General features: G+C 41.9%; 5 protein-coding genes, 7 long non-coding RNA genes, 3 other non-coding genes and 2 pseudogenes across 49 annotated transcripts; 9 read left to right on the top strand and 8 right to left on the bottom strand.

Moving 5' to 3' along the window:
* Positions 1 to 56,031: 56,031 nt before the first annotated feature.
* Positions 56,032 to 74,261, top strand: CHRAC1 (chromatin accessibility complex subunit 1). Of its 2 annotated transcripts, XR_013178154.1 has the most exons (4): positions 56,032 to 56,312; positions 57,909 to 58,035; positions 66,407 to 66,506; positions 74,080 to 74,261. XR_013178154.1 is itself a non-coding variant. In XM_077166711.1 (3 exons), the coding sequence occupies exons 1-3, from the start codon at positions 56,166 to 56,168 to the stop codon at positions 58,804 to 58,806; spliced, it is 393 nt and encodes a 130-aa protein (XP_077022826.1). In that variant the 5' UTR covers positions 56,037 to 56,165; the 3' UTR covers positions 58,807 to 59,339. The 2 variants fall into 2 exon arrangements, 1 of the variants encoding a protein (XP_077022826.1); XM_077166711.1 differs by lacking the exons at positions 66,407 to 66,506; positions 74,080 to 74,261 and adding an exon at positions 58,688 to 59,339 and having other exon boundaries at positions 56,037 to 56,312.
* Positions 73,891 to 207,905, bottom strand: AGO2 (argonaute RISC catalytic component 2). Of its 6 annotated transcripts, XM_077166704.1 has the most exons (20): positions 185,854 to 186,456; positions 178,644 to 178,845; positions 140,426 to 140,621; positions 115,649 to 115,769; positions 108,505 to 108,686; positions 105,792 to 105,928; positions 104,119 to 104,253; positions 103,367 to 103,454; positions 102,075 to 102,222; positions 101,145 to 101,264; positions 100,867 to 100,989; positions 97,306 to 97,439; positions 95,386 to 95,570; positions 94,081 to 94,240; positions 90,027 to 90,117; positions 86,522 to 86,716; positions 84,577 to 84,711; positions 76,048 to 76,149; positions 74,937 to 75,136; positions 73,891 to 74,779 (listed from the first exon to the last, which is right to left on the bottom strand). In XM_077166704.1, exons 1-20 carry the CDS (start codon positions 185,857 to 185,859, stop codon positions 74,671 to 74,673), a joined length of 2,769 nt encoding a protein of 922 aa, XP_077022819.1. In that variant the 5' UTR covers positions 185,860 to 186,456; the 3' UTR covers positions 73,891 to 74,670. The 6 variants fall into 6 exon arrangements, with proteins under 6 accessions (XP_077022819.1, XP_077022820.1, XP_077022821.1 ...); XM_077166705.1 differs by lacking the exons at positions 178,644 to 178,845; positions 185,854 to 186,456 and adding an exon at positions 207,839 to 207,905; XM_077166706.1 differs by lacking the exon at positions 178,644 to 178,845 and having other exon boundaries at positions 185,854 to 186,437.
* On the bottom strand, positions 80,817 to 84,569 carry LOC143688590 (acidic leucine-rich nuclear phosphoprotein 32 family member E pseudogene; annotated as a pseudogene).
* LOC143688589 (zinc transporter 7) lies at positions 91,569 to 93,054 on the top strand. Its single transcript, XM_077166709.1, has one exon. The coding sequence runs from the start codon at positions 91,722 to 91,724 to the stop codon at positions 92,850 to 92,852; it is 1,131 nt and encodes a 376-aa protein (XP_077022824.1). The 5' UTR covers positions 91,569 to 91,721; the 3' UTR covers positions 92,853 to 93,054.
* Positions 200,967 to 201,592, top strand: LOC143688582 (uncharacterized). Its single transcript, XR_013178147.1, has 2 exons — positions 200,967 to 201,096; positions 201,264 to 201,592. It is a non-coding gene; the product is annotated as an uncharacterized LOC143688582 (long non-coding RNA).
* A 21-nt stretch (positions 207,906 to 207,926) lies between the features above and the next one.
* LOC143688585 (uncharacterized) lies at positions 207,927 to 298,303 on the top strand. The gene is made up of 4 exons (XR_013178151.1): positions 207,927 to 207,984; positions 292,437 to 292,522; positions 293,380 to 293,553; positions 294,398 to 298,303. It is a non-coding gene; the product is annotated as an uncharacterized LOC143688585 (long non-coding RNA).
* Positions 243,563 to 245,975, bottom strand: LOC143685686 (m-AAA protease-interacting protein 1, mitochondrial pseudogene; annotated as a pseudogene).
* Positions 286,705 to 690,733, bottom strand: PTK2 (protein tyrosine kinase 2). 27 transcript variants are annotated; one of them, XM_077166701.1, is made up of 34 exons: positions 571,647 to 581,738; positions 533,479 to 533,705; positions 521,286 to 521,452; positions 493,099 to 493,186; positions 475,667 to 475,746; positions 473,991 to 474,053; positions 456,708 to 456,762; positions 441,053 to 441,193; positions 440,484 to 440,561; positions 432,590 to 432,697; positions 430,785 to 430,902; positions 424,013 to 424,043; positions 421,927 to 421,979; positions 399,195 to 399,278; positions 398,145 to 398,162; positions 390,519 to 390,575; positions 389,219 to 389,239; positions 387,988 to 388,085; positions 373,019 to 373,103; positions 369,075 to 369,175; positions 365,362 to 365,477; positions 364,378 to 364,478; positions 358,404 to 358,493; positions 357,143 to 357,347; positions 338,391 to 338,502; positions 332,351 to 332,575; positions 331,408 to 331,539; positions 303,093 to 303,155; positions 299,506 to 299,545; positions 299,073 to 299,179; positions 295,822 to 295,830; positions 294,606 to 294,761; positions 292,847 to 292,927; positions 286,714 to 289,386 (listed from the first exon to the last, which is right to left on the bottom strand). In XM_077166701.1, the coding sequence occupies exons 1-34, from the start codon at positions 571,744 to 571,746 to the stop codon at positions 289,174 to 289,176; spliced, it is 3,423 nt and encodes a 1,140-aa protein (XP_077022816.1). In that variant the 5' UTR covers positions 571,747 to 581,738; the 3' UTR covers positions 286,714 to 289,173. The 27 variants fall into 27 exon arrangements, 26 of the variants coding, with proteins under 26 accessions (XP_077022815.1, XP_077022813.1, XP_077022812.1 ...); XM_077166685.1 differs by lacking the exons at positions 295,822 to 295,830; positions 398,145 to 398,162; positions 399,195 to 399,278; positions 571,647 to 581,738 and adding exons at positions 597,941 to 598,048; positions 618,812 to 618,912; positions 690,628 to 690,733 and having other exon boundaries at positions 286,719 to 289,386; XM_077166687.1 differs by lacking the exons at positions 295,822 to 295,830; positions 398,145 to 398,162; positions 399,195 to 399,278; positions 571,647 to 581,738 and adding exons at positions 581,745 to 581,874; positions 618,812 to 618,912; positions 690,628 to 690,733 and having other exon boundaries at positions 286,719 to 289,386.
* LOC143689325 (U2 spliceosomal RNA) lies at positions 294,082 to 294,272 on the top strand. The gene has a single exon (XR_013178766.1). It is a non-coding gene; the product is annotated as a U2 spliceosomal RNA (small nuclear RNA).
* LOC143688586 (uncharacterized) lies at positions 323,968 to 356,702 on the top strand. Its single transcript, XR_013178153.1, has 4 exons — positions 323,968 to 324,059; positions 331,432 to 331,488; positions 350,367 to 350,489; positions 356,309 to 356,702. It is a non-coding gene; the product is annotated as an uncharacterized LOC143688586 (long non-coding RNA).
* Positions 498,802 to 498,904, top strand: LOC143689222 (U6 spliceosomal RNA). Its single transcript, XR_013178680.1, has one exon. It is a non-coding gene; the product is annotated as a U6 spliceosomal RNA (small nuclear RNA).
* A 17,255-nt stretch (positions 690,734 to 707,988) lies between the features above and the next one.
* Positions 707,989 to 715,494, bottom strand: LOC143686206 (uncharacterized). The gene is made up of 3 exons (XR_013176965.1): positions 715,150 to 715,494; positions 710,936 to 711,016; positions 707,989 to 708,430 (listed from the first exon to the last, which is right to left on the bottom strand). It is a non-coding gene; the product is annotated as an uncharacterized LOC143686206 (long non-coding RNA).
* A 99,744-nt stretch (positions 715,495 to 815,238) lies between these two features.
* LOC143688579 (uncharacterized) lies at positions 815,239 to 823,724 on the bottom strand. The gene is made up of 3 exons (XR_013178145.1): positions 823,331 to 823,724; positions 816,732 to 816,820; positions 815,239 to 815,378 (listed from the first exon to the last, which is right to left on the bottom strand). It is a non-coding gene; the product is annotated as an uncharacterized LOC143688579 (long non-coding RNA).
* On the bottom strand, positions 817,308 to 817,414 carry LOC143689110 (U6 spliceosomal RNA). Its single transcript, XR_013178579.1, has one exon. It is a non-coding gene; the product is annotated as a U6 spliceosomal RNA (small nuclear RNA).
* On the bottom strand, positions 817,318 to 823,318 carry LOC143688581 (uncharacterized). Its single transcript, XR_013178146.1, has 2 exons — positions 821,406 to 823,318; positions 817,318 to 821,213 (listed from the first exon to the last, which is right to left on the bottom strand). It is a non-coding gene; the product is annotated as an uncharacterized LOC143688581 (long non-coding RNA).
* Positions 823,725 to 823,769: 45 nt separating the features above from the next.
* On the top strand, positions 823,770 to 828,449 carry LOC143688578 (uncharacterized). 2 transcript variants are annotated; one of them, XR_013178144.1, is made up of 4 exons: positions 823,770 to 823,887; positions 827,233 to 827,299; positions 827,887 to 828,004; positions 828,151 to 828,449. It is a non-coding gene; the product is annotated as an uncharacterized LOC143688578 (long non-coding RNA). The 2 variants fall into 2 exon arrangements; XR_013178143.1 differs by having other exon boundaries at positions 827,887 to 828,449.
* A 6,865-nt stretch (positions 828,450 to 835,314) lies between these two features.
* Positions 835,315 to 931,330, top strand: DENND3 (DENN domain containing 3). 2 transcript variants are annotated; one of them, XM_077166675.1, is made up of 23 exons: positions 835,315 to 835,557; positions 842,441 to 842,720; positions 844,296 to 844,411; positions 846,675 to 846,817; positions 849,354 to 849,465; positions 853,104 to 853,223; positions 853,594 to 853,812; positions 855,799 to 855,920; positions 865,606 to 865,761; positions 866,541 to 866,637; positions 870,997 to 871,100; positions 871,558 to 871,757; positions 873,547 to 874,068; positions 881,240 to 881,499; positions 904,813 to 904,983; positions 906,709 to 906,838; positions 908,388 to 908,495; positions 917,220 to 917,359; positions 921,557 to 921,717; positions 923,273 to 923,406; positions 929,005 to 929,123; positions 929,303 to 929,434; positions 929,595 to 931,330. In XM_077166675.1, the coding sequence occupies exons 1-23, from the start codon at positions 835,456 to 835,458 to the stop codon at positions 929,793 to 929,795; spliced, it is 3,849 nt and encodes a 1,282-aa protein (XP_077022790.1). In that variant the 5' UTR covers positions 835,315 to 835,455; the 3' UTR covers positions 929,796 to 931,330. The 2 variants fall into 2 exon arrangements, with proteins under 2 accessions (XP_077022790.1, XP_077022789.1); XM_077166674.1 differs by having other exon boundaries at positions 929,300 to 929,434.
* Positions 931,331 to 965,359: the final 34,029 nt, after the last annotated feature.

Here is a 965,359-nt window from a genome sequence, read left to right as displayed (position 1 = left end):
ACCCATGTCTAGACATCTGCTCTCGCTGTCAGCACTCCAAGTATCTCCAAGCATCTGTGTCTCTTGTCAACTCTGAAGCAACTGCTCTCCAGGCATCTGGGTCAAAGATTTCTTCAAAATGTTTTCCCTTTTAAAGGACTCTAGTCCAGTGAATACCAAATAGAAAAAATCCAAACAGACATACTCCAAGACACATACTAACAGACTATCAAATGCTGAAGAGAAGCAGAAAGTCCTGAAAACAGCAAGAGAAAAGTGACTTACCACATACAAGAGAAACCACAAAAGACTGAGTTCAGACTACACAGCAGGAACCATGGAGGTGAGATAGCAGTGGTATGATAAACTTCATATCCTGGAAAATAAATACTTCCAGCCAAGAATTCTTTATCTTGCCAAGTTATCTTTCAAAATTGAGGGAAAGATTAAAATTTTCTCAACAAACAAAAGTTGAGGCTTGCCTTATAAGAAATTCTAAAGGGAGTTCTGCCAGTTGAAAAAGAAAATAAAAGACAGAAGGAGATCTGGAGGAGGACACAGAACTGAAGAATATCAGTAAGAGTAACTTAAAGGATATAAAGAGCAAGGAAAAAGAATACATAAATCTGACAAATACAACTAAATATAAACTAAAAGGATAGGATGGTAGATTCAAGAACTGTGTTTACAGTAATAACTTTGAACATTAACAGACTAAAATCGCCAATTAAAATATATCAAATGGCAGAGTGAACTAAAAAATATGATCCATCTATAGCTGCTTATAAGAGAGTCATCTTAGACCCAAGGATACAAATAGATTAAAAGTGAAAGGGTGTAGGGTGCGTGGATGGTTCAGTGGTAGAATGCTCACCTTCCATGCGGGAGACCCTGCACCAAAAAAAAAAAAAAAAAAAAACCGAAGTGAAAGAGTGGAAAAAGATCTTCTATGCAAGCTGTAACCAAAAGAAAGAAGGAATAGCTACAATAATATCAGATAAAATAGACTTTAAATGTAAAGATGTCAAAAGAGACAAGGAAGGACACTACATATTAATAAAAGGGACAATTCACCAAGAGGAAATAACAATCATAAATGTTTATGCCCCCAATCAAGGAACTCCACAGTACATAAGGCAAACTTTGGCAAAACTGAAGGGAGAAACTTCAATACACCATCTTCTATATAGATTCAAACAAACAAAAAAACCACAACAGAAGATCAACAATGAAACAGAGAACTTAAACTGGGTAAAAAATATATTGGACCTGAGAAACATATAGAGATTACTACACCCCAAAACACCAGGATATACATTCTTCTCTAGTGCTCATGGAATGCTTTCCAGGATAGATCATATGCTGAGACACAAAATAGGTCTCATTAATTTAATAATATTGAAATTATTAAGCACTTTCTCTGAACACAAGGGAATGAAGCTAGAAATTAATAACCACCAAAGAACCAGAACTCTTACAAATACATGGAGCTTAAACAACATATTCTTAAAAACTCAGTGGGTCAAAGAAGAAACTGCCAGAGAAATAGGTAAATATCTGGAGATGTCTGAAAATGAGAATACAACACATCAGAATTTATGGGATGTAGCAAAGGGAGTGCTGAGAGGAAAATTTATTGCCCTAAATGCCTATATTTTTCCAGAGTAATGCAAAAGTTCTAAAAAATTATCATGGTGATGAATACATAACTATGTTATGATATTGTAAGCCAATGATTGTGCACCTTGTATAGAAAGTATGTATGTGTGTGAAGATTTTTCTCAATTAAAAATAAAATTTTTTAAGGGGAGAAAAAAGAAGAAAGAGCAAAAAATCAAGGAATCACTCACCTGGAAGAACTAGAGAAAGAACAGCAAACTAACAAAAAGCAAATAAAATAAGAGAAATAACAAAGATTAAGGCAGAGATGAATGAAATGGACAACAACAAAAAACAACAGAAAGAATCAACAAAACCAAAAGAAGTTGGTTCTCTGAGAAAATCAATAAAATTGATGGACCCCTAGCTAGGCTAAGAAAGAAAGAAAGAGAATGCAAATAAACAAAACAAGAAATGAGAGGGGGTTGTTACCATGGATGCTAAAGCAATTTTTAAAATCATAAGAGGATACTATCAACAACTATACACCAACAAATTAGGCAACTGAGATGAAAAGAACAAATTCCTAGAAACACACAAATTACCTACACTGACTTGAGAGGAAACAGAAGAGATTCAATCAGGAGGAGGGGCCAAGATGGCAGCTTAGCAATGTGTGCGTTTTAGGTCGTCCTCCAGAACTACTACTAAATAACCAGAAACAGTACAGAACAGCTCCCGGAGCCACGACCAGACACACAGTGTACCCCAATCTGGACCAGCTGGACCAGCTGCGAGCCTCCCCAGAACCGTGAGTTCCCCAAGCCGAGGAGGCCGGCGCCCCTCACCCACAGGCAGCTTCCCAGAGGGAAAGGAAAGAGACTCTAAACCGGGTCAAGGCGGGGTCGCTCATTGGGCTAACAGAAAAAGAGGAAAGGGAAGGAAACAGAGGTTTTTGCGCCTGTCTTTCTACAGAGGCTTGGCTGCCTCTAGATCCAGCGGTAGGACTTCTCAGGCTGCAACTGGCGCAGGCATAGGCAGAAACAGGCTACTTTCAGGGCTGTCTTCCACCTGTGCCTTCCCCAGGGGAGGGGTGAAGCCCAACTCTGGTGGAATCCCTCCCTCAAGGAATTCGGACACCAGGGCTTGGCAATTTGAAGCCACTGAAACCAGCCTACAACCTCTCCTCTGTCTCCAACACGCCCCCAGCAGGGAGAGCCTTCCAAAGTTAAAGGTGCCACAACACCTTTCGCTGGTGGGACCCACAGGCAGACAAGCACCACATACTGGGCAGGATAAGAAAAACAGCCCAGAGACTTCACAGGAAAGTCTTTTAACCTGCTGGGTCTCACCCTCAGGGAAAACTGACACAGGTGACTCCTTTCCCCTAATAGGAGGCCAATTTAGTCTGGGAAAACCCAGCTGGAGTCTATAATACCTACGTAGACCCTCCTAAGAGTGGGGAGGGAAAAGGCACCATACAAGCAGGGCAAAAAACCAAGAAAACAAGAGCTGAAAAATTATCCTCTGTTAAACAAAACCTAAACTAGAGGTCCAGAAAAAGCTGAACAGAAGGTCAAAGAACAGATAGACAACAAATTCATCTAGCAAGGTAAGAGAACTGAAAGCAATCTCCAGAATAAACTAATTAAGGTAATTAAATGTCTAGCACCAGCAAAAAATAACAAATCACACCAGGAAAATTGAAGATATGGCCTAGTCAAAGGAACAAACCAATAGTTCAAATGAGATACAAAAGCTGAAACAATTAATTCAGAATATACGAACAGACATGGAAAACCTCATCAAAAACCAAATCAATGAATTGAGGGAGGATATGAAGAAGGCAAGGAATGAACAAAAAGAAGAAATGGAAAGTCTGAAAAAACAAATCACAGAACTTATGGGAATGAAAGGTACAGTAGAAGAGATGAAAAAAAAATAGAAACCTACAATGGTAGATTTCAAGAGACAGAGGTTAGGATTAGTGAACTGGAGGATGGAACATCTGAAATCTGAAAAGAACCAGAAATTATAGGGGAAAAAATGGAAAAATATGAGCAGGGACTCAGGGAATTGAATGACAATATGAAGCGCACAAATATATGTGTTGTAGGTGTCCCGGAAGGAGAACAGAAGGGGAAAGGAGGAGAAAAACTAATGGAAAAACTTATCACTGAAAATTTCCCAACTCTTAAGAAAGGCCTAAAATCCAAGAAGTGCAGCATACCCCAAAGAGAATAGATCCAAATAGATGTTCTCCAAGACACTTATTAGTCAGAATGTGAAAGGTCAAAGAGAAAGAGAGAATCTTGAAAGCAGCAAGAGAAAAGCAATCCATCACATACAAGGGAAACCCAATAAGACTATGTGTAGATTTCTCAGCAGAAACCATGGAAGCTAGAAGACAGTGGGATGATATATTTAAATTACTAAAAGAGAAAAACTGCCAACCAAGAATTCTATAACCAGCAAAACTGTCCTTCAAAAATGAGGGAGAAATTAAACTATTTTCAGACAAAAAATCACGGAGGGAATTTGTGACCAAGAGAGCAGCTCTGCAAGAAATACTAAAGGGAGCACTAGAGACAGATACAAAAAGAAGAGAGAGGTGTGGAGAAGAGTGTAGAAAGAAGAAAAATTAGATATGACATATAAAATACGAAAGGCAAAATGGTAGAAGAAAGTACTACCCATACAGTAGTAACACTAAATGTTAATGGATTGAACTCTCCAATCAAAAGACATAGACTGGCAGAATGGATTAAAAAACAGGATCCTTCTACATGCTGTCTATAGGAAACACATCTTAGACCAAAAATAAACATAGGTTGAAAGTGAAATGTTGGGAAAAGATATTTCATGCAAATAACAACCAGAAAAGAGCAGGAGTGGCTATACTAATATCCAACAAATTAGACTTCAAATGTAAAACAGTTAAAAGAGACACAGGACTTCCGGAGAAGATGGCGGCTTAGTAAGACGCGTGGGTCTTAGTTCCTCCTCCAGAAAAGCAACTAAAGAAACAGAAACAATACGAAACAGCTCCCGGATTCACGACAGAGACCAAAAAGACAGCGTACCCCATTCTGGAACGGCTGAAAGGGCAGGGAGAATCCGCTGCGGTGAAATACCCGAGGGGCGCACGTTTTCCCGGCCGGGGCGGCTGGCGACTGGGGTCCCCTCCACGCACGTGGCTCCCTGGTCTGACTGGGAATGTTGGATAGCGGGGCCCTCCCGTCACGCTTGGTGTCTAAGGCCAGCTGGGCAATTTGGACCGGCACTCCCCCAAGCCGTGGCAGCCAGCGACCCCCGCCTCCACGCGTGGTTTCCCGGGCCGACAGACGACCGCCACAAGCGCCACCTACTGGGCAGGATAAGAAAAACAGAGCCCAGAGATTCCACAGAAAAACCTTTCAACCAGCTGGGTCCCACACCCAGGGAAATCTGATCAAATGCCCAGACACCAGCAGAAAATAATGGATGATGCTCGGAAAATTGAAGATATGGCCCAGTCAAAGGAACAAACCAATAGTTCAAATGAGATACAGGAGCTGAGACAACTAATGCTGAATATACGAACAGAAATGGAAAAACTCTTCAAAAACCAAATCAATAAATTGAGGGAGGACATGAAGAAGACATGGGCTGAACAAAAAGAAGAAATAGAAAATCTGAAAAAACAAATCACAGAACTTATGGGAGTGAAGGACAAAGAAGAAAAAATGGAAAAAACAATGGATACCTACAATGGTAGATCTAAAGAGACAGAAGCTACAATTAGTGAACTGGAGGATGGAACATCTGAATTCCAAAAAGAAACAGAAACTATAGGGAAAAGGATGGAAAAACTTGAGCAGGGGATCAGGGAACTGAATGACAATATGAAGCGCACAAATATACGTGTTGTGGGTGTCCCAGAAGGAGAAGAGAAGGGAAAAGGAGGAGAAAAACTAATGGAAGAAATTATCACTGAAAATTTCCCAACTCTTATGAAAGACCTAAATATACAGATCCAAGAAGTGCAGCGCACCCCAAAGAAAATAGACCCAAATAGGTGTTCTCCAAGACATTTACTAGTTAGAATGTCAGAGGTCAAAGAGAAAGAGAGGATCTTGAAAGCAGCAAGAGAAAAACAATCTGTCACATACAAGGGAAACCCAATAAGACTTTGTGTAGATTTCTCAGCAGAAACCATGGAAGCTAGAAGACAGTGGGATGATATATTTAAATTACTAAAAGAGAAAAACTGCCAACCAAGACTCCTATATCCAGCAAAATTGTCCTTCAAAAATGAAGGAGAAATTAAAACATTTATAGACAAAAAGTCACTGAGAGAATTTGTGACCAAGAGACCAGCTCTGCAAGAAATACTAAAGGGAGCACTAGAGTCAGATACAAAAAGACAGAAGAGAGAGGTATGGAGTAAAGTGTAGAAAGAAGGAAAATCAGATACGATATATATAATACAAAAGCCAAAATGGTAGAGGAAAATATTATCCAAACAGTAATAACACTAAAAGTTAATGGACTGAATTTCCCAATCAAAAGACATAGAATGGCAGAATGGATTACGACCCAGCAATACCACTGCTAGGTGTCTACTCGAAGGACTTAAGGGCAAAGACACAGACGGACATTTGCACACCAGTGTTTATAGCAGCATTATCTACAATTGCAAAGAGATGGAAACAGCCAAAATGTCCATCAACAGAAGAGTGGCTAAACAAACTGTGGCATATACCTACGATAGAATATTATGCAGCTTTAAGACAGACTAAACTTATGAAGCATGTAATAACATGGATGGACCTAGAGAACATTATGCTGAGTGAGTCTAGCCCAAAACTAAAGGACAAATACTGTATGGTCCCACTGATGTGAACCGACATTCGAGAATCAGCTTGGAATATATCATTGGTAACAGAGGCCATCAGGAGTTAGAAACAGGGTAAGATAATGGGTAATTGGAGCTGAAGGGATACAGACTGTGCAACAGGACTAGATACAAAACTCAAAAATGGACAGCAAAATAATACCTAAGTATAATGTAACTAGGTTGGAACACTGAATGAAGCTGCACCTGAAATATGGTTTTTTGTTTGTTTGTTTGTGTGTTTGTATCTTTTGTTTTTGTTTTTTTTCTTTTTCCTTTTTATATATATATATTTTTTATTAGTATTATTTTAATTCTCTTCTCTATATTAACATTCTATATCTTTTTCTGCTGTTTTGCTAGTTCTTTTCCTAAATCGATGCAAATGTACTAAGAAATGATGATCATACATCTGTGATGATACTAAGAATTACTGAGTGCATGTGTAGAATGGAATGATTTCTAAATGTTGTGTTAATTTCTTTTCTTTTTTTGATTAATAAAAAAATTTAAAAAAAATTAAAAAAAAAAAGAGACACAGAAGGATACTATGTACTAATAAAAGGAACAATTCAGCATGAAGACATAACAATCATAAATATTTATGCACTGAACCAGAATGCCCCAAAATACATGAGGCAAACACTGCAAACACTGAAAAGGGAAATAGACACATCTACCATAATAGTTGGAGACTTCAATTCACCACTCTCATCAATGGACAGAACATCTAGACAGAGGATCAATAAAGAAACAGAGAATTTGAATAGTACAATAAATGAGCTAGACTTAACAGACATTTATAGGACATTACACCCCACAACAGCAGGATACACCTTTTTCTCAAGTGCTCATGGATCATTCTCAAAGACAGACCATATGCTGGGTCACAAAGCAAGTCTCAACAAATTTAAAAAGATTGAAATCATACAAAACACTTTCTCAGATCATAAAAGAATGAAGTTGGAAATCAGTAATAGGCAGAGTACCAGAAAATTCACAAATATATGGAGGGTCAACAACACACTCTTAAACAACCAGTGGGTCAAGGAAGAAATTACAAGGGAGATCAGTGAATATCTCAAGGCAAATGAAAATGAAAACACAACATATCAAAACTTATGGGATGCAGCAAAGGCAGTGCCAAGAGGGAAATTTATTGCCCTAAATGCCTATATCAAAAAAGAAGAAAGGGCAAAAATTCAGAAATCAACTGTACACTTGGAAGAACTGGAGAAAGAACAGCAAACTAACCCCAAAGCAAGCAAAAGGAAAGAAATAACAAAGATTAGAGCAGAAATAAATGAAACTGAGAACATGAAAACAATTGAGAAAATCAATAAAACCAGAAGTTGGTTCTATGAGAAAATCAATAAGATTGATGGGCCCTTAGCAAGATTGACAAAAAGAAGAAGAGAGAGAATGCAAATAAATAAGATCAGAAATGGAAGAGGAGACATAACCACTGACCCCACAGAAATAAAGGAGGTAATAACAGGATACTATGAACAACTTTATGCTAATAAATACAACAATGTAGATGAAATGCCTAGAAAGGCATGAACAACCAACTTTGACTCAAGAAGAAATAGACGACCTCAACAAAGCAATCACAAGTAAAGAAATTGAATCAGTCATTAAAAAGCTTCCCAAAAAGAAAAGTCCAGGATCAGATGGCTTCACATGTGAATTCTACCAAACATTCCAGAAAGAATTAGTACCAACCCTGCTCAAACTCTTCAAAATAATTGAAGTGAAGGGAAAGCTATCTAATTCATTATATGAAGCCAAAATCACCCTCATACCAAAAACAGGCAAAGATATTACAAAAAAAGAAAACTACAGACCAATCTCTCTAATGAATATAGATGCAAAAATCCTCAACAAAATTCGTGCTAATCGAATCTAGCAACACATTAAAAGAATTATACATCAACCAAGTAGGATTTATCCCAGGCATGCAAGGATGGTTCAACATTAGAAAATTAATTAATGTAATAAACCATATCAACAAATCAAAGCAGAAAAATCACATGATCATCTCAATTGATGCAGAGAAAGCATTTGACAAAATTCAACATCCTTTCCTGTTGAAAACACTTCAAAGGATAGGAATACAAGGGAACTTCCTTAAAATGATAAAGGGAATATATGAAAAACCCACAACTAATATCATCCTCAATGGGGAAAAAACTGAAAACTTTCCCCCTAAGATCAAGAACAGGACAAGGATGTCCACTATCACCACTGTTATTCAACATTGTGTTGGAAGTTCTAACCAGAGCAATTAGACAAGAAAAAGAAATACAAGGCATCAAAATTGGAAAGGAAGAAGTAAAACTGTCACTGTTTGCAGATGATATGATAGTATATGTTGAAAACCCTGAAAAATCACAGCAAAACTACTACAGCTAATAAACGAGTACAGCAAAGTGGCAGGCTGCAAGATCAACATTCAAAAATCTGTAGTGTTTCTATACACTAGTAATGAACAATCAGAGGGGGAAATCAAGAAATGAATTCCATTTATAATAGCAACTAAAAGAATAAAATACCTAGGAATAAATTTAACTAAAGAGACAAAAGATCTATACAAAGAAAACTACAAGAAACTGTTAAAAGAAATCACAGAAGACCTAAATAGATGGAAGGGCATACCGTGTTCATGGATTGGAAGACTAAATATAGTTAAGATGTCAATTCTACCTAAATTGATTTACAGATTCAATGCAATACCAATCAAAATCCCAATAACTTACTTTTCAGAAATAGAAAAACCAATAAGCAAATTTATCTAGAAAGGCAGGGTGCACCGAATTGCTAAAAGTATCTTGAGGAAAAAAAACGAAGCTGGAGGTCTCACACTGCCTGACTTTAAGGCATATTATGAAGCCACAGTGGTCTAAACAGCATGGTACTGGCATAAACATAGATATATTGACCAATGGAATCAAATAGAGTGTTCAGATATAGACTCTCTCATCTACGGACATTTGATCTCTGATAAGACAGTCAAGCCAACTCACCTGGGACAGAACAGTCTCTTCAATAAATGGTGCCTAGAGAACTGGATATCCATATGCAAAAGAATGAAAGAGGACCCATATCTCACACCCTATACAAAAGTTAACTCAAAATGGTTCAAGATCTAAACATCAGGTCTATGACCATAAAACAGAGGAAAATGTAGGGAAATATCTTCTAAATCTTAAAATTGGAGGTGGTTTTATAGACCATACACCTAAAGCAAGAGCACTGAAGAAAAATAAATAAATGGGAGCTCCTCAAAATTAAACACTTTTGTGCATCAAAGAAATTCATCAAGAAAGTAAAAAGACAGCCTACACAATGGGAGACAATATTTGGAATCGACATATCAGATAAAGGTCTAGTATCCAGAATTTATAAAGAGATTGTTCAACAACAAAAAGACAACCAATCCAATTACAAAATGGGAAAAAGACTTGAACAGACACTTCTCAGAAGAGGAAATACAAATGGCCAAAAGGCACATGAAGAGATGCTCAACTTCCCTGGCCATTAGAGAAATGTAAATCAAAACCACAATGAGATACCATCTCACACCCACCAAAATGGCCATTATCAACAAAACAGAAAATGACAAGTGCTGGAGAGGATGTGCAGAAAGAGGTACACTTATTCACTGTTGGTGGGAATGTCAAAGGGTGCAACCGCTGTGGAAGGCAGTTTGGCGGTTCCTCAAAAAGTCGAATATAGAATTCCCATATGACCCAGCAATACCATTGCTAGGTATCTACTCAGAGGACTTAAGGGCAAAGACACAAACGGACATTTGCACACCAAGGTTTAGAGTAGCATTATTTACAATTGCAAGGAGATGGAAACAGCCAAAATGTCCATCAACAGATGAGTGGCTAAACAAACTGTGGTATATACATACGATGGAATATTATACAGCTTTAAGATAGAATAAACTTATGAAGTATGTAACAACATGGATGGACCTTGAGAACATTATGCTGAGTGAGACTAGCCAAAAACTAAAGGACAAATACTGTATGGTCTCACTGATATGAACTGACATTAGTGAATAAACTTGGAATATTTTGTTGGTAACAGAGACCATCAGGAGATAGAAATAGGGTAAGATATTGGGTAATTGGAACTGAAGGGATACAGACTGTGCAACAGGACTGGATACAAAAACTCAGAAATGGACAGCACAATACTACTAACTGTAATACAATTATGTTAAAACACTGAATGAAGCTGCATGTGAGAATGATAGAGGGAGGAGGGCTTTCTTTCTAAATGAAATCAGAAAGAAAGATAGATGTTAAAGATTGAGATGGTATAATCTAGGAATGCCTAGAGTGTATAATAATAGTGATATGTCCATGGTACAATTTTAAAAATGTTTTTGCATGAGTAATGACAAAGGAATGTCATTACTGCAGGGTGCTGAAAATAGATGGTAATTAATATTTTAAAATGTCATCTTCTGTGTAAGACTAAAGCAAAAAATGTTATTTTGTTACAAAATTTATATTTTGACTAGTGCATTTCCTAATATAACTTATGTAGATAGTTTCACTGAACGCCATAAGTACTTGGAATCTCAGGTAGGACATGAGATTTTACTGCTTTGTCCAGAGTGATGCCCTGATAAATCCCAGAGTGAGTCGATCAGTGAGTGGAAAAGTATCTGCAAAGCCCCCTTCGGGGAATGGTGAGAACGGGGAGAAATTCAACTTCCCCAAGTTGAATTCTTGATATTCTCACAAGCAGTGTGGACAACCAAAGCTATAGGCTGAGCCCCCAGGCTTGGGGTTTGTTCATATGAAACTTAACCCTGCAAAGGATAGGTCAAGTCTACTTAAAATTTAGGCGTAAGAGTCACCCCCAAGAGAGACTCTTTTCTTGCTCAGATGTGGCCTCTCTCTCCAGCCAACATGACGAGCAGTCTCACCACCCTACCCCTCTCTTCGTGGGACATGACTCCCAGCGGTGTGGCCCTTCCTGGCAATGTGGGACAGAGATCGTGGAATGAGCAGAGACTCAGCATCAAGGGATTGAGAAAAATCCTAGAATGAGCTGAGACTCAGCACCAAGGGATTGAGAAAACCTTCTCGAGCAAAGGGGGGAAGAGGGAAATGAGACAAAGTGTCAATAGCTGAGAGATTCCAAACAGAGTCAGAGGTTATCCTGGAGGTTATTCTTATGCATCAAGTAGATATCATCTTGTTATTCAAGATGTAATGGAGAGGCTGGAGGGAACTGCCTGAAAATGTAGAGCTGTGTTCCAGTAGCCATGTTTCTTTTTTTAAAAATTTATTAATTAAAAAATAAAGAAACAAAATAAAACAACATACATAATCAGTAACTCACAATATCATCACTTAGTTGCATATTCATCATTTCTTAGAACATTTGCATTAATTCAGAAAAAGAAATAAAAAGGCAATTGAAAAAGAAATAAAACGAACACAGGAAAGAAAAAAAAAAGATTATACCTATCATACCCCTTACCCCTCGCTTTCATTGATCACTAGCATTTCAAAGTAAGTTTATTTTAGCATTTGTTCCACATATTATTTATTTTTATTCCATATGTTCTACTCCTTTGTTGACAAGATAGATAAAAGGAGCATCAGACATAAGGTTTTCACAATCATACAGTCACACTGTGACAGCTGTATCATTATTCAATCATTCTCAAGAAACATGGCTACTGGAACACAGCTCTACATTTTCAGGCAATTCCCTCCAGCCTCTCCACTACATCTTGAATAACAAGATGATATCTACTTGATGCATAAGAATAACCTCCAGGATAACCTCTGACTCTATTTGGAATCTCTCAGCCATTGACACTTTGTCTCATTTCCCTCTTCCCCATTTTGGTCGAGAAGGTTTTTTCAATCCCTTGATGCTAAGTCTCAGCTCATTCTAGGGTTTTTCTCAATCCCTTGATGCTGAGTCTCCGCTTATTCCAAGATCTCTGTCCCACGTTGCCAGAAAGGTCCACACCCCTGGGAGTCATGTCCCATGTAGAGAGGGGTAGGGTGGTGAGACTGCTCATTGTGTTGGCTGGAGAGAGAGGCCACATCTGAGCAAGAAAAGAGGTTCTCTTGGGGGTGACTCTTAGGCCTAAATTTTTTTTTAACTTTTTTTATTAATTAAAAAAAATTAACAAACAAAACACTAAGATATCATTCCATCTACATATAAATCAATAATTCTTAATATCATCACATAGTTGCATATTCATCATTTCTTAGTACATTTGCATCGATTTAGAAAAAGAAATAAAAAGACAACAGAAAAAGAAATAAAACGATAATAGAGAAAAAAACGATTATACATACCATACCCCTTACCCCTTTCATTTACCACTAGCATTTCAAACTAAATTTATTTTAGCATTTGTTCCCCCCTATTATTTATTTTTATTCCATATGTTCTACTCTTCTGTTGCTATAGTAGCTAAAAGGAGCATCAGACACAAGGTTTTCACATTCACAGAGTCTCATTGTGAAAGCTATATCATTGTTCAATCGTCATCAAGAAACATGGCTACTGGAACACAGCTCTACATTTTCAGGCAGTTCCTTCCAGCCTCTCCACTACATCTTGAACAACAAAGTGATACCTACTTAATGCATAAGAATAACCTCCAGGATAACCTCTCGACTCTGGAATCTCTCAGCCATTGACACTTAGTCTCATTTCACTCTTCCCCCTTTGGTCGAGAAGGTTCTCTCAATCCCTTGATGTTAATTCTCAGCTCATTCTAGGGTTTTTCTCAGTCCCTTGATGCTGAGTCTCAGCTCATTCCAGGATTTCTGTCCCACGTTGCCAGGAAGGTCCACACCCCTGGGAGCCATGTCCCACGCAGAGAGGGGGAGGGTGGTGAGACTGCTCGTCATGTTGGCTGGAGAGAGAGGCCACATCTGAGCAACAAAAGAGGCTCTCTTGGGGGTGACTCTTAGGTCTAAATTTTAAGTAGACTTGACCTATCCTTTGTGGGGTTAAGTTTCATGTGAACAAACCCCAAGCCTGGGGGCTCAGCCTATAGCTTTGGTTGTCCACACTGCTTGTGAGAATATCAAGAATTCAACTTGGGGAAGTTGAATTTCTCCCCGTTCTCACCATTCCCCAAAGGGGGCTTTGCAGATACTTTTCCACTAACTGATCGAATCACTCTGGGATTCATACGAGTAGCCATGTTTCTTGAGGATGATTGAATAATGATACAGCTGTCACAGTGTGAACATATGATTGTGAAAACCTTGTGTCTGATGCTCCTTTTATGTACCTTGTCAACAAAGGAATAGAACATATGGAATAAAAATAAATAATAGGTGGAACAAATGCTAAAATAAACTTACTTTGAAATGCTAGTGATCAATGAAAGCGAGGGGTAAGGGGTATGATAGGTATAATCTTTTTTTTTCTTTCCTGTGTTTGTTATATTTCTTTTTCTATTGTCTTTCTATTTCTTTTTCTGAATTAATGCAAATGTTCTAAGAAATGATGAATATGCAACTAAGTGATGATATTCTGAATTAATGATTATGTATGTTGATGTTTTATTTTGTTTCTTAATTTTTTAATTAATAAATAATTTTTTTTAAAAAAGAGATTCAATCAGTCACCAAAAATCTTCCTACAAAGAAAAGTTCAGGGCAAGATGGCTTCACAGGGGAATATTATCAAAGATTTCAAAAAGAGCTAATGCCAAAACCTGCTTAAACTCTTCCAAAAATTTAAGAAAAAAGGAATACTACCAAACACATTTTATGAAGCTAACATCAGTCTAATACCAAAACTGGATAAAGATGCTGCAAGAAAGGAAAAGAACAGACCAATATTCTCAACAAAACACTAGTAAATTGAATCCAAGGACACATTAAAATAATTATACATCACAACCAAGTGAGGTTCATGCCAGGAATGCAACAATGGTTCAATATAAGAAAATAAATCAACATAATACAGCACATTAACAAACTGAAAGGTAAACATCATACTATCATATCAATTGATGCTGAAAAACTATTAGACAAAATTATGCATCCTTGACTGATAAGGACATTTCAAAAGGTAGGTGTGCTGGTTTGAAAGGATGTATGTACCCTAGAAAAGCCCTGTTTTAATCCTAATCCCATTTTGTAAAGGCAGCCTGTTCTTCTAATCCCTATTCAGTACTGTATATGTTTGAAACTGTAATTAGATCATCTCCCTGGAGATGTGATTTAATCAAGAGTGGTTGTTAAACTGGATTAGGTAGAGGCGTGTCTCCACCCATTTGGGTGGGTCTTGATTAGTTTCTGAAGTCCTATAAAAGAGGAGACATTTTGGAGTATGAAGGAGATTCAGAAAGAGCAGAGAATACTGTAGCATTACAAAGCAGAGTCCACCAGCCAGCGACTATTGGAGATGAAGAAGGAAAATACCTCCTGGGGAGCTTCATGAAACAGCCAGGAGAGAAAGCTAGCAGATGATGTTGTGTTTGCCATATGGAAATTGAGATAGAAACCAGCCGAGATAGAAACCCTGACCGTGTTCGCTGTGTGCCTTCTTCCTTGAGAGAGAAACCCTGAACTTCATCAGTCTTCTTGAATCAAGATATCTTTCCCTGGATGCCTGTGATTGGACATTTCTATAGACTTGTTTAATTGGGACATTTTCTCAGCCTTACTAGTTGTACACTACTAACTTTCTAAATTTGCCTTTTAAAAAGCCATTCATTTCTGGTATATTGCATCCCCGCAGCTAGCAAACTAGAATAGATTTTGGTACCGGAGAGTGGGATGCTGCTGCAGTATGCAAATACCAAACATGTTGGAACGGCTTTTTAAATAGATAAGGGGAAGATTCTGGAAGAGTTGTGAGAAGCCTGACAGAGAGGGCCTAGAATGCTCGGAAGAGGATGTTGGTAGAAACATGGACTCTAAAGATACCTCTGACCAGGCTCTAGACAGAAATGAGGTGTGTGCTATTGCAGACTGGAAGGAAAGCGAGCCTTGTTTTAAAATGGCAGATAATATGGTAAAGTTGATGAGTGGTTTTGGCTGGAAGACTGATTTTAAAAGCCACGAACTTGGACATTTAGCAGAAGAGATCTCCAAATTAAATGTCAAAAGTCCAGCATGGTTTCTCCTCACAGCTTATAGTGAAATGCGAGAGGAGAGACAGAAGCTGAGAACTGAACACTTCCATCTCTAAGAAACCAGAAATTGATGTTCTGGAAAATTCTAGGATTCCAGGAAGGGAGACCCCAGAGAATAGTGCCCCACATGAAGATTTGGCCAAATGTGGAACCACGCAGCCATTTCAGAGAAAGTCAGGATGGGACATGGAATTATCCAGGAAGAATTTGTAGAAATTTCTATTGTCTGATGGGCATGATCCAAGGTTACTGCATAGAAAGCCAATGAGAGTTCTGTGGGACCTGTATAAACAGAGCCACTGCCAGTCTGAACTGGGGGGTTCAGAGAAAGGACACATTGGAAGAAAAATAACTTCAGAGGCAAAACTTTGGAGGCTGAGTTCTGAAGTCAAGAAGCCTTGGGCCAGGAGAGGGGACCCACCCAAGTCCTTGGAGAGGGTGAGTTTACCCCAAAAGCAGAGGATGGGCCTTCCACCTTATTGCAGTGGAAGAGTCATGCCATCTCAGGCCTTGAAGAGGGTGAAGTACATTCCTTAGGGTTTGGGGAGAGCCTGGCTGCCACTACATGGTGGGGTTGAGCATGTGCCCTAGAGATGGAAGAGCCCAGGTACAGCCCCAATGCTTGGAGAGGGAAAGCCAAGAAAAAGGTGGTCTCCCCAATGTCCCCCAAGGTTGCATTCAGAGAGAGGCAGGCCTCTGCACAGGCCTTGGAAAGAGAGGGATTGCCGCTGTCAAAAGCCCCAAAGATAATGATTCTCAGACTTTGAAATCTAATGGATTTTGTAAGTTTTCAAAATTTTATGGGTCCAGTGACCCCTGTGTTTTTTCCTCCCTATGGAAATGCATATATGTATCCCGTGACTGTTCCTCCGTTTTATGTTGGCAGCAAATAACTTGTTATGAGTTTCCAAAGGTCCAGAGACAGAGGAGAATTTGCCTGAGCACAGACCATATGTGTAACTAAATTCGATGAGACTTTGTACTGGTTTTAACCTAGTATTGCATTTGATTGTTACTGAAATGCTTTAAAGTTTTCTGATATTGTGATGGAATGAATGTATTTTGTATATGGGAAAAACATGTCTTTTTTGGGGTCTAGAGGTTGGAATGTGCTGGTTTGAAAGGATGTATGTACCCCAGAAAAGCCATATTTTAATCCTAATCCCATTTTGTAAAGGCAATCGTTTCTTCTAATCCCTATTCAGTATTGTATGTTTGAAACTGTAATTAGATCATCTCCCTGGAGGTATGATTTAATCAAGAGTGCTTGTTAAACTGGATTAGGTAGAGGTGTGTCTCCACGCATTTGGGTGGGTCTTGATTAGTTTCTGAAGTCCTATAAAAAAGGAAACATTTTGGAGAATGAGAGATTCAGAGAGAGCAGAGTAGAACGACGTAGCCACAAGAAGCAGAGTCCACAAGCCAGCGACCTTTGGAGATGAAGAAAGAACATGCCTCCCAGGGAACTTCATGAAACAGGAAGCTAGGAGAAGAAGCTATCAGATGATGCTGTGCTCACCATGTGCCCTTCCAGATCAGAGAGGAATCCTGACCGTGTTCACCATGTGCCTTTCCAGATGAGAGAGAAACTCTGATGTGTTCGCCATGTGCCTTGTCACTTGAGAAAGAAATCCTAAACTTCATCAGCCTTCTTGAACCAAGGTATCTTTCTCTGGATGCCTTAGATTAGACATTTCTATGACTTGCTTTAATTGGGATATTTTCTTGGTCTTGGAACTGTAAACTACCAACTTATTAAATTCCCCTTTTTAAAAGCCATTCTGTTTCTGGTATGTTGCATTCTGGCAGCTAGCAAACTAGAACAGTAGGAATCAAAGGAAACTTCCTCAATGTCATAAAGGGAATATATAAATAAATACCATAGCCAGCATCATACTCAACAGTAAGAGATTGAAAGCATTCCCCCTAATAATGGGAATGAGACAAGGTTGCCCATTGTCACCGCTATTATTTAACATTGTACTAGAAGTTTTAGCTAGGATAATCAAACAGGAGAAAGGGATAAAAGACATCCAAATCGGAAAGGAAGAAAAATGACACAATCCTATATTTAGAAAATTGTAAGAAATCGTCGATAAAGCTACTTGAGCTAATAAAAAAATTCAGCAAAGTGGTGGGATACAAGATTAATTTACAAAAATGAGTAATGTTTCTCTATACAAGTAATGACCTAAGTGAGGAGACACTTAAGGAAAGAATTCCATTCAAAACAGCAACCAAAAGAATCAAAGATCTAGGAATAAGCTTAACCAGAGATGTTAGGGACCTGTACACATAAAACCATAAAACATTGCTCAAAGAAAAAAAAAAAAAAAAGATCTTTCCATTTGGAAAGACATTTCGTGTTCAGGAAAGGAAGGTTGAATGTCGTCAAGATGTCAATTCTACCCAAATTGTTCTATAGATTCAATGCAATACCACTAAAAATTCCAACAACCTACTTCAAAAACTTGGAAAACTTGTATTAAATTTATTTGGAAGGGAAAGAGACCTTGAATAGCTAAAGATAACCCCAAAATGAAGAGTCAGGTAGGAGGACTAAACCGTCCTGGTCTTAAAACTTACTATAGTCATGGTGTTCAAAGAAGCATGGTATTGCCCCCAAAATAGAAGTACTGATCAATGGAACTAAACTGTGAATGCAGAGATAGACCACCAAATCTATGCTCAATTGATCATCAACAAGCCCCCTAAATCCACTGAACTGGGACAGAATTGTCTTTTCAATAAATGGGCATGGGAGTGCTGGATATCAATAACCAAAAGAATGAAAGAAGACCCCTACCTTATACCTTATACAAAAACTAATTCAAAATGGATCAAAGACCTAAATATAAGAACTAGTACCATAAAACTCCTAGAAGAAAATATAGGAAACATCTTCAAGATTCTAGTAATAGGAGGTAGCTTCTAAACTTTATACCCAAAGCACAAGCAATCAAATTTAAAAAATGGATAAATGGGAATGCCTCAAAATTAAATGTTTCTGTGTCTCAAAGGACTTTGTCAAAAAGATGAAGAAGCAGCCACTCAATGAGAGAAAATATTTGGACACTGCTTAATTGGATAAAGGACACCACATACTGGATATCCTATATACATAAAGAAATTATATAACTCAACAGCAAAAGAACAAAAAAAAACAATTATAAAATGGACAGAGGACATGAACAGACACTTTTCCAAAGAACAAATGCAAATGGATAAAAAATCACGCAAAGAGATGCTCATCTTTATTAGCTATAAGGGAACTGCAAATCAAGACTACAATGAGATAGCACCTCACACCAACAAGAATGGCTACTATTAAATTGAAAACTGGAAATGTTGGAGAGGATGTGGAGAAACTGGAGCACTCATTCATGCTGGCAGGAATGTATAATGGTATAGCCACTGTGGAAGACAGTTTGGCTTTCCTCAGAAAACTAAATATCAAGTTACCCTATGACCCAGCAATACCAATAATAGGTTTATACACAGAAGAGCTGAAAGTAGTGACACAAACAGACATTTGCACACTGATGTTCATAGCAGAACTATTTACAATTGCCAAAAGATGGAGACAATCCAAGTGCCCATCAATAGACAAGTGGATAAACAAAATATGGCATATACATACTATGGAATATTATGCAGCAGTAAGACAAAATGAGTTCCTGAAGCACATTGTCATATAGATGAAACTTGCTGAGTGAAATAAGCTAGACACAGAAGGACAGATACTGTATGATCCCGCTATTATTACTCTGGTAAAAGCAAACTCAGATGCTTATAAAGTAGATTAAAGGGGACTTACAGATACATGGAAGCTAGAGATGGGTGAACAGTTAGCTAATAAGGTTGAACTTAAATACAAAGGAACAGATAGAAGTGACAGTAGTTCATTAGGGTAGTTATAAGTAATACTGCCATATTGAAGGTGAATATGATTGAAAGTGCCATGTATCCCACCAATTAACTCTAAAATTATAAATTATAAATAAGTTCTTACATGAACTACTTCAAAGGTTTGATCTTGCACAAAGAGTCAATAATAGAGGGGTATACAGTGAAAACTAATATTACATTCTAAGGCCTATAGTTAACAGGAAGACATCAACAGCACCACAGTAATACCAGGGGCAACTAATTATGGGGGGAAGGACAAGAGATAAGAGAAGGTTTAGATACGATATTTGGTGAGGCCGTGTTTATTGGTTCTTTGTCTCTTCGGACCAATGAAAACTGTCTAGAATTGAGAGTGAGAATGCTGCTGATTGGACAACCAAGTGAGGACACTGTGAGAACTGGATTGTTTATTTTGGATATTATGCATGGTGCCCAGTGGATAGAGAGGACTGAAGGGCATAATGACTGAGAAGCAAAATGGTGAACTGTTTTGTATACATATGATGTGATATTGTGAGACTTCAAAAAGGAAAGAAGTTGTGAGGTACGCAGTGAAATGAATGAACCTTGGGAACACTGCTGTGCAAAATAAGCCAGAAACAAAAAAAGAACAAATATAGTATGATCTCTTTTAGAAAATACTTAGAAGAAAACTGGAGCCTGGATTGTAAGCTCTTATAGCAGTCACGCTTAGTCTGGAGTTGTAAATGTATTTCTAGATTCTGAGATGCTGTGCTAGATGTGTACAAGCTGGTATTTCCCTGGAACGTTGGATACCTTGTGACACCTAATGCTCAGAGCTGGAATTCTGCAGCTCTGAAAGTCAGTATTGCTATGTACAGCAATTGTTAAAATAACCAAAAAAAAGAGATTAGGCTTCAGTTGAGATAAAAACAAAGCCAATCTGGTAGGGACTAAGGTAAATAAGAATACAGGGCAAATGATAATAGCGTATATATTCTAGGGCGTCACCTATTGTACGAGACCAAAGGCAGAGAGATTTATCGCGTCTAGACCCTAATTTAATGTAACATACAGTCTACGTCAACTGCTTGGATAGCTCATTTAAACAATCCAAATACATGGAGCCCAGAACGGGAATAAGGATTTGTAACTTGGTATGGCTTAATGTAATACCCAGATACATCCCAAGACTATTGTGGGCTGATAATTAAAAATTATTAGTAGAGTCCCTTGTGGGAGTGGAGAAAAAATATGGAACTATTAAATTTCCCCATCTGGAAAGCCGCTGGAACTCTCTCAAATATTAGGGACTCCCAAGCAAATAGGCAAGCCCTTAATTTTGAGGATTACCTGTACAAAATTCAGTGGAGAAGCTAAGACTACTTATAATTGTGCCAAGAGTTGCTTCCAGGAAACCTCTTTCATTGCACAGATGTAATCTCTTTCTCTCTCTAAGCCCAATTCTGCAAGAAAAATCATCTCCTTTCCTGCTATGAGAGACAGGACAGCCAGGGGTGAAAGTCTCCCTGAGAGTGTGGGACATGATTCCCAAGGATGAGCCTGGCCCTGGCACTGTGGAATTGACAATGCATTCCAGTCCAAAAGGGGGGAAATAAGTGTAACAAAATAAGGCATTAGTGGTTAAGAGAGATCAAATAGAGTAGAGAGGCTATTTCAAAGGCTGCTGTTATGCACGCTTCAGCTAGATATTGCTAATTGCCATGGTTTGCCAAACTCCATTACCAACATCATTCCTGTTAACCCTAAAGAACACCTATGGCTCTAAACTGAGATTCTACAAAAGTTTCATACATGAAGTTTACTTTTCTGAGACTTATAACCTCTAGAGGGTTCCTAGGACAGAGAAGTCTTGAAACCCAGAGGGGCCAGCCTCTCTGAGAATATCAACTAATTCCATCCCCCATCCTATACTGTCAATACCCCTTTTCAACATGAAAAAGTTAGAATGGGCATAGCCCAAAGAACCCTATAGATTAGGAGTAGTATCAAAGAAGAAGGAATTATAACAGGTGCTCAAAGCTATCAAGACACTGTCTGGGTCCGGGTGAATTTACATTCTTAGGTTTTCATTTCTGAAACCATCTGCTTTAGTAGATATCCTCAATACAGACTCAGGAGAGAATTCTCAAAGAAGTATATTTCCATGGAAAATTCATAGCTAACCTCTGTACTCTTCAGTCTCGGGGATGAGAGAGCAATTTCTCATTAGGAAAGATATATTTCATTTCAGAAGATGAGAGAATATGGTTTCTAAAAGTAGCCAGCTTGGATCAATTTAGTGTGCTCAAAGAAGAATGTTTACTGGCATTGTGGCCATGGCATTTTTCTTGATTGTTGATTGGAAGAAATTTTTTCATTAACTTTAAAGGTTTATTTTTCTGATCTCTACTTGGATCACTTGAAATAAACAAACCCTGGAAGAGCCTTATAAAAGCGTCTCACACAACTGTAGACATGCTTGAGTCCAAATTCCACAGGGCAGGCCACTAGCTGGCAACTCTGATGAAGGCTGCCAATGAAGTCGCCAGGAGTGGCTGGGCACAGAATCTTATTTAAGTGAATCATTCATTCTCCCAACATTTACTGAGCCCCTACTATGCGCCAGGCCCAGTATGAGGGACTAGGGAAACAAATAAACAAGAAATGGTCTCTACCTTCCAGAATGCAAGAGTGGGAAAGAAATGAGGGTACAACTCTATCAATATGCTACTGGATTTTCAGGACACTTTTCTTAAACATGAGTATACTTTATACCCTGCTTTCCCTTCATGTTGAAAATATCTAGAGTACCCTTTAGGGTTCAAGTTTTCTTTCAAATAGGACATGGTCCAGAACAGGCAGAAAAACATGTACAATAGCACAACACTGGATTGAGCTGAGGCAGGATGGGAAAAATACATAGATTATCAAGTGTTGAGATTATAGCTATTTTTCTATCTTAAAATTTAATGCAGGGTGGGCAACGGTGGCTCAGTAGCAGAGTTCTCACCTGCCATACTGGAGACCCAGGTTAGATTCCCAGTGCCTGCCCATGTTAAAAAATTAAAAAATAAATAAAATAAAATAAAAATTTAATGGAGATACATATCCAAAATATTCAGCAAACTTCAAACGGGATAAACTAAAAAAGACCCACACCCTACCAGGTTATAATCAAACTGTAGAATGTCTGCAGAACATCAAAGACGAAGAGAGAATTCTGAAAGATGCAAATAAAAAACAACGTGTCACATATAACACAGCCTCAATAAGATAAGTGGTGATTTCTCATCAGAAACCATTGTGGTGAGAAGGCAGAAGGAAGATATATTTAATGTGGCAAAAAATTGCCAGCCAAGAATATTATATCCAGCAAAACTATCTTTCAAAAATGAGGGAGATGTGGTGTGACCAGTCCCTTGTAAAACCAAAGCTGTCCCAACCCACAGGGCAGTTGCATGAGTTTTCTTGCATCCCCCTCTGACAGCTGCATTCCTGCCATAGCTCCCCTTGTCCAACATTCCCACCCCCTTTGGTACTTAAAGCTCCAGCAGCTACAAGCTTCTGATAACTCCCCATTTAGCCCACCAATTTCATGCTCCCAAGCTAAACAATGAAAATCTACCTCCCTTTCCCTACCTCCACCAACCATCCTATATAAGTTGTACCCCTTCCCCAGCTCAGGGTTGATGCCATTTTCTGGCCTTAGCTCACCTGATGATTGCTGCTGAACAAATAGGACAAAAGGAAAAAAAAAAGTAAGGGAGAGATTATGACATTCCCAGATTGTGATGGTTAGGTTCATGTTTCAACTTGGCCAGGTGATGGTGTCTAGCTGTCTGTTCAGGCAAGTACTGGCCTAATCATTACTGCAAGGACATTTCATGGCAGGATAATAAACCAGAAGAGTTCTTGCATTTCAGCAACAGGTAACACTGGCCACCTTTTGGTCCAAGTTCCAGGCAACCATCCACACAAATTGTTCAATGCCCTTTCTAACCCCTTCTTCTCAACATTTAATGCAGAATCTCTGCTTAGTAGGTCTATATCAATAAACTCAGCTTGATTCAACTTTATATTCCTTGACCATTATTCCACATCCTTAATATCCATTCCCTGATTTCTGTCTGTATAGATGGGAAAACTCATGCAGTTCTTTTGGAGTATAGTATACCTCCTCATGGGTCACATTTTGTACCTTACTTTTTGGGGCTGTGGAGACTTTAGTTTAGTTAGAGGCCTTGAAGAGAAGAGGGATGGTGGGGGTGGGTCATGAAAAGACACAGAAGTGTCTTTTAAGCCAATTACCGCAGGTCATTCCACTGCAGTTTCATTTGGTGAAATAGAATCAATTGCTCCAGAGGAGTGAGGGCTGTTTTCCCAGGGGAGGTGGTTACAGGGTTAGCAAGCACTGATGGGTTAATCTCGTTGGAAGTTGGAGAGCAGACCCTTCTGGGCAGACTGGAGGCCAGGACACAGTTTCCTCAAGGCAGGCTCAAAGTCGGGAAGCTCTTTCTTCAGGGCAATCCATCACAGGCCTATCTAGCAAAGGTTCCACAGATTCCAGGGATCCAGTCTCCCCATAGCCATCATTAGCAAGCCATATATCCCCATCCCACATTTCAGGGTCCTATTCTTTTCCAATAAAAGCCTTACTTTAACAGCAGACACCCTGCAAAGTTCAGATTTCAGTTTACATTGTAAACCTGTTACTCATACAATAAAGCTCTGTATCAAGTCTTGGACCACAGGAAATAAGATTTTCTTTCAGGGAAAACATAAATTTTTACATCATTCATATAGTGTTTAAATTGAAAATTTGAAGTCTTCAGCGCATCCCTTTCCCTCATCACTGTATCTAGCATATCTAACATCAACCAACGAACATCATTATCCTCCTAATTCCACAAAACTCCATAAAGGCGTCAAAAAACTCTCACCCAGAATTTTGCCTCATATAAGCATACAATTACAGAATCTAATGGGCTGACAGTGCCATCTTGATATTGGAAACAGAGTCACTAGTGCTTCTGAGTCTAATTTGAGTAGAAAACCAATTGTAAAAACCCATTTTTAAGATTCTGTTTTTCAAGAACCACTCTTGGTACCAAGACTGATTGGGTTAAATCCAGCTGATTGGATTCTCTCATTGTGGAATACACTCTTTTAGTTGACCATAGATATAATCAGCCACAGATGCAATCAACTGACTGATGATTTAATAAGCCAGCTGTGATGGTTAAGTTCTGGTGTCAGTTTGGCCAAGTGATGCTGCCCAGTTGTCTGTTTGGGCAAGCACTGGCCTGACCATTTCTGTGGTTGGTTGATAAACTGGAAGACTGGTATATTAAATCATCAGTCAGTTGACTACATCTGTGGCTGTTTACATCTGCCAGCTTCATAGCCTGCTCTGTGGATTTGGGACTCTTCCATTCCCACAGTTGCATGAGACACCTTTATAAATCTCATATTTATAGATATCTCCTGTTGGTTCTGTTTCTCTAGAGAACCCTGATACACAGATAAACAAAAACTGAGGGAGTTCATCACCACTAGACTTATCCTAGAAGAGATGCTAAAGGGAATTCTGTAGGTTGGAAGGTATGCTGGTTTGAAACTGTCATATACTCCAGAAAAGCCATGTTCTTTTTTTTTTTTTTTTATGCATGGGTTGGCACCCTGAATCAAACCCAGATCTCTGGAATGGCAGGCGAGTACTTTATCTGCTGAGCCACCGTGGCCCACCAAGCCATGTTATTTTAATCCAATCATGTGGGGCAGACCTCTTATTGGGTGGTTTCCATGGAGATGTGGTCACCCAATTGTGGGTGGGATCTTTGATTAGATTTGACTGGGTTGTTTCCATAGACATGTGACCCCACCCATTTAGAGTGGGTCTTAATTAGATTACTGGAGTTCTTTAAGAAGCAAACATTTTGGACAAAGCAGACACAGACATTTAGAGATGCAGAAGGAAACTGCCCCAAGAGACATAAGAAGCTGAGAGAGCCATTTCGAAACCAACCCAGGAGAGAAGGGTCAGCAGACACCACCATGGGCCTTTTCATGTGAAAGAGAAACCCAGATGTAATTGGCCTTTCTTGAGAGAGGGTATTCTCTTGCTGATGCCTTAATTTGGAATTTTCATGGCCTTAGAACTGTAAGTTTGTAACCTAATAAATTCCCTTTGTAAAAGCCAATCCATTTCTTGTATATTTTCTTCCAGCAGCTTTTGAAACAGAAGGAGACAACAGCTTGAAGCCACATGAAGAATAAAGATCTCCAATGAGGGTGATGACATGGGTAAATATAAATGCTGGTACTAGTGTATTTTTGGTCTGTAACTCTACTTTGTTACCTTTTATAGGAACTGCAAGGCAAAGGTACAAATTGTAATAGTAAATCAATGACTTTGGACTCATGATGTATAAACATATAATTTGTGACAAGAATTACAAAAGTGAGGGAATGGAAGGGTATAGGAACATAGTTTGTATATACTATTTTTTTTTCCTTTTGATATTTGAAATACAAATGATGGAGACCTGGGTTCATTTCCCAGTGCCTGCCCATGCGAAAAAAAAAAAAAAAACCAGTAAAAAACAATTTTATTCTGATTCTAAATGAAAAGGAGTGGAAATGAGGATAACAAACTAGACTTCACCACTGAATATTGTGATGTGACTGTAGCAGTCTTATATTTGAAACTTAAAAAGGAAACAATTGTGTTCCAAAACAGTTAAATACACAAGTCCAAAAAATGAAGACTTTTTTATTAACTGCCACATTCACTTTGAAGCCCACTCTTCTCCTTCAATATCCCAAAGATTAAACACATGTTTTGCTTACCTAAAAGAATAGCAAACAGGCTGTACCACTGACATTACAGGACAGATGCCTATAAAACTAGACTTCTGATGCTGGGCTCCAGCTTCATTTACTCACAGGTTGTCATCCTCATCAGGCAGAGGAATTCTCTGAGCAACCTCTAAGTTATGTTCACACTGTGTTGCCAAAGCTGGGTCCATGACAACTTCTCGTGGGGCAAAAGCAGATATGATGATAAACTCCAAATTAGGGTCACCATCGATTGTTTTCCAGCAAACCAAAGGAAGGGCTTTTCAACGCTGTAGATAATTTTGGCTGAAATGTCATAGTACTGAAGATTCTTCTTTTGGTGGAACACAGTGGATTTTGCCTTAACTTTCCTGTCCTTAATATCCACTTTGGAAGGGGATCCAAGATGGTGTCTTAGTAAGGTACATGCGTCTTAGTTCCTCCGACTCCAAATCAACTAATAGGTGAACAGAAACAGTACAGAACAGCTCCCGGGGCTACAGCAGGGAATGGACACACAGCGTAACCCAGTCTGGGCTGGTTAGTCTGACTGCGAAACTCGGCTGCGGTGAGTGAGATCCCCGAGCGGCGGGCGATTTCCCGAGCAGCCGCAGCTGCGGCGGTCCGAGCTAATCCCTCCCTCCTTCCCGGGCTGGCTGAGGGACGCGGAGAGACAAGCTTCCCAGCCAAGGCGGCCGGCGCCACACTTTTGCAGGCGGCTTCGAGTCTCGGCTTCGAGTCCGCGACTACGAGTCTCACATCAGAGGGCTATCCAAAGTCTGGGCTGGCAAGTCTGATTGCGAGACTTGGCTGCGGCGAGACCCCCGAGCAGCCACAGCTGCGGCGGTCCGAGCTAATCCCTCCCTCCTTCCCGGGCTGGCTGAGAGACTCGGAGAGACAAGCTTCCCAGCCAAGGCGGCCGGCGCCACACTTTTGCGGGCGGCTTCGAGTCTCGGCTTCGAGTCCGCAGCTACGAGTCTCGGATCAGAGGGCTATACAAATTCTGGGCTGGCAAGTCTGACTGCGACTCCTGGCTGCAGCGAGACCCCCGAGCAGCGCGTGATTTGCCGAGCAGCCGCAGCTGCGGCGGTCCGAGCTAATCCCTCCCTCCTTCCCGGGCCGGCTGAGAGTATCGGAGAAGCAAGTTTCCCAAGCCGAGGCAGGCGGCGCCCTTCTTCTGCGGGCGGCTTCGAGTCTCGGCTTTGAGTCCGCGGCTACGAATCTCAGATCAGAGGGCTATCCAAAGTCTGGGCTGGCTAGACTGACTGCGAGACTCGGCTGCGGTGAGACCCCCGAGCGGCGCGTGATTTCCCGATCAGCGGCAGCTGCGGTGGTCCGAGCTACTCCCTCCCTCCTTTCCGGGCCGACTGAGAGTACTGGAGAAACAAGTTTCCCAAGCCGAGGCAGGCGGCACCCCTTTTGCGGGCGGCTTCGAGTCTCTGCTTCGAGTCCGCGGATACGAGTCTCGGATAGGAGGGCTATCCAAGCAGCGGTAGCGCCCCCCACGGGAGGCTTCCTGGTCCGGTGGGGAATCCCCCAGGCCCGCTGCGGCCCGCAACCAGCCACAGGGTCCCCTCAAGCCGCGGCAGCTGACGCCCCCACCACGCGCGGCCCCTGAACCAACGGAGAGAATTGGATCCGAAATCCCCAGGCCACAGAGATCGGTGACTGGGGGAGACCCATTCCAAACACTTGAGACAAACGTGTGCCACGTGCGCCACATACTGGGCAAGATAAGAAAAACAGATCCCAGAGATTTCACAGAAAAATATTACAACCTTGCTGGGTCCAACACCAAGAGAAATCTGAATAAATGCCCAGACGCCAGCAGAAGATAACTGTCCATGCTCAAAAGATTGAGAATATGGCTCAGTCAAAGGAACAAACCAATAGCTCAAATGAGACGCAAGAGCTGAGACAACTAATGCTGAATATACGAACAGAAATGGAAAACCTCTTCAAAAATGAAATCGATAAATTGAGGGAGGACATGAAGAGGACATGGGCTGAACATAAAGAAGAAATAGAAAAACTGAAAAAACAAATCGCAGAACTTATGGAAGTTAAGGATAAAGTAGCAAACATAGAAAAAATAATGGATAGCTACAATGATAGATTTAAAGAGACAGAAGATAGAATTAGTGATTTGGAGGATGGAACATCTGAATTCCAAAAAGAAACAGAAACTATAGGGAAAAGAATGGAAAAATTTGAACAGGGTATCAGGGAACTCAAGGACAATATGAACCGCACAAATATACGTGTTGTGGGTGTCCCAGAAGGAGAAGAGAAGGGAAAAGGAGGAGAAAAACTAATGGAAGAAATTATCACTGAAAATTTCCCAACTCTTATGACAGACCTAAAATGACAGATCCAAGAAGTGCAGCGCACCCCAAAGAGATTAGACCCAAATAGGCGTTCTCCAAGACACTTACTAGTTAGAATGTCAGAGGTCAAAGAGAAAGAGAAGATCTTGAAAGCAGCAAGAGAAAAACGATCTGTCACATACAAGGGAAACCCAATAAGACTTTGTGTAGATTTCTCAGCAGAAACCATGGAAGCTAGAAGACAGTGGGATGATATATTTAAAATACTAAAAGAGAAAAACTGCCAACCAAGACTCCTATATCCAGCAAAATTATCCTTCAAAAATGAGGGAGAAATTAAAACATTCTCAGACAAAAAGTCACTGAAAGAATTTGTGACCAAGAGACCAGCTCTGCAAGAAATACTAAAAGAAGCACTAGAGTCAGATACAAAAAGACAGAAGAGAGAGATATGGAAAAGAGTGTAGAAAGAAGGAAAATCAGATATGATATATATAATACAAAAGGCAAAATGGTAGAGGAAAATATTATCCAAACAGTAATAACACTAAATGTCAATGGACTGAATTCCCCAATCAAAAGACATAGATTGGCAGAATGGATTAAAAAACAGGATCCTTCGATATGCTGTCTACAGGAAACACATCTTAGACCCAAAGATAAACATAGGTTGAAAGTGAAAGGTTGGGAAAAGATATTTCATGCAAATAACAACCAGAAAAGAGCAGGAGTGGCTATACTAATATCCAACAAATTAGACTTCAAATGTAAAACAGTTAAAAGAGACAAAGAAGGACACTATATACTAATAAAAGGAACAATTAAACAAGAAGACATAACAATCATAAATATTTACGCACCGAATCAGAATGCCCCAAAATACGTGAGGAATATACTGCAAACACTGAAAAGGGAAATAGACTCATATACCATAATAGTTGGAGACTTCAACTCACCACTCTCATCAATGGACAGAACATCTAGACAGAGGATCAACAAAGAAATAGAGAATCTGAATATTACTATAAATGAACTAGACTTAATAGACATTTATAGGACATTACATCCCACAACAGCAGGATACACCTTTTTCTCAAGTGCTCATGGATCATTCTCAAAGATAGACCATATGCTGGGTCACAAAGCAAGTCTTAATAAATTTAAAAAGATTGAAATCTTACACAACACTTTCTCGGACCATAAAGGAATGATGTTGGAAATCAATAATAGGCAGAGTGCCAGAAAATTCACAAATACGTGGAGGCTCAACAACACACTCCTAAACAACGACTGGGTCAAAGAAGAAATTGCTAGAGAAATTAGCAAATACCTTGAGGCGAATGAAAATGAAAACACAACATATCAAAACTTATGGGATGCAGCAAAGGCAGTGCTAAGAGGGAAATTTATTGCTCTAAATGCCTATATCAGAAAAGAAGAAAAGGCAAAAATTCAGGAATTAACTATCCGTTTGGAAGAACTGGAGAAAGAACAGCAAGCTAACCCCAAAGCAAGCAAAAGGAAAGAAATAACAAAGATTAGAGCAGAAATAAATGAAATTGAAAACATGAAAACAATAGAGAAAATCAATAAGGCCAGAAGTTGGTTCTATGAGAAAATCAATAAGATTGATGGGCCCTTAGCAAGATTGACAAAAAGAAGAAGAGAGAGGATGCAAATAAATAAGATCAGAAATGGAAGAGGAGACATAACTACTGACCTCACAGAAATAAAGGAGGTAATAACAGGATACTATGAACAACTTTACGCTAATAAATACAACAATTTAGAGGAAATGGACGGGTTCCTGGAAAGACATGAACAACCAACTTTGACTCAAGAAGAAATAGATGACCTCAACAAACCAATCACAAGTAAAGAAATTGAAGCAGTCATTCAAAAGCTTCCTAAAAAGAAAAGTCCAGGACCAGACGGCTTCACATGTGAATTCTATCAAACATTCCAGAAAGAATTAGTACCAACTCTCCTCAAACTCTTCAAAAAAATCGAAGTGGAGGGAAAACTACCTAATTCATTCTATGACGCCAACATTACCCTCATACCAAAACCAGGCAAAGATATTACAAGAAAAGAAAACTACAGGCCGATCTCTCTAATGAATATAGATGCAAAAATCCTCAATAAAATTCTAGCAAATCGTATCCAACAACACATTAAAAGAATTATTCATCATGACCAAGTAGGATTCATCCCAGGTATGCAAGGATGGTTCAACATAAGAAAATTAATTAACCATATCAACAAATCAAAGCAGAAAAATCACATGATCATCTCAATTGATGCAGAGAAGGCATTTGACAAGATTCAACATCCTTTCCTGTTGAAAACACTTCAAAGGATAGGAATACAAGGGAACTTCCTTAAAATGATACAGGGAATATATGAAAAACCCACAGCTAATATCATCCTTAATGGGGAAAAATTGAAAACGTTCCCCCTAAGATCAGGAACAAGGCAAGGATGTCCACTATCACCACTATTATTCAACATTGTGTTGGAGGTTCTAGCCAGAGCAATTAGAGAAGAAAAAGAAATACAAGGCATCAAAATTGGAAAGGAAGAAGTAAAACTATCACTGTTTGCAGATGATATGATACTATACGTCGAAAACCCGGAAAAATCCACAACAAAATTACTAGAGCTAATAAATGAGTACAGCAAAGTAGCAGGTTACAAGATCAACATTCAAAAATCTGTAGCATTTCTATACACTAGCAATGAACAAGCGGAGGGGGAAATCAAGAAACGAATCCCATTTACAATTGCAACTAAAAGAATAAAATACCTAGGAATAAATTTAACTAAAGAGACAAAAAACCTATATAAAGAAAACTACAAAAAACTGCTAAAAGAAATCACAGAAGACCTAAACAGATGGAAGGGCATACCGTGTTCATGGATTGGAAGACTAAATATAGTTAAGATGTCAATCCTACCTAAATTGATTTACAGATTCAATGCAATACCAATCAAAATCCCAACAACGTATTTTTCAGAAATAGAAAAACCAATAAGCAAATTTATCTGGAAGGGCAGGGTGCCCCGAATTGCTAAAAACATCTTGAGGAAAAAAAACGAAGCTGGAGGTCTTGCACTGCCTGACTTTAAGGCATATTATGAAGCCACAGTGGTCAAAACAGCATGGTATTGGCATAAAGATAGATATATCGACCAATGGAATCGAATAGAGTGCTCAGATATAGACCCTCTCATCTATAGACATTTGATCTTTGATAAGGCAGTCAAGCCAACTCACCTGGGACAGAACAGTCTCTTCAATAAATGGTGCCTAGAGAACTGGATATCCATATGCAAAAGAATGAAAGAAGACCCATATCTCACACCCTACACAAAAGTTAACTCAAAATGGATCAAAGATCTAAACATTAGGTCTAAGACCATAGAACAGTTAGAGGAAAATGTCGGGAGATATCTTATGAATCTTACAATTGGAGGCGGTTTTATGGACCTTACACCTAAAGCAAGAGCACTGAAGAAGGAAATAAATAAATGGGAACTCCTCAAAATTAAACACTTTTGTGCATCAAAGAACTTCATCAAGAAAGTAGAAAGACAGCCTACACAATGGGAATCAATATTTGGAAACGACATATCAGATAAAGGTCTAGTATCCAGAATTTATAATGAGATTGTTCAACTCAACAACAAAAAGATAGCCAACCCAATTACAAAATGGGAAAAAGACTTGAATAGACACCTCTCAGAGGAGGAAATACAAATGGCCAAAAGACACATGAAGAGATGCTCAATGTCCCTGGCCATTAGAGAAATGCAAATCAAAACCACAATGAGATATCATCTCACACCCACCAGAATGGCTATTATCAACAAAACAGAAAATGACAAGTGCTGGAGAGGATGCGGTGAAAGAGGCACACTTATCCACTGTTGGTGGGAATGCCAAATGGTGCAACCACTGTGGAAAACAGTTTGGCGGTTCCTCAAAAAGCTGAATATAGAATTGCCATACGACCCAGCAATACCATTGCTGGGAATCTACTCAAAGGAATTAAGGGCAAAAACTCAAACAGACATTTGCACACCAATGTTTATAGCAGCGTTATTTACAATTGCAAAGAGATGGAAACAGCCAAAATGTCCATCAACAGACGAGTGGCTAAACAAACTGTGGTATATACATACGATGGAATATTATGCAGCTTTAAGGCAGGATAAACTTATGAAGCATGTAATAACATGGATGGACCTAGAGAACATTATGCTGAGTGAGTCTAGCCAAAAACTAAAAGACAAATACTGTATGGTCCCAATGATGTGAATCGACACTCGAGAATAAACTTGGAATATGTCATTGGTAACAGAGTTCAGCAGGAGTTAGAAACAGGGTAAGATAATGGGTAATTGGGGCTGATGGAATACAGACTGTGCAATAGGACTAGATACAAAAACTCAAAAATGGACAGCACAATAATACGTAATTGTAAAGTAATCATGTTAAAATACTGAACGAAGCTGCATCCGAGCGATAGGTTCTTGTTTTGTTTTTTTTTGTTTGTTTTGTTCTTATTATTATTACTTTTATTTTTTTTCTCTATATTAACATTCTATATTTTTTTCTGTTATACTGCTAGTTCTTCTAAACCGATGCAAATGTACTAAGAAACGATGATCATGCATCTATGTGATGATGTTAAGAATTACTGATTGCATATGTAGAATGGTATGATATCTAAAAAAAAAAAAAAAAAAAAAAAAAAGGTCAGCACAATACTGCCTAACTGTAATGTAATTATGTTGGAACGCTGAATGAAGCTGCATCTGATCTATAGTTTTTTTTTTTTTTTTTTTCTTTCTCTTATATATTTTTGTACTTTTTATTTTTATTTGTGTTTTCTCTGTGTTATCACTTTATTTCTTTTTCTGTTGTCGTGCTATTTCTTTCTCTAAATCGATGCATATGTACTGAGAAATGATGACCATACACCTATGTGATGATATCAAGAATTACTGATTGCATATGTAGAATGGATTGATTTCTAATGTTGTGTTAGTTAATTTTTTTTAATTAATAATAAAAAAAAAATATCCACTTTGTTGCCACACTACACGATGGGGATGTTTTCACACACTCATACCAGTTCTCTATGCCAGTTAGGCACATTCTTCTAAGTAACTCGATGTTACAGTAAACAATACAATGGCACACTGGGCTTGGATGTGATAGCCATCTCTCAGTCCACTGAATTTCTCCTGATCAGCCATATCTCATACCTTGAATTCAATAGGTTCTCTGTTGGTATGGAACACAAGGGGATGGGCTTCAACGCCCAAGGTGGCTGCACACTTCTCAAATTCACCAGTCAAATGATATTTCATGAATACTGTTTTTCCAGTACCGTCATCACCAACTAATACACCTGAACTTGGTGTTAGCCTTGGGCATTGTGATGGTTCTTCTAGAAGCATCTCCATGCCCCGTCTGACTGAAGTTTGTGCACACTATTGAAGTTAAGTTGGTATCAAAACAAATTAGACTGTTACAGATTTAGAATGCTAACTGTAAGCTCCATGGTAACTACAGAGAAAATACTGGAGAATATGCAAGCTCACAGAGACAGAAATTAAAGTACAGATTGCCAAGGGTGAGGGACAGGGAGAACGGGGAGTTAATGCATAATGGGTGTAGGGTTTCCTTTAGGGGAGATGGGGAAGTTTCAGTGATGGAAGGCAGTGAGGGTTCTGCAATACTGTGAATGTGATTAATCCCACTGAATGATATGCTTGCAGGTGATTGGGATGGGAAAGTTTATATTGTATATATATGACCCCACAATTTTTTTTAAAAAGCGACTAAAGAGAAAATGCAATACATGATTCTGGATGGGATCTTGCAAGGGAGGAGACAAGACTTATGGGGACTGTTTTGCAAAGGCTGCCAGAATGCAACATGCCAGAGATGGACTGACTTCTAATAAAAGGGGATTTGGTTAGTTAAAAATGTATAGTTCATCAGAGGAAAGGCAGTTAACTTTCATCTGAGGTTCTCTCTTACAAAGGAAGGCACAGAGTGATCTCTGCTTGGCCTTCTCTCCAGGTTTTTGGGTTCTAACAGCTTTCTGCATCTCCAAAGGCTGAGCTGCGAGTGCTGAGATGAGGTATGCTGAGCTGCTTGGGCTGTGCTGGGTTGAGCTCTCTCATTTAAACATCCAGCCAATTAAATCAAATATCATTCATTGCAGCAGGCATTCCCCCCAGCCAACTACAGATGCAATCAGCAACAGATGAGCTTCACATGCCAGTGGCTTATGGCCACAGCAACAGAAGTAAGCATCTTCACCTGGCCAAGCTGACACCTGAACCTAACTACCACAGGGACATTATTGGGATATATGAAAAATTGGAATACAGACTGTAAGCTTTATATCAATGCTAACTTGCTTGAACTTGATAACTGCACATTAAGGCAGTTACGTGATGAATATCATTGCTCTTAAGAAATGTATGTGGACGTATTAAGTGTTCAAGGAGCATAATATATACTCACAAGTTCAGAAAATGGACTGATAGGTAGATGATAGAATGATACAACAAATGTGGCACAATGTGAAACTGGTGGATTTGGGTATCTGGTTGGGGTATGTTGGAGTTCTCTGTACAGGGTTTGTATTATTATCGTAACTGTCCTATAAGTTTTAAAGTATTTCAAAATAAAAAGATTTTTAAAAAACATTGCACCCTCCCCCTCTCTGCGTGGGACTTGACTCCCAGGGGTGTGGACCTTCCTGGCAACGTGGGACAAAGACCCTGGAATGAGCTGAGACTCAGCATCAAAGGACTGAGAAAAACCCTAGAATGAGCTGAGAATTAACATCAAGGGATTGAGAGAACTTTCTTGACCAAGAGGGGGAAGAGTGAAATGAGACAAAGTGTCAATGGCTGAGAGATTCCAAACAGAGTCAAGAGGTTATCCTGGAGGTTATTCTTACGCATTAAGTAGATATCACATTGTTGTTCAAGGTGTAGTGGAGAGGCTGGAGGGAATTGCCTGAAAATGTAGTGCTGTGTTCCAGTAGCCATGTTTCTTGATGATGATTGAACAATGATATAGCTTTCACAGTGAGACTCTGTGAATGTGAAAACCTTATGTCTGATGCTCCTTTTAGCTACTATATCAACAGAAGAGTAGAACATATGGAATAAAAATAAATAATAGGGGGAACAAATGTTAAAATAAATTCAGTTTGATATAGTGGTAAATGAAAGCGAGGGGTAAGGGGTATGGTACGTATGTTTTTTTTTCTCTATTATCATTTTATTTCTTTTTCTGTTGTCTTTTTATTTCTTTTTCTAAATCGATGCAAATGTACTAAGAAATGATGAATATGCAACTATGTGATGATATTAAGAATCACTGATTATATATGTAAAATGGAATGATATCTAAATGTTTTGTTTGTTAATTTTTTTAATTAATAAAAAAGTTAAAAAAAACATTGCAATAAATCTAAAAATTAGGGAAAGAAAAACATTCCATAATTGTATTACCATAACACAACTACTGCTAATAATCTATCTCCTTCTATTAGTCAAAGGAGAATAGTGAGCAATCATCTAAAAGAACAGGAACATACAACTTCTCTTTTACCAAAAAAAAAAAGGAGAAAGAGACCAAGAGAAATACTTTATTAAGTAAAATGAAGCAGAAAAGCAAAATGCCAAACTGGACAAAAAGTAACAATGCAACACATAAAATATGTCTGCTATATAACAAAATACTACATAATATAGTGAAATCTTGGGAGAGAATTTATAAATATGAAAATCATTGGGTTGGGGTAGTGGAAATGGAATTTTTTCTTTATTTCCAAAACTTTCTGTAATGATACTATGAGCCTGATAGCTGCAGTTCAGATAAGAGAAGGAACTATGCCATGCAGCATATTTAAGTCCAAGTTAAACAAAACGAAGCTTGTGAGTGCCCTGGGAAAGATGTAGAAGGAACCAAAACACTAGCAGACTTGGAAATGGTGGCAGAAAGAACCAGTTTTTAGAATCTGCAAGACCTGAATCTAGTCTCTGCCTCTTCTATATTCCTTAACTCTGGGCAACAGCCTCAGTGTTTCCAATTATAAATCAGGATGACAGGGGTGATAAGAAGACTGTTGTTTGGAAGGTAGAGCATGAACTGAGCCAAAGTTAGTGCCAGACTCCAGGGCAGGAATTTCAAGCAATGGTCGCTCTTTCTTAAAAGTATGTATTATTCTCATTTTACGGGTGAGGCAATTGAGATTCAAAAAAGTTAAGGAAAGTGCCCAATGAAGTGGTGGAATACCAACAACTTCCACGGACGTGAATGGGGGTGTAGTGTCAGGGGGACTCAGAGGTCAGCATCTCATAGAAGAGCCTTAGTCCTGCCAGAAGGGAGGGCTGTGGAACAGTGCTAGGCGACCTTCTCACCCACTCTGATGTAGGAAAATGAAAAAATTCTAAAAAGTAGAAAAAATAGAAAGAATAAAAGCCCCAGTCATTTAGGTTCAACCACTGCTAACACACTGGCCCATTTCTGTCAAGGATCAGAGACTTTATTTTATTTGCAAACTAACAAGTTAGCGAGCCAGAGACTTGGGGATGGTGGCAAAAGATGTGAAACTCTTGGGTCAGGGACAAAGAATCTTTTTACTCACAGCACTACAAACAACATGAGCCTCAGGTGTGTGTCAGTTTCCATTGCCCCTCAAGTCCACCGGGGTGACAAGGAAGTGGGCCCAGTAAGTTTGCATCACAGCGGAGGAAGCAAGCACTTTGGAAACCCCAATCTTTTATAATGGGTTGCAAGCAAACCTGCCCTCTGCCCCAGAAAGAGACACTATTTCTATTTCCAAGGCCGTTTGCCATGCAAACATCCTTTAAAAGATGTTCTGGAACAAAGGTTACCAGTGCTTATGTTTACAGAAAACACAGATGCTAAAGATCCCATGGAGAATTGTCTCCCAAAAGCCTTTTCACAATTGTTCTAAATCTGGCTTTCCACTTAATAAGGTTCTAATCTTCGTGTATAACTTTTTGGCCTGCTCTTCCACTTAACAAAAACATTTTTCATGCTGTTACAAGTTACGTATAAACATTTTCAAAGCATCTGATATTAATAACCCATTCTCCTTTCCCTTCACCACAACATAACTCCACCCAGACTAATCGGAGGAGGTAGTGGAGGGCAGGCAGCAGATAGGGAGATGAGTATAACTGTGTGCACACGTGTGTGCATGCATGTGTGCGTGTACGCCCTTGCCCCTCATTTTAAGGCTGTATAGTATCCCAGTAGGGCATGTGCCACACTATACATAACCATCTTTGTGCAAAACACTCTCAACAAATTTCAGATTATTTTCTTAGACATTCCCAGAAGTAGAGTTCCTAGATCAAAGGGTAAGCCCATTTTTTAAAAGTTTTTTTATTAATTAAAAAAAAATTAACAAACAAAACATTTAGATATCATTCCATTCTACATATACAATCAGTAATTCTTAATATCATCACATAGTTGCATATTCATCATTTCTTAGTACATTTGCATCGATTTAGAAAAAGAAATAAAAAGACAACAGAAAAAGAAATAAAATGATAATAGAGAAAAAAAACTATACGTACTATTCCCCTTACCCCTCGCTTTCATTTACCACTATTTCAAACTGAATTTATTTTAACATTTGTTCCCCCAATTATTTATTTTTATTCCATATATTCTAAACATATTTAGTAGCTAAAAGGAGCATCAGACACAAGGTTTTCACATTCACAGAGTCTCACTGTGAAAGCTATATCATTGTTCAATCATCATCAAGAAACATGGCTACTGGAACACAGCACTACATTTTCAGGCAATTCCCTCCAGCCTCTCCACTACATCTTGAACAATGTGATATCTACTTAATGCGTAAGAATAACCTCCAGGATAACCTCTCGACTCTGTTTGGAATCTCTCAGCCATTGACACTTTGTCTCATTTCACTCTTCCCCCTTTTGGTCGAGAAGGTTCTCTCAATTCCTTCATGTTAATTCTCAGCTCATTCTAGGGTTTTTCTCAGTCCTTTGATGCTGAGTCTCAGCTCATTCCAGGATCTTTGTCCCACGTTGCCAGGAAGGTCCACACCCCTGGGAGTCAAGTCCCACGCAGAGAGGGGGAGGGTGGTGAGACTGCTCATCATATTGGCTGGAGAGAGAGGCCACATCTGAGCAACAAAAGAGGCTCTCTTGGGGGTGACTCTTAGGCCTAAATTTTAAGTACACTTGACCTATCCTTTGTGGGGTTAAGTTTCATGTGAACAAACCCCAAGACTGGGGGCCCAGCCTATAGCTTTGGTTGTCCACACTGCTTGTGAGAATATCAAGAATTCAACTTGGGGAAGTTGAATTTCTCCCCACTCTCACCATTCCCCGAAGGGGGCTTGCAAATACTTTTCCAGTCACTGATCAAATCATTCTGGGATTCATCGGGGGATCACTCTGGACAAACCAACAAAATCTCATGTGCTACCTGAGATTCCAAGTACTTATGACATTCAATCAAACTATCTACATGAGTTATATTAGGAAATGCTCTAGTCAAAATCTAAATTTTGTAACAAATAAACATTTTTTGGGTAAGCCCATTTTTAAGGCCAAATAGCTTTCTAGTAAGTCAGTACACTTTGCAGAGACCCAGTAGCATAGGTTGGAGAATCCTGCCAAACAAGCCACATTCATTAAGGAATCATTACTTTGTTTACTCATCCTTTATTAATCAACTCATCGAAAATTGCTATAAGAACTTCTTATCAGCAGGAGCTCCCACCAGAGTGGCTGCACTGAGCTGACATAATCCCAGGCCAAAGTGGAGGCATGCAGCATTTTCACATATTCTACGCTTCCGCACTCCCACACAAGCTCCTTCCAGGACACATAGGAAGAGGAAGAAATTTCAAAGCAGAGATGTGGGAAACACTGAGACAGCCTTTCCCTGATTATAAGGAGTGACAAGGCCTCTGCTTTTGATCAGCTCTTCCTGAATGTGCTCACTTTGTGAACTGTAGTTATATGAATTTTTGCTTGTTATTGAAAATTAAGAAAAAAGAATCCCAAGAGACTTGCCTACCAAAAAAGAGAGAGAGAAAAAACAACCCAGAAGACCTCTTTAAAAAGAATACATTCTCCTAAAAAGCCAAACATCATGTCACATAAGAAATGCAGTTAGCTAATGTAACTTTTAGGTAAATAAATTATCATTAGACAAAACGATCTAGAACTGAAGCATGTCTGGAAAATGGGCTCGACCCCCAGCAGATCTACCTACTAACATGCTCCCATGGGACTCTGGCTCATGCTCAGCTTTGTTTCCCAATTTGTAAAATGACCAAATAAGCACTCAAATAGTTCCTTTTCTTTCTGTACCAGTTTCCCAGGGCTGCCATAGCAACAGAAATTTATTCTCTCACTTCTGGAGGCCAGAAGTCTGAAATCCAGGTGTTGGCACCGCCACACTCCCTCCAAAGTCTCTAGGGTAGACTGCTTCCAACTTCTGGTGGTCCCAGGGATTCCCTGGCTTGTGCAGCCCCGTCCAGTCTCTGCCTCCATCTTAAGGTGTTGTCTCTGTGTCCTTGTGCCTCTCTTCCCACTTAACAAAAGGACCCCAGTCATTGGGTTTAGGGATGACTTCAGCTTGAGACTCTTTAATTACTGCTAAGACCCTATTTCCAAATAAGGTCCCATTCTGAGGTTTCAGGTGGACATGGATATGGTTAGGGGACACTATCCAACCCAATGTACTAGTTGAGAAAGGATCAAGGCAATTGGTTAGTGATAAATTAACTATATAATTTGTCACCTGAGCAAGGGCACGTTTGAGCGTGAAAGGGGTTTATTAATGATCATGCTGGCTTAAAAGGCACAAACCAGGGCCTTTCAGGCAAAGCAGTTCACAAACAGCTCCTCAGCTGTCTGCAGGGAGGAAAAACATCAGAAAGGACTGGGTGAAGAGGCAGGTGTCCACTGCCTCCTACAGAGGGGCTGCGGCACCTCACCTCACTCATGCTGAGTTTCTCAGCCCCCCTGGGGGTAGGTGCTGCTTTTCTTTTACACCTGGGGAAGCCATGGCCCAGGAGCTAAAGCTATCTGCCCTGGTGCCACATTGGCCAGCAAACCCCACCTGAAAATAATGAACCTGAGCTCCCAAATGAGTAAAGGGACAAGAAGTGCTGTGGTCAGAGAAGGCTGCTGGCCAAGGACCCAGAGAGGCCAGGGCTGCCTGAAGGTGCTGTGGTGAGGTCGTCCAGACTGGAGCAGGTTCTGGGCCTGAGGGTTAGAGCTGTGCAAATGCCTCCCACCTGGACCCAGCTTGGTCCCCGTGCTGGTGAGGGAGGCCCCCCAGGGAAAGAGATCTGCCTGATATCTTGGCAAAGTGAAAGAGCGCACAACCCTGGGCTATATCTGGGGAGGGGAATCTGCAGCCCCTCCTGCCTCCTAGCCCCCCCAGCCTCCAGCTGCACCCCAAGCCTGCTCTTGGATTCCAGCTTGCCATGAACCCAGACCTGGGATAAATGCCAGGCTCTGATCAGAAACACTTAAAGGATTTTCAGTATGACCAGCACCATCCAGGAAATGGCAACAGGAGCTTTAGGGACGGCAGAAAGGCCTTCACAGCCACTGTCCTGGAGACAGCTCTGGCCATGTAGTCAAAACATGCCCGCCATGAGGACCACACGCCACCAGTTCTTTCTCAGCCTGATGGCTGGTATTAAGAGTTTTGTGGATTTTGAATCAAGAGCTAAACTCTGAAAGCTTGAGAGTTGGGATCCATGGGACAATGATACAATTCCGTCATCAAATCCGGTTCCTGATCCCTTTCCCATCTTTCCCCACAGTATCAGGAAGGATGGTCTTGGCCACATTTCCTGAGCAGCAGTGACTGCAGCTGGGAACGAGGGCCAGGCCAGCTAAGTGTTAGCACTTAGTCAGGGCCATGCTGGATAGCAAGATTCCAAGTGTGTATCTATGTGGGGTTACCGTGTGCTTTGTAACCATGCCTTTTTACAGGCTGCTCCTTCCACCCAGAGCACCCTTCCCTCCCGCCCCAGCTGCTGAACTCCTACTTGTCCTTCAAGGCTCAGCTCAATAAAAAAGGCCAAGAAGATAACGATAGAATAATATGCAGCAGTAAGATGAAAGGACGTCCTGAAGCATATAACAACATGGGTGAAACTTGAGGACACAATGCTGAGTGAAATAAGCCAGAAACAAAAGGATAGATACTGTATAATTTGCTGTTATGACCTAGGAATGGGAAACTCAGAGGCTTATAATATAGAATATAGGGGACCTAGAGGTACATGGAAGCTAGAGATGGGTAATCGGTTAGCTAATGAGGTTGAACTTAAATGTAAGGGAATAGATAGAAGTGAAGGCATTTCATTAGTGGGTCTATAAGTAATATTGACATATTGAAGATGGACATGATTAAGAGGGGTTGTAGAGAGCCATATATCCCACTGACTAACACTACAAATAGAAAAAAGTTCTTCATGAACTACTTCAAAGGTATGAATACTGGAGTATGGGGGGAAACTACTATTGTATGCTATGGGGAATGTTTAACAGAAGACATCAACAGCACCAAAGCAGTATCAGGGGTAAATAAATGGGGCAAGAGGAGGACAAGAGTTAAGGAGAGGTTTGGATTTTCTATTTGGTGAGGGTGTGTTTATCAGTTATTTTTCTCTTGGAAGCAATGAAAATTGTCTAAAATTGAGAGTGTTGATGACTGCACAACTAAGTGAGAATAATGTGAGATATGGACTGTGGACTTTGGACCTTACACATGATCCCAATGGACAGAGGTGGCTGAAGGATATACTGAGAAGTAGAATGGCAAACTGTAGTGTACACATATGATGGAATATTGCACGGCTACAGAAAGGAACCAAGTCATGAGGCATGTATACAATGTAGTGAATGAACCTGGGACACATTATGTGATGCAAAATAAGGCAGAAACAAAAGAGCAAATATTATATGGTCTCTTTTAGAAAATATTTGAGAAAATTGGGGTCTAGATTGTAAGCTCTTATAGCAGTCACATTCATTCTGAATCGGTAATTGTTATTTCTAGATTTTGAGAGGCTCTGCTATATCTGTATAACCTGGTATCTCCCTGGAACTCTGGGTGCCCGTGTGACACCTAAGACTCAGAGAAGGAGTTCTGCAGTTCTGAAGGTCAGCATTGCCACATACAATGACTGCTAAATAAACTGAAAAAGAGATCAGGCTTCAATTAGAGATAAGAACAAAGCTGACTGGGTAGGGACTAAGGTAAATCAGAATACAGGGGAAAGGAGGACATTGTATTTTAGAACTTCACCTATTCTATGAGATCACAGGAAGAGAAGTCTATTTTGTCCAAAACCTAAATTTTCTGTAGCACATACTCTAACTCAACCTGTCTGGATAGGTCATTTATACAACCCAAACACATGGAGCCCAGAATAAGAATGAGGGTTTGTAATTCTGTATAGCTAACTGAATACTTGGATACATTTCAGAGTATGTTGAGCAGATAATTTAAAAGTACTGGCAGGGTGCACAGGTGGTTCAGTGGTAGAATGCTCACCTTTCATGCGGGAGACCTGGTTCGATTCCTGGACCATGCATCTCACCCCCCCCACCCCCCACACCTCCCTCACCAAAAAAAAAAAAAAAAAAAGATTGGCAAATTCCTTTGAGGGATGGGAAAATAAAAATGGAACTATTAAACTTCATCACTGGGGAAACCCCTGATATTGTCTCAAACATTGGGGACTCCCAACGCAATAGTCTAAGCCTTTGAGCTTGAGGCTTGCTCTTGTGAAGCTTACTTATGTAATGGAAAAGCTTAGCCTAGCTATAGGCATGCCTAAGAGTTTTTCCAGAGGACCTCTTTTATTGCTCAGTTGTGCCCTCTCTCACTCTAAGCCCAACTGCAAGGCATTACTCTCCCCACTATGTGGAACATGACATCCAGGAGTGAAAGTTTCCCCGGCAACATGGGATATGACTCCCAGGGATGAGTCTGGCCCTGGCACCATGGGTTCGATAATGTCATCCTGACCAAAAGGGAGGAAAGAATTGTAACGAAATAAGGTAATGGCTGGGAGAGCTCAGAGCTGAGAGGCTATTCCAGAGGCTACTCTTATTTAAGCTTCAGCTAGATATTGCTATTTACCATGGTTTGACAAACCCTATCCAAAACCATTCCTGTCAACCTTAAAGAACACCTAGGGCTTTATCAGAAATTCCACAAATGTTCCATGCACTATGATCACTTTCCAGACACCTACAACCTCCAGATGAGTTCCTAGACCAGAGAAATCCTAAAACTTCTCTGAGGGGCCAGCCTCTCCAGAACATCAACTAGTTCCATCCCCTTACTCCATATTATCAACAGTCCTTTCCAACACGAAAGAGTGAGAATGGCCATAGCCCAAATACCCCTAAAAATTGGGAGAGAGATCAAAGGAGAAGGTGGCGTTATAACAGAAAAGACAGGATTTAAAAAATGAGTACGACTGCAGAATCATCATATTGATATCTTTTAGTCTCCAGTGTCTTGGAGCAGCTAGAAGGAAAAATCTAAAATTGTGGAACTGTAACTCATACCAAACTCTGAAACCTATTCTCTAACTACTTGTTCCAGTGTGCTTTGAAATTTATTGCTTTTTAATATATATGTTTTATTTCACAATTAAAAAAAAATAAAAATAACACCTAAAAAGAAAAAAACAAAAAGGACAGAAAAGGTACACCATGGGGGTTAGCTGCAGCAACCAATGGTGGGCAGGACATGGGTGGAACATCAGGTTATTCCACTTTTCCTTTTAGCTTATCTGTGGCTCCCCTGCCTCTTTTTTTTTTGTGTGTTTGTTTCCTGTAATCAAGAGATGCTGCTTTGGTAATAAGAAAAAAGTGATTTTTAATATAATTGATGATGATGGTGGTGGTGGTGATGGGAAGTCCCAGGTCAGATTTCATCTCTGTTGTGCGTCTCCCCACTTGACTTTTCTCCCCTATAGCGCTCTGTAGGAGCTTAGCAAGCTGCCTTCTATGCAGGGCAAGTTCTGGGATGCCGAGTCCCTCAGGCCACCGCCACAGAATGGGCCAGGCATGCATGCTCCTGCAAGAGCACAAGGGTTGCTCTGCTGTCCCTGGAACGGGAACAGGAATCTGCCCTGAAAACGCAGGCCAGCTCTGCATTTGGCTGGTGAGGGGACTGGGAGGGGCCAGCCACGGCCATGTGGGATCCTACAACTTTAAGCGTAGGATCTTGACTGGGTATATTCCTTACCACATGGGTATATTCCTTACCGCAGCCCTTTAACTGTTTTCTAAAGCTTTAAGAAAGATGTTTCTGCCAGTTCTTGCAGGTTGTGCAAAGCTTCTGTGGGAGACAAAGCCCTGACATCTCACTGCCATCTTAATTGTGGGGGGCAGGTCCTGTTTTCATCCACAGCACTGGCACATGCCATGCCTGGAATGTACTTCCTGTCTGCCCCTTTCCACAAAACTAATGCCTGCTCAGGCCCCTGCTTCCAGCTGGAGAGTCCTCACACACACACACTTACTCCCAGGCTCTGTCCGTGAGGCCCTGCATCTTTTCTCCACTGCATGTTATCCAGCCAGAACTCCACCTGCATTTCTATCATTGAGTACCATCTCCTATGTCCACAAGAGCAGAGACAGTGCCTGGTCTTTTATTTAATCCATTTCATCATGATATTTCATACAAGAGGTATCCATTGTAAGTATACAGTTTAATGAGTTTTGACAAATGCATGTATCTACCACCGCAACTCAGATAGAGAACATTTCCATCATGCCCTTTTGCAGTCAGTTCCCCAGCCCCAGCGCTGGCAAGCAACCAAGGATCTGCTTTCTGTCACTATAAATTGGTTTTGCCTTACCTAGACTCATATAAACAGTCAGACAGCATATATCCTTCTATGTCTGGCTTCTTTTACTTGGTATAATGCTTTTGGGATTCATCCATGTTACTGCTTTTATCAGTTCTTTTTTATTGCTGAGTAGCACCCACTGTATGGACCTGCCAGTTTGCTTAAGGATTCCTCTGTACTTGGACATTTGGGTTATTTCCATCTTTAACCAGTATGAATCAAGCTGCTGTAAACATTTGGGTACAAGTCGTCATGTGGACACAATTATCTGTGCCTCATGGGTAAGTACCCAGTAGTGGAATTTTGGGGTCACATGGTAAGTGAATGGTTAGCTTTTGGAGGACTGCCACACTGTTTTCCAAATTGTCTCTGCCCTACTGCGTTACCAGCAGCAGTGCGTGAGCACTCTAATGCTGGGTGCTCTGGGTACTGTGGGGTGTCGTCCTTCTTGTAGACTGCTGCCTCCCAGCGACTTTCCCAGGGCCGGCTCACCATGAGTGCCGAGCAATCATCACTGAAAGCATAAGTGGACAAATGCCCTCAACTTTGGTTATTTTTGATAATTATGGAAAAACATGCACAGAGTATAGAAATTTTAAATTACCCCATAATCTCTTTATCCAGAGAAACACTTCCTAAGCTTCACACTGAGCGCTAAGACAGCAAAGAGGAACAAAACACATTTCCTACCTTCAGAGACTCTGCAGGTTACAGGGCTCCATCTGTGCCCACAAGAGCCACACAGCAGGACGGGAGAGAGAGGGTACAGGAGGAGGGGGCTGCCTGAGGCTTCAGGGAGGGGGGCATCCTAAGCTGAGTCTCGAGGCACGAAGATATGACAGGGACTCAAGAAGCCAAGCATGGAGAGAGGTAGGTGGACATTGCTGTACCCCATGGATGGGGCTTCCCAGACCCCAAGGCTAATATGAAGGACCTTATTTATATGCCCAGAGCCAAACCACCCCACTTGGGGGGTTTAGTTGTGATCTCCAGGCTAGATGCTTATTCTAGTTTGCTAGCTGCCAGTATGCAATATACCAGAAACAGAATGGCTTTTTCTTTTTTTTATTAATTAAAAAAAAAATTAACTAACACAACATTTAGAAATCACTCCATTCTACATATGCAATCAGTAATTCTTAATATCATCACATAGATGTGTGATCATCATTTCTTAGTACATTTGCATCGATTTAGGAAAAGAACTAGCAAAACAACAGAAAAAGATATAGAATGATAATATAGAGAAAAAAATAAAAATAATAATAAAAATAAAAAATAAAAAAATATATAAAACAGGAAAAAAACAAAAAACACACAAAAAAACTATACCTCAGATGCAGCTTTATTCAGTGTTTTAACATAATTATGTTACCATTAGATAGTATTGTGCTGTCCATTTTTGAGTTTTTGTATCTAGTTCTGTTGCACAGTCTGTAACCCTTCAGCTCCAATTACCCATTGTCTTACCCTGTCTCTAACTCCTGACGGTCTCGGTTGCCAATGACATATTCCAAGTTTATTCTCTAATGTCGGTTCACATCAGTGGGACCATACAGTATTTGTCCTTTAGTTTTTGGCTAGTCTCACTCAGCATAATGTTCTCTAGGTCCATCCATGTTATTACATGCTTCATAAGTTTATTCTGTCTTAAAGCTGCATAATATTCCATCGTATGTATATACCACAGTTTGTTTAGCCACTCATCTGTTGATGGACATTTTGGCTGTTTCCATCTCTTTGCAATTGTAAATAACGCTGCTATAAGCATTGGTGTGCAAATGTCCGTTTGTGTCTTTGCCCTTAAGTCCTTTGAGTAGATACCTAGCAATGGTATTGCTGGGTCGTATGGCAATTCTATATTCAATTTTTTGAGGAACCGCCAAACTGCCTTCCACAGTGGTTGCACCATTTGACATTCCCACCAACAGTGGATAAGTGTGCCTCTTTCTCCGCATCCTCTCCAGCACTTCTCATTTTCTGTTTTGTTGATAATGGCCATTCTGGTGGGTGTGAGATGATATCTCATTGTGGCTTTGATTTGCATTTCATTAATGGCCAGGGACATTGAGCATCTCTTCATGTGTCTTGTGGCCATTTGTATTTCCTCTTCTGAGAGGTGTCTGTTCAAGTCTTTTTCCCATTTTGTAATTGGGTTGGCTGTCTTTTTGTTGTTGAGTTGAACAATCTCATTATAAATTCTGGATACTAGACCTTTATCTGATATGTCGTTTCCAAATATTGTCTCCCATTGTGTAGGCTGTCTTTCTACTTTCTTGATGAAGTTCTTTGATGCACAAAAGTGTTTAATTTTGAGGAGCTCCCATTTCTTTCTTTCTTTCTTCAGTGCTCTTGCTTTAGGTTTAAGGTCCATAAAACCGCCTCCAATTGTAAGTTTCATAAGATATCTCCCTACATTTTCCTCTGTTTTATGGTCTTAGCCCTAATGTTTAGATCTTTGATCCATTTTGAGTTAACTTTTGTATACGGTGTGAGATATGGGTCCTATTTCATTCTTTTGCATATGGATATCCAGTTCTCTAGGCACCATTTGTTGAAGAGACTGTTCTGTCCCAGGTGACTTGGCTTGACTGCCTTATCAAAGATCAAATGTCTATAGATGAGAGGGTCTATATCTGAGTACTCTATTCGATTCCATTGGTCGATATATCTATCTTTATGCCAATACCATGCTGTTTTGACCACTGTGGCTTCATAATATGCCTTAAAGTCCGGCAGCGTGAGACCTCCAGCTTCGTTTTTTTTCCTCAAGATATTTTTAGCAATTCGGGGCACCCTGCCCTTCCAGATAAATTTGCTCATTGGCTTTTCTATTTCCGAAAAATAAGTTGTTGGGATTTTGATTGGTATTGCATTGAATCTGTAAATCAATTTAGGTGGGATTGACATCTTAACTATATTTAGTCTTCCAATCCATGAACACAGTATGCCCTTCCATCTATTTAGGTCTTCTGTGATTTCTTTTAACAGTTTTTTGTAGTTTTCTTTGTATAGGTTTTTTGTCTCTGTAGTTAAATTTATTCCTAGGTATTTTATTCTTTTAGTTGCAATTGTAAATGGAATTCGTTTCTTGATTTCCCCCTCAGCTTGTTAATTGCTAGTGTATAGAAATGCTACAGATTTTTGAATGTTGATCTTGTAAACTGCTACTTTGCTGTATTCATTTATTAGCTCTAGTAGTTTTGGTGTGGATTTTTCCGGGTTTTCGACGTATAGTATCATATCGTCTGCAAACAGTGATACTTTTACTTCTTCCTTTCCAATTTTGATGCCTTGTATTTCTTTTTCTTGTCTAATTGCTCTGGCTAGAACCAACACGATGTTAAATAATAGTGGTGATAATGGACATCCTTGTCTTGCTCCTGATCTTAGGGGGAACGTTTTCAATTTTTCCCCATTGAGGATGATATTAGATGTGGGTTTTTCATATATTCCCTCTATCATTTTAAGGAAGTTCCCTTGTATTCCTATCTTTTGAAGTGTTTTCAACAGGAAAGGATGTTGAATCTTGTCAAATGCCTTCTCTGCATCAATTGAGATGATCATGTGATTTTTCTGCTTTGATTTGTTGATACGGTGTATTACATTAATTGATTTTCTTATGTTGAACCATCCTTGCATACCTGGGATGAATCCTACTTGGTCATGATGTATAATTCTTTTAATGTGTTGCTGCATTCGATTTGCTAGAATTTTGTTGAGGATTTTTGCATCTATATACATTAGAGAGATTGGTTTGTAGTTTTCTTTTTTTGTAATATCTCTGCCTGGTTTTGGTATGAGGGTGATGTTGGCTTCATAGAATGAATTAGGTAGTTTTCCCTCCGCTTTGATTTTTTTGAAGAGTTTGAGGAGAGTTGGTACTAATTCTTTCTGGAATGTTTGGAAGAATTCACATGTGAAGCCATCTGGTCCTGGACTTTTCTTTTTGGGAAGCTTTTTAATGACTGATTTAATTTCTTTACTTGTGATTGGTTTGTTGAGGTCATCTATGTCTTCTTGAGTCAGAGGTGGTTGTTCATGCCTTTCCAGGAACCCGTCCATTTCATCTAAATTGTTGTATTTATTAGCGTAAAGTTGTTCATCGTATCCTGTTATTACCTCCTTTATTTCTGTGAGGTCAGTGGTTTGTCTCCTCTTCCATTTCTGATCTTATTTATTTGCATCCTCTCTCTTCTTCTTTTTGTCAATCTTGCTAAGGGCCCATCAATCTTATTGATTTTCTCATAGAACCAACTTCTTCTGGTCTTATTGATTTTCTCTATTGTTTTTATGTTCTTGATTTCATTTATTTGTGCTCTAATCTTTGTTATTTCTTTCCTTTTGCTTGTTTTGGGGTTAGTTTGCTGTTCTTTCTCCAGTTCTTCCAAGTGGACAGTTAATTCCTGCATTTTTGCCTTTTCTTCTTTTCTGATAAAGGCATTTAGGGCAATAAATTTCACTCTTAGCACTGCCTTTGCTGTGTCCCATAAGTTTTGATATGTTGTGTTTTCATTTTCATTCGCCTTGAGGTATTTACTAATTTCTCTTGCAATTTCTTCTTTGACCCACTTGTTGTTTAAGAGTGTGTTGTTGAGCCTCCACGTATTTGTGAATTTTCTGGCACTCCGCCTATTATTGATTTCCAACTTCATTCCTTTATGATCCGAGAAAGTGTTGTGTATGATTTCAAACTTTTTAAATTTGTTAAGACTTGCTTTGTGACCCAGCATATGGTCTATCTTTGAGAATGATCCATGAGCACTTGAGAAAATGGTGTATCCTGCTGTTGTGGGGTGTAATGTCCTATAAATGTCTGTTAAGTCTAGCTCCTTTATAGTAATGTTCAGATTCTCTATTTCTTTATTGATCCTCTGTCTAGATGTTCTGTCCATTGATCAGAGTGGGGAATTGAAGTCTCCAACTATTATGGTATTTGTGTCTATTTCCCTTTTCAGTGTTTGCAGTGTATTCCTCACGTATTTTGGGGCCTTCTGGTTCGGTGCGTAAATATTTATGATTGTTATGTCTTCTTGTTTAATTGTTCCTTTTATTAGTAGATAGTGTCCTTCTTTGTCTCTTTTAACTGTTTTACATTTGAAGTCTAATTTGTTGGATATTAGTATAGCCACTCCTGCTCTTTTCTGGTTGTTATTTGCATGAAATATCTTTTCCCAACCTTTCACTTTCAACCTATGTTTATCTTTGGGTCTAAGATGTGTTTCCTGTAGACAGCATATAGAAAGATCCTGTTTTTTAATCCATTCTGCCAGTCTATGTCTTTTGATTGGGGAATTCAGTCCATTAACATTTAGTGTTATTACTGTTTGGATAATATTTTCCTCTACCATTTTGCCTTTTGTATTATATATATCATATCTGACTTTCCTTCTTTCTACACTCTTTTCCATACCTCTCTCTTCTGTCTTTTCGTATCTGACTCTAGTGCTCCCTTTAGTATTTCTTGCAGAGCTGGTCTCTTGGTCACAAATTCTCTCAGTGACTTTTTGTCTGAGAATGCTTTAATTTCTCCCTCATTTTTGAAGGACAATTTTGCTGGATATAGGAGTCTTGGTTGGCAGTTTTTCTCTTTTAGTATTTTAAATATATCATCCCACTGTCTTCTAACTTCCATGGTTTCTGCTGAGAAAACTACACATAGTCTTATTGGGTTTCCCTTGTATGTGATGGATTGTTTTTCTCTTGCTGCTTTCAAGATCCTCTCTTTCTCTTTGACCTCTGACATTCTAACCAGTAAGTGTCTTGGAGAACGCCTATTTGGGTCTAATCTCTTTGGGGTGCGCTGCACTTCTTGGATCTGTCATTTTAGGTCTTTCATAAGAGTTGGGAAATTTTCAGTGAAAATTTCTTCCATTAGTTTTTCTCCTCCTTTTCCCTTCTCTTCTCCTTCTGGGACACCCACAGCATGTATATTTGTGCGGTTCATATTGTCCTTGAGTTCCCTGATCCCCTGCTCAAATTTTTCCATTCTTTTCCGGATAGTTTCTGTTTGTTTTTGGAATTCAGATGTTCCATCCTCCAAATCACTAATTCTATCTTCTGTCTCTTTAAATCTATCATTGTAGGTATCCATTGTTTTCTCCATCTTTTCTACTTTATCCTTCACTTCCATAAGCTCTGTGATTTGTTTTTTCAGTTTTTCTATTTCTTCTTTTTGTTCAGCCCATGTCTTCTTCATGTCCTCCCTCAATTTATCGATTTCATTTTTGAAGAGGTTTTCCATTTCTGTTCGTATATTCAGCATTAGTTGTTTCAGCTCCTGTATCTCATTTGAACTATTGGTTTGTTCCTTTGACTGGGCCATATTTTCAATTTTCTGAGCGTGATCCATTATCTTCTGCTGACGTCTGGGCATTTAGTCAGATTTCCCTGGGTGTTGGACCCAACAGGTTGAAAGATTGTTCTGTGAAATCTCTGGGTTCTGTTTTTCTTATCCTGCCCAGTAGGTGGCGCTCGTGGCACACGTTTGTCTGCGGGCTCCACCAGTAAAAGGTGCTGTGGGTCCTTTAACTTTGGAAAACTCTCACCATTGGGTGGTTTGCCAGCCGAAGTGGATTGGAAGAGTGCCAGCCGGTTTGGGGGTCCGAACGCGGGGAGAGTCGCCGGCCGCCGCAGCCTGGGAGAACGCCCGTCCGAATTTCCTAGTCGGCCCGAGGCGCCAAGCGTGGCGGGAGGGCGCCAGCCGCCGCAGTAGGAGGAGAAAGGGAAGGATAAGATGGCGGATGGAGCGCCGCCGGAGCAGAAGGGGATAGAGAAGGGTAAGATGGTGGCGGGAGCGCCGCCGGCGGAGAAGGGGGAAGAGGAAGGCTGGATGGCGGCGGGAGCGCCGCCGGCGGAGAAAGAGGGAGAGGAGGGCTGGCTGGCGGTGGGAGCGCCGCCGGCGGAGAAAGAGCGAGAAATCCTTTTTTCATATATATATATATATATATATATATAAACATATTTATTGATAAATCTTAAGATACAAACATACAAACATTCCTTATATGGTGCACAATCAATGGCCCACAATATCACATAGTTGTGTATTCACCACCGTGATCTTTTCTTAGAACATTTGCATCACTCCAGAAAAAGAAATGAAAAAAAAACTCATACATACCATATGCCTTACCCCTCCCTCTCATTGACCACTAGTATTTCCATCTACCAATTCATTTTAACCTTTGTCCCTCCTATTATTTGTTGATTTTTTATCTATATTTTTTACTCATCTTTCCATAGCCTAAATAAAAGGACAAGCAAACACAAGGTTTTCACAATCACCCAGTCACATTGTAAAAGCTATATGATTATACAATCATCTTCAAGAAACAAGGCTACTGGAACACAGCCCTACAGTTTCAGATGCTTCCCTCCAGCCACTCCAATACATATCCATATAAAGGGATATCTATATAATGCATAAGAATAACCTTTAGGATAACCTCTTGACTGTTTGAAATCTCTCAGCCACTGACACTTTTTATCTCATTTCTCTCTGCCCCTTTTTCCTTTTTTAAACTTTTTTAATTGCATAGTATAACAAATATATGAAGCAAGCAAAAAAATAAAAAAGCAATAGTTTTCAAAGCACTCTTCAAGAAGTAGTTACAGGACAGATCCCAGAGTTTGTCATGGGCTACCATACGATCCTCTCATATTTTTCCTTCTAGCTGCTCCAGAACATAGGAGATTAGAGGGCTTAAATATATTTTTATCATCACAATCGACTTTTTTTCCTTCTTTTTTTTTTGTGAAAATAATATATATCCAAAAAAGCTATAAATTTCAAAGTACAGCGCCACAATTAGTTGTAGAACATATTTCAAAGTTTGACATGGGTTACAAGTTCACAATTTTAGGTTTTTACTTCTAGCTGCTCTAAAATACTGGAGACTGAAAGATATCAATTTAATGATTCAGCATTCATGTTCATTTGTTAAATCCTATCTTCACTGTATAACTCCACAATCAACCTTTGATCTTTCCATATCTCTCTTTACGGGTGTTTGGGCTATGGCAATTCTAAATTTTTTATATTGGAAAGGTCTGTCACTAATATGGGATAGGGAGATGGAACTATCTGATATTCCGGAGAGGCTGGGCTAAGTTTCAGGACTTATTTGGACCAGGGACCCATCTGGAGGTTGTAGGTTTCTGGGAAGTTACTCTAGTGCATGGATCCCTTGTGGATCTTATATATTGCCCTAGGTGTTCTTTAGGATTGGCTGGAATGGTCCTGGTTGGGGGTTGGCAGGTTACAATACATAGCAAGGTCTAACTGAAGCTTGTGTAAGATCAACCTCCAGGGCAGCCTCTTGACTCTATTTGAACTCTCCCAGCCACTGACACTTTATTAGTTACACTTCTTTTCCCCTTTTTCGTCAAGATGGAATTGTTGATCCCATGGTGCCAGGGCCAGATTAATCCCTGGGAGTCATCTCTCACGCTGCCAGGGAGACTTTCACCCCTAGATGTCATATCCCATGTAGTGGGGAGGGCAATGACTTCATTTGCAGGGTTGGGCTTAGAGTGAGGCCACATCTGAGCAACAAAAGAGGTCTTTCAGAAGTTACTTTTAGACATACCTATAGGTAGGCTAAGCTTCTCTGCTACCTACACAAGCTTTACAAGAGTAAGCCGCAAGATCAAGGGGTTGTCTTGTCGATTTGGGTGTCCCTAAAGTTTGACACAGTATCAGGGGATTCCCTGATGGTAAATTTAAATATTTCCATATTTTTTCTCCTATCCATCAAGGAACTTTGTTAGGCCTAATTTTAGGTAGGCTTAACCTATCCTTTGGCAGTGATAAGTTTCATAGGGTTGAACCCCAAGATTGAGGGCTCAAGACTATTGATTTGGTTGTCTCCACCGCTTGCGAGAATATCAGAAACACTTCAAATGGCAAGTTGAGTATTTCCTCCTTTTTCCCCAGTGCCCCAAGAGGGGGTGGTCTTGCAAATACTTCTTTATTCACTGCCCAAGTTACTCTGGGATATACTGGGGGCATCATACTAACCCCGACAAACCCATAATCACACTCTAGTCAAGAGTCCATGTACTCACTGTGCTCAATTAAGCTGACCATACAAGTGAAATTAGGAAATGCACTACCCAAATATAAATTTTGCGCAAAATAAACATCTCTCCCTTTGGTCTCAAACAGAAGTTGAAGTTTTAAAATATGGACGATATTATTCTTTACCCTATATCCTGATCTACCTCAGTCCTATCCAGATCTGCTTCATTCATAGCTCTGCTGGAAGTCAGACCCGTTTTCCAACTTTTTAAAACAATTCCTGAATAGGATACTGCTGGTTTTCATAGTTTCAGAGCTCTAATTTTGAGACTCAGGTGTCACATAAATACATAAATACTCAGGTGTCACATAACGTTTCTGGGAATGACCAGGTTATAAAAAACAGCTCAGTATGAACAGAGGAATCCTTCTGTAACTTAAGCCATAACCATCATTCATGTAATAAAACTCTGCACCAGTTTCCCATTTTTCTTAGAATGAAATCCAACAGGGAGCAAGCAACCTTGGCTCAGTGGTGGGGCTCTCACCTGCCATGCCAGAGACCCAGGTTCAATTCCCGGTGCCTGCCCATGTAAGAAAAAAAAAAAAAAAAAGGACAGAGTCTAGACCCTGACTACTTCTGGGATCACATTTAGCACACCTGCGGTGGTCTCTCTTCGCATCATTAAAAGGTTAACTCCCACCTCAGGGGCTTCGCATTTGTTGTTCCTTCTCCCAGGAAAGCGCTTTCTCAGACATTGCTAGGGCTTGCCTTCTCTCTTCCCCAGCCGGTAAGCCTTCCCCACCACCCTGGATAAGACAGTATTCCCCGTTAGTGTGTCTGCTGGCACGGCTTCGTTTTCTTTCATGGTAATTCTCACTACCTGACAGTATATTATATATTCGTTTATTTTCTGTCTTTTACTCTACAATGTAAGCTTTAGGAAATGCGCTGCTAAGAACCGGGGTTTGAAACCTATCCTCACCTACTGGCACAACTCTTACTTGGCGTTCAAATCGGGGTCGGCAGCACCCTGCCTCCCCTCGGGTTCCTGAGAGGGGTGAACACCCCGCCCCCACAGCTCCTTCTAGAGTAAAGCCCAGGATTCCGCCCTGGCTCCTGTAAAAGTGCCTCTCACCCCTCCGTTCAGGGCCTGTCCCGTGAGCAGGCTCCAGACTCGCCCCCGCGTACTCCAGGCGCTGGCGGGCGCTCTCTGGCTGCGGGCACGCCATCCCCGCGCTCGACCACCAGCCGTGAGGAACGCGGGAGAGCCCCAAAGGGGAAGGTCCAGGCGCGTCCGCGGACGCTCCGCAGGCACAGTCCGCGCAGGCGCAGAGGCGCGGCGGGCGCGGAGCATCACGGAGCCTGTAGTCCGCTCCCGTTCCGCACCTCCCCGACACTACAACTCCCACGGGGCAGCGGGACGCCGGCTCCGCGGCCCCAACTTTGTTTGCCAGCCACGTCGCTCGCGGCGGAGGCGGCGTGCCTCGCGGTTGGGTCAGCCGCGGTTACCGCCTGCGGGGAGGGGGCGGGAAGATGGCGGATGTGGTCGTTGGTAAAGAGAAATGCGGAGAGCAACGGCTGGTGTCGCTGCCCCTGTCCCGCATCCGGGTCATCATGAAGAGTTCTCCCGAGGTGTCCAGCATTAACCAGGAGGCGTTGGTGCTCACAGCCAAGGCTACGGTGAGGCTGCGTGCGGGGAAGGAGTGAGAGGCGGGGGTGGAGACCGCCCCCTAACCGCCGCGCCCCGCCCCGCTGGGTCCCGCTGTGCTGTCCGGTTCTCTTCGGCCCGCGCGCCGCCAGCTTCTTTGCGCGGGCTCGCGCGCCTCTCCAAGTTGCCTCTGCACCCGCCGGCGCGCGCCCCGGTGCCCGCACGCTCCGCCCACGCCCTTCCCAGCTGCGCCCAGCTCAGCCCGCGGGGCTGCCACCCTCCGTCGCGCGCCCTCCCGTGCCCTCCCGCCAGCGCCCCGCCCACCGCGCTCCCGGGTTTCTTGGGCCCTGGGCCTTCTCGTGTCCGGGTATTCCGAGCCGCAGAGCTGTTACTTGCCGGTGTCCGCTCTGTTCCACGGTTCTGGAGCCCCACCTCCCCCTAAACATCCGTGAAATGCCCGCGAACCCTTTCTCGTACCGTGGCGGCGCGCTTGGGCGGTCCTCTGGCATATTCCATTGAGCCGGCCCCCAGAACGCAAGTCCTCTGGGAGAGAAACTAAAAAGTAAATAATTGAAACTTTCTTGCCGCCCGGAATCAGAGACGGAGCGAGCAGCGAGTTCTGGGAGCCTACCTGCTCCCCAGATCACCCCACATCTCCTAGGCAGAACATCCCACAGCTTAATTTTACAATTTATCCTAGTGCTCTATTCCGTGAAAAATAGATGAGCTGCTTGTGGTCTCCGAACACTTCCTGTTCGGAGGCTGGGCCGTGCCTCAGCTGTAGTATTAATTGCCTTAACTTGCCTTACTTCCTATTTCCAGTCCCTCTGGCTCGGGACACGGTGTCCCTACAGTATGCTGGACTAGAGCTGAGAGGCGGGGGAGGGAAACCACAAGTTTCGTACCTGTTTTTTGCCAGAGCCGTAATTACTCAGAGCCCAGGAAAATATTTGCACATTCCACATGTAATATTGGGATTTCGATGTTTTCTTGTACAATTTCATCTGTTAGTATTAAGGAGCCAAGATTTAGGCAGGCATTTCTTTAATCCCTTATTAAACGAACTAGATGAATTAAAATATACGAAATAAAAACTGAGGGAGAGAGGTTCAGTTCAGATTGTTGCTTTAGGTCAGTCTGTGGATTATGTATGTGTTCCTGGCATAAGGAAAATGGTTTAGGCAAAATGAGGATGTGCCAGTTTTGAGCTTCAAGTTGCTGACTTTATTATAGATCTAGTAAGCCGGTAGAAACAGTGCATTTAGATAGATGACTAAAAATGTGTCCTTGACCCAAACACTTTTTGAATGTCTCATGCTCCTTCCTTTAGGTGTAGAGATTGGTCATTAAACGTTTATGATTCATCACTTAATCACTTCTAAATATTTTTTGTAAGTTAGAAATGTAAACTAAATTTTCAGGAAGTGCCTGCTTCCCCATTAACTTTGATAGGGTCTTGCGTTCTTTCTGACCTCATGTTTCTCTTTTCCCCAGTGATTTCCTATAATTGAATTTGAGAAACCAAAGTAATTTTCAGTCATCTAAACTTAATGTAATTAAAAAGTTAAATTTTATCTATAATAAGTTTTCAAAGCTTACTTTCATTTTACTTTTTTGTTTTGTTTAAGGAACTCTTTGTTCAGTATCTTGCCACCTATTCCTACAAACATGGCAGTGGAAAAGAAAAGAAAGCACTGACTTACAGTGATTTATCAACTACCGCAGAGGGATCGGAAACTTTTCAGTTTCTTGAAGGTATTTAGCCTTTGAAACATTCTGGTTAAAAAATGCTTAGTAATTTACAGCTTTTTTTTTTCCTGTTCTGCTTTCACTGAAATAGACGTTTTGGTGCTTTCTCCAGGTGCCAAAGTTTACCATGACCTGGCACAAGAAGACGTTTTCAGTCTTCTGTTTGAATATGTTTGTTATGTGGTTCTAGACCAATAATGGAGTCAACAGTCTGCACAAGAATGTGTGGCTCGCCGGGTGGGTGAGCCTAGCAGACCCCACCCCCTCAGGATCCACCCTGCTATGGAAAGGGATACTCAGTATGGTGTTCTGAGTTCCAGAACAGGGAAAATAATATTTGCTGCTGGGTAACAGGACTGTAGCTAAAAAGAGCTTAAGTCTGCCTTTGGGTCCACCCAGCCCATCTCAGGTAGGTTGGGCAGGGTCATCAGCATAGAGAAACACCAGGGTATGTGCTAGAAACAGGTCATTGGCACCAGTCAGGAGGCAGTGCTAGTTTCTCTGATGTTTCACCTACAAACATAGCCTCAATTGTCCTGTTTTGAGACCTATTCTAGAGGTCAGTGCAGGAACTAGGACATTTTGAAATTTGCATCGATGTATTCATATCCATATGAATACCATAACCAATTGCTGACGTAAGCTTTATGTTTTTAAGATATATTGCCAAAGAAGATTTTAGCTAGTAAATACCTGAAAATGCTTAAAGAGAAGAGGGAAGAAGACGAGGAGGAGGAGGACAATGATAACGAAAGTGACGATGAAGCCGAATCCTAAACAAAAAATAAATGCTTTAAAAATCAGCCTGGTGAGGACCCTTCTGGATTAGCAGCACTGCTCTCCAGGAAGCCAAAAAGCCTGTGGGACTTTCGTCTCTCCACTTTTCAGAAACTTCAGGTAGACTGTGTTCTTTCCTATTCTTTCCCTGTTAAGGGAGGGCATCTAATGCACCCACTCTGTAAGCAGCCAAAGGCAGAGGAGCCCAACAGCAGCGTCTCTGACAGAGGGTCCCAGTCATCACCAGCAAAGGCAGCTTTGCTTTTTAATTGACAGATGGATTTTGAAGACTTTCTAAGTATCAGTTGTATAAATTCTTATATGTATATTTTGAAATTAGTTCTGATAAACAACTAAGACTCAGTTTTAGCTAAATGTATAGTTTTGGGGCAGTACATTAAATTTGAATTTTTGCATTTCAAGGTTTGTTTTCCTATTTGTTCAAATATTGACCCCCCTTTTACCATAAAGTAATAATACTTTTCTGTTAAAGCTCTGTATATATTTTTACAGTAAAGTATTTTGTGGAGTTATTGCTCTGTTGTCCTCTCTTGTTCTAACGTCTTGGAAGATTTTTAAATGTTTCAATCACTCTTACTCCTAGAGAAAAATCCTGTCAAAATTATCAACTACAAAAAATTTTTTTCATAAGCATATTGTTCTTAAAAAACATTTTGTGTATTAAAGATATTTCATCTTATTGTTCTTTTTTAAATACTCAGTTGTTTTTACTGTCCACAAGAGAAGGCCATAAGCCCTATTTTTTATCTTTTAATATAGGGTACATGTTTGGCTCTTCTCAGTATCTTTCTTTATATGTATTTTAAAATTAAGTATAATTTATATGCAACAGAAGCACTACTTTTATGTCCAATCTGTGATATTTTACAAACATATAATCATGGAGCCTGCATTATATAGAACAGTTCCATCAACCACAGATGTTTTCTTTCCCTCTGGCTTTTTAAAATTTATTTTAAACTATTTTACACACAGCAGCAGTCATTTTATGGTATATAGTTATGAATTTTGACAAATGCACAGTCATATAACCACCACCACCATTAAGATGCAACAGTTCCATCCCACCTCAGATTTCCTTGTGCTACCCTTCAGTCGAATCCTAGCAATCACCCAGCTATCCTCTGCCCCCACCACAGCAGCAAACTTTTCCCAGAAAGGCCAGATAGTACATATTTTAGGCTTTGTACGCCATATGACATGAAAGCAGCCATGGACAATACATAAAGGAATTAATGTGGATACTTTTTTTTTTCTTAACTATTTCTGGACATTAAGTCTAAGTTTTGTATGGTTTTCACATGCTACCATTTAAAAAATAAAAAAACTTTTCCTAGCTCACAGGCAATATAGACTAGTTTTCTGGAATTTCATAAAATGGAATCATACAGTGTTTAACCTTTGAGTCTGGCTTCTTTAATATTTAGCATAATGCATCTGAGATACATCCACGTTGTATATATTAGTTCATTCCTTTTTAATGCTAACACCATTGTACAGATATATCAATCTGTTTATCCATTCCCTGGATGAATGAATACTTCTCCATTTGGGTTGTTAATAGGTTTTGATGATAACGAATGAAGTCTTCTAAACACTTGTATATAGGTTTTTGTGTGAACATAGGATTTCATTTCACTTGGGTGAATACCTACAAGTAGAATTGTTTGTTTATAGAAACTGTCAGACTGTTTTCAAAGGGGCTGTACCATTTTGCCTTCCCATCGGCCATGCAGGATTCCAATTCTACATCCCCTGCAACAATTGTATCAGATTTAGTTTTATTAATTAGCCATTCTAGTAGGTGTAGGTTTTTATTTGCATTTCTTTAGAGATTAACAATGTTGAGTATCTTCATTTGCCACCTGCACTAGTTTGAAACTGTTATGTACCCCAGAAAAACCATTTTCTTTTAATCATGACCCAATCTTGTGGGGCCAGACCCATTGGTTAGGGTGGAACCTTTGATTAGATTGTTTTCATGGAGGCTGACCTACTCAATTACAGGTGAGACCTTTTGATTAGATGGAGAAGCCATTCCCCCATTCAAGGTGGGTCTTGATTAGTTTACTGGAGTCCTTTAAAGGGGGAGACATTTTGGAGAAAACACAGTTGCTTCAAAGCTGACAGAGATATAAAAATTTGGAGATGCTTGGGGTGCTGACAGAGAAGACGCCAGACATGGACATTTGCAGATGCAGAACCCAGCAGACATCACCATGTGTATTTGCTTTCCCATGTTGTGTCCTGGAGGAGCTATGTGAAGGCCCACAGATGCTTAGAAATGAAACCACTGGCATACGAAGCTGGAAGAAATGGAACCAGGAACAAGGAAAAGCAGACACCAGCCGTGTGCCTTTCCCATGTGACAGACATCGGCCTTTCTTTAGTCACTATTTTTTTCTGGATGCCTTAGTTTGGACATTTTTATGGCCTTATAACTGTAAACTTGTAACTTAAATTCTCTTTCTCAAAAGCTGTCCTATTTCTGGGATATTTCAATCTGCCAGTATTAAAACTGAAACACAACCTTTCTGTCTTCTTTGATGTCGTGTCTAAATCTTTTGCCTCTTTTTCTTGGGCTGTTTTCTTTTTGTTGAGTTTTATATCTTCGGAATTCAAGTTTTCTGCCAGATACGTGATTTGCAAATATTTTCTCCCAGTCTGTGGCTTTTTTCATTCTCTTAAATCACATTTTTCAAAGAGCTATATCCTTTAATTTTGAGGAAATTCAGTTCATTTTTTTTCTTTTGTGGATCATGCTTTTCGTCATATCTAAAAACTCAACGCCAAACCCAAAGTCACAAAGACCTGTGTCAGTTTCTTTTTAGTGCTGGGCTTGGCTTCCAATCTCTATACCTGCAGTAATAAATACGTTGTTAATAAATCCGAAGGAAAAATACTAACTGGTTCCTGAAGTATCCTTAAGCTACCATAAGCACTTTAGATGACAGTTACTTAGAGAGCTGTTATCCTTCTTGGTTCCTCCTTGAGCCATGCATTAGACTGTTACAGTAGCTTCTGTACTGTTTTGTCACAATCTTTATCATTTCTGTCTTCTTTCCATCTTGCACACTACTCTCAGATTATCAGAACAATCTTATGAAGATAAATCTGCTCCTGGTCAGAAGTGTTAAAAATAGCTGATATTCAAGTAGCCACCATGGCTGAACCTCTTCTATGTGCATTGTGTACATTTTCATATATTCCTTACAACTTGAATAGTAAGAATCTACATTTTATAACAGAGGAAATTGAAGCTCAAGTTAAGAAACTCATCCAAAGCACATCTAGAAAATGGTGGAGCTGGGACTCAAATCCCAGACCATTATGAAGTACCATTAGGCTTTAAAAACTGTCATCACTCCGCAGTATCTGTGGAATACTTACCTTGTTATTCAAGGTCCTTGACATTGATCTTAAGCTACTTTATATCCTACTACTTATCAGCCTTCCATTCCCACTGAAGTGGTTTCATCCTATATGGTACATAAACATCCCATGTACATCTTCTGATCAGGGAGCCATTTCTAAAGTCTTAACTATGTAACACTATAGACTGACTGCCTTTAAATTTTGGTCTTTCCAATCAGATCATGAGCTCTGATTAGCCAGTGAGTGACAGTGAAACACCGACCATGTTTTAAGGTCAGGTCACAAACATTAAATAAGGATATTGTTGTAGATCCTACCACTAGTGTGGACTTCTTAAAAGCTATCATCAGTTTCTATAGATTCTTCCAATCTTGATTAGCAGTTCAAATGGGCCACAAAGGGTTTTTTGGTAGTTTTGGGTATTAAGAAATACCTGGTCAAATCTACGTAAAGGAAAAAAAGAACTTCAAATTGGTTTTGCAAATAAATTTGTTACACCTATAAAAAGACTGGAACAAAATATGCCATTAATGTTGAGTAATTACCTTCATGTTTATCTGAATTTTCACATTTGCTATAACGAATTCTTATTATTCTTAAAACCATAAAACAGCTTTAAATTAGGACAAAACTGTGGCTTGTTTTAGCAACGATGTATATCCAATGATCTTTAGCCATCTTTAGGCTTTCCTAAACCAACCCTCCTTTCTCAAGACCACACATTCTTTTCAGTATAGATAGCAGTTGTCAAAAACAGCCTAGCTGGTGTGAGGCTGCCTGGATCTCCGAGCAGCACTGATGTGTTTAAAACTAGGCCAGAAGAGCCAAGACCCTGGATGGGGTCAGCTCTGATTGCCACACTCATTGTGGAACACGAAGCTTTTCACAGGGCTGGGTCTAACTAACTGGCTTTACACATCTTTTCTCCATGGCTGCTAGAGTGGAAATACTCAAGTCATCTCTGATACCAGTTATTCTTCTCATCCTTGTCCAGCTCATTCCTGGACATTCCTATCCAGCCCTGAATTCTCAGGGAGTGATGCCTAAATCTGTTGAGTCTACATTTTTTAAGGAATAGGCCCACTGTGTTTAAAACAGGGCTCTAGATGTCTGTTATTGAAGGCATGCGCCCACCTTGGAAAGCCTAGAATTCTTCACCTGTGCCGAAGGAAATACCCAAATAAATACATGAGTAACTGAAGATGTTTGGAAGAGGCAGCTGTAAATATGAGGAATTTTATTTTATTTTTTGCTGACATACTATGAGGCAAAACAAAATGACACCATACAAAATAACTTTATAAAATATCATTCACATCATATTTTATCAGATTTACAGCATTCTGTGCATGTTAAGGGATATGTAAGGAGGTGAAAAAACACTATGCCAAACCTTTAGTATTAGTTTATATACACACAGTAAGAAACAAAACAAGTAACTGTTAGGTTTTCCATGAATTTATTGCAAAAATAGTGCAAACTACTAAACCTAGAAGCTGTAAAACAAATTTGAAAGGACCCAGCTAAGCTTAAACACGACAATAGATGCTCAGTGTCTCAGCCTTTAGCTTTCTTCACCAGTTTATCTTCTGTCAATCAGGACCACTCCCCATGGGTTCAGTTTTAGGGCGAGTGCTAGGGGATGAAGAAATGTGAAGACTGGCTCTTCAGAGCGACCACGTTGGCTGGGCTGCCCGATGTCCCCAATACCTTTAGGATCATGCTACTTACTCAATAATAATTTAGTGAGGTCTGTGTTGAAAACATTAAAATGCCATGATTTTTAAGTTTGAACTTAAAAATAAGTTATCTAACTTCTTGATGACATGGAGAAAATTAAGAAAGCAGCATGAACAGAAAGGATTTGAACATTATTGTCTGCTTATAAACATAGTATCCTTTTCCTCAGGTCTATCTGGGTAAAGTATAATATAGGGCAACCTTTGAACCATATATTGCAGTAAGTTAAAAAAAAAAAAGAAAGAGAAAAAAAGGATACCATATTCCTACAAGAGTAACTTTAAAATTTCTTTCAACAATCTATTGGGGTCCAGAAAGCATTTATCTAAACAAAATAATAAAGGCTAAACAAAATGCTACCTGTAAAAAGCTAAAGAAACAAAATGCAGCATATTCAGGTTCTTTTTCTTGAGGTACCTATATAAATTTAATCACCTGCCCCAAAGTACTCCTGTTAGGTTAAAAACAAAATGCTTCCTGGTGAGCCAATTGTAGGGCATTTATTATTACTGAGAAAGTGCAACAACGCTGATCTTTATATGCAGCATATTAAAGGATGATTTACTCTTTACAAAATATAGCTTAAGTATTGACCTGATGGAAGTTAAAAAATTAAAAACATTTAACTAGAATCATCCCCTTCTTTTGAGATCCTGCAGCAAAAAGTCTCCCAAATCAACTTTCAAAGTTCTGCCACTAAGGAATGTTGGTTCTCTTGTAAAATTCAGAGACCTTTTTAAAATTGTAAAACTATATACTACAGGAAAGATCCCAAAATTTTTAGATTTCTCATTGTTATAAAATCAAATTCTTAAGACTCCAAAATATTGTGTCACCTCCAAAGAATTAAGTAAGAAAAGATCACCATAGTAGGAAAAGTCTAGAATTGTAAATTGCCAAATATAAAAGCATGGAAAGTCATCAATCTCCTACTTACCTCTCTCACCTGCCATAAAGCTTTTCTAATTTGGGGGGACCCTGGGGCTGCTGCTACATGCAGTCCTCCTGCCCCCGAGCCAGCCACCTGCTCTCTCCCCCCTATCTGCCCATGGTCATTAGCACCTCTGCCAGGTGGGTCAGGAGAGATGAAATCAACAACAGTCCATTTGTTGCTTAGGAAATAAACTCCTAGGAAACATGCCAGAGGAGGGGGGGGGGCATGAATGGCTACAAAAGCAGTGGTAAGAGTTTGTGATTTTTGGGGGGGCGGGGGGTGGGGTGCCTCCCCTTCATTGGCACAGAATATGAAGCAGTAGCTATAAATATATGCATAGAAGAGTTTGGAATTTATTGTTTGTAAAATGTTAAATCTCTTTTTATATATATATGTATATATATACATATATATACACACACACACACATATATATATGTATATATATATATTGGTTTTTGTTTCTTTTTCACAAGAGGGTAGTTGGGATTCTACTATAATTGGGTGGGGGAAAATATCAAATTTCATGGTCAATTGGGCTTTTCTCCCCACTTTCAACATAAAATATTTAATTTTTATACTGATTTTTTTTCAATGCATTAGGATTCAACACAAAAGGCACGAAATAAATAAAATATTAAATAAACAGAAATTACAATTTCAAGCTTCATGTGGAGTTATAGCTCACTGTTTGGTTACTTTTTCCAATTTAATTTGACAGACTCAGTAAATAGCACCCAACTGTTTAACTGAGGTAGATCCACATTGTAAAGAAAGCTGGGTCCCCTCCATTTATCTCTAAATTTAAAATACTTTTACAAAAACAAAAATCCATTTTAATCATATGCAGAAGCAATGACAGGTGGCACTACTTGAAAAAAGCTTAAAACGTGAGCAGGTTTGCCAAGATTTATGCCCAAATCACATTCTCCATCAGCCATAAATAAATCTCAGACTGGAGGAAAAAAAAAATTAAAATTAACCCTGAAAAAGTCTGAAGACTTTGAGAACAGGTCTTTTTGACTGACTGCCATAGAAATGCACAATGGTCCATTTACATTGAGGAATGGCAACAACCAAGCCAGACCTGAGAGAGGGAGGGTGGGGAGACAGTGGGGTGGGGGCAGAGTGCTACAGCACTACAAGTTTCCCTTTTTAACTCCGGAGAAAAGACTCATTGTGTTATCATAGCATCTTGGTCTGAACAGTTTAAACTTGCTTGGCCTAATATTTTTGCATACTCTGAAACTTATAAATTTAACATCTGATTAAGGCTTAATTTAAAGTGGCCTTACCACATAGCATCATGCAAGCACTGACATCCTCAAGACACACAGAATGGTCTTCAACTAAAGACAATGACATGAAGCCTCAGAATTGTGGTTAGCAGGTACTATAATTTTATAATTAATCATACGATTCAGGTAGTAAATGAAGAATTATACAGAGAGGCCGATGTATACAACTAATAGTTTTATACAGGAACTGTTGATTTTATAAAACAGCGCTGTCTGGTTTCTGCCTCCTCAGCACTGATGCCATGGATTCAGAGCCCAGCAGCCGGGCCTTGATGCCGGACAACAGGGTGCCACCTGAATTGTGGCCCTGGGATTGTGCTGCTGCTTTTAAGGTAGGGAAAATTAAGAAGGGACAAGATCCACTTATGTAACTCTTGAGTTCATTTTTGGTTCTTTTTCAATTATTTTATAAAAATAAAACTAGAAAAATTGATAAAAACTAAGGGTTAAGACCCTTCGATGCATATCAGGTAAGTAATCTGAAGTGTACCAGTGGTAAGAAAAAAAATCTGGATTTAGTCATTACATTCTCTTATTTCATGAGTAGCCACTTTGCTGCACAGAAACTTAAAATTATTCTCTTAAAATTTTTTAAGCAGTAAAACTCACTTCCCTCCTGTTATAAAACATGAATTTATACTTTCAACGGTGACACTAAAATCCACCATCAAACTCAGGTCTGGAATTTCAGTTTAATGCTAACCTATACACTTCCAGGGTTTCAGTCACATTTTGTACATTTGACTATGAAGAGGAACTGAATTTGTTAACGTTATCCTCTCTGGAACTCACACCTCTGCCATGGAGAGGGTCTGGGAAGAGAGAAGTGATGGGGGGGGGGGGCATCAAAATGATCTTCTTTACCTATTTCAAATAAAGACCAATAAAATAAAATCATCCCTGATAGGGAAAGCTGATTTTAATTAGACCATAAGCCAAGAAACTGCTAAATACCTGACTTGACAAACAGAGATACAAATTTTATTTTAGGTATGCCAAAATCGGAGTCCTATGTGAATGGCGCAAGCTAACACCCACACCTATGTAAGCAATTCCCCCCCACAGTCACAAAGCAAAGCAACAGTAACTAAAGCATTCCAAAATAAGAACAGGACTCAATAGCACCTTACATCTGAGGACTTCACAAGCATTTTATAAAGATATGATTCTAATTCCTTTTAAAAATGTAATTCCATTACAATAAATATTGTCATCGAGCGACTGAGAGAACAAAGCCACCAGTTTTGCCGATGCTTACGATCAATGCCTGACAAAGACATGGGCCTTAGTCGGGGCATGAGAGAAATCACACAGGTGAAACGAGACAGTGGGCCTCACTCACCGTCCCCAGACTGAGCCCAGCATCACAGTTTATAAAGGCAGGAGCTCAGGAGCAAAAGTGGCTTCCAAGGCAGAAGGTCCATGATTGACTGTGGAATGGTACAGCTTCATTTGCCAACATGAATACAGCCCAAAATGACTCACAGAGGAAAATGACGGCCTGACTTCTAAAGGCATGGGGCTGAGAAGGTCTCCCACACACACTCAGGCTGAACAGCTGGAGACTACAGAGTGGTCTGGTGCTCACCTGGTGCTTTGAATGGAGGGGCTGCCTCTCTTGCCTCTCTCTGGGATGTTCATATCATCTCCAGAATTCAGAGGAACCTCGGACTCTATGAACACCTGTCAGGTGAGGCCTAAGGGCCAGGCAGCCAGCCAGGTATGGTGGAGTTTTATTGGGGTCAACTCCCTGGTCATAAGGACTTTAAAGACTGAGAAAGCACTGAATGGGGAGGCCTCAGCATCTGATTTCTGGAGGCACTTGGGATGGGGGTGCATGTGTGGGGAGAGATTATATTTGGTGTTTGAGCTTTAACTTTTACTTAATCCAAGGAGGTCTTCAACAGACAATTCAACCTCCTCCACCCACCAAAAACCCTTCAGTCAAACCACCAAGGACATTTAGAGACCTAACACATCTAGACTTTCACATCAATCCATAAAACAGGAAAGTGTTCACAAAAGCACCAGTAATCTTCACTTCTCATTTATGAAAAATCTTTCATAAACGCACAGATGGTGGAAGAGGCCCAGCCTAGGGTTTCAGAGATGCATATGAAAAAGCCAACAGCTCAAGGACCAAAATCACAGAGAAAGCCCATGGTAACAGTATCCTTTGAAAAACCCTGTACCGAATTCTGGCCCCAAATCCAAGGCCAAAGGACTTGACAGACCCAAAACCAGAGGACCCAAAGTAGCCTCTGCAGCAGCTTAGCATGCATTGCAGGCACCACCCCCTAAACATTCACACTTCTTGGGGCGGTGTGTGTGCACAGAGCAATGATCACAGAATTTAAAAACATTCTTAGAAAGACTGCAAAGGTTACTTGCAAGAAAAAGAATTAGTTCTTTTGTAATTAAAGCACACCCCATGGCATAAGAGTGTAAGAACCCTCAACAACAGGGGCAAAGCAAGTCTTAGTTTTAGGTTATGATGTACTGGGGACCTCTCCTTGCCAAAATCAGTGTCTACACATCCAGCGTAAGAACAGAACCACCTACACACACACCAGTGTCTGCAATCGCAAAACCATCCACCTGTCCCTCAGTGCCAGAGCAAACTCAAGGAGGTAATTTGGAGCAAATGCTAAACTGCTGAAGATTATGGAACACAAGGAATCTAAAGAAAGAAGTGAAGGAGGCAGAGTGTAACATGTCGGACCCATGGTACAGTGTGTGGGTAAGTGACATTTCTAATAGCAAAGTAGTTAATCAGAAGGAGGGGTGCTCAGGGCCTAAACTAACTTTCATGGTACAGGATGCCTTGGAGTTAGCATGCAGTGGGGCCTCCAGTGTGCCACTAGCAGGGACTTCTGCCTCAAGACACCAGCTGTGGCCCTGATGCTTCTTGCAAATAAAAGACCATGGTTTGAACAGAATGTTTTGCTTTCAAACCTTAGCAGGAAGTGATATTAACTCAAGGTTCCAAAATCAAAGGTCAATTACATCTGCATCGTCTTTCAAACCCAGGTGGCTATTAACGTGTTACTTGCACAGTTACTAGAAAGAGTTGGTGTTTGAGCACTGCCAGGATTTGACAAACTAGAAAAAGGGAGAAGATCAGAGGGAGCCACTTTCAACCTACTGGGAAGCAAAGCAGGAAAAAAAAAGTGCTTTCGTGTTTCGGACAGTCAAGTGAAAGTCATTGGGCACATTTTTCACTGTGCAGAGGTGCTCACAGTCTGGGGAGAAAAGCCTTCTGCTGCATCTGCACTGGCCTCTGCAAGTCCTCTTAGGGAAGAAGGGGCCGCCCAGGCGTCCCACTATGGCACACAGATTTTCAAGCCAGTACTGAAGAGATAGATGTTCACAATTCAGTTTATTCAGGTAACATTTTGGCTATTTTCAGTGTGGATCGCTAAGCTTAAGAGCAAACATGAATCTATTGAGAATTCAGAGGTAGCCTTTATCTGCATTTTTTTTGTCTGAAAGGTATTTAGAAACCACTTTCTGTAGTGATTTGGGTAAACCAATACATTCACTTTAGACAATAAAATGGCAAAACATAACCAAAGAAGCATAAGGGAGGGAACCGCAATGGCTGTGAGATTGGCACACACAGAGGACCAGTGCAGGGTTTAAATACTCCTTTCTGTTTCTGAGACTTGGTAGCACAACCAAACACACATGGGGCTGGAGTACATACTTCTAATCTAGCAAAGCCATGAGTCACACAAGGAGGGCCTTGGGTTGCAGCTCTCTCTAGCATCTCGGGGTGAAGCACACACATGGTCATGTGGCTTTACAATGAGGCTGACAAGGAGAAGCACCGGCCCCTCACGTTCTATGGACATTGGCCACAGATGCTTCTTATCCACACTGTTAAATGCTGGATAGAATGAGGAGAAAATGCTTTAGGGAGCCATCACGAACGACAAGGAAGTAAGCAGACCAAAAAAGTGTTGAAAGATTTACAATCAATCCTCTCAAAATCAATTTTCAGATCTCAAGAGGAGAGCATCTACAGAAAAACAAGAAAACAAAGCTGATTTGTCCTTCATGAGTAGCCGACAGGCACAAAGCTGCAGAGAAGAGCACAGTTAACAGGTCCACACAACTGAACACGTAATACTGAAACACGGGCAGCTGGCACCAAGACAAAGCAGTGTGTGGTAGTCATATCATTTCTGCTATCATAAATCTATTTACAATCTTTTCAAACAAGTACAGCAGATGCAAAGTTGGACATAATAAAAAGGAAGTTGTCAAAAAATCAGTGCAATTTGAGTTGAAAAGTTTCCTTACAAAAAAGTCAGCGAGTGGGCTTCAGCGCACACAGACACCCACATTACAAAAGCCACGAGTGCACTGCATCTACATCCAGCCGGAACTGCTGGCATGGTGGCTGCCAGGGAGAGTATTCTCAGTTCCTTTGGGGTGGGGCTTAAGATATAAATAAAACATTTGCATTCTGAAAGTGAGGCGTATGAACACTGAGGAAGTGTCTATTTTACATTCCTTTTCTCATGAGCGTGAGACAAGTCAAAGAGAGGTCACAGGAAAATGTCGTATGGCTTGTCTGGGCCACTGGGATTGTCCACTATCTGGGTGATGTCGACTTCTAAAGCCCCCCTTGAAGGAACTGCCTTAGGGATAGGAAAATGCCCATGAAGAGTTCTCTTAACTGCCCAGCAGATCTGAGTCATCGTGAAGGACGCCACCCAGGCTCTGATGGGTCCAGGTCACAAGCCAAGTGCTACCATGGCAACAGGGGACCAGAGCTGCCACCCTGGCCCCCAGAGACCACCCTGGGGATGCTTGGCTGGTCTACCCATAACATATTGTATCAAATATATAATTCGACTGAAAAACGACTTTGAAAAAATAAAATTTAAATCATCCGCAGATCAATGTAAAATTACATTGCTGCATATATAAGAAAAACAATTCTTCCAGAAAAATTACTATTTGCAGCTTTCAAAAATAAATCATCCTGCAAACTTGAAGGTAAACATTACGTAATTTATAAAAACTGAGGGGAAATAATTTCTATCATATTCATTAGGTACCACATGCACGAAAATATCCACATAGGCCAAATCCAACAGGGCAGAAAGGAAAAAATAAATAGCAAATTGTTTGCATTTAACAACAATACAAATAACACATAATAACAACAGTGACCACCCCCACCCCCTGCAGGAACTGAACTTGCTCTGTCTTCTGTAATGAGTGCTCAATATCCCAGTAAACACCAGGGAAAACAGTGACTGCGGCCAGCCTCAAACAGCAGGGAAGTCCCTCTCCACTCCAACAGCTCCCTCGCAGGGCAGGTCAGCACACTGGCCGTGGGCTTTCCGTGGTTTTAGAGAGTGCAAACATTCGTTCTGAAGGAGAATCCTCCTCATGGCAGTGTGTGGACACTGCCAAAAAGCAACATAATCTCTAAAAGAAAAGGCGAACCCGAAAATGTAGTATCAAAAATGTATATGCAAAGACTTTGCAAAACAGGGAAAAGCAAAAAAAATCGAAACAAAAATAAAACCCCTTTCTAAAAGCACAGGTATGCCCAGTTTTAAAATGTTTCTCTGAACTAGGAAAATCTGAGCTCACAATGCACCCAAAACTCACGGTGTCTTAGCAGGACCAAAGAGCTCTCACACAGAGTGGGACTACAGAAGGAGCCGAGTTGTTGCAGAGGGAGCTGATCCAAAGCAACAGAGTGGGGAAAGGACGAATGTAAGCTATTTTAAAAGTGAATTTTATAAGACACTAGAACGAGGGCCAGTATAAGAATCCAAGAGGGAGGCCTCTTTTAAAGAGATGAGATAAATCCCAGTTTTCTTTTGAGTAAATCCCAATTCATACCTCACAATGTTCACCTCCAGTTTGCTTGAAGCAAGGCACAGCTTACTTAACAGTGGGCTGGAGGCGCAGCCAGGGGTCAGGCGCCCTGGAATGTGAATGGGCCACACCTCGGGAGAGACGGTGCTCCTCATGGAAGCTCTGCCTGGAGCCCCTTGGGGCAGGCCCCCCCAAACCCTAATGCGCAAGCACACACAGAGATGGGTGGGGAACGCCCACCTGTTGGCTTCTGTGTAAACATGGCTTGGATTTACTCAACTACACTTCAAGGTCTTATGCTGTCTTAAGATTTATGAAGAAAGCATTGGTGTTGGGGCTCTCCTTCATTATTAGGGAATAAATCCTAATAATGGGGAGTGGTAGAATTTCGGGGAAACAACTATTTACCTGAGAAATTGTAATTACAGCTCTTTGAACTCTGTATCAGGCATGGATAAAGACATGTGGTTAACCCAACTGGAGACATTTGGTCTGTTAATATTTTTAGTATAAAAATTTTATAAAACAAGTATAGGGCTTTAAAAAGTACCTTTCTCAAAGTACTTCAGCCCACTAAAAAGCAAACTTTTCCCTAAAATGATTTTTTTTTAAGTACAGGTCTAATTTTCTGCCAGCCTAGGTACTAGCTTTGAAAAGCATCTCCAAACATTATTGCTGGGTCCCCCTGCTGCTCCCTCTGCGCTCTAGGGAAAGCCAGGAGGTCAGTGGGCCCCAGAACTGCCAGCCACTGGGTTCTGACAAACCTGATTCAGAAGGGTCTTGGTGAGGGCCAGGAATCTGCATTTCAACAAGCGCCACCCCATCCCTCCCCACGACCATCCCCACCAAGAGCCGGCTGCAGGCAGGGAACCCACACCCTGGAGACGTGCAGTTCTCGATGATTCCAAAAATGGCTGAAAAGTAACCTAATTTCAGATTCTGAGAGTTTATTGTTAAAAAAAAGAGTCCCTATTTAGCCTGAACGCTCCTTCTGAAAACAGGAGAAAGTGCCACTTGCCAATAAAACAGGGAATTGCAACATTTCTTAGAGCAGAGGCTTCTGTCATTTAAAAAGACACACACACACACACACACACAAAGATACAGCAAGAAGAGACTAATGCCATTAATAAGACACCCACGCACATACGCGGACACACACACACCACTCTGAGCATCTAACTTCACCAATGGCAGCGCCCCGTGGGTCTCCCTGCCCGCCCGCCCTCCGGCAGGGGCACCACAGTGCCAGAGGTAAGTGCCGCGAGGGCAGAGGGGCCTCCCGGGAGAGCAGCACAGCACAGCACAGCGGCCCCTTTCCTGAACACCGCCCCGACGCTCCACCAGAGAGCGTAAGAGCAGACCCCGCAGGCGCCGCCACCTCCTGCCCGCTGGCTCCCTTCCCCAGGAGCACAAACGGTAGGTCCACAGCGGGCCCGACCGCAGCCGTGGTTGGTGGTGTGCTCCCGTGCCACCCCAGCTCTCTGGTGACCGCGCACAGATCCTATGAAACTTGCCTAACGAGGCTGTGCGGGGAGAGCGGTGCGCTCTGCCACGCAAATTTGACTCCCACGACCGCGGTCCACGGTGCTAGGTTGGCCAAGCGCCCCACTGGGTTGGGGCGGGCGTGAAGGGCCTTTCTGGAAACCCTCCCCCTTCGCAGCTACAAATCTACACCGAGGGGTGGCTGCCCGCCACCTTGGCCAATTGCATATTCCTGACCTCAAGCTGCAGGAACCACAAGCCGGGGCTCTCCTAGACCCACCATGAGAAACTCCTCCGGGTAAATAAAATGAGCAGCGCCTATCTACCACGTTAATACTGCAAACCAGATATATATTTTTCTTTTACATTAAAGACATAACAGTGAAAAAGGATTGTACTGTATTTATCACCACAGACCCGTATTCTTTAGAAACTTTGGAAAATAAAATGTCACAGTCCTACAGGACAAATCTTATGATTAGACTGTCTGTATATTGTCTTTTTTTTTTTTTTTAAATAATTTTCTACTAAAATGGCACTTATCTGCCAATCTCTCTGGACTTCTGAATGTTGCAGCACGTGGCCCATCTCCTGCCACCACCCCTTCTTTCGAGCTGAGGGAAAGGCTGGCGCAGGCAGAAGAGACACCTGTGTACAAGCCACTGCCATGGAACCCGGGTGGGCCGCACAAGCGGTGCCAGCAGCACACCAGGATATCGCTTTCAAAGAAACTTTAGTGACGACATCAGAATGTTCAAGGCTTTAAAACACCAATCGTGAGTTTGAGCCCATCAATTTCATAGAGAATCATGTGTTAAAAACAAGTAAATTGAATGACCAAATAAATTAAAAATGTTTTAAAGCCCTGAGTTCATAGATTGGTTTTAGGAGATTTTAGGAAACATGGGACTCTATTTTAATAAGCAGCTTATAGATTTTGGCAAACCATATTTCCTACAACAATGGGGTCTCATACAGGTCTGCAGTTCAAAATCCAAGTTGAAATCTGGGACGGAAGGCATTCTGGAAAGTGGAGGATCTAATATAATTAAAGATGTCTCGTGTTCAATGCTGGCTGTCACGGAAGGGCTGGGCAGCTGTTGGTCTGAGTGTAGCTGGTCTCATGTGAATCCAACTTAGTACACAATCGCTAAACACTAAAACATGTCAAGCAAAGTACATGGTGCGCAGCGTGTCCTGGTGGACCTGCACGGCCTTCGCCAGCGCCTGGTGGTCTCGCCCGTTACTCTGCCCCGAGGTATGGCTTCCTTCAGCACTGGGGGAACACAGAGAGAAAGCGGGCACAGGCCTTAGCAAAGATACTGGGGAGGGGTGTGGGGGAGGCAAGGGAAGTGGGGAACTGGAGGGAGCACACACGAAGCCATGCCAGAAGATGGGCCCCGCGTGCCCTGGTGCCCAGGCCTGCCACTCACCTGTCGTGTTCTTTGTCCACCAGGTGGTACCTGGCCCGGAAGGCTACCAGGTGGGCGTAGTACGCAGGCGCCGGGATGGACACGGAGCGCGTGCAGCGCACATAGGTGTGGCAGAGCTGGTAGGTGAGGACCTGCAGCTCGTCGGAGGAGAAGCGGTTGTCGTCCCAGAGGACGTGGTAGTGGGAGGGCCGACTCGTGCCCTGAAAGCAACAGCAAAGGCTCAGGACCCAGACAGAGCCTCTGGAGAGGCCACTGGGCAGGAACGCTGATGGACGAAAGGTATTAATGGCATGCTAGGGGGTGAGAAAGGCAGCAGAGCTGTGTGTGGCACATGTCCTACCTCTAAAATAAGGGCTCTATACACATAGAAAAATTATAGGAAAGGTGTAAAGCAGTAAGAAACATGGTTGTTTGGGGGGATGGTCTCATTTGTACATGTTAGGTTTTCTGCAATGCTTTATATATAAAGGCAAGAAAAATTAACCCTTTGTGATATAAAGGATGTGGAGTTTTTAATATTTGATGTAACTTTCCTAGTGAATCCCAGATTTTAGGTTCAAATCCTTTAGGGGAGGGAAGTTTAAGCCCTTGCTTACACTAAAAAATATATATATTTTAAATCAGCCTTTTGATAGAAGCCCTGTAGGACAACTAAAGTTAGGGGCAGGGTCACAGAAGCAACACCCTCCCATCCCAGATGTGAGTCTCCAGGGACAGGGACAGGGAGGTCGTGCAATGCAGACAGACCCAGGGCAGCCCCCTTGGGATGCCCAGAGATTGCATGTGAAGGGGAAGGCGTGGACATAGCCCCCTAGAGATGCCAGGCCAGCTGCCCCTCCCCCGTCCACCTGCCCCACCTTCTCCGTGCAGCTCTGGCAAGGGGCCCCGTGTCCCTCCAATCCTGACTCCTGGCACACTGTGCTCAGCTACAGATAACCCTTGGTAGCCTAGCCTCTGTGATGACCACCTCCCACCCACCTCTCCTGACGGCCTCACTCCGGTACCCGAGTAAAGTGCATGGCCCAGGGTGAGCTTGGCAAGGCTTTGGCAAGTGTACAGAGGACCTTCCAGAGACAGCCTAGACTCGGCCCAAAGGGGGCTTTCCCCTTACCTGGATGCCAGCGTGGCTGCACAGGTAGAAGTCAAACTCGGTTGGGTGGGTTATTTTCGTGTCCACGGTTGTGCCTGCTGGAATGTTTCCACTTTTCCCAACCTGTGACAACACAGGGATCTCACTAGACAAGTCCAGGTGACCCAAGTGAAGACAAAATGAAATGGGCGGCAAAGAGGACACCTCCCCCGCCACTGTTGATACTGCCCTTTCTTGGACAGAGGCTGTCCCCCTTTGAAGTCTTTAAGTTGGTTAAAGCGTTGGCTCCATGTCCTAGCATAGAGGACGTGGCCTTTACTCTTCACTGGAGAATTTGTATTTAACACTTTGGAGTTCTTCATGCCAGCAAAAGAATATTTTGACTTGATGCCATGATGGAAATTGTAACCAACACACAAATCTAAAACTAAACTGGATAATGGACATATGACGAGCTACTAGCCATGCAAAAATACACATGGTATAGCCCTGTGAGCCGCCAGATCTGTGCTAGAGTGGGAGGGCTTCCACAGAGACCATTCCAGAGGCTGGAGGGTGGGGGATTATAAAACACATCCAACTACTCAACTACACGTCTACACTCTGGGGTCAAAAAGCCACCAAAGATCCAGAAAACACCATGCAGCAGCAAAACTCCCACTCCCTGGACAATTCCCTATCCACAATTGGCTACCAAAGCCACTTAGCATTTCAAATATACACACAAAAATAGGCTCTCCAGGGCACTTCTCACACCTTCACATCAGAATACTATATATCCACGTGACAGGATGTGGTGTATTCATTTTCACTCCTTAGTGGATATCAATATGGGAATACAGTACAATCTATTCTCTGTCCTAGTGGCCGCTGGATTATGCTTCCAAAGAATGGTGCAATAAATATTCTTATACATGTACAAAAGCATGTGGGTTTCCCTATGGTAGATCCCTGGGATTACCTGTGTCCTTAGCTGGTTACATGTTGTGCTGGTTTAAAGGGATTTAGGTGCTTTAGAAAAGCTATGTTTTAATCCTAATCAATCTTATGGGAGTAACAGTTTCTTCTAATCCCTAGTCAATACTATAGGTTGGAGACTTGAATAGGTTATCTCCACAGAGATGTGACTCAATCTACTGTGGGTATTAAACTTGATTAGATGGAGGCGTGTCTCCTGTCATTCTACATGGGTCTTGGTTAGTTTACTGGAATCCTATAAGTGAAGAGACATTTTGGAGAGAGTTCCTTTTGAGGAGGAGAGGGCTGCAGAACCACGACAGAATGATGAGAGAACCACAGAGTCCATCAGCCAGCGACCCTTAGAGATAAAGAAGGGTAATGCCCTGGAGGGAGCTTCATGAAACAAGAAGCCTGGAGAGAAAGCTAGCAGGCTGTCCCATGTTCACCATGTGCCTTCCCAGTTGAGAGAGAAATGCTGAACTCATCAGCCTTTCGTGAGCAAAAGTAACTTCTTGATGGTGCCTGGGTTTGGACATTTTTATAGACTTGCTTTAATTTGGAGATTTTCACAGTCTTAGAATTGTAAACCTGTAACTTATTAAATTCCCCCTTTTGAAAGCCATTCTGTTTCTGGTATATTGCATTCTGGCAGCTAGCAAACTAAAACACATATGCTACCACTGAAGGCAAGTGAGAGCTCACTTCACAACAGTGCATTTCGTCTGTGTTGGGGATGACCTAGGTACTTCGTGTGTACCAAACTAATCCTCCCAACAGAGAGGCCAGGAAGGAAAGGGGCTGGATTAGAGCCCAGGCGGTCTGGCTCCAGAGCCTAAACTCTTAACCAGACATGGCACCCACAGCCTTGCCAACACATGGCATAATCAAGCTAACCTCACAAAAGATGTTAACAGTTTCTCCTGTTTTTCCATTCTCTGAAACACTGTATAAGATCATTTCCTGAATGTTTAGTAAAACTTGTTTTAAAAAATCTCTGGACTCACATCATAAAAGAAGCTAACTAGTTTTCCCCTTTTTTCCTGCTTTCTGTAACACTTTAAGATTATATATTCCTTAAAGGTTTGGTAAAATTTGCCCATAAAACTCTCTGGGCCTGACACCTTTTGAGGTGGGAGGCTTTTAAAACTCATTACTGGTCTTGAAGACAATTGTATAAAGATAGAACTTCTACAATGTGACTGTGCAATTGTGAAAACCTTCTGTATGATGCTCCTTTTATCCAGGGTGTGGGCAGATGAGTAAAAAAATATGGATAAAAAATAAGTTAATAATGGGGAGGGGGGCAAAGGGTAAAATAAATTGGGTAGATGGAAACACTAGTGGTCAATGAGAGGGAGGGGTAAAGGGTATGCTATGCATGAGTTTTTTTTTTTTTGTTTTTTTTTTTACTATTTTTATTTACAAATCTTTACACGCATACAGTCCATATATGGTATACAATCAATGGCTCATTATATCAACACAGTTGTGTGTTGATCATGATAATTTTTTTATTAATTAAAAAAATTTTTTTTTAAATACCAAAAAACACCAAACGCAAACATTCTTAACTTTTGATCATTCCATTCTACCTATATAATCAGTAATCCACAATATCATCACATAATTGCATATTCAGCATCATAATCATTTCTTGGAACATTTTATGCATGCGTTTTTTCCTTTGTATTTCTTTTTCTGGAGTGATGCAAATGTTCTAAAAAAAATGATCACAGTGATGAATACACAATTATGTGATGATACTGTGAGCCACTGACTGTATACCACGTATGGAATGTATGTATACAAAGATTTCTCAATAAAAATATATTTTAAAAAATGATTACTGGATTACTTTGGCATTCTATATCCTCTGAATTGTTTCTGGTAATTTCATTATTCTACAAATACCTGTTTCTTCTAAGTTTTCAAATGTATTGGCATAAAATTGATACCATTAAAATCTAAATAATGTATAATCTGTAGTTAGAGTTCCCTTTTTTGTTCATAATATTGTTGTGTTTTCTTTCTTTTCCTCATTGAGTTTTGCTAGGTTTGTATATTTTCAAAAAAGTAGATTTGACTTTAATTTTCTCTGCTGCTTTTTCCTCACCTATTCCATTATTTCTAATCTGGGATGGGGAAGAGGGGGTGTAGGTGTCACCAGGAAAAAGTTGAATCTGCAGCCCTCTCGACTCCTAGACATGGAGAGAAAGAGGCTTAAGAAGGGGAAGGCAAACCTAAGCACATGAGCTCCCGGTTCCTGAAATCTCCTCTTTCCTTTCTCCCTGGTTCTTCTGGCTTAATATTCTCATTCTCCTTTTACCACAAATACATATAAAGCTTTAATTTTACCTACATGCACTGCTTTAGCTGTATCACACAAGGTTTGACATCAAATTCTTTCCTTTTTGTTCAGTTCTTGATTATTTTGCAATCTCTGTTCTCTCTACATTTTTAAAATGAAATACACTGAGAGTCAGAAATCTCCTGAGACTTCCTTTGTGACCTGATATGAGGCTAATTTTTATAACCCTTCCATGTGAACTCAGCTGTGGTTTGCAGGATTCTATTAAATCTGGCTTGTTCATTTCACTTTTTTCAGTTTTAACTAACTTTTACCTGTTTCATCTATCAATTTCTGGCATAGGTGTGTTAAAATATCTCTTTTTGGTGACAGATTTGTCAATTTCTTCTTGGCATTCTGTTAGTGTTTGCTTTACTTTTAAAATTTTTTTATTTTTCTTTACATATTTTTTGGTCATGTTGTTAGATACAGCCAAGCGCATAATTGTATCATCTTGGGGGAGTATTCCTTTTATGGTGACAAAGTATCTCTCCTCACTTATTAACTCTACTTCATTTAATGCCTTTTATCTTAGGCAGCTATCTTGATGTTCTGCAGTTTTAGAACAATGTATCTAAATGTGATTTGTTTTTATTTATCCTTAGGAACATGGAATGCACTTTTTATTTTAACACTTCCATGGCTTTATTTAAAACAAATTGCACAAAAGTATTAACTTCAAAGTTTTTAAGGAGAGCTACTTTAAAATTTTAAGCCAACATACATACTGCCACACAAAGAGCATTAGAAGAGGACCAAAGACCTCCACAAACTATTAAACCCACCCTCACTAACTTGCATGAAACCACCACCTTTACAAAGCGAACTGAATTTTAGAAGTTATCTGGAGGCAGTTGCTTTCAAACCAAAGAACTCTATTTTTGATTGTACATTAAGATGATTGATATGAAAGTCAATATACTGATTAAACTTTTTAAAAAATAAGCATTTTATAATCTGGCATACTATGCAAGTAAAATGTGTATGGACAAAAATGGGGCATTTCAATTGTTAAAAGAAATAAAATGTTGTCTTTTTTAGATTCCAATCCCTCCAATGAACTGAAGCCAAGAATTTAATTTCAGTCAGTTACACAACTTTTTTAGTTTCTCTCCACAAATAACTTTTTTTTAACTTGTTTTATTGTACAGTATAACATATATACAAAGTAATAGTTTTCAAAGCCCTCTTTCAAAGCCTTTCTTTTTTTTTCATTTATTCTTTCATTTATTTATTAAAAAAATAAAGAAACAAAATAAAACATACATAATCAGTAATTCACAATATCATCACTTAGTTGCATATTCATCATTTCTTAGAATATTTGCATTAATTCAGAAAAAGAAATAAAAAGACAATAGAAAAAGAAATAAAACGAACACAGGAAAGAAAAAAAAAAAGATAATACCTACCATACCCCTTACCCCTTGCTTTCATTGATCACTAGCATTTAAACTAAATTTATTTTAGCATTTGTTCCCCCTATTATTTATTTTTATTCCATATGTTCTACTCCTTTGTTGACAAGGTAGATAAAAGGAGCATCAGACAGGAGGTTTTCACAATCACACAGTCACATTGTAACAGCTACATCATTATTCAATCATCTTCAAGAATCATGGCTACTGGAACACAGCTCTACATTTTCAGGTCCACAAATAACTTTTTGAAGATAATCGTATGATGATATGGCTGTCGCAGTGTGACTGTGTGGTTGTGAGAAACTTGTGTCTGATGCTCATTTTGTCTACCTTATTGATGGACAAGTAAAATGTATGGATTAAAAATAAATAAATAATAGAGGGAATAAATGTTAAAATAAATTTAGTAGATCGAAATGCTGGTGATCGGTGAAGGGGAGGAGTAAGGGGTATGGTATGTATGAATTTTTTTGTCTTCTCTTTATTGCTTTTTCTGAATTGATGCAGATGTTCTAAGAAATGATCATGACGATGAACATACAACTATGTGATGATAGTGTGAGTGGAATGACCGTATGATAAGAATGTCTGTGTTTGTATCATAAATAAATTTTTAAAACCCCCCAACATATTACCTTTTTTTTTTTTTTTTTTTGCATGGGCAGGTTGTGGAAATCAAACCCGGGTCTCTGGCATGGTGGGCAAGAATTCTGCCAATGAGCCACAGTTGCACTGCCCATATTACATTTTAAAGAAAAAATAAATAAATAGTACTATATAATTCAGTAATTTAGTGTGTCCCAGTATTTAAGCATAACTTCAATTGATTTGTTGATACCAACTTAAAAAACACTTACAAATATTCTAAACGAAGGGAAAAAATTTAGAAAGCTAGGTAGAGCCTCCATGACTAAAAGGAAGATGATGTACTTTGTCTATTCATTATAATTTATTTAGTAGCCATACAAGGAGCATATACACGCACACTTACACTTATCCCAAATATTTTCTATTTTTAGTAGACATCTATTTGAAAACAAATCTTAATTTTAATATTGGTTTAGTTTCAAATACTTTTCCAACTGATTTTTATATTCCAACTAAATGCTGTAATATCTGGTAATGCTGTATAACTATAGGAAGAATAATTGAAAATTAAAATACTTTGCAAGGTAGTATCCAAATAATTTGAAAGTCAGTTTAAAGATATTGACTTGAATGTGTCATTAATTATCAGATAGCTTCCAAATAGCCTCCCCTGCTGCTTCTTCTTCATCCTACCAATACAGGCTACACACATTGTCAGCTGAGAGACACTTATATTAAGCACAACCTGTTGCATAAACCTGTATGGATACTAAATAATATTTGTATCTGAGAAAATACTCAATTTCTTTCAGTTGGCTGTTTAAAACTGAGAGGTCTGAAAAAGTGGTTGTGATATAAGGCTAAAGGTTTTCCTGGGTATCTACAAATCATTCAATTTTTTATTTCATTTTTTTTTTTTAAGTTAGAGGTGGGAAGTGAAACAGGAAAGGAAGGTCATCATAAAGAAACTGCTGAGAAGAAAAAGAATGCACACCTAAAAACAAAACAAAGTAAACTCCTGGCATGTCATGATCTGCAACTTGAAGAAAAAAGGGCTCACCTGCATGTCTCTGAATTTAGTAGAAGCAATTTTTCCTTCAAAAATCAAATCCTTTCAGTCACCCAGCTTAACACCTTTACAATTCTGCCTGTACTCTTCACATTACATATGTGACAGAAAGTACCCAAAATCTCTTAGCCAAAAAAAGCTTATTTTTGCCTTTGAACTAAAGGTTTCTGAGTTGTCTCTAAAAAACTCCAACATCACTCAAGAGACTATTGCCATCTCATATAAAGCCTACTGTAGTATCAACTACTTTATAAATAACTTTAAAACCCTATGAATGAAATGCACCATAAAACCTGTTTAAAAGCTATCATGTTTTAATTATGGGCAGCAAATGACTAATACAGTGAACCTGAATTAGAAAAATCAAGATTCCAAATAACTGCTGAGGAATTCCACAAGGGGGGTGGTCAATGAAAATTTTTATCCACATACAATATGAATGATAAAAAGGCAAAGTAGTAAAACCACGCTTTTCCTATTAAAAACTTGCACTTTATCTGCGTTCGGGATAGCTACTGCATGTGAAGAAATAAATATGATGGGATCGCGCTAGTGGGAGCCCCAGAACAGCAGGGAGTCTCGCCTCAGAATGACCCGGGCATCTTCCTCCTCTCCGCCACCCTCAGCCTCTCCTTTCCTCTTGGCCCCTCGAGGACCTTCCCCCTCCGCTCCTTCTTCAACACAGCCATCAGCCTTTTCATCCTGAACTCCTTCTTTCATTAAGGAGGAGAGGCCCACCCCCACTCCCCTCTCCCCCTCTGAGCCTGCTCCAGCTGCACCCTCACCGCTCTATTCACCTTCATCTTCCTCTCTATCCTCCCCCTCCTCAGAGTCTGCTGTTTCCTTACCCTTGTGATCAAAACCATCTCAGTGTGTGATTTGCCGCAGTTGTTTAAAAATGCTATCTCTGTAATCTTCCAGGTTTGAGATCCCACAGTGAAACATGTCAAGACTTCAAATTTTTAAAATTTTGCAAAGCCTCTTATGCTGTGCCAAGATCTTTGATTTGATTACCACTCAGACTGAGGGGGTTAAAATTTGGACATGTCTCTGCCAGGACTTCTAAGCCTCCAGAAACTATACTAAGTTTCAACTTTCAAAGTTTATTTAAGCTGAGAAGACAGGCCACTGAACTGAGTTGCACATTAGCCACACTCAGAAATAGCATCCGGTGCCTCCACCTGCCCACTGGCTCGCTGGCAACTGTCCAGGACTAGCTCTGCTGCCTCCTCCAGAGCTCAGCTCCTTAACCCAGGTCCATCACCGTCTTCATCTCCATGTCCTCCTCCTCTTCTGCCTCTACTCTCCTCCTCCTCTCTCTCCTTCCTGTCTTTCCCACTAGCCCCCAGTGCTAAATTTAAAAAGATGTGGAAATGAACAAAAAGAAACAGAAAGACAATGCCCACCACCAACAGACAGGTGTGGGGAAGAAAGAAGAGAACAGCAAATGGAGGCCAAGGAGTTGGAACTTCAACTTGGCTCCTCCGCCCCTCCTTCCAGGCAGCCCCTTCCCCTTCTGTGGCTGCTCATGGAATGTGCTTTTAACCTGAGAACTTCTTTCTTCAATTGTGGAGAATTCCTAGTTGCTACATTTACAAATCTTACCCCCTCCCCCTTATCGGTATTCTCTTATTCTGGAATTTCCATGAGATGTCATCAAGTAGAGCTTCTTGACACCCACCATCTCTTCACTCATCTTTCCATGCTTGACTCCAGGCTGCTGAATGAGCCCCTCAGGCCACCCTCGATCCCTTGGGGGGCACTGAAGGTTTGCTCTGTTCTACAAGTTCTTCATAATGACACAGTCCACTGGCATCCTGCCTGGTTCTGCAGAGCCACCACTTCTGGCAATTTCTGCTTTCCTGCCCCTTTTGCATAAATGACATCTCACACCTGGGCCTCTCCCAAGCCTATGGGATCTAAGCTAAAACCTCATCAAACTGTTGGTGGTGCTTCTCCGCCATCTAAGGCTGGGTCTTTACAAATACCCCCACCCCAGCACTTCCCCTGGACCTCAGCTCAAAGCTACAGCAGGCACACTATGGGGTGGCTCAGAGTGGAGGCTGAGTGGTGAGGGACCGCTCCCCTGATCTGCCCTGTGCCCAGCAGCTACAGGCCAAGGGGCAGTGAAGTCCCGCCCGCTGCCCCTTGCACCGGAGACTCACCCGTTCGTTCTTATCAGTACAGAAGAGCCTCGTGTGGTGTCTCTTCTGTACAACTATGAAAGTAATCCCTGGCTGGTAATCTTTTTCTAGCTTAATACATGCCTCTCGGATGGCCAGTAATTCATGGTGGAGAACCTAAGAAAAAAGAGAAGGGGGGAGAAAAAGCATTTTTAGAGATTACCTTTTCTGGGACTCCTGTTACCTTAGAATTAAATTCCTTAATAATACATATCGCTTAACAAATACTTGTGGCTAAATTTTCTAGTTCTGCTAGCTTTTTATTAGCTGTGTGACTGCCTTTGTGAGCAGATTTGACCATCTACAAAATGAAGCTATTAATATCCACGCTTCGTGCTTAAATGGCTTAAATTAGATAATGCATGAAACAGGTTGGCATAGGACCTGGAAAGTTCTAAGTCCTTAATGAATACTCACAGCAGTCACGAGGCACTTGGGGAGACAGACACATGAGCAAACCAGTTCAGCAACCATTCACTAAGCTTGGGTATTTATACTCAGGAGGAGGGAGAGGATCCAGTGGAAAGGTGGGAGAACGAGGATTAGAATTCAGGTCCAACCCTCAGTAGCTGCGTGTCCACATAATCTCCCTGATCCTCAGTCTTTTCACTTTTAAAAGTTCAATGAGAAGATTAAAAGTAATGTGTGAAGCATGTGGTACCTAAGTGCCAGGAGATCTAGGCTAGGGAGGTCAGGCCAGTTTCAGTTCTCACCACAATCCTCACAGGTAAATGGGTACATAACGTATTGGGTGTGATAAAGGTGATGGTAGAGACCACAGTCCTACTCGGCATTTGTTACTATAGCTCAAGAACACGTCTTGGGTTCTGGGCTCTGAACTCCAGCTGTAGTGATTCTGGAAGGCCCCGAGTACATGGCCAGGTGATAACAGAACAAGGCTCAGCTCCTTCTCCCCAACAGGGATGAGAGTAATACAGGATCCAAGGGTTTGGGGCTCAGGAGAGGGAAAAACATTCCTAACTGGAGGGAACCCAGAAATTTTTATATAGGAAGTTTACACAGGCAGGTGGAACTGCTTGGACTTGGGACCCAAGTGCCAGCCAGGCTCCTGCAGAGGCTCAGCATTACAGAGCCCCGCCAGGGACTGCCACCCATTCAAGGAACATCAAATCCATTCTTCTCCTGAGCGGCTGTGGGCTTCAGGACAGGCTACTGCTGTTTCAGCTAGAAAGGCAGGCGCTTTTATGCTCTGCCTGGCGTGACTGAGGCCGATGACAGCTGGGGCCTCTGAAACACCCCCAGCATAGTTAGCAAGACTGACCTCCCAAGTGGGGGGGCCTCCTTCATCACCAGGATGCACCCCATCTCTTTTTCTAGCTTCCCTATACCTCCCAATCGACCATCTGCTGAGGCCGTGGGGAGAGGCAGGGGTGGAGTTAGCCCTGGCCAATGCGGAGCAACATCCCAGGGCATCCACCTCCCGAGTCCCAGATGAGGAGGACAGCTAACTGCCCAAGGTCACCCTGACCTGAGGCTTTCAACTCACACTCAAGCGCTGTCATCCAAAGACAGCAGCAATGAAACTCCTCCTCCTCCCTCAGTCCTGCTGCAGGGCTCCCCCCACTTCCAGACAGCCACCCACCACCTCTGCAGACAGGGAGCCTCCCAAACAAAACGATGCCCTCCCTCCTCCAACGGCTCACAGCCCACAAGACAAAGCCCCGGCTCACAGCCCACAAGACAAAGCCCCAACTCGGGGTACAGGCAGAGCCTCCTCTCCTGAACCTCCCCCACAGCCCTTCCAATCCCCTGTGCACTCCCCCTTCCTCTTCGCGCCCCGCCCACCGTCGTCTGCCCAACCCCCAGGTGCCCCTGGCTAAGTCCCAGGCGCAGTCTCCCCCGCAGCCACCTTCTGCGGTCAGGGTGAGAATCAGGAGCAGGGAGACTGGCCGCAGCACCCACCCACCTGCTGGAACTGCCCTTCCGAGACGCCGTCGCGGTAGAAGATGATGCGGGTGGGCTTGAAGCGTGTGGACTTGTAGAACTGGATGAGGAGCTCGCGGACCATGGCGGCCAGGTCCTGGATGATTTCCTGCCGGTGCTGCTGGACCCGCACGGTCGCACAGTAGCGGTTGGGGTGGGCGTCCATGCTGCCCACAACCTGTCGGCAGAGGCAGGCAGGGCTCGTCAAGAGTCGCGAATGCTTGCGCTGCCAAGGCGCTGCAGCAGGGGGACTGCAGAAGGAGCCTCATGAGGGGCCGCAGGAGGGGCTGCAGGGGAGCTGCAGGGGGATCTGAAGGGCCATGAAGCTCGTCCCTGCCAAGAGCTCCAACCTGGCTGGTGAAGGCTTGTTCATTAATTTTTTCTTTTTTTTTTTTCACATGGGCAGGCACCTGGAATTGAACCCAGGTCTTCAGCATGGCAGGTGAGAATTCTACCTGCTGAACCACCTTTACACCACCCTCGTTCATTAATTTTTTTTTTTTTTTTTTTTTTTTTTTTTAAAGACAGAAGGAAGGAAGGATAGAAGGAAGGAAGGAAGGAAGAAAGGGAAACATTTTTAAACATTTTCTTGTTTTATTGTATTTTGTTTTTCCGTTTTTTGTTACATGGGCTGGGGCCGGGAATCGAACCGAGGTCCTCCGGCATAGCAGGCAAGCACTTTGCCCGCTGAGCCACCGCGGCCCGCCCGTTCATTAATTTTTTAAAAACGTTTCATGAGGTGGAAAAAACAAATAATGCCCATGTCACTAAAAAATAAAAATATTAGTAGACACCTGCCCTCTTTCTTTGGAAATCCTTACAGAACAACTTTTTACTCAGTTACTTCTCCCCCTTATCCTACCTTGGGCTATTGTTTGTCTCTCAATCCAAGAGAAAAAGAAATAGGCTCTTAAATGTTTCTAGTAGGCATAAACATAAACAGAAGTCTGTTCCTACTGATTGAGAATCATGGGGATACAGGATAAACAAACAGATTTCTCTGTTCCTGAAGGTTTGAAAATTAGTCTGGGCCTCCTTAGAGCCAAATATATGGTTATGTAGCTATCTACAAATTTATTTGTGTAGAAAAACAAAACAGGGACTAGACGGCAGGAGGATGTGAAGAAATGAGAACTGAGAAAGAGGAGTGCTGGGCCCCCAAGACGTGGGAAAGCCTCAAAGGGAATCCTCTCCCAGCCTCACCTCTCCTCTGCCACCCAGGACAAAACAACGCCCAGGCCACCAGGCTGTGCTGTTCTTCACAGGTCCAGTGTGGAAAGGGCTGACAAACTCCCCTCAAGGTCAAGGCCGCTGTGGTCACCAGGCCCGGCAGCAGGATTTACTAAGGGGTTGCTGATTTGATAGAGTTTGAACAGCTGTCCCACATGGGTTTCCTGTCTGCAGGGCCCGCTGTGGGCTCCCTCGTGCCCTGGGTGAACCACCCTCCCCACATTCCCTTCAGCCTCTTCAAATCACATCAGCCTCTGCTGAGCACCTCAGCATGCTGGGACCGTGCTGGCTGCTTAAACACACGGGCACAGGACTATGGCAGGAGGGCGATACGGTTAATTTCCTCATTTTACAGGCCAGGAAGCTGTGGTTCAGTTCAATTGCCCTAGGTAAAGAGCAGAAAATACAGCTCCAGCCTGTGCAGCTCAGGCTTGCAATCCATGTCACTGCTTCCCATGCAGCACCTGGCCTCCCAAGGTCCAGGGCCCTGAGCCAGTCGCCGGCTCGTTGGGCCCCAGGGAACAGGGCCTTGCTTTGTTCCAGTCTGCCCTGCACCTCCCTGGCTCCTGAGCAGCTACAGGTATGATTCCCCACAGAGCCAGGGATGAGACTGGGGCAGGGCAGGGCTTCTGTCAGGCAGCCCTGTGCTTCTCTCTGGAGGTGCTTCTGCTCCCCAGACGCGACTGATCCCTGCCAGGAGGCCAGAGGATGGCAGAAGCAGAAGGCATCCATGTGGGTGGGCACTGCTGGCTTCCTATGAATGTCTGAAGGCACAATGGCTCCAGGCAGTCTGCAGCCAACGCACAACTTATCCTGACATTTTGGTTCCCTCCGTCTCGGTACCTCGGCTGCACAACACTGCAGTTTCCCCTAAGTGCAATCTGGAGGAACACCCTTTGCTCTCTGCACTACACATTTTAAAATCTGCACTAACCCGAGGGCATGGTTCCACTGGGTCTTTTTGAACCAAGGGCCTCAGCAACAATGATCACTGCCAAGAGTGATTATCACCAAGAACAATCAGCGCCGGGCGCTGAGCAGATGAGGGTGACGCGCAGGCACCTTCTAAGTAAGGGGAGAGCAGGCCAGGTGTGAAGGACATACACCAGCATGGCAAAAATACCCACAAAGTTAAAACAAGGAAAAATACTGTTTGAAGCCAGTTCAAATATTTGTGTAAAGACACAATTAACAACATCAGGTCCCTCCATGAGACTGAACAGGGACTGTGCTACGGATCGGCTCATGCCCCCACAAAGACCCTCAAGTCCTAACCCCTATCCTGCAGGTTCGCATCCACATGTAAATAGGACCTTTACTGGGGGGGGGGGGGGGGGGGGGGGGGGGGCGGGGGGGGTCCAGTATGCACTGAACCAGAGTCTTTCCCATGGAAGGCAAGCATTCTAATGCTGAACCACAGGCGCTCCCCACACAGGACCTTTACAGATGCCGTTAAGGTGAGGTGAAAGTTAAGGTGAAACGCTGCTGGAGCCCTTCTAAGCAGAGAAACTGAACACAATGGTAGTAAGGCAGGCGGGGGGCGGGGGCAGCCAGCCTCCTGGCACAGGCTGAGGGGTTGCTGGCTAGCAGCACCAGAACGAGACAGACTTTAGGGGAAGCACGCCCTGGCCTCACCTTAAGTTTGGACTTCTAGCCTCCAAAACCTGAGATGATAAATCCCTGTGGCTGAAGCCAACTAGTCTGCGCAATACTTCACCCTGGCAGACTAAGCAGAGTATAAAAGGAAAGACAGACCTTTAACTCTAGACTGTTCAATTTGTTCATGTTTAGCGTTTTATAATAAAACCAGAATATATTTAAAATGGGCCCATAACACCCACCAGGGAACATGCCGCAGCATCCACCCCAGTGGGCTGGAAGTCACCAAGGTGAGACCTGAGCAGCAGGTGAGGCTGTGCAGAGCGTAAGCACCTCACAGTGGGCTTTCCACACGGATCTGCCCAGGCTGACGTGACCTGGGCAGTGCCAACCCGCGCAATGCTTACTGCTTCTCGAACACCTTCTGTGCCATCCTCAATGACCCCCCAACACCCCTCATCCATGAGACCCTGACCTCGCCAACTGCAGGTTAGTAAACCTCAGTGCTTTTCAGCAAGAGACCGCGCCCCTTGCCCTGCAGCCTTCACCCACACACATGGCCCCCGGGTGCCCCCAGGTGCCTACTGGAAAGAGCTACATGTCCCCCGCAGGGCAAAGTACCACCAGCAGGAGAGCCCAGAGGAAAGCGTTGCACTCACAGCAGCAATCGAAGGCTTCTTCCCATCCCCGGCCGGGGGGTGCGTGACATCTGCCCCCAGAAAGATGACAGGCTGCTGGAACACGGGGGGCCTGCGGAGGAAAGTGGGAGCCTGTGAGCCGTAGCGCAGGGGTCTCTGGTATCACAAAGGGCCGCTGCTATTTTTCTGCTGTTGACTCTGTATTGGGGTTATCTTTTTAAAAAGGTCTTTATCTTCCAATGAAGCATACAGAGATCTTTACAGATAACACGATATTAGGGCTCTGAAATAACCCTGTGGGATAAGGAGGTAGGTTTATGAAATAAGAGAGCTATTGAGGTTAGGGGACATGAATGTAGGGGTTCTATATCCTCTATCTTCACATGTGCTAAAAAAACCCAAAAAACAAAAAAAAAAGGAATAATACTTGCCACTCACTTTTGACCTGCCACTCCAGTCTAACCCTGGGTCTCCCACCCCCGGCACTGCAGGGGATCAGGCAGCACCATGGCCTCGCCCTCTCCAGTGCTGACAACCCTCAGACCTTGGCACATGTTCCCAGGGAGACAGAACCGCCCACAGCTCAGAAGCCCTGCGCTGACTTTTCCCCTCAAATATTTTAAAGGTTAGTAGTATTCAGTGCCATTTTTCTGAAGAGGCAGCACATGTGGGGGCTGGGAATGGGGAGTCATTTAATGGGTACAGAGATTTGGTTTGGCATGATGAAAAAGTTCTGAAGGCACACAGCAGAGATGGTTTCACACCACAGTGAACGCAATTAATGCCACTGAAGCAGGTACACTTAAAAATGTGCGGGTCACAGAGTGATTTGAACAGTGAGTAAAAAATTATTTGCAAAGTCCCCTTGGGGGAATGGTGAGAAAGGGGGAAAATTTAACTTCCCCAAGTAGAAAATTCTTGATATTCTCATAAGCACTGGGGACAACCAAGGCAATCGGCTGAGTCCCCAGTCTTGGGGTTTGTTCATATGAAGCTTGACCTCACAAAGGATAGGCCAAGCCTACTTAAAATCAGGCCTAAGAGTCACCCCCAAGAGAACCTCTTTTGTTGCTCACATGTGGCCTCTCTCTCCAGCCAACTCAACAAGCAAACTCACTGCTCTCTCCCTCTCTACGTGGGACATGACTCCCAGGGGTGTGGACCATCCTGGCAACATGGGACAGAAATCCTAGAATGAGCTGAGACTCAGCATCAAGGGATTGAGAAAACCTTCTTGATCAAAAGGGCGAAGAGTGAAATGAGACAAAATAAAGTGTCAATGGCTGAGAGATTCCAGAGTCAAGAGGTTATCCTAGAGATTATTCTTACGCATTTAAGTAGACATCACCTTGTTATTCAAGATGTAATGGAGAGGCTGGAGGAACTGCCTGAAAATGTAGAGCTGTGTTCCAGTAGCCATGTTTCTTGAAGATGATTGTATAATGATATAGCTTTCACAATGTGATTGAGTGATTGTGAAAACCTTGTGTCAGATGCTCCTTTCATCTACCTTATCAACAGACAAGTAAAACATATGGCATAAAAATAAATAACAGGGAGTTCCCGGGTGTGTGTCTGTGGCTGTGTCTGTGAGCGGCTCGCGGCCCGGGACGAGCGCTGGCGAGTCCCGTCGGAGGCTTCATCACTGTCGCTGCCACCACCCTACGGAGCCATTTCTAGAGGGGAGCAGACCCGGCCCTTCGCCGGGCAGAGAAGATGTTGCCCCTGTCCATCAAGGACGATGAATACAAACCACCCAAGTTCAATCTGTTCGGCAAGATTTCGGGCTGGTTTAGGTCTATCCTGTCGGACAAGACGTCCCGGAACCTGTTTTTCTTCCTGTGCCTGAATCTCTCTTTCGCTTTTGTGGAACTACTCTACGGCATCTGGAGCAACTGCTTAGGCTTGATTTCCGACTCTTTTCACATGTTTTTTGATAGCACTGCCATTTTGGCTGGATTGGCAGCTTCTGTTATCTCAAAATGGAGAGATAATGATGCTTTCTCTTATGGGTATGTTAGAGCGGAAGTTCTGGCTGGCTTTGTTAATGGCCTATTTTTGATCTTCACTGCTTTTTTTATTTTCTCAGAAGGAGTTGAGAGAGCTCTAGCCCCTCCAGATGTACACCATGAGAGACTGTTACTTGTTTCAATTCTCGGATTTGTGGTAAACCTAATAGGAATATTTGTTTTCAAGCATGGAGGTCATGGACATTCTCATGGCTCTGGTCATGGGCACAGTCATTTCCTCTTTAACGGTACTGTGGATCAGGCACATAGCCACGTCGATCATTGCCACAGTCACGAATTGAAACATGGCCCTGCGCACAGCCATGATCATGCTCATGGGCATGGGCACTTTTATGCTCATGATGGTCCCTCCTTAAAAGAAACAACAGGACCCAGCAGACAAATTTTACAAGGTGTATTTTTACACATTCTAGCAGATACACTCGGAAGTATCGGTGTAATTGCATCTGCAATAATGATGCAAAATTTTGGTCTAATGATAGCAGATCCTATCTGTTCAATCCTTATAGCCATGCTTATAGTTGTAAGTGTTATTCCTCTTTTAAGAGAGTCTGTTGGAATACTGATGCAGAGAACTCCTCCCCTGTTGGAAAATACTCTGCCACAGTGCTATCAGAGGGTGCAGCATTTGCAAGGAGTTTACAATTTACAAGAACAGCACTTCTGGACTTTATGTTCTGACGTTTATGTTGGGACCTTGAAGTTAGTAGTAGCACCTGATGCTGATTCAAGGTGGATTTTAAGCCAAACACATAATATTTTTACTCAGGCTGGAGTGAGACAGCTTTATGTACAGATTGACTTTGCAGCCATGTAGGCAATGAAAACAAATTATGTTTTTTTTGGACCAAATTTTTCTGGTACTGTACAGTCTAAAACATTGTACCCAGCTTTTTAAAATAGAGAAATCAATCATCACTACAACTCCTCAGCACCAAGTAGACCAGGTAGAGTCAGCCGTCTGTACCCTGCCAGGAGTTCACAGCTAAGGGATCACAATTAAAAGGATATCTCTTGGACTTTTGGTCTTGTCTTTTGTGTTCTTCCCTTCAAAACATTTTTCTGCAGTTTCTGGTTTTGTTCCAAGGTGTGGGTTTTATTTCTGTTTTTCATCCTGTACCTCATCCCCTACCCCTTGTCCCCAGCCGGTAGGAGATTCATTCAGATTGTGGGCCTCCAATCTTCTGTAATGTCTTCACTAAAGCTGCTGGAAACCACTGTTTGCATTCCCACAAAACCAGTGTTATTAAAAAAAAAAAGAAAAAAATGGAAATCTGCTTTATATGTAATGTCACAATTGTAGACGTTCTTCAGTATAATCATATGTTTGTAAAACTGTTTGTACTTTGCAAACTTATGAACCAAACCATATTGGGTTTTCAAAGTGCCTTTGTATCATAAAATGTATTTGCCAGCATAGAAATGTACCATCAAAGGTCATGTATGTCTTTTTTTAAATGAGTATTCTATTAGCTGTACAAAATAAGACTCTTGCTAGTAATGTATACAGATTTTCTTTTTGTATAATTACAGCATAGATTTAGATATATAAAAAATTTCCATGTATTGTTTTATCTCATAAAATAAAAGGTGTTATTTTACAAAAAAAAAAAAAATAAAATAAAATAAAAAATAAATAAATAAATAACAGGGGGAACAAATGTTAAAATAAATTTAGTAGATTGAAATGCTAGTGATCAATGAAAGGAAGGGGTAAGGGGTCTGGTATGTATGAATTTTTTTGTTGTCTTTTTATTTTTTCTGAATTGATGCAAATGTTCTAAGAAATGAACATAATGACGAATATGCAACTATGTGATGATATTGTGAATTACTGATTATATATGTAGAACGGAATGATCATTTGTTAAGAATGTTTGAGTTTGTTATATTTTAAAAAAAATTAAAAATTACCTAAAATAAAAAATGCGGGTCAACTGCATGTTGTTATCATCTTATATGCAAAACAAGAACCACCCCAGCAGGACCTACAAGTGGTCGTGTGCTGTGCACCTGCCCGCCCCCCCCGCACCCCCCAGCCTCACCTGCCCTGGGGCAGCAGGATGTTGTTGACACCCCCAAGCTTGACGTTGATCTTCAGGCAGAGGTTAGACAGGGTCTGCGGCGTCGTCCTCTGCACATTCTTCATCTGCACACACTGCGTGGCCATCCCCAGCACCGTGTCCCCCACGCGCTTCACCTCGGCTGGGGGCACAGAGCACCCTCAGCAGCTTGCCTGGCGCTGGCCTCCCTGCACCCACCCTACCCAGTCTGGAGGGGAACCTAGAAGAGAGGGCACTCTGGCGGGCAGGAGGAAGCAGAGCGTCCGCATGTAAGCTCTGGCTCCACACCGCCCCACCACTTAGGGGGCCGTGCGAGCATGCCTCCTGTCCAACACGTGGATGAGGGCATTCTGCAGGACTCAGCCAGGGCCCAGGGTGCACGGGCAGGCTACAACCAAGGGGCTGGCGCTCCTGAATTTGGAATGAGACACTGTTACCACAGCGCTCACAGTGACAAGCAAAGGCCAGATGGATAAAATTAATTTGCCCCTCCATCTCTGGATTCCTTCATAAAGCAACTGTTCCACTGTCCCGGGGTATGTCCGTGGAAACAGGGTGACGACTCCTAGGGTTATAAATAGGATGTACAAATGGACACTGTCATCTTTCCTTTCCTGTAAGTATGACTTGGAGGGCAGAGCGCAGCTTTCCCACCACTGCTCTGAGTTGGGGGAGGCTCCCAAGGGCTTCATGGTGCCCACTCTCTCCCAGCCCCCTCACTGGGAGCCTCGGGGCCCCTCAGTGCTCTGACCAGGTTGCAAACAGTCCCCCCTCGTGCCCCAGTCACATAGTGCCCCCCCCCCGCCCCCCCCAGGACTCGGTCAGCTTTCTGAGCAGGGCCTGTGTCTGACTTACTGCATTCTCCAGGGCCTGGGACATTGCCATGGGGGCCCAATGCATTTTAGCTGAAAGAATGTGCAACTGCCCCTTTGGCATAAAAGGCTCAGAGGCCCTTCCAGAGAATCCCGAAGTGGCTGGGACATGGAGCAGGTGCCCACAGCAGCATCCTCATGGGGCACTAAATGACCATGCCTGCGTCCCAACAATACGGGGCCGGGTGGGAACAGGTACCTACACACCCCAGCTCAGAGCAGCTCAGGGCTGGCCTCTCAGAACGACAGCCTGAGAGGACCACCAACCACAGACTTTTCTCCTCTTTCTTAGGCTCCCAAATAGGTCAGAAACAGGCACCGCCACAGGACGGACAGGATGGACAACAGAGCCACAGAGGGGCTCAAGCTGTGCAGGTTGCCCAGGAGGCCGCGGTGGTTTGGGCCATGCACCTACCGTACACGGGGGTCTTGCCCGGCAGGATGACGACCACCAGCTGCAGGCCCGCATAGGCGTTCTTCAGGTGCCGGAACATGGGCTCCACGCTGTCTGCCCCTTGGGCGTACTTGCAGAAGCACGGCTGCCCCTGGATCGGCATCCCAGCATCTCTCGATATCTTTCTGAGCTGCTCTGTGAAGGACCTGGAGGAGAAGGCTCAGTGTGCAAAAGCGTGCCTAGGGTGACAGTGGGGTCTACAGCAGCACCCACACTTCAACAAAACCCAAGCACTGTGCTGCGGTCGGGATCTAAGTTCCTTTAAGTCCTGACCAAAGTCAGAAATCAAAGCTGCATCTGCTAAGAGATGTCACCGTGGAAAGGGTTCGGTGTGCCAGGTGTACACGCGGCCAGTGGCCAGGTGTACACTAACACTTCAAAGCCGCTGCCACCTCCTGGGCTGGGCGGACCAGCCGGAGGCCTTCAAAGGGACAGGCCAGGCGTGCATGCGCCAGCTCTAATCATTCTCAGAGAGTGCTTGGGATTATGAGCTGCCTGTCCTTTCCTCTATTCCAGTGTGCACATCTTAGGTTTGGATGCCATGAGCATGGGAGAGAAAAACAAAAACGACAACTCCAGTAGCACAGGCAGCTGAGCCAACTGGCCTTCTGCAGTTGGGGACGGAGGAAGAGACAAAGCAACAGTTGCTATTTTAAGCTTAGACTAAAAATAATGCTGCTTTCTATAATAAGGGCAAAGAAACTGATTCGACCTAGTCGATTGTGTTCAATTTCATATATTTTAGTGCAGTTAAGGAAATATATGTGTCTGTCAGAATTTATACCTCTATATTAATAAATTTACCTCAGGACTACTGAGCTCCAAGCAAAACCAGAATGAAAGAACCAAAGGCGGGCAATGGGAACAGGAGAGTTACCAAGTGCACAGGTTACAACCTACTTAAGTTTGCTTTTCCAGGACCTCTCTCTGTGCTTCCAGCTGTGGAAACACCAGCTCATTTTGCTGGCCTCTGGATGAAGGGGAGCCTCCCCTCCGATGGACGTTTCACTGCCTCTGGACATTGGCTCTCACGTACAGATACTTTCTTTTTGGTAGCCACGTTTTTTTTCTGATTCACCCTTTGCTGAAAAGCTTCAGTTACCTGCCACACCTCAGAAGCTTAGCAGATTCCTCCAGCTTACCACCCAAGAGGGGTTGAAAGCAAAAGCTTTATTTTCCATTTTGGGTTTGTTTGGTACAAAAGCATAAGAGACAACTCTGCACCTCTACTGAGTTATTTCCAAAGAGTCCAACAGGTCAGGACCCAAAAGCTGGCCTGGTTAATACATCGCTTCCTTCTGCTGCTGTGTTGCCCGAGACGAAGACCAGCTCCACTTCCCTCTTCCCCATCCCCATCCCATGAGCCTCGGAGCTCCCAAGGGAGAGAGACCAGCCTTCTGCATCACCTAGACAGATAACTAGGCTACCTGGGCAAGCTGCTTGAACAGAGGGGCGAGCCAAAGCTTTTTCTCCTCCTGTTTCTCCATTCCACTCAACAAGGTGTAACTGCTCCCCTTGCCTGTGGAGGTGAGAAAATAACCCCAGCCTTCCTGCCTCTCTGTTGACCAGTTCTTCCTCATTTTCAGTTATTTCCCCCTTCTCACTTAATTTTCAGAAATATGAAGCTATGGTGTCTTAAAAAGTAATTTCAGTCATTGAGTCCAATTTAATTTTGCTTTTAATTCTGAAACTTAATCTTCAGATGCTGTTTTGTTTCTTATATAATATGTGCTAGTTCTCCATGCTCACTCCAACAATGGGCCTGAGATGTCAAAGAAGTGCTTGTACACTGATGCAGCCTGCATCTCCCGGCCCGGCCCACCCTCCTGGCCCAGGAGGCAGCCTTGCTGGGTCATCAGTCTGACCCCGGGGTGTACTTACTTGAGGTGGACCTCCGTGCACTGGCGCTGGGGGGCGAAGCAGGCAATAGCCCACACCTTGATCTCAATGCCCGTGTGGAACTGCTTGTTCCTCATGTCCCAAACGCCCTGCACAGGGGTGGCAATCGCTTTATTCTGCAAATGACCAGAAATTCTGGGTAAGAGGAAATGGGAAACATATTCCTCCTTGGGCTTTGTCGCTCTCCCTATGACTGACTATTGGGCCCCGAGCCAGATGGCAGCTCCTGAGGGAAAGAGCTAATCCTTCCGCTGTTTCCCCCATCTCTGACTTGCAGAGCACCAGAGGCACCCTGTGGATGTTTACAGGATGGGTGGGAAGATGGGTGGCTGGATAGGTGATGGGCAGATGGACAGAAAAATGGAGGTAAGACAAATAGAAGGAGGCAGGGTAAACGGTTGGATGAGTGAATGGATGGATGGATGGAAGATGGATGGAAGATGGCTATACGGATGGATGGATGGAAGATGGCTATATGAACAGATGGACAGATAGGTAGATGGAGGATGGGTGGATGGATGAGGGGGAAGGGTGGATGGATGGAGGATAGCTGGAGAACGGATGGACGGATGGATGGACAGATGGATGGATGGTGGAGGGAGGCTAAGCCAGGAGACCAGGGAGGGTCAGAACTCCATCCTCCCCTATGGGCAGGCCAGAGGAATGAAAGCACCTTGCGACTCTCTAGGCTTCCTGTTTTACAAAATGCTTTCTCTTACTTTACCTCATCCATTATCAATGAGGCAGCCAGGGCAGGGAAGAGAATTCAGGGGGCATCTGTCCAGTCACGTGATCCATGAGTAGGGATGACAATAAAGAGGAGCCCACTGTTCCTTCCACTCTGCATGCTACTGCCTGGAGCAGCCTGGCTGTGTGAGAACAGGTAACTACACCTGTTGGAAAGAGAGCTAGGAAGGGATGCATCTGCCTAATGCTGTTATCTCTCAACTAGAAAGGACCTTCTTTATCTGAAAAGACCAGCCCCCAACACTCTTACCCTGCTCCCTAAGGAATCTCTGAATCGTGTTCAAGTGAGAGCATCAGGGACAGGGATCAGCCAGGAAGGGCACTGCAGGCAGGCAGTGGATCGTGCGAGTTGCTACATTGCTATCCATGATTTACTCTGCAGAGGTTTACTTTTTTAGTGGAAAACATTTCTTTCTTACAAAAGAACCCCAAGCCTGTTGTAAAATAAAACACATGCTAGAAATGAATGCTTGTTTCCTGTCTTTTTTTCTTACTCTCACTCTGCACCCACTACAGTTAGCCAACCGTGCCTGGTGTTGCAGACTCTGACAGTGGACACACACATTCATGCAGTCACATACCCACGTTGCACACAAACATATATGCACGCACACAGCCACACTGCACAAGCCTAAGCAGAAAGGGGCTCCTCCATGCACAAGGGCTCCTTAGCCTCGGCTCGGCTGATGTTTGGGGTTGGGTGCCTCTCTATGGGGTCTGCCCTGTGCATTATAAGACACTGGCAGTCTCCTCCCTCCGATGCCAGTGGCACCCTCCACTCCATATGTGAAAATCAAAATTATTTCCAGATATCACCAAGTATCCCCCAGGGGGGGTGGACAGAATTGTCCCTGGTGGCGAAACACTGCCACGCATGCTGCTCATAGAAGAGATACTGAATTTTTGCTCTAATAGCAGCCAGAGGGTAGGGCAGGTGATGCATGGTGTCTGTTCCCACAGGAGCCCTGCCCTGTCGAGATGGTGGGGGGAGATGCTGCGGGGCTCCTCGCTCTGAACAATCAGCACGAACCGGCAGGAACATCGTTCTGTAAGCCCCAAGAGCAGTTAAAGGTCTGCAGCAACAGGACGAGCACTGACTTAAGAAAAAGGCCACTTAAAAGCTGTAAGATCTCGTGGCACCCATAACAGAGGAGACAATGACAATTAAACACAGTATGTGATCCTGGATGGGCGCTACCAAGAGAGGGAAAGGGGCAGAAGGACCTTATGGAGCATCAGAGAAAACGAACGTGGACTGTAAGGTCTATGTCAGTGGGCTGAGAGGAACCTGACACCCAGAGCCTTCAGAGGCAGGAGTGATACTTCTTTTTAGTCTCCAGTATCTTAGAGCAGCTAGAAGTAAAAACCTAAAATGGTGGAACTGTAACCCATACCAAACTCTGAAATCTGTTCTACAACTAATTGCTGCTATGTGTCTTGACATTTGTTGCTTTTTTTTTAATCCATGTTATTTTTCACAAAAAAAGAAAAAAAAAGAGAAGGAAGAGTCTAATAGAGAAGATAGGATTTAACAAATGCATATGACGGCAGAAGCAGTATATTGCTATTTCTTTTGGCCTCCACTGTCTTGGAGTAGCTAGAAGAAAAAATGAAAAAGCATGGAACTATAACCCATACCAAACTTTAAAATCTGTTGTACTACTTGTTAAAAAGTACTTGGAAATTTGTTGCTGGTTTTCATATGTTATTTTTCATTAAAAAAATGTTTAAAAAAAATTTTCAAATTTTATCTTATAATAAAAAAAATGAGGAAACGAGTTACCCAGCAACATGGAATAGTCTGTGAGATCTCTATGAGCACTAACAGAAAACATTAAGTAAAAAAAAAAAAAAAAAAAAAGGCGCAGGAGTGTATTTAATATGCTACTGTTTGTATTTAAAAAAGAGAAGAAAATATGTGAATATCCCTGGGCAAAGTCACAAAGGAGGTTGCTCATGCCAGTTGCTTCCTGGGAAGGCCACTGACTGCCAGGAAAAGGAAGTTTTTCTGTATAATCATTTTGTATCTTTTGATACATAATAAAGCATTAAAAACAAAAAGACAAAAACCTGTCAAAGAATAAGAAATGCATAACTAAAAACAAAAACAAACACAGCCTGCACCAGGACGGCAGCAAGCTTCTGATAGGTGAGCAGCTGTGAAGCAGCCCAGACCTTCCACAGACACTGGCAGGGGCAGTGCGCAGTTCACCCGCAGCCCAGCAGGGGTGCCCGCTGCCTCTGCACCCAGCCCAACCTTTGGCTGGCCAAGAAGACAGCCCAAGGGGACAGCCCAAGGGGACACGAGGGAAAATCCCTCGTGAATGTGGCAGGGGCTTAAAGGGCCCTACATCTTCGATCAAGTCCTGCTCACTAAAACCTAGAGGTCAATAGGCATAAAGCACAAATAAACAAAAAAAAAAAAAACAGTGAAATGCTATGCTTGCTTCAAATACCCCCAAAGAAAAAGGCAAAAAACAGAAAAATAGTTTAAGTTTCTGGAAAACAACTTGATACTGGCAGAATGCCCACTGCACAAAGGATATGTGCAAGTTCAGATGGGGTAAGGAGATTATCATGTAAAAAGATTAAGAGTATTCTGAACAAGGTTTTTAAAGGATCAAGGAAATTCAGGTCCTTACAAAGTCCCATAACTTGCACAGGTTCTGATCAAAGGAGGATGCATTCCTTTTCCCTGCGGGTGGGGGTTCAAATGCTGCTATCACATCCCCAGCCACAGGCAGGCACACTCCTTGCCCCCAGACCGCCCAACCTGGGAGCTCATCAGGCACGCACCCTGCCACCATAAAGGATGGAGGGCGGCTGGAGGACCCGCCCGGTCACGTCTGTCATCTCGTCTTTGACCATGATTCCAAACTCACGAACATACGGATCTGTATTAAAACTTGCACTTCGCATCTTGAAAAGAAAAAACATAAAAGCAGAGAGTCAGAGGCAGGTTTTGTGTCTCTCTAGAAACTCACTAGTGCCCAAAGCATCGGGGATGCCTTGCCACAGGCATGTGTGGACCCCTGGATCGCAGGACCACCCCCCGCTCCGGACATGACGCTCACCAATTTGCTAATCTCTTCTTGCCGATCGGGTGCAGACCTGGCAGTCGCTCGGATCATGGTTGAGGTTTGATTGTCAGTTAGTTTCTTTATGCATCTCTGTCCTGCCACTATGTTACAGACCTACAAAGGCGACACGGAGACGCTGTACTGGTACCAGGGGCAGGCTCCTTGCGGGCGTGGGGTGGCTCCAGTCTCTGAGACAGAGCATCGGGACTGGGGGCTGCTGCCAGGACACCTTTCCTCCCCCTCTGCAAAACACAGCGCTGCACACAGACCCAGAGTGGGGACCAGTCCTGACACCTACTAGGAACACCTCGCCTCCGGCCGTGGCTCAATTGCCTTTTCTCGCAACGAAGGTCCCGCCTAACACAAGAACGAGCCCCAGCACAGCCGTCAGGGGCCATGTGGACCCCGCGCCGCATCTCCTGGACTCTCTGGCCCTCGTGCACAGGAGTGCGAAGCCGCCCGCTGAGGCAGGCCATCTGCTTTGGACCGGCACACTTGCAACACCCAGGTCCCACATCTTTGAGTAGTTAGGAAAGTATGGAGAATTTAAAACACAAAAAGGAAAGAGTTAAAACTCGCTTCTTTGCTTCAAAATCTGATCTTCTCCCAGGACAAGGAGTTCTCAGGCAGGCAGCCTTGGAGGGGTGCAGTCAGCGAGGGAGAAAACGGCCCCCAGCCCGAGTGCAGACTTAACCATGCACTGGGACCCACAGGTGAGTCGCCCACGACCCAATTAATCCTCACATGGAGCCACAGACGGCTAACCCCATGTTGTTAATGGGGGAATTGGGGCTCTAAGAAGTGTGTAAGTTGCCCAAGTCCTACAGAGGTTTGGGCCGTGGGTGCCCAGCCCTAGGTGGGGGTGAGGGTAGGGGTATGGGGTGGGGAGTGTGAGTGGGGGGGTTGGGGTGGGGACAGACTTGCCTCTAGGGGAAGGTAGGTGTGTTTCTGTTCCTGCCCAACCTGCAAGCACGGCAGGTGTGGGTAGCGCAGGACGAGCTTGTGCCTGTCCTTGAAGTACTGGGCCACCGTGCACTCCACCGTCTGCCCGCTCTCCTGCTGCAGCGGGAACCTGTGGGGAAGAGGCAGCTCAGGCTGTGGCCCTCCCAGGACTCCTGGGGAAGACACCCAGGGCCAATTCAGAGGCGGGGGTGAGTTAGCGGCAAGCATGCACTGTGCCTGCCAGGGGTCAACCCCGAGTCACGTACTTTAGATTATCCAGAACATTCCTAAACTCTCATTTTGGCTCTGAAATTGGGAAATAAAAAATACTCACATGCACATAATATGCAACAGTCATAGATTATACGTGGTATATGTGACAGTCATAGATTATATGTGGCATATACAAAATATGCAGAAGAGCCAGGACAAATGACAGTAAATCCACAAAGACCTGTGCATCTCCCAGGAGACATGCAGTTGCCCAGAGCCCCAGCACTCTGCCCAGAAGGAGCGGCAGCTCCAGGGACAGGGTGAGGAAGGGAAGGAGGCTGCTGTGCTCACAAACCTTCACTGCAAGAGGTGCAGCTGGGACAGGAGAAGAGGCTTGAAATCAGAGAAGCAAGGGCCTGAGGAGGGCTCGCACACACCAGGGGTCCCACGCCCCAGCTCGTCCTACACCCACTCGCATGCCCCAGCCAGACTGCTGCAACCTCTGGAGACTCTGCCCAGTGGGAGAAGAAACAGCAGGACAGGGACAAACTTGTCCTGCCCACTGGCTGGATGGGCCTCCCCACCTTGGTACCCAGCCACAGACCAGGCACTGTCCACAGAATGACCCAAGAATGGACAAGAGAATCTCCTCTGGGCCCAGGAGACCTCAGGGTGGGCACAGCGGTCAAAGCTGTCACTTCCTCCCCAGAACTCTGTGTGCAGCCCGAGGGAGCCCAGTACGCTCATACAGAGCCTGGTTGCGGCGTGGGTTTGAATGCTGAACAGTTTCCGAGCTCGCGGCTGGCACAGAGCCTGCTGGACCCAGCGTCACCCAGGACCCACGACTGCCTTCCTGATGCCCCATGTAGCACGAGGGCTGAATGGAAAAGTGGCACACAGGGCCCTTTCTCACTGGTAAAACTCAGTAACGGAAAACTACACCCCTGCCCCGGACAAAGAGAACTTCGCCATGCCCCCTCACACCGCCAGGTGAAGGAGCCCTGTAAGGTGTGGCTCTGACCCGGGGCTGCGGGCTCGGGGGTGGGAGGAGGACCACTCACGTCTGGTGACTTGCCGGCCGCCGGGTCACGTTGCAGACACGGTACTTCCTCTTCATCTGCCCACAGTGCGTTATCTCCACCTTGAGACCTGGCCACACACAGCCCAGGCATCAGCCTCCAGCCCACCTGCGCCCCGGAGCCCACAGCCGCCTCCGCAAGCTGCGCCGCCCACGGGGCGCTTTCACCCAAGGAAGGCCAGGGCCAAGAGTCACGAAAGGGACATGTGGGGCTCAGCTTTGAGCACGGGCTTCCATCCTTTCTTCAGGATCAAGAGGTTTAACAACTGGCACTGCTGAGTGTCTTGAAAACGAGCCCAGAAAAGGACAGGTGGGAGGGGGTGGCTTGTGGGGAGAGCAGTGGGGGCTGTCACACCTGGCACCGAGGGCAGTATGACCTGGATCTTCCCCCGAGGGAAACTGCAGCCAGGTGGGCTGGCACTGCCCAGGGCAGTGGGTGACAGGGTTAAAGGGCAAGTGGACACATGCGTCCCTGCCTGCCAGGACACGTAAGCCAGCTGCAGCCACGTTCCTGCTCTCTATGGGGTTTCTGCCCTGACATCCAAGCATGGACGTTCCACCCGCCATCCCACGCCTGACCCTGTGTGGAAAGACGTGTCCTCAGGGGGTCCATCCCACCTCAGGGGCTGACGCGTCTATTGGCTCACTGAACTCTCCCAACAGAGCAGTAGGCACAGGGCCACGAGGGGTCCCGGCCGTCCCCACCCCAACCTGGCACACGGGGCACGTAGTTACCTTTGATTTCTTTGGTAAACTTTACCCTTTGGGAATCTGTCAGAGGTTTTAGTTGTTCTTCAATACTTTTAAAATCCAAAACTTCACAAACAAACTCGATTACTGGCTGTGCCTTATAAAATGCGGTTGCCGAGACTATAGGAGGGAAAAGAAAGACAAAAGACAAAGCGTGAGAGGCAGGCCTGACGCCATTCTGCAGGTCCGACAACTGGTGCTGGCACCAGGCCAGGGGCATGGAAGGAGTGCAGGGGCCTCTGTCCTCTCCTGCCCCGAGCTCGCTCCCGGCGCCTCCCAGCCTCAGAGACAGGAGAGCCCACATGGAAGGGGTCATGCGTTCTGTGTCCTGAGAGGGGTGGGACGCCTGCTCACGTGGCCGCTGGCCCCTCTGGTCAGCAATCAGGGACAATGGGAAAGTGTTGGTGGAGGCTCAAGACAAAGTCACCTTCTGGGAATGAAATTAGTTCTCTAAATCAAACAAAAAGCAAACAGATCGTGGCAACCACAAGCCTTTGGATTTTCTAGAATTGTTTCAATTTTAAATACTGACTCTTCTGGTACAGATCTTTCTGAAATTTGACACTCTCTTTTTATGTAATTACTTTTTCAATAAAGGCATAATTGAACAAGATTTAATTTTCATGCTTTTCTGGAACTTCTCACATAAACTGACTCCCACTGTCTTTTGGTCAGAGGGATAAGTGTGGTCCAGCGCAGAGAAACCACTGGCAGACTCCCTCTCTCGGGGCAGGCAGCACCAAGCCCAGGGGGCCTGGCTAGGCCTCAAACGTCCGAAGTTTGAGTGTGTCAAAGATGGCAAAGAGGGCTGCTAAGGACAGAAGTTCACTCACCACCCACCAAGAACACCCGACCTGGGGTGGGCACCCCCAGCCTGCCCAACTTGCTCAGACCCATGGCTCAGACCCATAGCTCTCTGCTATGTAACCAAGTGTGCTGCAGGTGGGAAAGGGTCAAGTCCTCTGCCTACTAGGAAACTGCCTGCCTGACTCAGATAAACCAAGGGAGCCTCTGGAGCAGTGCTGCCCGAAATGCCAGCTGTGGTGAAGTAAGGAGCTTCCTGAGGCAGGATATCAATGCTCTGCCTTCTTGGCCGGGGAAGTCATACTGCAAATAAAATGCCAGCTGCACCAGGGACAGGCTTGGAACAGCATGTCCTAGGACCCGAGCAGCTCTGGGGAGCCATGGCTGTGATACCATCAAGTCCTCAGACACGTGCTGTCTCAGTTACTGAAAGCTCAGTGGCTGTAACAGTCACAAGGATAAAGTCACCTAATCCTGAGCATCTTGTAGGCAGCACGCTCTGTCCTTAGTGGGCTGCTGGCATTAACTCATGACATTCCACAATCACAGGCACCAAGAACCCCAACTTATAGGAAGGGAAACGGGTGCACAAAGAGGGTCAGCAACTTGCCCAAGATTCCCCCAGCATGGAGGAGGAACTTGTCAGAAAGGCCACCCCTCAGGCCCACCCAGACCCTGTGAACTCTGGGTGTGGGGCTCCCCACATGACGGGGAACTGGTACCCCGACCTAACAAACACCAGTTGGGGAGAGGCCAGGTGCCACGCAGCATCTGTACCCTTGAGAGGCCATCCTGGAGACCCGGGGCCCCCAGGTCCTGTCCCCACCTGCAACAAAGACCCAAGCTTTTCTTACCATCAATATTTAGCATCATTTTCCAAAGAGAAGGTCGGACGGACTGATGGAAGCCAAACCACACTTCTCGGCCTCCTCCCAGCGGGTTTGAGCAGCCCTCGGACGCAGTAAAGAAGGAGCGGCCCACAGGGGTGTACCTGAAACCAAGAGGTGCCCGGGTATGAGCAGCGCAGTCCAGGGAAAGGCCGGCCCGACACTGCTCGCCTGGGCTGACATCCACCAGTGCTTCTGCTCTGTAGCCCCTCACACAGCAGCTTTCCGGGCTCCAACAGCTTCTTGAGGGGCTTGTGTCGGGGCCACCCAGGGAGCCATGGCAGTGTTGGGGCGGGGCCTCATGCGGGTGGGGCCTCAGATGCCTCCTCGCAGCAGCAGGGGCTGGCACTTCCAGAGCACCGTCCTGGCGAGGGTCTCGGGGTGCTGCAGTATAGCTGGCTGCTCTTGTGTTTCCAAGCTAATGTCCCCCTTCCCTTAATTTCTTTAATTACTGATTTCCATCCACTACTGCCAGCACCTGTACATATTCCTTCAAATCTTTCTAGCTCTTGGCCACTGCGGGTGTGCAAGCTCAGTTGAAACCTAGCATTTGCTGACCACCAATCACAGGCTCGGGCCCAAGGCAGCTCAGCCACTACTGGGATGACTGCCTGGGTCACTGCCACTTGTGGCTACAGTGGGACGAGAGACAGAGGGCGATGCCTGAGCTCACGTGTGCCTTCCTGGGGCCAGTTACTCGCCATCTCCTGGGTGGTCCACAGTACCTGCCCACCCCGCTGGGGCATCGGGAACGAGTCCCGTGCCGAGACATGCACCTCACAGCGACGGCTCTCCACTGGCAGGCTGCACTACCCACAAGATCACAGCAATGGCCCAGGTGAGCTGAGCTTTCCACCGTCTGACTCAGGTGTATTAAGCCTGCCGCCTTTTCTGTCCATTAATATTTTCTTCTATTATTTTTTTGAAAATGAAAACAGCACTCGCCTTCTGACTATAAAAAGAACGTAGATAAACTCAATTCAGAAAATAAAAACCACACTAACTGCTGTGACTCATCTAGAAGCTGTGCCCAGCATTTCTGTACCTACCCACCCTCCTCCCATCAGGGGCTTCGAGCAGGGGGGGCTGCCGGGGAGGGGGTGCCCCCATGGAGTGGCAGCCTGTCCTGTGCTGGGTTGCCTCTGCCCTCTTTACCATCCAGTTCCACAAATAAGGGGTATGGGAGGATTTGGGTTTTCTTCTATACTTTCATTTCTTCTCTGGAGTAATGGCAATGTTCTCATATCTATTGTGGGGCTGAATGCACAACTATGTGATGAAGCTGTGAACCAGCAGTTGTGTACTCCGGATGGTTTGTGTGGTGTCAGAATATATCTCAGTACAACTGAATTTAAAAAGAAATCTAGTGGGTGTGCAGGTGGTTCAGTGGTCACCTTCCTTGCAGGAGACCTGGGTTTGATTCCTGGACCATGCGCCACCACCACCACCACTCTCACCACCACCCTCAAAAAAAAAAGTCCAGTACTTTTCAGAACTCTACAACCTCCGGATGGTCTAGTCCTGAAACGCAGAGGGCCCGGCCTCTCCAGAACATCAACTATGTCCATTCCCTATCCCATATTAGTGACAGCCTCTTTCAACATGAAAAGTTAGAATGGACGTAGCTCAAATACCCCCTAAAGTGTGGGAGAAGCATCAAAGGTGATGATGGAGTTATACAGAGAAGGTAGGGTTTAACAAACCAGTATGACTGCTGAATCATTATACTGATACCTTTTTCAGTCTCCAGGATCTTAGAGAAGCTACAAGTAAAAACCTAAAATTGTGAACTCTGAATTCACAAACTCTGAAATCTGTTCTACATCTAAATTGTTGCTCTGTGCTTTGAAATTTGTTGCTTTTTTGTATGTTATTTTTCACAAAAAAGAAAGAGTTGATCGTGATGATAAATGCACAGCTATATGATGATACTATAAACCACTGATTGTACGCTTTGGATGATTACATGGTGTGTGAATGTACAATATAGATCAATAAAATTGCATTAAAAAAAAAAAAGAAACCTAGTTAGGAGAAGACCAAGGTGGCTTGGCTCTCCCTGAAATCTTAGAGTTGTGCATCCTGCTGTAAACTCTAGTGGCCAGGCCCGGGAGGTTTCCGCTTGGAGGTCTGTCCTGGTTTCAGGAAACTGGTCCACTCGGTGGCTCCCAAGGCCCTGGCATGGACTGGCCCTACTCACAGGGGAAGTCAGCACTGGCCTCCATCTAGCGCTCTGGCACAAAATGAGCCACTGACACATCCAGCGAGCCCATGTACCTGGCGCTCTGCAGCAAGAGCGATCTCCTGGTTTTACAAACATGCCTCACGCCCCTGTGGTGCTACCTACCCACCTGTGGTGCTACCTGCAGTCATGAAGAGCTGGTGGCAAAGGTTCCTTCAAGGACCAGGTCTGCGAATGCTGCTCTACCCCAGGACCCCAGTGGGGGGCAGGGGGAGGCTGCGTGAAGGAAGAATGCCTAGTGCACGGACGTAGGGAGGCCACCGTCCTGGGCTAGTTTAAGGGTACTAGAGACTTTAATTTTTTTTTAATGCAAAAAGGTATTTTTCATGTTAGCACTGCTTACTATCTTCCTCACAGCAAATTTGCACAGCTACCACCACCCCGCACCGAGACCCCAAATGTGCAGAGGGCCCTGCTGGGCCGGACGCAGACGCTCACCTCATGGAGGGCAAATGCCTCATGACCACGTCCAGGGCCTGTATCGTTTCGAAGGGGACGCTGGGCAGCCGCCCCGAAAGTGCATCGTGCAGCGCCTGTAGGCTCACGCAGGACACCCACTTGATGGACACCTTGAAGATGCGGTCCTTGCCTTCCCCAGGCAGTGTGACCTCCAGCTCCACCTGCACGGGCCAGAGCACACAAGGTCACTGGCGCTGTCTCCCGGGAAGTCCCTGGGCAGGAGGAAGCTGTCTGTGGAAGCCTCAGGACAGCGCCGGGTTAGGGAAAACCAGTCACTTCTTTATCTGACCACACACTCCTCCCCCATCAGCAAAGCCACAGAGGCAGGCCTGGGATTTACTACTTCTGGGATACCTAAGCCAATGCTAGGACCAGCATATAGGATGGAGTGGGGAGGGACGCTGTGAGCAAACACAGTGCTGCAGTGGACACGAGGAGGCGGGAGCTGCTCCGCCTGGTCTGACACCCAAGAGGGGCCCAGAGACTTTAAGTGCCCAGCCAGCCTCCAGTGCCCCGGTGGCAGGAGGCAACAGCGGGCTGGGCATCTCCCGGGGTACACAAGCACGTGGCTAAAGTTGGCTGGGGGCTCTGAGACTTGCTCATCTCCCTGCTGAAACTGAGAAGCTGAGACAAGTGTGCAGCGCTGCGGTATGCCTTGTCCTGGGTCCCTGAAGTGTGGAAGATGGTCTGCAGCAAATACATGGTGAACAAAAAGCCTTCTCTGAGCAGATGTGCGATAAAAACAACGGAGCAAAATGCTAACTGCAGCTGCAGAACCCAGGGAGACGGGCGCCCACTGTGCACTTCTTGCAGCCTCTCCGCACGATCAAAGATGTTCTCGCTGAAGCGCGGGCGAATGCGGCTGGGAAAGCGCACTGGGTGGTCTCCGCGCAGAGTTCGCTGCGTACGGGGGTGGGGGCGCGGCTTCCGTGTCTGGACCCCAGGCACGGAATGGGAAGGGTATGCTTTTAGCCAGACGCTTCCTGGGAGGACCCGCAAACCCGTGCGGAAGCCTCCCGCCACAGGTCAGGCCCAAGGGCCTCCGAGCGCCCGGCCCAGAGGGGGTGAGACGCGGGCTCTGGGTCTGCGCTCGGAACGCCAGCACAGCCACCGGTGGTGCCCCGAGTACTGAAACCAGGTGAGTGGGACTGAGGAGCCGAACCTCACGTTTTGCTTCCTTTAACCTAATTCAACCCCGCGTGGCAGTGGCCACAGTGCTGGGAAGCTGCCCGTACTGTGCAGCGTGGAGCCCTCTGCTCAGCCAACACTGAAGCCCGCCCCCACTCAGTCTCTGAGTGTGCCCCCCACCCATCCCCACATTATGCCCAGACCCACCCTTTCCTGGTCATGCATCTCCACTTCTTTTTCTCGTGGCTCATTTCTAGTTTGAGTAACTGCTCCAAGCATCCTGGGTGTCTGCACACACAACCCCATCACTAGCTCATCTAAGCCTGTGGGAAATTTTCATATTTGCTGACAATACTGAACCACATATAGTGCATCCTTAAATGCCCTACACTTCCAGCAAGGGAGGCTCTATTAGCCACAATTTACACATGAAAAAACAGACACAGCCCAAGGCCACACAGCTATTAAAGGGCGGGGGTTGGATCTGGACCCGGGCATGGCTGACACCTGTCACTCTTGGGGCCTCACACACAGAGATGCAGACACGGCCAGGTCCAACCCACCACTGCCAAGACCCCTGAACCTCAAGTCCCAGCTTCCATCTTCCCAGAGGGATGAGCCTCTCTCCCATTGCACTGCTCTACCTGGAGTGCCCTCCCCACTCATGCACCACTGACCCTACCCAGCCTACCAGTCCCAGGTCAAGCATGATTTGACAACTGCTGGCTCATTTACTCAATCATCCCTCTTTCCCTCCCTCCACCCCTCCATTCTTATATCCAACCTTTCACCCCTCCATCCACTCCTCTATCCATCCATCTGCCACCCTATCCATTCCTCCCTCCACCCACCGTCACACCTGTACTCAGCTCCTGTCCTGCTCATCTTCCTGACCCAGGTCCCTCCACACAGACGCAGTCCTCCAGGAGCACCAACCTCACAAGAGCAACCACCAGGATACACTGCAGTCGCTGGCACACCTGGGTCCCTGCCAGCGGCACCCCCTGCATTGGTGCCCGGGCACGCCCAGCTGCACTCAGAGCACCACACACCTGGTGGACCCTAACCGACAGGGGAAGAGGGAAACCTGCTCTGGTCTGTTCCCAGAGCAATGAAAGAGGAACAAAGTCATCAAAGTGCATGGGCTTCAAATGTCTAATACCAAGGAATCAAGCCACAGAAGGCTCCACGGCGTGGTGCTGCTCAGAGTCCAAATCTGGGCAGAAGGACACAGGTATCAGTAGGGAATGCACACACGGGGCAGACAGAGCAGAGGGCCAGAGGCCATGTGGTCCGGGAGAGCCCGTGGGGAGGGGCCAAGGGGATTTCTTGGCTGGATGGTGGGCTCAGGGTGGTTGTGTCTTTACTGTTCTTTAAACTACACAGAAATTTTGTTTACTGGATTTCATAATAAACTACTTAAGTAAGTCATATAAAAGTAATTAAAAACAAAAAGCTAACATTTAATATAGCACTAATAATGTGATAGGTATTACTTTATTTGCACAACAACCTATTCTTCCTGCTGCTCTCACCACTCCCTCTCCACTTTCAGTTCAAGAAACTCAGGTCCAGGGGGGCGGTCACAGAGGGGATGTGGAAGGGACACGTGGTCATGTTGGACCATCTGTTTCCAGAAGAGGAGATGGAACCTGGCAGGAGCACGGCTGTGTGTGGCACCTGCAGGCTGGCTTTGGGGTCTGGGTCTAGACCAGCAGAGGACAGTGCAGTCAGAGAAGGGGAGGGGCCGCGGGGGGGGGAGGGTCCCCAGTGTTCGCAAATGGTACTACGGGCATTCAGGCGGAAAGAGCTTGGAAGGGAACCCAACATGCTAACCACTGAACTACACATAAAGACTACAAACCTGACGCACACATCTCTACCCAACAGCACCTGGCATGGCCGAAAACCAGTCCTGTGAATTGCCATTAATTAGATGCACTTAAATGTCTTCCTTCAAAAACAACTCTATAATCAAAACTAAGGAGGCATTTGGAGGGGTACTTTTTCCTGTGGCAAAATAAACATATTGCGAAATATGTTCTTGCCCAGCTTCTCCAGCTCCCATAACAAAGTAGCAAACTAAGCTCCAGGCTCCACACCTTTGCTCACCAAGCGCGAATCCTGGGGGGACTGGCCAAACCTGTCTGCAAAGGTTTAGGGGCTCACGATGATGTTAGCAGCAACACCACACCCACAGCAGGGCAGGGGGCAGCAGGGAGGGGATTCCACCGTGACAGGTGCAATGGCTCTCTCTAAAGAGCAGAGCTCCCATGTGCTGAGGTTGCCCGGGCCCAGGCACTGTCCACTGCCCAGCCTGGCAGGCAGCTCCCAGTGGGTTGGCCAGCCACCCTGCCCTCCGTGTGGGTGCTATGCTGACCAGCTGCGGAGCCAGCATGCTGTCAGGAGCTGCTTATGGGACACTGCAGAGTTACACTGCCGTTTTCTGGACGTGGACAGACAAAAATGTCAGCAAAGCGGCACCAATCCAGGGCCTAGAAAATGGTGAGGCAGCTGTGACATTCAGTCTCTCCAAACAGATTAAAAGACAAACAACTAAACTCCCTCTCATTTGAAAATCATCTGGGTGAGCAGAATGGGAACAGTAATAAAAAGATTCCTGTTTTGGTGCAGCCTCACAACTGCGGGACAAAGAAAGGGAAAACATCCCCTTAAAGAGCACAAAGAAACCGAGCACTGAGCCAGGAGAGAAGCGAGAGGAGCAGCTGCATTTCCCAGGGGTTTCCCGTGCAGCTCCTGGATGCTGGGCGGGTGAGGGCCGTGGGTGCCCCCCGCCATCTGCTGCTAAGGGAGGAGCACGGAGCTGGTGGAGGCCCGAGCCACTGGCCAGAGCCCTGCTTGGGAGGATGCCAGGCCCGTCCTGGGGCCCCCAGGCTGCAGAGGGGCCAACCCCGCTCACCGAGTGAGCCTCCAGGAGTCAGTGCCAAGGGCAACAGCTGCCTGGCTCCCTCCAAGGGACATGCAGGCTGCGCCTTATTTTAAAAGTACTCTGGGAGCTGACTATTTAAGGGCCTTCTGCCATTTTGCACAGCAGTGAAATCTCCTGGTGAAGCGAATCATCACCGCTCCAAGTTGCCTTGCTACAGAAATCAAAGCCGTGCCCAGCACAACTGGGAGGGGCCCTAGGAATTCAAAGTCACCCTCAGCAGACCAAACCAGCAAGTCCCAGAGGCAGCTGCTCGGCCAAGTCCAGCCCTCACACACCAAGCGCCATCATCTTGATTTATGGCACTGGTCCAAATGCTGCTGTTTCCTTGGGGAACCTTAACCCCAAGAGACTGCAGGCTGGGCTGCCAGGAGAGCTGCTGCCATGGACCTAGCAGGCCCATCCCCTGCACCCTGAGGACAGCTCCCTGCTCCCCACCTTTGCTGGTTGGTCAGCACTTCCTTGTCACCCAAGTGCAGACACACCCACTGTCCTGGTCAGAATGAACCCCAGCCTCCCTGGCCGGGCACTCTAAGGCCTGGTCTGCCCAAAGTGAGGGCACAGAGGTGAGGGGAGGCCGCTGTGCACACGACTTGTTGGGCAGTAAGCTTGGCCACAGCCGTCCTCCAAGAGCAGGGCCCTACTGCAACCTGAGTCCGACATCTGCCTCCCTCAGCGCTTCCTGCGGAGAAGCAGACCCTCATGCTTTCACTGCTTAAACTGCAGCTCTGGGGAAGCCCCAGACCTCTGGTAGGACCTGATGACGGGGGGCAAGGAGCTGGACCCAGAACAGGGACAAAAAGAAATGACATTCAGGCCATGCAAATCATACCACATCGCTACCCAGGAGGATCCAGAACGTGGAGTGACTTGTCCAGCCTCCCAGTCACAGGCTCCTCTTCTGGGTGTGAGGGGCTGTCCGAGGCAGCCCCAGGACCCTTCAGCCCTGTAGAGAAGCTCTCTCTCCACACGGGGACGGGAATTCAGGGAATCCAGGCATGTGGGCTCACGCATCAGTGCGAGAGATGAGAGAGAGGGACAGACCTTCCCGAGGAAGGGCAACCGCACATGGTCCTGGAAGAGGGAGCCCAATCCCACCCAGACCCTGAGCTTCAGGACATGAAAGGAACCCACAACACAGAGAAAAGTACTTAACAGAAAAAAAAGAGCAAATGTAAAAGGAAAAGAATGTATCCAAAAGATGACACTTTTCTGCATGATGTGAATACATGGAAATGGAAAGGGGGCAAATCTCATCCTCTTGGATATCAAATTCAGGACACCAGAGAGCGGCCAGAACCTGGGAGCTCAGCCAGAGGGGCGTGGTCTGGAATCCAGTTACGCCCTGCTAACCTAACACTATGGCTTCCGGGAGGCCCTCCTGGCACCCAGGACTGACATAATGGCGAGCTTGGCTGGGATCAGGCATAAGGGGTGCGGGGTGCCTGCTGGGAGGTCACAGCGTGTGGCGGGCTGCAGTGGGCTGAGCAGAGGTTAAGATGCGGACCCAGGGAATACCGCTGGGTGTGAATCAGAGCCCATACCCCAACAGGATGTGGAGGCACCCCTCATATTATCCTCATGAAGACCCTGCGAGGCAGCCTCTACTGCCATCTCCCCACTGTCCGAGGGGGAGTGGCAAGGCCCACCACCAGAAAGGGCCAGGCAAAGACTCAAATCCTGATCTCCGATGATCATGCATCTATGTGATGATGTTAAGAATTACTGATTGCATATGTAGAATGGTATGATTTCTAAATGTTGGGTTAATTTCTTTTTTTCTTTTTTCCGTTAATTAATAAAAAAAAAAATCCTGATCTGGCTCTAGCCCAGACCGTGCTGCAGCTTGTGCAGCCTGTCTAAAGGAAAGCCCCTTCACACCCCTACTAGTGGCTGATTATGGATACAGACCAGCAAAACTAAGGCTTTTCTTTCTGATACAACTTTAAACAAAAACAAATGCACAAATTAAACACAAAATTCAAAAAGCAATTTGTACTGATCAAACACAATGTGGCCAGGGGTGGCTGTGCCCCAGGCACCAACAGCACTCAGCCCGCCCTGCTGTGGCCCAAATCCCCTCCAGGCTCGCCTGCAGGGCACGAGCCCACCTCAACACCATCAGGGCCATCTATCCTTCTCAGGGCTGATACAGGCAGGGCCGCCGGGCACCGACTTCATCGTGAAGACAGATGCCAACGGCCGCCGGAGGCTCTGGGCAAGAGGCCTGCAGAAGCCTAGTCATTTCCAGATTATCACTAAGACGCACACTCTCAAATCCTCATGCCTGTGGAGACCATGCAGGCCTCCTTCCCTACCCCCACAAGACGCTCCATGGTCAGCAGTGTGAGAGCCCCACACACCGCGCCGACTCCCGCTTAGGGACGGAGGGGTTCAAGAAGTTTGTGGCGCAGGTATCAGAGGGCACAGGCTCCCGGCTGCTCCAGGACCACCTCTGAGTGTGGCTCCCCGCACCTCTGCTCACAAACCCCACCCGCTGTCAGCCTGGAGCAGGGCACTGGTTGAAGGATGGTGCCGAGCACTACAACCTCCAGGCAGGAAAATTTTATTACTTTTAAATAAAGCCACGATAAGGCCGAGGAAAAAGAAGAAAAGGTGACATTTTAACACCATCACTGCTCTGGGATGACTGATCACCATCATCATCATTTCAGGTGAGCCACTGGCTACCTTGTTTTACCACCATCCATCACACGCACACCCACATCCACCCCAACACTATTCCAAGGTCTTCCGGGCTCGACTGCTAAGTCAAGGTTCCCAGCTGGTGGGCTGTGGCTTGCACTGGGTGTGGGTTTTAAACGTAAGTTTGGTGATTTCCCCTGGCTATGGACAGCACAAGTTAACCCCTATTTTTGGAAACCTCAACACGCAGGAAAATTGTTTCTATGGATCTCAGCACAAAGCTCAAGGCCGCTTTCTGGGTGAAAGGACGTGGCCTGTGAGGAGAGGAACCCAACTTCACAATGCATCTGAATTTTATTTCATTGTGTGTTATCTGACGCAAACACACCTTTGTAAACTTACCTTATCCCGCCCAATTGGAAGGGGCATAGCTGTATAAAGATTCTTCCTTCCATCAAACACTGGTTTCCGATCCCCAAAGATCTGTGTTTTAAAGTGCTGGACCATATGTTCCACTATTTCCCTGAAACAAAGAATTCAAGCAAAACGTCAATAAAACGAGGGAAATAGCATGCAAAGACGACATTTTTGCTGACACAGGTTTCTAAGCAATTTCATAAGACCACTGGCTGCTTCTGATAAAGTGATTTTCAGCTTCCTTCTCAAAAGACACAAACAAGAACCCTAAGTGGGTTTATCTTTGTTCACCCTAGTCACCCAAACAGTGGGAAACTTACTCCACCACAACGCTAAGGTACAGTGGACAACACCTCCAGAAGATGAGGGAACACTGAAGAGGGCCAGAGTGGGTGGGTTCTAGGCACCACAGAACCACCCTCCATTCCAACCCAGTGGACGCTGGGCACTGCCTTGGCCTTTGGAGTGTGAGGACAGGAAGACCAGAGAACAGGCTCTAGTGGGCTGTGCGAGCCAGCTTGGCCTCTGACCCTGACCGTACCCCAACAGGATGCGGAGACACCCCTCATATTATCCTCATGAGGACCCTGCGAGGCAGCCTCTACTGCCATCTCCCCACTGTCTGAGGGGGCGTGGCGAGGCCCACCACCAGAAAGGGCCAGGCAAGGACTCAAATCCTGATCTGGCTCTAGCCCAGACCGTGCTGCAGCTTGTGCAGCCTGTCTAAAGGAAAGCCCCTTCACACCCCGGGTATTGCTGTCCTTCCAGTCCTGGCCCCGAGTCCAGCCACGGCATACTTGCAGAACAACAAGAGTGAAATGCACATCTGCGCGCTGTAAGCCAGGGAGAGCTTGGGTGTTATCTGTTACTCAGGCATTACAGCAGGAGAAACCCGACTGGTACAAGGAAACTGTTCTGCTGTGGCTCTCCACAAGCACAGGTGGGACCTGTGTCTGCTGCACCGGCCAGCTCCATCACTCAGAGAGGACACACAAACTGCCAGAGACAGCCTCACCAGCCAGCTGGCTCCAAGGCTTGGTGGAACACCCACCCAGCCCTTTCTCCTAGTCTCTGGTTAAAGGACATACCACTTGGCACATCTTTTTCTCAGCATTTCAAGTCAACTCACCAACATGGGATTCTTGCACACTGTGCCTAAAGAGTAAGGTATAAAAAGCCTTGGCCCTTGCCGACCCCTCAAGGTCCATGTATGAGAAGCTTGCAAAGGACTCACAGCAAGCCAGCCACAAGATACTCAAAATCTCAATCTTTTATCAGGAAATGGTGAGTCATGGTTCTGTGCCAAAGAAGGCAAGACAGATTTTGACAGCAAAGGAGAGAGTTTCCTGGCTAGGGGGTCAGGAAACCTGAAAGACTCCATGAGGTGGTGTGATTGGAGCTCAGCTCTGCTCTAATGGTCTTTAACCAGACTTCTCATGGGCAGCACCTTGGTCTTTCAGGAAGCAAGAATCTGGCAATCCATCTCATTCCTTTCCCAGAATATAAGGAAAGCTTATCTAAGAAGAATTTCCTTATTCAGATCAGTTTTGCTTAGCTGACCTTCAACTGTGCTAGGCACAGAAGGTGAGACTCCAGAGATCCAGCTAATTCTGCTCAAACATGTACTGCTTTGGAAAACATCTGGGGCAGATGGAGACTCTCAGCAACCTCTTGGATGGCTCCACCAAGAATGCCCCAGGCCTCTGACACCAACGGGGAGAGCACCCAGACAAGGTAACATTGCGAGTAGGGTCAGTGCAGCATCAATTTCCACCTCTGCCATTCCAACCAGCACCAAGGTGCACGCCCCACAACCAACGCTCATGGCAACCCTGTATTTCCCCAGTGGACTCAGCCACCCAAAGCCAGATGTGCCCTGCAGCCCCCAAGAAAGGGCTGCTCTGTCCTGTGTGCTGCCTTCAGACCACTGACGCCCAACCTTCAAGGACCCCCACTCCCCATCTTCCCGTTTAGGATGTCACAGTCAACCCAAGGCCAAGGTGTCTCCACTGGAAGCTGCATCACATTCTAAGAGCAAATCACTTCAACCAAACTCAGATGTATCCTGGACGGAGCAAGAGAGTACATGCTCAAACTCATCTTATGAGGCTAGCAAAACCTTTATATCAAAAACTGACACGGCATTTCCTAATTTAACTTCTATGGTCAGTTTAGCTGAATACCATAAGTACATGGAATCTTGAATAGGGCATGAAACTTTGTTGGTTTGCCCAGGTTAGTATGATATCCCAATATATCCCAGAGTAATTTGGACAGTGAATAAAGAAGCATTTGAAAGGTACCTCTGGGGCACTAGGGAGAAAGGAGGAAATATTCAACTTCTCCATTTGGGGAATTTCTGATATCCTCACAAGCAGTGGAGACCAAATCAGTAGGCTGAACCCTCGATCCTGGGGTTCATCCCTATGAAACTTATTCCTGCAAAGAATAGGCTAAGCCTACTTATTACGTCTAAGAGTCACCCTCAGAGAACCTGTTTTGTTGCTCACGTGGCCTCTCTCTCTAAGCCAATGCAGCAGGTGAACTAGTTCTCCATGTGGGTAAATCTCCCAGGGGTGTAAATCTCCCTGGCAATGTGAGACAAAACTCCCAGGATGAGCCAGGACCCAGCACCAAGAGACTGAGAAAACCTTCTTGACAAAAGGGGGAAGAGAAAAATGAGACAAAATAAAGTTTCAGTGGCTGAGAGATTTCAGAGTCGAGAGGTTATCCTGGAGTTTATTATTACACATTATATAGATAGCCCTTTTTATTTTATGGTGTATTGGAGTGGCTGGAGGAAAGTACTTGAAATTGTAGAGCTGTGTTTTAGTAGCCTTGATTCTTGAGGACAACTGTATAATGATATAGCTTGTGCAATGTGACTGTGTGATAGTGTCTTGTGTCTGATGCTCCTTTTATCTAGGGCACAGACAGATGAGTAAAAAATATGGATAAAAATAAATAACAGATGGGATAAAGGTTAAAATAAATTGGATAGATGGAAATACTAGTGATCAATGAAAGGGAGGGGTAAGGGTCACCGTATGTAGGAGTTTTTTTTCTTTTTTCTTTTCTGGAGTGATGTAAATGTTAAAAAAAAAAGATCATGGTGAGGAATACACAGCTATGTGATGATACGGTGAGACACTATGTATGGAATGTTTGTGTGTGAAGATTTAGCAATAAAAATATTCAAAGAAAAAAAAAGCTGGCACAGTCAATGAGTACTAAGGAAAATGATGGGGTACACGGGTAGCTCAAGTGGTGAGAATGCCCACCTTCCATGCAGGAGACCCGGTTTGATTCCCAGACCATGCACCAAAAAAAAAAAAAAAAGTAAAAATGATGGTTCAATCTCACTTATAAACATTGATGTAGACATAAAATAACTAACCAAATTGAGCAATATGTTAATTTAAAAAATACATCAAGTCAAAGTTGGGTATATACCAGGAATGAAAGGTTGGTTTAACATTAGAAAATTAACAACATGAAACAGATCACAGACTTAAAGTAAAAGCTAAAACTAAAAATTTTACAAGAATATGTAAGTGAAAATCTTTATGAACCTTGAGACTGATAGACTTCTTAGGACACAAAAAGTTTCAGTCACAAAAGAGGAAAAATAAATTGTATCTCACCAAAATAAAAAACTTTTACTCTTAAAAAGCCACCGTTATACAAAAAGAAATACAAGACATCAAAATTGGAAAGGAAAAAGTAAAACTCTCACTGTTTGCAGATGATATGATCCTATATGTCAAAAACCCTGAAAAATCCACAGCAAAAATACTAGAGCTAATAAATGAGTACAGCAAAGTGGCAGATTAAAAGATCAACACTCAAAAATCTGTAGTGTTTCTATACACTAGTAATGAACAATCTGAGGGGAAAATCAAGAAAAAAATTCCATTTACAATTGCAACCAAAAGAATAAAATATTTAGGAATAAATTTAACTAAAGAGACAAAAGACCTATACAAAGAAAACTACACGAAATTGTTAAATGAAATCACAGAAGGCACAAATAAATGGAAGGGCATACTGTGTTCATGGACTGGAAGAGTAAATATAGTTTAGATGTCAATTCTACCTAAATTGATTTACAGATTCAATGCAACACCAATTAAAATCCCAAAAAGTTACTTTTCAGAAATAGAAAAACCAATAACCAAATTTATCTGGAAGGGCAGGGTGCCCTGAATAGCTAAAAGTATCCTGAGAACGAAAAATGAAGTCGGAGGTCTCACATTTACCTGACTTTAAGGCATATTATGAAGCCACAGTGGTCAAAAGAGCACGGTACTGGCATAAAGATAAATATACTGACCAATGGAATCGAATAGAGTGCTCAGACATAGACCCTCTCATCTATGGACAGTTGATCTTTGAAAAGGCAGTCAAGCCAACTCATCTGGGACAGAACAGTCTCTTCAATAAATGGTGCCTAGAGAACTGGATATCCATATGCAAAAGAATGAAAGAGGAACCGTATTTCACACCCTACACAAAAATTAACTCAAATGGATCAAAGACCTAAACATTAGATCTAAGACCATAAAACTGTTAGAAGAAAATGTAGGGAAATAAATATCTTACACATCTTATAACAGGAGGTGGTTTCCTAGACCTTACACCTAAACCATGAGTATTGAAGAAAGAAATACATAAATGGGAATGCCTCAGAATTAAATACTTCTATGTATCAAAAAACTTTGTCAAGAAAGTAAAAAGACAGCCTACACAATGGGAGACAGTATTTGGAAATAATATGCCAGATAAAGGTCTAGCATCCAGAATGTATAGAGATTGTTCAACTCAACAACAAAAAGACAGCCAACCCAATTACAAAATGGGCAAAGACTTGAACAGACACTTCTCAGAAGAGGAAATATAAATGGCCAAAAGGCACGTGAAGAAATGCTCAACTTTCCTGGCCATTAGAGTAATGCAAATCAAAACCACAATGAGATATCATCTCACACCCACCAGAATGGCCATTATCAATAAAACAGAAAACAACAAGTGCTGGAGAGGATGTGGAGAAAGAGACACACTTATCCATTGTTGGTGGGAATGTCAAATGATACAACCACTGTGGAAGGCAGTTTGACAGTTCCTCAGGAAGCTAAGTATAGAATTGTCATATGTCCAGGCAATACCATTGCTAGGTATCTACTCAGAGGATGTGAGTGCAAGGACACAAACGGACATTTGCACACCAATGTTTATAGCAGCATTATTTACAATTGCAAAGAGATGGAAACAGCCAAAATGTCCATCAAGAGATGAGTGGATAAACAAACTGTGGCATATACATACGATGGACTATTATGCAGCTGTAAGACAGAACAAAGTTACGAAGTAGGTAACAACATGAATGGACCTTAAGGACATTATGCTGAGTGAGATTATGTAGAAACAAAAGGACATATACTGTATGGTCTCACATTAGCGAATAAATTTGGAGAATTTCATTGGTAAAAGAGACCATCAGGAGATAGAAATAGGGTAAGATATTGGGTAATTGGAATTGAAGGGATACATATATATTGTGCAACAGGACTGACTGTAAAAACTCAGAAATGGATAGCATAATACTACCTAACTGTAATACAATTATGCTAGAACACTCAATGAAGCTGAATGTGAGAATGATAGAGGGAGGAGGGCTGGGGGCACAAATGAAATCAGAAAGAAAAGATGGTAAAGACTGAGATGGTATAATCTAGGAATGCCTAGAGTGTATAATGATAGTGACTAAATGTACAAATTTAAAAATGTTTTTGCATGAGGAAGAACAAAGGAATGTCATTACTGCTGGTTGTTGAAAATAGATGGTAATTAATATATATATATATATATTTTTTTTACCATCTCAGTCTTTATTGTCTATCTATCTTTGTGATTTCATTTATGCCCCCAGCCCTCCTCCCTCTATCATTCTCATATTCAGCTTCATTCAGTGTTTTAACATAATTGTATTACAGTTAGGTAGTGTTGTGCTGTCCATTTCTGAGTTTTTATATTCAGTCCTGTTGCACAATCTGTATTCCTTCAGCTCCAATTACCCAATATCTTACCCTATTTCTATGTCTGATGGTCTCTGTTACTAATGAAATGTTCCAAGTTTATTCACTAATGTCAGTTCATATCAGTGAGACCATACAGTATTTGTCCTTTTGTTTTTGGCTAATCGTACTCAGCATAATGTCCTTAAGGTCCATCCATGTTACATACTTCATAACTTTATTCTGCCTTACAGCTGCATAATATTCCATCGTATGTATATATACTACAGTTTGTTTAGCCACTCGTCTGTTGATGGACATTTTGGCTGTTTCCATCTCTTGGTAATTGTAAATAATACTGCTATAAACATTGGTGTGCAAATGTCTGTTTGTGTCCTTGCTCTCATGTCCTTTGAGTAGAGACAGCATATAGATGGGCCTTGTTTTTTTAATCCATTCTGCCAGTCTATTTCTTTTGATTGGGGAGTTTAATCCATTAACAATTAGTGTTATTACTGCACGGGTAGTACTTTCTTCTATTATTTTGCCTTCTGGGTTTTATATGTCATATCTAATTTTCCTTCTTTTTACTTTTACTAATAGTCTTCCTTTCTACACTCTTCTCCACTCCTCTCTCTTCTGTCTTTTCGTATCTGTCTCTAGTGCTCCCTTTAGTATTTCTTGCAGAGCTGGTCTCTTGGTCACAAATTCTCTCAGTGATTTTTTGTCTGAAAATATCTGAATGTCTCCCTCATTTCTGAAGGTCAATTTTGCTGGATATAGAATTCTTGGTTGGCAGTTTTTCTCTTTTAATAATTTAAATATATCACCCCACTGTCCTCTTGCCTCCATTGTTTCTGCTGAGAGATCTGCACATAGTCTTATTTGGGCTTCCCTTGTACGTGATGGTTTGCTTTTCTCTTGCTGCTTTCAAGATTCTCTCTTTCTCTTTGACCTCTGACATTCTGATTAGTAAATGTCTTGGAGTTTGTTTATTTGGATCTATTCTCTTTGGAGTCCACTGCACTTCTTGGATCTGTAATTTTAAGTCTTTCATAAGAGTTGGGAAATTTTCAGTGACAATTTCCTCCGTTTGTAGGTTTGTCCAGAGTGATGCCCCAATAAATCCCAGAGTGATTTAAACAGTGAGTAAAAAAGTATTTGCAAAGTCCACTTGGGGGAATGGTGAGAAAGGGGGGAAATTCAACTTCTCCAAGGGGAGAATTCTTGATATTCTCACAAGCAGTGGGGACAACCAAAGCAATAGGCTGAGCCCCCAGTCTTGTGGTTTGTTCATATGAAACTTAACCCCACAAAGGATAGGCTAAGCCTACTTAAAATTAGGCCTAAGAGTCACCCCTGAAAGAACCTCTTCTGTTGCTCAGATGTGGTTTCTGTTGCTTAGATGTGGCCAACACAACAAGCAAACTCACTGCCCTCCCCTTCTCTATGTGGGACATGACTCCCAGGGGTGTGGACTTTCCTGGCAACGTGGGACTGAAATTCTAGAATGAGCTGAGACTCAGCTCAAGAGATTGAGAAAATCTTCTCGACCAAAAGGGGAAAGAGTGAAATGAGACAAAGTGTCAATGGCTGAGAGATTCTAAACAGAGTCCAGAGGTTATTCTGGAGGTTATTTTTATGCATTATATAGATATCACCTTGTTATTCAAGATATAATGGAGAGGCTGGAGGGAACTGCCTGAAAATGTAGAGCTGTGTTCCAGTAGTCATGTTTCTTGATGATGATTGAACAATGATATAGCTTTCACAATGAGACCCTGTGAATGTGAAAACCTTATGTCTGATGCTCCTTTTATCTACCTTATCAACAGATAAGTAAATCATATGGAATAAAAATAAATAATAAGGGGAACAAATGTTAAAATAAATTTAGCAGATTGAAATGTTAGTGATCAATGAAAGGGAAGGGTAAGGGGTATGGTACATATGAATTTTTTTCTGTTGTCTTTTTATTTCTTTTTCTGATTTAATGCAAATGTTCTAAGAAATGAACATGATGATGAATATGCAACTATGTGATAATATTGTGAATTAGTGATTATATATATATATATATATATAGAATGGAATGATCATATCTAAAGAATGTTTTTGTTTGTTGTTTTATTTTTTAAATTAATTAAAAAAAGGAACAAGTAAAAATACATACATATACTATAGTATCTTCTTTATTGCACTATAATTTAACACCATTTTAAATAACTGGTCAGTTTAAGAAAGTAAGCAGCCATACTGAAATAGCAACATTGTGTCATATTGTCAACCTACATATTAAGATTTTAGAAATTGAAATATAACTGTGAATAACAAACTCATGTACTGTATAACAATGTATGCCATAATGTGCTTTTTTTTCTTAAACAATGTACTTTAGACATAATGGAAATAATTACTAATAAAATAAGCTTAAAAAAAAAACCACCAGTATGAAAATAAAAGGCAAGCCACAAACTGGGAGAAACAAACACACACACATATCTAACAAAAGATTTATATGCACAATACATTAAAAATTCTCAATTCAATAATAAGACAAACAATCTAAGTGTGAAAATATAAGGTATATGAACACAAACATACACAATTGCCCAATAAGCACATGAAAAAATGCTCATCACCAGTCTTTAGGGAAAACCAAAGAGATACCACCCCACACCCACTAGAAGGGCTAAAATTTAAGACTGACCCTATCAAGGGCTGGTGGGATATGGGTAATAGGTGTGCAGACTGGGAGTGTAAAATGGTACAACAACTTTGGAAAAAAGTTTGACAGTTTCCTATGAAGGTCAACATATATTTTCCATACCATGCAGTAATACACCTAGATAATTACAGAAGGGGAATGGAAACATTTATCCACACCAGACTTATATACAGATGTACAATAGCCTGAAGCTGGAAACAACTCACATGTACATTAACTGGTGAATGGAAAAACAAATTTTGGTACATCCAGACACTGGAATACATTTTACTCCCTCTTAAAAACATGTTCCATCAACCAAAGCAATAGGCTGAGACCCCAGTCTTGGGGTCTGTTCATATGAAACTTAATCCCACAAAGGATAGGCTATGCTTACTTAAAATTAGGCCTAAGAGTCACCCCCAAGAGAAACTCTTTTGTTGCTCTGATGTGGCCTCTCTCTCAGACAACACGACAAGCAAACTCACTGCCCTCCTCTTCTCTATGTGGGACATGACTCCCAGGGGTGTGAACCTTCCTGGCAACATGGGACAGAAATCCTAGAATGAGCTGGGACTCAGCGTCAAGGGATTGAGAAAACCCCGACCAAAAGGGGGAAGAGCAAAATGAGTCAAAATAAAGTGTCAATGGCTAAGAGATTCCAAACAGAGTCGAGAGGTTATCCTGGAGGTTATTCTTAAGCATTTAAGTAGATATCACCTTGTTAGTCAAGAGGTAATGGAGAGGCTGGAGGGAACTGCCTGAAAATGTAGAGCTGTGTTCCAGTAGCCATGTTTCTTGATGATGACTGTATAATGATATAGCTTTCACAATGTAACTGTGTGATTGTGAAAACCTTGTGCCTGATGCTTCTTTCATCTACCTTATCAAGAGACCAGTAAAACATACGGCATAAAAATAAATAATAGGGGGAACAAATGTTAAAATAAATTTAGTAGATTGAAATGCTAGTGATCAATGAAAGGTAGGGGTAAGGGGCATGGTACGTATGAATTTTTTCTGTTGTCTTTCTATTTTTTTTCTGAATTGATGCAAATGTTCTAAGAAATGAACATCATGATGAATACGCGACTATGTGATATTGTGAATTACTGATTATATATGTAGAACAGAATGATCATATGTTAAGAATGTTTTTGTATATTATTTTTTAAATTTTTTCAAAATAATAAATAAGTAAGTAAATAATGGGGAACAAATGTTAAAATCAATTTAGTAGATTGAAATGCTAGTGATCAATGAAAGGGGGGTATGGGGTATAGAATGTATGAATTTTTTCTGTTTTCTTTTTATTTCTTTTTCTGAATTGATGCAAATGTTCTAAGAAATAATTATGATGATGAATATACAACTATGTGATGATACTGTGAATTACTGATTATATATTATGCTGGTTTGAAAGGATGTATGTACCCTAGAAAAGCCATGTTTTAATCAAAATCCCATTTCATAAATTCATAGAATAATCCCTATTCAATACTGTATGTTTGAAACTATAATCAGATCATCTCCCTGGAGATGTGATTTAATCAGGAGTGGTTGTTAAACCGGATTAGCTGGAGGTGTGTCTCCACCCATCTGGGTAGGTCTTGATTGGTTTACTGGAGTCCTATAAAAGAGGAAACATTTTGGAGAATGAGAGATTCAGAGAGAGCAGAGAATGCTGCAGCACCATGAAGCAGAGAGTCCATCAGCCAGCGCCTTGGAGATACAGAAGGAAAACGCCTTCCAGGGAGCTTCATGAAACAGGAAGGCAGGAGAGAAAGCTAGCAGATGATGCTGTGCTCGCCTTGTGCCCTTCCACTTGAGAGAGAAACTGTGACTGTGTTTGCCATATGCCTTCTGAGATGAAAGAGAGACTCTGGACTTCATCAGCCTTCTTGAACCAAGGTATCTTTCCCTGGATACCTTTGATTGGACATTTCTATAGATTTGTTTTAACTGGGACATTTTCTTGGCCTTACAACTGTAAGCTATCAACTTATTAAATTCCCCTTTTTAAAAGCCATTCTGTTTCTGGCATATTGCATTCCAGCAGCTAGCAAACTAGAACATATATGTAGAATGGAATGCTCATATGGTAAGAATGTTTGTGTTTGTATGTTGGTATGTTTAATAAATAAAATGAAAAGAAAAGATAAGAAAACTACAGACCAATCTCTCTAATGAATATAGATGCAAAAATTCTCAATGAAATTCTTGCAAATCGAATCCAGCACCACATTAAAAAAAAAAACATGTTCTGTGAAAGAAGCCAGACAGAAAGGAGAGCATACTATATGATTCCAGTTAAGTGAATCTTAAAAACTCATCTACAGTAACAGAAAGTAGCTCCATGGCAGCCCAAGTGCAGGGGTGGGGAGATGGATGGCAAAGGGGCACAAAGGAGCTTTTTTTTATTTTAAGTTTATTTCTAATTTAAATTTTGATAGATATTATATTCCCATAGTTCTAACATAAAAAAATATGAAAGGGACCACATAGAACATAACTCATTTCTCATCCTTTCCTTCCCAGCTGTAACCTACTTCCACTCTTCAAGGCAGCGATGGAGACTCACTTCCTCGTATTCTTCCAGAGCAGTATTTCTCAGCCTTATTCCTCCTTGTCACTCCCCTAAGGAGCCCTTGGGGGTGGGGGTGGGGGGTGCATGGTCCGGGAATGGAACCCCAGTCTCTCCTATGGAAGCAAGCATTCTGCCACTGAGCCGCCTGCACACCCCTCCTAAGGGGCCTTTTAAGGCTCTCTTTCCTAATTACTCCCCGCCCATGAAAATTTAATACTACAGATATAATTTATATACATTATAAGTGTATCTGTGATTTATACATAAAAAAGACTAAGATCCCCCACACACACCAAGAACACACTTTACTCCTTAGGGGTAGCATTCCACGGAGACTGTATGTTCCACAGGTGTTTTACGCACATGCAAGAAAATACAAATCAATTTTATCTTCTCTCTTTTATACAAATGGCAACACACTATACACAGGGTTCTGCCCTTTTTTTTGTTTTTTGTTTACTTAACTTTTTTTTACTATATAGTTTATCATATAAACAAAGCAAAGAAAAAAGCAGCAGTTTTCAAAGCACTCTTCAACATTACAGGACAGATCCCAGGGTGTGTCACGGGCTACCATTCCATTCTCTCAGATAACATTCCACCATCTCAGATTCATCCTTCCAGCCGCTAAAAGGAGCTTTTGGGGTGACAGGAATGCTGTGTCTTCACTGTGGTTGCTGTTACATGAGCGTACTCATTTCTCAAAGCTCCTAGACTATACACTGAAAACATTTTGTTGTATGTAACTTATATCAATAAAGTTTATCTTTTGTAAGATGAATGTAACAAATTAAAGAAAAAATGATGATAATCTCAAAGACGTAGTAAAATAGCATTTAATAAGATCCAACAATTACGCATGATTATTTTAAAAGTTAGTCAACTAGGAATAGAAAGAAACTTCCTTAATCTGGTAGACTGGCTTCAGAAAATGAATAGCAAACAGGCTTTCCCTCTGAGAGTCACAAGGAAACCAAGTTGCCCATTGTCACCACTCCTGTTCAGCCCTGTCCTGAGTGCCATCGTCCCCACAGTGGAGTGAGAAAAAGACAGGGATTGTGTTGAAGGAAAAACTGCTATTACTGCTGGGTGTCCAGACTCCACTTGCTGAAAATCCAGACAAAACTACACGCGCAAAAAAAGTTAAGTTTCATAAAGACAGAGCCCTTGCCCTTTCTGTTGCTCCAAAACTCCGAAGGCTCGAAACTCTGAAGCCCTGAAGCCCCGCACAAAGTGGACACTCCATAAGCATTTCTTGAACAAACGCACACACCTTCTCCCCAATACTGATACATCTTTGCTCATGACATATTCTCAGGGGAAGAGGTGGGGAGGGCGGAAGCTCAGGAATGAAGAACATAGAATGGCAAAATCAACCACCAAATCAACGCATCTCAGTGATAATGCACAAGGAAGCAGTTTTCTGGGGAATAAGGGAAGGGCTGGGAAACAATACACACAGGTATACTTCTCTATCCTCCCACGTTCTCTACAATATCAAGATTCCCCAAGAAGCTTTGGTTTCCAGCAGGGAACACGGAGTTACACTTCTTTCTTCTCCTAGGAAACTGTCCTGTGACTGTCTAAATTTAAGTTTCTTACAACACAGGGGAATTCCTTCCTGACTTCGCTAGACAGGGTGGCTATGTCTAGAAGCATAGATTCTAATTACTTAACACAATAACATAATATTAATACACAATGTATCATATATCTACCCATATTCCTAGAACTGGTGGCCATCCTCTACTCCGTTTTCGTCTACTCCCAGTTTCTGGGAGGAAAGTCTCACTCCCACTGCTCTTCTCCACCCTAACATTGGGGACGAGTAGCTATCCCAGATCCGTCCATTTCAACTGCAGCAGTGCAAGGGTTTGGCACATATTGCAATGGGGAATGGATTTCACTCAGAGTTAAACACATAGGAAATGAAGGATAGGGATCCCCTACTTCCACAATGTGAATCTTTTATTTGGGAGATGAGACTCCATAAGATGTTAAAACAAAACAACAACTACAAAAAACCAAGAACAACAACAAAGAGATTTTTCAATTTCATGGTTTGAAATATTCTTTCCCCAAAACCCATTCCTTCAATCCCAATAAAGATTTAGAGAGACATTTACTTTCTAGGTGATATAATTTCACAAGCTAATTCTAAAATGTACTTGGAAATACAAAGGATAAAGACCAGGCAGAGAACCCTTTAAAAGGAACAAGGTAGAGGGCTGGCTCTAACAGACAGAAAGGCTTATAAGACGATGCTGAGAATGCGTGGTGCTCTGCAGGAATAGACACGCAGACCTCAACACAATAGAGCCCAAAATCAGACCCACGGGCTTTTCACTTTGTGATAAAAGCAGCAGAACAGAAAGAACAAGACACACTTTTCAATAACTTGTACTGGGGCAGGTGGGTACTCAACATTCAGATAGATAAATTGAGCCCACAGCCCTTGAAACACATCTCTACCTTCATGCCACCATCCACTACTGGCATGACGTCTCCACTCATACCCTGAGCTGTGGGCTTCTTCAGGGGAAGGAGTCATAACTTACTCATTTTGGGACATCTAGACCCAGGCACAGCATTTGGCACACAGCAGGTGCTCAGTAAATATTTGTTGAATAAAGGAAGCTGCTAAACATCAGATCTAGTTCTGCCCGAACGGACTGCAAAGGAGCCCTGCTCAGTTGATCAGTAGGACAACTTGGCACCACAAGAATCTTTGCCGGCCAAAAAAACACATTTGCTATCAACCACGCACTGCTCCCATTGCCTCTGCGGGCCCCCTTTGTAGGGAGAAGGGTGCTATCATCTGCTGCAAAGCACAGACAGAAATCAGACTGCTTAGTTTTTATGACAGGATATCAATACAGTTGCCTAAATTCTAAAACTTGGGGCTCCCTCCCCTCTCCCACTAGACCAACTCCCAGATCTTAGCAATTGCCAAGAGAGCCCTGAGAGGAGTCACGTGGGGACGTCTCATTCTTCTAGTCTCCAGAATGGGTTTCTTTATATCAAGCATGACCACTAGCAAGCAAAGTGCGTGAACTGCACCGGCATGGCTCCCTGGAGAAGCACCTTCATTGAACAGCGTTCTCGTTTTACGCCCCTGACCTTGCTCAAAATGCAACATGCCCAGAAAGACTATTGATCTTGATCTTGAAGACAGATCAATTAAGATGCTCCAACCTGAAGAGGGGAGAAAAAGGCTTAAAAGATCCTTAAACTCAATACCACAGAGTCGATATCAAATGCTTTAACATATATGTAACTGGAGTCCTGAAAGTAGAGGACAAAACAGGGCAGAAAAGTATTTGACGAAATGATAAACAGTATTTTCCCAAATTTCATGATGAAAGACATCAACATAAAAATCCAAGAAGCTCAATGAACCACAAGGAAAAATAAAAAAGAAAATCACACCTAAACACAAATATTGAACTTGCATACGGGGAATTACGGTAAGAATGACAATTGACATGTCAGCAGAAAAAAAAAATGGAGGTTAAAAGACGATGTGATTATTTCTAAACAAAAATTATTTAGAAAAATTATTCCTAAATAATTTATATTGTTATTTCTAATTCTGAGCTACTGAGCTTTTTGTATATCACCTGGTCAGTCCCAGAAACTTTGGGTATTTATGTGACACCTGATAATCAGGGTTAGCACTCTGAAGCTATGAAAGTCAGCATTACCCCATGTTTAAAAAGTTGAAAAAGGATCAGACTTTGAATAGAGATATGAATTAGGCTGATCTGGATAGGACTGAGTTAAATAAGAATACAGGATAAAGGATGATATGGTCCATATTTTAAAACATCAACTTCTGTGTGAGACCAAAGGGAGAGATGTTTATTTGGTACAAAATTTATATTTTGGGTAGTGCATTTCCTAATTTAACTTGTATGGCTGGTTTAGTTGAACACTATAAGTATATGGAATCTTGAATAGGGTAGGAGATTTTGTTGGTTGGTCCAGGTTAGTGAGATGCCCCAATATATCTCAGAGCAATTTGGGCAGTGAATAAAAGAGTCCAAGGGGACATTTGCAAAGTCCCCTTGGGAGACTAGGGAAAAAGGAGGAAAATTCAACTTCCCCATTTGGGGAATTCCTGGTGTTCTCGCAGGCAGTGGGGACAACCAAATTAACAGGCTGAGCCCTTGATCTTAGGGTTCACTACTATTAGGCTTATTCCTGCAGAGGATAGGCTGTATCGTGGGACTGAGGGGAGCCTTCTTGAATGGGGTGGAGATGGGGAGAACTGAGATACATAAATAATAATAACTTATTTATTATTAAATAAATTAATAATAATAGCTATATTTTTATAATAATAATAATAAAGGATAATAATAAAGTTTCAGTGGCTCAGAGATTTCAAATGGAGTCAACAGGTTATCCTGGAGGTTATTCTTATGCATTATATAGATACCCCTTTTGAGTTGATGGTGTATTGGAGTGACTAGAGGAAGTACCTGAACAGTTAAGCTGTGTTCCAATAACCTTGATTCTTGAAGATGATTGTATAACTATGTATCTTTTACAATGTGATATGTGTGAAAACCTTGTGTCTGATGCTTCTTTTATCCAGAGTATGAAAAGATGAACAAGTAAAAGATAAGGAAAATAAATAAAGCATAGGGGAAGATAAGAGGTTAAAAAAAAATTGGGTAGATTGAAATACTAGTGGTTAACGGTAAGGGGTATGGGGCGTATGAGCTTTTTCTTTATTCTTTCTATTTCTTTTTCTGGAGTGATGCAAATATTCTAAAAATGATCATGGAAATGATTATACGCCATGTGATGGTATTCTGAGCATGGATTGTACACCATGTATGGATTATGTGTGTGAAGATTCCACAATAAAAATATTTTAATAAAAAGACACTGTAAAATCAGAAGGAAGGATACACGATAAAGACTGACATGGTATAATCTAGGAATGCCTAGAGTGTACAATGATAGTGATTAAATGTACAAATTAACAAATGTTTTTGCATGAGGAAGAACAGAGGAATGTCAATAATGCAGGGTGTTGAAAATAGATGGTAATTAATATTTTAAAACTTAAAAAGACAATGTAATGACATTTTTTAATTAATTAACGGAAAAAAAAGACATTAACACAACATTTAGAAATCATACCATTCTACATATGCAATCAGTAATTCTTAACATCACATAGATGCATGATCATCGTTTCTTAGTTCATTTGCTTCGGTTTAGAGAAACTAGCAACACAACAGAAAAAGATATAGAATGTTAACATAGAGAAAAAAAATAAAAGTAATAAGAATAGTAAAAAAAAAAACTCTATAGCTCAGATGCAGCTTCATTCAGTGTTTTAACATGATTACTTTACAATTAGGTATTATTGTGCTGTCCATTTTTGAGTTTTTGTATCTAATCCTGTTGCACAGTCTGTATCCCTTCAGCTCCAATTACCCATTATCTTACCCTGTTTCTAACTCCTGCTGGACTCTGTTACCAATGACATATTCCAAGTTTATTCTCGAATGTCCGTTCACATCAGTGGGACCATACAGTATTTGTCCTTTAGTTTTTGGCTAGTCTCACTCAGCATAATGTTCTCTAGGTCCATCCATGTTATTACATGCTTCATAAGTTTATCTTGTCTTAAAGCTGCATAATATTCCATCGTATGTATATACCACAGTTTGTTTAGCCACTCGTCTGTTGATGGACATTTTGGCTGTTTCCATCTCTTTGCAATTGTAAATAACGCTGCTATAAACATTGGTGTGCAAATGTCCGTTTGTGTCTTTGCCCTTAAGTCCTTTGAGTAGATACCTAGCAATGATATTGCTGGGTCACATGGCAATTCTATATTCAGCTTTCTGAGGAACCGCCAAACTGCCTTCCACAGTGGTTGCACCATTTGACATTCCCACCAACAGTGGATAAGTGTGCCTCTTTCTCCGCATCCTCTCCAGCACTTGTCATTTTTTGTTTTGTTGATAATGGCCATTCTGGTGGGTGTGAGATGATATTTCATTGTGGTTTTGATTTGCATTTCTCTAATGGCCAGGGACATTGAGCATCTCTTCATGTGCCTCTTGGCCATCCGTATTTCCTCTTCTGGTAGATGTCTGTTCAAGTCTTTTTCCCATTTTGTAATTGGGTTGGCTGTCTTTTTGTTGTTGAGTTGAACAATCTCTTTATAAATTCTGGATACTAGACCTTTATCTGATACGTCATTTCCAAATATTATCTCCCATTGTGTAGGCTGTCTTTCTACTTTCTTGATGAAGTTCTTTGATGCACAAAAGTGTTTAATTTTGAGGAGCTCCCATTTATTTATTTCCTTCTTCAGTGCTCTTGCTTTAGGTTTAAGGTCCATAAAACCGCCTCCAATTGTAAGATTCATAAGATATCTCCCTACATTTTCCTCTGTTTTATGGTCTTAGACCTAATGTTTAGATCTTTGATCCATTTTGAGTTAACTTTTATATAAGGTGTGAGATATGGGTCTTCTTTCATTCTTTTGCATATGGATATCCAGTTCTCTAGGCACCATTTATTGAAGAGACTGTTCTGTCCCAGGTGAGTTGGCTTGACTGCCTTATCAAAGATCAAATGTCCATAGATGAGAGGGTCCATTTCTGAGCACTCTATTCGATTCCATTGGTCGATATATCTATCTTTATGCCAATACCATGCTCTTTTGACCACTGTGGCTTCATAATATGCCTTAAAGTCCGGCATCGCAAGACCTCCAGCTTCGTTTTTTTTCCTCAAGATGTTTTTAGCAATTCGGGGCAACCTGCCCTTCCAGATAAATTTGCTTATTGGTTTTTCTAATTCTGAAAAATAAGTTGTTGGGATTTTGATTGGTATTGCATTGAATCTGTAGATCAGTTTAGGTAGGATTGACACCTTAATTATATTTAGTCTTCCAATCCATGAACACGGTATGCCCTTCCATCTATTTAGGTCTTCTGTGATTTCTTTTAGCAGGTTTTTGTAGTTTTCTTTATATAGGTTTTTTGTCTCTTTAGTTAAATTTATTCCTAGGTATTTTATTCTTTTAGTTGCAATTGTAAATGGGATTCGTTTCTTGATTTCCCCCTCAGCTTGTTCATTACTAGTGTATAGAAATGCTACAGATTTTTGAATGTTGATCTTGTAACCTGCTACTTTGCTGTACTCATTTATTAGCTCTAGTAGTTTTGTTGTGGATTTTTCCGGGTTTTCGACGTATAGTATCATATCATCTGCAAACAGTGATAGTTTTACTTCTTCCTTTCCAATTTTGATGCCTTGTATTTCTTTTTCTTGTCTAATTGCTTTGGTTAGAACCTCCAACACAATGTTGAATAATAGTGGTGATAGTGGACATCCTTGTCTTGTTCCTGATCTTAGGGGGAAAGTTTTCAATTTTTCCCCATTGAGGATGATATTAGCTGTGGGTTTTTCATATATTCCCTCTATCATTTTAAGGAAGTTCCCTTGTATTCCTATCTTTTGAAGTGTTTTCAACAGGAAAGGATGTTGAATCTTGTCAAATGCCTTCTCTGCATCAATTGAGATGATCATGTGATTTTTCTGCTTTGATTTGTTGATATGGTGTATTACATTAATTGATTTTCTAATGTTGAACCATCCTTGCATACCTGGGATGAATCCTACTTGGTCATGATGTATAATTCTTTTAATGTGTTGTTGGATACGATTTGCTAGAATTTTATTGAGGATTTTTGCATCTATATTCATTAGAGAGATTGGTCTGTAGTTTTCTTTTTTTGTAATATCTTTGCCTGGTTTTGGTATGAGGGTGATGTTGGCTTCATAGAATGAATTAGGTAGTTTTCCCTCCACTTCGATTTTTTTGAAGAGTTTGAGGAGAGTTGGTACTAATTCTTTCTGGAATGTTTGATAGAATTCACATGTGAAGCCGTCTGGTCCTGGACTTTTCTTTTTAGGGAGCTTTTGAATGACTAATTCAATTTCTTTACTTGTGATTGGTTTGTTGAGGTCATCTATTTCTTCTTGAGTCAAAGTTGGTTGTTCATGTCTTTCCAGGAACCCGTCCATTTCATCTAAGTTGTTGTATTTATTAGCATAAAGTTGTTCATAGTATCCTGTCATTACCTCCTTTATTTCTGTGAGGTCAGTAGTTATGTCTCCTCTTCCATTTCTGATCTTATTTATTTGCATCCTCTCTCTTCTTCTTTTTGTCAATCTTGCTAAGGGCCCATCAATCTTATTGATTTTCTCATAGAACCAACTTCTGGTCTTATTGATTTTCTCTATTGTTTTCATGTTTTCAATTTCATTTATTTCTGCTCTAATCTTTGTTATTTCTTAACTTTTGCTTGCTTTGGGATTAGTTTGCTGTTCTTTCTCCAGTTCTTCCAAGTGGACAGTTAATTCCTGCATTTTTGCCTTTTCTTCTTTTCTGATATAGGCATTTAGGGCAATAAATTTCCCTTAGCACTGCCTTTGCTGCATCCCATAGGTTTTGATATGTTGTGTTTTCATTTTCATTCGCCTTGAGGTATTTACTAATTTCTCTTGCAATTTCTTCTTTGACCCACTCGTTGTTTAAGAGTGTGTTGTTGAGCCTCCACGTATTTGTGAATTTTCTGGCCCTCCGCCTATTATTGATTTCCAACTTCATTCCTTTATGATCCGAGAAAGTGTTGTGTATGATTTCAATCTTTTTAAATTTGTTAAGACTTGCTTTGTGACCCAGCATATGGTCTATCTTTGAGAATGATCCATGAGCACTTGAGAAAAAGGTGTATCCTGCTGTTTTGGGATGTAATGTCCTATAAATGTCTGTTAAGTCTAGCTCATTTATAGTAATATTCAGATTCTGTAATGACATTTTTAAGGTGTTGAGGGCGGAAAAAAGGTGCCAATACAAAATTCTATATCCAGCTAAACTATCTTTCAAAAACCAGGGTGAGGGTGGTGCAATGGTGACTCAGTGGCAGAATTCCTGCCTGCCATGCTGGAGACCCGGGTTCGATTCCTGGAGTCTGCCCATGCCAAAAAGAAAATCAGGGTGAAATACAGACATCTGCAGATTTTTTTCAAATATTGGGAGAGTTCATCACAGACATGAACAAGAAAGGCTAAAAGACTTTTTTCAGGACAAAGATAATTAATGTCAGATGAAAACTGGTTAACAGGAAGAAATAAAGAACACTAGATATGGCTAATATGTGGATAAACAGAACCATTTTAATTTTTAAGAGCAAAAATAATAATATTGTGCTATGGGGTGTATAACATATAGAAGTAAACTACATGATAATAGCAAAAGGACACATAAATTATGCTTTATAAATTCTTACATTTTGTATGAAGTTACATTATTAATTCTAAGTAGACTATGGTAAAATAAAATAAAGATGCCTGCAGAAATATGTAGAGCAATTATTTAAAAAGTATGAAGAGGTAAACCTAAAAGCTAGGAGAATAAATAAAATTGAATACTAAAAAAAGTCTGATGACTTCACTAGGGAAAAAACAAGAATAAAAAACAGTTGAAGAATTAGAAAACAAATAACAAGGTGGCAAACTTAAAGTCAACCACTGATAATTATATTAAATTTAAATGAACCAAACACTCCAATTAAAAGGCCCAATTACATAACAGTCTACAAGTGAGACATGAACTACAAACATATACATAAGAAAGGCTGAAAATAAAACCACGGAAAAAGATGTATCAGTCGAACAGTAACAATAAGAAAGATCACAAGCCTATATTAATCAGACAAAAATAAAGCTTTACCACAAGAAGAATTACCAAATATAAAGAAGGACATTTCCGAATGATGAAAGGAAGACATAATCATAACTGAGCATGTGCTTAATAAAGTACTTCAAAATACAGGAAACAAAAGCAGACAGTGCTAAACAAAGAAGCAGACAAATTCACCTCATACTTAGAGAAAATAATCAGGAAAGATACAGAGGACTAGAATATACTCTCAAACAACCCAAACTAATAAACATTGATATCCAGAGTCAATCCAGGATATAAATTGTGTTCTGGTGCAAGGGGAACATTCACCAAGATAAATCGCATGGTTAGCAACAAAATGTGCCCCTGTGAATTTCAAAAGACTGAAATTTTACAGAACGTTCTCTGGTCATAAAGAAATTAAATTAGAAGTCAATGGCAAAGAGTATTAAAAAAAAATCCCCACAGTGAGAAACTGAATATAACACTTTTAAATAACCCATGGTTAAAGAAGAAATCACAACGGAAATGAGAAAACATTTTGAACTGAATGGAAATTAAAATGCAATGTATCGAAATGTGTAGGTTAAGCTAAAATAGTGCTTAAATAATGGTAAGATTTTAAATCAATCATCTAAACTCAAAGTGAGTATAAGAAAGAAAATATAGATCAGAAGAGAAAATCAGAGAAAAATCAACAAAGAGAAAATTCAACAAGTAAAGCTTGGCTCTGTGTAAAGATGAATATAACTGACAAACCCATAGCAAAACTAATCGAGAAAAGAACAGAAAGGGAAAATACAAAGTAAAAATATCAAGAATGAAATAGGTCTTTCACCAGAGGACGTGGAGATAGTAAAACAGTATTATGAACAACTTCCTGCCAATAAACTAAAAAACTTAGATGAAATAAACATATTCCCTGAAAAGCACAAACTATCAAAACTTATATAAGAAGCATCAGAAAAATCTGAAAAGCTTGATATCTGCTAAAGAAATTAAAGTGTATTAAAATGCTCCCTAGGAAGAAAACTAGAAATGAATTCACTGACACTTCTTCAGTATAAGGAGAGAAGCATGTCTCTCACATAACCTGATATCAAAATTTGACGAGAAAACTACAGAACAAAGTTCTTTAGGAACACAAACACAAATATTCTCAACAAAATACTAACAAATAAAACCCAGCAATATATAAAAATAATATACCATGACTAAATGGGATTATATCAGAAATTTAAGGCTGATTTAACATCTGAAAAAAATCAACATAATTCTCTGACATTAACAGGAAAAAAAGAGAAACTATACAATCACCTCAACAGACGCAAAAAAGCATTTTTCAAAATTGAACACCCAATGATAATGATAATTCTCAGCAAATTAGGAAGATAACTCCCCCAGCCTGATAAGGAGACTCTGTGAAAATCCCAGTTTAGCATACTTCATAGATTAAAGAGTGAATGCTTCCTCCCTGACTGGGACAAGGCGAGGAAGTCTGCTTCACCACTTCTATCCAACACTGTACTGGACTTCCAAGGCCAGTAAAAGAAATAAAACGAATAAACAACTAGAAAGAAAGAAAGTCACCTTTATTCACAGACAACATGACGCCTTACTTGGAAAACCCGAAGGAACCTATCAAAGGAAAAAGAAAGAAAGAAAGAAAGAAAAACAAAAGCTCTGCTAAAGCACAATTTACAAAGCCACAGGATACAAGGTCAAAACACAAACACTGAATCTATATCTCCTACTAGCAATGAATGGTTGGAAATTTGGGGGAAGGACATCTTTAGAGAGCACAGCTAAGTGGCTTGTTGTGCTCAGGGTTGTGCAGCCATCACCAGAAGGGAGGTTACAACATCGCCTCCACCCGGAGAAGACACTCCGTGCCCGTGAGCTAGCAAATCCCATCCCTCTGGGAAATAAACGTGTTCAAAAAACGACCATGGGGATGGATACACAACTATGTGATGATGCTGTGAGCCACTGACCGTGTACCACGTACAAAATGTTTGTAAGTTAAGAATGTTTGTATATTGTTTTATCAATAAAAATATTTTTAAATTTTTAAATATTATTTTCAACAGCCTTAAAGAACACAGCAAAGTTAAGAATAAGCTTAATAAAGGACCTCCATGAAAACTACAAAAAACCTGCTAAAAGGAACTAAGACAAATAAACAGAGAGCTCTACCATGTTCAGAGATTAGTATAATGATGATTCTCCCCAAATTCGTCTATAGATTCAAAGCAATTGCAATGAAAAAATTCCAAAAGGTTGTCTGGTATAAACTGACAAGCTGATTGTATAATTCATTTGAAAAAAAACAAAGGACTGAGAATAGCCAACAAAATTGAGAAGAATAACAAATTTGCAGGACTTATCTCTCTGGTTTCAAACCTTACCATAAATCTAGAGTAATCAAAACAGTGAGTCTGGCCTAAATACAGATAAGTTGTTTAAGAGAACAAAATAGAGAGTCCAGAAGTAGACCCACAGGTACATAATCAATCATTTCTTTTTTTTTAAACAGAGATGCCCAGGTAAATGAACGGGGAATGAGAAATCTTTTCAATGGCCCTTAACTCATGTCATATAAAAACATTAATTCAAGGTTACTTAAACATACAAGCCAAAACTACAATTCTTCCAGTTTCAGAAAACAGAGTATCTCTGTGACTCTGAGGAGAAAAAGATTTTGAGGAGAGGACATAAAACACAACTATTCTTATAAATTGATAAATTCGACTTCGACACATTTGAAAAATTCAGCTTATTAAAAGAAACCATTAAGAAAATGAAATGGCAAGTCCTGGACTGGGAGAAAATATTCCCAATAAAGACTTGCACGTGGAATATATTAAAAACTCCTACAAATCAATAACAAAAAGGCAAATAACCCAACAGAAAACGAGGCTAAAGATGTCAAGGGACACATACTATGAAGATGGGATGTGAATGGCCTGCAGGCACATGAAAAGGCACCCGCTCAACTTGCTGGTTCTCAAGGAGATGCAAGCTAAAGCCACGAGAAATCATCACACACCCACCCAAATGGCAGAGATCAGAGTGACCACACCAAGTGCGAGCAAGGGCATGGACGGCCACCAGGGAGACGACCATGCGGCTCCCACACATGCCTCGGCCCCAGAGCCGCACTGGCCGGCTGCACCCAAGGGAGAGGTGGGCGTTTGCACAGTGAGGCCCAAGCGGCCCTACTGGGGCGGCCCAAACCCAGGTGGCCCCGTGTGCCTTAACTGGAAGATGAAACGAATGAATTAGGGAATATTCATGCCACAAAGTGTCCCTCAGCAAAAACGATAAGCCACTATAGACGCAATGAGGCGGAATCTGAGGAGCACCACTCTGAGCAAAAGAAGCCAGGCTCGGGAGCCGACCTGGAAACGAGTCTATGGCGATACAAATCAGAACACCCCTACTTTTGGGGCAGGGGAATGACCGCAAGAGGGCATGACAACGCCAGCAACGGGGACAAGCTTTCATCAAATTCGGTGAAGCATGGTGTGCATCTCATTATACTTACATTTTATCTCAATAAAAAGCATTTAAACAAAAATAAATAAAAACAATTGAAATTTTCTGGGGAAAAAATCAGAAGGATCTGCTAACTGGAGGGTTGATTTGTTTAAACTGTTGCATTTCCCTTTTACAGGTTACCCCATTTATGAATTAATTGAGTTTGATAAAGGACGAAATAGAATACCTGTTGACTCTTCTTGGGCACTTCTCTGGCTTGATATCCAATTCATAATGATAGATGTCAATTTTTGGAATGTCCATTTCGAAGAAATTGGCCTGTAATTTGATTGTTCTCCCAGAGGTCCCAAAGTCGGGTCTAGGTGGAGGCTTGAAGGCATATCCTTGGATGGGGGGTGGTGGCGGCGCGGGAGGGGCAAGCACTGCAAAAGAGCAAAAGACGGCCCATTACCCGAAGAAGAGGCGACTCCACAGCAATCCGCCATGAGGCTGGGTGGGGAACAGCCTTCTTCCCACATGATTCTTACCACTCCATGATCCGTGGCCCTGTGCCTTTCCTTCTCCCCTCTCCACAGACGTTAATGCCGTCCCCGTCCATGCCAGAGCTCATCCCCCCACAGGGCGTGACCTGGCCCCCCGCACCCAGCCCCTGCCCCTGCTGCTGGGCTCCCACCACCTGCGCTGTGACCTTCCTGGGTTCACTCGGGGCCCGTGACCTTGGCCAGGCCCTTCTTTTTCAGACTCTTCCCTCCCGGGTCCTCCCCTTGCTCTGCCCAGTTGCTGGCTTTTCCCAGCGTGGTCCTCTCCACTTCCCCCATTCATAATCAGTAAATCCTTAACCTACAGATCCCTTCCCCTTGCTGAGTTCCTGCTAAATGAGAGGTTCACAGTCAATTCAAACTCAAGATCTGCAACTGAACATCTCTCCCCCAAGCCTGCGGCTCCTTGAAGACATGGAAGACCCACCCTCCATCAAGACCCGCCCCCATCCTTCACAGCCAACTGTTCCCCCTTCCTCACCATTTCACCTGCGTTTCTAATTCATCTACCCCCACCCCACACCCTTTCAGTCCTCTCAGCTCAGCTCCCCATTTTACCCCACAAGGGCTAGGGCAGAAGCATCCGACAGGGTTCTCAGCTTCCAGGCACCCCCATCCTCATCCAGCTCACGGTGTTTGTGGTTCCCAGCACCTAGCTCCAACACTGAAGGACTTGACAACCAATGCCCGCCTTCCCTCCCACCTCTTCCCCATCCCAAGAACCCTTCAGAGCCTGGTCCAGCACGGCTCCTGCCCAACGGTCCCACTGGGAGCATCCCTCCAAGACCTGGAGCACGGCGGGAACGTCTTAGTGCTGCCTGCTTCCTCCACCCCACTGTCCTCACTGTCAAGGCCATGGGCTGCAAGTCCCCCCGACCCAGGCCAGGACTTCCTTCCGGGTGAAAACCTCCACGTTCCCCAGGGTCTGTGAGGCCACCAACGCACAGAGGAGCCTGGAAACATTCTGTAAGCATGAGGCAGGGGGGTGAGAGGGGAGAGGCACCCAGGGGCCTCTTGCAGTGGACCATGAAGTCACGAAGGAGATGCTGCCAACCTAAGAAGTCAGGAAAATCAAGCTTTCCCAACACAGCGCTAAGGCAAACTGCCATGCTTTGCCCTGAAAACCACTTAGCACACGCAGGCCTCCATTCCAGTGGCTTCTGGCAGTCTCTCTGGTCCCAGAAAATGACTTAGTGACCTCGTCTCTGCACAGACCAACATCACACTGCCAACAAAGAAGCGTCTCCATATTAAGTCAATGCGCTAACCTTTACTGTGCATTATTGTAACTCGCTGGTTATCATACTTGTCACCTGCACATCTGTTCACCTTCTTTGCATATGAGAAATTAGAAAGCTGGAACAGTGAGGATTACAGGCAAGGTAGGCAAGCCCAGAAGGATAAGGCTCATTTGCAGCAAAAGCTGTCTAGTAGCCTCCCCCTATTCAATATTAAAGCATTAATTTAACCAGGGAATGATTTAAATTCAAACTGTGGTGTAGAAGAAAAGCAATAAACATTCAGTGGAAACAAAAGTATTCAGCTGTCCTCACTGCATTTCTCACCCAAGAAAATTCAGGGAGTCCTTGAGTTACTTTTCTGTTTTCTATAATAAACAGGTTATTTATTGCACTAAGTCACCGCATCTGGAAGCCTCTGGGCTCTCCGATGGGCGGCTGTCACTTCACGGAGCACACACCCGCAGACTTGTAAACACTTCCTTCCTTCATCAAGCAGGCTCACGTGCCTCTTATGTGCTGGGCAGTGTGCTAGGGACCGAGGACACAAAAGTAAATTGTGCTCTGAAGCAGCCCACGTGCTGTTTCCAGAGAACAATTTCAGACTGCGGGCAATCAAACAGATGAAGTTTGTTCACTTTTCATAAGCTCAGCAGGCCCCACGTGACCCTGCGCTGTGGATGCTGGTGGCAGCAGGGGGGTGGATGCTGCCGTCCACATCGGCCTGTTCAACGGGTCAGCTCTGCACTCTCCCTACACGTGGCACTGAGGAAAAACCCAGACGTGGGCCCGCTCTCAGTGAATTACATCTCTTCAGAAAGCGGAACCTTGCAAACGTAGAAACAAGGCAGCTGAGAAGGTGCATGGGTGCAGAAGGAGAACTGTCACCGCACTGCAGACAGCCTGCGTCCGTGAAGAGAGCCATCCTCTGTTTATCGCCCCCCCAGTTTACAAAGTGCTTTTGCGTGTTTCTTAACTGAGCCTGGTGGCTACAAAGTAAAGTATAACGTTTAGAGGTGAAAACAACCAAGGCTCAGGCAGATCAAGTAACGTGCTGGTGAAGGGCAGCGCTGAGGCCCCCCCCCCCAGTCCCACGGTGTCAGCCCCTCCCAGGGAGGCCCCTTAGTGAAGCTAATGGTTTCACCTCACTTAAATCCAACCGACTGGCACAGATGAGACCTAGGGGCGATTTCTCAGGTAGGGCCGATTTACTCTAAGGAGCTTCCCCCAAACCCTATCACATCTAAATCACCATGGGAAACAACGGAAATTAACACTGTTCATCATCTTATGTGACCAACTTGTATTAATAAAAGCAGTGGGGGAAAAAATTGGGAATTTTTTCATAAAAAATGTCACAAGATATTTCTCCTCTGCTCCTGGCTTTTAATAACGAAAACACTGAAACGACTTCATGGGAAGGCATATGGAATAGAAAATCACAAGAAACCATAACAGGTTTCCAACAGAGGAACGAGTCAAGGACCACCGCGTTACACCTCGGGAAGGAAACCATTAACTACTGGAGGGCATTCAACCCTGTGGGGCCTCCAAGCCCTCGGACGTCTGGGACCTTGTTTCCATGATTCAGAGGGAGTCCCGCATGTAAGCTACCCAAACAAGCAGGAGGATTCAGAAACAAAACACCAGAGAGGAGATGAGCACAGCTAGCTGATGCTCGGGGCCTCCCGGACCTCGCAGCACCAGATGGAAACCAAGTGCTGTCTGAGGCCAAAGGAGTGGACAGGCGCACAGGTGGGCAGAGGGGGCGCAACACAGACCCCGTGCCCGGACAGTCTGGGACCCGGAGAGGTGCAGTGGTCTCAGGGAGCAGATGAAGAGGGAGCTCTGTGCGGGTGGGCCCACTGGGGTGGGTGTAGGGCCCTTATGTCCCCAGGGCACAAGCTCCCCGGGCTGAGCCCCCAGCCCCAGCTCAGCCAGCATGGAACCGGGGCGGCAGTGAGCCCCCAGCTCGGGGGGTAGGAGTCCTAGGAAGGCTTCCCCAAGGAGACCCCGCTGCCTGGCGCCCCAAATTCCTACCCCGTGTCTGAGAATTTGCCTGGACCTCCAGTGGCAACCACGCGGGTGCCCTTATCTGGGTCAAGCTATTCTCCCCCATCTTCCTGTCCCTCCAGGAAAAAACTGGGCTCTGCCTCCCCATGAAAGCTGTCCCCGGCATCCCAGCCCAGCACTTCCTCCGCCAACCGCAGGCAGCCACGCAACCACAGCCCTCCCCGGGCAGCAGCACGTCACACAGCTTTGTTCTGAATCAATTTCCAGTTCTTTCTGTGCTGGGAGTCAGAGCTACCGAGGGCGGGAAGGTAAACCAGTCTTTTCGTTGAGGAATGGCTGCACTGGGGCTGTGGCTCCTGAGAGGGGAAGGACTCCCCACAGGCCACGCAAGCGCAGCCCTCAGCCCCCTAGGGGACCTTGGAGCCCATGGGCAGCACCGAGCCTTCGCTCCAGCCTCTCGAGATCACAAGGCACGTTTATTTAAAATTCCAATTTTTTTTTTCATATTCATCATGTTTATTCTCTTTCATGGAAACCCTTATACCTTCCCTACCCAATTTATCTCCTGTCTCCAATACTCATCAACCCCCCAACATCACCATAAGAGCTGCAACTCCCCTGAGCCACTGCCCCCTCTCCCACCTCAGAATACCCAGATTCTATTTACAAGAGAACCCATCCTTATGCCAAAGTGTCATGAACAGTTCCAAGAAGCTTCGGTTATCTCCACTCACACGTAGTAACACAGTAGGAAAAAAATGCATTTCTTAGCATTCCAAGGCACTTTAGAATGCATTGTTTCAAAATAAAATTGTTGTATGTGACAGTTTTTCTGGTGTTTTCAATTACCATATTGTGCTTCAGATAACTTTCTTACTCATTATAGCTAAAAAAAAGCTAACGGGAGATTAACTATTACAAATGGCACTTAGTATGGGAAAAGCATGCCTACTCAAGAAAAAAAATTCTTAAAAATCTCTGAATTGGGTGGGACATGGTGGCTCAGCAGGCAAGAACGCTTGCCTGCAATGCCAGAGGACCCGGGTTCGATTCCCGGTGCCTGCCCATGTTAAAAAAAAAAAATCTCTGAATTAAGATTATATGCTTCTACTACATTCCTGTTATAGTCTTCCCAATCTGAGGTATCAATTACTCTAATATTCCTGGCATTTATTCTACCCGTGTACTTGCTCCACCCCACTGGAAGTTGGGAAGAATAAGTTTGACATGCTTAACTGCCTCAATTCCTTTATTTCTCTTTGGATGGAGATACCTTCGTGTTTCTGCTTCCCCACTTACTGAGTAGTGGTTGAACCATGGCTTCCCCTACACACACCCACCTGCACACACACAAACACACAAACACCCTCTCCTACTTCATCCACTTATGTTCTCTAAGGATAGTAGTTTCTATTTTTGCCTCCAAATGCATTGCTTTGCATCTTTATCCTTTTTCTCAATTTATTGAGTCCAACCTGCAAAGAACAGTGATAAATATTGAGTCCCCTCAAAAACATCAACAGTTGGTTTATAGTTAAAGAACTCTGACAAATGAAACGAAAAGGGTGACAATTTAAAGGATTTGATGGGACCAGGACATGTGGCTTTGGGCCTTGTATTCTAGGGCATTTGGACCTTGGTGTTTACCGTGGCTTTTGTTTCCAGTGAAGCCCTTGGCTTTTTTTTTTTTTTTTTTTTTCCTTTTTGCATGGGCAGGCACCAGGAAGTGAACCCAGGTCTCCGGCATGGCAGGTGAGAACTCTGCCTGCTGAACTACCATGGCCTGCCCGTGCCATTAACTTTTTTTTTTTTATTAATAAAAAAAAAATTAACTAACACAACATTTAGAAATCATTCCATTCTACATATGCAATCAGTAATTCTTAATATCATCAATAGATGTATGATCATCATTTCTTAGTACATTTGCATCGATTTAGAAAAAGAAGTAGCAAGACAACAGAAAAAGAAATAAAATGATAATATAGAGAAAAAAAATAAAAAATACAAAAAATATATATAAAAAAACAAACAAAAAAAACTATAGCTCAGATGCAGCTTCATTCAGTATTTTAACATAATTACATTACAATTAGGTAGTATTGTGCTGTCCATTTTTGAGTTTTTGTATCTAATCCTGTTGCACAGTCTGTATCCCTTCAGCTCCAATTACCCTGTTTCTAACTCCTGATGGTCTCTGTTACCAATGACATATTCCGAGTTTATTCTCTAATGTCGGTTCACATCAGTGGGACCATACAGTATTTGTCCTTTAGTTTTTGGCTAGTCTCACTCAGCATAATGTTCTCTAGGTCCATCCATGTTATTACATGCTTCATAAGTTTATTCTGTCTTAAAGCTGCATAATATTCCATCGTATGTATATACCACAGTTTGTTTAGCCACTCGTCTGTTGATGGACATTTTGGCTGTTTCCATCTCTTTGCAATTGTAAATAATGCTGCTATAAACATTGGTGTGCAAATGTCCGTTTGTGTCTTTGCCCTTAAATCCTCTGAGTAGATACCTAGCAATAGTATTACTGGGTCGTATGGCAATTCTATGTTCAGTTTTTTGAGGAACCGCCAAACTGCCTTCCACAGTGGTTGCACCATTTGACATTCCCACCAACAGTGGATAAGTATGCCTCTTTCTCCGCATCCTCTCCAGCACTTGTCATTTTTTGTTTTGTTGATAATGGCCATTCTGGAGGATGTGAGATGATATCTCATTGTGGTTTTGATTTGCATTTCTCTAATGGCCAGGGACATTGAGCATCTCTTCATGTGCCTTTTGGCCATTTGTATTTCCTCTTCTGAGAGGTGTCTGTTCAAGTCTTTTTCCCATTTTGTAATTGGGTTGGCTGTCTTTTTGTTGTTGAGTTGAACAATCTCTTTATAAATTCTGGATACTAGACCTTTATCTGATATGTCGTTTCCAAATATTGTCTCCCATTGTGTAGGCTGTCTTTCTACTTTCTTGATGAAGTTCTTTGATGCACAAAAGTGTTTAATTTTGAGGAGCTCCCATTTATTTATTTATTTCTGAAATAAATAAATAACTGAAGAAAGAAATAAAACTCCAATTTTTAAGAGCTACATCTCAAAGAGTAAGAGAAACAGGCAGGAAATGAGTGATCGACTTCCTGGGTGTACTGCCGGGTCGGCGGGGAAAAGCCGGACTGTGGGACCCAGCCCCTGGTACAACCACCCGGTTGCAGCCCCCAACTCCCACAAAAGGACAGAAGCACCCCCTCACATGCCCAGGCCTCCATCAAGGTAAGGGATGAAGACGAAGAAAAGCTGGCACGCAGGTCAGACACTGGGGTGAGCAAAGAAGGAAAAGTGAGAACCTTCTGGAAGTTCTCAAAAATCTGGGTAGGGGCGGGAGGTGCCACAGAACCTGGGTGCCCAGGGGACAGTCCCGCTTGACCAGACTGTCAGCAGTTACCCTGCTATAAGCATGCTCAAGGAACTCCAGCGGGCATCTGACCTGCCTCGCAGGGTGGAAGGAGTCATGGCCTCTCTCTCCAGCCAACACAGCAAGCAAACTTACCACCCTCCCCCTGTCTACGTGGGACATGACTCCCAGGGGTGTGGATCTTCCTGGCAACATGGGACAGAAATCCCAGAATAAGCTGAGATTCAGCATCAAGGGATTGAAAAAAACTCTAGAGTTTCTTTCTAGAATGAGCTGAGACCCAGTATCAAGGGATTGAGAAAATCTTCTCGACCAAAAAGGGGAAGAGGGAAATGAGACAAAGTGTCAATGGCTGCAGAGAGGTTGTCCTGGAGGTTATTCTTATGCATTAAGTAGATATCACCTTGTTAACCAAGATGTTATGGAGAGGCTGGAGGGAAGTGCCTGAAAATGTAGAGCTGTGTTCCAGTAGCCATGTTTCTTGATGATGACTGTGTAATGATATGGCTTTCACAATGTGACTGTGTGATTGTGAAAACCTTGTGTCTGATGCTCCTTTTATCTACCTTGTCGACAGATGAGTAGAACATACGGAATAAAAATAAGTAATAGGGGGAACAAATGTTAAAATAAATTTAGTTTGAAATGCTAGTGATCAATGAAAGGGAGAGGTAAGAGGTATGGTATGTAAAAATTTTTTTTTCTTTTTTTGTTTTATTTTTCTGTTGTCTTTTTATTTCTTTTTCTGAATTGATGCAAATGTTCTGGAAAATGATCATGATGATGAATATGCAACTACGTGATGATATTGCGAATTGCTGAGTGTATGTGTTGGGAATGTTTGTGTTTCTTTCTTGTAATTTTCTTTACAATCAATAAAAAATTAAAAAAAAAAAAAAAAAAAACTTGTATGAATGTCTTCACCTACACCCTCAAAGGGCCTGGCCATACCCAGTACATGGGGCAGCTCACCACTGTGCCCTCCCAGCCCACCTCCATGCCTCCCAGGTTGGGTGCCTGTCATCTCCTTGGCCTCTAGATGACAACCCACTGACAAGCTCACCTCAGAGCCTGGAGCTCATCCACACGCTTGAGGAGTGGACCCCTGGAGCACACAGTCCAAGCAAGGGGCCAAGCACGTACATGTCCTCCCTGCTGCCCTGCAAGAGCTAGCAGGCCTCGGAGACCTGGGCCCACCGGGAAGCACCTAGTTACTCCAGCCAGCACGCTGTGCTTCAATTTCTGGGCCATGCTGTGTTTCTCAAGGGTAGACACCTTTGTCTGCATTCAACCTGGCAAATTCTCTGCACTGAGCCGAGTCACCCAACAGCGCTGAGAGGACGCCCAGGACAGACGGACAGCCGGCAGCTGGTCCCCACTTCTCAGTGTCCCTGCAAGCCCTGCTGCCATCGCAGACCCACCTCCATCACCTGTGGCTCTCATTTAACCAGGGTTCTGTCCTCTGATGCACGGACTAGCCCTATGGTCCATCTCCCTGTATCCCTGTATCACCCCAAGTCACACACATCCCCCCACAAAGTCTGGCCCCCTCTCTCCACGTGGCCCTCATCTCCACAGCTGGCCTGACCCATCTGCCACTTGGAGACCAAAAAGACCTCACCCCGAGGGATGTGTGGCATCAGGCCCCGAGAGCCCCTCATGATTCATGGCTGCGCAGCCCCCAGACTGCCTGCTAGGGCTGGGGCTCTGAGTTTGCAGTCAGATACTGGCCATTCTGGAGCCCGGCCTGCACGCTGTTCCCCAGGGCTCATGCTGTGGTGCCAAGTTGGGGACCCCAGCCCCAGGCCCTGTCCCCCTTCCTAACATCCCCCATCATGGCCAGCCAGAGCTCTGCGGCTCTACCTGGGTTGACCTGGCGACCGGCATCCACAGTAGCATTCCAGGGACAAGCAAGGGGGTGAGTCCACTTGTTAAAGGTTTCTGATTCTGCTACACATTTTCCAGATATTCAAGCATTTGAACCACCATTTTCAAAAAGTGCGCCCTGCACCTGGTCGGGCGCACAGACCCGAGTGAGGCGGAGAGACACTCACTCGCTGCACCCCCACCCCATCCCCACCCTGTGGACCCAGCCTTTCTTTCCTGCAGGGTTTACCGAACCTTAACCACAGGTGACGTGGGATATATCTGTAGAATTCGAAGCTGGAAGAGAACGGTCAGCCCAGACCCACCCAGGCTGCTAAGCCATCGCCATGAGCCCAGCTCCGCAGCAGAGGGCTGCTGGGTTGAGGCCCAGGAGAGGCTGCGCAATTGGCAGCCGGGTTTCCGGCCACCAACCCTGAAAGGCGGCATTCCTCCACCACACCCTTTGATGAGTTATCTGACCTTTAAAAAACCAGAATGATCTGCTTGGTTGCTCATCACTAGGTGACAAATATCCCTTAGGAAAAAGTCTTTTCAGTCACACAGAATTCTTAAATAAGCGAGCAGCCTCCCTCTCAAAATAAGCAGTTTTGGTGACGGGTTGGGGAGCCAGAGGCTGGGGTAGATGTCCGTCTGTCCTGCTACTGGGACATGAACGTGTGGCGTACCTGCCAAGGCTCCTGCGCAGCCCAGGGCCCTCCAGGGCTGTGACCTCAGCTGCCCGCCTGGAGCCAAAAACGTCCCAGTGAAACTGAGAGTTGCAAAGCGTGCCCCAAAACTGCAGAGTTAGCATTAGTACTTGGGCCACAGGACCCCTATTTGCCTCACACTGGGTATCAGCCAGAAATTACAAAGGCAAAGAAAGTGACAGAAATAGCTCAGGGCTACACAATCCTTCTGTGCCACTCACCAGGCGGCACCTCCTTACGCCCCCCCACGAGGAGAGGGTGCAGGCTCGGGGGTCACATGACTTGTTGGGGAGCCCTGGCCAGGTGGTGGCTGCATCCTTCACCCCAGGATACAGGCTCACAGGGGCAGAGACCAGAGGGCAGACTTTGTCGCACAGGTTCTCCCCCGGAAAAGCAGGGCACCTGGCTGCACCTTCCGAGTCTACCTGTCGCCTACCACGGGGCAGCCGCTCTACTGGCCATGCAGGGTGATGGGACTACACTAAGCTCAGCCACAGCAGCCTTGCAGTGCAGCGAATGGACACACTCTCACAGAAGGCAGTAAGTGCAGAGGGGACATCTGCTTCCGCCAGCTGGAGCAACGACGCAAACAGCTACGTGGCACCTACAGGACGGATGGTGTTGGGCCCTGGGAACAATGAAGACAAACCCAAACCTAACCTGCCTTCCCGGTGAAGTGTGTTTTTTCAGCCTACCAATTGCACAAGACACACGGACCATGTGCAACACTTGCTCTGACCTCGGGTTCAACCCCTGCCGGCCAAGCCCAGGTCTGGGTCAGAACGGGTCTGCCTGCGGTCACATTCTAACTGCCCAGTCCTCAGATTCCAAATCCCGGCATGCTTAACACTATGGGAGACAGGGTGGCACAAACCCATCCTGAGTGGCTATGATGGCTCCTGACGCCACCTGGGCAGAGCACGGCCTGCAAGGTGTAGTTACGTCATCGGTGCAGGCTGGAACAGAGGGAGTTTGTGGTGCATGCAGGTGCTGACACGTGAACACTGGCCCCAGAAAGCAAGGAGTACGGGACACCTAAGTGGGGGCCCACCCCGCCACACCACCTCCCCTGCGCCCTGCCCTGAGGCCACCGCAGGGTCCCCTCAGGAACGACCCTTCCCCTCTGCCTTGTTGGGGAGGGACAGAGAGCTGGCCCGGCAGGAAGCTGCGCCGTACCCTAAGAAGGGACTTGCACTTCCACTCATCCCTACCTCTGGGAAGCTGTGGTCATCACCTTCCTCTCGGGAGGAGGAAGGAAAGGAGAGACAGGAGAGTGGTGGGACTCAGGTTGGGCAGGGAGGAACGGGCCCTGCGGGGAGGCCCTGCACCCGTGAGGGCAGTATTTTTGGAAATGGGTCACCTCCAGGCTGGGGCCGGTTCCCGTAAGTATTTTGCCTGTGTTCACCCCTAGTAAAAATTTTGGGGGAAATTCCATCACTCAGCTGGGTTCTAGGCAGCAGCAGTAGGAGGGCGGGGCCCTGCCTGCCTGGGGCTGGGGGGTAGGCAGTGCCCCATGGGGTGCGGAGGCGGGGCCCAGTGTTGGGGCAAAGCCAGAGCCAGAAAACCCCAGGGGAAGGAAGACCTGGGTGAGTCAGGGCTGGGGACTGCTATGAAAACTACTCATGTAACTCTTTCGGTTTAATGACTAATATTCCAAAAATATTTAACCTTTTTTTTTTCAGTGAGCACTATTACACACATAGGAACATATGACAAATACACAGTGTAAAGTTTAAGCATAAAACATCCTACTACCCTCCTGCAAATTATTCACACTGTTCTTTATTTTCATTGCAAACCTAAAGAATTTCATCTACAATGTCGTTTTTTCTTGTTAGAGAAGTTGTGGGTTTACAGAACAATCATGCATACAATATAGGAGCTCCATACACCACCCCACTGTAACACCTCGTACTGCTGTGGCCCATTTGTTAGGACTGACTGATGAAAGCACATTTTCACAGCTGTATCATTAACTCCAGTCCACGGTTTAACTTAGGTAAGTTCACTGCGTTTTGCAGGCCTATGTATTTTTTTATTAAACTTGTATTCTAGTACTAAATGTAAAACCTAACATCTTTCCTTTTAACCACATTGAGGGGCATATTTCAGTGCCGCTAATTGTGATCACAATGTTGTGCTTCCGTCACCTCCACCCATCACCAAAACACCTCCATCGCTCCAAACAGAAACTCTACACTGTGAGCCGTACCTCCTATTCCTCATCCCCACCTTGTCCCCTGGTGATCTATATTCTGGTTCTAACTCTATGAATTTTCTAATCCTAATTATTTTGTATCAGTCATACAATATCCTCTTGTGTCTGGTTTATTTCATTCTACATGAAGCCTTTGAGGCTCATCCATGTTGTCACGTGTGCTGGGACTTCACTCCTCTTCACAGCTGAATCATATTCCACTGCGTGCATAAACCATATTCTGTTTATCCATTCATCAACTGAGGGACACTAGGGTTTCTTTCATCTTTTGGGCAATTGTGAATAACGCCACTATGAACATCAGTGTTGAGCTTTATCTTTGTGTTAGTGAGTAGAAGGACTGCTTATATGCTCTGGATAATAAACCCTTATCAGATGTGGTTTCCAAATACGTTCTTCCATTGCATAGGTTGTTTTACATTCATGAAGTTTTTACTTTTTATGAGGTGCCATTTATCTATTTTTTCTTTTGTTATATGCTTTGGGCATAAAGCCCAAGAAACCGTCGCCTAACACAAGATCCTGAAGATGCTTCCCTCCTTTTTCTTCTAGGAGTTTGATAGTTCTGGCTCTTACAGACAGATGTTCGATTCACTTTGAGCTGATTTTTGTGTATGGTATATGGTAAGGGTCCACCTTCCTTCTTTTGCAAATAGAGTTCCCAGCATCATTTGTTGAAGAGACTATTCTTTCCCAACTGAGTGGTCTTTGCCCCCTTATCAAAAATCAATTTGCCATAAATGGTAAAGGTTGATTTCTGAGCTCTCAATTTTACTCCTTTGATCCGTATGCCTGTCCTTGTGCCATGCTGTTTTGATTACTGTGGCCCTGCAACAAGTCTTAAGATCAGGAAGTGTAAGTCCCCCAAATCTGTCCTTCTTTTTCAAAATGGCTTTGACTACTCAGGCCACTCACCCTTTCATAGAAATTTGATGACTGACTTTCCCACTTCTACAAAGAAGGTTGCTGGAATTTTGATAAGAATTGTGCTCAATCTGCAAATCACTTTGAGTAGAAATAATATCTTAATATTTAGTTTGACAAACCACGAACACAGAATATCCTTCCATTTATTTAGATCTTTGATTTATTTTAGCAACATTTTATAGTTTTTTATGCAAAAGTTCTTTACATCCTTTGTTAGATTCATTACTAAACATCAGATTCTCTTAGTTGCTATTATAAATGGAATTTCTCTTCTTGATTTCTTGTTCTGATTGTTTATTACTATTGTATAAAAACTACTAATTTTTGCACGTTGATCATGTACCCTCCTCCACTTTGCTGAATTCCTTTCTTAGCTGTAAGAGTTTTGTTACAACTTTTTCAGGATTTTCTGTATAGATTTTCTGTAAGATTATGCCATCAGCAAACAGGGAGAAGCTTCAATTTCCCTGTGTAATTTGGATGCCTTTTATTTCTTTTTCTTGCGTACGTACTCTGGTTAGAACTTCCGGTACAATGTCGAATAACAATGGTGACAGTGGCCATCCTTGTTTGTTCCTAGTCTTAGACGTAAAGCTTCAGTCTTTCTCCATTAATGGAGAAACTTAAGTATGATGTTAGCTGTGGGTTTTTTTTAAATTTATCCTTTATTGCACTGAGGAAGTTTCCTTCTAGTCCCAGTTCTCGAAGTGATTTTATCAAGGAGTGCTGGATTTTGCCAAAAGCCTTTTCTGCATCAACTGAAATTATCACGTGCTTTTTTTTTCTTCATTCTACTAAAGTGGTATATTACATTAATTGATTTTCTTACATTGAATGACCCTTGCATACCTGGGATAAACCCCACTTGATCACAATGTATAAACAGAAGCTGAGAGAGTTTGTTAACAAGAGATCTGCCCTAAAAGAAATACTAAAGTAAGCGTATAATTATTTTAATGTGCTGTGGGATTTGGTTTCCTAATATTTTGTTAAGAATTTTTCATCTATTTGGAAACGACATATCAGATAAAGGTCTAGTATCCAGAATTTATAAAGAGATTGTTCAACTCAACAACAAAAGACAGCCAATCCAATTACAAAACGGGAAAATGACTTGAACAGACACCTCTCAGAAGAGGAAATACAAATGGCCAAAAGGCACATGAAGAGATGCTCAATGTCCCTGGCCATTAGAGAAATGCAAATCAAAACCACAATGAGATATCATCTCACACCCACCAGAATGGCCATTATCAACAAAACAGAAAATGACAAGTGCTGGAGAGGATGCGGAGAAAGAGGCACACTTATCCACTGTTGGTGGGAATGTCAAATGGTGCAACCACTGTGGAAGGCAGTTTGGCGGTTCCTCAAAAAGCTGAATATAGAATTGCCATACGACCCAGCAATATCATTGCTAGGTATCTACTCAGAGGACTTAAGGGCAAAGACACAAATAGATACTTGCACACCAATGTTTATAGCAGCATTATTTACAATTGCAAAGAGACAGAAACAGCCAAAATGTCCATCAACAGACGAGTGGCTAAACAAACTGTGGTATATACATATGATGCAATATTATGCAGCTTTAAGACAGAATAAACTTTTGAAGTATGTAACAACTTGGATGGACCTTGAGAACATTATGCTAAGTGAGACTAGCCAAAAACTAAAGGACAAATACTGTATGGTCTCACTGATATGAACTGACATTAGTGAATAAACTTGGAATATGTTGTTGGTAACAGAGACCATCAGGAGATACAAATAGGGTAAGATAGTGGGTAATTGGAACTGAAGGGATACAGACTGTGCAACAGGACTGTATACAAAAACTCAGAAATGGACAACACAATACTACCTAACTGCAATGTAATTATGTTAAAACACTGAATGAAGCTGCTTGTGAGAATGATAGAGGGAGGAGGGCTGGGGACATAAATGAAATTAGAAAGAAAGATAGATGTTAAAGATCGAGACGGTATAATCTAGGAATGCCTAGAGTGTATAATAATAGTGAAACATACAATGTACAAATTTTAACAATGTTATTGCATGAGAAAAAACAAAGGAATGTCATTATTGCAGAGTGCTGAAAATAGATAATTAATACTTTAAATGTCACCTTATGTGTGAGACTAAAGCAAAAAATGTTTATTTGTTACAAAATTTATATTTTGACTAGAGCATTTCCTAATATAACTCATGTAGATAGTTTGATTGAATGTCATAAGTACTTGGAATCTCAGGTAGGACATGAGATTTTGTTGGTTTGTCCAGAGTGATGCCCCGATGAATCCCAGAGTGATTTGATCAGTGACTGGAAAAGCATTTGCAAGCCCCCTTCGGGGAATGGTGGGAGCGGGGAGAAATTCAACTTCCCCAAGTTGAATTCTTGATATTCTCACAAGCAGTGTAGACAACCAAAGCTATAGGCTGAGCCCCCAGTCTTGGGGTTTGTTCATATGAAACTTAACCCCACAAAGGATAGGTCAAGTCTACTTAAAATTTAGGCCTAAGATTCACCCCCAAGAGAGCCTCTTTTGTTGCTCACATGTGGCCACTCTCTCCAGCCAACATGATGGGCAGTCTCACCACCCTACCCCTCTCTGTGTGGGACATGACTCCCAGGGGTGTGAACCTTCCTGGCAACGTGGGACAGAAATCCTGGAAAGAGCCGAGATTCAGCATCAAGGGACTGAGAAAAACCCTAGAATGAGCTGAGAATTAACCTCAAGGGATTGAGAGAACCTTCACGACCAAAGGGGGAAGAGTGAAATGAGACTAAGTGTCAATGGCTGAGAGATTCCAAACAGAGTCAAGAGGTTATCCTGGAGGTTATTCTTATGCATTAAGTAGATATCACCTTGTTGTTCAAGATGTAGTGGAGAGGCTGGAGGGAACTGCCTGAAAATGTAGAGCTGTGTTCCAGTAGTCATGTTTCTTGATGATGATTGAACAATGATATAGCTTTCACAATGAGACCCTGTGAATGTGAAAACCTTATGTCTGATGCTCCTTTTAGCTACTATAGCAACAGAAGAGTAGAACATATGGAATAAAAATAAATAATAGGGGGGAACAAATGTTAAAATAAATTTAGTTTGAAATCCTAGTGGTAAATGAAAGCGAGGGGTAAGGGGTATGGTATGTATAATCTTTTTTTTCTCTAATTATTATTGTTTTATTTCTTTTTCTGTTGTCTTTTTATTTCTTTTTCTAAATCGATGCAAATGTTCTAAGAAATGATGAATATGCAACTATGTGATGATATTAAGAATTACTGATTGTATATGTAGAATGGAATGATATCTTAATCTTTTGTTTGTTAAATTTTTTTAATTAACAAAAAAAGTTTTAAAAAAAAGAATTTTTCATCTATATTCACTAGAAAGATTGGTTTGTAGTTTTCTTTTCATTTGTAATATCTTTATCTGGCTTTGGTATTAGGGTGACGTTGATGTCATAGAATGAGTTAGGTACTGCTCCCTCTTCTTCAATTACTGGAAGAGTTTGAGCAGGATTGGTATTAATTATTCTTGGAATAATTGGTAGAATTCATCTGTGAAGCCACGTGGTGCTGGACTTTTCTGTGTTAGTTGGTCTTTGATGAACAATTCAATCTCTTTATTGGTGATTGGTTTGGTTTGGTGTTCATGTGTTTCTAGGAAGTTTCATTTAAGTTGTCTAATCTGCTGGCACAAAGTTGTTCATAGTGACTTCTTATCTTTTTTATTTCTATGGGGTTAGTAATTTCTGATTGTATTTATATGAATCTCTCTCTTTTTCCTCTCTGTCAGTCTAGCTAAAGGTTTGTCAATTTTACTGATCTTCTCAAAGAAACAATTTTTGGTTTTGTTGTTTCACTGGATTTTTTTTCAACTCCATTTATTTCTGCTCTAATCTTTGCTATTTCTTTCCATGTGCTTGCTTTGGGATTAATTTGCTGTTCTTTTTTTCTAGTTCCTCCAGGTATGCAGTTAGGTCTTTCACTTTAGCTTTTTCTTCCCTTTTAGTGTAGGCATTTAGGACTATAAATATCCCTCTCAGCACTCCCTTCACTGCATCCCATAAGTTTTGGTATGCTGAGTTTTTGCCTTCATTCATCTCAAGATATGTACTGATTTCTCTCGTAATTTCTTCTTTGATCCACTGATCATTTAAGAGTTTTGTTTAACCTCCACATATTTGTGAATTCTTCCATTTTCTGCCTGTTACTGATTTCCAACTTCATTACATTATGATCAGAGAAAGTGCTTTGCATAATTTCAGTCTTTTTACAGTTACTGAGACCTGTTTTGTGGCCCAGCCTGTGGTTAATCCTTGAGAATGTTCCGTGAGCACTTAAGAATGTATATTCTGCTGTTCAGGGGAGCAATGTCCTGTGTATGTCTGCTAAGTCTAGTTCATTTATCATATTATTCAAGTTTACTATTTCTTTATTGATCCTCAGTCTAGATATTCTATCTATTGACGAGAGTGGTATACTGAATTCTCCAATTATTATTGAGGAGATACCTGTTTCTCCCTACAGTGTTGCCAGTGTTTGCCTCATATATTTTGGGGCATTCTGGCTAGGCACATATGTATTTATGGTGTTATTTCTTCTTTTGGGGCTGCTGCTTTTATTATTGTATAATATCCTTCTATGTCTCATAACAATTTTGCATCTATAGTCTATTTTGAAAATTAAAAACATAGCAAAAAAAGAGAAAAAGAAAAATTGGGGGGCGGGCCACGGTGGCTCAGCAGGCAAGAATGCTCACCTGCCACGCCAGAGGACCCGGGTTCAATTCCCTGTGCCTGCCCATGTAAAAAAAAAAAAAAAGAGAGAGTTTTTTTTTTAAGTCTACTTTGTCAATAGTTGTCAATATAAAGTTCATTTGTCAGTATAGCTACTCTACCTCTTTTTTGGCTGTTTGCATGGAATACATTTTTCCAGCCTTCTACTTTCAACCAGTGTCTTTGGGTCTCTTGTAGACAGCACACAGATGAATCATATTTTTTTTTTATCCATTCTGCCAATTTGCATCTTTTGAGTGGGAAGTTTAATCCACTAACATTCAATATTATTTCTGTAAAAGCTGTACTTACTTTAGTATTTCTTATAGGGCAGTCTCTTGTTAACAAACTCTCTCATCGTTTGTTTATCTGTGAAAATTTTAAATTCCTCTCATTTTTAAAGAACCGTTTTATTTGATAAAGAATTCTTGGTTGGCAGTTTTTCTCTTTCAGTACCTTAAATATATCATACCACTGCCTTCTCACCTCCATGTTTTCTAGTGAGAAATCAGCACTTCTGCGCATCCCTGGTATGTGATGGTTCACTTTTTTCTTGTTGTTTTCAAGAATTCTCTTTATTTTTGGCTATTCACAATCTGAATAGTATAGGTCTTGGAGTAGGTCTATTTGGATTTATTCTATTCGGAGTTATTTTAGTTTATAAGCTGCCGGAATGTGATATACCAAAACCGGAATGTCTTTTAAAAAGGGGAATTTAATAAGTTACAAGTGATTGTTAAAACATTATGTTTGATGTTCCCTTTATCTAGGGTATGGACAGATGAGTAAAAAATATGAACTAAAAAATAAACAAATAATAGGGGGAACAAAGGTTAAAATATACTGGGTAGATGGAAATACTAGTGGTCAATGAGAGGGAGGGTTAAAGGGTATAGTATCTATGAGTTTTTTCTTTTTTCTTTCTATTACTTTTTCTGGAGTGATGCAAATGTTCTAAAAAAATGATCATGGTGATGAATATACTATTATGTGATGACATTGTAAGCCACTGACTGTACACCAGGTATGAAATGTTTGTATGTTAAGAATGTGTTTGCATGTTGTTTTGTTAATAAAAATATTCAAAAAATAATAATAAGTTACAAGTATACAGTTCTAAGCTGCCAGAATGTGATATACCAAAACCAGAATGGCTTTACAAAAGGGGAATTTAATAAGTTACAAGTGTACAGTTCTAAGGAAGTGAAAGTGCCCAAATTAAGGCACCAGCAAGAAGTTACCTTTATTCAAGAAAGGCTGACACTGTCAGGAACAGTTCTGTCAGCTGGGAAGGCATGTGGCTGGCATCTGCTGGTCGGTCCCTTGATCCTGAGCTCCGCTGCTTTCAGCCTCTGTTCCTGTGGGGATCCTCACTTTTCTTCTCTGGGGCTGGCTTTCATCTCTTGGCTTCCCTTAGCTTTCTCTATGTTCTGGCTTGTTTAACATCTCATGTCAATGTCTGATGGGCTCCAAGCATCTCCAAACATCCATGTCTCTGCTCTTTGCCTGTCAGCTCTGCTTTGAAGTTTGTCTGCTCTGTCATTTCTGGCTCTCTCTCCAAAATGTTTCCTCTTTTAAAGGATTCCAGTAAACTAATCAAGACCCACCTGGAATGAGTAGGATCACATCTCCCTCTAATCAAAGGTCACACCCACAACTGGGTATGTCTGTCTCTGTGGAGATAATCTTATCAAAAAGTTTCAACCTACAGTATTGAATTGGAATTAAAAGAAACAGCTACCTCCACAAGATTGGATCAGGATTAAAACCTGGGCTATTGGGGGTACACAATACTTTCAAACCGGCAGAGGAGTGTGTTGTACTTCTTGGATATGCATATTTATGTCTTTCATAAGAGCTAGGAAGTTTTCAGCCATTATTTCCTCACATATTCTTTCTTCCCCTCTTCCATACCCAGGATGCATACGTTTGAGCACTTTGTGCTTTCATTCAATTCCCTGAGACCCTGTTCAAACTTCCCATTCTTTTCTCTACCTGTTCTTTTGTCCATTCAATTTCAGATGTCCTGTCTTCTAGGTCACTGATACTTTCTTCTGCCTGTTCAAATCTGTACTGAATGCCTCTAGAATATTTTTAATATAGTCCATTGTGTCTTTCATTTCCATAAGTTCTGTTACTCTTCTTTGCGTACTTTCAAATTCTTCTTTATGTTCATCCAGTGTCTTCTTAATATCCTTTCTCAAAAACCATAGTTTCCTGCATCTCCCTAAACTGGTTTATGAGAGTTGTTCGAACATCTTTGAGTAGGTGTTCCAAATTCTCTATCTCCTCTAATTTTTTAATATGTTCCCTTGGGCCATAAATTCCTATTTCTTAATATGGCTTATGGCTTGTAATTTTTTGCTGATTTCTGGGCATCTGACTATCTTAATGAGATTATTCTGAAAGGTTTCTCTCTTGTCTATCATTTTGTTACTGATTGGGTTTGTGTAAAGTCTCTTCTGTGATCCTTCGTTCATCAGTATTTCCCAGCCAAAAAAGAACCAAGGACCCATGCTAGGGGCACAAACCAGCTCCAAAGCGCCCTGGGGAGAAAGCCAGGAAAGACGCCAAAAAAAAATCCTTCATTTTCAGCTCCCCAAGGGTGTGCTTTATGGGCCTGCCCAGCAGATGGCGCTCTTTGGCAACCTATTCCCCACAGCCCTAAAAAGGCAGGGTATTTAACCATCTGGCAGTTTTGCATCTGACCCTGGGCAGCACTTGTTCAGGAGAGGTTAAAGCAGCAGGACTCAGCAGTCTAAATCCACCAGCCAAGAGCTGGGTCAGTACTGAGCTGCCCCCGCTCTGTTCTTGGGGAGAATGGTTTCTGCGGCCCTCCCAGTGCACAGCAGCCCTCTAGGGCAAGGACATACTGACCCGAAGCTGCTGGCCTCGAGGTTGGGGAACGGGCGCCAGGAACTACAAGTTCACTCACAGATTTTCACCACAGTTCTTAGTCTCTTCGTCCCGTTCTTCCCTGAACATTGTGCAGCACTTCCCTGGTCTCCAGAGCCCTGGAACAGCTGTTTTAGGCAGTTTCTGCCTGTCCATTAGCAATCTGAGGGAGAGGTGTGAGCCCCGTTAACTCCCTATCCTGCCCTCTTCCCGAAGTCCAGATCGCTCCCTCATTTTTGAAAAAATGTCTTGCCAGCTACAAAGCTCTTGGCAGGCAGTTGGTTTCTTTCAGCGCTTGAAGTATTTCAACCCACTGCCTTCTTGCCTCCACAGTTTTCCACATGAAATCAGCGCTAGATCTCATGGGGACTCCCTCACACATAATATGCTGCTTTTCCCTGGCAGCTTCCAGAACTCTCTTTTTGTCATTCAACAATCTGATCAATATTTAATGGGGTGGGGGAACATACGCCAGAGAGGAGTCTTCCCAGTCAGTCTTTCTCAGCTGGAGCAAGGGCAGGGACCAGGAAGGAGGAGCAGATGGTCTCCAAACTGCCCTGGAAAAGGGATGAGGGAGGATCTGGGAAGGGAGTCGGGAGCCTCTCCACAGCTCCTCAAAGCTGTGCTTTCCTGACTCAGCCGCTGCCCAGCCAATGCAACCCTTCACCTGCCCTACCCCACCCCCAGCTGCGAGGAAGCTTAGCATCCTTTAAGTTTCTTACAGCACGTGTGTCTAGGTGGGCTGGGACAAAGGCCGCCCTGAGAGCCGGGCCCCCAGTAACCCCAGGTCGCTAACCCAAAGGCAGTGATCAGCAGCTGGCCCATGCCCACACTGGATCTCGGAGAGGTGGGTTTTCGTGTCCCTTTTGGCACCCAGCAAGCTACACGAGGGGCTGGACCCCTCTGCTGCAAGAGTAGGGGCTGGGGGCCCAGACCTCATCTGGAGACAGCAATTTTACTGATGTTTACCGAAATTTACCAGCCTCTTCTCTGGATGCCACACAGTGCCCTACTGGGCCATGGAGGTTCTAACTGGTGAATCAGACAGCTGTTGCCTGTTTAACTGCTCTTCTGGTAGAGGGACTGATGCCCAGAGTCCCCTCTCTGCCATCTTCCAACAGTCACCCATACCGTGGGTTTTTTAATGAGCTTTTGTGATTCAACCTGAAACCCCAACTGCCATTTACAACATTCGCTCTTTGAGAAATGTTCCCCAAAGTCACTTCTGCCATCTGTAAAAAGAAAACCTTTTCCTGTAAACATTTTGAGAATAAACTTTCCCTTGCAAGTTAAAAACATCCTCTATCATCTATACTCAGCAATATTAGAAATAAGTTGAATGTATACAAAGAAGAAGTAAGCAAATGCTGGCAAAATGTAAATGTTCTCCCAAAAGGCAGCTGCTATCCCCACTGTCGTCATCACTGCTGACCCTTTTAACATAGACCACGGACTCTGGGAAGAAACCGTCAAGAATGTGTGATGTAAGCACTTCAGAGAAACTCAGCAAATACATGAAAAATATCCTACATTCACATTTCTCTGTATTTCCTAAGGAATTTTCCCAGGGAAACACCAAAATGGAACGACCTGTGAAACACTCACTGCTTATTTCCTCTCTTAGTCCCTCTTAAGTTTCGATTTTATCCTACTCATTTTGTGACCTTCTGATTAGTACCCACCCGTCCCACTACGTCTACACACCACGAGAGCAGGGATTAAGTCCTTTTCTACTCAACTGTTGAATGAATGAATGGATGGATGAATAGAAGAGTATCTTAATGTCACACTCAGCCCTCACAGAAACATCTGTACTGCTTTACAACTTAATGCCACGTCTTTTTAGGGCAAAAACCTGAGGCAGCCACTTGAGGACGAATCACTCCACTTTTTGCAAACAGTCTGCACAGCTTCAGCTGAAGCAACCAGCATTTGCCAAGCACATTCTATGTTCCAGGCACAAGACGTGAGGGGGTCAGGCACGCTCCCAGCTGTCTCATATTCACCCTGCACCACAGGCGAGTTGCCAGGGGATCACTAGGTGAAGGGCTCTGCCCAGGTCGCACAGCCAGCAGGCAACACAGCTTGCACACAGATTCCCAAATGCCTGACACCAAAGTGGTTCCCATCCGACTCTCTGATAGCACATCCACTGTGTGGTCTGAAAGGATCACGTCCCCTAGAAGTCATGTTTTAACCTTGATCCAATCTTGTGGGAGCACGATTATCTCCACAAAGATGTGGCTCACCCAATTGTGGGTACTCACCTTTGATTAGAGGGAGATGTGATTAGTTTACTGGAATCCTTTAAAAGAGGAAGCATTTTGGAGAAAGCATCAGAACAACGAGAGAGCCACAAGACACAGAGCCCACGCAGCCAGAGACCTTTGGAGATGGCCCCTGGGGGAGCTTCATGAAACAAGAAGCCCGGAGAGAAAGCCAGCAGACGTCACCACGTTCACCGTGGGCCTTTCCAGTAGAGAGAGAAACCCTGAACTTCATCAATCGTCTTGAACCAAGGTATCTTTCTCTGATGTCTTAGATTGGACATTTTCATGGCCTTAGAACAGTAAGCTTGCAACTTATTAAATTTCCCTTTTAAAAGCCGCTCTTTTTCTGGGATATCCCATTCTGGCAGCCAGTAAACTAGAACACCCATCGAATCATCCTATTTCCCTTACATAAGAATCCACGTCACATCTCCCTCATACTTCAGAAGAGAGTCTTTTTTTCCCAAAGAAACTAAATCCATTTTTCATCACCCAAAACAAACAAGAATCTAACCCACCACCCTCCCACTCCCATCCCCCTTAAGCAACTAGGAAATTCAAAACTCAATTAAATGTTCTTTTACTCAGCTGAACCACCCTAGGTTCCTAAAACATCTTTCAGTACTTACATAAAATATTTTATTTTCCTTTTTAATACGTGCATTAGGATCTTAAGCTCCCGTAATAATTTTTAAAGTAAAACCCACCACTATTACAGCAGGTACCATGCAAAATACCTTCACAGACATTTTATTTAATCTTCAAGGCGGTTCACGTGGTCCCGGCCCCCATGGGTGTTCATGTCCCAACGTAGCCGGCTGGCAAAGCCGTGACTAAAACACAAGTCCTGCACGTGAGCTCTGCCATCACACAAGTCTGCCTCAGACCCTTCCAGAGAGACAGGCATGTTTGAACTGCACAAATGAGAAAGACAGACCCAGGCACTTCTAAGACACAGTACTCTCTCCTCACAAGTTCTTTCAATGAGTACACCCTCCTAGGTGCTCCACAGACGCCTCGCTCCGGGGTACCCTAAGCACCTGCACTTCCCTGCTCCCTGGGGCTGCAGCCAGAAACCACCACAAGCTCCTCAGGGAGGGGGGGCACTGAGAGGTCACATGGGCCTCGGGGCAAGGTCACAGTGGGCTGGGGCATGCCAACCGACAGGAAAAGGAGAGAAGGCACCAAGTGGAAGCAGCTTTCTATAGGTTTGAGAGAAAAGAAAAATAGGATGAACACCCTCTCACAACTTACTACAACGTAAATTCCAGATGGGTACAAACTATAAATAGATAATATTTTTAATGAAACAAAAACATCCAAATAAATATAAAAAACTTCAACAACCCTTTTTTAATTTCGGAATAGGAACAAACATGCTTTCTCTTTCTTAGAACCAAAAAGCAGAGGCCACATACTTGCTGCCAGCCATCTTTTGATTGTGGAATAAACAAGCACTGCAGATGATCAAATGGAGAAAGAAAGAGCCCGAGTCTCAGGTAACATCATAGAGTTGCTGAATCAAGCAGCCCTGAAGCCTCCCTAACTCCGTGTGAGATAGCAAATTTCATTCTCTCACTTGTTATCCTAAAAGTATTCTGACAGAGTCACTGTCTTCTTGACTAGGCCACTCCTCAACATGTGGGAAGCATGGAGGTTGAGGGCTCCTGGCTTCTATCATCCCAGAGCCTGAAGTATAGAGAGAAACTGGATCCTCTTTTTCAGCTGCAACTTGAAAAAAAATCCCACACTACTGCGGATGCTGCTGCCTTGTTTTCAGAGGACTTCACTTCTCTGGCCTTGATTAATTGATTGGAATGGTCGATATTTAACACACATACTGCTGTAGCCTCCTATATCACCCATGGCAGACATCACTAATTGATCACAGAACTCTCTTCCCATGAACCTGGACCCAACCTCAAGCAGGCATGACCAATCCACTGGAGTTGGCAAATGAATTGAAACCCATTTGCCAACTCCACCCTATATACTGTCTCTCAGATTTGTCCATCTAGAAACCTCTAATGACAAAGCTGAGTACCTGCATGAACCTAGAGCAAGGGGTTGGCAAACTATGGCTTGGAGGCCAAATCCAGCCCACCATCTGTTTTTGAAAACAAAGTTTTAACTGGAACAACAACAACAACAAAAAAAGCTGAAGCCACAAAAGAGAGGCCTGCCCACATAGGATTCTAAAACTTCTCCGACTACATGACAAACTCACAAACCTAAGAATATAAGCCTTATACAGAGTACTATAAATTAATGAGAAGATTATAAACCCCAACAGGAAATGGGCAAAGCACAGGAACAGGCAGTGCGTGTGAAAAAGCACTCACGGGGTGCCCTGTGGCTCAGTGGGAGACTCGGGTTCGGTTCCGGGACCATGCACCCCCCACCCCCCCCCAAAAAAAAACACAGCCACTTATGGTACAAAAATAAGGAAAAATAAATAAAAAATGGGGGGGGGGGATAAGGGGTAAAAAAAAATGGGTAGATTACAATATTAGTGTTCATTAAGAGGGAGGGGTAAGGGGTATAGGCTGGACAGGGTTTTTCTTTTTTTCTTCTTTTTCTGGAGTGATGCAAATGTTCTAAAAATGACCTTGGTGATGAATACACAACTATGTGATGATACTGTGAGCCACTGATATACATACTTTGGATGGACTGTATGGTGTATGAAGATATCTCAATAAAAATATTTTTTTAAAAAAAGAGTAAAAAAAAAAAAAACCCACTCATGGCCAAAAATCAGATGAAAATATATTTAGCTCTAAGTGAAAGAAACACAAGTTAAAATTACAAATGATTTTTGTCTGTGTGTCCTTAATAGGGGCAGGATAAGATGAGCACCCATCCACATCGGTGTCTGTGATGTCACTGGACCCTTTGACCCAATAGCACAAGGTCCAGGCAAGAGCCCAGGCATAACCAGACCTCCACAAACAAGATAGCTCAAGCCCAGTTCATCATAACAACGGAAGACTGGCGATTTAACCGTTCCTAAGAAAAGAGACGCACAAGTAAACCATGACAGCAACTTAAGGACATTGTGCAGCTACACTCACTACACAGAACTGTACGTATGTTGTTAAGCGAGAGAAAGATTCAGAACGGTGTTAGGCATCACAGTGGTTCCGTGCTGACGCCCCCCACTCCCATTGAGCGCGCGCGGAGCACGGAGGCAAGGATGCTAAACAGAAGGCGAGCAGTGCCTGTCCCTGAGCACACAGCTACTGATGGCCTTTCTGCTCCTCTCCACGCCTGTATTTCTTCCATTAGGGATAATATGTCTACCATTAGAAAAAATAAACAAGAAAGCTGCTTTTTAAACTGCTAAGTGCAAATATGAACAAATGTCAAGTTGATCAATTCTGGGGAACGATAAATGAGTGTCTGATATACAGTATCTCTCTGTTTCTAAGATTGCCATTTTCTGAAGTCAAAGACAATAAATCGATGTATGACGCCAGCTTGATGTAGTTGTCACCCCATTTAACAGACGCCTGGAGAGATTTAGAAACCTGCCCGCTCCAAGGTCTGAGGTGGGCCTCGTCATATGCCCACCTTTACAGAGGAGCAAACTGAGGTTAACAGACAGCAAGCGCCCAGCAGGAGGAGGCGCCCGTGCCCATCAGCCCACACCGAGCTCAGGTGGCATTCTGATCACCACCTCCCCACCGCAGCCACCGGGCCCTGTCCCAGGAGAACTGCCCTGGTGCCCGCTGGTGCCTGGGGACCTGCGAAGGGCCCCCACCCACCTGGCCAGGGGTCCTGGCTCCCCAGCTCAGCACGCTCTTTCGCACCATTGCTGGCAAATGCGTTTATGTAAAAAAGACCACAGCTGTGCTCGGGATTTTAAAGAGCAAGTAAAGGCAGGAATGGTATAAATGAAAAAAATCTCCAGCAGAGCATCTCACTATCGTTTGACAACACCGCGGAAGGAACTCTGGTCCTAGGCTTGGCAGCCTGACCCAGGTGGGAGCCCCCAACTGCGGTTTCATGGGGGAATCATTTTATGAGGTGGCAAGAAACCACTTCATTTACCTACACCCTTTCCCGCAAGCACAGGTGAGGGCAACCCCCCAGCCCCACGGCACAGGGCGCTTGGGGCCAGGAGCCTGCTCCCACCATGCAGGGAGAGCTCCAGGAAGGCCAGACCCCCGCTGCAGCAGGCAGCCCACCCACCCACTCTTTGCTTTCTTCTTTCTTTTTTAATGGAAAAGAATGTAATTTTGAGCACAAATCTCACCTACCAAGGGCAAGTACCATTATGTTAAACTCAAACTTGTGTCAAATTTATACAAGTGTAAATAAGAACTAAGTGCGCTACAAAATGGACTTCTCATTGCGTGGAGTGGCGTCAAGTCTGGCCGCCGCTGCTTTCTCTGATTGCTTTTCCAACTCCCGAGGCCCAGGCACGCCGAGGGTGGGGGCCGCTGACCAGCCTCCCCACATATCAGGGCTCCTTCCATGGGGACTAACGCTCGCCTTGATCAGCAACTGGAAGAAGAATGAATTAACCACCAGGTATTTCTAGCTAACAAAAGTCTGCCTGAACCTGATTTATCAGTATTCACTTGTGAGGCCTGCTTAATTTTAGGAGAAAAGCAATCAAAAAGAAGAAATGACACTAGGAACAAACAACTGTAATCTGGCTGCATCCTTCAGGGCTACTAAGCAAAGCCTTAACCTTTTGCCAGTCTCGAAAAGAGTAAGTGTTTCTTTTCCCAGCTAGGCAGTGAAAGCCAACAACATCTCGTCATCTGCCAAACACACAACCTGCTGTTACGCAGAGAACCAAGGCGCTGTGTCATCTGCCTGGCAGGGAGGACGGATGGATGGCCCCAACCTCCCTGGGGCCTAAAGGCAGACAGCAATACTGTGGCCGTCCCAGGAGGGGCCCAGTGTGGGCTGCAGAGCTCACTGCTCTCCTCTCTGGACACCCACCCACCACCGAGCCATTTATTCTGCCTTATTCTTTGTTCTGCAAGGAAAGCGGGAAAGGATAGTAAGAAGGGGCCGCGATGTACTTCAAGGCAGCTCAGCCTCCGAACACGTGTGGCAACACAGGTGGAAAATGCAGGCTGATACTTTTGTTTCCACGACGCTTATGGGAAGAGGCTCAGACCTCTTGAGCACACCCCAAGACCAGATGAACGGAACAGGATCCAGAAGTTCTGCAGCAGGGCATTCTAACATAGTTCAAGCTAATCAACTTGTCAGACCTCGAAGGAACGCTTCAAACACCCGCTTAAATCTCCCTGCTTAACCTACATATCTTGTTTTAATAATTTAACCCAGACAGTCCCCCATCCTGCCCACTCCTCACCAGGCTTGCTGTTCTCTCTGCAAAGTACCCCCATCTCCACCTGCTATGGAGCAGATCACCATGCGCTCCCCACATGTGGCCATGCTGTGTGCTATCTGACCTCTCGCTGTGCCCATGCACCCTGTGCACAGGGCTTCCAGACATACGAGGCATGCTCCTCTTTCTGTCCTGGTTTCCTCCTCTGGAGAATGGCATGACAACCACGTCTTGCAGGGGTGAAATAATTAAAATAGTATAACTGTCCAGCAGACATTATCTCTTCTCAAAATCCTGCAGTGCCTGGAGACGTTCAAAGCCTCCGCCAGCTTTTGGCAGGACAACTTTTTAACATGGTGCCCGAATGCAAGGGGGGCCCGCCCCCTCCCACATCCCAGCTCTATGGCTCACTTCCCACGCCTGCTGCTGCCCAGCCTTCCACTTTCACCAACGTAACTCCCCTTCTTGATGTTTCCACCACCTGGGACACATCTAGTAGCAGAGGCCATGCTATCTTGTATCTTAGTTGCCTGTAAGCAGGAATGTCATCCTCCTACTACTAGACTGGGAGCCCACTAAGACAGGAACAGCTCACTCCTTCTGCCCTTCTCAGAGCTCCCCGCACAGTGTTGGAATCTACATGTCTAATGCTCCACAAGCAGTCAGAGACTGCATTCTAAGTCCACATCGGGCAGAGGGGGTGTTCACTGAATACCTACCAAGCAACAGACGCACCACCCATTGTCTTATCTGGTATTAAGAAACATATCAAGTAGTATAACCAAGTGTCTCCATTTTACAGATGAAATGGATCAACCATGAGGCCCATACCATTAGAAAGTAAAGGTGCTGGGGTGTGAGACCAAATCTGCTGTGCTCTGAGGCCTCAACACCTCCGGTGGCGCAGAGGACAGTTCTGCTGCAAGCACAGGGAACACGAGGAGTCTCTGCAGCCAGAGCTGGTGTAGAGGCAAGTCTCCCCTGAAGATCTGCAGCTATGGGGCACTACACTCATAAGTTTGGGTTTGGACTTTATACTGCCTGTAGGGTCCAGGTAACCCCCCAACTACATGAACGGCCCCACCAGGGACCTTTACATGAGTTGGTGGACAAACATCCCTTATATCATTCTTAGTATTTTTTTATTAAATGCCTGTAAATAAAGAGCCTCTCGTGATTTTAAAAAACAAAACCAAATAAACAAACAAACTAGCCCAAAAGTCTTTTGAGCAAATTAGGATAGAAAGAACTTCTTTCCAATGTGATAAAGGGTATCTAACAAAACCTACTGAAAATGTCAGCCCTACTGATGAAGTAGAATTTCTTTCAAGGTTAGAACCAAACAACAAAGCTTGACATCATTACTTCAACAGAGGTGTTAGCAAGTGCAGTAGGAAAGTAAAAAGGAATACGCAGCATGAAAAGCACAAAACACCGATATGCAGATAATGTGATTATCTATCTATCTATAAAAGAAAGTTAAAATTAAAAAGCCCAACAACCTGGCTGAAAACAAGACCAAAATACATGCACACACAAAACCACCACATTCCTAACTGTGAGTGACTACTCATTAACAAAGTTAATTTTACAAAGGTACCATTTACAAACAGCAAGAGAGGTGTTACTGCCATTTTTAGAAGAATAAGCTGAGGCTGAGAAAGCTTGAGCGACGTGCCCAAGGCCAGGAAGTGGGTGGCAGAGCTGAGGCCATGCCTCCAGCTCCTCTGGTTCCGAAGTCTGACACTCCCCTTGTTGCCACACTGCCTCCTCCAACAGACCTCAGCTAAACCAGGACGGCTTTGTTCAGCACCGGTGCAGCTCCATTTGGAGGGGAACGTATTGACCAGTCGCTGTAATCCGTGCTGAAGAGTGGCTGGAAGCACTAACGCAGGATCAGGCTTTCCCACACACTGTCATAAGAGGGAAACTGGCACATCTGATGACCATCTTGAATTACGAGACTATTTCTTAAACAGTCCTTCAACTTAATCCTAATCCAGTTTGGTGGAAAGAAAATACTGTGGCCATTTTAAACATCCCTGAATTCTTTGACACGCCTCCCATTGAGAGATGGGGTCTATATCCCCTTTCCTTGAACCTGAGTGGGTTTGTGGGTGCTTTGCCCAATAGAGCAGGGTGGAAGTTATGGTATCGGGCTCCCAAGCCTGGGTCAGCACAGGCCATGCAGCTTACCCATCCTTCTCTGGAAACGCTGCATCTCTAGATGTCTCCTCTGGAGATGCTTCCTCTGGGAACCCTATTGCCATGCTGCAAGGAAGCCCAAGACACAGGGGAAGGCCCCATGCAGGCAAATCACAGCTGAGCCCAGCCTGCCAGTCCTCCCAGCTCAGGTGCCAGGCAAGGGAGGGAAGCAGCTCCAGATGGAGACTGGCAGCAGCACAAACCACCTCCTCTCTGCCCTCTCCCAAGTCCTCACTCACAGAACCCACACGCATAATACAATTGTTGTTTCACCCCATCAGCTCTGCAGTGGTTTTTTACACAGCAATAGATAATCATAACTAGTTAAGTACAGTTTTCTTATAGTGTCACACCAACCTAATTCTTAGCCAAAATTATGTTCCCTATACAAGAATCCCCAATTCAGCACAGACTATTTAGACATCCAACTGCTACTCAGCCCTGTTAAGATAAATAGGGCCATAAATCTTAAAAGAAATGCATGTGGAATTGAGAAACGATCAAGGGGAAGTCCTTTGTCAATCATGTTCCCATTTAGGAAAATGGGGGAAACAGTTGTAGAATCTTATGTTTCATCTGCGCTTCCATCTATACAAGGAGCCAGAAGCTCAGAAGGCGTAGCCCTCTAAAAAACAACTCAATTCTGGGTAGAACATACTTTTTGATGCACTGTCTGCAGGTTCACAGGAAGGGACATCTCTAAGGGCAAAAAGAAAACAAAATAAAAAGTTGGTAAACTCAGAGAAAATGGGCCCCCCTGGGACCAGCGACTGAGGCAACAAGGAGCTGAACTTAGCCCCCCACCCCCACCTCCGCCATGTGCGACGGGGCTGGGGAAACACGCCGTCCTGTCGGAGCCCGCGTGCCTTCTATGAACGCCAACCCACACACTCCAGGCATGCTGCAGCAATCCTACACTGTGCTGTGCTCGCCCACTCACCTCCCACCCTCCCAGGACAATCGTCTCCCATTATGACGGGTAAACTGGAGGTGTCCCAGCGAGGGCCACCCCCACTTAGACACTGGTTTCCAAAGACAAAGACGCTGCTCCAGCAATCCTTCCTTCCTTATGCCCATAAATTCTCCCCTCCCCACTGGATTATTCTCAACAGCATACAAACATGCTGGGAGGAATCCCATCCTAAATAAATAAAACAAGACAAAGAGGACAGAACTTGCAAGAGTAGAAAGAGGAAAAAACAAACAAACCAATCACCACGATTAGACAGACAACTTCAACCCAACAACACCCACCTGAAACAGAGAGGGGATCTTCAAAGTGCTGAACAAAAATAACTCCTGGGGGGCCACGGTGAGTGGCTCAGCAGGCAGAGTTCTCACCTGCCATGCCAGAGACCTGGGTTTGATTCTCAGTGCCTACCCATGCAAAAAAAATAAAAATAAAACACTCTTAACCCGTACTTTTACACTACGAAGAACTCTCTCAAAGAATGAAGATAAAGACATTCTCTGATAAAAACAGTTAATCACCAACCAACTTCCACTCAAGGGGCAAAGCAATCCTTGGACCCCGCGTCCTCCTCTAGCCGGGCCCTCCTCTGTCCCTTCAGAGCAGACCTTCATTCACCATCAGCGGTGCCTCCTCACTGCGGCTAACCCCTCTTCCCCAACCCCTTTCACCCACGCTCACTTGGCATCTGTCCCCACCACTCAAGTGAAACAGCTCATGCCAGGTCGACAAACTCCTGGCCACATCCAATGGTCAACCTCAGCCCACACGCTATGCCCCACAGCATGTGACGGTTGTTTTGCTCTTTTAAAGGCTCCCTGGGTCTGGTTTCTCCCTCTCAGTCCCCTTGGCCAGGTCCTCTCCCCTGCACGGCCTCTGAGCACGGGACTTCTCAGCACTCACCCCACCCGTGCCCATCCCTGCCGTGTCACCTCACCTAGCCGCGCAGCCTCAGGTGCTGTCTACCTGCCCGCCACACCTCGACTCCTTTCTCTAGCCCCTCCTTCCCCAGAACCTCACACGGGAATTTCTGATGCCCATCTGGCACCGCCACTTGGAAGTCCAGTAGACACCCAGGCCTAGCACGGCCCCATCTCCCCAAACCTGCTGCCCCCACCCTTGCTCTCCTGGTCCCTCATTCTCCACCCACTTTGGCTCTCTTTACCCCTTTCTAGAAAGAGTCGTTTACACTTACTGGCTCCAAGTCCTACCCTCCCATTCTCACTGGAACTTACCCCAATCAGGCAGAGCCTCCTCTGAAGCCTCCTGGCAGGGTCCCCAGGATGTGCACTTTACTAACCCACCTCCCCTGCTGTCCTCGTCTCCAGCTGCTGCTCAGGCCAAAAATGCCCAAAATGTCAGCGTGGCCCTCACCAGTCTTCCCTCTCATCTCACGGCTGATGGGGACTACAGCCTACCACCTCCACCTTGAGAACACCTTTAAGATGCACCAAGAATAGACTCCACCCACTGTCACCAAGTCCACTGCTAACACCAGCCACTGTCACCTGGGCCCGCAGTGTCCCACGTTTCCGAACACTCCCGTCCCGCTGGCGGACCCCTGCATCTGCACACCGCCTGAGGGGCTGAAGGCAGACCTGGGGCACAGTCCCCTCCGCTCACAGCCCCCACCGCTGCGTCCATCCCTACTGCACACGGCAGGGGTGGGAGTGGGGGGCCCTCACCAGCGGCTCTCACATCTCCTTCCGCATTTCAATGCAGAAGATCTCTAGTTAGAAGGATACTCCACTTATATTAAATAACAGCCACTATATACCATGAGATAATTTTTTTTAATGTTACTAAGAACAGAGCACACATTAACTAGCAAACTACATATCTTGGCGCTACTGCAAAACAAAATAGAAAGTTTCTTAGACCAGGAACATTTGAAAAGTCTAAGTAAAATCAGCCTTCGCTTTGTTTTAAGTATAATGTCCCTACGTGATTGAGTGAGGCATCTGCAGCCAACACCCAAGGCTTGTTCCAATTCAACTGCATGCAAATTCTACTTTAATTCCTGTCACTTGGAAGGAATGCAACTCCCTAAGGGGATACTTAAAAGCAAATTTACCAAATGACAGAAATAGGAAAAATCCCCCCCTCTGTACAACTAGATATCTGAGATGTCATTTCAAAATACCGGCATCCCGTCAAGCCACAATTTTTTTTTCTAGTCAGATTAATTAAGGGTAAATTGCTGAAAACCAAGCAGATAAAATCCCTAGGACTATCTGGCTTCTTTAATCAATTCCTTCCCGAAGAGAGACAAGCTCACAACTTAAAATAAATAGAAATGTGTTCCTAACTACAGGCTTCGAAGGGCTGGAGAGAACACCAGTGACGCGGCACGGGTCTAGGGCGACCGGTGAGGTGGGTGCAGAGCCCTGACTGCCATCATGGAAATCACAGTCTTCCTACCCCAGCCAGGCTGCAGCCACCCGTGGGGAGTTACTGGAATGTGCAATGCCTAAGGTGGGGGTTTGCTTCGGGATTTATGGACACTCTGCCCCGAGGTCACTACAGCTAACGGCACCAGCTGCTCTGCTAAGCTCTCTCCAAATGCAGCTTTGGGGAGGTTCACTGCTGAGTCTCGTGCACCGTGGTGCACCCCAAAAGGCATCAAGGAGCCAACCAACAAAAAACACAATCTGAAAGTGAAAGATGCTGGAACCTTCTGGCTCAACGCTGAGCTGGGTTTTGAAACCTGGGTTTGTGACTATGCATGAAATGACCCACGGCCAGTTTGCTCTTTCACTGAAGTAACCATTCACATCATGTAAAAATCACCATTTGAACCAGTTTAATATGTGCAATTCAGTGGCTTTTAGTACACCCACAGTGTCGTACAACCCACACCACTATTTAATTCCAGAACATTTAAATCACCCCCCCCCAAAAGAAAACCCTACTCCCATCCCCTCTCTCTCCAGCCCCAGGCAATCATATTCTGTCTCTGTGGATTTGCCTATTCTGGATATTTCACATAACTGGAATCACACAACACGTGGTCCTTTGTGACTGGCTTAATTCATGCTTTCAAGGTTTCCATGTTGCCACAGAATCAGGGCTTCACTCACTACTTTCACACACTGCCGTGAGGACTTCACTCCTAGAGCCACCACGCAGCTGGGGCAGGCCACCTGCACCCAGGGTCCCAGGTCACGGGTGTGACAACGGACTTCCTAAGTCTAGGCTCAGCCATGAGATTTGCCATGGTCCACAGGATGCAACAAATATTTCAAACTAGCAGAGCCTTGCATTAGAGCTGGCATGTTCCTGCTCACTTTCTCCAGGACCCCTGCCTTGTAGGGGATGAGACGCCATGTGGAGCCAAGCCAAGCCAGCCTCCCATCAGCATGCACAAGGACCCAGCCAGGAGAGCAAAGCTGCCTGCTCGCCTGCAGGTGGCCAGATGCTGAGTGACTCACACAAGCCCTGCAGACCTGGGGCTCGGGAGCAATAATAAAGGTGGTTTCGAGCCACAGGGTCATGGGGAGGGAGAGGAGGGAGTTGTTACACAGCACTAGATAAATGATACAGTGACAAAGACACATTCTAAACACCATCTGAGCGACTCTTGCACTCTGCACTACAGGGAAAGTTAAAAGCACATCAGTCTCAGCTCTGTGGCAACCTTCGAGAAGTTGAAAACTACACAGGCAAAAATGTATAGGCAGGCTGGAATTAACAGCTAGCTGTGTATGGCTTTTGTACGGATACTGATTCAAACACTGAGAAGTACTTTAAAAAGGACTTTGAGACATTAAGGAATGAGTGCTTATCTGTGAGGATGGTATTGTGATTTTGTTAAAAAAAAAAGCAGAGTCCGTCTTTATCTTTCAGAGACACACAATCAAGTGTTTATGGATAAATGAAACACTATGTGGGATTTGCTTTGAAACCACCCAGTAATGAAATAAGAGCAGCCATGTGTTAATAGCCAACACTGGAACCAACCAAGGCCCGTCAGCTGGTGCAGGGAGAAACCAGCTGTGATCTAGCCATGCAGCGCGGGATGACATTCAGATAAAGGAATGGAGTGCTTCAGCATGGATGAACCTGAAAACAGTGTGCTTCGTGGAAAACTCCAGTCTCACAAGGACAGGCATTAGATGACTCCATTCACAAGGAACGCCCAGCATTGGCAAGTTCACAGAGGCAGAAAGTAGACTGTGGTTGCCAGGGGCTGCAGCTTGGGGGGAAACTGGAGTGACAGCTAACGGGTACAGGGCTTCTTTTTTGGAGTGATAAATGTTCTAAAATTTACTGTGGTTATGGTTGCACAACTCTTGTGAATACACTAAAAGCTACCAAACTGCACACTCTGAATGACTGAATTGAGTATTATGTTAATTATGTCTCAATAAAGTTGTTATTAAAAAAATAAAAGACTGGCCACAGATTGATAATTCTTGAAGCTGGGATTAGACTGTGTCTCCTTTTATACATATTTGAAATTTTACGGTATTTTTTAAGGCTTTGAAAAAGTTACAGCAAACAAGGGGGCAATGCCGGTGGAATGAGCCAAGGGGAGTTTTGAGCCGGATGACAACTGAAGTGGAGAGGGAAAAGTCAGGATGGGGAAGCAATGCACAGTGTGGGCGAGGAAACGGGCAAGGGCTGGTGCGTTCGCCTGCAGAAAGTGCAGCTGCACTGCCTGCCAGGCGGGTTCTTCGCCCTGGGCGTGCACAGGCTGGCGTGCGCTCCGGAGGGAGCCAACGGGACGGAAGCTGCAGAGCTGGGGAGGAAGCCCTGCGTCTCAGTCTCTAGGTGAGGGGTGACCCACCATAGGGGAAACTGCAGACCTGCCATGGCTCCAGAACTAACCCCAGGGGGAGGCGCGAATGGACGTGTCACAGCTGCTGCGCAGCACTCAGCAGGAGGCTTAGTAAAGGAAGACTGTCAGGTAGCTCCCGTAAAAGGAAGCAAAGCGTCAAAATAACTATTCTCCCCACTCTGCTTACTCTTGTGTGCCTTCAGGTCCTGAAATACACTAAACATGAAAAATCCAGAAAGGTGCTCAAAATAAGGTAAAATGTTTCCATACTCATACTACACAGAGACATATTCTTCCAGGACACTGACTACACTTCAGTGTGCCTAAAGGAAGCAAGTGGACTCTGATCCCTAAGGTGGAGGCTGCATGAGGGGTCTCAGCAGACTTTCCCAATATGGGGAAGGGGCTGAGGCCGGAACCCATGGCTCCCACCACCACTTTCTCCCCCACCCTCAACAGCAAGCAAAGCATAAACTTTCACAATTCCAAAACTGAGGCTTCTCACACCCACTAAAATGGCTCCTCTATAAAAATGAAAACAAAAACAAAAAACATTAAATTACAAGTGTTGGTGAGGATGCAGGAAAATTGGAACACTCATTCATGGTTGGTGGGAATGAAAAATGGTACAACCCCTTACAGTTCCTCAGAAAGCTAAGTACGGAATGACTATACGACCCGGCAATCCCACTTCTAGGTATAGATCCAAAAGATTTGGAAGCAGGGACTCAAACAGACATTTGCACGCTGATGCTCATAGTGGCACGGAAGCAACCCAAGTGTGCATCAACCGATGAATGGATAAGCCAAATGCGGTCTATAGACACAAGAGAATACTCCTCAGGCATAAAAAAGAATGAAGTCTTAGGGCATGAACAACACAGATGAACACTGAAGACATCATGTTAAGTGAAATGAGCCTGATACAAAAGAACAAATACGATATGATCTCACTAATATGAAATATTTAGAATAAGCAAATTCAACAAGTCAAAAGCTGGAATACAGATTACCCCGGAATGGGATGGGGGTAAGGAACGGGGACCTAATGCTTAAATCGCACAGAGTTTCTATTTGGGCTGATCATAATGTTTTGGTAACGACGACAGCACAACATTGTGAAAGGAATTAACAGCATTGAATTATATATTTGAATGTGGCTAAAAGGGGAAATTTTAGGTCGTGTATATATTACCAAAACAAGAACTTTAAAGAAAGCAACACAGGATTGTACAACATAAACAATGAACCCTATTCTAAGTGATAGACAAGGTTCATTAATAATACAGTTATAAAAAGGTTCTTTCATGAATTATAACAAATGTAAAACCACCAATGCAAGATGTTATAATTGGGTGGTGTGTGAACACTCTGCATTTCTTGCATGATTGTTCTGTGAATACACAGCTTCTCTATTTAAAAAAAAAACAAACTGATGCTTTAAGCACAACGTGAAAGAACAGTCAATCTATCCTAAATATCCCTTCCAAAGTTACACACATTTTCATTTCCGACAAGGCTTAAGGCACAGAAAATGAGGTATTTCAAAATCATAAAACTGATTATGGGTTTCTACACTGTTCTCTTGGCTTTATCACCTCCCACCTTTGTTCTGACTTGACATTCCACCTAGGAGCAGGTGGAAAGCCCCTGTGCTTTTATGTACATGGGTCTGTTAGCCTGTCTCCAGCCATGTGAAAATCACCAAGGTCTTCAGAGTACTGGCCATCCCAAACTTTACTTTTCACCGTTCTCAGCGGAAACCCCAGAATACATTCTGCGGGTATCTAGACTTGGTCAGCCTCTGTGCACAGGAGGGCAGACGGCCAGCTCGCCATCACGGGGGGTGGGTGCCATGCACCCCTGAACCCAACCAGTCCAGCGTACACAGCAGGTCAGAGTAAACCTTGCCCCAGAGACAGGGCTCACAGCAACCCAGGTGGGGCCTGGCCGGGATGCTCAGAAAAACCTGGGCCCTAGACTCTGGAAGCAAAGCTTCAGGGGCTTGGGGCCATGACCCCAAGAAAAGCCCCAAGTCCTGCAGCAGGGGAGGGAGCTCTGTGCTACAGTGGTGGCTGTCGAGTGTCTCCAGAGAAGCCCTCATCCATCCATCCGTCAGTTCTGGCAGGGGCTCCTGCCCTGTGCTCCTCTGGCGCTGCCCCTGCCCCCACTGCCCGACCCGTCTCCATGCCCCACCACCTGCTCCTTGGAGGGGAGGGAGACCTGCCTGTCCTGAGCACCACTGCCCCCCTCCCCCTGGGTCCTAATGAGCGTCCGTGGGGTCACTGAAGACTTACTGGAGGTGGCGGAAGTGCCGGGGGCAGCAGGACTCTCAGGCTTCCAACCCCTTCCCTGGGGGGTGAGGCGGGGGACAGGGAAGACCAAGCTTAACATGGAGTCAGGAACAAGCCAAAGTGCTTCATGCCTGCGGAGAGAGGGCTGAAGGCCCCAACTTAGCCACCTGGCAGGGTTTCCGAAGGAACACAATTTGAGCAGATCCTGGAAGGAAAGAACTTCCATGAGCAGTTGGAGGGGGCAGATGAGCACCAGCCAGAGTCCACGTGGGAGCACGGCAGGGAGGCCTGGGGCTGGCGGGTGGGTCGTGGCGGGGGAGGCTGGGAGGTGCCACTGGGGAAATTCCCCCCGGCCCCAAGTGTCATGCCCAAGGGCTTAGAACTTAGTCTATGAATAGCTGGCCACTGACGCTGGCCGGTGACAGAGTTCCTAAACATGGACCAGGGCAGGTTTGGGGCTTCCCAGGACCTCCTCCCTCCCCCAAGCCCTCCCCCCAGCCGACACTGGCCTCAAATGCCCCACTTCCTCGAGGCCCTGCATCAGCTCTCCCTCCACCTGGAGGCCCTGCCCCACATGGGCCCAGGCCTTCAGGATTCTGCTATCTCGAGAACATCCCTAATCGCTCTGTATGCACACTCCCTGCACCAAATGCGTTCCACAGTCTGTTCACTCTTTCTGTTTGCCCATCTCCCCCCAGGAGACCAAAAGCTCCCTGAGGGCAGGCATTAGGTTTAGGCCACTGCTCTTTCTTCTGCACCTAGAAGAAGCCCCCCCACAGTGCAGGCGGCTCAGTATCTGCATGAATGAATCAATGAGGACAGGCTGTAAAAGCAGGGGATGAGGAGCAGGGAGGAGACAGACGGGGGGGGGGGGGGGGGGGGGGCGGCGGCTGGAGGAAAAGGACTGCGGGAAGGCGGCAAGTGAGTGAGCATTCCTCTTGAGTGACAAGCTAAAAGCACGCAGAAATAGCTGCCTGCTGAGGAAGAAGTAGTGAGAAGGCGCACAGGTAGCTCAGTGGTAGAAGTCTCGCCTACCATGCGGTTTGATTCCTGGCCCATGCACCACCACCACGCAAAAAAAAATCATTGAGTAGGGAGCCCTGGTATGATCAAGATGACAGAACGAGACACTCCAGGGCTTCGTCCCCCCACAGGAGCTTTGAACAACCAGCAAGAACTGGCAGAAACCTCTTTCTCAAAGCTCCCGAAAACAGTTAAAGGAGTGCAGTAATAGCGTGAGCACAAAATCAAGGAAAAGATCACTTAAAAGTGGTAGGACCTCCTGGCGCCTGGGCTGGCCCCTCCACCCCCTCACTGGTCCCACAAGGAGCTGGCCGGCACTCCTGCTGTAGGCCCCTGGTCCCAGGTCTGGGGGGAGTGGAGAAGCCCTCGTGCATGCTGGACATGTCACACGCATTTGCCCATGACAAGAGTCCTGTGCAGAAACGACAGAGGAGCCCACGGGAGCTGTTCCCCAAGTTGATGGCCGGGTGCTTGAGACCACCAAGTGTACAGGTCAATCTGCAAAGACTGGGAAAGGTGCTTTCTTCTCACCTTTTTTCTTTTTCTCCTGTTAGCTTCTGGTATTCAAGGAAAGCTCTGTCATAACACTAGATGGACACAAGCGTAAGGAAAAGTAGACTCACAGTCTAAATTCCAACGACAAGACATCATTAAAATATCAAGATGTTATTCGATAAAGACTGAGATGGTCTTTCTAGGAATGCCTAGAGTGTATAATGATAGGACTAAATGTACAAATTTAAAAATGTCTTGCATGAGGAAGAACAAAGGAATGTCATTACTGCTGGGTGTTGAAAATAGATGGTAATTAATATTTTAAAATTTCAACGTATGTGTGAGACTAAAGCAAAAAATATTTTTTTTTGCTTTACAAAATTAATATTTTGACTAGTGCATTTCCTATTATAACTTATGTGGACAGCTTAACTGAACACCATAAGTACATGGAATCTTGAATAGGGCATGAGATTTTGTAGGTTTGTCCAGAGTGATGCCTCGATAAATCCCAGAAGGATTTGTACAGTGAATAAAAAAGTATTTGTAAAGTCCCCTTGGGGGAATGGTGAGAAAGGGGGAAAATTCAACTTCCCCAAGTGGAGAATTCTTGATATTCTCACAAACAGTGGGGACAATCAAAGCAATAAGCTGAGCCCCCAGTCTTGGGATTTGTTCATATGAAACTTAACCCTGACAAGGATAGACTAAGCCTCTTAAGCCTTAAAATTAGGCCTAAGAGTCACCCCCAAGACAACCTCTTCTGTTACTCAGATACGGCCTCTCTCCCTCAGCCAACACAGCAAGTAAACTCACTGCTCTCCCCCGTGTACGTGGGACATGACTCCCAGGGATGTGAACCTTCCTGGCAACGTGGGACAGAAATCCCAGAATGAGCTGAGACTCAGCACCAAGGGACTGAGAAAACCTCGAGAGAAAGGGGGAAGAGAGAAATGAGACAAAGTAAAGTGTCAATGGCTGAGAGATTCCAAACAGAGTCAAGTGGCATGGTAAAACTTTTGCCACTGAGTTACCCGTGCACCTTCTCACTACTTCTTACTCAGCAGGCAGCTATTTCTGCGTGCTTTTAGCTTGTCACTCAAGAGGAGTGCTCACTCACCTGCAGCCTTCCCGCAGCCCTGTTGACAGGGTCAGGTTATCCATACACATTAAAACAGACCATCTTTTTAGTTAGCACCTAACAGAGAGGCTGGAGGGAACTGCCTGAAAATGTAGAGCTGTGTTCCAGTAGCCACGTTTCTTGAAGATGATTATATAATGATATAGCTTTCACAATGTGGCTATATGATTATGAAAACCTTGTGTCTGATGCTCCTTTTATCTACCTTATGGACAGACGAGTAAAACATATGGAATAAAAATAAATAATAGGGGGAACAAATGTCAAAATAAATTTAGCATATTGAAATACTAGTGATCAATGAAAGGGAGGGGTAAGGGGTATAGTATGTATGAATTCTTTTTTTCTGTTTTCTTTTTATTTCTTTTTCTGAATCAATGCAAATGTTCTGAGAAATGATCATGATGATGAATATACAATTATGTGATAAAAGAATGTTCATATTGTATGTTGATTGGTTTCATTAATAAAAATTTTTTTGAAAAAATTAACTATCCTACACACACACACGCACACAAAAAATCAAGATGTCCAGGTTTCAACAAAAGATTACAAAACATATAAAGAAACAAGAAGCCATGGCCCAGGCAAAGAGGAAAATTAAAGCATTAAGAAACCATGTATGAAGAGGACCCGATCTGGAACATATCTGACAAAGGATTTAAAATGCTCCTAAATATGCTCAAAGAACTAAAAGAAAACATGGATAAAGAACGCAAGGAAATCAGGAAAGCAATAGAGGAACACAAAGAATATCAAGAGAGAGGTGGAAATTAGGAAAAGTAACTAAACAGAGCTGAAGATCACAGCAACAGAAATAAAAAATTCCCCAGACAATTGAGAACGCCTTTTGACCAAAAGGGGGAAGAGAGAAATGAGAAAAAATAATGTGTCAGTGGCTGAGAGATTTCAAACAGAGTGGAGAGGTTATGCTGGAGATTATTCTTATGCATTATACAGATATCACCTTTTTTAGTTTATGGTGTATTGGAATAGCTGTAGGGAAGTACCTGAAATTGTAGAGCTGTGTCCAGTAGCCTTGATTTTTGAAGACAATCATATAACTATATAGCTTTTACAATGCGACGTGTGAAAACCTTGTGTCTGATGCTCCTTTTACCCAGAGTATGGACAGATGAGTAAAAAAACAAGGACAAAAAATAAATAAATAATGGCAGGGGGCACAACAGGCAAAAATTTAGGTAGGTTGCAATACTAATCGTCAATGAAAGGGAGGGTAAGGGGTATGGAATGTATGAGTTTTTTCTTTTTTCTTTTTATTTCTTTTTTTGGAGTGATACAAATGTTCTAAAAACGATTACGGTGATGAATACACAACTATGTGATGATACTGTGAGCCACTGATTGTACACCATGTGTGGATTGTATGTGTGTGAAGATTTGTCAATTTAAAAAAAAAAAAAATTCCCAGACAGCTTCAACAGCAGATTGGAGGTGAGAGACGAATCAGAGAACTTGAAAATAAGACAACTGAAATCATTTGGTCTGAGGAGCAAAAAGAAGAACGAAGAAAGTGGGCAGAGCCTGAGGAATATGTGGGGCACTGTCTAGCATGCCAATAAATGCACAGCAGAAGTCCCAAAAGAAGAGAGAGAAACAGCAGAGAGAATATGCAGGAAATAACGGCTGAATACTGACCAAATTTAACAAAAGACCAAATTTAATATACACATCCCAGACAGTCAGCAAACTCCAAACAGGATAAACCCAAATAGACCCATGCTACAGCATATTACAATTAAAATGTCAGAGAGAGGATCCTGAAAGCAGCGAGAGAGAAGTAGCATGTCATATACAAGGGAGGCTCCATAAGATTAAATACAGATTTCTCATTGGAAACCAAGGAGGCACAAAGGAAGCGGGAGGGCACATTTAAAGTGATGAGTGCACAGAGCTGCAGACCAACAATTCCACATGCGGCAAAACTGGCTTTCGATGATGAGGGAGAGGTGCAAACATTCCCAGATAAACAAAAACTGAGGGAGTCCGTCCATCACTAGACCAGGCCAAAAGACAGCCTGCAGATTGGAAGGAAAGGACAATAAAGACTGAAGCAGCACATAGAACTAAATATCTGCAATGATGGGTACACAACATAAATGCCAGTATTAGTGTGTTTTTGGTTTTGTAACTCCACTTTTTACTCACTCATGTTCTAAAAACGATTATGGTGATGAATACACAACTATGTGCTGATACTGTGAGCCACTGATTGTACACCATATGTGGATTGTATGTGTGTGAAGATTTGTCAATTCAAAAAAAAAAAAAAAATTCCAAGACAGCTTCAACAGCTGTCCCAGACAGCTAAAACACACAAAGTCTACTGATAAATCACTGACTGTGGACTCATAATGTATAAACATGTAACGGGTGACAAGAACTACATAAAGGAGGGGATAAAGGGGTACAGGGACATAATATGTGTAGACTAAGTTAAGCCGGTATCACAGCAAAAGAGATTGTTAGGGATTCAGGACGATAAATTTAAGCCCTATGATAAATGCAAAGAAAATGTTGGATAACATGCAGACTCATAGAGCCTGAAATGACAGAGGGGCACAGGGCAGGGGATGGGGAGTTAATGCACAAAGGTGGAGGTTTTCTGTTTGGGGAGATGGGGAAGTGTTGGCGACGGGAGGTAAGGGTACAACAACACAGTAAACATGATGAATCCCGCTGAATGGCATGCTCGGGAAAGTTTATGCCAAATACATGTTTCTACACACACACAAAAGGGGGCCAACTAAAGAGACAATGAGAATTAAAGGCAACACATGATCCTGGACAGGATGTAACAAAGGGAGAGAGAAAGCTCAACAGGCCGTCCCTGGGACACATGGAAACTGGAGGACAGACTGGGAGCTTCACATCGACATCAAGATGCTTGAACTGGACAGACGCACTGATGGAAGTCCTGTAGGCGAGCACCCTTGTTCTCAGGAAATGCACACAGCTGTGTTGCGTGTTCAGGGAGCATGAGGTACACAACCTACACACACGTGTTCAGAAAACAGATTGACAAATAGGAAACAGCTAGATGCACAGATGGACTGGTGGACTGATGGACAGATACAAAGATATGGCAAATGCAGTAAATGTTAAAATTGGTGGGTCTGAGCATCTGAAGGGATAACTTGGTGTTCTCTGAATGGGGTATTTATTATTTTTGTAACTGTCCTGTAAGTTTGAAGGTATTTCAAAATAAAAGTTTAAAAACAAAAAAAGCATCAATGAGAACACTTTCATCTCTAAATATGGCACTATTCACTGCTGTTTTGGGAGCAGGTCAGACCTACTATGCAAAACACACAAAACCATCCTAAACAAGCGGCCACAGTGATGCTACTTCACCTAAGCACACCCACCAACAAATCTTTCACGTGCATTTCTGGCTGTTTGTGAGTGAGGGCAGGGATGTACTTTCTTTACATGCAGCAGAAGTGAGGAGCAAGCGGGACAGGGGCTCCCTTCTCCATGACCCACAGAAACGTTTAGAAGTACATTCTGGGCGCCAGCAGGAACAGAAGTCACCCACAGACTGCTCGCCTGTCTTGGCTGAAAACCTTTCAAAGTGTGCTTAAATTACTAGGAAATCCAGCCCCATGCCTGGTAACTGTGTGGCTGTCTTAACAGGGCGACTTTTATAAACATCTCCACCAAAAGCACAAACAGAATTTCAACAATCTAAGGACACCACTGATGAAAGCTGCTGATTTTCAGAATCTGCAAGACATGAGGCAAGGGCTCAGATGACTAAAAAAATATGGATAAAAAATAAATAAATAATGGGGGGTAAGGGGTAAAATAAATTGGGTAGATGGAAATACTAGTGGTCAATGAGAGGTAGGGATGAGGGGTATGGGATATATGAGTTTTTCCTTTTTTCTTTTTATATCTTCTTCTGAAGTAATACAAATGTTCTAAAAATGACCATGGTAATGAACACACAACTATGTGATGACACTGTTTGCCACTGATTGTACACCATGTATGGGCTCTATGTCTGTGAAGATTTCTCAATAAAAGCATTTTTTAAAAAAACATCATTTGCCTTTTTCGCTGGGTTGACATGTACGCTGATGGTCCAAAGGCCATGAGGAGTAAGATGGCAGCTACTGCAGCGCCAATTAGGAAAGTGGTGCCAAAGGGCACACTTACTCATTGGATTCTTCACCAGAACACACTGCAGTAAAGAAACACAGCAAGAGGAAGAGCCAGTTTACTTAACAATGTCCTTGATGGAGGGAGTAAACATCGACTCTTAGGTCTGTTCAGGAATCCGCGTGAGGAGGTGGGACGCACACTCAAAGTGCTCCTGCTTCCCATCCCGACACAACGGCATCTCAAGGAGGCAACTGGGTGGCTGCTGAGCGCTGAGCTGCACCCACAGCTGGGCATTTGACAGCCATTTCCTCCAAAGTCCATCCAGGGAACCTGCCATTCCAGGGGAAACAGCAGACAGTCTTTGTTGCAACGATCAAATTCAGGCTCTTAATATGAAAACTAGAATGGTGGAAAACTGATACTCACCACCATGAGCTTAAAGTTTCCTAATACTTTAAGTTAGTCTCTGCTGTTGAGATCAGCGGAGAAACACGGCATGCTGGGGGGTGGGCCATGTCAGCACCTGGGAGAGCTACCTAACTCAGGATCCCGCTATCTCCCAAATGACTGGGGTGTGATGTCACAAAACCCCACATGGGCTCTTAAGAAGGTACACGCAAACTGCAGTTGGCATGGGTTCAGATCCTACATGGCAGCTGACTTTTAAGAAACTACTCCTCAGAGTTTTTGGTGGAGTATCAAAGAAGAACACCCACCATGGTCTGGAAAGGTCGCCAAGACACTCCACCCTTTCAACTGCACATCTGCGGAGGCCAGCCCGGCTTCCTACACTTCCACCCAAACAGTGCGGCAGAGGGCAGAGCACACACGCTGACTGTCGCCTTCTGCTGGGTCGAAACACTGAAGAAACCTGCAAAATCACAGGACAATTCCACTCTTCTCATTACATATTTATAGTCTTAGAAAAACCACTTCTTATAAAAATATACTGATGTTAATACAATGGGTTTGCTACTGCCATTTACATCAATTAATCAATAATTTTAAGTAATACTGTAAACATTGATTGGTATAACCCATATAAACAAACACATTAAAAAATACACAGAAAACCAAAAATAAAACAAAAAAAGTTTTAAATACACAGAAAAAAACTGGACTTATTAAATTCTCACTTTTAAAAGCCAAAAAAAAAAAAGAAAAAAAAATAAACCCACAGGAAAAAAATACAGAACGAGGGACGACCTAAGCTTTCTAGCCCGTGTCCCGAGGCTGGCCGGCCTGCGCTGGACAGAGCCTCGCGCCATCGGGAGCAGACGCTGACTCACCCCCGCCCCGCTGCTGACTCGGAATGTGAGAAGCTGCAGAAACCCTCTACTAAGCAGCCCACACTTTCTAGGAAACCACCACCCAGAACAGGGGAAAGGACACGCTTGAGAATTTCAACAGAATGAATACACAGTTCATCATTAGTAAACATGGAAGTATTTCACACTGGTTCCGAATGTCTGAAATGATCCTCGATGGCACTGAAAGTTTAAAAGTAATTTACAAATATCTTTGGATTAACCTAGCTATTACTCTCCTAATATAAGGAACGGGGCGGTGGGGTAGATGGGTACAGGTGGTCATGTGGTCAACATAAAGATGAAACTTTAATTCAGAAGCTTATAATGCCTGTAGGGAGCAGTGCTCAGTTCCTGCACTTTGGGGGGGGGGGGGCTTTGGCAATTCATCACGTGTCACCTCCAAGCTGGTCCGGTTATTTTGACGTAATAAACAACTATTAAGTGCTCAGCTCGAAGACAGCAAATACAGTCCACTTCGAGACATGTAAATTTCCTCCGGGATAAGATCTGCGCAAACAGGTTCCATCACCACTGTTAACGGGCAAACCGCTGTCCACCTGCCCACCACCTGCCCACTGCCAGCCTTGGAATCTTTACGGCTTATGGCCCTGCCAAGACGGAGGGAAGACATCACCCTCTAAAAACTTAAGTGCTCCTCACTGCTGGAAAACCCATAGTCTGCTTTTCTGTCCTCTTTCTTTTAATCTGATCTTAAAACAAAATGCTGCCACTGAACTGAGGCCACCATGCCTTGCTCACGGGCAGCAGTGACTCGCCCATCCAAGGAGCCAAGTTCAAGGCTGCCTGCCACCTTCAAGCACTTTCTGACCTCAGGGTTGGTCAACCCACACCAAGGTGAGGACATAAAGCTGGGCCCTGAGGGCACCCTAAACCATCTGAACTGTTGTTACCTTCAAACCTCAGTTCCCCAGCCATTCCCAGACTGTAGCCCTTTTTATTCTGGTGCAAAAGGGGGGAAGTGATAGAGGATGCCAGAGGCTGAGTTGTTCTCCCTCTTTTTTTTTTTCTTTCTAATCCTTTCACCCTATTACCCAATTTTGGTCATCATCCCTCACGGGAAAAAAAGCCTGTGAAAATGACCTCAAGCATCAGGAAGTGGCAAGAGTAGGCAAGAGTAGCCTAAGAAAATGCCCAAAGTCTTAGCAAAGGGCCGGCTAATGACCTGGCCCCCAAAGTGTTGAGTCCTGCAGTGTCAGCCTCAAGCCAACCAGACGGAGTAGAGTCACAGCCTGAAATGGGCTCAGAAAACCATAATTTTAAAAAAGGCATGAAACTCAAGTCAGTATTCATTGATTCAAAATAGCATCTTCAAAAAAAAAAACAACAAAGAGAAACTATTCAACTGATTACGGTTCTTTAATGAAAGCATTGGAAAATCTAAACCCACTTAGTTCTAAGTAATTATTTTTCTTTTATTTCTTAGTGTTTGCACTACCTCAAAAAATTTTTTTAAAAAGTTCTGTTTGCAGAGCCCAGCCTCTCCAGAACATCCCCCATCCCATATTACCAATAGCCCCTTCCAATATGAAAAAACTAGAAGGGCATGGCCCAAAAACCCCTCAAGACTGGAAGAAAGATCAAAGGTGATGGTGGAGTTATACAGAGAAGGCAGAGTTTAACAAATGAGTACAACTGAGGAATCATTGTATTAATATTTCTTTTAGTCTCCAGTATCTTAGAACAGCTAGAAGTAAAAACCTAAAATTGTGGAATTGTAGCCCATACCAAACTCTGAAATCTGCTCTACAGCTAATTGTTGTGATGTGCTTTGAAATTTATTGCTTTTTTGCATATATGTTATTTTTTCACAAAGGGAAAAAAAGTCGATTGTGATGATAAATGCACAATTATACGATAATATTGTATACTATTGACTGTACATCAATATATAACATTGATATATTATCAATATATATTATTGATTATATATATCAATAAAAAATTTAAAAATTAAAAAAAATAACATAGGACTGGTACAACCCAGTGAGTCCTGTTGTAAACAACGGACTACAGTTAATAGTGTAAGTAAACATGCTCTTGCATGATTTGTCCAAATATACCATACTAATGCAAGGTGTTAATAATAGGGTGTTCCATGGGAACTCTGTACTTTATGCATGATTTTTCACTACAATTTCTCCAATAAGATTTTTTTTAAAGTCCCGTTCACCTGCATATTCACGGCCCAGTGATGCAGGCTTCTCTTCTGGCAGTGGGGTCCTGAGGGCTCTGGCAACTAACCAGGCACCTCCCGGCCCCTAAAGCCCCTGCTGGAGCTCGGACCCGACACCCTGCATGCCCAGCCATGAGGCCTGAACGAGGGCAGGGACGGCCACGGCAGGCTGCTGTGATGGTGACGATGGCAGGAGCCCAGAACCGGGGAGAAACGGCTGTCAGCACCGTGGCCAGAGGAATGAGCACTGACCAGCTCTTCCTCACTCCAAAAAAGTCTTCACTCTGCCCCCAAAACCACCTCCCCAGCCTGGACCTTGTGTGTGACGCTTGGCGCCCTCTTGATACCATAGTCAAACTAGCGCAGTCACCTGAGAAGCTCTGGAAGCATTACACACTGTCCTCAGCCGTGCTCTTGCAAATGCAAGCACTAGAGATAACACTGCTTTTAAAATAAAATGAACAAAAATGTAACAAAGCGGCTGGCGGTGGTGCACCTTCTAGGGCTGCCAGGTGCAGTCCCGACTGGCCAACAGCTGCTCCTCCCGACAAAGGCTCTGGGCCTCCAGAACCCCACGGGAAACAGCAGAACCACAGGGTGGCTGCTCTCTCCCCGCCCTGGTCCCAGAAGCATTTCCACAGACCGGACCACACGGCTCTCACGGCACTAAAAATAGCCCTCAGAAGGACAGCTTTCTCGGTCACTCAAAGCCAAAGAGCCAAAATGAAACAGGAGCTCTGCAGTTCCTGCCCAAGAACCAAGGTTTCAGGGCAGAGTAAAAGGGAACCCCACACCCGGAGGGAAACGTGGCTGCTCTGAACTACGGCAGGCTGAATGAAATCCCACACACTCAGGTGTGCAGAAGAGCCTCTAAAGGGTGGGTCCCACGCTCTGCGGCTCTGCCACGCACGTGCATCACGGGTCCCTGCCATGAAGCAGTGTGTTTTGAACTAAAACACTCCTGAGTTGCAACTCTACTCAATCTGCAGTTTCTTCTGGGCCTTAGCGTAGAAAACAACTTTGACCAAATGCTGGCAAAGTCATTTAAAAGAAGGACAAGAGATAACTAGCCCCATTCAAAGGAGGATGCTTCCATGAAAAGCACACGCATGCATCGTCCCTCATCCTGATCAGCTCCGCCCAGGTGCTAAATCCCACAGACAGCGGCCTAACCTCACTGAGTTACGCCTCCTCCAGACGCCGTGGAAATCCAGCAGATCCTAGGCACCCTAAGAGTATTCTGTGGGGGGGTCTGCACTGAGTCATCTGCATCCTTGCCAGCTGCCCTGCATGGCCTCTCACCCCATCCAGCCCAGACTAGACAGGTGACCCCCAACGAAGCCAACTGCAGCCCCGTCAGCACCTGCTTCATGCAGCTACCAGGCAAAGCTGGCAGACTTACTTCTAAGCACAAGGCTAAATTCCTGTATGAATGGCAGGAACTATGACAGCTCTTCCACCTAGTGCAGGAATTACTGCTATAACATGTGCATCGAGCACATACTGTGCACCAGGCAGCAAGGTCCAAAGGTATTACCTCGTTTTACTTTCACAGGAATAATGACTGCTGTCACAATGATGATAACTACAGCTAATTGTTGTGATGTGCTTTGAAATTTATTGCTTTTTTGCATATATGTTATTTTTTCAACATTAATTAAAGTTAATCACAACATTAATGATCACACCATTAATACAATCACATGGCAGTCATGAATATGTGATTACAATGACAAATTATAATCAATAACTGTCTGTTACAAATAAATATACATTATTCTATATTATATAGAAATACATTATTGCAATAACTATCGTGTGAGTTATAACATGACACAATTTTATATTAGCATGTAATTGTTCATTATAATAACAAGTAAAAGCAGCAGGTGCGATTTCGATTCCCCTCTCACCAAGAGGGCAGGGGCCCAGAGGGGCCAGCACAGCGCGCCTCAGGCACGTGAACCAGGGCCACGCAGGCTGCGGCTTCCCCAGCCTCGGGGGTGCAGGAACTCGTTCCTGTGTACCCTCAGCTTGGGGTACCGTCCCCACATGAGGGGTGCCCTGTAGCTGTATGCAGAGTGCGCACACACGGGCTGCCTGTGCCACGTCCTGGGGCCCATGAGACACTAGTGGTCAGCCCACGGCAAGGGGTCTGGTCACCAACCCCTTCCGGAAACTGCCAGCTCTCAGCATGGGCTACTTAGGGCCAAGGGCCTGTATTTTCACTCAACAGTTAGCACATTTCCACCAAGTATTTGTCAGTGATCTGCTATCTGCTAGTAATCGTGCTGGACGCTGGGAGGCCACAGGGGGACACAGCTGTCCCTGGGCAGCCGGCAATTAGCAGGGGTCAGAACACCAAGCCACCTGCACACACCTCACTAGAGTCCATGAAACGCACCCTGGAGGACAAGAAGGCGGGCCATGAGACAAGCAACAATGGAGACAAACCAGCAGCTGAGGCCAAGTGATAACAGCAGGGAAAACTGTGTGTGCAAGGGGATAGATGAGTGCTTTCTGCATGATTTTTCTGTAAACCTATAATTTCTCATAAAAAAAAAAAAAGCCAGCATTTAACAGGAGTGTGTGGCGTCGCCCAGAACCCGAGCTCACCAACCCACCCCATCTACAGTGACTCTCTTGAGGGAAAGACATGACTGCATCTGTCCCACCAAATGGGGAGACCGAGGCACAAGAAGGCGAGGTGTGATGGCCCAGCAGGGTCTCGCAGCTAGTGGGGGGGCCACACTTTGGCACCCCAGCTACCCACCCTCATGGCTGTCCCGGGAGCCGACGGAGCTGAGTCTAGTGCCATCATCCTGTCACTTTAAAACTTGTTGTAAACATGGGTCTGCCCCCCGGAAAAGTAATACATGGCACTCAGAAATGCTCAAAATTTTAGGTGAAAAAGAACATTACGAAAGTATAAATATAGGCTAATTCCAACTGTCCATATACATATAGGAGGAAAGTCTGTATAAATAAATAAATACACATTAACAGGTATTTTCTTCTAAGTAAAATTATGGGTGGTTTCTTTTCTTTTTATTCCTATCTGTTCTAAATTCCTGAAATGAGCATGTTTTCCTTTCATCATGAAGGGAGGAACAATTAAAAAAAGAAAAAACTAGAATCAAAAGGCAACACTGCCTGTGGTCACAGGATATACCATAAGAAAAATCTGAGGAGTGATGGGTGCCCCTCCTCTCTCAAGATAACAGCTGCTTTCTTCTTACCCCCTAAGTCTCGGAGCTCTTCGGCCGCAGGGCAGAGCAGGTGGGATCTGACTCTGCTCAGGGTCTGCATACAGCAATCAGCCGCCACCTGGCATTCAGTGGCAACTGTTCCCAAGCCCTACTCCTTGGCCCTGGCAGAGACTTGGTAGCAACTCTACACCAGCGACAGCACCAGCACCAACAGCAATTTCAAGATAAGAGTCAGGGCTCTGGCTCTCCTCGGTGTGTTTCAGATTTTAACTGAAACACGAATAACAATCTCATTTTTCCCTCCAGACTACTTATCATCAGCAAGAAAAAAATCAAGTGAATCTCTTCTACAGTAGAAGAACTAGATGCAAGGACACACAAAACAATGACACATAGTCCATGTAAGCACGGCACGGAGAGGAGCTGGGAGAGAAGGGAGTGAAGAAAGCGGAGGCACCTGTGATTGGGGGTGGGGGCAAGGGCTGCTAGGGCAACCAGCAGGGACAGAGTCAGCTCTTACCTCATGCCCCAACCCCGTCCCCACTCTGGAATGGCTTTCTTGTCCTCTTCCTCTGTACACTCTCTTCCCTCCTTGCAGGATCTCCCTTCTTTCTCTTTCTCTTACACTGCTTTGTGCTTCCTTTATTCATTTTTTTTTCCTCCCAAACACACAACAGAAACCACCATCAGGTCCTGCCCACTCCCCACCCTCTTCCAGAGGCTTACTGATTATTTTCCTTTAAGGAGAAGGAGTGGAAAGGATCACTCACTCAGTCGAGCGCTCCTCAGAAAGTGAGGGGAACTGAGGGTTGTGGGGAGAACACTTTGGGAACCAAAGCACCCTATTTTAAAAGAGCCCCTGAATTCAGGAGTACCCATGGACACATAAAACTAACACCTATTTTTACACATGGCCAAGACAATGCATTCACAAGATTTAAGTACACATAAACAGTCAGGGTGTCAAGGGAAATACGTCCTGAACCTGATCCAGAGATGAAATACGTGTGTTGTAAAATTAACAAAGAAAGCAACTAAAAGTTTGAACATAACAGGTTACTGCAGTGCATTATTATTTCACTAATTAAGAAGTCACCATTCATTTTTTTCTGGAGTGATGCAAATGTTCTAAAAAATGATCATAGTGATGAATATACAACTATGTGATGATATTGTGACCCACTGATTGTACACCATGTATGGGCTGTATGTGTGCGAAGACTGTCAATAAAAATATATATTTTTTTTAAAGTCACCTTTCAAGAGTTGGGGGCTATGTGTAACTCAGCAAACAGTATCCAAAAAAGGCCCGTCTCCCATCTGGGGGTTCCTCCACCTGTGTTACAGCCTAAGGTCCACCTGCCCAATGCCACTGGGGGCACTGGGCCAGCAAGTCCCATGCTCGGCCCTTGGCATCTGCAGGAGGGGGCTCAGCACGGGCCAGGTGCTTCTCTCCTCACCTGACACTCCCGCCCGGATCCCATGATCCACACTTACACAGCGTCAACTACAACGGATACCAGAAAGCCAACTGCCTTGTCCAAATGACTCCCCCTCCCACTCCAGACCCCCAAACTCCAATTGTTTACCATTTACGATCTGCTTGGATGCTCTGAAGGCATCTGCTAATAACTACCATGGAGGTTTCATGCAAAAAAATTAAAAAATTAAAAAAAAAAGAGATAAAACCTATAACTAGCCAAATCTACAAAGGAGCAAACTAACAATTCACAGAAAATGCAAGGCCAGAGGAACATGTTAAACTTTACCACAGGGACAAAACCAAAAATCTAGACTGTGGGAAACTCAGCAAATTCAAAAGAAAAAAAGAAAGGGAGGGAGAATTTATAGATTAAAAGGTACTTCAGAGGCAGTGCAAAACAGACCTTATTTCGATCCTGTTTCAAAAAGGACCACAACATTTGAGACTATCATAAATGTGAACACCCTGGACACATGACAACAGTAAGAAATTTTTGTTAATTTTAGGTAAGATAATGGTATTATGGTTATTTTTTTTTAAGACAGCACTTATCTTTTTAGATATACACTGTTCTGGTTTGCTAGCTGCCAGAATGCAACACACCAGAAATGGGTTGGCTTTTAATAAAAGGGGATTTATTTTGTTAGTTCTTCAGAGGAAAGGCAGTTAACTTTCCACTGAGGTTCTTTCTTACGTGGGAAGGCCCAGGATGGTCTCTGCTGGCCTTCTCTCCAGGCCCCTGGGTTCCAACAACTTTTCACAGGGTGATTTCTTTCTGCACTTCCAAAGGCCTGGGCTGAGCTGCGAGTGCTGAGATAAGGTATGCTGAGCAGCTTAGGCTGTGCTACATTGCGCTCTCTCATTTAAGCACCAGCCAATTAAGTCAAACGTCCTTCATTGCAGAAGGACGTAAATCAACAACAGATGAGGTTCGCGTACCATTGGTTCATGTCCACAACAACAAAACTAGGTACACTCACCTGGCCAAGTTGACAACTGAATCTAACTACCACATACACTCTAAAATATTCATGAAAGTATAAAAAGCGCATACATGCAAGAATGAAAGTGGAGGGTAGCAAGAGAGCCTCTTTTGTTGCTCAGATGTGGCCTCTCTCTACAGCCAACACAACAAGCCATCTCACCACCCTTCCCCTGTCTACATAGGACATGACTCCCAGGGGTGTGGACCTTCCTGGCAACATGGGACAGAGATCTTGGAATGAGCAGAGACTTAGCATCAAGAAATTGAAAAAAACCCTAGAATGAGCTGAGACTTAGTATCAAGGGATTGGGAGGAAATGAGACAAAGTGTCAATGGCTGAGAGATTTCAAACAGAGTCCAGAGATTATCCTGGAGGTTATTCTTATGCATCGGGTAGATATCATCTTGTTATTCAAGATGTAATGGAGAGGCTGGAGGGAACTGCCTGAAAATGTAGAGCTGTGTTCCAGTAGCCATGTTTCTTGAGGATGATTGAATAATGATACAGCTGTAACAATGTGACTGTGTGATTGTGAAAACCTTGTGTCTGATGTTCTTTTATCTACCTTGTCAACAGATGAGTAGAACATATAGAATAAAAATAAATAATAGAGGGAAGAAATGTTAAAATAAATTTAGTTTGAAATGCTAGTAGTGATCAGTGAAGGCAAGGGGTAAGGGGTATGATAGGTATAATCTTTTTTGTTTTTTCTTTCCTGTGTTCGGTTCATTTCTTTTTCAATTGTCTTTTTGTTTCTTTTTCTGAATTAATGCAAATGTTCTAAGAAATGATGAATATGCAACTAGGTAATGATATTGTGAATTACTGATTATGTATGTTTTTTATTTTGTTTATTTTTTAATTAATAAATAATTTTTTTTTAAAAATGAAGGAACACATCAAATTCCAGTAGAGATGCATCCTACAAAATACTTGACCATGTCGCCTCAGAACTGCTAAAGGTCATCAAAAGTAAGGAAAAGTCTGAGAAATTGTCACAGCCAAAAGGAGCCTAAGGAGATTTGATAGTTAACTAGAATATGGCATCCTGGAAGGGATTCTGGGACAGAAGAGGACATGAGGGGAAAACTGAGATGTGAATAAAGTTGGGGAACTGGGAAGAGCAAGCCTTCTCTCTCTATATATATATATACATGTATAGCTCTAACTCTTAGAACATGAAAAATAAACTCTGTAAACTCAACCAGGACAAGGGAGAGGCTTCCGAAATGGAATAAACGGAATAAAAACAGTAACAAATGAACCTAATGTAACCACTATGAAAGGAGTAGAGAAGAAAGGAAGTAGCTTAAAGAACTTTGGAAAACAATGTTTGACTGTAGGCTATAAAACTGAAAATGAGAATGCTGTATACACATGCTGCATTCTTGCTGGTAAGTTTGTTTCTCACAGGGATAGGTGATTCTAAAGTTGCTTTATGTATATACTACAAACAAATAAGTAAATATATTGTGGCTAAGGAGAGCCAGGTTTCTCCCTGCCTGATAAAGAACAATACAAAAGGAAAAGGGAAGACCAGAATAAACCCTGTGGTGCTGGACTTAAGTCAGAAGTACCAGTACGCACTCATGGTTCTTAATATTTGTACAGGAGGCTAGACAGAGATCAATAAGGATGTGTCTGCCCACGTGTGTCTCTCTGAATACATACTTCCTAGCCCTGTGCACCAGGAGATGAGCAGCAAAGAACACGCTCACACAGATCTAGCGTTATTCTCCCATCCAGGAAACCAAGGCTCCTTGAGGAAATGTGTGCTTCCAGGGAATCAAGATGAGCCAGGAACATCTTGTAGGTCAAGAAAGGAAATGCTCAAAAAATGATGGGGCATGTCAAAAGGACACTGGAGCCAATCTGAAAGAGCTCCCATGTAAGATCACTAACATGAAGACTGAGGAATGGCCACAGACTGCAGAAGACAAAGGAACCCCAAAGATGACCAGGGTAAAGTGGGGTGGGGTCCTGGGCCCAGTGATGGGCAGTGGTCAGACCATAGCCAACTCTGAGTAAGATCTGTGGACTGCTGTGTGGCCCGTCAGTCGTAGTTTCCTACCCTCTGGCTGCCAATCTGGACCTACCTCTTCCTTCCAAACAAGGGTTCACTCATAGATGTTTCTTCTGTCTTCAAAATCTGCCCCAGTTGAGAGACTTCAGAGTTGAGAGGTTATCCTGGAGGTTATTCTTATGCATTATACAGATACTCCTTTTTAGTTTATGGTATATTGGAGTGGCTAGAGGGAAGTACCTGAAACTGTTGAGCTGTGTTCCAGCAGCCTTGATTCTTGAAGACAAGTGTATAAAGCTATCACTTTGTGACTGTGTGATTGTGAAAACCTTGTGTCTAATGCTCCTTTTATCCAGCGTATGGACAGATAAGCAAAATATATATATATATATATATATATATATATATATATATGGATAAAAAATAAATAAATTACAGGAAGGATGAGGGATAAAACAAACTGGGTAGATGGAAATACCAGTGGTCAATGAGTGGGGGGTGGGGGGTATGGCATGTGTGAGTTTTTTCTTTTTTCTTTTTCTGGAATGAAAAATACTTTCTGCAAATTTTCTAAGAAATGATCATAGTGATGAATACACAACTATGTGATGATATTGTGAGCCACTGACTGCATACCACGTATGGAACATTTGTATGTTAAGAATGTTTGTATTTGTATGTTGTTTCATCAACAAAAATATTTTTAAAAAAAGAAAGAAAGAAAGAAACTGGGAATGAAAGGGAGGGGTAAGAGGTATGGTATGTATGAATTTTTTTGTTTTCTTTTTATTTCTTTTTCTGAATTGATGCAAATGTTCTAAGAAATGATCATGATGATGAATATACAACTATGTGATGATATTGTGAATTACTGATTATATAGATATAGATAAAATGATCATATGGTAAGAATGTTTGTATTTGTATGTTGGTATGTTTAATAAATAAATGAATTTAAAAAAATAAAATAACTGGTGTGCCTTGGCCACTGCCTGTGTGGCTGAGTCACTGGGAGGGTTGGTCTTGAAGGGCCTGGTGACAGCAACGTGGTTACAAGGAGGGAGAGATATGAATACGGGGCCCTCATCTTGCAGTTATATATTCTGAAATATTTGTAAATAAGGTGCCATGACTGGGATTTGAATCAAAATAAGGAGGGAAGTGGAATGTGAGGGGGAGTGCAGATGAAGCAGGGTTCCCCACGAAGGGGTCGCTGTGGACGCGCATCCCCTCCACTGTGACCAGCACCTGCAGCCTCCTCTGGGCAGGCCTGTGGGCTTCCACCCTGCCCGTCAGCTCTGAACACAGAAAACAGAGCAATTCTTTTACAACAAAGTCAGCCGGGGTCCCCCTCCACACAGTACCCCCTGGACCCCCTTCTTCCCCTTCTTCAAGTCCCTGCTCCAATCTCAAATTCATAATGCGCCTGCACTGCTCACCCTGTGCAAAACGGGGTGACGGCCCCTCCCCACACCCAGTGCACGATCCACTCCAAGCTATCCAGTGAGTATGTCATACGTCTTGTTCAGACTGCCACGCCCCTCCCACCTGGGGTCTGCTCTGCGCTCTGTGGGGCCTGGAACACGCCAGGCGCTCAGCAGTGTGGCTGTGGTCACGTCCTCTCCATTCACAGGGAAAGAAATCAACCCGTCCCCCCATTCTTTTAACTCCAAATACTGCCTCTCTGGTGCCACTGGTTGCTCCAGCAAGAAGTGACTGGTCTCCTGGCTCAGCAGCGCCCCCCCCCATACGCCCACTCTCTGGGTCCCATATGCAGCAGTAAGGTGGAGCTGGGTCTGCTTCATCCAGAAATGCTCTGAAATGTTCTGGAAAAATGCCTGGCACTCAGGGGATCGACAAGGGCCAGAGGCAGAGAACCAGTTTCCCAAGAGCTCAGACTTTGGGGTTCTCATCTTTCCACTTCTACAACCCTCCAATCTCGCCGAATGAATTACAGATTAATCCACCACGCCCGGGCGCGCACTCTGGACCAGCTTCCCTGCCGGCAGAATGCGAGTAAACCAAACTGAAGAGAAATGGGGTCGAGGAGACTATAGCGAACAGGCCTGGCCCTCCACACCCCAACCTGAGGGAAAAAGAGAAGCCTTCCGCAGCGTCGGCGGCCCCTCTTCCAGCCTCCAGCCTCCTGAGGGGCTGCAAGAACCGGGACGCCTCCCCACGGGATACTGATGGCTCGTCCCCGCACAAGCTTTCAAGGCCCACAGCTCAAAGTTAACTCATGATGAACACTCCGGTCCGTTCGGAGGAAGCACCCACGTCTACTAAAGCTTTAACGCTAATACATCGCGCCGCCCAAAGCGGCAGGGCCGGGGCAGAGGCCATGGGCGCATCCAGCCACGTCCCACCCACAGAGACAGCCCCACCGCATCTGAGTCCGCATGCAGGACCGGCCCGGGGCGAGGCACTCCCTGGTCTCAGTCTACAAGGCTACTTCCCAGGGACCTGGTCTTTAAAAGCCTTCCTTTTCCTTCAGTGCTCCCGAGTAGGGACCCCGCGGTCACAGAGGCTGGAGGAGAGGAGGGCTCAGAGCCGGGTACGAGCGCGGCACTGCGGAGGCAGACAAGGCGGATCCGCACAGAGCAAGCGGCGGTGGAAACCAGAGTGGACAGCAGGCACCCGCTGCCGGCGCTGCCCCCTGAGCAAAGTCCACCACTCCAGGCATCCTTCTCTGACCCCGTGGAGGAGACCGAGGCTCAGAAGGGTTGAGAGACTAAGGTCAGCTACCCATCCCGAGCCGGAGGGGCGGTGCTGAGAGGAGGGGCTGCAGTGATGGCGGGTGGAGGGTTCTCCCTGGAGCTCGGGGCACCTTGATATTGGGTCTTTGTTCAGAGCCACCCTCTTCATCGCCCTGCAGCTGCCTCTGCCTTCTCCCCACTTTTTACTTGTGTTACTCTCGTTAATTCCTTTGTTCACACACACACACACACACACACACACACACATACACACACACACAAACAAATGATGCCGGCACAGCACTTGCGAGTTCTAAGGCTGGTTTGAAAATTGCAGCCTCGGCTTCCCCACCTGCCCGCCTGGCACGGCCAGCCCAAGCTCCGAGGGGACCCGGGTGGCGCCGCACTAAAGTAAGTCTGCAGGAGGGGCGCAGCAGCAGCCACCGCACTGGCCAGGGAAGTTGCCACTGCTGCCGAGTGCCCTGCCACCTTCACTCTCCCAGGAGCTCGGCCAACCTGAGGCCCACCTGGTGGGCAAGAGACCCACCATCTAAGCGCAGCAAAGTCCCACAACCTCTGAATCCTTCGACCTCCTGAACAAACGCAGTCAATTTAAGCATCTCCCAGCAACAAACTGACATTACATTGTAAGGATAAACTACCAACAGTCATCGTCATATTTTTTTTAGCTTTACGAGGAAAACCAGACAAAACTTCTCAAATTATTCTGGCCTATGAACCTAGCAATTCTGACTTTTTTGTGTGGAAACGTAAGGTAAAAGCTTCTAGACACCTCCTTCTTTACACTAATTCTCTAAGTATCAGAACTCACAACTGAAACACTCAAAAATAACTTAGAAAACTACAAAAATATTGCTCCCAGAGATCCTGTACCATCTCTCCAGAGACAGGCTCACATACAAAAAAGGACACTCCTGAGTTGGCCTGTTTTTCAGCTCTGCTGTAGCTCTGTTTTATATAGGTATTTAAAAAGATAGATACAGAAATACAGAACAGTTTTCACTGAGAACTTACTGGGGTCCACTCTGGACTGGCCTTTGCTAGGCCCCTTGGCCCCATTCTGACCTGACCAGGGAGTGAGGCATGCATGTAAGCATGCACACGTGTGTATGCATGTGTGTGAGTGTATTTTTAATTCCCTTTGTGTCCATAATAGTCTGCAGTATTTAACAGCACCAGTACTCCCAAGAAATGCCTAACTCTGGAAACTGGTATATTTTGAGGCAATAATAAGAAAAGAAGCACCAGAGGAAAATTTCTGATATTCTCATAAGCAGTGGGGACAACCAAATCAAATGGCTGAGTCTTCACTGGTGGGGTTCGCCCCTATGAAATTTATTCCTTCAAAGGACAGGCCAAGTTTACTTAAAATTAGGCCTAAAAGTTTCACCCCCTGTCATGGTTAGGGACAGGTGTCAACTTGGCCAAGTTGTGGTACCTGTTCATCTGATTGGGCAAGCGCTGGCCTGTCTGTTGCAATGAGGACATTTCATAGGATTAGGTCATAATCACGTCAGCTACATCCACAGCTGATTCCATTTGTAATCAGCCAAAGGGGAGTGTCTTCTGCAATTAGTGATGCTAAATCCAATCATGGGAAGCCTTTTAAGGAGGACTCAGAGGAGACAGGTTGCATTCCTGCTTTGGCTGGTGAGCCTCTCCTGTGGAGTTCATCCAGGCCATCCATTGGAGTCATCGGCTTCGCAGCCTGCCCTGTGGATTTTGGACTATGCGTTCCTACGGTCACGTGAGACACTTTCATAAATTTTATATTTGCAAGTGTTCTCTGTTGGTTCTGTTTCTCTAGAGAACCCTAACTAATACACCCCCAGAGAACCTCTTTTGTTGCTCAGATGTGACCTCTCTCTCTAAGCCAACTCCACAGGTGAACTCACTGTTCTCCCTCTTATGTAGGACATGACTTCCAGGGGTGTAAATCTCCCTGGCAACATGGGACAGGACTCCTGGGATGAGCTGAAATCTGGCATCAAGGGATTGAGAACACATTCTTGACCAAAGGGGAGAAGAGAGAAATGAGACAAAATAAAACCTCTCAGTGGCTGAGAGATTTCAAACAGAATCGAGAAGTTATCCTGGAGGTTATTCTTATGCATTATACAGATATCCCTTTTTAGTTTGTGATGTACTGGAGTGGCTGGAAGAAAGTACCTGAAACTGCTGAGCAGTGTTCAAGTAGCCTTGATTCTTGAAAACGATTGTATAAAGATATAACATTTACAATGGGACTGTGTGATTGTGAGAACCTTGTGTCTGATGCTCCTTTTATCCAGGGTATGGGCAGATGAGTAGAAAAATATGGATTAAAAAATAAAGAATGGGGGGGTTAAGCGGTAAAATAAATTGGGTAGATGGAAATACTGTGAGTCAATGAGAGGGAGGGGTAAGGATATGGGATGTATGAATTTTTTCTTTTTTCTTTTTATTTTTTTTAGAGTGATGCAAATGTTCTAAAAATGATTATAGTGATGAATACAAAACTAGTGATGATACTACGAGCCACTGATTGTATACCATGTATGGAGTGAATGTATGTGTGTAAAGATTTTTCAATAAAAATTTAAAAAGCAGCAGCAGCACCACGGGCACCTAATGCAGAGGCCAGGTGGACCTAAGCCCTGGCCTGGCGTCCACCGCGTGGCCAGTGCAGCCTTCAGAGGAGCAGTGGGCAGAGCACTAGTCCCACCCACAGACCCAGCTCCTTGGCCACGAGGCACAAGCCACAAGAACAGAATAAAGGGGAAACAGTCACAGGAGGTGGGAGTGGTAGGGAATGTCCAAACTCCTCACTTTCCAGAGGTGGAAACTGAGAACTATGGAAGAGAACCAGCTGGCAAAGACCACATAATGGGACCAGGACGGGCTGGGGCTGAGCGGGCAGTCTCCTGGTCTATCTATGGGTCCCACCACTCAATGCAACCCAGAAGGCTGGATGAGGAAGATATAAAAGGTGGGGTTTCGAGTTTGTGATTCCACACCCCAAGAGCCTGGCAAGACCTCAGTTCTCAGCAGACAGAGGCCGGGCCCAGACTGGCCCCCCTCTCCATATCACTCCTCCCCTCCCCGCACACACCCCCAAACCCCCTTCACTTCCCCACCCCACTAGCTGACAACTGGGAGAAGCGTCACCCAGATGCGCCTTTTGGTACAAATCTGAGGCAACTTCTCACACTCCATCCTTGCGCTCTACTAATTTTATGAGAACTTCACTAAGCACAAAATGACTAAAAAGCGCAACAAGTGGAAAATGTTCGAACCTGCTATTTTTGAGCTTATATATAGGTCTAAGATTTTTCAATGTACTCTGTCAGGGAGACTGCCCCTCCTGATTCGCTCAGGCCTGTGTCCCTGGGAGATAACAGTGCCCATTTGCCTTCAAAAGTCCCCACCTGGGATGAGCAACTGTAGGTTCATTATGCAGAGAGCTCTGTTAAAAGCTAAAATACGAGGACACTGTATTGGGTCACAAATACTTTTGAGGTGGAAGTACGGAGAAAAAAAATCAGAAGAGTGTAGCTTGATATTCTGCCACAGCAAAAGCTGGACTGTGACAGAAGCCACGGAAGGGACAGGTTGTTGGCATCCAGCGCAGGCATTGGGGTGGACAAGTGCCAGAGAGGCAGCAGCTCAAGAGGAGATAATGACATTGGGAGTGGGCTGGGAGTGACGCTGTCAAGTCTAGAGGAATGGCCAGGAACAGATAAGGGCAAAGATTACTAAAGGAGACAACCCATTTCTTCCATTTCTCAACTCAGAACTGGGGAGGAAAAGAATCCACCTCATCTGAATAACTATGAGACAATCTCCACAAGATCCACAGCCATCATCCATACTTTCTACATATCATAAAATGTCACTTCTGGTGAAAGAGTGCCACAAACAAAAGATTCTACTGGAACTGAAAGATAAAGATGCAAAATAACCCATCCCAAAACACCTAAGATAGATGTGCCCAAGAGAGATGAGCCTGGATTAAAATCGACAGCAACTGGTCTCCAGTAAGTCTTCCCCAACAATCCAAAACCTAAAAAGGAGTGATCTTGGGCAATGGGGTTCATTTTAGAATCAATTAAAGAAAACTAGGGGGGGAAAAGATATACATAACCTGAAGGAGAATTTAAAAACATACATGTCTGCAATAAGTCAACAGTAGGAAGGAAAAAAAAAAGAGGTGGGGGGAAAGGGGTCCAAGCTCTAGAGTCTAGATTAAAGAGCCTCAAGAGACATATAAACAAATGTAACTTGTGAACTTCTATAAAAATTCAGGATCCAAAACAACCAACTGTAAACATTTCTGAGATAACAAGAGAAACTATGGGCTGTTAAGTGTGATAATGGCATTGGATTATGTTAAGAAGATGTACCTTTGTTGGTTTTTTTGCTTGTTTTTCTTTTTTTGTTTATTGTTTTTATTTTCATTTTTGTTACTTTTTTGTTATTTGTTGTACCTTTGCTTTAAACATCCATACTTAAGCATGCAGTGGTGAAAGGACAGGTCTGAAATTTGCTTTGGAATAAAAAAGAGGAAAGCAATATATTTTACACAAATGTGTGAACTACTGATAACTGCTGAATACTGCTGATGGGTAAGTGGGAGTATATAGTACTACTGGCTCAACTTTTGTGTATTTTAAATTAAATTATATCACCACAGAAACTATAAGAAGATCAAATGTTACATTTCGAAGATTCACAGTAACAATCCACGTAACAAAAACATCCTTTTTCAGGCTGGCATGTTACTGCAGAGTGTTACATAACTCACATTGTAAAGAATACACTCAACTGGCATTGCTAACTTTTGACACAGGAATTAGAAGTCAATGATGAAGACGTTAACAAAAAAAAATTCTGCTTGGTAAAATCTTATGGGATAAAATAAAAATAAATAATTAAAAATAAAACCTTCTAGGCTTTAGGAATTGAAGCTTTTACAGCCTTTCTTCTTCCACACTCATTTACAGTCCTCCTCAAAGTTTTTCACAGATCCAAGGGGGAGTCTGCACAGACAGATAATTCCCAAACCCTCGGCTGTGCCATCCAGCTCACAGCAGCTTCACAGTGGCAGAGGGCAGTTGGTGGCTGCGGCAAGGTGCAGTATTATTACCTCCATTCAGAGAGCTGGTGGGTTGGGTGGGTGAGGGGAATGGAGAAGTGGCTTGCAAAAGGAGTTAAAAGGTACTAGAAACCACCCTGTAAATCAGCTCATCTCAATGTCTAAATCCTGTTTAGACAACTGTCAAAGGAGACTAAGGTGTCCCATAGTTAGCGTGTAGCAAATGGGAGAGGAGGCTAGCACACAGGGCTCTGAGCAGAATAAAGTCAATAAAACCAGTTTGGAGTATACAGTTGCTCAGACACTATGTAAGAGCTTTAAGCTGTTAAAAAAAATCAGACTAATCTGTTCATTAATGAAGGTTCAGGGCAGAATCCATCAGTTTCATTAGAACCCAAATAGTTCCAACAACTAAGAAATGGTAACATGTCTAACTTCAAAGTCCAGACATGTATGTAATAGTAATTCTTTGTCATAGATATAATAAACATCTAATGTGAATGTTTTTTAAATTAATGTATTAAGTTGTTTACAAATACATTAAAATTGGAAGTAGCAAACCTACTGGTAAGTATTATACAATGTAAATTAAACGTCTTTCCATTACTCTAAATTAGGAAATAAAACATAAAAAGGAGACTCATTGAAAAGACTATTCCAAAAATTCGTTTTAAACAAAATTCAAAGCCTTAGCGTGTGGACTAAAACTGAACTGCACCACAGCCTTATAATTACGGCACACTGTACAACCTGAAACTTGGGTTCATTCCCATCCTGACATTAGCTAAGAATTATCCCGCAGACCCATTTATTTTTTCAACCAAAGCTGTCCCATTCCAGAGCAAGTTTTGTCTGTGAACTGCGTCCCTTACCCCCACCCCAGCCCCATGCCACAATGTTAAGGCCACACCAGAAGGGGATTTTTCAAAAAGTAGATAGTGAACAGAATAGGCCAGAGATCCAGAGGGTTAAAGACTTTTTTTTTTTAAACGACAAGAATGCATCTCAGGGAAGTGCAGCAAGGTACTAAGTGTTCTTCGTGAAACTCTCGTTTCAATCATATGTGTTTGTTCTGGTCTAAACGTAACAGGTATTTCTTACTGTGGGTCAAGGTCAAAAAAGGATCGAAAGCCACTTCTCTAAGGACTGTCTACAGAGAATCAGCTTGGGAGTCAGATTGTTCTAAGGCTCACTGGTTATATGACCTTGGGGGAAGTTCTTAACCTCTCTGAATTTCTGCTGTCTGTCTTCAAAATGAAGAAACACCACCACCATCAGCAAGCTGGCCAAAGGGATTAAATTACACGCAAAACTCTTAGCACAAAAGCTTGACCTTCCTCAAGGTTCTTCCGATTTTTAAACCAAAAGTCTGAAAAAATGTAGGGACTGCAGGCTAACATCACTGGGGTGGGTCCCTTTAGAGAGGTCACCTGGAGACCCTCACTCAACATGGTGGGGGACTATCGGGTCCCACTTCACCGGTGGGGGACGGCCGGCCCAAGGTCTCAAGAAGCCAGAACCAGACCCCAGGGCTTGTGGCCACAGAGCGAGCAGGGGTCTCCCCACATCACACCCCCCCACCCCCGGCACTCTGGCACCTCCCGGGTGTGGGTCCAAACCATCCTTCTATCACAGACTGAGGGCCAGAAAGCCAATCAAACTCTGCCCCAAGAAGCTTTCTACCTAACAGTGCCAACAAGTACCACACACAGACTTCACCAGGCACAGCCATGGGGGACGACGGAAAACAGTCCCCACCAGCCATCCAAGAGGGACGTGGAGCAGGTTTGGAGCAGAAAGGGAGAGGGCTGCTGCCAGACGTAGGCAGGGGGTGGGGAATGCAAACGCTTCCAGCTAGGCCCAGAGAGCCAGACCCCGAGCCCCGCAGGGCCTGCAGCTGACTGAAGTCTGGGGACAAAGGGGGCAGGCCAAACCCAGTCCCAGAGGCAGGGCTGGCGGGGAAACATACCAGCCACGTGCCTGGCGGGAGAAGGTGAAAAAGCATTTCAACACTTGACCATTTTCTGGCCCAGCAAGGAAACCGCCTTTCTACTCTGCATTTTTTTTTTTTTTTTGGTAATGTGTTACTGCTTTAAGTTTTTTCAAACTTTTCCAAAGAAAAGAGAAGCTGCCTAGAAAGAAGAGGTGCAAAAGAAATCAACAAATTGCCTCACCGTTTTCTAGTAAGACTGTGAAAGGCAATTAGCTACCCGGAGAGTCAGAATCTAGAATTTAGTTTCTCAGGGGCCGGGGTTGGGGTACGGGTAAGGAACAGGGAGTTAAGGATTAAAATGGGCAGTTTCTATTCTGGAGGATGGATGGTGGTGAAGATAGCACAGCACTGTGAACATAATTAACATCACGGAATTAGATATTTGAATGTAGTTAAAAAGGGAAATATTAGGGTATATATATACAGAATTAGAATAAACATTTTGGAAAAGAAAAATCATGAAACCGCACAGTATAGTAAACCCTTAGTTAAACCACGGACAATAGTTAATAGTACCTTTATCAACACGTGCTTCCATCAATTCCAACAACTCCAATGCAAGGGGTTAATAACGGGATACTATATGGGAATACTGAATTTTATTTTATGCAAGATTGTTCTGTTCTGTAAGCCCACAACTTCTCCAATTAAAAAAAAAAGCAATTAGCACTTGAATAATGAAGACAGCGTGTCTGGAATAAAAATGAGGCACGCAGTTTTAGGGTGCCGTTTTCTATCCGTTTTAGTCTCCATTCCAAAATACCAACAGAACTGGCCACAATTCAGCATTTCCAGACTTTGCTTCAGAGAACGGACCAAAGAAGTGCTGGAAAACAACAACAACAACGAACCCGCGCGCTCTGGAGAGCATCTCTGCTCTCCCCGCCGCCGCGGCCGGAGCGGGGCACCCCAGTTGGGCGCCCCCCGGACGCCCCCGCACCGGGGCTGGACCCCCGCCGCGGCCCAGCCGCCCGCCGGCAGCCGCGCGGAAAGCCCCTCGCGTTTCGGGTCCGCGCGGCTGACCATCCTCCCGCGCGGCGAGGGGGCGGCGGGGCCGTGAGTAGCCCGGCGGGCGGGCCGAGGCCGGGCGGGCCGAGGCGGGGCAAGGCCAGGCGCTCCGGGCCTGGGGCCTACTCGCAGCGCGGCCCGCCTGGCCCCGACCCGGACCCGGCCCCCGCCCCGGCTCCAGCCCGCCGGGCCCGAGGTCCGGAGCGCCCGGAGGCCGCGCGAGGCGTCCGACGACTCGTGGGGGCCGCGGGGGCCGGGAAAACAGCCGCCAGCGCGGCCCGGCCCGCCCGCCGCCTCCTCGGGCCGCGCCGCTGCGCCCGCGCCGGGCCCGGCCAACCGCCACCGGGGAGAGCAGGCGTTAACCGCCCGGCCCGCCGCCTCCCGCCGCCCGCCGCCCGCCGCGCGAGCACTCACCGGGGCCGGCTCCCGAATACATGGTGGCGCCGCCGAGGGGCTCCGGGCCGAGGGCCGGCCGCGCGCGCCACGGGCCCCGACTCCGCGAGCCGCGAGGGAGCCGCCGGCCGCACGACCCGCCCCAGCGCGGCCGCCTCGCCAAACAGGTTTCCCCGACGCGGCCCGGGCGGCGGGCGGAGGCGGCCTGAGGGCGGGAGGGAGGGAGGGGGGAGGGAGGGAGGGGGGAGGGGAAGAGGGAGGGGAGGGGGAGGGGAAGAGGGAGGGGAGGGGGAGGGGCGGAGGGGGAGCGAGGCGGCGGGCGCGCGCTCGCGAAGGGAAGGCCGGGCCGGGCGCGCGGGGTCCGCGGTAGTGGCGGCTGCGGCTGGCTTGGCCCAGGCCGGGGCGGGAACCCGGGACCGCGCGGGCGCTTTGGGGCGCCGAGACCCCGCCGGGGCGGAGGCTGGAAGGCTTGGAGGTGGGAGTCCGGGACTGGCGGGGATAGGGGTCTTCGGGGCGGGGACCCGAGTCGGGCGGGCGGACCCGGGGCGGCGCGATCCCCTGGGGGTGCGGAGTCCCCGCCGCGGGGGCGGGCACCGAGCTGGGGGGTCCTCTCTACGGCAGCTCAGAAAGGCGACGCCCTCCTGCCCCACTGGGAGGAGCAGGTCCAGCATCCGAAGGCCGGGAAGGAAAAAAAAAAGAAGAAACACTCCTTGTTTTGTTTATTTCCCCACCACCACCACCGCCAGCACCACCGCCTCTGGCGCCCGTAGGAAATCCCTAATGGCTGCTCCTTGTGGCAGAGGGTTGCGGGGGGAGAGTCCTGCCTCCCCCCCCCCCACCCGCCTCCCCCCATCCGGTGAACTCAGGCAGGATGCTGGCGGCAGCGTGGGAGCCAGCCCTCCGGCAGCGCAGACTGCGCCCGCAGCGTTTCAGCTGGCCTTTTATAAGTTAATAACGAAACCTGAATGTCGGGAAGCTGCCTCCGAACCCGGTGCTTGAACTTGAACATTCCCTGTCCACTCATGCGCCACCACACCGCCACCTCCCGGCGCGGCGCGACTATAGAAAGCAGCGGGGCCTGCTGGCGGGTACCCATCTCCTCTCCCGCCGCTGGTCACCTTCTTCTGCCCAGCCCATGAACCAGATCATGGGCGTGAAGCACTGAAAGAGTATATTAAATTGTTGATGGATTTTCACTGCAATCAAGGATCAGATCAAACTAAAATTCCTCATTCCAGCCCAAGGTCCTCCAAGCGAGTGCCCTTGATGGACCCATCATGCTTCTTCCTGCATTTCTGGACCGTCATGGCTTCTGCCAGGAATGTTCTCCCTCCAAACCAGATCCTCTTCCACCTTCAAGACCCTCTGGGCTTCTTGAAGGTGGAAGAGGATTTCTCCTTCGGAGCCTTTCCCAGGGATGCCAACTCACAGCACCCCCTTTCTCCCCTAAGTAGTGGGTGACTAGAAGTCAGAAGGCGAAATCAACCTAAAGTTGCCTATCATGGTTTAACATTTTCACTTGCTCATTCCTTCAGTCCTCAGGCTGAGAGCCTGAGGAGATTCAATTATGAACAAGAATCCCACCTCCCCAGTGCTTGGCATCCAAGTTCATTACTAGTTCTCTACATCCTCAATGGCATCTCTAAAGAAGGAAAAGCAGCATTTCCTCCAGAGGAAAATATAAAAGGTGGACAGTTGTCTTCACCAAGTCACAGATTGCACTGGAGATGGCCACGGCCCTCACATCAGCCTGCAGAAGGCCCACCCATTCCTGCTCTCTCCTGCCCAAGGCCCACAGCCTTCTGGAGGCTGGACCACTTGGCCAGCTACCCGAATTCCTCCTCCCTGACTCGGGTCTGCACCTGGCAGCTGGAATCATGTTATAGGAACACAAATCTGACCTCACTCCTACTGTACTCAAACCCCCCACTGGTTCCCCCTTTCCCTGAGTACCTGGTCCATAACCCTCAGTTTGGCTTGCCCTACCCAGCGTGACATAGGCCCTGCCTGCTTTGCCAGAATCTTCTCATTTCAGCCTCTTCTGGCCTCTTCAGATCCGTACCTTCACTTTCTCCAGGGCATTTTTGTGCAAGTGTGCATTGGTACCACTATTTTCGTAAAAACGTCAGCGGGCTCTGGTAAAAGCTAAACACATGTGGCCCACATGGTCACTCCTGAAATGTAGGTTCAGGAGCACCAGGGAATCTGGGCAAAATGCACACAGCACTGCCCAGGACAGCCAGGACTGCACCAGCCCCAAGGTCCATCTGCAGTTGAGGAGCTCACAGAGCAGGCACACTCATAACACAGAAACCAACTCATAGAGCAAGAACTAACTTTGGCTTCATGCATGGAGTTGGACAGATTTAACAGTATGGAACCAATGAGGCCACACTGCTCGATTCCACTTAAGAAAGTCCCAAAACAGGTCAAATTAAACTTCATTGCTTAGGGATGCATAATTAATTAACACCTAAAGGAAAGCAAGAAGATGGTGGTTTCCACTGGGGGCCAGCGGGCACTTGGGGGTAGTTGTGGTGTAGTACTGGTCTTCATTTTGCAACAATCACTTAAGCTGCACATTTATGTTTTATAGATTTTTTTCTGTTCCTTTGTTATATTTCACAATAAAGAGCACTAAAAATAAATAACTATGAATGTTAGCACACCGACTTATGAATCACCAACTTTCAAACTCTCCCCATCTCCCAAGTGCCCTCTCCGCCTCTCTCACACATCCCCAAAACTGTGTTCTTCCGAAACACTGACTCACTTGGAGGCCTCCCTGCCCTACTGGTGCCAGCTGTAACTTGCAGCGTGGGAGACTGCCCAGAAGGCGCCGCACTGCGAGTGGCCCTGCTCTGCCTTCCGCATCTCAAGGGCGCAGGCCCTGGTAGCTTTGTTGTGCGTGGGGTGCTTCTGGCTGTGGCCACGGGCCTTGCCCTGGCTCCATCTCCAAGGCCGGTCACTGCACCCCAGCCCCCAGGAGCTGCAGGCCCTGGCCATCCTCTGCCCCCTCCCATCCTGCTATTCCGTCCCAGCCTAGCTAACAGATTCAGCACCCACTCAATTATCTTAACAGTCCAGTCCCTTCCACTTCCGCCTGCCCCCTGACTCAGTGAGGCCAACTGATCCATCAGTGGCGTCCTCTATGTCCTCACTGTGACATGTCTCTTGAGCCCTCTCCAAGCCTCTGTCCCCGCAGGCCCCCCACCCACCCACCCACCAGAGAGCCCCTGGTGCCCAGCCTTCCTCCCTGATGCGCTTTGTTGCAGGTCCTTATGCTTTGCTAAAATTGCAGAGGCTGATTGCAGCGAGGACACCTGACATGGGCACTCCACAGGGTTGGGGGTGTCCCACATGAAGCTCTAACACCTCAGGAGACAAAAAAGGGAGACCATGTGGGATTGGATAATGTCCCTTCAAAATGAGAGTCCATCCAGAACGTGTGAACGTGACCTAATTTGGAAACAGGCTCTTGGCAGATGTATTGAAGTTAAGATGAATGTATGAATGGGCTCGAATCCGATGACCAGTGTCCTAATGAGTGGATGATTTGGATGTGACACACACAAAGGGCTGACGGCCGTGTGAAGACAGAGGCAGGGATTGGTATCGTGCTGCCACAAGTCCCGGACCCTGAGGAGAATCGCAACACCAGATGCCAGGAGGAGCCATGAACAGACTCCTCCCGAGAGCTTCTGGCCTCCAAGACGATGGGAGAATAAATGCCTGTTGTTTTAAGTGACCCAGTTTGTGGCAGTTTGTTTCAGGAGGACACGAAGACCGAGACTGAGCTGCCCGAGGGAAAAGCACGAGGCCTGAGACCCACGAAGTTCTCAACTTTGGGGATTCTGCATTTATTCAAGAACGCAGTGAGGATGCGGGAATAAATCATGCGTTCCCAAAACGTGTCCTGCACGTAACAAACCAGGGGTAAGAACGTCAAATAAATTGGGAATCATTAGGTCAGACAATCCTAAACAGGTTATTGACTGCAGACCATCTCAGAGCCTCAACAAGGGATTAAGAAGTGTGATTCTCCAAGGAAGGAGGGAGAGATCAATACAGCATGACGTGCTTCCCAACGCCTTTGACCTCAGAACCCTTTTCACAGGGTACGCTGAGGACTGCTGTCCTGTGGAGCACACTTTGGGAAACACTGCTGCAGATGTCCTCTATTTTCCCTTCCATCTTTAATATTCTAGGACTCTTTGAATAAAAATATTGGCTGTTTTCCAAATTAAAAATTCTGTGATAGACAAGCAGTAGGGACAACCAAAGCTATAGGCTGAGCCCCCAGTCTTAGGGTTTGTTCATATGAAACTTAAGCCCGCAAAGGATAGGTCAAGCCAACTTAAAATTTAGGCCTAAGAGTCACCCCTGATGGAGCCTCTTTTGTTGCTCAGATGTGGCCTCTCTCTGCAGCCAACACAACAAGCAAACTCACCACCCTCCCCCTGTCTATGTGGGACATGACTCCCAGGGATGTGGATCTTCCTGGCAATGTGGGACAGAAATCCTGGAATGAGCTGAGACTCAGTATCAAGGGATTGAGAAAACCTTCTGGACCAAAAGGGGGAAGAGTGAAATGAGACAAAGTGTCAATGGCTGAGAGATTCCAAACAGAGTAGAGAGGTTATCCTGGAGGTTATTCTTACACATTAAGTAGATAGCACCTTGTTATTCAAGAGGTAATGGAGAGGCTGGAGGGAATTGCCTGAAAATGTAGAGCTGCCATGTTTCTTGGTGATGATTGTATAATGATATAGCTTTCACAATGTGACTGTGTGATTGTGGAAACCTTGTGTCTGATGCTCCTTTTATCTACCTTGTCAACCGACAAGTAGAACATATGTAATAAAAATAAATAATAGGGGGAAAAATGTTAAAATAAATTTAATTTGAAATGCTAGTGATCAATGAAAGCGAGGGGTAAGGGGTATGGCAGGTATAATTTTATTTTCTGTTTTCGTTTTATTTCTTTTTCTGATGTCTTTTTATTTCTTTTTCGGAATTGATGAAAATGTTCTAAGAAACGATGAATATGTTAATGTTTTTGTTCGTTTGTTGTTAAATTTTTTTAATTAATAAATAAATTTTTAAAATTCTGTGATAGAAAGAAATACTTGTGATAGAAACAAAATACATAGCTAAGTAACTTCTATACACTGAACCCAACATTAAATGGAAATCATTTAGTTTGAATAAACAAGTCACCTTGTCATTTTGTGGGCTCCCCAATGGGTAAGCTGGGACCCCTGAGCACGTGCACCATTGAGGCCAGCTCTTTGCACAACGCCAGGGGGCCTCAGTGACATCACTGTGCCTCAGAGGGTGCCATTTACACAGCACACGATGAACCACAGTTATGCTGCATCTAATTTATATCCAGGAGACACCATTTACTCCAGGACGCTGCTCTTGCCTTTGTACAATAAGGAAAGACCAGCCAAGATAACTCTAACATGAAGAAAGTGAAAAAGCACGCCCACCTGTGGTCAACCTTCAGGGAGGTGGAAGCTCATTCTGGACTGATTGGGCTGCTGGCCACTGTGTGGACAGGAAAAACCAGAACTGTGTCCACATTTATAACACAATAAGCTTGTATAGAAAAGAGTTCTATACATGTGAATAGTTATTAAAAGGAAACTGGCTGTCTTGTGTCCCCGCAAATAAGAGCTTAATTGTAAAAGCAGTAGAAAAACTTAATGATAAACTAGTTAAAAACAGAATTATTGGTTCTTTTCTTCCTGGACAATGGATTAGACATGCGTTTCCCTAGTCTTCCTGCTAAGTACAGCATAATATCCTGGACTTCATATATAATACAAACATGGAAGATTCTGGAAGGTGGGAAGAAGGCAAACCAGCTAGGGACCCCGTACCCAAGAAACAATACAGTGGTGAATTCCCCCTATTTTCTTTTTGCCTCATATATCCCAGACACAGGACTGAAGAAGTCAGCAACCTGGAAATGCCAACAGGTGCAAAAGACCTTAACAACTCCCACTCTACTCAGCCAAACACTGCGGAAAAATCTGTGGCTCTATCTCTATCCACACCAGTAGAGCCAAGTGAATTCCCCCTTCATGGGGCTGCAACAAAGCTCTCCCATCCCCCCTCTAGGGTTGCTGTCAGAGAAGTAGGGAGCAGCCGTTTTCATCCCCATTGACCAGTAAGAGGATCCCCATACATTGTCAGTGGAAACAATGTGGGGCTGATCTTTACCACCACCCCTCCCCCAGCAATATGAGGTTCCCTCTCCCGCTCCAGTGGGGTGGGCTCAGAGGAGGCCAGGGAGAGAGTCAGGGCTTGTACCACTTCCCAACAGTAATAAGCCTCCCCCCCACCCCACTGTGTTGTCAGTGGAGACGTGAGGACATAGGAAGCCCAATCTCGCACCTATGCATCCTGTGGTAATGAGAGCCCCGCAGCTTAGGTGTCGTTGGAGACTGAGTGGGGGCCATGGACTTTAACCCACATTGGGCAGTAAGGAGCCAGTGTCCCATCTCCACTGCTGGAATGTCATCAGAGGAAGCCGGCTAAAACAGAAGCCAGAGTCACATAACACCATACAAAAATGCCCAGGTTTCAACTGAACATCCCTTGTCATGCCAAGCATCGGGAAGGTTTGAAACTGAGTGAAAAAGATAATTTATAGACACCAACAACAAGATGTGTATTCTATCATTTCTGAAATACTTTGACAAAGATTTTAAAGCAGCCATGATAAAAATAGTTCAAAGGACATTTACAAACATGTTTGAAACATGAAAAAACTGAAAGCCTCAACAAGGAAATAGAAAAATCCCAGCAAAGAAATAGAAGATATAACAAAGAACCAAATGGAAATTTAGAACTGAAAAATGTAATAATAAAAATTAAAAGTTTAATGGATGGACTCAATAGTAAAATAGACTTGAAAGAGGAAATAAATCAGTAAGCCTTAAGATAGAACAATAGAAATTGCCCAAGGTGAAAAACAGAAAAAATAAGACTGGAAAACATGAATTGAGTATTAGGGACATGTGGGACTATAACAAACAGTTGTTTCTTTGGAATTCTGGAAAAAGAGGGGACAGAAGAGTACTCAAAGCAATAATGGCTGAAATCTTTCCAAATTTGGCAAAAGACATTAACCCACAGATTCAAGAAGTTGAGCAAACTTTCAAAAGGATAAACCTAAAGAAATCCACTCTGAGTCACATCATAACTAAACTTCTACAACCTAAAAATGAAAGCAGCCAGAGAAAAATGACACCTTATCAACAGGGGAAAAAACTCAAATGACAGAGGATTTCTCATTAATGAGAAATAAATGAGAGGCCATGAAGGCCAGAAGGAGTGGCACCATATTTTTCAAGTGCTATCAGAAGAGAACTGCCAACCAGAATTCTACACCCAGTAAAAATGAAGAGAAAAAGCAAGACATTCTCAGATGAGGAAAAACTGAGAGAATTTATCACCAACAAACTACCCTAAAAGACAGCTAAAAGAAGCTCTTAAAACAGAAAGGAAACAATAAAAGAACAAACACCGGAACATGAGGAAGGAAGAAAAAAAAAAATGGTAAGCAAAATTATCATTAAATGGGATAGACTTTCCTTATCTCTTGAGTTTTCCAAGTTGTGTTCAACAGTAGAGCAAAAACTATAACTGTCATAAGTGGTTCTACATGTGTGCACAGGAAATATTTAAGAAATTACAAGTGGGGGAGGAGAGAGAAAAGGGATGTAAAGATGTTAAGGTTACTATATTCCATTTAAACTGGTAAAATAACGACACCAGTAGATTGTGAAAGTTATGTATACACATATGCACATATTTTCTTTTTGTAACTGCATATGAATCTACAAATGATCTTTTTCTAAAAAAGCTTATTTAAAAAAATTCTAGTGGGCTAAATTCCAATAGGGTAAACTCAAACCCCCACTCCCACCACCACCTCCCCCAAGAAAAGAGAGAAAGAGACAGAATTTTTAGATCAAATGCAAACACTTTGCAAGAGGTTTCTTCCCTCCCTGGAGAATGTCAGCTCCCAGGCTCAAACCTTTAAAAATAGTTCCTGGAAATCAGAAAAGGCATTCCAGGTAGTTACAGCACAATCCGACTTCCACTCCTCCCCCGTCCTCTAAACAAGGTGACTTTCCCCAGAATCTGCATGACTGTGTGGCTCCTCTCAAGTTTACCCACGCGTGTTGTAGCTCAGGGATCTGCTCATAAAGACCCTCGAGTTCCTGCGATGCTCTCCAGTAAAGTAGATGCTTCAGCCAGGAAGGAGTCAGGAAGAGGACACGGACAGATGTGGGCTGGAAGGCTTCCATCTTCATTTCTTTGTTTTTGTTTGTTCACTCATTTCTCATTGAAACATTTGAATGTACGCTTTGGAGGTCTGTTGGTAATTTGAAAAGAAGAGCATTGAAATGTACGAATGGGATGCCTCATGGAAAAACAAACTTGGCAGCTGAATTCTTCAGTGACTAACAACGTTTTTATACATATCTTTGCAACTCCCAACGTGTCGTGCAATGACTTAATAGAGATATGTAAAATGTGTACATGTTGCCCATTTATATCGCTGTCAGCTTTATTGGCAGGGATAATAGGAGCAACCTGAGAGGCAGGCAGCCTCATCTCCCTGAAGGTGGGGCCCCCTCAGCTAGGGGTGTGAGGAAACGTGTCAGGGGGCCCTACCCATACCCACATGCAGCCTCATCTCATTCCCACAGAGGGGACTGGAGCAAGTAGCCCGAGAGGTGTGCTGAGAGCCTGGAGCCTTGGGGACTGGAGGCAGCATCCCTTTAAAATCCTCCAAAGCTCCTCCAGTGGCCTGGCCCCCTGGCAGCATGGGGTAGGGGCAGGCTGCACCACCCCATCCCTTATTTGGTGACCTCATCTGAGCATGGGTACATGGTCCACTTCTCCAGGTAACTGTCTCCAGAAAAGGGATAATCCTCTTTGGTCCTAGGAATTGTTTCCTCTCAAACAGCTGCATTGTTCACACGGAGAATTAACCACACCTTCAATCTGGTATGCACACTTAAAGTCCCTTTAATGGAACTCGGGACCCAGCTCCTCTTTGAAGAAGGGCAAGTCTCAGCCCCAGGAGTGGGTGCCCTTGCTGCAACCAGGAGCCTGGCGTGAGGACTACGACCAAACCAAAACTATGGGAGTTTTACAGCTACAACGTCAAGATTTATACACCCGTCCACCTACATATTCTCCAAAGTTCTTAGAGATGAATGTAGACATGGTGTATGCAACTAGGGGTATTTCCACAAATCAGAAAAGAAAAAGAAGGCAACTGGGGCGAGATGGCGGCTTAGTGAGGTGTGGAATTTAGTTTGTCCTCCAGAGCAGCTAGTAAATAGCCAGGAACAGTACAGAACAACTGCTGGGGGACATCATGACCAGACACACAGTCTGGACCAGGTGGAATGACTGAGACCCCACACGGAACTGTAAGTCCCCAAAGGCACACAGGCCAGCGCCCTCCCCCACGGGCACAGCAGGCTGGTTCCCAGAGGGGACAGGAAACTGACTTTACTAGCAGCAAGGGCTTAGCGCAACCAAGCTCCAGTTGCAGAATTAATTAACAAATTCTGACATTTGAGAATAGGCTCCCCAGCACAGAGAAACCTGGAATAAGCACTAAAGGTACTAGGGGATTTTTCCCAGGCAGAGAGGGGGTAGGGCTGGTGAAAAAAAAAAAGGAGAGGTTGAGTCGGACAGCACAAAATACTGTAAAAAGGCTGGATCCCAAGAACAGGGTCACATAGAGCCTGGAGATACATAGAGCCACATACTAACTTAAGCTCTTGATTGGCAAACCCGAGGAGCACGTCAGACTCTGAAAAGGCTTTTTTTTTTTTATCTTTTTCTTTTTTCTAATCCTTAATAGCTCATTAGATAGAAATGGAAGCACTCTCAGGCTCCAGCACTGCCCCAGGCAAGGGCAGAATTAAGCTTGTCTGAGAGACAAAGTAACTAGTCAGATGAAAGGAGTTAATTCCCTAAAGGGTGTCTCTTCCTCAGGAGAATGGTGCGACCCAGCTCAAGTGGAATTCTTCCTTCAAGGAATGCAGGCCCAAGGGAATGGAAAACTAAAGCAATTAAAGCCATCCCACTATGTCACCTCTGTCTCAAACACTCCCCTGGCAGGAAGAGTCTGCTGAGATTAAAGACACCATATCATTTTACCGTGCTGGGAAGCCACAAGCAGACAAGCACCACATGCTGGGTAGGAAAGGAAAAGCACAGAGTCTAGAGGCTTCATAGGAAAGTCTTACAACCTGCTGCGTCTCACCCTCAGGGAAAACTGATGCTGGCTACTCTCTCCTCCTGAGATATGGGCCTGTCTGGTCTGGGAAAATTAGACTTGGATCTGTGATATCTGAGGACACCCTCCTCAAAAAAAAAAAAAGGCTCCATATATGCAGAGGAAGAAACAAAAAAACAAGAACTGAAAACTTCTGATCAGTTAAATTGAACCTATGCTAGAGATCTAGAATAAGATGAACTGAATGTCAAAGAACAGATAGAAAACAAAGTCATCCAGGAAGAAAATCCTAGGTGAAAGAGGGAAAAGAACCTCCAGAATAAACTAATTAAGGAAATCAAATGCCTAGATGTCAGCAAAAAATAATGTCATACTAGGAAAATCGAAGATATGACCCAGTCAAAGGAGCAAACCAACAACTCAAATAAGATTAAGAGTTAAAACAACTGATTCAGGATGTTTGAACAGACATGGAAAATCTCGTCAAAAATCAAATCAATGAATTGAGGGAAGATATAAAGAAGATATTGGGTGAACAATAAGAAGAACTCAAAAGTTTGAAAAACACAAATCACAGAACTTAAAAGAATGAAAGGAAAATAGAAGAGATGAAAAAAACAATGGAAACCTACCGTAGATTTGAAGAGGCAGAAGAAAGGATTAGTGAACTAGAGGACTGGACATCTGAAATCTAACATGCAAAAGATAATATATGGAAAATATGAGCAAGGTTTCAGGGAATTGAATGACAACATGAAATGCACAAATATGCATGTTGTGGGTGTCCCAGAAGGAAAAAGAAGGAGAAAGACTAATGGAGGAAATAATCACTGAAAATTTCCCATCTCTTATGAAAGACATAAAATTACAGATCCAAGAAGTGCAACATACCCCAAAAAGAATAGATCCAAATAGACATACTCTAAGACACTTACTAATCATATTGTCAGATGTCAAAGAGAAAGAGAGAATTTTGAAAGCAAGAAAAAATCAATCCATCACAGACAAGGGAAGCCCAATAAGACTGTGTGTGAGTTTCTCAGCATAAACCATGGAGGCAAGAATGCAGTGATATGACATATTTAAGATTCTAAAAGAGAAAAGCTGCCAACTAAGAATTCTACATCCAGCAAAATTGTCCTTTAAAAATGAGGGGGAAATTAAAATATTTTCAGACAATCACTGAGAAAATTTATGACTAAGAGACTGGTTCTGAAAGAAATACTAAAGGGCACGGTACGGGGAGCTAGGAAAAGGCAGGAGAGAGAGGTGTGGAGATGAGTGTAGAAATGGAGACTAATGGTAAAGTTAAAAAGAGAAAAACAATTAGCTATGACATATAAAATCCAAAAGACAAAATGGTAGAAGTACTGCCTTTACAGTAATAACATTAAATGTTAATGGATTAAACTCCCCTTTCCAAAAACATAAATTGGCAGAATGGATTGAAAAAACAAGACCCAACTATATTCTATCTACAGGAGACTTGCTTTAGACCCAAGGACAAAAATAGTTGAAAGTGAAAGGCTGGGAAAAGATATTTCATGCAAACAGCAATCAGAAAAGAGCAGGAGTAGCTATACTACTCTGACAAATTTGACTTCAAATGTAAAACAGTTAAAAAAGACAAAGAAGGACACTGTGTTAATAAAAGGAACAACTCACCAAGAAGACATAACAATCATAAATATTTATGCACTAAGTCAGAGTGCTCCAAAGTACAAGATGCAAACACTGACAACACTGAAGGGAGAAATAAGACACCTCTACCATAATAGTTGGAGACTTCAATTCCCTGCTCTCATCAATGGATAGAGTATCTAGACAGAGGATCAATAAAGAAACAGATAATTTGAATAATACAATAGATGAACTAGACTTAACAGACATTTACTGAACATTACACCCCACAACAGCACGATGCACATTTTTCTCAAGTGCTCATGGATCATTCACAAGGACAGACCATGTGCTTGGTCACAAAGCAAGTCTCAGTAATATAAAAGGATTGAAATCATACAAAATACTTACTTGGATCATAATGGAATGACGTTGGAAACCAATAACTGGCAGAGGGCCAGAAAATTCACAAATATATAGAGGCTCAACAACACACTCTTAAACAACCAGTGGGTCAAGGAGGAAATTACAAGAGAAATCAGTACATATCTCAAGGCAAATGAAAATGAAAACATAACGTAACAAAGTTTATGGAGTGCAGCAAAGACACTGCTGAGAGGCATCAAACACAAGGTTTTCACAATCATGTAGTCACACTGTAAATGTTATATCTTTATACAATTGTTTTAAAAATCAATCCAGTAGCCTTGATTCTTGAAATGAAGAATGCTTTAGACCCAAGTCTCCTGTAGATAGAATATAGTTGGGTCTTGGTTTTTAATCCATTCTGCCAGTTTACATTTTTGGAAAGGGGAGTTTAATCCATTGACATTTAATGTTATTATTGTAAAGGCAGTACTTCTGCCATTTTGTCATTTGGATTTTATATGTCATAGCTAATTGTTTTTCTCTTTTTAACTTTGTCATTAGTCTTAATTTCTACACTCTTCTCCACACCTCTCTCTCTTGCCTTTTCCTGGCTGCCTGTACTGCTCCCTTTAGTATTTCTTGCAGAGCCAGTCTCTTAGTCATAAATTTTCTCAGTGATTGTCTGAAAATATTTTAATCTTCCCCTGTATGATTATATAACTATATAGCATTTACAATGTGACCGTGTGATGGTGAAAACCTTTATCCAGAGTATGGACAGATGAGTAAAAAATAAGGACAAAAAAAATAAATAAATAATAGGGGAGCTTAGGGTTAGAAAAAAATCAGGATGATTGCAATACTAGTGGTCAAAGAGAGGGAGGGGTAAGGGTATGGGATGTATGAGGTTTTTTTCTTTTTTCTTTTTGTTTGGCTGTTTGAATACACGTTTCCTTACCAGGAATTGACTTGTCAGCCGGAATGAGAATTGAGATTGGGGGTGGGGTGGGGAGAATTGCTTAAATTCATGAACAAAGCTATTTTTGGCAGTTAATATTTCTTACTGTTATCATGTTCTCATGAGATTCTTTCTCAAGAGCGTTCAGTCTTTTGAGACAGTTGGGGAAGGAAAAGGCAAAGTTCTTAACAAGCAAGGCCACCTCTCCCAGGGCCCGTCTCCAACACCATCCTCAATCCAACGCATTCTCTGAGCCCACCTGTCCCGAGTCCATGGGAATGTGTGAAAGCCGTCCCTGGAGGGTTTCCTCACCTCAGGGCAGGACACCGAGGTGGGGTTGGAGCCAGGGAGGGGCCACTCTCCTGTCTGTACTGAGACAAGCATGTGTAGACTCTGGAAGATGTTCCTTTGAAGCTCTCCAAGCAACATGTCAAATTACCATGGGGCAGCTCAAGATCAAAACCTTCAGACTGAGGACGTGGCTCCCTAGGTTAAGAAATACAGGAGTGAGATATTTTTATGTCGCTGCTGAAGGGGAATGTGATTAAATGTCTTTAAAACAAGACATAAAAAAGGCGACTTCAGTCTGCTGGCTCATCCCTGGATTAGAACTATTACTGGGCAAAAGCCATGGATTTTTTTGCCTGATGCACTCAATAACCAGTTCCTGAGTCACTGGGGTTTTAAAGAGAGAAAGAGCTCATTACTCGGTGCAAAGTGGGAGAGCAGATGGCCTAGCGGCCCAAAATCTGTCTCACCAAACTGCAGTCATTCTGATAGTTTAATTGGAGAAAAGATGGGCAGGGTTTAGGATCATGAGCAAGTGGCCCCAGATGATGTGATTACAGGTGATTACTTATTGGGTATGCACAGATCGATTACATGCTTGATCACAGGTAAGAAAATAGAGAGCATTATGAAGAGGTACAGGTGACTTGTAGGGTAAAATCGAAGCCAAACTCTGCATGTCAGGCAGCCCCACATTGGATAGATCCTGTTTTGGTTATCGAAATAACTTTGGTCTTGGGGTGGGTTCGTTCTAGGCTGACCCAAGACCCTTCATTAATAATGTTAGATAGAAAGCCATAACTGAAAGAGAACAAACACTCATCTGATTGTGGAGAAGAATTTATTCATGATCTTGCAAGAATGGGCACTCAGCAAAAAAAAAAAAAAAAAGAAAGAAAGATGGCCAGCATGCCGAGTGATGGAATGCCACAGATTTTTTTTTGTTAATTAAAAAAATTAACTAACACAACATTTAGAAATCATTCCATTCTACATATACAATCAGTAATTCTTAATATCATCACATAGATGGGAATGCCACATATTTTATACCCTAAGCTTAGCATGCAGGTCCTCTCCCCTGTTTCTCCACTGATTGGATACCCCAGAGTTTACAGCCTATCTGGATAGTCTAACTAATTCAAATTTCCCGCCAAAGGTTCCCATTTTTTATTACAATTTACATTTCAGTGACCCTGGCGGATACTTATCTAAACTTTTTTTTTTACCTATGTAATGATTTGTTGCCAATTCTAAGCCTGTATCAGCAGCCCTCCCCTTTCCCTGCCTGCAAGACCAGTATGAGCCATTTGCAGCCCTTTGACTAATGAATTCTGTTTCTCTCATCCTGCACCATCTTGTGTGAAAGCTAAACTTAATTTTTTCTTACCATAAACACTAGGGGCTGTCTTTTGTGATTACAAAACTCTAAAGTTGAAAAACTGGATAACTGGGTACAAATGAGGGTTAGCCGCGAGGTGGAGGTGGGGGTAGATCAGGCACGAGACTCCCTGGGGAACGATTAAAGTAGCAAAGGGGAGTTCACCTGATCCCACGTTTTCAGGTTCCTGGTATCCAGGGTGACCCGCCTGGGTGTGTTGCTCCCCCCCGTGGAACTGTGATGTGACAGGGGGCCGAGTTGGCCCCTCCTCTTCACTCCAGGACTCTGGGTCTCCCTCCCAACAAGGTCAACAGCCCCAGCCTGGGGGCCAGGAACCAGCCTACGCCTCCCAGTTCTCTGCTTTCTGGACTCCTTGAGTGTAAAAGTCAGTGACCAAGATTCCTACTTCCAGCACCACTGTGTGAAGAGCTCCCTGGACCTGCTCCCAGAAGGAAATGGTGAAAATGATAGAAGGACAACTGTCTAGAGTCTCTCTCACAAGATCCTGGAGGCAGACGGCAAAGGAAGAAAATTTCATTTAAGAAAATCCTGGTGCTCTGGGACAGTGAGACTCTGTGGTCTCTGAGCCAGGACCTACCCCTCCCTCCCTTCCACCAGCTCAGGGGCTTAAATCCACTGCAGATGGGCGGGGTCAAGAGCACAAGGCTCCCTTTAGGGTCCCCTGGGCTCCCTCCCCCCACCTCATGGTCAGAGGGCTCACTTCCCAGGGGGGTCAGGACCTCCCATTTGTCATTTTGCCCCCAGCTACCTTCTTCTGCCCAGCCTCAAGGGTAGGATAGAAGTTCTACCCTGGGTATAAAGCCACTGAGAAAATTGGACCCCAATTGCCTTGGCTTTGGCTTTAAGATGGTGGTTCCCTGCTGGAAGAGGCAAGCTGAGAAGACCGGAAGGGTCTGCCCCCGATATCCAACAAGTGCTCAGCTCCTCGAGTAGGGCTTTGGCTTGGAGAGAAGTGCAGCTTTGTCCCCATTCCCAACTCCATATCCATGGTTCAGAGATTTCGCCTGGGCAGAGAGGCATGCGGTAGCAGATAGCTCCTAATCTCTTCCCAAAGACCTGACTTCATTTTCAGTGGTGTGTGGAGAGCTTAAAGCCTCTTAGAGGAGGGTATGGTGACAGGCAACTGGGAGGGCACTGGTGGAATCCTTCAGCACACAGGCTGCGCTGCAGGCTGCCGGGACTGCTGGACAAAACGGGGCAGGGAGACAGCTGAGAGGACAGCCTGGGTGAGAACAAATCTCAGTACTGGTTTATGCACATATCCCTGCAAAAGAGCCGGAATTTGATTGTTTTACTCCATAGAGCTGTATATGCCCCAGAGTGTTGCTGAAAACAATAGAGCAATCAGGAACAATTAGTGGAGTTTAACAGTGGGTGTGGTCAGGGAAAGAGAAAGTCAAATTGAATCCCACCCAAACCACTGTCATTTCAGGATGACTGGCCAGATCAAAAGTTGCCTCACCCCAGGAAAAACATCAGAGGCTAAATGTTTTTTCTTTTTACTTATTTTCTGGAGTGATACAAATGTCCTAAAAAATGATCATGGTGATGATAAAAAAAAAAAATCATTCATAGCTGGAATACACAGCTATGTGATGATATTGTGAGCCACTGATTGCACACCATGTATGGAATGTTTGTGTTAAGATTTATCAATAAAAATGTATTTTATAAAAAGTGAGGCCAAAACAAAGATGTTCCCAGAATAGCAAAAACTGAGAGAGTTTGTTGCCAGAGGAACTACCTCACAAGAAATTCTAAAGAAAGTTCTTCAGGCTGAAAGCAAATGAACCTTAGACAGTATCTACAAGGGGAAAAAAGAATACATAAAGGTAATTATGTAATTATAAAAGATAATATAAATGCACAGTTTTTTTCTTTCCTTATCTGATTTAAAAAGCAATTGTATAAGCAAAGAGATGCAAGATTTTACACTGAAAACTATAAAATGTACTGAAAAAAAATAAAGAATACTTAAATATAAGGATATCTTGTGTTTATGGATTGGAAGACAATTTATTGTCTTTTTATTAAGACTTATTTATTATTAAGATAAAAATAATGTCTGTTCTAGTTTGCTAGCTGCCGGAATGCGATACACCAGAAGTGGAATGGCTTTTAGAAAGGGAATTCAATAAGTTGCAAGTTAACAGTTTTTAGTCCATAGAAATGTTCCAATTAAAGCAAGTCTATAAAAATGTCTAAGCTAAGTCATCCAGAAAAAGATACCTTGGATCCAGAAGGCTGATGACATTTAGCGTTTTTCTCTCAACTGGAAAGGTATGTGGCAAAAATGGCGACATCTGCTAGCTTTCTCTCTCGGCTTCTTGCTTCATGAAGCTCCCCTGGGAGCTTTCTCCTTCATCTCCAAAGGTTGCTGGCTGGTGGACTCTGTCTCTGGTGGCTCCGTCATTCTGGAGCTTTCTCCAAAATACTTCTTCTTTTATCAGATTCCAGTAAACAAATCAAGACCCACGTAGAATGGGTGGAGACACATCTCCATCTAATCAAGCTTAATACCCACAGTTGATTGAGTCACATCCCTGTGGAGATATCCTAATCAAGTTTCCAACCTATAGTACTGAATAGGGATTAAAAGAAACCATTGCATATGACAAGATGGATGGGCCTTGAGGACATAATGCTGAGTGAAATTAGCCAGACATAAAAGGACAGATACTGTATGAGTCCGCTGTTATGACCAGCATAAAGGTATAATTAGAGGCTTATAATATAGAATATAGGGGGCTAGAGATACATAGAAGCTAGAGATGGGTGAACGGTTACCTAATGAGGTTGAACTCCAATGTAAGGGAATACACAGAAGTGAAGGTGGTTCTCTAGTGGTTTGAGAAGTAATATTACCATATTGAGGATGAACAAGATTGAAAGGGGTTGTACAGACCTACGTATCCCACTGACTCACACTATGAATTAGTCCTAGCAAGAATTACTTCAAAGATATGATTCATGTACTTAAACACTCTTAAACACTTAAAGAGTGTTTAAGTCCAGGGTACGGGGGAGAAACTGCTATTGCATGCTATGGGCTATGTCTAATAGGAAAACATCAGCACTACCACAGCAACAGCAGAGGTAAATAATGGGGTGAGGGACAAGAGTTAAGAGGAGGTTTAGATTTCCTATTTGGCGAGGGTGTGTTTATTGGTTTTCTTTCACTTGGGATCAATAAAATTATCTAAAATTGAGAATGTTGATGGACTGTGGACTTTGGGCACTAGACATGATGCCTGATGAATGCAGGTGGCTGAAAGATGCACTGACGGAGAAGTAGTTTGGCGAATGATGATGTATACTTATGAATGAAGGTTGAGCTGCTACAAAAATGAACAAAGTTGTGAGGCATACAATGATGTGAATGAACATGTGGGACATTTAGTGAGATAAAATAAGCCAGAAACAAAAGAACAACAATGGTATGGTCATCTTTAGAAAATGGGTATAAGAAAATGGGCCTAGATTGTAAGCTTTTAGAGCAGGCACATTAAGTATAGAGTGGTGATTATTATTTATGGATTTCGAGAGGCTGTTTTATATATAAATATAAAAATAAATAAATAAATACATGTAACCTGATATTTAGAGATAACAATGAAGCCGATTAGGTTGGGGTCAAAGTAATTCAGAATACAGGGGTAAGGAAGATAGTGTCTATAATTTAGAGCCACACATACTCTTTGAGACCAATGGAAGAAAGGTTTATTTGGTCTGGAACTGAAATTTTCTGTAGCACACAAGCTAACTCAACCTCTCTTATAGCTCATTTGAACAATTGAAACACAGGGAGCCCAGAATAAGAAAGAGGCCCTTTAATCCTGTATAGATTATTGTAATGCCTAGATACATCCTAGAGTATATTAAGCAGATAATCAGAAAGTATTGGCAAAGTCCCCTGAGGGATGGGAGGAAGAATATGGAACTATTAAACCTTCCCCTCAGGAAATGCCCTGATACTGTGTCAAACTTTAGGGACACCCAAATCAATAGGCCAAGCCCTTGATTCTGAGGCTTACTCTTATGAACCTCATGTAGGTAGTGGAGAAGGGTAGGCTATCTATAGGCATGCCTAAGAGTTACTTCTAGAGGACCTCTTTTGTTGCTCAGATGTGGCCTCACTTTCTCTAAGCCCAACTCTGCAAGTAAAATCATTGCCCTCCCCCTACATAGGACATGACATCCAGGGGTGAAAATCTCCCTGGTGATGTGGGAGATGACTCCCAGGGGATGAATCCTGCCCTGGCACTGTGGGATCAACTATTCCATCCTGACCAAAAGAGGGAGAAGAAGTTAATTAATAAAGTATCAGTGGCAGAGAGAGTTCAAATAGAGTCAAGAGGCTACTCTGGAGGTTGCTCTTAAGCAAACTTTAGTTAGACATTGCTACCTATCATAACCTGCCAACCCCCAACCAGGACCATTTCAGCCAATCCTAAAGAACACCTAGGGCAATATATAAGATTCCACAAGGGTTCCAGGCACTAGAGTAACTTTCCAGAAACCTCCAACTCCAGATGGGTTCCTGGTCCAGATAAGTCCTGAAATCTAGCCCAGCCTCTCCAGAACATCAGATAGTTCCATCTCCCTACCCCATATTAGTGACAGACCCTTCCAATACGAAAAATTTAGAATGGCCATAGTCCAAACACCCCTAAAGAGAGGGATGGAAAGATCAAAGGTGATGGTGGAGTTATACAGTGAAGTTAGGATTTAAACCATGTCAAACTCTGAAATATGTTCTACAACTAATTGTGGTGCTGTGCTTTGAAATTTACTGCTTTTTTGTATATATGTTATTTTTCACAAAAATAAAAGAAGGAAAAGAATTTGATTGTGATGACAAAAAATATATTTAAGCCTTCTAGCCTCCTATATGCTAGAGCAGCTAGAAGGAAAAATTTGAGAGGTTTGTTTGGTAGCCCATAACAAACACTGGGATCTATCCTGTAACTATTTGTTGAAGAGTGCTTTGAAAACTATTGTTTTTTATTTCTTTGTTTTGTATATATGTTATCCTATACAATAAAAAAGTAAAAAAAAAAAATCCTCAATAAAGCAGACGCCTTCCACTCACCCTTGAAAAAAAAAAAAAGTAAAAAAAAAAAAAATCAGAAAGAAGAAGAAGAAAAAAACTTGCTCCCACAAGATTGATTAAAACAGGTCTTTTCTTGAGTACATAAGTCCTTTCAAACCAGCACAATGTCCAAAGTGATATATAGATTCAAAGAAATCCCTGTAAAAATGCCAACAGTGTTTTTTAGATGCAATTTCATTGAAATATATATTCACATACAATATAATCATGCAAATCGTATAATCAGTGGTTCACAGTATCACGATATAGCTATGCATTCTTCATCACAATCGATTTTTGAGCAGTTACATTGCTCTAAAAAATAATACAAATACGAATAAAAGTCAAAATAAAAGTGAGAAAGAACACCCAAAACATCCCATGTCTCCTACCACCCATTATTTATTTATTTGTCTTTTTTTTTTAATTCATCTGTCCATACACTATCTAAAGGGAGTATCAGTCATAAGGTTTTCACACTCACACGGTCACACCTGAAAGGCTCTATAGTTATTCAATCATCTTCATGAATCAAGGCTATTGGTTAAAGTTCAACAGTTTCAGGTACTTCCCTCTAGCTACTCCAATACACCAAAAACTGAAAGGGGATATCTAGATACTATATAGAATAACCTCCAGAATTACCTCTCAGCTCTATTTGAAATCTCTCAGCCACTGAAACTTGATTTCATTTCTCTTCACCCTTTTGGTCCAAGAAGGCTTTCTTGCACCCACAATGCTAGGACCAGGCTCATCCCGGGAGTCCTGTCGCACATTGCCAGGGAGATTTACACCCCTGGGAGTCATGTCCCACAAAGGAGGGAGAGAAGTGAGTTCACCTGCAGAGCTGGCTTAGAGAAAGAGGCCACATCTGAGCAACAAAAGAGGTTCTCTGGGGGTGACTCTTAGGAATCATCATAAATAGGCTTCACTTCTCCTAAATAGGAATAAGTTTCATGAGGATAAGCCCCAAGATCAAAGGTCTAGCCCATCAAACTGACAGTCCCAATTATTGTGAGAATTTTTTTTAACTTTTTCTATTAATTAAAAAAATTAACAAACAAAACATTAAGGTATCATTCCATTCTACATATACAATCAGTAATTATTAATATCATCACATAGTTGCATATTCATCATTTCTTAGAACATTTGCATCGATTTAGAAAAAGAAAGAAAAAGACAACAGAAAAAGAAATAAAACGATAACAGAGAAAAAAAAAAGATTATACATACCATATCCCTCACCCCTCGCTTTCATTTACCACTAGCATTTCAAACTAAATTTATTTTAACATTTGTTCCCCCTATTATTTATTTTTATTCCATATGTTCTACTCTTCTGTTGATATAGTAGCTAAAAGGAGCATCAGACACAAGGTTTTCACATTCACAGGGTCTCATTGTGAAAGCTATATCATTGTTCAATCATCATCAAGAAACATGGCTACTGGAACACAGCTCTACATTTTCAGGCAGTTCCCTCCAGCCTCTCCACTACATCTTGAACAACAAGGTGATATCTATTTAATGCATAAGAATAACCTCCAGGATGACCTCTCAACTCTGTTTGGAATCTCTCAGCCATTGACACTTATTCTCATTTCACTCTTCCCCCTTTGGTCGCAAAGGTTCTCTCAATCCCTTGATGTTAATTCTCAGCTCATTCTAGGGATTTTCTCAGTCCCTTGATGCTGAGTCTCAGCTCATTCCAGGATCTCTGTCCCACGTTGCCAGGAATGTCCACAACCCTGGGAGTCATGTCCCATGCAGAGAGGGGGAAGGTGGTGAGACTACACATCATGTTGGCTGGAGAGAGAGGCCACATCTGAGCAACAAAAGAGGCTCTCTTGGGGGTGACTCTTAGGCCTAAATTTTAAGTAGACTTGACCTATCCTTTGTGGGGTTAAGCTTCATATGAACAAACCCCAAGACTGGGGGCTCGGCCTATAGATTTGGTTGTCCACACTGTTTGTGAGAATATCAAGAATTCAACTTGGGGAAGTTGAATTTCTCCCCACTCTCACTGTTCCCTGAAGGGGGCTTGCAAATACTTTTCCAGTCACTGATCAAATCAATCTGGGATTCATTGGGGCATCACTCTGGACAAACCAACAAAATCTCATGTCCTACCTGAGATTCCAAGTACTTATGACATTCAATCAAACTATCTACATGAGTTATATTAGGAAATGCTCTAGTCAAAATATAAATTTTGTAACAAATAAACATTTTTTGCTTTAGTCTCACACATAAGGTGACATTTTAAAGTATTAATTATCATCTATTTTCAGCACCCTACAATAATGACATTCCTTTGTTCTTCTTCATGCAAAAACATTTTTAAAATTTGTACGTTGTACATTTCACTATTGTTATACACTCTAGGCATTCTTAGATTATACCATCTTGATTTTTACCATCTATATTTCTTTCTGATTTCATTTATGTCCCCAGCCCTCCTCCCTCTATCATTCTCATATGCAGCTTCATTCAGTGTTTTAACATAATTACCTTACAGTTAGGTAGTATTGTGCTGTCCATTTCTGAGTTTTTATATTCAGTCTTGTTGCACAATCTCTATCCCTTCAGCTCCAATTACCCAATATCTCACCCTATTTCTATCTCCTGATGGTCTCTGTTACCAAGGAAATATTCCAAGTTTATTCACTAATGTCAGTTCATATCAGTGAGACCACACAGTATTTGTCCTTTTGTTTCTGGCTAATCACACTCAGCATAATGTCCTTAAGGTCCATTCATGTTGTTACACACTTCATAACTTTATTCTGTCTTACAGCTGCATAATATTCCATCTTATGTAAAGGTCACAGTTTGTTTAGTCAACTCTCTGTTGATAGACATTTTGGCTGTTTCCATCTCTTGGTAATTGTTAATAATGCTGCTATAAACATTGGTGTGTAAATGCCCATTTGTGTCCTTGGTCTCGTGTCCTTTGAGTAGAGACAGCATATAGATTGGTCCTGTTTTTTAATCCATTCTGCCAGACTATGTCTTTTGATTGGAGAGTTTAATTCATTAACATTCAGTGTTATTACTGCATGGGTAGTACTTTCTTCCACTATTTTGCCTTCTGGATTTTATATGTCATATCTAATTTTCCTTCTTTTTACCTTTACTCATAGTCTTCCTTTCTACACTCTTCTCCACACCTCTCTCTTCTGTCTTCGTGTCTGTGCCTAGTGTTCCCTTTAGTATTTCTTGCAGAGCTGGTCTCTTGGTCACAAATTCTCTCAGTGATTTTTTCTCTGAAAATGTTTTAATTTCTCCCTCATTTTTGAAGGACAATTTTGCTGGATATAGAATTCTTGGTTGGCAGTTTTTCTCTTTTAATAATTTAAATATATTATCCCACTGTCTTCTCGCCTCCATGGTTTCTGCTGAGAGATCTGCGCATAGTCTTATTGGGCTTCCCTTGTATGTGATGGATTGCTTTTCTCTTGCTGCTTTCAAGATCCTCTCTTTCTCTTTGACCTCTGACATTCTGATTATTAAATGTCTTGGAGTATGTCTATTTGGATCTATTCTCTTTGGGGTACGCTGCACTTCTTGGATCTGTAATTTTAAGTGTTTCATAAGAGTTGGGAAATTTTCAGTGATAATTTCCTCCATTAGTTTTTCTCCTCCTTTTCCCTTCTCTTCTCCTTCTGGGATGCCCACAATATGTATATTCATGCGCTTCATATTGTCTTTCAATTCCCTGAGTCCCTGCTCATATTTTTCCATTTTTTTTCCTGTAGTTTCTGTTTCTTGTCGGATTTCAGATGTTCTTTCCTCCAGTTTTGAAATCCTATGTTCTGTCTCTTGAAATCTACCATTGTAGGTTTCCATTGTTTTTTCATCTCTTCTACTGTGTCTTTCATTCCCATAAGTTCTGTGATTTGTTTTTTCAGACTTTCAGTTTCTTCTTTTTGTTCTTTCCTTACCTTCTTTATATCCTCCCTCAATTCATTGATTTGGTTTTTGATGAGGTTTTCCATGTCTGTTCGTACATTCTGAATTAATTGTTTCAGCTCCCATATGTCATTTGAATTTTTGGTTTGTTCCTTTGACTGGGCCATATCTTCAATTTTCCTAGTGTGATTTGTTATTTTTTGCTGGCATCTAGGCATTTAATTACCTTGATTAGTTTATTCTGGGGATTGCTTTCACTTCTTTTATCTAGGGTTTTCTTGCTGGATGAATTTGTTGTCTATCTGTTCTTTGACATTCCGTTCAGCTTTGTCTGGACCTTTAGCTTAAGTTTTGTTTAACAGAGGAGAATTTTTCAGTTCTTGTTTTCTTGTTTCTTGCCCTGCTTGTATGGTGCCTTTCCCCCCGACACTTAGGAGGGTCTACTTAGGTATTTTAGACCCCAGCCCGATTTTCCCAGACCAAACTGGCCTCCTATCAGGAGGAAAGAGTCACCTGCGTTGGTTTTCCCTGAGGGTGAGACCCAGCAGGTTGAAAGACTTTCCTGTGAAGTCTCTGGACTCTGTTTTTCTTATCCTGCCCAGTATGTGGCGCTTGTCTGACTGCAGGTCCCACCAGCATAAGATGATGCGGTACCTTTAACTTTGGCAGACTCTCCCTGCTGGGGGCATGGTGGAGACAGAGGAGAGGATGTAGGCTGGTTTTAATGGCTTCAAATTACCAAGCCCTGGTGTTGGAATTCCTTGATGGAGGGATTCCACCCGGATGGGGCTTCACCCCTCCCCTGGGGAAGGCACAGGCTCCAGACAAGCCCCCAAAAGAGCTCACTTCTGCCTCTGCCTGGGGCAGTTGCAGCCTGAAAAGTCCTGCCGCTGTATCCAGAGGCAGTCAAGCCTTTGTAGATACACAGCCACAAAAACCTCTGTTTCCTTCTTTTTCTCCCCCCCTTTTCTGTCAGTCCTGCCCCCTTGGCGCCAGGGCAAAAATGAGCAACCTCTGCTTTGATCAGGTTCACCTAAGCTGGGGGCCTATTTTTAGTAGTCAGAATTTGTTAATTAGTTCCCCAATTGGCATTTGATTGTGCCCAGTCCTGCTGCTGGTAAAGTCCTTTCCTTTCCCCTCTGGGAAGCGGCCTGTGGGGGAGGGGCTCTGGCCGCTGCACCTTTGGGAACTCACGGTTCTGGAGGTGCTCGCAGTTGGTCCAGCTGGTCCAGACTGGGATATGTTGTGTGTCTGGTCACTGATGTGGCCCCAGGAGCTGTTTTGTACTGTTTCTGGTTATTTAGTAGTTGTTCTGGAGGACACACTAAAATGCACACGTTGTTAAGCCGCCATCTTGACCCGGAACTCTGTGAGAGTTTTTAAACATTATTTTTTCAGCCATCTTTTTCATTGTTGTTGGTCATTAAACATTTTTTTGAAAACATTTTTTAAATAATTTTTTTATTTAAAAAAAATACCAAAAAACACCAAACGTAAACATTCTTAACTTTTGATCATTCCGTTCTACATATATAATCAGTAATTCACAATATCATCACATAGTTGTATATTCATCATGATGATCATTTCTTAGAACATTTGCATCTATTCAGAAAAAGAAATAAAAAGAAAACAGAAAAAATTCATACATACCATATACCTAACCCCTCTCTTTCATTGATCACTAGCATTTCAAACTAAATTTATTTTAACATTTGTTCCCCTTATTATTTTTTTTATTCCATATGTTCTACTTGTCTGCTGTAAGGTAGATAAAAGGAGCATCAGACACAAGGTTTTCACAATCACACAGTCACATTGTGAAAGTTATATCATTATACAATCATCTTCAAGAAACATGGCTACTGGAATACAGCTCTACATTTTCAGGCAGTTCTCTCCAGCCTCTCCATTACATCTTGACTAACAAGGTGATATCTATTTAATGCGTAAGAATAACCTCCAGGATAACCTCTCGTCTCTGTTTAGAATCTCTCAGCCATTGACACTTTATTTTGTCTCATTTCCCTCTTCCCCCTTTTAGTCGAGAAGGTTTTCTCAATCCGTTGATGCTGAGTCTCAGCTCATTCTAGGATTTCTGCCCCACGTTACCAGGAAGATCCACACCCCTGTGAGTCATGTCCCATGTAGACAGGGAGAGAGTGGTGAGTTTGTTTGTTGTGTTGGCTGTAGAGAGAAGCCACATCTGAGCAACAAAAGAGGTTCTCCTGGGAGTGACTCTTAGGCCTAATTTTAAGTAGGCCTGACATATCCTTTGTGGGGATGTTTCATATCAACAAACCCCAAGATTGTAGTCTCAGCCTATAGCTTTGCTTGTCTGCACTGCCTATGAGAATATCAAGAATTCAACTTGGGGAAGTTAAATTTTCCCCCTTTCTCACCATTCCCCAAAGAGGACTTTGCAATTACTTTTTTATTCACTGTTCAAATCACTCTGGGATTTATTGGGGCATCACTCTGCACAAACCAACAAAATCTCATGTCCTACTCAAGGTTCCATGTACTTATGGTGTTAATTAAGCTGTCTACATAAGTTAAAAAATATTTTTATTGATAAACAACATACAAACACAAGCATTCTTTTTTTTTGGTGCATGGTCCAGGAATCGAACCCGGGTCTCCTGCATGGAAGGCAGGTATTCTAACCACTAAACTACCTGTGCACCCCATAAGCATTCTTAACATAGAAACATTACATACATGGTATATGTTCAGTGGCTCATAATATCATCACATAGTTGTGTATTCATCACCATGATCATTTCTTAGAACATTTGCATCTCTCCAGAAAAATAAATAAAAAGAAAAAAGAAAAAAACTCATACATACCATACCCTTCCCCTTATTGACCGCTAATATTTCCATCTACCCAAAATTTATTTTAACGTTTGTTCCCCTTACTATTTATTTATTTTTAATCCATATTCTTTTTTTTTTTTTTAACATGGGCAGGCACCAGGAATCGAACCCGGGTCCTCTGGCATGTCAGGCGAGCATTCTTGCATGCTGAGTCACCGTGGCTTGCCCTAATCCATATTCTTTACTCATCTGTCCATACCATAGATAAAAGGAGCATCTGACAGAAGTAAACTTTTTTAAGTGAAATAAACAAATTAGGAAGGTAACAGGAAAGGAAGCAATAATTGGGTAACATTAAAGTAATGAAAATTGGCTCATGACATGATTTAAAGACTGTTAATGAAGTATCAAGAGGATCTTAGAAAAATAAAAGGACAATTAATGTACTGAGTTATACTAAAAAAGAGAAATGTATCACCGATCATATTTTTTTTTTTTTTGCATGGGCAGGTGCTGGGACTCAAACCCGGGTCGCCGGCATGGCAGGCGAGAACTCTGTCACTGAGCCATCATGGCCCACCCACCCATCATCTTTCAACATATTTTTATCTCCCCTACCCCAATTTCTAGGACTCCACAGGTAGTAAGGCATTTCATTTTTTGGTCTTTTTTCACTTTGTGCCATAGTATGCTTCGAGTTTTCTTATCTTTAATCCTCAAACGATCAGTCTGCTATGATTTCTTCTATTACATCTCATTTCAACTAGTGACCAAGGAGGTAACCAAAGAGCAGGAATGCTTTAAAAAAATAAACCCTCATGCCCATTTGAATTAATGTATAAATGCATTGATTACAAATAAAATATTTAAAGGCTATTAATTTAGAAAAGGTACAAAGAGATTTTTCAATATCTTCTTAAATATGGTTATAAAATTAATAGTTTGTTTTATAGATACATATATATCTAATATTAGAAATATGACTCCAATAGTGTGTTGCTATTGTGGATGTAGGGCTTTTGTTTTGCTTTCTGTTTTTAGTTTCTTTTAAAGGTGATAATTTGTGGAAAATGCTTTATTGTATCAAGCCAATAATCTGCAGAATATTTCAAAATAATAGAAAATTAATACACAAACTTGATTAAGTGAAGATCAAATGACCCCAGAGAAGGAGGCAAGATGGCGGCTTAATGAGGTGTGGGATTTAGTTCGTCCTCCAGAGCAGCTAGTAAATAGCCAGGAACAGTACAGAACAACTGCTGAGGCCATGTCAGTGACCGGACACACAGCATTCCCCAGTCTGCACCAGCTGGACTGGCTGCGAGCCCACCCAGAACCGTGAGGCCGGTGCCCCTCCCCCACAGGCTGGTTCCCAGAGGGGAAAGGAAAGAGACTTTACCAACAGCAGGGGCTGAGTGCGACCAAGCTCCAACTGTGGAACTAATTAAAAAATTCTGACTACTAAAAATAGGCCCCCAGCTCAGCTAAACCTCCAGTAAAAGCTGAGCTTGCTGCTTTTTGCCTTGGCACAGAGGGAGCAGGGCTGATGGAAAAAGAAAAAAAAAAAGCAAAACAGAGTGTTTTTTGGATTGGACAGCACAAAATACTTGAAAGGGTCAGGGCCGTGAAGGAAAGGAGGGGGCACATAGGACCTCAAGATACACAGAGCAATGTACCAACTTAAGCTCTTGATTGGCAAACCCGAGGAACAGGGGTCCTGCTCTGAAAAGGAGGGCTTTTTTTCTTTTCTTTTTGTGGCTGTGTTTCTACAGCTTGACTGCTCTTTGGATACAGCTGCAAGGCTTCTCAGGCTCTAAGAGCACCAGACAAGGGCAGAATTAAGCTTGTCTGACAGCTTGTCTGGAGGCTGTGCCTTCCCCAGGAGAGAGGTGGGGCCTAGCTCAAGTGGAATCTCTCCCTCAAGGAATTCAGACCCCAGGATCTGGAAAAGTGAAGCAATTAGAGTCAGCCTAAAACCTCTCCTCTGTCTCAGGGAGACTCTGCTGAAGTTAAAGATCCCACATCACCTTATGCTGGTGGGATCTGCAGCCAAATAAGTGACACACACTGGGTAGGATAGGAAAACCACAGAGTCCAGAGGCTTCATAGGAAAGCCTTTCAACTTGCTGGGTCTCACCCTCAGGGAAAATTGATGCAGGTGACTCTTTCCTCCTGAGAGGAGACCAGTTTGGTCTGGGAAAATCTGCCTGGGGTCTGTAATACCTAAGTAGACCCTCCTAAGGTGAGGGGCAAGAGGGGCAGAAGGCACCATACAGCCAAGGCAAGAAATAAGAAAACAAGAACTGAAAAATTCTAATATGTTGAACAAAACCTAAGCTAGAAGTCTAGAATAAGCTGAACTGACTATCAAAGAGCAGATAAACAACAAAGTCATCCAGCAAGAAAATCCTAGGTAAAAAAAGTGAAAAACAATGTCCAGAATAAACCAATTAAGGTAATTAAATGCCTAGACAGCAGCAAAAAATTACAAATCATACTAGGAAAATTGAAGATATGGCCCAGTCAAAGGAACAAACCAACAATTCAAATGACATACAGGAGTTGCAACAATTAATTCAGAATGTTCAAACAGACATGGAAAACCTCATCAAAAATCAAATCAATGAATTGAGGGAGGATATAAAGAAGGCAAGGAATGGACAAAAAGAAGAAACTGAAAGTCTGAAAAAATAAATCACAGAACTTATGGGAATGAAAGGCACAGCAGAAGAGATGAAAAAAAACAATGGAATCCTACAATGTCAGATTTCAAGAGGCAGAAGATAGGATTAGTGAACTGGAGGATGGGACATCTGAAATCTGACAAGCAAAAGGAAATATAGGGAAAAGAATGGAAAAATATGAGCAGGGACCCAGGAAATTGAATGACAACATGAAGTGCACAAATATACATGTTGTGGGTGTTCCAGAAAAGAAGGGAAAAGGAGAAAAACTAATGGAGGAAATTATCACGGAAAATTTCCCAACTCTTATGAAAGACTTAAAATTACAGATACAAGAAATGCAGTGTACCCCAAACAGAATAGATCCAAATAGACATACTCCAAGACACTTACTAATCAGAATGTCAGATGTCAGAGAAAAAGAGAGAATCTTGAAAGCAGCAAGAGAAAAGCAATCAATCACGTACAAGGGAAACCCAATAAGACTATGCATAGATTCCTCAGCAGAAACCATGGCGGTAAGAAGGCAGTGGGATGATATAATTAAGGCACTAAAAGAGAGAAATTGACAGCCATGAATTTTATATCCAGCAAAATTGTCCTTAAAAATGAGGGGGAAATTAAAACACTTTTAGGCAATAAATTACTGAGAGAATTTGTGACCAAGAGACTGGTTCTGCAAGAAATACTAAAGGGAGCACTAGAGACAGATAGGAAAAGACAGGAGAGAGGTATGGAGAAGAGTGTAGAAATGAAGACTATCAGTAAAGGTAAAAAGAAGAAAAATTAGATATGACATACAAAATCCAAAAGGCAAAATCATGGAAGAAAATACTGCCTTTACAGTAATAATGTAAATGTTAATTAATTAAACTCCCCAATCAAAAGACATAGACTGACAGAATGGATTAAAAAACAGGACACATTTATATGCTGTCTAGAGACACATTTTTGACCCAAGGATAAACATAGGTTGAAAGTGAAAGGTTGGGAAAAGATATTTCATGCAAACAACAATCAGAAAAGAGCAGGAGTAGCTATACTAATATCCAACAAATTAGACTTCAAATGTAAAGTACTTAAAAGAGACAAACAAGGACACTATTATTAATAAAGGGAACAATTCAACAAAGAAGACATAACAATCATAAATATTTATGCGCTGAACCAGAGTGCTCCAAAATACATGAGGCAAACACTGAAAAGAGAAATAGACATATCTGCCATAATAGTTGCAGACTTCAATTCCCTGCTCTCATCAATGGATAGAACATCTAGACAGAGGGTCAATAAGGAAAGAGAGAATTTGAATAATACAATAAATGAGCTGGACTTAACAGACATTTATAGAACATTACACCCCACAACAACAGGATACACCTTTTTCTCAAGTGCTCATGGATCATTCTCAAGGACAGACCATATGCTGGGTCACAAAGCAAGTCTCAATAAATTTAAAAAGACTGAAGTCATCAAAGCACTTTCTCAGATCACAAAGAATGACGTTGGAAATCAAAAATAGACAGACATATAGAGTCTCACCAACACAAGAATTCACAAACATATAGAGGCTCACCAACACACTCTTAAACAACTTCTTCTTTAAGGAAGAAGTTACAAGAGAAATCAGTAAATATCTTGAGGCAAATGAAAATGAAAACACAGCATATCAAAATTTATGGGATGCAGCAAAGGCAGTGCTAACAGGGAAACTGATTGCCATAAATGCTTATATCAAAAAAGAAGAAAGAGCAAAAATGGAGGAATTAACTGTTTACTTGGAAGAACTAGAGAAAGAACAGCAAACTAACCCCAAAGCAAGCAAAAGGAAAGAGATAATGAAGATTAGAGAAGAAATAAAATGAAATTGAGAACATGAAAACAATTGAGAAAATCAACAAAACCAAAAGTTGGTTCTATGAGAAAATCAATAAGCTTGATGGACCCTTAGCGAAGCTGACAAAAAGAAGAGAGAGGATGCAAATAAATAAAATCAGAAATGGAAGAGGAGACATAACCACTGACCCCACAGAAATAAAGGAGGTAATGAGAGGATACTATGAACAACTTTATGCTAATGAACTGGACAATGTAGATGAAATGGGCAACTTCTTAGAAAGGCAAGAAAAACCAACATTGACTGGAGAAGAAATTGATGACCTCAACAAACCAATCACAAGTAAACAAATTGAATCAGTCATTAGGAAGCTCCCAAAAGAGAAAAGTCTAGGACCAGACAGCTTCACATGTGAATTCTACCAAATATTCAAGAAAGAATTAGTACCAATCCTCCTCAAACTCTACCAAATATTCAAGAAAGAATTAGTACCAATTCTCCTCAAACTCTTCAAAAAATTTGAAGAGGAGGGAAGGCTACCTAACTCATTCTATGAAACCAAAATCACCCTCCTACCAAAGCCAGACAAAGGTACAAGAAAAGACAATTACAGACCAATCTCTCTAATAAATCTAGATGCAAAAATCCTCAACAAAATTCTTGCAAATCGAATCCAGCAGCACATTAAAAGAATTACACACCATGACCAAATAGGATTCATCCCAGGTATACAAGGATGGTTCAACATAAGAAAATCAAATAATGTAATGCATCATATCAACAAATCAAAGCAGAAAAACCACATGATCATCTTGATTCATGCAGAAAAGGCATTTGACAAAATTCAACATCCTTTCTTGTTGAAAACACTTCAAAGGATAGGAATAGAAGGGAACTTCCTCAATATAATAAAGGGAATATATGAAAAGCCCACAGCTAACATCATCCTCAGTGGGAAAAAAACAAAAACTTTTCCCCTAAGATCAGGAACAGGTCAAGAACGTCCTCTGTCACCTCTGTTATTCAACATTGTGTTGGAAGTTCTAGCCAGAGCAATTAGACAAGAAAAAGAAATAGAAGGCATCAAAATTGGAATGAAGAAGTAAAACTCTCACTGTATGCAGATGATACCATATGTCAAAAAAACCCAAAAATCCACAGCAAAAGTACTAGAGCTAATAAATGAGTACAGAAAAGTGACAGGTTACAAGATCAACACTCAAAAATCTGTAGTGTTTCTATACACTAGTAATGAACAACCTGAGGGGGAAATCAAGAAAAAAATTCCACTAATAATTACAACCAAAAGAATAAAATCTTCAGAAATAAATTTAACTAAGAATACAAAAGGCCTATGTAAAGAAAACTAAAGAAATTACTGAAAGAAATCACAGAAGACCTAAATAAATGGAAGGGCATGCCATGTTCATGGATTGGAAGACCAAATATAGTTAAGATGCACATTCTACCTAAATTAATTTATAGATTCAATGTAGTACCAATTAAAATTCCAAAAACTTACTTTTCAGAAACAGCAAAACCAGTAACCAAATTTATCTGGAAGGGCAGGGTGCCCCAAATAGCTAAAAATATCCTAAGAAAGAAAAATGAAGTCGAAGGCCTCATATTACTTGACTTTAAGGCATATTACAAAGCTACAATGGTTAAAACAGCATGGTACTGGCATAAAGATAGGTACACTGACCAATGGAATAGAATAGAGTGTTCAGATATAGACCCTTTCATCTATGGACAGTTGATCTTTGATAAGGCAGTCAAGCCAACTCACCTGGGACAGAACAGGCTCTTCAATAAATGGTGCCTAGAGAACTGGATATCCACATGCAAAAGAATGAAAGAGGATCCATATTTCATATGGATGGATCAAAATGGATCAGAGACCTAAACATTAGCTCTAAGACCATAAAACTGTTAGAAGAAAATGTAGGGAAATATGTAACTCTTATAATAGGAGGCGGTTTCCTAGACCTTAGACCCAAAGCCCAAGCATTGGGAACTCCTCAAAATTAAACACTTTTGTGCATCAAAGAACTTCGTCAAGAAAAAGACAGCCTTCACAATGGGAGACAACATTTGGAAACGATATATCAGATAAAGGTCTAGTATCCAGAATGTATAGATTGTTCAACTCAACAACAAAAAGACAGACAACCCATTACAAAATGGGCAAAATACTTGAACAGACACTTCTCAGAAGAGGAAATACAAGTGACCAAAAGGCACATGAAGAGATGCTCAATGTCCCTGGCCATTAGAGAAATGCAAATCAAAGCCACAATGAGATATCATCTCACACCCACCAGAATGGCCATTATCAATAAAACAGAAAATGACAAGTGCTGGAGAGGATGCGGAGAAAGAGACACACTTATCCACTGTTGGTGGGAATGTCAAATGGTGCAACCACTGTGGAAGGCAGTTTAGCAGTTCCTCAGGAAGCTAGGTATAGAATTGTCATATGACCCAGCAATACCCTTACTGGGTATTTATCTACTCAGAAGACATTAGGGAAAGGACATAAATGGACATTTGCACACCAATGTTTACAGCAGCATTATTCACAATTGTGAAGAGACGGAAACAGCCAAAATGTACATCAAGAGACGAGTGGCTAAACAAGCTGTAGTATATACATACGATGGAGTATTACGCAGCTATAAGACAGAATAATATGAAGTATGTAACACCATGCATGGACCTTAAGGAGATTATGCTAAGTGAGATTAGTCAGAAACAAAAGGACAAATACTGTATGGAATCACTGATATGGACTAACATTAATGAATGAACTTGGAGAATTTCAGTTAAGAACAGAGACAAACAGGAGATAGAAATAGGGTAGATATTGGGTAATTGGAGCTGAAGGGATACAGATTGTGCAACAGGACTGATTGTAAAAATTCAGAAGTGGATAGCACAATACTACCTACTGTAGTACAATAATGTTAGTACACTGAATGAAGCTGAATGTGAGAATGATAGAGGGAGGAGGGCTAGGGGCACAAATGAAATCAGAAAGAAAGTTAAATGATAAAGACATGGTATGATTTAAGAATGCCTAGAGTGTACAATGACAGTGACTAAATGTAGAAATTAAAAAATGTTTTTGCATGAGGAGGAACAAAGGAATGTCAATATTGCAGGATGTTGCAAACAGATGGTAATACATATTTTAAAACTTTAACTTACGTGTGAGACTAAAGTAAAAAATGTTTATTTGGTACAAAATTTATATTTTGACTAATGCATCTCCTAATATAACTTATGTGGACAGGTTAATTCAACACCGTAAGTGCATGGAAACTTGAGTAAGGCATGAGATTTTGTATGTTTGTCCAGTGTGATGCCCCAATAAATCCCAGAGTGATTTGAACAGTGAATAAAAAAGTATTTACAAAGTCCCCTTGGGCAAATGGTGAGAAAGAAGGAAACTTCAACTTTCCCATGTGGAGAATTCCTGATATTCTCACAAGCAGTGGGGACCACCAAAGCAAATAGGCCGAGCTCTCAATCTTGGGGTTTGTTCATATGAAACTTATCCCCACAAAAGATAGGTCAAGCCTACTTAAAATTAGGCCTAACAGTCACCCCCAGAGAACCTCTTTTGTTGCTCAGATGTGGCCTCTCTCTCTCAGCCAACACAACAAGCAAACTCACTGCCCTCCCCCACTATGGGACATGACTCCCAGGGGTGTAAACCTTCCTGGCAACGTGGGACAGAAATCCTGGGATGAGCTGGGATTCGGCATCAAGAGATCGAGAAAATCTTCTTGACCAAAAGGGGGAAGAGAGAAATGAGACAAAATAAAATGTCAGTGGCTGAGAGTTTCAAATAGAGTCGGCAGATTATCCTGGAGGTTATTCTTACACTTTATTTAGATAACCCCTTTTTAGTTTAAGGTATATTAGAAAGGCTAGAGGGAAGTACCTGAAACTGTAGAGCTGTGTTCCAGTAGCCTTGCTTCTTTAAGATGATTGTATAATGATATAGCTTTTGTAGTGCGACTGTGTGATTGTGAAAACCTTGTTCTGATGCTCCTTTTATCTATGGTATGGAAAGATGAGTAAAAAATATGGATTAAAAATAAATAAATAATAGGAGGAACAAATGTCAAAATAAATTGGGTAGAAGAAAATACTAGTGGTCAATGAGAGGGAGGGGTAAGGGATATGGTATGTATGAGTTTTTTCTTTTTTCTTTTTATTTCTTTTTCTGGAGTGATGTGAATGTTCTGAGAAATGATCATGGTGATGAATATACAACTATGTGATGATATTGTGAGCCAGTGATTGCACACCAAGTATGGAATGTTCATACGTTAAGAATGTTTGCGTTGTATATTGATTGATTTTATTAATAAAATTTTAAAAAAAGATCAAATAACCCCCAATTTTTTCTCCTTCGTTTTTCACAGCAATTGCTAAAAATCCATAGACTGATTTTTCCAAGAAAAATATTATTTTACTAACTTCGAGTGTTTGATCAGTGCAATGGTTGAGTCAGGTTTTACTCCTTTTGCAAACTCCCTCCGGAATTTTTAACTTGCACTAAGATGTTTAGTTTTCATGTTCTGATCCCCCAACTTAACCTGGAATAGACTGACTGGCTCCACTTAAAATCTCACTGGGGATGTGGCACTGGTTAGGTATCAAAAGCATCTGCAGCTGTTAACAAACTTCCTTCCTTTCTCGTGATAGAACACAGAGATGTTGCCTGTTGATGTATATACAATTTCATCTATGTCAGCAGCCAGCATACTTTTGTGGTTTTCAGGTATTGAAATAACCTTTTCTTTCAATACATGTAGCACCCCTTCCTCCAATAGATCAAATTTACACTGTGACAGCAACTTAGCTACATGAGCGGAAGTCTGCTCGGACCCCTCAGAGAACTCTCCTGCACTGAACTCTTGGTCAAAATAGGCCCAGAAATTTTTAGAGGCTCCTTTATACAAGTATAACCTGGTATTCAGAGATAAGAACTAAAGCAGTCAGGTCAGGATTAAGGTAATTCAGAACACAGGGGTAAGGAAGACATCATCATCTGTATTTTAGAATCTCATGTACCCTATGAGACCAAAATAAGAAAGGTTTACTTTGCCCAGAACCCAAATTTTCTGTAGCACATAATCTAACTCAACCTGTCTAGATAGCTCACTGAAACAATCAAAACTCAGAAAGTCCAGAATAAAATGAGGGCATTTAATCCTGTGTAGCTTAATGTAATGTCTGCATATATCCCAGAATATATTAAGCAGATAATAAAAAACATATTGGCAAAGTTCCTTGAGGGATGGGAGAAAAAATATGAAACTATTATACCACAGAATCTCCTGATACTGTGCAAACTTTAGGGACACCCAAATCAATAGGTCAAGCTTTCGATCATGAGGCTTACTCTTGTGAATCTTATGTAGGTAGCGGAGAAGCTTAGCCTACCTATAGGTATGCATAAGAGTTACTTCTGGAGGACCTCTTTGTTGCTCAGATGTGGCTTCACTCTCTCTAAGCCCAACTCTGCAAGTGAAATCATTGCTCTCCCACCTATATGGGACATGACATCCAGGGATGAGAGTCTCCCTGGCAATGTTGGAGATGACTCCCAGGGATGAGCCTGGTCCTGGCACTGTGAGATCAACAATGCCATCCTGACCAAAAGGGGGAAAAGAAATATAACTAATAAAGTATCAGTGGCAGAGAAAGTTCAAATAGAGTCAAGAGGCTACTCTGGAGGTTGCTCTTATGTAAGCTTCAGTTAGACCTTGCTACCTATCATAACCTGCCAACCCCCAATCAGGACAATTCCGGCCAATCCTAAAGAACACCTAGGGCAATATATAAAATTCTACAGAGATTCCATGCACTAGGATAACTTTCCAGGAACCTACAACCTCCAGATGGGTCCCTGGACCAGATAAGTCCTAAACCTAGAGGGTCCAGCCTCTCCAGAACATCAGCTAGTTCCATCTCCCTACCCCATATTACTGACAGCCCCTTCCATCATGAAAGAGTTACAATGGGCATAGACCAAATACCCCTAAAGAGTGGGATAGAAAGATCAAAGGTGATGGTGGAGTTATACAGAGAAGGTAGAGTTTAACAAATGAGTATGATTATTTTTAGGTAAAACCTAAAAATTGTGGAATTGAAACCCATACCAATCTCTGAAATCTGTTCTACAACTAATTGTTGCATTGTGCTTTAAAATTTATTTCCTTTTTGTATATATGGCTTTTTTTTAACGAAATGAAAAAAAAAATCAATCGTGATGGTTAAAAAAAATATTTATTCCCTCTAGTCTCCTATATTCTGGAGCAGCTAGAAGGAAAAATCTGAGAGGATCATATGGAGGCCCATGACAAACTCTTGGAGCTCTCATGTAGCTACCTATTGAAGAATGCTTTGAAAATTATTGCTTTTTTATATTTTTGCTTTGTATATATGTTATATTATACAATAAAAAAGTAAAGAAAGAGAAAGAGAGGAAAGAGGGGAGAGAGAGGAGAGAGAGGAGAGAGAGGAGAGAGAGGAGAGAGAGAGAGATCCAGAAAAGGAAAGCATAAATTCCAGTGCGAACCCAGCTGGCCGTGTGGGAGGAACCCAGGACCCCCGTGCTTTCCCTGCGCTGCTGGGGCAGCTCCACTGCCCTGCAGCTGATGAGGCAGAAAAGGAAATTCTGGGAGGCCGCGGGGTCCTAGTGGACTGCAGGATCCTGGAGTCCGAACAGGCGGCTTCAAGGCCCACGGGGGTGGAAACGGCTGCTCCCAACGAAGCGCCAACTCTGGCCACAGCAGCCTCATCTGCCGGTGCTGAGAACAGGGTCCGGCCCCGAGGGCAGCCGCGGGTTAGGGGGCGCGCGATCAGCACCATGTTTATGACTTCTGTTCCCCCCAACAGTGCTTATTTAAGAAATGGGAAAATCTACCCTAAAGTAAAAAGAGTTTCAAGGGCTTCAGAATAGCCAAAACAATCGTGAAAAAGAGGAGCAAACTTGGACCACTCACAGCTCTAATTCACACAGTACTAGAACGGTAATCAACACGGTGTGGTCCCGGCTCGGGGATAGACATTTTGATCAGTGGAATAGAATTCTGAGTCCAGACACAAACCCACACCTGCCTGGTTAACTAATTTTTTTTTCCCCGAACCATTAAAGAAATATTTAATTGGTTCCTAGACTATCAAATGACCTTAAATCCATTTACAAATAGGAAGGTTGAAAACTAAAGTCTAATTGCTTTCATTATACAATTCCATAAGTATGCTGCATATGAACAAATTTATAATAACCAAATTCAGAATTGATGCAGTAAATTACACATTTTGTTAACATACAAAATATATTTTAGCCCTCTTTCCACTTTTTTAACTTAGCCTACAGTGTTTGGTATAATCATGTATTTCATAAGCCTCAGGTACCTCCCCAGTAGATGGCAGGTTTATTTCAAACTTATTAAATTCATATTCTTTAGAAAGCTAGTTAAAATGGATACTTTTCCTTAACCAGAAAAAAATCAATGTTTTTGGGTTTTAATTAAAGCAAACATACTAGTTATTAACAGTATCAACTAAATACCAACAAGTTGAGGGGAAGTCATTCCCTTTCTTTTTCTATTTTATTGCCTTCTGGCTTATTCATTTACCCAGAACTTTCTACAAATGTCATACCATAGATCACAGTTAATGTTTCTTTACTGTCAAGAGATTAACCAAAAGCTAGGCATCATAAAGAGTTATAGGAAAACAAAGTTCAAACTTGTATAAAAACATGCTTCATTATCCTTGATTGTTACGCCTTTAAAAAATAAGTTGGGCTAGGGGAGAGATAAAGACAGAGGTGGCAACAGAGAGACATAAGGGGTCTGGGCAGCAACTTCATATATGTGATTTGAGGGTACTGTTCCAGAATCTCCTTCCCTGGGAGGGAAATTTCCATAATTGTAATTACTTTACGTAAAGGCAGGATATTATTTATTTCTCTATGGGTGTATGCTATTCTAGAACCATCTGCATACGAGATACAGAAACCCATTCAAGTTAACGCAAAGAAAAGTCGTATTTGTAAGGATTCAGGCAAATGTCACTGAAGCTTAGTTGCAGGAAGAACTGATGGGTCTCATGGGATTTAGAAGATCCTCAGGCAGAGGCAGTTTGTATTTTTCTGTTTGTCCCTCTCCATAACATTTTTCATTTTTTTAAAAGTTTTTTTAGTGTATAATATAACATATATACAAAGCAAAGAAATAAAAAAGCAATAATTTTCAAAGTACTCTTCAACAAGTGGTTACAGGACAGATCCCAGAGTTTGTCATGGGCTACCATAGGACCTTCTCATATTATTCTTTCTAAAAAATGGTTAACTAATTTTTGATAAGGTTGTCAAGACCACTCCATGGGCAAAGAAGAATCTCGTCCACAAATGGGGCTGGGACAATGGGACAGTCACATGCGAAAGAATGAAGTTGCACCTTACTCACACCTGTGCCAGTTTGAAAGGATGTATGTACCCCAGAAAAGCCATGTTTTAATCCTAATCCCATTCTGCAAAGGCAGCTGTTTCTTCTAATCCCTATTCAGTACTGTATATTTGAAACTATAATTAGATCATCTCCCTGGAGATGTGACTCAATCAAGAATGGTTGTTAATAGATCCAAGATGGCGGCTTAGTAAGGTACATGCGTCTTAGTTCCTCTGACTCCAAATCAACTAATAGGTGAACAGAAACAGTACAGAACAGCTCCCGGAGCTACAGCAGGCAATGGACACACAGCGTAACCCAGTCTGGACTGGCTAGTCTGACTGCGAAACTCGGCTGCGGTGAGATCCCCGAGCGGCATGTGATTTCCCGAGCAGCCGCAGCTGCGGCAGTCCGAGCTAATCCCTCCCTCCTTCCCGGGCCAGCTGAGAGTCTCGGAGAGGCAAGCTTCACAGCCAAGGCGGCCGGCGCCACACTTTTGCGGGCGGCTTCGAGTCCGCGGCTACGAGTCTCGGATCAGAGGGCTATCCAAAGTCTGGGCTGGCTAGTCTGACTGCGAGACTCGGCTGCGGTGAGACCCCAGAGCGGCGCGTGATTTCCCGAGCAGCCGCAGCTGCGGTGGTCCGAGCTACTCCCTCCCTCCTTCCCGGGCTAGCTGAGAGTATCGGAGAAGCAAGTTTCCCAAGCTGAGGCAGGCGGCGCCCCTCTTTTGCGGGCGGCTTCAAGTCTCGGCTTTGAGTCCGCGGCTACGAATCTCGGATCAGAGGGCTATCCAAAGTCTGGGCTGGCTAGTCTGACTGCGAGACTCGGCTGCGGTGAGACCCCCGAGCAGTGCGTGATTTCCCGATCAGCGGCAGCTGCGGCGGTCCAAGCTACTCCCTCCCTCCTTCCCAGGCCGGCTGAGAGTCTCGGAGAGGCAAGTTTCCCAAGCCGAGGCGGCCGGCGCCCCTCTTTTGCGGGCGGCTTCGAGTCTCGGCTTCGAGTCCGCGGATACGAGTCTCGGATCAGAGCGCTATCCAAGCCGCGGTGGCCCCCCCCCCACGGCGGGAGGCTTCCTGGTCCAGTGGGGAATCACCCAGGCCCGCTGCGGCCTGCGACCAGCCACAGGGTCCCCTCAAGCCGTGGCAGCTGACGCCCCCACTACGCGCGGCCCCTGAACCAACGGAGAGAATTGGATCCAAAATCCCCAGGCCGCGGAGATCGGTGACCGGGGGAGACCCATCCAAACACTTGAGACAAACGTGTGCCACGTGCGCCACCTACTGGGCAAGATAAGAAAAACAGATCCCAGAGATTTCACAGAAAAATCTTACAACCTTGCTGGGTCCAACACCCAGAGAAATCTGAATAAATGCCCAGATGCCAGCAGCAGAAGATAACTGTCCATGCTCAAAAGATTGAGAATATGGCCCAGTCAAAGGAACAAACCAATAGCTCAACATCAAATGAGATACAAGAGCTGAGACAACTAATGCTGAATATATGAACAGAAATGGAAAACCTCTTCAAAAATGAAATCGATAAATTGAGGGAGGACATGAAGAGGACATGGGCTGAACATAAAGAAGAAATAGAAAAACTGAAAAAACAAATCGCAGAACTTATGGAAGTGTAGGATAAAGTAGCAAAGATGGAAAAAATAATGGATGCCTACAATGATAGATTTAAAGAGACAGAAGATAGAATTAGTGATTTGGAGGATGGAACATCTGAATTCCAAAAAGAAACAGAAACTATCGGGAAAAGAATGGAAAAATTTGAACAGGGTATCAGGGAACTCAAGGACAATATGAACCGCACAAATATACGTGTTGTGGGTGTCCCAGAAGGAGAAGAGAGGGGAAAAGGAGGAGAAAAACTAATGGAAGAAATTATCACTGAAAATTTCCCAAGTCTTATGAAAGACCTAAAATTACAGATCCAAGAAGTGCAGCGTACCCCAAAGAGATTAGACCCAAATAGGCGTTCTCCAAGACACTTACTAGTTAGAATGTCAGAGGTCAAAGAGAAAGAGAGGATCTTGAAAGCAGCAAGAGAAAAACAATCCATCACATACAAGGGAAACCCAATAAGACTATGTGTAGATTTCTCAGCAGAAACCATGGAAGCTAGAAGACAGTGGGATGATATATTTAAAATACTAAAAGAGAAAAGCTGCCAACCAAGACTCCTATATCCAGCAAAATTATCCTTCAAAAATGAGGGAGAAATTAAAACATTCTCAGACAAAAAGTCACTGAGAGAATTTGTGACCAAGAGACCAGCTCTGCAAGAAATACTAAAGGGAGCACTAGAGTCAGATACAAAAAGACAGAAGAGAGAGGTATGGAGAAGAGTGTAGAAAGAAGGAAAATCAGATATGATATATATAATACAAAAGGCAAAATGGTAGAGGAAAATATTATCCAAACAGTAATAATACTAAATGTTAATGGACTGAATTCCCCAATAAAAGACATAGACTGGCAGAATGGATTAAAAAACAGGATCCTTCTATATGCTGTCTACAGGAAACACACCTTAGACCCAAAGATAAACATAGGTTGAAAGTGAAAGGTTGGGAAAACATGTTTCATGCAAATAACAACCAGAAAAGAGCAGGAGTGGCTATACTAATATCCAACAAATTAGACTTCAAATGTAAAACAGTTAAAAGAGACAAAGAAGGACACTATATACTAATAAAAGGAACAATTAAACAGGAAGACATAACAATCATAAATATTTACGCACTGAACCAGAATGCCCCAAAATACGTGAGGAATACACTGCAAACACTGAAAAGGGAAATAGACTCATATACCATAATAGTTGGAGACTTCAACTCACCACTCTCATCAATGGACAGAACATCTAGACAGAGGATCAACAAAGAAATAGAGAATCTGAATATTACTATAAATGAACTAGACTTAATAGACATTTATAGGACATTACATCCCACAACAGCAGGATACACCTTTTTCTCAAGTGCTCATGGATCATTCTCAAAGATAGACCATATGCTGGGTCACAAAGGAAGTCTTCACAAATTTAAAAAGATTGAAATCATACACAACACTTTCTCGGACCATAAAGGAATGATGTTAGAAATCAATAATAGGCAGAGTGCCAGAAAATTCACAAATACGTGGAGGCTCAACAACACACTCCTAAACAACGAGTGGGTCAAAGAAGAAATTGCTAGAGAAATTAGCAAATACCTCGAGGCGAATGAAAATGAAAACACAACATATCAAAACTTATGGGATGCAGCAAAGGCAGTGCTAAGAGGGAAATTTATTGCTCTAAATGCCTATATCAGAAAAGAAGAAAAGGCAAAAATTCAGGAATTAACTATCCATTTGGAAGAACTGGAGAAAGAACAGCAAGCTAACCCCAAAGCAAGCAAAAGGAAAGAAATAACAAAGATTAGAACACAAATAAATGAAATTGAAAACATGAACAATAGAGAAAATCAATAAGGCCAGAAGTTGGTTCTATGAGAAAATCAATAAGATTGATGGGCCCTTAGCAAGACTGACAAAAAGAAGACGAGAGAGGATGCAAATAAATAAGATCAGAAATGGAAGAGGAGACATAACTACTGACCTCACAGAAATAAAGGAGGTAATGACAGGATACTATGAACAACTTTACGCTAATAAATACAACAATTTAGAGGAAATGGACGGGTTCCTGGAAAGACATGAACAACCAACTTTGACTCAAGAAGACATAGATGACCTCAACAAACCAATCACAAGTAAAGAAATTGAAGCAGTCATTCAAAAGCTTCCTAAAAAGAAAAGTCCAGGACCAGACGGCTTCACATGTGAATTCTATCAAACATTCCAGAAAGAATTAGTACCAACTCTCCTCAAACTCTTCAAAAAAATCGAAGCAGAGGGAAAACTACCTAATTCATTCTATGAAGCCAACATTACCCTCATACCAAAACCAGGCAAAGATATTACAAGAAAAGAAAACTACAGGCCGATCTCTCTAATGAATATAGATGCAAAAATCCTCAATAAAATTCTAGCAAATTGTATCCAACAACACATTAAAAGAATTATTCATCATGACCAAGTAGGATTCATCCCAGATATGCAAGGATGGTTCAACATAAGAAAATCAATTAATGTAATACACCATATCAACAAATCAAAGCAGAAAAATCACATGATCATCTCAATTGATGCAGAGAAGGCATTTGACAAGATTCAACATCCTTTCCTATTGAAAACACTTCAAAGGATAGGAATACAAGGGAACTTCCTTAAAATGATAGAGGGAATATATGAAAAACCTACAGCTAATATCATCCTTAATGGGGAAAAATTGAAAACTTTCCCCCTAAGATCAGGAACAAGACAAGGATGTCCACTATCACCACTATTATTCAACATTGTGTTGGAGGTTCTAGCCAGAGCAATTAGAGAAGAAAAAGAAATACAAGGCATCAAAATTGGAAAGGAAGAAGTAAAACTATCACTGTTTGCAGATGATATGATACTATACGTTGAAAACCTGGAAAAATCCACAACAAAACTACTAGAGCTAATAAATGAGTACAGCAAAGTAGCAGGTTACAAGATCAACATTCAAAAATCTGTAGCATTTCTATACACTAGCAATAAACAAGCGGAGGGGGAAATCAAGAAACGAATCCCATTTACAATTGCAACTAAAAGAATAAAATACCTAGGAATAAATTTAACTAAAGACACAAAAAACCTATATAAAGAAAACTACAAAAAACTGCTAAAAGAAATCACAGAAGACCTAAACAGATTGAAGGGCATACCGTGTTCATGGATTGGAAGACTAAATATAGTTAAGTTGTCAATCCTACCTAAATTGATTTACAGATTCAATGCAATACCAATCAAAATCCCAACAATTTATTTTTCAGAAATAGAAAAACCAATAAGCAAATTTATCTGGAAGGGCAGGGTGCCCCGAATTGCTAAAAACATCTTGAGGAAAAAAAAACGAAGCTGGAGGTCTCGCACTGCCTGACTTTAAGGCATATTATGGAGCCACAGTGGTCAAAACAGCATGGTATTGGCATAAAGATAGATATATCGACCAATGGAATCGAATAGAGTGCTCAGATATAGACCCTCTCATCTATGGACATTTGATCTTTGATAAGGCAGTCAAGCCAACTCACCTGGGACAGAGCAGTCTCTTCAATAAATGGTGCCTAGAGAACTGGATATCCATATGCAAAAGAATGAAAGAAGACCCATATATCACACCCTACACAAAAGTTAACTCAAAATGGATCAAAGATCTAAACATTAGGTCTAAGACGATAGAACAGTTAAAGGAAAATGTAGGGAGATATCTTATGAATCTTACAATTGGAGGTGGTTTTATGGACCTTACACCTAAAGCAAGAGCACTGAAGAAGGAACTAAATAAATGGGAGCTCCTCAAAATTAAACACTTTTGTGCATCAAAGAACTTCATCAAGAAAGTAGAAAGACAGCCTACACAATGGGAATCAATATTTGGAAACGACATATCAGATAAAGGTCTAGTTTCCAGAATTTATAATGAGATTGTTCAACTCAACAACAAAAAGACAGCCAACCCAATTACAAAATGGGAAAAAGACTTGAATAGACACCTCTCAGAGGAGGAAATACAAATGGCCAAAAGACACATGAAGAGATGCTCAATGGTCCCTGGCCATTAGAGAAATGCAAATCAAAACCACAATGAGATATCATCTCACACCCACCAGAATGGCCATTATCAACAAAACAGAAAATGACAAGTGCTGGAGAGGATGCGGTGAAAGAGGCACACTTATCCACTGTTGGTGGGAATGTCAAATGGTGCAACCACTGTGGAATGCAGTTTGGCGGTTCCTCAAAAAGCTGAGTATAGAATTGCCATACAACCCAGCAATACCATTGCTAGGTATCTACTCAAAGGACTTAAGGGCAAAGACACAAACGGACATTTGCACACCAATGTTTATAGCAGCATTATTTACAATTGCAAAGAGATGGAAACAGCCAAAATGTCCATCAACAGACGAGTGGCTAAACAAACTGTGGTATATACATACGATGGAATATTATGCAGCTTTAAGGCAGGATAAACTTATGAAGCATGTAATAACATGGATGGACCTAGAGAACATTATGGTGAGTGAGTCTAGCCAAAAACTAAAAGACAAATACTGTATGGTCCCAATGATGTGAATCGACACTTGAGAATAAACTTGGAATATTTCATTGGTAACAGAGTTCAGCAGGAGTTAGAAACAGGGTAAGATAATGGGTAATTGGAGCTGATGGAATACAGACTGTGCAATAGGACTAGATACAAAAACTCAGAAATGGACAGCACAATAATACCTAATTGTAAAGTAATCATGTTAAAATACTGAATGAAGCTGCATCCGAGCTATAGGTTTTTGTTTTGTTTTGTTTTGTTCTTATTATTATTACTTTTATTTTTTTCTCTATATTAACATTCTATATCTTTTTCGGTTATATTGCTAGTTCCTCCAAAACGATGCAAATGTACTAAGAAACGATGATCATGCATCTATGTGATGATGTTAAGAATTACTGATTGCATATGTAGAATGGTATGATGTCTAAAAAAAAGAAAAAAAAAAATGGTCAGCACAATACTGCCTAACTGTAATGTAATTATGTTGGAACGCTGAATGAAGCTGCATCTGAGCTATAGTTTTTTTTTTTCTCATATATTTTTGTACTTTTTATTTTTATTTTTGTTTTCTCTCTGTGTTATCACTTTATTTCTTTTTCTGTTGTCTTGCTATTTCTTTCTCTAAATCAATGCATATGTACTGAGAAATGATGACCATACACCTATGTGATGATATTAAGAATTACTGATTGCATATGTAGAATGGAATGATTTCTAAATGTTGTGTTAGTTAATCTTTTTAATTAATAAAAAAATTAAATAAACAAAAAAAGAAAGTAGAAAGACAGCCTACACAATGGGAGACAATATTTTTGGAAATGACATATCAGATAAAGGTCTAGTATCCAGAATTTATAAAGAGATTGTTCAACTCAACAACAAAAAGACAGCCAACCCAATTACAAAATGGGAAAAAGACTTGAACAGACACCTATCAGAAGAGGAAATACAAATGGCCAAAAGGCACATGAAGAGATGCTCAATGTCCCTGGCCATTAGAGAAATGCAAATCAAAACCACAATGAGATATCATCTCACACCCACCAGAATGGCCATTATCAACAAAACAGAAAATGACAAGTGCTGGAGAGAATGCGGAGAAAGAGGCACACTTATCCACTGTTGGTGGGAATGTCAAATGGTGCAACCACTGTGGAAGGCAGTTTGGCGGTTCCTCAAAAAGCTGAATATAGAATTGCCATACGACCCAGCAATACCATTGCTGGGAATCTACTCAAAGGACTTAAGGGCAAAGACACAAACGGACATTTGCACACCAATGTTTATAGCAGCGTTATTTACAATTGCAAAGAGATGGAAACAGCCAAAATCTCCATCAACAGAAGAGTGGCTAAACAAACTGTGGTATATACATACGATGGAATATTATGCAGCTTTAAGACATGATAAACTTATGAAGCATGTAATAACATGGATGGACCTAGAGAACATTATGCTGAGTGAGTCTAGCCAAAAACTAAAGGACAAATACTGTATGGTCCCACTGATGTGACGGACATTCGAGAATAAATTTGGAATATGTCATTGGTAACAGAGTCCAGCAGGAGGTAGAAACAGGGTAAGACAATGGGCAATTGGAGCTGAAGGGATACAGACTGTGCAACAGGACTAGATACAAAAACTCAAAAATGGACAGCACAATAATACCTAACTGTAAAGTAATCATGTTAAAACACTGAATGAAGCTGCATCTGAGCTATAGGTTTTTGTTTTGTTTTGTTTTTACTATTATTACTATTATTTTTTACTCTATATTAACATTCTTTATCTTTTTCCGTTGTGTTGCTAGTTCTTCTAAACCGATGCAAATGTACTAAGAAACGATGATAATGCATCTATGTGATGATGTTAAGAATTACTGATTGCATATGTAGAATGGTATGATTTCTAAATGTTGGGTTAATTTCTTTTTTTCCGTTATTTAAAAAAAAAAAGAGAGAGAAGAGGTAATCGGAACTGAAGGGATACAAACTGTGCAACAGGACTGGATATAAAAACTCAGAAATGGACAGCTGCGGGAGTCCTGCGTATCGGGTCTCCTGCCTGGGGTCTTCTTTCCAGTGGTGTTGGGGGGGGAAACGTGCCGGTTTCCCTGGGGGCTCGGAGGTGTGGAGGGCACGCGAGACAAAAGACGACTCGTGGGTACTGGTGGAGCTGGCAAGGCGTGCGCACCAGAACGTTTATTACAGGAAGTACAACAGCTTATATACAGAGGTTTAGGAGGGCGGAGTTGGGGGCGAGAATTTAGATGGGGTTTGCTGATTGGCTGCGGGGTAATTATGACCTTATTAGGCCGCTAGAGAGGGAGCTTGGGGGCTGGGGGATTTGGTGGGGCTAGGGGGGCCGCATGATTGGTGAAGAGGCCAGGGGTGTCAGCGAGGGATTGGGTGTGGCGAGAGCAGAGGGCCTAATGGGATGGCTTGAATATGATGTTAGGGGTTGCTAGGCAGAGAGCTAGAGGAACGGGGCCGAAATTATATCCGGCAGACAGCACAATACTACCTAATTGTAATGCAATTATGTTAAGACATTGAATGAAGCTGCATGTGAGGTATAGGTTTTTTTTTTTCTCTCTATTATCGTTTTAATTCTTATTCTGTTGTCTTTTTATTTCTGTTTCTAAATCGATGCAAATGTACTAAGAAATGATGAATATGCAACTATGTGATGATATTAAGAATTACTGATTGTACATGTAGAATGGAATGATTTCTAAATGTTTTGTTAATATTTTTTAATTAAAAAAAAAAAGAAAAAAAACAGAATGGTTGTTAAACTGGATTAGGTGGAGACATGTCTCCACCCTTTTGCGTGGGTCTTGATTTACTGGTGTCCTATAAAAGAGGAAACATTTTGGAGAAAGCTGGAGATTCGGAGAGACCAGAGCAGAATGACATAGCCATGAGAAGCAGAGAGTCCACCAGCCAGCGACCTTTGGAGATGTAGAAGGAAAACACCTCCCGGGGAGCTTCATGAAACAGGAAGCCAGGAGAGAAAGCTAGCAGATGATGCTGTGTTCACCATGTGCCCTTCCAGATGAGAGAGAAACCCTGACTGTGTTTGCCATGTGCCTTCTCACTTGAGAGAAAAACCCTGAACTTCATCAGCCTTCTTGAACCAAGGTATCTTTCCCTGGATGCCTTAGACTGGACATTTCTATAGACTTGTTTTAATTGGGACATTTTCTCAGCCTTAGAACTGTAAACTTGCAATTTATTAAATTCCCCTTTTTAAAAGCCATTCCATTTCTGGTATACTGCATTCCAGCAGCTAGCAAACTGAAACACCACCATATATAAAAATTAACTCAAAGTGGACCAAAGCCCTCAATTTAAGAGCTAAAACTGTAAAACTCAGAAGAAAACATTGGGGCAAATGTTCATGATCTTGAATTTGGCAATGGTTTCTTATATATGATACCAAAGCATAGGTAACAAAAGAAAAACAAGGGAAAACAAAAGTAGATAAGTTGGATTTCATTAAAATTAAAAACTTTTGTGCAACATAGGACACTATCAAGAGAGTGAGGTGATAAATGCACAACTATGTGATGATATTGCGAGCCATTGATTGTCCGCCATGTATGGAATGTGTGTGCGTGAAGATTTAACAATAAAAATGTTAAAAATAAATAAATAGAAATAAACTCAGCTAAAATGAAATGCAGTGATAATATAAATGCTAGTGAGGGTGTGGAGAAGTGGAATCACTCCCATGTTACTGGTGGGAATGTGAAATGATACAGCCACTCTGGAAAACAGTTTGGTAGCTCCTTTAAAAGCTAAAAGTGGGCTTACTGTACAATCCATCGCTCAGATTCTTGGGCATTTATCTCAGAGAAATGACATTTTTCATGCAGGAACCCGTAGATGCATATTCTTAGGGGCTTTATTAGTAATAGCCTGAACTGGAAACTACCCAAATATCTTTCAATAGCTGAGTAGTTAAACAAATTGTGGTACATTCAAACCTCAGACTGTCACTCAGCCATCAAAAAGAACAAACTATTGATACAGGCAACAACTGGCATGAACCTCAAGGAAATTATGCTGAGTGAAAAAAACCAATTTCATAAGTTTACATATTGTATGATTCCATTTATATAATTTTTTATTAATTAAAAAAATATTACAAGAAAGAAACACAAACATTCCCAACACATACACTCAGCAATTCACAATATCAGCACATAGTTGCATATTCATCATCATGGTCATTTCCCAGAACATTTGCACCAATTCAGAAAAAGAAATAAAAAGACAACAAAAAAATAAAACAAAAACAGAAAAAAAATTTTACATACCATACCCCTTACCCCTCCTTTTCATTGATCACTAGCGGGTCAAACTAAATTTATTTTAACATTTGTTCCCCCTATTATTTATTTTTATTCCATATGTTCTACTCATCTGTTGACAAGGTAGATAAAAGGAGCATCAGACACAAGGTTTTCACAATCACACCATCACATTGTGAAAGCTTATATAACATTTTTAAAAAGATAACATTTTAGAAATGGAAAATAAATTAATCAGAGATCAGAGATGGGGGAGAGGGGATACGCATGGTTATAAAGGGGTAAACAAGGTGGTTCTGAAGTGATGATGCACTTGGCTGTCTTAACTGTGATGGTAGTTATGTAAGGCTACACACACTGATAAAATCATGTGCAGCGATACCTGCACAGACACAAACACACAACAGGTGTATGTGAAACTGGTGAAATCTGAATGAGCACTATGGATTATACCAATGACAATGTTTTGGTTTAAATATTGTACTGCAGTTGTTTAAGATGTTAACACTGGGGAAGGTTGGGAGAAGAGTGCAGGAGTCTTTTCTGTGCATTTCTTTGCAACATCCTTCAAAATAAAAAGCAAAAAAAGCGTGGGCAATGGTGGTGCAGTGGCAGAGGTCTTTCCTGCCATGCCAGAGACCCGGGTTTGATATCCAGACCATGCCCATGCGAGAGAGAGAGAGAGAGAGAGAGAGAGAGAGAGAGAGAGAGAAAGAGTGAAAAAACAATGGGAAAATGGTGGCCAATCATATATCTTGAAAGAGGTTGATATTTAAAATGCATTAAGAACCCCTACAATTCCAAAACAATAAGAGCCCAAGTCAAAAACGGTCAAAGAATTCAAATGGACATTTCTCCAAAAATATAGAAATTGCCAATAAACACCTGAAAAGATGTGCAATATCATTAATCATTAGGGAAATACAAATTAAACTGCACTGAGATACTACTTCACACCTATTATGATGGCTATAATTAAAAACCCAAACAAACAGAAAATAAGTTCTAGCAAGAATGGTAAAACATTGGAGCTCTCGTGCTTTTGGTAGTGAGAATGAAAAATGGTGCAATTGCTATGGAAAACAGTTTGGTGGTTCCTCAAAAAGCTGAACATAGCAAAGTTAGAATAGGCATAGCCCAAATATCCGTAAAGAGTGGGAGAAGGATTAAAGCTGCTAGTGGAGGTGCATGGGAGGTTCAGTGGTAGAATACTCACTTTCCATGTGGGAAACCTGGATTTAATTCTGGGAACATGCACCTCCCCCCAAAAAAACATCAAAAAACAAAAAGGTGGAGACAGAGCCAAGATGGCAGCTTAGTGAGGTGTGGGATTTAGTTCGACCTCCAGAGCAGCTAGTAAAAGCCAGGAACAGTACAGAACAACTGCTGGGGCCACATCAGTGACTGGACACACAGCGTACCCCAGTCTGGACCAACTGGACTGGCTGCGAGCCCGCCCAGAACCGTGAGTCCTCAAGCCGCAGCAATCAGCGCCCCTCCTGACAGGCTGCTTCCCAGGGGGGATAGGAAAGAGACTTTACCTGCAGCAGGGGCTGAGCCCAACCAAACACCAATTGTGGAATTAGTTCACAAATTCTGACTACTAAAAGTGAAGTGATTAAAGCCAGCCTACAACCTCTCCTCTGTCTCCACCACACCCCCATCAGGGACAGTCTGCTGAAGTTAAAGGCACTGCATCACCTTATGCTGGTGGGACCTGAAGGCAGACAAGCACCACATATTGGGCAGATAGGAAAAATACTGAGTCCAGAGGCTTCATAGGAAAGTCTTTTAATCTGATGGGTCACACCCTCAGGGAAAACTGACATAGGTGACTCTTTCCCCCAGAGAGGAGGCCAGTTTGGTCTGGGAAAATGGGGCTGGGGTCTATAATACCTACATAGACCCTCCTAAGGGGTGGGAAAAAAGGCACCATACAGGCAGAGCAAGAAACAAAAAAACAAGAACTGAAGACTTCTGATCAGTTAAACAGAACCTATGCTAGAGATCTAGAATAAGATGAACTGAATGTCAAAGAACAGATAGAAACAAAGTCACCCAGGAATAAAATCCTAGGTGAAAGAGTAAAAACAACCTCCAGAATAAACTAGGTAAGGTAATTAAATGCCTAGATGTGAGCAAAAAATAACAGATCATACTAGGAAAATTGAAGATATGGCCCAGTCAAAGGAACAAGCCAACAATTCAAATGACATACAGGAGCTGAAACAATTAATTCAGAATATACAAACAGACATGGAAAACCTCATAAAAAACCAAATCAGGAAATTGAGGGAGGATATAAAGAAGGCAAGGAATGAACAAAAAGAAGAAATCAAAAATCTGGAAAAACAAATCACAGAATTTATGGGAATGAAAGGCACAGTAGAAGAGATGAAAAAAACAATGGAAACCTACAATGGCAGATTTCGAGAGGTAGAAGATAGGATTAGTGAACTGGAGGATGGGACATCTGAAATCTGACAAGCAAAAAAATATATAGGGAAAAGAATGGAAAAATATGAGCAGGGACTCAGGGAATTGAATGACAACATGAAACACACAAATATATGTGTTGTGGGTGTCCCAGAAGAAGAAGAGAAGGGAAAAGGAGGAGAAAAACTAATGGAGGAAATAATCACTGAAAATTTCCCAAGTCTTATGAAAGACTTAAAATTACAGATCCAAGAAGTGCAGCATACCCCAAACAGAATAGATCCAAATAGATGTACTCCAAGACACTTACTAATCAGAATCTCAGAGGTCAAAGAGAAAGAGAATATTTAATGTAGCAAGAGAAAAACAATCCATCACATACAAGGGAAGCCCTATAAGACTATGTGTAGATTTCTCAGCAGAAATCCTGGAGGTGAGAAGACAGTGGGATGATATATTTAAATTACTAAAAGAGAAAAACTGCCAACAAGAATTCTACATCCAGCAAAACTGTCCTTCAAAAATGAAGGGGAAATTGAAACATTTTCAGAACAAAAATCACTGAGAGAATTTGTGACCAAGAGACCAGCTCTGCAAGAAATACTAAAGGAAGCACTAGAGACAGATACAAAAAGACAGAACAGAAGAGGTGTGGAGAACAGTGTATAAAGGAAGGTTATGAGTAAAGGTAAAAAGAAGGAAAATTAGATATGACATATAAAATCCAGAAGGCAAAATCGTGGGACAGAAATCCTAGAATCAGCTGAGACTCAGCATCAAGGAATTGAGAAAACCTTCTGAACCAAAAGGGAGAAGAGTGAAATGAGACAAAGTGTCAATGGCTGAGAGATTCCAAACAGAGTCGAGAGGTTATCCTGGAGGTTATTTTTATGCATTAAGTAGATATCACCTTATTAGTCAAGATGTAGTGGAGAGGCTGGAGGGAAGTGCCTGAAACTGTAGAGCTGTGTTCCAGTAGCCATGTTTCTTGAAGATGGTTGTATAATGATATAGCTTTCACAATGTAGCTGTGTGACTGTGAAAACCTGCATCTGATGCTCCTTTTATCTACCTTATCAACAGATGTGTAAAACATATGTAATAAAAATAAATAACAGGGGGAACAAATGTTAAAATAAATAAATTTTATTTATTTATTTTTACATGGGCAGGCACCAGGAATCAAACCCAGGTCCTCTGGCATGGTAGGCGAGCATTCTTGCCTGCTGAGCCACCGTGGCCTGCCCTAAATGTTAAAATAAATTTAGATTGAAATGCTAGTGATCAATGAAAGGGAGGGGTAAGAGGTATGGTATGTATGAATTTTTTTCTGTCATTTTTAAATTTCTTTTTCTGAGTCAATGCAAATGTTCTAAGAAATTATCATGATGAGGAATATACAACTATGTGATGATATTGTGAATTACTGATTATATATGTAGAATGGGAATGATCATAAGTTAAGAATGTTTATGTTTGTTGTTATATATTTTTTTAATTTAAAAATTAATAAAAAAGAAAAAACAAACAAAACCAAAAAGATGATGGTGGAGTTATACAGAAAAGGTAGGGTTTATCAAAAGAGTATGGGTATTGAATCTTTATATTGATATTTCTTTTGGTCTCCAATGTCTTGGAGCAGCTAGAAGAAAAAAATGAAAAATCTTGGAACTGTAACCCATACTAGAGTTTAAAATATGTTCTAAAACTACTTGTTAAAATGTACTTGGAAAATTATTGCTTTTTTGTATATATATTATATTTCACAATTAAAAAAACATTAAAAAAAAAGTTGAACATTTTGACCCAGCAGTTCCACTCCTAGGTATAGATCCAAGAGAACTGAAAACAGGAACTCACACGCAACCTAATACATGAATGTTCACAGCAGCATAATTCACGACAGTCAAAATGTGGAAGCAACCAAAGTGTTCATCAATAGATTCACAAACAATGTAATATGGATAAACAAAATGCTACGTATAACAGAATATTAATTGTCCATTAAAATGGAATGAATTTTAATTCCATTTTAAAATGAAGGAATGAAGTTCTACCAGAGTGTAACATCTTCAAATACGGAAGGTTCTTCCATTCCTTGTGTGCTGTTAGTTCTTTATTTGAAAGAGATGTAAATTTTTCTTAAATGTCATTCTGGGTTTTACTGAGTTTTTTTTTTTAATTTTTTATAATTAAAAAAAATTACAAGAACACAAACATTCCCAACACATACACTCAGCAATTCACAATATCATCACATAGTTGCATATTCATCATCATGATCATTTCCCAGACCATTAGCATCAATTCAGAAAAGAAATAAAAAGACAACAGAAAAATATAACGAAAAGAAAAAAAAAATTTTACAGGCCATACCCCTTACTGATCCCTTTCATTGATCACTAGCATTTCAAACTAAATCTATTTTAACATTTGTTCCCCCTATTATTTATTTTTATTCCATATGTTCCTCTCATCTGTTGACAAGGTAGATAAAAGGAGTATCAGACACAAGGATTTCACAATCACACAGTCATATTGTGAAAGCTATATCATTACACAATCATCATCAAGAAACATGGCTACTGGAACACAGCTCTACATTTTCAGGCAGTTCCCTCCAGCCTCTCCATTACATCTTGGATAACAAGGTGATATCTACTTAATGCATAAGAATAACCTCCAGGATAACCTCTCGATTCTGTTTGGAATCTGTCAGCCATTGACACTTTGTCTCATTTCACTCTTCCCCCTTTTGGTTGAGAAGGTTTTCTCAATCCCTTGATGCTGGGTCTCAGCTCATTCTAAAGTTTTTCTCAATCCCTTGATGCTGAATCTCAGCTCATTTTGGGATTTCTGTCCCACGCTGCCAGGAAGATCCACACCCCTGGTAGTCATGTCCCACGTAGACAGGGGGAGGGTGGTGAGCCTGCTTGCTGTGTTGGCGGGAGAGAGAGGCCACATCTGAGCAACAAAAGAGGTTCTCTTGGGGGTGACTCTTAGGCTTAATTTTAAGTAGACTTGATCTATCCCCTGTGGGGTTAAGTTTCATATGAACAAACCCCAAGACTGGGGCCTCAGCCTATAGCTTTGGTTGTCCACACTGCTTGTGAGAATATCAAGAATTCAACTTGGGGAAGTTGAGTTTTCCCCTGTTCTCACCATTCCCCAAAGGGGACTTTGCAAATACTTTTCCACTCACTGATCAGATCACTCGGGATTCATCAGGGCATCACCTGGACAAACCAACAAAATCTCATCTCCTATACAAAGTTTCATGTACTTAAGGTGTTCAATCAACTATCTACATATGTTATATTAGGAGATGCACTAGTCAAAGCATAGATTTGTACCAAATAAACATTTTTTGCTTTAGTCTTACACATTAGTTGAAATTTTTAAATATTAAGTACTATCTATTTTCAGCACTCTGCAGTAATGACATTCTTTTGTTCTTCCTCATGCAAAAACATTTTTTAAATTTGTACATTTAGTCACTATCATTATACACTCTAGGCATTCCTAGATTACACCATCTCAATCTTCATCGTCTATCTTTCTTTGTGATTGCATTTAGGCCCCAGCCCTCCTCCCTCTATCATTCTCATATGCAGCTTCATTCAGTGTTTTAGCATAATTGTATTACAGTTAGGTAGTATTGTGCTGTCCATTTCTGAGTTTTTATATTCAGTCCTGTTGCACAATCTCTATCCCTTCACTCCAATTACCCAATATCTTACCCTATTTCTATCTCCTGATGGTCTCTGTTACCAAGGAAATATTCCAAGTTTATTCACTAATGTCAGTTCATATCAGTGAGACCATACAGTATTTGTCCTTTTGTTTCTGGCTAATCACACTCAGCATAATGTCCTTAAGGTCCATTCATGTTGTTACATACTTCATAACTTTATTCTGTCTTACAGCTGCATAATATTCCATTTTATGTAAAGGTCACAGTTTGTTTAGTCAACTGTCTGTTGATGGACATTTTGGCTGTTTCCATCTCTTGGCAATTGTTAATAATGCTGCTATAAACATTGGTGTGTAAATGTCCATTTGTGTCCCTGGCCTTGTGTCCTTTCAGTAGGGACAGCATATAGATGGGTCCTGTTTTTCAATCCATTCTGCCAGACTATGTCTTTTGATTGGAGAGTTTAATCCATTAACATTCAGTGTTATTACTGCATGGGTAGTACTTTCTTCCACTATTTTGCCTTCTGGATTTTATATGTCACATTTAATTTTCCTTCTTTTTACCTTTACTCATAGTCTTCCTTTCTACACTCTTCTCCACACCTCTCTCTTCTGTCTTCGTATCTGAGTCTAGTGTTCCCTTTAGTATTTCTTGCAGAGCTGGTCTCTTGGTCACAAATTCTCTCAGTGATTTTTTCTCTGAAAATGTTTTAATTTCTCCCTCATGTTTGAAGGACAATTTTGCTGGATATAGAATTCTTGGTTGGCAGTTTTTCTCTTTTAATAATTTAAATATATTATCCCACTGTCTTCTCACCTCCATGGTTTCTGCTGAGAGATCTGCGCATAGTCTTATTGGGCTTCCCTTGTATGTGATGGATTGCTTTTCTCTTGCTGCTTTCAAGATCCTCTCTTTCTCTTTGACCTCTGACATTCTGATTATTAAATGTCTTGAAGTATGTCTATTTGGATCTATTCTCTTTGGGGTACGCTGCACTTCTTGGATCTGTAATTTTAAGTGTTTCATAAGAGTTGGGAAATTTTCAGTGATAATTTCCTCCATTAGTTTTTCTCCTCCTTTTCCCTTCTCTTCTCCTTCTGGGATGCCCACAATATGTATATTCGTGCGCTTCATATTGTCTTTCAATTCCCTGAGTCCCTGCTCATATTTTCCCATTTTTTTTCCTGTAGTTTCTGTTTCTTGTCGGATTTCAGATGTTCTTTCCTCCAGTTTTGAAATCCTATGTTCTGTCTCTTGAAATCTACCATTGTAGGTTTCCATTGTTTTTTTCATCTCTTCTACTGTGTCTTTCATTCCCATAAGTTCTGTGATTTGTTTTTTCAGACTTTCAGTTTCTTCTTTTTGTTCTTTCCTTGACTTCTTTATATCCTCCCTCAATTCATTGATTTGGTTTTTGATGAGGTTTTCCATGTCTGTTCGTACATTCTGAATTAATTGTTTCAGCTCCCATATGTCATTTGAATTTTTGGTTTGTTCCTTTGACTGGGCCATATCTTCAATTTTCCTAGTGTGATTTGTTATTTTTTGCTGGCATCTAGGCATTTAATTACCTTGATTAGTTTATTCTGGGGATTGCTTTCACTTCTTTTATCTAGGGTTTTCTTGCTGGATGAATTTGTTGTCTGTCTGTTCTTTGACATTCCGTTCAGCTTTATCTGGACCTTTAGCTTAAGTTTTGTTTAACAGAGGAGAATTTTTCAGTTCTTGTTTTCTTGTTTCTTGCCCTGCTTGTATGGTGCCTTTCCCCCCGACACTTAGGAGGGTCTACTTAGGTATTTTAGACCCCAGCCCGATTTTCCCAGACCAAACTGGCCTCCTATCAGGAGGAAAGAGTCACCTGCGTTGGTTTTCCCTGAGGGTGAGACCCAGCAGGTTGAAAGACTTTCCTGTGAAGTCTCTGGACTCTGTTTTTCTTATCCTGCCCAGTATGTGGCGCTTGTCTGACTGCAGGTCCCACCAGCATAAGATGATGCGGTACCTTTAACTTTGGCAGACTCTCCCTGCTGGGGGCATGGTGGAGACAGAGGAGAGGATGTAGGCTGGTTTTAATGGCTTCAAATTACCAAGCCCTGGTGTTGGAATTCCTTGATGGAGGGATTCCACCCGGATGGGGCTTCACCTCTCCCCTGGGGAAGGCACAGGCTCCAGACAAGCCCCCAAAAGAGCTCACTTCTGCCTCTGCCTGGGGCAGTTGCAGCCTGAAAAGTCCTGCCGCTGTATCCAGAGGCAGTCAAGCCTTTGTAGATACACAGCCACAAAAACCTATTTCCTTCTTTTTTTTCCCCCTTTTTCTGTCAGTCCTGCGCCCTTGGCGCCGGGGCAAAAATGAGCAACCTCTGCTTTGATCAGGTTCACCTAAGCTGGGGGCCTATTTTTAGTAGTCAGAATTTGTTAATTAGTTGCATAATTGGCATTTGATTGTGCCCAGTCCCTGCTGCTGGTAAAGTCCTTTCCTTTCCCCTCTGGGAAGCGGCCTGTGGGGGAGGGGCTCTGGCCGCTGCACCTTTGGGAACTCACAGTTCTGGAGGTGCTCGCAGCTGGTCCAGCTGGTCCAGACTGGGATATGCTGTGTGTCTGGTCACTGACGTGGCCCCAGGAGCTGTTATGTACTGTTTTTGGTTATTTAATAGTTGTTCTGAAGGATGAACTAAAATGTGCACGTTGTTAAGCCACCATCTTGACTCAGAAGTGTGAGGTTTTTTTTTAATCTGTCCATACCGTAGATAAAAGGAGCATCAGACACAAGGTTTTCACAATCACACAGTCACATTGTGAAAGCTATATCATTATACAATCATCTTAAAGAAACATGGCTACTAGAACACAGCTCTACAGTTTCAGTTACTTCCCTCTAACCTCTCTAATACAGCTTAGACTAAAAAGGGTCTATCCATATAATGTGTAAGAATAACCTCCAGGATAACCTCGGGACTCTGTTTGAGATCTCTCAGCCACCGACACTTTATTTTGTCTCATTTCTCTCGTCCCCCTTTTGGTTAATAAGGTTTTCTTAATCCCTTGATGCTGATTCCCAGCTCATTCTAGGATTTCTGTCCCACGCTGCCAGGGAGGTCCACACCCCTGGGAATCATGTCCCATGTATAGAGGGGAGGGCAGTGAGTTTGCTTGCTGTGTTGGCTGAGAGATAGGCCACATCTGAACAACAAAAGAGGTTCTCTAGGGGTGACTCTTAGGCCTAATTTTAAGTCTAATTTTACTGAGATTTTTTTAAGAGCTCATCTACATCCATTTGTTAGTGTTAGATTAATATTTGTTACTTTTCTACATTTTGAAAGTTTAATTCATTCCTCTCAAGAGGGAAATCTTGTGTAACCATGATTTAGTGTTCTGTAGATTCTACCTTTATGTCACTTCATGAATTATTTCTTTAAGTCGATGTGCAATATTTTTGGTTACAGTGGATATTTGCATGTTCAGCAACAGTTTACATAATACATGAATTCCCTGTAATTTGGAAAAGAAAAAAGGAATGCAGTTCTGATACATGCTACAAAGTGGATGAACCTTGAAAACACTATGCAAGCGAAATAAACCTGAAACAAAAGGACAAATACCGTATGATCCCAATAATATGAAATATCTAGGATGGTGAATTAATAGAGACAGAAAGTAGATTAGAGGTTACCATGGTAAAGGGAACAAGGAATGAATTATTATTTGATAGGTACAGAGTTTCTACTTGGGGCAATTAAAAGCTTGTGGAAATAGATAATGATGATGGTTGCAAAATATCGCTGAGTTGTATGCCGTAAAATATTTGAATGGCAAATTTTAAGTTCTATATATCCCATAAAAATGGTTAAAATGCAAGAAAATGTAATTCTACAAAACGATATTTATACAATATATCATTGGGCCTATACGATATAGAAATGTAACATATTTGCTAGTAACACCACAAAGGAGGTTGGTGGAGCGAAGCTGTACTGGGATATGGAATTGATACCAGATGGTAACACAAATCCATGAGAACAAATGAAGACAAGCAGAAATGATAAATAAGAAGGATAATACAGCAAAAGTTATTAATATATACTTACTCCTCTCACCTCCTTTAAAAGACATAAAAATCATGTAAAGTAATAATTATAACTAGGTATTCTTGGGTTGGTAACATTTATTAATCTAATATGTATAAAAAGGGGAACAGTGGAATAAGCTATATAGGAATAATTTTTTATGTCTCACTGGAATTAAGTTAGTATAAATCTGAAGCAGATTCTGATAAGTTAACGTGTATATGGTAAGTCCTAGGGCCACCACTAGGGAAATAACTAAAAAATAAAGTGAAAAATAGTTTCACTATATTAGTTTAATTTCACTAAGGAAATTAAACATCTACATTTGAAAATATTCACTTAATGCAAAAGAAAGCAGTAAATGAGCAGCAATAGAGGAAGAAAAAAGACATGTGACCATTGAAAACAAAAAGTAAAATAGCAGATATAAATCAAACTATAGCAATACTAACATTATAGGTAAATGGATTAAACAATCTAGTCAAGAAGCAGAGAATGTCAGACTTCAGGTAAAAACATATTCAAGCTATTTTCTGTCTATAGGAGACGCACTTTAGATTCAAAGATAATAGTAGATTGAAAGTAAAAGGATGAAAACAGCAACCATAAGAAAGCTGGAGTGATACTAACAGCAGATAAAATAGACTTTAAAACAAACAAAAAAAGTTGATAGAAATAAGGAGGGACATTTTGTACTGATAACAGGGAGAGATGAAAATTATAAACATATTCACCTAATAACAAAGCACTAAAATACAAGAAGCAACACTGACACACATGAAGGGATACACAGACAATATTTGGTGACTTCAATACCCACTTTCAATATGGGATGAACTAGTAGGCAGATCAGTAAGAAACAGAGGGCTTGCACACAGAGCAACTAGACTCAACAGACATCTGAAGAACACTCTACCTAACAATAGCAGAATATTCTTTTCAAGTGCCTATGGCACATTTTCCAGGATAGACCATATATTAAGCCATAAAACAAATCTCAATACATTTAAAAGTATTGAAATAATGCAATGTGTGTTCTCTGACCATAGTGCAATAAATTGAGATCCTGAATCCATTCCTTCAGAAAGAAATATGGTAAATCAAAAGGGAAATTAGAAAATACTTTGAGATGGAGTAAAATGAAGACATATAGTGAGATGCAGCTAAAGCAGTTTTTAGAGGGAAATTTATAGCTGTAAAATGCTTATATTAAAAAAGAAGAAAGATCGTGAATCAATAAACCTAATTTTCTACATTAAGATATTGGTAAAAGAAAAGCAAATGAAAATACTATGAACAATTGTATAGAAATGAATTAGATAACTTAGATAAAATGGATAAGTTCCTAGAAAGATACAAACTATCGAAACTGACTCAAGAAGGAATAGGTAATAAACATTGTGAATATAATTAATTCCACTGAATTACATACCTGAATGTGGTTTAAAGGGGAATTTTTAGGTTGTATATATATATATTACTAGAAAAATTAAAATAAAAAAAACAACCTTAGAATTATACCACACAAAGTCAACCCTAATATAAACCACGGATTATAGTTAGTAATACAATTATGATCATATTCTGTCATCAATTGTAACAAAAATACCACTTTAATGTAAAATGTTAAAGGTGGGGGTGGATATATAGGAACTCTGTATTTTCTGCATGCTCTTTCTGCAAATGTGCAGCCTATCTAATGAAAAAAAAGTCATGCAAAGAAAAAAAAACTAGATAAACTGAATAGACTTATGTCATGGTCAGGGTCATGTGTCAACCTGGCCAAGTGGTGGTACCTGTTTGTCTGGTTGGGCAGGTGCTGGCCTGTCTGTTGCAATGAGGACATTTCATAGAATCAAATCATGAGCACGTCAGCTGCATCCACAGCTGATTCCATTTGTAATCAGCCAAGGGGAGTGTCTTCTGCAATGAGTGATGCTAAATGCAATCATGGGAAGCCTTTTAAGGAAGATTCAGAAGAGACAGGCTCTATTCCTGCTTTAGCTGGTGAGCCTCTCCTGTGAGTTCGTCCAGACCCTCCGTTGGAATCGTCGGCGTCACAGCCTGCCCTGCGGATTTTGGACTTCGTGTTCCCACAGTCACGTGAGACACTTTTATAAATTTTATATTTGCGAGTGTTCCCTGTTGATTCTGTTTCTCTAGAGAACCCTAACTAATACAACTTATAACAGGTGAACAAATTGAACTAGTATGAAAAACTACTCAGGAAAAAAAAATAGCTTGAGTCCAAATGGCTTCAATCAGTGAATTCCACAAACCACTGTAGAAGAATAATATTTATTCTTCCAAAAAATAGAAAAGAAGAAAGCACTTCCCAATTCACTTGCCAAGGGCAGTATTATCCTGATACTGATATCAGACAAATATATAAAAAGGAAAGAAAACTATAGACCAATATCTCTTATGAAGAGGGATGCAAAAATCTTCAGCAAAATATGAACAAATCAAATCCAACAACATTTGAAGAGAATTGCACACTATGGTCAGTGGGATTTCTGAGTACAAGAGGTTTGAAATCTACAAGTCAGTTAAAAATTAATTAATATAACACACCATATCAATAGAATAAAAAACAGAATATTGACTTGCCTATAGATGCAGAAAAAGCATCTGATAAAAATACAATGGGGAAGGAATGGTCTCTTCTACCAGTGGTGCTGGGACAACTGGACTGTCATATGCAAAAGAATGAAAATCATACCAGACACAAAAACTAACTAAAAATGAATCAAAGGCCTAAAATTAAAACTATACAATTCTCAAAAGAAAACATGGTCGTAAATCTGTGTCCCTTTAGGGAATAGTTTCTTAGGCATGATACCCAAAGCACCAACAACTAAATGAACAGAAGACTTAAAAATCTTCTGTGCTTCAATGGACACCAACAAGATAATAAAAAACCAGCCCGCACAATGGAAGAAAATACTTGCAAATCACATACCTGATAAGGGATTTGTATCTATAATCTATAAAAGAACCCATATAACTCAACAATACAAAGATAACCCAACTTTAAAAAAAATGGACACTATTCAAATAGAAATATCTCGAAGAAGTTTAAAAAAATGACCAATAAGCACATGGAAAGATATTCTCTATCCTTAGCATGAGAGAAATGCAGATCAAAACCACAATGAGATACACCCACCAGGGTGGTTACAATAAGAGACAGATAATAACATGTGTTGACAAGAATGTAGGGAGATTGGAGCTTTCGCACCCTGCTTATGGGAATGTGAAATGGTGCAGCAGCTGCTTTGAAAACAGTCATTCAATTTTTCAAAAGGTTCAGCATGATGTTACCATATGGTCTAGAAATTTCACCCCCCAGTATATAGAGAAGACAAATGAAAACATATCCACACAAAAACCTGTTCAAAGGAGCTTTATTTGTAACAGCCAAAAAGTGGAAGTGCTCTAAATGTTCAAGGGATGAGTGGATAAACCAACGCGGTAAACCCATACAATAAGAATATTATTTGGCAATAAAGAAATGAAGTACTGGTACATACTACAACATGGATGAACCTTGAAACATGCTAAGTGAAAGAAACCAGTCACAAAGGACCATATATTGTATAATTCCATTTGTATGAAATATCCAGAATAGGCAAAGCTATAGAGACGGAAGGTAGAGGAGTGCTGAAGGAGGGGGAATGGGGAGTGATTGCTAATGAGGGTGGAGTTTCTTTCTTGGAGTGAAGAAAATTTTCTAAAATTGATAATGGTGATAGTTGCACAACTCTGTTAATAGATGAAAAGTCATTGAATTGCACACTAAATAGATGAATTTTATAGCATATGAATTATATATCAAGGTTCATTATAAAAAACATTAATTTCTTCTTTGAAATCTGTGTTTCATTAGAGCCACTAGCTTGGGGTTTTCATTGGGTGCATCTGATGGTGGACCTGCTTTACAGTCAAGGTCTTTAAAGTAATTCCAGGACTATTCAAAGACGATGTACAAACACATTTCAAATGTTCACATTTTGCCTCTGGCTCAAGACAATTCTGTGATTGTTTTCTCTGAGTTCTGAGTCTTGATCGTGACTTCTTTGCTTTGGCTAGGATGTTGTTAAAGTATACGCCAGTATGGTCAAAAAATTTTTTTCTATTTCATTCATTAATGAGACCAGTAAGAAGGTACAAAAGTTTCAGAGGAGAGCAGACATCTACGGACTGAAATGTTAAAATGAAGTTGCCAATAGATGCACAGCTGGACACTTCCACAGGGTTGTAATCAATGGCCATCTTCTCCCAGAAAAATCCACCTGCCTTTCTATGCCAGAAATCACTTGCATCACTGTCAGCCTCCACCATCAACTTCCCTGTCTCCTGAGACTCCAAATAGTCCAAGATGTTTAAAGGTCCAGACCCTATAGGACCAGAGGCCCTCAGCAGGGCCCTAGACCATGCCGGCCATCTAAAGGACTCTCAGTAATCTTTTTGTCCCATTGAAAGTCTTTCACAACTTTTCCTGACTCCATCTAAAGTGACATCAGTTGTAACTCTTTTATCTCCTTGTGTGAGTGGCTGGAAGAGCCTCATTTTGGCACAACTATTGTCTTCTAGAGTAAGAACGTAGAAAAGACCTGATCTGGGTGCCACTGGTCAACTTGTATGGATGTCATGTTTTGTGCCTATGAATGGTGAGAACGTTGGGTCCTCTCCAGCCTTGCCCATCTTAAAAAGAGTTGTCTCCATCATCACGAACAAACCCATCGAGGAAAGACCAAGTAACTAATCCCAAATCACACTGAGTATAACAATCTATCTACACAAGTTCATGCATTCTGGAAAAAAAATTTTTTTGGAGGGCTGGAGGAGCTGAGATTGGTTCACTTGAGGTGACCCCAGCTTGGAAAGGGCCTTTACAGGCATCGCTGGGTGTGACCAAAACTAGAGCTCTGGGTAGAGGGGACAAGAAACCCTGTCCTCTGCCCCAGTTCGACCCCAAGCTCTCTCACCTCAGCTCCTTTTCATCGATACCCTCCCCTGTGAAAAAATTCCTTCGGTTTATGATAATGACAGTGGGTTATAGTCTGAATGTCTACACATACAACTTTTTTTCTGGAATAGCTTTGCATATGGATTGAAAACATCCCAGGCTCCAGGGTACTGTGGAATTAACCATACCTTTAAGGCAAAAAGAAGTGTGGAATTTAATCCCTGGCATGTAATAAACTCTAGTATTGAATCCTTGCTATATAATGTGAGGAAGTATGTAATTCCTGGTGTATAATTAGCTGTAGTATCTGATGTCTGGTATATAATGAGCTGTAGCAGTTGATCTCTGTGATACATTAAGATGTAATATTTAGTCCCTGGCATATAATATGTAGCACATAATCCCTGGTTCACAATTAGCTGAAGTGTTGAATTACTGATGTATAATTAGTGTAGTATATAATCCCTGGTACATAATTAATGTGATATATAATCCCCTGAATGCAATAAACTCATATTGAATCCCGGGTATATAATTAGCTGTTGTATAAAATCATCCCTAATGTAATGACCAGCCTTCACCATTCAGAGAAGCATTTGCATTCATCTGTAAATTCTATGGCTCAGTTGACAGATCTAAACCATTTTTGCAAACGGACTGTGCTCCCAGTGAGGCTTGCTTAGTGGCTCAGAAACACTTGGAAAATCTAATTTAACTCCTGAGGAAATCAGCAAATAGGTTGCAAAGCTTCAAAATTCAGTTGAGTTTCTCCTTTGATTGGTTTCTAGAGACAGCTAAGAGCTTATATGAATATATGCTAAGGCTCTCAACACTTCCAGGAGGGAAAAAAAAGTATGAACAGAAGTTAAAAGGTCTTGAAGCATTAAAAGGGTTAGCTTTCAAGAACACTCTTTAGGCTGGGAGCAAAGCAGCTGCAAAAGCCAAGATATAACTGTTCTGGGCTGATGAGGAAGTAGGTTGAAGAAATTGGTCTCTGGAGCTCAATCTTTTAATGATTTCTCCTTGGAAAAGGTGACTTTCAGTTGCTTAAAGGAGAGCATGAGCGAGCAAGAAAGAGTGAGAGAGAAATGAAGGAAAAAGTATTCAATGATTAAAATCCTTTGGCTCAAAGGTAACTAGTAAGCATTAAATATTATTTTGTATAAGGGTTAAAATAATTATGTCATTAGTAAAGTTAAAGCAGTATTCCTATTTTCCAATATAAACTCCTCCCTTCTTAAAGTTTCAGATGAGGAAAAAAAAAAGAGAAACTGAAACTTTAATTTAATGACCTTGGGGCCTCTGCTGCTGAGTTATAAGATAATAATGTGAACTGGTGGTTTGTGTTCCCCAATAGGCTTTAAAGAAACCCTCTGCCCTGACATTGGACCACAATTTAACAGGTCTTAATAAGGGGAAAAATACAAAAGAACCATGCAAAAAAAAAAAAAAAAATCCAAGCTCACTTAGTATTCTAATCAAGGACAAATTCTAATTGGGGACATCATTGTATTACAGTTAGGAAGTATTGTGCTATCCATTTCTGAAAGTTCTGTGAATTTTTGTTTACAAGTCAGCTACACGCTTTCTCTCACATTTATCAGTGTGGAAACATATTAAATCTACTGCAGAATGACTATATATTTTATATCAAACATAAATGAATAATGTAAAAAAAAACTAATGAAATGAAACTTCTTAAAGTCTTTATCTTTATGTTAAATGAGGTATCATTACTTACAGTTTTAAGACTATGTGAATATGTGCGCAAACCTAATCTGCATTACAGCAATAGTTGCCAGATTTGGCTTCCTAGCTTCTTACAAGGCCACGCTGCGAGAAAGAATTCAAGGACACAGCACAGCATAGAAGAAGCAGACGGAAAATTTATTAGAAATACATGTGAGAAAACATGCAGGCACTCTTGTAAAGGTAGAGGTGAGAAAGGCAGGAAGCAGTGGGCAGTGTGGGACCATTTGCTTTTTTTATTATTAATTAAAAAAATTTTTTTAAACATAAACAGAAACATTCTTACTATATGATCATCCCATTCTACATATATAATCAATAATTCACAATATTATCACATAGTTGCATATTCATCATCATGATTTCTTAGAACATTTGCATCAATTCAGAAAAAGAACTAAAAAGAAAACAGAAAAAAATTCATACATACCATACCCCTTACCTTTCATTGATCACTAGCATTTCAATCTACTAAATTTATTTTAACATTTGTTCCCCTTATTATTTATTTTTAATCTGTATGTTTTACTCATCTGTTCATAAGGTAGATAAAAAGGAGCATCAGACACAAGGTTTTCACAATCACATAGTCACATGGTGAAAGCTATATCATTATACAATCATCTTCAAGAAATATGGTTACTGGAACACAGCTCTACATTTTCAGGCCGTTCCCTCCAGCCTCTCCATTACACTTTAACTAAAAAGGTGATATCTATTTAATGCGTAAGAATAACCTCCAGGATAACCTCTCGACTCTGTTTGGAATCTCTCAGTCATTGACATTTTTTTTTATTAATTAAAAAAAAATTAACAAATGAAACATTAAGATATCATTCTATTCTACATATAAATCAGTAATTCTTAATATCATCACATAGTTGCATATTCATCATTTCTTAGAACATTTCCATCGATTTAGAAAAAGAAATAAAAGACAACAGAAAAAGAAATAAAACGATAAGAGAAAAAAAAGATTATACATACCATACCCCTTACCCCTCGCTTTCATTTACCACTAGCATTTCAAACTAAATTTATTTTAACATTTGTTCCCCCCTATTATTTATTTTTATTCCGTATGTTTTACTCTTCTGTTGATATAGTAGCTAAAAGGAGCATCAGACACATGGTTTTCACATTCACAGAGTCTCATTGTGAAAGCTATATCAAGCCATTGACATTTTATAGTCTCATTTCCCTCTTCCCCATTTTGGTTGAGAAGGTTTTCTCAATCCTTGATGCTGAGTCTCAGCTCATTCTAAGATTTCTTTTCCACATTGCCAAGAAGGTTCACACCCCTGGGAGTCATGTCCCACATAGAGAGGGGGAGGGCTGTGAGTTTGCTTGTAGTATTGGCTGAGAGAGACAGACCACATCTGAGCAACAAAAGAGGTTCTCTTGGGTGTGACTCTTAGGTCTAATTTTAAGTAGGCTTAGCCTATCCCTTGTGGGGATAAATCTCATATGAACAAATCCCAAGACTGGGGGCTCAGTGTACTGCTTTGGTTGTCCCCACTGCTTGTGAGAATATCAGGAATTCTCCAGTTGGGGAAGTTGAATTTTCCCCCTTTCTCACCATTTGCCCAAGGGGACTTTGCAAATACTTTTTTAATTCACTGTTCAAATCACTCTGGGATTTATTGGGGTATCACTCTGAACAAACCTAGAAAATCTGATGCCCTACCCAAGGTTCCATGTACTTATGTGTTCAATTAAGCTGTCTACATAAGTTACATTAGGAAATGCACTAGTCAAAATAGAAATTTTGAACTAAATAAACATTTTTTTTGCTTTAGTCTCACACATAAGTTAAAATTTTAAAATATTAGTTACCATCTATTTTCAACACTCTGCACTGTTGACATTCCTTTGTTCTTCCTTATGGAAAACATTTTTAAATTTGTACATTTAGTCACTATCATTATACACTCTAGGCATTCCTAGATTATACCATCTCAGTCTTTATCATCTATCTTTCTTTCTGATTTCATTTGAGCCCCCAGCCTTCCTCTATCATTCTCACATTCAGCTTCATTCAGCGTACTAACATTATTGTATTACAGTTACGAAGTATTGTGCTATTCATTTCTGAATTTTTACAATCAGTCCTCTTGGACAGTCTGTATCCCTTCAGCTCCAATTACCCAATATCTACTCTATTTCTATCTCCTGATGGTCTCTGTTCTTAACTGAAATCCTCCAGGTTCATTCATTAGTGTTAGTCCATATCAGTGAGCCCATACAGTATTTGCCCTTTTGTTTCTGGCTGATCTCACTCAGCATAATGTCCTCAAGGTCCGTCGTGTTGTTACATACTTCATAACTTTATTCTGTCTTACAGCTGCATAACATTCCATCATGTGTATATACCACAGCTTGTTTAGCCACTCATCTGTTGATGGACTTTTGGGCTGTTTCCATCTCTTGGCAATTGTAACTAATGCTGCTATAAACATTGGTGTGCAAATTGTCCATTTGTGTCCTTGCCCTCATGCCTTCTGAGTAGATACCTAGCAATGGTATTACCAGGTCATATGGTAATTCTATACTTAGCTTCCTGAGGAATCACCAAACTGCCTTCCACAGTGGTTGTACCATTTGACATTCCCACCAACAGTGGATACGTGTCTCTTTCTCTGCATGCTCTCCAGCACTTGTCGTTTTCTCTTTTATTGATAATGGCCATTCTGGTGGGTGTGAGATGATATCTCATTGTGGTTTTGATTTGCATTTCCCTAATAGTCAGGGAAGTTGAACATCTTTTCATGTGCCTTTTAGCCATTTGTATTTCCTCTTCTGAGAAATGTCTGTTGATGTCTTTTGCCCATTTTGTTATCAGGTTGTCTGTCTTTTTGTTGTTGAGTTGGACAATCTCTTTATATATTCTGGATACTAGACCCTTACTGATATTTCTTTTCCAAATATTGTCTCCCATTGTGTAGGCTGTCATTTTTACTTTCTTGACAAAGTTCTTTGATGCACAAAAGTGTTTAATTTTTAGGAGTTCCCATTTATCTCTTTCTTTTTCACTGCTTGTGCTTTGAGTGTAAGATCTAGGAAACCACCTCCTATTATAAGATTTATAAGATATTTCCCTACATTTTCTTCTAAAAGTTTTATGGTCTTAGATCTAATGTTTAGGTCTTTGATGCATTTTGAGTTAATTTTTGTATAGGGTGTGAAATATGGATCCTCTTTTGCATATGGATATCCAGTTCTCTAGGCACCATTTATTGAAGAGCCTGTTCTGTCCCAGGTGAGTTGGCTTGACTGCCTTATCAAAGATCAATTGTCCTTAGATGAGAAGATCTATATCTGAACACTCTATTCGATTCCATTGGTCAGTATATCTATCTTTATGCCAGTACCATGCTATCTTGACCACTGAAGCTTCATAATACTCCTTAAAGTCAGGTAGCATGAGACCTCCGACTTCATTCTTTCTCAGGATATTTTTAGCTATTCGGGGCACCCTGCCCTTCCAGATGGTTTAAGTAGAGAATTTTACTAAATGTTTAAAGAATTAACACCAATATTACACAAACTCCACCAGAAAATAGAAGAGGTGAGAAAATGTCTCAATTCCTTCTATGTAGTGTTACCTAGATACCAAATCCACAAAAAGTACCAAAAAAGATAACTACAGAGTAATATCCTTCATGACTACAGACACAAAAATCTTCATCAAAATAGTAGCAAATAAAATTAAGCTATATATAAAAAGAATGATAAATTTAGATCAAGCAGGACTTATTCTAGGGATGCAAGGGTGGCCCAATATAGGATGATTAATCCATGTAATCCACCATAATTAACTCTTAAAAAGAAAAGCGATTATATTGATCAGTGCAGAAAAAGCGTATGACAAAATTAAATTCTCCAGATAAAAATGCTCAGGAAAATAGGAATATAGGGGAACTTCCCCAACTTGATAAAAAGCATCTACAAAAATCCTACAGCTAACATCATACTTAATGGTGAAAGATGGAAAGCTCTCCTAAGATCATAAAGCAGGGAAGGATGTCTGTTCTTTTGTTCAACATAGTGCTATAAGTTCTAGCCAGTGCAATATGGCAAAAAAAAAGGGAAAAAAAGCTATACTGTTTGAAAATGAACATAACCAGTCCCTATTAACAGACGAAATGGTTATCTACATAGAAAATCCCAAGGAATCTACAAAAAAACTAGAGGTAAAAATGGAATTCAGGAACATCACAGGATCCAAGATAAAGATGCAAAACTCACTTGTATTTCTACACACTAGCAATGAACATGTGGGTATTGATATTAAAATTACAGTAACATTTAAAATCACTCAAAAATTAAAAAGAAATACTTCTGTGTAAATTTAACAAATATGTACAGGACTTGTATGCTAAATACAACACAACACTAATGAGAGAAATCAAAGAAGCTCTAAACAAATGGGGAGACACACTGTGGTCATGTATGTCATATGTGAGAAGACTCAACACAGTAAAAATGTCAGAGGAAAAAACATTTTTCTCCAAATTGACACACAGGTTTAAAGAAATTCCTATCAAAAGTCCAGCAATATTTTTTTGTAGGCAGAGATATGATTACTATAAAATTTACGTGAAAAGGCAAAGGAATTAGAATAGCTAAAAAAGAGAAGGAAGAATAAAGTGGAGGAATCAGTCTATCTGATTTGAAGCTCTTCGATATAACTACAGTCATCAAGGCGGTGTGGTATTGGTGGAGGGACAGATCCATAGATCAACGGAAAAGAGAACCCAGAAGTAGACCCACAGAAATATGCCCAAGTGTTTTTGACAAGGTGCAAAAGCAATTCATTGAAGGAAAGAGTCATTTTAACAAATGGTGCTAGAACAATTGGATGTATATAGGGCAAAAATTTGACCCAAGCTTCCTTTCAAATCATATAAAATTCAAAATTGATCAGGCTTATGTGTAAAATGTAAAGCTGTAAGACTTTTAGGGGGAAAAAGCAGGATAAAATCCTTAGGATCTAGGGCTAGGAAAACAGTTCTTATACTTGTCACCAAAAGCACACTGGACTTCATCAAAATTAAAAACTTGCTCTGTGAAAAACAAAACAAAACAAAAAATCTTGTTAAAGGATAATAAGACAAGCCACAGAGTAGGAGAAAATAGGTATAAGCTACATATCCTATAAAATAATAGAATCTAGAATATATAAGTAACTCTCAAAACTCAACAGTAATAAAATGTTCTAGTTTGCTAGCTGCCAGAATGCAATATACCAGAAACAGAATGGTTTTTAAAAAGGGGAATTTAATAAGTTGCTAGTTTATAGTTCTAAGGCCAAGAAAATGTCCCAATTAAAACAAGTCTATAGAAATGTCCAATTTAAGGCATCCGGGGAAAGATACCTTGGTTCAAGAAGACTGATGAAGTTCAACGTTTCTCTCTCAGCTGCAAAGGCACATGGCGAACATGGCGGCATCTGCTTGCTTTCTCGTGGCTCTACCAAAAAGGGACTCTCTCCAAAATGTTTCCTCTTTTGAAGGATTCCAGTAAGCAACTCCACCTTCAGTGGGTGGAGACACGTCTCCATAGAAATCATCTGATCAAAAGTTACCACCCACAGTTGGGTGGGTCACATCATGGAAACAGTCAAAATGCTCCCACCCAGCAATACTGAATGAGGATTAAAGGGCATGGCTTTTCTGGGGTCCACCACAGATTCAAACCGGCACATAAAATAATCCAATAAGCACATGGGTAAATGATGAGGAGACATTTCACCAAAGATAATACAGAGACGGTAAACAGGCACATGAAAATAAGCACATGTTCAGCATCATAAGCTATGATGGAAATCCAAAATTAGAGCCACAATAAAAAAACCTTACACACCTATCAAGATAGCTACAATAAAAAATTGTGACCACACCAAACATTAACAAGGATGTGGAGAAACTGGATCCCTATACATTGCTTCTGGTGGGTATGTACAATGGCACAGCCACTCTGGAACACACTAGAAAGTTTCTTAAACAAACATGCAACTATCATACACATCCCAGCAATTTCACTCCTGGGTATTTATACCAGAGAAGTGAAAACTGCTCTATTCATATTTGCTCCAAACTGCAAACAACTCACATGCCCTCCAACAGGTGAATGTTGAACACACAGTCCACCCATCCCATGGACAAGAACTTAGTACCACCACTTGGATGAGTTGCTGGAGGATCATGCGGAGGGAAAAAGGCCAATCCCAAAAGGGGGCACACTCTATGATTCCATTTATATAACCTCAAAATGACAAAATCTGGGAGATGGAAAACAGGTTAGTGGTTGCTCAGGGTTGAGGAGAGGGTGGAAGTGGGAGTGAAGCTGGTGTGGCTATCAAAGGGCTTAATATGGGATAATTGTAGTGATAGAGAATTTACAAATCTTTTTTTTTTTTAATTAACGGAAAGAAAAAAAAGAAATTAACACAACATTTAGAAATCATACCATTCTACATATGCACTCAGTAATTCTTAACATCATCACATAGATGCATGATCATCGTTTCTTAGTACATTTGCATCGGTTTAGAGGAACTAGCAACACAACAGAAAAAGATATAAAATGTTAATATAGAGAAAAGAAATAAAAGTAGTAATAATAGAAAAAAAAACCCTATAGCTCAGATGCAGCTTCATTCAGTGTTTTAACATGATTACTTTACAATTAGGTATTATTGTGCTGTCCATTTTTGAGTTTTTGTATCTAGTCCTGTTGCACAGTCTGTATCCCTTCAGCTTCAATTACCCATTATCTTACCCTGTTTCTAAATCCTGCTGGTCTCTGTTACCAATGACATATTTCAAGTTTATTCTCGAATGTCCGTTCACATCAGTGGGACCATACAGTATTTGTCCTTTAGTTTTTGGCTGGACTCACTCAGCATAATATTCTCTAGGTCCATCCATGTTATTACATGCTTCGTAAGTTTATCTTGTCTTAAAGCTGCATAATATTCCATCGTATGTATATACCACAGTTTGTTTAGCCATTCTTCTGTTGATGGACATTTTGGTTGTTTCCATCTCTTTGCAATTGTAAATAACGCTGCTATAAACATTGGTGTGCAAATGCCCGTTTGTGTCTTTGCCCTTAAGTCCTTTGAGTAGATACCTAGCAATGGTATTGCTGGGTTGTATGGCAATTCTATATTCAGCTTTTTGAGGAACCGCCAAACTGCCTTCCACAGTGGTTGCACCATTTGACATTCCCACCAACAGTGGATAAGCGTGCCTCTTTCTCCGCATCCTCTCCAGCACTTGTCATTTTCTGTTTTGTTGATAATGGCCATTCTGGTGGGTGTGAGATGATATCTCATTGTGGTTTTGATTTGCATTTCTCTAATGGCCAGGGACATTGAGCATCTCTTCATGTGCCTCTTGGCCATCCGTATTTCCTCTTCTGGTAGGTGTGTGTTCAAGTCTTTGAGAATTTACAAATCTTGACTGTATTGATGTCAGTATCCTGGTTGCAATATTGTACTGCAGTTTTGCTGATGTTACTGTTGGGGGAAACTGGGAAAAAGGTACAAAGGATGTCTTTGTATTATATCTTACAATTGCATGTGAATCTATGATCTCAAAATAAAAAGTTTAAATAGAAAATAAAAAATGGAAAACCATGTTCTAAGTTTTCATTTTAACAGGTAGAAAAAAAGAGCAAATTAAACCCAAAGTAATTAGAAAAAAATATTAAAGATCATAGCAGAAATAAACAGAAATAATTTTATGCCAATAAATTTGACAACCTAGAACAGACATGCTTGAAAAATTCAACTTAACAAGATTGATTCAAGAATAAGAAAAACTGAACTCCATATTTAAAAAATGAATTCATAATATTAAAAAACCTTTTCCCACAATGAAACTCCAGAAACAGATAATTTCAGTAGTGAATTCCATCAAACACTTAAGGAAGAAATAATAATGATATTATACAAATTCCATCAGAAAATAAAGGAGAGAATGCTTTTCAGGTCATGTTCAGAGGTCAACATAATCCTGACATCAAAACTGGACAAAATGTTTTAAGAAAATTACAGACCAGAAGCTCTCACAAACATGGACTAAAAATTCCAACATTTCTATCAAATTGAATCCAGTGATATATAAAAGGATAGTATGTCATGATCAAGTAGAAATAAATCTAACGCAAACTGTTCAAAACCTTTATTTACACTGAAAATTTTGAGGGATTATTGAGAGAAATAAACAGCCCAAATAAATGGAAAGATACACAAAGTTCAAAGATATATTGAGTTTCTGAAGACTCAATATTATTAAGATGCTCATTCTCCCCAAACTGATCAACATATTCAATGAAATCCCAATCACAACAATCCATCCCCAGATTGGGAGAAGATACACACAAAACATCTATCTGACAGAGGACGATCCAGGATATGCAAAGAGCTCCTACTACTAAATACAAAAAGATCAAGAGCCTGATTTAAAAAAAGGGTAAGATATTCGACCAAATGCTGTGCAAAACAAAACAAAAAAAGAAAAGAAATGAAAAAGATTTATAAATAGGAAAAGATGCCCAGCATAAATGGTCACTGAGGAAACAAAATTAAAATGCAGTAGCATATCATAAAAGAAGGTAACAATATCAAGTGTTGGCAAGAATGGGGAACAATGAGAATGTTAGACATCGTTGGCTAGAATATAAAATGGTACAACCATGTTGGAAAACACTTTGACAGTTCTTAGTAAACTTAAACATACATTTATCATGTTCCAGAAACTTCACCTATAGGTGAACAGATTGTGATACATCTATACCATGGAATACTATGAGAAATTAAAAAAATGTCCCTGATACATGCAACAATATGGATATTCAAAAGAAATATTCTGAGTGAAAAAGTCAGAAATCAGAGAGTTCATATGGAACAGCTCCATTTATTTGAAATTCTAGAATCCATCCATATGGCAGAAATCAGATCGGTTGCTAGGGTGGGAATTGGAATTGACTACAAAGGGGCAGGAGGGAGCTTTCTAAAGCTATGAAATGCTCTCATTGCAATGATGATTAATCGGTTGAACATTTAATAACAAAAATCACTGGACTGTTCACTTAAGAAATTCATTTTACTTTATGTAAGCTAAAGCTCAATAAAGTTGATGAAAAAAATTAGGGTGGCAGGTACAGTTTTGGGGGAGCGGTGCCTGGAAGGGATCACCAGGACTTTTGGGATGTGGCATTATTCTGTCTTTGATTCTGGGTGTTAGCTACAAGTATGTGTTCACTTTGTGAAAAATTCAGTGGGCTCCTAATCCTAGAGAACTCCTAGGGCAATATAAAGGATTCTACAAAGGTTCCATGCATTAGGATAACTTTCTAGAAGTCTACAACATCCAGATGGGTCCCTGGACCAGGTAAGTTCTGAAACCAACAGGGCTGATGAAAACATCAGCTAGCTTCATCTTCCTACCCCACATTATTTACAGCCCCTGCCAACATGAAAAAGTTAGAATGGCCATAGCCCAAACACCCCTAAAGAGAGGGACAGAAAGATCAAAAGTGATGGTGGAGTTTACAGAAATGGTAGGGTTTAACAAATGAGTATGACTGCTGAATAATTAAATTGTTACCTCTTTCAGTCTCCAGTATCTGAGAACAATTAGATGTGAAAACCTAAATTTGTAGAATTGTAACCCATACTAAACTCTGAAATCTGTTCCACAACTAATTGTTGTGCTGCGCTTTGAAATTTTTTGTTTCCCCTATTATTTATTTTTATTCCATATGTTTTACTTGTCTGTTGACAAGGTAGATAAAAGGAGCATCAGACACAAGGTTTTCACAATCACACAGTCACATTGTGAAGGCTATTTTATACAATCATCATCAAGAAACATGGCTACTAGAACACAGCTCTACATTTTCAGGCAGTTCCCTCCAGCCTCTCTATTACATCTTGAATAACAAGGTGATATCTACTTAATGTGTAAGAATAACCTCCAGGATAACCTCTCAACTCTGAAATATCTCAGCCACTGAAACTTTTTTTGTCTCATTTCTCTCTTCCCCCTTTTGGTTGAGAATAACCTCCAGGATAACCTCTCGATTCTGTTTGGAATCTCTCAGCCATTGACACTTTGTCTCATTTCACTCTTTCCCCCTTTTGGTTGAGAAGGTTTTCTCAGTCCCTTGATGCTGGGTCTCAGCTCATTCTAGAGTTTTTCTCAATCCCTTGATGCTGAATCTCAGCTCATTCTGGGATTTCTGTCCCATGTTGCCAGGAAAGTCTACACCCCTGGGAGTCATGTCCCACATAGACGGGGGAGGGTGGTGAGTTTGCTTGTTGTGTTGGAGAGAGTGGCCACATCTGAGCAACAAAAGAGGCTCTCTTGGGGGTGACTCTTAGGCCTAATTTTGAGTAGGCTTGACCTATTCTTTGTGGGGTTAAGTTTCATATGAACAACCCCCAAGATTGGGGGCTCAGCCGATAGCTCTGGTTGTCCAAATTGCTTGTGAGAATATCAAGAATTCAACTTGGGGAGGTTGAATTTTCCCCCGTTCTCATCTTTCCCCAAAGGGGACTTTGCAAATACTTTTCCACTCACTAATCAAATCACTCTGGGATTCATCGGGGCATCGCTCTGGACAACCCAACAAAATCTCATGTCCTACCCAAGGTTCCATGTACTTATGGTGTTCGATCAAGCTATCAACATAAGTTATATTAGGAAATGCACTAGTCAAAATATAAATTTTGTATCAAATAAACATTTTTTGCTTTAGTCTCACACATAAGTCAAAATTTTAAAATATTAATTACCATCTATTTTCATGCGCTTTGAAATTTATTGCTTTTCTGCATATATGGTATTTTTCACAAAAAAGAAAAAAAAAGCCGAAGTGATGATAAAAAAAATATTTATTCCTTCTAGCTTCTAACGTTCTGGAGCAGCTAGAAGGAAAAATCTGAGAGGATGGTATGGTAGCCCATAACAAACTCTGAGATCTGTCCTGTAATTACTTGTTGAAGAGTGCTTTGAAAACTATTGCTTTTTCTTTGATTTTATATATATTATACAATAAAAAAGTTAAAAACAATTTCAATGGGTTCCTTTTATGTATCTTTTTTTTGCATGGGCAGGCACTGGGAATCAAACTCAGGTCTCCGGCATGGCAGGCAAGAATTCCGCCACTGAGCCACTGTATTAGTTAGGGTTCTCTAGAGAAACAGAATCAACAGGGAACACTTGCAAATATAAAATTTATAACAGTGTCTCACGTGACCACAGGAATGCAAAGTCGAAAATCCACAGGGCAGGCTGCGAAGCTGACGACTCCGATGGATGGCCTGGATGAACTCCACAGGAGAGGCTCACCAACCAAAGCAGGAATGGAACCTGTCTCCTCTGAGTCCTCCTTAATAGGCTTCCCATGATTAGATTTAGCATCACTAATTACAGAAGACACTCCCCTTTGGCTGATTACAAATGGAATCAGCTGTGGATGCAGCTGACGTGATCATGACCTAATCCTATGAAATGTCCTCATTGCAACAGACAGGCCAGCGCTTGCCCAATCAGATGAACAGGTACCACAACTTGGTCAAGTTGACACGTGTCGCTAACCATGACAGCCACCACTGCACCATCCTATACACCCCTCTTTTTTTTTTCAAATATTTTTATTGTAAAACTTAACATACAAATATTCTATACATGGTGTACAATTAATGGCTCACAATATTATCACATAGTTGTGTAGTCATCTATGTGCCCTTTTTTCTATTTAAATTACTCTTGAATTAAAATAAAATCAAATAAACCAAAAATATTCAGTAGAAGAAAGAGGAAGTGTGTGAACAGACCTCTCCAACTTAATATGGGCACATTTTCAAATGCTTCACACGGGGCTTGCCTCATTAGGTCATTGCTTTCCTCATCATAATAAGTTGAGCAAACTGAATCTTTTTTGTTTCAAATGAAACCTCTCTGAGCTTTGGGTTTGAAACTCCCTGGTTTTGCTGTAGAACTGAAGACACCTAACAGCCTTATGACGTTCCTCCAGGCTGTGAACCACCAAGCCACTGTCAGCGGCCTCTGTGCCAAGAGGTGGCCAGTTCTGATGGGCCTCTGGGGGCCATGCTGTACCTCTGTGCACCATCTTAGCCCGGCTGATACAACACCCTAATACTACCTGGTATCTCACAACCAAAGGGCTTTGAGTTATGGAAGGAGACTTACCTGAGATTCTCTGTACTAGGAGTTGTCCTGAAAAGTCAGATCATGAGGCAAAGGACATTTGTCCAGGCAAACTGTGACTTTTAGAGTCAGTGGCTCTCATCTGGGGGACATATGGCATATCTGGAGGCATTTCTGTTGTCAGCCTTGGGAGGGGGTGCTATTGGTGTGTAGTAGATGAGGCTGGGGAGCTACCAGACCCTCTGATGAGGCAGGAGAAGGCCCCGTGGCAAAGCCTCTCACAACATAAACAAAGTACTTGGCCGCTTACGTGAGGCTCAATCTCATAACCTCCAACCACCACTTAAAAGACAAGGAAATTGAGACTTGATAGATTGAGGAGACGGTAGATCAGAGAATAAGAGAAAATTCAGAAAGATGATATTCTCTAGAATATGTAATGTAAATAATGTAAATGTCCTATATCCAAAGAAAGAACTGATTTCATACTCATGTTTCCGCAAATTCTTTCACTTGGGATTTCTGCTTCTGGGCTGCCTCCTTCCCAGACAGCCCCCTGTAGAACTCCAGTTCCAGTTCTATTTGTTCCTGGTACCAGGGCTCCGTGAGGGTCGAGCAAGAATGAGGGTGGATCTGAGACCTAAAGAGAACAATTCCCATAACAACTGAATTTCAAAAACAGTTTTCTTGTGGCTGGAATGACTACTATAATACCATGAAGGGAATTCTTTCCTATTCTGAAATTTTACATTTAATACATTAAAACTGAATGAAAAGGCTAACTTACACTGGGCAATTCTTCTGTGCTAAGGTTCTTAATTTCCCCAGAAATCAAAGAAAGAAAAGGAACTAATATTATTGAGGAGGCTTCCTAAATGTCATTTTTTTAATTTGACAACTCACCTAAAAAAATGTGAGTGATTTGAAGGAACAGAACCAAAGGAAGGATATTACACCAAGTTCGTTACTGGTAACACCTTTTTAATAGGTCAAAGTAACTGTACAGTTCATTATATTCTTCCTGAGAATAATTTATATCCCCCAACAAACTAAAGCGAGGGCATTTTTTCAAAATTATTATTTAACAGAATGGATGGTATAACCAGACATCAAAAGGAAACCAAATCCCTCTGTTTTGCTGAATTCTCTCCAGGGAAGACAGACACAATGAAGGGTTAGTTAGCTCCAGTGGCTGTAAAATAGTCAACATGGCTGTAATCTTTCTTTATAAATTATATAAAAATGGAAAACAGGGTTGGTTACGGAACAGCTTCTCAATGCAGTCCGGAGGTGCTCTGGTACAAAGCATTTCTGCTTCCAAGAGAAATATAACATTGCTACAAAAAACTGGCACATTATTCTGGTGAAAAAAGAAGAGAGTTTTTAGTTGTGTTCTACATACAGCTAGTTCCCAATCAAATGCTTCACGTATCCACATGAAAGTAAAAGGCAGGAAAGATGGAAAGGGTTGCAGTTTTTTTCTGAAATGACTCAAGTCTTCAAAATATAGCTTCTATATTCTTTCTTCATAAAGTGGTATTAGCATATTGCAACTGAAGGATGTCTAACAACAACAAAAATTCCAGTCTGGATAATAACTCTATGGTAGGCAAAAGAATATCAGCCCCTTGGGTTTCCTGGAATTCTTAACTCCTTAGCCATTTCCACTAAAACATTTAATGGAACATAAACTGTTCTTGATTTTCAAAAGCTTCTCAGGTACAATTTTCATTCTCAGAAAATGCCACGTTTTGGATCCCAGTTGTGTATGAGCATCATGATGAAACAAAACAAAACAAAAACCAACCCAAATCAAAATGTGGCTAAACTCATATGAGAGAGACGATGTTCAACCTGCTGTCAAAGGAGTTGGAGCTGTCAAGGCTGTCGACCAAGGACACGGGGCTCCCTTCTCCCACTGAAAGAAGGCTGGAGGTGTCTCCCCCAGGGAGCGTCTCTCTGCAGGGAAAACCTGCTCCACAAGCCAGGCTTAGTGAGGTCTTGTCTGCCCGATCATCTTCAGTCTTGCTTGGTCAATGACGTCCAATAGGTTTTTGGCATCCACAGCCAGGGCATGGGCAGCTGTCAACATCTGCTTTTTGTACTCTTGCTGCAGGCTCGTCATGACATACTGTTGGGCCAGTTTCATTTTGTTGATGAGCTCACCCAGGTCAGAGTTCAGCAGCTTCTGGGCCATCTCGATCTACAAGGACAAGAGGCAGATCAGGAGAGCTGCTCCTGGTAGTGGGGGTCTCCCAGGGGAATTTTCATGTGCCTGCCTGTACATGCCACTTGGAGAGGACTCTCTTTCCCTTAAATAAATCTTGAGACAATAAGATGTAAAATTAATCTTTCCTCTAGGAATCCAACCTCGGAAGGATACCCTCCCCACCCCAGACTCTCATTCCTTCCACTGAAAGCTCTTGACACTGAGGCCAACTGACTCACTTTGCTTTCATTGTTAAGACTTTATTTTACTAATCTCAGTGGCTAATAGGGCTTTTCTTTGTTTGTTAATAGAATCATGGGAGCTTGACTGAACTCCAGCGATAACGGTTCAGCATGGAGAGCTGTGAGGTAGTAAGATGTCAAGGGGCTCACTGCTCATCAGTTTGCAGTGTGGGACACAAGCCCGGGTCTTGGCATCCAGTCTGGTGCCCTTCCACCCTATCAGCTCTCTCTCAAGACCTTTCTTTGCTACTCAAGAGACAGTTTATGGATGTCATGTGATACACATGTCCTGCCTCGGTATAAATGAGAATCTATTACACCAATCAGAGGCTGGAAGTGGGGCAGTGGTGACGGAAGAAGCTACAGAACATGAATGCTGCCCTAAAGGTTTAGAAGACTTTGCTTGACTGGCTTTGTTTATTCAACCAGTGATGATAAGTCTGTTCTTTTAAAAGTTACTGAGTACTCACTATGTACAAAACACTTGGTACTGTGGATACACAAGTCAAGGGGACAGATTTGTACTCAGTCTCGTGTGGGAGAGCCACACGCAAAACACTATAATCCACTGCGAAAAACCATCCCATGGAAATGCACATGGAGAAGAGAGCGACCCGTTCTACCTGAGAGGTGAGTGGTTATGGGAAATGAGACTGTAAAAGTAGGGCCTTGTATGCCATGCCAAGTTAGTTTTTATCCAGCTGAACTTGGCAAAGGGGAGACATAAGAGATTTTAGGAAGGGGAGTAAAACAATCTAGGTATGGCTCTGGTGGCAGTATGGAAGCTGAATGGGAAGCTCAGGAAGGGTGAGGAGGGACCAGTGAAGAGGAAGTTGTGGTAGTTCAGGGAAGAGGAGACAGCGGTAGAAAGGACAGGTACACGGATAGCCAAGGGTGTGTGGATGGGTATAGGTGCACTTGTGTGTGGTGTCTGTGTGCACTGGGGCAGAGATAGGGTCTTGGTGATGAGTACATGGTGGCAAACAAAGAGAAGCAAATGGCCCTGCTGACAGCAGACATTTGGTGATCAGACCTCAGCATCCTGCTAAGAGCACAGATTTGGGAGGCATTAAATATATGGATCTATGCAAATAGGTGAGGAACTTCCAAGGAGAAAATATATTTCTTAAGAAAGAGGGCAGCACCTTAGGGGATCACCTATGTAAGGGCTGTGGGGGAAGAGCTTCAGCAGGAGAGAAGCAGTGGGGGAAGGCTCCCCAGACACCAGGGGGAGACTCTTGTGGTGGGAAGGTCTGCTGAAAGGACAGCCTAGTATGTGGTGACTGGGAGGCCTCAGGCAACTTCAAAGGGCAGTTACAGTAAAAGAGAAATGTCCAGAGTCCAGGGGGGCTGAGATGGCCACCAGCTGAGAGATGGAGGGCTTTGGGATAGTTGCTCTTTTAAGAAGCATGGCAGGAATATGCAGGAGAAAAGGGATAATGGGAGGGAAAAGCAGGATCAGGGAAAGGTTTTTCTTTATAAGAATTCAAATGTGGGAACAATTCAATCTGTGTGTAGAAGAAATTAGGGGAGATGGAGAGATTATTTTAGGCTTTATCAGTTAGGATAGGCATTTACAAATGATCCTCCAAAATATCAATTTGTTAGGATACCATTCTTGCTTCCTGACATATAGAACTTCTACACTTTTAGGCAAAATTCTTGCTCATGGGAGAAAATCAATCAAAGTCTAACAGCAGGTAAGTGAGCTAATCCCTCAAATGTCAAGAAATTTAAAGTTTACACTGTGGCAACAAGTCAGAGGCATTTTCCAAAGGATTTAAGTATTTTATTTTTAAAAAACATTTTTTATGGATTTAAGCATTTTTGGGCAGGTGAATCAAAGCCATTTGTGAAGGAACCACCAACAGTACTGTGCCCACTGTCTTTCAAGAGTCAACGCCAGTTAACCAAATTTAACATCACCAGGGAGTGGCAGAAGCACATAAAGTGCCTCCCAGGGGGATACTAGACAGCAAACAGCATTCATGTGAGAGAACAGCCTGGATGTTAGAAAATACAAGTTGAAATAGTAACGTGTTCGAAGTCCTGATGGTTGGGGAAAGCAAACTGCATGTGTGTGTGTCACGCGTGCCTGTTCGCACACAAAGATGCGTATTCAGATGAAGAGGGAGAGAGAGGAAAGAGAGGATGCAAATGCCGTAAAACATTAAAAGGTGGTGAAACTGGGTAAAGGATATCTGGAAGTTCTATGTACTATTCTTTCAATTTTTCTGTCTTAATTTGAAATCATTAAAAATAAAAACAAAACAAAAATGAACAAAAAAAAGGTAAGACACATACCGGGCTGAAGAACAGACCGTGCTACTCTTTAAAGAGAAAGTAGAAGAGAGGACAGTTGGAGCTGAAGGGGAAGAGGACTTGGAAGAAGCAAGAGCAGTACAGGCCCGGAGGTCCTGGACTCTGCTTGGCACCTTGGGGGTGTGCCTGCACGCTGTGCCAAATCCCATGATGAGCACACTTACCTATACTCTTTCAGACCAGAGCTGCAGCACGTGTGCACATGCATGTCTGTGAGTACAGGCACTTCCTTTAACCTTTTACTCATATAAATGTGGTAGAAAAAATGATGCATTGTTGCTGGGAGATTATTTTGGGTGTACTTTAATTCATTTAAAAAATGTTAACACTTGCTAATTTAAAAAAAATTTTCCTATCACTGCTTCAAATGGAAACCAGTATCTCTTGAAAACTTTAATATTTTTTAAGAGAAAGAATTCAAGAAAGGAGATCTTGATTCCTTTCCCATTCCCTGAGTATTGTTCCCACCTTTGATTTCAGTGAGCAACCAGTGGATCGCACCACCAGCAGAGTGTTCCCCGTGCCAAGAGAGCTTTCTCCTTCATCCTCCCATCACCCCACATCAGGTGAGGACGGGAGGGTGGGTATGTAACTTGCTAGCAATGGCAGAACCAGGATCAGGAACCTGAGTTGCACTGCACTCTGCCTCTGAGATGAACAGCAGGGTCCTTCTGACAGGCCACACACTCCGGACATCCCTGACTGGGGAGTGGGTTGGGGTCAGCTTTAGCTGAGAAGCCCATCACACCCAAAGCAGCTAAAGCCCGGTACCCTCTGGATGCAGCAGCATCCCACCACCTCTGTTACTCTGGACTCTGGATGGACTGCTGACACTGGTCTTGGTGCATTCCACCTAGGCCTGTAAGAGCAGGAAGAAGGCCGCGCCTTACCTCTCGGTGAGTGCTGGCTGGCAGAACAGGAATGGTCTCATCCACAGTGGCCAACAGTGTCCTTAGAGCCAAACCAACCTCCTAGCAGATGAGAACCATGATCAGCATGAAAACCCACAAAAGAAATGGATTTGAACATGCCAATGTTGACAGTCCACTGAGTTTTTCCTTTCAGCTATAAACCTCTGTCTTTTTCACCAGTTTCATGAAAAATTTCTATCTTACTTTTCCTCAGTGTTAAGCCCAATCTTGTAAGTGATGAGGTTCTCTGTCCCCACACCCCCTAAAATTCTCCAATTCCCAGATATCTGGATACTCGGTGCTCTAATACTCTAAGGACTGGGTTAAAGAGCAGATGTCCATGGGACAACCAGACAAACAAAGCCACAGAGACACCAGGGTGGAAACCAGAAAGGCAACTCAGTTTCTGTTTCCCTGCCTTTCCTCCCCTCTAGTGTTTCCAAGCAGGCTATCCTGCCCTTGCAGCTCAGCAACCCCTTTCCCTCACGTGTGCTCCCTTTGTTTTCTCCAAGGTACTTCTGAAAGCCTCATGTGGCAGGCAAAAAAGGACACTACTGTTGTCCCAGCTGGGCAAGGCAGTGGCCTGGATAGAGACCCCATCAGATTCTTGTACTTTCTAACCTCTATATGCTGAGGAAAAATACGTCGCCCCAGCTCTGCCTTGCTGGTTGTAAAATAAACAAAAGGTACCAACTCAAATAAGATTTTGAAATACTATAATTTTAAGCTTTAATTTTCACCAATGCCCCCATTCTTATAAGAATCAATTACACAGTGACTAAGATAGCAGATTACCTAACCTAATTCCAGTAAAACTGGTAAGATAATGATAAAGTTATTTATATTTGGATCAGGATACAAAAAAAGAGTATAATGCGGTCAATATAATGTGGTTAAGAGAGTAGCTTCTATAAAATCACCATAAAAAATCTTGGTATGCAGTATATAAAATTCTTCTTGCTTGTGGATGGTGTTGAGGTTTTGTTTTTAAACTTGCCTGTGGGTTTGGGCAAGTTCACCCTCTAAGGACTTTAATAGTTAAGGAATACAGATTGAAAAAAAAAGAAGAAAGAATCAGATGGATTAACTGTGTGCATTCCACTACACATCAAAACTTTTGAGAAGCATTTTCCAAACAGATAATAGTCTAAGAAAAGCAGTTCCAAAGACTGCTAATATAGGTAGTAGTGAAAGTGTGGTCAAGAACATTTCAGATCGCTTCTAGGCCTTTTGGCTAAGATCAAGTATAGTATCTATTTTCATCAGTTTAATATCTGATATGTCCTCTATCCGAGGACAATATATTAAATGGGTTTTTGGAGTTGGGAGATGGAATAGGAGCTTGCTCTGTCCACTTCACGCATCGACCTGGTATGGCAGTACTTCCAGGAACAGTACACCCCCTTGGGGGAATAATAAATGTATTAAAAAAAAAAATTGTGGTAACATCTTTGCAACATAACATTTTCCATTTAACCACTTTCTGGTCTATAATTCAGTGGCATTGACAGCCCATTTTTTCTTTTGCAGTTTGCTTTTTTCACTCAAAATTATATTTGTGAGCAATACTAAGTAAAAGACGGCACCCTACCACCAACTGACAGGGAGAAAACATCAGCAGGACAGCGGGCCCTGATGATGCAGCCCTTGCCGACACGAGCACTCCTGCCGGGTGAAGCCTCGGGTGACTTCTGTGGGGGCACTATGTGCGCAATGGCGATCAGTGAGATTTTGTTACCTTCACCATTGGAACATACTCCTCGGGTGGGGCTGGCTGGATTTTACTGGACATTTCGATGACCGCTTTCACCAGGCCCGTCACGTTCTCATACACCTTGTCATTGGACCGGTCGAGATTGGCAGTAGGGGGAGGACTTATTTCCTGGGGCTGAAGCTGACAATACATAAGATGGTTATTTTTCTGTTCTCCAGCAGATGGCAAGATATTACTACAATTCAATTAGAATGAGCCTTTAAAAGAGATCAAAGTAGATCACATAAGATAGTTGTTTTTCTTGTTTGTGCCAGATAGAACTCATTTTGAGGATGATGGTAGAGTAGCTCATCCAGGTGACAAATAAATGAGTCAGTAATTTTTCTAACTTTGAGCTCAGTTAAAGGAAGTGAGATGGAATCATAGCCTACACTGAAAACCCAAAGAAGTGACTCACTGTGCCCTGAAAAATCATTCAGCACATACATCTGCATCTCTCTAAGGACTGATAAGATTTTAAAGAATCACTTACTTGCATGTTCTGCATAAAGACTAAGAATTCTCACTCTGTTTGAATTTTGCAGTTAAAATTGGTCTTCCTTAAAGTTTTCCTCTGCTTGCAAACCATTACCGAAGTTAAGGACGTGGTGGTCCCTCCTCTTAGAGAACTGGCCTCAGCCTGCTCTGCACTTGTTCATGGGGGAACCGCAGTGTTCACCTTGCCTTAGCTCCCTCACCTCAAAACAGGAATGAAGGTAAAAAAGGTCATGTAGTTTGGAGTGCCTACCCCGGGGCCTGGGCAACCCAGGAGCCACCAAAAAGTGTTAGTGGGTCGTAGTGTCCTGCACTGGAACCTACACCCTAAAGGTCAACACGAGGACCTTCAGTAATCTTCAGCAGCACTGAAACCTTCAAAATGATTAGAATTACACTGGGCACAAAAAGGACTATGCATTTTTAAAAAGGCTTAATTACATTATAGAATAATTGTCTGTTCCCGGTCGCTGCCAGCACTCAGTTTAATACTGGCAGTGCCCATTTCGGAACCCTTGGGCTGACACTGCCAAGGAGCCTGGTACAGACTAATTCTCTTGTCTGGGTATGAAGTAGAAAGAGGTAATGAACCCCAAGCAAAAGCACCCTCACACTGGAATTCTTGCTTTCTGGCCCAGAGTCACATGCAGAGAGCTAGATGTGATTGAACAGAACTGAACAGACATACAGAGACACATGTGCTTACCCTCCATGGCTATTGTCGAGTGGAAGGTGAGGGAAAGTTAAAGAAATTTATCAGAGAGAGAGAAAGAAAAAAGAAAAACAATATTAATAAAGGCAGCAGACAACTTCCCCCTCACCCCCATAATACATGAGCAGAACAAAAAGGAGCTAGTTTCAAAGCCTGACTGGTAGCTCTCAGTTCATGGGTTATCAAAGCATACTTGCTGTGCATCTGTTCCATACACCAGCATATTAGATAAAGAGCTCTGCCATGCACCTGTGCTTGTCTTTTATGAAATACTCAAGGAAAACAACATGCAAAGCTTGAGAGTAACAAGTGGGCAAGCAGGGCAAGAATCAATAGAATTAGGTGTCATCAAAAATAAAGAAGTCTTTATATACTTGTTTTTAATCATTGAAAATTGCCCAACTGGCTTCTGAGAGATTAAGGAGAAATTGCGCAAACACTCAATCCACGTTTCTTCACTTCCTGTGTCACCGCCCCCCAACACTCTTGGAAATATACTTTGTCATCTAATCATATTTCCTAATAGAGATTCCTGGCTTGGTGTTTTTAAAGAATTGTCTGAAAAAAGTCTACCACATAAGTTTTGCAGAATCTTAAATTCAATACAACACAATGCTTTCTCCCGGGCAGTGGATCCTCCGAGTTTTATCTTCTGCTCTGAGAATTGCAGCGCTGTCAATGATGAACTTGGTATGATGAGCCAACTCAAACTGCATCTATATGGAAAGGTGGGGGCTTCTGAGGTGGATGTCAGAGTTTTTTTTTCAGGAAAATAGGGAGAGTTTCATCAAGAAGAGTTAAGACAATTCTAAAATTCTTGGGGGTGGAGAGTGGTATTTTAACCTCCTTAAAGCATTCTGTTCTTGAGTACTTTCTCTCTTGCTGGACTCTTGTCATAGAAAGACATTGTCAAAATGCTTTCAAGGACTATGCACAGTGAAATTCCAGAAGTAAAAGCTGAGTTTGGAGATAAACACTATTAGATTTCTATTTTCTAGAGTGTGACAACTTGGAAACCCCTTGGCGGAGTGTTAGTACAAACTACCACCCAGTAGGTGTGTGGCCAATTCTAACCACAAATGTTGATATTTGAAGATTAAGGTAATTGAGAACCAAAGCATAGAGCCACCAAGGAAAAAAACAGACTGATTCCTGGTTAAATGTTTAGTTATACACAGTTAAAAGTAAGTATTTCCGTATTAAAACAGCATTTTTTTAGGCTAGGTTTGATAACCTCCTTCAGAAAATGAAGAGATAAAGTCACATTTCACACTTTTTATTTAAAAATCTTTACTTAATATATTTTAATTTTAAGTAAGCATATACTTAAAGATTTCTGATTTGCTTAAACTGTTATATGAAGGGTATTTCCCACTTATATATTTATATATTATATCTACTGTGAAAAATGAACCTATGTCAAAGCTGGTACCTGATCTACTTCTAAAGTTGGTCTTATTCATTATGACACAAGCCATTTTGAAAGTTTGCTTTTACGGTGTATGAAAATGAAAAAAGTTCCATTTACCTAATTGCCCCTTCTCCCTCTTTAAATTTATTTAAAGAAACGATATTGGAAAGGGTCAAGTTCCCCTTAACTGCTCCTCCCCCCAGGTTGCTGGGCAGCATCCTGGGGTCCAGGTGGGGGTAAACTGGGAAAGCTGCCATGAGCAGGCCCAGGCGTAGCCATCAGCCTTCTAGCTGATAAGCTGCTGTGTGCATTCTGAGAGCTGGCCCTCGGCACAGCAGTACCTCTAGCTCAGTCAATTTTATCTCTATCAAGAAGGGACTGATCATATCCACATGATGCCCTGGAGAAGGAGGTGAGTCCATGCCGTGCTAGTATGCCCTGTAGTCACTTCTCAAATTAAATGTGGCAAATGCTCCGTCCTCTGAATTGTAAGCTGACTACTGCTTGCTAGAGATGGCATTTGCCCAGCACTACCTTGCTCGCTCTTCTGACTCTGACACATTTCATCCAGCCAAAGGTCAGGCCAGAGCCTGCCCTGGAAGTGGGCAGTTTTACAGTAGAAGCACACAAGCAATGGCCCATCTGCTCAGCAGCTGTGTGACCTTGAAAAAGTCATTTACTGTCTCTGAACTTTGGCTAACTCATCTGAAAAGTTGGGACACCAATTTTGGAAGGCTGATGTGAGGACTTAAAATACATGAGAAAGTTTCTTTCACAGTATGTGGCACAGAAAAGACACTTAATAAACTGTGGTTCTTAGTAAAACAAAGTTTATTTTAACCTAAACCATATTTACCAGATTTTGAGATGCCATCCACTGTAAGATGCATCATTAAAGAAATGTTGCCAATTAAATCCATCCAGCATGAACCAAGGAGGCCACACACTGCAGGGAGCCCTGCGGCCACCATGGACACAGCCACCCACCTTGACACCCTCATTGTAACTGTCCCCAGGGCTGTTGAGGCCGGCAATTATAAGGCTATTAAAATGTAAAAATTGTATATCAGAACTGAGAAACATGGCATATTTTGAGAGGTTGTTTGTTATTTCTAGTGGAAAGCAAGATCACATCTGTTTAAATGGGCCATTACCTCTTTCAGGAAGAAAAATCCTCTTCTGAACTAGCTCTAGCCACTCCATTCTCTGTGGGGTCTTAATGGGCGCCCAGAAGAACCACAAACCCCATGCTCTCAGCTGCACACCCAACTCAGGGACCTCAGGGGCACGTAGCTAGTTAAGAGGCTCTTGAGCCAAGGAAAATCCTTGTGGCTGCTTGCTCCTGGGTCACACACAGATTTTACAAATGGAATTTTGACCCCAAGTGGAAAAGTCATGGACAGTTTCCATTCAGTCACATTCACAAACTTAGAGACAATGAGCCTGCAGGAGGGCCTCACTTACTCCAGGCATGCTGGTTTAATGACATTTTAAAGCCATAAACAATCTCAGCACTTTACTCCAAATAAATATTCTGCTTGATCAGAGGAAGATATATTCAGAAAGTCAGGACCTGACTGAGTTCCTAAAATATACCACACTACGAGAAAAACAGAAAAGAAAATTCTCATGTAAAGACTTGTCCTGAGTACAAACCCTCCCTGAGAGGGGTTCAGAGCCAGACTGGACCCAATCCTTTGCCAAACTGGATCACAAGCTTCCCCATCTCTCTCCTCAGCAGACCCTGCTTCATGGTATGAACTACATCCAGCATGAACCAAGGAGGCCACACACTGTAGGGAGCCCTGCGGCCACCATGGACACAGCCACCCACCTTGACGCCCTCATTGTAACTGTCCCCAGGGCTGTTGAGGCCGGCAAGGCTGCCCATGTGACCAGGGGCTCCAGGGCGTGGCGGTTTCTTTGGTGGAGCTGCAGGGTCTAGGAAAATAAAATGATTTCCAGTAAATAATTTACATTAATAAACAGAAAGGAAAAAACTCCCAAACCAAACACGACTGACATTATAACAAGAGAACACCAATCTTGGCAATGGCATCTGATTGAAGCATTTTTGATACTCGACATCAATAAATTCTAGTTTCCAAATTTCTAGTCATTTCAAAGCTGGATTTGGTAAGCATCATACTTGCTATAATCTATCAAGGGAATGAGGGCATTTCAAAGTTGTAAAATGACATACGTTTTAAATCTTCTCCCTCTAAATTATCAAAACTTCCTCCTAGGCAGTTCAGTCCTCCACATACCTGGTTTCCCCACAGGCTGGTAGATGTGCTGGTTTCCGGTCTGTGGGAAAAGAAAGTTCAGTCAATGCACTGGTGTGCACACAGCATCACAACCGCCCTCCCTGCCCTCTCTCTAACCCCCAACTTGAACATCTGTGCTAAATGCCAGGGGATTTCAAGAAGAACGAGACATATTTGTACTCAGGGTCTCAATGAGAGGAGGGATTAGGCAAATAAATTAACAGGGCATGCAGGAGGGTTGGGACAGAAGGAAACACAGGCAATGGGAACATGAAAGCGGTAGTTGCAACCAATTTAGTTACCCTTAAAAAAACTGAAACCATGGAAGTCTCCAGTTCAGCTTCAATGAGTTTAAAATCACAGGCCTTCCCAATGCTCACATTCCTTATTCACTCTGGTGCGCAGATGCCGCCCCTCCTTCCAGCCACTCTCTTACAATACGGGGCAGACAACAAGAGAGGCCCACACAACACTGGGGGGCTCAAACACCCCACGTGCCTGCAACATCCCCGTTATCTCCAGCATTGTGCGTCAGGACCTATGATTAGATCTCAACCAGCACTGGACCACGTCAGAGAAGCCAAACCACTAGCCCCAAATTTCTGCCCTAGGGCCAGGATAAAAAGACAGTTTCACTCAAAACTAGTCTCACTCAGCAGTGCCTGAAACTGCATTAGAAATCATCTACCCCAGGGTAACTAAATGAAAAACCTCTTACAGACCTATACAATACTTCTGAAAAGGAAGATATTTCTTGCTTGTTTTAAAAGAATGAACTGGCTAAAATACATATTTCAAAGTGCTTTATATTCTATTGAAAAGAGATGCATTCCTTTAAAATTCAAAGGCCACACAACAGCACTGGCAGCAGAAACTGCTCCGCCTCACCAAACCATAGCTGATTTCAACCTGCCACTGAACACTCCATCTTAGAGTGCTGCAAGGCTTTTTTTTAAAAAAACTTTTTTTATTGTACAGTATAATATAATACAAAACAAAGAAATAAAAAAGCAATAGTTTTCAAGGCACTCTTCAACAAGTAGTTACAGGACAGGTCCCAGAGTTTGTCATGGGCTACCATACCATCCTAGCAGATTTGTCCTTCTAACTGCTCCAGAATATACGAGGCTAAAAGGTTTAAGTATTTTTATCTTCACAATGGATTTTTTTTCCCTTTTTTTGTGTGTGAAAAATAACATATATATATATATATAAAAGCAGTAACTTTCAAAGCACAGCACCATAATTAGTTGCAGAACATATTTCAGAGTTCGATAATTTTAGGTTTTTACTTTTAGCTGTTCTAAGATACCGGAGACTAAAAGGGATATCAATTTAATGATTTAGCATTCATATTCATTTGTTAAATCCTATCTTCACTGTATAACTCCACCATCACCTTTAATCTTTCCATCTCTCTCTTTTGGGGTGTTTGGGCTATGGCCATTCTAACTTTTTCATATTGGAAGGGTCTGTCACCAACATGGGGTAGGGAGATGGAACCATCTGATGTTCTGGAGAGGCTGGGCCCTCTAGGTTTCAGGGCTTATCTGGACCAGGGACCCATCTGGAAGTTGAAGGTTTCTAGAAAGTTATTCTAGTGCCTGGATCCCTTGTGAAATCTTATATATTGCCCTAGGTGTTCTTTAGGATTGACTGGAATGGTCCTGGTTGGGGGTTGGCAGGTTATGATAGGCAGCAATGTCTAATTGAAGCTTGCCTAAGAGATACCTCCAGAATAGCCTCTTGATTCTATTTGAACTCTCTCTGTCACTGATACTTTTATTAGTTACACCTCTTTTACCCATTTTGGTCAGGATGGAATTGTTGATCCCACAGTGCCAGGGCCAGATTCATCCCTGGAAATCATCTCCTATGTCGCCAGAGAGACTTTCACCCCTGGATGTCATGTCCCACGTAGTGGGGAGGGCAATGACTTCACTTTTGCAAGGCTTTCTAAACTCCAAGACGTGAAGAATGAGGACTCCTGTGACAGCTTCTTACTTCTGAGTAGTCCTTTACACTTTACATCACATTTCCATATCATTCCTTTCTTCAGTAAACCTTTACTGAACAGCCCCTTTGTTTCTGATACTATTCTAGTAGACAACAAAGATCCCTGCCCTTGTGGAACAATGTTGTAGTGGAAGGAAACAGGAAATAAATAATAAACATATAGAACAGCACATTATATAGGATGCTAGAAGAGGCTGGGCACAGTGCAAAAGGAGAAGGAGAATGGGGGTGAGGGAGACGAAACTGCAGTTTTAAGTGGGAAGGCCTGGCTTTGTGAGAAAGTTCCGCTGGAGCAGCGATGTGCTTGAGGTGGGGGGAAGCTGGCAGAGATCTGGGAGAAGAGTGGCCCAAGGAACAGTGAGGAGGCCAGTGCAGTTAGAGGGTAGCGAGTGAGGGCAGGCAACGGCAGGAACGATGGTCAAAATTTGAAAGAGTCTGTTGGTTATGCTATACTCACTGATTCAGGCATTAAAGCACATGCACATTTAAAAAGGGTTAAAACACAAAAAACTTTCTGGTTAATACACAGGTAAGGAGAAAATTGGGTTAACTAGAAAACCTTATTCTCAAAACATTTTGGATTCATCCGGCAACTGTGAGTGAGTAAAAGGTACTGCACAAAGTAGGTGCAGAAAGCACTTGCTTTTCTCTGACTCGACTGCAGTCTTGGTTCTGCCACATATTTACTAATGTGACCTTGGAAAGGTCACTGGCCTGTTGACTTGGAGAGTTGTTTTTTTCCATTTGTGATGAGAAAATAAAATAATGAATACTATGAATGGTCTGCATATATATCCTACATATACTCTAAATTTACTCCTCATTAAACTGATACTAAGAGACAGAAAAATGTCTGTCATGAAATCAGGATCTCCTGGATATTCTGACCAGGACCATTTTACAAAGGGCTGCTAAGTGATAGACACCACAAATGAGCATGCTCTCGGCCTGCATGCTATTTTAAAAAGCCAGACAGTGTTTTTACTTTTTATGTACACTGATAGGATCTATTTTCCACTGGCCACTTATTAATGCTTATTAACTAGTACACATCTATTTACAGTCTATATTGCTTTCTAGTCAAAGGATTCTTCCCACAACCAGGGCATGTTTTCAGAACTGTTAAAGCTGGAGTGCTTCAAGATACAGGAAAAAAGCAAGGAAAGAAGAGAAAAAACTCTTATGTGACTGTAGAAATTTTATAACCATGCAATAAGAGACAGTTTAAACATTTAGCAAATGACAACCTGTGTGTAAAAAGATTTAATACATATACATATTTCTTTAAGGCAGAGAGTTCAGCTTACTGAAAAGACTATGTCAGTATCAGGAAAGAAAACTTCTGTACCTGAATTCTGAATTGTGTTTCATATGATTTTAACAATGCTGGCTAAATGCCCATTTTTACTTTTACTTTCTTTTTTTTTTTTTTTTTACATGGGTATGCATCCGGAAATGACCTTTTTTTTTTTAATAGAATGGAATCTCTAATGCATGTTAATAAGCTTGGATATCTTACAACATGTGGGAATTTGCTATCAAATCCTTCTAGAGCGCTTGTAGCTGCTTACCAGACCCTGGCCACCTCCGTCCTCCCGGTCAATGCTGCCTCGAGAGAGCCTCACATCAGGCTTCTACAGAAATTAGAACACAAACAAGAGTCTCACCTTTGGTTTGAAAAATCACGGTCATGTTCTATATTCAATTCCTTACTTTTAGACACAGTTGTGTTCCGAATAGAGAGTTAAAAAGTTTCTCAGTTTCAGAAAAACATTCAAAATGATGAGAAGAAGCAAGGTCTGGTTCCTAGGGGAGAGTCCTCTCGGCTCTCCACATGGGCATGGTTGGAAAGGCAGCAGCTAAGAGCCTCTAGGGCGACACCAGGAGACCTGCAGCTCCCTTCTCTGCATGGTGGCACAGCAGGTTCTCCTCCTGAGAGGACGTCTACCCCTGGGTGAACTCTAGGCACTGGTCTTGCCTCCTGAGTGAAGGCTTGCACTTGGCTGTCTCGCCGAGGCAGCAAACGCTTCCTGTTACAAAAGGTTTTTTCCACAGTGCACCCAGAACACAGAAACCCTATAAAGAAATCTGGCTTTCTTATCAATAAGAGTGTGCACGTTTCACTAATATAAAAATAAACAAAATAATTTACATGTATTCATGGGAGGAGCTTGGTAGATTTTTCTTTATATGCCCACAGTCTGGGCCTCACTGCTACTAGGCTCCCCTTTACCCATACATATCCACCTATGCTCCTGTGGGAAAACTTCTACCCACGCTTCAAGACTCAGCCATTCCCCTTCTCTGTGGCACTTTCCCCCTATCCTCGCTAGACAGACTGGTTCACTTCTCAGTCAATGTTAGTTTTCTACATGTGACAGAGAGCCCCTGCGCTGGTACAATACATGTAGGCATTTTCCCTTATTGAATGGAGAGCCCCTCGGTATTTGCTTACTTCAGAGTACCCCTGTATCTAAGGGGCCTGGCCCCCAGCACACAATCACAAGCTTTGGTCATACAGTGGCGGGTGAATGAGCTTCGTCTGTCTTTTCCTCCCTTTCCCATCCTATTGCCATAGCCCATGGCCACTCACACAGTACCAGTTTCCTAACTAGTCTTTCTGCCATGGTCCATGAAAAGAAAATCTCGAACTAAAGCACCACTTTCTTTATGGTAGGTACAAGTTCACAAATCTTGAGTCCTTCTCCAGGGTCCATGCTGATGAGCCTAATTTCCTCATGGCCCTCAGGGCACCGACTCTCCTCCCACTCTGAGAACCCTCAGGGGCAAGGGGACAGCACGCAAAGGACAGAGATGACATGAAGGTCAGCACAACCTTTTGACTACTCTAAGGTTCACTCCTTTCCGGGACAGGGAGAGGAATGTACCTTACCCCCTGCTCCTTTTTTGCTTGTCTTCCAGGCATTGCCAGTGCCTGGGATCTGTAGGCCCCAGGTGAATGCTGAGATCTAGAAATTGGGAGATGGAAGGAAACGGGAGAAGGAGCAGAGAGGAGCCCTGGTGATGGGGTTCATGAGGGAAAGTGCAAATGCTCAGGTGTGGCCCCGGACATGGGCCAGATTTCAGCTCACTTATGAAAAATGATCTAATAATGCTCTCAGACAGAGTGGGCAGCACTGCAAGGAGAGACAAATGGCGGGCAAAGGCTAGAGTTGCTTCTCAGGAAGGGGAAGGGGGCGCCCAGACTGAATCCCTCACAGCTGTCACCGATGGGGACTTTTTAAAATTGTATTTTCTTTTCATCACATAGTTGTGTATTCATCGCCATGATCATTTTTTTTTGGAACACTTGCATTTTTCCAGCAAAAGAAATAAAAAAGATAAACAAAAAAACTCATAATGCCATACCCTTACCCCACCTCCATCATTGACCACTAGTATTTCCAACCATCCAATTTATTTTAACCTTTGTTCTCCCTATTACTTATTTCTTTTCCATATTTTTTACTCATCTGTCCATACCGCAGATAAAAGGAGCATAAGACTCAAGATTTTCACAATCACACAGGCACATTGCAAAAGCTAAAACAAACAACAACAAAAAAACAGGTGCACACACACACACACACATTACACAATCATCTTCAAGAAACATGGCTACTGCAACACAGCTCTCTACAGTTTCAGGTACTTCCCTCTATCCACTCTATTAACCATAAACTAAAAAGGGTTATCTATATAATGTGTAAGAATAACCTCTCAACTCTGTCTGAAATCTCTCAGCCACTGACACTTTATTTTTTCTCATTTCTCTCTTTCCCCTTTTGGTCAAGAACGTTTTCTCAATCCATTGCTGTGGAATCCCATCTCATCCTAGGATTTCTGACCCACGTTGCCAGGGAGGTTTACACCCCTGGAAAATAATGTCCCATGTAGAGGGAGGAGGGCAGTGAGTTTGATTGCTGTGTTGGCTGAGAGAAAAGGCCACATCTGAGCAACAAAAGAGGTTCTCTGGGGGGTGAACTTAGGCCTAATTTTGAGCAGGCTTAGCCTATCTTTTGCACGGATAAGTTTGATAGGGGCAAATCCCAAGATTGAGGGCTTGGCCTATTGATTTGGTTGTCCCCACTGCTTGCGAGAATTCCAGGAATTCTCCAAACAGGAAGTTGAATCCCCCCCCACCCCTTCTCCCCATTCCCCCAAGGGGATTTTTTTATTTTTTTGTTCCCCCTATTATTTATTTTTATTCCATATGTTCCTCTCATCTGTTGACAAGGTAGATAAAAGGAGCATCAGACAGAAGGTTTTCACAATCACACAGTCACATTGTGGAAGCTATATCATTATACAACCATCATCAAGAAACATGGCTACTGGAACACAGCTCTACATTTTCAGGCACTTCCCTCCAGCCTCTCCATTACATCTTAGATAACAAGGTGATATCTACTTAATGCATAAGAATAACCTCCAGGATAACCTCTCGACTCTGTTTTGAATCTCTCAGCCATCGATCCCCCAAGGGGATTTTGCAAATACTTCATTAGTCACTGTTCAAGTCATTCTGGGATTTATCAGGGCATCACACTAGCCTGGGCAAACCAACAAAATCTCATGCCCTATTCAAGGTTCCATGTACTTAAGGTGCTCAATTAAACTGTCCATGTAAGTTAAATTAGAAAATGCACTAAGTCAAAATATAAATTTTGTACCAAATAAACATTTCTTGCTTAAGTCTCACAAAGAAGTTGAAGTTTTAAAATATGAATGAACATCTATTTTCAACACCAATAGGGTCTATTTGACTTCTCTCCTTTCTCATGGTTTCTCACAAAAATACGCTGGGTAAAATTAAATCACTTCTAGCTACTCTAGGTAGCCTGCTCCCAGTGGCATAACGCTCAGGCCCCTCCAGCTCCCAACACTTCCTCTGGTGAGGCTTCATCCCTCTTCCTCCTCAGACTCTCTTTCCTTTGTATGTGTATTTTTTCCTTATCTGGCCTAAGATTCTGCTTTTCCAGAGAGCAGCCTGCCCAGTCTAGAGACTGTAGGTTTTAGACTGCTGGGTTAGCCTGTGTGGCTTTATCCATCTGTGCCCTTAAAGAGATAAAATGAGGCTGCGGCGAGCCTGGGTTTTTACTCTACTTTGCTACTCAATTTGCAGGTAAAATTTGGGACATTCTTTTCATCTCATGCCTCAGTTTTCATCTCTGAAAAATGAGGTCGGCAGACTAGATCTTAGTCATTTTGAGAATCTGATGAAAACTCTGGGCTTTCTCTCCAGAAAAGCAATTGCGAGGCACATGTACACACGTTTCCACACATGATTCCAGAAGGCTCATGGGCTGTCTGAGTTCAAGAACCTTTGGTTTGGATGACAGTTCAAGGGTTCTTCAATGCTCCAGTTTCAAAGACTGGATCCAGCTTTCCTCATATAACAGGAAAAAAAAAAAAAAAAACCAGGTGGCTCAGGAACAGAAATAACCAGAATATTCAAAAAAATAACCAGTATAACATATCGGAAGTGATAATTTTTACTTGTATAGTCACAAAGATGCTCAGCTATTTTCAGTTTTCCTCTTTCTGTGTTTTTGGTCCAGATACCCGACCCCACCCCCAGCTGCCACCACCCTTCCCCAGCCACCAGGTGCTGTTCTTATGACTCCTTAATGCCGGGGAGCTCAGGTTCTCCCAACACTCTTTTTTATTTCAAACGTTTTTTTTATTGTAAAATATAACATATATACCAAGAAAAGAAAAAAGAAAGCAATGATTTTCAAAGCACACTTCAACAAGTAGATACACAACAGATTTCAAAATTTGTTATGGGTTACCATTCCCTTATTTCGTATTTTTCCTTAGAGGTGCTGCTCCAAAACACTGGAGGCTACAAGAAATACTTTTTTCTTTTTTGTTAAAAATAACACATATAGTGAAAAACATTAATTTCAAAGCACATTGCAACAATTAGTTGTAGAACAGATTTCAGAGTTTGGGATGGTTACAGTTCCACCAATTTAGGTTTTTACTTTTAGTTGCTCTAAGGTACTGGAGACCAAAAGAAACATCAATATAATGATTTAGCATTAATACTCATTTGTTAAACCCTACCTTCTCTATAACTCTACCATCACCTTTGATCTTTCTCCCACTCTTCTGGGATATTTGGGTTATGCCCATTCTAACTTTTCATGTTGGAAGGGGATGTTGATAATATATCTCCCAACACTCTTAAACAGTTTCCCCTTTGGGTCTTGACCATCCCTTCCATTCAAACCTTTCTCTTCTAGCAGTCAGATTAAGGTTTCTAAAATGAAAACGAGTCAAGCTCATTTGCCTAAAACCTTTCAATGGACCCTACCCCCACCCCATGCCAGCTTTCTGAATAATGTTTATACTTTAATTCAGACCTTTTTTAGCATCTTTCTCAGTTGCCTTCTGCTCCCACCATTTGCACATGTAACCCCAAATGCACCAGGTCACCTCCTGCTTTTGGGCCTCTGCACATTATTCTCTGCTGGGGACAGGGTCTTGCCTGAAGCATGTTCTACCCACCCTATCCCAGCACATGACGCTGGTCTTTCAATCCTTTAGATCATGCCTTCCCAGGGGGCCCTGCCCTAATCTTGGTGACCTAGACACTGTGACCCTCGGACAGCTCTGGGCTGGCCTCTTGCACAGATACATGCTGTCACAGCGCTGGCTCAAGTGTTTGCTTCTTTGATTCCTCGATAACACTATAACCTGAGAGCCAGAGTCACATCCTACTTGTCACCACCCATCCATTCAACAGGTATTTACGAAGCACTGGTATATGCCATACCCTGCCTCCCCATGGTCATGGCCCTGCCAGCCTATAAGGCTCATACCCTTAAGAGTTTCATTGACTGAATTAATGTCCAAGCTACTGTGCAAATAGGTAAAGATAATATCTTTAAATATAAGAGAAGAAAATTAAAATATTCATTTCAAAATAATGGCTAAATATTATTTAGGTAGAAAACAGTCTAAATACTCATTGCAGGTTAAGAAAGCAGATTTCTATAAAACATGATAAAACTATGTCCAAAGTAAACCAGGAAAGATTTACATAAATATTTCTGAACTCTGAAGTATATACTTTAAAAACACTCTAAAGGAGAAAACATTTGTATTTCTAAGCATTACGTCATCAGGCAATTTTAAAACACTCTCTTATGACAGAGGTTAGTAATATATAAATCAAATGCTCACGTAAGGGCAGCAAACACAGAGCGATGCAATCAGTTCACTGGGCAGCTCAGCGTATCTTTTACCAGAAAGGATGAGCAATCTGGGCAGCTGTGCCGTGTGGGAAGGTTCAGGGGGGATTGGAGTCCCCAGCCTCAATGACAGGAGCCTCTCTGACAAGTCAGAGACATGGACAGGCATAATGGAAACAGGGCAAACCTATGCATTAATTCAGTCACTGATTCCAAGTGGTCACCTGAAGGGGAGACAAATGGAGTTGACTTTCTTTGATCCCTATTCTTTTGGAGGCTGGAATTTTGCTATTGCCTGAATGAAGCAGCAGCTTTGTGCCGCTAGAGGAGCACAGAAAATCAGAGGCAGTGAAGATGACTCCCAAACACAAGGGACTTGGAGAAAACAACTGAGAAGAGAGGACTCCAGATTGACAAATGACAGATTATTACTCAGTTTAAACATGAAGGTCATGAAAGATTTTCTGAAAGAGATGTGACAACTGGTGATCTGGGACTTTCTTTTTCCTGAAAGGACACCATATGGACAACTGGGGAAATTTAAATAGGATCTGCAGATTAGCTACATGCTGATACTAATTTCCTGATGTTGAAAACGGGACAGTGGTCACGTAAGAGAATTTTTTTAGGAAGTTCACTTTGAAGTACTTAGGAGTAAAGAGGCTCCTACCTGTAATTTAATTTTAAATGGCTCAGAAAAATGACATGTCTAAATATGCAGAGACCCCCCCATAAAGCAAATGTGGTAAAGTGTTAATTTGGGTGTTGAGTTAGTAAGTGCTAACAAGTGTGGGGGAAGGGAATAAAGGAATTTTTTTATCTTGCAACTTTTCTGTCAGTCTTAAACTCTCTGTCTTTACTTCTCTGCCCAGTTCATTTGGGATAGCAGCTGAGAACCTGACTTTCCTTAGGGGTCTTGAAGGTTCTGGGTAGAGGTTGGAAGTGTTTGGCCTTAATTTTAATACAGCAGGAAGAGAAATGGTCTTAAACACAAAAGATCCAACAGGCTCAACATATGTCTTGGCCAGTCAATAGTTGGGTGATTCTGGCTTCTTTTTTCTTTAAATATCAGCTTCTATTATTTGCCTAAAACAAGCTAACAAACAAACCCCCAAACCCATACTTAACTGTAGAAAAATCAGACACTGCAAGAAAAAAATTTAAAAAAAGGAATCCCACTACTTAATCTCATCACTCAGAACTATCATTAGTTAATATTATAGCCATATTTTCCATATATAGCTATATATATAGTTAATTGGAAGTTATTAATATATTCCCCATCTCTGAAATATGTTTGTTCGTTTTTTTTGGTACATGGTCTGGGAATCAAACCTGGGTCTCCCTGTACTCAGAGGTGAGCATTCACTGAAATATGTTTCACATACACGAATTATAATTACAAAAAGGGAGCCATATCATATAATTTCATAGGTTTCATATAACATCATATAGTAGAATTTGGTGATGTTACAGGATGTTAAAAAGGTTGTATAATATTCTGATGTATGAGTATAATCATAAACTAGAAAAGGCAGCACAGAGTACAGACCTTGCCACCAGGAGGCCTGGGTTTCGACAGTCTCTAACCCTGACAGGCTGCGTGATCCCAAGCCTCAACTTCCTTGTCTCTAGAATGGTGCAGTAATAGCACCTACCACACAACTGTTATGGGAACTAAATGAGTTAATACTGGCAAAGAACCAAAGTCCTTTGTACCACGTAAGTGTCAGATGAACAGTTTCCTACTTGCTGACACTGAAGTCATCTTCAAAATTTCAATTTTATAAATAAGCTGTGGGTGAACATCTTTGCATACAAACCTCTGGCTAAATCCTTGATTAATTCCCTGCAACAGTTATCTGAGATTCAAATTATGGACTCAAAGGGTTTGAATATTTTGAGATTCTTGATCTAAGTTGCAAGGATGCTTGTGGTAGTTAGATTCACAGTTGTCAACTTGGCCAGGTGAAGGCACCTAGTTCTGTTGATGAAGATATGAGCCAATGATACATGAACCTCATCTGTTGCTCACTACATCTGCAGTCAGCTAGGAGGTTTGCCTGCTGAAATGAACAATGTTTGAACTAATTGGCTGATGCTTAAATGAGAGAACTCAACATAGCACAGCCCAAGCAGCTCAGCATAGCTAACATCAGCACTCGCAGCTCAGCCCAGGCCTTTGGAGATGCAGAAAGGAACCACCCCGGGGAAAGATGTTGGAACCCAGAGGCCTAGAGAGAAGCAGAGATCACCCTGTGCCTTCCCACGGGTAAAAAAAAAAAAAAAAAAAAGAACCTCAGTTGAAAGTTAGCTGCCTTTTCTCTGAAGAACTAATGAAATAAATCCCCTTTTATTAAAAGCCAATGCATCTCTGGTGTGTTACATTCCAGCAGCTAGCAAACTAGAACAATGCTCGAGGGCATACTGATTTCCACCTATCAGTGGTGCAAGAAAATATCTTTCTCACTGCACCCCAGCCATCAGATTACCATTTAAAAACTCTCCATCTAATTCAACAAACAAAATACTGGATATTACTATAGTCTGATCCTCCCTGATTTTTCCTAAATAGTTGAACCTGTTTCTTATCAATCGAGGATAAGCTCCAGAGGACAGAGGCTGTGGGTCTGTCTGCTTCAGCACTGGATCTCCATTACCTCCCAGAGTACTGGACAGAGGTTGTGGAAGAAAATGAATGAGCTGTGCATTCTTCCTGAAATGAATGTTCCTGTTCTCAGGACAAGCCACATAACCTCCTCAAACCCGTTTCCTCACCTGTAAATGGGTGGAATAAGACTCATTTCAGAAGATTATAAGGACTGAAGGAGCACTTGCCATAGCATTGTACACACCCTAGATGCTTAATAAGTATTTGTTGAAGGAACGTGTTAAAAATGCAAGGCAGAAGAGCTATTTCACAGGGGAGGTACTTGAAGCTTAGGAAGGTAGAATCAGTTGCTTGTGGCAATACAGCTCTTAAACAGCAGAGGTAAGCTTCATCCCATTAACAAATAGTTAGTACATTTCATGAAGGGAATATTTCATTTACTTAAAGAAAAAAGCAACTCATGTTTACTGTTTGCTTACATTGAAAGGAATTGTGCTTCATGTATTTATTTGAATTTTCTATTTTTATTCCCTTACAAATCTTATGGAATGACTTATTATTTCTTTGTACATGATAGTTTACTTTCCTCAAGACAGGACTTAAATTTTTAAAGGAGAAAGGCTTTTCAATATAAGGTCTGCTTTTATTCTGAGAGAAGATATACTTAAGCTTTCTTTTGCCTTTAGGTAGCAGACACAGCCCATCTGAATGCAGGTTAAACGCCACATCAAGGAATTAAAGAGCACTGGTAAAAGAGAGTCAAAGAAGAGATTCTATTCTTGTTTCTGTGACTATGTCAAAAGAATATCTATTTCCCCCTTATAGAATATTTTAGGTCTTTAGACAGTTCTACCAAAAATAACATGAGGCAATTTCTATTTAAACTCTTACACAAATGGGTCACAGACATTTAAAGAAAAAAGCTAGGGGTAATACGATTTTTTTCCCCACCAGGGATGCATTTTCATTTTGGGGGTGGGGTGGGGTATATAGCATATACAGTGGTAGACACAGCAAGTCTGGACAGCACACTGCTCAGAGGAAGCTACAGAACATTTCTGGCAACCCGGCAGCAACCCTCATGCCTTTGCCCAGTTGATACCTACCCTAAACGCACCAAAGAAACCATTAATCTGACTTCCATATTTCTAGTTTCCTCTTGCCTGTTTTTGAGTTTCACATAAATAGATCCTACTGTATGAACTCTTTTGTGCCTGGCATCTTGTGTGTGATCTCATATCTGTAGGATTTGTCCCTCTGCTTGTGTACAGCAGTAGTTGGTTCCCTTATCTTGTTGTGGAGTATTCTACCATGAATATTATCGATTCTGCTATTAACAGGCAAGTGGGGTACCTCCACCTCTTGGTCATCAACAAACAAGCTATTTTGGATATTCTTGTATGTGTGGACTGGTATGCTCTGTTCTCTCAGGTATGCAGCCGAAGTCAAACTGCTGAACTCATGCTCGGCACTGCAGTGGGTGAGAGTTTTAGTTACCTCACGTCCTCTGGGGTCATAGTGACAAAGAGTTCAGGCCTGGTGCCTATTCTCAAATTGCTATCACTCTAAAAGACTTAAAACTTGGGACTGAACTCAAAGCCCTTTCTCCCTTCACTATACTGTCTTTGCTCGGGATGTGGCTTTGCGCAGAATCAAAATGTAGAACAGAAGAATCCAGTATTTCTGCCTGCCGCCTGCCCTTTGCCAATGCTCTTGTTCGCCCAACTTTGGCATTTATCTTTATTTATTTCCCTCCCCAGAACACAGAGTGGGTTTTATATAGAGAGGACATTTTCATTTCAAAATTAAAATACTGAGGGGACTTCTGGAAAGACGGCCCACTAGAGTGGCTTCAGATTAGCCCTGTTTCATGGAAAGGTTGGGAGAGGGGACAGGAGAGCAACTGAGACGGTGATTTGGGAGTGCGGTTGACCTGGGAGAGTCTTCTGTACCACATGTGGCAGCCCGGGTTGCAGAGGCCAAGGAACTGAGAGGCAGAAGGCTGGAACCTGGTGCTGAGCCGCAGAGCCTGCAGGAGTGCACGGACTGGAACACAGGACTAGGAAGTAAGCCAGGCCACCCTGAGTGTGTTACCCTCATCAGTGCAGCCCTGTGACCAGTGACTCAGTCCATACCCCATGCCCTGAACCCCATTACCCTCTCCCATTCCCTCCACTCCAGGGGCCCCCACCCCACCAGCCCACAGTGCACATATCTGCTCCCCCACCCCAACCCACCTCTCCTGCACACCTCTGGAGCACTACTGCCCACTCTCAGTTCCCTGCAGGCTGTTGCCAGCGCATAAAGGTTGCGGGCACTAACCTCTCCATACCTAGGCTACCCCCACCCAGAGAGTCGCACAGCCTTACCCCACCCTCTCTGAGCTCAGCGCATCCCTTTATGGCACTCCCAGGCCCACACATGCACACAGACCTCCAATCACATCATTAAGCTCTGGGAACCGCACTTTACAGCAGTCCTAGAACTATATATGTGCATAGCCCTCAGCTTCACTTTCCAGCTCTGATAAAGTGCCAACCTGTGCAGCCAGGTCACATCTGTTTCCAATCCAGGAAGGCGTAATGCCGACCTGCTGCCACAGCTCCACGCATGTGCACAAAGGGCCCTGTGACTCAGACCGGTGCACAACAGGGTTGCACCCCCCAGACCGGTGCACCCGCACAGCTACATCCTCCCTGGCTACTGGGTGCCATGTTCACAAGCATCAGCATAACATCCCCAACCTGTGCTCATACCTACCCTGAAACAAATCATCGTATTGAGACCTCCACCCTATGCCCTGCTCCCTGCTGTACAAACATCCTGCAAACACAAGGCCTTAGATTACTGAAAGAAATCAACTCCCAAAGATACTCAATCAAGATATTTACATGCCATGAAGAAAATAGAAGATCACTAAGCATATCACAATGCTGACAGATATAACTCTGCCTAATGGCCAAATTAAACACCAGAAGAGATGCAGACGTTAGAACAACAAATCAAAGATGTTCAACTATTCTGAATAAAATACTTAATAACTCTACTTAATAACAAAGCACACAAATATAAGAATCATTGGTGTCCCAGAAGGAGAAGAGAGGAGTAAAGGGCTAGGAAGAGTAGTTGAGGATATAATGGGGGAAAACTTCCCAACCCTCATAAAGGACATAAATATATAAGTCAAAGAAGCCCAAAGAACTCCAAACAGAGTAAATCCAAATAGGACTTCCCCACGGCACATACTAATTAGTCTGACCAAGGCTGAAGAGAAGTAGAAAATCCTGAAAGTGGCAAGACAAAAACAATCTATAACATCCAAGGGAAATCAAATAAGACTGAGTTCAAACTACTCAACTAGCACCATGGAGGCATGAAGGCAGTGGTATGATATATTCAAGATCCTGAAAGAGAAAGTCTTTCAGCAAAGAATTCTGTATCCATCCAAATTGTCCTTCAAAATTGAGGGAAAGATTAAAGTTTTCACAGACAAAGAAGTCCTGAAAGAATTAGTGAACAAGAGACCAGCCCTATAAGAAATACTAAAAAGAGTTCTGCTGGCTGAAAAAAAAAAAAAAAAGACAGGAGAGGGAGGTCTGGAGGAGGGCACAGAATTGAAGACTACCACTAAGAGTAATTTAAAGAATACAAAAAGAAAGAAGGAAAAGAATGTATAGATCTGACAAAATGAAAAAGATAAGATGGTGGAATCAAGAAACGCCTTTTCAGTAATAACTCTGAATGTTAACAGACAAAACTTATCAATTAAAAGATACAGATTGGCAGAATGGATTAAGAAACATAATCCAGATATATGCTACTTACAAGAGATGCATCTTAGACACAAGGAAACAAATAGATTGAAAGTGAAAGGATGGAAAAAGATTTTCCACAGAAAAACTGGAACCAAAAGAAAGCAGGAGTAGCTATACTAGTATCGGACAAAATAGACTTTAAATGTAAACACATCATAAGAGACAAAGAAGGACACTATATACTAATTAAAGGGTCAATTCACCAAGAAGATAATACAATCGTAAATGTTTATGCTCCCAATCAAGCGGAGCCAAAGTACACGACACAGACATTGGACAGATGTTTCAACAATAACAGAAGACTACAATACACCACTTTTCTCTATAGATAGAACAACCAAACAGAAGATCAACAAGGAAACAGAGCAGTTAAATAACTTGATAAATGAATTAGACCTAACAGACATATATACTCATTACAGCCCAAAGCACAAAGTTATACATTCTCTGCTAGTGCTCATTGAACATTCTCCAGGATAGGCAGCCAACTCAATGGGAAAAAACATTTGGAAATCATATATCAGACAAACGTTTGATTTCCTGTATATACAAAGAAATCAAACGACTCAACAACAAAAGAACAAACAATCCAATTATAAAAAGGTCTAAAGATATGAACAGGTATTTTTCTGAAGAGCAAATATAGCTGGCTCAAGAGCACATGAAGAGATGCTCATTTTCACTGGCTATAAGGGAAATGCAGATCAAGACTACAATGACATACCACCTCATACCTATAAGAATGGCTACTGTTAAACAAACAGGAAACTATAAATGTTGGAGAGGATGTGGAGAAACTGGAACATTTATGCACTGCTGGTGGGAATCTATAATGGTGCAGCCACTATGGAAGACTTTTCAGCGGTTCCTTAGGAAACTAAATATCGAGTTGTCCTATGACTCAGCAATAGCACTACTTGGTATATACCCAGAAGAGCTGAAAGCAACATCACAAACAGACATTTTCACACCGATGTTCATACCAGCGTTATTCATAACTGCCAAAAGATGGAAACAAACCAAATGCCCATCAACAGACGAGTGAGTGGATCAACAAAATGTGCTATATACATATGATGGAATATTAGGCAACAGTAAGACAAAATGACGTCCTGAAGCACATGACAAGATGGATGAGGCTTGAGGACATAATGCTGAGTGAACTTAACCAGACACAAAAGAATAGATACTGTATGAGTCCACTTTTATGACCTGCATAAAGGTATAATCAGAGGCTTATAATACAGAATATAGGGGACTTAGAGATACATAGAAGCTAGAGATGGGTGAATCATTAGCTAATGAGGATGAACTCCAACGTAAGGGAATAGATAGGAGCGAAGGTGATTCTCTAGTGGGTCTACTGAAGATGAACCATATTGAAGATGAACAAGATAGAAAGGACTTGTAAAGACCCAAGAGTTTCACTGACTCACTCTAGAAATATGAATGAGTTCTTGTAAGAATTACTTCAAAGATATGATTCTTGTATAAAGAGTGTATAAGTCAATCATCCTCAAGAAACATGGCTACCGGAACACAGCTCTACATTTTCAGGCAGTTCTCTCCAGCCTCTCCATTACATCTTGAATAACAAGATGATATTTACTTGATGCATAAGAATAACCTCCAGGATAACCTCTCGACTCTGTTTGGAATCTCTCAGCCAATGACACTTTGTCTCATTTTACTCTTCCCCCTTTTGGTCAAGAAGGTTTTCTCAAGCCCTTGATGCTAACTCTCAGCTCATTCTAGGGTTTTTCTCAATCCCTTGATGCTGAGTCTCTGCTCATTCCAAGATCTCTGTCCCATGTTGCCAGGAAGGTCCACACCCCTGGGAGTCATGTCCCACGTAGAGAGGAGTAGGGTGGTGAGACTGCTCATTGTGTTGGCTGGAGAGAGAGGCCACATCTGAGCAACAAAAGAGGTTCTCTTGGGGGTGACTCTTAGGCCTAAATTTTAAGTAGACTTGACCTATCCTTTGTGGGATTAAGTTTCATATGAACAAACCCGAAGACTGGGGGCTCAGCCTATAGCTTTGGTTGTCCACACTGCTTGTGAGAATATCAAGAATTCAACTTGGGGAAGCTGAATTTCTCCCCATTCTCACCATTCCCCAAAGGGGACTCTGCAGATACTTTTCCACTCACTGATCGAATCACTCTGGGATTCATCAGAGTAGCCATGTTTCTTGAGGATGATTGAATAATGATACAGCTGTCACAATATGACTGTGTGATTGTGAAAACCTTGTGTCTGATGCTCCTTTTATCTACCTTGTCAACAGAGGAGTAGAACATATGGAATAAAAATAAATAATAGGGGGAACAAATGCTAAAAGAAATTTAGTTTAAATGCTAGTGATCAATGAAAGCAAGGGGTAAGGGATATGGTAGGTATAATCTTTTTTTTTTCTTTCCTGTGTTCGTTTTATTTCTTTTTCTGAATTAATGCAAATGTTCTAAGAAATGATGAATATGCAACTAAGTGACGATATTGTGAATCACTGATTATGTATGTTGTTTTATTTTCTTTATTTTTTTAATTAATAAATAAATTAAAAAAAAAAAAAGAGTGTATAAGTCCAGGGTTCAGGGGGGGAAACTGATACTGCATGCCATGAGCTATGTTCAGAAGGAAACCATCAGCACCAGCAGAGGTAAATAATGGGGGGAGGGACAAGAGTTAAGAGGAGGTTTATATTTCCTATTTGGCGAGGGTGTGTTTATTGGTTTTCTGTCTCTTGGCAACAATGAAATTATCTAAAATTGAGAATGTTGATGGACTGTGGAGTTTGGGCCCTTTACAAGATGCCCGATGAACACAGGTGGCTGAATGATGCATTGATGGAGAAGTAGATTGGCGAACAATGGTGTATACTTATAAACGAAGGCTGTGGCTGCTACAAGAAAGGAATAATGTCATGAGGCATACGATATGAATGAACATGTGGGATATTTGGTGAGACAAAATAAGCCAGAAACAAAAAAACAATAATGGTATGATCACCTTTAGAAAATACCTATAAGAAAACAGGGGCCTAGATTGTAAGCTTTCAGAGCAGCAAGCTCTGGATTTTGAAGAGGCTGTTTTATATATATAACCTGATATTTAGAGATAAGAATGAAGCCGAACTGGTTGGGGTTAAAGTAATTCAGAATATAGGGGTAAGGAAGACAGTGTCTCTATATTTTAGAACCACACATACTCTTTGAGACCAATGGAAGAAAGGTTTATTTGATCTGGAACTGAAATTTTCTGTAGTGTATAATCTAATTCAATCTATCTGCATAGCTCATATGAACAACTGAAACACAGGGAGTGCAGAGTAAGAAAGAGGTCCTTTCATTCTGTGTAGATTATTGTAATGCCTGGAAACATCCTAGAGTATATTAACGAGATAATCAGAAAGTATTGGCAAAGTCCCGTGAGTGAGGGGAGAAACAATATGGAACTATTAAACCTTATCATCAGGGAATCCCCTGATACTGTGTCAAACTTTAGGGATACCCAAATAAATAGGCCATACCCTCAACCATGAGGCTTACTCTTGTGGAAGCTTATGTCAGTAGTGGAGAAGCTTAGACTACCTATAGGCATGCCTAAGAGTTACTTCTGGAGGACCTCTGGGTGTTGCTCAGATGTAGCCTTAGTCTCTCTAAGCCCAACTCTGCAAGTGAAATCACTGCCCTCCCCTCTACGTGGGACATGACATCCAGGGGTAAAAGTCTCCCTGGCGATGTGGGAGAGGACTCTCAGGGATGAATCCAGGCCTGACACCATGGAATCAACAATTCCATCCTGACCAAAAGGGGGAAAAGAAGTGTAATTAATAAAGTATCAGTGGCAGAGAGAGTTCAAATAGAGTTGAGAATCTACTCTGGAGGTTGCTCTTATGCAAGCTTCAGGTAGACCTTGCCACCTATCATAACCTGCCAACCTCCAACCAGGACCATTCCAGTCAATCTTAAAGAACACCTAGAGCAATATATAAGATTCCACAAGGGTTTCAGGCACTAGAGTAACCTTCCAGAGACCTACAACCTCCAGATAGGTTCCTGGTCCAGATAAGTCCTGAAACCTAGCTCAGCTTTTCCGGAGCATCAGATAGTTTCATCTTTCTACTCCATATTAGTGACAGACCCTTCCAATATAAAAAATTTAGAACTGACACAGCCCAAACAATCCCAAAGAGAGGTATGGAAACATCAAAGGTGATGGTGGAATTATACATAGAAGATAGGACTTAACAAATGAATATGAATGTTGAATCATTAAATTGATATCCCTTTAAGTCCCCAGTATTTTAGAGTAGCTAGAAGTAAGAACCTAAAATTGTGAAATTGTAGCCCATGTCAAAGTCTGAAATATGTTCTATAACTAATTGTGGTGCTGTGCTTGGAAATTTATAGCTTTTTTGTATACATGTTATTGTTCACAAAAAAAAAAAAAAGTCAACTGTGATGATAAAAATGTATTCAGGCCTTGTTCTAGTTTGCTAGCTGCCAGAATGCAATATACCAGAAACAGAATGGCTTTTAAAAAGGGGAATTTAATAAGTTGCTAGTTTACAGTTCTAAGGCCAAGAAAATGTCCCAATTATAAGTCTATAGAAATGTCCAATCAAAGGCATCCAGGGAAAGATACGTTGGTTCAAGAAGGTCAATGAAATTCAGGATTTCTCTGTCAAGTGAGAAGGAACATGGAGAACATAGTCACAGTTTCTCTCTTGGCTGGAAGCAAGGCGTCATCTGCTAGCTTTCTCTCCTGGCTTCCTGTTTCATGAAGCTCCCTGGGAGGCGTTTTCCTTCTTCATCTTGAAAGGTCTCTGTCTTGTGGGCTCTCTGCTCCTCGTGGCTATGCCATTCTTCTCTGCTCTGTCTGAATCTCTAGCTTTCTCCAAAATGTTTCTTCTTTTATAGGATTCCAGTAAACCAACTGAGACCCACCTAAGTAGGTGGAGACACATCTCCACCTAACCCATTTTAACAACCATTCTTGATTAAATCATAGTTCTGGGGAGATGATCTAATTACAGTTTCAAGCATACAATACTGAATAGGGATTAGAAGAAACAGCTGCCTTTACAAAATGGGATTAGGATTAATACATGGCTTTTCTAGGTTACACACATCTTTTCAAACCAACACAGGCCCTCTAGCCTCCTATATTCTGGTGCAGCTAGAAGGAAAAATCTGAGTGGATCGTATGGTAGGTAGCCCATGACAAACTCTGGGATCTGTCCTGTAACCACTTGTTGAAGAATGCTTTGAAAACTATTGCTTTTTTATTTCTTTGCTTTGTATATTATATTATATTATATTATACAATAAAAAAGGGTTTTAAAAAAATTAAAATCTTGTTTTTAGCAAAGTATCAGTGTGGCAAGTTGCTGTGTACAGTAATAAAAATAAGCAATGCACAAAGTTACTCCATCTTTAAGCACTGCCCAATGGGAAAGAAAACCCTTTACATGGATGGAGGTTCTAATCAAGGCTGCCGGTGCTCTCTGCACACTTGTTGGTTTGCAGGAGCTTTAACTGCAGTAGGTTTGCAGGCACAGCACCATCTCAGAGAAGGATGACATCTGAACTGGGGAACATGGTAGAGCAGAGGGGGCATTTGCTGTTCTGAATGGCCATGCAGCCCTGGTGGGCTAAAGCCATTTTCTACAGAGCTGTTGTGACAATGGAGGGAGACGCATGAGGACTCCTGACCAGGGAAGTGCTCGACAAGTAAGAACATAACCCTTCCACTCAGGTGCATGAGTGCCTCAGGGAAGGATTGGCAGTGACTGAACAGAGAGCCTGTGTTGGGCACCTGTGGCTCATGGCGAGGTAAGGATGGAATGCGAGTGTTGTGGGAAGTATTTAATAGACTTTTCGTTTTCTCTTTTTGTAAAAAGTAACATATATACAAAAAAAGCAAAACATTTCAAAGCACACAATAACAATGTTGTGGGAAGTCTATAGCAGTCTGAAATAGCAATTCTGGTTCTGTTGGCTTGAATTTGCATGTCTTTTTAAAATTTTCTTTTTCCAGTAATTTTTATTGCATTGTATAAAAGTAGCCATCAATAATGAACTGGGAAAAAAAATAAACACTGGCCGTTCCTCACAGTCAGCCTGTACCAAGTGGTGCCTCAGTCCCAGAGGCAGCACTGCCTGTCCACCAGTTTCCATCCAGGATCCTACTGCATTTAGCCACAGCCAGGGGCCTTGTTAGTTAGTTGCTAAACAGAATCCACTTAAAGGAGCTTTAACCGTAACAAAAACTAACCATGGCTTGTTTTTAATAATGAATTCAGTCTGCAAAATTGCTCTACAGGATCCGGATAACAATGGCTAAAGCCCTCCCCAAGCTACTCTGTTAACTTTGGTTGGGAGCAGGCTGCAGGCACTCTGGGACCATCATGGAGACTTTCAGCTATCAAGGGCATGAGATGTGGGTCCTTCAAGATTCTCATGAAGGCAGCTCTCCCAGGGCTGCTATAGAGATTAAATGGAGTGAGAGAGAAAAATCAAAGCCCTTGGAAAATCACTCCCCTTATCACAAGCCTAGGAGAAAAGTGTCTCCACTCTGTAGGGAGGAGGGGCAGGGGCCAGCCCTTGGACACTTGCCAGAGGAGGGCTGTGGGTCTGCTGCCCTCATCGCCAAGAGCAGGGCTCCAGCAAACTCAGAGCATGAGCTGCATGCTGTGCCTGACATACCTAGTAGCCTGTGACTCTGAACTGGCTCCCAGACTCACGAGGGACTATATAAATCAGAAACCTGAGCCCGCTGACCACAAGCAGCTCAGGGAGCCCTTTTCTGAGGCAGTTTAACCTGAGGCATGAGAGACCAGCCATTGGCACAGAACTTTAGTTAGCAAAGTACTCTGATATGAGCTCTCACTTGGGAGGACCGTGGCTTATGAACTTGCCCATGATTCAGAGGCTGACAAAGAATGAGGAAAGACAGAAAGGAAGGCTGGGGTGTTTCTGGGGATTTCAGTGTTAGCTGAAGCAGCTTTTCTGGAAGAATCTGACCCCACCCCACCCCCCTCTTTGGAACAACATCACCCTTGTTGACTGCACTCACCTGCACCTGGGCATCACAGCCAGCTCATGAGGGGTGCTGGCACCCTACGGACCCCCAGAACCAAGTGGCAGGCAGAGTCTGTGAGACTTCTGTGGGGCTTAGGGATTAGGGAGGGGGGGAGGCTCTGGAAAGACACCCAAAGAAGCCAGTGGCTGAGGAGTGCAGGGAAGCCCCACTTAGCTCAGCAGATGGGTGGAGACCTGCCCTGAAACCACACTCCTAAGAGCTGGTTTCTGATGACTCACAGTGGAGTCTTCTCCAGACACCAGCCCCTCCAAGGAAGGGAGCTGCCTCAACCCAGGTGATGCCACTTTCCTGGGGGCACTGGAGACAAGTCAAGACAATGTGGGGAGGGCACAAAGGCCTGCAGCTGCGCCCCAGTCAAAAAGCTGTGCAGGGCGGTCCCAGCCTCACACAGCTCCAGACTCCCTTAGCCCACCCTACTTCCCCTCTCAGTATCCCAAAGCACCACCCAAAGCACTTGCCACCTGCACATCTCCACCTCAGGGTCTGTTTTGGAGGATCCAATGCAGGACAAAGGTTAACCTTGGGGATGAGGTTCAGACAGGAAAGGGGCAGGTGGAAGACTTCTGGGGTGATGAGTTATGGTTAGGATATACATAAACATAAAACCCCACTGAGCTACAGATTTTAGATTTGTGTCCTTTATTGCACCTTCTAAATATCAATTTAAAGAAAGCAGACAGGTAGTCTAGCACTGCAGCCGCAAGGCAGAAGAACAAGTCTGTGCCCAGTGCATGTCAGAGGCAAAGCCACATGGAGCAAGCTGCTTCGCTGTGAGCAGAACCACTGTAAACCAAAAAGTCATCACACAGCAGTTGCATATATTTGCCATTATTAGTGTCCCTTATTAAGTGAAGGACAATGAAATATTTATGTAAACCACCCCCAATCACTGCCAAATGGAAGTGCTGAGCACCTCCAAACCCCATGTACACCAGTGTCCATGGGACACTTAAGTAGGCCATTGGCAGGTTTTAGGTCAAGGAATGGCATGATCAGACATCTCAGTAATGAGATGTGGCTATGGAATGGCAAATAGTTTGGAGTAGACAACATTTCAGACAGATCTCAATTTAAAATGCCCCACACAGACCATTAGATTCACTTGCTCCCATCTCCAAACCTCTCCTCTCTCCTGGTTTTGTTCATCTCCGAGGTGCTTGAACTAGGAATACAGGTCTAGTTTTTAATGCCCTGACCCCTCCCCTCCCCTCCTGTCATGGCCACTATCAAAATGTGAAGCGCAGATTTGTGGTCTTCATTCCCTTTCCAGAGCTGTCACCACTGGCAATGCCTACTGCCAGGTTGACGCCACCTCTACTCCTCCCACCCCTTTCAAAATATCCTCTGTACTGAATCAGAGGTAATGCTCTCACATCTCTCCAAAGGCTTCCTGACCCCCCCACCCCCGTGTGCCCCCTTGTCTCCCAGCAAGTTCTGGACACAAAGGTCTCCTTGCTCTTCCTAAACATGAAGAGTTCTCAGAGCAGGAGGGTCTCTGTACCTGCTGATTCCTCGGGCTAGAACGTGCCTCTCTTCTCTTCCCTCATTCTTTCTGACTTGGTTAAAGCTTCAGAGAGATCCTTTTTTAGACTCTTTATTCTCCCTCTCTGCCCACCGTTTGTTTCCTTCTGAGTAATGTTGACCGATGATGTGATTTTAGTTTCAGTTTTTTCTTCTCTCCCCACCAGAACGTGAGCCTCACAAAGATGGTAACCATGGAGACCCAAGCACTGTTGTTCCCTCAGAGGTGCTGAGTTACTATTTGTTGCAGGCCTGGATGAGAAGACTGAGCACGGGAGATTGGTGAGAGGCTGATGGGGCATTCACGTGAGATGTGACAGTGCAGAGTCACACAGTGAGAAAAAGGGTGGACAGGAGAGGACAAATTCAAAAGAAGTAGGACTAGAATGACTAGAATTTGGTGATTTACCAGACATGAGAGAAGGTAGAGATAGGATAATACTTTAGCTTCTCTCTTGGTGGTCAGGGAAATGACAGAGAACACAAAAAGAGAGTCAAATTTGGTTGGTATCAAGTATTACTAAGTCAGTTTTGGACACGCTGACTTTGAAGGGATAATAAAACATTCAAATGAGAGGAAGACTAGAAGCCAAATACCCAAATCAAAGGCAGTGGTGGGGGATTACTCCACTCATCTTATGAAACCAGTATTGTTCTGATCTTGAGACCAATGACAATAAAGAAATCCTCATATATGAACATTACTAAATCACAAATGAAATAAATCACAAATGAAACATACTATGTAACCTTAAAAGAATTATCAATTATATCCAAGCAAGGGTTTATCTCTAGAATGTAGGACAAGCACAAAGCCAAGCAAAATGCTTCACAAATTCATCATGTTAACAGGAAAGCCATTAAGAAAGAACTAATTATTTTGATTGTTACTAAGAAGATATTCAGTAGCTATGATTAAGCCATTCAGAGTGTTTCTTTCTTAAGAATATATTTTAAATACATAGTCAACATTACACTTAATGAAGAAACTAAAACCAAAGCAAGAAAAGTAGGCAAGGACCCATTTAAAAGTGGTCAACAGATACTTGTGAAAAGTAAGGTATATAACAAATACTGGAAATGAAGAAAGAAAAATTTATTTTTTAAGTAACTCAACTGTGCATATTAAGAAAATCCAAGGCAATCAGTCAAAAAGGCTTAATGTGAAAATACTGGAAAATACAAGATAAATTCCTAAAAAGCGACCACATTCATTCTCATTTACAGGAATAGACAACTAAATAATTTGTGAACCATTACAGCTATGATAGACAGTTTTAAATAAATGAGTAACAACTTAATAAGGGAGACAAGACATATATACAATGAAAATTATAGACTCTATTAGGGAGAACTAAAGAAAGTCATGAACAAATTATGGGAAATGTCCTTTTGAGCTAGGAAGATAAATATACCAAGGATGACATACCCACTTAGGTTATCACAGATTTAGTGCAACACTAAGTAGAATCTCTGTGGGATATTTGTATATACCTTTGTAAATGGATTATGAATACAATTTGGAAGAACAAACAGTTTTATAAAACTATAAAATAAAATAGGGAGAATATAATAGTGTTAGCAGAGTAACCGAAGCAGAATTTAGAAATTATTTCAAAGAGACAATTATCAAATTTATATTCTATTGGATTTTAAAGAAAAATGTAAGGTCATATGTTTTAAAATAGATTCAAACTAACACATATCAAATATGATATCAATTAAGAAAATTAAATTGAATCATACTTAACAATGTACATAACAGTACACATAAGATAAACAACAAAATGACATAAACTAATAAAAAAAGGAAAAATATTTTGATCCTTTATAAAGAAAGGAGAATTACAACATATGTCTATAGATATGCTTCAACTTGTACAAGTATCCAAAACTTAAGAGTATTACAATATTGTAACTGGAGAAGGCCTAAATGTCCACTAATAAGGAATAAGTTAAATAAATTAGGCTACATACAGACATACTGTCACTCTAAAGAATGATATAGATCTATAAGTGGTAATCTGGAAAGACACTATGATTATTTAATGAAATAAGCCTGGTCTTGGTAGCATTTATTTATAACCCATTGGAGTGAGGAAAAAAATGGACACACCCATGCTAACACAATATAAACTCTCAGCAAATTAGGAACAGAAGGACGGTGCTTCAACCAGTTAATATCATACTTAATGCTAAAAGATAAAGGCAAAGATGTATATTTTTACCATGTGTATTCAGTGTTTCCTGGAGGCCACAGTCAGTGCAGTAAGCAAGAAAAAAAAATAAAAGGTATAAAGATCGGAAAGGAAGAAGTAAACCATTTTTATTTGCAGATGATATAACTGTGATTGTAGAAAATCTTAACGAATCCATACAACAAACTACTAGAATAACTGCATCTAACAAGGTCACAGGATACAAAGTCAATAAAGAAAAACAAATTGTATTTCTATATCCTAGCAAAAAAAATATTGGAAAACCAAAGTCAAGGCAACTCTATTTACAACTGTATGTAAGAGCACAAAAATTTAGGAATAAATTTAATAAAAAATGTTCAGAATCTTATGCTAAAAACAATAAAAACACTGCTGAGAGAAATTTAACTCCCAAGCAGACAGACCATATTCATGGAGCCAAAGACTTCATACTGATGTCAATTATTCCAAAACTGCTCTATAGATTCAACGCCATTCCAAAAAAACCAAAGCAGGCTTTCTGGGTAGAAACTGATAATATGATTCTGAAATTAGGAGTCAAAATGATCTTGAAAAAGAACAAAGGTGGAAGGCTTAAAATGATTCACTTTCAGGTCAGAAATCAAGATAATGTAATAATGGCAAAAAGATAGACACAGAGATCAGAGAGATCAAAAACCGACTCAAGGCACTCAAGCGGTTCAAAGGGGGAAAGGAAGTCTTTAACAAATGATGCCAGAACTGGATGTCCATATGGGAAAAACAATAAACTACGACCTTACATATTATATGAAAAATTAATTTGAATGCATCAGACTTAAACGTAAAAGCTAACCACTAAAGCTTCTAGAAGAAAACATTGATAAAATCTCTTTACAACCTTGGAAGAGGCAGTTTTCTTAGGATACAGAAAGCACTCATTAAATTTAAAAACTTCTGCTCATAAGACGATACCATTAAAAAAATGAATAAGCGAGCCACAGACTCGAAGATTAGTAACACTATATGACAAAGGATTTATATAAAGAGTTTCTACATCTCAGTAGTTAAAGAGATAAACTGCCCAATGAAGACGTGGGTAAACATGAATAGACACTTCACAAAGGATGACTTACAAAAGAAAAAAGTTCAATATCATTAGTCACTGGGAAATGCAAACTACAATTGTGAGATACCGACACACCTGTTAATACAGCTAAAATTAAAGAGTGACAATGTCAAATGTTGACAAAGACGTGAAGCAACTGAAATACTCAATGACTGCTCGTTGAGAGTGTAAAAAGAGGGAAAACAATTTTGGAGGAACATTTGACAGTTTTTGATAAAGGTAAACACACACCTATCCGACTCAGCTAGGTATTGTCCGAAGAAAAATGAAACACACGTCTACACAAATGTGCTACAAGAATATTCATAGCACCTTTATTCATTAAAGCCAAAACCTAGAAACAACTCAGATGTTGGAGAATGGATAACTATACTGCGGCATATTTATAAAATAAGAAGGAATGAACTATTGACACATAGAATGGAATAAATCTCAAAAACATTAGGCTGAATGCATAAAGCCAGGCACAAAAGAGAATATACTGTATTATTACATTTGTACGAAGTTCAGGAAAAAGCAAAACTAATCTAAGGTGACAGAAACTAGAGCAGTGATAGTCTTGAGGGTGAGGATAAAGAATTTGACTAGACAAGGAAGCTTTTTGGAATGATGGAAATGTCCCATACATATTAGATGGGGCATGGATTACACGAGCTTAGATGCATGCCAAAATGTGTGAAAGTGTACATTTATGATCTGTGCCTTTTACTGTTTGTAAATTATATTAATTAAAAGAAACCAATCAACTTCTGACCACCCAGCAGAGTAAACACACATTTTGAACCTTCCATTTAGAATCCTTGTAACCACTCAGAAAACTGAAGCATGCTTGTACTCATCATCCCCAATGAAGATGCTATGCTCTAATCATATCTAGTTATATGGAGTTCTTAGAATAAAGTTTTGTGACCACATGTGATTATACACTCTGTTCTCTGCCTGGAATGTTATTTCCTGAGCCTGTTTGCTTAGCAAATTCCAATTTACCCTGTAAGCCTTGGCACACATGTTATCTCAGCTATATTGCCTTCTCTGACTTCCCAAGCACATGAGGTCCCTCTTCTGCCCTTGCTGCCCTTTGTACTTCCGCATGGCAATGCTACAGCAGCAGTATCCACAGCTGTTAGTTGTGAACCCTTTGTTTAACACAACTGTACACAGACCTCCAAATTTAAATATATTAACTCTAATTTGGAGAATTTATAACATTTGCGCACGCGTGTGTGTGTGCGCGCGCTTTGGGTGCATGGTCTGGGAAACGAACATAACATTCACTTTTTTCTCTTTTTCTCCTTCTTCTTCTTCTTCTTTTTTTAATCCATCGGCAGGCACTAGGAATCGAACCCGGGTCTCTGCCATGGCAGGCGAGAACTCTGTCTGCTTTTTTAAAACACTAATTGAGAGGGTAAATCAAGAGACTATCAGGACAAGAAAATTTTAGCTAAGATTAGAGAATGGAGGCTGTATTCTTAGAATAGATTCAATAACCAAATTGATTCACCCAGCTTAACACTAGCAAATAATTTCTTATAATTTGCCTTGAAATCTCCAAATTTGCTTTAATTTAACTAAATTTCAACAGTATAGTATGAAACTTTTGTTCCAAAGGCAAATCACTGACAATGTCCATCAACTTTTCACATTTCTTATTGTAAGAAGAAACTTTTCGTATTTCTTACTGTACAGATATGAAGTGACACACAACAGGTTTGGTATCTGGCCTGTGCTAGCTAGGCAGTGTGTGTGGAAGTGAGGGGACCAGACCTGGCTCTTCCACTTAACTAGCTGGTGATTTTAAACAATTTACTTCATCTCTCCCTGTCTCTATTTCCTCATTTATAAAATGGGGATAACAATGGTACAAGTCCACATTCCTTCATCCATGTTTCCAAAATCTAAAATGTGCTGAAAATGGAGATTTTTTTTTTTTTAAAGTTTGATGCAAACTCATTTGGTGGCAAACTCTGACCTGAACTTATGTGAGCCATTTTACCACCTTTGTTCATACTAGCTGATCATGTTTTCCTGCAGAAGTAACAGTGCATTTGACTACAGGCTACCTTGGAGATTATATAAATTACTCGCATCATATCACATTAACTTTCTAAAGTAAATATTACTACTATTGTTGCTTACTGCAACATTAACTGATGAATTGTGATGGGGAGGGGTGTTCCCTCAATGTGCATTCACTTTGTATGCATTTAACTGAGCATGGTGCATGTGTGATAGATTTCCGAGATCATATATGTGCACTGAGACGGCAGGTTTGCTGAGATCATTCCCAAACACATCCTGCAGTGAGTGCAAGTTCACGTACTGCCCATCTCCAACAGGTTAAAGGCATTTCAGCAAACTAGAGTGTATGGGTTGCTTTAATTGCAAACTACAGTTTAAAAAATGAAAGTTAATATACAGACTGAAATCAGAATCACATGTTGATGAGTCTATATAATACAATTTTAATCCCACTATTTCATAATACCATTAATTGCTGATTGAAATTTAATTGCTGACTTGAAGCAATTTAAGAATAGGGGTTGTATGTTCTACTCATTGGTATCTGGTCACTCAACATAGAGCATAACACAAAGCTGGCAGTAGTGAATGCTCACTGAATTAAAGCTCAAGGGACCAGATTTGGACCCATGTAATATTACTGACTTAAGGTTTTGGAGAAACAGTGTGAACCTTGGTTCCTCTAGGCCATATTTTCAGACTACTTTAGGCAGACTGTAATGGCCGTGCAGGTGGTTGGAAGTGGGCAGTGGGCTGTCACTGGCCACAGCCCCAAGGCTGAGAGGGGAACTAGAAATGCTTGGTGCTAAGGTCACAAATCCCAAAGGGCCTTTGTCTCCAGGGACACATACAGACTGCCTTGTCTCACCACTTCCTCTCTGTCCCAAAGGGACTGCTGAGGGAAGCTCTTTCCCACCCACAACTACAGATACATCTGTGAAGAGGTTTACATCCATCTGACCAAGTGAAAGAAGAATGCAGGAAGGCAGACCCTGGGTTTCCTAACTGTCGTCCTGCATCCTGCAGAAGAATGGTGCAGTGCTTTAGGCGCCAGCTGAGACACAGGTGTGGTTTCACATGGAAACACAGCCATAATGCAAAATCCACAGAAATGCTGACACCACTCAGCCAATCATGCCACTCCTAAAATCTCAGAAATTTACCCCAAAGAAATAGTTCAAGAAAAACAGACAGCCCTATTGATGGAGGTATTATTTAATTTAGCATTATTTATATATACTAAGCCTGGAAGTAACCTAAATTGCCCAAAATGCAGGAAATATTCTAATCAATGGTGATATAGCACTATGATGAAACATTTTTAAAAAGTAAGTGTGAAGACTGGGGGAATTTGGAAAATGTGGTATAAATGGAAAAATGGAAAACAAAACATTACATACACCAGGTAGAAATTAAGTCTCCATGGGATAAGGATTAGAAAGCAGCATACAAAAATGGAAATAATTTTGTGTTCAAGCAGTGGAATTATAAATTACATTAAAATTATTAAGAAATATCCTTAATGCAGTAGTATTATATTTATAAAGGGGAAGTTTATTTTTAGAAGTATAATGAACTACTAAGGAACCAAGGGCAACTGACTTGCAAATGGTTCTGCAAACTAACCAACCAACAGATACAGATGAAGCTAAGAGGGCAAACTGTTAAAAACTACTAAATCTAGGAGATAGGTAGATGGGTGCCAATTAGATTCTTTATTTCGACTTTTTTACATGTTTGAAAATATTGATAATGAAAGGTTGAAGTCATCCTTAAGGTAGCTATTATACTGGCTTTCAATTAATTAAAAAAAATTTTTTTTAAAAGCTGCCATAAATTGAATACTTACCTTGCTTAGGGTTTTGTTCTAAACCCTGATATGGATTACCTAATTCAATCCTTGCGGTAACTTTGTACAACAGAAGCTCTACTAGTCTTACTAGTCTCTACTAGTCTACTAGTTTCATTGATGAGGGTGGGTAGCATGGCAGGGAGACCTAGAACTCGTCCAAGGCCCTGTGTTGGGTAAGCGGCAGAGCCAGGATTCAGGGTCTCAACTATCACTCTAGCTTCTTTACTGCTCAAGTAAAATGGGATGAAATAACAGAGAGAGGCTTTTATGTGACTTATACTATTCAGTACATAGTTGATTTAATAACAAGGATTTGTGAACCTGCTATTGTAAGATTTAGGGACCAGATGGAAGACTCTGTTTCTTTGGAAAAGATCTTTTGCAATCATTGGTAATATAACAGTCTATAGCAGCATTTAGAAGGTAGGGAAAACATTTCTGAAACATAATTACCAGGAATCTCTCCTCTTTTTCCAGCCAGCGCTGATCTTCTTCCATTTCCTGCTGCTGTCTTATCAGCCGCTCTTCCATCAGGTGGGTTGGCAATACTTGCCCAATTCCTCGCATATCCAATGCTGCAGAGTCCTAGGAACAGCACATCCAATCTCAGAAGTCTATTTATGGTGCTTTTATATTTATCTGTGCACTTTAAAAAAAATTAAGAACAATAGCAAGGGTTGGGATAGATTCTCAGACTCTGCTCATGGAAACAACTGTTCTGAAGTTGTTCTGGAATTTAAATACTACATACTGAGCATCTTTAAAGAGTATATAACTGTTCAGTTCAAAGATCTACTTTAGGGATTTATTCTAAAGAAAACAATCAAAGATATGTAAAAAGAATGCACTATAACAGTAAAAAATCAGAAAAAAATCTGTAAGTAAAAATAATAGAAGGGTTAATATGATCCAAGCATATTCTGGAGTATTAAACAGTTATTAGACATGTTTTCTCTGAGTAAAAGAACACGGATAGAAGACAACTATAGAGGTTCATTGATTCAAAGAAATACTTTTATAGTAGTGGTTGAGACTTCAAATATTACAGGAATGGGTGATGATTCATGGCTTTACCAGGAAAATTTAAAAATTAACATGGTCCACAGAGCTGGAGGCTCAGTTTCACTCTTTCTTCTTTGGCCTCATGGATATGCTAATTACATTCAATTTAGGATTCGGCATTTCAAATAAATAGGCTAATGATTGTAGAATATCTCCTTTGATATTTACTTTAATAAAAAATGTTCACAAAACTAGAAACATCTGCTTGGCTGGGGTTACCTGATCTTATTAAAATCTCATCAGAATTAAGACACCTTAGGATTTTAGAAATACAAGGGCCCTTGTGCCAAGCTTCCTCAGTCAACAAACTGAAACCCAAGAACATCGGACTTACCTCCATGCTGGACTGCCACATTGATATCTCCGGAGGCCTCTGATTCCATGAATCTGTTTGGTCCAAAAGAGCTGCCTGACCCGTGTAGATGCTGCCGGCCATAGGGGTGATTCCATGTGAGCCAGAGTAGCCAGACACCTGGTAATGATTGGTCTGTACCAGGTGTTGGGGGCTGGGGTAAAATCCTTCACTAGACCTTGGGCTAGGATAACCAGGCCTGCTGGGCTGTAAAAATCAACAGAGCATCACAGGATTGAGAATTCTGACTGCTTTGGTAAATCTATGTTTAATTGAAAAGAATGGAAAAAGAAATTTCTCTAATAGAGCTTAGATGAAAATAACGACAAAAGACCGTTAATTCTGGTAAGGATGCCAAGACAATTCAATAGGGGAAAAATAGCATTTTTGACAAACAGCTTAGATCACAAAGCAAAAGAATGAAGTTGGATCCCCACCTCACATCATACACAAAAATGAACTCAAAATGGATCATGGACATAAATAGAAAAACTAAAACTATAAAACTATTAGAAGAAAACACAGGAGTAAATCTTTGTGAATTTGGGTTAAGCAATGATTTCTTAAATATGACCTCAAAAGCACCAGTAACCAAAGAAAAAAAGAGAAAAATTACACCTAACCAAAGTTGAAAACTTTTGTGCAAAAGACACTACAAAAAAAATGAATAGAAAACCCACAGAACGGATCCATCAATAGGAAACTTGCACTGGACCCATATAAGGCACTCTTATAAATCAACAATAAAAAGACAAATAACCCAATTAAAAAATGGGCAAAAAAAAAAAAAGACAAAATAATCTTTTGGTGGCTGAGAAATTCCAAATAGAGTTGAGAGGTTATACTGGAAGCTAACCTTATGTGTTATACAGATATCCTTTTTTAGTTTACAGTGTATTGGGGTGGCTGGAGGGAAGTACCTCAAACTGTTGAGCTGTGTTGTGTTCCAGTACCTCAGATTCCTGAAGACGATTATATAAAGATTTAACTTTATGATGTGACTGTGTGATTTGAAAATCTTGTGTCTGATGCTCCTTTTATCCAGGGTATGGACAGATGAGTAAAATAAATAATGGGGGGGGGGGAATAAGGGGTAAAATAAATTTGGTAGATGGAAATACTAATGGTCAATGAGAGTGAAGAGTAAGGAGTATGAGATGTATGAGTTTTTTCTTTTTATTTCTTTTTCTGGAGTGATGCAAATGTTCTAAAAAATGATCATGGTGATGAATATACAACTATGCGATGCTACTGTGAGCCGCTGATTATACACCACGTATGGACTGTATGTGTGTGAAGATGTGTCAATAAAAATATTAATAAACAAATAAACAAAAATGGGCAAAGGATATGAATTTGAATTTATCCAAAGAAGATCTACAAATGGCCAATAAGGACATGAAAAGATGGTGAATATCATTACTTAGGGAAATGCAAATTAAACCCACGAGATACCACTTCATACTCACTAGGATGACTAAAATCATAAAGACAGGCAGTAATAATGTTGGTGAGGAGGGGGAGAAATTGGAGCACTTGGACACAGCTGGAGGGAATGTAGAACGGAACAATTGCTGCAGATAAGTCTCGCAGTTCCAGAAACAGTTAAAACAGAGTTACCATGTGACTTAACAACTGTACTTGTAGACATATCTACCAGAGAAATAAAATAGGTATACATAAAAACTTGTATATGGGCCATGGTGGCTCAGTGGCAGAGTTCTCGCCTGCTGTGCCAGAGACCCGGGTTTGCTTCCCCGTAACTGCCCATGTAGGGGGTAAAAAAAAAAGGGACATGATTAAAAAGCAACAACAACAACTTGTACATGAACGTTCACAGCAGCATTATTTATTAACAGCCTGGAGTTGAAGCAATTCAAATGCCCACCATTGGATAAATGGGTAAACAAAAGGGAGCATATTCACACTGTAGAATATTATTCAGTCATTGAAAGGAATGAAGCAATGATATGCGCTACAACATGGGTGAATCTTGGAAACCTATGCTAAGTAAAAGAAACGAGCCACAAAATGGCCATATATTCTATGATTCCATTGTTACATAATGTCCAGAATAGGCAAATGTATAGGAACAGAAAGTATATTAGAGGTTGCTGGGGGTTGGGGGAGGGAGTATAGGGAATGACTGCTAATAAGTATGGAGTTCCTTTGCAGTGATGAAAATGTTCTTAAAAGGATTGTGGTTAATGCTTCACAACTTTGAATATACTAAAACTCAGTGAATTTTGTACTTCAAATGAGTAATTGTATGGTATGGGATTATATCTCAACAAAGCTATTAAAATATCAACAACGGCAACAAAAGATGGCCAGCGATTTTGTATGAGTGGTCCTAATGCTTTCTGTCTAGTGGGCTGGGACCCCGAGAGCCAGGCGATTATTCTGCTACTTTCGGGCTGTGCGACCTTCAGGCTTCTATTACTTCAGCTATAAAACGGGAATGAAGTTACAAGATCTCTAAAGTCACTAATATTCTCATTCTGTCTAAGAGCAAAAGAAAGTCAAAGTTTATAGAAAAAGACTCTTTTAGTCTTTAGTCATTTAAGACTAATCGTCTAAAGTTGGAGGGATTTAACAAACTGGAAACCTATGAATTCCCAGCCAAATTAAGACCAGAATAAAATTAGACCAGAATAAAAGGAAGTGAATTTAAGTCCCGGCAAGTCTAGACAAGTCAATTCCTCAGCGCCTGCTGCTTTCCAGCCAGCGTTCATTTCCTGCTGCAGGCAGCAGGTCTGGGAGAACAGATATACAGCACTAGTTACGTTCAGAGCATGTTTACGTTCAGTCCCATTTCTGCCTCTCTCTTTCCTGTGTATACTATTACCTCTGCCTAGAATGTCTTTCTACTTCTATCTGCAGAATACTTCTTACCCTTTAAATTTTTCAGATTTTACATCTTTCATGGATCTTTGTCCAACCTAATATAAACAAACAGTCCTCATCTCTTTTCTTTAGCATTTTTTTAAAATGCTGGCTTGGACCATTCAGGGGTGAAAATCTCCCTGACACTGTGGGATCAACAATACTTTCCTAACCAAAAGTGGGAAAGATGTGTAATAAAATAAGGTATCAATGGCCAGCAGAGATCAAATGGAGTCAAGAGGCTATTTTGGACTCTTATGCAAGCTCCAGTTAGATAGCGCTAATTGCTATTTGTTTGCTAAACCCCAACTCTTCTTTATTCTTAAGAACACCTAGGGTTCGAACTGAGACTCTATGAAGGTTTCACGCACTAGTTTGCCTTCCTGGAACCTATAATTCTCGGAGGGTTCCTAGGTCAGATAAATCCTTAAACTCAGAGGGACCAGTCTCTCCAAGATTATCAATTAATTTCATCCCCTATCCTTTAATGTGGACACCATTCTCAGCATGAAATAGTCAGAATGGGCATTCCCCAAAGATCCCTGTAGACTTGGGGGAAGCATTCAAGAAGGAGGAGGTATAACAGAGAAAATGGGATTTAACAAATAAATGAGTGTGGCTGCTGAATCACTGTACTAATAATATTCCTTCTAGCCTCCAGTGCTTTGAGCAGCTAGAAGGAAAAATCTGAGATGGTGGAATGGTAGCCCATGACAAACTTTGGGATCTGTTCTGTAACTACTTGTTGAAGTGTGCTCTGGAAATTTCTACTTTTTTCTTTTTTGCTTTGCATATATGCTATATTTTACAATAAAAAAAAGGATAAAAACAAACAATTTTTGTTTTCGGATTGGCAGTCTGTGTTTGCTCTAGCCCTGCTATAACTGGCCTGTTAGATTCCTGAGGGCAGAAAACGCTTCCTCATCTCTTTGGCAATGGCACATTTTCAGTGTCCCAGATGCTGTCTACTCCAAACCTAACTAACCATATGGATGAATTTGCTCCAAAGGCCTCGTTTAACAGTAAAGGGGCATGAATGTGGGTGTTCCAGGCTTTTCTGTACTCCGTGGGCTAGGGCTGCAGTTTCCAAAGTTTGTTACATGAAACCCAAAGTGCTACACTTTTGATTTATATTTTTTAATGTTTAAGTGGTTGTGCTGGTGAAGAAAGGACAGAAAAATCTTGACTATCTCTATGCTCTGACATTTGAGTGACAATAAGATGTATGTAGTACTATGTATGCATTATAACGGTTGCATGGAAAAAGGTTCTTGGATTTCCCAAATGCGCTTGGATGCAAAGCCAGGGATTAGGACAACAAACAGAGCTAGCTAATGAATAGTCATAAAGTTATACCCTCTGGCTTAAATTCTGGAAGTGGACTCAGTCCTTTGTGACATGTAAGAAACACAGACAAAAATAACAATAGTTGCCATTTTCTAAATGTATCCTATGGGCTAGGCATGGAGTTAGGTGCCTTACATGTAATTTGATAATTCTCAAAATACCACTAGGAGGCAACATTATCACTCCCATTTTACAGAGAATAAAATTGAGCCTAAGAGAAATCAGGAAATTTGAACAGGTAACAGAGCTAGTAAAGGAAGGTTCGCCTGACTCCAAAATCTATCTTCACTAAGCCATGATGCTACTCTATGACAAGTGCAGTTTTGTCCCAGTAAATAAAAAGGGAAATATAAGAGCAATCAATTGGAGAATGGCAGAAGCTCTAAAAAACGTACCACAGTGATTCAAATAGATAAACAGAAAGCACTTGCAAGGCTTCTATTTCAAAATAAAAATAATATAAAAAGATGAAAATACATGTTAACTATAGACAATACACAAAAGATCATTGCAAAATCAAATTTTGCTAACCAACAGCTGTGGAGAGTCCAAATGTATTGAACACATGCTCAGAACACTGCCTGAGAGGACAGGCCTGGAGCGGTAGCCAGTGGTTTCGTCATGGCACTGCCACTTGTCAGCATGCTGGCTGGCCAGGGCAAGGCACCCCTCTGTGCTTGCACACTCTTAACTACAAGTTGGAGAGATGACAGTAGCTACCTTCTAGGGCTGTCCTGAAGATTAAATAAATTAACACACGTCAGCTGCTGGGAGAATGCTTCTCATGTAAGTAACTGTAAAGGTTAACTGCTGCTATGAACTAAGATTTGGCGGTGTTATTGTATCTTCTAAGACAGAAATAAAAGAACAGGAGGGAATTTTGCTGAAATTCTTTTCTAAGTGAAGAGGAAAGGAAAGAAAGAAATCAATGTTCACATCTTTAAAATTTTACAAAACTACGTTGGTCATTTGTATTTATGTTAAATGTGTGCTCACGTTTACTGTTACACAGCTGAATACGTTGACAAAGAAAATAAAATTTTTTAGGTCAGGCACCATGATTTAAAAAAAACAGGTATATTTAAATAGCATTTTGCCTTAACAGATTTCTGAAAACAAAGTAAGTGTCAATTTTTCTTCTCAATCAGCCAGTGTGCAAAAATACGATTCTGTTAAAAGCAAAAAGTATATAAAGAGTTCTTTACTCTAGGCAAAGTGTTGAGGGCCAACTCTGTCCCAAACTGCCTGCCACACAGCACAGGAAAGGATTTTAAAGTGAATGGGCAGGCAAGCTCTGAGCATGCTGCCAGAAGATTTCCCCAGTAAACCAAAGCAAATGCGATGGGCTCCCTATTTCCACACCCCCAGGCTACCAACCCCAGACAAGAAAGAGGCAGTGATACAGACAAAGTTAAAGAAATAGGGTCAGGTGGGATTTGATTCATTTTTAAACAATGTAAAAGATCAGCTTTCAGCTTGACTCAATCATTAGCAAGAACAGCCATAACCATTCAGAGAAGTCAGGTGTCCACTAAAGTCTGACAATGGTGGAGGGGGAGGTGCAAAGAAGAAAAGAAAAAACATTTATGACTATATTTGAAATGCAAATTAGGAAAATGAGAGCCCATGAAAATATGAGGAAGAGCAAATAAACACTTAGTGGGTATAATTATCAATTTTCAATTAACTTGATATTTGGCTTCCTCTTTGTAAGTAACAGCTGTCTGCACCTTAAAGCAGAAGTTAAACAAGAGTACTACTGGGGTGGGGGTGGGGGAACCTTCACTACCTTGGGAGGTGCTTCATCGGACCCTCCTGAGTCCCAGGACACTGTGACCTGTCTTCTTGATTCCATTCTCATCCGTTCTTCTTGCTGAACCTTCTCCTCCTCCAGGATTGTGCTAAAGAGACAACACATTGTTTTAAGGGACGCTGACAATCCACGTTAGCACACACCAGTCACCATCCCATATTCTTATTCAAGGACCACCAATTTGCTAACAGTAGATGACAGCAATAAAGAAAGGCTCCTTTATCAGGAAAAGAAGGATCAAGTTTCTAACTCTTCACAAAATGATTCCAGAGCAGCCTTGGTCCAAAGGATAAGTTCATTTAGAGTACAGCGGTAAGGTAAGACAAGGACAGCCAGTAAACAAAGAAGCCGGGGAAATCAGGACCAACCAAGAGGAAATGTTTGTGGAACAAGGTTTACAAAATTACTGCGAGAAATCCCAAGCAGCACTTTATCAAGCATATACTTGTCTCAAGACAGATTCTTCACATGAGAATAGGCTCCTACATAATGCAACTAATTAACACATTATGTGACAAATCAGCAATTTGGCCAATTATCTTCCTAAACTGATCAAAACAACCTTCTTACTTTCAGTTCAACCAGGACTTTATCTTATCAGGAAAATAAGGAACCATGCACCAGCATTTACAAGTGATTCTGAGAATACTGCTTGCTAAATGGGAACACCGCAGCTGGCAACATGCTACTTACCCCTGCTGGGACTACTCCAGAGCCTAGCTGAAATCCAACATGCTGCCGTCCCTGTGACTGCTAGGCAGCCTCTTATTCTTGGCCGTGTGCCATAACATAAACTACTGAGGATGCAGCCAAAGCTAGACTTTCGCTAACTTCCAAGGTCTACCTGGATTTCCCAGAGCTTAGAGGCTGGTAGATCTTTGAAAACTCCCCACTAATGGGCCAACGGCTCCGTCCGTCTGTCCATGCCCAGAGCTCCAGAGTACTCATAATGAAGCCTGTTCAACTTTTCTGGCCTCCTAGTTGGAGTGCAGTAAATAACCACCCAGAATTACTCATAGAGTGAGATCAGCTGCACCAGACCCTTTTCTAATCTGGGAATTCGCTCAACTGTTTCAAAAATACATTCCTCCTTGACTGGAGGCTAGATTGTGCTGTTTCTCACGCAATCACCTTTTAAATCAGGAAAAGAGAGACAAAATTTATTTCATAATTACTCTGAGTCAGCAAACCATTACTACAGATGTCAGGGAGGTTTTGTTTTGTTTTTAAAGGAAAGGGTATGCTTTCCTCAAAGAAATGATTATATTAACACTTTAGAAAAAAATTATTAGTCAAAAGATCAAACCCCTGCCCAAATGTAATTTTGGTTTCCTTCTTGCTCCAGTTAAAGGATCACGACTGAGAAAACAAACAACGTGATACCTGAACAACACTTAAGAATTTAGCTGCAGCCTCAAAGGACTGGCAAGGTGCATTCTGTAAGCCTGGAGCTCTGCTGATGCTCCAAACCCCTCAACAGCAAGAGGAACTCAGAGGGTTTGGAGAGGGGTCCCCATGCTGCTGGGCCATCTTGAGCAAGAGGCTTTCAGTTTTCTAAGCTGCAACATGAATCAAGCTGCCAAGAGGATGAATTCAGAGAAAGGCTGTGGGAGTATCTGATAAGCTTTTATAACATGTACACAAATACTAGTTCTATCCATTCCTTACCTATACCTCTATTTCACTGGGGCATTTGCTCTGGGGTTGTTTATGAGATTATTTCAGCAAGAATGTGTTATTGGCTGCTACGTGAAAAATACAGGCACTCACAGGGCCTTGAGATGCTCTGTTGCTGTCTGAGCCAAGTGCTGTACCCAGAGGAGGGAGAGCAGCTCTCTGCCTGAGGCAGCCAACCACCAGAACTGTTCTCAAGGCTGAGCACTGTGGGAAGTTGGAGAGGAAGAGCCTGATGAATCGATAGCTCAGAGCAGTGGGCAACACAACAACACAGCTGCCTGAGAACACATAAAGCATTTCATGACTGAAGCACAGCAATGCTTTCTATTTATCATGTGGAAATAAATGCCCTTATATTTTAATTTGCTTTACTATTTAATTTTATAACTACACAGAAACTTTTGAACTTTCATGAGAACAGTGCCTGGCACACAGCTGACACTTAAATATTTGTTAGATGGGAAAACACTGCTGTGGGTAATGGTGGCTCAGTGGCAGAGTTCTCGCCTGCCATACTGGAGACCCGGATTTGGCTCCTGGTGCCTGCCCACACAAAACAAAAACAAAAACAAAAACAAAACAAAACACTGATGTATGTAAAATACATGCATTTCTTCAAGCCGTTAGACATGTGACACAACTGAGAAAAGGACGGTTACGGTTATCACTGAAAAACAGCATGGCAGAGTAGAAGAAGCTTGTTTCCAAACTGAGTTCAGATTTAAGTTCTGCTACAGACAGGCTATGTGACCATGGACAACGCCAGCCCTCTGAGCCTCACCCATAAAATGGGGAGAATGCCTCCCTAACTACCTGTCTCCAACGGTTATTACCAAGATCTGTTAAAAGTGGGCCACCCTGAGCAAGAGGCTTTCAGTTTTCTAAGCTGCAACAAAACCTACATGAAGAGCTATGAAATCCACAAAACTTTCAAAAATGGAAAGAACAATTAAAAATTCCCAAATAATATCTCACATAACAAAAAGCTACCATTCCCATCATATACTGCTAGGAATTCAAATGACTTAAAATCCAACTAGAGTTTGATTTTAGATAAAAGAGAGCAAATCCATCCAAGTGCTTATTAGAGTGTTAGTGATAAAATAATTAAGACTAGCCAGCAATGAAATAAACCAGTAAGTCAAGTATATACCTGCTAAAACAGCATTGATACAATGCCTTTGAACTTGACAAGTACAAAAAAGTCATAAAAATAATTAAAGAGCAGTAGCTGATACCTTAGTATGTATGATCTAATATGCTCACCAGGTCCCATTCATTTACCAAATGTGGAAACCTGAGGAAGTTAATCTCAGCTTACCACAGACTATAAAATGCAAATAAATCTATACCTTAAGAGGCTGCTTGAGGATTAAATATGATACTAAGCTTTTTTAGGAACTAGCTTGCTCTTTTTCCTTTCTTTGCTTTATTTCCTTTCTCCTTCCATTCCCTAGACACACTGTGCTTGCTGCTGCCTCATAAGTGGTCTCCATGGAATACCTCTCTCTCCTTCTTCTGGTCAACTCCTACTTACATTTCAAGTGCCAAATAGTGGTTCTTCCAGAAAGTCTTCCCTGAAGCTCCTAACTTCCTTTAGGCTGAGTTTTGTTTCTCTTCTATGTGTTCCCAGAACAATGAGGGCTTAACTATAACGCCTACTAAAATGCCTCCTAAACTGTCTGCTTGGCTTTTGCTCCCACTAGGCTGAGCACTGCTTCTTGAAGGCCCATTTTCACATTCCCAGAATTAGCACAGATGAATTGATGAATGAAAATACAATCATCAGAGTAAATTCACTAATTGGTGAAAAAGAGCAGATTACCAAGCTCCCTGTATGTTCAACTGGCCAAACAGAAAGAAATTGCTTTCTTTATGATGGCTGGAAAGAGCAGGGATTCCCATGTGGGCAGAAATGGCCTGAATGGCTAGTAGTTTTTTAGCACCCTGTTCTAAATAACTCAATCATTTAACATTTAAATTAGAAGCACAAGAGACCCTAAATCAGAATTTACTAAAATGTTATGGTTTTAACAAGGGAAAAACCCACCAAAAAAGAAGCAATAAAACAAAACAAAAAACTTGTCTTTCCTTTCATTTCTTCAAATAATCAAAATACTTTGAGAAGGCCAAGCAGGACATACCATTAAAGCAGTCTGATTCCATATGGGCTGTTTTGTGAATGGCATCCCTGTTCTTAAGACCTTGGTTGCCCACCAATAGTACTATGGCGTCCTTTGCATTAGGAGACTCTCTCTGGCTGCATATGCCCCAATTCCCACCCAGATTCTTATTCTCTATTCTCTGACCTACTGAGTTTACAGTCTGAATCCTTCATTTTGGCCCCTAATTACATACGGCCACGTGTGTGCCACTGCTTATGGAATTTAGATGGCCTGCTTCTTGTGATTGTCAGACATGGATCCAATTTCTCTGGTCAGATATTTAGTATTTGCATACTACAGGAACTTCAATATTCCTTTAATGGAGCACACCAGCCTTGCTCTTCAAAGAACTCAAGGACAACTGGGAAATAAGTTCCATGAATCTCAGTACTTCATTCTCATACCAAAAATAACATGTCAAAATGCTTCTGAGAAACCATAATTTGTTGTTCATGGTAACCAAGAATATAAATAACTCATAAAAATATCTGTTTTTACAATTGGAAGACCATTCCATAGATGAAGTAAGAGTGTACATGGAGACATTTCTGAACTTTTCTCTTTACAGCAGCTGAAGAACCTCGAGCAATAAACTAGAATGTGCAGCATGTCAAGGAGGTCAAATTTAAGCATATTTTCCCAACTGCGAATATTTTTAGTAGCAATACATTCCACTGGAAAATGTTTAGCTGCCTAATGTGAATTGGCAATAAGCCCTTAACGTTTTTCTTTGAGTGGTGATTTCCTAGAATGGGTGCAGGGTTCAAACTTGCAAACAGATGCAACAACAAAAGACTTTTTGGTTAACAAATGTTTGAACACTTGATAATTATACCTTTGTTTATCCATGGGTCTCATCTAAGTAGAGAAATGAGGAAAGGAAAGAAGTGCTTTATTTAATGCTAGTTTTAATTTTATTTCTGACTTCTTTCACTTTAACAGAAAAATCACCAAAATAAACAATTCATAATACAAAGGACATAAAATCTTTTAAGAGTTGTTTTTTTTAAAAAAAACAAAACCTGATTTTCTTCTTTTGGACTGCAACACTCTCTTCTCTAACGGTCTCACCATCTCCATGAACTGGTATGTAGAGATCTTAGAAAATTTCCATCATGGAGTAACAAAATTTGATTTCACTTATAAGGCATATTGATAGTTAGCAAGAAAGTGTTCTAACAGTTTCCGTGTTTCCAATATTGAGCTAAGACACAAATAAAAACAAATTTTTAATGGAGACAATCCAACATACACAAGTTTTAGGAGTAGAGAAGGCCAATAATTACTGAGTGGCTAATAGGCTATTCAAGGCGTTCCAGAAGAAGAGGCAGCAGATATAAGTGAAGTAACCGCAGGCAATCCTGCCCATTTCAACCTGCTTCATCACCCATATCACAAGAATAATAATGTCTGACCTAGCTAATGTTAGGATGCAGAAATAAAATATATAAGAAAAGAGTATAAAATTTTAAGTAAATGTTAGTTCTAAACTTTTAACTCTCTTATGTATAATTAGAAATAAATGATTTTTAAAGTTATTTCATTTCTGTAGCATTTTTCCTGAGATTTACTATACCTACCACTTTGCTTTTGGAAACATTTTTTCTTTGAGATACAAAGAAATATTTGAGATACAAGAAATATTCCTTGCTTTAATAAGAGAACTTTAATAAGAGATTGGACTTTGATCACTTAAACAAAGGGATAAAATTAGACTTGGATATAAAATTGGTCTGGTTTAACAGCTTCTTAGGCTAATCTGGAAAATATCCACCCAAAGAACAGTGATCAAATTTGTAGGAAAAAAAAAAGCCAAGCGGGAAATTACTTGTCTTGGCAAGTTCAAGGAAATACCACTTTTGAAACATGATCTCTTATAATTAACCAACATTACCTCACTATAAAGGAATGAAATTGACCTTTTTAACAAAAAACAAACAAAAAAGCAACCCAAAACCCAACTCTGGCATATTTGCTGGAAACTTGAGATGAGGCTGGGGATGTCACGTCTGGATGTAGCTGACATAGTGGTGATGGTGGCATAATCACAGGGCCGCAGCATGTGCCTCTGCTCTTTTCCTCTTATAAATATGCTCAGTAGACAGGGCACTTAGCTTCACAAATGCACCGAAATCATATTTCTCTTACATATCTCACACTGTGGAATATGAAACACTTATTTTTGGTTGTTGTGTTACCCATTTCAGAATTATTATTATTATTTTTAAAAGGATTTCCTGTAAAATCATACTTTAAAATGGTATCCTCTATCTATTTCTGGTAAGGTTAAGTTGCTCCTATTTGACAAGCCTCATACTGAAAGCATTATAAACGCAGGATACAACATAAGAAATCACCACCTGAAAAACATAGGAAAGCAACCCAGAGCAGTGAAATTCTAGCTGGGAGCTCAAACTAGGAAGAAGGGAACAGCACTGGGGAAGCCTCCACCTTTTTTTTTTTTAATTTATGATACATAACCACATACAAACTCTTTCTCACCATATGATCATTCTGTTCCTGCTATACAATCAATAACTCACAGTACCATCACATAGTTGTATATTCATCATCATGATCATTTCTTAGAATATTTGCATCAATTCAGAAAAAGAAAAAAAGAAGAAACTTCATACACACCATACCCCTTACCCTCCCTTTCATCGATCACTAGTATTTCAATCTACTAAATTTATTTTAATATTTGTTCCTATTATTTATTTATTTTTAATCCATATGTTTTACTCATCTGTCGATAGGTAGATAAAAGGAGAATCAGACACAGGGTTTTCACAATCACACAGTCTCACTGCAAAAGCTATATCATTATACAATTATATTCAAGAAACATGGCTACTGGAACACAGCTGTACATTTTCAGGTAGTTCCTTCCAGCCTCTCTGTTATACCTTAACTAAACAGGTGGTATCTATTTAATGCATAAGAATAACCTCCAGGAAAACCTCTCTACTGTTTGGAATCTCTCAGCCATTGACCCTTTATTTTGTTTCATTTTGCTCTTCCCCCTTTTGGTCGAGAAGGTTTTCTCAATCCCTTGATGCTGAGTCCAGCTCATTCTACGATTTCTTTCTGATGTTGCCAGGAAGGTTCACACCCCTGGGAGTCATGTCCCACGTAGAGAGGGGGAGGGCAGTAAATTTGCTTGTTGTGTTGGAAACCTCCATTTTTAATGGCAGTCAGTCACAAGGCAGGCTTGAAGAACCAGATGACTGAGCTTAGGGAACCGTAGCAGATGGAAAATAAGAAAAAATCCCAGAGAAAAATCCAGAGAGGAGGAATCCCAAATTCTCTGTATATTCTGACCCAATCTCTGGCTAACCCCTGAACCATGCCCATGCAGAGATAAGGCTAAAATAACCGAACTGAGATTTCAAGTGCCGCCCATGGCAAGGACAGAGTTCTAAATTTGAGAACAGCCAAGTTATACCACAGACAAAATGAACACTCATTTTTTTTTTTTTTAACATGGGCAGGCACTAGGAATCAAACCCGGGTCCTCAGGCATGGCAGGCAAGCATTCTTGCCTGCTGAGGCACCATGGCCCACCCAAAATGAACACTCTTAATTAAAAGGAATAAAACATAATCCTGAATTTCTGCGACAAATCATTCAAAATGCCCCCAATATAATCTAAAATCACTCAACATACAAAAAAACATGAAAATGTAGCCCATCCTTAAGAGGATTCAAAGGAATTCAAAGGAGGCTGACTCCACAGATGACTCAGATATAGGAATTGGCAAAGATTTTAAACACTCTCATAATAAAAGAACATGAAGGAAACTTTGGTCACAATTAACAAAAAGATAGGAAATCTCAGCAGCGAAACAGAAACTAAAAAAAAAAAAGAAGAAGGCAAATAGGAATCCTATGTTTGAAAAAATATTGCATCTGAATATTTTATAGGATGGAATGAACAGCAGGATGGACATGGAAGAACAAAGAGTAATGATCTTGAAGATTTATCAATAAAAATGACCTAATCTGAAAGACAAAGAGAAAAAAAAAGACAGGGGGAAGAGGGATTTAAAAAAGAAAAGGAACAGACACTCAGGGACCTGACAGGTTGGCTATACATTCAACCAAAGTCTCAGAAGTAGAGAAAGAAAATGGAGAAGAAAAAAAAATCTGATGATTTAATGGTCATCCCCTCCGCCCAATTTGTTAAAAGTCATAAATTTACAGATATATAGGATTCAGATAACCCCAAGTGTGATTAATTCAAAAGAAAGCCCCACCCAGGCACATCCTAAAGTGTTAAAAACCAAAAATAAGGAGAAAAGCACGAAAGCAGCTAGAGAAAAACGGCATGTTAGATACAGAGGATTTCATTTCAATAGCTACTGACTTCTCATGAGAAATCATGGAGGCCCAGAGACAGGAGAAAACAGCTCTAAGTGCTAAAAGGAAAAACAAAATAAAACAGCAACCTATCAACCCAGGATTCTATATCAAGTGAAAATAAAGATATTTTTAGACAAAATAAATCTAATGGAAATCAACATAAACAAACCTGTACTACAAGAAATGCTAAAGGAAGTTCTTCAGGCTGAAGGGAAATCAAATGGAAATAAGACCATCTGGAAAGAATGAAGAAGATTAGCAAACATGGGGGTATATATAAAAGACTATTTTCCCCCTTACTTTCTTTAAAATACCATTTAAAGCAAAAATTATCTTATTTTGTGGGGTTAATAATGTATGTCCATGTAATGTATATGCCAAGTGCTGCATGACGGATCAAGGTGGTTGCCAGGTTTCGCCATTCTAAGTGAAATATAATTATTAATAAGGAGACTGTGGAAAAGTAAAGCTGTTTATTATAATTCCTAGAGTAACCACTAAAACTATAATGTGAGATGGCATTACTAAAATACAGAACAGGAAGAAGGTGTTAAGGGAGAGAAAGTGATGTAGGAGAAAACCTATTGGCTTCAAAGTGCCAAGCACTGTGGGCTAAGATCTAAGTGACTGCAGAGCACTTCTGCTTCTCTCCCCCATCTAGGCTTTAAGTACATGCTTATGTGGTTATTTATCGGGAGCCAGTGTTTCTACACTTCTTTCTTCCATTCTTTAATCCAATCTTATTTCTCTGTCCACCCCTGTACAAGCTGAAGTAGAGGAGGGAACCACTTAGAGACACTGATATTTTGTTTTCCAACAAAGGAAGAGAAGGACCTTCACATTTGTTTCATTCTTTCTTAATGTTTTTAGGAATAACTCTGGAGTCAGAATTCAGTGCAGGTGAATTTAGAAATAAAGAGGAAACTGTGGGGAAAAGGGAAATGACAGTGGAAATAGAATTGATGGGAAAGGACTATGGTGGCTCCTTGGGCACGACTGAGGATTTGGTGTAGAGCTCAGAGGAAGGTAACGGCAAATATACAGTTTATAGCTGAAACGGAATCGTAGGCTTCATCTAATCTGAGGTCTCTTTTTACAAACAAGTGAGGGGAAGTTACGGAGGAATACAAAAGGGAGCAGGTGAGTAAGTGAGACCTTAGAAGAGGAGATAAACAAATAAGAATGAGCACTGATCTTGGAGTCAGGAGACCAGAGCCTAGGATCTTGATCCTTCCTTTGCTGTTGAACCCCTGGCAAGTCAGAGTGCTCTGCTAGGCCTCAAATCTTGCAAGTGAAAAGGCAATAATACTCATTCTTCAGAGTTTTTGTAAAATTCAAATAAGGTATTAAGTGTGAAAATGATCTGTGAAGCTAAGTACAAGGGATAGTTTCCTATGAAGTACAAGTTTAATATTACTAGAAATTTGCTTACTGCACAGAATATCATGATAGAGACGCACATGTAAGACACTGAATGTGTGGGTGAGAGCCAGTGAAAGATGAGATATATTCTTCAATAAGAAACAGTTAAGACAACTTCTAGTGGAAAAATTTAAATTTCACATTAAGTTCCTATTAAATTTACTTCGTTTACTAGGAAGTCTAAGGACCAATAATGTTGAAGTTTTAGATGCTGTGAATATTTTAAGATGTATGTAAGGATAACAGAGAAACAGACTTATTTGTCTAGATAACATCTGTAAGTATGGAGACCCACAAGACACCAATGAGAAGGAAACTATTGGAGTGGTGTCTAAGGGAGAATTTAGACATCGCTTTTACAAGGAATTTTGGAAGTAAATATAAAACCACTTTAAAAAAAACACATACAGAAAAGAAGTACAAGTAACCTTGTGTCATTAATCAAATATAGAGCTTCTAATCTTAAGTTTGCATTGTAGGATAAATGAGGAATCAAAAACCGTTTTATAAAAGAAACTTGTCTAAGATGCTGCTCACAGATTAACATTTAAAAACCCACACCAATAGGAGACATCTATAAAATAGTCCAAAAAGAAGTGCTTTGTGTTTTGATACCTGGTTAATAGTAACAGCTAAGACTTTAATAGCATTGTTGATGTATTAAGCAGACGATGTGCATTACCTCGTTTAAAGCTCACAAGAACCCTAAGAAGTAACCCTATTTTACAAAGAGGGCGATGAAGGCTTGAAGACACCCCCCCAGGATAGTACATAGTAGCACCAGGACCTGTACTCAGATCTGACTCCGAAGCTCATATTCTCACAAAGCTCTGTTGCTGCATGCCTCAAAATTAAATGCAAACAACCAAACTTCTTTTTCAAGGTGCCTGATGGTAACTGATGATTTCTCTTTCTTAGATCCCCAGGCATCTTCTGGGTCTTCAGAAAAATTTTTGCTTTTCTTACTCCTACTATAAGAGAGCTGTAGTTGTGTCCTCTAGGAGCCGCACACAATTTTAAGCATTTCGGATGAATTACTGCATTTAACCCCCAAAACAAGACTGTGGGTAACCTTTGCAGTCCTGCATTTACAGGGAGTTTAAGTGACTTGCCCAAAGACACACAGACCTTAAAAAGTTCTCTGAATAGTTTAACCTTCATAATACAATACATGTAACTTCAAATACTAGATTAAATTCCCCCAAATTCACATCATCTCTATGTTTGTACTTATGTGGGTTACACACACAAATATACCCTCTCTCATATTACTCTAAAGGTATTGTTGGCTTGAATCAGTAGTCTTACAGACCAACTGAAATACAGCTTCTGTTCCTAAGAGGCCTTGCAACTTCCACTGAATAGGATACTGAGCTCCAACGTGAAAAATCTAAGACATCTTGCAGTTTCTCTGAGGTAAGCTATAGCCCTGACCAAGCAGCTTACCCCAAAGGCCAGTTTTGGGTGACAAAGTTAAGAAGCAAAACATGACAATGCTAAATTAAACAAATAAAAAATCCCCACAAAACCCAGAATCCTTAAAAACCCCCAAACAGGAGACAACATTATGTGCACTGGGTAAGCTCCCAGTGGTGGGTGATGCAGACCCTCTGGCCAACACGCCACTGTGCTTGGCTCCCACTTGCCCGAGGTTGCCACTGGAGAGAGTCGTCCTTGTCAAAAACACATCCTACCTGTGTATATGAGATGATTGGGGCCACAGCAGCAAATGCAACACATTCAGGATGGGACAACAAAGAAATCATAACTAGTAGAACAAGCCCTTTGCAACTAACACACTAAAACAGCGTCACCCTTCAAAACCTTGTAGCACCTTCACATATTTGCGAGTGGTGCTGCCATGCTGTTTGGGGACTTTCTTTGGTTGATACTCAAAAAAAAAAAATGAAATCCAGCTTCTGGAATTCCTTGTAATATTGCATTTTTTTTGTCTTTAATTAAATGATATTAACAGTTTGCTCACCAGTCAAAAGCACTAGCACACTTAATGATTTTAGCCACATCTATCGTGTTCTCCTACCAACAACACGAGCTCTAGACTCAGGAGGATTCTCCTTGAATTCCAGACCTGCTACCTTAGGTAGGTGCTGAACTGTACGGAGTCTCAGTTTCCTCATTTATAAATCACCTACATCCCAGAGGACCGTGAGGAATAAGATTTTGAAATAATGCGTGGAAGTTCTTGGCACAGTGCTTGGCAACAGAAAGTGTTCAATAAATGTTAGTTTTTACTGTTATAACTAAAAAAGCAAACTGTGGAGGACCGAGACTTGCTATCAGTGAATGCATTATGGTTTTAAAGGTGTTGCTACAGAGTCATTCTAAGAGGAGAGAGCTCAGCAGTGGATGACCAACTGAAAAACATGGACAGCCTTCCAAGATGACACTTGCAAAATTGGAGTTCTTTTAGAAGCTGAATGTTGAGGTAAATTTGTTTATACACCTCTTATATATCCTTTTACCTAATAAACTAAATTCACGTATACCTTCTGACCTAGCCATTTGACTCTTGGGTAAACCCAACTGACAGTTTTGTGTGTATACTCACCAAAGACACCTTCTCTCATGTTCACAGACAACTATTCCTGATGGCCTCAAACAGTAAACTATTCAAATTTCTACTAACAGTAGAATAGATAAATGCATTCACAGTTGGAACACTATACAGCACTGAGAATGAAATACAGTTCCCTGCAAGAATGAAGCTGATCAGGTCAGGATTAAGGTAATTCAGAATACAGTGGGAAGACATTGTCTATATTTTACAACGTTATCTATTCTTTGAGACCAAAGAAAGAAAGGTTTTACTGTGTCCAGAACCTAAATTTTCTGTAGCACATAACCTAACTTAACCCATCTGGGTAGATCATTTAAACAATTTAAACACAGGGAGCCCAGAATAAGAACAAGGGCCTTTAATCCTGTATAGCTTCATGCCTGGATACATCCCAGAGTATACTGAGCAGATAACCAAAAAGTATTGGCAAAGTCCCTTGAGGGTTGGGAGAAAAAATATGGAAGTATAAATTTTATCACTGTGGAAATCTCTGATACTGTGTCAAACATCAGGGACACCCAAATCAATAGGCCAAGCTCTTGATCTTTTTTTCCAATCTACTCAATTTATTTTAATCTTTGTTCTCCCTACTATTTATTTTTGTCTGTATTTTTTACTCATTTGTCCATATCGTAGATAAAAGGAGCATCAGACACAAGGTTTGCACAATCACACAGTCACACTGTGAAAGCTGTATCATTATACAATCACCTTCAAAAAACATGGCTACTGGAACACAGCTCTACAGTTTCAGGCACTTCCCTCTAGCCACTCTAATATACCATAAACTAAAAAGGGATATCTATGTAATGTGTAAGAATAACCTGCAGGATAACCTCAGCTGTGTGTGAAATCTCTCAGCCACTGACCCTTTGTCTCACTTCTCTCTTCCCCCTTTTGGTCAAGAAGGTTTTCGCAATCCCTTGATGCTGAACCCCAGCTCTTTCTGGGATTCCTGTCCCACGTTGCCAGGAGGTTTAAATCCTTGGGAGTCATATCCCATGTAGATAGGGGGAGGGCAGTGAGTTTGCTTGCCCTGTTGGCTGAGAGAGAGAGAGAGGCCACATTTGAGCAACAGAAGAGGTTCTCTGGGGGGTGACTCTTAAAATAGCCTTAGTCTATCCTCTGCAGGGATAAGTTTCATAGGAACAAACCCCAAGATTGAGGACTTGGCCTATTGATTTGGTTGTCCCCACTGCTTGCTAGAACACTGGGAATCCTCCAAATGGGTAAGTTGAGTTTTCCCCCTTTCTCCTCATCCCCCCAAGGGGACTCTGCAAATACTTCTTTATTCACTGTTCAAATCACTCTGGGATATATCAGCAAGTCCTTGATGTTGAGGCTTGCTCTTGTGAAGCTTACATGTGTAGCGGAAAAACTTAGCCTACCTATAGGCATGCTAAAAGTTCGTTCTGGAAGACCTTATTTGCTGCTTAGGTGTCTGTCTCTCTGTAAGCCCAATTCTACAACTGAAATCATTTCCCTCCTCACTACATGGACCATGACATCCAGGGGTGAAAGTTTCCCTGGAAGTGTGGGAGATGACTCCCAGGGATGAGCCTGGCCCAGGCACTGTGGGATCAACAATGCCATCATGACCAAAAGGGGGAAAAGAAGTGTAACAAATAAGGTATCAGTGGCTGAGAGAATTCAAATAGAGTCAAGAGGCTACTCTGGAGGTCACTCTTAATACACACTTCAGTTAGACACTGCTATTATAATTTGACGAACCCCAACCAAAACCATTCCAAACCAATCCTAAAAGAACACCTAGGGCAATATTAAGATTCTACAGAGGTTCCATGCACTAGGGTAACTTTCCAGAAACCTACAAAAATCCAGATGTGTCCCTGGACCAGATAAGTCCTGAAACCTAGAAGGGGCCAGTCTTTCTAGAACAGCAGCTAGTTCTCTCTCCCTACCCCTTATAAGTGACAACCCTTTGAACATGAAAAAGGTAGAATGGGTATAGCCCAAATACCTTTAAAGAGTGGGAGAAAGATCAAGGTGATGGTGGAGTTATACAGAGAAGGTCAGGTTTAACAAAAGAGCAGGACTGCTGAATCATTACATTGATATTTTTTTCAGTTTCCAGCATCTTAGAACAGGTGGAAGTAAAAACGGAAAATCATGGAATTGTAACCCATACCAAGCTCTGAACTCTGTTCTACAACTAATTGTTGTGCTGCGCTTTGAAATTTATTGCTTTTTTGTATATACATTATTTTTCACAAAAAATAAAAATAAAGTCAATTGTGATGATTAAAAAAAAGGTCTGGAATAGAATAAATGCTACTTTAAAATGTAAGAAAATTTGGCCTGTGTTTACATATGCTTGTAAAATTTTATTTTAGTGTAGTCTTATGAACCTCCTTAAAAATCAAAGAACAGTTATTAAAAAATAAAAAGAAATACAGTTCCAGAACAATATGAATAATTCCCCAAACTAAATATTGAGGAAAATAAACCATATACAAAAAGAAGTACATCCTGAGTGATAACATTTATATAAAAATGGGCAAAGCCAGTATGGCCAGGACAGCAGCTACTCTTGAGGGGTGAACAAGAAAGGGGTTCTGGGTGGTCTCTGGAGTTTCTAGTTACTAGGGGGTGTTCAATCTGTGAAAACCCATTCCCCTTTTGATCACGTGACATTTTTATTATATCTCAACAGAATGTTTAAAAAACATAGAAAAACTTTGGGACAAAACTACAAGTTTGATAATTTTTTTCAATAGCTTTCATTATTCTATTAAGGATTTAAGAAACTTAACATTAACTTATTTTGCTTCTCTAAATCAAGATAGAACTGACATGCTGTTTTTTGTAGTGGTATACATTTCAGTCAAGGAGAGAATATGGATGGGAAATATTATTTTAGAACATAAGCTACAAGAGGGCAAGCAGAAAAGTACTTATTATGGTTTGCTTAGTATAGTACCTAAGAAAGAACTAAATGAATTAACCAGTGATCTACAATTCTTTTCTCATCCAAAAAGTATTTTGTACACTCTTATTGCCTGACAATCATAAAGCATAAGAATGCTAGAGTACATATTATTAAAAAATATCATTGGTAATCACTTTAAAATATTCATACTGAGGAATTTCTACACCTGATAACAGGCCACCCAAGGGTTAATCTACCTGTGCCTGATAATGAAACAGGATATAGGGAAACAGGCTCCTTGAGTCAGAGAAGACCAACCCACGGAAGTATGATCAAAGTACTTTTCCTGTGACAATGCCTAACAAGTTCCATCATGAAAACCATTGTTCTCAACTGATATAGCCAAAAAAGAATATATGGTCCAATTAAAAATAAATAGTAGCCCAAAGTAATTTGAATCTATTTGCAATATTTCTTTTACGGTAGAGAAGAAAAATGGAACTTGGGTAACATTTTTAACTAGAATTGGGTAAAAGGGCTATCCAAAACTGACTGCTTTTTCATCAAAATTTTGAATATAAGAAAAATTTGAAAAGGAATAGGTAGAACCCATTAATTACTGCGAGAGCTTGTTGTTTTTTTTGGGGGGGGTGCATGGTCCAGGTGCAATAGATTTTTAAGTCTAAATGTGCAAGCAAGCTACTATATGACAAGGTCAAATTATATTGGCCTATTTGGCAGCTGTATTATAAATGATGCAAATGCAAAGTTAATGTTCATTTCAGACTGAAATAGAACAATACAGAGCAAATGAATTCACAATTACCTGTGCTAAGTGTGCACACAAGAAGATACCCGTAAATTATTGTCTAGGTATACTATAAAACAAATTATGCTTAGTCCTGAAAATACATTTTGGGGAGCTTTGGAAGGTAATTTACCTTAATGGCACATCCCTTCAGCTAATGATAAAACAGGCTCACATGGTCCAGTGCCTGCAGTGACTTGGGTACAGGCTCCCAGCGGGGGTGGGGGTGGGGGAAACGGGACAGGACAGACACCACGAGGTGAGCATGACGATCCCTGCCCTCAAGGAGCTTCAGTCTAGTAGGGAGGAGACATACTAGACTGTGAGCTCCTCGAGGGCAGGAAAAGTGCTTCAGTCATCTCTGCCTCAGGGACGAGCACCAGGCTCAGCTATGGTAGGGGCTCAGAGGATTTGCTGAACAGAACTGAATACAGGGAAGCAGCAGTCTCTGGCAGTGCAGGGGTAGTTTAACAAGAAGGACCAAGTGCTTGGAGGAGATGGTGGTTGGCTGTGAGGTCTGGAAGAGGCAGCACGTGAATAAGCTAACACAGGCGGAGGTGGGAGGCACTGCAGGTCACTGGCGTGCTTGGTATGACCAGAGCATGTGAGAGGGATGGGAAGACACTTGGGCTGTGATGAGAGGAGTCCTGGATGTGAAGCCTCTACCCCAAATGGGAGGTAGCAGGAACTCAGGGAAAGCTGAGTCAGGCAAGCAGTTGGGAGAAGAGTCTGGAGGGAGGGAGCAGTAAGGGAGGATGAATTCTGCAGCTACGGTGAGCTGTCATGGGGAAATGGGGTAGGTACAGGGAAGAATTTGGATGTCTCCAAAGAGAGGAGGATAAAGGAAGGCAGCAGGAGGGGAAGTAAGTGTTGGCTTAGAAGAGGTAATGCTTTGCTTTTTTGGATAAACCTGATATAGAGCCCACGATTTAAAATGTAGATCTGGGACTTGTGAGAAAAGGGTAGGATTGAAGCTAAAGACACACAGAGGTGAGAAGCAAAAGCACATGAGTGGGTAAAGTAAGTCAGGAAGCTCACTGAGAAAGAAGGGGCAGTCAGTGGGGACAGAAATTACTTTCAGTGGCAATGGGAGATCAGCAACTCTCTTACGTGAAGGAGATGTTGGGGAGGTGGTGTCAGATAGGGAAGATTTCAAGGACAAGGTCTGTTAAATTCTGAGGAAATGTCAAGGAGGTACAAAATAACTTATGAGCAAAACATGAAATATAGTGTTTTCAGAAACCAACTCTGATAGTGACAAAACAGATGTTCCATGACAATAAACTAGGCAACTGAAGATTTAGAGTTTGAAGAAAATGCAGAGATGAGAACACTGTCTAAAGCATATGAAGGGCCATTTTGTGAAAGGGGAAGGAGAGCTGTTTCCTGGGGCCCTAGGAAATGGAATGGGGCCATGGAGTCCCAGGGGTGCAGATGCCTGTAGCTGCCCCTCAGAGTGTTTTCTGTCCTTCTCTCTCTCCCCTATGGAATTGCAGCTGTCTGGAGGAAGGGATTTTGCTTGGTTCTGCATGGAATTCACAGAGTCCAGCTTAGAACAGAGTGGGTGCTCAGCAGATACTTGCTGACAGATGAACCTTCTACCCATGGTCTCAAGTCTTCCTTGAAAAGTTCCTGCTAATAGGTTCAGCTGCCTAATGATGAGGAGAGGAGGAAGAAGGCTTAGAGAGGGTTCAAGCATTGGGTGAGAAGGTTGGGCTAGGTGGATTTCTGGGTCTTTTGGTATATTTGGTGATTTTTATGGAAAAGACTAAAATTCAGCAAGTTAAGAAAACAAAAAGTCACTTAGAAGCAGGGAAGAACCAAAGTTGTGAGAACAGGGAGTATAGCATAGACTAAACGATGGTGGTGGTTTGGTATGATAACTAAGCTCTCCATGACCATGTGTCATATTAAAATATTTTGTTTATTAAAGTATTAAATCTCAATCTAGATTCTAATTCAATTCAATTAAACAAATGTTTATTGCAGTGCCAGGTGCTAAGCTCAGCTTCCAGGGAAAAAGACATGATAAGACCCAGCTGAGGCCCATCAAGTATTTAGAGGCTAGAAGACACAAACAAGCAGACAAGAAACTCTCCCCAAAAGGAAGAAGGCAGATTCTGTGTGGATTCACATCGGAGCGGTGTGTCACATGAAATGGTCCTCGTGTGCTTCCCTCCCAGGGGACTGTGAACTCCTGAGCTTTGGGACCCAAAAAATGGCAGCCAAACAGGCAATATGGATGTTTTCAATATAATAACAGAAGTCTCCAAAGTGCCAATGGAGTGGCTATCTCTTTGGGGAGGGGTTCACAAGGGAAGCTTCCTGAAGGAGGTGACACCTGATCTGGACTCTAAAGTCTGAGCTAGGAGTCCATGAGGTGGCAAAGGTGAGGAGGTCATTTCTGGGAGAGGAAATGACATGCAAAAGGCCTGGGAGCTGTGAAGGAGAATTGTGAGGGAGGTATGCTGGAATATAGTATTTCAGGGAGGGGAAGGAGAGGTGAGATGAGACTGGAGAGATGAGATGAGACTGGAAAGGAAAAGTAGGGACCAAATGAGTGTGGGTCTTGGAAGCCATGCTAAGTCAGTCAGAAGCTCGGCAGAAAGAGCTGATCATGATTGAATTTTGTTAAGATTTTAAGATAAAATTTACTTAAGACTCTAGCAAGGTATAAAGAAACACAAACCAATTAATAAATAATCACATTTGTAGAAGAACTAGCCTTACCGTATTGATAAAATGACCCTAATATGCTGTAATGCCAAAGGAGAAGTAGCATGAACCTGCCCCCTACCCAGGCCCACTCTCCTCGCTTCCTACCTGAGCTGGGCTTTAAGTTCCGTGAACCTGGGCCGCCGGCTGGGGTCGTAGGCCCAGCATTTCGTCATAAGGCTGTAGAGGGTAGGAGGGCAATTTGGAGGCATTGGCAATCTTTCTCCATTTTCAATACGTCCAATCACGTCATTGTTCTTCACTCCTTGAAAAGGCTTCACACCATGCATCAGTATCTCCCACATACACACACCTGTGAAGCATGAATGAAAAAATAACTGTAACTTTAGCCTGAAGACTACACTTCCTACATTTCAGGAATAACTCTATAGCTGGCACCAGAGTATCAGCTGAATGGTTTTGGGCAAACCTCAAAGAAGCAGACACTACAGAAGATGAGGATCAAATGTTCAAGCACTAAGGCAAGTCCCAAGACAAGCCAGGGAGGTCAGATCCAGAATAAAGATATTTAATATCTTAATTTTGTGGTGTGGTGGTTTGGAACTGTATGTACCCCAGAAATTCATGTCCGTAAAACCAATTCATTCCTGTGGGTATGAACCCATTCTAAGTAGGACCTGTGATAAGGTTACTCCAGTTAAGGTGTGACCCACCTCATTTAGGATGAGCCTTAATTCTCTTACTGGAATCCTGAGAGAGAGGAAGGAGAGAGGGAAAGAAGGATAAAGGGGGAAGAGAGAGGAGGAGACAGCCAGCAGCTGGTCTTCAGGAAGAAAGCACTGCCTGATGATGTTTGATTTGGACATTTTTCTCAGCCTCAAAACTGCAGGCTAATAAATTCCCATTGTTAAGCCAACTATTTCATGTATCTGCTTTCAACAGCCTAGGAAACTAAAACAAGTGGTTCTGAAGAACTGTCTTAGAAGCATATGGAACTGTTCAGTATAAAGCTGAAAGGATAGGATGCCAAATGTAGGTTTGAGATAAACATTAGGTTATTCACGTCAAAGCAATGAATGAGAGATGGCAAAGGGATTGAGGAGAGAAAGAAGGAAATAGACAAGATAACTCCCTGGAAAGGGAGTAAGAGCAGAGGGATCCAAAGAGGATGTAGGTCAGAGGAGTGGAAGAAGTAGAACAGGGGAACCTTCCAGGGACTGTGCCTGAAACTGCACTGGGGACAGGGCATGCCCAGTGACTTGGTGCCTAGTGAACCCCAGTTGGTTTAAAGAGGTCAGGGAAGGGAAGGCAAATGAACCTACATATTCTGAAAAGAGGCAGTAATAAATTTGTTTTATAGAATATAGCAAATAAAACTTAAAAACACAAAACTTTTCAAAATACTCACCAAACATCCATACATCACTAGCTGAGGTAAAACGTCGAAAATTAATGGACTCTGGGGCCATCCATTTAATAGGCAATTTTCCTTTGGAAGCTAGAAGATAAGTTTTAGAAAATAATTTTCCGGGAAAAATTATGTACATGATACATAAACAAGTATCTATGTTTAAGGATAGATACTTTTAGGCAGACAGCTGAAATTTTAATGTTAAAAAAAAAAACCTTAAAGTATATGACCTCTTGGATCTTCTGCATCTTTGGGATGATAGCTTTTCATTTTCTTTCAGGCCTTTTGGGGATAATGAGTGATTAGGGGGGTAGGGAAATCCTTCATTCTGGAAAGGCAGGCAGCAGGGAGGAGAGAGAGCCCTGGCTAAACAGAGGTATAAGCTTACAGCTATTTTATAAGATTTCACAATTTACCAAAACAGATTCTAGCCTTGAGTTTGGAAGCTCTCCTTTACAAATGGCCTGCTAGTAATACACTATCAGCGTATGAAAGTAGGAGCTGGTGATGAAATGAAAAAGCCTGCTTTGTAAGGAAAGGCTGAGATCATTCCTCTTCAGAGGCCTAGGAAATAATGTGCCAGAAAGGGAAACAGCCCATACCCTCCCAGAACACTCCTTCAATCTTTAAATTACCGAGATGAAAAGCCCAGGGAATCTTTTTCTAGGGAATTCTCATTCCCAAATATGACTATGGTGTAAAATAGATGTTCCAGACAAACCAGGGGCCAGACGAGTAGAGGGAAACAGCGAATGACAGCAGGTGCTGGGAAGAGGCCCAAGGGGAGGAGACAGCCAGGGAAGCAGACCAGGAAGGGCCATAGCTGCAAGGGAGAGAGAGACCTGGAGTAGGGGCCTGGAGCAGGAGGGCTGGCAAGGGAGCTCTGTTCCAGAAAGCTGTATTCTTTCAGCCTGTCAAGAATCTGGACTTTCTCTGGTAAGCAATGAAGAGCCTCCAAAGACTTTTAATCAGGAGGTAAACGTGTTTCAATTTCTTTTTCCCATTTCACTAAGAATCCTTGGATTCTAAGTGCTCTGAATCCTTAGAAACATTTAAAAGAAAATTACTTTTCCATAGTCAAAAGAAACTTATACTTACTGACTTTTCTAAGATAATAATACTTACATGAATTTGTCAACAGCTCACTTTAAACATTTAAATGATGTGAGATCTTGGTTGTTTACCATTTAGAATTTTACTCTCATTGGAATTCTTGGACTTGGAATAGTTAAGATCTGAGTTAGATATGAATTGTATTTTTAAGTAATTATAACCAGTGGTAGGCTGACTTGGTCATTTTTTTTTTTGGTGCATGTTCTGGGAATTGAACCCGGGTCTCCCGCATGGAAGGGTACCACTGAACCACCCATGCACCCTGACTTGGTCATTTTTAAATGAAATAAACAACAAAAAGTTTTTTTCCCATGACAAAGGATCATTTTAAAAATAGTTACAGGCTATAGTACACAGAAAGTAAAGGGAAAGAGAATAGTTACAAGCTATCATATAAAATAGAAGAGAGAGATCCTGTATGTAATAATGTTGGTTCTGTATGTAATAATTTGCTGCAATATAAAAATCACATTGAGAAAGAAACTGGCCTTTGTAAAAAGATGATAATACATATACGAATAGCATGTTAGGAACTTATTAATCCAAACTTATTAAGCTGAAGTTCTAGGAATATGATAATTTACTACAATAAAACTATTTTCTCAATAATTTCAAGAACCAATTCAATCTGATTCCAACATTAGAAAAATTAAAGAAAAAATTCATGTGAGTTAGATTTCAGTTAAAAAAAACTAACAGATCAACCTGAAAAAGTTAGAATGGGCATAATTCAACTATCCCTAAAGATTGGGAGAAGAATCAAAGGAGAAGGAGGAGTTACAATGAAGAAGAGAAGATTTAACAAATGAGTATGACTGCTGAATCACTACACTGGCATTTCTTTTAGTCTCCAGTATCTTGGAACGGTCAGAAGGAAAAGTCTGAAACTGCAAAACTGCAAGCTATACCAAACTTTGAAATCTGTTCTATAACTACCTATTAAAATAAACTTTGAGATTTATTGCTTTTTTGCATGTTATATTTCACCATAAAAAATATTAAAACAGGGTGGGCCACGGTGGCTCAGCAGGTAAGAGTGCTTGCCTGCCATGCCCGAGGACCCGGGTTCGATTCCCAGTGCCTGCCCATATAAAAAAAAAATAAAAATAATAAAAAATATCAAAACAGAAACAAATAGATCAAAGTTGCTGCAGTTAGCAGATTTATGTCAGATCTCCTTCACCAAGCCGAGGATTCCAATTCCACCTGCTATGCTGCTATGAGGTGTTTAACCATTCACCTGGTGGAGGACATCAGGTCTGATTCCATTTTATGGGAGTATTATAAAATAAAGACGTGATAAACACTGGAGTATACATTTATGTATGGACATTAATTTCCATTTCTCTGGGCTAGATGCCCAGGAGTACAATTCCTGGGCTGTACGGCTACTGCATGTTTACTTTTTTAAGACTTTGCCGAACAGTTTTCCAGAGGAACCATACCATTTCACATTCTCATCAACAACATAGGAGAGATCCATTTTCTGCATCCCCACCAGCATTTGGTATTGTCACTATTTTTTATTGGATCCCTTCTGATAGTGCGCAGTGCTCTTTTATTGTGGTTTTAATTTGTATTACCCTGACGCATAAAGATGACAATCATCCCTTCATGGGCTTATTTGCTATATGGACATCATCTTTGGGGAAATGTCTGCCCCTGTCTTCTGCCCATTTTCTAATTTATTGTTACTACTGAGTCATTGTTTTTTTTCATACCAATATTTATTGCAGCATCACTTATAATAGCCAAAGGGAAGAAGCAACCCAAGTGTACATCAAAAGATGAATGGATGGGCAAGCCATGGTAGCTCAGCAGGCAGAGTTACCTGCCATGCCGAGACCCGGGTTTGATTCCCGCTGCCTGCCTATGCAAAAACAAGAAAAAAAAAATGGATGGATAAACAAAATATAGTACATTCATATCATGGAATATAATTCAGCCTTAAAAAGAAGTAAAAAAAAAAAAAATTAAAAAAAAACCCATGGACCTCACAACCCAAAAAGTGAGTGATAACTTAAACCACGGACTACAGTTAATAATACAGTCATAAAATCATGTTTTTATCAATTGTAACAAAGCTACCAAATCAATGCAGAGAGTTAATAGGGTAGCATAAGGGATTCTTTTATTTTATACATGGTTGTTTTGTAAGCCAATAACTTCCCTAATAAAAACAAAAAGATCAATCACATTGAACGTTGTTAAACTGATATGTACAGGATAATACAGATAAACTCTGAATCAGAAAGAGGGGCTGAAAATCCAGAGGTCTAAGCTGAACTGTGGATTTATGAATGAGATACAGTTGTCCAGGGAGCTACATTAAATCTCTAATGTCAAAGTTGTGATACCACTTCAGTGGTCTCAATCCTAGCCGCAAGAAGAATCTCTTGGGGAGTTTCAAAAAAACAAAACAATTTCTTGTGAAGCTTAAAAAAAAAATTACTGTATGACTCCCAAACGCAACAGATTCTGGTCGCTCTTAGAGGGGTGGGGCCCATATACTGGAGAGTTTTCAAACCTTCCCAGAGGATTATACTTTGCACCTAGGGTCTGTCCTCTCTTTTTGAGAAAATGACCTCTCTTTCTTGCATTTCTTTAGACTTAATCTAGGTTCAGTAATGTAAAATAGAGTATTTTTAGATTCTGAAACCTATGTTGGTTGTAAGAAATTATTTTCTCATTGAAATGATTTAGGTGTGTTATTTTCCTCTGTATTCTCTTGTCAAGCTGAACTTATGTAGAGACTCACAGCACATTTTATGTCAGCCTCTAAGAAATAATGCTTGAATATAAGTCAAAGAGACAATTCTGTTTGGGAAAATGGTACTAGTACAATTGTTTTTGTTCCTTCAATTTAAGTTATCTAGAAGATCTAGCTAAGATAAACAGATAAAGGTGGCTGCATCAAACAACACATTGTCAACGTAGGCGAAACAGTCTTCTATGAAGATGTCATCTTGGACTTTCATAGCTGGAAAGGAGAGGTCAATGACGTCAAATGTTCAATGTCCAGGCTGACTCTCTTGTTAGGGGTTAATACAGTTGTTGACTTTAAGCTGAAACCAATGCTTATTTACCAATCTGAAAATCCTAAGTCCCTTAAGAATTATACTAACTCTACTCTGCCAGTATTCTGTAAATGGAAAAACAAAGCCTGGTGACAGCACACCTATTTACAACATGGTTTACTAAATATTTAAAGCCTACTCTTGAGATCTACTGCTCAGAAAACAAAAAGATTCCTTTCAAATTTACTACTGCTCATTGATAACACACCTGGTCACCTAAGTGCTCTGATGGAGAAGTACAATGCAATTAACATTGTTTTCATGTCTACTAACACAACATCCATTCTGCAAGTCCATGGATCAAGGAGTCATTTCAACTTTCATGAATTATTATTCAATACATTTCATAAGGCTATAGCTGCCAGAGTGACTCCTCTGGTGGAACTGGGCAAAGTAAATGGAAGACTTGGAAAGATTCATTCACATTCTAGATGTCATTAAGAACATTCGTGATTTACGGGAAGAGGAGAAAATATCATCATCAACAGTATTTTGGAAGAAGTTGATTCCAACCCTCATGGATGATTTTGAAGCCTTCAAGACTTTGGTGAAGGATGTAGCTGCAGATGTGGTGGAAACAGGATGAAAACTAGAATCAGAAATGGACAGTGAAGATGCAAATGAATTGCTACAATCTCATGATAAAACCTGAATGAGTGAAGAAGTGCTTCTTATGGATGAGCAAAGAAAATGGTTTCTTGACATGGAATCTAGTCCTGGTGAAAATGTCATACAACTCTTCTTCAGTTTTAGGACTATTAACTTAAAGGTACTTGGACATGTCCATGGGTCTTATATTTTTTCTTTTTGTACATTGGGGAGGAGAATCCTTTGTTGTTAAAAGGTTTCTGGCTCATTAGATGGGTTCAAGTACTGTGGAGTCTGTATCTTTTTAAAGGGATTATGGCTGTTATGAAAAGATTCTTCTGTTTTTAAGAAGATGTTGTTTCAGTGATTGGTTCTTCTGAGTCAGGATCTCCAAATGGATTTAAATCTGCTACATCTGGATCACTAAAAGGGTTTGAATTCACAGTGGCCAAGTCCTTTCCTGTTTTATCCAAGAAGTTAAGTTTGTCGATAAGCTGTGGGTTTTGTCCAAAGCACGCACTTCCCACAATGGCATTTCAATCAGTTCCACAGGAGCTGATTCTGGTTCCTTTTGGGGTGAAATCACACAAGATTTTGGGGATCTTGAATGGGGTTGCCAGGGAATTTGAAAGAGGTTTGTTTTACACTGGCTGGGATGGGAGAGGAGTTTGGTAGGTGGAGGGGGGTGGGAGAGAGGCCAGGGAGGGAAAGTGTTGCTCTGATGGGGTGAGGATGGCACAGGGGCTACTGTTGCTACTGAATTTTGACAGTTCTTTCCACATTTTAGATACTAGTCCTTTGTTGGATATGTAGTTGGTAAATATCTTCTCCTAACAAATGTTTTAAATTTTGATTAGGTTCAATTTATCAAAATTTTTTTAAAGGTTAAGATTTCACTGTCAAATATAAGGACTACATGCCTAGCTTTACATCCTGAAGATTTTCCTCTATGTTTTTTCCTAAAAGTTTTCTGTTTTATAATTAAGTCTGTGATTGGTTTTGAGTTAATTTTTATTGTAAGAGGTTGTGGTGGAAGTTCATTTTTTGCCAATGGCTGCCCAATTTTAATAGTGCCACTGATTGCGCAATCTTGTCAAAATCAGTTGAGCATATCAGAACACACAATTCTTTAAATAAATAAAAACACAATAAAGAATCTGTGCCTATTCTCATTTATTGCTCTGATTTCTTACCTTTGTAGTAAGTACTGTCTTCCATATATCGGGACAATCCAAAGTCTCCTAATTTTACACAATCAGTTGAAGAAACCAGAACATTTCGAGCAGCAATGTCCCTGGTAAGTAAGAATTTGGGACAAAAAATTTTAACACATGAAAAAGCAAGAACAAACCCACAAATGCAAATATATTACATAAAAACATACTTCTGGACCCTACAAAAGAGGGCTTAAAGACAATGTAAACAGATTTATTATATGTTAAAAGGATACTTCTATTTTACTTCAAAAATATTTTGGCACATATTTGCTCCTTAACACGATGATGAATTTGAACAATGACAAAGTTTATTTTCAAATAAGGAAATGCTTCTTAATTCCTAAAATTGTCTTGCCAGCTGCAATGACAGTGATGCACAAGTGCCATTTCAAATGAAGAAAATGCAAGGTTTTTTTTCAACATTTCTAAATGACTTGTTGATGCAGTTTGTTTTAATGCTGGAAAAAGCTTCGAAGATAATAAAACTTTAACACAGTATTTATCAAACAAATTGTATGCATTTTTGTTTGCACAAGAACTGCAGAGACCTACACTATGGAATGAAATTCTGCAGGAAGCCAACAGATATCGCGGTGACAGTGGTCTACTAGAGAGAACCAGGGTAATAACTGTTTCAGAGAACATTTCCACATGTTCACTGCTTTAGTGTCAAGTACAGCCTCTCGATAATACTTGTTAATGAATAAATGACATGAAATTATCATAAAATATTTTACACTCCATATGTGGAACATTCTTTCTGTTGCTGTGTCAACATGCAATAGGAAGTACTTTGCTCCAGCAGGACCTCAGGTGGCTGGGTTTTCTAGATCCAAATGGTATAAAAGAGTGAGTGCACAGTACCTCTTCCCTCCCTGTTTCTTCACCACCAGCTTGCCCTGCTCAGGAGGCCACCATTTAACAAGTTTCTTATTTAACAGCTCTATGAAGGTATCTTACCTGTGTACAAATCTTTTGCTCTCTAGATATGCAAGAGCTGTACTAAGCTGATAGGCATACAGGATCAAAGAGGCCAGATCCAGACTGTATTTCCTTACTTGCAAAAATGACCTCAGCTTTTGCAACCAAGAAAAAAACAAAAAAGAATTAGGGATACAGAATAGAAATCCACAGCTAAAAAGCAACATTCAATAACAGTGCTGATCATTTCCAAACACATTTTTTTAATAAAATGGGAATGGCTTCAAATTTTCCCCAATGCAAAAAAAGAGTAATGAAGGAAACATTTCCATTCAGAAATTACAGTTAATAATTTATTTTGGAAATTCTATTCTAAAATTAGGGTTTTTATGACTATAGTTTAGATACATTTCTGAAAAAAATACAGAAACTATGCTTTAAGGAATGAATTAAAAACAGCATAATATATAAAGTACTGCTACCTAATAATAGTTGGAGAGCAAACAAATCTGATACAAAACGATAGTAAGTTCAGCTCTACCTCAAACCTTGCAGCATTATGGGGCAGATCTGAGGGCAAGGTGGTGAGGAGGCAGAACCCCAGGGCCTCTGTTCTGTGTTATAAACAGAGGATAAAGGGGCCATATGGAGAGCATTCTCCAAATATCACACTCACTTGTCTCTATGACCAGACTATCAGCTTGGCTAAGTGCTAATAGGGCAAAGAGAGACAGATAAATTTAATAGCATAATTCTACCAAAACAATAAAAGAAAAACAAATTAGCAAATATTTTTAAACCAGAAAGAATTAGCCTCTAAAAGCAAACACAGAAAGATACTGTGAACAAAAATATATATAAACGGCCCATTATATCTGAAAGCATAGTGCAGAGAAAGGAGGATGTTGTATAGGTCTTAAATATTGCATCCACCACACTCTTATCAAATAGAGAAGAGTAGAGCAGTGGACCAGACAGGTACAGCCTCCTTTCAGAAGGGAAAACTTGCGCTTCAAGGAAGAAGAGGGGAAGGAACCCAAACACCTCCAGAATTTCTGGTAACTGGAAATTTGGGGCACTCACTAAAAGCAAAACTGCTTGGAATCCTTAAAAAAAGAAAGAACATAATAATATTTGGAGCAGGTTTTTGTATTTTCAAAATGACTAACCCACTAAATTTTTGTACCAAAGGGAATAGTTTAGGAATCTGGATAAATGATTTGTTTTTGACACAAGGTTACCCAATCAGGTAGGCCTTGAGCAGTAGTTCTTGCAGTTTAGTAAAGGCACAGAGGCACCTGGAGGCCTGGAAATGCACAGAGGGCTGGGCCCAAGAATTGACTTTCTAGCACATGCAGACAGTGAGACTACCCCTGCTGGCTCAAACCACACTTTGAAAAACATTGAAAAGAGATGCTCCTTATTCTGGAGAAAGCCAAACACACAGATTTGTTCACCCTCTGTTCACTCATATCTTAAAATGAAACTGTAACTCTGAGTCACCTGCAGTGTTGTGCTGATAAGTGTTTAACAACCAGCCTTTTGGAAAAACAAAAAATTTGATTTGTAGAGCTAGTCAGTTTCTGTGGTATAAATACTTACACCATGGGTGATTTCAAGTTACCAACATACTTGGTAAGTTATTAAGCAGCCTGCAACACTCCTATAAATTTCACCATCAGGTCTTGTGAGCCTGGTTGCTCCAGCACCCTGGACTAACCTGCTCTTGCACACTGCTAGCTCATAGGCCTACCCTTGAATCCAAGGACTGGGCCACCCCTGGCATTCCACATGGACTGAGAATGGGGAAGGTGTTTCCCAAAGGAAAATCAGGGTGCTAATATCAGAGTAAAAATAAATAGACACTGGAGATACAAACACGGTAGGTGTCCATTAATCAATCATACTGAATTAGTTCACATTTGCTACATCAATGCTTGCATAACAGATGACCTGAACATTTCAATGGTTTACAATAATAAGCATTTGTTTTCATGCTCAGGGGTCTACAGGCTCAGGCTGAGTTCAGTTGTGCAGTTCTGCTTTAGGCTGCTGGCCTGGGTCTGCTCCACATGTCCCTCCTTCTCCTTGGACCAGTGCCTACTTGGGACATGTTCTTCTCAAGGTACCCACAGGACTTTCAGAGGCAAGTCAAATTGTATAAGCACAAGGAAGTGTTCAGCTCACAAGACATTTTCTAGCACTCCATTGGCTAAAGCCAGTCCTATGGCCAATCTTTAATATTACTAGGACCTGGAAGTGTATTCCACTCACAATGGGAAGCCCTGTAAAGTTACTTGGTACTCACTGGCTAGTGAAAAGTCACTAAACATATTGTTTGTGTTATTTTGCGGATCTCTTTGTTTCACTTAATGCCTGATGGATGTCCATCCAGGTCACTAGGTATATTCAAATGTGTTTAGTATCTGCATAAAATTTCATAAGGGTAAACAGTACAACAATTTATCAGACATTCCACTAATAACGGTGGATGTTTATGTTAAATCAGATTGGATTTTTTTTTCCTGCTTCAGTTTTGGAATGTTCTCTCTTCTCTAAGAAGGGTTAGCAAACCAAAACCCTATGGAACAAATTTGGCCCAGCACCTCTGCTTGTAAATAAAGTTTTATTGGAATATACACATGATAGCTGGAAAGACAGAAAGAATATTCAATATAATCCTATAGCTGAAAAATGCTTAGTATAATCTTTAGTAGCTAAAAAACTGTTAGCATACTCACTCCACTCTAGAAACCTTGAGTTATTTTAAGCATAAAAAGTCCCTATTGAAATAGTTTGCTGTTGGACTCAATCATCAAAAAACTTACTCTCTGTTCCCTAAAACCCTCCCCTGCCCTGCTTGCAGGAATGAAACATCATATGAAAAAAATCAGCACCTTCTTTCCTTTTGAAGGACAAGATCAAAAGCCTGAATGGTCAAGAAAGAAAGAAAGGCCTACCAGATAACAGCACATGCTGACCAAACAAAATGAAACAAGCAACCATTACTCAATTTTAATGAATCCTGTGGCTTTTACTTAGTTTTTAAATTCTTTTTCTGCTTTCTTCTGGACTTTTGCCATTCCTTTGTCTGTATGACAAATTTCCTTTCTCACTCTAATTGGTCTTGGAAAGTGTTTTTTCCCCTCCAGTTCCTTAATGATGCATCTTCAGTAAACTCACCTTTTAACCAAAGAAAAAAACTTGTTTTTCTGTTTGATGTGGGATCAGGTGGGCCTGACTATATAAAACCATATTTTCTGACAGTAACACTTAGACATGCACACACACACACACACACACAAACACACACACACAAAAGAAACTGATGGGTATTACAGAAAGACACTGCAAAGAGAATTCTCAAAAAGATGAGGGAGCTGTTTAAATTTACTTTTAATTTGCCCACCATCCTGCCTTAACATGATTTCTTTAATCTTCAACTCTTTGGGCTATTTCTTTAGGCACTGGTTCCAGAGAGGGAAAAAGGACCACCTGCTGCTACCAGTCCTGGTAAAAAGTTTGGTTGGGGAAGATACTGCTGCCAGTATTGAGTCTGGGGATATATGGGAATTTAATGAAGGTATCATATCCATATTCTCTGCCATAAAACCATGGTGGTATAAATCTTAAATCAGAACTACTGAAAATCCAAGATATAAATTGGTATATACTTCTCTTTCTTAATCAAAGGAGATTACACATTGCATGGGACACCCATTTGGTGACCATGAGGTTTGGGGTTTAGGTACCTCCCCCAGCGTGCACAGCTCCATGATTATCCAGACGGGGTTCTCCGTGATGACGCCGATCAGCTTCACAATATGAGGATGGTCAAACTGACGCATCGTCACTAGGAAAAAAGTTGTCCACAGTTATTCTGCTGAAAGCTCTACCAGTTTTCCTGCAGACTAGTTTCAACTAAAACACAAGGCCAAAGATGTGGGACTCATGAGCCCAATTCCACAGGCCAGTTAGGCTGACAAAAGCATCTGAATGCACACAAAGACCCAGTCTACCGAAGAACTAAGACGACTAGTGCCATAAATACAGCCATTTTCCAGGGAAGAATATATTTTGAGTACAGGGTTACAAGACGCTTCCTTCTTTATGGACAAATTTGAGTTTGGGCAAACTTTCTAGGTTTTTCTTCTAGAAATCCAATAATGATGGAATGTACAATTCAGTCACCAGGCAACACTAAGGTAGAAACCACCCTGATTTGTAAATTGTGCCTGATCTGGGAGAAACTATAAATGCTGGGTGGGAAGCCCTGCCAGGCCTTGCTGGAACATGGAGACTGGTCCCTTGCAGGGCCCCGGGTGCTGTGCTCATGGGGCTGTCACAAGGGACTTCTATTTTAGACACGGGGTTTCTAAGCCAGAGTGACACCTGCCTTCTCTACTATGAGTGTGTTCCTTTGCATTTAAATGGTCATTTCTGGGACCAAAGAAGACTTGTTTTTGGCCTGCTGTGAAGACTACCATAGAGAGAAATGCTCAATGCTGCCTTGCTGGTCCAATACTTCTCAAAGACAATCTGATGAGTCTGACTGCCAAAGGAGTCCAATATATATATACTATATATATAAAATTTATATATATTAAACATATATATATGATACACAAACACTCACTCTCACCTATGCGTGGACATGTATATGTAACTGTGTATATATTTACAATTTCTTATATCAGAGCTACAAAGGTCACTTTCACAGGACACCAGGCTAGGAAGTTGCAGGACAAGCTGCATAGAACTACAGGATCTCAGAATGAGAAGTGACTTTAAAGTTTACCTAGTCCAGAGAATCCAAAAGCACTTGGATTTTACAGACTATTAAAATGGAAAAAAAAGTGTTTGAGGACCCTTACAGGGGTGATTTTCCAAATGTTGAACAAAGACAGGTGAATACTATAAGCAGCAATTACACTTTAGTATCATGAACATGGGAAAAACTGTTAAAGACTTTGACAAGGCAAAAAAGTACTAGTGAGTAGCCTGTCCAGCTCTCTCACTTGGGTTAACTCAGCCTTCCACTGTTTCTGAGGGATTTTACAACTCAGTAAGTGGATAATGCCCATAATTCTTGTCCACAGAAATGCAAATTAGTTGTGCCTGTTGGAATGAAATTAGATCTTCTTAGCATCTGTGTGTAAAATCATTTCAGAATTCCTTATTCCTTACATATGTGTAGTTCTTGGAATTCTCCTTTGAACCAGTTGCAACAATTTACTGGTTTCCTCGTCAATTCCTGATCTTTCTACCTTCATTCCATTTTTCTGCCTAGTCTGTTGGAAAAACTTATGTTTGGATTCACTTCCATGTGACAATTTAATAGTCTGTAAAATCCAATTCACATTCTTTCAGTGTGTCTTCTCCATACTAAACAACTTCAGCTGTTTCTCAGGGGATGTGTCCTCAACGTTGTCCTGAAGTCACTGTCCTCTGAATGAAATCTGTATCACTCACAGCCATTTGTAAGTACAGAGCCCACCGTGGAATAAAACTCAGACTTGGGTAGAATGGAGGAGGTGGGCCTCTCCCTGCTCTCATTCTGGACACTCTGGATGCACCCAAAGCACAGTTTCTTGCAAAGTCATCTCACCTTGAGATAACTCAAATCCCTAAAGTTCCCTCCAATTCCAAGAGTAGACCTGATAGTTTTGTTTTGACCTGATAGTTTTGTTTTGAACCATAAAAACTTCCAATAATAAATCTGACATATATCTTCAAATGTATTTTTACCTTGTTAGGTCAGTTTACCGCTTAAGCATATTGTGATCTTTTTGGATAAAATGTCAGGTGTCTTGTACGTTTACTCTTATTTTCAGTTATTTACTATCATTTAACATTTTCAGTTTCATGTTACCCAACTATACAATTATCAAGCCTTTTCTATTTGCTTTGAACATATTTTTTAAACATATTAAACAGCAAAGGGTTAAGAAGAAAGACTTCTGGTCACTAGGAAACTCTATCTATGCTGAACTAAAAATCAAAAGGTGTAATGGTTTAGCTAGTTATTATTCATCCAGGTCAGGGATTAGTAAACTAAAGTTGGTAGGCTGCTTCCTCTTTCTATAAACAGAGCTTTACTGGAACACAGTCTCACTCATTTTTTTATCTATCTTCTATGAAAGAGCTGAATAGCTGTGACAGAGACCAAGTGGCCCACAAAATCTACAATATTTACCATCTGGCCTTTACGAAAAATGTTTATCACCCTCCTGATCTAGGCCACACCTCCCTTCTTAGGTGGAGAATCTAGTAAAAGCCTTCTAGAAGTTTAGATACACTAGGCTGATCGCATTTCCTTGAAATAAAAGCCAAGTAACCTTTTCAAAGAAAATAAGGTTAGTCTGTCCTGACTATTCCTGTCAAACTGCAGAATGGATTTTGGATGATTACAAAGTGCTACAAAAATCACAATACAGTACTCACCCAGAATAATTTCAGGGGAAAAAAGTTAACCTTTGGAAACACACAGTGCACATGAATACAATCAAATGTAGGACAGAGAAGGTGTTTGGTGATGATGTCCGATGTGCAGTGCATTTTCTTGGCCTATGAGCTTTATAGTAATAGACCAGTTGAGACAGAAAGTCTTCTGCAAGGCCTTGCCCTACACTATGTCAGATTCATAAACAGGATGAGGGATGTACTTAGTCTTAATGGATGCAGTTACTATATGTACTCTATGACATTAATTTATTGGGCTGCTGGGTGGGTAAGTATTTGCTAAAATGGAAGGCATTCATTCAATGCAAGCTTAACAAAGGACACCAGATCTCGTTCATACAGCAAGTGGCTATTAAGTGCTTTCTGGGTGCTGGGCCTGGGCAGAGAGCAGTGAGCAGAAGACATGGCCTTGTCCATGGAGCTCACAGTCTTGAGAACAAATGAACAATGATGAATTGTAAGTCAGTTATATTTAATTAAAAATACTTAGGGAAAAAAAAAAAAAGAATATGGTGTGACAAAAAACGAGGAGAGAGCTTCTTCAAATGTAGTGGTTAGAGAAGGCTCTTCTCCAAGGAGGCGACGTTTAAGCTGTGACTTGGAGGGTGGGAAGGAACAGGTGTGGGAAAGGAGGGAAAAGAGCACCTTGGTCTGGAGGCAGGTAGGGAAGAGCTTGATGTATGTAAGATGGACAAAATCCTTGCTCTCCCAAAGATTACAAGCAGGAGGAGATAAGACCTGTTCATATTCAACTCATCTAAGGCCTGTCATAGGTGCATGATCCAAGAGCCCGAGAAATGTAGGTAGGGGAAATCATTCCTAACAAGCTACTGGGGAAAGCACCAGAGATGGTCTTTCTGGTGAGTTCTTCTGATGTGGTGGCAGAGCTAGGGTGCAGTCCATCCTCCTTCCCCAAGCTGTGAGCTCCATCAGGGCAGGGCTGGGATCATTTACACATCTGTACCAATTCTAGTGCAAACCTATATACTAGAATAAGGAGCCGAAGTACAAAAGGAAAGGAAATCAATCTACCTTTAACATCCCAAACATCAGAGTTTACCTGGAAAAATATGTAGTTACGTGTCTGTACAAATACAGACACTGATTGTGCAAGACAATAAATGTAACTGTCTCATAATAGTCAAAACATTGTTTTTCCTACTTCTTCAAAGACAGCTTGGATTTCAAAGATATAAAGCCAAACAGAGTTCCACAGAAATTTCTAGAAACTTACAGGCTTCTTGAAGAAATTTCTCTCTCACGCTGTCCGAAGTACAGTTTTTACATGTTTTAATTGCAACGGCCAAAGCTGGATTCTCCTGTGTTAGGGAAATTACAGAATCACACAAACATGCAAAAAGAGATTCTCCATATTAACCAATGGACACATTCTCAAAAAGCTGTTTGTTTTGCAACTATGTGGATTCTGAATCAGACAGAATCAGAGTTATAAAATCTTAATAGTGAGAGAGCAGTTAGAATATTATGCATATAATCCCAAGAAAAAATGCTGATTCAAGTAAACTGTCACAGGCAATTCATAGGCCCAGAGGCCTCAGGTTAAGTGTTATTTTTTTTTTTTTTAACATTCTGCCCATTGGTCTTCAAAGGGCCTTCACCATTCTGACAGCCAGCCTTCAAACACACTCTAGGTGTGTTCAAATTCTCAGAACTGGCACTTCAAACTGAAGTTTATACGTACTGACAAAATAAAAGACCTAGAATTGATTCTCAACCAGGTCAAATGGTTCTTACCAGAAACACACACTGCCCTTTAAACCCCAGATGCATGTGGCTACAGCAGCACCAGGTAAAAAGCGGGGTGGTGACCTGTAAGGTGGTCACCTGCTGACTGTGGTCAAAGTATCACTCTGGCAAGCAGCCACGGCAAGGCTTTCTGGATGAAATACCAGTGAGACAGAGGGACAGGGGCTGGTCAACGCGGACACAGGCATGGAGCCTTGGAGCTCCGGGAGCCATTTTCCACTCCAGGTTCCCATTATATATTCACTCATTCACAACACAAACATTTATTGAGAATCTATTATGTGCCAGGCAATTTCTAGATGCTTGGGATAAACCACTGAACAAAAGGCAGTGATCCCTGCTCTTGCTGAGCTGTGGAGAAGACACAGTAAACATAACAAATGAATAAATTATATAATCTATTAGAAGGTAACAGTGCTACAGAAAAAAAGAAAAAGATCAGGAGACAGGAGGGGGTGGTGTCTGCTGTACTGAGAGCAGATCTGGAGTGCTCAAGGAATGGTGAAGGGGCTGGTAGAGTTTTAAAACAAATACTCTGGCTGTGGTACTGAGAAATGACTTCAGGCAGGCAAGACAGGAGCAGGGAGCTCCAGTGAGCAGCTGTCACAGTAACTTGGGGAATAGAGGATGGTGGCCCTGATGAAGGTGGTAGCAGAGGAGGTGGTGGGAAGGGGTCAGATTCTGGCTCAACTCTAAAGGTGGAAGCAGTGTGACTTCCATGGATTGGATGTGGGAAAAAAGAGGAACTGAGGTTTCTGGCCTGAGAAATTGGAAAGGAGGGAGAGGAGGATCAGGAATTCAGCTTTGGACATAGGCTTGAAATGTCAACAGCCAAATCCCATGGGTGGAGCAGGGAGAAGACTGCAGACTTGCAAGGTCAAGAAAGAAGCCTAGGCTACAGATTTGGAAGTAGACAACAACGGATGGGATTTAAAGCCACAGAACTGGATGAAATCACCAGGAACAAACACAGAGATCAACACAGTAAGGGAGGGGAGAATAAAATAGCAAAGCAGACAAGGAAGGGTTCACCAGCAAGGTAAGAGAAAAACCAAGAAAATGTGCTGTCTTGGAAACCAAAAAGCTTCCTCTCTTCTTAAAAGAGTTCAACAGATAGAGCTTAAGAAATAAAAGAAATAAGAGGCCATCTCTAGATAGTCAACAGATATTATGGATGATTCTGACTAGCAATTGTATATGCTTATCTCACCCTTGGCTTTATGTTGCCTTTGCCTCATGCACCTATTGATCTTATTTTTCCATATTGTATACTTGTGTAAAGTGCCTCATTCTGTTAAGAACAAGGAAGAAAAGGAGAAAAAGAGGGAAGGAGAAAAAAGTACAGAGAATATGGGTAATGTGTAGGTTAACTAATGCTGAATTGTGTTGCAGTTACACTGTTGCCATTTTTTGACTCCTTTCTAAGGGTCTTTTCCAAGCCTACTTGCTCCCTTTCTCTCCAGAGAATCTAAGCTGGGATAAGCTGAAATGTGGATGAAATCAACCAGGCAGTAGTAGCTCAGAAGGGAGAAGAGAAAACTACTAGGTGTGTGTTGTGCTACTCTTTTTCTCACTCCTATTGCATCCCTCTTTCTTTAGGAGTGGCCAGATGGCTTCAACATCAGACAGCTTGAAGGGAATTCAGCAGTTTGGCCCAATGGGGACTATGGTAGTTAGATTCAGTTGTCAACTTGGCCAGGTGAAGGCACCTAGTTCTGTTGCTCATTACATCTCCAGTCAGCTAGGAGGTGTGCCTGCTGCAATGAATGATGTTTGATTTAATTGGCTGGTGCTTAAATGAGAGAGCTCAACATAGCACAGCCCAAGCAGCTTAGCATACCTCATCTTAGCACTCGTAGCTCAGCCCAGGCCTTTGGAGATGCAGAAAGGAATAACCCCAGGGAAAGTTGTTGGAACCCAGAGGCCTGAAGAGAAGGCCAGCAGAGACCGTCCTGTGCCTTCCCATGTAAGAAAGAACCTCAGTTGAAAGTTACCTGCCTTTCCTCTGAAGAACTAATGAAATAAATCCCCTTTTATCAAAAGCCAATCCATCTCTGATGTGTTGCATTCCGGCAGCTAGCAAACTAGAACAGGGACTGTCTGATAAATCTCTCTATGCTTCAGTTTTCTTAACAGCTTTTGGTTTTGGACATTTCTATTCTTTGTTTAAATTACCTCATTTGGCTTATGCTATACCATACCATTCTTCAGGACCAGCTGCAAGGCAGTGCCCTGGATATCTGTATTCCTGAGGCATTCATAGAGGCTGAACGTAAGCTTGGCAAGGCCTCAGGAGTGAATGTGGCAAGGAGCTAAGGTAAGTGGCCTGTAGTGACAGCAGCTGGTAACACAGTCCTGTTTTGAGCAACAGCAACTGTTTCTGAGCCTGGGGTGGAACTGCACTGAGTGGACTGGGTTCCAAAATGATGGTGCCCATATTAGTGATGATGAAGCCAGACTGCATAAACTTCCTCAGAAGGGTTCTTGCTACTTAACTGTGAAAAGCCATTTATAAACATTCCACAGGCAGGGAAGGTTCGAATTTGAGGAGATAAATCACGATATTACACCTTATCTTCTTGAGGCTGGAACATCTTGGGGTTCAGTCCTTTGGCTAAGTCTCTTTGAAGTTATTCTACCCAGTGCCCAGAGACTTAGGTCCCTTTTAGATGCTGAGACCCAAATGCTTATTTCTAGCCTTGATTTCTTTCAGCCAGATTCATAAATCCATTCTACTTACACTCCTTTACAACCAGGATGTGGAAAAGTTGTCAACTTTATATGACCAAACAAAATTCCTGATATTCCGCTATCCATTCTGTCTCTTTCCTAATCTTCTCCATCTCACTTAAAGAAATACTATTTGGGTGGGTCAAGGTGGCTCAGCAGGCAGAGTTCTTGCCTGCCACGCTGGAGACTCAGTTCGATTTCTGGCGCTTGCCCATGCTAAAAAAAAGAAATACTATTCACATAGGTGTCAAGGAAAACAATGTGGAAGCTCTTTCTGATTCTTCTATTTCCTTCAGCCCCTATATTCACCAATTCAGGAGAAAGTCCTATTGTTCCTACCTACAGTTTGCATCTAGATCTGACAGCCCCACTCTGTCCACTATCCCTGCATACTCACTAACTACACCCACCCTGGGTGGGGTGGCCATTGTGCTTTGCTCCAGTTCTACAACAACATCTACCTGTGCCTCTCCACGTGCCTCCAATTTCCACACAGCAGTCAGAGAGATGTTTGTAAAATGTTAACAAGATCATCTCATTATTGTGCTCAGAACCCTGAAAATGCTTCCCTTCCCTATACCATCCATAGACTGTAGCTTCCCTGTGCATTCTGCCTGTCTAGAATGTTCCTCCCAGATATGCCCTTGTTCAGAGAGGCCTTCCCTGATCATCCTGACTCCAGTGGGGCCTTTCATGCACTTACCTGCCTTTCTTCATAACCTTAGCACAATCTGTAAGGACACTACATCCTCAAATTCATTATTTACACCACTGTCACTCTGCATATTATGTGGTCATTACTATTATTTACATTATCACTGTCTGCTTTCTTTCACTAAAATTTCAGTTTCAAGAGAACAGGGATCCTTTCTGCACAAAAAAATTCCCATTAGAATAGTACCTGGTTCATGGTATATGATCAATAAACATTAGCAGAATGAATGAATGTCATCAATATCTTTCAAATGTAGATGCTCCTTTATAGATTAAGTGTCGCAGATTTTAAAAATGCATTGAAATAGTATTTATTTATTTCAGGTATCACACTAAATGTGCATAAGATGATTTCAGGAAACAAAATATTGCCAACCACAGAAATATAAAAGGTAAAATTACTGTAACACAGATTTGGGGGACTATAATCCCTTTCTTAACCCCTGGGGGAAGCATGTGCCCATGTCAGGTGCCTCAAGACAAGTTTTCAGGTGGAGTTGGTAATCTGGTCTCTTGAGAATAGGGTTGCTGGTTTTGCTCACAGGGTCACTGGCTCACCTGGAAAGAGCATAGAATGCCTGTATACTAAGGCCTGGGTTTAGGGCCTTCTTAGGATCATGAATCATGAACCATCTTTATTTTCTAGAACCACTTTGCTCTGGTTTACTCTTATTTTCCTTAAGTAAACTGTAAATTTCTTTAGGCTCGAGACCATGAAATCTCTCTAAATATAAGGCAGGCCACATGTAATAGATATACAAAAAGTATTTGCAGATTGAGATCCCTTAAAAATGACATAAAATGCTGATTTTATAGAAGACCTGAGTAATAACAATAAAAAGATCTCTAGATCACAAAACTCATCAGTCCTGTCACCTGATATTCATGTTTTTAAATTTTTGCGTCCCCACCACCCCAAAAACAGCACCTGCCACATGGTAAACAATCACTAAATAATTGCTGAAAGAATTAATTGTATCTCAAATAAAGTAACTAATGGCAGGCCCTTGGTCTTAAATTGTACATTCTGAATTATATTCTGAGCAACTATTGAGAATTCTTAATAAAATGCCATTGGTGCGCCCTAGAGGAGAGCACACCAGGGCTCCGCCCCCCCAGACCTGTGCATCTGCATAACTTTATCCTCTCCACCACTGGACACCCACGCTTACAGGTACCAGCATAGCATCCCCAACCTGCACCTATACCTGTGCTGCAATGCATCACCGCACTGTTGTACCCCACCCCATGCCCTGCATCCAGGTCCACATTCATCCTGCAAATACAAGGCTTTAGTCTACTGAAGGAAATCAACTTCAAATGTAAATCATCAAGATATTTATATGCCACAAAAACAACATAAGATCACAAAGCACATGATGGAGACAGATGTAGCACAGCCTAACAACAAATTAAAAACACCAGAGAAGACACAAACATTGGAAAAATTAATCAAAGTTGTTTATATAACTCTACTAAATAAAATAAATGGGATGATTAATGACATAAGGAAGACCAAGATGAAACTAGAAGAGTATAAAGAGGAATTCGAAAGAATAGATAGAAAAATAGCAGGTATCACAGAATTTAAAGATGCTGTAGACCAAATAAAAACCACACTAGAGACATACAACAGCAAATCTGAAGAGGCCGAAGAAAGAATAAGTGAACTAGAGGACAAGACAACTGATTTTGAACACTCAAAACAGCAAATGGCAAAAAAGATGGAAAAATTTGAATTGGATCTCAGGGAAATGATGGACAAAACAAAGTGCACAAATATAAGAATCACTGGTGTCCCAGAAGGAGAACAGAAGGGTAAAGGGCTAAGAATATTAGTGGAAGATATAAGGGGGGGAAACTTTCCAACCCTTATAAAGGACATAAATACGCAAATCAAAGAATACCAACAAACTCCAAATAGAATAAATCTAAATAGGCCTTCCCCAAGACACAAACTAATCAGTCTGTCAAATGTTGAAGAGAAGAGGAAAATCCTGAAAGCAGCAAGAAGAAAACAATCTATGACATATAAGTGAAACCATGTAAGACTGAGTTCAGACTACTCAACAGGTACTATGGAGGCAAGAAAGTAGTAGTATGATATATTTAAGATTCTGAAAGAGAAAGACTCCAGCCAAGAATTCTGTACCCAAATTGTCCTTCAAAACTGAGGGAGAGATTAAAATTTTCATGGACAAACAAATCCTGAAAAAAATCTGTCAACAAGAGACTGGCCCTACAAGAAATGCTAAAGGCAGTTCTACCAGTTGAAAAAAAAAAAAGACAGGAAAGGGAGGTCTGGAGGAGGGCACAGAATTGAAGAGTACATAGATATGACAAATAAAATCCAAAAGATAAGATGGTGGATTCAAGAAATGCCTTTTCGGTAGTAACTCTGAATATAAATGGACCAAATTTACCAATTAAAAGATACAGACTGGCAGAATGGATTAAGAAATATAATACAGCTATATGTTGCTTACAAGAGACTCATCTTAGACACAAGGATACAAATAGATTGAAAGCAAAAGAATGAAAAATGATGTTCCACGAAAGTTGTAACCAAAGGAAAGCAGGAGTAGCTATACTAACATTGGACAAAACAGACTTTAAAGACATCATAAGAGGCAAAGAAGGACACTATATATTAATAAAAGTGACAATTCACCAAGAAGAAATAACATTCATAAATGTTTATGCTCCCAATCAAGGAGCTCCAAATTACATGAGACAGACATTGGCAAAACTGAAGGGAGTGACAGATGTTTCAACAATAATAGTAGGAGACTTCAATACACCACTCTCCTCTAAAGACAGAACAATCAGACAGAAGATCAATAAGGAAATAGAGAAGTTAAACAACTTGATAAATGAATTAGACCTAACAGACATATATAGGCCACTGCACTCCAAAACACTAGGATATACATTCTTCTCAAATGCTATGGAACATTCTCCAGAATAGATCATATAACAGGTCTCTATAAATTTTAAAACATTGAAATTATTCAAAGCACTTTCTCTGATCACAATGGAATGAAGTTGGATATCAATAACTAGCAAAGAATGAGAGCTTTCATAAATATATGGAGATTAAATAATACACTCTTTATCAGTGGGTCAAAGAAGAAATCGCTAGAGAAATCAGTAGCTATCTGGAGATGAATGAAAACAAGAATACAACATATCAGAATTTACGGATGCGGCAAAGGCTGTGCTGAGAGGGAAATTTAGTGACCTAAATGCCTATATTAAAAAACAAGAGCAAAAAAAACAAGGTACTTAACTGCTCACCTGGAGGAACTTGAGAAAGAAGAGCAAACTAACCCCAAAGCAAATAGAAGAAGAGAAATAACAAGATTAAAGCAGAGTCAAATGAATGGCAGAACAACAGAACAACAGAAAGGATCAATAAAACCAAAAATTGGTTCTTTGAGAACATCTTAAAACTGATGGGCCACTAGCAAGACTAACAAAGAAAAAAAGAGAGAGGATGGAAATGAACAAAATCAGAAATGAGAAGGGGTGCATTACCACAGACCCTGAAGAAATAAAAGAAATCATAAAAGGATACTATGAACAACTATATGCCAACAAACTGGACAACTTAGATGAAATGGACAAATTCCTGGAAACACAAAAACAAGCTACACTGACTGAGGAGGAAAGAAAATCTCAACAAACCAAACACAAGTAAAGAGATTCAATCAGTCATCAAAAATCTTCCCACACAAAAAAAGCCTAGGACCAGACAGCTTCACAAGGAAATTTTATCAAACATTCCAGAAAGAATCCAAAAATTCCAAAAAAAAATGAGAAAAAAGGAACACTAACTAACTCATTTTATGAAGTTAATATCATCTTAATACCAAAACCAGGTAAAGATGCTATAAAACAAGAAAACCATAGGCCAATCTCCCTAATGAACACAGATGCAAAAATTCTCAACAAAATACTAGCAAATCGAATCCAACAACACATTAAGAGAATTATACACCACAACTAAGAAGGGTTTATACCAAGAATGCAAGGATGATTCAACACAAGAAAATCATTTAATGTAATACAGTACATTAACAAACTGAAAGGGAAGAATCACATGATCACCTCGATTGACAAAAAAGCATTAGAAAAAATTCGACAACCTTTTCTGATAAAAACACTTCAAAAGATAGGAATCAAAGATAACTTCCTCAATATGATAGAGGGCATATACGAAAACCAACAGACAGCACTGTACTTAATGGATTGAAAAACTGAAAGCTTTCCCCCAAGATCAGGAACGAGACAAGGATGCCCTCTGTCACCACTGTTACTCAACATTTGTACTAGAAGTTCTAGCTAGAACAATCAGGCAGGACAAAGAAATAAAAGGCATTCAAATTGGAAAGGAAGAAGTAAAACTTTCATTATTTGCAGATGACAACATGATACTATACTTAGAAAATCCTGAGAAATCTATAACAAAGTTATGTGAGCTAATAAACAAATTCAGCAAGGTGGGCAGGATATAAAATTAACATGCAAAAATCAGTAACGTTTCTATACACAAGCAATGACCTAACTGAGGAGTCAGTTAAGGAAAAAATTCCACTCAAAACAGCAACTAAAAGAATCAAGTACTAGGCTACAGTGGCCCATCAGGCAGAGTTCTCGCCTGCCATCCCGGAAGCCCAGGTTCGATTCCCGGTGCCTGCCCATGCAAGGAGAAAAAAAAAAAAAAATCAAGTACGTAGGGATGAACTTAACTAGGGACGTAAAGGACTTGTACACAGAAAACTACATAACATTGCTAAAAGAAATCAAAGAAGATCTAAATAGGTGGAAAGACATTCCTTGCTCATGGATAGGAAAGTTAAATATAGCTAAGATGTCAATTCTAACCAAATTAGTCTACAGATTCAATGCAGTACCAATCAAAATTCCAACAACCTACTTTAAAGATGTGGAAAAGCTAGTTACAAAATTCACCTGGGAGGGAAAGATGCCCCAAATAGTTAAAAGCATGTTAAAAAAGAAGAATAAAGTAGGAGGATTAACACTTCCTGACTTTAAAACTTATTATAAAGCCACAGTGATCAAAACAACATGGTACTGGCACTAAGACAGAAGTACTGACCAATGGAATCGAATCAAGAGTGCAGAAATAGACCATCAAATCTATGTTCAATTGATTTTTGACAAGTCCCCCAAATCCACTGAACTGGGACAAAACAGTCTTTTCAATAAATGGGCATGAGAGAACTGGCATGGGAGCAGCCAAAAGAATGAAAGGAGTGTAAGGACACTCACCTTACACCCTATACAAAAATGAACTCAAAGTGGATCAAACACCCAAATGTAAGAACTAGCACCATAAAGCTTCTAGAAGAAAATATAGGGAAACATCTTCAAGACCTAGTAATAGGAGGTAGATATCTAAACTTTACACCCAACGCACAAGCAACAAAAGAAAAAATAGATAAATGGGAACTCCTCAAAATCAAATGCTTCTGCACCTCAAAAGACTTTGTCAAAAAGGTGAAGAGGCAGCCAACTCGATGGGAGAAAATATTTGGAAATCACACATTGGACAAAGGTTTGATATCCTGTATACATAAAGAATCATACAACTCAACAACAAAAGAACAAATAAACCAATTATAAAATGGGCTAAAGAAATGAATAAGCATTTTTTTTACATAGTAATTTTTTTTTCACAGCCAGTGGTTAACTTCACTTGCTAACAGGAACAGATCTTTTTTTTTCTCTTACATGGGCAGGCACCAGGAATCGAACCCGAGTCCTCTGGCATGGCAGGAGAGCATTCTTGCCTACTGAGCCACTGTGGCCTGCCTGAATAAGCATTTTTTGAAGAGCAAATATAGATGGCTCAAAAGCACATGAAGAAATACTCATTTTCATTAGCTATAAGGGAAATGCAGATTAAGACTATAATGAGATACCACCTCACACTTATAAGAACGGCTGCTGTTAAACAAACAGGAAACTAGAAATGTTGGAGAGGATGTAGAGAAATTGGGACACTTAAGGACTGCTGGTGGAAATGCATAACGGTACAGCTGCTATGGAAGACAATATGGCAGTTCCTTAGGAAATATTGAGTTGCCCTAAGACCCAGCAATAGCACTACTTGGTATATGTCCAAAAGGGCTGAAAGCCATGACACAAACAGACATTTGAACACTGATGTCACAGCTGCATTATGCATAATCATCAAAAGATGGAAACAATTCAAATGTCCATCAACAGATGAGTGAACGAAATGATGTCCTGAAGCATATGACAAGATGGATGGTCAAAAGGATATATACTGTATGACTCCACTTTTATGACCATGGTAAAGGTAAAATCAAGGGCTTATCATACAGAATATAGAGGACTTGGAGATACACAGAAGCTAGAGATGGGTGACTCGTTAACTAATGAATGAGGTTGAACTCAAATGTAAGGGAATAGATAAAACTGAAGGCAGTTCACTAGTGAGTCTATAAGTAATATCACCATATTGAAGATGAACATGATTGAAAGGGGATGTATAGACCTATGTGTCCCACTGTTTATCACTAGAAAAATAAGTTATTGTAAGAACTATTTCAAAAGGATGATTTGTGTACAGAGTGTTTAGGTCCAGGGTACAGGGGGAAAAACTGCTATTGCATGCTATAGGCTATGTTTTACAGGAAAATATCAGCAATGCCACAGCAACAGCAGGGGTAAATAATGGGTGGATGAACAAGAGTTAAGGAGAGGTTTAGATTTCCTATTTTGTGAGGGTGTGTTTATTGGTTATCTTTCTCTTGGGAACAATGAAATTATCTAAAATTGAGAGTGTTGGAGGACTGTGGACTTTGGGCATTACACATCATGCCTAATGAATGCAGGTGACTGAAGGATGCACCAGCTGAGAAGTAGACTGGTGAACGATGGTGTAAACATATGACCAAATATTGTGCTGCTACTAAAAGGAACAAAGTCATGAGGCGTGTAACGATGTGAATGAACCTGTGGGACATCTGGTGAGGCAAAAATAAGCCAGAAATGAAAGAACAATTATTGCATGGTCTCCTTTAGAAAATGCTTATACAAAAACAGGGGCCTAGAATGTAAACTCTTATAGCAGACACATTTACTCCAGAGTGGTAATTATTATTTCTGGATTCTGAGAGGCTGTTTTATATATGTATAACCTGATATTTAGCGATAAGAATGAGGTCGATCAGGTCAGGACTAAGGCAATTCAAAACACAGGGGTAAGGAAGACATTGTCTATATTTTAGAACCACACCTACTCTTTGAGACCAAAGGAAGAAAGGTTTATTTTCCAGAACCTAAATTTTCTATAGCACATAATCTAACTCAACCTGTCTGCACAGCTCAGTTGACAACTGAAACACAGGGAGCCCAGAATAAGAATGAGGGCCTTTAATCCTGTATAGCTTAAGGTAATAACCGGATACATCCTAGAACATATTAAGCAGATAATCAGTAAGTATTGGCAAAGTCCCTTGAGGGATGGAGAAAAAACATGGAACTATTAAACTCTACAATCAGGGAATCCCTGATACCATGTCAAACATTAGGCACACCCAAGTCAATAGGCTAAGCCCTTGATCTTGAGACTTACTCTTGTGAAGCTTACGTAAGTAGTGGAGAAGCTTAGCCTACCTATAGGTATACCTAGGAGTTACTTTTGGAGGACCTCTTTTGTTGTTCAAATGTGACCTCACTCTCTCTAAGCCCAACTCTGCAAGTAAAATCATTGCCCTCCCCCGAACGTGGGATGAAAGTCTCACTGGTGGCATAGGAGATGACTTCCAGGGATGAGTCTCGCCCTGGCACCATGGGATCAACAATGCCATCATGACCAAAAGGGGGGAAAGAAGTGCAACTAATAAAGTATCACTGGCTGAGAAAGTTCAAACAGAGCTGAGAGATTACTCTGGAGGTCACTCGTGTGCAAGCTTTAGTTAGACATTGCTACTCATCATAACTTGCCAAACCCCAACCAAAACCATTCCAGCCAGTCCTGAAGAACACAGAGGGTAATGTATAAGATTCTACAAAGGTTCCATGCACTAGGATAACTTTCCAGAAACCTACAACCTCCAGATGGGTCCCTGGACCAGATAAGTTCTGAAATCTAGAGAGTCCAGCCTCTCCAAAACATCAGCTAGTTCCATCTCCCTATCCCATATTACTGACAGCCCCTTCCAACATGAAAAAGTTAGAATGGCCATAGCCCAAATTATCCTAAAGAGTGTGACAGAAAGATCAAAGGTGATCGTGGAGTTATACAGAGAAGCATCAGGGCTTAACAAATGAATATGACTGTTGAATCACTATATTGATATTTCTTTCAGTCTCCAATATCTTAGAGCAGCTACAAGTAAAAAATCTAAAATTGTGGAATTGTTACCCATACCAAACTCTGAAATATGTTCTACAACTAATTGTTGTGCTTTGAAATTTATAGTTTTTTTGTATATATGGTATTTTTCACAAAAAAGAAAAAAAAAGTCGATTGTGATGATAAAAATATTTATTCCTTCTAGCTTCCTATGTTCTGGAGCAGCTAGAAGGAAAAATCTGAGATGATGGTATGGTAGCCCATGCCAAACACTGGGATCTGTCCTGTAACTGCTTGTTGAAGAGTGCTTTGAAAACTACTGCTTTTTTCTTTGCTTTGTGTATATATATATATTATATAATAAAAAAGTTAAAAAAATGTTATTTGATTTTATAGAACACTAAAAAGCATAATCTGGAAAAGGATTTATAACAGAATAAACAGATTTAAAATAGAACTTAAAGAAAAAGAGACTTCTTTGCACTGTAAAATTAGAATCACACTAAAAACAAATAATCAATTATACATAAAACCTATCAGGAGCACAGTCAACAAAACCTGTACCCTGGTATATTCTTGGGGGCTGGGATTCATTCAGTAAATATGTATTAACATTGCTTTCGGATATTTAAAAAATCATCCTCTTGTAGGTTCACAATAAACATGGATTACTTATTCTAAAAGTAAGCTAACTAAAGCCCACCAAGCCTGCCACGAGGTGTGTGACCTTGGTAAATGACTGAGTCTGGGTACTTTATAATGCTCAACTACAATTTTAGAGATGGAAGAAACCTCAGAGGCCACCTGGTTCAATTTCAATAATGTATAGTCAAGAAACCTCACTTTCTTTATGCCTCATGATCAGATAGAGCCAGGACTAAACTTTAGGCCTTTTGACTTTTTCTACTGCATTTTTGCCTCTAAGGAGCAAAGTTAAGAGAATTAAGATGATAAACAACACAGATATAGTAAAGAACAATAAAAAAAGGAGTAGCCTACAGCTTACAAAATGCAATATTATATAATTTTACATATGCATAATAATAAAGGACTTCAGAATGTAACTTTTTGCAGTCTCTGATTTATTTAATAGCACAGCGGTAATTATCTGTGGTCCCTGACACAAATCTTTTATCTTTTGGTTACAAAGGAAATGTTCAACATAATACTGGTGCATATGTAAAGAATATATATTAAAGAGGATGGACATGGAGTTACTGGGGGGAAAATGCCAGTCATTCCAAAGCCATTTCCAAAAGGAGGGGTACCAGAGAAGGTCGCCTACTTGTTATGATAGATTTTTTTGACCCATCTCTGTTTCCCTGTCCTCTTTATTCTAGTTAAAAAAAAGTTCCTTGAGCCATTATGTGTTATTCTTCTAAAATGTCATTTTAAAAATCACTGGTCTAATAAATAAGATATACAATAACAACTGTTGGCAGGATGTGGAGAATCTCAAATAATCATACATGGTGGTGAGAAGATACATAGTGCCACTGCTTTGGAAAACAGTTTGGTAGTTCCTCAAAAAATTAAACAAAGAGTAGCCTATGACCCATCAATTTGATCCTGGGTATAAAAACGAAGGGAACCGGTACATGGGTGATTTAGTGGTAGAATGCTAGCCTTCCATGTGGGGGGCCTGGGTTTGATTCCTGGACCATGAAACCCCCTCCCTAAATAATTAATTAAAAATAAATAAATAAATGAAAATCTAAGGAAATTATAAACATTTTCATACAAAAACTTGTACAAGAATGCTCATGGCTGCTTTATTCATAATAGCTGAAAGGTGGAAACAACCCAAACGTCCATCAACTGATGAACAGATACACAAAATGTGGCATATCCACACAATGAAATACTATTGAGCAACAAAAGAAATGAAGTACTGGTATATGCTACACCACGGATGAATTCTGAAAACATTATGCTAAGTGAAAGAAGGCAGTCACAAAAACCCACATATTGTAAATGATACCATTTATATGAAATGCCCAGAATAGGAAAAACTACAGAGAGAGAAAGTAGTTTAGTTGTTACCATGTGAGAATGGGGAGTGACTGCTAATGAGCATGAGGTTTAATTTCGGGGTGATAAAAATGTTCTAAAATTGATTGTGATGATGGTTGTATGTCTCAGTGAATATACTAAAAACCACTAAATTGTATATTTCAAAAGAGTAAATTTCATGGTATGAGAATTACATCTCAATAAACTGCTATTAAAAAATAGAAATAATTTATAAAAATCACTGGGTAAACTAAACTGGAGGGTAAACTGGGACAAATTAATTTTCCTTCATAAAAATGCAGGTAAACAGAATATTGGCTAACCTAACTGCTACCGACTTTGGCCATTTGATTTGTTAATTCAATCATTTATGAACTCCTTATTGATAACGCAGGCTGAAATTTTAAAACGAATAAAAGAAAAGATAGACTCAGCCCTTTGGGTGCTAATTTTGCATTTTGTAGTTTCAAAATACTCCAAATAAATTCACATGAATGATGAGCTTAATAAAAGACAGCTACATATACCTAGAAGAGCTAAGAATTCATGCAGATATAAACAAGAGGCAATTTAAACTTAAAACATACAAAAGTGGTTCAAATTTTTGGCAGTCTTAAAGGACTTACTGGACTCATGTAAACTCCTTGATGTACATCTCCAAATTGGCCTTCCCCGATACATCGTCCAAGTTCTATTCTTTCTCTTTGAATTTCATAATCCCTGGCTGTAAAACATGATCCAAACATTAAAGAAAACTTAAATACAATATTCCAAAAATACTTGGCACATTTTATTTCATTATCATCTATAAGTAAACATTTCATCTGTGGCACATCAATTTATAAGAATGTTTTAAATAGAGTGGAATTCTCTTAATTTTTAAGAAAAATTTAGGTAATAGTTTTAATTGAACTGCCATAACAATGAATTTTATTTATATATATTATAGTATATGTAATATATTTAACAACTATTTATAATAAAGTTAGATTTAGATGTCTGATTCATTTTACAGCTGTTTGATACTTTTTAAAATAATTGCTCCAATATTAAACTATATGCTTAATTAATAAGTGTAATTAGTTAAGATATTAATATATAAAGACTATAAAAACAGTTATTTAAAGCAATTATTTTACAAACGACTAAAGTCTGTAAATGCGGAGGCAATATCAAATCACTAATTTTGTCATGAGTAAATTGTTTTTAAATTTATGAGTTTTCCACTTTATTATAATCCTATCTCTGTATTATTCATTGAGCTAAAAGAGTTTAAAGAGGTAGTTTCTAAAAAAGAATTTCAAAACTGGATAATTTGCAGTCAAGGTTGGATATATTAGCATAATAAATTCTACGTATTTAATATTTTGAAGGTATTTTGCCTCAAATTAATATATTAAATTGTTGTGATTTATATAAGACCAATTATTTAGTAGGCTATTGGGGCACATGAAAAGAAAATACCCATTAGGAACAGGGAGACTGAAATCTAATTTAATCAACAACTTGGCATCTTGATTTTTTCAGTCAAGAAATGAGTCAAGAAACTCATCTCCATTAACTCAGATGGTACGTACTCCATTTGTGGAATCACCAGTGGAATAAATCAATAATCAAATATTTTAAATTTCTGTCTGGTTTATAAAATTACAAATCATACAGAAATTCAAACCAAAATTTAGGTGTTTATTTTCCTCTTTAAAAGCACTTTAGCTCATGATTCCATTGATTTAAGAGCATGAGTAAACCAATGACAAATAGTTTAAAAATAAAAGTTAACTGAAATGGAAACACCCCATATCATTCTGGAGGTTGCAATTGCAAGCAAACGCAGCTATTTTAAAGGAATCCTGTTACCTTCATCTATTCCATAGCTTTCTGTATCGCATTTGAGAGAGAAAAAAATTGAAGACCTTGCTTAGAAATAACTAAAAGCAATTAGGTTAATAACAACAAACGTGGAGAGTACATTTAAATACTATTTACTATTTACACTGTTAAACAATTGAAGCACAACTACGAATCAAAAGAGAGACTGAAACACAAATAAAAATTAAATATTTTCAAGTCAATCCAATGTTGGGTAAACAAGGCCTTTAAATTTCTATCTTAATATGGATATAAGTTAGCCATTCTGGACATTAACTGCTCAATTATGAATATTATAAACACATCTACAAAATTTTGGATTCTGTGCTGGAATGTACAAACAGCTAACCAAAAATTTAAGCCTAAATTTGCATTTTTTTCGAATTGTGGCTGTCTGTCAAAGTGTACGCACTTAAGTTTCAGCTTTGCGTCTGTTTTGAATCTCCCTCTAATATAGGAGCTCTTGAAAAGAGACCCAGGGACCATCCAAGATAATGCCTGCCTGAAAGGCAGAGGTTGTTCTTTATCTTGCTAAAGTTTCCTCAATGCATACAGTAAATCCAAATGAAGTATCTTTTGGAATATTTACACAGAGAGGTAATGCACCTGGAACATTTTTTTTAACAGTTACCTATAGCTCTGTTGCAATTAGGGCATTAGATGTTGAAATACCAAGGTTTTTGAAACTGTAAGGTGGATTCATAATTGGGTCTCTTTAAGAGAGAGGTCTAAATTTTATTAAGTGAACAAAATTTCAAGGGCTTATACAATTCAAGATCTGGGGACTATATATACTAACTTGAGATCTGGGACTTTGGATTCTCCTTGATCCACAAGCAGCACCTCACAGCAATGTGCAAGGCTGAGATTTACAGGCTGCAGGCAGGTCATGTTGTGTTGGGAGCTGCTGTGTTGGTTATGCAAGGGCAATAAAGCACAACAATTTCAACTGCAGGAAATGCAATTCTTTGACTCTGTGTGTATACATTTAACCTTTAAATAATTTTCCACAGGGATAAAATACTCTAAATAATAAAGATTGTATTATCATAGAATCAGAAAACAAGATTACATAGACCCTGGCACTAAACTGATTATAGATAATTGAGTAGACTACCCTAGAATGGGCACATATAATATAAAATTCTAAAGCTTAAAAAGAATATTTCTATTAAGTACTGAATGAGGTGTTAAAAACAGTTCCAAAAAGAGAATTACGTTTAAAACTTTTCAACGTGATCAAATATCTGCCAACTCCAAGCAAGAGCAAAATTAGACGCCTACTTACTTGAGGGCATGGTATAAGTATCTTCTTCATCTATGATTTCAGCATAGTCGTCTGTTTCTGTAGGAAAGGAAACATATGTGGGAAGTGGCTAAATATTTGACCTCCTGGCCTTCCATGTAATTTGAAAAGACAAATTGATCTGCCTAAGAATATGTTGAAATATTCTTAATCCACTTACTCAATTTTTGCTCCGGCATGAGTCATTTATGGAAATAAGTGACATCATTGTCCAATATGCTATAATACATACTTGTTTATCAGAGAACAAACAGGGCTAACACAGAAAGTTCTTGTAAAAAATGTAGATGCAAAACAACCATGTATATACTTCAAATTAGCCAATCTGTACTGACCACAGATTCCCCTACCAAAGACGTTTAAAACCACATTGTAGTTAACTAGGATTTCTTCAAACAAGACTGGTGTTGCCAAAATAAAACAGCTGATTTCAATAAAGTAATAATAAGACTCATCACACCAGTCTGACCTTTCTCTTTTAGAAAACAAATGGCAGGCCAATTTCTGAGATTAGTTGGGCTAATTTATTTCATTTTGGTCATGGCAGAAAGCAATCTAGGTGTCTTTTATAACTTTTTCACTCGGGTATTTGTAGAGTACACATTAATGTCAAAACCAGAAGAAATGAATAAGAACAAACAGCACATTAAAATGAGTTATTTTTAGAGATAATGCCAAGGAGTTCCAACAGTAATTCAGCAGTTTAAAAGATCCATCACCAGACTACTGAGAAATAGAAAAAAAAATCCATTTAAAAAGCATAAAACTCATCTGGATAATAATGACACTGAATAATCATTAATGTCTTGTCTATCTTTCTCTTTCTGGAAAGAAGAAAACCTTCAGTTGTCCCACGTGAAACAATTTTAACTGCTGGGCCATGCTTGTGCATCAATAAAAGAACATCAGAACTTTCTGACATATCATTTTCTATTTTGCAAATGTGAAAACTCCACCTGGCACCCATCAGAAAAACTAAAAGCTACAATTTCTTTTTTCTGTGCTTTCATTATTGCTTTGTTCAGAAATTAAAGAAACCACAGAAAATGGAGAATATACCTAGTTTCCAGTCACTGGGACACCAGCTCCTCACACGTTATGGCAATTGTTGAGAGCAAATCTAAGAGAAACTGGAAGAATTTGAATCTTCGTTTGTGATCTTTATTAAAAGTGGTTAAAGTAAAAAAAAAAAATTGGCTGGCAAAATGTCGATTCAATAAACCAATCCTCCTTAAGATGTAGCAACTGTAGATTATTCATAAATCCTGTATGACTGGGGGATAATCCATATTATCCTTACATGTTTATAAACAGTACTACTTATAGAATTAAAGGAAAATATGCAGGAAATAAATTTTAAATCTACCTTAAGCCTCACATTCTTTTACTTAGGTATTTCCTCCTCTCATCTTGCTTTTGGTGAATACCAAGAGCAGTAATTTGGACCCCATGAGTCTACAACTGTGCTTTTGTGTAAAAAGGCCTACCAGAGGACACTGGGATAAAACGTGGGACCGAGGGAGCTAAGGTACTTGTAACAAAAAAGACTAAGTGATTTAATTTAGGGTTCATTGTGCAGTGCAGTTCCATGGATTAAAAAAAAATTGTTACCATTTATGCAATCTAATATCTACCCTTTTAATTACGTTCAGATATACATTTCAGTGATGTTAATTATGCTCATAATGTTGTGGTTCCCTTGCCACCATTCATTACCAAAACATTTCCATCATTCCAAACAGGAATCCAGTACATTTAAGTCTTAACTTCCCATTCCCTATCCCCACCCCATCCCCTCTTCTGGTTTGAGTATTCTAATTATTTCAAATCAGTAAGCTCACACAATATTTGTTGTTTTTGTGGTTAAAAGTACAATTATAAAAATGTGCTGTGTCACATTATTGTAAGAATAATTAACAGAGATGGTGTGAGTGTGCTAGGATGGGAAAGTTTAGAGTCATGTATGTCACCAGAAGGAAAACTGGAGGTTAAAACATGGGAATCTATAACACGGTTGAATCTTGTGGTGGACAATGTCTGTGAATAACTGTACAAATCTAAAAAAGCTCTTTCACGGACTAAAGCAGATGTACAATACTACTATAAGGAGTTAATAATAGAGGGGTACACGGGGAACAATGTACCTTTGCAAACTATGGACTATCGTTAACAGTAATATTTTAATACTCTTCCGTCAACAGTAACAAATTACCACACCAACACTAATACAATGTTGGTCAATAATATGGGGGTGGGGTGGGGATAAGGAGTATGGGAGGATTAAGGTTTTCTTTTTTACTTTTATTTCTCTTCTGGAGTAATGAAAATGTTCTAAATTTGATCATGGGCTGTATGTACGATGGGGTGATGATACTGTGAACCAGCGATTGTATACTTCAGATGGTTACTGTGCTATGTGAATATATTTCAATAAAATTGCATTAAAAAATGTATTTTGATCACTTGTAACAAATGTTCCACACCAGTGCAAAGTGTTACTAATAGGATGGTATATGGGATTCCTATATTTTATACATGGTTGTTCTGTAAACCCACAACTTCTCTAATAAAGAAAAAAAGACTAACTGGGGATAAAATCTACTTTAATAGGTAAGACAATGGAAGCAACACAAAACTTACACAGTAGACTATGCCTATCATTTAACAAGCTCAATTTTATGGCACCTCCCCTTCCAAAACAAATTCACCTAAGGCTGAATTTCTGCCAACAAGAGATCCAGTACCCTTACTGCTTTCATTGATATAAAGCACATAACTTTAGAAGTAAAATACATTTGCTGATCCTGGCATGGCAGGGATTCGGGGAGTGAGAACTGCTCAGACTTCCTACCTCTGTTTTCCTTCCCCTCAGCTGCCCTGTTACCAAAATAGCTGAAAATTTTTTTTACCAACACCTATACCTGGTTATCATTTTTATGAAAGAGACATTTGGACTCACTGGCACCACAAAGTGTCACATGGCTGCAGGGGCTCACCCAAGCTCAGGCATATGCCCAAGTCTCCTTGCAGAAAAGGTGAGGAAAGGTATAAAAATGACAATGACAGCATCAGCAACAACCTCTTATCACGGACCTACTAAAGTGCTAAGGCTCATGTTGGCTCAGATCCAATTTTGGTTTCAGCCAAAATGTCACCCCTATTCAGAGACACCGAACCCCTCCCTGATGTAATGTTACCCTCCCTCTCCCATTATTTCAGTCCTTTCTTCACAGTACCCATGGCGATCTGATATTATTTTGACTCCTTGTTAACCAACTGTTAGCCTCTCCAGGATGTACTCCCCACTAGAGCAGAATCCTCATGTGTCTTGTCCACCATTATGTCCCCAACATCTGAAACAGCACGTGATACAGAGAAGGAGTTTAATATTTGTCAAATAAAAAGAATGAATGCATTGCGACAATATAGAGTGAGGTGGCAACTATGCACCCCCATGAAAAACCTGGGCAAAGAGGTTATGTAACCTGTGCCAGGCTGCAAATGTTCAGCAACCCACAGGACGAGACCCACACCACGCCCTAGGTTTAGTCCAGGACCTCCAGAAGTCACTCTACCTCTCTCTGCTCTAGCTGTGCCACATGTGCAAAATCAGACTTTCAAATATCCCATAGGGTTGTTGTAAGGATGACGGAATATGCATACGAAATTGAGACGTGGCCCCACACACAACAGATAGTGAAGAAATGGTAGCTTAGTTGCTGCTGTTTTTGCTTCTTCTGAGGACCTCTCTAAAGGTGAGCTGCAGGAGAGGGTCTGGGATTCCTATGCGCCAACACTTTCTTGGTTTGACTAGAGTAATAACTTCAAGCTTGCCTCATATTATCAAACACACAACAGAGATACCAACCAAGAAATAATCCTGAAAGAGTCTAAATAAAATGGCCACTATATATATCAGACCAGCATACTAAATTGATTTGAGAAAAATCAAGTCGCCTATATTTCAACTAACTCAACAGTCATAAGAAAGAGGCCGTAATTATTTTTACTGCGATATCTTCATGCACATACAGTCCATCCAAAGTATACAATCAATGGTTCATAACAACCTCACATAGTTGTATATTCATCATCATGATCATTTTTAGAACAATTCGTTGTTGAAGTTAAGTGAATTCAATAAAACCTCTGTATTGTGCATGATTTTTCTGTAAATCTACAATCTCTCTAGTAAAAAAAGATACAAGTTAAAAAACCCAAACCTCTGTGGATGTATCAAAGGTATCTGGGAATTATTTATAAAGATATTTGGAATGCAGATGTATGTATTATGATGTAATGCAATCCTAGAATTTTTACCTCAATGTAACTGTGCCATGTCCTTTATAATTTGGTTCTTATGAAGCAGATTGATTTGGTTGTATGTGCTGCTATTCTTCCCTGCTTTTAGGACTGTGGACTAGTATACAACATTGATGAGAGGGATTTTTATATACTTCAACATCCCTGAGTAATTGGAGTTCAGCCTGAAACTGTCTGGGCCCCTAAAATAATGGCATGATAGAAGGAAAAGAAAAAAATTAGGTTCAAAGATCTGCGCATAAATAAAGGCAGCTAGATCTGCACTCGCCATTTAATAATGATGATTACAACTAATATTATCAAGAGGTTATCATGTGTTTAGAGATATTATAAACAATTGCATACATGGTCATTTAATTCTCAGAAAACCCCTAAGAGGTAGTATAATCATTATCATCCCCATTCCACAGGGAAAGAGAGGCATAGACAAGATATGCAAGCTTCTCAAGATCCCAAAGCCAATCAGTGGCAGGATAGGATTCAGCGCAGCACAGAACTTGGGCTCTGAAGCACCATGCTTCATTCTTTACTATCTTTTGAAAAGTTATGGGGTCTTTTATTTGGGAGACCAGATGCCTGATGCTTTGAAATTATCAAATGTTCCCCTAAGGACATTTTGGGATTTTTCTCCAAAAACAGGCAGTTTTGTTCCAGTGACACTCATAGAAGGTCATGTGGCCTGGTAGGTATACTTATTTAGGAGACAGTTTCAGGATGCCTGCTCCATGAGTTAAATATTTAAAAAGAGAGAAAATAGAGGAGCCTAAAACTTTGGAAAATACTGTAATTTAAATGTTTGGAATGATGATATGCCGTAAAATAAAAATGATGGAAAGGCAGGGCGGTGCAACATGGCTCAGTGGCAGAATTCTTGCCTGCTGTGCTGGAGACGACCCAGGTTCAGTTCCAGAGCCTGCCCATGCAAACAAAAAGTAAAAAAAAAAAAAAGAGGTAAGGGCATATTAAGAAGAACAATTAAGAATCACTTGGAGAGAAAAGTTTACTAAGTTCTCCTAAGAACAGGGAGAAAGAGACACAGTAAAGTCAGTGTTGAAAATACAAGCCCACACTCAGGTCTTCAAGGGCACAGGTTGTGCCATATACAGGGCTGAATGCTTCTGGAATCACTGGGAAGAGGGGCCGTGTCAAGAGCTCAAGTTTGTAAATAAAAGGAATTGCAAGCCCTCAGGCTTAAAAACTGACAAAACCTGTCGATTTTCCCACTTAGGTGGTCCCCTTCTCCTGGTGGTGTTTGTGCTTTAGCTTGAATACTAATTATTCTGGCATCTACTTTCCCAGCTGCTGGCCCAGTCAGAGGGGTTAGGAAGTTTGAATGAGTCATTAAGGTGAGGAAATCAGTTAGGTAAATTCAGGGGTACTACTAACCAGTTAAACTGTTTCTTATCTCAACTTGATAACCCAGAAAGTCCCATTAACTACAGTTAATGACTTTGAGAAGTATCAAGGTTTTTTCTAGGAGCCAGGAAGAGCCCAACTTTGCTCTTCAAAATTAATTAGCTGTAAAACCTACACCCAGGTGATAAACCTTTTCTGTAAAAGGCCAGACAGTGAGTCTTTTAGACTTTGCAGGCCCCAAGGCAACTCAGCTCTGCCTCTATAGAAATGACTGGGTGTGACCGTATGCCAATAAAACCTTACTTATGACCAATGAAATTTCATATTAATTCCATGTCACAAAATACTATGCTTCTGACTTTTCCTCCAACCATTCAAAAACATAAAATCCATCCCTAAAAGGGAAGTACAAAAAACAGGAGATGGACCAGATTTTTGCCCTTGGGCCTTAATTTGCAGACTTCTGACCTAGATCAATTGCTCAAACCTTTCAGGGCTATTTTATTCATCTGCAAAATGGGGATAAGAATACTAGCCCTGGGTAATTCACACTACTGTGAAATTCTAATGAGGGGAAAATGCTGGGTAAAACATAAAGTATCATGTTAAATGAGGTAATTACCCTTTGTTTGTAGACATCTTCATCATTAACATTCCCAAAACCATTTGAGCAATTTTACAAATGAAGACACAAGAGATTACGTAAATTGCTTTAAATTGCTCAAAATCATTCAAACTGGTGGCAGGACTGGGAAAGGTGAAAGCTTGAGAAACATGACTAGCAGCCCTGAACCAGCCTCCCCTCCCTAGCAGCCCTTGACCTAGTCTCCTGGCAGCCCTGCACCAGCCTCCCAAGCCTCTGGTCCTTAGATGCCTCACCTGCAGTATAGTGAATATGTGATATTCTGTGAGATTGCTCTGAGAATTGGGAATCATGTAAATGTCCTGCATACAGGAAGTTCCCCACGAATGGCAGAGACTAGTTTGTTACCCCCAAGGAACAAATCTAGGAACAAAGTTCAGATCTTTTGACTTCAAATGCGATAAAGAACACGTTTTTCAAAATTCACATTCAGTTTAGACCTTTCACCACAAAGGCTTTGCTTGTCACACTCCAGCTGTTGATCTCTATTACAAAGATTTGTATCCTAGGTGGAATCTTTAGTAAAAGCATCCTTTCATGTAATCATGAGAGAATGCAATTTCCCTTAATTTCAGTTTATAATTTTTACTCCTTTGATATAGTTTTGGTGCAGACAGTACATGAAGTAAACCGGAACAGACACTAAATTTTAAATTTTTAGTATTTATTAAGTGCTACTATCAATAGTTTGAAACACAATCACTATTGCTGATATTTCTCTAATTACTTCCGTTAGCATAATTCTTAAAAATGACTCTTCATTCTTTTCTTTTCACTACCTCACCCCAGAATTACAAATTAGTATATATATCACAGATGGGGAATATAGTACCTGGATCCCTCTCATTTACTGCCACTTTCAAGTATGACTAATTCTGCTGAATTGTTTTGACAATTTTCTACAATTCTAAAGTCTTTTTCTTTTTTTTTTTGCATGGGCAGGCACCAGGAATCCAACCCGGGTCTTCAGCATCACAGGCAAGAATTCTGCCACTGAGCCATTGTCGCACTGCCCAATTCTAAAGTTTTAATAATGAAATATAGAAAATTCACTACAGACACATAAAACTCCAATTTACTGAGATGTGATACAAAACTGTTGTCCTTTCCATGTCAAAGGTCTCAAAAATTTTTATGAGATCATCTTAGATCATTCTTTGCGCCTGTTTTGTTGGATCAAAGTCACATTTTACCTTTCATTAAATACTGAGCTGTACTTTAAGTGTATTTATATCAATAAATAATAATTATTCCACATTAGTAACAAACGTGAAAGTAAATATTACCGTCCCCACTAATTTCATCTGTAGATCCAGGTGGCATGCAAAGAAAGGGGTGGGGGAGGGAACAAAGGGAAGGAAAAACAGGAGAGAGAAGAGGGAAGAGAGGGGAAAACACACTATTAAAATGACAAGTAAATCAAAGTGCAAGAAAAAAAAATTACCCCCCCAGAGTCAAATTTAAAAGATAAAGGAAAGATTACAGCAGTGAGTTTGCTTACTTGGACTTATAGCATGATTCCAAGTTTTAAGTTGTCAAGACATTATACAAAATTGCACACACTATTATAGAGTTTAAACTGACTTCTACCACAATGAGCAAAATTAATTTGGTTGCCTCTCAAAATTAAATGTTAAAAATGGCTTCTATCCTCCTCAAAGGGAATTTGTGCCTTTTTAGATAAGGAAAGAAGATAAATTAGTCATTAATGTGCATGTTAAGTGACAAGGGAAATAAGCCCTCAGAGCATGGCTACTCCAACTAGCCCCTGAGACTCTATTATTATAAGGTGGTGTAGGCCAGGCCCAGTACCCTAAGCTCTCAGGAGGGCAGGACCTGAAGCTCAAGTCTCATTTAAATTTGTACAGTGCCTGGAAAAATCATTGTTCCAATTATTATAAATGATCTTTGCCTCCCTAGAACACTATCTGAATGGCATGGCTGTCTCCCTGAGCATGGAAAGCAGACAACTGGTGCTCGCTGCATCCATGCTCTTTCATTCATTCATTGGCACCCCACATCACCAAGTACTTAATACAAAAAATGTGGTACCTGCTGGTCCCTGTGGGTAGAATATGAAGACAATCCAAATGAAATTGGGAAGCTACTTCTTGCCCTGTCATGCATTTAAAAACAAAGAAGCCAACAAAGCAGTCTATTCAAGAGAGCAGCCCAAAGACGTCAGACACGAAACCTCTCCCCCAGTTATCGTTTCTTGACAGCGGACAGCACACACACTGATATTGAAGTTATTCTCAGAGCTCTGCTTAGGACAAGCCCATTAGCATCTGGGGGAGTTCTGGTTAATAAGAGCTTGTGCAAAGTGAATGCAATACCCGTAGGTGAAGGTTCATGGGAACAGAAGACCAAAGGGAGAAAGCGCCTAGCTTTCTTAACTTTATGCTGGCAGTGACTGACTCCTTTATAAAGAGGCAAGAAGAAGAAAGAGAAAAATAGAAACAGATTATTTCAATACAAAAGAAAACACACGTTCATATTTCAAGGCACACTGTAAAAACAGATACAAAACTGAAATGCTTTTAGTTGACTATTGGCAGACCTTATTTTTCAATATGATCGACTTCAGTTTATAGAAACATTAACATTTTAAAATGTAATTTCCTATTTTAGTAACAATTAGCACTATACATAGAACTTATAGCAAAAAAACAATGAGAATCTTCCAGCACTGCAGAGCCACCCAAATATTATTTTTACAAGAAAACTAGAAAAACAAAAACAAAAAACAAAGACCAATAAACAATTAAAGATTCTTGTGAACATCTAATATTCAACCTTAAAGAAAAAAATTACAAAAAAACTAGCAGATCCCAATTTGTGGAAGAGTTTTATTAGTAATTTCCCCCCAAATCATGAGTAATGGTAAAAAATCATAGAATTTACATGTATACCTTCAATAAATTAATTAATTTTAAATTACTTGAACATAAACAACTGGTGATAAGGGTGTCTGAACACACAGGCTGCAAAGCCTCCTGACTAGCATCAATTCATCCATCCACTCAATCATCTTGTGCTCAAAGCTCTTGGGTAAATCAACTTGCTGGGTCGGCAGGCACTCCAGGAGCACACAGAGCAGCGAGCAGATGAAGCAACGCACAGAGGACAAGCGCAGTGGCCACATGGTGCAGTGGGCAGATGGTGTGGTGAACAGACAGCACAGCACAGTGCACAGATAGAGCAAACAGTGCAGTGTGCAGAAAGTGACAGTTATGACTCAGGGACAACAGTCTTAACTTTGGACACAGGTTCAAAGCAAGGTCACTACGAGTTTATAGTCCTCTAGGAAGTAATGCTTGTGACACGTGGTGGACACAGAGAATATGCAGGATATAACCACAGATCCCCAGGGCGCCAAGAGGAAAGGCCAGCACTTCACGTGTGGGCCAGGACAAATCGGTCAAGATGGCAGGAACTTACTGATAATATCAACAGTCAGAGCAGATGAAAATAATGGAAATGCACAACTGAGTAATGTTCTTCAAATGGCATGCTTTGGTCCTAACAACATTTACTGTGTATTTCATCTTCGTCCCTTGAAGAGCCACTTACATTGCATGCTAAAGGCTGGGGCACCGCAGGGGACAGCTCTAGAGGACAGGACAGCTGTCTATAGCTTATCAGCTAGAACACAGGCTGGGCTTTCAGTTGGATGTACTCTGACACAGGGCAGCACTGAGAGGCACACGGGGGCACTGCTATGAAAGCATCATTGCGGTGCAATAAGAACGTGGGCTGGGGATTAGACAGCAAGCAGTACTGTATCAGCATTACATTTCCTGATTTTGATATGATAATGTGACTGTCTAAGATGATGTCACTGTTCTTACGAAACACACAGAAAATATTTAGACATAAAGGAACACCATATCAACAGCATACCTTCAAAACATTCGAGAAAAAAAAATGTATAGAGAATAGTGTTAAGTGGGGAAAATACAAACATATGGTGACTCTGAAGTAAAGAATATATGAGGTTTCACTGTGGTATCCTTGCAACCGTTTTCTAAGCATAAAATTAGGTAAAAAACAAAACAAACAAACAAAAAAACAGAAAGAACATAGGCGCTGGAGAAAGTTTGGATTTAAATACTGATTCTACCACTCATTTCCTGACCTTGGAAAAGGTACCCCAATATCTGTTTCTTAGCTTACTTATTTATAAAGTGGGGTAATACTCGAAACTTTCTTACCCCCAAGGGTGCCACCTGAAAGAGAACACTCCATAAGTATTGGCACCTATCTGCATTTCTCTACTATTTACTGTATTTCTAAATTGGGCTGAATATTTATACTGATATAAATGCAAATAGCTATTCTTGAGTAATATCAAATAATATTACCCCACACCATGAAAAAATAAAAACAAAAGGTGACAGGACCCTTCTTTTATTTTATTTCACCCAAGATAAAAAAAAATATTTCATTCAAGATGATTATTTTATTTATTGAATATCTACCATGAGCGAGGCACCACCTGGGTGCTGGGGTTACAGCAGTGAACAAGAGACTCCCAAACTCCTGTCAGATCAAGCTTGTGTTTCAGTGTGAGAAGACAACGACCAACAAAAGAAGCAGACTGTATGGTGTGCCAGCATGTAAGGGCCATGGAGGAAAAACAGAGCAGACATGGGGAAGAGTATATTGGTGTGAGGCTGGAACTCTGAACATGGTGCTTACAGAAGGTGTCATTTGCTAAAAGACTTGCAGAAGGCAAGGAGTGGGCTGGGCAAACATCTGGGAGACCACGATGGGCAGAGGAAACAGTGGATACACAGGCACTAGCTCTATCAAAGGCACAGGGATTGAAACAGAGTGAGTAAAGTGCAGGGGAGATGGGAAGTAGCTAAGGTGTTTAGTGAGGGAACAGAGCGCCAGTGAGTCAAAAGACCTTGTAGCCAATGGATTCCTGAACAGCACCAGGAGTAAGTGTAAGTGGGTGGGAGGGGTGGGAGCAGAAGCCTGTAGAATCTGATTGTGTGTATCTTCTCAGTGAAACGGGAAGCAAGCCAGCAGCTTAAAGTGAGGGTGGTGGAAAAAGTGTGCCATGTTTAAAAAAAGCACGTTTGAACTGGTTGCCTGGGACAGTGGGAGAGCGAGCGGACATGACAGGCCAACCCCCAGGTCCCGACACTGGAGGTGTATGGTCGCAAATTTAAAGGGAGACCTGGAAACCCGGTGGTGTTTTTGTCATTAAGTTCAGGTGCACTAGTGTAGACATGAGCAGTTGGATTTAGCCAGGCTGGGCTTTTGCCAACTTATTCCAACAAAACATGAGTGGGACAAAAGTGATGAGGGCGTATTAAAGGCAGGGATAAGATCATTGATCAAGGGTTTCAAGCTTAAGAAACCAGTGAAGACATTTCATAGGCAGTGAAATGGTGGCAGCACTAATGGGGTGGCGGTTCCCATGGGTGTGAGGATTGTGGGACGTGGTTTTTATAAGGGTCTACCTGAAACAGAAACGATGGCAGGATTATAGCTGCTAGTATCCACAAGTATGGGTGCCATGGGCATGGCAGCTGCAGGAAGGTCAGAGGACAGCAAGAGCCTCTCACTCTGACATGTAAGATTCATGACTGGAGTTTCCAAGGGGGGAGGGGCAATGGGAAGCAGCTCATCTCACCTCTGGTCTGAGTGCTGCACTGTAAATAAACAGCCACCCTTGAGCAAGGAGATACAGAAGGGGTCCAGAAGCACTTCAGCAGGGCTTTAAACAAACAATGGTGATGTACGGGGATGGTGTGACATGGGGTTTGGGGCTTCTTGAGGTAACTGGCATAGGTAGGTATAAAAATAATGTGTTATGTTAACTGGATCAATATTTTCTTTATAATTTTTAGTTATACACACAAAGCAACATTTCTCTTTGACCATACCACTCAATTCTATTATTTTCTTCACATGTTAAAAGGCTCGAGGTTAACCATGTTCAAATTTACTTGAGCTCTGTGCTCTTGGAAAACAGTGATGGTTAAAATCCCCCACAGGCTTGCACTCCTAGAAATAGCTAATTGCAAAGGACCAACCTGCCCTCCTACAACCAGAGTTGAGGACCTTCTCCCCCCTTCCTCCTGGAAAAGTTTCTTATTAATGAGAGATCACGTTGCAATAGGCTGAAGAAAATCATCTCCTAAATGGTCTGGTGCACTCTGTCTTTTATGACGTGTATCACCCAGCACCATGGGATTGAAAAAAGCCTTCTCGACCAAAAGGGGGAAGAGAGAAATGAGAGGAAATAAAGTGTTAGGGGCTGAGAGATTTCAAACAGAGTTGAGAGGTTATCCTGGAGGTTATTCTTATGCATTATATAAATATCCTTTTTTAGTTTATGGTGTATTGGAGTGGCTAGAGGGAAATACCTGAAACTACTGAGGTATGTTCCAGGAGCCTTGATTTCCACAGATGATTGTATAACAAAACAGCTTTTTTAATGTGTCTATGTGATTATGAAAACCTGTGTCTGATGCTCCTTTTATCCAGGGTATGGACAGATGAGTAAAAAAAAAATGGATATAAATAAATAAATAAATAATTGGGGGTAAGGGGTAAAATAAATTGAGCAGATTGAAATACTAGTAGTCAATGAGAGGGAGGCAAATGTTCTAAAAATGATAATGGTGATGAATACACAACTATGTGATGATACTGTGAGCCACTGATTATAAACCATGTATGGACTGTATCTGTGTGAAGATTTGTCAATAAAAGTATTAAAAAAAAACATAATTTTATTCTGCGTTAAAAAAAAATGACAGAAGTGATGTCATTCTAGTTCTGCATTTCTTTCACTAAACAAGAGGTTGTCTCAGTCTACTTGTAGTTTACCTCGTTTTTTAAAAATGTTACCATAGTGCTTTGAACTTTGATGTGAATATGACCTATCTGGAGAGCTCTGAAAAATGTAGACTGATTCAGTAGATCTGGGGTGGGCCTGTGATGCCGCATTTCTACCGAGCCACCCAGCCATGCCCTTGATGTTGCTGGTGCACTGAGCTCACCTCTGAGCAGTGAAGAGAGATAACATTAAGCACGGGCATGCAGTCCTACATTTGACCAATCCCATGGTAAGGGGTATTTTCGTTCTTTAAAACCTCTTGCTTTTACAAAAAAATGCTACCTCTAACATACTTGCACATGACTATATGCTCCTATCACTTTCTCTTAATCTTAGCCGATACATAGAAATACATAGACATATATATCCCCTCCCTTTGCCGAGAAGAATGGTTCAAATGGAAATTTTTAAATGCTGAAATATTAGCTGAACTGATTTTACCTACTACAATAATCTTGCATCCTTGCTACAGCTGGGTAGGACAATTGATTAATTAGTTATATTTCTGTAGCTGCAAAAAGAAAAAATTGAGGCAGGTCACAGTGGATCAGTGGCAGAGTTCTCTCCTGCCATGTTGGAGATCCGGGTTTGTTTCCCAGTGCCTGCCCACGTATTAAAAAAAGAAAGAAAGAATTGAAGAATTAAAGAGTGCTGGAAAATACTCAGTGAAGAACCCTTATGAACAGTAGAGTTGCTAAAGGTAGGTCTGTGTGCTGCTCGATCGCCCCCAACACTCTGGCTCCTCTTTCACTGGATCCCTAATTCTTCCTCACCAGGAACTAAAACATTGCCCTGCTGCTCACTTCAGCTACTCAAGCCGGTGGCTATACCCTACTAGCATTACCACCTCCAAAATACTGCTTGTAACTGATCAGCTCTCTGCCCACAAGCTTTTATCCTTTTCATTCCAAGTTATTCTGGATGTCACCATTCACCTGTTGTTACCAGTTCCCCAGTACCTAGAGCCGTCTGCTTCCTCTTGTTGGCTACATGTTGCTCATGAAGAGTGACACAGATTCTGCTTCAGGATCCACACTAACTTGCATGATTTTGATGAAGTTATTTTACCTTTCTAACCTGTAAACTAGAGAAAATGGAAGTACCCATGTCCTCTTTCATCGGTGAATACCAAACAAGACAAACACAAAAGATAAAGCATAGTGAGCGTGCTGATTAAATGAGGAAATAGCATGGTTGTTATTGTTAATTTCGTTTTTGCCCCTCAATTCTCTCTAATATGGTATCCTTTCATTCTATCCACGAGGCATTACCCCTAGTTCAGCCCCTCTACTAGCACCTGTGCAGGCTGCTGAGGGCTGCAGGCCAGGCTAGAAGAGAATGTCTGGAGGTACGCAGCTACAGATTGGTGCTACTAAGAACTACCCCAACTAGAAATTCAATGTTTTCTCAAGTTCTACTAAGTTTTCCTAGTTATTGCATTCTCATTAATTTATTGCAAAATCAAACGTGTTCTACTTTTGTGCTGGTTTGAAATGATGCATGTACCCTAGAAAAGCCATGTTTTAATCCTAATCCCATTTTGTAAAGGCAGCCATTTCTTCTAATCTCTATTCAGCATTGCATGCTTGAAACTGTATTTAGATCACCCCCCCGCAGATGTGATTTAATCAAAAGTGATTGTTAAGCTGGATTAGGTGGAGGCATGTCTCCACCCATTTGGGTGGGTCTTGATTAGTTTACTAGAATCCTATAAAAGAGAAAACATTTTGCAGAAAGAGGAGATTCAGAGAGAGCAGAGAATGCTGCAGCACCACGAAGCAGAGAGTCCATCAACCAATGCTTTGGAGATGAAGAAGGAAAACACCTCCTGGGGAGTTTCATGAAACAGAAAGCCAGGAGAGAAAGCTAGCAGATGATGCTGTATTCGCCATGTGCCTTTCCAGATGAGAGAGAAACCCTGACTGTATTCACCATGTGACTTTCCACTTGAGAGAGAAACCCTGAACATTATCAGCCTTTGTGAACCAAGGTATCTTTCCCTGGATGTCTGTGATTGGACATCTCTATCGACTTGTTTTAACTGGGACATTTTCTTGGCCTCAGAACTGTAAACAAGTAATTTATTAAATTCCCCTTTTTAAAAGCCATCCAGTTTCTGGTACATTGCATTCCAGCAGCTAGCAAACTAGAACAACTTTCCTTTTACCCCCAATACTTCTTCTCTCATTTCAGCATTTAACCTCCAAAGTACAGGGAAATGGAAACCACTGAGCTAGAAGTAACTCAACCTCTTGTCATGGAGGCCACGCTCCTACAACACCTACAGCCACCCTCTTCTTTCCCTCCTGTCCACGCCAGCTTTCTTCAGTCTTATTCTAGAGTGGGGATTCACTCTGACTCCTCAGGAGGCTTGCTCTTCTGAGGTAGCCCCCTACCTTTAAAAAAACAAAACAAATCAAAACAAAATAAAATCCACCCTTGACCTCAGCACTCTTTCCAACCACCTTTCTGCTTCTTTTAACCCCTTTCTCCAAAGAGCTGTCTATATTCTATACTTCGCTTGTCCACTGCTACCTGCTGTTCAATCTAGTACAATTTGGCTTCCAGACTTTGATTTCTTCACATGCTCACTCTATCTACAGGGTTGTTCTGAGGATTATAACAATCAATAACCCAAGAACAAAGAGAGGTACAAAGAAATCTTAAATTGCATGTAATTACAAGAAGGTAATAGCAGTTATCAGAAACGTATTATGTATATTGTATAATAAAAAAGTTATGCTAAAAAGAACCAAGATTTTCAGCATAAGAGGAAAAGAGACATAACCATAAAATCATGAAACGAAGTAAGAATCTTATAATTCTGTAACAGAACTGGAAATACAGCAGTATGATCTCATAATGCATGTCTTTCTTTTAAGAAGTATTATATTTCCTGGTTCTATTTACCAAAAAGGCCTATAAACAATGGACAATCCAGTAGCAACACAGAGACTGTGGTCTCTAAATACCATTCCACATGGAGCTCTTTGGGAGAGACGGCTAGTTCTGAGTTTGGAGCAGGAATTTACAACATGCTCTTGATCCTTCCTGATGTACCACAAAACAAGAAAACTATGAAGCACTGCATGGGGTGGGATCAAGAGGAAACAACTTTAAGGGGCTGCCAATGATCAAAACGTGTCAAAAAGAATAAATGAAATTATTAAAGTCTTAATTATTTTTATTATTTTTAAAGTCTTAAATGTTTTTAGTAAGAGAAATTATGAAAGTCTTCGAGCAAATTATACCGAAACACTGCTGATTGTGGAGCATACTTTGTAAAGAAAAATGACACTTTTGTTCAAAGTACTTGCATGAAGCTTGCATTTTCTCTTATTAAGTGGAGGCTGTTGGGGGTGAAGATGGGAAGACTCATTTCTGGAAACAAAACTCACAGGGCTAAGGTAACAGGTATGTGTGGGATGGAAAGAAATAAAAGTAAAAACTGTCTTTTACATTTGTGTTGCACTCACAATATTGCTCAGCTTTTGATATGGGATCTTTTCCACTTGTAAAAGCTTCAGACTACTTTCTGGCAAGGAACCTACAAGTTTCTATCTACTCTGCCTGCAGCTAAGGTTAAGTTCACTTCAGGGGTGAAGGGCTTATAGGAAGTCATTTGGCTCTGGGTCTTTCTTCAAGATACTGCTTTACAATGTATGATGTTGGTATTTTCTATTTTTTATTTTATTTTTTTAAATACCAAAAAACACCAAGCAAACGCAAGCATTACTATTTTGATCATTCCGTTCTATATATATAATCAGTAATTCACAATATCATCACAGTTGCATATTCATCATCATGATCATTTCTTGGAACATTTGCATCTATTCAGAAAAAGAAAAAAAGAGAAAACAGAAAAAAAATGTATACATACCATACCCCTTACACCCCCCTTTCATTGATCACTAGCATTTCAAACTAAAATTTATTTTAACATTTGTTGCCCCTATTATTTATTTTTATTCCATATGTTCTACACATCTGTTGATAAGGTAGATGAAAGGAGCCTCTGACACAAGGTTTTTTCACAATCACACAGTCACATTGTGAAAGCTATATCATTATACAATCATCTTCAAGAAACATGGCTACTGGAACACAGCTCTACATTTTAAGGCAGGTCCCTCCAGCTTCTCCATTACATCTTGGTTAACAAGGTGATATCTACTTAATGTGTAAGAATAACCTCCAGGATAACCTCTCCACTCTGTTTGGAATCTCTCAGCCATTGACACTTTGTCTCATTTCACTCTTCCCCCTTTTGGTTGAGAAGGTTTTCTCAATCCCTTGATGCTGAGTCTCAGCTCATTCTAGGATTTCTGTCCCACGTTGCCAGGAAGGTCCACACCCCTGGGAGTCATGTCCCACGTAGACAGGGGGAGGGTGGTGAGTTTGCTTGTTGTGTTGGCTGGAGAGAAAGGCCACATTACAGCAACAAAAGAGGTTCTCTTGGGGGTGACTCTTAGGCCTAATTTTAAGTAGGCTTGACCTATCCCCCGTGGGGTTAAGTTTCATATGAACAAACCCCAAGATTGGGGTCTCAGCCTATAGCTTTGGTTGTCCACACCGCTTGTGAGAATATCAATAAGTTGAATTGGGGAAGTTGAATTTTTCCCCATTCTCACCATTCCCCAAAGGGGACTTTGTAAATACTTTTTTATTCACTGTTCAAATCACTCTGGGATTTATCAGGGCATCACTCTGGACAAACCATGATGTTGATATTTTGATACCTATATGACACCAACGGATTTTTTTCAAGTTTCTTATAACCCAGAGAGAAGATAATGACCATGAATCGGCACCCTCAAACCTCAACAGAGGCAGAGTTTGCATGATAAAGTGGTGAAGGAGGTCTGTGAGAAATGAGGGAGCAGTGGGCTGTTTTAATGTTTCACTTCCTGGATCATACAGCATGCTCAGTCTGCACAACTAGCAGTCTGTCTGTAAGTGGCAGACACAACTGTGAGCTGCTCAAAGGCTCCAAGTCTCTCTTGATACCCCATTGATGGCCATACACTAAATATGACTGTTGCAATTAGAGGACTTTCCAGTCAGGAGCAACTAGGAACATGTCAATAACATCCAATGCTTACCATTTTGTGCAAATATAATAAATTTACGAGTAGAAATAAACATTACCATTAATTTGATTAAATTATGTCATAAAGCATTTCACTTACCAGATTAACTTCATAGGTACTATGGCAGTACTTTAAAAGTAAGGCTTTTTCTTTATTTCCTAAAATGCTAGTGTTTAAATCAAGCTTTCAGTAATACATAGAAACTACCTTTGAAATCACAGGATTATCAAAATTGAAATTAGAGTGTATTTTGGACATAAGAAACTCTTTCAAAGTTGAATAGAGGGCAGAATTTAAATTTTAACAGGAGTCAAAACTGAGTCAGCCTTATGCTATGCCTCAAAGGGGGGAAATCTATAATGGAATCATATTAAATGCTTCTAGATTATCACCCCTATTCATGCAATATCATCAAGCTTATAGAGGAATCCCATGTGGTCTAATGTAATGAGAGTAGGCTTTGGAATCCCAGCATATCTGGATCTCACTCCTGGTTCTGTTCCTTATTTGTGTGTCAACCATGCAAAGCCACTCAGGCTCTGTAAAGAAAAAATACTATTTAAAGGCAGACTGGCCAACGGCTAAGCAGGATAATGCTGGTGGCCATGTCAGGGAGTCTCTGTGCCACAGCAGCTTCCATTTCCCTTCCTAACATCCCTCATTACAATCATTTCTGCACCTATACACAACTCCCTGTATTTACAAAGCAGGGATGTAGCAGAGGATATAAAATAGGTCTAGTGTTTCAGAGCCCATGGGAAAAAAGAGAAAAGACACAGAGATTGTTATGAATAATATTCCACCTTATTTTACTGAATTTAACAGTATATAAACCACATTTATAAATGAAGCGGTTAAGGATTTGTCCTGAATGAGTCAAATGCAAATAGCATTTATTTTAATGTTAAATGTTTTCTTAAGAATTTAGAGTTTTCTGTCCTAACGCAAAAAAACTAAAAGTAATCTTTTTTTTTTGTTTGTGTGAACTTTTTTTTTTATTAATTAAAAAAAGAATTAACAAAACAATTAGAGATCATTCCAATCTACATGTACAATCAGTAATTCTTAATAACATCACATGGTTGCATATTCATCATTTCTTAGTACATTTGCATCGATTTAGAAAAAGAAATAAAAAGACAACAGAATAAGAATTAAAACAATAATAGAAAGAAAAAAACCAAAAAACCAATACCTTACATGCAGCTTCATTCAGTGTTTTAACATAATTGCATTACAATTGGGTAGTATTGTGCTGTCCATTTCTGAGTTTTCATATCCAGTCCCGTTGTACAGTCTGTATCCCTTCAGTTCCAATTACCCGTTCTCTTTTTTTTTTTTTAATTAATGGAAAAAAAGAAATTAACCCAACATTTAGAGATCATACCATTCTACATATGCAATCAGTAATTCTTAACATCATCACACAGATGCATGATCATCATTTCTTAGTACATTTGCATTGGTTTAGAGGAACTAGCAACATAACCGAAAAAGATATAGAATGTTAATATAGAGAAAAAAAATAAAAGTAATAATAGTAAAATCAAAACAAAACAAAACAAAACAAAACAAAAACCTATAGCTCAGATGCAGCTTCATTCAGTGTTTTAACCTGATTACTTTACAATTAGGTATTATTGTGCTGTCCATTTTTGAGTTTTTGTATCTAGTCCTGTTACACCGTCTGTATCCCTTCAACTCCAATTGGCCATTATCTTACCCTGTTTCTACCTCCTGCTGGACTCTGATATCAAGGACATATTCCAAATTTATTCTCGAATGTCTGTTCACATCAGTGGGACCATACAGTATTTGTCCTTTAGTTTTTGGTTAGACTCACTCAGCATAATGTTCTCTAGGTCCATCCATGTTATTACATGCTTCATAAGTTTATCCTGTCTTAAAGCTGCATAGTATTCCATCGTATGTATATACCACAGTTTGTTTAGCCACTCTTCTGTTGATGGAGATTTCGGCTGTTTCCATCTCTTTGCAATTGTAAATAACGCTGCTATAAACATTGATGTGCAAATGTCCGTTTGTGTCTTTGCCCTTAAGTCCTTTGAGTATATTCCCAGCAATGGTATTGCTGGGTCGTATGGCAATTCTATATTCAGCTTTTTGAGGAATCGCCAAACTGCCTTCCACAGTGGTTGTACCATTTGACATTCCCACCAACAGTGGATAAGTGTGCCTCTTTCTCCGCATCCTCTCCAGCACTTGTCATTTTGTTTTGTTGATAATGGCCATTCTGGTGGGTGTGAGATGATATCTCATTGTGGTTTTGATTTGCATTTCTCTAATGGCCAGGGACATTGAGCATCTCTTCATGTGCCTTTTGGCCATTTGTATTTCCTCTTCTGATAGGTGTCTGTTCAAGTCTTTTTCCCTTTTTGTAATTGGGTTGGCTGTCTTTTTGTTGTTGAGATGAACAATCTCTTTATAAATTCTGGACACTAGACCTTTATCTGATATATCATTTCCAAATATTGTCTCCCATTGTGTAGGCTGTCTTTCTACTTTCTTGATGAAGTTCTTTGATGCACAAAAGTGTTTAATTTTGAGGAGTTCCCATTTATTTATTTCCTTCTTCAGTGTTCTTGCTTTAGGTTTAAGGTCCATAAAACCGCCTCCAGTTGTAAGATCCATAAGATATCTCCCAACATTTTCCTCTATCTGTTTTATGGTCTTAGACCTAATGTTTAGATCTTTGATCCATTTTGAGTTAACTTTTGTATAGGGTGTGAGAGATGGGTCTTCTTTTATTCTTTTGCATATGGATAGCCAGTTCTCTAGGCACCATTTATTGAAGAGACTGCTCTGTTCCAGGTGAGTTGGCTTGACTGCCTTATCAAAGATCAAATGTCCATAGATGAGAGGGTCTATATCTGAGCACTCTATTCGATTCCATTGGTCGATATATCTATCTTTATGCCAATACCATGCTGTTTTGACCACTGTGGCTTCATAATATGCCTTAAAGTCAGGCAGCGTGAGACCACCAGCTTTGTTTTTTTTCCTCAAGATGTTTTTAGCAATTCGGGGCACCCTGCCCTTCCAGATAAATTTGCTTATTGGTTTTTCTATTTATGAAAAATAAGTTGTTGGGATTTTGATTGGTATTGCATTGAATCTGTAAATCAATTTAGGTAGGATTGACATCTTAACTATACTTAGTCTTCCAATCCATGAACACGGTATGCCCTTCCATCTATTTAGGTCTTCTGTGATTTCTTTTAGCGGTTTTTTGTAGTTTTCTTTATATAGGTTTTTTGTGTCTTTAGTTAAATTTATTCCTAGGTATTTTATTCTTTTAGTTCCAATTGTAAATGGGATTCGTTTCTTGATTTCCCCCTCAGCTTGTTCATTACTAGTGTATAGAAATGCTACAGATTTTTGAATGTTGATCTTGTAACCTGCTACTTTGCTGTACTCATTTATTAGCTCTAGTAGTTTTGTTGTGGATTTTTCCGGGTTTTCGACGTATAGTATCATATCGTCTGCAAACAGTGATAGTTTTACTTCTTCCTTTCCAATTTTGATGCCTTGTATTTCTTTTTCTTGTCTAATTGCTCTGGCTAGAACCTCCAACACAATGTTGAATAATAGTGGTGATAGTGGACATCCTTGTCTTGTTCCTGATCTTAGGGGGAAAGTTTTCAATTTTTCCCCATTGAGGATGATATTAGCTGTGGCTTTTTCATATATTCCCTCTATCATTTTAAGGAAGTTCCCTTGTATTCCTATCTTTTGAAGTGTTTTCAACAGGAAAGGATGTTGAATCTTGTCAAATGCCTTCTCTGCATCAATTGAGATGATCATGTGATTTTTCTGCTTTGATTTGTTGATATGATGTATTACATTAATTGATTTTCTTATGTTGAACCATCCTTGCACACCTGGGATGAATCCTACTTGGTCATGATGTATAATTCTTTTAATGTGTTGTTGGATATGATTTGCTAGAATTTTATTGAGGATTTTTGCATCTGTATTCATTAGAGAGATTGGTCTGTAGTTTTCTTTTTTTGTAGTATCTTTGCCTGGTTTTGGTATGAGGGTGATGTTGGCTTCATAGAATGAATTAGGCAGTTTTCCCTCCACTTCAATTGTTCTGAAGAGTTTGAGGAGAATTGGTACTAATTCTTTATGGAACGTTTGGTAGAATTCACATGTGAAGCCTTCTGGTCCTGGACTCTTCTTTTTAGGAAGCTTTTGAATGACTAATTCAATTTCTTTACTTGTGATTGGTTTGTTGAGGTCATCTATGTCTTCTTGAGTCAAAGTTGGTTGTTCATGTCTTTCCAGGAACCCGTCCATTTCCTCTAAATTGTTGTATTTATTAGCGTAAAGTTGTTCATAGTATCCTGTTATTACCTCCTTTATTTCTGTGAGGTCAGTAGTTATGTCTCCTCTTCCATTTCTAATCTTATTTATTTGCATCCTCTCTCTTCTTCTTTTTGTCAATCTTGATAAGGGCCCATCAATCTTATTGATTTTCTCATAGAACCAACTTCTGGTCTTATTGATTTTCTCTACTGTTTTCATATTTTCAATTTCATTTATTTCTGCTCTGATCTTTGTTATTTCTTTCCTTTTGCTTGCTTTGGGATTAGTTTGCTGTTCTTTCTCCAGTTCTTCCAAGTGAACAGTTAATTCCTGCATTTTTGCCTTTTCTTCTTTTCTGATATAGGCATTTAGGGCAATAAATTTCCCTCTTAGCACTGCCTTTGCTGCATCCCATAAGTTTTGATATGTTGTGTTTTCATTTTCATTCGCCTCGAGGTATTTACTAATTTCTCTTGCAATTTCTTCTTTGACCCAGTCGTTGTTTAAGAGTGTGTTGTTGAGCCTCCAGGTATTTGTGAATTTTCTGGCATTCCGCCTATTATTATTGATTTCCAACTTCATTCCTTTATGATCCGAGAAAGTGTTGTGTATGATTTCAATCTTTTTAAATTTGTTAAGACTTGCTTTGTGACCCAGCATATGGTCTATCTTTGAGAATGATCCATGAGCACTTGAGAAAATGGTGTATCCTGCTGTTGTGGGGTGTAATGTCCTATAAATGTCTGTTAAGTCTAGCTCCTTTATAGTAATATTCAGATTCTCTATTTCTTTATTGATCCTTTGTCTAGATGTTCTGTCCATTGATGAGAGTGGGGAATTGAAGTCTCCAACTATTATGGTATTTGTGTCTATTTTCCTTTTCAGTGTTTGCAGTGTATTCCTCACGTATTTTGGGGCATTCTGGTTCGGTGCGTAAATATTTATGATTGTTATGTCTTCTTGTTTAATTGTTCCTTTTATTAGTATATAGTGTCCTTCTTTGTCTCTTTTAACTGTTTTACATTTGAAGTCTAACTTGTTGGATATTAGTATAGCCACTCCTGCTCTTTTCTGGTTGTTATTTGCATGAAATATCTTTTCCCAACCTTTCACTTTCAACCTATGTTTATCTTTGGGTCTAAGATGTGTTTCCTGTAGACAGCATATAGAAGGATCCTGTTTTTTAATCCATTCTGCCATTCTATGTCTTTTGATTGGGGAATTCAGTCCATTGACATTTAGTGTTATTACTGTTTGGATAATATTTTCCTCTGCCATTTTGCCTTTTGTATTATATATATCATATCTGACTTTCCTTCTTTCTACACTCTTCTCCATACCTCTCTCTTCTGTCTTTTCGTATCTGACTCTAGTGCTCCCTTTAGTATTTCTTGCAGAGCTGGTCTCTTGGTCACAAATTCTCTCAGTGACTTTTTGTCTGAGAATGTTTTAATTTCTCCCTCATTTTTGAAGGACTGTTTTGCTGGATATAGGAGTCTTGGTTGGCAGTTTTTCTCTTTTAGTAATTTAAATATATCATCCCACTGTCTTCTAGCCTCCATGGTTTCTGCTGAGAAATCTACACATAGTCTTATTGGGTTTCCCTTGTATGTGATGGATTGTTTTTCTCTTGCTGCTTTCAAGATCCTCTCTTTCTCTTTGACCTCTGACATTCTAACTAGTAAGTGTCTTGGAGAACGCCTATTTGGGTCTAATCTCTTTGGGGTGCGCTGCACTTCTTGGATCTGTAATTTTAGGTCTTTCATAAGAGTTGAGAAATTTTCAGTGAAAATTTCTTCCATTAGTTTTTCTCCTCCTTTTCCCTTCTCTTCTCCTTCTGGGACACCCACAACACGTATATTTGTGCGCTTCATATTGTCCTTGAGTTCCCTGATACCCTGTTCAAATTTTTCCATTCTTTTCCCGATAGTTTCTGTTTGTTTTTGGAATTCAGATGTTCCATCCTCCAAATCACTAATTCTATCTTCTGTCTCTTTGAATCTATCATTGTAGGTATCCATTGTTTTTTCTATCTTTTCTACTTTGTCCTTCACTTCCACAAGTTCTGTGATTTGTTTTTTCAGTTTTTCTATTTCTTCTTTATGTTCAGCCCATGTCTTCTTCATGTCCTCCCTCAATTTATCGATTTCGTTTTTGAAGAGGTTTTCCATTTCTGTTCGTATATTCAGCATTAGTTGTCTCAGCTCCTGTATCTCATTTGAACTATTGGTTTGTTCCTTTAACTGGGCCATATTTTCAATTATTTGAGCGTGATCCGTTATCTTCTGTTGGCGTCTGCGCATTTAGACAGATTTCCCTGGGTATTGGATCTAAAAGTTTGGGAGATTTTTCTGTGAAATCTCTGGGTTCTGTTTTTCTTATCCTGCCCAGTAGGTGGCGCTCGTGGCACACGTTTGTCTGCGGGTCCCAACAGTAAAAGGTGCTGTGGGACCTTTAACTTTGGAAAACTCTCGCCGTCCGGGAGGTTCGCTAGCCAAAGCGGCTTGAGCCGGCCCGGGGTCCGAACGCAGGGAGGGTTGCTGGCCGCCGCAGCCCGGGAAAGAGCCCGTCCGAATCTCCTAGTCAGCCCGGGGCGACAAGCGTGGAGGGAGGGCGCCAGCGGCAGCGGCCCGCCCGGGAGAGTGCACGTTCCCGGGGAGTCACGAGTTTGGAAGGGGCCTCCCCCACCCGTCACCGTTCTCCGCGGCCTGGGGATTTCCGATCCAATTCTCTCAGTTGGTCCGGGGGGCTGTGCGTGGTGTGGGCGCCAGCCGCCACGGTTTCAGGGGACCGCCTCTCCAATTCTCCCAGCCGGCCCGGGAAGGGGGAAGGGAGTGACTCCGGCCGCTTGCCGCCCCACCCGGTGAGGCCCGCGCGCCTCGGTGATCTCACCCGAGCTGCTTCTCTCAGCCAGCCAGCCATTCCAGGATGGGGTACGCTGTCTTTTTTTATCTCTGTTGTGGCTTTGGGCGCTTTCTGTATCGTTTCTACTCCCCTAGTAGCTGTCCTGGGGAAGAAACTAAGATCTGCGCGTCTTACTAAGCCGCCATCTTCTCTAAAAGTAATCTTATATAAAGAAATCATGCTCATGATCAACTAAACCAAAATAATGTTAGAAGGTTAAAAAATTTTTAACTTGCAATTAATATTGAAAAAGTCGCATCACAAAGTGGTGTATATGTTCTTTAGTGCCAACCAAGGGCCGAACAGGGACAGTGAAACCAAACATCCTTTCCTATAAATAAAAGTCACTGTATGTGTCTTCACAACAGAGATGCGTAAGAAACAGATTGTGTGGCAATCTCTAGTCCAATTATTGGTAGCCCAGACACTGAACCAGGGCCAGAGATGGTTCCACGATGACACTTCTGGTCATACTTAATGGGTAACTGTTTAAGGGTCTAGTTGTTTAAAGAAGAAAAACAACAAAAAACTAAACAAATAAAAAACTAAGAGCATTTAAAATTCAGCTCCACCCACTGACCTGCAATTGTCTTTATTTCAGGGTAACTTGTGCTTATAGGAAACACTGTTGGAACACCTCGCTTTGGCCAATACTTAGAAAATTCCTTCAATGGGATACAAGCACTGGCCTCTCAGATATAGTCTAAGTGCTACCTGAGTTTTACGCATTAAGCCCAAGTTTCCTAGAACACCTAATAGGTTTAAAGAAAATTATGATTAATTTAGGCCCTCAGGGCAATGTGTATTGGTAAAATATTTTTGTAGATCCCTGTTAATATTATACTTCCTTTAATGGAGAAATCTTCTCCAGATTTCAAAGACAAACCTTTCACACATTCAACATCAACTGTAACTGTTATACTACTGAAGATATCTAACAAGTACAGTTAGTTTGCAATGAAATAGGAAGGAATGCCTGGAATTAGTCTCTGGAAGTAAGGATGTTGCTTTATTTTCCAAGGTGGGATCCATCAAGAACTGAAAAGCATTATCTAGAATCCCACTCCTCCTGCTGGCTATCCCCATTCCCTTTGCTCAAAACCTCCTAAGAAAGAGTCCAAAACATTTTACAGTGGTGAGTGCACAAGGAATCATTTGCGCACTCCAAAAACTCTCATTGGCATTGACAGCTCTGAGTATTTTTGCCTTTCTTCTTTCTGCTCCTTCCACCTGGAGGTACTAAGGCCCAGCACTCCTCCAGAGTAGACTGCCTAAGGAATTAAATGATACATTTAAAAACAACTACTAAGCATTATGTCTCAGGTAGTGAACAGATAAACAGAATATGATTCTGCTTTTAAGGGGTTCATTTTTTAGTGGAAAAGAGGGTTTCTAAAATACTTAAGGACTATTCATACAGAGAGGTGAACAGGGTATTATTACAACTGAGGAACAAGAGTCCAACTCTTCCTGGAGTAGTCAGGGGAGGCTTCTTGGAGGAGGTGACATATGCATGGGTTTGGAAGATGAGCAAGAATCCTTCCAGGTGCTTCTTCATCTGGACTTGTAAACTCCCTTAAATTGCTATTCAAACACAACATAGCCTAGAAGGTAATAATGACCTGAGTTCCACTCCTCACACCATCATTTTCAAGGTATGACAATGAATTTCAGTTTCCTCCTACTTGTGAAACAGGCTATGGTAAGGCTTAAACAAGATCCTTGAAGGGCTTTCCAAATGCTACATACACGCATTTGTGGACATCAAGGCTTAGCACCACGCACACCATGTTGTTAGTACTTATTAAAAAGAGCCCTGTTGCCCACTGGTCATACGTAACACATGGCCTCACCCCTGTGCCTTAATTACCTTGCCAACTGAGCCCCCTGCCTGCTGTTTCATCTACCCTCACATCACCTCCTCAGAGATTCTCTTGACCAGGACTATAACAGGCCTCAATTACTCTCAAATTACCACTTGATTTTTTTTTTTCGTCAAAATTAACTTTATTTTTCAGCTTATTTCATTGGGATGGGATAAAAAAGTTGGCATATGTAAAAAGGGCACTGATATCAGGCCTAATACAAGAAGATACCTCTGGGCAGGTGGTAGGAAGACAGAAGTAGGAAATTTTTAAGTGAGTTCAAATGTTAGTTCTGCCACAATCTATGCAACTGGAAGTCACTTCTCTGTAAGCCTATTTTCTCATCTGTCAGGGTTTTATGTGAAATCATTCAAGTTACCGCTGTAACATTCTGAGCCTCTTGTCATGACACAAACCTTTGTGACCCTGTAAAGACCACACTGGTATAGGTGGAGGAGAGAAGGCCGCAGTGGTTGTGGTGCCTTGAGGACTTGGTCTTGGCTTAATACACCCTCCCTGGTGTTTCCTCAGATAAGGCAGTCTGGGACCCAAAGCCAGATGGTTTAGACAAGCTGGTGGCACCCACACCCAAATCTGAAGTGACTGGGAATAAAGGGATGGGGAAGGATCAGCACCTTTTCTAGAGTGAGGAAGCCACAAAAGGTAGTACAGTTCTGATTCAAATCTGCCCGAATGGAAAAGTATCTGAATCCTTTTGCTACCTTTTCTCCCCAACTGCTATGTTCTCTGTTTTGGCACACCTCCAAGTCTGACAGCCCCTCCGTTAGCTGTCCTCCAATATTCCTTCCTACTTTGTTTCTTTAATTGCCTGCTATTCCCTTCTAAAACTGAATGTGAACTCTTTTAGGGCTCAGCTTTCTCCTTCTAGCTTGAGGTTCTCTTCTCCTCAGTGCCCAAAATGCTTAATGTGTTTATAGAGTGTGTGCTGCTGATCAGGCAAGGAAACAAGTCCCTCACTTGGCTTGAAAGGCTGTGGTTTGGGGAGGGGAAGAGTGAAGGCTCATGGTGAGCCCTGGAGCCCAGGGAGAAACAGGCATGTTTCTATGATCATTCTGGAAAGTTGTGGTATGTTTTTCACCACCTGATTTTAATCCACTGTCCACAGTTCGCCTCCACCACAAAAATGTAATCTCCGTAAGGTAGGGATTTTGCTTTGTCCACTAAAATACCCCAGTTCCTAGAACAGTGCCTGGCACACTGCAGGTGCTAATAAACACTTGCTGAACGAATCTATGTAAAAGGAGGAAGGTAAAACTGGAATACTATCCATCTTGCAAAGTTCGAGTATGAGAGGAAAGCAGAAACCATGCATGGCACGGAGATAGACTTTGGCACCCACCACCAGTTGGAGATAGAACCGGCTCCCTATAGGGAGGCAGCTGCAGAATTCCATAGGGATCTGGGAGCAATGTAGCTTCCACCCCGGGGCCAGCAGTACATTCCATAGGGTGCAATGTTTCCAGGTTGCTAGGTATAGAAATGATCTTGGGGTTTCAGAACAGTACTAGTTTTCTAGGTATTAACAAATATATCCCCAGAAGTGCCAAACATTAGCTTATGGGCTAAGTGTAACATATAAGCTTCTGGCTGGCCTGATATTGCTTTACAGTCTTTGTAGAAGATATAAATATACCACACTTGTTAGCCCAATTTCACCTAAATGAACAAACAGTAGGCAGAATAACTAAAGATCAATAATAATCTATTAAAAAAATTAGTTCCAAACAAAAAATAAAATAAATAAAAATTAGTGCCATATCATTAAATATACATTGGATATTGATCAATCCCCTTTATCTATATTTATACATTCCTAAAATGATACTCATATTTAACGTATAACTTTGAAGCATGGGAATGTTTGAAGTGTGAAGATGAACAGAACATCCTAGTTGACGGAATGGCTCAAGCAGAAGTACAAAGGTAAGAAGGCAATGGGGGGGGACGCTAATTATCAACTTTATTTGGCTGAGAAACAATGAGGAAGAGGGGAATGCAGTGGAGACACAGGACAGACAATGGAAGGGCTCTGACGGCTAGGCTAAGTGGACAAAATTTCTTCAGATGGAAAGAAAATTACTACTGAAGGCTTCTGATCAGAGAATAGACTGAATTAAATTAATGTGACAGAAATCAAATAATTAACATTCCAGGTTGCTAGGGATAGAAACGACCTCAGGATTTAAGACAGTACTATTTTCTAGGCATCAACTTATAAAGATATTCCTAGAAGTGGAACTGAAATAGGAAAAGGAACAAGAATAAAAGCTTCTGTTGGGACCTGTTTCATTTCACTGCTTTGATCATCTGAAGGCAGATGTGGGAATGGACGCTATAGGACATTTCAGTTCTCTCTTCAACTTGGAGTAACGGTGGCGAGAACATGTGGCAAACACCACAGCAAGGGAAGTTGTCAGTTTCTGGGGCTCATTTTCACATTTGTATTTCAGTCAGGCAAGGATATGGAACACAGCAGTAATGAATTACTGAAAACCTAGCTTGAGTCTCACTGACTCTACAGAATGTTCTTCAGACTGCTGACTGCTGCCTACCCGGGGCTCACACTATGCTCACCGTCCTTGCTACTTTTGTAAGTGGTGGCCTTTTTCTCTTCAAGTAGAGAGCCTGGGTCACATCCGCCAAACCTCCTGCTCCCACTACATACTCAACAAGGACAAGCTCAGCAACACAGATGCATGCTGATTACTGACTTGTTTAGCTCCCTAGTAGCTGCTTCTGGGAACCTGAAGCGACTCCAGCAAGTCTTAAATTAAGTGAGTCAATCACAGAAAGCAGTCTGCAAGGACGATTAACCATTCTGTTTTAGAGCATGCTGGCAATCAGTCCCAAAGCTGGCCAGGCACCTATTGTCCAAGAAGACAGGCTGGTGGCAATCCAGTGAGAGAACTTCTCTCCACTCAGTCAGGAAGCGATCAATGACCTCTCAAGTCAAAGGTGGGACTAGATCAGCATTGCACACAATTTATCACTCTGGGCATGTCTGCCAAGTATATAAATACAAGCACGAACACCTTTTGAAGAAGGGCTTGAGGGATGGTTGTACACAATAAAACAATATGTAATTTTATTTTTACTTGAAAGCATTAAAAAAGCAGCCAGTCATCAACTAGGCAAAAGTACAAAACTAAATTTCAGGAAAACTGACTCAAAATAAATTAAGGAGACAGGGATTAGCTCTCTTCTAAATTAAACTGTCAGGTGTAAAAGTTACTAGGAAATTACTACTTTAGAAAATACATACACATGCATACACACAGCATATAAATCTAAGAACAGACTATATAAGCATATGCATGTATACATAGCAATATATTAAGATACCAACTCGAGTCCACCGAAGACACTTTTTCCATTCCAATATTTTCCACATTTTCAAATAGACATGTTTTTAAAACATACCAGGAAAAACATCACAAAACTCATGCTATCAGCAAATAGTTAAGATAATGTTTATTAATAGTATCCTAACTATATTTAAAAAGACTTCATGGGGAGATCCGGATTCAATTCTCAGACCATGCACACATGTCTACTCTCCAAGAAAAGCAATATGCAAACACCATTTTATGTTAACCGTGAAAAAGGCAAAAAGTTTACAAATATTTCACATTTCCCAATCAAAATTCAAAAAACAATACATGAAATATATTTGGTTAGATTCTGACAAATTGCAAAGATAAATGATAACAGCAACTTCCAAAGTAAAAATGTTCACTCTAAATATGATTGGTATGACACTGAAACAGAAAAGTAACTCAGAATTTTATATGTTCTGGTGAGTAACTTGATATCATAGATATATGTCTTATCTAAAAAGCAGTCTGAGTGATATTTAAAACCATGAAATTAAAGTAAAACTATACAAATGTATATAGCCAGACACTGCATTTTTATAAGCTATTCTAGAAGGGAAGCAATCATCACTACAACGGCTCTAAACTGCTCTGTAAGGTTTCCTACTTCAAACCCTTACCTGACATGGAGACCGCATGTGTCCGCACACCTTGCTTTTCACTGTTGGCCAGCCTGAAACAGAAAGGCGCAGACCTGTGAACGCCACACGCTCTTCAGGACCAAATAACCGGGCCTTCATTCACATGGGAACTACCTACAGTTAGGAGGATCATGCTTCTTCTCATGGAGACTACATTTCAGAAGGGTGAATTTTTTTTAAAAATTGGACTTTATAACCTGAGGCACTAAAATAACCAGACTGCTTTAATGATCAGAAATTAAAACAGACAACTGAAGAAACACTGAACTGCTGTGAGGGAGCGACTAACTCACAATGATAGTGACTTAAAAGCTGCTATACTATTTAATGGGATGTACAAGTGTTAGACATAATTTTAAGTGTATATGCTAGACTGTAAGGGATTTCCCAAAAGTTAAACAAAAGCAAAACAAAAACAAAAACAAAAACTACCTGAAACTGAATTTTTCTCTCTAAAATATAATTTGAAAGACTATGGTATAAACTGGTCCTTGTTAAAGACAAAGTGTTTAGAAAACCAGGGAGTATACTGATATATATTATAATTTATGGGCTGAAAAAAGATAATCTTAAGGTATCTTTCTGGTTACATGTTTATGGAATGGCTCAACCAGAGTAGTATTTTACATATCTACCCACATGAAATCAAATTTTGGCCAAAAGTTTTTAGTGACATTTAAAAAAATGCAAGTATACTTCAGTTAAGAACTTCTGTAAAGCACAAAACCGAGAAAAAAAGAAACACTAGAGTGTACTTAGATATATGTTACATTGATCTTTTTATAAAAGAAAACTTTTTCCAGATACATAAAGCATTTACTGTAGAGCAACTGGAGATGAAGAAGGAAAAGGCCTCTGGGAAAGCTTCATGAAACCAGAAGGTAGGAGTGAAAACTAGCAGATACCACACTGTGATCTCCCAGTTGAGAGAGAAATACCGAACACATTACCAGCCTTCTGGCACCAAGGTATCTCTCTCTAAGTGCCTTAATTTGGATATTTTTTTTAGCCTTGCCTTAATTTGGACATTTTCACTATAACTTGCAGTTTAATAAATTCCCCTTTTTAAAAAGCCATTCCATTTCTGGTATATAGCATTCCAGCAACTTCCAAACTAGAATATAAGCATTTGCTGTAGTAAACCACAGCTGCGAGTAGAAGAATATGCGTGAAGCCCTGTGAGTTCTCCTGGAGGAACACCAAAGCTGCGGATGGTCTTTGGACTTCAGGAATTCCTCATAATAACCCAGGCAGGTAAGAACAATGGCCAGTGGAGGGAAATGGGGGGGTGGGGTGGCGGTAAAGGAGTGAGGGGAATGGACTATAGGACCTGTCAATGGGCTGGCTGCGGAGGACAGGGAGCAGACAAAACAAGGACCATGCCCAGTGGTCCCCTGGGTTGACTCTTCCTCAGCAGGTGCCTTGGAACCCTGCACAAATCTCCCTCTTAGTTCCCCAGTTCTCAGCTGTGGTGGTCAGGCTCATGTGTAAACTTGGTCAGGTGACGGCACTCTTCGTCTGTTCAAGCAAGCACTGGCCTGTTACTGCCAGGACATTTCGTGGACTTAAATCATTGGTAAGCTGATTGCATCAATGGCTGATTACATCTACTGTTGACTAATGAGAGTGTCTTCCACAATGAGAGACATTTAATCCAGTCATTATATAAACAAGTAAAGAAATATAATATGAATTTCTTCTCTTCAATTTTCTTGCTTATACAATAGCCAGAATGGTACCTATGTTTCAGGGTCCTCATAAAGATTAGAGACAATATATAAAGTACTCGTTAAACCGGCCTCATATTATTATTCTCACTGTGACATTTCTTTAGCTCTCCCATTGAAATTATAATAAAGGGGAAATTCAGTTTTAAAACTTTTGGATTAAATCTAAACACACAATTTGATTTATATTTATTTGTTTAAACTTGGAAATCTGTGTCTCTTAGTTTCCAGATCATATATAGAAAAATTTTATTTTTGAGGCAAATGTATAACAAAGGGCAGTGATTTCCTTAAAATTCATAACAAAAATAAAAAAATATGCAGAAAGCAGAACTTACTTTGGTATTGATGGTAAAGCCCGTTCACCTTCTAGAAAAAAAAAGTGAAGAGAGACGTGAGTTTCCCTTTATTTCTTCTTAAAGAATATGCCTAAAAATGAGGTAAGGAGAATGAGTTCTATTCCAGCATTTTAGCAAGAATCCTTTAAATACAGTTATTATACTGATTATTTTAGGTTTCCATTGCTTTATGGTGAATACTTATAAACAAACATAAATTGTACATGCATAGCTTAGAAGGTACTGTCTAACCAAAAACAAAGCTCTAAGTTGGTAAAGGATCTCCTTCCCAGGAGACTGATAGAAATGCTCACTAGTAATGATACCAAAACCTGTGCAGGAGACACAGCCCTCTACAAAGCAAACCCACAGGTCAGTAAGCTGCCAGAAAGGCAGGGGCACCAAAATGTCTGCAGAGCTGGTCCTGCACACTCCTCACTGGGAGTGGGCCAACCTGGCAGCTCCTAGCACACAGGTGGCCCCACCTGTGAAAGCAGGGAAACTCATCCCTCTGGCCACAGGGACTGGTCCAATCCCAGTGAAGCTCAAGACTTCTGTTCAGTGGTTGAGGGAGGCCCTGTGAGCCCCAAACACTCCTTTGTGAACCTCACTGGTCTAGTGGAGATTAATCTAATAGCCTCTTAACTGATCCTCTCTTCTAATCCATCCCTGAGCTAAACAGCTACCAGAATAATCTTCCCAAATTACAAATTCTCCTGCTTAAAATTTTAGTGCTTCTTAAATAGCTTTCAGGATGAAATGCAAGCCCCTCAATTAAACCCACACGGCACTGCTTCCTTTTTATCAGCATGCTAGCATCCTTGGAGGGCTGTGTAGGGAGCTGGAGGCAGCAGGCAGACACCTATCTACCACCATTTCTAAGCCTTTCTCGGCAGCTCCCCGACAAAGACCCCGTGTGTACTGACACGTGCCTGCAGTTCCTCTCTTTGCATTTGCCTTTGAACTAATTCCAATGGATCCCTGCTCCCCCGTCAAACCACTGAAATCTCCCATGTCAAAGTTACCAATGATCTTGCCTTGCTAATTCCAACAGCTCATGCAGGCTTAGCATTTAACCCAGCAAATCACTTTCAGGGCCTTGCACTTCTGCTCATCTTCTCACAGATCCCTTCTTAGTGTCTCCTGGGTCCACTTTGTCTTCTTGTTGGTGCGCGATGGAGAGCTCAGCATTCACTCCTGTCCCTCTCACTTCCTCTGTAATCCACCTCATCTAGGCTTACGGTTTTAAATACAATACATAATCGACAACCCCCAAATACACATCTCCAGCCTGGATCTCTCCCCATCTGGCATCTCCCTCTGGATGGCTTAAAAGGCATGGAGGGCTTGCACATGCTCAAAACTGAGTCCTGAGGGCAGGGAACTGCACATTTCCCCTCGCTCAGGTGCAAACCTGGAGACAACACAATTCTTCTGTTTCTCATTCCATTCAGTGTCAGTGAATGCTAGGGCTTTGCTTTCAAAACACAACGAAGCTCTCACTTCCCACCACCTTCCAGCTCATCAGGCTCATCAGGGGTTTCTACCATGCCAGCAGTCTGCTGATTGGTCCTGTGTTACCAGTACCAGGGCTGCCTCACCAGTCTGTGGCTGCAGGGGGGGACTCTCTAGAACACAAGTCAGATCACTTGACTCCTCTCACAAGCCTTCCAGAGGAAAAGCAAGAACCCTGCAGTGCCTCTCAGACCCTCCACCTCACCCTCTTCCACTTTCCTCTCTCACATGCCAGCAAACAGGGGCCCTGTTGCTCTGCGCAACCCCCAAGCAAGGCCTTCACAGTGTTTGTCAGCCTCTCGGTCTGGCATGCTCCTCATCTCCAGATATCCTCGGCAGTCCTTCTGACTCCTTCAAATGCATCCCTTTCAAGAGACCGTCCCTGACGACTATATTTAAAGTGGTATCCGCTACCATTATCCCCCTTTCCTATTCTATTTTTCTCAATGAGGCTGATCACCATTTGCTATATTATATACTCTATTATTTTATTAACTTACTTATCCTGCATATTGTATGTCAGTCTCACCTTAGTGAAATATTTGTGTATGCAGTAATATTTCTTTTTCGTTTATTGCTAAATCCCCTATCTTACAACTGTGCCTGAAAAATGGTAAGTGCTCACAAAATAACACATGTCAAATGCCATGGCTTCTCTGGCCTGGCCATCCAACCCCTCCAATCTTGTTTTCTACTTCTATAGAAAGTACATTGATCCTATACTATTCCATAGTATTTTCCTGGACACACTGCTGCTGTTACACGTTGCATGCTTCGGAAAGGGCTCTTCTTTCTGGCGGGAACAACAGTCCCTAATCTTTCAAAGCTCAATTTAAGTACCACTTCCTCTAGGGATCCTTCCTTGAATATCCATTCGATTTAGGTGCCCTCCTATGTTTCTGCTGCACTAACAGAGCACTTATCATGCATCATAATTCTATGCAGACTAAACTGATGGTGTCACCGTCAGTTAAGATTCAACCTGTGCAAAGGCAGCCCTACCACCCACCCCACAGAGAGAGCGTCTAACACCTTAGGGGTTCTCAGATCACTGCTTTTTAAATGAGCGAATAAATTGGCCCTGGATCTCAAGCAAGTCACTATGAATAACTGTTTATTCACTTACAAAAGAAATTATACAACCTAATAAGCAGGGATAGTTGTGTGAAGCTTAAATAACTGTGCATAGTTTTATAAAACCCACTGCTTAATATCCATTATCTCACAGGAATCCAAATCTCCTCATTCTCTGACCTTCTGGACATCCAAATTTCAAGCAAAATAACGCAGTTACACAGCAAGTCCAAACTCAGATTAAGCGGGAAAAAAGGTCAGATGATTAATTTATTATCACATGAACACTAACATGGTCAAAACACCGCACCCAACAGTGCCAATAATAATATGCCCTTTCAAATGAAACTTTATTGTGATCTCTACAAATACACTTTTTAAAAAAATTTCTACTTCTCTAAGAGAAAAAAATCCATTATTATTTTTTTGGTTAATATAGACTTCCTGCGTAGCTGGGCATGGGTAGAAGGAAAGGAGGTTGTAAATAAGTTGATGAACAAACGCAGGATTCTACAGAGTAAATAAGGAAGTAAGAAGGTAACAGAATCTTGAGAAAAATGACAACAGACACCAGCAGCATTACAAATAAATGAAGTACTAACTAAAATGCACAAATCTGGGAGTTAATTTTTAACACTCCTTTAAATACTCTGCTGAATTAACATATGGCTTATTATGTGAATCATGTGGTATATACCTTATTCCTTTGAATAAAGGATTTAAACTTGCATTACCCCATATTTTAATTTTATTTTTAGAATTTATTTTTAGAAAATGAGACATTTTAATTTTTGAATAGATTTTTCTATTGCTTTTAATTATGATATCAGTACAAATTCAATATATCTAAATCATAAAGGTATATAATATGGAACATAAATGATTAATTTGAAGTTCCCTCCCCTACTTCAAATACAATGTGCCTCTTCCTTAGAAGCATACACACTGTCTAGTTCGGTACTTAACTTCCCAGACTTCTTTTGTGCTTGTAAACACACAACTTGCATTGAAATATACATATAAATATATAGGCTTACATGTAAGTTAATGCAAAAATGGGCTCATTCCATACTGTTTGTTCTTTACTTTCTTATTTTCACTAACTATAATGGTCATTATTGTCAATTCTGGGTGTATACAGCCATCTCATTTCTTTATAGTTGCGCAGTATTGAATCACACATCATACAATTTATTAATTCCCATCCTGGGGACATTTAAGTTGTTTCTAATTTTTTGCTATAATAAACAATGTAATAGTGAACATCCTCATGACAATGGCTCTATAGGACCAAGCTCTAGAAGGCAGAATACTGGATTAAAAAGCAGAAGTAAACTGTCCTCTGAAAATGTATACTGAAACAAAGTAAAAGAGTACCAAGGCAATAGCCTTGTCAATAATGGATGTTACCAGTCTTTTTACCAATCTAATAAATACAAAATGGCATCTCTTGCTATTTATGTCATCTGTGTACTGGATATTTGTATTTCCTCGTCTTTGGGGGGTCCACTTTAAAATTGGGCCATATTTTACTTTCCAAGCTGGAAGAATACTTGAACAACAGAGATTTTTAACTCTTTATTGTATGTGTTACAAATGTTCTCCTTGGGAGAATTTGGATTTCTCAGGTACAGGTTCAATCCCTGTATTTCTAGAAATAAGAGGGCTGTGACCTCATCAAAGTAACTCTTTTGCCAGATATATTTATGTTTGTGGGATATCTTTTAAAAATGTGTAACCTTTTACTTATGGAAGTTTTTTAACATTTACATAATGAAATCTATCAATTTTGTTCTTATCTCCTGGGTTTTGCAGCACACCTGCACTACACCTCCACCTCAGTGCACAGTATTCAGTGTCATTCTTGAGGCAGGAAACCTACCTAAGAATGATGAAAGGAGGACTCTGTATTAAAATTTGCCTAATTATTTCCTTTGATGAGAACTGTATTAAGTGGTGTGATGGGTTCAGGTGTCAGCTTGGCCAGGTGATGATGCTCCTTTTTCTGTTGCTATGGACTTAAATCAGCAAATGAAATTCATCTACAGCTGATTACATCTGCAGTCAGCCAAGGAGAGTTCCTTTCCCAATGAAGGATGCTTAATTCAATTAGCTGGAGGCTTAAAAGAGAAAGGTCAGACCAGAGCTCAGCAGGTTCAGCATACCTCATCTGGGCACTGGGAGCTCAGACCCAGACATTTGGAGATGCAGAAAGGAATCGCCCTCGGGAAAGTGGGGAAAGCTGTTTGAACACAGAATCTGGGAGGTTAGTCCAACAGACATCCACTGTGTGCCTTCCCATGTGACAGAGAAAGTCAGAGGAAAGCCAGTTGCCCTTCCTCTGAAGAACTATAAATTTGCAACTAAATAAGTCTCCTTATTAAAAGCCAATCCATCTCTCTGGTGTGTTGCATTACAGCTTTAGCAAACTAAAACCAAGTGTTTACTATAGAATTTTACCAAAATTGCAAAGTTGATACTGAACTTTCTTGCAGGTAAGGTCATGTAACCACTTTGTACTGAGACACTGATTTACAACTTTTTAAAATAAAAAACTACTTACTAAAAAGGAGACAGGCAAACATCTAGTTTTCATCTCAGGGCAACCGGTCATATTTAACATACTTCACAAAGCACTGTCTTTAGGTGAGGAATTCTCTTGAAACATTTAAATACATACAAGGTATTTACCTCTGTTTAAAGAACAAAGTAAAAAATCTAGAGCTTATGCCTGCAAAAGCTTTAAATGAAATAGCTTTTTCAACTTCATTTATTATATTTCATACAAAGAAAACTATGAAAAATATATATCATATTTTAAAAAAACACCAAATGAATAGAATTAGTTGGTCTAATCATAGTGGAAAATACATCTTCGCTATGTTAGCCATGTCCTTGAAATCATGCACTATTATGTTTATTTAGTGGAATTTTGGTTTGTGGTTTTATAGCTATTGTTTTCAGAGCAAAACATCTTTTGAACAAAGTTCCAGTGACTCCACTATGTAAACATACCTCCATACCCCACACCCCTCCCTAAAAATGCTTTGTGAGAATATTTTCCTACTGGGCAGGATGAGTTTTCTGCTGTTATTTAAGAGCAGTTCAGCACTTTTGCTTTACTTGTGTCTTTCTGTGTCACTTTCAATATTAAACTCAACTCTGCTTACATGACCACAAAAGGCAGAGTGTTTCAGGATTTTCTGTGCCAACATCACAGCCCTGGAAGGTTAGTGGGAATGGGTCTTGGTGGTGATTACATACCACAGCGGGCTGCTTTACAGTTACTGTTTGGATGCATGTAACCCTCCCATGTAAAGTAGCTATCATTCTGGTTTTACAGAGGAGGGTTCTGAATGTCAAGGCTCACATGCTGGGTCACTATCACACCCCTGCAAGTGGGCAGCAACAGGTGCAGTGACAGCCACTGAACTTTACTCAGTGCTGCATGTAGCAGGCAGGTGCCTAGCTCTCACATCAGGCAGGGCTTTGTTCCTCCTAGTACAATGGGAGCAGGACCCAGGCCCAGAGGGAAGAGTACTTTACAGGTGATAGCACCGATTTGGGATTTGAACTACATTATCATCCTGCTTGGAATACTTTCATTTGATGCTTTCAGAAGTCCAAATACTCTGAAACACACCTTCCCACACAATTTCTGAAGTGATCTTCTTTTTCTAGGATATTTATTTATTCCAATCTTTGATTTCACATCATAACTCAGTATTTATTTTGTTGTTCTACTACTCTAAGCCTTTAAGATATGTAAAAAAAAAAAAAAAAAAAAAAAAAACAGGAAACAGACTCTAGCACATATTAGAAGGGACACTTAAAAAAACAAACAAACAAACAAAAAACCCAGAATATCATCTCCAAAGTTTATTTTAAAATATTAATGGTAAACTGGAAAACAAAAATTAACTAAAAATATATAGTTGAAAACACAGCATTCTAAATAGAAATACCATTTTCTTTAAGCTCTTTTCAAACACAGCTCCAGCCTGTGCCAAGTGTGAACCGGATCACTGTTCCTCAGAAAACAAATACAGCATCACGCCGTGATAAGTTATTCCTTCGGGCCTCACCACATGCACATAGCTATCTGAGAGAAGGGTTGAAGACTATTGGAAGTAAGACTGACTACCAATTCAAAAGGCATGCTCAAACAGAAACAGAACCTCACCTTTCTGGGGTCTGATGATAAAAGACTGGGTGGCCCCACTCACCAGCCGGCAGTACCCATCTATTAAGTCAGCCATGTTCTCTGCGATGGTCAAGGATGGCGCTGTCACCGTCAGAGGCTAAACAGGGAAAAAGGCTGATGAAGAGACATTATTGTTTTTTCCAACAATCAGAAGGACAGCTGCAGCTGCACTGTGACATCAGACCTCTACACACTTGAAAACAGAGAAGCGTAGGAGTGAAACAAGATTTGTCATAAGAGAGTGAAAAAGGAAGTGCGATACTTAAGGACATTATTCCTAGAAAATGTAACACAAGGCAAACCCAGATGAAAACAGAAAAATCACTTAAACTGAGACTCACTTTCTAGGAAAGGAGATGAAAAAGTACTTTCACTTCAGAATGTCTGGCAATTCTGGTATATTCTCATTAAGGGAAGAAGTTAAGATAAACAGTAAGTTACAATAGGACATTAAAGTAGACTAACTTGGAGTACATTTCTATCAATCATCTATCGTAATTTTTCTAACATTAAAGAAAACTGCCAAGATTTCATTACTTTTTGCATGGACACCATGCAAAGGATAGGTTACATTCTCTTTTCAACATAAAACACATCCAATTTTGATAAACTTTCTAAAAACCTATCTCTAAGTGTTATCCAGGAAATAATTAAAAACTGTGTTTTTCAAATATAGGTATATCCCAAGTCATGTTATTACTCATAATCCCCTACTAAATGAACAACTTCTCTCACCTGCATTATTCTAAACACTATTTGGTGAGGTAGCAAAAAGAAAGGAGGGGTGGGACACGGTGGCTCAACAGGTAAGAATGCTTGCCTGCCAAGCCCGAGGGCCCGGGTTCGATTCCCAGTGCCTGCCCATGTAAAAAAAAAAAAAAAAAAAGAAAGGAGGCCAGTCTGAAAATGTTGCTGCCAAAAAAGAATATTACTGAGATATGTGCAGAAGTTTCAATTTGCATTGAGGTTTCAATTTTATAAGACACCTTCAGAAAATCAGATTTCTTAGAGCTTTAAAAGTATCATTGGTCTTAAAGAATCACAGGGCAGAAAGGAATAGTGGTTTAGGCACCTGTAAAATCAGGGAGGATTGCGAATAAACCCACCCAGAGAAGCTGCTGAAATAGACCAAAGAAATTCGCTTTGTTGAATGTTAATAGGGAAATTCCAAAAATGTGTTTAGTATGTGAGATATGTGGTTCATCTTTCAGACAGGGCCATATGATTTAGTATTTGCCAAATAATCATTTCTTGTCTTTAACACAATAACAGCTCTGGATCTAGACTGTCTGGTTATGAACTCCATCTCTTATCACCTACTAAGACCTTGGCCAACTCCTGTGCCTCAGTTTCCTCATCTTTAAAATGGGGGTAACCAAGATTTCTCAAAACATCTACTTTCCTGGGTTATAAAACTAGCATGTGCAACTATTACAACCACTAACTATTACTGGAGAAAGTCTGGGAAATGCCTCTCTTATGTAGTTAGCAAGGTATATTTTTAAAATATAATTTCAAAATTATGTATTTTAAAATATAATTTCCTTGGTAATTCATGACATTCCTTAAACATCTTCATGGTGTACTCTTGATATTAAATTTGTCGCTGTTCCATTATTCTTGGGACATATAATCATCATCATTTGTAATATAACACCATATATAAGAAGCTGTGAGTTTGATGATCCATGAAACGACATCTTCACCCTAAAAAAGAACTCATTATTTCTAAAATACCATTATGTTTTAGCTTTCCTTTAATAATGAATGCTGAACCCCCTCACCTCGGGTGCTCCTGCTATTTTCAGTTGCAGCATTCCTTTCCTGTCCTTCTCTTCACTGTTGGAGTACTGAATGGTCTGCACTTGATTAAAGTCTGCCAGATGTGTAGGCTTCAGAAAGAAAAGGCAAAAATTCTGTATTACGGATGAAAGACTCACTCCCCTGATTCTGTTATTCGTCTGTGTGAAATTCCTGGGGTCCCAACCACGATCCCGTCATCTCAAGGTCATTCTTCCCATGTAGCCCCAGTGGGGATTTCTCCTTCTCAGGAGCAGCCATGAGGCCAGTGCGCACAGCTGCCTCAGCTTGGGCCCCTCCTCTCTCCTGATACCCACTGCCCTGTCACGGCTTCCTGCACTCTGATGTTAGGGATGTATTTGCTCTTTATCTCTGATGTCCAATGAGGAGACGCTATAAATGCGAGTTGGAGGAGTGAAAGTAAAATGACCACAGGGAAAGAAAGCAGAAGACAAGGAAAGGAGGGGGATCCCCAATTTTATTTGCTAGCCTGGAGGAATCTTATGAAATTCCTGGTAGGAGTGACACCCTTGTTCCCATCATCACAGAGAGGGATCTGGGCTCACTCCCTGCACAACCTGAGCTGGAGCAAGCTTCTAAAATTTAATGGAAGGCTACAGTGTTACAGAACTAGGGGAAAAAGCAGGTATCCAAACGTTCTTTCCTGTACAGACTTAATTCTCAGGATAAGCCAAGAGAGACTACAAGCATTTTTCCAAGGAGAATAAACTCTTTTCTTCTTAAAAGTACAAAATAAACCTATGTGCTCTCTATCGTTCTATTCATGACAAAAGTCACTCTGCATGTGATGGGTCCTAGGCATTTCTTCACAACTACCTCATTAAGGCCTCTTTCGAATAGGCCACTACAAGGGGTTAATTCCCCCCTTTCCAAAGGTGCCACCAAGAACAGATTATATCTTGGGAATGAGGAACTCAGACTCAGCTCCCATTCGTAGCAAAATATCTTTGCAGTTTGATTTTCAAGCACATATGTCTGGGAAGGCCTCCCTCCCTCCCACGGGAATGCCCACAAAGACAGCTCTCTACTTTCTTCAACTGGGGGTCTCGGTGGTGGCAGCACAAGCTCCCTCTGCACACTTGCTTCTCTCAGCTTCTGTGGCTTCCCACTCTTCTGTGCCTTTCTCCAACCTCACTAGCTTCTTCCACAATTCCTTATTACTGGCATCCCCCCTGTCCCATGGCACTCTATGCATGCTGATGTGCCATGGGGTTCTGTTCTAGGCCCATTCTTTGCCTCAGCTGCAAAGACCACACAAATACCATCTAGGTTCATGGCCTTAAGTACTGGCTCCAGCTCCAGCATCCCCCAAGAGCTCCACATGAGTATCTGGAAGGGATTACAAACTTAACAGTCAACAGAGTACTCCCTCAAAACACGTTCTTCCTCCAGTTGTCCCACTTCCCTTTCTTATGTTCTTTCTTAACAACCAGAATGAAAACTCCATGAAGGTAGGAATACTATGTCTTTCTTGTCCACCATGAAACCACAGGGAGGCAAGACCATGCCCAACCCAAGAGAGAATCAACTGTGAGAATATGTTAGGTGCCAGGTTATGCTCTAAGTACTGGAGCTACAGCAGTCAACAAGGAAACTACATGCTAGATTATATGAATTTGAACAGTAAACAATTATATAAGCAAATACTTAATTACAACTGTGACAAAGACTATGACAAAGCAATACAGGGTGTTGTATAAAGAAGGGAACTAATCTGCTGGGGTGGGGGGTGAGGGGGATTTGGGAGGGCCCTTGGAAGAGGTCTCATTGAGAATAAGATTTAAGAAGCTCCTTAGTCAGGACCATGTATGTTTTATTCATCATTGAACCCTCAGAATCCAGTCCACTGCCTTGCACAAGGCAGATACTCAGTATCTATGTACAAACGGACTAAAGTGACATTTGAGATGAGACACATAAGTATCACCATCAGGCAAAAAAAGAGGGAAAGTGCATTTAAGGAGGAGCCTTGACAACTGTGTTGTCCTGTGGGGTGGCTACTGAGCATGTGGTATGTGGTTTATTCAAACTGAGATGTAAAGGGTGAAATACACACCAAATCGCAAAAGACTTAGTATGGTAAAAAAGAATGCAAAATATCACAATAACTATTATATCAATTATATGTAGAAATGATATTTTGGATATATAGAGTTGAATGAACTATATCGTTAAAATTGATTCCACTTATTTTTTTTTTACCTTTTAAAATGATCACTAAAATGTTAAATTATGAAGCTCACATTGTATTTCTAATAGACAGTGCCAGAGAAGAAGGTAAATCAGAAGTCAGTTAAGTGTTTTAAGATCTGTAAAGTGGATAGGGATGCAGAATTACCTCCTGGACTTAGCTACAAGGAGGCCATTTCAGAAATCCTTATAACCTCCAATAAAAAATATACATTCTTTTTTCATGAAAGATGAAAAAAAATCAATTACACGTTTGGCCATAAAGAAGACCCTAACAAATTCAAAACAGTTAACATTTAAAACACATACCCTTTGTTTCTAACCCAACAGCACTAGAAATAATAAAATGAGATAAAAGATTCCAGAACTACTTGAAAATTAACTAACATGCTCCTAAATAACCCTGTGATAAGAGAAATAAAATGGAAATTTCAAATTATATAGAAATGCAATGAGGAGAAAACCATACCTAAGTTGGTATGGTGTTATAAAGTTACATGTACCCAGAAAAATACATTCTTAAATCTAATCCATTCCTGTGGGTGGACCCATTCTAAGGAGGATGTTTTGATGAGGCCACTCAGTTAAGGTGTGACAAACCTCATTCAGGATTCAGGGCGGGACCTAATTCTATTATTGAAGTCCTTCATAAACAGAATGAATTATATATATGTATATAGAATGAGAGAGAGTGTGTGTGCACCAGGGAAGCAATAAATTGCTTCAGCAAGAAGCTGAGAGCAAAGAAATGCCGAAGAGAAGGGAGAGATGAGTAGACACTGCCCTGTGCCTTTCTGTGGGGCAGAGGAGCCAAGGACTGCCAGCAGCTGGCCTTCAGAAGAAAGCATCATCTTGATGATGTCTTGATTTGGACATTCTCGTGGTCTCAACTGTAAGCTAATAAATTCCCACTGCATGGTATCTGCTTTAAGCAGCCTAGGAAATTAAAACAACTGGTAAGACACGTTAGATAGAAGTTGTATTTTAGAAGAAAAAGGTCCCTACGTTGAATAAGAATAAATGTTTAACTAGAACTACTTAAAAGAAATAGCAGAAGAAAAGGATAAAAATAACCAAAAGAAACTAGGAAAGGGGAATAAATGAAGATAAACACTAAAATTAATTAAACTGGAAAAAAAATAGAAAGGTTAAAACAAATCCCCAAAATTGTCTTGTGAAAAGACAACTAAAATAGATAAAACCTTTCCAAGTACGAAAACAGACTCAAATAGACAAGGTTAGGAATGAGATGAAATATAACCAAAGTTAGTGGAAAGATAATAAAGAGTATTACTAGATGCAACTCTATGGAAGCAATGTAAAAGCCTAGAAGAGCAGATGATATGCTAACAAACTTTAAATGACCAAAACTGACATAAGAAGTGAAAATCCTGAATAAAGTTATATCACTGAAGAAAATGAAAAGATAGTTCAATATTTATCACTGGAAAAGGTACCACATAGTCTCATAGATCAGGTCTAACTAAATTTTTAAAGAACATGCAACTCAATGACTTAAAATATCTCAGGCCATTATAACACATAAAAATTTCCCAAGTTCACCTGATGAAATCAGAAACTTTAATACCAAATCTTACCAAGCTAATATTAAAAGAATAATACAGTATAACCAAATAAAGGGTTATTTAATGGTTTACTACATCTATAAACATAATCAATAATATTAACGGATTAAGCGAGGAAAAAACAGGCTCTTAACAATAGCTGAAAAGGATTTTGATTGTTTAGCAGCCATTTATAATAAAAGTTCTAAGCAAAAGATCATTAAAACATTACACACATTAAAAACATTAAAGATACTTTACTAAAATTCAACAACAAATGCTATTCTAGATGACAGAACATTAGTGCCTATCAATCAATTAAAATATGGAACAAGACAGGGCTATCCATCACAAACATGATCTTGGAGGCCCTAGTGAATGCAAGAAAACAAAATAATTAGGAGAAAAAAAATAAAGCAATTTTTTTTTGCTGATTGCATGCCTAGAAAATCCAAAATTACAAGAAAAAAAGACCTGCTAAAATGAATGGTAAGGCTGTTGAATGGTAGTCAAGCAACAGTCAAATATTTTCTTCTATGATCACAATATGCCAATATTCATGGCAATGGAAAAAAAATGTTTACTGTAAACCCCCAAACTGTAAAATATGTATGAATTAGTTTAACATAAAGATCTATATGAAAAAGACTATTATGAGATCTTATTGAAGGATGCAAAAATAGTCCTCAAGAAATGGAAAGATATACCATATTCATGGGTGGGTAACTTAATCATAAAAAATACAAATTTTCATAAAATTAAAATACAAACCGGAATTCCAACAAAATTTTCTTTTTAATTTGGTTCTAAAAAATCAATCAAGAAAGTTGTATAAATGAATAATGGAGCTAGTAGAGCATATTATCAAACCACAGCAATCAATCAGCATGGTAACAAGTGGATCCAGAATTAGATTACAATGGTGGCAGTTCAATTCAGAGGGGAAAATTAGATTACTTAATTAGTAGTGTTGACACTACTGTCACCTAGAATATGTACAACCACCACAGCAACAACATAACAACAGCAGTCAACATTTTCTAGGCCACAAGCTAAGCACTTCAGATGCATTAACTCGTTTAATTCTCGGACCAACCCTATTAGGTAGCTGCAATTATTACTGACATTTTATAAGGGAGGAAATGGAAGCACAGACTATTAAGTAATGGGCCCAAAGTTACAAGGCATGTGAGTGACTCAAGATGGTAACTGAGGCTGCTCCCTCCAGATCCTGTACTTGGGACCACCAAATGACAGGTTTCTGCCTTCAGTCGTCTTCTCTCCAGAAGAGGCAAGGGGATTCCCATCTTATACCATATGCAAATATGAACTCCAGATGGCTTAAGATTTAAACGTAAAATAAAAAAGAAAAGCCTTGCAAGAAAATATAAGTGACTATAACTCTAGTATAAGAGCTATGACAAAAATCCATAAGCAATAAAATAAAAGATAATGCCAAAGAGTTTCCTGAAGTGGTTGGACCATTTTATACACTAGCCAAAAGAGCATCAAAGTTGCGACTATTCCACATTCCTGTCAAACTTGGTATTACACCCTTTTCATTTTAGCCATTCTCCTGTAACAGTGTAACAAGTGTAATAGTATCATCACACCAAGCTTTTAATGTGCATTTCTATGGTGACTATGAGGTTGGGCAACTTTTCATTTATTTATTGGTAATGTGGATGTCCTTTATCAGGTTGACTGAACTTTCTTTAGTGATCTATAGTGGTTCTTTATTCTGGGTAAGAGTCCATTATCAAATATATGTGTCACAAATATCTTTCTCTATTTACTTTTATATTAATGTTTTTTTTTTTTTTTGCGTGGGCAGGCACCAGGAATCAAACCTGGGTTTCTGGTATGGCAGGTGAGAATTCTGCCACTGGGCCACCATCGCATCACCTCCTCTATTTACTTTTCTGTTTTAAATTAACAGGTCTTATTTCTTAGAGCCTTTTTCTTTTAGGTTTACAGAAAAATGGAGCTTAAAGTCTCTGAACCCTTCTTTTCTTCCCCAACCAGTTTCTGCTATTATTAGCATGTGACATTCATGTGATATATGTATTACAAGAGATGAACCAAATTGATACACTGTTACTAAGTGAAGGCCACAGTTTATGTGAGGGTTCACTCTTCTACTGATGAAAGGTTTTTAATTTTAAGGAAGTCTCAATTTACTGAAATTTTCTCTTAGAGTTTAACACTTTTTATGTCCTGTTTAAGGAATCTCTGCCTACTTCAAAGCTACAAAGATATGGTCTATATTTTTTTCTAAAGCTTCTATTTTTGACCTTTCATATGTAGATCTATAATCCATGTGGAATTTATTTCATAGAGTATGATAAGGGTCAAATTCAATTTGTTTTCCTGAATGGATATGCACAGATGCAGCAGCATTTATTTAAAATCCAACTGATGATGCCAGTAGTCAGGACAGTGTTCACAGGGTACAGGACCAGGAACAGAGCAGAAGGGAACTTCAGAGTTTCTGAGAATTGTTTAAGCCAACAGCCAATATAAGATTTGGAAACATATTGTGACAAGATGAAGGACAGCACATTAAAGTGCTTGACTGGTAAAGAGGTTCACAAATTGAAAAGATAAAGACAACCTAATTGGTAAAACAGGCAAATGCACAAGAGACGGAATCAAAATGGCCAGGAAATGAAAAGGTGCTTCACCTCACTAGAGGTTCAATCAGCATTAAAATGAGCAAAGAGTAATAATGAAATGTCACTTTACATCTATAAAATGGAAAAATTAAAAAGAGATATTAAAACTACTGCATGCAGGTACATGGGAAAATAGTACTTTCATACATTGCTGGTGATGATGTGAAGCCTTCAGCATTTCTGAAATGCGAACTGGCAGCTTCTATTAAAATTAAAACAATCTGAAGGAATATTGCAGTTCCATAACTGGGAATCTATCCTATGTGGAGAAAAAAGCACTAGTACCTAAAGATAAATGTAAGAGAATATTTATTTGTCATTGTCTGTGGGGCATCCATCTGCCACGAATAGCAAGAAGGGGCAGAGCCAGGACGGGCCAGAAGGAATTTCTGCAGGTTTCACACAGTAAGCCATCCAACACTGTGGATGGCTTGCACGATGATGAGCTCATCTTGAAAACACAGAAGGACAGTTACTGGTCATTCACAAGTGTGTGTGGGAGGAAGGAGTTAGCAGGAGAGAACAGGAAAGGCTTGAGGAGAAAGAAATGGTGGAGGGAGGAGCCAAGCAAAGACGAGGAAAGAGGAAGACTGCATGCAGGGAAAAAACAGGTGTGGCATGATACAGTTTACTCATATTATGTAAAAGTATGTGCAAAGGTGAACGTATAAATAAGGAAGTTCAAACAAAACAACACAAGTGGAAAAGAGCACTCTCTCTCAGCCAAGGTGTCCCGACTTCTGTGGAGCACCATCCCTTATGCTTCTACTTTGCTCAAAGCACTTGCTATTATGGGACATTATAGTACAGATCTATGTGGATACTTTCCTATGCCGAGCTCGCCCACTAGATGACAAGCTCCATGAAGGCAGGGCCTCTAAACTGAGTTGTTTCGCGTTGTAGTTCAACCCCCAACACAGTACCTAGTACAAAGCAGGTGCCCAAAATACTTTCTGAATGGATGAAACAGAAACAAACAGAAAAAGGCGATCCTTCCCCTGAAAAGGGAGGCTTGGTGTGGCATCAAGGGACAAGCTATGGCTTGAAGAGGCTATTTCAAAGGACATGTACAACTACAAATATACCTGTCTACATAAATAACTTAGTAAAGAAATGGTATTTAAGATATCTCCAGATAAACTGTAACCACCCCATTCAGATCTCATCACAATACATATGATTCATATCATTCCTTATCCTTCCAAAACCAAAGAAGGCTGAAGAATTTCAACAGAGGCATAGACTTCCTCTTACTTTCTTTCTCTCCCCCTAAGCATCAAACACCCTGCTGTGGAAAGATTTAATTGCAGAATGGCACTTTTCTCAAACACCCCATTTTGTTCATTTGATTTTGCTGTCTCTGGAGTCAAGTCCAGGTCGTGCCCCTCTGCCTGGCAGCTGCTGAGAGGAAGCACAGGCGTACTTACACTGCAGCCTTTGTCAGTCAGGTAACTAATCCCCTCTTCTGGGCCAATCGCCAGTTCCACGGAAATAATCCAGCTTGACTTTTGGAGGTCAAAGAGGTAAAGACATAAGGCAAGAGAAGAAATAAGAAATATTTTACATAAAGAACCATGGACATATTAGTTACCTATTAATCTAACCAAACAAGAAAGGATATTTAAAACTCCATCAATCTGCTATCTGTTAAGCCTAAAACAGAGATATATGGTGCTTATTCCAGCATGCTTGAAGCTAATGGTTTCTTTGGGAAAATTATCTGAATAGGCAAACCAGCTCTCAGAGAACAGCTAATTGACAAACCACTAGGGCTGGAATAAAAACAGAATTATGAGCATAGGCACGCTATTTTAAAAAGATGATTTATTCTTACAGGGATACATTTGGTCTCCCTACTATAAAATGACAAAATAATATTCTCATGATATTAAGATGTGACACAAATTAGTTTTCAAACAGAAATCTAAATATACACATTAAGAAAAGGCAAAAGAAATCAAACGTATTCTACAATTTCCCATGTCCCCATACTTACACCAAGGGCACATTTGAAGCATTCTTTATCAAATCTGTACACTGGGGAAAGAATCTCAAAGAATTTCAGAATACTTTCTTCTCTATTAAGGTTGGCAAATTGTCTAAATGTTTGTTGGATCAGTTTTCTTAGTGTTTTGGCCTGCATGTTAAAAGTACGAAAAATATTTTTAGAGTCAGGAATGATTAAAGACCACAGCAACAAATGTTAACATCAAATACAACTTCTTTCCTACCTGCCACTGAATAACACCTACATTCAAATTGCTAAGAAATGTCATACTTAACAAATAAGTATAAATTTATTTAATAGAGTTTTAGTTCATAAACAGAAATCCGTGAGGCAGTAATCTGCTTACCAGAATATGTGATAAAAGTTGGGTAGTAAAAACCACGTACTAACCAATCATGTGGCCTGAGGCTGTCAAGGCACTTCCACTGTTGGAGGGTGGATCGACACAACCTACTGGAAGGACAATGTGGCAACACAAACCAAAACCCTTTAAGAGCCACTGCCCTTGATCCAGCAACCCAAGTTACAGGACGTTACCCTTTAGAAATGATTAAAGATACATGCAAAAATTTAGCAACAAGACAGTTCACAGTAGAACTGCTTATAGTAATATATGGACTGGTTACATAAGTCACGGTCTTTCTACCCAGCATTCTGCGCAGCTCTAAAAACTGTTTTATAGAACTAATTTACTGATATTAAGATATGTGTCATGGGGTGGGCCACGGTGGCTCAGCAGGCAGCGTTCTTGCCTGCCATGCCAGAGACTCGGGTCTGATTCCTGGTGCCTGCCCATGCAAAAAAAAAAAAAAAAAAAAAAAAAGATATACGTCATGTTGTGACATGAAAAGCAGAGACAAAGCAGCCTGTCTTTCCACTACTGAACCCTCCAGGAAAGGTACACATGTGAGCACAGACAGGAAGGAGAAACAAACAAGGGGTTTCCCTATGTGGTAGGATCATAGATGATCTTTTTGTCCTCTTTTGCACATTTGAATTTTCTATTTATATGCTGTGAACATGTGAGTTTCTCTAAGAAAGGGGAACCCATTCCTAAAGCTCATGGATAGCAAAGGGAAGACTTTCCAGATAGTGAGTCCCAAGTCCCTCTTGTTTTTGCGGAACCCAGAGGAGGCTGGTGGGGTCAGGAATAAGTGATGAAAAGTATACGACTAGATGAGGTAGCTGGCATTTACCTCTTTGCTTACTAACAAATGATACTAGATAATTAGTACAATTATGGGGGGGGAGAATACACAATGAGAGGTGAGAGAGTACAGAAAATGTAGGCCTTGGTGAGATCTCAACCTTTACTCTGATGAGAGTGAAAGTCCCTGGATAGCCCTGGTAGAGGAGACAGGATATGGAGAAGGTTGGCGTATATCAGGAACCCACTTTGTACATGGTGTGTCTGAGATGCTGATGAGAAATTCAAGCGGAAAGATCAGGAGGCTGCAGGTGCAGATATGGTGTTCAGAGAAGAACTGGCTGGAGACATGAGTGGGGTCCTCAATACACAGAGACTGGAGAAGAGAATGCAGGGAGCATGGGGAGGTAGAGTGGAGAAGGCTGCACCCTGCAGTGGCTCACAGAACTGAGCGGGTCAGAAAGATGAGGAGCCCTGGGGGGCTGAGGCTGAGGTATGGCCAAGTGAAGTTAGGATGAGGTGAACCAGAAGAGCATGCAGGGTGGGCACGAGGAGCTGCAAGTCTGCCTAGAACAGGTTGCAGAGACTGGTTGGACAATCCTAGTGGGGTCAAGGGACCACTTGAGAGAGCTGAAGAGACAGGAGCTGTGGTTTGAGTGGGATATGTGCAATCTTGGAGGGGCTGTAGCCACTCGCAATGAAAAGACTCAAATGAGAGGCTGAGAACAGACACCGGAAGACAAGAGGTTAGAGAACCGAGATGAGACAGGAGGCTAGGGGAGGATTAACCACGGCATCTGATTTTCATGTTAAAAAGCTGGCTCTGGCTCTTGTATATATGGGGTGGAAGAGGGGTGTAAGCAACGAGAGCAGAAAGACCAGTAGGTTCCTGTAACAGCCTCAGCAGGAAACACTGGTGGCATGGACCACATGGTAGTAAAGGAGAAAAACAGGCACATGTGGGGCACTGGATAACTACACAAGAAATTGCAGGGGAAAGTGAGGAATTGAGGATGATGAAATTTTTGGTTGAAACAAATGGGTAAAGAGAAAGGACAGGTAGCATGAGGATAAAGAGTTCTATTATGTCTGAACATGTCTATGATCTGTAAGTTTTCCAGCCAGAACTATCGAGCAGAGCTGGAAACAAGGCAGGAGGAGCTTGGGAGAAGAGACAGGGCTGGAGATAGGAATTTCAGTCACCAGTGTAGGTACAGCCATGGAATTTGGAACTGGAAGGTACCCACTGCTCAAGTGAAGAAGAGAAAGGACCAAAGTCAGTCAGGAGGGAGGACAATCAGGAGAATATGAGGTCGGGGGGAAGAGGGGAGTGAGAGAGAGAAAATTTTAAGGAGAAGCTGAATAACTGTGAAATGTGGCTAGATGGATGAGGCTGGAGAACAGCTAAGGGGGCAAGAGGGAGTCCATTGGAGTCCCAGTAAGAATCATTCCATAAAGTGCTGGGGAAAGAAGACAGATTATGTTGGTCTGAAGAGAGAAGGAGAAGAGATGCAGGAAAAGCTCATGTATACAACTCTTTCAAGTTAGTTTCACAGTAAATAGCAGAGACAAAAAAAAGCACAAGATCAATATTTGTTTTAAATGAGGGCTAATAACTTACTTGAAAACAAATGGGAATGATGTCTGGAGCAGGGGAAATGGTGGCGTAGGGGAGGAAAGAAAACAATCCAGAGTATAGGTGGGTAGATATAAATGTGGTAGATACAAATCTGACTAGAGGTAAACGGTGAAGGAGCAAGCTGAAGCTGGTAAGGTGATTGGTCTGGTGGTAGAGAGGCACGAGGATGCTAGATTGCTTCTCCTGCTCTAGGAGGTGTGAGGTGAGAGCAGGAGGAGGCTGGGGAAGTGCTGGCAGCAGCAGTGAGGCTGAAATGCCAAACAGTCATCTTGGAGAACAGAAATACAAACTTGCTAGGATGATATATAGTGGAAAGGTAGGCAGGGCTGAAGCTATAGACTTGAGGAGCCTGGTCTTAGATTTAAATGATGCCAGCTGCATTATCCTCAAGAAGCACAAGGCAGGGCTAGGGAAAGGCTTCCTGCCCTGTGCTTGTGGCAAGAAGAGGAAGAGTATCAATTCTGTGGGCACATGCAGCTAGGCACAAATTAAAACACAGAAAAGGGAGCCAGAAGGGACACCAGGGAACCCTCACTGAAACGAACTGTTCATCTTCACAATGACCCTGCTCCCTATATAATCGAGCAAGTGGGAACACAGAGAGGTTGAGTAACAGAGCTGGGCATCAAACCTGGGACAGCTTCTTTTTCAGAAGTTACGTGGCCAGCAAGAGCATCTCTTTCTCTCAGAAGCCAGTCCCAACTCAATCTACTTCTTCAATATTCAAGTCTCTTGCCCACTACCATCAGTGACCACTACTTAGGTGTGTGAGGCAAAAATCTGAGGCCAGACCACTCTTTCTTCCCCCTTCTCCCTCAAGATCCACAGCTAAGTCTTGTGGGATTTTCACCCTTACCATCCTTCAAATCTAACTCATTAGCTCTGTACCACCTGCTTTCATTATTTCTCTTTGCCATAGCATAGACTGTTCATAGTCTCACGATGAATAAGAAATGTAATATAAAACAAAACTTGGACTGTTTTACTATGACAGGGATCGAAACAACCAGCCTCATTCTAAATACAAAGTGAAGTGTTGTGGTTTGGTCCTCTTTTTTGCCAACCAAAGCAATTATAAATGGAATGTATATGGTGATAAAGAACTAAATTGCTCACCCTGACAATATAATCTGTTGGAATATTAATAAATAACTGGGTGTATTAATCAGGGTTCTCTAGAGAAACAGAACCAAAGGAGACATCTATATATATGAGATTTATAAAAGTGTCTCAAGCAACTGTGGCAATGGAAGAGTACAAAATCCATAGGGCAAGCTGTAAAGCTGGCAGCTCCCATGAAGGGTCTAGATAAACTTCACAGGAGAGGCTCTAGCTGAAGAAGGAAGTGAAAAAGTCTCTTTTCTTCCTTATATGTCTTCAAGTAATTGCATTATCTCATTTGTGGGTGACAGCTTTAGTTCATCACAGATGTAATCAGCCACAGATGCAATCAACTGACATGATTTAATACACCAGCATTCTGGTTTAGCAACCAGCCATATAATATCCTTGCAGCAATGGTCAGGCCAGTGCTTGCCTGACCAGACAACTGGGCATCATCACTTTCCAAGTTGACACCAGAACCAAACCATCACAGATCACCTTTGTCAACTTGGCAACTATGTACATCACCCTGAAACATGCTTAATTTCCTCTCATCACCCTGAAACGTGCTTAATTTCCAAAGAGGACACAATAACAGACATATGTTTTGCCTAACAATATTCAACTGTCCTGCATACAAATGGAAACGCACTACATTTCTCCAGAATAGGGCTCAAGTCCTTAGATAACATTTATTCTTAAACTTCATAACCTATGACTTAAATACTATAACATGGGAGGTACAAGGGTACTTCAGTGGTAGAATTCTTGCCTGCCATGCAGGAGACCTGGGTTCAATTCCTGGCCCAGGTACTAACCAAAACAAAACAAGCGAACAAAGTAAGAAAAACAAAACAAACAAAAATTTAACAAATCGTGTTGCAGTAACGGTACACTCATATGGAAAAAGAACGAAATGTGACCTCCACCATACAGCATACAAAAAAAAGTAACATGAACAATACAACCTATGTCATACGACAAGAGGAAAACAAGATATTTGCTCATGTACAAATACAAATATACTCATAACAAAACAAGGAGGAAATACTCACACAATCACAGTCCTCAGTTCTGTAACTGGTCACATGGTCATAGTTCATCTTTATCACTACCTTCTTCTAATACCCACTCCACATTTCCTTAACCCTCAGCAGGCACTTTAGCTGGCCACGGTTCTTTGCCAGGTGGGGTGACCCAAACCTTGATTCCTGAAGTTTCTGGGCCTCTGGTAGTCCTGCCTGGATTGGGTTGTTGAAGTTTTCTGGATTGGGTTGTTGAAGTTTTCCATTTACTTTAATCAAGGGCTTGGTAAGTACTAAGAGACGTCCTAGGGGATCTCCTGGTAATCCAGGAAAACTCTTCTTTATCTTCATTGTGTAGCTGCAGTCCTATTTCCCCTTGAAAGTCAGGATCAATCACCCCAGCCAGAACAGTAATCCCTTTGTGCCTTTTGATTCAGTGGCATGAGAAGCCCAACGTGGCCTAGTGGCAGTCTTAACTTCCAGGTTAATGGAATCATTGTTGTGTCTGCTGGTTGGAGCACTCCTCCTTTTGGAACTAAGATCTGTAGGCCAGCAGAGTTTAAGGTTTCAGGGACAGAAAGCAAACATTCTCCAAGTGGATCACTAGGGGGTGATAGAGAGTGGTACCACTCCATTTCCACCCCTTGATTCCTGGGCCTGTGAATCCTGGCTATGGGAGAAACAGAACTATACAGTGGATGCTGATTCAGAGCATACACAGCCTCTTGGAGAATACTGCTCTAGCCCTGCAAGGAATTGCCACCTACGTGGCTCTGTAATTGGGTCTCTGAAAGGCCATTCCACCATTCTATCAATCCAGCTGCCTCTGGATGATGGGGAACATGTTAAGACCAGAGAATTCCATGAGCATGTACCCATTCCTGTATTTTTTATTTGCTATGAAGTGGGTTTCTTGATCAGAAGCAATGCTGTTTGGAATACTATGACAGTGGATAAGGCATTCTGTAAGTCAACAGAAGCACTGAATGCAGGGAAGGCAAACCCATATCTGGAGTATGTGTCTATTCCAGTTAGAACACATCGCTGCCCCTTCCATGATGGAAGTGATCCAATGTAATCAAATTGCTACCATGTAGCAGGCTGATCACCTCAGGGAATGGTGCCATATTGGGAACTAAGTGTGGGTCTCTGCTGAGAGCAGTGGTCATCACCAGGTCGGCCTTGGTGAATGGAAGTCCATGTTGCTGAGTCCATGCATAACCTCCATCCCTACCACCAGGCCCAATTTGAACATGAGCTCACTGGGCAATGGCAGGAGTGGCTGAGGAAAGAGGGTGATTTGTATCCACAGGACAGGTCATCTTATCTACTTGATTATTAAAACCTTCCTCTGCTGAAGTAACCAGAGCATCCACCTGGGACACAAATATCTTCATGTTCCTTGCCCACTCAGAAAGGTCTATTCCTATAACTCTTTCCGAGATCTCTGTCATCAATTTTCAAATCATGCTCCTTCCAAGAAACTGACCATTTATTCAGCCAAACCACTAGCAACAGTCCATGAGTCACTATACAGACACACCTCTGGCAAGTTCTCCTTCCAAGCAAAATGAACAACCAGGTGCACTGCTTGAAGTTCCACCCACTGGGAGGATTTCCCTTCACCACTGTCCTTCCAGGACATCCCCCAAAAAGATGGTCCTTGCACAGAGTGCAGAACCATCTGTAAACCAGGCTTGAGTTTGCTCTTCCCCTGTCAACTGACTGTAAGGAACTCTTCAAGAGACCATAGCTCTGGTCTGGGAAAGAGAAAGTAATGTGGCAGGAATGAGGGCCAAGGACATTTGTGTTACTTCCTCATGTAATTTACTTGAGCCTTCAGGACCTACTTGAGTCTTATCTCTTATATACCATTTCCATTTTATGATGCAGTGCTGCTGTGCATGCCCAATTTTATGGCTTGGTGGGTCACACAACACCCAGCTCATGATAGGCAACTCAGATCTCATGGTAACTTGGTGGTCCATGGTTAAGCACTCAGTCTCTACTAAGGTCCAGCAGCAGGCTAAAAGCTGTTTCTCAAAAGGAAAGTAATTATCTGCAGTGGATGTCAAAGTTTTGCTCCAAAATCCTAAGGCTCAGTATTGTGGACTTGCCAAAGGTTCCAGACAGCATCCCTGTTTGCCACTGATATTTCCAGCACCACTGGATCTGCTGGATCATATGGCCCAAGTGGTAGAGTAGTAGTAGTTTGCATAAGAGCCTGGACTTGTCATGGAGCCTTCTCTTGTTCCAGCCCCCACTCAAAACTAGCAGCTTTTCTAGTCAATAAATAGACTGGAGTAGCATACCCATGAGGAATAGGTTGTCTCCAAAATCCAAAGAGGCCAGCTAGACATTGTGCCTCTTTTTTGGTCACAGGAAGGGCCAGATGCAACAGTTTATCCTTCACCTTAGAAAAACTATCTCAACATGTCCCTGTATTTTTGTTGGATTTACTTCCCATGTCCTGACACACAAATGCCTTATCAATAACTCTAGAGTATTTGCTACTTTTTGCTCACTAGGTGCAATTAATATGGTATCATAAATATAATGAAGCAGTGTGATGTCTTGGGGGAGAGAGAAACGATCAAGGTCCCTGCAGACAAGATTGTGACTTAGGGCTGGAGAGTTGATATACCCCTGGGGCAGACAGTGAAGGTATACTGCTGGCCTTGCCAGCAGAATGCACAGTGCTTCTGGTGATCCTTACTGACAGCTACTGAGAAAAAAGCATTTGCCAGATCAACAGCTGCATACCAGGTACCAGGCAATGTGCTGATTTGCTCACACAAGGATACCATCTGGAACAGCAGCTGCAATTGGAGTCACCACCGGTTAAGCTTAGAATAATCCACTGTCATTTTCTAAGACCCATATGTTTTCTGCAAAGGCCAAATAGGAGAGTTGAATGGGGATGTGATGGGAATCACAAACCCTGCATCCTTCAAGTCCTTAAGAGTGGCACTAATCTCTGCAATCCCTCCAAGAATCTGGTATTGCTTCTGACTCACTATCTTGCTAGGTAGGAACAGTTCTAGTGGCTTCTACTTGGCCTTTCCTACCATAATAGTCCTCACTCCACAAGTCAGAGAACCAATATGAGGATTCTGACAGTTGCTGGGTATGTTGATTCTAACTATGCCTTCTGGAACTGGGAAAATGACCAAAGAATGGGTCCAGGAACTCAATGGACCAACTGTGAGATGGATCTGAGCTAAAACTCCATCGATCACCTGATCTTCTTAAGCCCTTACTCTGACTGATGGACAGAGTGACATTTTAGGACTCCTGGAATTACAGTCACTTCTGAGCCTGTGTCTAATAATCCCCCAAATATCAGATCATTTCCTTTTCCCCAATGCACAGTTACATGGTAAAAGGCCAAAGGTCTTGGGCTGGGAGGATGGTTAACAGCATAAATTTTGGGCAGTATAAAAGCGTTCTTCCTCAAAGGTACCCAGCCCTCCCCTCATTTGAGGGGCTCTGGGTCTGTAAACTTTCTTAAGTCTGGGAATTGATTAAAGGGCCATTACTCTCTGTTTCTGTAATTCAAGTTAGACTTCTATTCACTCGACTTAGAATTCTTCTACTTATATAAGCTCAAACAAAACTTTAGTAGACTGCCCATCTATTTTACTTCTAGGTACCCCAAGATCTAGCCACAAATCTCTGCAAGTCAGATTATTTTCATTGCTGCTTAGAGTCTGCTGTTCACTATGGTGGCCACGCCATAGCAGCTCTCAAAGTAATAACTGACATACAGAGAAGGGCAACTTCAGGGATGGAGCTAGTCTCATGAATTTATTTCTCAAGGTTCTGGTGACAGATGTGTTCTCTGGACATCCCTAGAATGTGTGAGCAGATCTTCCACGATAAAACCACTCTAACATTCCAAACTCTCTAAGACTCTGGATCCCCTCATCTACATTACACCAGGGCAGTTCTGGGATTTCAACCTCAATTAACCCATGTTTTGATCCATGTTTCAGCCAACCATCCAAACAAACTGTTAATCCCCTTTCTAACCCCTCAAGCTACAAAAACTGCAGAATGTGTTTAGTGGGCCCATATCAATAAATTCAGCTTGATCTAACTTGATATACCTTCCACCATTATCCCATACCCTTAATATCTATTTCTACACATGTTCACCTGATTTCTGTTTATATATATTGGAAAATGCGTGCAGTTTTTTGGGAGTATACTATACCTCCTCATGGGTCAACTGTACTTCACCTTTCAGGGCCTGTTGGGACTTTGGTCTAGTAACAGGTCTTGAAGAAAAGAGGGGTGGTAGGAGTAGGTAATGAAAAGAAATAGAAACATCTTTCAGGTCAATTACCTCAGGGCATTCTTTTGCAGTTTCATCTGGTGAAACAGGATTAATTGCTCCAGACACAGGAGTGAGGGCTGTTTCTCCAGGGAAAGCCATTACAGGGTTAGCAGCAGGCACTGAAGGGTTAATCTCCTTAGGTGGAGGTGGCATGGCAGACTCCTCTAGGCAGACTGTCAGCCAGGAAGCTCTTTCCTTAGGGCAGTCCATTACAGGTTTATCTAGTCAAACCTCAGCAGATTCCAGGGATTCCATCTCCCCATCACCATCAGTATCAATCAATCCATATATTCCCATCCCAGGTTTCAGGATCTCATTCTTTTCCAATCAAAGCCCTTATTTAAACAACAGACATGCTGCAAGGTTGAAATTTTAATTTATGTTGTAATTGCGCTACTCACGCAATGAAGTTCTGCATCTGGTTCTCAGAGACCTCAAGTTTGCGACCTCAGGAAGTAAGATTTTCTTTCAGGGAACACATGAAATTTTACGTTGTTCATACGGTGCTTAAGGTGCAAATGTGAAGCCTTTAGCTCATCCCCTTACCCTCATCACTGTATCCAGCATATGTAATGACAACTAGACAACATCATTATACCTCTTCATTTCACAAAACTCAGTAAAGGTGTCAAAAACACTTTCACCCAGAGCCTTAAATCATATAAGCGTACAATTAGCAGAATCCTAATATATTTTGCATATTTCTCTTGCCAATTTACCCATGGACTGTCAGCGCCATCTTGATTATTAGAAACAGCATCATTAGTGCTTTTGAACCTAATCAAAGTAGAAAGCAAATTGTAAAAACCCATTTTTAAGATTCTGTTTCCCCAGAACCACTCCTGGTACCAAGCTGTATTAATCAAGGTTCTCTAAAGAAACATAACCAACAGGAGATATTTGTAAATGTGAGATTTATAAAGGAGTCTCACACAACCTTTGGGAAGAGTCCAAAATCTGCAGCACAGGCTGTGAAACTGAGCACCAATGAAGGGTCTGGATGAACTCCAAAGGGGAGGCTCACTGGCTAAAGAAGTGAAAATTTCTCTCTTCTTCCCTAAAAGTCTTCAGCTGATTGAATTATCTCATTTGTGGGAGGCACGGCTTAGATGATCAGAGATGTAATTAGCTACAGGTGCAATCAACTGACCGATGATGTAATACACCAGCCTTCAGGTTTATCAACCAGCCACAAAACATCCTAACAGCAAATTGCCAGTACTTGTCTAACCAGACAACTAGGCATCATCATCACTTGGCCAAGTTGACACCAGAACCTAACCATTACACTGGGCAAATATTTGAAAATACTAACTACATAGTATTAAAAGGCAGATGGTCCAAGCTGTAATTTTATTGTATATGTCTCATCTGAATATGGGAAGGAAATGTGTTCAGTATTACATCACCAGGGTAAGAAGATGGGAGTCACAGCAATGAATTAAAAACCCCAGGGCAGGCCACGGTGACTCAGCAGGCAGAGTTCTTGTCTGCTATGCCAGAGACACGGGTTCAAGTCCCATGCCTATCCACGAAAAAACAAACAAAAAACCCCAATAAGCTGAAGCAGGTGGAGCGGAGGAAAAGAATATTCACTTAGGGTTAATTTCCTAGGGAAACAGAAGTAACTCTCTGGCTCACACCAGCTAAAAGGAGTAACTTGGCGAACAGCGATCCCTGAAGTTTTCTCAGTCCATGCATAACAAGACCCCCAGAGGACTGTTAATTCCAGACTGACAATGCTCGGTGCTTGACAACATCTAGAAAAGCTTAAGCTATCTGAAAGGAGCCCCTAAATTAATTTTGATAAGAATTAATATTTGATAGAAATGGTACTTTAGCTCTTTCCTAACTATTCTTGAGGATAAAATATCTTCAAAATTTCACTAAATTCCTAGAATCGCTTGATATTAATCAACAGTTTGAGAATTGGAAGGAACAATGTTTTGCATTCCATTTTACCCCTATTTATACAGTCTGTGTTTGCCGAAATTTAGGCAACAAGACATGTTATGCATGGAATTTTAAACCAATTCCTTTGCACAGAGAAAACTGCTGAGAAAATGATACTTCTTCAAAATGGAGTATTATTAGGGTGGATCATCAGAAATTGCCATCCTGAACTACAGAAATGTTAATGTCATATTAGTCATCATAATATTTATCAGGTGCTACCAGAAGAAAAGCTTATAATATAATACTAAAGAAAAGCTGCAATAAAAGAGTAATAAGCTAAGAACACATTGAGGAATAATGTCAAACTCAACTTGAGTTTGACATGTTAGTTTTTTAGTTGTTGTTTTAATGCTCCTCTTGCACCAGACACCGAAGACATGGTAATCAAAAATATCTTAGGGTGGGCCATGGTGGCTCAGCAGGCAGAGTTCTTGCCTGCCATGCCGGAGACCTGGGTTCAATTCCTAGTGCCTGCCCATGCAAAAAAACAAACAAACAAAAAAAGCTAATGCGTACAAATACCTTATATATTTGAGGTGTGTGTATGCATCCAAATTCTGATTTTGCCATCAATCATGGCCTAAGTTCCACCAAAGATAATAAAGGTAATCTTTAAAAATTCACCTTGGGTGTTAACCAAAAACGATCCTCCAGAAATCTAAATATAAAGGAAAATGGCAAGTAAAACAAAAAGGCCTTTGGAAAAGCCACTGTATTACCATTGCCTATTTTTGGAAAAGCAAAGGTTGACAACTGATCTAGCCATTCTATAAGATTGTCTTGGAGAAAATCAGAAACAGACGTGAATTTTTTTTTTTTGGGGGGGTGCATGGTCCAGGAATCCAACCCAGGTCTCTAGCATGAAAGGCGGGCATTCTAGCCACTAAACTACCCATGTGCCAGAAGTAAATTTTTTATTAGATGAATTTTCACTAACCATGGTTAGATTGCTTGGAAACAACCTAATTTGTACTACAGTTTCACACCATATGGGCATATATTTATATTATAAAAGTAAGAAAATCTTGGCCTTCAAGAGTGAAGGATATGAACTCCTGATTAAGTTAATTAAGAAGCCAAATATATATAATTTATTTTATAGTTATGATGATTCATTTTTTTATTAGAGTGCATAAGAACCAGTTCTACCAACCTCATTAATGAGTTTCTTGGTGAATTCATAGCTGACAGTTTATTCTCTCTCATATCCATCAATCAGTGGCAATTCAATTTCCCACAAACTATAACTATTTGCTTGGTTTGTGAAAAGTTCTCTTCAGGTTCTCTAAGACTGCCTCCTCCTTCTCACACTCAAGGTCATCTAGGGCCAGCTCCTCCCTTCCCACTTTCATGGAGCTGCTCCATCTGGGCCTTCATCATTGCACATCTCACTGACTTTTGTCACAGCCCAACTCTTCTTGTAGCTGGACTATTCATTTTCCTTCATGCTCTTGTTGGATTTACAGTTTAAAATGTGAAAAGTGATCATGTCCCTCCCCTGCACTAAAATCTGTGATGAATCCCTAGTGCCTCCACACAGTTCACAAGTCTAGACTAAACAACTGCTTAACCACAGTCTCCCACACAGGTTCTCTTCCACCTAAATCCCCGACATTGTGAGCTCTATTCCCTGGGCTGCCTGGCATCTAGAGATCCAGATGGAAGACAGAAAGCATACTGGGATTGGAAGCAACGGTCAGAAAGGGAGTGAACTGGATGGATTCAGAGGGAGAGTTGGAAAGATGCTTTGAGAAAGCAAGCCCTCTGAGGGGAGGAATCTTGTGGAATGGCAGCAGTGGCAAAGCAGACATATCCACACCCAGACTCCAGCTTTACCATTCTACCATCTTCTGATCTTCTGAACGACTGCTCTCCATGCCTTTCCCCCTATGTTGTATCCTCTATCAAGAAAGTGTCCCCCTAATTCTATTCATCTTTCATTTAAATAAAATTTAATGAATGCTAACTATATGGACGGTATTAGGCCAAAATAGGGTTTATAGCAGAGATATAGCAGATACTGTCTTTGCCCTCATGGATCTTAAAACACAGTGAAAGTGGGAGATAAGAAACAGGCAAATGAGTAAATAATGGTGTAATTAAAACCTGAAATAAAGAGCAGGGTCCTAAGGTAGAAAAGAATCTTTCCCCATTTCTACACAGGGTGGGAAGGGAAGACCGTGTGAGTGTTAACAGCAAAGGTGAGGTCATGAAGGCCAGCCACAGGTGGCAAGTGGGAAGTACAGGGGGATGCGGGGGCCTTTGGAGGTGTGCAGGAGAGCAGATGTCACTCCCCTTCCACTGAACCCCTCTGATCATTGTGGCACCTTGACCTGAACCTATGGTTCCCCATTTTGAATAGGAAGACCTCTTTTTAAATCCAGAATAATTCTCGGACTCCCAATGAGAGTAGTCACCCTTTTTGTGATAACTTCTTACATATATATTTATGAGAGGACCTCTTGTAATACTTCTGAGGCTGCCAAGGGTTTCGTGTCTGTGATGAGTTCATCTGTGCTACTACCAGGGCCCAGTCATTTTCACGTCCCTTTTTAGCTAATGCTGAATACAGCATCCGTCTATCCAATGGCAATGTAATTCACTAAGAACAAGCTGTGAACATTAGCATTGTACTCTCCTCACCAGCACCTGGCAAACAGCTTTCTCAGCTCCCACACCAGGGATACTGCAGGTCAAGGAAAGACACCCATTCTCCCAACACCCGATCTGCCCCAATGACCCTATGGACAATCATAGCTCTGCCATTGCTGTGTGCCCCTAAGAGCCCTGAATCTCACTTCACCCTTCCAAAATTGTCAGACTTTATTTAAAGCTCCTTGCCCTCTGAATGCCAAATTCGTGCAAACTCATTCATGCCAAGGGTCTGAGGGACACTCAGAGATATGACAGTGCTCTATTCATCTTGGTACCTCAGCCTTTACCATACTCCATGGAGGGAGTATTGCATTAATTCACTCTAGTATTTCATTAATAGATCAGGAAACCTGAATGAAAATTACAAAAGAAGGGCAGCATCCCCAGAAAAAGAGCTGGAAACAAAAAGAAGTATACTTTTCCTCTACTGCCCTTGAATGCATGTCATAACATTTGTATAGTGCTTTATATTTTATAATCTGTACTCGTCAACAAGAAGCTATGTGAGAGAAGGAGGGGTATTATCACATTAGGCCGAGAGGACAGATTCAACAACTAGTCCTCACAGTCCTATTCTTGTTAATGCCAAGAGCAGTCCCAGATGCCTGGACACAGAGCTTTTTCCATATATGGCATTCAGTAAATGATGCCAACACTGTCAACTAGAGAAAGACATGAACACCACTGCTAAGACACTGTTGTGTGGAAATATCTCAGATTAGCACAATAAAAACTTTGCATTTTATTGTTACTAGTAATAAGAGCAACTATCCTAAAAGATGACACTTAGTGAATCCTGTCTATATATTAGACATTGTTGCAAGACTGTACATATATAAATTCACTTAGTCTTCACTTCCACCCCACATATTAGAAATTTGTTTCACCCCTATTTGCCAATGTAGAAATGAAAGGACAGAAAGGTCAAGCAGCTGCATCCTCTCATAGCAACCATCTTATCCTGCTCGGGTATGGCCTTATAATCATGAAGGATAAGAGCAGTAACAACCACCCTTTATGAAATGCTATGTGACAGGTTATATGGTCAGTCATTTATACACACTAATCTGAGAAATCTTCTTATCCATCATATGAGATATGATTTTCTTCACTGTGGAATGAAGAAATCAGTCCAAGGCCCTGGGTCTCAAAAATGGCTGAGCCTATGAAAGCTGGACTTGGTCTTAACTCAAAAGTATGCTCGAGCCTGCCACACCATCATGCCTGGACGTGTGACTTGGATTGGCTGGGGGCATCACACTTCAGACTTCCTGGTACTCTCTCTCCTGCAGTTAGAACCAAAGGCCTCTGCAACACTCACTGACAAAGAGATGTGTCAACATGACTAAGCAAGAGAAAACAGACTTTCAGTGTGGGTTCAAGTGCATATACATGCACAGTAATGCACAGGCTCCCATGGCTCTGCTACAGCAGCTACACTACGACTCTCTTACATACTGCTCCTTTTCTCCTGTGTATCAAAATAACCTGATTCTGCACAGACCTACGCAACAAAGAAAAAACACGCACGTAAGTTTCTTAGTTCTGTATTTAGCTAGTTTCACACACAATCAAGAAATGAAACTATGGTTTCGTGGGAGAAAGTTATAGCTATTAAAATCTATGTGGCATTAATACAACTAGAATAACAGTCAGCTTTTTACATTACAGCTTTTACATATAAAGGAAAAAACAATGTCATTTTATTTTCCCAAACAATTTACCACTGGGGAAAAGTATCTGAATAATTTGATGATATCAGAGAAGTCTCTAATTACCTTCACAGAATCCAGTAAACTCTTAGGAAAAAATCGCTTTAAACCAACATCTTTTCTGAAATATAAAAAGAAGCATATTAATAAATAACACCATCAATTAATATAATGACATTCTTGTAAGAACATAAAAGGACTTTAAATTAGTTGTCCTTCCATAGCATTCAGAAGGAAATAAGTAAAATGAAGCTCCAGTTTACCAGCACAATCACAGAAGGGGTGGAAAGAAATCAGTTTTTAGATATACAGAAAACATATGAACATAAGTTGGCTTAGGTAAAAAGCCTCTTTTTAAACCCTTATTGTTGAAAATCCTTCTAAAATAGTGTCTCTTTGCATAGTACAACAAAAGTTATGATTTTTTTTTTCAGATACTACTTGAAGGTTGTCTTACAAACATCAGTTCCAACTGGGCAATATTATATACACAGAAACAGACTAGCTTAATTACGAAAAGATTTGGGATATATTCTGGGATATCCCTTGGATTTATCCCAAAACTTGAATTGTTTTTAATAAACTTTTTTTTTTTGCTTAAGGAATTCATTCACCTAAACAAGGAATCCATTTACTTAAACAAGGGAAAAAAGATGAATTAAGTGATTGGTCCGAGGTCAAAAAGCTGAGTGTATGAAAATATTGGCAATCTAGGTGACTTTCTTGAGATCAATCTGCAAAGTTAAATTACTCACTATTATAAAAAGCTTGAAACCACCGCGGCCAAGCGCTCATTTTTTTTCCACCCACTTTGGATACTAAGCGATCCAGGCTTTTTGGTCACTAGATGGCACTCATGCACTATTAAGATGAAACTATACCTCTAGCTACATTAAGGAATTTCAGGAGACCCCTGAAAAACATGGGTAAAGAAGAAGAAAAGTGAAATACAGGTAGTCTTTTCAAAATCACATGAGGAAACAAAAAATGGAAGTCACAATATTAAAACAAAACAAGACAAAAATAAAACCAGGAATGAGTCCTTTGTCCCTAACTGTACATTAGCTGGTATTACAAAGAAACACAGAATCATGTTGGCTTATACGGTTGATCCTACACCCAAATATTTTAAATATAAATTATCTAACTACTAGTTAGTACTTCAACCAATGAATAACTTCTTGCTAAATCCAAAAATGACTTCAGCTCTGTTTCTTTTGAATTCTGTTATTAGTGTTATTTTTACAACATCCTAAGAAATTCTCTTTCTTGGCTTCCATAAGCCTATTGTTCTCTGGTTTTATAGAAATCTATCTGTTTCTATAACTAACTCCTGGTTTTTCATTTATCTGTCTAATAGCTGTTATTTGTAACTCTCATTCCTTATCTTTTCAGAACTACTATCATGTACTTTGATTTTTTGGATATAAAGAGGGGACTTGTCCATCCAAGTTCTTCCCCTTCTTATTGCATACTGAAAACACAGGGTCTTTGCATTTTAAGGATTTTGACGCTAAACACTCAGTGAAACAGGATGGTAGCCAAACAAGCACAGACAGGAAAATAAAAATTCTAAAATCTTTAAGGTATTATCCTTGAATGCTTTTCTCCCTTTATTCCTTTTCAGGGAATTATTTCATAATGAAAAGCACTTACTTTCATATCAAAGTCCTGGGTGTGAATTTTGGCTTTGCCACAGGGTGGATTTGGCTATTACTTAATATCTATTTGTAAAATGGGAATGCTGATTCCCACTATATACAGTGGTGCTAAGGATTAAAAACAATGTGTTTATAAAATAAGAGATAGGTCCTTTCCTCCAAATAGATCTTAAAGCCCTTTTTGTCTGATGAGATTTTGGCCCATATGCCCAACTGCCATCATTTTGAGGAGAGGTGAGGTATGAGCTGATGATTCGCTCACAACACCATGTACAGCATACACAGTGGGGCAAGAATCCAAGCCAGGCAAGGACGAGTCAGAAGGTGGCTTGCACAGGCAAAAGATAGGGGTTGTGCTGGCTGAGGGAGGTAAGCAGAGGTGGTAAGAAGTGCTGAAAATCAGGGTATATGGTGGACAGAGCTCACAGTGCCAAGTGACTGCACATGAGGTGAGAGAAAGAGGGAACTCAGACAACCCAGAGAAAGAGGCTGATGCCGTGTACTAAGAAGGGGAGTCTGGATGGGAAGGGGTGGAGGTGGGCACGGGGAGGTCTATTTCAGGTACGTGGAGTCTGAGTGAGCAATATGTGACCACCTGGTAGAAGTGCCAAGGAAGCAACTGGCTGAGTGCATCCAAAAGTTCAAACCATTGGGCAGGGAGTACAGGCAATGGTGGTGCAGTGGCAGAGTTCTCATCTGCAATGCCGGAGACCCGGGTTCGATCCCCGGTGCCTGCCCAAGCAAAAAAAAGAAGAAAAACCAAAAACGCTGGGCCGGAACCTCCTCTCCTGGGGGTAGGACTGTCCACTGCCATTAGTCACCCCATTTATACATCTATTTTTCTTAGAGTCAAGTTAAGAGGAACTCTTGTTAATAGAGCACCTCACAAGTGAGTAAATAAAAATGAAATTAAAGTATACAAAATCATGGGAAAAATTCAACAATATGCTAAATACCTTTTCTGTGAATTAATCAAGTAGCTGATCTTTAGGCTTGTGGTAGAGGCTCTGAAAAACTCTGAAGCACTGAAGGCCTTACGTTCAAAGTTTTTAGGGAGAACTTATTAAGGCTATCTAAATTTAAACCCTCCCTTTGGAAACCAGGCAGGAGTACAAAGGCTGCCCCACTTTCAACACAAGGCCGTCTCTCCCCTGGCTCGAGCCTGTGTATCTGAAAGTGTTTTACAACGCACTCGCTTTCCCACAAGGGTCAGCTGCCTGGGACAAAATTCCTTGGAACCCAAACTCTACACAACTGTCCTACATGTGAATAAAATAATAAACACAATGTATACACCATAAACAAAATATAACTACTAGTCTTTACAAAGTAATTCTTAACTATATAAATAATTGTCAAGCGGTATATCCGAGATGTATGTCAACTCATCTGACAAAAATACCTACCTCACATGAGCCTTTTACAATACCACCAACTCCTATTCTGAAACCCAAACATTAGGTTGTCAGTTCCCTGTAAGGTTAAAGGAATCTTAATAGCTTGCACACAGCTGGCAGGTTATCAGCAAGTGGTGAGAGCTCTGAAATCCAGCACAGCAGTGCAGAACTATTTTTAAATCCAGTGCCCAGTTGGATGAGTGGCTAACTGCTCCTTAGTTCTGAGTGGCTAGTGGCTTCAATAATGGACAGGGCAGTGAGAGAACATGTGCAGTGCTACAGAAAACTGGAATGGGCAATGAAATAGTTATAGTAACCAATCTAAGACTTTAACAATCCTGCTTCTCAAGTCTAAAGGGCAGTAAGCCCCAGTTCTCTTCAGCAGGGGCAATGGTAAGTGAAATGGAAATACGCTGGTCAGCTGCATACCTACCCTGGGGATGGACCACAGAGGCTCCTGTGGGTTGCTAAGAAAATCTGGGGAAAGACAGCATGAGTAAGGGTAAGAGTCCTGCTGTGATGATGCTGCAGCAAGGCTACGGGTTTTACAAGAGCAGGGTTTAAGTTAAATAAGGAACCTTTAATTAAGATTGCCTGTACATACATAGAAAGGAGAGAAAAACACCTTAAGCATTACTTCTAAATATTACTTTTGCCTGCACTCATTCATTTACTTATTCATTGGGAGTGTACACACTAGACACCCTATCAGATAATGGGGATACAAAAATTACTAAACTATGTACTTTTTTTCATAGAGGAGATAGTTATATACATGACTAACTACAATACTGTGAAAGGTGCTGTAACACAGTGAGCTTGCCAAATTCAATACCTTTAGTTATTGAGTTTTAGGATCTCTGGGATTCAAAATTATTTTTGTGATCAATTTTAAAGCACAGTTCTCTTAAATAACACTAAAAGAATTGTTTCTGTCCTTTATATGAAATACTTAGACCAAAGGAAATATTTAGATCACTGCTGACGGATGATTTTCTCTTTCCCTTTTGTTAAACCTCAAAATCTCTTTCATCCTCCCAACTGATTCCCACCATTCAGTGTCTCCTGAAATTGGTGCGGGTGTGCTAGGAGAGCTGCTCTCTCTCCTCATCTCACCTCTCCTTTTCTCCCCGAGGATGCACCACACGTGCACACTTGTTCAGCACTTCCCAGGTTCAAAGGGGGTCCAGGTAACCGCGTGTTCCTCCCCCAGGCAGGGCCCTCCACCAGGCCCTCTAGGCAGCCTCTGCACGCCAAGGCAAAGGCTTGGCCCCATGCTAGGCTCCTCTCCACAGCTCAGCCACGCACTGGTGAGAAGTTCCCAGCCTTCGGCATTGTCCCACACAGATGTGCATTCATGTCCACACACTCATACAACAGAAGGCTCTCAGAGGCCTGAGAGTGGAAGAAAGTTTGATTTGCATATTTCTCCACCATAAAACAACCAGAGAACAGGCAGAAAATGACCAAAACAGCAATTCTGAGTCCGAGTGATGAGAAGGACCTCTGCATTATATAAGGAAGAGCTGGATAGAAAAGCGGAGAAAAGAGGACTGAGAAATGAGAGTGACTGTATTCAACTGCAATAATCGCTAGGATCCACCACCGCTCAATGGCTGGGTCAGGCAGCTGAAAAGAGTCAAACCCAATTCTTCAGAGAAGGGGGATGGCACTCTTCTCAGACCTAAAGCCTAGCATTTCCTTGAGGGAACCTGGAGCCAGGAGACACATTTCAGTCACATACGAATTTATGGTGTGGGGCCCAGTGCCCATGGCCCATCCTGGGGCAACCTACTGTTGACTGGACTTGGGGGAGTCTGGGGGTCCTCCCCTTGGGAAGAGAGGGGGACACGATGCAGAGCCAATGTGACCACTGGCTGGTGAGACAGACACTCTGGATCCCGCGACCTGGATCCTTTACACACAGGGGTTCAGGGCACTCATTGTGCACAAGCAGAGACTAGGGGCTGGGCAGCTGCACTGTCACGCCAGGTGTCCCTCCTCTACCCCCAGGGTGGTCTTGCTGGCCAGCAAAAGGCAGAGCACTCTGATGGCTGGTGAAGCTAAACCTCCTAGTTCTACAGCCTGAAGTCTTTCCACACAGGAGCCTGGGACTCATCAGACCCAGCGTACTCACAAGCTAGAGTCTCTGCTGTGGTGCACAGTGCCCCTCTCTCACCCCTGGAGCTGACAGCTTCCAACACATCAGGAGGGGGCCTGTGGCCTTGACTGGATCTTCACCTGGTCTGGACCCTGCCCAGTGAGCTGCTGCAGGTGAAGAGAGGGGCGTTGTGGGGAAGAGGTAACTCAACATCACCATCTGCTGGGATGACAGGGAAAGTGCAGACTGGCCTTGGCCTGGCCTTGGTGACTAGGAATTACTGACAAACCAAATGCCAAAGGAGACCTTCAACACAAACGCAAACACAAACAAAATATTAGACGAGTGAGGGAAACCAACTTTCAAAATAACCTTATCAAGATAATCAAATGCCAAGAAACCAACAACAAAAAATCACAAACTATATGAAGGAGAAAGAAGATATGACCTAGACAAATGATCAAAATAAAACACCAGAGGAGACAGAGAATTTGAAGTAACTAATCAAAGATGTTCATTCAAATTTCCTAAATAATTTCAATGAGTTCGTTAAAGAAATAAAGGATATCAAGAAGACACTAGAAGTGTATAAATAATAATTTGAAAGAGTAAATAGCAAAATAGCAGACCTTACACAAATGAAAGATACTGTAAATTGAATTTAAAATATACTACACACATGACAGTGGATTTGATGAAGCAGAAGAAAGAATAGCAAACTAAGAGACAGAACAACTGAATCTGAACACACAAAAGAACACATGGTGATAAAGATGGAAAAATTTGAACTGAATCTCAGGGAAATGACAGACAACACAAAGTGCACATACATAAGAATCATTGGTGTTAGAGAAGGAGAAGAGAAGAGTAAAAGGCTAGGGAAATTATTTGAGGAGATAATTGGGGAAAACTTCCCAAACCTTATAAAAGAAGTAAATATGTAAATCAAAGAGGCCCAATGAACTCCAAACAAGATAAATCCAAACAGGCACACTCCAAGACACATACTGAGTAGACTAATGCTGAAGAGGAGGAGTCCTGAGAGCAGTCCTATGTGTATCCACCATACACAAGTCATATACGACTAAGCACTGACTACTCAGCCAGCACCAAGGAGGCGAAAAGGCAGTGGTGTGAGGTATTTAAGATTCAGAAAGAGAAAAAATTGGCAGCCAAGAATTCTTTATCCAGCAAAGTTGCCCTTCAAAAGTGAAGAAGAGTTTAAAATTTTCACAGATAAACAAATGCTGAGATAATTTGTTAACAAGAGACCTGTCCTACAAGAAATACTAAAGAGAATTCTGTTGGCTGAACAATAAAGAAAGGAGAGAGAGACTTGGAGGGAGTATAGAAATAATGATTATCAGTAAGGGTAACAGGCTAAAAAGAGAAAAATACTAGATCTGACAAATAAAAAAACAAAGGGGTAAAAAGGATGAAGGACAGCCTTTACAGTTATAACAATGACTGCTAATGGATTAAAATTCCCCAATAAAAAGGCACAGATTGGCAGAATGAATAAAAAAAATGATCCATCTATATGCTGTTTATAAGGAACTCATTTTAGACCCAAAGATACAAATAGGGTGAAAGTGAATGGATGGATAAAGTATCCCATATAAGCAATAACCAAAACAAAGCAGGAGTAGCTACACTAATACCAGATAAAATTGATTTTAAATGCAAAGATGTTATAAGAGATAAGGAAAGACACTATATATTAATAAAAGGAATAATCCATCAAGAAGAAATAATCATAAATGTCTATGTACCCAATCAAGGCGTTTCAAAGTACATGAGGCAAATACTGGCAAAACTAAAGGGAGAAACAAACATTTCTGTATTAATAGTGGGAGACCTCAACACACCTCTCTCTTCAATAGACAGAACTAGACAAAGGATCAAAAAGGAAATAACGAACTTAAGTAATATGATAAATGAATTAGACCTAACAGACATATATAGATCATTGCACCGCAAAATACCAGGTGGTCATGGAAGATTCTCCAGAACAGATCATATGCAGGGGCACAAAACAAGTCTTAATAATTTTAAAAAGAGTAAAATTATTCAAAGCACGTTCTCTGATCACAAGGAGTGAAGATGGAAATCAATAAACACCAAAGAACTGGAACTTTCACAAACATATGGTGATTAAACAATATACCTTTAAACAACCAATGGGTCAAAGAAATTACAAGAGAAAACAGGAATACAACATATCAGAACTTAGGGGATGCAGTGAAGTGGTGCTAAGAGAGAAATTTATAACTCTAAATGCTTACATTATAAAGGAAGAAAGAGCCAAAACCAAAGGCCTAACTGACCAACTGAAGAAATACAGAAGGAGCAGCAAACTAATTCTTAAAGCAAACAGAAGAAAAGAAATAAAGATTAAAGTGGAAATTTATGGAATGGAGAACTAAAAAACAATAGAGAGCAATTAAAGTGGAAATAAATGGAATGGAGAACAAAAAAAAGTAATTAAGCTCATTATAAGCAAAATTCTTACATCAAGGATAAATGTTTTTCTCCTCTGACAATACATATAGAAAACTGTTCTTGTCTCTTACCTTGTTTAATACATTGTGGATATAATTTCACAAACACATACAGGCCAGGCAAAAGACCAAGCAAATTAAACTTTAAATAAATGTGTACGTGGGTTCCCTAGCTTATCCTCTCTTCAACAATGTTGGAATTGAGCATCTTCAATTTAAGAGTACCACTAAGGTACTTTAACCCTCCTAAAGATGGATAAATGTTAGAGACTCTAACTGCAGTGGAGATTGTTCTTCCTTCTACAATACTATGTTAAGAATCATAATTTGACTTCCGGGCCAAGATGGCGGCTTAACAATGTGTGCATTTTAGTTCGTCCTCCAGAACAACTACTAAATAACAAGACATGGTACAGAACAGCTCCTGGGGCCACATTAGTAACTGGACACACAGCGTACCCCAGTCTGGACCAGCTGGACTGGGTGCGAGCCCCCCCAGAATTGTGAGTTCCCCAAGCCACTGAGGCCAGCGCCCCTGCCACACAGGCTGCTTCCCAGAAGGGAAAGGAATGAGACTTTACCAGCAGCAGGGGCTGAGCCTAACCAAACGCCAATTCTGGAATTAATTAACAAATCCTGACTACTAAAAATAGGCCCCCAGCTTAGGTAAACCTGGTCAAAGCGGAGGTCACTCATTTTTGCTCTGGTGTCAAGGGGGCAGGGCTGACAGAAAAAGAAGGAAACAGAGGTTTTTTGGGCTGTGTTTCTATAAAGGCTTGACTGCCTTTGGATACAGCGGCAGGACTTCTCAGGCTGCAACTACCCCAGGCATAGGCAGAATGCCTAGAATGCTCCTTTGAAGGCTTGTCTGGAGCCTGTGCCTTCCCCAGGGGAAGGGTGAGGCCCAACTCAGGTGGAATCCCTCCCTCAAGGAATTCAGACACCAGGGCTTGGTAATATGAAGCCATTAAAACAAGCCTACAACCTCTCCTGTCTCCACAATGTCCCCAACAGGGAGAGTCTGCCAAAGTTAAAGGTACCGCATCATCTTATGCTGCTGGGACCCGCAAGCAGACAAGCACCACATACTGGGCAGGATAAGAAAAGCAGAGCCAAGAAACTTCACAGGAAAATCTTTCAACCTGCTGGGTCTCACCCTCAGGGAAAGTCCTCCTGATAGGAGGTCAGTTTGGTTGGGGAAAATCCGGCTAGGGTCTGTAATACCTACGTAGACTCTCCTCAGGATTGGGGGTGGGGGGGAAGCACCATACAAGCAAGGAAAGAAACAAGAAAACAAGAACTGAAAAATTCTCCTCTGTTAAACAAAATTTAAGCTAGAGGTCTAGATAAAGCTGAACGGAATGTCAAAGAACAGGTAGACAACAAATTCACCCAGCAAGGAAACGCTAGGTAAAAGAAATGAAAGGAATCTCCAGAATAAACTACTTTAAGGAAATTAAATGCCTAGATGCCAGCAAAAAATAACAAATCACACTAGGAAAATTGAAGATATGGCCCAGTCAAAGGAACAAACCAACAATTCAAATGACATACAGGAGCTGAAACATTTAATTCAGAATATATGAACAGACATGGAAAACGTCATCAAAAACCAAATCAATGAATTGAGGGAGGATATAAAGAAGGCAAGGAATGAACAAAAAGAAGAAATCAAAAGTCTGAAAAAACAAATCACAGAACTTATGGGAATGAAAGGCACGGTAGAAGAGATGAAAAAAACAATGGAAACCTACAGTAGTAGATTTCAAGAGGCAGAACACAGGATTAGTAAACTGGAGGACGGAACATCTGAAATCCAGCAAGAAAAAGAAAATATAGGGAAAAAAATGGAAAAAATAGGGGCAGGGACTCAGGAAATTGAAAGACAATATGAAGCACATGAATATCGTGTTGTGGGTGTCCCAGAAGGAGAACAGAAGGGAAAAGGAGGAGAAAAACTAATGGAGGAAATTATCTCTGAAAATTTCCCAACTCTTATGAAAGACTTAAAATTACAGATCCAAGAAGTACAGCGTACCCCAAAGAGAAAAGATCCAAATACACGTACTCCAAGACATTTAATAATCAGAATGTCAGAGGTTAAAGAGAAAGAGAGAATCTTGAAAGCAGCAAGAGAAAAGCAATCCATCACATACAAGGGAAGCCCAATAAGACTATGCGCAGATCTCTCAGCAGAAACCATGGAGGCGAGAAGACAGTGGGATAATATATTTAAATTATTAAAAGAGAAAAACTGCCAACCAAGAATTCTATATCCAGCAAAATTGTCCTTCAAAAATGAGGGAGAAATTAAAACATTTTCAGACAAAAAATCACTGAGAGAATTTGTGACCAAGAGACCAGCTCTGCAAGAAATACTAAAAGGACCACTAGAGACAGATATGAAAAGACAGAAGAGAGAGGTGTGGAGAAGAGTGTAGAAAGGAAGACTACCAGTAAAGGTAAAAAGAAGGAAAATCAGATATGACATATAAAATCCAGAAGGTAAAATAATAGAAGAAAGTACTACCTGTGCAGTAATAACACTAAATGTTAATGGATTAAACTCCCCAATCAAAAGACATAGACTGACAGAATGGATTAAAAAAACAGTACCCATCTATACGCTGTCACTACTCAAAGGACATGAGGGCAAGGACACAAAGGGACATTTGCACACCAATGTTTATAGCATTATTTACAATTACCAAGAGATGGGAACAGCTGAAATGTCCATTAACAGAGGGGTGGCTAAACAAACTGTGGCATATACACACGATGGAATATTATGCAGCTGTAAGACAGAATAAAGTTATGAAGTATGTAACAACATGGATGGACCTTAAGGATTATGCTGAGTGTGATTAGCCAAAAACAAAAGGACAAATATCTTATGGTCTCACTAATATGAACTGACATTAGTGAATAAATTTGGAATATTTCGTTGATAACAGAGACTATCAGGAGATAGAAATAGGGTAAGATATTGGGTAATTGGAGCTGAAGGGATACAGATTGTACAACAGGACTGAATATAAAAACTCAGAAATGGACAGCACAATACTATCTAACTGTAATACAATTATGTTAAAACACTGAATGAAGCTGAATGTGAGAATGACAGAGGGAGGATGGCTGGGGGGCACAAAGGAAATTAGAAAGAAAGATAGACGATAAAAACTGAGATGGTATAATCTAGGAATGCCTAGAGTGTATAATGATAGTGACTAAATGTACAAATTAAAAAAAATGGTTTTGCATGAGAAAGAACAAAGGAATGTCATTACTGCAGGGTGCTGAAAATAGATGGTAATTAATATTTTAAAATTTCAACTTATGTGTGAGACTAAAGCAAAAAATGTTTATTTGGAACAAAATTTATGTTTAGACTAGTGCATCTCCTAATATAACTTATGTAGATAGTTGGTTGAACAACATAAGTACATGGAACCTTGGGTAGGACATGAGATTTTGTTGGTTTGTCCAGAGTGATGCCCTGATGAATCCCAAAGTGATTTGATCAGTGAGTGGAAAAGTATTTGCAAAGTTCCCTTCAGGGAATGATGAGAATGGGGGAAAATTCAACCTTCCCAAGTTAAATTCTTGATATTCTCACAAGCAGCGGGGACAACAAAAGCTATAGGCTGAGCCCCGAGTCTTGGGGTTTGTTCATATGAAACTTAACCCCACAAAGGATAGGTCAAGCCTACTTAAAATTAGGCCTAAGAGTCACCCCCAAGAGAGCCTCTTTTGTTGTTCAGATGTGGCCTCTCTCCAGCCAACACAACAAGCAAACTCACCACCCTCCCCATCTGCGTGGGACATGACTCCCAGGGGTGTGAACCTTCCTGGCAACGTGGGACAGAAATCCCAGAATGAGCTGAGATTCAGCATCAAGGGATTGAGAGAAACTCTAGAATGAGCTGAGATCCAGCATCAAGGGATTGGGGAAAACCTTCTCCACCAAAAGGGGGAAGAGCGAAATGAGACAAAGTGTCAATGGCTGAGAGATTTCAAACAGAGTTGAGAGGTTATCCTGGAGGTTATTCTTACACATTAAGTAGATATCACCTTGCTATCCAAGATGTAATGGAGAGGCTGGAGGGAAGTGCCTGAAAATGTAGAGCTGTGTTCCAGTAGCCATGTTTCTTGATGATGATCGTATAATGATAAAGCTTTTACAATGTGACTGTGTGATTGTGAAAACCTTGTGTCTGATGCTCCTTTTATCTACCTTGTCAACAGATGAGTAGAAGATATGGAATAAAAATAAATAAAAGGGGGAACAAATGTTAAAATAAATTTAGTTTGAAATGCTAGTGATCAATGAAAGGGAGGGGTAAGGGGTATGGTATGTAAAATTTTTTTTCTGTTGTCTTTTTATTTCTTTTTCTGAATTGATGCAAATGTTCTAAGAAATGATCATGATGATGAATATGAAATTATATGATGATATTGTGAATTACTGATTGATTATATATGTAGAATGGAATGAGCATATACTCAGAATGTTTGTGTTCCTTTCTTGTAATTTTTTTAAATTAATAAAAATTCAAAAAAAGAATAATTTTATCACTATATTAGTTCATTTTGCTTTAATTTGTCATTATCAGTAATGCAATTTCTTTTTTTTAATTTTTATTGATACAACTACATATACAAACACATATATTCTTAACATATAAGTATTCCATACACGGTGTACAATCACTGGCTCATAATGTCATCACAGAGCTGTATATCCATCACCATGATCATTTTTCAGAACAGTAATACAATTTCTAAGCCTGACAACAAAGTAAGAAAAATATGACATAACTTGGCAGCTGCTGTCCTCTTTTCCTTACCTCCTATACTTAAAAGATGTAGGTAAACACCTCAATTGTCTTACATCCCGGTATGTTCTCTGGCAGCTGTCAGCCCACAGGAACAAAGTCCCAGGGACAGGGGCTGGGAGTTTACTGCCATGTACTTCGACTCTGCCTATAGAAAAAGTACCCTGATTCTGCAGGTTAAAAAGAACATGGAAAGGGCGGGCAATGGTGGCTCAGAACGCAGAGTTACCGCCTGCCATGCCAGAGACTCAGGTTCATTTCCCAGTGCCTGCCCATGTGAAAAAAAAAAAGAACATGGAAAGAAAGCTGGGCCTGATTTTTTTTTTTTTTTTTTTTTTTTTTAAATTTTTTAAGGAAAGACAGAGAGAAGGAAGGAAGGATAGAAGGAAGGAAGGAAGGAAGAAAGGGAAACATTTTTTAAACATTTTCTTGTTTTTTATTGTATTCTGTTTCTCCGTTTTTGTTACATGGGCTGGGGCCGGGAATCGAACCGAGGTCCTCCGGCATAGCAGGCAAGCACTTTGCCCGCTGAGCCACCGCGGCCCGCCCTGGGCCTGATTATTTTGTGCATAATTCAAAATAGTTATTTTGAAATGTAGTATAAAGTTGAAGGGATATTCTCTATTACACTGTATTATTATTAAGTGAGATTTTCTTGAAAATTTCTGGTAAAGGCTAAGAAACTCTGAGGATCATTTCCTTTTTCTCCTTATTGGGAAGGAAAAAAAGAACCTGAAAATAAACTAACCAGAAACATGAATTCATGCATAATTTTGAGGAAATGAAAAAGTTTGAAATGGCTCCAAGTTACTAACAAAAACTAATGGGAAAAATGATGTTGAGTCCCCTTCCCTTGAGGCACTATGGCTAAGGAACTACGCAACGACCTTCCAGTGGCAGCGTAACCCCAGTGGGCATCAGGCCAGACTCTCCTTGGAGAAAGCTCTGCTTCAAAGCATGGGCATCAGCCTTTCCACAGGAACTTGGAAGACATATAAGACAAGTAATTCAAATAATCATGCTGTGTTCATTTCTCCTTTTTTAATCTAATTTACAATAATCACAAGCCCTTATTTATGTATAGTAATTCCCACCTTCTCCATTTCATCTGATCCTCACAGAAACTCAGTGTTTTTTTTTTGTTGTTGTTACATGGGCAGGCACCGGGGAGCGAATCCGGGTCCTCTGGCATGGCAGGTAAGCATTTTTGCCTGCTGAGCCACCGTGGCCCGCCCGAAACTCAGTGGCTTTAAAGGCATGTATTAATAACCCAAATGTTTCCTTCTACTTTTCTCTTTACCTACCACTTGACCTTCCATAATTTCTAGAAATAAGTCCAATTCATACAGATCTTGACCTTAAAATTCTTTTCTCCAAGCATTCCCGGCCCCACCCCACTTTCATTTCCTTTTTTTAACTGGCTGTTCTTGCTGCTAAAACCATGTCAGTACACTATCCATGGAGACTACTTTCAGGCATGTAGCTTCCTGTAACTGTATCCTTTTCACAGTGGCTCTTTTCATTTTGTTGGACTCCTCTGGTTCCGATGCTACCATCAGAGAGAGAGAGGGTAGATGACATCTCACATCCTTCCTCCCCATCCCAGCAACAGGATCCCTCTAGGATAAGCCCGTGTGCTGCCTTCTTTCCATGACACTCTTGCCAGAAATGTGTAACCCAGGTCATTGATTCCACACTCCACATAATGAACTATTCATCACGGAGGGCTCTTTTTTGGATCACCATCTGTAACTACTTGCTGGCTCTTTGCTAACTGCCTCATCAGTTTCTTTCTTTCTTTCTTTTTTTTTTTTTTTTTTTGCTTAAATAAACTTATTTTAGAATAGTTTCAGATTTGCAGATTAAATAAACTTATTTTAGAAGTTTCAGATTTACAGAAGAGTTACAAAAAAAGTACAGAGTTCCTAGTATACCCCACAGCCGGTTCTCCCTACTCTTGGAGACCAAGTCACAAGCACAGACTGTGCTTTAAGGATGGGTGTCCTCTGCCTGCTTTGGAGGAGATGTCTACATAAATTACTTGGGATTGTTCTGTACAGGAGATTTGTCTCTTCTCCTCCAACTATTAATTTAATTATTCATATTAATATGGGTTGGTAGATATTTATTTTATACCTAGATCTAGATGATCAGTACCACCAGAGACTTTTAAAACTGCTAGTATTCACAATTTCATAATCAATGAAATAAATCAACATTTCCCTTTCCTTCTTTATTTAAAAAAAACCATGACTGTCCCCCGTAAGTGAAAATCAGCATGCCCTAAATAACTTATCTTCCCCCTCAGGCATGCTCATCTTCTTGTGACTAACAGCCCTAGTGGCCCACAGCAGAAATTCAAGTAGACTGCTTGAATTTCTACCTTTCCTTTCTTATCAAAATGTAGCCAGCCCCAAGTCAAGAGACTTTTAACTCTAATAATCTACCTCTCTACTGCCATGACTATTGTTTTTACCTCAATCCCTCATTATTTCTCAAATGGAAAAGAACAACCCAACAGTTTTAGTTCCGTTTCCATTTTTAACCTCTTTTGATAAAATTCCTCTCTCTCAAATGTGGTATTCTCAATAACAAATCTCCTCCTAACACGGTCCTCCTTAAAATAGTTCTATTAGTTCTATTAGTCAGCAATGCTCGAGGACCAAGTTCAGACACTTTTTGACTAATTAGACTGTCAATGATCCGACCCCTAAATACTTATATATTTATGTATATATATATATATACTTATATATATATGTGTGTGTGTGTGTGTGTGTGTATCCATCCATCCATATCTATCTATATATTCATCTATACCCTTTATAGACATGGTGTTTCATCTCACCTTTATGGGTTCTTAAATATGTCTGTGCCTTTACAAAATGCTGATCTCTCTTCTCGGGCGGCTTCTGCACAGAACCCCCAGCCTGCCCATATTCTGGTGAATCATTCATTCTTCAAAACAGTTGAGACCACATCTGCCCATGAAACTGCCTATCATCTCTCCTGAAAACTCTAGGTACTTCTACTTCAGATCTTAGCACATCATTTTTCAATTTTGCTTACTGCCCTGAAAATCTGCCTTCTAGCTAGCTATAAGCTTCCTGAAGGTAGAAACTGTGTCTTATTAAGTTTGAATTTCCAGTATTTAGCTGCCAAGGACTCAGTAAGCGCTCAATAATGTTTGCTGATAAATTACTGAATAAACAAATATTGGAGAAAGGAACAAAAAAATCAACCAAATAAGCATAAAGGGAATTACTTCTACTTCTCCTGAACTGCCTAGGGATGAATATAGCGTTCCTCTAAGACAACACCTTCAATGACTGCTCCAATTCTGAAAATTTTTATTTCAAGCACTACGAAGAGCCTAAATCAAGCTGAAGAATGTGGCAACTTCAAATAAAAATCTAATCACAGTGAATGGTAGGTTTATTTTTTTTAAATGTTATTAATGCTATCATTAGTTCTATACCATTAAGTGTTTAAAGGGCAGGGGAAATTCTACTTAGAATAATTCTGCCTAATAAGATATCCTAGTTTATCTTTAAAACTTTTCATTTAAATTTACCCAAATTCTTTTTTGTCCCTATCCAATCTGTTAAAAGGGACAGCATGTGATAGGTATCTTCATAAACACATAATCACAAATATTTACCACCACAAATCTTATGCTACAATATTATGGAAAATCCAGAAGTAAAGGGGGGATTCAACTGCCAACACACAGAACAGCAGGCTGCCTGCCTACCCCTAGGCATCAAACTAACTCACTCTGTAACAACCTGGTCCAGAGGAGGCTCGTATACTTTTTTAAAATAACTATATCTGTATTACTACTAGTAATCACTTCGAAGGATTTTATCTGCTTTATAATTTTTTTCCAAAAACCTTTATTTCTGTATTTATTTTTAAATGATCACACACCTCCTATAAAATCTTGTTTTCAAAATGGTGGGTTATTAAAGTTTTATAGTATAATAAACAGTAGGTGGACTGATCTAAAAAGTCCAAGAAAAACTGAAAGCTATTTGAATTCTATTGATAGAAGAGAGTTATTAGTTGTGGATAACAACTCACTTTATTTTCCCAACATCTTCTGTATACATTAAAAATTTCAGAGACAATACCAGCCCCAAAATTTTAGTGTTGGCAAAATGTCGCACCATTACTAATGAAAAGAAAATTGATCTTTACTAGAACATAGAAAATATCAATGATCTTTTATTGACTTGTCAAAATGAGCTGTAGAATATCTAGCTTCTCAAGACATAAGCTCCAGTATGGCTTATACGCATTTAATACATTTTACTAAGACAACATAATAAACAAATTAATTTAATTATCAATAAGATTTTTTAATATTTTAAGATTTCTGATACATAAGTAACAAGCAACTCCCATATCTGATATTTGTGAAAACTTTCCTCAGAAAACTTATAAAAAGAATAATTAAAAAAGGAAGAAACTACAGTTAAAGTTATGTAGAGGCAATTCTAGAGTTAAATGTGAACTAGAAGTAAAACTTCATCTCAATATGATTAAGTCTACAGATGCAAAAAAAAAAAATATGTATATATATATATATATATATAGTGTTAACATACCATAAACATTATTAGCCTTACATCATTAATCAACAAATCTAAATGGTTGCTAATACAATTAATGTCAGTTAAGAAATTTTTCTCATTAAAACTTTCCCTTTACCAGATGTAAAGTTAAAAGAAAAAGTGTTTCAGATTCAATATTTAATTTTAAGTAAAGATAGTCAAACTAATAAAAGTATAGTTTGAAGAAGCATTGCAGTTCTAAGCATATGCAGGTGTGACCTAGATGAGTAATACTTACTCTAACACTTCATAGTTAGACTTCTTTTCTAGTGCATTACCCCGCATCTCCCAGTATGATCGCCTAAAATCAGAGAAGATACAAATATAGTTGTATTTGTCTATGTGGTTAAATTTCTTAAATTATGGGGAAGACATTTGTACCTAAGTACTGGGTGGCTCAGCCACAAACATTCTGGTAAGCCACGAATAAAGAAAGAACCTGATTCACAGCACTATTCCTATATTCTAACAAAGCAAAATTCATTCAATCATAGACCTTATCTCTACTGAGCAATCTAATTTTTCACTAGTACCAAGTCCTTTCTATTTAAAACATGGCATTAATGAATATGACACTCAGTCCATGTGCATAGTACCTCACAAAAGGACAAGGTTTGGCTTAAGCTGCTTTCTGATTTACTGATATTACAAATCATTTAAAATAATTTTATAGCAGAATGTTTAATCAACAAGACTTTGTTTCAAGCTGTCCATAATAATTTGAATACTGTTTGTCCTTTTAAAATTTGACATTTTCTTCCGTCTACTTAAAAAAGATTTAGATTTAAATGAAAAATAAAAGAGAGCCCCCAAACAACTGCTTAACTTTTTTTCTTCTCCTTTATATTCATGTGGGGTTTCTTTTTAGGGGATGGGGAAGGTGGAAGACTATTTGTCAAGCTTTTCCATCAGAGTCAAAAATCTAATCAGTGACAATAAACTATGCAGGAAGGGGAAGGGCAAAAGGGATGGAAGGACAGAAGAAGAGAAGTGCAAAAGGGAAAGAATGAAAGGGAAGGGAATAAATGATAACGTAGAGGAAAGAGCAGGAAGAAAAATGTGACATTTAGAACCAAGAAAGGTACCAGTGCCATTCACATGGGAGCTAATGCTTTCCAACTCTTTTTCCCAGGTAATATACTATAGCACTGTTAGAAGCAAAAAACAAGTATATGAATATGTTTTCTAAGGAGAGGAAGCAGGAGCATAAAGAGATAGTAAGAGGTGACTTTTGTTAAGGTTGAAAACAAATTCAATTTAAAGGTTGGGAGTTATACTTAATATCCTTTAGGTCCATATAGGAACTGTTATTTAAAAGCCTCACGGAGAATTAAAAAATAGTGATCTCTGGGGAAAATTATTACTGTTTTGAGTATGCATAATCAAATTTTACCCAATTTAACCAACTCATCTTAAACACAAATTTTAATTAAAACTGTATCTGACGAAGGTAAAATATTCTTTTACCCTAATTTAAAAACGGTGGTTTAGAAAATAATATATGATGAATGTTACTAGAAATAAGAAATACATTCTCAGATTTCCACTGGCCACATGCTGACATGTATTAAGTTTAAATTAATGTGCACTGGCCACATTTCAAGTACCCAGTGCCCATCTGTGGATAGCAGCCAACCTATGGGATAGCTCACATACTGAACATTTCAAAAAGTTCAATGAGGAGCACTGCCTTAGACTTTCTTACACACTTACTCTCTTAAAAACTCATTTAATTTTAAACACAATGCAAAATGAATTTTAAAGAGTGTAAAATTTCTATAATTAGCAATATCAAACATAATTAAAAATCCTCTCAAAATTTTACTCCAACTTTATTCAATATTGTACTGATATTTTTTAAAACAATGAAAAACACTGGTGAATAAAGACTCTAAAATATAGTTATCACCTTACCGTATTTCTAGACAACCCAACTTCAAAGCAATTTCCTGGTCCACTTGATCAGCTACTTCTAACATATAATCACTCTTCACCTACAACAAAAAGGAATGGGAAAAACAATGCTGTTTTAAAAGAATGCATTTTAGACAAGCATTCAGTAAATGTTTACTGAGTGCCTTTTACATACTTTAATATACCATATCAATAATAAAGCTATATACTGGTGATATAAAAGTAATGACAAAACATAAAGAAAAAATGGATAAAAAATAAGTAACACATGATCTTATACATCGTTAAAAAGAGCTCAAAGTCTAGTTAAACAAAACCTAAAACCTATGACTACTTGAATCATCAAGAAACACTACCTGGAGCACAAGAACACGCAAGCTGCTTTGTGCCCTTCCTGTGCTGTCAGAAGTTAAAATACAAAGAAAGATCTCCATTTTCACGAAAATTTTCAGCAGATATATTTTCTGAACTCAAAAGTACAGTTCAAACAGCAATGATTAAACCCTGATTCAAGCACAAATAAAATTATATATTTTAAAATTCATTAAAAAAATTCATTTAACTGCACAATTGGAAGTGATTAACCTGCAATGAACTAAGGCAAATATTAAGAGAAGAATCTACAGAATTCTATAAATGCCTTCTAAACAATGGATATGCTCAATAAAAATGCTATGCTTGGGGGTGCAGGGGAGTTCAGTGGTAGAATTCTCACCTGTCATGTGGGAGACACAGGTTCAATTCCCGGCCCTACACTTCTCCCCAAAACAAGCAAACAAGTAGACAAACAAGAAAAAAAAAACCAACCAAAAAAAAAATTCAACAAATGGTGCTGCAATAACAGGATACTCACAAGGAAAAAGAATGAAATGTGACCCCACCATACAGCACACACACACACAAAATGCTATGGCTATCTCATGAACAGATTTCACACAGATTGGTATTCGGTAATACCAATCTATATGAAAAGATACCTTCAAAGAGGAAATCAAGAGTAAAATCTCTTTACAGATCAGCATCAACAGACCAACATTTGCAATCGATTTTAATGATAGGGAACACTAATTTTGAATCCTAATTAAGTGAAATATTACCCAAGTCCCCCAAAAGAATCCATTCTTCTCATTACAAAAGCTGTATTTTAAAATGCTGGCCTCAATTACCACATTTTAAATTTCATCCATTAAAAAAACTGGAAATTGGCTTTCTCTATTGTTATATAAGTACCCACACAATAGGGTTTTTGTTTTGTTTTTTGCCTCTCAGTCCTCAAAGCCTAAAATATTTACTAACTGGCCCTTTAAAAGAAAATATTTATTCACCTCTGCCCAAAAATAAATCTCAAAAATCCTGTTGTTCAACAATTAAGTCCTGGCCTGCCAACTCACTTCCTCTTATACTAATAGAGTCTCATTCCCCAGTTAATTCACCTCTCACTTCACTCCAATCCTTTAGGTTCAGCATTATGGTTAACCATGCAAAGAACCCCACCCTCCACCCCCAACTCCCCAGTGCCCCGTAATTCCTCCACTGTAACCCTGGCCACACTACTCTTACTGAAGCCAATGCCCCCACACCCTTGCATACCCTTTTCCACAATTCACTATGTCAGTGAATATTAAGAATTATTCATTCACTGACTCAGTCAACAAGCATTAACTGAATACCTGCCATATGCTAGGATACCGTGCTGAATAAAACAAGACAGAACTCACAGTGAGTGGGTTGTCAGGTGGTGAGGAACGCCACAGGTAAAAACAAAAAGAGGGGCTGCGCCACTGCTAAGTAGAAGCATGAGAGGAGAAAGTGGAATGTGAGCGAAAGCATCAAGGGGGAGGATGAAGTGAAGGAGCGAAGTGTCTCGACATGCAGGAAGAGGTACACTGTCAGAGGAAGCAGCACATGCAAAGGTATCTGAACTGGCTTGTCTGCAAGGAAGCAAAATGAAACCATAGGAGAAGTACCAGGAGACCCAGAGGTAATAGGGGGTCAGTTTTCATTTTCTAAAGCTTATTCTGGACGTTATATTGAGACTAGACTGTGGTAGGCAAGGGCCAACTGTTAAAATGTTTCTGCTGTCTCTTTTTTCTCAACTTATAAAAGAAAAATAACCACAAATTATACTAGAGGTTAACTGAAGAATCATAGCTGCATAATAATTTTTTAAAAGAAAATTTGATGTAGAGTATGCGAAAATATTTTAAAAATTGACTTTTTCAGGCTGGAATGTAAAGCCCCCTTCCTCCATGATGTGACCAATCTCTAGCAAATATTCCAAGAAGCTTTGCCCACCCAGGATTTCCAGGTCACCTACCAAGCCCAACCCAGCCCATGCCCTCTTGCCCTCCAGCAACTGTAATCTTGAGATAATCTCCCTTTACCCAACATCCACCATTCAGTGGTTGCAACCCTGTATGAATGAATATAGTGGCGTTTAAATTTTAAACGTCACCAGTGAAAAGCTGCCAACTTCCCACTCTCAAGTTAGACAAAGAAAACACACCATCTCCCTTTCCCTATTTCCCGCCAAACATCCTATATAACCTGCACCCATTCCCTTGTTTGGGGCTATTGTCACCTTAGGGTCCAGCCCGTCTGTGCATAGCCTCTCAATAAAGCTCCTTTGATTGGGAAAAAAAAAAATTTTATTTTTTCAAGATCCTTGAGAAATTATTTTTTTCTTGACATCTTCTAACAAATCTCATTAAAATTTTTAGAAAACCAGGGCATTACCACCAATTAAATCACTTCTCACTAGTAATTCATTCAGGAAAATGAAGCAGGCACCTAAAAACATGGTTGCTGTGTTGGGGATACAGTGGCAAAAAGGACAGAATGGGGGTTGTACTCCAAGCACCCATTCCGTTGGTGGGTGCAGCACATCAGCAGTTCAATGTAACATGCATACACTGCATAGGAGAAGTACAGGTGCTATGGGAAGGCTTGATGTAAAAAGTGCCATTTAAGCTAAGATTTGAAGATTGGGTGGAAATTAACTTGGTCTCAGAAAGAAAAGGGGGGCTGTACAGGAAAGGGTTAACTTAGCAGGCCTTTGTTGTCCAAACCCTGCACATTCCCTAAAAAAGCGCTTATTTTTAGGACTAGCCCCTGGCCACTCCAGGAAATCAACCTTTTGAAAAATGTTCTATCTGATAAGACAGACTTTGCACCCCTGAGGCATGGGCCACGCTGTTGTGACAAGAGAGCACAAACCACATGAGTTCTGGCAAAAACAACAACAACAAAACTCTTTCTCTCTGGAGCTTGAGTAACTGAGATCATCAGACAGGCACTTAGGTCCCACTCCCAGTAAAAACTGTAACTACCCAGGCTCAGAAGGGCTTCCCTGGTTGGCAACACTTTGCATTTGTTGTCACACATCATTGCTGGGGGGTGGGGGATTAAGCACATCCCTGCACTGCTCACACATGGTTTCCTCCAGATTCTGTCCCATGGACCATTTCTCTCTGCTGATTTTACTCTGGGTCCTTTAATAAAACTCTAACAATAAATTCAATACCTTTGCAGTTCTGTGAATCCTTCTAAGAATCATCCAGCCTGAAAGTGTTTTGGGGAGTACGACCCAAGAGTATTCCCAGCAAAATTAAGAGTCTGTCAAAGGCCCTGAAGCTGACTAAAGGCAAACTAAAAATATCTACAGAGATGGTCAAATATTAGAAAAGGACTATTTCTGCTTTTTCCCATTACTAAAATATTTTAACTAAAAGGACAATCAAGAAATATAGGTCTACATTTTAAAACTTCAACATCTATGTGAGATCAAAGGGAGAGATGCTTATTTAGTGCAGAATTTATATTTTGGGTAGTGCATTACCTAACTTAACTTATATGGTCACTTTAGTTGAACACCATAAGTACATGGAATATTGAATAAGGTGTGAGATCTTGTTGGTCTGTCTAGGTTAGTGTGATGCCTGATATATTCCAGAGTAATTTAGGCAGTGAATAAAGAAGTATTTGCAAGGTCCCCTTGGGGTGCTAGGGAGGAAGGGGGAAATATTCAACTTACCCATTTGGAGAATTTCTGATACTCTGGCAAGCAGTGGGGACAATACAATCAATATGCCAAGCCCTCCAACTTGGGGTCCATCCCTATGAAATGTATTCCTACAAAGGACAGGCTAAGCCTACTTAAAATCAGGCCTAAGAGTCACCCTCAGAGAACCTCTTTTGTTGCTCAGATGTGGCCCTTCTCTCTAAGCCAACTCAACAGGTAAACTCACTGCCCTCCCCCTACATGGACATGACTCCCAGGGGTATAAAGCTCCCTGGCAGCATGGGACATAACTCACAGGAAAACCAGCATCAAGGGATTGAGAAGGCCTTCTTGACCAAAAGGAGGAAGAGAAAAATGAGACAAAGTTTCGGTGGCTGAGAAATTTCAAACAGAGTTGAGAGGTTACCCTGGAGGTTATTCTTATACATTATACAGATATTCCTTTTTAGTTTATGGTGTAGTGGAGTAGCTAGAGGGAAGTATATGAAACAGCCCACTTAGGGCTGCCATTTCAAAATATGTTTTAACAGCCAGGAAACTTCAAAGCCAAGAAAATACAGATCAGGAAATCGGTTTCTGATAATACAATTACCTGAATGAAATCTGTAAATTTCAAAAATAAAAATAGGAGAAAGAGTGACCAACAGGCAATAAGGCTGCCTAGGCCCCTCAGACCTCTAGAGGAAAGTTCAGATCCACAACATAAAATTAACTTTTGGTTTTCAATGCGGTAACTTTCTCCTGGGATTCTTTTAGTTAAACAAAACATTGAATATGATACATTTAATATTTTTAAAAAGTCAATGGATGTATATATACTCATTTTAAATATTAAAATAAATGCATGAGTAAACAATGACAACTTCATGTCAGAACTGGGCTTCTTAAAAGGTGAAAATTTCAGTAGGGCCAAAAGGTTTCTATACTAGCTCAGCACCACGAATGTAAATTGAATAAATTTTCTTGACTTAACACTGACATCAGCCTTCATGCTAAGGCCAAATATTAGCAATTTTAACAAATGAACATTGAGAAAGAAAAAGAAACAAAATTTTATATGACAAAAGAAATATTTCACATCAGGGCAACATATATTCATCTTGTTTTCTATGAGCTATTAGGTTATTGTCAAAAATTAGTTCACAGGTTCCTGCTCTGAAATGAATAGTGTTATAACAAGATTCTAGTTTATTTTTAGAGTGTGCTGATTAATATCTTTCAGAATATTCTAAAATGGGTCAGAAACATTTAGTGAATCATTTGAGATTTCTCACACTGGAAGACACATTCAGGGCACCTTGTAGTACAACTGTGTTCATAAAAACAATCTCCAACTAGGAACCTAAAAACTGAAACATTAATATCTTCAATGACATGTTGTTTTCCTTATGATCCTGTCCAAAACAAGGGACATAATGAAGAGTAGACCTGGATGAAATTTCAGATACAGGAGTAATAAAATAAAGCTTTTTCTAAGTATTTCATTTTAGTTCCTTTTTTAAATTTCTTTTTCTGACTCATGAGATAGGTTATTTCTAACCTCATGAAGAAACAAACCATTAAAAACATTGATTCTTATAAAACAGAAATAAAATATAACACTTAAAAATGTTCATAATAGGCTAGACATTTCTAAGGGCTTTGATAGGTTACTTCATAGAATACTCCCAACAACAGCCCTCCCCCCACCCCATTTTACAGATTATTAAATTTGTGATCAGTTAATAAAATGAATAAGCAAAACTGGCAAACCACAGACTGGGAGAAAATATTTTAAAAACATGTAATTTGAAAAAGGGCAGGTATCCAGGATAAGTAATGAAATCCTGCAACTTAATAAAACAAAATGGGCAAAAAGATGAACAAGTCTTTCACAAAAGAGTCTATATGTCCATAAAAAAGTATTCCACCATCATGAGTCAGTTATCAGAGAAGTACAAATTGAAACCATGATATGATTCTATCACACACAGCTAAAATTAAAGAATGAAGACACTAGATGTTGGACAGAACGTAAAGCAACCAGAACTCTCCTACACTACTGGAGAAAAAGTAATCTGATATAATCATTTTGGAAAAAGAGCTGGCACTTTTTTATAAAACAAAATATATACTTGTGGACTGTATTAACTCTGCAGACCAATGATGATTGAATATGCAAATAAAAATATATTAGAAGAATGAATTCCCAATTTATTCCCTTCAAGACTTACACAATAAGGTTCAACAAATTAATAGTTCATAAAAAACACATAAGGAAACAAGTCACTTTGAATAAGAGTCAGTATAAACCACCTCAAAAATAGATAAAAAGTCGTTAGCAAATACTGACCATTAAAAATGCTTAGTAGACCCCCCAAAGTATTTAAACTTTAAAAATAAAACAAAAAATAACAAATAAAAACCTAACAAATGCACTGGACATCAAATTGCTTACAGCTGAGGAGAGAATTGGTGCTCTGAAAGATTCATCTGCAGTAATTACTGAGAACACATGCTGGACAGTCCACCCAGCCACTGAGTTGAAAACATGAAAGAGAAGTTAACAGATCTATAAGAGACTGAGAAGGTCTGATACACAATCTGAGATTAAAAAAAAAAAAAAAAGAATGGAGAAAAGTCAGTATTTGATTAATATCACCAAGACATTTTCCGAATTAATAAAAAAGACATTCACCCACAGATATAGGTAGATCAATGCAAATCAAAAGAAGAAAATAAATAGAAATCCACATCTAGTTTGTAATAGAAGTGAAGATCACTAAAAACAAGGAAGTGATGTTAAAACCACACAGAATGAAAAGAACAGTCATCTAGAAAGAAAGACAGAATGATGAGTTGATTTCTTCACAGCAATGATCAAAACCTGACAAGACCAAAGCACTGAGAGAAAATAACTAACTGCCCTGACCTAAATACCCAGACACCCAAACACCCCATCTTTCAGGTAGGAAAAAGGAATATTGGAGATTTAGAAGGGCTGAACACAACTAATAATCCTGAATTAATGGGTATTTAAAGTGCTCTTCACTGAATAACTAGAGAAGACCCATTTCACTCAATCAAAACTGGAACCCTTATAAAAATAAAATATTTGCAAGATGATGAATAACTCTTATCAAACAAACGACAATGCAAAATTATTTAGAAAGGAACCAAAAAAGATTAATTTAAATCTCTCCATCTGATCACTTCCATTTTGACCAAAATGGACTGAATTTCCTGCTCAATCTGCTCATTGAAAACTAAAAATGCTGAACACAATATTTAAAAAAAATATTCTTGAATGCATCCACTTGGGAAACAATAAAACCAAAACAAAAACATCAATGACTAGAATACAGAGGGCAAAGGACAGAAATAGAGTCTGCTTTTACCTTAAGGGCAGAAATGAAAAATACTTATGTTGTAAAACATGAAAACCAGCAAACAAAAATAAGTAAGGGAATGATATATTAAAAATTCAGGATAATAGCTACTGCCTGGAGTGAAGGGGGCACAGGGTGGGGGAAGAAGAGGATGACAAAGACTAAACACAGAGAAGCATCAGGGATGCTCTTCTTTCATTCTGGCAGAGAACTAGGCACACTCATGTTACTATTCAGCATCACATCTCACAAAAGAATCCATATATGAATCACTTAATACAGGATCTAAACAATTAAAAAAATCAGTATCACTGAATTCTAAGTTCCTTAAAAATAGATCAGTTTGGCTCAGAATTCAGTGAAAATACATGTATGCATTTATATATATATATGTTTCCATAAAATATTGAAGTTTTTTAAAATTAAAGAATCATGTCATCAAAGTGAGAGCCTTACAAAGTGATTGATTTAACTCAGAATTCAGTGAAAATTTCTACACATTAAATTCTCACAAAATACTTTAGCTGAATTCTCAGTTAAATATACTTTGGTTAAAAATAGCGGAAGGAGCCAATTATTTATACCATTTTTGCGTGTTTAAAATAGGATGAAGTTCTGAATTGCTAACTGATTTTCCAACTTTGGAATTAAATCTGTTCCCAAACTGGGCACTGCCTTTATAGGATAACATATGAATCATCTGGAATAGTTCTGGAATTTCCAAGTCATATACCAGGACAGATTCTGTAGTGAAACTTTTCTATTATTAGAAGTCAAATAAATACCTACTTCTAACACTGGAATACAAAATATTATTTTCAAAACTTTCTAGCTAGATCAGGGTAGAAATTTTAAAAGACACAGTATTCACACAAATGAAATTATGTATTTTTAATATACACCCTGGATTTTAAACAATAGCATTTCATATAACACTTCCACGACAATGAATATACCTGTATCTCACAATTTATAATGGATTCAGACTCAGCAAAATCTATCTAACCAATCTGTTATTGACAGACATCTGCAAGGCTTCCAATTTCTTTTTTATTACTATAATGTCTCTATGAGCATCCTTGGACATATATATTTGCATGAATCTCATTTATTTAGAAGAAATTACTAAAACAATAAATTATTAGATTAAACCATAGAAAATTGCCAATATCTGAGTATTTTCTTACCTCCAAAAATGGGAGTGTCATATGGTGCCAACTAACATACTGAGAGGATATGACCACTGTGGTAGTTTGGAGCTATTATATACCCAAGAAAAGGCCATGTCCTTTCAATCCATTCTTATGGGCGCAGACCTATTGTGGGTGGGACTTTTTGATTGTTTTGTTTCAATTGAGATGTAACCCACCCAATTCAATGTGAGTCTTAATCCTTTACTAAAATCCTTTAAGAGAAGAGTTTGGAGTGAGAGAGCACACAAAAAAAGAAACACCAAGAGAACCAAGAAGGACCCACAGGGGCGGAGAGAAAGAGCCACTGAAGCCAGACCCTGAACGCAAGGAAACCCGAGAGAAAAAGGACCAGCAGACGCCAGCCAGGTATCTTCCCAGGTGATAGTGGTATCCTAGATGTAAGTAGCCTTTCTTCAGAGATGGTATTGTACTCTTGATTCTTAATTTGGACATTTTCATGGCCTTAGAACTGTAAATTTGTAAACTAACAAATTTCCATTGTAAAAACCAACCCATTTCTGATATAATGCATTCTGGCAGCTTTAATAAACTGAAACAACCATATTTAAAGCTTTTTTATTTTAAATTTATTTTTAACTTTTTTATTGTGAAATATAACATATACACAAAAGAAAAAAAGCAGCAATTTTCCAAATACATTTTAACAAGTAATTACAGAACAAATTTCAAAGTTTGTATGGGGTACCATTCCGCATTTTCAGGTTTTTCCTTCTAGCTGCTCCACAAAATGGGAAGCTAAAAGAAATACCATTATAGTGATTCAGCAGTCATACTCATTTGTTAAATCCTATCTTCACTATTACAACTCCTTCTTCTCCTTTGATCCTACTCCCAATCTATAGGGGTCTTTGGGCTGTGCCCATTCTAACTTTTTCATTTGAGAAGTGGTATCAACAGCATAGGATAGGATATGGGATTGGTTGATATTCTTGGAGAGGCTGGCCCCTCTGGGTTTCAGGATTTATCTGGAGTTTATTGGTTAGGGATCTTTGGGCTTTGCCCATTCTAACTTTTTCATTTGATAAGTGGTGTCAACAATAAAGGATAGGAGATGGGACTGGTTGATATTCTTGGAGAGGTTAGCCCCTCTGGGTTTCAGGATTTATCTGGAGTTTATATGCTTCAGGAAAGTAAACTTAATACGTAAACTTTTATGGAATCTCAGTTAGAGCACTAAGTGTTCTTTATGGTTAACAGGAATGATGTTTGTCGGGGTATTGCAAACCATGGCAATTAGCACCATCTAGCTGAAGCTCGCGTAAGAACAGCCTCCAGAATAGCTTCTTGACTCCATTTGAAATGAACTCTGGTAGCCACTGATAGCTTATTTTGATACATTTCTTTCCTCCCTTTTGGTCAGGAAGGCAATGTTGATTCCTCAGTGCCAGGAACAGGCTCTACCCCTGGGAGTCATGACCCACTTTGTCAAGGAGACTTTTACTGTGGAATGTGATGTCCCAGGTAGTAGGGAGGATAATGATTTTGGCTTAGAGAGAGACAGAGGCCACACGTGAACAACCAATGAGGTTTCCTGGAAGCAACTCTTAGGCATAATCATAAGAAGTGTTAGCGTCTCCACTACAGAAATTAATTTCATAAGGGCAAGCATCAAAAACAATATCTTGGCCTATCTTCTTGGGAGTCCCTAATGTTTGAGAGAGTACCTGGAGTTTCTCAGCTGGGAAAATTTAGTATTTCCATTATTTTTTCTTCAGTCCCTCAAGGGACACTTCCAATACTTTTTAACTATCAGCCCACTACAGTCTGGGATGTCTCTGGATATTACATTAAGCAACAGAGAATTACAAGGCCTCATTTCCTTCCTGGGCTCCATGGGTTTGGGTTGTCTAAATGAGCTATGCAGACAGGGTTGATTAGATTGTCTGTTAGAGAAAATTTAGGTTCCAGACACAATAAACTTCTCGCCTTTGGTCTCATATAGTAGGTGAAGCTGTAGAGTACATTCACTATCACCTTTTGTCCTGTATTCTGATTTACCTTACCAACAACCAGATTAGCTTTGTTTTTATCTCCAAATAAATCCTACTCTCTTTTTTGGTTACTTTAACTTTTTTTTGGCATGAGCAGGCTCCAGGAATCCAACCTGGGTCTCCAGCATGGCAGGCGAGAACTCTGCCACTGAGCCACCCTTGCCTGCCCTACTTTAACTCTTAATGTATGTAGCAATGCTGACTTTCACAAGTGCAGAACTCCAGCAGTGAATTTTAGGTGTCACAGAGGTACTCAAAATTCCAGGGAAATACCAGCTGATAGATGTATATGTCTCATCATCTAGAAACACATTTACAACTTTGAACTGTGTGGCAGCTATAAAAATTTACAAATAAGGCTCCAAATTTCTTATAAGTATTTTCTGAAACAGACCATAGTATATCTGTTATTTTGTTTCTGGCTTATTTTGCACAACAATTGTCCCCAAGGTTCATTCAGTTCATTGCATGCCTCACAACATCATTGCTTTTTGTAGGTGCACAGTGTTCCATCATAGATATGTATCTCACAGTTGCCTTTTGGCTTCTCGGTCATTGCACCTTTCGCGCCCTTCCATTAACAGGTAATGTCCAAAATAATCAAAACAGTAACCTCAGATGGTTGTTCAGTCAGCAACATTCTCAATTCTAGACAGTTCCCATTGGTCCAAGGGACAAAGAACCGATAAACAGAACCTCACCAAATATCAAATCAAAAGCTCTCCTAATCTTTCGTTCCTGCCATTCCGCCCCCCTCCAAATTATTTACCCCTGGTATTACTGTGGTACTTTTGTTTCTGTTAACTACACGCCATGCCATGCAATATTCGTTTTTCTCCTATACCCTTCCATTATTGACTCTTTGCACGAGATCGAACCTTTGTAGGAGTTCATGGTAGAATTTATTTATAATCGTAGAGTTAATCAGTAGGATATATTGCACTATACATCCCCTTTCAGTCATATTTACCTTCAATATGACATTCAATATGACAGTCACTTATAATCCCACTAATTAGCTATCATTACTTCTATCCATTCCCTAACATTTAAAAGTTCAACATCATTGCTTCACCTTTTCCCCATCTTTAGCTTCTGTTGTACCTCTAGGTGCTCTATATTTTACAGGGTAAACCTCTGAGATTGCCTTTACCAGAGTCATAATAGTAAAATCATGCATTATCTATCCTTTTGTGTCTTATTTCACTCAGCACTGTGTCTTCAAGGTTCATGCATGTTATCATATGCTTTGGGACCTCCTTTTGTGTTACCGCTGCATAATATTCCATCATATATATATACCACGTTTTGTTATCTGCTTCTGTTGATAGCCACGTGGATTGTTTTCTTGTTTCCATCTTTTGGCAATTATGAAAAGTGCCATTACGAATACCAGTGTGCAAATGTCTGTTCATGTCACTGCTTTCAGTTCTTCTGGGTATATACTAAGTAGCGGTATTTTCAGGTTGTAGGGCAACCCAATATTTACTTTTCTGAGGAACCACCAAACTGTCTTGTACAGTGGCTGTACCACTTTACATTCCATTCCCACCAGCAGTAAATAAGTGTTCTAATTTCTCCACATCTTCTCTAACAGTTGCAATTTTCTTTTAATAGCAGCCAATCTTATAGATGTGAGGTGGTTATCTCACCGTAGTCTTGATTTGTACTTCCCTTATAGCTACTGAAGAAGAACATCTCTCCATGTGTTTTTTTAAAGCTGTGCTGGTTTGAATCTATTATGTACCCCAGAAAAGCCATATTTTAATCCTGATTCAATCTGATAGTGGCAGCCATTTCTTTTAATCCTGATTCAGTAATGTACACTGGAAACTTTAAATTATCTCCACAGAAATGTGACACAATTGTGGTGTGTGACCTTTTGACTAGATGGAGATGCGAATCTACATATTCCAGGTGGGTCTTCAACAGTTTACTGGAATCTTTTTAAAAGAGGAAACATTTTGGATAGAGTCAGAAATGGCAGAAGCCTCGGAAACAACAGAACTGATAGAAATATCAGAGCAGAGCTGACAGAAATGCTGACACTTGAAAAACAGAGACACAGATGTTTGGAGGTGCTTGGAGTCCAGCAGACGTCGCCATGAAATATTAAGCAAGCCAGAACCTGGATACAGCCAAGGGAAGCCAAGAGATGAAAGTCGGCCCCAGAGAAGCAAAGTGAGGAACCCCCAAAGGAACAGAAGCTAAAAGCAAAGAGCCTAGGAACAAGGGATCAGCAGCTGCCAGTCATGTAACTTCTAGGCTGACAGAGCTGTTCCAGACCCACCAGCCTTTCTTAAGTGAAGTATTCTCTTGATGGTGCCTTAATTTGGACACTTTCACGTCCTTAGAACTATAAACTTGTAACTTATTAAAATCCCCTTTAAAAAAGCTGTTCCAGTTCTAGTATATCACATTCCAGCAGCTTGTAAAACAACACAAAAGCCATTTGAATTTACCCTTCGGAAAAATGTCTGTTCATATCTGTGCTGGTTTGAAAGTGTGTGTACCCAGGAAGAGCCATGTCCTTTAATCTTGATTCAACACTGTAAGGTGGAAACTTTTTGGTTAAATTATTTCCATGGAGATGTGACACTCTCAAGTTGTGGAGTGACCTTTTGATGAGATTATCTCCAGGAAGACATGACATGCCCAGTTGTGGGTACGGCCTTTTGGTTAGATGGAGACTTGATTTTGGCCATTCAACGTGGGTCTTGATTGGTTTACTGGAGTCCTTTAAAAGAGGAAATATTTTGGAGAAAGCTCAGAGCAGATGTAGACACTTGGAGAACAGTTGCTTTAGAGTTGATTGAGACAAACATGTTTGGAGATGCTTGGAGTCCTGACAGAAAGAGTAGATGCCTAGACATGGGAAGAGGCCAGCAGACATCCCCATGTGCCTTCCTATGAGATGTTAAGCAAGACAGAACCCAGAGTTGTGTCCTGGAGGAGCTAAGTGAAGACCACAGACCCTTATGGAGGAAGCTACTGGCATCAGAAGCTGGAAGTAACGAAACAGGGAACAAGGACCGGCAGATGCCAACCACGTGCCTTCTCAACTGACAGAGGTGTTCCGGATGGCATCAGCCCTTCTTGAGTGAACATAACCTCTTGTTGCTGCCTTAATGTGGACATTTTCATGCCCTTAGAACTGTAACCTTGTAACTTAATAAATTCTCTTTTTAAAAGCCATTCCATTTCTGGTATACTGCATTGGGGCAGCTAAACAAACTAATATAATATCCTTTGCCCATTTTATAATTGGTTTGTTTGTTCTTCTGTTGTTAAGCTGTATAATTCCTTTACAGACACAGGATATCAAACCTTTATCTGATATGTAGTTTCCAAATATTTTCTCTCATTGAGTTGGCTGCCTCTTCACCTTTTTGACAAAGTCCTTTGAGGCACAGAAGCTTTGATTTCAAGGAGTTCCCATTTGTGTTAGTTAGATTCAGTTGTCAACTTGGCCAGGTGAGCATACCTAATCTTGTTGCTGCGGACATAAGCCAAGGGTACCTGAACCTCATCTGTTGCCAATTACATCTGCAGTCAGCTAGGAGGGTGTCTGCTGCAATGAGTGACCTTTGACTTCAATGGCTGCTGCTTAAATGAGAGAGCGCAATGTAGCACAGCCTAGCAGCTCGGCATTCCTCATCTCAGCACTTGCAGCTCAGTCCAGGCCTTTGGAGGTGCAGAAAGAAGTCATCCCGGGGAAAGTTGTTGGAACCCAGGGGCCTGGAAAGAAGACCAGCAGAGACCATCCTGTGCCTTCCACGTAAGAAAGAACCTCAGTGGAAAGTTAGCTGCCTTTCCTCTGGAGAACCAACAAAATAAATCCCCTTTTATTAAAAGCCAATCCGTCTCTGGTGTGTTGCATTCCGGCAGCTAGCAAACTAGAACACCATTTATCAATTTTTTCTTTCATTGCTTGCGCTTTTGATGTAAAGTTTAAAAACTGATCACTAGTTTATTAGTAGGTCTTGAATATGTTTCCCTATACTTTCTTCTAGGAGTATTATAGTCCTGGTTCTTATATTTATGTCTTTAATCCATTCTGAATTAATTTTTATATAGTGTTAAGGTACAGGTCCTCTTTCATTCATTTGGCTATTGACATTGAGTTCTCTCATGCATATTTAAGACTTTTAATCTGTTTGCTGATTCATTAGTTCTGAAAAACATGGTGCTCTCCACCTTCCTCCTCTTCCCTCCTAGTACTGCCTATATCCTCCCCGAACTTACTGTCACTTGAGTCTGAGACACTGGCCTTCACCATGGGAAATGGCCTAGTTTACTATGACAACACCATGTTTTAAAAAAACTATACATTTGGTAAAATATTACAAAAGCACATGTAAAATAAAAGAATTTATTAGGATAGAGATATTCTGAGTGCTATATTAAAATATTTTCTGGACTTTATAAAAATGGGCCATATTATTTAACAACTTAAAAGAACTAAAAAGCAAATAAAGAAAAGAAACTCTAGAAACGAGATGATGTAGAGGGTTCATATGCAGGGCATATACCAGAAGGAAAAGATAAGATGTGTATGTACCATCTTGCGATGTACAACTAACACTTGTATTATGATAGACATGTAAATAGAGAGTGCCAAATGCTCATAAGCCTGGTACTGTCTGTAGTGCGAAAGTGCAGTGATGATTGGGTAACCATGTGGCAGACCATTTTATCTCATTTAGTCACCAGTGAGCCCGAGGGGTAGGCCTTACCCACGGAAGCCTGAGTAGATGAGAAAGGAGCACCCAGAGCCTCGGTGTAGACCTGAAAGCCCCGCGGTGGCTGCAGGCAGAATAGGAGGCTATGGAGCATCCACTGTCTGTGAACACACCCCATAAGGAAAGCCAAACCATCACATTTCATCTCTTCTCAGGTTTGATCACAACTCAGCTGAATTAGATGGACTGCAATGATACATGCCCTGTTAGTAAAAGAACATCTGGGCCACAGTGGTGTGTGCAGGACTAACCTTCAATCATATAGCCAAAAACAAGGACTTTCAAAAGAGGAAAACTAGGACAGCCTAGGAACAGTGTGAATGGAATAAAACAGGCTGAGTTTTAGGTTAGCCTAGAAGTTATAAAAAGGAATAAATGAGAGCTATTTAGGCCTCTGGGTATCAGCGTCACTAAGGTAATCATAAATTTCTTCAGTGGGTGGAACTTCCAAAGAAATTATGCCAATGTTAATATAGATCACATACAAATGAGAAAAACAATACAAATGCCAATTCAACTCGTCAGCTATAGTTTTGGAAACTCGAAACCATTTTTGCAATGTGAGTATACGGCCAACAATCTCAGCTGAAACCTGAACACAACTTCTCCGTTTCCATTTTGCCACACTGAACTCTCTTTTCCCCCTGTATTACTGTGGCCCTTGAAAACTTTCTGCAAGGCCCCAAGCTAACATCATATACTTCTGTGTGACTTCTACCATAACAGACAAGAAGAAAACAGACCACCTTAGTAGAACCTTCTGTCACAGCTTAGATTTCACAAGCAGAATATCTATCCATATTGTACTTGGGAAATTAAACAATCTACCTTATCTCTCTTTTTCTGAATCTTATCTATCATTTCTCTTTCATGTCATTCAAATGCCCAACACAGATGCCCAAACTTATGCTAACAGGCCTTTATCTTCTATATTTTCAGGTCCCATTTTAGCTCAATGTCTGAATCCTGTCAAATTTAGCCACCTAAATTATACTTACTGCCACATTCTTATGCGTTATACTTAATTTCTTGCCTAAATTACTGAATAGCCTCCTATCTTGTTTGCAGCTTTTGAAAAACCTAATCCATTCCTGATACTGCCATCAGGGTGGCTTATTTAAGGAAAAAAAAAAAAACCACCATCACATTTCTGATCAAGGCACTAATTAAATTGTTTAATTGGCTTCCAATAATTTCTAGGACAAAACCTAAAATCCTTTATTTACTTGGCATGGTCCTTATTTTCTTACCAGTTTACATTCCAACGAATTGGCACAGATATAAAGGCATTTCCTCGATCCTGCCTAAAGAGTGCCTTCCCTCCAGTATCTGCAAAGCTGGAGAGAGGGCATAGGGCACTTTTAGGACCAGCAGAGCCTCTGCAGGGTCCTGTGATTAGGATTACCAAGAGCACAGGGCAGGGCACAAAGTGACAGTTACAGGACAACTCCATGGGACTGAGGGCTGCAAAGATGAGGGCTTTTCTGTATTCCTCGCCCAGAGCCATGTGTATTTTCATTAAAACAAAAAACTACCAAGTATATGTAACAGCCAAGGTTATAAACAAATGTCTCAGATTATTTATTGGTGTGATTTCCTGACATTCTTCACTAATACTTTAGCTATAAACATTGAATTTGTTGGCTCATTTGTGCCACACATTCACTGCTGAACTAATACTAATACCCTAAGGGGTAAAAAGCAGGTTACACTGTTTTACTTTATGATACAAATTGCTACTGAGGCTATATGGGGATGGTTAGTTCTGAACATAAATTCCACATAAGACAAACTCGTTTATACTCAAGCATGATAATTATACTTGAATTAAAGTTTAATGGTTATGTTAAAATGGTTATGTCAGATAGGACTTACTTTCACCATATAAAAATAAAGTATTAAGACTTGTAAAGCATACAAAAGTCCAGTGCCAAAAATTCATAAGTTTTCACTGGTTAGAAGAGTCTCACTGCCATACAGTGACAAACTTATAATCTCCACATGCCAAGTTTAATCAATTTCTAACTCTAAAATAAAAACGTTTAATAAACAGGATTCAAAGAAACAAGACAGTATATGAAAGCACCCTCCTATACCTGCTGATAAAAGAAATTCAGAGTTGGCTTGTCTTCGGTAAATTGATTTAGAAATCCTTTTGGCAAATAACGAATTCTCAGTTCATATCTGAAAAACAATTCACAAAACAGAACAATTAGAAATGGTTAATTTTTTCAATTTACAGTGTACAATCACATTAATGTGACTATGGCACTGTCAAAATTACTCTGAAAAATGATTTTTAAAAGTAATAAAATTAATTATTTTTTAAATGCAAGCTTTTCATTTTTCAGGAACCAAAGTGCACATATCAATGAATTTTCTCAAGGACACAGAGCATTATGAGAAACCCAGATGTGTCTCTGGCCCCACAAGTCACTCTCCACCACTGCCAAGGGCAAACAAATCCTGGCCTCTACCACCTCCCATAAGCTCCCCTGATTTTTAACTTGATCTTAGTGGGATCACAGTAGGCACCCTTTTGTACCTTTCATTCAACAACTGCTTGAGAGATTCCTACATATCTGATTTTTTTTTTTTTGGCACATAAAGGGTTCATTTTTATTTATGTTATTTATTTTTAAAATATTTTTATTAAGAAATATCCACACACATAGCATCTAAAGGGTTTACTGTAAATGTTTTAAAGATAGGATAGAATTGCATTATAACTGTTCATAGCTGAACGGCATTGCACTAAATGAATACACCACAATTATTTAGTGTGGTTACTCTGTTGATGATCATTTGCTTTGTCTCCACTTTCTGGCTATTAGGAAGAAAGCTTCTTTAAACACTTTTTTTTATTAGAGAAATTGTAGGTTTATAGAAAAATCATGCATCAAATACAGACTGCTCTGAAACCTGCTATACATTTCTTTTCGCTGTATCTCCAGGAGCAGAGTCATTGGATCATAGAATACATGTTAGCTTTAGTAGCCGTTACTACACAGTATGCCAAAGAAGCTGTATCAATGTATACTCCCACCAGAAGCCTGGGGATGTTCTGGTCCCTCAATACCATTACTTCTACTTGGTATTGTCTAGGCTTTTTTTTTTTTTGGAGTCACTCTGGTGGGAATACCATGTAGAGCATGGTAGTTTTAACTGGCATTTCCCTGATGACTAACGAAACTGAGCACTTTTTCACATTTATTGGCCACTTTGAGTATCTTCTTTTGTGAAGTACCTGTTCAAATTTTTGTCCATTTTTTACTGGGCAGTCTGCCTTTTCTACCAGCACTAGCAACTGATTTGTTGGTATTTTTACATATACTGGACGTGAGGCCTTTGTTAGATATAATGAATATCTTCTACTCTCTGGCTTCCCTTTTACTCTCTCAGTGCTACCATATGAGGATTAAAAATGCTTACTTTTTACGCAGTTCTATTTTTTTCCTTTCCAGTAAATTCTTTTAGTAAAATAAAAAAAAATTACTTTTTTTATTTGCTTACCAAAAGGTTGTAACAATATTAACTACATTTTTCCTAGAAGTTTTATTATTTGACCTTTAAGAAATGGCTCATAAGGAAAAAGTACAGAGACATCAATACAATTCTTTTGGTTCATGTTAATGGTAAAATCCATGCAACACACACATACACAGTTGCTAAGATTTCTAAATGCTCACCTTATTAAAACAATTCTCAAACAATCAGAAGTCATTTTATTATTACCGACAAGAAGAGCTGAATAACTTACTGTAGATTTTCCACATGGGGCAATTACTTTTAGAAGCAAAGTGGATTTAATTTGCTTTGAATTTAGGACTTACCAAGTACTTAACTAGATACCTTTTATGCACCATTTCTCTTAACCAACACAATAAAGAGCAGAAATGTAATTATTCATATTTTACAGACTATAAATTATGTTTAGCAAGAATAAGCAATCAGTTCCAAGAGTATAAACTCAGGATTCAAACAGGTGGCAGGAGACTCCAGGTATTAACATCACTCATCTTGAAGGTAAGGAAATTATAGTCCAAGGTCAAACAGCTGGTGGATTGCCTTCATGTTAGTTCTCCAAATATCTATTTAAACACTAAGCTGAGGCTGATGTTGAGGATGATGTCAATTCACATCTACTGTGTACTTAGGATAGGAGAGAAACTGTGATAGGCGTTATACACAGATGACTTCTTTAATGCACAAACCCATGAAAAATAGAAAAGTGTGCCAGCTCACAATCAAAACTGCAGGTTCAATTTCTGGCTCCTCACTTACTCACCGTCTGCCCTCACCTCTCTGTGCCCCGATTTCCTCTAGGGACGTTACGTTATAAGAAACAAATGAGTTAGTAAATGAGAAACACCTAGAATAGTCACTGGCACATAGGGCGTGTGAACACATCAGTGAATGAAAAGGAATGTGTTGGCCCTCAAAAAGTTGACATTTTGTGGTGGTCGGTGGACAACAAATACGCAAATATCTGTTGGGATGGGAAAATGTTATGGAGACAAAGCATGGTGAGGGAAATGACAAATGATGAGCTTATTTACTAAAGGGTAGTAAGGGGAGGTCACTGACTTGGTGCTAGAGCCTAGGACTAAAGAAGGGGAGGAAGGGAGCTGAGCAGTTATGTGCATGAATGAGTTGTATAAAAGCCCTGAGGCTCGAGCATGCCTGGTGTGTTCAGGAACATCAGCAAGGCAAATGCAACCAGGGCAGTGGGCCAAAGGGAACTTCAGAGGGGTCATGGGATCAGAAGGTGGCAGACGTCATAGGCCCTTGCAAGCCCGACTGTGAGGTTGCTTCTCTTTAAGCCTGATGTTTCCAATGCTTATCATCTTGGAGAGAACAGACAGCAGGGGACCCAAGGAAGGAGTAGGGAGACTAGGGGGCTACTGAGATATTCAGAGTGAGAAATAATGACCAGATTAATGTTTTACCCCATTTCCATAGAGGAGGAAAAAGAGTTTTAGGGAATTATGTAATTTGCTCAAGGCCCCAAAGCTCTTAAAAGACAGGCAGGTGTAGAACGGTATGATTTCTAAATGTTGTGTTAATTTCTTTTTTTTTTTTTTCCCGTTAATAAAAAAAAAAAAGACAGGCAGGGAAGGATTTCTCCTTAAGAAGATTATATGTAAAATGCTCTAGGTCAGAATGAAATGAAGAGAAAGCCTCTGTAGCTTAAACAGAGAGCAATTTATACTAAGTTGTTTACATGGAGGTAGGCCGGGTCCTTGTATGTGTTAATGATTGTGGTCTTTCCTTCACCCCATTACAGACTACCATACCACCCCTACCCCCACAACCCTACTGAAAATGTGCTTAAGGTTACCCAGCTCCACTGCAACCTAGTAATATCTACTCAATTCTTAAACTGCATCACCTGACACCCACATTTCATTGCCTCACCAGGATGGACATGGTCCACTCATCATTTTCCTTACTCTTCTGTCATTATTCTCAGAGACTGTCTGCATCTGGACACATTTCCATTTCTCTGCTATATGCCTCTCCAAGGATTCCTGTCAAATAGCAGCTAAAATATAGTAGATACAGAAAATGCAACCATCTTTTTGTTCCTACACCCAACCCTAAACTTAAAAACAAGTTTCCTAAGCAAATGCAAAGCAACATATTTCTGTGAATGCCATTGTCATCAAGCTTCCATCTTAACACCAACCTCCTGCACCATCACACTCAAAAGCTAACCAACAACTATTAAGTGGGGAGGAGTAGGAAATGCTTTTAAGAAGCTGAGTTGAACTAATAATCTGATAACCCTGATACTGAGAAGGATGAGCTACCCAGTTTGTCAGTGAAATCAACAAATGAACCTCATTAGTTTTAATGCACACTTCTTCTTTTATTTTTTTTAATTATTTAATTTTATTTTTTTAAATACCAAAAAACACCAAGCAAATGCAAACATTCCTATTTTGATCATTCCTTTCTACATATATAATCAGTAATTCACAGTATCATCACATAGTTGCATATTCATCATCATGATCATTTCTTGGAACATTTGCATCTATTCAGAAAAAGAAATAAAATGAAAGCAGAAAAAAATTTATACATACCATACCCTTTACCCCTCCCTTTCATTGATCACTAGCATTTCAAACTAAATTTATTTTAACATTTGTTTCCCCTATTATTTATTTTTATTCCATATGTTCTACTCGTCTGTTGATAAGGTAGATAAAAGGAGCATCAGACACAAGGTTTTCATAATCACACAGTCACACTGTGAAAGCTATATCATTATACAATCATCATCAAGAAACATGGCTAGTGGAACACAGCTCTACATTTTCAGGCACTTCCCTCCAGCCTCTCCATTACATCTTGAATAACAAGATGATATCTACTTAATGCGTAAGAATAACCTCCAGGATAACCTCTCGACTCTGTTTGGAATCTCTCAGCCATTGCCACTTTGTCTCATTTCACTCTTCCCCCTTTTGGTTGGGAAGGTTTTCTCAATCCCTTGATGCTGAGTCTCAGCTCATTCTAGGGTTTCTGTCCCACGTTGCCAGGAAGGTCCACACTCCTGGGAGTTATGTCCCACGTAGACAGGGGAAGGGTGTTGACTGGAGAGAGAGGACACATCTGAGCAACAAAAGAGGTTCTCTTGGGGGTGATTCTTAGGCTTAATTTTCAGTAGGCTTGACCTATCCTTTGTGGGGTTAAGTTTCATATGAACAAACCCCAAAACTGGGGGCTCAGCCTATAGCTTTGGTTGTCCACACTGCTTGTGTTAACACACACTTCTAATTAATAAAGCTAGAAAGGAGGGTGGAAATAGAAAAACATTTAGCAAATATTACAGTAATATTTGTTGCAGGAAAGAATCATCAGTGGATGCTAAGATTAATGGGTGAAAAAGTATGATGAGAAACAAGATGTTTGTAGAGTCTCAAAGTATCTTCCCAGAAGATAATTCTTAAACACAAAGGAGAAAACAATAACTATAGTGGAGAAACTGGACACCATCACCTTAACCACATGATCAAAGTTTAAAATTGCCAGTAAAATGAGTCATATACAGACTTCCTGATGTGATGCAACCAGAAAGGTACAATATCTTGACCACAGTATTTCTGTCAAAATGCATAAACTCAATCTAAGATGAAAAATATATAAGACGAATCCACATTGAGGGACACTGTACAAATAACAAGCCAGTAATCTTCAAAAGCATGAAGGTCGTGAAAGACAGACTGAGGAACTATCCCAGACTGGGGATCTAAGGAGACAAGACAGTTAAAAGGCAATGTGAGGTGCAAAGCTGGATCCTGGCCCAGAAAGGATTAAGTGGGACAACTGCAGAATTTGAAATAAAGTCTATAGATTAGCTAATAGAATTGTATCAGTGTTCATTTCCTGGTTTTGATAACTGTACTGTTCATGTAAAATTTTAACATTTGGAGAAGCTGAAGGATACACAGGAATTCTGTGTACTAATTTTGTAACTTTTTATACACACTGAAAAGAAATTCCCATACAAATAAGATTGATTGCTCTATAGTTTTGTTATCAAGAATCCATCAGAACCAGTTTTAAACTGGCTTTTTCAATAAATTCTCATCTGAATAAGCCATAGACCCACTAGAAACTTAAATGTATTTAATCAACCGATGAACTCCCTCAGTGAACATGCACTCGCTGGGCAACAACTGGACCGCTGCTCCAATTTTTCTAATTCAGCCAATAAGGAATGGACTAACTGCAAGGATATGCTTTTAAACACCAACCAACCAAATATAGCCTTTCAAAAATAATATATTGTGCTCGCTTTAGCTGCAATATTAAAATTGGAACAATAAAGAGAAATTAGCATGGCACCTGCACAAGAATGACAGGCAGATTCATGAAGTGTTTCATATTTTTTAATGTGGTACTGGAGTTTGTGTAGCCAGCCACTTTGACAGACATTTCTATGGCAAGTGTTTGTCTGACTTATTGCTTCAACAAACCAGAAGACAAATAATAGTATGTGGATTAATAAAAAGAATCATCTCAAAATCCATAGAATCAATGAATAAAAATGTTATTCTTCCTACAGTGAAATGACAAAAAAAATCAACAATGATTTTTTAAAGTACATATATCTGAAATCTAAACAATATAACCCTAAATAACCCTCAGTTGAAGGAGATATCATTTGAGAAATTACAAAATATGGGTAGGCCCTTTTGTTGCTCAGATGTGGCCTCTCTCTCTCAGCTGACACGGCCAGCGAACTCACTGCCCTCCCCTCTCTACGTGGGACATGGCTCCCAGAGGTGTAAACCTTCCTGGCAACGTGTGACAGAAGTCCTGGGATGAACTGGGACTTGGTATCAAAGGTTTGAGAAAACCTTCTTGACCAAAACGGGGAAGAAAGAAAGGAGAAAAAAAATAGGCACTGAGAGATTCCAAACAGAGTCGAGAGGTTATCCTGGAAGTTATTCTTATACATTATATAGATATCCTCTTTTTAGCTTATGGTGTATTAGAGTGGCTAGAGGGAAATACTTGAAACTGTAAAACTGTGTTCCAGTAGCCATGTTTCTTGAAGATGACTGTATAATGGTATAGCTTTTGCAATGTCACTGTATGGCAGTGAAAACCTGTGTCTGATGCTCCTTTTATCTACAGTATGGACAGATGAATAAAAACTATGGATAAGAAATTAACAAATAAAAGGGGGAACAAATGTTAAAATAAATTGAGTGGACTGAAATACTAGTGGTCAACGAAAGAGAGTGGTAAGGAGAATGGCATGTATAAGGTGTTTTTTTTTTAACTCTGGAGAGATGCAAATGTTCAAAAAAATGATCATGGTGATGAATACACAACTATGTGATGATACTGTGAGCCATTGATTATAATCATGTCAAGAATGTCTGTATGTCAAGAACGTTTATATGTTGTTTACAATAAAAATATTAAATATATATATATATATATATATATATATATATATATATATATATATATATATGGGTTGCCAATAAAAATATCACCTATCAAAATTTCTGGGGCACAGTTAAAGCAACATTTAAATGGCAACTTATAGGTCAAATACATTTATTAGAAAACATGAAAGAATGAAAACAAGCGAGCTAAGTGTTCATCTTAGAAATAAATAGAAATAATAAAATAAAAGATAAACTTCATATTTGTAAACTATAAAGTAGAATTAAAAAATATGGCCCAAAGTCTCCAGACTTTGGAGAAAAGATCTCAGAAGACAAAGACAATGGACAGGGATGTCATCAGCAAAACCCAGAGTACAGGAAACTCATAGGACAAGCATCAGTTCCCCTCAATAGCAATTGGAGAGCAACGGGGAAATCGAACAGCCCTTGTAGATTACGAGAGACTTAATAGACATTTACGCTAATGTCTCTGGACCTAAAATACTAATTCAAATAATTAACCTTCAACACATTTTTCAGGTTATTTATTAAACAAGTAGAAAATTGAACACTGAGAGTAGAGTTTATGAAATTAAGAATAATTTTAGGAAATGTTAATAATTTAGTCAAATTGTTGGTGCCACAGGGAAAAAGTCCTTAAATTTTAGAGCAGAGGTTCTCAACAGAGGTAAATTTAGCATCCACCCAACCACCTTGTCCTGTCAGGAAGACATGTGGTAGGGATGGAAACATTTTTTGGTTATTACTACGGGGGACGGGGGTAACTAACATCTAATGGGTAGAGGTCATAAAAGGCAGAAGAGTACCCTGTGAGAAATAATTATTCATTCCAAAATGTCAATAGTGCTGAGGTAGAGAAACCAGCATTACAAACATTAAACTAAAATACTTATGGATGAAACAATATAATGAAATGATATCATATGAGGTTGGAAAGAAGGTAGGAAACAAAATGAACATGAGTTAATAATTGTTGAAACTGGGTAACAAGCATATAGGCGTTCATTATAACCATTCTGTACATTTGTATATATCTGAAAATTTCAATAAAGTCAAAAACAAAAACTTAGAGTAAAAAAATAATAATTAAAAGTATGCTGTCATGCTATGGCTAGGATTTTAAAAACAGAAGTATGAAATATTTCCATCAATTCATGACTTTATTACCAAAACTGAATCATAATCTTGCTTGTAAAACTATCTGAAAACTTATAAATTTTTCTAACATGTTAATTTCTCAAAAATAAAAAAGTTCTTACCTCTGAATCAGTGTAACCAAAACTATTCAACCAAGATTTTTCCTAAATGAACCATAATCAATCACATTGTTCTCATTAATTAATTTCAGTGAAAGTAATTTTATTTCTTTATCTTATACATTTAAAATTTCTAGTTTTATCTATGTATGCTTCATAGCACACAATACACAATAGATGTGCAGTACATGAATACACATACAAAACAAAAAAGCTGATTCAACACAGGAGACAGATGTTTGTTGGACAAGGAATGTGTGTAAATAAAATTAATAAGTGATATGACATATTTGAAGATGGGAAGAGTTAATATTGTGAAAAGTACGAATATTTTTGTACATTATCTCATTAAATTCCAATTATTTTCAGCATTTTTTCAAAGGGGGAGGACTGTGGAACTAATGATCCATATAACTAGGAATTCTGGAAAAGGCAGGTGAGGGGAAGCTGAGGAACAGGGGTGAAGGGAAGAAAGGAGAATGGGAGGGAAGCGGGAGAGGGGAGAACATGGAAGGAATGCTGCAGGAGAAAGGACGGGGGCGGGGCGGGCATAAGACTAATTCCAGGAAACTGGTTAATAAAAACGAAAGGTAGGGCTTTCTTTATCATCTTCCTATACACTGTCACTACAACCTGCGATGGTGGCGATCACAGGGGCACAAGGGCACAGGGGCTAATCGTGAAGAATCTAAGATTTCAAAAACTCTACAGGAAGGAATGCAAAACCAAGTTGACAATGGAGAGGAACTTACTCATCTCCATACTGTCAGTGTCTGGTACAGAAGCACTACGTAAATGTTTAATAACAGAATCAGCCCATTTCGAAGTCCCAAAAGTATCGCCTCCCACAGTATCTCTCTACAGTCTCTTACTGCTTAAAAAAATTTTAAGAACTTGCTGAATCCAACATAACAATGAAACACTGTACTTTCCAAATTAAAATATCTGAAAGTATCAGTACTAATTTGAAGCCATAGCAAAAATATACTGCATCTTCATGGAGGGTTATTTCCACTGACCATGCAGGTGGGAGTGGGCGTGAGATGGGACCATCTTTCTATCAATACAAGCAAGGCTGAATTAATAGACCCCAGAGACATTTCTAGCTTTCCTCGGACAATTTAAGATTTATGTTGCTCCTTGACTATTTCGAACACTAGATTTCCTATCTTTGCAAATGGAAGACTTCAGAGAAACAATTACAGAAACATCAGTTTAAGAAGGTACCACTTTATTTCTTTCCAAATTCTTAATAATATTCCTCAGTTTGATATATGCAGAATGCCATTTGCAAGATAACAAAGAACACTGTAGAAAAACGCAATCTAAAAAGTCTTGATCTGTCATGATTCATTTTATTTTACCTTTGAAAAAGGACACCTTTCCTGTCAATAAGGACTTTATTTCCTCCTGCAGAGGTCGGGAGAACACTGTTGCCTTGCAGAGCGAGGAGCTGCTGAACAGTGGTGGACAGGGGAGCACTAAGCAGGAAAACATGAGCCCCATCCTGGTAACAACTGAGAGGATTTTCTTTTTCACTTGCCCAGAAAGGCAGGACCTGGAGGGGAAAGTCCCACATCCTCTTACAATGCCAAGGAAGCCCTCTCTATATATCTGGCCCTCAAAGCCCAGAATTCAGCATCACAAAGTACTGAGCCATCTCTCCCAAAAGTTCCTGCAGTCTAGTTATGCCCGATAATCTAGCACAGAAGCAAAACAGAATGTTCCAAAATGGTTCCAGATAAGTTATCTAAATTAACTAAAATTTAATTGTCTAATGTAAAACTTTAAATCTGTTTGATGGAAATCTCTCAAATCTGCATATGATTTGTTGCATCATAATCTACATAGGATATGGTCATTTAATGTTTATTTTTCCTTTTTGTATGCTGTATGGCAGGGGTCTCATTTCATTCTTTTTCTATATGAGTATCCTGCTATTTAGCACCATTTGTTGAATTTTTATTTAGTTGGTTTTTGTTTGTTTTGTTTGCTTGTTTGTTTTTTGTAAAGTGCATGGGCCAGGAATTGAACCCAGGTCTCCTGGCAGGGGAGAATTCTACCACTGAACTACCCTTGCACCCCCAGATATGGTCATTTAAACATTTTTTGGCCGACTCAAGTTCTCTTGAACTTGTCTACCTAGCTGGGGCCCGCCAGGAGCCCAGGAACAGGCAGGGTCCCACATGCAGACAAAATAGTGATTTTCAAACAATGCCTCAAGTCCTAAAGGGCAGCATGAGTCTTTCAGGGTTCTGTGGGGAATGGGGAGAGAGGTCCAGGCCTCAGACCTAATTTATCACTCCTTTGTTATATTTTTTATATTGTTTTATCCCACGTGTTCCTAACAATATTATTTATAGTTTTTGTTGCTTTTTAATTTACTAGAAGCTTATTATGATGTATGTCACCATCTAGGATTTACTTTTTTTCTAATTGAGGTACAATTCACATAAAACAAACTTAAGCAGTTTAAAGTGGACACTTTGGCAGCATTCAGTACATTAATACTTTGTGCTGGGACCTCGTTACACAGTACTGGGCTGCTAACAAGATCCACCCATATGGCAGCCCATACCTGTAGCATATTCATTCCGACTTGTATGTCATTTCACTGTGTGAATATTCCACAATCGACTTAATTATTAGTTATTTGGTTTGCTTTAGGTTTGTGTGTGTGTGTGTGTGTGTGTGCGTGTATGTAAATAGTACCACTATGAACATTCTTGCATCTCTATTACAAAGAAATACAAGAGTGTGTTGAGCAAATAACTGGAAGTAGAATTGCAGGATTTTAGGGTATGTAATAAACTCAACTTTCAGAAGAGTGCGCTAAGATGCTTTTCCAAATGGTTCCCAGCAGTGGGCATAAGAACTGGTAGATCCACATCCTCGCTGGCCAATGATGGTGTCAGACAACTTACTTTTGTGCCAACCAAATGGTGTAAGATAGAACCTCATTGTGGTCTACATATGCACTTTCCTAGTCATTAACAAAATTGATAATGTTCTCCTATGATTCTGGAGCATACTTGTTTTCTCTTTTATCAGAAAACCTCATGTCTCTTGCCCACTTTGTTTTTCTTTTGTGGGTTGACTGCAATGTGCATATTGGTAGAAGTTCTTTACATACTCTTGATACCGTCCTTTTTTTGGATACATGTATTGCAAATCTCTTCTCCCAGTTTACAACCTGTTTTTGTCTTTTCTTTAATACTGTTTAACTTTACACTTGATCTTAACTAAAAGGTTTGAAAAGTGATTATCTTTTAATACAGTCAATTCTTTTCTTTTATATACTTTTTTGATCTTGAGAAAATTTACCTACCCTAACCTCAGATATATACACAATATTTTACCCTAAATTTTAAGGCTCTCACAGAAATAGACATTGATATCCACTTATTCTGACCATTCCTGGCACTTCTGTTTTAATATTAACATCTTACTTTTCAGAATTAAATCTAGAACCACAATCATCCCTCACAAGTGCACCTATGAACTGAGAGACAATGTCTGCTCATGAAAGAAAAGTCATCAAATATTCTATCTCTTATAATTACATAACTAAGACAGGAGTAGAGAATAAACAGCTAAATGTATGAATTCAATTTCCACTTTGCCACCCAATTCAGGCTGCATAATCTCTTGGGAAAGTTAGGCCTCTCCCAACAACAGTTTTCTTATGACTAAAATGGCAAAAGGAGAGAATCTTCTTGATAAGACTATCACAATACAAATTAACTGGGGTAAGAGCTGTCAAGTAGGCTATAATTAAGATGGTAAAGTCAGATAGCTCAGGGCTACTTACCCCCCACCACCCACCCCCATACTTTGAATAGCCAGTGAGAATTAGCGAAAACATCTTTCACAAAGCTCCAGAGAACAGTCAAAGACTTGCAGAAACAAGCACTGAATAAAAAACAAAGGCTTCTGAGAAGCAGTAGGTTCTTGTGGTGCCCAGGCTGGTCCTTCCTCATCCCTACCCTCCCAGAGCAGGTCAATGATCCTGGTTCCAGAGAGAACAGAGTAGTGCTTGTGCATGTACTGGAAGCATGTATATATGGCACGATGTGACTAGTGGCAGCCTAAAGTACTGAAGCAGGATATTCATAGGCTTGCAGACCCAGAACTTGCTCTGCATGTAGAAGGCAGCTCACAGAGCTCTGCTACAGAACCCTGTGGGACAGCAGTGAAGTGGCTGCCTGGGGCAAGGGACTGCTGGCTGTAGGACATATAGTGCATTGCTAGAGACCATGAGGAAACCGTTGTCTAGGTAAGAGGAGATGTTTGTATGTGTTTAAAGGAGGGCTTTAGGTGCACACCCAAGATAAGATGACTGCAGAGAGGATCAAAAAGATCCAGGAGGACCCTATATTTTAGCCTCTAGCTATTTTCTAAGTCACCGGATGTGTGAGTCCTGAAGGAGAGCACTGGCACAAGTTAATGTACAAAGATTGGGAAAAGTGGGTTATTTTTTTCCTTATTCTTTTGTTTGCGGTTACCTCCTGGTACTCAAGGAAAGCTCTGTCATAACCCTACCCGGATACAAGATTAAGGAACAGATGCTTTAGAATCTAAATTTCAGCAATAACATATTAAAATAACAAAATGTCAAGTTTCAACAAAAGACTATGAAATATACAAAGATACAGACGTAGTATTTCAGGTAAAGAGGAAAATTAAAGCATTAGAAACCATCAATGAGGAGGACCAGACCAGGTACATAGCAGGTAAAGACTTTTAAAAAACAGTACTGAATATGCTCAAAGAGCTAACGGAAAACATGGGCAAAGAACTCAAGGAAATCAGGAAAACAACAAATGAACAAAAAAAAGTAACAACAGAGAGAAAGAAATATGAAAAGGGAACAAAAAGAGCTGAAGACCACAGTAACTGAAATTTAAAAATTCCCTAGAGGGTTCAGCAGCAGCTGGACCTGTCAGAAGAAAAGAATTAGTGAACCTGAAGATAAAACAATTGAAATCATTCAGTATGAGAAGCAGAAAGAAGAATAAAGAGAAGTGAACAGACCTGAGGAAACTGTCGGTACCATAAAGCATATCAATATACATGTTGTGGAAGTCACAGAAGGAGGAGACAGGGAGGAAGGAGCGGAGAAAATATGGAAGGGGAAAAAAAAAGATAGCTGAAAATTTACCAAATTAAATGAAAAACAAAAATATACGTATCCAAACACTCAATGAACAACAAACAGGATAATCCCAAACAGACCAATGCTGTGGCAAATTATAATGTTGAACGTCAAAGATAAAGAACAAAATTCTGAAAGCTGCAAAGAGAAGCAAAATGTCACACATAAGGGAAGCTCAATAAGATTAAATGATTTCTCACTGGACACCATGGAGGCAAAAAGATAGTGGGAAGACATACTTAAAGTGCTGAAAACAAAACATGGCCAAACAAGAATTCCGTATCTAGTAAAGCTATCAAAAATGAGGAAGACAAATATTGTCTCCCATTGCATAGGCTGCATTTTTACTTTCCTGACAAAGCTCTTTGATGCACAAAAGTGTTTAATTTTGAGCAGTTCCCATTTATCTATTTCTTTTTTCAATGCTTGTGTTTTGGGTGTAACATCAAGGAAACCACCTCTTATTACAAGATTTATAAGATATTTCCCTACATTTTCTTCTAAACATATTATGGTCTTAGTTCTAAAGTTTAGGTCTTTGATGGTTTTGGAGTTAATTTTTATATAGGGTGCAACAGACGGATCTTCCTTCATTCTTTTGCATATGGATATCCAGTCCTCCAAGCACCATTTATTGAAGAGGCTGCTTTGTCTCAGGTGCACAGGTTTGACCGCCTTAACAAAGATCAACTGTCCAAAGAAGAGAGGGTCTATTTCTGAACACACAATTAGATACCATTGGTCAATGTATCTTTATGCCAGTATCATGCCTAAGAGTCACCCCCAGAGAACATCTTGGGGCTCAGATGTGGCCTTTCTAAGGCAACTCGGCAGAGGAACTCACTGTCCTCCTCCATCAAGTAGGACATGACTCCCAGGGGTGTAAATTTCCATGCAATGTGGGACAGAAATCCTGGAATAAGCCAGGACCCAGCATCACGGGAATGAGAAAGCCTTCTTAAACAAAACGGGGAAAAGAGAAATGAGACTAAAGTCTGAGTGAAAAAAAACAGAAAAGTCTCAGTGGCTGAGAAATTTCAAACAGAGCTGAGAGGCTGTCCTGGAGTTATTCTTATGCATTATATAGATACCCCTTTTAGTTTATGGTGTATTGAAGAGGCTGGAGGGAAGTATACCTGAAACTGTTGAGCTGTGTTCCAGCAGCCTTGATTCTTGAAGATGATTGAATAACAATATAGCTTTTACAATGTGACTCTGTGATTGTGAAATCCTGTGTCTCATGTTCTTTTTAGCCAGGGTATGGAAAGATGAGTTGAAAAAATAAAATATGGATAAAAAACAAATAAATAATGAAGAAGGGTAAGGGGTAAAATAAATTGGGTAGATGGAAATACTAGTGGTCAATGAGAAGGAGGGGTAAGGGGTATGGTATGTATGAGTTTTTTTTCTTTTTATTTCTTTTTTCTGGAATGATACATATGTTCTAAAAATTATCATAGTGACGAATATACAACTATATGATGATATTGTAAGCTACTGATTTTACACCACGTGTGTGTTATTTATTTCTCATAAAAATATTAAATTAAAAAAAATGAACATGAGATTAAGACATTTAGATAAATAAAAGCTGAGGTAGTCCATTACCAGTAGCCAGCCCTACAAGAGATGCTAGAAAGTTCTGCAGATTGAAAGGAAAAGACAATAGATAAAAAGATCAAAGCTGCATGAAGAAATAAAACTCTCCAGTGAGGGTAACAACACGGGTAAATACAAAAGCCAGTGCCAGTGTGTTTTTGGTTTATAACACTTTTTACTTCCTACAGGTATTTAAAGGGTAAATGCATAAAATATAATGATAAATCAGTGGTTTGGATCTCGATGTATAAACACAGAGTTTGTGACAACTACAGAAAGGTGGAGGAACAGCAGGCTACAGAATATAGGTTGTATATAATATGGAAGTTAAGTTGGTGTCAAAACAAACAAGATAATTATAGATTTAGGATGTTAAATTTAAGCCCCATGGTATCTACAAAGAAAATATCAGCAAAAACACACGCTCATAGAGACAAATTAGAGTTCAGGCTGCTGGGGGTAAGGGGACTGGGTAGGCAACAGGAATGGGTACTTAAAGTACAGTGGATATAGGGTATCCGTTTGTAGAGATGGGAAAGTTTTAGTAATGGAAGGTTTACTGCAACGCTGTAAATGTGATGAACCCCACTGAACTGTATGCTGGGGAGGAGCTGAGATGGGAAAGCTTATATTGTACATATGTAAAAAGAAGAAAGAATAAAGGAAAGGAAGAGGGGAGAGAAGGGGAGGGGATCGAAAGAAGGAAGATAGGGAGGGAGGATGGAAGAAAGAATAAAAGAAAGAAATGGCAAATGTGTTAAAATGCTAAAAATTCTATCTGGGCACCAGGGAGATAGAAGTATGTTGAAATTCTCTCTACATGGGGTTTGTATTATTTTTGTAACTGTCTTATAAATTTGAAATTATTTTAAAAGAAAAAAGATGTGAAGTGCTTTGCAAAATGTCTGGTACATACTAACCAGGATGTGTTAATAAAGTAATATTATGATTAATATAAACTAAAACTGATAGGTTCCTAGTTGAATATAAGCCCCTACATCATCATATTATTCCCCCTCTGGGCTTTTTTTAACAATTATATTATCTATACATTCACTTATTCAATGTCCACGCCACAAATTTTTATTGGGTGCCACCTCCACCTATATCCAGTATGACTAGGTACCAGGAATACTGACGTGAGTAAGACAAAGTTACTGAGAGAGAAAAAGAATATAACAAACAATATGATGTATATATAAATAGAAAGAATGAGCGACTGAAGAACCATGGACTCGCAAGCAGAGACTGAGCTCTTTAGACAGAAGGGCCAGAGAAGGCCTTGGGGAAGTGGTGTTTATTGAGTGCCTGCCCAAAGTAAATGGAGGTCCATATTCAAAGGCCGCAACTGAGTACTAAGCTTGGCTTGTCCCACAACCATAAGAAAACCAGTATGGCTGGAGCAGAATTAAGTGAAATGTTCTACAAGGTAAAACCAGAAAGGGAGGTGAGATAAGGAAGACTAAGTTAAGATGGAGTAGTATATACTCTTGAACAAGGAAGAAAGTTGGCAAAAAGGAAATCACCAAATTAAATTCCAACTGAATATTTATGAAAAGGATCCCAATATATATTAAAGAGGTAAATGGAAAACTGAAATGTCAAAGAGACCAACATAGCTAGAGTGGAAGCGGAGGAACAGCACAAAGAGATGAGGACTGTGAGATGGTCAAATTTTAGAGTTTGCTCTAATTGTGATGAGGAGGTTTCCTCACCAAAGTCTACTTTTAGAAAGCTCTTAGCATACTGTGTCAGCTCACTGCTATTGCTACTTCCCTCGTTCCTCATCTTTTATGACTTTTGCCTGGGTTACTGCAGTAATTTGTTTATTGGTTTCCCTGTGTACATCCAATTTCATGTGTAACTCTATTGCCAAAGGCAGGTCTAGGAAAGGTACAAAGAAAAGAAAAGAGGTCACTGGAACACCGTAAACTTTAACGGCTAAGCAAGGCGAGACCGAATCTTAGTGGTCAATGAAACAGGAAGAAAATCAGAAGAGTATGGTATCAAGTGAAATAAATCAATTATATAAGAAAGGAGGAAATGATTAGTTGTGACAAATATCTCAGATAATACTTCTACAAAGAACCTTTCGTAGGTTTAGAATTTAAAAAAAAAAAAAATCAAGCCAGACCATCAGCAAGTTGGGTGTCTTCCTTTGAATCATAAATCATTTAGAAGTGTGCTTTTTAATTCAGAAATATACTGTTATATGCAAAATCCTGTATTTCCGCATTAGAAAGAACTGTGAAATCCATAATTCAAATCAATTACTTATTTCGTACTATTTTTATGTTCTTTCTTTCTCAATAATTAGGAGAGGTATTATTAATATTTTTGCTTTATACATTTTGAGGAATGTCTTTAAGAACTTTCAAGTTTAAGAGTTATATCTACTTCCGTACTTATTAAATTTCCAGTGAATTGAAACTTTCATTACAAAGTAACCCTTTATATTCCTTATAATGCTTTTTTGTCTTGAAGTATTTTTCAGAGAATATTAACATACCAGTACCAATCAACTCGTTTATTTTTTCCTAATACTTATCTGCCTGGTAAAAACTTCATTCCCTCCGCTACTTATGTAAGAATTTTTCAAGCTGAAAATCAGGCAGGACCTAATAGTGGTTTGTAAACTTATTTTATACTAATCATGAAAATTTTTTATAATAATAACCTCTACCTTTTGACTAGCAAGCTTAGACCACTAACATTTACTTTTAGTAGATTGGTGTTTATTTCTAAAATCCTACTCATACTTCATTTACCCCATTTTCCCACACTTCCTTTTTTTGTTTATTCTTGTCCCTTTTATGACTTTTTCTGTATTTACCCACCCCGTTTTAGTTATGAAACGTATTCCTAATGTTTTAACAGGTAGCCTAATATATAATTTTAAGACTTAGCTGACTTATGACACTTATGCTATTCTGACACATATGCTACTATCCAGCATTTTAGTTCTACATTTTTTAATATCAACAATCACTTATTTTTGTTTTACAGAGTTAGCGCCTATTTAGAATTTACTTTTGTGGGTATTGACATTCCTTCTGGCCTCTCAAATGTTCCTTCTTAGATCTTTTCTCTTTTTTTTTCTCAAGCTATAGTTGTCAGAGATCCTTTGGCAGTAAACTCTGTAAGGAAAACATTTCTATATCACCCTGTTACTGAATAATAATTTAACTGGATAAACAAATACAAGTTATCAGTTACTTTTTTTTCTTCACCATTTTGAACCTTTTATCCACCATTTTCTTAGCATCTATCACTGCTGTTGCGAAGTCTAAATTTCTCCCTTTTTCTACGGTACAATGTTATTTTGCTACAATGTGCCTAAGTGTGGATTTAGTTTTATTAATGATGTTTGGGATTTGATGTCAATTCTGTATTTGAGGAATGATGTCATTCATTAATTTTAGAAAATCTTCAGCTATTATTTATTCAGATATTTCCTTATTCTTTCTATTAAGAAATAGGTCAGGACTTCTCAGTCTTCAGATTACATCACCTTGCTTTCATATTTTCCATTTTTTCATCTCTATGTTGCTTTGGCAATATTCAGATCCATCTTCTTGTTTACTTTTTTCAGGTATGTCTAATACGCTTTTGTCCATTGATTTCTATCTGGTTACTTTATAAATCTGCTTGGTTATTTTTGACTGTCTCCCAACTCATATTGATATTTTTAGATTCTATTCTTTTTAAGCATATAGAGCAATCAGTACTGCACTCTTGAAAATACCATGTACACGAGTTGTCTCTGATCACATTTTTTTCCTCTATTTACTATCCATGCAACCTTCACAGATCTCATAAACCAAAGTAAATTCTCAAGAGTTTCTAAAACTACATTATTCCTATTGAGATAGGTATTGATTTTAGAAACCAAAATCAAAGCTGTGTCACAAGCTACTTATATGACTACAACTTGCTCAATTTCTTTGATTATTTCTCTCTCTGTAAAAACAGAGATAACAGTATTTACTCTCTATGGTTGCTGGCACAGAGCCAACCACTCAGTAACCATCAGCTGATACTATATTTGTCATTGTCATCACCATCATCATCATAGACTTTGTAGAAGCAGCAGTAGCAGCATCCTCCTTAGATTGCATTCTAGCAAGGTTGCCCTATGAGAGATTCTATCTAACCCAGTCTATTTTTTTTTTTTTTTACTTTTTGAAGATTCAGGCTCCATTAAGCAAACGAACACTTACACAGTTTCGCTTGGGATAAGGTAGAATGAATTAGTTTAAAAAAGACAAAAAAGCCCGCCGCCATCTAACCCTCCTCTTCCTCTTTCTCCGCCAGCGCTCCCGCCGCCATCGAGCCCTCCTCTTCCCCCTTCTCCGCCGGCGCTTCCGTCGCCATCTAGCCCTCCTCTTCCCCCATCTCCGCCGGTGCTCCCGCCGCTATCTAGCCCTCCTCTTCCCCCTTCTCCGCCGGCACTCCCGCCGCCATCTAGACCTCCTCTTCCCCCTTCTCTGTCAGCGCGCCCACCGCCATCTTGCCCTTCTCTTTTCCCTTCTGCTCCGGCAGTTCTCCATCCGCCATCTTATCCTTCCCTTTCTCCTCCTACTCCAGCAGCTCTCCAACCGCCACCGTGCCCTTTTCCGCGTTCACCGGCTCCTCCGCCACCGTCCTCGACAGCCTTGCCATCCTCACCTTTCCTCCTCCAGAACAGCTACTAGGGGAGTAGAAACAATACAAAACAGCTCCCGGAGCCACGACAGAGATCAAAAGACAGCATACCCCATCCTGGAACCGCAGACTGGCTAGAGAACATGCTCCGGTGAGATCGTCAAGGGGCGTGGGCTTCCCCGGGCGGGGCGGCAAGTGGCCGGAGTCCCTCCGACCCTCCGTCCCAGGCCGGCTGGCAGAATTGGGCAGGCAGTCCCCTCAAGCCGCGGCGGCTGGTGCCCCAACCAGGCGCGCCCCACTGGATAAACTGAGAAAATTGGATTGGAAATTCCCAGGCCGTGGAGAATGGTGACCAGGGGTGTCCCTTCCAAACACGTGACTCCCAGGTCCGGCTGGGAACAGTGCACTCTCCCAGGCCACGACGGCTGGCGCCCTCCCGCCACGCACGGTGCCCCGGACTGACTAGGAAATTCGGACGGGCGCTCTCCCGGGCTAAGGCAGCCAGCGACCCTCCCCACGTTCGGACCCCCGGGCCGGTGGCCCTCTTCCAAGCTGCATCGGCTGGCGAACCTCCCCAACGGCGAGAGTTTTCCAAAGTTAAAGGACCCACAGCACCTTTTACTGGTGGGATCCGTAGACAAACGTGTGCCATGAGCGCCTGCTACTGGGCAGGATAAGAAAAACAGAACCCAGAGATTTCACAGAAAAATCTTTCAACCTGTTGGGTTCAACACCCAGGGAAATCTGACTAAATGCTCAGACGTCAGCAGAAGATAACGATTCACGCTCAGAAAATTGAAAATTTGGCCCAGTCAAAGGAACAAACCAATAGTTCAAATGAGATACAGGAGCTGAAACAACTAATGCTGAATATACGAACAGAAATGGAAAACCTCTTCAAAAACGAAATTGATAAATTGAGGGAGGACATGAAGAAGACATGGGTTGAACAAAAAGAAGAAATAGAAAAACTGAAAAAACAAATCACAGAACTTATGGAAGTGAAGGATAAAGTAGAAAACATGGAAAAAACAATGGATACCTACAATGATAGATTTAAAGAGAAAGAAGATAGAATTAGTGATTTGGAGGATGGCATATCTGAATTCCAAAAAGAAACAGAAACTATCGGGAAAAGAATGGAAAAATTTGAACAGGGTATCAGGGAACTCAATGACAATATGAACTGCACAAATATATGTGTTGTGGGTGCCCCAGAAGGAGAAGAGAAGGGAAAAGGAGGAGAAAAACTAATGGAAGAAATTATCACGGAAAATTTCCCAACTCTTATGAAAGACCTAAATATACAGATCCAAGAAGTGCAGCGCACCCCAAACACATTAGACCCAAACAGGCGTTCTCCAACACTTACTAGTTAGAATGTCAGAGGTCAAAGAGAAAGAGAGGATCTTGAAAGCAGCAAGAGAAAAACAATCCATCACATACAAGGGAAACCCAATAAGACTATGTGTAGATTTCTCAGCAGAAACCATGGAAGCTACAACACAGTGGGATGATATATTTAAATTACTAAAAGAGAAAAACTGCCAACCAAGACTCCTATATCCAGCAAAATTGTCCTTCAAAAATGAGGGAGAAATTAAAACATTCTCAGACAAAAAGTCACTGAGAGAATTTGTGACCAAGAGGCCAGCTCTGCAAGAACTACTAAAGGGAGCACTAGAGTCAGATACGAAAAGACAGAAGAGAGAGGTATGGAGAAGAGTGTAGAAAGAAGGAAAGTCAGATATGATATATATAATACAAAAGGCAAAATGGTAGAGGAAAATATTATCCAAACAGTAATAACACTAAATGTTAATGGACTGAATTCCTCAATCAAACGACACAGACTGGCAGAATGGATTAAAAAACAGAATCCTTCTATATGCTGTCTACAGGAAACACATCTTAGACCCAAAGATAAACATAGGTTGAAAGTGAAAGGTTGGGAAAAGATATTTCATGCAAATAACAACCAGAAAAGAACAGGAGTGGCTATACCAATATCCAACAAATTAGACTTCAAATGTAAAACAGTTAAAAGAGACAAAGAAGGACACTATATACTAATAAAAGGAACAATTAAACAAGAAGACATAACAATCATAAATATTTACGCACCGAACCAGATGCCCCAAAATACGTGAGGAATACACTGCAAACACTGAAAAGGGAAACAGACACATATACCATAATAGTTGGAGACTTCAATTCCCCACTCTCATCAATGGACAGAACATTTAAACAGAGGATCAATAAAGAAGTACAGAATCTGAATACTACAATAAATGAGCTAGACTTAACAGATATTCATAGGACATTACATCCCACAACAGCAGGATACACCTTTTTCTCAAGTGCTCATGGATCATTCTCAAAGATAGACCATATGCTCGGTCACAAAGCAAGTCTTAACAAATTTAAAAAGATTGAAATCATACACAACACTTTCTCGGATCATAAAGGAATGAAGTTGGAAATCAATAATAGGCGGAGTGCCAGAAAATTCATAAATACATGGAGGCTCAACAACACACTCTTAAACAACAAGTGGGTCAAAGAAGAAATTGCAAAAGAAATTAGTAAATACCTCGAGGCGAATGAAAACGAAAACACAACATATCAAAATTTATGGGACGCAGCAAAGGCAGTGCTAAGAGGGAAATTTATTGCCCTAAATGCCTATATCAGAAAAGAAGAAAAGGCAAAAATGCAGGAATTAACTGTCCACTTGGAAGAACTGGAGAAAGAACAGCAAACTAATCCCAAAGCAAGCAAAAGGAAAGAAATAACAAAGATTAGAGCAGAAATAAATGAAATTGAAAACAATAGAGAAAATCAATAAGACCAGAAGTTGGTTCTATGACAAAATCAGTAAGATTGATGGGCCCTTAGCAAGATTGACAAAAAGAAGAAGAGAGAGGATGCAAATAAATAAAATCAGAAACGGAGGAGGAGACATAACTACTGACCTCACAGAAATAAAGGAGGTAATAACAGGATACTATGAACAACTTTACGCTAATAAATACAACAATTTAGATGAAATGGATGGGTTCCTGGAAAGACATGAACAACCAACTTTGACTCAAGAAGAAATAGATGACCTCAACAAACCAATCAAAAGTAAAGAAATTGAATCAGTCATTCAAAAGCTTCCTAAAAAGAAAAATCCAGGACCAGACGGTTTCACATGTGAATTCTATCAAACATTCCAGAAAGAATTAGTACCAACTCTCCTCAAACTCTTCAAAACAATTGAAGTGGAGGGAAAACTACCTAATTCATTCTATGAAGCCAACATCACCCTCATACCAAAACCAGGCAAAGATATTACAAAAAAAGAAAACTACAGACCAATCTCTCTAATGAATACAGATGCAAAAATCCTCAATAAAATTCTAGCAAATCGTATCCAACAACACATTAAAAGAATTATACATCATGACCAAGTAGGATTCATCCCAGGTGTGCAAGGATGGTTCAACATAAGAAAATCAATTAATGTAATAGACCATATCAACAAATCAAAGCAGAAAAATCACATGATCATCTCAATTGATGCAGAGAAGGCATTTGACAAGATTCAACATCCTTTCCTGTTGAAAACACTTCAAAAGATAGGAATACAAGGGAACTTCCTTAAAATGATAGAGGGAATATATGAAAAAGCCACAGCTAATATCATCCTCAATGGGGAAAAATTGAAAACTTTCCCCCTAAGATCAGGAACAAGACAAGGATGTCCACTATCACCACTATTATTCAACATTGTGTTGGAGGTTCTAGCCAGAGCAATTAGACAAGAAAAAGAAATACAAGGCATCAAAATTGGAAAGGAAGAAGTAAAACTATCACTGTTTGCAGACGATATGATACTATACGTCGAAAACCCAGAAAAATCCACAACAAAACTACTAGAGCTAACAAATGAGTACAGCAAAGTAGCAGGTTACAAGATCAACATTCAAAAATCTGTAGCATTTCTATACACTAGCAATGAACAAGCTGAGGGGGAAATCAAGAAACGAACCCCATTTACAATTGCAACTAAAAGAATAAAATACCTAGGAATAAATTTAACTAAAGAGACTAAAAACCTATATAAAGAAAACTACAAAAAACTGTTAAAAGAAATCACAGAAGACCTAAATAGATGGAAGGGCATACCGTGTTCATGGATTGGAAGACTAAATATAGTTAAGATGTCAATCCTACCTAAATTGATTTACAGATTCAATGCAATACCAATCAAAATCCCAACAACTTATTTTTCAGAAATAGAAAAACCAATAAGCAAATTTATCTGGAAGGGCAGGGTGCCTCGAATTGCTAAAAACATCTTGAGGAAAAAAAACGAAGTTGGAGGTCTCGCACTGCCTGACTTTAAGGCATATTATGAAGCCACAGTGATCAAAACAGCATGGTATTGGCATAAAGATAGATACATCGACCAATGGAATCGAATAGAGTGCTCAGATACAGACCCTCCCATCTATCGATAGACATTTGATCTTTGATAAGGCAGTCAAGCCAACTCACCTGGGACAGAACAGTCTCTTCAATAAATGGTGCCTAGAGAACTGGATATCCATACGTAAAAGAATGAAAGAAGACCCATATCTCACATCTTATACAAAAGTTAACTCAAAATGGATCAAAGATCTAAACATTAGGTCTAAGACCATAAAACAGTTAGAGGAAAATGTAGGGAGATATCTTATGAATCTTACAACTGGAGGCGGTTTTATGGACCTTAAACCTAAAGCAAGAGCACTGAAGAAAGAAATGAATAAATGGGAGCTCCTCAAAATTGAACACTTTTGTGCATCAAAGAACTTCATCAAGAAAGTAGAAAGACAGCCTACACAATGGGAGATAACATTTGGAAATGACATATCAGATAAAGGTCTAGTATCCAGAATATATAAAGAGATTGTTCAACTCAACAACAAAAAGACAGCCAACCCAATTACAAAATGGGAAAAAGACACCTACCAGAAGAGGAAATACGGATGGCCAAGAGGCACATGAAGAGATGCTCAATGTCCCTGGCCATTAGAGAAATGCAAATCAAAACCACAATGAGATATCATCTCACACCCACCAGAATGGCCATTATCAACAAAACAGAAAATGACAAGTGCTGGAGAGGATGCGGAGAAAGAGGCACGCTTATCCACTGTTGGTGGGAACGTCAAATGGTGCAACCACTGTGGAAGGCAGTTTGGCGGTTCCTCAAAAAGCTGAATATAGAATTGCCATACGACCCAGCAATACCATTGCTAGGTATCTACTCAAAGGACTTAAGGGCAAAGACACAAACGGACATTTGCACACCAATGTTTATAGCAGCGTTATTTACAATTGCAAAGAGATGGAAACAGCCAAAATGTCCATCAACAGACGAGTGGCTAAACAAACTGTGGTATATACATACGATGGAATATTATGCAGCTTTAAGACAAGATAAACTTATGAAGCATGTAATAACATGGATGGACCTAGAGAATATTATGCTGAGTGAGTCTAGCCAAAAACTAAAGGACAAATACTGTATGGTCCCACTGATGTGAACGGACATTCGAGAATAAACTTGAAATATGTCCTTGGTAACAGAGTCCAGCAGGAGTTAGAAACAGGGTAAGATAATGGGTAATTGAAGCTGAAGGGATACAGACTGTGCAACAGGACTAGATATAAAAACTCAAAAATGGACAGCACAATAATACCTAATTGTAATGTAATCATGTTAAAACACTGAATGAAGCTGCATCTGAGCTATAGGGTTTTTTTTTTTTTTATTTACTATTATTACTACTTTTATTTCTTTTCTCTATATTAACATTTTATATCTTTTTTTGTTGTGTTGCTAGTTCCTCTAAACTGATGCAAATGTACTAAGAAACGATGATCATGCATCTATGTGATGATGTTAAGAATTACTGAGTGCATATGTAGAATGGTATGATTTCTAAATGTTGGGTTAATTTCTTTTTTTTTTTTCTTTCCGTTAATAAAAAACAAAAAAAACAGTTAGAGGAAAATGTAGGGAGATATCTTATGAATCTTACAATGGGAGGCGGTTTTATGGACCTTAAACCTAAAGCAAGAGCACTGAAGAAAGAAATGAATAAATGGGAGCTCCTCAAAATTAAACACTTTTGTGCATCAAAGAACTTCATCAAGAAAGTAGAAAGACAGCCTACACAATGGGAGATAATATTTGGAAATGACATATCAGATAAAGGTCTAGTATCCAGAATTTATAAAGAGATTGTTCAACTCAACAACAAAAAGACAGCCAACCCAATTACAAAATGGGAAAAAGACTTGAACAGACACCTCTCAGAAGAGGAAATACAAATGGCCAAAAAGCACATGAAGAGATGCTCAATGTCCCTGGCCATTAGAGAAATGCAAATCAAAACCACAATGAGATATCATCTCACACCCACCAGAATGGCCATTATCAACAAAACAGAAAATGACAAGTGCTGGAGAGGATGCGGAGAAAGAGGCACGCTTATCCACTGTTGGTGGGAACGTCAAATGGTGCAACCACTGTGGAAGGCAGTTTGGCGGTTCCTCAAAAAGCTGAATATAGAATTGCCATACGACCCAGCAATACCATTGCTAGGTATCTACTCAAAGGACTTAAGGGCAAAGACACAAACGGACATTTGCACACCAATGTTTATAGCAGCGTTATTTACAATTGCAAAGAGATGGAAACAGCCAAAATGTCCATCAACAGACGAGTGGCTAAACAAACTGTGGTATATACATACGATGGAATATTATGCAGCTTTAAGACAGGATAAAATTATGAAGCATGTAATAACATGGATGGACCTAGAGAACACTATGCTGAGTGAGTCTAGCCAAAAACTAAAGGACAAATACTGTATGGTTCCACTGATGTGAACGGACATTTGAGAATAAACTTGGAATATGTCATTGGTAACAGAGTCCAGCAGGAGTTAGAAACAGGGTAAGATAATGGGTAATTGGAGCTGATGGGATACAGACTGTGCAACAGGACTAGATACAAAAACTCAAAAATGGACAGCACAATAATACCTAATTGTAAAGTAATCATGTTAAAACACTGAATGAAGCTGCATCTGAGCTATAGGGTTTTTTTTTGTTTGGTTTTTTTTTTTTTACTATTATTATTACTTTTATTTTTTTCTCTATATTAACATTCTATATCTTTTTCGGTTGTGTTGCTAGTTCTTCTAAACCGATGCAAATGTACTAAGAAACGATGATCATGCATCTATGTGATGATGTTAAGAATTACTGATTGCATATGTAGAATGGTATGATTTCTAAATGTTGGGTTAATTTCTTTTTTTCCGTTAATTAATGATAAAAAAAAAAGGATAAAATCAAAGCCTCTGAGTTGGGACACTGAGATTCAACAAGCGTTTTACTGAGCACTTACTACAGGCAAAGCACCATGTTAAGAATATCATCTGATGTGGTTAAATCTGAATGTCCATATATATTAAGAAGATGAACTGTGTCAAATAAAATATCTGCAGGCATTTTTAACTAACTTTAGAATATCCTTAACTAATTTTATAACATTTACTTACTTGACTAAATAATTGTAGGTCACATCTTTTGTAGCCACTGAAATAAGTCAACCTACGAACATTTTCAAAGAGCATCTGTCAGCTATTTGATAAATTTGAAAATACAACTGTATTTCTTTGTTAAAAAATGTAACTGGAATAAGACTTTATTCAGCTAAAGATTTATTCTCCTAACCATGTTTGTTTTTCTTTTAAAACATCTCTTGGATCTTCAGACTGAAAAGTTACTGACAATTGAATGATCTCTTCAATTGATAATCATCTTTATTTCTGTAGCTTTTTCTATAAAAATAAGGACACCTGTAGAGGAAGCCCCCCCCTCTTTTATTTTTGCATGGGCAGGCACCAGGAAACGAACCCAGGTCTCTGGCACAGCAGGCGAGAACTCTGCCGGTGAGCCAAGGTGGCCCACCCAGAAGCCCATTTTTATAAGTTATATTACTCTGGATAAGAATTTTAGATATATGATTTCCTGCTAACATCCTGGTTTCCATAATAGCAAAAATAAATGAATAAATTGGGACAGTACCAGAGAAAGGACAATCAGGAATTCTTTGAATTCACCTTAGTATAATTTCAGTTTCATTAATGTTAAGTACATGAGTCACTAAAAAATCACTTACTAATTTTAATGTTCTAAGTGAACATAAATACACATTCACTTTTTGAGGCACAGCTGTAGATTACAGGGCACAATAAAGTAAGTCATATAGCCTGCTAATAAGGTAATTAGGTGATATTTTCATGGGCACATCATCAAGTTTTAGCATACAAAAGAATGATAACATCAGAAAGTCAAAAGAATAAAAGGGTGAGTTCAAGTCAGAAGTGGAAACAAAGTAACACTGAAAAGAGAAGTGTGACTAGCATCACAGAAAGAAATCATATCAAGATTTAACGATGCCCCAAAGACAGACTAAACAGAAGTCTAGAAAAGATCACTGACAGGTAATTACTAGCCAACCTTATTTATACAGGCATAGTGATGATAATCAGTGTGAACATCAAGCACATTTACACATTCTCGTAAATGTTTTTCATAGGCACAAACAAACCAGTCACACCAAAGTAGGTTTGTAATCTTACTTCCACTCCTCTGGTGGGTGTGCAAGTTCATACTTCTCCCTCACATTGGAAACACCCATATCCAAATGGAGCCAGTGAACCTCCTCTGACCGCAGGTGACTGAGTCGGAATCCATAGCAGGCCACGTGCTTTACTTTGTGACTGTCCACTATCTTCTGAATGATGCCCTAAAACATACCCCCCACAAAAATGACTGTGTTATAAACTGAAAAAAAAAGTGTGCTAAAAAATAACGCAGTGTTCATTTCTTTTAATTATTAGAAATCTTTTGTAAAAGAGTATCAAGTTAAATCAATTCCTAATTTTATTTAGGAATATTATCTCAAATAGTATTTTTTATGAATGAGGAAAAGTTTTTAGGGAACACGGAAAGATATTCTTCCCTTTCTTTATTGACAAACAAGGCATGCAAACTTAAAAATACATTTGTGCATCTCCACCTTGGCATCATCTCCCAACCTGTCAAAGCTCAACAGCTATCCTATGGTTACCTCATTTTCTGAGGACTACACCCAAGCACAGGATTATACTTTCTATACTAAGGAAATCATACTGTTTGAGACCAGGCTGCAACCCTAATATCATTTTGAAGAAACATACACTGAAGAACACTTAAGGCTGTTTTTGATATTACAGAAGATACATGAAAAGTTACTTAAATACAGACTTAATCAGTTTACTTTTTGCCCTCTACAGGTTATTAAGGAATTACTTCAATACACATTCTAAAATATCGCACCATCCCAAATTTAATGCTTTCTAATATATGTGGTCCCATGAAGTCAGAGGAGATGAAGGTAATCTTTTAATGAGGTTATCAGGGAAAGCCCCCTAGAGAGGGTGAAATTTTTCCTTGGGCTTTAGAAATCTGAGTGTCAAAACTGATTCTTGTTCTGTGCCTCTACAGCTGTCTGTAAATAGGCAGTGCATACAGGAGATTCCCTTGTGTACAGTTCAGAAACCATGATCTCCCCTTACATCAGGGAAAACTGATCACAACCCACTGCAATCTTTCAATCTTCCCGGCAATTATAATGAAATTTTTTTTGTAAATGATACTAGTATTAAAATAAAAGTGTCTGTCAAAGAAAATAACACTCTCAAAGAAAATCATCACTAATTTTTAAAAATTAGCAATGAAATGAAGCTATGATACAACTTAGAATATAAGGCATCTTAAAAGTCCCCACATCAACTGATAGTTTCTTCATCATGGCACGCTTGCTGTGGGCGAAGCATTGTGCTGTTGATAATACCACAAAAGCTGTTGCTAGACTGCACTTGTCAGAAAAGGTCAAGAATGTCAGAAAAGTTGAGAATGACAAAAGTTCCCTCAAGGCCCAGTGGGCAGCTCCCAGAGCACAGCATGGGCCCTGCCTGTGGGCTCCAGTGCCAGGCACGTGCCTGCCTCTCCTGTAAACTAAGTAGGCCAAGTGGCAGTTGGCCCCCTTTCAAACCACTGAATTCCCACAACAAGGCTACCCAGCAAGCACAGAGGAAGTGAGAAGAATGGGGCACAGGGTAGGACTAAATGTGGTATCAGTGAGAAAGCAGGAACAGAGGCCCAGGATGGAAGAACCAATGTGCTTCTTCACGGATGAAAAGGATGCCTATCACGCACATAATGTTCAGGCTTCTTGATCCAAGGCCTAGAATTCCCACAGGACCTCTATGAATGAGGACGCAGGCTGCGCCCTACAGGACGGCGCCCAACTAGAGGGCCTAAGGGGAGCCAAAATCCAGTCCACGTTCCAGTTTTTATGTCTTGCATTCTGGGATGGGTGGGTAGCCAAGAGGAAGGGGCATCTTTTGCTAATTCTCTCAAAGCTATTTCTGCAGCTTCTCCTTGTCAACACACAAATCCCTGAGCTGCAACAGACTGGACTGGCGCCTCTTTCAAGCTCCTACAAAAGAACTTTTGTCTCCCTGTCCCAGCTCTGCCAGTTCAGTAAAGTGCACACCAACACCAGCTTACCCTTGCTAAACACAGATCTGATCACGTCACAGCTCACTGCTACTACAGTGTCAGGGCAGCCTTCTTTCCGTGAGAGCTGCAGGGCACATCTGTCTCAGTTCCCTCGTGCTCCTCTCCTTCCATGTGCAGGCACAGAGGTAAGGCAGAGCAGGACAAAAGGCACTCCTTAAACTTGTATTGCCATCATTAACACCTTAGGGTAAATCCTCCCTTCTGTAGGGAGCCTGCCCTGGTGACCCCATGCCAAGGTTACCTTCATCTCCTTCAAACAACAGGGCATACAGTGGAGCCCATCTGCAGAGAACCAATATTAAGAACTGTGGTGTTTCATGGGGAAAAGCACGTTCCTAATCCTGAAGGTCTGTGAGTAAACAGAATTTTGGTCATGTCACTTGAGCACATTGTCTAAAGAGTTACTTAGACCCAGAAGGATTTTGAGTTTGGGTTTTCCGAAATAAAGGACTCTCATACTGTGGCTATCTTCATGGCTAAATAAAACCGAAACTTTCACTCTCTATCAAAAAATTAAAAGCCATAAATACATAGAAATCATCTTTTGTTTAATTTTTGTTTTTCATTATGCTTTCGAATTTTGTCCTATTTCTCATTCTCTATACCCTTCTACATTTCATTTCTAACTCAATTTGGATAGCAATCAGCACTATTATATGATACATAAGTACTTATATCTTAGTGCTTAAATATATATACTCAATTACTTAACAAAGAATTACAACTTTGAGAACAAAATATTTAGTTTGAATAATTCAAGAAATGACTTTGAAAACTAAGTAGTGCTGAAAGCTTATGCTCCTTAACTCAGAAGCACTTGGGTGCTGCTATGCAGTTATAGGGGGCAAATGAGTAAACAGACATCTTCCTGTCAGGAAGGGGCTCACATCGGTGAGAAGGAGGTAGGAGAGAAGACTAGTTTAATGCAAAGTGGATGGCACCTGTCCGCTCTCAAATTCTATGACCTGTGTGTCTATTCTAGTCAAAAATCTTCAATGGAACAAACACTTAACAGAAAAGACTTTTAAATTTATGAGAAGATGCCCAGCCTCACTCACTGTGCAGGCTTGTTTAGACACTTATCCAAAGTGATTCAACGAGTTCCTATGGGGTGGTCATGCACACAGCTGACAGGATGGGTGCACAACTGGACTCACGCAACGCTGCTCAGGGAAGTGACAGGAGAAATAGCCCAACTGCCCACTAACAGGGAACAGGTTAATTAATTGATAATAAATCCTTACAAAGGAATATTCTAGAGCTAGCAAAAAGAATAAAGTGTATCTGGATGTTCTGTTAGGCAACCATCTCACCAAGATTACTTAAGTGGGCAAATAACACAATGTACCAAACAGTTGTAGGACACTATGATTTCCCGTGTAACACACACACCCACATGTACACATACATGCACATGAGTACACATACACAGTATTCCTAGAATATATACATGTAGAAAAGCGATGGTCTCTGGGGACCAATAGTGGGACAAGGGTTAAATATGCCACTAAAAGTAGATGAATTAAATTTAAATTTCTCATCTCGGCTTTAAAGAGTCATGACAATCTAATCCTTTAATACCCCAAACAAAACCAGACTATTCTGAAATCTCCCATTTCTTCGTTTATCTCATATCACAGGCTTTAGAATTATATGACTTTCTAGATTAAATTCTCATAGTAGACATCTTTGATAAGGAATTATTTTTAGAGTTGAAAATAAAGTCAATGTCCTTGTCATGCTTATCTATTATCAACACACGGCAGTGCGTATATCCAGCTATTTCACTACTGAAGGATAGTTATTTTTCTTTTGATAATTACATACAAACTGCCCACAACAAAATTCTACCAATTATATCTGAAATACATATATATATAAAAGACTTGCCCTTCATCCTATGTTAGTATTAGATAAAAATCTATCGCCCACAACAAAATTCTACCAATTATATCTGAAATATATATATATATATATATATATATATATATAAGACTTGCCCTTCATCCTATATTAGTATTGGATAAAAATCTATCTTTAAAAATTTTATAATTTGACCCAAAAAGGGGCACATTTCACAGCTGTTACTATAATTTACAATTCCCTGATTACAACTAGTGAGATATGGCTGTAATTTTGTTCATTTCTGTGAGTACTTTTATGAATTTTCTTGGTCCGACTAAGGTGAAATGAACTTTCCATTTCAGTTGTGTGCCCATTCCTTGCTGGTCATCCATCCATAAATTCAATGATCGTCTACAGTACCCACAAGGCGCATGGCACAGGAGAAAGAATGATGGATAAGATGCCATTCTTACCCTCAAAGTCTGCAGTCTAGTAGGAGAAACACATGAATATGTGCACGACAGGATTAACTGGCCTGCAGGGAGAGTGGAGGGGAGGAGAATAGGACCAGAATGGCTTATTTGATACTTTTAGCTATCTCCTCATAGGCCATTTTCAAGATTTCTCTATACAAAAGGAGATATCTGAGGCCACATGTTTTGTTCTCAACCCTGATCTGCTTAGAATTACCAAGCGTAATCATCACAAATGGCTATGAACCACCAATATCCCATGGTTCTTTTTCTCAATGTGTTTCTTTCAGATGCTTTCTATTAGAAAACCAACAGATTCCTACCTTCTTTGATGGTACCTTGTTCTCCTACGAGTCTATCACCATTCAGTTATCAAAAACAGGGTCCAGAAATCCAAATTCTGTTTTTTAACACACCTCATGCATCTTTTCTTGATTCAGTAGCAAATTATGAGTTCTCCTAAAACTCCTCCAAGACAAAGAATGCCCTTTGTCTCCTGACGGCCCCCAGTCACTGTATCAATTTCCCGTAGCTGCTGTAACAAATTCATGGCTGCTGTAACAAATTACCATAAATTTATGGCTTAAAACAATGCCATTTGTTAACTTCCAGTTCTATAGTTCAGAAGGCTGAAATGGGACACAGTGGGCTAAAATACAGGTTTAAGCAGGCAAGCATCCCTTTGTGAAGGAAACTGGTTCACAGCCCTTTCCAGCTTCTAGAAGCTTCCTGCATTACTTGGCTTAAGGCATTTTCCTCTATGCTTAAAGCCAGTGACCCAGCATCTCTCTCATTCTTCTTGTCTTACATCTCTCTGACTGAAGGCTGAAAGGACTCATGATCTCTCTATCTCAAGGTCCCGAATCTTGACCACATCTGAGAGAATCCTCTGCCATGTAAGGCGGCATCTGCCCAGTTTCTCATAATTAGGATATGGGCATCTCCAAGGGCCCTTATTCTGCCTACCATGGTCACCATCTCTGAGGTTTTGGTGAGAAAATTCTGTCTCAGGTCCTGAGATCACATGTTCTCCTGTTACATTATACTTTTGATCCCATCTGTCTCTTTAAGTTTATCTTTCTAGCTTTCTTCCTAAATTATATTCTGTTATGTAAAGAAATAGTTTAATTTGTTAAGACCTCTTTAGTCCTTTCCAGCACCCAAATACTCTGAACCCATAGTAATCAGCATTCAAGCTTTCTAATGCTCACTCACCTGATTCCTCCATCAGAGAGAAGAGCTTATCTTTATAACACACATAGAGCTTCAACAAACAAAACCTAACAATGACCACTGAAGACCCGAGGATTTGTCCTCTTGAAGAGCAAATCCTCCAGGCAATTGTTGATGCCTGAAAGATTACCTTCCCCTACAACTACCAGTCATTCTTAGCACAAGCCAGTCTGTTTCCACAAACTGACATGATTCTGAGCACATGGCTCCAACTTCTACAAACTCAGAGTTCAAAAAGTTTATGCACTTTCTTCTCAAATCAGAAGGCTGATTTTAAATTGATCAGATTTGTACTTTCCACTGCTATTCTTCCCTCCACCAGGTTGGAAACAATAACTAGTAATAATACTCCAACCAAGTACAACATTCTTTCAAGCAAACCACACAGAATGAGTTATTTAACTTATTTACTATTACAGGTTCAGATAATGAAGTTAATCTTTCCCTGATAATTTATGAGGGCTAATGAAAACTGAAGCTGTGCTATTTATAACAGTCCAATGCACTTTATTAGTGAAATTTTAAAATGCTTTCAACATGACAAGAATATTGTCAAAGAAGTCAATCATTATTTAGTTCCTTATCAGTTTTATATTGTACCTGCCCAGAGTTTGTGTTATTGAACGAACTGTCCTAGGCCTTATAATTTTTAAAAAATAAACTAGGAATTATAACCAAGAAGTTAGGATTTAAGGGATGATTATGATTAATGAATCATTAAACAGATATTCCTTTTTACTTTTTGGTAGAGTAGACAGAGGGGAATATCTGAAATCTCTGAACTGTAATCCAGCTGCCTTGATCTCTGATAATGATTGTAAAGCCTTTATCATGCGCCCCTGTGATTGTAAAACCCTGTGATTATAAAACAAGTGTAAAACCTTAACTTGTACCTACTTATCCAGTTTTTTGGTTAAGAGTCTTATGATCACTGAAGACAGACACTAATGTTTATTAATGAAGGGTCTTGGGTCAGCCCAGAACTAATGTACCCCAAATCCAAAGTTATCCTGATAACCAAAGCTGGCCTAACCAAAATAGGCCCACTTGACATGCACAGTAGCTTAGACTTTAACTTATAAGTCACCTATAACTCATTATCATACTAAAAATCACACCCATCATCATATTAAGGCCGTTATGTTCTTACATACGTTCTATGACTAAACATTAATCAATCTGTACACACTCAGTAATTAGGTCACATCTAATTGCATCATCTGGGGCCACTGTGCTCATTATTCTAAAACCTGCACACCACATGGGTTAATACTATAAAATTATCAGAATTACTGCAGTTTGGGGAGACAGATTTTTGGGCCGATAGGCCATCGTCTCTCTTGCTTCATGCCTAGCAATAAATTCTTTCTCTCTTTGAAATATGGTGTCTCAGGAGTTGGTCATTGAGTGCACTGGGCAAAGAAATCACTGCCTTGGTCCAGTAACAGAATGAAGGGTTGACAGATATACCAGTCAAGCAAGGTACAGTTTTGGATAGAGATAACCTCTGATTCTCCATTCAATTTCTTTTTGCTTATTAGTCTATTATGGCTTTTTACTTCTGCAACAAATTTTCCTAATCTGTATTTCTCTTCAGCACAAACTGAGCACACTGTGCACCTGCCTGGTCATGTTCAGGTCACAGACAAGACTATGCAGGTGAAAGGCTCCTAGGGCGATGCAGTTGCCCAAGACAGTCTAGTGGACGAAAGTAGGTAAGACATGAGCAAGTCAAGCTCAGGGACAACAAGTAATCTGAACAGAACAGGGATGGGAGAAGACAGATGGCGGGGATAGGGAACTAGAACTGGGTGGAAATGAAAGGCAGAGGGAGAGAAGGGTGTGAGGATAGGAGGGTGGAGATCACAGAGGTCCTTGTTGGCCCACAGGAAGAATCTGGCATTTTTCTCTGAAAGAAATGGGAGCCCCCTGGGCAGGAGCAGGGGGGTGAGGTGGGGGGATGCTGAGTTGAACAAATAACTGATTCGATGTCTGGCCTCCAAGAGAAAGAGCTCCAGGAGGCAGAAAGAAAAATGAGTGGCTGGTAGGACAGAAGATCACAGGGCATCATGGGGAAGGGAAGCATCCTTTTGAAGGACCGGAAGGTGATTGATTCTAAAGGAGATGGGAACCCCTGGGGGGCTGAGTGGGGAGGGGGGCGGAGGTCAACATTGCAATAGGATTCTTCTCATTGGTCTACTGAGAGTTGACCTAAGGGGACAAATAAGCAAGGGTGTCAGTTAAGAAACCAGGGGACAATGCAGATGAAGGTGACAGTAGCAGTAGCAGTGGTGGTGGCGGAGGCCACAAGAAACCCATGGATTGTAGACATATTTTGGAGAAAATGCTGACAGGATTAGCTAATGTACTGCATATGGGGTATGAGCAAAAGAGGAGTGAAAGAGGATTTCCCAGGGATCTAGGTACTGAAAAGAAGAGGTAAATATCAGACTGAAGCACCAGAAGTGTAAGAGGTGGAAAGACAGAATTGGGCTATGCATACATGCTAGCGGTGGGGAATTTGTGAAATTTCTCACTTGTTGGAGGTTTAAGAAAGGAGAAGGTGTGAAACAGTTCTCTAGGAGACTGGGACTAAGGAAAATATAGGACACCTGAGTGACATTTGGGTCACGCACTTAGAAAGAACCAAACAAAACATGGGGATAAGGTGTGGAGTAGGCAGAGAATTGGATTAAACCAGGTTTGCTGCTCTCAGAGGCTGTGAAGATATATAAAGAGGGTAAAGGAGACAGCACGCAGAGCCACCACCTACTGCGTCCTCTGAAGGTACTGTCTTCTAGGTTCTTCTACTTCCATCCAGTACTTTATTGTATCTCTAATTGTTTTATCAAAGACGGCCCACTCCTATATTCTACATTCTTATATCTCTGCAAAACCCACCATTGCACCATTTCTGGTTTGATAATTTATGTGGTTTAGACTTTAGAGGTCTATGTTATCTTCCCTGAGCCACTGAGAGATGCTATTCCAGCGTCTTCTTCCATCAGGCATTGCCAACGTGAAATTCAATGAAATGCCATTATTTCCCCTAAGGAGGAGGCTTCTCTGGTAGCATTAGAAATGTTCTCTTGGTCCTTATAATGTTTCTAGATGAGTGTTCTTATTCAGTATGATACAGTCCATGCTAATCTTGGCCATTCTGGACTAGAGGTCCATACTTATTACCAGAGTTGCCTGGAGCATGGCATTGACATTTAGTCAAAGTTACAAAATGTACTAACTCAAGATGAATGATGTTTGGAACCATGGATCCAACTTCTACAAGGAGTAGAACATAACCAGTCTGTCAGTATGGTTTAGTAATCATAGCTGGATCTCTGGTTTATAGGTGACTTCAGTGGAGCCTGGGGGATTTCAAGGAGGTGGCTGGTTACATAGATGAAACATGCCTATGGGACCAGATCACTATAAGAGACCTTACCCCAAACAGATCCTGTTCTTCCTCATAACAAGATGCTTCATACAAAAATGCCAGCATTGGTTCCAGACCTGGAGAAGCATCCAAGGCCAAGATGCCTGCATGAAGGATCTCCAGACCCCTTAAATGCGTATCTTTTCTCTACTGTTGCTATTCTACATTCTTTACCTATAATCTTTGGAGTCTGAAAATCCACAAACATTTAAACTACTTAATTCATAATTAGCACAGATACGGAGAAGTATTAATATTTAAAAACTGACACATGAGAAGTAAAACTTCTGTAATAAAACATTACAATACTCTACATTGTCCCTAGTGAAAATCTTTCAATTCCTTCAAAGGTTTGGTTCTGACCCAAACCTAGTCTCTCTGATAATTACTTTCTATAGAGCACAGCTGTCAGAAACACAATACGGCCACATATGTCTTTTTAAATTTTCAAGTAGTCACATTTTAAAAAGTAAAAAGGAAGAGGTGCATTTAATCCTAACAATATACATAACTTAAACAAATATATCAAAAATATATTCTGATGGTGCACCGGTGGCTCAGTGGCACAATTCTTGCCTGCTGTGCTGTAGACCTAGGTTCAATTCCTGGAGCCTGCCCATGCCAAATATATATATATATTTATATATATATATATATTCTGCTTAAGGTAATGGAAAAGTTTTGGTAATGGATGGTGGTGATAGTAGCATAATACTGTGAGTATAAATAACACCAATGAATTATATACTTGAATGTGGTTAAAAGGGGAAATGTTAGGTGTCGTGTGTGTGTGTGTGTATATATACACACACACACATATATATATGACATATATATACATATATAGAACAAAATTTTAAAAAACCACAGGACCAAACAATACAAACAAGGAACCCTAATAAGAACTATGGACTCTAGTTAAAATACAAATATAATAATATTGCTTCATTAATTTAACAAAGAAATCATACTAACGCAAAATGTTAATAATGGGGGAAACTGTGTGGGTGAGAGGGGTATTTGGGAACTCTGTATCTTCTGCATAGATGTTTCTATAAAACTACAACTTCTCTAATAAAAAATAAATTATTTATTTCAACATGCAAAACAGTCTACCTTGCCTTATTCTAAAAAAAAAAAAAGACTGAGTCAGTGAAAAATGTAAGAAAACTGATAAAATCTATACCTGCTGCTGACAACAACGCTGATTACCTATCTACTAATCATTCCTTCTCCCCTTCTTACAAAAAGAACTGCATTTTTATTTGAAGGGCGATGTGCCCAGCTCTTAAACTACCTATCTTTTGTGACTAGAGTTGACCATGCTATACACTACTAGTTAATAAAAAGTGCAGGTTTTTTTTTTTTTTTTTTTTTTTTAAAGGAAAGACAGAGAGAAGGAAGAAAGGAAGGAAGAAAGGGAAACATCTTTAAACATTTTCTTGTTTTATTGTATTTTGTTTTTCCGTTTTTTGTTACATGGGCTGGGGCCGGGAATCGAACCGAGGTCCTCCGGCATAGCAGGCAAGCACTTTGCCCGCTGAGCCACCGCGGCCCGCCCAAAAGTGCAGGTTTTAACTGTCTGTCCAGAGGCAAAAACAGGAACTTCAACTTCAAGTCACAACTTATAAAAAACTAACTCAAAATCAATCAAGGACCTAAATGTAAAATGTAAAACAGAGGATTATTAAAAAAAACAGTAAAGATTAGCAAGTTTCATAAAAAAAATTCATAAAAGACTAACATATCACAATTTATATATGAATAGTTATTAACACAAATTTCCAATTTGAATCAACAACTGTTTTTGATAAGCAATCATATCATTTTGAATAAAGTTAATCAGTATATTGCTATGTAAATATCACACAGGTAAAAGAAAATTATACATAATTTAAAAAATGTAACACTTCAGGCAAAAATCTAAACTCTATCCAACTCTGGTATTTTGCTTTAACATAGTGAAGGAATGTAAGTTAAAGAGTACCAAAAATCAGTGTAAAAGGAAAGGAAAAGATATCTAATCTTCCTAGGCACTGGACCCTTCTTTCTTGCTGTTTTACTGGGGAGAAATTTATATAATATACAATTAAACATTATCAAGTTTTTGACTCTGTAGCATTTAGCATTGAAAACTGTGTGCAATCGCCATCTCTCTAGTTTTGAAACATTTTTGTTGCTCCAGAACACCCCATACCCACTAAGTAATCACCTGCCATGGCCCCATGCCCCTATCCTCTGGCAATCATCAATCTATAGTCCATCTCTATGGAAGTGCCTATTCTAGATAATTCATATAAAAGGAATCATGCAACATGTGCTGTTTTGAGTCTGGCTGCTTTTTTTTTTTTTTTTTTTTTACTTTCATACAGTAGTCAGAGTCTGGCTGCTTTTACTAAGCACACTATGTTTGAGGTTCTTCAAGTTGTGGTGGACCCTTCTAAACCTTCACAATGAATAGGGACAAGGCACTGCAAGTAGGAAGGAGGAGTTGGATCAGAGAAAACACTTCCTAAAATCGCACGCACTGAATTCAGTTTTCTGAAGCTGTTGTGCTTCCTTGTGTCTCCTCACTTGCAGAAACACAGATACCTTTGCTTAGGATGCTATTTCCCCCACAATTCTGTACCACTAACTGACCAAAGGAAACCCTTTCAAGCCCAAAGCCCTACATTTAGGTATTACTCCTATGTCATCCTATTCAGTCGGCACGTACCTCCAGCAAAGTTCCCTGTGGACCTAAGGTGTAAGACCAGGGTCCTGGCAGGAGCATTTTACATCTCCAGAACCTAATACAGTATCTCAAGTCTGATACACAGCAGATATTCAATAATGTTGAAGAAATTATCATATTTTGAATTATACAAATACCCCAAAATCACACTTTCTGAAACATTATATTCTTGTCTCATAAAATTGAAGGGTATTTTAATTGCCTTTTGCTCTTATACTCTTCCAAGAGTTTTCAAAAGTGAGAGGGGAGGGACTGTGTCAATGTATTATATGAATAATATATGATTCATTTATTCATTTCCTAAGAAATTTTAGAACTCTGGTCATTCACATTTTAACTGAATAAAAAGTTAAAATCTTTGTAATGTAGGCAGTCTCAGATATAAAATAAAAATTAAGTGAAAATTATTACTTTAGCTTTTTCTGTATTTGCCATTAAAACCTTACCTAAATACATATTACAGGTATCTCCTAGGAATAAGTACTTACCCTGACATCAGTGGCATCTCCATGTCTGATAATACTGGCCCATGTGGTTGGCTCACTACTGTTTTCAAAATAATGAAAGACCTTTAGTACTCGCTCCATTGCCCCAGGGGAACGTTCCATACCAGTACCCAGGTGAGTCTTAGTACTCGAATTTGGTGTGTGATTCAAGTTTGGGTCAAGGTAAGCAGCTGCCATGATTTTGCTAGATGCTAGGTATCTGTCATATTCTGTAAGAAAAAAAATAATTTTCAGTGTGCAATATATTTATACTAACAACACTGTTCTAATTTATCTTTATAGGACATATGCAGAAGACATCTTATCAGGTGGGCCTGAAGAGAATAAGAACTCAATCTACCAAGATATTCCCTACAAGGCGCCCCCACCTGACACCCAGAGTGGGGCCTGAGTCAGGACAGCACAAGAAACATTTGTTAAATAAATGAGTAAAAGACCAGGAGGTTCTATTTCATTCTGTCAAAAATTTATTGTGTTATCTATAAATACTCTAACAATCTTTTTACCATATATTTTACATTTGTGAGACAATCTCACAGGAAAGCTAAATTTGTTAATTTTGCTATTTACCTACTTTTGTAAACCTTTACCTGAGATGAAAGTTTTTGATCACAAAAACCCATGTGCAGTCATTACACATACTAGGCAGTGGTGATTAAAAATAACTGAAATGCAGTCCTTCCCTTCAGCCCACTCATTGTTTAGCAGAGACAAGTAAAAAAGCATAAACAACTGAACTTTTAAAATGAGATCAGACAACTTCCATTTGAATATGAGGAAGTAACTTGGGCAAGACTAAAACTTCCACAGGGAAAAGTCAGAAAAGCCCGGTGCTGGGACCTGAAGAGCTAGAAGGCCCAAGCCCAAGTTGCTAATGAGAAGAACCAGAAGAGCTTCTGGCAGCACTTTTTTCTCTTTACTCCTGGAAGGAGTAAAAGGACAGGTACAGGGCGGGCCACAGTGGCTCAGCAGGTAAGAGTGCTTGCCTGCCAGGCCAGAGGACCCAGGTTCGATTCCCGGTGCCTGCCCATGTAATAAAAAAAATTAAAAAAAAAACAACAAAAAAAGGACAGGCACAACACTAGCAGGTATCAGACAAGAGGTGGAAAAATGGGATTCCATCCGTACAGCAGAGTACATTCAGCTGTGAAAAGAAATGACGTCCTGGTGCACGTTTAAACACGGAAGAACCTTGAAAACATCATACCGAGCAAAATAATCTGTATGCAAAAGCACAAATATTGTATGATTTCTCTCAAAGGAAATACTTAGATGAATAACTTCTAGAGAAAAAAAGTACAATAATGGTTAACAGGGCTGGGGGAAGGGGGCAGGGGGAAGTTATTGTTAAATGGATATGGATTTTGGTTTGGGATGATGAAAATAGTATGGAAATAGAAAATGGTGAAAGTTATACAGTTTTGTTAATACACTTGGTGTGAAAAGTTGTTCACTTAAAATGGTTTAAATTATTTTTATGTTATGTGTGTTTTACCACAATTATAAAGAAGGAAAGAAGGAAAGGAGGGAGGGAAGAATATATAATAGTACCCACTCTGTTTACTGGCAAGGTTTGAGAAAGCAGCCACACTTACGCATGGAGGTGGGAACGCAGTTGGTACAATCTTTATGGAACGTTCTTTGGCAATAATTAACACAACTACATGTGCCTTTACCTATTGACCTAACAATTTCACATCTAAGATTTTATGTTGAAGATATAGTTCTAGCAACGTGAAAATACATATGCATAAGGTTATTCACTGCAGTTTTGCAAAGTTTTGGAAACCACTGAAATGCTGATACATAGCAGAGCAACTGAAAAAACTATGGGACATTCCCACAACGGAGTACTACAATATCTATTAAAAAAAAAATGGAAAGAGAAAGTTCTTTTTTTAATGATGACCCATGATTTTCAGGACATACTATTAAGTTTAAAAGCAAAATGAAAAAGATACCTGCAGTATGCTATCTTTTGCAGAAAAGAGAAGTAAAAAATATATAGACGTAACTACTTATATGTGCAAAAAAAACCCCCACAAACAAAAGAGAAATGAGAGACCATGAGACTGATGAGAATGAGATGGTAAAGATCAAAACAGGGTGGGGGTGTGAGGTGGCACTTATGAGTATACCTTTTTGGTTTCACTTCTGGCACAATATGGAGGTTATGAACAGTATGATTAACAAATCTGGTGTAACTGACTTGTAGAGAAGACTATACCCAACAGCAAAATACATATTCTTTGCAAGTGGACACAAGACTAAATCTAAAGTTAACTATATGGTGGGCGAAAAAGCAAGATTCAATAAATATCAAAGGACTAAGTTTACGCAGAATATGTTCTGTGGGTGACAAAGGAATTATGTTAGATAACAGTAACAAAAAGAAAATTAAGCAAGGTATGTCAAGTAATCCAACAGATAACAAGAAAGCATAAAAAAATGCTGAACTGAATGATGCAATGAAAACAAATATTAAAATTACTGGATGCAGCTAAAGCTGTACTGTGATTAAAATATCTTTGTCTTTAAACATATAATAGAGAAGAATATACATATAAATATGTAATAAGAGATGAAAACTGAAAATCAATTATTTAAGTTATTGATTTCTAACACTGCAATTTGAACAAGCTGAAAAGTCAGTTCTTGGATGGGCAATGGTGGCTCACTGGCAGAATTTTCACCTGCCATGCCAGAAATTCAGGTTCAATTCCCAGAGCCTGACCAAATACACACACACACACACACACACACACACAAATTCAGGTTCAATTCCCGGAGCCAGACCAAATACACACACACACACACACACACACACACACACACACACACACACACACACACACAAATTCAGGTTCAATTCCCGGAGCCTGACCAAATACACACACACACACACACACACACAAATTCAGGTTCAATTCCCGGAGCCTGACCAAATACACACACACACACACACACACACACACACACACAGTCAGTTCTTTGAGTGGAAAACAGTTCAGAGAACTCCGCCAAGATTAATCAAAGGAAAAAGAGAAAAGGCACAAATCAGCAATATCAAGAATGAAGGAGCACACTACTACAGATTCCAAAGATAAGAAATAAGAGAACATTATGAACTGTATGACAATGAGTTTTGAAATTTTAACGGAATGCACAATTCCTTCCAAAGTACACCTGAGCAAAATGGAAACAAGTAGAAAATCTAAATAGACCTATTCTACTAAACATATTCAAACTGAAATTAAAATGTTTTAAATTTGAATTCTTCCCACAATTTAAGGAAGAAATAATAATATTATTAGATAAATTCTTCCAGAGAACAAATAGAAAAATGTTCCCAACTTGTTTTATGAAACAAGCAAAATAATGACACCAAATCCTGACAAGCACAGTACGAGAAGGGATATAAGCCAATCTCTCCCATAAACAAAGATGCAAAAATCTTAAAACATTACAATATGAAACCAACAATACTTAAAAATAATAATGCATTATGACCAAGAGAATGTATTCTAGAACTGTAAGGGTAGTTAAACATTGAAAAAGCCATCAATGTAGCTTACCACTCCAGTAATAGGATTAAGACACACCCTGACTGAGGTGGGCCACACCTTAACTGAAGTCATCTCATCAAAAGTTCCTTCTTAGGATGGGTTCAGACCCACAGGAATGGACTGGGCATAAAAACATGTTTTTCTGGGTTACACAGCTGCAAACCACCATACAAGTTATCTTTTTTTTTTTTTAATTTTTTTTTTTTTTTTTTTACATGGGCAGGCACCGGGAATCAAACCCGGGTCCTCTGGTGTGGCAGGCGAGCATTCTTGCCTGCTGAGCCACCGTGGCCCGCCCCATACAAGTTATCTTGACATGTGCAGAAGCAGCCTTCAACAAACTCTGAAACACTCTTGGCAAACTAGAAATAGGAAGAAATTCCTTAACCTGATGAAGAGTATCTACATACAACCTAACTGAAATACTGGAGAAAAATCAGTTTTCCACAAAGATTGAGACTGTGAAACGGTGCTTTCCATGACTGTTTTTGTCTGAGGCTGTTCAGGAAGCCACAGTCATGTGTCACAGAAGAAAAGGAAATAAAACATGAAGGGTGGAAAGGAAGAAAGAAAACTGTCATTATTCATAGACAACATGATTATACACAAAGAAAACCTAAAAGAATCTACAGCTGAACTACTGGAATTAATAAATGAATTTAGCACGGTTGCTAGATTACTCAAAAAGAAAAAAAAAAATGGACTTCTAATTGTCTTAGCTATCTTTTTCTGTATTAATAAAGTATAATAAATTACTCCTAAAGAAAAACACTACATCTCAAAAGTAGGCAAGAGGACGGACATGCTAGCAATGGAAAAAAAAAAACTACTCAAAATACTGAGCGTGTCAAATGAGATCCTAAACCAAAAACATAATATAATCCGAATATACCTGTGGCTCAAAACCAATGCTTTCATAAGTCTTCAAAAGCAGACTCCCCCAAAAGAAAAAAAAAAAGATAGGCTACTGTTCCAGTGTTACCAGTGAAGTAGTTTTCAATGATAGAATGTGGTTTTGTTTTATATTTTGACACTTTTTGCTTGTCAAAATCATATTTATTTCATCATTTGTAACAAAGGTACCAAAAATAATGCAAAATATTGATAATAGGGAAAGCTGTAGGGTGGTAGAATATATACAGGAAGCTCATATTTTCTGCATGAATTTTTCTGTGAACTTACAACTGCTCTAATAAGAGCTTGAAGTAAAAATAAACAAAAAACTAATGGCAACACCAAATGATGCTGTGGAGAGTGCAGAGAAACTGGATGCTGGTGGGCATGTACTAATACAGCCACTCTGGAAAAAAGTTTGGCAGTTTCTGTGAAAAAAAAAAAAAGCATACAAGTACCATACAACCCAGCAATTGTATTCTTGGGCATTTATCCGAAGGAAATGAAAACTCATGTTTACATAAATACCTGTACATGAACATTTACAGGAGCTTTATTTTAATAGCCAAAACCTGAAAACCATACCTCTTATCAACAGATGAATATGGAATCCTACTTGGCAATGAAAGGAACTCTATTGGCATGCTAAAAAAACATGGACGAATCTTGAAATAATTATGCGGAGTAAAGAAGACAGACAAAAAAACATGTATGATTCCATATAAATCTCTAGGAAATGCAAATTAATCTAGATTGATATAAAAGAGACCAGTGGTGGCTTGGAGACTCAGGTGCAGAGCATGGAGGGACAGGAAAAAAGGACTGCAGGAGGGCAAAAGGTAACTTTGGGGAGGGATGGTTATTTCATTACCGGGATTGTAATGAGTTTCACGGGAATATACATACGTCAAAACTTATCAAATTGTACAATTTAAAATGGGACAGTTTATTATATATGAATTAAATCTAATCAAGCTGTTAAAAAATTTTTTTAACCTGGAAAGAATTTTTTTTAAAATTTTTTTATTAATCAAAAAAAAGAAAAGAAATTAACACAACATTTAGAAATCATTCCATTCTACAAATGCACTCAGTAATTCTTAGTATCATCACATAGATGTATGATCATCATTTCTTAGTACATTTGCATCGATTTAGGAAAAGAACTAGCAAAACAGCAGAAAAAGATATAGAATGTTAATATAGAGAAGAGAATTAAAATAATAATACTAATAATATATATATATAAAAAGGAAAAAGAAAAAAAACAAAAACAAAAGATACAAACACACAAACAAACAAAAAAACATATTTCAGGTGCAGCTTCATTCAGTGTTCCAACCTAGTTACATTACACTTAGGTATTATTGTGCTGTCCATTTTTGAGTTTTTGTATCTAGTCCTGTTGCACAGTCTGTATCCCTTCAGCTCCAATTACCCATTATCTTACCCTGTTTCTAACTCCTGCTGGTCTCTGTTACCAATGATATATTCCAAGCTGATTCTCGAATGTCGGTTCACATCAGTGGGACCTTACAGTATTTGTCCTTTAGTTTTGGGCTAGACTCACTCAGCATAATGTTCTCTAGGTCCATCCATGTTATTACATGCTTCATAAGTTTAGTCTGTCTTAAAGCTGCATAATATTCCATCGTAGGTATACGCCACAGTTTGTTTAGCCACTCGTCTGCTGATGAACATTTTGGCTGTTTCCATCTCTTTGCAATTGTAGATAATGCTGCTATAAACACTGGTGTGCAAATGTCCGTCTGTGTCTTTGCCCTTAAGTCCCTTGAGTAGATACCTAGCAGTGGTATTGCTGGGTCGTAATCCATTCTGCCATTCTATGTCTTTTGATTGGGAAATTCAGTCCATTAACTTTTAGTACTATTACTGTTTGGATAATATTTTCCTCTACCATTTTGGCTTTTGTATTATATATATCATATCTGATTTTCCTTCTTTCTACACTTTACTCCATACCTCTCTCTTCTGTCTTTTCGTATCTGACTCTAGTGCTCCCTTTAGTATTTCTTGCAGAGCTGGTCTCTTGGTCACAAATTCTCTCAGTGACTTTTTGTCTATAAATGTTTTAATTTCTCCTTCATTTTTGAAGGACAATTTTGCTGGATATAGGAGTCCTGGTTGGCAGTTTTTCTCTTTTAGTAATTTAAATATATCATCCCACTGTGTTGTAGCTTCCATGGTTTCTGCTGAGAAATCTACACATAGTCTTATTGGGTTTCCCTTGTATGTGACAGATTGTTTTTCTCTTGCTGCTTTCAAGATCCTCTCTTTCTCTTTGACCTCTGACATTCTAACTAGTAAATGTCTTGGAGAACGCCTATTTGGGTCTATTCTCTTTGGGGTGCGCTGCACTTCTTGGATCTGCAAATTTAGGTCTTTCATAAGAGTTGGGAAATTTTCAGTGATAATTTCTTCCATTAGTTTTTCTCCTCCTTTTCCCTTCTCTTCTCCTTCTGGGACACCCACAACACGTATATTTGTGCGCTTCATATTGTCATTCAGTTCCCTGATCCCCTGCTCAAGTTTTTCCATTCTTTTCCCTATAGTTTCTGTTTCTTTTTGGAATTCAGATGTTCCATCCTCCAGTTCACTAATTGTAGCTTCTGTCTCTTTAGATCTACCATTGTAGGTATCCATTGTTTTTTCCATTTTTTCTTCTTTGTCCTTCACTCCCATAAGTTCTGTGATTTGTTTTTTCAGATTTTCTATTTCTTCTTTTTGTTCAGCCCATGTCTTCTTCATGTCCTCCCTCAATTTACTGATTTGGTTTTTGAAGAGTTTTTCCATTTCTGTTCATATATTCAGCATTAGTTGTCTCAGCTCCTGTATCTCATTTGAACTATTGGTTTGTTCCTTTGACTGGGCCATATCTTCAATTTTCCGAGCGTCATCCATTATTTTCTGCTGGTGTCTGGGCATTTGATCACATTTCCCTGGGTGTGGGACCCAGCTGGTTGAAAGCTTTTTCTGTGAAATCTCTGGGCTCTGTTTTTCTTTTCCTGCCCCGTAGGTGGCGCTCGTGGTGCTCGTCTGTCTGCAGGGCAGTCAGCCCGGGAAACCGCGCGTGGAGGCGGGGGTCGCTGGCTGCCGCGGCTTGGGAGAGTGCCGGTCCTAATTGCCCAGCTGGCCCGAAACGCCAAGCGTGATGGGAGGGCCCCGCTATCCAACGTTCCCAGTCAGACCGGGGAGCCACGTGAGTGGAGGGGACCCCAGTCGCCAGCCGCCCCGGCCGGGAAAACGCGCACCCCTCGGGTATCTCACCGCAGCAGATTCTCCCTGCCCGTTCAGCTGTTCCAGAATGGGGTACGCTGTCTTTTTGGTCTCTGTCGTGACTCCGGGAGCTGTTTCGTATTGTTTCTGTTTCTTTAGTTGCTTTTCTGGAGGAGGAACTAAGACCCGCGCGTCTTACTAAGCCGCCATCTTCTCCGGAAGTCCCTGGAAAGAATTTTAAATGGGCAACATTTCCTCACTAAGCCTTCCTTGAGTTTCTCCATAATGTTCTATGCCTGATCTGTGACAGACCATCTGACTCCCCCCCACATCAACCTTCTTACCCCCTTAGTGGCATTCATGGAATTCCAGGTATGGATTCTGACAGCTTGGCATTTGGGACGCCTACTCCTTTAATGAGCAGTCAGGAGACCACAGGGTTAGTTAGAAGGAGGTTCTCTCACCAAGATAGTAAATGTCCCCAAGAGCTGCTCTTGATGATTCTACTTCCAAAGTCTCACAGAATTCTGTCATGTGTTTGATATTGAACCAGAGCTAAAGTTGTAAGACTAAGGCTGCCAAATCTTTGCAAGTTTCCAGATAAAAAATGCCTTTCAATTTCCTCACCATAGATAGATGTCTTACTTTGATCGTAACTGTAGCCCTTCTGTATCTCTGGTCATTTGTTTCTTAAAGCTCTTTAAAGATTAACCAGTCATAGGCATTTGTCACTTATGTCCACTATAAAATATCCTGTTTGAATAGATAGATCTATCACAAACCCAAAAGATTTTAAAAAGTGAAAATGGTTTTACAGTTGTTCTCAACTGTCTGTGGTGAAGGACCAGTTGTGTCTGGTTTCACTTCCAACTTGTCATAGATGAACACTTGTAAAATACAATGAAAAGGAACACCTAGAAAAATGAAAATTTTAAAAGAAGCATGAAAAGTTTCTATCATTAGATTCAAGACACATAATACATCAAATTGCCATAAAAGTTTCTGAATCCTCAAACTCAATTATGCTATTATTAGCAGTTTCAACACCAGTGGTCTGCTGACTACATCGCTTAGTCCTGGCACAGGCAACAGTGAGCTCTAACTTCTTAGCGAGGGCCTGGTCTAAGTAAACTCTGTAGGGAAGAGCCCAAGTGCTAGCTAGAATGGAAAGGCAAGTGGCTGTGAATGACTGCGGCCAGGCTGTACAGAGCTTCCGGGTCTCAAGGCAGAATTTCAAAGGTTCTTGCTGCATTTTGTCCTCCTTTCTTGAAAGAAGGAGGGCATCCCCAAGTCAACCTGGGAACAGGAGGTGTTAATAATAAACTTTGGAGTTAAGCTCTCATTCAGCCCACAACCTGATATAAATACTATGTAAAACAGCACTTACAAAATAGCCCAGAAAAACCCAAGGATCTTACTCGTTACTCCAGCCTTCTCTTAGTTTATAATCTCTGTGCCTGTACTAAGATCTCACTGAGACAGCAGCCTGGCTATGCTTTAAATATGCTGGCCCTTTAATAAAACTTGAAATGCCTGCTGAAGTAGTAAAGGGGAAGGCAGGGTAAGAGAAGATCAGAGCAGAACTGCTCGCTACTATATAATAAAATAAGAAGCAAAGGAATGCAAATTGATATTGCCAAGTTTAAAAATTAAGACACAAACACATTTGAAAAGTTTTTAAGAATTCAGGTATTATTTCTACTCAGAGTAAATTTTTAAACACACCAGACTACTGTAAAACTTTTGGTTTGGAAGAAAATGCATGCCTTCTCTCTTTGTTCTTTTATGCAAGTTTATTTTCTCAAGTCTAAACCCAAATTTCCTATATTGGTTTCATTAAACAAAGTTAACATTCAATTCCCTAAATGTATAAAGTTAAAAAATACCAGCACGTGTAGCAGCTTATACTTTTCAACAGTGGCTGTAACAATATCTCCCATTCCACATGCTCTTCTTACAATGTGACTTCATCACAAAGGGGGAAGAGGAGTGGGACAACAGATATTCCACTTGGTTCACTTGGGAAGCTCATTCTTAGAACCTGCCACCATGTTATAAGGAAGCTCACACAGTATAACAAACACACTGAAGCCCAAAAATCCAAAGCCTGAATTGAACTTCTGGCTGACAGCCAACATCATCTTGTCAATCATGTGAGAGAGTCATTCTGAAAGTGGACCTGCTGGGTGAGCCACCCTAGCTAACAGCACGTAGTAAGAAAGAAGTTGCCCCATGAGTCCTATCCAGATTGTCGATATGGGCAAAATAACCCCTATTTTAAACCACTAAGTGGTAGGACAACTTATTACATAGCAATAGACAACTGATGTAACATATTCAACTAAACTAAGTACAAGTGGTCCTCACTCTGCATGGGAGTGCAGGACCATAAAATGACTTACTAAGAGTAGTCGGAACAACACTTGCCTTCTTATTCAATTCATTATAAAACTTAGGATACGGAGCAAGCATCTTTTTGACATCGTGGCAAGTTATCATATTCCTTTCTAAGCTTGGATTACCTTTTAACATTTTATTCTTTGCATTTACAATGTTGTGAAATATCTGAGAATTCCTTTCACATGAACTTTGTTGTCTCGACACTGCCTCTGGGATATCCTTATCATTTTTATCAGGACTACTTTTCTCCTTTATGTTGTTAAAGTCACCTTTCCTAAATCCATCAGCTACACAATCTAGAGTATCTTGAACAATGGCAGCGCTGGCATTCCCACAGTCAATTACTCTTCCAACAACTCCATTTTTTTATGTTCAGCCAGAATCCAAGAGTGGTAAAAGGTTCTGCCATACTGTAGAGGCATAGTCATAGTACTCACTCTTATATTTCTTACCACAATGCTTGAATTTTTCAATTGCATGCGCTATATCACATTTCTTCCAAAACCCAACTGAAAAAACTTGCATGATCTACCGTTGAAGGATCAATACCCTATAAGAAAGTCCACTTACAGGCTTTAAAAATGGAAATAACTCCTTAATTCCTTGGCTAGGTTGGAGAAGTTGTGCTTGATGGTTCATACCATAGCTTCACACAGCCTAGGTCTTGTCCTGTTTTCCCTTTGCTGTTATCATTTTCAAAACTTCTAATCACCTCCAATTTCACTTTCAGCATTATTACTTTAATGCGTCAATGCTACATTTTCAAGATTGTTGGCCTATTCCTTCATGTGATTATCTAGTTCAGTAAAATATTTCATGGGTTTACTACTGGCAACGAAGGCAACACAACCATAAACTTTGCCATCTGTGTGTGAGCTGAGTAATAGGTGTGCGGTAACCACTATCAGACAGACTGAAAGGAGCGATGTCACTGATGATGACATACCTCTGTTATTTACTAGTGTTATCAGACTTTACTTTTACTTTATGCAAACTTATACTTAGTATACTGTAGTAACAGATTTTAATTGGACTCTTATGGATCGGTTTATTTAACAAACCATGGTACTGACTTTTGTGCATACTGGAATCATGCAAGGCAAAAACTACCTGTGTAACAATTACTGTCTGTATCAAAAACAATGATTTTAGATAATAAAACAGATGGTGTTGATTTAGATTCACTGTATTTGAAGTAACTTTGCAAAATTTTAGAAGTCATATTTCTGGTAACACTCAACATTAGCCCTTAATATCAACTTCAAATAAATTTCTGAAGCAGTCCACTTTACTCAATATTCTCCTACCACACACCAATTGTTGGGATCACTATTGTGGTCCCAGTAATATGAGGCATAACTAAATGTGTATTGATGGGTAAATGAATAAGACAGATTATTTAGTCCTATGTAGGAAATCTGACACATGAACTTCTCTAGGACTCAGGGAAAGAAGCAATGGGAAGAGGAAGAAGATAGGTAGAAGTCTATTTCGGTATTACCCTGATGTCGATCAATAAATGGTAGCTAATATGTGGAGAACGACTAGACGGAAGCGAGGCAAGATGGAGTGGCTGACTACATGTAATGGGTGAATTTGTGCTAAGTTACATGTCAAGTCCAGCTCTCCTGGAGATCACCCTAACATGCACTGTGTTCCCGGAGCCAGGCTAACCGAGTCTGTGCCTGACTCATCACTTTCCACTGAACACAATAATCATGCTGGATTTTCTCAAAGAAGTCTTCATTACTGTCTATCTCCTAGATGAAAGAAACAAGGTTTAAACATTTTTAATATTATAATTAAATCTTTAACGATTTTAAGGAAATTAGAATTCATTAAAGCTGATAGTCAAAGTCCATGTAGAAAACCTACCTTAAATAACTTATGTGGTACTTAAATACTTCCAAGTTTATATCTAATCTTTATATCTTTAGAAAGGCATTTTAAATCTGAGAGTGAGGTGCTTCTGCTCTGCATGGCTGTGTGAATAATTTGCCTACCAAGCCTCTCGGTTCCCATGGTCTTGCCGTGTTCTAGAGCCATATTCCGCACAAGTTCTCCCTAACGCAGTTTCCATTCTTTCTACGTTTCCATTACATCTTGTTTATTTCCTCGAAGCTACTGCCTGGACTTCCCTGAATCACTGTGACGTTCTCGTCCAGACACTGTACTGGGTCTCAGAGCTTTACTGTGGTCACAGATGGCCAGGCAGGCACACATCCTTCAATGCCCTTATAGTGCCTCCCTTAAATCCACATACCTAATCGAAAGAGATATGAAAAGCGAGTCTAAGTTTCTACAATATTTAGAAAGAGGAGAGATGGATGAGGAGAAACTGCTAAAGGAGATACTGCTGCAGTCAGGAGGTAACCAGAGTGATGGGTCAGAAGCCAAGTCAAGGAAATGCTTCAAGAAGAAAGGGATGGCATGTGTACTGACTGGTTAAAATAAGAAATGAGAACTGACTCTGGCATTGGGTAACTTAGAAGATATTGGTGAATCACAAAAGAGTGGTTTCAGTGCAATGAATGGTGGGGAGAGGAGCCTGTTTAGAGGGGTTAAAAAGAATATGTGAAGAAAGGAGGTATAGACAGTGAATATAAGTAATCCGCGGAGTTATGCTGTAAAGGAGAATAAAAACATGGGGGCTAACTGAAAAGAATTAAGTACTTTTGACTGGCCCTAGTATCTGAAACATAAAGGCCACATTACAGATACACTGGTGATTTTGCAGATGTTTACCAAAATGTATAACTCAAAGCCCACTTTAATCAAACAGAGAATAGGCATTACTTCTATTGTATAACATAAAAATTAAATCTAATATTACAAGGTAAAAAAAAAAATGCACAAAAATGCAAACAGACAGAAATCTTTTACTGATTACTAACAAAAGTCCTAAGAAGTAAAACAGTAAAGCAAAACTGAGACTCAAAAATGAGCAAATTAACAGGGCCTGTATTAACCCCCACTGTAAACAAAGAGAAAACTACACAAGATGGAGGGAGCCCATTACCTGACTTTAAGGTGTATTAGGAAGCTACAGTGGTCAAAACAGCACAGTACTGGCATAAAGACAGATATACTGACCAATGGAATTGAATAGAGTGTTCAGACATAGACTCTCTCATCTACAGACAATTGATCTTTGATAAGGCAGTCAAGTCAAGTCACCTGGGACAGAGCAGTCTCTTCAATAAATGGTGCTTGAAGAACTGGATATCCATATGCAAAAGAATGAAAGAGGATCCATATCTCACACTCTATACAAAAATTATCTCAGAATGGATCAAAGACCTAAACATTAGAGCTAAGACCATAAAACTTTTTGAAAAAAATGTAGGGAAATGTCCTATAAAACTTACAATAGGGAGAGGTTTCCTAGATCTTACAACCAAAGCAAGAGCATTGAAGAAAGAAATAGATAAATGGGAACTCCTCAAAATTAAACACATGTATGTCAAAGAATTTTGTCAAGAAAGTAAAAAAAAAGGAGCCTACACAATGGGAGACAACATTTGAAAGCCACAAATCAGATAAGGGTCTACTATCCAGAATATATAAAGAGATTGCTCAATTCAACAAAAAAGACAGACAACCCAATCACAAAATTGACAAAAGACATGAACAGACACTTCTCAGAAGAAGAAATACAAATGGCTAAAAGGTACATAAAAAGATGCTCAACTTCCCTGGTTATTAAAGAAATGCAAATCAAAACCACAATGAAGTATCATCTCACACCCACTGGAATGGCCATTATCAAAAAACAAAAAACAGAAAACAACAAGTGCTGGAGAGGATGTGGAGAAAGAGGCGGGCAGCACATGTATCAACTGTTGGTGGGAATGTCAAATGGTACAACAGCTGTGGAAGCAGTTCTGCAATTTGTTGGGAAGTAAGCACAGAACTGCCATATGATCCAGCAATACCACTGCTAGGTATCTACTCAGAGGACATGAGGGCAAGGACAAACAAACACTGGCACACCGATGTTTATAGCAGCATTATTTACAATTGCTAAGAGATGGAAACAGCCAAATGTTCATCAATAGATGAGTGGCTAAACAAGCTGTGGTATATACATACGATGGAATATATTATGCAGCTGTAAAACAGAATAAAATCATGAAGATGCAATAACATGGATGGACGTTGAGGACGTTATGCTCAGTGAGATTAGCCAGAAACAAAAGGACAAATACTGTATGGTCTCACTGATATGAACTGGACATTAACGAGAGAACTTGGAGAATTTCACTTAAAAACATAGGTTATAAGGAGATAGAAACAGGGTAGAGGTTGGGTCACTGGAGCTGGATAGAGATTGTGTAACAGGACTGACTGTAAAAATTCAGAAATGGATAGCACAATACTACGTGATTGCAGCATAATAATGTAAGTACACTGAATGAAGGTGAATGTGAGAATGATAGAGAAGGGCTGGGTTCACATATGAAACCAGAAGAAAAGACAGATGATAAAGACTGAGATGGTATAATCTAGGAATGCCTAGAGTGTACAATGATAGTGACTAAATGTACAAATTAAAAAAAGTTTTTGCATGAGGAAGAACAAAGGAATGTCAATATTGCAGGGTGCTGAAAATAGTCATTCATATTTTACAACTTCAACTTCTATCTGAGACTAAGGCAAGAAATGTTTATTTGGTACAAAAAATTATCTTTTGACTAGTGCATTTCCTAATTTAACTTATATGGACAGTTTAATTGAGCACCGTAAGTACATGGAACCTCAAATAGGGCATAAGATTTTGCTAGTTTGTTCAGGTCAGTGTGATTTCCCAATAAATCCCAGAGTGATTTGCATAGTGAATAAAGAAGTATTTGCAAAGTCTCCTTGGGGGAATGGGGAGAAAGGAGGAAAAACTCAACTTTCCCATTTTTAGAGAATTCTTGATATCCTCACGAGCAATAGGGACAACCAAACCAAAAGGCTGAGCCCTTGGTCTTGGGGTTTACCCCTGTGAAACGTATCGCTGCAAAGGATAGGCTAAGCCTACTTAAAATTAGGCTTAAGAGTCACCCCCATACATCCGATGGAATATTATGCAGCTGTAAAACAGAATAGTTATGAAGTGTGTACCAACATGGATAGACCTTATGGACACTATGCTGAGTGAGATCAGCCAGAAACAGAAGGACAAATACTGTATGGTCTCACTGATATGAACTGACATTAGTCTAATAAACTTGGAGAATGTCATTGGTAACACAGACCATCAGGAGACAGAAATAGGGTAAGATATTGGGTAATTGGAGCTGAAGGGATACAGATTGTACAACAGGAATGAATATAAAAACTCAGAAATGGATAGCACAATACTACCTAACTGTAATACAATTATGTTAAGACACTGAATGAAGCCGAATGTGAGAATGATAGAGGGAGGAGGGCTGGGGAGCACAAAGGAAATCAGAAAGAAAGATAGACGATAAAAACTGTGATGGTGTAATCTACAAATGCCTAGAGTGTATAATGATAGTGACTAAATGTACAAATTTAAAAAATGATTTTGCATGAGGAAGAACAAAGGAAGTCAGCACTGCAGGGTGCTGAAAATAGATGGTAATTAATATTTTAAAATTTTAACTTATATGTGAGACTAAAGCAAAAAATGTTTATTTGGTACAAAATTTATATTTTGACTAGTACATTTCCTAATATAACTTAGGTAGACAGCTTAATTGAATACCATAAGTACATGAAACTTTGAGTAGGGCATAAGATTTTGTTGGTTTGTCCAGAGTGATGCCCAGTAAATCCCAGAGTGATTTGAACAGTGAATAAAAAAGTATTTGCAAAGTCCCCTTCGGGGAATGGTGAGAAAGGGGGAAAATTCAACTTCCCCAAGTTGAATTCTTGATATCCTCACAAGCAGTGAGGACAACCAAAGCTATAGGCTGAGCCCCCAATCTTGGGGGTTGTTCATATGAAATTTAATCCAACAAAGAATAGGTCAAACCTACTTAAAATTAGGCCTAAGAGTCACCCCCAAGAGAACCTCTTTTGTTGCTCAGATGTGGCCTCTCTCTCTCTCCAGCCAACACAACAAGCAAACTTACTGCCTTTCCCCTGTCTACATGGGACATGACTCCAAGGGGTGTGGACCTTCCTGGCAAAGTGGGACAGAAATCCTAGAATGAGCTGAGACTCAGTATCAAGGGATTGAGAAAAGCTTCTCGATCAAAAGGGGGAAGAGGGAAATGAGACAAAATAAATTGTCAATGGCTGAGAGATTCTAAACAGAGTCGAGAGGTTATCCTGGAGGTTACTCCTACGCATTAAATAGATATCACCTTGTTAGTCAGATGTAATGGAGAGGCTGGAGGGAAGTGCCTAAAAATGTAGAGCTGTGTTCCAGTAGCCATGTTTCTTGAAGATGACTGTATAATGATACAGCTTTCACAATGTGACTGTGAAAACCTTGCGCTTGATGCTCCTTTTATCTACCTTATCAGCAGATGAGTAAAACATATGTAATAAAAATAAATACTAGGGGGAACAAATGTTAAAATAAATTTAGCTTGAAATGCTAGTGATCAATGAAAGGGGGGTAAGGGGTATGGTATTATGAATTTTTTCCTGTTTTCTTTTTATTTCTTTTTCTGAATTGATGCAAATGTTCTAAGAAATAATCATGATGATGAATATGCAACTATGTGATGATACTGTGAATTACTGATAATATATGTAGAACAGAATGATCAAAAGTTAAGAATGCTTGCATTTGTTTGTTGTTATATATTTAAAAATTTTTTTTAATTAATTAAATTTAAAAAAAACGATTACTTCAATGCTCCAAAGGACTTTGCAAAGGGTAAAAAGACAACTGACTCAATGGGAGTAAATATTTGAAAACCACATATCTGATAGGAGTTTGATATTCAGAATATACAAAGAAATCCTACAATTCAACAATAAAAAGACAAACAACTCAATTAAAAACAGGCAAAGGACATTATGCTGGCTTGAAAGGATACATGTTCCCTACAAAAGCCATGTTTTAATCTAAATCTCATTTCATAAAGGCAGAATAATCCTTATTCAATACTGTATGCTTGAAATAGTAATCAGATCGTCTCCCTGGAGATGTGATTTAATCAAGAGTGGTTGTTAAGCTGTACTAGGTGACAGCATGACTCCACCCATTTGGGTGGATCTTGATAATTTTCTGGAGTCCTATAAAAGAGGAAACATTTTTGAGAATGAAGGAGATTTGGACAGAGCAGAGAATGCTGCAGCACCACGAAGGAGAGAGTCCATAAGCCAGCGACCTTTAGAAATGAAGTAGGAAAACGCCTCCTGGGGAGCCTCATGAAACTGGAAGCCAGGAGAGAAAGCTAGCAGAGATGACGCCAGTGTTCGACATGTGCCCTTCCAGCTGAGAGGGAAGCCCTGACTGTGTTTGCCATGTGCCCTCCCATTAGAGGGAGAGACCTGGAACTTCATCAGCCTTCTTGAATCAAGGTGTCTTTCCCTAGATGCCTGTGATTGGACATTTCTATAGACTTGTTTAATTGGGACATTTTCTCGGCCTTAGAACTGTAGATTAGCAACTTATCAAATTCCCCTTTTCTAAAAGCCAAGGAAAAAAAAAAGGCAGCCCCAGCCAGAGAACCTCTTTTGTTGGCCTCTCTATCTCAGCCAACACAGCAAGCAAACTCACTGCCTTGCCCCTCCTCTATGTGGGACATGACTTCCAGGGGTGTAAACCTCCCTGGCAACATGGGACAGAAATCCTAGAATGAGCTGGGACTCAGCATCAAGGGATTGAGAAAACTTTCTCGAAAGAAAGGGGGAAGAGAGATATGAGACAAAATAAAGTGTTAGAGGCTGAGAGACTTCAAACAGAGTCGAGAGGTTATCCTGGAGGTTATTCTTACACATTAAATAGATATCACCTTTTTAGTTTATGGTGTATTAGAGTGGCTAGAGGAAAGTACCTTGAAATTGTAGAGCTGTGTTCTGGTAGCCATGTTTCTTGAAGATGACTGTACTGATGATACAACTTTTGCAATGTGACTGTGTGATTACGAAAACCTTGCATCTGATGCTCTGTTTATCTACGGTATGGACAGATGAGTCAAAAATATGGATAAAAATAAAAAAATAATGGGGGGAAAAGATTAAAATAAATTAAGCAGATTGAAATACTAGTGGTCAATGAGAGGAAGGGATAAGGGATATGGCACGTATGAGTTTTTTCCTTTTTCTTTGTTTTGTGGAGAGATGCAAATGTTCAAAAAAATGATCGTGGTGATGAATACACAACTATGTGATGATACTGTAAGCCACTGACTGTAACCATGTCAAGAGTGCTTATAGGTCAAGAATATCTGTATGTTTCTTTGTTGTTTACAATAAAAATAAAAAAAGATGAAGTGAGCCTGGCCATCACCCAGGTTTTCTGCCATGAGGAAATTTCTGGGTGTAACAGAGAGAGGATGACCCAAATATGGCCCAGTAATCTCAAATATGGGGAGGCCAGGACAACAGAATTTGCTAGAAGCCACACTGAGGAAAAATCCAAAAATCCCCCCAATTAAGTGTTGGGCATTTGGAATTCAATAATTCCTGAAATTAGTCTTGTCTAGAGAGTGGCTCACCATGAAAAAATTAATAGCCTCTAAATATGTCAGCATACTTTTGATCACTGTCCTAAAATTGTCTAATTCCTCCTAGCACTCAGCTTTCATAAAAAATTAAGTTTGGGAGTAACTATGATGTCATAAATAATGAGAAAAAAGTCAGGAGGACTGAGTTTAAACCCAGTTCCACATACAGCCATTGTTAACATTTCCAACAAGTCACTTAGCTGACTCTATTTTCAGTTAGACAAACAAGAGAGTCACTCCACTGATTTCACAAGATTATCACAAAGATTAAATGTATGTATGAGGACTATAAAGTTTATTAAGTGCTGTGCTACAAAACGATGATGTCTAGGACTACAGCAGCAAATAGTTGTTCGGCACTTTCCAGGAGACAGGATCCTTACAGGCACTTCACATCATTAATTCACTGGATTCATTGGATTCATGTGCCAACCCTATGTGGTGGATCCTCCTTTAACAAATGAGGAATCTGCAGCACTGAGAGACTAAGGAACTTGCCGAGGTGTACAGCTAGCAAAATCCCACAAGTCTGGCTTCAAAGTCTGCACTTTTACTGCTACCCTAGATACTAGCCACTCCAAGAATGGCATATGGATAAGCAGATGGGTCCACCTGAAAGCAGACCCTCCAGTCTCATGCAAACCTACTGAACCAGAATCTGTATTAACACGAACACCAGGTGATCCATATGCAAACTGAAAGTTTGGGAACCACAGCATTAGGTCACTTTTATCAAAACTAACAAGCTATAACATTCCTGAGTATATTTATTTACTTTCCATCTACTAATCCTTTTACCCTCAAAAGTTGTATTAGAATATGACAACGCGTAAGGCACTCCCCTAGGTAATCAAGATAGAATAGTCAAGAAGTAGTCCCTGATCCTATGGCACTTCTGCAAAAGACAAATTACAGACAGGTCATGGCGCTAAGGGGCAAGGCTGGGGAGAGAATTGGCACTACCCAGAATTGGGCATGATTGGGAAAGAATTCCTAAAGAATATGAAAGCTAAGCTGGGATCTTAAGAAAGTGCCAAAGTTATACCCCACAAAAAAGTATGGGTAAAGAAATAGGTTGAGAGTGATCCAGGAAGCAAATGGAAAATCCAATATGACTTTAATCTAAGTAACAGGAAAGCAAGTCAAGGACTAGCTGGAGAGTTAGAAGAGGAGTCTGATCTTGCACTTGATAGTAGCATTGCAGAAAACACAGTGGGCAGCAATTAAGTCTATTTAGACCAATTACAAGGCTTTTATAATGATCCAGACTGGGCAAAACTATGGCTGGAGAAGTGGGAAAATTTGAGAACTAATAAAAAAGCCAAGAGAATAGTTACTAATTAACTTGCATATGTAAGAAAGTCCACAGCCATTTTTTGGTCATGTGCAAATGAGTGGAAAAGTGATACATCCTGCAGATAGGGAACACAAGAGGAGAGCAAACAGTATTTGGGAAGGAGAAAGGGCAGGAGGTTTAAAAAAAAAAAAAGAGTAATTCAGTTTGGTATTTGTACTGAGACAGCTCACTTCAGAATGTTTCCACTGAAAGGTGGGAACAGGGAGACCTTGAGTTCTGGAAGTTTATTCTGGAAAGGGGAAATAAGCTTTGGTACTCCCGCATCTGCTCTCAGGCTAATTAATGGGGGTGGGGGAGAGGCACACACAAGGACTTGGATGTTCTGATTTGGGATATTTGAAGACTTTTAAGAAAAAGTATTTCATAGCTATAATGAAATCTTTGTGTTCCTAAGGAGGAAAAGTTAATGTACCTTGAGAAAACACTCCCATAGGCTCACCTGTACTCTCTCTCTTACTTGTTTACTTTTGTGTGTGTGTGAGTGGGAGGTGGGAAGTTACTTTGCAAATTCAAAATAACTTAAAGGCAAAAACTCCCAACCTGTAGCTAAACTGTTGTGCCTAATAAAACAGTGATTGTTCTACGCAAGCAACTGATTTAGACTAACTTGAACTTATGGTTGAGGCCACCCATGAGACACGATGATTAGAACCAAGAACAGAGGCTTCTAGAGGTTTATTTAAGCAATTATTTATGCAGCACTTACTAAGCCAGGAGTGTTCTAAGTACTTAAAAAGGAAATAATTCCAACCTCACAGGAATCCTATTTTTCCCACTTTAGAGGTGTCGGAACAGAGAAGTGACATGCCCAAGGCGACATGTCCACTACACAGTATTTAAACTCAAGCAGGTCAGCTCCAAAGATAATGTTCCTTACCTCCAAGTCCTGCTGCCTCTGGCAACTCAAAAAATTTTGTCACTAGTGGGCCACATTACTGCATGGCAGCCTTCACTGGAGCTGAGTGGCAACTGCTCTCCTATTTGTCCCAGTCTTCATCACTCTTTATTATCTTCAACCAAGTGCCAGTTGCAATTTATTACTGCCAATCTCCTATCCCTGGGGGCAAATGGTGTGCCACACCTCTCTCAGGTTAATTAATTCTAAAAATAGTTATTGAACGAACTACTAGGCTAGATACTGTAACAGTTATTTGGATATGGAAGTTGAATTTTGAAAAGAGAAGAGATAATCCCACCCTAAAAGAGCTTTCGGTCTAGTTAGGGGAGATAGACATGCACATGCACACAAGAGAAGTTAATTACAAACAGAGGGCCCTGTAAAAAAAATTACAGCTATAATAAGAAAAGTAAAGAAAAAGACCAAAACAATTATATAATTACTAAATAAGTAATAAATGTATTAACACCACTGAACTGTGTATTTGAAAATGGTTAAAACAGGAAATTTTAGATTATGTATGTTACCAGAATAAAAATTAGGAAAAAACCACAGAACTCCATAATACAAAAAGTGAATCCTAATGTAAACTACTACAGTTAATACTATAATCATAGTAATATTGTTTCATCAACTGTAACAAAGATATCACAATAATTCAAAATGTTAATAAGGAAAACCATGTTGGGAGGTGGGGGAGTATAGGGATTCAGGTTTTCCCCATAAACCTACAACTGCTCTAATTTTTTAAAATGGAAAGGAAATAAAAAGTTAAAATTGGAAAGTTTTTAAAAAAATTAGAAATGCTATCAAGAACTGAAAGAAGTCTGTTTCAGCTGCTGGTAGGAGGGAGAAGGAAGCCAGAAAGACAGCTGCTGGAGACTACCATATTTGGGAACCTTCAATTCAGAAACTCTTATCCTTTGATTACAGGAAATTCTCTTGCATCATTTGATTATTTTATCCCTTTTTATTTTCCGTAAAACTCTTATTTCCTGGATGGTGGACCTTTGGATTGATCATCTAGTGTTCTTTTTCCTCCATATGTCTTTCTTTTTCATGTTCTGAGGTAATTCTTCAACACTTTTTCCAACACTCCTACTGGGTTTATTTATGCTTTCTTACTTTTATATTTCCAAGAACTCCTTCTTGTTCTTCAGATGTTCTTTTAAAATACTCCTGTTTATTTTTCATAGGCGCAATATCTTTTCAGCTCTCTGGAAATCCTCTTGCCAGGGTTGGGTAAAAGCCTGGCAGACAGGATTCTGGGAGCCAAACAGAGAGAAAGTATGCCAACTTTTTACTTAATCCCGAATTTTCAGTCCAAGAATATTTTCAAATACATGTTTTATCAGAAAATTTCCAGAATACAGTTTGAAAACTTGTACACAGATGATTCATAAAGGGAATCTAGATAGTTTATTACAATACCATCTCAACCATTACAGCTTTGAAAACTTTAAATGGTTAGGGTACATCATTCAGAATATTAAGAATAAACTATCTCTCAACCTCCAACCAGGACCATTCCAGCCAGTCCTAAAGAACACCTACTGTGATACATAAGATTTCACAGGGGTTCCATGCACTAGATCGAGTAACCTTCCAGAAACCTATAACCTTCAGCTGGGTGCCTGGTCCAAATAAGTCCTGAAACCTAGCCCAGCCTCTCCAGAACTTCAGATAGTTCCATTTCCCTACCCCATATTAGGGACAAAACCTTCCAGTATCAAAAATTTAGAATTGCCATAGCCGAAACCACCCTAAAGAGAGGTATGGAAAGATCAAAGGTGATGGTGGAGCTATACATAGAAGAAAGGATTTAACAAATGAATATGAATGCTGAATCATTAAATTGATACTTCTTTTAGCTTCCAGTATTTTAGAGTAGCTAGAAGTAAAAACCTAAAATTGTGAAATTGCAACCCATGTCAAAAGTCTGAAATATGCTCTATACTAATCGTAGTGCTGTGCTTTGAAATTTATAGCTTTTTTTGGTATATGTTATTTTTCACAAAAAAAAGAAGGAAAAAAATCAACTGTAATGATAAAAAAATATTTAAGCCCTCTAGCCTCCTATAATTCTGGAGCAGTTAGAAGGAAAAATATGAGAGGATCGTATGGTAGCCCATGGCAAACTCTGGGATCTGTCTTGTAACCACTTGTTGAAGAGTGCTTTGAAAACTGTTGCTTTTTTTATTTCTTTGCTTTGTATATATGTTATACTATACAATAAAAAAAGTTAAAAAAAAAAAAAAAGAAGAAATTATTTTTCCCTTGAACCATTCATTTAATCACTATGGGGGAAATGAATCAAGATGCAAGATAGTAATCTACAGCTAATTTCCAAAAACAGACCTTTAAAAGAACAAGTCCAATGCAATTGCTGAGATTGTAACTGAAGAAGGCTGGAAATTTTACAAAAGAGTTACCACGACTCAGAAAAGATTTTACAGGCAGTGACAATTGAGCAAGATCTTGATTGAGGACCAGAAAATGAGGCTTAATATTCTATAGGTTCTTTATCTGTAAAAGGGAAGTAATAATACCTATCCTGTGTGTTGAGAGCATGAATGTGAAGTGCTTTATGTTATATTAAACTGAGTTAGCATTCACTAGAAGATAGTGCTTGTTAAAGAAGGATGAACTGAATTCTCCTGGCAAAGAAAAGGGAAGCTCTAAGTAGAGGATTATTTTTTAAATGGAAACCCTGTAAGACCCTCCCACCTAATTATTATTTCAAAAGTCCCATCTTAGCCCTAATTAACATCTTCCTTATTATATTTTATATCTTTATAAATCTTTGACAAAATGGAAAAGATTGCCATTCTTACTCTGATAATATCTGGTATGCTTAAAGTATATTAAATCTAAGTTCCTATAGAACTTCCCCTAAACCTTGTCCTATAAAAATGTGTATTTTTCAAAACTGAAAACATACTACCAGTACACTATTCCACCAAGAACTTACACAGGAATGAAAACACAAAGAATATTCAGCACTCTAGGACTGATGTCTTTTCAATGATTCCGCCTTCTTTACAAAATAAATAATAAAATTTTCAGTCAAAAATTAATATTAAATATGACATTATGGCAGTATTTTGTTTCTTTTAAAAAAATCAGTGGTTAACAAAACAGACCTTGGGGAGATAAAATATGCTGGCAGCACCTAAAGAACAGCCCCCTGCCTAAAAATCACCTGGTCCCCCCACCCCTATTTTTTTTTACCTTTTAAAGACAAATTGCACAGAACACACCTCTCCCAATACGACATTTTTAGGCCAATGTATATACAAAGAAAATGTATATTTACATCTCCAAACTCACTACATAGTTGTAAAGAAAAGAAGAGTGACAGAATCTCAAGTTACAATCCAAATAAAATTTGTAACTTGAATCACCCACTGAGTTTGAAGACGAGGTTAAGTGTCCTGCCCTGGACAGGGACTTTCTTCTGTAAACATATGGTGGCTCTTTCAGGACCGTTTCAATAAATGGAGAATACACACAATGGGAGTGGAGACAAAACTGTGGTGTGCAGTGTTTCCTTCCTACAAAATCAACTACTCAAAGAACTTCCTCACGGCCTCCTGGCTCGCGGTGTCCACAGCGATGGGACTGACATTTTGCCTGCCTATTCATCACCCAAACCTGCATCTACCCAACTAGGCACAATGATGGCTTCTGCCTGCTCTCAGCCTCCTCTTTAAGCTCCAACTCTCCTCATTTCATAATTACAGAAAACTGTCTTGTTTTTTTTAGTGACAAGTTTTACCTACTTTTTATTAGCAAATTTATTTAATGCTGTCATACTTTATTTTTAAAGCTAATGTTCAGTGAACAGCATGCACATTTTCCACATACAAACAACTATTAACCATACTCACTGGTAATAAGGAAACAATGTCTTATGCATTACAGATCTAAACATGATAATTTTTTGTTTATATAACAGGTCTTTTACTGGGTTTTAGGAAATAGTTGAGTATTTTCTGTTATTGTAATTCTCCTCTTTCAAAAATATAATTCTTCTCTTTCAAAATAATGAGAAATATGTTCTGAAGTCGATTTTCAAGAAGAATGTCTTGATTTTCAGAAATGCAAGGTTAAATAGGAGATGTTTACATACTCTTTCTTTTTTATGTATTCTTACTGTTATTCGTTCTTTACTGAGGTACAATTTACTCACAATAAAATGTATAGATCATAAATATATAACTCAATGACTTTACACTTACACATATATGCATATATGAAAGACACACACAGACACCCTCTTCCTGACTACTACTATTGATCAAGATAAAGAACACTTTCATCGCTGTTTTATCTTCATGCTCCTTTCTAATTTATACTACTCCCACACCAAGAGGAACTACTACATTGTACATTAGCTTTTTTCTTGAACTTTACATAAATGAATCAAATAAATGGAATTATAAAGAGGGAACACTTTACAAATCATTTTATGAGACCAGCCGAAGTTTGATATGAAACGCTGATGAGACGAATACAAGAAAATTATACACTGACATCCTTCATGACCACAGACACAAAAATACTAAGTGAAATATAAGCATACTGTATTTAGCAATATATAAATAGGACAATATATTATGACTAAATGAGATTTGTCCCAGGAATGTAAGGTTATTTTAACATTCAAAATTTAATGTACCACACTATAAAAATAAAACAGAAAATTTGTATGAGTAATTCAATACATGCAGAAAAAGCATTTGATAAAACTGAACACTCACTCATGATTTAAATAAAACTCTCAGAAAACTAGGAATTAAAAATTGTCAATAATGTAGATCTAACATCATATTTAACATCGATTAATGTCAAATCAATGTTAACACTGATCAAGGACCTTCCTCCCTAAGGCCAGGAACAAGAAAAGGACTTTCTCTTTCCTCTCACACTTCTGTTCAACACTAGAACTGAGGACCTACTCAGGGCAAAAATGCAGGGAAAAGAAAAGATATAAAGATTACTTGCAGATTATATGATTATATATTTCTTTGGATTTTCAATATTCAAACAAACCACCAGAACCAGAGACTGATTTTTTTTCACGTCAAATCTTTTCCCCATCTGGAATTGATTGTTTTTTAATGCTGTGAAGTAGGGATCAAATTACTTATTTTCCATGTGGATATTCTCCACAGATAACTAATTATTTCAGCTAATGGGTGACTTTATAATGAGGTCAGAAAAATAATATAGTTCCACATACTACACCAGAATTGGAAAATTAAACTTAAAAAACAAAAGCATCAAAAAAATCAGGAGCTCCACACTAATATCTACTATATTTTGCTAAAAGAATGATATACGAATTTGAAATTGAAGATTTGTAAACGCTATCTGTAAAACCAGTGTCACTAACCATCACAGCATGAGAAAAAACTCAAAAGTTTCTTTTTTAATTTCCACAAAAACTCCTCTCAATTGCTTCTAACAATTTAAACCTCCATTAATTCATTTAGTATAAGAACCTACTATATGTTCAGACATAGGGAATATAGTAATGAACAAAACTGATGGATAGCAAACAATCTGAACAAGTAAAACATACAGTATGTTAGATGGTGATATGTGCTAATGGGAAAGATGAAGCAGAGAGAGATGGGGAACACGGGGATGGTAGGAGGACAGGTGCATTTTAAGTAGGATGGTCAGAAGGACAACCTGGAGGGTTTCCATATAATTTATTGTCCAAACCAGGACATGTGGGATGGGGAGCACTAAACAGACTGAACACTGGAACAATAAACATAAACCGGAACATATGTATACCCTCTCTCACTAAGAAAGTGATACTTCAGGGGGGAAAAAAAAACACATGTCCTACTAAAACATCTTAAACTATGTATGAAGAGAATACTGGAGGAAAGTAACAGCCTCTTCCACAAATACTAAAAAGTGAAGAGAAGTGAAAGAATCGGGGAGACTAAGTAATTTTAATACTTATTATATTCCTTTTGTGGGTGAGGGAGCTGATGTTACTAATTTTCAAAACACAAATGGAAAAGAAGAGTTTATCATATTCTTTCTGTTATGACATTAGAAGCAAAACTGGACCTTCACAGAGAATGCACACTCAAGTTGTCTTATTTTTGTTCAACCACTGCCTAATTACTGTCCTTTATTCCTTCACCAATTTTGTCTCATCATCCCTACTCCATTATTTACAGCAACAGACACCCACTCGATTGGCCATAAACTTATTTATTCAATATACCTGTAATGTCTTACCTCCTGGAGATACAAACACATTAATGAAGGAAAAAATTCCAATGAAGGAAAGTACCACGAGAGGCACTGTGAGAGGGGGACCACAGCACAAACTGCTAGGGAAGGAGGGTGGAGTAGAGTCACAAGTAGGGGGAAGAGTACCTGTTACCTGAGGAACAGCCCTGGAGTCCTGCGTGCAGGGTGCTGACAGGAGACCCTAGTGGCCTGAGACCAGGCTACAGATGAAGCTATAGAGGCAGACAAGGTGTGCAAAGCTGTGAGGGCGGAGTAGTCCTCAGAAGAGAGGGAGAAGAGCGTGGAGACAGGGTGCAGGAGGTGGCCAAAAGGGCGTGGAAACAAGCCTAGGAATACCAATCTTTAAAGGAAGGGTAAGGGTTTAGGAAGACAAATCACCACTGACAACCACTGCCCATTGAAGAAATGAATGGGAGAACAAGCCTCACCCCCTCACACCTACTCCAGGAACCCTGCAGAGTTAATGCAACTCAAATTGCAATTTAAGGAAAAACCAGCTTTCCTCAACACTCCAAGCAACTGCATTTCTCAATGCCTCTGCATGTGGAATGCTTGCAACACAGATTACCCTTACTGCCCTCTCTACTGGAGTCAATTCAAATATCACCTTCTTTAAAAAATGCCCCAGATGCCAACAAGTGTTCTGCTTTGTTTTTAACCAATAGTCATCAAGTATCAATAATATGGCAGACAATATGGATTCAGAAAGTATCTAGATGTGAACCTAGGCCTTAAGAAGTTGACAATCAAGTCATGTGAGATCAACAGAGAAATAAGGATGTATACCTTAGAGTTTCCAGCTACGTCTTTTGTGTGTAGAGGTCACATTGATGCCCAAAGGAGCCAGCGCTCAGCTCTGTGGCACAGGTGGGAGAGAGGAGGAGCAGAATCAGCAAGATTGGAGGATGCGCCCATGAGCTAAATCCTGAAAGATTCAGGAAGAAGGAAAGGTTTGTTCCAAACAGAAGGAACACTAAAAGCATACAAAGACAGAAAGAGAAATAAAACAGCTGGGGTCGTTCAGAACACTATTTGCAAGTCTTTCCACATGGCTGATGCCTATGATGGGGTGAGCACAAAGGGGGAGGTGAGGTCTTCCACAACATCCCTCCACTCTTTTTTTTTTTAAATTTTATTAATTAAAAAAAATTACAAGAAACAAACATTTCCAACACATACACTCAGCAATTCACATCATCATCACATAGTTGCATATTCATCATCATGATCATTTCCTAGAACATTAGCATCAATTCAGAAAAAGAAATAAAAAGACAACAGAAAAATATAACAGAAAAAAAAATTTTGCAGGCCATACCCCTTACTGATTCATTGATCACTAGCATTTCAAACTAAATCTATTTTAACATGTTCCCCCTATTATTTATTTTTATTCCATATGTTCCTCTCATCTGTTGACAAGGTAGATAAAAGGAGCATCAGACACAAGGTTTTCATAATCACACAGTCACATTGTGAAAGCTATATCATTATACAATCATCATCAAGAAACATGGCTACTGGAACACAGCTCTACATTTTCAGGCAGTTTCCTCCAGCCTCTTCATTACATCTTGAAAACAAGGTGATATCTACTTAATGCATAAGAATAACCTCCAGGATAACCTCTCCACTCTGTTTGGAATCTCTCAGCCATTGACACTTTGTTTCATTTCACTCTTCCCCCTTTTGGTCGAGAAGGTTTTCTCAATCCCTTGATGCTGGGTCTCAGCTCATTCTAGAGTTTTTCTCAATCCCTTGATTGAGAAGGGATTTCTCAGCTCATTCTGGGATTTCTGTCCCACGCTGCCAGGAAGATCCACACCCCTGGTAGTCATGTCCCACGTAGACGGGGGGAGGGTGGTGAGTCTGCTTGCTGTGTTGGCTAGAGAAAGAGGCCACATCTGAGCAACAAAAGAGGTTCTCTTGGGGGTGACTCTTAGGCTTAATTTTAAGTAGACTTGATCTATCCCCCTGTGGGGTTAATTAAGTTTCATATGAACAAACCCCAAGACTGGCGGCTCAGCCTATAGCTTTGGTTGTCCACACTGCTTGTGAGAATATCAAGAATTCAACTTGGGGAAGCTGAATTTCTCCCCACTCTCACCATTCCCTGAAGGGGGCTTGCAAATCCTTTTCCAGTCACTGATCAAATCATTCTGGGATTCATCAGGGCATCACCTGGACAAACCAACAAAATCTCATGTCCTATACAAAGTTCCATGTACTTAAGGTGTTCAATCAACTATCTACATAAGTTATATTAGGAGATGCACTAGTCAAAGTATAGATTTGTACCAAATAAACATTTTTTGCTTTAGTCTCACACATTAGTTGAAAATTTAAACTATTAAGTACCATCTATTTTCAGCACTCTGCAGTAATGACATTCTTTTGTTCTTCCTCATGCAAAAACATTTTTTAAATTTGTACATTTAGTCACTATCATTATACACTCTAGGCATTCCTAGATTACACCATCTCAATCTTTATCGTCTATCTTTCTTTGTGATTTCATTTATGCCCCAGCCCTTCTCCCTCTATCATTCTCATATGCAGCTTCATTCAGTGTTTTAATACAATTGTATTACAGTTAGGTAATATTGTGCTGTCCATTTCTGAGTTTTTATATTCAGTCCTGTTGCACAATCTCTATCCCTTCACTCCAATTACCCAATATCCTACCCTATTTCTATCTCCTGATGATCTCTGTTACCAAGGAAATATTCCAAGTTTATTCACTAATGTCAGTTCATATCAGTGAGACCATACAGTATTTGTCCCTTTGTTTCTGGCTAATCATACTCAGCATAATGTCCTTAAGGTCCATTCATGTTGTTACATACTTCATAACTTTATTCTGTCTTACAGCTGCATAATATTCCATCTTATGTAAATGTCACAGTTTGTTTAGCCAACTGTCTGTTGATGGACATTTTGGCTGTTTCCATCTCTCGGTAATTGTTAATAATGCTGCTATAAACACTGGTGTGTAAATGTCCATTTGTGTCCCTGGCCTTGTGTCCTTTCAGTAGGGACAGCATATAGATGGGTCCTGTTTTTTAATCCATTCTGCCAGACTATGTCTTTTGATTGCAGAGTTTAATCCATTAACATCCAGTGTTATTACTGCATGGGTAGTACTTTCTTCTACTATTTTGCCTTCTGGATTTTATATGTCATATCTAATTTTCCTTCTTTTTACCTTTACTCATAGTCTTCCTTTCTACACTCTTCTCCACACCTCTCTCTTCTGTCTTCATATCTGCCTCTAGTGTTCCCTTTAGTATTTCTTGCAGAGCTGGTCTCTTGGTCACAAATTCTCTCAGTGATTTTTTGTCTGAAAATGTTTTCATTTCTCTCTCATTTTTTTTTTTTTATTTTTACATGGGCAGGCACCAGGAATCGAACCCGGGTCCTCTGGCATGGCAGGCAAGCATTCTTGAATTCTTGCCTGCTGAGCCACCGTGGCCCCTCCCTCATTTTTGAAGGACAATTTTGCTGGATATAGAATTCTTGGTTGGCAGTTTTTCTCTTTTAATAATTTAAATATATTATCCCACTGCCTTCTCGCCTCCATGGTTTCTGCTGAGAGATCTGCGCATAGTCTTATTGGGCTTCCCTTGTATGTGATGGATTGCTTTTCTCTTGCTGCTTTCAAGATCCTCTCTTTCTCTTTGACCTCTGACATTCTGATTAGTAAGTGTCTTGGAGTATGTCTATTTGGATCTATTCTCTTTGGGGTACGCTGCACTTCTTGGATCTGTAATTTTAAGTCTTTCATAAGAGTTGGGAAATTTTCAGTGATAATTTTCTCCATTAGTTTTTCTCCTCCTTTTCCCTTCCCTTCTCCTTCTGGGACACCCACAACATGTATATTTGTGCGCTTCATATTGTCTTTCAATTCCCTGAGTCCCTGCTCATATTTTTCCATTTTTTCCCTATAGTTTCTGTTTCTTGTTGGATTTCAGATGTTCTGTCTCTCGAAATCTACTATTGTAGGTTTCCATTTTCTTTTCATCTCTCCTACTGTGTCTTTAATTCCCATAAATTCTGTGATTTGTTTTTTCAGACTTCCAGTTTCTTCTTGTTCTTTCCTTGCCTTCTTTATATTCTCCCTCAATTCATTGATTTGGTTTTTGATGAGGTTTTCCATGTCTGTTCGTACATTCTGAATTAATTGTTTCAGCTCCTGTATATCATTTGAATTGTTGGTTTGCTCCTTTGACTGGGCCATATCTTCAATTTTCCTAGTGTGATTTGTTATTTTTTGCTGGCGTTTAGGCATTTAATTACCTTAATTAGTTTATTCTGGAGATTGCTTTCACTTTTTTTATCTAGGGTTTTCTTGTTGGATGAATTTGTTGTCTATCTGTTCTTTGACATTCTGTTCAGCTTTATCTGGACCTCTAGCTTAAGTTTTGTTTAACAGAGGGAATTTTTCAGTTCTTGTTTTCTTGTTTCTTGCCCTGCTTGTATGGTGCCTTTCCCCCACACACACTTAGGAGGGTCTACTTAGATATTATAGACCCCAGCCAGATTTTCCCAGACCAAACTGGCCTCCTATCAGGAGGAAAGAGTCACCTGCATCAGTTTTCCCTGAGGGTGAGACCCAGCAGGTTGAAAGACTTTCCTGTGAAGTCTCTGGACTCTGTTTTTCTTATCCTGCCCAGTATGTGGCATTTGTCTGACTGCAGGTCCCACCAGCATAAGATGATGCGGTACCTTTAACTTTGGCAGACTCTCCCTGCTGGGGGCGTGGTGGAGACAGAGGAGAGGTTGTAGGCTGGTTTTAATGGTTTCAAATTACCAAGCCCTGGTGTCTGAATTCCTTGATGGAGGGATTCCACCTGGGTGGGGCTTCACCCCTCCCCTGGGGAAGGCACAGACTCCATATAAGTCCCCCAAAAAGCTCATTTCTGCCTATGCCTGGGGCAGTTGCAGCCTGAAAAGTCCTGCCACTGTATCCAGAGGTAGTCAAGCCTTTGTAGATACACAGCCACAAAAACCTATTTCCTTCTTTTTTTTCCCCCTTTTTCTGTCAGTCCTGCGCCCTTGGGGCCGGGGCAAAAATGAGCAACCTCCGCTTTGATCAGGTTCACCTAACTGGGGGCCTATTTTTAGTAGTCAGAATTTGTTAATTAGTTCCACAATTGGCGTTTGATTGTGCTGGTAAAGTTCTTTCCTTTCCCCTCTGGGAAGTGGTCTGTGGGGGAGGGGCACTGGCCCCCACAGCTTTGGGAACTCACAGTTCTGGGGGGGGCTCGCAGCTGGTCCAGCTGGTCCAGACTGGGGTACGCTGCATGTCCGGTCACTATCGTGGCTCCGGGAGCTGTTCTGTACTGTTTCTGGTTATTTAGTAGTTGTTCTGGAGGACAAACTAAAATGAGCACGTTGTTAAGCTGCCATCTTGACCCAGAAGTCCATCCCTCCACTCTTGGAGTAGAGAGAGAATGTACTGGAACTTAGTTCAACACTTCCTGAGTGTGTATCTTGGGCTGTGCACTCAGATAATTTATTCACGCCTCTGAAAAGCATTTAATACTTACTACTATTGATTCATGTATATTTAGATACTTAAATATTTACATAATTATATAATATACAAAATTATATAAATATTCTAAAATAATTTACATTATTGATATATTTATTTTTTTTTTTTTTTTTTTTTTTTTTTTTTTTTTTTTTTTTTTTTTTTTTTTAAAGGAAAGACAGAGAGAAGGAAGGAAGGATAGAAGGAAGGAAGGAAGGAAGAAAGGGAAACATTTTTAAACATTTTCTTGTTTTTTATTGTATTCTGTTTCTCCGTTTTTGTTACATGGGCTGGGGCCGGGAATCGAACCGAGGTCCTCCGGCATAGCAGGCAAGCACCTTGCCCGCTGAGCCACCGCGGCCCGCCGATATATTTATTTTTTATCTGTCTCCCCAACTAGTCGATTAACTCCACTTTTCAGATCCACTGGCTATGATCCCAAACCAGTAGCTGAGGAACAGGGAGGCAACTCCCAGGTAAGGTGCCAGACACAAGAACCCCCCTGAGATCCATCTGTTAGAAGAACACGTATGTGCCTTGCTAGAGGAACAAGTCATTGCTTTGCGATGGGCTGATTTTAAGGCGTGTGGAATAGAACTGCTCTGCTGCTTATTTGCAGTTAGGATGGTTATTTCTAGTGGGCCTCCCTTTTATTCAATGCCTATGTTTTCTGGTAAAGGACACCACTACTGGCAAGACAGAACAGGGAAAAGAACAGTGAAGACTTCACAACTCCTCATTCACTATCAGACCACACTGTCCTTCTCCCCTCCAAGAGCCTATGCCTGGAAGTTTCTACCTCCAGATTTCCCCTTGGCTAACTCCCTCATTTCTCTCATGTCTTCATAAGCTGCATCTTTATGAGACAGCCCACCTAGAGCATAGTATTTAAGACTGTGATCTGGCCTCACCATCTTCACTGGTTACTGTTTTGTCTTGTTTAGAAGACAGACCCCATGAAGAGGGGAGGGGAGCACCTCCTGCTCACTGGCACAACCCAAATCCCAACAGCTGGCTTGTATACAAAGTGCTCAACAGATACTTACGGAACTAACAAACAGTGCCTTAAGAAAAGATCAGAAATTAGAAGGTATGTTTCTTATAACCCAATAACATGCAAAAATTACACAAAACAGACAATAACGTTACAGTACCACCGTTTTCCCATTTGGTGTTGTATAGCAGAGGGACTAAGAATATAGGTAAGAGAGTCAGATTACCACTGTTCAAAATCCAGCTCTGTGTTTTATTAGCTGAGCAACTAATGTTAAACTACCTAATCTCTCAGTGTCTCTATTTTCTCATCTGTAAAATGGGGGATAAAGATAATTCTCATCTCAGAGGGTTTTGTGATAATTAAGTGGACTAATATTTATGTATTTGTGTGCATGTGTAATGCTTAGAATAGTGCATGTGGAATGTACTACACGCTGAATAAATTTTCGCTGTTATTATAAAAACACAGCTCTCCTTGAAAAAACAGTCACCATTTGAGCTCAAGCAGAAAGAAATTGTGTAATATAACTGAAATATTCCAACAAGTCTAAGGGGACTGACAATATCTCCAGACCAAAGTATCACCATAAAGGTTCATTCATTTATTAACAACCCATACAGTGCTCTGTTAAACCCTGAGAATATACTTTTTATCCTGAAAGAAGAAAAACATAATCTATAAAACCCAAGCAATTGGAGTGGCCACAGTTTGCTATGGAAACTTTTTTCCTGACAATTCAATGTGTCTAAAACCAGACTTGCGTACAAAACAATATATTAGCCACAGGATTTTAGTTCTGCAGGAGCCTTTAAAACAAAGCTAACCCTATCTAGAATTTATTCATTCACTAAAGTACATCCATTTGTGCCAAATACTTGACAAGGAGTAAACACCTGACATAATCCCTGGCCACGTTAAATTTACAATCTAGGAAAGAAGACAAAAACCAAACAAAAAAACCTATATAATTACAAATCACAGTAAAGACTGTACAGGATCAGAAGAGAAAGCTACAGGAGAGAATAACAGGAAGAAATCTGTTTAGACTGAGAGGGAGGACAGATTGTTTAAGCTGAGACCTTGGAAATTCAGGGGAGTTGGCTAGGAGAATGAAGAGAAGATGGTTCCAGGAAGAGGCAAGAGCAGGATCTGAACTCTGAGGAACTGAAAAGCCAAAATAACTGGACCATTAATGAGTATGAGGGTACTGGCCCCTCTGGAGCAGGCAGGAAGAAACTGAATCACAAAAAGCCTTTTAGGCCATATCCAGGAGTTTGGGCTAGATGCAAGTCTCTTAAGAAGCTACTGAGGAGCATTAACCAGGAAAATAACATCAGGTTTATGTTTTTACAAAATCACTCTGGCTGCTGTTCAAAGGTTGGCCATGTGTGCAGGAAGGAAGATCAGTCAGGAGGCTGCTCCCACAGCTTGGAGAGAGATGAAGGTCACACGGGCCAAAGACACCGGGGACAGAGAGGGCAAGAATGGGAAGAGTTCAAAACACATACTGGAGGCAGAACCAAAAAGAGACCTCTCAGGTTTCTGGCAGGAATAACCCTGCAGACTGGGGTCAATACGATTACTAAGATAGGGAAGACTGGAGCAGGAATACATTTTAGCGGCAAGAATTTAGAGCCTCTTCGATCAAGGGCAGTATCAATACTTCTGAAAAATACAAATGTACACATTAAGGGGCAGTTGGCCACTAGATTCTGAGACACAAAAGGAAAGATGGGCAGTATACAGAATGGTTTGCATATACATAAATGGTGTTTAAAATAGCCATACAGAATAAGCATGACTTCAATTCCAGGATCCAGAATCACACAAATGATCTATTGTGGTACATCCATTTCAATCTACTACTGAAAGATCTAGTTGAAGAAATCAACAAATGCACCCCAACAACCCATCTGACACCTCCTTACTCCTATGCAGCCTTTGAAAAGGGTGAAAAAAAACACTGATACAGTCAAAAATCTTCCAAATAGGGCTTTCTACATTTGAAACTCTTGTAACTTAACACAGCTCTATGAACATTTACATATAATTCAATACTGTGAATAAAAATTGTCCTTAAGTCCAGAGAATCATGATATAGTTGAATACAAAGTATAGAAGCCATTTTAAATACTTTAAAATATAATCTTCCTTATGTGGGATCTAAGGTGAATTCTTAACAATAAATTCAACAGTGCAACTTTGTTGTAGGAAGGACACCAGAGTGTTTTAAAGGTAACTTAAAGGTTTCAAGCTAAAGTATACAAATATAGGTCTGCTTTATTATTTTGAACCTGTTCTGATAAATATTTATTATTTCTTCTTAAATTGAGACACAGCTATGCTGAGGTTAATGTGACTGATAAAACCAAATGTGTGGTTTAGAATGTCTAATTGCAAATAAGACTCATAAATTTTTTTTTTTTTGGTTTTTAGCTTTTCATTTCTTCTTGATCTTAAAGTTGTAACTTTTATACTTGAAAATACCCAATTCAGCCAATTCCTATACACCAGTACCTCTGTCGTTATTATACAGACAAAAATTAATCCAGCACAAAAGTATAAGTTTGCCTGCCTTCCTGCCCTGCTTCAAGAGAGTAAAAATGAGAAGGCAGAGAGGAAATTGACTAAGATACCTGCAGGCTGTAGTGTGTGCTCAGTCCCAAGAAGGGGATGGAACAACACATTCCTCAGTGTTATCAGAACTCCCCTTGAAAGATCCAAAAGCAGGATCATTTAACATAAGAGAGAGCCTGCTTCTGTCCTACAAATGAAACCGGTTCCAAACCTTACCTCTCTCTCATTTTGGCTTTTCCCATCTCAGTTCTGCTTTTTCTCACCCCACCCTGATCTCCAACATAATGCAGATTTATATTAAAAATGGTTCTGCTCATTTGCTCTGACTGTAAGCAAACATAATGGAAATACAGGTTCTTCAATCGTTAAGGGGTGAGCAACAATGCTTTCTTTTCTGACAAAGTTCACATTTCTAAAGTCACTCTGAATAAAAAGAAACCTAGTAACTAATTACTTAATATCCCATTGCTACTTGATTTACAGACCTTGAATCTGGCCTAGACCTTGGCAGTAACAGCTGAGTGCCTAATAACGTGTGATCAGTGCCAACAGAAAGCTACCACATACAACAGAGGTGGCATTATACAAATGAACCCCAACAAGTCTGCATAAGATCAACATTTCCAACAAGCATAGAACTCTTTGCCTCTGAGCACTGGTCAGGCGAAACTTTGCTACACAGTACTGAGGTTGAAGAGTTGTAATTAGCCAAAGCTCCCATACCCACCGCTCTTTAAAATTCAAGAGTTTGAGCTTAACTGTAGAACCTTAACTTTGAATATCTATTTATGTTATCGCGTGACATGTTTTAATCAGGTACTATCTAATAAAAGTTCTAATACCATATATTTTATAAATGTTTAAGAGTCTAGAAAAAAAGAAATAGATGATAATGAAAACAAATCTAATGGTGAAATTGTCTGGTGTTACCCCAATATCATGGGGTAGCACTAAAATTTTAACCTAAAAGCTAAATCTCATCAGTCCATCGCTCTTCTTATAAGACTGCAGCTTTTCACTCAGTGTAGTTTCCTCCTTTAAAAAAAACCGCCCTTAAATGGATTAACATATATTTTTTTAATTCTCCATGAAGCACTTAATCTTCTAAGTTAACTATTCACTACTACTTTAGGCAAAGTAGCTAAACTTATTTAGTTTCATTTACACATGAATTCTACGGCATTTTTACGTTTCAAAGCATGCCTCCCAAATATTGTCTTGAATGTTACAACTAAAATTGTAAATTTTTACATGAATTTAAAAAAACTAAAAAACTTAAACACCACAGTATTGATCCTTACAGAAAAAGAAAAGCCCACTTTACAACATGGAGTTTCAAATGAAATACACTTTTTACAGTGAGTAAAGGAAATCAATTTTTGATATAAGAAAATCCATGTTAATCTTTTATTCTACAGTCCTATTTAAATTAAAATTAATGTAATTATTCTTTAAAAACTTCAATATCACAGAAAGGATATGGATATCCTAATTAAAAGGAAAAAATAAAACTTTAAGAGATACAAGAAAGAACATAAGAAGATTACTCATTTAAAACACATTTCTATAAAAGCATTTTTTATCTACTATTTGAAAAAACATTGTATGGAATAGCTGCAAACCCATACCACATCAATTTCCATTTTTTCTCAAATTATGATTATAAATCTATTTGGAAAAAACTCTGATCTTGTAGTGCAGAACAATGAATTTAAATAAGATTTAGACTGAACAGATTTATACAGATTTATAAGTTATTTATACCTTTAGCCCAACACATTGGAAATGGACTACAGCCGCTTTTCTCCATATAGCTGGCACCTGCTGGTCTCAGGGCCTCTTGGCCTGCCAGTTGCAACAACATACACCCAATCCTATAGAGATCAAGCCAGGAGTCAGCTCCCAAAGTCCCAATTCATCTCTCCAATAGTACTTGCTCCTGCAGGGCTGTGAGGAAGGGAAGCTAGTCACTTGAAATCATTCGATCCACAAGCAAGATTAAGCTTCCCCTGTGTGCACCTTTTCTCACAGTCTGAAGTAAAATTTGGTAGGTGTTCCTTCTGAAATACTTTCCAGCCGCTTGAAGAATGCCTCTCAGTTACAGAATCTTCTCATGCTTCTGCAATCTGAAACACAGACCATCCTGGCCAGATTAAGCTACTGAACAGAATGAAACCAGCTAGTAACATGACCCTATGGGTCTGTATTCCTAGATTCATTCAGGGAAGGAAAGAAGGGAGGGGAGGGAGGGAAGAGAAGAGGAGAAAAAAGCCATTAGCAAGCACCTAATTAATATGCTAATCTCACCCTTCTGTTCAATTCATCCAACAGACCTCTGTTTACTAAACTCACAGCAGATTCTAAAACTGACTATGCAGCAAATCAAATCTGACCCAGATCATGCCTATAGATGGCTCTTAAAATAATTTTGTTTTCAAAGTCATGCCTTTGGCATTTTATCAGCCGATTCTGAGTTTAGATTTAAAATAATTATCCTGGTGAAATAAGGATTTCAGGGGGAAAAAAGTTCTTAGTATGTATAAAAAAAAAAGTCTGTAAAATACATGTCTGTAGAACCCACATATTTTTGAGACAAAATATATTTGCAGATTGATATGTTTGTAGTAATTTTATAAATTTATAAAACTATCTATAAAACACATAAAGGCAAGAACCTGTGATAGATTCTTTTAAAATTAGCTTAGGGAATATTGAGGGACCCAAGACACTTGATTTCTTTTCCCTGCTTCATAAATTTTGTGAGGTTAGTGAGTAATAAGCTCATAATGTGTAAGTAGGACAGAAAAACAGCCTTAGACTCTGTACTAAAACTCTCTTACAATACAAAGCCCTTACTTTTTCCATTCAAACTGAGAGAGTTAAGGTCATATAAAAACTTAGCTATGGACACACTCCACTTCCACAGCAAGATGGTAATAAGGAGCCAGGCCCCTGGCACCTTTGCTTTTTGAGAAAATATAAAACACGCGCCCACTTTCCCAATATGTGGGTAATTTTGTTAATCGCACATACCATAAACTAAGCAAAAGCCAAATATTTAATCATGAAAATGACGGAGGGGCTTTGTTTATGACTCCACTAACTCCTGGAAACAAGGAGGAACAAAGGCTGGGGAAGACAAGAGGGCCTGCCTTGGTCAGTCTCTTTTACTTCCAGCCCTCTGCTCTTGGCTGTGGCTTTGTCTCCACCCTTTACACCCAGGTCCGCACAGAAGCCAGAGTTCACGTACCCTCATACAGGCCCCAGTGGAAATACGTCATTCACCAGTACAAACCCTGACCCCAGGAGCACAGGAAGAGAGAGGCTCCAGAAAAACCCAAGGAAGCAAGCTAGAAAAGGAACATAGCATGCAAGCAGATACACCCATTAGAATGGCCTAAAAAAATACCTGCAGCTTCCACCATTCCACAGGAGAGACCAGGCTCACTAAGGACTGCTGCTCTCATGGGACGGGCACAGTGAAGGCACAGACAGTGCGCAAGCATGACATTTAAACCCCTCCCTGAGAGTGACATGGGGCTAATATGAACCATCGATTAATACATTGTGCAAACAAACGATCCTAGAAAGGTCTACCCTGGAATTCTAGAGCTCTGAAGTGGAATAATAAAAGCTCCCATTTAGTGGTCATCTATTCCATACACCAAATATAAATTGCATCTAATTTTCACATCTTCTAAGCACAATCAGTACTCTTATATCACATCACCCTAAAAAGAACTTGTAAACCAGAAGGAAGAGGCACTATGGGACCGCCCGAACAGAGAACAGAATAGTGCAAGCCAGGGGTGAAGCATTCAAGCTAAGACAGCAGCAGTGAAGGAGGGCACAGGAGGACAAATCTGAGATTTTTTTAGGATACAGAAAAGAACATGGAGGGGGAGCGGTGAGCAAAGGTAGATGCCAGTTTCTGACTTGAGAGTCACCTGGGGTATGATGGCTTTCTATCCCACCCACTCCAGCTAACAGATCATTTAATTCAGTATCCAAATTATCACCACCTCCTAATGTGCATGATCTTGAGTGTTAGAAAGATAAGAAATATTAAGTCTATATTCTAGAAGCCGAGACCAAGAAGGCTGTTGGAGTAAATAGAACTCAGACTGAAGCAGCAGTAAGGGAACACATTTGTGGGAGAGCAGAGAAAAGCAGAGGATAGTTAAGAGAAAAGATGGTGATGTTGCTAACAGTAAAAAGAGTAACCGGGCCATTCCTGAACAGGCTTGAACTAGTTATTGTGCTAGATGCCCTTACATATAAAATAATCACACTAAATCCTTAACATAATTCCACTGAAGTAGCTATGTCCCAATTTTTACAGACGAAGAAAATGAGATTCAGAGAGTTCAAACAGCTTGCCTAAGGACAAAGAAAAACTGTGTGAATAGTAGCTGGTTTGGTGATAAGTATTCTAATTTTCTTCTTGCTAAAAATTAAGAATAAAGCTTTTAAATTCCCATCATTTGCTCTTCACCTATCATCACTAGGGCCTAAAGCAGTCACAGGTACACAGCAGGTACTCAAACATTTGTTGAATGTACTCTTCAACAATAACTTATTTTTAGTGAGCACAGATCTTCAACCTTCTCAAAGTACAAGAGCTCATATTACCCAAGAGCCATAAAAGGTAGGCCTGTGTGTGATTTTTTTAAACCTGATTTTCAGGTCCTTTGGCTTTACAAAGCAACACCTGGGAGCAAGGGATTCTACAAAGTGATGATCACAAACTTGGAGAGGCGGAAGGGGGGGACACAGGCTAAGAGAAAGGCAGGGGGCTGGGGTACAACCCCACCTCAAGGTAAGACTAAGCTATGGTCTGCCTGTTGTCAGTGGTCAGTATGGGGAATGTGGTCAAGATTGGAAGAGAAAGACTGATAACAAGAAGGCAGACCCTCAGGAAAATCAGAGGAGAGCAACTGTAGAGTAATATGGTAAAGGAAATGATCTTATGTCACTGTATCTCACCACCTCCACAGCAAAAACATAATTTTATTGAAAATTCTAGTCTATCAACAAAAATTATGACTTAGTAAAGACTAAATAATTTAGTCATAATGGAAGATATCACCTGCTGGAGATAGACAATAGGTCTCAAAACAACACATTCCAACAGGTTGTGGGGTTGGTTTTACTTCCCTTTCAAAGTCTCATTACAATTTCTGTATCTCCCTTCTGTTACTCTTGAGTAACTGGGAAAGCCAAATGAGGCGCTGAATTTACAATTGGAAGACACAAGGGAGACCCATTTACCTGTAAGACAATGAGATAATTTTGCCATCATGACCCTCAGCTTCTTCCTGTGTGGAAAAAAGCCAATAACAACACCCATCACCTGTTTAGAGTTCACTATAACCAGCCACACTGCAGTATCAATGATAATGAAAGTATAATGATACTGAAGAGATAATGAGGACACACTGTTCCAAGTACTTTACTTATCATTAACAACTGGGTGAAGAAACTGAAACACAGAGAGGTTAATAACTTGTTCAAATTCATACAGCTCTTAAGTAGCGAAGCTGGAAATCAAATTCAGGCAGTTTGGCCCTACAGTCTTTGGGTACATCACCAACATGCTATAGTGCTTTATGCCTACTTTCTCAATTAAAATGTCATCAATATATATGTAAAATGGAATGATATGTTAATGTTTTTGTTTGTTAATTTTTTTAATTAATAAATAATTTTTTTTAAAGTCATCAAGTTAGGTGATGCTATAATCCACGTGTGACAAACCAAGAACTTAATTGAACTAAAAGCTGAGCGGAGACCAGGAAGACCACAATCTTAAGTTACCACTCTATCACAGCCACACAGAATAGGACAGAGGCCCCGACTGTCAACAAGGACCAATGAGTCAGTGAGAACAAAGGGACAAAGAAAGACATGCCCACAGCAAGAATATGAAATGCAAGATAAACTGATCAACTGCTCTAATGCTTCTTTTACCTCCTAACCCACCAGTTCTGAGTTTCACATAGCCCTCTGGGGTAAACAACCCTGATCCAGGGCAAATTCAGATAAAAGTCATCATGGCACACTCTAGGCATCTAGCTGGCACTTGAGAGATACATCAAAATCACCAGAAAACAAATACAATCATTGAATTAAGCAAGGCTGAAATACACAAAATAGGCAGGAATATGTAACTCTTTAAAAATAATATTTATTAGCTTTTTCCAGTGGGTAGGACAAAAGTTAGACCTAAGAAAATTTCATTCTCAAGTAATTTCAAATATAATGGCATAAAACCACCTCCTTTCATTATCCATAAAACAGAGAAAAAAAACCCTCTATATTTTTTATTTTTAACCTGAGCAATATTAAACCGGTAATTAAACTTATTTTTGTTTTGTCATAAAAATAGAAGATCAAAGCTAAATCCTATTAGTTTTAGAAAATGCTGGGAGGTTAATTCCTATCAAGTTGGGGGAAAAAAGCTTTTGAAATTGTAAGATACTATTTTAACTTTTCAAATATAGTGGTAGAGGCATGATGACCACAAAATAAGAAACTAACCACAATTTTCAACCTGACCATACATATTATAACACAGATGTTTTTTGCTTGTGTTGGACAAAAAAATTATACCAATCCAAAGATGACCAAGTAGTTATTTATTTTAATGTTGTCATTGCTCAAAACAACTATAGAACTTTTATTTAACACACATACACACAATCATTTTACTTGATCATTTTGCCACCGTAAATTTTTTTTTTATCCAACATAACCAATTTATCCATAGTTTGATCAGTCATGCTGTATTTGCCAAATAGCAACAGAATCCCATGAGCATGTTTTCCAAAAAAAGATAACTGTGAAACAAAGAAAACCACTGACAAGACTATAAAGGAACAAGGATGTAAAAACCAGGCATTGAGGTCACAAGCATCAAGCTACACTATGAAGGCCGTGTAGTATCAAGAGGACCCCTTGTGGTGAATATGAATGTCTTCCATGCTCTACATTTTTCAGTTATAAAAAATAAAAAATCAGACTTCCAAGAAGATGGCAGAGTAGGGAGACTTGCTTCACCCCTACTCCAAAGAATAATATAGGGGACAGGAAAAAAATGACAGGGACTGCTGTCTTGGGGAGATGAGTGACTGAAGAGAGTATTCAATACTTCATAGGGAGGAGAGAGGTGCAGAGACCAGGATGGGGAGAGCAGGTGAGTTTGATCAGTCATGACCCCACTGAGGGTGGGTGGCTGTGCATGGGGAGGTAAAGATCCAAGGAAGCAGACTATTCAGAGGAGATAGAGCAGAGCTCTATCCTGCCTCAGCTACTGGTTGGGGAAAATTCCATACACAGCTACACAGCCAGCAGCACCATGGGGAGCCTAGAAGCATGCCTAACTGTTCACTGTGAAAAACCATGCCCCCAGACACTGGGATCACTCACCCCACCAGGTACCATGAACAGCCATTCCATAGCGCATGGTGCCAGGTGCTGTGATCAGCTGCTCTGCCGCTGGGCAGGAGCAGACCCCCCACCACACACACCATCTTCCCAGGTGGCCACTGCAGTCAGGCAATCGCAGTATGTGCACAGTCTTGTTTTAATACATTTTTTCTATATGTATTATTTTTCATTTTATTGATTTTTATATATGTATATGATCTATTTATTTCTTACTTTTTATTTATTTGATTATTTCTTCTCTCTTCTATGGGCACCAGCTAAGTTCATTCCCAAAATACCTTCATATGTCTGCTTCAGATTTGGGGGCCTACTATTGCTGATGTACGTTTTAGTGTGTGTATGATTTTTATTTATTTATTTGAGTGCACGGAACAGGAGTTGAACCTGGGTCTCCCGCGTAGGTGGTGTTCTGCTACTGAACTACTGACACACACCTGTTAGCTTTTAATAGCCCTTCAAACCGAACCCCCCATATGAGATCCAGGCCTTGGTTTGGCAGGGAATTACTGATAAAACAAGTGCAAAACGGAACCTTCAATGCAAAACCAAGTAAATACAGAACTTCAGACAAGTGAAGGAAATCAAATTGCAAAATCTTATTAAGATAATTAAATGCCCTGAACACAAAAGAAAATCACAAAGCACGTGAAGGTCCAGGGAGAAGTGACCCCAGCCAAACAACCAAACCAAAAACCACAGGGGACACGGAACGCAGAATGACTCAAGGATATTTATAAAGAAGTTAAAGGATAATAGGAAGACTAAAGAAGAGCATAAAGAATTCAAAAGATTAAACAGAAAAACAGATCTTACAGAAATGAAAGATACAGTAGGCAAAATGAGAAATAACTAGAAACACGATAGCAGATTTGAGGAAGCAGAAGAATAACTGAGTGAGAAGACAATACAATTAAACTAGAGCACTCAAAGAACAAATGGCAAAAAAAGACAGAAAAAAAAATGGAACCGATTCTTGGGAAATGATGGAAAACAAAAGGCATACAAATATAAGAATCACTGGTGTCCTAGAAGGAGAGGAGAAGTGCAAAGGGCTGAGAAGGTTAGTGGAAGATATAATGAGGCAAAACTTTCCAACCCTTATAAATGACATGACATAAACACGCAAATTAAAGAGGGCCAAGGAACTCCAAACGGGGAAATAAATAGGCCTACTCCAAGATACATGCTAATTAAATTGTTAAATATTGAAGAGAAGCAGAAAGTCCTAAATGCAGTATGAGAAAAGCAACCTACTATATGCAAGGGAAAACATGTTAAGACTGGGTTTGGACTACTCAACAGGCACCATGGAAACAAGAAGGCAGTGATAGATAAATTTACAATCCTGAACGAGAAAGACTTCCAGCCAAGAATTCCTGAATTTTTATAGGATTTTTAAAAGTTTATTAACATAATTTTTAAAAAATTTTTTTACTGTATATAACATATATACAAAGCAAGAAAAGAAAAAAGCAATAGTTTTCACCCTTCAACAAATAGTTACAGGACAGATTCCAGAGTTTGTCATGGGCTACCATACCATTATCTCAGATTTTTTCCTTCTAGTTGATCCAGAACATTGGAGGCTAGAAGGAATAAATATTTTTTTGTATCATCACAATCGAATTTTTTTGTGTGTGAAAAATAACATATACACAAAAAAGCAATAAATTTCAAAGGACAATGCAACAATTAGTTGTAGAAAAGATTTCAGTTTGGTATGGGTAACAATTCCACAATTCTAAGTTTTTGTTTATAGCTGTTCTAAGATACTGGAGATCAACACAATGATTCAGCAATCACATGTGCTTGTTAAACTCTACCTTCTCTGTTTAAGTCCACCATCATCTTTGATCTTTCTATCCCACTCTTTAGGGGTATCTGGGCCATACCTATTCTAGCATTTTCACGTTGGAAGGGGCCATCAATAATATGGGGTAGGGAGATGGAACTAGCTGACGTTCTGGAGAGGATGGTCCCTCTAGGTTTCAGGACTTATCTGGTCCAGGGATCAATTTGGAGGTTATAGGTTTCTGGAAAGTTACTTGAGTGCATGGAACTTTTGTAGAATCTTATATACTGCCCTAGGTGTTCTATAGGATTGGCTGGAATGGTTTGGGTTGGGGTTTCAGCCAAGAATTCTTTATACAGCCAAGTTATCCTACAAAGTTGAGGGAGAGATTAAAATCTTCAAAGACAAAGACTGAGAGACCTAGTCAACAAGAGACCTGCCCTACAGGAAATACTAAATGGAGTTCGTCAACTGAAAAAAAAAAAAAGGACAGGAGAGGGAGGTCTGAAGAAGTGCACTGAATTGAAGAGTACCAGCAAGGTTAATGAATAAAAAGAGAAAGAAGGAAAAGAATATACAGATCTATCAAAATCCAAAGAATAAGATGGTTGATTTAAGAGGTGCCTTTACAGTAATAACTTTGAATGTTAACAAACCAAACTCACCAATTAAAAGGTACAGATCAGCAGAATGCATTAAGAAATCTGATCCAGAGAACAGGGAGAAATTCAACTTCCCCAAGTTGAATTCTTGATATTCTCACAAGCACTGTGGACAACCAAAGCTACAGGCTGAGCCCCCAGGCTTGGGGTTTGTTCATATGAAACTTAACCTCACAAAGGATAGGTCAAGTCTGCTTAAAATTTAGGCCTAAGAGTCACCCCCAAGAGAGCCTCTTTTGTTGCTCAGATGTGGCCCCTCTCTCCAGCCAACACAATGAGCAGTCTCACCACCCTACCCCTCTCTACGTGGGACATGACTCCCAGGGGTGTGGACCTTCCTGGCAACGTGGGACAGAGATCTTGGAATGAGAGGAGAGTCAGCATCAAGGGATTGAGAAAAACCCTAGAATGAGCTAAGACTTAGCATCAAGGGATTGAGAAAAACTTCTCGACCAAAAGGGGGAAGAGGGAAATGAGACAAAGTGTCAATGGCTGAGAGATTCCAAACAGAGTTGAGAGGTTATCTTGGAGGTTATTCTCATGCATCAAGTAGATATCATCTTGTTATTCAAGATGTAATGGAAAGGCTGGAGGGAACTGCCTGAAAATGTAGAGCTGTGTTCCAGTAGCCATGTTTCTTGATGATGATTGTATAACGATATAGTTTTCACAATGTGACTGTGTGATTGTGAAAACCTTGTGTCTGATGCTCCTTTTATCTACTTGTCAACAGATGAGTAGAATATATGGAATAAAAATAAATAATAGGGGGAACAAATGCTAAAATAAATTCAGTTTGAAATGCTAGTGATCAATGAAAATGAGGGGTAAGGGGTATGGTATGTAAAATTTTTTTTTCTGTTGTTTTATTTTTCTGTTGTCTTTTTATGTCTTTTTCTGAATTGATGCAAATGTCTGGGAAATGATCATGATGATGAATATGCAACTATGTGATGATATTGTGAATTGCTGAGTGTAAGTGTTGGGAATGTTTGTGCTTCTTGTAATTTTTTTTTAATTAATAAAAAATTTTAAAAAAAAGAAATCTAATCCATCTATATTATGTTTACAAAAGATGCATCATGCACCCAAGGACACAAATAGACTGAAAGTAAAAGGATGGAAAAAGTTGTTCTATATAAGCTGTTAGGAGTAGCTATACAGACATCACATAAAATAGACTAAAAGTCTATTAAAAAGTAAAACTACAGACCAAACTCCCTAATGAATATAAATGCAAAAACTCTCTACAAAACACTAGCAAATTAAATCCAATGACACATTAAAAGAATTACGCACCACAACTAAGTGGGGTTTATACCCCCAGTTTATAACAAAAGTGGCTCAACACAAGAAAACCAATCAACGTAATACAGTACAATAAATATATCAAAAGAGAAAAACATATGATCATATCATTTGATGCTGAAAATGCATTTAACACATTTCAGCATTCCTTCTGATAAGAACACTTCAAAAGGTAGGAATTGAAGGAAACTTCCTCGATATCATAAAGGGCAAATATGAAAAACCTTTAGCCAGCATCATAATTAATGGCAAGAGACTAAGAGCATTCCCTCTAATATCGGGAATAAGACAAGAATGCCCACGGTCACCACTATTATCCAACACTGTACTAGAAGTCTTGGCTAGAGCAATTAGAGAGAAGAAAGAAAAAGAAGACATTCAAATAGGAAAGGAAGAAGTAAAACTTACATTGTTTGTAGAGAACACGATCCTATACTTTAAAAACTCTGAGAAATCTATGACAAAGCTACATGAGCTAATAAACACATTCAGCAAAGTGGAGGAATACAAGATTAACGTACAAAAAGCAGTAATGTTCCTATACACAGGAATGATCTGAGGAGACAATTAAGGAAAAAATTAGATTCAAAATAGCAACCAAAAGAATCTGCTATCTAGGAATAAGCCTAATCAGGGATTATAAAGACTTACTGTGGTAGTTAGATTTAGCTGTCAACTTGGCCAGGTGAAGGAACCTAGTTCTGTTGCTGTAGACATGAGCCAATGGTACATGAACCTCATCTGTTGTTCACTGCATCTGCAGTCGGAGGAAGCGTGCCTGCTGCAATGAATGACGTTTGACTTAATTGGCTGGTGCTTAAATGAGAGACCACAACGTAGCACAGCTGAAGCAGCTCAGCCTACCTCATCTCAGCACTCGCAGCTTAGCCCAGGCCTCTGGAGATGCAGAAAGAAAACACCCCGGGGAAAGATGTTGAAACCCAGAGGCCTGGGGAGAAGGCCAGCAGAGACTATCCTGTGCCTTCCCATGTAAAAAAGAACCTCAGTGGAAACTTAGCTCCCTTTCCTCTGAAGAACTAATAAAATAAACCCCCTTTTATTAAAAGCCAATCCGTCTCTTCCGGCAGCTAGCAAACTAGAACACTTACACGCAGAAAACTGCAAACAAAACATTGTTAAAAGAAATAAAAAATGACCTAAACAGATGGGAAAACATTCCATGCTCATGGATATGAAGGTTAAATGTAATTAAGATGTCACTTCTACCTAAATTGACCTATGGATTCAACATAATACCAAACAAAATCCCAAAGCCTTTCTAACCAAAACAGGAAAAGAAATGTAATAAAATAACGTATCAGTAGATAAGAGAGATCAAACAGAATCAAGAGGCTATTCTGGAGGCTACCCTTATGCAAGCTTTAGTTAGACATTCTTAACTTGCCATGGTTTGCTAAACACCATTCAACATCACTCATGCTTACTCTTAAGAACACGTAGACCACAAACAGACTCTATAGAAGTTTCATGCACTATGTTTGCTTTCCTGGAACCTATACTTTCCAGGGGGTTCCTAGGCCAGATAAATCCTGAAACCCAGAGGACCCAGCTTCTCCAAGATTATCAACTAATTACATCCCCCTATCCTTCAGTGTTCACACCCCTTCTCAAAATGAAAGTCAGAACCGGCGCTGCCCAAAGGATCCCTATAGATTAGGAGAAGAATCAAAGGAAGAGAAAATAAGATTTAACAAATCAGTATGACTGCTGAATCACTATACTGGAATTTCTTTTAGCCTGCAGTGTTTCGGAGTAGCTAGAAGGAAAAATCTAAACTAGTGGAATGGTAATCCATGACAAACTCTGAAATCTGTCCTGTAACTACTTGTTGAAGTGTACTTTGAAAATTAATACTTTTTCTTTTAGTTTTTTGTAGATACGTTACATTTCACAATAAAAACTTTTAAAACAGCAAAAGGGAAAAATTGGGGGCCAAGACAGCAATTTAGTGAGGTGTGGAAGTTAGTTTACCCTCCACAGCAGCTAGTAAACAGCCAGGAACAGTACAGAACTGCTGGGGCCACTTCAGTGACCAGACACACAGCATACACCAGTCTGGACAAGTTGGACCGGCTGCAAGCCTACCCAGAACCATGATCCCCCAAGCTGCAGAGCCAGCAACCCTCCCCAACAGGCTACTTCCCAGAGGGGAAAGACAAGAAACTTTATCAGCAGCAGGGGCTGAGCGCAACCAAGCTCCAACTCTGGAATTAATTAACAAATTCTGACTACTAAAAATAGGCCCCCAGCTCAGCTGACCCTCCAGTAAAAGCTGAGGTTGCTGGTTTTTGCCCAGGTACAGAGGGGGCAGGGCTGACGGAAAAAGAAAAAAGCTGCGGGGGGGGGGGGGGGGACGGACGGAGGTTTTTCAAATGGATAGGACATAATACTTGAAAGGCTCTGGCCCTGACGGAAAGAAGGGGGCACACAGGACCTAGAGAAACACAGAGCAACATACCAACTTAAGCGCTTTATTAGTAAACCCAAGAAACAGGGTCCTGTTCTGAAAAGTATTTTTCCTTTTCTTTTTTGTGACTGTTTCTATGGCTTCACTACTCTTCATACACAGCAGCAGGGCTTCTCAGGCACCAACTGTCCAAGGCATAGGCAGAATAAAGCTTGTATGAGTGTTTATCTGGAGCCTGTGCCTTCCCCAGGAGAAGGGAAGGGCCAAACTCAGGTGGAATCCCTCCCTTAGGGAATACAGACCCCAGGCTCTGGTAAACTGTGATTAAAGCCAGCCTATAACCTCTCCTCTGTCTCAATCACGGCCCCAGCAGGGACAGTATGCTGAAGTTAAAGGTACTACATCACCTGATGCTGATGAGACCCACAGACAGAAAAATGCCACATACTGGGCAGGACAGGAAAATCACAGAGTTCAGAGGCTTCCCAGGAAAGTTTTTCAACCTCCTGGGTCTTACCCTCAAGGAAAACTGATGCTGGTGACTCTTTCCTCCTGAGCAGAGGCCAGTTTAGTCTGGGGAAATTTGACTGGGGTCTATAATACCTAAGCAGATCCTCCAAAAGGGAGGGAAAAGGCACCATACAGGCAGATTAAGAAACAAGGAAACAAGAACTGAAAAATTCTGATCTGTTGGAAAAAACATAAGCTAGAGGTCTAGAATAAGCTGGACTGAATATCAAAGAACAGATAGACAACGAAGTCATCCAGCAAGAAAATCCTAGGTAAAAAAAGTGAAAACAATGTCCAGAATAAACTAAATAAAGCAATTAAAAGCCTAGACACGAGCAAAAAATAATGTATCATACTAGGAAAGTTGAAGATAAGGACCAGTCAAATGAACAAACCAACAATTCAAATGAGATACAGGAGTTGAAACAACTAATTCAGAATGTTCAAACAGACATAGAAAACCTCATCAAATATCAAATCATGACTTGAGGGAGGATATAGAGAAGGCAAGGAATGCAGAAAAAGAAGAAATTAAAAGTCTGAAAAAAACAAATCACAGAACTTACGGGAATGAAAAGCACAGCAGAAGAGATGAAAAAAACAACAATGGGAACCTACAATGTTAGATTTCAAGAGGCAGAAGATAGGATTAGCGAACTGTAGGAAGGGACATCTGAAATCCGACAAGCAAAAGAAAATATAGGGAAAAGAATGGAAAAACATGAGCAAGAACTCAGGGAACTGAATGACAACATGAAAGGCATAGATATACGTGTTGTAGGTGTCCCAGAAGGAGAACAGAAGGGAAAAGGAGGAGGATAACCAATGGAGGAAATCATCACTGAAAAGTTCCCAACTCTTATGATACCTAAAATTATAGATCCAAGAAGTACAGCGTAGCCCAAAGAGAATACATCCAAAAAGATGTATTCCAAGACACTTACTAATCAGAATGTCAGATGTCAAAGAGAAAGGGAGAATCATGAAAGCAGCAAGAGAAAAACAATCCATCACATACAAGGGAAGCCCAATAAGACTAGGTGTAGATTTCTCAGCAGAAACTATGGAGATAAGAAGACAGTAGGATGATATGTTTAAATTACTAAAAGAGAAAAACTGCCAACCAAGAATTCTATATCCAGCAAAACTGTACTTCAAAAATGAGAGAGAAATTAAAATAGTTTCAGACAAAAAAATCACTGAGAGAATTTGTGACCAAGAGACTGGCTCTGCAAGAAATACTAAAGGGAGTACGAGAGGCAGATACGAATAGACAGGAGAGAGAGAGGTGTGAAGAAGAGTGTAGAAAGGAAACCTACCAGTAAAGGTAAAAAGAAGGAAAATTCGATACGACATATAAAATCCAAAAGGCAAAATGGTAGAAGAAAATAATGCCTGTACAGTAATAACACTAAATGTTAATGGATTAAACTCAATCAAAAGACATAGACTGGCACAATGGATTAAAAAAACAGGATCCTTCTATATGCTGTCTACAGGAAATGCATCTTAGACCCAAGGATAAACATAGGTTGAAAGTGAAAGTTTTGGGAAAAATATTTCATGCAAATAACAATCAGAAAAGAGCAAGAGTAGCTATATTAATAGCCAACTAATTACACTTCAAATACAAAACAGTTAAAAGAGACAAAGAAGGACACTATGTATCAATAAAAGGAACAATTCAACAAGAAGACATAACAATCATGAATGTTTATGCACTGAGCCAGAATGCTTCAAAATACATGAGAAAAACACTGAAAAGAGAAATAGACACATCTATCACAATAGTTGGAGACTTTGATTCCCCACTCTCATCAATGAACAGACCTCTAGACAGAGGATCAATAAAGAAACAGAGAATTTGAATAATAAATGAATATTATTCAAATTCATTTGAATTAATAAATGAACTAGACTTAACAGACATATATAGAACATTACACCCCACAACAGCAGGATACGCCTTTTTCTCAAGTGCCCATGGATCATTCTCAAGGATAGACCATAAGCTGGGTCACAAAGCAAGTCCTAATAAATTTCAAAGACCAAAATAGTACGAAACACTTTCTCAGATTGTAAAGGAATGAAATTGGAAATCAATAATAGGCAGAGGGCCAGAAAATTCACAAATATGTGGAGGCTCAACGACACACTCTTAAACAACCAGTGGGTCAAGGAAGAAATTACAAGAGAAATCAGTAAATATCTCAAAGCAAATGAAAATGGAAACACAACATGTCAAAATTTACAGGATGCAGGAAAGAGAGTGCTCAGAGGGAAATTTATTGCCCTAAATGCCAATATCAAAAAAGAAGAGCAAAAATTGAGGAATGAACTGTCCACTTGGAAGAACCAGGGAAAGAACAGCAAACCAATCCAAAAGCAAGCAAAAGGAAAGAAATAATGAAGATTAGAGCAGAAATAAATGAAACTGAGAACATGAAAACAATCGAGAAAATCAACAGATTTTGATGGTTCTTTCCCTGGTTCTTCCAAGTGGACAGTTCATTCCTCAATTTTTGCTCACTTTTTTGAACAGAAAAGTGTCTGTTCACGTCTTTTGCCCATTTTGTAATTGGGTTTTCTGTCTTTTTGTTGTTCAGTTGAAAAATCTCGTTATATATTCTAGATACTAGACCTTGATCTGATATATCATTTCCAAATATTGTCTCCCCTTGTGTAAGCTGTCTTTTTACTTTCTTGATGAAGTTCTTTGATGCACAGAAGTTCCCATTTCTTTCTTTCTTTCTTTTGGTGCTCATGCTTTGGGTATAAGGTCTAGGAAACCACCACCTATTACAAGATGTATGAGATATTCCCCTACATTTTCTTCTAACAGTTTTATGGTCTTTGATTTGATATTTATCCGTTTGATCCATTTTGAGTTAAATTTTGTATAGGGTGTGAGATGTGGATCCTCTTTCATTCTTTTGCATGTGGATATCCAGTTCTCCAGGCACCATTTATTGAAGAGACTGTTCTGTCCCAGGTGACTTGGCTTGACTGCCTTATCAATGATCAATTGTCCGTAGATGAGAGGGTCTCTTTCTGAACAGTCTATTCAATTCCATTGGTCAGTATATCTGTCTTTATGCCACTACCATGCTGTTTTGACCACTGTAGCTTCCTAATACACCTTAAATTCAGGAAACGTGTGACCTCTTACTTCACTTTTCTTTCTCAGGATATTTTTAGCTATTCGGGGCTCCCTGCCCTTCTAGATAAATTTGGTTATTGTTTCTGAAAAGGAATTTTTGGGATTTTAATTGGTATTGCATTGAATCTGTAAATCAATTTAGGTAGAATTGCAATCTTAACTATATTTAGTTTTTGAATCCATAAACACGGTGTGCCCTTCCATTTATTTAGGTCTTCTGTGATTTCTTTGAACCATTTCTTACATTTTTCACAGTATAGGTCTTTTGTCTCTTTAGTTAAATTTATTCCTAAATATTTTATTCTTTTGGTTGCAATTGTAAATGGAATTTTTTTCATGATTTCCCCCTCACATTGTTCATTACTAGTGTATAGAAACACTACAGATTTTTGAGTGTTCATCTGTTGATCTTGTAACCTGCCACTTTGCTGTACTCATTTATTAGCTCTAGTAGTTTTGCTGTTGGTTTTTCGGGGCTTTCAACGTATGGTATCATATCATCTGCAAACAGTGAGAGTTTTACTTCTTCCTTTCCAATTTTGATGCCTTGTATTTCTTTTTCTTGTCTAATTGCTCTGGCTAGAACTTCCAACACAATGTTGAGTAACAGTGGTGATAGTGGACATCTTGTGTTGTTCCTGATCTAAGGGGGTAAATTTTCGGTTTTTCCCCATTGAGGATGATGTTAGCTGTGGGTTTTTGATATATTTCCTTTATCATGTTTGAGGAAGTTCCCTCCTATTCTTATCCTTTGAAGTGTTTTCATCAAGAAAGGATGTTGAATTTTGTCAAATGTCTTTTCTGCATCAATCGAAATGATCATGTGGTTTTTCTGCTTTGATTTGTTGATATGATGTATTACATTAATCGATTTTCATATGTTGAGCAACACTTGCATACCTGGGATGAATCATACTTGGTCATGGTGTATAATTCTTTTAATGTGCTACTGGATTAGATTTGCAAGAATTTTGTTGAGGATTTTTGCATCTATATTCATTAGCGAGATTGGTCTGTAGTTTTCTTGTAATATCTTTGTCTGGCTTTGGTATGAGGGTAATGTTGGCTTCATAGAATGAGTTAGGTGGCCTTCCCTGCTCTTTAATATTTTTGAAGAGTTTGAGCGAGGTTGTTATTAATTCTTTCTGGAATGCTTGGTAGAATTCACATGTGAAGCCATCTGGTCCTTGACTTTTCTTTTTGTGGAGCTTCTTAGTGACTAATTCAGTTTCTTTACTTGTGATTGCTTTGTTGAGGTCATCTATTTCTTCTTGAGTCAGTGTTGGTTGTTCATGCCTTTCTAGGAAGTTGTCCATTTCATCTACATTGTCGAGTTTATTAGCATAAAGTTGTTCATAGTACCCTCTCAATTACCTACTTTATTTCTGTGGGGTGAGTGGTTATGTCTCCTCTTCCATTTCTGATTTTATTTGCATCTGCTTGCTTCTTCTTTTGGTCATTCTTGCTAAGGGTCCATCAATCTTATCGATTTTCTAATAGAACCAACCTCTGGTTTTGTTGATTTTCTCGATTGTTTTCATGTTCTCAGTTTCATTTATTTCTGCTCTAATCTTCATTATTTCTTTCCTTTTGCTTGCTTTTGGGTTGGTTTGCTGTTCTTTCCCTGGTTCTTCCAAGTGGACAGTTCATTCCTCAATTTTTGCTCTTCTTTTTTGATATTGGCATTTAGGGCAATAAATTTCCCTCTGAGCACTCTCTTTCCTGCATCCTGTAAATTTTGACATGCTGTGTTTCCATTTTCCTCAGAAGAGGAAATACAAATAGCTAAAAGGCACAGGAAAAGATGTTCAACTTCCCTGGCTATTAGGGAAATGTAAATCAAAACCACAATGAGATATCATCTCACATTCACCAGAATGGCCATTATCAAAAAAACAGAAAACAACACATGCTGGAGACATGTAGAGAAAGAGGCACACTTATCCATTGTTGGTGGGAATGTCAAATGGTACAACTGCTGTGGAAGGCAGTTTGGTGGTTCCTCAGGAAACCAAGTATAGAATTGCCATTTGATCTGGCAATACCATTGCTAGGTATCAACTCAGAGGACATGAGGGCAGGAACACAAACGGACATATGAACACCAATGTTTATAGCAGCATTATTTACAATTGCAGAGATGGAAACAGCCCAAATGTCCATCAACAGATGAGTGGCTAAACAAGCTGTGGTATATACATACAATGGAATATTATGCAGCTGTAGGACAGAATAAACTTATGAAGTATGTAACAACATGGATGGACCTTGAGAACATTATGCTGAGTAAGATTAGCCAGAAACAAAAGGACAAATGCTGTATGGTCCACTGATACGAACTAATATTAATGAATGAACTTGGAGAATTTCAGTTAAGAACAGAGGTTAGTTCTGTAATAGAAATCAAAAGGAGGGAATGAATTGCAGGCACTGCTGAGGTTAGAGTGGCAGGATGACATAATTAATTAAATGAATGCGAGCTTCAAAGTTGGGGCTGATGGAATAACTGAAATAGAGGGGTAGGAGGAACTGACTTAAGCCAGAAAAAAAATGACTTAGCTCTGGACAAGCTGTTTTGAGGTTTCATCAGATTTCCAACAAACAGTGGGAATAGCAAAACTAAAAATAAGGGGAAAGCACTGGTAGGAAATGAAGGTTGGAGTACCAACAAAATTCAGGTTTTAGCTGAAGCCTGATTGCTGATGGAATTGCCAAGACAGAGAAGAGAGATAGAATAATGCGAAGGGCATAGTCTCAAATTTCAAATAAATTTCACTAACAAGACAAAAAGAATGAATCATTGAATGAGATAGGGAAGGGTGTGGTTCATATGCTCAAAGCTAGAAGAACACATGAACAGATTCTATATATCAGTTGCTTGAGATAAATAAAGAATAGAGGTTATCAGGAGATAGCAATAGGGTGGATATTGGGTAACTGGAGCTGAAGGGATACAGATTGTGCAATGGGACTGACTGTAAAAATTCAGAAATGCATAGCACAATACTACCTAACTGTAATACAATAATGTTTGTACACTGAATGAAGCTGACAGTGAGAATGACAGAGGGAGGAGGGCTGGGGGCACAAGTGAAATCAGAAGGAAAGATAGGCAATAAAGACTGAGGTGGTATAATCTAGGAATGCCTAGAGTGTACAATGATAGTAACTAAATGTTCAAATTTTAAAATGTTTTTGCATGAGGAAGAACAAAGGAATTTCAACACTGCAGGGTGCTGAAAATGGATGTTAATTCATATTTTAAAACTAACTTATGTGTGAGACAAAAGCAAAAAATGTTTATTTGGTACAAAATTTATATTTTGACTAGTGCATTTCCTAATACAACTTATATGGACAGTTAAATTGAATACCATAAGTACATGGAACCTTGAGTAGGGCATGAGATTTTCTAGGTTTGTCCAGAGTGATGCCCCGGTAAATCCCAGAGTGATTTGAACACTGAATAAAAAAGTATTTGCAAAGCCCCCTTGGGGGAATGGTGAGAAAGCTGGAAAATTCAGCTTCCCCATTTGGAGAAGGCCTGATGTTCTTGCAAGGAGTGAAGACAACAAAATCAATAGGCCAAACCCTCAATCTTGGGTGTGTTCATATGAAACTTATCCCTGCAAAGGATAGGTTAAGCCTACTTAAAATTAGGCCTAAGAATCACCCCCAGGAGAGCCTCTTTTGTTGCTCAGATGTGGCCTAATTCTCAGCCAACATGGCAAGCAAACTTACTACCTCCACCTCTCTACGTGGAGGGGTGTAAACTTCCCTGGCAACGTGGGACAGAAATCCTAGAATAAGCAGGGACTCAGCCTCAAGGAACTGAGAAAATCTTCTTGACTGAAAGGGGGGAGAGAGAAATGAGACAAAATAAAGTGTCAGTGGCTGAGAGATTTCAAATAGAGTCAACAGGTGATCCTGGAGGTTATTATTACACATTATATAGATAACCCCTTTTTAGTTTAATATGTATTAGAGAAGCGAGAGGGAAGTATCTGGAACTGTAGAGCTGTATTCCAGTAGCCATGTTTCTTGAAGATGATTGTATAATGACATAGCTTTCACAAAATGACTGTGTGATTGTGAAAACCTTGTCTGATGCTCCTTTTATGGACGGTATGGACAGATGAGTAAAAACTATGGATTAAAAATAAGTAAGTAATAGGGGGAACAAATGTTAAAATAAATCGGGTAGAGGGAAACACTAGTGGTCAATGAGAGGGAAGGGTAAGGGGTATGGTATGTATGAGTTTTTCCTCTTTTCTTTTTATTTCTTTTTCCGGAGTGATGTAAATGTTCTGAGAAATGATCATGGTAATGAATATACAACTATATGATGATATCATGAGCCACTGAATGCACACCAAGTACGGAATGCTCATATGTTAAGAATGTTTGTGTTGTCTGTTGATTGGTTTTATTAATTAAAAAAAAAATATATATATATATGTATAAGCCTAATGTGCAAAATAAGGGAGGGGGGTGATGAGTAAGTTGAAGTCCAATATTTTTACAACTAAGTTTAAAGTATTTCAAAATTAAAAAATGTATATACGGCTATATCTATACATTTTTAGAAATCTATTTTACTTCATATTAAGTAACTGGGGGATGCCAAGAAACTACAAAACTACTTTAAAATATTTAAATTTTCTTTTTATATTCAAAACACTTTTATGCTTACTCTCTGGTGAAATTATCATTTATTTCAGATGTTCTAAATATTTTCACACTTGATTTTGCTGAAAATGAAGTCAGGACATGAATCTGTCTGCTTAATATGAGACAAATATGCTTAAATATGAGACAAAGCATTGTTACATTCATGCTATAAATACAGATAATGTCTAGTGGCTTACAGTCTATGCCTTTAATTGGTAATACTGCATAAGAATCACCTCTGGGTAACAGGTGTTTTTCCCAAGCTTTTTATGAAAATCAAATACTCTACTCTAATTAACAAGGGAAATGTGAATTAATTTAAAAGAGAAAGAAAACAAAAGTAAAAGCATTTCTAATCCCACACTTTAAAACAAAATGTAACTATATATTTCTAGTATCAAAATATAACAAGTTCATCAATATTTTTGTGTGACTTTAATATTACCCTCCCAAAAAGAATATGCCTGAAATTGTATCTTCTGTTACAACTATACACGAAACAATCTTCAATCTGGATATCCTCAAATTCAGCTATTCCTTCCCTGTTCCAGCAGTCATCTAAGAAGACAATGTAATCTTCTCATCATGTTCAACTACCAAAATCCATGATTATTCCAGCCTCTGTTTCCTTTCACTGGGAAGTCAAACATTTCAAATAAAAGGCAACCATCCCTAAGTCCAATGATCCTACACCACCATTTGGATAAATGCTTTAACTTTAAGGAAGCTAGGCAATAGCCACAACACATACTAAAACAAAAAAAGGCCATCATGACTAATGTAAATGCCATACTAAAACTTGACTATGCTATAAGAAGGGAAAACTACAGGCCAATCTACCTAATGAACATAGATGCAAAAACTCTCAATAAAAATTAGCAAATGGAATCCAATGGCACATCAAAAAAATTATACACCATACCAAGTGGGGTTTATATCGGGAATGCACGGATTGTTCAATACAAGAAAATCAATTAAAGTTAATACAGCACATTACAAATTGAAAGGGAAAAATCACATGATTATCTAGATTAATGCTTAAAAAAAGCATTCAACAAAATTCAGCATCCTTTGAAAAACTGATAGCTAGCATTGTACTCAACAGAGAGAGACTGAAAACATTTCCCTTAAGATTAGGTACAAGACAAGGATGCCCACCATCACCAATATTATCCAACACTGTGCTAGAAATTCTAGCTAGATCAATAAGTCAGGACAAAGAAATAAAAGGCATCCAACCTGGAAAGGAAGAAGTAAAACTCTCATTATCTGAAGACGATAGACTACTACTATACTTGGAAGATCCTGAGAAATCTACAGCAAATTTACATGAATAAACAAATTCAGCAAGGTGGCGGGATATAAAATTAATATAAAAAATAAGTAACATTTCTATACACAATGACCTAGCTGAGGAGTCAGTCAAGGAAAAAATTCCTTTCAAAATAGCAACTAAAAGAATCCAGTACTTAGGAATGAACTTAACTAGGGATGTAAAGGACTTGTACACAGAAAACTTCATAACATTCCTAAAAGAAATCAAAGGAGATCTAAATAGCTGGAAAGACATTCCCTGCTCATGGATAGGAAGGCTAAATATAGTTAAGATGTTCATTGTTCCCAAACTGATCTACAGGTTCAATACAGTTCCAATCAAAATTCCAACAACTACTTTGAAGATTTGGAAAAGCTAACTACCAAATTCATCAGGAAGGGAAATAGACCCCAATAGCTAAAAGCATCCTAAAAAAGAATGAAGTGGGAAGATTAACATTTCCTAACTTTAAAACCTATTATAAAGCCAAAGTGGTCAAAACACCATGGTACCGGCATAAAGATAGAAGCACTGACCAATGGAATCAAATCAAGAGTGAGGAAATAGACCACCAAACGTATGGTCAACTGATTTTTGACAAGGCCCCCAAATCCTCTGAACTGGGACAAAGCAGTTTTTTCAATAACTGGGTATGGAAGAACTGGATATCAATAACCAAAGAATGAAAGAGGACCCCTATCTTACACCCTACACAAAAATTAACTCAAAGTGAATCAAACACCTAAACATAAGATCTAGCACCATAAAGCTTCTAGAAAAAAATGTAGGGAAACATCTTCAAGAGCTAGTGATAGGAGGTAGCTTCCTAAACTTTATACCCAAAGCACAAGCAACAAAAGAAAAAATAGATAAATGGGAACTCTTCAAAATCAAATGCTTCTGCACCTCAAAAGACTTTGTCAAAAAGGTGAAGAGGCAGCCAACTCAATTTGAAATGAGAAAACATTTGGAAATCACCTATCAGACAAAGGTTTGATTTCCTGTATATACAAAGAAATCATACAACTCAACAAAAGAACAACCCAATTATAAAAAGGGCTAAAGATATAAATAGGCATTTTTCTGAAGAGCAAATACAGATAGCTCAAAAGCACATGAAGAGATGCTCATTTTCATTGGCTATAAGGGAAATGCAGATCAAGACTACAATGAGATATCACCTCACACCTATAAGAATGGCTGCCATTAAACAAACAGGAAACCATAAATGTTGGAGAGGATGTGGAGAAACTGGGACACTTACACACTTCTGGTGGGAATGTATAATGGTGCAGCCACTATGGAAGACTGTTTGGCAGTTCCTTAGAAAACTATCGAGCTGCCCTATGACCCAGCAACAGCACTATTTGGTATATTATCCAGAAGAGCTGAAAGGCAACGACACAAACAGACATTTGCACACCAATGTTCATAGCAGCATTATTCAAAATTGCCAAAAGATGGAAACAAACCAAATGTTCTCCAACAGATGAGTGGCTAAAAAAGCTGTGGTATATACATACAATGGAATATTATGCAGCAGTAAGACAAAATGACATCCTGAAGCATACAACAAGATGGATGAGCCTTGAGGACATAATGCTGAGTGAAGTTAGCCAGATGCAAAAGGACAGATGCCTTTATGACCAGGATAAAGAATAATCAGAGGCTTATAATACAGAATACAGGGGACTCAGAGATGCATAGAAGCTAGAGATGGGTGAACCATTACCTAATGAGGTTAAACTTCAATGTAAGGGAATAGATAGGAGTGAAGGTGGTTTTCTAGTGGATCTAGAAGTAATATTAGCATAATGAAGATGAACAAGATTGAAAGGGGTGGTACAGACTTATATGTCCCACTGATTAACATTAGAAACATGAATTTGTTCTTGCAAGAATTACTTCAAAGATGTGATTCTTGTATAAAGAGTGTTTAAGTCCAGCATACGGGGAAAACTGCTATTGCATGCTATGAGCTATGTTCAAAAGGAAACCATCAGCACTATCACAGTAATAGCAGAGGTATATAATGGGGTGAGGAACAAGAGTTTAGAGGAGGTTTAGATCTTCTATTTGGTGAGGGTATGTTTATTGGTTTTCTTTCTCTTGGGAACAATGAAACTATCTAAAATTAAGAATGTTGATGGGCTGTGGACTTTGTGCCCTCTACATGATGCCTAATGAATGCAGATGGCTGAAGGATGCACTGATGGAGAAGTAGACTGGCGAACGATGGTATATACTTATGAACAAAGGTTGTGCTGCTACAAAAAGGAAGAAAGTTGTGAGGCATGAGACGATTTGAATGAACATGTGCGACATTTGGTCAGGCAAAATAAGCCAGAAATAAAAGAACAAGAATAGTATGGTCACCTTTAGAAAATGCTTATAAGAAAACAGGGGCCTAGATTGCAAGCTTTTAGAGTAGACACATTAAGTCCAGAGTGGTGATTATTATCTCTGGATTATGAGAGGCTGTTTTATATGTATAACCTAATATTTAGAGATAAGAATGAAGATGAATATGTTGAGGTTAAAGTAATTCAGAACACAGGGGAAAGGAAGACAGTGCCTATATTTTACAACCACATACATTCTTTGAGACCAATGGAAGAAAGGTTTATTTGATCTGGAACTGAAATTTTCAGTAGTGCATAATCTAATTAAACCATCTATATAGCTCATATGAACAAATCAAACACAAGGAGTACAGAATAAGAAAGCGGTCCTTTAATCCTGTATAGATCATTGTAATGCCTGGAAATATCCTAGAGTATATTAACCAGATAATCAAAAAGTATCAGCAAAGTCCTCTAAGGAGTGGCAGAGAAATATGGAAGTATAAAACCTTACCACCAGGGAATTCCCTGATACTGTGTCAAACTTTAGGGACACCCAAATCAATAGACCATTCCCTTGATCATGAGGCTTACTCTTGTGAAGCTTATGTAGGTAGTGGAGAAGTTTATACCACCTATTGGCATGCCTAAGGGTTACTTCTGTAAGACCTCTTTTGTTACTAGATGTGGCCTCAGTCTCTCTAAGCCCAACTCTGCAAGTGAAATCACTGCCCTCTCCCCTACGTGGGACATGACAGCCAGGGGTGAAAGCTTCCCTGACGACGTGGGAGAGGACTCCCAGGGACAAATCTAAACTGGCTCCATGGGATCAACAATTCCATTTTGACCAAAATGGGGAAAAGAAGTGTAACTAATAAAGTATCGGTGGCTGAGAGAGTTCAAACAGAGTCAAGAGGCTACTCTGGAGGTTGATCTTATGCAAGCTTCAGTTAGACATTGCTACCTATCATAACCTGCCAACCCCCAACCAGGACCATTCTAGTCAATCCTAAAGAACACCTAGGGCAATACATAATATTCCACAAAGGTTCCAGGCACTAGAGTAACTTTCCAGAAATCTACAACCTCCATATGGGTCCCTGGTGCAGATTAAGTCCTGAAACCTTGCCTAGTCTCTCCAGAACATCAGATAGTTCCATCTCCCTACTCCACATTAGGGACAGACCTTTCCAATATAAAAAGTTTAGAATTGCCATAGCCCAAACACCCCTAAAGAGAGGGACGGAAAGATCAAAGGTGATGGTAGAGTTATACAGAGAAGACAGGATTTAACAAAGGAACATGAATGCTGAATTACTATTTATTTTAGTCTGTAGTATTTTAGAGCAGCTAGAAGTAAAAACCTAAAATTGGGAAATTGTAACCCATGTCAAGCTCTGAAATATGTTCTAAAACTAACTGGTGCTGTGCTTTGAAATGTACAGCTTTTTTGTATATGTTTTTTTTTCACTAAAAATGAAGGAAAAAAGTAGATTCTGAATGATAAAAAAAATATTTAAACCCTCTAGCCTCCTATATTCTGGAACAGCCAGAAGGAAAAACATGAGAGGACCATATGGTAGCCCATGACAAACTCTGGGATCTGTCCTGTAACTATTTGTTGAAGAGTGCTTTGAAAACTATTGCTTTTTCACTTCTTTACTTTATATATATGTTATACCATACAATGAAAAAAGTTAAAAAAAATTTTTGACTATGCGTTTTACCCACCCCTTCTCAATAAAATCTACTAGTGAACCCACTACATTTTCATAATCAGAACAATATTAATTTTATAAAAAGCCACTTTTTATAAAACACTGTTTTACTCCCCTTCACATCTTCTTACTTGAATAAAAGTACAGTGGGGTGAAAAAAAAAAGAAAAAAAAGAGTGAGGTTGCTAAGGACAAACAAAAAGGAAGACATGTCTTCTTCAGCAACCTGGACAATCTTCCAGATACATATGCCCTAAGATAAAACTACCTTCACTGCCTCATAAACAAAAGTAGATCTTAATCTTTAAATCTACAGATTTTAAGTCAGACTTGAGAGAACACTGTTTTGATTAAATTTTTAAACCTTTTGTATATTGACTAACTCAAAAAATTTCATACAAGAAATTTAAAACAAGAGAAATTATAACAATAAAATTAAGCATACATCAAAGTTTCCCAAATACAGCCCTGCTCCTGATACGTGCTACATAGTAAAATTCAGCTCTACACACTGAGTTCAGCTCTACAACTGACCAAGAGCTTACCGCCCACCAAAAGACCTAGTAAAATTCAGCTCTATACACTGAGTTCAGCTCTACAACTGACCAAGAGCTTACCGCCCACCAAAAGACCATAAATTTATGAGCGATTCCACATAAATCTAACAGGTACCCTCAACTGATATTGTTAAGTCCACAACAAACCAGTTATTTTAGGCTGTCCATATCTTCTCTAGTTAAATCTTGGATACTACCCTGAGTCATAGGGCCAAGAAGTCACATTTAATCCATTGTTCTAGTGACTGCTGTAACCTGAAAAAAAAATGGGTATTTCAGAACACCATCACACTACCAGGCTCTTTATTATAATTCAAAGCAGCTACCCTCATTAGGTAAAAAACATTATGAAATGATGTACCATTTCATGAAAGATTTTTATGTAACAGAATAATTATTTTGTTAACACTCATACCTTTTCTGGCATTAACTATGAACATAAAAGGGAGAAATTGGGTTCCTAAAACTTATACTAAAAAGAAAGAGAAGAAACAAATCTAAATCTACAACCAATCACCTGAAAGTTCAAGGGAAAAACTGAGCATCAAGGCACAGAGCCTGGGCCAGGTCCCAGCAGTTCCTCCGCTGAGTACTGGATGAGCACACACGTCCTCCCACATTCCCCTGCTATTCACATTCACACCTTCCTAGGTTCAGCTGTTCTCACTGTCAATAAACATTAAGAGAATAAACACTGACACGACAATCTAAAGAAACAGATTTTCGTTTGAAAGAGCTGGAATTAACTGCTAAACCAATAACAAACGAGACAACATCCAAGACAGACAAGAAATGCTACTTTCATTAAACACAACATTAAAACCAATTGTCTATGCCAGTATAAAATCAATTTAGCTAAAATGAAAGTTCTGTGAAAATAAACAGATTCCCCTATATAAAAATGGAAATTACTCAGGATTTTCAAAATAGTAAGAAAATTTAGAAATAGAACTGTTTGCCTTAATAAACATTGGCCCCTTCCAGAACAGAACCTAGTTCCATTCCCCCAACCCCCAACAGCCCCTTCTAACATGAAAAAGTTAGAACAGGAATAGCCCATATATCCCTAAAGAATGGGAGAAAGATCAAAAGTTACACAGAGAAGGTAGGGTTTAACAAATGAGTAGAGTGCTGAAGCATTATACTGATACTTCTTTTAGCCTTCAGCACCTTAGAACAGCTAGAAATAAAAGCCTAAAATTGTGGAATTGTAACACACACCAAACTCTGAAATCTTTTCTGCAACTAATTCTTGCTATGTACCTTTAAATTTATTGCTTTTATGTATATGTTATCTAAAGAGAAGGAGGAGTATAACAGAGAAGACAGGATTTAACAAATGAGTATGACTGCTGAATCATTATATTGATATTTCTGTTGGTCTCCAGTGTCTTGAAGCAGCTAGAAGAAAAACAAAAAATCCTGGAATTGTAACCCATACCAAACTTTAAAATCTGTCCTATAACTACTTGCTAAAATGTACTTGGAAATCTATTGCCTTTTTGTAGATACAGTTCACAATTAAAAAAAAAAAAGTTTAAAAAATTTTAAAAATAAAAATAAAAAGCACTGGCCCTGGGCTGTCTACTTCAGCCATGAAAAGGTAATTAGAACAGAAAACACCCTCCCACTGTAAACAAAGAGAAAAGTGGGCAAAAGACATGAAATCACCTTTTTTAAACCTTAAGTTGATGGATAGTGAGAACTAGGGTTGCTAAAAGAAGGGAAAAAAACAAGGTAAGCATGACCATCTTCTGACTCTCTGGCTGGAAGCAATTTCTGGAAGCATGGCATAGGGAGGAGGAATCTAAGCAGAGGACAGACATCTCAGCAAATTGAGGAGAGAGAAATTTGAGTTTCAGAAAGTTAACAGAGTTGAAATTTTCAAGGCAGAGTATCAGAGTAAAGGAGATAAACGGAATATGAGTTTCAGAAATCAGCGCTAGGAGTAAGAAGACAATGTAACAACATCTTTATTGTGCTACAAGAAAAAAAACCATCAATCTAAAATTCTAAACCCAGCAAAAGATCTTTCCAAAATGAAGGTGAGAGGGCAGGCAATGGTGGCGCAGTGGCAGTAAGTAAGTAAGTAAAAACCTTCACAGATGTTACTACAAATATGTTTAAATATATAACAAAAAATACAACATAAGTAAGTGAATGAGATGAGACGAGGAATTTCTACAACAAAAAAATGAAATTATATAAAAGAGCTACATGGATATCTGGGAGCTTAAAGAATAAAAACTGAAATGGGAAAATCACTAGATAAACTCAACAGCAAATGTAAGATGGCAGAAGAAAGAATCAGTGACTTTCAAGACAGAATAATAGAATCTGCCCAATCCAAATAACAAAAAGGAACACTTCTGGGAAGATGGCAGAGCAGGGCAGATGGAAGTCACCCCTGCTCTATGGAACAAGACAGGGGATGGGAAGAGAATGACTGGGACAGCAGTCTGGGGTGGAGAGTGACTGAAGAGGGTCTTCAGGGTATTTGGGTGAGGAGAAAGGCAGGGGTATCAGGACTGGGAGAGGGAAAGGTCTGATGGTAGGGAGCCCCAAAGGGAACAGGCCATGGTGATTGGGGAGGTGTGGATTGGAGGGAGCTGACCTCCCTTCTTTTCAGGATGCCCCAGCTACTGACTGGGGAGGCCTCCATGAGCAGATCCACAGCCACTAGTGCCCACAGGGGCCCCGGAGGGGGACCAGCACATAGAACCATGCCCCTGAGAGCTGGGAAGAGTCATCCAGCAAGGCGTCCCAAATAGCTATCCCATCAGGCGCAGAGCTGCAGGTCAGCTGCTTCCCTCCCAGCCTGAGCGTTGACTTGTTCCCACATCCCATGCACCAGAACTAGCCATCCTGCCACCACAACCAAAGAAGCTCCACCACTGTATACACCATCTTTCCAGTCAGTCCCTACACTCAGGAGCCTGAGAAAAGAGAAGGCTCCTGATCACCACTTGCTGGAGGGACGTGATTAAGTGAAGGCAGGCAGACTCCCTATTTCCCTAGGTTTTTCTTTTCTCTTTTTCCCTTTTTCTGAATATATATTTTATATATATGCTATCTTTAATATATTATTTTTTATTTATGTTTTTATATATTTACACTTTCAGTGAGTTTTTATTTTTTATTATCCTATTCTATTTTATTTATCTACTTTTAATTTAATTTTCAGTTTTCCCCCTTCTGTGGGTACCAGTTTGAGTCCATCCCCAAAATATCTTGAGGTATCTCCTTCTGACTTTGGGGTCTACTACTGGTGAGGTGTGGTTTTTTGCTTTTTTTTCATACTTTATTGCATTTTTATTTTGTTATTACTTATTTAAATCGGGGGCAGGGGGGGATGTGCACAGGTACAGAATCCACATGTATCTCCTGCCTGGCAGGTGAGCATTTTGCCACTGAAGTACCCATGCACCCTGGCCTAGTTTTTAATAGACCCTCAACTAAAATTATCCCCACTGCATGAGATCTGAACCTTGGTTTGGTGGGGAATTACTGACAAACCAAGCAGAAATGGAAACCCTCAATAAAAAACCAAGTAAATACAAAACTTTAGACAAGTGAAGGAAACCAACTTGCAAAATTATCTTATTAAGATAACCAAATGCCCCAAATGCAAGAGAAAATCATAAAGCACGTGAAGATCCAAGCAGAAATGGCTCAGCCAAATGACCAAATCGAAACTTCAGATGGGACAAAGAATATGGAAAACTACTCAAGGATATTTATAAAGAAATAAAGATTATCATGAATACATTAGAAGAGCATAAAGAAGAATTTGAAAGATTAAATAGTAAAATGGAAGATTTCGTAAAGATAAAAGAAACAGCAGACCAAATTATACTAGAGACACACAATAGTAAATATGAAGAAGCAGAAGGAAGAATAAGTGAGCTAGGAGACAGAACAAGAAAACTAGAGAGCAAAAAAAAAGCAAATGGCAAGAAAGATGGAAAACGTGGAACTAGATCATAGGGAAATGATGGACAAGAAGAGGCGCACAAATATAAGAATCACTGGTGTCCCAGAAGGAGAAGAAAAGAGTAAAGGGCTGAGATATAATTGGGGAAAGCCTCCCAATCCTTATAAAAGACATAAGTGCACAAATTAAAGGAGCCTGAGGGGTTGCACCTCTAATTTACCCTACCAAGAGTGAACAGGTACCTCTTTCTCCACATTTTCTCTAGCACTTGTTTCTCTATATTCATTTTTATATACATTATTCGCACATCATACAATCCACGCTAAGTAAATAGACATGCCTTGGCCATCATAATCCATATGAAGACATTTCCTTTCTTTCCACTAAGAATCCACACTTCTCCCTCCTACCTACCGCTTGTTAACATTTAATTTTGGCTTAATAATGCCTTTGTTACATTCAGTGAAAGCATATTACAAATAGTGTTCATTATACATCCTAGCTTGCACTGACTGTACTTTTTCCTGTATACCATCCATTTTTAACATCTTGCAACACTGATGGTCATTTGTTCTCCCTCATGCAAAAACGTTTTTGCATTTGTACATTTAATCACCATCACTGTCTAACTCTAGATATTCCTAAGTTATACCACCTCAGACTTTATCCTCTATCTTTCCTTTTGGTGTCACAGGTGTCCCCAGCCCTTCTCCCTCAATTATACTCTTGTTCACTTTCATTCAGTGTATTTATATTATCGTGCTACTAATCAGGTAGTATTGTGCTATTCATTTCTGAATTTTTATGATCAGTCCTATTATACTATCTGTATTCCTTCAGTACCAAATGCCCAATCTCCACCCTGTTTCTATTTCCTGATAACTTTGTTTTCTTAACTCCAACTCTCAAAGTTCACTCATTAGTGTTAGTTCATATTAGTAAGGCTACATGTATTTGTCCTTTTGCTTCTGGCTAATCTCACTCAGCATAATGTCCTCAAGGTCCATCCATGTTGTCACATGCTTCATGACTTGATTCGGTCTTACAGCTGTGTAATACTCCATCGTATGTACATACCACAGCTGGTCTGGCTCACGCGTCTGAGATGAGTAGTTCAGTCTCTAGATGTTGACACGGCCTGCTTTCTCCGGGAGCCTGTGGGTTGCTCAGCATCTCTGCCCCGGGCAGGGCAATGTCCTCTTCTTGCTGGTCTCTGACTTCTGCTTCTCTTTGTAAAGCCTCCAGTAACCCCAATGAAGATCCCTCATCCCGTTGTCCACATTTTCACTGAAAACAGCATCCCAGGAGGTGCGGGCCTTTGTTATTGTTGTTGTGGGAAATCAGATGGGGAAAGAGCCGAGCCTGAGAGCAGTGGGAGGCACGAGGCAGTGTCTCTCTTGGCCTCTTTCTACCTGGCATCTCACTCTTTCCTTGGAATCAATTACACCTTCCACGGAGAGGTGTCTGCAGACGTTGTAGAGTGCTGCCTTTATTATTTATCATTCCTCCCAGCTTAAAACCATTAAAATGGCACAAAGGCCAAAATAGGGCAAGAATGTAATGGGTCTAAATGTTGTGTTAGTTAATTTTTTTAATTAATAAAAAAATGTAAAAAAAAAAAAAAAAGAATGTAATGGAGTGTTTTTTGTTTGCTGTAGGAACGAGGACTCCACAAGGGCTCTCCTTTCCTCCCACATGGAATGGCTCCTGCTCAGGGGACTGTCTGTGTGGACTTAGAAGGCGTACCCCACATTCCTAATTGTCCTCTTTACTTTCTGATAAGCAAGAGCAGCTTTCTCTGTGACTTCCAGAGTGCCATCGGGTAAAGTTAGTGGCTTTGGCTTTGAGAGTCACTGCCTTTTGGGAGTTCTGGCTTTCAGGATCACCAGCTTTCAGAGGTCTGGCTTTCATATTTACCTCAAGGAATTGAGCATGGGGACACAAGAATGGACATTTGTACATTGGTGTTTATGGTGGGAATGTTCATGATTCACAATGGAAGTAGGTGGCCTAAGACTACAATGCCTGAGGGAAGGAAGTAGAAACTGTGGTGTACACATACAACGGACTATTGAGTGGTTGCAAGAAGGAATGTAGTGGTGAGGCATGCAACTAGGCGAATGAACCTTAAAGGCTCCATGCTGAATGAAATGGCAGAAAGAAAAAACAAATATTATCATGCCTCACACACACAGACTAATGAAAATACACAAATTTGGTGAACTGAAGTTGAGACCATGGGTTATCAGGATGGGGACCTATTGTAAAGGGTCCTAGACTGTAAGCTCTTAAAGCAGTCACATATGTGCAGGAGGTGTAACTGTTATTTCTAAATTCCTAGATACCTGAGTTTTTTAGGTGATCAAAACAGCATGGTACTGGCACAAAGACAGACATATTGATCAATGGATTCAAAATGAGGGTCCTGAAATAGACTTGCACTTCTATGATCAAATAATTTATGACAAGGTTCCCAAATCCACTGATCAGAGACAGAACAGTCTCTTCAATAAATGGGGCTGGGAGAACTGGATATTCATAGTCAAAGGAATAAAAAAGGGTCCCTACATTACTCTCTATACAAAAAATTAACTCAAAGTGGATCAATCACTTAAATATAAGAGCCAGTACTACAAAACTCCTAGAAGAAAATACAGGGAAACATCTCTAAGACCTAGTAATAGGAGGCAGCTTCTTAGACATTACCTAAGCAACAAAAGAAAAAAAAACAGATAAATGGGAATTCCTCAAAATCAAATGCTTTTGTGCTTCAAAGGACTTTGTCAAAGAAGCCAGCTCAATGGGAGAGAATATTTGGAAACCATATGTGATAAGGGTATGATATTCAGTATAAATAAAGAAATCCTACAACTCAACAACAAAAGAACAAACCCATTATAAAATGGGCAAAAGATATGAACAGACATTTTCCGAAAAACAAATACAAATGGCTAAAAACCACATGAAAAGATGTTCATCTTCATTAGCTATTAGGAAAATGCAAATCAAAACCACAATGCAATATGATATCAAACCTATAAGATTGGCTACGAAAGTCAGCATAACTACAAACAGCACCTGTTAAAGAAGCAGGAGTCAGTATAAATAAAGAAATCCTACAACTCAACCACAAAAGAACAAACAAACCCATTATAAAATGGGCAAAAGATATGAACAGACATTTTCTGAAAAACAAATACAAATGGCTAAAAACCACACGAAAAGATGTTCATCTTCATTAGCTATTAGGAAAATGCAAATCAAAACCACAATGCAATATGATATCAAACCTATAAGATTGGCTACGAAAGTCAGCATAACTACAAACAGCACCTGTTAAAGAAGCAGAAGAAGAGATCAGACTTCAGTCAGAAGTAAGAACAAAGCTGATCTTGTTGAGACCAACGTAAATCACAATACAGGGTAAAGGATGACTTGTGTGTGATTTAGAACTTCACCTTCTGTGTAAGACCAAAGGAAGAGGTGTTTCTTTTGTCCAAAACTTAAATTTTCTACAGCATACTATTCCAGTTTGCTAGCTGCTGGAATGCAATATACCAGAAATGGAACGGCTTTTAACAAGGGGAATTTAATGAGTTGCTAGTTTACAGTTCTAAGGCCGAGAAAATGTCCCAATTACAACAAGTCTATAGAAATGTCCAATCAAAGGCATTCAGGGAAAGACACCTTGGTTCAAGAATGAAGTTCAGGGTTTCTCTCTCAAGTGAGAAGGCACATGGTGAACACAGTCAGGGCTTCTCTCTCAGCTGGAAGGGCACATGGTGAATACAGCATCATCTTCTAGCTTTCTCTCCTAGCTTCCGGTTTCATGAAGCTCCCCGGGAGGCATCTTCCTTCTTCATCTCCAAAGCTCGCTGGCTGGTGGACTCTCTGCTTCGTAGTGTTGCTCTCTCTGAATCTCTCATTCTCCAAAATGTTTCCTCTTTTATAGGACTCCAGAAACTAATCAAGACCCACTCAAATGGGTGGAGACATGTCATCCCCTAATCCAGTTTAACAACCATTCTTAACTAAATCACATCATCCAGGGAGATGATCTCATTACAGTTTCAAACATACAGTATTGAATAGAGATTATTCTACCTTTATGAAATGGAATTTATATTAAAACATGGCTTTCATTAGGGGGCATACTTCCTTTCAAACTAGCACACATACCAATCTAAACTTACCTGTCCGGCCAGTTTATTTAAACAACTTAAAGACATGGAGCCTACAATACGGAGTAAGATCTTGTAATTCTGTATAGTTAATTGTAACACCACAATACATTCCAGAGAATGTTGAGCAGATAATTAAAAAGTATTGGCAAAACCCCTTGAGGGTTGTCATGGTCAGGTTCATGTGTCAACTTGGCCAGGTGGTGGTACCTCTTTGTCTGGTTGGGCAAGTGCTGGCCTGCTTTTGCTATGAGGACATTTCATAGACTTAAATCATGATCACAATGGCTACATCCACAGCTGATTCCATTTGTCATCAGTCAAGGGGAATGTTTTCTTTAATGAGTGATGCTTAAACTAATCACTGGAAACCTTTTAAGAAGGATTCAGAAGAGACAGGTTCTCCTCCTGCTTCGGCCAGCAAGCCTCTACTGTGGAGTTTGTCCAGACCCTCCATTGGAATCATCAGCTTCACAGTCTGCCCTACAGATTTTGGACTCTATGTTCTCACAGTTACGTGAGATGCTTTTATAAATTTTACATTTACAAATATTTCCTGTTGGTTCTGTTTCTCTAAAAAACCCAAACTAATACAACTTGTACCAGGAGTGATTCTTAAGAAACAGAATCGTAAAAATGGGTTTTTCCGATTGGTTTTCTACTCTGACTGGACTCACAGGCACTAAGGACTCTGATTCCCATAATCAGAATGACTCTGCCAATCCATGGAGTGAGTTGACAAAAGAGAAAGTCAAAATATCATCATTTGATTCTTTTGGTGCTTCACTTGGATGAAGCCAGGCTCTGGGGATAATGTTTTTTACACCTTTAAGGAATTTTGTGGAAATATTAAGTATAGAGATGTTGGCTGGTTGTTGTTAGATATACTGTATACATTAATGAGTGAAAGGGAACGGCTTAAGGTTTCAAACGAGCAGCTTAAGCGCCATATGACAGATCTAGAAGTCTCTATGAGTACTCTGAAGGAAAATCTTATTTCCTGTAGCCACAGACTTGAGATTTCTGAAAATCTGATTCAGAATCTGTTTTACAACGTAAACTGAAATCTCAATCTTAAATGGTGTCTGCTGTTAAAGTGAGGACATTGATTGGAAAGGAGTGGGACCCTGAAAAATGGGATGGCAACATACAGATTGATAATGATGTTGGGGGAGACGGTGAAACCCTAGGTCATACTGAGTCTTCTCTAGATAACCCTATAATAGTCTAACCTGAGTACACAGCTGCCCCACCTCCAGCCTGTCTTGAGGAGTTGGCCACCTAACTTCCACCTGAAAGGATTAGCCCTAGAGTGATTAATCCTGTTTCACCAGTTGAAACTGCAAATGAATGCCCTGAAGCAAATGGCTTGGAAGATATTTCTAATTCTTTTCATGACCCACCCCCACCACCCCTTATTTCTTCCAGATCTATAACTAGACTAAAGTCCCAACAGGCCTCTAAAGGTGAGGTACAAAGTATCACTCATGAGGAGGTATGTTATACTCCAAAAAGAACTGTGTGAGTTTTCTAATTTATATAGACAGAAATCAGGGGAATATGTGCGGCAATGGATTTTAAGGGTGTGAGATAATGGTGGGAGGAATATAAGGCTTGATCAGGCTGAATTTATTGATATGGGCCAACTAAGCAGCAGAGATTCTGTATTCAATGTTATAGCTTGAGGGGGTTAGAAAAGGCATTAACTGTTTGGATGGTTGGTTAAAACATGGATCAAAAGGTCCATGTTTCCTGAGGTTGAAATGCCAGAACTGCCCTGGTATAATGTAGATGAGGAGATCCAGAGGCTTAGAGAGATTGGAATGTTAGAGTGGATTTATCATGCAAAGCCTGCTCTTACACCCCAGGAATGTCCAGAGGATGCACATTTTACCAGAAGAGTGAGAAATAAATTTGTTAGACTAGTGCCATTATCCCTGAAGAACTCTGTAGGTGCACTTCTCTGTAGGTGAGATATTACTGTGGGAACTGCTGTCACTGAGCTGGAATCCTTACAGGTGGCAGCACTTAGTCACCAAAGACAGGGTGGACATGGCTATCATAATAGATAGCAAACTCAAAGCAGGAGTCAAAATAATCTGACTCACAGAGATGTGTGGCATTTGCTAGTAAATCATGGGGTACCTAGAAATACAACAGAAGAGCAGTCTACTAAATTCTTCTTTCAGCTGTACAAACAAAAGAGATCTAGTTCAAGTGAACAGAAGTCTAAACTGAATTACAAAAACAAAAAGTCACAGCCCCTTAATCAATTTCCAGACCTGAGACAGTTTACAGACCCAGAGCCCCTTGAATGAAGAGGAGGCCAGGTCCCTTTGAGGGTGAACCCTGTTACACTGCCACAAATCTATACTGTTAATCTTCCTCCAAGCCTTCCCCAAGGAGACCGATGGCCTTTACCAGGGTACCTGTGCATCAGGGAAAAGGAAATGATCAAATATTTGGAGGAGTATTAGACACTGGTTAAGAAGTGACATTAATTCCAGGAGACCCAAAACGTCACTCTGGTCCACCAGTCAGAGTGGGGTGACTGATGGAATTTTAGCTCAGGTCTGTCTCACAGTGGGTCCAGTGTGGACCTGGACCCATTCTGTAGTTATTTCCCCAGTTCCAGAATGCATAATTAGAATAGACATACTGAGCAACTGGCAGAATCCCCACATTGGCTCTCTAACTCATGCAGTGAGGGCTATTATGGAAGGAAAAGCCAAGTGGAAGCCACTAGAACTGCCCCTACCTAGCAAAATAGTCAATCAGAAGCAATACCGGATTCCTGGAGGAACTGCAGAGATTACTGCCACTCTTAAGGACTAGAAGGATGCAGGGGTGGTGATTCTCACCACATCCCCATTCAGCTCTCTTATTTGGCCTGTGCAGAAACAGATGGGTCTTGGAGAATGACAGTGGATTATCGTAAACTCAACCAGGTGGTAACTCCAATTGCACCTGCTGTTCCAGATGTGGTATCATTGCTTGAGCAAATCAATACATCCCCTGGTGCCTGGTATGCAGTTATTGATCTGGCAAATGCCTTTATCTCAATAGTTGTTAGTAAGGACCATCAGAAACAGTTTGCTTTCAGCTGGCAAGGTCAGCAATATACTTTCACTTCCCTACCTCAGGGGTATATCAGCTCTCTAGTCCTATGTCATAATCTTGTACATATGGGACCTCGATCGTTTTTCCCTCCCAAAAGACATCACACTGGTCCATTATATTAAGGACATCATGTTGACTGGACCTAGTGAGCAAGAAGTAACAACTACTGTAGACTTACTGGTAAGGCATTTGCGTGTCAGAGCATGGGAGATAAACTCAACAAAAATACAGGAGCCTTCCACCTCAGTGAAATATTTAGGTGTCCAATGGTGTGAGGCATGTTGAGATATCCCTTCTAAGGTGAAGGGCTAGTTGCTGCATCTGGCATACAACCAAAAAAGAGGCACAATGCCTAGTTGGTCTCTGGATTTCAGCAACAATTCCTCATTTGGTGTGCTATTTTAGTCCATTTATCAAGTGGCCACAAAAGTTGCTAATTTTGAGTGGGGACCTGAACAAGAGGAGGCTCTGCAACAGGTCCAGGTCGCTGTCCAAACTGTTCTGCCACTTGGACAATAGGATCCAGCAGATCCAATGGTGCTGGAAGTGTCAGTGGCAAATAGAGATGCTGTTTGGAGCCTTTGGCAGGCCCCTATAAGAGAAGCACAATGCGGACCCTTAGGATTTTGGAGCAAAGCCTTACCATCTGCTGCAGATAACTACTCTCCTTTTGAGAAAGAGCTTTGGGCCTGCTACTGGGCCTTAGCGGAGACTGTTAACCTTGGGCCACCAAGTTACTATGAGACCTCAGTTGCCTATCATGAGCTAGATGTTGTCTGACCCACCAAGCCATAAAGTTGAGCATGCACAGCAGCACTCCATCATAAAATGAAAATGGTATATATGAGATAGAACCAGAGCAGGTCCTAAAGGCACAAGTAAATTACTAGTGGCCCAAGTGCCCATGGTCTTCACTCCTGCCACATTACCTTCTCTTTCCCAGACCAGAGCTATAGCCTCTTGGGGAGTTCCTTACAGTGAACTGACTGAGGAAGAGAATACTTGGACCTGGTTTACAGATGGTTCAGCACAATATGTGTACAGGTACCACCCAAAAGTGGACAGCTGCAGCACTCCAACCTCTCTTTGGGGCATCCTTGAAGGACAGTGGTCAGGGGAAATCCTCCCAGCAGGCAGAACAACCTGGTTGTTCATTTTGCTTGGAAGGAGAACTGGCTGGAAGTGCATTTGTATACTGACTCATGGGCTATTGCTAATGGTTTGGCTGGATAGTCAGGGACTTGGAAAGACCATAATTGGAAAATTGGTGACAAAGAGGTCTGGGGAAGAGGTATGTGGATAGACCTTTCTGAGTGGGCTAAAAACATCAACATATTTGTGTCCCATGTGAATGTGCACCAGAGGGTGACTTCAGCAGAGGAAGGTTTTAATAATAAGTGGATAAGATGACCTGTTCTGTGGACACCAATCAGCCTCTTTCCCTAGCAACTCCTATCACTGCCCAATGGGCTCATGAACGAAGTGGTCATGGTGGTAGGGATGGAGGTTACGCATGGGCTCAGCAACATGGTCTTCCACTCACCACGGCTGACCTGGCTACACCCACTGCTGAGTGCCCAATCTGCCAGCAGCAGAGACCCACACTCAGCCCCCGATATGGCACCATGCCCCGAGGTGACCAGCCAGCTACATGGTGGCAGGTTGATTACATTGGATCACTCCCTTCATGGAAAGGGCAATAGATTTGTTCTAACCGGAATAAACACATACTGTGTATATGGGTTGCTTTCCCTGCACGCAATGCTTCTGCCAAAACTACCATCCGTGGGTTTACAGAATGCCTTATCCATTGCCATAGTATTCCATACAGTATTGCTTCTGATCAGGGAACACACTTCGAAGCAAATGAAGTGTGGAAATGGGCACGTGCTCATGGAATTCTCTGGTCTTAGCATGTTCCCCATCATCCAGAAGCAGCTGGATTGATAGAATAGTGGAACGGCCTTTCAAAAATTCAATTATGGGCCAACTAGGTGGAAATACCTTGCAGGTCTGGGCTATTGTTCTCCAGGAAGCTCTGTATGCTCTGAATCTGCATCCACTGTATGGGGCTATTTCTCCCATAGCCAGGATGCATGGGTCCAGGACCATGGGGTGGAAATGGGAGTGGCACCACTTGCTATTACCCCTACTGATCCACTAGGAAATTTTTTGCTTCCTGTCCCTGAGACCCTGAGCTCTGCTGGTCTATAGGAGATACCCTAAGGTGTCTTCTAGTACTACCATGCCCTGTGATTAAAATCAATGGAAAACTGCAACAACCCAATCCAGGCAGGGCTACCAATGGCTCTAAAACTTCAGGAATGAAAGTTTGGGTCACCCCACCAGGCAAAGAACCACAGCCAGCTGAAGTACTTGCTGAAGGTAAAGGGAACATGGAATGGGTAGTAGAAGACGGTAGTGATAAATATGAACTACAACCACATGATCAGTTACAGAAACAGAAATGAGGACTGTAATGCTGTTTTGTTCACGTTATACTATTTAAGTTGTAAGACATCAAGTTTAAGAATGACTACTACCCAAGGACTTTCACCCTATTTTAGAGAGATTTAATGTGTTTCTGGTTATATGCAGGACAGCTGAGTATTTGTTAGGTGAGGAAAAATATATGTCTTTTATTGTTTTCTATTTAGAAACTAAGTATGGTTTAAGGTGAAGAGTATAGCTGCCAAATTGACAAGGGGTGGACTGTCATGGTCAGGTTCATGTGTCAACTTGGCCAGGTGGTGGTACCTGTTTGTCTGGTTGGGCAAGTGCTGGCCTGTCCCGTTGCTATGAGGACATTTCATAGAATTAAATCATGATCACGTTGGCTGCATTCACAGCTGATTCCATTTGTAATCAGCCAAGGGGAGTGCCTTCTGCAATCAAATTAAATGCATTTAATCTAATCAAGGGAAGGCTTTTAAAGAGGATTCAGACGAGACAGTCTATCTTCCTTTCCTGCTTCAGCTGGTGAGCCTCTCCTGTGTAGTTCATCCAGACCCTCCACAGGAACTGTCAGCTTCACAGCCTGCCCTACAGATTCTGGACTCTACGTTCCCATGGTTACATGAGACACTTTTATAAATTTTATATTTTCAAATATTTCCTGTTGATTCTGTTTCTCTAGAAAACCCTAACTAATACAAATACTAAGGGCTCTATCTGAAACTACATAAAAGTTTCAGAAACTTAAAATTTCCAGATTGTTCTTATGCCAGATAAGCCCTGAAACCCAAAGGTACCAGTCTCTCCAAGAACATCAACTAGGTGCATTCCTCTACCCATATTGTCAACACCCCTTTTCAACATGAAGAAGTGAGAATGGCCATTGCCAAAATATCCCTGAAGACTGGGAGAAGAATCAAATGAAAGGGAGGAATTGTAACAGAGAAGATAAGACTTAACAAATGATTGTGACTACTGAATCATTATATTGATATTTCTTGTCAGTCTCTAGTGTATTAGAACAGTTAGAAAAATACATGAAGTTGTGGAACTATAGCTCTCACCAAACTTTTAAATATGCTCTATAACCTAATACCTAATCCAGAATATGCTCTATAACTTAATACCTAATCCATAAAAATAAATTTTAACCCAAATGAAAAGAAATATTGAGCTCAAATGAGTGTGTAAATGTACATATGAGTGTGTTTGAGAGTAATCACAGCGTGTGCAGTCACCTATCCTTTTTCTCTTCTTTTTAAAGACAGGTTCATTGAGTATAACTTACACATAGTAAAATTCATCCTTTTTAGGTGTACAGCTCAATGACTCTTAATGTGTTTAGTTATATAATCACTATCATTTCCAAATATTTCCATCACCCCATGAAGTTTCCTCATGCCATTTTGTACTCAGTTCTCTCCTCATACCCTTAGTCCCAGGCAACCACTGATGTGATTTTTGTTCTTATAGTTTTGTCTTTACCAAAGCATTATATAAATGGAATCATAGTTATATAGTTTTGTGTTTTCACTTTGCAGAATGGCTTTGAATTCACCCATTTTGTTGCCTATGTCATTAGATTCATTCTTTACTTGCTGAATAGGACTCCACTGTACAGATGTACCACAATCTGTCTATCCACTCACCAACTGATGGACATTTGAGCTGATCGACAATCAATGACTTACGATATCATTGCATAGCTGTGTATTCACCACCATGATCATTTTTCAGAACATCTGTATCACTCCAGAAAAAAGAAATAAAAAGAAAAAAAAATTCATACAAACCATACAGCTTACCTTCCCTCTCACTGACCACTAATATTTCCATCTACCCAATTTATTTTATCCCTTTTGCCCCTATTATTTATTTATTATATTTTTTTACTCATCTGTCCACACCCTCGACAAAAGGAGCACCACTAGGTTTCTACAATCATGCAATCACACTGCAAACTTTTTATCTTTATACAATTGTCTTCAAGAATCAAGGATACTGGAACACAGCTTAACAGTTTCAAGCACTTTCTTCCAGCCACTCAAATGCACTATAAACTAAAAAGGGATATCTAATATAATACCTAAGAAGAACCTCCAGAATATCTTTTTGACTCATCTGAAATCTCTCAGCCACAGAAACTTTATTTTGTCTCATTTAAAATCTCTTCCCACTCTTGGCCAAGAAGGCTTTTTCAATCCCACGATGCTGGGTTCCGGTACATTCCAGGATTTCTGTGCCACACTGCCAGGGAGATTTACACCCCTGGGAGTCATGTCCTACATAGGAGAGAGGGCAGCGAGTTCCCCTGCTGAGGTCGCTTAGAGAGAGGCCCTATCTAAGCAACAAAAGAGATTCTCTGGGGGTGATTCTTAAAGCCTAATTTTATGTAGGCTTAGCTTATACTGTGCAAGAATAAGCTGCATAGGGGAGAACCTTAAGATCAAGGGTTTGGCTAACTAATTGGTTCTCCCCACTGCTTGCAAGAAGATCAAGTATTCCCCAATGGGGAAGCTGAATATTTCTCTTTTCTCCTCATTCCTCCAAGGGGACTCTGCAAATACTTCTGTATTCACCACCCAAATTACTCTGGATACTTGGGCATCTCACTAACCTGGACAAACTAAGATCTCATGTCCTATTCAAGATTTCGTGTACTTCTGGTGTTCAACTAAACTGACCATATATACAAGTTAAATTAGGTATTGTACTACCCAAAATACAAATTTTGCCCCAAATAATCATCTCTCCCTTTGGTCTCACACAGAAGTTGAAGTTTTAAAATATGGACTTATCATCGTTTACCCTTTATTCTGCTCTACCTTAGTCCTATCTAGATCAGCTTCCTTCATATCTCTATTTGATGTCTCCTCATTTTCTTCTGCCACTGCCCATGTGATGGCAGCTGCAAGGCCAGCACGGGACCAAAGACAGGGGCCCCCAAACCCCAGCTTCTTGCATGGTAATCACCACCTTCCCTAGCCACTGCTTCCCACTCTCTCCAGCCTTTACACAGGAACATCCTGCAACTCTCAGAAATGTGTAGGATTTCCATTGGGCCCTAAGGAGGCCATGATTTCACAGAAGACACCACACACACACACACTTCAGGCTTGTTTCTTGGGGAAGAGAGGTCACCTATAATGAGAATGAGGATGTTTGACAGAGACGACAAAACAAAATACAGGTCTTTTTAAAGAATCAAATACACACACATACAAAACCCTACCTAAGAGTGGGATTACTGGCTGTAAGATAAGTGGATGTTTATAGGAAACTGCCAAACTTCTCCAAAGTTTATACCATTTTACTTTCCCACCAGGAAGCTATCCAGTTCTAGATTTTATACATTCTTACCACCTGGCACTGTGAGCTTTTGCTGTTCTGATTTCATGTTAGTCATTCTAATAGTATTGCAGTGGTATCTCACTGTAATTGTAACTTCCATTTCCTTAATGACTAATGATGCTGAGCATCTTTTCATGTGCTTATTGTCATCCATATGTAATGGATGATATGCTTGTTCAAATTTTTTGTTCATTTTTTTTAACTGAAAATTTTATTGAGATACCCATCCTATTTAATATAATAATTTATCAAAGAAGAAATGTTGAAAACTTTGCTCATAAGCCATTTGGAATCCATGAGCAGACACAAACACCCAAAATGCCTCCTTGCCACTGCAGCTCTCCAACTTCCAACACTTCTGCCAGCCCTCCAAAAATTCTATGACATGCAAAGACAGAGAAAAATACTCTCTCATTCCTTTACTCTGAATGTAAGAACCATAGGAAAAGTTGCCTGCCTATTTTTAGGGTCAGAAAATCAAAACTTCCCTAATTTTACAAATGTTTGATAAACTATATTCTTTCCTCAGTATGAGCCAGTATCACAAATGACAACTATTTGCAATGAATGCTTTGAGAATCAGAAATACAATGCATGACACATTTTAAAAAGCGGTTCTGCTTACAGTTCAGTAGGTGGCACTATTACCCTCCCGATTAAACACAGGACCCTAACAGCAGCAAGGCGATCAAAGGGGAGGGCTAAGCTTGAAGGAAAGGGTCTAAGAGTTTGACACTGTCGTTTGCCAGCTGTGTGAACTAGTTCAAATTTCTTAACTGCTCTAAGCCCAATTTCTCATCTATAAAGTGGGAACAGTAACCTCTACTCTGTGCAGTAAGTGCAAAGAATAAAGATTTGAACTCACACAATGACTAACACATAAAATGAAAGCCATCATGATTGTTTTCTTATCCTGACTTCCTGAATCACAAATGTAAGAAGACTGGAAAGACGTGCTCTTGACAAAATTTGAGAACACAGTCAAATCTTCAGGCAGCTCATTACATATCCACACATGGATCCATGGAACTAAACAGAGTCACGCATATACATGAGAACTCCCACAGCACATGTGTAGTGGTCTCCCAGATTTTACAAACATGAAAACTACAGACAATATTTCTTATAATTTCACCTCGGCATTTCAAACTGAGCAATGCTTCTATTCAAAAGGAATCAAACCCTTCACTCCTGATTGTTCAATATCCAATGGCTACTTTTCCTCTGGGATTCTACAACTACACCCCGTAGCTAAAAGCTGTGCTTGCATACCTCAATGACATTTTTTCCAAGGCCCATGTTTGCCATATCTCAAATTTAGCTAAACAGGGAGCAGCTACTTAAATTTCCCACAGCAATTAACCTGTTCTTATGCTGAAAAACAGAGTGGTGTTGCAGTATTCATTTATACACTGACAAATTGGTTTAGATATCTAGGCCTCAATTTTATTATGCTTTTTTACCAGATATCTCACAAGGATTTTTCTAGGAATCAGTATATGAAATATACAGTTTATCAGTTGGATTCAAGTGTTCTAAAATCAGGTTTTAGGATAACATTAAAATTTTATAATCAATGTTTAACAATCTGAATGTCCTATTTCCCATGTAAACTTGTTTAAAGCTCTTACAGGAAAAGTCTGTAAGTTGAAATGTACAGTCTAGCAAGACAGTACAACACAGGCTTCTTAAGTGACCAGCTCCAACACTTACAGCTATTTATTCTTGGGAAAATTGTTTTAACCTTCTGATTTGTTAATTTTGTATGTCAGCTTGGCTAGGTTATAGTTAGTGCCCAGTTATTTGGTCAAACACTGTCCCAGTTGTTACTGGGGAAATATTCTGTAAATGGGATTAACATCTATGATCCACTGGCCCTCAGTAAAGGAGATAAAGTGGGTGGGCCTCATCCAATAAGCTGGTGATCTCTACAGCAGGAATTCTGCCTCAAAACTTCAACATCAACTCTTAAGGAATTTCTACCGTGCCAGTTTTCCCTGCAGAATTTAGATTCAGGACTTCAAAATTACCTTTACCAGAGTTTCCAGCTTATGACCTGCCCTATGGAGTTTGGAATTGCCAGTCCCCATAGTTGCATAAGCCAATTCCTTATAATAAATTTCTGCATAACATCACTAAATTCACTTTGTGTTAGTTCAGTTTTACTCATATGGCCTAACCATTTGTCCAGAATTATGAAAAAAAAAATTATGAGAACAATGATCATGAAAGTTATTTTTCTGGATTTATATATTTTCAAAGGTCAGAAACAAAAGCCAAAGATTAATAGGTTATTCCCTGGGACTAAAGCCAGGTTAATGGTTTATTTCCTGGGACTAAAGGGTTCTAACGAACCGGCGAATTCTCACCATTCCTTTTTCATGTTTTCATTCCACATTACATTATCTATACATTACATTGCAGATAAAAGCTTCATATAACTTCTGCTAAATACTGCCTCCCCATGAAACTGTCCTGTGATATTCTAAGATTACACTTTTTTTTTATAGCTAATGTTGCTGAAAAGTTATATTTGATATTCTCTCTTTGCTAGGATCTACTAAGAGAAGTGGATTTATTTTGTGCCAACCATTAAACATTCACTATTCACCATTTAGTGAATTAAACAAGGGACACTTATAGTGAGGCCGTGTGCACCTCATGACCTCTAACACCATTACCCCTGTACGTTACACATACAGCACAGCGCAGAGCATAGGACAGGCTCTCTCCCTCAGCCAACAAACATCAGGAAGGCATTAAAAAAACAGAAGCAAGGATTCCAGGCTCTTCTAGGAAATAAACTGCATTACGTAATTTCTCTTCCCAAATGTCTAATTTCCGCAGAAATAGAACTGGGTCTTGGAGAGAAAGGGATACAAAGTAGAAAATGAACTGATCCTCAAATAAAAGTGGAAAAATAATCTAGGGCCTTTATTCCAAAGACACTTGCCAAAGTGAAATTCAAGACAGCTTTAAGTTATCATGAATTCTGAATTCATGAAGCCCAAATTAATGAAGCTTTTACCGTAACAGCATATTATTAAAACAAAAATGCTTATCAATGCCAATACTACAAAAGAAGATTTATGAATGCTCCATTCACATTCACAGGTCTGCCTTCCATTAACCACCACACCTAGAAGAAACAACAGCTTTTAAGTAAGACAAACTGAAATAGAACCCCAGTTTGATAATTTCCCAGCTATGGAACAGTGGTCAAGTAATGTAATCTCTCCAGGGCTTAGCTTTCCTCTCATTAAAAAAAGGAAAATACCACTGAATAAGAATTGGGATCATTTGTGAGAGCTGAGCACATTACACCTGCTATCTCACAGCATCTTCCTAACAACCCTGTGAGGTAGGGTCTGAAATAATCCCCTTTCTCACACAAGAAAACTAAATTGAAGAAGATTGAATAATTTGATTAAGGTCAAAAGTTAGTTTAAGGAGCTGAGCCAATATTTGAATCCAGAGTCCACAAGAATAAGATAAAGCTAAAAGCACATGCTCTGAAGCCACAGTAAATGGGTTTGAGTTCAGTTTTGCCATTTACTAAATAACTTCCAGCCTCTCTACTTCAATTTATGCAAAAGTAAAACAGGGGAGAACAATAAATCTTATTCATAGGATTAGTGTGACAATTCAATCAGTAATTATAACTTATACCGTTTTTAATGTCCCAGAAAGTACTCTAAGCTTTTGTCATTGTTGCCATTACTATTATTAACCACTTTCATTACACCGCCAGCCTAGTTTAGAAAAAAGTATAAAGTATCTACCTGTCAATAGGCACTAAGGAGCTGACACATTTAACAAACAACATTTTCCTCTCTTCTCTCCCCTTCCCTGCCCTGCAAAATCAACTATCTTTTGTTTCTACTATTTATCAAAGAAACCTTAAAAGACAAGTCAAAGGAAAAATAAAAGCAAAACAAAATAACCAAGACACAAGTATAGCAGAAGAATTATACTCACAGTTCAGAAGGCCACAATAACTCTGTGATCAAATCAAATGACGATTTAAAAAAAATACTTCTAGTTTCTCTTTCCTCTTTCCATGGTAAGTCAAAGAAAACCTGACAAGAAAAAACAATATACACATATAAAGGCACCTTCATTTCACAACTTTTTCAATGCTTCTTTACTGCCTGTAATGCACACTGTGGTAGGCCTTCAGGGATAAAACATATGTCTTCAAACCGATATTCTGGTTAAGGAAAATATACGTGAAATAACTGAAAATAAAACATTTACAAGCATAAATGCAAAGTTAAATAAGTTTTGGAGTAGGATGGCAAACAGAATATGCACATCTGTTTCACTCCTTCCCCCTAAAATTATACTAGAGATTAAAAAGAAAGAAAGAAAAGACGCAGAAGGCAGGGAGAACTGAAAAAGACAAAGCAACAATAATTTCAAAGCCAGAAAGCAGGCAGAAGCATACATGGTAAATGACTCAGCAAGCCCAAGATCCTAAACTAGCAGCAACAAAAATTCAGAATCAATTTGATGTATACAGCAGTATTCTCAGAAGGCAGAACCACAGCAGTGAACACAGACAGTAAGGAAGCGTGGGGCCTAAAATAAGGAAGACTGAGTGAAGGCAGTTTAACGGTGCAACTAGAACCTCAACCTTATGGTGACTCCATCTTCTTTAACCTCATGGAAACCACAGGGTCATTCCCTGAAAAAAGCAGATAATCTCTGGGTTGGAACCAACCTGCCCAGCTGTGTGAACTGCCTATGTCCTGAACAACGAGTCCTCAAGCTCCCTCACCAGCCTGCATGCAAGCAGCTCTACCTCCCCACCCATTCACACTCAGCTCCCAGGAATCTGGTGGTCAGCTCTTAACCCTGCAGGAAAGAGACTAGAAGAATATTCCTGGGGAATTGGACCAGCCCTCAGCCCAAGAGGAAAGACCTAAAGATATCAACACTGGGATTCCCCCAACAAATGGCCTACTCAGAATATCCTGATGCACGTGCTTAGAACTTCCAAAAGAGTTTTTCGATTCTACACAAGAAAGCATTACCAGACATGTGAAGAACACCTCTAACATGGAAGACAGACCAAAACAGACAGGAAAATGAAAAAAAAGAAAGAAAAATAACTTTGAGGAAATAAATTATACAGGGAGAAAATTTTAAAACAAAACTGCAAAAGTCCTCAGTGTTAAAAGAAAACAGTAAAAATGAATCAAAAATAGGATGCTCCAAAAATGAGCTGTTAAAAATTTAAAAACTTAACAGCAGAAATAAAGAAACAAGAGATAAGCTAGAGCAAACTGAAGACATCACCCCGAAAGCTGAAAAAAAAAAACAAAAGAAAAGGAAAATATGTGGTAATGAAACTATAAAAAAGTGCAAAACTTGTCCAGGAGATGTATCATTTGAACATTGAACAACAGGAGTTCCAGAAATACAAAATAAAGGGGAAAAGGGAAGAAAATCTGCAAAAAATTTCAAAAATTTTTCCCAGAACTAAACAATTCCTGGAATGAAGGGTCCATCTACCCACACACAGTAGATGAAAACAGCCCCAGAACACAACACAGCATCATGTGGACAAATATTAAAACTCCTACAAGTTCCAAAGCTGGGGAAGAAAAGTCATATTCAAAGGACCAGAAATCAGAACACCTTAAGAATTTGAAAACTAATACAAACAAGAAGACAAAGGAGTAGGGTCTTTGACATTAGGAAAGATGATGAATGACAACACAGACTCCTCTAGCCAGCAAAACTGGGAACCAAGTGTTCAATCATGCAAGATCTCAGCAATTTTACCCCACAAGTCCCTACCTCAGAAAGCCACCAGAGAAAGTCCTTCACCAAACTGTGAATATGAACAAAAAATGAGGAAGATGTGGGATATGGGAAACATGAGCTACAATGAAGAAGAGATAAGGGAATCTCCAGGACTGCAGTGCAGAGAGGTACCAAAATGACATCCATGGCCCAAGAAGGAAGATGACCCATGCTGAAGGAGACTCAAGAGATGGGCACATGCAAAAATCTTCCAAATGGATCAAACTCTGGAGGAAGTACAACACCAAAACGAAGAAGTCAGCAACAAAGGAAGTAAGGAAATCCAGAGATAACATCACTGAAAAGGCTTAGGGAACAACTAGCTCAGAAAGCAGAAGAATGGAGATCTCCAGGAAAATATCTTCAGAAAATAGAAAATGTGAATACACAAGAGTCCACAGAGATTTCCTGAAATGCTGAAATTTGGCAGCCCTTTCTTCATTAAGCACTCCCCTACTTTTTCTAAGGTTCAGATTTCAGAGTTTCGAAAAACGCTAATTCTTACAGTTTTTGACAGTTGCTTCAGTGGAGGAACAGATTCTCAGCGCTTCCAACTCTGCTATTTTTGGTGATAACCAGAGGGCTTTTTTTTTTTTAACTTTTATTTTCAAATACATGCAAATTTACAGGACAGTTACAAACGTAATACAAACCCCATACAGATAACTCCAGAAACCCTATCTACTTCCCCGATAACCAGACACACCAATTTTAACATTCTGTCACATGTGCCATATCATTCTACCTATCCATCAATCCATTTATCCATCACTCCATTTTCTGAAAGTCTGACTATACATCACACTCCTTCAACAATTAATACTGTTGTGTACACATTCTAAGAACAAGGATATTCACTTACGTAACCACCTTAACATAGTGATTAAATTCAAGAAGTTAAAAACTGATACAAAGCTTACAATCTATATTACAATTTTTTCATATGGTCCAATTTTCCCTTGAAGTCTCTTTTCCTCCCTTGCTACAACCTATGCCCGATTATGGCGTTTAATGGCCATTGTCTTTTCAATTGGTCTTTCTGATATGTAATACGTTTTTTATATAAACAGTCAGAATTAGTAGTTGCCAAGATCTTCTTCCATTCTGTGTTTGCCTTTTCACATTTAAGGACGTCTTTTGACGAACACAATGTCCAAATTTTAATGTAGTACAATTTATTCATTTTCTGATTGCTTTTTTGGGTCCGCTTGAAGAAATTTTTCCCCACCCAAAAAAATAATTAACTTCTAACATTGTGCTGTGCCACCTGAGATGGGGCTAACGCAAAGCAAGATGTGCTCTAATTGTTAAATATACATGGAATTTCTAGGACTTAGTACATAAAAACTACAATATATTAATTCTTACAATGATATATATTAAAATGATCAATAATTTGGCCACAATGATAGATTTAAAGAGACAGGAGATAGAATTAGTGATTTGGAGGTTGAAACATCTGAATTACAAAAAGAAACAAAAACTATCGGGAAAAAAATGGAAAAATTTGAACAGGGTATCAGGGAACCCAAGGACAATATGAACCGCAAAAATATACGTGTTGTGGGTGTCCCAGAAGGAGAAGAGAAGGGAAAAGGAGGAGAAAAACTAATGGAAGAAATTATCACGGAAAATTTCCCAACTCTTATGAAAGACCTAAAATTACAGATCCAAGAAGTGCAGCGCACCCCACAGAGAATAGACCCAAATAGGCGTTCTCCAAGACACTTACTAGTTAGAATGTCAGAGGTCAAAGAGAAAGAGAGGATCTTGAAAGCAGCAAGAGAAAAACAATCCATCACATACAAGGGAAACCCAATAAGACTATGTATAGATTTCTCAGCAGAAACCATGGAAGCTACAAGACAGTGCGATGATATATTTAAGTTACTAAAAGAGAAAAACTGCCAACCAAGACTCCTACATCCAGCAAAATTGTCCTTAAAAATGAGGGAGAAATTAAAACATTCTCAGACAAAAAGTCACTGAGAGAATTTGTGACCAAGAGACCAGCTCTGCAAGAAATACTAAAGGGAGCACTAGAGTCAGATACGAAAAGACAGAAGAGAGAGGTATGGAGAAGAGTGTAGAAAGAAGGAAAGTCAGATATGATATATATAATACAAAAGGCAAAATGGTAGAGGAAAATATTATCCAAACAGTAATAACACTAAATGTTAATGGACTGAATTTCCCAATCAAAAGACATAGACTGGCAGAATGGATTAAAAAACAGGATCCTTCTATATGCTGTGTACAGGAAACACATCTTAGACCCAAAGATAAACATAGGTTGAAAGTGAAAGGTTGGGAAAAGATATTTCATGCAAATAACAACCAGAAAATAGCAGGAGTGGCTATACTAATATCCAACAAGTTAGACTTCAAATGTAAAACAGTTAAAAGAGACAAAGAAGGACACTATATACTAATAAAAGGAACAATTAAACAAGAAGACATAACAATCATAAATATTTACGCACCGAACCAGAATGCCCCAAAATACGTGAGGAATACACTGCAAACACTGAAAAGGGAAATAGACACATATACCATAATAGTTGGAGACTTCAATTCACCACTCTCATCAACGGAAAGAACATCTAAACAGAGGATCATAAAGAAGTAAAGAATCTGAATACTACAATAAATGAGCTACACTTAACAGATATTTATAGGACATTACATCCCACAACAGCAGGATACACCTTTTTCTCAAGTGCTCATGGATCATTCTCAAAGATAGACCATATGCTCGGTCACAAAGCAAGTCTTAACAAATTTTAAAAGACTGAAATCATACACAACACTTTCTCGGATCATAAAGGAATGAAGTTGGAAATCAATAATAGGCGGAGTGCCAGAAAATTCACGAATACGTGGAGGCTCAACAACACACTCTTAAACAACAAGTGGGTCAAAGAAGAAATTGCAAGAGAAATTAGTAAATACCTCGAGGCGAATGAAAACGAAAACACAACATATCAAAACTTATGGGACGCAGCAAAGGCAGTGCTAAGAGAGAAATTTATTGCCCTAAATGCCTATATCAGAAAAGAAGAAAAGGCAAAAATGCAGGAATTAACTGTCCACTTGGAAGAACTGGAGAAAGAACAGCAAACTAATCCCAAAGCAAGCAAAAGGAAAGAAATAACAAAGATCAGAGCAGAAATAAATGAAATTGAAAACATGAAAACAATAGAGAAAATCAATAAGACCAGAAGTTGGCTCTATAAGAAAATCAGTAAGATTGATGGGCCCTTAGCAAGACTGACAAAAAGAAAAAGAGAGAGGATGCAAATAAATAAGATCAGACATGGAAGAGGAGACATAACTACTGACCTCACAGAAATAAAGGAGGTAATAACAGGATACTATGAACAACTTTACGCTAATAAATACAACAATTTAGAGGAAATGGACGGGTTCCTGGAAAGACATGAACAACCAACTTTGACTCGAGAAGAAATGACCTCAACAAACCAATCACAAGTAAAGAAATTGAATTAGTCATTCAAAAGCTTCCTAAAAAGAAAAGTTCAGGACAAGACGGCTTCACATGTGAATTCTATCAAACATTCCAGAAAGAATTAGTACCAACTCTCCTCAAACTCTTCAAAAAAATCAAAGTGGAGGGAAAACTACCTAATTTATTCTATGAAGCCAACATCACCCTCATACCAAAACCAGGCAAAGATATTACAAAAAAAGAAAACTACAGACCAATCTCTCTAATGAATACAGATGCAAAAATCCTCAATAAAATTCTAGCAAATCATATCCAACAACACATTAAAAGAATTATACATCATGACCAAGTAGGATTCATCCCAGGTATGCAAGGATGGTTCAACATAAGAAAATCAATTAATGTAATACACCATATCAACAAATCAAAGCAGAAAAATCACATGATCATCTCAATTGATGCAGAGAAGGCACAAGATTCAACATCCTTTCCTGTTGAAAACACTTCAAAAGATAGGAATACAAGGGAACTTCCTTAAAATGATAGAGGGAATATATGAAAAAGCCACAGCTAATATCATCCTCAATGGGGAAAAATTGAAAACTTTCCCCCTAAGATCAGGAACAAGACAAGGATGTCCACTATCACCACTATTATTCAACATTGTGTTGGAGGTTCTAGCCAGAGCAATTAGACAAGAAAAAGAAATACAAGGCATCAAAATTGGAAAGGAAGAAGTAAAACTATCACTGTTTGCAGACGATATGATACTATACATTGAAAACCCGGAAAAATCCACAACAAAACTACTAGAGCTAATAAATGAGTACAGCAAAGTAGCAGGTTACAAGATCAACATTCAAAAATCTGTAGCATTTCTATACACTAGTAATGAACAAGCTGAGGGGGAAATCAAGAAACGAATCCCATTTACAACTGCAACTAAAAGAATAAAATACCTAGGAATAAATTTAACTAAAGAGACAAAAAACCTATATAAATAAAACTACAAAAAACTGCTAAAAGAAATCACAGAAGACCTAAATAGATGGAAAGGCATACCGTGTTCATGGATTGGAAGACTAAATATAATTAAGATGTCAACCCTACCTAAATTGATCTACAGATTCAATGCAATACCAACCAAAATCCCAACAACTTATTTTTCAGAAACAGAAAACCAATAAGCAAATTTATCTGGAAGGGCAGGGTGCCCTGAATTGCTAAAAACATCTTGAGGAAAAAAAACGAAGCTGGAGGTCTCGCGCTGCCGGACTTTAAGGCATATTATGAAGCCACAGTGGTTAAAACAGCATGGTATTGGCAGAAAGATAGATATATCGACCAATGGAATCGAATAGAGTGCAGAGATATAGACCCTCTCATTTATGGACATTTGATCTTTGATAAGGCAGTCAAGCCAACTCACCTGGGACAGAACAGTCTCTTCAATAAATGGTGCCTAGGGAACTGGATATTCATATGCAAAAGAATGAAAGAAGACCCATATCTCACACCTTATACAAAAGTTAACTCAAAATGGATCAAAGATCTAAACATTAGGTCTAAGACCATAAAACAGTTAGAGGAAAATGTAGGGAGATATCTTATGAAACTTACAATTGGAGGCGGTTTTATGGACCTTAAACCTAAAGCAAGAACACTGAAGAAGGAAATAAATAAATGGGAGCTCCTCAAAATTAAACACTTTTGTGCATCAAAGAACTTCATCAAGAAAGTAGAAAGACAGCCTACACAATGGGAGATAATATTTGGAAATGACATATCAGATAAAGGTCTAGTATCCAAAATTTATAAAGAGACTGTTCAACTCAACAACAAAAAGACAGCCAACCCAATTACAAAATGGAAAAAAGACTTGAACAGACACCTACCAGAAGAGGAAATACGGATGGCCAAGAGGCACATGAAGAGATGCTCAATGTCCCTGGCCATTAGAGAAATGCAAACCAAAACCACAATGAGATATCATCTCACACCCACCAGAATGGCCATTATCAACAAAACAAAATGACAAGTGCTGGAGAGGATGCGGAGAAAGAGGCACACTTATCCACTGTTGGTGGGAATGTCAAATGGTGCAACCACTGTGGAAGGCAGTTTGGCGGTTCCTCAAAAAGCTGAATATAGAATTGCCATACGACCCAGCAATACCATTGCTAGGTATCTACTCAAAGGACTTAAGGGCAAAGACACAAACGGACATTTGCACACCAATGTTTATAGCAGCGTTATTTACAATTGCAAAGAGATGGAAACAGCCAAAATGTTCATCAACAGAAGAGTGGCTAAACAAACTGTGGTATATACATACGATGGAATATTATGCAGCTTTAAGACAGGATAAAATTATGAAGCATGTAATAACATGGATGAACCTAGAGAACATTATGCTGAGTGAGTCTAGCCAAAAACTAAAAGACAAATACTGTATGGTCCCAATGATGTGAATCGACATTCGAGAATAAACTTGGAATATGTCATTGGTAACAGAGTTCAGCAGGAATTAGAAACAGGGTAAGATAATGGGTAATTGGAGCTGATGGGATACAGACTGTGCAACAGAACTAGATACCAAAACTCAAAAATGGACAGCACAATAATACCTAATAGTAAAGTAATCATGTTAAAACACTGAATGAAGCTGCATCCGAGCTATAGGTTTTTGTTTTGTTTTGTTTTGTTTTGTTCTTACTATTATTACTTTTATTTTTTTTCTCTATATTAACATTCTATATCTTTTTCGGTTGTGTTGCTAGTTCTTCTAAACCGATGCAAATGTACTAAGAAACGATGATCATGCATCTATGTGATGATGTTAAGAATTACTGATTGCATATGTAGAATGGTATGATTTCTAAATGTTGGGTTAATTTCTTTTTTTCCGTTAATTAATAAAAAAAAAAAAAAAAGCTGAATATAGAATTGCCATACGACCCAGCAATACCATTGCTAGGCATCTACTCAAAGGACTTAAGGGTAAAGACAAAACGGACATTTGCACACCAATGTTTATAGCAGCGTTATTTACAATTGCAAAGAGATGGAAACAGCCAAAATGTCCATCAACAGAAGAATGGCTAAACAAACTGTGGTATATACATACGATGGAATATTATGCAGCCTTAAGACAGGATAAACTTATGAAGCATGTAATAACATGGATGGACCTAGAGAACATTATGCTGAGTGAGTCCAGCCAAAAACTAAAGGACAAATACTGTATGGTCCCACTGATGTGAACGGACATTCGAGAATAAACTTGGAATATGTCATTGGTAACAGAGTCCAGCAGGAGTTAGAAACAGGGTAAGATAATGGGTAATTGGAGCTGAAGGGATATAGACTGTGCAACAGGACTAGATACAAAAACTCAAAAATGGACAGCACAATAATACCTAAGTGTAAAGTAATCATGTTAAAACACTGAATGAAGCTGCATCTGAGCTATAGGTTTGTTTTTTTTTACTATTATTATTACTTTTATTTCTTTTCTCTATATTAACATTCTATATCTTTTTCTGTTGTGTTGCTAGTTCCTCTAAAGCGATGCAAATGTACTAAGAAACGATGATCATGCATCTATGTGATGATGTTAAGAATTACTGATTGCATATGTAGAATGGTATGATTTCTAAATGTTGGGTTAATTTCTTTTTTTTCTGGTAATTAATTAAAAAAAAAACAAAAAACAGCCTACAACCTCTCCTCTGTCTCCAAGAAACCCCCAGCTAAAGTTAAAGGTACCGCATCATCTTATGCTGGTGGGACCTGCAGTCAGACAAGCGCCATATACTGGGCAGGATAAGAAAAACAGAGTCCAGAGCCTTCACAGGAAAGTCTTTCAACCTGCTGGGTCTCATGTTCAGGGAAAACCGATGCAGGTGACTCTTTTCTCCTGATAGGAGCCAGTTTGGTCTGGGAAAATCTGGCTGGGGTCTGTAATATCTAAACAGACCCTCCTAAATGTGTGTGGGGGAAAGGTACCACACAAGCAGGGCAAGAAATAAGAAAACAAGAACTGAAAAATTCTCCTCTGTTAAACAAAACCTAAGCTAAAGGTTCAGATAAAGCTGAACAGAATGTCAAAGAACAGATAGACAAAAAATTCATTCGGCAAGAAAACCCTAGATAAAAGAAGTGAAAGCAATCTCCAGAATAAACTAATTAAGGTAATTAAATGCCTAAACGCCAGCAAAAAATAACAAATCACACTAAGGAAATTGAAGATATGGCCCAGTCAAAGGAACAAACCAACAATTCAAATGACATACAGTAGATGAAACAACTAATTCAGAATATACGAACAGACATGGAAAACCTCATCAAAAACCAAATCAATGAATTGAGGGAGGACATAAAAAAGGCAAGGAAGGAACAAAAAGAAGAAACTGAAAGTCCGAAAAAACAAATCACAGAACTTATGGGAATGAAAGACACAGCAGAAGAGATGAAAAAAACAATGGAAACCTACAATGGTAGATTTCGAGAAGCAGAACATAGGATTAATGAACCGGAGGACAGAACATCTGAAATCCAACAAGAAACAGAAACTATAGGAAAAAAAAATGGAAAAATATGAGCAGGGACTCAGGGAATTGAAAGACAATATGAAGCACATGACTATCCGTGTTGTGGGTTTCCCAGAAGGAGAAGAGAATGGAAAAGGAGGAGAAAAACTAATGGAGGAAATTATCACTGAAAATTTCCCAACTCTTATGAAAGACTTAAAATTACAGATCCAAGAAGTGCAGCGTACCCCAAAGAGAATAGATCCAAATAGACATACTCCAAGACATTTAATAATCAGAATGTCAGAGGTCAAAGAGAAAGAGAGGATCTTGAAAGCAGCAAGAGAAAAGCAATCCATCACATACAAGGGAAGCCCAATAAGACTATGCGCAGATCTCTCAGCAGAAACCATGGAGGCGAGAAGACAGTGGGATAATATATTTAAATTATTAAAAGAGAAAAACTGCCAACCAAGAATTCTATATCCAGCAAAACTGTCCTTCAAAAATGAGGGAGAAATTAAAACATTTTCAGAGAAAAAATCACTGAGAGAATTTGTGACCAAGAGACCAGCTGTGCAAGAAATAGTAAAGGGAACACTAGAGACAGATACGAAGACAGAAGAGAAAGGTGTAGAGAAGAGTGTAGAAAGGAAGACTACGAGTAAAGATAAAAGGAAGGAAAATTAGATATGACATATAAAATCCAGAAGGCAAAATAGTAGAAGAAAGTACTACCCATACAGTAATAACACTGAATGTTAATGGATTAAACTCTCCAATCAAAAGACATAGTCTGGCAGAACGGTTTAAAAAACAGGACCCATGTATATGCTGTCTCTACTCAAAGGTCACGAGGCCAAGGACACAAATGGACATTTATATGTTTATAGCAGCATTATTAACAATTACCAAGTGATGGAAACGGCCAAAATGTCCATCAACAGACAGTTGACTAAACAAACTGTGACATTTACATAAGATGGAATATTATGCAGCTGTAAGACAGAATAAAGTTATGACGTATGTAACAACATGAATGGACCTTAAGGACATTATGCTGAGTGTGATTACCCAGAAACAAAAGGACAAATACTGTATGGTCTCACTGACATGAACTGACGTTAGTGAATAAACTTAGAATATTTCCTTGGTAACAGAGACCATCAGGAGATAGAAATAGGGTGAGATATTGGGTGATTGGAGCTGAAGGGATACAGATTGTGCAACAGGACTGAATATAAAATCTCAGATATGGACAGCACAATACTACCTAACAGTAATGTAATTATGTTAAAACACTGAATGAACCTGCATGTGAGAATGACAGAGGGAGGAGGACTGGGGACATAAATGAAATCAGAAAGAAAGATAGATGGTATAATCTAGGAATGCCTAGAGTGTATAATAATAGTGAAATGTACAATGTACAAATTTAAGAAATGTTTTTGCCTGAGAAAGAACAAAGGAATGTCATTATTGCAGGGTGTTGAAAATAGATGATAATTAATACTTTAAAATGTCACCTTATGTGTGAGATTAAAGCAAAAAATGTTTATTTGTTACAAAATTTATATTTTGACTAGAGCATTTCCTAATATAACTCATGTAGATAGTTTGAGTGAATGTCATAAGTACTTGGAATCTCAGGTAGCATATGAGATTTTGTTGGTTTGTCCAGAGTGATGCCCCGATAAATCCCACAGTGATTTGATCAGTGACTGGAAAAGTATTTGCAAGCCCCCTTCAAGGAATGGTGAGAGTGGGGAGAAATTCAACTTCCCCAGGTTGAATTCTTGATATTCTCACAAGCAGTGTGAACAACGAAAGCTACAGGCTGAGCCCCCAGTCTTGGGGTTTGTTCACATGAAACTTAACCCCACAAAGGATAGGTCAAGTCTACTTAAAATTTAGGCCTAAGAGTCACCCCCAAGAGAGCCTCTTTTGTTGCTCAGATGTGGCCTCTCTCTCCAGCCAACACAACGAGCAGTCTCACCACCCTTCCCCTCTCTGCGTGGGACATGACTCCCAGGGGTGTGGACCTTCCTGGCAACGTGGGACAGAGATCCTGGAATGAGTTGAGACTCAGCATCAAGGGACTGAGAGAACCTTCTTGACCAGAGGGGGAAGAGTCAAATGAGACTAAGTGTCAATGGCTGAGAGATTCCAAACAGAGTCAAGAGGTTATCCTAGAGGTTATTCTTACGCACTAAGTAGATATCACCTTGTTGTTCAAGATGTAGTGGAGAGGCTGGAGGGAACTGCCTGAAAATGTAGAGCTGTGTTCCAGTAGCCATGTTTCTTGATGATGATTGAACAATGATATAGCTTTCACAATGAGACTCTGCGAATGTGAAAACCTTGTGTCTGATGCTCCTTTTAGCTACTATATCAGCAGAAGAGTAGAACATATGGAATAAAAATAAATAATAGGGGGAACAAATGTTAAAATAAATTTAGTTTGAAATGCTAGTGGTAAATGAAAGCGAGGGGTAAGGGGTATGGTATGTATAATCTTTTTTTTCTCTGTTATCATTTTATTTCTTTTTCTGTATTGATGCAAATGTTCTAAGAAATGATGAATATGCAACTATGTGATGATATTAAGAATTACCGATTGTATATGTAGAATGGAATGATCTCTTAATGTTTTGTTTGTTAATTTTTTTAATTAATAAAAAAAGTTAAAAAAAGGTGAAGAGGAGCCTACTTAATAGGAGAAAGTATTTGGAAACCACAAAGTAGATAAAGGCTTGTTATTCCGTGTACATAAAATTATACAACTCAAGAACAAACAATTCAGTTACAAAATGGGCAGAGTATAGGAACAGATACTTCGCTGAAGAGCAAAGACAGATCGCTAAAAAAAACATGAAGCCATGCTCATTTTTATTAGCTGTAAGGGAAATGCACACTATAATGACAATGAGATGTCATCTCACACCTATAACAATGGCTACTATTAGAAAGACAACTACAAACGGTTAGAGAGGTTGTGGAGAAACAGGAACACTTGTTGGTAGGAAAGTATAATGGTGCAGTCGCTGTGGAAGGGAGTTTGGTGATTCTTCAGAAAATTAAAGTGAGTTGCTTGGCCCAGCAATATCAATACTCAACATATACCCATAAAAGCTGAGGGCAGTGGCACAAACAGACATTTGCCCACCGATGTTTAAAACGGCACTGTTCATAACTGTCAAGAGATGGAAACAATCCAAGCGCCCGTCAGCAGAAGAGTGGATAAACAAAATGTGGTATAGATATACAATGGAATTTTATGCAGCAGTAAGACAAAATGATGTTTCAAAACATAACAACATGGATGAACCTTGAGGACATAATGCTAAGTGAATTAAGTCAGTCACAAAAAGACAAGATACTGTATGATTTCATTATTATGACTCTGGTAAAAGAGGGTAGAGTATAACCTATAGCAAACCCAGAAGCACACAGAAGCCAGAGACAGAGGAAAGACTACCCAAAGAGGTTGACTCTAAATGCAAGGGAAGAGACACAAGTGATAACTAATTAGCGGGTTTATAAGTAACACTGCCATATTGAAGGTGAATATGATTGAAAGGAGATGTATAGTGCCATGTATCCCACTGATTAAATTTAGGATTAAAGTAAGTTCTCACATGAACTATTTCAATGGTTCGTAGGAGACAGAGTCAAGAGCAGAGGGATACAGAGAGAAAACTAAAAAATGTATGCTATGGCCAATAGTTAAAAAGAAAACATTAACAGTACCACAGCACTCTAAGCAACTTATTGGAAGGAGGGGAGGGACAAGTGATAAGTGGTGGTTTTGATTTGATAGTTGGTGACATGTTTGCCAGTTTTTTTGTCATATGGACCAATGAAAACAGTCTAAAACTGAGTTTTCCTGATTATACAACCAAACAAAGATACTGTAAGACATGGTTTGTTTATTTGGGACATTATCCATGATGTCCAGTGGATGGAGAGAGGCAAGAGATACAATGACTGAGACGCACAATGGCGAACGGTGATACATTTAAATGATGGAATTTGGTATGGCTACAAAAAGAGGGATGTCAAGGGACACGCCAGAAACTGAATAAACCTTGGGGACCATGGGCTGTGCAGAATGGGCCAGAAACAAAGCAATAAATATGCTAAGGTCTCTCTGTCAGAGAATATAGAGCATAGCTGTATATAATAACAGTTAAAGTAACTGAAGAAGAGATCAGGACTTAATGAGTTTAAAAAGAAGGCAATCTGGCTGGGTCTAAGGTAAATCAGAATGCATGGTAACAGAGTTATTCGGGCAGTGGATAAAAGTATTTGTAAAGTTCCCTTGAGGAAATGGGGAGAAAGGAGGAAATATTCAACTTCCACATCTGGAGAATTTCTGATATTCTCGCAAGCATTGGGGACAACTACATCAATAGGCTGAGCCCTCAATCTTGGGGTTTGCCCCTATGAAACTTACTCCAACAAAGGATAGACTAAGCCTACTTAAAATTAGCCTAAGATTCACCTCCAGAGAACTTGTTTTGTTGCTCAGATGTGGCCTCTCTCTCTAAGTCAACTCAGCAGGTGAATTTACTGACCCCTCCTTCCTATGTGGGGCATGACTCTCAGGGCTGTAAATCTCCCTGGCAGTATGGCAGAAAAATCCCGGGATAAGCCGGGACCCAGCATCATGGGACCGAGAAAGCCTTCTTGACCAAAAGGGGGAAAAGAGAAATGAGACAAAATAAAGTTCAAGTGGCTGAGAGATTTCAAACAGAGGTGAGAGGTTATCTTGGAGGTTATTCTTATGCATTATATAGATATCCCTTTTTAGTTTATGGTGCATTGGAGTGGCTGGGAGGAAGTACCTGAAACTGTTGAGCTGTGTTTCAGTAGCCTTGATTCTTGAAGACAACTGAATAACTATACAGCTTTTACAATATGACCTTGTGATTATGAAAACCTTGTATCTGATGCTCCTTTTATCCAGGGTATGAACAGATGAGTAAAAAAATAAAGATAAATAAACAAATAAATTATAGGGGGGATAAGAGGGTAGAAAAAATTGGTTAGACGGAACTACTAGTGATCAATTAGAGGGACGGACAAGGAGTATGGGATGTATGAGGTTTTTTCTTTTTTCTTTTTATTTATTTTTCTACAGTGATGGCAAATGTTCAAAAAATGATCATGGTGATGAATATACAACTATGTGATGACACTGTGAATCACTGATTGTATACTATGTATGGACTGTATGGGTGTGAAGATTTCTCAATAAAAATACTTTAAAAAAAAAAGTATTGGTAGAGGATCTGAAGGGGGGTGGAGAATATATATATATATTTCCAACTATTAAACTCTCCCATCTGGGAAACCCCAAGTACCCTCCCAACCAGCAGAGACTCCCAAGAACATAGGCCAAGCCCTGGATTTTGAGGCTTGCTCTTATGAAACCTATTTCTGTAGGGGAGAAACTAAGACTACTCATAATGAGGCTTTAGAGTTCCTTTCAGGAAGTCTCTTTGTTGCTCAGATGTGGCCTCTTTAAGTAAAACTCTGAAAGGAAATTATTGCCCTCCCCGCTAAGTACGACAAGCTATTCAGGGGTGAAAATCATCCTGACAATATGGGCATGACTCCCAGGGATGAGTCCGGCCCTGGCACCAGTTCTGACCTAAAGGCAGAAAAAAGAGTAATAAAATAAGGAACCAGTGAGCAAGAGAGATCAAATAGAGTCAAGAGGCTGTTTCTGGAAACTGCTCTTAAGCAAGTTTCAGTCTGATAGTGGTAATTGCCATGGATTGCTAAATCCCAATCAACGTCATTGCTATTGACTCTTAAGAACACCTAGGGCTCGAACTAAGATTCTATAAAGATTTCATGCACTAGGCTTGTCCTCCTGGAATATATCATTTCCAGAGGGTTCCTGGGTCAGATAAATCCTAAAACTCAGAGGGACCAGCCTCTCCAGGATTACCAATTAATAACATCCCCCTAACCTTTAGTGTCAACACCCCTTCTCAACATGAAAAAGTCAGAAGAGGCATTCCACAAAGATCCCTACAGACCTGGGAAAAGGGTTGAAGGAGAAGAAGAAGGTATAACAGAGGAAAAAAAGGATTTAACAAACGAGTATGGCTGTTGAATCCTTACATTAACATTCCTTCTAGCCTCCAGTGTTTGGGAGTAGCTAGAAGGAAAATTGTGAGCCTACAACAAACTTCTGGGAGCTGTTCTGTAACTACTTGAGTGTGCTTTGAAAATTACTGCTTTTTTCTTTCTTTTCTTTGTATATATACTATATTACACAATAAAAAAAAAAGTCTTTAAAAAAAAAGCAAACCATCCCAAGTTACTCTGCTCATCTGATTTTTGCTCACCACTGTGTACTCAATAATATACACATCCCCTAAACACAGCATCTATCAGGAGATAATCAACCTTTACTTAATGTATGTATAACTGCCTAAATGAGTAATGGATGGATATAATGGCCCTGAATGCCCAGGTCACATGTAGATAATTGCTCCTTTTTTATTTTCTAAGGAGAATTTAAGCAACTACATTCCACATTATTCACATTCGGCCTACTGCTTTCTTGCTATTTTAATGGCAGGCAATTCAATGCATGATGGATTCCAGCACTCCTACTTATCCTTGGATTTATCTTTATTAAACCACAAATCCTAGTATTTTAACTATGAAACTGATAAAATATTAGCATAAAAACATAATTCATTCAAATAAGGCAGAAAAGCAGACATTTCCAAGATCATATAATTAAAATCTTAAATCTGTTGGCTTCAGAAGGATAGAGAAAAATTAAACTTGGCTTATGATACAGCAAAATACATTCTCAACTCCCCCAAAGTATCTGTAAGATGAATACTCCCTATCTTTTTTGCAGAACCCACTTACCTCAATCTGATATCAATAGGTATATTTTTAAATAGGCATAACAGATGCTTGGACTACTCTAAGCACTTTTTCTTTCTAACCTACAAACCAAAATTTCTACCAGTTATGCTAATGAAAGCTAATTTCATTAAAGTTAACCACAATAACACTTAAAATAGTTCCTTTCATCACCTTGTTTACAATGTTCTTTCAACATAGAAGCCAGCTCAGCTTTCTATCATTCATCTCTCACTAACACCAAAGAACCACACTCATCATAACAGTGACAGCTTAACACTTACGGAGTGTTTGGTATAAGACAGGCACTCTCCTATCCTAAGGGCTGAATAGATACTAGCTCACTGAATCCTCAGAGTTCTAACTGGTCACTACAATTATCTCCACCTTACATACAAGGAAATTAAGTCATAAAGAAAATTTTCCAGGGTCACACATGAACACTCTTAAAATCATGATGCTATTCTGGCTTCCCAAATTAGCCAAATAAAATCATTACAAAAGCAATAAACACGTGCTGGACTTTCCAAAGCAAGCAAGACAGGAAAACTCTTTCAAAAGCTGAGTAACATTCAATATGCCACATTAACAAATCATAAGAAACCTGGCTGGAATTAAGCATGTAGGCTAAGGTCCTTGGAAGGAAACGGTTGCAAATGGCTAAATATAGCCTACTGTCCAAACTGTACAACTAACTCACATAGCTACTCTTCCAAGCACCATTAGCTGTTTCTGCATTTAGGCAAGTTGTAACCTACACCCTGGAAGAAAATAGGTCAGAAGTAACTGTGAAAAACAAACACATATAAGGAATGCAAATAGGATTATGAAAATCATCTGGACAAACAAAAGCGTTTTAATTCAAAAGGATTCTCTACTAAAAATTTTCTTACACTAGACTATGGAGCTGCTTAGAGTTAGGGATAATGTGTTTCATTCATCTCTACACCAGCACCTGGAACAGGGCTTGCCATCCCAGGAGGACTAAGCCACTGACCAGATGAATTCATTAGGGGAAGGAAGCTGTAAAGCTAATGAATTTTGAAATAACAATAAAGTAATAATAATAACAAATTACTTATAATGTATGCAAAACAAATGACAAATATATATTGCTCCCAGTTTTCAGACAGACCCATCAAAATAAATTAGGGAATCATTAGAAACAGCATTTAAATTCCCAGAGCAGAAACCAATCACGGTATTAGGAACTGTGTTTGCTGAACATCAGGCCTGTTCTGACCTTAAGAATAACATCTCTTCATTATGTGTGCAACTAGCCATGTGCTAAAAGCCATATATTATATCACTCACAACGTTATTAAAGTTACGATGCTCTCCACTTAACAGATGAGAAAAAACAGAGGTCAAATCACTCAGCCAACATCTTCCAGGGAACAGGATGAGATCTGAAAGAAACTCAAAGTGAGCTCTTTCCACAGCCTCTAGCTCCTAACCTCTATGCAGATCTTCACAGAAAATATTATTCCCACAAAATTCTATGAACCAAAGCATTAAAATCTTAAATACATACTCTTCTACTCAAAGTAATTTGAATACTACTTGTGACAGTACATCCAGGACAAGGCAGCCCTTCCATCTTACTCAAGAGCTAAGGATAATTGCGGCCTAAGGACACTGGGCCCGCCTGATAGAGACACCAAAAGAAGCTCTATGGGGGCACAGGGTCAAATTCAAGACAAAATTGGGAGGAGCATCTCCTGTAAGGACAGGGAGAGGTGACTGATCGAGGAGACAAGAAAAGCAGAGGCAGCAAATGGCCTGGCTCAAACTGGAGACCACTTGTGCAGTGGGAGCAATTCTGCAAAGTGAGGAGAGTTCTCATTCTAGGCAAGGTGGAGGAAACAGCAGAAAACAAGAGAAACCCAGGCAGAATAAATGCAGAAGCTGTCTGATGACTTTGAAAATGAAACTGTAGCAGGTAGATAAGGGAAGAAGACTAGAATTCATGCTATCATCAAATCAACAGATTTAAACAAGATTCAGAGCCTCCTGACATAATATTCAAAATGTGCAGGATAACAATCAAATTTAGCGAGCACAGGAAGAACTGGAAAAATCTCTGTTGCTACAGGAAAAGAAAATCAAAAGGTTTTCTTAGTCAATGCAAAGTTGACAGAAATACTGGAATTATCCAACGTAGATTTAAAGCAGCTATTACATAAATATTTCTATAAGCAATTGCACACACACTGGAAACAATGGGGGAAAACTGAAAGTCTCATTAAATAAACAGAAGACATAAAAAGAACCAAATGGAAATTTTAAAATTGAAAACTGTAATACCAAAATTTAATTACTGTACGGGCTCAACAGCAGACTGGAGATAACAGAAGAATCAGGGAACTCCATTTAAAGTAACAGAAATTTTTCAATTTGAAAAGACAGAAGCAATATTGAAAAACAAAGTGAGCATAGCCTTAGGGACCTACAGAACAATAACAAAAGGTCTAACATTTATGTCACTGAGGCCCCAAAGAAAAAGAAAAAGAATAACATGCTAAAAAATTATATTTGAAGAATTAATGCCTGGAAACTTCCCAAGTATTAACATCGAATAAAGAAAATCATCACCCAAAGGAGAAGAGCAATATGAATAACTGCAGAATTCTCATAAATCATAGAGGCCAGAAGGAAATGAGACAACATTTTCAAGTGTTGAAATAAAATGAACTGTCAACACAAAAATTCTATATTCAGCAAAAATTTCCTTTAGAAATGAAGATAACATAAAGACATTTCCAGATGAAAGAAAATTAAGATAATTCCTTGCCAACAGACTTGCCTTAAAAGAACGGCTAGTGGAAGTTTTTCACACAGAAGGGAAACAATACCAGAAGGAAACCTGCAAAACCAAGAATGAAGGAAGAGCAATAGAAATAGAAAAAATAAATCACATGAGTTTTTCAAATATATTTGATGGCTGAAAGTAAAAAATGTAACACTGTATAACGAGGTTTCAGGGTGCCCAGGCCTGAAATATAAAACCACTACAAGACAAAGGGAGGAGCAAAGGCAGCTCTGATGTAAGAGTTCGATGAGTTCCCACATTTCATTCAGATGGGAAAATACTGATTAGGAGGAAACTGTGAAAAGGTAAGCATGTAATGTAATCCCTAGAGCAACCACTTAAAAAACTATATGGCGAGATGAGCCAAAAAACACAACAGATAAAACAGAATCTTAAATAAATAATTGTAAATAATCCAAAATAAAGTAAAGGTAGTCAACTCTCAGTACTCTTAGTTAACAACCTACTAGGAACCTGGACTAGTGCACAGACCCAGGAAGCTCCAAGAATTCCAAGGTAGATGAACACAAAGAAAACCATACTGAGGTACAGCACAGTCAAAAACTTACGGGTGATACTGATAAAAAGTGGTGGGTTCTCCGCCTGATGTGCTCAAATGACCAATTCCCGAGATCTGGGGTTTCAAAGAGTTTATCACTAGGCACAAAGCAGGGGATCAGATGGCATATAGTCCTAAAAATAAGTCTCCTGAACTGCAGTTAAGTTTGAAGTTTTATAGTATCAAAAGATGGTCAGGTTTTAGGATAATGAGCACAATGGCCCCAGAAAACATAATTAGAGGTAACCTAACCACTAAGCACGTGCAGATTGATTACATGCTTAGTCACAGAACCTATGTAAGAACATGGAGGCATTAATATGATGATGGGTATTTTTTTTAATATGATAATAAGGTATAGGTCACTTGTAGGTTAAAATTCGGGCTACAGCATATGTCAGGCAGGGCAATTTTGGTTAGATCCAGCTCCGTCTATCAAGATAGCTTTGGAATTGAGATGGGTTAGTTCTGGTATGACTCAAGGTCCCTCATTAACAAACATTAGGGGCTATCTTTAGTGATCATAAGACTCTAAAATTGAAAAACAGGATAAGGAGGTAAGTGAGGTTCAGTCACAAAGTTTTTACAATCACAACATAAAGGCTATAAAGTCATACAATCATTATCAGAGATCAAGGCAGCTGGATTACAGTTCAGTAATTTCAGGTATTTCCCTCAGTCTATTTGAACATACTACAGAAAGTAATAAGAAATATCTATATAATGATTCAGTAATCATTATCATTTCTTAGAGCCTAACTTCTCAGTTATAATGCAATTTGAGAGAAAAAGACACACTGTATACAAAGAAACACTAATAAAAACGGCAGCTGACTTCTCATCAGAAGTAAGACAATACAATGACTGAAAAGAAAAAAAAAATAACACAACCTAGAATTCTACACCAGTAAAAATGTCCTTCAAAAATAAAAGTCATAAAATTGATTGTAGTGATGAATGTACAACTATATGATGATACTGCATACTTCGGATGGATTATTTAGTGTGTGAACATATCTCAATAAAATTGTTTTTAAAAAATGAAGTTGATAATTGTGGTGCTGTGCTTTGAAATTTACAATTTTTTTATACGTTATTTTTTACAAAAAAAAAGAAGGAAAAAAAGTCGATTATGAAGATAAAAAAATACTTAAGCCTTCTAGCCTCCTATATTCTGGAGGAGCTAGAAGGAAAAATCTGAGAGGATCATATGGTAGTCCATGACAAACTCTGGGATCTTTCATGTAACTACTTGTTGAAGAGTGTTTTGAAAATTATTGCTTTTTTATTTCTTTGCTTTGTATATACGTTATACCATACAATAAAAAAAAATAAAAATGAAGCTGAAATAAAGACATTTCAGATATCATAAAAATGAAGAGAAATTGTCATCAGCAGACCCATACTATAAGGAATACTTCCCTTCATGCTGGAAGAAAAAGAAGCCTAGTGAGAAAGTGAGATGAGAGGAAGGAACACAAAACTCTGGAAAATGTAAACATGGAAATCATATAAAAGACTACTTTTTAAAGCAAAACAGTTATACATTTAAGGTTTCTAAGCTATATGTGAGTGAAATATATAACAACAATACACAATAACACTGAGAGCAAGGAGTAGTCAACGGAATTTTGCCACCGCAAACTTCTTAAACTGAAAATGACACAGATGCTATTAATTCAAGACAGATTGTGAAAAGGTAGGGGCACGTGTCATAATCACTAGAGCAACCACTTAAAAAAAAAAAAAAGGCTAATAAGCCAAAAGGAGAAAGAGAATGGACATTCAAACATACCTGATAAACCAAAAAGACAAGAAAAAAGCAACAAAAGAATACAGAGCAAAGAAGATAAAAGAAAAACAGTAAGATGACAGAATTCAACTCAATCATATCATCAATCACATTAAATGTAAATGACTCACAATTATGTGGACATTAAACAACACACTCCTAAATAACAAGAGGGTCAAAGGAGCTATCAAGAGAGAAATTTAAAAATATTTTGAGATGCATGAAAATGAACTAAAACTTATTAGATCTAGTAAAAGCAGCACTTATAAGAAAATGTTTACCTGTAAATGCCTATATTATATACATTCTTGAATGTGGTTAAAAGATGAAACTTTAGGTTGTATATATGCTACTAGAATAAAAATTTAAAAAAAAACATAGCCCTGTACAACACAAACAGTAAACTCTAATATAACTACAGACTATAGTTAAATAGTACAATTATAATAACATTCTTTCATCAATTGTAACAAAGGTAACACACTAATGCAAACTATTAATATGAGGAAAACTGCCTATGAAAAGGGTATAAGAGAAGTCTGTACTTTCTGCATGATTTTTCAGTAAACCTACGACATTTCTAATAAAAAAAATTGCTTTAACTCAAATCCCTACCTAACCTTCTACCTTAAGAATCAGAAAAAGACGAGTTCCTGGAAGATGTAGAATCAGATAGGTCGAATTCAACCCTGCTCCAAGGAACAACTAGATAAGCGACAGAAAAACAACTGGGACAGTGATTCCAGGGTGTAAGTGACCAGGAGAGGGCCTTCTACATACACCACATAGGAAAGCCCTACCTGCAAAAGCTAAGGAACTGAGACACAAAGAATCGGAAGACCATCCAGCTAGTGCAAGCAGTCTAATATGCCCCTTTGCAAAAGGAGGCCCAGAACCCTCATAACTGCATGAACAGAGAGACAGGAACTAGCACCTATGTAGCATCCCTGACCCATGCACGTACCTGCACCGCAATCCATCACTGTTCTGTTATGTTCGACCCCATGCCCCACATCCTGCTTCACACTGGATCCACAAATACAAGGCTTTAGACTACCGAAGGAAATCAACTTCCAAAATAACCCTACCAAGATATTTACACGCTAACCGTATGAAGAGATCACTAACCATATGAAGACACAGACAGATATAGCTCAGCTTAATGACCAAATTAAAACACGGGAGACACAGAATTTGGAACAACTAATCAAAGATGTTCATATAACTCTACTAAATAAAATCAGTGGGACAGCTAATGACATAAAGGAGATCAATAAGACACTACAAGAGGACTTCCGGAGAAGATGGCGGCTTAGTAAGACGCGCGGGTCTTAGTTTCTCCTCCAGAAAAGCAACTAAAGAAACAGAAACAATACGAAACAGCTCCCGGAGTCACGACAGAGACCAAAAAGACAGTGTACCCCATTCTGGAACGGCTGAACGGGCAGGGAGAATCCGCTGCGGTGAGATACCCGAGGGGCGCACGTTTTCCTGGCCGGGGCGGCTGGCGACTGGGGTCCCCTCCACGCACGTGGCTCCCCGGTCTGACTGGGAACGTTGGATAGCGGGGCCCTCCCGTCACGCTTGGCGTCTCGGGCCAGCTGGGCAATTTGGACTGGCACTCCCCCAAGCCGCGGCCAGCGACCCCCGCCTCCACGCACAGTTTCCCGGGCCGACTGCCCCGCAGACAGACGACCGCCACGAGCGCCACCTACTGGGCAGGAAAAGAAAAACAGAGCCCAGAGATTCCACAGAAAAACCTTTCAACCAGCTGGGTCCCACACCCAGGGAAATCTGATCAAATGCCCAGACACCAGCAGAAAATAATGGATGACGCTCGGAAAATTGAAGATATGGCCCAGTCAAAGGAACAAACCAATAGTTCAAATGAGATACAGGAGCTGAGACAACTAATGCTGAATATACGAACAGAAATGGAAAAACTCTTCAAAAACCAAATCAATAAATTGAGGGAGGACATGAAGAAGACATGGGCTGAACAAAAAGAAGAAATAGAAAATCTGAAAAAACAAATCACAGAACTTATGGGAGTGAAGGACAAAGAAGAAAAAATGGAAAAAACAATGGATACCTACAATGGTAGATCTAAAGAGACAGAAGCTACAATTAGTGAACTGGAGGATGGAACATCTGAACTCCAAAAAGAAACAGAACTATAGGGAAAAGAATGGAAAAACTTGAGCAGGGAATCAGGGAACTGAATGACAATATGAAGCGCACAAATATACGTGTTGTGGGTGTCCCAGAAGGAGAAGAGAAGGGAAAAGGAGGAGAAAAACTAATGGAAGAAATTATCACTGAAAATTTCCCAACTCTTATGAAAGACCTAAATATACAGATCCAAGAAGTGCAGCGCACCCCAAAGAGAATAGACCCAAATAGGCGTTCTCCAAGACATTTACTAGTTAGAATGTCAGAGGTCAAAGAGAAAGAGAGGATCTTGAAAGCAGCAAGAGAAAAACAATCTGTCACATACAAGGGAAACCCAATAAGACTATGTGTAGATTTCTCAGCAGAAACCATGGAAGCTAGAAGACAGTGGGATGATATATTTAAATTACTAAAAGAGAAAAACTGCCAACCAAGACTCCTATATCCAGCAAAATTGTCCTTCAAAAATGAAGGAGAAATTAAAACATTTATAGACAAAAAGTCACTGAGAGAATTTGTGACCAAGAGACCAGCTCTGCAAGAAATACTAAAGGGAGCACTAGAGTCAGACACGAAAAGACAGAAGAGAGAGGTATGGAGTAAAGTATAGAAAGAAGGAAAATCAGATATGATATATATAATACAAAAGACAAAATGGTAGAGGAAAATATTATCCAAACAGTAATAACACTAAAAGTTAATGGACTGAATTTCCCAATCAAAAGACATAAAATGGCAGAATGGATTACGACCCAGCAATACCACTGCTGGGTATCTACTCAAAGGACTTAAGGGCAAAGACACAGACGGACATTTGCACACCAGTGTTTATAGCAGCATTATCTACAATTGCAAACAGATGGAAACAGCCAAAATGTCCATCAACAGACGAGTGGCTAAACAAACTGTGGTGTATACCTACAATGGAATATTATGCAGCTTTAAGACAGACTAAACTTATGAAGCATGTAATAACATGGATGGACCTAGAGAACATTATGCTGAGTGAGTCTAGCCCAAAACTAAAGGACAAATACTGTATGGTCCCACTGATGTGAACCGACATTCGAGAATCAGCTTGGAATATATCATTGGTAACAGAGACCAGCAGGAGTCAGAAACAGGGTAAGATAATGGGTAATTGGAGCTGAAGGGATACAGACTGTGCAACAGGACTAGATACAAAAACTCAAAAATGGACAGCACAATAATACCTAGGTGTAATGTAACTAGGTTGGAACACTGAATGAAGCTGCACCTGAAATATGTTTTTTTGTTTGTTTGTTTGTGTGTTTGTATCTTTTGTTTTTGTTTTTTTTCTTTTTCCTTTTTATATATATTTTTTATTAGTATTATTATTTTAATTCTCTTCTCTATATTAACATTCTATATCTTTTTCTGCTGTTTTGCTAGTTCTTTTCCTAAATCGATGCAAATGTACTAAGAAATGATGATCATACATCTATGTGATGATACTAAGAATTACTGAGTGCATGTGTAGAATGGAATGATTTCTAAATGTTGTGCTAATTTCTTTTCTTTTTTTTGATTAATAAAAAAAATTAAAAGAAAAAAAGACACTACAAGAGCATAAAGAGGAATCTGAAAGAATAATTAGAAAAATAGCAGATATCATAGAGATTAAAGATGCTGTAGACCAAATAAAAATATACTAGAGACACACAACAGCAGATTTAAAAAGGCAGAAGAAAGAATAAGCACACTAGAGGACAGGACAACTGATTTCAAACACACAAACGAGCAAATGACAAAAAAGATGGAAAAGTTTGAATTGGATCTCAGGAAAATGGACAAAACAAAGCACAAATATGTATAAGAATCATCAGTGTTCCAGAAAGAAAAGAGGAGAGTAAACGGCTACGAAGATTAGGTGAGGATATGATGGAGGAAAACTTCCCAACCCTTATAAATGACATAAATATGCAAATCAAAGAAGCCCAACAAACTGCAAATAGAAATTCAAATAGGCCTTTCCTAACACACATAATAATCAGTTTGTCAAATGTTGAAGAGAAGTAGAAAATTCTGAAAGTGGCAACAGAAAAACAATCTACTACCTAAAAGGGAAACCACATATAACAGAGTTCGGACTTCTCAACTGTCACTAAAGAGGCAAGGGGGCAGTGGTATGACATATTTAAGATCCTGAAAGACAAAGACTTCCAGCCAAGAATTCTGTACCCAGGCAAACCATCCTTCAAAACTGAAGGAGAGATTCAAGTTTTCACAGAAAAAGAAGTTCTGAAAGAATTTGTCAACAAGAGACTGGACCTACAAGAAATACTAAAAGGAGTTCTGCCGGCTAAAAAAAAAAACAGGAGAGGAAGGTCTGGAGGAGGGTACAGAATTGAAGAGTACCACTAAGGGTAATTTAAAGAATACAAAGAGAAAGAGGCAATAGAATATTATAGACCTAACAATAAATAAAAATAAAAATAAAAAAGATAAGATGGTGGAATCAAGAAAACACCTTTTCAGTAATAACTTTGAATGTTAACAGACTAAATTCACCAATTAAAAGATACAGATTGGCAGAATGGATTAAGAAACATAATCCAGCTATGTGCTGCTTACAAGAGACACAAGGATACAAATAGACTGAAAATGAAAGCATGGAAAAAGATCTTCGATACAAGCTGTAACCAAAAGAAAGCAGGAGTAGCTATATTAATATTGGACAAAATAGACTTTAAAAGTATAGACAACATAAGAGACAAAGAAGGATATTATATATTTATTAAAAGGTCAATTCACCAAGAAGATAAAATAATCATAAATGTCTATGCTCCCAATCAAGGAGCTCCAAAGTACATGAGACAGACATTGACAAAACTGATGGGAGCACTAGACATTTCAACAATAATAGTAGGAGACTTCAATATACCACTCTCCTCTACAGACAGAATCAGACAGAGAATCAGAAAGGAAACAGAGAACTTAAACAACTTGATAAATGAATTAGACCTAAGTCATTACACCCCAAAACATGAGGGTATACATTCTCCTCTAGTGCTTGTGGAACATTCTCCAGGATAGATCATACACTGGAGCACAAAACAGGTCTTCAAAAATTTAAAAACACTGAAATTATTCAAAGCACTTTCTCTGATCACAATGGAATTACGGTGGAAATCAATAACCACCAAAAAACAAGAACTTTCACAAACATATGAATATTAAATAACACACTCTTAAATAATGAGTGGGTCAAAGAAGACATTGACAGAGAAATCAGTACCTATCTGGAGACGAATGAAAACAAGAATATAATACATCAGAATATGTATGGGATATGGCAAAGGCTGCTCTGAAAGGGAAATTTATTGCCATACATGCCTATATTAAGACAAAAATCAAGGACTTAACAGCTTACCTGTTCTTGAGAAAGAACAGCAAACTAACCGCAAAGCAAATAGAATAAGGGAAACAGTGAAGATTAAAGCAGAGTTAAATGAATGGGAAAACAAAAGAACAACAGAAAGAGAATCAATAAAACCAAAAATTGGTTGAGAAAATCAATAAAATCGATGCGCCACTAGCAAGACTGACAAAGAAAAAAAAGAGAGAGGATGCAAATAAACAAAATCAGAAATGAGAGAGAGGTCATCACTACAGACCCTGAACAAATAAAAAAAAAATCATAAAAGGATACTATGAACAATTATATGCCAACAAACTGGACAACTTAGATGAAACGGACAAATTTCTGGAAACACACAAACAAGTTACACTGACTCAAAAAGAAACAGAAGATCTCAACAAATCAACACAAGTTAGTCACCAAAAATCTTCCCACAAGGATTTGTGCCTACGGCCAGATGGCTGCACAGGGGAATTTTGTCAAACATTCCAAAAAGAACGAACATCAACCCTACTCAAACTTGCAAAAATATGAGGAAAAGGGATCACTACCTAACTCATTTTATGAAACTAACATCACTTTAATACCGAAACTGGGTAAAGATGCTACAAGAAAGGAAAACTACAGACCAGGCTCCCTAATAAATATGGATGCAAAAATTCTCAACAAAATATTAGCAAATCGAATCCAACAGCACCTTAAAAGAATTATACACCACAACCAAGTGAGGTTTATACCAGAAATGTAAGGATGGTTCAACACAAGAAAATTAGTTAAGGTAATACAAAACATTAACAAATCAAAAGAGAAAAATCATATGGTCGTTTCAATTGATGCTGAAAAAGTATTTAAAAAATTCCACATCCTTTTCTGATGAAAACACTTCAAAAGGCAGGAATCAAAGGTAACTTCCTCAATATGATAAAAAGCATACATGAAAAACCCATAGCCAGCATCAGACTCAATTTTAAGAGACTGAAAGCTTTCCCCCAATATCAGGAACGAGAAAAGGATGAACTCTGTCACCACTACTATCCAACATTGCCCTAGAAGTTCTAGCTAGAGCAATCAGGCAGGACAAAGAAATGAAAGGCATCCAAATTGGAAAGGAAGAACTAAAACTTTCATCATTTGCAAATGACATGATACTATATTGGGAAAATCCTAAGAAACCTACAATAAAGTTACTTAAGCTAATAAGCAAATTCAGCAAGGTGACAGGTTAAAAATTAATGCGCAAAAATCAGTAATGTTTCCATACACAAGCAATGACCTGAGGAGTCAATTAAGGGAAAAAAATTTCATTCAAAATAGCAACTAAAAGAATCAAGTATCGAAGAATAAACTTAACTAGGGATGTAAAGGTCTTGTACAAAGAGAACTACATAACACTGCTAAAAGAAATCAAAGATCTAAATTGGCGGAAAGACATTCCCTGCTCATGGACAGCAAGATTAAATGTAGTCAAGATGTCAATTCTACCCAAATTGATCTACACATTCAATGGAGTATCAATCAAAATTCCAATAACCTACTTCAAAAACTTGGAAAAGCTAGTTACCAAATTCATCTGGAAGGGAAAGAGACCTTGAATAGCTAAAAGCAACCTAAAAAAAGAAGAATGAAGTGGGAGGATTAACACTCTTCAATTTTAAAACTTATTATAAAGCCACAGTGGTCAAAACAGCATACTACTGGCACACGGTATTGGCCAAAGGAATCAAATCAAGAGCACCAAAACAGACACACCATCTATATAGTCAACTGATCTTCGACAAGGCCCCCAAATCCACTGAACTGTGATAAAATAGTCTTTTCACTACATTGGCATGGGAAAACTGGATATTGATAGCCAGGAGAATGAAAGATGACCCTTACCTTACACCCTACACAAAAATTAATTCAAATTGTATTAAACACCTAAATATAAGAACCAGTAGCATAAAGCTTTTAGAAGAAACTGTAGGGAAACATCCTCAAGACCTAGTAATAGAAGAAAGCTTTCTAAACCTTACACCCAAAGCAGAAGCAACAAAAGAAAAAAATAGATAAATGGAAACTCTTCAAAATCAAATGTTTTTGCATCTCAAAACACTTCATGAAAAAGATGAAGATACAGCCAACTAAATGGGAGAAAAAGAAATCACACATCAGATTAAGGTTTGATATCCTGCATACATAAAGAAATCATACAACTCAACAACCAAATAACAAATAACCCAATTATAAAATGGGCTAAATATATGAATAGACATTTTTCTAAAGAGCAAATACATATAACTAAAAAGCACATGAAGAGACAGTCAATTAAATTAGCTATAAGGGAAATGCAGATCAAGCCTACAATGAGATACTACCTCACACCTATAAGAATGCTGCTATTAAACAAACAGGAAACTATAAATGTTGGAGAGGATGTGGAGAAATTGGGACACTCATGCCCTGCTGGTGGGAATGTATAATGGTAGCCACTATGGAAGCCATCTGACGGTTCTTTAGAAAACTAAATATCAAGTTGCCCGATGACCCGGCAATACCACTAGTTGTTATATTAATATAACAGAAGAGCTGAAAGAGGTTACACAGACAGACATTTGCACACAGCTGTTCACAGCAGTATTATTCACAATCACCAAAAGACGGAAACAATCCAAGTGCCCATCAATAGATGAGTAAATTAAAATGTGGTATATACCTACAATGGAATATCATGCAGCAGTAAGACAAAATGACGTCCAGAAGCACTCGACAAGATGGATGAGCCTGGAGAACATAATGCTGAGTGAAATAAGACAAACACAAAAGGACAGATACTGTATGATTTCACTTTTATGACCATATCCCAGTAGATGGAGGTAGCTGAAAGATGCAATGACTGAGAAGTAGACTGGCGCACAATGGTGCACACATATGATTGAATATGAAAAGGAATGAAGTTGTGAAGCATGCAACAATGTGAATGAACCAGTGGGACATTTGATAAGGCAAAATAAGCCAAAAACAAAAGAGCAAATATTGAATGATCTCATTTAGAAAATACTTACAAGAAAACTGGGGCCTAGATCGAAAGTTCTTATAGCAGTTACATTTAGTCTGAAGCAGTAACTGTTATTTCTGGATTTTGAGGGGTTCTATTACATATGTATAATCTGGTATTTAGAGATAAGAATGAAGCAGACCAAGTCAGGATGAAGGTAATTCAGAATACTGGGGTAAGGAAGACATTATCTGTATTTTAGAACTTCACCTACTCTTTGAGATCAAAGGAAGAAAGGTTTATTTAGTCCAGAACCTAAATTTTCTGTAGCACACAACCTAACTTAACCTGTCTGTATAGATCATTTAAACAATCCAAACACAGGGAGCCCAGAATAAGAATGAGAGCCTTTAATCTCATATAGCTTCATATAATGCCTAACGCATTGGTCAGGTTCATGTGTCAACTTGGCCAAGTGGTGGTACCTGTTTGTCTCGTTGGGCAGGTGCTGGCCTGTCTGTTGTGATGAGACATTTCATAGAATTAAATCATGATCACTAAGTCAGCTGCATCCACACCTGATTCCATTTATAATCAGCCTAGGGGAGTGTCTTCTTCGATAAGTGATGCTTAATCTCAATACAGGAAGCCTTTTAAGGAGGATTCAGAAGAGACAGGTTTCCTTTCTGCTTCAGCTGGCTAGCCTCTCCTGTGGAGTTCGTCCAGACCCTCCATCAGAATCGCTGGCTTCACAGCCTGCCCTGTGGATTTTGGACTCTGCATTCCCACAGTTACATGAGACACTTTTATAAAGCTTTTTTTTTTTTTGACATGGGCAGGCACCAAGAATCGAATCTGGGTCCTCGGGCATGGCAGGCAAGCACTCTTACCTGCTGAGCCACTGTGGCCCACCCACTTTTATAAATTTTATATTTGTGAGTGTTTTCTGTTGATTCTGTTTCTCTGGAGAACCCTAACTAATATAACTAGATACATCCCAGAATATATCAAGCAGATAATCAGAAAGTACTAACAAAGTCCCTTGAAGGATGGGTGAAAAATATGGAACTATTAAACTTTACCACTGGGAAAACCCCAGATACTGTGCTAAGCATTAGGGATATCCAAATCAATAGGCCAAGCCCTTGATCTGGAGGCTTGCTCTTGAGGAGCTTACATATGTATATAGCAGAGAAGCTTAGCCTACTTATAGGTATACCTAAGAGTCATGTCCAGCAGACCTCTTTTGTTGCTCATATGTGGCCTCTCTCTCTCTCTAAGCTCAACTCTCCAAATGAAATCATTGCCCTCCCTGCTATGTGGGACATGTCATCCCGGGGTGAATGTCTCATTGGCAGTATGGGACATGACTCCCAGGGATGAGCCTGTCCCTGGCACTGTGGTATCAACAATGCCATCCTGACAAAAAAGGGGGAAAAGAATTGTAAAAAATAAGGTATCAGTGGCTGAGAGAGTTCAAATAGAGTCAAGAGGCCACTCTGGAGATTGCTCTTATACAAACTTCAGTTAGACACTGCTACCTATTATAGTTTGCCAAACCCTGAACAAACCACTCCTGCCAATCCTAAAGAACACCTAGGGTGTTATATAAGATTCTACAAAGGTTCCATGTACTAGGGTAACTTTCCAGAAATCCTACAACCTATAGATGGGTCCCTAGACCAGATATGTCCTGAGATGCAGAGAAGCCAGCCTCTCTAGAACATCAACTAGTTCCATTCCCTTCCCTATATTATCAACAGCCCCTCCCAACATGAAAAAGTTAGAATAGGCATGGCTCAAATACCCCTAAAGAGGGGGCAAAATATGGTGATGGTGGAATTATACAGAGAAAGTAGGGTTTAACAAATGAGTATAAGTGCTGAAGCATTATATTTCTTTAAGCCTCCAGTACCTTAGAGCAGCTAGAAATTGAAACCTAAAACTATGGAATTGTAACCCATACCAAACTCTGAAATCTGGTCCACAACTAATTGTTGCAATGTACTTTGAAATTTATTGCTTTTATGTGTACATGTTATTTAAAGAGAAGGAGAAGATAGGATTTAACAAATAAGTATGACTGCTGAATCATTATATTGATATTTCTGTTGGTCTCCAGTGTCCTGGAGCAGCTAAAAGAAAAAATGAAAAATCACTGAACTGTAACCCATATCAAACTTTTAAATCTGTTCTATAACTACTTGTTAAAATGCACTTGGAAATTTATTGCTTTTTTGTATATATGTTTTATTTCACAATAAAAAAAAGACATTAAAAAATAACTAAAGCTAACATTTGACTCAGAGACACCAACTGACATGTTATCTTTAAGAATACATTACCAATGTATTATACATTATCTTATACATAACACAACATTGATAACAATATTTGACACTGCCAAATATTATTAATAATCTAATGGAATTTCCCATCATTCTTTTACTTTAGTTGAGACTTGTGATTTGGGAGTCAGAATATTACACTGGAAATCAGAAAGTCAAAATTCTAGTCCTAGTTCTGCCTTCATTTAGTTTTCTAAATCTCTATTTTCTCATCTACCTAATGGAAATAAATTGTTTAAACTTTTTACATCATAATGTAATTTAAAGACTCAAAGGAACTGGTATGTGAAAACATTTTGAAAATGCAAGTTATTTCTACCATTCTTCCCTTTCACATTTTTCACTTTCATTCTGCCCAGAAAGTTCTGGATTTATAGAAGTCGAAAGACCAACAGAAATATCAGTATAATGATTCAGTAGTCATACTTATTTGTTAAATCCTATCTTCTCTGTTATACTCCTCCTTCTCTTTAAATAACATATACACACAAAAGCAATAAATTTCAAAGTACATCGCAATACTTAGTTGTGGACCAGATTTCAGAATTTGGTATGGGTTACAATTTCATAGTTTTAGTTTTTTATTTCTAGCTGCTCTAATCTAAGGTAATGGAGGCTAAAAGAAATATTAGTGCCAATGACAAGAATCATTCCTAATCATATATAAAAGCTTTTCCACCACAAGTCATTTTAGTTAGTGTTTCTTAAGATTCAATAAGCAGAACTAAATTAAATATTCCAGGTACATCTGGACCATGATTTTCTGAGCAACTAAAACAGTATTTCTGTTTTGCCATTTTGTCAAATTAAGACCTTTATGCTATAAATGCAATGCAATGAAATGTATTAAAAGAGATGCTTTATGACATTTCCTATCTATCACCTACATAGTCATTTGTCACACAGAACCCTTTCATTTTCATTCATTACTTTATAATAGCCTGTACTGAAAATATGCAAGGTTATGATTTAAGTACAGTGAGGAGTCTTCCCCCAGGTCAGGCACGAGAACAGGAGACCCTGGACTTGCAGGATATAGAGCACAGACCTCGGAGGGAGATGAGTTTCAAGCCCCAGCCCCAATGAGCAGCTGTATGACCTTGAGCAAGAAGCATAACCTCTAGAAACCTATTTCCTCATCTGTAAAATGGGGTAATTCTTATCCCTGAAGGCTGTAGTGAAGAATGACACAACGTATACGAAGCTTGGTGAAATATTTCAGTCCCCAAAAGTGCCTGATAAGCCACTGTTACTAACCTACCAGGTTCACTTTCAGTGAATTCATATTTCTTTAAGCATTTGTCCTTAAACTTTGATATGCAAAGTCAAAGGACCCAATACACCTGCCACCACAGGAGAAAATACAATGCTTGACAGCTTGTGGTATAGTACAATTAAGATTAGAGGACAAAAAAGAAAGCGCTTACAGTACAGTGTATAATGTTCAGAAAAGTAAGATATCTCAGATTTTGAATCCTAGCTCCAGTACTTACTAGCTATGAATCTTAGCTACCCTGTGCCTCAGTTTCTTCACCTGTAAAATGATGACAATAACTGTATTTATTTCACTTATCATGAGGATTAAATAAGAAAGCCTTCACTATAAACAAACATGGCATTCTCTCTCCACCATCTTCTACCCAACAAGCTCACTTGGCAGTCCCACTTTAAATTCATGACCACTTCTCTCCATGATCCCTTCATGCTGCTAGTCATCTTCCTCCAAGTTACCTGTCTATTCACTCTCCAGGGCAGCTATTTTCCTACCTCTCTTTCACTCCCCAACCCTTCTTCCCCCACCCTCATCGCATGTGGTGGCTTTGCTTCCTACTTTCCTGAAGAAATTGAGGCCCTCAAAAATGAACTTGCAGGGTAGGCAACGGTGGCTCAAGTGCCAGAGTTCTTGCCTGGCATGCCAGAGACCTGAGTTCAATTCCTAGCGCCTACCCATGTCAAAAAAAAAGAACTTGGGCGGGCCGCGGTGGCTCAGCGGGCAAAGTGCTTGCCTGCCATGCCGGAGGACCTCGGTTCGATTCCCGGCCCCAGCCCATGTAAAAAACAAACAAAATACAATAAAACAAGAAAATGTTTAAAGATGTTTCCCTTCCTTCCTTCCATCCTTCCTTCCTTCTCTCTGTCTTTCCTTCCCTTCCTCCCTCTCTCTTTAAAAAAAAAAAAAAAAAAAGAACTTGCAACTATGAAGAGTTCTATAGATACAAGAATATGAATTGTCAACTATATGTACTCAAGTGAGACACAGCCCTGGGCAACAACTGACTGCAGCTTGTCCAATCCTGAGCAGAGGACCCAGCATAGCCCACAAAAACATGCAATAATAAAGACACTACTTAAGAAAGAGAGAAGAATTTGCAGAAGGTCCCACTGCATATCCACCTACGTGAACCCCAATGATCTCCCCCTTCCCTCCTGAGCCCTAACACCTACCTTCCTCACCTCATCAGGAACGTTGCTGGTCCTTCTCTTTCTTCCCAAAAGCATCAATTTAGGCTCTACTGGATTAGACCCATCAAAATATCAAGGAGATGTTAATTCTCCAGTAATTATTATTTGTGTTTTTTTTTTTTTATTTTTCTTCTCCAATAATTTTTTTTTTAAAAAAAGCCTACTCTCAATTCACTTACTCAACACCTGCTGTCCCATTACTTTGGTCTCCCTTGCAGAAAACTCTTTAAAAAAAAAAAAAAAAAAAACTTATCCATACTAGATGCCACAAATTCTTCTCTTCCTTTTCTCTCTTATTCCCACTTTGACCCCCACCACTCCCACTGAAACTTTTCTGGTCAAGGTTGCCAAGGACCTCCACACTGTTAAATCCAGTAGTCAATTCTCAGATCTGACTTGACCTGTGAGCAGCTTGGTCACTGCCACATGGCCTTTCTCTTGGTTCCTAGGCCATCATCTTCTGGTTGTCCTCTGGCCTTCCCAGTGGCTCTTTCTCAGTCTCTGTTGCTATTCCTACTCTTCTTTCATACCTGTTCATGCTAGAGTCTGCCAAAGCTCAGTCCTTTATTCTACGAGGCACTTTTTCTCCTCTGCATGCAAACAACCTTAAAACTTCTATTTCTAACTTACATTTCTCTTTTTAAATTCCCAACTTGTGAATCCAGTTCCCAGGAGCTTCTGTCAAACAGGCTGTTGTAAAATGCATCACTGCCACCCTCCTCCAGTCTCATGCGCATCACAGAGAAGCCCCTTCCCACTACAATTCAGGGTTAAAGTTGCCTAATAAGAGGCACTCATGCAAGATCTACAAAATGAAAGAACATTATTTTCCAGAGGTAATGGCAGGCAGAAGTATAGTTGTAGGGAGAGACAGGTGAAGGGAAAAAAAGAAAAGACTATGCCTGCCTGGGCAGCTAAGATCTAGAGCTGCATCTGCTTAGAATGCAGAGAATCCTCAAAGCATCTGAGAGCAATCCCAACAATCACCTGCTCCAACTACTGAGGTCAGCAGCCCCTCCAACAGAGATTACTAAACTCACTATGGAGGCAAAGGAGCTCCCGGGAAGCATTCACCTGTAACAGTAGCTTCCTTAAGCAACAACTCTCCCAGCTCTTCCAACAGTAGTAAAGGATTCTAATTATACGCATAAAAAAAAATGCCTTGACAGAGTTCAAATGCAGTCGAGAGGCTACTCTGGAGGTTGCTCTTACACAAGCTTCAGGTAGACCTTGCTACCTATCATAACCTGCCAGCCCCCGACGAGGACCATTTCAGCCAATCCTAAAGAACACCTTGGGTTATTTATAAGATTCCACAAGGGTTCCAGGCACTAGAGTAACTTTCCAGAGATCTGCAACCTCCAGATGGGTCCCTGGTCCTGTTAAGTCCTGAAATCTAGCCCAGTCTCCCCAGAACATCAGATACTTTCATCTCTCTACCCCATATTAGGAACAGACCCTTCCAATATGAAAACTTTTGAATCACCATAGCTCAAACAACCCCAAAGAGAGGTATGGAAAGATCAAAAGTGATGGTGGAATTATACATAGAGGACAGGCCATAACAAATGATTATGTATGCTGAATCATTAAATTGATGTTTCTTTTAGTCTCCAGTATTTTAGAGCAGCCAGAAGTAAAAACCTAAAATTGTGAAATTGCAACCCATATCAAAGTCTGAAATATATTCTACAACTAACTGTGATGCTATACTTTAAAATTTATAGCTTTTCTGTATACATGTGATTGTTCATGAAAAAAGGAAAAAAAATTTGACTGTGATGATAAAAAAGTATTTAAGCCCTCTAGGCTCCTATATTCTGGAGCAGCTAAAAGGAAAAATATGATAGGATCGTATGGTAGCCCATGACAAACTCTGGGATCTGTCCAGTAACCACTTGTTGAAGAGTGCTTTGAAAACTATTGCTTTTTTTATTTCTTTGCTTTGTATATATGTTACACTATACAATAAAAAAAGTTAAAAATAAATAAAATAAACACAGAAAAGTAAAAAAAAAATGCCTTGACACACTCTGAGAAACAGTGATGATAAGCACTAAGTCTTATGCCATCTTCCCCAGAGTCATGGGGTTACTTCTTTGGTCACCACAGCAGAGCATGAATGTTGGGTTTACCTTTGCCTTTTCTATAAGTTGCATCAATACCCACCAAGTTCTTTCATTTGCACCCTTCCTTCAAATAAAGTAACTTGGTACCCCCCAAAACAAACAAAAAAATACCTTGAAATCTTGGAGTTTGTTCATATGAAGCTTAACCCCACAAAGGACAGGCTAAGCCTACCTAAAATTAGGCCTAAGAGTCACCCCCAAGAGAACCTCTTTTGTTGCTCAGATGTGGCCTCTCTCTCAGCCAACACTCCAAGCAAACTCATTGTTTGCTCCCCCTCTCTACATGGGACATGACTCCCAGGGGTGTAGACCTTCCTGGCAACGTGGGACAGAAATCCTAGAATGAGCTGGGACTCAGCATCAAGGACTGAGAAAACCTTCTTGACTGAAAGGGGGAAGAGAGAAATAAGACAAAATAAAGTGTCAGTGGCTGAGAGATTTCAAACAGTTGAGAGGTAGGTTATCCTGGAGGTTATTCTTATGCATTATACAGACATCCCCTTTTCAGTTTAAGGTGTATTAGAGTGACTAGAGGAAGGTGCCTGAAACAGCATAGTGTGTTCCAGCAGCCACGTTTCTTGATGATAACTGTATACTGATACAGCTTTCACAATTTGACTGTGTGACTGTGAAAACCTTGCATCTGATGCTCCTTTTATCTATGGTATGATCAGGTAAGTAAAAAAATATGGATAAAAAATAAACAAATAATAGAACAAATGTTAAAATAAATTGAGTAGACTGAAATACTAGTGATCAATGAAAGAGAGTGGTAAGGGGTACAGAAAAAAAAAATAGGGGGAACAAAGGTTAAAACATAACCACTACTAGATGGAAATACTAGCGGTCAATGAGAGGGAGGGGCAAGGAGTATGGTATGTATGAATTTTTTCTTTTTTTTTTTTGTATTTTCCGATGCATAGTCCGGGAATCAAACCCAGGTCTTCCGCATGAAAGGCGAGCATTCTACAAATGAACCACCTGTGCACCCTCTTTTTTCTTTTTATTCCTTTTTGCGGAATGATGCAAATGTTCTAAGAAATGATCATGGCAAGGAATATACAACTATGTGATGATACTGTGAGACACTGATTGCATACCAAGTATGGAATGTTCATAAGTTAAGAATGTTTGTGTTTGTATGTTGTTTTGCCAATAAAAATATTTTAAAAAATAAAAATAAAATGCCTCGAGTGGCTTCTGTTTTCCTCACCAAACGCCAAGTGGTACACTACACTGGGATCAGAGAAGATCCTCAGGGAAGAAAAGCATCACCAAAGACAACTGAATAAACTATACAACAGGCATTTCAAAACACAGCCCCTATTTTCCTCCTCCAAACATGCCTCACCCAGTCTTCTCTAACTCAGTTTTTTTCCAACTCCTTCCTTTCAGTTGCTCACCCAAACAAAACGGACATCTTCTATGATTCTTCTCTTCCTTTCCCACTCCACATTCAATCTTGTTGACAAATAATGTTAACTCTTCCTGCAAAATGTGTCCAGATGCATGATCATCATTTCTTAGTACTTTTGTATCGATTTAGGAAAAGAACTAGCAAAACAACAGAAAAAGATATAGAATGTTAATATAGAGAAAAAAATAAAAATAATAACAGTAAAAAAAAAAAGACACAAACAAACAGACAAAAAAAAAAAAAAAAGTGTCCAGAGACCATCAACTTCTCATCACGATCACCAATAACAACCTTGATTTGAGCTATCAGCATCACTCACTTAATTTACAGCAACAGTCAACTAAGAAGTCCCCTGCTTCTGTCCTCACCTCCCGAGAGCCTACCTACTCTCAACACAGCAGACACTCCATTTTCCCAAATCTAAATCAGATGGTGACAGATCTTTGCTCAAACACTAAATGGCTACATACTGAAGTCTCTTATTGCCAGTGGAGCTATGCCCACTGCTGGGCACTTTATTCCTGGAACCTTCATTCGTCAGATCCAGGCAGCCTTCCAGGAGTCACACCTCTGGCAGGTTATGACACTAGCCTGACCACCTGCCTCTTGTGGAAATGTCCTATATAAACCTGCTGACCACCGCTCTGTGTAACAGATTCTCCTCTGCACTACGGGGACATAGACATCCTAGGGAACAGGCAGACTGCGCCAGCTGCTGAACTTACTGCTCCTTGCCCCAAGGTAGGAGACTGGCCTGAAGACATGCAAGGGCCCTCCATAGCCATTCAGCAGTTCCGCCAACTACCCGAGCACTCCGCCTACAAGTGCTTCTTTAATGGGCTCAAACAGAAAATGGAAATAAGGTTGATGGAAAACAAACATCAGTTTCTATTTAACAAACAAACAAGCAAAAAACACCATAGCCTTAACTGGCCCATCTTACATTGGGTAGAATATGGTGTCCCAACCACAGCTAGGTCCAGCCTAGCTTGGCCCCCTGTCTGACATTTGTTCTTCAGCAAGCTCTGGCCTCAGGCCTTCACTCTAGCCCACCACACTCTTCCTCTAGACAGCTGCTCCACTAAGCCTTCATTTACTTCAAATCCTTGCTCAAATGTCACTTCCTCAAACACAAGGTGGCCAACCTACTCTTCTAGTTTGCTAGTTGCCGGAATGCGATATACCAGATATGGAACAGCTTTTAAAAGGGGGAATTTATTTTTTTAATGCATTTTTTAATTAATTTTTTTAAACATAAACATATTCTTACCATATGATCATTCCATTCTACATATATAATCAGTAATTCACAATATCATCCACATAGTTATATATTCATCATCATGATCATTTCTTAGAACATTTGCATCTCAGAAGAAGAAATAAGAAGAAAACAGGAAAAAAGCATACATACCATACCCCTTACCCCTCCCTCCCTTTCATTGATCACTAGCATTTCAATCTACTAAATTTATTTTAACATTTGTTCTCCCTATTTATTTTTAATCTGTATGTATAACTCGTCTGTTGAAAAGGCAGATAAAAGGAGCATAAGACACAAGGTTTTCACAATCACACAGTCACATTGTGAAAGCTATATCATTATACAATCATCTTCAAAAAACATGGCTACTGGAACACAGCTCTACATTTTCAGGCAGTTCCCTCCAGTCTCTCCTTTACACCTTAACTAAAAAGGTGATATCTACTTAATGCGTAAGAATAACCTCCAGGCTAACCTCTTGACTCTGTTTGGAATCTCTCAGCCACTGACCCTTTATTTTGCCTCATTTCTCTCTTCCTCCTTTCGGTTGAGAAGGCTTTCTCAATCCCTTGATGCTGACTGAATCCCTATTGATTCTAGGATTTCTGTCCCACATTGCCAGGAAGGCCCACACCCCTGGGAGTCATGTCCCATGTAGAGAGGGAGAAGGGCAGTGAGTTTGCTTGTTGTGTTGTCTGAGAGAGAAAGGCCACATCTGAGCAACAAAAGAGGTTCTCTTAGGCCTAATTTTAAGTAGGCTTAGCCTATCCTTTGCGGGGTTAAGTTTCAAATGAACAAACCCCAAGATTAGGGACTCAGCCTATTGCTTTGGTTGTCCCCGCTGCTTGTGAGAATATCAAGAATTCCCCATTTGGAGAAGTTGAATTTTCCCTAAAAGGGGGAATTTATTAAGTTGCAAGTTGATAGTTCTAAGGCTGTGAAACTGTCCAAATTAAACCAAGTCTACAGAAATGCCCAAATTAAGTCACTAACAAGAGAAAAGGCCGATGAAGTTCAGGTTTTCTCTCTCAACTGGAAAGGCACATGGTGGACATGGCAAAGATGGCAACATTTGCTAGCTTTGCCTCCAAGGCTTCCTGTTTCGTGAAATTCTCCAGGGGTCGTTTTCCTTCTTCATCTCCAAAGGTCTCTGGCTGCACGGGCTTTGCTCTCTCGGAATCTTGTCATTCTGAAGCTTTCTCCAAAATGTTTCCTCTTTTAAAGGATTCCAGTAAACTAATCAAGACTTATGTGGAATGAGTGGGGCCACATTTCTGTGCAGATGATCTAATAAGTTTCCAGCACATGGTGCTGAATAGGGTTTAAAAGGAATGGCTGCTCCCACAAGATTAAGATTAAAACATGGCTTTTCTAGGGTACATAAATCCTTTCAAACTAGCACACCTACTAACACTACTACCTACATCCACCAGTTTTCCCCTCCTCTACCTCTGTTCTCTAGGAACTTATCACTGTCTCAGTATTTAACTTACTGATAGGTCATACTCATTGTTTATTTATGACCTACTGCCCCCACAAAAGCAGGGTCCCTGACAGCATACAAAAAGCAGTTAATAATCATTAGTACCAGGACAACATTCCTAAAGATGTATTATTATCAAGATTGCTGTGGGGTTAGAGTAACACAAATTTTAAGTTACTTGCACTCATACTAATCAAAGCACTCAGTCAGATCACCTGCAGTGTTTTCCCCTCATCCAGCACTTGATTCCCAGGGAAGGGAAGAGGAAGATTCCAAAGACTATACAAACAGTCCAAACTTTCTCCGGGGATATAATTTGGAAAACACTAGAATAAATGATCACACTAAGATAAGAGTGACTAAATCAAAACACCATGTGTGCTGGTTTGAAATGATGTATGGATCCTAGAAAAGCCATGTTTTAATTCTAATTCCATTTTGTAAAGGCAGCTGTTTCTTCTAATTCTTATTCAGTATCGTATGCTTGAAACTGTAATTAGATCATCTCCCTGGAGGTGTGATTTAATCAAGAGTAGTTGTTAAGCGGGAATAGGTGACAACACGTCTCCTTCACCCATTTGGGTAGGTCTTGATAAGTTTCTGGAATCCTATAAAAGAGGAAACATTTTGGAGAATGAAAGAGATTCAGAGAGAGCACAGCAGAATGACACAGCCACGAGAGGCAGAAGTCCAATAGCCAGTGACCTTTGGAAATGAAGAAGGAAAATGCCTTCTGGGGAGCTTCATGAAACAGGAAGCAGAAGAAGTTAGCAGATGACGCCATGTTCGCCATGTTCGCCAGGTGCCATTCCAGAGGAGAGAGAAACTGTGACTGTGCTCGCCATGTGCCTTCCACTTGAGAAAGAAGCCCTGAACTTCACTGGCCTTCCTGAACCAAGGTATCTTTCTCTGGATGCCTTAGATTGGACATTTCTATGGACTTGCTTTAATTGGGACATTTTCTTGGCCTTAGAACTGTAAACTAGCAACTTATTAAATTCCCCTTTTTAAAAGCCATTCTGTTTCTGGTATATTGCATTCTGGCAGCTAGCAAACTAGAACAACATGCAAATACAAATCAAATTAGAATTAGTCTCACTTGTATCTAGAATATATAGAGAATTATTACAACTCAATAACACAATCCAATTTCAGATAAGCAAAGGATCTCAATAGTCATTTCTCCAAAGGAAACACACAAATGCCCAATAAGCACATGAAAAGATGTTCAACATCATTAGCTATCAAGGAAATGCAAATCAAAACCACAGTGAGATACCACTTCATACTAAGATGGCTAGAATCAAAGTCAGGCAATAACAAGTATTGGCAAGCATATGGGGAACTGGAACCCTCACACTGCAGGTGGAATGTACAACAGTGCAGCTACTTTGGAAAACAGTCTGGCAGTTTCTCAAAAAGTTATAGGAATAGTTAACATTTGACTCATCAATTCCACTTCAAAGTATATACCCAAGAGATATATACACACATAAACTTGTATGCAAATGTTGAGAGTGGCATTAGTAATAATAGCCAAAAGGTAGAAACCCAAACAGCCATCAACTGATAAATGGATAAATGAAATGTGGTCTATCCATACAATGCAATATCATTTAGCCATAAAAATAAATGAAGTACTGATGCATGCTACGACATGGATAAACCTTGAAGACATACTAAATGAAGTCAGTTACAAAAGACCACAAATTATGACTCTATTTACAAGAAATGTCCAGAATAGGCAAATCTATAGAAACAGAAAGTCAATCAGTGGTTGCCTGGAGCTCAGGTGGATGTAAGGATAGGGGAGTGAGAGGTAAGCAATATGGGGTTTCTTTACGAGGTGAAAAAAATACTATAAAATTGGTTTATACAACTCTGTAAATAAACTAAAACCTCACTGAACTGTTCACTTGAAATGGGTAAACTGTATGGTATACAAATTGTATCTCAATATTTATTTCCTTATTAAGGAAACAGGTAGAATTTTCATACAGGTAATTTTTAATGCACTTTTATTGAGATATATTCACATATACCATATAATCCATTCAAAGTATACAATCAACAATTCATAGTATCATCATATAGTTGTGCATTCACCACCACAATCAATTTTACAACATTCTCATAACAAAAAAAAGAAATAAAAAGAAAAAAGAAAACCCCAAACATCCCATACCCCTTAATCTCCCCCCATTATAATTATTTTTGTCTTTATTTTATCATTCATCTACCCATACACTGGATCAAGGGAGTGTCAGTCACTAGGTTTTTACAATCACACAGTTACATGATAAAAGCCCTATAGTTATACAATCATTATCAAAGATCAAGGCTACAGGATTACAGTTCAACAGTTTCAGGTATTTTCTTCAAGCTATTCTAATATACTAGAAATAAAAAAGAAATATCTATATAATGAGCCAGTAACCATAAACATTTGTTAAATCCTAATTTCTCAGCTATACCTCCTCCTTCTCATTTGATCTTTTCTCTCAATTTTCAGGAATATCTTGGCAATGACCATTTTAACTTCATGCTAGAAAGGGGTACTGACTTTATGGAATAGAGGGATGAAACTAGTTGATGTTCTTGGAGAGACTGGTACCTTGGGTTTCAGGGATTATCTGGCAAAGGAACAATCTGGAGGCCTTAAGTTTCTGAAAAAAAAACTTACCAAGAAAAACTTTTATAAAGTCTTAGATAGAGCCCAGGGTTTTCAGGAATACTGTTGGTTAGGGCTTGGCATACTGTGGCAATTTATAATATCTGGCTGAAGCTTGTGTAATAGTAAGAGTAACCTCCAGAATGACCTCTCAACTTAATGTGAAACCTCTTAGAAACTGAAACCTTGTTTTGTTTCATTTCTCTTTCCCCTCTGGTGAAGAAGGCATTCTCAATTCTATGATGGTAAGGTCAGGCTTCACAGAGATTTTTAAAACTGTCACTTTACCAATACCAGAGAATGATTTATAAAAATTTATTAGATTGTGTTTTTCATATACGTACTTTAAGAAGATAGTTCACATCATACAACCAGTCCCTAAAAAGATGTGATTCCCTCTATTTTGATCTATTCCTACACAGTGTTGAATGAATTTCCCAGAGGACAATGAAGCCAGCTTATAGATCCCTTAGGGAAGTGAAGCATCAACAAAGAGAACTGAATAAAATTAATATGATTAATACTTGTCACACTATATATCCTACTTCACTGTTCTAATGATCAGAAGTCGTTTATCCATATACTAACTAGAGTATATGGTGAAATTTCTATACATGTATAATTTAGGATAGCATTTGAGAATCTAAAAGCAAATATTTTAAAAATCATACCTCCAGAAATTACTGTAATTCTTGTGTATCTGTACAGTCACATTTTTCCAGAGAAATGGACATTATCTCTATATTACCCCAAACAACTTTTAAATCCCATATTTGCTTGACTCACAGAAAAGAATACTATATGATCACAACAACCTCTGCAAAACCTTGAGGGAAAAAAATCTGTTGATTTTGTGTGTGTGCGTGTCACAAAAAAAATCACCCCCCCACGCAAATAAAATCCCCAAATTCACTGATATAATTACTTCATCAGTATAAATACCTAAGGGTATACATATTTTCTGTAACTTCTTTGTGAGAAATCACACTCCTACTGAAAAGAAGGGAAAAAAAGCTGGATAAGAGAAACAAAAATGTTAAAAGTGTAACTTACCAACAAAAAGACAAATAACCCAATTAAAAATGGGCAAAATACTTCTTCAAAGAAGATATACAAATGTCCAAAAAGCACATGGAAAGACATTCAATATCATTAGCCATCAGGGAAATGCAAATCAAAACCACAATGAGACACCAATTCACAACCATTAAAACAACTACTATTTTTTTTTCAAATGGATGGGTAGCTCAGCGGTAGAATTCTTGCCTGCAATGCAGGGAGACCTGGGTTCGATTTCCAGCCCATGCACCAAAATAAAAAAGGGAAATAACAAGTGTGGAAAAGATGTGGTGAAAACAGGAACACTCATTCATTGCTCATGGCAATGTAAAATGGTGCAGCAGCTGTGGAAGACAGCCTGGCAAGTTCTCAGAAAGCTACATACAGAACTACCATACAACCTGGCAATTCCTCTACAAGGTATATACCCAAAAGAATTGAAAGCAGGGGCTCGAAAAGATATTTGCACACCAATGTTTTAGAGGCATCATTCAAAAGTACCAAAAGATGGAAGAAACTCAAATATCTATCAATCAATGAATGGATATATAAAATTTAGTATATACATATGACGGAACATTATTCAGCTGTAAAAAGAATAAAGTCCTGATACATATGACAACACAGATGAATCCTGAAGACATCAAGTTGAGTGAAATAAACCAGACACAAAAGAACAGAACGATTTGAAACAATCAGAATAGGCAAATTGATAGAGTAAGAATCAATTATATAGGATACCAGGGGACAGGGTGGGGATAGGAAATGGGAAGTTAAGGCTTACAGGAAATATTTTGGTAGTGGATGGTAATGAGGGTAGCAAAACAATGTGAACTCAATTAACAGCACTGAAATATATAATTGAATATAATTAAAAAGGGGAAATGTTAGATCGTATATATGGTAACAGAGTAAAAATTTTTTTAAATCCATGGAACTATACTATACAGTGAACCCTAAGTTAAACCATGGAAATTTAATTAATAGTGCAATCATAAAAATGTGCTATCAACTGTAACAAATGTTCCATATCAACTCAGGGTGCTAATGATGGGATGGTATATAGGAACCCTGTATTTTATGCATGATTGTCCCACAAACCCACAACTTCTAATAAAGAAAAAAACTTGAAAAAATGGTAAAAGCATCAAATACTGACAAAACATGTAAGAACTGCAACTCTAAAGTAAAGGAAAAAGAATAACCACGGGGTAAAAAAAACTCTAAAGCCAATCCTAGAAAAATTAGAGTCTTCCTCTAGACAAACAGAAAGGAAAAGAAATTAAGCCCAGTTTCATACAAGGTGGTGAACCCAGTAAGAAACTGTCCCCACCATAAAGAGGAACTCAAAGAGCTACGCGCTTGGGGTCAGGGTAAATTGGAAGTGGAGAGCCTTCACACAAAAGGACAGCCTTGTACAAATCCCCTGGGTTGTCCAGAGAATTTCCAGCCTGGAACATATAACTGTCAAGGCCTGACTGGAAGAAACCAATGAAAACCCTCCGGAGAAAGCAACCTTCATGGCAGGCCTCAAATTATTTGATCAAATACAACATCCAATCCACAATAAAAGATGACTCAGAAACATAAAGAACTGAACTCTGAACTAGAAGAAAGAGACAAAAGAAATAAAAGAAATAGACCCACAAACACTTCAGGTAGTAGATTTATCACATCCAGATTATAAATAATCCATAAATAAATATGAATGTATACATACCACATGCAAAAATATATAAATATACAGAGTATATATACATTATATTATACATATATACTCATAAACACAACTACTAAAAATTAAAAAATACATTAACCAATATTTAAAACTCAATGAGTAGAATATTTAACAGGTAGAATATTTAGCAGATTAGAAACAAGGTAACAGGCAAACTATCAGAGAAGTCAAAAGATTTTATCTAGAGGTTAACACAGTGAGACAAAAAGATGAAAAATCCAGAAGAGATGATAACACAGAGTTATAATGAGAAGGTCTAACAAGAACTTAATCACTAACTGGAAACCAAGAAGAAGAGAGAAAATGAGATAGAGACAGTATTCAAAGAGATATGGTCTAAGAATTTTACAGGATTATGGAAAGATACCAGTCTACATATAAAAGAAGATCAACAACTCTCAAGCAGAATAATTTAAAAGAGATCCATCCACAGATAAATCAAAGTTAAAGTGCAGAAAAACAATGTTAATGAGAAAATCGTAGGAAGTCTAGAAACTGTAGTCAAAATCAAAACCTGACCTCAGATATAAAGGCAATTTATTCCACATTCCAAATTCTTAGCTTATTATCAAAGCCTAAAATTACCCAGGAAGTAACATCAGCAACATGGCAGACTAAGGCTCCAAATGTTCAGCTGTCCTACAGAAACGTCAAAAAAAACAAGCAGAAATCGTCACACTTATCTTTCTCTGAACTAGGGAAAATAGAAAAAGGTTTGCAAAAACCAAGCAGACACACAACTAGATGAATGAATATGTTGAATGAAATGACAGAAACAAAAAGGCAAATATTATCATGTCTCACTCATATGGACTAACTATAACACACAAACTCAGAGGACTGATGTCAAGAGCATGGGTTATCAGGTTGGGGCCTATTGTAAAGGGTCTTAGATTATAAGGTCTTACAGTAGTCACATATATTCAGGAGTTGTAATTTTCTATATTCTGAGATACTGAACTATTTGTGATACTGATCATTCCCTGAAACTTCGGGTTTTTATGTGACACCTGAGACTTAGAGCCCTGAAGCTATGAAAGTCAGCATTACCCCTTACAGCAACTGCTGAAAAAGTTGAAAAAGGGATCAGACTTCAACTAGAGATATGAATGAAGCTGATGTGGACAGGACTAAGTTAAATCAGAATACAGGATAAAGGATAATATGGTCCATATTTTAAAACGTCAACCTGTGTGTGAAAGATGCTTATTTGGTGCAAAATTTATATTTTGGATAGCATATTATCTATTTTAACTTGTATGGTGAGTTGATTTGAACACCACAATTACATGGAATCTTGAACAGGGCATGAGATCTTGCTGCTTTGAACAGGTTAGTGTGATGCCCTAATATATCTCAGAGTAATTTGGGCAGAAAATAAAAAAATATTTGCAAAGTCCCCTTGGGGGACTGGGGAGAAAGGAAGAAATATTAAATTTCCCCATCTTGGGAATTTCTGATATTCTCGCAAGCAGTGGAGACAACCAATTCAACAAGCCCTCAATCGTGGGCTAGACTCTATGAAACTTACTCCTACAAAGGATAGACTAAGTCTACTAATAATTATGCCTAAGAGTCACCCCCAGAGAGCCTCTTTTGTTGCTCAGATGTGGCCTCTCTAAGCCAACTTAGCAGGTGAACTCACTGCCCTTTCCACTACACGGGATATGTTTTCAGGGGTATAAATCTCCCTGGAAACCTGAGACTGAACTCCCAGGATGAGCTGGGACCCAACATGGCGGGACTGAGAAAGTCTTATTGACCACAAGGGGGAAGAGAAATGAGACAAAATAAAATTTCAGTGGCTGAGAGATTTCAAACAGAGTTGGGTTTGAAACTGCTTGAAACCTAAGAGGTTACCCTGGAGGTAATTCTTATGTATAATAGATATCCTTTTTAGTTTACCGTGTTTTGGAGTGGTTGGAGGGAAGTACCTGAAATTGTTGAACTGTTTTACAGTAGCCTTGATTCTTAAAGAGAATTGTATAACTATACAGCTTTTACAATGTAACTCGTGATTGTGAAAACCTTGTGTCTGATGCTCCTTTTATCTAGGGTATAGACAGAGAGTTTAAAAAAAAAAGGGATAAAAAAATAAATAATGGGGGAGGATAAAGGGTGAAAAATTGGGTAGACTGAAATACTAGTGGTCAATGAGAGGAAAGAGTAAGGGATATGGGATGAACGAGTTTGTACTTTTTTTAAAATTTCTTTTTCTGGAATGATGCAAATGTTCTAAAAAATGATCATAGTGATGAATACACAACTATGTGATGATGATATGAGCCACACTGATTGTATGTGTGTGATGTTTTCTCAATAAAAATATTTTTAAAATAAAATAAAACAAGCAGATGCTGAATCAAGAAAAAGGCAACCTAAAAATAAAAATGGTAGAAAAGCTGTGTGGCACTTTTACGTGCCCTGACCCAAGCCCTCCCTGGCTTAGCCACATTTTAGGACAGACAGTGGTCCACACTCTCAGTGTAGATCCAGAGATATAAGAACTCAGTTTATTAGCAAGTTTAATGTGTACCTATGTCTGTTCCACCCTATCTGGTGACCCCCTGGGCCTGAGACTGATCCAAGACATGCATCTCTATTTCCCCTAACCCAGTACTCACTTAGGACTTGGAAACACCAGGCATTCCTGGGAGAACACTGTAAGGGAGACATCAAACTGCAGTCTCCTGGGACAAGAATTTCCTGGGGAAATAAGGACATCCAGGAGCATCCATGAATCTTGGGGAATTCTTGAAAGCTAAGCCCATGACAAGAAACATGTTCAGAACAGACCTGAGAAGACCCTATACATTCACCTCAGGCAAGTCAGGGTCAACTCAGCCAAGCATCAAAGGCAGGCCCCAAAAAGAATAAATCTGCAAAGACTACGAGAAATTTTTGTGGGCTTGCTTATTTTTTCGTTGTTTTAGCACCTGGCATTCACATACGACAAGGAATACTGTCTCTGCAAAAAATAGTTTGGGGAAAAAACACTAAAAAAGTTAAGACTATAGCAGCCTACAATGATCCACACATAAACACACACATCAACAAATCATGGGAAAGAAAGCCAAATTCCAGAGTCAACATATTGTAATACTCAAATGTCCAGATTAAAAAAAAATTACAAGGCATACAAAGAAACAGGAAAGGATGGCCCATTCAAAGGAACAAAACAAAAAGATAAAAATCATCCCTGAGGTGGCCCAAATACTGAAAATATTAATGAACGTCAACTCACCTAAATAGGATCAATTAGTAGAAAAATGTGAAGGAAAACAAGCAAATAACAACAACAAAAAAAACTAAAGAAAACCAGGAAAATGATACAAGAACAAAAAAAGAGTTGCACTAAAGAGACAGAAATTTTAAAAAGGAACCAAACAAAAATTGTGGAGTTAAAAAGTATAACAACTGAAATACAAAATTCATTAGAAAGACTCAATAAGCAGACTGGAATAAGCAGCGGAAGCAATCAGCAAACTTGAAAGTAGGACAATTAGACTGGAAATTATCCAGTCTGAGGAGCAGAAAGAAAAAAGAATGAAGTGAGCAGAGCCTAAGGGACCTCTAGGTCAACACGAAGAATGCCAGTGCATTATCAGAATCCCAGAAGGAGAAGAGAAAGAAGTAGAAAGAATTTTTGAAGATTAACAAAATATTAGCAAACTGAATCCAACCATGTCCAAGTGGAATTTATCTCAAGAATGCAAGGGTGGGTCAACATAAGAAATCAATGCAGTACACCACATGAATAAAATGAAAAAAAAAATCATCTTGATTGATGCAGAAACGGCATTTGATAAAAACCAGCACTCTATTTGATAAAAACACTCAGAAAACTAGAAAGAGAAAGGAACCTCAACATATATAGTGCATATATGAAAAACCCACAGCTGACATCATATTCAATAGTTAAAGACTGAAAGCTTTCCCCCTAAGATCAGAAATAACATAATAGTGCCTGCTATCACCACTGCTATTCGACGTTGTATTGTAAGTTCTAGCCAGAGAAATGCAAGAAGTAAAAGGCATACAAATTGGAAATGAAAAAGTAAAAGTTTAGCTATCTGCAGATCATCTGGTAATGTGGAAATAGGTGCTGGAAATAAGTTACTTAAAAACAGTTTGAAAAAAAAAAACCATTTGCGCAGTAAATTCAATTATGTCCATTTCTTGTACCAACTTGTCAACAGAGTCAGTTGTTTCAATCTCCTCTCTGACAATTAACAGGAAAGTTGAGTTATATAAGCTTCCTTCACCCTTTCTCATCTACTGAAAGGGTCACCACTGAGCTAAGTCAAGATACCTAAGATCTTCTCAAGATCCCCCTAAATCATCACCTAATAATCATTACCCTCTCTAGTTATTTCCTCATCTCTAAAGTGAAAGATCTGGACTAGATGATTCCTAAATTTAGATCCACCCTTAAAATTCTAGATTATCTGAAGAAATAAGAATAATGGGGGCAAAAATCTTATAGAGAGTTTGAATGCTTTCCAATGAAATGGTCAAAGGAGGAGACTCACAGGGAAGATGATCAACTCTTCATCAACCAAATAAGCAACTACCTCTCCGTACTGAATTCTCAAAAACTAGTTGAAATGTAGACAACATGCATTTAAACTAAGTTATTCTTGCTACCTGATCAAGTCAATTGGATAGATAATGTCTTAGGATAACGACTCACTACACTATTTTTTTTTCCCAAACATAAAGTAAAACTGTCACCTGAAACTTGCCATGACCTAAGCAAAGTAGTTTTCAAGCTTTTGTTCTACACCATACCACAATTGTCCCCAGCCTGATTTGTGAACAGTCTACTTTTGTCCTTATGGGAGCAGGGAGGTCTGGGGACAGAGGAGCAGGGAGAATTCTCAAAATTCTGATGACTTCAGTGTGCTTTGCTAATTTAAAGCCATATATTGAAGGACTCCATCTTAATTTCCTGGTTAAACTGAATTAAACCCAAGGTGAAACACTGGAAATTATTTGCAAACACTACAGTTACCATTACCAAAGTGTTGCTTTAGAGAAAAAACCACCCACCTACAAAAATTGCCTTGACAAAAACAGTTCTGGTTCAACCAATCATTTGTTTCTTTAATTATTGTGTATAGGCAAGGTGGACCCTTGATGAGCTAACACTGCACTGTGGATACACATCTATGTTTACACCCTATTAGAACAGAAGATATTTTATATAGAAATAAATATACAGAAACACAGAAATGTTACTGTGAAGCAATATTTGCAAAGCATGCAAATGTGTGAATTTGTATTTGGAAAAAATAAAACAGGCTTTTGTTGCAAAAAAAAAAAAAAAAAAAAAATTCAGGCGGGCCAAAGTGGCTCAGCAGGAAGAGTTACGCCTACCATGCTGGAGACTCAGGTTCGATTCCTGTGCTTGCCTATGCAAAAAAAAAAAGATTTACATCATCATGGAATTCTATCATTTGCCATTTACATCATTTTGGCCTTGTGGAGGTCAAAATTTCTCTCAAGAGGAAAAGAGAAACTATCTCTGAGCCAATTGTATCTCCCACCTCTCCCCTCTAAGACTTTTCCCAGAAAGAACAGCTATATCTCGCCATGTTCACCAAATTTCTTCAGGAATTGTTATTAGCTGTAGTCCATTAATTTCTAAATACATTTACAATAATACTAACGTCAACATGAACCAACCTGGTGTAGACTTCAGAACACCAGATGAATCTGCCTGATGTTCATATTTCAACGCTCTCCTGCATTTGTTCACCACACCATCACTGTGTTCGACAACTCCCTGTCTACATACACCTAAACTAGTAGAAGAAACTACATGTGTTTTGTTTATGTGGGGGGCCAGAAGCCAGAAAAATATACATCATTTTAATTGCTGGTGATACATCTCAACTTAGGAAAGAGTTCCATGTGTCTGATCTGTTTTACTTGGCAGTTTAGGACATATTACATGTAAAGTTAAAATCTCTGTGATGTGGCCAATTAGTCTTTCCTTACCACCACAAACCTCCTGGTATGCCTCACGTGTGTGTACAATCTAACAAGGGGTGGGAGGCCCACCATGGGCTAGGCTCCCTTTCGGAACCTGATGCAAGCTCTAGAATCCTCTCCCCAGGGAGAAATAACACATGTACAGACACAATTTGACCTACAATTTCAGGGGTTCATGGACCCAGGGAAGAATGTTCCCTCCTCCTCAAAGCAATTGTTTGCTCACCAGTGTAATTCAAGAGGAAAAAAAAAGAGTTTCATGAACTCATCACCAAAATATAAACTTAGGATCCAACCTGGAATTATCAGGGACTCCTTCTCTCAGACCCAGTTAAAGGCTATAGATTCTAACTCAGAAATAGGCTTCAAATCACCTCTTTCCTCTTTTCTCAGTCACGCCCTTAATTAATATCTTCTTCATTTACTTATGCAATATAATGATATAATTAAAAGAACATGGACTGTAAATTCAGCTCACCTGAACTTTGACCCTGGCCCTTTCCTAGGTGGATGACTCCAGGCAAACCATGTCTTACGAACAAACGTGAATGACTGTGCTTGCCATGACCAGTCCAACCAGCCTTCTGCCATATATATCTGACCTTGCCATTCTAGGACATGAAAAATGTTTATCAGCTTCAACTACAAACTGCTTTAATCCTGCTGATAGTAAGTCTTACTATCAGCAGGCTCTAGAATCCTCTCCCCAGGGAGAAATAACACATGTACAGACACAATTTGACCTACAATTTCAGGGGTTCACGGACCCAGGGACCCAGGGAAGGGAGCCTGACTTACTGACTTCATCTCCCCAACCCAACCTGCACGCAGACATAAGGAACAACATTCAGTTCCACAGAACTCCCGTCTCCCACATCTCTGGGAACCTCTTTCTGTGATGCCCTTCCTGCTTGCCATCTTCCATTTCACTAACTTCAACAAATCCTTTCAGACAGCTAGAACCTGCAGAGGTGGTCAAATCTGGCCCACAGCCAGCTTTTAGCCCATTTTGGGGTTAAGAATGGTTTTTACATTTTAAAGAGTTGTTTAAAAGAAGAAGAAGAATACATGTCAGCTGACAATAACATGTTTACTATTTGGACTTGAGCAAGGAAAGCTTGGCCATCCTGAGCTGGAACATTGCTGGGGACTGGGCCTTGCATTTCCAGAGCCCCCCGGTAAGATACCACCACAGCATTACAGTATCTGCCACTAAAGTGAATCATTTCTACACTGCTAGGGCACAAAACAGGTGATAAATGCTGAAATAATGAATGAATCTGCTCAAAAACAAAATGGTGAAGCACAAAGCTACAAAGACCTACAAAAATAAAACACTTTATAAATCTGTTGAAGACAACATTAGTATTTTATATCTATAATCCACTTTACAGAGGAAATGCACATAGTTTGCATAGTAACTGCACATATTTCACACTAAATCTGAGATTGTAAATACTATACTTATAGGCGAAAACAAACAAACTAATTTGTCAAAAAGCCAAACAACTAAAGGCAAATAGCCAATATTTGAGCCACAGTCCTCTTCCTAGGATAAGGTGCTTTTTCTGTTAACTGGACCTGTCTCTGTATATAAACTGCAAGGTCTAGACACCTTCATTACTAACACCTGAGACTTTAGGCGAGGGATAAAATTTAATTTCTGGTCATTTATTTAATTTTGATAAGTTTCAAGTTAACGCTACTTTTTGAAAACAAAACAAAAAAATGAAACGGACAACCAAAATCAACATTAGACTAAAAGGCCTTGGAATAAGCATAAACTAATAAATTTTCTCCGCACCCCCCCAACCTTTTTTAAGAGTCAGTCCTTGAGAAAGCAAAACAAATGAAACAGCTTAATTAACAAATGCCACTGAAAGGAAGGCAGCTGCAGTCACAGCGTGACCCCCTGTCTGTCAGCTAAGCTGAAAACAAACTGGCAGTTGAGGCAGTCACTTGTCTTTACGCTTCCGTTTGGGGAGAACTCAGTCCAAAAGCTGACAATGCACAGTAACACCTTGACTTTAACCAGGAAATAACCCACATGTTCGCACAAGCAGGAAAAAAAAACCTAAGAAACTCTATTACTGAAAATAAATAAATAAGCCTAATAATCTATTAGTCCAATCTTTTTTTCATAATTCAGGTATGAATTATGCAGCCAAAGCATAATTGGAGTTTAAATAGTTGCTTGCCCAAAAGCTTCTGAGCTAAGACCTGAATCTTAGTCTAACTCAACAGTTGTCTATTTGAGATAACATTAATTTCAAAGAATTAGTACCATTAGAATACATTACCCAATTATAATCCAATTTTAGAAACAAAAAACAAGATACAGAGAAAAAATTCATTAACTTGGAATCTATCAAACACTTTACAATAAATCATGAATCATCAAAGATATCTTAGTGAAAATGAGAAAATATGCCCAAATAATGGGCATATTTATTGCATAGAACAAAAACATTTTATGAGCTAAGCAACAATAACACCTCATCAAAATTTAATCCTCAGGTAAGGAAAGTTTTCTTAGACAAGACAAAGCCGACTATATTACAATATAAAACTTTAATTCCAAGACACATCAAAGGGTAAAAGACAAGCCACAAACTGGAAAAAAACATTTGCCAACATACATGTGACAAAGGATTGTAAACTAGTACATAGAAAAAGACTATAAATCAATAAGAAAAACACAAGGAAAAAAAGAACAATTAGGTCAAAGACTACACAGGTCCTTCACTGATGATGAAACAAATATGGCCAATAAATAAATTTAGTGGTTCAACATCCTTAGAGAAAAAAAAGGAAATTCAACTTAAAGCCCCAATGAGATAGTACTGCACACCCAACCAAACAGCAAAAATGAAAAGTCAGACAAAATACACTACTGGCAAAAATGAGGAGCAAGGGGTCATTTGATCAAGGACAATACCAACTGAGCAAAATCTTTGGAAATAATCTGGCAGGAACTGGTCAAGCTAGAGACTGACATGCCCACATCCCGCAATCCCTCTCCAGGGCGCCCAGGCTAGACACATTCATGCACATGTGCAGAAAAACACAAGCGTGTTCACGAGCAGGGCATGCAAAAGCAAACATCTGGCAACAACCCAAATGCCCTTCAAGTGTGGACTAAATGTCCCTTCGGTGGACACTATACAACAGTGAAAGTGAAAGAACACTGATGACACAGCGCACCTCAGATGGGCCTTAGTCACAGTGCTAAGCAAAAATAAAGTCATGAAAAACACATACGCCGACTCCCTTAACATAAAGTTCAAAAATAGGCAAAAAAAAAAAAAAAAAAGCAAACAATATTCATTTATTCTATCATTCGTGTTTCAAATGCTGGGGATTGAGCTCTGAACAGATAAGACCTCCCATAGAGTTTACATTACAGCCAAGTGAGAAAGAAAATAAGGTAAAATACAAATTATATCAGATGGTGAAAAGAGCTTAGGAAAAAAATCAGGTGGCTAAGGATGGAGTAGGGTTTGGTGTATTTTAGGAAGGCTGGTAATACAAGGCTGCACTGAAGTAAAGGCACCAGCATGGAGACCTGGAGGGGCAAGCACAGCTCCTCTGAAGGAGGGAGGCCAGCAATATGGGCAGGGAAGCACATATGGGCCCTCAAAGGTAATAAGAGCCACCATCACTGACGCGATGGGGCAGGAGCACCGGTGTTTCCTTTATCATTATCCTCTAAGCGTGGTATCCTCTAAGAGTGGTAAAAAGATATGCCTCAGCCAAATGTGGCCCCATGCTTGTTTCTGTACAGCTCATCAGGTAAAAAAGGTACTGACAATTGTATATGGTTAAAAAAAAAGTAATTTAAAGGAATAATATTTCGTGGCACATGAAAATTATATGAAATTCAAATTTTAAGGTCCAAAAATAAAGTTTTATCGGAACTCAACCACACTCATTTATTTTATATTATCCATGGATGCCTTCTTGTAACGGAGGAGTTAGGTACTTGCAAGAGAGATCATAAGTGGCCTGCAAAGCCTAAAATGTTTACTAGCTGGCCCTGTACAGAGAGTTTGCCCACCCTCAAGCTGGCAAACTGCGGAGGACTCACCCCAGGCCAAAGTGGGTACACCTTCTCTGCGTTCTGAGACCCCTGATCTGAACCCACACACATTTTACAACGCTCTTTTTAGGTCTTCAGCATTTAATAAAATTTCTTTTGAAAAGATTAACATATTAAAGATATCTCTCTGCTCTGTTAAACTTTCATGTTTCTTCATCCTAATGACTAAGGTAAAAAAAGAAAGTACTACTATCAAGAGCATTAAAGCAACACAGCTGCAGCAAAGCAAGCAACAGTTTATTTTGACTCAACTAGAGTTTTAAAAAAGAAAAAAGAGAAGCTGTCCCCAACGGGTGTTGAGTCTATAGAAACCCCCCGTGCAGTGCTTAAAGCACCAGGTCACTGGGACCACTGGACACCCAGGTCTCACTTCATGGACTCGGAAAAGGTACCGATCCTTGTCACTTTTCTTCCCTAACGTTTTAAATTAAATAAATGCTTCATAAAATATGTCACATTTAACAGGAGCCACAATATCTGTCCAATGATAGTATATATGTTCCCCAAGCAAGTCCTTCACATCTTTTAAATATAAATAGTACCTTCCATGCAAAAGATTCAGGTTCAATTCCGGACCATACACCTCCAAGAAAAAAATATATATATATAAAATAAATGAGTACCTTTGAAAATAGATTTAACAACTTTAGTTAAATAATAATTGTTGAAGGCAGTGATGAATATATAGGGAGTTCATTATAACATTCTGTTTTTGCATACAATTGAAAACTTCCACAATAAAAGTTTTAAGATAAAATTACATGGAGGTGGTCTGTCATGACACCAGTGAGGACAGCAGCAAGGTGACAGCAAAGGAGTTTCGTTGGTTGGATTCAGGAATAAGAATGTGAAAAGAGAGGTGTGGCATCCTAACTATCTGAACGCCTCGCCTGCCTTCTTAGGGAGCATCCCCAAGGCACAAGGCATTGCATTTCAAAGAAAGCTGCAGATTCAACAAAATTACAAAAAACTGCTACAGAAGGCAAAAAAGGCTCAAACCTCACAGGAATCCAAATCCAAAGACAGATACCAGATCGTCGGAAACATCTCCATTTAGCTGAAGAGGAAAGGCTTAGGAAGCAACTTTTAAAAAATTGACCAAACTTCCTCAGAGGAGCAAGTTGATCAGCCTTCACCAGAACAAGGTAGCATTGACCACCCTCTACTAGCAGGCCAGCATAGCAAAAATAATAATAATAATAAAAAAAAAGAAAACATCAATTCAAAAAACACAAAAAGATTATGTACAAGTATAAGCTAAACTTGCTGCTAAGAATCAAGAATTTGAGAGAAATAAACAAGAGTAGACGCTTAGAGGCTCCACAAAAAGAAGAAAATGGAAGTGTTCAAAGTATTAGGCAAAAAGACTAAAAAGAGCCAACCAAACTTGAATTTGCAGATAGAGTTGGACCTTCTTCAAAAAATACAGGAAAAAAATTATTTCGCCCTTAATCAAGGATTAAAAAAAAAAAACTTAAAAATTAATGATTCATACTTTAAGTTTAATCATTAAATAGAATTCCCATTTACACATCTTTCAAATTCTTAGTACAAAACAGTTTTTCATATCACTACGAAATTTTTTCTTAAAAGATGCTTACTTAAAAATCTAACTGTTAAACCACAGAATCACACCCTCTGATCCTAACAGAAAAGAAGTTTTCATCAATGAACTGAGAAAGTGAAAGGACATTCATCTAGAAGGGAAAAGCTATATAATCATAAAGTCCTCTGGGTCCTTGTTGAGGGCCCAGCACAAACATCTACTTGCCTAATTTTAATGTGTAAGAAATGCTTCATACTGAGGAAACCTATCCATATGCCAGATGATCTTTATGAAGAAGTATGGTAGAAGGCTCCTCTTACACAAGAATTCCGGTTCACACTGTCCTAGTCCTTTACTTTCTTTAAAAAAGCATTTAAAAAAAAAAAAAGCTTATGCCTACATTTCTCTCTGCATAGAAGTGTAAATGAAGGCAAATATCCCATATTCCCTTTAAGGCTGCAAGTTCACAAACTGAGCAAAGATGAAGAGAGAACTGAATATTTTAAAACTTGGCAAATTCTTAACATAAATGTTTAAGAATTGTTACCATTCATGAAGCATTTAATAAAGCCAGGCCGTACAGGGATCTGGCCCATTTAACAGACAAGGAAAGGAGATTCCAAGAAGTGAACAAACTAACCGGAGATCAGAAGTTCTTCCCTTCACCACCACTCTCCACCACGGTTATTCAACTTTCAAACTAAGTAAGACGCTATGCTCCATGATGTCTTTATAAGTCACACTCAGAAAAGCAATGCCGACTTCCGGAGAAGATGGCGGCTTAGTAAGACGCGCGGATCTTAGTTTCTCCTCCAGGACAGCTACTAGGGGAGTAGAAACAATACAGAACAGCTCCCAAAGCCAGGACAGAGATAAAAAAGACAGCGTGCCCCATCCTGGAACGGCTGGCTGGCTGAGAGAACCCGCTCTAGTGAGATCGCCGAGGGGCGCGGGCTTTACCGGGCGGGGCAGCAAGTGGCCGGAGTCACTCCCTTCCCCCTCCCCGGGCCGGCTGGGAGAATTGGACAGGCAGTCCCCTCAAACCGCGGCGGCTGGCGCCCACACCACGTGCGGCCCCCCGGACCAACTGAAAGAATTGGATTGGAAATCCCCAGGCTGCGGAGAACGGCGACGGGGGGGGGGGGGGGGGCCTTCCAAACCCGTGACTCCCCAAGAACGTGCACTGTCCCGGGCGGGCCGCTGCAGCTGGCGCCCTCCTGCCAAGCTTGGCACCCCGGGCTGACTAGGAAATTCGGACGGGCGCTTTCCCGGGCTGCGGCGGCCAGCGACCCTCCCCGCGTTCGGACCCTGGGCCGGCTGGCACTCTTCCAAGCCGCTTCGGCTAGCGAACCTCCCGGACGGCGAGAGTTTTCCAAAGTTAAAGGACCCACAGCACCTTTTACTGGTGGGACCCGCAGACAAACGTGTGCCACGAGCGCCACCTACTGGGCAGGATAAGAAAAACAGAACCCAGAAATTTCACAGAAAAATCTTACAACCTTGTTGGGTCCGACACCCAGGGAAATCTGACTAAATGCCCAGACGCCAGCAGCAGAAGATAACTGTCCACGCTCAGAAGATTGAGAATATGGCCCAGACAAAGGAACAAACCAATAGTTCAAATGAGATACAAGAGCTGAGACAACTAATGCTGAATATACGAACAGAAATGGAAAACCTCTTTAAAAATGAAATCGATAAATTGAGGGAGGACATGGGCTGAACATAAAGAAAAGCAATGCCTTGCTACTCAAACTGAGGATTAAGTGCTACCAGCCGTGGCATAGGATGGGGACTTGCTAGAAGTAGAGAGGCTCCATCCACCCTGAACCAACTGAATTAGAACCCAAAATTTAACAAGATCCCAGGTGACTCATACACACACTGAAGATTGAGAAGACCTGATATAGTGCACATGCAACACTATTTTTCGGTAATTATCCAACCGAAATGAGTACATATAAAGAAACTGAGCGTTCATCTCTTCTAGTAGCTCTGTGATCCTAAAAGCAGAGACAGATATATCTTAGCTAGTCCTCAGCCAAAGGTGGCTGCCCTTATCTAGCCTGACCAGTTCACAATGACCACCTCACACCCACCCCTTCACCTCTGCCTCGCCCTCTTACAGAGCAAGCTGACACTTCTGAAACCACATTCCTGCACAAACAACAAGGCCAGGACTATTCTCAGCACCCCCCAAATTCCCTTAAAAGGTGCCCAGAAACTCCCAGGGGAACTACAGAACACAGACAGCTAAGTCACCAGGAAGGGACAAAAACTGGTTCAGGCAGGTCCTCTGAGTCTAACCACTACAGATACATTCTCAGTAGTTCCTAAACCATGCTCAGTCAAACGACCAGTGCTCTGTGAGCTAGAAAGAGGGGTTCCAACACTTACCAAACATCCTTCATAATAATAATAATACTCTTACCAGTTAAACAGAAAACATTAAAGGAATGGAATTCCCTGACTTTCAGGTTTCCCTCTCATGTCATTCTTTTAAAGCTGGGTTTAATTTAAAATTAAGTAAACCGAACACTGCATGTTCCTGCCAACATCTAGGCTTCAAGCCTGTAGTTTCTTCTACCTAGAACACTGGTCCCCATCCACACCTTCTCCAGCAGGATAGTTCCCGTTGTCCTCTCAGAGTTGGAGGGCCCTCCTACCGGCCCCACAATGCAGTGGCCTTTTCACTGGGCTGTGTGACTGCCTAAGGGTAGGGCCAGCTCCTCCACACTGGAGCCACTGGATCCAGCACACAGATCCACATCAACTGATGTTTTCACTAAATCTGTTAAACCACGTGGCGATATATGAGTTAAATTATCAGTACTTCTATATACATACAACGGAATATTACGCAGCAGTAAGAAAGAATGAGATTCTGAAGCATATGACAAAACATGGATGAGCCATGAGGACATAATGCTGAATGAAATATGCCAGACACAAAAGGGTAGATACTGTATGATGTCACTAATTATGTACCCCCTAGAAAACATAAACTCAGTCTTAAGAAGTAGAATATACGGAACCTAGAAATAGATAGAAGCTAAAGAAGGAGGATTGGTTACTTAATATGTATAGACTTGTTAACGAGGCTGAACTTAAATGTATGGGAATGGATAGCGGTATGGGTAGTTCATTAGTGAGATTATAAGTAATAGTGCTGTATTGAAAATGAGTATGACTGAAAGGGGTTGTTTATGTATCTCACCAATGAGTACTACAAATATATATGTTATTGCATGACCACTTCAAAGGTATGGCACTTGTACAAAGAGTTAATAATAGAGGGGTATATGGGGAAAACTAACTATTGCATGCTATTGTCTATATTTAACAGGAATACCTCATTAATACCACAACAATTCTAGGAGTAAATAAGAATTAAGTGGAGTTTTGGATTTTCTCTTTGGTATGGGTATATTTTCCTCTTTGGAGCAATGAAATTTGTCTAAAATTGAGAGGGCAAACGATTACACAAATAAGTGAGGATAGTGTAAAACTGTTTATTTTGGATCGATTATGTGCTGTATCTCTTATATCTCTCTAAAAATGTGCAGAAAATGTGCAGATTCTAAACAAATAAATAAAAGGAAATATATATATATCAGTACTTCAAGGTTTTCTACTCAGTTGCTGCGCTGCCATCTCAACATTTTAATCACCTAAGGCATTCTGAGAACCACCTTTCAGAAAGATTTCACAATAGGCCCATTAAAGGAGCTACAGACAGATTCCAGAGACATTCAAACTTCAACTAGCAAGGCTACCTGCATTAGTGATTCTCAGACAGACCGTGCATCAGTGCCAGGCCGGACGAGGTTTTCATAGTGTAGGTAGCACTATTCCAGACAACTTTCCACGATGATGAGAATGATCTAGATCTGTGCTGTCCACTGTGGCGGCCACTAGTCAGTACTTGGACAGTGGCTAGTATGACCAAACTTTTAATGTTACTTCATTTTAATTGAAATAGCCACCTATAACAGCAGGTTCAGGTCTGGACTCTGGACTCTAGACTCTAGAGTGAAATGACAAATAAAAGCACCTACTCAACTTCTTATCTGCAGAGTTTGGTCCAACCCTCCCACAGAAACAAGACTAAAAAAGATAAAGAATATTTTTAAACTCTTAAAAACAGAAAAAAACTGCTAAGACAAGAAAGAAACACCAGGCCACAATTAAAGGGAAATCAGGCCCCACAAAGGTACACAAGCACAGAAACCACCTGTGCCCTGGCAGATTCTGAAGTTTTCCAACTTTCATTTTTACAACAGTGAAGGGAAAGAGGGTAAGAAATCAAAAGAGGGTCTCCACAAAGGGTTTAATTAACTAGAAATCCCACAATACGCAGGGACCCCCAAAGGCTGCACATTTCAGGATAAGCATAATACACAGTGAACCATCTCCCAGAAGTCGACTCTGGATTGTCAAGGAACCTCGAGCTGTGACCGAGGTTCAAGGTGAGCCCAGACTGGTCAACACAAAAATAAATGCTCTCTGGAGGAAGCTACATTCATTCCAGGCCTCAAAAAGAGATCTACAAATAATTGGTTCCATATTTCACAACATAAATGAAAATAGACAAAATTAACTGTATACCTAAATATAAAATCTAAAACTATCAAAATTCTAGGAAAAAATGAGAAAACCTTTGTGATAAGGCAAAAATTTCTTAGTTACAAAACCATAAGTACAATCAATAAAAGAACGAATTGATAAACAGGACATCACAATCTTAAATATCTGCTTTTCAAAAGACACTTAAAAATGATAAGACAAGCCACAGACTATATCTGATAAAGGACCTGCATACAGACTATTAAAAAAACTCCCAAAATTCAACAAGAAAATAAAGTTTTAAATAAGAAAACAAAAAACAATTTTTAATGAGAAAACATTTGAACACTACAAATCTTTCTTCAAGAAAGATACATGGGTGGAAAATAAACATGAAAATACACTCAACATTATTAGTCATCTTAAGGAAATGAAAATTAAAACCACAATGAGACATCATGACATACTTTCAGAATGGAGAAAATTATCAAGACTGATCATACCAAGTGTTGTTCCAAGGATGCAGAGTAACTGGAATTTTCATACATTGCTGATGGGAATATAAAATGGTACAATCACTCTAGAAAAAAGTTTGGCAATTTTGTAAAAAGTTAAATACAAACCTACCATACAATCCAGCCATCCTCATTCTAGGCCCAACCATTTCCAAGGTAAATGAAAGTCTGTTTCCATAGAAAGATGTGCACACAAACATTCACAGCAGCATTATTTGTAATAGCCCCAAACTGGAAATGATTCTTCACAAATTGACTGTACATTCAGTATAATCCCAAGCAACATCCATCAGCATTTTTTTTCTTTTTGGAAACTGACAAGTGATTCTAAATGCGTATGAATCTGTAAAGGAACAAGAATAGTCAAGGTACCCTAGAAGGAGAACCAAACAAAGAGTCCCACAGAGAAAGAAGAAAACATTAAGTCATAATCATTTAGGCAACTTAGTACTGGTAGAACCAAATAAAGATCCAAAAAGAAGCCCAAATAGATATGGACTCTTGATCTAGAACAAAAATGTCACTGCAGTAGCACTGGGGGAGAGGATGCTCTTTTCAACATATGGTGTCAGGACACTGGATAACCACATGTAAAAAAGTAAAAGTGGATCCCTCTTTATACTGTACAACAAAATCGATTCCAAGAAAACTATAAAGCATTTAGAAAATAATATGGAAGAATTACTTCATGGCCTCAGGGTCGGGAAGACACAAAAAGCACTACCTATAACAGACTGATAAAATCAATTACACTAAACTTAAGATCTTCTGTTCTTCAAAAAACACCAGTGAGTGAGTGAACCTGCATACCACCAAGTGGGAGGAGAGAGTAGCAAACACAGAATCAACAAAGAACTTACATTCTGAGTATATAAAGAAATCCTAACAATCAATAAGGGAAAAACAGAAGATCTAATAGGGAAAAAACGGGCACTCCACAAAAACAGTAAACCCAAACAGCCAGAAAATGCATAACAAGATATGCAGCGCAGGCCATGGTGGTTCAGCAGGCAGAGTTCACGCCTGCCGTGCTGGAGACTGGTTTGATTCCCTGTGCCAGCCCTGCAAAAAAATATATATATATGCAACCTCATTATAATCAGGAAAAAGCTATTTAAAACAAGGCAATAACACTACAGAATCCATGGGGTGGGGGGAAGCACAGAGAAGAGAGAGTAATCAGAGAGAAGACTGGGTTGATCAGTAGTCGGAAGCTGACTTTTCAGAGCCGAGTACCAGGAAATTCATTCACTAACCATTCCCTGAAAAGCCTCTGTGGGTCAGGGGCTCTTGAAGTATATATTTAGTGGGGATAACAGACTAGAAATGAGTATCTCTAATTCCATTTGATCAGATCGCTTTTTCCCACCATCTCATTTCTGTCTTCACTTTGCAGAGGTGAGTGAAAGTTGAATCACAGGAAGGGAAAATTTCATACATCCTCCAGGTGGAAACAACTTTCTTATTGTTTGGAGATTACAATACACTTAATTTCATCTGCTTATTCCTAATCTTTGCCACAACTTTCATACACTTAGATATTCCTTACATCATAACCACCATACCACACCCAACAAAGTCCTTCCCTTCAGACCTGAAGTCTTCTTGGAGTTCTTTCCAATGCTCTCACTGATCTGTATTCAATTAACAAGTTGACAACTCAAAGAAAAGAGGCTCTTTCTTCATTGAATAATTATTTACTGACCACATACTAGAATAGTATGAGGAAGCTGCCAGGGGGACAGGGACACACAAGCATCCTAAGCTGTGTACAAGGTTCTATCTGCAAACAGGTGCACCTAACTTTGCATAAGATACAACAGATAGAAGGCACATCATCGATCCCATCTCTGTACATTATTTAACTTCTATTTAATGTTTTTCTTAGGGGGAGAAAAGGAAAAAACCAAAGGCTAAACAAAATTAAATTTAGATATGAATTCAGTGCTAGGCATGAAATCAGTTTCACACAACAATGCTTCGTTAGTCACCCTAAGGCTTGGCAATCACCCTGACTCTAGTATGTGCTAGTCAATTTTTCAGCACCAAAACAAAAGCACTAGGGAACTTGTGCCTTAAGTACTAACATGTGTACACTTTCCTGTTATCTGCCAAAAGCCACAAGTCCAGGAGCCATACAAACTGCCATCTCAACGTCAAATTTTTCCAAACCAGGATTCAGAAGAATTAAGCAGGCTCAGCACAAAGCATTCAAAACCTGTAAGTAAAAGTGCTTGTGAGGACTTCTCAAGATTCTGAAAAACCTATTTAAGATTCCTGAGGCGAGGGCAATCTCATTAGCAAATCTAAGACGTCAAAAAAAAAAAACACACACACACACATTCATCTATCCCTACCACTTATGACTGATTTTTGCCGCTTCAACTAGCATTGGCTGTAAAACACTCTAAAGCAGCAGCTCACAAACGTTAGCATACATCCAAAGCACCAGGACAGCACATTAAACACAGTTTGCTGGGCCCCACCCCCAGAGCATGCTTCAGTGGGCTAGGATGGGATCTAAGAATTTTCATTTCTAGTAAGTTTGCTGGTGATGGTGGAAGCTGCTGGTCCTGCAACCACTCTGGAACCCCTGAAAACAACCTGGAGATTACTGGACCACGTGTGGGTTTGAGGAAAGGAGGGCCTCTGCCTCACAAAACAAGAGTAAGGATAATTCCCTAGGGAGGAGTAAATTTCAGTAAGAGATTTTATACTTAAATGCTGACCTGCCTCATCTGAGTGAGGGTATTTGACCAGTCACTTTCAAAATGTTTTGCGTCTGGAATGGCAGCAAAGGCAAGGGATACAGTATTAGGAAGACAGTGGTTGTTTTAGTTTTCAGGGCACAATGTAAAACCCTTGCTAGCATCCAGTGAATTCCGGTGATTAGGGAAAGATACATCCAGAGCTTCCAGATCAGTATTCAAGGGTGCTTTTCAAATCCCACTCATTTTCTGTCACCTTGAGCAACTTACTAATTCTGCACTGGGACGTATTCTAATGAACAATTTGTTCCTATAAGATCAAGTTCTAGAAAAAAAACAAAATAAAATCCACAATTTTCAAAGAAAATTTCAAAATTGTAAAGGGGCAGAAGAACACATTTTCCTCCTGACCCAAGTTTGGTAATACTAATTATTTAAAATAATGCACACAAAGGTGAAAGCACAGACAATCTGAGTTCTGCTCTGGTATCAAATCCTACGTGATTTTTAATAAGATTCTTCACCAAAGTAATTAAGTTGACAGCTGAATGCCTCACCAAGGTTCCTTCATGCACTCACTAGATAACTGTATGTCAGACACTGGGGATACAAGAGCAAATAAAACAAGGTTTCTGCCTTCACGGAGCTGACATTCTTATGGGAAGACACACGATCCACTATAACACATATTATAAAATGGTTTAAGCCCTTTTGTCAGTCCAGTAAAGACAAGCACATGGAGGTTGGGTGGAAGGAGACGCAAACCCAGCAGCACAATGAAATCCAAACCACCAGGAGGCAGGACCTACCCAATACAGGACATGGGGACAGAAGGGAACCCCTAGGCACACACGACCCACATACAACTTCCCACTGCAAATAGCAGAGCAGAGAATAAACTGATTCTTACAAAGCAGGACAGAAATTCTAAATCAATGAGGATGAGCACATTCACGTCAGGAAAACTGATAAAGCATCAATGAGTGAGAGATTATAAATACCAGGATTTACTTCAAGGGGTTCCTATCTATGTGAGGAGAAATGTGCTGCCTTTTTTCCCCCTCAACTTAGGTTACACCTTGCTTTCCAGTAAACTGTGTTCCCAATCACTGACAACATGGACCGATGAAAAAACCGCCTGAAACTGCCTAGATTACCAAAACACTTCCTGAGACACACAAGAAACACCAATCACTGCTCTGTGCATTGTACATTTTTATTTCATTTTAAATTAAACAATTTTGACAGATTCAATAAGAAGTCTTCCTGTACTGTGCAGGCCAGACCAGAATTTCACGAGCTGAAAGCATCAGATTCAAACTCAAAATGTGATTAAACTGTCCCAGACACGCAATAATTTCAACGTACACACTATTTACTATTACTTTAGAGGACTGGCTTAAGTTTTAAAAGGCTGCTGCTTTCCTCGTCCAGGAGGTCGAACCACCATTTGTGAGGTGAATGACCCTGGGCAAGCTACTCAAACTCTCTCCACTTCTCGAGTTTCCTCTCTAAAATGAACATATAAATAGTACTCACAGGTCTTGTGAGGAATAAAGGAGAAAGAGCATGAAAATGGTTATTTATAGAAAGGAAATAATACCCACCAAAAACCCACAGCACATAGGAGTCACACAAATGTTACTTTCCTGCACCTATCAATGGATAATATTCAAATGCATAATTCTAGTCACTCACTTCCTTTCCTGGAAAATGAGTTTATAGTAAATGGCAATGTATACCAGTAAGATTTAGATAGGACTTTTTAACTGAATTCAAAGTTTATAAGGAAACACTTTCATGTTCCTAAAAACAAGTAAATTTTGTGATGATGCTATTTATGTTTTTCTGAGAATTTCAGCTAAATGATAAGTTACCAGGAATACTGTCACTCAACCAAAAACATTTTGTCTATAAACCATTTTATTAGTGTTTATGCCAATCAGGCTACAGTTAAAAGAGTTACAAAAATTCCACTTAAACTTAAAATTGAATTGAATTGTATATGATAACTTGAATTATATTTCTATCATAGGACCAGCTTTAAAAAACAAACAACACAACTGTTACAGATAGCAACAGAAGAGGTTGCTCTATTACTTTACAATCAAAAACATTTAAGCAATTGTGAATATTTGGCATCAAACTTAGAAATTATCAGAAACATTCTCTCTTGCTTTTTGGTAGACATGAAATGAAAAACTTTGCAAAAATATTGGTAGAGAGAAAAAGCAATAAGGAGGCCTCAATAATCCATTAAATACAGCTTACAGAAGTCAAAAACTAACTTCCCAATGTAGCTTAGTGAAATACAGGTGCACACAAAGACAAACTGGAATTGAACTGTAAATTCATGTTAATTACAATGGGACATAGTTTGCCTGTAGTAATCTATTCTTCAGCATTTTCCATTCCAGTCTAAGGAAGAAGCAATTTAACATTTTAATGCTTATTTAATTCATAAACTTCTTAAAAATACATTACTTTGATGCAAATAACGTCACTTATTTTTCCCAAATTAAAAATTTTTTTATTTAAAATAATTACAGAAGCATCCATAAAAATCCTCAAACCACCCCTTCCCAGAAATTTATTGCTAGTTATTTAAGGGTTTTATTTTGAGTGAGGGTAAATACTAATGAAAATCTATTTTAAGCTACAGCTTTAAGTAAAAACAAAGTACTACAAAACCCAAACTTTTTCCAAGCTTTTTTACTAGCAGAAACAAAACAAATTCACTTCACAAATATAAAAACAACAGAATTTTTAATATTACTGAAATTTGAAACAAGAATTATTCTAGGTGAAAATTTAAACTGAATGTTTAATTTCAAAGTGAAAGATTTGCATATTGTAATGACTTTGAATGCTACCTTTTGCTACCTGTGAGACAATTTCATTTTACCAAAAAATACAGAGAAAAAAGTTTCCTTAAAATCTTTAGAGCCACAGTGGCTCAGCAGGCAGACTTCTCACCTGCCACGCCAGAGATCTGGGTTCAATTCCCGGTACCTGCCTATGCAAAAAAAAAAAAACAAGTAAAAAATCTTTAGAGCCATGAAGAGAATTTTAATCAAAACATCTTAATTTCTCCTCTACTCATACGAAGTAACTCAAACTAACTTCCAAAGAGGAGCTATCATTTTCAAATTTTTCTTCTATTTTTAAACTACATTATAGAAAAATCAAAATGTCTTCTTCAAGACCTCATCAATAATTTTCAAAGGGGAGAGCTGGGTTTAACAACACAATTTCCTTATTCATACAATTTTTCTAACTTCCTAACAAGAAAAGTTACCTGCACTAGCTGAAGAACATGAATTTTGAGGATTGGGGCATCAAGTTTGATAATTTCCAAAAATGGGAATGGAGTGTTATAAAAAAATTTAATTATAAGAATTCTCCAACAGTAAAAACAGTTTCATTGATCCTCACTGCTGTCTCATTAACTTCCGCTTTTCCCACAAATATTTCATCACTGACGCATTCATGGAACTTCACTCCTAATCTAATATTCACTTTCTGAGACTGACAATCTCAAAAGGGACTTTTAAAAACCCACCTCCCCTGAGGCTTTTCCCCATTGTCCTGTACCCCAATTTTCCTTACCATAAATACTAAGTTTTGATTTCCATACCACATGCTTCTCAGCACGTCACCTTTGAAAGCAGCATCTAGCCTCAGTTTGTCTACACTGTGTCGTGGCCTCCTTTAAAAGGGAACGTGTTTAAGATAATTTTATCCTGTATTCATTGTTAAAGTGGATTATTTGATAAAATTCTTTATAAGGTAATTTTGTCATATTTGATACTGATGTTTCTGTGCATTTAGTAGAACTGTTCAAAATATATGAGCTGTAGGTTCAGCTAGCTTTTCCCCTCCAAAGATAGCCAAATATATGAAGTGCACACACTCATCAAGATAACAGCAACACATACCTCCTTACATTTAATGCATTTAAATACTGCAAGATTTTAAAAAATGAACTCCATAGTACAACAGGAAGAAAATATCCATAACGTAGTTCAACAAATATAAGTTGAAAGCCGTTTATTTTTATTTATCTTTTAATTACTTCCTCCACCATACTGCTGTCTCAGTTTTAAGAGGTTTTCAAAGACGGGACTACTTATCACAGCGTTCAACCATGTCATCTCCAAGGAGACTAACTTCATTACATGTTTTCCAAAAAATAAAATAAAATAAAAATAGTAAGGATGACGCTCTGGTATTTCATTTCCGATAGAAATGGCCTGACTTTTTCCACCAGCAAAAAGTTTACACAGTAAATAAAGTCCCAGCGACGGTCAAGTCTTAAATACAAATTCCCGAACTCTTACGCGGCCTTCAGCCGAACGTATTTCAACCAGTTCCCTTAATTACTACAATATTACTATTATCTTAGTCTCGACTGCCAAAAACCCAGCTGCAGGCTAACGATGCAAGAATGAGACACTGTTGTAAAGGCTCAAAAGAAAGAAAGAAAGAAAAACAACTTTGCCTTCAGTGCGTTTAGCTACAAAATCCTGGAGTTAAATAAGACCAACAACCACAAAAGACCCTTCCTTCTGAAAAAGAATGGGGCGCGCCAAAGAGAAATCGCCAATAGTTCTTTCACCTAAGCAGGCAGCAGTGGGGCTGGGAGCCGGGGGCGGAGAGAAGGAGGAAACTTGTTAAGCACAATGAATCAAATGATCTGAGAGCTGGGCGAAGAAAACCTGGGGACGCTCCGCAACTTAAGCGCGGCGGGGTGCGCTGCCGGCACGCGTCCAGGGCCCGCCAGGCAGGTCCCCGGGAGCCCACCCTGGCCTCCCCGTGGGGCCTTCGGGAGGGAGGGTCGGGCCGAGAGGAGCCTTTATTTCGTCTCGAGCCGACCCTCCCGACGTCCCGGTGGACCTCCCTCTTCCTCCCCTCTTCTCTCCCCTTTTGTTTTGGAGGCGTCCTGTCCGCTCCCGCGGAGGCCGGCGCGTCCTCCCGCGCCCCTCAGCTCCTGGCCTCTGCGCGCCACCCTGGCCTCTCCGCGCCCCTGTCTCCTTGCGCTCCCCGCTCTCCGGCCCCCGGTTCTCCCCGCATCCCCGGCCTTCCCGTTCCCTCACGAACCCCCCGGCCTCCGGCGCCCAGCCCCGTTCTCCCCGCATCTCCGGCCTCACCGCGCCCCCGGCCTCCCCACGCACCCCGGGTCTCCCTGCGCGCCCCCCGTCCTCCCGGAACAGCGGCCCGCGGGCTGGAGCCGCGGGAAGGGTCGGTCTCCGCCGCGCCCGCCGCCTGCCCCGGCCCGCCCCGGCCCGGCCCTGCCCCTCTGCCCGCGGAGCCGCGACCCTCCCAACCACCGGTTCCTAGGCAAGGCCGCCACCACCCTCCGCCGACGGCCCCGCGCCCGCCACTCACTCGGACCCGCGGAGGCAAAGGGCGACGGCTGCGAGGCGGCCCCTGCCGATTTCCTCCCACGCTCACGCCGCGGGCGCTCAGCGGTCCCGGCCCGAAGGCGGCGGCGGCGGCGGGCTCGCGCCCCGGGGCCGTGGCTGCGTCGGCGCGGGCTCGCGCGCGACAGCCGGCGGAGGCGCGCGCTCCCTAGCGTCACGCACGCCCGCCCCCGGCCGGAGCTTTCGACTCGACGGTAAGCGCCCTCCGGCAGGACCGGGCATGCGCGCAGCGGCCTGCGCATGCTCAGCGCCGCCCTGGCCCGCCCGAGCTCGGCGCGGGTTCGTGGATGGGACTTGGCCGGTGGCCGAAGGCGGCGGGCGGGCGTGGTCCCCGGCGGGCGCAACGCTGTGGGCTGGGCCTGGGCCCTGAAGTTGCGGGCCCTGGGTCGGCCCTGGATTTGGGGAGGATGCCCGCGCTGGTGCCCTGGGGTCCCGCGGGCTCGAGCGGACTCCGGAAAGCCACTCGCGCCCTGTTCCTTCCCCCCACATCCCAGAGGCGGGCTTTTCCGGAGAGCCTCGCTCCGCAGCCGGCTCCATCCCTGCCTTGTCTGTGTTCTCTCGGTCTTCACACCGACCCTAAAAGCCTCTTTTTGCCGATAAAGAAATTGAGGCTCAGAGAACTTCACAATGGTGTGTCAAGGCTAGATCTTGGAACATGGGACTGAAAGGGGCTTTAGAAGTCGTCTGGAATTAGATTATCTAAATGAACGCCTGGGATAGGGCACTGATCTGGGGCCCGCTCGGCCCCTTGTTCTCTAGGCTTGACAAAGCATTATCCGGAAGGAGAAAGGGGAGAAGTACGGCCCGGGATCTGGGATTTCCAAGGCGGAGTGCATCTAGGCTTAGAGCCGGCATTGGGGAGCGGTCGATTGGCGTGACTGGAGCGCGAGGGAACGTGGAGGGGTTAAAAATGCTGGTGGCAGGGGACTTTTAAGTCAGGCATTGGTGGCTAGGGAGCCTGCGGACGCATTCGAGCAGGAAGTGATATCTGATTTGTGTTTTTGAAAAAAATGACTCCGGCAGCCTCGCGGTGGGAGATGAAACTAGAAGCAGAGTAACTCTCACTTTGATGGTGTCATTTTGATCCTGGCTGCGAGCCCGAGTGCAGGACAGGCATAGACTCCTTGTGAAAGGTGAAGACTTATCGCAAAGCCAGCGAGTGTGGACCAGGGACAAGAGCTGGTTTTGAGGGCCCGGTGAACAGAGCTGCTTCGTTATGTTCCCAGGTAATATAATTCCACCCTAGTTATCTCAAAGTCTAAGATACACTTCTGCTTAGCAGGACTTTCACCATGTTGAAAGTGTCAGGGTTTTTTAATTCTTAGCATAGTTTTGTAGAGAAATATATTAGTTTGTTTCCGCTAGATAGAAAAATTGAAAAGGAATTTTGTCTTGGAAGTGGACCTCAGGACATTTGCACTTGCCATTTACTCTACCTGGGGTTCACCTCCCTCTCCCTGGAACTTCTTGTTCCGTCACTTCCTTCAGGCTTGTGCTTAGATGTCCCCTTATAGATATCAACTGAGCACTCTATAATAGGAACCACCCTCTATCCACCACCCTTTCACACACACTCCTCCTCCTTATTCTGCTTTGTTGTTCTCCAAAGCCCCTGTTGTTCCCCACCACCATTTCTTCTTTGCCCTCTTCACTAGAATATTAGATTCATTAGGACAAAGACTCTGTTTTGTCCACTATTGTATCCCTGGCACATAATAAATATTTGTTGGGTGAGTAAATGAAGCTTTGGGTGATGTGAAGTGAGATATTGTTATTAAAACTATAAGAAAGGAACAGGAGATGGGGGGGGGGAGATAAAGGGACAAAGGCAATCACATTAAGGTTATCTTTGGGGGAGGGGTTGCAGTGAGTTGGGTGGACTAAAAATGGCCACCAATTCTTTGATGCTCCTACCAACAAGAGATGGAATCTATTTATTCACCCCTCGAATCTGGCAGATCATATAGCTTGCTTTAACCAACAGAATGTGTCCCAAGTGATGTACAGATTATGAACTTAGGCCTCAAAGGGCAGTACAGCATTCGATTTTACGCTCTTAAAATGCTACCACCACGTGAACAAGCCCACAGTAGCCCACTGAGGCGGCCACGTGGAAGGGAGCTGAGATGTCCTAGCTGACAAGCTGCCAACTTTCAGGCACGGCATGGCAGTGACACTTCTCCACACTTCTCCAGGCCATCCAGCCCCAGTCAGGCATTCAGCCAATTGCAGCCACATGAGACCTGGAAGAACAGGCCAAATTACCAAGCCATGGAAGTGTGAACAAATGAAGTAGTCATGGTTTTAAGCCACTAGGTTTGTAGATCAGTTATTACTCAGTAATGGATAAGCAATAGATTGTTTCCTCAACAACGTGATGATATATTTGAAATAAATGTTCCTGAAAGGCAGCTATAATTAATAAAAGAAACATATTGGGAAAGAGTAAAAAAGAAGTGATACAAATAAGGTGGGGCAAACAGATTGAAACGAGATAAGAAAGGCCAGCGTGGGAATGGCAGTAGCTGGTGCTTTAACAGATCCCCTTTATGTCTTGGACACACTTCATGGTGCCCCAGAGTTCAGGCTTGGGAGTGAGATGAATGATGGCACAGATGCAAGCTGCTGTTCAGCCATTCACCGGCTGTCTGATGCTGGCGGATTCAGCAACCACTCTGAGCCTCAGTTCCTCACCTGTAAACTGAGGCTTATAAAGGATCTGCATAAAATCAGGTTGTTCTGGGGAGTGAATGAATCATCATAAAGCACTTAGCAGAGTGCTGGCACATAATATGCCCTGGGCATCGTAGTGACAAAGAGGGGATATTCAAGGGGCTGCCCAGAGCATAGTGGTAACAAAGGTTACCTTTTACATGGGGCCTGTGGGTCAGACCTGTCTACACTGGCTCTAAGTGTGATAACCCCACAGCACAAAAACTATTGTTCTCACCCCCATTTTATAGATTTTTAAAGGTGACTCAGAATAAAAGAAGCATAAGCTGGATAGCAGGGCTGGAATACAAGGCCACATCTGTCTGACAGCTAAATCCTGTGCTCCTTCCTATCCTCAGGGCAGCCTCTGCTATACTCAAACCCCATGTGAAAAACAAAGCAGGGAACACCATTTGGCTTCTCCCCTTCCTGCGCCAGATGGGCGGTGGGCTGACCTTGTGTGGGAAGCTTTCAGGAAGGGCTTCCTGTGTGGTGGCAAAGCAGCTGCACTGAGCCCTGGGAGCAGGCCCTCCTTCCAAATCCCCCTCCTCCCTACCCCTGGTCTGATGCAGGCTCGCTCCCGGGAGGGAATCGCTCAAAGCAGGGGAAGCAGAGACACACGTTAAGGATGTGCGTGGATGTGCAATAATGGGGGCATATGTCACAAGGAGACGCTGTGGCCTGGGTCACTTTCCAACCCTGACCAGCCTGCAGACCTGTCCATAGACGCTGGAAGAAGAGAACATAGGAGTCAGGAGAGAGACCCAGATCTAAGGATACTTAGATCCATGTGTGTTCCCTGGGAACTCAGGCCTGTCACATCCCCCAGGGATGCTGGCCCTCACCAAGACAGGCCAGGAAAGGGGAAGCAAGGAGTGGTGGGCAACCCAGCTGCCCTAAGCAGGCTGCTCAGCCTCTCTGGGCCTCGGTTTCCTTGTCTGTGAAATGAAGACCTTTTGGGTCATTGGGAGGATGGAGGACATGGTTTGAGAACCCCCAGCCCAGAATAGGCCCTGGGGAAGGTTCCCTCTGTTCTCTCTCCCAAAAGGAAAATGGAAGGGGTAGGTGGCCAGGCAGAATGGATGAGGGCAAAGGGTGCCCCCTGGGGCAAAAGAAGGGAAAGTGAGAGGGGTGGGAAGACAGATTCTCTTCTGAAAACTCTATGTAGAAATTAGGTTCTAACAAATGATAATGACCACTGACTCATTATGTAGTAATTCCCTTTTAGTTTCTGGCATATTAGAATAGCTGGAAGGAAATATGTGAAATTGTTGAATTGTAATCCAATAGCCTTGATCTGTGATAATGATTGTATAACTATATTATACAATTTTATCATGTGACTGTGTGATTGTAAAATCCTTGTCACTGACACTTCCTTTGTCTAGTGTATGCGTAGAAGAGTACTAAAATAAAGACAAAATAATAATGGCAGGGGGTGGAGTAAGGGTTATGGGATGTTTGGGTGGTCTTATTTACTTGTATATATATTTTTTTTAGAATAATGAAAATTTTCTAAAATTTATTGTGATGATGAATGCACAACTATATGATGATACCAAGAGCCATCGATTGTGTACTTTGGATGGATTATTTGGTGTGTGAATATATCTCAATAATTTGCATTTAAAAAAAAAAAAGCTTTGCATAAAGACAAGATAGCCCCTGCCTTTCAAGCCATGGCCACAACTAACCTGTGCCCCCAAGAGGGAAAAAAGGCCTCAGTCACTGTTTCCTAGAAAATTCTGGGCTCACAGTATAACTCAACTGTATATCAGGTTTGACTGCAAGTTTTAAACTGCACTTTCCATGGGAATTTAACTTAGGGATGTGGGCTATTAACTACTGTAAGTGCGGGGAGGGAGAGGCTTGCCCATCCACGGGGCCAGTGGTGTGTGTAGTGGGCACCTCTGCCCCTGGGGGGTTGGCAACGACTCCTCTCAGGGTGAGGAGCAGTAGCCCTCACGCTCATGCAGGCTTTACCCCACCCCCACCCAATTCCCTGCTCCCATCCCCCATCCCTGCAGGGCATCCCTGGGAAAGGTTCCCTGAGTGAAGGCTAGCTGGCCCTGGAGCAGCAGATGCAGAACCTTCACCTTGTGCAGTCTGTCCCAAGGATATAGCCCCAGGCCCGGATCTCCGGATCACTGCCCAATCCACACCCCACCCCAATCCTTCCCCTCTACAGTGCCCAGCAGGCCCAGGCCAGGGACAGGGCCTCTGGACACCTCATTTGTCCGGAACTGACAGCTAAGGCTTAACCCCTAGTTTATCCAGAGCTACTGTGGACAACGCATCTACCTTAAGAGAAGAAAAGATCCACATTTGGGGGGAAATTCTGCCCGAACCACTTATCTCCTTTAATTTTCACAACAGCCTTGGGTAAGTATTATTAAGCGCATTTTACAGGTGGGTAAACTGAGGCCAGGAGGTGATGTGTACGCAGCAAGTAAGTGGCAGAGCCAGGATTCAAACCCAGATTGTCTGACTCTCAAGTCCATTACCCTCAGCTGCTGAGTTCCTCCACCTTCCACCGCCGACTGGTCACCCTTGGACATCCAGGAACTAACCTGAGGGAAAGCAGTGGAGCATACATGCCTCCTGTTTTGTATGGTGAGTCCACCTTCATCTAGTAAAGACCCTGCAGTTGCAAGGATTCCAACACTTGCTCCACCTGCTGAAACGATGGTTATTTTCTTGATCATCTGCATAATTCTCTCTGGTCTTAAATCCTCGTGAAAGGTCTGTCCTGGTTGTGAATTCTGAGAGCATTCTGATCATCAGAAGGTGGCCTGTGTTCATTGTTTCCAGTTTTTATGATGTAAGAAAATTGGAAGATTCTGATTCCTTTCTTTCTTTAGGCTTTGTTTTTTCTTTTCTGAGCTCCATTTTCTCGTTTTCTGTTTCAGTCATGCTTTTGCCTTGTACTATTTCTCCCTGGTCTAGCACAGTGCTTCTCAGAGTATCTGTAGTGAGAGAGGAACCAGTTCCTTTTTCTCCCAACCCACTGATACTTTCATAAACTGCACTAAAAATGAGTTATTAGAAATAAAGATTTTTAAAAAGCAACAATAAACCAAATACAGGCCTCAATTTTTAATTATTAGATTCAAGGGAAATAAAACAACTCTGTCAAATTGCTTTGAAAGTTTCCAAAGACTCTGAATTCCTATACTTATCACAAACTTCCAACAGTGTGCAGCCAGCTGTGGCTCTGTGTAATAATCTAAAAGATTACAAAATAAAGCATGAAGGTATTCAAGGTGTACAAATTTGAATATGCTTTCACCAAAAAAGTATAAGTTAAAGGAAACAGAAACAATAAAAAAATTAATATTTTCATGTTTGTTCACAAAGCAACTGTTTTGCTTCTAAAATATTGCAAATGTTCTATTGAATGAAAAGTTAAATACAAATTAATGACTATCAAAATTTTATATTGAAGTTTAAAAAAGCTGAAAATTGTTAATGGTTTGATATTACAATGGAGTCTTACTTAAATTTGTATAAGAGCCAAAATTATTTGCATTGTTGTATTAATAATCTCCCATTCACCCATATAAAGAATTGGTATCACTTTTACCTGTGTCCAGCACACTTCCTGGCCTGTCTGGAGTTCTAGATAAACGGTGGCTACTGTTTGGTTGGTGAAAGGGACAAGGGGCAAATTAATATCCAAGGAGAGAGACGCAGACCTGCCTGGCTCACTTGAGGGGACTGCAGTGAGGTAACAGTGTACCAGGGCCCCTCATGACACTGTGGAGCAAGCCATGGTACCCCTGAGCTGTCAGGGGCACCAGCAGCCACAAAGGATCCAACACGATCTGGCAACTGCAGTTCCTGGCATGAGCACAGGAACCTGTATTCAAATTCTGGCTTGGCTCTGCACTGTCTTCCTTTCTGGCTCTGGGAAAGGCAGTTAGTTAGTCTCTCTTAGCCTCGGTTCTCTCACCCATAAAACTAGAAAAACAACATTTCTCTCTGTCAATACTCCTTCACTTGCAAGCGACAGAAATCCAACCGAAATAACTGAAGCAAAAATAAGTATATCTGATATGTGGAATGTATAAAGAACTCCTACAACTCAATAAAAAGACAAATAGTCCAATTAAAAAATGGGCAAAGGATCTGAAGAGACATTTTGCCAAAGAAATTATACAAAGACAAAAAAGCACATGAAAAGGTGCTCACCATCATAGTTATCAGGGAAATGCAAATCAAAACCACAATGAGATACCACTTCACACCTAGGAGCATGGCTATAATCCCAAAGATAATAACAAGTGTTGGCAAGGAGGGTGTAGCAATCAGAATCCTCATACATTGCTGGTGGACATACAAAATGGTACAGCTGCTTAGGAAAACAGTCTGGCAGTACCTCAAAAGGTTAACATAGAGCTACTATATGACCCAACAATTCCACTGTTGCTTATATACCCAAGAGAAATGAAAATGTATGTCCACATAAAAATGTGTACATGAATATTTACAGCAGCATTATTCATTACAGTCCATTGATGGATGAATGGATGAATAAAATATGGCATATCCCTACAATGGAATACTAGTAAGCCATAAAAAAGAACAAAGTACTACAACATGGATGAACCTTGAAAACATCATGCTAAGTGAAAGAAGCCAGACATAAAAGGCCACATGTTATGTATATGATCCCACTTAAATGAAATGTCCAGAGTAGGCAAATCAATAGAGAAGGAAAATAGATGAGTGATTGCCAGGGTCTGGGAGACAAGGAAATGGGCAGTGACTGCTAATGGATAAGGGGTTCCTTTTTTGAGGATGATGAAAATGTTCTAAAATTAGATGGTGGCGATAGTTGCACGATTCTGTAAACATAGTAAAAACTATTGAATTGTGCAAGTAAAAGAAAATAAGAAGGGGAAACTGACTCACCCATGAACTTCGGGCTCAGGCACGCCTGAGCAAATCTCTCAAGGACTCTCTCTCCATCTATCTCAGCTCTACTTTACAGTCACTTGCTGTTCCCTTTTGAAGACAAAATGGCACTGACTAAGAACAGTTGCCATCCTGGCCTCTCAGCAACCCTTGCAGAAAAGGATTCCTCTTTTTCAACAGTTTCGCCAAAGTCTCAATGGCTTTGATTGCCCAAGTCTAGGAATCATGCACAGTTCTGAACCTCCTGGCCTCACCCAGACCACCTGGATATGAAGTGGCAAAGGGGGTTGCAACCAGTAAAGAGAAGGAATATTGCTCAGCCAAAGCAACAGATATCCGGCCTCTGTCCCTACTTCTGCTAACAGGACCCCATTTCCCCTCAGGAACATGCCTGCTCACATTTCACGTGGTCCTGACAGGACTGCGACATAGGGGCCTGTCTAGGGGGTTAAGCAACTGTGACTTCACCTCCTACCTGGCACCAGGAGTGGTCACTCTCTCTCCCAGAACTGGCACTCTCTCTCCCAGAGCTGGGACTCTGGGGTCTAGCAGAAACAGAAAGCAGTTCTCTTTGATGAGAGGATACCTTCTCAAAAGCTTGCCCCTGAGCTCCCACTGCAGAACACTCCAAGCTTGTCTGGCTGCCACTTCTGGTTTTTTGGTTCCGCGGGCTGTGCTGGAGCACCCCTCCCCCCTTTCTGGTTTCCCTTAAATTAGCCAGAGTTGGTGTCTGTTGCTAACTGATAGAAACACCCACCCCGTGCCTCAGGGTCTTCGGCGACCGTCCTTGGTGACATAAATACAATTATTGGCACATCATAAGCCCTCAATTAAGAATAGGTTGCTATTCGCCCCCCCTGCCCCGAAAGTGCCTTGGGGACATTTTTATTGTCTAAAACACCTTGAAGTCTGACATCAACCATTCAAAATCAGGCCTGCATTTGGCCTGGATGAAGCACAGTGCTGCCTTGTGGCAAGAAATTAGACAAAATGAGGCAAAGAAAGCTTCTCTTGCATGAAAAGAGCCAGGTAGCAGCAGGCCTGAGAGAAGAGATTGATCGATCTAGTTATAAAGCTTGAAATCGCACCCCAGGTCTGAAATTCCATTCCTTCATTCTAACCAGGTGCCCAGAACCCCTAACATGCGCTGCATAGCATGCAGAGCCCCAGGTTGCTCGGGAATGGCCGGGAGCAGACAAGTGAATAGGTAATTACGACCCAGAACAACCCAAGCTGTTTTATTGCAAAGATGATGTTTGCGCTGAGTCTTCAAGGCAGACAAGGTCGGGGAAGGACATCCCTGGCAGAGGGCCTAGCATGGGGAAGACTGGCAGTGTGAGAGGACACGTCCTCTGGAGAGGGCTGCCAGTTCAGCCTGGGGGAGAGAACACATGGGAATGGAAATCAGGCAGTACTCAGCCCCTTGGCTAAGTGAAACAGAACCCAACCCTAGAGATCTTAAGCCAGAAGTTTTACCAGAAAATGTATCCTAAGGAGTAGGCTCAGTTCTGATTAGCAGAGGCCCTGCTGCAATAGGGGATTGTTCTGACTTGGAAAAGAACTCCAGATGTAGGAAGAAAAGACTGATATAGAAACTGTACATCCGTCAGAGCCCCATCAGGCTCTCCTGATGTTTCTACTCCATCTTACATAATTTCCATCCTCAAGATCATCTCTCTTGGTCTAGGATGGCAGCTCGAGCTCCAGCCAGTGCACTCACACTCCAAGTGGGAGGCCATTGGAAGGAAGAGGAACCAAAAGTCGTGCTCTCCTGAAAGTCCCATCCCACACTTTTGCAGGGACCTACTCCCCTGACCACATCAGTTTCAAGGGAGGCTGGGAAATGAAATCTTTTAGCCAGCAAATTGCAAATCTGAAAAAAAAAAAACAAAAGCAAACAACAACAGGGGAGCATGAAGCTGGGGAGGCACAGCGGGCTCAGTGAGCCAAAGAAAGGTTGGAACAGCAGGATGGACTTGGGGCAGGGGCCTTCCGGCAGGTGGACACACACAATGGTCAGGCCCTGCCAGATGCCATAGGCCTTGTCTTCACATCACTTGCCCAATATTCGCAGTCCCAGACGTGAGCAGCCAATCAACTGACCTCAGTCCCACAACTGTGCCTTGGCTACCACTAGGAGGGAGACAGAGAATCCCCTGCTCAGTTTCCACAGCCGGAGGCAGAGTGTCCACTCCCCAGCAGTCTCATACTGTGGGAGGAGGGGCCAGTATTGGGCAAGTGTCCACCATGAAAGGACACTTTGAGTCTTACAGAAATTCTGCGTCTCTGAAGGGTTTAGAGCCTTTCGGTTTCAGCGTGTGCTCTGTCTTCCACTAGTTTCCCCTGCATTCTCTCCCATCATCTCTTTCCCTCTCTGCTCTTTCCTTCCCACCTTTCTAGATTTCTCTATAATTTCAGTTCCACTGAGCTGGGATATTAGGTGGTTGGAAGTCAATGAGACAATCGTGGAGCTGGACAAAAGAGGCAAGCATATATTGAGCTCATAACATGTTAGATTCCATAACAGGTGCTCGCATCCAATTTCATGCTGGAGTTAGCTATGCTGGCTCATGAGAGGTGATGCGTCAACATTTCGGATTTTGTGAGCTGACTCAAAATCAAAATGGCTTTAGTTTTGATTTTGTCAAAAATCCAATTATATAAATTTACAAGTAGATAAATTATATTAAAAACAAAGGTAATTCACAGTAAATGGATATTGGAATGTGTTACTGTGGGGGGCGGTGCGGGCAGGGGCAGTCCTTTTTTCATTAACAAAACAATTGTATCTTATATAAAACTTACCAAAGTAGCATTTCATTTTGTGAAAGACAACTGACCGATTTTTTTGAATAGGTGTTACCTAGTTTTTCCTTTTGGGTTGTTGACTGATCAGTTTGAATAGGTATATTATCTGAATTTTATAGTTGACCCAAATGTGAAAAAGTATACATGAAAAGTAATTATTTTCTAGCTGTATGAATGTAAAATACTTGCAGATAGTGTATATATTGTGTAACATACATATATTTAGTCATAAAACAGATAATTGAAAAAAAGGTAATAGATATTCAAAATGCATCATTTCCTAATTATTTTACTATGTACTAGTGTCATCTATGTTCTTATCTATTATCTGTATGGTGGAAGCACTATATAATGGTGAGCTCCTGCGCAGTTCTCCCCAGCCCCACATTCAGCAATGCCCCACTGGTAGCTTGAAATGGGCCATGCTGGGAGTGTTTACACCCTGGAAATTGGAAAACTGCTACAAATTAGGCTCCTCTCCCCCTCAACAGTTATCATGTCCATCTGCATGCTATCTCAGCAAATGAGAGACACAGAGTCGGGATTGGGAAACAAATAGTCCAGCAAAATAAGATTCCTTCTAAGCATATGTTCACTCCATACCGTCTTTTCCCATCCTCTACTGTGACCCTAAACGATCATGGCTACAGCTGTCATTTTTGAGCTCTGTTTGATACCAGGCAAATCAGTTTTTATTCTTTCATCACTGCTTTCAAGTTAGGTATTATCATCTCCATTTTATAGATCAAGAAACCAAGACACAGAGGGGTCAAGACTGCCCAGTGACAAACCTTGTGCTCCTTGCCATAAGGCCTCTTGGTGTGGACCTGCCACTTTCGAAACTGAGACAACCCAGAAGCCAGTAATGATTTCATCTGACATGTTGCCACTTTAAATTACAATGTGTCTGCATATCTACCTCTTCTGCTTTTTCTAAAGTGTCATTACTTCTTTGGCCTGAGCCATTTTCCTTTTCATCTTCTCCAGCTTTATGCTATTATATTTAACTGTGACGATGATAAAGCCCCTTTCTTTAAAGTTATCTAGCCAAAGCAAGTGGTAGTTTATAACCTTCACCAGATAATTAATGCATGTGACAACCTGCAGGCATTGCACATACTTCAGCAACAGGGTTTGGGAGGCGTTCACAGGCAACAGAGCTACAAATAAATTACAGGAGAAAGGGTTGTACCAACTCCCCTGAAAATGATAACCCTCTACAGCTGCCTTCTAGTAACAACTGTATCAACAGTGTTGGGAAGGAGTATGACTACCCTAGGGGGGAAACTGAGGCAAAGCAAGGTAAGTGGCTCACTTGTAGCATTCAGCAAGTTAGCATCAGTGGCATGTGGGAAACACAGGAGCTCCTCAGCAGCAGACCCAGCTAAGAATGGGGCACTTGTGCCAATTCCAATGTCTATTCTGCTTCCCACAGACACATCTGAAGTAATTAGGAAAGTCTCCTTAGCTTGGGTCCCTCTGTCCTGTCCCCAGTGTCCCATGGCCAGCCTGGAGTCAACTCAATGTTCATTCAGCAGCCCACATGTATGCCACTGCAAACTTTTTCCCCTGGCACCTAAGGTCCTTCTCACTCTGGTCTTTGCCCACCTCTCCAGCCTCCTCTCCCCCATGCCACCCCATCAGTTCTCAGCTCCTCTGCTTCTGCTTGAGCTATGCCTGCCCCAGCCCCAGTTCTTTGCCTGGCCAGTCCTTCTCATCCTTCTCAACTCAGCTCAGTTCCCCAGGGTATCAGTCAGGGGTCTCCAGAGAAACAGAACCAATAGGATGTGTGTGTGTGTGTGCACGCGTGCACATGTGCATCTATGCGTCTGTGTGTAAAGAGATTTCTTTTTTTTTTTTAGGTGGATGGTTTAGGAATCAAACCCAGTTCTCCTGACTGAACCACCCGTAAGAGATTTTTTTAAGGAATAGATTCACATGATTGTAGGGGCTAGCAAGTCCTAAACTGATAGGTAGGTCAACCAGGCTGGAAACACTGGCAGGATTTTTATGCTGCAGTATTGAGGCGGAATTTCCTCTTCTCCAGGAAACCTCAGTTTTCGCACTTAAGACCTTCACCTGGTTGAAGGAGGCCCATCTGCATTTTCAAGGGTAATCTCCTTCACTTAAACTTAACCCCATCCACAAAATACCTCCAGTAAAGCACTTAGGTCGGCCTTCGATTGAATCCCCGGGTACTGCAGCCTAGCCAAGTTGACACATAAGGTTAACCATCACATACAGTCTGGATTCGATGCTGCACTGACTCGCCTCTATGCTCCCAAAGAACCCCAGGCCTAGCTCTATCACCCTGTGCTTTTGTCTTTCTCCTGCCCCTCCTCACCCTGCCTCCAGCTTGGAGTTGAAGACAAGGACCCTTTCTAACTTGGTGTCATTGGCATCGAGCCCAATGTGCCTGGCCCCCCACTCCCTTGAAAACGGTACCCATCTGCAGATGGCCTCTGTGGTCTTTACAGCAGCCGCACCTACAGGGCTGGCAGCTAGCGTGACCACCGTAAGTGGGAAACTGAGGCAGAGCATGGGGAACGACTTACTTGCGGCCTTCAGCAAATTAGGGCATGAGGGAAACAGGAGTCCTTTGGCAGGACCCCTCCAAGAACTGGATAATAGTGTAGTGCTGAGTCTGGATGACCCATTGAAGTTTCCCTGCAAACAAGAATTCTCCCCACACAATTGCAAATACATTGTTACTTTCCATCCTTTGACTATTTTGTATTTCTTGACTTGCCCAAATTGTAAACTCTTTAGGATTAGAAACAAAGTGACTTACTCTCTGCAAACATGAGTTTTTCTGTCTTTAACTTGAGAGAAATGTCTGCCTCATGGAGGGTTATGAGGAGCGAACAGAGTATATTGTACACAACTTCTCTCCAGTCCAACAGCAGGTAGTAAAAATATCCGTTGGTTGAATGCAGGAGTGTACAAACGTCCGTGGCCATTATTTAGGGCCTGCCCAAGTTTGTAGTTCATCTAACATGCCCAGAACAGTCTCCAAGAGTCTCTGAATGTTCTATAAATGGGCCTTGAGGATATCTTTATATAACAGAGAAGCTTGTTTCTAAATTGGCAGCCGGGAGCCGCCTCCACGAGGGACGAGTGAACTCTGGGCTTGCCATGGTTGGTCATTACCATCTCCACCTGGAACACACCCAGGTGACTCAGTTGGGAGGAAATGCCACCTATGCCTCCGGCACAGGAAGAAGGCCAGGATCTTGGCCAGCCCTGACGGGGCAGAGCCGCTGGCTCCTGGTAAAAACAGCCATGTGGGTTCTCATTTATCTCAGTTGAAAGAACACGGGCCTGGGACCTGAAGCCCCGTCTCCCGGCTGACAGTGCCACATCTTGCTCAGCCTCACTTTCCTTACCTGCCGAAGCACAGAGGACTCAGATGGGCTCTAAGGAGGTCCCTCTGCTCTGAAATCCTATGCATTCACAAGAGGGTGACATTTAGTCTGTGCCAGGCTATTAGCAGCTTCTGCTGAAAACTCTCCGAGAGCAAGGACGAAGCCTTGTTCTCAGTCAAACTGTAAAGCCGGCAGTGGGTACTCAATAAGTAAATAATTTTCCCTGTCTTATAGAGATGCTTTAGGAGAATACCCATGACGCCCCCACCCCATCCCAACAGAGGGACTTATAGTAGCCAGCAGATTTGTTGGACAAACAAATCTCTAGGCTCTTGGCATTATAAACCAAACTGAGCTTTTCTGTGGTTGAGCCCAGAGCCCCAAATCGGTCTGCCAGAGGCAGGCCTGGAAAAGGCACCCTTGACAAGGGCATTTGGAACAAAGGGATGCTGAGTTAGAATAATTGCAGGCACAGGTGTCCATAAATGCAAGTTTGTGGGATAGGACTTGGATCTAAAAACCAGCCAGAACTGCATGTACTTGTCACCCTAGGAACCTACCCCCTTTGGTGTGAGTGGGTGGCCTGTATTTAAATTTGTGGATCTGTCTGTATTTCTGCAGGGAACAAAGATTTTGAGAGCTGGAAGGGATGTGTCATCCCCTAGTCACTGATATGCCAAGGGGAGGATTCTTGTTCAAATAAACACAGTGGTTTGCCTTCAAGGCCCGGGAAGCTGAAACTGTGACTTAGGCTGCAACTTGGAGTGACAGTGTGTATACTGCCTATCGTGCCAGGCCTGGACAGCCAGGGCATCTTTTCCCTTCTCTCTTCTTCTAGTCCATAAACCAAGTCATTGAGCATCTACTATGTGGGAAACAGTACGCCAGGGGCCATGGAAGACAAACAAGTTGAAGTACCTTACAACCTGGGAGTTAAGTAGGTGCCAATGGCACCCATTGGCCAGGGCAGACCATCAAGCACAAGGAGGCCAGGTTGGGGGCAGAGCCTGGGCCTAGGGGAGGAAGGGCCTTGGGGGGCAGTAAGTGATGATTGCTATGTCTTAGGGTATGGTCCTGGGTCCCGCTCTTCTCCCCTCATTTGAGGGTTCCTGCTCTCCCTTGGGTTCCCACAATTTCCGTGGTCTCCCTGCTCTGATAACCCGTTTTAGTCTATTAAAGCTGCCGGAATGCAATATACCAGAAATGGAATGGCTTTTAAAAAGGAAATTTATTAAGTTGCAAGTTTACAGTTCTAAGGCCATGAAAATGTTCAAACTAAGGCATCCAGAGAAAGACACCTTAACTCCAAAGAAAGTGCCGATTAAGTTCGGAGTTTCTCTTTCAGCTGGGAAGGCACATGGGGACGGCTGCTAGCTTTCTCTCCCAGGTTTTAGTTTCATGAAGCTCCCCTGGGGGCATTTTCCTTCTGCATCTCCAAAGATCCCCGGCTGTGTGGGCTCTGTTGGCACTAAGAAACCTGGAACCTGTGCCTCCTCTATTTCCCTCTGTACTCCCACCACCACCCCCCTTCATCCAGGCCATCACCAGCCTGCTGATATTACCTCCTAAATCTTTTCCAATCCATCCCATTGGCTCCATCTTTATCAAAGCTTTCCTCATCTCCGACCTATATGACTGCAGTGGTTTCCCACTCGAGCCTCTTACTCTCCCTGCACTGCTCTGCACTGCATTTTCACAACCCCCCATCCAGATTCCCTTGATGGCTCCCAATACCTCCCAGAAAGTCCTGAATCCTAGTCCATGAGGCTTGATTCGTCTCGGCAAGGTCATCCACCTGGGTCTCCGAGCTGCCCCTGTTCCTGTCATGCCCAGCTCTGTGGTTCTACCTCTGTACCAGCTAATCTCTATCCGTCAAGGAAATTCCTTTTGTGTTACAATGAGCCAGCGTCTGCTTCTGTTGCTTGCACCCATGTAAGTATGACCGACCCCCTCTCTCGTGCACTTCCTGCCCTTGGCACTGCTGGCCTCTCTAAGCCTAACCACGTGGCAAGGCACTGCATCCCTCAGGGGGCCTTTTTCTTTGCTTCCGCTCTTCCTCAGACTTGCCGCAGGACAGTGACAGTCACACTGGGTACAAGATTCAGAGGCAGAAGCTTCTGGGTCTCTGGGCCTGGTGGACCTGATGGCAGATATTTTGTCTCCTTGCCTCCCACCTGTTTATTTTAGGGTCCCTGCAAGGACGGCCCCCTCCCAGCCTATGTCCAGTAACATTTAAGAGAAAAGATGGTGTTGAACGCTACCATCCCCACCAAATAATGTCTGCGAACCCCCCACCCCGCCCCCCTCCCTTCAAGTGTCAGGGTCCAAAGCATAGTCTCCTCCAAATGAAAGGGAAAATACTCACTGCCTGTTATCAGATTCTCTCCTCCCGGATCCACAGCTGACCAGTGCTTGACAAGTTGCTCAACTCAAAATGACTCAGCATCAGGGCAGGGAAGGGGGAAGAAGGCACGCCTCAGAACCCCAAACAGCTGGAACTCCATCTCCACTCTGCTGCCTCCTAGCTGTGTGACCTCCAGCAAGTCACCTAATCTGAGCTTGAGTTGCTTTCTCTGAAAATTTAGCATTGTGATACTTCTTTATAAGACACTTTTGAGGAGGGAGCAGTGTATTTCATATAAGGTACACAGTAGGTGTTTGATAAATGACAAGAATTGGTGGTTCTTGGTACATAGCAATATCCCCCTCACCTCCTAACCCTTGGCCCCCACCCCAGATTTTCTGGGATAACCCTTGTCTGGTTGCTGAACTGTGAGGCAGGGAGTTGGCACTGAGCATGCCCTGTTCCACATCCCCTGCCTCCTTTCCTTTCTGGATCTCCTGCTTGGGGTCACTAGCCTGCATGGAAGGGGTGGCAGCAGGTGGAGTTTATAGGGCAGGCCCTGGCAAGTCCAGATAGGACACGTTTAATTCTTAATTGAGCATGTGGTGGAGGCTATCAGTCCAGTCTTGTTCTCAAATTCAACCTTATCTGTAATAAAGTTTGTATTTGGACCTCCAGTGTCTTTCTCAGTTGGTTCAGAACTCAGCAGGGAAAAAGAGAGGTGTCATTTATTTAGTGGACACTTGGATAGCACTTACACATGCCAGGCCCCATCCTGACCCCATTTAATCCCCACAATAACCCATTTTACAGATGAGGATACCAAGGTCCAGAGAGGGGAACTGGCCCAATCAAGGGTCCACAGTTAGTAAATGGCAGAGCCAGGGTCGAACCCAGGTGGCCCTGCTGCAGTGTTTTGCAGCCTGTGTGGATTATTCTGCAACATTTATTCAATCCAAAGCATTTTGACCTGTAAAATGAATCGGTCTGGTATTCCTATTTTAAGACAAAGCAATGGCTGGGAGGAAACAGATAAGGAATTTGTGCTTCCCAAAGCTCTGGGCTGTGCAGACCCTCCCACCAGCAGAAACCAGAGTCAAAGGGATCTGTGTGGGGGCTGCTCTTTCTGGTCATATGCTTGGAGGCGGAAATTACTAACTGGACATCAAAATACATGAGCCACTGTTAACAAATTTAATAAACACATGGAAACATACCAAAGGAAGAAAGAAAGAAGAAAAAAGTAGCTACAAACCAAAGACAAGCAGGCAAGGTCTAAACCAGTGGGCCCCGGAAAGGAAAGCATTAAAGGGACACAAATTGCAGAGTGGTTTTAATGCACATGGAAACATATTAGCTATTCAAAGGCACATGCTCATTTTTCTCTTAAATAATAAATGTAAATTTAGTGAATGGGTGCATATGGCAGGTGAAAAACAGCAGCCGCGGCAGCCGCAGAAAGGAAGGAAGCTGGGCTGTGGCCTTGCAAACACAGAAAGGGGGCAGAGATGTAGGGCAACTGTGAAGGGCACAGCTTTCCATGTCCGCCAGCTCTGGGGTGTGTCCCAACTTGGCCACTCTCCAGCTTTGTGGCCTTGAACGTTTGCACCCCAATTTGCCATCTGTAAAACAGAGATAACAGTTACTGGGAGCTTAAATGAGATATGACTACAAAGGGCCTGCTGGCATGTGGCAGCAGCTCTTGGTCAGGCTTAGCCATCTCTGCGGCCACAAGCCACAAAGGGCTAGTTATCCTCTCTGGCTTTTGGTCAAGAGAAGGCAGCCAGGAAGAAGTGGTGTATGGGGTGGAATGGAATCTGGTAAGATCTGGCTCCCCAGCAGTTCTCCTGGGACAAGTATGACCTACAGGAACCCTGGGCTGCCCTAAGTCTGTGAGCACCGCAGGTGAACTGCCTGGGCCTGGCCTGGACCTGTTGCCCTGGTGGAAGAGCAGGGCTATGGCCAGAGGAAGGAGATGGCTAGGCCTAGGCCGACCCTGTCTGGGCAGATGGGGCAGAGCTGTGGCTACGTGGCTGGCTTCAAGGGCCTTGACCAGCACTGTCACCCCGGGTCCTGTGCCCAGAAGGGGACTCTGTGATTAGAGTTTAATGCACTGAGGTCACCATCTTGGAATTCTTGACAGGTTTATCTTTGAATTTGTGGTTTGTAGGTGAAGTATGATGGAGGATGTGCCAGGGCTTTGAGACTTGGCTCATGTGGGTGCCTGTGGAAGATGAGGGTGTGGACTGGAGCACTGGACAAGGAGAAGGAATGTACTGGTATCCACCATGGCACCTGTCATGCCCCTTCCCTTCCAAAGGAGACTCAGAAAGGATGGCCCCATTCTCACCCAAGGCCCCAGTAGGGCCGTGAGTGGCTGACAACATGCTGCGCTGGAGAAGTTGTCAAGACCAGGATGACTGGTCAGACGATTTAGCTAAGGAATTTGAATTGGGAGCAATGGAGAGAATCCCTGGGTTCGTGGTAGGAGCCCGAGCTGGAAGGATACACAGAAAGAAGCCATGAGGCAAGAGAGGCCAGGATAACCACGAATGAGATAAAATTATGAGCAAGTAAGAGGAAGACATGAGTAAGCAGAAGTTATAGGAAAACCGGTCATGAGTAAGCCCAGGCTCTGAGCCAGCTGATGGAAGTTGGGGCCTTGGGAGGATATGGTGAGCCGCCAAGTCACCATATGGCTGGGGATTGATCAAGGCTCCTGCCTACAGGGAACAAGACATCCCTGGATAAGCCAGACCCAGAGGCTTGTCAAAGTTCCTGCTCCTAAGATACCTGGCTCCCCTGTATCCCAGTCCTGGCTCCAGTCCCTTGGGTAGGCAGAACAAGACCTTGGTCCCAGAACCCAACAAGTAGAGAGCAGAAGGAGACAGGCTAGGAGGGGGTCTCCCTCTATTGGGAATAGAGACAGACAGGCCTAGCTCCAGCTCAGCCCCAATTCCAGTCCCTCAGACAGATAGGTCCTTCACCAGGTCCATCCAATGATCTCCAATAACCTCTTTGCTCACACATCTGGCTCCAGACTCACTTCTCTCCCTGGGAATTGTGTAGGGTACCACTTGGAGTTGAGTAATGTAGGGGCCCGGCTGGTCCAGCTTTCCCTAAAGAAGGCAAGGATGGGCTGGTTGAGTTCCTCTTGTGCCAGATGCTTTCCAGTGGCCTTCTCTGCACAATCATCACAATCCTCATTTACAGACAAGGAAATCAAGCAAGGTGATCTTCCCAGGGTCATGTGTGAATAAATAAATCCCTCTCTAAATGACCTGCTCTGAAACCCTACCTCCCTACCATTATTTAAAAATATATCAGTTTGCTACTTTAATCTGTCACCATTATTAGTATTTACAGTGTGCTAGGGATCAGGCTAGTTTTGGAGATAGGTACACAATCTGACATCTACGGAGGTTATGTAGATCATATGAAACACTACAAGGTGCTGTAAGAAGACAGAACAAGGTTTCATAAAGGAGAGGAACTCAGGTGGGTGCTGCTGTAGATAGGGGGTCAAGAAAGGCCCCTCTGATGAGGTAACTTTTGAGCTAAAACAGAATGATTAAAGTCAGCCATGCAAAAATCTGTGCAGAAGCACAGATAGGTTGGTAAATATAAATTTATGTATTTATTAGAGACAGTATTAAATCAACATTATATAATTCCTGGACAGCATTTAGAGTGGCTTCAAGACAGCTGTAGAAAATAGCTAGTAATTTTTCACAAGGTTTAAAGGACAGTATAACATACGGCTATAAAAATTATACATATAGGAACTAAATTATGGGCATAAGAATTTCTGAGTCTGCTGCCTCCTCCTACCCACTAAGGAAAATTCCAACGTGGTCCATGTTATCTGCTCTTCTTCTCACCCTTCAAGGCAGACCCTCGATGGCCAGGAAGATTTCAGAGTCAGGTGAGAAGGGGAAGGGAAAGAAAGAAGAATAGGGGTGCTTGGGGGGAAGGGGTTGAGCACAAAGGTGATATAATCCTATTTATAGGGGAGAGAAAATGAAAGGGAAATAAAACCATGTATTTTCAGAAGCATGTCTAGGAACTGTGTCACTTTTATGGTATCTGAGAAATACAGGTAAAAGATGTTAATGGTTTGAAAATACCTCTGGATGCTGGACTGTGCTCTTCTGGCCTTGATACAATCTGGGACTGGACGTGTGGATCATGGCTACATATGTGCATATCTGTGGAACCAACAGTTGTTCGTTATAAGTGTTTTATTTTTTATTTTATTTTATTAATTTATTTTTTTAATATAGCACCAAACAAACATAAACATTCTTAACTTTTGATCATTCCGTTCTATATATATAATCACTATAAACGGAATATATAATTCCGTTCTATATATATATCATCAACTATGTGATGAATATCACATAGTTGTATATTCATCATCATGACTATTTCTTGGAACATTTGTATCTATTCAGAAAAAGAAATAAAAAGAAAACAGAAAAAAATTCATATATACAATACCCTTTACCTCCCCTTCATTGATGATTAGCATTTCAATCTAAATTTATTTTAACATTTGTTCCCCCTATTATTTATTTTTATTCCATATGTTTTACTCATCTATTGATAAGGTAGATAAAAGGAGCATCAGACACAAGGTTTTCACAATCACACAGTCACACTGTGAAAGCTATATCATTATACAATCATCTTCATGTTTCTTTTTTTTCGACATGGGCAGGCTCCGGGAAACAAACCTGCGTCTCTGGCATGGCAGGCAAGAATTCTGCCACTGAGCCACTGTTGCCCACCCTGTTTTATGTTTTTGTTACTCAAATTCATAGAGCAATGAGCATGGATTCCAGAATCATTCCAATCTAGTCCCTTGCCCCATAGTCAATTGATTGTTTTTTAACGTTTTATTCACACACACACCATACAATCCATCCTAAGTATACAATCAATGACTCCTGGTATAATCAGAGTTATGCATTCACCACCATAATCAATATAAGAACATCCTCATTTCTTTCAAAAAAAATCCTATACCCCTTATACTCCCCTATTACTGACATTTAGCATTTAGCTTTGGTATAGTGCCTTTGTTATAATTATTGAAAGAATATTACAATGTTATTGTTACCTATAGACCTTACTTTGCATTAATTGCATTCTTCACCACATACCACCTTTTTTTAAAATTTATTTATTAATTAAAAAAATAAAGAAACAAAATAAAACAACATATATAATCAGTAATTCACAATATCATCACTTAGTTGCATATTCATCATTTCTTAGAACATTTGCATTAATTCAGAAAAAGAAATAAAAAGACAATAGAAAAAGAAATAAAATGAACACAGGAAAGAAAAAAAAAAAAGATTATACCTACCATACTCTTTACCCCTTGCTTTCATTGATCACTAGCATTTACACTAAATTTATTTTAGCATTTGTTCCCCCTAATATTTATTTTTATTCCATATGTTCTACTCCTTTGTTGACAAGGTAGATAAAAGGAGCATCAGACACAAGGTTTTCACAATCACACAGTCACATTGTGACAGCTGTATCACTATTCAATCATCCTCAAGAAACATGACTACTGGAACACAGCTCTACATTTTCAGGCAGTTCCCTCCAGCCTCTCCACTACATCTTGAATAACAAGATGATATCTACTTGATGCATAAGAATAACCTCCAGGATAACCTCTCGAATCTGTTTGGAATCTCTCAGCCATTGACGCTTTGTCTCATTTCACTCTTCCCCCTTTTGGTTGAGAAAATCTTCTCAATCCCTTGATGCTAAGTCTCAGCTCATTCTAGGGTTTTTCTCAATCCCCTGATGCTGAGTCTCCGTTCATTCGAAGATCTCTGTCCCACGTTGCCAGGAAGGTCCACACCCCTGGGAGTCATGTCCCACGTAGAGAGGGGTAGGGTGGTGAGACTGCTCATTGTGTTGGCTGGAGAGAGGGGCCACATCTGAGCAACAAAAGAGGCTCTCTTGGGGGTGACTCTTAGGCCTAAATTTTAAGCAGACTTGACCTATTCTTTGTGGGGTTAAGTTTCATATGAACAAACCCCAAGACTGGGGGCTCTGCCTATAGCTTTGGTTGTCCACACTGCTTGTGAGAATACCAAGAATTCAACTTGGGGAAGCTGAATTTCTCCCCGCTCTCACCACTCCCTGAAGGGGGCTTTGCAGATACTTTTCCACTCACTGATCGAATCACTCTGGGATTCATCCGGGCATCACTCTGGACAAACCAGCAAAATCTCATGTCCTACCTGAGATTCCAAGTACTTATGGCGTTCAATCAAACTATCTACATAAATCATATTAGGAAATGCACTAGTCAAAATATAAATTTTGTAATCAATAAACATTTTTTGCTTTAGTCTCACACAGAAGGTGACATTTTAAAATATTAATTACCATCTATTTTCAGTACCCTGCAATAATGACATTCCTTTGTTCTTTCTCATGCAAAAACATTTGTGAAATTGTACCTTGTACATTTCAGTATTATTATACACTCTAGGCATTCCTAGATTATACCATCTCAATCTTTAACATCTATATTTCTTTCTGATTTCATTTATGTCCCCAGCCCTCCTCCCTCTATCATTCTCACATGCAGCTTCATTCAGTGTTTTAACATAATTATATTACAGTTAGGTAGTCACATACCACCTTATTAACACCTTATAACAGTGATGCATGTTTGTTCTAGTTTATGTAAGAACTTTCTTATATTCATACAATTGATCATCATTATCATTCACTCTAGGTTTCACTATGTTATACAGTCTCAGGTTTTATCCTCTAGATTCCTTCTGGTGACATACAGGATCCTAGCCTCCCCTTTTCAACCATACTCACCCTCAGCTTTGTTAATTAAACTTACAGTATTGTGCTATCCATTTCAGAACATTTATCATCAACCTTATTAAACAGTCTGTACTCCTTAAATATTATTTGCCCAATCTCTACTCTCTTTCTATCTCCTGATAGCCTATACTCTCAAATTTAGCTCCCTTAAATCCAGTTTTAAATTTTGGCTTATTCCTTTGTTGTTATGATGTGGGAAGTGACTTAATCTGCTGAGTTTCATCTGTAAGAGGAGAGCGTACCCATAGCACAGCTGCATGAAACTGCTGGTTTCTCTCCCAGGACCCATTCTTACTACCAGACCCTAATTCCTGAGTGGGATGGCAATGTTTCCAGCTAAAGATACATGTTCTTCCAAAATCTCTGTTGCTGGTGATGCCTGTGGATACCATTCTTGTTTATAAGGTGGGCTTGGAGATGGAGTTGTGATTTTGTAACTTCGAAGCAACCAGCTTGAGGACAGAAGCCAAACCACCATGGATTGCTGAGCAGAAAGACAGAAAGAGTCTGGGTCCCTGATAACACTGTCAAGTCACTACAACAGTCCTGGGTTCTTCTTAGGTAAGAAAACAATCTCCTCTTTGTTTAGGCCAGAGAATTGATTTTTTGTTACCTGCGGTCAAACGCATGATACCGTAAGATCCTTAAGAGGATTCAATGAAAAATAAATGGCACCTAACAAAGACACAACATGGAATTGCCCTTCTTATGGAATTATGAGGTTGCCCAAGCATCCATTACTTTCCCTTCATTTAACTCTTCCTAGCATATGGCACAGAACCCTGCACACTGCAGGCACCATAAATGTTCCTCTGAGAAATAAGGAAATAAATACCAAGTTAAGGAAGAGACTTTTCCACATTTTATGAAATGCAGGATATAAATGCTTGTTTTTTATAGCTGAAAAATATAGTATAGAGTTAATACTTTCTTCACAAATTAAACTTCTGCTCTAGTGACCGATTTACTCATCACATGGAGGTAGCAAAAATAATGATGCATCTCATGGGCCTTGCTTCATGGCCCATGTCACATTTATACTTCACTGGTGGGCTCACTGGGGTTGATTTACAAATAGATGAATATGCAAGCTGAGCAGTAAAGGGCCTCCAGCTAAGATTTCTGTGCTGTATTTAAAGAGAAAACCCCAGGATCAGGCTTGTTGGATCTCTCCAAAGACAGGGCATGGCCTTCTACTGACCTGTTTACTGGAACTTACCCTGAATCACTGAAGAGGGGCCAAAAGGGGATTTTTTTTTTTTTGGTGGGGGGGAGCAATGGGGAGTCTGAGAAGTTGTGTCTCCAGGACAATGCCTTTTAACAGTTGCTAAAAAATGATGCAGTGATGGTTGGTCATGTGATTAGAAGACACTGGGGGAGGTCAAATGGCAGTGAGGGTCCTGTGTCTGAAACATCAGGGGGTCAGTCAAACCAGTTTTATTTTCCCCCGCCCATCCCCTACCTCCTACTATGGTGCAGGAGCTGCCCTCAGAAGCCAAGGGCGGTGTGTGGCCTGGAAGCCTCAGGATATCCGACTCCAGGGTCCAGTTGTCCTCTCACACCAGAAGCCAGGAGGTCCTGGGTGCCTCCACGATGTCTGCCCCGCCCGGGCCCTTTCCAACTTCCCCTCCTCTGATCTCAGTGCGGGGCCAGGCTCTACCGCTCTTCCCCCGACGGTTTCACCTGTAGCGGGTGTGTGTGCGCGGGTGGGTTCAGGAACCAAGGTCCTCCCTCCCCAGCGTCGCATTTGCTCCCGGGGGAAGCTTTTCCCAGGGCCTCCCAGCAGGCTTCCGCTCAGCCCATTGGTCAGGACTGTGTCACGTGACCAGGCGCAGCTGCAAGAGAGGCTGGGAAAGCACACCTGGGGAGGCTGGAAAGCGAAGCGGTCAGGGGTGATTCTGTCCTTTCTGCAGTAGATCACCGCTGCGGACGCCTGCATCCCCTCCCTGTCCCAGGCCCCTTCTCGTGGGCTTCCCGCCCTGCCTGAGCTTCCCCAGGCCAAGGACTTGAGGGTGGGCCGGGCCTCTGGATCCTGGGGTGAGCCCGCGTGTCTGTGGGCTGCAGTTCCTAGAACTAAGGCACAGCTTGGGAAGAAGCCAGATTGCAAAATCGAGTGCTCCTAGGAAATCATCCATCTGAAGGGCGAGGCCCAGAAGGGGCCTGGGATCAGAGCCAGTGGTCTGGGCCCGCGGAGTGCGGCCGAGGGAGAAGGTTCTGGAGCACAGCGGAGGTGGAGCCTGGAGGCCTTTTCCCAGCAACCTGCACCAGGCTATCTCAGATTTACTCTGCCTGTGGGGCCTCTGGGCTGTGACGCCTGGGTTGCTGCAGGTGCGTCCTGGGCAGCCAGGGGCCTCTGCCCTCATGCAGCCTCGTGTGTCATCTGTATTTCTGTGTATGTGTTCTGCCTCCCGAGCCAGATCCAAGACTGCCTTGAGAGTGGTTATCTTTTTATCTCCAACATCAAGCCCAGTACTTGGCACTTAGTAAATAGTTGGATGATGTGGTAATATTATTTGTTGGAACAGGGGATGAGGAGAAAGCCTGATGGTTAAATTCAGGGATTTGGAAATCAGACAGACCTAAGCTGGAAACCTGACTCTGACACTGACCTAACTTTTAAACACCTTACTTACCTTTCTGTGCCTGTTTTCCTGTCTAAATGAGAATAGTCACTTCTACCTCTCAAACTTGATGCAAGTGTTGAAAGAGGTAATGTGGCTAAAGAAATCATAGCACCTGGCAAATAGTAAGCACTCAAGAAATGGGAGCTTCTGTGAGCAAAAGAGGTTATTTCTTCCCTTGGCCCTCCAGCACTCCTGCTTAGTCTAGGAAATCCAGCCCAGTTCCCCTCCCTTCCTTTCACCAGTGCCCCTCCCTTCCTGTCCATCTCTTCTCTTCTTGCATTTCCTACTCCACACCTGCCCCTTGAATCTGAATTCGGGCACCCTCATCTCCTGCCTGCCCTGAAATGTTTTGGTACTTGCTGTTTTTTTTTTCTAGAAATTTCAGGGAAGCCAGTCCTCTACCTGGAACTCCATCCCACTGCAAAAATGTCTGCAACTAGCCCACAAGAAGTTATGCCTGCGGGAGCTGACAGTTTTTCTCATTTGCAGCAGGCACCTGGGCTGCTTGCTTAAATGCAGCTTCTTGAATCTCATCCTCCATCAGACTCCGTGAATTTGCGCATCCCTTCTACAAACAGACTAACTCCTACAGATTTGGAATTCTTCTCTTATGGTGTTCCAGCTTCCCAGTCGATCCATTCGTGACATAGAATATGGTTCAACCCTGGGCTCCAAAGCCTGGACAATGGATGGGGAGGTAGGACCAGGTACGGTTCAGGCATCAAGTTTATAGATCTGTTTGACATATAATGAGAAGATGATGGAGGTGTAGACTGTTGTCTAGAGATGCTTACGATTGTGGGTCTGCTGTCAAGAATAAAGTCAGGATTCTAGGAGAGTTTCCTTTTAACTGACACAGCTCAAAGATTTCAGACACACTGAGCACTGAAGAGTTGATGCCCAGAAATGAAGTCTCCTTGGCAAGGCAGCTGTGGTGGAGGGCAGCCATAGCACTGTCCTCTCCTCTGCAGTTCATGGGGGTGAGGCCTAGCCCAGGCCCTACACCTATTTCATTTCACAGATGTTAAGGACACTGGCTTCGAGGAAAGGAAGACTCGGGCCAAGGCTTAGACATTTATTCCCTTAGAATCCATGGATCAAATTGGCTGAGTGTCTTCTGTGTGCCTGTTACAGATTTAGGTTCTCAGGCTGTAATCGTTAATGAGACAGGCAAACCTTTGCCTTCACTGGGCATACAGTTCTGTTGGGTGACACAGCTAATGAATTAGATGGTGTCTGAGAGTGACATGAAAATGCTGTCAGATGGCAGGAAGGAGGTGCATGTGTATTTCACATGGGGTGCGGAGGTTGAGGGGCCTCTCTAAGGAGGTATTGGACCTGAGGCCTGAATGACAAGAAGGAGCCATCCCCACCATGTGAAAAAGTGTTCCCAACAGATGATACCGCTAGTGCAAAGGCCCTAAGGTACAAACGAGCTCACTGTGTTTGAGGGACAGTGCAAGGAGGTCCACATGGCTGGAGGGCAGTGAGGACAGGAAGAGAGAAGAAATGAAGCATAGAGGTGGGTTCTGGATCACGTGGTGCTCTCTAGGCCGTGAAAGGGAGTTTGGCTCTATTTTGTAGGTGATAGGAGGTCACTGAAGAGTTTTGAGTGGAGGAGTGGTATAATGTATTTTATGTTTTAAAATATCACTTGGGCTTAGTAAATGGAGAGAGTTGGCAGGGTGGATGGGAGCAGGGCAGGGGTAGAAGCAGCAAAGACCAGGTTGGTGCCCCCATCTGGCCTCCACCTGCCCCACAAGCCTGTTCTGCTAAGGTCCCAGCATGCCTTGCAGCCACCCCACCTAGACTTCTGCATTCTGCCTCAGTCCATCTCCTTTCTGTTTCGAGTCCACCTAGATATTTCTGCCTCTTCCCCCAGCCTCCATTATACAGGGTGGAGGAGCCCAGAACAACTCCCTCCCACACTCTGCAGCCTTGCTTTATCCTCCGCCTTCTTCCCACCACCTTGTTCCAAGGCTCTGGATGAGTGTTCCAGGAGCTGACAAGACGCGTGATCATTTCCCGCACACATGCAAACACCATGGCAACGTCAACCCCGTAACAACAGCAAAGGAAACCAGGCTGGAATTTGCCAACCCCAGAGCGCCGACCATCTGTGAGGCCAAACCCTCCAAATATGCCCATGCTAAGTATTCATCTCAACTGAGATTTCTTTGCACATTGCGGGGGGACATTTAGGTGGCATAAGAATAAACAGTGGGTGCACGTGAAATCCCTTTAAAGTGTGCACTTTTGTGCCTCAATGTGACTGAGGCGATGAGATAAGGAAGCAAAAAAGGGGATGAGATTTGAGCCAGCAGGCAAGTTAAATTTTAGTAAATGGAGATTTACAGCACCCATAAAAGCAGGAGACTCCATATAAAAAATTGTCCAGTTAGTTTATAGCCAGGATTTCTTTTTCAAGCCTGCCAATCTTTCAGATATCTACTTTCCACAGAGGCAAAAATCTGGTCCTTTCTTTTCTTTTTTTTTAATGTAATTTTATTTTTTTATTATTATTTTTTATGTGGACAGGCACTGGGAATCAAACCCAGGTCTCCAGCGTGGCAGGCAAGAATTCTGCCACTGAGCCATCATCTCACCTTCTTTTTAATAAACGATTTTTATTGTGAAATATGACACATATACAAAAAAGCAATAAATTTCAAAGTACGTTGTAAAAAGTAGTTATAGGGTGATGCAAAGGTGGCTCAGTGGCAGAATTCTCGCCCGCCATACCGGAGACCCAGGTTCGATTCCTGGTGTCTGCCCATGCAAAAAAAAAAAAAAAAACAGTAGTAATAGAGCAGATTTCAAAGTTTGGTCTGGGGACTACTTCCACAATTTCAGGTTGTTCCTTCTAGCTGCTCCAAGACACTGGAGACTAAAAGAAGTTTCGATATAATAATTCAGCAGTCATACTCATTTGTTAAATCCTAACTCCTGTGTTATAACTCCTCCTCCTCCTTTGATCCTTATGCCAACCTTTAGGGATATTTGGGCTCTGCCCATTCTAGCTTTTTCATGTTGGGAAAGGGTGTCAATAATATGGGATAGGGGGATGCAGCTAGTTGGGCCTCTTTGAAAGCCTGGCCCCTCTGGATTTCAGAACTTAGCTGGCCTAGGAAGCATCTGGAGGTTGTAGGTTTCTGGAAGGTAATCTTAGTACATGAAACTTGGTAGACACCCAGATAGAGTCCTGGGTGTTCTTTAAGGTTAACAGGAAAGGTTTTGGTTGGGGTTTGTCAAACCATGGTAATTAGCAATATCTACCTGAAGCTTGCATAAGAGCAGCCTCCGAGATAGCCTCTTGACTCTGTTTGAGCCCTCTCTGCCACTGATGTCTTATTTTGTTACATTTCTTTCCCCACTTTTGGTCAGGAAGGCATTGTTGATCCTGTGGTGCCCCAGCCAGGCTCATCCCACAGAAAAATCTGGACCTTTTTAAGCTGAGACTCAGATGAATTTAACCCTTTGGAGCTTGGATTTCTATAGACCTGCCTTTGGTTCTAATAACAGTAATAGCTCTCATGTGGCATGTGTGGCACCTGTCAGGAACTGTGCTAAGACCTGCTCATGTATTATCTTATTTACTCTTTGCAACAAATTTATCAGGAGGTACCACTATTTATTTATCTTCCTTTTAAAGGTGAGAAAAAATACTATGTGATGATAAATGAGCTGCAAGGTCGTCCAGCAAGCAGGAGGAAGAAGGAACTGAAGCAAGCCTGTTCTGATCTGGGGTGTGGACTCTTACCCCTTCATTAAAGGGTAGAGGCAGCGTGACTGATGCTGGTTCAAACATGCCTCCGGAGCGCTCTCACAGTGTTCCAAGGAGATCTCAGTGTCAACAGCAACCAGGGGACCCTACCATTGTCCTACAGGGCAGATTGCCAGCATAGCAGACGGTGAGCTGCCCCCCACCCCATCCCCCATGGCAAAGCATCAGCGCAAGAATCCCGAGGATGGGGCCGGGGGCACTGCCACAACAGCATGACCCGCAGCAGCCCTGTCTTGCCTTTCACCTGCGGCCGCAGCTCCATGTCCTCACATGTCGGGTCACGCAGCCCTTGGAGCCCTCGGCCCAACACCCAGGCTTGGGACCTGAGCAGGGTCTCTCTCCTCCCCGTTCTCCCCACGTCCTACTGCCAGGTGCCAGAGTGAGAAGAGATGAGGAGGAGGGGCGAGGCTCGGCCTCCTGGGTCTTGTTTGCCTCTTGTGCAGAACAATGAGAAGAGAGCACCGTTTTCCTGCCATGACTTTTTTTTTTACAATTAATGTCTTTAATTTTTAATTGTTTTTTCGTAGGCAGACCTACTTTAATGTAGTGAAAATGTATGCACAATTTTGTTTCCTTTTTTTTTTAATCTAGCACGTGAAAATATTTCCTAAACTGCCCATTGTCTTTTTCTTTTTTCAAAGCACGTCACAGCAATTAGTTATAGAACAGATTTTAGAGTTTGGTATGGATTACAGTTCCACAATTTTAGGTTTTTACTTCTAACTGCTCTAAGGTACTGGAGACTAAAAGAAATCTTCAGCAATTATACTCGTTTGTTAAACCTTCTCTGTACAACTCTGCCATCACCTTTGATCTTTCTCCCACTCTTTATGGGTATTTGGGCTATGCCCATTCTAACTTTTTCATGTTTGAAGGGGCTGTTGATGATATGGGATACTGGGATGGAACTTGTTGATGTATTAGAGAGGCTGGCCCCTCTGCATTTCAGGATTTATCTGGCCCAAGGACCCATCTGGAGGTTGTAGGTTTCTGGAAAGTTGCCCTAGTGCATGTAACCTTTGTAGAATCTTATATACTGTCCTAGGTATTCTTTAGGATTGGCAGGAATGGTTTTGGTTGGGGTTTGGCAAGCTATGATAGGTAGCAATGTCTAACTGCAGCTTGCCTGAGAGTGACCTCCAGAGTAACCTCTCAACTCTATTTAAACTCTCTCAGCTGATAACCTTGTTTGTTACACTTCTTTTCCCTCCTTTGGTCAGCATGGTTTTATTGATCCTGTGGTGCCAGGGCCAGGCTCATCCCTGAGAGTCATCTCCCATACCGCCAGGGACACTTTCACCCTGGACATCATGTCCCACATAGGAGGGAGGGCAATGATTTCACTTTCAGAGTTGGCCTGCATGGCATTTTAATGTGCTTTGATCCCATCCACCAGTGATCCTGGCCCCAAAGGGGAGAAGCATTTTAGGGAACAAAATCAAAAGGACCTGGAAACAGAGTGGATGGAGGTGTGGAGCAGGAATGACCTGAAATGGGAGCTGGTGGGCCTGGGGGCTCATGCACATCTCACCTGGACCACCCACCCTGCAGGGATGCTGGCCGGCTGGGCTGGGGTCTTGGGAGTGTGGAACTGGAAGAGGACTTGGCCAGAGACCACTTCTAGAGCCACAAGTGGGTGGTGGTGGCTGGCCAGAGCCTGCTGGAGCACCTGGGACCCGATAGCCAAGATCCCAAGGCCAAGGGAAAGGTCACGGGCCCATAGACTTGGAGCATGGTGGAGGCAGGACCGAGGGAGACAAGCTGGGTAGGATTATTTTGTTTTACCTGCTGCCTAGATCCATGGAGGCTTTGAGGTGACACTGGGAGCAAGTGAAAGTAAGACACAGTGTGCATTCAGGGGCCACAGGGCCGCTGGGGGGAGTAGGGCTGCCTTGAATGGTAGGACATAGGGGAGGGGTTAGAAGAGGCCAGAAGTGCAACCAGAATAGCCAGTAAGAAGAATGGAGCTAGTGGCGAGGACTGAGGATGTCAGGACTGAGCCAGTGGGTGTACGTGGGGGCCAGGAGGTCAGAAGAGAGGCCAGGCTGGATGGGCACATCTGGGAGTCATCAGTCAGATAGCAATGAACACTTTTGTCTGAGCTCGAATGACTCTGTCTGGAGCCTACTCTGCCCCCCACAGGCAGCTTTAGTTCTTCCTTGCAGAGCCCCAAGGAGCACCTGTCACTGTCCCTGCTAGTCCCAGGCCTCATTCCTGCCTCCCTACTGGACTGGAAGCTTCTGGAGTCCAGACTGGACCTGGTTCATCTTGGTTCCTGGCCAGGGCCATCCAGCCCCAGCATGTGTGGGTCCACGCTCCCTCCAGAAACCCGAGAGACTGTGCGAGGCCTCTCTGTTACCTGTCCCCCCATCCCATCTAATCAGTAGCAAGTTCTTTTGGCTCTTCTGCCCTGAGAGCCCTCCCTCACACCTGTTCTCTGCCCTCCTGACCAACCCCCACCCTTTGACACCCTTTCCTCCCTCTTTTTTCATCTAACAGCACCTGTGGGCCAGGCAGAGTTAACCACCTGGGGGTGCCCTGAGCTTTCCCACGCCTTTGCCTTGGCTGAATGGTGAACTCCTACTCTTTAAAAACCCAGATCAGAGTTCATCTCCTCGGGAAAGCCATCGTGACTTACAGGTGGAGTAACCATTCCCTTTACAATTCCTCCTTTTAGTCCATCTCTTTCCTGATACGCATCACCCTAGAGCCCCTTTAATTGCTTCTGTCTCCCCCATGACCATCGTCTAAGCATGACAGCAGGCCTGTATCCCATGGCAGGGACTCAAGAAACATAGGTGGGGTGAATGCAAGGAGGACTGGTGGGACGGTGGGGTGAGTGACAGAAAACCCAGGGAACATCAACCTACTGGCCTGTGTGAGCAGAGTGCTGTGCTTTAAAAGGGTCAGGGCTTCTGGGAGCCAAGGCTGCTACGAGATGGGGAGGGGATCTCCTTTAAGAAAAATAAGACAGACAGCACAGAGTTTTAGAAGAGGCCCATGCAGGCAAGGGACCCCTGAAGCTTGAGCTTCATTAATATCAGGGCAGGATCACTCTGATGCTAGTTTTGCAGGATAAAGCCAAGTTGCAGGTTTAGATGCCAAGAGGCCCACCCCAAAGCCACATGCCGGGCCAGGAGAGCTCAGCCACTGCCGGTTTCCCCACTTCCTCCTGCCACTGACCACTAACCGCAGACAGCGCTTTCACCGAGATTGCTTCCCCTTGCCATTTGCAGGTCTGGGCTGGCCCTGGAAGGCCCTGGTCCCTGAGCAGCCCTGGCTTTCTCGGGAACACGGGCTGCAGCCTCATCAGCCACCAACCAGGGTCACCTTTCAAGCTTCCATCAGCCCTCCCTCCTTTAACTCCAAACCCTGCCCCCTCTGCCAAGCAACCTGTGATTTTTTTTTTCCAGAAGCAGAGGCCGCAGGGAAGGGAAACCAGACACCGAGTCAAGGAGACCTGCTTTTCCCTCACTCACTTGCAGGCTGGAGACCTTGCACTGGGGCCTCACCCTGGGAGGGCTGCGGAGGCCGAGCAGCAGGAGGGCCTGGGAGAGTTCTTGCCTCTGGGCAGCTAGTCCATGAGCATATTAGGAGGGTATGTGTGTATGTGTGTGTGTGTGTCTGTCTGTCTGTTCTGTGTCTTCTATCCCAGCTCAGCATTGCCGAGCTGCAGCTGTTGAGGAATCCAGCATCTACTCCACTCTTCTTGGGGTTCTCAGCTTCCCCTTCTTCCTGCCTTAGCCGTCTGGCTCGTCCGTACTCCCTTTTGAAATGACCTGGGCCACCTCCCTTCTCACTGGCCTCCACATCCTCCCCTCTCTGCCTCTCTTCCCCTCTCCCAGTACCTCTCTGTGGCATGTCCCCCTTCCCCTTGCTGCAGGCAGCAAGCAGCGGGCTCGCCAGCAGGGCCCACTGTGCAGGAGGGGCTGGGCCTGCAAAGTGGCGACAGGAGGATCCGGGGCACAGGGGCCACCTCCCAACCCTCTCTCCCCTCTCCCACCTTTCTCCTCCCCTGCCCTCTTTCCCCTCCCCCACCTCCACTCTTGCCTCCCCACTAGGAAAAGGGCCCAAAGTCTGCTGGACACTCCTCCCTTCCCAACCCAGTAGCTCTCCCCTCGCAGGGCCCCGCACCGGCGCCTGCCCTGCGCCCTGGCCTCGCTCTGCTCGCTCCGCTCTGGAGAAGAAGTAGGAACCTCCGCTCTGGAGAAGAAGTAGGAACCTCGTTTGCTTCTGACCCCAGGCCAGCCTGGCCTCTTCCACTTTCCAGCAATGAGGCCAAATGTCTGTCCTTACCTGCCTGGTGACTTCATTTCCTATTTGGTTCACAACGCGGAAGGGAAGGGGTGGGATTAATCAACACCCCCAATGAACCCAACACTGGAGATTCACAGCTTTTTTTTTTTTTAACTTGTCCCTGTTGATTTGTGATTGCTTTCCCCAGGTAAGGGGCGAAGAGTGGGAGACAGCCCTGGAACTGGAGGGTGATTACAGCCACGGTACCTACATTTACAAAAAAAAGACCCCAAATGCGTGAATTGACCTCCCTCTGTAGCAAGCAAGGGCCCCCGAGGCTCAAGGTTCCAACCTGAAAGTGGGGAGCTGGGGTTCAAACACAGCCTTCCCTCAAATTGTACAGGCTCAAAGGCCTAGGGGTTCCTGCAGAGCAGCTGGGAGGTGGCTGCCCCAGAGTTGGTGTTTGGGGACCAGGCACTGTAGGGGTTCAGGACTCACCTCCTCCTGCCCCCACTCCTTTCCACCCTTCTCCCACTTGCTTCCACCGGAAGCCCTCCCTCAGGTATCATTTCCTGCAGAGGAAGTCTCCTTTGTCCAGGGAAGTGCAAATCTGGCTGTGGACGGGAGGCGTCTTGGGGGCTATTGTCTGGCACTTCCGTCTTGGCAGTCGGCCACGCGGTTCCCGAGCCGCGACGCCCCGGCTCCCGGGCCTCCTCTGCTGCCTGTCTGCCCTCGAGTCTAGGTCCACCAGAAGCCTTGGCTGGGGAGTGCACATCTGGAGCAGTCAGTCGGTCAGCCAGTCAACAAATACTTGCTGTGCTAGGCACTGGGGTCCCTGGGGTAACTATGACTTGCTTCCCGCCCTCAAGGGGATAAGGAAGTAGAGAAAGATCCAGAACAAGAACCACCCTGCTGAGGCCTCCCCCAATCCCTGCCCCGCAGACACTGAGAGACATATTAAAACAACTGTTCCAAGCAGCTTCATTTCAGAGCCAGTTGTTACGCAGCGATACTAACTGAACAAGCTCTTCCTGAGCGAGCCCCAGGTGATCGCTCCAGAGCTCTGCATCTTCCATCTTGCAGGTGCCTAAGTGGGGAGAAGCCCTGGAAGTGAGCGCCAGCCCCTGTCCTGGCCTTGGATCCCTGTTCTTCCTTCCACCCAGCCTCTTCTCTTGCTGTTTAGTAAGCACATCCCACTCGTCTTCATTACGTCCCCAGGTCGAGCCAGTGAGAGATGAGCAAGAATCAGCAGCACCATCTTCACATGGCCGGCATGGCCCCTTTCCCTTTTTCCTGCCTTGAACAGCAATATGATGACCGGGGCAACTGCAGTCTTATGGGCCCTGAGACAAGGGCCAAGAAAAATGACAAGCTGCTGGCCCTAGCACTGAGCTGCTGAAGCAGTGACAGCAACTGTCTGCACCAGAGGTGCATGTTCAGGAGAACAGGCCCTCCTTGTTTAGGATGCCCACCATCAGGTTTCCTGTTCCTTGAGCCTGAATACTTTCCTAGCCACCCTGGGACCTCATCCCAGTCCTCGGGATATGTCTTGGGTTCTCCTTGTCTTAGCCCCACTTACCTGACCCTGTCCTTGGGACGTGACATTGTACTCAGCTTGGCCAGGGCCCCTTTGCCCACCGTCTGCAGCCTCATGGAGGCCATAGGAGGGAGTAGACCCCTACCTATGAGTGCCTCCTCCCAGTTCCCACTCATCCTCTCTGAGCCTGGAGTCCCATGCCAGTGCTGCAGGTGTGGTGGCCAGCAGCCCTCCTTGTCCTCCCCTAGGGCGCCTTGCCCCTGGCCAGGCCTGTGCCCAGGAACCTCTGGATCACGCCCTCGCCTTGTAACAGAGTGTTTTGACTGCCTCCCTTTCCCTCCCCATCCTGGGGTTATGGGGGCTCGTGCACAGGACCCCAAGGCTGTGCGGCCACAATGGTTAGTTAGTGCAGGCAGTTAGTCACATGGGCTGTCGGGCTTCGCGGGTTCACTCCAGAGCAGAGGGATGAGCCAGCGACTGTGGGAGGGAGGCCTTGTGGTGACGGGTGGGTGGTTCCCGCAGGAGGATGTGCTTCGATTGCCTGAGTAATTCTGCTGGGGAGGCAGGGAACTGGAAGCCTGCAACTCAGGGAACCGGAGGTACTGTGTCTGGTCCCCGTGACAAGGAGGGCACCCGATCCGAGGGAACAGAGTGGGAGAGGAACTTACAGTTGGGCCATTCAGGGCCTCCTCGTTTCCCCCGGTGTGCTGGTTTGAAAGGATGTATGTACCTGAGAAAAACCATGTTTTAATCTTCATCCCATTTTGTAAAGGCAGCCTTTTCTTCTAATCCCTATTCAGTACTGTATGTTTGAATCTGTAATTAGATTATCTCCCTGGAGATGTGACTCAATCAAGAGTGGTTGTTAAACAGGATTAGGTGGAGGCATGTCTCCACCCATTCTAGGTGGGTCTTGATTACTTTACTGGAATCCTATAAAAGAGGAAACATTTTGGAGAATGGGAGAGATTCCGAGAAGCAGAGAAGAACGAAATAGCCATGAGAAGCAGAGTCCACCAGCCAGCAACCTTTGGGGGTGAAGAAGGAAAACACCTCCTGGGGAGCTTCATGAAACAGGAAGCCAGGAGAGAAAGCTAACAGATGACGCTGTGTTCGCCATATGCCCTTCCAGATGAGAGAGAAGCCCTGACTGTGTTTGCCATGTGCCTTCTCGGAAGAAAGAGAGACCCTGAACTTCATCGGCCTTCTTGAACCAAGGTATCTTTCCCTGGATGCCTTAGATTGTACATTTCTGCAGATTTGTTTTAATTGGGACATTTTCTCGGCCTTAGAACTATAAACTAGCAACTTATTAAACTCCCCTTTTTAACAGCCATTCCATTTCTGGTATACTGCATTCCGGCAGCTAGCAAACTAGAACACCAGGTGTGAAGGCACCATAATATTGGGCCCTCGTTGTAGGCCTCAGACCACACAGCCTCCTGCCTCCCGCCCCTGCGTCTCTCTGCCTGGGGCATTCTCTGGCTACAGAAGCTTGCAGGCCCTTGGGAGTGGGCAGTGCTGGAAATCTTGGGCACTGGCACCCACCCCCAACCTCCCCAGGGGCGTCCTCAACCAAGGAGAGACAGACATGGGTGGGTCCGTACTCCAACTTCCTTGCCTCAGTGAGGCCGGGCCAAGGTGGGTCCCCGCAGGCTTCCAGGGGCCCCCCAGAGGGAATGAGCCCCGGTTGCCCACAGGCATCATGCACACATTAGCTCACCCTTTCCGGATGTCCTCTCTCCCCTGTCTCTTCTCTCCACTCCCCACCCAGGGCTTCCTCCCAGATGAAACAGCTGCACCTGAAGCCTTGTTGCAGCTCTGATAGGAGGGGAACCCCGATTGGGACAGCAGTGAGGTAGGGAAGAGCCTATGCTTGGAATCCGGCCAGGCCAGGCTTGTGCTTGGTCTTGCCTGCACTTCCCAGCCTTGTGCCGTGAACCCCCATATCTCATCTCTCTCAGTTTTTCTCCCTTTTGAACAAGGCTGAAAATAACACCTCATCTGTCTCTCTTTGCATTTGCCGATGGGAAGCTCATCCTCTCACCTGGAATGGCCTTTAGAACACAGCACCTGATGTTTCTCCTCGACTCAAGGAAGGGGAAGGCCCCAAGGTAGAGAAATGTTAAATTCCTGCTAATGAGCAATTTGGGGCATGAGTGGGACAAGGAGAGGACAGAAGGCAGACGACAGAGGGGGATGAAACCTTGTTTGCTGGGGAGGGGCTGGTGCTGAGCTGTGCTGCCTGAAGAACCAGGTGGCTGTCCGGGGACTCCGCTAACCTTGCTGCAGTCCAGGCAGGAGCCCGGCCTTGTGTGACCTGCAGGGCTCAGGCCAGCCGCAGCCCTGGGGACGACCTCCTGTCCCCCTCCTCACCACCCAAGAGGCTACTGCCAGTCCAGATAGGTCAGGGTCACACCCCCTTGGCAAAGATGACATCTGAGTGAGGTGAGCATGTGTGGTCCCTGAGCTGTGGCCCCACAAAGGAACAGCTCAGAGCTCCTCCCCCTTTCCCTAAGAGGAAAGCAAGGCAGCGCCCTCCCGGGAGCAGTGTGTGCTCTTGCCCAATTGGCGGGGAGGAGCTCAGAGGGGGGAGTTATTGGTTCTCAGAGAGATGCCTGGCCTTCCCGCCCTTTTGGAGGGGCTAGTGAGAGAGTAACTTGAGTGATATAAATAGGCCTTATCTGTATCTCAAGCTAGTGAAGTTAGTTGGACCCATTTAAATAAGTAAATCCCTCCTGGGTTGGTGTTGAAATTACATCATATTTTGGAGAGCCCCAGATGCAGCACTGGGCTGGCCGGTCAGGGCACCCAGCGGATGTTTGCATCTTTTGCATTTCTCCGAGGCGCTTCTACCACCTTGCAAACTCTCTGCAGAGAGGCAGGGCCCATTCTGTGCTCCCAGGGCTGGGCCCAGAGCTGGACACACAGGAGGCTCAGCCTTGCTGGCTCAGTGCACTAGCCACCTTGACCCTGGCCTTTTCCGCGTCATGAGGGAGGGTGGGCAGGTCCTTTGAGCCTGGGCCCAGCCCCCTGGCTGCCCACCTCCAGCCAGCCCTGCAGCCAGGCTTGTTTTCATCACTCCTGCCTGGCCCTGGGGCCCAGGCCTGGAGCTAAGTCCCCCTGCGTGGCCAGGAGGTGGGGAGGCATGCAGGCCACTGGGCTTCCTCTTAGCCAAGGGAGACAGTCTAGGCCGGGAAATTGTTTTATTTCTCCTGACTTCTGGGGGAGTCAGGGCTTGGGGATTCCCAAGGCCAATATACAAAGTGATGACACTGTGTTTGATCCAAAGAAAACAACATATAGAAGACGGGCTAGTTCTCAATTCAGCACCGTGGGGAGCATGAACTGTCTTGTGGTTAAGGTTGGTTTGGGTGGCTTTCAAGGAAAGTTCAAGCTGCTTTGGCTTGCGAGATGCATTTGTGCCTCTGAGTGTATGTGCGTGCGTGTGTGTGTGTGTGTGTATGTATGTGTGCGCGCGCACACGCATGCATATTGCTATTTGTGATCCAGAGTGAACGTTGAGGCTCTTATACAACAACCCTTACTAGACTCCGACATGGCTGATGGTTTCCATTTGCCCAGCTGTGCTCTCCTGTCTCCGGGTCTCCCTCATGTTGACTGACTTGTTTGAACACCATGCCCCAGGATGTGAGTATTATTCTAGAAGCTTAAAGAGGTACCTTAAAGTCATGCTGGGTGAGGGTAGTCAGGACTTGAACCCAAGCCCCATAAGCCCAATTCCTCTGCTCTCCCCATGCTCCCACCAACATGCTGAAACGCATTGTACTTAGCACTGGGCTAAGAAATATGGGGAGTTCCGGGGTAGACAAAACAGGCCCTGGAAGTTGACATTCTCCTGTGGAAGATGAGCATGTGCACGTGATCATCTGGAGAGAGATTATGTGCTGACTGTGATGCTGAAAGAACCTCTCGCGTGTGATGAGAGCATGGAGCTCCAGGTGATAGTCCTGGAGGGCTTACTGGAGGAGGTGGCCTAGGAACGTGTTCTTGTATCAGCTAAGATTTCAGTCAGTACCCAACCGCACTGGCTGAACCTTCAGGGATTTATTTTTCTCCCCAAATAAGAAGCCTGGAAGGAAGCAGCCCAGTGCTGGAGAAGTCATGTGAGAAAGTCATCTGAAATGAGGCTGTTTCCAGCTTCCTGCTGTGCATGTTTGTCCTCAGAGTTATGAGATGGTGTCTCCGTCGCTAGGCACTGGGCTTGCAAAAACAGAAAGGAAGAAGGGGAAGAGTAAAGGTCAAAAAGAGAATGATACAAGCCGGCCGAGTCTGGGCCTTGCTACAGGAAAGAAGCAGCGTTCTCAGGAGCTGGGTGTCCCGTGGCCAAAGCTTACTGCAAAGGAGTATTTTTCCCTGGGCACATGCTCCACTGTTAAAGTCAGTGCTCTCTTAGAAAAACAGAAGGGTGAAAGGACACTCAGAGGGCACTGACCCATGTCCACCTCTGCCTTGTTAGCTGGGTAGGAACACAGCAGTGTCATCTAGAAGTTAGGATTTAAGGGATGATTTTTTTACACTTTTTTAAAATTTAATAATATAGCATATATACAAAGCAAAGAAAGGAAAAAGCAAGTTTTCAAAGCACTCTTCAACGAACAGTTACAGCATAGGTCCCAGAGTTTGTCATGGGCTACCATATCATCTTAAGGGATGATTTTGATTTGCTTTCTGGTATATTGGAGTAGACAGAGTGAAATGCCTAAAATCCCTAAACTATAATTCAGCTGGCCTGATATCTGAAATTATTGTAAAAGCCCTTATCTTGTGCCTTTGTGACGTGAGAGCTGTTACTTCCTTCATCTGGTCATTTTCTCATAGGGCAAAGTCCCTATAATGCTAATGAAGAATTTGAAGTCAGCCATTAGTTTCAGTCCCTGACATTTGTAGATCATATATGCTAGACTCTACTATTGGAAGATAACTTGTCTCCCTTCTTTTTGGCGTATACTTTTAGTACTGAAATGATAGCTCTGTCTCCCCTCCTTTCAGCTTATGTTCTCCTTTTGAAACGACAATGATAACACTGTCTCCTTTTGTGCTTTGAACTTGCTGTTTGAAATGACCTCATCTCCCCTTGCTAAAATCCTTAAAAGCTTTGAACCCCCTAAACTCGAGGAAACAGACTTTGGGCAGATCAGCCATCTGCCCTTCTACTATGCACCTAGTAATAAACGCGTTCTCTCTTTGAAACCCAGGTGTCAGGAATTGGTTAGTGATGGCATCAGGCAAAAGAATCCACAGCGTTTGTCTGGTAAGAGCAGTTACTGAGTGAATGAGAGGGGGAAGGAGGAGCCCAGACAAAGGCAGAGGGCAGGGCAGGACAGGAAAGGACAGGGAAGGGCAAGGATGGCCCCCGGACACACCAGAGGCATCTCCTTGTGGGCACAGGGATGGGGGGCTTTGCGTGTGGGTGTATGTGTGTGTGTGCATATGTGCGGGTATGCATGTGTGCCTGTACATGGGCGTGCACACATGCATGTGTGAGTGAGTGTTCCTGGGAGGCCGTGGTGACTCCACTGAGCTCAGCTGGAAGGCCTGGAGAAGTTTGGGTGGATTCCATCTCGAGTGCTGCTGACAGCCTCCAGGGAGCGACTTAGCCACTTCCTCTAGCAGTGAGGTGGAGACTGGATAAGAGGAGGGGAAGGGGGGGTGCAAGGCGACTGGGGGAGAAGGCTGTTAGTACAGGTCAGAGGGAAAATAAGAAGCCAACAGTGTTTCCCGAAACGTGGCCCCAGTGGGAGGACTTAGGAACCTTGCCTGCAGGTGTGCCAGAAAGCAGCTGCGAGGCAGGCTGCCGGGGCTCAGCGTCCAGCCCCACCACTTCACGACATGGCCGTGCCTGGAATTCTGTCCGGTTGTCTGGTGTATAAGCTGGGGGTCGTCATCCTGCTGACACGTGGGGCTGTAAGTGCCCTGGCGTGTGCAGAGTGCGTGGCGTGTGTGCCGGTTTGAAGCTCTTATGTACCCCAGTAAAGCCATGTCCTTTAATCCTCATTCGATATTGCTGGATGGGATCTTTCTGATTATTTCCAGGGAGATGTGCCCCATCCAATTTTGATTAGATGGTTCCCATGAAGATGCATCTCCACCCATTCAGGGTGGGGTCACTTACTGGAGCCCTTTAAAAGGGAACCATTTTGGAAAAAGCTTAGTCTTAATTTAGACATTTTCATAGCCTTATCTTAATTTGGACATTTTCACGGCCTCAGAACTATAAACTTGCAACTTAATAAATTCCCCTTTTTAAAAGCCATTCCAGCAGCTCACAAACTAGAACAGCATGGAAGTGCTGAAGTTGTGTTGGCTGTCACAGGGTCTGGTGGAAGACACCCATGTGCCTGTCCCTGTATACACTCAGTTGCACGCCGTGTGCACAGACACCAGCTTGCCCTGTCCCCTCCTGCGCATGCAGCCTTGAGTCCTGAAGTGGGGATGGGCAGCCAGAGGTCCTAAGAGGTTGTTTCCGAGAGGCTTGCGTGGCTCGCTCTGTGGCCCAGTGCCCCTTCCCTGCGACACGTGGCTCTTTTCGCTGCCAGGGGCCTTTGGTTTCCGTGGACCATGGGAAGTCAGTCCCACACCTGAGTGTGTTAGCCCTGTTGGTGGTTGAACCGTGTTTCCCAAAAAGGCATGTTCAATCCCTCACCCCTGGCACATGGGAATGGGACCTTATTTGGAAATAAGGTCTTTGCAGGTGTAATGAGTTGAGACGAGGCTCTGCTGGATTGGTGTGGGCTCTTAGTCCCATGGGAGCGGCGTCCTTATAAGAAGGAGGAAATGTGGACCTGGGAAGACACCGAGGGAAGGAGCCGTGTGAAGATGGAGCACCCCGAGGAGCACGGGAGCCACTAGAAGCTGGAACGGGCTGGGATAGAGCCTCCCTTCCAGCCCTCAGAAGCAGCGTGGACACCCGCAGCACCATCAGTGCAGAAGTCTGGCCTTCGAGCCCGAGTGGGTCGCGGTCTGCTGTGGCTGTCACACACCCTGCTGCCCCAGCCCGCATGTGGAGCTCCGCACCAGCTGTGAGTCAGCCTTCATTTACCCATGGCCCCGCCTGCCAGCTTGCTCACATTTTGGGGAGTGAGACCCACAAATAGAAGAGCAAATGCAATTTGGCGGAAAGACTGCTAAGAAGAGGGTCACTGCAAGGACTGGGGAGCAAGAGGGTCGCCTCCTAGCCTTCAGCTCGGAGATGAGAGCTAGAGCTAGGGTAGGAGACGTTCCCTGCCCTTAAGGAACTGGTAGCCTGAGGGTGCTTACAATTCGGGGCTACAACCTGGGCTTCGGGCTATGTCAGAGCTGCTTGTATCAAACCAATCCTCCTGAAGAGAACAACTGTGAGGGCTGGAGAATACATAAAATAAAACCCATCTGAGAGCTTTGAATCACCAAAGCCACCTGGAAGTGAGGGCCAAGGTCTTAGGAAGGAGGACACTGAGGTCAGTTGGACCTTGTCCACCACTTTCCCCCCTTCATCACATAACCCAATTCTAAGTGCGGGACGTGGGGGCTGAACTTAAGGTGTCTGCACTTACTAGGACCCTCCCAGGGCTGGGAGCCAAGGCAGCTGGGACTTAGCATGCCAATATCCTGGAGAAAGGGAAACCAAAGAGAAGGGGGCCCAACATTCTGTGCAGCTTTTGCCCTTGAGACAAAAAAAGGCTGAGTCCTGAGCTGCTCAGAGATGACAAGCCAGGAGATCAAGCACAAAGTGGCTGCTGAGAGGCTGAAAAGATGAGCTGAATGAGAACATATAACAGTGAATCTGGTGGTAGACAATGACCATGATCAGCAGTACAAATATTTAAAAGTTATTTCATGAACTAGGACAAATGTACAACACATTTACAAGGAGTTAATAACAGAGGGTTATATGGGGAAAATGTACCTATTGCAAACTATGGACTACAGTTGTTTTAGTTTGTTAAAGCTGCCAGAATGCAATGTACAAGGAATGGAATGGCTTTTAAAAAGGAGATTTATTAAGTTGCAAGTTCACAGTTCTAAGACTATAAAAATGTCCAAACTAGGGCATCCAGATAAAGATACCTTGATTCAAGAAAGCTAGTGGGTCTGGAACAGCTCTGTCAAATGGTAAAGCACACGGCTGGCATCTGTTGGGGTCTTGGCTTCTTGTTTCAAACAGCTTCCCCGGGGCGTTTTCTTTCCTCATCTCCAAAGGTCTCTGGCTGTGTGAACTCTGAAGGCTCTGGAGCTTTTTCCAAAATGGTTCCCTCTTAAAGGACCCCAGTAAGCAACCTCACCTTGAATGGGTGGAGACACATCTCCATGGAAACCACCTAATCAAAAGGTCCCACCCACAGCTGGGTGGGTCACATCTCCATGGAACCAACTGAATCAATACATCCCATTCAGCAGATTGAATGAGGATTAAAGAACATGACTTTTCTGGGGTATGCAACAGTTTCAAACTAGCACAATAGTTAACAGTCAAATCTTAACATTCTTTCATCAACAATAATTTACCACGTCAATGCCAGGGGTCAATAATGGGGGCCCGAAGGGGTGTGGGATGTTTTCTTTTTTCTTTTCTTTTTTTTTTTTGGAGTCACGAAAATGCCCTAAAACTGATTGTGGTGATGAGTGTACACCTGTGTGATGATACTGTGTGCCATTGATTGTATACTTTGGATGGATTGCATGGTGTGTGACTGTATCTCAATAAAATTGCATTTGAAAAAAAGAAAAAGGTAAGATGGGCTTTTGACAGACTCAAGAGGTAGAGAGGAAGAAGACTGTAGTTTAGAGCCATCTATGGTAGACAGGCCTAAGTAATCATGCTTTCAGTTGAGACCCTGGGTTGTTCTCTGGGACTAAGGCAATCAGAAAGAGTCCAGTGCTCACAAAACCTGAAATCCAGCCTTAGTTTCCCTCCATTCTAGATTGGTACCAAGTAATCTACCCTGCTCTAACTGCCAGCCAGAAGTAAATTGAACCCTCTCTGCAAAGAGGTAAAATCCTCCAGAGCCTCCAACATTTTTCAAACGCAAGGTCAGGCTTTCAATTAAAAAATGACCAAGCATGTCATGAAACAGAACCAAGGAAAGAACACTGAGAGAGAAAAAAACAAGACAGTAGATACCAACCCACAGGTAATCCAAATATTGGACTTAAAAAATACTGTGATTAATATGTTTACAGAATAGCTATCAAAATAGAGAATTTCAAAAAATAGAATTTGTTTTTAAAGAATCAAATATAAAGTATACAATTGTAAAACATAAAACTGAAATTAATAGCTCGGTGGATGAGTTTAATAGCAAATTAGAAGTGGCAGAAAAGAAGAGCAGTGAACTAGAATTTAGGTTAGTAGGAAATGTTCAGACTGAAGCATGGAGAGAAAAAATAGGATAGAAAATACAGGAAAGAGCATTAGATAAATATGAGACATTGTGAAAAGTTTGACACAAATGTAATTGCAATCCCAGAAGTGGAGGAGAGAATGAGGCAGGAGGAGCAGTTGAAGAAATAATGGCTGAGCAATTCCAAATTGACAATATACATCAAGCCACAGATTCAAGAAACTCTATGAAATCCAATCAAGGTGAAGAAATAAGAAGGTCACACCTAGGTACATCATTGACAAACTACTGAAAAACAAAGTCAAAGAGAATCTTTAAATGGAGCAAGAATAGAACTGAGAGTCTGACTTCTCAAAAGAAATGATGGAAGCTAGAAGACAATGGGAGGATATCTTCAAAGTGCTGAAAGAAAACTGCTGCCAACCTAGAATCTTATACTAGACAAAAATATATTTCAAAAATGAAGATGAGGGCGGGCATAGTGGCTCAGTGGCAGAGTTCTCGCCTGCCATGCTGGAGACCCAGGTTCGATTCTTGGTGCCTGCCCACGCAAAAAACAAAAAGATGAAATAAAGATGTTTTCAGATAAGCAAAAGTTGTCAGAATTTGTCACCGGAAGATCCACACAAAAAGAAACACTAAAGATAGTCTCCAGGCATGACGAAAATTATTCTAGATGAGAGAATAAAGAGTGCCAGAAAAAGTAAATATATAGATAAAACTAAATGGATATTGACTGTTTAAAATAGTAATAATGACACCTTATGGGATTTCAAGCATGTAGAGTAAAAATAATTGAAAATAGTATGAAGCTCAGGAAAGGCGTAAGCAGTATTGAAATATTAGGTCTTTGTACAGTCTAGGAAATTATAAATGAACAAATTTATAGTCAACTCTAGAAAGTTGGGTAAGCATGCTGTGATCTCTAGAGTAACCGAAGATTTTAATGATAGAATGTATAATCAACAACCAATAGGGGAACATAGAATAAGAAAAAATGCTTGAGTAATCAAATAATAAGGCAAGAAAGGAAAAGATAAAAAGAACAAACAACAGGTAGAACTAATAAAAACTAATAGTAAAGTGGTAAAGTAAACACAAATATGTCTGTGATTATAATACATGTATATAATCATGTAATTATATTACATGTATATATTACATGGTCTAAATATTCCAATGGAAAGACAAGGATTGCCAGGTTGGATTGAAAAACAACACCACCACCGAAATCTAACTACATGCCACTTTTAAGAGACCCATCTTAAATATAAAGACACATATATTGAAGGTAATAGGACAGAAAAAAATACGCTATACAAACACACACATGCACATTGAAAAAAAAGAAAGAAGGAAAGAAAGTTGGTGTAAACTAACATCAGACAAAGTCAACCATAAAAGATAAAGAGGAACCTTTAAGAATAATGAAAGGGTCATTCCAACAGGAAGATATAAAATCCTAAAATTTCATTCATCTGATAACATAGCCTCAAAAGATATACTTTTCTTTTTCTTTTTTCTTTTGATAGGGGATACATGGCTAGGAAGCGAACCTGGGTCTCCTGCATGGCAGGCAAGAATTCTACCACAAAACTACGATTGCACCCTGCCTCAAAAGATATAAAGCAAAAAGGGACATTCTAATAGATTAAGGACTATAATGCAAGATAGAGGAATAATCAACTAACCGTTGCTGGGAAGTTAATGGAGTTTTCACTGAGGAGGAGATATTTGAGCTGGGTCTTCAAGGACGAGTACAAGTTTTCCAGGTGGAAATGGCAGCAGGAATAATAACTGCTACTTCCTGATTTCTTTATTTACCTAATTTCACTCAACTCTCACAATCCTGTGAAATAGGCTCCATTAACTCACCAGCGTATAAATGATGATGCTGAGGCCAAAAGAGATACAGTGATTTGATGAAGATGACAAAGCAAGTAAATGAGAGATCCGAGACTCGGAGTCAGATCTTGATGCTTCCAAAGCTAGTGCGCTTTCCCTCTAAACTCCCCTGCCTCATGTGCAGAGATGTCACGAAAGGGCAGTATCTGTTTGTCTTCTTTACCCACTTGTTACACTTGTGTTTGGAATATTTATTTGAAGAGGGCAAAAAGTCAAGCAGCTTGATGATGTCATCAATCATTATAGTCCCAACCTTAAATATATATATATAAAACAAAAAATATATATATATAAATGTTATATGTATATGTATATATAAATGTTATATATATATATGTGTGCATATATATATATGACAAGAAATATAGACAATGAAATTTTGTCAATTTGTAATAAGTGTCTTGAACTTGAAAATCTTTTCTGTGATATGGGCACGACATGCATCTCTCAGAATAGTGACGTACCTACTGCCTTCTAATGTAATGGCAGCGTATAATAATTTCAGGGAAAATGTATAAGAAAAGAGAAAAAAAAGTTTTAGAGTGTAATAAGCAAAAACCGAAAGTTATAAATTGACAGCAAACATTGGAACCTGGCACCAAGTTATTCAATAAATATTTGTTGAACGAACAAGTCAGAGCCAAGCTGTTCTCTCATCTGCTGCAGTTTCACAATCTCCCTGATTTATTCCCCTCCCCTCACTAGAAAAGCAAAATTGTTTTCCTTTTCTCTTAGAAAGCCAAAATATTTGAAGAAAAGTGGAAAGAATAAACCGCAATCATCTATTATCTCAGTACTCAGCATCCAAAATTAATTCTGGTTAACAATCTTAATATGCATTCTTCTAGCCTTAATTTTTAAGGAAAAAAATTCACAATGTTGTTTTTATGAAGGTGATAACTCTTCATTATAGAGCAGTCAAACCATGCTGGAAAAAACCACCCAAATCTCACCAGCCATAAGTAACCATTAACATTAGATGAATAGCATTTTGGACAACTCTATACACAAATACACCAACAGAAGGACGGGTGAAGGGACCAGATGGGTAGAAATACTTTTATAAAACCAGAAGAATCGTATTTTGGATACTATTTGTAATTTACTTTTACTGGAATTTAAAAGAAGAAAAAGAAAGGGAAGTTAAAGGAATTAATAAATTCATATAAATATGCCTTCTATTCAAAATATATTTTCTCTAAAATTTCCCTTTACAGTTAAGAAAAGAAAACATGGAAATATTGAACAGGTTGACATCATGAGGATTTTTTTTTTCCCAAGGACCTGGTTTCCTATTTGTTTGCGTCCATTGATTTCATGCTGTGAAAGACGGATGAATTGGAGATCCCCCTGGCGATAGCACGCAGCTATGAAGCTGCTGAAATTCTTTTGCAGCGGCTGGTTGGTGGGCAGCAGCTGCTGGCCTCTCCCGTGGAGCACGTCCTGTCTCCTAGCAGGCCGGAGCCGCCACCAGCTCCCCGCCCCCCAGCAGGCACCCCACCCCAACTCCCCAGGATCCTCAGCCGCAGAGGCAGGGCTGCCAGGATCCGCGCAGGTCATCTCGGCTGATGGTGGTTATGAACTATTTGGAATCCCACACCTGCCTGTGGGATCGACATGGAAGGGAGTCCGGAAACTTTCACCAAAATATAAGCGTGTGGCACGGGCCCCAGGTACAGAATACTTTGGTGTTGACTCAACAGCCCTGTAGTCCTGGGCAGTCTGGGAACCCCAGCCTCTTCCTACAGCCGAGGCTCTAGGGCCTGAAGTCCTTGCTGGAGGTCGCCCACTCAGGGAATTGTAGAGGTGGGCTTGGACCCTAACCCATTCCTTTTGATGCTGGCACCCCAGCCTAAGCTGGGAGTTCTGGGCTTCTGGAGGACCCAGCTCTGGCAGGATGGGCTACAGCCTCCCCACTTAGTCCGTCTCTGGCCGGCTTCTGTGACCGCAGACTCATCCTCATACTTTAAGGGAACTTGCAGCTGTCGCCTTTGCATGGCAGAGTCAGATAGAGCCATCTTGCAAGCAGGGGTCCCTGCCCAAAAGTGCAGGAATTCGGAGGCTGCCCGACCCTGTGGGAAGTCCTGGGGCAGTGGACAGGTCCTGCGGGCAATGCGGGCAGAGGGGTTGCCCAGAACCAGTGATACCAGGGATCCCCCCCGCCCCTGCCATTCATTTCCCCTCCCGAACAGGGACTGGGCCATGCAACCACATGCAGTCTCCTCAGCCCTCGTGGGGTCCCCAGGAGAAATGTGGGATTCAGGGAGGTGGCCATGCCTGTGCCGGTCACACAGCTGCGACAGTGCTCCTGGAACTGGAGCTCAGGTCTGGCGACGCTCTGACACTGACTGCTATGCTTTGTTCCCCCTTTTTTAAATGTTTTTTTTAACCCCATTTTATTGTGGTAACATACATACATAATAACAACATTTTTAAAATAAATATTTTTAGAGCAGTTTTAGGTTGGCAGAAAAATTGCACAGAAAGTCCAGAGTTCACATATTACACCCCCCCCCCCCGTACACACACAGTTCCCCCTGTTATTAGCATCTTGCATTGATGTAGTACATTTGCTACAACAGATGAACCAATACAGATACATTATTGTTGACTCCAGCCCGGAGTTTACACTGAGGCTTGCGCTCTGTGTGCACAGTTCTGTGGGTTTCAACAAGTATCAACTGTCATGTACCAAGCAATAAGGTATCAGACAGAAGAGCGCCACTGCCTTACAGATGCCTCACCCCTCCCCCCAACAGGAACTCTGCACCATTAAGCAATAGCTCCCCGGTGCCCCCTCCCCACCCCAGTCCTGGTAACTTTCTGTCTCTCTCTGGATTTGCTTCTTCTAAGTATTTCATGTAAGTGGAATCATATGGTATTTGGCACCTTGTGTCTGGCTTATTTTCGTCAGCCCTTAGTACTCATTTGTAGACTGGATCTTAACCCACATCTCTTGTTCCCACTGGCGGGAGCTCTGCCTGGCTGTGGTTTGGGGCGAGAGGGGGGATGGGGGTGGGGGTGGGGTGGGGTATGGTGGGGATGGGCAGAGCCAGCCCCAAGCAGACATTCTGGGCATCTGAAGTCTAGCTGGGGCTTTGTCACAGTATTGGCTTCCCATTGTTCTTGTAATAAATTACATACACTTAGTGGCTCAAAACAGCACTCATTTATTATCTTAGCCTTTAGTCTGACATGGGTCTCACTGGGTTAAAATCAAGGTGGCGTGGGGCTGCTTTCCATTCTGGAGGCTCCAGGGGAAAAGCCACTTGCTTGCTTTTATCCAGCTTCCAGAGGATGCCGGCATTCCTTGGCTTGTGGCCCTTTCTCCACAGCAGCGCTGCAGCTGTGGGACGTGTGTCTCTCTGTGGCCCTAGCAGAGATAGGTGCTTGGCTCTTAGGGACTTCTGCAAGCAGGTTGACCTCCTGGTAACCAGGGCCAACTCCCCATCTCAAGTTCTTTAAAAGGAATCACACTTGCTGAGTCCCTTTTGCTGTAGTAAGGGAGCATAGTCATGGGTTCCGGGATTAAAGCATGGACGTCTTATTCTGCTCTCACGATCACAGATTGGTTTTTGAACCTGATGAGCCTCTCCCCGAGCTGTGGCCCCACTTATAACAGGAGAGCTGAGGGCAGAATCTGTAGATCCTAAACTGGGCCCTGAGGCCTCAGGCACTGTCACGGGATGAGGCAGGGGTGGCAAAGGGGACCCTGGACCTTTCTCCCAGAACCCCTCCAACCTCTGTTTCAACCAAGGGAGGGTGCCCAGAAAGGCGTGTGCAGAAAGGGTTCGGCAGCCAAGGGCCTTGAAAAACTGTCTGACCTCAAACCACTGCTCAGGGTTTTGCAGTTCACATGGTCCCTGAGTTTCGGAGAACAGGGACCTTTATGCCTAAGCACAGGGGCTGCATTAGGAAGCCAAGGTGTGCCATCTGCAATCTCGCTGTAATCACCCTGCTTCCTGAGCCAGGGCAGACGCAGGTTTCCGTGGGTGCCGGGAACTCCCCAGGGGGCTGCAGCCTGGGCAGCGGCAGGAGGTGAAGGAGCCAGTCTGTGGGGCAGCAGGGCACAGGGTTCCCCAGCTCTGGGCCAGGATCTGCGCCCAGGGGCTCATGTTCAAGACCTTCCCTGACCCTGCGAGGGAGGTATGGTCCTTCCCACGAACAGTTGAGGAAACTGAGGCGGGGGTGGGGAGGACCTGCTTGCCAGAGGCCCTTGCCCGTCGGAGGGCAGCTGGGTGAGTCCAGGTCTCTCTAATGCATAAGTCTTGGCTGTTTATGGAGTTTCTGTTTGGGACGACGAAAACATGCTGTAATGGATGGTGGTGATGGCAGTACAATATCGGGAATGCAATCAATGGCACTGAATTGTGCACTTAAAAGTGGGTAAAATGACATATTTTATGTTATATATATGCTATCATTATAAAACCAAGTAAATAATAAACTTTAAAAGTCTTTGCTGTTTCCTCTCTGCCTCCCCCAAGCTGAGTAGGAAACTTGGGGCCCTCCAGCTGCGCCACCTTTTGGAGACAAATAAACCAATAGCGTGAGTCAGCTCTATGTACCTTCCCCCAACCCCCACTCCGAGTGCAGGGAGGGTGCTAGAAGGTGCTGGAGGAGAACTGTTGGTGCCCTGGCTGGGGCTAACACTGGATGATTGTACCCGCTCTTGGGGTGGTTTGGGTGCGAGTCCCACTCTGCCCTTGTCCTGCATGGCTGGGACCCGCCGCTGTCCTCTTGGAGGCTGGAGGTCTCCTCCATGGATCTGGAAGCCTCAAGCCCACGGTAGGCTGTCAGGGAGCACTGGACGCCCCAGCAGGGGCTCAAACATTAGGGACATTGCCTATTTCTTGAGCCTGGAAATACAGCCTGTGGAACTTCTACGTACCCTTTTGTTCCCAAAGCAAACTGGGCATGCACAGGCATGTGTGATGGGCTGGAGGGTTGTCCAGAGCCTCCGCCAGCTCAGCAGCTTGGACCTGTCTCAGCCAGGGCCCAATCCCAGCAGCAGAGACACCTGGACAGACTGATTTGAGTGCACACACATGCACAGACATGCATGTACACTCAGATGTGCACATGTACAAATTTACATGTGCAATAAACACATGCACAAATGCACATGTATACACACATAGACACACAAATGCATGCACATTCACATGTGTACCTATACACGTGTGCGCGCACACACATGTGCACACGTGCACATAGGCACGATCACATATGGACATGCACACATGCATATCCACATATACATACACACACTTACACATATATACACATTCTCACATGTGCACAAACATGTGCACACAGTGCATGCATATATACATGCTCATACATGTGTGCACACCCTCACACATGTACACATGTGTTCTAGTTTGCTGGCTGCTGGAATGCGATATACCAGAAACAGAATGACTTTTAAGAGGGGGAATTTATTAAGCTGCAAGTGTATAATTCTAAGGCCATGAAAATGTCCCAGTTAAACCAAGGTTATAGAAATGTCCAATCTAAGGCATCCAGGGAAAGATACCTTGGTTCAAGAAGGCCTATGAAGTTCAGGGTTTCTCTCACAGCTGGAAAGGCACATGGCAAACATGGTGGCATCTGCTAGCTTCCTCTCCAGGCTTTTTGTTTCATGAAATTTCCCCAGGGGCATATTCTTTCTTCATCTTTAAAGTTCTCAGGCTGTGTGGGCTCTCATGGTTCTTTAAAGCTTTTTTCAAAATGTTTCCTCTTTTTAAAGGATTCCAGTAAACTAATCAAGACCCACCTGGAATGGGTAGAGTCACATCTCCCTCTAATCAAAGATTAATACCCACAATTGGATGTCATATCTCCATGGAAATAATCTAATCACATTCCCAACCCACAGTGCTGAATAGGGATTAAAAGAGATGGCTGCCTGCACAAGATGGATCAGGATTAAAACGTGGCTTTTCTAGGGCACATAATCCTTTCAAACCAGCAGACATATGCATGCACATACACACTTAAGCATGTGCCCACACTCACACATGTGCACATACATGCATAGATACATGCTCACATATGTACACACACGCACACATGCAAAAGGCACTCGTTGCAGACTTGACCTCACTCTCTTGGGGGACCCAGGGAAGCAGCCTCATGCAGCTGATGTCTTGTGCCCGATGGGGAAGCTCTGGATCTACCGGACAGGGAGGGACGATGGGTGGAAAACGGGGAAGAGGAAGAAAACAAGCTGGAAGCCACGAGCGTGAGCTGGTGCCACAAGGACAGGCTGAGCCCTGGGTCAGGGCCTGCCGCCTCTGACTTTGGGGTGAGGGTACCCTGCAGAGCCCAGGCCTTTGTCACTGAGCTAAACATACATTCATGGCCCAGGTGTCGGATAGGGGAGAGGTGGACCCGTTGCAGACCCAGGGTCCTTCTCACACCAGGGAGCTGGCATGGGAGCTGCAAGGGGGCTGGTGATTCACCCCCGCCCTCCACATCTCCTGTAGGAACGGGAGTCTGCCCATCCTAAGAAGGGCATTCTGGGAGTGGCAGTGCAGCCTGGCCACACCGATACCTTACAGAGCTGCCCCAGGCTGGTGGGGTCACAAAGCTGGCTGGGGCATAGTGACATGGACTTTGGCCACCCGTCCTTATCCTGTCTCCACACCCAGGTGTCCAGGCTCCTTGTCATATTTACCTACTCCTTATTTCCCAAATCCAGCCCCCTCGCTCCGTCCCTACCACCTCTGGCTCCATTCAGCCTCCATTGGGGGGTGCTGGGATGGCCACCATCTCCTTCTCCTATGGTGGTGAGAACTAAGCCTGTCATCTCCTAATCTTCAGCTCTCAATGATCTCCAACAGCGGCAGTGCACACCAATACCGGGGGTCCGCCAGAATCAGGCAGGTGGTTTTTTCAAAGGGCCCAGGACTCATCCATCCCAGCCCTATTGGGGCAGAAGCAGAGCCAAAAGGCCTGTCCTTGGCAAGCAAATCCAAAGTCTCCAGCCCAAAAGAAAACTCCAAGCCCCTTGCTTGGCATTCCAAGGACTCCATGATTTTAGTTTCCACCCACATCTCCAGGCTGACCTCTACTTCCTCAGTTCCACAGCCTCTATTTCATCTTGCTACCATGTCACATGCCACATTTTTGCTCACAGTCTTTTCACCGGCTGGGATCTCCTCACTTCCCTGCGCTCCACCTTTCCTCCTGGCAGATACCTCCTCACTCTCCAAGGCCCTACTCAAAAGCTACCTCCTTTGTGAAGCCCTCCCTGACTGCCCCCCACAGGCACACGCCCACACCACATTCTTCTTTAGTACTGACCGCATTGTTCCGTGATGTGTAGCCCCCACAACTGTCTTCCGCATTTGACTGGCAGCTTTTGGGGCACAGAAGCCAGACTCTCTCTGAAACCTGCAGTACCCAGTGCAAAGGGTGAATGAATGAATGGTTGTGTTTGGGCACAGGCCTAGCTCATGGGACATGACTCCAACGTTGGTTGAGGGCTGGTGAATCACTGGAACTTTGCCACAACCACTCTGTTCAGAAAACTCCAGAAAAGCTGGACACTTTGAGGTCTCAAGGATGTTCATTTTAAATGAAAATGTAATACATGCTCTTGGTAAAAAGTCAAATAATCACAGAATTGTGCAAAGTAACCCATCCCCCACCCCCACCCCTTGGTCCTTTTCTGTTTTCAGAGGTAAACCCCTGCTGGGGATTTTTTGTTTTCAGTGGAAACTTTGGGAAGCCTGACGGGTCTGACCGGTTTCTTCCCCCCCCCCCCCGCCCCCCTCCTTGAGTTGGGGCCCAGCTCACCGGAGGGGTCACTCAAGGCCTGTGGGCAAACAGAGGGGGTTTGGCCATATCCCACATGCCCTCTCAGCCCTGTTTGTGCTTCTGTGGGCTGGCGCCATCAGGCCTGCTCCATGGGCCACACACTCTGACCCTCAGTCGCTTCATCTGTAACCCTTCAGCCTCATTTCTAGGGTGGTTTTGAGGACTGAGAGGCCAGGTATAAATGCCCAGCTTGAGATCTTGATAAATATTTGTCCTTTAGTTCCTTCATCCACCTTGTGTCCTCCCTGTGACTCAGGCTTTGAATGAGGCCTGCCTGTGCTCTGAGTGTCCCTAGAGAGTTTCTGATGAAAATGAGCCTTTTGAAAGCCTCCTGAACCTCAAAAAAGCCTATCATTCATTTGTTCATTCATTCATTCATTCACTCATTCATTCATTGCCACACAGTCTCCAGTCCTGCCGCCCTGGACCCTCAGAGAACAGAGCTGAGTGAGCTGGGACCCCCTGTGATAGGCCACAACTTGTCGAGGTCAGTGCTGAGAATTGTGGGGTGCAGCAGTGAGCAGGTCCACATGCCTGGGTCCATGTGAAAGTGGGAGGATAATCAGGTGGACTTACACCTCATCAGCTCACCTTCATTCAATTATTCTTTCTTTCTTTCCTACCTCCCTTCCCTCATGTAGTCTCTACTGAACCCCTCCCTGTCAGGCACTGGGGATGCGAAGGCAAAGTCTGTCTCCTCAAGATCCTCAGTTCTCTGAGAGTATCAGGCTGGTCCCAAACCCCACCATACAACAAGGAAATGGCTGCAATGGAGGCCGGGGGCAGAGTATAAAGGGAGCCCGCAAGAGACTCAAGGATGTTTTCCAGGAGACCTGAAGCTATAGCCGGGGCTTACAGGATGAGGAAGGGATTTCCAGGCAGAGGGAACCACTGTATGAAGGCACAGAGGCAGGGGGAACCTGCCTGGTCTGGGAACTCTGAGCAGTTGGCCCCTGCAGGAGTGGGGGCCCTGGGGCTGGGCTTGACCCTGGGGGCGGGGAGATGCAGAGACCCTGTAGGACCCAGAGCCCCTGACCTAGGAAGTTAGGGTCCTTGAGCTGGGCTGGGGTCCCCTGTGACTCATTTCCTGGACCCTCTCTCTGCCTTTGCAGCAGTCATTGTTCCTGGGCTGCTTCGGGAGGAAGTCACACCGGCCTTGGGACTGCACAAAAGAAGGCTTTGAATTTGGCGAAAGGGAGAGAAGGAGGAGGAGGGCCAAGCTGGTGTGTATTTTTGGATGTGTCTGGGTAATCTGCTCCTCCTCACTCCACCACCCAGGCAGTCAGGCGGCAGGCCGGGCGCCCTCAGACCTCTTGCTTTCCCTGGATCCCCACCCAGTCCCACAGAAAGGCCCTGGGCCAGTCTTCCCCCACACTGAGCCTCCGTTTTGGCCTCATCATATGGCAACAGCAATCTCCACTGGGCAGGGCAGCTGTGAGGGTCACAAGGAGCTGGCCTGCCCAGCATTGGCAAGACCGGATACAGGTGTAAGAAGACTTGTGAGCAAAGGGAGGGAGTCAGGAGGGCCGGGAGAGCTGCCAGCCTGTCGTGCGGGTCTGACCCCAAGGGAAGGCGGGAGGGAGGAAGACTCCTGGAAGCACCCTCGAGGACCCTGCAGCCAAGGACCCCAGAAGCCAAGGCTGCCCGTGGGAGCTGTTCCCCTTCTCAGGAATGACCAGGAACTCCTGCAAAGGAGGTGTGGTCTTGCTGCAAACGCAGGGATGGATTCCGGAGCAGGCAGCCAGCCTGGTCGATCACCCTCCCTGCCATTGGGGGTGGGGGTGCCCCATTCTCCAGGCTGCCGCCCTGCACAAGCACCTGCACTCGAAGGTGCTGGGTTCCTGCTGCTTCTGGAGCTGGTCAGAGCAGCCGGTGGGGAGAAGCGCTCTGTGTTAGTCTTCGTGGGTTGCCCTAGCAATGAACCACAAACTGGGGGCTTCAAACAACAGAACTGTGTCCTCTCACAGTGCTCGAGGCCCGAAGTTGGAAATCAAGGTGTGGGCGGGACCACGCTCCTTCTGAAGGCGCCGAGGGAGGGGCCTTCCCCGCCTCTCCCCGCTTCCAGCGGGCGCCCTTGGCTTGGAAACACTCCAAGCTCTGCCTGGGTCGTCACTTGGCCTCTCTCCTGGCTGTGTGCAGCTCCCCTTCCTCGAGGGCCGGTCCCCCCCGACCTACTCCATATGCCTTCATCTTTTATTTCCAAACTTATAGGACAGTTGCAAAAAGAACCTAAAGCCCACACAGAGAACTCCAGCCCACCCTGCACCCAGACACCCAGATCCAGCAGCTGTAACGTTTTGCGACATTTGCTGCGTCCTTTGAACTATCGATATCTTCCTATCTCTCTACTTCTCTGTCCTTCTGTCTGTCCATCCATATGTTTGTCTATCTATAATCTCAACATTTGAGAGTAGGCTGTGTTTCTCATTTTTCTTGAACGCTTAATACCTCCATGCACATTTCCTAAGAGCAAGGATTTTCATTTATGTAACACCTTTAAGCAATTTAACGTGGATGTAAAGCTCACTGTCTATAGTCCAGTTTGTTCATATGTCCTTTTGGGCTTCCTCCTCCATTATTAGATCCAATTCAGGATCATGGTTTGCATTTAACTGTCCCTGTCTCCTTCGTCTCTGTCTTGTTAAATTCTGGGAGCATATGAATACTGTAAGATTGCCCATTCCACCACTCCCAGTGGGCGTAAATACATTTACAATATTGCCGGACCCTCACCATCTTCTGTATATCCGAGAAGTTCAGATTTAAGTGGTTATGATTACTGAATCATTATGTAGATATTCCTTTTACTTTCTAGTGTATTCAAATAGTCAAAGGAAATCGCCTGAAAGCTCTGAAGTGTAATCCAGCTGCCTTGATCTCTGACAATGACTGTGTAACTCTATGCCCTTTATCTTGTGACCTTGTGATTGTAGAAACCTTGTGACTGACCCTCATTTGTACCCATTTATCCAGTTTTTCGACTTTGGAGTCTTCTGATCACTAATGTTTATTAATGAAAGGCTTTGAATCACCCCACAACTAACCCACCCCACGTCCAAAGCTCTCTTGATAGACAGAGCTGGATCTAATAAAAATGGGCCTGCTTGACATGTGCAATAGCTTAGACTTTAACCTACGAGTCACCTAGACTATTAATACTAAAAGCCACTCCCATCACCATATTAAGGCCACCATTTTCCTACATACATTCTATCACATGCTTAACAATTAAATCACCTTTAATTACATCACCTGGGGCCATTGCCATTGTGCTCATTACCCTAAAACCTGTCCACCTTTTTTGTTTGTTTGTTTTGAGTGCATGCTCCAGGAACAGAACCCGGGTCTCCCACATGGAAAGCGAGCATTCTACCACTGAACCACTCATGCACCTCCATCTTTTCATACTATAAAACTATTAGAATTACTACAGTTTGGGAAGACAGATTTTGGGCCTAGCAATAAGCTCTTTCTCTCCTTGAAACTGCCTCATCTCAGGAATTGGTCAGTTGAGCACATTGGGCAGAGAACCCACTGCTTTGGCCGATACCACTTCCAACGCTAAAACTTCCCCATCTTTCCAAGCAGAATCCCTGCGCCCATTAGGTTTAACTCCTGAGTCCCCCGCATGGCCTCATCTTTGTCTAACCAGTTACAGCTGCAAAGAATATTTCCAAACAAGGTCATATTCTGAGGTTCTGGGTGGACATGAGTTTTTTTAGGGGGGTCCATGAGTCAACCCACCATTTGGGTGGGGAAGCTGGCCAGCGTTAGGCGAACGTGGAGGAGTGGCCAGTGATTTCACAAAGGGGATCTGCGCAGGTCTGTGAGCCAGCATGGGGCAGGGACAGACAGAGAGGACCCCACACACCTTCTGCAGAAAGACTGCAGAGGGCAGCGCCCCTCCTGGCAGATCCAATCAGAATCTCATGGCGAGGGACTCCAGTCGCAGCCAGGAGGGCGGCCCAGGGTCCCCTCGGGGCTCTGGAGTGGGGTGGGTCAGAGGCCCCGGATCTGAGTCTCCACCTACTTGAGCTGCATGAGCACCTCCATCTCCAAGTCAGGGGGAATGGGCACCTCATCATTTTCCTCATTGGTTCTTAGGGAGATGAGAGCAATGAAAATGGAAGTCAGTGCTTGGCTCTGGGCATGTCAGGAAGTGCTCAATCACTGTTAGCAATCAGCATCAAGAGAAAAAGAAAACAGAGGGGGCCTAATTTAAGTTTGGAAAATCTTTCTGGGAAAGTGACGTTTCAGGGGAGACTGCAACGGGAGCAGAACCAAGCCAGGTGGGGATGCAGGGAAGAGCATTTCCAGTGGAGAGAACAGCTTGTGAAAAGGCACTGAGGTCTTGGAGCAGCTGCCTGGCTGCCAAGAAGCAAGAGCTCCAATTGAGTCCCCAGACTCAACACCTGGGATGATTTGTGCCAGGTCACGGAAGACCCTGGGGGTCTTAGATTGAAATGCCAGGGGCCTTTCTGCTGCCTCTGCTTTAGAAAATTCTCCCCAGTGCCCCATCTCTGGAGTGGCCCCTTCTATCTCTACCACCTCTCCCAGTCTCTTCTCTGGACTCATCAATTCAATTCACCCAGCTATTTCTTGAGCCCCTGCTATGTACCAGGCCCTGCACAGGGTGGGGGGGGGGGGGGCAGCTTGAACGAAATAGAGTCCTGGGCCTGGTGGAAGGAGAGCAAAACAGAACCCAAACGAGAAAAATCTCCCCCCAGGCCAGCTTCAGCCCAGCTAGGTGATATGAAGGGGAGAAGCGGGGAGGCAGGAGGGGCAGGGGTGCAGGCTGGGAGTCAGGGGAGCCTGTCTCCTGAGCTGAGCCTCATGGACACAGATCGGGGACATCTGGAATGGAAGGAGGGCAGAGATCCCCAGCAGAGGGTACGGGACAGAGCCCTCTGAGCCCAAGGGACCTAGAGGAGCTGATGAGGGAGCCCTGAGGGGTGAGATGAGGTAGGGGGCAGGGGCAGCCTTGGGGGCTGGGGAGGGGGGATGGCAAGTCTTTGGAGATTTATGCGGGTCCAGCCAGGTCTCATTTCCCCTATTAGTGGAGCACAGGTGGGTGGAGGGACACTGCACACTGCAGGGGGCAGGGAGGTTGACCAGGAGAGGTCGCTGGGGGTGGGGGTGGCAGGTTGTGCCCGGATTCAGGGCTGTGCCACTGTGGGGTGGCAGGGAGCGGGGAGTCTGGACTGAGTCTGGGGTGTGTGGTGGGGGCAGGTGGGGGGGACCTCTGGACTTGGAGAGGGCTTGTGGGTCAGGGGGCAGAGTTGGGGATGGGGATTGGCTGAAGGAGGGTGCATCTGGAGCCAGGAGATCAGTGCCCCACCCCTCACACCTCTCTCAGCCCTAACCCCCTGCATGATGCTGCCCAGCCACCCTGGGTGCCCTCGGGCTGGAGGACTCAGGATCTGTGAGTGGGCGGCCCAGGGTCAGAGCCCCCCAGCTGCCCTCCAGGGTCTGTGGCCGTGATCTGTAAAGTGGGGTGCTACCCAGCCCCGGGGGGGGGGTGGTGGTCATTGGAGGCTCTGAAGGGGCTGCCACAGAGCCCAGGCAACCTCGGGAGCTGCTGGGGTGGGGGCTGAGCTGGGCAAAGCCTTGCTCAGAGCTCAGGCATCCAGATGCCCTTTGGGAAAGCCTGGGCTTGGAGGAATGCTACTCCCTGGGCCCCCGCCGGCTCAGACGGCTGCACACTGCACCCCCACTATGCGCACCCCCACACGCTCACTCTCAGCCACACTCTGGAGCACAAGCACGTGCCTCATACACTCAGAGCCCTTACCCTCTCTCCCCTGCCTCTCCCTTTTCCCTCCCCTCTCCCTCCTCCCTCCCTCCCTCCGCCATGCCTGGCCTGCCGGTTTCTGAGTCCTCCCAGTGGAACTCAGAGAACAAGCAGTTCCTGTCCCACCCACCACTTTCCTCCTTTCCCTCCCGACTTGGAGCCGGCTCTGCCCTTTCCCGGAAGGGTTGGGAAAACAAGACGGAGGGAGGGAGGGAGGGCTGCATGCAGAGCTCGGTGCAGCTTGCAGGACCCATGGCGGGGGGGGGGGGGGGGGGGGGGGGGGGGGGGGCGGGGGGGGGAATGGGGCTTGGGTCTCAGCTGTCCCCATCCCTCCCCCACTTCTAAGCAGAGTTCATTTAGGGAGGGCTGGATGTCCCCACACCCTCTCCCCCCGAACCGAGTCCAGGGAGGAGTTTGCCTACACTGTGTGTCTACCCTGCAAGTCTGTACTGTGGTGTCTATACTGTGTGTCTACACTGCATATCTACACCACATGCCTATACTGTGCAGCTACTCTGAGTGTCTACACTGCACGTCTACACTGCCATTGATAGCTTCTGGTCAGGGAGCACACGGTGCTGAGTTCTTGACAAGAGGCACCTCCAGTCCCGAGAAGTAGGTTTGCTACTCCCAGTTTGCAGTTGAGGACTTGGGATCAGAGAGGGGAGGTCAGGGCTGGGGGTGGCCCAGCTCGGGGAGGCAGAGCCGGGGCTGGTGTCTGGCATTTCCCCTGAGCATCCCTCACGCCCTTCATGGAGGTTGGAGAGGGGCAGCTCTGCGGCTCTGACCTCCACCAGCCTATGAGGTGCTGCAAAGTGGGTTTCCGGCAGCTGAGGGGCAATAAGCCCACATGTGTGAGGGATCAGAGGGGAGTTCGGAAGGGGTAGGGTGGGGGTCTGTGAGCCCCTCGTGCTAACACGCTCCCCTCCCCTACACTGAGTGCTTGGCATCCCTAGTCCCAGTAACTCCACCACCCTGAGAGGGTGGTGGGGATGGCACAGGGATGGGGTGGTGGGACATACACATACAGGCCAGGAAGGGCTGTGCCCTGGGAAATCTGTTCGAACAAGCCAGGGGAGATGAGAATAGGACTGAGCCCTGGGATACAGAGGTAGCAGAGAGGAACCTGTTGGAGGCTGGTGCATGCTCGCAGCCACCTCCCTCAGCTCTGCTGGCTTCTTAGCCTTGCCTGCCTCCCTGCTTCCTGCTCTGTGACAGCCTGGTCTTGAACTTTCTCCCTGAACCTCAAACTCAACTCCTCCCGGGCTGCGGGCACTTGCCCTTGGCGTTATGCCATGTCATCTATCCTTGCCAGGCCTTCCCCAGGCTGCCTTATTGGAACAATCCCTGGTCTGGCCTGGCCCCCACCTGGGGGCACCCCCATCTCTCAGATCTGCCCACGCCCTTGGCCCTCTGCAATGGGCACAGGGCCCCTCCTGATTTCAAATATCCAAATAGCCCAGTGCCTGAGCTTTGCGTTTGCCGAGTTTTGTCTTTTCCTTCTGTTGCATTTTACAGAAGAAAGGGGATTTATACTTTTGGGATATTTATATCTTCGGAAGACATTTGTAAAGAATATATTAGGGAGAAAAATACACCTGCCCTTAGCAATGTATCCCCGATCCCTGGAGTGCAGGGGAACACCCTGGATCCTAAAGAGGGTTGTGCAAAAGGGGACAGCAGGGGCCGGCAGAGCAGAGGGAAGTTTTGAGATTGCTCCCAGGTTGAGGTGCAGACAGGGAACCTCGGGTACTTGCTCCCAGCTTCCCTGAGAGGTAGCAGGTACCTCATAGGAAGTGGCCCCCTCCATTCTGACAAAGGTCCTGGGCCTAAGGTCAGCCCAGGGCCTGAGGACCCACGGTGGGCTTGTTGTGCAGACCATCGGCTACGGGTAAGGGGACTCGCCAGGGCCTTCTGATCTACTGGGGTGGGACCCACTGGGGAAGTGTCCCCGGATGACTGCACTGAATCTCCCCCGACCCTGTTTGGCACTTCTTTTGCCCATCATTTTGGCGAACAATTCATTTTCGGAGCACATGCTCCAAAATAGAATAGAAATGAAATCAGAACAATTAAAGTGCTTTGTCAGTCTCTGGATCTAGAACTGGATTTGGAGAACTTTTATCCCCGATACAGTCTGGGCTGCAGCCTCCTCTGGTTCCTGGTCTGCATTCTGCAGGAGGAGGGCGGTGGGGGTGGAAAGTCTCTCTCTGGGCACTATGGGTCAAGGGCTCCTGGCCACACTGGAAGCTCCTGAGGGTTTGGCTGGCCGGGCCTGGAGGTGGAGGCCCTTGGCAGGTGGGTGCCGGGACTGGCCCAGCACACGGTTTTCTAGACCCCCAAGCCAGGCTCTGGCCCACTCTGGGCCACGTCACAAGGAGGTGGGCAGGCCAGCTGTTGCCAAGTGGGCAGTGCAGCGCTGCAAGGCTGTGGGCAGTGATGACCAACATTCATTGCACTCCTGCATGCCTCAGTTCTGCTCTAAGTGCATTTAACCCTTGCAACAACTGTCTGAGAAGGACCCCCTTAGGAACCCCATTTTACAGATGGGGAAAACAGTGCACAGAGAGGTTTAGCAACTTGCCTAAGGTCACACAGCCAGACGGTCTGGAGTCAGACTGCCCAGAGTGAATCCCAGCTCTTCTGGACCCATGATTTGGGGTGTGGTATTCAATCTCTCTCTGCTTGTCTTTTCGGTTGCAGCTGCAGATGGCCACAGCAATGGTTCTGAATGACAATGTCCTTGGAGACCTATTTATTCATAGCATCCATATGCCAGGCATTGGGGGACCCCAATAGGCTCGGGCACCATGACTTTACCTGCCCCCTGAGATTACAGGGTTTCCACTCTCCCTAAGGGCAGTCAGCTTCCTTCTGAAGACTCTCAAAACACAGAAGGGCTGATTAAAGCCCTTGACAACACAGGATTCAGGAGAGGTGTGCCCCTCCCAAACCCCAATCCTGCTCCCAGTTCCGACAAGGGGCACATGGACTGGGGGAGGGGGCAAAGTGTGGGAGATCCCCGGCTCTGATGTGCCCCTTCAGAGCAGACACTAGACCTGTTCACCTCTGGGCAGGCTCTGATGGTAGAGAGCAGTCACCATCCTCAGAGCAGGGAGAATTAAGAAACAATTGCAGGGGGCATTTTACGCATCTGCTACAGAATTCAACAGACGAAAAGACAAGTGAGGAAATGGAGGAACTGACTGTTACAGTCATGGAGTCCATTTACCAGAGAATTTTTCTTATATTCATTGATCAACTACAAACATCTATCATTGACTTAGCCAAAACGAAACCTTAACCAGATTTTTAAAAGCAGAGATTTCAACCCAATTACTAGTAGAGATTGAATCAGTTATCAAAATCTTCTTAACAAAGAAAAGCGCAGAACCAGATGGCTTCATGGGGAAATTTTACCAAACATTCTAAGAAGACAACTTCAGATCTGCTCAAATCCTTCCAAAAAAAAATTGAAGAGGAGGAAACACCCTCTAATTTATTCTACGAGGCCAACAGCACTCTTATACCAAAGCAACATGAAGCTACCCCAAGTAGCAAAGTTACGGACCAATATCTCTTATGAATCTAGATGCAAAAATTCATGACAAAATACTAGCAACTTTAATTCTATAGCACATTAAAAAAAACTATACACCATGATCAAGTGGGATTTACCCCAGGTATGCAAGGGTAGTTCAACACAAGAAAATCGATTAATGTAAAACGACACATTCACAGAATGAAGGACAAAAACCATATGATCATCTGTCAATGCAGATAATGCCTTTGATAAAACCCAGCAATGCTGCTTGATAAAAATACTTAGAAAACTGGGAACAGAAGGAAACTCATGATACATGAAACATAATAAAGGGCATCTATGAAAAACCCACAGCTAACATTTAACTTAATGATGAAAGATTGAATGCTTTCCCTCTAAGATCAGGAAGAAAACATCATCACTGTTATTCAACATTGTACTGGAAATTCTTGGAAGAGTAGTTAGGCAAGAAAGAGAAATAAAAGGCAACCAAAATGGAAAGGAAGAAGTAAAGCTTTTTCCCTATTTGCAAATGACATGATCCTAAATACAGAAAATCCTGGAAAATCCACAACTAAGCTCCTAGCTCATAAATGAATTCAGCAAAGTGATGGGATACAAGATCAACAACCCAAAATCAGTAGTGTTTCCATACACAAGTAATGAATAATAATAAGAAAAAAATTCCATTCACACCAAAGCAATTTATAGATTCAATGTGACACAAAGAAAAATTCCAACACCCTTCTTTGCAGAAACAGAAAAACTAATCATCAAATTTATATGGAAGGGTAAGGGGTCATGAATAACCAAAGCAATGTTGAAAAAGAATGAAGTTAGAGGACTCATACTTCCTGATCTCAAAGCTTATTACCAAGCCACAGTAATAAAAACATCAAAAAAGAAACCCAGAACTCTTCCTAATAAATTACAAGGGCAGACATATGGCGAATCAAATAAAATTGAGAGCTCAGAAAGAAACCTTTGCATTTAAGGCTAATCGATTTTTGACAAGGGGTCAAAGACCACTCAATTGGAAAAGAATAGTTTCTTCAACAAATTGTGCTGGGAAAGCTGGATGTTCCTTTTACAAAAAAAAAAAAAAAAAAGAGGGAGGACCCCTACCTCACCCCATAAATAAAAATCAACTCAAAATGGAGCAAAGACATAAATATAAGAGCCATAACTATCAAACTACTGGAAGAAAAGGTAGGTAAACATCTTCAGGACTTGTGTTGGCAATGGTTTCTTAGAATTTACACCCAAAGCACAAGAAACAAAAGGAAAAATAGATAAATGGGAGGCCCTCAAAATTTAAAACTTTTGCACCTTCAAGGACTTTATCATGAAAGCAAAACAACAACCTACACAATGGGAGAAAACATTTGGAAACCACATGTTCTAGTTTGCTAGCTGCCGGAATGCAACACACCAGAAATGGATTGGCTTTTAATAAAAGGGAATTTATTTAGTTAGTTCTTCAGAGGAAAGGCAGCTAACTTTCAACTGAGGTTCTTTCTTACGTGGGAAGGCATAGGGTGGTCTCTACTGGCCTTCTCTCCAAGCCTCTGGGTTCCAACAACTTTTCCCAGGATGATTTCTTTCTGCACCTCCAAAGGCCTGGGCTGAGGTATGCTGAACTGCTTGGGCTGTGCTACATTGAGCTCTCTCATTTAAGCACCAGCCAATTAACTCAAACATCATTCATTGCAGCAGGCATGCCTCCCAGCTGACTGCAGATGTAATCGGCAACAGACGAGGTTCACATGCCATTGGTTCATGTCCACAGCAATATAACTAGGCATCTTCACCTGGCCAAGTTGACAACTGAATCTAACTATCACACCACACATCCAATAATGATTTAATATCTGAAATATATAAAGAAATCCTTCAACTTAGCAACAACAACACACCAAACCAAACCAAAACAACCTAATTTAAAAAGGTGCAAAAGACTGAGACATTTATCTGGGGAAGATACACAAATGGCCAGAAGCCCATGAAAAGATGTTCAACATCATAATACATCAGGGAAATGCAAATCAAAACCACAATAGGAAACCATTTCACACCCATTAGAGTGGATGCTACTAAAACAAAACAAAAAAAGGAAAACAACAAGTGTTGGAGAGGATGTGGGGAAATAGGAATACTCATTAATTTCTGTTGGCAATGAAAATGGTGTAGCTGCTATGGAAAACAGTTAAGTGTAGAACTTCCATATGACCCAGCAATCACCACTTAGTATACAAACAAAAGAATTGAAAGCAGGAACTCAAACATATATGTGCACACTGATGATCATAGTGACACTATTCACAATTGCCAAAATACATAAACAACCCAAGTGTCCTCTGATCAATGAATGCATAAATAAAATGTGGTATATACACACAATGGAATATTATTCAGTCATAAAAGGGTAAATGCTGATACATGTGACAGCATAGATGAACCTTGAAGACATCATGTTGAGTGAAATAAGCCAGACACAAAAGGGCAGATATTGTATGATATAATTGATATGAAATAATTAGCATAAGCAAATTCAGACATAGAATCTAGAATATAGGTAACCAGGGGATGGGATAGGGATAGGGAATTGGAAGTTAATGCTTAAAATGTACAAGGTTTCTATTTGGAATGATGGAAATATTGTATTTGCAAAGTCCCCTAGGGGGCTGGGGAAGAAGAAGGAAATATTAAACATCCTCATTTTGAGAATTCCTGATATTCTTGCAAGCAGTGGGGACAACAAATTCAATAGGCTGAGCCCTTGATCTTGGGGTTCAACCCTATGCAACTTATTCCTGCAAAGGAGAAGCTAAGCCTACTTATAATTATTCCCAAGTCACCCCCAGAGAACCTCTTTTGTTGCTCAGATGTGGCCTTTCTCTCTAAGCCAACTTGGCCGGTGAACTCACTGCCCTCCCCCATTACATGGGACATGACTCCCGGGGATGATCCAGAACCCAGCATCATGGGATTAAGAAGGTTTTCTTGACCAAAAAGGGAAGAGAGAAATTAGACAAAATAAATTTCATTGGCTGAGAGATTTCAAACAGAGTCAAGAGATTAGTCATATGCATTATATAGATATCCCTTTTTAGTTTATGGTATATTGGAGTGGCTGGAGGGAAGCACCTGAAACTGTTGAACTGTGTTCCAGTAGCCTTGATTCTTGAAGAAGATTGTATAACTATATAGCTTTTACAACGTGACCATTTGATTGTGAAAATATTGTGGCTAATGCACCTTTCCAGGGTATGGACCTGGAAAAAAGGTGGGGAAAAAGGAGTAAAAAAAAAAAAAAAATGGGGTGGATTGAAATACTAGTGGTCAATGAAAGAAAAGAGTAAGTAACATGGTAGGTATGAGTTTTTAATTTTTATTTCTTTTTCCGGAGTGATGCAAATGTCCTAAAAATGATCATGCTGATGAATACACAACTATGTGATTATATTGTGAGACACTGATTTTATACTTTGGATGGACTGTATGTGCATGAAGATATCTCAATAAAAATATTTTTAAAAAGAAACATTCTCTTAAATAATCCCTAGATCAAAGAGTATATAAAAACTAAAATGATTAAGACAGCAATGTAAAGAACACATCCCACCAGGCCTATGGGACACTACTAAAGCCATAGTCTGAGGAAAATTTATAGCCCTTAATGCTTTCATATCAGAAATGAAAAACAAAAGAAAAAGAAACCCAGAACTCTTCCTAAGTAATTACAGGAACAATAATAAACTAAAAGAAGTAGGACTAGGAAGTCATTAAAGATAAAAGCTAAAATTAAGGAAATAAATAAAACAAAATAATAGAAAAGATAAGAAAATCTAAGAGATGGTTTCTCTGGGAAGACAAGCAAATTAGTTAAACTATTCATCAACCTAGCTTAGGAGCAAGACAGCAAAAATAACAAATGCCCAGGTTGAACAATAGATACGAGCAATATGGAAATAGTTGTGAAAACAAATTTTAAAAATTTCTAAATATGGGACTTTATGGGGGATACTATATATAAATGCATATATAATATATTATATATGTAATAATAATTACATATATTATATATATACTCTTTTAAAACATTTTTATTGTGAATATAGCAATCATTTTCAAAGTACACTCCCAACCAGCAGCTACAGAACAGATTTTGCAGTTTGTTATTGGTTGCCATTCCACAGTTTCAAGTTTTTCCTTCTAGCTGCTCTAAAACACTGGAGGCTATAAGAAATATCAATATAGTGATTCAGCAATCATACTCATTTGTTAAATCCTATCTTCTCTGATATAACTCCTCCTCCTCCTTTGATCTTTTTCTTATTAGATAAGATCTTTGGGCTATGTTGAAAAGGGGTGTTGATAATAAATGATAGAGGGATGGAATTAGTTGATATTCTTGGAGAAGCTGGCTCCATTGGGGCTCAGGGCTTATCTAGCCTAGGAATCCTCTGGAGGTAATGGGTTTCAGGAGAGTAAACTTAGTGGAAGAAACTTTATAGAGCTTCAGTTACAGCCCTATGGGTTCTTTAGCGTTAATAGGCAAGATGTTGGTTGGGGTTTTGCAAACCATGGCAATTAGCAGTATCTTGCTGAAGCTTGCATCAGAGTAGCCTCTAGTATAGCCTCTCAACTCCATTTGAACTCTCTTAGCCACTGATATCTTGTTTTGTTACCTTTCTTTTCCCCCTTTTGGTCCAGAATGCATTATTTATCCCAGGTGCCAGGGCTATACTCATCCCTGGGAGTCATGTCCGACATTGTCAGGGAGACTTTCACTCCTGAATGTCATGTCCCATGTAGGGGTAGGGTAATGATTTTTCTTGCAGAGTTGGGCTTAAAGAGAGAGAAACCATAATTGAGCAACTAAAGAGGCTTCCTGGAGGCAACTCTTAGGCATAATCATAAATATATAAAAATTATATATTTATGCTACAGAAATACATTTCATAAGGGCAAGCCTAAAAATCAAGGGCTTGGCCTATTTTCTTGGGAGTCCTTAAAGTTTGAGTGAGCAGCAGGGGTTTCCCAGATGGGAAAGTTTAACCACTCCATATTTTTTCTCTAGTCCCTCAAGGAACTCTACCAATACTTTTAAATTATCAGCCCACCATAGTCTGGGATGTATCCAGGTATGATATTAAGCCATACAGAATTACAAGTCTTTGTTCCCATTCTGGGCTTCACGTATTTGGGTTGTTTAAATGAGCTATCCAGACAGGTTAATTTAGATTGTGCGTTACAGAAATTTCTAGACACAATAAACCTCTCTGCCTTTGGTCTCATCTAGTAGGTGAAGGTCTAGAGTACATACACCATCAGCCTTTACCTTATATGCTGATTTACCTTAGTCCCAGCCAGATCAGCTTTGTTTTTCATCTTTAATTGAGGCCTGGTCTCTTTTTTGGTTACTTTAAATGTTATTGCATTATATAGCTGTGCTAACTTTCAGGGCTGCAGCACTCCATTTCTGGATACCAGGTGTCACAGAGCTACTCAAAGTTCCAGGGAAATACCAGCTGACACACATATTGCCTAGAGTCTCAGAGTCTAGAAATACACTTCCAGCTTCACACTAAATGTGGCTGCTATAAGGTCTTGCAATCTAGCATCCTATTTTCTTATAAGTATTTTCCGAAAGAGACCTTAGCAATCTGTTCTTTTGTTTCTGGCTTATTTTGCACAGTACATTGTCCCCACGGTTTATTCAGTTTGCTGTGTGCCTCTTGACATCCGTCCTTTTTTTCATTAAGGAGATAGGTCTGTGGTTTTCCTTTCTCGTAGTGTCTTTATCCAATTTTGGTATTAGAATGATGCTAGCTTCATAAAATAAATTAGGTAACATTCCATCTTCCTCAATTTTTTGGAAGAGTTTGAGCAGGATTGGTGTCAGTTCTTTTTGGAATGTTTGATAAAATTCCCGTGAAGCCATCTGGTCCAGGGCTTTTCTTTGTGGGAAGATTTTTGATGACTGATTGAATCTCTACTTGTAATTGGCTTGCTGAGACCTTCTATTTCTTCTCAAGTCAGTCTATGCAATTTGGATGTTTCTAGAAATTTATCTATTTCGTGTAATTTATGTAGTTTGTTTGCATATAGCTGTTCATAGTATGCTCTCATGATTTAAGAAATTTCTTCAGGATTCCTGGTAACAACCCCCCTCTCATTTCTGATTTTTTTTTGTTTGCGTCCTCTCTTTTTTTCTTTGTCAGCCTTGCTAGGTTGATTTAAATGATTTTCTCAAAGAACCAACTTTTGGTTTTGTTGACACTTTCTATTTTTTGTTGTTGTTGTTGTTATTCTCCACTTTGTTTATTCCTGTTTTAATCTTTGTTATTTCTTTTCTTTTATTAGCTTTGGGGTTAGTTGGTGGTTCTTTCTCTAATTTCTCCAGGTGAGCAGTTAAGTCCTTGATTTTTGCTCTTTCTTTTTTTTTTTAATATAGGATTTAGGAAAATAAATTTCCTTTTCAGCACTGCCTTTGCCACATCCTATAAGTTATGATCTGTTGTAGTCTCATTTTCATTCCTCTCCAGATATTTACTGAATTTTCAAGCAATTTCTTCTTTGATCCACTGATTATTTAAGAGTGTGTTATTTAATCTCCATATGTTTGTGAAAGTTCTGGTTCTTTAGTGATTATTAATTTCCATCTTTATTTTGTTGTCGTCAGAGAAAGAGCTTTGGATAATTTCAATCTTATTAAATTTATAAAGATATTGTTTGTGATTCAGCATATGACTTATTCTGAAGAATATTCTATTAGCACTAGAGAAATATATGTATATATACACGCAATATTTTACATATATTTCTTTTTAAAAATGTTTTTATTAATTTAAAATAAAAAAAGACAACAGAGAAACACAAACATTCCTAACATATAATCATTCTGTTATACATATATAATCAGTAATTCATAATAGCATCACATAGTTGCATATTCATCATCATGATCATTTCTTAGAACATTTGCGTCAATTCAGAAAAAGAATATTTCTTATTTTATAGTCTTTGAGTCAGAGGTTATGTTCTGTAAGACTCCCTTTCTAGGCCTGTATGTCAATAAAATACGTGGTTGGAGAAAATGTTGGACATTGAATCACATCCCCTTCCCTGCCGCCAGTGTTTCTAATTATACTTAAACTCCACCCCTCACTGGTCAGAAGGTCTCAAGTGGCTGGGCCCATACCTACCCCTCCTTTGCACCCTTGGTGAGTGTCCTTCCTGATCACGTGCCAGCTGACCTAGCCCCTCCCAGCTCCCCTCTGCCACAAGCTCTTTCAACCTCAGGGCCTTTGTAGGTGCTGCCCCCTCTAGGCCCCGCCAATTCCTTGGTCTCTGTCAGGTCTCAGCCTAAACAGCATTGGCTTGGAAAGCTCTACCCATACCCCCCACCCCAAACCTGCTCTCAGAGGGCCCAGTGGCCTGCCAGAAGGCATTTATGAGAAGTTGGCCAATCTATTTGGGCATTTAACGGTTGTGGTAGTTTCCTAGGGCTGCTGTAACAAAGTACAACAACCTGGGGGGCTTAAAACAGCAGACATATATTCTCTCACCTCTGGAGGTAAAAAGCCTAGACTCAAGGTGTTGGCAGGGCTATGTTCCCTTTGAAGCCCCTAGGGGAGGGTCCTTGCTTGCCTCTTCCAGCTCCTGGTGGTTCAGTGATAATCCTTGGCTTTCCTTGGCTTGCAGCTGCAGCCCTTCAATCTGCCTCCACTGCCTCATGGCTGTCTTCCCCATGTCTTTCTCTTTCTTTCCTCCTTCTATAAGGACCCCAGTCACGTTCGATTTGGGGTCTGCCTCCTCCAGTAGGACCCTGCTTTGAAACCAGCCTCGTTCCAAAAAAGGTCACATTCCAAGTTCCTGGGGGCGAGGACCTCCGCATAGCTTTTCTGGGGACTCAAGTCAACCCATGACACTGATTTTCCGCATGTCCCCTCTGCTGCCTCAGCTTCACCGAGGGTTGGAAGGAGAAGTCCTTCTTTGCAGGGCCCACGTAATGTCAGGTATGTAGTAGGTGCTCTGTAAATACATAGGACCGGGCAGCGTGATGGTGGCTCAGTGGCAGAGTTCTCGCCTGCCATGCTGGAGACCCGGGTTCGATTCCCGGTGCCTGCCCATGAAAATTAAAAAAAAAAAAAAAAAAGATAAATAGGGCCCTTGGGAACCTTGTGAGGGGCCAGGGGCAGGTGCTGAGAGTCTGAAGTTCCCTGGCCCTAGAAGCGGTCTCTAATCACCGTCACATGGAGGAAATAACTGACTGGGGTTCAGGCCAAGGGTGCTGGGGCCTATGGCAGATGGAAAACCTGGGTCAGAACAAGTGGGGAGAACCCAGCTGCAAAGCCCAAATGCGTGGAAGGCTGAGTCCAGCCAGTCAGGTATCTGCAGCAGGCAGAACCCCAAGGCGTTGGAGGGGCCTAAGGCTGGACAGCGATTGCAGATGGGGACTTTCAAGGTGGGACTTGGGGTGAAAAACTGCTTGTGCTGTGTTCTCACTGGGGGGGCAGCTCTAGTCCTGGAACAGCGGGGAAGGGCAAGGGCTGGGGATCTAGTTGACCAGGTCTGATTTCCACTTCATTATTTACCCTCCATGTGCCTCAGTTTCCTCACATTTAAAACGAGCATAATGTTGCTAGGAAGAGTATAGCCTGGAATGTACTTTCTCATATGCACCCTCTCCATGTAGCTCAGGATTGATTCCTTAGATATAAAGGTTTACTTGCCCAATGCTCAATTATTTAAAATAAAATGGTTACAAGCATTTCATAAATAATGATATTTAATTATTATCATGAAGGATCAAAATACGTAAGTGATTAAAAAATGCGTTTTATTGAGAAAACTTTATACACACACAGTTCAACCATATCATACAATCATTGGCTCACAATATCATCACATAGTTGTGTATTCTCCACCATGATCATTTTTAGAACATTTGCATCACTCCAGAAAAAGAAATTATATAAAAAAAGAAAAAACTTATACATCCCATACACCTTACTCCTCCCTCTCATTGACCATGGGTATTTCCATCTACCCAATTTATTTTACCCCTTATCCAACCCTATTCTTTATATATTTATTTTTCCTTATTTTTTTTATTCATCTGCACTTACCCTGGATAAAAGGAACATCAGACACATGGTTTTCACAATCACATGGTCACATTGTAAAAGCTATATAGTTATACAATCATCTTCAAGAATCAATGCTACTGGAACACAGCTCAACAGTTACAGGTACCTCCCTCCAGCCACTCCAATACACCATAAACTAAAAAAGGGATATCTATATAATGCATAAGAATAACCTCCAGGATAACCTCTCAACTCTGAAATCCCTCGGCCACGACATTTATTTTTGTTTCATTTCTCTCTTCCCCCTTGTGGTCAAGAAGGGTACCTCAATCCCAAGATGCTGAATCCCAGCTCATCCCGGGAGCTCTGTCCCATGTTGCCAGGGGGATTTATACCCTTGGGAGTCGTGTCTTTGTAGTGGGGAGGGCAGTGAGTTCACTTTAAGCTGAGTTGGCTTAAGAGAGAGGCCACATCAGAGCAACAAAAGAGGTTCTCTGAAACGGTGACTTTTAGGCTTAATTATAAGTAGGCTCAGATTCTCCTTTGCAGGAATAAGTTTCATAGGGGTGGCCCCCAAGATCAAGAGCTTAGCCTAATGAACGGGTTGTCCCCACTACATAAGTGATTTTGAAGTGATTTGTAAACATCACATTTATGGTTTCTTACAGACCCCCTCAGGAGAAACGCCACTCTTCTATCCTTCCCTGACTCGGCTCTTCTCCCACTGTTGCCAGAGAATAGCCAATCAGTCTCCGAAAAGGAGGCTGGCCGGGGGGAGCCACCTTCTGGGCCCTGAGAGGTGTCCCCTGCCTCTGCTCTGCCTTGCCAGCCGCGGGGGCCTGGAGGAGTGGGGGTGGGGGTCCCTTTAGCCCTAAGACCCCAGGAACCCATGCTCACAGCCTGACGCACCTGTTTTCTGTCCTTTCTCAGGGACCCCCAGAGACCTCCACTGAGAAGCTGGCCGTCCTCACAACATGCTGGACACGAGGCAGGGCCTGCCACGGACGCAGAAAAAAGATCTGAAGAAAATACACGTCCTGTAGGTTATTTAGGCAAGTTGAAAATTGCACAACTCCAAAAAAAATCACGTCTTATCTGAGTCAGGCCCCTGGGTCACGTGAGCCTCCCCGTTACTGACCTATGAACCAATAGGAATTGTGGAAATGACGCAACGTGGCTTCCGGTGATCGGGTCTAAATGCCTCGGCCGTCTGGAGCCTTTGGCGCCTGCGCAGGGGCTGGCTCCTGGCAGCGAGGACGCTCTGAAGTTCTTAGAGGTCCCGGGCGGCTGGGCGGAGGTCTGGTACTGCACCATACCGGAAGCAGGCCATCAGACGACAGTGGCCCTAGTTGGCATCTTTTAGTTTTTTTTTTTTTAATTAAATGTTTTTAGTATAATTTCCTGCTTGCTAGAATATCTGATGTGATGGAAAGTTTGAAATAAAAGAAGATATTACATAATGAAATCGGACAAGAGAAAAGGAAGGCAAATAAAACTCCAGGATAACAAAGTGTTTACAAGAGGGGCAATGTGTTCAGAGTATATCACAGTTCCTACCTGAGCCACCATCGAGATTTACCTACAGAATCATGTGAACACTGCTCCCTGGTTTTCAACTTTTAGACTCAGTTTATAAAAAGAAAAGAGACCTAAGGTTGTGTTTTGGAAAAGAATGTCAATCTTGAAAACATAAGGCAGAGCTGACCAGGATTGGAGGTTGGGGAAAGAGAAATTAATATTTTTATCTCATGTCCCACGTAGGGGGGAGAGAGCTGTGAGCTGTGGAAGAATGGGGGAGCTAGGAATAGAAGTACAAACGTATTACTTACTTTAAGGAAGGCATCCAGATGTGGAGTTTAAAATTGGCTTTTTTTTTTTTTTAAACAATTTCAAACCCCAATAGACTCCTCCCTTCTTTCAGCTGGAAATTCTGCTTCACACAGAGGGCAGTCCTCTTGTGATTTCCAGAAATTCCTCCACCTCTGACTGCAGGAGTTTTAACTGTTGGAGACTTCCCCTGCCATTGATTCAGCCATCCCCCTCACCTTTTAAAAAAAATACTTTTTATTTGGGAACTAAGATAAATCAGAGCAAGGGGTCAAGAATGACAGTGTTTGTATTTTAGAACATTTCCTACTGTATGAGACCAAAGGAAGACAAGTTTATTTTGTCTAAGTAAATTTTCTGTAGCGCGCAGTCTAACTCAACCTGTCTGGATAGTTCATTTAAGTGATCCAAACACATGGAGCCCAGAATGGGAACGAGAGCTTATAATTCTATATAGCTTGATGCAATACCTGGATACATCCCAGACTATGGTGGGCAGCTAATTAAAAAGTATTGACAAAGTCCCTTGAAGGACTGGAGAGAAAATATGGAGCTTTAAAACTTTCCCATGTGGGAAACCTCAGATACTGTCTCAAACATCAGAGATTCCCAAGTTAATAGGCCAATCCCTGATCTTGAGGCTTGTTCTTATGAAATGTATTTCTGTAGCAGAGAAGCTTAGCCTACCTATCATTTGCCTAAGAGTTGCTTCCAGAGAACCTCTTTTGTTGCTCAGATGTGGCCTCTCTCTCTCTAAGCCCAGCTGTGCAAGTGAAATCATTACTCTCCCCTGTAACTGGGACATGATTTCCAGGGGTAAAAGTCTCCCTGGCAACGTGGGACATGACTCCCAGAAATGAGGCTTAGAGTGGGATTGACCATACCTTACTGACCAAAAAGGGGGAAAGAAAGATAACAAATTAAGGTATCAGTGGCTAAGAGAGTTCAAATGGTGTCAAGAGGCTATTCTGGATGCTACTCTTATGCAAGCTTCAGCTAGATATTGCTAATTGCCACGGTTTGTCAACCCCCAATTAACACCATTTCTGTTAACTCTAAAGAACACCTAAGTCTCTATCTGAGATTCTACCAAATTTGTATGCACTAAATTTACTTTCCAGAAACCAATAACCTCTGGATGAATTCCTAGGCCAGATAAATTCTGAAATCCAGAAGGGCCAGCTTCTCCAAGAACATCAACCAGTTCCATCCCCCTATCCCATATTGTTGACACCCTTTTTCAACATGAAAAGTTAAAACGGGCATAAGCTAAATATCCCTAAAGATTGGGAGAAGGATCAGAAGAGAAGGAGGTGTTATAACAGAGAGGTTAGGATTTAACAAATGAATATGACTACTGAATCATTATATTATTTCTTTTTAGTCTCCAGTAAATCATAAAATTGTATCCCATACCAAACTTTGAAATCTGTTCTATAACTCCCTATTACAATGTCCTTTGAAATGTATTACTTTTGTGTATATATGTTATATTTCACATTTAAAAAAGTTTTTATTTTGGGATAATTTCAAACTTACAGGATAGTTGCAAAATCATACAAAAACCAATACAGAGAACCCCAGTATACTACTACCCAGATACCTTGATTTACCAAGTTTAACATTTTGCCACATTTTTTTTTCCTCCCTCCCTCTGTCCATCCCTTCATCTCTCCATCCTTCCCTACCTGTCTCCTTATCTCTCTTCCTTTCTTTCTCCCTTCCTTCCTGAGCTCTAGACCATTAGTCTTATGCAGGGAGTCAGTCCCCAGGGCCCTCTAACCTTGGGAGATGCCTTGGGGAGGAAGTAGGAGGTAAGTTGCCCAGGCCCAGGCCAGGTGAGGGCCAATCGGATCACATCTGTGGCTGGCACCTGCACAGAACTGGTCACCCCAGCAGTGGCTGGAGTGGATAGGTGGGGTGAGGAGGTGTGACTGACTGGTCAAGAGGGATCTGATCCAGTCCCTCACTCGCACACCCTGCCTTGAAACACATCCAGGAGAATCATTTTTGAGACACATAGGTTTGGGCATCCTTCTCATGGGAGTTCTACCTTAATAACTCTTGGCTAAAAAGATGTAGTAAAATATTTTTCATGGGAATGGAAACCTTGAGGAAAAATTCCTTGGTGAATTCTTTAACTGTTCAGATCAGTTGAGTGATGTCAAACACCTATGTTGTGGAAGCCACCTAGGTTTCCTCTTGTCTACCAGCTCTGACTTATTGATAATGGCTGCCTGGGGGAGTTGGGTTAAGAAGGCTTCTGAGGTTCTATTCACCCTCCATGGGAAAACTGCTGCAGTCCATCTCAGATGATGACCAGGGACAAGTGAGTGATGTCCATTTATACACTGCAGTTGGCAGAATAATGGCCCCCAACAGTATCTAGGTTCTCCTCCCTGAAACCTCACGGACACATGTGGCTGTCACTCACAGGCAAAAGAGATAGAGATTGGCAGCTGTGATTAAGTTAAGATTCTGAGATGGGGAGGTTATCGTGGATAGTGTGAATGGACCCTAAATGCAGTGACATGTATCCTTATAGCAAGGAGGCAGAGGAAGGTGTGACAGACAGAAGAAGGCAGAATTACCTCCAAAGCGAGGGAGCTTTGCAGGCTCTGAAGACAAAGGAAGGGGCCACAAGCTGGAAAAGGCCAGGAAGTGGACTTTCCCCGGCAGCCTCCAGAGGGGCCTGGCACTGCGGACACCTTGATTGTGGCCAGCAGAACTGGTTGTGGACCTCCAGACCTGTGAGAGAATAAATGAGGGCTGCTTTAAGCTGCAGAGTTTGTGGAGATTTGCCGCAGCAGCCACGAGAAGCTAACATACCATCCAAGGCTCATCGTTTTCCTTTCTGGCCTTGCATCCCTGCTCATCACAGCCGCGGAAGTGTTCATTCATCCTCTCCACACGTAAATTAAGCCTTTACCATTGTAAGGCACCGAATGAGGCGGTGCGGGCTATGGAGTTACACCAGCTGGGCCCTGCATAGCTTTAAGCACAAGCCGAGGCACTTTGCACGCACATGGCCCGCCTGTTCCCCACAGCAAGCCCGGAGGTGGTTGCGAGCATCCCTTTGCACGCTAGAGCTGGGAGCGGAGGTGCCAATACAGCCTGTACAGTTTCTTAAAAAGAATACCAGACGCGAGGTGAGAAATGTCCGCTGACAGCTGTGTCTTTACACACGAAGGGAGGGCAGGCTCGGCTCCCACGGCCTGTTGGGCAGCCTTGGGTGGTCTTTGTTTTGGGATGCCACCTCCCTCCTTGGCTCTCTTAACCCTGCTCTCATGCCTGTCTGCAGTCCCTTTGCAAAAGTCTTTCCAGCAAATCATCTGCGTGTGCCATCTGTCCCCTGTCTGGACCGTGACGGATACAATTGGGAAAGGAGAATAGCTCAGGCTGGTGCAGAGTCCAGGGAGGAAGACCGGGGTGGGGTGGGGGTGGGGATGGGGGGAAGGCCCTGCAGTCCCGCATGCTCAGGGGGAGGCTGGAGAGCTGGGTGGGGCCTTCGTGGCAGGTGGAGCCATGTGAGATGGCTCTGGGCGCACATGTTCACCCCACAGCCTGTGAGCAGCAGCATTGGCCCATTTTACAGGCAGGGAGACTGCAGCACAGAGAGGGCAAGTGACCTGCTCAAAGACACAGAGCAGGGAAGAGGCAGAGCTAGAATTCACTGCCCCGCCTGCCCACAGCCACTGTCTCTCCTTCCCCAATGACATCTGGAGACTCTGTGTGCTGTCCTGCCCAGTGGGCCACTGACTCTGGTGGGCTTCCCCCACCATCCTCCGGCAGACACCCAGATCTTTCCATCATGCCACCCTCCTGCCGCCTCCTGGCCCAACAGCGAGCTGAGCGTGTGACTCCACCCTAGCCAGCGAAAAAAACACAGTGAGATAAAAATGAACCGGGGGCTCCCATTCCAGCCATTAAGGGTTCAGATGTTTTGGGGTCCCAGGTCTAAGCTCTCCAGGGAATGCAGTGGGGATCCTTCTCCTTGCCCTGTGGGCGTCTGAGTTCTTTGTCCCGTTACTTCCCTCCCAGCGCTGTGACAGGGCGAGGGGACATCGGGGTGGGGCCTCGAGGGGAGAACTCCTGGCCCTTCCTTGCCATCTGTCTGGGACTTAGATTACAAATCACCATTATTTATTCTTTATCTGGTTCCTTCCTGCCTACCTTCCTGCCTTCCCCGGCAGTTGGCTTTTTTTTTTTTAACCTTGAAAAGAAATTTGATTCAGGGTTCTGCAAAACTACCCGACTGACTTCCTGAATCAGCTCCAGGAGAAACGGAACTGCAGCCAGGCCCCCCTAATCCCTGCTCGCCTGCCGCTGCCTCCGCGCCCCCCCCCCCTCCGCCGCAGCTTTGTCTTCCGCACCTGGCCCCGGACCCCTAGAGGTCCTCAGGGGTACAGTTTCCCACCCCCACCCTATGTCTCCCTGATGCAGCCCAGGCACCCCGCTGAACCCTGAATCCCATGCACACACACACACACACACACACACACACACACACACACACACACACACACACACACACACACACACACACACACACCCCGCCTCAGTTCTTTAAGCCAGGCTTGGGTGGGTGGGGGTGGGTGGGAGGAGACTCAGAGAGAGGTTTGGACACGTGTGGTAGGGAGGCCCCTCAGACACTGGGGTACAGAGACCAGGGGGGCACTCAGCACCCCGGAAAAGCCTCCAGTGCACTGGGTCTGAGCTGACATTCAGCTCACGCCAGCTCTGAGCTGGTGCATTGCTTGCAAGTGGGCTAGCAGATTTGGGAGCAAGTCGGGGCTGCAAGCTTGGCCTGCTTTGACGGACAGGTGGTGCCCCAGGACCACTAGGGTGACAGTGGGCATGGGGAGGGGAATCGGAAGTGGGGGAGGGCACCAAGAGGAACCCAGTTCTGTGCGATTCATTTCGCCTCTCCTGTGTGCAGGGTACCCAGAGCTGATGGAGCGGCTGTGGCAGCACTTGGGGAGTTACAGCCAAGAGGAGCCATGAAGAGCAGGAGCAGCTGGGCTGGGGGATGGGGAGAAGCTGGGGGGTGGGAGTGGGGACTGATGGGCAGGGGTGAGGTCAGGAGGTGCAGAGGCCAGATGAGGCTGCCTCCCAGGGACAGGAACTTGGCCTGCACCCCAAGGGAACTAGGAGCCACTGAAAGGGAAGCAGAGAACTGTTTGTCTTCAGAAAGTCACTGTAGCTGCTAGGTGGAAGGGAGGGCGCAAGGCAGGGGGCTAGGCGGTGCTCAGCGGCTGGGGCGGGACCCAGGGCTGTGCTGAAAGGGCCTGCGCTTCGGCTGGGGAGAGGATGGAAAGGAGGTACAGGGGCTTTCCCTTTCAGAGCCTGTTCCAGTTTGCTAGCTGCCAGAATGCAACACACCAGAGATGGATTGGCTTTCATTGAAAGGGGATTTATGTAGTTAATGTATAGTTCTTCAGAGGAAAGGCAGCTAACTTTCAGCTGAGGTTCTTTCTTATGTGGGAAGGCACAGGGTGATCTCTGCTGGCCTTCTCTCCAGGCCTCTGGGTTCCAACAACTTTCCCTGGGGTGATTTCTTTCTGCATCTCCAAAGGCCTGGGCTGAGCTGCAAGTGCTGATGTGAGGTATGCTGAGCTGCTTGGGCTGTGCTACATTGTTCTCTCTCATTTAAGCACCAGCCAATTAAGTCGAATGTCATTCATTGCAGCAGGCATGCCTCCTAGCCGACTGCAGATGTAATCAGCAACAGATGAGGTTCATGTACCATTGGCCCATGTCCACAGCAATAGAACTAGGCACCTTCACCTGGCCAAGCTGACACCTGAGCCTGACTACCACAGAGCCCCTTTACCATCAGGACAAGGGGTGGAAAGCCAGACCCCCTGGGCCCAAGTCCTGGCTTAGCCTTTCCATGCCTCAGTTTCCCTGCTGGTACAGAGGATGGATAGTATTTACGCCATGGAGTTGAGGCCCCTGGTCTTTCCCACTCCCCCTTCCCAGATTGGGGCAGCAGATGTTGGGGCAGGGGACTTTGTCCTTGGGCAGGAAGGGGTGCCCCTCAGGCCCCCGTTGTCCATCTCTTCAAGGAAAGGGCCCGTGACCTTTCCTAGCCCTTCCCTCTGTTTCAGTTTCCTAGCTGCCAGAGCAAAAACCATGCACTGGGTTGGCTTAAATGATGGAAATTTCTTATTTTAAAACTTTAACTTATGTATAGGACTTAAGCAAAAATGTTTATTTGGTACAAAATTTATAATTTGACTAGTGCATTTCCTACTATAACTTATGTGGACAGCTTAATTGAACACCGTAAGTACATGGAACCTTGAGTAGGGCATGAGAGTTTGTAGGTCTGTCCAGAGTGATGTCCTGATAAATCCCAGAGATATTTGAACAGTGAATAAAAAATTATTTGTATAGTCCCCTTGGTGGAATGGTGAGAAAGGGGGAAAATTCAGCTTCCCCAGGTGGAGAATTCCTGATATTCTCACAAGTAGTGGGAACAACCAAAACAATAGGCTGAGCCCCCAAACTTGGGGTTTGTTCATGTGAAGCTTGACCCCACAAAGGATAGGCTAAGTCTACTTAAAATTAGGCCTAAGAGTCACCCTCAGAGAACCTCTTTTGTTGCTCTGATGTGGCCTCTCTCTCTCAGCCAACACAGCAAGCAGACTCACCACCCTCCCCCTGTCTACGTGGGACATGACTCCCAGGGGTGTGGACCTTCCTGGCAACGTGGGACAGAAATCCTAGAATGGGCTGAGACTCAGCATCAAGGGATTGAGAAAATCTTCTTGACCAAAAGGGGAAAGAGATAAATGAGACAAAATAAAGTGTCAGTGGCTGAGAGATTTCAAAAGAGTTGAGAGGTTTTCCTGGAGGTTATTCCTACACATTATATAGATATCGCCTTGTTATCCAAGATGGAGTGGAGAGGCTGAGGGGAACTGCGTGAAACTGTAGAGCTGTGTTCCAGCAGCCATGTTTCTTGAAGATGATTGTATAATGATATAGCTTTCACAGTGCGACTGTGTGATTGTGAAAACCGTGTGTCTGACACTCCTTTTATCTAGGCTATGGACAGATGAGTAAAACATATGGATTAAAAATAAATAAATAATAGGGGGAACAAATGTTAAAATAAATTTAGTAGACTGAAATGCTAGTGATCAAGGAAAGGGAGTGCTAAGTGAAATAGAAAAAAATAGGGGAAACAAAGGCTAAAATATATTGGGTAGATGGAAATACAAGCAATCAATGAGAGGGAGGGGTAAGGGGCATGGTATGTATGAGTTTTTTTTCTTTTTTCTTTCTATTTCTTTTTCTGGAGTTATGCAAATGTTCTACGACATGATCATGGTGATGAAGATACAATTATGTGATGATATTGTGAGTTATTTTTTATTATATAACAAGGATGGAATGATCATATGGTAAGAATTTTCATGTTTGTATGTTGCTATGTTTAAAAATAATAAATAAATAAATAAATAAAAATTTGAAAAAAATGATGGGAATTTATTGGCACACACACTGGAGGCTAGGAGGGGTCTAAAGTCAGCAAGGCGATGCTTTCTTCCAGAAGACCACTGCGTCCTGGGCCTGGCTGCCCGCTGTCCTCGGTCCTTGGCTGTGCTGTCACATGTATACAATGCTCGTGACAGCCTCTCCTGGCTCCTCTGTTTTTTTCCAGGTTCCACTGACTTTCAGTTTTTGGCTGCTCCTCCAGCTTTCTCTCTCTATGGCTTTCCCTTTGGGTTTTGTGCCGGTCTGGAAGCATTAAGTACTCCAGTAAAGCCATGTTTTAACCCTGATCCATTCTTGTGGGGGCAGCTGTTTCTTTGAATTCTTATTCAATATTGCAGGGTGGAAACTTCTGATTAGATTATCTCCATGAAGGTGTGGCATGCCAATTTGATTAGATGGAGATGTGATTACACCCATTCCGGGTGGTGCATGATTAGTTTACTGGAGTCCTTTAAAAGAAGAAGCATTTTGGAGAGAGTCAGAGCTTATGGAAATGACAGAGTCGACACAGGTAGCTGACACAGATGCTTGGAGCCCAGCAGATGTCACCATGAGATGTTAAGCAAGCTAGGACCTGCCGACAGCAAAGGGGAGCCAAGAGATGAAACCCAACCCCAGAGAAGCAAAGCGAGGACCCCCCACAGGAACAGAGGCTGAAAGCAACAGAACCAAGGAACAAGGGACCAGCAGATGCCAGCTACGTGACTTCGCAGCTGACAGAGGTGTTCGTGACCCATCTCCCTTCTTTGAGTTAAGGTATCTTTTCCTGGATGCCTCAGTTTGAACATTTTCATAGGCTTAGAACTGTAAACTTGTAACTTATTACATTCTCCCTTTTAAAAGCCATTCTAGTTCTAAAGCCATTCTAGTTCTCGTATATCATGTTCTGGCAGCTTGCAAATAAAACAGCCTTCAGGAATAGGGTTAAGCCCTATCCTGAGCAGCTGGGTCACACCTTACCTGAAATCATCTCATCAAAAGGTCCTGTTTATCAGAGCTCACACCCGCAGGAATGGGTTTTTTTTTTTTAAGGACATGTTTTTCTGGGGTACATGGACCACAGCCACCTCCTCTTCCCTGTGCTCCCTCTTCTTCCCTCCCTCTCATTCCTCTCCCTCACTCTTTTTCCCTTCCCTCTCCTCCCTTCCCTTTGCCCTTCTCTGCTATCCTCCCCTCCTCACCTCCCTGCCCAGGGCTGCACCCCACATTTTGTCTAAGACTGCTGGGGGAGGGGGAGAGGACTCCCAGAGGGGAGAGGGACTGGAAGGAGAGCGAGGCCAACCTGGAGAACCACAAATATCCCCCGCCTACTTTGGGGGAGTCCAGTGGCCCCTCCTCTCTGGCTTCCTCATTCTGTTACAGCTGCCATGCCAACTGGATCTGATCCCTGGCCTCCAGGCTGCTCCACCTAATATCATGGGGCCCAGGTCACCCCTCCTCACTGAAACCCAGCTGAACTGCAGATTTGGGGGCATGGAAATGATTTCAGCCACTGCATTTTGGGATGACTTGTTACGCAGCAGTAAATGATGGCAACACTTAGCACCACGTGACCTTGGGCAAAATGGTTAAGTTCTCTGACACCTGTTTCCTCCTCCAGCTGGGTGAATGTGGGGTGAAAGGGGTGCTGTCAGTGGGGACTGACGCTTGGGCTTCCTCCCCAAGAGAAGCACCTGCCTCTCTCTATCTCCCAGACCCAGGATTTAGTGTGCTGTCCCCTCCACCATATTCCATTGGCTGAGCAGTTATGGAGTCCACCTCTCCATGAACGGGCATCAAAGAATTTGTGGCCGTCTGTAATTTACCGTGACCACAGGGTTGGGATTTGTACCCAGCTCTTACCAGTGCCTTTTGGCCTCCTGCACAGTGTCACTGAGAAGACAAGCGAGTTAACGCTGAAAACTTGTGCCCACAATCCACCCACCAGGACTGCAGGGCTGTCTTATGCACATTTGCACAAATGTGCAGGGAGGTTTAGAATTTTAAAGTCGGGTATCTACAAGGCCGGGCCCAGGAGGGGTCTGTTGGGTATTGAGGTCTGACATTGTCCTACTTCTTGTTTTGGGGAGCAACTCACCCCCACCCCCCCAGCTCCATCCGTAAGGTTCCCAGGGACCTGCTGTGCTTTTGCACGATCATGTCCCTGCCACAGTCGGCATGTCCGGGATGGGCATCTGACCCCAGCTGGGCCTGCCTATGGCTCTCTTCCCTGGGTCTATTAGAATCACTGGGAGTTGTCCAGGCTGCATTTATTGCCACGAGGGGGAAGACTGCTTGCGGGGCGAGAGGAGGAAGTCGCCAGACTGAAAGAATCAGACGAGGGTGGGGTGGGGGGACAGAGGGGGTCCCTGCAGCTTTCTGTGTTTCACTTCCGCTGGCAGAGGAGACAAACTGGATCCACTCACTACCTTGCCCTTGGCAGGTTTCTGTTGGTTTCCGTCTCTGGTCCCCAAGAGCCTCCTGGGGTTTCCCTACTGGCTTTCCCACCTTCCACTCTGCTCCTGGACACCCAGTCTTCACCCCAAAGCCAGGGCGAAGGTTCCATTGCAGACCTGGTTGCGTTCCCCCAGCGTCCCCCTCACCCCCCTCTGACCACTGCCAACCCTTCCTCTCCTTTCTTCCCTCCCATGTGGGGACAGCTCTTCTGGACCACTGGCTCCCTCTGCCTGCCCTGTCATGTCTCCGGGCCTCTATGTGTGCAGTTCCCTCTGCTGAAACTCCCTTCCACTCTTTTTCACCTGGCTAATCTCTCCTTGTCCCCTGAGATTCCTCTGCCTCCTCCCCGACCTGGCCAGAGGTATAAGGCTAAGCGCCTGCCACCCCACCTGGCTTCCAACCCCAGCTCTGCCCCTAAGCTGTGTGACCTCAGGCGAATTCCTATATTCTTCTGGGCCGCGGCTCCTCTTGTGTGAAATTTGGCGATGGGCGCGCTGCCCACCGCAGGGCCCGGGAGGAGCCGAGGAGTCAGCGCCAGCGGGGCCCTTGGAGAGCCCCACAAAGCGCCGACGCTCCTTACCGGCTGCCCCCCCGATCTCGGGGCTCTGCGAGCGGCGGCCGGCGAGAGAGTGGGGGAGGCGGGGGAGCGGGCCCGCCCCTCCCAGGGAGCCCCCACCGCGGGCAAAAACAACCCGCCGGCTGGGCGCCCCGCGCAGCCCCGCGCCCCCTGCCGGCTGCCTCCCACTCAGCAGGAGGCTCCCTTTCTTCCAGGGAGAGAACCAGGGGCTTAGCCCTGGCCGGGACCACCCAGCTGGAGAGTGACTAGAAAGTGGCAGGATTTGGGATTTGGACTCAGGAGTGTCTCCTCACCAGTGCGCTTGGCAGCACGTTGCAGCCCACTGTGCGATCCCAGTCTTGGCTATCCTCTGAGGCTGTGAGTGCTGGGTTCATCTGTCCTCCCCTTTTCCTTGCCAAAGCGGCCTGTCCCCAACCTACCCTTAAAAACACCCCTGATTCAACGAACCTTGAGCATGAACTCGGGCTGAGCCTGTGCTAGGTACTGCTAGGAGCTCCTGGGTGGAGGAGTGGGAGGGGAAGTCAGGGCCAGAGATGAATAAGGCTCTGCTCTGCTCCCCGGGGATTCCATTATGGTGAACAAGTCGGTGCAAAACTTGTTCAATAAATGGTTGTTGAGGGTGCACAGGTGGTTCAGTGGTAGAATGCTCAGTTTTCATGTGGGAGACCCAGGTTTGATTTCCGGACTATGCTTGTTGAATGAATATGTGACTAAATAAATGCATTCAGTGTGGTAGCTGACAGGGACAAAGTTGACAAAGACTTGGCCAACAGGCAAACTCTTACACATGCTTCAAAACCCTGTTCAAGGTCACCTCTTCCAGGAAGGAGGCATATTCTGAAACCCTTCAAGGCGTCACCTAGCATGTTTTATTTCAGGGCAAATCATGATACATTTTTCAGTCTGGGTACAAAGTTTCATAAGATGTGGGGCATTATGAGGAAGAACGTTGGAATGTCATTACTGCAGGGTGTTGAAAATTGATAGTAATTAATATTTAAAAATTTTACCTTATGTGTGAGACTAAAGCAAAAAATGTTATTTGGTACAAAATTTATATTTTGACTAGTGCATTTCCTAATATAACTTATGTAGACAGCTTAACTGAACACCATAGTACATGGAACCTTGAGTAGGATATGAGATTTTGTAGTTTTGTCCAGAGTGATGCCCCGATAAATCCCAGAGTGATTTGAACAGTGAATAAAAAAGTATTTGCAAAGTCCCCTTCAGAGAATGGTGAGAAAAGGGGAAAATTCAACTTCCCCAAGTTGAATTCTTGATATTCTCACAAGCAGTGCAGACAACCAAAAGCAATAGTCTGAGCCCCCAATCTTGGGGGTTGTTCATCTGAAACTTAACCCCACAAAGGATAAGTCAAGCCTACTTAAAATTAGGCCTAAGAGTCATCCCCCAGAGAACATCTTTTGTTGCTGAGATGTGGCCTCTCTCTCCAGCCAACACAACAAACAAACTCACTGCCCTCCCCCTGTCTACGTGGGACATGACTCCCAGGGGTGTGGACCTTCCTGGCGACGTGGGACAGAAATCCTAGAATGAGCTGAGACTCAACATCAAGAGATTGAGAAAAACCCTAGAATGAACTGAGACTCAGCATTAAGAAATTGAGAAAACCATCTCCACCAAAAGGGGGAAGAGAGAAATGAGGCAAAATAAAGTGTCAATGACTGAGAGATTCCAAACAGAGTCGAGAGGTTATCCTGGAGGTTATTCTTATGCATTAAATAGATATCACCTTGTTAGTCAAGATGTAGTGGAGAGGCTTGAGGGAACCGCCTGAACTTGAAGATGGTTGTATAATGATATAGCTTTCACAATGTGACTGTGTGATTGTGAAAACCTTGTGTCTGATGCTCCTTTTATCTACCTTGTCAACAGATGAGTAAAACATATGGAATAAAAATAAATAATAGGGGGAACAAATGTTAAAATAAACTTAGATTGAAATGCTAGTGGTCAATGAAAGGGAGGGGTAAGGGGTATGGTATTTATGAATTTTTTTCTCTTGTCTTTTATTTCTGTTTCTGAATTGAAGCAAATGTTCTAAGAAATGATCATGATGATGAATGTACAACTATGTGATGATATTGTGAATTACTGATTATATACGTAGAACGGAATGATCATATGTTAAGAATGTTTGTGTTTCTTTGTTGTCACATTTTAAAAAAAAATTTAAAAATTTAAAAAAAAAAAAAAAAGATGTGGTGCATTTGCAAAAGTGGCAGGGGGGAGGGACTCTCAAGGAGGGCTTCCTGAAGGAAGAGAAAGCCTTTGAGCCTGACCTGGAAAGATGGGGTCTTGGTGCAGGAGAATTGTTGAAGGGAAGCAATGCTTTGGAGGGACAGGTAAATACAGGTAAATACAGGTAAATATTTGGGAAATGCAGAGAGAGGGGTTCAGTTTGGGGCAAGACTGAGAAGAGAGAGCAGATAAGTAAAGATGCTGGAGATGTGAACGGGGCAATCACAGAGGGGTCTGAACACCCTGGTTCCTGGGTGCAGCCCTGCGTGACCCACAGTGGGCTGGGTTGGAGGAGGGCCACGTGGGAGGCCAGAAAGGTCATTCGGGGTCACAGCAGCCCCATGGTGTTGAACCCTGACTTAGGGGCAGGTTTCCTGCTAAGCACCTCATTTGCATCATCTCATTTCACCTTCACAGCAGCTTCCCAGACAAGGAAGACACTGGGTTCATAAAGGCTGAGCCAGTGGCTCAAGGACACATCGTTGAAAGTGGTTGAAAATGAAATCTAAACCCAGGTCTGGCCGCTTTCACAGCCTGCCACCTAACAGATAAGCCAGGGTGGCTGTATAACACAATCGCCTGCAAAGTTAAATTTAAAAAAAAATTATATTGCAGTATCATATATATATAAATAAACATATATATCATAAAATTTGCCATTTTAATCATTTTTAAGTGTACAATTCAGTGATATTAATTATATTTACAAGGTTGCCCTACCATCACCACCATCCATTACCAAAACTTTCTCATCACTCCAAACAGAAATTCTGCACCCAGTAAGCAGTAATTCCCCATTCCTTCTTCCCCACAAGCCTTGGAACCCACCAATCTACTTCCTGTCTCTATGAATTTGTTTATTCTAGATACCTCATATAAATGGGATCATACAATATTTGTCCTGTGTCTGACTTCTTTTACATAATTTAACGTTTTCAGTGTTCATCCACGTTGCCACACATATCAGAACTTCCTTACGCTCTACGGCAGAGTCATGTTCTGTTCTAAGGCTAGACCATGTTGTTTCTCCACTCATCCCCAATGGACACACTTGGGTTGCTTCTACCTTCTGACCGTTGTGTATTGTGTATTGTGTGCTGCTGTGAACATCGGTATGCAAGAAACTATTTGAGAAGTTACATTTTATTTCTATTTTTGGACTTGCACTGGTTTTAAAATCTTTGCTTCTTATTGAGTCTGCAGGTCTGGACATAATGATGGCTTTTTTAGTTTATGTCTCCTGACTTTCTTTACACACCCTGTGAGGCAGCAAATGTGAGCAGATTTTTTTTTTTTAACTTTCTCCTCTTGTGGAGTTAGTGCTGTCTCACTGGATGAGTTTTTTTTTGTTGTTGTTGGTTTTGTATGTTGCATGGTGGAGGTCATATTTCATCCTTTTTCCATGTGAGTATTCCGTTATTGCAGCACCACCCATCGAATTTTTGTTTATTTGATTTTTAGGGGGAGGTGCATGGGCTGGGAATCGAACCAGGGTCTCCTGCACGGCAGGAGAGAATTCTACCACTGAATTACCCTTGCACCCCCTTCGCTGGCTGAGTTTTGAAGTTTTGAAGGGTGTTACACCAAATCAGCAATGGCTCCGGTGCTTGGCATGACTGGGGGGTGGCCTGGCCTGAGGATCTGAGGGCTAGACCCTCTGCCCCTCATTTAGACACCCTACGAGCACTCCGAGGTCCCCAAGTGTCACCCATGTTGTAGCAGCTATCAGGTCTTTATTCCTTTTTATTGCCAAAGAGTGTTTCATTGTATGGATATACCACATTTCATTTATCCATTCCTCAGTGGACAGATATCTGGGTTGCTTCCACTTTTTGACTATTCTTACCAATGATGCCATGAATATACATGCACAAGTTTTTGTGGGGATATGTTTTCATTGATCTGGGATATATATCTAGCAGTGAGATTGCTGGGGCATATGTTAACTCTGTATTTAACCTTTTGAGGAGCTGCCAGATTATTTTTCAGAGCAGCTGTCCCATTTTTCAGTCCCACCAGCAGTGTATGAGACTTCCAATTTCTCCATGTTCTTGCCAAAACTTATTTTCTTTTGATTTTTTTTTATTCTAGCTCTCCTAGTAGGTGTGAAGTGGTATCTCACTGTGGTTTTGATTTCATCTTCCTGATGACTAATTCTATTGAGCATCTGTTCATATGCTTATTGGCCATCTGTACATCTTCTTTGCCAAGTCCTTTGTCCATTTTTAAATAGACCTATTTGCCTTTTTATTGTTAAGTTGTAAGAGTCCTTTATATATTCTGGATCCATGGTCCCCTCTCAGATGTATGATTTGTAAATATTTTCTCTCACTGTACTGTTTGTTTTTTTCACTTTCTGATGGTGGCCATTGTTGCACAAAAGTTTTTAATTTTGACGAAATCTGATTTATCTATTTTTCCTTTAGTTGTGCTTTTGAAGTCTAAGAAACTGTTGCTTATCTGAGGGCACAAAGATTTTCCTCTATGTTTTCTTCTAAGAGTTTTATAGTTTTAACTGATACATTTAGGTCTTTGATCCACTTTTTTGTGTATGATGTGAAACAGGGGCCCAGTTTCATTTCTTTTGCATGGGGAAATCTGAGTACCACTTGTTGAAAGACTATTGTTTCTCCATTGAGTGGTCTTAGCACTCTTGTTAAAAATCAGTTGACCCCAATCCAAGAACAATTATTGTATGGTCTCCTTTAGAAAATGCTTATAAGAAAACAGGGCCTGCTCTTAAAGCAGGCACATTTTTAGTCCAAAGGGGTAATTATTAATATTGGATTTTTAGAGATAAGAATGAAGCCAATCAGATCAGGATTAAAGTAATTCAGGACACAGTGGTAAGGAAGACATTGTCTATATTTTAGAACCACACATACTCTTTGAGACTAAAGGAAGAAGAGTTTATTTTGTCCGGATCCTAAATTTTCTGTAGCACATAATCTAACTCAACCTGTCTGGATGCTTACTGAACGATTGAATCACAGGGAGCCCAGAATAAGAATGAGGGCCTTTAATCCTGTATAGCTGAATGTAATGCCTGGTTACATCCTAGAATATAGTAAATAGATAATCAAAAAGAATTGGCAAAGTCCCTTGAGGGATAGGAGAAAAAAATACGAAACTAAAAACCAGTTGACCCCAATCAATTCAATAGGCTGAGCCCTCAATCTTGGGGTGCACCCCTATGAAGCTGATTCTTGCAAAGCAGAGGCTAAGCCTACTGATAATTATGCCTAAGAGTCACCCCCAGACAGTCTCTTTTGTTGCTCAGATGTGGCCTCTTTCTCTACGCAAACTTGGCAGGGGAACTCACTGCCCTCCCCCTACGTGGGACATGACTCCTAGGGGTGTAAGTCTCCCTGGCAATGTGGGACAGAACTCCCAGGCACAAGCTGTGACTCAGCATCATCAGAATGAGAAAGCCTTCTTGACCAAAAGGGGTAAGAGAGAAATGAGACAAAATAAAGTCTCAATAGTTGAAATATTTCAAGCAATCTGGAAGTTAACCTGGAGGTTATTCATACATATAGATATCCCTTTTTAGTTTATGGGGTATTGGAGTGAGGGAAGTACCTGAAACTGTTGAACTGTGTTCCAGTAGCCTTAATTCTTCAAGGAGATTATAGCTTTTACAAGATGACTGTGTGATTGTGGAAACCTTCTGTCTGATGCTCCTTTTATCCAGGGTATGGACAGATGAGTGAAAAAAAAAAAAGAGATAAAAATAAATAAATAATAGGGGGAGGAAAGGAGTGAAAAATAGTTAGATTGAAATACTGTGGGTCAGTGAGAGGGAGGGTTAAGAGTATGGGATGTATGAGTTCTTCTTTTTAAATTTCTTTTTCTGGAGTGATGCAAATATTCTAAAAATGATCATGGTGAAGAATACACAACCATGCGATGCTATTGATTGTATAATCTGATTGGACTGTTTGTGAATATTTCTCAATTAAAATATTTTTAAAAATCATTGACCCCAGACAACCGGATTTATTCCTGAGCTCTCTGTGTCCATGCCATTGGTCCATACGTTTGCCTTTATGCCAGAAACGCACTGTTCTGTTGCCTGTAGCTTTGCAGCAGGTTTTGAAATTAAGAACTGTGAGTCTTCCAACTTCGTTCTTGTTTTTCAAGATTCTGGGTTCCTTGAATTTCCATATAAAATTTAGCGTCAGCTTGTCAATTTCTGCAAAGAAACCAACTGGCGTCTTGCTCCTTTAACCTGTAGAAAAATAGGGGGTGTAGCATCTTAACGGTACTAAGGCGCCTGAAGCTGTTTTTCGAAGGACCAGCCTTGAGCTGTTGAGTCTGCTTTGTTCACACCCGAAGTGAGTCTGGTGTGGCCCTTACCCGATACTGAAGGGTGTGTGGGGGTGGGAGCAAAATAATCCTGCCCTGGAACCCCTCTGCCCGTTGTCCCCACCCCTCCCTGCCCTGCCCCACTTCCCATACAGACGGCTGCCGGCACCGACTCTTAAGACTGCAGCTCCCTGCAGTCCACGACCAGCGGTGACCCAGCTCGCTTTCTCCGGCTGTGCAGTACTCCATCGTTTCCCTCGCACTGATGCTCCTTAGTCGATGTATTCAGTGGATAACCTTGCACATCCCAACATGAGTCGGTTCCATTTCTCACGTGGGCCTGGATCTGTACAATGAACTCCGAGATGCACAACTGCAGGGTCAAAGGGTACGTGCTCTTGTAACTGTGAAAGACGTTACTAGATTTCCCCCGCGCGCGGGTGCCACAATCAATGCGCCCATCGGTCCCAGACAGGTGCGGCGGGACCTGCCGCCTGCCGCGTGTGTTCAGGGCAGCCCGGCCTGGCCTGCTCCCCGGCTCCCGCCAGGGGGCGCACACGCCCTCCTGGACGAAGGGCGGGAGGTCTTGGTTCCCCGCTCCCGCGAAGGGGCCACCTGCAGCCTCCAGGGTCTCAGCTGCAGGGACGGCCTTAGTTTTCATTGGAGGGGACGGAGGCCCAGAGAGAAAGGCCTTTCCGTTGACCTTGCATTTTGACAGGCAGCTCGTGTGATGCCGGGCGCGGCCTAAGCTGCTTCCCTGCTCTTTTGTCCCAGAGCTTTCTGAAGGTGGACAGTAAATGAGACTGCATGAATGAATGGTTGGTTAAATGACTGACTGAATGAATGGTTGGACGAATAAAGAAAGGGGCAATTGCAGACACCATCTGGGGTCCATTATGAATGAAAGAAGGGGGTGGTGGCTTGGGGAGCTAGGGCCCTGGGGCCATGCTGGGGGTGCTTGGACTCAGGACCTGGGGCTCAGCAGGGCCCATCCCACCGCCTTCATCTTCTTGGTCAAAAACAGGTATCGAGCAGACAATGCAGAGCTGGGCTCTGGGGTCTGTCCCTGGGACTGGCCTCCCCTGCAGAGAGATCATAGTCCAAGAGACAGTGAACACATTTAATTTACTTTTCCAGTGAGTTTCTGTGCCCCAAGTGAACAAATTGAGTGTATAATTACAAACCTGGCTCACTGCTGGAAGGAAAACGGGAAAGGGCTTCTGCTAGGTGAATGGGGTGGATCAGGAAGCGGCTATGAGGGGTTTTGAGTTGAGGTGTGGGCCTGTGCATGGGAACCAGACTGGGGATGGTAAAGTTGAAAGGAAGTTTGCACGCAGGAGCCTGGGTGGCAAGTGGAGAGCAGGGCTAGTAAGGCCAGACCCCCTGGGCTTTGGGCCCAGTGAGGGCTGGGATTTTACCCTGTGGCCATGGGAAGTTACTGAGGCCTTCAATTTACACACGGAAGCTTGCCCTGCTGCTGGGGGCGATGCATTGAGGGGAGGTGGAGGGTCATGAAAGGGGGTTTTAGGGCAATGCAGAAGGCTTAGGCAAGGATGGGGAAAAAAGAAGGTGTCAACACTGAGAGAAGATTCCAGGAGGAGCCTGCAGTGAGGGAACTGGGATGGACCAATGGTGAGTTGGCACTCCTGGCTGGAGCCTCTGGGCAGATGATGGGGAAAGGGAAAAGGACAAGACGGAAGCAGGTTTGGGGCAAACTCCAGGGTTCTGTTTCAGGCAGGTTGAGATGCCCCCAGCAAGGCTGCCTACATAATTTGTAGGGTCTAGTACAAAGGGAAAATGCAGGGCCCCATGTTCAGAATCAGGGAAGAGATGCCATTGAAAGCAGTTAAGGAACATAGGATTGTACAACACAGTGAGTCCTACTGTCAATGATGGAGTTTAGTTAACAGTAAAATTATAAAAATGGTCTTTCAAGAATTATAACAAATGTACCTCACCAACTGAAGATGTTAAATAATAAGGTGGTATATGAAAACCCTGTAGTTTTATATTTTATGTCTGATATTTCTGTAAACCTACAACTTCTCCAGCAAAAAAATTATTAATAAAAATAAAATAAAACAAAACAAAGAAGAATTATTACAGAAGAGTAGGATCCTTCATCTATCCATCCATCCACCCATCCACCCATCCATTCATTCATCCATCCATCCATCCATCCATCCATCCATCCATCTACCCACACATCCATCTATCCATCATCTTCCATCTGCCTTTCCATCTACCCATCCATCCAACAAATTTTTTTTTTTATTCTTTCTCTCTATTAACAAATATTTTTTGAAGTCTCCTAAGGAGCCAGACACCAAGGTGAATGAGCAGATGTGGCCTCTACTCGCAGGGTCCTGTAATGTGAAGATGTTTTATAAGTATGTGATGATAAGATCATATTTGCAAGGTGCCTGGTCTAGGGCTGGCCCATGTAAGAGTTTAACATTTGGATGAGCCCTGACTCCCCATAATTCCTCCTTATAGTTATCTTTTTTTCCCCCAAACTGCTAATAAATAAAACAGGTCCCACAATGATCCAAACCCTTTGATATTGGTATTGAGAGAGAAGACCAGAGCCTTGGCCTTTCTTAAGCCAGCTCAGCATCTGTCAGAAAGGGGGTGTGGAAGAAAAGAGCAGAGAAGGAGAGTGCAGAGGCAGAGGGTAGGAAAGGGGCTGGGAGGACTTGCTGGACAAGGCTCAGGTATAGATCAGGAGAAGAGGGGCTAGCACATCTGTGGGTTGGGGGCCAGGGTGGGATCTGAGAGCTGGTGGCAGCAATGTAGGCCACTTGGGAGGTTGAGGCTGGGAGCAGAAGGTCCTTTGGGCATAACAACCTTTGGGCATAACCAGAAGAGAGCCTTGTGAGGGGACGTGACTATGCGCATTTTGCAGAGGATCTGAGGCCCAGAGAGGGGAGGTGCCCACTGCTAAGTGCCAAGACTGGACCTGGTGACACTCCACACCTCTCACTCCTTCCCTTAGTCAACTTCAGTGATGTGGGAACTGGCCCTGCCTGGTTATCAGCTGCTGTGGGTTTTGACCTTGCAGACAGTAAGCAAGCATCAGCAGAGTCTTGCTTAACCCTGTGGTCAGCGCGGCAGGAAAAAAGGAAGGAAATGAAGCTGTACCAAGCACAGCCTGGGTGCTCAGCCTGGGGGCCAGCAGCAGTCATTCCTCACAACCGCCCGAGATCTACATCATCACTCTTTAAACCGATGGGGAAACTGAGGCTCTGATAGTGAGGTGAATTGCTTGGGCTTTGGACCCCTGTATCCCTCCCTTCACCCTGTCTTCTGTGACTGGCTTCTCCCCCACTGAGGGCACCCCCACCCTTTCCTTCCTTCCTGAATTTCACTGATTGCCCCAGCAACAGGGCAACTGTAGAGGAAATGAGAGAAAGGAAGAAAACTCCCCAGCTCTCCGCTGCTTGTTCTTCTCAGGGCCCCATCCATGTCTCGGCCACGTGGGGCTGTGCTGTGGATGGCTGCAGCCCTAAGAGAGGTGCAGGGATGATTTCGCCCAAAAGCCCCGTGTGTCATCATGGCCACACCTGCTGTGCGATGACAGGTTTTGAAATAACTATTTTTCTCAAGTTAGAAGCCATATATATTTAATACAGAAAAAAATCCCCTACAACTCCCACTGCCTCATGGCAGTAGAAATCCTTTCAATCATATCTATTTACTTTCTCAGTTCATTTATTCATTCAACACATATTTATCGAGTCCAGGCATTCCAGAGAAACAGAGCCAATAGGATACATACATGCATTCATGTTAACAGATATTAAGGGATTTATTTTAAGGGATTGCCTCTTGGACATGTGGGGGCTGGCAAATGTGAACCCCACAGGGCGGGCTACAAGCTGGAAACTCCAATAGAGGTGGGACTGTAGTTCTGAGTCAGAATTCCCCAGGGGAAGCCGGCTGGCAAGAAATTCTGGCAAGAACCAATGCTGTAGTTGAAGCTGAAATTCTTCTTCTGACTTCTGCGATCCTCAGTTTTGGCTTTTGCCTCAAGATATTTACTGATTTATCTTGCAATTTCTTCTTAACCTACTGATTGTTTAGGAGGATGATATTTAGTCTCCATATATTTGTGAATTTTCCGGACTTCTGCCTGTTGCTGATTTCCAACTTCATTCCATTATGATCCAAGAAAGTGTTTCGTATAATTTCCATCTTTTAAAATGTATTGACACTTGCTTTGTGACCCGACATGTGGTCTATCCTGGAGAATGACCCATGAGCACTTGAGAAAAATGTGCGTCCTGCAGTTGTGAGGTGTAATGTTCTGTAGACATCTATTAAGTTTAGTTCATTAATCATACTATTCAACATTTCCATTACTTTATTAATTCTCTGTCTAGATAGTCTATCCACTGATGAGAGGTGAGAATTAAAGTCTCCAACTATTATTGTAGAGGTGTCTACTTCTCCTGTCAGTGTTTTCAGTGTTTGCCTCATGAATTTTGGGGCACTCTGGCTTCATGCATCAATATTTATGATTGTTATGTCTTTTTGATGAATTGTTTCTGTTATTAATACATACTGTCCTACTATGTCTCTTTTAATTGTTCTACATTTGAAGTCTAAGTTGTCTGATGTTACAGTAGCTATCCCACTCTGCAAAACCAGTTGTTGTTTGTGTGAAATATCTTTTTCCAACCTTTCACTCTCAACCTGTTTTTTTTCTAGTGTCTAAGGTAAATTTCTTGTAGACAACATAAAGATGGGTCCTGTTTTTTAATCCATTTTGCCAGTCTGTGCCTTTTGACTGCGGAGTTTAATCCATTAACATTTAATGTTATTACTGTAAAGGCAATACTTTCTTCCACTATTATGTCTTTTGGATTTTATGTCATATTTTATTTTTTTCTCTCTCTTTTTACTTTCCTGATAGTTTTCATTTCTACACTCTTTTCCAGACCTCTCTCTCCTGTCTTTTCCTATATGCTTGTTATGTCCCCTTTAGTATTCCTTGTAGAGCATATCTCTTGTTCCCAAACACTTACAGGGTCTGTCTGAAAATACTTTAAACTTTCTCTCATTTTTAAAACATTTTTTATTGTGAAATATATACAAAAAAAGAAAGAGCAATAATTTTCAAAGTACACTCCAACAAGCAGCTACGGAACATAATTTGGTATGGGTTACCATTCCAAATGGTATGGTCTTTCCCTTTGGCTGCTCCCAAACACTGGTGGCTAAAAGAAATATCAATATAGTGATTCAGCAGCCATACTCATTTATTAAATTCTATTTTCTTTGTTAGAACTCCTCCTTTTCTTTTGATCTTGATTTCCTAATTTTTAGGAATATTTGGGCTATGACAAGTCTAACCTCCTCATGTTAAAAAGGGATATTGATAATATAGAATGAGGGAATGGAATTAGTTGATATTCTTGGAGAGGCTGACTTCTCTGGATCTCACGGTTTACTTAGCCTAGGAGCCCTCTGGAGGTAATGGGCTTCAGGGAAGTAAACTTAGTACATGAACCTTTATAGCGTCTCAGAGCCCTATGGGTTCTTTAGGGTTAATAGGCAAGATGTTGGTTAGGGTTGGCAAACCAAGGCAATTAGCAATATCTAGCTGGAGCTCACATAAGAGTAGCACCAGAATAGCCTCTCAACTTTATTTGAGCTCTCTTAGCCACTGATGCCTTATTTTGTTACATTTCTTTTCCCCTCTTTGGTTAGGAAGGCATGAGTTAGGGCCAGGCTCATACATACCTGGGACTCATGTCCCACGTTGTCTGGGAGACTTTTACCCCTAAATATCATGCCTCACATAGTGGGGCGGGTAATGATTTTCTTTGCAGAGTTGGGCTTAAAGCAAAAGAGGCCACATCTGAGCAACAAAAGAGATATCCTGGAAGCATCTCTTAGGCATAATTATAGGTAGTCTTTGCTTCTCCACTACAAAAATACAGTTCATAAGGGCAAGCCTCAAAATCAAGGGCTTGGCGTATTTTCTTGGGATTCCCAATGTTTGAAAGAATACCAGGGGTTTCCCAGATAGGAAAGTTTAACAGTTCCATATTTTTTCTCCAGTCCCTCAGGGGACTCAACCAATAATTTTTTCGGTTTGTTTAAAAAGGGGGAATTTACTAAGTTGCAAGTGTACAGTTTCATGGCCGTGAAAATGTCCAAATTAAAGCAAAACCATAAAAATGTCCAAACTAAGGCACCAAGAGGTTATCTTCATTCAAGAAAGGCTGATGAGTTCAGCATTTCTCTCTTGACTGGAAAGGCACATGGCAAACATGGCGACACCTGCTAGCTTCTCTCCAGAAGCTAGTTTCATGAAGCTACCCCAGGGACGTTTTTCATCTTCATCTCCAAAGGTCTCTGGCTGCGTGGCCTCTCATGGTTCTCATGGCTTTCTGGTGTCTACCAATGCTTTTTAATTATCAGCCCACCATAGTCTGGGATGTAGCTGGGTATTACATTAAGCTACACAGAATTAGAGGGCCTTATTTCCATTCTGGGCATCATGTATTTGGGTTGTTTAAATGAGTTATCCAGACAGGTTGATTTAGATTTTGCGTTACAGAAAATTTAGGTTCTAGACACAATAAACCTCTCTGCTGTTGATCTTCTATAATAGGTGAAATTCTAGAGTACCTACATTATTATCTTTTGCCCTGTATCCTGATTTACCTTAGTCTCAACCGGATAGACTTTGTTTTTATCTTCATTAAAGCATGATCTCTTTTTCGGTTACCTTATGTAGCAATGCTGACTTGCAGAGCTGCAAAACTCCAGCTCTGATTTTTAGGTGTCACAGAGGTATTCAAAATTCCAGGGAAATACCACCTGATATACATACGGCTCAGTGTCTCAGAAGCTAGAAATACACTTGCAACTTCGGACTAAGTATGGCTACTACAATCTAAGATGTAATTTTCTTATAAGTGCTTTCTGAAAGAGACCATAACATATTTGTTCTTTTGTTTCTGGTGCTTTTTTTTTTGCACAATACATTGTCCCCAAGGTTTATTCAGTTGTTGTGTGCCCCATGACATCATTCCTCTTTGTAGCTGCACCATATGTCTTTCAGCTTCTGAGTCATTGTACACGTTGGCCCACTCCACTCCTCAGGCATTGTGGATAATGTCCAAATAAACAAACCACGCCTTACAGTGTCCTCACTTAGTTGTACCATCAGCAGCACTCTCAATTTTAGACAATTTTCATTGGTCCAAAGAGAAAAAGAACCAATAAACTCAGCCTCACCAAATATCAAATCACCCCCCCACCACCACCACTAATTATTTACCCCGGTATTTCTGGGGTACTGGTGCTATCTTCCTGATAACTATAATTCATGGCATGCAATATTAACTTTCCCCCTATACTCCTCTATTATTAACTCTGTACAAGATCAAACCTTTCAAGGAGTTCTTGCAAGGACTTATTTATAATTGTAGAGTTAATTGGCGGGAGCCACGGCACTATACATCCTCTTTCAATCATATTCACCTTCAATATGGCAGTGTTACTTATAATCCCACTTATTAGTTACCATTACTTATATCAGTTCCCTCACATTTAAGTTCAACCTCTTTGGGTAAACTTTCCCCCATCTCTAGCTTCTATGTACCTTCAAGTCTCCCATATTCCACAATGTAAACCTCTGAGATTACCATTACCTGAGTTATAATAGTGAAATCATACGGTATCTATCCTTTGTGTGTCTGGCTTATTTCACTCAGCATTATGTCCTCAAGGCTCATCCATCTTGTCATGTGCTTCAGGATGTCATTTCGTCTAACTGCTGCATGATATTCCATCCTAAGTGTATACCACATTTTGTTGATCCACTCGACTGGGCACTTGCATTGTTTCCATCTTTTGGTGATTGTGAATTTTGCTGCTGTGAGCATCAGTGTGCAAATATCTGTTCGTTTTAAGGCTTACCTCTCTTCTGGGTATATACCTGAGTAGTGGTATTGCCAGGTTGTAGGGCAACTCAATACTTGCATTTCTAAGGAACTGCCAAACTGACTTCCACAGCAGCTGCACCACTGTACATTCCCACCAGCCATGAATAAGTGTTCCAATTTCTCCATATCCTCTCCACATTTGTAGTTTCCTGTTTGTTTAATAGCTGCCATTCTTATAGGTGTATCTCATTGTAGTGTTGATCTGCATTTTCCTTATAGCTAATGAAGATGAATATGTCTTCATGTGCTTTTTAGCCATTTGTATTTGCTCTTTGGAAAATTATTTATTCATATCTTTAGCCCATTTTATAATTGGGTTGTTTGTTTTTTTGTTATTGAGCTATATAATTTCTTTATGTACACAGGAAATCAAACCTTTATCCAATATGTGGTTTCCAAATATTTTCTCCCATTCATCTTCATCTGCCTCTTCATCTTTTTGAAAAATTCCTTAAAGAACAAAAGATTTTGATTTTAAGGAGTTTCCATTAATCAATTTTTTTGCTTGTGCTTTGGGTGTAAAGTTTAAGAAGCTATCTCCTATTACGAAGTCTTGAAGATGTTTCCTTATACTTTCTTCTAAGAGTTTTATGGCACTGATTCTTATTTTTAGGCCATTAATCCATGTTTTTTAATCTTTAAAAAATATTTTATTGATAAATTATAACATACAAATATTATTAACATACAAACATTCCATAATGGTGTATAATCAATGACCCACTATATCATCGCATAGTTGTGTATTCATCACCATGATAATTTTTGAAAACATTTGCATCACTCCAGAAAAAGAAATAAAAATAAAAAACTCAAACATCCCATACCCTTTATCCCTCCCTCTCATTGACTGCTAGTATTTCCATCTACTTAATTTATTTTAACCTCTGTCTTCCCTATTGTTTATTTTTATCCATATTTTTTACTCATCTGTCCATACCCTAGATAAAAGAAGCATCAGACACAAGGTTTTCACAATCACACGGTCACATTGTAAAAGCTATATCATTATACAATCATCTTCAAGAAACATGGCTACTGGAACACAACTCAACAGTTTTGGGTACTTCCCTCTAGCCACTCTAATATACCATAAACTAAAATGGGTTATCTATATAATGCGTAAGAATAACCTTCAGGATAACCTCTAGACTCTGTTTGAAATCTCACAGCTGCTGACACTATTTTTTTCTCATTTCTCTCTTCCCCTTTTGGTCAAAAAGACTTTCTTAATCTCTTGATGCCAGGTCCTGGCTCATCCTGGGAGTTCTGCCCCTCATTGCCAGGAAGATTTACACCCCTGGGAGTCATGACCCATGTAGGGGAGAGGGCAGTGAACTTAGTTCACCTGCTGAGTGGACTTAGAGAGGTCACATCTGAGCAACAAAAGAGGTTTTCTGGGGGTGACACTTAGGCCTAATTTTAAGTAGGCTTACCCTATCCTTTACAAGAATAAGTTACATAGGGGCAAACCCCAAGATCGAGGGCTCAGCCTCTTGATTTGGTTGTCTCCACTGCTTGTGAGAATATCAGAAATTCTCCTTTCTCCCCAGTGCCCCAAGAGGACTTTGCAAATGTTTCTTTATTCACCACCCAAATTATTCTGGGATATTTCAGGGTATCAGACTAACCTGGGCAAATCAACAAAGTCTCACATTGTATTCGAGATCCCATGTACTTATGGTGTTCAACTAAATTGACCATACAAGTTAAATTAGGAAATGCACTACCCAAAATATAAATTTTGCACCAAATAAACATCTCTCCCTTTGGTCTCACACAGAAGTTGAAGTTTAAAAATATGGACAATATTATCCTCTACCCTGTATTCTGATTTACCTTAGTCCTATCTAGATCAGCTTCATCCATATCTCTACTTGATGTCAGATCCCTTTTTCAATGTTTTAAACAGCTCCTGTACAGGGTAATGCTGACTTTCATAGCTTCAGAACTCTAATTCTGAGTCTCAGGTGTGTCAGATAAATACCTGAAGTTTCTGGGAATGGCCAGGTTATATACAAACAGCTCAGTATCTGAGAATTTAGAATTAACAATTACATCTCCTGAATATATGTGACTGCTAAAAGAGCTTACAATCTAGGACCCTTTACAATAGGCCCCAACCTGATAACCCATGCTCTCGACTTCAGTTCACCTAGTTTTACATTATAATTAGTCCATATAGTAAGGCATGATAATATTTGCCTTTTTGTTTCTGACATTTCACTCAGTATACAGTCCTTAAGATTCTTTCACCTAGTTGCATACCTTACAACTTCACTCCTTCTTGTGGCCACTCAGTAGTCCATTGTGTGTATACACGGTAGTTCCCCCTTCCATTCCTCAGACATTATACCCTTAGGCCACTTCCATCCATTGTGTATTGTGAACACTGCTGCCATAAACACCAGTGTGCAAGCGTCCATTCCTGTCCCCATCTCAGTTCCTCCAAGTATGTACCTAGCAACACGGTTGCAGGATCATCTGGCAACCCCACCCTAGCCTCCTATGGAGCCACCACACTGGTGGCTCCTATGGCGCCTCCAATGGGCTGCACCTCTTAGCTTCCCTACAACAGTGAATGGGTACATCTATTTCTCCACATTTTTTCTAGCACTCATTTCTCTCTGTTCACTTTTAAACAGTTTTATTCACACATCATATAATCCAACCTAAATGTACCAACATGCTTCTGCCCCCATAAGCTATCTGAAGACATTTCCATTTCTCCCACAAAGAATCCATACCCCTTCCTCATGCCACCCCCCCCCCCACCTGCTGATATTTAGTTTGGGCATAATGCCTTTGTTACATTCGGTGGAAGCATATTACAACGTTGCTGGTGACTATAGAGCCTAAATTGCGTTGATTGTATTTTTTCCCATATGCCATCTATTTCTAACACCCTGCAATATTGACATTCATTTGTTCTCCCTCATGCAAAAACATTTTTTAATTTGTACATTTACTCACCATCATTGTCTACTCTAAACATTCCTAAATTATGCCATCTCAGTCTTTATCCTCTATCTTTCCTTATGGTTTCATATGTGCCCCCAGCCCTTCTCCCTCTATCTTACTCACATTCAGCTCCACTCAGCACTTGTATTATTGTGTTACGATCAGTAGTATTGTGGTATCCACTTTTGAATTTTTACAGTCATGTTGCACAATCTGTATTCCTTCACATCAATTGCCCAATCTCTACCCTGTTTCTATTCTTCATAACCTGTGTTCTGAACTTCAATTCTCCAAGTTTGCTCATTAATGTTAGTTCATATCAGTGAGACCACACAGTATTTGTGCTTTTGTTTCGGCTAATTTCACTCAGCATAATGTCCTCAAAGTTCATCCATGTTGTTACATGATTCATGACTTTATTTTGCCTTACAGTTGCATAATATTCCATTGGATGTATGTACCACTGTTTGTTTATTCACTCATCCATTGATGGACATTTGGGCTGTTTCCATCTCTTGGCAATCATAAATAATGCTGCTATAAACATTAGTGTACAAATGCCCATTTGTGTCCTTGCCTTAAGGTTCTCTAAATATATACCTAGTAATGGGATTGCTGGATCATATGGGATTTCTATATTTAGCTTCCTAAGAAAGTGCCAAACTGCCTTCTAGAGCAGTTGTATCATTTTACATTCCAGTTACATTAGCTTCAGAACTCTAATTCTGAGTCTCAGGTGTGTCAGATAAATACCTGAAGTTTCTGGGAATGGCCAGGTTATATACAAACAGCTCAGTATCTGAGAATTTAGAATTAACAATTACATCTCCTGAATATATGTGACTGCTAAAAGAGCTTACAATCTAGGACACTTTACAATAGGCCCCAACCTGATAACCCATGCTCTCGACTTCAGTTCACCTAGTCACTGAACAGTGACTAAGCATGCCTAACCCTAACCCTAATCCTAACCCTAACCCACATCCTCTCCACATCCTCTCCAGCACTTGTGATTTTCTGTTTTTGATAATGTACATTTTAGTGGGTGTGAGCTGATATCTCATTGTGGTTTTGATTTGCATTTCCCTAATAGCCAGTGAAGTTGAGTATCTTTCCATGTGCCTTTTAACCATTTGTATTTCCTCTTCTGAGAAGTGTCTGTTCATGTCTTTTGCCCATTTTTAAATTGGGCTGTTTGTCTTTTTATTGTTGAGTTAAAGAATCTCTTCATATATTCTGGATACTAAGCTCTTACCTGATATGTGGTTTCCAAATATTGTCTCTGGTTGCATTGGCTGCCTTTTTACTTTCTTGACAAAGTTCTTTGATGCACGAAAGTGTTTAATTTTGAGGAGTTCCCATTTATCTATTTCTTGCTTTGATGCTTGTGCTTTGGGTGTAAGGTCTAGGAAATCTCTTATTACAAGTTTTATAAAATATTTCCCTACATTTTCTTCTAAAAGTTTTATGGTCTTAGCTCTAATGTTTAGGTCTTTGATCCATTTTGAGTTAATTTTTGTATAGGGTATGAGATACAGATCCTCTTTCATTCTTTTGCATATGGAAATCCAGTTCTCCAAGCACCATTTATTGAAGAGATAGCCGTGTCCCAGGAGGGTTGGCTTGACTGCCTTGCCAAAGATCAATTGTGCATAGATAAGAGGGTCTATAACTGAACACTCTGTTCAATTCTTTATGCCAGCATCATGCTGTTTTGACCTTTGTAGTTTTGTAATATGCTTTAAAATCAGGTAGTCTGAGACTTCTCACTTCATTTTCCTTTCTCAAGATATTTTTAGCTATTTGGGGCACACTTCCCTTTCAAATAAATTTGGTTATTGGTTTTTCTATTTCTGTAAAATAGTTGTTGTGATTTTAATTGATATTGCATTGAATCTATAAATCACTTTGTGTAGAATTGACTCTTAACTATAGTTAGTCTTCCAATCCATGAACACAGTATGCCCTTCCATTTATTTAGGTCTTCTATGATTTCTTTTAGCAATTTCTTGTAGTTTTCTGTGTATGGGTCTTTTGTATCCTTAGTTAAATTTATCCCTAAACTTTTTATTCTTTTGGTTGTAATTGTAAATGCAACTTTTTTCTTGATTTCCTCCTCAGATTGCTCATTACCAGTGTATAGAAACACTACTGATTTTGGGGTGTTGATCTTGTACCCTGCCACTTTGCTGCACTCATTTGTTAGCTCTAGTAACTTTGCTATAGATTTTTCAGGATTTTCAACACATAGAATCATATCATCTGAAAACAGTGAGAGTTTTACTTCTTTCTTCCCAATTTGGGTGCCTTTTATTTCTTTTTTGTGTCTAATTGCTCTGGCTGTAACTTCTACCACAATGTTGAATAGCAGTGGTGATAGTGAACATCCTTGTCTTGTTCCTATCTTAGAGGGAAAGTTTTCAGTCTTTCCCCATTGAGGATGATGTTAGCTATGGGTTACATGATATATGTATAAATATATTCCATTTATCATGTTGAGGAAGTTCCCTTCTATTCCAACTCTCTGCAGTGTTTTCATCAAGAAAGATGTTAATTTTTGTCAAATGCCTTTCTGTATCAATTGAAAGGACCATGTGGTTTTTCTGCTTTGATTTGTTGATATGAGGTATTACATTAATTGATTTTCTTATGTTGAACCATCCTTGCATACCTGGAATAAATCCCACTTGGTCATGGTGTGTTATTCTTTTAATGTGCTGCTGGATTCAATTTGCAAGAATTTTGTTCAGGATTTTTGTATCTATATTCATGAGAGAGATTGGCCTGTAATTTTCTTCCCTTGTAGTATCTTTACCTGGCTTTGGTATTAGGGTGATGTTGGCTTCATAGAATGAGTTAGGTAGCATTCCCTCTTCTTCAACTTTATTGAAGTATTTGAGAGGATTGGTACAATTCTTTCGTGATGGCTTGGTGGAATTCACATTTGAAGTCATCTGGTCCTAGACTCTTCTTTTTAGGAGCTTCTGATGAGTGATTCAATATCTTTACTTGTGACTGGCTTGTTGAGGTTGTCTATTTCTTCTTGAGTCAAGGCTGGTCATTCATGCCTTTCTAGGAAGTTGTCCATTTCATCTACATTGTCTAGTTTATTAGCATATAGTTGCTCATAGTATCTTTTCATTACTCCTTTACTTCTACAAGGTCAGTGGTTAGGTCCCCTCTTCCATTTCTGATTTTATTTATTTGCATCTGTTCTCTCTCTCTCTCTTTTCTTCTTGTCAACTTAGCCAAAGGCCCATCGATTTTATTGATATTCTCAAAGAACCAGCTTCTGGTTTTGTTGATTTTCTCAATTATTTTCATGTTCTCAATTTCATTTATTTCTGTTCTATTTTTTTCCTGTCTTTTAAACTTCTTTTATTGTATAATATAGCATATACAAATCAAAGAAATAAAAAAGCAATAGTTTTCAAAGCACTCTTCAAAAAGTGGTTACAGGATAGATTCCAGAGTTTGTCATGGCTATCATATGATTCTCTCATATTTTTCCTTCTAGTTGCTCCAGAATATAGGGGGCTAGTGGGCTTAAGTACTTTTTTATCATCACAATTGACTTTTTTTCCTTCTTTTTTTGTGAAGAATAACATATATACATAAAAGCTATAAATTTCCAAGCACAGTACAATTAGTTGTAGAACATATTTCAGACTTTGACATGGTTAGAATTTCACAATCTTAGGTTTTTACTTGTAGCTGCTCTAAAATACTGGAGAGTAAAAGAGATATCAATTTAAGATTCAGCATTCATATTCATTTATTAAGTCCAATCTTCTATGTATAATTCCATCATTACCTTTGATCTTTCCATACCTCTCATTGGGGTTGTCTGGGCTATGCCAATTTAAAATTTTTGATATTGGAAGGGTCTGTCACTAATAAGGGGTAGGGAGATGGAACTATCTGATGTTCTGGAGATGTTGGGCTGTTTCAGGATTTATCTGGACCAGGGACCCATCTGGAGGTTGGTAGGTTTCTGGCAAGTTACTGTCATGTCTGGAACCCTTGTGGAATCGTATAAATTGCCCTAGGTGTTCTTCAGGATTAGCTGGGATGGTCCTGGTTGGGGATTGGCAGGTTATGATAGGTAGCAAGGTTTACCTGAAGCTTGCATAACAGCAACCTCCAGAGTAGCTACTTAACTTTATATGAACTCTCTCTGCCACTGATACTTCGTTAATTAGACTTCTTTTCCCCCACTTGGTCAGGATGTAGTTGTTGATCCCACAGTGCCAGGGCCGGATTCATCCATGGGAGTCATCTCCCATGTTGCCAGAGAGACCTTCACCCCTGGATGTCATGTCCCATGTAGGGGGGAGGGTAATGATTTCACTTGCAGAGTTGGGCTTAGAGAGACTGAAGCCACATCTGAGCAACAACAGAGGTCCTCCGGAAGTAACTCTTAGGCATGCCTATAGGTAATCTAAGCTTCTCCACTACCTACATAAGCTTCACAAGAGTAAGCCTCATGATCGAGGGAATGGTCTATTGATTTGGGTGTCCCTAAAGTTTGACGCAGTATCAGGGGATTCTTAGATGATACAGTTTAATAGTTCCATAGTCTTTCTCCTCTTCCTCAGGGGACTTTGCCAATACTTTTTGATTATCTGGTTAATATACTCTAGGATGTTTCCAGGCATTACAATAATCTATACAGGATTAAAGGACCTCTTTCTCATGCTGTACTCTTTGTGTTTCAGTTGTTCAAATGAGCTACACAGATAGGTTGAATTAGATTATTCACTACAGAAAATTTCAGTTCCAGATCAAATAAACCTTTCTTCCATTGGTCTCAAAGAATATGTGTGGTTCTAAAATATAGACACTGTCTTCCTTACCCCTATGTTCTGAATTACTTTAACTCCAAACTTTGTTATTGTCTTTTAACCAAGAACGTTTAACCTTGGCTTCATTCTTATCTCTAAATATCAGGTTATATATATAAAACAGCCTCTCATAATCCAGAAATAATAATCACCACTCCAGACTTAATGCATCTGCTCTAAAAGCTTACAATCTAGGCTCCTGTTTTCTAGTAAGCATTTTCTAAAGGTGACCATACCATTGCTTTTTTTCCTTTTTTCATTTCTGGCTTATTTTGTCTCACCAAATACCCCACATATTCATTGACATCCTTGCATTCCTCACAACAATGTCCCTTTTTATAGCAGCACAGCCTTCGTTCATAAGTATACACCATTGTTCACTATTCTACTTCTCCATCAGTGCATCATTCAGCCACCTGCATTCATCGGGCATTATGTAGAGGGCCCAAAGTCCACAGTCCCTCAACATTCTCAATCTTGGATAATTTAATTGTTCCTAAGATACAGAAAACCAATAAGCACACCCTCACCAAATAAGAAATGTAAACCTCCTCTTGTCCCTCACCCCATTATTTACCTCTGCTGTTGCTATGGTAGTGCTGATGGTTTCCTTTTGAACATAGACCATAGCATGCAACAGCAGTTTCCCCCTGTACCCTGAACTTAAACACTCTTTGTGCAAAAATCATATCTTTGAAGTAAGTCTTACAAGAACTCATTCACATTTCTAGTATGAGTCCGTGGGACACATAGGTCTATACAAGCCCTTTCAATCTTGTTCATCTTGAATCTGATAATATTACTTCTAGACCCACTAGAGAATCACCTTCGCTCCTATCTATTCCCTTACATTTGGAGTTCACCCATCTCTAGATTCTATGTATCTCTAAGTCCCCTGTATTCTATAAGTCTCTGATTATACCTTTTTGCTGGTCATAAAAGTGGAATCATATAGTATCTATCCTTTTGTGTCTGGCTAATTTCGCTCAGCATTATGTCCCCAAGGCTCACCCATCTTGTCATGTGCTTCAGGACATCATTTTGTCTTACTGCTGCATAATATCCCATTGTATGCATATACCACATTTTGTTGATCCATTCATCTGTTGATGGGCATTTGGTTTGTTTTCATCTTTTGGCGATTGTGAATAATGCTGCTATGAATATCGGCATGCAAATGTCTGTTTGTGTTGTTGCTTTCAGCTCTTCTGGATATGTACCAAGCAGTGCTATTGCTGGGTCATAGGGCAGCTCAATATTTAGTTTCCTAAGGAAACGCCAAACAGTACAATGGCTGCACCATTGTACATTCCTACCAGCAGTGCATAAGTGTCCCAGTTTCTCCACATCCTCTCCAACATTTGTAGTTTCCAGTTTGTATAATGGCAGTCATTCTTATAGGTGTGAGGTGGTATCTCATTGTAGTCTTGATCTGCATTTCCCTTATAGCCAGTGAAAATGAGCATCTCTTCATGTGCTCTTGAGCCAGCTGTATTTGCTCTTCAGAAAAATGCCTGTTCATATCTTTAGCCCATTTTATAATTGGCTTGTTTGTTCTTTTGTTGTTGAGTTGTATGATTTCTTTGTATATACAGGAAATTAAACCTTTGTCTGATATGTGATTTCCGAATGTTTTCTTCCATTGAGCTGGCTGCTTCTTCACCTTTTTGACAAAGTCTTTTGTTCTAGTTTGCTAGCTGCCTGAATGTAATACACCAGAAATGGAATGGCTTTTAAAAAGGGGAATTTAATAAGTTGCTAGTTTACAGTTCTAAGGCTGAGAAAATGTCCCAATTACAACAAGTCTATAGAAATGTCCAATCAAAGGCATCCAATGAACGATACCTTGGCTCAAGAAGGCCGATGATGTTAAGGGTTTCTCTCTCATTCTGGAAAGGCACATGGCAAACACGGTCACAGTTTCTCTCTCAGCTGGAAGGTATATGAGCAAGGTGTCTGCTAGCTTTCTCTCCTGGCTTCCTGTTTCATGAAGCTCCCTGGGAGGCATTTTCCTTCCTCATCTTTAAAGGTCGCTGGCTTATGGGCTCTCTGCTTCTCGTGGCTATGTCGTTCTCTGCTCTCTCTGAATCTTCTTCCTTTTCCAAAATGTTTCCTCTTTTATGGGACTCCAGAAACTTATCAAGACCCACCCAAATGGGTGGAGACATGTCGTCACCTAATCTAGCTTAACAACCACTCTTCATTAAATCACATCTCCAGGGAGATGATCTGATTACAGTTTCAAACATACAGTATTGAATAGGGATTATTCTGCCTTTATGAAATGGGATTTAGATTAAAACATGGCTTTCTAGGGGGCATACATCCTTTCAAACCAGTGCATCTTTTGAGGTGCAGAAGCATTTGATTTTGAGTAGTTCCATTTATCTATTTTTCCTTTTGTTGCTTGTGCTTTGGGTGCAAAGTTTAGAACGTTACCTCCTTTTACTAAGTCTTGAAGATGTTTCCCTACATTTTTTTCTAGAAGCTTTATGGTGCTAGTTCTTATACTTAGGTGTTAGATCCATTTTGAGTTAATTTTTGTGTAGGGTATAAGATAGGGGTCCTCTTTCATTCACTTGGCTATTGATATCCAGTTCTTCCATGCCCAATTATTGAAAAGACTATTTTGTCCCATTTCAGAGGATTTGGGGGCCTTGTAAAAAATCAGTTGACCATAGATTTGGTGGTCTATTTCTGCACTTTTGATTCGATTCCATTGGTCAATGCTTCTGTCTTTGTGCCAGTACCATGGCACATGTGTTTTGACCACTGTGGCTTTATAATAGGTTTTAAAGTCAGGGAGTGTTAATCCTCCCACTTCATTCTTTTTTTTTTAGGATACTTTTGGCTATTCAGGGTCTTTTTCCCTTCCAGATGAATTTGGTAGTTAGCTTTTCCAAATCTTCAAAGTAAGCTGTTGGAATGTTGATTGGTACTGTGTTGAATCCGTTGATCAATCTGGGGAGAATTGACATCTTAACTATATTTAGTCTTCCTATCTATGAGCAAAGAATGTCTTTCCGCCTATTTAGATCTCCTTTGATTTCTTTTAGCAATGTTATGTAGTTTTCCATGTACAAGTCCTTTACATTCCTATTAAGTTCATTTCTAAGTATTTGATTCTTTTAGTTGCTATTTTAATGGAATTTTTTCCTTAACTGACTCCTCAGCTAGGTCATTGCTTGTGTATAGAAATGTTACTGATTTTTGCACATTCACTTTATATCCCACCACCTTGCTGAATTTGTTTATTAGCTCAAGTAACTTTGTTGTAGATTTCTCAGGATCTCCCAAGTATAGTACCATATCATCTGCAAATAATGAGAATTTTACTTCTTCCTTTCCAACTTGGATGCCTTTTATTTCTTTGTTCTGCCTGATTGCTCTAGCTAGAACTTCTAGCACAATGTTGAATAATAGTGGTGACAGTAGGCATCCTTGTCTTGTACCTGATCTTAGAGAGAAAGATTTCAGTCTCTCTCCATTGAGACAATGCTGGCTATCAGTTTTTCATACATTCCCTTTATCATATTGAGGTAGTTACCTTTGATTCTTATTTTTTGAGTGTTTTTATCAGAAAAGTATGTTGAATTTTGTTGAATGCTTTTTCAGCATCAATTGAGATGATCATGTGATTTTCCTCTTTTGATATATTAATGTGCTATATTACATTAATTGATTTTCTTGTGTTGAACCATCCTTGCATTCCTGGAATAAACCCCACTTCGTCATGGTGTATAATTCTTTTAATGTGTTGTTGGATTCGATTTGCTAATATTTATTGAGAATTTTTGCATCTATATTCATTAGGGAGCTTGGCCTGTAGTTTTCCTTTCTTATAGCATCTTTACCCAGTTTGGTATTAAAATGATATTAGCTTCATAAAATGAATTTGGTAGAGTTCCTTTTTCCTCATTTTTTTTGGGAAAAATTTGAGCAGGATTGGTGTTAACTCTTTCTGGGATGTTTGATAAAATTCCCCTGTGAAGCCATCTGGCCCTCAGTTTTTCTTTATAGGAGGATTTTTGATAACTGTTTGAATTCAAGTAAAGAATAAACTGATACTTTACTTGTGATTGGTTTGTTGAGATCTTCTGTTTCTTCCTGAGTCAGTGTCGCTTGTTTGTGTGTCTCCAGGAATTTGTCCATTTCATCTAAGTTGTCTAGTTTCTTGGCATATAGTTCATAGCATCCTCTTATGATTTCTTTTATTTCTTCAGGTTCTGTGGTAATGCATCCATTCTCTTTTCTGATTTTGTTTATTTGCATCCTATCTGTTTTTTTCTTTGTCAGTCTTGCTAATGGCCCAACAATTTTATTGATTTTCCTCAAAGAACCAACTTTTGGTTTTAATTGATTCTTTCTATTGTACTTTTGTTTTCCCATTCATTTATCTCTGCTTTAATCTTTGATAATTCTCTTCTCCTATTTGCTTTGGGGTTAGTTTGCTGTTGTTTCTCAAGTTCCTCCAGGTTTGCTGTTAAGTCCTTGATTTTTGCTCTTTCTTATTTTTTAATATAGGCATTTAAGGCAATAAATTTCCCTCTCAGCACAGCCTTTGCTGCATCCCATAAGTTCTGATGAGTTGTAGTCTCATTTTCATTCATCTCCAGATAACTGCTGATTTCTCTATCACTTTCTTCTTTGACCCAATGATTGTTTAAGAGTGTGTTATTTAATCTCCATATATTTGTGAATGTTCTCAATCTTTGGTAGTTATTGAGATCCAGCTTCATTCCATTGTGGTTAGAGAAAGTGCTTTGAATAATTTCAATATTTTTAAATCTATTAAGACCTGTTTCCTGCCCCAGCATATGATCTATCTCAGAAAATGTTCCACGAGTACTGGAGAAGAACGTATATCCTTGTGCTTTGGGGTGTGTGGTAGTTAGATTCAGTTGTCAACTTGGCCAGGTGAAGGCACCTAGTTCTGTTGTTGTGGACATGAGCCAGTGGTATGTGGACCTCATCTGTGGCTTATTACATTTGCAGTCGGCTAAGAGGTGTGCCTGCTGCAATGAATGACATTTGACTTAATTGTCTGGTGCTTAAATGAGAGAGCACAATGTAGCACAGCCCAAGCAGCTCAGTATACCTCATCTCAGCATTGCAGCTCAGCCCAGGCCTTGGGAGGTGCAGAAATAAAGCACCCTGGGGAAAGTTGTTCTCTCCAGAGGCCTGGAGAGAAGGCCAGCAGAGATCACACCATGCCTTCCCATGTAAGAAAGAACCTCAATTGAAAGTTAGCTGCCTTTCCTCTGAAGAACTAGTGAAATAAATCCCCTTTTATTAAAAGCCAATCTGTCTCTGGTGTGTTGCATTCCTGCAGCTAGCAAACTAGAACAGGGTGCAATGACCTATATATGTCTGTTAGGTCTAATTCATTTACCAAGTTATTTAACTTCTCTATTTCCTTGTTGATCTTCTGCCTGGTTGTTCTATCTATAGAGGAGAGTGGTGTATTGAGGTCTCCTACTATTATTGTTGAAACATCTATAGCTCCTTTCAGTTTTGCCAATGTCTGTCTCATGTACTTTGGAGCTCCTTGATTGGGAGCATAAACATTTATGATTGTTATATCTTCTTGGTGATTGAGCCTTTAATTACATATAGGGTCCTTCTTTGTCTCTTACGATGTCTTTACATTTAAAGTCTATTTTGTCCAATATTAGTATAGCTACTTATGCTTTCTTTTGATTACAACTTGCATAGAAGATCTTTTTCCATTCTTTCACTTTCAATCTATTTGATCCTTGTGTCTAAGATAAGTCTCTTGTAAGCAGCACATAGCTGGATTATGTTTCTTAGTACATTCTGCCAATCTTTATCTTTTAATTGGTAAGTTTAGTCCGTTAACATTCAAAGTTATTACTGAAAAGGTGTTTCTTGATTCCACTATCTTATCTTTTTTATTTCATTTTTCAGATCTTTTCCCTCTTTCTCTTTGTATTCTTTAAATTACCCTTAGTGGTACTCTTCAATTCTGTGCCCTCCTCCAGACCTCCCTTTGCTGTCTTTTTTTTTCAGCTGGCAGAACTCCCTTTAGTATTTCTTGTAGGTCCTGTCTCTTGTTGACAAATTCTTTCAGGACTTCTTTGTCTGTGAAAACTGTAATCTCTCTCTCAATTTTAAAGAACAATTTGGCTAGGTACAGAATTCTTGGTTGGAAGTCTTTCTCTTTCAGGGTCTTGAATATATCATACCACTGCCTTCTCGCCACCAGGGTGCCAGTTGAGTAGCCTGAACTCAGTCTTATTTGATTTTCTTTCTATGTAGTAGATTGTTTTTCTCTTGCCACTTTCAGAATTTTCTGCTTCTCTCCAACACTTGACAGACTGATTAGTATGTCCCTTGGGGAAGGCCTATTTGGATTTATGCTGTTTGGAGTTCTTTGGGGTTCTTTGACTTGTATATTTATGTCCTTTATGATGGTTGGGAAGTTTCCCCCCATTATATCCTCAACTGCTCTTCCTAGCCCTTTATTCCTTTCTTCTCCTTCTGGGACACCAATGATTTTTTAATTTGTGTGCTTTGTTTTGTCTATCCTTTTCCTGAGTCCCTATTCAATTTTTTCCATCTTTTTTTTTTTTTGCCATTTGCTGTTTTGAGTCTTCAAAGTCGATTATCCTGTCCTCTATATCACTTATTATTTCCTCTATCTCTTCAAATCTGGTGTTGTATGCTTCTAGTATGTTTTTATTTGGTCCACAGAGTCTTTAATCCCTGTGATTTCTGTTTTTCTATTTATTCTTTCAAATTTCTCTTTGTGCTCTTCTACTGTCTTCTTAATCTCCTTTATGTCATTTGCTATCCTGCTTATTTTATTAAGTAGAGTTGTATGAACATCTTTGATTAGTTGTTTCAACTCTGTCTCCTCTGGTGTTTTTTTTACTTTTTTTATTAATTAAAAAAATTAACAAACAAAACATAAGATATCATTCCATTCTACATATATAATCAGTAATTCTTAATATCATCACATAGTTGCATATTCATCATTTCTTAGAACATTTGCATCGATTTAGAAAAAGAAATAAAAAGACAACAGAAAAAGAAATAAAACGATAATAGAGAAAAAAAAGTTATACATACCGTACCTCTTACCCCTCGCTTTCATTTACCACTAGCATTTCAAACTAAATTTATTTTAACATTTGTTCCCCCTATTATTTATTTTTATTCCATATGTTCTACTCTTTTGTTGATATAGTAGATAAAAGGAGCATGAGACACAAGGTTTTCACATTCACAGAGTCTCATTGTGAAAGCTATATCATTGTTCAATCATCATCAAGAAACATGGCTACTGGAACACAGCTCTACATTTTCAGGCAATTCCCTCCAGCCTCTCCACTACATCTTGAACAACAAGGTGATATCTACTTAGTGCGTAAGAATAACCTCCAGGATAACCTCTCGACTCTGTTTGGAATCTCTCAGCCATTGACACTTGGTTTCATTTCACTCTTCCCCCTTTGGTCGAGAAGGTTCTCTCAATCCCTTGATGTTAATTCTCAGCTCATTCTAGGGTTTTTCTCAGTCCCTTGATGCTGAGTCTCAGCTCATTCCAGGATCTCTGTCCCACATTGCCAGGAAGGTCCACACCCCTGGGAGTCATGTCCCACGCAGAGAGGGGGAGGGTGGTGAGACTGCTTGTCGTGTTGGCTGGAGGGAGAGGCCACATCTGAGCAACAAAAGAGGCTCTCTTGGGGGTGACTCTTAGGCCTAAATTTTAAGTAGACTTGACCTATTCTTTGTGGGGTTAAGTTTCATATGAACAAACCCCAAGACTGGGGGCTCTGCTTGTAGATTTGGTTGTCCACACTGCTTGTGAGAATATCAAGAATTTGACTTGGGGAAGATGAATTTCTCCCCGCTCTCACCATTCCCCGAATGGGGCTTGCAAATACTTTTCCAGTCACTGATCAAATCACTCTGGGATTCATCGGGGCGTCACTCTGGACAAACCAACAAAATCTCATGTCCTACCTGAGATTCCAAGTACTTATGATGTTCAATCAAACTATCTATATAAGTTATATTAGGAAATGCTCTAGTCAAAATATAAATTTTGTAACAAATAAACATTTTTTGCTTTAGTCTCACACATAAGGTGACATTTTAAAATATTTGTTACCATCTATTTTCAGCACCCTGCAATAAGGACATTCCTTTATTCTTCCTCATGCAAAAACATTTTTAAAATTTTGTACGTTGTACTTTTCACTATCATTATACACTCTAGGCATTCCTAGATAATACCATCTCAATCTTTAACATCTATCTTTCTTTCTGATTTCATTTATGTCCCCAGCCCTCCTCCCTCTATCATTCTCACATGCAGCTTCATTCAATGTTTTAACATAATTATATTACAGTTAGGTAGTATTGTGCTGTCCATTTCTGAGTTTTTGTAAGTATCCTGTTGCACAGTCTGTATCCCTTCAGCTCCAATTACCCAATACCTTACCCTATTTCTATCTCCTGATGACCTCTGTTACCAACGACATATTCCAAGTTTATTCACTAATGTCAGTTCATATCAGTGAGACCATACATATTTTAATTTGGTCATTAGGCAGGGCTGTGTCTGTCTGCATTGTGATATGCTTAGTGATCTTCTGCTGTCTTCATCACATGTAGATATCTTGATTGATTTACACTGGGAGTTGATTTCATTCAGTTGTCTAAGGCCTTGTGTTGGTGGGATGGTTGTACAGCAGGGAGCAGGGTATGGGGTAGGGCACTCAGTGCAGTGATTTGTTTCAGGGCAGGTATAGGTGCAGGTTGGGGATGTTATGCTGCTACTTGTGGATGTGGGCTCCCAGCAGTCAGCGAGGATGTAGCTGTGCGGGTGTAACTGGTCTGAGGGTTGTAACTGGCCTAAGGCATGGGGCCCTTTGTGCACATGCACAGAGCTGTGGCAGCAGGTCAGCATTATACCTTTGTGGATTGGGGTAGATGTGACCCGGCTATGCAGGTTGGCACTTTCTCAGAGTTGGAAAGTGTGCTGAAGGCTGTACACATGTACGGTTCTAGGACTGCTGTAACGTGCAGTTCCCAGAGCTGAATGGTTTGATTGGGGGCCTGTATGCATGTGTGGGCCTGGGAGTGCTGTAAAGGCATGGGCTGAGCTCAGGGAGGGCGGGGTGAGGCTGTGCGACACTCTGGGCAGTGGGGGGAAAGGGGTAGCTTAGGTACGGAGGTTAGTGCCCACAACATTTATGAGCTGCTAAGAACCTCCAGGGAACAGGGAGGGGGAAGTAGTGCTCAGGAAGGGTGTAGGAGAGGTGGGTTGGACTGCACTTGCGGTGGGGAGGTGTAGCAGGTACGTGCACTGGGGGCTGGTGGGGTGGGGGGGCATGGAGCGCAGGAAATGGGAGTGGGTGAGGGGGTTCAGGTGCATGGGGTGATGGTCAGTCACTGGTCATGGGGTTGCGTCGGTACGGGTAGTGCACCCAAGGTACATGGTCTGGCTTACTTCTTAGCCCCGTGTTCCCATCTCTGTACTCTGGTGGGCTCTGCTGCTCTGTGCCTCCATGCCAGGCTCCAGCCCTCTGCCTCTCATTTCCTTGTTGTCTGCAACCAGGGCTGCCACATGTGGTGCAGAAGGCTCTCCCAGGTCAGCCACACTCCTGAATTTCTGCCTCAGTCGCCCTCCTGTCCCTTCTCTAATTTTTCTGTGGAGCAGGGCTAATCTCAAGCTGCTCTAGTCGGCCATCTTCCTGGAAACTGTCTGCTCTAATCTTTGTAATTTCTTTCCTTTAGCTTGCTTTGGGGTTAGTTTGCTGTTCTTTCTCTAGTTCTTCCAAGTGAATAGTTAATTCCTCAATTTTTGCTCTTTCTTCTTTATTGACATAGGCATTTAAGGCAATAAATTTCTCTTTTAGTAATGCCTTTGCTGAGTCCCATAACTTTTGATATCTTATGTTTTCATTTTCATTTACTGATTTCTCTTGTAGTTTCTTCCTTTACCCAGTGGCTGTTTAAGTATGTGTTGTTAAGCCTCCATATATTTGAATTTTCTGGCCCTCTGCCTGTTATTGATTTCCAACTTCATTCCATTATGATCTGAGAAAGTGTTTGTATGACTTCAGTCTTTTTAAATTTATTGAGACTTGCTTTGTGACCCAGCATATGGTCTATCCTTGTGAATGATCCATGAGCACTTGAGAAAAAGGTGTATCCTGCTGTGGTGGGGTGTAATGTTCTATAAATGTCTGTTAAGTCTAGTTCATTTATTGTATTATTCAAATTCTCTTTCCTTATTGATCCTCTGTTTAGATGTTCCATCCATTGATGAGAGTGGGGATTTGAACTCTCCAGCTATAATGGTAGATGTGTCTATTTCTCCCTTCAGTGTTTTCAGTGATTGCCTCATGTTACTTTGGAGCACTCTGCCTTGGTGCATAAATATTTATGATTGTTATGTTTTCTTATTGAATTGTTCCTTGTATTAGCACATAGTGTCCTTCTATGTCTCTTTTAATTGTTTTACATTTGAGGTCTAATTTGTCAGATATTAGTATAGCCACTCTTGCTCTTTTCTGATTGTTGTTTGCATGAAATATCTTTTCCCAACCTTTCACTTTCAACCTATTTTTGTCCTTGGGTCTAAAATGAGTCTCCTGTAGACAGTATATAGATGGGTCCTGTTTTTTAATCCACTTTGCCAGTCTATGTCTTTTGATTGGAGATTTTAATCCATTAACATTTATCATTATTACTGTAAAGACAGTACTTTCTTCTACCACTTATCTTTTGGATTTTATATGTCATATATATTTTTTTTCTCTTTTTACCTTTACTGATAATCTTCATTTCTACACTCTTCTCCAGGCTTCTCTCCCCTGCCTTTTCCTATCTGCCTTAAATACTCTCTTTAATATTTCTCACAGAGCTGGTCTCTTGGTCACAAATTATCTCAGTGATTGTTTTTCTGAAAATGTTTTTATCCCCCGCCTCATTTTTGAAGGACAGTTTTTCAGGATATATAATTCTTGATTGGCAGTTTTTCTCTTTTAGAATCTTAAATATATCATACCACTGCCTTCTTGCCTCCAAGATTTGTGCTGAGAAATCCACATATAGTCTTATTGGGCTTCCCTTGTATGTGATGGATTGCTTTTCTCTTGCTGCTTTTAAAATTCTCTCTTCCTCTTTGACATCTTACAGTCTGATTAATAAGTGTCTTGGAATATGTCTATTTGGATCTATTCTGTTTGAGGTATGCTGCACTCCTTGGATCTGTGATTTAACGTTTTTCATAAGAGATGGGAAATTATCAGTGCTTATTTCCTCCATTAGTCTTTCTCCTCCTTTTCCCTTCTCTTCTCCTTCTGGGATGCCCACAACACATATTTGCATGCTTCATGTTTTCATTCAAATCCCGGATACCCTGCTCATATTTTTCCATTCTTTTCCCTATATTTTCTTTTGTGTGTTGGATTTCAGATGTCCAGTCTTCTAGCTAACTAATCCTTTTTTTCTGCCTCTTCAAATCTATTGTTGTAGGTTTCCATAGTTTTTTTCATGTCTACTCTTGTGCCTTTCATTCCCATAAGTTCTGTGATTTGTTTTTCAAAGTTTTGATTTCTACTTTTTGTTCACCCTATGTCTTCTTTATACCCTCCCTTTCATTGGTTTGATTTTTGATGAGATTTTTCACGCCTGTTTGAACATTCTAAATTAGTTGTTTCAACTCCTGTAGCTCATGTGAATTGTTGTTTTTTTTCCTTCGACTGAGCCGTAGCTTTGATTTTCCTAGTATGACATTCTTTTGCTGGCATGTAGGCATTTGATCTCCTTAATTAGTTTATTCTGTAAGTTTTCACCTTTTTACCTAGGATTTTCTTGCTCAATGGCTTTGTTCTCTATCTGTTCTTTTATAGTCAGTTCATCTTATTCTAGACCTCTATCATAGGTTTTGTTTAACTGATCAGAATTTTTCAGTTCTTGTTTTTCTTTTTCATGCCCTGCTTATATGGAGCCGTTTTTTTAATTTTTAACTTTTATTTATTCACTTTAACTTGTGGAAAGCCATGGGTAGACAAACACCACATACAAGGAAGGATAGGAAAGCACAGAGTCTGGAGGCTTCTTAAGAAAGTCTGACAACCTGCTGGGTCTCACCCTCAGGGAAAACTAATGCTGGTAACTCATTCCTCCTGAGACATGGCTATTTTGAATGGAATTTTTCCTTAATTATCTCCTCAATTAGGTCATTATCTGGTATACAAACATTACTGATTTGTATGCATCATCTTGTACCCTGTCGCTTTGCTGAATTTGTTTATTACCTCAAGTAGCTTTGTTGTAGATTTATCAGGATATGCCAAGTTAGGATCATGTTGTCTGAAAATAATGAAAGTTTTACTTCTTTTTTTCCTATTTAGATGCTTTTTTATTTTTTTCTCCTGTCTGATTGCTCCAGCTAGGACTTCTGAAACAATGTTGAACAATAGTGGTGACAATGGGCATCCTTGTCTCCTTCCTGATTTTAGGCAGAATGCTTCCAATCTAAAAAAACCACAATTGGAGCTTGGCTGAGCTACTTTCCCTTGTTCCCATTAGAGAGTACTGAAAAGATATGCCTTTAGAAAATTATCGCCTTGACCTGATTAGTTATTCTGTGTCTCAAACATGTGTTAATTCTGCCCTTTCCTGGGGGAGTGCTGAGCCCCTAGAATGCCAGTAGTTCTAGCTAATGGGCTGTTAAAAAAAATCCTGTTCAAAGTTGGACCCCAGCCCTCCGAGGTTTGTCAATCAAGAGCTGGAGTTGGCACCTGGCTCTATGGGCCCCTTTTTTCCCTGGGGCCCAGCCCTTTTCCAATATTTTGAGCTCATTCTACTCAACAAACCTCTGTTTGTTTTTCTTTCAGCCTTTGTGCTGGTCTGAATCTGTGGTGGACCCCAGAAAAGCCATGCCCTTTAATCCTCATTCAGTATTGCTGGGTGGGAGCATTTGGATTGTTCCCATGAAGATGTGACCCACCCAATTGTGGGTGGTAACTTTTGATTAGATGATTCCCATGGAGGTGTGTCTCCACCCACTGAAGGTGGAGTTGCTTGCTAGAATCCTTTAAAAGAGAAACATTTTGGAGAGAGTCCCTTTTTTGGTAGAACCACATGAAAGCTAGCAGACGCTGCCATATTCGCCATGTGCCCTTCCAACTGAGAAAGAAACATTGAATGTCATTGGCCTTCTTGAACCAAGGTATCGTTCCCTGGATGCCTTAAATTGGACATTTCTATGGACTTGTTTTAATTGGGACATTATCTCGGCCTTGGAACTGTAAACTAGCAACTCATTAAATTCCCCCTTTTAAAAGCCATTCCGTTTCTGGTATATTGCATTACGGCAGCTAGCAAACCAGAACAGCCTTGTCCCCTCTCTGCCATGGTGCAACCTCTGGGTTCCTTTTCTGGTTTATCTGAGCTGGAAGCTTACATTCAGGAGTCAAAATTCGTTAATTAATTCCACAATTGGAGCTTGGTTGAGCTATCTTCCTTCCTCCTAGCAGAGAGCGCTTCTTTTTCCCTCGGGGAACCAACTCCGAGACAGTGGGTCATGCCCTAGGGGAGGGGTGCCAGCCTCTGCAGCTTAGGAGACTTTACTTTCAGCTCAGCTTGGGATCTCAGCCATTCTGTCCATTCCAGACTGGTGTACAATGTGTGTCTGGTCACTGAGACCCCCCAAACAGAGTTCCAGACTGTTCCTAGCTATTTGCTAGCTGCCCTGGCAGATGAACTAAATTCCACCCTCATGATGCTGCCACCATGTCCTGCTCCCCTAGTATTTCCTCAGTTTTGACTTTTAAGAGCTCCAGTTGATTGGACATGGAGAACCCCCACATTCCTGGGGGCGATCTCTCCTGGGGACACACCGCAGTTGCCTGCGAACCCAGAACTTGCCACCCCACAGCAATGAGGATGATGAGGGTGAGGAGCTGGATGCTGCCTCTACTGGGCATGTTCTGTGGGCTTCGTCGTCCCTGCAGCTCTGGAGGATGTTGACCAGGGCTCAAGGGGTGGTATGATCTGCCCAAGGTCACACAGGAGTTGGCCAAGGATACAGGGTTTGAATCAGAGTCTATCCAACTTAAACTATGACCAGAAACAACCCCCAACCCTGAAGGTGTGTCCTGCTCAGTGCAGGACCACGGTACATCCTAATGCAGCCCGCACCCTGGGCCAGCCACCTGCTGTCCCTCCCCAGCCAGCCCCGACGAGCAGTCACAACTGGCTTCCTGCCTCCTTGGGGCTCTGGACCTCAGCATCTGAGCCCACACCTGCCTTGTCCTCAGGGACCCTGGGGGCTTCTGGCCTGACACCAGCTTGGCTTGTTCCTTGGGTCTGGGGATCTTGGTGAAAAAGCCCACTCCAGCCCTAAAGCTCTAAACCTCATAGAGTCCCCCTAAAGCAGTATAAGGTAGGACAACTGCAAGTCCCTGGATTCCTATCCAGCTCTGAAAGAGTTAACAGAAACTGCAAATCCCTAGTTTCCTGTCCACCTCTTAAAAGAGTTAATGGACAACTGTAAGTCCCTTGTTTCTTATGTGGTTCCAAAGGAATTAATGCAAACTGCAAAACTCATGGGACAAAAATATCCCCTAAAACCCGCAAACCTCCTCGAACTATTGAAACCTCCCCAAACCATAAAAGCTTGTAAAAATCATGGGCCCAACTTGGACTCTTAGTTTATAACAGACAGCCTGGGGTTGTAAAGATTGTTAAACGTCTGCCCAAAGACGAAGTCTGGATGCGTTACATGACTGGCTGGCCACAAGCATCAGTAGTTATCTCTTCCTGAAACAATGCTAGCCTTGTAAGCACCTGGTTAATACAAACCTTGTTAGCCCCTAGTGTCCGAAGGTTACTATGGAAACCCGCCACTAGTAAAAACCTTCCTATAAAACAAGCTAACCCACCCCACTTAGTGCACATTTCTCCCTCGAACATGTCCACATTATCTCTTTAACGCGTGTCTCTCTCTCCTTCTCTTATCCCTACTGGCTTCTCTGGTCTCTAAATTCTTTTAGCGTTGAGACTAATGAACCTAGAACAGGGCTCAGTTGGCACTGCTGACAGCAGGGCACAGTCTACACCCTCACAGGCTGGTCATCACTGGACCCCAGCCCCTGGACCAGGTGTGGGGACTGCCCCCGGGCCAGGTGTGCACCTGCTCTGTTTTCCCACTGCAGGAGTCCTGGGTTGAGTCCCCCACAAAGGCTCCCATCTTGGCCAAGCCCTTACCTTGGCGGTGGGGGCAGACTTGGGGTGAGCGCTGCCCGTCCAGCCAGGTCAGGTCTGCGACAAGTACAGCTGGTGGTGCAGGGGGGACCCCACATGAGTCCTAGGGACTCCTGTGTCCTCACGATTGGGAGGCTCTGGTGGCTAAGGGGCTGGGGGTGCCATTGGGACTCGTCAACATGAGTGTGTGTTCGAGTGTTGCAGGGTTCAGAGGGGAGCTGGGGCGTACTGTTGCCTCAACAGACAGACACAACCAGAGCAGCGACCCTGACGTGGGGGACAATCATGTATTTGATTCTGAAGGGCGTCTCTTCTCAGCCACCAAGGTCTGCAGAGGTCCGGAAGTGCCAGCCTGTGCCCCACTAAGGCAGATGACAGATTCGAAAGAAGGATGAAAGGATCTCATCCTCTTTCTCTCCTGGAAGCTGCTTCCCCTGTCTGCACACAGCCCTCCTGGCACCCACAGCTCCCGCTTGTACTTCAAGCCCCCGGGGAGGGGGCAGGGGACCCCGTGGCTCCATGCCCGGCCTGGAGGAGCCTTCCCCCCACCCCCCCACAACAGCCTTCCCCCTCAGCCCCACGGGCCTCAGCCCCCTCCTCTGTAAAGTAGGGGTAATAGGGGTGCCTTTCCCCCAGGGCTGCCTTGGAGTGAAGCCAGAGCTCCCAGCTAAAGCACGCGGCACAGTGCAGACAGGAGCAGCTGGGATCCCGGCTGGGTTTCCAGCAGCTGATCTGCACGATCTCCGTTTACTCTGCGTGGCGTTTGCGTCTCCCTTTTACAGAGAACACTGGGCTCCACCTTCTGAGAGGCGTGAAGTGACCCAGGGGAATGACCTGGAGCCCTCCCCCCATCCCCCGTGAACCTCCTTTCCATTGGGCGGTGGAGCGTCCCCAAGTGGCAAACCTCTTCCATGCCAAGTGTGCCCAAAGCAGAGGGGGCGCCTGTGGGGCATCTGCCAGCTCTCGGGCTGGGGGTGGGGGGCCATCCCTGCAGCCTTCCCCACGTGACCCAGCTCCTGCACTGCCCTTTCTCCCGGGCCAAGCATCACTTTTTGTGTTCTCTGCAGACCGTCCGGCAGGGTGGGTGCGGGGAGGGCAGTGGGTAGCGGCAGGCTGGGGACCCCTGCAGACCTTGGAGGGCAGGAGGGAAGGGATCGCAGCAAGACACCCTGGCCTGTGCAGCAATCAGCCGCCCCTCACCCCCGCGGCCATTTTCAAGGAAGGTACTTTGAGCCGGCTCGGTTTGTAGATGTGTCTCGGCCCTCTGGGGTGGTGGCTCCTCCGGGCTGGCCATGGACCCACACGGACACACAGGCATGCACATGTGTGCACACAGACACATAGGCATATGCACAAATACACACACGGCCACCTACACACCAGGCTCACAAAAGACACGCCTGCACATTCGCATGCACACAGGCACACTTGCACACGTATACATGCATATTAACACAGGGACATAAACACACACTGACGCAGTCTCCCTTCTGCTGTGGTTTTGCTCTGCACTCATCCCCGCTGAGCAGCCTATGCAACTTAGTATTTATCACAACCTCTAGGGCAGACCTCGTGGGTTGATAACCCAGCTATGTGGCCTTGCACAGCTACTACACTTTTCTGTGCCTCACTCAGTCTTCTTACCTGTAAAGTGGGGATAATAATGGATCTCTGTCTTCAGGGCAACTTCAACTCCCAGTTATGTGAAAGCCCTGGAGGGGCACCTGGCCCTGTGTTGGTTCAGCTGTTATTTTGAATGCCACAGCTCCCTTGTCATCTGTCTTTCCCACTAGAGGGTCACCCGGAGGGCAGGTGTGTCGATTTGAATCTGTTATGTATCGCAGAAAAACCATGTTTTAATCCTGAGCCAATCTTGTGGGGGGTAGTATTTGTTTAATCCTGATTCAATATTGCAGGTGGAAACTTTAAAATAGATATATTTTTATTGACAAATCTTCAGACGCATACATTCCGTACATGGTGTACAATCAACACTCACAGTATCATTACATAGTTGTGTGTTCATCACCATGATCATTTCTTAGAACATTTGCATCACTCCTGAAAAAGAAATAAAAAGAAAAAAAGAAAAACTCATTCATACCATACCCTTTACCCCTCCCTCTCATTGACCACTAGTATTTCCATCTACCCAATTTATTTTGCTCCTATTCTCCTTATTATTTACTTATTTTTATCCATATTTTCTATTCATCCACACCCTGGATAAAAGGAGCATTGGACACAAAGTTTTCACAATCACACAGTAACCTTATAAAAGTTATATCTTTGTATAATAGTCTTCAACAATCAATCCTACTGGAACACAACTCAACAGTTGCAGGTACTTCCTTCTAGCCCCTCCAATACACCATATATTTAAAAGGAATATTTATATAATGCGTAAAAATAACCTCCAGGATAACCTCTGAAACTTCTCAGCTACCGAAACTTTATTTTATAATTTCTCTCTTCCCCTTCTTGGTCAAGAAGGCTTTCTCAATCCCCTGATGCCAGGTCCCAGTTCATCCCAGTATTTCTTTCCCATGTTTCCAGGGAGATTACACCCCTGGGAGTCATGTCACATGGGGAACTCTGTTTACCTGCTGAGTTGACTTACAGAGAGGCTACCTCTGAGCAACAAAGAAGGTTCTTTGGGGGTAACTCTTTGGCCTGAAATTTTTTTTTTTTTCACATGGGCAGGCACTGGGAATCAAACCCAGGTCTCCAGCATGGCAGGCAGGAACTCTACCCACTGAGCCACGGTGGCCTGCTGATGACCTAGTTTTAAATAGGCTTAGCCTATTCTTTGCAGGAATAAGTTTCATGGGGGTGAACCCCAAGCTCGGGAGATCGGCCTATTGATTTGGTTGTCCCCACTGCTTGTGAGTGTTATCAGAAATTCTCCAAATGGGGAAGTTGAATCTTTGCCCCTTTCTCCCCATTCCCTTAAGGGGACCCTGCAAATACTTCTTTATTCACTGTCCAAATCACTCTGGGATGTATCAGGCCATCATAACAACCTGGACAAGCCAGCGAAATCTCAGGCCCTGTTCAAAATTCCCTGTACTTATGGTGTTCACCTAAACTGACCATACAAGTGAAATTAGGAAACGCGTTACCCAAATATAAATTTTGCACCAAATAAACATCTCCCCCTTTAGTCTCACATAGAACTTGAAGTTTTAAGATATGGACGATATCATCCTTTACCCTGTCTTCTGATACACCTTAGTCCTATCTAGATCAGCTTCCTTCATATCTCTACTTGAAGACTGATCACTTTTTCAACTTTTTAAACAATTCCTGTATGGGGTACTGCTGACTTTTTTTTTATTTTTTTTTATTTTTTATTTTTTTATTAACGGAAAGAAAAAAAAAGAAAGAAATTAACACAACATTTAGAAATCATACCGTTCTGCATATGCACTCAGTAATTCTTAACATCATCACATAGATGCATGATCATCGTTTCTTAGTACATTTGCATCGGTTTAGAGGAACTAGCAACACAACAGAAAAAGATATAAAATGTTAATATAAAGAAAAGAAATAAAAGTAGTAATAATAGTAAAAAACAACAACAACAAACAAACAAACAAACAAGCAAGCAAAAACAAAAAAAACCCTATAGCTCAGAAGCAGCTTCATTCAGTGTTTTAACATGATTACTTTACAATTAGGTATTATTGTGCTGTCCATTTTTGAGTTTTTGTATCTAGTCCTGTTGCACAGTCTGTATCTCTTCAGCTTCAGTTACCCATTGTCTTACCCTGTTTCTAACTCCTGCTGAACTCTGTTACCAATGACATATTTCAAGTTTATTCTCGAATGTCCGTTCACATCAGTGGGACCATACAGTATTTGTCCTTTAGTTTTTGGCTGGATTCACTCAGCATAATATTCTCCAGGTCCATCCATGTTATTACATGGTTCATAAGTTTATCTTGTCTTAAAGCTGCATAATATTCCATCGTATGTATATACCGAAAAAATATGGAACGCTTCACGAATTTGCGTGTCATCCTTGCGCAGGGGCCATGCTAATCTTCTCTGTATCGTTCCAATTTTAGTATATGTGCTGCCGAAGCGAGCACACTGCTGACTTTCATAGTTTCAGAGCTCTAACTCTGAGTCTCAGGCGTCACATAAATACTTGAAGTTTCTGGAAATGACAAGGTTATATGCAAACAGCTCAGTAGCTCAGAATTTAGAAATAACAGTTGCATATCCTGAATATATGTGCCTGCTGTAAGAGCTTACAGTCTAGGACCCTCTACAATAGGCCCCAACCTGATAACCCATGCTCTAAACTTCAGTATAGAGTTTTTTTGTACTATAGTTAGTACATATGAGTAAAGCATGAAAATATTTTTCTTTTTGTTTCTGACATTTCATTCAATTTACAGTCCTTAAGATTCATTCACCTGGTTGCATGCCTCACCACTTCATTCCTTCTAGTAGCTGCTCAGTAGTCCGTTGTGTGTATACACCACAGTTCCCCCTTCCATTCCTCAGTCTTTGCACCCTTAGGCCACTTCCATCCATTGTGAATCATGAACACTGAGTAGGTGGAAACTTTTTATTAGATTATCTCCACGGAGATATGGCACGACCAACTGTGGGTGTGATCTTTTGATTAGATGGAGATGTGACTCCACCCATTCCAGATAGGGTCTTGATTAGCTTACTTTTAAAGGAGTCTTTTTTTTTTTCATTGTATGTGTGTGAAGATTTCAAAAAAATTTTTATTAATAAAACCAATCAATATAAAATATGAACATCCTTTTTTATCACATAGTTGTATATTCATCATCATGATAATTTCTTAGAACATTTGCATCAATTCAGAAAAAGAAATAAAAAGACAACAGAAAAAGATTCATACATACCATACCCCTTACCCCTCCCTTTCCTTGATCAGTAGCATTTCAATCTACTAAATTTATTTTAACATTTGTTCCCCCTAGTATTTATTTATTTTTAATCCACGCGTTTTACTCATCTGTCCATAAGGTAGATAAAAGAAGCATTGGACACAAGATTTTCACAATCACACAGTCACATTGCAAAAGCTATATCATTATGCAATCATCTTCAAGAAACATGGCTACTGGAACACAGCTCTACATTTTCAGGCAGTTCCCTCCAGCCTCTGTTATGTTTTAACTAAAAAGGTGATCTCTATTTAATGTGTAAGAATAACCTCCAGGATAATCTCTCAACTCTGTTTGGAGTCTCTCAGCCACTGACACTTTATTTTATCCCATTTCTCTCTTCCCCATTTTGGTCGAGAAGGTTTTCTCAATCCCTTGGTGCTGAGTCCTAGCTCATTCTCGGATTTCTGTCCCACGTTGCCAGGAAGGTCCACACCCGTGAGTTATGTCCCACATAGAGAGGCGGAGGGCAGTGAGTTTGCTTGTCGTGTTGGCTGAGAGAGGCCACATGTGAACAACAAAAGAGGTTCTCTTGGGGGTGACTCTTAGACCTAATTTTAAGTAGGCTTAGCCTATCCTTTGTGGGATTAAGTTCATAAAAACAAACCCCAAGATTGGGGGCTCAGGCTATTGCTTTGGTTGTCCCCACTGCTTGTGAAAATATCAAGAATTCTCCACTTGGGGAAGTTGAATTATCCCCCTTTCTCACCATTCCCCCAAGGGGACTTTGCAAATACTTTGTTATTCACTGTTCAAATCACGCTGGGATTTATCGGGCATCACTCTGGACAAACCTACAAAATCTCATGTCCTACTCAAGGGTTCCATGTACTTATGGTGTTCAATTAAGCTGTCCACATAAGTTATGTTAGGAAATGCACTAGTCAAAATATAAATTTTGTATCAAATAAACATTTTTTGCTTTAAGTTAAAGTTTTAAAATATTAATTACCATCTATTTTCAACACCCTGCACTATTGACATCCTAAGGAGTCCTTTAAAAGAGGAAATATTTGGGAGAGGGCTGAGCAGAGCAGAGCTGACAGATGCTAACACATGGAGAACAGAGACACAGATGTGTGGAGATGCTTGGGGCCCAGCAGACATCACCATGAGACGTTAAGCAAGTCAGAACCTGGAGAGAGTCAAGGGAAGCCAAGTGATGAAAGCCTGCCCTGGAGAAGCAAAGTGAGGAACCCCCACAGGAACAGAGGCTGAAAGCAACAGAGCCCAGGAGCAAGGGAGCAGCAGATGACAGCCAGGTGACTGCCCAGCTGACAGGTGTTCTAGACATTATGGCCTTCCTTGAATTAAGGTGTCATTTCCTGGATGCCTCAGTCTGGACATTTTCATAGGCTTAGGACTGTAAACTTGTAACTTATTAAATTCCCTTTTGAAAGTTGCTCCATTTCTTTTCTCTTTTAAAAGTCATTCCATTGATATTGCATTCCAGATTAATACAAACTAATCCAGTATGTCCCTCACCCAGCTGCTTGCTCTCTGCTGCAGCCTTGCTGCCCAGAACAGTGCCTGGCTCACAGCAGGTACTCAGTGAATGTTTGCTGAATGAATGACTGAATCCTGGCCCCCAAGAGGACAACGGGCTTCCCCTAAGCCGGGGGTTGGGGAGGGCACCTAGACCCCTCCTCCTGATTTTGCAGCCATTTCTAAAACCCGCCACGTGGACATTTCTTGTGCACTGCTCTAGGCACTGTGTTATAAGCCTCATCCTGTGAAATGCTCATGAAATCCTCCGAGGTAGTTACTGTCCATGGATCCCTTCTTACATAAGGGGAAACTAAGGCACGGGGAAGGTAATATCACCCAGTCCACAGCTAGTAAAGGAAAGAGGTGTGTCTAGACCCACAACTGACCCCTGGTTGAAAACCACCCGGTTTTGCCAATTGCACTCAGAATGCAAGCCAGCCTGCTCACCCTGGTCAATAAGGCTTTGTGTCCTCGGCCTCGCCTCCTCACTGAGCTTGTACCCTTCCTCCTGCGGGGGGCCGGGTACAGCCATCCCAGCCCCAAGTCCCATCTCTGCCTGGAATGCTCTGCCCTGACCTTTGCAAGGCTGGCCTCGACTTGTCACTTAGGGTCTGCTCAGCCATCCCCTCCTCTATGGGAAGAAGCCTGCCCAGCACATTGCAGCTGCTCGGGCACGGGGCAGAGGGGTGAAGGAATGCATACCTGGATGTCTGGGCCGGCATCCCAGCTCTCCACCATTGAGGCGCCTCCCCCACCCCCACCGTGCCCTTCACTCCTTGCACGCTCCGCACAGAGCCGAATGCAGATTTAATTGTGTTAGTTATTGGAACCAGCTAGAACGCTTCCGTTTTAGAGCTGGAGGGAACTTTAGGTTTTGTCCTGTAGTGGTTTCAACCCAACGCCCCAGCTGGCTTCAACCTGCTCATCTGACACCTGGAGAAACCGAGGTCGTGACCTGCTGGAGGCTGTGTGACTGGTCACGGGGCCAGGCACACATGGGCCGGCTCTTTTCCTGCTTCCTGGTGGGAAAGACAGCCCCCAAGGAGCATGGGGGTCACCCAGGGTCACTCAGCTTCCAGGGCAGAGCCGGGGCTGGGCAGGTCCCTTCAGGAGGACAGGTCCCTCTCGTGATCAGTTGTGCCCTCTGGCCTCATCCCTCCACCGTTGCCCCTCCATGGAATGAGCTGGCCCGTCCTCGGGTCCCATCCCAGCAGTTCCTGTTTCCGGGGCAGCCGGCCAAGGACTGCAATTCCCAAGCAGCAGCTGGGTGAGGGGTTCCCAGGGGATGGGCGGGCCACCAGGCCTGCAGAGCCTGCACAAAGCGAGGAAGCCTGATGCCACCAGAGGAAAGTAAACAGGAGGACACTTCCTCTTTCACTTCCACGGGCTTGCTTCAGAAGGTACACAGGCTGCAGAAAAGCTTCCTTTCCAGCCCGGACAGGGCCTCGGGCTGCTCTTCTGGGGCTGCTGCCTTGAGGGGAGGAGAGGGTTGAAAACAAACAAAACAGGGAGTCTCCTAGAGTGGACAGTGCTGGAATTCCAGAGCTATAGGGAACAGCCCTCACCTTCTCCCAAACCCACTTAACAGATGAAGAAACCGAGTCCCAGGGGGTTTAAACAAATCCTGAGCAGATGACTCAGGGGGCTCATAGCTGCCTCTCACCTGGACAAGTCCTCAAGCTGTGGTTTGCACCCACATTTTCTCCCTGCGCTGTGGCAGCTGTCTGTATTTTCACCACCGAAAGTTGGCTTTTTTGGGGGGGCAGCTGGGCTGGAGCAGGAAGAATGCCAAAGTTAGGAGACTCAGCCTCACTTCTGGCATGGCTATCGATTTGAGCAAGTCATTTACCTCTCCGATCCCAATCTCCTCCCCTATAAAGTAGCTGTTGTGTAGCTACTGGGAGAACTAATGAGACAATATACATAAAGAGTCCAGTCGGGAGCCTGGCCCCTTGTCACTGTTTTCTAGAGAACAGAGATAAAGGCTACAGTTTCTGCAGTGATTAGGATTAGATTAGGCTAACCCCAAATAACCTTGGTTTCCACAAGATACAAGTTTGTTTCTCTCTCCCATAAAATCGCCTGGAACGACACAGCCCAGGGCTGATGTGGCTGGCTGCTGGATCCAGCCATCACGTCTCAGCTCCAGGAGCAGGAAGGAAGAAGGAAATGCATAAAGACTTTCCTAGAAGCCTCACCCAGTGACTCCTCACCTACTTCTACTTTAAAGGAAGGCTGAGAATCTAGCTAGGTGCATTGCCACCCCATGTGAATAGGAGAAATGAGAGCAGTGGATATTTGGTAGGAGATAAGGAGTCTCTGGCACACACTCCTGACAGAATGGTCTCGAAAAATAGATCATAATCATGGCTGGCTAAGTGCTTTAGCTATAATCATTAAACTAACATGAGGAACTGTTATGGACTATTGGGAAAAATTAAATTAAATGAATTTTTAAAATGCAATTTGATTGAGATATATTTCGATAGCACAGAGACGATCTGAAGTGTACAATCACTGGCTCGCAGTATCATTACCCAGTTGTACCCACAGCCCCAAGAACATATTTAGAACATTTTCGTTACTCCAGAAAAGAAATAAAAAAAAAAGAAAGAAAACCTTAATCCTGCCATACTCCTTACCCCCCCCGATATTATTCCATATTATTGACCCATAGTGTTGGTGTGGTACATTCGCCACTGTTGATGAAAGAGTATTAAAATATCACTGTCAACTATAGTTTGCAATAGGTATATTTTCCCCCAGAAACTCCTCTATTATTAACTCTTTATAATAATGTTATACATCCGCTCTCGTTCATGAAAGGACTTTTTCATATTTGTGTGGTTAATCGCAAACATTGTTCACACCAGATTCATGTGTTGTATATTCCTGTGTTTCATCCTCCCACTCTAAACCTCCCTTCCACCCCGCTCCCACACCACTCAGCACTGCTAAGTGTTCTCATGGCAACATGCTACCCTCACCTCTGTCCATTTCCAAATGAAATTAATTGAATCTTTAAAATGACCCTCGACAAATCGTTTGCAGATGGCCGAGGTAGTGGGAAGGCGGGTTGACCCCAGAACTTCTGTTTCCTCGTCTGCCCAGTGGAAATTGTGAGATGGCAGAAACTGCCGCGTCCCAGCCATGTCCCCCCACATCTCTGCTTCCCGAACATGCCAGCGCTGCCCCTTGCCAGCCTCGTCATTCTGTATGGACGTGTCGGGCATTACTGGGGGTGAGGGAGGACAAGCACCCCAGCTCCCCCGGCCCTCGGGTGGGACGCTCCGAGACCGGCTCCACCATGGCCCTGACAGCACCCACGAGATCGTGCCCGAGGTGCTCGTGACCTGGGGTGACGAGCCTGTCCGGGGCTTGTGTGGAAGGGCCCATACCGTTGGGGGGTGGGGGGCAGAGCTCTTCACCCTTCTACAGCCCCTTTCCTCTCACTACACCTCTCCCCCCTCCCCGGGGTGCCCCTGCCACCTCCCCGGGGCCACATCCCCCCAAAACAACTTGCCCTTGAGAGACTGTCACAGGCTCTGCTTTCTGAGCCCCAACTAAGGCAAGGAAGCTCTGCCTCACCTGTGCTGCACGTTTTAGGGGGGCCAGTGAGATCCCAGTGAAGATTCCTACACGGAGACGCCTGGTACCCAGCGAGCCTTTTCCCGGTGATCAGAGTCACAGCTCCAGGAAAGGGCCCCGGGCAGGCGCGTTTTGAAGGGGTGCGGGGTGGGGATGAGTGGAAAGGGCAGGACAGAGCAAGACCCACTGCGGGCGTGCGGGGTGGGGGCGGCACCCGAGCCCTCGAAGGACCTGCCCCGTGGCTGGGAGGCCTGCATGCCCCTCTTAGGTTCCAGTGCCCGGCCCACCCGAGTGAACACAGCCCTCAGGGTCCCACTTTGCCACCAGTAGGTCTGGGAGCTCAGGTTTTCAGGCGGGACGGGGTCACGCGCTCTCCCTGGATCCACCTATTAACCTGGAGTCCTGGTCCGGCCCGCCAGCCAGCCCCGCCCCCGCCAGCCCCGCCCCGCCCCCACTCTCAGGCCATTGGACGCTTCCTGTTCTCACAGCTGTAAGGACTTTTTGCGAGGTCTGGAAGCTACCTGGGCAGTCCCAAAGGCACCGTCTTGAAGCCCGAGGTCAGGATGGGGGGGCTCCCTGTCAGGACAGGGGTCCTCTGTGGTCTTGCATGAGAGCCCCGGCAGCTGGCCCCACTCACGGTTGCTATGACGACCGATGGCGATAAAGCCGCACCTGGGCAACCTCTGCCTCCTCATTCCCGCGCTTCTCCTGGGCGGTCCACGCCGCGGGGTGGGGATAGGGGGATTGGGGACAGGCCCTAAGGCCCCCGCGGGACTTGGGTAAGGCTGCGAGCAGGACCAGGAGAGCAGACCCAGCTGGCTGCTCCCTGCGGATGCTTCTGCCTGGGGCCCTCACACCCGCCTGCACTCTTCCCAGCCACCCTTCCCCACCCCTCACTCCAGTAGGTGAAACTCCTGGGGACGGACCCTGATGGCCCACTGGGAGTCACCAGCCAGGCAAATCGGTGGTGGTCATGCCAGCCCTCAGAGAAGGGGGCTCTACCTTCTAGGAGGGGCAGGGCAGCTCTGCACCCCCCAGCCAGCTCAGCAGGGCCCTGTCCGGTGGGACCTGGGTGCCAGCTGGCCTGAGGCCCCATCTCCATTTGCAGAGCTGCTACGGCAAACACTGCAGGCTTTAGCCACAGGGATGTATTGTCTTGTTTGGGTTGGAAGTCCAAAAACAAGATGTCAGCCTGGCCAGGACTTCTCCCTGTGGGTAGCCATGGCCATGTCCTCGGTCTCTTGCTGGTTTCCTGTACCTACAGCCTCTGAGTTTCCTCTTTTTTTTTTTTTTTTTTTAAAGGAAAGACAGAGAGAAGGAAGGAAGGAAGGAAGAAAGGGAAACATCTTTAAACATTTTCTTGTTTTATTGTATTCTGTTTCTCCGTTTTTGTTACATGGGCTGGGGCCGGGAATCGAACCGAGGTCCTCCGGCATAGCAGGCAAGCACTTTGCCCGCTGAGCCACCGCGGCCCGCCCTGAGTTTCCTCTTTATAAGGCATCAGGGTGTACTGATGAAGGCCCACTCAGATCCCAGCTGGGCTTCCCTGTGAAAGGTCTTCAAAGAGGCTCCTCCCAAATGCCCCCAGTCTTCAGGGGCTTAAGTCCACACAAACGCAAATTAAGCCTGGACTTGTCTTTTGTGGGGGAGATCATTTGATCCCCAACAGGTCCCAGTAAGCACAAGTGTCCCTCCTCAGGCTGGGGAAACTGGGGTGCTTCCTGCTGGCTCCAGTCCCCCACAGTCCCCACAGGAAAGCAGAGCTCGGATGGAGAGGCCCAGAGGCTTGGTGCTCAGGGCCGGACAGCTGTCAGTCCCCGTAGCACAGGTGGCTTGGAGGTGGCCAGGGTACACCTGTGGGGCCTCACCTGGGTCTCCTCACCTGCCATGCCTGTCTGCCCAGCAGCCGAGGTGTTCTTCCAGAGACGACCTGCCTCCCAGCACTGTTGCCTCCCAGGTCAGGCCCATGCCCGCTAGGTCACAGAGGCCTCCCTTGCCGGTTTCCAGCCTGTCCTGCTGTCCCCAGGTGCCCAGCTCATGTGCCCAAGTCAGCCAGGCTGCCAGTGCTGGGTCCACCTGTGGGACGGGCTGGTTTCTGGCAGTGAAAATGGCTGTGGCCCAAAGCTGTCCTTGTTTTTAATTTAATCCATCCTTCACAGACACTCCCGCCAGAATCTTCCGGGTGATTTGATCAAATTCATCTAAGATGATGTAACCATCCTCCCAGCACACACGCGGGCCATGCTTCTTCAGGAGGGGAGCTAGGGGGGCTCAGGGGCTGGAAAGGGGCTTCTCCGGAGTCACCCAGGTACCAGGACCACCCTTGCCCCTGTCCACCACCATGAGACTGCACCTTCTCGCTCATACACTCACACGGCACACCTCAAACACACTCACACACCTCCCCCCCACACTCAAACACACTCTCACACACTCATGCACCCACTTTGATGGTGGGTATTTGTAGCTCGTCTCTTTCTCACACATGCATTCATGCACACACATACACACACCCAGTCACTACACATACGTTGATAGTGGGTATCTGTGGCTCCTTCCCTCATGCACTCACATGCACACATGCACTCACACTTACTTTGATGATGAGCATTTGTGGCTCCTCACACACTCACTCACACACACTCACACACATGCACACACTTCCATGGCAGCGACTGTGGCTCCATAGGTGGCCAGAAGGGGCGAAAGGACAGGGCTGGGGGGGCTAGGACACTAGGTCCTGACCCTGGACCCAGGTCTGCTTGGCTCCAGCTTCGGAGGTGGGAGGAACAGGGAGAGTGCCGGTCACTCTCTGAACTGAGCCAGGGCAGAGAGTGGGAGGCCTTTGCGGTTGAGGACATGGGCTCCCTGGGGGTGGTCCTCAGCCCCCTTACCTCCCCACTTACCTGCAGCCTCTACGGGGTGGGGCATGGGGTGGAGCTGCTGGACTGGCCTTCTTGTGGGGAGCAGATGGGGAGGAGAGAGTGTACATCCAGGGCTGACCCCAGAGACCTCCAGGCAGGGCTGCGCAGCCCCCCGGGGAAAACTTTTCTCCATGTCCAGGGAAGGTGTATGCTGGGTGCAAGGCTGGTAGGAAGGTGGCATTTCCCATGCAAACTTGTGGGCACCCTGTGCAATCCCAAATAACCCTGAGCCTCCTCCAGAGCTCCCAACTTTCACTGGAGCTCAGAAAGTTTCATGGTGGAGTGAGTTTGGCCAGGTGTGTGTTTGCCCTTCTAAAGCCAAGATTCCAGCAGACACTGGCCTGCAAAGTGGGATATGGGGCTGGGTGAGGCAGGGCCAGAGAGGGGACAGCCTGGAGCGGGGAGGGCAGGGCAGGGGTGAGCAGAGAAGCAGCCCTGCCTGGTGGTGGGTGCATCCCTGGCCGAGCCACAGGCCCCCTCACCTGCAAAATGGGATCCACATCCTTGTTGGGTGGTCCAGGGAGCCAATAAGGGAAGACAGAAGACAGGAAGACCCTTAGCTCTGTATCCAGTGTCCTTTGCAGTTACCACCTGCCACCCTGAGTCCCTGGCCCCTGCCCACCCTCACCAGGTTTTGCAGAGTTGTGGGGAGGGTGGGGGCAGCTGGTCCGAGCAACCGGAAGTTTCCGGGGCTACAGGGAGTAGGGGTGGGGGGTGCTGATAGTCAATGGGCATCCACTCGTCTGTGTGTTCTGGGGCCACGGGAGCAAAGAACCCCAGGTTGCGTGGCTTAGAGCCACCCAGATGTATTCTCTCCCAGTTTAGGGGGCCAGAAGCCTGGACTCTGCAGGGAGAACCCTCCCTGGCCTCTCGCTAGCTCCCAGTGGCAGCTTCAACCCCTGCCTCGGTCATCACATGGCCGTCTCCCCTGTGCCTACCTGTCCCTGTGACCAAATTTCCCTCTTCAAATTAAATCAGGGCCCACACTGCTCCAGCTTGGCCTCATCTCAACTGAATGATTCCATCTGAAATGAATTATTTCCAGGTAAGGTCACATTTTGAGGTACTGGGGATGAGGATGCCAACATATGGGGGTGGGGATGACAAGTGAACCTGAAACAATCCTGTGGCAGGCACCCCCCCGAAAAAAAAAAACAAACACCTGTACTCATTAACCACCTTCGGGCTTGCGCAGCCTCTGTGGTATCTGCAGTTCTTTCCCACCATCTGGCCTCTGGTAAATGGGGAAGCCTGGGCTCCCAGCCTGGCCTGATGCCAACGCCAGTGTCCTTCCCACCAGGTGGGATCCAGGGGTCCCTGTATCATGAGAGGGGCCCACGTTAGAGGCTGGGGCCCCCAAGCTGGGAACAAGGGGTCAGACCAGTTCTAAGGTTGGAGGCTCCAGGGCAGGGCCCACAGAGCCCAGAGGACCCAGGAGGGCTTCCTGGAGGAGGTGACCTCCTAGCTGAGGAAAGAGCATCAGGGCATTCCAGGGTGTGTGTGTGTGTGGGAGTGGTGCATGGGTGCTGAGTCCCAGCCTTGTGTAACCTCACAACATCCCTGGGGAGGGTTGGGGCCTGACTTCCCCCTTCTCACCCATTTACTGTTAGTTGTCTATTTTTATTTATCTAGATTTCCAGTTTAGATGGGTGAAGACAGTTCTCACATCTGTCCCCTTCCTCTCTGCCGGAGTCACAGCAGCAGCCAGACCACAGCTTCCTGTCCTGTACCACATGCAGAAGGCCACAGTGTGAGACCAAGAGGGTGAACTGGGGCCTCAGGCTATGGCATCTGCCCCACCAGGGGATGGGCACCGATTCATGCTCCAGCGCCTCCACCAGCCATTGAGTTTGCTCCACCTTGGCCCTTTCCCTCGTATCTTCCCTCTCTTTCCAGAATTTTCTTGAAGCAAGACCCTTGTCAGGTGGCAGAGTTCCAGGAGGGCGGCTCTCCCCGTGAGTGCAGGGAGGACTCATTCCTAGCCATTGGCTCACGGGGTCCAGGGCTGCCCAACGGTCCCCTGTCTGCCTTCTGGAAGTCCCATGTCTCCCCTTCATCATCTTTCTGTCGTGGCCCGTCTCTGCTAGAGCCAGCCCATTTTCTCAGGGTCTGGGATGGGTGCTTGGGCTGTGAGGTTGAGGAAGTATCTTGGTGGCACTCGCATTGTTTAAACACAATAGAGTTCCAGAAATAGATTTGACCACTGAGCGTTTTCTTTTTTTATTTCACATTGACAAAGAGCACATCTCACTGTGATTCCCCGGGCGCCCCGCCCCCCTGCCCAGCTGGGGGCACAGAGGGACACAAGTCCGCTCTGGCCGCAGCCCCCTCCCCTGCGGCTCTTGCTCCCTAACCTTGGCCTTCCCACCCCTTCGTGGCTTTCTTACTCCTGTGTGTTGCATCAGCTTTTGGACTTAGTGGAATGACATCATCGTGCTTGTGATTTTTCCTTATTCTTTTACTCAGTAGCAGGTGTGTGAATCACCGCTGGGCAGGCCCCACCGCACGCCCTCAGCAATGGACTTGTAGCTTTTTATTCGCCAAGTCCTCACCCGGCCCCTGTGGCTGTGTGCCAGGTCCAGGGCTGGACGTTCACAGAGCCCGATGTGGGGGGGTGGGCAGAGCTGGGCCATGTCAGTGCAGATTCTAACTCACCCACGTATACTCAGCTCCGATACGTGCCTGCATGGTAGGTGCTCGATAAATGCTTGCTGACTGAAACTGAACTTTTTTGTCATGTAAGAGGGAAGTAGTATTTCCAGTTTACAAACGATAACATGTAGCATTAGCCTTGGTGGTTTGAAGCCTGGCTGCACAGTAAAGTCACCTGGGGTGCCTTAAAAAGCTACAGTTGCCCGGGTCCCAGCCCCACAGAGGCTGATTCGGTGGTCCAGGGTGGGGCCTGGCCGTGGGGACTGGTTAAAACCTGCGGCTGGGGTTAAGAGCCACCGCACCCTTTAAAATCCTGCACTGAGCGCAGAGTTTGCACTTTGTCCGTGGGCACCTGCGCCGTGCAGGTTGCACCATCTCCACGTGAAGCTGGGAAGTCTCTTCCTGCACTTGGACGATTAGCATTTACCCATGCACAGGCGCCTCTTTGTTTTTAAGAGAAAACAACTTTGAACAAATGGGGTGGTAGCTGGTTGCAAAGGGTAGAAGCAGCCACCTGACAGGCATGAGGCATTTTGACACCGTGGCCCCCCTGCAGCATGGTTCCCCGAGATGTGCAGCAGCCGTGCTGTTGCGGTGACATGTGACACAGCCATTCTCCTTTGATGCTGATGAGCTCATCGCCTGATGCCCGCTCCATGGAGCCCCTTATAACTGCCTTCTGCCTTACTCTACAATTTTCCTTGTTTCTCTGCTATAGGAGAGGGAAGAGAGGGGCTGAGATTTAAACATTAAGGCACATGTTTTGTTGCTGAGCATACACACACATTCAGCCAGCTGGATGTCTCCATTTAGACATCCACAGGCCTGCTGAGGCCATCCTGTTCCAAACCGAACTCCACGAGCACAGCTCTCTGCACTTGACCTGCTGCCCACCCCTGGCTGGCTGTCCAGGGACCTTCTTATATAAGTGAGGGTCTGCTCTGGGCTGGGCCCCAGGGACACAGCAGAGCAGCTCAGCCACAGTCCCTCCCCTCAAGGAGCTTACAGACTGCTGAAGGATACACCAATGGCCACTGGAGTGCAGTGTGGTCAGCACGTGTGTGTGTGTGTGTGTGTGTATGGTGAGGCCAGCCTCATCCGAAGGGCCAGGCAGGAGAAACCTGGGGTCACCCTTGCTCCTGCCTCCTCCCCACCCTACTGACCCACCTCCGAAGTGTTTCTCATTCGCTTTTCTGCCTTAAATATCACCCTGACCACATCTCACCTGGTCAAAGCCCTCGGGAGCTTACTGCAAGACAGATGCCAGCCTCTGGAGCATGGCATTCAAGCTCTCCCCATCTGGGCCCTGGCACTTCTCCTATCGTTTCCTTGCCTCTCCAACTAGGGAGAGAGTCCTTGTCATCCATTAGGCCCTGTTCCGGGGGGAACAGACACCGCTCACCAGCACCGGTGCCCGCCAGGGCCCGAGCACTCCTGGGCCCGTGCACACACCCTCTGTTCCTTTGGTGGTATTGTTCCCTCTGCAGGTCCCTCCACGGATGCCCAGACTGCCATGCTTGGTGTGCCTTACCTTCCCTGGAAAACACCCCTCCATGTGTCGTTGTTGGTTTTCGGGGCTTCTCTTCTTGCCAGTGAGTCCTCTGCCTTCTGCTTTCCACTTACTACACAATCATCTACAGCATGAGCTCCTCGGGGTGGGGTCGGGATTTGCATTTTATTCTACTGTGTTCTCTACAGCTATTATCACAGGACCAGGCATAAAGTAGGTGCTCAACAAATTTCCAAAGAGAAGGGAGGAAATCAAGGTTTGGGAGGGTAAGTGAGTTCTAAGACCCCACTGCTAGGAAGATGGGACCTTGGATTTGAAACTGTGCGTGTCTGATTTCTAATATGGTGAACATTTTTCAATTGTCATTTCTCCCATTACTTCCTAGAGGAAAGTACTTATTCAGTCTCAGGGTTTTCTTTGCTCACATCTGTGACTATATGCTCCCCAGGGAAGCTGAAGCTTGGCATGTATTATTGAATGGAGAACCAGCTAACTCCTCCAGAGTTTTTGTGAGAAATAAGTAATAGAAATGCTTAAAAACCCATCGTGACATGGGAAAGTGCACCGACATGCTGTGGAATGCAGCCCCTCACAGGTGCTGCTTCATGTGTGCCTGGGATGTGCATTTCAACCTGACCTGGTCTCTACTTCTCCCTGTGTTGGGGACCAGACCCCCGGTCAACCCTTACCGTAATGATCATAGTGGAGGGTAATGCTGATTGTGCCCTTACCACTGGCTTCGGGATATGTGGCATCTGATCCTCAAAACACCCTGACAAGTTGGAAGTATTTATTATCCCCATTGTAGATATGAGAAACCAAGGTCCTGGTCAACTGCATTCTGGCTTACTTTATAATTCTCCTTCACTTTTCCCACCATAGAAAGGGAAGAAAGAGAATCTTATTTAAACATTTAAGTACATTTTTTGTTGTCTCACACACACACACATGCAGCCTGCTGGGTGTCTCCCTTTAAATGCCTATTGCATGTCAAGGGCACCCTGTCCCAAATCAAACCTCATATCAGGGGCTCCTCTTAAGGGATTTGGTAACTTGTCCAAGGTCAAGTCCCGGAAGGGGTAAAGCCAGACCTGTCTAGAGTCGGGTACTGAAGCCTCTCCACATCCATTCCCTACTTCAAAAATGGCCTTTTCCACATCCTTTACAAAATACTTTTGTATCTATTTCCTCATTGGACCTTTGCAATAATCCTGAGAGTTAGACAGAGTCCAAACCTCTTTCTCAGGAAAGGGGAAAAGGGGAGGGGAGCCTGCGTTGGGAGTAGTGGTGCAGGGGGCTCAGTGCGGCCCCTCCTTCACCAGCCCGAGCTCCAACACGGGGCGATGCCCAGCTGGCAGGACCACCTCTTAGCCGGCTGTTCCCTTCTGCTCCGGGTCCTTGTGTCTACATCATCTGCTTCCCCATGACCCTTAAGTGGCTTTTCCACCTATTGGCATCTACATTAGGTCTCCAAGCACACAGCAGTTTCTCAAGAAGGAGGCGAGGCTTGCTGTGGGCACTTCGGAAAGGTCTGCAGGGTGGGCGATGGGAACTTGTTAGAAGGTGCAGACGTAGGGGTTAGTGGGCCCTAGCAGCCACGCCCCCCATCCCCAAACCCCCGCCCTGGGTGAGGGAAGGGACACTTGGAGAAGAGAAAACACGTGACCCTGCACCCAGCTGGAGCCTGGCCTCAGCCTCTCTGCTCCAACAGGGCTTAAAGCGTGCCACCTCTCAGTAGAAAAGGGACAGGAGACAGCTGCTTTGCTTAGGCCCAACTTTCCCTGAAGAGAGCCTGGCCACAGCCCTGCAGTGTTGTTCTTGGACAAACAGGAAGCTGCAGCCCAGTGCTGCTCTGAAGCCTGCCAGCTCACACAGCTAATGACCAGGAGGCCCCTTCAGCCCCACGGTGCAATTCAAGGCCGCGCCTCCTTCTGGGGGAGTGGCTTTGCCTTCAACCAGTCTTGCAGGCCTCTCTCCCCTGCCCAGGCTGCCACCAACCAAGAAAGAGCCAGGTAGGTATGAGCAAAATCCATCCTTCTTTTGAAGGCAGGGCTTTAAATGGCTTGCTGTCACAGCTCACTTTGGGAGAGCTCACTCCACCAGGCAGACCCAGAGCAGGCCAGCCACCTAGTCAGTGAAGCCAAGACTGATCAGACTGGGCCAGAGCTCCACGTCACCCCAGAAGGATGAACGAATTTCCAAGGCCTCCAGATCTCCCCTGCCATATCCTCTGGCGCTGGACACTGCATTGTAGTTGCTGCTACTTTTCTTAGGCTGATGACAGAGTGACATTTGTTTTTTCATTTTTTTAAAACTTTTTTTTTTATTGTATGATATAACATATATACAAAGCAAAGAAAGAAACAAGCAATAGTTTTCAAAGTACTCTGCAACAAGTAGTTACAGGACAGATCCCAGAGTTTGTCATGGGCTAATATAACCTCATCTCAGATTTTTCCTTCCAGCTGCTTGAGAACATTGGAGACTAGAAGGAATAAATACGTATTTTTTTTTATCATCACAATCAACTTTCTTTCCTTTTTGTGAAAAATAACATATATACAAAAAAGGGAATAAATTTCAGAACACAGCACAGCAATTAGTTGTAGAACAGGTTTCAGAATTTGGTATGGGTTGCAATTCCACAATTTCAGGTTTTTACTTCTAGCTGCTCTAACAGAATGGAGACTAAAAGTAATATCATTTTAATGAACAGCAATCATACTCGTTTTTTAAACTCTACCTTCTCTGCATAACTCCACCATCACTTTTGATCTTTCTATCCTACCCTTTAGGGTAATTTGGGCTAGGGCCATTTCAATTTTTTCATGTTGGAAGGGGCTGTCACTAATATGGGATAGGGAAATGGAACTAGCTGATTTTCTGGAGAGGCTGGGCCTTCTAGGTTTCAGGACTTATCTGGTCCAGGGACCCATCTGGAGGTTGTAGGTTTCTGGAAAGTTACCCTAGTGGATGGAACCTTTGTAGAAGCTTATGTATTGCCCTAGGTATTCTTTAGGAACTGGCTGGAATGGTTTTGGTGGGGTTTCGCAAGTTATGATAAGTAGCAATGTCTAATTGAAGCTTGCATAAGAGTGACTTCCAGAGTAGCCTCTCGACTCTATTCGAACTCTCTCAGCCACTGATACTTTATTAGATACACTTCTTTTCCCCCTTTTGGTCAGGATGGAATTGTTGATCCCATGGTGCCAGGGCTGGACTCATCTCTGGAAGTCATCTCCCATGCCACCAGGGAAACTTTCTCCCTGGATGTCCTGTCCCATGTAGGGGGCAGGGCAACGATATCATTTGCAGAGGTGGGCTTGGAAAGAATGAGGCCACATCTGAGCAACAAAAGAGGTCCTCCAGAAGTAATTCTTAGGCATAACTATAGGTAGGCTAAGCTTCTCCGCTACCTATTAAGCTTCACAAGAGCAAGCTTCAAGATTAAGGGCTTGGCCTATTGATTTGGGTGTCCCTAATGTTTGACACAGAACAAGGGGTTTCCCTGATAGTAAACTTTAATAGTTCCACATTTTTTCTCCCATTGCTCAAGGGACTTTGCCAATACTTTTTGATTATCTGCTTAATATATTCTAGGATGTTTCCAGGCATTACATTAAGCTATACAGGATTAAAGGACCTCATTCTTATTCTGGGTTCCCTGTTTTGACTGATTAAATGAGGTACCCAGGCAGGTTGAGTTCGATTATGTGCTACAGAAAATTTAGGTTTTGGACAAAATAAATCTTTCTTCCTTTGGTCTCAAAGAGTAGATGAGGTTCTAAAACATGGAAAATATCTTTCTTTACCCCTGTGTTCTGAATTACCTTAGTGCCTACTCGATTGGCTTCATTCTTACCTGTAAATACCAGGTTATACATATATAAAACAGCCTCTCAAAATCCAGAAATAATAATTACCACAGAGTGACATTTTAATTATTTCAGGATTTATTTATTTATTTTTAAAGATTAATACATTCTAGAAAAGATATTTGGAATCCTTCCCTAGGATGCACCTGGGTTTACAGATGAGTTGCCTGGTCCATAGCAGGGAAGAGATTTCCCTGAGCTGAGCTGGGCTGGGAGACAGAGCTGGGGTAGCATCCACGTCTTTCTTTGTAAACTCAGTGTGGCAACTGGGCTTAACTGATGAGCCCGAAATGGTTCAACTCCCTGCCAGGTTTCTGCATGATAACCCGGCTCCACAGAGGTGCCTCCTGTAACTTAACTGCAGCTGCCCTCTGCCCCGCAGGGTGGCCTGGGCTGGGGAAGGCCCCCAGCCCACGAGGAATCGGGCCAGGCATGGAGCTGGCCCAGCGTTTCGTTCCCTCCGCCCTGGCAGCGCCCACCTGGCTCCGTTTCTGCATATTTCATTCAACCCACTCCTGGACCTGGTCACCTTTGGGTTAACCATGCTGAGTTGTGAGCCAGAAATGGAAGTTTCCATCCCCTTCCCCGCCGCTTCTTCCGGCTGTCTACACCCGGCCTATTCCGCGGTCCTGGGCGCCGGAAGGCTTCCTGGAGGCGGCGGCCTTGGGACAGACTTTGCCCCTGTAATCCCTCCAGGGTGGGTCCTGGCGACCATCTATTACCCAGGGCAGGGGCAGGGGCTGGCGGGGGCAGGGAAACCTCTAAGTCGCGGGGGCTGGGGGCTGGCGCCGGCCACCTGGAGACCCCACCCATCCCTTCCTCGCTTCCCCAGGGAGGAGGACGCCCGCAGTGCTGAGGAAAGCGGTGGAGGGGGCTGCGCGCGCAGTAACCTCGCACGCACCGAGACCGGCGGGACCAGCTTAGAACCGCCCGCCCCGCTCAGTCCCCGCCCCACCAAGCCCCGCCCCGCGTAGGCCCCGCCCCGACGTTGTCCCCGCCCCGCGGGTCTGCGGTGGAGCTCCCGGGTCCCTTGGACTGGCTTTGGGCTGGCGGGCAGGCGCGGGTTGGACCTCGCGGGCGGCGGCAGCTGCCGGGACGCGAGGCGGGAGCTGGGACGTGCCCGAGACCCCGAGCGGGGCGCGGCCAGCGGGCGACCGAGGAGCCATGGCGGAGCCGGCGCCGCAGCACCTGTCGCTGCCCTCGGGGCTCCTGGAGCTGTGCGCGCTGCTGGGGGCCCCCAGGGACAGCCTCCGCCGCCCGGAACAGGTCAGGGGCCCATGGGGTGGGGCGGCCCGTGGGGAGAGGGGGGCGCCCCAGGAGCACGGGCTGGGGCGGTTGGTGGAGGTTTCCGGCCGCGGGGGCCCGGGGAGCGGGGTCCGTCGGGTGCCCAGTGGCCAGGAGTGGGGCTCGCGGGTCCCCCCTGTGTCCGCCGGCCTCGACGTCCCTCCTCCAGACTCGGGAGCCCGGTGCGCCGCAGCCTGACCGGGGCCGGGAGCCCGCGCGTCCGCTGGTCCTCTCCCCGGCTGCGTGACCGCGCGCCCCGAGCGCACGGCACCGGCGCCGGAGGACAGCCGCCCTTGCGCCAGCGATTGGCGAGTGGCCGCGAGTGGGGGACGCCTGCCTCTTCCCGCTTTTGCCGGGCCGGGCGGGGTTCGTCGCTGGCTAGTGCTTCTTGCGCTGCAAACGCGTTCGCACGCCGGGGAGACTTCTCAGTGCTTCTGCCGGAATCAGCTTCTCTTTCTCCAGGGCGCCCCCTCCTCGGGCAAGATGGTCAGGGTGGGGGTCGGGGGGGGGGGAGGGAAATGCGGGCGATATGAACGCGGCGACCCTCGGGAGTTTGTGGACCAAGTCCCTGCTGATGAGCCCTTTAAGCCATTTCAGGCATTCCACAAAGATTTATTGTCTCCTAAAGAGTGGGAATTGTACTAGGCCCTGGGACTGAAGAATTAAGTAAGATGTAAGTTTCAGTTTTAAAATTTTTGCTTATGATCGTTTTGCCAGGAAACCTGGCAGTTGTCACTTTCCAGTACCGACTTTCTACTCCTTTTCTCCATCCCTGGACCCCAGCAGCCAGAGTGACAAACTCATACTTCCTCTCCCCAGGAAAGAAGCAGTTTTGGAACTTCTTATTCTCCTGGTTTCTTTCCTCGCTTTTTCTGAATTCTGGAATCTTGGCTTTCCCAGATTCCATGGATGGAACAGCCCTTTCTTCTCTTAGCCCAGGATGTCAGTTAAACTGTGTATGCATAGTTTTTTTTTTTACAGCTAGAGCATTCCTAGATTTCCTTGCCCTACAGGGGAGTTACCTGGGCAAATCCTTTAATTTCTTTCCATATGACAGTACTGAGAGGCAATGAAAAGCACTGGGGTATTTAAATCATGCCTGAGCTACACCACCACTCCCCCCCCTCCACTCCCCCCACTCCATGGACTTTAGGGCTGAATGGATTTGGCCAAGAAACATTAAATGTTACTAAAAGTAACTGAATGAATGTCTGTCAGTGTCTCAGCAGTCTGTGCAGCTTGGCCTTAGGACAAAACCAACTCTGACTCAAGTAAAAAGCCCTACTCTGTATGGAAACAATTTCAGCACACACACCCCTTTCCTACTTACTGTCCCCTATAATGGCAAGGCATCCCCTTTTGATCCCTATCTCCTCTTTCCCCTCATCAATTGATTGAGTTGTCCCTCTTCTTCTAATTTGCAAAATGATATTGCCTCCTCTTTCTTGGAAGAGGAAATGACCTGGTTTCCGTGACTGGACTTCTTGGGCAATTATAAAATGTCTTTTGGTGGCCTTGCTGTGAGCTGTGTCTTTTCTGTGAACTGTCTTCTCTGTGCAGGGTGAATCAGCTAGGATATTTGCAGCGGTACTTTCCCAAACTACAGAGGCCGAGATGTCTCCTCTGGCTAAGTGAGAGTGCCTCCCGCTTGCTAATCTGCATTGCAACTTTTATCTTTTTCTGTGTTCTGGTTCTGTCAGGGATTTGGCAAAAGGTGGAGGGAAAAATGGTCAAGGAGTAGGAAAAAAAAGGAGTGTTTACAAGAGGGCTTAAACTTCCTGGATGCGATCCTGCTTTTAAGGCCAGCTCTAATCTTGCGATTAACCAAACATATGATCATATTTGTTTAGTTTTATTTTACTTTTTTTTTTAAAATTCAGAATGTCCAAGGCTTTAAAAATACATTTTAATTTGTAATCACCATTCTTCTTTGGTTCAGGCATTCCTATTTGGTGACATGTGAAAATGGAAGCCTAACTTGAGGCAGGGTGGAATCCTAACTTTTTGTTTTATTTCTTAGATGGTGGTGGCGCTTGTTTGCTTGGGAATGATGACAGAATTCCATAATCGGCTCAGTCCCCATGGGAGTTCCTGCGCTTATTTCCCTCCACTCCTTGGCTGGGCGAGGATCTCTGTGGTATTGGTTGCTGGGTAGAGAAGGTGTTCAGTTGAGGGGACTCACTGCAAAGTCATCCCAGAGAACTAACACAGTACTGTAGGGCACGTTTCATGGGGCTGGCATAGTTCTCGAGGGGGAAGGTACGTTTTTATGGGTTTTAGTGGAGAGCGCCCCAGTTTCAATTTCTAGAGCAGCCTATGCCAATGAACTTTCTTTTCCTGCGCGTCCAGAACAGTAACCGCTGGCCACGTGCTGCCACGGAGCATCTGAAATGTGGCTGTGCAACTGAGAAAATAATTTTTACTTTCATGTATCCTAATTAATTGAAATTTACATAGCTACTTGTGCTAGTGACTATATTGGACAGCCCTGTTTTAGAGCATTAAAAATGCACTAGTTTCTGTTTTATTTCACAAATAACAGCTAACGGTACAGCAGATATTAATAGCACTACGTAATCTAACTTAGAAATAAATCTGTGACTCAGATGAACTAGGATGCTGCGATTTTTTTGCTTTTGACTTACTATTTTCTTTTAAAACTGAAATGATGGGTATTGGGTATTGTTCTAGTTTGCTAGCTGCCGGAATGCAATATACCAGAAACGGAATGGCTTTTAAAAAGGGGAATTTAATGAGTTGCTAGTTTACAGTTCTAAGGCCGAGAAAATGTCCCAATCAAAACAAGTCTATAGAAATGTCCAATTTAAGGCATCCAGGGAAAGATACCTTGGTTCAAGAAGGCCAATAAAGTTCAGGGTCTTTCTCTCTCATCTGGAAAGGCACATGGCGAACACAGTCACAGTTTCTTTCTTGGTTGGAAGGGCACATGGCAAGCAAGGCATCATCTGCTACTTTCTCTCCTGGCTTCCGGTTTCATGAAGCTCCCCAGGAGGTGTTTTCCTTCTTCTTCTCCAAAGATCGCTGGCTGGTGGACTCTCTGCTTTGTAGTGTTGCTCTCTCTGAATCTCTCATTCTCCAAAATATTTCCTCTTTTATAGGACTCCAATAAACCAATCAAGACCCACCCAAATGGGTGGAGACATGTCATCCCCTAATCCAGTTTAACAACCATTCTTGACTAAATCACATCATCCAGGGAGATGATCTGATTACAGTTTCAAACCTACAGTATTGAATAGAGATTATTCTACCTTTATGAAATGATATTTTGGTTAAAACATGGCTTTTCTAGGGGGCATACTTCCTTTCAAACCAGCACAGGTATGCATTTAACCAGTCAGCCTCTGGGATGGACGACCAGGAAATAAGCTTCATTTCCCATACATACTGGCAGAGATCATGAGCTGCGGCAGGGTAGGGCAAAATCTGAGGAACCAGGCATCAGCTCACCCTGGCATTGGGGCAGCTGCAACCTGTTTCAGAAAGTATATTAGGAATCCCCTTTTATCCAGTACTCCCACTTTCAGGAATTATTCTAATGAAATTATCAGATATGCGCAGATATGTTTCAGTGAACTCTTCATTGCTGTGTTGATAAACATTCGCAAGCACCCCAGATGCCAGCAGCAGGGGATTGGATAAGTAATTACTGAATTGCCACCCAATACAATATTATGCAATGGGGAAAAGGATGTGGTAACTCCGAGGAAAGTCGGTCATGCTATATATAGTTGTGTGAGAGAGCTAGTAGAAGCATTTGGATAGGACAATTTCATTTATGTAAAGAATTATAAATATATATTTATTAAAAATGGGAAGGCTGTATCCCATGCCATTCAAAGTGTGTTACTTTTGAGGCATGTAATTATGTAAAGGACCTTCCCTTTCTGATTTCTGTAGCATTGTTAGTTTTAAAATTGAGACTTACTTTTCAAATCAGAAAGGACAACAGGAATTTCCATTTTGAGCAAAAAGAAGTCTAAGGAATGGCTGACTCCACTGTTGGCTGGATTATCAGCGCACCCTTTTAAGAGAGGAGCGATGAATAGAAGGAATGACAAGTGGTTTGTTGCCTTTAGATGTGTCAGATGGTTTTAATCCAGATGAAGTGTTTGCTCAGGGATCACTTGTGCTCCAAGGCAGTGGAGGATTTTATGGATGAAGAACCTGAGATTGATAATTCATTCCTCGTCCTTTTTTTTTTTTTTTTTTACTTATTCAACAAATACTGAAAGGCCACTAAGAGTTATCTTCCATGCTAAATGCTGGGGACACAGGACTACAATACCTTCCCTGTCTTGCACACGCTCCAACTCAGAAGCAAATACAGTACCACTGCACAGTACAGTGATGGTCTTAGAGGAGATGGACAAGGGGCAGATGGGTCCTGGGAGGTGATGCTTTAGGAGGTAACAGGTGAGGATGTGGGGTCCTGGGAGGTGGCGATCTAGCAGGTGGTGAGTGAGGGTGGTGGGGTCCTGTGGACCTGAAACTCTAGGACTTGATGGGTGAGGGTGGTACAGTCCTGGGAGATGATACTCTAGGAAGTGACTATGAGGCAGTGAGGTCCTGGGAGGTGATGTTCTAGGAGTTGAGGGGTGAGAGTGGTGGTGTTCTGGGAGGTAATGCTATTTGAGGTGATGAGCGAAGGTGGTGGAGTCCTGGGAGATGATGCTCTAGGAGGTGATAGGTGAGGGAGGTGGTGGGGTCTTGGGAGGTGATACTCTTGGAGATGATAGGTGAGGATGGTAGGGTTGGGTTCTGGGAACATGGCATTCTGGCAAGTGATGGGAGAGGGTAGTTGATCCTCAGAGGTGATACTCTATAAGTGATGGGTGACAGTGGAAATGCCCAGGGAGCTGATACTCCAGGAGGTGCTGAACATGAGGCAGTGGTGACCTGGGTGGTGACGTTCTAAGCTTCATTATGTGATTTTCTCTGTTCTGCCTTGGGGACCGGAGGACGTTTTTTGTTTTTGTAGAATTATTATATATATTGCTGTCTGTAACTGTTGGGAGACACAAGATAGATGGATTCTGTCCCTCTGTGTTTGTGGTTTAGCACAGGGTGAGAGTGGGGGATCCTGAGAGGTAACGCTCTAGGAGGTGATAGATGAGGATTGGTGCAGTCCTGGGAATGTGACACTCTTGGAAGTGATTTGTGAGAGGGTGTGGTCCTGGGAAGTGATGCTCTAGGAAGTGATGGGTGAAAGTGGTGGGGTCATGGGAGATGATCCTCTCAGAGGTGATGGGTCAGGGTGGTAGGGCCCTTGGGTTGATACTGTAGGTGGTGATGAACATGGGTTGGTGGGGTCCTGGGAGGTGAGGCTCTAGGAAGTGATAGGTGAGGGTGCTGGAGTCCTAGATGAGGTAGAGAAAGGGCATAAGACAGGTCCCCTCCACTGAGGGTGATGTGGGAAAGATCTGCTGCCGGGGAGGAGTAGCAGCCAGCTAGGTGCAGGTGGAAGGATGGTCATGGGGAAGGCAAAGTGTCTTGTCACTGGCACAAGTGTCTGAGACCCTGGGGGGGCTCTGGGGAGGGCTGCTGCTTAAGGGCCGGTGAGTTGCAGAAGGGTGCCCAGGAGACCATTGGACACAGCCTGGGACTGAAGGTCTGAGCTCTGCTGGGAATCCGGGAGTTGCTGCCTGTAGCTGTGGACAGAACCCCTTGCATGAACGGAAATGAGAGCTCGGCTGTGGGGAGTCACCGCCTTTAACAGGGGAAGGAGAAGATGGGTTGTGCAGAGGCCATGGCTCAGGCAAGATGAGGGACCAAGAGCAGAGGGTAGCGTGGCTGGGAAGCCGCGGGGCACTGTGGGGGGCTGGCTGGCTGTAGGGCACATTGCACGGAGCTACCCCAGATCCTTTTCCAGGTTCCTCAGAGGCCCTCATTTGCCCCCTCCATCACCCCTAGCCCAGGCACATCTCATCTCCATATCTTTTAGATCTAAAGTTTTCCATTCTCAGCCAGCTTAGTCCCTGAACTGCTTCTTTCTCCCTCCTGCATCACACACCTTCTTGAAAGATCTGGTGTTTCACTTTACTATGTTTAGTCCTAGTCGTGTAATGAGAGCTATTTTGGGTGCTGGAATTGGGTAGAAAAGAGACAGAGGGTAGAGCTACATTCTTTATATTATTTTGGCAGAGAATGAAAAGATAAAGCGTGAAAAGGAAAAACTCATACAATGTTAAAGGGCAAAGGGACTCAGGCTGGGCGGGGACCCTTTTATGATGCCAAAGGATGGTCTGGTGACCCGAGGAAGGCTGCGTCCCTTTGTCTGGGTCCATGGTGCCTGCCCCTCCCTCCTGTGACGGGTGGCGACTGGAAACAGTGGAACTGATATTGGTCAACTTTCTGGGTGGGGCTTGACAACCTGCAGAGCCCTTGGCCCCTTTTGCCCCCAACCCCCCTGTGGGAGTGGGCCTCGTGAGTGCTGATGGGGGGCTCGCAGGGGGTTGGGCTGGGGACCTGTCCGGTGCCATCGTAGATATTCCCTGTTCCGGCCCCCCGTGCCTCCTGTGTTGGGGTCTGCCGGCATGCGCCCCCGGCCCCTCGCTTTACCCAGAGGGGGCATTTGCAGCTGAAGAAACCGGCTCTGAAGTTACGTGGCTTGCCTGACTCCAGAGCCTGTGATGTTCCTGAAACACTCCCGAGGTGGTCCTTGCTGCATGTCTGACCCTCGGTGGGAACAGCCACCCACAGCGACCCCTGTAAACGTGGACGTGCATTCCCCCTGGGTGGGGGCGCAGGGGAGCCACAGCACCCTCAGGGCGCGGCTCTCTCAGGAAAGGGACAGGGGCCGGCACTGTCGCAATGACTTGTCTTTTTGCTTTTTTTTTTTCAGGTTGCCCAGAAAAAAGGAGCCCAAAATCTCTCTTCTCTTGATCCTGAGGTTCTGTCGGTGTTCGTGCCTCCTTTTGTCTATAAGGAGGACAGCCAGATGGCTGGTGCAAGCTGTGCCACTCTGAATAAAGCCAGACGGCGCTCCTTGAGGAAGAAGAGAGAGAAACCCAAAGCAGAACACTGGGTGGGGCTCCCGGGGGAGCCGAAGGGGCTGGATTCGGAAGATGTCAGCATTCCAAACGATGTGGACCTCCTGGCCCTGCCCCAGCTGTGCTTCCCAGGTACCAGCTGTACGGGGCAGTGCCACTGCGGCACTGCATCTCCACTGGCACGTCAAAGAAAGTGGGACCAGGGGCGAGGCAGTGACCCTCTGTGGCCCTGCGTGGTCATGGGATTTACTCTTTTTATTGAGACATCTTCACACACAGACATTCTGTACCCGGTGTACAATCAGTGGCTCACAGTATTGTCACGTAGTTGTGTATTCATCATCACATGATCATTTTTAGCATATTTGCATCACTCCAGAAAAAGAAATAAAAAGAAAAAAGACAAAACTCATACATACATAGTCCTGACCCCTTCCTTTCATTGACTAGTATTTGTCTACCCAATTTATTTTACCTCTTGTCCCCTCTCTTATTTATTTTTATCCATCTATTTTGTTTACTCATCTGTCCATACCCTGGATAAAAGGAGCATCAGACACAAGGTTTTCACAATCACACAGTCACATTGTGAAAGCTCTATAATTATACAATCATCTTCAAGAATCAAGGCTACTGGAACACAGCTCTACGGTTTTAGGTCATTCCTTCTTTCCAGCCACTCCAGCACACCATAAACTGAACAGGGATATCTGTACACTGCGTAAGAATAACCTCCAGGATAACCTGTTGACTCTGCTTGAAATCTCTCAGCCACTGACACTTTTATTTTGTCTCATTTCTCTCTTCCCCCTTTTGGTCAAGAAGGCTTTCTCAATCCCTTGATGCTGGGTCCACAGCTCATCCTGGGAGTTCTGTCCTATTTGCCAGGAGATTTGCTCTTTTTTTTTTTTTATAACCAATTAGCATGTTTTAATTGTATTTAATTTAATTAATATAACCAAATCAGTTTAGCCATTCTGATTGGACAATTCTTTGATGTGAGTCCGTTGGTGGTGCTGTGCAACTTCCTCCTGTCCCACTTCTAGACGACTTTCGTCATTCCGAACCCAAACCCAGACGCACTGAGCAATAACTAGTTATCACCCTCCGCCTGCCTTCTCTGTTTTGCCAGGACGAGGCCCCAAGCTTTGTGCCCCTTCCGCCTGCAGAGCCAGCTTGGTTCTGGGTTCCACGTTTTCACTGGTGTTGAAAGTATAAAAAAAAATGGATGATGTAGGAAACTCAGACTAAGGACTTGAATGAATTCCTGCTTCATAGTTTCTCTGGAGAAGCAGATGCTGGTATCCATAGGCAGCGATGAGGAATGGGGAACAGGTGTGGGGTTTTCCCTGTTGTGCTCAGCTCAGCCCCTCCAAACCAGGCTCCCCTGGAAAGTTTATCTGCATATCATGAATGTCAGAGTTGCCCCCACGTTCACGCACTACGTCCTTTGGAGCACAGAGGGTCCCCCCCCCCCCCCCGCAGATGGCTTCACGGGAGGAGGGACAGGGCAGGGGGTGGGGAGGTGGAGCACGGAGCTGGCTGGGAGCACGGGTGGAGGAAGAATGAAGGCATCTGTGCTGCAGCTGCCAGCCAGAGATACGCTCGCTTTGTATGCTGAGAAAAATTGGCTCGCAGATAGCTCGGGCTTCCGGGCGGGCACCACGGGCCCGCTATGAGATTGCTTCCTTCGTTTTCTGTCCCCAGGAGGCATGTGCGTGGCCTCTGAGCCCAAGGAGGACCGCATCCATTTCCTAGTCCTGACCGACGTGTGTGGAAACAGGACCTACGGCGTGGTGGCGCAGTTCCACCGGCCCCTGCACGTGAGCCGAGCCCCTCGCTTCCCCTTCAAGTTCTGTTTAGATGTTTGTATTGTTGGAAAACATCCACAACGTGCAGTTCACCCTTTTAACCATTTCAGAGGCTACCATTCGTTGGTATTCGGTACATTTGCAACGTTGTGCGACCATCGCCTGTCCAGTCCTGAGACACACTCCTCACTCCAAAAGGAAGCCCCGTTCCCACCAGTCAACCCAACCCAACACCCCCCCCCCCCCCGCCCCACTGCTAACCTCTCGTCTACCTTCTGTCTCTGCATTTGCTCATTCTGGATGCTCACATCGAGACTCACAGCTTAGGGGGCCTTTGGGTCTGGCTTGTCTCCCTTAGCGTGCTGTGTTCAAGGTTAGTCCGTATCCTCCAAGGTCTCAGGGCTTCATTCCTTTTGTGGTGGAATAACAGGCCACTGTATGGACAGACCACTTTTTGTTCATCTCTTCATTGGCTGAGGGACGCTTGGGTTGTTTCCACCCTTGGGCTGTTGTGCACAGTGCTTGGGTTGAGATTTGGAGAGCATGATTCATTCGTCACACATTTTGGTAGCATTTTCTCGACCGGTTCCCTTGCATGAGTCAGCTGGCTGTCGAGGAGCCTGTAGGGAAAATGTAAATGATGTAATTGAATGATGTAATTGAAGGGTGATCAGTTTCCTCCTTCCAGAGGGTTTCCAGAAACAGAAAGTGAACTGTTAGAATATGTTTAGTTGCTGTCGTGCTCCCCAAAGGGGAAGTGAGTGCTTCATACAGTAGCAGAGAAGTGACTGTCCTATGTGATTTTCTCTGTTCTGCCTTGGGGACTGGAGGACATTTTTTGTTTTTGTAGAATTATTACATATATTGCTGTCTGTAAGTGTTGGGAGACACAAGATAGATGGATTCTGTCCTGCTGTGTTTGTGGTTTAGCACAGACAGGTTTTAAAGCCCTTCATAAATATACCAGAGAAAATCTCACAACCTGACATTGTGAAGGCAAAATTTCACATTTTTGGAAGGGATTACAACCTTCCTTCTGTGACAGCAGCTCAGCGCGGGGAGCTGGGGCCAGTGTTGCTTGCCTGGCCTTCCTTCATGGGTTGAATTGTGCGGCAGGTAATAAGAGGAACGCTGAGTTCCTGCCACTTTTCCAACTCGGTGCTTCTGGATGAGAAAGGATCCACAGTGCTTGGCCATTAGGAAAGCACCTTGGGTGTCTTAATTATGATGGGAACATGTACTCCATTTTAATTATTGTCAAGTACATTTTCCTAGTAACCACCCCTCTGTCTTGCACCAGGTGGGTCTGTCCCCACAAGGATACCTGTCTGGGGAGAGCATGGCCCCCACCCTATACCCCCAGCCATGGCTTGGTTTCAGGGCCTTTACCTGGGCCCCGCTTTGTTTACTCCCCTTCCTTTGCCATGTGCTTAATGACCACCAAGTCTGCCGTTCCTGCCGGCCCTCTCCCCAGCATTAGTTTGTCTCTGCCACACTCTGCATGATTCCGGGGTGGGGGGCTTCAGCCAGGGTGGGGGCCACATTGCGCTCTCCTTGTAATCCTAGCTCCTTCCAGGGTGCCAGAGATGTAAGGTAACAGTGGCAGCTAAGCACGGTCCCATGCCCCTTGTATGTAGTAATTCATTTAGTTCTTCAGGGTGAGTGAGGTTGGTGGCACAGAGAGGTGAAGTGACTTGCCCAAAGACACAGAGCAACCAGGATTGGAGCCTGAGCAGACTGGATCTAGAGCAGCGGGCATTCATTAAATTTCGGTGGAGGACGATGTACCTGCCTGCCTCCTGGGTTCTCCCTTTACACGGACCTCCTACAAGTACCCCGAATTCAGAAGTCCCAAACCAAAGCCTTAGCATGCTCCTCCTTCCGTACAAAAACAAACCAATAGCCCATTCCTAGGCCCAAATACCGCGGTCTCATGAGCTCCGCAGCAGGCTGTACTTCATACCTCTCTGCCGTGCAGTTTCTAAGGCTGAAGTCCCCTGTTCTGTTCCCACGCTGGGGCCTCTTCTGCTCCCACATGCATGGGCTGTTTCCCCTGGGCACTTTGTACCTGTGGGTGCAGCCATCTGCTAGGGCCACAGACATCTGTGGAGTGGTTGGTCCTGGTTGGGATGGGCAACAGGGATGGGCGTGCTGGGGTGGGAGGAGAGTCGCAGCTGCCTGAGTCTGGTTTCTGTATTGAGACCCTGAAACTACTTAAACCAGCTCTGGAGAGCTGCCGGGTGGGGACATGGTAACGCTGTTGTTTTCTGTGCAGGATGAGTACTGTTTCTACAATGGCAGAGCCCACTGGGAGCCGTCCTGGCAGCCTGTGGGTGCAGCTGGCTGCTTTGTGCCCTTTGCAGTGTGCGTCATTTCCCGATATCCTTACTTCACTGCGCTCAAGGACTGCCTCTCCTGGTGAGCCCCCAGACCCTGTTCTTTGTGTTTGGGGGCGTGTGGCTGCAGCTGGCTGCATACGGTCAGTGGCAGGATTCAAACTGGGCAGTAGACACCTTTTTGAAAACCTCCATTCTTTTGTAAATGAAAACGTGTGGAAGTGGTACGACAGAAAAATGAAAATGAAGCCATACTGTTTGAGGTAAAATTAACACGGAGGACCCTCTTTTCATTTGGGTGTTTTAAAAGAGACCTGTATCAGGGAAAAACCTCTCTTCCTGGATATCAGGACCATCAGGAGAGTTTCATTTACATTTTAAATTCCCTTTTTAAGGGTGGAATCTTAGTCTTACTGCTGATATCGAGCTGAAGGTCTGAGGACATGCAGAATTCTTTTAAAAATATTGTTATCGATAAATCCTAACATACAAGCAATCCATTCATGATGTACAATCAGTGGCTCGCAATCTCATCACATAGTTGTATATTCGTCGCCATGATCATTTTTTAGGACATTTGCATCACTCCAGAAAAAGAAAAAAGAAGAAACTCATACATATCATACTCCTTACCCCTCCTTCTCGTTGACCACTAATATTTCAATCTACCCAATTTATTTTACCCTATATCCCTCCTATTATTTATTTATTTTTAAAATCTGTATTTTTTTTTTTACTCATCTGTCCATACCCTGGACAAAAGGAGCACCCGACACAAGGTTTTCACAATCACCGAGTCACACTGTCAAAGTTATATCATTACACAGTCGTCTTCAAGAATCAAGCCTCCCTGGAACACACCGCAACATTTCGGGCACTTCCCTCCAGCCACTCCAATACACTCCACACAGAGAATTTTTTAAAAATCAGAAAAGCGTTGTCAACATCTGGTCAATCCCGTTGCTGAAGGACGTGGCCGGGTGGTAACGAGGCTGCACCTCGAGTGTGGGCACACGAGTGGGCACCCCTCCGCTTGGATTCCTTTAATGCTGTATTAGAATTTGTCATCATTAAAGGCCGAGGAAATGCCACCCACATCGTCCCCTCTGTGTGGGAACACTGAGGGTCGGTAGCGAATTGCCCAGTAGGCATCCGCCCTTGCCCTTGAGGACTGGTCCCCAGCCCCCCACCTCCATCTGGGGCTGAGCAGAGCCACTGGCCGGCCACGCAGGGGGCACGCACTGTCAGCTTACACATGCACCCTTCCAATTCCATGGGCGTGCTGCCCAGTCGAGCTCCTGGTGCTTACCGTTTTAGGGCATGCCCGGTCCCCAGTCGTGCCTGGGGCCTGGCTGGCTCTCTCTTTCCATAGATGTGCTGCCCCCCTACTCCCATCTCAATCTGGGAAGGGCTTGAGCCTCGGGATGCCAGCGGACACGTGGCTGCCAGCCTGAAAGTGCGAGGACGAGCCCTTTGATGCAGGGTCGCCTTGCAAGTTCACCCCGAGCCAAGCCACCGCTCACCTGGTCTTGTTTCCTCTTCAGTAAAGTCGCCGTGTCTGCTCCCCGCCTTCCTTAGATGGAAGGAGTGGGGAAGGGCCGCTGTCTGCTTTGCCTGTGCCTGTTTAGTGACCCTTTAGGGTGTAGTTGGCACCAGATGTCCTTCTCCGGGCGTTACTGCAGGCACGCGGTTAGCTTCCAAAATGTATCATGTGCTTTTTGAGTATTATCTTTTTTTTAATCATTGCTAAATGATTAGGAGTGGATAATATAGCTAGACAGGAGCAAATGACAGAAGTGCAAAATGCAGTAAAGAAACACAAATTTATATTTTAAAAATAACCTCTTTTCTGCTGCGGTGACAATAGGTAAACCATGTCTCCATGTGGGCAAAAACTGGGAGAGGATGTACTTCGTGGCATTAGGGGGACTAGACTATGAGTGGGTTTTTTTTCTTTTTAAAATTTAAAATATAATACTGTTACCTGTTTACAATAAATACAAATAAGGAGGATATCAGGTTCACCCCAAATCCTGACATTGCCTCCACGGTAATTGTTATTTGTTTCTTACGGTAAAACTTAGGAGCACTCTGAATTGCCATGCTGTGGTGTTGGGAGTGCGAGGTTGCCAGGGTAAAGAGTCCTGTGGCCTCTGTGGCCTGCTGACTGGGTGGGACCCCATTGTGCGCCCCTCAGCAGCGTGGCCAGTGGTCTCGCAGGAGGTGGTGGCCTGTGCCTGCGGGTTCGTGCTCTTCCCTGCCTGGGCTTGGCCGAGTTCACTGAGACTCAGCTCCACTGGGCTGCGTGGGGTCTGTGCGGCCAGCCCAGGACCCACCACACACTATATTTGCTGAATGAATGAATAGAGCAAATGAGTAAATGAATGAGTTTTATGTCCATCATATATGAGAATCGTGCATTCGGTAGTTCTTTAAAAAAGTAGCGTCTCTGGAATTTATTCATTTCTTGGTTTGTATGTATATCCTTTAGTGCATGCTTTACATTTAAATTTTAAAAATCAACTTCATGGAGGTATCGTTCGCATGCAATGAAGCCACCCATTTTAAGTGTGCAATTCAATATTATTTTGTCATTTGATTTTTTGTTTAAATTTTAGTTTATTGACTCACCTGAAGCTCTGTAAGGACTTTGAAGTTGACGATCACATAAAAGATTTTGCTGCCAAACTGTCTTTAATACCGAGTCCACCGCCAGGACCCCTCCATTTGGTAATTAAATTTGGAATTCTATGATGTTTTTGCTTTTCTTTGCAAATAGTAAAAGTAATATTATAGAGATGGCTTAAGTGTTTTCAGTCTAGCATCCAGACCCCACCAGTCTACCTCCGACATGCTCCTCCAGTTTCCCTGTCCCCCCACTCCATGGCCACCACCCCTCCTGCCAAAACGCTGGTTGGTCCATTTCTATTCTTGACCCCTTTTTGGTCATTCTCTGGAGGGGTCTTTAAAACTATAAATCAGACATGACTTTTCTGCTTATATCCCTGTATGCCTTAGGCTGGCCTGCATCCCATCCCATCTCACTGCCCAGCTCTGTTTTATATCACTTGCCCTCCTTGCTCGCTGCTCTCCAGCTACGCTGCACCACTTCAGTCCCTTGAAGGTGCTGCCACAGGACTCTTGCATGTGCTGTTCCCAGAAATACCGTGCTGTCCATTTTCTCATGGCCAGCTTCTGCTTCTCTCTCAGGCCATGGTCAGATGTACAATTAAGGCTTGCAGGCAGGTCTTTTTATTTTTGTTTAATACCTTTCTCTTCTGTTGGACTCTGAGCTGCCTGGGGACAGGCAGGACCAAATATCCAGGGCTTTCTACCATGCCCATCACTTAGTGGTTGTTCAGCTAATGAAGGGAGCCATGCTTTAGTGCTGCTAGTAGGTGTCAGTTGAGCTGGATCTGCAGCTTAGTTCTGTTGAATTAGTTGATTTAGCATGGGTTAGGCTTAGCTGGCCAGCTGGTGGCCCTAGGTAGCTATAAAGACCCAGATCCACTTTAGGAATGTCATTGTATTCATCAGTGTTCTCTGGGGAAACAGAACCTACAGCAGATATCAATAAATATCATGAGGACTTTGTAAGAATTATCTTATACAACTGTGGGGATGCACAAGTCCAAATTCCATAGGGGAAGCTGCAAGCTCCAATGAAGGCTTTTATGGTTTTCCTAGGAGAGCTGGCTGGCTGAAGTAGAGACAAAAATTCTCCCTTCTGCCTGCTGAAATTAGTTCTCCATTTAAAGCCTTCAGCTGACTGGACAAGACATCTCTGATTGCTGAAGGCAATCTCCTCAGTTGGTTGTAGATGCAATCAGCCGTAGATGCAATCGACCTACTGATGATTTCAGGCCAGGAAATGTCCTTGCGGTAACAGTCAGGCCATTGCCTGGTTGACCAAGCAACTGGGCACCAGAACCTGGCCAAGTGGACACATGGACCTAATCCTCAGTGTCATATAATGGTAAATGTTTATTGTTTTGAAGAAATCGGGGAGGTCATTTAGGCTAACATCTTCTGATACAAGAGCCAATTCCACTGCATCTTCCAGAACACACTGCACACCAGTGTAACTTAGAGGCTGCCATTGATAGCTGCCATCAGCTGCCATTGCTTGTGGGCTTGTTTGTTTGTTTTTTGGGGGGTACGTGGTCTGGGAACCAGGTTCTCTCACATAGAAGGCAAGCATTGTACCACTGAACCACCTGTGCACTCTTTTTTTTTATATGCTGTGTGGTGGGGGTCACATTTCATTCTTTTTCCATGTGAGTATCCCCTTATTGCAGCACCATTTGTTGAGTTTTTTATTGTTGTTGTTGGGAAGTGCACAGGCTGGGAATCGAACCCAGGTCTCCTGCATGGCAGGCAAGAATTCTACCACTGAACTACCCTTACACCTCACCCCCCATCGTTGTGTTTTGAATACGGGGCACTGGGCAGCCATTTTCATAACGTCTGTGCATCGTCTCATATCCTCCACTGACAGCCGTGGAGGTGAGCTGGGACAGCTTTGGTTCTGCCAGTGGGAAGGAGCAGGGAGCTGCAGCTCGGGCAGTGACAAGGCAGGGACCTGGGCAGTTCCTTGTCCAGTTCAGCCCCTTTACTGTGGCAGGAGGCTGCCCACCAGCCTGAGAGAGCAATGGTGTGAGGGGCCCGGCATGCTCTGGGCTTGCCTGCCTTCTTTCTGCCCACGGGCAGGTTCGATTTTACTTACTTTTTGAGTCATCAGCTTAATTGGGTAAGCAGAAGGAGGCATACATATATTTTTTCCTTTTCGGATTTGAATCGCTTTCTGTTTTCTAAGGCTCACTTCAGGCTGAACTGTGGGAAGCATTTCCCTAAAACACCTATTACTCCCTGTCTCCACCTGTGACATGGAAAAGATAGCAGGGCCCACCTGCCAGGGTGTGAGTGTAAAGGGCTGTGAGACCCCTGCCCAGCCCCCAATGGACTGCAACTCCACGATGCGTGGGGGCAGGTGATGCGTGTTCCTATTTTGTTTTGTTTTTTTTTGTCCTTAATTGGACAACTGGTTGACAAAATTTCTTTTTTGAAATATTGAGGAGTATTTTTATATAAACTTCACAACTATGACTACATCACGACTTGGAGGATTTGACGCTGCTTTGCTGGGATGTGTTTTGCCTCTGTAGACGGAGAGAGAAGGTTCTCCCTTACGGTTCGGATCAGGAAGCGCGTCCGGATTTCCTGACTGCTGAGAAGCCACAGTTGCTTCCAGTGTTCAGTGTCCCCCTGTGCAAACACTCTAAGAACAGGTGTGCGGGAGATGACTGAGAAGACACTGCTGGGTGACTTTATGTTCCCACGCCCTCCTTTCTCGCCCATTGCCTGCTTTGCTGAAGTTCCTCCCCCATCCATCCTTCCTGATAAACTTTTCCACTACTAAGAGCTTATGGCCTCCATCCTCCTTGTTCCCTGGTGCTTTGCGTCTACTTACTTCATTTCAGTTCAGCTTTCTAGGTGAGGTCGGAGGTCGGAGGGGCAGGCAGGACCCCTGCAGTGCCGCTGCACGAGGCAATTTGCTGCTTGCAGCTGTGTCTCATTGCCTCCTAGCCTGGAAAGTGTCCCCATGGGGGGAATCACCCCTCCCGGCCTCGGCTTCTCCAATCACATCCAGCAGCGTCCCAACACGCAACAGGTGTTAGTCAGCACAGAACCGGAAATAGGGTTACTTTAAAATGATGTCATACAGGGGTGCAAGGGTAGTTCAGTGGTAGAATTCTTGCCTGCCATGCACAAGACATCCTGGTCTATGCACCTCCCAAATAAACAAACAAAAAATTCAATATATGGTGCTGCAAAAATGGAAAAAAATAATGAAGTGTGACTCCACCACACAGCATACCAAAAAAAAAAAAAAAATGATAACGTAGCAAAATAAAATAGCTTTCTTAAAGTTTTTCAAAATATCTGTCTTTCTGGAGCTTTGACTCCTAAATCAAATTGAAAATACTAAGGAAATCGATCATACATAGTAACTAAGAATAATACATAATCACTAAGAATAATTTGAACATGCTTGCTTAGAATTGGGCTAATTTTGACAGATACCTGGGTTCAGGCTTATCTTTGTCTTGACAGTGAACCGCTTGCTAATTAATTGAAGAGTTTAGAGTAACTAGGGTTCCTTAGGAAAAGACATTAAATACTTAGTTTACGCCTCAACCGTTAGCGGCAGATGGGTCAACATGGGTCTCTAGCCTGTTTGTCCTTCTGTGGGCTGTAAAGACAGAGTGTGGGTCTGGTGCTTTCTGCATCAGAACAGCGAGTCTCGTGCATCTCCGCTGCGGTTGGGAGCAGCTCCCTGAACTAACTGTGGACGTTGGTTGTCACAGGTATTTAACATGAAGCCACTGCAGGTTGTATTTCCTTCCCGAGCGGACCCCGAAAGCCCAATCATAGATTTGGACCTCCACCTGCCCTTCCTGTGCTTCAGACCCGAGAAGGTGCTGCAGGTACGTCCCCTTCCAGACCTAGAAAATGCCTTGTGCTGAGCGACTTAACGGGGCAGCAAAACTCTTGCATCGAGACCCAATCAAAGTGTAAGTTTATTCCTCGGTGCACAGGGTCAGTGTACTGGACATCGTTCTCTTTTTTTTGCTTAAACCGACATTCCCTATAGTGCACGATATTTGCCAGGGATGCTTTTCATAGGGTAATTAATGGCTTTTATTTGGGTAAAGATGGGGACCTCGGGGTAAAACCTACACCTGGTTGGGTGTGGGGTCTTGCCGCTCGTCGGGACTCGGGTGGCACCCACGGGTGTTTCCGCCCAGTGTGCCTGCCGCGTGTGCATTGTGTAAGTGCCGCCCGCCCTCCCCCCAGATCCTCACCTGCATGCTGACGGAGCGGCGGATCGTGTTCTTCTCCTCCGACTGGGCTCTGCTGACCCTGGTGGCCGAGTGCTTCCTGACCTTCCTCCACCCCCTGCAGTGGCAGCACACGCTCGTGCCCATCCTGTCGGGCCAGATGCTGGACTTTGTCATGGCGCCCACGTCTTTTCTCATGGGCTGCCACCTCGACCACTTCGAAGAAGTCAGCCAGGTCAGGGCCAGAACCGGTTCTCGTGAGTGCCTCACGAGGTCTCAGGTGACGCTGCGTCGGGTGGTGGGGCGGGCGCGCAGCGTGCCCTCCCGTGGGTGCTGCGTGACGCCCTGCCGTGGGCTCTGGTTTAACTCTCATGTGGCCTCCTGCAGAGCTGGGACGTGGCCCCCGGGCCAGGGAGCTCCTGGGGGCGGAGCCTTCGGGCAGCTCCGCCTGCCCCTGGGAGACCTGCAGCTTGCAGAGCGCAGAGTTGACATCGGGCAGAACCTGATTTTCTGCCTAGCCTCAGTTTCCCACCTTTGCTCAACATCAGTTCCCTGTCTGTAGGGTGGGGCGAGACCTACACGGAGCACCTCGTGGGCAGGGCACCGAGCTTACGTCTTCACCAGCTGGTACGAACACTACACATCTCCTTCAGGGGACCTCAAGGGAACATTCCTGGACCCTACTCAGTGCTCAGTAGACGTGGCTAAGAGTGTCCACTTCGCGACCTAGCCTGCTCCACCCCCCTTCACAGACCTGGTGCCCGTCCTGGGCTCAGTGACCGCATGCACTTAGGGTTTCTGATCTGTGAGTGTGGGTTATTTGGAAAGTCTTATTTGTGACCAGGTGCGCCAATCATGTGTAATGCATGAGAGGTCTGTGAGTCAACAGTCTCGGAATGCAATGCCGGAGTCCACTTGGCTTCCTCCTGGGTGCGTGTTTCGTGTGGCATCTGAAGTGCACTTAGTCTCAAACTCTTGCAGACCAGCCACCTGGAACAGGAGGCCAGCATCCTGCCCTTTGACCTCCTGGTGCCTGAATTCAGTCGCTGCCCAGGGGAGCTGTGGGCTGGTTGCCAGTGGCTGTCCCATCTGTCACATCTCCGGTGCTGGAAAACATCAACGCGAACCCAGAACACTTTCAGTAAAGAGGAACTTCTACTTCTGGAACCTTCCAGAACAGATAAATCCCCCAGAGGGTTTCCTTCAAGATTGCTGCATGGAGCTGTTAGGCAGGAATGCCAAGAAGTTTCCTTCTGGGGGATCTGAAACAAGATTTTTTTTTTTCCCTAATGACTATAAGAGGAAAAATATCTTTCAACTTCAGGGCACGACTGGTTTGTTTTCTTGTTTGCGAAGCAGCCTAGATGAAGTTTTTCCGTTTCTTCTGTGACTGTCTGAAGGGACTTTTCCTGAACGGTGCTTTTTTTCCCTGGTGAATCACCGGCTCTGGCAAAGCCGTGGCCACCTCCTGTGCCCCTTGCCGCTGGGCCTCTGGGATGTCCCCCTGGAATGTTCTTTCAAATACTCCAGGAAGAAAAAGGGGAGTGGGGTAGCAGTGAGCCTGGCAGGGTGAGGGACACATGGGCTTCTTGGACCCTTCTCTCTACTTTGGGGCACATTTAGGAAATTACAGAATACGCAGTTAATGAAAACCTGCTCAGTACAAAAGACGGAGAAGCACATGGAAAGATGCTCCAGGCCATGTGCCCACAGGACTCGGAGTGAGCAGAACAGAAGAGCAAGTGCTGGGCGGGGGAAAAGTGGGACCCTTCTGCGCTGCACGTGGGAAAGCAAAATGCCGCAGAAGACAGCTGGCACTCCTCAGGGGGCTAAGCACAGTTACCGTGGGACCCGGCAGTCCCACTCCGGGGCCTTCAGTGTGGGTGGGGTGCCGAGTAGACTTCTGGAATGTTCCCCCCGGGCTCCCTAGGTAGTACGTGTGGGGTGTGTACCATGTGGGGTGGGGGGGAAACGTGGGACAAATATTGGAATCTTGACTCAAAGAGAAAGATACATCTCATGAAATGTACCCCTTACCCTAACTTCCAGTGCGTGCTGCAGTTTCTGTAGCGATAACAGGAGGCTTAGAAGTCCATATTAAATAGGGTGAGTTAACTAGCCAGGGTGCCATCTGAGTGAGTGCAAAATATATTTTTGTATTCGCGGAGGTTTGTGAAAATTCAAAGGCCCTGACCTCAGTCTTTGCAAACGTGTTTCCTAGGAAGCGGATGGTGTGGTCCTGATAAATATTGACGCTGGCAGCCTCACCTGCTCCAAGTCACTGGAAATTGACATCGGCATTCCGGAGCTCCCCCTCCTGGCGGCTCAGACGTTTATTCAGAGGTAAAGGCAGGAAAAGGACGTGCCCGAAGGCATCTCTATTCAGATTCCGTATTTGCCACTTCCGAGTGTCTTCCAATTTCCTATCACTGATAGGTGCCTTAGGTATGGATATTTTAGAAATCATCTGTGTGTGAAATAGAAGAGGTGTTTTTATTCCAGTCTACGTGTGAAATACTAATTATGACCCAACAGGGTCAGGCAGCATCCCCTGGGACATTTCGGTCCCTGTCTTTTGTGTGCAGCGACTCTGTACGGGTGACATTTGATAGTTTGCTCGTTCGTTTAGTTATTCATTCAGTTATCATTAGATATGTGTTATGCTTGGCATTGGGGTATATTTGTGCTGGGATATACGTGCACTGGGATATTTGTGTTGGGATATACGTCCATTGGGATGTCCCTGCATTGGGATGTTCTTGCCCTGGGATGTACCTGTGCTGGGATTTACCTGTGCTGTGTGTGCCTGTGCTGGGAGGTACCTGTGTTGAGATATACCTGTTTTGGGATGCAGCTGAGTTGGGATATGCCTGCGTTGGAATGTGCCTGTGCTGGGATGTAGTTGTGTTGGGAAGTGCCTGGCCTGGGAGGTACCTATTCTGGGTTGTACCTGTGCTGATATGGGCCTGTCTTGGATATACCTGTGCTGGGATGTACCTGGGTATATACTTATCCAGCGATGTGCCTGTGCTGGGCTATACCTGGGTTGGGATGTACCTGTGTGGTGATGTGCCTGTGCTGGGATGTGCCTGTGCTTGGATGTACCTGTGTGGGGATGTGCCTGCACTGGGATGTGCCTGTGCTTGGATGTGCCTGTGCTGGGATGCGTGTGTGCTGGGATGTGCCTGTGCTGGGATGCGCGTGTGCCGGGATGCGCGTGTGCTGGGATGTGCCTGTGCTGGGATGTACTTGTGCTGGGATGTGCCTGTGCTGGGATGTGCCTGTGCTGGGCTGTACTTGTGCTGGGATGTGCCTGTGCTGGGCTGTACTTGTGCTGGGATGTGCCTGTGCTGGGATGTGCCTGTGCCGGGATGCGTGTGTGCTGGGATGTGCCTGTGCTGGGATGTGCCTGTGCTGGGATGCGCCTGTGCTGGGATGTGCCTGTGCTGGGATGTGCCTGTGCTGGGCTGTACCTGTGCTGGGATGTGCCTGTGCTGGGATGTGCCTGTGCCGGGATGCGTGTGTGCTGGGATGTGCCTGTGCTGGGATGTGCCTGTGCTGGGATGTGCCTGTGCCGGGATGTGCCTGCACTGGGATGTGCCTGTGCTTGGATGTGCCTGTGCTGGGATGCGTGTGTGCTGGGATGTGCCTGTGCTGGGATGCGCGTGTGCCGGGATGCGCGTGTGCTGGGATGTGCCTGTGCTGGGATGTACTTGTGCTGGGATGTGCCTGTGCTGGGATGTGCCTGTGCTGGGCTGTACTTGTGCTGGGATGTGCCTGTGCTGGGCTGTACTTGTGCTGGGATGTGCCTGTGCTGGGATGTGCCTGTGCCGGGATGCGTGTGTGCTGGGATGTGCCTGTGCTGGGATGTGCCTGTGCTGGGATGTGCCTGTGCTGGGATGCGCCTGTGCTGGGATGTGCCTGTGCTGGGATGTGCCTGTGCTGGGATGTGCCTGTGCCGGGATGCGTGTGTGCTGGGATGTGCCTGTGCTGGGATGCGTGTGTGCCGGGATATGCCTGTGCTGGGCTGTACTTGTGCTGGGATGTGCCTGTGCTGGGATGTGCCTGTGCCGGGATGCGTGTGTGCCGGGATATGCCTGTGCTGGGCTGTACTTGTGCTGGGATGTGCCTGTGCTGGGATGTGCCTGTGCTGGGCTGTACTTGTGCTGGGATGTGCCTGTGCTGGGATGCATGTGTGCTGGGATGTGCCTGTGCTGGGCTGTACTTGTGCTGGGATGTGCCCATGCTGTGATGCGTGTGTGCTGGGATGTGCCTGTGCTGGGATGTGCCAGTGCTGGGATGTGCCTGTGCTGGGATGCGTGTGTGCTGGGATGTGCCTGTGCTGGGATGCGTGTGTGCTGGGATGTGTCCACACTGGGAAAGGCTGTCCTGAGGAGCGCACAGACATGAACCCGCCCTATGGCCCTTTCTGCCATGGAGTGTGAGGGGTGTGATCACTAGCCTGAACATGATGCTGTCTCTCTCGCTTAGTGTTCTCGTTTTAAAATAACTCTTTTTACAGCTGCTTGTGGCGGTTTTTCATCTCTGCTACTGAACTTCATTGGTTTCTGCCTTCATTTGCTTGAGCTCCTTTTACAAATATGACAAACTGGTGTTGGCTTGGACAACAGAAATTCATTGACTCACAGTTTTTTAAAAAAATATTTTTATTGAGAAATCTTCACACGCATCCATTCCATACATGGTGTACAATCAATGGCTCGTAATATCAACACATAGCTGTGTATTCATCACCATGATCATTTTTAGAACAACATTTGTATCACTCTAGAAAAAGAGGTAAAAAAAAGAAAAAACTTATATATCCTATATCCCTTACCCCTCCCTCTCATTCACCACCAGTATTTCAATCTACCCAATTTTTTTAACCTTTATCCTTCCCTATTAGTTATTTCTTTTTTTATCCTTATTTTTTTACTCATCTGTCCATACACTGGATAAAAGGAGCATCAGACACAAGGTTCTCACAATCACACAGTCAGAACACAGTTCAACGGTTTTGGGTACCTCCCTCCAGCCACTCCCAAACACCATAAACTAAAAAGGGATATCTATATAATGTATAAGGATAACCTCCAGGATAACCTCCCAACTCTGTTTGAAATCTCTCAGCCACTGACAATTTATTTTGTCTTATTTCTCTCTTTCCCCCTTTTGGTCGAGAAAGTTTTCTCAATTCTATGATGCCGGTCCCAGCTCATCCCAGGAGTTCAGTCCCACAATGCCAGGCAAATTTACACCCCTGGGAGTCATGTCCCAGGTAGGGGAGAGGGCAGTGAACTGGTTCACCTGCTGAGTTGGCTTAGAGAGAGAGGCCACATCTGAGCAGCAAAACAAGTTCTCTATGGGTGACCCTTTAGGCATAATTATAAGTAGGCTTAACTTCTCCTTTATGAAAATAACTCATATAGGAGAACCCACGATCGAGGGCTCAGCCTATTGATTTGGTTGTCCCCACCGCTTGTGAGAATATCAGGAATTCCGCAGGTGGGGAAGTTGAATATTTCCCCCTTTCTCCCCAGGACCGCAAGGGGACTTTGCAAATACTTTTTTATTTTCTGCCCAAATTACTCTGGAATATAACGGGGCATCACATTAACCTGGACAAACCAACAAGATCTCACTCCCTATTCAAGATTCCATGTACTTATGATGTTCAATTAAACTGACCATGCAAGTTAAATAAGGTCATGTGCTACCCAAAATATAAATTTTGCCCCAAATAAAGATCTCTCCCTTTGGTCTCACTCAGAAGTTGAAGTTTTAAAATATGGACCACATCATCCTTTACCCTGTATTCTGATTTACCTTTGTCCTATCCAGATCAGCTTCATTCGTCTCTCTACTGGAAGTCTGATCCCCTTTTCAACCTTTTTTTTTTTTCAACAGTTCCTGTATGGGGTACTGCTGACATTCATAGCTTCAGAGCTCTAACTCTGAGTCTCAGGTGTCCCATAAATACCTGAAGTTTCTGGGAACGACCAGGTTATATACAGATAGCTCAGTCGCTCAGAATTTAGAATTTAACAGTTACATTTGTTACACTTCCTGAATATATCTGACTGCTGTTAAGAGCTTACAACCTAGGACCCTTTACAATAAAGCCCCAACTTGATAACCCATGCTCTCAACTTCAGTTCACTGAATTGTTATATTATAGTTAGTCCATATGAGCGAGGCGTGATAATGCAGCTTTTTGTTTCTGACATTTCAGTCAACATACAATCCTTAAGGTTCATTCACCTAGTTGTCTGCCTCACAACTTCTTTCCTTGTTGCAGCCACTCGGTAGTCTGTTGTATGTAAACACCACAGTTCCCATTTCCTCTTCAGTCTTTTTTTACCCTTAGGCCACCTCTGTCTATTGCAAATCATGAACACCGCTGCTATAAACACCAGTGTGCAAATGTCCATTCATGTCCCCACTCTCAGTTCCTCCAGGTACATGCCTAGCAGTGGGGTTGCAGAATCATCTGGCAACCCCACCCCTAGCCTCCTGTGGAGCCACCGCACTGCCCTCCAATGGGCTGCACCTCTCAGCTCCCTTACCAGCAGGGAACAGGTACATCTTCTTCTCCACATTTTCTCTAGCACTTGTTTCTCTCTGTTCATTTTTTTTTTTTTTTGCATGGGCAGGCACCGGGAATGGAACCCAGGTCTCTGACATGGCAGGCGAGAACTCTGCCTGCTGAACCACCGTGGCCCACCCTCTCTCTGTTCATTTTTAAACAGTTTTATTTGCATTAGTATACAATCCAACCTAAGTGAAAAGACACACCTTCATCACCGTAATCTATATGAAGACCTTTCCTTTTCTTCCGCAAAGAATCTTACCCCTTCCCCATGCCCCCCACGTGTTGACGTTTAGCTTTGGCATAATGCCTTAGTAATATTCCGTGGAAGCATATTACAGTGTTACTGTTGACTAAAGACCCTGGCCTGTGTCGATTGGACTTTTTCATGTATATCGTCCCATTTTCAGCACCTTGCAATGTTAACATTCATTTGTTCTCCCTCATGCAAAAATGTTTTTATATTTGTACATCTAATCACCATCCTTGTCCACTCTAGGCATTCCCAAGTTACACTGTCTCGGTCTTTATCTTCTTTTTTTCCTTTTGGTTTCATATGTGCCCTCAGCCCTTCTCCCTCAACTGTACTTGCATTCAGCTTCATTGAGTGTACTTATATTATTGTGCTGCAATCAGGTAATATTGTGCTATCTATTTCTGAATTTTTACAATCAGTCCTGATGCACAATCTGTATTCCTTTACTACCAAGTGCCCAATCTCTACCCTATTTCTATCTGCTGATAACCTGTGTTCTTAACTTCGATTCTCAAAGTTCACTCATTAATGCTAGTTCATTTTTTTAAAACAAATGATATAACATATATACAAAGCAAAGAAAGAAAAAAGCAACAGTTTTCAAAGCGCTCTTCAACAAGTAGTACAGTAGGACAGATGCCAGAGTTTGTCATGGGCTAATAAACCATCATCTCAGATTTTTCCTACTAGCTGCTCCAGAATATAGGAGGCTAGAAGGAATAAATATTATTTTATCATCACAATCGACTTTTTTTCTTTTGTGTGAAAAATAACATATATACAAAAAAGCAATTTCAAAGCACAGCACAACAATTAGTTGTAGAACAGATTTCAAAGTTTAGTATGGTTCACAATTCCACAATTTTAGGTTTTTACTTCTGTTGCTCTAAGATCCTTGAGACTACAAGGATTAATGATTCAGCAATCATATTCATTTGTTAAACCTACCTTCTCTGTATAACTCCACCATCACCTTTGATCTTTCTGTCCCACTCTTTAGGGGTATTTGGGCTATGGCCATTCTAACTTTTTCATATTGGAAGGGGCTGTAATAATATGGGGTAGGGAGATGGAACTAGCTGATGTTCTGGAGAGGCTGGGCCCTCTAGGTTTCAGGAGTTATCTGATCCAGGGGCCTATCTGGAAGTTGTAGGTTTCTGGAAAGTTACCCTAGTACATGGATCCCGTGTGGAATCTTATATATTGTCCTGGGTGTTCTTTAGGATTGGCTGGAATGGTCCTGGTTGGGGGTTGGCAGGTTATGATAGGTAGCAAGGTCTACCTGAAGCTTGTGTAAGAGTGACCTCCAGAATAGCCTCTTGACTCTATTTGAACTCTCTCAGCCACTGATGCCTTATTTGTTACACTTCTTTTCTGCCTTTTGGTCAGGATGGCATTGTTGATCCCACAGTGCCAGGTCTGGATTCATCCCCGGGAGTCCTCTCCCACACTGCCAGGGAGACTCTCCTGGATGTCATGTCCCATGTAATAGGGGGGGCAATGATTTCACTTGCAGAGTTGGGCTTAGAGAGAGTGAGGCCACATCTGAGCAACAACAGAGGTCCTCCAGAAGTAACTCTTAGGCATGCCTATAGGTAGGCTAAGCTTCTCCACTACCTACATAAGCTTCTCAAGAGTAAGCCTCAAGATCAAGGGCTTGGCCTATTGATTTGGGTGTCCCTAATGTTTGGCATAGTATCAGGGGTTTCCCTGATGATAAAGTTTAATGTTTTTTTTCCCATCCCTCAAGGGACTTTGCCAATACTTTTTGATTATCTACTTAATATATTCTAGGATGTTTCCAGGTATTACATTAAGCTATACAGAATTAAAGGCCCTCATTCTTACCCTGGGCTCCCTGTATTTCAGTTGTTCAAATGAGCTATCCAGACAGATTGAATTAGATTATGTGCTACAGAAAATTTAGGTTCCAGAAAAAATAAACCTTTCTTCCATTGATCTCAAAGAGTAGGTGTAGTTCTAAAATATAGACAGTGTCTTCCTTACCCCTGTGGTAAGGGAATCACCTTAATCCCAACCGGATCAGCTTCATTCTTATCTCTAAATGCCAGGTGATGTTTATACATATATAAAAGAGACTTTCAAAATCCAGGAATACTTATTACCACTCTGGACTAAATGTGCGTGCTATAAGAGCTTACAATCTAGGCCCCTGTTTTCATATAAGCATTTCCTAAAGGTGACTGTACAATATTTGTTCTTTTGTTTCTAGTTATTTTGCCTCACCAAATGTCCCACAGGTTCATTCACATCCCTGCATGCCTCACAGCTTCGTTCCTCTTTGTAGTGACGTAATATTTGATCCTATGTGTACGCCATCATTCACCAATCTACCTCTCAGTTGAATGCCTGCTCTCATCAGGCATCTTGTATGGGGCCCAAAGTCCACGCTCCACCAACGCTCTCAGTGTTAGATGATTTCATTGTTCCGAAGAGAAAGAAAACCAGTAAACACACCGTCCCCAAATAGGAAATCTAAACCTCCCCTTAAACTCCCCCCCTACTATTTAACCCTGCCGGTGCTACGGTACTGCTGAAGTTTAAGGTTAGTTCGTATCAGGGAGACCACATGGTATTTGTCCTTTTGCTTCTGGCTAATCTCACTCAGCATAATGTCCTCAAGGTCCATCCATGCTGTCACATGCTTCCTGACTTGATTCGGTCTTACAGCTGTGTAATACTCCATCGTATGTACATACCACAGCTGGTCTGGCTCACGCGTCTGAGGTGAGTAGTTCAGTCTCTAGATGTTGACACGGCCTGCTTTCTCCGGGAGCCTGTGGGTTGCTCAGCATCTCTGCCCCGGGCAGGGCAATGTCCTCTTCTTGCTGGTCTCTGACTTCTGCTTCTCTTTGTAAAGCCTCCAGTAACCCCAATGAAGATCCCTCATCCCGTTGTCCACATTTTCACTAAAAACAGCATCCCAGGAGGTGCGGGCCTTTGTTATTGTTGTTGTGGGAAATCAGATGGGGAAAGAGCCGAGCCTGAGAGCAGTGGGAGGCACGAGGCAGTGTCTCTCTTGGCCTCTTTCTACCTGGCGTCTCACTCTTTCCTTGGAATCAATTACACCTTCCACGGAGAGGTGTCTGCAGACGCTGTAGAGTGCTGCCTTTATTATTTATCGCTCCTTCCAGCTGAAAACCATTCAAATGGCACAAAAGCTGAATCAGCGCAAGAGCATAGATGGAGTGTTTGTTTTTTTCTGTTTGCTGCAGGAATGTGGACTCTGCAAGGGCCCTTCTCTCCTTGCAGACGGGGCGGCTCCTGCTCCGGAGACCATCCGTGTGGCCTTAGAAGGCGTACCCCACATTCCTAACGGTCCTCTTTACTTTCTGATAAGCAAGAGCAGCTTTCCCCGTGACTTCCAGAGTGCCACAGGCTAAAGCTGGTGGCTCCAGCTTTCAGAGGCTTTGGGTTTCGGTGGCACTGCCTTTCTGGGGCTCCAGCTCTTGGTGGGGCTTCTCCAGGGTTTATCTGGTTAGAGCTTTCCCTGCAGATGGCCCCTTCCCTCGGCCTGCTTGTCATTGTTAGACTCCTGTAATGTAAATGCACGCAGTGCAAAAACTGGATTCCAGCTTTGCCTGGGTCCCCCCGGATGGATGTGTGGGGTGTGATGTTGCCTACAGGTTTGGTGTAGTTTGTGAAATGCCCCGTGGGTGGCCACTCTAAGTTTCCTCTCCAGCTGTGGTCATCTCATCCCTGTGAGCTGGGAGGGAGGAGTGGGGGGTCTGCAACTGGCCTCCGACCTGCAGGAAAGCCTCCCCCGAGGTGTCCTTGCTCCTGAGTTGCCCATGCTGCCCTGACTGCCTCTTTGCATTGCTGAGAAGTATGTGTGTGTGTGCCACGCCCTCCTCGAGGCAGGGACAGGGACCCTGCTAGCCCAAGCCCAGTGGCCCAGTGACCAGCTCCAGGCTGGGTGGGCTGAGGGCCTGGGTGGGAGGGAAGGAAGGATTCCAGGAATTTCTCTCCCAGCAATACTCTAGATTCTGCCTGGTAGCTCAGCGCCCTGCAGTGACTCACAGTCCCCCAGGCAGGGCTGGTCACCTGGCAATTGACCAGCGGGGTCCCCAGGGCTGGGCCCGCAGCTCCAGCACAGCTTCTCACCACACTCAGGGGAAATCTAAAGCCCTACTCCTGGCCTGCTCCGGCTCCCCCAGGCCCTTGGCCCTTGGTCTCCCTGATCCTGTCGCCTGTACCCCATGCTGCAGGCTAAAGCCACTTGAGCTGAGCCCCACGAGTCCATTTGCTGACCTCCAGTCCCACAGCCTGTGTGTGGCCACTTACGTCTTGCCTTTCACATTTCAGATTCGAGGTTGTCTCCTGGGGAGATCTTTTCCAGCCACCCCATCTAACCATTTTCTGGCTCATGCCTCTATTTTCATTCTCTGCCTAACCTCCACATTGTCTCATGTTCTGAGCTTTGTTGAATCTGCTTTTCTGTGTCTTCGCCTGGAAGCTCCACGTGGGTGGGCGCCTGGTGTTCCCCGCTCACCCCCAGCCCTCAGGGCAGTGTCTGACACAGAGTCAGTGCTCAGTAAACATTTGTGAAATGCTTGGTTATAGTTATTGTGCAATTTTAAAACTGGGTCTTGAATTTCCATAGTCCCATCTAGAAGAGTAGCGTGGGCTGTGCTGGGAAGGGCAGGGTCGAGGTTTGCAGAGGTGACTGTGAATTCCCAACCCCATGAGACCCCAGAAGAGTAAGTGCCTGTCCCCTGCTGGGCCAAGAGCTAAGACACACAGGGCGTTGGGTGCAGGGTACAGAGGGGCACCAGCTCCCCAGCAGGGACTGGGCTGGGAAGCTTCTGGGAGAGCCTCTCCAGGGCAGCGCCTGGCCAGCCATTTGGGGGCAGCCTGAACCAGAGTGTTTCCACCGTTTAGCCATCTCTGGAAGGTAGGCTGTGCCTGTAGCGGGAAGTGCCAGGGGACAGGTGAGTTAGCTTGAGTCAGAGTATGCATCACCCAAAGGCCTAACTCTCTTGAATTCTGCATCCGCGAAATTTCATGTTTGGGGGTGAACCAGGGCTTCCAATGATGCCGTTTTAATGACATCAAGAGGCGCTCGCTGGGAGCGTGCCACCTACATGACGCCACCTGAGGGGGTGGGCACACCCCTCCTAGCCCGTCAGGGTCACACACCTGCTTCTGCTTCCTTCCAGAGTCCAGGGTCTGCAGCTGCATCAGGAACTGGAGCTCGTCCACCTGGGCTCCAGCACGGCTCTGCAGGAGGCACGAGAATGCAGGCGCACCTGGCAGCAGAGACTCAACTCCCAGATCCAGCAGATCACGCTGCAGCTGCTCGTGAGCATCTTCAGGTATGTGTGGAGGCCTCCGAGCGCCCGCAGCCGGGCGGCTCCTGGGTCTCGGTGGTCTGGAGGCCGCAGAGCTCCCAAATGCGGGCGGGTGAAGTAGATCCAGGGCAGCGGGAGGGAGAGCCCCAGCCCCGCCTCTGCTGAACGATGCTTGGGATTATTAGGTATCAGCAGGTGTACTTGGACTCTGATCTTTTGCTCGGACCCTGCAATGCTCTGTCCTCACCCCCTCCTTCCTGCTAATGATTATCCAGAGAGGGGGCCTCCCAGGAGAAGGTTACCTGGGGACAGGTGTGCCGGCATGAGCATGCCCTGTAAGGTCATCGATTTTCTGGTTGTGGGTCTTGGAGCTCACGTGCTGAGATCCCTGGAGTTTTACAGATGGGGAACCAGGGTCAGCCTGAGCCTGAGCTGGGGTTGGCGCTCAGGCAGGCCAGCTGCTGCTCCATCGGTCTCACCGTGACACCACCTGAAGCCAGTTTTATTTGAATGAATAACTATTGCATCTCGATTTGTGTAAAGAACCAGGGGGCTTGAAGAAGGGAAGACAAGAATAGCTGCCACCTGAAGCTTCATCTAATTGGAGGGAGAAGTTACTCTTAAATGGAGCAGCTTGACCATAAAATGCATTCAAACCCAACATTTTGGGGGTCAAAACAATCCTTCTGAAGACCAGTTTTTCAGAGTGTGTATTTCTTGCATCATGCTTCTGCTAATAATGGTGATATGTTTTTGTGTATTTAAGAATCCTTCAATGCTTAGACTCTCTTCCTCTTTATCAGGGAAGTGAAAAATCACTTAAATTACGAGCACAGAGTATTTAATAGTGAAGAATTTCTCAAAACAAGAGCCCCAGGGGATCAGCAATTTTATAAACAGGTAAGAGGTGGTGGGGTGTGTGTGTGTTTGTATTTTAGAGTGTGTGTGCATGTGTATTTGGGGCTGTGTGTATTTTGTTCTTTTATACTTCTCCGTATTCAAAACATTTTTCAAAATAAGTCCTTTTCAGCATGTGTTAACATTTTGTAAAGGGTATTAGACTTTCAAAGTTTGTTTTAACATGTTTCCTCCTGAACATCAGTTGCCTCTGATTTTTAATTGGCTTTTCAAATTATAATTTACAAACAATGAAATGCAGTCACTTTAAGTTGCAGTTGGAGGAATTTTGATAGTCATACATACCTGCGTGACCCCTGCCTCCACCTCAGAGCATTTCCATCGAATCAGACAGTCCCCAGGCCCCTTCCCGGGTGTGCTCGGTCCCCCCGATGGGCCCTGCCCATGGGGTCGCGGCCCCACTTTGAGCCTGCCACCTTGGCTGGCCTGTTGATAGGCGTGACCCACATGCTTGCCTGGTGCTGTGCATCCCCCCACCGTCCCCTTGTCTGGGTGTCACTTCACTTCCTGTTCCCGTTGAGGAGCATTTGGGTTATTTTCACTATTCTAAATCAAATCATTTGGGAGCTCCCTTCTGGTGGGTGGTTAAGTTACCTGTAGACCTTCTCCATCCCTTAGGGTCGTGTTTCCACCTTTCGGGCGGGTCCAGGGCAGCCTCCGCTTGGGCACAGCTCAGCCCTTGCGGCCCTGCGACCAGCCACAAGGCTCCGTCCTGGTCACTGAGAGTGCGGCTCCCCGCCTTCGCCGTTTCTGGGAACTATGTCACGTTCAGCTCCCCGGTTGTCCATTGCCTAGTTTTGGGGAGTTTCACCCTGGGAAGAGCACCTCTGCAGACTTCCAATCCCTCGGGCAATTCTGTCCTTTCTGGAGCTCTGTCTGCGCATCCAGCTGCTTCTCGGCACCTCCTTGAGCCCTGTGCTGTCTCCTTAAGGACTCTGCCCGCAGGTACCCACAGCCTGCCCCCAGGCAGGGGGCTGGGGCCTCCTGGGCCCGTCCCTCCATCCCGGCTGCCTCCGGCCTGCATTTGGGGACGGCTGTGCCATCAGCTTCCTCACGCTCCTGTGTCATGGCAGGGGGCGCCTGCAGCTCATCCACTGCACGTGGCCACTGATTTATCATCATTACCGAGAGTGCACTGCGTTGTCCTGTGGACACGTCCGAGCCGGCATTTCAGTCGACAAAAGTAAAATTCGTGTGCAGAAGTTTTTCTTTTTTTTTCTTTTTTTGCCTGTGGTTACAAGGAGCAGAACAAATATGGAATTCCTCCCCTGGTCCCCGTGCACTGGGCTTTAGTGGGGCGGGGTCCTGTGTGCGGGCCTCCAGCGGCTCCCCTCTCCTAAAAATCACCTGTGGGAAATGGGGAGCCACCGGAGGCGCATGAGCAGAGGACACCTGCTCTGACTTTATAGTGTCAGCCTGGTGCATCTTGGGCGCAGGCAGACACCGGGCGTGGTGGGCAGTGGCAGCCAACCTGCGAGCGGCGGCAGTGAGAGGTGGTCTGATTCCTGGAGTTTGGAGGAGAAAGCAGCATCGCTCGGTGGGCCGGGTTCTGAAAGACAGAGGGCATCAAAGGATGCCCCCATTTTGGGCCTGAACCCTGGCGCAGGGGGCTGGCCATGGTGGGGGGTCTGGAGCTCCGGGGAGAGGCTGGCATTGCAGGAGGGGCACATCAGGAGCTCGGAGAAGGGTGGGTCTGGGGACAGGCTCTTAGAGCTGTGGCACATAAATGCCCTGCATGAGTGTCCACAGGGAGGGAAGGAGCTGGGCCCCCAGGAGACCCGGGAGCAGGGCAGGCACCACACCGGGTGCTGAGAATACAGGAATATGTGGGGGCCGCCAAAAGCAGGTGTGTAGAGGGAGCGGGGAAAAGAGGATTGGAAGGAGGTTCAGATGCAGGTGGGAGGGGGAATCTGAGATAGGTAGGGGGCTTGGAGGATGTGGAAAGTCTCGGAGGCTTTGGAAGGAAGTGGGGAAGGGGCTGTTATGGGCACCCCATCACCTCTTCAGTCCACCTGTCCACCTCCCCCCAGGTGGTTTGCTCTGTAGACCAGAAGCTCCAGAAAGGGGCTGGCTGCTCACTTGTGCACACTCAAAGCCTTCCCTGGGGCTGGCAGGGGTCTGGAGATTTCAAAAATACGTCCTTTCACAGTCTTCCCTATTTTGATTTGCTAAAGCTGCTGGAATGTGATATACCAGAAATAGATTGGCTTTTATAAAGGGGGTTTATTAAGTTACAAGTAACAATTCTAAGGCTGTGAAAATGCCCAAATTAAGGCACCAAGAAAAGTATACCTTCTTTCAAGAAAGACCAATCATGTCTGGGGTTTCTCTGTCACATGGGAAGGCACATGGTGCTCTGGTGTCCTTCTCTTCTGGCTTCTCAGTTCAAACAGCTCTCTCAGCTTCTGCGTCTTCAGATATCTGGCTGCAGGAGGGTCATTTTACATCTGTTTGAAATTTCCATAGTCAAAAGTTTTCAAAAAATGTATATCTTCTGGCAGTAAGGTATGGGTAATTTTTTTTTTCTTTTTTCTCCTTATTGTGTTTTCTCATCTTTCCAAAGTGAATAGATATTCTCAGTCTTGGGGAAAATGTTTAATAATTTAAAAAAAGAGAAAAAGAAAAAGAAGTTGGCATTCAGCTCGGAAAAGCAGTGGGGCATTTTCTAAATTGGGGGAATGTGCTGGTTTGAAGCTGTTATGTACCCTAAAAAGCCATGTTCTTTTCATCCAATCTTGTGGGGGCAGATCCACCTTTCTGTCCTATTTTTATCCCTTCTTCCACTTTTATTTGTAACATCTGTACCTTGCTTTAGATCTCCCCAGATCTTTCTCCCTGCCCATACATGTCGCATGAAAGTTTACAGATACTTGTAAATGGTGGGTGTAGGGCTGCCTAGGGTAGAGGCCCTGTGATGTGAGCAGGTGGTGACCCTGCCAGTGGACAGAGACCCATGGTGCCCACTGCTGCCCACACAGACCTGCCCAAGAAGCAGCCCCGAGGCGCTGAGGGCAGAAGGGGTGGCAGAGGGGCCCAGGGGGCATCCCGGAGACCGTGAGTGACCAGAGGCAGGCCCAGAGCCCGTGTTGGGACTATGATGTGCTTGGGGAGCCTCCCTGAGTGCGGCCCCCCACCCCCACCTGCACCCCTGCCTTCCCTTAGCACCCCCTCTGGGAGGCACCCCCCGTGCTGCTGCAGGCTGCCAGCAGCTCCTCCTCCTGCCTCCCGCACTTGCCATGGACATCTTGGCCAAAGGACCAGGAATGCCTCTGCCTTCTGTACTACCTGGCCCCTTTCTTTATTTTTCTGCTGGGTATTTTCCACATTGGATTTTTTCCTGCTTGTCCTCCCCTGTGGAGCTGGGGGCTTTGCTCCTTCTTCCCTTGCTCGCAGATCTACAAACTCCTCTTCATACACCTGCCGGAGAGCAGGTCTCAGGGCAGGAACATGGGTCTACGCTGCGGGGACTTCTCTTTTGCAATTCCTTGAGTAACGAGGGAGGAATGAAAGCCTCTTAGGAGATGGGACCCCCACGGGGTCGGGTGAGAGCTGGTGGTGAGGGCCATGGGGCAGGGAGGAATCTGCTCCCCCAGGTCAGAGCTCTACAGGGAAATGCAGCCTGGGGCCGGCTTTTCCCCTGCACATGGTGGGTGTGCAGTTTTGAGCTCTTAGTGATTTTTGAAATGCAAAGAGTGACTGGTTCACTCATATTGGGGGGTGAGGAAATGAAAAATAATCTTGGTAGATTTATCATTATTCTTTGTAATCAGTCTAAAAGGTACTGGTTTTTAGTACTTTTTTTGTCCAAAGGAGCCCAGTGATGTTAAGAGTTTTGGGTTGGTCAATGCTGCAGTTTGCTAAAGGTGCTGGAATGGAATATTCCAGAAATGGATTGGCTTTTACAATGGGGAAATATTAGCTTACAAATGCACAGCTGTAAGTCCGTGAAAATGTCCCAATTAAGGCACCAATAGGAAGATGAAAGACTGCTGGCATCTGGGGTTCATCTGGCAGATAGCACACGGCCAGCGTCTGCTGGTCTTGTGTTTGGGTTTCGTTGCTTCCAGCTCCTGGTTTCAGCGCCTCCTCTGAGCATCTGCAGGTCCCCTCAGCATCTCTGGGGCTTTTCTCTCTCAGCTCTCTCTGGGTGCTTCTTTCATCCTCTCTTAAAGGGCTCCAGGAAAGGATCAAGACCCACCTTGAGTTGTGTGGGTCACATCTCAAGGGAAATAACTTCACTAATCCACAAGGGAGAACCTGCTGGAGACACTTCACAGCTGTAAGTATCTGCAAAGGGGTGAAGGGGCTTTACAGTAACCTGCGTCCTATTGTCTGTTCCAGGTCTTAGATACCTACATGTTTCACTCTTTCCTTAAAGCCCGACTCAGTAGACGGCTGGATGCCTTTGCCCAGATGGAACTCTGCACGCAGTCTGAAGAAGACAGGTAGCTTTATGGGTCTTTTGGAGACTCAGCTCCACCGGGGCTCAAGTAGCATCATTTTATTTGGACAGAATGTTATAAATTCAACTGGAAAAGTCTGACATTTTTGAACTCATGCATTGGTTGCCAGGTACTCAGGCTTCTTTCCATATGTTCTTATTTCTTGGGGGAAACGCTTTGAAGGTAGCCCATGTTGGTAGTTTCCCTGTGTGCTCAAACCTCTCCTCTCCTCTGGTGCGTGCTGTCCTTTCCCCTTGTCTTTTTCTAACATCGCAGACTGTTCTGGAGGGACGGTCTGTCCTTTGCCTTAAATTAGACAATATCTCACCAGCACTCCATCCCCCAGTCGTGCATCAGAGTGTGGGATACCGGTCACTACGCAAGGAAAAATGCTTGGCGGAGGCAAACTCTTCCGCCCTTACTATGTTTGTCAAGAACAGCGTCGCTCTTCTCCCCGCAGGCTAAGCGGGATGTTCTCAAGTCCGAGAAGGCCCACGGTGGAGAAGATGGCTTCGCGGAAGCCGTCCCCGCTGCACGCGGCCCCCCGGCGGATGGTGGTCAGCATGCCCAACCTGCAGGACATAGCGCTTCTCGAGCCGCCGCCGCGGAACGCCTCGCTGCGGAAGGTGGACCCCTCCGACTACCCCAGCTGCAGGGCAGGTGACGCCGCCACGCGCCGCTGGGCTGCTGCTTCTCTGTCACTCCATTCTGACGTCGGAAGCCACGGAGAGAAACCCCAATGGTTTTTTTTTTTTGTAACAGTTCAGTTATTTGAAATATTTTTAGAATATTTAGTGCGCAAACCATGTTTCTCGTAGAACGTTGTCTGGCTGTATTTTCCATCATCTAATCTCATTGCTGGAGATAATAGTGATACACCGTATTTCTCACGCACACACACACACACGTGTGCACGCTGTGCGTGTTTACACGTTTTAGGGTTTAGGTTATAACCAGAGTCTGGCCCCTGAGGGAGGTGGGCACTTCCTAGCTCTGGCCCTGATCTCCAGGCCTTAGATACGGATGATGGGCACGCGAGCGGCTGAGCCGGGAGGGGACGGAGAGGGGCCCCGATTAGGGAAGGTGACATGTCAGCAGAGGTGCAGTGGACAGAGTGGACGAGCTAAAGGGGCCGCCCTCGACCTCTGGGGGGCTCGTTCCTGGCCAGGGCCAGCCGACCCGGTCCGAGCCACGTGAAACTCCTCCCGGCCCCAAAGCAAGCTGAGGGTCCGGTGCCGGCGTCAGAGTGGGGCTTCCTGAGGTGGTAAACGGCCACGGGGCAGGTGTGTGGAGCAGCTCCGTGCCGTGTCCCCGTGAGCTGCAGAAGGACCTGCCACCACGTGGCTGTTTGCCGTCAGGGCCCTGGGCCAAAGCAGCGGGAACTTCGCGCGCCCCCTGCTGCCGTGCCTGCGAACTGCGGGACGGTGAAGGCCTGAGCCCTGAGCGTGGGGTGGGGGGCGCTGCAGGCTGCCAGGGGCCGTGGCCGGTGACTTCCCTTGAGGCAGCTTGCAGACTCCCTGACTACAGATCATCGTAGCTCAGAGACAGAACTCTGGGGGTGGGTGCTGGGGTTGAATTTTTGGCTCTGTGGCCCTGGGCAGGTACCTTGGTCTCTCTGGGCTTGCCGTTCACTTCAGCACTTGAGAGCTGCTTGTACCCCTCTGCCCTGTGCGTGTGCCCCGACCCCATCCCCCACCCCATTCCCCACCCTGCTTTCCCTATGGCTCCCCCCACCCTTCCCAGCCTCTTACTCCCCCTCCCGCCTCCCTGCGGTAGGACCCCCCTGTACGCTAGCTTCTGTCTCCTTTGGTCCCCCTGCCTGGGAGAGGCCCTGGGAGAGGAAATACCCCAGGTCCGGTTGGCACTCAGCAGCGAGTAGGCCGGTGAACCACACTGGTTGAGCTGTTGAATTCTTAGCAGCGTGTACCTCTGACCCGTGCCTTTGCTGTGGGAGCCTCGGTTTCCACGCTGTACGGTGGGGTGGTATTGTAACACCACCCACCTCAGGCCTGCTTTTAAGATGAAGGACATAGGGCAGGCCATGGTGGCTCAGCAGGCAGAGTTCTCGCCTGCCATGCTGGAGACCCGGGTTCGATTCCCGGTGCCTGCCCAGGCCAAAAAAAAAAGACAAAGGACACAGCGGTTGTCACGGGCTTCACCCTGCCCAGTGAGTTAAGCCTTGGCTTCTGCTGTTAGCTTATTCCTCAAATGAAGCCTCCGGCCCAGATGCTCCAATTTAGTAGGATTAGTTTCTGCAAATAAGCTATTAGGTGAGTGCCAGCTGGGACTCTTCTGAGGGTGCTATGGAAGTAAAATGAAGGGGCTCTCGTTCAGCCTGGGGTATGCACAGCCTCCCAGAGTTGTAGCCCTGGACAGAAGGCTGCGATGGGACACGTGCTTCTTTCCAAGGTGTGTGCTGACCATCCGCTGCTTTTCCCTTACCTCATAGTTCTGGACGTGGCCCCTAGGTCTGTGCACACCTTCAAGATTCCAGAAATCCACTTTCCCCTGGTGGGCCAGTGCGTCCGCACGTATTTCACCGACTTCGTCAACCTCCTGGGCAAAGCCATGGATCTCCTGGGCCCCGAGAGCTCCGTGCTGCTGGCCAGGTACGTCTACCTCCAAGGCCTCATCCACCTGATGCAGGGCAACCTGCTGGGCGCCCTCCTGGACTTCCAGAACCTGTACAAAACGGACATCAGGATCTTCCCCGCCGACCTGGTCAAGCGGACGGTGGAGTCCCTGTCGGCGCCCGAGCGCGCCCAGGCCGAGCGCACGCCGGAGCTGAAGCGGCTCATCAGCGAGGTGGTGGACAAGCCAAGGGAGGCGGCCAAGGCGGACGACCACGTGAAGCATTTCGAGCTGCCCAGGACGCACATGCAGCTGGAGGACTTTGTGAAGCGGGTTCAGGAGTCCGGCATCGTGAGGGACGTGGGCACCATCCGCAGGCTGTTTGAGGCGCTGACCGTAGGTGAGAGGAGAGCAACTGGGGCCAGGGGGTGGGGGGGAAGAGGTCGGGGCCATGCGGTGTTGTGGCCTCTGCCTCCGGGGACCCAGGATCGGTCGGGCCCCTCACCCGGCGGTCCTCACCCATCCCTCCCACATCATTCCCACACGCACCCTGGCTGGTCCGCACGGCGCTCCTGGGGGCCTGGGCTGGACAATAGGGGCTTTTGATGGGAGGGGCGGGCAGGAAGGCACTTGTCCCAGTGGGCCTGTTTATTGTCGCTGCGGAACCTTGGCTTCGGTTGAAATGTTTCAAACCTGCATAAAAACGCAGACAGTTGGAACGAGCACCGAGCTTCCAGGTTTCATGGCAGCTGCATTTCCCGGTATCCAGCGCTGCTGCTTTTGTGTTTTTAGATCTCTTAGAGCCCTGGGGCCCCCTCCCAGGTTCTTTCCAACCCTGCTCCCCAATGGGAGCCGCTGTCCCCACACTGAGCTTTCCTTCCTGACCGTGGTTTTGTGTGCTTACTACAGATGGTTGTATCCAGAGTGGTAGATTGCTTTTGTGTATTTTTAAAACGTGCATAGATTGTCCTACTGCAGTCTACAGATGTAACCTTATGCATCCAGAGTTTATCCACCTGGGTCTACGGAGCTCTAGTTTATTCACTTCAAATTGCTGACAGCTCCTGTGGTGTGGAGGGTACACAGTATGTCCTTTTCATCCTGGGGTGGACACCGGTGGCTTCCCCAAAAAATGACACAGAGGGCATCACCGCACGTGCTTCCTGGAATGCATGTGCATGGGGTTGTCCGGGTCACAGTTTGGAAATCTAGTACCTTCAGCTCAGCTGCATGTTGCCTCATTGCTCCCCATGGGGCTGCACACCTGGGAGACACCTTTCCCCCCACCTCCTGGGCAGCACCTGCCAGTCTCAGTCTTAAACATTTTTTTGCCACTCTCAGGGTCTGAAATTCCATTGTGCCCTTGTTTTAATGAACATTTTCTCAGTTACTAATGACTTTGAGCATCTCTTTTACATGTTTCTTAGCCATTCTGGCTTCTTGATATGCCTTTCCATATACTTTACCTGTTTTTGTGTGGGGACCAGTCTCTTTTCCTTATTGATTTGTAGAAGCTCTTGATATATTCTGGAGAATTTATCCATTGCCAAGTACAAGGCAGATGTCTCTTTTGAGTTGCTAAACAAATCCTGAAGACTGTTGATTTCATTGACTTGATTGTCTGTGAGCCTCTGACGGGCAGACGTGCTGGCATACGTTGGCTTACCTGCGTACTGCACATGTAGTTCTACCTGGTTAAATAGTGAGCGGCCCGTTGGTCTGATTAAGTTCCAGCTCAGCCAAGCACTAGTTGGCCACCTCTGTGAGCTTATCTTGGAGACGTAGAAACTAAAGGATGCACAGTTCTCCCCAAGAGACAAAAGGAGGCACAGCCTCTCCCTAGGTGTTCCTGTCACGTGTCTCTTGGGCCATCTGCCTTGCCCTGGGAGCTCTGGGTTGCATGGAAGCAGGACTTGCCTCTTGCCCTGAAGGAGCTTATGTGTCTGAGGAGGGACAGAGGGACTCACGGAAAACATCTGAGTACTGGCACCGGGGTGGGGGGGCTCTGCAAGTGTTGGCTTCTGGGTCTCAGAAGGAGGACTTGCCCCCTTCCTTTCTGGGTAGTCTTTATGAAGACCCGAATGCTACGTTGGCTACAAGGTCTGACGTGTAGAGGCTTAACCCAGCCAGGGTTTTGTCCTCAGGGATGGGACGTTCAGACCACGTGTGGCAGGCGGGGACCTCAGTGCCATCAGAAACCAGGTCCTTCTGTCTTCTCCGCTGTCCCTTGCATGGCTTGTGGCCTCACAAGCTGCCCCTGTGCCGTGCCTGATTTTGTTCTGCCAGCAGGGAGAGGGGGTTTGTTTCGCTTTGTTAAATGCTGCCAGAGTACAATGTACCGGAAATGGACCGTTTTTTAAAGGGAGAATTTATTAGGTTACAAGTTTAAAAGTCTAAGACCATAAAAAGGTCCAAGCTAAGGCATCCAGAGAAAGATACCTTGACTCAAGAAAGGCCAATGTCTGTCACATGGGAAGGCACATGGCAGCGTCTTCTGCTCCTTGTTCCCAGTTCTATTGTTTCCAGCTTCTAATTCCAGTGTTTTCATCTCTAAGCATCTGCGGACCTTCACTTAGCAACTCCAGGATACAATTCTGGGTTCTGGCTTGCTTAGCATCTCATGAGAAGGCACATGGCAGCCTCTGCTGGGCTCTGAGCTTTCTAAACACCCGTGTCTAGGTGTCTCTGCTCTCTCTGTTGGCACTCCAGTCATCTCTGAATGTCTGTATCTCTGCCAGCTCTGAAGCCTCTGTGCTTTCCCCATGATGTTTCCCCTATTAAAAGACCCCAGTGAACTAATCAAGACCCACCTTGAATGGGCGGACCCACTTCTCCATCTGCTCCAGGAACCACACCCACAATTTGGTGTGTCACATCTCCATGGAAACAATCCAGTCAAAGTTTTCTACCCTACGATATTGAGTCAGATGAAAGGTCATGGCTTCTCTGGGGTACACAACACTTTCAAGCCAGCGTGGGAGTCTCCCCCTCTTTCAAAGAGCTTCCTCTCAGGCCCGCACAGCACCATTTACCTCTCGTGGCTCAGGAGCCTGCCACGTTGCCTCTAGCTGCAGGGGCTCCTGGAGTGTGGTTGAGAGCTGGGCATCAGCACCCCGCTGCCTCAGGCTTCCGGGAGTGAGCAGGGTGGAGGCGTGGCGGCAAGGAGAGGCCATCGGAAGCCCCGCTGTCACTTGGCTCCGTACGCCTTGCAGCTCAGGCTAGGCAGCGGCCTCGGGGCTGTGACAGTGAGGCCGTTTCTGTGTCTTGGGGTCCCTGCCATGGAACTGCCCCAAGTTCATGCTTTGGCCAGGTGGCCGTGTGTTTACAGTAAGAGATTCCTCAGAGCTGAAGGCCACCGTCTTAGATGTGACACTGTCTTAAACTGAACGTGTGTGACACAAGAATAAACCAGATTTTATTCTAGAAGTTACTATATAATGTTATTATTACACATTTTCACGGTCAGGAAGCTTAACTCACTATGCAGGCCCCTGCTCGTCAGCACTGTCAGCTGCTCACGAGGCCACTCGGTGGGGATGGGACTGTGGACTGCTTTCCGAGTCTCATGGTGACACTGCCTCCGTGCTGGTAGATGAGCTGGAGGGACTGTGGGTTGTCGGAGGTATGTGGGTGGCAGGTGGAGAAGGAAACTGTTGGCATTTTTGCACCAAAGTGGGGAAAGATGGAAGAATGGGCATTTTGTTCATGTGAGTGTGTACATGGCTGTGGTGTGCCCAAGGCCAGAGGAGTGTGCCAGGCTGTGGATGTGCATGGAGGCCATGGGTGTGAGAGGCTGTGGGTATGCATGGAGGCCATGGACATGCGCCAGGCCATGGGTGTGCATGGAGGCCATGAGCATTTGAGGCCGTGTGTGCGAGGCTGTGGGTGTGTACCAGACCACAGGTGTATTTGAAGCCATGGGTGTGCACCATGCCATGTTGTGCATGGAGGCCATGGGTTTGCACAGGCACTGTGGGCAGGCGAGTCCATGAATGTGAGGCTGTGTGTGCAAGGCTGTGGGTGTGCACAGAGACCATGGGTGTGCCAGAGACTGTGGGTGTGTGAGGTTGTGAGTGTGCACAGATGCTGTGGGTGTATTAGATGGTGGGTGTTCATGGAAGCTGTGGGTATGCAAGGCCGTGGGTGTGAAGGAGGCCATGGGTGTGCCAGGCTGTGGGTGCACACAGACGTCATGGGTGTGTGAGGTCATGTATGTGCACAGATGCCATGGGCCTGTGAGGCCATGGCTATGTACAGAGGCCATAGGTGTGCCGGGCTGCCTTGCACAGATGCCATGGGTGTGCAAGGCTATGTGTGTGCGCAGACTCCACGAGTGTGTGAGGCTGTAGGTGTGCCAGGTCATAGGCTCTTTAGGATGCTGGGCCTATGCCCTGTCCATTGGGTCCAGGTTGTCTCGGGCAGCAGGTGGGGTGGGCAGGCAGGGGTCTGTCCTGCGTGAGACAGATAGGCCTTGGGGCTCCAGCTGGTTTGAGTCTAACTTATAAAGCAATTGCTTTGTGGTTTTTCTCCCACTTTTCCTCTTGTTTTCCCATGTGTTGGGCTTTCCCTTGCTCAGTTGTTTAACTTGAGATCCAACAAAATAACAAATGCTTGGTGTGATTAAAATAACGCATGCTCTAATTAAAACCCAGCCCCTCTAAACCCTCAGGTAGGGCGTGCTGAGTTTCCCGCAGCATCTGTACTGAGTATGTTTCCAAAACAGAAGGTGACTCCCATGCATCGTTTACCCAGGCTGGGAGAGCCCTGCCTGCTCGCTGTTGACTTGCTACCTGAGCTCAGGGGACCCCAGCACCAGGGCCTGCCAAGGCTCTGGGCACCAACCTGTGTCTCAGCCACACACCCTTGTTCTCTGTCTCCTTCAGTGACTTATTTTTTAGAAGTTATACAGCTGTACCTACTGATAGCCATATTGTTGTGTGTTTCATTTCTGTTTGGATCTGGTGAGCTAATTAAAAAAATATATTTAGGTATTATACAATCATTACAACAAATTAGAAAATACAGGGAAAAAAATTAATTTGGATTCCTGCCACGTGGTGGATATTGCCACGGAATGTTCCGTGATGAAGTCTGGTTTCCTGTCAAGTCTTAATTCCGGCCTCAGCAGCAGTTCTCACCTAGCAGCAGGAACTAAGAGTCGAAGCTCTCTTCTCCTGATACTGGTCAGAATCTTGCATGAGGCCGTCCCTTATACCTTACTATAGTGCAACCTGGCTGTTCCCAGGGTCATGTACCTGTGATATCAGAATCCCTGGGAACCGTCACCGTTGCCACCGTGTGATGGAATCGCAGCAGAGATGAGGCCGAGCTGGGGAGCTGGCTCACCCTTGTCTGTTTCAGATGCTGGCCTCTGCCCTCTAGACCAGAACAGGCAGGGAAGGCAGACACAAGCATGCCAGCCAGTGGTTGGCCTTAGGACCAGCTCTACCAGCAAGATGCTTTCTTCTCCATGCCTCAGCATCCCGATTTGTGAGACAACCCTGGGGTGGTGGGGAGGATTAAATGCGTTTGTCAGCAGGTTTGGCATGCTGACATGGGTCTCTGTGTAGAGCAAGTGCTAAAGGTAAAACACCATAATGGAAGTGGTTGCAGGCCAGGAGTGATGGTCTTGTCAGGGAGGGCTGCACGTGGATGTGTTTACTTGGGTCTCAAGGGATGCGTAAGAGTGTACTGGTCTGAGCAGTCAGTGCGACTGCATGTAACACAGCCTATTCAGGAATTGTGTTAGGGTTCTGCAGAGACACAGAACTAACTGGATATATATATATATAATATATAAATATTATGAGATTTATTCTAGGAATTGGATCACACGGCAGTGGGGATGGGCAAGTCCAGTGGGGTGCAGGCTGGGAACACCAGTGAGAGTTTGGATGAACCCCCAGGAGAAGCTGGCTGGCTGTAGTAGAGATGGGATTCTTTCTGTTGGCTGCAGTCGTTGCCCCCCCCCCCCTTTAAGGTTTTCACCTGATTGGATGAGATGTCTCGTGGCTGAAGGCAATCTCCTTTGTTGATTGTAGATGCAGCCAGTCATAGATGCAATCAACTGATTATTTGTGTATTTATTTAAAAAATATTTTTATAAGACAACATATAAACATACAAACATTCTTAATATATAAATAATCCATACATGGTGTACAATCAGTGGCTTCCAATATCGTCACATGGTTGTGCATTCATCACCATGTCATTTTTCTGAATATTTGCATCACTCCAGAAAAAGAAATAAAAAAGAAAAAATTCATACATACCATACCCTTCACCCCTCCCTCTCATTGACCACTAGTATTTCCAGCTACCCAATTTATTTTAACCTTGGTTCCCCCATTATTTGTTTATTTTTAATCCATGTATTGTACTCATCTGTTAATTGACGATTTAAATCCATGAAGTGCCCTCATGGTCACAATCAGGCCAGGGCTTGCGTGACCAACACCTGGGCCCCATCCAATGGTCCGGCCGTCACATGACCTTTACCCTCACAGGAGCATATCTGTGGGCCTGGAACAAGGCTGGTGCAGAGGAGAGGCCCGGTCCTAAGGAATTCGGGGTGTGCTATAGATGAGGAGCATGGGTGTGTTTGAACAGGAAGCAGTGGGTCTGGTTTGCATGTTAGAAAAGCCATTCTGGGTGCAGAGCAAAGCAAGTGCCAGAGGCAGGGGCAGCTCTGAAGGCAGGAGCCATTTAGAAGCATCTTCCTGTCGCTATGACTGGAGATAGAGGAGCACAGCCAGACTCAGGATACAGGAAGGAGGTGGAACGGAGCTACGGCCGGAGTAGGGGGATGGAGAGTGGATGCAGGGACACATTAAGGCATCAGGATGGGCAGACTGGGAACTGGGGTGGGTGGCAGCATTTCCACTTTATAGCTAAAGAATCAGGTTTGTTCGGTGGCTTGCGTGGGGTCACACGGGGAAACAGCATGAGGCTGTGCTCCAGATTACTGTCAATCTCTCTCTGATTCCAGAGCCCACTGGATATTTGGAAAAGTTGTTGTATGAGTTAAGATGATCTTGGTTGAAAGTGATAATTTACTTGCTCACGTAACCGAAAGATACAGAGGCAGGGCGGGCTGCAGGCAAGGCTTGATCCAGTAGCTGAGACATGCCTCAAGGCTCTAGTTTCTTTAGGACCAGCCCTCCTGGTGGTCCCAAGATGGTGGCACCAGTTCCTGGGGAGACATGCTTCTTTGCTGGCCCCGTGAACAAAAAGAGAGTCCTTGTCCATGTTTCCACCTGAAGTCCTAAAATTACTGTGTCTTCCTGGACTGGTGCCCTTGGCCCTCCCTGGGGGCAGGGTCAGGAAAGGGCTGATGGGCTCAGTTGAGTGGCCCTCCCTGGCTCCCTGGGGCTGCTGGGGAGGGGGGGAGGGAGGACCGGGGATCGCCACCCCACAGGGTACTTCAGCTCCAGCCAGGACCAGTGCTGGGGCTGATGCTGGCTGCTGCCTCGTTCCGCCCGCAGCATGTGCTTTCTTAGGGGCAGGCGGGTTCTCGAGGCACAGGCCACGGCTATACAAACTCTCTCTTTTCTTCTTACATGATCAAGGACACCAGAAACAGATCGATCCGGAAATGTTCAAAGATTTCTACACCTGCTGGAAGGAGACGGAAGCGGAGGCCCAAGAGGTGGCCCTGCCTCTGTCGGTGATGGAGCACCTGGACAAAAATGAATGCGTCTACAAGCTGTCCAGCTCCGTCAAGACGAACCGCGGTGTCGGCAAGATCGCCATGACCCAGAAGCGCCTGTTCCTTCTGACGGAGGGCAGGCCTGGCTACGTGGAGATTTCCACCTTCCGGAACATAGAGGTAAGGGGGCAGGCGCCCGCCCCTTGGGCTGTGGACGCCTGGGACCGCCCGTGCCTCGGTTTCCTCACCCATAAGGAGGAGCAGCACAGGTTGGTGCCTGGCTGGCACGTTGTCGTGGGTCTGGAATAGGTGGAGGCAGGTGGAAGGCACAGAGCACCCAGTGTGGGTCCCTGCCCATGCCCACCCTTGGTCGCTTTTCTACTGTAGCTGATGCCTGCGGGGAGGGAGAGGCTTCGCAGGGGAGAACGCGGGAGACACGTGGGGATGAGCTCCTGGGGAGGGATTGTGGGTTTGGGTGGCTGGTGCGCCGGGCTGCCTCCTGTTTCGTGGCGTGTGCTGTGCATTTTACGCAGTGGGAATGTTCTTAGATTTCCGAGGTTGTACTTTTCCACACTGAAGAGCCTGGAGTTTGGTCCCGGCTCACCTTAGGTCCTATATTTATTTTTTCCAAATTGGAGAGGGCTGTGAAGCACCTGATATGTTAATGCTTTTCATAATCAGCTATCAAGGCTTCAGAGGGACAGGGGAGCCAGTGAAACCACAGCTGACAGTCATGGAAACAGCAGAGCAGTGTTATCTTCACCCTCCCTGTGTTCCTTCTGTTCTTTTTGTTTTTGTGTGTGAAAAATGACATATATACAAAACAATAAATTTCAGAGCACACTGCAACAATTAGTTGTAGAACAGATTTCAGAGTTTGGTATGGGTTGCGATTCCACAATTTTAGGGTTTTACTTCTAGCTGCTGTAAGATCCTGGGAGACTAAAAGAAATATCAATATAATGATTCAGCACTCATACTTATTTGTTAAACCCGACCTTCTCGGTATAAGTCCACCGTCACCTTTGATCTTTCTCCCACTCTTTAGGGGTGTTTGGGCTATGCCTATTCTAGCTTTTTCATATTGGAAGGGGCTGTCAATAATATGGGGTAGGGAGTTGGAACTAGCTGATTTTCTGGAGAGGGTGGGCGCTCTAGGTTTCAGGAGTCATCTGGTCCAGGGACCCATCTGGAGGTTGTAGGTTTCTGGAAAGTTACTCTAGCGCATGGACTCTTTGTAGAACCTCAGATAAATCCCTGGGTGTTCTTTAGGGTTGGCAGGAATGGTTTTGGTTGGGGTTTGGCATACCAAGATGAGAAGCAGTATCTGGCTAAAGCTTGCATAAGAGCAACCATCCAGAGTAGCCTCTTGACTCTATGTGAACTCTCTCTGTCACTGATACCTTATTTGTTACAATTCTTTACCTCCCTTTTGGTAAGGAAGGCATTGTCAATCCCAGGGTGCCAGGGAGACTCTCACCCTGGATGTCATGTCCCTTGTAGGGGGGAGGACAATTATTTCACTTGCAAAGTTGGGCTTAGAGAGACTGAGGCCACATCTGAGCAACAAAGAGGTCCTCCAGAAGTAACTCTTAGGCATATCTATAGGTAGTGTAAGCTTCTCTGCTACATAAATAAACTTCACAAGAGTAAGCCTCAAGATTAAGGGCTTGGCCTGTTGACTTGGGAGTCCCTAATGCTTGAGACAGGCGCTTCCCCGGTGGCAAAATTTAATAGTTCCATATTTTTTCTCCCATCCCTCAAGGGACTTTGCCAATAGTTTTCAGTTATCTGCTTAACATACTCTGGGATGTATCCTGGTATTACATTAAGCTATACAGAATTACAAGCCCTCATTCCCAGTCTGGGCTTCCTGTGTTTGGGTTGTTTAAATGACCTATCCAGACAGGTTGAGTTAGATCATGTGCCACAGAAAATGTAGGTTCTGGACAAAATGCCTCTCTTCCTCTGCTCTCATAGAGTAGGTGAAGTTCTAAAGTATAGACAATGTCTTCCTTACTTACCCCTTTATTCTGATTTACCTCAATCCCGACCTGATTGTCTTCACTCTTGTCTTTAATTGAAGCCTGATCTCCTTTTCAGTTTCTTTAGCAGTCATTGTATGTGGCAATGCTGACCTTCAGAACTGCAGAACTCCTTCTCTGAGTCTCAGGTGTCACACAGGCACCCAAAGTTCGAGGAAGATACCAGGTTATACAGATATAGCAGAGCCTCTCAAAATCTAGAAGTAACAATTACTGCTCTGGCTTAATGTGACTGCTATAAGAGCTTTCAATCTAGACCCTAATTTTCTTATAACTGTTTTCTAAATGAGACCATACAACATTTGCTCATTCTAAATGAGACCATACAACATTTGCTCATTTGTTTCTGGCTTCTTTTGCGTCATATAATGCCCCACGGGTTCACCCATTAGTGAACTGCCTTCACTTTTATCCATTCCCTTACATTCGAGTTCAACCTCATTAGCTAACTGTTCACCCATCTCTAGTTTTCGTGTATCTCTAGGTCACCTATGTTCTGTATTATAAGCTTTTGAGTTTACCTTTACGAAAGCCATCAAAGCGAAATTGTGCTTCATGACTTCATTCCTTTCTGTAGCAGCACAATATTCAGTCACGTGTATACACCACCGTCTGCCATTCTACTTCTCAGTGTATCCTTCAGCCACGTCCATCCATCGGGCATCATGTGTAATGTCCAAAGTCAACATCCATCGGCACTCCAAATTTTAGACAATTTTCTTTGCTCCCAACAGAAAAATAACTAATAAACACACCATCACCAAACAGAAAATCCAAACCTCCCCTTCACTCTCATCCCCCAACCAACACACACACACATGACTGTGGTACTGTTGATGTGTTCCTGATAAACATAGCCCGTAGCTTGCAATAGTAATTTTCCCCTTGTACCCAATATTATAAACTCTTTGTACAAGATTCATGCCTTTGCAGTAGTTCATACAAGAACTTATTTATATTTGTAGTATTAATTGGTGGGATGCATGGTTCTATACAACCCCTTTCAATCATGTTCACTTTCAATATGACATATTACTAATAGACCCGCTAGTGAATTGCCTTCACTTTTATCCATTCCCTTACATTTGAGTTCAACCTCATTAGCTAACCGTTCACCCATCTCTAGTGTCGATGTATCTCTAGGTCATCTGTATTCTGTATTATAAGCCTTTCAGTTTATTTACCTTTACCCAAGTCATAAAAGCAAAATCATACAGTAACTGTCCTTTTGTGTCTGGCATATTTCACTCAGCATGATGTCCTCAAGGCTCATCCATCTTGTCATGTGCTTCAGGACGTCATTTCATCTTACTGCTGCATAATATTCCATCGTATGTCTATACCACATTTTCTTTATCCACTTGTCTATTGACGGGCACTTGGATTGTTTCCATCTTTTGGCGATTGTAAATAATGTGCTGTGAATGCTGGTATGCAAATAACTGTTTGTGTCACCGCTTTTATCTCTTCTGGGTATATACCAAGTAGTGCTTTTGCTGGATCATAGGGTATATACCAAGTAGTGCTATTGCTGGATCATAGGGTAACTCGATATTTAGTTTTCTGAGGAACTGCCAAACTCTCTTCCATAGTGGTTGTACCATTATACGTTCCCACCAGCAGTGCATAAGTGTCCCAATTTCTCCACATCCTCTCCAGCATTTGTAGTTTCCTGTTTGTTTAATAGCAGCTACTCTTATAGGTGTGAGGTGGTATCTCATTGTAGTCTTGATCTGCATTTCCTTTATACCCAGTGAAAATGAGCATCTCTACATGTGCTTTTTTTTTTAAACATGGCTAGGCACCAGGAATCGAACCCAGGTCTCTGGCATGGCAGGCAAGAACTCTGCTTGCTGAGCCACCATGGCCTCCCCTCTTTATGTGCTTTTGGCAGTTTGTATTTGCTTTTCAGAAAAATGCTTATTCATATCTTTAGCCCATTTTATACTTGTTGTTTTGCTGTTTAGTTGTATGCTTTCTTTATATTTACAGGACATCAAACCTTTATCCGATATGGGATTTCCAGATATTTTCTCCCATTGAGTTGGCTACCTCTTCACCTTTTTGACAAAGTCTTTTGAGGCATAAAAGCATTTGATTTTGAAGAGTTCCCATTTATCTATTTTTTCTTTTGTTGCTTGTGCTTTGGGTGTAAAGTTTAGGAAGCTACCTCCTGTTACTATGTCTTGAAGATATTTCCCTACATTTTCTTTTAGAGTTGGTTCTTATATTTCGGTGTTTGATCCACTTTGGGTTAGTTTTTGTATAGGATGCAAGGTAAAGGTCCTCTTACATTCTTTGGCTGTTGATAAACAGTTCTCCTGTGCCCATTTATTGAAAAGACTGTTTTGTCCCAGCTCAGTGGATCTGGGGGCCTTGTCAGAGAACAATTGACCATAGATTTGATGGTCTATTTCTGTGCTCTTGATTCGATTCCATTGGTCAGTACTTCTGTCTTTGTGCCAGTACCATGATGTTTTGACCACTGTGGCTTTATAATAGGCTTTGAAATTGGGAAGTGTTAGTCCTCCTACTTTCTTCTTCTTTTAGGATATTTTTAGCTATTGAGGTTTCTTTCCCTTCCAAATGTATTTGGTAACTAGCTTTTCCAAGTCTTTAAAGTAGGTTGTTGGAATTTTGATTGGTATTGCATTGAATCTGTAGATCAATTTGTATAGAATTGGCATCTTAACTACATTTAACCTTCCTATCCATGAGCAGGGAATGTCTTTCCACCTAACTAGAGCTTCTTTGATCTCTTTTAGCAATGTAATGTAGTTCTCTGTGTACAAGTCCTTTACATCCCTAGTTAAGTTTATTCCTAGATACTTGATTCTTTTGGTTACTTTGCTTTGGGGTTAGTTTTCTGTTCTTTCTCTACTTCTTCCAAGTGGACAGTTAATTCCTCGATTTTTGCCCTTTCTTCTTTTTTTTATATAAGCATCAAGGGCAATAAATTTCCCTCTTAGCACTGCCTTTGCTGCATCCCATAAGTTTTGATATGTTGTGTTTTCATTTTCATTTGCCTCGAGATATTTACTGATTTCTCTTGTAATTTTTCCTTGACCCACTTGTTGTTTAAGAGTGTATTGTTGAGCCTCCACATATTTGTGAATTTTCTGGCACTCTACCTATTATTGATTTCCAACTTTATTCCTTTATGATCTGAGACAGTGCTTTTTATGATTTCATTCTTTTTAAAGTTATTGAGACTTGCTTTGTGACCCAGCATATAGTCTATCCTTGAGAATGATCCATGAGCACTTGAGAAAAAGGTGTATCCTGCTGTTGTAGGGTGCAATGTTCTATATATGTCTGTTAAATCTAGTAGGGTGCAATGTTCTATATATGTCTGTTAAATCTAGTTCATTTATTGTAATATTCAAATTCTCTGTTTCTTTATTGATCCTCTGTCTAGATGTTCTGTCCATTGATGAGTGTGTGGACTTGAAGTCTCCAACTATTTTGGTAGATGTGTCTATTTCTCATTTCAGTGTTTGCCTCATGTATTTTGGAGCATTCTGGCTTGGTGCATAAATATTTATGGTTGTTATGTCTTCTTGTTGAATTGTTCCTTTTATTAATACATAGTGTCCTTCTTTGTCTCTTTTAACTGTTTTACATTTGAAGTCTAATTTGTTGGATATTAGTATAGCTACTCCTGCTATTTTCTGATTGTTATTTGCATGAAATATCTTTTCCCAATCTTTCACTTTCAACCTATGTTTATCCTTGGGTCTAAGATGTGTTTCCTGTAGACAGCATATGGGTCCTGTTTTTAAATCCATTCTGCCAATCTATGTCTTTTATTGGTGAATTTTATCCATTAACATTTAGTGTTATTACTGTATGGGTAGTATTTTCTCCTACCATTTTGCCTTTTGGATTTGATATGTCATATCTAATATTTCTTCTTTTTACCTTTACTGATAGTCTTCCTTTCTACACTCTTCTCCACAACTCTCTCTCCTGTCTTTTCATATCTGTCGCTAGTGCTCCCTTTAGTATTTCTTGCAGAGCTGATCTCTTGGTCACAAATTCTCTCAGTGATTTTTTGTCTGAAAAATTTTAATTTCTCCCTCACTTTTGAAGGACGATTTTGCTGGATATAGAATTCATGGTTGGCAATTTTCCTCTTTTAGTATTTTAAATATGTCATCCCACTGTCTTCTCGCCTCCATTGTTTCTGCTGAGAAATCTATGCATAGTCTTATTGGGCTTCCCTTGTATGTGATGGGTTGCTTTTCTCTTGCTGCTTTCAAGATTCTCTCTTTCTCTTTGACATCTGACATTCTGATTAGTAAGTGTCTTGGAGTACGTCTATTTGTATCTATTCTCTTTGGGGTATGCGGCACTTCTTGGGTCTGTAATTTTAAGTCTTTCATAAGAGTTGGGAAATTTTCAGTGATAATTTCCTCCATTACTTTTTCTCCTCCTTTTCCCTTCTCTTCTCCTTCTGGGACACCCACAGCACATATATTCATTTGCTTCATATTATCATTCAATTTCCTGAGTCCCTGCTCATATTTTTCCAATCCCCCCCCCTGTATTTTCTTTTGCTTGTTGGATTTCAGATGTTCTGTCCTCGAGTTCACTAATCCTATCTTCTGCCTCTCGAAATCTAACACTGTAGGTTTCTGTTGGTTTTTTTTCATCTCTTCTCCTGTGCCTTTCATTCCCATAAGTTCTGTGATTTGCTTTTTCAGACTTTTGATTTCTTCTTTTTGTTCATTCTTTGCCTTCTTTATATCCTCCCTCAGTTCATTGATTTGATTTTTTGATGAGGTTTTCCATGTCTGTTCATACATTCTGAATTAATTGTTTCAACTCCTGTATCTCATTTGAATTGTTGGTTTGTTCCTTTGACTGGGCCATATCTTCAATTTTCCTAGTGTGATTTGTTATTTTTTGCTGGTGGCTAGGCATTTAATTACCTTAATTAGTTTATTCTGGAGATTGTTTTCACTTCTTTGACCTAGGATTTTCTTGCTGGATGAATTTGTTGTCTCTCTGTTTCTTTGACATTCAGTTCAGCTTTTTCTAGACCACTAGCTTAGGTTTTGTTTAACAGAGGAGAAATTTTCAGTTCTTGTTTTCTTGTTTCTTGCCCTGCCTGTATGGTGGCCCCCCTCCTACCCTTAGGAGGTATTATAGACCCCACCCAGATTTTATCAGACCAAACTGGCCTCCTATCAGGAGGAAAGAGTCACCTGCATCAGTTTTCCCTGAGGGTGAGACCCAGCAGGTTGAAAGACTTTCCTGTGAAGTCTCTGGGCTCTGTTTTTCTTATCCTGCCCAGTATGTGGCACTTGTCTGACTGCAGGTCCCACCAGCATAAGTTGGTGCGGTACCTTTAACTTTGGCAGACTCTCCCTGCTGGGGGCATGGTGGAGACAGAGGAGAGGTTGTAGGCTGGTTTTAATGGCTTCAAATTACCAAGCCCTGGTGTCTGAATTTCTTGACGGAGGGATTCCACCTGGGTGGGGCTTCACCCCTCCCCTGGGGAAGGCACAGGCTCCAGACAAGTCCTCAAACAAGCTTGTTTATGCCTATGCCTGGGGCAGTTGCAGCCTGAGGAGCCCTGCCGCTATATCCAAAGGCAGTCAAGCCTTTGTAGAAACACAGCCACAAAAACCTCTGTTTCTTTTTTTTTTTTTTTTTATCAGCCCTGCCCCCTTGGTGCCGGGGCAAAAATCAGTGACTTCTGCTTTGACCAGGTTCACCTGAGCTGGGGGCCTATTTTTAATAGTCAGAATTTGTTAATTAATTCCACAATTGGCATTTGGTTGGGCTCAGCCCCTGCTGTTGGTAAAGTCTCTTTCCTTTCCCCTCTGGGAAGCAGCTTGTTGGGGAGGGGCGCCGGCCACCTCAGCTTGGGGGACTCACAGTTCTGGGGGGACTCACAGCTGGTCCAGCTGGTCCAGACTGGGGTATGCTGTGTGTCCGGTCACTGACGTAGCTGTTCTGGAGGTCGAACCGAATCCCACACCTCTCTAAGCTGCCATCTTGGCACCTACCTCTCTTTTGGTTACTTTGAATGGAATTTTTTCCTTAATTGACTACTCAATTAGGTCATTGCTTGTACATCGAAACATTATTGATTTTTGTACATTTATCTTATAATCCTGCCACCTTACGAAATTTGTTTATTAGCTCAAGAAGCTTTGTCGTAGATTTCTCAAGTATGGCGGCGGTATCATGTTATCTACAAATAATGAAAGTTTTGCTTCTCCCTTTCCAATTTAGATGCCTTTTATTTCTTTTTACAGCTTGATTGCTCTAGCTAGAACTTTTAGTACAATGTTGAATAATTGTGGTGACGAGGGTGTCCTTGTTTCTTTCCTGATCTTAGGGGGAAGGCTTTCAGTCTCTCTCCATTGAGGACGATGCTGGCTGTCAGTTTTTCATATATGCCCTTTATCATCTTGAGGAAATTACCTTTGATTCCTACCTTTTGAAGTGTTTGTATCAGAAAAGGATGTTGAATTTTGTCGAATGTTTTTCCAGCATCAATTGCGATGATCATGTGATTTTTCCCTTTTGATTTTTTAATGTGCTGTATTATAGTAACTGATTTTCTCATATTGAACCATCCTTACATTACTAGTACAAACCCCACTTGGTTGTGTGTAATTCTTTTAATGTCTTGTTAGATTCAATTTGCTAGTGTTTTTTGAGAATTTTACACCTGTTTTCATTAGGGAGATTGGTCAGTAGTTTTCCTTTCTTGCAGCATCTTTACCCGGTTTTGGTATTATAGTGATGGTAGCTTCATAAAATGTGTTAGGCAGTTATTCCTTTTTCCTCTTTTTTTTTTTTTTTGAAAAAGTTTGAGTGGAATTGGTGTTACTTCTTTTTGGAAGGCTGGATGAAATTCCTTCGTGAATCCAACTAACCCTGGGCTTTTTCTTTGTAGGAAGGTTGTTTTATTATTTTTTTTATTTAAGAAAACAAACAATACACTTAGAACCACCAACAATGGATATCTTAGTTAGCTTAACCATAGGCATTTTAAAATAAAGAATCCATATAATCATTGTAAAGCCTATGTTTGCGCAGTAAGTTTCATAAGCCAATTTCAAATTAAGGCAACAAGGAAAAAATATGCATATGCAGATAGCAAAATTCTTAAATTCTAAGTATTAAGCACTGACTGAGATACCATTTGATCAGCTGTCAAAACTGTAAATGTTCTCAGAATATCAAGTAGGAAGTTCTTACAAGTATCTGCTTTGCTATAGTAATGACCTATGTTTCTAAATATTTTCCCGATTTCAGGAATGTATGAAGATACAAATATTTTTACAATTGGCATATGGAAATCTTTTTTAAAAATATTTTTATGGTATGCAACAAACAAACATGCAAACATTCTTTTGATATATATATATTAATATTTTTATTGACAAAAACAACACATAAACACAAATATTCTTAACATACAAATATTCCATACTTCATGTACAATCAATGTCTCTCTTTTTTATGTTTTTAATTTTTTTAAAACGTAATAACATACAAGCATGAACATTCTTAACATATGAGCATTCCATTCTTGGTATATATAATCAATGACTCACAATTTCATCACATGGTTGTATATTCATCACCATGATCATTTCTTAGAAGATTTGCATCACTTCAGAAAAATAAATGAAAATTAAAAAGAAAAAACGCATGCATACCATACCCCTTACCCCTCTCTCTCATGGACCCATTTCTATCTACCCAATATATTTTAACGTTCATCCCCCCTATTTTTTTCCTATATCCCTAATCACTGCCTTTCATTGATCATTAGTATTTCAGTCTACTCAATTTATTTTAACATTTGTTCCCCCTATTTATTTGTTTATTTTTATCCATATTTTTTACTCATCTGTCCATACCATAGATAAAAGGAACATTAGACACAAGGTTTTCACAATCACACAGTTTTGTTGGGAAAGCTGTATCATTATACAATCATCTTCAAGAAACATGGCTACTGGAGCACAGCTCTAAATTTTCAGGCACTTCCCTCTAGCCTCTCTAATATACCTTAAACTAAAAAGGGTTTATCTATTTAATGCATAAGAATAACCTCCAGGATAACCTCTTGACTCTGTTGGAAATCTCTCAGCCACTGACACTTTATTTTGTCTCATTTCTCTTTTCCTCCTTTTGGTCAAGAAGACTTTCTTGATCTCTTAATGCCAGGTTCTGGCTTATCCCAGGCTTTCTGTCCCATGTTGCCAGGGAGATTTACATCCCTGAGAGTCATGTCTTACCTAGGGAGGAAGGCAGTGAGTTCACATGCTGAGTTGGCTTAGAGAGAGAGGCCGCAACTGAGCAACAAGAGAGGTTCTTTGGGGATGATTCTTAGACCTAATTTTTAGAAAACTTAGCCTGTCCTTTGCAGGAATAAGTTTCATAGGGCTCGGCCTATGATTGGTTGTCCACACTGCTTGCGAGAATATCAGGAACTCTCCAAATGGGGAAGTTGAATTTTCCCCCTTTCTCCCCGTTTCCCCAAGGGGACTTTGCAAGTACTTCATTATTCCCTGTTCAAATCACTCTGGGATTTAATGGGGCATCACTCTGGACAAATCTACAAAATCTCATTCCCTATTTGAGGTTCCGTGTACTTATGGTGTTCAATTAAACTGTCCATATACATTAAATTAGGAAATGCACTAGTCAAAATATAAATTTCACACCAAATAAACATGTATTGCTTTAGTCTCACACAGAAGTTGAAGTTTTAAAATATGAATGACCATTTATTTTCAACACCTTGCAATATTGACATTCCTTTGTTCTTCCTCATGCAAAAACATTTTTTAATTTGTACATTTAGTCACTATCATTGTACACTCTAGGCATTCCTAGATTATACTATCTCAGTCTTTACTGTCTAACTTTCCTTCTGGTTTCATTTGTGCCTCCAGCCCTGCCCCCACCCCCCCCATCATTCTCACATTCAGCTTCATTCAGTGTAGTTACATTATTGTGCTGCAATCAGGTAGTATTGTGCTATCCATTTCTGAATTTTTACAATCAGCCCTTTTGCATGACCTGTATCCATTTAGCTCCAATTACTCAATCTCTACTCTGTCTCCTGACAACCTCTGTTCTTAACTTGGAATTCTCCAAGTTCACTCATTAATGTTAGTTCGTATCAGTGAGACCATGCAGTATTTGTCCTTTTGTTTCTGGATAATCTCACTCAGCATAGTGTCCTCAAGGTCCATCCATGTTGTTACATACTTCATAACTTTATTCTGTTTTACAGCTGCATAATATTCCATTGTGTGTATATACCACAGCTTGTTTAGCCACTCATCTGTTGATGGACATTTGGGCTGTTTCCATCTCTTGGCAATTGTAAATAATGCTGCTATAAACATTGGTGTGCAAATGTCCATTTGTGTCCTTGCCCTCATGTCCTCTGAGTAGATACCTAGCGATGGTATTTCTGGGTCATGTGGCAATTCTATACTTAGCTTCCTGAGGAACCGCCAAATTGCCCTCCACAGCATTTGTACCTTTTTACATTCCCACTAACAGTGGATAAGTGTGCCTCTTTCTCCACATCCTCTCCAGCACTGCCGTTTTCTGTTTTTTTGATAATGGCCTTTCTGGTGGGTATGAGATGATATCTCATTGTAGTTTTGATTTGCATTTCCCTATTAGCCAGCAAAGTTGAGCATCTTTTCATGTGTTTTTTAGCCATTTGTATTTCCTCTTATGAGAAGTGTCTGTTTGTGTCTTTTGCCCATTTTGGTTTTTGTCTTTCTGTTGTTGAATTGAACAATCTCTTTATATATTCTGGATACTAGACCCTTATCTGATATGTGTTTTCCAAATATTGCCTCTCATTGTGTAGACTGCCTTTTTACTTTCTTGACAAAATTCTTTGATGCATGAAAGTGTTAAATTTTGAGGAGTTCCCATTTATCTATTTCTTTCTTCAATGTTCATGCTTTGGGTGCAAGATCTAGGAAACCACCTCCTATTATAAGTTTTATAAGATATTTTCCTATGTTTTCTTCTAAAAATTTTATGGTTTTAGTTCTGTTTAGGTCTTTGATCCATTTTGAGTTAATTTTTCTATAAGGTGTGAGATATGGATCTTCTTTCATTCTTTTGCATGTGGATATCCAGTCTCTAGGTACCATTTATTGAAGAGACTATTCTGTCCCAGATGAGTTGGCTTGACTGCCTTATCAAAGATCAATTGTCCATAGATGAGAGGGTTTATATCTGAACATTCTATTCAATTCCATTGGTCAGCATATCTGTCTTTATGCCAGTACCACGCTGTTTTGACCACTAGCTTTGTAATATGCTTTAAAGTCAGGTAGTGTGAGACTTCCCACTTCATTTTTCTTTCTTAAGGTATTTTTAGCTATTTAGGGCTAAAGCCTGCCCTTCCAAATAAATTTGGTTATTTGATTTTTCTATTTCTGCAAAGTAAGTTTTTGGGATTTTGATTGGTATCGCATTGATACTAAATCAATTGAGGTAAGATTGACATCTTAACTATATTTAGTCTTCCATCCATGAACACAGTATGCCCTTCCATTTATTTAGGTCTTCTGTGATTTCTTTTAGCAATTTTTTTGTGGTTTTCTTTGAATAGGTCTTTTGTATCTTTAGTTAAATTTATTTCTGAATATTTTAGTCTTTTGATTGCCATTATAAATGGAATTTATTTCTTGATTTCCTCCTCAGATTGCTCATTACTAGTTTATAGAAACACCACAGATTTTGAGTGTTGATCTTGTAACCTGCCACTTTGCTGTACTCATTTATTAGTGCTAGTAGTTTTGATGTGGATTTTTTAAGGGTTTTTAACATATATTATCATATCATCTGAAAAGAGTAAGAGTTTTACTTCTTCCTTTTCAATTCTCTGCCTTGTATTTCTTTTTCTTGTCTAATTGCTCTGGCTAGAACTTCCAACACAATGTTGAATAACAATGGTGACAGTGGACATCCTTGTCTTGTTCCTGATCTTAGGGGGAAAGCTTTCAGTCTTTCCCCATTGAGGATGATATTAGCTGTGGGTTTTTCGTATATTCCTTTTATCATGTTGAGGAAGTTCCTTTTATTCTGCTCCTTTGAAGTGTTTTCATCAAGAAAGGGTATTGAATTTTGCCAAATGCCTTTTCTGCATCAATCAAGATGATCATGTGGTTTTTCTGCTTGATTTGTTGGTATGGTGTATTACATTAATTGATTTTCTTATGTTGGACTATCCTTGCATACCTGGAATAAATCCCACTTGGTCATGGTGTATAATTCTTTGAATGTGCTGCTGGATTCGATTTGCAATAATTTTGTTGAGGATTTTTGCATCTATATTCTTTAGAGAGATTGGCATGTAATTTTCTTTCCTTGTAGTATCTTTGCCTGGCTTTGGTATTAGGGTGATGTTGGCTTCAGAGAATGAGTTAGGTAGCATTCCCTCTTCTTCAATTTTATTGAAGCATTTAAGGCAGTAAATTTCCCTCTTAGTACTGCTTTTGCTGCATCCCATAAATTTTGATATGTTGTATTTTCATTTCATTTGCCTCAAGATATTTACCAATTTCTCTTGTAATTTCTTCCTTGACCCACTGGTTGTTTATATGTGTGTTGTTTAGCCTCCATATATTTCTGAATTTTATGGCCCTCCGCCTGTTATTGATTTCCAATTTTATTCCTTTAAGATCCAAGAAAGTGTTTTGCATGATTTCAGTCTTTAAATTTATTGAGACTTGTTTTGTGCCCCAGCGTATGGTTTATCCTTGTGAATGACCCATGAGCACTTGAGAAAAAGGTGTATCCTGCTGTTGTGGGGTGCAATGTTCTATAAATGTCTGTTAAGTATAGTTCATTTATTATATTATTCAAATTCTCTGTTTCTTTATTGATTCTTTGTCTAGATGCTCTATCCATTGATGAGAGTGTGGAATTGAAGTCTCCAACTGTTATGGTAGAGGTGTCAATTCTCTTTTCAGTGTTTGTCTTATGTATTTTACATGGGCAGGCACTGGGAATTGAACCCAGGTCCAGGGCATGGCAGACAAGAACTCTGCCTGCTGAGCCACTGTGGTCTACACTGTCTCATATATTTTGGAGCACTCTGGCTCAGTGCATAAATATTTATGATTGTTATGTCTTCTTGTTGAATTGTTCCTTTTATAAATGCATAGTTTCCTTCTTTGTCTCTTTTAATTCTTTTACATTTGAAGTCTGATTTATAAGATAGTAGTATAGCTATCCCTGATCTTTTCTGATTGTTGTTTGCATGAAATATCCTTTTCCAACCTTTCACTTTCAACCTATGTTTGTCCTTGGGTTTAAAATGAGTCTCCTGTAGACAGCATATAGATGGGTCCTGTTTTTTTAATCCATTCTGCCAGTCTATGTCTTTTGACTGGGGAGTTTAATCCATTAACATTTAGTGTTGTTACTGTAAGGGCAATACTTTCTTTGACCATTTTGCCTTTGGATTTTATATGCCATATCTAATTTTTTTCTTTTTACCTTTATTGATAGTTTTCATTTCTACACTGTTCTCCACCTCTCTCTCCTAGTCTTTTCCTCTCTGCCTCTAGTGCTCCCTTTAGTATTTCTTTCAGAACTGGTCTCTTGGTCACAAATACTCTCAGTGATTTTTTCTTCTGGGAATGTTTTAATTTCCCCGTCATTTTTGAAGGACAGTTTTGTTGGATATAGACTTCTTGGTTGGCAGTTTTTCTCTTTTAGAATATTAAATATATCATCCCACTGTCTTCTCACCTTCATGGTTTTTGCTAAGAAATCTACGCATAGTCTTATTGGGCTTCCCTTGTATGTGATGGGTTGCTTTTCTCTTGCTGTTTTCAAAATTCTTTCTTTCTCTTTGACATCTTTATATTCTCCCTCAACTCTTTGATTTGATTTTTGATGAGATTTTCCATGTCTGTTCGAATATCCTGAATTAGTTGTTTCAACTACTGTATCTCATTTGAATTGTTGGTTTGTTCCTTTGATTGGGCCATATCTTCAATTTCCCGAGTATGATTTGTTATTTTTTTCTGGTGTCTGGGCGTTTGATTTCCTTAATTAGTTTATTCTGGAGACTGTTTCACTCTTTTACCTAGGATTTTCTTGCTGGATGGCTTTGTTCTCTGTCTATTCTTTGACATTCAGTTCAGCTTATTCTAGACCTCTAGTATAGGTTTTATTTAATGGATCATAATTTTTCAGGCCTTGTTTTTCTGTTTCTTGCCCTGCCTATATGGAGCCTTTTTTTTTTTTTTTTTTTAATGAGGGTCTACTGAGGTATTATAGATCCCAGTCAGATTTTCCCAGACCAGACTGGCCTCCTCTCAGGAGGAAAGTGTCACTTGCATTAGTTTTTCCCTGAGGGTGAGACCCAGCAGGTTGAAAAGCTTTCCTATGAAGCCTCTGGACTCGGTGTTTTTCCTGTCCTACCTAATATGTGGTGCTTGTCTGCCTGTGGTTTCCCACCAGCATAAAGTGATGTGGTGACTTTAATTTCAGCAGACTCTCCCTGCTGGGGGTGTTGTTGAAACAGAGGGGAGGTTGTTGGCTGGTTTAATTGCTTCCGTTTTCCAATCCCTGGGGTCTGAATTCCTTGAAGGAGGAATTCCACCTTAGCTGGGCCCCACCACTCTCCTGGGGAAGGCACAGCTTCCAGGTAATTAATTCCTTTCACCTGACCAGCCTCTTTGTCTCTCTGCAAGCTTCCCTTGCCTGGGGCAGTTGGAGCCTGGGAAGCCTTGTAGTTCTATCTAGTGAGCTGTTAAGTAGTAGAAACAAAGCAAAAAAAAAAAAAAAAAATTCCTTTTCAGAGCAGGACTCCCTCTCCTCGGGTTTGTTAATCAAGAGCTTAAGTTGGTACATTGCTCTATTTACCTCCAGGTTCTGTGTGCTCCACCACCCCAGCTTTTTTTTTTTTTTAGAGTCAAACCCTTCTCAAGTATTTTGTACTGTGTGATCCAAAAATCCTTCCCCACTCCCCGTCAGCCCTACCCACTCTGTGCTGGGGCACAAACTCCTAGTACCTTTAGCTCTTATTTGAGGTTTATCTGAGTTGGGGGCCTATTTTCAATAGTCAGAATTTGTTAATAATTTTGCAATTGGAGCTTGGTTGAGCTAAGCCCCAGCTGCTAGTAAAGCCTCTTTCACTCCCCTCTGGGAACCAGCCTGTGGGGAGGGGTACCAACCTCCACAGTTTGGGGGGCTTACAGTTCTATGTGGGATTGCAGCTGGTCCAGCTGGTCCAGACTGGTGTACGCTGTGTGTTCGGTCACTGATGTGGCCCCAGCAGTTGTTCTGTACTGTTCCTGGCTATTTTCTAGCTGTTCTGGAGGACGAACTAAATCCCACACCTCACTCAGCTGACATCCTGGATCGGGACCTCCAATATATTTTTTATTTGGTCTACTGTATCTTTCATTTCTATGAGTTTTGCCATTTTTCTATTTAACCTCCCAAATTCTTCTTTATGCTCTTCTAGTGTCTTCCTGGTATCCTTTATTTCTTTATAAATATCCTTGAGCAGTTGTTCCATATTCTGTGCCCCCTCTGGAATTTTGATTTGGACGTTTGGCTGGGCCATTTCTGCTTGGATCTTTGTGTGTTTTGTGATTTTCTGTTGTGTTTGGGGCATTTGATTATCTCGATGTGATTATTATGCAAGTTGGCTTCCTTACCTCTTCTAAAGTTTTGTATTTACTTCGTTTTTGCTGTATGTTTCCTTTTGCACTTTGTTGGTTATTCTCTGCCAAGTCATGGTCTGGATCTCATTTAGGGGATAACAGTTCAACTTAAGGGTCTGTTTTAAGGTAGGGCAGGATGCATGGCCGCTCTAGTGGCAGAGCTACCATGCGGGAGACCCAAGGTGGACTCCTAGCCTATGCATAAAAAAGAGAGAGAGAGGAAAGAAAAGAAAAAAAAAGATAATAAAGTCAAATAATAATACAATAAAAATATGGAACACAAAAACGAGAACCACAATAAAAACACCTCAACAGTAGTAGGCAATGAATCAAAAGGAAATCCTGCAGGACATACTGGGAGTGAAGTCAGGCTGCTGCCCACAAGAGGGAAATTTTAGAGAAAAATCAGAATAGAAATAATGAAAATAAGTGACGTGGAATAATGAAAAAATAATATGTGAAAGAAAATATTGAAAATGAGTAAAATATAATATAAAATATCTATAAAATTTTTTAAAAAATAATGAAAAGGACAATTCTCTTGCAAATAAAAATGTATAGAAAGAATATATTGTAAAAGGGAGGATAATAGAAAAGGAATATTGAGAAGAAATAAATTTTGAATTAAAAAATGAAATAAAAAATAAAAATGTCTGGGCAGGTAGGCAGTTAGCTTGCCTGCACTTACTCCTTCTCCTCAGCAGGTGGTGACCTGCTCCCTCAAGCTCTCCCCTCCCTGTCTGGTGTAGCTGACCTGCACTTACTGCATCTGGCCAGCAGATGGCGGGTACGAGTCTCCTCCTCCCTCAGCCCCGCCCCTCCAGGCCGGAGCTACTGGGTTGGCGTGGCCAGCAGAGGGGCTGCTCTGATAGGGGCTGCTGACCCACAGGTCTCTGCCCAGGGTCTGGGGAGCAGAACAGCACGACCAGCGTGTGGGGGATCAGCTGACCAGCTCATCCACAGTGCTGGTGGGCCTGCCAGATACCAGGACTGGGGGCTGCCTTTCCCACTCCTGATGCTGTGGTCACTCCCCGCACCCCGAGCCCCCCCTCCAGTGGTCGATCCCCGGCCTCCAGGCTCCCTGCAGGCGCTGCCCACAACAACCACCTGGAGAGGTTTCCCCTGTAGGAAGATTTTTGATGACTAAGTAAATCTCTTTGCTTGGAATTGGTTTGTTGAGAACTTGTATTTCTTCTCAAGTCAGTGTAGCTTGTTTGTGTGTTTCTAGGAATTTGTCTATTTCATCTAAATTGCCTGGTTTGTTGATGTACAATTTTTCATAGTATCCTCTTATGATTTTTTTTTTTAAATTTCTTCATGGACCATGGAAATGAACCCCCTTGCATTTCAGATTTTATTTGCATCTGTTCTAGTTTGCTAGCTGCCAGAATGTGATATACTGGGAACAGAATGGCTTTTAAAAAGGGGGAATTTAATACGTTGCAAGTTTGCAGTTCTAAGCCCACAAAAATGTCCCAATTAAAGCAAGGCTATAAAAATGTCCAATCTAAGACATCAGGGAACGGTACCTTGGTTCAATTAGGCTGATGAGTCATGTTCAGGGTTCTCTCTCAACTGGAAAGGCACATAGCGAACATGGCAACATCTGCTAGCTTTCTCTCCAGGCTTCTTGCTTCACGAAGCTCCCCCAGGGATGTTTTCCTTCTTCATCTCCAAAGGTTTCTGGCTGTTTGGGCTCTGGTGGTCTCTTGGCTCTGCTTCTCTCTCCACAATGCTTCCTCTTCTAAAGGATTCCGGTAAACTAATCAAGACCCACCTGGAATGGGTGGAGTCCCATCTCCTTTCTGGGGAAAGGTTGACACCCACAATTGGGTGAGTCGCATCTCCATGGGATAATGTAATCGAGTTTCCAACCTACAGTGCTTAATAGGGATTAAAAGATCCTCAAGATGGATCAGTATTAAAACATGGCTTTTCTAGGGTGTATAACCCTTACAAACCAGCACAGCATCCTCTCTCTTTTTCTCTTTGTCAGCTGAGCTAGGGGCCCGTCAATTTTACTGATTTTTTTCAAAGAACCAACTTTTGGTTTTATTGATTCTTTCTATTGTTCTTTTGTTCTCCCAGTCATTTAATTCTGCTTTAATCTTTATTTCTCTTATTTGCTTTGGGGTTAGTTTGCTATTCTTTAGTTTCTCCAGGTGAGCAGTTAAACCTGGATTTTTGTGCACTCTTCTTCTTAATATAGGCATTTAAAGCAATAACTTTCCCTCTCAGCACAGCCTTTGCTGCATCCCATTAGTTCTGATATATCGTATTCTCATTTTCATTTGTCTCCAGGTAGTTACCGATTTCTCTAGCAATGTCCTCTTTAATCCACTGATTGTTTAAAGGTGCATTATTTGATCTCCATATATTTGTGAATGTTCTCAATCTTTGGTAGTTATTGAGTTCCAGCTTCATTCCATTGTTATCAGAGAAAGTGCTTTGAATAATTTAAATATATTTAAATTTAGAAAGACCTGTTTTGTGTCCCAGTATATGATCTATCCTGGAAAACGTTCCATGTGCACTAGAGAGGAATGTATATCCTGGCGTTTTGGAGTGTAATGACCTATATATGTCTGTCAAGTCTAATTCATTTATCCCATAGTTTAGGTTCTCTGTTTCCTTGTTGATCCTCTGTCTGGTTGTTCTATCTATAGAGGAGAGTGGTGTATTGGAGTCTCCCACTATTATTGTTGAAACATCTATCACTCCCTTCAGTTTTGCCAATGTCTGTCTCATGTACTTTGAGCTCCTTGATTGGGTACATGAACACTTATGATTTTTATTTTATCTTGGTGAACTGTAGTATCCTTCTTTGTCTCTAACGATGTCTTTGCATTTAAAGTCTGTCTGTCTGATATTAGTATAGCCACTCCTGCTTGCTTTTGCTTACAGCTTGGTGAGTTTTGTCCATTAATATTCAATGTTATTACTGTTAAGGCATTTCTTGAACCTATCATCTTATCTTTTGGATTTTATCTGTCAGAGCTATATATTCTTTTCCCTCTTTCTCTTTTGTTCTTTGAGTTACCTTTATTGGTACTCTTCAATTCTGTGCTCTCTTCCAGACCTCCCTCTCCTGTCTTTGGTGCTCAGCAACTCCCTTTAGTTGTAGTGCCTGTCTTTTGTTGACAAATTTCTTGTAGTGTCTGTCTCTTGTTGGCAAATTTTCTTAGCATTCGTTTGTGAAAATTTTAATCTCTTCATCACTTTTGAAGGAAAATGTGGCTGGTTGCAGAATTCATAACTGGAAGTCTTTCTCTTTTAGGATCTTAAACATATCATACCACTGCCTTCTCACCTTCATGGTGCCCATTGAGCAGTCCAGACTCAGTCTTATGTGGTTTGCCTTGTACGTAGGTGTGTTAGGGTTTTCTAGAGAAACAGAACCAACAGGAGAGATCTGTAAATATGAGATTTATAGAGGTGTCTCATGCAACCGTGGGAATGGAAGAGTCCAAAATCCGTAGGGCAGGCTGTGGAGCAGGCGGCTCTGATGAAGGGTCTGGACGAACTCCTCAAGAGAGGCTCGCTGGCCAAAGAAGTAGTGAAGGAGTCTCTCTTCTCCCTTAATAGTCTTCAACTGATGGGGTTATCTCCTTGTGGGATACATGCCTTGGTGATGACAGATGTAATCAGCCATGGATGCAGTCAACTGATTGATGATTTAATACACCAGCCTTCCGGTTTATCAACCAGCCACAAAATACACCTGTGTTAAGGGCATCATCACTTGGCCAAGTTGATACCAGAACTTCACCATCACAGGAGTAGATTGTGGTTTTCTTGCCGTTTTCAGGATTTTGTGCTTCTCATCAACATTTGACAGACTGATTAGTATATGTCTTGGAGTATGTCTATTTGGATTTTTTCTGTTGGGGTTCATTGGGCTTCTTTGGTTTGTATATTTATGTCTTTTGTAAGGGTTGAAAGGTTTTCCCCCATTGTCTCCTTAACTAATCTTTCTAGCCCTTTACTCTTCTCCTCTCCTCGTGGGACACCAATGATTCTTTTCTTTTCTTTTTTGGCATGGACAGGCTTTGGGAATCGAACCTGGGTCTCTGGCATGGCAGGTGAGAATTCTGCCACTGAGCTACTCTTATACCACCTCCAATGATTCTTCTATTTGTGTGTTTTGTGTTGTCCATCATTTCCCTGAGACCCAATTCTAAGTTTTCCATCTTTTTTACCCTTTATTCTTTTGTGCATTCAAAATAATTTGTTCTTATAAAAATGCGCATGGGTTATTTTCTCTTCTGCCCTTTTGAATCTGTATTGTGTGTCTCTAGTATATTTTGGTTTACAGTTTCGTTTATCTCTGTAATTTTTTTAGTGATATCTGCTATTTTCCTATTTATTCTTTCAAATTCTTCTTTATGTTCTTCTAGTGTCTTCTTGATCTCCTTTATGCCATTAGCCAACCCACTGATTTTATGTGGTAGAGTTGTTGAACATCTTTGATTACTTGTTACAAATTCTGTGTCTCCTCCAGTACTTTGATTTGGTCATTAGGCTGGGCTAGAACTGCCAGCATCCTCATCTGCTTTGTGATTTTCTGTTGCCCTCAAGGCATGTAATTATCTTGGCAGCGCGACTGTGGGAGTTGATTTCCTTCAGCAGTCTAAAGCTTTGCATTGGAGGGACAGGCATGGGGCAGCACACAAGGTGTGGGGCAGGGCACAGTGGCATGGTGGCGGGTTGCGGCACAGGGCTAGGTATGGGGCAGGCGTGCCATGCTGGTGCCCTGGTTCGTCGGGGGTGGGGCGTGGGGTTGTGGGTGTGGGGGATGGGGGCCATGGGGCGGGGTACAGCTTGGGTAGGCCTTGAAGTACAGGGGCAGGGCGTGGTGTGGGGGACATGGAGGCAGGGCACAGCAGGAGGTGACTGGGGTGCTGTGGGCGTGTGCAGGGGCTGGCACCTGGGGCGGGGCGTGGGAACGCTTGTGGAGTACAGGGCTAATGGGTACCGGTACACTGGGGTTCAGCGGGCAAAGGTTGGGGCACAGGGGTGGCAGGGCAGGAGAGTGGGGGCTGTGGGTGTTGGGCTGGGGCCAGTGGAACACGGGTGTGGGGGATGCGGGGTGTGGGTGCAGGCTTGTGTGGGGTGGCCGGGGGTGGGCCGGGACATGGAAGTGCATGGGGGTGGGGCACAGGTGCACAATTCATGGGGGGCGCTTGTGAGTGGGTCGTGGGGGTGGGGGTGGGGGTGGGACCTGGTGTCAGTGCACAGGCACAGGGAGGGAAGTGTGGGTACACACATGTGTGGGACACGGGGGTGGCTGGAGTGGGGCTGTGCACATGTGCAGGATGGGGTGGGGTGTGCGTGTGCACGGCGGGGAGGTTGGTGTTGAGGGGTGGGGTGCGGGCGTGTGCCTGCACAGGGCGGGGGGTGGGGCGAGGATGCACGGGTCCTGGAGGTTGGGGCTTGGTGCTGGGGTCGGGGGCTGGCAGGTGGTGGGGGATGTGGGTGACGGGGTTTGGGTCCGGGCAGCGTGTGGGTGTAGTGCATTCAAGGACCGTGACTTGGCTTACTTCCCTGTCCCCGCTCCCTGTCCGTGCCCTCCTGAGGGCTCCGGGCCTCTGTTTGGAAAGGGGCATGGTCTCCAGCTGTCTGCATCTCAGTTCTCTAGCTTTTGCAGCCAGGGCCTCCCTATGTGGTGTAGGGGCTCCCTCCTGGGCGCGACCTCCCGGCACTGCAGCCCCTTCCCATGTCCAGCTGTGGCCTCACTCCCTTGCCCTGACCAGCCTCAGCTCTGGGAGCTCCCTCCGGGCTCTCTCGGGGTGGGGGTGGGGGTGGGCCCCCCAACCTTTCCAGCCTTCCTTTCTTCCCCCTTCACATTACAGTAATAGCCCATGCAGCCCCTTCTGGCTTTCCCCTCTGAAGCCCGAGACCCCTCAGCTCTCTCGACACTGCCTTTGGCCAACAAGGACTGCCTTGGTTTTTAGACCAACCGCTCTTTAACTTCAGATTCTCCATCGTCTCTTTCTCTCATTGCTTGGGTTTGCTAAAGCTGACGAGATGCAGTGTACCAGAGATGGGTTGGCTTTTACAATGTGGATTTATTAAATCGTAAACTTACACATCTGAGACTGAAAATGTCCAGATCGAGGCACCATCAGGCAGTGCTTTCTCCCAACGACGGGCTGCTGGCTGTCCTGGCCCCCCGTCACACGGGCAGGCACGTGGCAGCGTCCGCTGGCCTCTCCCCTCTCTCCTCGGTGTCCGTGCTTCCAGCTTCTGACTTCAGTGGCTTCTCTCTCACCTTCTCTGGGCTTTTTTCTGTGCCTTCTCTCCGCCTTTTATCCTCTTATAGGACTCCAGAATTGGATTAAGACCCACGTGGGGCAGTGTCCACTGGAACAGCCTAATCCAAAGCTCCCACGCACCGTAGGCCACACCCCCAGCCAATGGATTGGCTTATCTTTTCTGAACGTGACTTTCCCTAGGTACATTCCGCTTCAAACCGTCATTCTCACTGATCCAAAATTTTTTTGTGCATGGTGTATGGTGGGGTCCCATTTCGTTCTTTCTCCACGTGACTATCCCTTTATTGCAGCACCATTTGTTGAATTTTCTTGGGGTGGGGGGAAGTGCTCAGGCCGGGAATAGAACTTGGGTCCCCTGCATGGCCAGCGGGAATTCTACCACCAAACGACCCTTGCAACCCCTCGATCCAAATGTTTTTTAAGTATGTGACTTTTTTTTTTACTGAACTTTCTTTTCTTCTTCTGCCTCCACAGGAAGTCAAAAGTACTACCGTAGCTTTTCTGCTCCTGAGAATACCCACGTTAAAAATTAAAATGGTCTCCAAAAAAGAAGTCTTCGAAGCCAACCTTAAGACCGAGTGTGACCTCTGGCACCTGATGGTGAAGGAGATGTGGGTTGGCAAGAAGCTGGCCGACGACCACAAGGTCTGGAAATGGGTGGCTTTTGCTTTTTTAGTGGCACTAAAGTTCAACTCCGCGCTGGAGGCCTTTGGGTGACCAGTGTTCACACTCGGGCCGCGGGCCTGCTGCTCCCGGTAGAGCGAGCTGGGTTCGATGGTCTTTTTGGAAGGCGCAGAGGATGGCGTGGTGTGTCTGGGCAGGAGGGACTCCTAGAATCCCTGGGTCCAGGGGAACTGGGGGCGCCCTCGTCTGCTCCCCTCCACTTCCTTTCTGTTGGTGACGTCCCGGGGAGGGTGGGGTGGACTGTGTTGGCTCCGTCCACCCCACCTCTGAGTGACCCTCCACTCCGGGTCATCGCGGACAAGGGTTCTGCTGGGGCAGAGGGCGTTGGGTTCTCTCTGTTTCCCAGGGACTCTTGCACCTTCATTTACTTTGGGCTAAATCGATGGCGTTGGGTCACACAACACATTAAAACTTTGCAGCAGCAAAGGATGCCAGGGATGGCAGTAGCAGCTGGGGGGCACGCCAGGGAGGACATCTGATAGGACAGAGGGGTTCCATGTGAACCAGTGCACAGCCAGGTTGTAACAGGGCGCTGTGCCCACCGGTCATCAGAGGAAGGCAGGCTGGTGCAGCCCGTCCCAGGGCAGACATTAGACAGGCCTGGCTGTCGGTGGCAGGTCCCAGGAATGGGAGGGGTCAAGGCTGGGAATGTGGGCGAGGCTTTGTGTGGAGTGGGAGGTGTGCATAGGTGCTTCCCGAGATTGCAGCTTCCTAGGACTTGTGGAGGAACCATTTGATTTCACTTCCCCGCAAACCTTTCTCTTTATTTGGCATAAACCGGTGTAGTCAAAGGAAGGGCCAGAGGCTGGCAGACTGTTTTTGTCAATAAAGTTTTATTGGAACACAGCTATCTACCTACTGATTTACGTAATGCCCATAGCTGTTTTGGGGCTACAGTGACAGAGTCAAGCAGATGTAATGGGGCCCATGGGGCCCCCAAAGTCTGGAGTATTTGCTACCCAACTCTATAGAAAAAGTTTGCTGGCTGCTAGTATGAACAGTCAACACATGTCTTAACTGGGATAGAGGGTGTTCTAGTTTGAAAGCTGTTAGAAAGTGACATACCAGAAACGGAACGGCTTTTAAAAAGGGGAATTTATTAGGTTGTAAGTTTACAGTTCTGAGGCAGTGAAAATGTCCAAATTAAGGCACCAACAAGAGGTTACATTCTTTCAAGAAAGGCCAGTGAAGTTCAGGATTCCTCTCTGGAAAGGCACATGTGATGTCTGCTAGCTTCTCTCCAGCAATCTTCAGTGGCTTCCCTGGGGCTCTGTCAGTTCTGATGGCTCTTTCCAAAGTCCTTTGGAAAAGGACCTTTTCCAAAATGGTCCCCTCTTAAAGGGCTCCAGTGAGCAACCCCACCTTGAATGGGTGGAGACCCCCATCTCCATAGAAACCACCCATAGTTGGGTGGTCACATCTCCATGGAGACAATCAAAAAGCTCCCACCTAGCAATATTGAATGAGGATTAAAGGACGTGACTTTCCTGGGGTACATCATTGCTTCAGATCAGCATGGAAGGGGGGACATGATGTGACATCAAAGCAATTCATTATTTATTTAAACTCTTCTACTGTTTTGCAAAAGCTCCTCTTTAGAAGTGTTTTATTTTGCGATCGCGCGGCCCCCCAGTGAGGTGGTTTGGATGCTCTTTACTCTGTTGAACTTGCCCGCCTCTCACTCAGGACCCTCAGTACATCCAGCAAGCGCTGACAAATGTCCTGCTGATGGACGCCGTGGTGGGGACTCTGCAGACGCCGGGCGCTGTCTACGCTGCCTCCAAGTTATCTTATTTGGACAAGATGAAGAGCGAAAGTAAGATGAGTGCGTCCCTGGCACAGCGGCACAGGCCTGAGAGCTTCAGGGCTTTTCTCTGGTTGGCACTTGCTTTATCAATTAGACCCGACCTCAGGTTTCTCAGCATTTTGGGGCTGGGGGGAGATTTTCCAAGCCTAGTAACCTGCAAAGGGACGAGAATCACTGTGCGCATCTATTTCAGCTACTTCTATTTGAATTTTGTTTTAATTTTTAAATGATCCCCTAAAACCTATCGTCTTGCAAGATGCAATAGAGAGGACTGCTGCTGCTATTAACGTGTGGCACGCCACGATGACGTCTGTCAAGTGAAGTCAGCCGTGTAAGATTCATCTACGTCCCCCCCGCCAAGTGGGGATGTTTTAAAAAGGATACCTAGTTTTGTTTGCATGCACTGTTTTGGGCTTTTGTATTTTCTAATTTTATTTATTTTCTAGTTTAGTTTTAACTCGCACATCATACAGTTCACCCATTTGAAGTGGACAGGTCAGGGTTTTTTAGTATATTCACAGACTTGTGCAACCATCACACATCAACTTTAGAACATTTTCATCACCCCAAGGAGAACCCCTATCCCATTTGGAGAAGTCACCCCCTATTTTCCCCAGCTCCCCAAGCTCTGGCAATCCCCAATCTACTTTCTGTCTGTGGATTTGCCTATTTGGGGCATTCCATGGAAATGGAGTGGTACAATGTGTCCTTTGTGGCTTCTCTCATTTAGCATGTTTTCAAGAGTCCTCCAGCTTGCGGCATGTATCAGTGGTTCTTTTTATTGCCAAATAATAATAGTTCATTGCACAGAGAGACCACATTTTTATTTACCCACTCATCAGTTGATGAGCATTTGGGTTGCCTCCACGGGAGGCTTTGGAGAAGAGGCAGTTTTAGGGGCTTGTCTGGAGACACTAGTGGAATGTTCAGGAGGAAAGGAGGGGGAAAGACTATCCTGATGGGCAGTGGGTCTCCAGTGGGGCTGATATTGCACTGACCCCTGGGGATGGAGGCATTTGGCAATGTCTGGAGACATTTCCCTTTGTCCCAACTAGAAGGGAGCTGCTGGTATTGAGGAGGTAGCGGCAGGGATGCTGCTAAGCATCTCCCCAGACACGGTTCAGCCCTGCTCCGTTGGGAATTATCCAGCTCCGAGTGTCAGCCCTGCAGAGAGTGGGAACCTGCTCCTGAGTTAGGTCTCTGGGTTCCATTTTTGGAATTTTTAGGTCCTGAGAGAGGTTTTGAATCTTCTCTTTGCTGGGTGCTGTGTACTGGTTGCTGGGGGGCAGCTAGCTGATAGAGCTTCCAGCTGAGCTTAAACAAAAGCAGGGCAAAATGCTGGAGAAATGCCCTCCCACTTCCAGTCCTTCACCAGAAGTTTGCAGAAAGGTGAGCAGGAAGGAGGATGCCCGGATGAAAAGAGAGCTTCACAGTCACGCACGTCAGAGTTTTACCCAAAAGCTAATATCCTAAAGGGAGCAGAATTTCTGAGGTTGTTGAGGAGGGGGGTCAATTTCATCGTTCCTAGTGAATAATACCCAAAGTGTTTGCATTCTAGTGCCCATGGCAGTTCCAAAAACAACCTCAGAGACACTGAAGCACAAAATAAATCCTTCTGCAGGAGAAACTTTCCCACAAGCCATTGACGTCTTGTTATACACACCAGGTAAAGAGATATTTATTTATTGCTACTTAAAAAAATAGTCTGATAAATTTAGACTTATGTGCAAGGCCATCCCTGAAGTGAAAGAGAAGGTAGCACAGAAAGCAAATGAGGATGAGGGTTTTTCTTGCCTCTTTTGGGGGGATGGTGAGGAGCAGGGAATCCTGAGCGATGAGATGAACTTCACCTCACAGTGACCAGTGCCATGGGGAAGCCTGGAAGAGATTTTGAAATGGGACAGGAGCTCTACATGTAAGTTCTACTCAGAATAATAATCCTTTATGTTCAAATAGCATTTTATATTTTCTAAAGCACCTTTGCTCACATTACCTCATGTGGAAGTTATTTAATCTGATCCCTTTGTCACGATGGTAAAATGAGTTCACTTCAGATATTTATTTTCTTAGGTATTGTACAGACATGTTACCTTTATTGATCTGAATGTATTACAATATTTTTTTTTTGTTTGCTTGGTGGCATAGTATATTCTTCCCTCTATACATAAATTTTTTCAGTTTCCTACAAGTTGCAATCAGATGATGAAAGGAGAAAGAAATTGGTGCTGGCAAGTATCAAAGTATAAACAAAAGTCCCATTGTATTGTAGATTTGAAAAACACTTTTATTTAATTCCAATTTGTAAAGAATGGCCACACTGAGGGTTTTATAGTGTTGGAAGACAAAGGAACTTAGTTCTGTGTGGTAGAAAGAATTTTAAAATCAAGTAAACTTTTTCATTTCATTCATGTCTGAATTGTCAATAAGCATCTTTGGTCAATGCCCATTATCTCCTTCCCTCTTCATGTCTTATAACTTCCTGCAGTTGTATGATGATTCACAAACATGGAGCTTTAAGTTTCAGATGATAAAGAGAGGCTCTGTAGTAAAACAACTTGCCAGAGAGAGAGTTTTTATTCTCCACTCTATGTCAGGAAAACCACAAAGCAATGTGCAAGAGAAGAGAGCATAATCAAATTTCATCCTACTTGAGATTTAACTTGAGTTATCTAATGAAGGCTCTTTGTTTAGTTCACTAGACTGTAAATGAACTTTTCTTAATATCACAGAACAAGACATTTTTCATCATGGCATCTGAATAAACAGTATTTTTATATCCAAGTGATTTGCTTCACACTTTCCTCTTAATTAAAACTGACTGGACTCTGGGCTTCTAGTCGTAATGGGCTAAGTAATTTTGATGAACTGTCCCACTGAGAACAACTAGAAAGCTGGACTAAATGTAAAAAACATCTGTGAAGAATAGTGGGGCCACTTTCTCCCAGGTTGTGTCTGCTAATTTTCGAGAAGCTAAGAAGTTGAGTAGCGCTGTTGATAGCCTCATGAGGTTAGAGGGACAAAAACCCAAGTTCATAATCTGCCAAGAAGTAAGGAGTACAGGAGTAACGCCAAAGGATTTAGGAGTTACGGAAACTGGAAGTAGTCTAGCCCGCAGGCACTGAAGCCCAGCTCCAAAATCTCCATTTCTGATGGGATTAAAGTATGCAGTCTCAATGGGGCAACGTCTCTCCCAAGTATAAAATTGGTTCTTGGATAGGTGAAAAATTCTTAAATATCTTAGGTTTGTGGTGCTCCAAAGTTCATTCCTACTCAACAAAACCTCATTTGTTAGTATTCACTTTCCTTAGGGAGATTTCAAATTAATTCTTCTCCTCAGGAAGATGGTCATGAGAAAAAGCTTGAGAAACATAGGATTAAAGTGAACTGGGTAGTACTTCCGGCCCTTGCCAGAAGCAGATGTAGATTTTCTTGGAAGAATATAACCTTATACTAATCTTCACATTATCTGTCTGTCTAATCTACCTACCTACTTACCTACCTGCATACAAATAAAATATAACCAAGCATATAAAGAGACAAGATAATACGAATAAAAAGTCAGGAGAAGCAATAGATGATAGAAACAATTCCACAAGGGATCTAGATAATGGAGATTCAGACTGTCAAATAACTATAATTTATATCTTAAAGGAAATAAAAGACAAGTTTGAAAATTTCATTAGAGAACTGGAAATTATAAAAATTAACTTCTAAAATAAAAAATACGGTAATGGAATCATGAACTCAGTGGATGAGTTTAAAATCCAATTAGAAAAGATGAATTAAACTGGAAGATAAGTTAGAAAATAATATCCAGAATAATGCATGGAGAGACAGAAGGATGGAAAATAAATAAAAGGGCATAACAGAGATATGGAACAGAGTGAAAACATCTAAAATATATACAATTTAATCCTAGAAGAAGAGGAGAAAGAGAAAATGGGGGCATAGTCGGTGTTTGAGGAAATGATGCCTGAAAAATTTTCAAAACTTCAAAATACATCAAGCTAAAGATTTGGAAAGTCTTATAACTGCCCCCCCCCCCCCCGCCCTACACATGATGATAAAAAAAGAACAAAGTGCATCATAATAAAACTGCTGGGAAGCAGAGACAAAGAGAAAGCCTTAAAAGAACACTATGTTAAAAGACTTTATTCTCAGGAGGTGCAATGTTGGCTCAGTGGCAGAATTCTCACCTGTCATGCCAGAGACCTGGGTTCGATTCCCAGAGCCTGCCCATGGCAAAAAAAAAAAAAAAAAAAAAAAAAAAAAAAGACTTCACTCTCAAAAGAGGACTGTGATATTAAAAGCTAACTTTTCAATAGAAACAATGGAGGCCAGAGGACAATGGAATGATTTATTCAACCTGCCAAAAGAAAACAACTGCCACCCTAGAATTGTGTACCAGCAAAAATATCTTTTGAATATGAAGGTGAAATAAAGACATTTTTAGACAAAGAAAAACATACGATTCATCAACAGTAGTCACAAATTAAAGGAAATAGTAACCATTGTTCTTTAGATAGAAGGAAAATTATTCCATTGGAAGATCAGAGATGCAGGAGGGAATGAAGTGCAATTAAAAAGATAAATATGTGGGTAAATATAAAGAAATAATGACTACATAAAAACATGACTTGATGGGAGTTAAAATTTACACAGAATTAAAATATGTGACAATTATAACACACAGTTAGGGGTCTGAGTGATGTTAAAAGTGTTCTAAGATTTTGCATTTTATGGGAAGAGGTAAAAGTACTAATTAGTTCTTACATATATGTTGAAATATATAGGCCCTAAGGTAATACTTAGAGCATAATAAAATAACTACCAAGTAAGTGGTGGATGGAAAAGTAGAATAATAGAAAATAATAAACCCAAAAGAAGGCAAAAAAGGAGAAATGTGGGCATAAAGTACATACAAATTACTTAGTAATATGTTGTAGTTTAACCTAAATATATCCATTACATTACTGTAAACAGACAAAATAGCTCATTGAGAAGATCAAGATTTTGCAGACTGCTCAAAGACCAAAATACAAAACCAAACCAAAACAGATCCAAACCTAACTACATGGTGTTTTATAAGTGACACAGCTAAAATGTAAGTGTACAGAAATTTTTAAAGTAAAGGGATCGAAAAATATCCTGGGCTAACACTAACAAAAGTAAACTTGTAGCTATCTTAATATCAGATGAAGAAGACTTTATGGTAAGGGGAATCATCAGAGATGATTCAAGGCATTTGAGATGGTAAATAAATACAGTTCACCAGAGAATAAAACACGTTTATTTGTATGCCTCAAAACATATAGAACAACAATGAACAGAATCCAAAAGAGGAACAGACAAATCCAAAATAATAGCGGAAAATTAAAACTTTATTATGGAAAATTTCAAACATATATAAAAAATAGACTGTAATGAAGCCCGATGTAGCTGTCATGCAGAATCAACAGCTATCAAGCCATGGGCAATGTTATTTCCTCTGTAATCCTGCAGAGGAGGATACCTTCCTTCTCCCTGCCAGTGAATTATTTTGATGTACATCTTTGATATCATAGAATCTCATCCATAAATATGTCAATATGTATCTCTAAAAGATACTCTCTTGTAGGCATTGCATAATAGGAAATTAACATACCCTCTTTCAGTGACAGAAGAGACAGAGGAATCAATTAGGCTAGAGAAGATTTGGAAAAATGATTAGCAAACTTGATCTGATGGTTTATAAATTGGATACTGCCAAGAGTTTCAAAATCCACCTCCTCTTCAGTTGTATAAGAGAACCTACCATCACTGATGCCATAAAGCAAGCATCAGCAATTTAAAGAATTGACATCATACATAGTATGTTCTCTAACCACAGTGTAGTTAAGCTAAAAATCAGTAACATATATCTAGAAGTTGAGACCATTTCTAAATAACCCATGGGTCAAAGAAGAAATCACAATGGAAATTAGACAATGTTTTGTACTTAATGATAACAGAAACACAATATATCAAACCCTTTGGGATGCAGTTAAAATTGTGTTTGAAGGAAAATTTCTAGTTCAAATAAATACATGGGTGTGCTAGTTTGAAAGTGTTGTGTACCCCAGAAAAGCCATGTCCTTTAATCTTGATCCAACACTGTAGGGCAGAAACTTTTGATTAGATTATCTCCACAGAGACATGGTCCCCCCATTCAAGGTGGGTCTTGATTAGTTTAATAGAAGTCTTTAAAAGGAGAAACATTTTGAAGAAATCTGATGCAGCCTCTTGGAGAACAGTTGCTTCAGAGCTGACATAGACAGAGATGTTTGGAGATGCTCGGGGTGTGGACGGAGCAGATGCCTGGTCATGGGCAGAGCCCAGCAGCATTGCCATGTGCCTTCCCGTGAGCTGCTGACTAAGCCAGAACCCAGAGTGGTCCCAGAGGAGCTAAGCGAGGCCCACAGACACTTAGAGAGGAAACCGCCAGCATCAGAGACTGAAAGCAACGGCACCGGGAACAAGGACCCGCAGACAGCAGCCATGTGCCTTCCCATGCGACAGACATCAGCCTTTCTTGAGCCAAGGTATCTTCTCCTGGATACCTCAGTTTGGTCATTTTTATGGCCTTAGAATTGTAAACTTGCAGCTTAATACATTCCCCTTTTAAAAGCTGTTCCATTTCTGGTATATTGCCTTCCGGTAGCTTTAGAAAACTAATATACATGGGAAACCTGTATTAACCCTGACCATATAAAAAATGGGTAATTCCTCAGTGGGGATTATGTTAGAAAAGAAGAAAGGCTGAAGATCAAAGATCTAAGGATTTATCTAAAGAATTTAGAAAACAAACAACAGATTAAACCCAACGAAAGTAGAAGGAAGGGATTAATGACAAAAGACTCAGTGAGATAGAAAGCAAACACAGTGGAGGAAATCCACAAAGCTGAAAGCTGACTATTTGAAAAGAGAAAAAGAAAATACACTGCAGTAATTTCCTAGGAAGGCAGATCAAGAGGAAAAAGAGAGAAGGCACAAATAATTGGTACCAGGAGTGAAAAGGAGCCTTCACTACGGATTTTAGAAACATTACTAAAGGATCATAAAATGATTTTGCAAAACTTTTATGATAAATCTGAAATATAAAGTGGACAAATTCTCAGAAAAATACGAACTGCCAAGATTTGTACCAAAATAAATAGAAAAGTGAAATAATTCTATAACTAGTAGAGAAATTTGAGCCAGTAATTAGGAGCCTTTCTGCAGAGAAGACTGGAGACCCAGATGGTTTCTCCAGCAAACTCTAGCCAAAGTTTAGGGAAGAAATATCCCTATTCACACAACGTCTTCCACAGATTAGTAAAAGAAACGTTTATCAACTCACTTAAGAAGCCAGCTTAATCATGATATCAAATTCTGACCAAGCTATAGAGGAAGGAAGGGTCCTGTGATGAGCCTGACACCCTCCGCCCCATGACAGCCGATCTGTCTCACCCGGTTTCAAAAGGGACAGAGTTTATTGCCACGTGATTGAAGGAGAACAGCTGGCCTCAGATCTGTCTCCGGGAGTCTAAGGGGTTATGGGCTTTTATAGATTCAAACAAGGGGAGGTGGAATTGTTACCATGACAACAGCAAGTATAAACAACCACAGTTTACAAAAGGCAAAGGAGCGGAGCTAAGCTAAAAGAGCCATCACTATAACAAACATAAACAACGATACTGTTGTGTTGAAGGGGTGGAACTAAGCTAAAATAACCCTTACAGTAGCAAGTGGGAATGGTGTAGTCAGTGGTTAGCTCTGGGCTGACTCTGGGTCCTTCATTAGTAAACATCAGGGGCTGTCTTTTGTGACCATAACATTCTAAAGTTATACAACAGGGTAAGGGAGCAGAAGGGGGGGCGGTCACGAGGTTTTACAACCACAGGATAGAGGTTATGGAGTTATACCATCTTAGCAAAGAGCAAGGCATCTGGGTTACGGCTCAGTGGGTCTCAGTCATGTGGGCAGTTCCTGTTGGCTATTCTGCCATGTACTAGAAAGTAAGAAAAAGGCATCTACATCATGGTTCGGTCATCCTAATTATTTGAATTCTTAATTTCCCAATCACAAACCTAGATGCAAAACTCCTACACGAAATATTGAGAAACCAAATCCAGCAACATATAAAAAAGAATAACAGACTCATTCAACTGAATTGGATCTATTCCTGTAACGCAAGGCTTATTTGCCATGTTAACAAAACTACCTGCATGAGCATCCAAGCATATGCTGAAAATCAACTTCTATTCATGCTTAAAAAAAAATAAAACTCTTTGCAAATTCAGAACAGAAGAGGACTTGGTTTGATACAGGGTACCTGCAAAACATCCTGTAGTGAATATCATCCCTCCTGGAAATGGTAGACGCTCTAAGGATGCCCTCTCTCCCCTCTTTTATTTGCCAGCATTGTTATATACTGGAGATCCTAATCAGTGAGGTAAGCAAGAAAAGGAAGTGAAATGTACAAGGACTGGAAAAGAAAAAATAAACTGTCATCATTTGCAGAAGATATGGTTGCATACATAAACATTCCAAAGAACCCACCAATTGATATGACTGATACCTCAGTGTAGTGCACATGCTGCGTGGAAGGCCAATATAGAGAAACTCATTATCTTTTTACATGCCCGAAACAAACAAAATGAAAATTTAATCAAGTTACGACTTGCAGTTTCATACAAAAAAAAAATACCTTAGAAAAAATTCTAATAAAAGATGGACTAGACATCTCCGCAGATGACATCAAAGCATGGCTGTGAGACGTGCCAGAAGACTCAAGTAAAGGAAAAGCGACATCATGTTCGTGGCTCAGAGGACCTGATACTGTGAAGATATTGACCCCCCCCCCCAGCCTTCAGTGTGGCCTTGATCAGAACCCCAACAGGGGTGCCTGTAACGTGACGAACCGATTCTGATGTGTGCCCTGAACTCTGGAGGGCGAAGACGCTCGGAGAAGATCAGCCAGGGATCACAACTTAACCTCCTGGAGCTGGAGGCTTTTTAAAGGCGTGGTTGCTTCGAGAGGGAAGGACTAGTGTGAGACAAGCAGGCCAATGGAACAAACGTTCCAGGAAGCTGACACATCTGTAGCTCCTTGATTTATGTCCAAGGGGCAAGTCTGTCTTCACGGCGAATGGCGTTGGGTGTTTGTATGTCCGTGTGGATAAAACGAAGCGTGACCCCTCAGATGCAAGTAGCTATCCATCCCCAGTGCATTGAAATCTAAATGAGAAAAACAAACCTTCCCATAATTATATTAAGTGTAAATGAATATAAACTTAAATAAAGCAAGCAAACCCCTAGAATATAGGATATATGCTTGACCTTAGAGTGAGGAAAAATATCTTTCTTTTTTTTAAAAATATTTTTATTGACAAACTTTCACACATGTACAGTGCATATATGGTGTACAATCAGTGGTTCCAATATCATAGCTGTGTATTCATCGTGTTCATTTTTAGAACATTTACATCACTCCAGAAAAAGAAATAAAAAGCTCATACATTCCATACCCCTTACCCCTCCTTCTCATTGACCACTGTATTTCCATCTGCCCAATTTAAGCAAAAAATACCTTAAATAGGATATAAAAATACTAAGTGTAAAGGGAAAGATTGATGGATTTAACTACGTTAAAATTAAGAACTTCAGAAAAGCATTCTCAAGAGAGTGAAATTGCAAGTCACACACTGGGGAAAGATATGCGCAGCATAAAAGAATCCCCGAGAGGTTTGTGCCAGGAATATATAAAGAAAGGCTGCAGATCAAGGAGAATGAATCAACTCATAAACTCTTCACCAAAGAGGATATCCAAATGCCTAAGTCCGCCAGCCTCACTAGCAATTAGGGACATGCAAATAAAACCACCATAAGAAAACTTCACCACCGTAAAGTGGCCAAAATTAAAGAGACTGACAATACTAAGTGTTGACTAAGGTGTTGGGCAGTGGGAGCTCAACCATGCTGTTGGTGGAGTGAAAAGCAGAACAAGCAGAGGCTGCTGCCCTGCCCTCCACACTAGCTCCCTTCCCAGTGCACACCCCATTTCCTCTGCCTGAAATGCTGTGTGCTTGGGAATTCCTACTTAGCCTGTGGATCTTGACTCAGGAAAGCTGTCACTGGCTGTGGGCTGCCCTCCAAGCATCATCTGGCTCTGACGCTGGGTCTCTGACGCTGAGCCTGCCTAGCTTTCACAGCTCTGAGCTCCATGAGGGCAGGATAGAATCTGGTTGTGCTCACCTTGGGAAGACCAGTACTAGCATGGTGCCTGCACCTAGTAGACACCTAGGGAATACCTGAATCACAGCATGAATCACCTGCTCGAGCCTTGAAAGCTTTCCTTTTAAACATATTGTTTTCTTTCTCCCCTCTTTAGGGCATCTTGACCCAGCAGAAAAAGTGGAAGATGCTCACCCCAAATTATGGTGTGCTTTAAACGAAGGCAAAGTGATTGTATTTGATGCTTCCTCATGGACGGTGCACCAGCACTGCTTCAAAGTGGGCACTTCTAGATTGGTGAGTGAGATGCCACTGAGCTTTGGGCCTTGGCTTCTGGATTAAGTTGTGATTTTTGGAAAATAGGCATGTCAACCCACATAGGGCAGTGGGACTTGTTATTCCACAGTATCACTCACAGGCTGTCAAATCACAGAGGCCCTTAATTGTTACCCTGAGATTTTAAATTAAATGTAAGTTTCATTCCATTCTTCTACTTCAATATTCTTAAGTGAGAAGAGAACAGCTTTAACCTCCCCTCCACGCCAAATCTAAAAATAGACTTCAATAATATGAGGCAGCGCTTGCTGCTGTAAGCTCGCAGGCACGTTTCCGATCATCGGAAGCAGACATTTGGGATTATTTTAACATATTTGGGGTTGACGAGTCCAATTTAAATCAACCTCGCATGGCATTACAATCTTCTCGTGATTGACAGACTTAAATTCTTTGAGTTTTTAGACTGATTTTTAAAAAATTAAATAGCCTTTTTATTTCGGGATAGTTTTAGCTTTCTGGGAAAGTTGCAGACAGCGCGGCGTGTTTCTGTACACCTTACAACCGGCTTCCTCCACTGCGGAGGCTTTCCTTACTCCTTACGGGGGCGTCTCCCAGCCGAGAAGCAGGTAGAGGTGCGGTGGTGTGCTGCGCCACCCCTGCGTGACTCCCCCCTCGGCCTTTAGCCGTGCTGCCCTTAGTTGAGTGCCCCCCGCCTCAGGGGCTGTGGGTGTGGGAGGGGTATGCAGAGGGCACCCCTCTCCCCGTGCCCAGTTGGAGGGTGTCTGGCAGCAACGTGGCCTGTCCCTGGGACGTCAGTGTCCCCTGCCTGGGGAAGGAGGAACACCTGCCAGCTCTCATCCCGTGAAGTGATTCCCCCCAATTCCACACTCTGCTTTGGAAGCCAGAGTCGAGCCCACTCCTAGGCACGCTGAGACCACGGCCTGAGTGTTTTGTGTTGGTGGATGGGGGGGGGGGGGTGACGGGTGGCCACCCCCTCCCCCACCGCGGGCAGGCAGCTGGGAGGACAGGGTCCTGGGCCCGCTGCATTTGCAAAACTCCCCCATGGTGTTCTGACGTTGCAATCCATTCCTTGAAGTGGCATCCTTTAAGTAAAGAAGTGTGATTTGCTTGTTACAGTTTTATAACCCGCACAACTGCGAATAATCTGAGGCGTCCGTGTCTGTTCCCTCACCCCCCTCACCCCACCCCTGCTGATCTGCTCACCATACCGGGGAGAGAAGGGCCCCAGGGCGAGCTGAGGCCCTGGGCTGGCTCCACCCTGCTCAGAGGTGGGCGGCCCCCGTGGCAGGGCTGACGGCACAGCACCAGCCGGGTGCAGGCATGCCCAGGTGGCCTTGCTCCCCTCCAGCTCTCTGCCGAGAAAGCTTCTGAGTCCCTGTCCCACCTGTTCACACACCTTTATTTCCATGTTCCCAGGAGTGGGGCACAGAACTGAACCGAGCAGAGCAGATGCCACCCCCCTTTCTAGACAGACTGTTTCTCTTCTTCCGCCTGCTAATGGTCATTGCGTTCCTCCTCGGGTCAGGGGACCTCCTTGCCCCCAGCCTCAGGTATCACGTGGAGCCAGCCCTGCACCTCAGGAGAGGTGACTCACCTGCTTGAACCTATATAATATTGGGGTGCGTGTACATGTGCTTGTGTGCATATGCATGTGTATACAAACATATCCCAGCCATCATTAACACGAGCTAACACCTTCCCGTGTGCCAGCCATCACCTATCTCACAGGTAAGGGAACGAGGGTTCCCCCAAGCTGCCTGGCCTGCCCAGGGTCACACACCTAGCAGGACGTGGTGGCACTGGGCTTCAGTGCCAGGAAGAACAGGTGTCCAAATGATAACTTCACCCAGATGAGATGTGCTGTTCTAAGTATCTTCCCACCGCTCATTTTTGCTTTCTTGCTCAGGGTTATGTTTTTAAGAGTTATCCATGTGCACAGGTGTGGATTTTGTTCTTTGCTTTGAGCACGCTATTGTGTGCTTGGTTCCCAGCTCCTTTTCTGGGAGTGAACACGCCCAGTTTTCCTGGCATTTGTCCACTCTGTCAGCGGTGCAGGGAAAATCCTGAACCTGTCTTTGAGTTTGTATCCAGGGGTGTAATTGCTTCCTTGAGCCAGCTGCCCCTTGGCAAGTGCATCCCTGCACCCCTGCAGCCCCGTCCTTGCTAGTGCCCAGTGGACACAGCCTCCCTGCTGTCCCGCACCTCCCTGACCCGCTGTGAGCCTGAGCAGCTTTTCCTACCATCACCATGGGTGGGGAACCTTTCCTGGGAACCGTGTATCCCCCATGTGTTTTTCTCTTGTCCTCTTTTTCTTGTTGATTTGCAGGCACTCTTTATATATTCTTTGTCAGTCCCTGCCACAGATATATTCTGAATTTTCATCTAGTTACGCTTATTAGTTTCCTGGGGCTTTTGTAGCAATGCAGCAGTGCTGTCAGCAGAAATGTATAATCTTTTTTAATTGACCAAGAGAAAATTTGAACTGTAAAAAAACGATCCTATATTTTTTATTAAAGTGCACTCATCAGCTCTCCTGCACAGATATTAATGTATCATCCCACACTTAAATCGCATTTCATACATTAAAATACTTTTGTACTTACACATTTACATTGTGGTGGACTTCATCCTGTTTGAGACACTATGAGCTGACAGAAAAGGGGCCACTTTCCAAGGGATCTTGCTGGGGACATCTTTATACCCTTTAACCAGAACTTTCAGAAAATGCTTTTCATGTTTAATGTGAAAGCAACACTGTAGTGAAGTTTACATACGAAAGGATTAGGTATTTCTTACTATCAGTTTTGATGGCTGTGTTAGATCATCTAAAAATAATAAAACAATCGGTGGCACAAAATATGTGCTTTTGAAAACTGCCGAAGATCAGAGACATTGTCATTTCTGACATGGATTGCTCAGGGGTGGTGGCTGCTCTTAAATGCCCAGGTGGCAAACTCTGCATGTTAGCAAGAGACGAGCAACTTGCCAAATCTTTTGTTTCTCCCCCTATTTTCTCATATGCAGATAATGAGCCTCAGTTGATAAAGTAACAGGATCCAAGAGACATTAAATCAAAAATATTTACAAAAGCCTAATAGTGTTTCAGACCAAACAAACAAACAAACAAAAAACAACAAGGAGAAATTAAAGAAATCACTCTTATTCTAAATTTAATTTTTTTCCTATTTGTTCTTAGTTACCAGCATTTCAGAGACTTTTAAACAATAGAGTAACTTTTCAAGTCCTAGTTAAAAGAAAGCAAAGGGCTGCATTTTGTAGCAATCTTGGCTACCCTCCAGTTAGGCTGGTTAACATTTAATTAAACAATAAATTACCCCAGGTATGTGAAAATATCTTCCTCGTAGTTTTACAGAGATATTTTGTTCTATCCAGCAGGAAGAAACCTGCATAATTATCTCAAGAAAATTGTTGCCTCATCTGAAATTTGAAGTTCAAAATAATCTATTTAAGACATCTTCTCCTTGGGCCACTAAAAAAAGGCATTTAATTAAAATTACACCAATCCTCAGGTAGATGTCTAAAAAAACAAAGTTTTTTTTAAAGAATAATTAATTTTGAAATTCGCCAGTTAATGTCTTTATCTAAATTATGGGAATATTTATGGGTAAAATCAAATGATCAGTTTTTATAAGATGTTTCTTCTGACTGAAAGAACAATTAGCCCCCGTTGTGCTGATAACAAATAGCATTATATATTGTCCTCAACATTCCTACAACATGAGAACACTTTTCCCTTTCAAGTCTCCCTGTGCTGGAAGATCAGAGATGTTTTACAGTGTTCTGTAGGGTGCTGCATGTGCCAGGCGGGTGACATCCAGCCCCTGCTTCAGTGTTTGTGTTGCACAGACGTGGCAGCCAAGCAGGGCTGTATTTACGTCGGCACGTGGTTTTCCTACCCCATAAATGCTTTAATCCTTCATTTCTAACTTTCCCAAGTCCAGAAATAATCACAGGCTCCTGGCTAAGCTTTGAAGCCCAAGCAGTCTCGCCCTCTGGCTCCCAGAAGCACCGACCGTTCACCCGGTGCCGGTGCATTCCCGATGGCCTGCCTGGCATTGGCGTGTTCCCCGCAACCTGCCCAGCGCTGGCACGGTCCCAATGGCCCACCCAGCGCTGGTACACACGCAGCGACCTGCCTGGCACTGACGCGCTCCCGCTTTCCCCTTGGCCTGTCAGAACTGCATGATGATGGCTGAGCAGAACCAGGTGTGGGTCGGCTCCGAAGACTCTGTCATCTACATCATCAACGTCCACAGCATGTCCTGCAACAAGCAGCTCACTGACCATCGTGCCAGTGTCACCGGCTTAACTGGCCATGACGGGAGGCAGGCCCCTAGGTAAAGGGGGGATTTGTGGGGGTGGACTCGGGGGGTCAGGGACCTGTAGACGGGAGAGCTCGTGGCTCCCCACCCACGGCCTGGGTGGTGCATCTGCTGCAGGGGTGGGTTCTCCACTGCCCCGGTGCATGGTGCAAGGTGCAGGGAGTGCTCCTCTCTGTAAATCAGCTCTGGGGTTACCTGGCCCTGGGCCTACTGCCGTAGTCATTATGGGGTGACTGGGCCTGGGGTGAACCAGAGAGGACACTCCCCGCCCCCCACACACAGAGGAAGCGCCTGCTCCTGCCAGCTTTCTCTTTCCATGGAAGTCAGAAATCTGGACTTATGCAGCACAGCGCTTGACTTTTCACATTCCCCACGTCTTCTGTACTGCGTGTCCCCCTCCAGAAATCGCTCGCAGGTAGCACTTAAGTGCCAGAGTATTCCTCAGACCATGCTTGCCAGCTGGCTTCAGGCATGTCCTACCGGCTATGGCTCTGAGTCCCAGCCACCCTTCTTTTAAACCCAATGTAATTGGCACCCGCCATGCCAGCGGAAGCACCCTTGCACCTGTGCCAGTGGCCTCCCTGCCTCCCCCCGCCCCTGAGCCCCACCTCCCCGACTTATATCACTGTGGGTAAAGCAGAGACTTCAGGCCCCATTTCCATCCCTCCAGAGGGAGCGTGGGGTGCTGCTGGGAGCCGCAGGCCAGAGTTGGGCCCTGGCGTCTTCTCTTGGCTCATCTCCAAGAGGGCCGAGAAGGTGGGCAGAGGTGGCTTCTCAGGGCTTTAGACTCCTGCTGGGTCCAACCCTCATCCTTTCCGACCCCCCCCCGCCCACATGGGGAACATGGGTCCCCGAGGGCCTCCCTGTCTGCCTTGCTCACAGCTGCATGGGGCAGGCGAGCCCACTGTGGGGTCATCTCCCTTGCTGTTAGTGGAGCACGGGGCTCAGTGTGCCCAGCTTACTACATCGCATCGGGCAGGCCCAGCTCATCCGGTGCGCATTGTCCGCGGCTCCCAACCCAGCTTCCTCCCCCTGCCGCCCTAATTTTGTTTCCCTTGTAGGATGTGTTTTTGGTTAGCTCCAGTTGTGAGAGAATATAAGGTGCTAACCTGAAAATCAGGCAGGATCCGAAGGGGAAGGGGCCACGTCCTGCGTTGGCACTGTGGTGGCAGGCGGCCGGCCGGGGCTGGGGCTGGAGCTTCAGAGGCCGCGTCTGCTGCCCTCCGGCCTGACTGCGCTTTACCCACATTGACATTAGTGAACGGCCGTGCCGTGACTCCGCTCACCAAAACCTTGTCCGGCCCCATGGAGTGGAGAAAGGTGTCTGTCCAGGCTGCCAGCCTTTTCCTCCCAGACCGCTCACACGCGCAGGAGACCCTGACCGCAACCAGCAGTTGCTCTTGCCACGTGACTAGCGTGTTTTCCGTGTCACTTATTATGCCGTGCTGGGAATACTTCATTCAGCAGTAACTGCAAATGCTCTTTGCTTTATTACAATGGACGCGGTGCTTCCGAGGCCATGAAGTCAACGTGTGTGTGTATGTGTGTGCACGTGTGTTTGCCCCACCAGGGAGGTTTACTCGTGCAGCTCGGACGGCACAGTGCTGGCGTGGGACGTGAGCACGCTGCGGGTGAACAGCAGGTTCCAGGTGCCAGGCGGCGGCCTCTTGTCCATCCAGCTGCACAACGGCCGCCTGTGGTGCTGTAAGTCCACCCCGCGCGGCCCGACATCCTCCCTGGGCAGGCTGCTGAGCCGGAGCCGAGAGCCCGCTTCCCTGCTTCCCACGCTTCCCACTTGTAGTTTTGAGCTCTGGTCCCCGGGTGGCCTGTTCAGGGCTTTCCCCGCCCCCCCCACCAGGATGCCTGCCTGCCCCTCCCGCCCGCCCTTCCTGCCTCCACACCTACCCTCGCCGGCCTGCACCTCCGCTGTTCCTTCCCGGGCCCTTGGAGCCCTCTCTTGCTGAGCCACCCGCCCCCCTTCCAGAGGGCAGGCTTGGCGAGATGTCCCCGGGGTTTTTTTGGTCCCGAGCTGGGCATTTTACCAGGGGTGTAGTGGGGAGGGCGGGCAGCCAAGGCCTCCATGTCTCCCCACATCACAGAGGGCAGGCGCCCTCCCCAGCTGGAGTCTTGCCTGGTTTTTGCTGGATAGGGTGAGTGGTGGTGAGTATGTGCGTTTTCAGTGCGTGTTTTATGTATAGGAAAATGCACAGAGCCTGAGGGTATAGTTTGTTGTGCCTTGTCCAGGGCGTTCACCATGTAACCATCCAACAAACGGAGATCCAGGGCATTTCCACGGTTAGGAATGCTGCTCTCCCCTCCCCAGCAATGGTGCGAGGGAAGCAGCCGTTCCAAATTCTGTCACTGTGGGCTTGCTTGCCTGCTCCTGAGCTTCCTATAAATGAACTCTACAGCATGTATTCTCTTCTCTCTGGCTTTATTTGGTCAGCTTAATGATTTTAGGAAACGTCCGTGTGTTCCGAGTGTCACCAGCTCATCCCCTCGCTATTGCTGAGTAATATTCCTTTGCATGGCCCGGCTGCAGTTTGACTATACTTCTCCTGTGGGTGGACATCGGGTTGTTTGCATTTGGGGCTGTTCTGAATAAAGCTGTTCTTTGTGGACACAGGCATTCATTTCTCTTAAAAACTACCGGTGGGAATGTTGGGTCATAGGACAGGACAGGTGTGTTAGTTAATAAGCTTCCAGAATTTGATATATGAGACTGGAACAGCTTCTTAAAAGGGGAATTAAATAAGTTGCAAGTTTACAGTTCTAAGCCTATAAAATTGTCCAAGCGAAGGCATCCAGGGAAAGATACTTTAATTCAAGGAAGGCCAATGGGTCAGGAACACCTCTGTCAGCTGGGCAGTCACGTGGCTGGCATCTGCTGGTCCCTTGCTCTTGGGCTTCACTGCTTTCAGCCTCTATTCCATACTCTGTTTCTCTGGGGCGGGATTTTATCTCTTGGCTTCACTTGGCTCTCTGCAGGTTCTGGCTTGCTTAACATCTCGTGGCAACATCTGCAGGGCTCCAGGCATCTGCATCTGCTCTCTCGATTGGCTCTGAGGCTTCTGTCATTTTTCAAAATGTTCCCCCTTTTAAAGACTAATAATCTAATCGAGACCCACCTAGAATGGGTGGAGTCATATCTCCATCGAATCAAAAGATTACACCCACAATTGGGCGTGTTATGTCTTCATGGAGATAATCTAATCAAAAGTTTCCACCTTGCAGTATTGAATCAGTATTAGACGAAGAGGCTACCTTCATAAGACTGGATCAGGATTAAAACATGGCTTTTCTGAGCTACATACTGTTTTCAGGTTGGCACAGCAGGTGGTATAGGACTGCTAAGCAGTGTTCTGGCGTGGACGTCCCATTCGCACTCTACCCAGCATTTGAGTCACAGCAGCTCAGTGCCCTACAGGGCTTGGCACAACCAGTCTTTTTAGTTTTAAACACTCCGCTAGGTGTGCCATAGTATCTCATTGTAGATTTACTTTGCATTTCTTTGAGTAATGACATATTATTTTTATGTTTTATTGGCCATTTGTATATCTTCTTTTGTGAATTATCTGTTCCATTGTTGCCTGTTTAAAATAACTGTTTTTGAACTTTTAATGTTTATCTGTTAGGCGTTTTAAAAATATATTCTTGACACAAATCCTCTGTTAGATGTGTACATTGTAGCTGTTTTCTCTAAGCCTAAGGCTTGCCTTTTCATTTTCTTTGTGGTATCTTTTTTTAAAAAAAAACTTCATTGTGAAATATAGCACCTATACAAAAAAGCAATAAATTTCAAAGTACATCGTAACAAGTAGTAATAGAACAGATTTCAGAGTTTGGTTATGGGTTACTATTCCATAATTTTAGGTTTTTCCTTCTAGCTGTTCCAAGACACTGGAGACTAAAAGAATTATCAGTGTAATGATTCAGCACTCATGCTCATTTGTTAAACTCTATCTACTCTGTTATAACTCCTCCTTCTCCGTTGATCCTTCTCCCAATATTTAGGGATGTTTGGGCTCTGCCCATTCTAACGTTTTCATGTTGGAAGGTGCTGTTGATAATATGGGATAGGGGGATGGAACTAGTTGATATTCTGGAGAGGCTGGGCCCTCTGCATTTCAGGACTTATGCGGTCTAGGAACCTATCTAGAGGTTGTAAGTTTCCAGAAAGTAATCATAGTACATGGAACCTTTGTAGATCTCAGGTAGAGCCTTTGGTGTTCTTTAGAGTTAACAGGAGTGATGTTGATTGGGGTTTGGCAAACCATGGCAATCAGCAGTATCTAGCTGAAGCTTGCATGAGAGTAGCCTCCAGGATAGCCTCTTGACTCTATTTGAATTCTCTCAGCCACTGACACTTTATTTTGTTACATTTCTTTCTCCCTTTTTGGTCAGGAAGGCCTTGTCAATCTCATGATGCATGGCCAGATTCATCCCTGGAAGTCATAACCCACATTGGTAGGGAGATTTTTATCCCTGGGTGTCATGTCCCACGTAGTGGGGAGGGTAATGATTTTCCTTGCAGAGTTGGGCTTAGAGAGAGAGGCCACAACTGAACAACAAAAGAGGTTTTCTGGAAGTAATTCTTAGGCATAATAGGTGGGCTTAGGTTCTCCACTACAGAAATAAGAAGCCCCATGAAAGCAAGCCTCAACATTGCCCAAAGATCCCTTAGATTGGAAGGAGGTATAATAGAGAAAATAGGATTTAACAAACTAGTATGGCTGCTGAATCACTATATCAATATTCCTTCTAGCCTCCAGTGTTTTGGAGCAGATAAAAGGAAGAATCTGAGATGGTGGAATGGTAACCCATGACAAACTCTGGGATCTGTTCTGTAACTACTTGTTGAAGTGTGCTTTGAAAATTATTGTTCTTTTCTTTCCTTGCTTTGTATATATGTTATATTTTACAATGAAAAAAAAAGTTTAAAAAAAGCAAGCCTCAAGATCAAGGGCTTGGCCTATTGCCTTGGGAGTCCCTAATAATTGGGACAATATGAAGGGTTTCCCTGGTGGTAAAGTTTAATAGTTCCATATTCTTAGTATCTTTTAATGAACTGAAGCTTTTGGTTTTAGTGACTCCAGTTTACCACATTTTTGTTTTGTTTTGTTTTATGGTTCATGCTTTTCCTGTACTAAGACAGCCCTGCCCAATAGGGCTTTTTGTGATGATGGTAATAGTTGGTATTTGTGTTGTCCAAGCTGGGAGAGTCTAGCTACATAAGGCTCTGAATACTTGAAATGTGGCTTGTGTAACTGGGGAACTTTATTTTATATAATCTTAATTTAAATTTGATTTTAAGTACCTATGTGTGGCTAGTGGCTACCATATGGACAGTACAAGAAGAGATCTCTTCCTACCCACAAGGTTGCAAAGATAAAAATTCTGTAATTTGTAGCTTTAGCTCTTCGGTCTTTGATCCGTCTTGAGTTATTTTTCGTGAAAGGTGGGAAAAGCTCATTGTTTTTCTATACAGACATCCAGTCCTTCTAGCACCATTTGTTCAACTGCATGGATAAATCATAAGCCATGTACTCCTGCGTCTTTTTCTGGACCCTTTATTCCTTTGACTTAATGTCGATCCTTATACCAATATCACACTGGCTAATTATTGTAGCTTAACAGTCAGTAACTTCTCTGACCTTATTCTCCTTAAAATGCCCTTGACTATACCTGATCCTCTGCATTTCCAAATAAATTTTAGTATTAACTTAGAAGTTTCCACAAAAACATTTGCTGGAGTTTGGTTGTGACGGAATGGAATCTCTAGATAAATTTTGGGGAAAATGAACAATAGTTAACTCCTTGAATCCATGAACTTGGTACTATTTCCCACATATTTAGATCTTCTTTAATCACCCTTAGCGATGTTTTATAGTTTTCTGTACCTAGGCCTAGCATATTGTTTGTTAAACTTACTCCTAGGCATTTGACATTTTCATGCAATTTTAAACAATATTTTAAAATATTTTCTAATTTTCGTTCTTAGCGTAGCAAAATGTAATTGATGTTTGTCTGTCGACCTTTTGTCATGAAGTTTTACTGAATTCATTGATCAGTTCTAGAGGCAATGTGTATGTTTCTTTGGATTTACTACATACACAATCATGTTTACAAACACAGTTTCTCTTTTTCGTCTCTAGCTTCTTATTTATTTTTCTTGCCTTATTGTACTGGCTGGGACCTCCGGCACAATACTGAATAGAAATAGTGAGAACACACACTACGGTCTCATTTTTGGTCTTGGGGTAAAGTGTTCAATATTTGACCATTTTGTACGATGCTATCTGCAGGTGGGGTTTTTTTCTGTTGCCAAGTTTATTTTTTGATTTTTGAAAAGGAGAGTTTAAGTAAATTGTTGCATGCAGTATTTGGGTATGCAGCCACAAATAGATGGGATGTCATACAGACAGAGGAAAAATAGCCCAAAATAATCAGAGAGAGAGGAAAAGTGATGGCTGCTCTAAGTCTTCATTCTTTCTTCTTTGAATGGTCTTCCTGTCTTCATTCTTCTTTTAAAAGCTTTTTCCTAAGTCTTCCTTCTTTATACTTCTAATTTCCTTATTTTCTTCCAGAATAACCCTGTGTGTATTTATATGCATGCAAGGCTCACCGTGCAGTGGTCACTCATGTGCCTGGCAGGTTTACATCCCTGCTGCCCATTTCATGCCACAAGGGTCGAGATCTTACGCTCGGCTGATAAAATGCAACCCAGTTGTTCCTGGTACCCTGTGTGACCAGCTCGTCCTTTTTAGGTAGAAATATTAGACGTGAGCGACAACCTGGGTTTTCTTCATTCAAGAAAGGCCAATGGGTCAGGAACAGCTCTGTCATTTGGGAGGTCACATGGCTGGCATCTGCTGGGGTCTCAGGCTTCTGGACACCTCTCTCGGCTGGGAAGGCACTCGGTGCCTTTTCTCAGAAATCATTCAAACTGAAATCCAATCAATAAGAACTTTTTTCCCCCATGTCCTGTGTGCTGGTAAGCCTATCCACTGAATTTTCATTTTAGCCTGGGAATTGCCATTTTGTTCTTTTTTTTTTGAACTTCATTTCTCTTGTCAACTCTTCAAACCCAGTGCCTTGTCCAAACCCCTGGTTTTCCCTGAGGGCACACCCCAGTTCTCTGTAGGGCACTGAAGAATAAAACAGTTCTAGCAGTACACGCCAGGCCAAAACAGCACACGGGCCAGGGCTGCTGGGGGCCTGCAGGGGAGAGGGGGTGCCCCGAATGCAAGTGGCAACTTTTCTAGCTGGCTCGGTACCCATTCTAGCACCTTCACGCCACAGGCACAAGAAACAGCATCGTGGTTGTGACAACGAATGGATTTCTTCGTCAGGAATTGAAAATCGAAGAGAACTTCAGAGCCACAGGCGCCTCCTTCCTGGGGTTCCAGCTGGTGCCTGAGGTATTGCGGAAGCCCGTGTGTCCGTGTCTGCGTGTCCGTGCCCACAGTGGGGTGCAGTACATGCGTGTCCGTAAACGCACGTCCGTGCCCGCGTGTCCATGCCCGTGGGGGGTGCCGTGCCCGCGGCGGGGTGCCGTGCGCTCTGCGCCCGGGTGATGGCGGCTCTGTTTCCGCAGCAGCAGCTCTGGGCTGTGTGGGCGGGACACAGCGAGGTGGGCGTCTGGAGCCTGGACGACCTCAGCCAGCCCCCGCAGAGGATCCCCCTGCCGGACTGCTCCGGGATCAACTGCATGATCAGGGTGAAGAAGCAGGTAGGGCGGCAGGGCCCGTGACACCCGCCTTCCCCCCTCGCCCTCATTGTCCTTCCCTCCAGGAGCCAGGGGCCCTTCCGGGGCTGCGCGGTTAGGACCTGCGGGGGGTGGGGGGCTCCTTCTCCAGGCTGACGGCCCCTACCCTGCTTCCCCTTGGCAGATCTGGGTGGGCGTCAGGGGCCTGTCGCAGGGAAGAGTCAAAGGGAAAATCTACGTGATCGATACCGAGAGGAAGACAGTGGAAAAGGAGTTGGTGGCCCACGCGGACACGGTGACCACCCTGTGCTCGGCCGAGGACAGATACGTGCTGAGTGGGTCAGGCGGGGAGGAAGGGAAGGTGGCCATCTGGAAAGTTGAATAGACACGGACGAAACCCAGCAGAAATGTGCCCTGCGAAAGAGAGCAGAGAGCCAGCCCAGCCCTGCGGCGGAGGGTGGGGGGACAGGAAACCTGGAGCAGGTGGCTGCGCTGGTGGCCAGGCAGGGCCGGGGCATCCCCCCCCACCGCACGGGACTCTGTGGTGGAGCCGAGGTCTCCAGATGCTGGACTGAACCCCGCCCGGAGCACTGCCTGCCCGGTGCTTCTCAGGGCAGGTGCCAGAGCTCCAGCACGGCCAGGACCAAGGCAGCCCCCGAGCCTGCTGGAAGCACATCTCCCAAAGCACAGGGTGACCTGCACCCCTCAGGGCTCTAGTCTTGCCTTTCCCTCTACTGTACTCATTCATTCATTCAACAAGTGTCTATTAAGCACCAAGCTTATGTTGGGTCCCAAGCACACGATGGTGAAACAAGGAGCCCTGCAGCCCTTCCATTGATTTCTGGTCTCCATCAGGCTTACAAAAAAGGTAGGTTAGCAGTATTTTAAGATAAGCAGGTTGGGGGTGAACCAGTTTGGAACAGCCTTGGCTGCCTGCCCCCCCATCATCAGGGCCTGTGGCCAGGGCCAGCCCAGGAGGGGGCCAGCTGAGGCAAGCCCTGCTTTTTTTCCTTTTTTAGTTAATGTAAAATTTCTGAGACCATTTTTTGTACCAAAGATAACAGAAGTCATTTTTAAGAGACAGAAAAGTTGCATTGAAAATAACATGTATCGTCTAGTGGGCCAGGGAAATCACTGCCACCTCAGGGCACCGAGCAGGCATCACTGCGCACAATTCTACCCCATCACGTGTACACACTGTAGGTGTATTTTTTACACATACAGAGATGGTGCTTCACTGTGTGACTGAATAAGATCTTGTTAGCTCTAAAATGAGTAAATACCTGCAAAAAAGACACTTGGCCCATCTGTCTCATCCTGTTGAGACAGCATCCCTTAAACACTCTGTAAGGCCCTGGTGTGGTTGTGGGACATGGGGGGTGCGTTCACCCCAGCTCCAGAGGCGGGTTGCTGGTCTGTCTGCACCCTGTGCTCACCCACGGAGCTGCCAGCTGGCTGTGGGTGTTAGGACAGGCACTGCCCAGGCCTCACTGGCCTGAGCGATCTCTAAGTATCTTTGCCAGCCTTCCCAAAACAAGGCCAAATTTGAGAAGTATTTGCAATGTTTCCAAAATGAACATTCTGTCTGGGCCTCCAGTTTGGATCCAAGCATTCTGGAAGTTCCATGTCATTGACTGATTTTCTCCCAAGGTTCAGCTTGGGTAGCTGCTAGCTTCTTGGGACTGGGGGAGACGGGCAGGGAACAGCCTGACACCCGCCCTAGCGCCTGTGCTATGGAGAGGGTGGGGCTGCTGATCTCTGCAAGCAAGGCTGGCCAGCAGCAAAGTGCAAAAGTTTGGACTTTGCTTCTAAAAACAAAAGCTCCAGCAATAGTTTATATGTTTATAAACTATTTAATGTCAACTCACATGTAACTAGATATTTTAATCATGTTGGTAATAAATTCTTTTATTTAATAAATGCTGATGTTCATTTTCCTTACTTTATCCAGCATGTGTTGGTAGCCGAGGTCTGGCCATTTTGAATTTGCTCTTAATTCATCCTAAGCTCAAATCAAGTTATTTTCATGCAAGGTTTTCATTTCCTCTTATCAAAGAGTATTATCTTTGATAATAATGCCCGAGATCATCTCTGACAGTGACTGCATTTGAAACCACTGTCAGAAACACTAGAGGCTTTTAGAAAATGCCATTTATGTAAAAGAGAAAAAGAAGTGAGCAATTAAGTTAAAAGTGGAATCACTGGGCTGAGAGCAAATGTGTGGCTTAATACTTACGTAAATAGAATCCTGGCTAGAGGGTTTGCTGAAATGAAAAGGGCACTTTTAGGCCTTCAGTTTTCCTCCATGCCTTGAAGAGATCCTATTGTAAATGATTTGTCATGGGAAGAATCAAAATAGGCTTGAATTCATTAGACAGACTGTGATGCCTTCACAGCCTCAGCTTTAGAAACCTGGATTAAGTAAGTACCACAAAAATGTTTATCGTCTATAGAAACCAGTATTTGATTTTAATATAATTTCAGCTCTCCCACCATATTTCAGAAAATAGAAAAGCAAAAAAAAGCCTGCTTTGGGGGCTGGCACTGCTCACCCCACCAATCAAAAGCTTGCCTGAATCCACTACTGCTACAGACTGGAAAGAGGATTCTCTAGGTTGTGTGTGATCTCAGAAGATGTGCAGGCATCAGTTTTTCTCAAAATTTAGCCCTTGTTTGGTGGTTTGAAGCTGTATGGACCCCAGAAAAACATGTTATTAAATTTCACCCATTCCTGTGAGTGGGGAACCATTTTATAGCAGGACCTTTTGATGAGGGTACTTCAGTTAAGAAGGCGTGGCCCACATCATTCAGGATGGAGTCCTTCATAAGCGGAGTGAAATTCAGACTGAGAGGGAAAGCCACAGAGGGAGCAGCCAGGAGCTGAAAGCGGAAGGAAGGGAGGGAACAGGAGAGGCTGCCCGGTGCCTTGCCACGTGACAGAGGAGCCAAGGCTCGCCAGCAGTCAGCCCCACAACTGTCTTCGGGAAGAAAGTATCACCTTGATTTGACTTTCTTTGAGCCACAAAACCATAAGCAAATAAATTCCAGTTGTTTAACCCAACAGATTTCATGATATTTGCTTCAGCAGCCTAGGAAACTAAAACACCTTGGAATCAGATGTGATCACAACATCTGAATTAAAAAGGCGTGACTTAATTCCATGTCTGGAGGATTCCTTGGGAAGATGGAAGAGGACTAGCTCACAGTTTCCCCACTGTCCGTGCTGAGTGTTTCGTGGGGTTCTCCCGGAGGGTCCCTGGGTAAGGGAGGTGGGCCTTACTGGGGAAGGGGCCACAGGGCCCAAGCCCTCTGTAAAGTGGGAGGTTCCTTCTTGCAGCATTGGCACGGGGGCTGGGTGGGAGGGACCGACTGAGAGAGTGCTCAATCCAGGCTGCTTGTGGCGACTTCATGAAAGACAGGAAATGTACGTGCAACGGCTGCTTCACTGCAGTGCACGGTGGTCCTCCAAAAGATATGCCCACACCTTAACCCCAAGAATCTGTGAGTATGGACTTATTTGGGAAAAGGGTCTTTGCAGATATAATGAAAGGCCTCAAGATGAAATTATCCTGGATTTGGGGTGGGCCCTCAATCCTATGACAGGTGTCCTTATAAGAAGAGGGCCCCATCCCAATCAGGATGGGGGAGAGAGATGTTCCAGGATCCCGCCTCCCATAGAACACCTGAGTAAAAACTGGCAAAAATGTCTTCCTCAAAGCTCTGGAAAACACTTAAGGTGTTCCAGGAAAAAGGTGAGCACAAAATCAAGAAAAAAGCAATTTAAAATGATAAGATTTCAATAACGCCTCCCTGACCAAATGGAGGAAAAATGCAACAAAATAAGGTGTCAGTGGCTAAAAGAGTTCAAATAGAGTTAAGAGGTTATTCTGAGGCTGCTCTTAGGCACGCTTCATTTAGACAGTGCTGACTGCTAAACCCCAAGCAACAGCTCTCCTGTTAACCCGAAGGAACACCAAGGGCTCCAGCTGACATTCTGCAAAAGTTCCATGCACTAGGACGAGTTTCCAGAAACTTAAAACCTCCAGAGAGTTCTAGGCCAGATAAGTCTTGAAACCCTGAGGTGCCAGCCTCTCCAAGAACATCAACTCATTCCATCCCCCATCCTATATTGTCGACAGCCCCTTTCAACATAAAAAGGTTAGAATGGGCATAGCCCCAAGATCCCTAAAGATTAGGAGAAGGAGCAAAGGAGAAGGAGGAGTTATAACAGAAAAGACAGGATTTAACAAATGAGTATGACTGCTGAATCATTATACTGACACTTCTTTTAGTCTCCATGCCTTGGGAGCAGCTAGAAGGAAGAACCTGAAATTGTAGAACTGTAACCCAAACCAAACTTTGACATTTGTTCTATAACTACTTGTTACAAGGTACTTTGAAACTGATTGCTTTTTTTTGTATGTATATTTCACAGTAAAAAAAAAAAAATTAAAAGAAATGGTAGGATTTCGTGGCAGCCTTGCCGACCCTTCCTTGCCCGTCACCAGTTTGGTGTGGAGCTGATATGTACTCACGGTATTGGTTTCTGGTCTCGGTTCTGCAGGGGGCAGAGTATCCTCCGTGCACATACCAGAGTGCAGGTATGTTTGTGCCCGCGTTTCTGGGGGCGGCCTGAAGGACTGAACCAGGTCACCCGTCACAGCTCTTGGTCTCAGAACTGGTTCTGCACCTAGTAGCGTCCTACAAAACGCTGTAGGAGGGGAGTCAAGTCACAGCTGCTTGGGGTCTGCAGGCTGGAGGACGTGCAGTGTAGAGCTCCGGACTGAGAATGCTTTCCCAGGGGAATGAGGACATTCACTGCAGCCATGCAAACTGGGGAGTTCCAAGGAAAAGAAAAATGCATGTGCAGAAAAGACTGGAAATAACCCTATGAGAGCACTTGCACAAAGGGCTCCCAGACTATAATGACTGGTAAAGGTGTTTTTGTTTTTTTTTTTTTTTACCTTTTTTTTAAAGCTCTTGGCAGTCAAGAAAATCTCTGCCATGTCACGTCATAACACTACCTGGATACAAGCTTAAGAAACAGACACCAAAACCTCCAAGTTCTAGAGATAAGAAATTAAAATATCAAATGTCCAAATTGTAACAAAAGTTTATAAAGTGCACAAAGAAAAAGGGACTGATGGCCCATGCAAAGGAAAATAATATTCTCGCATTGGAAACAATCAGAGAGGAGAGCTGGACCTGGGACATTCCAGACAAAGACCTTAAAAAAAATGGTCCTCATGGGACCTGACATCCAGGGGAGAGAGGCTCCCTGGCGACGTGCGAGATAACTCATAGGGATGAGTCTGGCCCTGGTACCATGGGATCAATAATTCCATCCTGACCAAAAGAGGGAAAAGAAGTGGAACTAATAAAGTATCAGTGGCTGAGAGAGTTCAAATGGAGTCAAGAGGCTACTTGGAGGTCACTCTTATGCAAACCTCAGTTAGACATAAGTACCTGTCATAACTTGCCAACCCCCAACCAAAACCATTCCAGCCAATCCTAAAGAACACGTAGGGCATTACATCAGATTCTACAAAGGTTCCATGCACTAGGGTAACTTTCTAGAAACCTACAATCTCCAGACGGGTCCCAGGACCAGATAAGTCCTGAAACCTAGAGGGCCCAGCCTCTCCAGAACATCAGATAGTCCCATCTCCCTACCCCATATAACTGACAGCCCCTCCCAACATGAAAAGGTAGAATGGGCATAGCCCAAAAACCCTAACGAGTGGGAGAAAGATGAAAGGTGATGGTGGAGTTATACAGAGGAAGTAGGGTTTAACAAATGGGTATGATTGCTGAATCATTAAATTGATATCTTTTAGACTCCAGTAACAGAACAGCTAGAGGTAAAACCTGCAATTGTGGAATTGTAACCCATCCAAACTCTGAATTCTGTTCTACAACTAACTGTGCTGTGTTTTGAAATTCACTGCTTTTTTGTATATATGTTATTTTTCACAAAAAAGAAGAAAAGCGATTGTAAAAAAATATATATTCCTTCTAGCTGCCTATGTTCTGGAGCAGCTAGAAGGAAAAATCTGAGGATGGTATGGTAGCCCGTGACAAACTGAGATCTGTCCTGTAACTACTTGTTGAAGAGTGCTTTGAAAACTATTGCTGTTTTCTTTCTCTGCTTTGTATATGTTATATTATAGAATTTAAAAAGTTAAAAAAAAAAAACAAAAAGGTCCCAAAGAGCTAAAGCTAAAGCTCTTTGGGAAACACAAAGAACTAAAGGACACCAGAAAAATAATGAACACAAGGTAAATATCAATAAAAAGAAAGCATGAAAAAATAAAAAAGAAAGCCTAAAAAGGAACCTAACAGACTGAAGACCACAGTAACTGAAATTAAAAGTTTCTTAGAGGGGCCTGTGCTGGTTTGAAAGGATTTATGTACCCTAGAAAAGCCATGCTTTAATCCTAATCAATCATGTGGGTGCAATGGCTTCTTCTAATCCCTATTCAGCACTGTAGGGTGGAAACCTGATTAGGTTATCTCCACGGAGATGTGACTCAATCAACTGTGGGTATTAAACTTGATTAGATGGAGATGTCTCTCCACCCATTCTGTGCGTGTCTTGATTAGTTTACTGGAATCCTTTAAAAGAAGAAGTATTTTGGAGAAAGCCTCAGAACACTGCAGAAGCACGAAGCAGAGTCGACCAGCCAGCGACATTTGGGAAGTGAAGAAGGAAAATGCCTCCTAAGGAGCTTCATGAAACAAGAGGCCTGGAGAAAAAGCCAGCAGACGATGCCATGCTCACCACGCACGTGCCTTTCCAGATGAGAGGGAAACCCTGAACTTCATCAGCCTTCTTGAATCAAGGTATCTTTCCCTGGAAGCCTTAGAGTGGACATTTCTATAGACTTGCTTTAATCGGGACATTTTCATGGCTTCAGAAGTGTAACTTGCAACTTATTAAATTCCCCCCTTTTTAAACAGCCGTTCCATTTCTGGTATTGCATTCTGGCAGCTAGCAAACTAGAATAGGGCCCAACAGCAGATTGGAGCTGGAGAAGAAAGAAATCAGTGAGTTTAGAGATAAGGCCATTGACATCAGTCAGTCTGAGGAGCAGAAAAAAGAATGAAGAAAAGTGAAGAACCTGAGAAACTTATGGGATACCATCCAATGGATCAATCATGCATTGTAGAAGTCCCAGAGAAAAGAAAGATACAAAGGGGAAGAAATATTATTCCAAGAAATAATGGCAAAAAAAAAAAAAAAAAGAATTTTAACCAGATTTAACAAAATTTGGTGAAAAACTTGAATAAGCACATCTAAGATGCTCAGCAAACTCCAAAAAGACACAAACCAAGGGATATAATCAAACTATTGAATGCCAAAGATAAAGAAAATTCTGAAAGGTACAAGAGAGAAGCAATATGCACACACCAGGGAACCTCAGTAAGATTGCCATTTTCTCATTAGAAACCATGGAGTCAAGAAGGCAATAAGATGACATATATAAAATGCTGAAAGGAAAAAAAATCTGCCAACCAAGTATTCTATATCTGGTGAAACTGTCTATGAAAATGCGGGCGAAGACTTCTGGGAAGATAGCAGAATGGAGCGATGGAAGTCCCCCCTGCTCCCTGGGACAATACAGGGGACAGGGAGAGAATGGCAGGGACGGTGGTCCTGGAGGTGAGCAATTGGGCAGGGTCTTCAAGGGGTTTTGGGGAGGAGAGAGTTGGGAGGGGAAGAGCAGGGTGGGTTGTATGGGCAGAGAGCCCACCCCAGGGTGGGGGCGGGGTGTGGCGCGCGGGGAGCTGCAGATCGGAGGGAGCTGTACCCCCTCGGCCCCAGGCTGCCCCCCTGCTGGCTCCAGGCTGCACCCCCCCTGCCCCAGGCTGTACCCCACACGGCTCCGGTTGCACCCCACCCGGCCCCAGGCTGCCCCCCTCCCCAGCCCCAGGGTGCCCTCCCCCCGCCCTAGGCTGCCCCCTACCGGGCCCCAGGCTGCCCCAGCTGCTGGCTGAGGAGGCTCCCTGAGCAGATCCACAGCCGGTAGCACCCACGGGGACCCTAGAGGCAGGCTGTCTATCTACCGTGAAGAACCGTGACTCCTGGTGCTGGGACGCGTCGCCCAGCTGGGTGCCACCAACAGCCGTCCCGTGGAGCCCAGTACTGCAGGTTGGCTGCTTCCCCCTACACTGTGCACTGATCTGCTACCCCGTCCTGCTGTGGCCAAAGTGGCCCCACACAGCACTTGCCATTTCTCCAGTTGGTCCCTGCATGTGGGAGCCAGTGCCTCGACAGTGACACCTGCTGGAGGAACACAGTAAGTGCAGGCAGGCCAACTTTCTCTTTTTTTGGTCTTTTTTCCCTCAATGTATCTTTTTTCTATGTATTCTTCATTAGTTGTAGTGTTATTGTAATTTATACATATTATGTATTTACATTTTTATTGTTTTTTATTTTTTAAATTCTATTTTATTTTATTGCATTTATTTACTTTTTCTTTTTTTTTTTTTTTTCCTTTTCTGTGGGCACCAGTCTGAGTTCATCCCCAATATATCTTGGGGTGTCTCCTTCTAACTTGGGGGCCTAATACTGGTGAGGTGTGTTTTTTTTGTTGTTGGTATTTTTTTTCATATTTTAATTTTATTAAAAATTTTTTTGGAGGGTGCATGGGTCAGGAATCAAGCCTGGGTTTCCCGTGTGGTGGGATAGCATTCTGCCACTGAAGTACCTGTGTACCCCAGCCTAGCTTTTAATAGACCCTCAGCAAAAATTATATCCCTAGCTGAGATCCAGACCTTGGTTTGGTGGGGAATTACAGACAAACCAAGTGCAAAAGGAAACTCTCAATGCAAAGCCAAGTAAATGCAACAGTTTAGAAGAGTGAAGGAAACCAAGCTGCAAAATAGCCTTATTAAGATTATCAAATGCTAAAAAACATATTTATTCCTTCTAGCCTCCTATATTCTGGAGCAGCTAGAAGGAAAAATCTGAGAGGATTGTATGGTAGCCCATGACAAACTCTGGGATCTGTCCTGTAACTTCTTGTTGAAGAGTCCTTTGAAAACTATTGCCTTTTTCTTTGCTTTGTATATATGTTATACTATACAATAAAAAAGTTTAAAAGAAAAAGATTATCAAATGCCCTAAACATAACAGAAAATCATAAAGGATCCAACCAGAAATGGCCTAGCCAAATGACCAAATCAAAACTCCAGAGGGGACACAGAGCATGGAACAACTGCTCAAGAATATAAAGGATATCAAGAAGATACTAGAAGAGCATATAGAATAATTGGGAAGAGTAAATAGAAAAATGGCAGATCTTACAGAAATGAAAGATACCATAGACCAAATTAGAGATATACTGGTGACACATGATAGCAGATTCAAAGAAGCAGAGGGAAGAATAAGTGAGCTAGAAGACAGCACAATTGAACTAGAGCACACAAAAGAATAAATGGCATGAGAGACAGAAAAAATGGAGCTGGATCTTAGGGAATCATTGGACAAGAAGAGGTGCACCAATGTAAGAATCACTGGTATACGAGAAGGAGAAGAGAAGAGTAAAGCTGGGAAAGTTAGTTGAAGATATAATTGGGGAAAACTTCTCAACCCTTATAAAAGACATAAATATGCAAATTGAAGAGGCCCAATTAACTCCAAATATAATAAATAGAACAGACACATACTAATCAGTCAGTCAAATGTTGAAGAAAAACAGTAAGTCCTGAAAGCAGCACGAGAAAAGCAATCTACTACATAAAAGGGAAAACACATAAGACTGACTTCAGACTACTCAACAGGTACCATGGAAGCAAGAAGGCAGTGGCATGATATATTTAAGATCCCAAATGAAACAAGAATTCTTTATCCAGCCAAGTTATACTTCAGAATTGAGGGAGAGATTAAAATCTTCAAAGACAAAGATTGAGGGAACTAATCAACAAGAGATCTGCTCTACAAGAAATACTAGAGGTGGGCGGGCCACGGTGGCTCAGTGGCAAAGTTCTCGCCTGCCCTGCGGTAGACCCGGGTTCGGTTCCCGGTGCCTGCCCATGCAAGAAAAAAAAGAAAAACAAACAAACAAATAAAAAAAAAAAGAAATACTAGAGGGAACCCTGTCAGCTGGAAAAAAAAAAAAGGCAGGAGAGGGAGGTCTGGAGGAGGGTTGAAGAGTACCAGTAAGGGTTACTCAAGTGATAAAAAAGAAAGAAGGAAAAGAATATATAGATCTGACAAGTGAAAAGCAAAGGATAAGATAGTAGATTCAGCAGCTACTTTTATAGTAATTACTTTGAATATTAATGGAGTAAACTCATCAATTAAAAGATACAGATTGGCAGAATGGATTAAAAAACATAATCCATCTATATGCTGCTTACAAGCAATACATCTTAGACTCAAAGACGCAATTAGATTGAAAGTGACAGGATGGAAATAGATGTGCCATCAAGCTGTAACCAAAAGAAAGCAGAAGTAGCTCAGACAAAATAGACTTTAAATGTAAAGGTGTCATAGGAGACAAAGAAGGACACTACATTTTAATAAAAGGGACAATTCACCCAGAGAAAATAACAAACATAAACGTGCACACTCCCAATCAAGGAGCTCCATATTATATGAAGCAAACACTGGAAAAACTGAAGGAAATAGATGTCTAACACTAATAGTAGGAGACTTCAATACACCACTCTCCACAATAGATAGAACAACCAGACAGAGGATCAGCAAGGAAATAGAGAACATAAACAATGGGGTAAGTGAATTAGACCTAACAGACATATATAGATCATTACACTCCAGAACACCAGGATATACATTCTTCTCTAGCACATATGGAACATTCTCCAGGATAGATCATATGCTGGGACACAAATTGAGTCTTCATAAACTTAATAAGATTGAAGTTATCCAAAACATTTCCTCTGATCACAGTAGAATAAAGCTGGAAATTAATAACCACCAAAGAACCAGAGCATTCACAAATATATGGAGATTAAACAACACACTCTTAAATAATGAGTGGGTCAAGGAAGAAATTGCTAGAGAAATCAGTAAATATTTGGAGACAAATGATAATGAGAATACAACATATCAAAACTTATGGGATGTGGCAAAGACAGTGCTGAGAGGGAAATTCATGGCCCTAAATGTCTATATTAGAAAACAAGAATGAGCAAAACTTGGGGATTTAACTGCTCACCTAGAGAATTTAGAGAAAGAACAGCAAACTAACCCCAAAGCGAAAAAAGAAGAGAAATAATAAAGGCTAAAGCAGAAATAAACAAACTGGGGAACAATAAAACAATAGAATCAACAGAACCAAAAGTTGGTTCTTTGAGAAAATTAATAAAATTGATGGGCCTCTAGTTAGACTAACAGAGAAAAATGACGCAAATAAACAAAATCAGAAATGAGAGAGGGGCTGTTACCACAGATCATGAAGAAAATTTTTAAAATCCTATGAGAATATTATGAACAACTATATGCCAATAAACTAGACTACGTAGATGAAATGGAAAAATTCCTAGAAACACATGAATTAGCTATACTGACTTGAGAAGAAATAGATCTCAACAAACCAATTACAAGTAAAGAGATTCAGTTAGTTATTAAAAATCTTCCCACAAAGAAAAGCCCAGAGCCAGATGGCCTCACAGGGGAATTTTATCAAACATTCCCAAAAGAACCAACACCAATCCTACTCAAACTCTTCCAGAAAGTTGAGGATAAAGAATGCTACCTAATTCATTTTATGAAGTTAACATCACTCTAATGCCAAAATTGGATAAAGATGCTACAAGAAAGGAAAACTACAGACCAATCTCCCTAATGAACATAGATGCAAATTTTTTTACCAAAATATTAGGAAATCGAATTAATAACACATTAAAAGAATTATACAGCATGATTAAGTTGGATTAATAACAGGAATGCCCCCCAGAGAACCTCTTTTGTTGCTCAGATGTACCCTCTCTCTCTCTAAAGCAACTTGGCATGTGAACTCACTGCCTTCCCCCTCTACCTGGGACATAACTCCAGGGGTGTAAATCTCCCTGGAAACATGTGACAGAACTCCTGAGATTTGCTGGGACCCAGCACCATGGGATTTAGAAAGCCTTCTTGACCAAAAGGGGGAAGAGAGAAATGAGACAAAATAAAGTTTGAGTGGCTGACAGTTTTCAAACAGAGTTCAGAGGTCATCCTGGAGGTTATTCTTACGCATATAGTTTTTGGTGCATTGGAGTGGCTGGAGGGAAGTACCTGAAACTGTTGAGCTGTGTTCCAGTAGCCTTGATTCTTGAAGACGATTCTATAACTATATAGCTTTTACAGTGTGACCATATGATTGTGAAAACCCTGTGTCTGATGCTCCCTTTATCCAGGGTATGGACAGATGAGTAGAAAAGTAAGGATACATAATAAATAAGTACTAAGGGGAATGAGGGGTAAAATAAACTGGGTAAATTGCAATACTAGTGGTCAATAAGAAGGAGGGGAAAGGAGTATGGGATGTATGAGATTTTTCTTTTTATTTCTTTTTCTGGAGTGATGCAAATGTTCTAAAAATGATCATGATGGTGAAAACTCAACTATGTAATGATATTGTGAGCCACTGATTGTATACCATGTATGGACTGTATTTGTGTATTTTATTTGTCAATAAAAATATTTTTAAAAATGAGTATGGGGCAATGGTGGCTCAGTGACAGAGTTCTTGCCTGCCATGCTGGAGACCTGGTTTTGCTTCCTGGTGCCTGCCCATGCCCCCCCCCCCCCCCAGAAAGAATATGACTGCTGAATCATATTGAGCTTTCTTTAGTCTCCAATGTCTTGGAGATGCTGCAAGGAAAAACACGAAATTGTGGAACTGTAACCCATACCAGACTCTGAAACCTGTTCTATAACTACTTGTTACAATGCACTTTGAAATGCATTGCTTTTTTGTATATATGCTTTTTTCACAATAAAAAATGTTTTGTTTCTTTTTTTTTAAAAAGGCTCCTCACTAGGGGGAAATACTGACACTCCTGAACCATGTCCCAATAGCCTTGATTCTTGAAGATGATTGTGTAACAATATAGCTTTTATAGTGTGACCATGTGATTGTGAAAGCCTTGTGTCTGATGCTCCTTTCATGGACAGATGAGTTAAAAAATAATAATAATGATAATAAATAAATAATGGGGAGGGATAAAGGGTAAAAAACTGGGTAGATTGAAATATGGGTGAGGGAAATGAGAGGGAGGGGTAAGGGGTATGGGATGTATGGGTGTTTTCTTTTTATTTCTTTTTCTGGAGTGATGCAAATATTCTTAAAATGATTATGGTAATGAATGATACTGTGAGCCACTGATTGTATACTATGGTTGGACTGTATGTGTTCAGATATTGTTCAATAAAAATCTTAAAAAAAGAAATCACAGGAATACAAGGGTCGTTCAACATAAGAAAATCAATAAACATAATATAGCACATTAAAAAATCGAAAAGGAAAAATCACATGATCATATTGATTGATGCTGAAAAACATTTGACAAAAAATCCAGCATACTTTCCTGATAAAAATAACTTCAAAAGTTAGGAATCGAAGGACACTTTCTCAATATAATAAAGGGCATATATAAAAAACCCATAGCCGGGGGTGTAAGGGTAGTTCAGTGGTAGAATTCTTGCCAGTTGTATTAGTTAGGGTTTTCTAGAGAAACAGAATCAGCAGGAGATATCTGTAGATATAAAATTTATAAAAGTGTCTCACATAACCATGGGAATGTAGAATCCAAGGTCTGTAGGGCAGACTGCAAGCTGGTGACCCCAGGAGAGGCTGGCTGGATAACCATGGGAATGGAAAAGTCCAACATCCATAGGGCAGGTTGTGAAGTTGGCAACTCTGATGAAGGGTCTGGATGAACTCCACAGGAGATACTCGCCAGCTGAAGTAGGAACAGTGACTGTCTCTTCTAAATCCTCCTTAAAAGCCTTCCAGTGATTAGATTAAGCATCACTCATTGCAGAAGACACTTCCCTTGGCAAATGCAATCAGCTGAGGATACAGCTGACATGATCATGATTTAAGTCCATGAAATGTCCTCATAACAACAGACAGGCCAGCGCTTGCCCAACCAGATGACCAGGCACCACCACCTGGCCAAGATGACACATGAACCTGACCATGACACCTGCCATGCGGGAGACCCAGGTTCAATTCCTGGCCTATGTACCTCCCACATAAACAAGCAAAAAATTCAACAAATGGTACTGCAATAAGGGGATACTCACATGGAAAAAGAATGAAATATGACCCCCACCACACAGCATACAAAAAAAGAGACCATAGCCAGCATCATACTTAATGTGGTGAGAAACTGAAAGCATTCCTCCTAAGACTGAGAAGGAGACAAGAATGCCCATTGTCACCACTGTTATTCAACACTGCATTAGAAGTCCTAGCTGGAGTGATCAGACAGGAGAAACTAAAAAAAGGCAACCAAATAGGAAAGGAAGAAATAAAACTTTCATTATTTGCAGATGATGTGATCCTATACTTGATGTGATACTATTCTTAGAAAACCCTGAGAAATCTATGACAAAGCTATTTGAACTCAGCGAAGTGGCAGGATACAAGATCAATTTACAGAAATCAGTAATGTTTCTGTATATAAGCAATGACCTATCTGAGGTGACAATTAAGAAAAAATTCTATTTAAAATAGCAACCAGAAGAATCAGCCTAACCAGGAATGCCAAGGACTTAAACACAGAAAATTACAAAAAAATTGCTAAGAGAAATAAAATTGACCTGAATAGATGGAAAGACATTCCATGTTCATAGATAAGAAGGTTGGATGTCGTTAGAATGTCAATTCTACCAAAATTGATCTACAAATTCAATGCAATACCAATCAAAATCCCAACCTAGTTTGAAGCCTAGGAAAAGTTGGTTTTCAAATTTATATAGAAGGGAAAGAGACCCTGAATAGCTAAAGAAATCCTAAAAAAGAAAAGTAAAGTGGGAGGACTATTGCTTCTTGACTTTAAAGCTTACTATAAAGCCACAGTGGTCAAAACAGCATGGTACTGGCACAAAGACAAAAGGATTGACCAATGGAATAGAATTGAAAGTGCAGACATAGACCACTGAATTTATGGACATTTGGTATTTGATAAGGCCCCCAAATCCACTGAACTTGGACAGAATAGTTTTTTCAATAAATGGGCATGGGAGAACTGGATTTCAACAGCCAAAAGAATGAAAGAGGACCCCTACCTTATACCCTGTACAAAAATTAATTCCAAATGGATCAAAGACCTAAACGTAGCAGCCAGTATCATAAAACTTCTTGAAACAAATGTAGGGAAACATCTTCAAGATCTAGTAATAGGAGGTAGCTTCTTAAACTTTACACCTAAAGCACAAGCTGTGAAAGAAAAATGGACAAATGGGAACTCCTTGAGATCAAGAGCTCTGTGCCTCAAAGGATTTTGTTAAGAAGGTGAAGAGGCAGCCAACTCAACGGGAGAAAACATTTGGAAACCACATAACGGATAAAGGCTTGATATCCTGTGTACATAAAGAAATTATACAGCTTACCAAGAAAAGAACAAACAACCCAATTATAAAATGGCAGAGGAAATGAATAGGCACTTTTCTGAAGAGTAAATACAGATGGCTAAACAGCATATGAAAAGCTGCTCATCTCCACTGGCTATAAGGGAAATGCAGATCAAGACTACAATGAGATACCACCTCATACCTATATGGCTGTTATTAAACAAATAGGAAACTATAAATGTTGGAGAGGATATAGAGAAATTGGAACACTTATTCGCTATTGGTGGGAATATAAAATGGTTCAGCTGCTGTGGAAGTCAGTTTGATGATTTCTCAGAAAACTAAATACTGAGTTGCCCTATGACCCGGCAATACCAATACTCTGTACATACCCAGAAGAGTTGAGGGCAGTGACACAAACAGACATTTGCACACTGATGTTCATAGTAGCACTATTCACAATTGCCAAGAGATAGAAACCATCCAGGTGCCCGTCAACAGAAGAGTGGGTCAACAAGATGTGGCACATACCTATGACGGGAAATTATACATCAGTAAGATGAAATGATGTCCCAAAACATATGACAACATGGATGAACTTTGAGGACAAGGTGCTGAGTGAAATAAGTCAGTCACAAAAGGACAGTTACTATATGATCTCATGATTATGACTCTCGTAAAAGTACTCTCAGAAGTTACACGGTGGAATATAGCAGACTTAGAGGTACACAAAAGCTAGAGGTGGAGGAAGGGCTACCCAAAGAGGTTGACTCCAAATGCAAGGGAATGAATAGAAGTGATGGTAAATAATTAGTGGGTTTATAAGTAACATTTGCTTATTGAAGGTGAATATGATTGAAAGAGAATGTCTAGTGCCATGTATCCCACTGACTAAATTTATGATTATAAATAAGTTCTCACATGAACTATTTCAATGGTTCGATGGTGGACAGAGTCAATAGGAGAGGGATAAAGGAAGGAAACTAAAAATGCATGCTATGGCCAATGTTTGACAGGAAACATCAACAGTACCACAGCACTGCCAGGGACAACTAACTGGGGTGGGGGCAGGGACAAGTGATAAGGGGAAGTTTGACTCGATAGTTGGTGACGTTATGTTTGCTAATCCTTTGTCATTAGGGACCAATGAAAATGGTCTAAAACTGAGAGTGCTGCTGATTGTGCAACCAAACAAAGATACTGTAAGACATGGTTTGTTTATTTGGGACATTATCCATGATGCCCAATGGATGGAGGGAGCCAAGGGATACAATGACCGAGGCATACAATGGTGAATGGTGAGACATTTATACGATGGAATTTAGTGCAGCTACAAAAAGGAGGGACGGTGAGGAGCACATGATGAGCTGAATGAGCCTTAGGGACAATGGGCTGTGCAGAATGGGCCAGAAACAAATGAGCAAATATGCTTGTTTTCTCTCAGAAAATATTTAAAAATGGGAGCCTGGCTTGTGAGCCCTCATAGCAGCCACATTTGGTCTGACGTTGGGGAGGTATTTCTGCATTCTGAGACACTGAGCTCTGTGTATATCAGCTGGTATTTCCCTGGAACTCTGAGTAGCTCGGTGACACTTGGGTCCCAGAAATGGCGTGCGGCAGTCCTGAAAGTTAGCATAGCTCTATATAGTAACAGATGAAGTAACTGAGGGAGAGATCAGACTTCAAGTAGAGTTTAAAAGGAAGCCGGTCTGGCTGGGTCTAAGGTAAATTAGAATGCAGGGTAAACGCTGATACTGTGTGTATTCTAGACCTTCCACTGCTGTATGAGACAAAAGGCAGAGAGGTTCATTATGTCTAGAACCTAAATTCTTGGTCACTCATAGCCTGAACCAGCCTCCCTGAATAGCTCATTTAGATAGTCCCGACTCCTGGAGTCCAGAGTGGGAACGAGGCCTTGTAATTCTCTATGGCTTGGTGTAGTGCCAGGATACATCTCAGAGGATGGTGGGCTCATCATTAAAAAGTACTGGCAGACTGGTAAACCCCAGAGTGATTTGAAAGGTGAATAAAAAGTATTTGCAAAGTCTCCTTGGGGGAATGGTGAGAAAGGGGGAAAATTCAACTTCCCCATGTGGAGAATTCCTGATATTCTCACAAGCAGTGGGGACAACCAAAGCAATAGGCTGATCCCTCAGTCTTGGAGTTTGTTTATATTAAACTTATCCTTGTAAGGGACAGGCTAAGCCTACTTAAAATTAGGCCTAATAGTCACCCCCAGAGAACCTCTTTTGTTGCTCAGATGTGGCCTCTCTCCCCAGCCAACACAACAACCAAATGCACTGCCCTCTCCCTGTGTATGTGAGGCATGACTCCCAGGGGTGTGGACCTTCCTGGCAACGTGGGACAGAAGTTGTAGAATGAGCTGAGACTTAGCATCAAGGGATTGAGAAAACCTTCTTGACCAAAAGGGGGAAGAGAGAAATGAGACAAAGTAAAGTGTCAATGGCTGAGAGATTTCAAACAGAGTTGAGAGATTATCCTGGAGGTTACTCTTATGGATTATATAGATATCACCTTTTTAGTTAAAGTATAATGGAGAGGCTAGGGAAAAGTACCTGAAACTGTAGAGCTGTGTTCTAGGAGCCATGTTTCTTGAAGATGATTGTATAATGATATAGCTTTTGCAATGTGACTGTGTGATTGTGAAAACCTTGTGTCTGATGCTCCTTTTATTTACCTTATGGACAGATGTAAAACATATGGATTAAAAATATAAATAATGGGGGAACAAATGTTAAAATAAATTTAGTAGATTGAAATGCTAGTGATCAATGAAAGGGAGGGATAAAGGGTTTAGTATGCATGAGTTTTTTCTTTTTATTTCTTTTTTTGAATTGATGCAAATGTTCTAAGAAATGATTATGATGATGAATATACAACTATGTGATAATATTGTGAGTTATTGATTATATATCAAGAATGGAATGATCACATGGTAAGAATGTTCATGTTTATATGTTGTTATGTTTAAAAAAAAAAGGATTGGCTGAGTCCCTTGAGGATCATATTTATATATATATTTATATATATATACCCTCCCAATCATTAGGGACTCCCAAGAAAATAGGCCAAGGCCTGGATTTTGACGAGAAACTAAGACTACCTATAATGAAGCCTAAGAGTTCCTTCCAGGAAGCCTCTTTACTGCTCAGATGTGGTCTTTCTCTCTCTAAACCCAACTCTGCAAGGAAAATTATTGCCCTCCCCTCTATGTAGTATAAACCATTCAGGGGTGAAAGTCTCTCTGACAACGTGGGGCGTGACTCCCAGGGATGAGTCTAGCCCTGGCACCATAGGATTGACAATGCCTTCCTGACCAAAAGGGGGAAAAGAAATATAATAAAATAAGGCCTCAGAGATCAAATGGAATGAAGGGGCTGTTCTGAGGCTGCTCTGATGCCAGCTTCAGTTAGATAGTGCTAATTGCCATGGTTTGCTAAACCCCAATCAACATCCCTCCTGTTGACTCTTAAGAACACCTAGGGCTCGAACTGAGACTCTGTAAAGGTTTCATGCACTAGATTTGCCTTCCTAGAACATATAATTCCTAGAGGGTTCCCAGGTCAGATAAATCTTGAAACCCAGAGCGACCAGCGTTTCCAGGATTACCAATTAATTACATGCCCCCATCCTTTATTGTGGACAGCCTATCTCAACATGAAGAAGTCACAACAGGAGTTCTCCCCAAATCTCTTTAAGTTGGGAGAAGGATTAAAGAAGGAAGAAGAAGTTTAATACAGACAATGCAATTTAACAAGTAAGTATGGCTGCTGAATCACTATATTAATATTCCTTCTGGCCTCCAGTTTTCTGGAGCAGCTAGAAGGAAAAATCTGAGATGAATGGTAGCCCATGACAAACTCTGGGCTCTGTTTTGTAACTGCTTGTTGCAGTGTGCTTTGAAAATTATTACTCTTTTCTTTTTATATATATTATATCATACAATAAAAAAAATTTTTAATGAGTGTGCTGATCACCAAGTTGACCTAACATACCAACTTCCCTAAGTGTGTCAAATGTTTCCTTAAGTTTAAGTATTACATGAAAGGTGGCACAATAAATATCATAACCATACTTACAAAAAGGAGGGAGAGATTCCCATATAAATAAAAGCTGAAGGGAGAGATTCCCATATAAATAAATGCTGTTCATTACCACCAGATAAGCCCTACAAGAAATGACAAAGGGAGTTCTTCAGGTTGAAAGTAAAGAGCACTGGACAACAGATCAGAAGCTGAATGAAGAAATAAAATTTCTGGTAAAGGTAATAACATGGGTAAATATAAATACCAGTACTATTGTATTTTTGGTTTGTAACTCCATTTTTTACTTCTTATAGGATCTAAAATGCAAGTGCCTAGAAAGTAATGATACATCAGTGGTTTTCGATTCATAATGTATAAATATGTAATTTGCGACAAAAACTACATGAAGGTGGGGGACGGAGGGGTATAGGGGCATAAATTGTGTGTGCTAGGGAAGTTAAGTTGGTATCAAATCAAACAAGATTGATAAAGATTTAGTATGTTAAAATTTAAGTCACATGGTAACCACAAAGAAAATACCAGAAAAATAGGCACAGAAGGAGATGAGAAGGGATTCTAAAAGAGTCACTACAAAATATAATCTGAATATAAAAACAGGCAGTAATAGAAGAATTGAGGGACAAAAAAAAAGGTATAAACCTTACAAAAACCAAAGAGTAAAACAGGAGAAGAGAAGCCTGTACTATCAGTTATTATTTTAATGTAAGTGGGTTAAACTCTCTATTCAAAAGGCAAAGTTAGCAGAATGGATTAAAAAGCATGACCCAACTATATGATATTTATAAGAGGCTCACCTTAAATTCAGACACTGGGCAAAAAGCGAAAGGATTGAAAAACAATATGCCATGCAACTAATAATCAAAAGAGAGTGCAGGTACTTATACTAATATCTAACAAAATGGGCTTTAAGATGAAAACTAATAAAAGGCAAAAAGATGGGAAACTATATATTAACAAAATGATCAATTCATCAGGAAGACAGAGTGATGATAAACATTTATGCACCTAACAACAGAGTCCCAAAACATATGAAGCAAACACTGACAGATCTGAAGGGAGAAATAAGCCATTCTACATGAATAGTAGGAGACGTCAGTACATCACTTTCAGTAATGGATAGAACATCAAGACAGAAAATCAATAAGGAAATAGAAGGTTTGAAGAATGCTATACACCACCTAGACTTGGCAGATGTATGCAGAGCATTTCACCCAACAACAGAGCACACTTTCTTTAAGAACACATAGATCATTCTCTAGCTTAAACCATCTGGTTAGGTCACAAAGCAAGTGTCATCAGTTTTTCAAAGATTGAAATCACACAAAGTATCTTCTCTAACCGCAATGCAATTAAGCTAGGAATCAATGACAGAGAGAGAACTGGAAAATTTACATATATGTGGAAATTATACAGTACACTTTTAAACAGCCAATGGGTCAAAGATGAAATCACAAGTGAAGTCAGGAATGACTTGGGTTGAAGACAAATGAAAATATAAGAAACAAAACTTACGAGATGTAGCAATGGTAGTGCTGAGAGGGAAGTTTATAGCTCTAAGTGCTTACATTAAAAAAGATCTCAAATTAGTAACCGAATCCCAAACCTGGTGGAACTAGAAAAAGAAGAGCAAAACAAAACCAAAGTGAGCTGATGGAACAAAATAATAAAGCTTACAATGGAGATAAGTGAAAAATAGAGAACAGAAAACAACAATGAGAATCAAAGAAACTAAAAGTTGATTTTTTGAAAAGAACAATGAAAGCAATAAATATTTTTATTGTGGTTATATATACATATATATATACTTTTTATTGTATAGTATAACATATAAACAAAGCAAAGAAATAAAAAAGCAATAGTTTTCAAAGCATGCCTCAACAAGAAGTTACAAGACAGACCCCAGAATTTGTCATGGGCTACCATATGATCCTCTCAGATTTTTCCTTCTAGCTGCTCCAGAATATAGGAGATTAGAAGGCTTAATTATTTTATCACCACAATCGACTTCTTTTCTTTCGTTTTTGTGAAAAATAACATATATTCAAAAAAGCAATAAATTTCAAAGCACAGCACAACAATTAGCTGTAGAACAGATTTCAGAGTTTGACATGGGTTACGATGCCACAATTTTAAATTTTTACTTCTAGCTGCTCTAAGATACCAGAGACTGAAAGAGATGTCAATTTAATGAGTCAGCATTCGTATTCGTTTGTTAAATCCTATCTTCTGTGTAAAATTCCACCATCACCTTTGATCTTTCTGTCCCTGTCTTTGGGGTGTTTGGGCTATGGCCATTCTAAATTTTTCATGTTGGAAGGGTCTGTCGCTAATATGGGGTAGGGAGATGGAACTATTTGATGTTCTGGAGAGGCTGGGCCCTCTAGAAACCAATATGCTTTCTTCTTCTTTTTTTGCATGGGCAGGCACTGGGAATCGAACCCAGGTCTCCAGCATGGCAGGCAAGAACTCTGACTGCTGAACCACCGTGGCCCACCCAATACACTTTTAACTAGAGTGACAAAGGATAAAAGAGAGAGGATCTCAATAGCACAAATATGAAATGAAAGAGTAGATGTTATTATCGATTTACAGACATAAAAAGGATTGTAACAGGATATTATAAGCAATCATATACCAACAAATTACACAGCCTAGATGAAATGGACAAATTCCTAGAAATATAGCACTTTCAAATTGGAAAGGAAGATGTAAACCTATCCCTACTTACAGATGGCATGATCCTATACAGAGAAATCCAGAAGAATTTACAAGAACATTAATAGAGCTAATCATTGAATTCAGCAACTGGCAGGGTATAAGATCAATATATAAAAATTAGATATGTTTCTTTATACTACCAATGAACAATCTGAACAGGAAATCCAGAAATAAAAACAGCTCCATTTTTAAGAACAACTGCAAAAATCAAATATCTAGGAATAAATTTAACCAAGGAGGGAAAGGACTTGCATGTAGGAAACTACAAATCATTACTGAAAGGAAACAAAGATGACCTAAATCAATGGAAATATAGTTCATGCTCATAGAATGGAAGGTTTAATATTAAGATGTCAAAACAACCCATAATGATTTAATGATTTAACACAAAACCAATGAAAATTCCAAATGCCTTCTTTGCAAAAATGGAAAAGCAAACCATCAAATTCATATGGAAGGGCATGGGACCTCAAATAGTCAAAAAATATCTTGAGAAAGAAGAAAATAGTTGGAAGATTTCAAAACTTATTAGAAAGCTAGAGTAAACATAAGAGCATGGCACTTACACAAGGGCAGGCATAAGAGACCAATTGAAAATAATTGAGAACATAGAAATCATCTTTCATACCCACTTGTGTGGCTTTTATTTTAAAAATGGAAACCAATAGGTGTTGATGAGGATGCAAGAAATTGGAACCATTGTCCATTATTGGTAGAAAATTAAAATGATAAAGAAGCTTTGGAAAACAGTTTGTTGGTTCCTCAAAAAGCACAGAATTGTTATATGACCGGGTAATTCTACTTCTAGGGAAGTACCCCAAAGAATCGAGAGCGGGGATTTGTACAGATATTTGTTCAGATATTTGTACAGTGTTCACAGCACTATTCACAATTGTCAAAATGTAGAAACAACTCAAACGTGCAGTAGCAGGTGGATGCATAGGCAAATATTTAATGCCGAGGGAACAGTACTCAGCATTAAAAAGAGATGACGTTCTGATATGTGCCACTACTTGGATGAACAATGAAAACTGTGTTGAGTGAAATAAATCATACACAAAGTAACAGCTATTGTACGATTTCACGTACATGAAATAGCTAGAATATGTGAATCCATGGAGACAGAAAGTAGAGTATAGGCTACCAGGGATGAGGGGACGTGGATGAATGGAGAATTAGTGCACAATGATGCTGAGTTTCTTTTTGGGGTGATGGGAAGATTCTGGTAAAGGATGGTGGGGCAGTACTGCAATATGGTGAATGGGATTAATCCTGCTGAGTGGTAGGCTTGACAGTGGCTGAGATGTATTTTATTTTGAGCTTATGTTGTATTTGTTACCACCAAGAGTGACTAAAGAGACAATGTCAATAAAATGCAATGCATGGTCCGAGACTGGATGTAATAATGGTGGAGGAAAAGTATAAAAGGACACTATGGGACACAGGAAAAAAATGGAATATGGACTGTAAGCTCTACATCAATGTTAAATTTCTTGAACTGGGTAATTGCACTTAAGGCAGTATTCAGTACTCAAGGAGCATGATGTGTGTAACCTGCTCTTAGATGATTAGAAAATAAGTAGGTAGATAGGGGGTGGATGGGAAAGGAGGAGAGAGGAGAGAAGGAAGGAAGGGTGGGCAAATGTGGCAAAATTAAAAAATTTGACAGATCTGGGTATCTGGGTGGTGGGTATGTCGGAGTTCTCTGTATGGTTTTCTATCATTGTTTCAACTGTCCTGGAGGTTGGAATAATTTCAAAACAAAAAGTTTTAGAAAGGAGGGGGAAAATGACATAGACACTGTTCTAGTTTGCTAGCTGCCGGAATGCGATATACCAGAAACAGAATGGCTATTAAAAAGGGGAATTATTAAGTTGCTAGTTTACAGTTCTAAGGCCATAAAAATGTCCAAATTAAAGCAAGACTATAAAAATGTCCAATCCAAAGCATCCAGGGAAAGAAACGTTGGCTCAAGAAGCCCAAGGACATTCAGGGTTTTTCTCTCAGCTGGAAAGGCACCTAGGTTTCTCTTCAATAGCTTTCCCGGGGCTCTGTCCATTCTGTTGGCTCTGTTAGTTCTGGCGGCTCTAAAGCTTTTTCCAAAATGGTTCCCTCTTAAAGGATTCCAGGAAGCAACCCCACCTTGAATGGGTAGGGATACCGCTCCATGGAAAACACTCATCAAAAGGTCCCACCCACAATCGCCTCCCTAGCGCTTTTGAAGGGAGCCTGGCCCTGCCGACACCTTGATTTTGGACTTCTGACTTCCAGGACTGGGGTGGTATAAGCCACCAGGGTTGTGGTGCTTTGTCTTGGCAGCCCCGAGAAACCCAGCATGTATTGAGTGCCTGCGGCCGCAGAGCAGGTGCCACACCAGCACTGAAAATGCAAAACTGTGTATATGCCTCGGAGCATCCTGTGAGGTTGGGATTATCCCCACTTTCTACCCTAGCAAGCTCTGGCTTGACTACCAAGAGCAAAGTGGGAGGCTGTGGGGCTCACCCTCTCGCTTCCCAGGATCCAGGGCTGTTTTCCCTGAAAGGCACGCTGAGCGAAGCCTTCCCAGACACAGTGTATTCGCTTTCAACAAGGTAGTGGGGGCGGGGCAGAGGCCAGCAGCCCCGAGACAGGCTAGCTGCCCCTGCCTGGTCTGGGGAGGACCCTTAGGTGCGGTTGAACTCATCTTACTTTGGTGACGGAGAAGAGTAAATCTCACTAGCTCTGCATGTTTACCTGACATTCTGTGGCCACAGTCCCTGGGCCAGCCGACCACTCTTGGGTTTTGCTGGTTTAGTGGTACTCAGCTAGGGCAGAAGCCAGAGTGATGCGCAGAGATCCAGGGGAAGTTCAAATGACAACGCGCAGTTAGTTAAGCCTGGGCATCACTGACATTTCCACGTGGATGGCCATAAAATTAAAAGCCAAAAAATACTTGATTTGCCAAACAAAAAAATAAAGACAGGAAAGGAAGGACTGAGGAACAAAACCCAGATGTGACAAATAGAAAACAGAGCAAGATGATAGAGTTATGCCTAACATATTGACAATTATATCAACTGGAAGTGGACTAAATATTCCAATTAAAATAAGACCTGATTATATATCATGTACAAGAGAGGTACTTCAAATATAAAAACACAGATGGGATAAGAGTAAAGGATGATAAAAGATATATAAGGTGCAATCAGTAAGAAAAAAAATGACATGGCTGTATTAATGTCAGGCAAAACAGATTTAAATTATAAGAAATAAACATGGATATGCATAATTATTAAAAGGTAAATTCATCAAAAAGAATAATTTTATAGGTACATGCACTTAATAATGGAGATTCTAAATACATAAAGCAAATATGCCAAAACTGTATGAGGAAATAGAAGAAAGGTTTAACCAATTACGTAAGTTTCCATCATAAGGAGATAGAAAAATAAAAACCTCAAATAATTAAAGGAGGGAAATAATGAAGATATGAGCAAAAATCAATGACATGGACTCCCGGAGAAGATGGCGGCTTAGTAAGACGCGTGGGTCTTAGTTCCTCCTCCAGAAAAGCAACTAAAGAAACAGAAACAATACGAAACAGCTCCCGGAGTCACGACAGGACAGCGTACCCCATTCTGGAACGACTGAAAGGGCAGGGAGAATCCGCTGCAGTGAGATACCCGAGGGGCGCACGTTTTCCCGGCCGGGGCGGCTGGCGACTGGGGTCCCCTCCACGCACGTGGCTCCCCGGTCTGACTGGGAACATTGGATAGCGGGGCCCTCCCATCACGCTTGGCGTCTAAGGCCAGCTGGGCAATTTGGACCGGCACTCCCCCAAGCCGCGGCAGCCAGCGACCCCCGCCTCCACGCGTGGTTTCCCGGGCCGACAGACGACCGCCACAAGCGCCACCTACTGGGCAGGAAAAGAAAAACAGAGCCCAGAGATTCCACAGAAAAACCTTTCAACCAGCTGGGTCCCACACCCAGGGAAATCTGATCAAATGCCCAGACACCAGCAGAAAATAATGGATGATGCTCGGAAAATTGAAGATATGGCCCAGTCAAAGGAACAAACCAATAGTTCAAATGAGATACAGGAGCTGAGACAACTAATGCTGAATATACGAACAGAAATGGAAAAACTCTTCAAAAACCAAATCAATAAATTGAGGGAGGACATGAAGAAGACATGGGCTGAACAAAAAGAAGAAATAGAAAATCTGAAAAAACAAATCACAGAACTTATGGGAGTGAAGGACAAAGAAGAAAAAATGGAAAAAACAATGGATACCTACAATGGTAGATCTAAAGAGACAGAAGCTACAATTAGTGAACTGGAGGATGGAACATCTGAATTCCAAAAAGAAACAGAAACTATAGGGAAAAGAATGGAAAAACTTGAGCAGGGAATCAGGGAACTGAATGACAATATGAAGTGCACAAATATACGTGTTGTGGGTGTCCCAGAAGGAGAAGAGAAGGGAAAAGGAGGAGAAAAACTAATGGAAGAAATTATCACTGAAAATTTCCCAACTCTTATGAAAGACCTAAATATACAGATCCAAGAAGTGCAGCGCACCCCAAAGAAAATAGACCCAAATAGGCGTTCTCCAAGACATTTACTAGTTAGAATGTCAGAGGTCAAAGAGAAAGAGAGGATCTTGAAAGCAGCAAGAGAAAAACAATCTGTCACATACAAGGGAAACCCAATAAGACTATGTGTAGATTTCTCAGCAGAAACCATGGAAGCTAGAAGACAGTGGGATGATATATTTAAATTACTAAAAGAGAAAAACTGCCAACCAAGACTCCTATATCCAGCAAAATTGTCCTTCAAAAATGAAGGAGAAATTAAAACATTTATAGACAAAAAGTCACTGAGAGAATTTGTGACCAAGAGACCAGCTCTGCAAGAAATACTAAAGGGAGCACTAGAGTCAGATACGAAAAGACAGAAGAGAGAGGTATGGAGTAAAGTGTAGAAAGAAGGAAAATCAGATATGATATATATAATACAAAAGCCAAAATGGTAGAGGAAAATATTATCCAAACAGTAATAACACTAAAAGTTAATGGACTGAATTTCCCAATCAAAAGACATAGAATGGCAGAATGGATTACAACCCAGCAATACCACTGCTAGGTATCTACTCGAAGGACTTAAGGGCAAAGACACAGACGGACATTTGCACACCAGTGTTTATAGCAGCATTATCTACAATTGCAAAGAGATGGAAACAGCCAAAATGTCCATCAACAGAAGAGTGGCTAAACAAACTGTGGCATATACCTACGATGGAATATTATGCAGCTTTAAGACAGACTAAACTTATGAAGCATGTAATAACATGGATGGACCTAGAGAACATTATGCTGAGTGAGTCTAGCCCAAAACTAAAGGACAAATACTGTATGGTCCCACTGATGTGAACCGACATTCGAGAATCAGCTTGGAATATATCATTGGTAACAGAGACCAGCAGGAGTTAGAAACAGGGTAAGATAACGGGTAATTGGAGCTGAAGGGATACAGACTGTGCAACAGGACTAGATACAAAACTCAAAAATGGACAGCACAATAATACCTAAGTGTAATGTAACTAGGTTGGAACACTGAATGAAGCTGCACCTGAAATATGGTTTTTTGCTTGTTTGTTTGTGTGTTTGTATCTTTTGTTTTTGTTTTTTTTCTTTTTCCTTTATATATATATATTTTTTATTAGTATTATTATTTTAATTCTCTTCTCTATATTAACATTCTATATCTTTTTCTGCTGTTTTGCTAGTTCTTTTCCTAAATCGATGCAAATGTACTAAGAAATGATGATCATACATCTGTGATGATACTAAGAATTACTGAGTGCATGTGTAGAATGGAATGATTTCTAAATGTTGTGTTAATTTCTTTTCTTTTTTTTGATTAATAAAAAAATTTAAAAAGAAAAAAAAATCAATGACATGGAATACAAAGATTCTAAAGAGTCAAATGTTGGTACTTTAAAATAATTGATGAACATTAACAAGACCAAAACAAGAAAAAAATAGAAAACACAAAGGCCCAATATTAGGAATGAAAGAGGCGCCATCACTCTACATCTTACAAGCATCAAAAGAGGAGATTATAAACAACTTTATGGCAATAAATTGACAATTTTGATGAAATGTACATATTTCTTCAGAACCATCTTCCCAAAACCAATATAAGAAACAAAATTTGAGTAGTGCTGTATCATCAAGGAAATGGACTCTAGTCAAAAACCTTCTCACTAGTGAATTGTAACACACTCTTAAGGATGGAATGATACAATTTAACAGAAGCTCTTTCAGAAAAATGGAGAAGAGAATGCTTCCCAACTCATTTTGGGAAGGGCAGCACCTGTGTACCAGTTTGGAAACGTGTAAGTACCCTAGAAAAGCCATGTTTTAATCCTAATCCCATTTTGTAAAGGCAGCCATTTCTTCTAATCCCTATTCAGTACTGTATGTTTGAAACTGTAATTAGATTTGTCTCCACCTATTCCAGCAGGCCTTGATTAGTTTACTGTAATCCTATAAAAGAGGAAACATTTTGGAGAATGGGAGAGATTCAGAAAGAGCAGAGAAGAATGACATAGCCACGAGAAGCAGAGTCTATCAGTCAGCAACCTTTGGAGATGAAGAAGGAAAACACCTCCTGGGGAGCTTCATGAAACAGGAAGCCAGGAGAGAAAGCTAGCAGATGACGCCGTATTCACCATGTGCCCTTCCAGATGAGAGAGAAACTCTGTGTTCACCATGTGCCTTCTCACTTGAGAGAGAAACCCTGAACTTCATCAGCCTTCTTGAACCAAGGTATCTTTCCCTGGATGGCTGCCTTAGATTGGACATTTCTATAGACTTGTTTTAATTGGGACATTTTCTCAGCCTTATAACTTTAAACTAGCAACTTATTAAATTCCCCTTTTTAAAAGCCGTTCCATTTCTGGTACACTGCATTCCGGCAGCTAGCAAACTAGAACACCCTGTAACCAAAACTTGACAGGAAAAGAAAATTACAGATCACTTCCCCTGGTGAACAGAGATGCAGAATTCCTAAACAAAATATTAGCCTATTGAATTCAGCAACATTTTCAAAGGACAATGTATCATGACCAAGTGGGCATTATCCTGGGAATGCAAGGAGAACATTAGAAAATTAATCAATACCCTTCAACACAGTAACAGAATAAAGGGAAAAAAACATAAGACCATGACAATAGTTGAAAAAAACATTTAACAAAAATAAAATATTCATTCATGACAAAAACACTCAGCAAACTAAAAAGGGGTGTCTTAAATTGTGTCCCCTGAAAGGACGTGTTTGAGTACCTGTGTGACCTCACGTGGAAATTGAGTCTTTGCAGGTGTAAGTGGGTTAAAGTGGGCAGACCCCAAATCCAGTGGCTGGTGTCTTTTTAAGGAGAGGGAGAGCCAGAGACACAGAGGACAGGCACACGGGAAGATGGAGGCAGAGAGGGGAAGGTGGCAGCTACAGACCGAGTTGCCAAGTGATCCTGGGGATGAGGGAAGGTTCTCCCCAGCAGCTTTTAGAAGGAGCATGGCCCCCCAACACCTTGATTTCTGGCTCTGGCCTCAGAACGTGAGAGAATAAATTTCTGTAGTTTTAAACCACCCAAGTTTGTGGTTCTCTGTCAGGGCAGCCCAAGGAAACTGTCACAGAGAAGGGTCTTCCTCAACCTGATAAAGAGCCCCCTACTTAATGAGGAGAGCCAGAATGGAGGCCCTCTAAGTAAGGACCGAGGTAGGGAGACCCACATCCCCCCTTCCTGCCCAATACAGAGCTGGAGGGTCCACTATGCCAATAGGGCAAGACCATTTAAAGACATGCAGATTGGACTGGGAGGTGAAACTGCCTTCTTTAGCAGAGAGCATGACTGCTTACCTAAATCCTAAGGCATCTGCTTAGTAAATTGAGTATGCAAATAAGCAAGTTCATGGTATACAATCATTGCATTTCTGTATCCTAAAGGTAAATAATTAGAAAGTGAAAATTTAAAATACCAACATCAAAAACACATTAAATAGGATACATAGACCTTCACACGTTCAAAATCATTGCTGATTGAAAGGAAAGAACTAAATAAGTGAGAACTTATGTTCATGAATTCAAAGTTCAATGTTATAAAAATGCCAGTTCTCCCAAACTGACCAATAGCTTCAACTTACTCCCAATCAAAATCCCACTATGTATCTTGAAAAAGAAATTGAAAATTTGATTATACAATATACAAAAATGCAAAGTAGGAGAGCCCAGATAACCTTAAAAAAAAAAAACAAAATGAACAAAGCTGGAGATTTCCCAGTACTTGATTTTGGGCTTTACTAAAAAGCAGTGGTAATTAAAGACTGTTATTGGCAGAAGGACAGAAAACTAGAGCAATGGATCAAGTGTCGAGCTGCCCAGCTGTACACCCAGTTGGCAGTCAGCAAAGGTTCCAAGACAATTCAAGAAGGAAATGGTGATGGGACAACTGAATACACGTATGGAAAAGAAAAGAACCTCACTCCTTATCTAAGTATGCAAAGTTTAATTCAAGGTGGCTCTCAGACCTAAAAGTAAAACTAAAAGTTCTAGAAACAAATATGGTTGGATAAATATCTTTGAAATCTTGATATAAAGAATTTTTTTAGAGTGGACACACACAAAAAAGAAAAACGTTTAATTGTTGTATGTTGTGATAAACTGTACTCTGTCAAAATACAGCATTAAGAAAATGACAATAGAAGCCTGAGACTGGGAGAAAATATTTGAAATACTATATAAGACAAAGACTTGTTTCCAGAATAAGGAGTACCTACAGATTAATAAACCGACAAAATAGCTCAATTTAAAACTGGGCCAGACACTTTATCAAAGAAAATATGCAGGTGGGCCATTTGAAAGGGGGGTTAATACCACTAGTCATCTGTGAAATGCAAATTAAAACCACAAGAAAGAGCACTGGGTGCCACTAGAATGACTGATATTTGAAAGATTCACAATACCAATGGTATTAGGATGTGGGGTGTGCTGGTTTGGGATCAACTATGTACCCCAGAAAAGCCATGTTTTAATGCTGATCCTATCTTGTGGGGGCAGCCATTTCTTTTAATCTTGATTCAACACTGTAAAATGGAAAATTCTGATTAGATTATCCCCACAAAGACATGACACTCCCCATTGTAGGTGTGGCTTTCTGATTAAATGGAGATGTGACTCCATCCATTCAGGGTGAGTCTTAATTAGTTTACTGGAGCCCTTTTTAAGAGGAAAAATTTTGGAGAATGTTCAGAGCCAACAGAGAGAGCTGAGAGAAACTTTGAGGCAGAGCTGATGCAGATGCTGACCTTGGAGAACAGAGACATGTTTGGAGATGCCTGGAGCCCAGCAGACGTCACCATGAGATGTTAAGCAAGCCAGATCCTGGAGAGAGTCAAGGGAAGCCAACAGATGAAAGCCAGCCCTGGGAAAGTCAAGTGAGGAACCCCAAGGGAACAAAGGTTGAAGCAATGGAGCCCAGGAGCAAGAGACCCGCAGATGCCAGCCACAAGGCTTCCCAGCTGACAGAAGTGTTTCCAGACCCATCAGCCTTCCTTGAACTAAGATATCTTTACCTGCATGGCTTAGTTTGGACATTTTTATAGGTTTAGAACTGTAAACTCATAACTTTTTAAATTCCCCTTTTTAAAAGCCATTTGAGTTTTGGCATATCACATTCTGGCAGCTTGCAAACTACAACATGGGGCAAACAGAACTCTCAGACTCTGCTGGATTACTAATATAACCACTTTCTTAGACACACCTTGGAAGAAATGAAAACAAATGCACAAAGCCTTCTACGTAAGTGTTCTTAACATCCTTACCCGCAATAGCCCTAACTGGAAAGCCCCAGTGTCCATCAACTGGAAAACAGACGTGGGATATCCCTACAGTGGACACTTCAGAGCAGTAAAAAGGACCTGAGCTGCTGACACACAGCATCTGGTGCCGAGTGAAAGGAACCAGACACACAAGGCTGTAAACTGTATGTCTGTGGCTCCTGACATGGAGTTTAAAATAGACACAAGTCATCCGTGGTCAAGGACATCAGTGGGTGCCCATGTGGGGTGGGGACTGAGCTGGGAGGAGTCAAGAGAGAACTTTCTGGAGGGAAGGAAACGTTCTGTACACACTGGGTGATGGTTGCACAGGTGTGTGCATTTTCACAGCTCATGGACTTCCACACTGAAGGTGGGGGCACTTTCACTGTGTGAAAATTTACTTCAATTAAAAATCAGAAACAAAACCCTCTCTCCATCCTCTAGAATGCTAAACAGGCATTAAAGAATGCAATAAATCTATGAGCTAATGAGGAAAGATGAGCAAGATATTTAGCTAAACAAACAAACATAATGTACATTACAAAACTACATAGTATGTTCCAATTGCTTGTGACAAGTATTTTCTCTAACATTAGCCTAGGCAGAGAGAATGATGTGAAGGAAGTGCAAGGCGAGGCGGGGTGGGATTTGGGCTGTGAGCCTTTCTACTTGTCCTGCTTGGTGGCCACAGGGCACGTGTGGGGGGTGAGCACCTTGGAGAGGCGCAGGGTTGGCAGGTGTGCCAGGGGGCACCCGGTTGGAACACAGGTCCCCACCCCACTGTGTGCCCCTTGCCCCAGGGTAGCCCCCCGACTGTGGCATCCCGCCCCCACGGTGTGCCCCTCGCCCACCCAGCTGGGCTTGGAAATGCACCAACCCCTTTGGTTTCCAAGGCACATCACCTCTCACGGCCGAGGCTGTACCCAGACCCGGGGTTCCTGGGGAACTCAGTGATACCGCCCTGTGGTGGGCAAAACCTGCAGCCTCTGAGATTGACCTCCACCCCTCACTCCACTCAGAGGGGTCTGCACAAATCCATGACCCCAGGTTCACAACCCACCAGCTGTGTGACCTTGGGAGAGTACCACCCCCCTCATTTTCTCTGCTGTCCACTGGAGGTCCTGGGAGGCCGGAGGTGACCCACCTGTACCCCTTTTCACCTGGTCTTGGGTTCCCGCGTCAGTTGTCCATATCCAGCTGCCTGGGAAGTGGCGGCCAGAGCTCTCAGCTTATGATTCCTCAGTGTCCACATTGGCTGTGGCCATCAGAGCTCTCCAGGCAGGGCAGGGGGAGTGCCGGCCAGGGCCCTTACTCTACCTCTCACTGGGGGTCTTCAGAAGGGCGGGCCTGTGGCCTATAGCTCACAGCCACACTGACTCGGACCCCAGCCCAGGCTGTGCAGAGGCTGGGATGGGGTCAGCCCCAGCTGCTCAGATTAAGCCTGCCAGAAGCCAGGTAAGACCCTAGTCCTTTGAGGGCGCCTTGGGTGGGGCCTTCTCTGAGGTTTGTGAACTGGGACGATTAGACTGGGGACACTTAGATCTGCCTTGCAGTGGGCTTGGGCCTTGGGCAGGGGTTGGAGTCCCCAGATGAGCTGGAGGAGGGAAGCGGGAGGAGAGCAGGGCTGTGGGAGAAGTAACACATGCGCTCACACTGTCATCTTGTAGGGAAATGTTTATTAACAGTCAATGCATATAACAGTGAAACGCGAGGCAGGGGAGGCGCCCGACCAGACCCAGGCTGGCTATGCATACAGGGAATCAGATCACACCAACCGAGTGCAGAACACACGTCACAGAAACAGCATGGCAGGCAACAAATGTTTGCGAGAACAAAGCAAACCCCAAGGGTTCTGTGAAGGAGCAGACAAACACGATGCCGCTTCTGCCCACCTAATAAAAAAATTAAGTCATGTACGAAATTACTCTTCTTTATAATCCCTTTTTCCTCATAAAACTTAGCATGTGTTTAACACACATTTATTTCATTGCTAAAATCAGCAAGAGCTATTATAGTGCTCCAACTTAATAAGTTGATAAAAAAGTTGTCCTGTGGCCAGTTCACAATGGAACTAAATAGTTTTGTTCTGAGATGCCTAGGGAGTTTCTCTGGTAACAAGAAGCATTTGCAACAAACTGCCACCAAGAGACAGTCTTGGTCCATGTCACACTAGGAGGTGCCCATGGCAGCCAAGGGGAGCCTAGCTGGGACCCTGTTGGACAGCCAGCACAGTGGCCATCCCTCAGCTCTCCTGGAGATCCCAGTGAAGCTAAACCATTCCCGAGGGGCGGGCTGGCCCAGGGACTGTCTCAAGGCCAGGGAATTGGAGCTGGACAGTGATGACTGGCTTGGCACAAGGAGGTGACAAAAAGTGCTTTAGGCTGGGGCACAAACACACCATGTAACCAAGGGCTGTGCTCAACCCAGAACAGGCTGGGCACTTCCCAGGGCAATCACTGGACAGAACCCCACCCAACTCTGGGCAGGGCCCCCTAAAAGTGACAGTCCCCTCCACACCAGGCAGGAAATGGCAAGTCTCCAAAGCAGCCATTTCAGGTATCCCATGAAAAGACAGACACGGCTGTTTCCACAGCACATTCTCAAGAGAATGACCCACCAGCAACTGATAAGTGTACACTCAGTTTCGGTGGCTAAAGATGGGCCATAGCTTGGGGAAAAGCAAAACAGCTTGGGAAAAGCACCGTTTGTTGTACGGCTTTTCTGAAGCTGCTTAGTATCTAGTGCAAATGGCAGTATTTGGTGTGTCACAAAGTTGACCTAGTACAGGCATAAGCTGTTAGCCACAGCAGAGGACAGCTGCATCTTTGAGAGCATTTTCCAAACATGCCCCCATGGATATTGCAGGTTCTGGAGGCCTGTGATAGCCCTGGATGCCTGGAGAAAAAAGCTCTGCCCTCCAGCCACAGCTCCCCTGGACACTGTCCTACGAGGCTCTGCTTTCTAGAACACTTTTAGTCCGCACACCGGTGTGTGCAGGAAGCACCTGAACCATCAGAGCCATCCTCCACTGGCCAGCCGCCCCTTCCCCAAGGAGGCGATTGGCTACACTAAGAGTTCTCACCCTCCAAAGTCAGGGCAGAGCTGTAGACACTGGCTGGGGTGTTTGGGGGCAGCCTGGATGCCTGCTCGGGCTGAGATGCCTGTCCTAGGCCAGGAAGACCAAAAAGGTCTGCTGCCAGCTTTGCGGCCACATGTGAATGTCACACTGCCGTTCTGCAAACAGAACCTGGAGAAGAGCAGAGCAGCTGCTGTCCCGGCCTCATGCCCGCCTCCTCTCCCCTTTTCCATCAGCTCACATCCCTGCAAAGCCCGAGGCATCTGCCAAGCGTATAGGGTGCATCTCAAAAGATTCTTTACTTAGCTGACTTTTATAGGAGGAAAAAAGCTCTGCAAATCAGACAAAATAACCCTATTTTAGTAATGACTATGTTACATGGCACGCAACCAACCGAAACACTGCCTAACGCTCTCCCATTCCACAGCTCAGAGTTATGTGGGAGGTGCCACCCGGCTAAATCCCCCGCATGCCCCCTGCAGTGCCTGCTGCCAGCCCACTCCAGGCCTCTGGCCCAGGGCACCAAGTCAACAGCCTTTCCTTTTAAACTAGCAGACTGGGGAGGCCTCCTCCAGCATTTGCCCCCAACCCTCTCTGCCGTTTGCCTGCCTGAGGCACAATGGTGGTAAACACAGCCGAGAGCCATCCTGACCAGGCGAACCGTGGCCTCAATCGCATGCTGGGACAGCCAA

Source organism: Tamandua tetradactyla, chromosome 6 (assembly GCF_023851605.1).
Source record: "Tamandua tetradactyla isolate mTamTet1 chromosome 6, mTamTet1.pri, whole genome shotgun sequence".
Taxonomy (NCBI): Eukaryota; Metazoa; Chordata; class Mammalia; order Pilosa; family Myrmecophagidae; genus Tamandua; species Tamandua tetradactyla.
The sequence above is the reverse complement of the archived record's forward strand: the minus strand, read 5'-3'. Positions and strand labels throughout refer to the sequence as shown.

What these genes read in the sequence shown, in the direction of transcription:
- CHRAC1 (XM_077166711.1), top strand. Translation starts at nt 56,166, where the DNA reads ATGGCGGATGTGGTCGTTGGTAAAGAGAAATGCGGAGAGCAACGGCTG. An exon ending in TGCTCACAGCCAAGGCTACG is followed by an intron (nt 56,313 to 57,908) that starts GTGAGGCTGCGT and finishes GTTTTGTTTAAG; the next exon opens with GAACTCTTTGTTCAGTATCT. An exon ending in AACTTTTCAGTTTCTTGAAG is followed by an intron (nt 58,036 to 58,687) that starts GTATTTAGCCTT and finishes TATGTTTTTAAG; the next exon opens with ATATATTGCCAAAGAAGATT.
- LOC143688589 (XM_077166709.1), top strand. Translation starts at nt 91,722, where the DNA reads ATGTTGCCCCTGTCCATCAAGGACGATGAATACAAACCACCCAAGTTC.
- AGO2 (XM_077166703.1), bottom strand. Translation starts at nt 141,847, where the DNA reads ATGGCAGTTTGCCTTAGCGCTGTGTTGGGAAAGCTTGATTTTCCTGAC. An exon ending in TTCCAATTGGGCGGGATAAG is followed by an intron (nt 108,687 to 115,648) that starts GTAAGTTTACAA and finishes TGGCCCGTGCAG; the next exon opens with GTGGAGCTGGAGGTCACACT. An exon ending in CGGAAGGGCAGTTCCAGCAG is followed by an intron (nt 84,712 to 86,521) that starts GTGGGTGGGTGC and finishes CTTTTTTCTTAG; the next exon opens with GTTCTCCACCATGAATTACT.
- PTK2 (XM_077166701.1), bottom strand. Translation starts at nt 571,746, where the DNA reads ATGTTGTTGCAACTGGCAGGCCAAGAGGCCCTGAGACCAGCAGGTGCC. An exon ending in TCCAATGTGTTGGGCTAAAG is followed by an intron (nt 533,706 to 571,646) that starts GTATAAATAACT and finishes TTTTTCTTACAG; the next exon opens with AATATGACAGATACCTAGCA. An exon ending in AAATAGCAGGAGCACCCGAG is followed by an intron (nt 430,903 to 432,589) that starts GTGAGGGGGTTC and finishes TTCCCTGTTTAG; the next exon opens with CCTCTGACGGTGACAGCGCC.
- DENND3 (XM_077166674.1), top strand. Translation starts at nt 835,456, where the DNA reads ATGGCGGAGCCGGCGCCGCAGCACCTGTCGCTGCCCTCGGGGCTCCTG. An exon ending in GACCCGAGAAGGTGCTGCAG is followed by an intron (nt 853,224 to 853,593) that starts GTACGTCCCCTT and finishes CCCTCCCCCCAG; the next exon opens with ATCCTCACCTGCATGCTGAC. An exon ending in AGCTGGCCGACGACCACAAG is followed by an intron (nt 904,984 to 906,708) that starts GTCTGGAAATGG and finishes CCTCTCACTCAG; the next exon opens with GACCCTCAGTACATCCAGCA.